Raw genomic sequence first — 1,153,433 nt, 5'->3', positions numbered from 1 at the left:
CCTAGGTCTCTAGTTTTAAAAAACGCACAGGTTTGGTAGGTTTCCCTGGGTGGTGGCTGAGCTAGAGGCCAAAATCCACAGGTAGGCACTTTGCAAAAAACACCTCTGTTTTCTTTGAGAAAATGTGATGTCTCCACTTTGTGTTTTGGGGCATTTCCTGTCGCGGGCACTAGGCCAACCCATACAAGTGAGGTACCATTTTTCAGCAGCAAACTTGGGGGAACGCTGGGTGGAAGGAAATTTGTTTCTCCTCTCAGATTCCAGAACTTTCTGTCACCGAAATGTAAGGAAAAAGTGTTTAAAAAAATGCACAGGTTTGGTAGGTTTCCCTAGGTGGCGGCTGAGCTAGAGGCCAAAATCCACAGGTTGGCACTTTGCAAAAAACACCTCTGTTTTCTTTGAGAAAATGTGATTTGTCCACTTTGTGTTTTGGGGCATTTCCTGTTGCGGGCACTAGGCCTACCCTCACAAGTGAGGTACCATTTTTATCGGGAGACTATGGGGAACGCTGGGTGGTAGGAAATTTGTGGCTCCTGTCAGATTCCAGACCTTTCTGTCACCGAAATGTGAGGAAATAGTCTTTTTTTTAGCCACATTTTGAGGTTTGCAAAGGATTCTGGGTAACAGAACCAGATGAGAGCTCGACAAGTCACCCCATCTTGGATTCCGCTAGGTCTCTAGTTTTCAAAAATGCACAGGTTTGGTAGGTTTCCCTAGGTGGTGGCTGACTACAGGCCAAAATCCACAGGTAGGCCTTTTGCAAAAAACACCTCTGTTTATTTTTAGAAAATGTGATGTCTCCACTTTGTGTGTTTGGGTCATTTCCTATCGCGGGCACTAGGCCTACCCACACAAGTGAGGTACCATTTTTATCAGCAGACTTGGGGGAACGCTGGGTGGAAGGAAATTTATGGCTCCTCTCAGATTCCAGGACTTCCTGTCACTGTAATATGAGGAAAAAGTGTTTTAAAAAATGCACAGGTTTGGTAGGTTTCCCTAGGTGGTGACTGAGCTAGAGGCCAAAATCCACAGGTAAGCACTTTGCAAAAAACACCTCTGTTTTCTTTGAGAAAATGTGATTTGTCCACTTTGTGTTTTGGGGCATTTCCTGTTGCGGGCACTAGGCCTACCCTCACAAGTGAGGTACCATTTTTATCGGGAGACTATGGGGAACGCTGGGTGGTAGGAAATCTGTGGCTCCTCTCAGATTCCAGACCTTTCTGTCACCGAAATGTGAGGAAATAGTATTTTTTTTAGCCACATTTTGAGGTTTGCAAAGGATTCTGGGTAACAGAACCAGATGAGAGCTCGACAAGTCACCCCATCTTGGATTCCGCTAGGTCTCTAGTTTTCAAAAATGCACAGGTTTGGTAGGTTTCCCTAGGTGGTGGCTGACTACAGGCCAAAATCCACAGGTAGGCCTTTTGCAAAAAACACCTCTGTTTACTTTTAGAAAATGTGATGTCTCCACTTTGTGTGTTTGGGTCATTTCCTATCGCGGGCACTAGGCCTACCCACACAAGTGAGGTACCATTTTTATCAGCAGACTTGGGGGAACGCTGGGTGGAAGGAAATTTATGGCTCCTCTCAGATTCCAGGACTTCCTGTCACTGTAATGTGAGGAAAAAGTGTTTTAAAAAATGCACAGGTTTGGTAGGTTTCCCTAGGTGGTGACTGAGCTAGAGGCCAAAACCCAAAGGTAGGCACTTTGCAAAAAACACCTCTGTTTTCTTTGAGAAAATGTGATTTGTCCACTTTGTGTTTTGGGGCATTTTCTGTTGGGGCCACTAGGCCTACCCACACAAGTGAGGTACCATTTTTATTGGGAGACTTGGGGGAACGCTGGGTGTAAGGAAATTTGTGGCTCCTCTCAGATTCCAGAACTTTCTGTCATCGAAATGTGAGGAAAAAGTCTTTTTTGTATACACATTTTGAGGTTTGCAAAGGATTCCGGGTAACAGAACCAGGTGAGAGCTCGACAAGTCACCCGATGTTGGATTCCGCTAGGTCTCTAGTTTTCAAAAATGCACAGGTTTGGTAGGTTTTCCTAGGTGGTGGCTGAGCTAGAGGCCAAAATCCACAGGTTGGCACTTTGCAAAAAACACCTCTGTTTTCTTTGAGAAAATGTGATTTGTCCACTTTGTGTTTTGGGGCATTTCCTGTTGCGGGCACTAGGCCTACCCTCACAAGTGAGGTACCATTTTTATCGGGAGACTATGGGAACGCTGGGTGGAAGGAAATTAGTGGCTCCTCTCAGATTCCAGAACTTTCTGTCACCGAAATGTGAGGAAAAAGTCTTTTTTTAGCCACATTTTGAGGTTTGCAAAGGATTCTGGGTAACAGAACCTGGTGAGAGCTCGACAAGTCACCCCATCATGGATTCCCCTAGGTCTCTAGTTTTAAAAAACGCACAGGTTTGGTAGGTTTCCCTGGGTGGTGGCTGAGCTAGAGGCCAAAATCCACAGGTAGGCACTTTGCAAAAAACACCTCTGTTTTCTTTGAGAAAATGTGATGTCTCCACTTTGTGTTTTGGGGCATTTCCTGTCGCGGGCACTAGGCCAACCCATACAAGTGAGGTACCATTTTTCAGCAGCAAACTTGGGGGAACGCTGGGTGGAAGGAAATTTGTTTCTCCTCTCAGATTCCAGAACTTTCTGTCACCGAAATGTAAGGAAAAAGTGTTTAAAAAAATGCACAGGTTTGGTAGGTTTCCCTAGGTGGCGGCTAAGCTAGAGGCCAAAATCCACAGGTTGGCACTTTGCAAAAAACACCTCTGTTTTCTTTGAGAAAATGTGATTTGTCCACTTTGTGTTTTGGGGCATTTCCTGTTGCGGGCACTAGGCCTACCCTCACAAGTGAGGTACCATTTTTATCGGGAGACTATGGGGAACGCTGGGTGGTAGGAAATTTGTGGCTCCTGTCAGATTCCAGACCTTTCTGTCACCGAAATGTGAGGAAATAGTCTTTTTTTTAGCCACATTTTGAGGTTTGCAAAGGATTCTGGGTAACTGAACCAGATGAGAGCTCGACAAGTCACCCCATCTTGGATTCCGCTAGGTCTCTAGTTTTCAAACATGCACAGGTTTGGTAGGTTTCCCTAGGTGGTGGCTGAGCTAGAGGCCAAAATCCACAGGTAGGCACTTTGCAAAAAACACCTCTGTTTTCTTTGAGAAAATGTGATGTCTCCACTTTGTGTTTTGGGGAATTTCCTGTCGCGGGCACTAGGCCTACCCCACACAAGTGAGGTACCATTTTTATCAGCAGACTTGGGGGAACGCTGGGTGGAAGGAAATTTGTGGCTGCTCTCAGATTCCAGAACTTCCTGTCACTGTAATGTGAGGAAAAAGTGTTTTTAAAAATGCTCAGGTTTGGTAGGTTTCCCTAGGTGGCGACTGAGCTAGAGGCCAAAATCCACAGGTAGGCTCTTTGCAAAAAACACCTCTGTTTTCTTTGAGAAAATGTGATTTGTCCACTTTGTGTTTTGGGGCATTTTCTGTTGGGGCCACTAGGCCTACCCACACAAGTGAGGTACCATTTTTATCGGGAGACTTGGGGGTACGCTGGGTGGAAGGAAATTTGTGGATCCTCTCAGTTTCCAGAACTTTCTGTCACCGAAATCTGAGGAAAAAGTGTTTTTTTAGCCACATTTTGAGGTTTGCAAAGGATTCTTGGTAACAGAACCTGGTGAGAGCTCGACAAGTCACCCCATCTTGGATTCCCCTATGTCTCTAGTTTTAAAAAATGCACAGGTTTGACAGGTTTCTCTAGGTGGCGGCTGAGCTAAAGGGCAAAATCCAGAGGTACGCACTTTGCAAAAAACACTTCTTTTTTCTTTGAGAAAATGGGATGTGTCCACTTTGTGTCGAGGGCACTAGGTCTACCCACACAAATGAGGTACCATTTTTATGAGCAGACTTGGGGGAACGCTGGGTGGAAGGAAATTTGTGGCTCCTCTCAGATTCCAGAACTTCCTGTCACTGTAATGTGAGGAAAAAGTGTTTTAAAAAATGCACAGGTTTGGTAGGTTTCCCTAGGTGGCGACTGAGCTAGAGGCCAAAATCCACAGGTAGGCACTTTGCAAAAAACACCTGTTTTCTTTGAGAAAATGTGATTTGTCCCCTTTGTGTTTTGGGGCATTTTCTGTTGGGGCCACTAGGCCTACCCACACAAGTGAGGTACCATTTTTATTGGGAGACTTGGGGGAACGCTGGGTGGAAGGAAATTTGTGGCTCCTCTCAGATTCCAGAACTTTCTGTCATCGAAATGTGAGGAAAAAGTCTTTTTTTTAGTCACATTTTGAGGTTTGCAAAGGATTCTGGGTAACAGAACCAGGTGAGAGCTCGACAAGTCACCCCATCTTGGACTCCGCTAGGTCTCTAGTTTTAAAAAATGCACAGGTTTGGTAGGTTTCCCTAGGTGGTGGCTGAGCTAGAGGCCAAAATCCACAGGTAGGCACTTTGCAAAAAACACCTCTGTTTTCTTTGAGAAAATGTGATGTCTCCACTTTGTGTTTTGGGGAATTTCCTGTCGCAGGCACTAGGCCTACCCCACACAAGTGAGGTACCATTTTTATCAGCAGACTTGGGGGAACGCTGGGTGGAAGGAAATTTGTGGGTCCTCTCAGATTTCAGAACTTCCTGTCACTGTAATGTGAGGAAAAAGTGTTTTTAAAAATGCACAGGTTTGGTAGGTTTCCCTAGGTGGCGACTGAGCTAGAGGCCAAAATCCACAGGTAGGCTCTTTGCAAAAAACACCTCTGTTTTCTTTGAGAAAATGTGATGTCTCCACTTTGTGTTTTGGGGCATTTCCTGTCGCGGGCACTAGGCCAACCCATACAAGTGAGGTACCATTTTTCAGCAGCAAACTTGGGGGAACGCTGGGTGGAAGGAAATTTGTTTCTCCTCTCAGATTCCAGAACTTTCTGTCACCGAAATGTGAGGAAAAAGTGTTTAAAAAAATGCACAGGTTTGGTAGGTTTCCCTAGGTGGCGGCTGAGCTAGAGGCCAAAATCCACAGGTTGGCACTTTGCAAAAAACACCTCTGTTTTCTTTGAGAAAATGTGATTTGTCCACTTTGTGTTTTGGGGCATTTCCTGTTGCGGGCACTAGGCCTACCCTCACAAGTGAGGTACCATTTTTATCGGGAGACTATGGGGAACGCTGGGTGGTAGGAAATCCGTGGCTCCTCTCAGATTCCAGACCTTTCTGTCACCGAAATGTGAGGAAATAGTATTTTTTTAAGCCACATTTTGAGGTTTGCAAAGGATTCTGGGTAACAGAACCAGATGAGAGCTCGACAAGTCACCCCATCTTGGATTCCGCTAGGTCTCTAGTTTTCAAAAATGCACAGCTTTGGTAGGTTTCCCTAGGTGGTGGCTGACTACAGGCCAAAATCCACAGGTAGGCCTTTTGCAAAAAACACCTCTGTTTACTTTTAGAAAATGTGATGTCTCCACTTTGTGTGTTTGGGTCATTTCCTATGGCGGGCACTAGGCCTACCCACACAAGTGAGGTACCATTTTTATCAGCAGACTTGGGGGAACGCTGGGTGGAAGGAAATTTATGGCTCCTCTCAGATTCCAGGACTTCCTGTCACTGTAATGTGAGGAAAAAGTGTTTTAAAAAATGCACAGGTTTGGTAGGTTTCCCTAGGTGGTGACTGAGCTAGAGGCCAAAATCCACAGGTAGGCACTTTGCAAAAAACACCTCTGTTTTCTTTGAGAAAATGTGATTTGTCCACTTTGTGTTTTGGGGCATTTTCTGTTGGGGCCACTAGGCCTACCCACACAAGTGAGGTACCATTTTTATTGGGAGACTTGGGGGAACGCTGGGTGTAAGGAAATTTGTGGCTCCTCTCAGATTCCAGAACTTTCTGTCATCGAAATGTGAGGAAAAAGTCTTTTTTTTATACACATTTTGAGGTTTGCAAAGGATTCCGGGTAACAGAACCAGGTGAGAGCTCGACAAGTCACCCGATGTTGGATTCCGCTAGGTCTCTAGCTTTCAAAAATGCACAGGTTTGGTAGGTTTCCCTAGGTGGTGGCTGAGCTAGAGGCCAAAATCCACAGGTTGGCACTTTGCAAAAAACACCTCTGTTTTCTTTGAGAAAATGTGATTTGTGCACTTTGTGTTTTGGGGCATTTCCTGTTGCGGGCACTAGGCCTACCCTCACAAGTGAGGTACCATTTTTATCGGGAGACTATGGGGAACGCTGGGTGGAAGGAAATTAGTGGCTCCTCTCAGATTCCAGAACTTTCTGTCACCGAAATGTGAGGAAAAAGTCTTTTTTTAGCCACATTTTGAGGTTTGCAAAGGATTCTGGGTAACAGAACCTGGTGAGAGCTCGACAAGTCACCCCATCATGGATTCCCCTAGGTCTCTAGTTTTAAAAAACGCACAGGTTTGGTAGGTTTCCCTGGGTGGTGGCTGAGCTAGAGGCCAAAATCCACAGGTAGGCACTTTGCAAAAAACACCTCTGTTTTCTTTGAGAAAATGTGATGTCTCCACTTTGTGTTTTGGGGCATTTCCTGTCGCGGGCACTAGGCCAACCCATACAAGTGAGGTACCATTTTTCAGCAGCAAACTTGGGGGAACGCTGGGTGGAAGGAAATTTGTTTCTCCTCTCAGATTCCAGAACTTTCTGTCACCGAAATGTAAGGAAAAAGTGTTTAAAAAAATGCACAGGTTTGGTAGGTTTCCCTAGGTGGCGGCTGAGCTAGAGGCCAAAATCCACAGGTAGGCCTTTTGCAAAAAACACCTCTGTTTTCTTTTAGAAAATGTGATGTCTCCACTTTGTGTGTTTGGGGCATTTCCTATCGCGGGCACTAGGCCTACCCACACAAGTGAGGTACCATTTTTATCAGCAGACTTGGGGGAACGCTGGGTGGAAGGAAATTTATGGCTCCTCTCAGATTCCAGGACTTCCTGTCACTGTAATGTGAGGAAAAAGTGTTTTAAAAAATGCACAGGTTTGGTAGGTTTCCCTAGGTGGTGACTGAGCTAGAGGCCAAAATCCACAGGTAGGCACTTTGCAAAAAACACCTCTGTTTTCTTTGAGAAAATGTGATTTGTCCACTTTGTGTTTTGGGGCATTTTCTGTTGGGGCCACTAGGCCTACCCACACAAGTGAGGTACCATTTTTATTGGGAGACTTGGGGGAACGCTGGGTGTAAGGAAATTTGTGGCTCCTCTCAGATTCCAGAACTTTCTGTCATCGAAATGTGAGGAAAAAGTCTTTTTTTTATACACATTTTGAGGTTTGCAAAGGATTCCGGGTAACAGAACCAGGTGAGAGCTCGACAAGTCACCCGATGTTGGATTCCGCTAGGTCTCTAGCTTTCAAAAATGCACAGGTTTGGTAGGTTTCCCTAGGTGGTGGCTGAGCTAGAGGCCAAAATCCACAGGTTGGCACTTTGCAAAAAACACCTCTGTTTTCTTTGAGAAAATGTGATTTGTGCACTTTGTGTTTTGGGGCATTTCCTGTTGCGGGCACTAGGCCTACCCTCACAAGTGAGGTACCATTTTTATCGGGAGACTATGGGGAACGCTGGGTGGAAGGAAATTAGTGGCTCCTCTCAGATTCCAGAACTTTCTGTCACCGAAATGTGAGGAAAAAGTCTTTTTTTAGCCACATTTTGAGGTTTGCAAAGGATTCTGGGTAACAGAACCTGGTGAGAGCTCGACAAGTCACCCCATCATGGATTCCCCTAGGTCTCTAGTTTTAAAAAACGCACAGGTTTGGTAGGTTTCCCTGGGTGGTGGCTGAGCTAGAGGCCAAAATCCACAGGTAGGCACTTTGCAAAAAACACCTCTGTTTTCTTTGAGAAAATGTGATGTCTCCACTTTGTGTTTTGGGGCATTTCCTGTCGCGGGCACTAGGCCAACCCATACAAGTGAGGTACCATTTTTCAGCAGCAAACTTGGGGGAACGCTGGGTGGAAGGAAATTTGTTTCTCCTCTCAGATTCCAGAACTTTCTGTCACCGAAATGTAAGGAAAAAGTGTTTAAAAAAATGCACAGGTTTGGTAGGTTTCCCTAGGTGGCGGCTGAGCTAGAGGCCAAAATCCACAGGTAGGCCTTTTGCAAAAAACACCTCTGTTTTCTTTTAGAAAATGTGATGTCTCCACTTTGTGTGTTTGGGGCATTTCCTATCGCGGGCACTAGGCCTACCCACACAAGTGAGGTACCATTTTTATCAGCAGACTTGGGGGAACGCTGGGTGGAAGGAAATTTATGGCTCCTCTCAGATTCCAGAACTTTCTGTCACCGAAATGTGAGGAAAAAGTCTTTTTTTTTGTCACATTTTGAGGTTTGCAATGGATTCTGGGTAACAGAACCAGGTGAGAGCTCGACAAGTCACCCCATCTTGGATTCCGCTAGGTCTCTAGTTTTAAAAAATGCACAGGTTTGGTAGGTTTCCCTAGGTGGTGGCTGAGCTAGAGGCCAAAATCCACAGGTAGGCACTTTGCAAAAAACACCTCTGTTTTCTTTGAGAAAATATGATGTCTCCACTTTGTGTTTTGGGGAATTTTCTGTTGGGGCCACTAGGCCTACCCACACAAGTGAGGTACAATTTTTATCGGGAGACTTGGGGGTACGCTGGGTGGAAGGAAATTTGTGGATCCTCTCAGTTTCCAGAACTTTCTGTCACCGAAATCTGAGGAAAAAGTGTTTTTTTAGCCACATTTTGAGGTTTGCAAAGGATTCTTGGTAACAGAACCTGGTGAGAGCTCGACAAGTCACCCCATCTTGGATTCCCCTATGTCTCTAGTTTTAAAAAATGCACAGGTTTGACAGGTTTCTCTAGGTGGCGGCTGAGCTAAAGGCCAAAATCCACAGGTAGGCACTTTGCAAAAAACACTTATTTTTTCTTTGAGAAAATGTGATGTGTCCACTTTGTGTCGAGGGCACTAGGTCTACCCACACAAATGAGGTACCATTTTTATGAGCAGACTTGGGGGAACGCTGGGTGGAAGGAAATTTGTGGCTCCTCTCAGATTCCAGAACTTCCTGTCACTGTAATGTGAGGAAAAAGTGTTTTTAAAAATGCACAGGTTTGGTAGGTTTCCCTAGGTGGCGACTGAGCTAGAGGCCAAAATCCACAGGTTGGCACTTTGCAAAAAACACCTCTGTTTTCTTTGAGAAAATGTGATTTGTCCACTTTGTGTTTTGGGGCATTTCCTGTTGCGGGCACTAGGCCTACCCTCACAAGTGAGGTACCATTTTTATCGGGAGACTATGGGGAACGCTGGGTGGAAGGAAATTTGTGGCTCCTCTCAGATTCCAGAACTTTCTGTCACCGAAATGTGAGGAAATAGTCTTTTTTTTAGCCACATTTTGAGGTTTGCAAAGGATTCTGGGTAACAGAACCAGATGAGAGCTCGACAGGTCACCCCATCTTGGATTCCGCTAGGTCTCTAGTTTTCAAAAATGCACAGGTTTGGTAGGTTTCCCTAGGTGGTGGCTGACTAGAGGCCAAAATTCACAGGTAGGCCTTTTGCAAAAAACACCTCTGTTTTCTTTTAGAAAATGTGATGTCTCCACTTTGTGTTTTGGGGCATTTCCTATCGCTGGCACTAGGCCTACACACACAAGTGAGGTACCATTTTTATCAGCAGACTTGGGGGAACGCTGGGTGGAAGGAAATTTATGGCTCCTCTCAGATTCCAGGACTTCCTGTCACTGTAATGTGAGGAAAAAGTGTTTTAAAAAATGCACAGGTTTGGTAGGTTTCCCTAGGTGGTGACTGAGCTAGAGGCCAAAATCCACAGGTAGGCACTTTGCAAAAAACACCTCTGTTTTCTTTGAGAAAATGTGATTTGTCCACTTTGTGTTTTGGGGCATTTTCTGTTGGGGCCACTAGGCCTACCCACACAAGTGAGGTACCATTTTTATTGGGAGACTTGGGGGAACGCTGGGTGTAAGGAAATTTGTGGCTCCTCTCAGATTCCAGAACTTTCTGTCATCGAAATGTGAGGAAAAAGTCTTTTTTTAATACACATTTTGAGGTTTGCAAAGGATTCCGGGTAACAGAACCAGGTGAGAGCTCGACAAGTCACCCGATGTTGGATTCCGCTAGGTCTCTAGTTTTCAAAAATGCACAGGTTTGGTAGGTTTCCCTAGGTGGTGGCTGAGCTAGAGGCCAAAATCCACAGGTTGGCACTTTGCAAAAAACACCTCTGTTTTCTTTGAGAAAATGTGATTTGTCCACTTTGTGTTTTGGGGCATTTCCTGTTGCGGGCACTAGGCCTACCCTCACAAGTGAGGTACCATTTTTATCGGGAGACTATGGGGAACGCTGGGTGGAAGGAAATTAGTGGCTCCTCTCAGATTCCAGAACTTTCTGTCACCGAAATGTGAGGAAAAAGTCTTTTTTTTTGTCACATTTTGAGGTTTGCAATGGATTCTGGGTAACAGAACCAGGTGAGAGCTCGACAAGTCACCCCATCTTGGATTCCGCTAGGTCTCTAGTTTTAAAAAATGCACAGGTTTGGTAGGTTTCCCTAGGTGGTGGCTGAGCTAGAGGCCAAAATCCACAGGTAGGCACTTTGCAAAAAACACCTCTGTTTTCTTTGAGAAAATATGATGTCTCCACTTTGTGTTTTGGGGAATTTTCTGTTGGGGCCACTAGGCCTACCCACACAAGTGAGGTACCATTTTTATCGGGAGACTTGGGGGTACGCTGGGTGGAAGGAAATTTGTGGATCCTCTCAGTTTCCAGAACTTTCTGTCACCGAAATCTGAGGAAAAAGTGTTTTTTTAGCCACATTTTGAGGTTTGCAAAGGATTCTTGGTAACAGAACCTGGTGAGAGCTCGACAAGTCACCCCATCTTGGATTCCCCTATGTCTCTAGTTTTAAAAAATGCACAGGTTTGACAGGTTTCTCTAGGTGGCGGCTGAGCTAAAGGCCAAAATCCACAGGTAGGCACTTTGCAAAAAACACTTATTTTTTCTTTGAGAAAATGTGATGTGTCCACTTTGTGTCGAGGGCACTAGGTCTACCCACACAAATGAGGTACCATTTTTATGAGCAGACTTGGGGGAACGCTGGGTGGAAGGAAATTTGTGGCTCCTCTCAGATTCCAGAACTTCCTGTCACTGTAATGTGAGGAAAAAGTGTTTTTAAAAATGCACAGGTTTGGTAGGTTTCCCTAGGTGGCGACTGAGCTAGAGGCCAAAATCCACAGGTTGGCACTTTGCAAAAAACACCTCTGTTTTCTTTGAGAAAATGTGATTTGTCCACTTTGTGTTTTGGGGCATTTCCTGTTGCGGGCACTAGGCCTACCCTCACAAGTGAGGTACCATTTTTATCGGGAGACTATGGGGAACGCTGGGTGGAAGGAAATTTGTGGCTCCTCTCAGATTCCAGAACTTTCTGTCACCGAAATGTGAGGAAATAGTCTTTTTTTTAGCCACATTTTGAGGTTTGCAAAGGATTCTGGGTAACAGAACCAGATGAGAGCTCGACAGGTCACCCCATCTTGGATTCCGCTAGGTCTCTAGTTTTCAAAAATGCACAGGTTTGGTAGGTTTCCCTAGGTGGTGGCTGACTAGAGGCCAAAATTCACAGGTAGGCCTTTTGCAAAAAACACCTCTGTTTTCTTTTAGAAAATGTGATGTCTCCACTTTGTGTTTTGGGGCATTTCCTATCGCTGGCACTAGGCCTACACACACAAGTGAGGTACCATTTTTATCAGCAGACTTGGGGGAACGCTGGGTGGAAGGAAATTTATGGCTCCTCTCAGATTCCAGAACTTCCTGTCACTGTAATGTGAGGAAAAAGTGTTTTAAAAAATGCACAGGTTTGGTAGGTTTCCCTAGGTGGTGACTGAGCTAGAGGCCAAAATCCACAGGTAGGCACTTTGCAAAAAACACCTCTGTTTTCTTTGAGAAAATGTGATTTGTCCACTTTGTGTTTTGGGGCATTTTCTGTTGGGGCCACTAGGCCTACCCACACAAGTGAGGTACCATTTTTATTGGGAGACTTGGGGGAACGCTGGGTGTAAGGAAATTTGTGGCTCCTCTCAGATTCCAGAACATTCTGTCATCGAAATGTGAGGAAAAAGTCTTTTTTTAATACACATTTTGAGGTTTGCAAAGGATTCCGGGTAACAGAACCAGGTGAGAGCTCGACAAGTCACCCGATGTTGGATTCCGCTAGGTCTCTAGTTTTCAAAAATGCACAGGTTTGGTAGGTTTCCCTAGGTGGTGGCTGAGCTAGAGGCCAAAATCCACAGGTTGGCACTTTGCAAAAAACACCTCTGTTTTCTTTGAGAAAATGTGATTTGTCCACTTTGTGTTTTGGGGCATTTCCTGTTGCGGGCACTAGGCCTACCCTCACAAGTGAGGTACCATTTTTATCGGGAGACTATGGGGAACGCTGGGTGGAAGGAAATTAGTGGCTCCTCTCAGATTCCAGAACTTTCTGTCACCGAAATGTGAGGAAAAAGTCTTTTTTTAGCCACATTTTGAGGTTTGCAAAGGATTCTGGGTAACAGAACCTGGTGAGAGCTCGACAAGTCACCCCATCATGGATTCCCCTAGGTCTCTAGTTTTAAAAAACGCACAGGTTTGGTAGGTTTCCCTGGGTGGTGGCTGAGCTAGAGGCCAAAATCCACAGGTAGGCACTTTGCAAAAAACACCTCTGTTTTCTTTGAGAAAATGTGATGTCTCCACTTTGTGTTTTGGGGTATTTCCTGTCGCGGGCACTAGGCCAACCCATACAAGTGAGGTACCATTTTTCAGCAGCAAACTTGGGGGAACGCTGGGTGGAAGGAAATTTGTTTCTCCTCTCAGATTCCAGAACTTTCTGTCACCGAAATGTAAGGAAAAAGTGTTTAAAAAAATGCACAGGTTTGGTAGGTTTCCCTAGGTGGCGGCTGAGCTAGAGGCCAAAATCCACAGGTAGGCCTTTTGCAAAAAACACCTCTGTTTTCTTTTAGAAAATGTGATGTCTCCACTTTGTGTGTTTGGGGCATTTCCTATCGCGGGCACTAGGCCTACCCACACAAGTGAGGTACCATTTTTATCAGCAGACTTGGGGGAACGCTGGGTGGAAGGAAATTTATGGCTCCTCTCAGATTCCAGAACTTTCTGTCACCGAAATGTGAGGAAAAAGTCTTTTTTTTTGTCACATTTTGAGGTTTGCAATGGATTCTGGGTAACAGAACCAGGTGAGAGCTCGACAAGTCACCCCATCTTGGATTCCGCTAGGTCTCTAGTTTTCAAAAATGCACAGGTTTGGTAGGTTTCCCTAGGTGGTGGCTGAGCTAGAGGCCAAAATCCACAGGTAGGCACTTTGCAAAAAACACCTCTGTTTTCTTTGAGAAAATATGATGTCTCCACTTTGTGTTTTGGGGAATTTTCTGTTGGGGCCACTAGGCCTACCCACACAAGTGAGGTACCATTTTTATCGGGAGACTTGGGGGTACGCTGGGTGGAAGGAAATTTGTGGATCCTCTCAGTTTCCAGAACTTTCTGTCACCGAAATCTGAGGAAAAAGTGTTTTTTTAGCCACATTTTGAGGTTTGCAAAGGATTCTTGGTAACAGAACCTGGTGAGAGCTCGACAAGTCACCCCATCTTGGATTCCCCTATGTCTCTAGTTTTAAAAAATGCACAGGTTTGACAGGTTTCTCTAGGTGGCGGCTGAGCTAAAGGCCAAAATCCACAGGTAGGCACTTTGCAAAAAACACTTATTTTTTCTTTGAGAAAATGTGATGTGTCCACTTTGTGTCGAGGGCACTAGGTCTACCCACACAAATGAGGTACCATTTTTATGAGCAGACTTGGGGGAACGCTGGGTGGAAGGAAATTTGTGGCTCCTCTCAGATTCCAGAACTTCCTGTCACTGTAATGTGAGGAAAAAGTGTTTTTAAAAATGCACAGGTTTGGTAGGTTTCCCTAGGTGGCGACTGAGCTAGAGGCCAAAATCCACAGGTTGGCACTTTTCAAAAAACACCTCTGTTTTCTTTGAGAAAATGTGATTTGTCCACTTTGTGTTTTGGGGCATTTCCTGTTGCGGGCACTAGGCCTACCCTCACAAGTGAGGTACCATTTTTATCGGGAGACTATGGGGAACGCTGTGTGGAAGGAAATTTGTGGCTCCTCTCAGATTCCAGAACTTTCTGTCACCGAAATGTGAGGAAATAGTCTTTTTTTTAGCCACATTTTGAGGTTTGCAAAGGATTCTGGGTAACAGAACCAGATGAGAGCTCGACAGGTCACCCCATCTTGGATTCCGCTAGGTCTCTAGTTTTCAAAAATGCACAGGTTTGGTAGGTTTCCCTAGGTGGTGGCTGACTAGAGGCCAAAATTCACAGGTAGGCCTTTTGCAAAAAACACCTCTGTTTTCTTTTAGAAAATGTGATGTCTCCACTTTGTGTTTTGGGGCATTTCCTATCGCTGGCACTAGGCCTACACACACAAGTGAGGTACCATTTTTATCAGCAGACTTGGGGGAACGCTGGGTGGAAGGAAATTTATGGCTCCTCTCAGATTCCAGAACTTCCTGTCACTGTAATGTGAGGAAAAAGTGTTTTAAAAAATGCACAGGTTTGGTAGGTTTCCCTAGGTGGCGACTGAGCTAGAGGCCAAAATCCACAGGTAGGCACTTTGCAAAAAACACCTGTTTTCTTTGAGAAAATGTGATTTGTCCACTTTGTGTTTTGGGGCATTTTCTGTTGGGGCCACTAGGCCTACCCACACAAGTGAGGTACCATTTTTATTGGGAGACTTGGGGGAACGCTGGGTGGAAGGAAATTTGTGGCTCCTCTCAGATTCCAGAACTTTCTGTCATCGAAATGTGAGGAAAAAGTCTTTTTTTTAGTCACATTTTGAGGTTTGCAAAGGATTCTTGGGTAACAGAACCAGGTGAGAGCTCGACAAGTCACCCCATCTTGGATTCCGCTAGGTCTCTAGTTTTCAAAAATGCACAGGTTTGGTAGGTTTCCCTAGGTGGTGGCTGAGCTAGAGGCCAAAATCCACAGGTAGGCACTTTGCAAAAAACACCTCTGTTTTCTTTGAGAAAATGTGATGTCTCCACTTTGTGTTTTGGGGAATTTCCTGTCGCGGGCACTAGGCCTACCCCACACAAGTGAGGTACCATTTTTATCAGCAGACTTGGGGGAACGCTGGGTGGAAGGAAATTTGTTTCTCCTCTCAGATTCCAGAACTTTCTGTCACCGAAATGTAAGGAAAAAGTGTTTAAAAAAATGCACAGGTTTGGTAGGTTTCCCTAGGTGGCGGCTGAGCTAGAGGCCAAAATCCACAGGTTGGCACTTTGCAAAAAACACCTCTGTTTTCTTTGAGAAAATGTGATTTGTCCACTTTGTGTTTTGGGGCATTTCCTGTTGCGGGCACTAGGCCTACCCTCACAAGTGAGGTACCATTTTTATCGGGAGACTATGGGGAACGCTGGGTGGTAGGGAATTTGTGGCTCCTGTCAGATTCCAGACCTTTCTGTCACCGAAATGTGAGGAAATAGTTTTTTTTTTAGCCACATTTTGAGGTTTGCAAAGGATTCTGGGTAACAGAACCAGATGAGAGCTCGACAAGTCACCCCATCTTGGATTCCGCTAGGTCTCTAGTTATAAAAAATGCACAGGTTTGGTAGGTTTCCCTAGGTGGTGGCTGACTAGAGGCCAAAATCCACAGGTAGGCCTTTTGCAAAAAACACCTCTGTTTTCTTTTAGAAAATGTGATGTCTCCACTTTGTGTGTTTGGGGCATTTCCTATCGCGGGCACTAGGCCTACCCACACAAGTGAGGTACCATTTTTATCAGCAGACTTGGGGGAACGCTGGGTGGAAGGAAATTTATGGCTCCTCTCAGATTCCAGAACTTCCTGTCACCGAAATGTGAGGAAAAAGTCTTTTTTTTTGTCACATTTTGAGGTTTGCAATGGATTCTGGGTAACAGAACCAGGTGAGAGCTCGACAAGTCACCCCATCTTGGATTCTGCTAGGTCTCTAGTTTTCAAAAATGCACAGGTTTGGTAGGTTTCCCTAGGTGGTGGCTGAGCTAGAGGCCAAAATCCACAGGTAGGCACTTTGCAAAAAACACCTCTGTTTTCTTTGAGAAAATATGATGTCTCCACTTTGTGTTTTGGGGAATTTTCTGTTGGGGCCACTAGGCCTACCCACACAAGTGAGGTACCATTTTTATCGGGAGACTTGGGGGTACGCTGAGTGGAAGGAAATTTGTGGATCCTCTCAGTTTCCAGAACTTTCTGTCACCGAAATCTGAGGAAAAAGTGTTTTTTTTAGCCACATTTTGAGGTTTGCAAAGGATTCTGGGTAACAGAACCTGGTGAGAGCTCGACAAGTCACCCCATCATGGATTCCCCTAGGTCTCTAGTTTTAAAAACGCACAGGTTTGGTAGGTTTCCCTGGGCAGTGGCTGAGCTAGAGGCCAAAATCCACAGGTAGGCACTTTGCAAAAAACACCTCTGTTTTCTTTGAGAAAATGTGATGTCTCCACTTTGTGTTTTGGGGCATTTCCTGTCGCGGGCACTAGGCCAACCCATACAAGTGAGGTACCATTTTTCAGCAGCAAACTTGGGGGAACGCTGGGTGGAAGGAAATTTGTTTCTCCTCTCAGATTCCAGAACTTTCTGTCACCGAAATGTGAGGAAAAAGTGTTTAAAAAAATGCACAGGTTTGGTAGGTTTCCCTAGGTGGCGGCTGAGCTAGAGGCCAAAATCCACAGGTTGGCACTTTGCAAAAAACACCTCTGTTTTCTTTGAGAAAATGTGATTTGTCCACTTTGTGTTTTGGGGCATTTTCTGTTGGGGCCACTAGGCCTACCCACACAAGTGAGGTACCATTTTTATTGGGAGACTTGGGGGAACGCCGTGTGTAAGGAAATTTGTGGCTCCTCTCAGATTCCAGAACTTTCTGTCATCGAAATGTGAGGAAAAAGTCTTTTTTTTATACACATTTTGAGGTTTGCAAAGGATTCCGGGTAACAGAACCAGGTGAGAGCTCGACAAGTCACCCGATGTTGGATTCCGCTAGGTCTCTAGTTTTCAAAAATGCACAGGTTTGGTAGGTTTCCCTAGGTGGTGGCTGAGCTAGAGGCCAAAATCCACAGGTTGGCACTTTGCAAAAAACACCTCTGTTTTCTTTGAGAAAATGTGATTTGTCCACTTTGTGTTTTGGGGCATTTCCTGTTGCGGGCACTAGGCCTACCCTCACAAGTGAGGTACCATTTTTATCGGGAGACTATGGGGAACGCTGGGTGGAAGGAAATTAGTGGCTCCTCTCAGATTCCAGAACTTTCTGTCACTGAAATGTGAGGAAAAAGTCTTTTTTTAGCCACATTTTGAGGTTTGCAAAGGATTCTGGGTAACAGAACCTGGTGAGAGCTCGACAAGTCACCCCATCATGGATTCCCCTAGGTCTCTAGTTTTAAAAAACGCACAGGTTTGGTAGGTTTCCCTGGGTGGTGGCTGAGCTAGAGGCCAAAATTCACAGGTAGGCACTTTGCAAAAAACACCTCTGTTTTCTTTGAGAAAATGTGATGTCTCCACTTTGTGTTTTGGGGCATTTCCTGTCGCGGGCACTAGGCCAACCCATACAAGTGAGGTACCATTTTTCAGCAGCAAACTTGGGGGAACGCTGGGTGGAAGGAAATTTGTTTCTCCTCTCAGATTCCAGAACTTTCTTTCACCGAAATGTAAGGTAAAGTGTTTAAAAAAATGCACAGGTTTGGTAGGTTTCCCTAGGTGGCGGCTGAGCTAGAGGCCAAAATCCACAGGTTGGCACTTTGCAAAAAACACCTCTGTTTTCTTTGAGAAAATGTGATTTGTCCACTTTGTGTTTTGGGGCATTTCCTGTTGCGGGCACTAGGCCTACCCTCACAAGTGAGGTACCATTTTTATCGGGAGACTATGGGGAACGCTGGGTGGTAGGAAATTTGTGGCTCCTGTCAGATTCCAGACCTTTCTCTCACCGAAATGTGAGGAAATAGTCTTTTTTTTAGCCACATTTTGAGGTTTGCAAAGGATTCTGGGTAACAGAACCAGATGAGAGCTCGACAAGTCACCCCATCTTGGATTCCGCTAGGTCTCTAGTTTTCAAAAATGCACAGGTTTGGTAGGTTTCCCTAGGTGGTGGCTGACTAGAGGCCAAAATTCACAGGTAGGCCTTTTGCAAAAAACACCTCTGTTTTCTTTTAGAAAATGTGATGTCTCCACTTTGTGTTTTGGGGCATTTCCTATCGCTGGCACTAGGCCTACACACACAAGTGAGGTACCATTTTTATCAGCAGACTTGGGGGAACGCTGGGTGGAAGGAAATTTATGGCTCCTCTCAGATTCCAGAACTTCCTGTCACTGTAATGTGAGGAAAAAGTGTTTTAAAAAATGCACAGGTTTGGTAGGTTTCCCTAGGTGGCGACTGAGCTAGAGGCCAAAATCCACAGGTAGGCACTTTGCAAAAAACACCTGTTTTCTTTGAGAAAATGTGATTTGTCCACTTTGTGTTTTGGGGCATTTTCTGTTGGGGCCACTAGGCCTACCCACACAAGTGAGGTACCATTTTTATTGGGAGACTTGGGGGAACGCTGGGTGGAAGGAAATTTGTGGCTCCTCTCAGATTCCAGAACTTTCTGTCATCGAAATGTGAGGAAAAAGTCTTTTTTTTAGTCACATTTTGAGGTTTGCAAAGGATTCTGGGTAACAGAACCAGGTGAGAGCTCGACAAGTCACCCCATCTTGGATTCCGCTAGGTCTCTAGTTTTAAAAAATGCACAGGTTTGGTAGGTTTCCCTAGGTGGTGGCTGAGCTAGAGGCCAAAATCCACAGGTAGGCACTTTGCAAAAAACACCTCTGTTTTCTTTGAGAAAATGTGATGTCTCCACTTTGTGTTTTGGGGAATTTCCTGTCGCAGGCACTAGGCCTACCCCACACAAGTGAGGTACCATTTTTATCAGCAGACTTGGGGGAACGCTGGGTGGAAGGAAATTTGTGGGTCCTCTCAGATTTCAGAACTTCCTGTCACTGTAATGTGAGGAAAAAGTGTTTTTAAAAATGCACAGGTTTGGTAGGTTTCCCTAGGTGGCGACTGAGCTAGAGGCCAAAATCCACAGGTAGGCTCTTTGCAAAAAACACCTCTGTTTTCTTTGAGAAAATGTGATGTCTCCACTTTGTGTTTTGGGGCATTTCCTGTCGCGGGCACTAGGCCAACCCATACAAGTGAGGTACCATTTTTCAGCAGCAAACTTGGGGGAACGCTGGGTGGAAGGAAATTTGTTTCTCCTCTCAGATTCCAGAACTTTCTGTCACCGAAATGTGAGGAAAAAGTGTTTAAAAAAATGCACAGGTTTGGTAGGTTTCCCTAGGTGGCGGCTGAGCTAGAGGCCAAAATCCACAGGTTGGCACTTTGCAAAAAACACCTCTGTTTTCTTTGAGAAAATGTGATTTGTCCACTTTGTGTTTTGGGGCATTTCCTGTTGCGGGCACTAGGCCTACCCTCACAAGTGAGGTACCATTTTTATCGGGAGACTATGGGGAACGCTGGGTGGTAGGAAATCCGTGGCTCCTCTCAGATTCCAGACCTTTCTGTCACCGAAATGTGAGGAAATAGTATTTTTTTAAGCCACATTTTGAGGTTTGCAAAGGATTCTGGGTAACAGAACCAGATGAGAGCTCGACAAGTCACCCCATCTTGGATTCCGCTAGGTCTCTAGTTTTCAAAAATGCACAGCTTTGGTAGGTTTCCCTAGGTGGTGGCTGACTACAGGCCAAAATCCACAGGTAGGCCTTTTGCAAAAAACACCTCTGTTTACTTTTAGAAAATGTGATGTCTCCACTTTGTGTGTTTGGGTCATTTCCTATGGCGGGCACTAGGCCTACCCACACAAGTGAGGTACCATTTTTATCAGCAGACTTGGGGGAACGCTGGGTGGAAGGAAATTTATGGCTCCTCTCAGATTCCAGGACTTCCTGTCACTGTAATGTGAGGAAAAAGTGTTTTAAAAAATGCACAGGTTTGGTAGGTTTCCCTAGGTGGTGACTGAGCTAGAGGCCAAAATCCACAGGTAGGCACTTTGCAAAAAACACCTCTGTTTTCTTTGAGAAAATGTGATTTGTCCACTTTGTGTTTTGGGGCATTTTCTGTTGGGGCCACTAGGCCTACCCACACAAGTGAGGTACCATTTTTATTGGGAGACTTGGGGGAACGCTGGGTGTAAGGAAATTTGTGGCTCCTCTCAGATTCCAGAACTTTCTGTCATCGAAATGTGAGGAAAAAGTCTTTTTTTTATACACATTTTGAGGTTTGCAAAGGATTCCGGGTAACAGAACCAGGTGAGAGCTCGACAAGTCACCCGATGTTGGATTCCGCTAGGTCTCTAGCTTTCAAAAATGCACAGGTTTGGTAGGTTTCCCTAGGTGGTGGCTGAGCTAGAGGCCAAAATCCACAGGTTGGCACTTTGCAAAAAACACCTCTGTTTTCTTTGAGAAAATGTGATTTGTGCACTTTGTGTTTTGGGGCATTTCCTGTTGCGGGCACTAGGCCTACCCTCACAAGTGAGGTACCATTTTTATCGGGAGACTATGGGGAACGCTGGGTGGAAGGAAATTAGTGGCTCCTCTCAGATTCCAGAACTTTCTGTCACCGAAATGTGAGGAAAAAGTCTTTTTTTAGCCACATTTTGAGGTTTGCAAAGGATTCTGGGTAACAGAACCTGGTGAGAGCTCGACAAGTCACCCCATCATGGATTCCCCTAGGTCTCTAGTTTTAAAAAACGCACAGGTTTGGTAGGTTTCCCTGGGTGGTGGCTGAGCTAGAGGCCAAAATCCACAGGTAGGCACTTTGCAAAAAACACCTCTGTTTTCTTTGAGAAAATGTGATGTCTCCACTTTGTGTTTTGGGGCATTTCCTGTCGCGGGCACTAGGCCAACCCATACAAGTGAGGTACCATTTTTCAGCAGCAAACTTGGGGGAACGCTGGGTGGAAGGAAATTTGTTTCTCCTCTCAGATTCCAGAACTTTCTGTCACCGAAATGTAAGGAAAAAGTGTTTAAAAAAATGCACAGGTTTGGTAGGTTTCCCTAGGTGGCGGCTGAGCTAGAGGCCAAAATCCACAGGTAGGCCTTTTGCAAAAAACACCTCTGTTTTCTTTTAGAAAATGTGATGTCTCCACTTTGTGTGTTTGGGGCATTTCCTATCGCGGGCACTAGGCCTACCCACACAAGTGAGGTACCATTTTTATCAGCAGACTTGGGGGAACGCTGGGTGGAAGGAAATTTATGGCTCCTCTCAGATTCCAGAACTTTCTGTCACCGAAATGTGAGGAAAAAGTCTTTTTTTTTGTCACATTTTGAGGTTTGCAATGGATTCTGGGTAACAGAACCAGGTGAGAGCTCGACAAGTCACCCCATCTTGGATTCCGCTAGGTCTCTAGTTTTCAAAAATGCACAGGTTTGGTAGGTTTCCCTAGGTGGTGGCTGAGCTAGAGGCCAAAATCCACAGGTAGGCACTTTGCAAAAAACACCTCTGTTTTCTTTGAGAAAATATGATGTCTCCACTTTGTGTTTTGGGGAATTTTCTGTTGGGGCCACTAGGCCTACCCACACAAGTGAGGTACCATTTTTATCGGGAGACTTGGGGGTACGCTGGGTGGAAGGAAATTTGTGGATCCTCTCAGTTTCCAGAACTTTCTGTCACCGAAATCTGAGGAAAAAGTGTTTTTTTAGCCACATTTTGAGGTTTGCAAAGGATTCTTGGTAACAGAACCTGGTGAGAGCTCGACAAGTCACCCCATCTTGGATTCCCCTATGTCTCTAGTTTTAAAAAATGCACAGGTTTGACAGGTTTCTCTAGGTGGCGGCTGAGCTAAAGGCCAAAATCCACAGGTAGGCACTTTGCAAAAAACACTTATTTTTTCTTTGAGAATATGTGATGTGTCCACTTTGTGTCGAGGGCACTAGGTCTACCCACACAAATGAGGTACCATTTTTATGAGCAGACTTGGGGGAACGCTGGGTGGAAGGAAATTTGTGGCTCCTCTCAGATTCCAGAACTTCCTGTCACTGTAATGTGAGGAAAAAGTGTTTTTAAAAATGCACAGGTTTGGTAGGTTTCCCTAGGTGGCGACTGAGCTAGAGGCCAAAATCCACAGGTTGGCACTTTGCAAAAAACACCTCTGTTTTCTTTGAGAAAATGTGATTTGTCCACTTTGTGTTTTGGGGCATTTCCTGTTGCGGGCACTAGGCCTACCCTCACAAGTGAGGTACCATTTTTATCGGGAGACTATGGGGAACGCTGGGTGGAAGGAAATTTGTGGCTCCTCTCAGATTCCAGAACTTTCTGTCACCGAAATGTGAGGAAATAGTCTTTTTTTTAGCCACATTTTGAGGTTTGCAAAGGATTCTGGGTAACAGAACCAGATGAGAGCTCGACAGGTCACCCCATCTTGGATTCCGCTAGGTCTCTAGTTTTCAAAAATGCACAGGTTTGGTAGGTTTCCCTAGGTGGTGGCTGACTAGAGGCCAAAATTCACAGGTAGGCCTTTTGCAAAAAACACCTCTGTTTTCTTTTAGAAAATGTGATGTCTCCACTTTGTGTTTTGGGGCATTTCCTATCGCTGGCACTAGGCCTACACACACAAGTGAGGTACCATTTTTATCAGCAGACTTGGGGGAACGCTGGGTGGAAGGAAATTTATGGCTCCTCTCAGATTCCAGAACTTCCTGTCACTGTAATGTGAGGAAAAAGTGTTTTAAAAAATGCACAGGTTTGGTAGGTTTCCCTAGGTGGTGACTGAGCTAGAGGCCAAAATCCACAGGTAGGCACTTTGCAAAAAACACCTCTGTTTTCTTTGAGAAAATGTGATTTGTCCACTTTGTGTTTTGGGGCATTTTCTGTTGGGGCCACTAGGCCTACCCACACAAGTGAGGTACCATTTTTATTGGGAGACTTGGGGGAACGCTGGGTGTAAGGAAATTTGTGACTCCTCTCAGATTCCAGAACTTTCTGTCATCGAAATGTGAGGAAAAAGTCTTTTTTTTATACACATTTTGAGGTTTGCAAAGGATTCCGGGTAACAGAACCAGGTGAGAGCTCGACAAGTCACCCGATGTTGGATTCCGCTAGGTCTCTAGTTTTCAAAAATGCACAGGTTTGGTAGGTTTCCCTAGGTGGTGGCTGAGCTAGAGGCCAAAATCCACAGGTTGGCACTTTGCAAAAAACACCTCTGTTTTCTTTGAGAAAATGTGATTTGTCCACTTTGTGTTTTGGGGCATTTCCTGTTGCGGGCACTAGGCCTACCCTCACAAGTGAGGTACCATTTTTATCGGGAGACTATGGGGAACGCTGGGTGGAAGGAAATTAGTGGCTCCTCTCAGATTCCAGAACTTTCTGTCACCGAAATGTGAGGAAAAAGTCTTTTTTTAGCCACATTTTGAGGTTTGCAAAGGATTCTGGGTAACAGAACCTGGTGAGAGCTCGACAAGTCACCCCATCATGGATTCCCCTAGGTCTCTAGTTTTGAAAAACGCACAGGTTTGGTAGGTTTCCCTGGGTGGTGGCTGAGCTAGAGGCCAAAATCCACAGGTAGGCACTTTGCAAAAAACACCTCTGTTTTCTTTGAGAAAATGTGATGTCTCCACTTTGTGTTTTGGGGCATTTCCTGTCGCGGGCACTAGGCCAACCCATACAAGTGAGGTACCATTTTTCAGCAGCAAACTTGGGGGAACGCTGGGTGGAAGGAAATTTGTTTCTCCTCTCAGATTCCAGAACTTTCTGTCACCGAAATGTAAGGAAAAAGTGTTTAAAAAAATGCACAGGTTTGGTAGGTTTCCCTAGGTGGCGGCTGAGCTAGAGGCCAAAATCCACAGGTAGGCCTTTTGCAAAAAACACCTCTGTTTTCTTTTAGAAAATGTGATGTCTCCACTTTGTGTGTTTGGGGCATTTCCTATCGCGGGCACTAGGCCTACCCACACAAGTGAGGTACCATTTTTATCAGCAGACTTGGGGGAACGCTGGGTGGAAGGAAATTTATGGCTCCTCTCAGATTCCAGAACTTTCTGTCACCGAAATGTGAGGAAAAAGTCTTTTTTTTTGTCACATTTTGAGGTTTGCAATGGATTCTGGGTAACAGAACCAGGTGAGAGCTCGACAAGTCACCCCATCTTGGATTCCGCTAGGTCTCTAGTTTTCAAAAATGCACAGGTTTGGTAGGTTTCCCTAGGTGGTGGCTGAGCTAGAGGCCAAAATCCACAGGTAGGCACTTTGCAAAAAACACCTCTGTTTTCTTTGAGAAAATATGATGTCTCCACTTTGTGTTTTGGGGAATTTTCTGTTGGGGCCACTAGGCCTACCCACACAAGTGAGGTACCATTTTTATCGGGAGACTTGGGGGTACGCTGGGTGGAAGGAAATTTGTGGATCCTCTCAGTTTCCAGAACTTTCTGTCACCGAAATCTGAGGAAAAAGTGTTTTTTTAGCCACATTTTGAGGTTTGCAAAGGATTCTTGGTAACAGAACCTGGTGAGAGCTCGACAAGTCACCCCATCTTGGATTCCCCTATGTCTCTAGTTTTAAAAAATGCACAGGTTTGACAGGTTTCTCTAGGTGGCGGCTGAGCTAAAGGCCAAAATCCACAGGTAGGCACTTTGCAAAAAACACTTATTTTTTCTTTGAGAAAATGTGATGTGTCCACTTTGTGTCGAGGGCACTAGGTCTACCCACACAAATGAGGTACCATTTTTATGAGCAGACTTGGGGGAACGCTGGGTGGAAGGAAATTTGTGGCTCCTCTCAGATTCCAGAACTTCCTGTCACTGTAATGTGAGGAAAAAGTGTTTTTAAAAATGCACAGGTTTGGTAGGTTTCCCTAGGTGGCGACTGAGCTAGAGGCCAAAATCCACAGGTTGGCACTTTGCAAAAAACTCCTCTGTTTTCTTTGAGAAAATGTGATTTGTCCACTTTGTGTTTTGGGGCATTTCCTGTTGCGGGCACTAGGCCTACCCTCACAAGTGAGGTACCATTTTTATCGGGAGACTATGGGGAACGCTGGGTGGAAGGAAATTTGTGGCTCCTCTCAGATTCCAGAACTTTCTGTCACCGAAATGTGAGGAAATAGTCTTTTTTTTAGCCACATTTTGAGGTTTGCAAAGGATTCTGGGTAACAGAACCAGATGAGAGCTCGACAGGTCACCCCATCTTGGATTCCGCTAGGTCTCTAGTTTTCAAAAATGCACAGGTTTGGTAGGTTTCCCTAGGTGGTGGCTGACTAGAGGCCAAAATTCACAGGTAGGCCTTTTGCAAAAAACACCTCTGTTTTCTTTTAGAAAATGTGATGTCTCCACTTTGTGTTTTGGGGCATTTCCTATCGCTGGCACTAGGCCTACACACACAAGTGAGGTACCATTTTTATCAGCAGACTTGGGGGAACGCTGGGTGGAAGGAAATTTATGGCTCCTCTCAGATTCCAGAACTTCCTGTCACTGTAATGTGAGGAAAAAGTGTTTTAAAAAATGCACAGGTTTGGTAGGTTTCCCTAGGTGGCGACTGAGCTAGAGGCCAAAATCCACAGGTAGGCACTTTGCAAAAAACACCTGTTTTCTTTGAGAAAATGTGATTTGTCCACTTTGTGTTTTGGGGCATTTTCTGTTGGGGCCACTAGGCCTACCCACACAAGTGAGGTACCATTTTTATTGGGAGACTTGGGGGAACGCTGGGTGGAAGGAAATTTGTGGCTCCTCTCAGATTCCAGAACTTTCTGTCATCGAAATGTGAGGAAAAAGTCTTTTTTTTAGTCACATTTTGAGGTTTGCAAAGGATTCTTGGGTAACAGAACCAGGTGAGAGCTCGACAAGTCACCCCATCTTGGATTCCGCTAGGTCTCTAGTTTTCAAAAATGCACAGGTTTGGTAGGTTTCCCTAGGTGGTGGCTGAGCTAGAGGCCAAAATCCACAGGTAGGCACTTTGCAAAAAACACCTCTGTTTTCTTTGAGAAAATGTGATGTCTCCACTTTGTGTTTTGGGGAATTTCCTGTCGCGGGCACTAGGCCTACCCCACACAAGTGAGGTACCATTTTTATCAGCAGACTTGGGGGAACGCTGGGTGGAAGGAAATTTGTTTCTCCTCTCAGATTCCAGAACTTTCTGTCACCGAAATGTAAGGAAAAAGTGTTTAAAAAAATGCACAGGTTTGGTAGGTTTCCCTAGGTGGCGGCTGAGCTAGAGGCCAAAATCCACAGGTTGGCACTTTGCAAAAAACACCTCTGTTTTCTTTGAGAAAATGTGATTTGTCCACTTTGTGTTTTGGGGCATTTCCTGTTGCGGGCACTAGGCCTACCCTCACAAGTGAGGTACCATTTTTATCGGGAGACTATGGGGAACGCTGGGTGGTAGGGAATTTGTGGCTCCTGTCAGATTCCAGACCTTTCTGTCACCGAAATGTGAGGAAATAGTTTTTTTTTTAGCCACATTTTGAGGTTTGCAAAGGATTCTGGGTAACAGAACCAGATGAGAGCTCGACAAGTCACCCCATCTTGGATTCCGGTAGGTCTCTAGTTTTAAAAAATGCACAGGTTTGGTAGGTTTCCCTAGGTGGTGGCTGACTAGAGGCCAAAATCCACAGGTAGGCCTTTTGCAAAAAACACCTCTGTTTTCTTTTAGAAAATGTGATGTCTCCACTTTGTGTGTTTGGGGCATTTCCTATCGCGGGCACTAGGCCTACCCACACAAGTGAGGTACCATTTTTATCAGCAGACTTGGGGGAACGCTGGGTGGAAGGAAATTTATGGCTCCTCTCAGATTCCAGAACTTCCTGTCACCGAAATGTGAGGAAAAAGTCTTTTTTTTTGTCACATTTTGAGGTTTGCAATGGATTCTGGGTAACAGAACCAGGTGAGAGCTCGACAAGTCACCCCATCTTGGATTCCGCTAGGTCTCTAGTTTTCAAAAATGCACAGGTTTGGTAGGTTTCCCTAGGTGGTGGCTGAGCTAGAGGCCAAAATCCACAGGTAGGCACTTTGCAAAAAACACCTCTGTTTTCTTTGAGAAAATATGATGTCTCCACTTTGTGTTTTGGGGAATTTTCTGTTGGGGCCACTAGGCCTACCCACACAAGTGAGGTACCATTTTTATCGGGAGACTTGGGGGTACGCTGAGTGGAAGGAAATTTGTGGATCCTCTCAGTTTCCAGAACTTTCTGTCACCGAAATCTGAGGAAAAAGTGTTTTTTTTAGCCACATTTTGAGGTTTGCAAAGGATTCTGGGTAACAGAACCTGGTGAGAGCTCGACAAGTCACCCCATCATGGATTCCCCTAGGTCTCTAGTTTTAAAAACGCACAGGTTTGGTAGGTTTCCCTGGGCAGTGGCTGAGCTAGAGGCCAAAATCCACAGGTAGGCACTTTGCAAAAAACACCTCTGTTTTCTTTGAGAAAATGTGATGTCTCCACTTTGTGTTTTGGGGCATTTCCTGTCGCGGGCACTAGGCCAACCCATACAAGTGAGGTACCATTTTTCAGCAGCAAACTTGGGGGAACGCTGGGTGGAAGGAAATTTGTTTCTCCTCTCAGATTCCAGAACTTTCTGTCACCGAAATGTGAGGAAAAAGTGTTTAAAAAAATGCACAGGTTTGGTAGGTTTCCCTAGGTGGCGGCTGAGCTAGAGGCCAAAATCCACAGGTTGGCACTTTGCAAAAAACACCTCTGTTTTCTTTGAGAAAATGTGATTTGTCCACTTTGTGTTTTGGGGCATTTTCTGTTGGGGCCACTAGGCCTACCCACACAAGTGAGGTACCATTTTTATTGGGAGACTTGGGGGAACGCCGTGTGTAAGGAAATTTGTGGCTCCTCTCAGATTCCAGAACTTTCTGTCATCGAAATGTGAGGAAAAAGTCTTTTTTTTATACACATTTTGAGGTTTGCAAAGGATTCCGGGTAACAGAACCAGGTGAGAGCTCGACAAGTCACCCGATGTTGGATTCCGCTAGGTCTCTAGTTTTCAAAAATGCACAGGTTTGGTAGGTTTCCCTAGGTGGTGGCTGAGCTAGAGGCCAAAATCCACAGGTTGGCACTTTGCAAAAAACACCTCTGTTTTCTTTGAGAAAATGTGATTTGTCCACTTTGTGTTTTGGGGCATTTCCTGTTGCGGGCACTAGGCCTACCCTCACAAGTGAGGTACCATTTTTATCGGGAGACTATGGGGAACGCTGGGTGGAAGGAAATTAGTGGCTCCTCTCAGATTCCAGAACTTTCTGTCACTGAAATGTGAGGAAAAAGTCTTTTTTTAGCCACATTTTGAGGTTTGCAAAGGATTCTGGGTAACAGAACCTGGTGAGAGCTCGACAAGTCACCCCATCATGGATTCCCCAAGGTCTCTAGTTTTAAAAAACGCACAGGTTTGGTAGGTTTCCCTGGGTGGTGGCTGAGCTAGAGGCCAAAATTCACAGGTAGGCACTTTGCAAAAAACACCTCTGTTTTCTTTGAGAAAATGTGATGTCTCCACTTTGTGTTTTGGGGCATTTCCTGTCGCGGGCACTAGGCCAACCCATACAAGTGAGGTACCATTTTTCAGCAGCAAACTTGGGGGAACGCTGGGTGGAAGGAAATTTGTTTCTCCTCTCAGATTCCAGAACTTTCTTTCACCGAAATGTAAGGTAAAGTGTTTAAAAAAATGCACAGGTTTGGTAGGTTTCCCTAGGTGGCGGCTGAGCTAGAGGCCAAAATCCACAGGTTGGCACTTTGCAAAAAACACCTCTGTTTTCTTTGAGAAAATGTGATTTGTCCACTTTGTGTTTTGGGGCATTTCCTGTTGCGGGCACTAGGCCTACCCTCACAAGTGAGGTACCATTTTTATCGGGAGACTATGGGGAACGCTGGGTGGTAGGAAATTTGTGGCTCCTGTCAGATTCCAGACCTTTCTGTCACCGAAATGTGAGGAAATAGTCTTTTTTTTAGCCACATTTTGAGGTTTGCAAAGGATTCTGGGTAACAGAACCAGATGAGAGCTCGACAAGTCACCCCATCTTGGATTCCGCTAGGTCTCTAGTTTTAAAAAATGCACAGGTTTGGTAGGTTTCACTAGGTGGTGGCTGACTAGAGGCCAAAATCCACAGGTAGGCCTTTTGCAAAAAACACCTCTGTTTTCTTTTAGAAAATGTGATGTCTCCACTTTGTGTGTTTGGGGCATTTCCTATCGCGGGCACTAGGCCTACCCACACAAGTGAGGTACCATTTTTATCAGCAGACTTGGGGGAACGCTGGATGGAAGGAAATTTATGGCTCCTCTCAGATTCCAGAACTTTCTGTCACCGAAATGTGAGGAAAAAGTCTTTTTTTTAGTCACATTTTGAGGTTTGCAAAGGATTCTGGGTAACAGAACCAGGTGAGAGCTCGACAAGTCACCCCATCTTGGATTCCGCTAGGTCTCTAGTTTTCAAAAATGCACAGGTTTGGTAGGTTTCCCTAGGTGGTGGCTGAGCTAGAGGCCAAAATCCACAGGTAGGCACTTTGCAAAAAACACCTCTGTTTTCTTTGAGAAAATGTGATGTCTCCACTTTGTGTTTTGGGGAATTTCCTGTCGCGGGCACTAGGCCTACCCCACACAAGTGAGGTACCATTTTTATCAGCAGACTTGGGGGAACGCTGGGTGGAAGGAAATTTGTGGCTCCTCTCAGATTCCAGAACTTCCTGTCACTGTAATGTGAGGAAAAAGTGTTTTAAAAAATGCACAGGTTTGGTAGGTTTCCCTAGGTGGCGACTGAGCTAGAGGCCAAAATCCACAGGTAGGCTCTTTGCAAAAAACACCTCTGTTTTCTTTGAGAAAATGTGATTTGTCCACCTTGTGTTTTGGGGCATTTTCTGTTGGGGCCACTAGGCCTACCCACACAAGTGAGGTACCATTTTTATCGGGAGACTTGGGGGTACGCTGGGTGGAAGGAAATTTGTGGATCCTCTCAGTTTCCAGAACTTTCTGTCACCGAAATCTGAGGAAAAAGTGTTTTTTTAGCCACATTTTGAGGTTTGCAAAGGATTCTTGGTAACAGAACCTGGTGAGAGCTCGACAAGTCACCCCATCTTGGATTCCCCTATGTCTCTAGTTTTAAAAAATGCACAGGTTTGACAGGTTTCTCTAGGTGGCGGCTGAGCTAAAGGCCAAAATCCACAGGTACGCACTTTGCAAAAAACACTTCTTTTTTCTTTGAGAAAATGTGATGTGTCCACTTTGTGTCGAGGGCACTAGGTCTACCCACACAAATGAGGTACCATTTTTATGAGCAGACTTGGGGGAACTCTGGGTGGAAGGAAATTTGTGGCTCCTCTCAGATTCCAGAACTTCCTGTCACTGTAATGTGAGGAAAAAGTGTTTTTAAAAATGCACAGGTTTGGTAGGTTTCCCTAGGTGGCGACTGAGCTAGAGGCCAAAATCCACAGGTTGGCACTTTGCAAAAAACACCTCTGTTTTCTTTGAGAAAATGTGATTTGTCCACTTTGTGTTTTGGGGCATTTCCTGTTGCGGGCACTAGGCCTACCCTCACAAGTGAGGTACCATTTTCATCGGGAGACTATGGGGAACGCTGGGTGGAAGGAAATTTGTGGCTCCTCTCAGATTCCAGAACTTTCTGTCACCGAAATGTGAGGAAATAGTCTTTTTTTTAGCCACATTTTGAGGTTTGCAAAGGATTCTGGGTAACAGAACCAGATGAGAGCTCGACAAGTCACCCCATCTTGGATTCCACTAGGTCTCTAGTTTTCAAAAATGCACAGGTTTGGTAGGTTTCCCTAGGTGGTGGCTGACTAGAGGCCAAAATTCACAGGTAGGCCTTTTGCAAAAAACACCTCTGTTTTCTTTTAGAAAATGTGATGTCTCCACTTTGTGTTTTGGGGCATTTCCTATCGCTGGCACTAGGCCTACACACACAAGTGAGGTACCATTTTTATCAGCAGACTTGGGGGAACGCTGGGTGGAAGGAAATTTATGGCTCCTCTCAGATTCCAGAACTTCCTGTCACTGTAATGTGAGGAAAAAGTGTTTTAAAAAATGCACAGGTTTGGTAGGTTTCCCTAGGTGGCGACTGAGCTAGAGGCCAAAATCCACAGGTAGGCACTTTGCAAAAAACACCTGTTTTCTTTGAGAAAATGTGATTTGTCCACTTTGTGTTTTGGGGCATTTTCTGTTGGGGCCACTAGGCCTACCCACACAAGTGAGGTACCATTTTTATTGGGAGACTTGGGGGAACGCTGGGTGGAAGGAAATTTGTGGCTCCTCTCAGATTCCAGAACTTTCTGTCATCGAAATGTGAGGAAAAAGTCTTTTTTTTAGTCACATTTTGAGGTTTGCAAAGGATTCTGGGTAACAGAACCAGGTGAGAGCTCGACAAGTCACCCCATCTTGGATTCCGCTAGGTCTCTAGTTTTCAAAAATGCACAGGTTTGGTAGGTTTCCCTAGGTGGTGGCTGAGCTAGAGGCCAAAATCCACAGGTAGGCACTTTGCAAAAAACACCTCTGTTTTCTTTGAGAAAATGTGATGTCTCCACTTTGTGTTTTGGGGAATTTCCTGTCGCGGGCACTAGGCCTAACCCACACAAGTGAGGTACCATTTTTATCAGCAGACTTGGGGGAACGCTGGGTGGAAGGAAATTTGTGGGTCCTCTCAGATTTCAGAACTTCCTGTCACTGTAATGTGAGGGAAAAGTGTTTTTAAAAATGCACAGGTTTGGTAGGTTTCCCTAGGTGGCGACTGAGCTAGAGGCCAAAATCCACAGGTAGGCTCTTTGCAAAAAACACCTCTATTTTCTTTGAGAAAATGTGATGTCTCCACTTTGTGTTTTGGGGCATTTCCTGTCGCGGGCACTAGGCCAACCCATACAAGTGAGGTACCATTTTTCAGCAGCAAACTTGGGGGAACGCTGGGTGGAAGGAAATTTGTTTCTCCTCTCAGATTCCAGAACTTTCTGTCACCAAAATGTGAGGAAAAAGTGTTTAAAAAAATGCACAGGTTTGGTAGGTTTCCCTAGGTGGCGGCTGAGCTAGAGGCCAAAATCCACAGGTTGGCACTTTGCAAAAAACACCTCTGTTTTCTTTGAGAAAATGTGATTTGTCCACTTTGTGTTTTGGGGCCTTTCCTGTTGCGGGCACTAGGCCTACCCTCACAAGTGAGGTACCATTTTTATCGGGAGACTATGGGGAACGCTGGGTGGTAGGAAATCCGTGGCTCCTCTCAGATTCCAGACCTTTCTATCACCGAAATGTGAGGAAATAGTATTTTTTTTAGCCACATTTTGAGGTTTGCAAAGGATTCTGGGTAACAGAACCAAATGAGAGCTCGACAAGTCACCCCATCTTGGATTCCGCTAGGTCTCTAGTTTTCAAAAATGCACAGGTTTGGTAGGTTTCCCTAGGTGGTGGCTGACTACAGGCCAAAATCCACAGGTAGGCCTTTTGCAAAAAACACCTCTGTTTACTTTTAGAAAATGTGATGTCTCCACTTTGTGTGTTTGGGTCATTTCCTATCGCGGGCACTAGGCCTACCCACACAAGTGAGGTACCATTTTTATCAGCAGACTTGGGGGAACGCTGGGTGGAAGGAAATGTATGGCTCCTCTCAGATTCCAGGACTTCCTGTCACTGTAATGTGAGGAAAAAGTGTTTTAAAAAATGCACAGGTTTGGTAGGTTTCCCTAGGTGGTGACTGAGCTACAGGCCAAAATCCACAGGTAGGCACTTTGCAAAAAACACCTGTTTTCTTTGAGAAAATGTGATTTGTCCACTTTGTGTTTTGGGGCATCTCCTGTTGCGTGCACTAGGCCTACCCTCACAAGTGAGGTACCATTTTTATCGGGAGACTATGGGGAACGCTGGGTGGTAGGAAATCCTTGGCTCCTCTCAGATTCCAGACCTTTCTGTCACCGAAATGTGAGGAAATAGTATTTTTTTTAGCCACATTTTGAGGTTTGCAAAGGATTCTGGGTAACAGAACCAGATGAGAGCTCGACAAGTCACCCCATCTTGGATTCCGCTAGGTCTCTAGTTTTCAAAAATGCACAGGTTTGGTAGGTTTCCCTAGGTGGTGGCTGACTACAGGCCAAAATCCACTGGTAGGCCTTTTGCAAAAAACACCTCTGTTTACTTTTAGAAAATGTGATGTCTCCACTTTGTGTGTTTGGGTCATTTCCTATCGCGGGCACTAGGCCTACCCACACAAGTGAGGTACCATTTTTATCAGCAGACTTGGGGGAACGCTGGATGGAAGGAAATTTATGGCTCCTCTCAGATTCCAGGACTTCCTGTCACTGTAATGTGAGGAAAAAGTGTTTTAAAAAATGCACAGGTTTGGTAGGTTTCCCTAGGTGGTGACTGAGCTAGAGGCCAAAATCCACAGGTAGGCACTTTGCAAAAAACACCTCTGTTTTCTTTGAGAAAATGTGATTTGTCCACTTTGTGTTTTGGGGCATTTTCTGTTGGGGCCACTAGGCCTACCCACACAAGTGAGGTACCATTTTTATTGGGAGACTTGGGGGAACGCTGGGTGTAAGGAAATTTGTGGCTCCTCTCAGATTCCATAACTTTCTGTCATCGAAATGTGAGGAAAAAGTCTTTTTTTTATACACATTTTGAGGTTTGCAAAGGATTCCGGGTAACAGAACCAGGTGAGAGCTCGACAAGTCACCCGATGTTGGATTCCGCTAGGTCTCTAGTTTTCAAAAATGCACAGGTTTGGTAGGTTTCCCTAGGTGGTGGCTGAGCTAGAGGCCAAAATCCACAGGTTGGCACTTTGCAAAAAACACCTCTGTTTTCTTTGAGAAAATGTGATTTGTCCACTTTGTGTTTTGGGGCATTTCCTGTTGCGGGCACTAGGCCTGCCCTCACAAGTGAGGTACCATTTTTATCGGGAGACTATGGGGAACGCTGGGTGGAAGGAAATTAGTGGCTCCTCTCAGATTCCAGAACTTTCTGTCACCGAAATGTGAGGAAAAAGTCTTTTTTTAGCCACATTTTGAGGTTTGCAAAGGATTCTGGGTAACAGAACCTGGTGAGAGCTCGACAAGTCACCCCATCATGGATTCCCCTAGGTCTCTAGTTTTAAAAAACGCACAGGTTTGGTAGGTTTCCCTGGGTGGTGGCTGAGCTAGAGGCCAAAATCCACAGGTAGGCACTTTGCAAAAAACACCTCTGTTTTCTTTGAGAAAATGTGATGTCTCCACTTTGTGTTTTGGGGCATTTCCTGTCGCGGGCACTAGGCCAACTCATACAAGTGAGGTACCATTTTTCAGCAGCAAACTTGGGGGAACGCTGGGTGGAAGGAAATTTGTTTCTCCTCTCAGATTCCAGAAATGTCTGTCACCGAAATGTAAGGAAAAAGTGTTTAAAAAAATGCACAGGTTTGGTAGGTTTCCCTAGGTGGCGGCTGAGCTAGAGGCCAAAATCCACAGGTTGGCACTTTGCAAAAAACACCTCTGTTTCCTTGAGAAAATGTGATTTGTCCACTTTGTGTTTTGGGGCATTTCCTGTTGCGGGCACTAGGCCTACCCTCACAAGTGAGGTACCATTTTTATCGGGAGACTATGGGGAACGCTGGGTGGTAGGAAATTTGTGGCTCCTGTCAGATTCCATACCTTTCTGTCACCGAAATGTGAGGAAATAGTCTTTTTTTTAGCCACATTTTGAGGTTTGCAAAGGATTCTGGGTAACAGAACCAGATGAGAGATCGACAAGTCACCCCATCTTGGATTCCGCTAGGTCTCTAGTTTTAAAAAATGCACAGGTTTGGTAGGTTTCCCTAGGTGGTGGCTGACTAGAGGCCAAAATCCACAGGTAGGCCTTTTGCAAAAAACACCTCTGTTTTCTTTTAGAAAATGTGATGTCTCCACTTTGTGTGTTTGGGGCATTTCCTATCGCGGGCACTAGGCCTACCCACACAAGTGAGGTACCATTTTTATCAGCAGACTTGGGGGAACGCTGGGTGGAAGGAAATTTATGGCTCCTCTCAGATTCCAGAACTTTCTGTCACCGAAATGTGAGGAAAAAGTCTTTTTTTTAGTCACATTTTGAGGTTTGCAAAGGATTCTGGGTAACAGAACCAGGTGAGAGCTCGACAAGTCACCCCATCTTGGATTCCGCTAGGTCTCTAGTTTTCAAAAATGCACAGGTTTGGTAGGTTTCCCTAGGTGGTGGCTGAGCTAGAGGCCAAAATCCACAGGTAGGCACTTTGCAAAAAACACCTCTGTTTTCTTTGAGAAAATGTGATGTCTCCACTTTGTGTTTTGGGGAATTTCCTGTCGCGGGCACTAGGCCTACCCCACACAAGTGAGGTACCATTTTTATCAGCAGACTTGGGGGAACGCTGGGTGGAAGGAAATTTGTGGCTCCTCTCAGATTCCAGAACTTCCTGTCACTGTAATGTGAGGAAAAAGTGTTTTTAAAAATGCACAGGTTTGGTAGGTTTCCCTAGGTGGCGACTGAGCTAGAGGCCAAAATCCACAGGTAGGCTCTTTGCAAAAAACACCTCTGTTTTCTTTGAGAAAATGTGATTTGTCCACTTTGTGTTTTGGGGCATTTTCTGTTTGGGCCACTAGGCCTACCCACACAAGTGAGGTACCATTTTTATCGGGAGATTTGGGGGTACGCTGGGTGGAAGGAAATTTGTGGATCCTCTCAGTTTCCAGAACTTTCTGTCACCGAAATCTGAGGAAAAAGTGTTTTTTTAGCCACATTTTGAGCTTTGCAAAGGATTCTTGGTAACAGAACCTGGTGAGAGCTCGACAAGTCACCCCATCTTGGATTCCCCTATGTCTCTAGTTTTAAAAAATGCACAGGTTTGACAGGTTTCTCTAGGTGGCGGCTGAGCTAAAGGCCAAAATCCACAGGTACGCACTTTGCAAAAAACACTTCTTTTTTCTTTGAGAAAATGTGATGTGTCCACTTTGTGTCGAGGGCACTAGGTCTACCCACACAAATGAGGTACCATTTTTATGAGCAGACTTGGGGGAACGCTGGGTGGAAGGAAATTTGTGGCTCCTCTCAGATTCCAGAACTTCCTGTCACTGTAATGTGAGGAAAAAGTGTTTTTAAAAATGCACAGGTTTGGTAGGTTTCCCTAGGTGGCGACTGAGCTAGAGGGCAAAATCCACAGGTAGGCCTTTTGCAAAAAACACCTCTGTTTACTTTTAGAAAATGTGATGTCTCCACTTTGTGTGTTTGGGTCATTTCCTATCGCGGGCACTAGGCCTACCCACACAAGTGAGGTACCATTTTTATCAGCAGACTTGGGGGAACGCTGGGTGGAAGGAAATTTATGGCTCCTCTCAGATTCCAGGACTTCCTGTCACTGTAATGTGAGGAAAAAGTGTTTTAAAAAATGCACAGGTTTGGTAGGTTTCCCTAGGTGGTGACTGAGCTAGAGGCCAAAATCCACAGGTAGGCACTTTGCAAAAAACACCTCTGTTTTCTTTGAGAAAATGTGATTTGTCCACTTTGTGTTTTGGGGCATTTTCTGTTGGGGCCACTAGGCCTACCCACACAAGTGAGGTACCATTTTTATTTGGAGACTTGGGGGAACGCTGGGTGTAAGGAAATTTGTGGCTCCTCTCAGATTCCAGAACTTTCTGTCATCGAAATGTGAGGAAAAAGTCTTTTTTTTATACACATTTTGAGGTTTGCAAAGGATTCCGGGTAACAGAACCAGGTGAGAGCTCGACAAGTCACCCGATGTTGGATTCCGCTAGGTCTCTAGTTTTCAAAAATGCACAGGTTTGGTAGGTTTCCCTAGGTGGTGGCTGAGCTAGAGGCCAAAATCCACAGGTTGGCACTTTGCAAAAAACACCTCTGTTTTCTTTGAGAAAATGTGATTTGTCCACTTTGTGTTTTGGGGCATTTCCTGTTGCGGGCACTAGGCCTACCCTCACAAGTGAGGTACCATTTTTATCGGGAGACTATGGGGAACGCTGGGTGGAAGGAAATTAGTGGCTCCTCTCAGATTCCAGAACTTTCTGTCACTGAAATGTGAGGAAAAAGTCTTTTTTTAGCCACAATTTGAGGTTTGCAAAGGATTCTGGGTAACAGAACCTGGTGAGAGCTCGACAAGTCACCCCATCATGGATTCCCCTAGGTCTCTAGTTTTAAAAAATGCACAGGTTTGGTAGGTTTCCCTGGGTGGTGGCTGAGCTAGAGGCCAAAATCCACAGGTAGGCACTTTGCAAAAAACACCTCTGTTTTCTTTGAGAAAATGTGATGTCTCCACTTTGTGTTTTGGGGCATTTCCTGTCGCGGGCACTAGGCCAACTCATACAAGTGAGGTACCATTTTTCAGCAGCAAACTTGGGGGAACGCTGGGTGGAAGGAAATTTGTTTCTCCTCTCAGATTCCAGAACTTTCTGTCACCGAAATGTAAGGAAAAAGTGTTTAAAAAAATGCACAGGTTTGGTAGGTTTCCCTAGGTGGCGGCTGAGCTAGAGGCCAAAATCCACAGGTTGGCACTTTGCAAAAAACACCTCTGTTTTCTTTGAGAAAATGTGATTTGTCCACTTTGTGTTTTGGGGCATTTCCTGTTGCGGGCACTAGGCCTACCCTCACAAGTGAGGTACCATTTTTATCGGGAGACTATGGGGAACGCTGGGTGGTAGGAAATTTGTGGCTCCTGTCAGATTCCAGACCTTTCTGTCACCGAAATGTGAGGAAATAGTCTTTTTTTTAGCCACATTTTGAGGTTTGCAAAGAATTCTGGGTAACAGAACCAGATGAGAGCTCGACAAGTCACCCCATCTTGGATTTCGCTAGGTCTCTATTTTTAAAAAATGCACAGGTTTGGTAGGTTTCCCTAGGTGGTGGCTGACTAGAGGCCAAAATCCACAGGTAGGCCTTTTGCAAAAAACACCTATGTTTTCTTTTAGAAAATGTGATGTCTCCACTTTGTGTGTTTGGGGCATTTCCTATCGCGGGCACTAGGCCTACCCACACAAGTGAGGTAACATTTTTATCAGCAGACTTGGGGGAACGCTGGGTGGAAGGAAATTTATGGCTCCTGTCAGATTCCAGAACTTTCTGTCACCGAAATGTGAGGAAAAAGTCTTTTTTTTAGTCACATTTTGAGGTTTGCAAAGGATTCTGGGTAACAGAACCAGGTGAGAGCTCGACAAGTCACCCCATCTTGGATTCCGCTAGGTCTCTAGTTTTAAAAAATGCACAGGTTTGGTAGGTTTCCCTAGGTGGTGGCTGAGCTAGAGGCCAAAATCCACAGGTAGGCACTTTGCAAAAAACACCTCTGTTTTCTTTGAGAAAATGTGATGTCTCCACTTTGTGTTTTGGGGAATTTCCTGTCGCGGGCACTAGGCCTACCCCACACAAGTGAGGTACCATTTTTATCAGCAGACTTGGGGGAACGCTGGGTGGAAGGAAATTTGTGGCTCCTCTCAGATTCCAGAACTTCCTGTCACTGTAATGTGAGGAAAAAGTGTTTTTAAAAATGCACAGGTTTGGTAGGTTTCCCTAGGTGGCGACTGAGCTAGAGGCCAAAATCCACAGGTAGGCTCTTTGCAAAAAACACCTCTGTTTTCTTTGAGAAAATGTGATTTGTCCACTTTGTGTTTTGGGGCATTTCCTGTTGCGGGCACAAGGCCTACCCTCACAAGTGAGGTACCATTTTTATCGGGAGACTATGGGGAACGCTGGGTGGAAGGAAATTAGTCGCTCCTCTCAGATTCCAGAACTTTCTGTCACCGAAATGTGATGAAAAAGTCTTTTTTTTAGCCACATTTTGAGGTTTGCAAAGGATTCTGGGTAACAGAACCTGGTGAGAGCTCGACAAGTCACCCCATCATGGATTCCCCTAGGTCTCTAGTTTTAAAAAACGCACAGGTTTGGTAGGTTTCCCTGGGTGGTGGCTGAGCTAGAGGCCAAAATCCACAGGTAGGCACTTTGCAAAAAACACCTCTGTTTTCTTTGAGAAAATATGATGTGTCCACTTTGTGTCGAGGGCACTAGGTCTACCCACACAAATGAGGTACCATTTTTATGAGCAGACTTGGGGGAACGCTGGGTGGAAGGAAATTTGTGGCTCCTCTCAGATTCCAGAACTTCCTGTCACTGTAATGTGAGGAAAAAGTGTTTTTAAAAATGCACAGGTTTGGTAGGTTTCCCTAGGTGGCGACTGAGCTAGAGGCCAAAATCCACAGGTAGGCCTTTTGCAAAAAACACCTCTGTTTACTTTTAGAAAATGTGATGTCTCCACTTTGTGTGTTTGGGTCATTTCCTATCGCGGGCACTAGGCCTACCCACACAAGTGAGGTACCATTTTTATCAGCAGACTTGGGGGAACGCTGGGTGGAAGGAAATTTATGGCTCCTCTCAGATTCCAGGACTTCCTGTCACTGTAATGTGAGGAAAAAGTGTTTTAAAAAATGCACAGGTTTGGTAGGTTTCCCTAGGTGGTGACTGAGCTAGAGGCCAAAATCCACAGGTAGGCACTTTGCAAAAAACACCTCTGTTTTCTTTGAGAAAATGTGATTTGTCCACTTTGTGTTTTGGGGCATTTTCTGTTGGGGCCACTAGGCCTACCCACACAAGTGAGGTACCATTTTTATTGGGAGACTTGGGGGAACGCTGGGTGTAAGGAAATTTGTGGCTCCTCTCAGATTCCAGAACTTTCTGTCATCGAAATGTGAGGAAAAAGTCTTTTTTTTATACACATTTTGAGGTTTGCAAAGGATTCCGGGTAACAGAACCAGGTGAGAGCTCGACAAGTCACCCGATGTTGGATTCCGCTAGCTCTCTAGTTTTAAAAAATGCACAGGTTTGGTAGGTTTCCCTAGGTGGTGGCTGAGCTAGAGGCCAAAATCCACAGGTTGGCACTTTGCAAAAAACACCTCTGTTTTCTTTGAGAAAATGTGATTTGTCCACTTTGTGTTTTGGGGCATTTCCTGTTGCGGGCACTAGGCCTACCCTCACAAGTGAGGTACCATTTTTATCGGGAGACTATGGGGAACGCTGGGTGGAAGGAAATTAGTGGCTCCTCTCAGATTCCAGAACTTTCTGTCACCGAAATGTGAGGAAAAAGTCTTTTTTTAGCCACATTTTGAGGTTTGCAAAGGATTCTGGGTAACAGAACCTGGTGAGAGCTCGACAAGTCACCCCATCATGGATTCCCCTAGGTCTCTAGTTTTAAAAAACGCACAGGTTTGGTAGGTTTCCCTGGGTGGTGGCTGAGCTAGAGGCCAAAATCCACAGGTAGGCACTTTGCAAAAAACACCTCTGTTTTCTTTGAGAAAATGTGATGTCTCCACTTTGTGTTTTGGGGCATTTCCTGTCGCGGGCACTAGGCCAACCCATACAAGTGAGGTACCATTTTTCAGCAGCAAACTTGGGGGAACGCTGGGTGGAAGGAAATTTGTTTCTCCTCTCAGATTCCAGAACTTTCTGTCACCGAAATGTAAGGAAAAAGTGTTTAAAAAAATGCACAGGTTTGGTAGGTTTCCCTAGGTGGCGGCTGAGCTAGAGGCCAAAATCCACAGGTTGGCACTTTGCAAAAAATACCTCTGTTTTCTTTGAGAAAATGTGATTTGTCCACTTTGTGTTTTGGGGCATTTCCTGTTGCGGGCACTAGGCCTACCCTCACAAGTGAGGTACCATTTTTATCGGGAGACTATGGGGAACGCTGGGTGGTAGGAAATTTATGGCTCCTCTCATATTCCAGAACTTTCTGTCACCGAAATGTGAGGAAATAGTCTTTTTTTTAGCCACATTTTGAGGTTTGCAAAGGATTCTGGGTAACAGAACCAGATGAGACCTCGACAAGTCACCCCATCTTGGATTCCGCTAGGTCTCTAGTTTTAAAAAATGCACAGGTTTGGTAGGTTTCCCTAGGTGGTGGCTGACTAGAGGCCAAAATCCACAGGTAGGCCTTTTGCAAAAAACACCTCTGTTTTCTTTTAGAAAATGTGATGTCTCCACTTTGTGTGTTTGGGGCATTTCCTATCGCGGGCACTAGGCCTACCCACACAAGTGAGGTACCATTTTTATCAGCAGACTTGGGGGAACGCTGGGTGGAAGGAAATTTATGGCTCCTCTCAGATTCCAGAACTTTCTGTCACCGAAATGTGAGGAAAAAGTCTTTTTTTTAGTCACATTTTGAGGTTTGCAAAGGATTCTGGGTAACAGAACCAGGTGAGAGCTCGACAAGTCACCCCATCTTGGATTCCGCTAGGTCTCTAGTTTTCAAAAATGCACAGGTTTGGTAGGTTTCCCTAGGTGGTGGCTGAGCTAGAGGCCAAAATCCACAGGTAGGCACTTTGCAAAAAACACCTCTGTTTTCTTTGAGAAAATGTGATGTCTCCACTTTGTGTTTTGGGGAATTTTCTGTTGGGGCCACTAGGCCTACCCACACAAGTGAGGTACCATTTTTATCGGGAGACTTGTGGGTACGCTGGGTGGAAGGAAATTTGTGGATCCTCTCAGTTTCCAGAACTTTCTGTCACCGAAATCGGAGGAAAAAGTGTTTTTTTAGCCACATTTTGAGGTTTGCAAAGGATTCTTGGTAACAGAACCTGGTGAGAGCTCGACAAGTCACCCCATCTTGGATTCCCCTATGTCTCTAGTTTTAAAAAATGCACAGGTTTGACAGGTTTCTCTAGGTGGCGGCTGAGCTAAAGGCCAAAATCCACAGGTAGGCACTTTGCAAAAAACACTTCTTTTTTCTTTGAGAAAATGTGATGTGTCCACTTTGTGTCGAGGGCACTAGGTCTACCCACACAAATGAGGTACCATTTTTATGAGCAGACTTGGGGGAACGCTGGGTGGAAGGAAATTTGTGGCTCCTCTCAGATTCCAGAACTTCCTGTCACTGTAATGTGAGGAAAAAGTGTTTTTAAAAATGCACAGGTTTGGTAGGTTTCCCTAGGTGGCGACTGAGCTAGAGGCCAAAATCCACAGGTTGGCACTTTGCAAAAAACACCTCTGTTTTCTTTGAGAAAATGAGATTTGTACACTTTGTGTTTTGGGGCATTTCCTGTTGCGGGCACTAGGCCTACCCTCACAAGTGAGGTACCATTTTTATCGGGAGACTATAGGGAACGCTGGGTGGAAGGAAATTTGTGGCTCCTCTCAGATTCCAGAACTTTCTGTCACCGAAATGTGAGGAAATAGTCTTTTTTTTAGCCACATTTTGAGGTTTGCAAAGGATTCTGGGTAACAGAACCAGGTGAGAGCTCGACAAGTCACCCCATCTTGGATTCCGCTAGGTCTCTAGTTTTCAAAAATGCACAGGTTTGGTAGGTTTCCCTAGGTGGTGGCTGACTAGAGGCCAAAATTCACAGGTAGGCCTTTTGCAAAAAACACCTCTGTCTTCTTTTAGAAAATGTGATGTCTCCACTTTGTGTTTTGGGGCATTTCCTATCGCTGGCACTAGGCCTACACACACAAGTGAGGTACCATTTTTATCAGCAGACTTGGGGGAACGCTGGGTGGAAGGAAATTTATGGCTCCTCTCAGATTCCAGAACTTCCTGTCACTGTAATGTGAGGAAAAAGTGTTTTAAAAAATGCACAGGTTTGGTAGGTTTCCCTAGGTGGCGACTGAGCTAGAGGCCAAAATCCACAGGTAGGCACTTTGCAAAAAACACCTGTTTTCTTTGAGAAAATGTGATTTGTCCACTTTGTGTTTTGGGGCATTTTCTGTTGGGGCCACTAGGCCTACCCACACAAGTGAGGTACAATTTTTATTGGGAGACTTGGGGGAACGCTGGGTGGAAGGAAATTTGTGGCTCCTCTCAGATTCCAGAACTTTCTGTCATCGAAATGTGAGGAAAAAGTCTTTTTTTTAGCCACATTTTGAGGTTTGCAAAGGATTCTGGGTAACAGAACCAGGTGAGAGCTCGACAAGTCACCCCATCTTGGATTCCGCTAGGTCTCTAGTTTTCAAAAATGCACAGGTTTGGTAGGTTTCCCTAGGTGGTGGCTGAGCTAGAGGCCAAAATCCACAGGTAGGCACTTTGCAAAAAACACCTCTGTTTTCTTTGAGAAAATGTGATGTCTCCACTTTGTGTTTTGGGGAATTTCCTGTCGCGGGCACTAGGCCTACCCCACACAAGTGAGGTACCATTTTTATCAGCAGACTTGGGGGAATGCTGGGTGGAAGGAAATTTGTGGGTCCTCTCCGATTTCAGAACTTCCTGTCACTGTAATATGAGGAAAAAGTGTTTTTAAAAATGCACAGGTTTGGTAGGTTTCCCTAGGTGGCGACTGAGCTAGAGGCCAAAATCCACAGGTAGGCTCTTTGCAAAAAACACCTCTGTTTTCTTTGAGAAAATGTGATTTGTCCACTTTGTGTTTTGGGGCATTTTCTGTTGGGGCCACTAGGCCTACCCACACAAGTGAGGTACCATTTTTATTGGGAGACTTGGGGGAACGCTGGGTGGAAGGAAATTTGTGGCTCCTCTCAGATTCCAGAACTTTCTGTCATCGAAATGTGAGGAAAAAGTCTTTTTTTTAGTCACATTTTGAGGTTTGCAAAGGATTCTGGGTAACAGAACCAGGTGAGAGCTCGACAAGTCACCCCATCTTGGATTCCGCTAGGTCTCTAGTTTTCAAAAATGCACAGGTTTGGTAGGTTTCCCTAGGTGGTGGCTGAGCTAGAGGCCAAAATCCACAGGTAGGCACTTTGCAAAAAACACCTCTGTTTTCTTTGAGAAAATGTGATTTGTCCACTTTGTGTTTTGGGGCATTTTCTGTTGGGGCCACTAGGCCTACCCACAAAAGTGAGGTACCATTTTTATTGGGAGACTTGGGGGAACGCTGGGTGGAAGGAAATTAGTGGCTCCTCTCAGATTCCAGAACTTTCTGTCACCGAAATGTGAGGAAAAAGTCTTTTTTTTAGTCACATTTTGAGGTTTGCAAAGGATTCTGGGTAACAGAACCAGGTGAGAGCTCGACAAGTCACCCCATCTTGGATTCCGCTAGGTCTCTAGTTTTCAAAAATGCACAGGTTTGGTAGGTTTCCCTAGGTGGTGGCTGAGCTAGAGGCCAAAATCCACAGGTAGGCACTGTGCAAAAAACACCTCTGTTTTCTTTGAGAAAATGTGATGTCTCCACTTTGTGTTTTGGGGAATTTCCTGTCGCGGGCACTAGGCCTACCCCACACAAGTGAGGTACCATTTTTATCAGCAGACTTGGGGGAACGCTGGGTGGAAGGTAATTTGTGGGTCCTCTCAGATTTCAGAACTTCCTGTCACTGTAATGTGACGAAAAAGTGTTTTTAAAAATGCACAGGTTTGGTAGGTTTCCCTAGGTGGCGACTGAGCTAGAGGCCAAAATCCACAGGTAGGCTCTTTGCAAAAAACACCTCTGTTTTCTTTGAGAAAATGTGATTTGTCCACTTTGTGTTTTGGGGCATTTTCTGTTGGGGCCACTAGGCCTACCCACACAAGTGAGGTACCATTTTTATTGGGAGACTTGGGGGAACGCTGGGTGGAAGGAAATTTGTGGCTCCTCTCAGATTCCAGAACTTTCTGTCATCGAAATGTGAGGAAAAAGTCTTTTTTTTAGTCACATTTTGAGGTTTGCAAAGGATTCTGGGTAACAGAACCAGGTGAGAGCTCGACAAGTCACCCCATCTTGGATTCCGCTAGGTCTCTAGTTTTCAAAAATGCACAGGTTTGGTAGGTTTCCCTAGGTGGTGGCTGAGCTAGAGGCCAAAATCCACAGGTAGGCACTTTGCAAAAAACACCTCTGTTTTCTTTGAGAAAATGTGATTTGTCCACTTTGTGTTTTGGGGCATTTTCTGTTGGGGCCACTAGGCCTACCCACACAAGTGAGGTACCATTTTTATTGGGAGACTTGGGGGAACGCTGGGTGGAAGGAAATTTGTGGCTCCTCTCAGATTCCAGAACTTTCTGTCACCGAAATGTGAGGAAAAAGGGTTTTTTTAGCCACATTTTGAGGTTTGCAAAGGATTCTGGGTAACAGAACCTGGTGAGAGCTCGACAAGTCACCCCATCTTGGATTCCTCTATGTCTCTAGTTTTAAAAAATGCACAGGTTTGGCAGGTTTCTCTAGGTGGCGGCTGAGCTAGAGGCCAAAATCCACAGGTTGGCACTTTGCAAAAAACACCTCTGTTTTCTTTGAGAAAATGTGATTTGTCCACTTTGTGTTTTGGGGCATTTCCTGTTGCGGGCACTAGGCCTACCCTCACAAGTGAGGTACCATTTTTATCGGGAGACTATGGGGAACGCTGGGTGGTAGGAAATTCGTGGCTCCTCTCAGATTCCAGACCTTTCTGTCACCGAAATGTGAGGAAATAGTCTTTTTTTTAGCCACATTTTGAGGTTTGCAAAGGATTCTGGGTAACAGAACCAGATGAGAGCTCGACAAGTCACCCCATCTTGGATTCCGCTAGGTCTCTAGTTTTCAAAAATGCACAGGTTGGGTAGGTTTCCCTAGGTGGTGGCTGACTAGAGGCCAAAATCCACAGGTAGGCCTTTTGCAAAAAACACCTCTGTTTACTTTTAGAAAATGTGATGTCTCCACTTTGTGTGTTTGGGTCATTTCCTATCACGGGCACTAGGCCTACCCACACAAGTGAAGTACCATTTTTATCAGCAGACTTGGGGGAACGCTGGGTGGAAGGAAATTTATGGCTCCTCTCAGATTCCAGGACTTCCTGTCACTGTAATGTGAGGAAAAAGTGTTTTAAAAAATGCACAGGTTTGGTAGGTTTCCCTAGGTGGCGACTGAGCTAGAGGCCAAAATCCACAGGTAGGCACTTTGCAAAAAACACCTCTGTTTTCTTTGAGAAAATGTGATTTGTCCACTTTGTGTTTTGGGGCAGTTTCTGTTGGGGCCACTAGGCCTACCCACACAAGTGAGGTACCATTTTTATTGGGAGACTTGGGGGAACGCTGGGTGTAAGGAAATTTGTGGCTCCTCTCAGATTCCAGAACTTTCTGTCATCGAAATGTGAGGAAAAAGTCTTTTTTTGGCCACATTTTGAGGTTTGCAAAGGATTCTGGGTAACAGAACCTGGTGAGAGCTCGACAAGTCACCCCATCTTGGATTCCCCTATGTCTCTAGTTTAAAAAAATGCACAGGTTTGACAGGTTTCTCTAGGTGGCGGCTGAGCTAAAGGCCAAAATCCACAGGTACGCACTTTGCAAAAAACACTTCTTTTTTCTTTGAGAAAATGTGATGTGTCCACTTTGTGTCGAGGGCACTAGGTCTACCCACACAAATGAGGTACCATTTTTATGAGCAGACTTGGGGGAACGCTGGGTGGAAGGAAATTTGTGGCTCCTCTCAGATTCCAGAACTTCCTGTCACTGTAATGTGAGGAAAAAGTGTTTTTAAAAATGCACAGGTTTGGTAGGTTTCCCTAGGTGGCGACTGAGCTAGAGGGCAAAATCCACAGGTAGGCCTTTTGCAAAAAACACCTCTGTTTACTTTTAGAAAATGTGATGTCTCCACTTTGTGTGTTTGGGTCATTTCCTATCGCGGGCACTAGGCCTACCCACACAAGTGAGGTACCATTTTTATCAGCAGACTTGGGGGAACGCTGGGTGGAAGGAAATTTATGGCTCCTCTCAGATTCCAGGACTTCCTGTCACTGTAATGTGAGGAAAAAGTGTTTTAAAAAATGCACAGGTTTGGTAGGTTTCCCTAGGTGGTGACTGAGCTAGAGGCCAAAATCCACAGGTAGGCACTTTGCAAAAAACACCTCTGTTTTCTTTGAGAAAATGTGATTTGTCCACTTTGTGTTTTGGGGCATTTTCTGTTGGGGCCACTAGGCCTACCCACACAAGTGAGGTACCATTTTTATTGGGAGACTTGGGGGAACGCTGGGTGTAAGGAAATTTGTGGCTCCTCTCAGATTCTGTCATCCAACTTTCTGTCATCGAAATGTGAGGAAAAAGTCTTTTTTTTATACACATTTTGAGGTTTGCAAAGGATTCCGGGTAACAGAACCAGGTGAGAGCTCGACAAGTCACCCGATGTTGGATTCCGCTAGGTCTCTAGTTTTCAAAAATGCACAGGTTTGGTAGGTTTCCCTAGGTGGTGGCTGAGCTAGAGGCCAAAATCCACAGGTTGGCACTTTGCAAAAAACACCTCTGTTTTCTTTGAGAAAATGTGATTTGTCCACTTTGTGCCGAGGGCACTAGGTCTACCCACACAAATGAGGTACCATTTTTATGAGCAGACTTGGGGGAACGCTGGGTGGAAGGACATTTGTGGCTCCTCTCAGATTCCAGAACTTCCTGTCACTGTAATGTGAGGAAAAAGTGTTTTTAAAAATGCACAGGTTTGGTAGGTTTCCCTAGGTGGCGACTGAGCTAGAGGCCAAAATCCACAGGTTGGCACTTTGCAAAAAACACCTCTGTTTTCTTTGAGAAAATGTGATTTGTCCACTTTGTGTTTTGGGGCATTTTCTGTTGGGGCCACTAGGCCTACCCACACAAGTGAGGTACCATTTTTATCGGGAGACTATGGGGAACGCTGGGTGGAAGGAAATTTGTGGCTCCTCTCAGATTCCAGACCTTTCTGTCACCGAAATGTGAGGAAATAGTCTTTTTTTTAGCCACATTTTGAGGTTTGCAAAGGATTCTGGGTAACAGAACCAGATGAGAGCTCGACAAGTCACCCCATCTTGGATTCCGCTAGGTCTCTAGTTTTCAAAAATGCACAGGTTTGGTAGGTTTCCCTAGGTGGTGGCTGACTAGAGGCCAAAATTCACAGGTAGGCCTTTTGCAAAAAACACCTCTGTTTTCTTTTAGAAAATGTGATGTCTCCACTTTGTGTTTTGGGGCATTTCCTATCGCTGGCACTAGGCCTACCCACACAAGTGAGGTACCATTTTTATCAGCAGACTTGGGGGAACGCTGGGTGGAAGGAAATTTATGGCTCCTCTCAGATTCCAGAACTTGCTGTCACTGTAATGTGAGGAAAAAGTGTTTTAAAAAATGCACAGGTTTGGTAGGTTTCCCTAGGTGGCGACTGAGCTAGAGGCCAAAATCCACAGGTAGGCACTTTGCAAAAAACACCTGTTTTCTTTGAGAAAATGTGATTTGTCCACTTTGTGTTTTGGGGCATTTTCTGTTGGGGCCACTAGGCCTACCCACACAAGTGAGGTACCATTTTTATTGGGAGACTTGGGGGAACGCTGGGTGGAAGGAAATTTGTGGCTCCTCTCAGATTCCAGAACTTTCTGTCATCGAAATGTGAGGAAAAAGTCTTTTTTTTAGTCACATTTTGAGGTTTGCAAAGGATTCTGGGTAACAGAACCAGGTGAGAGCTCGACAAGTCACCCCATCTTGGATTCCGCTAGGTCTCTAGTTTTCAAAAATGCACAGGTTTGGTAGGTTTCCCTAGGTGGTGGCTGAGCTAGAGGCCAAAATCCACAGGTAGGCCCTTTGCAAACAACACCTCTGTTTTCTTTGAGAAAATGTGATGTCTCCACTTTGTGTTTTGGGGAATTTCCTGTTGCGGGCACTAGGCCTACCCCACACAAGTGAGGTACCATTTTTATCAGCAGACTTGGGGGAACGCTGGGTGGAAGGAAATTTGTGGCTCCTCTCAGATTTCAGAACTTCCTGTCACTGTAATGTGAGGAAAAAGTGTTTTTAAAAATGCACAGGTTTGGTAGGTTTCCCTAGGTGGCGACTGAGCTAGAGGCCAAAATCCACAGGTAGGCTCTTTGCAAAAAACACCTCTGTTTTCTTTGAGAAAATGTGATTTCTCCACTTTGTGTTTTGGGGCATTTTCTGTTGGGGCCACTAGGCCTACCCACAAAAGTGAGGTACCATTTTTATTGGGAGACTTGGGGGAACGCTGGGTGGAAGGAAATTTGTGGCTCCTCTCAGATTCCAGAACTTTCTGTCATCGAAATGTGAGGAAAAAGTCTTTTTTTTAGTCACATTTTGAGGTTTGCAAAGGATTCTGGGTAACAGAACCAGGTGAGAGCTCGACAAGTCACCCCATCTTGGATTCCGCTAGGTCTCTAGTTTTCAAAAATGCACAGGTTTGGTAGGTTTCCCTAGGTGGTGGCTGAGCTAGAGGCCAAAATCCACAGGTAGGCACTTTGCAAAAAACACCTCTGTTTTCTTTGAGAAAATGTGATGTCTCCACTTTGTGTTTTGGGGAATTTCCTGTCGCCGTCACTAGGCCTACCCCACACAAGTGAGGTACCATTTTTATCAGCAGACTTGGGGGAACGCTGGGTGGAAGGAAATTTGTGGCTCCTCTCAGATTTCAGAACTTCCTGTCACTGTAATGTGAGGAAAAAGTGTTTTTAAAAATGCACAGGTTTGGTAGGTTTCCCTAGGTGGCGACTGAGCTAGAGGCCAAAATCCACAGGTAGGCTCTTTGCAAAAAACACCTCTGTTTTCTTTGAGAAAATGTGATTTGTCCACTTTGTGTTTTGGGGCATTTTCTGTTGGGGCCACTAGGCCTACCCACACAAGTGAAGTACCATTTTTATCGGGAGACTTGGGGGTACGCTGGGTGGAAGGAAATTTGTGGATCCTCTCAGTTTCCAGAACTTTCTGTCACCGAAATCTGAGGAAAAAGTGTTTTTTTAGCCACATTTTGAGGTTTGCAAAGGATTCTGGGTAACAGAACCTGGTGAGAGCTCGACAAGTCACCCCATCTTGGATTCCCCTATGTCTCTAGTTTTAAAAAATGCACAGGTTTGACAGGTTTCTCTAGGTGGCGGATGAGCTAAAGGCCAAAATCCACAGGTACGCACTTTGCAAAAAACACTTCTTTTTTCTTTGAGAAAATGTGATGTGTCCACTTTGTGTCGCGGGCACTAGGTCTACCCACACAAATGAGGTACCATTTTTATGAGCAGACTTGGGGGAACGCTGGGTGGAAGGAAATTTGTGGCTCCTCTCAGATTCCAGAACTTCCTGTCACTGTAATGTGAGGAAAAAGTGTTTTAAAAAATGCACAGGTTTGGTAGGTTTCCCTAGGTGGTGGCTGAGATAGAGGCCAAAATCCACAGGTAGGCACTTTGCAAAAAACACCTCTGTTTTCTTTTAGAAAATGTGATGTCTCCACTTTGTGTTTTGGGGCATTTCCTGTCGCGGGCCGTAGGCCTACCCACACAAGTGAGGTACAATTTTTCAGCAGCAAACTTGGGGGAACGCTGGGTGGAAGGAAATTTGTGGCTCCTCTCAGATTCCAGAACTTTCTGTCACCGTAATGTGAGGAAAAAGTGTTTTAAAAAATGCACAGGTTTGGTAGGTTTCCCTAGGTGGCGGCTGACCTAGAGGCCAAAATCCACAGGTTGGCACTTTGCAAAAAACACCTCTGTTTTCTTTGAGAAAATGTGATTTGTCCACTTTGTGTTTTGGGGCATTTCCTATTGCGGGCACTAAGCCTACCCACACAAGTGAGGTACCATTTTTATCGGGAGACTTCGGGGAACGCTGGGTGGAAGGAAATGTGTGGCTCCTCTCAGATTTCAGAACTTTCTGTCACCGAAATGTGAGCAAAAAGTGTTTTTTTTAGACACATTTTGAGGTTTGCAAAGGATTCTGGGTAACAGAACCTGGTGAGAGCTCGACAAGTCACCCCATCATGGATTCCCCTAGGTCTCTAGTTTTAAAAAACGCACAGGTTTGGTAGGTTTCCCTGGGTGGTGGCTGAGCTAGAGGCCAAAATCCACAGGTAGGCACTTTGCAAAAAACACCTCTGTTTTCTTTGAGAAAATGTGATGTCTCCACTTTGTGTTTTGGGGCATTTCCTGTCGCGGGCACTAGGCCAACCCATACAAGTGAGGTACCATTTTTCAGCAGCAAACTTGGGGGAACGCTGGGTGGAAGGAAATTTGTTTCTCCTCTCAGATTCCAGAACTTTCTGTCACCGAAATGTGAGGAAAAAGTGTTTAAAAAAATGCACAGGTTTGGTAGGTTTCCCTAGGTGGCGGCTGAGCTAGAGGCCAAAATCCACAGGTTGGCACTTTGCAAAAAACACCTCTGTTTTCTTTGAGAAAATGTGATTTGTCCACTTTGTGTTTTGGGGCATTTCCTGTTGCGGGCACTAGGCCTACCCTCACAAGTGAGGTACCATTTTTATCGGGAGACTATGGGGAACGCTGGGTGGAAGGAAATTTGTGGCTACTCTCAGATTCCAGACCTTTCTGTCACCGAAATGTGAGGAAATAGTCTTTTTTTTAGCCACATTTTGAGGTTTGCAAAGGATTCTGGGTAACAGAACCAGATGAGAGCTCGACAAGTCACCCCATCTTGGATTCCGCTAGGTCTCTAGTTTTCAAAAATGCACAGGTTTGGTACGTTTCCCTAGGTGGTGGCTGACTAGAGGCCAAAATTCACAGGTAGGCCTTTTGCAAAAAACACCTCTGTTTTCTTTTAGAAAATGTGATGTCTCCACTTTGTGTTTTGGGGCATTTCCTATCGCTGGCACTAGGCCTACCCATACAAGTGAGGTACCATTTTTATCAGCAGACTTGGGGGAACGCTGGGTGGAAGGAAATTTATGGCTCCTCTCAGATTCCAGAACTTCCTGTCACTGTAATGTGAGGAAAAAGTGTTTTAAAAAATGCACAGGTTTGGTAGGTTTCCCTAGGTGGCGACTGAGCTAGAGGCCAAAATCCACAGGTAGGCACTTTGCAAAAAGCACCTGTTTTCTTTGAGAAAATGTGATTTGTCCACTTTGTGTTTTGGGGCATTTTCTGTTGGGGCCACTAGGCCTACCCACACAAGTGAGGTACCATTTTTATTGGGAGACTTGGGGGAACGCTGGGTGGAAGGAAATTTGTGGCTCCTCTCAGATTCCAGAACTTTCTGTCACCGAAATGTGAGGAAAAAGTGTTCTTTTAGCCACATTTTGAGGTTTGCAAAGGATTCTGGGTAACAGAACCTGGTGAGAGCTCGACAAGTCACACCATCATGGATTCCCCTAGGTCTCTAGTTTTAAAAAACGCACAGGTTTGGTAGGTTTCCCTAGGTGGTGGCTGAGCTAGAGGCCAAAATCCACAGGTATGCACTTTGCAAAAAACACCTCTTTTTTTTGTTTTAGAAAATGTGATTTGTCCACTTTGTGTTTTGGGGCATTTCCTGTTGCGGGCACTAAGCCTACCCACACAAGTGAGGTACCATTTTTATCGGGAGACTTGGGGGAAAGCTGGGTGGAAGGAAATGTGTGGCTCCTCTCAGATTCCAGAACTTTCTGTCACCGAAATGTGAGGAAAAAATGTTTTTTTAGCCACATTTTGAGGTTTGCAAAGGATTCTGGGCAATAGAACCTGGTGAGAGCTCGACAAGTCACCCCATCATGGATTCTCCTAGGTCTCTAGTTTTAAAAAACGCACAGGTTTGGTAGGTTTCCCTAGGTGGTGGCTGAGCTAGAGGCCAAAATCCACAGGTAGGCACTTTGCAAAAAACACCTCTGTTTTCTTTGAGAAAATGTGATGTCTCCACTTTGTGTTTTGGGGCATTTCCTGTCGCGGGCACTAGGCCAACCCATACAAGTGAGGTACCATTTTTCAGCAGCAAACTTGGGAGAACGCTGGGTGGAAGGAAATTTGTTTCTCCTCTCAGATTCCAGAACTTTCTGTCACCGAAATGTGAGGAAAAAGTATTTTTTTTTTTTGCCACATTTTGAGGTTTGCAAAGGATTCTGGGTAACAGAACCAGATGAGAGCTCGACAAGTCACCCCATCTTGGATTCCGCTAGGTCTCTAGTTTTCAAAAATGCACAGGTTTGGAAGGTTTCCCTAGGTGGTGGCTGAGCTAGAGGCCAAAATCCACAGGTAGGTACTTTGCAAAAAACACCTATGTTTTCTTTTAGAAAATGTGATGTCTCCACTTTGTGTTTTGGGGCATGTCCTGTCGCGGGCACTAGGCCTACCCACACAAGTGAGTTACCATTTTTATCAGCAGACTTGGGGGAACGCTGGGTAGAAGGAAATTTATTGCTCCTCTCAGATTCCAGAACTTCCTGTCACTGTAATGTGAGGAAAAAGTGTTTAAAAAAATGCACAGGTTTGGTAGGTTTCCCTAGGTGGCGACTGAGCTAGAGGCCAAAATCCACAGGTAGGCACTTTGTAAAAAACACCTCTGTTTTCTTTGAGAAAATGTGATTTGTCCACTTTGTGTTTTGGGGCATTTTCTGTTGGGGCCACTAGGCCTACCCACACAAGTGAGGTACCATTTTTATCGGGAGACTTGGGGGAACGCTGGGTGGAAGGAAATTTGTGGCTCCTCTCAGATTCCAGAACTTTCTGTCACCGAAATGTGAGGAAAAAGTGTTTTTTTAGCCACATTTTGAGGTTTGCAAAGGATTCTGGGTAACAGAACCTGGTGAGAGCTCGACAAGTCACCCCATCTTGGATTCCCCTATGTCTCTAGTTTTAAAAAATTCACAGGTTTGGCAGGTTTCTCTAGGTGGCGGCTGAGCTAAAGGCCAAAATCCACAGGTAGGCACTTTGCAAAAAACACCTCTTTTTTCTTTGAGAAAATGTGATGTGTCCACTTTGTGTCGCGGGCACTAGGTCTACCCACACAAATGAGGTACCATTTTTATCAGCAGACTTGGGGGAACGCTGGGTGGAAGGAAATTTGTGGCTCCTCTCAGATTCCAGAACTTCCTGTCACTGTAATGTGAGGAAAAAGTGTTTTAAAAAATGCACAGGTTTGGTAGGTTTCCCTAGGTGGCGGCTGAGCTAGAGGCCAAAATCCACAGGTAGGCACTTTGCAAAAAACACCTCTGTTTTCTTTTAGAAAATGTGATGTCTCCACTTTGTGTTTTGGGGAATTTCCTGTCGCGGGCACTAGGCCTACCCACACAAGTGAGGTACAATTTTTCAGCAGCAAACTTGGGGGAACGCTGGGTGGAAGGAAATTTGTGGCTCCTCTCAGATTCCAGAACTTTCTGTCACCGTAATGTGAGGAAAAAGTGTTTTAAAAAATGCACAGGTTTGGTAGGTTTCCCTAGGTGGCGGCTGACCTAGAGGCCAAAATCCACAGGTTGGCAATTTGCAAAAAACAGCTCTGTTTTCTTTGAAAAAATGTGATTTGTCCACTTTGTGTTTTGGGGCATTTCCTGTTGCGGGCACTAGGCCTACCCACACAAGTGAGGTACCATTTTTATCGGGAGACTAGGGGGAACGCTGGGTGGAAGGAAATTTGTGGCTCCTCTCAGATTCCAGAACTTTCTGTCACCGAAATGTGAGGAAAAAGTCTTTTTTTTCGCCACATTTTAAAGTTTGCAAAGAATTCTGTGTAACAGAACCTGGTGAGAGCTTGACAAGTCACCCCATCTTGGATTCCCCTAGGTTTCTAGTTATAAAAAATGCACAGGTTTGGTAGGTTTCCCTAGGTGGTGGCTGAGCTAGAGGCCAAAATCCACAGGTAGGCACTTTGCAGAAAACACCTCTGTTTTCTTTGAGAAAATGTGATGTCGCCACTTTGTGTTTTGGGGCATTTCCTGGCGTGGGCACCAGGCCTACCCACACAAGTGAGGTACCATTTTTATCAGCAGACTTGGGGGAACGGTGGGTGGAAGGAAATTTGTGGCTCCTCTCAGATTCCAGAACTTTCTGTCACCGAAATGTGAGGAAAAAGTCTTTTTTTTATACACATTTTGAGGTTTGCAAAGGATTCCGGGTAACAGAACCAGGTGAGAGCTCGACAAGTCACCCAATGTTGGATTCCGCTAGGTCTCTAGTTTTCAAAAATGCTCAGGTTTGGTAGGTTTCCCTAGGTGGTGGCTGAGCTAGAGGCCAAAATCCACAGGTAGGCACTTTGCAGAAAACACCTCTGTTTTCTTTGAGAAAATGTGATGTCGCCACTTTGTGTTTTGGGGCATTTCCTGGCGCGGGCACCAGGCCTACCCACACAAGTGAGGTACCATTTTTATCAGCAGACTTGGGGGAACGGTGGGTGGAAGGAAATTTGTGGCTCCTCTCAGATTCCAGAACTTCCTGTCACTGTAATGTGAGGAAAAAGTGTTTTAAAAAATGCACAGGTTTGGTAGGTTTCCCTAGGTGGCGGATGAGCTAGAGGCCAAAATCCACAGGTAGGCACTTTGCAAAAAACACCTCTGTTTTCTTTTAGAAAATGTGATTTGTCCACTTTGTGTTTTGGGGCATTTTCTGTTGGGGCCACTAGGCCTACCCACACAAGTGAGGTACCATTTTTATCGGGAGATTTGGGGGAACGCTGGGTGGAAGGAAATTTGTGGCTCCTCTCAGATTCCAGAACTTTCTGTCACCGAAATGTGATGAAAAAGTATTTTTTTAGCCACATTTTGAGGTTTGCAAAGGATTCTGGGTAACAGAACCTGGTGAGAGCTCGACAAGTCACCCCATCTTGGATTCCCCTATGTCTCTAGTTTTAAAAAATGCACAGGTTTGGCAGGTTTTTCTAGGTGGTGGCTGAGCTAGAGGCCAAAATCCACAGGTAGGCACTTTGCAGAAAACACCTCTGTTTTCTTTGAGAAAATGTGATGTCTCCACTTTGTGTTTTGGGGCATTTCTTGTCGCGGGCACCAGGCCTACCCACACAAGTGAGGTACCATTTTTATCAGCAGACTTGGGGGATCGCTGGGTGGAAGGAAATTTGTGGCTCCTCTCAGATTCCAGAACTTCCTGTCACTGTAATGTGAGAAAAAAGTGTTTTAAAAAATGCACAGGTTTGGTAGGTTTCCCTAGGTGGCGACTGAGCTAGAGGCCAAAATCCACAGGTAGGCACTTTGCAAAAAACACCTCTGTTTTCTTTTAGAAAATGTGATTTGTCCACTTTGTGTTTTGGGGCATTTTCTGTTGGGGCCACTAGGCCTACCCACACAAGTGAGGTACCATTTTTATCGGGAGACTAGGGGGAACGCTGGGTGGAAGGAAATTTGTGGCTCCTCTCAGATTCCAGAACTTTCTGTCACCGAAATGTGAGGAAAAAGTCTTTTTTTTATACACATTTTGAGGTTTGCAAAGGATTCCGGGTAACAGAACCAGGTGAGAGCTCGACAAGTCACCCGATGTTGGATTCCGCTAGGTCTCTAGTTTTCAAAAATGCTCAGGTTTGGTAGGTTTCCCTAGGTGGTGGCTGAGCTAGAGGCCAAAATCCACAGGTAGGCACTTTGCAGAAAACACCTCTGTTTTCTTTGAGAAAATGTGATGTCGCCACTTTGTGTTTTGGGGCATTTCCTGGCGCGGGCACTAGGCCTACCCACACAAGTGAGGTACCATTTTTATCGGGAGACTAGGGGGAACGCTGGTTGGAAGGAAATTTGTGGCTCCTCTCAGATTCCAGAACTTTCTGTCACCAAAATGTGAGGAAAAAGTATTTTTTTTCGCCACATTTTAAAGTTTGCAAAGAATTCTGGGTAACAGAACCTGGTGAGAGCTTGACAAGTCACCCCATCTTGGATTCCCCTAGGTTTCTAGTTATAAAAAATGCACAGGTTTGGTAGGTTTCCCTAGGTGGTGGCTGAGCTAGAGGCCAAAATCCACAGGAAGGCACTTTGCAAAAAACACCTCTGTTTTCTTTGAGAAAATGTGATGTCTCCACTTTGTTTTTTGGGGCATTTCCTGTCGCGGGCACCAGGCCAACCCATAGAAGTGAGGTACCATTTTTCAGCAGCACACTTGGGGGAACGCTGGGTGGAAGGAAATTTGTTTCTCCTCTCAGATTCCAGAACTTTCTGTCACCGAAATGTGAGGAAAAAGTGTTTAAAAAAATGCACAGGTTTGGTAGGTTTCCCTAGGTGGCGGCTGAGCTAGAGGCCAAAATCCACAGGTTGGCACTTTGCAAAAAACACCTCTGCTTTCTTTGAGAAAATGTGATTTGTCCACTTTGTGTTTTGGGGCATTTTCTGTTGGGGCCACTAGGCCTACCCACACAAGTGAGGTACCATTTTTATCGGGAGACTTGGGGGAACGCTGGGTGGAAGGAAATTTGTGGCTCCTCTCAGATTCCGGAACTTTCTGTCACCGAAATGTGAGGAAAAAGTCTTTTTTTTATACACATTTTGAGGTTTGCAAAGGATTCCGGGTAACAGAACCAGGTGAGAGCTCGACAAGTCACCCGATGTTGGATTCCGCTAGGTCTCTAGTTTTCAAAAATGCTCAGGTTTGGTAGGTTTCCCTAGGTGGTGGCTGAGCTAGAGGCCAAAATCCACAGGTAGGCACTTTGCAGAAAACACCTCTGTTTTCTTTGAGAAAATGTGATGTCTCCACTTTGTGTTTTGGGGCATTTCCTGGCGCGGGCACCAGGCCTACCCACACAAGTGAGGTACCATTTTTATCAGCAGACTTGGGGGAACGGTGGGTGGAAGGAAGTTTTTGGCTCCTCTCAGATTCCAGAACTTCCTGTCACTGTAATGTGAGGAAAAAGTGTTTTAAAAAATGCACAGGTTTGGTAGGTTTCCCTAGGTGGCGGATGAGCTAGAGGCCAAAATCCACAGATAGGCACTTTGCAAAAAACACCTCTGTTTTCTTTTAGAAAATGTGATTTGTCCACTTTGTGTTTTGGGGCATTTTCTGTTGGGGCCACTAGGCCTACCCACACAAGTGAGGTACCATTTTTATCGGGAGATTTGGGGGAACGCTGGGTGGAAGGAAATTTGTGGCTCCTCTCAGATTCCAGAACTTTCTGTCACCGAAATGTGATGAAAAAGTATTTTTTTAGCCACATTTTGAGGTTTGCAAAGGATTCTGGGTAACAGAACCTGGTGAGAGCTCGACAAGTCACCCCATCTTGGATTGCCCTATGTCTCTAGTTTTAAAAAATGCACAGGTTTGGCAGGTTTTTCTAGGTGGTGGCTGAGCTAGAGGCCAAAATCCACAGGTAGGCACTTTGCAGAAAACACCTCTGTTTTCTTTGAGAAAATGTGATGTCTCCACTTTGTGTTTTGGGGCATTTCCTGGCGCGGGCACCAGGCCTACCCACACAAGTGAGGTACCATTTTTATCAGCAGACTTGGGGGAACGGTGGGTGGAAGGAAATTTTTGGCTCCTCTCAGATTCCAGAACTTCCTGTCACTGTAATGTGAGGAAAAAGTGTTTTAAAAAATGCACAGGTTTGGTAGGTTTCCCTAGGTGGCGGATGAGCTAGAGGCCAAAATCCACAGGTAGGCACTTTGCAAAAAACACCTCTGTTTTCTTTTAGAAAATGTGATTTGTCCACTTTGTGTTTTGGGGCATTTTCTTTTGGGGCCACTAGGCCTACCCACACAAGTGAGGTACCATTTTTATCGGGAGACTAGGGGGAACGCTGGGTGGAAGGAAATTTGTGGCTCCTCTCAGATTCCAGAACTTTCTGTCACCGAAATGTGAGGAAAAAGTCTTTTTTTTATACACATTTTGAGGTTTGCAAAGGATTCCGGGTAACAGAACCAGGTGAGAGCTCGACAAGTCACCCGATGTTGGATTCCGCTAGGTCTCTAGTTTTCAAAAATGCTCAGGTTTGGTAGGTTTCCCTAGGTGGTGGCTGAGCTAGAGGCCAAAATCCACAGGTAGGCACTTTGCAGAAAACACCTCTGTTTTCTTTGAGAAAATGTGATGTCGCCACTTTGTGTTTTGGGGCATTTCCTGGCGCGGGCACTAGGCCTACCCACACAAGTGAGGTACCATTTTTATCGGGAGACTAGGGGGAACGCTGGGTGGAAGGAAATTTGTGGCTCCTCTCAGATTCCAGAACTTTCTGTCACCGAAATGTGAGGAAAAAGTATTTTTTTTCGCCACATTTTAAAGTTTGCAAAGAATTCTGGGTAACAGAACCTGGTGAGAGCTTGACAAGTCACCCCATCTTGGATTCCCCTAGGTTTCTAGTTATAAAAAATGCACAGGTTTGGTAGGTTTCCCTAGGTGGTGGCTGAGCTAGAGGCCAAAATCCACAGGTAGGCACTTTGCAAAAAACACCTCTGTTTTCTTTGAGAAAATGTGATGTCTCCACTTTGTTTTTTGGGGCATTTCCTGTCGCGGGCACCAGGCCAACCCATAGAAGTGAGGTACCATTTTTCAGCAGCACACTTGGGGGAACGCTGGGTGGAAGGAAATTTGTTTCTCCTCTCAGATTCCAGAACTTTCTGTCACCGAAATGTGAGGAAAAAGTGTTTAAAAAAATGCACAGGTTTGGTAGGTTTCCCTAGGTGGCGGCTGAGCTAGAGGCCAAAATCCACAGGTTGGCACTTTGCAAAAAACACCTCTGCTTTCTTTGAGAAAATGTGATTTGTCCACTTTGTGTTTTGGGGCATTTTCTGTTCGGGCCACTAGGCCTACCCACACAAGTGAGGTACCATTTTTATCGGGAGACTTGGGGGAACGCTGGGTGGAAGGAAATTTGTGGCTCCTCTCAGATTCCAGAACTTTCTGTCACCGAAATGTGAGGAAAAAGTCTTTTTTTTATACACATTTTGAGGTTTGCAAAGGATTCCGGGTAACAGAACCAGGTGAGAGCTCGACAAGTCACCCGATGTTGGATTCCGCTAGGTCTCTAGTTTTCAAAAATGCTCAGGTTTGGTAGGTTTCCCTAGGTGGTGGCTGAGCTAGAGGCCAAAATCCACAGGTAGGCACTTTGCAGAAAACACCTCTGTTTTCTTTGAGAAAATGTGATGTCTCCACTTTGTGTTTTGGGGCATTTCCTGGCGCGGGCACCAGGCCTACCCACACAAGTGAGGTACCATTTTTATCAGCAGACTTGGGGGAACGGTGGGTGGAAGGACATTTTTGGCTCCTCTCAGATTCCAGAACTTCCTGTCACTGTAATGTGAGGAAAAAGTGTTTTAAAAAATGCACAGGTTTGGTAGGTTTCCCTAGGTGGCGGATGAGCTAGAGGCCAAAATCCACAGGTAGGCACTTTGCAAAAAACACCTCTGTTTTCTTTTAGAAAATGTGATTTGTCCACTTTGTGTTTTGGGGCATTTTCTGTTGGGGCCACTAGGCCTACCCACACAAGTGAGTTACCATTTTTATCAGCAGACTTGGGGGAACGCTGGTTAGAAGGAAATTTATGGCTCCTCTCAGATTCCAGAACTTCCTGTCACTGTAATGTGAGGAAAAAGTGTTTAAAAAAATGCACAGGTTTGGTAGGTTTCCCTAGGTGGCGACTGAGCTAGAGGCCAAAATCCACAGGTAGGCACTTTGTAAAAAACACCTCTGTTTTCTTTGAGAAAATGTGATTTGTCCACTTTGTGTTTTGGGGCATTTTCTGTTGGGGCCACTAGGCCTACCCACACAAGTGAGGTACCATTTTTATCGGGAGACTTGGGGGAACGCTGGGTGGAAGGAAATTTGTGGCTCCTCTCAGATTCCAGAACTTTCTGTCACCGAAATGTGAGGAAAAAGTGTTTTTTTAGCCACATTTTGAGGTTTGCAAAGGATTCTGGGTAACAGAACCTGGTGAGAGCTCGACAAGTCACCCCATCTTGGATTCCCCTATGTCTCTAGTTTTAAAAAATTCACAGGTTTGGCAGGTTTCTCTAGGTGGCGGCTGAGCTAAAGGCCAAAATCCACAGGTAGGCACTTTGCAAAAAACACCTCTTTTTTCTTTGAGAAAATGTGATGTGTCCACTTTGTGTCGCGGGCACTAGGTCTACCCACACAAATGAGGTACCATTTTTATCAGCAGACTTGGGGGAACGCTGGGTGGAAGGAAATTTGTGGCTCCTCTCAGATTCCAGAACTTCCTGTCACTGTAATGTGAGGAAAAAGTGTTTTAAAAAATGCACAGGTTTGGTAGGTTTCCCTAGGTGGCGGCTGAGCTAGAGGCCAAAATCCACAGGTAGGCACTTTGCAAAAAACACCTCTGTTTTCTTTTAGAAAATGTGATGTCTCCACTTTGTGTTTTGGGGAATTTCCTGTCGCGGGCACTAGGCCTACCCACACAAGTGAGGTACAATTTTTCAGCAGCAAACTTGGGGGAACGCTGGGTGGAAGGAAATTTGTGGCTCCTCTCAGATTCCAGAACTTTCTGTCACCGTAATGTGAGGAAAAAGTGTTTTAAAAAATGCACAGGTTTGGTAGGTTTCCCTAGGTGGCGGCTGACCTAGAGGCCAAAATCCACAGGTTGGCAATTTGCAAAAAACAGCTCTGTTTTCTTTGAAAAAATGTGATTTGTCCACTTTGTGTTTTGGGGCATTTCCTGTTGCGGGCACTAGGCCTACCCACACAAGTGAGGTACCATTTTTATCGGGAGACTAGGGGGAACGCTGGGTGGAAGGAAATTTGTGGCTCCTCTCAGATTCCAGAACTTTCTGTCACCGAAATGTGAGGAAAAAGTCATTTTTTTCGCCACATTTTAAAGTTTGCAAAGAATTCTGTGTAACAGAACCTGGTGAGAGCTTGACAAGTCACCCCATCTTGGATTCCCCTAGGTTTCTAGTTATAAAAAATGCACAGGTTTGGTAGGTTTCCCTAGGTGGTGGCTGAGCTAGAGGCCAAAATCCACAGGTAGGCACTTTGCAAAAAACACCTCTGTTTTCTTTGAGAAAATGTGATGTCTCCACTTTGTTTTTTGGGGCATTTCCTGTCGCGGGCACCAGGCCAACCCATAGAAGTGAGGTACAATTTTTCAGCAGCACACTTGGGGGAACGCTGGGTGGAAGGAAATTTGTTTCTCCTCTCAGATTCCAGAACTTTCTGTCACCGAAATGTGAGGAAAAAGTGTTTAAAAAAATGCACAGGTTTGGTAGGTTTCCCTAGGTGGCGGCTGAGCTAGAGGCCAAAATCCACAGGTTGGCACTTTGCAAAAAACACCTCTGCTTTCTTTGAGAAAATGTGACTTGTCCACTTTGTGTTTTGGGGCATTTTCTGTTGGGGCCACTAGGCCTAGCCACACAAGTGAGGTACCATTTTTATCGGGAGACTTGGGGGAACGCTGGGTGGAAGGAAATTTGTGGCTCCTCTCAGATTCCAGAACTTTCTGTCACCGAAATGTGAGGAAAAAGTCTTTTTTTTATACACATTTTGAGGTTTGCAAAGGATTCCGGGTAACAGAACCAGGTGAGAGCTCGACAAGTCACCCAATGTTGGATTCCGCTAGGTCTCTAGTTTTCAAAAATGCTCAGGTTTGGTAGGTTTCCCTAGGTGGTGGCTGAGCTAGAGGCCAAAATCCACAGGTAGGCACTTTGCAGAAAACACCTCTGTTTTCTTTGAGAAAATGTGATGTCGCCACTTTGTGTTTTGGGGCATTTCCTGGCGCGGGCACTAGGCCTACCCACACAAGTGAGGTACCATTTTTATCGGGAGACTAGGGGGAACGCTGGGTGGAAGGAAATTTGTGGCTCCTCTCAGATTCCAGAACTTTCTGTCACCGAAATGTGAGGAAAAAGTCTTTTTTTTCGCCACATTTTAAAGTTTGCAAAGAATTCTGGGTAACAGAACCTGGTGAGAGCTTGACAAGTCACCCCATCTTGGATTCCCCTAGGTTTCTAGTTATAAAAAATGCACAGGTTTGGTAGGTTTCCCTAGGTGGTGGCTGAGCTAGAGGCCAAAATCCACAGGTAGGCACTTTGCAAAAAACACCTCTGTTTTCTTTGAGAAAATGTGATGTCTCCACTTTGTTTTTTGGGGCATTTCCTGTCGCGGGCACCAGGCCAACCCATAGAAGTGAGGTACCATTTTTCAGCAGCACACTTGGGGGAACGCTGGGTGGAAGGAAATTTGTTTCTCCTCTCAGATTCCAGAACTTTCTGTCACCGAAATGTGAGGAAAAAGTGTTTAAAAAAATGCACAGGTTTGGTAGGTTTCCCTAGGTGGCGGCTGAGCTAGAGGCCAAAATCCACAGGTTGGCACTTTGCAAAAAACACCTCTGCTTTCTTTGAGAAAATGTGATTTGTCCACTTTGTGTTTTGGGGCATTTTCTGTTGGGGCCACTAGGCCTACCCACACAAGTGAGGTACCATTTTTATCGGGAGACTTGGGGGAACGCTGGGTGGAAGGAAATTTGTGGCTCCTCTCAGATTCCAGAACTTTCTGTCACCGAAATGTGAGGAAAAAGTCTTTTTTTTATACACATTTTGAGGTTTGCAAAGGATTCCGGGTAACAGAACCAGGTGAGAGCTCGACAAGTCACCCGATGTTGGATTCCGCTAGGTCTCTAGTTTTCAAAAATGCTCAGGTTTGGTAGGTTTCCCTAGGTGGTGGCTGAGCTAGAGGCCAAAATCCACAGGTAGGCACTTTGCAGAAAACACCTCTGTTTTCTTTGAGAAAATGTGATGTCTCCACTTTGTGTTTTGGGGCATTTCCTGGCGCGGGCACCAGGCCTACCCACACAAGTGAGGTACCATTTTTATCAGCAGACTTGGGGGAACGGTGGGTGGAAGGAAATTTGTGGCTCCTCTCAGATTCCAGAACTTCCTGTCACTGTAATGTGAGGAAAAAGTGTTTTAAAAAATGCACAGGTTTGGTAGGTTTCCCTAGGTGGCGGATGAGCTAGAGGCCAAAATCCACAGGTAGGCACTTTGCAAAAAACACCTCTGTTTTCTTTTAGAAAATGTGATTTGTCCACTTTGTGTTTTGGGGCATTTTCTGTTGGGGCCACTAGGCCTACCCACACAAGTGAGGTACCATTTTTATCGGGAGATTTGGGGGAACGCTGGGTGGAAGGAAATTTGTGGCTCCTCTCAGATTCCAGAACTTTCTGTCACCGAAATGTGATGAAAAAGTATTTTTTTAGCCACATTTTGAGGTTTGCAAAGGATTCTGGGTAACAGAACCTGGTGAGAGCTCGACAAGTCACCCCATCTTGGATTCCCCTATGTCTCTAGTTTTAAAAAATGCACAGGTTTGGCAGGTTTTTCTAGGTGGTGGCTGAGCTAGAGGCCAAAATCCACAGGTAGGCACTTTGCAGAAAACACCTCTGTTTTCTTTGAGAAAATGTGATGTCTCCACTTTGTGTTTTGGGGCATTTCTTGTCGCGGGCACCAGGCCTACCCACACAAGTGAGGTACCATTTTTATCAGCAGACTTGGGGGATCGCTGGGTGGAAGGAAATTTGTGGCTCCTCTCAGATTCCAGAACTTCCTGTCACTGTAATGTGAGAAAAAAGTGTTTTAAAAAATGCACAGGTTTGGTAGGTTTCCCTAGGTGGCGACTGAGCTAGAGGCCAAAATCCACAGGTAGGCACTTTGCAAAAAACACCTCTGTTTTCTTTTAGAAAATGTGATTTGTCCACTTTGTGTTTTGGGGCATTTTCTGTTGGGGCCACTAGGCCTACCCACACAAGTGAGGTACCATTTTTATCGGGAGACTAGGGGGAACGCTGGGTGGAAGGAAATTTGTGGCTCCTCTCAGATTCCAGAACTTTCTGTCACCGAAATGTGAGGAAAAAGTATTTTTTTTATACACATTTTGAGGTTTGCAAAGGATTCCGGGTAACAGAACCAGGTGAGAGCTCGACAAGTCACCCGATGTTGGATTCCGCTAGGTCTCTAGTTTTCAAAAATGCTCAGGTTTGGTAGGTTTCCCTAGGTGGTGGCTGAGCTAGAGGCCAAAATCCACAGGTAGGCACTTTGCAGAAAACACCTCTGTTTTCTTTGAGAAAATGTGATGTCGCCACTTTGTGTTTTGGGGCATTTCCTGGCGCGGGCACTAGGCCTACCCACACAAGTGAGGTACCATTTTTATCGGGAGACTAGGGGGAACGCTGGTTGGAAGGAAATTTGTGGCTCCTCTCAGATTCCAGAACTTTCTGTCACCAAAATGTGAGGAAAAAGTATTTTTTTTCGCCACATTTTAAAGTTTGCAAAGAATTCTGGGTAACAGAACCTGGTGAGAGCTTGACAAGTCACCCCATCTTGGATTCCCCTAGGTTTCTAGTTATAAAAAATGCACAGGTTTGGTAGGTTTCCCTAGGTGGTGGCTGAGCTAGAGGCCAAAATCCACAGGTAGGCACTTTGCAAAAAACACCTCTGTTTTCTTTGAGAAAATGTGATGTCTCCACTTTGTTTTTTGGGGCATTTCCTGTCGCGGGCACCAGGCCAACCCATAGAAGTGAGGTACCATTTTTCAGCAGCACACTTGGGGGAACGCTGGGTGGAAGGAAATTTGTTTCTCCTCTCAGATTCCAGAACTTTCTGTCACCGAAATGTGAGGAAAAAGTGTTTAAAAAAATGCACAGGTTTGGTAGGTTTCCCTAGGTGGCGGCTGAGCTAGAGGCCAAAATCCACAGGTTGGCACTTTGCAAAAAACACCTCTGCTTTCTTTGAGAAAATGTGATTTGTCCACTTTGTGTTTTGGGGCATTTTCTGTTGGGGCCACTAGGCCTACCCACACAAGTGAGGTACCATTTTTATCGGGAGACTTGGGGGAACGCTGGGTGGAAGGAAATTTGTGGCTCCACTCAGATTCCAGAACTTTCTGTCACCGAAATGTGAGGAAAAAGTCTTTTTTTTATACACATTTTGAGGTTTGCAAAGGATTCCGGGTAACAGAACCAGGTGAGAGCTCGACAAGTCACCCGATGTTGGATTCCGCTAGGTCTCTAGTTTTCAAAAATGCTCAGGTTTGGTAGGTTTCCCTAGGTGGTGGCTGAGCTAGAGGCCAAAATCCACAGGTAGGCACTTTGCAGAAAACACCTCTGTTTTCTTTGAGAAAATGTGATGTCTCCACTTTGTGTTTTGGGGCATTTCCTGGCGCGGGCACCAGGCCTACCCACACAAGTGAGGTACCATTTTTATCAGCAGACTTGGGGGAACGGTGGGTGGAAGGAAATTTTTGGCTCCTCTCAGATTCCAGAACTTCCTGTCACTGTAATGTGAGGAAAAAGTGTTTTAAAAAATGCACAGGTTTGGTAGGTTTCCCTAGGTGGCGGATGAGCTAGAGGCCAAAATCCACAGATAGGCACTTTGCAAAAAACACCTCTGTTTTCTTTTAGAAAATGTGATTTGTCCACTTTGTGTTTTGGGGCATTTTCTGTTGGGGCCACTAGGCCTACCCACACAAGTGAGGTACCATTTTTATCGGGAGATTTGGGGGAACGCTGGGTGGAAGGAAATTTGTGGCTCCTCTCAGATTCCAGAACTTTCTGTCACCGAAATGTGATGAAAAAGTATTTTTTTAGCCACATTTTGAGGTTTGCAAAGGATTCTGGGTAACAGAACCTGGTGAGAGCTCGACAAGTCACCCCATCTTGGATTGCCCTATGTCTCTAGTTTTAAAAAATGCACAGGTTTGGCAGGTTTTTCTAGGTGGTGGCTGAGCTAGAGGCCAAAATCCACAGGTAGGCACTTTGCAGAAAACACCTCTGTTTTCTTTGAGAAAATGTGATGTCTCCACTTTGTGTTTTGGGGCATTTCCTGGCGCGGGCACCAGGCCTACCCACACAAGTGAGGTACCATTTTTATCAGCAGACTTGGGGGAACGGTGGGTGGAAGGAAATTTTTGGCTCCTCTCAGATTCCAGAACTTCCTGTCACTGTAATGTGAGGAAAAAGTGTTTTAAAAAATGCACAGGTTTGGTAGGTTTCCCTAGGTGGCGGATGAGCTAGAGGCCAAAATCCACAGGTAGGCACTTTGCAAAAAACACCTCTGTTTTCTTTTAGAAAATGTGATTTGTCCACTTTGTGTTTTGGGGCATTTTCTTTTGGGGCCATTAGGCCTACCCACACAAGTGAGGTACCATTTTTATCGGGAGACTAGGGGGAACGCTGGGTGGAAGGAAATTTGTGGCTCCTCTCAGATTCCAGAACTTTCTGTCACCGAAATGTGAGGAAAAAGTCTTTTTTTTATACACATTTTGAGGTTTGCAAAGGATTCCGGGTAACAGAACCAGGTGAGAGCTCGACAAGTCACCCGATGTTGGATTCCGCTAGGTCTCTAGTTTTCAAAAATGCTCAGGTTTGGTAGGTTTCCCTAGGTGGTGGCTGAGCTAGAGGCCAAAATCCACAGGTAGGCACTTTGCAGAAAACACCTCTGTTTTCTTTGAGAAAATGTGATGTCTCCACTTTGTGTTTTGGGGCATTTCCTGGCGCGGGCACCGGGCCTACCCACACAAGTGAGGTACCATTTTTATCAGCAGACTTGGGGGAACGGTGGGTGGAAGGAAATTTGTGGCTCCTCTCAGATTCCAGAACTTCCTGTCACTGTAATGTGAGGAAAAAGTGTTTTAAAAAATGCACAGGTTTGGTAGGTTTCCCTAGGTGGCGGATGAGCTAGAGGCCAAAATCCACAGGTAGGCACTTTGCAAAAAACACCTCTGTTTTCTTTTAGAAAATGTGATTTGTCCACTTTGTGTTTTGGGGCATTTTCTGTTGGGGCCACTAGGCCTACCCACACAAGTGAGGTACCATTTTTATCGGGAGATTTGGGGGAACGCTGGGTGGAAGGAAATTTGTGGCTCCTCTCAGATTCCAGAACTTTCTGTCACCGAAATGTGATGAAAAAGTATTTTTTTAGCCACATTTTGAGGTTTGCAAAGGATTCTGGGTAACAGAACCTGGTGAGAGCTCGACAAGTCACCCCATCTTGGATTCCCCTATGTCTCTAGTTTTAAAAAATGCACAGGTTTGGCAGGTTTTTCTAGGTGGTGGCTGAGCTAGAGGCCAAAATCCACAGGTAGGCACTTTGCAGAAAACACCTCTGTTTTCTTTGAGAAAATGTGATGTCTCCACTTTGTGTTTTGGGGCATTTCTTGTCGCGGGCACCAGGCCTACCCACACAAGTGAGGTACCATTTTTATCAGCAGACTTGGGGGATCGCTGGGTGGAAGGAAATTTGTGGCTCCTCTCAGATTCCAGAACTTCCTGTCACTGTAATGTGAGAAAAAAGTGTTTTAAAAAATGCACAGGTTTGGTAGGTTTCCCTAGGTGGCGACTGAGCTAGAGGCCAAAATCCACAGGTAGGCACTTTGCAAAAAACACCTCTGTTTTCTTTTAGAAAATGTGATTTGTCCACTTTGTGTTTTGGGGCATTTTCTGTTGGGGCCACTAGGCCTACCCACACAAGTGAGGTACCATTTTTATCGGGAGACTAGGGGGAACGCTGGGTGGAAGGAAATTTGTGGCTCCTCTCAGATTCCAGAACTTTCTGTCACCGAAATGTGAGGAAAAAGTATTTTTTTTATACACATTTTGAGGTTTGCAAAGGATTCCGGGTAACAGAACCAGGTGAGAGCTCGACAAGTCACCCGATGTTGGATTCCGCTAGGTCTCTAGTTTTCAAAAATGCTCAGGTTTGGTAGGTTTCCCTAGGTGGTGGCTGAGCTAGAGGCCAAAATCCACAGGTAGGCACTTTGCAGAAAACACCTCTGTTTTCTTTGAGAAAATGTGATGTCGCCACTTTGTGTTTTGGGGCATTTCCTGGCGCGGGCACTAGGCCTACCCACACAAGTGAGGTACCATTTTTATCGGGAGACTAGGGGGAACGCTGGTTGGAAGGAAATTTGTGGCTCCTCTCAGATTCCAGAACTTTCTGTCACCAAAATGTGAGGAAAAAGTATTTTTTTTCGCCACATTTTAAAGTTTGCAAAGAATTCTGGGTAACAGAACCTGGTGAGAGCTTGACAAGTCACCCCATCTTGGATTCCCCTAGGTTTCTAGTTATAAAAAATGCACAGGTTTGGTAGGTTTCCCTAGGTGGTGGCTGAGCTAGAGGCCAAAATCCACAGGTAGGCACTTTGCAAAAAACACCTCTGTTTTCTTTGAGAAAATGTGATGTCTCCACTTTGTTTTTTGGGGCATTTCCTGTCGCGGGCACCAGGCCAACCCATAGAAGTGAGGTACCATTTTTCAGCAGCACACTTGGGGGAACGCTGGGTGGAAGGAAATTTGTTTCTCCTCTCAGATTCCAGAACTTTCTGTCACCGAAATGTGAGGAAAAAGTGTTTAAAAAAATGCACAGGTTTGGTAGGTTTCCCTAGGTGGCGGCTGAGCTAGAGGCCAAAATCCACAGGTTGGCACTTTGCAAAAAACACCTCTGCTTTCTTTGAGAAAATGTGATTTGTCCACTTTGTGTTTTGGGGCATTTTCTGTTGGGGCCACTAGGCCTACCCACACAAGTGAGGTACCATTTTTATCGGGAGACTTGGGGGAACGCTGGGTGGAAGGAAATTTGTGGCTCCTCTCAGATTCCAGAACTTTCTGTCACCGAAATGTGAGGAAAAAGTCTTTTTTTTATACACATTTTGAGGTTTGCAAAGGATTCCGGGTAACAGAACCAGGTGAGAGCTCGACAAGTCACCCGATGTTGGATTCCGCTAGGTCTCTAGTTTTCAAAAATGCTCAGGTTTGGTAGGTTTCCCTAGGTGGTGGCTGAGCTAGAGGCCAAAATCCACAGGTAGGCACTTTGCAGAAAACACCTCTGTTTTCTTTGAGAAAATGTGATGTCTCCACTTTGTGTTTTGGGGCATTTCCTGGCGCGGGCACCAGGCCTACCCACACAAGTGAGGTACCATTTTTATCAGCAGACTTGGGGGAACGGTGGGTGGAAGGAAGTTTTTGGCTCCTCTCAGATTCCAGAACTTCCTGTCACTGTAATGTGAGGAAAAAGTGTTTTAAAAAATGCACAGGTTTGGTAGGTTTCCCTAGGTGGCGGATGAGCTAGAGGCCAAAATCCACAGATAGGCACTTTGCAAAAAACACCTCTGTTTTCTTTTAGAAAATGTGATTTGTCCACTTTGTGTTTTGGGGCATTTTCTGTTGGGGCCACTAGGCCTACCCACACAAGTGAGGTACCATTTTTATCGGGAGATTTGGGGGAACGCTGGGTGGAAGGAAATTTGTGGCTCCTCTCAGATTCCAGAACTTTCTGTCACCGAAATGTGATGAAAAAGTATTTTTTTAGCCACATTTTGAGGTTTGCAAAGGATTCTGGGTAACAGAACCTGGTGAGAGCTCGACAAGTCACCCCATCTTGGATTGCCCTATGTCTCTAGTTTTAAAAAATGCACAGGTTTGGCAGGTTTTTCTAGGTGGTGGCTGAGCTAGAGGCCAAAATCCACAGGTAGGCACTTTGCAGAAAACACCTCTGTTTTCTTTGAGAAAATGTGATGTCTCCACTTTGTGTTTTGGGGCATTTCCTGGCGCGGGCACCAGGCCTACCCACACAAGTGAGGTACCATTTTTATCAGCAGACTTGGGGGAACGGTGGGTGGAAGGAAATTTTTGGCTCCTCTCAGATTCCAGAACTTCCTGTCACTGTAATGTGAGGAAAAAGTGTTTTAAAAAATGCACAGGTTTGGTAGGTTTCCCTAGGTGGCGGATGAGCTAGAGGCCAAAATCCACAGGTAGGCACTTTGCAAAAAACACCTCTGTTTTCTTTTAGAAAATGTGATTTGTCCACTTTGTGTTTTGGGGCATTTTCTTTTGGGGCCACTAGGCCTACCCACACAAGTGAGGTACCATTTTTATCGGGAGACTAGGGGGAACGCTGGGTGGAAGGAAATTTGTGGCTCCTCTCAGATTCCAGAACTTTCTGTCACCGAAATGTGAGGAAAAAGTCTTTTTTTTATACACATTTTGAGGTTTGCAAAGGATTCCGGGTAACAGAACCAGGTGAGAGCTCGACAAGTCACCCGATGTTGGATTCCGCTAGGTCTCTAGTTTTCAAAAATGCTCAGGTTTGGTAGGTTTCCCTAGGTGGTGGCTGAGCTAGAGGCCAAAATCCACAGGTAGGCACTTTGCAGAAAACACCTCTGTTTTCTTTGAGAAAATGTGATGTCGCCACTTTGTGTTTTGGGGCATTTCCTGGCGCGGGCACTAGGCCTACCCACACAAGTGAGGTACCATTTTTATCGGGAGACTAGGGGGAACGCTGGGTGGAAGGAAATTTGTGGCTCCTCTCAGATTCCAGAACTTTCTGTCACCGAAATGTGAGGAAAAAGTATTTTTTTTCGCCACATTTTAAAGTTTGCAAAGAATTCTGGGTAACAGAACCTGGTGAGAGCTTGACAAGTCACCCCATCTTGGATTCCCCTAGGTTTCTAGTTATAAAAAATGCACAGGTTTGGTAGGTTTCCCTAGGTGGTGGCTGAGCTAGAGGCCAAAATCCACAGGTAGGCTCTTTGCAAAAAACACCTCTGTTTTCTTTGAGAAAATGTGATGTCTCCACTTTGTTTTTTGGGGCATTTCCTGTCGCGGGCACCAGGCCAACCCATAGAAGTGAGGTACCATTTTTCAGCAGCACACTTGGGGGAACGCTGGGTGGAAGGAAATTTGTTTCTCCTCTCAGATTCCAGAACTTTCTGTCACCGAAATGTGAGGAAAAAGTGTTTAAAAAAATGCACAGGTTTGGTAGGTTTCCCTAGGTGGCGGCTGAGCTAGAGGCCAAAATCCACAGGTTGGCACTTTGCAAAAAACACCTCTGCTTTCTTTGAGAAAATGTGATTTGTCCACTTTGTGTTTTGGGGCATTTTCTGTTCGGGCCACTAAGCCTACCCACACAAGTGAGGTACCATTTTTATCGGGAGACTTGGGGGAACGCTGGGTGGAAGGAAATTTGTGGCTCCTCTCAGATTCCAGAACTTTCTGTCACCGAAATGTGAGGAAAAAGTCTTTTTTTTATACACATTTTGAGGTTTGCAAAGGATTCCGGGTAACAGAACCAGGTGAGAGCTCGACAAGTCACCCGATGTTGGATTCCGCTAGGTCTCTAGTTTTCAAAAATGCTCAGGTTTGGTAGGTTTCCCTAGGTGGTGGCTGAGCTAGAGGCCAAAATCCACAGGTAGGCACTTTGCAGAAAACACCTCTGTTTTCTTTGAGAAAATGTGATGTCTCCACTTTGTGTTTTGGGGCATTTCCTGGCGCGGGCACCAGGCCTACCCACACAAGTGAGGTACCATTTTTATCAGCAGACTTGGGGGAACGGTGGGTGGAAGGACATTTTTGGCTCCTCTCAGATTCCAGAACTTCCTGTCACTGTAATGTGAGGAAAAAGTGTTTTAAAAAATGCACAGGTTTGGTAGGTTTCCCTAGGTGGCGGATGAGCTAGAGGCCAAAATCCACAGGTAGGCACTTTGCAAAAAACACCTCTGTTTTCTTTTAGAAAATGTGATTTGTCCACTTTGTGTTTTGGGGCATTTTCTGTTGGGGCCACTAGGCCTACCCACACAAGTGAGTTACCATTTTTATCAGCAGACTTGGGGGAACGCTGGTTAGAAGGAAATTTATGGCTCCTCTCAGATTCCAGAACTTCCTGTCACTGTAATGTGAGGAAAAAGTGTTTAAAAAAATGCACAGGTTTGGTAGGTTTCCCTAGGTGGCGACTGAGCTAGAGGCCAAAATCCACAGGTAGGCACTTTGTAAAAAACACCTCTGTTTTCTTTGAGAAAATGTGATTTGTCCACTTTGTGTTTTGGGGCATTTTCTGTTGGGGCCACTAGGCCTACCCACACAAGTGAGGTACCATTTTTATCGGGAGACTTGGGGGAACGCTGGGTGGAAGGAAATTTGTGGCTCCTCTCAGATTCCAGAACTTTCTGTCACCGAAATGTGAGGAAAAAGTGTTTTTTTAGCCACATTTTGAGGTTTGCAAAGGATTCTGGGTAACAGAACCTGGTGAGAGCTCGACAAGTCACCCCATCTTGGATTCCCCTATGTCTCTAGTTTTAAAAAATTCACAGGTTTGGCAGGTTTCTCTAGGTGGCGGCTGAGCTAAAGGCCAAAATCCACAGGTAGGCACTTTGCAAAAAACACCTCTTTTTTCTTTGAGAAAATGTGATGTGTCCACTTTGTGTCGCGGGCACTAGGTCTACCCACACAAATGAGGTACCATTTTTATCAGCAGACTTGGGGGAACGCTGGGTGGAAGGAAATTTGTGGCTCCTCTCAGATTCCAGAACTTCCTGTCACTGTAATGTGAGGAAAAAGTGTTTTAAAAAATGCACAGGTTTGGTAGGTTTCCCTAGGTGGCGGCTGAGCTAGAGGCCAAAATCCACAGGTAGGCACTTTGCAAAAAACACCTCTGTTTTCTTTTAGAAAATGTGATGTCTCCACTTTGTGTTTTGGGGAATTTCCTGTCGCGGGCACTAGGCCTACCCACACAAGTGAGGTACAATTTTTCAGCAGCAAACTTGGGGGAACGCTGGGTGGAAGGAAATTTGTGGCTCCTCTCAGATTCCAGAACTTTCTGTCACCGTAATGTGAGGAAAAAGTGTTTTAAAAAATGCACAGGTTTGGTAGGTTTCCCTAGGTGGCGGCTGACCTAGAGGCCAAAATCCACAGGTTGGCAATTTGCAAAAAACAGCTCTGTTTTCTTTGAAAAAATGTGATTTGTCCACTTTGTGTTTTGGGGCATTTCCTGTTGCGGGCACTAGGCCTACCCACACAAGTGAGGTACCATTTTTATCGGGAGACTAGGGGGAACGCTGGGTGGAAGGAAATTTGTGGCTCCTCTCAGATTCCAGAACTTTCTGTCACCGAAATGTGAGGAAAAAGTCATTTTTTTCGCCACATTTTAAAGTTTGCAAAGAATTCTGTGTAACAGAACCTGGTGAGAGCTTGACAAGTCACCCCATCTTGGATTCCCCTAGGTTTCTAGTTATAAAAAATGCACAGGTTTGGTAGGTTTCCCTAGGTGGTGGCTGAGCTAGAGGCCAAAATCCACAGGTAGGCACTTTGCAAAAAACACCTCTGTTTTCTTTGAGAAAATGTGATGTCTCCACTTTGTTTTTTGGGGCATTTCCTGTCGCGGGCACCAGGCCAACCCATAGAAGTGAGGTACAATTTTTCAGCAGCACACTTGGGGGAACGCTGGGTGGAAGGAAATTTGTTTCTCCTCTCAGATTCCAGAACTTTCTGTCACCGAAATGTGAGGAAAAAGTGTTTAAAAAAATGCACAGGTTTGGTAGGTTTCCCTAGGTGGCGGCTGAGCTAGAGGCCAAAATCCACAGGTTGGCACTTTGCAAAAAACACCTCTGCTTTCTTTGAGAAAATGTGACTTGTCCACTTTGTGTTTTGGGGCATTTTCTGTTGGGGCCACTAGGCCTAGCCACACAAGTGAGGTACCATTTTTATCGGGAGACTTGGGGGAACGCTGGGTGGAAGGAAATTTGTGGCTCCTCTCAGATTCCAGAACTTTCTGTCACCGAAATGTGAGGAAAAAGTCTTTTTTTTATACACATTTTGAGGTTTGCAAAGGATTCCGGGTAACAGAACCAGGTGAGAGCTCGACAAGTCACCCAATGTTGGATTCCGCTAGGTCTCTAGTTTTCAAAAATGCTCAGGTTTGGTAGGTTTCCCTAGGTGGTGGCTGAGCTAGAGGCCAAAATCCACAGGTAGGCACTTTGCAGAAAACACCTCTGTTTTCTTTGAGAAAATGTGATGTCGCCACTTTGTGTTTTGGGGCATTTCCTGGCGCGGGCACTAGGCCTACCCACACAAGTGAGGTACCATTTTTATCGGGAGACTAGGGGGAACGCTGGGTGGAAGGAAATTTGTGGCTCCTCTCAGATTCCAGAACTTTCTGTCACCGAAATGTGAGGAAAAAGTCTTTTTTTTCGCCACATTTTAAAGTTTGCAAAGAATTCTGGGTAACAGAACCTGGTGAGAGCTTGACAAGTCACCCCATCTTGGATTCCCCTAGGTTTCTAGTTATAAAAAATGCACAGGTTTGGTAGGTTTCCCTAGGTGGTGGCTGAGCTAGAGGCCAAAATCCACAGGTAGGCACTTTGCAAAAAACACCTCTGTTTTCTTTGAGAAAATGTGATGTCTCCACTTTGTTTTTTGGGGCATTTCCTGTCGCGGGCACCAGGCCAACCCATAGAAGTGAGGTACCATTTTTCAGCAGCACACTTGGGGGAACGCTGGGTGGAAGGAAATTTGTTTCTCCTCTCAGATTCCAGAACTTTCTGTCACCGAAATGTGAGGAAAAAGTGTTTAAAAAAATGCACAGGTTTGGTAGGTTTCCCTAGGTGGCGGCTGAGCTAGAGGCCAAAATCCACAGGTTGGCACTTTGCAAAAAACACCTCTGCTTTCTTTGAGAAAATGTGATTTGTCCACTTTGTGTTTTGGGGCATTTTCTGTTGGGGCCACTAGGCCTACCCACACAAGTGAGGTACCATTTTTATCGGGAGACTTGGGGGATCGCTGGGTGGAAGGAAATTTGTGGCTCCTCTCAGATTCCAGAACTTTCTGTCACCGAAATGTGAGGAAAAAGTCTTTTTTTTATACACATTTTGAGGTTTGCAAAGGATTCCGGGTAACAGAACCAGGTGAGAGCTCGACAAGTCACCCGATGTTGGATTCCGCTAGGTCTCTAGTTTTCAAAAATGCTCAGGTTTGGTAGGTTTCCCTAGGTGGTGGCTGAGCTAGAGGCCAAAATCCACAGGTAGGCACTTTGCAGAAAACACCTCTGTTTTCTTTGAGAAAATGTGATGTCTCCACTTTGTGTTTTGGGGCATTTCCTGGCGCGGGCACCAGGCCTACCCACACAAGTGAGGTACCATTTTTATCAGCAGACTTGGGGGAACGGTGGGTGGAAGGAAATTTGTGGCTCCTCTCAGATTCCAGAACTTCCTGTCACTGTAATGTGAGGAAAAAGTGTTTTAAAAAATGCACAGGTTTGGTAGGTTTCCCTAGGTGGCGGATGAGCTAGAGGCCAAAATCCACAGGTAGGCACTTTGCAAAAAACACCTCTGTTTTCTTTTAGAAAATGTGATTTGTCCACTTTGTGTTTTGGGGCATTTTCTGTTGGGGCCACTAGGCCTACCCACACAAGTGAGGTACCATTTTTATCGGGAGATTTGGGGGAACGCTGGGTGGAAGGAAATTTGTGGCTCCTCTCAGATTCCAGAACTTTCTGTCACCGAAATGTGATGAAAAAGTATTTTTTTAGCCACATTTTGAGGTTTGCAAAGGATTCTGGGTAACAGAACCTGGTGAGAGCTCGACAAGTCACCCCATCTTGGATTCCCCTATGTCTCTAGTTTTAAAAAATGCACAGGTTTGGCAGGTTTTTCTAGGTGGTGGCTGAGCTAGAGGCCAAAATCCACAGGTAGGCACTTTGCAGAAAACACCTCTGTTTTCTTTGAGAAAATGTGATGTCTCCACTTTGTGTTTTGGGGCATTTCTTGTCGCGGGCACCAGGCCTACCCACACAAGTGAGGTACCATTTTTATCAGCAGACTTGGGGGATCGCTGGGTGGAAGGAAATTTGTGGCTCCTCTCAGATTCCAGAACTTCCTGTCACTGTAATGTGAGAAAAAAGTGTTTTAAAAAATGCACAGGTTTGGTAGGTTTCCCTAGGTGGCGACTGAGCTAGAGGCCAAAATCCACAGGTAGGCACTTTGCAAAAAACACCTCTGTTTTCTTTTAGAAAATGTGATTTGTCCACTTTGTGTTTTGGGGCATTTTCTGTTGGGGCCACTAGGCCTACCCACACAAGTGAGGTACCATTTTTATCGGGAGACTAGGGGGAACGCTGGGTGGAAGGAAATTTGTGGCTCCTCTCAGATTCCAGAACTTTCTGTCACCGAAATGTGAGGAAAAAGTCTTTTTTTTATACACATTTTGAGGTTTGCAAAGGATTCCGGGTAACAGAACCAGGTGAGAGCTCGACAAGTCACCCGATGTTGGATTCCGCTAGGTCTCTAGTTTTCAAAAATGCTCAGGTTTGGTAGGTTTCCCTAGGTGGTGGCTGAGCTAGAGGCCAAAATCCACAGGTAGGCACTTTGCAGAAAACACCTCTGTTTTCTTTGAGAAAATGTGATGTCGCCACTTTGTGTTTTGGGGCATTTCCTGGCGCGGGCACTAGGCCTACCCACACAAGTGAGGTACCATTTTTATCGGGAGACTAGGGGGAACGCTGGTTGGAAGGAAATTTGTGGCTCCTCTCAGATTCCAGAACTTTCTGTCACCAAAATGTGAGGAAAAAGTATTTTTTTTTGCCACATTTTAAAGTTTGCAAAGAATTCTGGGTAACAGAACCTGGTGAGAGCTTGACAAGTCACCCCATCTTGGATTCCCCTAGGTTTCTAGTTATAAAAAATGCACAGGTTTGGTAGGTTTCCCTAGGTGGTGGCTGAGCTAGAGGCCAAAATCCACAGGTAGGCACTTTGCAAAAAACACCTCTGTTTTCTTTGAGAAAATGTGATGTCTCCACTTTGTTTTTTGGGGCATTTCCTGTCGCGGGCACCAGGCCAACCCATAGAAGTGAGGTACCATTTTTCAGCAGCACACTTGGGGGAACGCTGGGTGGAAGGAAATTTGTTTCTCCTCTCAGATTCCAGAACTTTCTGTCACCGAAATGTGAGGAAAAAGTGTTTAAAAAAATGCACAGGTTTGGTAGGTTTCCCTAGGTGGCGGCTGAGCTAGAGGCCAAAATCCACAGGTTGGCACTTTGCAAAAAACACCTCTGCTTTCTTTGAGAAAATGTGATTTGTCCACTTTGTGTTTTGGGGCATTTTCTGTTGGGGCCACTAGGCCTACCCACACAAGTGAGGTACCATTTTTATCGGGAGACTTGGGGGAACGCTGGGTGGAAGGAAATTTGTGGCTCCTCTCAGATTCCAGAACTTTCTGTCACCGAAATGTGAGGAAAAAGTCTTTTTTTTATACACATTTTGAGGTTTGCAAAGGATTCCGGGTAACAGAACCAGGTGAGAGCTCGACAAGACACCCGATGTTGGATTCCGCTAGGTCTCTAGTTTTCAAAAATGCTCAGGTTTGGTAGGTTTCCCTAGGTGGTGGCTGAGCTAGAGGCCAAAATCCACAGGTAGGCACTTTGCAGAAAACACCTCTGTTTTCTTTGAGAAAATGTGATGTCTCCACTTTGTGTTTTGGGGCATTTCCTGGCGCGGGCACCAGGCCTACCCACACAAGTGAGGTACCATTTTTATCAGCAGACTTGGGGGAACGGTGGGTGGAAGGAAATTTTTGGCTCCTCTCAGATTCCAGAACTTCCTGTCACTGTAATGTGAGGAAAAAGTGTTTTAAAAAATGCACAGGTTTGGTAGGTTTCCCTAGGTGGCGGATGAGCTAGAGGCCAAAATCCACAGATAGGCACTTTGCAAAAAACACCTCTGTTTTCTTTTAGAAAATGTGATTTGTCCACTTTGTGTTTTGGGGCATTTTCTGTTGGGGCCACTAGGCCTACCCACACAAGTGAGGTACCATTTTTATCGGGAGATTTGGGGGAACGCTGGGTGGAAGGAAATTTGTGGCTCCTCTCAGATTCCAGAACTTTCTGTCACCGAAATGTGATGAAAAAGTATTTTTTTAGCCACATTTTGAGGTTTGCAAAGGATTCTGGGTAACAGAACCTGGTGAGAGCTCGACAAGTCACCCCATCTTGGATTGCCCTATGTCTCTAGTTTTAAAAAATGCACAGGTTTGGCAGGTTTTTCTAGGTGGTGGCTGAGCTAGAGGCCAAAATCCACAGGTAGGCACTTTGCAGAAAACACCTCTGTTTTCTTTGAGAAAATGTGATGTCTCCACTTTGTGTTTTGGGGCATTTCCTGGCGCGGGCACCAGGCCTACCCACACAAGTGAGGTACCATTTTTATCAGCAGACTTGGGGGAACGGTGGGTGGAAGGAAATTTTTGGCTCCTCTCAGATTCCAGAACTTCCTGTCACTGTAATGTGAGGAAAAAGTGTTTTAAAAAATGCACAGGTTTGGTAGGTTTCCCTAGGTGGCGGATGAGCTAGAGGCCAAAATCCACAGGTAGGCACTTTGCAAAAAACACCTCTGTTTTCTTTTAGAAAATGTGATTTGTCCACTTTGTGTTTTGGGGCATTTTCTTTTGGGGCCATTAGGCCTACCCACACAAGTGAGGTACCATTTTTATCGGGAGACTAGGGGGAACGCTGGGTGGAAGGAAATTTGTGGCTCCTCTCAGATTCCAGAACTTTCTGTCACCGAAATGTGAGGAAAAAGTCTTTTTTTTATACACATTTTGAGGTTTGCAAAGGATTCCGGGTAACAGAACCAGGTGAGAGCTCGACAAGTCACCCGATGTTGGATTCCGCTAGGTCTCTAGTTTTCAAAAATGCTCAGGTTTGGTAGGTTTCCCTAGGTGGTGGCTGAGCTAGAGGCCAAAATCCACAGGTAGGCACTTTGCAGAAAACACCTCTGTTTTCTTTGAGAAAATGTGATGTCGCCTCTTTGTGTTTTGGGGCATTTCCTGGCGCGGGCACTAGGCCTACCCACACAAGTGAGGTACCATTTTTATCGGGAGACTAGGGGGAACGCTGGGTGGAAGGAAATTTGTGGCTCCTCTCAGATTCCAGAACTTTCTGTCACCGAAATGTGAGGAAAAAGTATTTTTTTTCGCCACATTTTAAAGTTTGCAAAGAATTCTGGGTAACAGAACCTGGTGAGAGCTTGACAAGTCACCCCATCTTGGATTCCCCTAGGTTTCTAGTTATAAAAAATGCACAGGTTTGGTAGGTTTCCCTAGGTGGTGGCTGAGCTAGAGGCCAAAATCCACAGGTAGGCACTTTGCAAAAAACACCTCTGTTTTCTTTGAGAAAATGTGATGTCTCCACTTTGTTTTTTGGGGCATTTCCTGTCGCGGGCACCAGGCCAACCCATAGAAGTGAGGTACCATTTTTCAGCAGCACACTTGGGGGAACGCTGGGTGGAAGGAAATTTGTTTCTCCTCTCAGATTCCAGAACTTTCTGTCACCGAAATGTGAGGAAAAAGTGTTTAAAAAAATGCACAGGTTTGGTAGGTTTCCGTAGGTGGCGGCTGAGCTAGAGGCCAAAATCCACAGGTTGGCACTTTGCAAAAAACACCTCTGCTTTCTTTGAGAAAATGTGATTTGTCCACTTTGTGTTTTGGGGCATTTTCTGTTCGGGCCACTAGGCCTACCCACACAAGTGAGGTACCATTTTTATCGGGAGACTTGGGGGAACGCTGGGTGGAAGGAAATTTGTGGCTCCTCTCAGATTCCAGAACTTTCTGTCACCGAAATGTGAGGAAAAAGTCTTTTTTTTATACACATTTTGAGGTTTGCAAAGGATTCCGGGTAACAGAACCAGGTGAGAGCTCGACAAGTCACCCGATGTTGGATTCCGCTAGGTCTCTAGTTTTCAAAAATGCTCAGGTTTGGTAGGTTTCCCTAGGTGGTGGCTGAGCTAGAGGCCAAAATCCACAGGTAGGCACTTTGCAGAAAACACCTCTGTTTTCTTTGAGAAAATGTGATGTCTCCACTTTGTGTTTTGGGGCATTTCCTGGCGCGGGCACCAGGCCTACCCACACAAGTGAGGTACCATTTTTATCAGCAGACTTGGGGGAACGGTGGGTGGAAGGACATTTTTGGCTCCTCTCAGATTCCAGAACTTCCTGTCACTGTAATGTGAGGAAAAAGTGTTTTAAAAAATGCACAGGTTTGGTAGGTTTCCCTAGGTGGCGGATGAGCTAGAGGCCAAAATCCACAGGTAGGCACTTTGCAAAAAACACCTCTGTTTTCTTTTAGAAAATGTGATTTGTCCACTTTGTGTTTTGGGGCATTTTCTGTTGGGGCCACTAGGCCTACCCACACAAGTGAGGTACCATTTTTATCGGGAGATTTGGGGGAACGCTGGGTGGAAGGAAATTTGTGGCTCCTCTCAGATTCCAGAACTTTCTGTCACCGAAATGTGATGAAAAAGTATTTTTTTAGCCACATTTTGAGGTTTGCAAAGGATTCTGGGTAACAGAACCTGGTGAGAGCTCGACAAGTCACCCCATCTTGGATTCCCCTATGTCTCTAGTTTTAAAAAATGCACAGGTTTGGCAGGTTTTTCTAGGTGGTGGCTGAGCTAGAGGCCAAAATCCACAGGTAGGCACTTTGCAGAAAACACCTCTGTTTTCTTTGAGAAAATGTGATGTCTCCACTTTGTGTTTTGGGGCATTTCTTGTCGCGGGCACCAGGCCTACCCACACAAGTGAGGTACCATTTTTATCAGCAGACTTGGGGGATCGCTGGGTGGAAGGAAATTTGTGGCTCCTCTCAGATTCCAGAACTTCCTGTCACTGTAATGTGAGAAAAAAGTGTTTTAAAAAATGCACAGGTTTGGTAGGTTTCCCTAGGTGGCGACTGAGCTAGAGGCCAAAATCCACAGGTAGGCACTTTGCAAAAAACACCTCTGTTTTCTTTTAGAAAATGTGATTTGTCCACTTTGTGTTTTGGGGCATTTTCTGTTGGGGCCACTAGGCCTACCCACACAAGTGAGGTACCATTTTTATCGGGAGACTTGGGGGAACGCTGTGTGGAAGGAAATTTGTGGCTCCTCTCAGATTCCAGAACTTTCTGTCACCGAAATGTGAGGAAAAAGTGTTTAAAAAAATGCACAGGTTTGGTAGGTTTCCCTAGGTGGCGGCTGAGCTAGAGGCCAAAATCCACAGGTTGGCACTTTGCAAAAAACACCTCTGTTTTCTTTGAGAAAATGTGATTTGTCCACTTTGTGTTTTGGGGCATTTCCTGTTGCGGGCACTAGGCCTACCCTCACAAGTGAGGTACCATTTTTATCGGGAGACTATGGGGAACGCTGGGTGGAAGGAAATTTGTGGCTACTCTCAGATTCCAGACCTTTCTGTCACCGAAATGTGAGGAAATAGTCTTTTTTTTAGCCACATTTTGAGGTTTGCAAAGGATTCTGGGTAACAGAACCAGATGAGAGCTCGACAAGTCACCCCATCTTGGATTCCGCTAGGTCTCTAGTTTTCAAAAATGCACAGGTTTGGTACGTTTCCCTAGGTGGTGGCTGACTAGAGGCCAAAATTCACAGGTAGGCCTTTTGCAAAAAACACCTCTGTTTTCTTTTAGAAAATGTGATGTCTCCACTTTGTGTTTTGGGGCATTTCCTATCGCTGGCACTAGGCCTACCCATACAAGTGAGGTACCATTTTTATCAGCAGACTTGGGGGAACGCTGGGTGGAAGGAAATTTGTGGCTCCTCTCAGATTCCAGAACTTCCTGTCACTGTAATGTGAGGAAAAAGTGTTTTAAAAAATGCACAGGTTTGGTAGGTTTCCCTAGGTGGCGACTGAGCTAGAGGCCAAAATCCACAGGTAAGCACTTTGCAAAAAACACCTGTTTTCTTTGAGAAAATGTGATTTGTCCACTTTGTGTTTTGGGGCATTTTCTGTTGGGGCCACTAGGCCTACCCACACAAGTGAGGTACCATTTTTATTGGGAGACTTGGGGGAACGCTGGGTGGAAGGAAATTTGTGGCTCCTCTCAGATTCCAGAACTTTCTGTCACCGAAATGTGAGGAAAAAGTGTTCTTTTAGCCACATTTTGAGGTTTGCAAAGGATTCTGGGTAACAGAACCTGGTGAGAGCTCGACAAGTCACCCCATCATGGATTCCCCTAGGTCTCTAGATTTAAAAAACGCACAGGTTTGGTAGGTTTCCCTAGGTGGTGGCTGAGCTAGAGGCCAAAATCCACAGGTATGCACTTTGCAAAAAACACCTCTGTTTTCTTTTAGAAAATGTGATTTGTCCACTTTGTGTTTTGGGGCATTTCCTGTTGCGGGCACTAAGCCTACCCACACAAGTGAGGTACCATTTTTATCGGGAGACTTGGGGGAAAGCTGGGTGGAAGGAAATGTGTGGCTCCTCTCAGATTCCAGAACTTTCTGTCACCGAAATGTGAGGAAAAAGTGTTTTTTTAGCCACATTTTGAGGTTTGCAAAGGATTCTGGGCAATAGAACCTGGTGAGAGCTCGACAAGTCACCCCATCATGGATTCTCCTAGGTCTCTAGTTTTAAAAAACGCACAGGTTTGGTAGGTTTCCCTAGGTGGTGGCTGAGCTAGAGGCCAAAATCCACAGGTAGGCACTTTGCAAAAAACACCTCTGTTTTCTTTGAGAAAATGTGATGTCTCCACTTTGTGTTTTGGGGCATTTCCTGTCGCGGGCACTAGGCCAACCCATACAAGTGAGGTACCATTTTTCAGCAGCAAACTTGGGAGAACGCTGGGTGGAAGGAAATTTGTTTCTCCTCTCAGATTCCAGAACTTTCTGTCACCGAAATGTGAGGAAAAAGTTTTTGTTTTTTTTTGCCACATTTTGAGGTTTGCAAAGGTTTCTGGGTAACAGAACCAGATGAGAGCTCGACAAGTCACCCCATCTTGGATTCCGCTAGGTCTCTAGTTTTCAAAAATGCACAGGTTTGGAAGGTTTCCCTAGGTGGTGGCTGAGCTAGAGGCCAAAATCCACAGGTAGGCACTTTGTAAAAAACACCTCTGTTTTCTTTTAGAAAATGTGATGTCTCCACTTTGTGTTTTGGGGCATGTCCTGTCGCGGGCACTAGGCCTACCCACACAAGTGAGTTACCATTTTTATCAGCAGACTTGGGGGAACGCTGGGTAGAAGGAAATTTGTGGCTCCTCTCAGATTCCAGAACTTCCTGTCACTGTAATGTGAGGAAAAAGTGTTTAAAAAAATGCACAGGTTTGGTAGGTTTCCCTAGGTGGCGACTGAGCTAGAGGCCAAAATCCACAGGTAGGCACTTTGTAAAAAACACCTCTGTTTTCATTGAGAAAATGTGATTTGTCCACTTTGTGTTTTGGGGCATTTTCTGTTGGGGCCACTAGGCCTACCCACACAAGTGAGGTACCATTTTTATCGGGAGACTTGGGGGAACGCTGGGTGGAAGGAAATTTGTGGCTCCTCTCAGATTCCAGAACTTTCTGTCACCGAAATGTGAGGAAAAAGTGTTTTTTTAGCCACATTTTGAGGTTTGCAAAGGATTCTGGGTAACAGAACCTGGTGAGAGCTCGACAAGTCACCCCATCTTGGATTCCCCTATGTCTCTAGTTTTAAAAAATTCACAGGTTTGGCAGGTTTCTCTAGGTGGCGGCTGAGCTAAAGGCCAAAATCCACAGGTAGGCACTTTGCAAAAAACACCTCTTTTTTCTTTGAGAAAATGTGATGTGTCCACTTTGTGTCGCGGGCACTAGGTCTACCCACACAAATGAGGTACCATTTTTATCAGCAGACTTGGGGGAACGCTGGGTGGAAGGAAATTTGTGGCTCCTCTCAGATTCCAGAACTTCCTGTCACTGTAATGTGAGGAAAAAGTGTTTTAAAAAATGCACAGGTTTGGTAGGTTTCCCTAGGTGGCGGCTGAGCTAGAGGCCAAAATCCACAGGTAGGCACTTTGCAAAAAACACCTCTGTTTTCTTTTAGAAAATGTGATGTCTCCACTTTGTGTTTTGGGGAATTTCCTGTCGCGGGCACTAGGCCTACCCACACAAGTGAGGTACAATTTTTCAGCAGCAAACTTGGGGGAATGCTGGGTGGAAGGAAATTTGTGGCTCCTCTCAGATTCCAGAACTTTCTGTCACCGTAATGTGAGGAAAAAGTGTTTTAAAAAATGCACAGGTTTGGTAGGTTTCCCTAGGTGGCGGCTGACCTAGAGGCCAAAATCCACAGGTTGGCAATTTGCAGAAAACACCTCTGTTTTCTTTGAGAAAATGTGATTTGTCCACTTTGTGTTTTGGGGCATTTCCTGTTGCGGGCACTAGGCCTACCCACACAAGTGAGGTACCATTTTTATCGGGAGACTAGGGGGAACGCTGGGTGGAAGGAAATTTGTGGCTCCTCTCAGATTCCAGAACTTTCTGTCACCGAAATGTGAGGAAAAAGTCTTTTTTTTTGCCACATTTTAAAGTTTGCAAAGAATTCTGGGTAACAGAACCTGGTGAGAGCTTGACAAGTCACCCCATCTTGGATTCCCCTAGGTTTCTAGTTATAAAAAATGCACAGGTTTGGTAGGTTTGCCTAGGTGGTGGCTGAGCTAGAGGCCAAAATCCACAGGTAGGCACTTTGCAAAAAACACCTCTGTTTTCTTTGAGAAAATGTGATGTCTCCACTTTGTTTTTTGGGGCATTTCCTGTCGCGGGCACCAGGCCAACCCATAGAAGTGAGGTACCATTTTTCAGCAGCACTCTTGGGGGAACGCTGGGTGGAAGGAAATTTGTTTCTCCTCTCAGATTCCAGAACTTTCTGTCACCGAAATGTGAGGAAAAAGTGCTTAAAAAAATGCACAGGTTTGGTAGGTTTCCCTAGGTGGCGGCTGAGCTAGAGGCCAAAATCCACAGGTTGGCACTTTGCAAAAAACACCTCTGCTTTCTTTGAGAAAATGTGATTTGTCCACTTTGTGTTTTGGGGCATTTTCTGTTGGGGCCACTAGGCCTACCCACACAAGTGAGGTACCATTTTTATCGGGAGATTTGGGGGAACGCTGGGTGGAAGGAAATTTGTGGCTCCTCTCAGATTCCAGAACTTTCTGTCACCGAAATGTGATGAAAAAGTATTTTTTTAGCCACATTTTGAGGTTTGCAAAGGATTCTGGGTAACAGAACCTGGTGAGAGCTCGACAAGTCACCCCATCTTGGATTCCCCTATGTCTCTAGTTTTAAAAAATGCACAGGTTTGGCAGGTTTCTCTAGGTGGTGGCTGAGCTAGAGGCCAAAATCCACAGGTTGGCACTTTGCAGAAAACACCTCTGTTTTCTTTGAGAAAATGTGATGTCTCCACTTTGTGTTTTGGGGCATTTCCTGTCGCGGGCACCAGGCCTACCCACACAAGTGAGGTACCATTTTTATCAGCAGACTTGGGGGATCGCTGGGTGGAAGGAAATTTGTGGCTCCTCTCAGATTCCAGAACTTCCTGTCACTGTAATGTGAGAAAAAAGTGTTTTAAAAAATGCACAGGTTTGGTAGGTTTCCCTAGGTGGCGACTGAGCTAGAGGCCAAAATCCACAGGTAGGCACTTTGCAAAAAACACCTCTGTTTTCTTTTAGAAAATGTGATTTGTCCACTTTGTGTTTTGGGGCATTTTCTGTTGGGGCCACTAGGCCTACCCACACAAGTGAGGTACCATTTTTATCGGGAGACTTGGGGGAACGCTGTGTGGAAGGAAATTTGTGGCTCCTCTCAGATTCCAGAACTTTCTGTCACCGAAATGTGAGGAAAAAGTGTTTTTTTAGCCACATTTTGAGGTTTGCAAAGGATTCTGGGTAACAGAACCTGGTGAGAGCTCGACAAGTCACCCCATCTTGGATTCCCCTATGTCTCTAGTTTTAAAAAATGCACAGGTTTGGCAGGTTTCTCTAGGTGGCGGCTGAGCTAAAGGGCAAAATCCACAGGTAGGCACTTTGCAAAAAACACCTCTTTTTTTCTTTGAGAAAATGTGATGTGTCCACTTTGTGTCGCGGGCACTAGGTCTACCCACACAAATGAGGTCCCATTTTTATCAGCAGACTTGGGGGAACGCTGGGTGGAAGGAAATTTGGGGCTCCTCTCAGATTCCAGAACTTCCTGTCGCTGTAATGTGAGGAAAAAGTGTTTTAAAAAATGCACAGGTTTGGTAGGTTTCCCTAGGTGGTGGCTGAGCTAGAGGCCAAAATCCACAGGTAGGCACTTTGCAAAAAACACCTCTGTTTTGTTTTAGAAAATGTGATGTCTCCACTTTGTGTTTTGGGGCATTTCCTGTTGCGGGCCCTAGGCCTACCCACACAAGTGAGGTACAATTTTTCAGCAGCAAACTTGGGGGAACGCTGGGTGGAAGGAAATTTGGGGCTCCTCTCAGATTCCAGAACTTCCTGTCACTGTAATGTGAGGAAAAAGTGTTTTAAAAAATGCACAGGTTTGGTAGGTTTCCCTAGGTGGTGGCTGAGCAAGAGGCCAAAATCCACAGGTAGGCACTTTGCAAAAAACACCTCTGTTTTCTTTTAGAAAATGTGATGTCTCCACTTTGTGTTTTGGGGAATTTCCTGTTGCGGGCCCTAGGCCTACCCACACAACTGAGGTACAATTTTTCAGCAGCAAACTTGGGGGAACGCTGGGTGGAAGGAAATTTGTGGCTCCTCTCAGATTCCAGAACTTTCTGTCATCGAAATGTGAGGAAAAAGTCTTTTTTTTTATACACATTTTGAGGTTTGCAAAGGATTCCGGGTAACAGAACCAGGTGAGAGCTCGACAAGTCACCCGATCTTGGATTCCGCTAGGTCTCTAGTTTTCAAAAATGCACAGGATTGGTAGGTTTCCCTAGGTGGTGGCTGAGCTAGAGGCCAAAATCCACAGGTAGGCACTTTGCAGAAAACACCTCTGTTTTCTTTGAGAAAATGTGATGTCTCCACTTTGTGTTTTGGGGCATTTCCTGTCGCGGGCACCAGGCCTACCCACACAAGTGAGGTACCATTTTTATCAGCAGACTTCTGGGAATGCTGGGTGGAAGGAAATTTGTGGCTCCTCTCCGATTCCAGAACTTCCTGTCACTGTAATGTGAGGAAAAAGTGTTTAAAAAAATACACAGGTTTGGTAGGTTTCCCTAGGTGGTGGCTGAGCTAGAGGCCAAAATCCACAGGTAGGCACTTTGCAAAAAACACCTCTGTTTTCTTTTAGAAAATGTGATGTCTCCACTTTGTGTTTTGAGGCATTTCCTGTTGCGGGCCCTAGGCCTGCCCACACAAGTGAGGTACAATTTTTCAGCAGCAAACTTGGGGGAACGCTGGGTGGAAGGAAATTTGTGGCTCCTCTCAGATTCCCGAACTTTCTGTCACCGTAATGTGAGGAAAAAGTGTTTTAAAAAATGCACAGGTTTGGTAGGTTTCCCTAGGTGGCGGCTGACCTAGAGGCCAAAATCCACAGGTTGGCACTTTGCAAAAAACACCTCTGTTTTCTTTGAGAAAATGTGATTTGTCCACTTTGTGTTTTGGGGCATTTCCTGTTACGGGCACTAAGCCTACCCACACAAGTGAGGTACCATTTTTATCAGGAGACTTGGGGGAACGCTGGGTGGAAGGAAATGTGTGGCTCCTCTCAGATTCCAGAACTTTCTGTCACCGAAATGTGAGGAAAAAGTGTCTTTTTAGCCACATTTTGAGGTTTGCAAAGGATTCTGGGTAACAGAACCTGGTGAGAGCTCGACAAGTCACCCCATCATGGATTCCCCTAGGTCTCTAGTTTTAAAAAACGCACAGGTTTGGTAGGTTTCCCTAGGTGGTGGCTGAGCTAGAGGCCAAAATCTACAGGTAGGCACTTTGCAAAAAACACCTCTGTTTTCTTTGAGAAAATGTGATGTCTCCACTTTGTGTTTTGGGGCATTTCCTGTTGCGGGCACTAGGCCAACCCATACAAGTGAGGTACCATTTTTCAGCAGCAAACTTAGGGGAACGCTGGGTGGAAGGAAATTTGTTTCTCCTCTCAGATTCCAGAACTTTCTGTCACCGAAATGTTAGGAAAAAGTGTTTTAAAAAATGCACAGGTTTGGTAGGTTTCCCTAGGTGGCGGCTGAGCTAGAAGCCAAAATCCACAGGTTGGCACGTTGCAAAAAACACCTCTGGTTTCTTTTAGAAAATGTGATGTCTCCACTTTGTGTTTTGGGGCATTTCCTGTCGCGGGCACTAGGCCCACCCACACAAGTGAGGTACAATTTTTCAGCAACAAACTTGGGGGAACGCTGGATGGAAGGAAATTTGTGGCTCCTCTCAGATTCCAGAACTTTCTGTCACCGTAATGTGAGGAAAAAGTTTTTTTTTAAATGCACAGGTTTGGTAGGTTTCCCTAGGTGGCGGCTGACCTAGAGGCCAAAATCCACAGGTTGGCACTTTGCAAAAAACACCTCTGTTTTCTTTGAGAAAATGTGATTTGTCCATTTTGTGTTTTGGGGCATTTTCTGTCGCGGGCACTAGGCCTACCCTCACAAGTGAGGTACCATTTTTATCGGGAGACTTGGGGGAACGCTGTGTGGAAGGAAATTTGTGGCAGATTCCCGAACTTTCTGTCACCGAAATGTGAACAAAAAGTGTTTTTTTAGCCACATTTTGAGGTTTGCAAAGGATTCTGGGTAACAGAACCTGGTGAGAGCTCGACAAGTCACTCCATCTTGGATTCCCCTAGGTCTCTAGTTTTAAAAAATGCACAGGTTTGGCAGGTTTCTCTAGGTGGCGGCTGAGCTAAAGGCCAAAATCCACAGGTAGGCACTTTGCAAAAAACACCTCTTTTTTCTTTGAGAAAATGTGATGTGTCCACTTTGTGTCACGGGCACTAGGCCTACCCACACAAGTGAGGTACCATTTTTATCGGGAGACTTGGGGGAACGCTCGGTGGAAGGAAATTTGTGGCTCCTCTCAGATTCCAGAACTTTCTGTCCCCGAAATTTGAGGAAAAAGTGTTTTTTTAGCCACATTTTGAGGTTTGCAAAGGATTCTGGGTAACAGAACCTGGTGAGAGCTCGAAAAGTCTCCCCATCTTGGATTCCCCTAGATCTCTAGTTTTAACAAATGCACAGGTTTGGAAGGTTTCCCTAGGTGGCAGCTGAGCTAGAGGCCAAAATCCACAGGTAGGCACTTTGCAAAAAATACCTATTTTTTCATTGAGAAAATGTGCTGTGTCCACTTTGTGTCGCGGGCACTAGGTCCACCCACACAAGTGAGGTACGATTTTTATCGGGAGACTTGGGGGAACGCAGGGTGGAAGGAAATTTGTGGCTCCTCTCAGATTCCAGAACTTTATGTCCCCGAAATGTGAGGAAAGAGTGTTTTTTTTAACCACATTTTGAAGTTTGCAAAGGATTCTGGGTAACAGAACCTGGTGAGAGCTCAACAAGTCACCCCATCTTAAATTCCCGTAGGTCTCTAGTTTTAAAAAATGCACAGGTTTGGTAGGTTTCCCTAGGTGGCGGCTGAGTTAGAGGTCAAAATCCACAGGTAGGCCTTTTGCAAAAAACACCTCTGTTTATTTTTAGAAAATGTGATGTCTCCACTTTGTGTGTTTGGGTCATTTCCTATCGCGGGCACTAGGCCTACCCACACAAGTGAGGTACCATTTTTATCAGCAGACTTGGGGGAACGCTGGGTGGAAGGAAATTTATGGCTCCTCTCAGATTCCAGGACTTCCTGTCACTGTAATGTGAGGAAAAAGTGTTTTAAAAAATGCACAGGTTTGGTAGGTTTCCCTAGGTGGTGGCTGAGCTAGAGGCCAAAATCCACAGGTTGGCACTTTGCAAAAAACACCTCTGCTTTCTTTGAGAAAATGTGATTTGTCCACTTTGTGTTTTGGGGCATTTTCTGTTCGGGCCACTAGGCCTACCCACACAAGTGAGGTACCATTTTTATCGGGAGACTTGGGGGAACGCTGGGTGGAAGGAAATTTGTGGCTCCTCTCAGATTCCAGAACTTTCTGTCACCGAAATGTGAGGAAAAAGTCTTTTTTTTATACACATTTTGAGGTTTGCAAAGGATTCCGGGTAACAGAACCAGGTGAGAGCTCGACAAGTCACCCGATGTTGGATTCCGCTAGGTCTCTAGTTTTCAAAAATGCTCAGGTTTGGTAGGTTTCCCTAGGTGGTGGCTGAGCTAGAGGCCAAAATCCACAGGTAGGCACTTTGCAGAAAACACCTCTGTTTTCTTTGAGAAAATGTGATGTCTCCACTTTGTGTTTTGGGGCATTTCCTGGCGCGGGCACCAGGCCTACCCACACAAGTGAGGTACCATTTTTATCAGCAGACTTGGGGGAACGGTGGGTGGAAGGACATTTTTGGCTCCTCTCAGATTCCAGAACTTCCTGTCACTGTAATGTGAGGAAAAAGTGTTTTAAAAAATGCACAGGTTTGGTAGGTTTCCCTAGGTGGCGGATGAGCTAGAGGCCAAAATCCACAGGTAGGCACTTTGCAAAAAACACCTCTGTTTTCTTTTAGAAAATGTGATTTGTCCACTTTGTGTTTTGGGGCATTTTCTGTTGGGGCCACTAGGCCTACCCACACAAGTGAGGTACCATTTTTATCGGGAGATTTGGGGGAACGCTGGGTGGAAGGAAATTTGTGGCTCCTCTCAGATTCCAGAGCTTTCTGTCACCGAAATGTGATGAAAAAGTATTTTTTTAGCCACATTTTGAGGTTTGCAAAGGATTCTGGGTAACAGAACCTGGTGAGAGCTCGACAAGTCACCCCATCTTGGATTCCCCTATGTCTCTAGTTTTAAAAAATGCACAGGTTTGGCAGGTTTTTCTAGGTGGTGGCTGAGCTAGAGGCCAAAATCCACAGGTAGGCACTTTGCAGAAAACACCTCTGTTTTCTTTGAGAAAATGTGATGTCTCCACTTTGTGTTTTGGGGCATTTCTTGTCGCGGGCACCAGGCCTACCCACACAAGTGAGGTACCATTTTTATCAGCAGACTTGGGGGATCGCTGGGTGGAAGGAAATTTGTGGCTCCTCTCAGATTCCAGAACTTCCTGTCACTGTAATGTGAGAAAAAAGTGTTTTAAAAAATGCACAGGTTTGGTAGGTTTCCCTAGGTGGCGACTGAGCTAGAGGCCAAAATCCACAGGTAGGCACTTTGCAAAAAACACCTCTGTTTTCTTTTAGAAAATGTGATTTGTCCACTTTGTGTTTTGGGGCATTTTCTGTTGGGGCCACTAGGCCTACCCACACAAGTGAGGTACCATTTTTATCGGGAGACTTGGGGGAACGCTGTGTGGAAGGAAATTTGTGGCTCCTCTCAGATTCCAGAACTTTCTGTCACCGAAATGTGAGGAAAAAGTGTTTAAAAAAATGCACAGGTTTGGTAGGTTTCCCTAGGTGGCGGCTGAGCTAGAGGCCAAAATCCACAGGTTGGCACTTTGCAAAAAACACCTCTGTTTTCTTTGAGAAAATGTGATTTGTCCACTTTGTGTTTTGGGGCATTTCCTGTTGCGGGCACTAGGCCTACCCTCACAAGTGAGGTACCATTTTTATCGGGAGACTATGGGGAACGCTGGGTGGAAGGAAATTTGTGGCTACTCTCAGATTCCAGACCTTTCTGTCACCGAAATGTGAGGAAATAGTCTTTTTTTTAGCCACATTTTGAGGTTTGCAAAGGATTCTGGGAAACAGAACCAGATGAGAGCTCGACAAGTCACCCCATCTTGGATTCCGCTAGGTCTCTAGTTTTCAAAAATGCACAGGTTTGGTACGTTTCCCTAGGTGGTGGCTGACTAGAGGCCAAAATTCACAGGTAGGCCTTTTGCAAAAAACACCTCTGTTTTCTTTTAGAAAATGTGATGTCTCCACTTTGTGTTTTGGGGCATTTCCTATCGCTGGCACTAGGCCTACCCATACAAGTGAGGTACCATTTTTATCAGCAGACTTGGGGGAACGCTGGGTGGAAGGAAATTTGTGGCTCCTCTCAGATTCCAGAACTTCCTGTCACTGTAATGTGAGGAAAAAGTGTTTTAAAAAATGCACAGGTTTGGTAGGTTTCCCTAGGTGGCGACTGAGCTAGAGGCCAAAATCCACAGGTAAGCACTTTGCAAAAAACACCTGTTTTCTTTGAGAAAATGTGATTTGTCCACTTTGTGTTTTGGGGCATTTTCTGTTGGGGCCACTAGGCCTACCCACACAAGTGAGGTACCATTTTTATTGGGAGACTTGGGGGAACACTGGGTGGAAGGAAATTTGTGGCTCCTCTCAGATTCCAGAACTTTCTGTCACCGAAATGTGAGGAAAAAGTGTTCTTTTAGCCACATTTTGAGGTTTGCAAAGGATTCTGGGTAACAGAACCTGGTGAGAGCTCGACAAGTCACCCCATCATGGATTCCCCTAAGTCTCTAGATTTAAAAAACGCACAGGTTTGGTAGGTTTCCCTAGGTGGTGGCTGAGCTAGAGGCCAAAATCCACAGGTATGCACTTTGCAAAAAACACCTCTGTTTTCTTTTAGAAAATGTGATTTGTCCACTTTGTGTTTTGGGGCATTTCCTGTTGCGGGCACTAAGCCTACCCACACAAGTGAGGTACCATTTTTATCGGGAGACTTGGGGGAAAGCTGGGTGGAAGGAAATGTGTGGCTCCTCTCAGATTCCAGAACTTTCTGTCACCGAAATGTGAGGAAAAAGTGTTTTTTTAGCCACATTTTGAGGTTTGCAAAGGATTCTGGGCAATAGAACCTGGTGAGAGCTCGACAAGTCACCCCATCATGGATTCTCCTAGGTCTCTAGTTTTAAAAAACGCACAGGTTTGGTAGGTTTCCCTAGGTGGTGGCTGAGCTAGAGGCCAAAATCCACAGGTAGGCACTTTGCAAAAAACACCTCTGTTTTCTTTGAGAAAATGTGATGTCTCCACTTTGTGTTTTGGGGCATTTCCTGTCGCGGGCACTAGGCCAACCCATACAAGTGAGGTACCATTTTTCAGCAGCAAACTTGGGAGAACGCTGGGTGGAAGGAAATTTGTTTCTCCTCTCAGATTCCAGAACTTTCTGTCACCGAAATGTGAGGAAAAAGTTTTTGTTTTTTTTTGCCACATTTTGAGGTTTGCAAAGGTTTCTGGGTAACAGAACCAGATGAGAGCTCGACAAGTCACCCCATCTTGGATTCCGCTAGGTCTCTAGTTTTCAAAAATGCACAGGTTTGGAAGGTTTCCCTAGGTGGTGGCTGAGCTAGAGGCCAAAATCCACAGGTAGGCACTTTGTAAAAAACACCTCTGTTTTCTTTTAGAAAATGTGATGTCTCCACTTTGTGTTTTGGGGCATGTCCTGTCGCGGGCACTAGGCCTACCCACACAAGTGAGTTACCATTTTTATCAGCAGACTTGGGGGAACGCTGGGTAGAAGGAAATTTGTGGCTCCTCTCAGATTCCAGAACTTCCTGTCACTGTAATGTGAGGAAAAAGTGTTTAAAAAAATGCACAGGTTTGGTAGGTTTCCCTAGGTGGCGACTGAGCTAGAGGCCAAAATCCACAGGTAGGCACTTTGTAAAAAACACCTCTGTTTTCATTGAGAAAATGTGATTTGTCCACTTTGTGTTTTGGGGCATTTTCTGTTGGGGCCACTAGGCCTACCCACACAAGTGAGGTACCATTTTTATCGGGAGACTTGGGGGAACGCTGGGTGGAAGGAAATTTGTGGCTCCTCTCAGATTCCAGAACTTTCTGTCACCGAAATGTGAGGAAAAAGTGTTTTTTTAGCCACATTTTGAGGTTTGCAAAGGATTCTGGGTAACAGAACCTGTTGAGAGCTCGACAAGTCACCCCATCTTGGATTCCCCTATGTCTCTAGTTTTAAAAAATTCACAGGTTTGGCAGGTTTCTCTAGGTGGCGGCTGAGCTAAAGGGCAAAATCCACAGGTAGGCACTTTGCAAAAAACACCTCTTTTTTCTTTGAGAAAATGTGATGTGTCCACTTTGTGTCGCGGGCACTAGGTCTACCCACACAAATGAGGTACCATTTTTATCAGCAGACTTGGGGGAACGCTGGGTGGAAGGAAATTTGTGGCTCCTCTCAGATTCCAGAACTTCCTGTCACTGTAATGTGAGGAAAAAGTGTTTTAAAAAATGCACAGGTTTGGTAGGTTTCCCTAGGTGGCGGCTGAGCTAGAGGCCAAAATCCACAGGTAGGCACTTTGCAAAAAACACCTCTGTTTTCTTTTAGAAAATGTGATGTCTCCACTTTGTGTTTTGGGGAATTTCCTGTCGCGGGCACTAGGCCTACCCACACAAGTGAGGTACAATTTTTCAGCAGCAAACTTGGGGGAATGCTGGGTGGAAGGAAATTTGTGGCTCCTCTCAGATTCCAGAACTTTCTGTCACCGTAATGTGAGGAAAAAGTGTTTTAAAAAATGCACAGGTTTGGTAGGTTTCCCTAGGTGGCGGCTGACCTAGAGGCCAAAATCCACAGGTTGGCAATTTGCAGAAAACACCTCTGTTTTCTTTGAGAAAATGTGATTTGTCCACTTTGTGTTTTGGGGCATTTCCTGTTGCGGGCACTAGGCCTACCCACACAAGTGAGGTACCATTTTTATCGGGAGACTAGGGGGAACGCTGGGTGGAAGGAAATTTGTGGCTCCTCTCAGATTCCAGAACTTTCTGTCACCGAAATGTGAGGAAAAAGTCTTTTTTTTTGCCACATTTTAAAGTTTGCAAAGAATTCTGGGTAACAGAACCTGGTGAGAGCTTGACAAGTCACCCCATCTTGGATTCCCCTAGGTTTCTAGTTATAAAAAATGCACAGGTTTGGTAGGTTTGCCTAGGTGGTGGCTGAGCTAGAGGCCAAAATCCACAGGTAGGCACTTTGCAAAAAACACCTCTGTTTTCTTTGAGAAAATGTGATGTCTCCACTTTGTTTTTTGCGGCATTTCCTGTCGCGGGCACCAGGCCAACCCATAGAAGTGAGGTACCATTTTTCAGCAGCACTCTTGGGGGAACGCTGGGTGGAAGGAAATTTGTTTCTCCTCTCCTCTCAGATTCCAGAACTTTCTGTCACCGAAATGTGAGGAAAAAGTGCTTAAAAAAATGCACAGGTTTGGTAGGTTTCCCTAGGTGGCGGCTGAGCTAGAGGCCAAAATCCACAGGTTGGCACTTTGCAAAAAACACCTCTGCTTTCTTTGAGAAAATGTGATTTGTCCACTTTGTGTTTTGGGGCATTTTCTGTTGGGGCCACTAGGCCTACCCACACAAGTGAGGTACCATTTTTATCGGGAGATTTGGGGGAACGCTGGGTGGAAGGAAATTTGTGGCTCCTCTCAGATTCCAGAACTTTCTGTCACCGAAATGTGATGAAAAAGTATTTTTTTAGCCACATTTTGAGGTTTGCAAAGGATTCTGGGTAACAGAACCTGGTGAAAGCTCGACAAGTCACCCCATCTTGGATTCCCCTATGTCTCTAGTTTTAAAAAATGCACAGGTTTGGCAGGTTTCTCTAGGTGGTGGCTGAGCTAGAGGCCAAAATCCACAGGTTGGCACTTTGCAGAAAACACCTCTGTTTTCTTTGAGAAAATGTGATGTCTCCACTTTGTGTTTTGGGGCATTTCCTGTCGCGGGCACCAGGCCTACCCACACAAGTGAGGTACCATTTTTATCAGCAGACTTGGGGGATCGCTGGGTGGAAGGAAATTTGTGGCTCCTCTCAGATTCCAGAACTTCCTGTCACTGTAATGTGAGAAAAAAGTGTTTTAAAAAATGCACAGGTTTGGTAGGTTTCCCTAGGTGGCGACTGAGCTAGAGGCCAAAATCCACAGGTAGGCACTTTGCAAAAAACACCTCTGTTTTCTTTTAGAAAATGTGATTTGTCCACTTTGTGTTTTGGGGCATTTTCTGTTGGGGCCACTAGGCCTACCCACACAAGTGAGGTACCATTTTTATCGGGAGACTTGGGGGAACGCTGTGTGGAAGGAAATTTGTGGCTCCTCTCAGATTCCAGAACTTTCTGTCACCGAAATGTGAGGAAAAAGTGTTTTTTTAGCCACATTTTGAGGTTTGCAAAGGATTCTGGGTAACAGAACCTGGTGAGAGCTCGACAAGTCACCCCATCTTGGATTCCCCTATGTCTCTAGTTTTAAAAAATGCACAGGTTTGGCAGGTTTCTCTAGGTGGCGGCTGAGCTAAAGGGCAAAATCCACAGGTAGGCACTTTGCAAAAAACACCTCTTTTTTTCTTTGAGAAAATGTGATGTGTCCACTTTGTGTCGCGGGCACTAGGTCTACCCACACAAATGAGGTCCCATTTTTATCAGCAGACTTGGGGGAACGCTGGGTGGAAGGAAATTTGGGGCTCCTCTCAGATTCCAGAACTTCCTGTCGCTGTAATGTGAGGAAAAAGTGTTTTAAAAAATGCACAGGTTTGGTAGGTTTCCCTAGGTGGTGGCTGAGCTAGAGGCCAAAATCCACAGGTAGGCACTTTGCAAAAAACACCTCTGTTTTGTTTTAGAAAATGTGATGTCTCCACTTTGTGTTTTGGGGCATTTCCTGTTGCGGGCCCTAGGCCTACCCACACAAGTGAGGTACAATTTTTCAGCAGCAAACTTGGGGGAACGCTGGGTGGAAGGAAATTTGGGGCTCCTCTCAGATTCCAGAACTTCCTGTCACTGTAATGTGAGGAAAAAGTGTTTTAAAAAATGCACAGGTTTGGTAGGTTTCCCTAGGTGGTGGCTGAGCAAGAGGCCAAAATCCACAGGTAGGCACTTTGCAAAAAACACCTCTGTTTTCTTTTAGAAAATGTGATGTCTCCACTTTGTGTTTTGGGGAATTTCCTGTTGCGGGCCCTAGGCCTACCCACACAACTGAGGTACAATTTTTCAGCAGCAAACTTGGGGGAACGCTGGGTGGAAGGAAATTTGTGGCTCCTCTCAGATTCCAGAACTTTCTGTCATCGAAATGTGAGGAAAAAGTCTTTTTTTTTATACACATTTTGAGGTTTGCAAAGGATTCCGGGTAACAGAACCAGGTGAGAGCTCGACAAGTCACCCGATCTTGGATTCCGCTAGGTCTCTAGTTTTCAAAAATGCACAGGATTGGTAGGTTTCCCTAGGTGGTGGCTGAGCTAGAGGCCAAAATCCACAGGTAGGCACTTTGCAGAAAACACCTCTGTTTTCTTTGAGAAAATGTGATGTCTCCACTTTGTGTTTTGGGGCATTTCCTGTCGCGGGCACCAGGCCTACCCACACAAGTGAGGTACCATTTTTATCAGCAGACTTCTGGGAATGCTGGGTGGAAGGAAATTTGTGGCTCCTCTCCGATTCCAGAACTTCCTGTCACTGTAATGTGAGGAAAAAGTGTTTAAAAAAATACACAGGTTTGGTAGGTTTCCCTAGGTGGTGGCTGAGCTAGAGGCCAAAATCCACAGGTAGGCACTTTGCAAAAAACACCTCTGTTTTCTTTTAGAAAATGTGATGTCTCCACTTTGTGTTTTGAGGCATTTCCTGTTGCGGGCCCTAGGCCTGCCCACACAAGTGAGGTACAATTTTTCAGCAGCAAACTTGGGGGAACGCTGGGTGGAAGGAAATTTGTGGCTCCTCTCAGATTCCCGAACTTTCTGTCACCGTAATGTGAGGAAAAAGTGTTTAAAAAATGCACAGGTTTGGTAGGTTTCCCTAGGTGGCGGCTGACCTAGAGGCCAAAATCCACAGGTTGGCACTTTGCAAAAAACACCTCTGTTTTCTTTGAGAAAATGTGATTTGTCCACTTTGTGTTTTGGGGCATTTCCTGTTACGGGCACTAAGCCTACCCACACAAGTGAGGTACCATTTTTATCAGGAGACTTGGGGGAACGCTGGGTGGAAGGAAATGTGTGGCTCCTCTCAGATTCCAGAACTTTCTGTCACCGAAATGTGAGGAAAAAGTGTCTTTTTAGCCACATTTTGAGGTTTGCAAAGGATTCTGGGTAACAGAACCTGGTGAGAGCTCGACAAGTCACCCCATCATGGATTCCCCTAGGTCTCTAGTTTTAAAAAACGCACAGGTTTGGTAGGTTTCCCTAGGTGGTGGCTGAGCTAGAGGCCAAAATCTACAGGTAGGCACTTTGCAAAAAACACCTCTGTTTTCTTTGAGAAAATGTGATGTCTCCACTTTGTGTTTTGGGGCATTTCCTGTTGCGGGCACTAGGCCAACCCATACAAGTGAGGTACCATTTTTCAGCGGCAAACTTAGGGGAACGCTGGGTGGAAGGAAATTTGTTTCTCCTCTCAGATTCCAGAACTTTCTGTCACCGAAATGTTAGGAAAAAGTGTTTTAAAAAATGCACAGGTTTGGTAGGTTTCCCTAGGTGGCGGCTGAGCTAGAGGCCAAAATCCACAGGTTGGCACGTTGCAAAAAACACCTCTGGTTTCTTTTAGAAAATGTGATGTCTCCACTTTGTGTTTTGGGGCATTTCCTGTCGCGGGCACTAGGCCCACCCACACAAGTGAGGTACAATTTTTCAGCAACAAACTTGGGGGAACGCTGGATGGAAGGAAATTTGTGGCTCCTCTCAGATTCCAGAACTTTCTGTCACCGTAATGTGAGGAAAAAGTTTTTTTTTAAATGCACAGGTTTGGTAGGTTTCCCTAGGTGGCGGCTGACCTAGAGGCCAAAATCCACAGGTTGGCACTTTGCAAAAAACACCTCTGTTTTCTTTGAGAAAATGTGATTTGTCCATTTTGTGTTTTGGGGCATTTTCTGTCGCGGGCACTAGGCCTACCCTCACAAGTGAGGTACCATTTTTATCGGGAGACTTGGGGGAACGCTGTGTGGAAGGAAATTTGTGGCAGATTCCCGAACTTTCTGTCACCGAAATGTGAACAAAAAGTGTTTTTTTAGCCACATTTTGAGGTTTGCAAAGGATTCTGGGAAACAGAACCTGGTGAGAGCTCGACAAGTCACTCCATCTTGGATTCCCCTAGGTCTCTAGTTTTAAAAAATGCACAGGTTTGGCAGGTTTCTCTAGGTGGCGGCTGAGCTAAAGGCCAAAATCCACAGGTAGGCACTTTGCAAAAAACACCTCTTTTTTCTTTGAGAAAATGTGATGTGTCCACTTTGTGTCACGGGCACTAGGCCTACCCACACAAGTGAGGTACCATTTTTATCGGGAGACTTGGGGGAACGCTCGGTGGAAGGAAATTTGTGGCTCCTCTCAGATTCCAGAACTTTCTGTCCCCGAAATTTGAGGAAAAAGTGTTTTTTTAGCCACATTTTGAGGTTTGCAAAGGATTCTGGGTAACAGAACCTGGTGAGAGCTCGAAAAGTCTCCCCATCTTGGATTCCCCTAGATCTCTAGTTTTAACAAATGCACAGGTTTGGAAGGTTTCCCTAGGTGGCAGCTGAGCTAGAGGCCAAAATCCACAGGTAGGCACTTTGCAAAAAATACCTATTTTTTCATTGAGAAAATGTGCTGTGTCCACTTTGTGTCGCGGGCACTAGGCCCACCCACACAAGTGAGGTACGATTTTTATCGGGAGACTTGGGGGAACGCAGGGTGGAAGGAAATTTGTGGCTCCTCTCAGATTCCAGAACTTTATGTCCCCGAAATGTGAGGAAAGAGTGTTTTTTTTAACCACATTTTGAAGTTTGCAAAGGATTCTGGGTAACAGAACCTGGTGAGAGCTCAACAAGTCACCCCATCTTAAATTCCCGTAGGTCTCTAGTTTTAAAAAATGCACAGGTTTGGTAGGTTTCCCTAGGTGGCGGCTGAGTTAGAGGTCAAAATCCACAGGTAGGCCTTTTGCAAAAAACACCTCTGTTTATTTTTAGAAAATGTGATGTCTCCACTTTGTGTGTTTGGGTCATTTCCTATCGCGGGCACTAGGCCTACCCACACAAGTGAGGTACCATTTTTATCAGCAGACTTGGGGGAACGCTGGGTGGAAGGAAATTTATGGCTCCTCTCAGATTCCAGGACTTCCTGTCACTGTAATGTGAGGAAAAAGTGTTTTAAAAAATGCACAGGTTTGGTAGGTTTCCCTAGGTGGTGGCTGAGCTAGAGGCCAAAATCCACAGGTAGGCACTTTGCAAAAAACACCTCTGTTTTGTTTTAGAAAATGTGATGTCTCCACTTTGTGTTTTGGGGCATTTCCTGTTGCGGGCCCTAGGCCTACCCACACAAGTGAGGTACAATTTTTCAGCAGCAAACTTGGGGGAACGCTGGGTGGAAGGAAATTTGGGGCTCCTCTCAGATTCCAGAACTTCCTGTCACTGTAATGTGAGGAAAAAGTGTTTTAAAAAATGCACAGGTTTGGTAGGTTTCCCTAGGTGGTGGCTGAGCAAGAGGCCAAAATCCACAGGTAGGCACTTTGCAAAAAACACCTCTGTTTTCTTTTAGAAAATGTGATGTCTCCACTTTGTGTTTTGGGGAATTTCCTGTTGCGGGCCCTAGGCCTACCCACACAACTGAGGTACAATTTTTCAGCAGCAAACTTGGGGGAACGCTGGGTGGAAGGAAAGTTGTGGCTCCTCTCAGATTCCAGAACTTTCTGTCATCGAAATGTGAGGAAAAAGTCTTTTTTTTTATACACATTTTGAGGTTTGCAAAGGATTCCGGGTAACAGAACCAGGTGAGAGCTCGACAAGTCACCCGATCTTGGATTCCGCTAGGTCTCTAGTTTTCAAAAATGCACAGGATTGGTAGGTTTCCCTAGGTGGTGGCTGAGCTAGAGGCCAAAATCCACAGGTAGGCACTTTGCAGAAAACACCTCTGTTTTCTTTGAGAAAATGTGATGTCTCCACTTTGTGTTTTGGGGCATTTCCTGTCGCGGGCACCAGGCCTACCCACACAAGTGAGGTACCATTTTTATCAGCAGACTTCTGGGAATGCTGGGTGGAAGGAAATTTGTGGCTCCTCTCCGATTCCAGAACTTCCTGTCACTGTAATGTGAGGAAAAAGTGTTTAAAAAAATACACAGGTTTGGTAGGTTTCCCTAGGTGGTGGCTGAGCTAGAGGCCAAAATCCACAGGTTGGCACTTTGCAAAAAACACCTCTGTTTTCTTTTAGAAAATGTGATGTCTCCACTTTGTGTTTTGAGGCATTTCCTGTTGCGGGCCCTAGGCCTGCCCACACAAGTGAGGTACAATTTTTCAGCAACAAACTTGGGGGAACGCTGGATGGAAGGAAATTTGTGGCTCCTCTCAGATTCCAGAACTTTCTGTCACCGTAATGTGAGGAAAAAGTTTTTTTTTAAATGCACAGGTTTGGTAGGTTTCCCTAGGTGGCGGCTGACCTAGAGGCCAAAATCCACAGGTTGGCACTTTGCAAAAAACACCTCTGTTTTCTTTGAGAAAATGTGATTTGTCCATTTTGTGTTTTGGGGCATTTTCTGTCGCGGGCACTAGGCCTACCCTCACAAGTGAGGTACCATTTTTATCGGGAGACTTGGGGGAACGCTGTGTGGAAGGAAATTTGTGGCAGATTCCCGAACTTTCTGTCACCGAAATGTGAACAAAAAGTGTTTTTTTAGCCACATTTTGAGGTTTGCAAAGGATTCTGGGTAACAGAACCTGGTGAGAGCTCGACAAGTCACTCCATCTTGGATTCCCCTAGGTCTCTAGTTTTAAAAAATGCACAGGTTTGGCAGGTTTCTCTAGGTGGCGGCTGAGCTAAAGGCCAAAATCCACAGGTAGGCACTTTGCAAAAAACACCTCTTTTTTCTTTGAGAAAATGTGATGTGTCCACTTTGTGTCACGGGCACTAGGCCTACCCACACAAGTGAGGTACCATTTTTATCGGGAGACTTGGGGGAACGCTCGGTGGAAGGAAATTTGTGGCTCCTCTCAGATTCCAGAACTTTCTGTCCCCCAAATTTGAGGAAAAAGTGTTTTTTTAGCCACATTTTGAGGTTTGCAAAGGATTCTGGGTAACAGAACCTGGTGAGAGCTCGAAAAGTCTCCCCATCTTGGATTCCCCTAGATCTCTAGTTTTAACAAATGCACAGGTTTGGAAGGTTTCCCTAGGTGGCAGCTGAGCTAGAGGCCAAAATCCACAGGTAGGCACTTTGCAAAAAATACCTATTTTTTCTTTGAGAAAATGTGCTGTGTCCACTTTGTGTCGCGGGCACTAGGCCCACCCACACAAGTGAGGTACGATTTTTATCGGGAGACTTGGGGGAACGCAGGGTGGAAGGAAATTTGTGGCTCCTCTCAGATTCCAGAACTTTATGTCCCCGAAATGTGAGGAAAGAGTGTTTTTTTTAACCACATTTTGAAGTTTGCAAAGGATTCTGGGTAACAGAACCTAGTGAGAGCTCAACAAGTCACCCCATCTTAAATTCCCGTAGGTCTCTAGTTTTAAAAAATGCACAGGTTTGGTAGGTTTCCCTAGGTGGCGGCTGAGTTAGAGGTCAAAATCCACTGGTAGGCACTTTGCAAAAAACACCTCTGTTTTCTTTGAGAAAATGTGATGTCTCCACGTTGTGTTTTGGGGCATTTCCTGTCGCGGGCACTAGGCCTACCCAGACAAGTGAGGTACCATTTTTCAGCAGCAAACTTGGGGGAACGCTGGGTGGAAGGAAATTTGTTTCTCCTCTCAGATTCCAGAACTTTCTGTCACCGAAATGTGAGGAAAAAGTGTTTTAAAAAATGCACAGGTTTGGTAGGTTTCCCTAGGTGGCGGGTGAGCTAGAGGCCAAAATCCACAGGTTGGCACTTTGCAAAAAACACCTCTGTTTTCTTTGAGAAAATGTGATTTGTCCACTTTGTGTTTTGGGGCATTTCCTGTTGTGGTCACTAGACCTACCCACACAAGTGAGGTGCCATTTTTATCGGGAGACTAGGGGGAACGCTGGGTGGAAGGAAATTTGTGGCTCCTCTCAGATTCTAGAACTTTCATTCACCGAAATTTGAGGAAAAAGTGTTTTTTTAGCCACATTTTGAGGTTTGCAAAGGATTCTGGTTAACAGAACCTGGTGAGAGCTCGACAAGTCTCCCCATCTTGGATTCCCCTAGATCTCTAGTTTTAACAAATGCACAGGTTTGGAAGGTTTCCCTAGGTGGCAGCTGAGCTATAGGCCAAAATCCACAGGTAGGCACTTTGCAAAAAATACCTATTTTTTCTTTGAGAAAATGTGCTGTGTCCACTTTGTGTCGCGGGCACTAGGCCTACCCACACAAGTGAGGTACGATTTTTATCGGGAGACTTGGGGGAACGCAGGGTGGAAGGAAATTTGTGGCTCCTCTCAGATTCCAGAACTTTATGTCCCCGAAATGTGAGGAAAGAGTGTTTTTTTTAACCACATTTTGAAGTTTGCAAAGGATTCTGGGTAACAGAACCTGGTGAGAGCTCAACAAGTCACCCCATCTTAAATTCCCGTAGGTCTCTTGTTTTAAAAAATGCACAGGTTCGGTAGGTTTCCCTAGGTGGCGGCTGAGCTAGAGGTCAAAATCCACTGGTAGGCACTTTGCAAAAAACACCTCTGTTTTCTTTGAGAAAATGTGATGTCTCCACTTTGTGTTTTGGGGCATTTCCTGTCGCGGGCACTAGGCCTACCCAGACAAGTGAGGTACCATTTTTCAGCAGCGAACTTGGGGGAACGCTGGGTGGAAGGAAATTTGTTTCTCCTCTCAGATTCCAGAACTTTCTGTCACCGAAATGTGAGGAAAAAGTGTTTTAAAAAATGCACAGGTTTGGTAGGTTTCCCTAGGTGGCGGGTGAGCTAGAGGCCAAAATCCACAGGTTGGCACTTTGCAAAAAACACCTCTGTTTTCTTTGAGAAAATGTGATTTGTCCACTTTGTGTTTTGGGGCATTTCCTGTTGTGGTCACTAGACCTACCCACACAAGTGAGGTGCCATTTTTATCGGGAGACTAGGGGGAACGCTGGGTGGAAGGAAATTTGTGGCTCCTCTCAGATTCTAGAACTTTCATTCACCGAAATGTGAGGAAAAAGTGTTTTTTTACCCATATTTTGAGGTTTGCAAAGGATTCTGGGTAACAGAACCTGGTGAGATCTTGACAAGTCACCCCATCATGGATTCCCCTAGGTCTCTAGTTTAAAAAAATGCACAGGTTTGGTAGGTTTCCCTAGGTGGCGGCTGAGCTAGAGGCCAAAATCCACAGGTAGGCACTTTGCAAAAAACACCTCTGTTTTCTTTGAGAAAATGTGATTTGTCCACTTTGTGTTTTGGGGCATTTCCTGTTGCGGGCACTAAGCCTACCCACACAAGTGAGGTACCATTTTTATCGGGAGACTTGGGGGAACGCTGGGTGGAAGGAACTTTGTGGCTCCTCTCAGATTCCAGAACTTTCTGTCACCGAAATGTGAGGAAAAAGTGTTTTTTTAGCCACATTTTGAGGTTTGCAAAGGATTCTGGGTAACAGAACCTGGTGAGAGCTCGACAAGTCACTCCATCTTGGATTCCCCTAGGTCTCTAGTTTTAAAAAATGCACAGGTTTGGCAGGTTTCTCTAGGTGGCGGCTGAGCTAAAGGCCAAAATCCACAGGTAGGCACTTTGCAAAAAACACCTCTTTTTTCTTTGAGAAAATGTGATGTGTCCACTTTGTGTCACCGGCACTAGGCCTACCCACACAAGTGAGGTACCATTTTTATAGGGAGACTTGGGGGAACGCTCGGTGGAAGGAAATTTGTGGCTCCTCTCAGATTCCAGAACTTTCTGTCCCCGAAATTTGAGGAAAAAGTGTTTTTTTAGCCACATTTTGAGGTTTGCAAAGGATTCTGGGTAACAGAACCTGGTGAGAGCTCAACAAGTCACCCCATCTTAAATTCCCGTAGGTCTCTAGTTTTAAAAAATGCACAGGTTTGGTAGGTTTCCCTAGGTGGCGGCTGAGCTAGAGGTCAAAATCCACTGGTAGGCACTTTGCAAAAAACACCTCTGTTTTCTTTGAGAAAATGTGATGTCTCCACTTTGTGTTTTGGGGTATTTCCTGTCGCGGGCACTAGGCCTACCCAGACAAGTGAGGTACCATTTTTCAGCAGCAAACTTGGGGGAACGCTGGGTGGAAGGAAATTTGTTTCTCCTCTCAGATTCCAGAACTTTCTGTCACCGAAATGTGAGGAAAAAGTGTTTTAAAAAATGCACAGGTTTGGTAGGTTTCCCTAGGTGGCGGGTGAGCTAGAGGCCAAAATCCACAGGTTGGCACTTTGCAAAAAACACCTCTGTTTTCTTTGAGAAAATGTGATTTGTCCACTTTGTGTTTTGGGGCATTTCCTGTTGTGGTCACTAGACCTACCCACACAAGTGAGGTGCCATTTTTATCGGGAGACTAGGGGGAACGCTGGGTGGAAGGAAATTTGTGGCTCCTCTCAGATTCTAGAACTTTCATTCACCGAAATGTGAGGAAAAGGTGTTTTTTTACCCATATTTTGAGGTTTGCAAAGGATTCTGGGTAACAGAACCTGGTGAGATCTTGACAAGTCACCCCATCATGGATTCCCCTAGGTCTCTAGTTTTCAAAAATGCACAGGTTTGGTAGGTTTACCTAGGTGGCGGCTGAGCTAGAGGCCAAAATCCACAGGTAGGCACTTTGCAAAAAACACCTCTGTTTTCTTTGAGAAAATGTGATTTGTCCACTTTGTGTTTTGGGGCATTTCCTCTTGCGGGCACTAAGCCTACCCACACAAGTGAGGTACCATTTTTATCGGGAGACTTGGGGGAACGCTGGGTGGAAGGAACTTTGTGGCTCCTCCCAGATTCCAGAACTTTCTGTCACCTAAATGTGAGGAAAAAGTGTTTTTTTAGCCACATTTTGAGGTTTGCAAAGGATTCTGGGTAACAGAACCTGGTGAGAGCTCGACAAGTCACCCCATCTTGGATTCCCCTATGTCTCTAGTTTTAAAAAATGCACAGGTTTGGCAGGTTTCTCTAGGTGGCGGCTGAGCTAAAGGCCAAAATCCACAGGTAGGCACTTTGCAAAAAACACCTCTTTTTTCTTTGAGAAAATGTCATGTGTCCACTTTGTGTCGCGGGCACTAGGCCTACCCACACAAGTGAGGTACCATTTTTATCAGCAGACTTGGGGGAACGCTGGGTGGAAGGAAATTTGTGGCTCCTTTTAGATTCCAGAACTTCCTGTCACTGTAATGTGAGGAAAAAGTGTTTTAAAAAATGCACAGGTTTGGTAGGTTTCCCTAGGTGGCGACTGAGCTAGAGGCCAAAATCCACAGGTAGGCATTTTGCAAAAAACACCTCTGTTTTCTTTGAGAAAATGTGATTTGTCCACTTTGTGTTTTGGGGCATTTTCTGTTGGGGCCACTAGGCCTACCCACACAAGTGAGGTACCATTTTTATCGGGAGACTTGGGGGAACGCTGGGTGGAAGGAAATTTGTGGCTCCTCTCAGATTCCAGAACTTTCTGTCACCGAAATGTGAGGAAAAAGTGTTTTTTTAGCCACATTTTGAGGTTTGCAAAGGATTCTGGGTAACAGAACCTGGTGAGAGCTCGACAAGTCACCCCATCTTGGTTTCCCCTATGTCTCTAGGTTTACAAAATGCACAGGTTTGGCAGGTTTCTCTAGGTGGCGGCTGAGCTAAATGCCAAAATCCACAGGTAGGCACTTTGCAAAAAACACCTCTTTTTTCTTTGAGAAAATGTGATGTGTCCACTTTGGGTCACTGGCACTAGGCCTACCCACACAAATGAGGTACCATTTTTATCAGCAGACTTGGGGGAACGCTGGGTGGAAGGAAATTTGTGGCTCCTCTCATATTCCAGATCTTCCTGTCATTGTAATGTGAGGATAAAGTGTTTTAAAAAATGCACAGGTTTGGTAGGTTTCCCTAGGTGACGGCTGAGCTAGAGGCCAAAATCCACAGGTAGGCACTTTGCAAAAAACACCTCTGTTTTCTTTTAGAAAATGTGATGTCTCCACTTTGTGTTTTGGGGCATTTCCTGTCGCGGGCACTAGGCCTATCCACACAAGTGAGGTACAGTTTTTCAGCAGCAAACTTGGGGGAACGCTGGGTAGAAGGACATTTGTGGCTCCTCTCAGATTCCAGAACTTTCTGTCACCGTAAGGTGAGGAAAAAGTGTTTTAAAATATGCACAGGTTTGGTTGGTTTCCCTAGGTGGCGGCTGACCTAGAGGCCAAAATCCACAGGTTGGCACTTTGCAAAAAACACCTCTGTTTTCTTTGAGAAAATGTGATTTGTCCATTTTTTGTTTTGGGGCATTTCCTGTCGTGGGCACTAGGCCTACCCTCACAAGTGAGGTACCATTTTTATCGGGAGACTTGGGGGAATGCTGAGTGGAAGGAAATTTATGACAGATTCCAGAACTTTCTGTAACCGAAATGTGAGGAAAAGTGTTTTTTTAGCCACATTTTGAGGTTTTCAAAGGATTCTGGGTAACAGAACCTGGGGAGAGCTCGACAAGTCTCCCCATCTTGGATTCCCCTATGTCTCTAGTTTTAACAAATGCACAGGTTTGGCAGGTTTCCCTAGGTGGCAGCTGAGCTAGAGGCCAAAATCCACAGGTAGGCACTTTAAAAAAAAAAACGATTTTTTCTTTGTGAAAATGTGATGTGTCCACTTTGTGTCGCGGGCACTATGCCTACCCACACAAGTGAGGTACGATTTTTATCGGGAGACTTGGGGGAACGCTGGGTGGAAGGAAATTTGTGGCTCCTCTCAGATTCCAGAACTTTCTGTCCCCGAAATGTGAAGAAAGAGTGTTTTTTTTAGCCACATTTTGAAGTTTGCAAAGGATTCTGGGTAACAGAACCTGGTGAGAGCTCGACAAGTCACCCCATCTTAAATTCCCGTAGGTCTCTAGTTTTAAAAAATGCACAGGTTTGGTAGGTTTCCCTAGGTGGCGGCTGAGCTAGAGGTCAAAATCCACTGGTAGGCACTTTGCAAAAAACACCTCTGTTTTCTTTGAGAAAATGTGATGTCTCCACTTTGTGTTTTGGGGCATTTCCTGTCGCGGGCACTAGGCCTACCCAGACAAGTGAGGTGCCATTTTTCAGCAGCAAACTTGGGGGAACGCTGGGTAGAAGGAAATTTGTTTCTCCTCTCAGATTCCAGAACTTTCTGTCACCGAAATGTGAGGAAAAAGTGTTTTAAAAAATGCACAGGTTTGGTAGGTTTCCCTAGGTGGCGGGTGAGCTAGAGGCCAAAATCCACAGTTGGCACTTTGCAAAAAACACCTCTGTTTTCTTTGAGAAAATGTGATTTGTCCACTTTGTGTTTTGGGGCATTTCCTGTTGCGGTCACTAGGCCTACCCAAACAAGTGAGGTACCATTTTTATCGGGAGACTAGGGGGAACGCTGGGTGGAAGGAAATTTGTGGCTCCTCTCAGATTCCAGAACTTTCATTCACCGAAATGTGAGGAAAAAGTGTTTTTTACCCATATTTTGAGGTTTGCAAAGGATTCTGGGTAACAGAACCTGGTGAAATCTTGACAAGTCACCCCATCATGGATTCCCCTAGGTCTCTAGTTTTCAAAAATGCACAGGTTTGGTAGGTTTCCCTAGGTGGCGGCTGAGCTAGAGGCCAAAATCCACAGGTAGGCACTTTGCAAAAAACACCTCTGTTTTCTTTTATGAAATGTTATGTCTCCAATTTGTGTTTTGGGGCATTTACTGTTGCGGGCACTAGGCCTACCCACACAAGTGAGGTACAATTTTTCAGCAGCAAACTTGGGGGAACACTGGGTGGAAGGAATTTTGTGGCTCCTCTCAGATTCCAAAACTTTCTGTCACCGTAATGTGAGGAAAAAGTTTTTTTTGAAATACACAGGTTTGGTAGGTTTCCCTAGATGGCTGCTGAGCTAGATGCCAAAATCCACAGGTTGGCACTTTGCAAAAAACACCTCTGTTTTCTTTGAGAAAATGTGATTTGTCCATTTTGTGTTTTGGGGCATTTCCTGTCGCGGGCACTAGGCCTACCCTCACAAGTGAGGTACCATTTTTATCGGTAGACTTGGGGGAATGCTGAGTGGAAGGAAATTTTTGACAGATTCCAGAACTTTCTGTAACCGAAATGTGAGGAAAAAGTGTTTTTTTAGCCACATTTTGAGGTTTGCAAAGGATTCTGGGTAACAGAACCTGGTGTGAGCTCGACAAGTCTCCCCATCTTGGATTCCCCTAGATCTCTAGTTTTAACAAATGCACAGGTTTGGAAGGTTTCCCTAGGTGGCAGCTGAGCTAGAGGCCAAAATCCAAAAGTAGGCACTTTGCAAAAAAAACCTCTTTTTTCTTTGAGAAAATGTGATGTGTCCACTTTGTGTCGCGGGCACTAGGCCTACCCACACAAGTGAGGTACGATTTTTATCGGGAGACTTGGGGGAACGCAGGGTGGAAGGAAATTTGTGGCTCCTCTCAGATTCCAGAACTTTATGTCCCCGAAATGTGAGGAAAGAGTGTTTTTTTTAACCACATTTTGAAGTTTGCAAAGGATTCTGAGTAACAGAACCTGGTGAGAGCTCAACAAGTCACCCCATCTTAAATTCCCGTAGGTCTCTAGTTTTAAAAAATGCACAGGTTTGGTAGGTTTCCCTAGGTGGCGGCTGAGCTAGAGGTCAAAATCCACTGGTAGGCACTTTGCAAAAAACACCTCTGTTTTCTTTGAGAAAATGTGATGTCTCCACTTTGTGTTTTGGGGCATTTCCTGTCGCGGGCACTAGGCCTACCCAGACAAGTGAGGTACCATTTTTCAACAGCAAACTTGGGGGAACGCTGGGTAGAAGGAAATTTGTTTCTCCTCTCAGATTCCAGAACTTTCATTCACCGAAATGTGAGGAAAAAGTGTTTTTTACCCATATTTTGAGGTTTGCAAAGTATTCTGGGTAACAGAACCTGGTGAGATCTTGACAAGTCACCCCATCATGGATTCCCCTAGGTCTCTAGTTTTAAAAAATGCACAGGTTTGGTAGATTTCCCTAGGTGGCGGCTGAGCTAGAGGCCAAAATCCACAGGTAGGCACTTTGCAAAAAACACCTCTGTTTTCTTTTATGAAATGTGATGTCTCCACTTTGTGTTTTGGGGCATTTCCTGTCGCGGGTACTAGGCCTACCCACACAAGTAAGGTACCATTTTTCAGCAGCATACTTGGGGGAACGCTGGGTGGAAAGAAATTTGTGGCTCCTCTCAGATTCCAGAACTTCCTGTCACTGTAATGTGAGGAAAAAGTGTTTTAAAAAATGCACAGGTTTGGTAGGTTTCCCTAGGTGGCGACTGAGCTAGAGGCCAAAATCCACAGGTTGGCACTTTGCAAAAAACACCTCTGTTTTCTTTGAGAAAATGTGATTTGTCCACTTTGTGTTTTGGGGCATTTCCTGTTGCGGTCACTAGGCCTACCCACACAAGTGAGGTACCATTTTTATCGGGAGACTAGGGGGAACGCTGGGTGGAAGGAAATTTGTGGCTCCTCTCAGATTCTAGAACTTTCATTCACCGAAATGTGAGGAAAAATTGTTTTTTTACCCATATTTTGAGGTTTGCAAAGGATTCTGGGTAACAGAACCTGGTGAGATCTTGACAAGTCACCCCATCATGGATTCCCCTATGTCTCTAGTTTTCAAAAATGCACAGGTTTGGTAGGTTTCCCTAGGTGGCGGCTGAGCTAGAGGCCAAAATCCACAGGTAGGCACTTTGCAAAAAACACCTCTGTTTTCTTTGAGAAAATGTGATTTGTCCACTTTGTTTTTTGGGGCATTTCCTGTTGCGGGCACTAAGCCTACCCACACAAGTGAGGTTCCATTTTTATAGGGAGACTTGGGGGAACGCAGGGTGGAAGGAACTTTGTGGCTCCTCCCAGATTCCAGAACTTTCTGTCACCGAAATGTGAGGAAAAAGTGTTTTTTTACCCATATTTTGAGGTTTGCAAAGGATTCTGGGTAACAGAACCTGGTGAGAGCTCGACAAGTCACCCCATCTTGGATTCCCCTATGTCTCTAGTTTTAAAAAATGCACAGGTTTGGCAGGTTTCTCTAGGAGGGGGCTGAGCTAAAGGCCAAAATCCACAGGTAGGCACTTTGCAAAAAACACCTCTTTTTTCTTTGAGAAAATGTGATGTGTCTACTTTGTGTCGCGGGCACTAGGCCTACCCACACAAGTGAGGTACCATTTTTATCAGCAGACTTGGGGGAACGCTGGGTGGAAGGAAATTTGTGGCTCCTCTCAGATTCCAGAACTTTCTGTCACCGAAATGTGAGGAAAAAGTGTTTTTTTTACCCATATTTTGAGGTTTGCAAAGGATTTTGGGTAACAGAACCTGGTGAGAGCTCGACAAGTCACCCCATCTTGGATTCCCCTATGTCTCTAGTTTTAAAAAATGCACAGGTTTGGCAGGTTTCTCTAGGAGGCGGCTGAGCTAAAGGCCAAAATCCACAGGTAGACACTTTGCAAAAAACACCTCTTTTTTTCTTTGAGAAAATGTGATGTGTCTACTTTGTGTCGCGGGCACTAGCCCTACCCACACAAGTGAGGTACCATTTTTATCAGCAGACTTGGGGGAACGCTGGGTGGAAGGAAATTTGTGGCTCCTCTCAGATTCCAGAACTTCCTGTCACTGTAATGTGAGGATAAAGTGTTTTAAAAAATGCACAGGTTTGATAGGTTTCCCTAGGTGACGGCTCAGCTAGAGGCCAAAATCCACAGGTAGGCACTTTGCAAAAAACACCTCTGTTTTCTTTGAGAAAATGTGATGTCTCCACTTTGTGTTTTGGGGCATTTCCTGTCGCGGGCACTAGGCCTACCCAGACAAGTGAGGTACCATTTTTCAGCAGCAAACTTGGGGGAACCCTGGGTGGAAGGAAATTTGTTTCTCCTCTCAGATTCCAGAACTTTCTGTCACCGAAATGTGAGGAAAAAGTGTTTTAAAAAATGCACAGGTTTGGTAGGTTTCCCTAGGTGGCGGGTGAGCTAGAGGCCAAAATCCACAGGTTGGCACTTTGCAAAAAACACCTCTGTTTTCTTTGAGAAAATGTGATTTGTCCACTTTGTGTTTTGGGGCATTTCCTGTTGCGGTCACTAGGCCTACCCACACAAGTGAGGTACCATTTTTATCGGGAGACTAGGGGGAACGCTGGGTGGAAGGAAATTTGTGGCTCCTCTCAGATTCTGGAACTTTCATTCACCAAAATGTGAGGAAAAATTGTTTTTTTACCCATATTTTGAGGTTTGCAAAGGATTCTGGGTAACAGAACCTGGTGAGATCTTGACAAGTCACCCCATCATGGATTCCTCTATGTCTCTAGTTTTCAAAAATGCACAGGTTTGGTAGGTTTCCCTAGGTGGCGGCTGAGCTAGAGGCCAAAATCCACAGGTAGGCACTTTGCAAAAAACACCTCTGTTTTCTTTGAGAAAATGTGATTTGTCCACTTTGTGTTTTGGGGCATTTCCTGTTGCGGGCACTAAGCCTACCCACACAAGTGAGGTACCATTTTTATCGGGAGTCTTGGGGGAAATTTGTGGCTCCTCTCAGATTCCAGAACTTTCCGTCACCGAAGTGTGAGGAAAAAGTGTTTTTTTAGCCACATTTTGAGGTTTGCAAAGGATTCTGGGTAACAGAACCTGGTGAGAGCTCGACAAGTCACCCCATCTTGGATTCCCCTATGTCTCTAGTTTTAAAAAATGCACAGGTTTGGCAGGTTTCTCTAGGTGGCGGCTGAGCTAAAGGCCAAAATCCACAGGTAGGCACTTTGCAAAAAACACCTCTTTTTTCTTTGAGAAAATGTGATGTGTCCACTTTGTGTCGCGGGCACTAGGCCTACCCACACAAGTGAAGTACCATTTTTATCAGCAGACTTGGGGGAACGCTGGGTGGAAGGAAATTTGTGGCTCCTCTCAGATTCCAGAACTTCCTGTCACTGTAATGTGAGGATAAAGTGTTTTAAAAAATGCACAGGTTTGGTAGGTTTCCCTAGGTGACGGCTGAGCTAGAGGCCAAAATCCACAGGTAGGCACTTTGCAAAAAACACCTCTGTTTTCTTTGAGAAAATGTCATGTCTCCACTTTGTGTTTTGGGGCATTTCCTGTCGCGGGCACTAGGCCTACCCAGACAAGTGAGGTACCATTTTTCAGCAGCAAACTTGGGGGAACGCTGGGTGGAAGGAAATTTGTTTCTCCTCTCAGATTCCAGAACTTTCTGTCACCGAAATGGGAGGAAAAAGTGTTTAAAAAAATGCACAGGTTTGATAGGTTTCCCTAGGTGGCGGCTGAGCTAGAAGCCAAAATCCAGAGGTTGGCACTTTGCAAAAAACACCTCTGTTTTCTTTGAGAAAATGTGATTTCTCCACTTTGTGTTTTGGGGCATTTCCTGTTGCGGTCACTAGGCCTACCCACACAAGTGAGGTACCATTTTTATCGGGAGACTTGGGGGAACCCTGGGTGGAAAGAAATTTGTGGCTCCTCTCAGATTCCAGAACTTCCTGTCACTGTAATGTGAGGAAAAAGTGTTTTAAAAAATGCACAGGTTTGGTAGGTTTCCCTAGGTGGCGACTGAGCTAGAGGTCAAAATCCACAGGTTGGCACTTTGCAAAAAACACCTCTGTTTTCTTTGAAAAAATTTGATTTGTCCATTTTGTATTTTGGGGCATTTTCTGTTGGGGCCACTAGGCCTACCCACACAAGTGAGGTACCATTTTTATCGGGAGACTTGGGGGAACGCTGGGTGGAAGGAAATTTGTGGCTCCTCTCAGATTCCAGAACTTTCTGTCACCGAAATGTGAGGAAAAAGTGTTTTTTTAGCCACATTTTGAGGTTTGCAAAGGATTCTGGGTAACAGAACCTGGTGAGAGCTCGACAAGTCACCCCATCTTGGATTCCCCTATGTCTCTAGTTTTAAAAAATGCACGGGTTTGGCAGGTTTCTCTAAGTTGCGGCTGAGCTAAAGGCCAAAATCCACAGGTAGGCACTTTGCAAAAAACACCTCTTTTTCTTTGAGAAAATGTGATGTGTCCACTTTGTGTCGCGGGCACTAGGCCTACCCACACAAGTGAGGTACCATTTTTATCAGCAGACTTGGGGGAACGCTGGGTGGAAGGAAATTTGTGGCTCCTCTCAGATTTCAGAACTTCCTGTCACTGTAATGTGAGGATTTTGGGGGTGATTCCGACCGCGGCGGACGGCGGTCGCCGCCCGCCAAGCGGTTCCCGCCGAAAGACCGCTCCGCGGTCAAAAGACCACAGCGGTCATTCTGGCTTTCCCACTGGGCTGGCGAGCGACCGCCGAAAGTCCGCCCGGCAGCCCAGCGGGAAACACCCTTCCCACGAGGAGGCCGGCTCAGAATGGAGCCGGCGGAGTGGGAAGGTGCGACGGGAGCAGTTGCACCCGTCGCGAATTTCAGTGTCTGCAAAGCAGACACTGAAATTCTTTGTGGGGCCCAGTTACGGGGGCCCCTGCAGTGCCCATGCCATTGGCATGGGCACTGCAGGGGCCCCCAGGGGCCCCACGACACCCCATACCACCATCCTGTTCATGGCGGGTGAACCGCCAGGAACAGGATGGCGGTATGGGCTGTCAGAATCCCAATGGCGGCGCAGCTTGCGGATTCCCATGGGCAGCGGAAAGTCGCCGGTACACCGCCGGCTTTCCGCTTCTGGCTGCGGCTGTACCGCCGCGGTCAGAATGCCCGGCGGAGCACCGCCAGCCTGTTGGCAGTGCTACCGCCAACCTCCGCCATGGTGGTAATTACCGCCAGGGTCAGAATGACCCCCAAAGTGTTTTAAAAAATGCACAGGTTTGGTAGGTTTTCCTAGGTGACGGCTCAGCTAGAGGCCAAAATCCACAGGTAGGCACTTTGCAAAAAACACCTCTGTTTTCTTTTACAAAATGTGATGTCTCCACTTTGTGTTTTGGGGCATTTCCTGTCGCGGGCACTAGGCCTACCCACACAAGTGAGGTACAATTTATCAGCAGCAAACTTGGGGGAACGCTGGGTGGAAGGAAATTTGTGCCTCCTCTCAGATTCCAGAACTTCCTGTCACTGTAATGTGAGGAAAAAGAATTTTAAAAAATGCACAGATTTGGTAGGTTTCCCTAGGTGGCGGCTGAGCTAGAGGCCAAAATCCACAGGTAGGCACTTTGCAAAAAACACCTCTGTTTTCTTTTAGAAAATGTGATGTCTCCACTTTGTGTTTTGGGGCATTTCCTGTCGCGGGCACTATGCCTACCCACACAAGTGAGGAACAATTTTTATCGGGAGACTTGGTGGAACGCTGGGTGGAAGGAAATTTGTGGCTCCTCTCAGATTCCAGAACTTCCAGTCACTGTAATGTGAGGAAAAAGTGTTTTAAAAAATGCACAGGTTTGGTAGGTTTCCCTAGGTGGCGGCTGAGCTAGAGGACAAAATCCACAGTTAGGCACTTTGCAAAAAACACCTCTGTTTTCTTTAAGAAAATGTGATGTCTCCACTTTGTGTTTTGGGGCATTTCCTGTCGAGGGCACTAGGCCTACCCAGACAAGTGAGGTACCATTTTTCAGCAGCAAACTTGTGGGAACGCTGGGTGGAAGGAAATTTGTTTCTCCTCTCAGATTCCAGAACTTTCTGTCACCGAAATGTGAGGAAAAAGTGTTTTAAAAAATTCACAGGTTTTGTAGGTTTCCCTAGGTGGCGGCAGAGCTAGAGGCCAAAATCCACAGGTTGGCACTTTGCAAAAAACACCTCTGTTTTCTTTGAGAAAATGTGATTTGTCCATTTTGTGTTTTGGGGCCTTTCCTGTCGCGGGCACTAGGCCTACCCTCACAAGTGAGGTACCATTTTTATCGGGAGACTTGGGGGAATGCTGAGTGGAAGGAAATTTATGGCAGATTCCAGAACTTTCTGTAACCGAAATGTGAGGAAAAAGTGTTTTTTTAGCCACATTTTGAGGTTTGCAAAGGATTCTGGGTAACAGAACCTGGTGAGAGCTCGACAAGTCTCCCCATCTTGGATTCCCCTAGGTCACTAGTTTTAACAAATGCACAGGTTTGGCAGGTTTCCCTAGGTGGCAGCTGAGCTAGAGGCCAAAATCCACAGGTAGGCACTTTGCAAAAAAAACCTCTTTTTTCTTTGAGAAACTGTGATGTGTCCACTTTGTGTTGCGGGCATTAGGCCTACCCACACAAGTGAGGTACGATTTTTATCGGGAGACTAGGGGGAACGCTGGGTGGAAGGAAATTTGTGGCTCCCCTCAGATTCCAGAACTTTCTGTCCCCGAAATGTGAGGAAAGAGTGTTTTTTTAAGCCACATTTTGAAATTTGCAAAGGATTCTGGGTAACAGAACCTGGTGAGAGCTCAACAAGTCACCCCATCTTAAATTCCCGTAGGTCTCTAGTTTTCAAAAATGCACAGGTTTGGTAGGTTTCCCTAGGTGGTGGCTGAGCTACAGGTCAAAATCCACTGGTAGGCACTTTGCAAAAAACACCTCTGTTTTGTTTGAGAAAATGTGATGTCTCCACTTTGTGTTTTGGGGCATTTCCTGTCGCGGGTACTAGGCCTACCCACACAAGTAAGGTACCATTTTTCAGCAGCATACTTGGGGGAACGCTGGGTGGAAAGAAATTTGTGGCTCCTCTCAGATTCCAGAACTTCCTGTCACTGTAATGTGAGGAAAAAGTGTTTTAAAAAATGCACAGGTTTGGTAGGTTTCCCTAGGTGGCGACTGAGCTAGAGGCCAAAATCCACAGGTTGGCACTTTGCAAAAAACACCTCTGTTTTCTTTGAGAAAATGTGATTTGTCCACTTTGTGTTTTGGGGCATTTCCTGTTGCGGTCACTAGGCCTACCCACACAAGTGAGGTACCATTTTTATCGGGAGACTAGGGGGAACGCTGGGTGGAAGGAAATTTGTGGCTCCTCTCAGATTCTAGAACTTTCATTCACCGAAATGTGAGGAAAAATTGTTTTTTTACCCATATTTTGAGGTTTGCAAAGGATTCTGGGTAACAGAACCTGGTGAGATCTTGACAAGTCACCCCATCATGGATTCCCCTATGTCTCTAGTTTTCAAAAATGCACAGGTTTGGTAGGTTTCCCTAGGTGGCGGCTGAGCTAGAGGCCAAAATCCACAGGTAGGCACTTTGCAAAAAACACCTCTGTTTTCTTTGAGAAAATGTGATTTGTCCACTTTGTTTTTTGGGGCATTTCCTGTTGCGGGCATTAAGCCTACCCACACAAGTGAGGTTCCATTTTTATAGGGAGACTTGGGGGAACGCAGGGTGGAAGGAACTTTGTGGCTCCTCCCAGATTCCAGAACTTTCTGTCACCGAAATGTGAGGAAAAAGTGTTTTTTTACCCATATTTTGAGGTTTGCAAAGGATTCTGGGTAACAGAACCTGGTGAGAGCTCGACAAGTCACCCCATCTTGGATTCCCCTATGTCTCTAGTTTTAAAAAATGCACAGGTTTGGCAGGTTTCTCTAGGAGGCGGCTGAGCTAAAGGCCAAAATCCACAGGTAGGCACTTTGCAAAAAACACCTCTTTTTTCTTTGAGAAAATGTGATGTGTCTACTTTGTGTCGCGGGCACTAGGCCTACCCACACAAGTGAGGTACCATTTTTATCAGCAGACTTGGGGGAACGCTGGGTGGAAGGAAATTTGTGGCTCCTCTCAGATTCCAGAACTTTCTGTCACCGAAATGTGAGGAAAAAGTGTTTTTTTTACCCATATTTTGAGGTTTGCAAAGGATTTTGGGTAACAGAACCTGGTGAGAGCTCGACAAGTCACCCCATCTTGGATTCCCCTATGTCTCTAGTTTTAAAAAATGCACAGGTTTTGCAGGTTTCTCTAGGAGGCGGCTGAGCTAAAGGCCAAAATCCACAGGTAGACACTTTGCAAAAAACACCTCTTTTTTTCTTTGAGAAAATGTGATGTGTCTACTTTGTGTCGCGGGCACTAGCCCTACCCACACAAGTGAGGTACCATTTTTATCAGCAGACTTGGGGGAACGCTGGGTGGAAGGAAATTTGTGGCTCCTCTCAGATTCCAGAACTTCCTGTCACTGTAATGTGAGGATAAAGTGTTTTAAAAAATGCACAGGTTTGATAGGTTTCCCTAGGTGACGGCTCAGCTAGAGGCCAAAATCCACAGGTAGGCACTTTGCAAAAAACACCTGTTTTCTTTGAGAAAATGTGATGTCTCCACTTTGTGTTTTGGGGCATTTCCTGTCGCGGGCACTAGGCCTACCCAGACAAGTGAGGTACCATTTTTCAGCAGCAAACTTGGGGGAACCCTGGGTGGAAGGAAATTTGTTTCTCCTCTCAGATTCCAGAACTTTCTGTCACCGAAATGTGAGGAAAAAGTGTTTTAAAAAATGCACAGGTTTGGTAGGTTTCCCTAGGTGGCGGGTGAGCTAGAGGCCAAAATCCACAGGTTGGCACTTTGCAAAAAACACCTCTGTTTTCTTTGAGAAAATGTGATTTGTCCACTTTGTGTTTTGGGGCATTTCCTGTTGCGGTCACTAGGCCTACCCACACAAGTGAGGTACCATTTTTATCGGGAGACTAGGGGGAACGCTGGGTGGAAGGAAATTTGTGGCTCCTCTCAGATTCTGGAACTTTCATTCACCAAAATGTGAGGAAAAATTGTTTTTTTACCCATATTTTGAGGTTTGCAAAGGATTCTGGGTAACAGAACCTGGTGAGATCTTGACAAGTCACCCCATCATGGATTCCCCTCTGTCTCTAGTTTTCAAAAATGCACAGGTTTGGTAGGTTTCCCTAGGTGGCGGCTGAGCTAGAGGCCAAAATCCACAGGTAGGCACTTTGCAAAAAACACCTCTGTTTTCTTTGAGAAAATGTGATTTGTCCACTTTGTGTTTTGGGGCATTTCCTGTTGCGGGCACTAAGCCTACCCACACAAGTGAGGTACCATTTTTATCGGGAGTCTTGGGGGAACGCTGGGTGGAAGGAACTTTGTGGCTCCTCCCAGATTCCAGAACTTTCTGTCACCGATATGTGAGGAAAAAGTGTTTTTTTAGCCACATTTTGAGGTTTGCAAAGGATTCTGGGTAACAGAACCTGGTGAGAGCTCGACAAGTCACCCCATCTTGGATTCCCCTATGTCTCTAGTTTTAAAAAATGCAAAGGTTTGGCAGGTTTCTCTAGGTGGCGGCTGAGCTAAAGGCCAAAATCCACAGGTAGGAACTTTGCAAAAAACACCTCTTTTTTGTTTGAGAAAATGTGATGTGTCCATTTTGTGTCGCGGGCACTAGGGCTACCCACACAAGTGAGGTACCATTTTTATCAGCAGACTTGGGGGAACGCTGGGTGGAAGGAAAATTGTGGCTCCTCTCAGATTCCAGAACTTCCTGTCACTGTAATGCGAGGATAAAGTGTTTTAAAAAATGCACAGGTTTGGTAGGTTTCCCTAGGTGACGGCTCAGCTAGAGGCCAAAATCCACAGGTAGGCACTTTGCAAAAAACACCTCTGTTTTCTTTTAGAAAATGTGATGTCTCCACTTTGTGTTTTGGGGCATTTTCTGTCGCGGGCACTAGGCCTACCCACACAAGTGAGGTACAATTTATCAGCAGCAAACTTGGGGGAACGCTGGGTGGAAGGAAATTTGTGGCTCCTCTCAGATTCCAGAACTTCCTGTCACTGTAATGTGAGGAAAAAGTATTTTAAAAAATGCACAGGTTTGGTAGGTTTCCCTAGGTGGCGGCTGAGCTAGAGGCCAAAATCCACAGGTAGGCACTTTGCAAAAAACACCTCTGTTTTCTTTTAGAAAATGTGATGTCTCCACTTTGTGTTTTGGGGCATTTCCTGTCGCGGGCACTATGCCTACCCACACAAGTGAGGTAAAATTTTTATCGGGAGACTTGGTGGAACGCTGGGTGGAAGGAAATTTGTGGCTCCTCTCAGATTTCAGAACTTCCTGTCACTGTAATGTGAGGAAAAAGTGTTTTAAAAAATGCACAGGTTTGGTAGGTTTCCCTAGGTGGCGGCTGAGATAGAGGCCAAAATCCACAGGTAGGCACTCTTCAAAAAACACCTCTGTTTTCTTTGAGAAAATTTGATTTGTCCACTTTGTGTATTGGGGCATTTCCTGTCGCGGGCACTAGGCCTACCCACACAAGTGAGGTACAATTTATCAGCAGCAAACTTGGGGGAACGCTGGGTGGAAGGAAATTTGTGGCTCCTCTCAGATTCCAGAACTTCCTGTCACTGTAATGTGAGGAAAAAGTATTTTAAAAAATGCACAGGTTTGGTAGGTTTCCCTAGGTGGCGGCTGAGCTAGAGGCCAAAATCCACAGGTAGGCACTTTGCAAAAAACACCTCTGTTTTCTTTTAGAAAATGTGATGTCTCCACTTTGTGTTTTGGGGCATTTCCTGTCGCGGGCACTATGCCTACCCACACAAGTGAGGTAAAATTTTTATCGGGAGACTTGGTGGAACGCTGGGTGGAAGGAAATTTGTGGCTCCTCTCAGATTTCAGAACTTCCTGTCACTGTAATGTGAGGAAAAAGTGTTTTAAAAAATGCACAGGTTTGGTAGGTTTCCCTAGGTGGCGGCTGAGCTAGAGGCCAAAATCCACAGGTAGGCACTCTTCAAAAAACACCTCTGTTTTCTTTGAGAAAATTTGATTTGTCCACTTTGTGTATTGGGGCATTTCCTGTTGCGGGCACTAAGCCTACCCACACAAGTGAGGTGCCATTTTTATCGGGAGACTTGGGGGAACGCTGGGTGGAAGGGAATTTGTGGCTCCTCCCAGATTCCAGAACTTTCTATCACCGAAATATGAGGAAAAAGTGTTTTTTTAGCCACATTTTGAGGTTTGCAAAGGATTCTGGGTAACAGAACCTGGTGAGAGCTCGACAAGTCACCCCATCTTGGATTCCCCTATGTCTCTAGTTTTAAAAAATGCACAGGTTTGGCAGGTTTCTCTAGGTGGCGGCTGAGCTAAAGGCCAAAATCCACAGGTAGGCACTTTGCAAAAAACACCTCTTTTTTGTTTGAGAAAATGTGATGTGTCCACTTTGTGTCGCGGGCACTAGGCCTACCCACACAAGTGAGGTACCCTTTTTATCAGCAGACTTGGGGGAACGCTGGGTGGAAGGAAATTTGTGGCTCCTCTCAGATTCCAGAACTTCCTGTCACTGTAATGTGAGGATAAAGTGTTTTAAAAAATGCACAGGTTTGGTAGGTTTCCCTAGGTGACGGCTCAGCTAGAGGCCAAAATCCACAGGTAGGCACTTTGTAAAAAACACCTCTGTTTTCTTTTAGAAAATGTGATATCTCCACTTTGTGTTTTGGGGCATTTCCTGTCCCGGGCACTAGGCGTACCCACACAAGTGAGGTACAATTTATCAGCAGCAAACTTGGGGGAACGCTGGGTGGAAGGAAATATGTGGCTCCTCTCAGATTCCAGAACTTCCTGTCACTGTAATGTGAGGAAAAATTATTTTTAAAAATGCACAGGTTTGGTAGGTTTCCCTAGGTGGCGGCTGAGCTAGAGGCCAAAATCCACAGGTAGGCACTTTGCAAAAAACACCTCTGTTTTCTTTTAGAAAATGTGATGTCTCCACTTTGTGTTTTGGGGGATTTCCTGTCGCGGGCACTATGCCTACCCACACAAGTGAGGTACAATTTTTATCGGGAGACTTGGTGGAACGCTGGGTGGAAGGAAATTTGTGGCTCCTCTCAGATTCCAGAACTTCCTGTCACTGTAATGTGAGGAAAAAGTGTTTTAAAAAATGCACAGGTTTGGTAGGTTTCCCTAGGTGGCGGCTGAGCTAGAGGCCAAAATCCACAGGTAGGCACTTTGTAAAAAACACCTCTGTTTTCTTTGAGAAAATGTGATTTGTCCACTTTGTGTTTTGGGGCATTTCCTGTTGCGGGCACTAAGCCTACGCACACAAGTGAGGTAACATTTTTATCGGGAGACTTGGGGGAACGCTGGGTGGAAGGGAATTTGTGGCTCCTCCCAGATTCCAGAACTTTCTATCACCGAAATGTGAGGAAAAAGTGTTTTTTTTACCCATATTTTGAGGTTTGCAAAGGATTCTGGGTAACAGAACCTGGTGAGATCTTGACAAGTCACCCCATCATGGATTCCCCTAGGTCTCTAGTTTTCAAAAATGCACAGGTTTGGTAGGTTTCCCTAGGTGGCGGCTGAGCTAGAGGCCAAAATCCACAGGTAGGCACTTTGCAAAAAACACCTCTGTTTTCTTTGAGAAAATGTGATGTGTCCACTTTGTGTCGCGGGCACTAGGCCTACCCACACAAGTGAGGTACCATTTTTATCAGCAGACTTAGGGGAACGCTGGGTGGAAGGAAATTTGTGGCTCCTCTCAGATTCCAGAACTTCCTGTCACTGTAATGTGAGGAAAAAGTGTTTTAAAAAATGCACAGGTTTGGTAGGTTTCCCTAGGTGGCGGCTGAGCTAGAGGCCAAAATCCACAGGTAGGCACTTTGCAAAAAACACCTCTGTTTTCCTTTAGAAAATGTGATGTCTCCACTTTGTGTTTTGGGGCATTTCCTGTCGCAGGAACTAGGCCCACCCACACAAGTGAGGTACAATTTTTCAGCAGCAAACTTGGGGGAACGCTGGGTGGAAGGAAATTTGTGGCTCCTCTCAGATTCCAGAACTTTCTGTCACCGTAATGTGAGGAAAAAGTTTTTTTTTAAATGCACAGGTTTGGTAGGTTTCCCTAGGTGGCGGCTGACCTAGAGGCCAAAATCCACAGGTTGGCACTTTTGCAAAAAACACCTCTGTTTTCTTTGAGAAAATGTGATTTGTCCATTTTGTGTTTTGGGGCATTTTCTGTCGCGGGCACTAGGTCTACCCTCACAAGTGAGGTACCATTTTTATCGGGAGACTTGAGGGAACGCTGGGTGGAAGGAAATTTGTGGCAGATTCCCGAACTTTCTGTCACCGAAATGTGAACAAAAAGTTTTTTTTTAGCCACATTTTGAGGTTTGCAAAGGATTCTGGGTAACAGAACCTGGTGAGAGCTCGACAAGTCACCCCATCTTGGATTCCCCTATGTCTCTAGTTTTAAAAAATGCACAGGTTTGGCAGGTTTCTCTAGGTGGCGGCTGAGCTAAAGGCCAAAATCCACAGGTAGGCACTTTGCAAAAAACACCTCTTTTTTGTTTGAGAAAATGTGATGTGTCCACTTTGTGTCGCGGGCACTAGGCCTACCCACACAAGTGAGGTACCCTTTTTATCAGCAGACTTGGGGGAACGCTGGGTGGAAGGAAATTTGTGGCTCCTCTCAGATTCCAGAACTTCCTGTCACTGTAATGTGAGGATAAAGTGTTTTAAAAAATGCACAGGTTTGGTAGGTTTCCCTAGGTGACGGCTCAGCTAGAGGCCAAAATCCACAGGTAGGCACTTTGTAAAAAACACCTCTGTTTTCTTTTAGAAAATGTGATATCTCCACTTTGTGTTTTGGGGCATTTCCTGTCGCGGGCACTAGGCGTACCCACACAAGTGAGGTACAATTTATCAGCAGCAAACTTGGGGGAACGCTGGGTGGAAGGAAATTTGTGGCTCCTCTCAGATTCCAGAACTTTCTGTCACCGAAATGTGAGGAAAAAGTGTTTTTTTAGCCACATTTTGAGGTTTGCAAAGGATTCTGGGTAACAGAACCTGGTGAGAGCTCGACAAGTCACCCCATCATGGATTCCCCTAGGTCTCTAGTTTAAAAAAATGCACAGGTTTGGTAGGTTTCCCTAGGTGGTGGCTGACCTAGAGGCCAAAATCCACAGGTAGACACTTTCCAAAAAACACCTCTGTTTTCTTTGAGAAAATGTGATGTCTCCACTTTGTGTTTTGGGGCATTTCCTGTCGCGGGCACTAGGCCTACCCACACAAGTGAGGTACCATTTTTATCAGCAGACTTGGGGGAACGCTGGGTGGAAGGAAATTTGTGGCTCCTCTCAGATTCCAGAACTTCCTGTCACTGTAATGTGAGGAAAAAGTGTTTTAAAAAATGCACAGGTTTCGTAGGTTTCCTTAGGTGGCGGATGAGCTAGAGGCCAAAATCCACAGGTTGGCACTTTGCAAAAAACACCTCTGTTTTCTTTGAGAAAATGTGATTTGTCCACTTTGTGTTTTGGGGCATTTCCTGTTGCGGGCCACTAGGCCTACCCACACAAGTGAGGTACCATTTTTATCGGGAGACTTGGGGGAACGCTGTGTGGAAGGAAATTTGTGGCTCCTCTCAGATTCCAGAACTTTCATTCACCGAAATGTGAGGAAAAAGTGTTTTTTTAACCATATTTTGAGGTTTGCAAAGGATTCTGGATAACAGAACCTGGTGAGATCTTGACAAGTCACCCCATCATGGATTCCCCTAGGTCTCTAGTTTTAAAAAATGCACAGGTTTGGTAGGTTTCCCTAGGTGGCGGCTGAGCTAGAGGCCAAAATCCACAGGTTGGCACATTGCAAAAAACACCTCTGTTTTCTTTGAGAAAATGTGATTTGTCCACTTTGTGTTTTGGGGCATTTCCTGTTGCGGGCACGAAGCCTACCCACACAAGTGAGGTACCATTTTTATCGGGAGACTTGGGGGAACGCTGGGTGGAAGGAAATTTGTGGCTCCTCTCAGATTCCAGAACTTTCTGTCACCGAAATGTGAGGAAAAAGTGTTTTTTTAGCCACATTTTGAGGTTTGCAAAGGATTCTGGGTAACAGAACCTGGTGAGAGCTCGACAAGTCACCCCATCTTGGATTCCCCTAAGTCTCTAGTTTTAAAAAATGCACAGTTTTGGCAGGTTTCTCTAGGTGGCGGCTGAGCTAAAGGCCAAAATCCACAGGTAGGCCCTTTGCAAAAAACACCTCTTTTTTCTTTGAGAAAATGTGATGTGTCCACTTTGTGTCGCGAGCACTAGGCCTACCCACACAAGTGAGGTACCATTTTTATGAGCAGACTTAGGGGAACGCTGGGTTGAAGGAAATTTGTGGCTCCTCTCAGATTCCAGAACTTCCTGTCACTGTAATGTAAGGAAAAAGTGTTTTAAAAAATGCACAGGTTTGGTAGGTTTCCCTAGGTGGCGGCTGAGCTAGAGGCCAAAATCCACAGGTAGGCACTCTTCAAAAAACACCTCTGTTTTCTTTGAGAAAATTTGATTTGTCCACTTTGTGTATTGGGGCATTTCCTGTTGCGGGCACTAAGCCTACCCACACAAGTGAGGTGCCATTTTTATCGGGAGACTTGGGGGAACGCTGGGTGGAAGGGAATTTGTGGCTCCTCCCAGATTCCAGAACTTTCTATCACCGAAATATAAGGAAAAAGTGTTTTTTTAGCCACATTTTGAGGTTTGCAAAGGATTCTGGGTAACAGAACCTGGTGAGAGCTCGACAAGTCACCCCATCTTGGATTCCCCTATGTCTCTAGTTTTAAAAAATGCACAGGTTTGGCAGGTTTCTCTAGGTGGCGGCTGAGCTAAAGGCCAAAATCCACAGGTAGGCACTTTGCAAAAAACACCTCTTTTTTGTTTGAGAAAATGTGATGTGTCCACTTTGTGTCGCGGGCACTAGGCCTACCCACACAAGTGAGGTACCCTTTTTATCAGCAGACTTGGGGGAACGCTGGGTGGAAGGAAATTTGTGGCTCCTCTCAGATTCCAGAACTTCCTGTCACTGTAATGTGAGGATAAAGTGTTTTAAAAAATGCACAGGTTTGGTAGGTTTCCCTAGGTGACGGCTCAGCTAGAGGCCAAAATCCACAGGTAGGCACTTTGTAAAAAACACCTCTGTTTTCTTTTAGAAAATGTGATATCTCCACTTTGTGTTTTGGGGCATTTCCTGTCCCGGGCACTAGGCGTACCCACACAAGTGAGGTACAATTTATCAGCAGCAAACTTGGGGGAACGCTGGGTGGAAGGAAATATGTGGCTCCTCTCAGATTCCAGAACTTCCTGTCACTGTAATGTGAGGAAAAATTATTTTTAAAAATGCACAGGTTTGGTAGGTTTCCCTAGGTGGCGGCTGAGCTAGAGGCCAAAATCCACAGGTAGGCACTTTGCAAAAAACACCTCTGTTTTCTTTTAGAAAATGTGATGTCTCCACTTTGTGTTTTGGGGGATTTCCTGTCGCGGGCACTATGCCTACCCACACAAGTGAGGTACAATTTTTATCGGGAGACTTGGTGGAACGCTGGGTGGAAGGAAATTTGTGGCTCCTCTCAGATTCCAGAACTTCCTGTCACTGTAATGTGAGGAAAAAGTGTTTTAAAAAATGCACAGGTTTGGTAGGTTTCCCTAGGTGGCGGCTGAGCTAGAGGCCAAAATCCACAGGTAGGCACTTTGTAAAAAACACCTCTGTTTTCTTTGAGAAAATGTGATTTGTCCACTTTGTGTTTTGGGGCATTTCCTGTTGCGGGCACTAAGCCTACGCACACAAGTGAGGTAACATTTTTATCGGGAGACTTGGGGGAACGCTGGGTGGAAGGGAATTTGTGGCTCCTCCCAGATTCCAGAACTTTCTATCACCGAAATGTGAGGAAAAAGTGTTTTTTTTACCCATATTTTGAGGTTTGCAAAGGATTCTGGGTAACAGAACCTGGTGAGATCTTGACAAGTCACCCCATCATGGATTCCCCTAGGTCTCTAGTTTTCAAAAATGCACAGGTTTGGTAGGTTTCCCTAGGTGGCGGCTGAGCTAGAGGCCAAAATCCACAGGTAGGCACTTTGCAAAAAACACCTCTGTTTTCTTTGAGAAAATGTGATGTGTCCACTTTGTGTCGCGGGCACTAGGCCTACCCACACAAGTGAGGTACCATTTTTATCAGCAGACTTAGGGGAACGCTGGGTGGAAGGAAATTTGTGGCTCCTCTCAGATTCCAGAACTTCCTGTCACTGTAATGTGAGGAAAAAGTGTTTTAAAAAATGCACAGGTTTGGTAGGTTTCCCTAGGTGGCGGCTGAGCTAGAGGCCAAAATCCACAGGTAGGCACTTTGCAAAAAACACCTCTGTTTTCCTTTAGAAAATGTGATGTCTCCACTTTGTGTTTTGGGGCATTTCCTGTCGCAGGAACTAGGCCCACCCACACAAGTGAGGTACAATTTTTCAGCAGCAAACTTGGGGGAACGCTGGGTGGAAGGAAATTTGTGGCTCCTCTCAGATTCCAGAACTTTCTGTCACCGTAATGTGAGGAAAAAGTTTTTTTTTAAATGCACAGGTTTGGTAGGTTTCCCTAGGTGGCGGCTGACCTAGAGGCCAAAATCCACAGGTTGGCACTTTTGCAAAAAACACCTCTGTTTTCTTTGAGAAAATGTGATTTGTCCATTTTGTGTTTTGGGGCATTTTCTGTCGCGGGCACTAGGTCTACCCTCACAAGTGAGGTACCATTTTTATCGGGAGACTTGAGGGAACGCTGGGTGGAAGGAAATTTGTGGCAGATTCCCGAACTTTCTGTCACCGAAATGTGAACAAAAAGTTTTTTTTTAGCCACATTTTGAGGTTTGCAAAGGATTCTGGGTAACAGAACCTGGTGAGAGCTCGACAAGTCACCCCATCTTGGATTCCCCTATGTCTCTAGTTTTAAAAAATGCACAGGTTTGGCAGGTTTCTCTAGGTGGCGGCTGAGCTAAAGGCCAAAATCCACAGGTAGGCACTTTGCAAAAAACACCTCTTTTTTGTTTGAGAAAATGTGATGTGTCCACTTTGTGTCGCGGGCACTAGGCCTACCCACACAAGTGAGGTACCCTTTTTATCAGCAGACTTGGGGGAACGCTGGGTGGAAGGAAATTTGTGGCTCCTCTCAGATTCCAGAACTTCCTGTCACTGTAATGTGAGGATAAAGTGTTTTAAAAAATGCACAGGTTTGGTAGGTTTCCCTAGGTGACGGCTCAGCTAGAGGCCAAAATCCACAGGTAGGCACTTTGTAAAAAACACCTCTGTTTTCTTTTAGAAAATGTGATATCTCCACTTTGTGTTTTGGGGCATTTCCTGTCGCGGGCACTAGGCGTACCCACACAAGTGAGGTACAATTTATCAGCAGCAAACTTGGGGGAACGCTGGGTGGAAGGAAATATGTGGCTCCTCTCAGATTCCAGAACTTCCTGTCACTGTAATGTGAGGAAAAATTATTTTAAAAAATGCACAGGTTTGGTAGGTTTCCCTAGGTGGCGGCTGAGCTAGAGGCCAAAATCCACAGGTAGGCACTTTGCAAAAAACACCTCTGTTTTCTTTTAGAAAATGTGATGTCTCCACTTTGTGTTTTGGGGGATTTCCTGTCGCGGGCACTATGCCTACCCACACAAGTGAGGTACAATTTTTATCGGGAGACTTGGTGAAACGCTGGGTGGAAGGAAATTTGTGGCTCCTCTCAGATTCCAGAACTTCCTGTCACTGTAATGTGAGGAAAAAGTGTTTTAAAAAATGCACAGGTTTGGTAGGTTTCCCTAGGTGGCGGCTGAGCTAGAGGCCAAAATCCACAGGTAGGCACTTTGTAAAAAACACCTCTGTTTTCTTTGAGAAAATGTGATTTGTCCACTTTGTGTTTTGGGGCATTTCCTGTTGCGGGCACTAAGCCTACCCACACAAGTGAGGTAACATTTTTATCGGGAGACTTGGGGGAACGCTGGGTGGAAGGGAATTTGTGGCTCCTCCCAGATTCCAGAACTTTCTATCACCGAAATGTGAGGAAAAAGTGTTTTTTTACCCATATTTTGAGGTTTGCAAAGGATTCTGGGTAACAGAACCTGGTGAGATCTTGACAAGTCACCCCATCATGGATTCCCCTAGGTCTCTAGTTTTCAAAAATGCACAGGTTTGGTAGGTTTCCCTAGGTGGCGGCTGAGCTAGAGGCCAAAATCCACAGGTAGGCACTTTGCAAAAAACACCTCTGTTTTCTTTGAGAAAATGTGATGTGTCCACTTTGTGTCGCGGGCACTAGGCCTACCCACACAAGTGAGGTACCATTTTTATCAGCAGACTTAGGGGAACGCTGGGTGGAAGGAAATTTGTGGCTCCTCTCAGATTCCAGAACTTCCTGTCACTGTAATGTGAGGAAAAAGTGTTTTAAAAAATGCACAGGTTTGGTAGGTTTCCCTAGGTGGCGGCTGAGCTAGAGGCCAAAATCCACAGGTAGGCACTTTGCAAAAAACACCTCTGTTTTCCTTTAGAAAATGTGATGTCTCCACTTTGTGTTTTGGGGCATTTCCTGTCGCAGGAACTAGGCCCACCCACACAAGTGAGGTACAATTTTTCATCAGCAAACTTGGGGGAACGCTGGGTGGAAGGAAATTTGTGGCTCCTCTCAGATTCCAGAACTTTCTGTCACCGTAATGTGAGGAAAAAGTTTTTTTTTAAATGCACAGGTTTGGTAGGTTTCCCTAGGTGGCGGCTGACCTAGAGGCCAAAATCCACAGGTTGGCACTTTTGCAAAAAACACCTCTGTTTTCTTTGAGAAAATGTGATTTGTCCATTTTGTGTTTTGGGGCATTTTCTGTCGCGGGCACTAGGCCTACCCTCACAAGTGAGGTACCATTTTTATCGGGAGACTTGAGGGAACGCTGGGTGGAAGGAAATTTGTGGCAGATTCCCGAACTTTCTGTCACCGAAATGTGAACAAAAAGTTTTTTTTTAGCCACATTTTGAGGTTTGCAAAGGATTCTGGGTAACAGAACCTGGTGAGAGCTCGACAAGTCACCCCATCTTGGATTCCCCTAGGTCTCTAGTTTTAAAAAATGCACAGGTTTGGCAGGTTTCCCTAGGTGGCGGCTGAGCTAAAGGCCAAAATCCACAGGTAGGCACTTTGCAAAAAACACCTCTTTTTTCTTTGAGAAAATGTGATGTGTCCACTTTGTGTCGCGGGCACTATGCCTACCCACACAAGTGAGGTACCATTTTTATCAGCAGACTTGGGGGAACGCTGGGTGGAAGGAAATTTGTGGCTCCTCTCAGATTCCAGAACTTCCTGTCACTGTAATGTGAGGATAAAGTGTTTTAAAAAATGCACAGGTTTGGTAGGTTTCCCTAGGTGACGGCTGAGCTAGAGGCCAAAATCCACAGGTAGGCACTTTGCAAAAAACACGTCTGTTTTCTTTGAGAAAATGTGATTTGTCCACTTTGTGTTTTGGGGCATTTCCTGTTGCGGTCACTAGGCCTACCCACACAAGTGAGGTACCATTTTTATCGGGAGACTAGGGGGAACGCTGGGTGGAAGGAAATTTGTGGCTCCTCTCAGATTCCAGAACTTTCATTCACCGAAATGTGAGGAAAAAGTGTTTTTTTACCCATATTTTGAGGTTTGCAAAGGATTCTGGGTAACAGAACCTGGTGAGATCTTGACAAGTCACCCCATCATGGATTCCCCTAGGTCTCTAGTTTTCAAAAATGCACAGGTTTGGTAGGTTTCCCTAGGTGGCGGCTGAGCTAGAGGCCAAAATCCACAGGTAGGCACTTTGCAAAAAACACCTCTGTTTTCTTTGAGAAAATGTGATGTGTCCACTTTGTGTCGCGGGCACTAGGCCTACCCACACAAGTGAGGTACCATTTTTATCAGCAGACTTAGGGGAACGCTGGGTGGAAGGAAATTTGTGGCTCCTCTCAGATTCCAGAACTTCCTGTCACTGTAATGTGAGGAAAAAGTGTTTTAAAAAATGCACAGGTTTGGTAGGTTTCCCTAGGTGGCGGCTGAGCTAGAGGCCAAAATCCACAGGTAGGCACTTTGCAAAAAACACCTCTGTTTTCTTTTAGAAAATGTGATGTCTCCACTTTGTGTTTTGGGGGATTTCCTGTCGCGGGCACTATGCCTACCCACACAAGTGAGGTACAATTTTTATCGGGAGACTTGGTGGAACGCTGGGTGGAAGGAAATTTGTGGCTCCTCTCAGATTCCAGAACTTCCTGTCACTGTAATGTGAGGAAAAAGTGTTTTAAAAAATGCACAGGTTTGGTAGGTTTCCCTAGGTGGCGGCTGAGCTAGAGGCCAAAATCCACAGGTAGGCACTTTGTAAAAAACACCTCTGTTTTCTTTGAGAAAATGTGATTTGTCCACTTTGTGTTTTGGGGCATTTCCTGTTGCGGGCACTAAGCCTACCCACACAAGTGAGGTAACATTTTTATCGGGAGACTTGGGGGAACGCTGGGTGGAAGGGAATTTGTGGCTCCTCCCAGATTCCAGAACTTTCTATCACCGAAATGTGAGGAAAAAGTGTTTTTTTACCCATATTTTGAGGTTTGCAAAGGATTCTGGGTAACAGAACCTGGTGAGATCTTGACAAGTCACCCCATCATGGATTCCCCTAGGTCTCTAGTTTTCAAAAATGCACAGGTTTGGTAGGTTTCCCTAGGTGGCGGCTGAGCTAGAGGCCAAAATCCACAGGTAGGCACTTTGCAAAAAACACCTCTGTTTTCTTTGAGAAAATGTGATGTGTCCACTTTGTGTCGCGGGCACTAGGCCTACCCACACAAGTGAGGTACCATTTTTATCAGCAGACTTAGGGGAACGCTGGGTGGAAGGAAATTTGTGGCTCCTCTCAGATTCCAGAACTTCCTGTCACTGTAATGTGAGGAAAAAGTGTTTTAAAAAATGCACAGGTTTGGTAGGTTTCCCTAGGTGGCGGCTGAGCTAGAGGCCAAAATCCACAGGTAGGCACTTTGCAAAAAACACCTCTGTTTTCCTTTAGAAAATGTGATGTCTCCACTTTGTGTTTTGGGGCATTTCCTGTCGCAGGAACTAGGCCCACCCACACAAGTGAGGTACAATTTTTCATCAGCAAACTTGGGGGAACGCTGGGTGGAAGGAAATTTGTGGCTCCTCTCAGATTCCAGAACTTTCTGTCACCGTAATGTGAGGAAAAAGTTTTTTTTTAAATGCACAGGTTTGGTAGGTTTCCCTAGGTGGCGGCTGACCTAGAGGCCAAAATCCACAGGTTGGCACTTTTGCAAAAAACACCTCTGTTTTCTTTGAGAAAATGTGATTTGTCCATTTTGTGTTTTGGGGCATTTTCTGTCGCGGGCACTAGGCCTACCCTCACAAGTGAGGTACCATTTTTATCGGGAGACTTGAGGGAACGCTGGGTGGAAGGAAATTTGTGGCAGATTCCCGAACTTTCTGTCACCGAAATGTGAACAAAAAGTTTTTTTTTAGCCACATTTTGAGGTTTGCAAAGGATTCTGGGTAACAGAACCTGGTGAGAGCTCGACAAGTCACCCCATCTTGGATTCCCCTAGGTCTCTAGTTTTAAAAAATGCACAGGTTTGGCAGGTTTCCCTAGGTGGCGGCTGAGCTAAAGGCCAAAATCCACAGGTAGGCACTTTGCAAAAAACACCTCTTTTTTCTTTGAGAAAATGTGATGTGTCCACTTTGTGTCCCGGGCACTAGGCCTACCCACACAACTGAGGTACGATTTTTATCAGGAGACTTGGGGGAACGCTGGGTGGAAGGAAATTTGTGGCTCCTCTCAGATTCCAGAACTTTCTGTCCCCGAAATGTGAGGAAAAAGTGTTTTTTTAGCCACATTTTGAAGTTTGCAAAGGATTCTGGGTAACAGAACCTGGTGAGAGCTCGACAAGTCACCCCATTTTGGATTCCCCTAGGTCTCTAGTTTTCATAAATGCACAGGTTTGGTAGGTTTCCCTAGGTGGCGGCTGAGCTAGAGGTCAAAATCCACAGGTAGGCACTTTGCAAAAAACACCTCTGTTTTCTTTGAGAAAATGTGATGTCTCCACTTTATGTTTTGGGGCATTTCCTGTCGCGGGCACTAGGCCTAACCAGACAAGTGAGGTACCATTTTTCAGCAGCAAATTTGGGGGAACGCTGGGTGGAAGGAAATCTGTTTCTCCTCTCAGATTCCAGAACTTTCTGTCACCGAAATGTGAGGAAAAAGTGTTTTAAAAAATGCACAGGTTTGGTAGATTTCCCTAGGTGGCGGGTGAGCTAGAGGCCTAAATCCACAGGTTGGCACTTTGCAAAAAACACCTCTGTTTTCTTTAAGAAAATGTGATTTGTCCACTTTGTGTTTTGGGGCATTTCCTGTTGCGGTCACTAGGCCTACCCACACAAGTGAGGTACCATTTTTATCGGGAGACTAGGGAGAACGCTGGGTGGAAGGAAATTTGTGGCTCCTCTCAGATTCCAGAACTTTCATTCACCGAAATGTGAGGAAAAAGTGTTTTTTTACCCACATTTTGAGGTTTGCAAAGGATTCTGGGTAACAGAACCTGGAGATCTTGACAAGTCACCCCATCATGGATTCCCCTAGGTCTCTAGTTTTCAAAAATGCACAGGTTTGGTAGGTTTCCCTAGGTGGCAGCTGAGCTAGAGGCCAAAATCCACAGGTAGGCACTTTGCAAAAAACACCTCTGTTTCTTTTAGAAAATGTTATGTCTCCAATTTGTGTTTTGGGGCATTTACTGTCACGGGCACTAGGCCTACCCACACAAGTGAGGTACAATTTTTCAGCAGCAAACTTGGGGGAACGCTGGGTGGAAGGAAATTTGTGGCTCCTCTCAGATTCCAGAACTTTCTGTCACCGTAATGTGAGGAAAAAGTTTTTTTAAAAATGCACAGGTTTGGTAGGTTTCCCTAGGTGGCTGCTGAGCTAGAGGCCAAAATCCACAGGTTGGCACTTTGCAAAAAACACCTCTGTTTTCTTTGAGAAAATGTGATTTGTCCATTTTGTGTTTTGGGGCCTTTCCTGTCGCGGGCACTAGGCCTACCCTCACAAGTGAGGTACCATTTTTATCGGGAGACTTGGGGGAATGCTGAGTGGAAGGAAATTTATGGCAGATTCCAGTACTTTCTGTAACCGAAATATGAGGAAAAAGTGCTTTTTTAGCCACATTTTGAGGTTTGCAAAGGATTCTGGGTAACAGAACCTGGTGAGAGCTCGACAAGTCTCCCCATCTTGGATTCCCCTAGGTCTCTAGTTTTAACAAATGCACAGGTTTGGCAGGTTTCCCTAGGTGGCAGCTGAGCTAGAGGCCAAAATCCACAGGTAGGCACTTTGCAAAAAAACCTTCTTTTTTCTTTGAGAAAATGTGATGTGTCCACTTTGTGTCGCGGGCATTAGGCCTACCCACACAAGTGAGGTACGATTTTTATCGGGAGACTAGGGGGAACGCTGGGTGGAAGGAAATTTGTGGCTCCTCTCAGATTCCAGAACTTTCTGTCCCCGAAATGTGAGGAAAGAGTGTTTTTTTAAGCCACATTTTGAAGTTTGCAAAGGATTCTGGGTAACAGAACCTGGTGAGAGCTCAACAAGTCACCCCATCTTAAATTCCCGTAGGTCTCGAGTTTTCAAAAATGCACAGGTTTGGTAGGTTTCCCTAGGTGGTGGCTGAGCTAGAGGTCAAAATAAACTGGTAGGCACTTTGCAAAAAACACCTCTGTTTTGTTTGAGAAAATGTGATGTCTCCACTTTGTGTTTTGGGGCATTTCCTGTCGCGGGTACTAGGCCTACCCAGACAAGTGAGGTACCACTTTTCAGCAGCAAACTTGGGGGAACGCTGGGTGGAAGGAAATTTGTTTCTCCTCTCAGATTCCAGAACTTTCTGTCACAGAAATGTGAGGAAAAAGAGTTTTAAAAAATTCACAGGTTTGGTAGGTTTCCTTAGGTGGCGGATGAGCTAGAGGCCAAAATCCACAGGTTGGCACTTTGCAAAAAACACGTCTGTTTTCTTTGAGAAAATGTGATTTGTCCACTTTGTGTTTTGGGGCATTTCCTGTTGCGGTCACTAGGCCTACCCACACAAGTGAGGTACCATTTTTATCGGGAGACTAGGGGGAACGCTGGGTGGAAGGAAATTTGTGGCTCCTCTCAGATTCCAGAACTTTCATTCACCGAAATGTGAGGAAAAAGTGTTTTTTTACCCATATTTTGAGGTTTGCAAAGGATTCTGGGTAACAGACCCTGGTGAGATCTTGACAAGTCACCCCATCATGGATTCCCCTAGGTCTCTAGTTTTCAAAAATGCACAGGTTTGGTAGGTTTCCCTAGGTGGCGGCTGAGCTAGAGGCCAAAATCCACAGGTAGGCACTTTGCAAAAAACACCTCTGTTTTCTTTGAGAAAATGTGATGTGTCCACTTTGTGTCGCGGGCACTAGGCCTACCCACACAAGTGAGGTACCATTTTTATCAGCAGACTTAGGGGAACGCTGGGTGGAAGGAAATTTGTGGCTCCTCTCAGATTCCAGAACTTCCTGTCACTGTAATGTGAGGAAAAAGTGTTTTAAAAAATGCACAGGTTTGGTAGGTTTCCCTAGGTGGCGGCTGAGCTAGAGGCCAAAATCCACAGGTAGGCACTTTGCAAAAAACACCTCTGTTTTCTTTTAGAAAATGTGATGTCTCCACTTTGTGTTTTGGGGCATTTCCTGTCGCAGGAACTAGGCCCACCCACACAAGTGAGGTACAATTTTTCAGCAGCAAACTTGGGGGAACGCTGGGTGGAAAGAAATTTGTGGCTCCTCTCAGATTACAGAACTTTCTGTCACCGTAATGTGAGGAAAAAGTTTTTTTTTAAATGCACAGGTTTGGTAGGTTTCCCTAGGTGGTGGCTGAGCTAGAGGTCAAAATAAACTGGTAGGCACTTTGCAAAAAACACCTCTGTTTTGTTTGAGAAAATGTGATGTCTCCACTTTGTGTTTTGGGGCATTTCCTGTCGCGGGTACTAGGCCTACCCAGGCAAGTGAGGTACCACTTTTCAGCAGCAAACTTGGGGGAACGCTGGGTGGAAGGAAATTTGTTTCTCCTCTCAGATTCCAGAACTTTCTGTCACAGAAATGTGAGGAAAAAGAGTTTTAAAAAATGCACAGGTTTGGTAGGTTTCCTTAGGTGGCGGATGAGCTAGAGGCCAAAATCCACAGGTTGGCACTTTGCAAAAAATACCTCTGTTTTCTTTGAGAAAATGTGATTTGTCCACTTTGTGTTTTGGGGCATTTCCTGTTGCGGTCACTAGGCCTACCCACACAAGTGAGGTACCATTTTTATCGGGAGACTAGGGGGAACGCTGGGTGGAAGGAAATTTGTGGCTCCTCTCAGATTCCAGAACTTTCATTCACCGAAATGTGAGGAAAAAGTGTTTTTTTACCCATATTTTGAGGTTTGCAAAGGATTCTGGGTAACAGAACCTGGTGAGATCTTGACAAGTCACCCCATCATGGATTCCCCTAGGTCTCTAGTTTTCAAAAATGCACAGGTTTGGTAGGTTTCCCTAGGTGGCGGCTGAGCTAGAGGCCAAAATCCACAGGTAGGCACTTTGCAAAAAACACCTCTGTTTTCTTTGAGAAAATGTGATTTGTCCACTTTGTGTTTTGGGGCATTTCCTGTTGCGGGCACTAAGCCTACCCACACAAGTGAGGTACCATTTTTATCGGGAGACTTGGGGGAACGCTGGGTGGAAGGAAATTTGTGGCTCCTCTCAGATTCCAGAACTTTCATTCACCGAAATGTGAGGAAAAAGTGTTTTTTTACCCATATTTTGAGGTTTGCAAAGGATTCTGGGTAACAGAACCTGGTGAGATCTTGACAAGTCACCCCATCATGGATTCCCCTAGGTCTCTAGTTTTCAAAAATGCACAGGTTTGGTAGGTTTCCCTAGGTGGCGGCTGAGCTAGAGGCCAAAATCCACAGGTAGGCACTTTGCAAAAAACACCTCTGTTTTCTTTGAGAAAATGTGATGTGTCCACTTTGTGTCGCGGGCACTAGGCCTACCCACACAAGTGAGGTACCATTTTTATCAGCAGACTTAGGGGAACGCTGGGTGGAAGGAAATTTGTGGCTCCTCTCAGATTCCAGAACTTCCTGTCACTGTAATGTGAGGAAAAAGTGTTTTAAAAAATGCACAGGTTTGGTAGGTTTCCCTAGGTGGCGGCTGAGCTAGAGGCCAAAATCCACAGGTAGGCACTTTGCAAAAAACACCTCTGTTTTCTTTTAGAAAATGTGATGTCTCCACTTTGTGTTTTGGGGCATTTCCTGTCGCAGGAACTAGGCCCACCCACACAAGTGAGGTACAATTTTTCAGCAGCAAACTTGGGGGAACGCTGGGTGGAAGGAAATTTGTGGCTCCTCTCAGATTCCAGAACTTTCTGTCACCGTAATGTGAGGAAAAAGTTTTTTTTTAAATGCACAGGTTTGGTAGGTTTCCCTAGGTGGCGGCTGACCTAGAGGCCAAAATCCACAGGTTGGCACTCTTGCAAAAAACACCTCTGTTTTCTTTGAGAAAATGTGATTTGTCCATTTTGTGTTTTGGGGCATTTTCTGTCGCGGGCACTAGGCCTACCCTCACAAGTGAGGTACCATTTTTATCGGGAGACTTGAGGGAACGCTGGGTGGAAGGAAATTTGTGGCAGATTCCCGAACTTTCTGTCACCGAAATGTGAACAAAAAGTTTTTTTTTAGCCACATTTTGAGGTTTGCAAAGGATTCTGGGTAACAGAACCTGGTGAGAGCTCGACAAGTCACCCCATCTTGGATTCCCCTAGGTCTCTAGTTTTAAAAAATGCACAGGTTTGGCAGGTTTCCCTAGGTGGCGGCTGAGCTAAAGGCCAAAATCCACAGGTAGGCACTTTGCAAAAAACACCTCTTTTTTCTTTGTGAAAATGTGATGTGTCCACTTTGTGTCCCGGGCACTAGGCCTACCCACACAACTGAGGTACGATTTTTATCAGGAGACTTGGGGGAACGCTGGGTGGAAGGAAATTTGTGGCTCCTCTCAGATTCCAGAACTTTCTGTCCCCGAAATGTGAGGAAAAAGTGTTTTTTTAGCCACATTTTGAAGTTTGCAAAGGATTCTGGGTAACAGAACCTGGTGAGAGCTCGACAAGTCACCCCATTTTGGATTCCCCTAGGTCTCTAGTTTTCATAAATGCACAGGTTTGGTAGGTTTCCCTAGGTGGCGGCTGAGCTAGAGGTCAAAATCCACAGGTAGGCACTTTGCAAAAAACACCTCTGTTTTCTTTGAGAAAATGTGATGTCTCCACTTTATGTTTTGGGGCATTTCCTGTCGCGGGCACTAGGCCTAACCAGACAAGTGAGGTACCATTTTTCAGCAGCAAATTTGGGGGAACGCTGGGTGGAAGGAAATCTGTTTCTCCTCTCAGATTCCAGAACTTTCTGTCACCGAAATGTGAGGAAAAAGTGTTTTAAAAAATGCACAGGTTTGGTAGATTTCTCTAGGTGGCGGGTGAGCTAGAGGCCTAAATCCACAGGTTGGCACTTTGCAAAAAACACCTCTGTTTTCTTTAAGAAAATGTGATTTGTCCACTTTGTGTTTTGGGGCATTTCCTGTTGCGGTCACTAGGCCTACCCACACAAGTGAGGTACCATTTTTATCGGGAGACTAGGGAGAACGCTGGGTGGAAGGAAATTTGTGGCTCCTCTCAGATTCCAGAACTTTCATTCACCGAAATGTGAGGAAAAAGTGTTTTTTTACCCACATTTTGAGGTTTGCAAAGGATTCTGGGTAACAGAACCTGGTGAGATCTTGACAAGTCACCCCATCATGGATTCCCCTAGGTCTCTAGTTTTCAAAAATGCACAGGTTTGGTAGGTTTCCCTAGGTGGCAGCTGAGCTAGAGGCCAAAATCCACAGGTAGGCACTTTGCAAAAAACACCTCTGTTTCTTTTAGAAAATGTTATGTCTCCAATTTGTGTTTTGGGGCATTTACTGTCACGGGCACTAGGCCTACCCACACAAGTGAGGTACAATTTTTCAGCAGCAAACTTGGGGGAACGCTGGGTGGAAGGAAATTTGTGGCTCCTCTCAGATTCCAGAACTTTCTGTCACCGTAATGTGAGGAAAAAGTTTTTTTAAAAATGCACAGGTTTGGTAGGTTTCCCTAGGTGGCTGCTGAGCTAGAGGCCAAAATCCACAGGTTGGCACTTTGCAAAAAACACCTCTGTTTTCTTTGAGAAAATGTGATTTGTCCATTTTGTGTTTTGGGGCCTTTCCTGTCGCGGGCACTAGGCCTACCCTCACAAGTGAGGTACCATTTTTATCGGGAGACTTGGGGGAATGCTGAGTGGAAGGAAATTTATGGCAGATTCCAGTACTTTCTGTAACCGAAATATGAGGAAAAAGTGCTTTTTTAGCCACATTTTGAGGTTTGCAAAGGATTCTGGGTAACAGAACCTGGTGAGAGCTCGACAAGTCTCCCCATCTTGGATTCCCCTAGGTCTCTAGTTTTAACAAATGCACAGGTTTGGCAGGTTTCCCTAGGTGGCAGCTGAGCTAGAGGCCAAAATCCACAGGTAGGCACTTTGCAAAAAAAACTTCTTTTTTCTTTGAGAAAATGTGATGTGTCCACTTTGTGTCGCGGGCATTAGGCCTACCCACACAAGTGAGGTACGATTTTTATCGGGAGACTAGGGGGAACGCTGGGTGGAAGGAAATTTGTGGCTCCTCTCAGATTCCAGAACTTTCTGTCCCCGAAATGTGAGGAAAGAGTGTTTTTTTAAGCCACATTTTGAAGTTTGCAAAGGATTCTGGGTAACAGAACCTGGTGAGAGCTCAACAAGTCACCCCATCTTAAATTCCCGTAGGTCTCGAGTTTTCAAAAATGCACAGGTTTGGTAGGTTTCCCTAGGTGGTGGCTGAGCTAGAGGTCAAAATAAACTGGTAGGCACTTTGCAAAAAACACCTCTGTTTTGTTTGAGAAAATGTGATGTCTCCACTTTGTGTTTTGGGGCATTTCCTGTCGCGGGTACTAGGCCTACCCAGACAAGTGAGGTACCACTTTTCAGCAGCAAACTTGGGGGAACGCTGGGTGGAAGGAAATTTGTTTCTCCTCTCAGATTCCAGAACTTTCTGTCACAGAAATGTGAGGAAAAAGAGTTTTAAAAAATTCACAGGTTTGGTAGGTTTCCTTAGGTGGCGGATGAGCTAGAGGCCAAAATCCACAGGTTGGCACTTTGCAAAAAACACGTCTGTTTTCTTTGAGAAAATGTGATTTGTCCACTTTGTGTTTTGGGGCATTTCCTGTTGCGGTCACTAGGCCTACCCACACAAGTGAGGTACCATTTTTATCGGGAGACTAGGGGGAACGCTGGGTGGAAGGAAATTTGTGGCTCCTCTCAGATTCCAGAACTTTCATTCACCGAAATGTGAGGAAAAAGTGTTTTTTTACCCATATTTTGAGGTTTGCAAAGGATTCTGGGTAACAGACCCTGGTGAGATCTTGACAAGTCACCCCATCATGGATTCCCCTAGGTCTCTAGTTTTCAAAAATGCACAGGTTTGGTAGGTTTCCCTAGGTGGCGGCTGAGCTAGAGGCCAAAATCCACAGGTAGGCACTTTGCAAAAAACACCTCTGTTTTCTTTGAGAAAATGTGATGTGTCCACTTTGTGTCGCGGGCACTAGGCCTACCCACACAAGTGAGGTACCATTTTTATCAGCAGACTTAGGGGAACGCTGGGTGGAAGGAAATTTGAGGCTCCTCTCAGATTCCAGAACTTCCTGTCACTGTAATGTGAGGAAAAAGTGTTTTAAAAAATGCACAGGTTTGGTAGGTTTCCCTAGGTGGCGGCTGAGCTAGAGGCCAAAATCCACAGGTAGGCACTTTGCAAAAAACACCTCTGTTTTCTTTTAGAAAATGTGATGTCTCCACTTTGTGTTTTGGGGCATTTCCTGTCGCAGGAACTAGGCCCACCCACACAAGTGAGGTACAATTTTTCAGCAGCAAACTTGGGGGAACGCTGGGTGGAAGGAAATTTGTGGCTCCTCTCAGATTACAGAACTTTCTGTCACCGTAATGTGAGGAAAAAGTTTTTTTTTAAATGCACAGGTTTGGTAGGTTTCCCTAGGTGGTGGCTGAGCTAGAGGTCAAAATAAACTGGTAGGCACTTTGCAAAAAACACCTCTGTTTTGTTTGAGAAAATGTGATGTCTCCACTTTGTGTTTTGGGGCATTTCCTGTCGCGGGTACTAGGCCTACCCAGGCAAGTGAGGTACCACTTTTCAGCAGCAAACTTGGGGGAACGCTGGGTGGAAGGAAATTTGTTTCTCCTCTCAGATTCCAGAACTTTCTGTCACAGAAATGTGAGGAAAAAGAGTTTTAAAAAATGCACAGGTTTGGTAGGTTTCCTTAGGTGGCGGATGAGCTAGAGGCCAAAATCCACAGGTTGGCACTTTGCAAAAAATACCTCTGTTTTCTTTGAGAAAATGTGATTTGTCCACTTTGTGTTTTGGGGCATTTCCTGTTGCGGTCACTAGGCCTACCCACACAAGTGAGGTACCATTTTTATCGGGAGACTAGGGGGAACGCTGGGTGGAAGGAAATTTGTGGCTCCTCTCAGATTCCAGAACTTTCATTCACCGAAATGTGAGGAAAAAGTGTTTTTTTACCCATATTTTGAGGTTTGCAAAGGATTCTGGGTAACAGAACCTGGTGAGATCTTGACAAGTCACCCCATCATGGATTCCCCTAGGTCTCTAGTTTTCAAAAATGCACAGGTTTGGTAGGTTTCCCTAGGTGGCGGCTGAGCTAGAGGCCAAAATCCACAGGTAGGCACTTTGCAAAAAACACCTCTGTTTTCTTTGAGAAAATGTGATTTGTCCACTTTGTGTTTTGGGGCATTTCCTGTTGCGGGCACTAAGCCTACCCACACAAGTGAGGTACCATTTTTATCGGGAGACTTGGGGGAACGCTGGGTGGAAGGAAATTTGTGGCTCCTCTCAGATTCCAGAACTTTCATTCACCGAAATGTGAGGAAAAAGTGTTTTTTTACCCATATTTTGAGGTTTGCAAAGGATTCTGGGTAACAGAACCTGGTGAGATCTTGACAAGTCACCCCATCATGGATTCCCCTAGGTCTCTAGTTTTCAAAAATGCACAGGTTTGGTAGGTTTCCCTAGGTGGCGGCTGAGCTAGAGGCCAAAATCCACAGGTAGGCACTTTGCAAAAAACACCTCTGTTTTCTTTGAGAAAATGTGATGTGTCCACTTTGTGTCGCGGGCACTAGGCCTACCCACACAAGTGAGGTACCATTTTTATCAGCAGACTTAGGGGAACGCTGGGTGGAAGGAAATTTGTGGCTCCTCTCAGATTCCAGAACTTCCTGTCACTGTAATGTGAGGAAAAAGTGTTTTAAAAAATGCACCGGTTTGGTAGGTTTCCCTAGGTGGCGGCTGAGCTAGAGGCCAAAATCCACAGGTAGGCACTTTGCAAAAAACACCTCTGTTTTCTTTTAGAAAATGTGATGTCTCCACTTTGTGTTTTGGGGCATTTCCTGTCGCAGGATCTAGGCCCACCCACACAAGTGAGGTACAATTTTTCAGCAGCAAACTTGGGGGAACGCTGGGTGGAAGGAAATTTGTGACTCCTCTCAGATTCCAGAACTTTCTGTCACCGTAATGTGAGGAAAAAGTTTTTTTTTAAATGCACAGGTTTGGTAGGTTTCCCTAGGTGGTGGCTGAGCTAGAGGTCAAAATAAACTGGTAGGCACTTTGCAAAAAACACCTCTGTTTTGTTTGAGAAAATGTGATGTCTCCACTTTGTGTTTTGGGGCATTTCCTGTTGCGGGTACTAGGCCTACCCAGACAAGTGAGGTACCACTTTTCAGCAGCAAACTTGGGGGAACGCTGGGTGGAAGGAAATTTGTTTCTCCTCTCAGATTCCAGAACTTTCTGTCACAGAAATGTGAGGAAAAAGAGTTTTAAAAAATGCACAGGTTTGGTAGGTTTCCTTAGGTGGCGGATGAGCTAGAGGCCAAAATCCACAGGTTGGCACTTTGCAAAAAATACCTCTGTTTTCTTTGAGAAAATGTGATTTGTCCACTTTGTGTTTTGGGGCATTTCCTGTTGCGGTCACTAGGCCTACCCACACAAGTGAGGTACCATTTTTATCGGGAGACTAGGGGGAACGCTGGGTGGAAGGAAATTTGTGGCTCCTCTCAGATTCCAGAACTTTCATTCACCGAAATGTGAGGAAAAAGTGTTTTTTTACCCATATTTTGAGGTTTGCAAAGGATTCTGGGTAACAGAACCTGGTGAGATCTTGACAAGTCACCCCATCATGGATTCCCCTAGGTCTCTAGTTTTCAAAAATGCACAGGTTTGGTAGGTTTCCCTAGGTGGCGGCTGAGCTAGAGGCCAAAATCCACAGGTAGGCACTTTGCAAAAAACACCTCTGTTTTCTTTGAGAAAATATGATTTGTCCACTTTGTGTTTTGGGGCATTTCCTGTTGCGGGCACTAAGCCTACCCACACAAGTGAGGTACCATTTTTATCGGGAGACTTGGGGGAACGCTGGGTGGAAGGAAATTTGTGGCTCCTCTCAGATTCCAGAACTTTCATTCACCGAAATGTGAGGAAAAAGTGTTTTTTTACCCATATTTTGAGGTTTGCAAAGGATTCTGGGTAACAGAACCTGGTGAGATCTTGACAAGTCACCCCATCATGGATTCCCCTAGGTCTCTAGTTTTCAAAAATGCACAGGTTTGGTAGGTTTCCCTAGGTGGCGGCTGAGCTAGAGGCCAAAATCCACAGGTAGGCACTTTGCAAAAAACACCTCTGTTTTCTTTGAGAAAATGTGATGTGTCCACTTTGTGTCGCGGGCACTAGGCCTACCCACACAAGTGAGGTACCATTTTTATCAGCAGACTTAGGGGAACGCTGGGTGGAAGGAAATTTGTGGCTCCTCTCAGATTCCAGAACTTTCTGTCACCGAAATATGAGGAAAAAGTGTTTTTTTAGCCACATTTTGAGGTTTGCAAAGGATTCTGGGTAACAAAACCTGGTGAGAGCTCGACAAGTCACCCCATCTTGGATTCTCCTATGTCTCTAGTTTTAAAAAATGCACAGGTTTGGCAGGTTTCTCTAGGTGGCGGCTGAGCTAAAGGCCAAAATCCACAGGTCGGCACTTTGCAAAAAACACCTCTTTTTTCTTTGGGAAAATGTGATGTGTCCACTTTGTGTCGCGGGCACTAGGCCTACCCACACAAGTGAGGTACCATTTTTATCAGCAGACTTAGGGGAACGCTGGGTGGAAGGAAATTTGTGGCTCCTCTCAGATTCCAGAACTTCCTGTCACTGTAATGTGAGGAAAAAGTATTTTAAAAAATGCACAGGTTTGGTAGGTTTCCCTAGGTGGCGGCTGAGCTAGAGGCCAAAATCCACAGGTAGGCACTTTGCAAAAAACACCTCTGTTTTCTTTTAGAAAATGTGATGTCTCCACTTTGTGTTTTGGGGCATTTCCTGTCGCAGGCACTAGGCCCACCCACACAAGTGAGGTACAATTTTTCAGCAGCAAACTTGGGGGAACGCTGAGTGGAAGGAAATTTGTGGCTCCTCTCAGATTCCAGAACTTTCTGTCACCGTAATGTGAGGAAAAAGTTTTTTTTAAATGCACAGGTTTGGTAGGTTTCCCTAGGTGGCGGCTGACCTAGAGGCCAAAATCCACAGGTTGGCACTTTGCAAAAAACACCTCTGTTTTCTTTGAGAAAATGTGATTTGTCCATTTTGTGTTTTGGGGCATTTTCTGTCGCGGGCACTAGGCCTACCCTCACAAGTGATGTACCATTTTTATCGGGAGACTTGGGGGAACGCTGGGTGGAAGGAAATTTGTGGCAGATTCCCGAACTTTCTTTCACCGAAATGTGAACAAAAAGTTTTTTTTTAGCCACATTTTGAGGTTTGCAACGGATTCTGGGTAACAGAACCTGGTGAGAGCTCGACAAGTCACCCCATCTTGGATTCCCCTAGGTCTCTAGTTTTAAAAAATGCACAGGTTTGGCAGGTTTCTCTAGGTGGCGGCTGAGCTAAAGGCCAAAATCCACAGGTAGGCACTTTGCAAAAAACACCTCTTTTTTCTTTGAGAAAATGTGATGTGTCCACTTTGTGTCACGGGCACTAGGCCTACCCACACAAGTGAGGTACGATTTTTATCGGGAGACTTGGGGGAACGCTGGGTGGAAGGAAATTTGTGGCTCCTCTCAGATTCCAGAACTTTCTGTCCCCGAAATGTGAGGAAAAAGTGTTTTTTTAGCCACATTTTGAAGTTTGCAAAGGATTCTGGGTAACAGAACCTGGTGAGAGCTCAACAAGTCACCCCATCTTAAATTCCCGTAGGTCTCTAGTTTACAAAAATGCACAGGTTTGGTAGGTTTCCCTAGGTGGTGGCTGAGCTAGAGGTCAAAATCCACTAGGCCTACCCAGACAGGTGAGGTACCACTTTTCAGCAGCAAACTTGGGGGAACGCTGGGTGGAAGGAAATTTGTGGCTCCTCTCAGATTCCAGAACTTTCATTCACCGAAATGTGAAGAAAAAGTGTTTTTTTACCCATATTTTGAGGTTTGCAAAGGATTCTGGGTAACAGAACCTGGTGAGATCTTGACAAGTCACCCCATCATGGATTCCCCTAGGTCTCTAGTTTTCAAAAATGCACAGGTTTGGTAGGTTTCCCTAGGTGGCGGCTGAGCTAGAAGCCAAAATCCACAGGTAGGCACATTGCAAAAAACACCTCTGTTTTCTTTGAGGAAATGTGATTTGTCCACTTTGTGTTTTGGGGCATTTCCTGTTGCGGGTACTAAGCCTACCCACACAAGTGATGTACCATTTTTATCGGGAGACTTGGGGGAACGCTGGGTGGAAGGACATTTGTGGCTCCTCTCAGATTCCAGAGCTTTCTGTCACCGAAGTGTGAGGAAAAAGTGTTTTTTTAGCCACATTTTGAGGTTTGCAAAGGATTCTGGGTAACAGAACCTGGTGAGAGCTCGACAAGTCACCCCATCATGGATTCCCCTAGGTCTCTAGTTTAAAAAAATGACCAGGTTTGGTAGGTTTCCCTAGGTGGTGGCTGACCTAGAGGCCAAAATCCACAGGTAGACACTTTCCAAAAAACACCTCTGTTTTCTTTGAGAAAATGTGATGTCTCCACTTTGTGTTTTGGGGCATTTCCTGTCGCGGGCACTAGGCCACCCACACAAGTAAGGTACCATTTTTATCAGCAGACTTGGGGGAACGCTGGGTGGAAGGAAATTTGTGGTTCCTCTCAGATTCCAGAACTTCCTGTCACTGTAATGTGAGGAAAAAGCATTTTAAAAAAATGCACAGGTTTGGTAGGTTTTCCTAGGTGGCGACTGAGCTAGAGGCCAAAATCCACAGGTAGGAACTTTGCAAAAAACACCTCTGTTTTCTTTGAGAAAATGTGATTTGTCCACTTTGTGTTTTGGGGCATTTTCTGTTGGGGCCAATAGGCCTACCCACACAAGTGAGGTACCATTTTTAATGGGAGACTTGGGGGAACGCTGGGTGGAAGGAAATTTGTGGCTCCTCTCAGATTCCAGAACTTTCTGTCACCGAAATGTGAGGAAAAAGTGTTTTGTTACCCACATTTTGAGGTTTGCAAAGGATTCTGGGTAACAGAACCTGGTGAGAGCTCGACAAGTCACCCCATCATGGATTCCCCTAGGTCTCTAGTTTAAAAAAATGACCAGGTTTGGTAGGTTTCCCTAGGTGGTGGCTGACCTAGAGGCCAAAATCCACAGGTAGACACTTTCCAAAAAACACCTCTGTTTTCTTTGAGAAAATGTGATGTCTCCACTTTGTGTTTTGGGGCATTTCCTGTCGCGGGCACTAGGCCACCCACACAAGTGAGGTACCATTTTTATCAGCAGACTTGGGGGAACGCTGGGTGGAAGAAAATTTGTGGTTCCTCTCAGATTCCAGAACTTCCTGTCACTGTAATGTGAGGAAAAAGTATTTTAAAAAATGCACAGGTTTGGTAGGTTTTCCTAGGTGGCGACTGAGCTAGAGGACAAAATCCACAGGTAGGCACTTTGCAAAAAACACCTCTGTTTTCTTTGAGAAAATGTGATTTGTCCACTTTGTGTTTTGGGGCATTTTCTGTTGGGGCCAATAGGCCTACCCACACAAGTGAGGTACCATTTTTAACGGGAGACTTGGGGGAACGCTGGGTGGAAGGAAATTTGTGGCTCCTCTCAGATTCCAGAACTTTCTGTCACCGAAATGTGAGTAAAAAGTGTTTTGTTACCCACATTTTGAGGTTTGCAAAGGATTCTGGGTAACAGAACCTGGTGAGAGCTAGACAAGTCACCCCATCATGGATTCCCCTAGGTCTCTAGTTTAAAAAAATGACCAGGTTTGGTAGGTTTCCCTAGGTGGTGGCTGACCTAGAGGCCAAAATCCACAGGTAGACACTTTCCAAAAAACACCTCTGTTTTCTTTGAGAAAATGTGATGTCTCCACTTTGTGTTTTGGGGCATTTCCTGTCGCGGGCACTAGGCCACCCACACAAGTGAGGTACCATTTTTATCAGCAGACTTGGGGGAACGCTGGGTGGAAGGAAATTTGTGGTTCCACTCAGATTCCAGAACTTCCTGTCACTGTAATGTGAGGAAAAAGTATTTTAAAAAATGCACAGGTTTGGTAGGTTTTCCTAGGTGGCGACTGAGCTAGAGGCCAAAATCCACAGGTAGGCACTTTGCAAAAAACACCTCTGTTTTCTTTGAGAAAATGTGATTTGTCCACTTTGTGTTTTGGGGCATTTTCTGTTGGGGCCAATAGGCCTACCCACACAAGTGAGGTACCATTTTTAACGGGAGACTTGGGGGAACGCTGGGTGGAAGGAAATTTGTGGCTCCTCTCAGATTCCAGAACTTTCTGTCACCGAAATGTGAGGAAAAAGTGTTTTGTTACCCACATTTTGAGGTTTGCAAAGGATTCTGGGTAACAGAACCTGGTGAGAGCTCGACAAGTCACCCCATCATGGATTCCCCTAGGTCTCTAGTTTAAAAAAATGTCCAGGTTTGGTAGGTTTCCCTAGGTGGTGGCTGACCTAGAGGCCAAAATCCACAGGTAGACACTTTCCAAAAAACACCTCTGTTTTCTTTGAGAAAATGTGATGTCTCCACTTTATGTTTTGGGGCATTTCCTGTCGCGGGCACTAGGCCACCCACACAAGTGAGGTACCATTTTTATCAGCAGACTTGGGGGAACGCTGGGTGGAAGGAAATTTGTGGCTCCTCTCAGATTCCAGAACTTCCTGTCACGGGAATGTGAGGAAAAAGTATTTTCAAAAATGCACAGGTTTGGTAGGTTTTCCTAGGTGGCGACTGAGCTAGAGGCCAAAATCCACAGGTAGGCACTTTGCAAAAAACACCTCTGTTTTCTTTGAGAAAATGTGATTTGTCCACTTTGTGTTTTGGGGCATTTTCTGTTGGGGCCAATAGGCCTACCCACACAAGTGAGGTACCATTTTTAACGGGAGACTTGGGGGAATGCTGGGTGGAAGGAAATTTGTGGCTCCTCTCAGATTCCAGAACTTTCTGTCACCGTAATGTGAGGAAAAAGTTTTTTTTTAAATGCACAGGTTTGGTAGGTTTCCCTAGGTGGCGGCTGACCTAGAGGCCAACATTCACAGGTTGGCACTTTCCAAAAAACACTCTGTTTTCTTTGAGAAAATGTGATTTGTCCATTTTTTGTTTTGGGGCATTTTCTGTCGCGGGCACTAGGCCTACCCTCACAAGTGAGGTACCATTTTTATCGGGAGACTTGGGGGAACGCTGGGTGGAAGGAAATTTGTGGCAGATTCCCGAACTTTCTGTCACCGAAATGTGAACAAAATTTTTTTTTTGGCCACATTTTGAGGTTTGCAAAGGATTCTGGGTAACAGAACATGGTGAGAGCTCGACAAGTCACCCCATCTTGGATTCCCCTAGGTCTCTAGTTTTAAAAAATGCACAGGTTTGGCAGGTTTCTCTAGGTGGCGGCTGAGCTAAAGGCCAAAATCCACAGCTAGGCACTTTGCAAAAAACACCTCTTTTTTCTTTGAGAAAATGTGATGTGTCCACTTCGTGTCACGGGCACTAGGCCTACCCACACAAGTGAGGTACGGTTTTTATTGGGAGACTTGGGGGAACTCTGGGTGGAAGGAAATTTGTGGCTCCTCTCAGATTCCAGAACTTTCTGTCCCCGAAATGTGAGGAAAAAGTGTTTTTTTAGCCACATTTTGAAGTTTGCAAAGGATTCTGGGTAACAGAACCTGGTGAGAGCTCGACAAGTCACCCCATTTTGGATTCCCCTAGGTCTCTAGTTTTTAAAAATGCACAGGTTTGGTAGGTTTCCCTAGGTGGCGGCTGAGCTAGAGGTCAAAATCCACAGCTAGGCACTTTGCAAAAAACACCTCTTTTTTCTTTGAGAAAATGTGATGTGTCCACTTCGTGTCACGGGCACTAGGCCTACCCACACAAGTGAGGTACGGTTTTTATCGGGAGACTTGGGGGAACTCTGGGTGGAAGGAAATTTGTGGCTCCTCTCAGATTCCAGAACTTTCTGTCCCCGAAATGTGAGGAAAAAGTGTTTTTTTAGCCACATTTTGAAGTTTGCAAAGGATTCTGGGTAACAGAACCTGGTGAGAGCTCGACAAGTCACCCCATTTTGGATTTCCCTAGGTCTCTAGTTTTTAAAAATGCACAGGTTTGGTAGGTTTCCCTAGGTGGCGGCTGAGCTAGAGGTCAAAATCCACAGGTAGGCACTTTGCATAAAACACCTCTGTTTTCTTTGAGAAAATGTGATGTCTCCACTTTGTGTTTTGGGGCATTTCCTGTCGCGGGCACTAGGCCTACCCACACAAGTGAAGTACAGTTTGTCAGCAGCAAACTTGGGGGAACGCTGGGTGGAAGAAAATGTGTGGCTCCTCTCAGATTCCAGAACTTCTTGTCACTGTAATGTGAGGAAAAAGTGTTTTAAAAAATGCACAGGTTTGGTAGGTTTCCCTAGGTGGCGGCTGAGCTAGATGCCAAAATCCACAGGTAGGCACTTTGAAAAAACACCTCTGTTTTCTTTTAGAAAATGTGATGTCTCCACTTTGTGTTTTGCGGCATTTCCTGTTGCGGGCACTATGCCTACCCACACAAGTGAGGTACAATTTTTAACGGGAGACTTGGGGGAACGCAGGGTGGAAGGAAATTTGTGGCTCCTCTCAGATTCCAGAACTTCCTGTCACTGTAATGTGAGGAAAAAGTATTTTAAAAAATGCACAGGTTTGGTAGGTTTCCCTAGGTGGCGGCTGAGCTAGAGGCCAAAATCCACAGGTAGGCACTTTGCAAAAAACACCTCTTTTTTCTTTGGGAAAATGTGATGTGTCCACTTTGTGTCGCGGGCACTAGGCCTACCCACACAAGTGAGGTACCATTTTTATCAGCAGACTTAGGGGAACGCTGGGTGGAAGGAAATTTGTGGCTCCTCTCAGATTCCAGAACTTCCTGTCACTGTAATGTGAGGAAAAAGTATTTTAAAAAATGCACAGGTTTGGTAGGTTTCCCTAGTTGGCGGCTGAGCTAGAGGCCAAAATCCACAGGTAGGCACTTTGAAAAAACACCTCTGTTTTCTTTTAGAAAATGTGATGTCTCCACTTTGTGTTTTGGGGCATTTCCTGTTGCGGGCACTATGCCTACCCACACAAGTGAGGTACAATTTTTATCGGGAGACTTGGGGGAACGCTGGGTGGAATGAAATTTGTGGCTCCTCTCAGATTCCAGAACTTTCTGTCACCGAAATATGAGGAAAAAGTGTTTTTTTAGCCACATTTTGAGGTTTGCAAAGGATTCTGGGTAACAGAACCTGGTGAGAGCTCGACAAGTCACCCCATCTTGGATTCCCCTATGTCTCTAGTTTTAAAAAATGCACAGGTTTGGCAGGTTTCTCTAGGTGGCGGCTGAGCTAAAGGCCAAAATCCACAGGTCGGCACTTTGCAAAAAACACCTCTTTTTTCTTTGGGAAAATGTGATGTGTCCACTTTGTGTCGCGGGCACTAGGCCTACCCACACAAGTGAGGTACCATTTTTATCAGCAGACTTAGGGGAACGCTGGGTGGAAGGAAATTTGTGGCTCCTCTCAGATTCCAGAACTTCCTGTCACTGTAATGTGAGGAAAAAGTGTTTTAAAAAATGCACAGGTTTGGTAGGTTTCCCTAGGTGGCGGCTGAGCTAGAGGCCAAAATCCACAGGTAGGCACTTTGCAAAAAACACCTCTGTTTTCTTTTAGAAAATGTGATGTCTCCACTTTGTGTTTTGGGGCATTTCCTGTCGCAGGCACTAGGCCCACCCACACAAGTGAGGTACAATTTTTCAGCAGCAAAGTTGGGGGAACGCTGAGTGGAAGGAAATTTGTGGCTCCTCTCAGATTGCAGAACTTTCTGTCACCGTAATGTGAGGAAAAAGTTTTTTTTAAATGCACAGGTTTGGTAGGTTTCCCTAGGTGGCGGCTGACCTAGAGGCCAAAATCCACAGGTTGGCACTTTGCAAAAAACACCTCTGTTTTCTTTGAGAAAATGTGATTTGTCCATTTTGTGTTTTGGGGCATTTTCTGTCGCGGGCACTAGGCCTACCCTCACAAGTGATGTACCATTTTTATCGGGAGACTTGGGGGAACGCTGGGTGGAAGGAAATTTGTGGCAGATTCCCGAACTTTCTTTCACCGAAATGTGAACAAAAAGTTTTTTTTTAGCAACATTTTGAGGTTTGCAACGGATTCTGGGTAACAGAACCTGGTGAGAGCTCGACAAGTCACCCCATCTTGGATTCCCCTAGGTCTCTAGTTTTAAAAAATGCACAGGTTTGGCAGGTTTCTCTAGGTGGCGGCTGAGCTAAAGGCCAAAATCCACAGGTAGGCACTTTGCAAAAAACACCTCTTTTTTCTTTGAGAAAATGTGATGTGTCCACTTTGTGTCACGGGCACTAGGCCTACCCACACAAGTGAGGTACGATTTTTATCGGGAGACTTGGGGGAACGCTGGGTGGAAGGAAATTTGTGGCTCCTCTCAGATTCCAGAACTTTCTGTCCCCGAAATGTGAGGAAAGAGTGTTTTTTTAAGCCTCATTTTGAAGTTTGCAAAGGATTCTGGGTAACAGAACCTGGTGAGAGCTCAACAAGTCACCCCATCTTGAATTCCCGTAGGTCTCTAGTTTACAAAAATGCACAGGTTTGGTAGGTTTCCCTAGGTGGTGGCTGAGCTAGAGGTCAAAATCCACTGGTAGGCACTTTGCAAAAAACACCTCTGTTTTGTTTGAGAAAATGTGATGTCTCCACTTTGTGTTTTGGGGCATTTCCTGTCGCGGGTACTAGGCCTACCCAGACAGGTGAGGTACCACTTTTCAGCAGCAAACTTGGGGGAACGCTGGGTGGAAGGAAATTTGTTTCTCCACTCAGATTCCAGAACTTTCTGTCACCGAAATGTGAGGAAAAAGAGTTTTAAAAAATGCACAGGTTTGGTAGGTTTCCTTAGGTGGCGGGTGAGCTAGAGGCCAAAATCCACAGGTTGGCACTTTGCAAAAAACACCTCTGTTTTCTTTGAGAAAATGTGATTTGTCCACTTCGTGTTTTGGGGCATTTCCTGTTGCGGTCACTAGGCCTACCCACACAAGTGAGGTACCGTTTTTATCGAGAGACTAGGGTGAACGCTGCGTGGAAGGAAATTTGTGGCTCCTCTCAGATTCCAGAACTTTCATTCACCGAAATGTGAAGAAAAAGTGTTTTTTTACCCATATTTTGAGGTTTGCAAAGGATTCTGGGTAACAGAACCTGGTGAGATCTTGACAAGTCACCCCATCATGGATTCCCCTAGGTCTCTAGTTTAAATAAATGACCAGGTTTGGTAGGTTTCCCTAGGTGGTGGCTGACCTAGAGGCCAAAATCCACAGGTAGACACTTTCCAAAAAACACCTCTGTTTTCTTTGAGAAAATGTGATGTCTCCACTTTGTGTTTTGGGGCATTTCCTGTCGCTGGCACTAGGCCACCCACACAAGTAAGGTACCATTTTTATCAGCAGACTTGGGGGAACGCTGGGTGGAAGGAAATTTGTGGTTCCTCTCAGATTCCAGAACTTCCTGTCACTGTAATGTGAGGAAAAAGCATTTTAAAAAATGCACAGGTTTGGTAGGTTTTCCTAGGTGGCGACTGACCTAGAGGCCAAAATCCACAGGTAGGCACTTTGCAAAAAACACCTCTGTTTTCTTTGAGAAAATGTGATTTGTCCACTTTGTGTTTTGGGGCATTTTCTGTTGGGGCCAATAGGCCTACCCACACAAGTGAGGTACCATTTTTAACGGGAGACTTGGGGGAACGCTGGGTGGAAGGAAATTTGTGGCTCCTCTCAGATTCCAGAACTTTCTGTCACCGAAATGTGAGGAAAAAGTGTTTTGTTACCCACATTTTGAGGTTTGCAAAGGATTCTGGTAACAGAACCTGGTGAGAGCTCGACAAGTCACCCCATCATGGATTCCCCTAGGTCTCTAGTTTAAAAAAATGACCAGGTTTGGTAGGTTTCCCTAGGTGGTGGCTGACCTAGAGGCCAAAATCCACAGGTAGACACTTTCCAAAAAACACCTCTGTTTTCTTTGAGAAAATGTGATGTCTCCACTTTGTGTTTTGGGGCATTTCCTGTCGCGGGCACTAGGCCACCCACACAAGTGAGGTACCATTTTTATCAGCAGACTTGGGGGAACGCTGGGTGGAAGGAAATTTGTGGTTCCTCTCTGATTCCAGAACTTCCTGTCACTGTAATGTGAGGAAAAAGTATTTTAAAAAATGCACAGGTTTGGTAGGTTTTCCTAGGTGGCGACTGAGCTAGAGGCCAAAATCCACAGGTAGGCACTTTGCAAAAAACACCTCTGTTTTCTTTGAGAAAATGTGATTTGTCCACTTTGTGTTTTGGGGCATTTTCTGTTGGGGCCAATAGGCCTACCCACACAAGTGAGGTACCATTTTTAACGGGAGACTTGGGGGAACGCTGGGTGGAAGGAAATTTGTGGCTCCTCTCAGATTCCAGAACTTTCTGTCACCGAAATGTGAGTAAAAAGTGTTTTGTTACCCACATTTTGAGGTTTGCAAAGGATTCTGGGTAACAGAACCTGGTGAGAGCTCGACAAGTCACCCCATCATGGATTCCCCTAGGTCTCTAGTTTAAAAAAATGACCAGGTTTGGTAGGTTTCCCTAGGTGGTGGCTGACCTAGAGGCCAAAATCCACAGGTAGACACTTTCCAAAAAACACCTCTGTTTTCTTTGAGAAAATGTGATGTCTCCACTTTGTGTTTTGGGGCATTTCCTGTCGCGGGCACTAGGCCACCCACACAAGTGAGGTACCATTTTTATCAGCAGACTTGGGGGAACGCTGGGTGGAAGGAAATTTGTGGTTCCTCTCAGATTCCAGAACTTCCTGTCACTGTAATGTGAAGAAAAAGTATTTTAAAAAATGCACAGGTTTGGTAGGTTTTCCTAGGTGGCGACTGAGCTAGAGGCCAAAATCCACAGGTAGGCACTTTGCAAAAAACACCTCTGTTTTCTTTGAGAAAATGTGATTTGTCCACTTTGTGTTTTGGGGCATTTTCTGTTGGGGCCAATAGGCCTACCCACACAAGTGTGGTACCATTTTTAACGGGAGACTTGGGGGAACGCTGGGTGGAAGGAAATTTGTGGCTCCTCTCAGATTCCAGAACTTTCTGTCACCGAAATGTGAGGAAAAAGTGTTTTGTTACCCACATTTTGAGGTTTGCAAAGGATTCTGGGTAACAGAACCTGGTGAGAGCTCGACAAGTCACCCCATCATGGATTCCCCTAGGTCTCTAGTTTAAAAAAATGTCCAGGTTTGGTAGGTTTCCCTAGGTGGTGGCTGACCTAGAGGCCAAAATCCACAGGTAGACACTTTCCAAAAAACACCTCTGTTTTCTTTGAGAAAATGTGATGTCTCCACTTTATGTTTTGGGGCATTTCCTGTCGCGGGCACTAGGCCACCCACACAAGTGAGGTACCATTTTTATCAGCAGACTTGGGGGAACGCTGGGTGGAAGGAAATTTGTGGCTCCTCTCAGATTCCAGAACTTCCTGTCACGGTAATGTGAGGAAAAAGTATTTTCAAAAATGCACAGGTTTGGTAGGTTTTCCTAGGTGGCGACTGAGCTAGAGGCCAAAATCCACAGGTAGGCACTTTGCAAAAAACACCTCTGTTTTCTTTGAGAAAATGTGATTTGTCCACTTTGCGTTTTGGGGCATTTTCTGTTGGGGCCAATAGGCCTACCCACACAAGTGAGGTACCATTTTTAACGGGAGACTTGGGGGAACGCTGGGTGGAAGGAAATTTGTGGCTCCTCTCAGATTCCAGAACTTTCTGTCACCGTAATGTGAGGAAAAAGTTTTTTTTTAAATGCACAGGTTTGGTAGGTTTCCCTAGGTGGCGGCTGACCTAGAGGCCAAAATTCACAGGTTGGCACTTTCCAAAAAACACCTCTGTTTTCTTTGAGAAAATGTGATTTGTCCATTTTGTGTTTTGGGGCATTTTCTGTCGCGGGCACTAGGCCTACCCTCACAAGTGAGGTACCATTTTTATCGGGAGACTTGGGGGAACGCTGGGTGGAAGGAAATTTGTGGCAGATTCCCGAACTTTCTGTCACCGAAATGTGAACAAAATTTTTTTTTGGGCCACATTTTGAGGTTTGCAAAGGATTCTGGGTAACAGAACATGGTGAGAGCTCGACAAGTCACCCCATCTTGGATTCCCCTAGGTCTCTAGTTTTAAAAAATGCACAGGTTTGGCAGGTTTCTCTAGGTGGCGGCTGAGCTATATGCCAAAATCCACAGCTAGGCACTTTGCAAAAAACACCTCTTTTTTCTTTGAGAAAATGTGATGTGTCCACTTCGTGTCACGGGCACTAGGCCTACCCACACAAGTGAGGTACGGTTTTTATTGGGAGACTTGGGGGAACTCTGGGTGGAAGGAAATTTGTGGCTCCTCTCAGATTCCAGAACTTTCTGTCCCCGAAATGTGAGGAAAAAGTGTTTTTTTAGCCACATTTTGAAGTTTGCAAAGGATTCTGGGTAACAGAACCTGGTGAGAGCTCGACAAGTCACCCCATTTTGGATTCCCCTAGGTCTCTAGTTTTTAAAAATGCACAGGTTTGGTAGGTTTCCCTAGGTGGCGGCTGAGCTAGAGGTCAAAATCCACAGCTAGGCACTTTGCAAAAAACACCTCTTTTTTCTTTGAGAAAATGTGATGTGTCCACTTCGTGTCACGGGCACTAGGCCTACCCACACAAGTGAGGTACGGTTTTTATCGGGAGACTTGGGGGAACTCTGGGTGGAAGGAAATTTGTGGCTCCTCTCAGATTCCAGAACTTTCTGTCCCCGAAATGTGAGGAAAAAGTGTTTTTTTAGCCACATTTTGAAGTTTGCAAAGGATTCTGGGTAACAGAACCTGGTGAGAGCTCGACAAGTCACCCCATTTTGGATTCCCCTAGGTCTCTAGTTTTTAAAAATGCACAGGTTTGGTAGGTTTCCCTAGGTGGCGGCTGAGCTAGAGGTCAAAATCCACAGGTAGGCCCTTTGCATAAAACACCTCTGTTTTCTTTGAGAAAATGTGATGTCTCCACTTTGTGTTTTGGGGCATTTCCTGTCGCGGGCACTAGGCCTACCCACACAAGTGAGGTACAGTTTGTCAGCAGCAAACTTGGGGGAACGCTGGGTGGAAGAAAATGTGTGGCTCCTCTCAGATTCCAGAACTTCTTGTCACTGTAATGTGAGGAAAAAGTGTTTTAAAAAATGCACAGGTTTGGTAGGTTTCCCTAGGTGGCGGCTGAGCTAGATGCCAAAATCCACAGGTAGGCACTTTGAAAAAACACCTCTGTTTTCTTTTAGAAAATGTGATGTCTCCACTTTGTGTTTTGCGGCATTTCCTGTTGCGGGCACTATGTCTACCCACACAAGTGAGGTACAATTTTTATCGGGAGACTTGGGGGAACGCAGGGTGGAAGGAAATTTGTGGCTCCTCTCAGATTCCAGAACTTTCTGTCACCGAAATGTGAGGAAAAAGTGTTTTTTTACCCATATTTTGAGGTTTGCAAAGGATTCTGGGTAACAGAACCTGGTGAGATCTTGACAAGTCACCCCATCATGGATTCCCCTAGGGCTCTAGTTTTCATAAATGCACAGGTTTGGTAGGTTTCCCTAGGTGGCGGCTGAGCTAGAGGCCAAAATCCACAGGTAGGCACTTTGCAAAAAACACCTCTGTTTTCTTTGAGAAAATGTGATTTGTCCACTTTGTGTTTTGGGGCATTTCCTGTTGCGGGCACTAAGCCTACCCACACAAGTGAGGTACCATTTTTATCGGGAGACTTGGGGGAACGCTGAGTGGATGGAAATTTGTGGCTCCTCCCAGATTCCACAACTTTCTGTCACCGAAATGTGAGGAAAAAGTGTTTTTTTAGCCACATTTTGAGGTTTGCAAAGGATTCTGGGTAACAGAACCTGGTGAGAGCTCGACAAGTCACCCCATCTTGGATTCCCCTATGTCTCTAGTTTTAAAAAATTCACAGGTTTGGCAGGTTTCTCTAGGTGGCGGCTGAGCTAAAGGCCAAAATCCACAGGTAGGCACTTTGCAAAAAACACCTCTTTTTTCTTTGAGAAAATGTGATGTGTCCACTTTGTGTCGCGGGCACTAGGCCTACCCACACAAGTGAGGTACATTTTTTATCAGCAGACTTGGGGGAACGCTGGGTGGAAGGAAATTTGTGGCGCCTCTCAGATTGCAGAACTTCCTGTCACTGTAATGTGAGGATAAAGTGTTTTAAAAAATGCACAGGTTTGGTAGGTTTCCCTAGGTGACGGCTGAGCTAGAGGCCAAAATCCACAGGTAGGCACTTTGCAAAAAACACCTCTGTTTTCTTTTAGAAAATGTGATGTCTCCACTTCGTGTTTTGGGGCATTTACTGTCGCGGGCACTAGGCCTACCCACACAAGTGAGGTACAATTTTTCAGCAGCAAACTTGGGGGAACGCTGGGTGGAAGGAAATTTGTGGCTCCTCTCAGATTCCAGAACTTCCTGTCACTGTAATGTGAGGAAAAAGTGTTTTAAAAAATGCACAGGTTTGGTAGGTTTCCCTAGGTGGCGGCTGAGCTAGAGGCCAAAATCCACAGGTAGGTACTTTGCAAAAAAAAAACCTCTGTTTTCTTTTAGAAAATGTGATGTCTCCACTTTGTGTTTTGGGGCATTTCCTGTCGCGGGCACTATACCTACCCACACAAGTGAGGTACCATTTTTATCGGGAGACTTGGGGGAATGCTGGGTGGAAGGAAATTTGTGGCTCCTCTCAGATTCCAGAACTTTCTGTCACCGAAATGTGAGGAAAAAGTATTTGTTTTAGCCACATTTTGAGGTTTGCAAAGGATTCTGGGTAACAGAACCTGGTGAGAGCTCGACAAGTCACCCCATCATGGATTCCCCTAGGTCTCTAGTTTAAAAAAATGCACAGGTTTGGTAGGTTTCCCTAGGTGGTGGCTGACCTAGAGGCCAAAATCCACAGGTAGACACTTTCCAAATAACACCTCTGTTTTCTTTGAGAAAATGTGATGTCTCCACTATGTGTTTTGGGGAATTTCCTGTCGCGGGCACTAGGCCTACCCACACAAGTGAGGTACCATTTTTATCAGCAGACTTGGTAGAACGCTGGGTAGAAGGAAATTTGTGGCTCCTCTCAGATTTCAGAGCTTCCTGTCACTGTAATGTGAGGAAAAAGTGTTTTTAAAAAATGCACAGGTTTGGTAGGTTTCCCTAGGTGGCGACTGAGCTAGAGGCCAAAATCCACAGGTAGGCACTTTGCAAAAAACACCTCTGTTTTCTTTGAGCAAATGTGATTTGTCCAGTTTGTGTTTTTGGGCATTTTCTGTTGGGGCCACTAGGCCTACCCACACAAGTGAGGTACCATTTTTATCGGGAGACTTGGGGGAACGCTGGGTAGAAGGAAATTTGTGGCTCCTCTCAGATTCCAGAACTTTCTGTCACCGAAATGTGAGGAAAAAATGTTTTTTTAGCCCCATTTTGAGGTTTGCAAAGGATTCTGGGTAACAGAACCTGGTGAGAGATCGACAAGTCACCCCATCTTGGATTCCCCTATGTCTCTAGTTTTAAAAAATGCACAGGTTTGGCAGGTTTCTCTAGGTGGCGGCTGAGCTAAAGGCCAAAATCCACAGGTAGGCAATTTGCAAAAAACACCTCTTTTTTCTTTGAGAAAATGTGACGTGTCCACTTTGTGTCGCGGGCACTAGGCCTACCCACACAAGTGAGGTACCATTTTTATCAGAAGACTTGGGGGAATGCTGCGTGGAAGGAAATTTGTGGCTCCTCTCAGATTCCAGAACTTCCTGTCACTGTAATGTGAGGATAAAGGGGGTTATTCTAACTTTGGAGGAGGTGTTAATCCGTCCCAAAAGTGACGGAAAAGTGACGGATTTACAACCAGCCGTATTACGAGTCTATTATATCCTATGGAACTCGTAATACGGCTGGTGGTATATCCGTCACTTTACCGTCACTTTTGGGACGGATTAACACTCCTCCAAAGTTAGAATAACCCCCAAAGTGTTTTAAAAAATGCACAGGTTTGGTAGGTTTCTCTAGGTGACGGCTGAGCTAGAGGCCAAAATCCACAGGTAGGCACTTTGCAAAAAACACCTCTGTTTTCTTTTAGAAAATGTGATGTCTCCACTTTGTGTTTTGGGGCATTTCCTGTCGCGGGCACTAGGCCTACCCACACAAATGAGGTACAATTTTTCAGCAGCAAACTTGGGGGGACTCTGGGTGGAAGGAAATTTGTGGCTCCTCTCAGATTCCAGAACTTCCTGTCACTGTAATGTGAGGAAAAAGTGTTTTAAAAAATGCACAGGTTTGGTAGGTTTCCCTAGGTGGCGGCTGAGCTAGAGGCCAAAATCCACATGTAGGCACTTTGCAAAAAACACCTCTGTTTTCTTTTAGAAAATGTGATGTCTCCACTTTGTGTTTTGGGCCATTTCCTGTCGCGGGCAGTATGCCTACCCACACAAGTGAGGTACAATTTTTATCGGGAGACTTGGGGGAACGCTGGGTGGATGGAAATTTGTGGCTCCTCTCAGATTCCAGAACTTTCTGTCACCGAAATATGAGGAAAAAGTGTTTTTTTAGCCACATTTTGAGGTTTGCAAAGGATTCTGGGTAACAGAACCTGGTGAGAGCTCGACAAGTCACCCCATCTTGGATTCCCCTATGTCTCTAGTTTTAAAAAATGCACAGGTTTGGCAGGTTTCTCTAGGTGGCGGCTGAGCTAAAGGCCAAAATCCACAGGTAGGCACTTTGCAAAAAACACCTCTTTTTTCTTTGAGAAAATGTGATGTGTCCACTTTGTGTCGCGGGCACTAGGCCTACCCACACAAGTGAGGTACCATTTTTATCAGCAGACTTTGCGGAACGCTGGGTGGAAGGAAATTTGTGGCTCCTCTCAGATTCCAGAACTTCCTGTCACTGTAATGTGAGGATAAAGTGTTTTTAAAAATGCACAGGTTTGGTAGGTTTCCCTAGGTGACGGCTGAGCTAGAGGCCAAAATCCACAGTTAGGCACTTTGCAAAAAACACCTCTGTTTTCTTTTAGAAAATGTGATGTCTCCACTTTGTGTTTTGGGGCATTTCCTGTCGCGGGCACTAGGCCTACCCACACAAGTGAGGTACTATTTTTCAGCAGCAAACTTGGGGGAACGCTGGGTGGAAGGAAATTTGTGGCTCCTCTCAGATTCCAGAACTTCCTGTCACTGTAATGTGAGGAAAAAGTGTTTTAAAAAATGCACAGGTTTGGTAGGTTTCCCTAGGTGGCGGATGAGCTAGAGGCCAAAATCCTCATGTAGGCACTTTGCAAAAAACACCTCTGTTTTCTTTTAGAAAATGTGATGTCTCCACTTTGTGTTTTGGGGCATTTCCTGTCGCGGGCACTATGCCTACCCACACAAGTGAGGTACAATTTTTATCGGGAGACTTGGGGGAACGCTGGGTGGAAGGAAATTTGTGGCTCCTCTCAGATTCCAGAACTTGCTGTCACTGTAATGTGAGGAAAAAGTGTTTTAAAAAATGCACAGGTTTGGTAGGTTTCCCTAGGTGGCGACTGAGCTAGAGGCCAAAATCCACAGGTAGGCATTTTGCAAAAAACACCTCTGTTTTCTTTGAGAAAATGTGATTTGTCCACTTTGTGTTTTGGGGCATTTTCTGTTGGGGCCACTAGGCCTACCCACACAAGTGAGGTACCATTTTTATCGGGAGATTTGGGGGAACGCTGTGTGGAAGGAAATTTGTGGCTCCTCTCAGATTCCAGAACTTTCTGTCACCGAAATGTGAGGAAAAAGTGGTTTTTTAGCCACATTTTGAGGTTTGCAAAGGATTCTGGGTAACAGAACCTGGTGAGAGCTCGAGAAGTCACCCCATCTTGGATTCCCCTATGTCTCTAGTTTTAAAAAATGCACAGGTTTGGCAGGTTTCTCTAGGTGGCGGCTGAGCTAAAGGCCAAAATCCACAGGTAGGCACTTTGCAAAAAACACCTCTTTTTTCTTTGAGAAAATGTGATGTGTCCACTTTGTGTCGCGGGCACTAGGCCTACCCACACAAGTGAGGTACCATTTTTATCAGCAGACTTGGGGGAACGCTGGGTGGAAGGAAATTTGTGGCTCCTCTCAGATTCCAGAACTTCCTGTCACTGTAATGTGAGGATAAAGTGTTTTAAAAAATGCACAGGTTTGGTAGGTTTCCCTAGCTTACGGCTGAGCTAGAGGCCAAAATCCACAGGTAGGCACTTTGCAAAAAAACCCTCTGTTTTCTTTTAGAAAATGTGATGTCTCCACTTTGTGTTTTGGGGCATTTCCTGTCGCGGGCACTAGGCCTACCCACACAAGTGAGGTACAATTTTTCAGCAGCAAACTTGGGGGAACGCTGGGTGGAAGGAAATTTGTGGCTCCTCTCAGATTCCAGAACTTCCTGTCACTGTAATGTGAGGAAAAAGTGTTTAAAAAAATGCACAGGTTTGGTAGGTTTCCCTAGGTGGCGGATGAGCTAGAGGCCAAAATCCTCATGTAGGCACTTTGCAAAAAACACCTCTGTTTTCTTTTAGAAAATGTGATGTCACCACTTTGTGTTTTGGGGCATTTCCTGTCGCGGGCACTATGCCTACCCACACAAGTGAGGTACAATTTTTATCGGGAGACTTGGGGGAACGCCGGGTGGAAGGAAATTTGTGGCTCCTCTCAGATTCCAGAACTTGCTGTCACTGTAATGTGAGGAAAAAGTGTTTTAAAAAATGCACAGGTTTGGTAGGTTTCCCTAGGTGGCGACTGAACTAGAGGCCAAAATCCACAGGTAGGCATTTTGCAAAAAACACCTCTGTTTTCTTTGAGAAAATGTGATTTGTCCACTTTGTGTTTTGGGGCATTTCCTGTCGCGGGCACTATACCTACCCACACAAGTGAGGTACCATTTTTATCGGGAGACTTGGGGGAATGCTGGGTGGAAGGAAATTTGTGGCTCCTCTCAGATTCCAGAACTTTCTGTCACCGAAATGTGAGGAAAAAGTATTTGTTTTAGCCACATTTTGAGGTTTGCAAAGGATTCTGGGTAACAGAACCTGGTGAGAGCTCGACAAGTCACCCCATCATGGATTCCCCTAGGTCTCTAGTTTAAAAAAATGCACAGGTTTGGTAGGTTTCCCTAGGTGGTGGCTGACCTAGAGGCCAAAATCCACAGGTAGACACTTTCCAAAAAACACCTCTGTTTTCTTTGAGAAAATGTGATGTCTCCACTTTGTGTTTTGGGGAATTTCCTGTTGCGGGCACTAGGCCTACCCACACAAGTGAGGTACCATTTTTATCAGCAGACTTGGGGGAACGCTGGGTAGAAGGAAATTTGTGGCTCCTCTCAGATTCCAGAGCTTCCTGTCACTGTAATGTGAGGAAAAAGTGTTTTTAAAAAATGCACAGGTTTGGTAGGTTTCCCTAGGTGGCGACTGAGCTAGAGGCCAAAATCCACAGGTAGGCACTTTGCAAAAAACACCTCTGTTTTCTTTGAGAAAATGTGATTTGTCCAGTTTGTGTTTTGGGGCATTTTCTGTTGGGGCCACTAGGCCTACCCACACAAGTGAGGTACCATTTTTATCGGGAGACTTGGGGGAACGCTGGGTAGAAGGAAATTTGTGGCTCCTCTCAGATTCCAGAACTTTCTGTCACCGAAATGTGAGGAAAAAGTGTTTTTTTAGCCACATTTTGAGGTTTGCAAAGGATTCTGGGTAACAGAACCTGGTGAGAGATCGACAAGTCACCCCATCTTGGATTCCCCTATGTCTCTAGTTTTAAAAAATGCACAGGTTTGGCAGGTTTCTCTAGGTGGCGGCTGAGCTAAAGGCCAAAATCCACAGGTAGGCACTTTGCAAAAAACACCTCTTTTTTTTTTTAGAAAATGTGACGTGTCCACTTTGTGTCGCGGGCACTAGGCCTACCCACACAAGTGAGGTACCATTTTTATCAGCAGACTTGGGGGAATGCTGCGTGGAAGGAAATTTGTGGCTCCTCTCAGATTCCAGAACTTCCTGTCACTGTAATGTGAGGATAAAGGTGGTTATTCTAACTTTGGAGGAGGTGTTAATCCGTCCCAAAAGTGACGGAAAAGTGACGGATTTACCACCAGCCGTATTACGAGTCCATTATATCCTATGGAACTCGTAATACGGCTGGTGGTATATCCGTCACTTTACCGTCACTTTTGGGACGGACTAACACTCCTCCAAAGTTAGAATAACCCCCAAAGTGTTTTAAAAAATGCACAGGTTTGGTAGGTTTCTCTAGGTGACGGCTGAGCTAGAGGCCAAAATCCACAGGTAGGCACTTTGCAAAAAACACCTCTGTTTTCTTTTAGAAAATGTGATGTCTCCACTTTGTGTTTTGGGGCATTTCCTGTCGCGGGCACTAGGCCTACCCACACAAATGAGGTACAATTTTTCAGCAGCAAACTTGGGGGGACTCTGGGTGGAAGGAAATTTGTGGCTCCTCTCAGATTCCAGAACTTCCTGTCACTGTAATGTGAGGAAAAAGTGTTTTAAAAAATGCACAGGTTTGGTAGGTTTCCCTAGGTGGCGGCTGAGCTAGAGGCCAAAATCCACATGTAGGCACTTTGCAAAAAACACCTCTGTTTGATTTTAGAAAATGTGATGTCTCCACTTTGTGTTTTGGGGCATTTCCTGTCGCGGGCAGTATGCCTACCCACACAAGTGAGGTACAATCTTTATCGGGAGACTTGGGGGAACGCTGGGTGGAAGGAAATTTGTGGCTCCTCTCAGATTCCAGAACTTTCTGTCACCGAAATATGAGGAAAAAGTGTTTTTTTAGCCACATTTTGAGGTTTGCAAAGGATTCTGGGTAACAGAACCTGGTGAGAGCTCGACAAGTCACCCCATCTTGGATTCCCCTATGTCTCTAGTTTTAAAAAATGCACAGGTTTGGCAGGTTTCTCTAGGTGGCGGCTGAGCTAAAGGCCAAAATCCACAGGTAGGCACTTTGCAAAAAACACCTCTTTTTTCTTTGAGAAAATGTGATGTGTCCACTTTGTGTCGCGGGCACTAGGCCTACCCACACAAGTGAGGTACCATTTTTATCAGCAGACTTTGCGGAACGCTGGGTGGAAGGAAATTTGTGGCTCCTCTCAGATTCCAGAACTTCCTGTCACTGTAATGTGAGGATAAAGTGTTTTTAAAAATCCACAGGTTTGGTAGGTTTCCCTAGGTGACGGCTGAGCTAGAGGCCAAAATCCACAGTTAGGCACTTTGCAAAAAACACCTCTGTTTTCTTTTAGAAAATGTGATGTCTCCACTTTGTGTTTTGGGGCATTTCCTGTCGCGGGCACTAGGCCTACCCACACAAGTGAGGTACTATTTTTCAGCAGCAAACTTGGGGGAACGCTGGGTGGAAGGAAATTTGTGGCTCCTCTCAGATTCCAGAACTTCCTGTCACTGTAATGTGAGGAAAAAGTGTTTTAAAAAATGCACAGGTTTGGTAGGTTTCCCTAGGTGGCGGATGAGCTAGAGGCCAAAATCCTCATGTAGGCACTTTGCAAAAAACACCTCTCTTTTCTTTTAGAAAATGTGATGTCTCCACTTTGTGTTTTGGGGCATTTCCTGTCGCGGGCACTATGCCTACCCACACAAGTGAGGTACAATTTTTATCGGGAGACTTGGGGGAACGCTGGGTGGAAGGAAATTTGTGGCTCCTCTCAAATTCCAGAACTTGCTGTCACTGTAATGTGAGGAAAAAGTGTTTTAAAAAATGCACAGGTTTGGTAGGTTTCCCTAGGTGGCGACTGAGCTAGAGGCCGAAATCCACAGGTAGGCATTTTGCAAAAAACACCTCTGTTTTCTTTGAGAAAATGAGATTTGTCCACTTTGTGTTTTGGGGCATTTTCTGTTGGGGCCACTAGGCCTACCCACACAAGTGAGGTACCATTTTTATCGGGAGATTTGGGGGAACGCTGTGTGGAAGGAAATTTGTGGCTCCTCTCAGATTCCAGAACTTTCTGTCACCGAAATGTGAGGAAAAAGTGTTTTTTTAGCCACATTTTGAGGTTTGCAAAGGATTCTGGGTAACAGAACCTGGTGAGAGCTCGAGAAGTCACCCCATCTTGGATTCCCCTATGTCTCTAGTTTTAAAAAATGCACAGGTTTGGCAGGTTTCTCTAGGTGGCGGCTGAGCTAAAGGCCAAAATCCACAGGTAGGCACTTTGCAAAAAACACCTCTTTTTTCTTTGAGAAAATGTGATGTGTCCACTTTGTGTCGCGGGCACTAGGCCTACCCACACAAGTGAGGTACCATTTTTATCAGCAGACTTGGGGGAATGCTGGGTGGAAGGAAATTTGTGGCTCCTCTCAGATTCCAGAACTTCCTGTCACTGTAATGTGAGGAAAAAGTGTTTTAAAAAATGCACAGGTTTGGTAGGTTTCCCCAGGTGGCGGATGAGCTAGAGGCCAAAATACTCATGTAGGCACTTTGCAAAAAACACCTCTGTTTTCTTTTAGAAAATGTGATGTCACCACTTTGTGTTATGGGGCATTTCCTGTCGCGGGCACTATGCCTACCCACACAAGTGAGGTACAATTTTTATCGGGAGACTTGGGGGAACGCTGGGTGGAAGGAAATTTGTGGCTCCTCTCAGATTCCAGAACTTGCTGTCACTGTAATGTGAGGAAAAAGTGTTTTAAAAAATGCACAGGTTTGGTAGGTTTCCCTAGGTGGCGACTGAGCTAGAGGCCAAAATCCACAGGTAGGCATTTTGCAAAAAACACCTCTGTTTTCTTTGAGAAAATGTGATTTGTCCACTTTGTGTTTTGGGGCATTTTCTGTTGGGGCCACTAGGCCTACCCACACAAGTGAGGTACCATTTTTATCGGGAGATTTGGGGGAACGCTGTGTGGAAGGAAATTTGTGGCTCCTCTCAGATTCCAGAACTTTCTGTCACCGAAATGTGAGGAAAAAGTGTTTTTTTAGCCACATTTTGAGGTTTCCAAAGGATTCTGGGTAACAGAACCTGGTGAGAGCTCGACAAGTCACCCCATCTTGGATTCCACTATGTCTCTAGTTTTAAAAAATGCACAGGTTTGGCAGGTTTCTCTAGGTGGCGGCTGAGCTAAAGGCCAAAATCCACAGGTAGGCACTTTGCAAAAAACACCTCTTTTTTCTTTGAGAAAATGTGATGTGTCCACTTTGTGTCGCGGGCACTAGGCCTACCCACACAAGTGAGGTACCATTTTTATCAGCAGACTTGGGGGAACGCTGGGTGGAAGGAAATTTGTGGCTCCTCTCAGATTCCAGAACTTCCTGTCACTGTAATGTGAGGATAAAGTGTTTTAAAAAATGCACAGGTTTGGTAGGTTTCCCTAGGTGACGGCTGAGCTAGAGGCCAAAATCCACAGGTAGGCACTTTGCAAAAAACACCTCTGTTTTCTTTTAGAAAATGTGATGTCTCCACTTTGTGTTTTGGGGCATTTCCTGTCGCGGGCACTAGGCCTACCCACACAAGTGAGGTACAATTTTTATCGGGAGACTTGGGGGAACGCTGGGTGGAAGGAAATTTGTGGCTCCTCTCAGATTCCAGAACTTTCTGTCACCGAAATATGAGGTTAGCCACATTTTGAGGTTTGCAAAGGATTCTGGGTAACAGAACCTGGTGAGAGCTCGACAAGTCATCCCATCTTGGATTCCCCTATGTCTCTAGTTTTAAAAAATGCACAGGTTTGGCAGGTTTCTCTAGGTGGCAGCTGAGCTAAAGGCCAAAATCCACAGGTAGGCACTTTGCAAAAAACACCTCTTTTTTCTTTGAGAAAATGTGATTTGTCCACTTTGTGTTTTGGGGCATTTTCTGTTGCAGGCACTAGGCCTACCCAGACAAGTGAGGTACCATTTTTCAGCAGCAAACTTGGGGGAACGCTGGGTGGAAGGAAATTTGTTTCTCCTCTCAGATTCCAGAACTTTCTGTCACCGAAATGTGAGGAAAAAGTGTTTTAAAAAATGCACAGGTTTGGTCGGTTTCCCTAGGTGGCGGGTGAGCTAAAGGCCAAAATCCACAGGTTGGCACTTTGCAAAAAACACCTCTCTTTTCTTTGAGAAAATGTGATTTGTCCACTTTGTGTTTTGGGGCATTTCCTGTTGCGGTCACTAGGCATACCCACACAAGTGAGGTACCATTTTTATCGGGAGACTAGGGGGAACGCTGGGTGGAAGGAAATTTGTGGCTCCTCACATATTCCAGAACTTTCATTCACCGAAATGTGAGGAAAAAGTGTTTTTTTATCCATATTTTGAGGTTTGCAAAGGATTCTGGGTAACAGAACCTGGTGAGATCTTGACAAGTCACCCCATCATGGATTTCCCTAGGGCTCTAGTTTTAAAAAATGCACAGGTTTGGAAGGTTTCCCTAGGTGGCGGCTGAGCTAGAGGCCAAAATCCACAGGTAGGCACTTTGCAAAAAACACCTCTGTTTTCTTTTAGAAAATGTTATGTCTCCAATTTGTGTTTTGGGGCATTTACTGTTGCTGGCATTAGGCCTACCCACACAAGTGAGGTACAATTTTTCAGCAGCAAACTTGGGGGAACGCTGAGTGGAAGGAAATTTGTGGCTCCTCTCAGATTTCAGAACTTTCTGTCACCATAATGTGAGGATAACGTTTTTTTTTAAATGCACAGGTTTGGTAGGTTTCCCTAGGTGGCTGCTGAGCTAGAGGCCAAAATCCACAGGTTGGCACTTTGCAAAAAACACCTCTGTTTTCTTTGAGAAAATGTGATTTGTCCATTTTGTGTTTTGGGGCATTTTCTGTCGCGGGCACTAGGCCTACCCTCACAAGTGAGGTACCATTTTTATCGGGAGACTTGGGGGAATGCTGAGTGGAAGGAAATTCATGGCAGATTCCAGAACTTTCTGTAACCTAAATGTGAGGAAAAAGTGTTTTTTTTAGCCACATTTTGAGGTTTGGAAAGGATTCTGGGTAACAGAACCTGGTGAGAGCTCGACAAGTCTCCCCATCTTGGATTCCCCTAGGTCTCTAGTTTTAACAAATGCACAGGTTTGGCAGGTTTCCCTAGGTGGCAGCTGAGCTAGAGGCCAAAATCCACAGGTAGGCACTTTGCAAAAAAAACCTATTTTTTCTTTGAGAAAATGTGATGTGTCCACTTTGTGTCGCGGGCACTAGGCCTACCCACACAAGTGAGGTACGATTTTTATCGGGAGACTTGGGGGAACGCTGGGTGGAAGGAAATTTGTGGCTCCTCTCAGATTCCAGAACTTTCTGTCCCCGAAATGTGAGGAAAGAGTGTTTTTTTTAGCCACATTTTAAAGATTGCAAAGGATTCTGGGTAACAGAACCTGGTGAGAGCTCAACAAGTCACCCCATCTTAAATTCAAGTAGGTCTCTAGTTTTCAAAAATGCACAGGTTTGGTAGGTTTCCCTAGGTGGCGGCTGAGCTAGAGGTCAAAATCCACTGGTAGGCACTTTGCAAAAAACACCTCTGTTTTGTTTGAGAAAATGTGATGTCTCCACTTTGTGTTTTGGGGCATTTCCTGTCGCGGGTACTAGGCCTACCCAGACAAGTGAGGTACCATTTTTCAGCAGCAAACTTAGGGGAACGCTGGGTGGAAGGAAATTTGTTTCTCCTCTCAGATTCCAGAACTTTCTGTCACTGAAATGTGAGGAAAAAGTGTTTTAAAAAATGCACAGGTTTCGTAGGTTTCCTTAGGTGGCGGGTGAGCTAGAGGCCAAAATCCACAGGTTGGCACTTTGCAAAAAACACCTCTGTTTTCTTTGAGAAAATGTGATTTGTCCACTTTGTGTTTTGGGGCATTTCCTGTTGCGGGCCACTAGGCCTACCCACACAAGTGAGGTACCATTTTTATCGGGAGACTTGGGGGAACGCTGTGTGGAAGGAAATTTGTGGCTCCTCTCAGATTCCAGAACTTTCATTCACCGAAATGTGAGGAAAAAGTGTTTTTTTAACCATATTTTGAGGTTTGCAAAGGATTCTGGATAACAGAACCTGGTGAGATCTTGACAAGTCACCCCATCATGGATTCCCCTAGGTCTCTAGTTTTAAAAAATGCACAGGTTTGGTAGGTTTCCCTAGGTGGCGGCTGAGCTAGAGGCCAAAATCCACAGGTTGGCACATTGCAAAAAACACCTCTGTTTTCTTTGAGAAAATGTGATTTGTCCACTTTGTGTTTTGGGGCATTTCCTGTTGCGGACACGAAGCCTACCCACACAAGTGAGGTACCATTTTTATCGGGAGACTTGGGGGAACGCTGGGTGGAAGGAAATTTGTGGCTCCTCTCAGATTCCAGAACTTTCTGTCACCGAAATGTGAGGAAAAAGTGTTTTTTTAGCCACATTTTGAGGTTTGCAAAGGATTCTGGGTAACAGAACCTGGTGAGAGCTCGACAAGTCACCCCATCTTGGATTCCCCTATGTCTCTTGTTTTAAAAAATGCACAGTTTTGGCAGGTTTCTCTAGGTGGCGGCTGAGCTAAAGGCCAAAATCCACAGGTAGGCCCTTTGCAAAAAACACCTCTTTTTTCTTTGAGAAAATGTGATGTGTCCACTTTGTGTCGCGGGCACTAGGCCTACCCACACAAGTGAGGTACCATTTTTATGAGCAGACTTAGGGGAACGCTGGGTTGAAGGAAATTTGTGGCTCCTCTCAGATTCCAGAACTTCCTGTCACTGTAATGTAAGGAAAAAGTGTTTTAAAAAATGCACAGGTTTGGTAGGTTTCCCTAGGTGGCGACTGAGCTAGAGGCCAAAATCCACAGGTAGGCACTTTCCAAAAAACACCTTTGTTTTCTTTGAGAAAATGTGATGTCTCCACTTTGTGTTTTGGGGCATTTCCTGTTGCGGGCACTAAGGCTACCCACACAAGTGTGGAACCATTTTTATCAGCAAACTTGGGGGAACGCTGGGTGGAAGGAAATTTGTGGCTCCTCTCAGATTCCAGAACTTTCTGTCACCGAAATGTGAGGAAAAAGTGTTTTTTTAGCCACATTTTGAGGTTTGCAAAGGATTCTGGGTAACAGAACCTGGTGAGAGCTCGACAAGTCACCCCATCATGGATTCCCCTAGGTCTCTAGTTTAAAAAAATGCACAGGTTTGGTAGGTTTCCCTAGGTGGTGGCTGACCTAGAGGCCAAAATCCACAGGTAGACACTTTCCAAAAAACACCTCTGTTTTCTTTGAGAAAATGTGATGTCTCCACTTTGTGTTTTGGGGCATTTCCTGTCGCGGGCACTAGGCCTACCCACACAAGTGAGGTACCATTTTTATCAGCAGACTTGGGGGAACGCTGGGTGGAAGGAAATTTGTGGCTCCTCTCAGATTCCAGAACTTCCTGTCACTGTAATGTGAGGAAAAAGTGTTTTAAAAAATGCACAGGTTTGGTAGGTTTCCCTAGGTGGCGACTGAGCTAGAGGCCAAAATCCACAGGTAGGCACTTTGCAAAAAACACCTCTGTTTTCTTTGAGAAAATGTGATTTGTCCACTTTTTGTTTTGGGGCATTTTCTGTTGGGGCCACTAGGCCTACCCACACAAGTGAGGTACCATTTTTATCGGGAGACTTGGGGGAACGCTGGGTGGAAGGACATTTGTGGCTCCTCTCAGATTCCAGAACTTTCTGTCCCCGAAATGTGAGGAAAGAGTGTTTTTTTTAGCCACATTTTGAGGTTTGCAAAGGATTCTGGGTAACAGAACCTGGTGAGAGCTCGACAAGTCACCCCATCTTAAATTCCCGTAGGTCTCTAGTTTTAAAAAATGCACAGGTTTGGTAGGTTTCCCTAGGTGGTGGCTGACCTAGAGGCCAAAATCCACTGGTAGGCACTTTGCAAAAAACACCTCTGTTTTGTTTGAGAAAATGTGATGTCTCCACTTTGTGTTTTGGGGCATTTCCTATCGCGGGCACTAGGCCTACCCACACAAGTGAGGTACCATTTTTATCAGCAGACTTGGGGGAACGCTGGGTGGAAGGAAATTTGTGGCTCCTCTCAGATTCCAGAACTTCCTGTCACTGTAATGTGAGGAAAAAGTGTTTTAAAAAATGCACAGGTTTGGTAGGTTTCCCTAGGTGGCGGCTGAGCTAGAGGCCAAAATCCACATGTAGGCACTTTGCAAAAAAAACCTGTTTTCTTTTAGAAAATGTGATTTGTCCACTTTGTGTTTTGGGGCATTTCCTGTTGCGGGCACTATGCCTACCCACACAAGTGAGGTACAATTTTTATCGGGAGACTTGGGGGAACGCTGGGTGGAAGGAAATTTGTGGCTCCTCTCATATTCCAGAACTTTCTGTCACTGAAATATGAGGAAAAGTGTTTTTTTAGCCACATTTTGAGGTTTGCAAAGGATTCTGGGTAACAGAACCTGGTGAGAGCTCGACAAGTCACCCCATCTTGGATTCCCCTATGTATCTAGTTTTAAAAAATGCAGAGGTTTGGCAGGTTTCTCTAGGTGGCAGCTGAGCTAAAGTCCAAAATCCACAGGTAGGCACTTTGCAAAAAACACCTCTTTTTTCTTTGAGAAAATGTGATGTGTCCACTTTGTGTCGCGGGCACTAGGCCTACCCACACAAGTGAGGTACCATTTTTATCAGCAGACTTAGGGGAACGCTGGGTGGAAGGACATTTGTGGCTCCTCTCAGATTCCAGAACTTTCTGTCCCCGAAATGTGAGGAAAGAGTGTTTTTTTTAGCCACATTTTGAGGTTTGCAAAGGATTCTGGGTAACAGAACCTGGTGAGAGCTCGACAAGTCACCCCATCTTAAATTCCTGTAGGTCTCTAGTTTTAAAAAATGCAAAGGTTTGGTAGGTTTCCCTAGGTGGCGGCTGAGCTAGAGGCCAAAATCCACAGGTAGGCACTTTCCAAAAAACACCTTTGTTTTCTTTGAGAAAATGTGATGTCTCCACTTTGTGTTTTGGGGCATTTCCTGTCACGGGCACTAAGGCTACCCACACAAGTGAGGTACCATTTTTATCAGCAGACTTGGGGGAACGCTGGGTGGAAGGAAATTTGTGGCTCCTCTCAGATTCCAGAACTTCCTGTCACTGTAATGTGAGGAAAAAGTGTTTTAAAAAATGCACAGGTTTGGTAGGTTTCCCTAGGTGGCGACTGAGCTAGAGGCCAAAATCCACAGGTAGGCATTTTGCAAAAAACACCCCTGTTTTCTTTGAGAAAATGTGATTTGTCCACTTTGTGTTTTGGGGCATTTTCTGTTGGGGCCACTAGGCCTACCCACACAAGTGAGGTACCATTTTTATCGGGAGACTTGGGGGAACGCTGTATGGAAGGAAATTTGTGGCTCCTCTCAGATTCCAGAACTTTCTGTCACCGAAATGTGAGGAAAAAGTGTTTTTTTAGCCACATTTTGAGGTTTGCAAAGGATTCTGGGTAACAAAACCTGGTGAGAGCTCGACAAGTCACCCCATCTTGGATTCCCCTATGTCTCTAGTTTTCAAAAATGCACAGGTTTGGTAGGTTTCCCTAGGTGGCGGCTGAGCTAGAGGTCAAAATCCACTGGTAGGCACTTTGCAAAAAACACCTCTGTTTTCTTTGAGAAAATGTGATGTCTCCACTTTGTGTTTTGGGGCATTTCCTGTCGCGGGCACTAGGCCTACCCAGAAAAGTGAGGTACCATTTTTCAGCAGCAAACCTATGGGAACGCTGGGTGGAAGGAAATTTGTTTCTCCTCTCAGATTCCAGAACGTTCTGTCACCGAAATGTGAGGAAAAAGTGTTTTAAAAAATGCACAGGTTTGGTAGGTTTCCCTACGTGGCGGGTGAGCTAGAGGCCAAAATCCACAGGTTGGCACTTTGCAAAAAACACCTCTGTTTTCTTTGAGAAAATGTGATTTGTCCACTTTGTGTTTTGGGGCATTTCCTGTTGCGGGCCACTAGGCCTACCCACACAAGTGAGGTACCATTTTTATCGGGAGACTTGGGGGAACGCTGTGTGGAAGGAAATTTGTGGCTCCTCTCAGATTCCAGAACTTTCATTCACCGAAATGTGAGGAAAAAGTGTTTTTTTTAACCATATTTTGAGGTTTGCAAAGGATTCTGGATAACAGAACCTGGTGAGATCTTGACAAGTCACCCCATCATGGATTCCCCTAGGTCTCTAGTTTTAAAAAATGCACAGGTTTGGTAGGTTTCCCTAGGTGGCGGCTGAGCTAGAGGCCAAAATCCACAGGTTGGCACATTGCAAAAAACACCTCTGTTTTCTTTGAGAAAATGTGATTTGTCCACTTTGTGTTTTGGGGCATTTCCTGTTGCGGGCACGAAGCCTACCCACACAAGTGAGGTACCATTTTTATCGGGAGACTTGGGGGAACGCTGGGTGGAAGGAAATTTGTGGCTCCTCTCAGATTCCAGAACTTTCTGTCACCGAAATGTGAGGAAAAAGTGTTTTTTTAGCCACATTTTGAGGTTTGCAAAGGATTCTGGGTAACAGAACCTGGTGAGAGCTCGACAAGTCACCCCATCGTGGATTCCCCTATGTCTCTAGTTTTAAAAAATGCACAGTTTTGGCAGGTTTCTCTAGGTGGCGGCTGAGCTAAAGGCCAAAATCCACAGGTAGGCCCTTTGCAAAAAACACCTCTTTTTTCTTTGAGAAAATGTGATGTGTCCACTTTGTGTCGCGGGCACTAGGCCTACCCACACAAGTGAGGTACCATTTTTATGAGCAGACTTAGGGGAACGCTGGGTTGAAGGAAATTTGTGGCTCCTCTCAGATTCCAGAACTTCCTGTCACTGTAATGTAAGGAAAAAGTGTTTTAAAAAATGCACAGGTTTGGTAGGTTTCCCTAGGTGGCGGCTGAGCTAGAGGCCAAAATCCACAGGTAGGCACTTTCCAAAAAACACCTTTGTTTTCTTTGAGAAAATGTGATGTCTCCACTTTGTGTTTTGGGGCATTTCCTGTTGCGGGCACTAAGGCTACCCACACAAGTGTGGAACCATTTTTATCAGCAAACTTGGGGGAACGCTGGGTGGAAGGAAATTTGTGGCTCCTCTCAGATTCCAGAACTTTCTGTCACCGAAATGTGAGGAAAAAGTGTTTTTTTAGCCACATTTTGAGGTTTGCAAAGGATTCTGGGTAACAGAACCTGGTGAGAGCTCGACAAGTCACCCCATCATGGATTCCCCTAGGTCTCTAGTTTAAAAAAATGCACAGGTTTGGTAGGTTTCCCTAGGTGGTGGCTGACCTAGAGGCCAAAATCCACAGGTAGACTCTTTCCAAAAAACACCTCTGTTTTCTTTGAGAAAATGTGATGTCTCCACTTTGTGTTTTGGGGCATTTCCTGTCGCGGGCACTAGGCCTACCCACACAAGTGAGGTACCATTTTTATCAGCAGACTTGGGGGAACGCTGGGTGGAAGGAAATGTGTGGCTCCTCTCAGATTCCAGAACTTTCATTCACCGAAATGTGAGGAAAAAGTGTTTTTTTAACCATATTTTGAGGTTTGCAAAGGATTCTGGGTAACAGAACCTGGTGAGAGCTCGACAAGTCACCCCATCTTAAATTCCCGTAGGTCTCTAGTTTTAAAAAATGCACAGGTTTGGTAGGTTTCCCTAGGTGGTGGCTGACCTAGAGGCCAAAATCCACTGGTAGGCACTTTGCAAAAAACACCTCTGTTTTGTTTGAGAAAATGTGATGTCTCCACTTTGTGTTTTGGGGCATTTCCTATCGCGGGCACTAGGCCTACCCACACAAGTGAGGTACCATTTTTATCAGCAGACTTGGGGGAACGCTGGGTGGAAGGAAATTTGTGGCTCCTCTCAGATTCCAGAACTTCCTGTCACTGTAATGTGAGGAAAAAGTGTTTTAAAAAATGCACAGGTTTGGTAGGTTTCCCTAGGTGGCGGCTGAGCTAGAGGCCAAAATCCACATGTAGGCACTTTGCAAAAAAAACCTGTTTTCTTTTAGAAAATGTGATTTGTCCACTTTGTGTTTTGGGGCATTTCCTGTTGCGGGCACTATGCCTACCCACACAAGTGAGGTACAATTTTTATCGGGAGACTTGGGGGAACGCTGGGTGGAAGGAAATTTGTGGCTCCTCTCATATTCCAGAACTTTCTGTCACTGAAATATGAGGAAAAGTGTTTTTTTAGCCACATTTTGAGGTTTGCAAAGGATTCTGGGTAACAGAACCTGGTGAGAGCTCGACAAGTCACCCCATCTTGGATTCCCCTATGTATCTAGTTTTAAAAAATGCAGAGGTTTGGCAGGTTTCTCTAGGTGGCAGCTGAGCTAAAGTCCAAAATCCACAGGTAGGCACTTTGCAAAAAACACCTCTTTTTTCTTTGAGAAAATGTGATGTGTCCACTTTGTGTCGCGGGCACTAGGCCTACCCACACAAGTGAGGTACCATTTTTATCAGCAGACTTAGGGGAACGCTGGGTGGAAGGACATTTGTGGCTCCTCTCAGATTCCAGAACTTTCTGTCCCCGAAATGTGAGGAAAGAGTGTTTTTTTTAGCCACATTTTGAGGTTTGCAAAGGATTCTGGGTAACAGAACCTGGTGAGAGCTCGACAAGTCACCCCATCTTAAATTCCTGTAGGTCTCTAGTTTTAAAAAATGCAAAGGTTTGGTAGGTTTCCCTAGGTGGCGGCTGAGCTAGAGGCCAAAATCCACAGGTAGGCACTTTCCAAAAAACACCTTTGTTTTCTTTGAGAAAATGTGATGTCTCCACTTTGTGTTTTGGGGCATTTCCTGTCACGGGCACTAAGGCTACCCACACAAGTGAGGTACCATTTTTATCAGCAGACTTGGGGGAACGCTGGGTGGAAGGAAATTTGTGGCTCCTCTCAGATTCCAGAACTTCCTGTCACTGTAATGTGAGGAAAAAGTGTTTTAAAAAATGCACAGGTTTGGTAGGTTTCCCTAGGTGGCGACTGAGCTAGAGGCCAAAATCCACAGGTAGGCATTTTGCAAAAAACACCCCTGTTTTCTTTGAGAAAATGTGATTTGTCCACTTTGTGTTTTGGGGCATTTTCTGTTGGGGCCACTAGGCCTACCCACACAAGTGAGGTACCATTTTTATCGGGAGACTTGGGGGAACGCTGTATGGAAGGAAATTTGTGGCTCCTCTCAGATTCCAGAACTTTCTGTCACCGAAATGTGAGGAAAAAGTGTTTTTTTAGCCACATTTTGAGGTTTGCAAAGGATTCTGGGTAACAAAACCTGGTGAGAGCTCGACAAGTCACCCCATCTTGGATTCCCCTATGTCTCTAGTTTTCAAAAATGCACAGGTTTGGTAGGTTTCCCTAGGTGGCGGCTGAGCTAGAGGTCAAAATCCACTGGTAGGCACTTTGCAAAAAACACCTCTGTTTTCTTTGAGAAAATGTGATGTCTCCACTTTGTGTTTTGGGGCATTTCCTGTCGCGGGCACTAGGCCTACCCAGAAAAGTGAGGTACCATTTTTCAGCAGCAAACCTATGGGAACGCTGGGTGGAAGGAAATTTGTTTCTCCTCTCAGATTCCAGAACGTTCTGTCACCGAAATGTGAGGAAAAAGTGTTTTAAAAAATGCACAGGTTTGGTAGGTTTCCCTACGTGGCGGGTGAGCTAGAGGCCAAAATCCACAGGTTGGCACTTTGCAAAAAACACCTCTGTTTTCTTTGAGAAAATGTGATTTGTCCACTTTGTGTTTTGGGGCATTTCCTGTTGCGGTCACTAGGCCTACCCACACAAGTGAGGTACCATTTTTATCGGGAGACTAGGGGGAACGCTGGGTGGAAGGAAATTTGTGGCTCCTCCCAGATTCCAGAACTTTCATTCACCGAAATGTGAGGAAAAAGTGTTTTTTTACCCATATTTTGAGGTTTGCAAAGGATTCTGGATAACAGAACCTGGTGAGATCTTGACAAGTCACCCCATCATGGATTCCCCTAGGTCTCTAGTTTTAAAAAATGCACAGGTTTGGTAGGTTTCCCTGGGTGGCAGCTGAGCTAGAGGCCAAAATCCACAGGTTGGCACATTGCAAAAAACACCTCTGTTTTCTTTGAGAAAATGTGATTTGTCCACTTTGTGTTTTGGGGCATTTCCTGTTGCGGGCACGAAGCCTACCCACACAAGTGAGGTACCATTTTTATCGGGAGACTTGGGGGAACGCTGGGTAGAAGGAAATTTGTGGCTCCTCTCAGATTCCAGAACTTTCTGTCACCGAAATGTGAGGAAAAAGTGTTTTTTTAGCCACATTTTGAGGTTTGCAAAGGATTCTGGGTAACAGAACCTGGTGAGAGCTCGACAAGTCACCCCATCTTGGATTCCCCTATGTCTCTAGTTTTAAAAAATGCACAGTTTTGGCAGGTTTCTCTAGGTGGCGGCTGAGCTAAAGGCCAAAATCCACAGGTAGGCCCTTTGCAAAAAACACCTCTTTTTTCTTTGAGAAAATGTGATGTGTCCACTTTGTGTCGCGGGCACTAGGCCTACCCACACAAGTGAGGTACCATTTTTATGAGCAGACTTAGGGGAACGCTGGGTTGAAGGAAATTTGTGGCTCCTCTCAGATTCCAGAACTTCCTGTCACTGTAATGTAAGGAAAAAGTGTTTTAAAAAATGCACAGGTTTGGTAGGTTTCCCTAGGTGGCGGCTGAGCTAGAGGCCAAAATCCACAGGTAGGCACTTTCCAAAAAACACCTTTGTTTTCTTTGAGAAAATGTGATGTCTCCACTTTGTGTTTTGGGGCATTTCCTGTTGCGGGCACTAAGGCTACCCACACAAGTGTGGAACCATTTTTATCAGCAAACTTGGGGGAACGCTGGGTGGAAGGAAATTTGTGGCTCCTCTCAGATTCCAGAACTTTCTGTCACCGAAATGTGAGGAAAAAGTGTTTTTTTAGCCACATTTTGAGGTTTGCAAAGGATTCTGGGTAACAGAACCTGGTGAGAGCTCGACAAGTCACCCCATCATGGATTCCCCTAGGTCTCTAGTTTAAAAAAATGCACAGGTTTGGTAGGTTTCCCTAGGTGGTGGCTGACCTAGAGGCCAAAATCCACAGGTAGACACTTTCCAAAAAACACCTCTGTTTTCTTTGAGAAAATGTGATGTCTCCACTTTGTGTTTTGGGGCATTTCCTGTCGCGGGCACTAGGCCTACCCACACAAGTGAGGTACCATTTTTATCAGCAGACTTGGGGGAACGCTGGGTGGAAGGAAATTTGTGGCTCCTCTCAGATTCCAGAACTTCCTGTCACTGTAATGTGAGGAAAAAGTGTTTTAAAAAATGCACAGGTTTCGTAGGTTTCCTTAGGTGGCGGATGAGCTAGAGGCCAAAATCCACAGGTTGGCACTTTGCAAAAAACACCTCTGTTTTCTTTGAGAAAATGTGATTTGTCCACTTTGTGTTTTGGGGCATTTCCTGTTGCGGGCCACTAGGCCTACCCACACAAGTGAGGTACCATTTTTATCGGGAGACTTGGGGGAACGCTGTGTGGAAGGAAATTTGTGGCTCCTCTCAGATTCCAGAACTTTCATTCACCGAAATGTGAGGAAAAAGTGTTTTTTTTAACCATATTTTGAGGTTTGCAAAGGATTCTGGATAACAGAACCTGGTGAGATCTTGACAAGTCACCCCATCATGGATTCCCCTAGGTCTCTAGTTTTAAAAAATGCACAGGTTTGGTAGGTTTCCCTAGGTGGCGGCTGAGCTAGAGGCCAAAATCCACAGGTTGGCACATTGCAAAAAACACCTCTGTTTTCTTTGAGAAAATGTGATTTGTCCACTTTGTGTTTTGGGGCATTTCCTGTTGCGGGCACGAAGCCTACCCACACAAGTGAGGTACCATTTTTATCGGGAGACTTGGGGGAACGCTGGGTGGAAGGAAATTTGTGGCTCCTCTCAGATTCCAGAACTTTCTGTCACCGAAATGTGAGGAAAAAGTGTTTTTTTAGCCACATTTTGAGGTTTGCAAAGGATTCTGGGTAACAGAACCTGGTGAGAGCTCGACAAGTCACCCCATCGTGGATTCCCCTATGTCTCTAGTTTTAAAAAATGCACAGTTTTGGCAGGTTTCTCTAGGTGGCGGCTGAGCTAAAGGCCAAAATCCACAGGTAGGCCCTTTGCAAAAAACACCTCTTTTTTCTTTGAGAAAATGTGATGTGTCCACTTTGTGTCGCGGGCACTAGGCCTACCCACACAAGTGAGGTACCATTTTTATGAGCAGACTTAGGGGAACGCTGGGTTGAAGGAAATTTGTGGCTCCTCTCAGATTCCAGAACTTCCTGTCACTGTAATGTAAGGAAAAAGTGTTTTAAAAAATGCACAGGTTTGGTAGGTTTCCCTAGGTGGCGGCTGAGCTAGAGGCCAAAATCCACAGGTAGGCACTTTCCAAAAAACACCTTTGTTTTCTTTGAGAAAATGTGATGTCTCCACTTTGTGTTTTGGGGCATTTCCTGTTGCGGGCACTAAGGCTACCCACACAAGTGTGGAACCATTTTTATCAGCAAACTTGGGGGAACGCTGGGTGGAAGGAAATTTGTGGCTCCTCTCAGATTCCAGAACTTTCTGTCACCGAAATGTGAGGAAAAAGTGTTTTTTTAGCCACATTTTGAGGTTTGCAAAGGATTCTGGGTAACAGAACCTGGTGAGAGCTCGACAAGTCACCCCATCATGGATTCCCCTAGGTCTCTAGTTTAAAAAAATGCACAGGTTTGGTAGGTTTCCCTAGGTGGTGGCTGACCTAGAGGCCAAAATCCACAGGTAGACTCTTTCCAAAAAACACCTCTGTTTTCTTTGAGAAAATGTGATGTCTCCACTTTGTGTTTTGGGGCATTTCCTGTCGCGGGCACTAGGCCTACCCACACAAGTGAGGTACCATTTTTATCAGCAGACTTGGGGGAACGCTGGGTGGAAGGAAATGTGTGGCTCCTCTCAGATTCCAGAACTTTCATTCACCGAAATGTGAGGAAAAAGTGTTTTTTTAACCATATTTTGAGGTTTGCAAAGGATTCTGGGTAACAGAACCTGGTGAGAGCTCGACAAGTCACCCCATCTTAAATTCCCGTAGGTCTCTAGTTTTAAAAAATGCACAGGTTTGGTAGGTTTCCCTAGGTGGTGGCTGACCTAGAGGCCAAAATCCACTGGTAGGCACTTTGCAAAAAACACCTCTGTTTTGTTTGAGAAAATGTGATGTCTCCACTTTGTGTTTTGGGGCATTTCCTATCGCGGGCACTAGGCCTACCCACACAAGTGAGGTACCATTTTTATCAGCAGACTTGGGGGAACGCTGGGTGGAAGGAAATTTGTGGCTCCTCTCAGATTCCAGAACTTCCTGTCACTGTAATGTGAGGAAAAAGTGTTTTAAAAAATGCACAGGTTTGGTAGGTTTCCCTAGGTGGCGGCTGAGCTAGAGGCCAAAATCCACATGTAGGCACTTTGCAAAAAAAACCTGTTTTCTTTTAGAAAATGTGATTTGTCCACTTTGTGTTTTGGGGCATTTCCTGTTGCGGGCACTATGCCTACCCACACAAGTGAGGTACAATTTTTATCGGGAGACTTGGGGGAACGCTGGGTGGAAGGAAATTTGTGGCTCCTCTCATATTCCAGAACTTTCTGTCACTGAAATATGAGGAAAAGTGTTTTTTTAGCCACATTTTGAGGTTTGCAAAGGATTCTGGGTAACAGAACCTGGTGAGAGCTCGACAAGTCACCCCATCTTGGATTCCCCTATGTATCTAGTTTTAAAAAATGCAGAGGTTTGGCAGGTTTCTCTAGGTGGCAGCTGAGCTAAAGTCCAAAATCCACAGGTAGGCACTTTGCAAAAAACACCTCTTTTTTCTTTGAGAAAATGTGATGTGTCCACTTTGTGTCGCGGGCACTAGGCCTACCCACACAAGTGAGGTACCATTTTTATCAGCAGACTTAGGGGAACGCTGGGTGGAAGGACATTTGTGGCTCCTCTCAGATTCCAGAACTTTCTGTCCCCGAAATGTGAGGAAAGAGTGTTTTTTTTAGCCACATTTTGAGGTTTGCAAAGGATTCTGGGTAACAGAACCTGGTGAGAGCTCGACAAGTCACCCCATCTTAAATTCCTGTAGGTCTCTAGTTTTAAAAAATGCAAAGGTTTGGTAGGTTTCCCTAGGTGGCGGCTGAGCTAGAGGCCAAAATCCACAGGTAGGCACTTTCCAAAAAACACCTTTGTTTTCTTTGAGAAAATGTGATGTCTCCACTTTGTGTTTTGGGGCATTTCCTGTCACGGGCACTAAGGCTACCCACACAAGTGAGGTACCATTTTTATCAGCAGACTTGGGGGAACGCTGGGTGGAAGGAAATTTGTGGCTCCTCTCAGATTCCAGAACTTCCTGTCACTGTAATGTGAGGAAAAAGTGTTTTAAAAAATGCACAGGTTTGGTAGGTTTCCCTAGGTGGCGACTGAGCTAGAGGCCAAAATCCACAGGTAGGCATTTTGCAAAAAACACCCCTGTTTTCTTTGAGAAAATGTGATTTGTCCACTTTGTGTTTTGGGGCATTTTCTGTTGGGGCCACTAGGCCTACCCACACAAGTGAGGTACCATTTTTATCGGGAGACTTGGGGGAACGCTGTATGGAAGGAAATTTGTGGCTCCTTTCAGATTCCAGAACTTTCTGTCACCGAAATGTGAGGAAAAAGTGTTTTTTAGCCACATTTTGAGGTTTGCAAAGGATTCTGGGTAACAAAACCTGGTGAGAGCTCGACAAGTCACCCCATCTTGGATTCCCCTATGTCTCTAGTTTTCAAAAATGCAAAGGTTTGGTAGGTTTCCCTAGGTGGCGGCTGAGCTAGAGGTCAAAATCCACTGGTAGGCACTTTGCAAAAAACACCTCTGTTTTCTTTGAGAAAATGTGATGTCTCCACTTTGTGTTTTGGGGCATTTCCTGTCGCGGGCACTAGGCCTACCCAGAAAAGTGAGGTACCATTTTTCAGCAGCAAACCTATGGGAACGCTGGGTGGAAGGAAATTTGTTTCTCCTCTCAGATTCCAGAACATTCTGTCACCGAAATGTGAGGAAAAAGTGTTTTAAAAAATGCACAGGTTTGGTAGGTTTCCCTACGTGGCGGGTGAGCTAGAGGCCAAAATCCACAGGTTGGCACTTTGCAAAAAACACCTCTGTTTTCTTTGAGAAAATGTGATTTGTCCACTTTGTGTTTTGGGGCATTTCCTGTTGCGGTCACTAGGCCTACCCACACAAGTGAGGTACCATTTTTATCGGGAGACTAGGGGGAACGCTGGGTGGAAGGAAATTTGTGGCTCCTCCCAGATTCCAGAACTTTCATTCACCGAAATGTGAGGAAAAAGTGTTTTTTTACCCATATTTTGAGGTTTGCAAAGGATTCTGGATAACAGAACCTGGTGAGATCTTGACAAGTCACCCCATCATGGATTCCCCTAGGTCTCTAGTTTTAAAAAATGCACAGGTTTGGTAGGTTTCCCTGGGTGGCAGCTGAGCTAGAGGCCAAAATCCACAGGTTGGCACATTGCAAAAAACACCTCTGTTTTCTTTGAGAAAATGTGATTTGTCCACTTTGTGTTTTGGGGCATTTCCTGTTGCGGGCACGAAGCCTACCCACACAAGTGAGGTACCATTTTTATCGGGAGACTTGGGGGAACGCTGGGTGGAAGGAAATTTGTGGCTCCTCTCAGATTCCAGAACTTTCTGTCACCGAAATGTGAGGAAAAAGTGTTTTTTTAGCCACATTTTGAGGTTTGCAAAGGATTCTGGGTAACAGAACCTGGTGAGAGCTCGACAAGTCACCCCATCTTGGATTCCCCTATGTCTCTAGTTTTAAAAAATGCACAGTTTTGGCAGGTTTCTCTAGGTGGCGGCTGAGCTAAAGGCCAAAATCCACAGGTAGGCCCTTTGCAAAAAACACCTCTTTTTTCTTTGAGAAAATGTGATGTGTCCACTTTGTGTCGCGGGCACTAGGCCTACCCACACAAGTGAGGTACCATTTTTATGAGCAGACTTAGGGGAACGCTGGGTTGAAGGAAATTTGTGGCTCCTCTCAGATTCCAGAACTTCCTGTCACTGTAATGTAAGGAAAAAGTGTTTTAAAAAATGCACAGGTTTGGTAGGTTTCCCTAGGTGGCGGCTGAGCTAGAGGCCAAAATCCACAGGTAGGCACTTTCCAAAAAACACCTTTGTTTTCTTTGAGAAAATGTGATGTCTCCACTTTGTGTTTTGGGGCATTTCCTGTTGCGGGCACTAAGGCTACCCACACAAGTGTGGAACCATTTTTATCAGCAAACTTGGGGGAACGCTGGGTGGAAGGAAATTTGTGGCTCCTCTCAGATTCCAGAACTTTCTGTCACCGAAATGTGAGGAAAAAGTGTTTTTTTAGCCACATTTTGAGGTTTGCAAAGGATTCTGGGTAACAGAACCTGGTGAGAGCTCGACAAGTCACCCCATCATGGATTCCCCTAGGTCTCTAGTTTAAAAAAATGCACAGGTTTGGTAGGTTTCCCTAGGTGGTGGCTGACCTAGAGGCCAAAATCCACAGGTAGACACTTTCCAAAAAACACCTCTGTTTTCTTTGAGAAAATGTGATGTCTCCACTTTGTGTTTTGGGGCATTTCCTGTCGCGGGCACTAGGCCTACCCACACAAGTGAGGTACCATTTTTATCAGCAGACTTGGGGGAACGCTGGGTGGAAGGAAATTTGTGGCTCCTCTCAGATTCCAGAACTTCCTGTCACTGTAATGTGAGGAAAAAGTGTTTTAAAAAATGCACAGGTTTCGTAGGTTTCCTTAGGTGGCGGATGAGCTAGAGGCCAAAATCCACAGGTTGGCACTTTGCAAAAAACACCTCTGTTTTCTTTGAGAAAATGTGATTTGTCCACTTTGTGTTTTGGGGCATTTCCTGTTGCGGGCCACTAGGCCTACCCACACAAGTGAGGTACCATTTTTATCGGGAGACTTGGGGGAACGCTGTGTGGAAGGAAATTTGTGGCTCCTCTCAGATTCCAGAACTTTCATTCACCGAAATGTGAGGAAAAAGTGTTTTTTTAACCATATTTTGAGGTTTGCAAAGGATTCTGGATAACAGAACCTGGTGAGATCTTGACAAGTCACCCCATCATGGATTCCCCTAGGTCTCTAGTTTTAAAAAATGCACAGGTTTGGTAGGTTTCCCTAGGTGGCGGCTGAGCTAGAGGCCAAAATCCACAGGTTGGCACATTGCAAAAAACACCTCTGTTTTCTTTGAGAAAATGTGATTTGTCCACTTTGTGTTTTGGGGCATTTCCTGTTGCGGGCACGAAGCCTACCCACACAAGTGAGGTACCATTTTTATCGGGAGACTTGGGGGAACGCTGGGTGGAAGGAAATTTGTGGCTCCTCTCAGATTCCAGAACTTTCTGTCACCGAAATGTGAGGAAAAAGTGTTTTTTTAGCCACATTTTGAGGTTTGCAAAGGATTCTGGGTAACAGAACCTGGTGAGAGCTCGACAAGTCACCCCATCTTGGATTCCCCTATGTCTCTAGTTTTAAAAAATGCACAGTTTTGGCAGGTTTCTCTAGGTGGCGGCTGAGCTAAAGGCCAAAATCCACAGGTAGGCCCTTTGCAAAAAACACCTCTTTTTTCTTTGAGAAAATGTGATGTGTCCACTTTGTGTCGCGGGCACTAGGCCTACCCACACAAGTGAGGTACCATTTTTATGAGCAGACTTAGGGGAACGCTGGGTTGAAGGAAATTTGTGGCTCCTCTCAGATTCCAGAACTTCCTGTCACTGTAATGTAAGGAAAAAGTGTTTTAAAAAATGCACAGGTTTGGTAGGTTTCCCTAGGTGGCGGCTGAGCTAGAGGCCAAAATCCACAGGTAGGCACTTTCCAAAAAACACCTTTGTTTTCTTTGAGAAAATGTGATGTCTCCACTTTGTGTTTTGGGGCATTTCCTGTTGCGGGCACTAAGGCTACCCACACAAGTGTGGAACCATTTTTATCAGCAAACTTGGGGGAACGCTGGGTGGAAGGAAATTTGTGGCTCCTCTCAGATTCCAGAACTTTCTGTCACCGAAATGTGAGGAAAAAGTGTTTTTTTAGCCACATTTTGAGGTTTGCAAAGGATTCTGGGTAACAGAACCTGGTGAGAGCTCGACAAGTCACCCCATCATGGATTCCCCTAGGTCTCTAGTTTAAAAAAATGCACAGGTTTGGTAGGTTTCCCTAGGTGGTGGCTGACCTAGAGGCCAAAATCCACAGGTAGACTCTTTCCAAAAAACACCTCTGTTTTCTTTGAGAAAATGTGATGTCTCCACTTTGTGTTTTGGGGCATTTCCTGTCGCGGGCACTAGGCCTACCCACACAAGTGAGGTACCATTTTTATCAGCAGACTTGGGGGAACGCTGGGTGGAAGGAAATTTGTGGCTCCTCTCAGATTCCAGAACTTCCTGTCACTGTAATGTGATGAAAAAGTGTTTTAAAAAATGCACAGGTTTGGTAGGTTTCCCTAGGTGGCGACTGAGCTAGAGGCCAAAATCCACAGGTAGGCACTTTGCAAAAAACACCTCTGTTTTCTTTGAGAAAATGTGATTTGTCCACTTTTTGTTTTGGGGCATTTTCTGTTGGGGCCACTAGGCCTACCCACACAAGTGAGGTACCATTTTTATCGGGAGACTTGGGGGAACGCTGGGTGGAAGGACATTTGTGGCTCCTCTCAGATTCCAGAACTTTCTGTCCCCGAAATGTGAGGAAAGAGTGTTTTTTTTAGCCACATTTTGAGGTTTGCAAAGGATTCTGGGTAACAGAACCTGGTGAGAGCTCGACAAGTCACCCCATCTTAAATTCCCGTAGGTCTCTAGTTTTAAAAAATGCACAGGTTTGGTAGGTTTCCCTAGGTGGTGGCTGACCTAGAGGCCAAAATCCACTGGTAGGCACTTTGCAAAAAACACCTCTGTTTTGTTTGAGAAAATGTGATGTCTCCACTTTGTGTTTTGGGGCATTTCCTATCGCGGGCACTAGGCCTACCCACACAAGTGAGGTACCATTTTTATCAGCAGACTTGGGGGAACGCTGGGTGGAAGGAAATTTGTGGCTCCTCTCAGATTCCAGAACTTCCTGTCACTGTAATGTGAGGAAAAAGTGTTTTAAAAAATGCACAGGTTTGGTAGGTTTCCCTAGGTGGCGGCTGAGCTAGAGGCCAAAATCCACATGTAGGCACTTTGCAAAAAAAACCTGTTTTCTTTTAGAAAATGTGATTTGTCCACTTTGTGTTTTGGGGCATTTCCTGTTGCGGGCACTATGCCTACCCACACAAGTGAGGTACAATTGTTATCGGGAGACTTGGGGGAACGCTGGGTGGAAGGAAATTTGTGGCTCCTCTCATATTCCAGAACTTTCTGTCACTGAAATATGAGGAAAAGTGTTTTTTTAGCCACATTTTGAGGTTTGCAAAGGATTCTGGGTAACAGAACCTGGTGAGAGCTCGACAAGTCACCCCATCTTGGATTCCCCTATGTATCTAGTTTTAAAAAATGCAGAGGTTTGGCAGGTTTCTCTAGGTGGCAGCTGAGCTAAAGTCCAAAATCCACAGGTAGGCACTTTGCAAAAAACACCTCTTTTTTCTTTGAGAAAATGTGATGTGTCCACTTTGTGTCGCGGGCACTAGGCCTACCCACACAAGTGAGGTACCATTTTTATCAGCAGACTTAGGGGAACGCTGGGTGGAAGGACATTTGTGGCTCCTCTCAGATTCCAGAACTTTCTGTCCCCGAAATGTGAGGAAAGAGTGTTTTTTTTAGCCACATTTTGAGGTTTGCAAAGGATTCTGGGTAACAGAACCTGGTGAGAGCTCGACAAGTCACCCCATCTTAAATTCCTGTAGGTCTCTAGTTTTAAAAAATGCAAAGGTTTGGTAGGTTTCCCTAGGTGGCGGCTGAGCTAGAGGCCAAAATCCACAGGTAGGCACTTTCCAAAAAACACCTTTGTTTTCTTTGAGAAAATGTGATGTCTCCACTTTGTGTTTTGGGGCATTTCCTGTCGCGGGCACTAAGGCTACCCACACAAGTGAGGTACCATTTTTATCAGCAGACTTGGGGGAACGCTGGGTGGAAGGAAATTTGTGGCTCCTCTCAGATTCCAGAACTTCCTGTCACTGTAATGTGAGGAAAAAGTGTTTTAAAAAATGCACAGGTTTGGTAGGTTTCCCTAGGTGGCGACTGAGCTAGAGGCCAAAATCCACAGGTAGGCATTTTGCAAAAAACACCCCTGTTTTCTTTGAGAAAATGTGATTTGTCCACTTTGTGTTTTGGGGCATTTTCTGTTGGGGCCACTAGGCCTACCCACACAAGTGAGGTACCATTTTTATCGGGAGACTTGGGGGAACGCTGTATGGAAGGAAATTTGTGGCTCCTCTCAGATTCCAGAACTTTCTGTCACCGAAATGTGAGGAAAAAGTGTTTTTTTAGCCACATTTTGAGGTTTGCAAAGGATTCTGGGTAACAAAACCTGGTGAGAGCTCGACAAGTCACCCCATCTTGGATTCCCCTATGTCTCTAGTTTTCAAAAATGCACAGGTTTGGTAGGTTTCCCTAGGTGGCGGCTGAGCTAGAGGTCAAAATCCACTGGTAGGCACTTTGCAAAAAACACCTCTGTTTTCTTTGAGAAAATGTGATGTCTCCACTTTGTGTTTTGGGGCATTTCCTGTCGCGGGCACTAGGCCTACCCAGAAAAGTGAGGTACCATTTTTCAGCAGCAAACCTAGGGGAACGCTGGGTGGAAGGAAATTTGTTTCTCCTCTCAGATTCCAGAACGTTCTGTCACCGAAATGTGAGGAAAAAGTGTTTTAAAAAATGCGCAGGTTTGGTAGGATTCCCTACGTGGCGGGTGAGCTAGAGGCCAAAATCCACAGGTTGGCACTTTGCAAAAAACACCTCTGTTTTCTTTGAGAAAATGTGATTTGTCCACTTTGTGTTTTGGGGCATTTCCTGTTGCGGTCACTAGGCCTACCCACACAAGTGAGGTACCATTTTTATCGGGAGACTAGGGGGAACGCTGGGTGGAAGGAAATTTGTGGCTCCTCCCAGATTCCAGAACTTTCATTCACCGAAATGTGAGGAAAAAGTGTTTTTTTACCCATATTTTGAGGTTTGCAAAGGATTGTGGGTAACAGAACCTGGTGAGATCTTGACAAGTCACCCCATCATGGATTCCCCTAGGTCTCTAGTTTTCAAAAATGCACAGGTTTGGTAGGTTTCCCTAGGTGGCGGCTGAGCTAGAGGCCAAAATCCACATGTAGGCACTTTGCAAAAAACACCTCTGTTTTCTTTTAGAAAATGTGATGTCTCCACTTTGTGTTTTGGGGCATTTCCTGTCGCGGGCACTATACCAACCCACACAAGTGAGGTACAATTCTTATCGGGAGACTTGGGGGAACGCTGGGTGGAAGGAAATTTGTGGCTCCTCTCAGATTCCAGAACTTTCTGTCACCGAAATGTGAGGAAAAAGTGTTTTTTTAGCCACATTTTGAGGTTTGCAAAGGATTCTGGGTAACAGAACCTGGTGAGAGCTCGACAAGTCACCCCATCTTGGATTCCCCTATGTCTCTAGTTTTAAAAAATGCACAGTTTTGGCAGGTTTCTCTAGGTGGCGGCTGAGCTAAAGGCCAAAATCCACAGGTAGGCCCTTTGCAAAAAACACCTCTTTTTTCTTTGAGAAAATGTGATGTGTCCACTTTGTGTCGCGGGCACTAGGCCTACCCACACAAGTGAGGTACCATTTTTATGAGCAGACTTAGGGGAACGCTGGGTTGAAGGAAATTTGTGGCTCCTCTCAGATTCCAGAACTTCCTGTCACTGTAATGTAAGGAAAAAGTGTTTTAAAAAATGCACAGGTTTGGTAGGTTTCCCTAGGTGGCGGCTGAGCTAGAGGCCAAAATCCACAGGTAGGCACTTTCCAAAAAACACCTTTGTTTTCTTTGAGAAAATGTGATGTCTCCACTTTGTGTTTTGGGGCATTTCCTGTTGCGGGCACTAAGGCTACCCACACAAGTGTGGAACCATTTTTATCAGCAAACTTGGGGGAACGCTGGGTGGAAGGAAATTTGTGGCTCCTCTCAGATTCCAGAACTTTCTGTCACCGAAATGTGAGGAAAAAGTGTTTTTTTAGCCACATTTTGAGGTTTGCAAAGGATTCTGGGTAACAGAACCTGGTGAGAGCTCAACAAGTCATCCCATCATGGATTCCCCTAGGTCTCTAGTTTAAAAAAATGCACAGGTTTGGTAGGTTTCCCTAGGTGGTGGCTGACCTAGAGGCCAAAATCCACAGGTAGACACTTTCCAAAAAACACCTCTGTTTTCTTTGAGAAAATGTGATGTCTCCACTTTGTGTTTTGGGGCATTTCCTGTCGCGGGCACTAGGCCTACCCACACAAGTGAGGTACCATTTTTATCAGCAGACTTGGGGGAACGCTGGGTGGAAGGAAATTTGTGGCTCCTCTCAGATTCCAGAACTTCCTGTCACTGTAATGTGAGGAAAAAGTGTTTTAAAAAATGCACAGGTTTCGTAGGTTTCCTTAGGTGGCGGATGAGCTAGAGGCCAAAATCCACAGGTTGGCACTTTGCAAAAAACACCTCTGTTTTCTTTGAAAAAATGTGATTTGTCCACTTTGTGTTTTGGGGCATTTCCTGTTGCGGGCCACTAGGCCTACCCACACAAGTGAGGTACCATTTTTATCGGGAGACTTGGGGGAACGCTGTGTGGAAGGAAATTTGTGGCTCCTCTCAGATTCCAGAACTTTCATTCACCGAAATGTGAGGAAAAAGTGTTTTTTTAACCATATTTTGAGGTTTGCAAAGGATTCTGGATAACAGAACCTGGTGAGATCTTGACAAGTCACCCCATCATGGATTCCCCTAGGTCTCTAGTTTTAAAAAATGCACAGGTTTGGTAGGTTTCCCTAGGTGGCGGCTGAGCTAGAGGCCAAAATCCACAGGTTGGCACATTGCAAAAAACACCTCTGTTTTCTTTGAGAAAATGTGATTTGTCCACTTTGTGTTTTGGGGCATTTCCTGTTGCGGGCACGAAGCCTACCCACACAAGTGAGGTACCATTTTTATCGGGAGACTTGGGGGAACGCTGGGTGGAAGGAAATTTGTGGCTCCTCTCAGATTCCAGAATTTTCTGTCACCGAAATGTGAGGGAAAAGTGTTTTTTTAGCCACATTTTGAGGTTTGCAAAGGATTCTGGGTAACAGAACCTGGTGAGAGCTCGACAAGTCACCCCATCTTGGATTCCCCTATGTCTCTAGTTTTAAAAAATGCACAGTTTTGGCAGGTTTCTCTAGGTGGCGGCTGAGCTAAAGGCCAAAATCCACAGGTAGGCCCTTTGCAAAAAACACCTCTTTTTTCTTTGAGAAAATGTGATGTGTCCACTTTGTGTCGCGGGCACTAGGCCTACCCACACAAGTGAGGTACCATTTTTATGAGCAGACTTAGGGGAACGCTGGGTTGAAGGAAATTTGTGGCTCCTCTCAGATTCCAGAACTTCCTGTCACTGTAATGTAAGGAAAAAGTGTTTTAAAAAATGCACAGGTTTGGTAGGTTTCCCTAGGTGGCGGCTGAGTTAGAGGCCAAAATCCACAGGTAGGCACTTTCCAAAAAACACCTTTGTTTTCTTTGAGAAAATGTGATGTCTCCACTTTGTGTTTTGGGGCATTTCCTGTTGCGGGCACTAAGGCTACCCACACAAGTGTGGAACCATTTTTATCAGCAAACTTGGGGGAACGCTGGGTGGAAGGAAATTTGTGGCTCCTCTCAGATTCCAGAACTTTCTGTCACCAAAATGTGAGGAAAAAGTGTTTTTTTAGCCACATTTTGAGGTTTGCAAAGGATTCTGGGTAACAGAACCTGGTGAGAGCTCGACAAGTCACCCCATCATGGATTCCCCTAGGTCTCTAGTTTAAAAAAATGCACAGGTTTGGTAGGTTTCCCTAGGTGGTGGCTGACCTAGAGGCCAAAATCCACAGGTAGACACTTTCCAAAAAACACCTCTGTTTTCTTTGAGAAAATGTGATGTCTCCACTTTGTGTTTTGGGGCATTTCCTGTCGCGGGCACTAGGCCTACCCACACAAGTGAGGTACCATTTTTATCAGCAGACTTGGGGGAACGCTGGGTGGAAGGAAATTTGTGGCTCCTCTCAGATTCCAGAACTTCCTGTCACTGTAATGTGAGGAAAAAGTGTTTTAAAAAATGCACAGGTTTGGTAGGTTTCCCTAGGTGGCGACTGAGCTAGAGGCCAAAATCCACAGGTAGGCACTTTGCAAAAAACACCTCTGTTTTCTTTGAGAAAATGTGATTTGTCCACTTTTTGTTTTGGGGCATTTTCTGTTGGGGCCACTAGGCCTACCCACACAAGTGAGGTACCATTTTTATCGGGAGACTTGGGGGAACGCTGGGTGGAAGGACATTTGTGGCTCCTCTCAGATTCCAGAACTTTCTGTCCCCGAAATGTGAGGAAAGAGTGTTTTTTTTAGCCACATTTTGAGGTTTGCAAAGGATTCTGGGTAACAGAACCTGGTGAGAGCTCGACAAGTCACCCCATCTTAAATTCCCGTAGGTCTCTAGTTTTAAAAAATGCACAGGTTTGGTAGGTTTCCCTAGGTGGTGGCTGACCTAGAGGCCAAAATCCACTGGTAGGCACTTTGCAAAAAACACCTCTGTTTTGTTTGAGAAAATGTGATGTCTCCACTTTGTGTTTTGGGTCATTTCCTATCGCGGGCACTAGGCCTACCCACACAAGTGAGGTACCATTTTTATCAGCAGACTTGGGGGAACGCTGGGTGGAAGGAAATTTGTGGCTCCTCTCAGATTCCAGAACTTCCTGTCACTGTAATGTGAGGAAAAAGTGTTTTAAAAAATGCACAGGTTTGGTAGGTTTCCCTAGGTGGCGGCTGAGCTAGAGGCCAAAATCCACATGTAGGCACTTTGCAAAAAAAACCTGTTTTCTTTTAGAAAATGTGATTTGTCCACTTTGTGTTTTGGGGCATTTCCTGTTGCGGGCACTATGCCTACCCACACAAGTGAGGTACAATTTTTATCGGGAGACTTGGGGGAACGCTGGGTGGAAGGAAATTTGTGGCTCCTCTCATATTCCAGAACTTTCTGTCACTGAAATATGAGGAAAAGTGTTTTTTTAGCCACATTTTGAGGTTTGCAAAGGATTCTGGGTAACAGAACCTGGTGAGAGCTCGACAAGTCACCCCATCTTGGATTCCCCTATGTATCTAGTTTTAAAAAATGCAGAGGTTTGGCAGGTTTCTCTAGGTGGCAGCTGAGCTAAAGTCCAAAATCCACAGGTAGGCACTTTGCAAAAAACACCTCTTTTTTCTTTGAGAAAATGTGATGTGTCCACTTTGTGTCGCGGGCACTAGGCCTACCCACACAAGTGAGGTACCATTTTTATCAGCAGACTTAGGGGAACGCTGGGTGGAAGGACATTTGTGGCTCCTCTCAGATTCCAGAACTTTCTGTCCCCGAAATGTGAGGAAAGAGTGTTTTTTTTAGCCACATTTTGAGGTTTGCAAAGGATTCTGGGTAACAGAACCTGGTGAGAGCTCGACAAGTCACCCCATCTTAAATTCCTGTAGGTCTCTAGTTTTAAAAAATGCAAAGGTTTGGTAGGTTTCCCTAGGTGGCGGCTGAGCTAGAGGCCAAAATCCACAGGTAGGCACTTTCCAAAAAACACCTTTGTTTTCTTTGAGAAAATGTGATGTCTCCACTTTGTGTTTTGGGGCATTTCCTGTCACGGGCACTAAGGCTACCCACACAAGTGAGGTACCATTTTTATCAGCAGACTTGGGGGAACGCTGGGTGGAAGGAAATTTGTGGCTCCTCTCAGATTCCAGAACTTCCTGTCACTGTAATGTGAGGAAAAAGTGTTTTAAAAAATGCACAGGTTTGGTAGGTTTCCCTAGGTGGCGACTGAGCTAGAGGCCAAAATCCACAGGTAGGCATTTTGCAAAAAACACCCCTGTTTTCTTTGAGAAAATGTGATTTGTCCACTTTGTGTTTTGGGGCATTTTCTGTTGGGGCCACTAGGCCTACCCACACAAGTGAGGTACCATTTTTATCGGGAGACTTGGGGGAACGCTGTATGGAAGGAAATTTGTGGCTCCTCTCAGATTCCAGAACTTTCTGTCACCGAAATGTGAGGAAAAAGTGTTTTTTTAGCCACATTTTGAGGTTTGCAAAGGATTCTGGGTAACAAAACCTGGTGAGAGCTCGACAAGTCACCCCATCTTGGATTCCCCTATGTCTCTAGTTTTCAAAAATGCACAGGTTTGGTAGGTTTCCCTAGGTGGCGGCTGAGCTAGAGGTCAAAATCCACTGGTAGGCACTTTGCAAAAAACACCTCTGTTTTCTTTGAGAAAATGTGATGTCTCCACTTTGTGTTTTGGGGCATTTCCTGTCGCGGGCACTAGGCCTACCCAGAAAAGTGAGGTACCATTTTTCAGCAGCAAACCTATGGGAACGCTGGGTGGAAGGAAATTTGTTTCTCCTCTCAGATTCCAGAACGTTCTGTCACCGAAATGTGAGGAAAAAGTGTTTTAAAAAATGCACAGGTTTGGTAGGTTTCCCTACGTGGCGGGTGAGCTAGAGGCCAAAATCCACAGGTTGGCACTTTGCAAAAAACACCTCTGTTTTCTTTGAGAAAATGTGATTTGTCCACTTTGTGTTTTGGGGCATTTCCTGTTGCGGTCACTAGGCCTACCCACACAAGTGAGGTACCATTTTTATCGGGAGACTAGGGGGAACGCTGGGTGGAAGGAAATTTGTGGCTCCTCCCAGATTCCAGAACTTTCATTCACCGAAATGTGAGGAAAAAGTGTTTTTTTACCCATATTTTGAGGTTTGCAAAGGATTCTGGATAACAGAACCTGGTGAGATCTTGACAAGTCACCCCATCATGGATTCCCCTAGGTCTCTAGTTTTAAAAAATGCACAGGTTTGGTAGGTTTCCCTGGGTGGCAGCTGAGCTAGAGGCCAAAATCCACAGGTTGGCACATTGCAAAAAACACCTCTGTTTTCTTTGAGAAAATGTGATTTGTCCACTTTGTGTTTTGGGGCATTTCCTGTTGCGGGCACGAAGCCTACCCACACAAGTGAGGTACCATTTTTATCGGGAGACTTGGGGGAACGCTGGGTGGAAGGAAATTTGTGGCTCCTCTCAGATTCCAGAACTTTCTGTCACCGAAATGTGAGGAAAAAGTGTTTTTTTAGCCACATTTTGAGGTTTGCAAAGGATTCTGGGTAACAGAACCTGGTGAGAGCTCGACAAGTCACCCCATCTTGGATTCCCCTATGTCTCTAGTTTTAAAAAATGCACAGTTTTGGCAGGTTTCTCTAGGTGGCGGCTGAGCTAAAGGCCAAAATCCACAGGTAGGCCCTTTGCAAAAAACACCTCTTTTTTCTTTGAGAAAATGTGATGTGTCCACTTTGTGTCGCGGGCACTAGGCCTACCCACACAAGTGAGGTACCATTTTTATGAGCAGACTTAGGGGAACGCTGGGTTGAAGGAAATTTGTGGCTCCTCTCAGATTCCAGAACTTCCTGTCACTGTAATGTAAGGAAAAAGTGTTTTAAAAAATGCACAGGTTTGGTAGGTTTCCCTAGGTGGCGGCTGAGCTAGAGGCCAAAATCCACAGGTAGGCACTTTCCAAAAAACACCTTTGTTTTCTTTGAGAAAATGTGATGTCTCCACTTTGTGTTTTGGGGCATTTCCTGTTGCGGGCACTAAGGCTACCCACACAAGTGTGGAACCATTTTTATCAGCAAACTTGGGGGAACGCTGGGTGGAAGGAAATTTGTGGCTCCTCTCAGATTCCAGAACTTTCTGTCACCGAAATGTGAGGAAAAAGTGTTTTTTTAGCCACATTTTGAGGTTTGCAAAGGATTCTGGGTAACAGAACCTGGTGAGAGCTCGACAAGTCACCCCATCATGGATTCCCCTAGGTCTCTAGTTTAAAAAAATGCACAGGTTTGGTAGGTTTCCCTAGGTGGTGGCTGACCTAGAGGCCAAAATCCACAGGTAGACACTTTCCAAAAAACACCTCTGTTTTCTTTGAGAAAATGTGATGTCTCCACTTTGTGTTTTGGGGCATTTCCTGTCGCGGGCACTAGGCCTACCCACACAAGTGAGGTACCATTTTTATCAGCAGACTTGGGGGAACGCTGGGTGGAAGGAAATTTGTGGCTCCTCTCAGATTCCAGAACTTCCTGTCACTGTAATGTGAGGAAAAAGTGTTTTAAAAAATGCACAGGTTTCGTAGGTTTCCTTAGGTGGCGGATGAGCTAGAGGCCAAAATCCACAGGTTGGCACTTTGCAAAAAACACCTCTGTTTTCTTTGAGAAAATGTGATTTGTCCACTTTGTGTTTTGGGGCATTTCCTGTTGCGGGCCACTAGGCCTACCCACACAAGTGAGGTACCATTTTTATCGGGAGACTTGGGGGAACGCTGTGTGGAAGGAAATTTGTGGCTCCTCTCAGATTCCAGAACTTTCATTCACCGAAATGTGAGGAAAAAGTGTTTTTTTAACCATATTTTGAGGTTTGCAAAGGATTCTGGATAACAGAACCTGGTGAGATCTTGACAAGTCACCCCATCATGGATTCCCCTAGGTCTCTAGTTTTAAAAAATGCACAGGTTTGGTAGGTTTCCCTAGGTGGCGGCTGAGCTAGAGGCCAAAATCCACAGGTTGGCACATTGCAAAAAACACCTCTGTTTTCTTTGAGAAAATGTGATTTGTCCACTTTGTGTTTTGGGGCATTTCCTGTTGCGGGCACGAAGCCTACCCACACAAGTGAGGTACCATTTTTATCGGGAGACTTGGGGGAACGCTGGGTGGAAGGAAATTTGTGGCTCCTCTCAGATTCCAGAACTTTCTGTCACCGAAATGTGAGGAAAAAGTGTTTTTTTAGCCACATTTTGAGGTTTGCAAAGGATTCTGGGTAACAGAACCTGGTGAGAGCTCGACAAGTCACCCCATCTTGGATTCCCCTAAGTCTCTAGTTTTAAAAAATGCACAGTTTTGGCAGGTTTCTCTAGGTGGCGGCTGAGCTAAAGGCCAAAATCCACAGGTAGGCCCTTTGCAAAAAACACCTCTTTTTTCTTTGAGAAAATGTGATGTGTCCACTTTGTGTCGCGAGCACTAGGCCTACCCACACAAGTGAGGTACCATTTTTATGAGCAGACTTAGGGGAACGCTGGGTTGAAGGAAATTTGTGGCTCCTCTCAGATTCCAGAACTTCCTGTCACTGTAATGTAAGGAAAAAGTGTTTTAAAAAATGCACAGGTTTGGTAGGTTTCCCTAGGTGGCGGCTGAGCTAGAGGCCAAAATCCACAGGTAGGCACTTTCCAAAAAACACCTTTGTTTTCTTTGAGAAAATGTGATGTCTCCACTTTGTGTTTTGGGGCATTTCCTGTTGCGGGCACTAAGGCTACCCACACAAGTGTGGAACCATTTTTATCAGCAAACTTGGGGGAACGCTGGGTGGAAGGAAATTTGTGGCTCCTCTCAGATTCCAGAACTTTCTGTCACCGAAATGTGAGGAAAAAGTGTTTTTTTAGCCACATTTTGAGGTTTGCAAAGGATTCTGGGTAACAGAACCTGGTGAGAGCTCGACAAGTCACCCCATCATGGATTCCCCTAGGTCTCTAGTTTAAAAAAATGCACAGGTTTGGTAGGTTTTCCTAGGTGGTGGCTGACCTAGAGGCCAAAATCCACAGGTAGACTCTTTCCAAAAAACACCTCTGTTTTCTTTGAGAAAATGTGATGTCTCCACTTTGTGTTTTGGGGCATTTCCTGTCGCGGGCACTAGGCCTACCCACACAAGTGAGGTACCATTTTTATCAGCAGACTTGGGGGAACGCTGGGTGGAAGGAAATTTGTGGCTCCTCTCAGATTCCAGAACTTCCTGTCACTGTAATGTGATGAAAAAGTGTTTTAAAAAATGCACAGGTTTGGTAGGTTTCCCTAGGTGGCGACTGAGCTAGAGGCCAAAATCCACAGGTAGGCACTTTGCAAAAAACACCTCTGTTTTCTTTGAGAAAATGTGATTTGTCCACTTTTTGTTTTGGGGCATTTTCTGTTGGGGCCACTAGGCCTACCCACACAAGTGAGGTACCATTTTTATCGGGAGACTTGGGGGAACGCTGGGTGGAAGGACATTTGTGGCTCCTCTCAGATTCCAGAACTTTCTGTCCCCGAAATGTGAGGAAAGAGTGTTTTTTTTAGCCACATTTTGAGGTTTGCAAAGGATTCTGGGTAACAGAACCTGGTGAGAGCTCGACAAGTCACCCCATCTTAAATTCCCGTAGGTCTCTAGTTTTAAAAAATGCACAGGTTTGGTAGGTTTCCCTAGGTGGTGGCTGACCTAGAGGCCAAAATCCACTGGTAGGCACTTTGCAAAAAACACCTCTGTTTTGTTTGAGAAAATGTGATGTCTCCACTTTGTGTTTTGGGGCATTTCCTATCGCGGGCACTAGGCCTACCCACACAAGTGAGGTACCATTTTTATCAGCAGACTTGGGGGAACGCTGGGTGGAAGGAAATTTGTGGCTCCTCTCAGATTCCAGAACTTCCTGTCACTGTAATCTGAGGAAAAAGTGTTTTAAAAAATGCACAGGTTTGGTAGGTTTCCCTAGGTGGCGGGTGAGCTAGAGGCCAAAATCCACATGTAGGCACTTTGCAAAAAAAACCTGTTTTCTTTTAGAAAATGTGATTTGTCCACTTTGTGTTTTGGGGCATTTCCTGTTGCGGGCACTATGCCTACCCACACAAGTGAGGTACAATTTTTATCGGGAGACTTGGGGGAACGCTGGGTGGAAGGAAATTTGTGGCTCCTCTCATATTCCAGAACTTTCTGTCACTGAAATATGAGGAAAAGTGTTTTTTTAGCCACATTTTGAGGTTTGCAAAGGATTCTGGGTAACAGAACCTGGTGAGAGCTCGACAAGTCACCCCATCTTGGATTCCCCTATGTATCTAGTTTTAAAAAATGCAGAGGTTTGGCAGGTTTCTCTAGGTGGCAGCTGAGCTAAAGTCCAAAATCCACAGGTAGGCACTTTGCAAAAAACACCTCTTTTTTCTTTGAGAAAATGTGATGTGTCCACTTTGTGTCGCGGGCACTAGGCCTACCCACACAAGTGAGGTACCATTTTTATCAGCAGACTTAGGGGAACGCTGGGTGGAAGGACATTTGTGGCTCCTCTCAGATTCCAGAACTTTCTGTCCCCGAAATGTGAGGAAAGAGTGTTTTTTTTAGCCACATTTTGAGGTTTGCAAAGGATTCTGGGTAACAGAACCTGGTGAGAGCTCGACAAGTCACCCCATCTTAAATTCCTGTAGGTCTCTAGTTTTAAAAAATGCAAAGGTTTGGTAGGTTTCCCTAGGTGGCGGCTGAGCTAGAGGCCAAAATCCACAGGTAGGCACTTTCCAAAAAACACCTTTGTTTTCTTTGAGAAAATGTGATGTCTCCACTTTGTGTTTTGGGGCATTTCCTGTCGCGGGCACTAAGGCTACCCACACAAGTGAGGTACCATTTTTATCAGCAGACTTGGGGGAACGCTGGGTGGAAGGAAATTTGTGGCTCCTCTCAGATTCCAGAACTTCCTGTCACTGTAATGTGAGGAAAAAGTGTTTTAAAAAATGCACAGGTTTGGTAGGTTTCCCTAGGTGGCGACTGAGCTAGAGGCCAAAATCCACAGGTAGGCATTTTGCAAAAAACACCCCTGTTTTCTTTGAGAAAATGTGATTTGTCCACTTTGTGTTTTGGGGCATTTTCTGTTGGGGCCACTAGGCCTACCCACACAAGTGAGGTACCATTTTTATCGGGAGACTTGGGGGAACGCTGTATGGAAGGAAATTTGTGGCTCCTCTCAGATTCCAGAACTTTCTGTCACCGAAATGTGAGGAAAAAGTGTTTTTTTAGCCACATTTTGAGGTTTGCAAAGGATTCTGGGTAACAAAACCTGGTGAGAGCTCGACAAGTCACCCCATCTTGGATTCCCCTATGTCTCTAGTTTTCAAAAATGCACAGGTTTGGTAGGTTTCCCTAGGTGGCGGCTGAGCTAGAGGTCAAAATCCACTGGTAGGCACTTTGCAAAAAACACCTCTGTTTTCTTTGAGAAAATGTGATGTCTCCACTTTGTGTTTTGGGGCATTTCCTGTCGCGGGCACTAGGCCTACCCAGAAAAGTGAGGTACCATTTTTCAGCAGCAAACCTAGGGGAACGCTGGGTGGAAGGAAATTTGTTTCTCCTCTCAGATTCCAGAACGTTCTGTCACCGAAATGTGAGGAAAAAGTGTTTTAAAAAATGCACAGGTTTGGTAGGTTTCCCTAGGTGGCGGGTGAGCTAGAGGCCAAAATCCACAGGTTGGCACTTTGCAAAAAACACCTCTGTTTTCTTTGAGAAAATGTGATTTGTCCACTTTGTGTTTTGGGGCATTTCCTGTTGCGGTCACTAGGCCTACCCACACAAGTGAGGTACCATTTTTATCGGGAGACTAGGGGGAACGCTGGGTGGAAGGAAATTTGTGGCTCCTCCCAGATTCCAGAACTTTCATTCACCGAAATGTGAGGAAAAAGTGTTTTTTTACCCATATTTTGAGGTTTGCAAAGGATTGTGGGTAACAGAACCTGGTGAGATCTTGACAAGTCACCCCATCATGGATTTCCCTAGGTCTCTAGTTTTCAAAAATGCACAGGTTTGGTAGGTTTCCCTAGGTGGCGGCTGAGCTAGAGGCCAAAATCCACATGTAGGCACTTTGCAAAAAACACCTCTGTTTTCTTTTAGAAAATGTGATGTCTCCACTTTGTGTTTTGGGGCATTTCCTGTCGCGGGCACTATACCTACCCACACAAGTGAGGTACAATTCTTATCGGGAGACTTGGGGGAACGCTGGGTGGAAGGAAATTTGTGGCTCCTCTCAGATTCCAGAACTTTCTGTCACCGAAATATGAGGAAAAGTGTTTTTTTAGCCACATTTTGAGGTTTGCAAAGGATTCTGGGTAACAGAACCTGGTGAGAGCTCGACAAGTCACCCCATCTTGGATTCCCCTATGTCTCTAGTTTAAAAAAATGCACAGGTTTGGCAGGTTTCTCTAGGTGGCAGCTGAGCTAAAGGCCAAAATCCACAGGTAGGCACTTTCCAAAAAACACCTCTTTTTTCTTTGAGAAAATGTGATGTGTCCACTTTGTGTCGCGGGCACTAGGCCTACCCACACAAGTGAGGTACCATTTTTATCAGCAGACTTAGGGGAACGCTGGGTGGAAGGAAATTTGTGGATCCTCTCAGATTCCAGAACTTCCTGTCACTGTAATGTGAGGAAAAAGTGTTTTTTTTAGCCACATTTTGAGGTTTGCAAAGGATTCTGGGTAACAGAACCTGGTGAGAGCTCGACAAGTCACCCCATCTTAAATTCCTGTAGGTCTCTAGTTTTAAAAAATGCAAAGGTTTGGTAGGTTTCCCTAGGTGGCGGCTGAGCTAGAGGCCAAAATCCACAGGTAGGCACTTTCCAAAAAAGCACCTTTGTTTTCTTTGAGAAAATGTGATGTCTCCACTTTGGGTTTTGGGGCATTTCCTGTCGCGGGCACTAAGGCTACCCACACAAGTGAGGTACCATTTTTATCAGCAGACTTGGGGGAACGCTGGGTGGAAGGAAATTTGTGGCTCCTCTCAGATTCCAGAACTTCCTGTCACTGTAATGTGAGGAAAAAGTGTTTTAAAAAATGCACAGGTTTGGTAGGTTTCCCTAGGTGGCGACTGAGCTAGAGGCCAAAATCCACAGGTAGGCATTTTGCAAAAAACACCCCTGTTTTCTTTGAGAAAATGTGATTTGTCCACTTTGTGTTTTGGGGCATTTTCTGTTGGGGCCACTAGGCCTACCCACACAAGTGAGGTACCATTTTTATCGGGAGACTTGGGGGAACGCTGTATGGAAGGAAATTTGTGGCTCCTCTCAGATTCCAGAACTTTCTGTCACCGAAATGTGAGGAAAAAGTGTTTTTTTAGCCACATTTTGAGGTTTGCAAAGGATTCTGGGTAACAAAACCTGGTGAGAGCTCAACAAGTCACCCCATCTTGGATTCCCCTATGTCTCTAGTTTTCAAAAATGCACAGGTTTGGTAGGTTTCCCTAGGTGGCGGCTGAGCTAGAGGTCAAAATCCACTGGTAGGCACTTTGCAAAAAACACCTCTGTTTTCTTTGAGAAAATGTGATGTCTCCACTTTGTGTTTTGGGGCATTTCCTGTCGCGGGCACTAGGCCTACCCAGAAAAGTGAGGTACCATTTTTCAGCAGCAAACCTAGGGGAACGCTGGGTGGAAGGAAATTTGTTTCTCCTCTCAGATTCCAGAACGTTCTGTCACCGAAATGTGAGGAAAAAGTGTTTTAAAAAATGCACAGGTTTGGTAGGTTTCCCTAGGTGGCGGGTGAGCTAGAGGCCAAAATCCACAGGTTGGCACTTTGCAAAAAACACCTCTGTTTTCTTTGAGAAAATGTGATTTGTCCACTTTGTGTTTTGGGGCATTTCCTGTTGCGGTCACTAGGCCTACCCACACAAGTGAGGTACCATTTTTATCGGGAGACTAGGGGGAACGCTGGGTGGAAGGAAATTTGTGGCTCCTCCCAGATTCCAGAACTTTCATTCACCGAAATGTGAGGAAAAAGTGTTTTTTTACCCATATTTTGAGGTTTGCAAAGGATTGTGTGTAACAGAACCTGGTGAGATCTTGACAAGTCACCCCATCATGGATTCCCCTAGGTCTCTAGTTTTCAAAAATGCACAGGTTTGGTAGGTTTCCCTAGGTGGCGGCTGAGCTAGAGGCCAAAATCCACATGTAGGCACTTTGCAAAAAACACATCTGTTTTCTTTTAGAAAATGTGATGTCTCCACTTTGTGTTTTGGGGCATTTCCTGTCGCGGGCTCTATACCTACCCACACAAGTGAGGTACAATTCTTATCGGGAGACTTGGGGGAACGCTGGGTGGAAGGAAATTTGTGGCTCCTCTCAGATTCCAGAACTTTCTGTCACCGAAATATGAGGAAAAGTGTTTTTTTAGCCACATTTTGAGGTTTGCAAAGGATTCTGGGTAACGGAACCTGGTGAGAGCTCGACAAGTCACCCCATCTTGGATTCCCCTATGTCTCTAGTTTAAAAAAATGCACAGGTTTGGCAGGTTTCTCTAGGTGGCAGCTGAGCTAAAGGCCAAAATCCACAGGTAGGCACTTTCCAAAAAACACCTCTTTTTTCTTTGAGAAAATGTGATGTGTCCACTTTGTGTCGCGGGCACTAGGCCTACCCACACAAGTGAGGTACCATTTTTATCAGCAGACTTAGGGGAACGCTGGGTGGAAGGAAATTTGTGGATCCTCTCAGATTCCAGAACTTCCTGTCACTGTAATGTGAGGAAAAAGTGTTTTAAAAAATGCACAGGTTTGGTAGGTTTCCCTAGGTGGCGGCTGAGCTAGAGGCCAAAATCCACAGGTATGCACTTTCCAAAAAACACCTTTGTTTTCTTTGAGAAAATGTGATGTCTCCACTTTGTGTTTTGGGGCATTTCCTGTCGCGGGCACTAAGGCTACCCACACAAGTGAGGTACCATTTTTATCAGCAGACTTGGGGGAACGCTGGATGGGAGGAAATTTGTGGCTCCTCTCAGATTCCAGAACTTGCTGTCACTGTAATGTGAGGAAAAAGTGTTTTAAAAAATGCACAGGTTTGGTAGGTTTCCCTAGGTGGCGACTGAGCTAGAGGCCAAAATCCACAGGTAGGCATTTTGCAAAAAACACCCCTGTTTTCTTTGAGAAAATGTGATTTGTCCACTTTGTATTTTGGGGCATTTTCTGTTGGGGCCACTAGGCCTACCCACACAAGTGAGGTACCATTATTATCGGGAGACTTGGGGGAACGCTGTGTGGAAGGAAATTTGTGGCTCCTCTCAGATTCCAGAACTTTCTGTCACCAAAATGTGAGGAAAAAGTGTTTTTTTAGCCACATTTTGAGGTTTGCAAAGGATTCTGAGTAACAGAACCTGGTGAGAGTTCGACAAGTCACCCCATCTTGGATTCCCCTATGTCTCTAGTTTTAATAAATGCACAGGTTTGGCAGGTTTCTCTAGGTGGCGGCTGAGCTAAAGGCCAAAATCCACAGGTAGGCACTTTGCAAAAAACACCTCTTTTTTCTTTGAGAAAATGTGATGTGTCCACTTTCTGTCGCGGGCACTAGGTCTACCCACACAAATGAGGTACCATTTTTATCAGCAGACTTGGGGGAACTCTGGGTGGAAGGAAATTTGTGGCTCCTCTCAGATTCCAGAACTTCCTGTCACTGTAATGTGAGGAAAAAGTGTTTTAAAAAATGCACAGGTTTGGCAGGTTTCCCTAGGTGGCAGCTGAGCTAGAGGCCAAAATCCACAGGTAGGCACTTTGCAAAAAAAACCTCTTTTTTCTTTGAGAAAATGTGATGTGTCCACTTTGTGTCGCGGGCACTAGGCCTACCCACACAAGTGAGGTACGATTTTTATCGGGAGACTTGGGGGAAAGCTGGGTGGAAGGAAATTTGTGTCTCCTTTCAGATTCCAGAACTTTCTGTCCTCAAATTGTGAGGAAAGAGTGTTTTTTTTAGCCACATTTTGAAGTTTGCAAAGGATTCTGGGTAACAGAACCTGGTGAGAGCTCGACAAGTCACCCCATCTTAAATTCCCCTAGGTCTCTAGTTTTCAAAAATGCACAGGTTTGGTAGGTTTCCCTAGGTGGCGGCTGAGCTAGAGGTCAAAATCCACTGGTAGGCACTTTGCAAAAAACACCTCTGTTTTCTTTGAGAAAATGTGATGTCTCCACTTTGTGTTTTGGGGCATTTCCTGTCGCGGGCACTAGGCCTACCCAGACAAGTGAGGTACCATTTTTCAGCAGCAAACTTAGGGGAACACTGGGTGGAAGGAAATTTGTTTCTCCTCTCAGATTCCAGAACGTTCTGTCACCGAAATGTGAGGAAAAAGTGTTTTAAAAAATGCACAGGTTTGGTAGGTTTCCCTAGGTGGCGGGTGAGCTAGATGCCAAAATCCACAGGTTGGCACTTTGCAAAAAACACCTCTGTTTTCTTTGAGAAAATGTGATTTGTCCACTTTGTGTTTTGGGGCATTTCCTGTTGCGGTCACTAGGCCTACCCACACAAGTGAGGTACCATTTTTATCGGGAGACTAGGGGGAACGCTGGGTGGAAGGAAATTTGTGGCTCCTCCCAGATTCCAGAACTTTCATTCACCGAAATGTGAGGAAAAAGTGTTTTTTTACCCATATTTTGAGGTTTGCAAAGGATTGTGGGTAACAGAACCTGGTGAGATCTTGACAAGTCACCCCATCATGGATTCCCCTAGGTCTCTAGTTTTCAAAAATGCACAGGTTTGGTAGGTTTCCCTAGGTGGCGGCTGAGCTAGAGGCCAAAATCCACATGTAGGCACTTTGCAAAAAACACCTCTGTTTTCTTTTAGAAAATGTGATGTCTCCACTTTGTGTTTTGGGGCATTTCCTGTCGCGGGCACTATACCTACCCACACAAGTGAGGTACAATTCTTATCGGGAGACTTGGGGGAACGCTGGGTGGAAGGAAATTTGTGGCTCCTCTCAGATTCTAGAACTTTCTGTCACCGAAATATGAGGAAAAGTGTTTTTTTAGCCACATTTTGAGGTTTGCAAAGGATTCTGGGTAACAGAACCTGGTGAGAGCTCGACAAGTCACCCCATCTTGGATTCCCCTATGTCTCTAGTTTTAAAAAATGCACAGGTTTGGCAGGTTTCTCTAGGTGGCAGCTGAGCTAAAGGCCAAAATCCACAGGTAGGCACTTTTCAAAAAACACCTCTTTTTTTTTTGAGAAAATGTGATGTGTCCACTTTGTGTCGCGGGCACTAGGCCTACCCACACAAGTGAGGTACCATTTTTATCAGCAGACTTAGGGGAACGCTGGGTGGAAGGAAATTTGTGGATCCTCTCAGATTCCAGAACTTCCTGTCACTGTAATGTGAGGAAAAAGTGTTTAAAAAAATGCACAGGTTTGGTAGGTTTCCCTAGGTGGCGGCTGAGCTAGAGGCCAAAATCCACAGGTATGCACTTTCCAAAAAACCCCTTTGTTTTCTTTAAGAAAATGTGATGTCTCCACTTTGTGTTTTGGGGCATTTCCTGTCGCGGGCACTAAGGCTACCCACACAAGTGAGGTACCATTTTTATCAGCAGACTTGGGGGAACGCTGGGTGGAAGGAAATTTGTGGCTCCTCTCAGATTCCAGAACTTGCTGTCACTGTAATGTGAGGGAAAAGTGTTTTAAAAAATGCACAGGTTTGGTAGGTTTCCCTAGGTGGCGACTGAGCTAGAGGCCAAAATCCACAGGTAGGCATTTTGCAAAAAACACCCCTGTTTTCTTTGAGAAAATGTGATTTGTCCACTTTGTATTTTGGGGCATTTTCTGTTGGGGCCACTAGGCCTACCCACACAAGTGAGGTACCATTTTTATCGGGAGACTTGGGGGAACGCTGTGTGGAAGGAAATTTGTGGCTCCTCTCAGATTCCAGAACTTTCTGTCACCAAAATGTGAGGAAAAAGTGTTTTTTTACCCATATTTTGAGGTTTGCAAAGGATTGTGGGTAACAGAACCTGGTGAGATCTTGACAAGTCACCCCATCATGGATTCCCCTAGGTCTCTAGTTTTCAAAAATGCACAGGTTTGGTAGGTTTCCCTAGGTGGCGGCTGAGCTAGAGGCCAAAAATCCACATGTAGGCACTTTGCAAAAAACACCTCTGTTTTCTTTTAGAAAATGTGATGTCTCCACTTTGTGTTTTGGGGCATTTCCTATCGCGGGCACTATACCTACCCACACAAGTGAGGTACAATTCTTATCGGGAGACTTGGGGGAACGCTGGGTGGAAGGAAATTTGTGGCTCCTCTCAGATTCCAGAACTTTCTGTCACCGAAATATGAGGAAAAGTGTTTTTTTAGCCACATTTTGAGGTTTGCAAAGGATTCTGGGTAACAGAACCTGGTGAGAGCTCGACAAGTCACCCCATCTTGGATTCCCCTATGTCTCTAGTTTTAAAAAATGCACAGGTTTGGCAGGTTTCTCTAGGTGGCAGCTGAGCTAAAGGCCAAAATCCACAGGTAGGCACTTTCCAAAAAACACCTCTTTATTTTTTGAGAAAATGTGATGTGTCCACATTGTGTCGCGGGCACTAGGCCTACCCACACAAGTGAGGTACCATTTTTATCAGCAGACTTAGGGGAACGCTGGGTGGAAGGAAATTTGTGGATCCTCTCAGATTCCAGAACTTCCTGTCACTGTAATGTGAGGAAAAAGTGTTTAAAAAAATGCACAGGTTTGGTAGGTTTCCCTAGGTGGCGGCTGATCTAGAGGCCAAAATCCACAGGTATGCACTTTCCAAAAAACACCTTTGTTTTCTTTGAGAAAATATGATGTCTCCACTTTGTGTTTTGGGGCATTTCCTGTCGCGGGCACTAAGGCTACCCACACAAGTGAGGTACCATTTTTATCAGCAGACTTGGGGGAACGCTGGGTGGAAGGAAATTTGTGGCTCCTCTCAGATTCCAGAACTTGCTGTCACTGTAATGTGAGGAAAAAGTGTTTTAAAAAATGCACAGGTTTGGTAGGTTTCCCTAGGTGGCGACTGAGCTAGAGGCCAAAATCCACAGGTAGGCATTTTGCAAAAAACACCCGTTTTCTTTGAGAAAATGTGATTTGTCCACTTTGTATTTTGGGGCATTTTCTGTTGGGGCCACTAGGCCTACCCACACAAGTGAGGTACCATTTTTATCGGGAGACTTGGGGGAACGCTGTGTGGAAGGAAATTTGTGGCTCCTCTAAGATTCCAGAACTTTCTGTCACCAAAATGTGAGGAAAAAGTGTTTTTTTAGCCACATTTTGAGGTTTGCAAAGGATTCTGAGTAACAGAACCTGGTGAGAGTTCGACAAGTCACCGCATCTTGGATTCCCCTATGTCTCTAGTTTTAATAAATGCACAGGTTTGGCAGGTTTCTCTAGGTCGCGGCTGAGCTAAAGGCCAAAATCCACAGGTAGGCACTTTGCAAAAAACACCTCTTTTTTCTTTGAGAAAATGTGATGTGTCCACTTTCTGTCGCGGGCACTAGGTCTACCCACACAAATGAGGTACCATTTTTATCAGCAGACTTGGGGGAACTCTGGGTGGAAGGAAATTTGTGGCTCCTCTCAGATCCCAGAACTTCCTGTCACTGTAATGTGAGGAAAAAGTGTTTTAAAAAATGCACAGGTTTGGCAGGTTTCCCTAGGTGGCAGCTGAGCTAGAGGCCAAAATCCACAGGTAGGCACTTTGCAAAAAAAAACACTTTTTTCTTTGAGAAAATGTGATGTGTCCACTTTGTGTCGCGGGCACTAGGCCTACCCACACAAGTGAGGTACGATTTTTATCGGGAGACTTGGGGGAACGCTGGGTGGAAGGAAATTTGTGTCTCCTTTCAGATTCCAGAACTTTCTGTCCCCAAATTGTGAGGAAAGAGTGTTTTTTTAGCCACATTTTGAAGTTTGCAAAGGATTCTGGGTAACAGAACCTGGTGAGAGCTCGACAAGTCACCCCATCTTAAATTCCCCTAGGTCTCTAGTTTTCAAAAATGCACAGGTTTGGTAGGTTTCCCTAGGTGGCGGCTGAGCTAGAGGTCAAAATCCACTGGTAGGCACTTTGCAAAAAACACCTCTGTTTTCTTTGAGAAAATGTGATGTCTCCACTTTGTGTTTTGGGGCATTTCCTGTCGCGGGCACTAGGCCTACCCAGACAAGTGAGGTACCATTTTTCAGCAGCAAACTTAGGGGAACGCTGGGTGGAAGGAAATTTGTTTCTCCTCTAAGATTCCAGAACGTTCTGTCACCGAAATGTGAGGAAAAAGTGTTTTAAAAAATGCACAGGTTTGGTAGGTTTCCCTAGGTGGCGGGTGAGCTAGAGGCCAAAATCCACAGGTTGGCACTTTGCAAAAAACACCTCTGTTTTCTTTGAGAAAATGTGATTTGTCCACTTTGTGTTTTGGGGCATTTCCTGTTGCGGTCACTAGGCCTACCCACACAAGTGAGGTACCATTTTTATCGGGAGACTAGGGGGAACGCTGGGTGGAAGGAAATTTGTGGCTCGTCTCAGATTCCAGAACTTTCATTCACCGAAATGTGAGGAAAAAGTGCTTTTTTTAACCATATTTTGAGGTTTGCAAAGGATTCTGGGTAACAGAACCTGGTGAGATCTTGACAAGTCACCCCATCATGGATTCCCCTAGGTCTCTAGTTTTCAAAAATGCACAGGTTTGGTAGGTTTCCCTAGGTGGCGGCTGAGCTAGAGGCCAAAATCCACAGGTAGGCACTTTGCAAAAAACACCTCTATTTTCTTTTAGAAAATGTTATGTCTCCAATTTGTGTTTTGGGGCATTTACTGTTGCTGGCACTAGGCCTACCCACACAAGTGAGGTACAATTTTTCAACAGCAAACTTGGAGGAACGCTGGGTGGAAGGAAATTTGTGGCTCCTCTCAGATTCCAGAACTTTCTGTCACCGTAATGTGAGGAAAAAGTTTTTTTTTAAATGCACAGGTTTGGTAGGTTTCCCTAGGTGGCGGCTGAGCTAGAGGCCAAAATCCACAGGTAGGCACTTTCCAAAAAACACCTTTGTTTTCTTTGAGAAAATGTGATGTCTCCACTTTGTGTTTTGGGGCATTTCCTGTCGCGGGCACTAAGGCTACCCACACAAGTGAGGAACCATTTTTATCAGCAGACTTGCGGGAACGCTGGGTGGAAGGAAATTTGCGGCTCCTCTCAGATTCCAGAACTTGCTGTCACTGTAATGTGAGGAAAAAGTGTTTTAAAAAATGCACAGGTTTGGTAGGTTTCCCTAGGTGGCGACTGAGCTAGAGGCCAAAATCCACAGGTAGGCATTTTGCAAAAAACACCCCTGTTTTCTTTGAGAAAATGTGATTTGTCCACTTTGTGTTTTGGGGCATTTTCTGTTGGGGCCACTAGGCCTACCCACACAAGTGAGGTACCATTTTTATCGGGAGACTTGGGGGAACGCTGTGTGGAAGGAAATTTGTGGCTCCTCTCAGATTCCAGAACTTTCTGTCACCGAAATGTGAGGAAAAAGTGTTTTTTTAGCCACATTTTGAGGTTTGCAAAGGATTCTGAGTAACAGAACCTGGTGAGAGCTCAACAAGTCACCCCATCTTGGATTCCCCTAGGTCTCTAGTTTTAACAAATGCACATGTTTGGCAGGTTTCCCTAGGTGGCAGCTGAGCTAGAGGCCAAAATCCACAGGTAGGCACTTTGCAAAAAAAACCTCTTTTTTCTTTGAGAAAATGTGATGTGTCCACTTTGTGTCGCGGGCACTAGGCCTACCCACACAAGTGAGGTACGATTTTTATCGGGAGACTTGGGGGAACGCTGGGTGGAAGGAAATTTGTGGCTCCTCTCAGATTCCAGAACTTTCTGTCCCCGAAATGTGAGGAAAGAGTGTTTTTTTCAGCCACATTTTGAAGTTTGCAAAGGATTCTGGGTAACAGAACCTGGTGAGAGCTCAACAAGTCACCCCATCTTAAATTCCCGTAGGTCTCTAGTTTTCAAAAATGCACAGGTTTGGTAGGTTTCCCTAGGTGGCGGCTGAGCTAGAGGTCAAAATCCACTGGTAGGCACTTTGCAAAAAACACCTCTGTTTTGTTTGAGAAAATGTGATGTCTCCACTTTGTGTTTTGGGGCATTTCCTGTCGCGGGTACTAGGCCTACCCAGACAAGTGAGGTACCATTTTTCAGCAGCAAACTTGGGGGAACGCTGGGTGGAAGGAAATTTGTTTCTCCTCTCAGATTCCAGAACTTTCTGTCACTGAAATGTGAGGAAAAAGTGTTTTAAAAAATGCACAGGTTTGGTAGGTTTCCTTAGGTGGCGGGTGAGCTAGAGGCCAAAATCCACAGGTTGGCACTTTGCAAAAAACACCTCTGTTTTCTTTGAGAAAATGTGATTTGTCCACTTTGTGTTTTGGGGCATTTCCTGTTGCGGTCACTAGGCCTACCCACGCAAGTGAGGTACCCTTTTTATCGGGAGACTAGGGGGAACGCTGGGTGGAAGGAAATTTGTGGCTCCTCTCGGATTCCAGAACTTTCATTCACCGAAATGTGAGGAAAAAGTGTTTTTTTAACCATATTTTGAGGTTTGCAAAGGATTCTGGATAACAGAACCTGGTGAGATCTTGACAAGTCACCCCATCATGGATTCCCCTAGGTCTCTAGTTTTAAAAAATGCACAGGTTTGGTAGGTTTCCCTAGGTGGCGGCTGAGCTAGAGGCCAAAATCCACAGGTTGGCACATTGCAAAAAACACCTCTGTTTTCTTTGAGAAAATGTGATTTGTCCACTTTGTGTTTTGGGGCATTTCCTGTTGCGGGCACTAAGCCTACCCACACAAGTGAGGTACCATTTTTATCGGGAGACTTGGGGGAACGCTGGGTGGAAGGAAATTTGTGGCTCCTCTCAGATTCCAGAACTTTTTGTCATCGAAATGTGAGGAAAAAGTGTTTTTTTAGCCACATTTTGAGGTTTGCAAAGGATTCTGGGTAACAGAACCTGGTGAGAGCTCGACAAGTCACCCCATCCTGGATTCCCCTAGGTCTCTAGTTTTAAAAAATGCACAGGTTTGGTAGGTTTCCCTAGGTGGTGGCTGACCTAGAGGCCAAAATCCACAGGTAGGCACTTTGCAAAAAACACCTCTTTTTTCTTTGAGAAAATGTGATGTGTCCACTTTGTGTCGCGGGCACTAGGCCTACCCACACAAGTGAGGTACCATTTTTATCAGCAGACTTAGGGGAACGCTGGGTGGAAGGAAATTTGTGGATCCTCTCAGATTCCAGAACTTCCTGTCATTGTAATGTGAGGAAAAAGTGTTTAAAAAAATGCACAGGTTTGGTAGGTTTCCCTAGGTGGCGGCTGAGCTAGAGGCCAAAATCCACAGGTAGGCACTTTCCAAAAAACACCTTTGTTTTCTTTGAGAAAATGTGATGTCTCCACTTTGTGTTTTGGGGCATTTCCTGTCACAGGCACTAAGGCTACCCACACAAGTGAGGTACCATTTTTATCAGCAGACTTGGGGGAACGCTGGGTGGAAGGAAATTTGTTTCTCCTCTTAGATTCCAGAACTTTCTGTCACTGAAATGTGAGGAAAAAGTGTTTTAAACAATGCACAGGTTTGGTAGGTTTCCTTAGGTGGCGGGTGAGCTAGAGGCCAAAATCCACAGGTTGGCACTTTGCAAAAAACACCTCTGTTTTCTTTGAGAAAATGTGATTTGTCCACTTTGTGTTTTGGGGCATTTCCTGTTGCGGTCACTAGGCCTACCCACACAAGTGAGGTACCATTTTTATCGGGAGACTAGGGGGAACGCTGGGTGGAAGGAAATTTGTGGCTCCTCTCTGATTCCAGAACTTTCATTCACCGAAATGTGAGGAAAAAGTGTTTTTTTACCCATATTTTGAGGTTTGCAAAGGATTCTGGATAACAGAACCTGGTGAGATCTTGACAAGTCACCCCATCATGGATTCCCCTAGGTCTCTAGTTTTAAAAAATGCACAGGTTTGGTAGGTTTCCCTAGGTGGCGGCTGAGCTAGAGGCCAAAATCCACAGGTTGGCACATTGCAAAAAACACCTCTGTTTTCTTTGAGAAAATGAGATTTGTCCACTTTGTGTTTTGGGGCATTTCCTGTTGCTGGCACTAAGCCTACCCACACAAGTGAGGTACCATTTTTATCGGGAGACTTGGGGGAACGCTGGGTGGAAGGAAATTTGTGGCTCCTCTCAGATTCCAGAACTTTCTGTCACCGAAATGTGAGGAAAAAGTGTTTTTTTAGCCACATTTTGAGGTTTGCAAAGGATTCTGGGTAACAGAACCTGGTGAGAGCTCGACAAGTCTCCCCATCATGGATTCCCCTAGGTCTCTAGTTTTAAAAAATGCACAGGTTTGGTAGGTTTCCCTAGGTGGTGGCTGACCTAGAGGCCAAAATCCACAGGTAGGCACTTTGCAAAAAACACCTCTTTTTTCACTGAGAAAATGTGATGTGTCCACTTTGTGTCGCGGGCACTAGGCCTACCCACACAAGTGAGGTACCATTTTTATCAGCAGACTTAGGGGAACGTCCGGTGGAAGGAAATTTGTGGATCCTCTCAGATTCCAGAACATCATGTCACTGTAATGTGAGGAAAAAGTGTTTAAAAAAATGCACAGGTTTGGTGGGTTTCCCTAGGTGGCGGCTGAGCTAGAGGCCAAAATCCACAGGTAGGCACTTTCCAAAAAACATCTTTGTTTTCTTTGAGAAAATGTGATGTCTCCACTTTGTGTTTTGGGGCATTTCCTGTCGCGGGCACTATGCCTACCCACACAAGTGAGGTACAATTTTTATCGGGAGACTTGGGGGAACGCTGGGTGGAAGGAAATTTGTGTCTCCTTTCAGATTCCAGAACTTTCTGTCCCCAAAATGTGAGGAAAGAGTGTTTTTTTTAGCCACATTTTGAAGTTTGCAAAGGATTCTGGGTAACAGAACCTGGTGAGACCTCGACAAGTCACCCCATCTTAAATTCCCCTAGGTCTCTAGTTTTCAAAAATGCACAGGTTTGGTAGGTTTCCCTAGGTGGCGGCTGAGCTAGAGGTCAAAATCCACTGGTAGGCAATTTGCAAAAAACACCTCTGTTTTCTTTGAGAAAATGTGATGTCTCCACTTTGTGTTTTGGGGCATTTCCTGTCGCGGGCACTAGGCCTACCCCACACAAGTGAGGTACCATTTTTATCAGCAGACTTGGGGGAACTCTGGGTGGAAGGAAATTTGTGGCTCCTCTCAGATTCCAGAACTTCCTGTCACTGTAATGTGAGGAAAAAGTGTTTTAAAAAATGCACAGGTTTGGTAGGTTTCCCTAGGTGGCGGCTGAGCTAGAGGCCAAAATCCACATGTAGGCACTTTGCAAAAAACACCTCAGTTTTCTTTTAGAAAATGTGATGTCTCCACTTTGTGTTTTGGGGCATTTCCTGTCGCGGGCACTATGCCTACCCACACAAGTGAGGTACAATTTTTATCGGGAGACTTGGGGGAACGCTGGGTGGAAGGAAATTTGTGGCTCTTCTCAGATTCCAGAACTTTCTGTCCCCGAAATGTGAGGAAAGAGTGTTTTTTTTAGCCACATTTTGAAGTTTGCAAAGGATTCTGGGTAACAGAACCTGGTGAGAGCTCGACAAGTCACCCCATCTTAAATTCCCCTAGGTCTCTAGTTTTAAAAAATGCACAGGTTTGGTAGGTTTCCCTAGGTGGCGGCTGAGCTAGAGGTCAAAATCCACTTGTAGGCACTTTGCAAAAAACACCTCTGTTTTCTTTGAGAAAATGTGATGTCTCCACTTTGTGTTTTGGGGCATTTCCTGTCGCGGGCACTAGGCCTACCCAGACAAGTGAGGTACAATTTTTCAGCAGCAAACTTGGAGGAACGCTGGGTGGAAGGAAATTTGTTTCTCCTCTCAGATTCCAGAACTTTCTGTCACCGAAATGTGAGGAAAAAGTGTTTTAAAAAATGCACAGGTTTGGTAGGTTTCCCTAGGTGGCGGGTGAGCTAGAGGCCAAAATCCACAGGTTGGCACTTTGCAAAAAACACCTCTGTTTTCTTTGAGAAAATGTCATTTGTCCACTTTGTGTTTTGGGGCATTTCCTGTTGCGGTCACTAGGCCTACCCACACAAGTGAGGTACCATTTTTATCGAGAGACTAGGGGGAACGCTGGGTGGAAGGAAATTTGTGGCTCCTCTCAGATTCCAGAACTTTCATTCACCGAAATGTGAGGAAAAAGTGTTTTTTTACCCATATTTTGAGGTTTGCAAAGGATTCTGGGTAACAGAACCTGGTGAGATCTTGACAAGTCACCCCATCCTGTATTCCCCTAGGTCTCTAGTTTTCAAAAATGCACAGGTTTGGTAGGTTTCCCTGGGTGGCGGCTGAGCTAGAGGCCAAAATCCACAGGTAGGCACTTTGCAAAAAACACCTCTGTTTTCTTTTAGAAAATGTTATGTCTCCAATGTGTGTTTAGGGGCATTTACTGTCGTGGGCACTAGGCCTACCCACACAAGTGAGGTACAATTTTTCAGCAGCAAACTTGTGGGAACGCTGGGTGGAAGGAAATTTGTGGCTCCTCTCAGATTCCAGAACTTTCTGTCACTGAAATGTGAGGAAAAAGTGTTTAAAAAAATGCACTTGTTTGGTAGGTTTCCCTAGGTGGCGGCTGAGCTAGAGGCCAAAATCCACAGGTTGGCACTTTGCAAAAAACACCTCTGTTTTCTTTGAGAAAATGTGATTTGTCCACTTTGTGTTTTGGGGCATTTCCTGTTGCGGGCACTAAGCCTACCCACACAAGTGAGGTACCATTTTGATCGGGAGACTTGGGGGAACGCTGGGTGGAAGGAAATTTGTGGCTCCTCTCAGATTCCAGAACTTTCTGTCACCGAAATGTGAGGAAAAAGTGTTTTTTTAGCCACATTTTGAGGTTTGCAAAGGATTCTGGGTAACAGAACCTGGTGAGAGCTCGACAAGTCAGCCCATCATGGATTCCCCTAGGTCTCTAGTTTAAAAAAATGCACAGGTTTGGTAGGTTTACCTAGGTGGTGGCTGAGCTAGAGGCCAAAATCCACAGGTAGACACTTTCTAAAAAACACCTCTGTTTTCTTTGAGAAAATGTGATGTCTCCACTTTGTGTTTTGGGGCATTTCCTGTCGCGGGCACTAAGCCTACCCACACAAGTGAGGTACCATTTTTATCAGCAGACCTGGGGGAATTCTGGGTGGAAGGAAATTTGTGGCTCCTCTCAGATTCCAGAACTTCCTGTCACTGTAATGTGAGGATAAAGTGTTTTAAAAAATGCACAGGTTTGGTAGGTTTCCCTAGGTGACGGCTGAGCTAGAGGCCAAAATCCACAGGTATGCACTTTGCAAAAAACACCTCTGTTTTCTTTTAGAAAATGTGATGTCTCCACTTTGTGTTTTGGGGCATTTCCTGTCGCGGGCACTAGGCCTACCCACACAAGTAAGGTACAATTTTTCAGCAGCAAACTTGGGGGAATGCTGGGTAGAAGGAAATTTGTGGCTCCTCTCAGATTCCAGAACTTTCTGTCACTGTAATGTGAGGAAAAAGTGTTTTAAAAAATGCACAGGTTTGGTAGGTTTCCCTCGGTGGCGGCTGACCTACAGGTCAAAATCCACAGGTTGGCACTTTGCAAAAAACACCTCTGTTTTCTTTGAGAAAATGTGATTTGTCCATTTTGTGTTTTGGGGCATTTCCTGTCGCGGACACTAGGCCTACCCTCACAAGTGAGGTACCATTTTTATCGGGATACTTGGGGGAATGCTGAGTGGAAGGAAGTTTATGGCAGATTCCAGAACTTTCTGTAACCGAAATGTGAGGAAAAGTGTTTTTTTAGCCACATTTTGAGGTTTGCAAAGGATTCTGGGTAACAGAACCTGGGGAGAGCTCGACAAGTCTCCCCATCTTGGATTCCCCTAGGTCTCTAGTTTTAACAAATGCACAGGTTTGGCAGGTTTCCCTAGGTGGCAGCTGAGCTAGAGGCCAAAATCCACAGGTAGGCACTTTGCAAAAAAAAACTCTTTTTTCTTTGAGAAAATGTGATGTGTCCACTTTGTGTCGCGGGCACTAGGCCTACCCACACAAGTGAGGTACGATTTTTATCGGGAGACTTGGGGGAACGCTGGGTGGAAGGAAATTTGTGGCTCCTCTCAGATTCCAGAACTTTCTGTCCCCGAAATGTGAGGAAAAAGTGTTTTAAAAAATGCACAGGTTTGGTAGGTTTCCCTAGGTGGCGGCTGAGCTAGAAGCCAAAATCAACAGGTTGGCACTTTGCAAAAAACACCTCTGTTTTCTTTGGGAAAATGTGATTTGTCCATTTTGTGTTTTGGGGCATTTCCTGTTGCGGGCACTAGGCCTACCCACACAAGTGAGGTACCATTTTTATCGGGAGACTTGGGGGAACGCTGGGTGGAAGGAAAGTTGTGGCTCCTCTCAGATTCCAGAAATTTCTGTCACCGAAATGTGAGGAAAAAGTGTTTTTTTACCCATATTTTGAGGTTTGCAAAGGATTCTGGTTAACAGAACCTGGTGGGAGCTCGACAATTCACCCCATCTTGGATTCCCCTAGGTCTCTAGTTTTCACAAAAGGCCAGGTTTGGTAGGTTTCCCTAGGTGGTGGCTGAGCTAGAGGCCAAAATCCACAGGTAGGCACTTTGCAAAAAACACCTTTGTTTTCTTTGAGATAATGTGATGTGTCCACTTTCTGTTTTGGGGCATTTCCTGTCGCGGGCACTAGGCCTACCCACACAAGTGAGGTACCATTTTTAGCGGTTGACTTGGGGGAACGCTGGGTGGAAGGAAATTTGTGTCTCCTCTCCGATTCCAGAACTTTCTGTCCCCGAAATGTGAGGAAAAAGTGTTTTTTTAGCCACATGTTGAGGTTTGCAAAGGATTCTGGGTAACAGAACCTGGTGAGAGCTCGACAGGTCACCCCATCTTGGATTCCGCGAGGTCTCTAGATTTAAAAAATGCACAGGTTTGGTAGGTTTCCCTAGGTGGTGGCTGAGCTAGAGGCCAAAATCCACAGGTAGGCACTTTGCAAAAAATACCTCTGTTTTCTTTGAGAAAATGTGATGTCTCCACTTTGTGTTTTGGGGCATTTCCTATCACGGGCACTAGGCCTACCCACACAAGTGAGGTACAATTTTTCAGCAGCAAACTTGGGGGAACGCTGGGTGGAAGGAAATTTGTGGCTCCTCTCAGATTCCAGAACTTTCTGTCACTGAAATGTGAGGGAAAAGTGTTTAAAAAATGCACTTGTTTGGTAGGTTTCCCTAGGTGGCGGCTGAGCTAGAGGTCAAAATCCACTGGTAGGCACTTTGCAAAAAACACCTCTGTTTTCTTTAAAAAAATGTGATGTCTCCACTTTGTGTTTTGGGGCATTTCCTGTGCGGGCACTAGGCCTACACAGACAAGTGAGGTACCATTTTTCAGCAGCAAACTTGGTTGAATGCTGGGTGGAAGGAAATTTGTTTCTCCTCTCAGATTCCAGAACTTTCTGTCACCGAAATGTGAGGAAAAAGTGTTTTAAAAAATGCACAGGTTTGGTAGGTTTCCCTAGGTGGCGGGTGAGCTAGAGGCCAAAATCCACAGGTTGGCACTTTGCAAAAAACACCTCTGTTTTCTTTGAGAAAATGTGATTTATCCACTTTGTGTTTTGGGGCATTTCCTGTTGCGGTCACTAGGCCTACCCACACAAGTGAGGTACCATTTTTATCGGGAGACTAGGGGGAACGCTGGGTGGAAGGAAATTTGTGTCTCCTCCCAGATTCCAGAACTTTCTGTCACCGAAATGTGAGGAAAAAGTGTTTTAAAAAATGCACAGGTTTGGTAGGTTTCCCTAGGTGGCGACTGAGCTAGAGGCCAAAATCCACAGGTAGGCATTTTGCAAAAAACACCTCTGTTTTCTTTGAGAAAATGTGATTTGTCCACTTTGTGTTTTGGGGCATTTTCTGTTGGGGCCACTAGGCCTACCCACACAAGTGAGGTACCATTTTTATCGGGAAACTTGGGGGAACGCTGGGTGGAAGGAAATTTGTGGCTCCTCTTTCTGTCACCGAAATGTGAGGAAAAAGTGTTTTTTTAGCCACATTTTGAGGTTTGCAAAGGATTCTGGGTAACAGAACCTGGTGAGAGCTCGACAAGTCACCCCATCTTGGATTCCCCTATGTCTGTAGTTTTAAAAAAATGCACAGGTTTGGCAGGTTTCTCTAGGTGGCGGCTGAACTAAAGGCCAAAATCCACAGGTAGGCACTTTGCAAAAAACACCTCTTTTTTCTTTGAGAAAATGTGATGTGTCCACTTTGGGTCGCGGGCACTAGGCCTACCCACACAAATGAGGTACCATTTTCATCAGCAGACTTGGGGGAACGCTGGGTGGAAGGAAATTTGTGGCTCTTCTCATATTCCAGAACTTCCTGTCACTGTAATGTGAGGATAAAGTGTTTTAAAACATGCACAGGTTTGGTAGGTTTCTCTAGGTGACGGCTGAGCTAGAGGCCAAAATCCACAGGTAGGCACTTTGCAAAAAACACCTCTGTTTTCTTTGAGAAAATGTGATTTGTCCACTTTGTGTTTTGGGGCATTTCCTGTTGCGGGCACTAGGCCTACCCACACAAGTGAGGTACCATTTTTATCGGGAGACTTGGGGGAACGCTGGGTGGAAGGAAATTTGTGGCTCCTCTCAGATTCCAGAACTTTCTGTCACCGAAATATGAGGAAAAAGTCTTTTTTTTAGCCACATTTTGAGGTTTGCAAAGGATTCTGGGTAACAGAACCAGGTGAGAGCTCGACAACTCACCCCATCTTGGATTCCCCTAGGTCTCTAGTTTTAAAAAATGCACAGGTTTGGCAGGTTTCCCTAGGTGGCGGCTGAGCTAGAGGCCAAAATCCACTGGTAGACACTTTGCAAAAAACACCTCTTTTTTCGTTGAGAAAATGTGATGTGTTCACTTTGTGTCGCGGGCACTAGCCCAACCCATACAAGTGGGGAACCATTTTTATCGGGAGACTTGGGGGAACGCTGGGTGGAAGGAAATTTGTGGCTCCTCTCAGATTCCAGAACTTTCTGTCCACGTAAAGTGAGGGAAAAGTGTTTTTTTAGCCACATTTTGAGGTTTGCAAAGGATTCTGGGTAACAGAACCTGGTGAGAGCTCGACAGTTCACCCCATCTTGGATTCCCATAGGTCTCTAGTTTTCAAAAATGCACAGGTTTGGTAGGTTTTCCTAGGTGGCGGCTGAGCTAGAGGCCAAAATCCACAGGTTGGCACTTTGCAAAAAACACCCCTGTTTTCTTTGAGAAAATGTGATTTGTCCACTTTGTGTTTTGGGGAGTTTCCTGTTGCGGGCACTAGGCCTACCCACACAAGTGAGGTACCATTTTTATCGGGAGACTAGGGGGAACACTGGGTGGAAGGAAATTTGTGGCTCCTCTCAGATTCCAGAACTTTCTGTCACCGAAATGTGAGGAAAAAGTGTTTTTTTAGCCACATTTTGAGGTTTGCAAAGGATTCTGGGTAACAGAACCTGGTGAGAGCTCGACAAGTCACCCCATCTTGGATTCCCCTAGGTCTCTAGTTTTAAAAAATGCACAGGTTTGGCTGGTTTCTCTAGGTGGCGGCTGAGCTAAAGGCCAAAATCCACAGGTAGGCACTTTGCAAAAAACACCTCTTTTTTCTTTGAGAAAATGTGATGTGTCCACTTTGTGTCGCGGGCACTAGGCCAACCCACACAAGTGAGGTACCATTTTTATCGGGAGACTTCGGGAAACGCTGGGTGGAAGGAAATTTGTGGCTCCTCTCAGATTCCAGAACTTTCTGTCACCAAAATGTGAGGAAAAATAGTTTTTTAACCCATATTTTGAGGTTTGCAAAGGATTCTGGGTAACAGAACCTGGTGAGATCTTGACAAGTCACCCCATCATGGATTCCCCTAGGTCTCTAGTTTTCAAAAATGCACAGGTTTGGTAGGTTTCCCTAGGTGGCGGCTGAGTAGAGGTCAAAATCCACAGGTAGGCACTTTGCAAAAAACACCTCTTTTTTCTTTTAGAAAATGTTATGTGTCCACTTTGTGTCACGGGCACTAGGCGAACCCACACAAGTGAGGTACCATTTTTATCGGGAGACTTGGGGGAACGCTGGGTGGAAGGAAATTTGTGGCTCCTCTCAGATTCCAGAACTTTCTGTCCACGAAATGTGAGGAAAAAGTGTTTTTTTAGCCACATTTTGAGGTTTGCAAAGGATTCTGGGTGACAGAACCTGGTGAGAGCTCGACAAGTCACCCCATCTTGGATTCCCATAGGTCTCTAGTTTTCAAAAATGCACAGGTTTGGTAGGTTTCCCTAGGTGGCGGCTGAGCTAGAGGCCAAAATCCACAGGTTGGCACTTTGCAAAAAACACCTCTGTTTTCTTTGAGAAAATGGTGATTTGTCCACTTTGTGTTTTGGGGCATTTCCTGTTGCGGGCACTAGGCCTTCCCACACAAGTGAGGTACCATTTTTATCGGGAGACTTGAGGGAACGCTGGGTGGAAGGAAATTTGTGGCTCCTCTCAGATTCCAGAACTTTCTGTCACCGAAATGTGAGGAAAAAGTATTTTTTTAGCCACATGTTGAGGTTTTCAAAGGATTCTGGGTAACAGAACCTGTTGAGAGCTCGACAGGTCACCCCATCTTGGATTCCGCGAGGTCTCTAGTTTTCAAAAATGCACAGGTTTGGTAGGTTTCCCTAGGTGGTGGCTGAGCTAGAGGCCAAAATCCACAGGTAGGCACTTTGCAAAAAACACCTCTGTTTTCTTTGAGAAAATGTGATGTCTCCACTTTGTGTTTTGGGGTATTTCCTGTCGCGGGCACTAGGCCTACCCAAACAAGTGAGGTACCATTTTTCAGCAGCAAACTTGGGGGAATGCTGAGTGGAAGGAAATTTGTTTCTCCTCTCAGATTCCAGAACTTTCTGTCACCGAAATGTGAGGAAAAAGTGTTTTAAAAAATGCACAGGTTTGGTAGGTTTCCCTAGGTGGCGGCTGAGCTAGAGGCAAAAATCCACAGGTTGCCACTTTGCAAAAAACACCTCTGTTTTCTTTGAGAAAATGTGATTTGTCCACTTTGTGTTTTGGGGCATTTCCTGTTGCGGGCACTAGGCCTACCCACACAAGTGAGGTACCATTTTTATCGGGAGACTTGGGGGAACGCTGGGTGGAAGGAAATTTGTGGCTCCTCTCAGATTCCAGAACTTTCTGTCACCGAAATGTGAGGAAAAAGTGTTTTTTTTACCCATATTTGGAGGTTTGCAAAGGATTCTGGGTAACAGAACCTGGTGAGATCTTGACAAGTCACCCCATCATGGATTCCCCTAGGTCTCTAGTTTTCAAAAATGCACAGGTTTGGTAGGTTTCCCTAGGTGGCGGCTGAGCTAGAGGCCAAAATCCACAGGAAGGCACTTTGCAAAAAACACCTCTGTTTTCTTTTAGAAAATGTTATGTCTCCACTTTGTGTTTTGGGGCATTTCCCTTTGCGGGCACTAGGCCTACCCACACAAGTGAGGTACAATTTTTCAGCAGCAAACTTGGGGGAACGCTGGGTTGAAGGAAATTTGTGGCTCCTCTCAGATTCCAGAACTTTCTGTCACCGTAATGTGAGGAAAAAGTGTTTTAAAAAATGCACAGGTTTAGTAGGTTTCCCTAGGTGGCGGCTGAGAAGAGGCCAAAATCCACAGGTTCGCACTTTGCAAAAAACACCTCGGTTTTCTTTGAGAAAATGTGATTTGTCCATTTTGTGTTTTGGGGCATTTCCTGTCGTGGGCACTAGTCTTACCCTCACAAGTGAGGTACCATTTTTATCGGGAGACTTGGGGGAACGCTGGGTGGAAGGAAATTTGTGGCTCCTCTCAGATTCCAGAATTTCTGTCACCGAAATGTGAGGAAAAAGTGTTTTTTTAGCCACATTTTGAGGTTTGCAAAGAGTTCTGTGTAACAGAACCTGGTGAGGGCTCGACAAGTCACCCCATCATGGATTCCCCTATGTCTCTAGTTTTAAAAAATGCACAGGTTTGGTAGGTTTCCCTAGGTGGTGGCTGAGCTAGAGGCCAAAATCCACAGGTAGGCACTTTGCAAAAAACACCTCTGTTTTCTTTGAGAAAATGTGATGTCTCCACTTTGTGTTTTGGGGCATTTCCTATAACGGGCACTAGGCCTACCCACACAAGTGAGGTACTATTTTTATCAGCATACTTGGGGGAACGCTGGGTGGAAGGAAATTTGTGGCTCCTCTCAGATTCCAGAACTTTCTGTCACCGAAATGTGAGGAAAAAGTGTTTTTTTTACCCAAATTTGGAGGTTTGCAAAGGATTCTGGGTAACAGAACCTGGTGAGATCTTGACAAGTCACCCCATCATGGATTCCCCTAGGTCTCTAGTTTTCAAAAATGCACAGGTTTGGTAGGTTTCCCTAGGTGGCGGCTGAGCTAGAGGCCAAAATCCACAGGTAGGCACTTTGCAAAAAACACCTCTGTTTTCTTTTAGAAAATGTTATGTCTCCACTTTGTGTTTTGGGGCATTTCCCTTTGCGGGCACTAGGCCTACCCACACAAGTGAGGTACAATTTTTCAGCAGCAAACTTGGGGGAACGCTGGGTTGAAGGAAATTTGTGGCTCCTCTCAGATTCCAGAACTTTCTGTCACCGTAATGTGAGGAAAAAGTGTTTTAAAAAATGCACAGGTTTAGTAGGTTTCCCTAGGTGGCGGCTGAGCAGAGGCCAAAATCCACAGGTTCGCACTTTGCAAAAAACACCTCGGTTTTCTTTGAGAAAATGTGATTTGTCCATTTTGTGTTTTGGGGCATTTCCTGTCGTGGGCACTAGTCTTACCCTCACAAGTGAGGTACCATTTTTATCGGGAGACTTGGGGGAACGCTGGGTGGAAGAAATTTGTGGCTCCTCTCAGATTCCAGAAGTTTCTGTCACCGAAATGTGAGGAAAAGGTGTTTTTTTAGCCACATTTTGAGGTTTGCAAAGGATTCTGGGTAACAGAACCTGATGAGAGCTCGACAAGTCACCCCATCTTGGATTCCCCTAGGTCTCTAGTTTTAAAAAATGCACAGGTTTGGCTGGTTTCTCTAGGTGGTGGCTGAGCTAAAGGCCAAAATCCACAGGTAGGCACTTTGCAAAAAACACCTCTTTTTTCTTTGAGAAAATGTGATGTCTCCACTTTGTGTTTTTGGGCATTTCCTGTCGCAGGCACTAGGCCTACCCAGACAAGTGAGGTACCATTTTTCAGCAGCAAACTTGGGGGAACGCTGGGTGGAAGGAAATTTGTTTCTCCTCTCAGATTCCAGAACTTTCTGTCACCGAAATGTGAGGAAAAAGTGTTTTTTTTACCCATATTTGGAGTTTTGCAAAGGATTCTGGGTAACAGAACCTGGTGAGATCTTGACAAGTCACCCCATCATGGATTCCCCTAGGTCTCTAGTTTTCAAAAATGCACAGGTTTAGTAGGTTTCCCTAGGTGGCGGCTGAGCTAGAGGCCAAAATCCACAGGTAGGCACTTTGCAAAAAACACCTCTGTTTTCTTTGAGAAAATGTGATGTCTCCACTTTGTGTTTTGGGGCATTTCCTGTCGCGGGCACTAGGCCTACCCAGACAAGTGAGGTACCATTTTTCAGCAGCAAACTTGGAGATCGCTGAGTGGAAGGAAATTTGTTTCTCCTCTCAGATTCCAGAACTTTCTGTCACCGAAATGTGAGGAAAAAGTGTTTTAAAAAATGCACAGGTTTGGTAGGTTTTCCTAGGTGGCGGCTGAGCTAGAGGCCAAAATCCACAGGTAGGCACTTTGCAAAAAACACCTCTGTTTTCTTTGAGAAAATGTGATGTGTCCACTTTGTGTTTTGGGGCGTTTCCTGTTGCGGGCACTAGGCCTACCCACACAAGTGAGGTACCATTTTTATCGGGAGACTAGGGGGAACACTGGGTAGAAGGAAATTTGTGGCTCCTCTCAGATTCCAGAACTTTCTGTCACCGAAATGTGAGGAAAAAGTGTTTTTTTAGCCACATTTTGAGGTTTGCAAAGGATTCTGGGTAACAGAACCTGGTGAGAGCTCGACAAGTCACCCCATCTTGGATTCCCCTAGGTCTCTAGTTTAAAAAAATGCACAGGTTTGGCTGGTTTCTCTAGGTGGCGGCTGAGCTAAAGGCCAAAATCCACAGGTAGGCACTTTGCAAAAAACACCTCTTTTTTCTTTTAGAAAATGTTATGTGTCCACTTTGTGTCGCGGGCACTAGGCCAACCCACACAAGTGAGGTACCATTTTTATCGGGAGACTTGGGGGAACGCTGGGTGAAAGGAAATTCGTGGCTCCTCTCAGATTCCAGAACTTTCTGTCCACGAAATGTGAGGAAAAAGTGTTTTTTAGCCACATTTTGAGGTTTGCAAAGGATTCTGGGTGACAGAACCTGGTGAGAGCTCGACAAGTCACCCCATCTTGGATTCCCATAGGTCTCTAGTTTTCAAAAATGCACAGGTTTGGTAGGTTTCCCTAGGTGGCGGCTGAGCAAGAGGCCAAAATCCACAGGTTGGCACTTTGCAAAAAACACCTCTGTTTTCTTTGAGAAAATGGTGATTTGTCCACTTTGTGTTTTGGGGCATTTCCTGTTGCGGGCACTAGGCCTTCCCACACAAGTGAGGTACCATTTTTATCGGGAGACTTGAGGGAACGCTGGGTGGAAGGAAATTTGTGGCTCCTCTCAGATTCCAGAACTTTCTGTCACCGAAATGTGAGGAAAAAGTATTTTTTTAGCCACATGTTGAGGTTTGCAAAGGATTCTGGGTAACAGAACCTGTTGAGAGCTCGACAGGTCACCCCATCTTGGATTCCGCGAGGTCTCTAGTTTTAAAAAATGCACAGGTTTGGTAGGTTTCCCTAGGTGGTGGCTGAGCTAGAGGCCAAAATCCACAGGTAGGCACTTTGCAAAAAACACCTCTGTTTTCTTTGAGAAAATGTGATGTCTCCACTTTGTGTTTTGGGGTATTTCCTGTCGCGGGCACTAGGCCTACCCAAACAAGTGAGGTACCATTTTTCAGCAGCAAACTTGGGGGAATGCTGAGTGGAAGGAAATTTGTTTCTCCTCTCAGATTCCAGAACTTTCTGTCACCGAAATGTGAGGAAAAAGTGTTTTAAAAAATGCACAGGTTTGGTAGGTTTCCCTAGGTGGCGGCTGAGCTAGAGGCAAAAATCCACAGGTTGGCACTTTGCAAAAAACACCTCCGTTTTCTTTGAGAAAATGTGATTTGTCCACTTTGTGTTTTGGGGCATTTCCTGTTGCGGGCACTAGGCCTACCCTCACAAGTGAGGTACCATTTTTATCGGGAGACTAGGGGGAACACTGGGTGGAAGGAAATTTGTGGCTCCTCTCAGATTCCAGAACTTTCTGTCACCGAAATGTGAGGAAAACGTCTTTTTGTTAGCCACATTTTGAGGTTTGCAAAGGATTCTGGGTAACAGAACCAGGTGAGAGCTCGACAAGTCACCCCATCTTGGATTCCCCTAGGTCTCTAGTTTTAAAAAATGCACAGGTTTGGCAGGTTTCCCTAGGTGGCGGCTGAGCTAGAGGCCAAAATCCACAGGTAGGCACTTTGCAAAAAACACCTCTGTTTTCTTTGCGAAAGTGTGATGTGTCCACTTTGTGTCGCGGGCACTAGGCCAACCCAATCAAGTGAGGTACCATTTTTATCGGGAGACTTGGGGGAACGCTGGGTGGAAGGAAATTTGTGGCTCCTCTCAGATTCCAGAACTTTCTGTCACCGAAATGTGAGGAAAAAGTGTTTTTTTTACCCATATTTGGAGGTTTGCAAAGGATTCTGGGTAACAGAACCTGGTGAGATCTTGACAAGTCACCCCATCATGGATTCCCCTAGGTCTCTAGTTTTCAAAAATGCACAGGTTTGGTAGGTTTCCCTAGGTGGCGGCTGAGCTAGAGGCCAAAATCCACAGGTAGGCACTTTGCAAAAAACACCTCTGTTTTCTTTTAGAAAATGTTATGTCTCCACTTTGTGTTTTGGGGCATTTCCCTTTGCGGGCACTAGGCCTACCCACACAAGTGAGGTACAATTTTTCAGCAGCAAACTTGGGGGAACGCTGGGTTGAAGGAAATTTGTGGCTCCTCTCAGATTCCAGAACTTTCTGTCACCGTAATGTGAGGAAAAAGTGTTTTAAAAAATGCACAGGTTTAGTAGGTTTCCCTAGGTGGCGGCTGAGCTAGAGGCCAAAATCCACAGGTTCGCACTTTGCAAAAAACACCTCGGTTTTCTTTGAGAAAATGTGATTTGTCCATTTTGTGTTTTGGGGCATTTCCTGTCGTGGGCACTAGTCTTACCCTCACAAGTGAGGTACCATTTTTATCGGGAGACTTGGGGGAACGCTGGGTGGAAGAAATTTGTGGCTCCTCTCAGATTCCAGAACTTTCTGTCACCGAAATGTGAGGAAAAAGTGTTTTTTTAGCCACATTTTGAGGTTTGCAAAGGATTCTGGGTAACAGAACCTGATGAGAGCTCGACAAGTCACCCCATCTTGGATTCCCCTAGGTCTCTAGTTTTAAAAAATGCACAGGTTTGGCTGGTTTCTCTAGGTGGTGGCTGAGCTAAAGGCCAAAATCCACAGGTAGGCACTTTGCAAAAAACACCTCTTTTTTCTTTGAGAAAATGTGATATCTCCACTTTGTGTTTTGGGGCATTTCCTGTCGCGGGCACTAGGCCTACCCAGACAAGTGAGGTACCATTTTTCAGCAGCAAACTTGGGGGAACGCTGGGTGGATGGAAATTTGTTTCTCCTCTCAGATTCCAGAACTTTCTGTCACCGAAATGTGAGGAAAAAGTGCTTTTTTTACCCATATTTGGAGTTTTGCAAAGGATTCTGGGTAACAGAACCTGGTGAGATCTTGACAAGTCACCCCATCATGGATTCCCCTAGGTCTTTAGTTTTCAAAAATGCACAGGTTTAGTAGGTTTCCCTAGGTGGCGGCTGAGCTAGAGGCCAAAATCCACAGGTAGGCACTTTGCAAAAAACACCTCTGTTTTCTTTGAGAAAATGTGATGTCTCCACTTTGTGTTTTGGGGCATTTCCTGTCGCGGGCACTAGGCCTACCCAGACAAGTGAGGTACCATTTTTCAGCAGCAAACTTGGTGGATCGCTGAGTGGAAGGAAATTTGTATCTCCTCTCAGATTCCAGAACTTTCTGTCACCGAAATGTGAGGAAAAAGTGTTTTAAAAAATGCACAGGTTTGGTAGGTTTCCCTAGGTGGCGGCTGAGCTAGAGGCAAAAATCCACAGGTTGGCACTTTGCAAAAAACACCTCCGTTTTCTTTGAGAAAATGTGATTTGTCCACTTTGTGTTTTGGGGCATTTCCTGTTGCGGGCACTAGGCCTACCCTCACAAGTGAGGTACCATTTTTATCGGGAGACTAGGGGGAACACTGGGTGGAAGGAAATTTGTGGCTCCTCTCAGATTCCAGAACTTTCTGTCACCGAAATGTGAGGAAAACGTCTTTTTGTTAGCCACATTTTGAGGTTTGCAAAGGATTCTGGGTAACAGAACCAGGTGAGAGCTCGACAAGTCACCCCATCTTGGATTCCCCTAGGTCTCTAGTTTTAAAAAATGCACAGGTTTGGCAGGTTTCCCTAGGTGGCGGCTGAGCTAGAGGCCAAAATCCACAGGTAGGCACTTTGCAAAAAACACCTCTGTTTTCTTTGCGAAAGTGTGATGTGTCCACTTTGTGTCGCGGGCACTAGGCCAACCCAATCAAGTGAGGTACCATTTTTATCGGGAGACTTGGGGGAACGCTGGGTGGAAGGAAATTTGTGGCTCCTCTCAGATTCCAGAACTTTCTGTCACCGAAATGTGAGGAAAAAGTGTTTTTTTTACCCATATTTGGAGGTTTGCAAAGGATTCTGGGTAACAGAACCTGGTGAGATCTTGACAAGTCACCCCATCATGGATTCCCCTAGGTCTCTAGTTTTCAAAAATGCACAGGTTTGGTAGGTTTCCCTAGGTGGCGGCTGAGCTAGAGGCCAAAATCCACAGGTAGGCACTTTGCAAAAAACACCTCTGTTTTCTTTTAGAAAATGTTATGTCTCCACTTTGTGTTTTGGGGCATTTCCCTTTGCGGGCACTAGGCCTACCCACACAAGTGAGGTACAATTTTTCAGCAGCAAACTTGGGGGAACGCTGGGTTGAAGGAAATTTGTGGCTCCTCTCAGATTCCAGAACTTTCTGTCACCGTAATGTGAGGAAAAAGTGTTTTAAAAAATGCACAGGTTTAGTAGGTTTCCCTAGGTGGCGGCTGAGCTAGAGGCCAAAATCCACAGGTTCGCACTTTGCAAAAAACACCTCGGTTTTCTTTGAGAAAATGTGATTTGTCCATTTTGTGTTTTGGGGCATTTCCTGTCGTGGGCACTAGTCTTACCCTCACAAGTGAGGTACCATTTTTATCGGGAGACTTGGGGGAACGCTGGGTGGAAGAAATTTGTGGCTCCTCTCAGATTCCAGAACTTTCTGTCACCGAAATGTGAGGAAAAAGTGTTTTTTTAGCCACATTTTGAGGTTTGCAAAGGATTCTGGGTAACAGAACCTGATGAGAGCTCGACAAGTCACCCCATCTTGGATTCCCCTAGGTCTCTAGTTTTAAAAAATGCACAGGTTTGGCTGGTTTCTCTAGGTGGTGGCTGAGCTAAAGGCCAAAATCCACAGGTAGGCACTTTGCAAAAAACACCTCTTTTTTCTTTGAGAAAATGTGATATCTCCACTTTGTGTTTTGGGGCATTTCCTGTCGCGGGCACTAGGCCTACCCAGACAAGTGAGGTACCATTTTTCAGCAGCAAACTTGGGGGAACGCTGGGTGGATGGAAATTTGTTTCTCCTCTCAGATTCCAGAACTTTCTGTCACCGAAATGTGAGGAAAAAGTGCTTTTTTTACCCATATTTGGAGTTTTGCAAAGGATTCTGGGTAACAGAACCTGGTGAGATCTTGACAAGTCACCCCATCATGGATTCCCCTAGGTCTTTAGTTTTCAAAAATGCACAGGTTTAGTAGGTTTCCCTAGGTGGCGGCTGAGCTAGAGGCCAAAATCCACAGGTAGGCACTTTGCAAAAAACACCTCTGTTTTCTTTGAGAAAATGTGATGTCTCCACTTTGTGTTTTGGGGCATTTCCTGTCGCGGGCACTAGGCCTACCCAGACAAGTGAGGTACCATTTTTCAGCAGCAAACTTGGTGGATCGCTGAGTGGAAGGAAATTTGTATCTCCTCTCAGATTCCAGAACTTTCTGTCACCGAAATGTGAGGAAAAAGTGTTTTAAAAAATGCGCAGGTTTGGTAGGTTTTCCTAGGTGGCGGCTGAGCTAGAGGCCAAAATCCACAGGTTGGCATTTTGCAAAAAACACCCCTGTTTTCTTTGAGAAAATGTGATTTGTCCACTTTGTGTTTTGGGGCGTTTCCTGTTGCGGGCACTAGGCCTACCCACACAAGTGAGGTACCATTTTTATCGGGAGACTAGGGGGAACACTGGGTAGAAGGAAATTTGTGGCTCCTCTCAGATTCCAGAACTTTCTGTCACCGAAATGAGAGGAAAAAGTGTTTTTTTTAGCCACATTTTGAGGTTTGCAAAGGATTCTGGGTAACAGAACCTGGTGAGAGCTCGACAAGTCACCCCATCTTGGATTCCCCTAGGTCTCTAGTTTAAAAAAATGCACAGGTTTGGCTGGTTTCTCTAGGTGGCGGCTGAGCTAAAGGCCAAAATCCACAGGTAGGCACTTTGCAAAAAACACCTCTTTTTTCTTTTAGAAAATGTTATGTGTCCACTTTGTGTCGCGGGCACTAGGCCAACCCACACAAGTGAGGTACCATTTTTATCGGGAGACTTGGGGGAATGCTGGGTGGAAGGAATTTGTGGCTCCTCTCAGATTCCAGAACTTTCTGTCACCGAAATGTGAGGAAAAAGTTTTTTTTTAGCCACATTTTGAGGTTTGCAAAGGATTCTGGGTAACAGAACCTGGTGAGAGCTCGACAAGTCACCCCATCTTGGATCCCCCTAGGTCTCTAGTTTTCAAAAATGCATAGGTTTGGTAGGTTTCCCTAGGTGGCGGCTGAGCTAGAGGCCAAAATCCACAGGTAGGCACTTTGCAATAAAGACATCTGTTTTGTTAGAGAAAATGTGATTTGTCCACTTTGTATTTTGGGGCATCTCCTGTTGGGGGCACTAGGCCTACCCACACAAGTGAGGTACCATTTTTATCGGGAGACTTGGGGGAACGCTGGGTGGAAGGAAATTTGTGGCTCCTCTCAGATTCCAGAATTTCTGTCACCGAAATGTGAGGAAAAAGTGTTTTTTTAGCCACATTTTGAGGTTTGCAAAGAGTTCTGTGTAACAGAACCTGGTGAGGGCTCGACAAGTCACCCCATCATGGATTCCCCTATGTCTCTAGTTTTAAAAAATGCACAGGTTTGGTAGGTTTCCCTAGGTGGTGGCTGAGCTAGAGGCCAAAATCCACAGGTAGGCACTTTGCAAAAAACACCTCTGTTTTCTTTGAGAAAATGTGATGTCTCCACTTTGTGTTTTGGGGCATTTCCTATAACGGGCACTAGGCCTACCCACACAAGTGAGGTACTATTTTTATCAGCATACTTGGGGGAACGCTGGGTGGAAGGAAATTTGTGGCTCCTCTCAGATTCCAGAACTTTCTGTCACCGTAATGTGAGGAAAAAGTGTTTTAAAAAATGCACAGGTTTGATAGGTTTTCCTAGGTGGCGGCTGAGCTAGAGGCCAAAATCCACAGGTAGGCACTTTGCAAAAAACACTTCTTTTTTCTTTGAGAAAATGTGATTTCTCCACTTTGTGTTTTGGGGCTATTCCTGTTGCGGGCACTAGGCCTACCCACACAAGTGAGGTACCATTTTTATCGAGAGACTTGGGGGAACGCTGGGAGGAAGGACATTTGTGGCTCCTTTCAGGTTCCAGAACTTTCTGTCACCGAAATGTGAGGAAAAAGTGTTTTTTTAGCCACATTTTGTGGTTTGCAATGGATTCTGGGTAACAGAACCAGGTGAGAGCTCGACAAGTCACCCCATCTTGGATTCCCCTAGGTCTCTAGTTTTAAAAAATGCACAGGTCTGGCAGGTTACCCTAGGTGGCGGCTGAGCTAGAGGCCAAAATCCACAGGTAGGCACTTTGCAATAAACACCTCTGTTTTCTTTGACAAAATGTGATGTCTCCAATTTGTGTTTTGGGGCATTTGCTGTTGCGGACACTAGGCCTACCCACACAAGTGAGGTACCATTTTTATCGGGAGACTTGGGGGAACGCTGGGTAGAAGGAAATTTGTGGCTCCTCTCAGATTCCAGAACTTTCTGTCACCGAAATGTGAGGAAAAAGTGTTTTTTTAGCCACATTTTGAGGTTTGCAAAGGATTCTGGGTAACAGAACCTGGTGAGAGCTCGACAAGTCACCCCATCTTGGATCCCCCTAGGTCTCTAGTTTTCAAAAATGCACAGGTTTGGTAGGTTTCCCTAGGTGGCGGCTGAGCTAGAGGCCAAAATCCACAGGTAGGCACTTTGCAAAAAACACCTCTTTTTTCTTTGAGAAAATGTGATGTGTCCACTTTGTGTCGCGGGCACTAGGCCTACCCACACAAGTGAGGTACAATTTTTATGGGGAGACTTGGGGGAACGCTGGGTGGAAGGAAATTTGTGGCTCCTCTCAGATTCTAGAGCTTTCTGTCCCCGAAATGTGAGGAAAAAGTGTTTTTTTAGCCACATTTTGAGGTTTGCAAAGGATTCTGGGTAACAGAACCTGATGAGAGGTAGACAAGTCACCCCATCGTGGATTCCCCTAGGTCTCTAGTTTTCAAAAATGCACAGGTTTGGTAGGTTTCCCTAGGTGGTGGCTGAGCTAGAGGTCAAACTCCACAGGTAGGCACTTTGCAAAAAACACCTCTGTTTTCTTTGAGAAAATGTGATGTCTCCACTATGTGTTTTGGGGCATTTCCTGTTGCGGGCACTAGGCCTACCCAGACAAGTGAGGTACCATTTTTCAGCAGCAAACTTGGGGGAACGCTGGGTGGAAGGAAATTTGTTTCTCCTCTCAGATTCCAGAACTTTCTGTCACCGAAATGTGAGGAAAAAGTGTTTGAAAAAATGCACAGGTTTGGTAGGTTTCCCTAGGTGGCGGCTGAGCTAGAGGCCAAAATCCACAGGTTGGCACTTTGCAAAAAACACCTCTGTTTTCTTTGATAAAATGTGATTTGTCCACTTTGTGTTTTGAGGCATTTCCTGTTGCGGGCACTAAGCCTACCCACACAAGTGAGGTACCATTTTTATCGGGAGACTTGGGGGAACACTGGGTGGAAGGGAATTTGTGGCTCCTCTCAGATTCCAGAACTTTCTGTCACCGAAATGTGAGGAAAAAGTGTTTTTTTAGCCACATTTTGAGGTTTGCAAAGGATTCTGGGTAACGGAACCTGGTGAGAGCTCGACAAGCCACCCCATCTTGGATTCCCCTAGGTCTATAGTTTTAAAAAATGCACAGGTTTGGCAGGTTTCTCTAGGTGGCGGCTGAGCTAAAGGCCAAAATCCACATGTATTCACTTTGCAAAAAACACCTCTTTTTTCTTTGAGAAAATGTGATGTGTCCTCTTTGTGTCGCGGGCACTAGGCCTACCCACACAAGTGAGGTACCATTTTTATCGGGAGACTTGGGGGAACGCTGGGTGGAAGGAAATTTGTGGCTCCTCTCAGATTCCAGAATTTCTGTCACCGAAATGTGAGGAAAAAGTGTTTTTTTAGCCACATTTTGAGGTTTGCAAAGAGTTCTGTGTAACAGAACCTGGTGAGGGCTCGACAAGTCACCCCATCATGGATTCCCCTATGTCTCTAGTTTTAAAAAATGCACAGGTTTGGTAGGTTTCCCTAGGTGGTGGCTGAGCTAGAGGCCAAAATCCACAGGTAGGCACTTTGCAAAAAACACCTCTGTTTTCTTTGAGAAAATGTGATGTCTCCACTTTGTGTTTTGGGGCATTTCCTATAACGGGCACTAGGCCTACCCACACAAGTGAGGTACTATTTTTATCAGCATACTTGGGGGAACGCTGGGTGGAAGGAAATTTGTGGCTCCTCTCAGATTCCAGAACTTTCTGTCACCGTAATGTGAGGAAAAAGTGTTTTAAAAAATGCACAGGTTTGATAGGTTTTCCTAGGTGGCGGCTGAGCTAGAGGCCAAAATCCACAGGTAGGCACTTTGCAAAAAACACTTCTTTTTTCTTTGAGAAAATGTGATTTCTCCACTTTGTGTTTTGGGGCTATTCCTGTTGCGGGCACTAGGCCTACCCACACAAGTGAGGTACCATTTTTATCGAGAGACTTGGGGGAACGCTGGGAGGAAGGACATTTGTGGCTCCTTTCAGGTTCCAGAACTTTCTGTCACCGAAATGTGAGGAAAAAGTGTTTTTTTAGCCACATTTTGTGGTTTGCAATGGATTCTGGGTAACAGAACCAGGTGAGAGCTCGACAAGTCACCCCATCTTGGATTCCCCTAGGTCTCTAGTTTTAAAAAATGCACAGGTCTGGCAGGTTACCCTAGGTGGCGGCTGAGCTAGAGGCCAAAATCCACAGGTAGGCACTTTGCAATAAACACCTCTGTTTTCTTTGACAAAATGTGATGTCTCCAATTTGTGTTTTGGGGCATTTGCTGTTGCGGACACTAGGCCTACCCACACAAGTGAGGTACCATTTTTATCGGGAGACTTGGGGGAACGCTGGGTAGAAGGAAATTTGTGGCTCCTCTCAGATTCCAGAACTTTCTGTCACCGAAATGTGAGGAAAAAGTGTTTTTTTAGCCACATTTTGAGGTTTGCAAAGGATTCTGGGTAACAGAACCTGGTGAGAGCTCGACAAGTCACCCCATCTTGGATCCCCCTAGGTCTCTAGTTTTCAAAAATGCACAGGTTTGGTAGGTTTCCCTAGGTGGCGGCTGAGCTAGAGGCCAAAATCCACAGGTAGGCACTTTGCAAAAAACACCTCTTTTTTCTTTGAGAAAATGTGATGTGTCCACTTTGTGTCGCGGGCACTAGGCCTACCCACACAAGTGAGGTACAATTTTTATGGGGAGACTTGGGGGAACGCTGGGTGGAAGGAAATTTGTGGCTCCTCTCAGATTCTAGAGCTTTCTGTCCCCGAAATGTGAGGAAAAAGTGTTTTTTTAGCCACATTTTGAGGTTTGCAAAGGATTCTGGCTAACAGAACCTGATGAGAGGTAGACAAGTCACCCCATCGTGGATTCCCCTAGGTCTCTAGTTTTCAAAAATGCACAGGTTTGGTAGGTTTCCCTAGGTGGTGGCTGAGCTAGAGGTCAAACTCCACAGGTAGGCACTTTGCAAAAAACACCTCTGTTTTCTTTGAGAAAATGTGATGTCTCCACTATGTGTTTTGGGGCATTTCCTGTTGCGGGCACTAGGCCTACCCAGACAAGTGAGGTACCATTTTTCAGCAGCAAACTTGGGGGAACGCTGGGTGGAAGGAAATTTGTTTCTCCTCTCAGATTCCAGAACTTTCTGTCACCGAAATGTGAGGAAAAAGTGTTTGAAAAAATGCACAGGTTTGGTAGGTTTCCCTAGGTGGCGGCTGAGCTAGAGGCCAAAATCCACAGGTTGGCACTTTGCAAAAAACACCTCTGTTTTCTTTGATAAAATGTGATTTGTCCACTTTGTGTTTTGAGGCATTTCCTGTTGCGGGCACTAAGCCTACCCACACAAGTGAGGTACCATTTTTATCGGGAGACTTGGGGGAACACTGGGTGGAAGGGAATTTGTGGCTCCTCTCAGATTCCAGAACTTTCTGTCACCGAAATGTGAGGAAAAAGTGTTTTTTTAGCCACATTTTGAGGTTTGCAAAGGATTCTGGGTAACGGAACCTGGTGAGAGCTCGACAAGCCACCCCATCTTGGATTCCCCTAGGTCTCTAGTTTTAAAAAATGCACAGGTTTGGCAGGTTTCTCTAGGTGGCGGCTGAGCTAAAGGCCAAAATCCACATGTATTCACTTTGCAAAAAACACCTCTTTTTTCTTTGAGAAAATGTGATGTGTCCTCTTTGTGTCGCGGGCACTAGGCCTACCCACACAAGTGAGGTACCATTTTTATCGGGAGACTTGGGGGAACGCTGGGTGGAAGGAAATTTGTGGCTCCTCTCAGATTCCAGAACTTTCTGTCCCCGAAATGTGAGGAAAAAGTGTTTTTTTAGCCACATTTTGAGGATTGCAAAGGATTCTGGGTAACAGAACCTGGTGAGAGGTCGACAAGTCACCCCTTCAGGGATTCCCCTAGGTCTCTAGTTTTAAAAAATGCACAGGTTTGGTAGGTTTCCCTAGGTGGCGGCTGAGCTAGAGGCCAAAATCCACAGGTAGGCACTTTGCAAAAAACACCTCTTTTTTCTTTTAGAAAATGTTATGTGTCCACTTTGTGTCACGGGCACTAGGCCTACCCACACAAGTGAGGTACCAATTTTATCGGGAGACTTGGGGGAACGCTGGGTGGAAGGAAATTTGTGGCTCCTCTCAGATTCCAGAACTTTCTATCACCGAAATGTGAGGAAAAAGTGTTTTTTTAGCCACATTTTGAGGTTTGCAAAGGGTTCTCTGTAACAGAACCTGGTGAGAGCTCGACAAGTCACCCAATCATGGATTCCCCTAGGTCTCTAGTTTTACAAAATGCACAGGTTTGGTAGGTTTCCCTAGGTGGTGGCTAAACTAGAGTCCAAACTCCACAAGTAGGCACTTTGCAAAAAACACCTCTGTTTTCTTTGAGAAAATGTGATGTCTCCACTTTGTGTTTTGGGGCATTTCCTATCACGGGCACTAGGCCTACCCACACAACTGAGGCACTATTTTTATCAGCAGACTTGGGGGAACGCTGGGTGGAAGGAAATTTGTTTCTCCTCTCAGATTCCAGAACTTTCTGTCACCGAAATGGGAGGAAAAAGTGTTTAAAAAAATGCACAGGTTTGATAGGTTTCCCTAGGTGGCGGCTGAGCTAGAAGCCAAAATCCAGAGGTTGGCACTTTGCAAAAAACACCTCTGTTTTCTTTGAGAAAATGTGATTTCTCCACTTTGTGTTTTGGGGCATTTCCTGTTGCGGGCACTAGGCCTAACCACACAAGTGAGGTACCAATTTTATCGGGAGACTTGGGGGAACGCTGGGTGGAAGGAAATTTGTGGCTCCTCTCAGATTCCAGAACTTTCTGTCACCGAAATGTGAGGAAAAAGTGTTTTTTTAGCCACATTTTGAGGTTTGCAAAGGGTTCTCTGTAACAGAACCTGGTGAGAGCTCGACAAGTCACCCCATCATGGATTCCCCTAGGTCTCTAGTTTTAAAAAATGCACAGGTTTGGTAGGTTTCCCTAGGTGGTGGCTGAGCTAGAGGCCAAAATCCACAGGTAGGCACTTTGCAAAAAACACCTCTGTTTTCTTTGAGAAAATGTGATGTCTCCACTTTGTGTTTTGGGGCATTTTCATCACGGGCACTAGGCCTACCCACATAACTGAGGTACTATTTTTATCAGCAGAATTTGGGGAACGCTGGGTGGAAGGAAATTTGTGGCTCCTCTCAGATTCCAGAACTTTCTGTCACCGTACTGTGAGGAAAAAGTGTTTTAAAAAATGCACAGGTTTGATAGGTTTTAATAGGTGGCGGCTGAGCTAGAGGCCAAAATCCACAGGTAGGCACTTTGCAAAAAACACCTCTGTTTTCTTTGAGAAAATGTGATTTGTCCACTTTGTGTTTTGGGGCATTTCCTGTTGCGGGCACTAGGCCTACCCACACAACTGAGGTACCATTTTTATCGGGAGACTTGGGAGAACGCTGGGTGGAAGGAAATTTGTGGCTCCTTTCAGATTCCAGAACTTTCTGTCACCGAAATGTGAGGAAAAAGTATTTTTTTAGCCACATTTTGAGGTTTGCAAAGGATTCTGGGTAACAGAACCAGGTGAGAGCTCGACAAGTCACCCCATCTTGGATTCCCCTAGGTCTCTAGTTTAAAAAAATGCACAGGTTTGGCAGGTTACCCTAGGTGGCGGCTGAGCTAGAGGCCAAAATCCACAGGTAGGCACTTTGCAATAAACACCTCTGTTTTCTTTGAGAAAATGTGATGTCTCAACTTTGTGTTTTGGGGCATTTGCTGTTGCGGACACTAGGCTTACCCAGACAAGTGAGGTACCATTTTTATCGGGAGACTTGGGGGAACGCTGGGTGGAAGGAAATTTGTGGCTCCTTTCAGATTCCAGAACTTTCTGTCACCGAAATGTGAGGAAAAAGTGTTTTTTTAGCCACATTTTGAGGTTTGCAAATGATTCTGGGTAACAGAACCTGGTGAGAGCTCAACAAGTCACCCCATCTTGGATCCCCCTAGGTCTCTAGTTTAAAAAAATGCACAGGTTTGGTAGGTTTCCGTAGGTGGCGGCTGAGCTAGAGGCCAAAATCCACAGGTAGGCACTTTTCAAAAAAGACATCTGTTTTGTTAGAGAAAATGTGATGTGTCCACTTTGTGTTTTGGGGCATTTCCTGTTGGGGGCACTAGGCCTACCCACACAAGTGAGGTACCATTTTCATCGGGAGACTTGGGGGAGCGCTGGGTGGAAGGACATTTGTGGCTCCTCTCAGATTCCAGAACTTTCTGTCACCGAAATGTGAGGAAAAAGTGTTTTTTTAGCCACATTTTGAGGTTTGCAGAGGATTCTGGGTAACAGAACCTGGTGAGAGCTCGAAAAGTCACCCCATCTTGGATTCCCCTAGGTCTCTAGTTTTAAAAAATGCACAGGTTTGGCAGGTTTCTCTAGGTGGCGGCTGAGCTAAAGGCCAAAATCCACAGGTATTCAATTTGCAAAAAACACCTCTTTTTTCTTTGAGAAAATGAGATGTGTCCACTTTGTGTCGCGGGCACTAGGCCTACCCACACAAGTGAGGTACCATTTTTATCGGGAGACTTGGGGGAACGCTGGGTGGAAGGAAATTTGTGGCTCCTCTCAGATTCCAGAACTTTCTGTCCCCGAAATGTGAGGAAAAACTGTTTTTTTAGCCACATTTTGAGGTTTTCAAAGGATTCTGGCTAACAGAACCTGGTGAGAGGTCGACAAGTCACCCCATCGTGGATTCCCCTAGGTCTCTAGTTTTCAAAAATGCACAGGTTTGGTAGGTTTCCCTAGGTGCTGGCTAAACTAGAGTCCAAACTCCACAGGTAGGCACTTTGCAAAAAACACCTCTGTTTTCTTTGAGAAAATGTGATGTCTCCACTATGTGTTTTGGGGCATTTCCTGTTGCGGGCACTAGGCCTACCCAGACAAGTGAGGTACCATTTTTCAGCAGCAAACTTGGGGTAACGCTGGGTGGAAGGAAATTTGTGGCTCTTCTCAGATTCCAGAACTTTCTGTCACCGTAATGTGAGGAAAAAGTGTTTTAAAAAATGCACAGGTTTGATAGGTTTTCCTAGGTGGCGGCTGAGCTAGAGGCCAAAATCCACAGGTAGGCACTTTGCAAAAAACACCTCTGTTTTCTTTGAGAAAATGTGATTTGTCCACTTTGTATTTTGGGGCATTTCCTGTTGCGGGCACTAGGCCTACCCACACAAGTGAGGTACCATTTTTATCGGGAGACTTGTGGGAACGCTGGGTGGAAGGAAATTTGTGGCTCCTTTCAGATTCCAGAACTTTCTGTCACCGAAATGTGAGGAAAAAGTATTTTTTTAGCCACATTTTGAGGTTTGCAAAGGATTCTGGGTAACAGAACCAGGTGAGAGCTCGACAAGTCACCCCATCTTGGATTCCCCTAGGTCTCTAGTTTTAAAAAATGCACAGGTTTGGCAGGTTACCCTAGGTGGCGGCTGAGCTAGAGGCCAAAATCCACAGGTAGGCACTTTGCAATAAACACCTCTGTTTTCTTTGAGAAAATGTGATGTCTCCACTTTGTGTTTTGGGGCATTTTCTGTTGCGGACACTAGGCCTACCCACACAAGTGAGGTACGGTTTTTATCGGGAGCCTTGGGTGAACGCTGGGTGGAAGGAAATTTGTGGCTCCTCTCAGATTCCAGAACTTTCTGTCACCGAAATGTGAGGAAAAGTGTTTTTTTAGCCACATTTTGAGGTTTGCAAAGGATTCTGGGTAACAGGACCTGGTGAGAGCTCGACAAGTCACCCCATCTTGAATCCCCCTAGGTCTCTAGTTTTCAAAAATGCACAGGTTTGGTAGGTTTCCCTAGGTGGCGGCTGAGCTAGAGGCCAAAATCCACAGGTAGGCACTTTGCAAAAAAGACATCTGTTTTGTTAGAGAAAATGTGATGTGTCCACTTTGTGTTTTGGGGCATTTCCTGTTGCGGGCACTAGGCCTACCCACACAAGTGAGGTACCAATTTTATCGGGAGACTTGGGGGAACGCTGGGTGGAAGGAAATTTGTGGCTCCTCTCAGATTCCAGAACTTTCTGTCACCGAAATTTGAGAAAAAAGTGTTTTTTAGCCACATTTTGAGGTTTGCAAAGGGTTCTCTGTAACAGAACCTGGTGAGAGCTCGACAAGTCACCCCATCATGGATTCCCCTAGGTCTCTAGTTTTAAAAAATGCACAGGTTTGGTAGGTTTCCCTAGGGGGTGGCTGAGCTAGAGGCCAAAATCCACAGGTAGGCACTTTGCAAAAAACACCTCTGTTTTCTTTGAGAAAATGTGATGTCTCCACTTTGTGTTTTGGGGCAATTTCATCAAGGGCACTAGGCCTACCCACATAACTGAGGTACTGTTTTTATCAGCAGACTTTGGGGAACGCTGGGTGGAAGGAAATTTGTGGCTCCTCTCAGATTCCAGAACTTTCTGTCACCGTAATGTGAGGAAAAAGTGTTTTAAAAAATGCACAGGTTTGATAGGTTTTCCTAGGTGGCGGCTGAGCTAGAGGCCAAAATCCACAGGTAGGCACTTTGCAAAAAAACACCTCTGTTTTCTTTGAGAAAATGTGATTTGTCCACTTTGTGTTTTGGGGCATTTCCTGTTGCGGGCACTAGGCCTACCCACACAAGTGAGGTACCATTTTTATCGGGAGACTTGGGAGAACGCTGGGTGGAAGGAAATTTGTGGCTCCTCTCAGATTCCAGAACTTTCTGTCACCGAAATGTGAGGAAAAAGTGTTATTTTAGCCACATTTTGAGGTTTGCAAAGGGTTCTCTGTAACAGAACCTGGTGAGAGCTCGACAAGTCACCCCATCATGGATTCCCCTAGGTCTCTAGTTTTAAAAAATGCACAGGTTTGGTAGGTTTCCCTAGGTGGTGGCTGAGCTAGAGGCCAAAATCCACAGGTAGGCACTTTGCAAAAAACACCTCTGTTTTCTTTGAGAAAATGTGATGTCTCCACTTTGTGTTTTGGGGCATTTTCATCACGGGCACTAGGCCTCCCCACATAACTGAGGTACTATTTTTATCAGCAGACTTTGGGGAACGCTGGGTGGAAGGAAATTTGTGGCTCCTCTCAGATTCCAGAACTTTCTGTCACCGTAATGTGAGGAAAAAGTGTTTTAAAAAATGCACAGGTTTGATAGGTTTTCCGAGGTGGCGGCTGAGCTAGAGGCCAAAATCCACAGGTAGGCACTTTGCAAAAAACACCTCTGTTTTCTTTGAGAAAATGTGATTTGTCCACTTTGTGTTTTGGGGCATTTCCTGTTGCGGGCCCTAGGCCTACCCACACAAGTGAGGTACCATTTTTATCGGGAGACTTGGGAGAACGCTGGGTGGAAGGAAATTTGTGGCTCCTTTCAGATTCCAGAACTTTCTGTCACCGAAATGTGAGGAAAAAGTATTTTTTTAGCCACATTTTGAGGTTTGCAAAGGATTCTGGGTAACAGAACCAGGTGAGAGCTCGACAAGTCACCCCATCTTGGATTCCCCTAGGTCTCTAGTTTAAAAAAATGCACAGGTTTGGCAGGTTACCCTAGGTGGCGGCTGAGCTAGAGGCCAAAATCCACAGGTAGGCACTTTGCAATAAACACCTCTGTTTTCTTTGAGAAAATATGATGTCTCAACTTTGTGTTTTGGGGCATTTGCTGTTGCGGACACTAGGCTTACCCAGACAAGTGAGGTACCATTTTTATCGGGAGACTTGGGGGAACGCTGGGTGGAAGGAAATTTGTGGCTCCTTTCAGATTCCAGAACTTTCTGTCACCGAAATGTGAGGAAAAAGTGTTTTTTTAGCCACATTTTGAGGTTTGCAAACGATTCTGGGTAACAGAACCTGGTGAGAGCTCAACAAGTCACCCCATCTTGGATCCCCTAGGTCTCTAGTTTTAAAAAATGCACAGGTTTGGTAGGTTTCCCTAGGTGGCGGCTGAGCTAGAGGACAAAATCCACAGGTAGGCACTTTGCAAAAAAGACATCTGTTTTGTTAGAGAAAATGTGATGTGTCCACTTTGTGTTTTGGGGCATTTCCTGTTGGGGGCACTAGGCCTACCCACACAAGTGAGGTACCATTTTCATCGGGAGACTTGGGGGAGCGCTGGGTGGAAGGAAATTTGTGGCTCCTCTCAGATTCCAGAATTTTCTGTCACCGAAATGTGAGGAAAAAGTGTTTTTTAAGCCACATTTTGAGGTTTGCAAAGGATTCTGGGTAACAGAACCTGGTGAGAGCTCGACAAGTCACCCCATCTTGGATCCCCCTAGGTCTCTAGTTTTCAAAAATGCACGGGTTTGGTAGGTTTCCCTAGGTGGCGGCTGAGCTAAAGGCCAAAATCCACAGGTAGGCACTTTGCAAAAAAAGACATCTGTTTTGTTAGAGAAAATGTGATGTGTCCACTTTGTGATTTGGGGCCTTTCCTGTTGGGGGCACTAGGCCTACCCACACAAGTGAGGTACCATTTTCATCGGGAGACTTGGGGGAGCGCTGGGTGGAAGGACATTTGTGGCTCCTCTCAGATTCCAGAACTTTCTGTCACCGAAATGTGAGGAAAAAGTGTTTTTTTAGCCACATTTTGAGGTTTGCAGAGGATTCTGGGTAACAGAACCTGGTGAGAGCTCGAAAAGTCACCCCATCTTGGATTCCCCTAGGTCTCTAGTTTTAAAAAATGCACAGGTTTGGCAGGTTTCTCTAGGTGGCGGCTGAGCTAAAGGCCAAAATCCACAGGTATTCAATTTGCAAAAAACACCTCTTTTTTCTTTGAGAAAATGAGATTTGTCCACTTTGTGTCGCGGGCACTAGGCCTACCCACACAAGTGAGGTACCATTTTTATCGGGAGACTTGGGGGAACGCTGGGTGGAAGGAAATTTGTGGCTCCTCTCAGATTCCAGAACTTTCTGTCCCCGAAATGTGAGGAAAAAGTGTTTTTTTAGCCACATTTTGAGGTTTTCAAAGGATTCTGGGTAACAGAACCTGGTGAGAGGTCGACAAGTCACCCCATCGTGGATTCCCCTAGGTCTCTAGTTTTAAAAAATGCACAGGTTTGGTAGGTTTCCCTAGGTGGTGGCTAAACTAGAGTCCAAACTCCACAGGTAGGCACTTTGCAAAAAACACCTCTGTTTTCTTTGAGAAAATGTGATGTCTCCACTATGTGTTTTGGGGCATTTCCTGTCGCGGGCACTAGGCCTACCCAGACAAGTGAGGTACCATTTTTCAGCAGCAAACTTGGGGTAACGCTGGGTGGAAGGAAATTTGTGGCTCTTCTCAGATTCCAGAACTTTCTGTCACCGTAATGTGAGGAAAAAGTGTTTTAAAAAATGCACAGGTTTGATAGGTTTTCCTAGGTGGCGGCTGAGCTAGAGGCCAAAATCCACAGGTAGGCACTTTGCAAAAAACACCTCTGTTTTCTTTGAGAAAATGTGATTTGTCCACTTTGTATTTTGGGGCATTTCCTGTTGCGGGCACTAGGCCTACCCACACAAGTGAGGTACCATTTTTATCGGGAGACTTGGGGGAGCGCTGGGTGGAAGGAAATTTGTGGCTCCTTTCAGATTCCAGAACTTTCTGTCACCGAAATGTGAGGAAAAAGTATTTTTTTAGCCACATTTTGAGGTTTGCAAAGGATTCTGGGTAACAGAACCAGGTGAGAGCTTGACAAGTCACCCCATCTTGGATTCCCCTAGGTCTCTAGTTTTAAAAAATGCACAGGTTTGGCAGGTTACCCTAGGTGGCGGCTGAGCTAGAGGCCAAAATCCACAGGTAGGCACTTTGCAATAAACACCTATGTTTTCTTTGAGAAAATGTGATGTCTCCACTTTGTGTTTTGGGGCATTTTCTGTTGCGGACACTAGGCCTACCCACACAAGTGAGGTACGGTTTTTATCAGGAGCCTTGGGTGAACGCTGGGTGGAAGGAAATTTGTGGCTCCTCTCAGATTCCAGAACTTTCTGTCACCGAAATGTGAGGAAAAAGTGTTTTTTTAGCCACATTTTGAGGTTTGCAAAGGATTCTGGGTAACAGGACCTGGTGAGAGCTCGACAAGTCACCCCATCTTGAATCCCCCTAGGTCTCTAGTTTTCAAAAATGCACAGGTTTGGTAGGTTTCCATAGGTGGCGGCTGAGCTAGAGGCCAAAATCCACAGGTAGGCACTTTGCAAAAAAGACATCTGTTTTGTTAGAGATAATGTGATGTGTCCACTTTGTGTTTTGGGGCATTTCCTGTTTGGGGCACTAGGCCTAACCACACAAGTGAGGTACCATTTTCATCGGGAGACTTGGGGGAGCGCTGGGTGGAAGGACATTTGTGGCTCCTCTCAGATTCCAGAACTTTCTGTCACCGAAATGTGAGGAAAAAGTGGTTTTTTTGCCACATTTTGAGGTTTGCAAAGGATTCTGGGTAACAGAACCTGGTGAGAGCTCGACAAGCCACCCCATCTTGGATTCCCCTAGGTCTCTAGTTTTAAAAAATGCACAGATTTGGCCGGTTTCTCTAGGTGGCGGCTGAGCTACAGGCCAAAATCCACAGGTATTCACTTTGCAAAAAACACCTCTTTTTTCTTTGAGAAAATGTGATGTGTCCACTTTGTGTCGCGGGCACTAGGCCTACCCACACAAGTGAGGTACCATTTTTATCGGGAGACTTGGGGGAACGCTGGGTGGAAGGAAATATGTGGCTCCTCTCAGATTCCAGAACTTTCTGTCCCCGAAATGTGAGGAAAAAGTGTTTTTCTAGCCACATTGTGAGGTTTGCAAAGGATTCTGGGTAACAGAACCTGGTGAGAGGTCGACAAGTCACCCCATCGTGGATTCCCCTAGGTCTCTAGTTTTCAAAAATGCACAGGTTTGGTAGGTTTCCCTAGGTGCTGGCTGAGCTAGAGGCCAAACTCCACAGGTAGGCACTTTGCAAAAAACACCTCTGTTTTCTTTGAGAAAATGTGATGTCTCCACTATGTGTTTTGGGGCATTTCCTGTCGCGGGCACTAGGCCTACCCAGACAAGTGAGGTACAATTTATCAGCAGCAAACTTGGGGGAACACTGGGTGGAAGGAAATTTTGTGGCTCCTCTCAGATTCCAGAACTTTCTGTCACCGTAATGTGAGGAAAAAGTGTTTTAAAAAATGCACAGGTTTGATAGGTTTTCCTAGGTGGTGGCTGAGCTAGAGGCCAAACTCCACAGGTAGGCACTTTGCAAAAAACACCTCTGTTTTCTTTGAGAAAATGTGATTTGTCCACTTTGTGTTTTGGGGCATTTCCAGTCGCGGGCACTAGGCCTACCCTCACAAGTGAGGTACCATTTTTCAGCAGCAAACTTGGGGGAACGCTGGGTGGAAGGAAATTTGTTTCTCCTCTCAGATTCCAGAACTTTCTGTCACCGAAATGTGAGGAAAAAGTGTTTTAAAAAATGCACAGGTTTGGTAGGTTTCCCTAGGTGGCGGATGAGCTAGAGGCCAAAATCCACAGGTAGGCACTTTGCAAAAAAGACTTCTGTTTTGTTAGAGAAAATCTGATTTGTCCACTTTGTGTTTTGGGGCATTTCCTGTTGCGGGCACTAGGCCTACCCACACAAGTGAGGTACCATTTTTATCGGGAGACTTAGGGGAACGCTGGGTGGAAGGACATTTTTGGCTCCTTTCAGATTCCAGAACTTTCTGTCACCGAAATGTGAGGAAAAAGTGTTTTTTTGGCCACATTTTGAGGTTTGCAAAGGATTCTGGGTAACAGAACCAGGTGAGAGCTCGACAAGTCACCCCATCTTGGATTCCCCTAGGTCCCAAGTTTTAAAAAATGCACAGGTTTGGCAGGTTACCCTAGGTGGCGGCTGAGCTAGAGGCCAAAATCCACAGGGAGGCATTTTGCAATAAACACCTCTGTTTTCTTTGAGAAAATGTGATGTCTCTACTTTGTGTTTTGGGGCATTTGCTGTTGCGGACGCTAGGCCTACCCACACATGTGAGGTACCATTTTTATCGGGAGACTTGGGGGAACGCTGAGTGGAAGTAAATTTGTGGCTCCTCTCAGATTCCAGAACTTTCTGTCACCGAAATGTGAGGAAAAAGTGTTTTTTAAGCCACATTTTGAGGTTTGCAAAGGATTCTGGGTAACAGAACCTGGTGAGAGCTCGACAAGTCACCCCATCTTGGATCCCCCTAGGTCTCTAGTTTTGAAAAATGCACAGGTTTGGTAGATTTCCCTAGGTGGCGGCTAAGCTAGAGGCCAAAATCCACAGGTAGGCACTTTGCAAAAAAGACATCTGTTTTGTTAGAGAAAATGTGATGTGTCCACTTTGTGTTTTGGGCATTTCCTGTTTGGGGCACTAGGCCTACCCACACAAGTGAGGTACCATTTTCATCGGGAGACTTGGGGGAGCGCTGGGTGGAAGGACATTTGTGGCTCCTCTCAGATTCCAGAACTTTCTGTCACCGAAATGTGAGGAAAAAGTGGTTTTTTTGCCACATTTTGAGGTTTGCAAAGGATTCTGGGTAACAGAACCTGGTGAGAGCTCGACAAGCCACCCCATCTTGGATTCCCCTAGGTCTCTAGTTTTAAAAAATGCACAGGTTTGGCAGGTTTCTCTAGGTGGCGGCTGAGCTAAAGGCCAAAATCCACAGGTATTCAATTTGCAAAAAACACCTCTATTTTCTTTGAGAAAATGAGATTTGTCCACTTTGTGTCGCGGGCACTAGGCCTACCCACACAAGTGAGGTACCATTTTTATCGGGAGACTTGGGGGAATGCTGGGTGGAAGGAAATTTGTGGCTCCTCTCAGATTCCAGAACTTTCTGTCCCCGAAATGTGAGGAAAAAGTGTTTTTTTAGCCACATTTTGAGGTTTTCAAAGGATTCTGGGTAACAGAACCTGGTGAGAGGTCGACAAGTCACCCCATCGTGGATTCCCCTAGGTCTCTAGTTTTCAAAAATGCACAGGTTTGGTAGGTTTCTCTAGGTGGTGGCTAAACAAGAGTCCAAACTCCACAGGTAGGCACTTTGCAAAAAACACCTCTGTTTTCTTTGAGAAAATGTGATGTCTCCACTATGTGTTTTGGGGCATTTCCTGTCGCGGGCACTAGGCCTACCCAGACAAGTGAGGTACCATTTTTCAGCAGCAAACTTGGGGTAACGCTGGGTGGAAGGAAATTTGTGGCTCCTCTCAGATTCCAGAACTTTCTGTCACCGTAATGTGAGGAAAAAGTGTTTTAAAAAATGCACAGGTTTGATAGGTTTTCCTAGGTGGCGGCTGAGCTAGAGGCCAAAATCCACAGGTAGGCACTTTGCAAAAAACACCTCTGTTTTCTTTGAGAAAATGTGATTTGTCCACTTTGTATTTTGGGGCATTTCCTGTTGCGGGCACTAGGCCTACCCACACAAGTGAGGTACCATTTTTATCGGGAGACTTGGGGGAACGCTGGGTGGAAGGAAATTTGTGGCTCCTTTCAGATTCCAGAACTTTCTGTCACCGAAATGTGAGGAAAAAGTATTTTTTTAGCCACATTTTGAGGTTTGCAAAGGATTCTGGGTAACAGAACCAGGTGAGAGCTCGACAAGTCACCCCATCTTGGATTCCCCTAGGTCTCTAGTTTTAAAAAATGCACAGGTTTTGGCAGAGTACCCTAGGTGGCGGCTGAGCTAGAGGCCAAAATCCACAGGTAGGCACTTTGCAATAAACACCTCTGTTTTCTTTGAGAAAATGTGATGTCTCCACTTTGTGTTTTGGGGCATTTTCTGTTGCGGACACTAGGCCTACCCACACAAGTGAGGTACGTTTTTTATCGGGAGCCTTGGGTGAACGCTGGGTGGAAGGAAATTTGTGGCTCCTCTCAGATTCCAGAACTTTCTGTCACCGAAATGTGAGGAAAAAGTGTTTTTTTAGCCACATTTTGAGGTTTGCAAAGGATTCTGGGTAACAGGACCTGGTGAGAGCTCGACAAGTCACCCCATCTTGAATCCCCCTAGGTCTCTAGTTTTCAAAAATGCACAGGTTTGGTAGGTTTCCCTAGGTGGCGGCTGAGCTAGAGGCCAAAATCCACAGGTAGGCACTTTGCAAAAAACACCTCTGTTTTCTTTGAGAAAATGTGATGTCTCCACTTTGTGTTTTGGGGCATTTCCTATCACGGGCACTAGGCCTACCCACACAAGTGAGGCACTATTTTTATCAGCAGACTTGGGGGAACGCTGGGCGGAAGGAAATTTGTTTCTCCTCTCAGATTCCAGAACTTTCTGTCACCGAAATGGGAGGAAAAAGTGTTTAAAAAAATGCACAGGTTTGATAGGTTTCCCCAGGTGGCGGCTGAGCTAGAAGCCAAAATCCAGAGGTTGGCACTTTGCAAAAAACACCTCTGTTTTCTTTGAGAAAATGTGATTTCTCCACTTTGTGTTTTGGGGCATTTCCTGTTGCGGGCACTAGGCCTACCCACATAACTGAGGTACTATTTTTATCAGCAGAATTTGGGGAACGCTGGGTGGAAGGAAATTTGTGGCTCCTCTCAGATTCCAGAACTTTCTGTCACCGTACTGTGAGGAAAAAGTGTTTTAAAAAATGCACAGGTTTGATAGGTTTTAATAGGTGGCGGCTGAGCTAGAGGCCAAAATCCACAGGTAGGCACTTTGCAAAAAACACCTCTGTTTTCTTTGAGAAAATGTGATTTGTCCACTTTGTGTTTTGGGGCATTTCCTGATGCGGGCACTAGGCCTACCCACACAAGTGAGGTACCATTTTTATCGGGAGACTTGGGAGAACGCTGGGTGGAAGGAAATTTGTGGCTCCTTTCAGATTCCAGAACTTTCTGTCACCGAAATGTGAGGAAAAAGTATTTTTTTAGCCACATTTTGAGGTTTGCAAAGGATTCTGGGTAACAGAACCTGGTGAGAGCTCGACAAGTCACCCCATCTTGGATTCCCCTATGTCTCTAGTTTTAAAAAATGCACAGGTTTGGCAGGTTTCTCTAGGTGGCGGCTGAGCTAGAGGCCAAACTCCACAGGTAGGCACTTTGCAAAAAACACCTCTGTTTACTTTGAGAAAATGTGATGTCTCAACTTTGTGTTTTGGGGCATTTGCTGTTGCGGACACTAGGCTTACCCAGACAAGTGAGGTACAATTTTTATCGGGAGACTTGGGGGAACGCTGGGTGGAAGGAAATTTGTGGCTCCTTTCAGATTCCAGAACTTTCTGTCACCGAAATGTGAGGAAAAAGTGTTTTTTTAGCCACATTTTGAGGTTTGCAAACGATTCTGGGTAACAGAACCTGGTGAGAGCTCAACAAGTCACCCCATCTTGGATCCCCCTAGGTCTCTAGTTTAAAAAAATGCACAGGTTTGGTAGGTTTCCCTAGGTGGCGGCTGAGCTAGAGGTCAAAATCCACAGGTAGGCACTTTGCAAAAAAGACATCTGTTTTGTTAGAGAAAATGTGATGTGTCCACTTTGTGTTTTGGGGCATTTCCTGTTGGGGGCACTAGGCCTACCCACACAAGTGAGGTACCATTTTCATCGGGAGACTTGGGGGAGCGCTGGGTGGAAGGAAATTTGTGGCTCCTCTCAGATTCCAGAACTTTCTGTCACCGAAATGTGAGGAAAAAGTGTTTTTTAAGCCACATTTTGAGGTTTGCAAAGGATTCTGGGTAACAGAACCTGGTGAGAGCTCGACAAGTCACCCCATCTTGGATCCCCCTAGGTCTCTAGTTTTCAAAAATGCACAGGTTTGGTAGGTTTCCCTAGGTGGCGGCTGAGCTAAAGGCCAAAATCCACAGGTAGGCACTTTGCAAAAAAAGACATCTGTTTTGTTAGAGAAAATGTGATGTGTCCACTTTGTGTTTTGGGGCCTTTCCTGTTGGGGGCACTAGGCCTACCCACACAAGTGAGGTACCATTTTCATCGGGAGACTTGGGGGAGCGCTGGGTGGAAGGACATTTGTGGCTCCTCTCAGATTCCAGAACTTTCTGTCACCGAAATGTGAGGAAAAAGTGTTTTTTTAGCCACATTTTGAGGTTTGCAGAGGATTCTGGGTAACAGAACCTGGTGAGAGCTCGAAAAGTCACCCCATCTTGGATTCCCCTAGGTCTCTAGTTTTAAAAAATGCACAGGTTTGGCAGGTTTCTCTAGGTGGCGGCTGAGCTAAAGGCCAAAATCCACAGGTATTCAATTTGCAAAAAACACCTCTTTTTTCTTTGAGAAAATGAGATGTGTCCACTTTGTGTCGCGGGCACTAGGCCTACCCACACAAGTGAGGTACCATTTTTATCGGGAGACTTGGGGGAACGCTGGGTGGAAGGAAATTTGTGGCTCCTCTCAGATTCCAGAACTTTCTGTCCCCGAAATGTGAGGAAAAAGTGTTTTTTTAGCCACATTTTGAGGTTTTCAAAGGATTCTGGGTAACAGAACCTGGTGAGAGGTCGACAAGTCACCCCATCGTGGATTCCCCTAGGTCTCTAGTTTTCAAAAATGCACAGGTTTGGTAGGTTTCCCTAGGTGGTGGCTAAACTAGAGTCCAAACTCCACAGGTAGGCACTTTGCAAAAAACACCTCTGTTTTCTTTGAGAAAATGTGATGTCTCCACTATGTGTTTTGGGGCATTTCCTGTCGCGGGCACTAGGCCTACCCAGACAAGTGAGGTACCATTTTTCAGCAGCAAACTTGGGGTAACGCTGGGTGGAAGGAAATTTGTGGCTCCTCTCAGATTCCAGAACTTTCTGTCACCGTAATGTGAGGAAAAAGTGTTTTAAAAAATGCACAGGTTTGATAGGTTTTCCTAGGTGGCGGCTGAGCTAGAGGCCAAAATCCACAGGTAGGCACTTTGCAAAAAACACCTCTGTTTTCTTTGAGAAAATGTGATGTGTCCACTTTGTGTTTTGGGTCTTTCCTGTTGGGGGCACTAGGCCTACCCACACAAGTGAGGTACCATTTTCATCGGGAGACTTGGGGGAGCGCTGGGTGGAAGGACATTTGTGGCTCCTCTCAGATTCCAGAACTTTCTGTCACCGAAATGTGAGGAAAAAGTGTTTTTTTAGCCACATTTTGAGGTTTGCAGAGGATTCTGGGTAACAGAACCTGGTGAGAGCTCGAAAAGTCACCCCATCTTGGATTCCCCTAGGTCTCTAGTTTTAAAAAATGCACAGGTTTGGCAGGTTTCTCTAGGTGGCGGCTGAGCTAAAGGCCAAAATCCACAGGTATTCAATTTGCAATAAACACCTCTGTTTTCTTTGAGAAAATGTGATGTCTCCACTTTGTGTTTTGGGGCATTTTCTGTTGCGGACACTAGGCCTACCCACACAAGTGAGGTACGGTTTTTATCGGGAGCCTTGGGTGAACGCTGGGTGGAAGGAAATTTGTGGCTCCTCTCAGATTCCAGAACTTTCTGTCACCGAAATGTGAGGAAAAAGTGTTTTTTTAGCCACATTTTGAGGTTTGCAAAGGATTCTGGGTAACAGGACCTGGTGAGAGCTCGACAAGTCACCCCATCTTGAATCCCCCTAGGTCTCTAGTTTTCAAAAATGCACAGGTTTGGTAGGTTTCCCTAGGTGGTGGCTGAGCTAGAGGCCAAAATCCACAGGTAGGCACTTTGCAAAAAAGACATCTGTTTTGTTAGAGAAAATGTGATGTGTCCACTTTGTGTTTTGGGGCATTTCCTGTTGCGGGCACTAGGCCTACCCACACAAGTGAGGTACCAATTTTATCGGGAGACTTGGGGGAACGCTGGGTGGAAGGAAATTTGTGGCTCCTCTCAGATTCCAGAACTTTCTGTCACCGAAATGTGAGGAAAAAGTGTTTTTTAGCCACATTTTGAGGTTTGCAAAGGGTTCTCTGTAACAGAACCTGGTGAGAGCTCGACAAGTCACCCCATCATGGATTCCCCTAGGTCTCTAGTTTTAAAAAATGCACAGGTTTGGTAGGTTTCCCTAGGTGGTGGCTGAGCTAGAGGCCAAAATCCACAGGTAGGCACTTTGCAAAAAACACCTCTGTTTTCTTTGAGAAAATGTGATGTCTCCACTTTGTGTTTTGGGGCATTTTCATCACGGGCACTAGGCCTACCCACATAACTGAGGTACTGTTTTTATCAGCAGACTTTGGGGAACGCTGGGTGGAAGGAAATTTGTGGCTCCTCTCAGATTCCAGAACTTTCTGTCACCGTAATGTGAGGAAAAAGTGTTTTAAAAAATGCACAGGTTTGATAGGTTTTCCTAGGTGGCGGCTGAGCTAGAGGCCAAAATCCACAGGTAGGCACTTTGCAAAAAAACAACTCTGTTTTCTTTGAGAAAATGTGATTTGTCCACTTTGTGTTTTGGGGCATTTCCTGTTGCGGGCACTAGGCCTACCCACACAAGTGAGGTACCATTTTTATCGGGAGACTTGGGAGAACGCTGGGTGGAAGGAAATTTGTGGCTCCTCTCAGATTCCAGAACTTTCTGTCACCGAAATGTGAGGAAAAAGTGTTTTTTTAGCCACATTTTGAGGTTTGCAAAGGGTTCTCTGTAACAGAACCTGGTGAGAGCTCGACAAGTCACCCCATCATGGATTCCCCTAGGTCTCTAGTTTTAAAAAATGCACAGGTTTGGTAGGTTTCCCTAGGTGGTGGCTGAGCTAGAGGCCAAAATCCACAGGTAGGCACTTTGCAAAAAACACCTCTGTTTTCTTTGAGAAAATGTGATGTCTCCACTTTGTGTTTTGGGGCATTTTCATCACGGGCACTAGGCCTACCCACATAACTGAGGTACTATTTTTATCAGCAGACTTTGGGGAACGCTGGGTGGAAGGAAATTTGTGGCTCCTCTCAGATTCCAGAACTTTCTGTCACCGTAATGTGAGGAAAAAGTGTTTTAAAAAATGCACAGGTTTGATAGGTTTTCCTAGGTGGCGGCTGAGCTAGAGGCCAAAATCCACAGGTAGGCACTTTGCAAAAAACACCTCTGTTTTCTTTGAGAAAATGTGATTTGTCCACTTTGTGTTTTGGGGCATTTCCTGTTGCGGGCCCTAGGCCTACCCACACAAGTGAGGTACCATTTTTATCGGGAGACTTGGGAGAACGCTGGGTGGAAGGAAATTTGTGGCTCCTTTCAGATTCCAGAACTTTCTGTCACCGAAATGTGAGGAAAAAGTATTTTTTTAGCCACATTTTGAGGTTTGCAAAGGATTCTGGGTAACAGAACCAGGTGAGAGCTCGACAAGTCACCCCATCTTGGATTCCCCTAGGTCTCTAGTTTAAAAAAATGCACAGGTTTGGAAGGTTACCCTAGGTGGCGGCTGAGCTAGAGGCCAAAATCCACAGGTAGGCACTTTGCAATAAACACCTCTGTTTTCTTTGAGAAAATGTGATGTCTCAACTTTGTGTTTTGGGGCATTTGCTGTTGCGGACACTAGGCTTACCCAGACAAGTGAGTTACCATTTTTATCGGGAGACTTGGGGGAACGCTGGGTGGAAGGAAATTTGTGGCTCCTTTCAGATTCCAGAACTTTCTGTCACCGAAATGTGAGGAAAAAGTGTTTTTTTAGCCACATTTTGAGGTTTGCAAACGATTCTGGGTAACAGAACCTGGTGAGAGCTCAACAAGTCACCCCATCTTGGATCCCCCTAGGTCTCTAGTTTTAAAAAATGCACAGGTTTGGTAGGTTTCCCTAGGTGGCGGCTGAGCTAGAGGCCAAAATCCACAGGTAGGCACTTTGCAAAAAAGACATCTGTTTTGTTAGAGAAAATGTGATGTGTCCACTTTGTGTTTTGGGGTATTTCCTGTTGGGGGCACTAGGCCTACCCACACAAGTGAGGTACCATTTTCATCGGGAGACTTGGGGGAGCGCTGGGTGGAAGGAAATTTGTGGCTCCTCTCAGATTCCAGAACTTTCTGTCACCGAAATGTGAGGAAAAAGTGTTTTTTAAGCTCATTTTGAGGTTTGCAAAGGATTCTGGGTAACAGAACCTGGTGAGAGCTCGACAAGTCACCCCATCTTGGATCCCCCTAGGTCTCTAGTTTTCAAAAATGCACATGTTTGGTAGGTTTCCCTAGGTGGCGGCTGAGCTAAAGGCCAAAATCCACAGGTAGGCACTTTGCAAAAAAAGACATCTGTTTTGTTAGAGAAAATGTGATGTGTCCACTTTGTGTTTTGGGGCCTTTCCTGTTGGGGGCACTAGGCCTACCCACACAAGTGAGGTACCATTTTCATCGGGAGACTTGGGGGAGCGCTGGGTGGAAGGACATTTGTGGCTCCTCTCAGATTCCAGAACTTTCTGTCACCGAAATGTGAGGAAAAAGTGTTTTTTTAGCCACATTTTGAGGTTTGCAGAGGATTCTGGGTAACAGAACCTGGTGAGAGCTCGAAAAGTCACCCCATCTTGGATTCCCCTAGGTCTTTAGTTTTAAAAAATGCACAGGTTTGGCAGGTTTCTCTAGGTGGCGGCTGAGCTAAAGGCCAAAATCCACAGGTATTCAATTTGCAAAAAACACCTCTTTTTTCTTTGAGAAAATGAGATTTGTCCACTTTGTGTCGCGGGCACTAGGCCTACCCACACAAGTGAGGTACCATTTTTATCGGGAGACTTGGGGGAACGCTGGGTGGAATGAAATTTGTGGCTCCTCTCAGATTCCAGAACTTTCTGTCCCCGAAATGTGGGGAAAAAGTGTTTTTTTAGCCACATTTTGAGGTTTTCAAAGGATTCTGGGTAACAGAACCTGGTGAGAGGTCGACAAGTCACCCCATCGTGGATTCCCCTAGGTCTCTAGTTTTCAAAAATGCACAGGTTTGGTAGGTTTCCCTAGGTGGTGGCTAAACTAGAGTCCAAACTCCACAGGTAGGCACTTTGCAAAAAACACCTCTGTTTTCTTTGAGAAAATGTGATGTCTCCACTATGTGTTTTGGGGCATTTCCTGTCGCGGGCACTAGGCCTACCCAGACAAGTGAGGTACCATTTTTCAGCAGCAAACTTGGGGTAATGCTGGGTGGAAGGAAATTTGTGGCTCCTCTCAGATTCCAGAACTTTCTGTCACCGTAATGTGAGGAAAAAGTGTTTTAAAAAATGCACAGGTTTGATAGGTTTTCCTAGGTGGCGGCTGAGCTAGAGGCCAAAATCCACAAGTTGACACTTTGCAAAAAACACCTCTGTTTTCTTTCAGAAAATGTGATTTGTCCACTTTGTGTTTTGGGGCATTTCCTGTTGCGGGCACTAGGCCTACCCACACAAGTGAGGTACCATTTTTATCGGGAGACTTGGGAGAACGCTGGGTGGAAGGAAATTTGTGGCTCCTCTCAGATTCCAGAACTTTCTGTCACCGAAATGTGAGGAAAAAGTGTTATTTTAGCCACATTTTGAGGTTTGCAAAGGGTTCTCTGTAACAGAACCTGGTGAGAGCTCGACAAGTCACCCCATCATGGATTCCCCTAGGTCTCTAGTTTTAAAAAATGCACAGGTTTGGTAGGTTTCCCTAGGTGGTGGCTGAGCTAGAGGCCAAAATCCACAGGTAGGCACTTTGCAAAAAACACCTCTGTTTTCTTTGAGAAAATGTGATGTCTCCACTTTGTGTTTTGGGGCATTTTCATCACGGGCACTAGGCCTCCCCACATAACTGAGGTACTATTTTTATCAGCAGACTTTGGGGAACGCTTGGTGGAAGGAAATTTGTGGCTCCTCTCAGATTCCAGAACTTTCTGTCACCGTAATGTGAGGAAAAAGTGTTTTAAAAAATGCACAGGTTTGGCAGGTTACCCTAGGTGGCGGCTGAGCTAGAGGCCAAAATCCACAGGTAGGCACTTTGCAATAAACACCTCTGTTTTCTTTGAGAAAATATGATGTCTCAACTTTGTGTTTTGGGGCATTTGCTGTTGCGGACACTAGGCTTACCCAGACAAGTGAGGTACCATTTTTATCGGGAGACTTGGGGGAACGCTGGGTGGAAGGAAATTTGTGGCTCCTTTCAGATTCCAGAACTTTCTGTCACCGAAATGTGAGGAAAAAGTGTTTTTTTAGCCACATTTTGAGGTTTGCAAACGATTCTGGGTAACAGAACCTGGTGAGAGCTCAACAAGTCACCCCATCTTGGATCCCCTAGGTCTCTAGTTTTAAAAAATGCACAGGTTTGGTAGGTTTCCCTAGGTGGCGGCTGAGCTAGAGGACAAAATCCACAGGTAGGCACTTTGCAAAAAAGACATCTGTTTTGTTAGAGAAAATGTGATGTGTCCACTTTGTGTTTTGGGGCATTTCCTGTTGGGGGCACTAGGCCTACCCACACAAGTGAGGTACCATTTTCATCGGGAGACTTGGGGGAGCGCTGGGTGGAAGGAAATTTGTGGCTCCTCTCAGATTCCAGAACTTTCTGTCACCGAAATGTGAGGAAAAAGTGTTTTTTAAGCCACATTTTGAGGTTTGCAAAGGATTCTGGGTAACAGAACCTGGTGAGAGCTCGACAAGTCACCCCATCTTGGATCCCCCTAGGTCTCTAGTTTTCAAAAATGCACGGGTTTGGTAGGTTTCCCTAGGTGGCGGCTGAGCTAAAGGCCAAAATCCACAGGTAGGCACTTTGCAAAAAAAGACATCTGTTTTGTTAGAGAAAATGTGATGTGTCCACTTTGTGTTTTGGGGCCTTTCCTGTTGGGGGCACTAGGCCTACCCACACAAGTGAGGTACCATTTTCATCGGGAGACTTGGGGGAGCGCTGGGTGGAAGGACATTTGTGGCTCCTCTCAGATTCCAGAACTTTCTGTCACCGAAATGTGAGGAAAAAGTGTTTTTTTAGCCACATTTTGAGGTTTGCAGAGGATTCTGGGTAACAGAACCTGGTGAGAGCTCGAAAAGTCACCCCATCTTGGATTCCCCTAGGTCTCTAGTTTTAAAAAATGCAAAGGTTTGGCAGGTTTCTCTAGGTGGCGGCTGAGCTAAAGGCCAAAATCCACAGGTATTCAATTTGCAAAAAACACCTCTTTTTTCTTTGAGAAAATGAGATTTGTCCACTTTGTGTCGCGGGCACTAGGCCTACCCACACAAGTGAGGTACCATTTTTATCGGGAGACTTGGGGGAACGCTGGGTGGAAGGAAATTTGTGGCTCCTCTCAGATTCCAGAACTTTCTGTCCCCGAAATGTGAGGAAAAAGTGTTTTTTTAGCCACATTTTGAGGTTTTCAAAGGATTCTGGGTAACAGAACCTGGTGAGAGGTCGACAAGTCACCCCATCGTGGATTCCCCTAGGTCTCTAGTTTTCAAAAATGCACAGGTTTGGTAGGTTTCCCTAGGTGGTGGCTAAACTAGAGTCCAAACTCCACAGGTAGGCACTTTGCAAAAAACACCTCTGTTTTCTTTGAGAAAATGTGATGTCTCCACTATGTGTTTTGGGGCATTTCCTGTCGCGGGCACTAGGCCTACCCAGACAAGTGAGGTACCATTTTTCAGCAGCAAACTTGGGGTAACGCTGGGTGGAAGGAAATTTGTGGCTCTTCTCAGATTCCAGAACTTTCTGTCACCGTAATGTGAGGAAAAAGTGTTTTAAAAAATGCACAGGTTTGATAGGTTTTCCTAGGTGGCGGCTGAGCTAGAGGCCAAAATCCACAGGTAGGCACTTTGCAAAAAACACCTCTGTTTTCTTTGAGAAAATGTGATTTGTCCACTTTGTATTTTGGGGCATTTCCTGTTGCGGGCACTAGGCCTACCCACACAAGTGAGGTACCATTTTTATCGGGAGACTTGGGGGAACGCTGGGTGGAAGGAAATTTGTGGCTCCTTTCAGATTCCAGAACTTTCTGTCACCGAAATGTGAGGAAAAAGTATTTTTTTAGCCTCATTTTGAGGTTTGCAAAGGATTCTGGGTAACAGAACCAGGTGAGAGCTTGACAAGTCACCCCATCTTGGATTCCCCTAGGTCTCTAGTTTTAAAAAATGCACAGGTTTGGCAGGTTACCCTAGGTGGCGGCTGACCTAGAGGCCAAAATCCACAGGTAGGCACTTTGCAATAAACACCTCTGTTTTCTTTGAGAAAATGTGATGTCTCCACTTTGTGTTTTGGGGCATTTTCTGTTGCGGACACTAGGCCTACCCACACAAGTGAGGTACGTTTTTTATCGGGAGCCTTGGGTGAACGCTGGGTGGAAGGAAATTTGTGGCTCCTCTCAGATTCCAGAACTTTCTGTCACCGAAATGTGAGGAAAAAGTGTTTTTTTAGCCACATTTTGAGGTTTGCAAAGGATTCTGGGTAACAGGACCTGGTGAGAGCTCGACAAGTCACCCCATCTTGAATCCCCCTAGGTCTCTAGTTTTCAAAAATGCACAGGTTTGGTAGGTTTCCCTAGGTGGCGGCTGAGCTAGAGGCCAAAATCCACAGGTAGGCACTTTGCAAAAAAGACATCTGTTTTGTTAGAGATAATGTGATGTGTCCACTTTGTGTTTTGGGGCATTTCCTGTTTGGGGCACTAGGCCTAACCACACAAGTGAGGTACCATTTTCATCGGGAGACTTGGGGGAGCGCTGGGTGGAAGGACATTTGTGGCTCCTCTCAGATTCCAGAACTTTCTGTCACCGAAATGTGAGGAAAAAGTGGTTTTTTTGCCACATTTTGAGGTTTGCAAAGGATTCTGGGTAACAGAACCTGGTGAGAGCTCGACAAGCCACCCCATCTTGGATTCCCCTAGGTCTCTAGTTTTAAAAAATAGACAGATTTGGCCGGTTTCTCTAGGTGGCGGCTGAGCTACAGGCCAAAATCCACAGGTATTCACTTTGCAAAAAACACCTCTTTTTTCTTTGAGAAAATGTGATGTGTCCACTTTGTGTCGCGGGCACTAGGCCTACCCACACAAGTGAGGTACCATTTTTATCGGGAGACTTGGGGGAACGCTGGGTGGAAGGAAATATGTGGCTCCTCTCAGATTCCAGAACTTTCTGTCCCCGAAATGTGAGGAAAAAGTGTTTTTCTAGCCACATTGTGAGGTTTGCAAAGGATTCTGGGTAACAGAACCTGGTGAGAGGTCGACAAGTCACCCCATCGTGGATTCCCCTAGGTCTCTAGTTTTCAAAAATGCACAGGTTTGGTAGGTTTCCCTAGGTGCTGGCTGAGCTAGAGGGCAAACTCCACAGGTAGGCACTTTGCAAAAAACACCTCTGTTTTCTTTGAGAAAATGTGATGTCTCCACTATGTGTTTTGGGGCATTTCCTGTCGCGGGCACTAGGCCTACCCAGACAAGTGAGGTACAATTTATCAGCAGCAAACTTGGGGGAACACTGGGTGGAAGGAAATTTTGTGGCTCCTCTCAGATTCCAGAACTTTCTGTCACCGTAATGTGAGGAAAAAGTGTTTTAAAAAATGCACAGGTTTGATAGGTTTTCCTAGGTGGTGGCTGAGCTAGAGGCCAAACTCCACAGGTAGGCACTTTGCAAAAAACACCTCTGTTTTCTTTGAGAAAATGTGATTTGTCCACTTTGTGTTTTGGGGCATTTCCTGTTGCGGGCACTAGGCCTACCCACACAAGTGAGGTACCATTTTTATCGGGAGACTTGGGGGAACGCTGGGTGGAAGGACATTTTTGGCTCCTTTCAGATTCCAGAACTTTCTGTCACCGAAATGTGAGGAAAAAGTGTTTTTTTGGCCACATTTTGAGGTTTGCAAAGGATTCTGGGTAACAGAACCAGGTGAGAGCTCGACAAGTCACCCCATCTTGGATTCCCCTAGGTCCCTAGTTTTAAAAAATGCACAGGTTTGGCAGGTTACCCTAGGTGGCGGCTGAGCTAGAGGCCAAAATCCACAGGTAGGCATTTTGCAATAAACACCTCTGTTTTCTTTGAGAAAATGTGATGTCTCTACTTTGTGTTTTGGGGCATTTGCTGTTGCGGACGCTAGGCCTACCCACACATGTGAGGTACCATTTTTATCGGGAGACTTGGGGGAACGCTGAGTGGAAGTAAATTTGTGGCTCCTCTCAGATTCCAGAACTTTCTGTCACCGAAATGTGAGGAAAAAGTGTTTTTTAAGCCACATTTTGAGGTTTGCAAAGGATTCTGGGTAACAGAACCTGGTGAGAGCTCGACAAGTCACCCCATCTTGGATCCCCCTAGGTCTCTAGTTTTGAAAAATGCACAGGTTTGGTAGATTTCCCTAGGTGGCGGCTAAGCTAGAGGCCAAAATCCACAGGTAGGCACTTTGCAAAAAAGACATCTGTTTTGTTAGAGAAAATGTGATGTGTCCACTTTGTGTTTTGGGCATTTCCTGTTTGGGGCACTAGGCCTACCCACACAAGTGAGGTACCATTTTCATCGGGAGACTTGGGGGAGCGCTGGGTGGAAGGACATTTGTGGCTCCTCTCAGATTCCAGAACTTTCTGTCACCGAAATGTGAGGAAAAAGTGGTTTTTTTGCCACATTTTGAGGTTTGCAAAGGATTCTGGGTAACAGAACCTGGTGAGAGCTCGACAAGCCACCCCATCTTGGATTCCCCTAGGTCTCTAGTTTTAAAAAATGCACAGGTTTGGCAGGTTTCTCTAGGTGGCGGCTGAGCTAAAGGCCAAAATCCACAGGTATTCAATTTGCAAAAAACACCTCTTTTTTCTTTGAGAAAATGAGATTTGTCCACTTTGTGTCACGGGCACTAGGCCTACCCACACAAGTGAGGTACCATTTTTATCGGGAGACTTGGGGGAACGCTGGGTGGAAGGAAATTTGTGGCTCCTCTCAGATTCCAGAACTTTCTGTCCCCGAAATGTGAGGAAAAAGTGTTTTTTTAGCCACATTTTGAGGTTTTCAAAGGATTCTGGGTAACAGAACCTGGTGAGAGGTCGACAAGTCACCCCATCGTGGATTCCCCTAGGTCTCTAGTTTTCAAAAATGCACAGGTTTGGTAGGTTTCCCTAGGTGGTGGCTAAACTAGAGTCCAAACTCCACAGGTAGGCACTTTGCAAAAAACACCTCTGTTTTCTTTGAGAAAATGTGATGTCTCCACTATGTGTTTTGGGGCATTTCCTGTCGCGGGCACTAGGCCTACCCAGACAAGTGAGGTACCATTTTTCAGCAGCAAACTTGGGGTAACGCTGGGTGGAAGGAAATTTGTGGCTCTTCTCAGATTCCAGAACTTTCTGTCACCGTAATGTAAGGAAAAAGTGTTTTAAAAAATGCACAGGTTTGATAGGTTTTCCTAGGTGGCGGCTGAGCTAGAGGCCAAAATCCACAGGTAGGCACTTTGCAAAAAACACCTCTGTTTTCTTTGAGAAAATGTGATTTGTCCACTTTGTATTTTGGGGCATTTCCTGTTGCGGGCACTAGGCCTACCCACACAAGTGAGGTACCATTTTTATCGGGAGACTTGGGGGAACGCTGGGTGGAAGGAAATTTGTGGCTCCTTTCAGATTCCAGAACTTTCTGTCACCGAAATGTGAGGAAAAAGTATTTTTTTAGCCACATTTTGAGGTTTGCAAAGGATTCTGGGTAACAGAACCAGGTGAGAGCTTGACAAGTCACCCCATCTTGGATTCCCCTAGGTCTCTAGTTTTAAAAAATGCACAGGTTTGGCAGGTTACCCTAGGTGGCGGCTAAGCTAGAGGCCAAAATCCACAGGTAGGCACTTTGCAATAAACACCTCTGTTTTCTTTGAGAAAATGTGATGTCTCCACTTTGTGTTTTGGGGCATTTTCTATTGCGGACACTAGGCCTACCCACACAAGTGAGGTACGGTTTTTATCGGGAGCCTTGGGTGAACGCTGGGTGGAAGGAAATTTGTGGCTCCTCTCAGATTCCAGAACTTTCTGTCACCGAAATGTGAGGAAAAAGTGTTTTTTTAGCCACATTTTGAGGTTTGCAAAGGATTCTGGGTAACAGGACCTGGTGAGAGCTCGACAAGTCACCCCATCTTGAATCCCCCTAGGTCTCTAGTTTTCAAAAATGCACAGGTTTGGTAGGTTTCCCTAGGTGGCGGCTGAGCTAGAGGCCAAAATCCACAGGTAGGCACTTTGCAAAAAAGACATCTGTTTTGTTAGAGAAAATGTGATGTGTCCACTTTGTGTTTTGGGGCATTTCCTGTTTGGGGCACTAGGCCTAACCACACAAGTGAGGTACCATTTTCATCGGGAGACTTGGGGGAGCGCTGGGTGGAAGGACATTTGTGGCTCCTCTCAGATTCCAGAACTTTCTGTCACCGAAATGTGAGGAAAAAGTGGTTTTTTTGCCACATTTTGAGGTTTGCAAAGGATTCTGGGTAACAGAACCTGGTGAGAGCTCGACAAGCCACCCCATCTTGGATTCCCCTAGGTCTCTAGTTTTAAAAAATGCACAGATTTGGCCGGTTTCTCTAGGTGGCGGCTGAGCTACGGGCCAAAATCCACAGGTATTCACTTTGCAAAAAACACCTCTTTTTTCTTTGAGAAAATGTGATGTGTCCACTTTGTGTCGCGGGCACTAGGCCTAACCACACAAGTGAGGTACCATTTTTATCGGGAGACTTGGGGGAACGCTGGGTGGAAGGAAATATGTGGCTCCTCTCAGATTCCAGAACTTTCTGTCCCCGAAATGTGAGGAAAAAGTGTTTTTCTAGCCACATTGTGAGGTTTGCAAAGGATTCTGGGTAACAGAACCTGGTGAGAGGTCGACAAGTCACCCCATCGTGGATTCCCCTAGGTCTCTAGTTTTAAAAAATGCACAGGTTTGGTAGGTTTCCCTAGGTGCTGGCTGAGCTAGAGGCCAAACTCCACAGGTAGGCACTTTGCAAAAAACACCTCTGTTTACTTTGAGAAAATGTGATGTCTCCACTATGTGTTTTGGGGCATTTCCTGTCGCGGGCACTAGGCCTACCCAGACAAGTGAGGTACAATTTATCAGCAGCAAACTTGGGGGAACACTGGGTGGAAGGAAATTTTGTGGCTCCTCTCAGATTCCAGAACTTTCTGTCACCGTAATGTGAGGAAAAAGTGTTTTAAAAAATGCACAGGTTTGATAGGTTTTCCTAGGTGGTGGCTGAGCTAGAGGCCAAACTCCACAGGTAGGCACTTTGCAAAAAACACCTCTGTTTTCTTTGAGAAAATGTGATTTGTCCACTTTGTGTTTTGGGGCATTTCCTGTCGCGGGCACTAGGCCTACCCTCACAAGTGAGGTACCATTTTTCAGCAGCAAACTTGGGGGAACGCTGGGTGGAAGGAAATTTGTTTCTCCTCTCAGATTCCAGAACTTTCTGTCACCGAAATGTGAGGAAAAAGTGTTTTAAAACATGCACAGGTTTGGTAGGTTTCCCTAGGTGGCGGATGAGCTAGAGGCCAAAATCCACAGGTAGGCACTTTGCAAAAAAGACATCTGTTTTGTTAGAGAAAATCTGATTTGTCCACTTTGTGTTTTGGGGCATTTCCTGTTGCGGGCACTAGGCCTACCCACACAAGTGAGGTACCATTTTTATCGGGAGACTTGGGGGAACGCTGGGTGGAAGGACATTTTTGGCTCCTTTCAGATTCCAGAACTTTCTGTCACCGAAATGTGAGGAAAAAGTGTTTTTTTGGCCACATTTTGAGGTTTGCAAAGGATTCTGGGTAACAGAACCAGGTGAGAGCTCGACAAGTCACCCCATCTTGGATTCCCCTAGGTCCCTAGTTTTAAAAAATGCACAGGTTTGGCAGGTTACCCTAGGTGGCGGCTGAGCTAGAGGCCAAAATCCACAGGTAGGCATTTTGCAATAAACACCTCTGTTTTCTTTGAGAAAATGTGATGTCTCTACTTTGTGTTTTGGGGCATTTGCTGTTGCGGACGCTAGGCCTACCCACACATGTGAGGTACCATTTTTATCGGGAGACTTGGGGGAACGCTGGGTGGAAGTAAATTTGTGGCTCCTCTCAGATTCCAGAACTTTCTGTCACCGAAATGTGAGGAAAAAGTGTTTTTTAAGCCACATTTTGAGGTTTGCAAAGGATTCTGGGTAACAGAACCTGGTGAGAGCTCGACAAGTCACCCCATCTTGGATCCCCCTAGGTCTCTAGTTTTGAAAAATGCACAGGTTTGGTAGATTTCCCTAGGTGGCGGCTAAGCTAGAGGCCAAAATCCACAGGTAGGCACTTTGCAAAAAAGACATCTGTTTTGTTAGAGAAAATGTGATGTGTCCACTTTGTGTTTTGGGCATTTCCTGTTTGGGGCACTAGGCCTACCCACACAAGTGAGGTACCATTTTCATCTGGAGACTTGGGGGAGCGCTGGGTGGAAGGACATTTGTGGCTCCTCTCAGATTCCAGAACTTTCTGTCACCGAAATGTGAGGAAAAGGTGTTTTTTTAGCCACATTTTGAGGTTTGCAAAGGATTCTGGGTAACAGAACCTGGTGAGAGCTCGACAAGCCACCCCATCTTGGATTCCCCTTGGTCTCTAATTTAAAAAAATGCACAGGTTTGGCAGGTTTCTCTAGGTGGCGGCTGAGCTAAAGGCCAAAATCCACAGGTATTCACTTTGCAAAAAACACCTCTTTTTCCTTTGAGAAAATGTGATGTGTCAACTTTGTGTCGCGGGCACTAGGCCTACCCACACAAGTGTGGTACCATTTTTATCGGGAGACTTGGGGGAACGCTTGGTGGAAGGAAATTTGTGGCTCCTCTCAGATTCCAGAACTTTCTGTCCCCGAAATGTGAGGAAAAAGTGTTTTTTTAGCCACATTTTGAGGTTTGCAAAGGATTCTGGGTAACAGAACCTGGTGAGAGGTCGACAAGTCACCCCATCGTGGATTCCCCTAGGTCTCTAGTTTTCAAAAATGCACAGGTTTGGTAGGTTTCCCTAGGTGGTGGCTGAGCTAGAGGCCAATCTCCACAGGTAGGCACTTTGCAAAAAAGACATCTGTTTTGTTAGAGAAAATGTGATGTGTCCACTTTGTGTCGCGGGCACTAGGCCTACCCACACAAGTGAGGTACCATTTTTACCGGGAGACTTGGGGGAACGCTGGGTGGAAGGACATTTGTGGCTTTTCTCAGATTCCAGAACTTTCTGTCCCCGAAATGTGAGGAAAAAGTGTTTTTTTAGCCACATTTTGAGGTTTGCAAAGGATTCTGGGTTACAGAACCTGGTGAGAGGTCGACAAGTCACCCCATCGTGGATTCCTCTAGATCTCTAGTTTTCAAAAATGCACAGGTTTGGTAGGTTTCCCTAGGTGGCGGCTGAGCTAGAGGCCAAACTCCACAGGTAGGCACTTTGCAAAAAACACCTCTGTTTTCTTTGAGAAAATGTGATGTCTCTACTATGTGTTTTGGGGCATTTCCTGTCGCGGGCACTAGGCCTACACATTCAAGTGAGGTACCATTTTTTAGCAGCAAACTTGGGGGAAAGCTGGGTTGAAGGAAATTTGTTTCTCCTCTCAGATTCCAGAACTTTCTGTCACCGAAATGGGAGGAAAAAGTGTTTTAAAAAATGCACAGGTTTGATAGGTTTCCCTAGGTGGCGGCTGAGCTAGAGGCCAAAATCCACAAGTTGACACTTTGCAAAAAACACCTCTGTTTTCTTTCAGAAAATGTGATTTGTCCACTTTGTGTTTTGCGTAATTAAGTGTTGCGGCCACTAGGCCTACCCACATAAGTGAGGTACCATTTTTATCGGGAGACTTGGGGGAACGCTGGGTGGAAGGAAATTTGTGGCTCCTTTCAGATTCCAGAACTTTCTGTCACCGAAATGTGAGGAAAAAGTGTTTTTTTAGCCACATTTTGAGGTTTGCAAAGGCTTCTGGGTAACAGAACCTGGTGAGAGCTCGACAAGTCACCCCATGATGGATTCCCCTAGGTCTCTAGTTTTCAAAAATGCACAGGTTTGGTAGGTTTCCCTAGGTGGGTGGCTGAGCTAGGGGCCAAAATCCACAGGTAGGCACTTTGCAAAAAAGACATCTGTTTTGTTAGAGAAAATGTGATGTGTCCACTTTGTGTTTTGGGGCATTTCCTGTTGGGGGCACTAGGCCTACCCACACAAGTGAGGTACCATTTTCATCGGGAGACTTGGGGGAGCGCTGGGTGGAAGGACATTTGTGGCTCCTCTCAGATTCCAGAACTTTCTGTCACCGAAATGTGAGGAAAAAGTGTTTTTTTAGCCACATTTTGAGGTTTGCAAAGGGTTTTGGGTAACAGAACCTGGTGAGAGCTCGACAAGTCAACCCATCTTGGATCCCCCTAGGTCTCTAGTTTTCAAAAATGCACAGGTTTGGTAGGTTTCCCTAGGTGGGTGGCTGAGCTAGAGGCCAAAATCCACAGGTAGGCACTTTGCAAAAAAGACATCTGTTTTGTTAGAGAAAATGTGATGTGTCCACTTTGTGTTTTTGGGCATTTCCTGCTGGGGGCACTAGGCCTACCCACACAAGTAAGGTACCATTTTCATCGGGAGACTTGGGGGAGCGCTGGGTGGAAGGACATTTGTAGCTCCTCTCAGATTCCAGAACTTTCTGTCACCGAAATGTGAGGAAAAAGTATTTTTTTAGCCACATTTTGAGGTTTGCAAAGGATTCTGGGTAACAGAACCTGGTGAGAGCTCGACACGTCACCCCATCTTGGATTCCCCTAGGTCTCTAGTTTTAAGAAATGCACAGGTTTGGCAGGTTTCTCTAGGTGGCGGCTGAGCTAAAGGCCAAAATCCACAGGTATTAACTTTGCAAAAAACACCTCTTTTTTTCTTTGAGAAAATGTGATGTGTCCACTTTGTGTCGCGGGCACTAGGCCTACCCACACAAGTGAGGTACCATTTTTACCGGGAGACTTGGGGGAACGATGGGTGGAAGGACTTTTGTGGCTCCTCTCAGATTCCAGAACTTTCTGTCCCCGAAATGTGAAGAAAAAGTGTTGTTTTAGCTACATTTTGAGGTTTGCAAAGGATTCTGGGTAACAGAACCTGGTGAGAGGTCGATAAGTCACCCCATCGTGGATTCCCCTAGGTCTCTAGTTTTCAAAAATGTATAGGTTTGGTAGGTTTCTCTAGGTGGCGGCTGAGCTAGAGGCCAAACTCCACAGGTAGGCACTTTGCAAAAAACACCTCTGTTTTCTTTGAGAAAATGTGATGTTTCCACTATGTGTTTTGGGGCATTTCCTGTTGCGGGCACTAGGCCTACCCAGACAAGTGAGGTACTATTTTTCAGCAGCAAACTTGGGGGAACGCTGGGTGGAAGGAGATTTGTTTCTCCTCTCAGATTCCAGAACTTTCTGTCACCGAAAGGGGAGGAAAAAGTGTTTTAAAAAATGCACAGGTTTGATAGGTTTCCCTAGGTGGCGGCTGAGCTAGAGGCCAAAATCCACAGGTTGGCACTTTGCAAAAAACACCTCTGTATTCTTTGAGAAAATGTGATTTGTCCACTTTGTGTTTTGGGACATTTCCTGTTGCGGGCACTAGGCCTACCCACACAAGTGAGGTACCATTTTTATCGGGAGACTTGGGGGAACACTGGGTGGAAGGAAATTTGTGGCTCCTTTCAGATTCCAGAACTTTCTGTCACCGAAATGTGAGGAAAAAGTGTTCTTTTAGCCACATTTTGAGGTTTGCAAAGGATTCTGGGTAAGAGAACCTGGTGAGAGCTCGACAAGTCACCCCATCATGGATTTCCCTAGGTCTCTAGTTTCAAAAAATGCACAGGTTTGGTAGGTTTCCCTAGGTGATGGCTGAGCTAGAGGCCAAAATTCACAGGTAGGCACTTTACAAAAAACACCTCTTTTTTCTTCGAGGAAATGTGATGTGTCCACTTTGTGTCGCGGGCACTAGGCCTACCCACACAAGTGAGGTACCATTTGTATCGGGAGACTTTTGGGAACGCTGGGTGGAAGGAAATTCGTGGCTCCTCTCAGATTCCAGAACTTTCTGTCCCCGAAATATGAGGAAAAAGTGTTTTTTTAGCCACATTTTGAGGTTTGCAAAGGATTCTGGGAAACAGAACCTGGTGAGAGCTCGACAAGTCACCCCATCTTGAATTCCCCTAGGTCTCTAGTTTTAAAAAATGCACAGGTTTGGTAGGTTTCCCGAGGTGGCGGCTGAGCTAGATGCCAAAATCCACAGGTAGGCACTTTGCAAAAAACACCTCAGTTTTCTTTGAGAAAATGTGATGTCTCCACTATGTGTTTTGGGGCATTTCCTGTCGCGGGCACTAGGCCTTCCCAGACAAGTGAGGTACCATTTTTCAGCAGCAAACTTGGGGGAACGCTGGGTGGAAGGAAATTTGTTTCTCCTCTCAGATTCCAGAACTTTCTGTCACCGAAATGTGAGGAAAAGTGTTTTAAAAAATGCACAGGTTTGGTAGGTTTCCCTAGGTGGCGGCTGAGCTAGAGGCCAAAATCCACAGGTTGGCACTTTGCAAAAAACACCTCTGTTTTCTTTGAGAAAATGTGATTTGTCCTCTTTGTGTTTTGGGGCATTTCCTGTTGCGGGCACTAGGCCTACCCACACAAGTGAGGTACCATTTTTATCGGGAGACTTGGGGGAACACTGGGTGGAAGGGAATTTGTGGCTCCTCTCAGATTCCAGAACTTTCTGTCACCGAAATGTGAGAAAAAAGTGTTTTTTTAGTCACATTTTGAGGTTTGCAAAGGATTCTGGGTAAGAGAACCTGGTGAGAGCTCGACAAGTCACCCCATCATGGATTTCCCTAGGTCTCTAGTTTAAGAAAATGCACAGGTTTGGTAGGTTTCCCTAGGTGGTGGCTGAGCTAGAGGCCAAAATTCACAGGTAGGCACTTTGCAAAAAACACCTCTTTTTTCTTCGAGGAAATGTGATGTGTCCACTTTGTGTCGCGGGCACTAGGCCTACCCACACAAGTGAGGTACCATTTGTATCGGGAGACTTTTGGGAATGCTGGGTGGAAGGAAATTCGTGGCTCCTCTCAGATTCCAGAACTTTCTGTCCCCGAAATATGAGGAAAAAGTGTTTTTTTAGCCACATTTTGAGGTTTGCAAAGGATTCTGGGAAACAGAACCTGGTGAGAGCTCGACAAGTCACCCTATCTTGAATTCCCCTAGGTCTCTAGTTTTAAAAAATGCACAGGTTTGGTAGGTTTCCCGAGGTGGCGGCTGAGCTAGAGGCCAAAATCCACAGGTAGGCACTTTGCAAAAAACACCTCTGTTTTCTTTGAGAAAATGTGATGTCTCCACTATGTGTTTTGGGGCATTTCCTGTCGCGGGCACTAGGCCTACCCAGACAAGTGAGGTACCATTTTTCAGCAGCAAACTTGGGGGAACGCTGGGTGGAAGGAAATTTGTTTCTCCTCTCAGATTCCAGAACTTTCTGTCACCGAAATGTGAGGAAAAAGTGTTTTAAAAATGCACAGGTTTGGTAGGTTTCCCTAGGTGGCGGCTGAGCTAGAGGCCAAAATCCACAGGTTGGCACTTTGCAAAAAACACCTCTGTTTTCTTTGAGAAAATGTGATTTGTCCTCTTTGTGTTTTGGGGCATTTCCTGTTGCGGGCACTAGGCCTACCCACACAAGTGAGGTACCATTTTTATCGGGAGACTTGGGGAACACTGGGTGGAAGGGAATTTGTGGCTCCTCTCAGATTGCAGAACTTTCTGTCACCGAAATGTGAGGAAAAAGTGTTTTTTTAGCCACATTTTGAGGTTTGCAAAGGATTCTGGGTAAGAGAACCTGGTGAGAGCTCGACAAGTCACCCCATCACGGATTTCCCTAGGTCTCTAGTTTCAAAAAATGCACAGGTTTGGTAGGTTTCCTTAGGTGGTGGCTGAGCTAGAGGCCAAAATTCACAGGTAGGCACTTTGCAAAAAACACCTCTGTTGTCTTTGAGAAAATGTGATGTCTCCACTTTGTGTTTTGGGGCATTTCCTATCACGGGCACTAGGCCTACCCACACAAGTGAGGTACTATTTTTATCAGCAGACTTGGGGGAACGCTAGGTGGACGGAAATTTGTGGCTCCTCTCAGATTCCAGAACTTTCTGTCACCGTAATGTGAGGAAAAAGTGTTTTAAAAAATGCACAGGTTTGGTAGGTTTCCCTTGGTGGCGGCTGAGCAAGAGGCCAAAATCCACAGGTAGGCACTTTGCAAAAAACACCTCTGTTTTATTTGAGAAAATGTGATTTGTCCAGTTTGTGTTTTGGGGCATTTCCTGTGGCGGGCACTAGGCCTACCCACACAAGTGAGATACCATTTTTATCGGGAGACTTGGGCGAACGCTGGGTGGAAGGAAAGTTGTGGCTCCTTTCAGATTCCTGAACTTTCTGTCACCGAAATGTGAGGAAAAATAATTTTTTTAGCCACATTTTGAGGTTTGCAAAGGATTCTGGGTAACAGAACCAGGTGAGAGCTCGACAAATCACCCCATCTTGGATTCCCCTAGGTCTCTACTTTTAAAAAATGCACAGGTTTGGCAGGTTTCTCTAGGTGGCGGCTGAGCTAGAGGCCAAAATCCACAGGTAGGCACTTTGCAATAAACACCTCTGTTTTCTTTGAGAAAATGTGATGTCTCCACTTTGTGTTTTGGGGCATTTGCTGTTGCGGACACTAGGCCTACTCACACAAGTGAGGTACCATTTGCATCGGGAGACTTGGGGGAGCGCTGGGTGGAAGGACATTTGTGGCTCCTCTCAGATTCCAGAACTTTCTGTCACCGAAATATGAGGAAAAAGTGTTTTTTTAGCCACATTTTGAGGTTTGCAAAGGATTCTGGGTAACAGAACCTGGTGAGAGCTCAACAGGCTACCCCATCTTGGATTCCCCTTTGTCTCTAGTTTTAAAAAATGCACAGGTTTGGTAGGTTTCCCTAGGTTGCGGCTGAGCTAGAGGCCAAAATCCACAGTTACGCACTTTGCAAGAAACAATTCTGTTTTCTTTGAGAAAATGTGATTTGTCCACTTTGTGTTTTGGGGCATTTACTGTCGCGGGCACTAGACCTAACCACACAAGTGAGGTACAATTTTTCAGCAGCAAACTTGGGGGAACGCTGGGTGGAAGGAAATTTGTGGCTCCTCTCAGATTCCAGAACCTTCTGTCACCGTAATGTTAGGAAAAAGTGTTTAAAAAAATGCACAGGTTTGGTAGGTTTCCCTAGGTGGCGGCTGAGCTAGAGGCCAAAATCCACAGGTTGGCACTTTGCAAAAAACACCTCTGTTTTCTTTGAGAAAATGTGATTTGTCCATTTTGTGTTTTGGGGCATTTCCTGTCGCGGGCACTAAGCTTACCCTCACAAGTGAGGCACCATTTTTATCGGGAGACTTGGGGGAACGCTGGGTGGAAGGAAATTTGTGGCTCCTTTCAGATTCCAGAACTTTTTGTCATCGAAATATGAGGAAAAAGAATATTTTTAGCCACATTTTGAGGTTTGCAAAGGATTCTGGGTAACAGAACCAGGTGAGAGCTCGACAAGTCACCCCATCTTGGATTCCCCTAGGTCTCTAGTTTTAAAAAATGCACAGGTTTGGCAGGTTTCTCTAGGTGGCGGCTGAGCTAAAAGCCAAAATCCACAGGTAGGCACTTTGCAAAAAACACCTCTTTTTTCTTTGAGAAAATGTGATGTGTCCACTTTGTGTCGCGGGCACTAGGCCTACCCACACAAGTGAGGTTCCATTTTTATCGGGAGACTTGGGGGAACGCTGGGTGGAAGGAAATTTGTGGCTCCTCTCAGAATCCAGAACTTTCTGTCCCCGAAATGTGAGGAAAAATATTTTTTTAGCCACATTTTGAGGTTTGCAAAGGATTCTGGGTAACAGAACCTGGTGAGAGCTCGACAAGTCACCCCATCTTGGATTCCCCCAAGGTCTTTAGTTTTCAAAAATGCACAGGTTTGGTAGGTTTCCCTAGGTGGCGGCTGAGCTAGAGGCCAAAATCCACAGGTAGGCACTTTGCAAAAAACACCTCTGTTTTCTTTGAGAAAATGTGATGTCTCCACTTTGTGTTTTGGGGCATTTCCTGTCGCGGGCACTAGGCCTACCCAGAGAAGTGAGGTACCATTTTTCAGCAGCAAACTTAGGGGAACGCTGGGTGGAAGGAAATTTGTTTCTCCTCTCAGATTCCAGAACTTTCTGTCACCGAAATGGGAGGAAAAATTGTTTTAAAAAATGCACAGGTTTGATAGGTTTCCCTAGGTGGCGGCTGAGCTAGAGGCCAAAATCCACAGGTAGGCAGTTTGCAAAAAACACCTCTGTTTTCTTTGAGAAAATGTGATGTGTCCACTTTGTGTTTTGGGGCATTTCCTGTTGCTTGCACTAGGCCTACCCACACAAGTGAGGTACTATTTTTATCGGGAGACTTGGGGGAACATAGAATAGCAAAACAAGTGGTATTGCCCCTTGTCTATCTCTACATTTTTACCTTCCAAATGTAAGACAGTGTGTAAAAAGGACATCTGATAGAGACTTCTAGCTGCAGCTCCCTTACCTCAGAATTCCCTGGCGTCAGCTTCGAATCCAGAGTTTTTTCTGAGCCATCGGACGGCGTTGTTCGGATCCGCGCGCGTCGACCAGCTCCGCGTGAGTCGTCAGCATCGTTCGAGCCGTCTATGATGTCACGGTTGTCTATATAGACTCCGTCTATCCCTCCGACAAAGGAATGGCTGATGGAGGACCATCTGGCTTTGCTCCGCGAGGAAGTTGCAGCTCTCTTGGCCAAGGGAGCCATAGAAAGAGTCCCGATATCAGAAGTAGGCAGTGGTTGTTATTCCCGCTACTTTCTGATTCCCAAAAAGAACAAAGGCCTTCGCCCTATTTTGGATTTAAGGGACGTCAATCTCTTCCTCAAGAAGGAGAAATTCAAAATGCTCACTCTTGCTCAGGTTTTGTCTGCCCTAGACCAAGGAGATTGGATGGTAGCGTTGGATTTGCAGGATGCATATTTCCACATTCCTATCCTGCCAAGCCACAGGCATTACCTGCGGTTGAAGGTGGGCCATGAGCACTTTCAGTTTACCGTGCTTCCTTTCGGTCTCACCAGTGCCCCTCGGGTGTTCACAAAGGTGATGGCGGTGGCAGCAGCTCATTTACGCAGGTCAGGGATTTCAGTCTTACCCTACCTGGACGATTGGCTGTTGAAGGCTCCTACGCCCCAGGCTCTCGTCACCCACCTCCAGATGAAGGCGGACCTCTTGCATTCGCTGGAGTTCACTATAAATGTGCTGAAGTCACACCTGACTCCCTCTCAGAAGCTCTCTTTCATCAGAGCTGTTCTGGACACAGTGCAGTATCCGGCTTATCCGCCCGATTAGCGGGTTCAGGATATTCAGGTTATGATTCCAATGTTTCGGCCTCTATCCTGGATCTCAGTGAGACAGACTCAAAGGCTGCTGGGACTCATGGCTTCCTGCATCCTCTTGGTCAAGCATGCCAGATGGCGCATGAGGGCTCTGCAGTGGGACCTGAAGTTCCAATGGGCACGGCATCAGGGAAATCTTACCGACGTGGTTCAGATCTCGGAGAGGACTGCAGAAGATCTGCAGTGGTGGTTAGTGAACTGCGAGGGGGTCAAGGGCAGACCCCTCTCCCTTCCCCAACCAGATCTAACAGTAGTGACAGATGCGTCACTTCGGGGATGTGGCAGCCATCTGGGGGAGGTGGAGATCAGAGGTCACTGGTCTCCGGCGGAATCTGGGCTCCACATCAACTTGTTGGAGCTTCGGGCGATCTGGCTAGCATTAAAAGCATTTCTTCCTATTGTGAAAGTGAAGGTGTTGCAGGTGTTCATGGACAAGACTACCGCAATGTGGTACTGCAACAAGCAGGGCGGTGTGGGGTCGTGGACCCTTTGTCAAGAGGCTTTACGCCTCTGGACATGGCTGGAACAGCAGGGCATGACCCTGGTGGTTCAACACCTGGCAGGTTCTCTGAACGCCAGAGCAGACAAACTCAGCCGAAAATGCCTAGAGGATCACGAATGGTGTCTCCATCCGGAGGTGGCGCAAGGACTTTTTCAGCAGTGGGGAGAGCCTTGGTTAGTTCTGTTCGTCTCCGCAGAGAACGCGCAATGTCAGCAGTTTTGCGCATTGGAGTTTCCAAGGGGGCTATCGCTAGGCGACGCCTTTCGTCGCGAGTGGAGTTCAGGCCTCCTGTACGCTTTTCCGCCTATACCACTTCTGCCCATAGTTCTCAAGAAAATCAAGAATGACCGGGCCCAAGAAATCCTTGTGGCTCCAGATAGGGCACGGAGAGTTTGGTATCCAGAGCTTCTCAAAATGAGCATTGGTCCTCCAATCAGGCTGACTCTTCGGGAGGATCTTCTGTCGCAGCTGCAGGGGAAGGTTTTCCACCCGAACCTGTCAACTCCGTGCCTTCATGCGTGGAGATTGAGCGGCAACAGTTGATGGTTTATGACCTCCCTCCCGAGGTCTGTGATGTCATTCTGGCAGCCAGGCGTCCCTCTACTAAGTCGATCTACGCCTGCCGTTGGAAACGTTTTGTTTCTTATTGTTCAGAGAGGTCTATGGATCATCTCCCTTCTTCTCTGTCTAACATCCTTTTGTTTATTTTGTCTCTCGCCCAGCAGGGTTCCTCCTTGGGGACTCTCAAGGGCTATCTTGCAGCCTTATCGGCTTTTCTTCAGTTGCCTGATCAACCATCTCTGTTTAAATCACCTATAGTACAGAGGTTTTTGAAAGGGCTTGTACATCTGTTCCACCTGTGCCTTTCGTTATGCCCCAGTGGGATCTTAATTTGGTTCTTACCTTCCTTATGTGTGCTCCTTTCGAGCATTTGCATAACTGTCCTCTCCGGCTGCTCACTATTAAGACAGCCTTTTTGGTGGCAATTACATCTGCCAGGAGAGTGAGTGAGCTGCAGGCTTTATCTTCTAAGCCACCTTATCTTATGATATATCCTGACAAGGTGGTGTTAAAAACTCGTGCCTCTTTCCTCCCAAGGTGGTGACCCCTTTCCATCTGGGTCAAAATATCACCCTGCCCACCTTCTTTGCACCACCGCATCCCTCTAAGAAAGAGGAGCGTCTCCATCGAGTGGACCCAAAAAGAGCGTTATCGTTCTACCTTGACCACACTAAAGAGTTCCGGGTGCATGACCAACTTTTTGTGGGGTACGTTTCACGCTGGGTCGTTCTCTGTATAAAAATATGCTATGCTTTGGCTAAGAAGCAGCCTCCTGAGGGCTTGAGAGCTCATTCCACTAGGGGGAAAGCTTCTACCACTGCGTTAGCACGTGGCGTACCGGTGGTGGACATCTGTCAGGCCACAACGTGGGCTTCTTTACATACGTTTGTGAAACACTACTGCCTCAATAGCCAGGTGAGAAGAGAGGGGCATTTTGCCCGTTCTGTCTTGCAGGACTTCCTAGTATAAAAAAAAAAAATCTCCTTCAGACCCACCGCCATAGGTTATAGCTTGGGTATATATTCTAAGGTAAGGAAGCTGCAGCTAGAAGTCTCTATCAGATGAACAAGTTACTTACCTTTGGTAACGAGGTATCTGGTAGAGACTCTATCTAGCTGCAGATTCCTTACACCCGCCCAAGCCTTTTTCTCATGTAGATATGTGTATATATGTTTCTATGTGTACAAATGTATATTTTTGATTTTGGCAACGTTTGCCTTTCTGATAGGCATGAAAATGTTTTTACTCCATACAGTCAAAGTGGTTAAATGTGTATTGGTTGGTTCTTCCATGACTCTGCGCTTCTGGCGCGGGAAGTTGTGGAAAAGAACTGACATCCGCATGCTGAGACGGCATCTAACGACGCTGACGACACACGCGGAGCTGGTCGACGCACGCGGATCCGAACGACGCCGTCCGACGGCGCGTGCGCAGGGTACTGCTCAGAAAAAACTCTGGATTCGAAGCTGACGCCAGGGAATTCTAAGGTAAGGAATCTGCAGCTAGATAGAGTCTCTACCAGATACCTTGTTACCGAAGGTAAGTAACTTGTTCGTCTATTTGAGAAATGCCCTGTAATTCAAATGATAGTATGGGAACCCCAGAATTCAGAGATGTGCAAATAACCACTGCTCCTCAACACCTTATCTTGTGCCCATTTTGGAAATACAAAGGTTTTCTTGATACCTATTTTTGACTCTTTATATTTCAGCAAATGAAATGCTGTATACCCGGTATAGAATGAAAACCCACTGCAAGGTGCAGCTCATTTATTGGCTCTGGGTACCTAGGATTCTTGATGAACCTACAAGCCCTATATATCCCTGCAACCAGAAGAGACCAGCAGACGTAACAGTATATTGCTTTCAAAAATCTGACATCACAGGAAAAAGTTACAGAGTAAAACATAGAGGAAAATGGCTGTTTTTTTCACCTCAATTTCAATATTTTTTTATTTCAGTTGATAGTTTCTGTAGGAAACCCTTGTAGGATCTACACAAATTTCCCATTGCTGAATTCAGAATTGTGCCTACTTTTCAGAAATGTTTAGGTTTCTGGGATCCAGCACTGGTTTCACACCCATTTCTGTCACTGACTGGAAGGAGGCTGAAAGCACACAAAATCGTAAAAATGGGGTATGTCCCAGTAAAATGCCAAAATTGTGTTGAAAAATTGGGTTTTCTGATTCAAGTCTGCCTGTTCCTGAAATCTGGGAAGCTTGTGATTTTAGCACCACAAAACCTTTGTTGATGCCATTTTCAGGGAAAAAACCACAAGCCTTTTTTCTGCAGCCCTTTTTTCCATTTGTTTTTTAAAAAACAAAATGTTCACTGTATTTTGGCTAATTTCTTGCTCTCCTTCATGGGAACCTACAAAGTCTGGGTACCTCTAGAATCCCTAGGATGTTGGAAAAAAAGGACGTACATTTGGCGTGGGTAGCTTATGTGGACAAAAAGTTATGAGGGCCTAAGCGAGAACTATTCCAAATAGGCAAAAAAAGGCCTGGCACAGGAGGGGGGAAAGGCCTGGGAGCGAAGGGGTTAAAAAATCTGACATTGCATGAAAGTTACAGAGTAAAACGTGAAGATAAATAGCTAATATTTTCACCTCAATTTCAATTTGTTTTTTATTTCAGCTGTTATTTTCTGTAGGAAACCTTTGTAGGATCTACACAAACTACCCCTTGCTATAATCAGAATGTTGTCTACTTTTCAGAAATGTTTAGCTTTCTTGGATCCAGCATTGGTTTCACACCCATTTCTGTCACTAACTGAAAGGAGGCTGAAAGCACAAAAAATTGTAAAAATGGGGTATGTCCCAGTAAAATGCCAAAATTGTGTTGAAAAATTGGGCTTTCTGATTCACATCTGCCTGTTCCTGAAAGCTAGGAAGATGGTGATTTTAGCACTGCAAAACCCTTTGTTGATGCCATTTGCAGGGAAAATAACACAAGCCTTCTTCTGTAGCCCTTTTTCCAATTTTATTTAAAAAAACGAAATTTTCGCTGTATTTTGGCTAATTTCTTGGTCTCCTTCAGGGGAACCCACAAAGTCTGGGTACCTCTAGAATCCCTAGGATGTTGGAAAAAAAGGAAGCAAATTTGGCGTGGATAGCTTATGTGGACAAAACGTTATGAGGGCCTAAGCGCAAGCTGCCCCAAACAGCCAAAAGAAGGCTTGCCACCTGAGGGGGAAAAGGCCTGGCAGCGAAGGGGGTAAGGGCAGAAGAATATTACTCAACAGGTTTCTTTTGATCTCCGTGAGCTTACACCAACACCTGTAGGGAAACCCCAGCTTTTTCATGACAATATAGCATGAATGGCTTGATAAAGTCAATCAGCCTTAGGGAAGAGGTAGGGGATAATAGTTGTTTAAAAGTTGCAAATCCTGTAGTGTCCCCATGGACCAGTGCAACATTTGGGGGTGTCTTTCTTTACGAAACCCTAGAGCTGGGGTTTAACAAATATACATTTTTGGCAGAAATTCACAATCCCCAATAAATTGCACACCTATGAAGTGGTGACTGGTATAAGCAACTTGCAAGTTACTTTGATGCTGTCTGCAGACAAATGCCTCTCCCTGCTGAGATGTCGTCACGACCTAGACAGCGAAGAAAGGGGTTGTTACCTACACTCGCAGTGTGCGTGAGGACACATTGTTTTATCCGTGCACTAGTGACACATTGGCCCGTATTTATACTTTTTTTGCGCCGCATTTGCGTCGTTTTTTGACGCAAAAACGGCGCAAACTTGCAAAATACCATTGGGGCATATTTATACTCCGTTTGCGCCGAATTTGCGTCGTTTTTTTCGACGCAAATTCGGCGCAAAACTAACGCCATATTTATACTTTGGCGTTAGACGCGTCTAGCGCCAAAGTATGAGGAAAGAGCGTCATTTTTTTGCGTGAACGCCTTCCTTGCGTTAATGAGATGCAAGGTAGGCGTTCCCGTCCAAAAAAATGACTGCGACACAAATGCGTCGGATTTATACTCCCGGGCAAAAATCACGCCCGGGAGTAGGCGGGGCAAAAAACCCCGCATTTGCGCCTCTTTTTAACACCTGGGTCAGGGCAGGCGTCAAGGGACCTGTGGGCTCAAAATGAGCCCACAGCTGCCCTCCCATGCCCCCAGGGACACCCCCTGCCACCCTTGCCCACCCCAGGAGGACATCCCAGGGACATTCAGGTAAGTTCAGGTAAGTATAAATTTATATTTTTTTTATATTTTTTTTTGGCATAGGGGGGCCTGATTTGTGCCCCCCTACATGCCTCAATGCCCAATGACCATGCCCAGGGGACATAAGTCCCCTGGGCATGGCCATTGGGCAAGGGGGCATGACTCCTGTCTTTACTAAGACAGGAGTCATGTACATGGCGTCTGGGCGTCGTTAAAAATGGCGCAAATCGGGTGGAGGCGATTTTTTAGCGTCAACCTGACTTGCACCATTTTTAAGACGCCCTAACGCCATTTTCCCCAACGCCGGCGCTGCCTGGTGTACGTGGTTTTTTTCCACGCACACCAGGCAGCGCCGGTCTGCTAGCGCCGGCTAACGCCATTCAATAAATACGGCGCCCGCATGGCGCTTCAGAATGGCGTTAGCCGGCGCTAAACTTTTTGACGGTAAACTGCGTTAGCGCAGTTTAGCGTCAAAAAGTATAAATACGGGCCATTGTATTTTGTAGGTTTGCGCCGTTTTGCGTCAAAAAGCGGCGCAAATGCGGCGCTAAAAAAAGTATAAATACGGGCCATTGTGTTCCTGCTTCCAGCTCAGGACGTAATGGGCACTGTGAAATACGCTTTAATTTCTTCATTGGATTTGCCTAAACCTTTACAGGCTGAACAGTTAAAACGCAACATACATCATTTGCATGTTCAGACCGTAAAGTACACAGTACTTGATCAAATATATCAGAGGCAGATTTTGGTGATGTATTTTGACATCTAATTTTATCAGTACATTCAATAGTTTCACGTAGAATAGCTAAAGTTTAGTTTTCATAGTTTTTTTGTAAACTCAAAGCAACACTATCACCAGTGCAATACACTGTACAATTCAATCAAAGAGGTTTGCTGGAAAGGCGGGACTTAACCAAAAAGGTCTGTAATGGTACACAAGAATATGGACACAGATCTGTAATATGGTGTAGGGCATATGTAAAACTCTGGGCCATATTTATACTTTTTTTAGTGCTGCATTTGCGCTACTTTTGATGCAAAAGCGGCACAAACTTACAAAATGCAATTGTATTTTGTACGTTTGCGCTGCTTTTGCGTCAAAAAATGACGCAAGTGCAGCGCAAAAAAAGTATAAATATGGGCCTCTGTTTGATCTTCTAGACTCAGGCCCATATTTATACTTTTTTAGCGCCGCAGTTGTGTAATTTTTTTTACGCAAAAGCGGCGCAAGCTTACAAAATACAATTGGGGCATATTTATACTCTGCGTCGAATGTGCATCTTAGCGCACATTCGGCGCAAACCGTGCACGAAATTTAAACTTGACGCCCGCGGACGTCAAAATTCCTCCGTGTGCGTCATTTTTTGGATGGGGGAAACTGCCTTGCGTAGATGACATGCAAGCTAGGCGTTTCCGCCCAAAAAATGACTTTAAGGCCTGTGCGCCTTATTTATACTCCAGCGTCATTTTGACGCACAGGAGGGGGCAGGCCTTAAAAAACGGCGCACAGCCTGATGTGCGCAGTTTTTTAACGCCTGGGTCAGGGCAGGTGTAAAGGGACCTGTGGGCTCACTTCCATGGTCTCTGACCATGGAAGGAATCCAGAGGTGCCCTTCCCTGCCCCCAGGGACACCCCCCTGCCACCGTCACCCACCCCTGGAGGACACCCATGGATGGGGGGACCCATCCCAGGTAAGTACAGTTGAGTTGAGGTTAGTATTTTTTAAACATTTTTTCAAGTGGCATGGGGGGCCTAATTTGGGCCCCCCTACATGCCACTGTGTCCAATGACAATGCCCAGGGGACAGAAGTCCCCTGGGCATGGCCATTGGGCAAGGGGGCATGACTCCTGTTTTGCTAAGACAGGAGTCATTTCAATGGGGGTTGTGTGTCAAAAAATGGCTCAAGTCTGGTTTGAGGCATGATTTTTGCCTCAAACCTGACTTCCACCGTTTTTTGACGCACAACCCCCATTTTCCCCTACGCCGGCGCTGCCTGGTTTGAGTAAATTTGTTTTACTCAGACCAGTCCGCAGCGCCGGCTAACGTAATTCCTTGAATAAGGCACCCAAATGGCACGTAGGAATGGCGTTAGCCAGCGGTAAAATGTTTGACGCAAACCAGCGCCAGCGCTGGTTTGCATCAAAAAGTATAAATATGGGCCAATTGTATTTTGTAATTTTGCGCCGCTTTTGCATCAAAAAGCGGTGAAAATGCGGCGCAAATAAAGTATTTGTATGGTCCTCAGTGTTTACAGCAAAGCCAGCTTCTCTTTGGCTGTCCTAAAAGGAAGATTACTGATCTTTGAAAATTTGGGTCGATTTAATATTTTTGTTGGTGGTCTGCGCTAGGAGGTAAGTTGAGACAGTCTTCTTTCCAATGTCCCAGCTGTCAGCAACTAAAACAGGATGGGCCACCAGGTGGCGTAGAATCACCTATAACTATACTTTGTTATCATCCCAAACATCCCATCTCCAGGCAAACCAGCATTCAGTCCCTAGATGTCCTGAATATTTTGTCTTCCCATTCCTACCCAACACCTTCCGGTGGCACTTTTGAAGTTGTTGGATTTACAAAGCGATCAGTTTTTATCACTTTGACTCCTTTTTCCTTTCCTTTATGGGTACGCATTGGTTTGCAATAGAAACTAGCTTGTCAAGATTCTTCATTTGGCACCTGATACAAATAGTGCTTCGGTGCCATGGTACTTTATAGTCTGTCAATACCAGTCTAATGTTGAAAGACATCTTTCAAATGATCAAGATAATCTGCACGAGGTATATCCTTATAGTGTTTACAACTTTTAGTTTTAGTCCAGTCAGTATTGTCTGGGCAGACACATGTTACGGCATTTATCAATGCCTCTCTCGTGGAAATGAGAGCAACAGCATCACCAGGGACCTGTTAAGGCCTGTTAGAACTGGCATCCTTAGGGTGGTTTTACCCCAGACATTTTGCCTAAAACCACCTGTTTTGTTGGGGTATCTTTTTGTTGACCATAAGACTCCGAGCACTTAACCACTGCTAATCAGTGCATGCGCTTCTCCCTTAAAATCTAATACCACTGGTGTATCCACAATTAGCATACTTAATTCACCTGTAAGTCCCTTGTAGAGTGGTATACCACATACCCAGGGCCTGTCAATGAAATGCTACTAGTAGGCCTGCAGTACGGATTGGCCCCCACTTCATTAGCCCTGTAAACATCTCTCAGGCCTGCCACTGCTGAGCATGTGTGTGTAGTTTCACGGCCACCCAGATTAGGCAGTTAAAACCGCTTGTCAACCCTAAGGTAGGCCCTAGGTTGCCATGTAAGCAACAAGTAGGACATGTACCTTTATGTTTTCACTTTCTAGTCATGAAAAACTCCTAAAAGTCATTTTTCATTACTGTGAGTCCTGCCCCTCTAATAGGTGAGCATTGGGAATTCCTTATAAAATTTTAAAGCTGTAATTTATGATCTGAGAAGAATAGCTGCATCATGTTTAGTGCCATTGGAATGGTAATAATAAATCCTCTTTACTGGTAAAGTTGAATTTATTATTACTATTTTAGAAATGCCACTCTTAGAAGGTGAATTTTCCTCTGCACTGTCTGCCCTGTGTGTCTACAGCCTATCTCCAATACACATCTGGCTTGGGTTTGGTGACAGCTACACTTGTGCATTCCCTTCAGAGAGCCACAACACAGGATAATCAGCCACATCTGCATTCATCTGCATACTGATTGGTCTTCCTGGGGAGGAGGTTGGGAAGGGGTCACACTTACATCTCAAAGGGTAAGGACGAAAGCTCACACAAAGAGGCTGATTACCTCCCACTGGCTGTCTGGAGCCGAGACTGACCTGCAGGGCGACCTGTGCAATTCAAAGAAATTCCTTTGTGGTCATCCCCCACATCAAATGTACTTTCTTGTATAAGTACTGGGTCTCTTGACCCACTCATCAAGGCACTTCTGGACTCAACAAAACTCTGCTGGAGTAAAGACTGCTGTGTGCTAGGATCACCTCTCTGCCAGACCTGACTGTTCCCCAGAACTGCTGCTCTGCCATGCTGTGCTGCCCTGCTGATCTCTGCCCTGCATCCTAAAGGATTCATCTTTGCTCCAGAGTGTCTCCAAGGGCTTGCTGGCTGGCCCCCTGCTCCCCATGAGGTCTTAGGGCCATCAACGACCCTGCTTTCCATCTCAAATTACTTTGCCCCTGCTAAACAACTGCTTGAGGTAATCCTGGCGCTCCGCTCTGCAGACCTCTGGAGCCTCCACCAGCCTCAGTGCCCTGTGGACAGATTAGCATGGTGCACAGCGTAACGGTCTCTCTGCTGTTAATAGACCACTCACTCAAGGAAGGACCAATCACCCCCGCAGGAGTACTGAGCAAGGGCACCTCGCCACTGCTGCATTGAAGAGATTCTGCAGCTAGGCCCCTTCATCTGAGCAGGCCGGATCCAGCGACCGCCACCTTTGTGAACCTCCCTGCGCAGCCCCCTCCAGCTAAACAGGTCGGATTCAGCGACAGCTATCCTTCTGCATCCCCCAGCGTGGCCCTCCCTCATCCTCGTCATGGTTCCCCCTGCTGCCACCAGAGCCACCGTTGTATCTTTAAACCTGGGGATTGGGCCTCAGGACATTAGAGGTATTGTGTGATGGGGGCCCTCAGCCTGCACTGAATCACAATGCAACACACTGGCAGCTGTGGGTGTAACAAGACTCTTTTGCCAGTCCAAACCTTCACAAAGAGGACCACTCATTTCTTCCCCACCTGAACTGAAACCGTAAGAAGAGCACTGCTTTTTGCAACCCACTGGGTGTAAGAAGACTCTTTTGCCAGTCCGAACCTTCATAAAAGGGACTACTAATTTTCTTTCCCACCCGAACTTAAACCGTAATAAGAGCATTGCTTTTTCCTGACGATGTTTGAAGACAACCTTTGAGTGCTTTCATAAGTGAATTGTTGTTGAGTTGACCCTAACTCCTTTTCACAACTATAAAAACGTATCTATTTCTCTACATATTCTTGTGTGGAGTTTCCTTATTTTTTGTGGAGCCTCACTGTAATTCTTGCCTGCATGTTGCGTAAATAGTTACACATTGCCTTCAAAGTTATGCCTGCTCTGTGCCAGCTACCAAGAGGTGAGCACGGGTTAATTTACTTATGTTTCAGACTTGCCCTGACTAAAGTGTTAGGTTCTGCCAGGCGTAGGTGTATACCCTAGCCAACCAGAAAACCAATTTCTAACAAGGCCAATTACTATTTTCAAGCAAATGATGATTGACTCGCTCTGCACAGTATAATTTGCCAATTGATTTACATAAGCCCAATTGTTTGTAGCATTCAAATACAGTTTAATTCTTTGCTGAATTTCTGAGGATTATCACGGATATTGGGAAATTCTTATTCTATATTCATTAGATCAGCAGGGTGTATGGATGGTGACACGGCCCTCTACTACGAGCATAATACTCATAATAATAAGAGCAGGAGGACATAAGCAGGTTGAAAAGGGGCATTATGGAAGAATTAAAAGTCTCTGTCACTGGAGGTGGAGGTGTGTTGGACATTTTGGGGGTTTCTTTCAAGTTCTCTTTTTCTTCATCAAGCTGTCTGCCTCAGACTACCCCAGTTTATGTGCCCCACTGTTCCAATGTCAGGCATCTTAACGGTAGGGTGCTGAGTGAAACAAAGCATCAAGAGAGGAGTTTGGTGGTGTGCAATCAGCCTCTCATCCTGCGGGTGCTGCATGGTCATGCTGCACTACACTACTTGTGGTGCTCTACATATTTGCAATGTTAACTGCTCCTACTGCACTTGATTGTGCATCACTTGCCATTACTCCACCCACCATCTGAACTTAAGGCACTGCTGTGTTTCTAGGTAATACCAGTGTGCACCTCCAGCCTCATCTGGTGGCATGAGGAAGTACTAAACATGCGGTCCCCGACGCCTAGTCAGGGGTTCCCCACTGCTTCGAAAATTAAATAAAATTAGCAGATTACGAAAGTGTATATAAATGAAGAAACAAAATGTAAAATCAAACATTTTAAAATGTTCCATAGCTGCAGAGGAGTTTGAAATTGGAGGTTAAATATTAAGTTGCCGTCTTCAGATTGATTAGTGGGAGCAGTAAAAATTAAGTTGGTGTCTTCAGATTGATTCGTAGGAGCAGCGGAAATTTACATGACAGAATAGAGCATGAAATATAGGTGGCCGCCGTTGAATTTAGAGAAGTCACAACTTTCCCATTAAAATGATAATTTTCATTCTTTATATGGGGCTCCCTGGATTACAGAAATGATTAAGTGGGTGTCCACTGAAGTTAAAAGGTTAAAAACCACTGCCCTAGTAAATCCTCCTCCTTTCCTTTTGCTGATTGTGATTTCCCTGGCATAGTTTGGGGAAATAAAGAGGAGAAACTGGAGCAATTGGGATATAAACCCTAAGCTTATCTTGTACCTAAATTGGGTAATTTGGTATTTGAGTCTCTCATTAGTGTCTTTCATATGCCCTGACTGTGACCCCTGTTTAAGCTTATTGGTTTCCTCCTACCAGTTAAAGGAAAGCTGCCTATTGATTAGCATCTGCTTTGCTTTTGGGTTCTTTTAGTCTTTTTGAGAGATTTTATAATCTCTTTATGGTAAAGGCATCTTCCTCTAGAAGGGACTTCTTCCCATCCTCTTTAGGGAGTCAAACCCACTGCTCTAAATACGTACAATTCCTTTTTCCATGCTGATAGTGCACTGCATGGGCAGGATTTCCTATAGCCTAAGCTTTTTCTTCTTTAGGTCGGGCGTAAGCGTACAACCTCTTGTATACTTTTAAGTATAGAAGTATACTTCTTCTGTGGGCATCCAGCTATTTCATTTGTTAGTTTAGCTGTCATTTATAAATCTTGTTAGTGGTCAGTTGTGCCTCTTTGTCCCTCCTTCTTCTGTGTGAGAGCAGGGACCAGCTACTCTATAATTACGCTTTGTCCTGTTTATCTGGTCTGTAGATGATTTTTTTTACTTTGTTTCCTGCTCGAGTCCAGGGAAGCTTCCCTTTCATTTGCAGAGCATTCTTGGCCTGAGTTTAGTTTAGTTGTAAGTAAACAAGGCTATAAATTAGGCTGTTATCTTGGTCATGTTTGGTCTTTGTACATTTTGTCATCCACTTTCCAGAAATAGGTCCAGTTTAAAGTAAGTTGCAATTATCTATTATTTTACTGTGGCTCCTAACAGTCTGCTTTTGGCTTCAAACTGTTAGAGAATACCACCACTGCAGGGGTGTTTATATTGCTTTTCCGCTGTCCTTCTCACCGTCTGCATTTTTAAATTAGTCAGTAATATATCTTCATATATACGAAAAAGTGTTCATTGACATTTCACAATTTATTTACAAATCCATTTAAGTAATTTATGTACTTGTTAAATCATTTTAAACAGAAACTGTTCATTTGTAAATAATGATAGTGTGAATCTAATCAAGTTTTCATGTGAAATTGTATCTGAACTTATGACATCATCTACATCCAAGTCTAAGAGTTCACTGCAGTAAGCAAAACTAAGCATAAATGCATATGTCCCTGTGTCCCCCATGAAAGGAAAAGAAGTGTACATTCAAAACAGAAAGTCCCTGTAGAAGTCAGCAAGGATTAAGTGCTCTCAGATGTGTCTTATTTCCACATATTGAGCCATCATCTAGTTTAACCAGTGGCATACATAATTATTCAAAATGTTTTCTTCTTTTCAAATTATGTGAAACAAGTAACATACAGATAATATTGCTGGTAAGACAGGATGAGACAGGATCATGGAACGTCATGCCAGCATTCTTCGCTGTCTAGTCGCCGTGATTGGACACTTGTTAAAAGAGTAATATAAATTGATGGATTTGCAGTTCAAAGATATGCTCAAAATGTGGGGTCTGAAATTCCTCAGGACAGTTATCTCATGTTACTACATAACCCATATACAATTTGTTTTAAAAATGTTTTTTGTACTACAGATTTTTTAGCTCCATAATTTGAGCAAGTCCTTAATTCACTTTCAACAACCGTTTATCATTTAAATCAATAGTCAAAGCCCATTTTACATCTTAAAAATGCTACAAAAATCAAGTGTAGGGACACTGGAATCAATTACATCAAACATCTTCAGAGATGGATTTGCATTAAAATCGCCCATGGAAAACACTAAACCCCAACGCATTTCCACGAAAAATACTGTGGTTTTGGCAGGCCTTAGCTTCTGTGTTTATTGTCCAGTGGTGACACCAAGTGGAAAACCGAACCACTGTACCGTGATTGCACCATAAACTGTATTAGAGATGGATTTGACTTAAAAAAACTTGCAATAAACACCCTAAACATCAACTCCCCATTTAACCTCTGGAGGATAGCTAAGAATACTGCGGTACAAGGAAATGCGGAAAAACATAGATCTTCTGTAATTACATAAATGGAAGTTTCATTTTAATCACTCAGCAATGTTTAACGTAATAGCCACTTTTAAAACTTATTATCAAAAACAACCATAGCTATATTTCCTTTTGGGATAAAGGAAATTAGTCAAATGCGTTTATTTGGCTACTTTCGTTGTCTTTTTTCACCCATATTCATTAACCTCTTTTCAGTTTTTGCTGCAGATAGAGGAAAAAAGGAAAATGGAAGTGTTTTTTTATATGCAGGGCCACTGGAATTATGTGGCAGGAAAAGACCAAATTATGAGGCAGGGTTGACCAAAAAGTCCAATTATGAATTTACAACACCAATAGCTCTAACTCAAGCAAATGCGAGACCCATTACATTTCAAATGCTTGTTTCGCTCGTCTGGCCCCCATTTCACTATCAACACTCTTATTCACAAGCAGGAAAACAGTATGGTATCTGCCAGCCTTGTGCTGCAGGTTAATCCGTGGAGGGAGGGAGGCAGAAGGAAAGAAAGGGGTAAGAAAAAGACTAATGGCTGCTTTCCTGTTTGTTCTAGTGGCGGGAGAAAGGAAAGTTATTTCAAGCTTGGTTGACACCTTAGCTTGTGGCCTCTGGTCACTGCTTGTTGAGTCTTTCACACATTCATGTGCTTTGAACTGTACTAAAGGCTCTAAGTACTCTTTTTCCTCTATTTTCCTCCTGCATGTTTTTAGAACCTTTTTTATTGGTGTATTATCCCTTTGCACCCCACCCAGACACCACTTTTCAAAATTATCTTTAAAGTTTTACAGTCATTTAACTCAATCAGTTTTCACACTTCATACATTTTTAAAGCGCACTAGTGCGGTCTGACCTGACTGATGAGTTGAATGCTGGGCCCTTTCTACATCCAAGTCACCACCCTCCTCGAGAAATCTATGGCTGACTTTGGGTCATTGTGTGGTCGCCAGACCATATCTGCCACCTGCAGGTCAAGCATTGGCACTTCCTGGGTAAATGCACCATGTATGTTATAGAAAATCTGCTCACAAACCAATCCAAAGTCTGCAAATGTTCATTGACAAAAGTGAAAGCTAATCTATGAATTACAGAATCGGGCGACAAGGAGATCCCCTAGCTCCCAGTGAGCATGAATCTATCCGAGTAGAGACAAAAACACCTGCTGCACCTAGCACTGAAAATAATTACTGGTTGAAATGCAGGTGAACTTCCTCGTGCATTTGCAATTTTCAGGCAACAATTAAAATGTCAAGATAAGTCTGGTGATTAATGTTCGCACTTCCGCAAAGAACCTGTTGTAGGAAGCTGGATCTGTATACACCATAGCAAAGTGAGATATAGTGTGCACAGAGTCCAGGGGTTCCCCAGAGGTTTAACAGAGGCTAAAGATAATAATACTAATGCTCTCTTTTGTGGTAGTGTGGTCCAGCAGTACAGATTATCAGAGGATGTTGCAAAGCATTTGTTGTACAATAGAAGAAGCACACATTCAATGACTTAACTCCAGACCAATTGTTTTTAAATAGCAAAAATATATTTTGTTAATTTATTTCAAGAACCACAAAATTCAAGTTGCAGGTAACTACATAAATAAATAAGTATTTCACATATGTATCAATACCACTTTGATTGAAATTGGTAAATTGGACAGTTTTTGAATAAAAGGCAATAATCTGTTTTAAAAGTTGACAGTGCAATTTTCAGAACAGTTCCTGGGAGGGAAGAAAAGTTAATATGTTTTGTAGGTAAGTACAACACTTACAGTCCCAGTCTCTGGGAGTTAGGAAGTCCACTGGTTGATGTTCAAGCCAACACCAAACACCTACCACCAGCAACAGGGGTCGGCTGGGTGCAGAGGTCAAAATAAGGCAAATTTAACATGGGCTCCTTTGGAGACTAGGGGCCTTGGTTTCAAATCTGATTGCAGGTAAGTACCCGCGTCTTCGGAGGACAAACCTGTGGGGTTTACAGGGGCACCAGGGGGGGCACAGGTAAGCACCAAACTCACACCCTCAGTGGTGCAGGGGCGGCCGGGTGCAGGGTACAAACAGTGTCAGGCTCCCAATGCTTTCCTATGAGGAGACCCTGGGGGTCACTTGGATGCTGCAGGCTGGGTTCAGGGGGTCTATTCCTTACAAATATAGGCTGGTCAAGTAGGAGGGCTGCATGCTGAACATTGCTGCACCAGAGGTCGGGTTCCCCAAGGCCAGAGGGCTGTGGGTGCAGTGTACCTTTTGTCGTCGGGTATCTTCGTCCAGTGCTGTTGCGGTCAGGATGGTACTCTGGATTCACACTGCAGGCGTCGTCATGGGGGATAGGAGAGGTCAGCTCAGGGTGCGCACCTGCTTGGAATTGCCTCATGATCCTCTCTAGCCGGTTGGGCCACCTGGACACGGGCCGTGGTCATCGGGTGCAGAGTGGTCAGGACACACGGATCTGGGTAGGCTCTGGGGTCCTTAGATGTAGTTTCTTCTTGGACAGGGCCGCCGTATACTGGAGTTCTTGGTCCTTGGTGATGCAGGCAGTCCTCTGGATGCTTGGCAGAGGTCGCTAGACCCGTACGATGTGTTGCTTTCTTTTGCAGGTTCTCTGAAGGAGGAGACAGTCTCGTAGGGCTGGGACTAAGTCAGTTTTCATCTTCCTTCTTCTCTGCTGGCATTTCAGCTGAACAGTCCTTCTTCTTTCTTGTGAGGTCACCAGGAATCTGACAACTCGGGTTCAGGGAAGCCCCTAAATCCTGGATTTAAGGGTGTTATAGGGTTCAGAGGGCAGTAGCCAATGGCTACTGACCCTGAGGGTGTCTACACCTTTCTTGTGTCCAATCCCTTTGGGGAGGAGGACGCAAACCTAACCCTATTGGTCCCTGTCTTCCAAACTAAGATGGAGGATTCTGCAGGGAGGGGGGTCACCTCAGCCCTGGACACCTTAGGGGTGGTCACTCCTTCCTGCCTTCCCTAATTTTCCCACCGGATTTGCTGCCAAAAATGGGGCTTTGTCCGGGGGGGCAGGCAACTCCACTAGCTGGACTGCCCTGGGGCACCATAACAAGAGGCCTGAGCCTTTGAGGCTCACCACCAGGTGTTACAGTTCCTGCAGGGGGAGGTGTGAAGTACCTCCACCCAGTGCAGGCTTTGTTTCTGACCATTAAGAGCACAAAGACTCTCACCCTATGTGGCCAGAAACTCATCTCTTAGTGGCAGGCTGGCAGAGACCAGCCAGTCCTGCACTAAAGGATTGGGTAAAATACAGGGGCCAGCTCTAAGATGCCCTCTGGGTGCATTGTTCAATAAATCCAACACTGGCATCAGTGTGGGTTTATTTTGCTGAGAAGTTTGATACCAAACTTTCTCACTATTTAGCAAAGCCATTATGGAGCTGTGAAGTTTGTAAAGACAAACTCCCAGACCATATACTCAATATGGATGCACTGCACTTACAATGTCTTAGAATAGACTTAGGCACCGTAGGGGCATATTGCTCATGCAGCTAAGCCCTCACCTGTGGTATAGTGCACCCTGCCCCAGGGATGTAAGGCCTACTAGAAGGGTGACTTACCTATGCCATAGGCAGTGGTTTGTGGGCATGGCACCCTGAGAGGGGTGCCATGTTGACTTTGCCTTTTTCTCCCCACCAGCACACACAAGCTGCAAAGGCAGTGTGCATGTGCTTGGTGAGGGATCCCTCAGGGTGGCATAATACATGCTTCAGCCCTTGGGGACCTTCCCTGGCCACAGGGCCCGTGGTACCATTGGGCACTTTTTGCAAGGGACTTACCTGGGTGCCAGAGGTGTGCTAATTGTGTTAACAAAGATGCAGATTTTGGGAAAGAACACTGGTGCTGGGACTGGTTAGTAGGATCCCAGCACACTCTCAATCAAGATTGGCATAAATATCAGACAAAAAGTGGGAGGGATAACTATGCCAACAAGGGCACTTTCCTACACCCCTGCCTCCAAACGAAAGAGGATGAGACTAACCTTTCCCAAGAGAGTCTTCATTGTCTAAGTGGAAGAATCTGAAAAGTCCATCTGCATTGGCATGGGCAGTCCCAGGTCTGTGTTCCACTGAAACATCCATTCCCTGTAGGGATATGGACCACCTCAAATGTTTAGGGTTCTCACCTTTCATTTGCATTAGCCAACTGATGTCTGTGGTCAGTTTGAACAGTCAAGTGAGTACAAAACAAGTATGGTCTCAGCTTTTTCAGGGACCAAAACACAGCAAAGGCCTCCCTTTCAATAGCACTCCAACGCTGCTCCCCGGGGAGTAACCTTCTGCTAATGAAAACAACAAGCTGCTCAAGGCCATCATCATTGGTTTGGGACAGGACTTCTCCTATCCCATGTTCAGCGGCATCTGGCTCACAATGAACTGCCTAGAATAATCTGGAGCTTTGAGAACTGTTGCTGAGCACATTGCCCCCTACAGAGTGTCAGAGGCCTTTTGAAAGTCGAGAGTCCACTTTACCTTTTTGGGCATTTTCTTTGAGGTCAATTATGTGAGTAGGGTCACAATGGATCCATACCCCTTCACAAGCCTCCTGTAGTAACCAGTCAAGCCAAGGAATGCTCTGACTTGAGACTGGGTTTTTGGAGCTTCCCAGTCCATAATTGTCTGGATCTTGGGCTGTAAGTGTTGCATTTGGCCTCCACCAACAAGGTGGCCCAAGTATACAACAGTGCCCTGCCCTATTTGGCACTTTGATGCTTTAGTAGTGAGGCATGCTGATTGATTGCAAGGCCTGCAAATCTGTCCCCAGGTGATCCTGCCAGGTGGAGCTAAAGACAGCAATATAATCTAGATATGCTGCAGTAAAGGACTCCAAGCCAGCAAGGACTTGATTTACCAACCTTTAGAAGGTGGAAGGGGCATTCTTTAAGCTAAAGGACATAACAGTATACTGATAATGCCCATCAAGTGTAGAGAATGCTGTATTTTCCTTTGCTCCAGGCACCATCCTAATTGGCCAAAGTACTTAGGAATTTGTCTGTGCCTAATTTATCAATCAGCTCATCTGCTCTTGGTATATGGTGTGCATCTGTCTTAGTGACAGAGTTGAGACCTTTATAGTCCACACAGAATTTCATTTCTCTCTTGCCATCTTTGGAATGAGGTTTGGGGACTAAGACTGTCAGAGTGGTCAATAACCCCTAATTCTAGCATCTCCTGGACTTCTACTTTGATGCTCTCCTTGACTTGGTCAGACTGTCTGTATTTTTGACAGGTAAACTGTCTCCTGTGTCGGCATCATGGGTACACAGGTGAGTCTGTCCAGGGGTCAAAGAGAAGACCCCAGCATACTGCTGTAGGACTTGCCTGCAGTCAGCTTGCTGTTGGGCATAGAGGGTGTTTGAATAGACAACTCCATCTACTGACCCATCTTTATGGTCATTTGAGAGGAGGTCAGGGGGAGGTTCACTCTCTACTTCCTACTTCTCATCAGTAACCATCAGCATGGTTACGTCTGCCATGTCACTATATAGCTTTAGGCTGTTAACATGGATCACCCTCTTGGGTGTCCTGCTAGTGCCCAGGTCCTCCAAGTAGGTGACCTCACTCTTTTTCTCCAAGATAGGGTAAGGGCCACTCTATCTGTCCTTCAGTGCCCTAGGGACCACCGGCTCCAGAACCCCTACTTTCTACCCTGGTTTGAATTCTACCAGTTCAGCCGTTTGGCCATACCACAACTTCCGGAGCTGCTAGCTCGCCTCAAGGTTTTGCATGCCTTTTTCATGTATTCAGCCATCCTTGAGAGAAGGCCAAGCACATAGTCAAGCACATCTTGTTTAGGCTCATGGAGAGGTCTCTCCCAGCCTTCTTTTACAAGTCCTAGTGGTCCCCTTACAGGGTGGCCAAACAGAAGTTCAAAGGGGGAAAACCCTACTCCCTTCTGGGGCACCTCTCTGTAAGCGAAGAGCAGGCATGGCAGGAGGACATCCCATTGCCTTTAGAGTTTTTCAGGGAGCCACATGATCATGCCCTTCAATTTCTTGTTCAATCTCTCAATAAGTCTGTTGGTTTGTAGATGGTATGGTGTGGTGAATTTATAAGTCACCCCATACTCATTCCACATGTGTTTGATGTAAGCTGACATGAACTTAGTACCTCTGTCAGAAGCCACCTCCTTAGGAAACCCCACTCTGGTAAAATAACAATCAGGCTCTTGGCTACTGCAGGAGCTATAGTTGTCCTAAGGGGAATTGCTTAAGGGTATCTGGTAGCATGATCCAGTACAACCAGAATGTACTGATTCCCTGAGACTGTAGGTAGCTCAAGTGAACCCACAATGTCCACATCAACCCTTTTAAAGGTAACGCCACCACAGAAAGTAGAATGAGGGGTCTTTTGGATAGCCACGTGCCTTCCCACTTGCTTGGTAGGTGACACAAGAGCTACAAAACCTCTTCACCTTCTGGGACATATGGGGCCAATAGAAGTGCCTGACAGGCCTACTCCATGTTTTTGTTTGTCCAAAATGCCCAGTTAAGGGGATGTCATGGGCTAAAGTTAGGATAAACTCCCTAAACTGCTGAGGCACTACCACTCTCCTGGTTGCACCAAGTTTGAGGTCACTGGCCTGAGTGTAAAGGTGTCCGTCTTCCTAATAGACTGTATGGGAGCCACTGACATATCCCTTTTCCTGTGCAGCTGCTTGCTGCCTCAGGCCTTCAAGAGTGGGACAAGTTTTTTGTCCCTGGGCCCAAGAGCTCTACCTGATAAGGCTCCAGCTCCATAGACCCAGTTCCCTCATGGGATAGGACATCTTCCTGAGAAGAGAGGGCCTGCTTCTTTTGCTGTTTAGAGGCTTGTCCCCCAGTCCTCTTACCTTTTCTCTTTGAAGGTTGGGCCATTATTCCAGGGCCCAACACTTCTTTTCACCCTGTGCTCTGCTTTGCGCTCTTGTTTTCACACACACCAGTTCAGGGATTCCCAGCTGGCTGCATTGGTTTTGAGCTCTACATCAGCCCAAGCTGAGAACTCGAGATCATTCCCTAGCAAGCATTCCACTCTGATTGCAGAAGAGACCGCTACCTGTTTCAGGCCAGTAGCCCTTCTCTATTAGTTACATCGTCAGCATTGGTGAATGGATAAGTTTGTCCAGCCAAACACTGTCCTGGGGAAACCAATGTTTCTGTCAACATGGTGACACTGGCGCCTGTATCCCTCAGGGCTTCTACTTTTGTCTCATTTATTAAGAGGTACTGTCTGTATTTGTACATGTTAGGAGGCCAGACAGCAAGTGTGGCCATATCCACCCCACCTTCAGAGACTACAGTAGCTTCAGTGTGGACCCTGATTTGCTCTGGGCACATTGTTGATCCCACCTAGAGACTGGCTAGACTAGTACTAACTGGAGCAGTGCTAGGGGGATTCTTTTTGGGACAGGCCAGGTCTTCAGTTTGGTGCCCATGCTGTTTACAGTTGTGACACCAGGCCTTCTTGGGATCAAAGGTTTTACCCTTGTACCCACTTGTAGACTGTGAAGAGGCTGGGGCCCACCCTCCTGTTAAGGTTTGTGGGGCCTTTGTGAAGACTCTTTGCTTTTGTCTTTAGGTGTGTCACCACCCTTCCCTTAGAGAGGCTGTGTGACCCCTTTCTTTTGGTCACCCCCAGTGGAAGTCTTGGTCACCCTTGTCCTGACCCAATGGTCTGCCTTCTTTCCCAATTCTTGGGGAGAAATTGGACCCAGGTCTACTAGATATTGATGCAACTTGTCATTGAAGCAGTTAATTAAAAGATATTCTTTCACACACAAATTATAAATCCCATCATAGTCATGCACCCCACTGCCAGTTATCCAACCATCTAGTGTTTTCACTAAGTAGTCTACAAAATCAACCTATGAGTGGCTTGTGGTTTTGTGACCCCCCAAACCTAATTCTATACTCCTCATTGGTGAGTCCAAAGCCCTCAATCAGGGTAGCTCTCATGTGGTCATAGGATTCAGCATCTGCAACGATCAGTGGGAAGAGTCTATCCCTTCACTTACCAGTAAACAGTTTCCAAAGGAGAGCTGTTGAGTTTTCTGGTTGCACAGGCTCTCTCAAAAGCTGTGAACCATTGGTGATATCATCACCTTCTTCATATTTTGAGACAATCCTTTTGGGGATTTTTAGAATATCAGTATTCTCTTTGACCCTATTTAAGTTGCTGCCACCATTAATGGGTGCTAAGCCTATTTCTTCTCTCTCCCTCTCGATAGCTAGGAGCTGTTGCTCCACAGCTAATCTTTTGGCCATCCTTGCTAAAAGGATGTCCTCCTCATTGAGGCTGCCCTCAATGTTCCCAGAAGAGCTAGACTCCCCTGTGGAAGATCCAGATCCTGTGAGCAATATCTGTGGAGATAAGGGCCTTGGGGCCCTGATCTCCCTAGTTAGATACGGATGGGGGAGTTCATCCTCCTCAGTTCCAACATCTTCCCTATCTGAGGGAAGGTCTTCCTCTTCAGCAGAGTGATCCCTTGTGTACTCTGCCAAGAGCTCCTGGACCTTGACCTTGTAGAGCTGGAACCTGTTCTAAACGTTTTTGGCTTGCAGAGGGACCTTAACTCTCCCATCCCAAGATGGAGGTAAGAGGTGAGGTTGAGTTCCACAACAATTTCCTCTGAGCTGCTCATTATGTTAATAAAGTTGGGGATTGCGTTTATGAACTAAAAACTACTTCTAGTTATTAACCTCTAACTTAAAATAACTTTTAAATCTGAAAAGAAATGATAAAGGGACTTAACCAAGGCACTAGCAGGACCTTTAAAAATTTAGAACAAATTGCCAAACTCAAAAATTGCTTTCTTAAGGCAATTTTGGAATGTAGTTGTGTGATCAGGTACTGGCTGAGTAGTCCAGCAAATGCAAAGTTGTAGACCCCACCGCAGATCCACCAGTGTAGGAAGCTGCCTCTCTATATACTATATCAAAGTGATATATAGGCCCTCATTATGACTTTGGCGGCTTCCTTGAAGACCGCCAAAGCCATGGGTGCCAGAAGACGGGCAGTGCTGGCAGTCTTCCGCCCACCATATTACGGGTACTGCTGGATTTCAACCACGTGGAAATCCAGCTGTAGTAGTGCTGGTGGGTAGAGGAGTTCTGGCGGTCCACCACCAGCCCACCCCACCAGAAGGACTCCACCAGCCGCATTATGAGCAATAATATGGCCTGGTGGGGTCCTGCAGGAGGGGTGCTGCCGGCGGAGAAAGCGCCCCTACCTGTTCCCTACAGGACGACCTTCTCCCCGGACCAGGTAGGTTGATGGTCTGACAGAGGAGGAGGTGGGAGGGTGGGTGGTGTTGTGTGTGCGTGTGTGAGTGGGTGGTGTCTGCATGTGTGCATGAATGTGTGTATACTTACCATTGTTTATTAAAGACACCAAAGACATATTACAGAAACTGAAAAACATTGACTGGCAACCAGACTATATACTTGCCACCATAGATGTAGTCAGTTTATATACCTCTATTAAACATCAAGATGGGATTGAGGCTGTCAGGAGTTGCCTATCAACACGATCAGTGTATCTACTTTAACGAAACAAGCTGATTGTCGAAATGTTATCCTTCTGTCTCACTAATAATTTCTTCCTCTTTAAAGGACAATGGTCCAGATGTAGGTAGGCTTTTGCGCCTCGCAAACGGCAAAAAATGCCATTTGCAAGGTGCAAAAGGCCTCACACGATGCAGAAACACATTTTGCGAGTCGGCACCGACTCGCAAAATGTGCGTCCGACTCGCAAATAGGAAGGGGTGTTCCCTTCCTATTTGCGAGTCGCACCGCGATGTAGAGTTGATTTGTGACCGCGAAAGCGGTCGCAAATCAACTCGCAGTTACCATCCACTTGAAGTGGATGGTAACTCATTCACAAACGGGAATGCTCACAAAATTATTTTTTCAGAGCAGGCAGTGGTCCTATGGACCACTGCCTACTCTGAAAAAAACCGAAACAAAAAGGTTTCGGTATTTTTTCTATTTGCAGCTCATTTTCATTTAAGGAAAACGGTCTGCAAAGAGAAAAAAAAACTGCTTTATTGAAAAGCAGTCACGGACATGGTGGTCTGCTGTCTTCAGCAGGCCACCATCCCCGTGAGTGCCTAGACTCACTATGGGGTCGCAAACTGCAACCCACCTCATAAATATTTATGAGGTGGGTCTTTGCGACCCCATAGCGAGTCGCAGAAGGTGTCTGAGACACCTATCTGCATTCCCTTTTGCGAGTTGCAAATTGCGAGTCGCTGGGACTCTCAATTTGCAACTCGCAAAAGGGAACCTTCCTACATCTGGCCCAATATTTTCTCCAATTACAAGGTACAGCGATGGGAGCTAAATTTGCACCACCATATGCATGCATTCTCATGGGAGCAGTAGAAAGACATTGGCTCTGGAATGATGACTTGGAACATCTTTCACAACACTTTATTTTCTGGGGCCGCTACATAGATGACATTCTCCCTATCTTGCAGGGTCAAGAATCACTTCTCCAACTTTTCCTCAAATCTCTTACACCTAACAGATGGAACATTGAAATAACTTATCAGTTCTCCAGAACCACAATTGAATATTTGGACCTCACACTGTATATTGACAACAATAGATTACATACCTATTTTCTTAAAAAGAGCACACAAGCTAATTCTATTCTACATGCATCTAGTTGCCATCCACACAATACAATTCGCAATATCCCAGCAGGAGAATTCAGACGGGCCAGACTCAACTGCAGTAACAAAGCTGACTACGAGACCATATCCTCTGTAATTGTTGAGCATCTCTCTACTAGAGGATATAACACTTCCAGTTAAAAGAATGCCAAGGAACACTTTGCCAAAACAGATCGGAGCACAATCCTAAACAAGAACAAAACAATCACTGAGAGGACTCCTATTCGTTTCTTCACACATTTTCATATTGGTCATCAATTAATCCGAAAATTATTTCGCAAACATTGGTATTTACTCTACAACAATCCGTCGATTAACCAACACATTTCTTCTTTTCCACAGATTTGTTTCAAAAGAGCTCCTAACCTCAGAGACAAACTTTGTTCCTCCTATTATTATGAAAAAACACTTACTCAGTTTCAGGCGACCCCCAAATGACTTCTATACCTGTACAAAGTGTTCCATTTGTAAACTTGGATTATAAAAAAGGAAAAATGTTTTGATTAATGACCAACCATTTATGATACGTGACTTTATTAACTGCGAAAGCACCAACACAGTCTACCTCATTAACTGTCCCTGTAATAAGGCCTACATAGGAAGCACAACCCAAGCACTTAAAATACGGATGCAAGAACACTATCGTAATATTCAAAAGGATGACATAAAATTCCCTTTCATTGAACACTTTGTAAAGTGTCACCCACATACATGTTTATTTACATTTAGTGGTTTAATGCAACTCAGACAACATCCTCGGGGAGGTAACCTTAAACTTCAGTTGCGACGGAATGAAAGCAGACTCATTATTTGCTTCCATACTGTACAACAAGGCCTCAACAAGGATCCTGAATGGCATTACTGGCTTCATCAATGAGCAGCACTTGCGTTTTTTAGTGTGGCCATACTTTCCATTTTACTCACATTTTTCTGTATTGATTGTTCTTATTAAGAACTAAAACAATCTTTTTGTCTGTGTTCTGTAGGCAATTTAAGGGATCTGCCCGGATAGTCAAGGATACCCTTTGAGTTAAATATTAAGAATTATCTTTATTACAAATACAAACTTTTAATAGTTACACTCTTTTACCCGTCTAATTTTATCTATATTTCATCCTTTTTCCCTTTATTCAAATATTATTTTTTGCAAATTAAGTTCACCGTATGTACCTCCATTTATACCATGACTCATCGACAATATTTCCTCTTAGTTCCATACTCATATATTATCACTAATACACTAGGGCCATTACCAATTAATTTTCATCTCAAACAGAATGTGCTAATTCGATGTATGCCTTCTTGACCCTTCTTTAACCATGTCGTAATTACCCTGGGCAGTTTTCAGTAATTTCATGGGATTATATCTTGGTATCTCTAATAGAGAGCAGTCATGTCCTCAGATTATCCCTAACTAAATTGCTTGCCCAAACATTGTAGTACTAATGTCTCTACTATCATCTTAGGACTTATCCTTGTTATACTATGCAACTGTCTTGTCATTGGACTTGGACATATGAAATTAAGGCATTTACTTGAAAAATAGCGTCACAAACTTATTAAGGACTACATACATGGTGTACACTTTCTATAAAGCGGCCTCACATGTATAGATATTATAATAACATGACCAACATGGCCGATGTTTTTCTATTTCTCCGTTCTGCTTCCTCATCTTACACAGAACCATGAACATAGAAGTAGGACTTCGCCCAATCTCAGCTTCATTATGAAAAGAGTGAAGGGACTTATGCGAGCGCTTCCCTTTCCCTGAACATAGCATGATAATTGAAGTAGTAGATAATGAGATTAAAGGCTGTGGAATCAGGCCTCAATACAGATAGGGAGCTGGAGTTCTTTTTGGGTGATCAATGACAATAAAAATTGTGAACTACTAGTCATGTTGAAAAATGCTTGCTTAATATTGACTTTAATGTATGCATACATATATTGTCATTTTGAACCAAAATTCTCACACTGGAGGCATTACTTCATTTACAGTTACTTAGAGATCAGGTCACTATTTAATTAAATTTTTGTTGATTGTTTTCTATCTTTATATTTATCTCTATTGTTTGTCTCCCTTTCGGCGATTTTCTCCTGTCATCTGTGTCTTTATTTATAATAGTCTGGTAAAATTGGGCTGATTAGCCTGAGTGACTCTAGTGCCTATTATTGGGAGATGTTGGTTGGCAGCTGTTTACTGAATTAGTTGGAGATCATCTGTTAATCTGCAACGATACACGTAAATTATTACATGTTGATTTACAAGATATGAGCTCCGTTCATTTTGTCGGTAGATTGAACATGGTGGTGCTATTTGCAGTTATTAACTAATTTTCTGTAATCCTTGAAATTGGATGTTTCGGGGCTAATACCAATCCGATAACTTATTTTGCTTGGCTAACGTGATGGTACTAGACACGCCTGTTCAAGTGTTGTTTCATGTAACTTTAGAAGAAATATTTTGACGGTGGAAGAGGAACTGACAATATTACTTGAAACGCAATGCTTAGTCTTCATGCGTGAAGCTGTTTCACGCGTTTTATAGTGTGTTTGTGGCATTCAAAACCTTTCACATTTGTTAATAAACAAGAGTCCCTTTTTAATTTCGATCACGTGAGGTGATCGCGCGCTCCGGAAATGGTTTTAAGAGCGGCTGAGGCGAGGCGCGCTGCTGCGTACTCGCAACGAAGCGTTTCCGTAGCTTGGAAACGATGTTCCTGGTTCGTATATGATATATGGAGGTAAGGGTTTTGGAGACACGGTTATAGATATTTTGGGCTTTTGAAACTTGTAACTAATAATGTACGTGAACTTGAAATTCGGCACTTCGTTTGTTTTATAGATTTGGATTACACAGGTCGTAACTACAGAGCACTTGATAACCAAGGATTTGGATGTAAGCTATAGACTCTTATTCTATGGAGGTGCTAATGAATTTGGGATTAGGGATTACTTATTAAGTTGAAGTTGGTGCTCTTTTTTATTCAATAGATATGTTGGTGTACTGCTAAGCCATATCAAGAACACTATAGACCGATTGAAGCAATTTTGTTTTTTTATTAACATTACTTTTGACTAGGTAAGTGGTTTTTTTTTTTTTTTTTTTCTTTGGGTACTGACTGTCGTTAACATTTGGTATTAATTTGGAGATTTAGGGATTGGGTTACGGTGTTAATTTATGAGACTGTAGTTAATTATGACACTCTAGACATTAGATGTTGCTTGGTAGCACTGTGTCCATCTGCATGTGGTGAATTGGTGAATCTTTGAAGGAGGTGTGCATTTGCTTCTCACACTGTCAAGGGCTAATTCATAATTAAGGGAATCACTTTCCATCTCGCATTACGTGTGGGTCAATTTTTCTCTTTTCTTTCTTTTCTTCATTTAACATTAAGGGGACCTTTATATAGTATTATGATAATTTAACTTCTTGCGGTTTGAGTATTTTGGTTTCTAATGTAAATTGTTTACTTATAATGTAGAGCCCTGAAGAAGTCGTTGGGACTAAAAGAACCTTCCCATGACGAAACACGTGTTGGCTCGGCTTAGAATGTATTTCCATGAAGAAAGGTGTAATTTTGAAGATATGATCCAATAAACTTCTGGACCTGATTGGACTTTATTAAGACTAGATTGGAAATTTCAGATTGCATTTCTTTTTGAACTTTACTCACTTGAATTTTGACTGATTTGATTGGTGATACAATTACTTGTGAAGGGGGGGGGCACATATCATGTGAAGTTTTGTTGGGTTCTTTTGTACCTTGAAGGGATGGGTGTCTTCCCTTGTGTAGGCAACCCCTAATTTGTTATTTGGCTAACCAGTTTCCTGAGCGCCATTATCCCCTGTAATTACACCCCATTTTACTCAGTGATAATTGAAGTAGGACTTGGTCTATACATCACACTTCCTATATAAATAGTATTATAACCACACACGGCTTTTTCGGATTCAATGTGGCGGCCATTTAGAACGTCACAATTTTGATTTCAGGATTATTCCTAGGACTCCGGTACCATGAATCGGGTAAGGGATACTAGGCACAATAACACCAGTACATACTTACCAGAACTACACTGTGAGTGTCTTTTAAGACCTTTAATAACACCGTACTTTTCTGTCTCTGTAGATTCACGTCTCTGGGTATAAATATAACAAGAGTGTAGAATAGGAACACAATAACTTTCACTTTGATCCGCTACATTTTTCTTGGTAATACCAAAATAAGCCCATTTTTCAATTCCCATTTGGGGAACTTAGATTAACTGTAATATATCTATGTATATTTCTACTTTGTTACTCTTTTCTGATAAATAACTGTGTACTTGCATATAACTGCCCTAGGACATGTACTGTTAATTAGATTACCACTAGATCCTGCTCTACCTTTTCAATCATTTCAATGTGCAGTTAATTAATCAATTAGTTAATGTATATTTATTCTATTTCTTGTATTTAGATCATCTGCATTTAAAAATGAACTTGGTCTCATGAATAACATAATGGTATGATGCTTTTCGTTCACAATTATAAAGATATCTTCCATTGACTAACTCACTATGATCACCATTTAACATTGATGTGGTTCTTTTATCTAATCGCGCAGTGCCAGCACTAATCTTACTCAGTTTCAGGTTTGGATTTTTCAATTTTATTCTTGAATGGAATTTTTTCATTTTCAACACTTCCTCTATTTGACTAATTTTAAATGCATCTTCGAAATTTATTGCCACATTTTCTTACTTTTCACAACTTATGGATTAGGCTATGGGACTATCACCTATTTGAGCTCACTACTCATTACTTATTTTCCTTTTTCTTTTTTCTCCCTTAGTATACTTATTATCTTGCACCAATGTGTGGTACCCATGCAGGGTGGTCAGGACTTACTGATCCAGGTAGGCTCTGGGGTCCTTTGATGTAGTTTCTTCTTGTACAGGGCTGCCATCCACAGGAATTCTTGGTCCTCGGTGATGCAGGCAGTCCTCTGGATGCTTGGCAGAGGTCGCTGGACACACAGGATGTGTCACTTTCTTTTGCAAGTTCTCTGAAGTAGGAGATAGGTCGGTAGGGCTGGGACCACATCAGTTTTCATCTTCCTTCTTCTCTGATGGGGTTTCAGCTTAGCAGTCACCCATCTTTCTAGTGAGGTCACCAGGAATCTGACAACTTGGGTTCAGGGAAGCCCTTAAATACTGGATTTAAGGGCGTTACAGGGGTCAGAGGGCAGTAGCCAATGGCTACTGACCCTGAGGGTGGCTACACCATTCTTGTGTCCACTCCCTTTGGGGAGGGGGACACAAACGTAACCCTATTGGTCAATTTCCTCCAAACTAAGATGGAGGATTCTGCAGGGAGGAGACACCTCAGCTCTGGATACCCTAGAGGTGGTCACTCCTTCCTGCTTTCCCTAATTTTCCCTCCGGACTTCTCGGCAAAAATGGGGCTTAGCTGGAGTGCCCTAGGGCACTGTAACAAGAGGCTCAACGCCAGACGTTAGAGTTCCTGCAGGGGGAGAGGTGTGAAGTACCTCCACCCAGTGCAGACTTTGTTTCTGGCCACCAAGAGCACAAAGGCTCTCACCCCATGTGGCCAGAATCTCATCTCTTAGTGGCAGGCTTGCACATACCAGTCAGTCCTGCACTAAAGGTTGGGGTAAAATACAGGGGCCGTCTCTAAGATGGCCTCTGGGTGCATTGTTCAATAAATCCAACACTGGCATCAGTGTGGGTTTATTTTGCTGAGATAGTTTGATACCAAACTTTCGCAGTATTCAATGAAGCCATAATGGAGTTGTGAAGTTTGTAAAGACAAACTCCCAGACCATATACTTAATATGGCTACACTGCACTTACAATGTATAAGAATGGACTTAGGGACTGTAGGGGCATATTGATCATGCAGTTATGCCCTCACCTGTGGTATAGTGCACCCTGCCTCAGGGATGTAAGACCTGCTAGAGGGGTGACTTACTTATGCCACAGGCCGTGATTTGTAGGCATGGAACCCTGAGAGGGGTGCCATGTCGACTTTGCCTTTTTCTCCCCACCAGCACACACAAGCTGTAAAGGCAATGCACATGTGCTTGGTGAGCGGTCCCCCGGGGTGGCATAATACATGCTGCAACCCTCAGGGCCTTCCCTGGCCACAGGGCCCTTGGTACCATGGGTACCTTTTACAAGGCACTTACCTGGGTGCCAAGGGTGTGCTAATTGTGTTAACAAAGGTTCAGATTTTGGGAAAGAACACTGGTTCTGGGGCATGGTTAGCAGGACCCCAGCACACTCTCAATCAAGGCTGGCATCAATATCAGGCAAAACGTGAGGGGTAGCTATGCCAACAAGGGCACTTTCCTACAACTGTACCTTGCAGATCACTGAAATGTGTGAGTGAAATATAAGTTGCACTATAAAGAAGCATTTGCAATGCAATGGGTCTTGTGTTTGCTCGTGTTAGAGCTATTAGTGATGTAAATTCCTAACTGGACTTTTCTTACCACATAAGTTGAAAATGAAAAGTAAAACAGTTGACATAAGCGAGCCAGTTCAAAGTGCCACAGCCGCCATGATTGTGAGTGCAAAGGAAAGACACAAAAGGATAAAGAAGTTTGCTCGCAGTCAAACTTATCGGCAAACATGCAATTATCCATGCAACAGGTCCGTGTCCAAGGCAATAACAAAACTGTCCCAAGGAGAGACAAACGTAAAGCATTTACCAATGATAACGAAGGATTTTTGAAAGGCAAGCCCATGAACGAGTTATAGTGAAAGGCGTCCGGTGGGCGTGATTAAAAGTCCACAGATAGATTACAACACATTAGAAGGCTTGCACTTGACATAAAAAGAGCTATCACACAGCCAGTGTTGACTGCGTCATAGCGCAGAAAGAGTACTTGAATCACAGTGCGTGCAGCAGATGACTAGCGGAAAGGTACTAATCAATCTGATATAATGTCTTCACACATTTGCAGAATTCCAATAAACAGGATTGGGCTTTCCCGGGAGGCATTACCTGTGCCCACCTTTAAAGCTCACAAGAGTTAAAAGTGATGGAGAGGTTGTAGAGGCAGCAATATATTGAAGGTTCTGTGGTACATATTGGAAATATGGCCCTATTATCAAAATGCATTTGCTTAAACATGGTAACAAATGCATATACCTAGCCAGTTTTGTCTGTGGGACTAATGACACCCTGCTGCTAATGTGAAGGCTTCCTTATCAGAAACACGTTGGTCTGGCTGCCAGATGCATGGCATTTCAACGTTCACCAGATTTCCCAACTCTAAATAGGGCAGACAGACTAAGAGTTTGGCAAACAGAGTACTCCGTCATGTTTTATGATGGAGAATCATGCCCCTCCAAACTGAATCTTTCCCCTTGGTTGTCTTTTGCGCTTCTCGATTATAGTGTCCGTCTTAGTATCTGTATAAAAAAAGGAGTAACAGATGTGCTTTGGTGGAAAACTTAAATCAGAACTAGTTGTTGTTTCAAAGTGAGCCCTTATTTGGTAGTCGCCCCAAATGTATTTCTTTTTTTGAGGGACTCACCTGCTAGTCAGCTTGAACTCCAACACCGAGACACTGTTATCCAGCACCCAGTGTATGTGCCCTGAAACTGGCTTCAAACCTGATTGGCACAATAAACTTTTATCTGAGGCCATAGTATATGGTGTAGAAGTACACCCATGGTATGGTAGGGTAAATGCCAATTGTAGACAGCAGCACCCATTCTTCCATCCACTACATTGCCTATGAAAACATGGCTTTTGGCCTGCCCTGTGAAGCCTGACAGTAGTAGCTTGAATCCTGCTGCGCAAACCTCACACAAATCACCCTTTTGAGAGGTAGGAAAACCTTATTTAAAATAATAAATAAGTCACCACTAAGCTCACCTTGCTGCCTACAAGGTAGGGTTCATGATATTTAAGTGCGAAACGTGTTACATTAGAAATGGCATGTTTCCCCTGCAACTAGGTCAAAACAAATTTGTCAATCTTCAGGTTGTGCTGGAAAATAGGACAGGTATAGATTATATACTTTGATCTACACCTTTTGGCTTGTACTAGTTACACACTCAATTCTAAGACTTAATTTTATGTTTTATAAAAATCCAATCTAATGGTAATGTAGGATTTTTATTTAAATATACATATTGCAAATGTAACTTTTAGAAATGTACCATTACCCAGTCTGAAGCTGCTGTAGGCTAATTTGCACTAGCTCTCCAGCAATTAACCTTACTTATATGTGGTCTGAATCAGAAGTAAAAGAGGTGTGAAGTTCCTCACAAGAGCTACACTATAGGTTTACCTGAGTGGGCAGGAATGACTTCAAACTGGATGTTAGTGTTAAATGTAGGGGAATACCATAGTGCAGTCTGCTACACAACCCTCAGGGAACAAGTTTAGTGTGTTTGAATAATTTCACCACCTTCAAAATACCATGATATGTGGCATTCTGGGCCTGTTTGCTGCACGACAAACAGGAACTACAGATATATCAATAGTGTTTCCCCCAGGAACATTTAACCCAGTTTGCAGGAGTCATCCACACCCGCTAGCTGGTGTCAGATGTAAATGTGGCATTCCTAGGAAAGAACAGAAGAGAACTTGGCCTGCTCTCTGTTTCCCGCAAGAGTTCTGGATGACTTTTCCTGCTCCACCTTGTACCAAGGTCAAAAAAGAAGACTTCAAAGATCAGGTTGTTGACCTCTGGTGTGGCTACAGGAACACACACAGCTCCAACAAGTATTTCCCCTATAATTCCCAACTGACCAGTGGTAAATGGAACTCAGACTGTACTTTGCTGGTGACCTCTGCCTGCCACTGTGAGCCTAGGTGCCCCACCTCCCTCCACTGCCACCCACCAAGTGATGGGAGTCTTAGAAGTGTAATCCTATGGTTGCTTGGGAAACAGAAAATAGTTTGGAAACGTTTGAAAACCTTTGCTCCAGAGCATTGGACCTACCACAAAAAACCCAAGCAGCAGCTCCATGGGTGGACTGAATTTCAGATTAATCCCCATAAAGACTCCAGCATCTCTAAACAATTAGCAAAGTCTCTTTCTGTTTTGAGACATAGAAACAGTTTCAAGCAAAAATCTCAAAAGCTCCAGAATCATAGTGGAATCAACCTTCTGCAAGAATCCATCCAGCAATTCCACAGCAGCAGCAACACTCTCAAATTTGTTACACAGTGAAAAATATTTTACTTAAAAAAATGTGGAATCTTTTTGCATTTGGACTTTGTTGGAAAGCGCCACAAACATGTTGCCTTCCTCCGCTTCTTTTTCTGACCTAATTTTTGTTGGCTTTCGGACTCTGGACACTTTATCACTGCTAACCAGTGCTAAAGTGCATGTACTCTCTCCCTAAAAGCATGGTAATATTGGTTCATACCCAATTGGCATATTTAATTTACTTGTAAGTCCCTAGTAACATGCACTACGTGGGCCTGTAAATTAAATGCTAATGGGCCTGCAGCATTGATTGTGCCACCCACATAAGTAGTCCCTTAACCATGTCTCAATCCTGCTATTGCAAGGCCTGTGTGTGCAGCTTCACTGCCACTTCGATATGACATTTAAAACTACTTGACAAGCCTTAAATTCCCCTTTTTCTACATAAAAGTCACCCCTAAAGTAGGCCATAGGTAACCCATAGGGCAGGGTGCTATGTGGGTAAAAGGCAGGACATGTACCTATGTGTTTTACATGTTCTGGTAGTGAAAACCCCATAGACTGCCGTGGGGCCTGCTCCTATCATAGACTAGCATTATAACTGAACTCATATACTTTTGAATTTTAATTTGTTTTGTGTGATTTTTAACTAGAGTGTATGCACCGCTTACATTTTTTACACATTGCCTTAGATTTAAGCCTGACTGCTTTGAGACATGTTACCCGGGAGTGAACACAGGCATGTTTTATTTAGTTTGTGTGACATCTAGCAGGTGGTGGCCTTATCCTTTGAGTCGGACAATTATGCACCCCAAATAATAATCCACTTTCCTACAGTTGTCAAATGGGTGCGGTAGTGAAATTTTCCCTTTTTCAATTAAAGTTCTGAAAAATCATCTGATCATTTATTCCCCTTGATAGCCATTTAGTTGCTGTCAATATGCTTATAAATCCTCCTGTTAGATTATATCAAGGTTCTCACGTTTTCTCCAGATAGATTATACTCTAGCACTCATAAAGTTATCAGGTAAATTATGAAAATATGCTTGTAACTACTCCAGGTGGATTATGTGATTTCGTTTGTATGGTGGTCTCTCTGATTATCAGATCAGTTGGTTACATATAGCACACAATTATTTATGGGCTGGAAAGTCCGGCTCCCTTACTTATTGACTGAAAAAGCTTCATTGGTTCTCTTTGAAACCCAGGGTCACCTTTACATTGCTGTGCCTTGAGTTTGTTTCAATGTGATGGGATGGCACATCTATATTTGGCATATGAGGTAATGGCCTAACCCATCATTGTGGTCCTGGTCTCAGTTTGTTTTTGTTTTAGTAGGAAGTTGAGCCAAGATACAGAGGAACTGACTCAGCAGCCATTCTATATTGGTGAAATTAAGTATGACCCATGTTAAGCCACGTGTTACAGATTTATCCTGAATTTGAACAGCTCAATAACAGGCACAAAATGATAGTGCTATCTTCCAGCTGCATTACAGAAGGGGGCAGCTTCTAGCATACTATTCCCATAAGATGCTGAGGCATTAGCTATGAACTCTCCCTCTGATCACTTGGTATATGCCACCACAAATGGGAAAGCTATTCTGCAGAAATACTGATGCAGGTGCCTAAAGTTTAGGGCAAGTCCATGGCTTAAGAAGGACAACGACGGCCACCTTGGGAAATATAACAACCTGACATTAGTAGTGAATGCCAGTTGTGGTCTTGTGAGCAGGTGTACTTTAGGGAACCGAGTGTGCCTGTATGTTTCTGGGTAACAGTGTGCAATTGACTTTGTGTGTCCCAATCAGCCATGGTTTGGAGCCCCCAGAAATCAGAACAACATCAGTACAACTGTCTTAGAGGTAAACCCACAAGTGAGCAGGTGGCAAGAGAGAGAGAGCACTAGCGATGGAAGAATTGGAATCCGGCACAGCCAATACACACAATTCTCTGACCATATGCCTGGCTCCTCAGAGCAGGAGTTAGTCTGTGCATTAGAGGATATTCCTGAGGAACTGTGCTCAGGTCCTGAACTCCCTCCGATGATGACAGACCAAGTGATCTGAACAGTAGCACTATATCGTTTTCTAGGGGATTGCAGCACGCAAAATGGTGGGCAATGGGGGTGGGGGTTCTTTCCCTCCAACTGGGGGTTTTCCATTGGGTGTGTAACACAGGTGTGGACTGTATGCGCTGTCAGCAGCTCTTGGTTATTACACCCCCCTTGATACCAGATGGAACTGATCATTTTGTTGTTTGTTATGGTTAATGCTTGGTCATGGGCTTGTTCCTCACCTGACCTGGGGATGGTAGTTGAGGCACAAGTGTTGAACTTTTCTTTTGGGAGCCAACCACACCATAGCACTTGAATGGTATATAAACCTACGCATGGACACTAGGGGGCTGCTCTTTGGGGGAGTGAGAGTCGATGCTACACTTTGCCATGGCTCCATATCCTATAGGCACTCCACCTGTGTATATCTTAACAGATAATGATCGGGTATGGCAACGAACAGGCGGTGCCATCAGATATATTCTCACCTGAGATATAGACAGATATGTATTGCCTATCTATCTACAAGAAACAGATATGCCTATGGCAGAGATTGCAATACTAAATAGGAGTGGAGAGGGCAGATTGTGGGGATACTTATTTGGATGGTGCCTATTGGATGGTGCAGCTAATGATAAACCACACAAGAATAGACTCTGAAGGGCATTATGTAATAGTGGAGGGAGTACTGGATGGGGCACCAATGGCACTATATGTCCCCAGCAGTTACCAGCAACAATTCTTAGCAAATTTAGCCTCATCAATGATGCACAACAAGATGGCACCAAGGCTATGGGGTGGTGATTTTAACAGTGTTCATGACATCACCCTAGACAGGATACACACCCCCACTGCAGAGTTCCTTAATGGCTTGGACTGTGCACACTTTTAGAGAATGGCTTGGGCAAAGAAACCTATTCGATGTATGGTACTCCTTGAACCCAGACACAAGAGCATATTCTGTCTTCTCAGTGGTCCATCCACTACATACTAGGATAGATCTCTTTCTTTGTAACCCAGACATGATACCACATGTGTCGACATAGGAGTACCTAGATTGCACGCTTTCTGATCACAGTCCCCTCAGGGTGACGCTCCATTGGGGCAGGTGGTGCCTGCTTGTACCATCTGGAAACTGCACATCCAAGAATTGCGTGATACGATGTTCATCAAACAACTGTCACACACATCAGCCACTATTTTGAGGACAACAATGAGACTGCCTTTGATAGGGGGATAGAGTGTGATGCGTTTAATGCAATCATAAGGGGCTTATGTATTAAACCAACATTTGGAATGAAACTTGCACTGCGCAGGCAGATCTTGGATGCAGAAGGTGATGTGAGGATGGCAAAGATACAAGTGGGTAAAGGTATAGGTGGCGAATGTGACATTGCATCAATTTGGAGTTGTTATAGAAATGCTGGAGAAATTAGATTGTGCGGAGTACGTGGATGAGCAACATGCAAAAAGAAACAGGGCGGGACGTGTTCTGGCAATGCTTCTCAGATCAGAGGTCCCTAGACCTCCCATGACCGCTATTAGATTCCAGGATGGGGTGATACTCAATGCACAGGCTGACATCAATAAAGTCTCTCAGACTACTATTACACCCTATACGTAGAATTTGAGGGAGACAGGGCCTGCTCCTTGCGAGAATATCTGAACAGGTTAACAATTCCATGATTGGACCCTCTCCAAAGACAAACCCTTGATGAACCATTAACAACTGAAAAGGTATGCCTCATGAACAACCAGATGACGTGAAAAGACCTCTGGGATGGATGGACTCCTGGTGGAGTTTTATTCCACCTGCAAAACTGTATTTGCTCTGAATCTCCTTCAGATGTTCCAACTCAGCAAGGCAAAGGCATTTTCCTGGCATCTCTGTGGGAGGCAGTGATTGTGGTCCTTTGCAACCCAGGTAGAGATTCTCTAGAGGGGCACTTGTATAGACTGCTGCCCTGTGCTTAATTTGTGCGTATTGTTTCCGGTGCTGAACACCGGCACTTATTTTTGAGGGCGGGCGCTTATTCTTCTGCCCCAAGCATTTGCTGCAAGCAAAAGACACACATGGGAAAGACTGAGAAAGAGAAAAATGAAAAAGCGTCACAAAGGTAGAAAGCATAAAGCTGCCAGGGTGAGCTGAAGGGGCAGGGAGTGGTTTTAAATGGATTGAAGAGGACGGAGATGGCCTCAGGATTACGCTGCCTCAGTATTCTATGCTCGCACATTTAAATGCTGCAGCCGCGTATTTAAGAGGAGGTCTTTGGGCACCGGCACATATTTATTTACAAATTAAGCACTGCTGCTGTCTCTCCTACACACTGACTGTAAGATACTCAGGAAGGTCATTGCAAATAGGCTAATTCTGTGCATCCCCATGCTTGTCCACCATAACTAGTACAGTTACATTACAGGGAGGAATACATTTCTTAACCTGAGACATATCTTTAGACTTATGGAAGAAAACCCACTGCCTCACCCACTGTGTGTAGCCTTATCATTGGATATCAAAAAGGCTTTTCACACCCTGGGGTGTCCTTATCTTCTGGAAGTGCTACATTGGATGGGACTGAGGCCAGAAATAATGCAGTGTATAGGCCTTCTTTATGCCAGCCCAGTGGCTCGAGTTTGCACAGCCAGAGAGATGTTTTTCTAAGTGGTAGAAGCACCAGGGAGGGCTGCTCACTTTCACCGAACATATTTGCCCTGGTTATGGAGCCCCTGGCGGGTCCCTTTCAGATGCAGGGCCCCCAATGAGGAATACTGAGTGGGAGCTCCTAGAAGGTGCTCTCACTTTAAGTGGATGATGTACTGGTATACATGTGTGACGTGAGCAGAGATCTTCCACAAGTAATGAGGACACTGGACGTCTTTGGGGCGATATCTGGGCTGAAATTAAATTGGTTAAAAGCTTTCCTTTTCCGCCTTTAGAGACTCTCAGACCATGAATGCAAAGCCTTTCCTTGTGCAGACCTGGAGTGAGAACCTGACACCTTTAAACACACGCGGGTAAATATTTATCAAGCAGAAGATGACCTAGTGTAGGGAAACCTAGAGGTAACAGGAGCTGGAACACAGCTCAGCTCCTTTATTTTCTGGAAGCCTCTCCCGCTGTTTTCAGTGGGCAGAGTGGCAAAGGCCAAAAAGCTGAGGCTGCCTAGATTGCTATACTATTTTTTACTACTTTCCATCCACCTGTCCAAATGTTTTTAAGGACCTGGATACTATCCTCTGTGACTTAATTTGGGGCACGGGGAGGAAGACATTGGTGCACCCCAAAGTATATGCCTCATTAGAATGTGGAGGGCTGGGGGAACCTAACTATGAGCTCTACTGTGCTGCAGCAAAACTGCAGTGACCCTTGCCCTGGATGTTTAATGCACCTAACCTTAAACTGATGATCAGTTTAAGAGTGTTGGGTGGCAATGGTATAGTGGATTGGTTGTTGGACTTTCGAAAGGACATCCCGTCTAGGCCATTCCTTGAAAAGATGACTAAATGCTCCTGAGAGCTCTCAGGCTTTCAAAGGGTTGGCAGTCAATGTAACACTAGATGGTGGACAGGGGTGAGCTTCCCTACACTGGGTGACCTATACATGCTCAAGAACCTGATGACATTCCATGAGCTTGGAGAGCACTACTAACTGGAAGAGGGCAGTTGCTGATTTACAATGGACTGGTGGCCTCAACTGGGAAACTGGGGGAGCTGGACATGGTTGAGCCTGCATCGTCGTCTTCCCCCCAGATCTTGGTTAATCATGGGAATGACAACAAGGCAATTGCAGTGCTATATAGGGTGCTATTGGACTCCTGTGTCCTCAGGCTCCCTGCCCTGAGGGGCAATAAGCCTTTTCTATAGGACAAGAACTTATGGATAGACAATGGCCTCTCGCACTGGTATATGCTCGGGAGGTGTCTAGAAATCCCCACCTGAATTGAGCATCCACTCCAAATGGTGAAGGGCTATGTTGGCTGTTGGTGCAAGTGTACGTATAAAAATGAACCAATGTACCTTATCAAAACAATTTGCTGTTTTGTTCAAAATGACTAAATATGTCACAGTTTCAGACAGCTGTAAATAGCGATGATTTAAATAGTAATTTAGATATTAAAGCCATCAATGCTAATTGTACACAAGAAGACATATTCTCGCTAAAAGTTAAGGTCGTGTATGGCCTTTAGCATTCTTTTTAGGACGATGGTACTAATTTGAAATTTCACGAAGATTTAAAATGTCCATTTTGAGGCATAAATATATGCAGTTCTGATTTGGGTATGTCCTCTTCTTGTGTAAAACCAGTGGGCGTTGGGTGGGTGTCTACCTTGCGCTGCATGATTGTACTGTATGGAAGAAGCTGATGATGACTTGAAATGAATAATGTGTTTTCCAAAAAGAATACTTTGTGTTTTAATGAATTTTAAAGATCTTCTGAATTATTCTGCTTTGTTGACATATTGAGGCATAATGGATTGTTATGTTATTTTGTACATTGCTTTTTAAAGGTGTATGCGGTGATGAATTAATCACAAACCCTAACATGAAAAAGAAAGTATTTAGCCACAAAATAGAATACATACTGAGTACATCATTTTCAGAGCCTGCAATATATGTTGGAGGATACACTGTGAAGGGATTGTCCTGGAACCAATGGAAGTGTTAGACTGAGCAAGTAAATGAGTGCTCAGGCATGCCCGGCGCGCAAGGGAACATATGAGGTGTCGTACAAAAGGGTCCTGGTTCTCCCCATACCAAAAAGAGGGCTTAGCGCCCCCTTGCACCACATTAGCGTCATTTTTTATGATGCTTATGTGGCCCAACGAGGTCAAATTTGCAGTGCATATTTACAAAGTGGCGCAATGCACGCATTGCGTCACTTTGTAACCCCTTGTGCCACATGATGCCTGCCCCAGGTATAATGTATGTAAGGGGGCATTCCTCCATTAAGGGGACAGCAAAAATTGGTGCAGTGGAAGCTAAGAGATTCCACTGCGATATTTTTAACCTCTGTTTTTAACGGCTGCACAGAGCAGGCATTAAAAGGGGCCATACCATTGTTTTCAATGGGCCCCTATGTACTCTGCAGGATTAGCGCCAACATTTTGGCATTAATCTTGCACAGTACATAAATCGCATCAAAAATGTTGATGCTAGTGCCCCTACCCTGCACCATGGTGCACCGTATAATAAATACAGGGCACACATGGCGGCTGTAGGGGGGGGCACAAGAAAAGTGACGCTGCATTGGATGCAGCGCCACTTTTCTTAAATTCTGGCCTGTGTTCTTTGGGCTGGGAACCAACCATAGCTCACATCTCAATTGCCTTTTATCAATGGATGTTAGACACAGTGTAAATCCAAGTAGGACATCTCTTGACCTGAGATAAATATCGAACTGCTATGTAATGCTGACCCTCATTTTTTCGCTGTAAACCTCAGATTTACAATTTAGGATTTATATAACTGTTAAAAGAACGCCAGCCTATACTCCTTTTGAAATTCTGAACTCGGATGATTCTTCTTTAAAAAAAAAGATTTGGGGCCAGATGTAGCAAAGGTTTTTACCCATTCTGTGTCTATGGGAAAAAGTGTTCGTACATATGGCCCTTGGTCTGTCTAAAAATGTTACATCATACGAATGGATAACAAAACGATATCCCTTTATTTACACATTGAGCACAGGAAGACAGCAGGCAGTGCATGAGAAAAGGGAGGAATACTATCTAAGGCACTAGAATGTTGTGGTAATAGAGGGCACAATTATGTGGCGTTGTTGGTAAAATTATGTGTAAAAAGACAGGTAAATTATCTAGGAAGGAATATGACGTATTATATTGTGCTTTTAAAAACAAACCATGCAGCACAATCTGTGCCCTTATTTTTTAGCTATTTTATCATTTGAACAAACATTGAAAGGAAAAGGACCTCACAGCTATAGGAAATGGATATGGGCATATTTAAGAGCCCGTAGTGCCACCGGAGCATCGCTTTTGGTGACGCTACGGTGGCGCTAACCACTGCTCCGTATTTACAAGGAGGGGTAACGTCACTTTTTGTAAATATGGGCCCGGCCCCTCCGATGCAGAAAACTGCGTCGGAGGGGCATGCAATGGGTGTTGCTGTGGGCATTCCACTGCAACACCCATTGCTTTTGACGCTGCCCCAGATTTACGAGAAATTGTAAATCTGTGGCAGCGCTAAACACTAACGCCACCCCAGGGGTGGTGTTAGCCTGGCAAAACGAGGAGGAATAATTTTATTTCTCCTCTTTTTTTGCTTTTTGTATGTGTGCTGCATTCTGCAGCACACATACAAGAAGCAAAATGCCATCAATAAATGGTGTCCCTTCCTGCACATAAACAATCATTCCAAAATGACGCTTTCGTACATCTATGTGTGATGCATTTTGCAGCACAACTCGAAGTGCCAAATAGCCATTATAGATTGTTTATGTGTAGGAAGGGACACCTTCCTGCACATAAACAATCTTTATCCTCAATGCAGACACCATTGCGCTATGGTGCAAGGATGCCTGCATTGGGGCAGGCAGTTTAATTCAGCACTTGTGCGGGGAAAAACCAGGGGTACTCTGTATCCCTCTAAATACGGCACATTCCTGCATTTTAGAAGTGGCGCAGTGCTGCCATTATTCGCACAGCACCGCTCTGCACCACATTGGCTTAAACTTGGGCCATAGTTTTTTTGTTCAAAAAAGGAAAACTATAGACGTTCAGTTGATCCTACTTAACATTTCACGGTCCAATAATGAATTGTTTTGTCTTGCATGGAAGCACATGAACTCCATTTTAACAGTGCTCTCTACCTTTCAGAGAAAAACTGTTTGTGTATACCACATACACTCTAGCTGTCCGAAGTCAAAGCTGTTCTTGTTTTGGAGATAATTTGCCTTTTTCTCTATGACTATCCACCCTCAGCGTGACAAGTAACACACACGAAGATAACACTCAAAGAGGGTTGAGGCGAGAGTAAGAGAGAGACAGGCGAAGTCCTGAAGGTAAGGTAGTTCAGCAGGTTGCAGGAATTGACAACGCCTTCCTAGACCCTTGGCTTTTTATTATAAAAGCAAAAGCATACCACACATTAGAAACAGATGTGTAACAACTATAAATCAATCCAAAGCCCAGACTCAGCATGTTGCATACAGGGATCGAGTAGGAAGAAGCTCTATAACTTGGCCCACAGCTGCGAAGGTACAGCCAGAGAAAACCGAAAAGGTAGGGAGCATCAGAAAAGTGGGGCTTTGGGCTTGGAGGTTTCGATAAGCTAGCAAAAGGCAATGGAGGAATACCAACTGGTGAGTATCACAGGACTGTAAGGGGACAGAGGAAAAGGCGAAAACGGGTAGAGCCATGTCTAAGAGGGAGCTGACTAAGAGTAGAAAGGGAAAACACAAAAAAGTATGGGAATGCCAACCAGGTGGAAACTGAGTCGAAAGCCCAACAAGTGCTTTTGCCAATCACAGTCCTCCATGCTTGCTGTCTTAACTGACACCGACTCTCATAGAAGGTAAACCAATAGCTGAACCCTTAGGCCTGAACTTCACATCCCTGTCTGTAATATGCATTCCCAGTTTCCATTTACCCATTCCCGAGAGCTTCCAGCCATATTTTTGTTTGTATCACTGCTGTGACGTATTTGGCAAACTATGTTCCATCTGGCTAGGAATTATTTCTGTAGGTCTAATCCCTGGAGCTCCCTGAATACGAAACTGATGCCTGACAGTAGCACTATAAGAAAATGAAATCTATGAGTATGTGCTTCTATTAATAAAAAAAAAAACTATTTTATTCTCTGCATTCCAGTAACACGTTAAAGCTTATTTTCGGTCTCAGTTTTGCTCTGTATTCTCAATGTAGGGCCTCGGAGGGGGCGTCTTTCTATTACGAGACATCCATGCATACCAGTATTGTAAATTGTTTATTTATTATGTATGTTTTAATCAAGGAGGCATTTTAACATCAAGATATGGTACTTTGAAAGGCAATGTGATATATTTAGGATTCTTCTAAATCTGAGTGACTCATTCACAAACTTGTTTCTTTGAGAGCATTATCTATGATGCAAACATAAATCGACATTAGTGAAACAAACCATTTTCATGAAAAAAATAATTCTCTCAACCATGCTTACATCTACTCCTATGCAAGTTTGTTTCCTTATGTAGGCAAAAGACCTTCCTCTAGTCAATAAATAGGGAATACGACCACCATGTGGACACAATTCTATCCTTTTAGTAATTCATTTCAACAATCAGCAGCTGAACAGTGACCTAGTACATTTTTCTGGATGCTTCTTTTTTAGTAACATTTGATCCATTTGAACTATAAAATATTTTTGTTGGCATCTGCAAATTATGCAGTAGGTAATGGATTAAGTGTCAAGTGTCACAAATCCATAACTACTCTGAAATTTTGTCTGCATAACTCCGTTATTCAAGTAGCCCTGTAAAAAAGTGTATTTCTCTTAACATTGCGTCAAGTGGATATGATACAAAGTGTGGGCCAAACTCTGAGAGATGGTCATAACTCCAGCTTTTAATGGGTGAAAACGAGGGCGGTCAAATCTTTAGAGTTAATGCAATCTCATAGTGATGATTAAATCAGCATTGTCCATTTAAAACTCTCATAGAGGGGAGTGTCTTATCTAAAGTGCTTTCAAGCTGTTGTGGTGGAGACTCATCTTTTCTCTTGGCGATGAATCACTTTTGCTGTGTACTGTTAAGGTACTGGGAGCAAGGCCACATGTTTATTGTTTCATTATTCTCGTAGATAAGGAACACATTGACAATTGCCAATGTTTGCAAAAGCTTGTATACAAAGGTGTGAGAGGCATTTTCTCTGGACACTCGGGAGTTATGCTTACCAGCCTATGTCCAGTATACCAGTGGCTCAGGTAACGTTCATCGCCAATTAGATAATGAAACTGCTACATTTGGGCACTTTACGTGCAAAAGTAGCACATTTTGGACATTCAACGCTTACTATAGGAGGTTGTATTGGTCTAGAAACCTGGATGTATTATGACAACAGTAATAAAAACACAAATACAATGTTCTGTTAGGTATTTTACTTAAACAATGAAATTCCTCATTTACTGGGGTAATAAAGGTTAGTTAAAACTAGGATACAGAGGAAATCTAAACGCTGCATTTACTAAAATAGGATGGACCCTGTGACCACTGTTAATCCATTGGGAAAGGATTTGGGTGTCCTCACAAGCAGTTAGTTCACAATCAGTTTTTCTGAGTCAGTGACTGAGACAGTGATCCAGACTCAATGCAACAATACCAAATTTGCAATTATACATCTGTTGTAACTTCCTGGGGGCGCTTGGTATCATGGTGGATAGCTGAGTGTGTCTTAGCCAGTTTGGCTCAGTTGCAAGCAAAAATAATCCAAAAGTCACAAAAATCAAAACAATAAGACAAGTTTCCATTCAAGTGCAGAAGTTACTTTTGGCTGTCAAAGAACAGTTCATCAAAGTCTTGCTGTACTTGTGGCAAGTCTACCATGGATCTTCTAGTAGAAGTATGAGGATGCCTGGTGCCTCAATCACAGCCACAGGAGAGAGACCAAGTGGGGGGCTAAACTCTACCTCTGTATTTCGGATATGGCTTGTCACAGCTACAATTTACATTTGCAGGGGTATAGTAACCCACTCGATGCCTATGCTCAAAGAGTGAAAGCTGTGAACTGAGATTTTTAGTTAGGGTCCTACCTTAACTTTATGTAGGTGGATCTCTGAGACCTTGGAAAAAGTCCTAAATACAGGGTGACAGGCTGCAGACACAGGAACCCTACTTGAAGGCCAGGGGTAATAAGAACTTCCCCCCCGAGGTCTTCTGGGATTGAAAACCAGGAGGAAAGGTCTCCACTGGGATCAAAGATGGCACTGGGAGGGTCTTAGATTCGCCACCCTAAGTCCTAGAATGTACATCTCCTGATCCTTGCACTCTATTCACTTTTTTATTTTTTCAATTCTGACCATCTAAGCTGCAAGGTCTTTTTGGCTCATGGGCAGCATTCTCAACACAGATATCAGTGGGTAATGCAGTGTGCTAGTCTTCTAAGTGGGGGAATTAGCCCCTTTCCTCTGCTTGGCAATACAGCTCTTTCTTAGCTCATGGCAGCAGGACTCTAGCAGAGTCTAGGTTTTAGGTTCAAAGCAGCAGGAGAACCTATGATCCAGAAAAACATTCCCTGCGTTGGGCACAGAGTCTCCTTGAAGTCTTGATGATGTATAGATAAGTGACTAAAAGGGCATAGTATTTATCCTGCTTTGGGGGTACTGACTGTTTACATTCTCTTTTGGAAGAGGGTAGGATCGGCATTATGTTGTCACATTTTCATACTCCCAGAGGGTCACTTCCTTATTATTTCAGAACTCCATGAGTTATGAATGATGTTGACTCATAGATGAGGGTCACATTTCCTTTGGTTACAGATTCTCTTGGAAGATGGTAACGTCCATTGATTCAGGAAGTCTGCCACAACTCCAGTGTTTATAGACTCTCATAGAGAAGGGTCACACCTCCACTGTATCATGTCTTGCATAAAAGATGGGCACAGCTCTATTGTTCCCAGTTTAGGAGTGCCACAGACAAAAGCCACATCTCTGGTGTGTCATATTCATCTCTCACCTAATGCTGCTGATTGTTAAGAAATATCCTTCAACCTTTACTCCGTTCCTTACATTGAACAGGATGAGCTTTCCGGCTTGTTTGCATTTCTGTTCAGTTAACTGCGATTAGGCCTACATAAACTTATAGCAAAGTGAACCCAGTACGTTTTAGGAATAAAGTTTGGGATTATAAAGATTTCTCCCATAATCCTAAAATACCTCAGGAATCTATTGTACTTGCTAAGAAGTACTGTCAATTTGCAGGTCTCCGGTGTGAATCCGAACAGACTGGCAATCACCTTTTCACCTTTCCACCTTTGATAAAATATATGCCATTTAATAAGGTGCATTATTGGCAACACTGGTCGTATGCACTTCGACATTTGGTGATTTGGGCTAAATAAAAGATCCTTTAATATTGTTTTAAAAATCTTTCTCAACAAGAATCCTGAATCTTTGCTTCTAGGAGATACTGGTGCTGAAGTCGGAGAACCATACCATGCAGCATTATCTACAGGAGGCAGAAATCGAGCAACACCGGGCACACAGTGCTGAGCACGACTACGAGGAAGCTGTGCACTTGTTGGAGGTAGAGATCACAGAGCTGAAAAGCAAATTGGCGGAAAAGAGAGCCACAGCAGCCCCTGAAAGCAGACAGGTAAAAGAAGGGAATGCAGATTGACATTGTAGACAATGGTGCACAGCCCACAGTATTCCAGTGCAGGTCAAGTGAGGGCTGGGCAGTGTAAAGTGCCAAACAGGCCAAAATTCTGTTAACTCATTTGTGACACAAATTAGTTTATATAGCCAAATACATGGTACATGCATGAAAAATATTAGATGTGCCTTTCTGTAGGCTACACTGATTCTCACAAGTTGTATTGATTTCCATGTAGTACACTAGTTGGTATATAAAAATAATAATTTGAGTAATCTGTATGCTGGTTAATGCGTAGGTGATGTACATGTACACTTGTCATGCATATTGGTTTGTGTGACAAATCCTACAGTTTAAGGTGTGCATATTATGGTCTCAATATACTGGTTTATGTTTACAACACACTGCTGTGTCTATTTAGCACATTTGTGTATGCACACTAAATACTGATCTATGTATAACAAAGAGGGCCCCACGCACACTATTTGTAGGCCTACTCTATTGGTTTGCCTTCATAGTGAATTGGTTCATAGGCAAAATATTGTGTTTTATATGAATACTTTAGTGCTTTGCAGGAATAATACACTGGTCTAACATATTAGCTGAGCTGCATAATATATTTGTTTTCTCCCATATTGTACTGGTTGTATTCATAGCATTCTGACTAGTGTGCATATCATATCGATTTGCAAGAATAACCTATGCTTATCGAAGTTTAAGGAATAGAATCATCTATATGTTATATTGGATCGCTGTTGTAATGTGTGTGTAATATATTCAACCAAGTATGTAGCCTATTAGTTTGAAAGCATCACATAGTGTTTTCCATTTATAATATACTCATAGACTTGTATAGTGGCATGGTTTGTATACATAATACATTGGTTCACTTCTGTAAAGTACTGGTTTTTATATGTAAAATATTAGTTGTGTACAGTTAATTGGGTTGAAAGCATTACATGCTAGTTTGCATGAATGCCATATTGGTTCCCATGCATAAATGGCTGGGTTGCCTGAATAGCATACTGATTTGCATGCCTTATATATAGCTTGACACACATGTTTAAATGGATCATATACATGCTGCATAGGTTCATTCATGCACGTTTCGGATTTCTGTCAGTAATATCTTGGTTTAAATGTTCAGTCGCTAGTTTTTTCGTGGTACATGCTGATCTGCATATTTAACCTAGTGGTTTGTATGTTCAACATATTTATTTGCATGTAAAGTGATCGTTTGCATGCATCATTGTATGGTTCACATGAATAATGCCCTGGTATTGCAGCAAAGCATGTGTTTGTACAAACAATGTACTATTTTCTAAACATTACTTAATAATTGGTATACACAATATAAATAAACATATTTTTGGTATGCTGTCTGCATGCTAATCATTTTCATTTGCCAATCGTACTGGCTAATGAATAGCAAACACCTTGGTTTAAATAAGGTTTACATTGAAGCATGTGCTGCAGACATGCATGACAACATTTGAAACAGGTAAGATGAACATTTTGAAAAAAATTGGGGGAACTGATTTTCCCCATTGACTTACATTAAAGTGGAGAGATTTCAGGTGGGCAACACCTAAAATGAAGCCACTTTGGACTTAAAAAATAAAGTTTCCCTCCTGAATCAGGACTGTTGGTATATAAGTTAATTCATTGTTAATGCTTGCATTCTACTATGGGTTGACTCAACAGATGTGAGGAGGTGGAGACACAAGGGGGCATATTTATACTCCGTTTGCGCCGGAATTGCGTCGTTTTTTTTTACGCAATTTCGACGCAAAACTAACTCCATATTTATACTTTGGCGTTAGACGCGTCTAGCGCCAAAGTCCATGGAGTTTGCGTCATTTTTTTGCGTGGACACCTACTTTGCGTTAATTATATGCAAGGTAGGCGTTCCCGTCTAAAAAATCGACTCCGAGGCATGTGCGTCGGATTTATACTCCTGGGCAAAATTCACGCCCGGGAGTGGGCGGGTCCAAAAAAATGACGTACGGCCGCTTTTGCGCTGTTTTTTAGCGCCTGCAAAAGGCGTTAAGGGTGCCCCCCCATGCCCCCAGGGACACCCCCTGTCACCCTTGCCCACCCCAGGAGGACCCCCAAGGCTGGAGGGACCCATCCCAGGGACATTAAGGTAGGTTCAGGTAAGTGTTTTTTTTTTGTGTGGCATAGGGGGGCCTGATTTGTGCCCCCCTACATGCCACTATGCCCAATGACCATGCCCAGGGGACAGAAGTACCCTGGGAATGGCCATTGGGCAAGGGGGCATGACTCCTGTCTTTGCTAAGACAGGAGTCATTTCTATGGGGGTTGGGAGTTAAAAAAAAATTGGCACAAATCGGGTTGAGGCGAAAAAATTGCCTCAACCTGACTTGCCCCATTTCTTGACGCCCAAGCCCCATATCCCCCTACGCCGGCGCTGCCTGGTGTACGTCGCTTTTTTCCACGCACACCAGGCAGCGCCGGCGGCTAACGCCGGCTAACGTCATTGATTAAATACGGCGCCCGTATGGCGCTTCAGAATGGCGTTAGCCGGCGCTAATTTTTTTGACGCAAAACTGCGTTAGCGCAGTTTTGCGTCAAAAGCATAAATATGGCCCAAGGTCTTTAGAGCTGGAGGCTCAGGTTTCTCAAGTCCTTAGAGAAACCACTTACTATGAAGCTGAGATAGTGTTGTTAGCCCCCAGAGATTGCTTTTTAAAGTAATGTTTTACTTTTTAGACTGCTTTGGGTTTTGCATTTGAAGTTGTATTTAGCAGATTATAAAACAGCATTTAATTATGATTTTGATTCTATGAATGCTCATAGATGCTATATTGTAAGTTTTTTCATGTGTGACATGTCCATGTTACCAGTGTGTCTGAATGTGTGATTTAAATCCTGTGACATGCTGTCAGACTGGAACAAAGCAGTTATGTCCACATAAAGAGACTGTTTTCTGAGATGAGCACTTTTTCTGAAATGTAATGGGCTCGAAGAAGCCTTAAAAACCTGCTGTAGCTAGAGCAGTGACTAATATAATAAATACATATGTACATCAGAACTTCAATTTGTCATGAAGTAGACCCTGGTACCCACAGAGAGGCAGAGTATGCAGCATTTAAAAAATGCAGCCTTTCTTATTGTGTCTCAGTCTGTCAAACATCAGTATCAGGGAAGATGCAGAGAAGCAGCCCAGAGCAACAGGACTCCACAGTCTGACGCCTGTCACTATGGACAGTCCAAGTTTGACACTGAGTCCACTGGTATCCCTTCCAGGGAAAGTAACTTCAATCTGTGCAGCAGGTGCAGTGGCACCAGGGCCCAGAGGTCCGAGGGGCCCACTGAGCCCTGATTGTTGCAGTATTTTACAATTCAAACAATGGTTAGAGGGGCCATTTTCCTCCTTGCACTAGGGCCCTTGACACACTGGATATACAGCTGAATGCTTCCTCCATGTTAATAGCCCTTTTGTGAAATAAATTCCACCAGTGGATTCCCTTTAAGATCCAAGCTTTCCACCAGGCTTCAGAGAATACTCCATGGCCAACCTTTAGATCAAGCACCTAGAATATTGAACCACAGGGAAACTAAGGTAGTATCCATGAGGCATTATCCATCCATCATGTGTTATGCCTCAAGAAACCCCTACCTCCCTCTTGACTTCCTTTTCTTCCTCTGCCATTCACTATTCCCTTTCTCTTTTCTTTCATCTGCACTTTTGATAACCAGTCTCCCACACTGCCACTCTCTGTACCTAGCCTGCCCTCTTTACTCTCTCATCAATTGGTCCACTTCCTATCCATTCACTTTGACAAACAGGGTTCTTTCCTCCATGTACTCCTTTGTCTCATCTCTATCCCATGCTTTTCTCTTCTTTTCCCCCTCATGTCTCTGCCTCTCTAAATTTCTCTCCCTCCTTTTGTCTGTCCCTTCTCTTACCAAAGCCTCTTTTTGTCTCTCACATTCTGCTCCTTTTTTGCCTTGTGTCTTTTCTTTAACTCCTCTTCTTTCTCCTCGCATCTTTTTCCCTCACACTTCCCCATTTTTTACCCTTTCTTCTCCCCTGTTCTTTGTGGATCTTCTACCACCTTTAGCCATACCCCTCCCATATCTTTTAACCTCACCGTCACTCTCCACTCACCATGCTGAGAGTCCCCTCACATTTCCTTCTCCTTTTGTCTCATTTACTTTCTCCTTTACAATCTCCCTCCTTTTTGTGTCTTTCTGTCCTTCCCTTGCACATCTTCACTTCCTTTTCAAATTTCTCCCATACATAATTCTGGGGAATCTTGTACATATTTAGTTCTCTGATGTCCTGTAATGTGTGAAAGACTCTCTCTGATGCAATGTTTAGTTTCTCTCTTGGCTCTTTATGGGTTAACATATTCTGCTATGTTTATTTTTAATTCAACATCACATTGTATTCTGGGAATTTTAATTTCACTCTTTAGATTCTCAGTTCTAATGCCCAAAGTGCACATGATGCTGGTTAAAAACCTATACATATGACTGGGAAAAGGTCTCAGACTTGACACAGTCTCTTAAAAGTTATGGTAACTGAAATAACTCACTAGTATTGTGGAAGAGATCAGCACTCCTTACGTCAGTGCTTCTTCCAGGTGTTAGACAGGTCAATGACTTGTTGCTTGATAGAGTAGTTCAGTGGACTGAACACCTGCTCAAAAGCTTGCAAGACAGCATTTTTGAATTTCAGACTAACAAGCCTAAGTGGAGAAACTATGGGGTTCATTTACAAGCCCTTTGCACTGCAGTAGTGTCATTTTTTATGCTATTGTTGCGCAGAAGGGTACCCCACCCTGCACCATATTTACAAACTGGCACGATGGGACCAGTGTACAAGTTTGTAAACCCTTGCTCCACCTTATACCTGTGCCAGCTACAGTATAAGCAAGGGAGGTGTTCCTCCGCTAGGAAGCCCGCAGGAATGGTGCAGTGAAATCTACAAGATTTCACTGTTTCACTCTAGCACAATTACTCCCAGGTCCCACCGTCCTCGTCCCCTTCCTTACTATATGGAGAGGAATCTCTACATGACAGAAAAAAAGAATACGAGGAATGCTGTATCCCCACCCCGCCCCCACTGGGGAGTACATAACCATGTACTTACCTAGCATTCCTCCTGTTCTTTTTTTCTGTCCATGACAGGTGTGACGAGGATGTGCTGCTCCTACGGGGACTTGCGTGATGGCTTCCTCTGGCTGGGGGGTGAGGAAGCTTGCTGCCGCTGTGCTTTTGCTCAGGTGCTTGGCCTCGAAGCAGTGCGGTCTCTGGGAATGCTGATGGACCGCTGGGCGGGTCCTCTGTTCGGCTCTTTGTGGCTGGGGTGGCTTCGGGCTGAGGAAGGGCGTCCTGAGCTTCTGGGTTCCTGCTTCCTGACGGCAACGTCGTGGTAACTGTGGGGTGGTCACCGTGGTGTGCTGGTAAGTGTCTGCTTTCATTTTTCTTCCGTTTGGGGTTATTTTTCTGTCTTTTTTCGAGGACCTATTGAATTTTTCTCTGGGGCTCCAGTTAGAGGTGCAGCCTCAGGTGCTTGTCATTTCCCCTTCTTGTTTGGGGGAGATTTTAGAGTCACTCCTTGCTGTTGGTAAGTGATAGTTGCTGGGTCCTGTCATTTGGCTGTGCTGTGTGTTTCAGTATGGGTAAACACACATCCAAGCAGAGGCATGTGGGGGTATTTTCCTCCTCCACTTCTTCCTCTTCCTCCTCTTCCCATAGGCATGCTCGGAGGAGCAGAAAAAGGGATGATGCCCATCTACGCAAATTGATTCGGGAGATCTTATTGGAGTGCAGGCTGCCCCTCCAGTTGTGCTTCCGGCTGGGGTGGCTGCTTCTCCCTCGTTCAGTTCTGAGTTGGAGGGTCCTTCTCAAGAGGAGCAGAAGGGCAAATATATTTCCAAGGAGTTATTACCTCCTTTGGTGAAGCATGTTAAAATGAACATGGACTTTCCTGAGGATGAAGATCCTGACAATTCCTCTGGCCCTTTTTTGTGCCAGTTCCAGAGTTCTGTACCTGTGCCTATTCATCCTTGTATTTAGGAGGTGATGAAGCGGAAGTGGAGGGACCCTGACAAGATTCTTCTTCCCCGTTTAATGGCCAGGTTGTACCCTTTGCAAGATATGGCCCAGGTGTTGCCAGATTATGGGGGTCATTCCAACCCTGGAGGTCAGTGTTAAACCTGCGGCCAAACCGCAAACAGGCTGGCGGGAAAAAAAATGTAATTCCGACCCTGGCGGAAACCGGCAACAGAGACCGCCACATTAACACACCGCCCACCACGGAGGCACAAACACAAACAGCGCGGCGGTCATCGCCAACAGACAGGCGGGAGACAATGTACCGCCCACTGTATCACAACCTACCAATCTGCCACCTTTTCCGGGGCGGTAGCCCCGCCGATAAAAACACGGCGGAAACAGCCATTTCGAAGGGAAAACGCTCACCTCCATACAGCCCACGAGGAATCAGGACAGCATGGAACCCGAACTCCACATACTCCCAGCGATTGTGTTCCTACTCCTCTACCAGGAGCACGAACGCCGGCGCAGAAGACAACGGTGAGTACTGCACCTACGACACAGGGGAGGGGGGAGGAGAAAATATTACGGGTACACACATACGCGACACCCCCACCCTCACCCTCACCCACTACAACACACACATCAATGCGTAGCAACACATCAGAGTGACACCCCCAAACCCCCCGGAAGAATGCAAATACAAAAGGAAATGATTATGAAGATTGGAATATACTGTATTAATGGCAAAAAAATATAAATACACATCAAAAACTGTTATATACATAAATGTACAAGTCCGAGCATTGTAGCATGTATTGTCCGTGGACCACTGGGCCCAAATCACATGGGCAAAGCCCACACAAGATACCTGACTCCAACGGAGAGAACACTGCAGGGGCATCAGATAGGAAAACTACAGGCACCTCAGGGGGAAGGGAAGGGAGGGCACCTCAGCCAGATGAGTGTACGACGCCAGATCCACGAGGGGCCTCCATGGCCACTGTTCAATCCTAGGGAGTGCAAAGCCACAGTCTCTCAAGTCTCTACAGAGGGTGGGTTGCCCACTGGACCATCCTGGGGAGTGCAAAGCCACAGTCTCACAAGTCTCTGCAGTGGGTGGGTTGCCCACTGGACCATCCTGGGGAGTGCAAAGCCACAGTCTCACAAGTCTCTGCAGTGGGTGGGTTGCCCACTGGACCATCCTGGGGAGTGCAAAGCCACAGTCTCACAAGTCTCTGCAGTGGGTGGGTTGCCCACTGGACCATCCTGGGGAGTGCAAAGCCACAGTCTCACAAGTCTCTGCAGTGGGTGGTTTGCCCACTGGACCATCCTGGGGAGTGCAAAGCCACAGTCTCACAAGTCTCTGCAGTGGGTGGTTTGCCCACTGGACCATCCTGGGGAGTGCAAAGCCACAGTCTCAAGTCTCTTCAGTGGGTGGTTTGCCCACTGGACCATCCGGGGGAGTGCAAAGTCACAGTCTCACAAGTCTCTGCAGTGGGTGGTTTGCCCACTGGACCATCCTGGGGAGTGAAAAGCCACAGTCTCACAAGTCTCTGCAGTGGGTGGTTTGCCCACTGGACCATCCTGGGGAGTGCAAAGCCACAGTCTCACAAGTGGAAAACAGTCTCCACTGGTTCTGGAGGGGGCCTGGTGCCCAGAGTGCTTCGTGCAGTCCTGCCCGACAAAGATGCGGACCAGCCCCTGCAGCTCATGGTTCAGCGGTGCTTGAGACGGCGGTGCCCAGTTCAGCGGTGCTTGAGATGAAGGGCCCAGTTCAGCGGTGCTTGAGACGGCGGTGCCCAGTTCAGCGGTGCTTGAGATGAAGGGCCCAGTTCAGCGGTGCTTGAGACGGCGGTGCCCAGTTCAGCGGTGCATGAGACGGCGGTGCCCAGTTCAGCGGTGCTTGAGATGAAGGGCCCAGTTCAGCGGTGCTTGAGACGGCGGGGCCCAGTTCAGCGGTGCTTGAGATGAAGGGCCCAGTTCAGCGGTGCTTGAGACGGCGGTGCCCAGTTCAGCGGTACTTGAGATGAAGGGCCCAGTTCAGCGGTACTTGAGATGAAGGGCCCAGTTCAGCGGTGCTTGAGATGAAGGGGCCAGTTCAGCGGTGCTTGAGACGGTGGTTCCCAGTTCAGCGGTGCTTGAGACGGCGGTGCCCAGTTCAGCGGTGCTTGAGACGGCGGTGCCCAGTTCAGCGGTGCTTGAGATGAAGGGCCCAGTTCAGCGGTGCTTGAGACGGCGGTGCTCAGTTCAGTGGTACTTGAGATGAAGGGCCCAGTTCAGCGGTGCTTGAGACGGCGGTGCCCAGTTCAGCGGTGCTTGAGACGACGGTGCCCAGTTCAGCTGTGCTTGAGACGGCGGTGCCCAGTTCAGCGGTGCTTGAGATGAAGGGCCCAGTTCAGCGGTGCTTGAGATGAAGGGCCCAGTTCAGCGGATCTGGCCATGGCGTGGAGCTCATTTGCCACCTGTCCTGTGGCTGGCAGAGCCTTCCTGCCCATCTGTCCTGTGGCTGGCGGGGCCCTCCTGGGCTGCAGTGCCGGGCCTGGTGGTGGCCTCCTGCCCACCTGGGAAGGGGCTGGCGGGGCCCTCCTGGCCAGCTGGGTTGCTGGCGGTGTTGTCGGGCGTGCTGCCCTTCCCAGCCTTCAATGATCGCCTGTGGCCCTTCCCCACCTTGGGCGGTGTGCCAGCTGTCTCCACACTTCCTGCCGGAGCCATGGTAGGAGTTTTTGTGCCTGGTGTTTTCACCCTCTCGCGCCGGCCACTGCCTATCTTTGGATGTTTCTCCGGGGGTGGGCTGCCCGTGCCTTGGCTCCGTATTGAAATGGCTGCCCTGGAGGGTGGGGGACTCCACAGTCCATGGCAGACTATCATGACAGTGCCCGGTTTTGTCGTGGCTGAGGTGCTGACTGTAGTCCTATGACATGGACGGGGTGGGGGAGTTGGTGGAAAGAGGTTAAGTTTGGAGAGGAAAAGCTTTTTAGGAGCAGTGGGACGGGTAGGTGTACTGGGTATGGGAGTGGAGGAAGAGGATGTGGTTGTAGGAGTTTGACGTCTGGTGTCTTTGGGTGCAGGTGCTTGGGCTGGAGGCTGTTGTGAGATGGATGGCTGTTGGGTGGGTGGCTGCCTGCGTTTGTGTATCTTGGAAGAGGGGGTCACAGACACACTGAGAGAGGACACAGGGGACATGTAAATGGTAGTGGGGGTGGTGACTGCACGTGTGCGGGGGGTTCTGGTGTGTGTGCTGGTGATGGACGTAGTAGCTGAAGATGTTGTGCATGCAGGTGTGAGTGTAGATGTGACAGGGAGGGAGGAGGGAGACGAGGAGGAGGGTGACACAGTGGAGGCAGTGGGTGTTGGTATGTCTGTATGTGGATGTTGCTTGTGGGAATGCCTGTGTGATGTGTGGTGCTTATGTCTGGCTGAGCTTCCCTTGGGTGTTGAGGTGTGTGCAGGCTGGTCTGATGGTGTGTCTGGGATAGGCAGAGGTACAGGTGATAGGGAATGGGTGGAGGAAGTTGGAGGGGGAGGCTAGAGACAGGGACAATGGCTGCCATCAGTGCTGAGGCCAGAGTGTTGAACGATCGCTGAAGGGCAGCCTGACCAGAATGAATGCCCTCCAGGTATGCATTACTCTGGTGCACCTCTCTTTCGACACCCTGGATGGCATTCAAAATGGTAGACTGCCCAACAGTGAGCGTCCTCAGGAGGTCAATGACCTCCTCACTGAGGGCAGCAGGGGTGACTGGGGCAGGGCCTGAGGTGCCTGGGGCGAAGGAGATGCCCACCTTCCTGGGTGAGCGGGCACGGGGCAAACGCTGAGGGGCTGCTGGGAGGGTGGTGTTGGTGCGCTGGGTGGCGGCTGTACCTGTTGTTGCGGGGGGCACAGATGTTGCCGCCACCACAAGGGAGCTCCCTTCAGAGGACGAGTCCGTGTCACTTATGTCTGCCCGAGTCCCCGCTGTGGAACTCCCCTCGCCCTCTGTCCCACTGGTGAATTCGGAGTCCGTTGCATGGCCCTCCATGGCCATGTGGGATGCAGCTCCCTTGTGCTCCGATGCCACTCCTCCTCCGCCTGATGATGCTAATGCACACATGAACAGGAAGACCACAAAAAAGGGGGGGGAGAAAATAAAGACATGTTGAGTGCATGCATTGGCGACACCGTTGGCGGACAGGACAGACACAGAAGCCCCCTGCACTACGCCGCGCACTTGGGGTCGACTACTCAATCCGTGGGGCATGGCCTACAAGCCTATGGACGACATCTGCACACATAGATGACACAGGGCCATGAATATCTGTACTTGGCACCCTACAGAGGTGGGGGGCGGCTGCACAGGGCCATGCCTTATGGAGGGGCCTAGCCTACAGAAATCGCCCTGGCCTAGGGATACCCACAGCCCTCCTCCCCCACCCAGACACCTCCACTGCGCGCAAAGTCACCAGGATGAGAGTGTACTCACCCCCTTGTGTCTGCTTGATGTCCTCACGCGGCCATCCAAATCGGGGTAGGCCACCGCCAGGATCCGGGACATCAGGGGGGTCAAAGTCCGACTGGCACCCCTCCCACGTTGGGAGGCCATCCCCAGCTGAGCCTCCGCCGTCTTCCTGCTCCAGCGTCGGATGTCCTCCCATCTCTTCCGGCAGTGGCTGCCCCATCTGTGGTGGACCACCAGGGTCCGAACGTCCTTGGCGATGGCACGCCAAATATCGATCTTCTGGTGGGCGCTGACCTATGTGAAATGTACAGGGGGAGAAAAAGAGTCATCACCTTCTGCACCCTCAATGTGAGTGGCCCCCCATCCCTACCCTTGCCATGTGGCACATGCTCTCATCCGTCGTTTGATGCATGCCTCATTCGCTCCCCTCCCCACCATCTTTCATCCACCCCACTCAACACAGGCATTGGCCACAAAGCATGGTCCCAGTGTACTTACCTGTTGGTCTGGAGGACCGTAGAGTAGCGCATTCTGGGGGAGGACCCCATCCACAAGCAATTCCTGAGCAGTGAAGGCAGGGGCCCTTTCCCCAGTCGCATGAGCCATTGTCTCTTCCAGACCGAGGTCACAGCAGCACTTGCAGTGTAGGTCCTCTCCTGTCGAAGATCAGGTATCGAGTGATTAAGCAGATAGAAAATGGCGGTCACGCCCGCGGCGGTGCGTACCGCGGCGGTGCGTACCGGGACCGCCGGCGCACATCGTCATTTGCTCCTGAGACCCATAGGGTTCAATGTTAACCAATGCTGCTTAGCGCCGCGGTCTTCGACCGCCTACCGCCACGGTGTGCCACGCCAGCGCATTTACCTCACATCCCATTGTCGCACTTCACAGGTCAGGCAGCCGCCATTTCAGGGGCCCACATGGCTTTCTTTCTACTGCGTCACACATACCTAGGCCTTGCATCAACACTCATACAAGCCATTCAATGCATTGGGAATTGTCTTATGTGCAATCTGTGGTTACGTACCTGTGGGTTGATTGACTCTGTGCTCGCTGTTGTCCTTCATAGGCACCGTCCGCTGGGACATGCGAGGAGATGGAGGAATCTTCCCGTGTACAGACCGCTGGTGGACCTGTCGACAATGGAGGAAAGACATGTCATACTGACATACAGGCTTGACCGAGCCACTATTCATGAACTGTGTGCCCAGCTGGAGCCAGACCTGATGTCACCAATCCGCCAACCCACAGGGATCCCCCCTCTAGTGCAGGTGCTGTCAGTACTCCATTTCTTTGCAAGTGGGTCATTTCAAACAACAGTGGCCATATCATCAGGGATGTCCCAGCCTATGTTTTCCAAGGTGTTGTCCTGAGTGTTGTCTGCCCTGCTGAAACACATTCGCAGCTACATCGTTTTCCCTGAGGTGGGGGATTTGCCTACAGTGAAGGGTGATTTCTATGCCCTTGGACATGTCCCCAACATCATAGGTGCGATTGATGGAACACATGTGGCTTTGGTACCCCCCAGCAGGAGTGAACAGGTGTACAGAAACAGGAAGAGTTATCATTTGATGAATGTACAGATGGTGTGTTTGGCAGACCAGTACATCTCCCATGTTAATGCCAAGTTCCCTGGCTCAGTGCATGACGCATACATCATGCGGAATAGCAGCATCCCTTACGTGATGGGTCAACTCCAGAGGCACCGTGTATGGCTAATTGGTGACTCTGGTTACCCCAACCTGTCATGGCTACTGACCCCAGTGCGGAATCCCAGGACAAGGGCAGAGGAACGGTACAATGAGGCCCATGGGCGAACTAGGAGGGTGATCGAGCGAACCTTCGGCCTCCTGAAGGCCAGGTTCCGCTGCCTCCATATGACAGGTGGATCCCTATTGTACTCACCAAAGAAGGTGTGCCAGATCATCGTGGCCTGCTGTATGCTTCACAACCTGGCTTTGCGACGCCAGGTGCCTTTTCTGCGGGAGGATGGTCCAGATGCTGGTGTTGTAGCAGCTGTGGAGCCTGTGGAGAGTGAAGACGAGGAAGCCGAAGAGGACGACACAGTATTTTCAATGACACACAGGTAAGAATCCACACCGGCATATTACATATACTTAAACACAACTACCTCTCTACTGTCTGATCTTTCCCCCCAGTGTATGGTAACTGAGTTGTGACTTTCCCTTCGGATTTCAGAGATGTGGGCCCCACTGGGTGACATCTGCTTTGTTTCCCCATGGACTACAGCTGTGTGACAGTGGTATGTTGGCATCACAATGTAAATATGCATTTTGGCATGGTAATGTCTAATACATTTGTACAAACTCACAGCCAGACTCCTGAATGTTTTGTGCAATAACTGTGTTTATTTCAGTGCTCTATATTGGTGGGTGGTTGCAAATCGGTGAGGGGTGATGGTGGAGGATTGTCCATGGCAGAGTCCAGACTATTAGTATCACAGGTGCATTGTCCAAATGCCTGCGGAAAGTGGAGCATGGGCAGTATTAGGATGGACAGGGTGTCAATGTGGGACAGTGGGATGACAATCAGGGAGGTATCCTTTCCTGGCGGGGGTCTTGGCATCTTACTCTGTCTTCTTCCTGGATCTCAGGGCCCGCTTGCTGGGTGGTTCTCCTTCTGCAGGGGGAGGGGTGCTGGTGTCCTGTTGGTCCTGTGGCGGGGCCTCCTGTCCACTAGCGCCGGCAGAGGTGGTATGCAGTTCTTGGTCCATGCTAGTGTCAGGGGCCCTTTGTGGTGCCACAGTGTCCCGCAATGGGGTGACTACCTGATTCAGAGCCCCTACAATGGTGGCCAGGGCGGAACTGATGTTTCGTAGTTCCTCCCTGAACCCCAAATACTGTTCCTCCTGCAGAAGCTGGATCTCCTGAAACCTGGCCAGGACCATCGCCATCGTCTCCTGGGAGTGGTGGTATGCTCCCATGATGGAGGAGAGGGCCTCGTGGAGAGTGGGTTCCCTGGGCCTGTCCCCCCCCTGTCGCACAGCAGCCCTCCCAGTTCCCCTGTTTCCCTGGGCCTCTGTCCCCTGGACCGTGTGCCCACTACTACTGCCCCCAGGTCCCTGTTGTTTTTGGGGTGGTAGGTTAACCTGGGTGCCCTGTAGTGGTGGATACACCGCTGATTGACGTGTCCTGGGGACAGAGGGATGGGCCCGCTGGGTGGGTGCTGTGCTGGTGTTCTCAGAGGGGGGAAGGTCTGCTATGGCCTGTGGCTGTCTGAGGGGAACCGACTGTCCCGAGGTCCCCGATGGGCCGGGCTGGTCATCTAGATCCAGGTCGACAGAGGTGCTGTCCTCACTGTGGGCCTCTTCTGGGTGTGGAGTGGACATTTGTGGACCCTCCTGCACGGTGACGTGGCGTTCGGGTCCTGCAGGGGTATAAAAGTATGGTTATTGCATCTGTGTGTGCCATAGTGTGCAATGGGTGGGTGCCCGTGTACCCCAGTGCTGGCATTCCCGTGTGGGGGCTTTTGTGACGGTGGTTAGGGGGGGATGGGTATGTGCAGTGGGCATGCTTTGGTGATGGGTGTCCATGCTTTGTGGTCGCATGCAGGGCATGGGGTTGGGATGGGTGGGTTGTGATGGTGAGACATTTGCAAGGAGTAGGTGTGATGGGGGTGAGGGTGAGGGTGGGGGTATGAGTTGGCATGCTGGTGGGGTGGGGGGGAAGAAGTAGTGAAGAAGAGACTTACCAGAGTCCATTCCTCCAGATACTCCTGCGAGGCCCTCAGGATGCAGGATCGCCAAGACCTGCTCCTCCCATGTTGTAAATTCTGGGGGAGGAGGTGGGGGTCCGCCGCCAGTCCGCTGCACCGCGATGTTGTGCCTGGATACCATTGAACGCACCTTCCCCCGTAGGTCGTTCCACCGCTTCCTGATGTCGTCTCTATTTCTTGGGTGCTGTCCCACAGCGTTGACCCTATCGACTATTCTGCTCCATAGCTCCATCTTCCTGGCAATGGTGGTGTTCTGCACCTGTGTCCCGAAGAGCTGTGGCTCTACCCGTACAATTTCCTCCACCATGACCCTGAGTTCATCCTCAGAAAACCTGGGGTGTCTTTGCGGTGCCATGGGGTGGTGTGGGTGATGTGTGGGGTGGATTGTGTGGTGCTAAGTGTGGTGATGTGTATTGGTGTGTTGTGTGAAGTGCTTGGTAATATTGCTGGGTGAAAGTAAAATGCGCGTCTGGGTGCTCGGTTCTCTTTTTCTCTGTGCGTGGTCCCGATTCTGTAGGAGTGGGGGTTTGTGGGTGATGTGGGTGTGTGTTTTATATTGTATTGGGAGTGTGGGAGTGGTGTGTGTATGTGTATCAGGTGTGTGTATTTTGAATTGTCCAATGTGGCTGTGTTTTGTATGTGTGTGTGTATTTTGAGCGCGGCGGTGTGTACCGCCAATAGAATACCGCGGTTGAAATACCGCCGCGTGGATTCGTGTGTCGTGATAGTGTGGGCGTATTTCTGTTGCCGTGACGGTGGAGGTTTGGTCATCGCCAGTTTCTCGCTGGCCTTTGGTGTGGCAGACTTTTGTGGATGTCTGTATTTTGGCGGTTTGCCTGTTGTGGGTCAGAATGACCGTGGCGGTTTACCGCGGCCGCGGCGGTATGTTGGCGGTCTTCTGACAGCGGTAAGCGGCTTTTACCGCCAAGGTTTGAATGACCACCTATGTTCCTAGTGACTCTTTTGTCACCAGTTTGGTTGGCCGCACGTCCTTGGCTGAGGATGCTGTGATTGGGATTTTGTGGACAAGAAGGAGGATGTGTCCCTGAAGAAAGCAAATACTGGTACTCATTTGGCTTTGAGGGCTGGCATTTATGGAACTCATGTTGCTCAGTCTTTACTGTCAGATCTCAAGGCCCTGAATAGTGCTCTGGATGGGTCCTCGGACTGCTCTGGGCTGATGTTCCTTATTGAACATCAAGTTGAATTCCTGTCAGATATTTCCTTTGATGTGGTGCAGGCATCAGCTGTAGCTGAGAGGGCTTGTGTGTTTGCTCGCCGTAATCTTGTTCTGCAGGATTGGAAGACAGATGCTGCACAATGGGCTTCTGTATTACGGCTTCCTTTCCAAGGCAATGTGTTTTTTGGGGCAGAATTGGAGGAGAAATTACGTAAACATTTTAAGGAGAAGGGGGCCATGGCCGGCGGCTGATGGAGACTCACGCCTAGAAAGGAGCTCCGAGGAAGAAAACGGGGCCTGGCTCGATTCAAACCCACCCTAAGCTGACTCTAGTGGATCAGGAACGTGTCGGAATGCGCTGAGACAACAGGAGAGACGTTTCCACCCAGAAACAATCCTGGGACACAACTTAATTTCAGACCTTTTCATCCGTGGCTGCCCGAGACAAAATGGCGGCCGCGACCAAGTGAGCCCCTCGGAGTCCCGCCTCGGAACACCAAGGAGACGGGGCACCCACGATGAAAACCAGGTGACCCCCGCTAATCGGGGGGGCCCGAAGTAGAGGCAGCTTATCGATGGTACCCTGGATGAGCCGGTGAGTGGGGAGGCGCTCGGGCACGAAGGGCCTGAAATCTTTGCCCAACCGCGGTCTGGAGCCTGCGCCCGGCAGACCGGGGACCCTTGAATTCCCCCAAATAAGGGCGGGCGGAAAAACAAAAACTTGAGGAGGAGCACAGGGATCCTTGCCACTACTAACGCGGAGGTGCTCCCCATGCCATAAACTGACGCAGGAGCACCCCGGCTGTTCTCTGCTGCGGGCGCGTGAAAAAGACGAACCTCCCTTGGGCCGGGGCCACTGAACAAAACAAATAACACTGGACTACCTGGTCGCATGCCCCCCCCGCCATCAGACACGAGAAATGAACCCCCCCCCTCAAATTTGAAGCCCAGAGAGTGGGGGAATAAGAGTTAGGGGCCCAAGGCTTGCAACTCGTAGGTGCTGGAATTATATGAGAAGACCGGGTGCTAAAGGTCTCCCCCTCAACAGCAGCGACTTGAATTGCGACGCAAAGCGGGGTCGCCCTGCGCTGAAGTCCCCCCTGCCTGTCTCGAGCTGAGTTGCTGAGCACAAAAATGATCACAGGCCCCACCGCAGGATAACCTGGAGGACCCCTTGTAACAATACAGATCTAGGACGGGAACGAAAAACATCAGTGAAACTCAGCCCGGGCAAGCCCTGTTGAACAGTATCACTCAGGCTCGAAATCCCTGAGGTCGGGGGGAGAGTGGGACCCACACATTCCCCCCTTGCATAAAATAAACAGTCAGCTGATTACCCCCCATTCCGCCTACCCCCTGAAGGAAAATAGTGGGTCTTAATAACACTGTGGGGCCCCCCACCGAAAGTGCAATGCAAAATAAGGGACCACCCATCGGCGGAGTAGATACTTCTTCTCACCTAATTAATCAATAATTCAAAAAATGAGATAGACCAAGAAGCGCGAAGAGCAGAGCCAAGACGAGGCTACAACCACTAAAACCACTAGTCACTCCACAAAATTAACCTCTCCAGATGACAAGGTGCAACAAGAAACAACCATGGATACGGTCCTCCTGGCCATCAGAGACTCCCGGGAAGCATTAGAGAAGAAAATATATAACCTAGCAGTGGACCTTACATTATTGCGAGAGGATCACCGCAAGTTTAAGGAAAGGGTGGAAGCAAACGATAAAACTCTTGCAGCAACAACCCTAACACAGAACATAACTACCACAGAGCTCTCGGATCTCTCCTTACGTATTAAGTCCCTGGAAACCAGAGCGAAGGACGCTGATAACCGCGCACGTAGGAGTAACCTTTGTTTGGTTGGGATCCCAGAAAGAACAGAGTCATCAGCAGATACCATGGATGCTTTTCCGGAAAACTGGATCAAAACCACAATACCCGAGGAGGGCCTTTCAGCGTTCTTCGCAATAGAAAGAGCCCATTAGGTCCCCAACAGAATGCCTCCACCTGGAGCCAGAGCTCGACCAATTGTCGCAAAGTTGTTGCACTACAGAGACAGAGACTGCATCCTATCGCAAACACGTCAACTAGGTGAGATAACATGCAATAACCAAAGAATTATGATCTTCCCGGACTTCTCCAGAGAAACACAAGCACAAAGGGCCTCTTTCAATGACTCTAAGAGAGCACTACATGAATGCGGTATTAAATATGCCATGCTCTTCCCGGCTAAGCTCCGTGTGGAACACGACGGCAAAACACACTTCTTTCTATCACCGCAGCTAGTACGGGAATGGATGGAAACTTAAAACATAAGTAACCCGCCCCCTCCTCCTAGAACCCCACGCAATCCCGGCAAGAAACGCAGCAGATCCGTTAATCGAACCCTGGAAGCAGCCCCACCAAGACACCAATCACTTCGGGAGATGAGGAATGCAGTCGAAACAGCAGCAGCCCTAAGTGGAGGAACCAGCCCTCGTCCTCGGACCCCGGATCAAGTCTCCGATCTCGACTCTGACTGTGGGGGTTCATCGACATCTTCGCAGGACACTATCACAAGCCTGCCCAAAATAACGCCAGGTACCGCGGAGGAGATTATCTAATCGCTGGCTATGAGATTCAAGTTCTATGTGATTACCAATAGGGCCCTAAGTAGCACATCCAGGATAATAAGCAAATATCCCCTCAAACCAACTGATAGTTTAGGCCTCTTGGGTGCACACTCATGGAAGCAACACATTGCACAACCGGGCCCCGGAAGCAGCTCCACGCGGGGCTCTCGACTGCCGACACATCTCCCACCTATAGGACACTAATTTAAGAATGTTTATGGTTTGGACAGGAAATGTTCTGGTCGCCGGTCCTGGGGAGTGGGAGTTGGGGATTAAATTTGTTCACATAGTTGGGTTCAAAAAGCACTAACCACCAACGAATCAAACAACTCTCGTCCTTGATCCTCAATCAGTATTCCTAACAGAAAACCTAGCTATAGGTCTACTCACACCCACACTCACAAAACTAAAACCCACAGATCATGGCAGCAATCTACAAAATGATAACATGGAACGTCAGAGGATTAAATAATATGTCCAAACGGTATAAAGTATGCAACTACCTCAAGCGCAGAGGAACACACATAGCCCTGTTACAGAAAACGCATCTGTTAGAACAGGAAGTCACCGCACTTAAAAAAAGATGGGGTGGACAAATTTTTGCTACTACTTACTCTGCATTTGCCAGGGGAGTGTTAATATGGATCCGACCAGGGGTTCCCTTCCAGGCACTACAAACAACCATAGACAAAGAAGGTAGATACGTAGTGGTCAAGGGCAGACTAGACAGGAAGGTGGTGACAATTGGCGGCCTATATGCACCGAACCTAGAGCAAAAAAAAATATTTGATAAACTATTGCAAGAGTTAGGTCCGAGCCTCACAGGCCCGAAAATCCTCGGCGGGGACTATAACTGGATAGCCAACATACGCCTGGATAGGTCACATCCGCCTTTACCGCATTCACAAACTACAAAAAACGCCAATTCTTTTACAAAATGACAACAACACTGGCAATTAAGAGACTGCTGGAGACAGCTTAACCCGCTCTATAGGGACTACTCCTATAATTCGATAACACATGACCTATACGTTAGGCTAGATACCTTCCTAATATCCCACTAACTGCAACAGGTAGTAATAGCAGCCGAATATTTAAGCTGTACGATATCAGATCATAACCCCCTGATGGTATCACTGGCATGGAGGGGGGAAAAACCGTTGATCCCCACTTGGCGTCTGAGGACAGAATCACTTGAAGATGAAGCATTCAAACACACCCTACATAAAAACATTGAGGAATTCTTCATTATAAATACAGACACAGCCACTTCCAGAGCCCTTGAATGGGAAACCTTCAAAATAGTTACCAGGGGCAAATGTATTGGCGAGAGTATAGGAGTCCGAAATTCAATTGAGAACAAACTAAAAAAACTGGAAGACTCCCTTAGAGAAGTAGAGCGTAAGATCCCTACTCACCCTGAATTGACCCCCCTCATGACTAAAACCACAACTAAAATTATTGAGGCAAACACTAGACTGTCTCGCTTTGATTATAAGCAGTATATAAACCAACAACGTGCAGAAGGCGACAAAGCAGGTGCTCTGCCATGGCTAGCTAAGCCCTCCAAACAGCAAACCACTATAGTTGAAATCGAGACACAAGAGGGCGACGGAGTACATGGTCAAAGAGAGATTAACACGAGATTCCTAGAATACTACTCAACTCTTTATGCCACACCTAAGGACACTATTAGTAATATTCAGGTCCAGGAACTAGAGGCTCTCATCCTTCCTAAACTAGGAGCGGAGGAATGCCTGTCTCTAGCTGCCCCAATAACAATAGCGGAAATTAAAACAGCAATACAGGGCATGGCAAGGGGGAAGGTCCCGGGAACGGATGGACTCCCAATGGAGTTCTATTTATTATTCCAGGATCTATTAGCACCGAGACTTTGCGCAATATACACCGAAGCATGGCGCAACAACAAACTGCCCCAATCAACCAATGAGGCTATAATGATTCCCCTACTTAACCCCTTCAAAGCGGGCGTCAGCCACTGGCCAACGCCCGCACTACCTCCCTGGTGCGGGTCACGACCAGTGGCCGACACCAGGGAGGGCGTTAATAAATCCTCGGGTGCATCGCACCCGAGGATTGATTTTTATTTTTGTTTTGGCCCCAGGGAGACACGGAATATCTTCCGTGTCTACCCCCCACCACCATCCGCCCCTTTGTGACATGTTGATTTCTCCATCGGAAAATGCTCCAATGGGGAAAACGGCCTTCCCCACTTTCGGGAAGGCCTCGTAAGAAAGGGGAGAGTCTCCCCTTTCTTACGAGGCCTTCCTGAAAGTGTTTCCTGGCCTCCTGGCCAGCTGTGCTGTGATCGGGGGCCAGGAAACAGTTTCAGAAAGGCCTCTAGTGTCTAGTGGCCAGGAAACACCACTAGACGCCGGGGATTTCACTTGGGGGGGTCGGCCCACTCTGAAAAATGGGCCAGCCCCCCCGGGGGCATATATATTTTTTTTAAAAGGTAGGTGCCCCCTGGAAGGGGGGTGCGCGATTGCGCCACCCCCCCCCTGAACCCTCTCCCCCCCCCCCCCCCCAACCGGGGGAACCTTTTTTTTTTTTTAACAAAGAAAAATAAAATAAAAAATAAAAAATGGACAGGGGCAATATTTTTTTAAGTTGTTGTAGGGTTTCCCTGGGGGCCATTTTAGCCCCCAAGGAAACCACACAACAACTAAAAAAAATAGATCTATGTATATATATATATATATATATATATATATATATATATATATAGATCTATATATATAGATATATCTATGTACATGGATATATCTATAGATAGATCTATAGATATATGTATATATATATATACAGTAGATCTATCTATAGATATATCTATGTAGATAGATATATATATAGAGATAGATCTATATATATATATATATATATATATCACTTTTGTCAATATGTGTGGGCCCCCAGGAAAACCAGACCCACATATAAAAGTGATATATATAGATTTGCCACCAGTTGTCTTGCAGTTGCAGCTTGCGTCTTCAAAGCAATGCACATACTTCAATTGACGCTTTTCAACTGTAGCTTTTAGGCAGCAATAAAAAAGTCAAGTAAGTATTGTGATTATGTTTCTGCTACAAAAGGGTCAGACTTGTCTAGTGGCAGTTTTAGTGCCATAAAGAAGCGCAGAAGGTTTATATGCCTACTGCAAAGAGCAAATCTGTATTTTATGTAAATAGCTGAGTACATTAGTAAAGTCAGTCATTACCTGCGCTATAATACAAATGCAATGTATGTGCGGGGTGGAGGGCAGCTATGGAGAGATGAAGGGCACTTTTGCTGGGTGGTAATGAGGGAATCCGAGGAGGAGGGAGTGGGAGCACCAATAATGATTGTTGGACTGGGCGCAGGAGGTGCTAAAGACTGTGACGAATGGTATGTGGCAAGGTGTTTTTTGAGTGTCTTGAAAGAACGTGCTGATTGAGGGAAGAAGCGCAGGTAAGGTGGCCTCTATCGTTGCACGTATCTCACACACACCATCGATTTTGTGACTGTCTACGTAGGCTAGTGTTTTAGAGCAACAGTTTAGCCAATAGCAGAGATGGCATCTTGATGGATGACTGCTGCCGGCACTCGGGTTATAGAGGACAGCTCTGACATAGGATCAGAGACTGAGACATCAGATACTGAGACAGCATCTGAGGGATAGGACAATGGTGCAGACTCTGGGAATGATTTTTCAGTCGGAGGAGTCCCATTCGATAACTCCTCTTCCAGTACATTATGAGGGAGGTGATGAGGACAGTCCTGCTGTCCCTTCGCAAGCGCTCTGTGCAACTGGGTAATAGTGGGTTAGCCCAACCCAGAGAGCAGGTGAATGCGGCGGCAAGCACAGAGAGAGAGTGCTCTCTTGGGAGCTCCCCAATTTAGTTCAGCCCCAAATTCCACTGCCCAAATCGTATTGTGGATACATCAAAATTATCTATCGCAAAACAAACTGGTTTTGTAAGGCAGGCACCTCTGTTTTTGGTCCTGGGTTCGGCGGCCATATAGAGAAACACACTAAACCCAAACATTTCTGGAAACTAGACATTCGGGGGAGTCCACAGAGGTGTGACTTGTGTGGATTCTCCAAAGTTTTCTTACCCAGAATATCCTGCAAAGCTGAAATGTTGAATAAAAACTCGCATTTCTGTCACACAAACTACAGGAATATGCTGGGATCCACAAAATTCCTACCACCCAGTGATTCCTCACCTGTCCTGATAAAAACACTACCCCACTTGATTGCTTACACCTAGTGCCTGCGTCAGGAATGGATCACCCCAGGGTCAACAGCTGCCTCATGTAAGGACCAACATTGACCGTTGTGTGATCTATTTCTGTTGCGGGCACCAGGCCTACCCACACAAGTGAGGTACCATTTTCATCGGGAGACTTGGGGAAATGCTGGGTGGAAGGAAATCTGTGGCTCCTCTCAGATTCCAGAACTTTCTGTCACCGAAATGAGAGAAAAAAGTTTTTTTTTGGCCAAATTTTGATGTTTGCAAAGGATTCTTGGTAACAGAACCTGGTCAGAGCCCCACAAGTTACCCCATCCTGGATTCCCCTGGGTTTCTAGTTTTCAAAAATGCGCTGGTTTGCTAGGTTTCCCAAGGTGCCGGCTGAGCTAGAGGCCAAAATCCACAGGTAGGCACTGTTTTCTATGAAAAAATGTGATGTGTTCACTTTGTGTTTTGGGACATTTCCTGTTGCGGGCGCTAGGCCTACCCACACAAGTGAGGTATAATTTTTATCTGGAGACTTAGGGGAACGCTGGGTTGAAGGAAATTTGTGGCTCCTCTCAGATTCCAGAACTTTCTGTCACCGAAATGTGAGGAAAACATGTTATTTTAGCCACATTTTGAGGTTTGCAAAGGATTCTGGGTAACAGAACCTGGTCAGAGCCCCACAAGTCACCCCATCTTGGATTCCCCTAGGTCTCTGGTTTTAAAAAATGCACAGGTTTGGTAGGTTTCCCTAGGTGCCGGCTGAGCTAGAGGCCAAAATCTACAGGTAGGCACTTTGTAAAAAACAGCTCTGTTTTCCGTCAAAAAATGGGATGTGTCCATGTTGTGTTTTGGGGCATTTCCTCTCGCGGGCGGTAGGCCTACCCACACAAGTGAGTTATCATTTTTATCGGGAGACTTGGGGGACCGCTGGGTGGAAGGAAATTTGTGGCTCCTCTCAGATTCCAGAACTTTCTGTCACCGAAATGTGAGGAAAACGTGTTATTTTAGCCACATTTTGAGGTTTGCAAAGGATTCTGGGTAACAGAACCTGGTGAGAGCTTGACAAGTCACCCCATCTTGGATTCCCCTATGTCTCTAGTTTTAAAAAATGCACAGGTTTGGTAGGTTTCCCTAGGTGCCGGCTGAGCTAGAGGCCAAAATCTACAGGTAGGCACTTTGCAAAAAACAGCTCTGTTTTCTGTCAAAAAATGGGATGTGTCCATGTTGTGTTTTGGGGCATTTCCTGTCGCGGGCGGTAGGCCTACCCACACAAGTGAGGTATCATTTTTATCGGGAGACTTGGGGGAACGCTGGGTGGAAGGAAATATGTGGCTCCTCTCAGATTCAGAAATTTCTGTCACTGAAATGTGAGGAAAATGTGTTTTTTTAGCCACGTTTTGAGGTTTGCAAAGGATTCTGGGTAAAAGAACCTGGTCAGAGCCCCACAAGTCACCCCATCTTGGATTCCCCTAGGTCTCTAGTTTTCAAAAATGCACAGGTTTGGTAGGTTTCCCTATGTGCCGGCTGAGCTAGAGGCCAAAATCTACAGGTAGGCACTTTGCAAAAAACAAGTCTGTTTTCTGTCAAAAAATGGATTGTGTCCATGTTGTGTTTTGGGGCATTTCCTGTCACGGGCGGTAGGCCTACTCACACAAGTGAGGTATCATTTTTATCGGGAGACTTGGGGGAACGCTGGGTGGAAGGAAATTTGTGGCTCCTCTCAGATTCCAGAACTTTCTGTCACTGAAATGTGAAGAAAACCTGTTTTTTAGCCACATTTTGAGGTTTGCAAAGGATTCTGGGTAACAGAACCTGGTCAGAGTCCCACAAGTCACCCCATATTGGATTCCCCTAGGTCTCTAGTTTTCAAGAATGCACAGGTTTGGTATGTTTCCATATGTGCCGGCTGAGCTAGAGGCCAAAATCCACAGGTAGGCACTTTGCGAAAAACAGCTCTGTTTTCTGTCAAAAAATGGGATGTGTCCACGTTGTGTTTTGGGGCATTTCCTGTCGCGGGCGCTAGGCCTACCCACACAAGTGAGGTATCATTTTTATCGGGAGACTTGGGGGAACGCTGGGTGGAAGGAAATTTGTGGCTCCTCTCAGATTCCAGAACTTTCTGTCACTGAAATGTGAGGAAAATGTGTTTTTTTAGCCACGTTTTGAGGTTTGCAAAGGATTCTGGGTAACAGAACCTGGTCAGAGCCCCACAAGTCACCCCATATTGGATTCCCCTAGGTCTCTATTTTCAAGAATGCACAGGTTTGGTATGTTTCCATATGTGCCGGCTGAGCTAGAGGCCAAAATCCACAGGTAGGCACTTTGCGAAAAACAACTCTGTTTTCTGTCAACAAAATGGGATGTGTCCACGTTGTGTTTTGGGGCATTTCCTGTCGCGGGCGCTAGGCCTACCCACACAAGTGAGGTATCATTTTTATCGGGAGACGTGGGGGAACGCTGGGTGGAAGGAAATTTGTGGCTCCTCTCAGATTCCAGAACTTCTGTCACCGAAATTAGAGGAAAACTTGTTTTTTAGCCACATTTTGAGGTTTGCAAAGGATTCTGGGTAACAGAACCTGGTCAGAGCCCCACAAGTCACCCCATCTTGGATTCCCCTAGGTCACTAGTTTTAAAAAATGCACAGGGTTGGTAGGTTTCCCTAGGTGCTGGCTGAGCTAGAGGCCACAATCCACAGCTAGGCACTTTGCAAAAAACAGCTCTGTTTTCTGTCAAAAAAATGGGATGTGTCCACGTTGTGTTTTGGAGCATTTCCTGTCGCGGGCGCTAGGCCTACCCACACAAGTGAGGTATAATTTTTATCGGGAGACTTGGGGGAACATAGAATAGCAAAACAAGTGTTATTGCCCCTTATCTTTCTCTACATTTTTTCCTTCCAAATATAACAGAGTGTGTAAAAAAGACGTCTATTTGAGAAATGCCCTGCAATTCATATGCTAGTATGGGCACCCCGGAATTCAGAGATGTGCAAATAAGCACTGCTCCTCAAAACCTTATCTTGAGCCCATTTTGGAAATGCAAAGGTTTTCTTGATACCTATTTTTCACTCTTCATATTTCAGCAAATGAATTGCTGTATACCCAATATAGAATGAAAACCAACTGCAGGGTGCAGCTCATTTATTGGCTCTGGGTACCTAGGGTTCTTGAGGAACCTACAAGCCCTTTATATCCCCGCAACAAGAAGAGTCCAGCAGACATAACGGTATATTGCTTTAAAAAATCTGACACCGCAGGAAAAAGTTACAGAGTAAAACATAAAGAAAAATAGCTGTTGTTTTCAGCTCAATTTCAATATTTTTTTTATTTCAGCTGTTATTTTCTGTAGGAAAACCTTATAGGATCTACACAAATGACCCCTTGCTGAATTCAGAATTTTGTCTAGGTTTCAGAAATGTTTAGCTTTCCGCGATCCAGCATTGGTTTCACACCCATTCCTGTCACTAACTGGAAGGAGGCTGAAAGCACCAAAAATAGTGAAAGTGGGGTATGTCCCAATAAAATGCCATATTTGTGTTGAAAAATTTGGTTTTCTGATTCAAGTCTGCCCGTTCCTGAAAGGTGGGAAGATGGTGATTTCAGCACCAGAAACCCTTTGTTGATGACATTTTCAGGGAAAAAATCACAAGCCTTCTTCGACAGCCCTTTTTTCCCATTTTTTTGGAAAAAACAAAATGTTCACTGTATTTTGGCTAATTTCTTGGTCTCCTCCAGGGGAAACCACAAACTCTGGGTACCATTAGAATCCCTAGGATGTTGGAAAAACAGGACGCAAATTTGGCGTGGATAGCTTATGTGGACAAAAAGTTATGAACGCCTAAGCGCAAACTACCCCAAATAGGCAAAAAAGGGCTCAGCACTGGGGGAGGAAAAGGCCCCGCAGCTAAGAGGTTAAACCCGATAAGCCCCCCTCAGACGTTTGCTCTTACCGCCCATTATCTATGTTGAATCTAGATACTAAGTCGGATACTAACAGACTTTTAACCCACATGACAATCAGGATTTATCCCGCAACGCAGCACAGCACAAAACATCAGGCGCCTAGTTTCAATACTGCATGCCTTACCCTCAACAATGCCTCAAGCAGCGATAATCTCCGTAGATATAGAAAAAGCCTTCGATAGCTTAATATGGGACTACTTAGAACAGGTCATGCTAGAACTTGGACTAGGAGAGGGATTAACACGCAGCACAAAACTACTGTATACCAACCCCTCCGCGAGAGTACGTACAGGCAATATATTTCCGACTCCTTCCCTATAGGTAGAGGAACCAGACAGGGCTGTCCACTTTCTCCCCTCCTGTTTGCCATAGCAGTAGAGCCCCTTGCACAAACAGCAAGATCCACGAAGTGCTTTGAGGGTATCTTAATCAATAACTGGACACATCACGTAGCTTTATATGCAGATGATATGCTATTATTCCTCAAAAACCTGGATATAGACTTAGCCGGTGCAATAAACATGCTTGAAAATTTCGGTATGGCCTCCGGTCTCCGAATCAACTGGAGAAAGTCCTCCATCTTCCCATTAACTAGGGACACTACAGAACCTGCAGATACCAAGGGCTTACCCTGGTCCCCGAACACTTTTAAATACCTAGGGGTCAACATATATCACACAGCAGAGGACCTATTAGAGGGAAATGTACAGAGGGCAATTGTAGGAATCAAAGCCAATATGCTCTTCTGGAGCACATTACCACTGACTGTATTTGGGAGAGTTGCCCTGCTCAAAATGATAGTACTACCCAGGTTGCTGTACTACTTCTCCACTATTCCGTTAATAATCCCGAAAAGAGTGTTAAAAAATATAGACTCCCTAATTGTGAATTTCATAAGCGGCCCGAATAGGCACAGAATCGCCCTTAACACCCTCAGACGGCCCACTGCGGAGGGTGGACTGGCAGTGCCGGATTTGGAAATCTACTACTGGGCGGGGCAATTACAATGGCTGGCTAAATTAGTCAGCGAACCTCCAGGCACAAAGGATTTATGAATCCCCCTAAACTGTCCTCTATTAAAACATTGTACATATAATACTGAACCCCAAAAAATCTAAACAACCGCTCCCGTTGGAATGGGAAACATCAAGACACTGCTGGGAACAATTTCTGAGACGCTCCCGTACAAAGTCCCCATACTCTCCTGAGCTCCCCCTGGTAGACTTAAATCCCACCCTGAAGGGATACATCGCAACACACACTAATAAACTGATAGCGCACAACATTATGAAAGTGGGGGATCTGTACAGTAATGGTAAACTCTGCTCCTTACTCACAATACCTTGGTTAACACCATCCAAAAACTATGGGGAACAAAATCTAATGAGCCAAACACACATGAAGGATGTCAGTTCCTCTGTTCAATGGGAGACCAGAAGGGGACAGTCTCTGGAATATACAGATCCCTGCAGAGCAGTACCTGTGCACCAATGAACAAACTTAGAAACAAATGTCAGACGGATCTAGACATTATACTAGAGGACACTCAATGGACTAGAATCACCTCTCACATCTACTCAGTATCTAGGAATGCAAGGTTCAAACTGATAAACTTATATATCTATCATCGGGCATACATTACCCCACAATTGATATCCAAATTCTACAACACGAATAACTCTAATTGCACCCGTTGTGACGAACCTAAAGCAGACCTGGTACATATGCTATGGAATTTCCTGAGAATTAACTCATACTGGTCAGAAGTGTTCAGGAAAATATACTCCAGCAGAGATAAATCTCTACTGTCTAACCCAGTGGTGGCAATACTGGGGGACTTTCCTCACCCGTCAGCTCAAAAAATAACCAACAAATTCACAGACCTGGCACTAATACTAGCAAGGAGAGAAATAACATCGCACTGGAAAGACCTGAGAGGCCCCCAAATGACAAGGTGGCAAATTGCGCTAGAGAAATGGGCTGAAACTGAAGGATCAGTGCTGTTAAAAAAGCCCTACAGGGGCAAAGGCCTAGAAACAATGCTATACAGTGGGACTCCCTGCTGGAAAATTTAAAGTCTGTGGATGCGCCCACATCAGAGGATAATAACACTGACAATGAACCAGAATCTGAGTAGACCGTCACAATCGCAGCCCAAAAACACTATGGAACACTGACATAGCCCCGTACAGTAGAGAATTGTTGGAATAAGAGTATTTGGGAACGGACTAAGTGCACGAGGGGGGAGGGGGGTAAGTTCTTATGGTTGGGTCTATTTAGTAAATTGTATCATCACATGCTATACCCCCTTGTTAAAAGCAATAAAAAATTATTTAAAAAAATAAAAAAATAACATTTTAAGGAGAAGAAGCATTCCTCTTCTTTCCGTTCCACTTTGGGAGCTCGCAGTTTGTTTGGTAAAAAGTCTCTTTTTCAGGCGCCCTCAAGGTGACAGTTTGTGAGGTCACAAGGCCGGTTCTCACTGGGCAGGGACAAGAAACAAAAATCCCCCCACCTCCCCATAAGTCTCTTTCCTGACTATATGACTGTCCTAGATCTTGAGGTCGGGCCGTTTGGAGAATTTTCTTCCAGCATGGGCTCTCACCTCCTCATATTTCTAGGTTCTGGACGTTGTTCGCCATGGTTATCGGATTGAATTTCTAACTGTTCCATTTCCATCGGGGTGTGTCCCACTCCATGGCCATCTGACCCTGGCAAGCAGAATGCACTGCAGTTGAGCATCGGTTCCTTGCTTCTGGCTGGTTTTAGATTTAAAAGCTCTGAAAAGATTTGTCAGCCATGTCCCCTTCAAGATGGAGACTTTGCAGAGAATCATTCCCTTGGTGCTTCAGGGTCATTTTCTTTGCACCCTGGATCTTCAGGATGCTTACTACCATGTTTCGGTGCATCCCTCATTTCAACAATTCTCTGGTTCTGTCTCAAGGGGTGTCATTACCAGTTCAGAGTCCTTTCATTTGGCCTCCAATCTGCTCCACGAGTGTTCACGAAAGTGGTGGCTCCCATGGTAGCCTCCTTGCCTCTCCAAGGTATGCACTTGTACCCCTTTCTCAATGACTGGTTGATTTATGCTCCCTTTCCAGCCCTGCTTGGGCAGGACTGTCAGTTGGCTTGTTCCACTCTTCAGAGCCATGGGTTTTTCCTGAACTGGGACAAATGCCAGCTGCCTCCGTCTCAGGATCTGACATTTATTGGGGCATGCTTCCGCACGGATCTCAACCAAGCGTTTCTTCCAGTAGCCAGAATACATGTCTTGCAGTCTCTGGAGTCCTGTCATGGGAATCTGCCCCGGAGCAACTGTGGCTTCGGTTGTTGGGTCTCATGGCTGCAGCAGTGTTTACTGTTCCTTGGGCTCGGTTCCATCTCCGTCTTTTGTGGATTCATCTGCTCTTGTGTTGGGATTCTCTGTTGAAACAGTACGTAAGTACCTGTCTCCTTGAGGGTTCACAAGGATCTGCATTGGTGAACATTGGGCTCCAGTTTGGAGAGAGGGGTACCTTTGCAGCCCACTCCTCCAGTGGCATTGACTACAGATGCCAGTTCTTTGGGGAGGTGGGCAACCCCCCCTCAACAAGTTTCTTCAGGCCCTCTGGTCTCCTCGGGAGGGGATGCGTTCCTCCAATTAGAGAGAGCTCATGGCTGTGTTCTGGGCCTGTATGGGGTTTCGTCATGCTCTCATGGGTCACCACTTGGTAGTTCGTTCCGACAACATGGTCACATGACCTACCTCAACAACCAGGGTGGGATTCGATCCAAGTCTCTCAATCTGCTGGCGCAGCAATTGTTTCACTGGGGGGAACGCTACCTTCAGTCCTTGGTTGCTGTACATGTGCATGGGGTGGGCAATGGTGTGGTGGACTCTCTCAACAGGTGTTTTCCCCCATTAATAGAGATTTATCTTACCCAGGAGGTTTTTCTCAGGGTGTGCAGGAGGTTTGGTGTACTCTACATCGACCTCTTTACTTCCAGGCTCAATGCTCAGGTTCCTCTGTTCTGCTCTCTGGGTACTCAGTCAGGGGCATGAGGAGTGGATGCATTGACGGTCCATTGGCCAGACAGGCTGTTCTATGCGTTCCCGCCTATCTCCCTCATTCCCAGATTTCTGGCTCGCCTGCTGCGGGAGGACAGGTGTGTGATTCTGGTGGCCCTTTTTTGGCCTTGGATGTCTTGGTTCCCGGTTGTCCGGTTAATGTCAGTTCAGGTTCCTTGGTTTCTTTTTCTGTTTCCCTTCCCTCTACGGTGTGTCACTCCTATGTCTCTCTGGAAGCGTTGGCTATCGGGCTGGAAGTTGAAAGGGAAGGGTTGCAGCACAAGGGCATTCCCAGGCATTTAGCGGTGGCCATTCAGCAGTCACATAAGCCATCTACTTTGAAATCATATGCTAGGCATTGGAGTAATTTTCAGAAATGGTGTTCTCCTCTTGGATTTTCTCCATTGGATTGTTCCTTGCCAACTTTTCCTTGTGGGAAGGTTTTGAGAAGTGCCTGTCTGTCTCTACCTTGCGTGCTCAGTGGGCGGCTATTAAGTCTTTTCGTGCTCCATGGGGTAATCTTGCAGATTTAGAGGATTTGGTTTCTCGTCTACTGAAAGGCTTTTTTCTTTCCCGTCCTCTGGTGTAGCCTTGTTTTCCTTTATGGGATTTAACTCTGGTGCTTCGTTCCTTGGTGCCTTCCCCCTTTGAACCCCTGGAATGTACTGTTCTTAAGTTTTTAACTTTCAAAGTGATGTTTTTGGTTGCTATCACCTCAGCTGGGTGAATTGGGTAATTGGGTGCTTTGATGGCTCGGAGCCCTTTCTGTCTTTTTCCGAGGATGGCGTTGTGTTGCCTCTTTGGCATGTACCTGCTGTTTGCCTCTGTGCTTCTTTGATGGTTTTGTCTCTCGGGCCATTCTTTTTTCGGCTTGGGTATTCTCCATACAGTAATAAAGTGGGCGAGGACGGTGGGACCTGGGGGTAATGTCTGTTTACTTACCGGTAATCTTCATTACTCCTGGTCCTATAGTCCTCAACCTAACTATGTGCCAGGGAGAGAGCAGGACAGTGCCATATCTTAGTAGATGTGGCACTTTATTTATGGCTTTATAAAGTATGAAGTCGACTAACGGTATTGGAGCGCTTTACATGAGCAACAGTTACAGTGCACAAGGACTCATTTATTTTTGGTAGGCCCAGGGAGATTAAGGGGCATATTTATACTCCGTTTGCGCCGAATTAGCGTCGTTTTTTTCGACGCAAATTCGGCGCAAAACTAACGCCATATTTATACTTTGGCGTTAGACGCGTCTAGCGCCAAAGTATGGGCAAATAGCGTCATTTTTTTGCGTGAACGCCTTCCTTGCGTTAATGAGATGCAAGGAAGGCGTTCCCGTCTAAAAAAAATGACGGCGACGCAAATGCGTCGTATTTATACTCCCGGGCAAAAATCACGCCCGGGAGTGGTCGGGTCAAAAAACCCCGCAATTGCGCCACTTTTTAACGCCTGGGTCAGGGTAGGCGTTAAGGGGCCTGTGGGCTCAAAATGAGCCCACAGGTGCCCTCCCCTGCCCCCAGGGACCCCCCCTGCCACCCTTGCCCACCCCAGGAGGACACCCAAGGATGGAGGGACCCATCCCAGGGACATTCAGGTAAGTTCAGGTAAGTATAATTTTTTTTTTTTTTTTTTTTTGGGTGGCATAGGGGGGCCTGATTTGTGCCCCCCTACATGCCACTATGCCCAATGACCATTCCCAGGGGACATAAGTCCCCTGGGCATGGCCATTGGGCAAGGAGGCATGACTCCTGTCTTTACTAAGACAGGAGTCATTTCAATGGGGGATGGGTGTCGTTTAAAATGGCGCAAATCGGGTTAAGACGATTTTTTAGCGTCAACCTGACTTGCGCCATTTTTAAGACGCCCTAACGCCATTTTTCCCTACGCCGGCGCTGCCTGGTGTACGTGGTTTTTTTCCACGCACACCAGGCAGCGCCGGTCTGCTTGCGCCGGCTAACGCCATTCAATAAATACGGCGCCCGCATGGCGCTTCAGAATGGCGTTAGCCGGCGCAAAATTTTTTGACGCTAAACTGCGTTAGCGCAGTTTAGCGTCAAAAAGTATAAATACGGGCCTAAGTAATTTACCCAGGATGTTGAGCCGATGCAGCGGTTCGAACCTAGTTCTCCAACTACAAAATTGGCAGCTCTGGCCATTACACCACATCCTCTCCCGATTATTATTATTGCTGTTTCCGACTTACTTGGTGCAGCATAGCAGCTTAATTTGAATTTTGCACAAGTAAAAAGTTGCATCTGCACCATGGGCCAAATTCACAAGAACTTTGGTTGCTGCACCTTGTTGTGTGATATTTTTGAAAATGTGCCCAGTGATGCAGATGCAAATTTTTCTTGTGCAAGTTTCAATTGCATTCACAGAAAGTTTTAAAAGTCATCCTCTGTGTTTTCAGGGACTGCAATTAAAGTGAAAGATGGCAAGATTAAGAAATTATGTGTATGCATATTTTCATGGGATGTATCTGCACTGTATTTTATTGCTTTAATAATGTTGCGGGGTCATATCTAAACATTGTCAACAATCTATTACTTTGCTCATTGTTGTGTAGCCATTAATTACTGGCTGCATATTTACAAAAAAGTGTGCACCTGTAATGGCATGATGTTTACAAATATGGCACAGCATTGCTGTCTTATTGTAAATGGTTCATAAGTGTTAGGCTTGGCATCCTCTGCATGGTCTCCCCTAACTTTTTGCCTCTGTTTCCCAGGTTGATGATGTGTGCTGGACTCTGTTTTTGCTGTTTTTATTACTCTGGGCACTTTACCACTGCTATCCAGTGCTAAAGCGCAAGTGCTCCTTTACAAAATGTGTATGTAATTGGTTTATCCATGATTGGCATATCTGATGTACTGGTAAGTCCCTAGTACAGTGCACTAGAGGTGCCCAGGGCCTGTAAATCAAATGCTACCAGTAGGCCTGCAGCACTGGTTGCACCACCCACATTAGTAGCTCTGTAATCATGTCTCAGACCTGCCACTGCAGTGTCTGTGTGTGCAGTTTTAAACTGCCAATTCGACTTGGCAAGTGCACCCACTTGCCAGGCCTAAACCTTCCCTTTTCTTACATGTAAGACACCCCTAAGGTAGGCCCTAGGTAGCCCCATGGGCAGGGTGCAGTTTATGTCAAGGTAGGACATATACTAATGTGCTTTATATGTCCTAACAGTGAAATACTGCCAAATTCAGTTTTCACTGTTGCAAGGCCTATCCCTCTCATAGTTTAACATAGGGGCTGCCTTTAAATATGCTTAAAGTGTAGATTCCCTTTGTGGGAGGATAGATATGTGGAGTTTGGGGTCTCTGAGCTCACAATTTAAAAATACATCTTTTAGTAAAGTTGATTTTAAGATTGTTGTGGGGGTCATTCTGACCTCGGCGGTAAAAGGCGCTTACCGCCGGTCAGAAGACCGCCATAACACCGCCGCGGTCGCGGTAAACTGCCACGGTAATTCTGATCCGCAACTGGCAAACCGACAAAAACCGACATCAACAAAAGTCCGCCACAGCAACGGCCAGCGCAAAACTGGCGATGACCAAACCTCCACCGTCACGCCAACAGAAATACGCCCATGCCATTCCGACCCACAAATCCCCGCAGCGGTCTTTCAACCGCGGTATTCCATTGGCGGTACACACCGCCGCGGTCAAAATACACACACCTTTACAAAACACCACCACATTGGACAAATCAAAATACACACACCTGAGACACATATACACACCACTCCCACACACCCAATTAAATATAAAACACACACCCATATCACCCACAAACCCTTACAACCACAATTACGACTGAAGGACAGAGAGAGACAGCACAGCATAGAGTAGACCATCACACAGAGGCAAATCACAACATCACCCACACAATTTCCACGCACAAAACACCATACACCACCACACTCACCACACTCTACAACACATACACCACCCCTCACCTCATCCACACCACCCCATGGCACCCCAAAGACACCCCAGGTTCTCTAACGCAGAACTCAGGGTCATGGTGGAGGAAATAGTTTGTGTAGAGCCCCAGCTCTTCGGGGCACAGGTGCAACACACCACCATTGCCAGGAAGATGGAGCTATGGAGCAGAATAGTGGACAGGGTCAACGCTGTGTGACAGCATCCACGCAATCGGGACGACATCAGGAAGCGGTGGAACGACCTACGGGGGAAGGTGCGTTCCATGGTATCAAGGCACAACATCGCGGTACAGCGGACTGGCGGCGGACCCCCACCTACTCCCCCAGAATTCACAGCATGGGAGGAGGAAGTCTTGCACATCCTGCATCCTGAGGGCCTCGCAGGAGTAGGCGGAGGAATGGACTCTGGTAAGTCAAATCTCCACTACTTCATTCCCCCCACCCCACCTGTATGCCAAATCATACCCCCACCCTCACCCCCAGCCCCATCACACCAACTCCTTGCAAATGGCTCACCATCACAACCCACCCATCCCAAAACCTAGCCCTGCATGCGTCCCCAAAGCATGGACACCCATCACCAAAGCATGCCCACTGCACACACCCATCACCCCCACAAGCCACTGTCACAAAAGCCCCCACAAGGGAATGCCAGCACTGGGGTACACGGCCACCCACCCATTACACGAAATGCCACACACAGAAGCAATAACCATACTCTTATACCCCTGCAGGACCCGAACGCCACCACACCGCCACGGAGGGTTCAGAGATGTCCATCCCACCCCCAGAAGAGGCCCCCAGTGATGACAGCAGCTCTGTCTCCCTGGACCCAGATGACCAGCCCGGCCCATCGGGGACCCAGGGACAGTCGGTTCCCCACAGACAGCCACAGGCTACACCAGACCTAACCCCCTCTGGGAACACCAGCAGAGCTCCCACCCAACGGGCCCATGCCTCTGTCTCCAGGACACGTCAATCAGCGGTGTGTCCACCACTACAGGGCACCCATGTTGACCCACCACTCCAACAACAACAGGGATCTGGGGGCAGTGGTAGTGGGCACACCGTCCAGGGGACAGAGGCCCAGGGAAACCGGGGAACTGGGAGGGCTGCTGTGCGACAGGGGGGGGACAGGCCCGGGGAACTGACTCTCCAAGAGGCCCTCTCCTCCATCATGGGAGCATACCACCACTCCCAGGAGACGATGGCTACGGTACTGGCCAGGTTCCAGGAGATCCAGGTACTGCAGGAGGAACAGTACATGGGGTTCAGAGAGGAACTGAGAAACATTAGTTCCGCAATGGGGACCATCGTCGTGGCCCTTAACCAGATAGTCACCACATTGCGGGACCATGTGGCACCACAAAGGGCCCCTGTCACTAGCATGGACCAGGAACAGCCTACCACCTCCGCCGGCGCTAGTGGACAGGAGGCCCCCACACAACGACAGGCCACCAGAACCCCACCTCCTGCAGAAGAAGAACCACCCCGCAAGCGGTCCCTGAGATCTCACAAGAATACAGAGTAGGATGCCAAGACCCCCGCCAGCAAAGGATACCCCCTGATGTCATCCCACTGTCCCACATTGTCACCCTGTCCAACCTTGAACTGCCCCAGCTCCATCCTTCCACAGGCATATGGACAATGCACCTGTGAGACTGAAAACTGGACTCTGCCATGGACATTACTCCACCATCACCCATCACCGTTTTACAATCATGTTCCTAAATGTAGCACTTTAATAAAATCACTTATTGCACTTAAAAAATCTGGAGTCTGCTTGTATTTTGAACAAATGTATTAGACATAATGGTGCAAAAATGTTCAGTTACATTGTGATGACAACATACCACTGTCACACAGCTGTAGTCCATGGGCAAACAAAGCAGAGGTCACGCAGTGGGGCCCACAGCTCTGAAAACGGAAGGGAAAGTCACAACTCAGTTAACAGGAACTGGGGGGAATCTCAGACAGCAGAGAGGCAGGAGACTTTAAGTAAATGTAAAATGGCGTGGTTGATTCGTACCTGTGTGCTACTGAAAATACTGTTGTATCACTGTGTCCCTGTTGTCTGTGTGGTCCCCGTCGTCTTCCTCCTCTTCACTCTCCACAGGCTCCACAGCTGCTACAACACCACCATCTGGACCATTCTCCTGCAGGAAAGGCACCTGGCGTCGCAAACCCAGGTTGTGAAGCATACAGCAGGCCACGATGATATGGCACACCTTCTTTGGTGAGTACATTAGGGATCCACCTGTCATATGCAGGCACCTAAACCTGGCCTTCAGGAGGCCGAAGGTTCTTTCTATAATCCTCCTAGTTCGCCCATGGGCCTCATTGTAGCGTTCCTCTGCCCTTGTCCTGGGATTCCTCACTGGGGTAAGTAGCCACAACAGGTTGGGGTAACCAGAGTCACCTATTAGCCACACACGGTGTCTCTGTAGCTGTTCCATCACATAAGGGATGCTGCTATTTCGCATGATGTACGCGTCATGCACTGACCCAGGGAACTTGGCATTTACATGGGAGATGTACTGGTCAGCCAAACAGACCACCTGGACATTCATCGAATGATAACTTTTTCTGTTCCTGTACACCTGCTCACTTTCACTGGGGGGAACCAAAGCCACATGAGTCCCATCAATGGCACCAATGATGTTGGGGATATGTCCAAGGGCATAGAAATCACCCTTCACTGTAGCCAAATCGCCCACCTCAGGGAAAACAATGTAGCTCCGCATGTATTTCATCAGGGCAGACAACACTCTGGACAAAACCTTAGAAAACATAGGCTGAGACATCCCTGATGATATGGCCACTGTTGTTTGGAATGATCCACTTGCCAAAAAATGGAGTACTGACAGAACCTGCACCAGAGGGGGAATCCCTGTGGGTTGGCGAATGGGGGACATCAGGTCTGGCTCCAGCTGGGCACACAGTTCCTGTATAGTGGCTCGGTCAAGTCTGTATGTCAGTATGACATGTCTTTCTTCCATGGTCGACAGGTCCACCAGCGGTCTGTACACGGGAGGATTCCTCCATCTCCTCGCAAGTCCCAGTGGACGGTGCCTAGGAAGGACAACATGGAGCACAGAGTCAAGCAACCCACCAATACGTAACCACAGCTTGCACAGTACACGATTCGCTATGCATTGAATGGCTTGTATGATTGGCAATGCAAGGCCTAGGCCTGTGTGACGCAGTAGAAATTAAGCCATGTGGGCCCTTGAAATGGCGGCTGCCTGACCTGTGAAGTGTGACAATGGGATGTGAGGTCAATGCGCTGGCGTGGCACACCGTGGCGGTAGGCGGTCGAAGACCGCGGCACAAAGCAGCATTGGTTAACATTGAACCCTATGGGTCTCAGGAGCCAATGACGATGTGCGCCGGCGGTCGCGGTACGCACCGCCGCGGGCGTGTCCGCCATTTTCTATCTGCTTAATCACTCGAGACCTGATCATCCACAGGAGAGGACCTATACTGCAAGTGCTGCTGTGACCTCGGTCTGGAAGAGACAATGGCTGCTGCGACTGGGGAAAGGGCCCCTGCCTTCACATCTGAGGAATTGGAGAAACTTGTTGATGGGGTCCTCCCCCAGTATACGCTACTCTAAGGTCCTCCAGACCAACAGGTAAGTACACAGGGAGCACGTTGTATGGGCTATGCCTGTGTTGAGTGGGGTGGATGTAAGATGGTGGGGAGGGGAGCGAATGAGGAATGCAACGCATGACAGATAAGAGCATGTGCCACATGGCAAGGTTGGGGAGGGGGGGCCACTCATATCGACCATGCAGAAAAGTTATGATATTTATTTTCCCACCCTGTACATGTCACATAGGTCAGCGCCCATCAGAAGATCGACATTTGGCGTGCCATCGCCAAGGACGTCCGAGCCCTGGGGGTCCACAACAGACGGGGCACCAACTGCCGCAAGAGGTGGGAGGACATCCGCCGCAGGAGCAGAAAAGACCGCCGAGGCTCTGCTGGGGATGGCCTCCCAACCTAGGAGGGGTGCCACACGGCAATTGACCCCCCCTGATGTCCCGGAACCTGGCGGTAACCTACCCCGATTTGGATGGGCGCGTGAGGACATCACAGCAGACACAAGGGGGTGAGTCTCAGCACATTCTGCTATATTAGCACACAGTGGAGGTGTCTGGGTGGGGGAGGAGGGCTGTGGCTATCTCTAGGCCAGGGCAGTTTCTGTAGGCTAGGCCCCTCCGTTAGGCATGGCCCTGTGCCCCCGCCCCCCACCTCTGTAGGGTGCTAAGTACAGCTATCCATGGCCCGGGCTCACCTATGTGTGCAGTTGTCCTCCATAGACTTGTAGGCCAAGTCACAATAATTGAGTAGTGTACCCCGAGTGCGCTGTGTAGTGCAGGGGGCTTCTGTGTCTGTCCTCTCCGCCAACGGTGCCGCCAATGCATGCACTCAACATGTCTTTCTTTCTTCTCCCCCCCCTTTTTTTTGGTTTTCCTGTTCAAGTGTGCATTAGCATCATCAGGCGGAGGAGAAGTGGCATCGGCGCACGAGGGAACTGCATCTCACATGGCCCCGGAGGGCCCTGCAACCGACTCCGAGTTCACCAGTGAGACGGAGGGCGAGGGGAGCTCCACAACGGGGACCCGTGGAGACGTCAGCGACACAGACACGTCCTCGGAAGGGAGCTCCCTTGTGGTGGCGGCAACATCCGTGCCCACCGCAACAACAGGTACAGCCGCCACCCAGCGCACCAGCTCCGCCCTCCCAGCAGCCCCTCAGCGTTCGCCCCGTGCCCGCTCGGCCAGGAAGCCGGGCATCTCCTTCGCCCCAGGCACCTCAGGCCCTGCCCCAGTTACCCCTGCTGCCCTCAGTGCGGAGATAATTGACCTCCTCCTGACGCTCATTGTTGGGCAGTCTACCCTTTTGAATGCCATCCAGGGGGTAGAAAGGGAGGTGCATCGGAGCAATGCATACCTGGAGGGCATTCATTCGGGTCAGGCTGCCCATCAGCGATCGTTCAACGCTCTGGCCTCAGCACTGACGGCAGCCATTGTCCCTGTCTCCAGCCTCCCTCCTCCAACTCCCTCCACCCAGTCCCACTCCCCTGTTCCTCTGCCTATCCCAGACAGACCTACAGACCAGCCTGCACACACATCAACACCCAAGGGCAGCTCATCCAGACATAAGCACCACAGATCACACAAGCATTCACACAAGCAACATCCACATGCAGACATGCCAACAGCCACTGCCTCCTCTGTGTCCCCCTCCTCCTCGTCTCCCTCCTCCCTCCCTGTGACGTCTCCACTCACACCTGCATGCACACCACCATCAGCCAGTACGTCCATCACCAGCACACCCACCAGAGCACTCCGCACACGTGCAGTCACCACCCCCACTGCCATTTACACGTCCCCTGTGTCCTCTCCCAGTGTGTCTGTCACCCCCTCTTCCAAACCACACAAACGCAGGCAGCCACCCACCCAACAGCCATCCACCTCACGACAGCCTCCGTCACAAGCACCTGCATCCAAAGACAGCACACTTGACTCTCCTAAAACCACATCCTCTTCCTCCACTCCCATACCCACTGCACCTACCCTTCCCATTGCTCCTAAAAAGTTTTTCCTCTCCAAAATTAACCTCTTTGCATCACCTGACCCACCCCCTCCATCTCGTAAGAGTCCAAACAGCACCTCAGCCACCACAAGCCCTGAACCTACTAGGACCATAGTTCAGGGCTATTGGAGTCCACCAGCTCCTAGGGCCGGAACATCGGCCAGCAGCAAGGGGACAGCCAGCCCACCCCCTGGGAAAAGAACCAAAAAAGGGAAGGCCCGGCCCGACAGGCCTGAGACGGCTGCCCCCAAGGACACTACCCTTGCACCGTCACCTGGCACATCCACAAAGGGAGGCAAGGGCCCCAGAGATTCGGCGAAGGAGGGCAAGGGCAGCAGGGCGGACAAGTCCGGCAGCAGGCGAGCTGCCCAGGAGGGCCCCACCAGCCCTATTTCGGGTGTGACGGAGGACACCCACGGGCCCAGGACTCCAGCACAGGAGGGCCCCGCTAGCGAAAGGTCGGATGGCGACTGAGCGGGAATTATTGGCCAGATCTGGTTCCCTAGGAACACAAGACAAGCACCGCTGAACAGGGCCCCGCCGTGACAAGCACTGCTGAACAGGGCCCGCCGTGACAAGCACCGCTGAACAGGGACCCGCCAAGACAAGCACCGCTGAACAGGGCCCCGCCAAGACAAGCACTGCTGAACAGGGCCCCGCCAAGACAAGCACCGCTGAACAGGGCCCCGCCAAGACAAGCACTGCTGAACCGGGCCCGCCGTGACAAGCACCGCTGAACAGGGCCCCGCCGTGACAAGCACCGCTGAACCGGGCCCCGCCGTGACAAGCACCGCTGAACAGGGCCCCGCCGTGACAAGCACCGCTGAACAGGGCCCGCCGTGACAAGCACCGCTGAACAGGGCCTCGCCAAGACAAGCACCGCTGAACAGGGCCCCGCCGTGACAAGCACCGCTGAACAGGGCCCGCCGTGACAAGCACCGCTGAACAGGGCCCCGCCAAGACAAGCACCGCTGAACAGGGCCCCGCCAAGACAAGCACCGCTGAACAGGGCCCCGCCGTGACAAGCACCGCTGAACAGGGCCCTTCATCTCAAGCACCGCTCCGCTGGGCCCTTCATCTCAAGCACCACTCCGCTGGGCACCGCCGTCTCTGAACTGCTACGCTGGGCCCTTCCTGTCAAGCACCGCTCCGCTGGGCCCTTCCTGTCAAGCACCGCTCCGCTGGGCCCTTCATCTCAAGCACCGCTCCGCTGGGCCCTTCCTCTCAAGCACCGCTCCGCTGGGCCCTTCATCTCAAGCACTGCTCCGCTGGGCACCGCCGTCTCTGAACTGCTCCGCTGGGCCCTTCCTGTCAAGCACCGCTCCGCTGGGCCCTTCCTGTCAAACACCGCTCCGCTGGGCCCTTCCTGTCAAGCACCGCTCCGCTGGGCCCTTCATCTCAAGCACCGCTCCGCTGGGCCCTTCCTCTCAAGCACCGCTCCGCTGGGCCCTTCATCTCAAGCACTGCTCCGCTGGGCACCGCCGTCTCTGAACTGCTCCGCTGGGCCCTTCCTGTCAAGCACCGCTCCGCTGGGCCTTTCCTGTCAAGCACCGCTCCGCTGGGCCCTTCATCTCAAGCACCGCTGGCCCATTGGCAGGGCCGGATCTGTGTCGGGCAGGGCTTCACGAAGCACTCTGGCCAACATGCCTCCTCAATAACCAGTGGAGTCTGTAATCCACCTGATGGACTGTGGCTTTGCACTTCCCAGGATGTGACAGTGGTCAACCCACCCACTGTAGAGACTTGAGAGACTGTGGCTTTGCACTCCCCAGGATGGTACAGTGGGCAATCCACCCACTGTAGAGACTTGAGAGACTGTGGCTTTGCACTCCCCAGGATGGTACAGTGGGCATGGAGGCCCCTCGTGGATCTGGCGTCGTGGACTCATGTGGCTGAGGTGCCCCCCCTTCCCTTGCCCCTGAGGTGCCTGTAGTTTTATTATCTGATGCCCCAGCAGTGTTCTCTCCAATGGAATCGGGTCTCGTGTGTGGGCTTTGCCCATGTGTTTATGCACATTGGCTCACGAACAATGGAAAGTAGCCAATATGTGCCGGACTTTTGGGCTATGTATATATTGTTCATGTTGTAATATATTTTATTTAGATATTTCATATTTCACTTAACTTCAAATATTCTATAATATACTTCAATTTTAATGATCAATTTATTTTGTCTTTGCATTATTCCGGGGGATTTGGGGGTGTCACTCTGACTTGTTGCTCTGCATTGGTGTGTAGGGATTTGGGGGGGGTGGGGGGGTGGGGGGGGTGTGTCGCGTATGTGTGTGCCCGTAACCTTTTCTCCTCCCCGCTCCCCTGTGTCGTAGGTGCAGTACTCACCGTTGTCGTCTGCGCCGGCGTTCGTGCTCCTGGTAGAGGAGCAGGTAGACAATAGCTGGTAGGATGTTTAATTCGGGTTCCATGCTGTCCAGATTCCTCGTGGAGTGTATAGAGGTGAGCGTTTTCCCATTCGTAGTCTGTTTCCGCCGTGTTTTTATCGGCGGGGCTCCCGCCCCGGAAAAGGTGGCGGATTGGTGGGTCGTGATAGTGTGGGCGGTACATTGTCTGCCGCCTGTCTGTTGGCGGTGACCGCCGCGCTGTTTGTTTGTCCCGCCGTGGCAGTCGGAGTGTTAAAGTGGGGGGCTGTGTTGGCGGTTCCCGCCAGGGTCAGAATTCCATTTTTTTTACCGCCTGCCTGTTGGCGGGTTGGCCGCCGCTTTAACACCGACCGCCAGGGTTGGAATGACCCCCTGTGTGTTTGAAAATGCCACTTTTAGAAAGTGAGCATTTTCTTGCTTAAACCTTTCTGTGACTCTGCCTGTTTGTGGATTCCCTGTCTGGGTCAGTTTGACAGTTGGGCTGTTTGCACCTCTCTCTAGCCAGTGACACAAAGGGAGGTGGGGTGTAGCCTGCATATCTTGATGAGCCATCTGTGCTAGGAGGGAGGGGAGGAGTGGTCACTCACACCTGAAAGGGCTGTGCCTGCCCTCACACACAATGCCGTGTCCAACACCCTGGTATGTGTCTGGGGCCTGGCCTGGGCAAGGTAGGATTTCACAAACAAGAGAGACTTTCCTTTGAAGTAAGCCTGGGTATAAGAAGGGCACCCAAACCCTCAGACTTTAGATCACTTCTGGATATCAAGAGATACCTCTGCCTGGAGAAGAGCTGCAGAGCTGAGGAGAAGTGCTGCCCTGCCTGTGACTGTGCTTTGTGGAGCTATCCTGCTGTCGCTGCTTCTGCCTGGTGAAAGGGGACAAAGACTGGACTTTGTTGTGCATTCCTGCTTGTGAAGAAATCTCCAAGGGCTTGTCCTGAGCTTGCCTCCTGCTGTTGAAGTCTCAGTGCCATCAAAGGCTTCCCCTGCCAGCACCTGGATTCTCTGCTGAGATTCTGCCCTGCCAAGTGGTGCTTTATCCAGTTCCTGGGTCCTTGACAGGTGAAGCTGGCAGACCAAGATAAAAAATCCACGCAGGGAAATTTCCGAAGCAATTTCCGAGATGCGGCTGAAGAAAGCAACGCGCCGCCAGCTCTGTGGCTGAAATCAACGCAGTGCTTCCAGGGCGGCTGGAAGATCGACACTCCTAGCTGGAGAAACAACGTTCCACATCGCTGACGGAGGCTGGTAACGTCGCAAACCACACGGCACAGTTTTGCTATCACCATGCGGCAGGATTTTGGACACAAACCTTGCTGGGAGTGGAAATACGATGCAACGCCTGCCCAGACCAGAGTGCTGCCCGATCTACGCATCACTGTCCTGCTGAGAGGAAAAACGGCACGCGCCGACCAGACTGGAGAAGGAGAAATGACGCACGGTCTCGCTTGCGGGTGAGAAATTGATGCACAGCTTACCTTTTTCGACACACACTCACCCGTGCATGTTATTTTGATGTTCTCCATGTACTTTTTAATGCTAACAGTGTTTTACCTGTTTACAAAAGGATTTAAGACTCTTTTGCTTTTAAAATTAATATCTTGACTTGTGTATGTTGGATTTTTATTGTTTTGGTCTTGTTTTGTTTAGATAAATATTTTCTATTTTTCTAAACCTGTGTTGTGTCATTTAGTAGTGTTTTCATTAAGTTATTGTGTGTGTTGGTACAAATACTTTAAACCTAGAACTCTGAAGTTAAGCCTGCCTGCTCGTGCCAAGCTACCAAGGGGGTGAGCGTGGGTTAGCTGAGGGTGATACTCCTTTACCCTGACTTGAGTGAGGGTCCTTGCTTGGACAGGGGGTAAGCTGACTGCCAACCAAAGACCCCATTTCTAACAATAAGCAGAACATTTTGGTTCACATACATTACTTGTGGTTTATGACTGCAGAAACATTACTTTGCATGGGCTCTACTAGGAATTCTAGGCCAGATGTACTACCATTTTGTTTTGAGACTCACAGTTTTCGAATGCTTTTGAATCGCAAATTGTGAGTCACAATACAAAATGTACAACAGTATCCTCTACACTGTTAGCGATTTGCAGTGGGTTGCAATGTTCATGAGGCAGGTCACAATTTGCGACCCATTGTGAATGGCCACAATCACAGGGATGGTGACCTCCTGGGGTCAGCAGACCACCAGGCCTATGATTACTTTTTTTTTTAAGCGTTAATTTTTGTAATAATGTAGCCCTTTTTCCTTAAAGGAAAATGGGATGGATTGCAAAAAACAACTGAAAGGTTTTCTTTTCATTTTTGAAGAGTAGGCAGTGGTCCACACTTAAAAAAAAGTTTGTACCTCTATTGTCAATGTGTTTCCATGAGAATGGAAGTTGGTGGTACAGTACAACACATCAATTACAACAATAAAATTTACATTGCATTGTAATGTACTTCAATGGAGTGTACATTTACTTTTGCAAACATGCATTTGATGTACACATATATAAATATAGCACCAACAGTGTTATCAATATTCTATGTGCGCATTCTGTTGCTATGTTCAAGGTCAGGAACAAGTGCATTTTACTGACATTTAAAAAAAGACAACACTGCCATCTATTGTTTTTCTAAATACAATCCTAATGTTTAATATATCGTCGAATGGTATATATAAAGTGTGTGTGTGAGACACTATCCTTGTGGGGACTAGAGTGTGATAACACACTGTGGGGACTTGACTGCACTGTGGGGACTTGTACCCTGCCTTCCAAATTATAGAAAATGACTCCAGAAACATCTCTGCCAATTTCCATGTTTTTTAAAAAAATCGACCTTGTGGGGACCTGTGGTCTATCATGTGTGTTTGTTTTTATGCTCAGCTCTGCCCCTGTAGACAGGAGATGGTATTGCACCCTTAAACAGACCAAGCAGTTTAAACACACTTCAGCAGTCTGACCATCTGGGAACTAGGAAGAAGAGTAATTTCAAATAAAATTGTTATTGTATTAAATTACATCAATGGCCTTTCAATATTATATACCTTTTTCTTTTAAAAAAAATATAATCAAATCAATCTATTGGTTTGAATAATAAAATATATTAAATTTGAGATATTTTAAAAGCATAGCTATACGATCCAGTTTAATATTATTACCTATACTTTTCAGTCACTATGTTAAATTTCACAATGGTTCATGATTGCCCTTTAACAGTTGACTGCAGCCAAAACATTTCAACCAATGCAGTAACGTTTGCCCAAAATAACTTTATTCCTGGTGTTTATTTGCAAAACATCCACATTTGTATGGTATGCTTTTACATTTGTATGCCATTATAAGGAACACAGAGACTTTTTCCTAAAATAAGAGTTTACTTATGTTATGCAGCATATAGTTATTTCTTATGCATTTACTGTACAATGTTAGTTGGGTGCTTGCAAAAGGTTTAGTAAAACAAAATCAACCCTATTACAGACACCACAATGAAAATGTTCTGTTTACACAACCCAATTATATGTTTTGCAAGGATTATAATTAAGGTTCATGGTTTTCCATTCAAATGGATTTTTGCATATAAATACAGCCGGAAACATATTTTTCCTATGTCTGTTTTTATAAATAGAAACAAATGTATGCCAATAAATATGTTGAACTTTGCTGCTGTTTGCAAGAAGATGAACCTTTCCCAGTGCAGACATGAGAGGGCTTATCCGATTTAAATTGAGCCAATAACAAAGGTCAATGTTAAGGGGCCATCAGGCCTCCTTTTGTTTAAGTATCCTGGCTGTGAGCTATGAGGGGGGCGGGGGGAGACGCACACCTAAAAGCAATTGAGGAAAAACAAATGCATATAGCTTATCACTTCAAAGATACTTAAGAGAGGCATGCTTTTGACTTTGTTCAGTCCCTGGATCCAAGAGATATGGATACACTCTAGAAATGTTAGATGTGTTAGTTTGTCCCAGTCTTTGCACTAATAGTAATTTAAATACCACTATAGTGCTATTAATTCCAATTTAGGGTGTCAGAGCACTTACATCACACGTTAGTTGACAATAAATCATATGTGTGCAAATCAATTTGTAGGATATGTTATATAAGACAGTGTTATATAAGACAGTGAGGGTTACAAGGTCCTTCATAGTTCACTCTGTTATATTAGAAGGATTGTAATGTATTAACTGCAAGTAACAAAAGGATCTCTTTGTTGTTAAAAGCAGTAACCCATTCACCCATCTACATAAATCTTACTAAACCTGTAACAACCAAGCACGCATTGACTTTTTAAAGAAATTTGAAAAACTACTAGCTGCAGCGTTTTTTTTTTTATTGCGACAAAATAAAATGTGGATAAATACAGATAAAATGACCAAAAAACAAATTTGGATGAATACAGATGAAAATGTTAAAACAATTAGGAGCCCTAATTATAATTCCCAGTAAAATGAATAAATTGTCACGATCAAATGCTACCTTAATATGTGGTGTGAATTGTAAAATGTGTCAATTAAACTCAGATAATATAATCAAAGCCTCATTTAGGGAACAGCCATCTCAAATACTAAAGCTAGAAATTTTATTTTAATGCTGAGGGTGGGCAGCGTAGTATCGCTTTGATTTTCAAACAGAGAAACATCCAACTGTAGCACAGAACTGCTGCTTGGTGCAGGCGGGAGGAGTGTTTGGAAATTCACATCTGAGTAACTGATTCCTTTTCTGTTCAATCATACACGCAAAGGTTGGTTTTCCCCAACTGGTTAACCAGTCTTCTGCTATTCTTATATGTGACTTCTGTAAGAGTTCTTTTTTTGCTGTCCTGGTTGCCTTAAACTACATACATTTAAAACACAGCTGCTAACATGTATGAATGTTGGAAAGTTTGGTATATGTATGTAGATGCAAACAGAGAAAAACTGTGCCTTCACACAAGTTGCTTAATGCATATTATATTTGTACATACAGGCATGTTGTTCACTCTGTAGCATTGCAGTAATTGCCGTTATTACTAGAATATGTGATGGCAGTGCCACAATCCTACCAGTAATTTTACAAATGTCTCTGTCAGTTAAAATCTGCTGGTTGTTAAAACCACACAAAACTCAAAATCTTGTGACAGTTTCAGCATTTCACAGCATTGTGTGGTGTTCCACAAAGCACAAGAAACTCCACAAAATGGCAAAAGTTCACAACATTTTCCGAAAATTTGCAGGACCACACTAAGGCCCTCATTACAACCTTGGCGGTCAGTGATAAAGCGGCAGTAATACCACCAACAGGCCGGCAGTAATAAATATGAAATTATGACCATGGCGGAAACCGCTCAGAGAGACAGACACTTTAACACGCCGACCGCCAGGCCGAAACCTACAGGCACCACAGCGGTAACCACCAACAGCCAGGCGGAAGAAAATGTACAGCCCACAGTCATATGACCCACCTATCCGCCACCTTTTTCGAGGCGGTACCAACAACATCAAAAGCCTGGCAGAAACACTGCACAGAAGGGAAATGACTCACCTTTGGACACTCAAGGAAGAACCACGCCGCCGTGGAGCCCGAGTTGCATGTCTTTCCCATGCTCTTCTACCTTCTACTCTACTATGAACACCAACGCCAGTGAAGACGACCACGATGAGTTCTGCCGCATAGCACACAGGGGAGGGGGAGGAAAGAGAGAGTGACACACACACGTAACAGGCAACACCCCCAACACCATACACACAAGCAGATGCAATAACATGACATATTCACCCTGTACCCCTAAGGAATAATGCAAGGACAAAATGAATTGATTAAAGTGAGTGTAATAAGATAGAATACTATAAATACATGCATCCAAATCAAAAAGTATATATATATATTTACAATGCAAGGGACACTGCCCAGTCCTCAATGTCTGTGGGCCACAGGGCCACATCACAAAGTCCAAGGCCCAACCTCACTCCTGCAACAACACAGAGAGAACATTGCAGGGGCATCAGGTCGAAAATAGACAGGCCTCTCAGGGAGTCGGGGAATGGGGGGTACCTCAGCCGGAAGATGGAACATCACTGGTCCTGGAGGGGGCAACATGCCCTGTGCTTGATCCTGGGGACAGCAAGGCCAGAGTCTCTCTAGTAGATGGCTTCTCCACTGCTTGGTCCTGGGGAGTGCAAGGCCACAGTCTCTCTAGTGGATGGCTTCTCCACTGCTTGGTCCTGGGGAGTGCAAGGCCACAGTCACTTTAGTGGGTGACTTGCCCACTGCTTGGTCCTGGGGAGTGCAAGGCCACAGTTTCTCTAGTGTATGGCTTCTCCACTGCTTGGTCCTGGGGAGTGCAAGGCCACAGTCTCAGTAGTAGATGGCTTCTTCCACTGCTTGGTCCAGGGGAGTGCAAGGCCACAGTCTCAGTAGTATATGGCTTCTTACACTGGTTCTGGAGGGGGCATTGTGTCCAGTGTGCTTGAGCCTGGGAAGGATGGGGTGAGTGGATGGCTTCCTCCACTGGTTCTGGAGGGGGCATTGTGCCCAGTGTGCTTCATCCAGGGAAGGATGGGGTGAGTGGATGGCTGTCCACTGGTTCTGGAGGTGGCATTTTGCCCAGTGTGCTTCATCCTGGGAAGGATGGGGGTGAGAGGATGGCTTCTCCACTGGTTCTGGAGGAGGCATTGTGCCCAGTGTGCTTCATCCTGGGAAGGATGAGGTGAGTGGATGGCTTCTCCACTGGTCCTGGAGGAGGCATTGTGCCCTGTGATGCAGATCTTGGGGAGTGCAATGTCACAGTCTCTCATGTGGGTGTCAGACCCACAGAATTTGCAGGGGCCAGGCCGCACAACAGCCCATGGACGCAGGACTACACACTGTCCGCCGGCGGTGGTGGCTGCTCAGTGCTGGCAGTGGTGCTGGTGGCGGTGCTTGCAGTGGTGGGGGGAGGCTCCAGCCCATCCCCTATAGCCTCAGATGGCTGCCCACTGGGGCTGCTGCTGCTGGAGGTGGCGCTGGTGGCGGGCTGGCAGTGGTGAGGGAGGCTCCAGCCCATCCCCTGCAACCTCAGACATCTGCCCACTGGGGCAGCTGCTGCTGGTGGCAGCGCTGGTGGCAGTGCTGGTGGCAGTGCTGGTGGCAGCTGGAGGTGCCTCCTTGCCCTTCCTTGCAGCAGCTGGGGGTGCCTCCTTGCCCTTCCTTGCAGCACTTAGTGCAGGCACTGTATCAGTGTGGCTGCCTGGTGCCTGGGATCCACTCCCACCTGGTGTAGCTGTGGACTCTACTGTGCCGCTGCACTGGGTGGCTGAGGTGCTTGGCTGGGTTCTGACCACCCTGGACTGACGTGAGGGATGGGGGGGCTAGGGAAGAGGCCAAAGGTGGAGAGGAAAAGCTTCTTAGGGTCATTGGGGAGGGAAGAAGGAGATGGTCTGGGAGTGGAGGTAGAGAGAGTGGTTGTAGGAGGTGTCTGTCTGCTGTGTTTGGGTGCAGGTGCATGGGCTGGATGCTGTTTTGAGGTGGATGGCCGTTGGGTGTCTGAGTGCTTGTGTTTGTGTACTTTGGGAGGAGGGGACACAGACACAGTGGGAGAGGACACAGGGGACGTGTGCATGGAAGTGGGCGCGGTGACTGCCAGTGAGGGGCGTGTACTGATAGGTGTGCTGGTGATGGGGGTAGTGGATGAGGATGTAGGGCATCCAAGTGTGAGTGTAGAGGCAACTGGGAGGGAGGTGGATGAGGAGGAGGAGGGGGACACAGTGGAGGTAGTGGATGTTGCTATGTCTGCATCTGGATGGTGTTTGTGTAAGTGCCTGTGGGATGAAGTGTGCTGCTTGTGTTTGCCATGTTCACTCTTGTGTGTTGTCCCGGGTGCATGCTCGTCTGACTGTGTGCTTGGGATAGGTTGAGTGGAATGGGATTGGGTAGAGAAAGTTGGAGGGGGAGGCTAGAAACAGCGACAATGGCTGCCATCAGAGAGGAGGCCAGAGCCTGGATTGATCTATGTTGGGCCGCCATGCTAGTGTGAATGCCCTCCAGGGATGCATTTGTCTGTTGCAATTGGGCTGCCAGCCCCTGGATGGCATTCACAATGGTTGACCGCCCAACAGAGATAGATCGCAGGAGGTCAATAGCATGCTCACTCAGGGCGGCAGGGCTAACTGGGGCAGGGCCTGAGGTGCTTGGGTCGCAGGAGATGCCTACCCTCCTGGGTTAGTGGGCACGGGAAACACGCTGAGGGACTGCTGGGAGGGCGGTGGTGGTATGGGGGTGTGGGCTGTACCTGTAGCTGGGGTGGGCACAAAGTTGTCCGCCACCACCATGGAGCTTCCATTGGAGGAGGAATCTGTGTCAGAACTTTCTCCTCCTGTCTCTGCCATGGTGCTCCCCTCACCCTCCGTCCCACTGGTGCCCTCACCGTCGGTGGATTCGGCCTCCTGGGACCTGTGGGATGCAGCTCCCTCCGTCGCAGGTGCCTCAGCTCCTCCGCCAGATGATGCTAATGCACATAAGGACATGGGCCCTCATTCTTACTTTGGCGGGCGGCGGTCGCCGCCCGCCATAATCAGGCTGGCGAAAGACCGCAGCAGTCATTCTGGCTTTCCTGCTGGGCCGGCGGGCGACCGCCAAAGGAGCGCCCGCCGGCCCAGCGGGAAAGGCCCTGCAACAATGAAGCCGGCTCCGAATGGAGCCGGCGGAGTTGCAGGGGTGCGACGGGTGCAGTTGCACCCGTCGCGATTTTCACTGTCTGCAATGCAGACAGTGAAAATCTTTATGGGGCCCTGTTAGGGGGCCCCTGCACTGCCCATGCCAGTGGCATGGGCAGTGCAGGGGCCCCCAGGGGCCCCACGACACCCGTTCCCGCCATCCTGTTCCTGGCGGTAAAAAACGCCAGAAACAGGATGGCGGGAAGGGGGTCGAAATCTCCAGCGCCGCCATGGAGATTCAGCCCATGCAGGGGAAATCCGGCGGGAAACCGCCGGATTCCCTTTTCTGACCGCGGCTTTACCGCCGCGGTCAGAATGGGCTTGGAAGCACCGCCAGACTGTTGGCGGTGCTTCCGTGTTCCCCGGCCCTGGCGGTCTTGGACCGCCAGGGTCAGAATGACCCCCATGGTGACAAAACAAAAAGTGGGGGGAAGAGACAAAGGATACACTTGGTCAATGGTGCAAATAACACCACCATTGGTGTACACGACAGACACACACACAGGGAACAGCCCTACACACTATGCAATGCACTAACAGTCACAATGCTAGTCACCAGCCCATGGATAGGGACACCTAATGCCACTTGCAGCATACCTGAGACCCACAGACCCCTGCCCAGTAGTGGATGGCTAATAGCTTGGTTGGAGTTATTTGACATTAAAGCCCTGCCCAACATGGGAGCTACTCTGCAATGTCAGGCCTGGCCTAGGGGCACACAAAGGTGCCCATCCCCCACCAGGAGACCACCCCACCATGCGCAAGTTGTATATTGAGGCACTGTACTCACCCCCTTGTTGCTGCTGCGATGCCCCCAAGCGCACATCCAGCTTCAGATAGGCCACCGTCAGTATGCGGCCCATCAGCAGGGTCAGGGTTTGACAAGCACCCCTTCCTCGTTGGGAGGCCATCCCCAGCTGGACCTTGCCGTCTTCCGTGCCCAACATCTCAGGTCCTCCCACCGTTTGCGACAGTGGGTGCTCTGCCTGCCATAGACCCTCAGGGTCCGCACGTCCTTGGCGATGGAACGCCATATTCCCTTTCTCTGATGGGCGCCGACCTGCAGGGAAATGGACACAGGGAAAGATATTAGGCCGTCCTGCCTGTTACACTCATGGCCCACCATGCCCCTTCCTATCCCCATTAGCACAGACATGGCCCACCATACATGCAACACGCTGCCCAGGGCCCATCCACCAACACTCCCCTACATGAGGCCTTCACACACACAGCACTCCATGCATTCACGCCTAATGCATCGTACTCACAGTGTACTCACCTGTTAGTCTGGAGGCCCATACAGCATTCGGTACTGGGGTAGGACCCCATCCACCAGTTGCTCCAACTCCGCCGAGGTGAAGACAGGGGCCCTTTCCCCAGTGACACGAGCCATGGTAAGTTCCAGACACAGGTCACAGCAGTACTTGCAGTGTAGGTCCTCTTCTGTTGAAGGTCAGGTAGCAAGTGAGTGAAGAGATAGAGAATGGCGGTCACGTTTGCTTCGGTGCATACCGTTACCGCCGGCGTACATCACCATTGGCCACTGTAACCTAAAGGGCCCAATGTTAACCAATGAGGAGTTGCACGGTGGTTTTCGACTGCCTCCTGCAACGGCACACAACGTCAGCGGAATTACCTCATCTCCACCTGTCCCTCCAAACAGGACAGGCAGACGCCATTTCAGGGGCGGGCAGGCCATGGCTCCTAACTTCGTCACAGTACACATATGCTCCATTTGGACCTCTACAACAAAATACTGTTACAATCATGACATGCATTGAAGTGTAGTGGTTGGAAATAAGAGATACTAACCAGCTGCTCAAGGTTTTGCCCCCTAGATTGCAACCGCTGCGGATGAATAGGAGATGGAGACATCCCCCCGTGTACAGACCCCTGGTGGACTTGGCAACAATGGAGGACAGGCACATTATATTCACCTATAGACTGGACAGGGCCACAACCATAGAGCTGTGTGCCCAATTGGAGCCTGACCTGATATCTGCTATCCGTCACCTCACTGGGATCCCCCCTCTTGTGCAAGTGTTATCAGTGCTCCATTTCCTGGCAACTGGCTCATTCCAAGTGACAGTGGGCTTGGCAGCAGGAATGTCTCGGCCAATGTTCTCAATAGTACTGACCAGAGTGTTGTCTGCCCTGATCAAACACATGCACAGCTCCATCATTTTCCCCCAAGGGGAGGATTTGGCCACAGTGAAAGCTGATTTCTATGTAATGGGACATATCCCCAACATTATTGGGGCAACTGATGGTACACATTTTGCATTTCTCCCCCCCCCCCCGGCGAAATGAACAGGCGTTCGGAAATCGAAAGAGCTTTCACTCCATGAATCTGCAGATGGTGTGCCTGGAAGACCAGTACTTCTCCCACGTCAATGCAAAATATCCTGGGTCTGTGCATGATGCCTTTATCCTGAGGAATAGCAGCATCCCATATGTGATGGCTCAACTCCAGAGGCACATGGTGTGGCTAATAGGTGAGCCCTGGTTCCCACCCAGTGGATGTTGGTGTATGGGTATGGTGTGGGCCCTAAGGGTTGGTGTGTGGCTAACAGTTGTCTCTCGATATTTGCAGGTAACTCTGGTTACAACAACCTCTTATGGCTACTAACCTCTGTGAGGAATCCCAGGACAAGGGCAGAGGAACGTTACAATGAGGCACATGGGCGAACAAGAAGAATTATAGAGATGATCTTTTGCCTCCTGAAGGCCAGGTTTCATTGCCTCCATCTAACAGGTGGATCCATGCACTACTCACCCAAGAAGGTGTGCCAGATCATCGTGGCATTCTGTATGTTGCACAACCTTGCCTTGCATAGCCAGGTGCGTTTTCTTTAGGAGGAGGAGGCTGGAGATGGCCGTGTGGCAGCAGTGGACCCTGTGGACAGTGAAGATGAGGAGGCAGAGGATGAGGATGAGGACAACATAAGTGCAATAACTCATCAATACTTCCAATGACACACAGGTAAGACAGTGTAACTTCACATTTGATTGACAGTTTTGTGTTTGACATTGTCACTGGCAGGCTGTTTTTCCCACTTCCATGGCCACTAACTGTACCCTTTGGCATCTCCATTTGCAGATATTTGTGCCCCACAATCGCTCCTGGTGTGTTGACTGCAGCCAACTACAGGTCATTCCTATGTTTACATTTCTGTACAGTTGATTTTCAATGTTTAAACCTTGTTGAACTAATACATACTGAAATCATTTGACATACTCCATACTTGTATTTTTTCAAAGTGTGTTTATTGCAGTGCTCTGAAGAAAAGGGGGAAGTGCAATGGGCTGGGGTGATGATGGAGGAAAGTCCAGGTTAGAGTCCAGTCTATTTGTAGCACAGGTGCATTGTCCAAGGGGGCATGGGAAGGAGAGCAATGGCAGTTCAAGGTGAACAGGTTGACAGAGTGGGACACAAGGGTGACAATCAAGAGAGTCTTATTTCTTGGTGGGGGTCTTGGCAATAGTCTCTGGCTTCTGCCTGGATCGCTGGGAACGTTTGCAGGGTGGTTCACATTCAGCAGGGGGAGGGGTGCTGGTGGCCTGTTGGTCCTGTGGCGGGGCCTCCTGTCCACTAGCAGCAGCAGAGGTGGAAGGCTGTTCATCGGTTTGGCTAGTGGCAGAAGCCCGGTGGGGGGCCACTGCCTCCCTCATCGTGTTGACCATTTCTGCCAGCACCCCTGCAATGGAGACCAGGGTGGTGTCAATGTTCTTCAAGTCCTCCCTGATCCTCAGGTGCTGTCCATCCTGCAGCCGCATGTTCTCCTGCAACTTGTCCAGTATCTGGCCCATCGTATCCTGGGAATGGTGTTATGCTCCCATGATCGCGGTGAGTGCCTCCTGGAGAGTCAGTTCCCTAGGCCTGTCCTCCCCCTGTTGCACAGCAGTCCTCCCAGCTTCCCTGCTTTCCTGTGCCTCTGTCCCTGAACCTTGTGCCCACCGCCACTGACCCCAGGTCCCTGATCGTCCTGTTTTTGTGGGGTGGCCTGGGGTCCCTGTAGTGACGTGCTGGGGACAGAGGTATGGGCCCGCTGGGTGGGTGCTGTGGTGGTGTTTCCTGAGGGGGGAGGCTCTGTGGTGGTGTGGGAGTGTGCCTGGGTAACCGACTGTCCGAGATCCCTGATGTGCCAGGTTGGTCACCCAGATCCAGGCGAGCAGAGCTGCTGTCATCACTGTGGGCCTCTTCTGGGGGGGGCTGGATGTTGCTGGCACCTCTACTCCAGTGACATTGGCTGGGGAACCTGTGGGGATGTAAATGCAGTGTTATTGTTTCTGCGTGTGACATCATGTGCATGGGTGTTTTGTCCTCTATGGTTGTTGTTGCCCTGGCAGATTTGCCTTTGAGTAAGTAGCTATTTGTTGGTCTTGGTCATTCTCTCCAGTGTGCATGCAGTGGTGATAGGTGTCCATGCAGGTCTGTGAGGGGTGTCCATGCACTGGTCTTACATGCAGGGCTTGGTATTGGGAGGAGTGGGTTGTGATGATGGGGTATGTGGGAGGCGGTGAAGTGATGGGAGTGAGGGTAGGGGTGGGGGTTTGTGATGCCATGCAGGTGGGGGGTGATAGTAATAGAGATTTGCCTTACCAGAATACAGTCCTCTTCCTACTCCTGCCAGGCTCTCAGGATGCATGATTGCCAAGACTTGCTCCTTCTATGTTGTTAGTTGTGGGGGAGGAGGAGGGGGTCATCCGCCAGTCCTCTGTACAGCTATTTGGTGTCTTGCTGCTGTGGAACATACCTTCCCCCGTAGGTCGTTCCACCTCTTTCTGATGTCGTCCCTTGTTCTGGGGTGCTGTCCCACGGCGTTGACCCTCTCCACGATTCTCCGCCATAGCTCCATCTTCCTAGCAATTGATGTCTCCTGCACTGTGCTCCAAATAGCTGTGGCTCTACCTGGATTATTTCCTCCACCATGACCCTCAGCGCCTCCTCAGAGAATCTAGGGTGTCGTTGTGGTGCTATGTGTGTAGTGTGAGTGGTGTGGTCAGGTTTTGTGGGGTGATGTGTTGGGGTGTATGATGTAAAGTGTGTGGATGGTATATAGGTGATGATGTTATGTGGCTACGGTTGTGTGGGTGTTCTTTCTGTCTCTCTCTGGTATCAGTTCTTTCAGGTTGTAAGGGGTTGTGGGTAATTTGGGTGTGTGTTTTATAGTGGTATGGGTGTGTGGGTGTGGTGTGTGTATGTGTGTCAGGTGTGTGTAGTTTGAAATGTCCAATGTGGTGTTGTTTTGTTTGAGTGTATGTATTTTGAGCGCATTGGTATGTCCCGCCAATGGTTTACCACCATTGAATGTCTGCCGCGGTGATTCGGGAGTCATAATGCAATGGTGTGGATTTTGCTACCACCAGTTTATCACTGACCTTTGGGCTGGCTGACTTGTGTGTGTGGCTGTATAGTGACGGATTGGTATGTGTGTGTCATAATATGCTTGGCGGTTATCCGCCTCTGCGGCATTATGTTGGTGGCAGCCAGCATGGTGGTAAGCAGGATTTACTGCCAATGTCATAATGAGGGTCTATATTTCACATGTGAACGGGTTGCAAAATCCATGGCCTACTTGCTCCATGTGCAAAGTTCCTTGAAAAGAGGATTTTTTATTTTGCATTTAATAATCAATCAATCAAGAAATTTGTATAGCGCGCTACTCACCCGGAGGGTCTCAAGGCGCTGGGGGAGGGGGGACCGCTACTGCTCGAACAGCCAGGTCTTGAGTTGCTTCCTGAAGGAGAGGTGGTCTTGGGTCAGGCGGAGGTGGATGGGGAGGGAGTTCCAAGTCTTGGCTGCCAGGTAGGAAAAGGATCTTCCTCCCATGGTGGCTTTTCTAATGCGTGGCACGGCGGCGAGGGCGTGGCTGGTCGATCGTAGCTGGCGGGTGGGAGTGTAGAAGGTCAGGCGGTTGTTGAGGTACCTGGGGCCCAGGTCGTGGAGGGCCTTGTGTGCGTGGGTGAGGAGACGGAACGTGATTCTCTTGCTGACGGGGAGCCAGTGCAAGTCTCTCAGGTGTCCGGAGATGTGGCTGTGACGGGGGATGTCAAGGATGAGGCGTGCGGAGGCGTTCTGGATGCGTTGGAGTCTTTTCTGTAGTTTGGCCGTGGTTCCGGTGTAGAGGGTGTTACCGTAGCCCAGTCGGCTGGTGACGAGTGCCTGGGTGACCGTCTTCCTGGTTTCGGTGGGGATCCATCGGAAGATCTTTCGGAGCATGCGTAGGATGTTGAAGCATGATGATGAGACGGCGTTGACTTGTCTGGTCATCGAGAGGGAGGAGTCCAGGATGAAGCCCAGGTTGCGTGCGTGGTCCGTTGGTTTGGGTGCGCTGCCCAGGGCAGGGGGCCACCAGGAGTCGTCCCAGGCAGAGGGTGATGATCGAAGGATGAGGACTTCGTCTTGTCTGAGTTCAGTTTCAGGCGGCTGTTCATCATCCACTCGGCTACGTCTTTCATCCCTTCGTGCAGGTTGGTTCTGGCGGTGGCTGGGTCGTTGGTGAGGGAGAGGTTCAGCTGGGTGTCGTCGGCGTAGGAGATGATGTTGAGGTTGTGTTGGCGTGCGATGGCTGCGAGGGGGCTCATGTAGACGTTGAAGAGGGTGGGGCTGAGTGATGATCCTTGTGAAAGAACGAGGCGAGTGAGTCGCAGAGGTCTTGTGAGGGAGTGATGTCGTTGTTTCCGGCGCTGGGGTTGGAGAGCTCTTTGACGATGCTGAAGAGTTCCTTGCTGTTGTGTGCGTTGTTGTCTAGTCGTTCTTTGAATGCTGTCTTCTTGGTGGTGTGGATCAGCTGGTGGTGTTTGCGGGAGGCATGCTTGAGGGCGGTCATGTTGTCTTTGGTCGGGTTTTTTCGCCAGGCTTTCTCGAGGGTGCGGCAGTTCTTCTTGGAGTTCTTGAGGTCGTTGTTGAACCAGGAGGCTTTCTTGCTGTTGGGCCTGGTGGGATGGGTTTTCAGAGGTGCGAGGTTGTCAGCGCAGTTGGTGATCCACTGTGTGAGGTTGTTGGCTGCTTGGTTGGGGTCCGCTGAGCTGGCGGGAGGGTTCTGGCTCAGTGATGTGGAGAGCTGGTCGGTGGTGATCTTGTTCCAGCTCCTGCGGGGAGCCTGTTGTGGGTGGTGGTGAGTCGTGGTTCTTCTGAAGCTGAAGTGGACGCAACTGTGGTCTGTCCAGTGGAGTCCGGTGGAGTGGCTGAAGGAGATGTACTTGCTGGAGGAGAAGACTGGGTCAAGCGTGTGTCCGGCGTAGTGGGTGGGGGTGTTCACCAGTTGCTTGAGTCCGAGGTTGGCGAGGTTGTCCAGCAGAGTGGTGGTGTTGTTGTCGTTGTTGTTCTCTAGGTGGAAGTTGAGGTCCCCTAGGAGGATGTAGTCAGCGGAGGGGAGGGCGTGTGGGCTGATGAAGTCTGCGATGTCTTCGCTGAATTGTGTGCGGGGTCCTGGGGGTCTGTAGATGAGGGTGCCTCTGAGTGTGGTCTTGGGGTCGGTGTGTATCTGGAAGTGGAGATGCTCGGCGGCTGTGAGGGTGTCGTCGGAGTTGGTAGTGATGCGGATGGTGTTCTTGTGGACGATGGCGATGCCTCCTCCTGTCTGGTTGACGCAGTCCCTCCGGGTGATCTTGTATCCGTCCGTTTCTCTAAACTCTTATTAGCTGTCTTCCACGGTAATGGCTCCAATGATGTTAGTTTTAATTACAACAATTACCAATATTTTAAGAGATAAATAATACAATTAACAAATAACCAGCTGTAACATTGCTACCGCTGGTTTCCATGATTACATGTGAGTTTTTGAAGTCCAGTAATCATCCTGAGATTAACATTTGGTGTTTTATTTTGGGGTGATTGACAATAGGCTTCCATGAGCATGCAACATTTCAATTTGTGGGAAATCAGGAATGCTTGCACTTTCACATAACACAGAAAGTATGTTTTTTTCAAAATTACACAGGCATAAAGAAAATGATGCTTGGGCCTGCATTTTAGTAGCGCTTATTGTTCTGTTGCTTACAGGTAATCTTTACTACTCCTGGTCCTGTTGTCCTCGTCCCATTCATCACTAAGTGGAGATAACTATCTCCACAACAGAAAAAAAGAACATGAGGAATGCTGCCCCCCCACTAGTAGATAAGGTGTGCTCACCCAGCATTCCGTCTGTACTACCAAGCCCTGAACAGAAGGCTGGCAGCACGGGAGGAGGGAGGGGCTTGATGAATGGGACAAGGACAACAGCACCAGGAGTAATGAAGATTACCAGTAAGTAATAGAACATTACCCACAGGCCCCTCTAGTCCTCGTCCCATTCATCACTAAGTGGAAAATACCCAAGCCCGGACAGAACCGAAAAGAAACCACAGGAAGGGAGACCAGAACCCCCAGGCCAAAGTTAGAGTCAGAACCCAAACCATTCTGCAACCGATAAAGCCTGACAAAAGTATGAGAGGAAGCCCAGTTAGCAGCGCAGCAGATTTAATGAACGGGCACCCCTATCAGCTCAGCTTAGGAAGCCGCCACCCCCGGTAGACCTGCCCTGGGTGCCCACAGAAGGAGGAACCCCGGAAACAGAATAGGCCAATTCAATAGTCTGGTTAATCCACCTGCCAATAGAAACAGACAAAGCCTTCTCACCACGAGAGGCGGCCCCAAAAGACACAAGGAGGGACTCTGACCACCTACAAACCTGGGTAAGATCCAAATACAACCTCACATCCAACAAAGAATATTCTAACCCTGAGGCATCCCCGCCCTAGAACCCAAGGCAGGCAAGACAACTTCCTGTGAACTGTGAAACTGGGAAAGGACCTTAGGAACAAAGGAGGAATCAAGACGCACAACCACCCCGTTGCCTGAAAAAGACAAAAAGGGTTCCCTGGCCATAAGAGCGCTCAGTTCCCGAAAACATCAAATCGAAGTGATGACCACCAGAAAGACCACCTTAAAGGTGACAAACTTAATATCAGCCAGTTCCAGAGGCTCAAAAGGAGTTGAAACCAAGGCCCTTAGATCCAACGTCAAGTTCCAGAAAGGAAAAAAAGGCTTAGACACTGGGCGATCCAGAAAGAAACTCTGGAACAAATGAACCACCAAATCATCCACGTCCTACAGGTAACCCCAAGGAGAATGGAAAGCTTTAAATGCAGCCCACTGCGCACCCAAAGTGGACACTGGCAATTTCTTCTCAAACACCTCCCACAAAAACTGAAGGAACATGGACAGAGAGCAATCTATAGGCGAGACCCCCACAGGCTCACACCATTTCTGAAAATTACCCCAATGGAGACCGTAGGATTAAAGAGTAGCAGGCTTCCTAGACCTCTGCAAAGCTACGGCCAGATGCCTGGGCAATCCCTGGCTCTGGAGTCCCCGCCTCTACTTCCAAACCAGCAGCTTCAGCCTCTGCAAATCCAGTGAGGGAGGTCACCGGAGAGGAAATGGAGAAGACAGAATTAACCAGGATCCCTCGACAGCCAGTCTCCTGAGAATGGGAAACCACAACCTCCTGGGCCAAAATGGAACCACCAAAATCACAACCCGGGACTCCCTCTGTAACCGAGCCAGAAACTGGGCAACTAATGCTATTGGAGGGAATACATACAGCAGGTGATTGGGCCAGGGGATCCACAGGGCATCCACCCTCCATGCCCCCTCCTGAGCAGACCCGGCACAAAAGAGGGGAATCTGAGCATTGAGATGGGAAGCAAAGAGATCCAGGTAGGGAACACCAAACCCCCTGCACACCAGCCCCAACACTGCCACCGAGAGAGACAGTTCTTGGAAAGAAGGAAACTCCCCGCTGAGGGTATCCACCACCCCAAAGTCCACTCCTCAAACATACACCGCCCTAAGACCAAGAAGATATAATTCCCCCCAGTGAAACAAAGGCAAGACTACAGCATTGAGGGACCTGGAACGATACCCCCTTGATTGTTCAAATAAGCCACCGTCACCCTATTGTTGGACCACACCACCAGATGAAGACCCTCCAGAAAGTGACAGAACCGCCAGATAGCCCAGACCACAGCAATCAGTTCTCTACAATTGGAAGTCATTAGGCTGTCTCTAAAAGACCAGTGGGCTTGAATGGACTGATCCCTTAAGGTGGCCCCCTAACCTAGGGAACTAGCATCTGTTGTGAGAATCCATGGGGATCTAGTTGCAAGGGAATTCCCCACAGCAGATGGGTGGGGACTGAACACCACCTGAAGTCCCCCAAAATCTCTGGAGGCACCGGAACCCTCAACGCAATATCCTCCAAGCAAGGATCCCAGTGGGACAGCAGATGGACCCTCAAGGGGCGAAGATGAAAACACATTCACAGCACTGTAAAGATGGCAGCCACCATGAAACCCAATAGACAAAGCCAAGACTGAACTGAGACCACAGACGTGGCCAAAAGGACCTTGGCCAAGGAACCCAGAGTCCGAGCCATGTGAGGAGGCAGAAACACCATGTTGAGAACTGTCTGAAATCGGGCCCCAATAAGAGTCAGATCCTGAGATGGAACAAACTAACACTTGGCCCAATTGAGCAGAAAATCATGCGCCTGAAGCACAGTACATGCTGGATGAGGGTCCCGCTAACGATCCACCTGTGACGGAGCCAATCGTCTAAATAAAGGAGACACCCCTGAAGATGAAGGAGGGCCACCAGTGGCGCCACCACCTTGGTGAACATACTTGGCACACAGCGGAGACCGAAAGGAAGCACTGTAAACAGATAATGCACACCTTTAGACAGAATCGCAGAAACTGCTGAGACGACGGATGCACCGGCACATGATAATAAGCATCCTGTGGACCCAGATGCAGTGTGCACATGTAATGGCCCTGCATTACCAGAGGAATAATTAGCTGCAAAGTCTCCATTTTGAAAGGAACATGGTGGTCAAACTTGTTTTGAGCTTTAAGGCCAACACTAGGCGTAAACCCCTTGTCATCTTGGACACCAGGAAAAAAATGGAGTAGAACCCTAGACCACGTTCCAGAGGGGGGCACCACCCAAACAGCCTGTTTCTGTAGAAGGGAAAGAATACCCTGCTAAAGAGCCAATGATTTGTCCAGGAGGGACAGCCATGGAGTAGGACGTACCCTAGAAACAGGAGGAAATTCCCCAAACTCTATCCTGTAGCCATGTTGAACCACCTCCAGGACCCAAGCATCTGAAGTAGACTTCATCCATGCCAGGGCAAACAACCAAAAATGACCCCCCACCAGTGGCTCCTGCCCTGAAATATAGCCAGGAACACTGCTTTGGAGGCGGTGACATGGGTTTTTGCTCCCTACCTCTGTGGGCTGGAAACCGACCCTGAGATCTCACAAATTGTTGCCTGTGAAGCTGATGGGGAGGAGACTTACGTCTGGAGAATGGTCTGTCCCCCCATAGTTTTCAAGGGAAGATGAATGCTTCTTCTCCTTGAAGAGTTTGTGAAGGTGAGTTTCTAGTTCTGCACCAAAAAACAGAACCCTGAAAAGGGAGCCATAAAGCAGAAGACTTCTGGGCAGCATCCGTCTTCCAATCTCTTACAACCAGATTGCGACATGCAGCCATACACGCACCTTCAGAGAGTACTGAAGCATGAACCACATCGAAGCAAATGTCCAATAAAAATGTCACCTAACATTCAATCATGTCTAAAACACCAGAAATATCAAAGGATTCATCAAAAGCCCTATGCGGAGTCTTGCCATCCGAGAAAAGGGACTGTGCCACATAAGCCCCATAGATCCCACAGATCCCAGCCTGAAGTGCCAGATGACTACTGCGAGAATACCTTCTTGAGAGCTCTATCCACCTTCTTCTCAATAGGATTCCGAAGAATGGCCTCCTCAGCCAAAGAAGTACACCCCACCAGACTGGCCACAAAAGAATCCACTGGAATAGCATCAGGAAAGTCTGACTGCATGTTATGCAAGGGATAAAGCTTTGCCATAAAGTGAGGCATTACTATTTTATCTGGATCACACCATTCTCTAATGAGCACCTCACAAATGCAGGAATAGATGAGGACATCAACAGGTGTGGAACTTCGAAATTGCCGCAGCAAAGCTGATGAAGAGGATTCTGGAGCCTCATCCTCTTGAAAGCTCATATTACCCTTAGCATGACACACAAGGACAGGCAACTGGTCCTTAGCAATGCATTTCACCATAAGATCCCCAGGACCCAGACCCTCCTCCTCAGATGAAAACAGAGGCAGAGCAGCAGGAACAACAGAACACTTTCCTTCAGCCCCCAGCTCCAACAGAGTGTCTCTAATGAGGAGTTTAATGTGGGCCTCCTCCTCCCCCTCATGCCTGTCCAACCGGGAAGGAGAACGAGAGCAGGGTGGAGAAGAAGAGGAAGAAGACAAGGAAGACACCACCAGGTGCTTCCGTTTGCAAGCATGCTTCCCCATGGCATTCTGCAGCACAGCCCACAAAACAACAATAAAAAGGCAGCAGGACATGGAAAACACCACAATCTGCCAAGCTTTACTCACCCAAGAGGCTCCATCCGCTAAATAGACTCGATGCACCATCCAGAGCAAAGCAGCATCAGCTGGGCTGAAAAACATGCCTCCCTCGCATGCCCAGACTTCACCGAGTCCCAAAGAGGAAGTCAGGCAAGCCCCAGTTTCCTGCTTCCTCTTCGCCTCTCCCTGCAGCCCAGCTGGCTGGGAGGTGACCAAACAAAGGAACTTCACCTCGAGAAAACAGGAAAAATGGCCCAACCAGCAGCCACCTCGAGGCATCTAGCAGCGTTCTCCCTGCGAGCCCAGCAGACCGGAAGGAAGCGCACCGGAACTCAGCCATTAAAGCCCTGCCTGGACGACACTCTCATGTCCTCGTCCCGTCAGAAGACAGAAAAAAAGAACAGGCGGAATGCTGGGTGAGCAGCTTATGCACTACCAGATGGTGGGAGGGGCTGTCCCAGCATTCCTCTTCTCTTTTTTTTCTGTGGTGGAAATAGTTATCTCCACTTAGTGATGAATGTGACAAGGTCAAGAGAGACCTAGGGGTAAGTAAGCCTTGTGGTACTCTTCTTAGTAAACCCAGGAACCCTGCTGCAGCTCTGCAGATATACAAATGCACCTTGCACTGTTCAGCTCCAAGATTAATTTATGTAGAATCCATTTGAAACGCTTAAGTAAGCGTCAACACAGCATTGTCCAGTAGGACAGTAATCTCATTCTACTTTACAGTAATCATAGCCCTTTCTGACATTGGACTGCACAGATCATTTAATGCTTTTAGATCCGTTTCTAGGCAGTTGTCCGTGCTAAGTTCAGTTGCTCTCCTACTGGGCACATTTGTTTCAAAACATATTGAGGCGGTTTGAGTGTAGGATTGGTTTAAGCTACAGTAAAACCAAACATTAGAAGATTAACATAAAGAAGCACCATTCTCGCTCGCATTATTTCTACATTCATGGTGCCTTTTAAGCACAATTTTGAATTAAAGGAATAAAAAGTGTCTGTTCTTACTGTTGTAATTATTTTTATCAATCGTGTAGATTCTGTTTAAACATATTGTGTAAATAATCACACCACTGTCCCACTCTAAAGAGCTAACAGAGAGCCAATAATAAAAGATTAATGTAGTGATGAATAAAATGCTATGCAATTTATTCAAAACTTTTTTGTTATGGTTCAAATGCGTGTATATCTAACTCTGACAGACCCATTGATCAGTTGAGAGTGAAATTTGCAGGTCGAATTTTGCTTTGCTTGCTTGTGGGAGATTGAGAAAGAGGAATAGCTGCATGAGCGAAAGGGCCATCTGTGAAAATCCATAAGGTCTCTGAAGTGATTGTGTACCTTCCTGAAGGTTTGCTTTTTTTGGTTATTGTTTTTTTGGTTAGTGCTTGCAATCATTTTGCATTAGTTTGTGTGAGTTGAAGATCAGGGGGACAAGCCACAAGACTTTGTCAGCCGCAGTGTGTGAGTGTGACGTCAGAGTGAGCCGCACTGGGGTAGGTTGGTTAGAGAGAAGAGTCGGGAGCGGATTGGCAGCCGTCCGCAAGAGGTAATTGGTTGAGAAAGCAGGTGAAGGGAATCTTGGGAGTAAAAGTCATTTTCTTATTGAATCAAATACACAAAAGATAGAAAAGATTAAGTTTTTCAAAGCGTTTAGGAGTGCCATGAAGGGGGATACATACATTAAGGTGACAGTGGGGGAGCCTACCCCACCGGAAAATTCTCCGGCATATATTGTGATGGAGGAGCAAGGTATTGCGCCATGCCTTTGGTTAAAGCAGTGGTGCAAATTGACAGAAAAACAGGGAGCTTTCTTTTGCATTTCCAGAGCATGGAACGTTTAATTTGAGAATTTTGGATCCGTTGTGAATGACACTTTATGAGACAAAGGGCCAGATGTAGCAAAGGTTTGCGACTCGCAAACGGGCAGAATCGCAATTTGCGACAGTGCAAAATCGGAAATGGGATGCAAAAAGCCCATTTCCGACTAGCAAAAAGCGATGGGACCCGTTTGCGAGTCGCATCCGTTGCGACCCCATTTAGCGACCCGCAAATAGCAAGTCGCAATTTGCGAGTCGCAAACCTTATGCAATTGCAACTCGCAAATTGCGACTAGTCGCAAAAAGCCCAGTTTGCATGTCCCATTTACCACTAACTCAGAGCAGGTGGTAACCATTACCAAAGTATAAAAGGGGACCCAGAAGCCATCTGGGTTACTCAAGATGGCGGAGATATACCTGATAGCAGTGAGGAGGAGAGTCTACGCAGCCCAACAGAGGAGGAGGAGGGGCCACAGACAGGAGAAGATATATAGAACCAGGCAGACTCTTTTTCAGCAAACTGAAGAGGAGATCTATGACAAATACCGCCTTAGCAGCGCAGCCATTCTAGAATTAATAGATTTACTCAAACCACAGCTAGAACACCAGACTCTGCGTGGCTGCGCCATTCCTACGCATGTGCAAGTACTATGCTCACTGCACCTCTTGGCCTCAGGGAGCTATCAGGGGGTCATTGCTGTGGCAGGTGGGGTATCCCAAAGTGCAGTGTCAAGGTTCCTCAGGGCCTTCCTAGATGCCTTAGTCACGCACATGTCTCACTTCATATACTTACCAAGGAATGAGGCAGAAATGAACAGCACCAAGCTGGACTTTTACAGGATTGCCCACTTTCCCCATGTCATAGGGTGTGTAGATGGGACACACATTCAAATATGCCCCCCTGCAAATCTGGAACACATTTTCCGCAACAGAAAGTGTACCCACTCACTCAACATACAGGTTGTTTGTGATGCCCATTATGTCATCACGGACATCGTAGCTAAGTTTCCAGGCAGTACCCATGACTCATACATTTTTAGGCATAGTGGGATACATCAACGCCTGGAACGTGGGGAATTCGGAGACGGTTACCTCCTAGGTAGAGCTACAGACACTTGCAGACATACACACAGGTCACTGTGCACGACTATCTGGACTTCCTAACAGTGTACTTTTGTGCCCAACAGGTGACAGTGCCTATGCTCTCAGGCCTTGGATCATGACTCAGTTTTTAACACCCAGCACTGAATCAGAGAGGCAATACAACAGTGCGCATAAGAGGACCAGGAACCTGATAGAGAGCACCTTCGAACTCCTGAAGGCAAGATTCAGATGCCTCCACCGCAGTGGAGGCGCCCTCCAATACACCCCCATTACTGCATTCAAAAATGTGGTCGCATGCGCCATCCTCCACAACATAGCCACCTGACGTGGGCTACCTCTCACCCCTGCAGACCCAGATCCGGATGATGAAGAGCAAGCACAACCACATCGGCATCATGGGGATAGGAGTATAGCTAATCAAGGCAGACTGAGACGGGACCACATTGCTACACAATATTTTGGACGGTACGTGTCAACTCCCACCATACTCACCTATTGACCAAAAACTCCATTTGTTAAGTGGAAAAAATAAACTTCCTGGCTGTGATGTCATCATCATGTGCCAGGAAGTGTTTCCAGAGTGTTCTGGTGTGGTTTCTGGAGTTTTCTGCTGCACCTGCAAGCAATTTTCAAGGAAATCGCAATTTGCGACACCTACTCGCTAATTGCGAGTTCGTTTTTTGCACACTCGCAAAAAGCGACCTCGCAATCTGCGGACTCGCACACTGCGTTGCGAGTCCGGCTGCGAGTCGCAAAATCGGATCATTTTTTTTTCTGGCATTACATATTGCGACTCGCATTTTGCGAGTCGCATCAACTCGCAAAATGCGAGTCGCAATTTTTATTTTTGCTACATCTGGCCCAAAGCCTCTTCCGAGACCAGCACAGTTTGAGGCATTAGCTGTTTGGGAGCTCATGGCAAGACAGCAGCAAGAAATCAAATTTCAGAGGAGAATAAGGAAGGTAAAGAATTCTTTAGCAGAGGCAAGATGGGATTGGGAACAGAAAAGGTGGAGAACAGAGACGTTGCAGGGTGTTGTTTCCTGCTATCACAGAGGAAGATGAGTCAGAAGGGAAAGAAGATACTAGCAAGAGTGATAAGAGTTCGTCAGGGGGTAGGAAGAGGAAAAAGACCTATGTAGAAAAAGAAGATTCAGATGTTGGGGATCTTATTACTCAGGTGTTGAGAGACCGACCCCCACCATATGCGATGCATGAAGGGGGTCCAAGTACTAGTTCTGCTTCAACTGCCCCAGCTCAAGTGATGGGGACAGCGGAACCAGTGCAAACAGATAATGGACAAGTACAAGGGTTAGTGCAGAGTACTCCTAATGCAGTGACTACTTCGGTAGTCCAAGCGCAGATGCACCCACCACCGGTACAGAGAATTTATCCAGAGGTACCAATTCTTGAAACAACCTTGAACTTAGTGGTTCCTACGGAGTAAGTGGCTCCAAGGCTGATGCTAGTTCAGACTGAGCCGACTCCAATTTTGTTGCCTCAGGCACAGCCACAGGGTTTGCCGAAGTTCACACCAACGACAGGGACACAGTCAGATGTGACACTAGTGATGAATCCGAGCATGGTAGTAGCCTTTCCACAAAATGTGGGTGTCAGAGCAGCACCAGATGCAATATCATTGCCAATTACTGTTGAACCAGCGGTACCATTGTTTGCGCAGAAGTAGCCGACTTCAGGAGGACAGGGTGAAATGTCACAGAGCCTTTGAAGAGGGGGATGAGAAACCATGTGCAGGTAATATCATCTATGGGGCAGACCTTTGATGGATCTCGACCATTAATGGACCTTAGTCTACCTGTCGCTGTTCCAGATGCCGTAAATGGCCCGAGTGTAAGTCAGAGCTTGAAGCTTTTGACGCCGCAAACTCCAGGAGCAGTGGTACAACAGGGGCCATTGACAAATCCAAGTAATATTTTGTTGCAAGGATTGACAGCACAGTAGTTAAATGAGTGTTTAGTCTGAATTCTCCTCGAAATATATCCAAGGGTGAAGAGCAGATTAATCGTGTAAGGCTGGCTACAGAAATAACTGAACTAGTCAAGGGATCGATGGGAGTGAATAGGTTTGAATCCTGTACAGAGGAAGAGCTGAGATGTTAGACTTTTCATCCTTGGCGTGGTCTCCCTTAACTTTTTGCCTCTGTTCCCCAGGTTGTTGATGTGTGCTGGACTCTGATTTTGCTGTTTTTGTTACTCTGGGCACTTTACCACTGCTAACCAGTGCTAAAGTGCAAGTGCTCCTGTTTAAATTATATGTAAGTGGTTCATCCATGATTGGCATATTTGAATTACTAGTAAGTCCCTAGTAATGTGCACTAGAGGTGCCAGGGCCTGTAAATCAAATGCTACTAGTGGGCCTGCAGCACTGGTTGTGCCACCCACATAAGTAGCTCTGTAATCATGTCTCAGACCTGCCACTGCAGTGTCTGTGTGTGTATTCTTACACTGTAAATTCGACTTGGCAAGTGTACCCACTTGCCAGGCCTAAACCTTCCCTTTCCTTACATGTAAGGCACCCCTAAGGTATGCCCTAGGTAGCCCCACGGGCAGGGTGCAGTGTATGGATAAGGTAGGACATATAGTAATGTGGTTTATATGTCGTGACAGTTAAATACTGCCAATTTCGTTTTCACTGTTGCAAGGTCTGTCTCTCTCTCATAGGATAATATGGGGGCTACCTTTAAATATGATTAAAGTGTAGATTCCCCTAGAGAAGAGATGGACAGGTGGAGTTTGGGATCCCTGAACTCACAATTTAAAAATGCATCTTTTAGTAAAGTTGATTTTGAGATTGTGCGTTTGAAAATGCCACTTTTAGAAAGTGAGCATTTTCTTGCTTAAACCATTCTGTGACTCTGCCTTGTTTGTGGATTCCCTGTCTGGGTCAGTTGACAGTTGGGTTGTTTTTCACCTCACACCAGACAGTGACACAAAGGGAGCTGGGGTGTGATCTGCATTCCTGATTAGCCATCTCTGCTAGGAGGGAGGGGTGGAGTGGTCACTCTCATCTGAAAGGACTGTGCCTGCCTCTGACAATGCTGTCTCCAGCCCCCTGGTGTGTGTCTGAGGCCTTGCCTGGGCAAGGCAGGATCTCACAAGAAGGTGTGAGTCCCCTTTGAAGAAAGGTGACTTCAAAGACTAAAATGAGTATAAGAAGGGCACCCAAACTTACAAACTTGAGAAACACTTCTGGAATCAAGGGGAACCTCTGCCTGGAGAAGAGCTGATCGCTGAGGAACAAGTGCTGCCCTGCCTGTGACTGTGCTTTGTGGAGCTTTCCTGCAGTGCTGCTTCTGCCAGAGTAAGAGGGCAAAGACTGGACTTTGTGTGCCTTCCATCTTGAAGAAGAAATCTCCAAGGGCTTGATGTAGAGCTTGCCTCCTGTTGTTGAAGTCTCAGGGATAGCAAAGACTTCTTCCTGCCAGCACCTGGAGTCTCTGGAGAGACCCCTACTCTGCTCTGTGGTGCCCTTCCAGTTCCTGGGACCCTGAAAGGAGAGGCTGGCAGCCTAAGGACAAAAATACACGCACCGAGCGCCGTGCGGAGAAAAGATCGACGCGAATCCGATCGCGGCTGAGAAAACGACGCGACGCCGGCTCCGCAGCTGAGAAACGACGCCGCAGGAAACGCGACCGAAGAATCGACGCCCGGAGCAGGAGAAACGACGCGCAGCATCGCTGACGAAGGCTGAGAGATCGCAATCTGCGCCGCGGGACTTTCGGACCGTCGCGTGGCTGGCTGTTTCGACGCGCATCGCCGTGCCGAGTTGTTTTCGACGCATATAACCGTGCAGGGTTATTTTCGACGCGCACAGCCCGATCGGGGTTATTTTTGACGCAAACCAGGTACATTTACACGCTAGCAGCGCTAGTGTGTTGTTACAACTACCTAAAGACTCTTTTTATTTTAAACCTTTTAAAAATCATAACTTGACTTGTGTATGTTGGATTTTTGTCGTTTTGGTCTTGTTTTGTCTAGATAAATATTTCCTATTTTTCTAAACTGGTGTTGTGTCATTTTGTAGTGTTTTCATTAAGTTACTGTGTGTGTTGGTACAAATACTTTACGCCCAGCACTCTGAGGTTAAGCCTACTGCTCTGCCAAGCTACCAAGGGGGTAAGCAGGGGTTAGCTGAGGGTGATTCTCTTTTATCCTAACTAGAGTGAGGGTCCTTGCTTGAACAGGGGGTAACCTGACTGTCAACCAAAGACCCCATTTCTAACATTGGTGACCAGCGGTCGGGATTTGGACTTGTATTTGTACTTGACATACAGTAATTAAGTGTACACTACTGTTTTGATCTCAGACCACTACGTGACCACATACTACTAGTCTTGTGATTTTTGTTTTTTACTTGGACTGTTTTTCTCTGCCTTCAGTTTCTTTTTTTTCGCTGATCCCGGGATTGACTTTGCTGAAACTTCATTTGAGAACTTGCTTTTCTGTTTTTGGAACTGTGCATATTTTTTTTTTAACCTCTCATCATGTCTCAGTCTGGAGATGCCCTAGCTGAAACTGCTTTTGATTTGGAGAAATTGGAGAGCTACAAGGTGGCTCAGTTGAAGCAGTTTTGTAGGAATGTTGGCTGTCCCATTGAGAGCTCATCCAAGAAGGATGAGCTGCAAAAGGCGCTGAGGGCCTGGGTGACAGCCAAAGCAGCTGAGGGGCACACAGATGAGGAGCCAGAGGGGGAAGAGGAGTTGCAAGTCACTCACACTGATGTAGTGGGTGGGCCTGCTATGTCTCAGGGGAGAATCTCTAGGGCAAGTAGCAGTGTATCCTCCAAGGGTCTGACACCTGAAGAGTTGCAGGACAGACAGGCAGAAAGGGAGTACCAATTGGAGCAGAGAAGGCTAGCCCTTGAGGAGAAGAAGATAACAATGGCTCATGAGCTTAGCTTGAAAGAGATAGATCATAGAAACCAGTCCAGTAGGGATGGTGGCAGCAATTCTACAGTGCAGCCTGAGAGAAGGGTACACATCCCAAAAGACCTTGTGAGGGATTATAAAAGGGAGGATGATATCTACTTGTGGTTCAAGGGTTATGAGTCAGCTCTCCACATGAACCTGGTCCCTGAAGCTCATTGGGGGGCAGCCCTGTGGAAGCATTTTGAGGCAGAGGGGAGGGACACACTGACGGCCTTAGGGGATGCTCAGAGTCTCACCTACCCTGCCATGAAGGAGGCCTTACTTACCAGGTATGGTCTCACCCCTGAGCAGTACAAAGAGAAGTTTAGATCCTACAAGAGAAAGGAATCCCAAACATGGTTGGAATGTGTTGATTCTTGTTGCAGGTCACTGGATGGTTGGGTGAAGGGCAGTAAGGTAAACACGTATGAGGGGCTTTACAATTTAATTGCTTGGGAGCACTTGTACAGTTTATGTTTTCCAGAGCTGCGCCAGCACCTCATTGACAGCAAGCTGACTGACCCCAGGAAGCTTGCACAGGAAGCGGACCGCTGGGAGAGCACCAGGGTCCAAAAGAGGTATGGGGGAGACCACGCCAAGGGTGGGCAGGGTCCCTCTCAGAAGAAAGGGGGGGGTAAGGGCAAACAGGATGAGTTCTCTAAAGGGCCCCAAACTGATTCCCAGGGTAAGGATTCCCAACCCCCCAGTGAAAAGAGGCCATGGTTCTCCAAAGGGAAGCCAATGGCAGGTGGTCCCCTACGTAAGTGCTATTCATGTGACCAGGTGGGTCATGTGAGGGGGGACCCCAAATGCCCCAAAAGTACACCGGCACCCACTGGTGCACCGTCCCAGGGTTTGGCCAGTGTAGCGCTTGGGGAGGAGTTGGTTTCAGGTGGGTGGGAACCCGCAGAAATGACCCTTGTCTCACTAGGGGACAGTGAGATGGTCCAGAGAAACCTAGTGCCTGATAACACTAAGAAGTACAGGCAATGGGTGACCATCAATGGACAGAGGGTGGAGGCTCTGAGAGACACAGGAGCCAGTGTGACTACAGTGAGGAGTCACCTGGTGTCTGAAGAGCAGATTGATCCCCGGGTACTTCACCAAGTAGTTGCAGTAGACAACTCTGAGCGCCTCTGCAGAGTGGCGCAGGTTCCCTTTGAATGGGGGGGGGTCTCAGGTTCCTGGAAAGTAGCTGTGAGTCCAACCATGCCTGTTGATTGTTTGCTAGGCAACGACCTGGAGGATTCCCCTTGGAAGGAGGTGGAACACAGGTCTCACTTGGAGATGTTGGGTCTGCCTGGGTGGGTATGCGTATCCACCCGGTCTATGGCAGCCAATCAGGGTAGTCAAGAGCCCCTGGAGCCTGAAACAGTGGCCCAGGGGACCGCCAAGAAGAGGAAAGGCAGGAGGCGCGGGAAACCCGCCCCAGAAGTTCCCACGGTCCGGGAGGAGGCAGAGCCTGAGGGTGATGCCCCGGAACCTACAGGGGAACAGGTGGCTGAACTGGGGGAGGTCCCTGAGCTGTCGCAGTGGCAGCAGGAAGGGGGACCCACCAGGGAAGTATTCTGCACAGCGCAGAAGGAATGCCCTACTCTTGAGGGACTGCGGCAGCAGGCTGCCGCCCAGGCGGCTGGCGGGGCGCCAGGTACTCACCTGATTTATTGGGAGGATGGCCTCCTGTATAGTGAGCCTAAGGTTCCTGAGCCGGGGTCAGCTCGTATGCTGGTGGTACCCCAGGGCTTCAGGACCTTTCTACTGGGTTTGGCTCATGATGTGCCTTTGGCAGGACATCTAGGGAAGGACAAGACCTATAAGAGGCTTGTCTCCCACTTTTACTGGCCCTTGATGAACAAGCAGTCAGCTGCTTATTGTAGATCTTGTCAGACTTGTCAGGCAAGTGGCAAGAGTGGGGGGAAATGCAAAGCTCCCCTCCAACCTTTACCGGTAGTCAGTACTCCCTTTGAAAGGGTAGGAATTGACATTGTGGGGCCTCTGGATCCCAAGACAGCCCTGGGCAACAGGTTCATCCTGGTCTTGGTGGACCATGCCACACGGTACCCAGAAGCTATTCCTCTAAGGACGGTCACCGCCCCTGTGGTGGGACGTGCCTTGATGGGGGTTTTTACCCGCATGGGGTTCCCCAAGGAGGTAGTATCTGATAGGGGTACAAACTTCATATCCACTTATATGAAGTCTCTGTGGAAGGTGTGTGGGGTAACCTACAAGTTCACCACCCCTTACCACCCCCAAAGTAATGGTCTGGTTGAGAGATTCAACCGCACCTTGAAAGGCATGATTCAGGGCCTGTCAGAGCCCTTGAGGCGTAAGTGGGACGTCCTCTTGCCATGCCTTCTGTTCGCTTACAGGGAGGTGCCTCAAAAGGGACTTGGCTTTAGCCCCTTTGAGCTCATCTATGGCCACCCTGTGAGGGGACCGCTCAGTCTGGTGAAGGAGGCTTTGGAGAAAGCTCCTAGTAAACCACCCCAGGATGTATTTAGCTACATGCTGGCACTAAGAAACCAGACTGCCCGCTTCAGGCGTCTCGCTCAGGAGAACCTGGAAGCAAGCCAGGAGGACATGAAACGGTGGTACGACCAGAATGCCACTCTGGTTGAGTTTCAGCCTGGACAAAAAGTGTGGGTCATGGCACCAGTAGAGCCTAGGGCTCTCCAAGATAAGTGGACTGGGCCTTTTGAGGTGGTGGAAAGAAAGAGCGAGGTCACCTATCTGGTAGACTTGCAATCCCCCAGGAACCCCTTGAGGGTCCTACATGTCAACCGCCTCAAACCCCACTTTGAGCGAACTGAGCTATCCATGCTCCTAGCGACAGATGACGGGGTGGAGGAAGAGAGTGAGCCTCTTCCTGACCTCCTGTCTGCAGGAGAGAAAGATGGGTCTGTGGAGGGAGTGATCCTCTCCCCCTCCCTGACTGAGGAACAGCAGAGGGACTGTCGCCACGTGCTGGGACAGTTCGCCTCACTGTTTTCCCTGATCCCAGGAGTCACACACCTGTGCACACATGATGTGGACACTGGGGACAGTACACCTGTTAAACATAAGGTTTACAGGGTGACTGACAGGGTGAGGGCTTGCATTAAGGAGGAAGTCTCCAAAATGTTAGCCCTAAGGGTTATTGAGCACTCCAGCAGTCCTTGGGCCAGCCCAGTGGTCTTGGTCCCAAAGGCTACTGCTCCTGGTGCCACTCCAGAACTTAGGTTCTGTGTGGACTACCGGGGTCTCAATGCGGTCAGCAAGACTGACGCACACCCCATCCCCCGAGCTGATGAGCTCATTGATCGGTTAGGAGCTGCCAAGTACCTCAGTACGTTTGATTTAACATCTGGGTACTGGCAGATTGCCTTAACTGAAGGGGCAAAGGAGAGGTCAGCATTCTCTACCCCCGATGGGCACTTCCACTTCAATGTGATGCCCTTTGGGATGAAGAATGCCCCTGCCACCTTTCAGAGGTTGGTCAACCAGGTGTTGGCAGGACTGGATGAGTTCAGTGCCGCCTACCTGGATGACATTGCTGTGTTTAGTTCCACATGGGAGGAACACCTGCAACACCTCTGGAGAGTGTTAGAGGCCCTGCAGAAGGCAGGCCTCACTATTAGGGCGAGCAAGTGCCAAATAGGGCAGGGTTCTGTTGTGTACTTAGGACACCAGGTGGGGAGTGGCCAGGTGGCACCCCTACAGCCTAAGATTGACACGATTCTGGCTTGGGAGCCTCCCAAGACCCAGACTGAAGTGAGAGCCTTTTTAGGTCTCACAGGATACTATAGGAGGTTCGTTAAGGGATATGGTACCATTGTTACCCCCTTAACTGAGTTGACTTCTAAGAAGCAACCCAAGAAAGTGATCTGGACAGAGGCTTGCCAGAACGCTTTTGATGCCCTGAAGGCTGCCATGTGCACAGCACCTGTGCTGAAGGCACCTGACTACTCCACGGAGTTTGTTGTACAGACAGACGCCTCAGAGCATGGTATTGGAGCAGTACTCTCACAGCTGAATGAAGAGGGCCTAGATCAACCCGTAGCCTTCATTAGCAGGAGGTTACTACCCAGGGAACGTAGGTGGAGTGCCATAGAACGTGAAGCGTTTGCTGTGGTCTGGGCACTGAAGAAGCTAAGACCCTACTTGTTTGGGACTCACTTCCGAGTTCAGACCGACCACAGACCCCTCAGATGGTTAATGCAGATGAGGGGTGAGAACCCAAAACTGTTGAGGTGGTCCATTTCCCTACAGGGGATGGACTTTACGGTGGAACATCGACCCGGTACAGAACACGCCAATGCTGATGGTCTGTCCAGGTTCTTCCGCCTTAGTGATGAGAACTCCCATGAGGTTGGGTAGTTGCTCCCCACTTTTAGCTGGGGGGGACACGTGTTAGACTTTTCATCCTTGGCGTGGTCTCCCTTAACTTTTTGCCTCTGTTCCCCAGGTTGTTGATGTGTGCTGGACTCTGATTTTGCTGTTTTTGTTACTCTGGGCACTTTACCACTGCTAACCAGTGCTAAAGTGCAAGTGCTCCTGTTTAAATTATATGTAAGTGGTTCATCCATGATTGGCATATTTGAATTACTAGTAAGTCCCTAGTAATGTGCACTAGAGGTGCCAGGGCCTGTAAATCAAATGCTACTAGTGGGCCTGCAGCACTGGTTGTGCCACCCACATAAGTAGCTCTGTAATCATGTCTCAGACCTGCCACTGCAGTGTCTGTGTGTGTATTCTTACACTGTAAATTCGACTTGGCAAGTGTACCCACTTGCCAGGCCTAAACCTTCCCTTTCCTTACATGTAAGGCACCCCTAAGGTATGCCCTAGGTAGCCCCACGGGCAGGGTGCAGTGTATGGATAAGGTAGGACATATAGTAATGTGGTTTATATGTCCTGACAGTGAAATACTGCCAATTTCGTTTTCACTGTTGCAAGGTCTGTCTCTCTCTCATAGGATAATATGGGGGCTACCTTTAAATATGATTAAAGTGTAGATTCCCCTAGAGAAGAGATGGACAGGTGGAGTTTGGGATCCCTGAACTCACAATTTAAAAATGCATCTTTTAGTAAAGTTGATTTTGAGATTGTGCGTTTGAAAATGCCACTTTTAGAAAGTGAGCATTTTCTTGCTTAAACCATTCTGTGACTCTGCCTTGTTTGTGGATTCCCTGTCTGGGTCAGTTGACAGTTGGGTTGTTTTTCACCTCACACCAGACAGTGACACAAAGGGAGCTGGGGTGTGATCTGCATTCCTGATTAGCCATCTCTGCTAGGAGGGAGGGGTGGAGTGGTCACTCTCATCTGAAAGGACTGTGCCTGCCTCTGACAATGCTGTCTCCAGCCCCCTGGTGTGTGTCTGAGGCCTTGCCTGGGCAAGGCAGGATCTCACAAGAAGGTGTGAGTCCCCTTTGAAGAAAGGTGACTTCAAAGACTAAAATGAGTATAAGAAGGGCACCCAAACTTACAAACTTGAGAAACACTTCTGGAATCAAGGGGAACCTCTGCCTGGAGAAGAGCTGATCGCTGAGGAACAAGTGCTGCCCTGCCTGTGACTGTGCTTTGTGGAGCTTTCCTGCAGTGCTGCTTCTGCCAGAGTAAGAGGGCAAAGACTGGACTTTGTGTGCCTTCCATCTTGAAGAAGAAATCTCCAAGGGCTTGATGTAGAGCTTGCCTCCTGTTGTTGAAGTCTCAGGGATAGCAAAGACTTCTTCCTGCCAGCACCTGGAGTCTCTGGAGAGACCCCTACTCTGCTCTGTGGTGCCCTTCCAGTTCCTGGGACCCTGAAAGGAGAGGCTGGCAGCCTAAGGACAAAAATACACGCACCGAGCGCCGTGCGGAGAAAAGATCGACGCGAATCCGATCGCGGCTGAGAAAACGACGCGACGCCGGCTCCGCAGCTGAGAAACGACGCCGCAGGAAACGCGACCGAAGAATCGACGCCCGGAGCAGGAGAAACGACGCGCAGCATCGCTGACGAAGGCTGAGAGATCGCAATCTGCGCCGCGGGACTTTCGGACCGTCGCGTGGCTGGCTGTTTCGACGCGCATCGCCGTGCCGAGTTGTTTTCGACGCATATAACCGTGCAGGGTTATTTTCGACGCGCACAGCCCGTGCGGGGTTATTTTTGACGCAAACCAGGTACATTTACACGCTAGCAGCGCTAGTGTGTTGTTACAACTACCTAAAGACTCTTTTTATTTTAAACCTTTTAAAAATCATAACTTGACTTGTGTATGTTGGATTTTTGTCGTTTTGGTCTTGTTTTGTCTAGATAAATATTTCCTATTTTTCTAAACTGGTGTTGTGTCATTTTGTAGTGTTTTCATTAAGTTACTGTGTGTGTTGGTACAAATACTTTACGCCCAGCACTCTGAGGTTAAGCCTACTGCTCTGCCAAGCTACCAAGGGGGTAAGCAGGGGTTAGCTGAGGGTGATTCTCTTTTATCCTAACTAGAGTGAGGGTCCTTGCTTGAACAGGGGGTAACCTGACTGTCAACCAAAGACCCCATTTCTAACATGAGATATTTGTGTCTGAGAATTACGAGAGAAGTGGGCAAGATACATCAGAAATTGGCAGATCTGGTAGATAAACATGACATAGAAATTGAGAAAACAAAGCACTTGAAAAGGAGTTACAGACTAGGTTTTGTGGCAAAAGATTTTGAGCACATGAGATCAGCAGGGATGCACGCTCATTTCAAAGAGTTCATGCAGAGTACTCAGGTTTGGGGAGCATTAGAGAAGTGGGAAGGCAGATGGGCAAAGAAGAAGGATAAACAGAAACGGGATTCACAAGAAGGGTCTGAAAGTGTTCAGGAAGAAAAGAATCCAGTGAACATTTTACCAAAGAGGAAAATTCCAGGAGGGCAGTTTGTTCATGTTCCTTGGCACAGGAGTGATATTCTGCCATTCACAAATGATTATCCAAAACGGAGAGAGAAACCAGTTGAGTGGTACCAGCAGACAGATATACTTGTTAAACTTTCAAAATGTCTATGGGAAGACTTGAATACTCTGTTGAGATAGTGGTTCCAGCTCATTTGTGGGTTGAGTGCAAGAGGGCAGTGGATTGGCCGACGAGTGAACCAGAAAGAGATAGAGTTCCAGGTTCACCATCACCTGAAGTGATGAAACATTATCATAAGGCGATTGAGTTCCTGAAGACTAGAATTTCACATAAAAATATTGATTGGCAGAGAATTGACAGGACAGTGCAGGAAGTAAAGGAGTCGATACATACCTACTGTGAGAGATTGCTGAAGGCGTTCAAGGAGTACAGTGGTAAGGAAGCGATTGTGCCGAAAGACATGTTACACTTTGTGATCATGTTTGTGGAAGGATTCAGACATGAAGTAGGTCAGATGATTAAGAGTCATTTGATTTATTGGCAATGGGGTACTGCAGTATGCAAAATACTGTAGTGACGAGATTGAGTTGAAGCAGAAAAAGTTGATAGAAAAAGCTATGGTGATGTAGATTACGGCAGCTCAAACAGGAGTGCAGGGAGCTTTGGTACAACAGATACCGCAGCAGCAGGGAACTATCATGTTCCAGCCTCAGATGACAGGTAGAGGTTGTGGAGCCAATATGAAATGCGGTCCGGATTGGAGTACTGTAGTGGTTCAGAATGATGTGCAAGGGATGAAAAAGATGTTACTGTGTCATCTTTGTGGAAAAGTTGGGCACTGGAAGCGGGAGTGCCCGATGATAGTGCAGGATGGTGTCGTTCAGCAAAGTGGTGATGTCAATACATTTCAAACTGCGAAAGTCCTTAGAATGAGAGGACTTCATCCAAATTTTCAGGATAACAAGAATCAAGTGCAGAATTTTCAACCCATGCAGCAGGTGCAAATGCCTCGTGCACAAATGACACAGTTGCAACCAATGAAGCAGCAGGTTCCTATGGTACCTAGACAGCAAATGCAGATACCTCAATCCCCGATGGAACAGCAACAGATGATGCTTACTCAGCAGGTCACAGGTCAGAGACAAGACAGAAGTAGTGACACAGTGCACCAATTCCCAATACATAGTGAGAATGAAATGAAAGATGAATGGATGTGTAATAGTTCGGATGAGGAGCCATGTATGCTTGCAGCCTCATTAGAAGTAGTTCAACGAGGACCCTTTGTGAAAGGTAAAGTGATGGGTCATAGGGTCTCATTCCTAGTGGACACAGGAGCTACACGCTCTACAATGAGAAGGGCGGAAGTGCTGAACTTACCTCTTTCTGGCAGAACAGTTCAGGTTGTGCGGGTAGCAAATAGACAGTTAATAAATCCGATCACAGATCCAGTACAGGTTGAGATTGGCAACTTCCAGGGACTCCATAAATTTGTAGTCTGTGACTCAAGTCCAGAATCCTGACTGGGAAGGGACTTGTTGTGCTAGACCAGATGATTAATTGTTCAACTGCTAGGATAGAAGTTCAGATGAATAGTGATGATGAAGATGAACAAACTCCTGAAATTGAGAATGAAATCACTAATGAAGAAGTCAGATAGTCAGCCACCAACATGGGGTATATATATTCTCACTGAAGCAGATTTAAAAGCCCCTACCACCTCTTTGCGCCACATTAGCGTCATTTTTTTACACTAAGGTGGCCCAACCAGTCCACAATTGCGGAGCCAAATTCACAAAGTGGCGCAACGCATGCATTGCGCCACTTTGTAACCCAATGCGCTACATTATGCCTGCACCAGGCATAATGTATGCAAAGGGGGCGTTCCCCCATTAGTGGGCGGAAAAAATGGTGCAAAGAAATCTAAGAGATTTCTTTGTGTTGTTTTATTCAGCACTTTAAACGCCTGCTCAGAGCAGGCATTAAAAGGAGGCACACCATTGTTTTACAATGGGCCTCAATGGGATTTGCAGGATTAGCATATACATTTTTGACGCTAATCCTGAAAATCGCTGAAGTAGCGTAAAAAATTATGACACTAGTTCCCTAACTACCGCCATGATGAGCCCTATATTAAATAGGGTGCACACATGGTGGCACCAGGAGGGCACAAAGGGGCGCTAGAAAAGTGGTGCTGCACTATGTGCAGCGCCACTTTTCATAAATCTACCCCCAGAGGTCACAGGGACGTTATAGTTAGGTTCTGAATTTACTCGTAAAAAACCATAAAAATTCAGCAGTTAGAGTTCTTTCAAGTAACTATAACCCGCACCATAAGATAACATAACTTTAAAAACTCTAACTGCTGAATTTCTATGGTTTTGTAGGAGTAAATGTAGAACTTAACTATAACATCCCTGTAACCTTTTTTTTTCAGTGAATTTCTATGTTTTTTTTATGTAAAGTCATTTTAATTACTATAAGTTATTCCAACTGCCGTGCACACGGCCTTTGGCCATGCGCAGTGGAGGTTGGTCAAAAGGCCAAGCCTGCAGCCAAGCCTTGCAGCCAAGCCCTTATAACCACCCAACCCTGCACAACACATGGCCTTTGGCTGTGCGCAGTGCAGGTTGGCCACAGGGCCTGTCACTCTCAGTGGATCTGTGAGTGGATGCGTGAGTGTCTGAGTGGGTCTGAAAGTCAGTGTGTAAGTCTATGAGTGGGTCTGAGTGGCTGCATGAGTGTCTGAGTGAGTGTGTGAGTGGGAACATGAGTCTCTTAGTGCATGTATGAGTGAATAAATTAGTGTGTGAGTCTGTGGCTTTTCTTTCAATTTTTTTCACATTTGCAAATATGTTGTGCATAATTCGCGAAAATTCACGCATTTTCATGAACATAGCACATGGTGAAGCAAAATTATTTAAAACCCATAATTTTCCCCTCAGACACACCCATATCACAACCCTGGGGTCAGGGTACCATTACCTTGACCCCTTAAGACACTTTCAGTTAGGATTTTCAACACTGGGGACCGTGTCCCATGAAACAAAATGGAGGCAACAATTTTCTTGTCAGGTTGCGGTCAGACAATTACAGTGATTCTTTTTGCATGTGATTTATTCACGAAGGATCCGCGTCACTAGATATACACATTTATTTTCCCTTTAAATTTCAAAAGCTACTGAACGCATTTACACCAGATGAGTGAAACCGTGATCTGCATACTGAAAGCTAACTTTCTACCAAATTTGGTGTAGTTCCGTCCTGCGGTTTGGGCTGTAGTTGTGTCTAAAAGTCATAATATGGACTTAAATGTTAGCCAGGTTAATGTGTAGATTGTCGTGGAACAGAATGTCACGATTATTTGGTAAAGTTCTAATGCAATTTTTTGGGGATTGAAGCATTGGGTGAAGTTAAAATTGCTAATTTTGTTAGGCATGGCAGGTAACTGCGCTCAAAATTATGTTCCCATATCAGTTTACAGATGGCACTGAGGTTTATCAACACTTTTTCACTTGATCACACATATTGGTAGGAGAGTGTCTTTTTTTATGGAGTACCTATTTCAGGACTACTGCTTTGTGTTTATAAAATATATTCGCACATAATACTTGCCAACTTTTTTTTCGCAATGGGGATGTGAATCACTTGGTAAAACTACTGCTACCTTTGCAGTGGGAAACATTTCTGCCCAATGCATTTAAATGGAAAGTTTAAGTTGGGTCAGCATTTAAAGTCAAAATGAAAAGAATGCTTTCAAGACATGAAATCAGAAGGAAAATGTTCACCAGTAATTGTTAGCAGAAAGGTGAAGTAATTAAGCAAGAATGAAAAAGCAGTTGCAGAGACAAATAGGAGGAAAGGTTCTAGCAGATAACAGTCATCTGTAGTATTTACAGTTTGGCAGTAACAACAAACCAAATTGTTGTTACAGAATCAGCAATCCTAGGCTAGTGGTGAATGAAGCGGGATACTTCAATTGTTATTCTTGGGACCTTGTTAGCGGTAACTCATAATTTCTGATGAGGAAAGCTTGTTTTGGCATCACCCACGTCCACCCCCGAAGATAATAACTACACTATTCCCTGAATTGGAGGTTTCATGAGTGCGGATTGTATTTGAAAGGCTGAGGAAATGCCTTAGAGGTGGTGGTGACTGGAGGCAGGAAAGTCTGGCAAATTGCTGGAAGAACTGTCTGCAAATGCCATGCACGAGAGCCACCGTACCACAAGAAGCTGGGAGGAATCGGACACCCTGTAGTGGTGCGGAAGCAGTACAACCTGAGAGTACCCCACAGGTTGACAAAGTGATATGGATGGAGGCTGTCATGCTGAGTGAGCACTGAGGGTATGACAAACACAGTGAGTATCAATAATTACTTCAAAGTGCGGACAGAACAAAGCGAGGCGCCATCACCGAGCGGGTGTGCTTCAAAGTAAGATTCCCCAAACCCGATTTTCCTTGAAGGAGACGAGGGCCTGCAGGCTCATGTAGCAACTCCTTGTGTACATAGATGAGTAAAGGTATGAGAATGGTCGCTGTTGGGGTGATGACAGTGTGACGATGTGCACTTTACTTACGGTAAAGCATGAAGTAGTGGGTATTTCTCCCCATTGACAACTGCAAAGCTGCAGAGTTCAACCGTTAACATAACATGAATTTGTAATAGCAGATGAAGTTGAAATAGCAGATGTTTATTGTTAGCCAACCCAATGGTAGTATTTTATCAACCTTGGAAGAATAAAATGCTGAAAGGACCCACGGGGATGGGAACCTGTGGCCATGAGGTCAAACACAGACTTCTGTAGTGAATGCACTTGTCCACACAGCCACCAGAAGTGCTAACTAGCTGTTACTACTTATGTGTGCTATAGCCCTATGACACAAACACTTACATTTTTCTGTGTCTCTGAACTATTTTGAACACTGATCAAATATGTTGGAAATGTGCAGTGTATGACCTAAAATCGCCTTACCCCCTTTATTGTATGAAAGACTGGCCAGTGTTGACGCATGATTCAGTGAAGTTCTTCCAAGCCCTCTATCTGTACACCCTGGGATGCATGAACCCTGTTAGGCATTAAGGGACTTATGTATGCCTGCAAACCACTTGGTGTGTCCGTTTGTTGAATTTCCTTTTGTCTACGTAGAAGCTGTAGCATCAACTCTTGTTCTCTTTGGAATTTGCTGAGGGGACCGAACCATCAGACAGACAGTTGGGCAACAACACAGACCTCCTCCAAAAATGCCAGACGTGACACTTGACACCCTCATGCAAGATCTATCTTCGTTCAAGGCAGCAATACGTTCGAAGAAGGATAGCACTGAGGACAGCAGAATTCAGTTAATTCAGAATGGATATAATGATGTTACAAGAAAGTTTGACAAAAAGAGTTACTGTGTCTCCCCTTCCATGAAGCTATAAATATAGACCCCATAGGGACTTAGAGGAGCCAAATTATGGTTTAATACAAACTTTTTTTCAAAATGTCTTGATTATCTTACATGCACTATACACAGAAGTATAAGTAGCGTATGTTAGTGTATAGGATGTTTGGTTTAGAATTGAGCCCCGGATTTCTGGCTTGCTGAATGCCACTGCCCCTTTCGGGTATTTGTAGTTGAAAGAAATATGATGACTGCATGATAGGATATTAAGGGCAAAATAGACCATTTACATCTCACCTTTTTCCATTTTAATCTTGCCAAAGGGATCATTAATAAATAAACTATTGGTCACCGCCAAGTATTTTTACTGCCTCCCAAGGGCCCCATAGTGACTCTGGCCATACCTCATCAAATAAGAGATCTCTAACCAGAGCTCCTGGACATTGAAGCTTACTGGCATTTGATCATATGATCTACTCAACGAGGAGCAGAGCCCTATTATGAAGCATACCACTTAAATGGGTGAAGGCCGTTGCAAACTGAATATAGGATCCCTTTTCCCGATGGTATTATACTATTACAATGCCACAATAAGGGACCGCAATAATGAGAGTGGAACAACACAATTACCATTACCAGGTAGGTGTGGGTCATTGCTGAGTGTGAGAGATCTAGTGCTAAGGTATAGTAGCCATTTTTAAGGTTAATGGATGGGTGGTGACAGGGTGTAGTAAGGGGGTTTAGGGTTCAGGGGTGGCTAGTGGCCAGATGTAGTAAGGTATTTTTAGGGCTCAGGGACAGGTAGTGCATAGAGGTCGTAAGGTTTCAGGGCTCAGTGATAGGTCATGCATAGGGCTTGTAAGGCATTTTTAGGTCTCAGGAGTTTGTATGGCACAGGGATGGTTAGTGCATAAGGGTAGTAAATAGTTTTAAGGGTCAAGGGGAATTGGTGTGTAGCGGTAGTAAAGATATTTTAGGGCTTAGGGATGTGAGATAGTACGTTTTCAGGGCCCAGGGATGAGTGGTGCATAGGGGTAGTAAATACTTATAAAGACTCAGGGATGTGAGTTGAATAGGGGTAGAACAGCGTTTTTGAGACTCAGTGATAGGTAAACTTAGGGGTAATAAGAAGTTTCAAGGTCTCAGGGATGGTTGATGCTTAGTTAATAAATAGTTTTTAGGGCTCAAGGGTATGTGGTGCATTGGGTAAATAAGGAGTTTTAGGGTTTAGAGGTGGGGTGCATAGGGGAAGTAAAGAGTTTTCAGGGCTCAATGATAGGTAGAATGTAAGGTTAATAGGTGGGTTTTAAATTTCAGGAATGGTAGTATATGATGTATCAAGGTGTTTTTAGGGTTCTGGGATGGGTATTGCGTGGGGTAGTTCAGGGTTTTCAGGGCTCAGGAAAGGTAGTGTTGAGGGGTATTAAAGGCTTTTTTCTTTCTTAGATAAGGTAAGTTTTGAGGGGTAGTAATTACATCTTAGGGTTATGCTTATGGCCGCCCATGTTACATCACTCTTGACATGTTCTATGACATCCTTGATACACTGTGTATGGCATGAGTTATAGTTACATACTATAACTGGAGATTTCAGTGTTTTTACATTTTTTAATTATAAAATGTAACATTTTAACTGACATCTTCACCTCTCTATACCATAACTTTAACCTTTGTTTTTTGACTGAATATAAATTGATATTTATATATGTATGCATGTATATATGTATATGCTACATAGTGTGTTGTAATGTAATGCATATTTGTGACTTCGTTGCTTTGTTGAAAGAGCATGCATTGTAAATGTAGTTGTTGCTATAGATGTATGATCGGTATACTGCAGGATGTGTTTGTTTGTTATAGTAACATATTCCTCGCTATTTTTCCATGGCACTTCATATTTCTTGGTTTTCAGTACCAATGTGAATTTCCTCAAACCCCTAAAGTTTTAAAAGGCGCACAGAAATAACTTTTAAAGTAAGGGGCATATTTATACTCCGTTTGCGCCGAATGTGCGTCAAAAATGTTGACGCACATTCAGCGCAAACGTTGCCCCATATTTAAACCCTGACGCCCGAGCCGGCGCAAAAGGAAAATGGCGCTATGTGCGTCAGTTTCTGGAAGCGGCACCCGCCCTGCGTTAATGACATGCAGGGTAGGCGTTCCCGTCCAAAAAACGACATACACAGCGGTGCGTCGTATTTATGCTTCCGGGCAAAAATGACTCCCGCGCGGTAGGCGGCGCAAAAAAATGACGCAAAGCACGAATATCGTGAAATTTTAACGCCTGGGTCAGGGCAGGCGTTAAAATGGGGCAAACACACCTGTACTTAATCAGAACACACAGAACAAACAACAGAGCAGCAGAGCAGCAGAGCAGCAACAGGGAGACATGGAGGTGCTTTTTCTTCAGCGTGCACGTAGACGCAGAGCCCTGCAGCAACAACAGCAGCCACAACAACAACAGCAGGGACCCCAAAGACAGCGCAGAAGGCAGGAGAGGATATTCCGCCCAAGAACAACCCTGCATGGCCTCAGGGAACGGGACATCATCCAGAGGTACCGGTTGAACTGGCAGGCCATTCAGCAGCTGCTGAGAAATATTGAACAGCAGTTGGCCCCCACTTTAGTGACTCCCTGCACTATCCCAACAGAAACAAAGCTGCTTGCCGTACTTCACCTGCTGGCAAGTGGCTCGTTTCAGACAACTGGTGCCCTGGTTGGTTGAATATCACAATCATCATTCTCCGCATTCCTGCCTAAAGTACTGGATGCCATCATTCGCCTGACACCCCGCCACATCTGCTTCCCTAACACACTGCAGAAGCAGCAGGAAACTAAACAGGGGTTTTACGCCATCAGTGGCTTCCCGCACGTCCTTGGTGCAATCGACTGCACACACATACGTCTTGTGCCACCTGCTGCAACAGAACACCTCTACCGCAACAGGAAGCACACACATTCAATCAACGTGCAGGCCATAGTCGATCACCAAGGACTGATCACCAACATTGTGGCTAAATATCCTGGGAGTGTACATGACGCATTCATCCTCCGTCACTGCACCATCAACCAACACTTCCAGGATGGACGATATGGCAATGGACTACTTGTTGGTAAGGACAAAAAACAAACTCATATACACACTGCACAGAAACCCCCTAGGACAAACAACACATACACCACAACAGCAACATCTAGACAGGAACACACTGAGGTACTCACATCACTAGCCATGTTTCAGAAGTCACCATTGAACCTGTCACACATTGGATTTTACTCTACAGCTTAATGTGAAGACATTAATGACTGTGGTTGCCTAAATGTCACCTTGCAAATTGGAAGGTCTCACAATAACCTGTACACCAATACAATGCATAAGTTTAAATGTATGGGATGGCCTGGGTATGTTCATATGAAAGTTTCAAATACACTTTCATGTTTCAACTCTGCATGGAACTATCATCACACCCCCAGTGAGGACACACGGACACCTGTATCACAAGTCACAATGCTAGGGAGGGCACACTGTACATGAAAAACCAATACATCCTGCTGACAACCAGTTAGGCAACAAACACTTGCTCAGCCAAGGAAAAAAACTAAATGCCAAAGTTTTCACCAACAACCATAGGTTGTCACATTAGTACACAAAAGAGTCACAGACAACACAAGACAACTACTGCCATCAAAGATCCGTACAACAGTGCCTCCTACATCTAATTGATCCCATTCTGTGTTTCTTTTTCAGCTGATCAGGGGTATGGCATCCAGCCTTGGATAATGACACCATTTGGGAACCCAAATACTGCTGCTGAGCGGGCATACAATGACGCCCACAAGAGGACACGCAGCATTGTGGAGCGGACCTTTGGGATCCTAAAGTCAAGGTTCCGCTGCCTTGACATCACTGGCGGTAGCCTACTCTATTCCCCAGAGATGGTCTGTAAGATCATACTCACTTGTGCCATATTGCACAATATATGTGTAAAAAGGAATATTCCCCTCCTTGAACTGGACCCAGACATGCCTGAGGACGACGAAGAGGAGGATGCTGGCCGGCAACAGGAGGGGGAACAACCTAACACGGCAGCAGGAGTGCGTAGGCGCCAACAGCTTGTCAACAATTTTTTTTCTTAATGTATCTTAATAACTTGTATAGCACAATTGTAAATAAACACAGATAACAAACACCACATCATGCTTTGGCCTATGCATTTCTGACCACCTTTATTTTGAAATTGCTGAAGAAGAATGTCGTCTCCTTGAGCAATAATGCTATAACAATCATCACAACCAAAATTAACATCACAAATGTATGCACAGAAGGTAGGATGTGACATGATACATTACCATACACAGAGGCCAACAGGAGTACAAATGTGGCAATCACACATGCCGGATCCAAACACCTGAGACAGTCTCTCACCCAGCCCAAAAATTTAGATCATTTGAAAGTCACATCACACGTGTTCAGAGACAGGGTGGGACCATCCATGTGTACGTGACCATGTCATCAATGGCTTCTCTCAAGTGTGTGAGATGAGCAATACACAATTGGAACAACATTAGCTGCCACTAACTCAGGAGGAGACCTTGAAGTCACAGTGACAACATACACCCAGACAGGTGATACTGGATCCACATTCCAACACACATGTACACATATGTCATACAATCAACCTAATATTTGAAAGTAGACCATCACAGTTGTGTCCCAGTCTGAACCTAGCAGGAAGAATGTAACATGCCACTAAACCAGTTAATGCAGAAAGGGACACAGACAACAACTAAATAATTTTCATCAGCACATCAGGAACGCTGAGAGTCTTGCAAACATAGTCATTGGAAAATGTAATGCAAGTTTGCTCAAAATCATCATTACTGCAAACGTCAAATGGGATAATGAGATGAATGAATGGTCAACACTCATTCATACCATATGGCCTTACATTAGCCTGCTGCTGCACATTTGCCATAATAAAATAAATAAAACCCATGGATACAGTAGCTATTCTGGATGGTCAAATCCTAGGGTGCTGGGGGCCTAAGTTCACCTCTACCGCCCCCCAAACATACAAGAATCTTGTACTTGTGAACTAAACACATGCATAAGGCACATGTGTGGGCTACATGTCAAAAGTCCAACACAAATCAGAAACACACAATCATAATGGGACATGGTTAGCCCGATAAAAACTGTAAGTGACTATTGCACTCCCTGTTAGGACTACAGATAAAAGCATCACCATCACAATTGTGGCCACATTTTGGAGAAGGAATACATCGTGGTATCCCATCCATCATTTCAAAACAGCCATCAGCAATTACCCAAAATATGTTGACCAATATGGTCAAGACATTATTTAACGTATCCTAAACATTACAGTGTGAATGCCCTCTATACATACAACAACGGACATGTGTCATATCCAACCACAAATGTGTAACACATAGCACCGTTTGACCATGACAAATCACCTTCCCCAAGTTAAAAACATGAAGACATAATAAAAAAGAATTGCTCAAATTTCTACGCATACAGCATGGGCGTCATAATTTGTTCATGTACATGAGTGCACAGAATGCAGAGTCAATTATAAATGTATCCAAAAGTTTCACATGTTTAGCCATCAAAGTATAATTTCCAGCATATATTTTTTTGACTCAGCATCATGTGCACTACTGTACGTGGAAAAAATATGACGCCCATGATGTATGCGTGGTAAAATTGACGCAACATGGACAATATGTTGTTCATCTCATGTACATTAAAAAATTATTAATATTCATATCATATTTTTTGACTCAGCATCATGTGCACTACTGTACGTGGAAAAAATATGACGCCCATGATGTATGCATGGTAAAATTGACGCAACATGGACAATATGTTGTTCATCTCATGTACATAAAAAAATTATTAATATTCATATCATATTTTTTGACTCAGCATCATGTGCACTACTGTACGTGGAAAAAAATGATGCCCATGATGTATGCGTGGTAAAATTGCCGCAACATGGACAATATGTTGGTCATCTCATGTACATTAAAAAATTATTAATATTCATATAATATTTTTTGACTCAGCATCATGTGCACTACTGTACGTGGAAAAAATATGACGCCCATGATGTATGCGTGGTAAAATTGACGCAACATGGACAATATGTTGGTCATCTCATGTACATTAAAAAATTATTAATATTCATATCATATTTTTTGACTCAGCATCATGTGCACTACTGTACGTGGAAAAAATATGACGCCCATGATGTATGCGTGGTAAAATTGCCGCAACATGGACAATATGTTGGTCATCTCATGTACATTATCAAATTATTAATATTCATATCATATTTTTTGACTCAGCATCATGTGCAATGTTATGCGTAAAAAAAAATGACGCACAATTGTGTATGCGTGAAAATATGACGCATAACGGGAAAATAAAAACGGTGGCCATTTTTTGCAGGAAGTGATGTAATAGGATATCCTGTTTACAAAATCTGTACTGGGAGTTAACTTCCACTTTCACTTTGCAGTCTCAGATTTATCTAGACTGTGTGGTTGTGTGAAAGGTGTTGTCCTGTGTTTTACTGCTTTTGTGTCCTGTGTACCTTGTATTTTGTCTTTTTGTGAATCTATTCTTGTTGCATAACATTGTCTCAGTCTGTTTAGTCTAGTATTGTCTATTCCTGTTTATGTTTGTATTGTCTGTGGGAGTCTGTTGTGGGTAGCATAGTTTTTGGGGTTAGTTGGGCTATTTTTCTCCTGTTTCATTTTCCTTCACACCTCTACCTTTCCCCATTTCTCACTTTTACTTTCTTATTTCATTTGTCAATTACTCTTGCTTTCAATATGTCAGGTAGGCCTCGCCTGTCCAGGATGGGTGAGGATGAATTGGGGGGATTCATATGGCTAGTTAGCCATTTACTCCCACTGATGCTGGAGGCTGGGGGCCGTGTGATACAGGGGTATCACACGGAGGCAAGGAAAATCCAGTGGGAGAAGGTGCGCCATCACCTGGTCCGGGTCTACGGGAGCATGCGCACTGTCCATCAATTGAAGCACCGCTGGGCAGATCTGATCACCAGGGAACAGGACCTGCTGGACCACCTGGGAATCAGGATTGGTGGCCATGTTGGTGAGTACAAATCAATTACATGGGAATAATAGAAATCTGTGTGGGAACATGTGATGATTGTTACCCAATCTGCTAGATAAGTAGCTGACTGTGTGTAATGCTAGGGAAACCTAGGCCCATGTTTATACACATATATCCCCATTTTTGCACCACATTTTCACGCAATAACAGCAGCAACTTACAACATATATATGTATTTTGCAAGTTTGGCCCCTCTCTGCGTCACAAAATGATGCAAATGCTGCTCTACAAAGGTATACATATGTGCCCAAATGTGTATTTGTTGCACAATGTTTATGAAGACCAATGCTAGCAGTCAGATGGCTCATTTTTTCTACACATACCAGATGCCTGTAGCTGTATGTAATGTAGTGTTGCAGTTGTGTCAGACAAGCAACACGTGAACGGCTCTTTTTGTACTCTACAGGTCATAAGGGTCAGTGAGTAAGTCATGTAAAAACAACATACCTACATATGTAGACGCCATAGCTAGACAGAAAATTTGTAACCCATGATGATGCTACACATGTGTGTTGCCTTCACGACACATGAAGTTAGATATGTTGTCCACAGATATGTCACATGTGTGTGTGGTTGCTGTGTGTTGAACATGTCCACCTAGCCTGTTTGATTGTGAGTGGTCATGCAGTCCTCATGGAACCAGTTTTGGGATGTCTCTCTGGGATGCACATGCTGAGATGTATGGATAACATTATTGTTGGGGCATACTAATGGAGGGTGAACTTGGACGACACCTGACTGTCCTGGCCACTGCATGTGTGTAGTAGGGTGTGTAACTGTAGCAGGAGACTCATCCAATGTTAATGTTGAATACAAAATCATCCATGCAGTATGAGCATGTGGGGAAGTGTATCATTACCATGTCATATTCACACAGTGTCATTGTAACTGAAATGATTTGTCAGTTCACCCAGTCTGAGTATATTCTTCCTTTCATGCTTTACAGGTGGACCAGCCCCGTACACCGTGGGAGAGGTGGCACATTTTGACGACCCCGATACCTACAGTGAGTGTCGCCTGAGTGCTATATTCATTGTTTGGTAATGAAGCATGATAGACTACTGTGTGTTCAAGAGTATTCATGATTTGATGCGCTGGCCGTTCATTTGCATTGTTGTTTTAGTGTGAAATCAAATTGGACTTATGTTTCTGTAAAGCAATACCTAGCCATCTCTCAGATTGAGGGGCTGTAGGTCATTCCAGTTGGGCCGCAAGGGGGAATGGGATGAGTCATTTGGAATACACTGGTCAATGTAAGACTTGGTCGGGGACTTGGCATGAACTGAGTCTGCATATCAGACCGACAGTCTCCCATATAGCTTAGGCACATGGCTTTGATGACAAGTGCTTCTTCCTATTTGAGGATGGACTGTGTACACTGTAGGTTGGATCTTCCGGGGGCATGTACTTCCACAAGGTGAACTAGAAGTGTGTGTGACTTGAGTGCAATGGCCTAGGTGTTCTGTCGAATCATGAGAATGTGTGTTCTACCTCCTCTGTGTGTGTTGTTAAACATGCCTCACTGATAGTATGTCATGTTGGCCTCAGTCATATCATTTAGACATGTGTGGACCTTGGATAGGACAATGTTTGGCTGACTACAACGTGTTGCTAGCCATTCATAGGTGTTGTGTGTGAAGGCACATACTTGTTTAACTTTCTATACACTCCTGGGTGTGCATTGAACATGGGATTGTTGGTTGTTCTTCCCACACCACCATCAAAGACTAGGATGTTAATGTGAAACAGGGTACCTAGGACTGTAGCAACCAGTATGTTACACGTACTTGAGACCTTTTGTGACTTGAGTTAGTACCTAGGGCCAGATGTAGCAAACTGTTTACTAGTTGCAAATGTCATAAATTTCTGTTTGTGAGTTGCAAACGTCTGTTTCCTATTCCGAAATGTATTTGGTGATTATGAACATATTTGCAAATTGCTTGTCCAAATCCAAAATATGAAGGGGTTTTTCAGACCTATTTGCAACTCACAGTGGTATGCAATTCCATTTGCAAACGAGAACGTGGTTGCAAAGTGAGTCGCTGTTATCATCCACTTGAAGTGGATGGTAACCCACTTGCTTACTGGAAGGGGTCCCCATTGTAACCCTTCACCTTTGTGAGTGGACCTAAATAATCCTGTACAAAACAGCCAGTGGTCCAAGGGACCACTAACTACCGTGAAATTATCCAAGATTGAAGTTGTTGTAATTTATTTCTAAGTGCAGCTCATTTTCCTTTCAGGTAAACGGCCTACACTTGGGGAAAAATAACCTGCTTTATTTAAAAGCAGTCACGGCCATGGAGGTCTGCTGTTCCCAGCAGGCCTCCATCCCCGTGACTGCCCATAGTCGCTAAGGTGGCGCAACTTGGAACCCACTTCATTGATGTTAATGAGGTGGGTCTTAGCGACCCCATAGCGACTTGCAGACGGTGTCAACGACAACGTTCTGCATTGCAAATTGCTACTCGCATTTTCCAACTTCCTACATCTGGCCCCTAGTGTAGACATTTGGTTATGGCCCATGGGTTCAATCTTAGCACACAACTAATTCCAAATGGCATTGAGTGAGGAGTGTGATTGTTATCACATAGAGTGACATATGTAGTGAAGTCAGTATGCGGAAGAGTTGCTGCCATGATGTCAAATGCCTTAGGTATGATTTGGATGAGTAGTTTAGGGTGATGTCATCCATCATGTAGAGACATGGATATGCTAGGTGTGATATGCCCTTATGTATGCATGCTTCACATGTACTTCCTCTGAGCCCTTCCGTGAACTATGTTGTGACAATTGCTGCAACCAATACATTGCTAGTAATGTACAAGTAACCCATTGTGGTATTCCACACAATGCAAATCCTAAGGTAAATATTTGCCTTTTCTCTTCACAGCTGCAAACATGAGTGCCGCAGATCGCAACCAATTTGAGCGCCGTGCCATGAGATACAGGCACATCCTGCAGGTGCAGTGTGGGTATCGGAGGATGGGCCGCAAGTACCATTCTGATCGGGCCTCCGGGGCGTGGTGGGCAACACCACAGGCTCCCCCTACAGTGCCACCACCAACCACCAACACCACATCCACCAGGTCTGCCCAAGTGGACCCAGCAACGTCTGCAGCAATGGACCCTGCATCTTCCTCCAGACCTGGACCCAGCCGTGTGGTGGTAGCAGGACTCTCCCGTGGCCAACCAACTCATGCCACAACATCAACCTCTGCCGGCACACAAACCAGCACAGACCCTCCTGTGGACCCAGCTGCCTTCCTGGCATTGACCAGAAAATTGGACAAGTTAGTTAAAAAGGTGGACGACCTGAGGGAGGACATGAGTTACATCAAAAAGAAGGTCCGCTCCATCAGGCGCACACTACGGAGGGCAAATCTGTAGCACTTTTGCCCTCTTGAACTTTTACCCCTCCCCTCTCACCTCTTTCCTATTTTCTACTGTTAGTTGGGTTTTGGGGATTAGTATTAGGATAAGTATAGGTAATTAGCTTAGTTAGTGTTAGGGAAGGGGGTGCGGGGTCCTTATTCTTTCTATCTTATATTTTTGTGTGGGTGGGTGGGTGGGGGGCAATGTTGGGATTCCTGTTTAAAAAAAATAACAAAACAAAAAAAAATGTTTGTTTAGGATAGTATAGTATGTGTGTAGGTTAGTAAGTGTTGTCCTGCATGTGTCTTGTCTCATAATGGTGGGTGGGGGGTTGATGTTTAGATCGTTTTGTTACATGTTTAGAGTAAGTTTAGCTTAGGTTAGGTAGGGACAGTTGTGGGTTAGTAGTAGTCAGGTTAGATTAGTGTAGGTTTACCTTTCCCTTAGTTGCCTCTTGTATTACTCAATTGAAATAAATATTTAGTTAACCCTTTACATGATGCGTTAGGTGCTACATTATCATGGCCTTGACATCAGTGTAGCAGAATGTTTTAGTATGACATTTGTGTCCTATGCTCGCCATCCCCAGGAAATTGAGGTTTCACATCCCAGCTACCCGTGTGCTAACTTGGTAAGTATCCACCATGTGGGAGACCCACCATTAGTAGTGTGCATTGATCACCAAGGTTTTGTTTCGGTATGTATCCTACTTCACAAAGAGTGCTTCCAGACTTGTTATTGTGGGTAAAGTGATAGGTCGGACAGCAGTGTGAAGTTCAGGGAGATCTTGGTAGATGAGGAGTTGTTCACACTCTTGTCTTGTTGCTTTCATTGCTGACCTACATCATGTGTGTACTGATTCAGCATGACTTTCCTTCATGGAAGTATACTCCGTGAGGGTGATTGATGCAGTGTAATTTGTTCATGATTCCTTACATTATGCTGCATTAATTCCTATTTATGTATTGCATGGTGCCTACATTTCTCAGCCACCATTTGTTCTCTGGAATAGCGATAGATGGTGCATCATTCTGTCCAACACAGCATGATTGTGTGTGCTTAGTTCCTTCATCAGTTATTTTCCTCAGTATGGTAAGGCTATGATGCAATCCTGGCCACTGAACAGATGTTTCAGTATACATGAAATCAGGACAGTACTATAGAGAATCGACATGGTTGCCACACGGCCACTTTGGAGTTAGGTACTGCACAGTTGAAGTGTGAAATGACACAGAGACACAATAGGTGTGCAAGTGCTATTTATTTATAGGTGGTGTAGTGCAAATTGTTCATTCACCATATTTGCTGAGTCTGTTCTGGTGCATTCTTACATGGTGATCCTACAGAAGGGGTGTGGATGATGCTCCTGACATGCTGGGGTGATGTCACAGACAGTGCAGAGGAACAGGAATTGGAAAATAGTTGGAGAGAGACATTCACTGGCAATGGGGACAAGTCATACAGTGGATTGCCAAACAGTCATTGAGTGTAGTTGTAGTGAGACTGGCCTTTGACAAAACGTAGGACCTTGGTCAGAGTAGGCCATGGTGCAGGGACTAGGGCTTCCGAGTACTCTTGCGTGTGAATGTTATCTGTTCCATGTCTTCTTCTTCTGATGTGTGTGTTGCCTGGTGTGTCCTTGTTGTTGTTGGTTGTAAAGGGGCAACACACACCTCAGTGTTAGAAGACATGGAGGCAGACATCCCGGGGGCTGATCCCTGTGGAGTTAGGAAGGGCAGTACTGCAGCAAGGAGGGCCTGCTGGTTTTTCAGAATGGCAGCCACATCACGATGGTAGGCAGCCAGGTCGGCCCTGAGGGGTTCTAGGTTACATTCGTGCACACGTTGACTGGCTTGCAGTTGTAGTTGTTGTGTCAACTGGATGACAGCTGTGCAGATTTCCTTCTGTGTTTTTAAAAGTTCTTGCAAGAGCGATGTTCGGGCTTGCATAGCAGCTGCCTGATCCTCAGAAGACATCATGCACGAACGCACCCCCTCAAGGCTGGCTGCCATAGTTTGCATCCCCACCCGCACCTCCTTGGCCAGCTCCCGCTGGACCCCAACGACGGTTCTTTCGAAGCTGGTGCCAGTGTCGTCAGAGTCCTCAGCTGGGTTGGAGCTGGCAGGTCTTACAATTGGGGTGGCGGGTGGTTCTCCTGTGGTGGCTGCTTCTTCTGTGCTCCTCCTTGTGACTGAAGGTGGGGTTTGGAGGCTTTCAAGGACCATTTGAATGGTCTCTTCTGGGATGTTTATGGGCTCGTCATCCATATCATCAGGGAACTCAGGGACAGGCATATCGGCAGGAGATCCGTGTTCCTCTGCAATGAAACAGGGTACAATTAGTGTGTCTGTGTTGTGACAATTTTGCACTAAGATACAAGCCTTTGGATGCCTTAACTTTGTGCTCTGTGTTTGTCTTGGTATCTGCTGTCCGTCATAGGGCATTGTTGTAGGCCTATGGCCCACCTGTGTGTCACATGTATGATATGGAGCTATCAGACATGTCTGCCTGATCGCCTCTAGGTGTTGCTTTGTAATTATTTAGGAATAGGCGTGTTTTTGTCCTACTCCTCCCTCGGTGTTTAACTATTGTTATGGAGGGACATTTTGTGGGGTGGGCTCTCATTATCCTACATGTGATTACTGGCTTTCTAGGCAGCAGGATAGCTAATGGTGTGGGGGACTAAGTCTGACCCACTTGTAAATAACTCTGTCACCCTGATATTTCATTTTGCTCAGACTAACTAGCAGTGCCTCTGGTCTCCCACATCAAAGGAATGTTTAGACATCCGAGCGCATGACTTCTTTGGAACTTCTCAGGGAAGTCGTGGTCACTCAGATCCTACACAATTATCTCTTTTCCGGTATGTTCCCATACACAAATGAGAAAGACAGTATTTGTTTAATATGAGGTTTCATTGTACAACTGACTTGTTGAAATTTAGGTGTGAGCCACAATAACCCAAACAATACACACTGTTAGAAGTGAAATAGTCCGCAGGAGAGTAATACATTAGTACACAGCTATCATGGTGCCTAACAGTTTCTACTCTCCCTCTGCTTGTTCTATGTATAGCACAGCATGTTAAGTTTGGAGCTTGCCTGTCGGAATCACTGGGGAGACATCATCCCTCATATCAGAGGAATGGCCTGTGATCTGGTTGTGCATCAGCAGCAAGGCAGGCAGCATCTAGTTGTGTTTCTCTGTTTGGAAACTCCCTCATGCGTGTCTTGGGACAAGGAAGTGATTTTATAAGTCATATGTCATCGTGATGACAAAGTTTCCCTACGCAGGAATGCCAAATCTTAACCCCTAACACATCTATCAGAAAAGTACCAGACTGTATCCTTGACTGGGGCACAGAGTGAATATGTTCTGGCAAACTCCAGTGCAGAAGTAGGCAAAACAGTGTGATTTGACTAATTAACAACACCTTAGGACTGGCTATTTGCCAAATTAACTGATAGGAAGGGCAATGAGAAGCATTTAGTGCAAAGTGCTCTTAGGCTCTTAGATGTGAGCAAATGAGTAAAAGTACATTCAGGGTAAGATGCACAAAGGCCTCCAGCCTGAGGCTAATGCGCAAAGTATACGTTACACTTGCCACAATACACTTTGACTGACTGTGGGTGTTGTGACTGCCCTGCCAGCACACTTGCCTCTCAGGACCTGCCCCATACACTTTTTATTCACATTGCATGAACTGTACATGTTACGTGGCATTACCTATGCATGTCAATGTTAGGATGTGGTATGGATGTAAACATTGTTGATGTTTGAAGATGATGTTGGGTCATGTGTGTTTAATTGGATTGGCCTGTTTATCGTATGAAGGTCCTATTTGGTTGTCAGACTTTGCAGGTGTGTTTCAGTGACCAGTTGCCTGTGTCCCCTCCTCAGGTGTTGTCTGAGCAGTATGACATTAGTGATGTAGTCTTGTTAGCCAGGCACGTGAGGGACCCTGACGTATGCAGCATGTGTGTGTCGTTAGTGCTGTGTGGCTCCTAATGCTGTTTATTTTGGCTTATGTATGTGTCACGTATGGACATTCGGCATTTGAGTGTACTGGTGCCTTTGTCTTATTTCTACGAATAGTTGCGGATGTCATCCTCACCCCCTAATTTGGGTATGTGTGTTCCATGGGGAGGTTCCTGCCATTTGGTACTATAGCTGCACAGAGATGAGAGGTATTATTGTCAACTGTTGTGGCAGTTACATTGCAGTTGTTGTTTTGGCTACTGCATTACTGATAGGGACCTAGTTGATGTAGGATAGATTTTGCAAGACAAGTGCCTGGATGTGAGTTTGACGTAGTGGCCTTCACACCTGTCGCTGCTTTCCCTTGGCTCTATTGTTGTCATTACAGGATGGCCCCATGGGAGTGTTGTTGGTGCTGTATTTTGTCGTGCCCCAGATTCAGTCTGTGCTGGGCATGCCCCCCTGCCGTGCCCCTTTACCCATGCCACTTCATATATGTGCTGACTTACATGCATTGTGCAGTAGGTATCCCCCCCCCTGCTTACAGTCCCCATTAGTGCATTTTAATTCCCCATGCGACTTACCCTGCATGTGTGTTGTGTCGTGGTAGTCTGCGCTGTCCTGTCCTTGAATCCCTGTGACGATCTCCTCCGGGATGACGGCTGCGACCATCTCCTCCATGTGGTCCAGGGCCTCCTGTTGTGCTGGACTCCCCCCTCCAGTCTGCATTGCTGCCTTCCTGTTCCTGCCCATTTTCTCTTTTGTCCTACGTTTGCAGTCATGCCAGCGTTTCTTACACTCAGTGACTGTGCGGCGTTCTTCAGCCACACTGTTGATCTTGTCCACTATTTGTTTCCATATGGCCTCTCTCCTACTGAGTGGCAATTTAGAGGAGATGAAAAGTTGGTGCTGGTGTTCCGTCACCTCTTTCACCATGATTTCCTGCTCCTCTTCACTGAAGCGACACTTTCTTTTTTTTCTTATAATGTCCTGGTTCCTGTATGGATCCTCCTGGCTGGTTCCTGGTCTGCTCTCATCCTCCTGGGGTCTGTAGTGGCCTCTGGGATCCATTTTGGCTCTCCTCTGCTGAGAGGGCAGTTTTCGCGCAAAAATTTAACGCAATAGCGTGAGAAAAAACAGCGATTTCCAGATTGCGCTGTCGTAAATCGACCCACAGTGATGTGCGTCGCCTTTACGTTGGTTTCCTTTACGACGGAACGCCGCTGTGTGCGTCACGAAATAATGACTTCCACCTGTTGGTTGCGCCGCCGTACGTCAAAGTATAAATTTGACGCCCGCACGGCGCTTCAAAATGGCGTTAGACGGCGCTAATTTTTTTGACGCAAAACTGCGTTGGCGCAGTTTTGCGTCAAAAAGTATAAATATGGCCCTAAGTGTCCCAACACTGACAATAGCATGATTTGTTAGACATCAAAATAGAAGGCATGTAATTTCCTTAGCTAAGAAGAATAACAGACCTTTCCTGAATAATAACGACAGTATCTTCATAGCTGCAAACTTTTCATAAGAGACTAGCCAAAAAAATAAGCAGATTCCTAGCTTTGCTCTCTCAATTTAAGAAGTGTGCATTGCGTACTGATTACTAGAACGGGTCGCAAAGTTGCTGAGACAGATGACAATAGATAGCAAGAATAATGAAGTCCATAATCCAGAGGATCTGCAAAGATTCCTAGATTCAATCGAAGTGACAGCATGGACTAATTGTAAAGACTCCAGCAGAGTACCAGATGATGAGCGAGCACATCTCAATAGAGGAGTATCTACTGTCAGAGAGAGTACGACTGGATACAGTAATGAGATAATGGGTTAGGAATGACATGCCAAGGGGTCATCTGACTAGTACAATGAGTGATAAGATTTGGTTCCTATCTGAAGTCTATGAACTGTATGTTTTGTTGTGTGCTTAACTATAAATGTGTATGTTACTTCCTCATATTAGTCCCCATAGTCCAAAATAAATGCTGACATGCCTGCAGGGATTTACCTTTTTATATTACACTAGGACTGTTAGAAATGGGGTCTTTGGTTGGCAGTCAAGTTACCCCCTGTCCTAGAAAGGACCCTCACTCTAGTCAGGGTCACCCTCAGTTAACCCCCGCTCACCCCCTTGGTAGCTTGGCATGAGCAGGCAGGCTTAACTTCAGAGTGCTAGGTGTAATGTACTTGTAACAACACACACAGTAACTTAATTAAAACACTACAAAATTACACAACACAGCTTTAGAAAATAGAGAATATTTATCTAAACAAAACAAGACCAAAACGGCAAAAAAACACAATACACAAGTCAAGTTATCAATTAAAAAGTAGAAAGAGTTTTCATGTAGATTTAAACACAACGCTAATGATGTTAGCGTGAAAATGTACCTGGAAGCGTCAAAAATAACCCAGCACGGCCGAGAGAGCATCAAAAAGGGCTTGCGATGCGTCGATATCACTCACGAGCGAAACCTTGCGTCATTTCTCCTTCAGTCGAGTCGGTGTGCGTTGTTTCTTCTCTCCACAGGAGAGCGATGCATCGATTCGAACCGCACTCACAGGTCCGGGCAGGCTTTGCGTCGTTTTTGCACGCCCAGCGATGTTTGCGTAGGAAATCCTGCCGTATGATGATCTGAAAACCATGCAGCGCGGGTTATGATCTCACCAGCCTCCGTCAGTGATGCTGCACATCGTTTCTGCAGCCGCGGGCATTGATCTTCCAGTCGCATTGCAGGTGAGCATCGATTTTCCGCCCGCAAAGCCGGTGGCGCGTCGATATTTCAGCCGCCGATCGTAGTTGCGTTGATCTTTTCCCCGCATGGCGGTCGGTGCGTGGATTTCTCACTCTTGGGCTACCAGCTTCTCCTTTCAGGGTACAAGGAACTGGATGGGCACCACCTGGCAGAGTAGGAGTCTCGGCAGAGGCTCCAGGTGCCAGCAGAGAGAAGTTTTTGCTGTCCCTCAGACTTCAAACAACAGGAGGCATGCTCTAAATCAAGCCCTTGGAGAGTTTGTCACAAGAAGGAATGCAACCCAAAGTCCTGTCTTTGTCCTCTAGCACAGGCAGAAGCAGCAACTGCAGGATAGCTCCACAAAGCACAGTCAAAGGCAGGGCAGCGCTTCTTCCTCAGCTCTTCAGCTGTTCTCCAGGCAGAAGTTCCTCTTGGGTCCAGAAGTTTTCTAAAGTCTGTGGTTTTGGGTGCCCTTCTTATACCCATTTTACCCTTTGAAGGAGGATTACTTCAAAGAAAAGTCTCTCTTGTTTGTTAAATCCTGCCTTGCCCACGCCAGGCCCCGACACACACCAGGGGGTTAGAGACTGCATTGTGTGAGGGCAGGCACAGCCCTTTCAGGTGTGAGTGACCAGTCCTCCCCTCCCTCCTAACACAGATGGCTCATCAGGAAATGCAGACTACACCACAGCTCCCTTTGTGTCATTGTCCAGTGAGAGGTGCTACCAGCCCAACTGTCAAACTGACCCAGACAGGGAATCCACAAACAGTCAGAGTCTCAGAAATGGTTTAAGCAAGAAAATGCTTACTTTCTAAAAGTGGCATTTTCAAACACAGAATCTTAAAATCAACTTTACTAAAAGATGTATTTTTAAATTGTGAGCTCAGAAACCCCAAACTCAACATATCTATCCGCTCCCAAAGGGAATCTACACTTTAATCATATTTAAAGGTAGCCCCCATGTTAACCTATGAGAGTGACAGGCCTTGCAACAGTGAAAAACAAATATAGAAATATTTCACTGTCAGGACATATAAAACACATTACTACATGTCCTACCCTAACCTTGCACTGCACCATGCCCTTGGGGCTCCCTAGGGCATACCTTAGGGGTGCCTTACATGTAAGAAAAGGTAAGGTTTAGGCCTGGCAAGTGGGTACACTTGCCAAGTCTACTTTACAGTTTAAAACTGCACGCACAGACACTGCAGTAGCAGGTCTGAGACATGATTACAAAGCTACTTTGGTGGGTGGCACAACCAGTGCTGCAGGCCCACAAGTAGCATTTGCTTTACAGGCACTAGACACCTCTAATGCACTTTACTAGGGACTTACCAGTAAATCAAATATGCCAATCATGGATGAACCAATTACATACAGTTTACACAGAGAGCATATGCACTTTAGCACTGGTTAGGAGTGGTAAAGTGCTCAGAGTTCTAAAGCCAACAAAAACAGGTCAGAGAAAATTGGAGGAAGGAGGCAAAACGATTGGGGATGACCCTGCAAAAGGGCAAAATCCAACAGGGACATACTTGCATTTCTATTTACATAGTTACTTGTTTATTTGCTTCATATTTACAATATGTGTTTTCTGTGTGGACTTAGACTGAGTATGTTCTACAGTTGACATGGCTCAGAACCTGGCATGGTGGGGTTTGCAGTCAAAGCTCATCCAAAGAAAGTTAAGGTTTGGTAGGAATGATTCTCTCTTTAGATACTGTTGTATCTGTTTACTTCTGGTAAACCATTTTCTGGAACATTCCCTAGACTGGTTTCAGATTCTTCTAGCCCAAGGATGCTCACAAACATTTTCCCAGGGCCACAAAGTATGATCTGTGGCAGGGGTCTTCAACCTTTTCACTATTGGGAGCTACATATGTTCAATGAAAATCATCCAGAGCTAACAATTTTGTTATACACATCAGCAATGCAAGGTTACCAGCCGTGATCACCTCAGTGCAGGATTGCCAGCAGTAATGTAAAAAAGGCTTGGTCAGTTTGGAATGCCTCTACAAAGGCAATACACAAAGTTAATAATTTTAGCACTAAGGTGGTCATTACAACCCTGGCGGATGGTGTTAAAGCTGCGGAAATACTGCAAACAGGCCGGCGGACCAAAAAAGGGAATTATGACCCTGGCGGAAACCGCCAACAAAGACAGCCACTTTAACACACCGCCCGCCACGGCGGTGCAAACAAGCAGCGCAGCGGTAACCGCCAACAGACAGGCGGAAGACAATGTACCGCCCACAGTATTACAACCCGCCAATCCACCACCTTTTCCGGGGCGGATCCACCGTGGATAAAAACACGGCGGAAACAGCTTTTGCAATGGGAAAACGCTCACCTCAACACATCCCACGAGGAACGAGGACTCTATGGACCCGGAACTCCAAATACTCCCTGCCCTTGTGTTTCTGCTCCTCTACGACCAACAGCTACGTAGGCGCCGTAGACAACAGTGAGTACTGCACCTACGACACGGGGAGGGGGGAGGCAAAAGTTAGGGGGACACCCACCAAACACCCCCACCTCCACCCTCGCATATTACAACATACACACCAATGCATTCACAAAAATCACAGTAACAACCCACAATCCCCCCGGAAGAATGAAAAGACAATGCGATATTCGGTCAAACATTGTAATGTGGCATTATACATGTCATACAAAAATATACAGATATATGTTTGAAAATCAGTCATAATTATATACAATACGAGAAGTAGTGCAGATATGTACATAACAATGTCCGTGCACCAACAGTCCAAAAATGCATGGGCGAGGCCCACAAACGATACCTGACCACAATCGGAGAGAACACTGCTGGGGCATCAGATAGAAATATTACAGGCACCTCAGAGGGAAGGGAAGGGGGGGCACCTCAGCCGGATGACTGCAAAGCCAGATCCACGACGGGGCTCCATGCCCATTGATGTATCCTGGGGAGTGCTAAGCCACAGTCTCTCAAGTCTCTACACTGGGTGGCTTGCCCACTGTGCCATCCTGGGGAGTGCAAAGCCACAGTCTCTCAAGTCTCTACAGTGGGTGGCTTGCCCACTGTACCATCCTGGGGAGTGCAAAGCCACAGTCTCTCAAGTCTCTACAGTGGGTGGTTTGCCCACTGTACCATCCTGGGGAGTGCAAACCCACAGTCTCTCAAGTAGATGCAGGTCGCTACTGGTACTGGGGGGGACTAATGCCCAGACTGGATGAGTCTCCCCGTGAAAGTTCCGGTCCTGTTACTGTGCCAGCTGCACATGGGATAAGGATGCCTGATGTGGCGGTCCATTCATTCCTACCCAGCGCTTGCCCTGTTCAGCGGTGCTTTGCCATTGCGGTCTTTGCCCTGTTCAGCGGTGCTTTGACATGGCGGTCTTTGCCCTGTTCAGCGGTGCTTTGCCATGGCGGTCTTTGCCCTGTTCAGCGGTGCATTGACATTGAGGTTCAGGACTGTTCAGCGGTGCTTTGCCATGGCGGTCTTTGCCCTGTTCAGCGGAGCTTTCACATTGAGGTTCAGGACTGTTCAGCGGTGCTTTGACATTGAGGTTCAGGACTGTTCAGCGGGGCTTTGCCATGGCGGTCTTTGCCCTGTTCAGCGGTGCTTTGACATTGAGGTTCAGGACTGTTCAGCGGTGCTTCACCATGGCGGTCTTTGCCCTGTTCAGTGGTGCTTTGACATAGAGGTTCAGGACTGTTCAGCGGTGCTTCGCCATGGCGGTCTTTGCCCTGTTCAGCGGTGCTTTGACATGGCGGCCTTTGCCCTGTTCAGCGGTGCTTTGACATGGCTGTTCTGATACGGACATTGGTGTGTGGCATGACGTTCTCTACACTGGTCATTGGTGTGTGGTATGATGTTCTCTACACTGGGCATTGGTGTGTGGCATGATGTTCCATCACCGCCCAGCGGGGCTGTGGCATCCGGGCCCCTCCTGGGCACTGACTCCGGTGGTGGCGGTGGTTTCCTGACCAGTGACGATACTTGGGCCCTCATGGGCTGTGACTCTGGCAGTGGTCTCCTGACCAGTGACGATACTTGGGCCCTCCTGGGCTGTGACTCCGGCAGTGGTGGTGGTCTCCTGACCAGTGACGATACTTGGGCCCTCCTGGGCTGTGACTCTGGCAGTGGCGGTGGTCTCCTGACCAGTGACGATAATTGGGCCCTCCTGGGCTGTGACTCCGGCGGTGGTCTCCTGACCAGTGACGATACTTGGGCCCTCCTGGGCTGTGACTCCGGCGGTGGTCTCCTGACCAGTGACGATACTTGGGCCCTCCTGGGCTGTGACTCCGGCGGTGGTCTCCGGACCAGTGACGATACTTGGGCCCTCCTGGGCTGTGACTCTGGCGGTGGTCTCCGGACCAGTGATGATACTTGTGCCCTCCTGGGCTGTGACTCTGGCGGTGGTCTCTGGACCAGTGACGATACTTATGCCCTCCTGGGCTGTGACTCTGGCGGTGGTCTCTGGACCAGTGACGATGGTGCTGGCGATTGTGTGTCGACCGCCAGAAATGATCGCGCACTTCTCCGCCGTGACACTCACAACAGGCTGGGCAGACTTCCTCTGGCCCTTCCCCACCTTTGGTGGAGTCACAGCTGACTCTCCAATCCCCTTCGAACCCATGTCAGTTGTTTTTCCACCAGGAGTCTTAACACGGTCCCGTCGTCCACTCTCCAATTTTAGAGCCTTTACAGGGGGCTGGGCTGCCAGTGCCTTGGCTCCGGGTCCTACTGCCTGCCCTGGTGGCCGGTGCACTCCACATACCTTGAACAGGCACCACTGGTATTGGTGGCTTTTTGGCTGAGGCGCTACAACAGGACTGATGAATTGGAGGGGGTGGGGTGGGGGCAAAAAGGTCAACTTTACAGAGGGACAGTTTCTGGCGAACACTGGGATGGGTAGCTGGAGGGGGTCTGGGAGTGGAGGAAGAGGAGGTGGTTGTCGGAGGTGTCACTTTAGCTGTTTTGGGTGCAGGTACTGGAGGCTGTCGTGAGGTGGATGGATGTTGGGTGAGTGATTGCCGGCATTTGTGTACTTTGGGAGGGGGCATCACAGACACACTGGGAGAGGACACAGGGGACGTGTAAATGGCAGTGGAGGTGGTGAGTGCAGGTGAGCGGCTTGTGGTGCTAGGTCTCGTTGTGCGACTCATGGTGCCTGTAGATGTGGTGCATGCAGGTGTGTGTGTAGACGAGACTGGGAGGGAGGAGGGAGAAGAGGAGGAGGGGGACACAGTGGAGGCAGTGGATGTTGCTGTGTCTGTATGTGGGTGAGGCTTGTGTGAGTGCCTGTGGTGTGTGTGGTGCCTATGTTTGCTTGAGCTACTTGTGTGTGTTGACTTGTGTGCATGCTGGTCTGTAGGTGTGCTTGGGATGGGCTGGGGTACTGGTGATTGGGTCTGGGTGGAGGAAGTTGGAGGGGGGAGGCTAGACACAGGGACAATGGCTGCCATCAGTGCTGAGCCCAGAGATTGCAGGGTTCACTGAAGGACAGCCTGACCAGAATGAATGCCCTCCAGGAATGCATTACCGTGTTGCAACTCTCGTTCTACACCCTGGATGGCATTCACAATGGTAGACTGCCCAACAGTGAGTGACCTGAGGAGGTCAATGGCCTCCTCACTGAGGGCAGCAGGGGTGAGTGGAGCAGGGCCTGAGGTGCCTGGGGCGAAGGTAATGCCCACCCTCCTGGGTGAGCGGGCACGGGGCGAACGCTGAGGGGCTGCTGGGAGGGCAGGGCTGGTAGGGGAGGTGGCGGCTGTACCTGTAGAGCTGGGGGGGCACAGAAGGTGCCGCCACCACAAGGGAGCACCCATCGGCGAACGAGTCCGTGTCGCTGCTTGGTGATCCAGTGGCCGACGTGAAGCTCCCCTCGCCCTCCGTCCCACTGGTGCATTCAGAGTCCGTGGTGTGGCCCTCCATGGCCATGTGGGATGCAGCTCCCTCGTGCTCCGGTGCCACTGTACCTCCGCCTGATGATGCTGATGTACAAAAGGACAGGGAGAGTAGAAAAAGGGGGGGAGACAGAAGAAAGAGAGTTTTAGTGCATGGATTACCGCTACCGTTGGCGGTCAAGACAGACGCAGCAGCCCCCTGCATTACGCCGTGCTCCTGCCCTCTGCACATGCAATTTCTGGGATATGTCCTACATGGCAATGGTGGATATCTGTGCACATGGAGGCCACAGGGACAACTGTACCTCGACTTGGCACTCTGCTGAGGTGTGGTAGAGAGCCACATGGCCTACATTACGAAGGGGCCTTGCCTACCTAACTCGCCCTGGCCTAGGGACACCCACAGCCCACCTCCCCCACCCAGACACCTCCACTGCACACAAAGTCAGCAGAATGCAGTTGTACTCACCCCCTTGTGTCTGCTGTGATGCCCTCAAGCACCCATCCAACTCCGGGTAGTCCACCGCCAGGATCCGGAACATCAGGGGGGTCATGGTGCGACGGGCACCCCTCCCACGTTGGGAGGCCATCCCCAGCTGAGCCTCCGCCGTCTTCTTGCTGCAGTGGCGAATGTCCTCCCATCTTTTACGGCAGTGGGTGCCCCGTCTCTGGTGGGCCCCCAGAGTCCGGACCTCCTTGGCGATGGCACGCCAAATGTCCCTCTTCTGGTGGGCGCTGACCTAATTGACATGCACAAGGGAAGAGGAACAGTCATTACCAACTGCACCATCGTTGTGAGTGGCCCCCTCCCTACTCTGGCCATGTGGCCCATTCATTCCCATGCATTGTTGTTCTATGAACTCTGCCCCCTTCCCTCTTCCAACCAGCCCTCTCCACCCAGGCCTAGCCCATACCACGTGCTCCCTGTGTACTAACCTGTAGGTCTGGAGGACCGTAGAGTAGCGTGTACTGGGGGAGGACCCCGTCTACCAGTTTCTCCAACTCCTGTGCAGTGAATGCAGGGGCCCTTTCCCCAGACACAGCAGCCATCGTCACTTCCAGACCGAGGTCACAGCAGCACTTGCAGTGTAGGTCCTCTCCTGTCGAAGGTCAGGTATCTAGTGAATAAACAGATAGAAAATGGTGGTGACGTCCACGGCGGTGCGCATCATCACCGCCGGCGCACCTGTTCATTGGCTCCTGGGACCCATAGGGTCCAATGTTAACCAATGCAGGATTGCGCCGCGGTCTACGACCGCCTACCGCGACGGTGTGCAACGCCAGCGCAGTTACCCCACAATCCCTTTGTCCCAGTTTAGAGGTCAGGCAGCCGCCATTTCAGGGGCCCACATGGCTTCATTTACTACTGCGTCACACATAGCTAGGCCTACACTCAACACACATACAGGAAGGGTTTTGTGAGTGGTGTAGTCTTGTGTGTAACTGTGGGTACATACCTAGAGGAATAATGACTGGTTCTTCGCTGTTGTCCTTCGTAGGCACGGTCAGCTGGGACATATGAGAAGATGGCGGAATCCTCCGGTTTACCGACCTCTGGTGGACCTGTTGACAATGGAAGAGAGACATGTCATCCTCACCTACCGGTTTGACCGTGCCACAATCCAGGAACTGTGTACCTAGTTGGAGCCAGACCTGATGTCACCAATCCGCCATCCGACTGGTATTCCCCCTGACGTTCAGGTGCTGTCAGTGCTCCATTTCCTTGCAAGTGGGTCTTTTCAGACAACTGTGGCCATGGCATCAGGGATGTCCCAGCCTATGTTTTCCAACGTGTTGTCCAGAGTGTTGTCTGCCCTGCTGAAACACGTAAGGAGATACATCATTTTCCCTGAGGTGGAGGATTTGGCTACAGTGAAAGATGACTTCTATGCCCTTAGACATATCCCAAACGTCATAGGTGCCATTGATGGGTCCCATGTAGCTCTGGTACCCCCCCCCACAGGAGTGAACAGGTGTACAGGAACAGGAAGAGTTATCATTCAATGAATGTACAGATGGTCTGTTTGGCAGACCAGTACATCTCCCAGGTAAATGCTATGTTCCCTGGCTCAGTGCATGACGCCTACATCCTGCAGAATAGCAGCATCCCTGATATGATGGGTCAACTCCAGAGGCACTGTGTATGGCTATTGGGGGACTCTGGTTACCCCAACCTTTCCTGGCTATTGACCCCAGTGAGGAATCCCAGGACAAGGGCAGAGGAACGGTACAATGAGGCCCATGGGCGGACTAGGATGGTGACCGAACGCACCTTCGGCCTCCTGAAGGCCAGGTTCAGGTGCCTCCATAGGACAGGTGGATCCTTATTCTACTCACCGAAGAAGGTGTGCGAGATCATCATCGCCTGCTCCATGCTCCATAATTTAGCTTTGCAACGCCAGGTGCCTTTTCTGCGGGAGGATGATCCAGATGACGGTGTTTTAGCAGCTGTGGAGCCTGTGGACAGTGATGAGGATGAAGCTGAGGAAGATGAAAACGACAACAGGGAGTCAGTCATACAGCAATATTTCCAGTGACACACAGGTGAGAACATTTTCAGGTTTAACATTACATTAACTTTCACACGTCTACCTCTATCCTGTTTCTCGATTTTAATCTCTATTTGGTAACTGAGTTGTACCCTTCCATTACGGTTTCACAGGTGTGGTTACCTACGTGTCAACTGCTTGCATCCTTTAAGGGCTTGTGATGTGTGACATAGGTATGTTAGCCTTACAATGGTAAAGCCATTATGACACTGTCATTGATAATACATATTTAGTAAATCACTGACTGACTCCAGATTGTTTTGTGGTTCAAGGGTGTTTATTGAAGTGCTAAATATTGGAGGGGGGTGGTAAAATGGTGAGGGGTGATGGTGGAGGAATGTCCATGGCAGAGTCCAGTCTATTAGTCTCACAGGTGCACTGCCCATCTGGGCATAGGAAGTGGAGCTGGTGCAGTTCAAGTATGGACAGGGTAACAAAGTGGGACAGTGGGAGGACAATCAGGGTGGTCTCATTTCCTGGCGGGGGTCTTGCCATCTTGCTCTGTCCTGTTCCTGGATCTCAGGGATCGCTTGCGGGGTGGTTCTCCGTCTGCAGGGGGTGGGGTGCTGGTGTGATGGTCCTGTGGCGGGGCGTCCTGTCCACCAGTGCCGGCGGAGGTGGTGGGCAGTTCGTCGTCCAGGCTAGTGTCAGAGGCCCCGGCCACGGTGTCCCTCAAGGTCTGCTGTATGTCCTTCAGCACCCCTACGATGGTGCCCAGGGCGGAGCCTATGGTCCTGAGCTCCTCCCTGAACCCCAAATACTGTTCCTCCTGCAGGCGCAGGGTCTCCAGCAACTTGTCCAGGACCGTCGCCATCCTCTCTTGGGAGTGGTGGTATGCTCCCATGATGGAGGATAGGGCCTCGTGGAGAGTGGGTTCCCTTGGCCTGTCCGCCCCCTGTCGCACAGCAGCCCTCCCAGTTCCCCTGTGTTCCTGTGCCTCCGTCCCCTGGACCGTGTGCCCACTACCACTGCCCCCAGGTCCCTGTTGTTGTTGGGGTGGCGGGTTACCCTGGGTTCCCTGTAGTGGTGGACACACCGCTGATTGACCTGTCGTGGGTACGGAGGTTTGGGCCCGCTGGGTGGGTGCTGTGCTGGTGTTACCAGAGGGTGGAAGGTCGGTGTTGGGCTGTGCCTGTGCAAGGGGAACCGACTGTCCCGAGGCTCACGATGGTCCGGGCTGGTCATCAGGTTTCAGTAGGGCAGAGCTGCTCTCGTCACTGTGGGCCTCTTCTTGGGGTGGAGTGGTGTTGTCTGGACCCTCTGGTGTGGTGACGGTCCTTCGGGTTCCTGCAGGGGCATAAGAGCATGATTATTGCATGTGTGTGTGTCATGGTGTGCAATGGGTGGGTGAGCGTGTACCCCGGTGCTAGCATTCCTGTGTGGGGGCTTGTGTGATGATGGTTGGGGGGGTGTTATGGGTATGTGCAGTGGGCATGCTTTAGTGCTGCGTGACCATGCTTAGTTGTGTCATGCAGGGCTTGGTGTTGGGATGGGTGGTTTGTGTAATTAGTACATTAGTGAGGAGTTGGAGTGATGGGGGAGGGGATGAGGGTGGGGGTGTGTGATAGCATGCAGGTAGGGTGGGGGATCTGATAGTTAAGATTTGACTTACCAGTGTCCCATCCTCCACCGACTCCTCCGAGGCCCTCAGGATGCAAGATGGTCAAGACTTGCTCCTCCCATGTTGTTAGTTGTGGGGGAGGAGGTGGGGGTTCGCCGCCAGTCCGCTGTACCACGATGTTGTGATGGGAGACCGTTGAACGCACCTTCCCCCGTAGGTCGTTTCACCTCTTCCTGATGTCCTCCCTATTTCTTGGGTGCTGTCCCACGGCGTTGACCCTGTCCACTATTCTGCGCCATAGCTCCATCTTCCTGGCTATTGATATGTGCTGTACCTGTGAGCCAAATAGCTGTGGCTCTACCCGGACGATTTCCTCCACCATGACCCTGAGCTCCTCCTCGGAGAAGCGGGGTGTCTTTGGCGTGACATGGGGTGGTGTGGGTGAAGTGTGAGGTGGTGTATGTGGTGATGAGTGTGGTGAGGGTAGTGGTGTGTGGTGTTTTGTGCGTGGATGTTGTGTGGGTGATGGTGTTGTGTGCCTCTGTGTGATGGGGTTGTCTATTCTGTGCTCTCTCTCTGGCCTTCGTTCCTGTTTTTTGGTCATAGGGGTTTGTGGGTGATGTGGGTGTTTGTTTTATATTGTATTGGGTGTGTGGGAGTGGTTTTTGTATGTGTATCAGGTGTGTGTATTTTGAATTGTCCAATGTGGCGGTGTTTTGGAGATGTGTGTGTATTTTGAGCGCGGCGGTGTGTACCGCCAATGGAATACCGCGGTTGTAAGACCGCCACGTGGATTTGTGGGTCGTAATAGCATGGGCGTGTTTCTGTTGGCGTGGAGGTGGAGGTTTTGTTTCCGCCAGTTTATCACAGACCTTTGGTGTGGCGGTGTTGTGTGGGTGTCTGAATTTCGGCGTATTCCGAGATGTGTGTCATAATAGCTGTGGCGGAATACCGCGGCGGCGGTGTATTGGTGGTCTTCTGCACGGCGGTAAGTGCCTTTTACCGCCAATGTTGTAATGACCACCTAAGTCTCCTAAGGCTGCATGATTTATCATTCAGATAATAGAATTTGGAAATTACGTGGTCTGGAAATACACTCATTTTCATATAAAATACACACTTTTCAGTTTTGGTATACATATATTAATTCAACCAAATAAAAGCTTCTAAATTGTGCTGGGCTGCACATAGGAGAGCTACTCACGTGTAGCTGGAGAGATACCAGTAGCTCACGAGCTACTCGTATGAGAAGCCTGGTCTATGGTGTGCCCGAGGGTCATACTGATGCCAACAGGCTGGGTGAGGGTCTTTATGAGGGCTGGGGATAAGGTGGGCGTTGGGAAAGCAAAGCATGTACATTGTGTGGTCAGTGAGTCATTGAGTTATTTTGAGGGTTTCATTCTATCCCGACCTCTAATTTAAACCACTAGTCTCTAGATGAGTCATAGATTTGACAATAGCGGTGCAGTATCTAAAACTATATTCCTCTTTCACACCTTCTGGCAAACTTTCTCTACTTGCTATTGCTTCCTTGAGTGAGTCAAGGGTAAAAAAAGAAGTAACTTGGTGATTGAATTGGAATTGAAATAAAATTGCACAATGTGAAACTAGCAAAGGTACGAACAATTCCCACTTTCCCCACTTTATCAAATAGTTTTATTGCATTTTCTTTATTATCAAATGTAAGAACAACTTGAAGTACCTGAGTTCACAGTGTACACTGTGCAAAACTTTCTATTGTGTTTAATTTAATTAACTTTAATGTTGTCCATGTAAATAATGCCCCATGTGACCCAAAGAGGTCCACATGACAATTGACTGCTCTTTTTGTTCACTATTGGCATTGTTGTCAGGGTGATTGAGGCATGGATGTTTCTACATTAATTATTTAAAACTATCAATTTTAAAAAATACTTCTCAATGCATTAATATAATCTGATGTACTAAACTTAAATATGCCTGCATGTTAATGAAACACGCTTTCTGTATTCTGAGGAGACTTTGTCATTTGTTTACACGTTTGTTGCAAATGTTTTAAAAAGTGAATGTGTTCCTTATGTTAAGTGGTGCAGGAGACCTTCATTATTTGCATCTTTTTTTTTTCCTTCAGTTAGCTTGTAAAGAACATGCTTGCCCATTTATTTAACATCATTATGCATGTTAGTGCTCTCTTAAGTAAAGAGCAGCCCCAGCGCTGCTGTTCAACAGGGGGCCGCCTGTGAAGGTCAGGAGGGCCACAAGCAGCCCCCGTGCCATCCTTTGAGTATCACTGCTCTAGCACATATTTTCAGTCACCCCTCTTTCTTTTGTGTGAGAGTGCTCCATAGGTATACGATTGACACTTTGGAGCTATCTGCTTAAGTCTTGGTACTACCTATGAGAATCACACAACCACAGACCTCTGATCTGTGACAAGTAGGAAGAACAAATTAGTAGAATCATTTTCGAGGCACAGAGCATAAAATCCTCGTAGTCTGGAGAGTCAAAATTACTGGATCCCACAGCTTTCGGATTTCTAGCTTAATTGTTTCCACATCAGGAGAGTCATATATTTACCATTTCATTTGGTAAATTCCTTTCGCTTTTTTTTTTTTTTTTGCTGGTACCCTTGTTACACATAGTTCAATTTAGTATCCAATCTAAAAAGTATGCAGGAATAATGTAGAAAGAAAATAAAAAAAAATGCCATGTAAACTGTGTGCTTAATAAACGGTGCATACTATGGGGCCTATTTATGTACAAGTAATGCAGTGCAGCAAGTCACCCTGCTACACTGCTCTGCATTATAGGGAAAGGGCAATAATGCGCCGTATTTAAGACAATATTGGGCATCTCTTCTGTACAGAAGAGATGCCAATTAAAGCAGCTGACCCACGCACACAAGACTCTACACTTCCACCAACCATCAAGAAGACTATACTCTGCTTCCTTATCACGTACCCATACTCCTGCACCTACCGAAGCAGAAGTGGAGGATTTTCCTTCTCCCACATTGCAGCTAAGACCTGAAATAGCCTCCCCAAGTCACTCTGGAACATTCGAATGTACCTCCAGGACCTACAAGCACAAGGATACCCCATTGGGTGAATAGCCGTGCTTTAAAAATCACGATTAATTGTTTGATTCATTGATTGAACAGGGATATCAACAGAGGCCCCAAGGAGTGACGCCAGCATGCAAATGTAACCTGACTGCAGTGGAGCTACAGGCCATATCAAGCAGTGGTCCATGTTAAAGAGGCCACTGACCTGAATCAGATCCCCATGGTAATGCAAATAATTAGATATGGCAGTGGGACGTTTGGGGGAATGGGCCTGTGCTTGGCCCCTAAGGGGCACATGCCCTCCAGAAATCAGTTGTGGGTGTTTGGGCCAGCTGGACGGAAGAGGTCAGACTTGACAGTCAGTGAGGTATGTGACGACTGGTCCACCGTGAATAGGTGAGTCAGGGAGAATGCTGATAGCATCTGGACATACGCCTAACTCCCTACACTATTAAGGTGGGCGAGCCAACATCTGGGGACTCCAAGAGGCTGATTCAGGGCTGTTAGCAGTGCTACAGGCAAAATGCCACTACTGAAACATGTGGGAGCTCTAACATCAGGCAGCAGGGCCACCAATAGCAGGAGCCAAAGAGCCAACCCACCAAAAAAACAGCAGGCTCCATTTCCAGACAAACCTGAGGGACCACAAGGAAGGACGCTTGAGGGAGATAGTGCAGCCCAAACCTGCTGTTAGGCCTAAAGCCCAGGTATAGACTGTACCTTAGGGGGATTCAAGAGGTACTAAACGCATTGTGAAGGGATTGAAATGGGCCACTAAAGTCAGCTCAGGAATTTTTTGGTCAATTTCAAGGGCAATGTAGGATCCATATAGGTCAGAGGAGTCAAACTTGAGAACACAGTAGATGACCGTTTGGAGGAACAGCACCAGTTCTGGGTGGTTACCTAAGAGTTCAGAGAGCAAAACATTGAAATACAACTGACAATGGAAGACGTGGAGAACCATTCAAAAGATCCTTTAGGGGATTACCTAAAGGATTCAAGGGGGACAAAATCATGGGCTGCATACACTCACTCCTTGGAGCGGTAGAAGACTAGCTGGAAAAATTCCCACTCAGAATTGATTCCACACAGAGCACCAGAGTTTGAGGCTTATGACACTAAACTGACAATAGCATGGATTCACTCAGTGTAGACTGTTCCTCCAGTATCACACTGTCCAGCCCAAATGGTTCCTACTACATATCACATCCCTATGCTGAACCTCACTAACTTTAATATATAGGGTCATAATGCACTTCCCAAGAGTTTAATGGTTCTCAATTTGCCTTTAGACACAAAAGGTGAGGTGTAATCCCTGCAGGAGATGCATCCATTTAAAAAGGACTGGGGGCTTCTTAAAGTAAAATGGTTTCTGAAACAGCTCTTCTCCTATGGGTTCAGCACAATGGAAGAGGGGCCATTCTGTTCTCAAAGATTCTGAACTATGAAATACTGGACCCATATGCAGGTGGAGCCGGGCATCCAATATTGGTGATCACTATACTAGGCTATGCAAAATAGTATCTACACCACTCACAAGAACCAAAATCTCTTTTTTGAAAGCGTGAAAGCGACAGGCATGGAGAAGGCCAGTGGAGACATACTCATAGAAAGACTTTAATTGGTCTTGGAAAAACTAAGAGATAGGTCTAATGATGCAGCTAATGCAAAAAGGCAATCACAGATGAGAGAAGACAGGGCTGGGTGATATGGGATTACACAAAAGATAGATACACTTGCACCCATACACAACTGATTGCTTATCCCACTCATGGACCCATTGGTCATCGGCAATGATAGATCATTTCCTAGTGATGTCTGATCTGCTGCAAGAGTCAGCAGAGACTATGATAAGTCGCACTGCCCTCTCAGATGGCGTCCTGGTCTAAATGACGCTCATCTCTTCATAGAACAGATGTGATTAAATAACAACACACTGCTTAATGGACAGGCCCAGACAGAGATAGAGAAGCCACTGAAGTCCTTACTGAGGGAGAATCATACACTGTATAGGGGACAGATTTGGCCAGATGAGTTGTTGATGTCCTTACTGAAGGAGTAGGAAAGAATAGGGGAATAACAGGGAACTTTGAGTTGTACTCAAGATTGTCCTTTGAGGACAGATAATAGCAGCCACCACTAAGAGAATCAAGCCAAAGGTGGAGGTGCTACAGGACTAGTAAACTTAGCAGAATGAACTTGAGAGTTTAAAAAGATGGAGGAACACAATGAAAGTTGGGAGATGTGTACTAACACTGAAGTGGCACCTCAAAATACTAGAAAATGGCTTACTGCCTGCTAAGAGTATAAATACTACCAAGGGGGAGATAAAGCAAAGAAGCTCAGAATCAGGGTCAAAAGAAAGAATGTACAAGAGGTACAGGAGCCATGCGACCTTAAGTAGGCTGTGGATGAGAACATATCCGAGGTATTCTGCATCTTTTATGAATGCTTGAATGAGACTGAGAAAACCTCAAACATATACACATTCATAAGTACTTACAGATGACAGATTCGCCAAGATGGCAGCAGTGCAATGTGACTACCTAGAGAGACCTATCAAGATTTCAGCGGTCATACCAGACCTAAAGAGACTGAAAATACCCAACCCAGGTGGTATCTCTGATAAAATTCACAAGGCATTCTGTGGGACTCTGGCACCCATCCTGGCTAGGTTACATAATTCTTACCCGGACTCTGCTCAGATCACCCCTTACATAGTGGTCATTCCAAAACTGGGAAAGATGACACCCTTTGATGCCTGTACAGGTCCTAAATGTGGATGTGAAAGTATGCATGAATTATCCTGGCAGCCAGATTGGACCTAATCATCCAGGGTTATTAAACCCAGATCAATCCCCGTTCCTATAAGGAATATATGGGGGAGACAATACTAGAAAATGTAGCATATAATTGACAGTGTGCACCGTACAGCTAAATAAACACCTTAGACACAGAAAGGATATTTGACTGTGGTATCTGGCACTTTCTCCTCTGTTCCTGGAGTTGTTCAGGTTTGGCCAGACAATGCAGACCTGCATACTGGCTTGGTATGGGAACCTGATGGCATTTGTGAGGGTCAATGGTATCAGCACACCCACATTCATGATAAGGAGTACCAGGCAGGGATGCCCTCTCTCCAGTGCTCCTCTTTGCCCTGATAATAGAGCCCTTTGTGGACAGCAAGAAGGCACCTACGGTGTCAGCTAAGGACATGAAAATAGGACTTATAAATATAAAAATGCTAAAATATGTAGAGATTGTCTTGCTAACAATTTAAAGCCCTCAAGACTCACTGCCCCAGGAAGGGGTGTTGCTTAGGCTCTCATTCTTCTACTGAGACTACTGGATTTGAGCAGCAGAATCATCTGCGGTGTGGGGATACTGAGTATAACCCACTACACATGACACCTGTCAGCCTAATCCGGGTTTTGCTCTGGCTAACCAGCAGTGCCTCATCACAACTGACTCCTCAGAGACATCGTGGTTACTCAGATTTCATCCGTTTCTCTCAGTTACATTAGTCTCACATATACAACGACAATCAGAGGAAGTATCTGTTTCAATAGGGTTTTAATGAGGCAACTGCATCTTAGATAATAAAACATGTACTGCAATAAGCAGGACGATAAAGCTTAACAGAATTAAAGTTGTGACTGGAAGAGTGAAGCATAGAAATAACGCTACCACCTTGTCACTAGAATCAATAGACTAATTCCTACCCAGGCTATATTAGAGCGCAGTATGTTAAGCTCTAGTTCTGCCTTTCAGGTTCCCCTGGGAAGACATCATCCCCCATACCTGACCAAATGCCTGAAGTCTACACAAGCAGCTGTAGTGAAGCATTCAGCAATAAGCATACAGTTGTTACCTCGTTTCACCGGCAACCTATCTTACTGCAGCCTTGAGAAAAGCACAGAGTGAAAGAAATGTCTTGTTTGAGAACACAGCGCTAGCCTAAGCAAAGATCAGCTAGATAGAGGGAAATAAAACCAGACCGGAAATGTGACTATTGTTAAAATAATACACAAAGCTGAATGAAATATAACTAGGCTAAAGTGCACGGCGGCAGGCCTAGTGTGCTAAAATAATGTGCATGGAGTAATATCTAAAATGGCTACACAACAGGGGAATATGGTATGGTGTCTGGGTTTAAGCTAAACCTCTAGAAAACAAAGCTAATAAACCTCAGACTCTCTCATGATTAGGTCAGTCAGCTGAAAGCATGATACTGTTTCGTTGGATGAGTGACTCACTTATCTACCTGGGGATAAATCTCATGTCCACACTGTCTCAAATGGTTCAATCAAAGAATAAAACACAGCTGGCTGTAGTGCAAATATAATTCCAGTCATGGCATAAGGAAGGGATGTCATGGTTCATTCCTATTGACATTGTCAAGATGATGACCCTCCCAAGGATACTGATGTTTCAGATTGGCCCTACCAATGAACTGGAGATTCCTGTTGAAGGCTATCAATAATTTCATTTTGCCTTAGAAGAAGCCCAGACTAGCAAGGGCCCATGTTGTGCAGTTCTTTTTCTGATAATAAGACTGAGGCCTTCACTATGACATTGGTGGTAAATCCCGCTTACCGCCATGCCGACTGCCGCCAACATAACGCCGCCGCAGCGGATAACCGACAACCATATTATGATGCACACATATCAATTCGTCACTATACAGCCACACACACAAGTCCGCCAGCCCAAAGGTCAGTGATAAACTGGCAGTAGCAAAACCCACACGTTACGCCAAAAGAGGTACACTCTCAGCATTATGACCCATGAATCACTGCGACAGACATTCATTGGCGGTAAACCATTGGCTTGACATACCGCCGTGCTCAAAATACATAAAATCAAACAAAACAACACCACATTGGACATTTCAAACTACACACACCTGTCACACATACTCACACCACACCCACACCACTATAAAACACACACCCAAATTACCCACAACGCTTTACGACCTGAAAGAATTGATACCAGAGAGAGACAGCAAGAGCACCCCCACAACCAGAGCCACAGAACATCATCACTTATACATCACCAACACACTTTACATCACACATCCCAACACATCACCCCACACACCCTCACCCACACCACTCACACTACACCCATGGCACCACAACAGCACCCTAGATTCTCTGAGGAGGAGCTGAGGGTCAAGGTGAAGGAAATCATCCGGGGAGAGCCACAGCTATTTGGAGCCCAGGTGCAGCAGACATCCATTGCTAGGAAGATGGAGCTATGACGGCAGGTCGTGGACAGGGTCAATGCAGTGGGACAGCATCTCAGAACAAAAGACTGCATCAGGAAGAGTTGGAACGACCTACGGGGGAAGGTACGTTCCACAGCAGCAAGACACCAACTAGCTGTACAGAGGTCTGATGGTGGACCCCAACCCCCTACCCCACAGCTAACAACATGGGAGAAGCAAGTCTTGGCAATCATGCATCTTGAGGGCCTGGCAGGAGTAGGAGGAGGACTGGACTCTGGTAAGTCAAATCTCTATTACTATCACCCCCTTACCTGCATGCCATCACAAACCCCGACCCTTACCCTTGTTGTGTAACTATTTTAGTTATAGCTCCATGCACGTTATTTTACCACACTAGGCCAGGCCGCTGTGCACTCTAACCTAGATATATTTAATTCGACTTTATTTTATTGTTACAATAGCCTCTTTTAACGTCTTGTTTTATTTTCTGTTTATCTAACTGTTTTTGCCTAAGCCAGCACTCTGTTCTCAAACAAGACATTCTTGCTCACTCTGTGCTTCTTCCAAGGCTACAACACAGTACATTGCCGGTGAACGTGGCCGAAGTTTAGTCTCCAACATTTGTAGAAAACACACATCATTACATAGGGACATTTTCTCAGAACATCAGCTGTGTTGTTATAAAAACACTTTCTTATCCCTTACACATTTGAGGGAGGTTCTAGCCAAAGAACCACAACTGAATGCTGATTCCCGAATGCTTTGCTACAGATGCTAGCGCAGACCGCAGGCCTTTGTTCAGGTATGGGGGATGATGTCTTCCCAGTGGAACCTGAAGGGCAGAACTATAGCTTAACATGCTGTGCTCTATCGTAGCCTAGGTAGGAGTTAGTCTATTGACCATAGTGACAATATGATAGCATTATTTCTATGCTTCACTCTCCTCATCACAATTTTAATATTGTTATGCTGTGTCGTCCTGGTTATTGAAGCCCTAGCTTTGCTATCTAAGATGCAGTAATCTTATTAAAATCGTTATTGAAACATACTGTATACTGCCTCTGTTTGTCATTTATATATGAGACTAAGGTAACTGAGAGAAACGGATGAGACCTGAGTGACCACGGCTTCCCTGAGAAACAAAATTATGTAATGCACTCGGCTGCCCAGTCATCCGTGCCCTTGGGTAGAAGTGAGGCATTGCTAGTTAGCCGGAGCAAAACCCGGATTGGAGCGACCGGTGCCACCTGCAGTGGGTCAGGGTCAGTCTCCCACACCGCGGGCGATTCTGCCGATCAAACTCAAAATCCTGTAGTCTCATTAGAATAATGAGAGCCTATGTGACACCCTCACTCCCATCACTTCACCACCTCCCACATACCCCACCATCACAACCCACTCATCCCAATACCAAGCCCTGCTTGCAATACTAATGCATAGACACCCCTCACAGACCTGCATGGACACCTATCACCACTTCATGCACATTGGAGAGAATCACCTAGCCCAACAAATAGCTACTCACTCAAAGGCAAATCTGCAAGTGCAACAACAACCATAGAGGGCAACACACCCATGCACATGATGTCACACGCAGAAACAATAACACTGCATTTACATCCCCACAGGTCCCCCAGCCAATGTCACAGGAGAAGAAGTGCCAGCAACATCCAGTCCCCCCCAGAAGAGGCCCACAGTGATGACAGCAGCTCTGCTTACCTGGATCTGGATGACCAACATGGCCCATCAGGGATCTCCAGACAGTCGGTTACCCAGGCACACTCACACCACCACAGAGCCTCCCTCCTCAGGAAACACCACCACAGAACCCACCCAGCGGGCCCACACCTCTGTCCCCAGGACACATCAATCAGCAGTGTGTTCACCACTACAGGGACCCCAGGCCACCCCACGAACACAGGACGATCAGGAACCTGGGCTCAGTGGCAGTGGGCACACTGTTCAGGGGACAGAGGCACAGAATAACAGGGAAGCTTGGAGGACTGCTATGTGACAGGGGGAGGACAGGCCCATGGAACCTCCTCTCCAGGAGGCACTCACTGCGATCCTGGGAGCCTACCACCATTCCCAGGAGATGATGAGCCAGATACTGGACAAGTTGCAGGAGAACATGCGGCTGCAGGATAGACAGTACCTGCGGATCAGGGAGGACTTGAAGAACATCAAGACCACCCTAGTCTCCATTGCAGGGGTGCTGGCAGACATGGCCAACACGATGAGGGAGGCAGTGACACCTCACCGGGCCTCTGCCGCTAGCCAAACCGATGAACAGCCCTCCACCTCCCCTGCCGCTAGTGGACAGAAGGCCCTACAGGCCACCAGCACCCCTCCCCCTGCAGAAGGTTAACCATCCCACAAACATTCCCTGCGATCCAGGCAGAAGCCAGAGACTATTGCCAAGACCCATGCCAGGAAATAAGACTCTCCTGATTATCACCCTTGTCCCCCACTCTGTCACCCTGTCCACCTTGAACTGCCATTGCTCCCCTTCCTATGCCCCCTTGGACAATGCACCTGTGATACAAATAGACTGGACTCCAATCTGGACTTTCCTCCATCATACCCCCAGCCCATTGCACATCCCCTTCTACTACTTAGCACTTAAATAAACACTCTTTGAAAAAATACAAGTATGGAGTATGTCAAATGATGTAAGTATGTATTAGTTTAACAAGGTTTAAACATTGAAAATCAACTGTACAGAAACTTAAACATAGGAATGACCTGTAGTTGGCTGCAGTCAACACACCAGGAGCGATAGTGGGGCACAAATATCTGCAAATAGAGATGCCAAAGGGTACAGTGAGTGGCCATAAAAAGTAGGAAAAACAGCCTGTCAGTGACAATGTCAAACGCAAAACTGTCAATTGAATGTGAAGTTGCACTGTCTTACTTGTGTGTCATTGGAAGTATTGACAAATTATTGCACTTCTGTTGTCCTCATCCTCTGCGTCCTCATCTCCACTGTCCACAGGGTCCACTGCTGCCACACGGCCATCTCCAGCCTCCTCCTCCTGCAGAAAAGGCACCTGGCGATGTAATGCAAGGTTGTGCAGCATACAGCATGCCACGATGATCTGGCAGACCTTCTTGGGTGAGTAGTACAGGGATCCACCTGTTAGATGGAGGCATGAAACCTGACCTTCAGGAGGCCAAAGGTCTTCTCTATAATTCTTCTTGTTCGCCCATGTGCCTCATTGTAACATTCCTCTGCCCTTGTCCTGGGATTCCTCACAGGGGTCACTAGCCATGAGAGGTTGGGGTAACCTGAGTCACCTGCAAATTTCGAGGGACAACTGATAGCCACATACCAACCCTTAGGGCCCACACCATACCCATATATCAACATCCACTGGGTGGGAACCAGGGCTCACCTATTAGCCATACCCTGTGCCTCTAGAGTTGAGCCATCACATATGGGATGCTGCTATTCCTCAGGAGAAAGGCATCATGCACAGACCCTGGATATTATGCATTGACGTGAAAGATGTACTGATCCACCAGGCACACCATCTGCACATTCATGGAGTGAAAGCTCTTTTGATTTCTGAACACCTGTTCATTTAGCCGGGGTGGGGACAAATGCTTAATGTGTACCATCAGTTGTCCCAATAATGTTGGGGATATGTCCCATTGCCTAGAAATCAGCTTTCACTGTGGCCAAATCCTCCGGCTGGGATAAAATGATGTAGCTGTGCATGTGTTTAATCAGGGCAGACAACCCACTGGTCAGTACTATTGAGAACATTCCTGCTGCCAAGCCCACTGTCACTTGGAAGGAGCCAGTTGCCAGTAAATGGAGCACTGACAGCACTTGCACAAGAAGGGGGCTCCCGGTGGGGTGACGGATAGCAGAGATTAGGTCAAGCTCCAATTGGGCACACAGCCCTGTGATTGTGGCCCTGTCCAGTCTATAGGTGAGGAGAATGTGCCTGTCCTCCTTTGTTGCCAAGTCCACCAGGGGTCTGTACACAGGGGTATGTCTCCATCTCCTATTCATCTGCAGCGGTTTTAATTTATGGGGCAAAATGGTGAGCAGCTGGTCAGTATCTCTTATTTCCAAACACTACACTTCAATGCATGTTGTGATTGTAACACTATTTTGTTGGAAAGGTCCAAATGGTGCATATGTGTACTGTGAAGCAGTTAGGAGCCATGGCCTGCTCCCCCCCTGAAATGGCCTCCCCCACCACTGCTAGCACCGCCACCCGCACAGACCACCAGCACCACTGCCAGCAGCAGCAGCCTCAGTGGGCAGCCGTCCGAGGCTGCAGGGGACGGGCTGGCGCCTCCCCCCACCACTGCTAGCACCGCCACCAGCACCACTGCCAGCAGCAGCAACCCCAGTGGGCAGCCGTCTGAGGCTGCAGGGGATGAACTGGAGCCTCCCCCACCACTGCCAGCACCACCACCACCAGTGCCACCACTGAGCAGCCGTCACCGCTGGCGGATAGTATGTAGTCCTGCGTCCATGGGCTGTTGTGCGGCCTGGCCCCTGCAAATCCTGTGGGTCTGACACCCTGCATCACTGGGCACAATGCCCCCTCCAAAACCAGTGGAGAAGCCATCCACTCACCCCATCCTTTCCAGGATGAAGCACACTGGGCACAATGCCCCCTCCAGAACTAGTGGGGAAGCCATCCACTAGAGAGACTGTGGCCTTGCACCCCCCAGGACCAAGCAGTGGGCAAGTCACCCACTTGAGAGACTGTGGCCTTGCGCTCCCCAGGACCAAGCAGTGGGCAAGTCACCCTCTTGAGAGACTGTGGCCTTGCTGTCCCCAGGACAGAGTGATGGGCATGTTGCCCCCTCCAGGGCCAGTGGCGTTGTACCATTTGTTTGCTGAGCTGCCCCCCATTCCCCATCACCCTGAGGTGCCTGTCTATTTTCGACCTGATGCCCCTGTGTTGTTGCAGGAGTGAGATTGGGCCTTGGACTTTGTGATGTGGCCCTGTGGCCCACGGACATTGAGGACTGGGCAGTGTCCCTTGCATTGTAAATATGTGTATACTTGTTGATTTGGATGCACGCATTTATAGTATTTTATCTTATTACACGCACTTTAATCAATTCCTTTTGTCCTTGCATTATTCCTGAGGGGTACGGGGTGTCTATGTTATGTTACTGCATCTGGTTGTGTGTGTGGTGTTCGGGGTAGCGGTGTTGTGTGTTGCGTGTGTGTGTGTCACTCTCTTTTTCCTCCCCCCTCCCCTGGGTGCTAGGCGGCAGTACTCACTGTAGTCATCTTTGCCGGCGCTGGTGTTCGTAGTGGAGCAGACGGTAGAAGAGCATGGGGAAGACATGCAACTCGGGCTCCATGGCGGCGTGGTTCTTACTTGAGTGTCCAAAGGTGAGTCATTTCCCTTCTGTGCAGTGTTTCCGCCAGGCTTTTGATGTTGTTGGTACCGCCCGGAAAAGGTGGCGGGTAGGTGGGTCATATTACTGTGGCGGTGTTGTCTGCCACCTGGCTGTTGGTGGTTACCGCCGTGCTGCCTATTGGTTTTGCCCTGGTGTTCGGTGTGTTAAACTGGCTGTCTGTTTGAGCAGAATCCGCTGTGGTCATAATTTCATATTTATTACCGCTGGCCTGTTGGCCGTATTACTGCTGCTTTATCACCGACCGCCAGGGTTGTAATGAGGGCCTGAGTGTTTATGACAGCAGCACCACCGAGTGTGGGAGACGGAGTCAAACCCACCCCGCTTGGAAGCTGTCAACCTAACTCCTGAATAGGCTGCAGTGCCTCATCCACCCCAATCAGGAGAGTGGTGATTTGTGGCAGCCTGAACCTGACACTCTGACTCCTCAGGGAAGTCTTGGAAACAGATCATACCCCTTTCACTTGGTTACTCACTGGCTCACACATGCCAATACAGGAATTGAAATCCAAACTGGATATAGTGGTTGGAACCCTTCTGCCTGTCCCGATCTAAGGGAGTAACCCCAAGCTCAAACCTAAATAGGTTTGCAGGTGTCTGTCTGTTGTATGGATGGCAATCCTCATGAGAAGCTAAAGGGTCAGCACCATGATAAGCAAAGCTGTTTGTAGTGTGGAATGCGCTCCAGGAGGGTCATGACTGGAATGCCCTCCACCCTCCGTATTCCTATGTGTTGTTTATGTAACAACCCATACAGACTTCGAGGAACAGGCCTGACATAATGACATGTCTTGTGGATAGGAACTGGCTACTGTGCTGGGAACACTAGTTGGCATAACATTTGCTGTACAAGGCAGCCTCGGACACGGCACAGAGTGCATGCTGGTCACTGGCTGATAAAATGTGCAGTGTGACTTTCTGTCTTCCTAGAAAGAGGCAGCTGATTAGAATTTAAAAACAATGAAAAACAATTAGCTAAAAGCAGGCTTTGCTAAAAATATGAAAATTAATAAAATGTGTATGAGTATAAAAGGCACAGGCCATGAAAATGGATTGAAATAAGGGTGTCCAACCCAGGCACCAAAGAGCCACTACAACACCTACACCTCTAACTGAAAAAGAGATCTGGGCTCACCAGGTGTATATGAGATACTATCAATCATGCCAGCTTGGTTCGCGATTCAGGAGGGCTAAAGGGAGTCCAAGAAGCAAAGGTCCTTGATGATCAGACCATAGCAGTCACTCAGATCTGCAAAAATTCCATGTCGATCCAAAAAGCATTGTAGCTAGGAACTTTATTATTCTCCAGGGACTAGATCCACTCTGGTACTGTGGCACCATCTACAATGTGGAGGAACACTAACTACCTTCTATTTACGACTTAGCTTTACAGTAGTAAAAACTAAGTTGTACCCGAGCAATTAAAGAAGATTTGTTTGTAGAATGGGAAATGGTGGGTTGTCAAAGGGAAGAAGAATTCTTTGATGATGGTTGTATCAGAACATTCAAGATGCTAAAGAGGAAGTTTCATCTTTTGGAAATTGAACAGTTTACATACCATGAAAATAGACACTGTGCCCTGCTTGCTCTGTTTGAACGATGACTCCTAACTAAAGGCAGTGACAAAAAGATTGTCTCACACCTACACTGAATTGTATTAGCTTATCAGATCACAGATAAGAAGTCGGGAGATATCTTTATTACATCACAGAAGTTATCAGGAAGCATTAAAAAAAAGAGTGGCAATTACTGAACATCACTCTACTGCTGTCACACCTTTCCTATGTATGGAGAGAGTGTGGATGAAGGGTTACATTACTACACTTAGGCCCATATTTATACTTTTTGACGCACAACTGCGCCAACGCAGTTGTGCGTCAAAAACTTTACCTCCGGCTAACGCCATTCCAACGCGCCATGCGGGCGCCTTATTTATTGAATGACGTTAGCCGGCGCTGCGGTCTGGTGTGCGTAAAAAAAAATGACTCACACCAGGCAGCGCCGGTGTATGGGAAAATGGAGGTTGGGCGTCACAAAATGGGGCAAGTCAGGTCTGAGGCAAAATTCAGGCCTCAAACCGGATTTACGCCATTTTTTTGGACGCCCAACCTCCATTGACATGACTCCTGTCTTAGCAAAGACAGGAGTCATGCCCCCTTGCCCAAGTCCCCTGGGCATGGTCATAGGGCATAGTGGCATGTAGGGGGGCCCAAATCAGGCCCCCCTATGCCACAAAAAAAAAAAACATAAATAAATACTTACCCCAACTTACCTTTACTTCCCTGGTATGGGTCCCTGCATCCTTGGGTGTCCTCCTGGGGTGGGCAAGGGTGGCAGGGGGTGTCCCTGGGGGCATGGGAGGGCACCTCTGGGCTCCTTCTGAGCCCACAGGTCCCTTAACGCCTGCTCTGACCCAGGCGTTAAAAAACAGCGCCCATCAGGCTGTGCGCCGTTTTTTAAAGCCTGCCCCCTCCTGTGCATCAAAATGACGTCAGAGTATAAATATGGGGCACAGGCCTTAAAGTCATTTTTGGAAGGGAATGCCTACCATGCATATCATTAATGCAAGGCTGGTTCCCCCTTTCAAAAAATGACGCACATGGTGGAATTTTGACGCCCGTGGCGTCGGACGTCAAAGTATAAATATGGGGCTGGGTTTGCGCCGATTGTGCGTCAAAATTTTTGACGCACATTCGGCGCAAACAGAGTATAAATATGCCCCTTAATATGCGACTGCCCTAAACTCCAGCACTTCAGGTCACACATACTGAATGTGAGTGATATCATGTTTCAAACCAGTACTACTAGATTTCCGTCATACATGTTGCTTGGGATACCCAATACACAAACATATCCACTGCACGCCCAGCAGATGGCACCGGTATTTTGTGGAGCTAGACAGCTGATAAACCCAGACTGGGGAGGCATGCACATAACAGCGATTGGAGTATGGCACTTGAGACAGTGGGACCTGCTAAGTGGTGAGAACATAATCGCAGTTAACATTGCCTGACTTCAGTCTTCAGTGTAAATTATATGTCCCAGATTCTTTAGGGTACTCAGGATCATGCTATCAGACATTTCACATTTTGGCTTGTTAGAAATTCGAGTTTAGTTAAGGGCAGTGAGATCCACCTCAAATAATAATCACAATACTTGTTGGGTGAAGCTAAAAAGTCACTGAATACACCACAACTTTACCCTCTAGTAGGGCACTAAAGCAGTCAGGCCTAACCTAGAGGCAATGTGAGGAGTATTTAGCAGTACTCAAACAGTAATAAATTGAAAACACCACAAAAGAAAAAACTATCTCTGTGAGGTTTTGACTATCACTATAATCACACACTATCTCTGTGGGCACCTGATCACCACTATAATCACACGCTATCTTTATAGGGACTTGAACATTGCTATAATCACACACTATCTTTATGAGGACTTGAACATTGCTATAATCAAACACTATCATTATGGAGACTTGAACATTACTATAATCACACACTATCTTTATGGGGACTTGAACATTGCTATAATCACACACTATGTTTATGAGGACTTGAACATTGCTATAATCAAACACTATCTTTATGGAGACTTGAACATTACTATAATCAAACACTATATTTATGGGGACTTGAACATTGCTATATTCATACACTATCTTTATTGGGACTTGAACATTGCTATAATCATGCACTATGTTTATGGGGGCTTGAAAATTGCTATAATCAAACACTATCTGTGTGGGGACTTGAACATCACTAGAATCACACACTGTCTCTCTAGGGACTTAAACATACCTTCACAAGTCATCTTTGTGGGAACTTGATCATTCCTATAATCATACACTATCTTTATGGGGATTTAGAGAGCATTATTTTCACACACCATCTTTGTTGGACTTGAACATCCCTATAATCACAAACTGTATCTGTTTGGAAACACCACAACAATCACTTTCTATGTGGAGGCTTGATTATTGCTCCTATCACACATTGTCTCAGTTTACACTTGAACATCATTATACACACTATTTTGTGGGATTTGAGCACCCCCTACTATCACACACTATGTATATGTGGGAGTTTGAACATGCCAATATAAAGACTATGGGCCTGAGTTACAAACTGCACTTTGTAGTATTTTTTGTAGTACTACAGTAGTACTATAAAATTTACTACAATGTGTTGTTCACAAACTGCACTTTTCTAGTAACTTACACCTTTATAGAAAGTCTATGCATCCAATATTTTCTATAGGAGGGTGTTGCAGCCCCAATGATGGGCCATGTGTAGTGCTGGATGTTTTACAAAAGTGTAGGTTACTTCAAATGTGTAAGTTAATATAAAAGTGACGTCTGCAAATACTGAAAAGTAGTAAGCTTACTCAAAAGTGTAAGTTACCTTTGTGACTCAGGCTCACTATCTCTGGACCTGAGCATCATTATCTCCATAACTATCTATTTTGGGACCTGAATATCCCAGTAATGGCACGCTATCTCTGTGGAGTCTTCACTATCACTCTAATCATACACTATCTTTGTGGGAACCTAAACATCACTATAACCACACACAATGTGTGTGGGGATTTAAACATTGCTAACATCACAAACTATCCCTAAGGGATTTTAACATCACTATAACCACACACTATCTTTATGGGCACTTGAACATTGGATCACATACTCTATTTATGGGGAGTTGAACATTGATATAATCACACACTATTTTACGGGCACTTGAACATTGCTATAATCATACACTATCTTTATGGGGGCTTGAACATTGCTATAATTAAACATTGTCTTTATGGGGACTAGAACATCACTATAATTACACACTATCCTTGTGGGGACTTGAATTTCACCATAATCACACACTATACTTGTGTGGACTTGAACATGATTATGCTCACAGACCATTTCTGGGGGAACTTGAACATTACTATAATCACACACTATCTGTTTGGACTTGAACATCCTTATTTTTACACTATTTGGCCCAGATGTAGCAAAGGGTTTTTCCCATTCTGTGTCAATGGGAAAATGTGTTCGTACATATGGCTCTTTGTGTGGAAATGTAAACATCATCTTTACGTACTATTTCAGTGGGGTCTTGACCACAATTGTCTTCACACTCTATCTTTATACTCTACGTCTATGGGGACTTCAAAGTCACAAAAATCACTCACTAAAAATCATGATATTCACCTTATCTGCGTGGAGCCTTAAACAATATCTCTGTGGTGACATCAACATCCCTATGATCACACTATCTCTGTGGGGGCGTGAATATTGCTATAATCATGATATATCTTTGTGGGGACTTTGAAATGATTACCTTGCTGCATGATTTTGGTGAGGACCATTTTTATAACCACACACCATCTCTGTGTTGTTCTGACTAGCATTATCTTCACACTCTACTTTTGTTGGTACTTCCATCACAGTTGTAGACACAATTGCCCTCATTACAACCCTGGCGGACGGTGCTAAAGAGGTGGTAAGACCGCCAACAGGCCGGTGGTAAAAAATTTGCAATTACGACCGTGGCGGAAACCGCCAACAAAGACATCCACTTTAACACTCTGACCGCTACTGCGGTACAAACAAACAGCGCAGCGGTCACCGCCAACAGACAGGCGGAAGACAATGTACCGCCCACACTATTATGACAGGCCAATCCGCCACCTTTTCCGTGGGGGATTCACCGCGGATAAAAACATGGCGGAAACAGGAATTTCGAAGGGAAAACGCTCACCTCTACACACTCCACGAGGAAGGAGGACGCCATGGACCCGGAACTCCAAATTCTACTTGCGATAGTCTTCCTGCTCCTGTACCAGGAGCACGAACGCCGGCGGCGAAGACCACAGTGAGTACTGCACCTACGACACAGGGGAGGGGGAGGCAAAATACAGGGACACACACGCAACACCCCCACCCCCACCCCCACCCTCACCCACTACAACACACACACTAATACATATCTATATATGATAGTTACACCCCCCAAACCCCCCAGAAGAATGCAAAGACCAAAGGAAATGATTGTAACCATTGTAATCTATTAAAATACAGTACTATAAAATATATATACACTATAAACAAATATATACACAAATAAAACAAGTCCATGTATTGCACCATTTATAGTCCGTGGACCACTGGGCCCAAAATGCATGGGCGAGGCCCACACTCAATACCAGATCAAAACAGAGAGAACACTGCAGGGGCATCAGATAGAAATACAACAGGTACCTCAGGGGGAAGGGAAGGGAAGGGGGGGCACTTCAGCAGGATGAGTGCACAACGCCAGATCCACGAGGGGGCTCAAAGCCCACTGTTCAATCCTGGGGAGTTCAAAGCCACAGTCTCTCAAGTCTCTACAGTGGGTGGTTTGCTCACTGTTCAATACTGGGGAGTGCAAAGCCACAGTCTCTCAAGTCTCTACAGTGGTTGGTTTGCCCACTGTTCCATCCTGGGGAGTGCAAAGCCACAGTCTCTCAAGTCTCTCCAGCGGGTGGTTTGCCCACTTTTCAATCCTGGGGAGTGCAAAGCCACAGTCTCTCAAGTCTCTCCAGTGGGTGGTTTTGCCGACTGTTTAATCCTGGGGAGTGCAAAGCCACATTCTCTCAAGTTGATAACAGTCTCCACTGGTTCTGGAGGGGGACTGGTGCCCAGAGTGCTTCATTCTGTGAAGAACAGAGGTAGTGGATGGATGTCTCCACTGGTTCTGGAGGGGGACTGGTGCCCAGAGTGCTTCATCCTGTGAAGGACAGAGGTAGTGGATGGATCTCTCCACTGGTTCAGGAGGGGGACTGGTGCCCAGAGTACTTAATCCTGTGAAGGAAAGAGTAGTGGATGGATCTCTCCACTGGTTCTTAAGGGGGACTGGTGCCCAGAGTGCATCACTCACTGCCCTCCTGGGCAGCTGGGCTGGGGCTGGCGGGGCCCTCCTGGGCAGCTGGGATGGGGCTGGCGGGGCCCTCCTGGGCAGCTGGGCTGAGGCTGGCGGGGCCCTCCTGGGCAGGTGGGATGGGGCTGGTGGGGCCATCCTGGGCAGCTGGGCTGGCGCTGGCGGGCCCTCCTGGGCAGCTGGGATGGGGCTGGTGGTGGCCTCCTGGGCAGCTGGGCTGGGGCTGGCGGTGGCCTCCTGGGCAGCTGGGCTGGGGCTGGCGGGGCCCTCCTGGGCAGCTTGGCTGGGGCTGGCGGTGGCCTCCTTGGCAGCTGGGCTGGGGCTGGCGGTGGCCTCCTGGGCAGCTGGGCTGGGGCTGGCGGTGGCTTCCTGGGCAGCTGGGCTGGGGCTGGCGGTGGCCTCCTGGGCAGCGGGGATGATGGCGGTCTTCTCCGCCGTGCTGCTCTTCCCAGACTTGCTGGGTTTCTTGTGGCCCTTCCCCACCTTGGGAGGTGTCACAGATGAGTCCACACTCCCACTGGGACCTCTGTGAGCGGCTTTGGTGGCTGGAGTCTTCCCCCTCTCCCACCGGGCACTGGCCAACTTCTGATGCTTCACAGGGGGGGAACTGGCTGTGCTGTGGCTCCGTGACACACTGGCTGTCCTGGTGGCCGGTGCACTCCACATACCTGTGACTACAGGCACCACTGGTCCCGGAGATGTTGTGCCTGAGGTGCTAGTTCGGGACTTATGAGATGGACGGGGTGGGGGAGGTGGGGGAAAAAGGTCAAGGCTGGACAGGAAAAGTCTTTTGGACACACTGGGACGGGTAGCTGGAGGGGGTTTGGGAGTGGAGGAAGAGGTGGTGGTAGTAGGAGGTGTACGTTTGGTGACTTTTGGTGCAGGTGCATGCGCTGGAGGCTGCCGTGAGGTGGATGGCTGTTGGGTGGGTGTGTGCCTGCGTTTGTGTATCTTGGGAGGGGGCATCACAAACACACTGGGAGAGGACACAGGGGACGTGTGAATGGTAGGGGGGGTGGTGATTGCACGTGAGCGGGGTGTGGTGGTGGGTGTGCTGGTGATGGCAGTAGTGGCTGTAGATGTAGTGCATGCAGGTGTGAGTGTAGACGAGACTGGGAGGGAGACGAGGAGGAGGGGGACACAGTGGAGGCAGTGGATGTTGGTGTGTCTGCATGTGTCTGATGCTTGCGTGAGTGCCTGTGGGATGTGTGGTGCTTATGTTTGCCTGAGCTTCCCTTGTGTGGTGAGGTGTGTGCAGGCTGGTCTGATGGTGTGCTTGGGATAGGCAGAGGTACAGGGGATTGGGTCTGGGTGAAGGAAGTTGGAGGGGCGAGGCTAGACACAGGGACAATGGCTGCCATCAGTGCTGAGGCCAGAGTTTGAAAGGCTTGGTGAAGGGCTGCCTGACCAGAATGAATGACCTCCAGGAATGCATTAGTTTGTTGCAACTGCCTTTCTACACCCTGGATGGCATTAAAAATGGTAGACTGCCCAACAGTGAAGGACCTGAGGAGGTCAATAGCCTCCTCACTGAGGGCAGCAGGGATGATTGGGGCAGGGCCTGAGGTGCCTGGGGCGAAGGTGATGCCCACCCTCCTGGGTGAATTGGCACAGGCGAAGGCTGAGGGGCTGCTGGGAGGGTGGTGCTGGTAGGGGGGGTGGCGGCTGTACCTGTAGATGCGGGGGCACAGATGTTGCCGCCACCACAAGGGAGCTCCCATCAGAGGACGAGTCCATGTCGCTGGTCTCAGCTCCTGTCCCCGCCGTGGAGCTCCCCTCACCCTCCGTCCCACTGGTGAATTCAGAGTCCGTAGTGTGGCCCTCCATGGCCATGTGGGATGCAGCTCCCTCGTGCTCCTGTGCCACTGCTCCTCCGTCTGATGATGCTAATGCACACAAGAACAGGGAGACCACAAAAAGGGGGGGGACAGAATAAAGACATGTTGAGTGCATGGATTGCCGCTACTGTTGGCGGACAAGACAGACACAGAAGCCCCCTGCACTACGCCGCGCTCTTGGGCTCTACAGTGCAATTCCTGGGAAATGGCCTACAAGGCTATGGACGACATCTGCACACATAGTTGACATGGGGCATGAATAGCTGTACTTGGCACTCTACAGATGTGGGGTGGGGGCCACAGGGCCATGCCTTACGGAGGGGCCTAGCCTACGGAACTCGCCCTGGCCTAAGGAAACCCACAGCCCTCCTCCCCCACCCAGACAACTCCACTGAGCGCAAAGTCAGCTGAATGAGAGTGTACTCACCCCCTTGTGTCTGCTGTGATGCCCTCAAGTGCCCATCCAACTCCGGGTAGGCCACCGCCAGGATCCTGAACATCAGGGGGGTCATGGTTCGACGGGCACCCCTCCCACGTTGGGAGGTCATCCCCAGCTGAGTCTCCGCCGTCTTCTTGCTCCAGCGTCGAATGTCCTCCCATCTTTTCCGGCAGTGGGTGCTCCGTCTGTGGTAGACCCCCAGGGTCCGGACATCCTTGGCGATGACACGCCAAATATCCTTCTTCTGGTGGGTGCTGACCTACATGAAATGTACAGGGGAAGAAGAGAAGTCATTACCAACTGCACCGTAAAAGTGAGTGGCCCCCATCCCAACCCTTGCCATGTGGCACATGCACCCACCGTCTTTCATGCACGCAGAACTCTGCCCCCTTCCTTCTTACATCCAGCCATCTCCACACAGGCATAGCCCATACAACATGCTCCCTGTGTACTTACCTGTTTGTCTGTAGGACCGTAGAGTAGCGTGTACTGGGGGGTGACCCCATCAACGAGCTTCTCCAATTCCTCCGATGTGAAGGCAGGGGCCCTTTCCCCAGACGCACGAGCCATTGTCTCTTCCAGACTGAGGTCACAGCAGCACTTGCAGTGTAGGTCCTCTCCTGTTGAAGATCAGGTATCGAGTGATTCAACAGATAGAAAATGGCAGTCATGTCCGCGGCGGTCATGTCCGCGGCAGTGCGTACCATCACCGCCGGCGTACATCGTCATTGGCTCCTGGGACCCATAGAGTCCAATGTTAACCAATGCAGCATTGCGCCGCGGTCTCCGACCGCCTACTGCGACGGTGTACAACGCCAGCGCAGTTACCTCACATCCCATTGTCCCACTTTAGAGGTCAGGCAGCCGCCATTTCAGGGTCCCACATGGCCTAATTTCCAACTGCGTCACACATAGGCCTAGTCTCAACACACATACAGGCCACCTTTTGAGTATGATTGGTGTTCTGTGTAAACTGTGGGTACGTACCTCTGAGTTGTTTGACTCCTTGGTCGCTGTTGTCCTTCATAGGCACCGTCTGCTGGGACATGTGAAGAGATGGCGGCATCCTACGGTGTACCGACCGCTGGTGGACCTGTCGACAATGGAGGAAAGATATTTGATAATCACCTACAAGTTTGACCGTGCCACAATCCAGGAACTGTGTACCCAGTTGGAGCCAGACCTGATGTCAGCAATCCACCATCCCACAGGAATCCCCCCTCAAGTGCAGGTGCTGTCAGTGCTCCATTTCCTTGCAAGGGGTTATTTCAAACAACTGTGGCCATGGCATCAGGGATGTCCCAGCCTATGTTTTCCAACGTATTGTCTAGAGTGTTGTCTGCCCTGCTGAAACACATGCGGAGCTACATCGTTTTCCCTCAGGTGGAGGATTTGCCTACAGTGAAAGGTGACTTGTATGCCCTTGGACATATCTCCAACATCATAGGTGCCATTGATGGGACCCATGTGGCTTTGTTTGCCCCCCCCAACAGGAGTGAACAGGTGTACAGAAACCGGAAGAGTTATCATTCCATGAATGTACAGATGGTATGTTTGGCCGACCAGTACATCTCCCATGTGAATGCCATGTTCCCTGGCTTAGTGCATGACGCCTACATCCTGCGGAATAGCAGCATCCCTTATGTGATGGGTCAACTCCAGAGGCACTGTGTGTGGCTATTAGGGGAGCCCCTGGAAGCAAGACATTGGGAATGGTTGTCTGGGGTTATCCCTACAGGTTAGTGTGTGTCTAACAGTTGTCCCTCGCCATTTGCAGGTGACTCTGGGTACCCCAACCTGTCATGACTTCTGACCCCAGTGAGGAATCCCAGGACCAGGGCAGAGGAACGCTACAATGAGGCCCATGGGCGAACTAGGAGGGTGATCGAGCGGACCTTCGGCCTCCTGAAGGCCAGGTTCAGGTGCCTCCACATGACAGGTGGATCCCTATTCTATTCACCAAAGAAGGTGTGCCAGATCATCGTGGCCTGCTGTATGCTTCACAACTTGGCTTTGCGACGACAGGTGCCTTTTCTGCAGGAGGATGGTCCAGATGGTGGCGTTGTGGCAGCTGTGGAGCTTGTGGACAGTGATGAGGATGAAGCAGAGGAAGACGACATGCAGAACAGGGACTCAGTGATTCAGCAATATTTCCAGTGAAACACAGGTGAGAATACATTCCTGCCTACTACATGTACTTTTACACATGTATAGTCACTGTGTTGTCACTTTCCCTTACGGTTTCACAGATGTGGGTCCCAACGTGTGTTATCTGCTTAGATTGCTCATGGACTAGAGCTGTGTGACATAGGTATGTTGACATTACTATTTCAAGAACATTTGGTCACTGTAATTGCAAATACACTATTTCGAAATCACAGACAGACTCCAGATCATTTTGTGCTTTAGGTGTGTTTATTTAAATGCAAAATATTGGAGGGGGAAGTTAAATGGTGATGGGTGATGGCGGACGAGTGTCCATGGCAGAGTCCAGTCTATTAGTCTCACAGGTGCATTGCCCATATGGGCATAGGAAGTGGAGCTGGGGCAGTTTAATTCTGGACAGGATGACAAAGTGGGACAGTGGGATGACAATCAGGGTGGTCTCATTTCTTGGCGGGGGTCTTGGCATCGTGCTCTGTCTTGTTACTGGATCTCAGGGACCGTTTGCGGGGTGGTTCTCCCTCTGCAGGGGGTGGGGTGCAGGTGTGGTGGTCCTGTGGCGGGACGTCCTGTACACTAGCGCCGGCGGAGGTGGTGGGCAGTTCATCGTCCATGCTAGTGTCAGGGGCCCCTTGGAGTGCCACAGTGTCCCTCCTGGTGTTAAGTAGTTCCTTCAGCACCCCTACGACGGTGCCCAGGGTGGAGCTGATGGTTCTGAGTTCCTCCCTGAAGCCCATATACTGTTCCTCCTGCATGCGCTGGGTCTCCTGAAACTTGGCCAGTACCGTTGCCATTGTCTCCTGGGAGTGGTGGTATGTTCCCAAGATGTAGGAGAGGGCCTCGTGGAGAGTGGGTTCCCTTGGCCTGTCCGCCCCCTGTCGCACGGCAGCCCTCCCAGTTCCCCTGTGTTCCTGGGCCTCCGTCCCCTGGACTGTGTGCCCACTGCCACTGCCCCCAGGTCCCTGTTGTTGTTGAGGTGGTGGGTTATCCTAGGTTCCCTGTAGTGGTGGACAAACAGCTGATTGACGTGTCCTAGGGACGGAGGTATGGGCCCGCTGGGTGGGTGCTGTGCTGGTGTTTCCAGAGGGCGGAAGGTCTGTGGTGGCCTGTGCCTGTGTGAGGGGAACCGACTGTCCCGAGGCCCCCAATGGTCCGGGCTGGTCATCTAGATCCAGTTGGACAGAGGTGCTGTCATCACTGTGGGCCTCTTCTGTGGGTGGAGTGGACATGTCTGGACCCTCCTGTCTGGTGACGTTGGGTAGGGGTCCTGCAGGGGTGGAAAGGCATGATTATTGCATCTGTGTGTGGCATTATGTGCAATGGGTGGGTGACCGTGTACCCCAGTGCTGGCATTCCTGTGTGTGAGCTTGTGTGATGATGGTTTAGGGGGGTGTATGGCTATGCGCAGTGTGCATGCTTTGGTGTGGGTGTCCATGCTTTGTTGTTACATGCAGGGCTTGGTATTGGGATGTGTGGTTTGTGATATTGGTACATTTGTGAGGAGTTGGAGTGATAGGGGTGGGGGCGAGGGTGGGGGTATGTGATAGCATGCAGGTAGGGAGGGGGATGTAATAGTTAAGATGTGACTTACCAGAGTCCATTCCTCCACCTACTCCTGCGAGGCCCTCACGATGCAGAATCGCCAAGACCTGCTCCTCCCATGTTGTTAGTTGTGGGTGAGGAGGTGGGGGGTCCGCCGCAGGTCCGCTGAACCGCCAGGTGGTGTCTTGAGAACACGGAACGCACCTTCCCCCGTAGGTCGTTCCACCTTTTCCTGATGTCCTCCCGATTTCTTGGGTGTTGTCCCACTGCATTGACCCTGTCCACTATTCTTCGCCATAGCGCCATCTTCCTTGCAATTGAGGTGTGCTGCATCTGTGCTCCAAATAGCTGTGGTTCGACCCAGACGATTTCCTCCACCATGAACCTGAGCTCCTCCTCCGAGAACCTGGGGTGTCTTTGCCGTGCCATGGGGTGGTGTAGGTGATGTGTGGGGTGGTGTGTGTGGTGATAAGTGTGCTGATATGTAGTGGTGTGTTGTGTGAGGTGCGTGGAAGTTGTGTGGGTGATGGTGTTATGTGCCTGTGGATGCTGTTGTATTTGCTGGTGGTGTCTCTCTCTGTGCTTCGTTCTCAATTGTTGTCGTAGGGGTTTGTGGGTGATGTGGGTGTGTGTTTTATATTGTATTGGGTGTGTGGGAGTGGTGTGTGTATGTGTATCAGGTGTGTGTATTTTGAATTGTCCAATGTGGGTGTGTTTTGTAAGAGTGTGTGAATTTTGAGCCGCGGCAGTTTGTACCGCCAATGGAATACCGCGGTTGAAAGACCGCCGCGTGGATTTGTGTGTCGTGATAGTGTGGGCGTATTTCTGTTGGCGTGACGGTGGAGGTTTTGTTATCGCCAGTTTATCACTGACCTTTGGTGTGGCGGACTTGTGTGGGTATCTGAATTTTGGCGGGTTCCGAGATGTGGGTCATAATAGCTGTGGCGGAATTCCGCAGCCGCGGCGGTGTGTTGGCGGTCTTCTGCACAGCGGTAAGCGGCTTTTACTGCCAATGTTGTAATGACCGCCAATCTCTGTAGATACTATGACGCTACTGTGATAACATGTCATCTCTGTGGAGATCATTACACACCATCCCTATACAGCAATCACATACCAACTCTCTGGGCATTTTCACACAGCATTTGTATGCAGACATTACCATTATATGCCATTCATAGGGAGATGTTATAGTATCTACTTTGACAAAAATGTAATTCACTAACTAACTCCGGATTCAACTCAGAGTTTGAGCACAAAGCAATGGATTGAGCACAGTTTTAAGTGTCTTTCTGTAAGTATGGAATATGATATTTTCTGACACATTTGGCATGATCCAGCAACTCTTAACCTGTGGTTCGGGGACTACCTACAGGTCTGTAACACCTTCTCAGGAGGTCTCACGTCTGTTTAAAATGTTTTATAAAATTATCACTTTAGCAAAATATATATACATAAAAAGGAAAAGTGTTAAAACGTTCTGTAAAAGTGAAGGAATTTGAAATTGGAGGCTAAAACTGAAGTAAATATCCTTATTTTGTTGGAAGTGGCCCAAGTATAGTAAAAAGAATCTAGTATGGATGATTGGTGTCCTCAAATGAAGCATTGCTGTACACAGACAAATATATCATGCATTTGGAGCAAAAAGACAAAATAATATGCTAGCATCCAATATATTACTATGGCAGTCATTATGAACATGGCAGGAAGGCGGTGAACAGAATCCCACCGGTGGCGGTGAATGGAAACCTGCCATATAATGATTGAAAAACCCAACCCCGCCAAAAACTCCCAGACCACCACTCCCCGCCAGGACCCTGTCGGCGGGAATCCCGGCCCACCCCACCCCGCCACAGCCAAGCACACCCACATCCCGCCCTCCAAATAATGATGCACAAATCACCTCGGAAGACAGTGGAGGCCAGACGACCGTTGGCGGCTGCGACCGCCACGGGCGGCAAGTGGGCCCAACAGCAACAAGTGCACACATTGGGTAGGCCTATCACCCACACACCTGACACACATCCAGAACACCATAAAACGCCCCCATACACACCCCGCAATCCCTTGCAACAAAACCCGGACCAGAAGACGGAGAGCACTAGAGCCAGACAGAGAACGCCAGCAGACAGGACAAGCATAGTGACCCACACAGGAGCACCCATACCCCGCCCCCAGTCCCGGCGCCATCCACCACCCTCACCATGTCCCCCCAAAAATCCACGCTTCACCGAAAGGGAGCTAAGGACCTTGGTGGACGAGATCCTGAAGATGGAGCCACAAATATTCGGGTCCGAGGTGCAGCACACACCCATTGCGCTGAAATTGGAGCTGTGGCAGACCATTGTCAACAGGGTGAATGCAGTGGGACACCATCCACGCACCAGGGATGACATCTGCAAGAGATGGAATGACCTGTGGGGGAAGGTCAGGGCCATGGCATCCAGGTACCACATCGCAGTGCAGAAGACTGGGGGAGGACCAACACCACCCGACTACACCAACTGGGAGGAGAAGGTACTCGCCATCCTGCACCCAGAGGGACTCACTGGACTCACTGGAGGAATGGACTCTGGTAAGTCATCTATAATTACTCCATATACAACACATCTGCAATGCATGCACTACCCCACCCCACCCACACCCACCTAGACCCACACCCCACCCAGCCATTACCCACCACATCTACCACCCTGCATTACCCACAACTCACTTCCAGGCCCACATCACTCCCGCTGTGTACAGCCACCCACCCCTGCATGTACCCACAATGGAATAATAACTCCCACCACAATGTAACTCCACCACTGCTACTAAATGCAATGTCCACCTCAGAAAGGCAGCCTGGAAGGCCACTGAAAGTCACACCAGCACAAACTTGCACAGTTCTGTACACTTCAAACCCTCAGGCATATGTAACAGACATGTCTATGTCCCCCAACATGCACCACAACCCATGCAACCCTAATGGAGGGCACAAGGAGTGCCACAGCACTCCATGGAGACAGAGGCACATCACAAGACCTTGGTGAAGGACCCCTGGACACTGATGAGCAGGCAGGCCCCTCACACAGCCCTGGATGCTCACCATGCAGCAGCCCCACCCAGGAAACCACTGTCACCCCTATCACCCAGTCAAGACCAGCAGGCCAGGGGAGGCATACCCACACCAGTGGACCCAGGGCACAGACAGGTGGAACACAGCTACAGAGGCCACAGTCTCCCACTCCCAACATGCAGTAAGGCAAGGGCCCCAGTACAAGTGGTACGTCAAGACTTGCGCAGGGGACACAGGCACAGCGGGCCAGGGCAAGTTCAAGTGCCCCAGTGGGTCAGGGTGTAGGGCACTGGATAGATGCAGCAGCCCAGGACGTCATTGCAGAGGTATTGGGGGCCTACCAACATACCCAAGACAGGTTGGCACATATTTTGTCTACCCTGGAGCAAAGTCAGAGGATGCAGCAGCAACAACACCAGCAGGCCATGGAGCAGTGGAAAGAACACAATGCCACAATGGCAACCATTGCTGGAGCACTGCTGCAGTTGGCCAACAAACTGTCAGACACCCACACTGGACAAGAGGACCCCACAACAGCCCTGGACAACCAGCAATAGATGACCCAAGCAGCAGAAACAGCACAGGAAATACCCTCCCAGGAATGACAAGGGCCAACCATGCCACCCCAAGAAGCTCCACAGCAGGTGCCCAAACGCAGTCTCAGGCCATGATAGGGCACCGGAAACCCAGCTAAGAACAAGCCCCACTCCAACAATTGACACTGCTACTACTGCAAAGCACCCATCCCACCCATTCACCAACTACACTTAGCTGAGGGCAAAATGAAGTACTATACTACAAATAGGACCCACCTGTGACATCCAACAGGGCTGCCACCAAGTCGGTTTTGAGGACTCCCAACCCTTACGACTTCCATCACTGTACATAGCACATTTCACTGTATTCAACCAATAAACAACATTTCTCACCTGTAACACTGTCCCCTGTCTTCAATGTTGAACAAAGTGGAGTATGGATGCAGCTGGCAGAAAACAACTTTATTGTCAATTTGTGCTTGGTGGTGCTAATGTGTGTTTCAAATTAGGCAAGGAGGGAATGCATATATTGTCTGTCAGTAACATGCTGAAGAGGTCCATGTCTCGCCTATCATGACCAATCCCCCCTATATGACATGGCGCACTGACAGTATCAGTCACTAACCACAATTACAGGCTTAAGTCCCACACAGTTATTGGAAGTAGAGTTGTATCAGTTGGTTCCTGGAATTGATATCTTCCCCTTCCTCATTCTCACCATCACTCTCCTCACCTCTCTGAGGTACCTGATCAGGACCTATAGCACTCTGCACCTCCAAAAGGGGGATAGAATGTCTCACAGCCACGTTGTGCAGCATGCAGCAGGCCACCACTGTTCTACACACCTTATCAGGCCCATAGGCTAGGGACCCCCCAGACATATGTAGACACCGGAATCTAGCCTTCAGGAGACATATAGTACGCGCTGCCACCCTCCTAGTACGTCCATGGGCCTCATTGTATTTCCTCTCTGCATCCGTCCTGGGATTCCTCACTGGTGTCAGGAGCCAACGCAAGTTTGGATAGCCAGAATCACCTAGAAAAAGGGTCAATACAGAGTCGTCATTCTAATGTCCCTTAGTCAGACAGGCTGGTTTTCTGCAATGTGTCAGTTGGTGACAGGCAAACTTACCTATGATCCACCCTCTGTCCTCTTGTAGTTGTTCCATCTTCTGTGGCACACTACTGTTCCTCAAAAGAAATAAATCATGGACTGAACCCGGAAACATGGCATTCACATGGGAAATGTACTGGTCTGCAGTACATTACCAATTGGATGTTCATGGAGTGAAAGTTCTTCCTGTTTCTGTACTCCTGTTCACTCACTCTTGAGGGGATGATAGGTATGTGAGTGCCATTAATGGCACCTATCACATGGGGAATGTTTGCAAAAGCATAGAAGTCAGACTTGATGGCAGGGAGGTCAGCACTTTGTAGGAATCACACATAGGACTGCAGATGTTGTACAAATGCAATCAGAAACCTTGTCCGTACCTGGCTGAACATTGGATGTGAGAAACCAGCACCCATGCCCACTCTCACTTGAAATGAGCCTGTGGCCAGGAAATGGAGTGCAGAGACCACCTGCACCTCAGTTGGAATGGCATGCTCATTACGAATTCCGGGAGTCAGTGCAGGATCCAAAAATGCACATAGGTCCTGAATAGTTGCACGTGTGAGTCTGTAAGTGATAATGATATGACGCTCCATCATGGTCCCCATATACACAGGTGGTCTGTACACCGATGGTGCCCTTCCTCGCCACAAGGGTCGGTTCCTATGAGGGGTAAGAAAAAGGAGTGATGTGCACACATACATTGGCATATTTGCTAAATACATGCAGTGCATTGTTCATAATAGTGCCTGTACAATAACTGCAAGCTGACAGATATACATGTACATCACTAGGAAGGAACAGAGTAAATCATGTGTGCTAATATACGCAATGGATAGAGGCCTAGGCGCTTCATATGGCTAGTAGGCCCTGCATTGTAAGTATTATGAATTCCAAGATGCGTAGGTGATGGCAAAATGTCTGCCCCTGTAGTTCTGCCCCTTAGTTGTGGAAGTGACCTAATACCACTAGCGGTTGACGTCACAGTGTATGGCAGTGTTGACCGCTGTTCGCACCCTCATTGGCTAACATGGATGCCAGTGGGGAATCCTGGCGTATCATGATCGCCGCCGGTGGTGACGTTGCATACTGCTGCGGAACGTATGCACATTTGTCATTGTTTGATCACTTAACTCCCTGATCTCGTGTGGACAGGTACTCCACTCTGTGTAGTGCTATCGCCTGTCTCTGGCTATGGATGTTCCACATGGTGCAGGGGAAAGGGCCCCGGCCTTCACCCAGGAAGAAATGGAGAAACTAGTGGAAGGGGTCCTGCCCCTGTACGACATACTCTACGGCCGGCCAGAGGTACAGGTGAGTCCGGGTTTGGGGGGCACTGTGTGAGTAATGGATGGGGTGGATTGCACATATGTGTGCTGCTGTGAGCCAGGATGGGCCATGGTGCATGGAATGCTGCATGCCACTGTCCTGCATGTCTGCGAGTACTCTCAGTTCTATGTTTGACAATCTGCCAGCTGTTCCCATTGTGCAGGTGGCTGACCTCTGTGTTCCATTTCTGTTTCACCCTACTAGGTCAGAGCCCACCAGAAGATGGCACATTGGCATGCCATCGCCAAGGAGGTATGGACCCTGGGGGTCTACAAGTGGCGGAGCACCCACTGTCGAAAGAGGTGGGAGGACCTGCGGCACTGGGCACGAAAGATCACTGAGACCCAGCTGGGGAAGTCCTCCCAACGTGGAAGGGGTGGCCGTCGGGCACTGAGCCCCCTCATGCGAAGGATCCTGGCGATGGCATACCGAGACCTGGATGGGCGCTTGAAGGCTGCACAGCAGTCACAAGGTGGTGAGTACTCACAGACCATACTTCAGCCTGGAAGGATGAGTGTGTGTGCGATAGGGCTCATGGTACTTAGAGCAGGGAATTTGACTGGTGACCATCTACTGTATGTTCCTCAAAGGGTGTAGGGTTGACCCTGTCAGGTTTTACCTACCTCAGCTCCAATACTATTTCAGGGGATGGGTGTAGGTCTGTATACTGCTCAGTAGTCAGGGGCATGACCATTGGCATAGTGCACGGTGCTGCCTGTTGGGTGTGTCTGCTGGGTAGGTATATGTCTGGCCATTGTGTATCAGCATTCAGCTATTGACAAGTGTCTCTCCTGTTTTGTCTCTCCATCCCTGTTCTCGTGTGTTTGTTTGGTATAGCATCAACATCAGGCAAGGGAGCTGAGGCACCGGCAAGTGGGGTGGCAGCGGCCCACGGATCCTCCGAGGCAAAGACAACGGAGGCCCAGGGGACCAGTGGGTGGGAGGGTGAGGGGACTTCCACGGGGGAGGCTACTACCACAGGAGGTAGTGGCTCTGAGACCTCCTCCGATGGGGGTCCTCCGGCGGTGGTGGACCCTAGTGGACACACCACTACAGTGAGATCTTCTGCCACCACCCATACCATCAGCGCCCTCCCTTCTGCTCCCCACTGAGTTGCCCGTGCCCGCCCACCCAGAAAGGTGGGTGTCTCCTTCACCCCAGGCACCTCCTCCCCTGCCCCAGTCAGCCCTTCTGCCCTCACAGAGGAGGCTATTGACCTCATGAGAACCATCTCTGTAGGGCAGACAACTATTGTCAATGCCATTCAAGGTCTGGAATCAAAGGTGCAGCAGACCAATGCCTATCTGGATGGCATTCATGGTGCTGTGTCTTCCCTACAGAGATCTTTTCAGGCTCTGCCCTCCTCTTGGACACAGCCAGTTTCCTTGGCCATTCCATCCCCCATCCAACCGCCTCTACCCCTTCCAGCAACCCAATCCCTTCACCCGTCAAAAGCACACAATCAGACCCGCTTACAGGCACATCAATGCACACGAAGCACACTTCCAAACACAAGCACCACACCTCCCACCACAAGCATTCACACAGCCAACAGACACCTGCACACACAACAACTTCCACTTCCCCCAGTGTGCCCGCCTCTTCCTCCTCCCAGTCTGTCACCTCTACATCCACACCCTCATGCTCTGCACCTTTACTCACTGTTACTGCTCCTCTTCCTGCACTCACCACAATAGCAGACAGCCATACTTGCACCCCATACACCACACCTGCACTCACCACCTCTACTGTAGTTGACACATGCAGCACACTCACCAGACTTGCAGACACCCACCCAACATACATCCACACTAGCTGTCTGTCTTCTCCCACTGTGTCTACCCCCACCTCCCAAAACACACAAACGCACCAAGACACCCACTCATCAGACATCCACCACACCACAGCATACTGAGCAGTCACCTGCACCCACTACACGCACACCTACACCCCTACACTCCATACTTCAACTCCATCTGCCTCCACTCCCACGCCCTCATCCACACCCACCCCAATTGCTCCCAAGAAACCTTTCCTCTCCCGTGCAGACCTGTTCCAACCCACTGGCCCACCCTACTTGTCCCCAAACGTGCCCACCTCCTTGCCCTTTCCGCTCCTTCCACATCACAGCCCACCCTGGTCCAGCCTTCCTATTCCCGTGCCCCTTTCCCCCGTGAAGAAGAAGTCCCGCTCAGAGAGTAAGCCATCCAGCTCCACCCGAGCCAAACAGCCCCCACCGCCTTCAAAGGAGAAGCCCACCCCCCTCCAACCTACTCATGCAAGTCTAAGTCCCATCCCCGTCGGAAAACACCACCCCCACCCCCCTTCCGTGAGGTACCTGGATCCCCATACGGTGCCCTGTTCAGTGGAGTACCCAGCACTTGTGGGAGTCAGGTGTGGCCAGTTGTGGCCAAGGACAATTTGCTTTTTATGGACTGGCCATTGGCACTGTTGGCACTGTTTTGCTCAGTGAGCTACAAATTAAAGTTTCTGTGTGGCCTATGTTTGGGCTGCATGCAGTTCCACCCTGGTGTTTGTTTTAATTTGTTATGGGTGTGGGGCTATTGTATGTACTATGGTCAAGTTGCAGTGGCCTTCGGTCGGGTGCGTACCTCTTGGTGTGGGGTGTCTGACTTATGCTCCTGGGAAGGGTTGGGGGTGCGTTGCAGAGTGGGTGGAGTGCGTGGTATATAACTTTGCCCTTTCCTCCCTTGTGTCGTAGGTTGCGGTACTTACCGTTGTTGTCTTCGTCGGCGGTCTCGGTCGTGTAGTTATATGGCAAGGAGCAAGGCTGGCATGATCAGCAGCTCTCTGTTCATGGCTGCCGCTGCACGTTTTGTGGAACTCCGGTGAGTCTTTCCTTCTATTTCTTTCATTTCCACCTGGCTTTGTTTAGCAGTGGTTCCCGCCCCGGAACTGGCAGCGGAATGGTGGTTCATTCTTTGATGTGCAGGTTGGACCTTTCTGACGACTTGTGGGCAGACTCTGCCGTCATCAGCGGGACTCCTTTCCTGATGGTGGGTGGTGCGCGGGATGCGTGTGTTTCGTTTGGTTCATTATTTGGCGGTCCAGCCCGCTCCTCTGTTGGAGGCTTCTACCTCCACCGCCGGCGAAGCGGAACGGACCGTCATGTTCATAATGAGGGCCTAAGTCTTTAGAAAAATACTGCTTTTTCAATAATCTAACCTTTTAATTAAAATTACAATTTAGTTTTTTGCATACTTTTGTTTGCAAATTTATTAAAATATTACATATTTTTGAACTCGTTTCTATATTTTTGTTTAATGTTTTGAGTTTCAATTCATAGAAATTGCTCAGGTGGGGGTCCCCGGCATCCAGTATTGATTCATTTGGGGTCCACAGAAGAAAAAACATTAAGGATCACCGGCATAGTCCATCTTTTGTATATCTAATCAATATGTACAGCAATTCAAATATAAATAGATGATTATGTTATTTATGTCTATTACTGTAAAAGCTGATAAAAGATACATTTTGGCTTGCACCTTTGACTGTTTTGAATCACAAATGATGATTATTGAGTAGGTCCTCACAAGGATGGTAGAGCCTGTTTATGTTCCCACAAGGCTAGTTCTGTGAGCGTGATTAAATAACAATATATATATGCACATTTGAAGCAGGATCATAAATCATTTTTTTTTTTTTAACATTTGTCTGCTATTGGTATATTTTAAAAACACTGGGAAAGGTTAGTCCCTACAAGGCAGGTGTTCACACATAATCCCCACAAACATGGTAACACGTTTATGTGTGTATTTACTACCCACCTGTGCCGCTGAATTACAATTATTAAGCATTCAAAAATCAAATAAAAAAATACAATGAACATTATTAAATATAAAGTAAGTTACTTAAAATGTTTATTTTATAAAATGCATTTAAATTAAGAGATTCTATTTATACTACTACCCACCCTTTCCACGTCTATTCCTTAATGTACCCATTCATTAATAGAATCAAATTTGTTAAAATGTATTTAACAGAAATAAATTAATGTAATTAAATATTTGGATGTTATTCAACTTGTATAATACTTCATGTGTTCTAATTAAACTACACACACCCTTTTCTCTATATGATTCTAATTACCCATTTTAAGTACTCATAATTCAAATAAATATCAATTTAATTACACATTCTAAAACAGAATGGTCATCTAATAAATATTAAATACATATACTAAATTTAACTAAATGTTGTAAATTTATTTACTTCCCACCTCTTGTCCGTATATTATTTATTTGACCTCTTAATTCAATTGTAAAAAAACAACAATAATAAATAAGAAAATGTAATTTCTAAAGAAATTTCTTTCCACACTTTGCACCTATATCACTTAAAAAAAACATAATAAATAAAATAAATTACTTCCCACCTTTTGCCCTTTATCACTTTTCTAACCCAAATCTAAAATGAACAATATTCTCTAATAACTAAGTTATAACCTTGAATAAAAAATATTTACTTAGAACACAGTCATTCCATAAATAGAATACAAACATATTTTTAAAAAGTACTGGCAGTGAAACCATGCAAGAAAAAATAAATATGAAATAGAAATGGATCGTAGAAAATGCAATGTGAATTTAAGTCTATATAAATGGCAAGCACTGTAAAAATGCCATGAAAACATAAGTCTATGTAAATCAATCAAGGTACCATGCCGTTTGTAATGCAGTCTTTATATTCTATTTCTATGTTTGTTGTGGACCCAAATGAGTGTTTATGAGTGCCCTCATTTATCTGGAGAGCAACTCACATTAGGAAACGGGTTATCCATATGTGAAAAATTGTTTAGTCATGGGTGACCTACGGACTTTCACCGCGTTACAATTAATTTTTGGCTACTGTAATAACAGATTAATCCCCATATTTCACATCAAGATACCGGTCCCTAGTAAGGAGGTTTTGAATTTGGATGTTCCCCTGCCTCTATTCTGGAAGGCTATTTAGCATATCATCTGCCACACCTGTTCTTAAGCACTTGGGGCCTCACTATGACTTTGGCAGACTTTTGGGAAGACTGCTGCGGTGGCGGCCGCTGCCCAAAGGCTGCCATGTTGGCAGTAATCCGACTGCCGTATTATGACTCACACTATGAAGACCACCAAAAAAACAGCCAAAAATCTGAAACTGCCAGGACACTGGAGGACGGAAAAGAGGCAGTCCCACCACCAGCACCGCCAGCCCGATGAAAATTCATCCACCAGGTTACGAGCCACAAATCACCACAGCGGTTCTTCCATGGTGGAAAACCATTGGTGGTGCGAACTGCGGCGGTCTCAACTTACATTAGTCAGAACACAACACCACATTGCATAGTTTGAATAACCCACACCTGACACACATCCACACACTCAACACACCTACTCACAGCACTATATAACACACCCCTACACAACCCACAATCCTTTGCACCAGAAACATCATGCAGATACTCAGAGAAGGCCAAAAGATAGAAATAGCACTCTTACACAGTAGGTACACATACACATCTCCCTCAGCACTCACCCAACATCAGCACAACTATCACAATACACACATCACTAAGACACACAAACCGCTACAACTGCAGCACCCACAACTCAGCACCCACATCTCACCAATTACCCAACACCACACCCTTACACTCACAACACACCCACACACCGTGTACACAACCAAAACCATGTCCCCACAAAAACACCCATGTTTCACAGATGACAAGTTGAGGGTCATGGTGGATGAAATTGTCAGGGTAGAGCCAGAGCTGTTTGAAGCACAGGTCCAACAAACATCGATTGCCAGGAAAATGGAGTTGTGGCAAACGATAGTCGACAGGGTTGATTCAGTAGGCAGTCATCCACGCATAAGGGACGACATCAAAAAGAGGTGGAATGACCGACGGGGTAAAAGGTATGTTCTATGGAATCCAGGCACCAGATAGCCATGCAGAAGACTGGTGGTGGGCCCCCACCTCCTCCCCCACAGTTCACATCATAGGAGGAGAAGGTCATGGACATACTGCATCCTGAGGGCCTGGTTGGAATACCTGGGGGACTGGAATCTGGTAAGTACGCACAACATTCATGTCACACTATTGACTAGTCCTGCATGCTTCGTCACCACCCAAATCCTCCCTAATTAACTAATTGTGCTACTACACTTCTCACCTAATCACCTAATGCCCCTCTCCTGCATGCCACCTCTCCACTCAGCACAACTGGCCTCACAACCCTTGGCAATGTCACGTTAACTACAGGCTGATCAGATCACTACAACTCCCAGAATGCACAAATCAATAATTATGAAAACCTGGACTGTGCACACCACTTTACAATTTCTGCATGTATGACTAATGTACTAGCTGCACCCATTTGAATGTTTTACTGAGGATCAGTAAATGGCAATGACAGCAGTGCATTGGCACACACAATAGCAACCGAAGCAAAACATAGCTACAGCTCAATGACCATTCCCAGTGGCCACTGAGCAAAATCCCAAACCTCAAATAGATGGACCTGGTTTGGAAAGTAAGCTGGCAGACTCCATGCACATGCACAACATCTAGTAACAGAACAATTTCACCTGCATCCTCACATATTGTGAACCCACTAGGACACCATGGTGCATTGTGCAGCTCCAATGTGAGACAACTAGCAAGCCTGACTATTCACTAGGTAACAGGGCAGAACAGTCATGTCATGTATCAGACATACTCAGATTGAAACTGCACAAAAACCTGTACCCAATTAGCATGCCAGCTCACAACATGGATTAAGGTAAACAAGTCACAGAGTCGAATGTACAGCTAAGGTATGCTGTGCTGCATCTGTCTATGTCATTGCAGGGAATCATGTAAAGCCACTCTCTGCATCTCACAAATTAGCCACCAAACACACATCCTAACCTGAACTCTGTGTCTTATTCCCTCCACAGGTAACCTTGCCATTGCCACCATGCAGAGGATACCTGAGACTGTCAGTCCCTCTCAGGATGAAGACCCCAGTGACAACAACACACTTGGATGTCTGGAAACTTGAGAAAAAACCTGGCCTATCTGGGACACCTGGTCAGTCAACTACTCTCCTTGTCACCCTGCCTACATCAACCCCTCCCACCCCCGTTGCATCGACATCACAGGCAACCATTCGCCCCCAAACCTGTGTCCCCAGGACTGTTCATTCTATTGTGTACCCCACAGTACAGGAACCGGAATCTAATCTTGACACCCCTGACAATGATGTACCTGCAACCACTTGGCGTGGGCACACTGTGCCTGGGGCACTGGCACATGGGGCTAGTGTGCGTGGGAGGGATGCAGTGGGCTAGAGGATGGGGCCTCAAAGGGGCACAACTGACCAGGAAACGATCTCCCAAGTCTTGGGAGCATACAAAAGTTCCCAAGACAGGATGGGCCATAATCACCATGTTGGGGGAAAATCAAAGGCTACAGAGGGAACACCACAAGGAAGTCATGCAGCAGTCGCAGGCACAAAATGTCCACATTGCTGACATTGCAGGGGTGCTGAGGGACATCAATACAACCCTGATGACCTTCTCCACACAACATCAAGCCCCTTGCACTAGCAATGTTACATCTGCCCCTTCTACATCTGCAGCAGCTAGTGGAATGGAGGCCCTGCCACGGGTACCTCATCCCTTGGACAACCCTCCCTCTGTAGCTAAAGAACCCCCCTGCAAACATGGACATCCACCGGGACATCCAGCTGAAGCCGATGCCAAGATCAAACCCACTGCCAGGAAGTGAACCTCTCCTGATCTGTCACCCTTGTGTGCCACAGATACACCCTGTTGACTGTTCCCATTTTCCCATGGTACAAGGACACAGGACTTGTATAACCAACTGGTGTAGCAGCTACCCTGATGAATGCATCGACCATGACTTCACTCATCACTTTTATATTCATTTCTGCACTTTATTTTTCACTGATAGTCTTTTGATATGCACAATAAATCAGACTTAAACACAGCTATTGTGTATGTGTTCTTTTTAATACATGTACAATTGTCATGCTTGCCAACTGTGGTCTGGTCATGTCCCCTGTATTGAACAGCCAATGTAATGGTCATCAGACGGAGGCTCCCTCAGCAGGAGACACATCACAACAGAAATGTCACAGAACAGATGTCAGAGAGATCAAAATCAAGCTCAACACAATTATATCGTCAGCCTTCCAATCTGCAAATAGAACATGACTAAGAGTACCATCTGGATGTGATCCATGGTGTTATATAATGCACATATACACCTGAAGGTAGGCAGAGGTCCCTTGTGCCTCTCCCTCTTCTGATAATACAGCGAAATACTGTTTTAATTTAATTTGAATTCAGATGTGAAGTTTTAAAATTGTTAAAAAGTGAATTTGAAATCTGTCATTTTTTAAAATTGCAATCGGCACTGGTGTGTCCTAGGAACGAGACGCTCGCTTTTTACTAGCAGTTTGTTCCGTTTTTCGGCCGCCATTTTGGGGGGTTAGCGCTCCAGCTTTTAGTGCTGGAGGGCTATATTACCCACAACAGGAGCGCGGCGCGCACCTGAAGGTAGGCAGAGGCCCCTTGTGCCTCTCCCTCTTCTGATAATACGGCGAAATACTGTTTTAATTTAATTTGAATTCAGATGTGAAGTTTTAAAATTGTTAAAAAGTGAATTTGAAATCTGTCATTTTTTTAAATTGCAATCTGCACTGGTGTGTCCTAGGAACGAGACGCTCGCTTTTTACTAGCAGTTTGTTCCGTTTTTCGGCCGCCATTTTGGGGGGTTAGCGCTCCAGCTTTTAGTGCTGGAGGGCTATATTAGCCACAACAGGAGCGCGGCGCGCACCTGAAGGTAGGCAGAGGTCCCTTGTGCCTCTCCCTCTTCTGATAATACAGCGAAATACTGTTTTAATTTAATTTGAATTCAGATGTGAAGTTTTAAAATTGTTAAAAAGTGAATTTGAAATCTGTCATTTTTTTAAATTGCAATCGGCTCTGGTGTGTCCTAGGAACGAGACGCTCGCTTTTTACTAGCAGTTTGTTCCGTTTTTCGGCCGCCATTTTGGGGGGTTAGCGCTCCAGCTTTTAGTGCTGGAGGGCTATATTACCCACAACAGGAGCGCGGCGCGCACCTGAAGGTAGGCAGAGGCCCCTTGTGCCTCTCCCTCTTCTGATAATACGGCGAAATACTGTTTTAATTTCATTTGAATTCAGATGTGAAGTTTTAAAATTGTTAAAAAGTGAATTTGAAATCTGTCATTTTTTTAAATTGCAATCTGCACTGGTGTGTCCTAGGAACGAGACGCTCGCTTTTTACTAGCAGTTTGTTCCGTTTTTCGGCCGCCATTTTGGGGGGTTAGCGCTCCAGCTTTTAGTGCTGGAGGGCTATATTAGCCACAACAGGAGCGCGGCGCGCACCTGAAGGTAGGCAGAGGTCCCTTGTGCCTCTCCCTCTTCTGATAATACGGCGAAATACTGTTTTAATTTAATTTGAATTCAGATGTGAAGTTTTAAAATTGTTAAAAAGTGAATTTGAAATCTGTCATTTTTTTAAATTGCAATCGGCTCTGGTGTGTCCTAGGAACGAGACGCTCGCTTTTTACTAGCAGTTTGTTCCGTTTTTCGGCCGCCATTTTGGGGGGTTAGCGCTCCAGCTTTTAGTGCTGGAGGGCTATATTAGCCACAACAGGAGCGCGGCGCGCACCTGAAGGTAGGCAGAGGTCCCTTGTGCCTCTCCCTCTTCTGATAATACGGCGAAATACTGTTTTAATTTAATTTGAATTCAGATGTGAAGTTTTAAAATTGTTAAAAAGTGAATTTGAAATCTGTCATTTTTTAAAATTGCAATCTGCACTGGTGTGTCCTAGGAACGAGACGCTTGCTTTTTACTAGCAGTTTGTTCCGTTTTTCGGCCGCCATTTTGGGGGGTTAGCGCTCCAGCTTTTAGTGCTGGAGGGCTATATTAGCCACAACAGGAGCGCGGCGCGCGCCAAAGGCAAGCCCGTCTGCGCCTGTCCGCGCCAGAACGAGCCAAGAGTCCAGAAATTATGCCCGAGCCAGAGGGATAGGTATTACTTATTCAAGTGAAGAACTACTTCTCCTTAATGAAAACTCCTCAGTCCTATGCCATAACAGTCTAGACCCAGATAAGGTTAACTTTAGATGCCCCAGTTGTGCATGGTCACATAAAGCATCGACAAACCACCGACAAGCGAAGAATTATGTTAGATTTCCTATATGTCTAGTTAATTGTCGGTCACTAGGAGCGCATGCTAGGGACATTCATCTCCTAATAGAACAAACTGAACCCCTGGCCTTGTTTCTAACAGAAACATGGCTGGATGAAAGCTCCGCACCAGATATTGTCATGGCCCTCCCCTCAGGCTATAAGATTAGCAGAGTGGACAGACCTAGCAGAGGGGGAGGCATTGCAGTCATTTTTAGAGACACATGTAAGATCGACTGTGCCCCTTCCCTAATTAAAGGCTGCGAAAGCATGTCGTTTGCGATCAATGTAAACCCTCATTATACACTCTCGGGGGTATTGATCTATCGTCCACCTGGTCCCATGGGAGATTTTATAATGTCACTAGCAGAATACACTTTGCAAATAACACACACTAAATCTAATTTTTTTGTGCTGGGTGACTTCAACCTCCATATAGAAAATATAGATACTGCATCTTCTAAGATGTTCATAGCAGAGATGAATGCATGTGATCTAAACCAACTTATTCAGGGCCCCACCCATCTTAAGGGCCATACATTTGACCTGGCTTTCTCTAATAATCCTAATTTAAAATTTGTACTATCTTCCCCGCTTGTATGTTCCGATCATTTCCTTGTGGAAATGGAATTACATCTTACGCACTACAAGACCCCACACAAGGGGGCACCCCCTCGCCGTAGGAAATGACATAGGTTAAAATCCGTAGATTTTGTCTCTGCACTGGAGAAAAACAGACCAGGGAGCATAAATACAAATAATATAACAGTCTTTTCGCATTCTGTTAATAAATGGATAGAGAACAGTTTAGATGAGATTATACCTCTCTCCTCGTCTAAATGCACCCGACGTAAGAAGTCACCTCTGTGGTACAATGCCGATTTACTGGAGAAAAAAAGAGAGTGTAGGAAACTTGAGAGGAGATGGCGATGCACCAAAAATGAATCCATGAAAAAGGATTATAAAATTTTGATCTGAGATTATCACATGGAAATTAAAAAAGCTCAGGCGATCTATTATGCAGGAAAAATCGAAGCGGCTGCCAACTCACCTAAGGAGATCTTTAATGCCTTAAAAGATCTCATCCATCCAAGAGAGGAAGCAGAAAGTAGGGATTCCCCCCAACAACATGTAGAAGAGCTGGCTGTTTTTTTCCTGGAAAAAATCCAGAATATCTACCTTGCATTCCCTAACACCCCTAATATAGGACAGGAAAGAATAAATTATGAGGCCAGGGAGGTAATCACTTTTACAAATTTCACTCCTATCAGTCTGGACAGAGTTATCAATCTAATGAGATTAACAAAATCGGGCTCTCCACTTGACCCGGCCCCTCCCCAGGTTTTATCCTTGGGAATCTCAGTAGTAGGGCCGATAATAAAGAATCTTATTAATAATTCTCTGAGTGACGGCATAGTACCTGATCACTGGAAACAAGCCATTGTCAAACCACTCCTGAAGAAAACCAGCTTGGACCCCAAGATACTGAGTAACTATAGACCAATCTCATTGCTGCCCTTAATCGCCAAATTGGCGGAGAAACATGTACACCCTCAATTATCCTCATTCCTGGAAGAAAATCATTTTATACATCTGACCCAGATGGGTTTCAGACCTAAACATGGCACTGAAACTGCCTTGATTGCCATAACAGAAGAGGCAAGGAAGAGGATGGACTCAGGTATGGAAACCGCAATTATCCTCCTTGACCTAAGTGCTGCTTTTGATACAGTTGATTTAAAAATCCTTATAGAAAGGGTACAAGGATGTGGAATTGCCAGGTCTGCGTTAGACTGGATTTGCTCCTTCTTATATGGAAGGTCTTTTCAGGTACTTGACAGAGAATGCATCTCTAGGAGCACTTTTAGCAGCTGTGGTGTTCCTCAGGGCTCGGCCTTGAGTCCATTACTTTTTAACATCTACATGAGGCCATTAGCAGGCATAGTTGAGCCCTTCGGACTGAACATAGTTTCTTATGCCGATGATACGCAGCTGATAGTTTCCTTCTCCAACTCCCATCCGGATATGGGCCTAGCCTTATGTCCTTGTATGAAGGCAGTTGCAACCTGGATGGCTGATAGTAAACTAAAGCTCAACAATGATAAAACGGAGGTTATGTTTTTTGGAAATAAAATTCCCCCTTTTAACTCCAGCATACTGAGAGGAATATCAACCCTCCCCCCTCCTAAAGGCCTGATTAAAAGCCTCGGGGTATGGCTTGACCCCCTTCTCTCTATGGCACAACATGCAAATAGAGTAGCAGGAACCACCTTTGCTCTACTAAGGACCTTGAGGAAGGTGTTAACTATTCTACCTTTCACAGCGAGGAGAATGGTTGTCCAGGCACTGATTGGTGCCCGGATTGACTATGGAAATGCGTTGTTCATTGGCTCCCCGAAATATGTAATTCCGAGACTGCAAAGAGTACAAAATGCAGCGGCTCGTCTGCTACTAAACATCCCTAAACATCACTCAATACGGCCAGGAATTGTTTCTTTACACTGGCTCCCGGTAGCAGAAAGGATTCAGTTCAAGACCCTGTGCCACGTTCACAGATCTATATTTGATAAGGGACCTGAAATGTTGAAAACTCTTGTTCAGGCCTATATTCCAGCCAGACCTCTTAGATCCTCCTCAGCTAATCTGGCTAAAGTTCCAATCATGAGGAAAGCCAGATGGGGAGGAAGATCGGTAGCTTACCAAGGCGCTTTACTTTGGAATAACCTTCCTCGCAAGCTGAGAGCTAATTCTCAAGAGTTGTTGTTCAGAAAAGAATTGAAGACCTGGCTATTTAAAACTTAAATCCCCTGAATAATTTTTTTAAGCAGTATGTCATCATTATGGCTGTATAAGCGCTACGAGGCCGTTGGCAGTTAGGCGCTATATAAACCTCTATAACATAACATAACATAACATATACAGGTCATAGAAGTCTGGCTCATGCTAAACAACCTACAAAGGAGGAGCACACAGATAGGTCCCTTATATTACCTACATCATGAGCCACATGCTCCTCCACCACCCCTAACCCATACTCCATCCACACTAAACAGACGCAAACAAAATAAATAACATGTCACTCTTAACAACCTCACATCCCCTTGTCTATTACATAATAAGGCTATCCTACAAAAAACAGTACACTCTTCATGTCTCTCTGAGCCACCAAGTCCACCACCCACACACACAGACCCAACAAAATGCCTCCTAAACCTGCTGGAAGAGGAACACTATATTGAAAAACAAGACTATTGTGAGCCTCACACAGTTATCACAACTAACAACGTACCAGCTTCAAGCTCAAATTATACTACTTACCCTTCTCCTAAACAAAACAACACTGCCAATAACACACTTTCTCTAAACTGCCAGCTCATAAATGCTCGATCACTCTAAAAAATCAAGCACCACATCTACAACCTGCTCACAGACACACAACCTGACTTACTATTCATAACAGAATCATGGTTGGGAGATGACATGGCCCCATTGTTGCAAAAAGCCCTTCCTTCGGGCTATCAAACCATCACACAAAACTGTATAGGCAAGAGGGGAGGTGGACTAGCTACTATATTCAAACAGGCAATACATCTCAGTAAAACAGACAACATTTCTATCAAGTTTGTGAAGCCCTCCTCACCAGATGCCAACCTACTCCAACTTCCTCCTGTAACTTTCTCCTCCTTTACAGACCTCCACCTAACAACTCAACATTCCCAGATGCTTTTCTAGATACAGTCTCAAACCTTATTATACTATACTCCAACCTACGCATTCTTGGGCACCTAAACATTTGTTTTGACAAACCCAATATGCCCCATCCAAAAGCTATCACCACTGGCCTAGTCGCATTGAACCTACATCAGATTGTACACAATCCCACACACATCGCTGGACACATCCTAGATGTCATTTTTGCTAAGCCTGAACTAGTTACCGTTCATGGCATCGCGCCAATCGCATGGTCAGACCACCATTTGATAACTTTCTGACATAAAACTCCACAAATCATCACACCCCACAACTACTTACATACATGCACCTATTGACCTTGGAGCAAACTCAATTTTGATGACTTAGAAACACAACTAACAGCCAACACAGATCAAGATGCAATAATTCTGTTCCAAAACTTTATGAGTGGCTACAGGAAGCTTTTGATATCCTAATACCACTCAGAAAAACTAAACACAACAAAAGAAATTCAACACCTTGGAGAGACACGGAGCTTAAAAAGATAAAGCAACAAATCAGAAAGTTGCAGCTGACCTGGCTCAAAACAAACAGTCAAGACAAACTGCATCTACACCAACTTAACAGAATATACAAATCATCAATCAAAAGCTAAAAAAAGGTACTACTCAGACAGAATTCAAAATGCTAAATCTACAACCAAGGAATTTTATAAAATTCTCAATGAATTTCGAGAAAACCTACGTGCATGGAAAGAAGTCATCCCACTATTCAGGATTTCACAAACAAATTGGCACCTCATTACACAACCAAGGCAGACACATTGGACTCCTATTTAAAAAAAAAGAATACCATCAGCACCAGCCCCTTTCCTAAAATACCCTCTCAGAATAAACCAAGCCAGCCTCTACAGTCCTTCAAATAAACAAATATCCCAAGGTGAATTTATGGATTTGGTCAAAGCAAGCAGGCCTTCCGGTTGCCCTTCTGACCCTTGTCCACCACAAATCTTCAAGAACATTCTTTTATCTACTTCTGCTGCCACACCTGTAAGAAGAATCATCAACAACTCTTTAACTACAGGAACTTTTCCTGTAGACCTGAAAAAGGCATACATATGACCATTATTAAAGAAAACAAACCTAGACCCGCAGGACCCCAACAACTACAGACCAATCACAAATGGGCCTTTTCTGGACAAACTGATAGAAAGAGCAGCATTCGCCCAGATGTCACAATTCATTGAAGACAATTCTATACTTTCAGACTTCCAAACTGGATTCCGCCCAGGAAGAGGCACTGAATCGGCACTCATTACAATCTGGGATAATCTTAAAAAAACAGTCGACTGCAATGTAGTTGCTGCACTACTTCTCTTGGACCTCTCAGCTGCCTTTGATATGATTGACCATGACACCCTAATTCAAAGACTCCACGAAGCTGGCATAGAAGTGACTGCTCTCGACTGGATTACATCCTATCTTCATAAAAGATCTAATATCATCTATTCTCCCCCCTTCTCGTCCAAACCCTACCTCACAAAAGCAAGGGTCCCCCAAGGATCAATCATCTCATCTTTGCTTTTCCACATCTACATGATATCATTACCAGAACTGATCAATAATTTTCATCTCACATGCTACAACTATGCAGATGACACACAAATACTACTTAAATTAGAATGCCCCAAAAACATTGAAAACTCAGAAATCTTCAGTTGCCTCAAAGCCGTTGAGCAGTGGATGACCTGGAGACATCTCAAACTAAGGGCCATATTTATACTTTTTGACGCAAAACTGCGCTGGCGCAGTTTTGTGTCAAAAATATTACCGCCGGCTAACGCCATTTTGGTGCGCCGTGCGGGCGTCATATTTATACTTTGACGCACGGCGGCGCAAACAACAGGTGGGAGTCATTATTTTTGACGCACACCGCGGCGTCAAGTCGTAAAGGAAAACGACGTTAACGCGGCGGAAATGACTGTGGGTCGATTTACGACACCGCAAACTGGATATGTGCCGTTTTGTGACGCAATAGCGTCAAAAAAACCTGCGAACACTGCCAGTTCACCAGAGGAGAGCCAAAATGGATCCCAGATGCCACTACAGACCCCAGGAAGATGACAGCAGACCAGGAACCAGCCAGGAGGACCCACACAAGAACCAGGAAGAAAAGAAAGTGTCACTTCAGTGCAGAGGAGCAGGAAATCCTGGTTAAAGAGGTGACGGAACACCAGCACCAACTGTTTGTCACCTCAAAGTTGCCAATCAGTAGGAGAGAGGCTATATTGCAAAAAATTGTTGACAAGATTAACAGTGTGGCTGAAGTATGCAGAACAGTCATCGAGTGCAAGAAACGCTGGCATGACTGCAAGCGCAGGACCAAGGAAAAGATGGCCAGGAACAGGAAGGCAGCACTGCAGACTGGAGGGGGGAGTCCAGCACACCAGGAGGCCCTGGACCACATGGAGGAGATGGTCGCAGCCATCATCCCTGAGGAGATCGTCACAGGGATTCAAGGACAGTACAGCGCAGACTACCAGGAGACAACGCACATGCAGGGTAAATCGCATGGGGAATTGAAATGCACTAATGTCAACTGCAACCGGGGGGGGGGGAAATACCTACTACACATTGCATGTAAGTCATCATATACATGGAATGGCATGGGTAAAGGGGCACGGCATGGGGGCATGGCCTGCACAAACATAAGCTGGGGCACACCATTACACTACACCAACAACAGTCCCATGGGGGCATGCTGTCATGCCAACGATGGAGCAAAGGGAAAGCCATGACAGGAGGGAAGGCCACTACGTCAAACTGACATCCTGGCACTCGTCAGCCAACATGCCTCCTACATTAACTAGGGCCCTATTAGCAATCCTCTAGCCAAACCGACAACTGCAATGTAACTGCAACAACAGTTGCCACTACCACCTCTGATCTGTGTGCAGCTCAAGTAGCCAATGGAAGTAACCTCCCCATGGAACATACATGCCTAAATTAGGGGGTAAGGATGACATCTGCAACAATCTCCTGAAACAAGACAAAGGCCCCAGTACACTCATATGTCAATGCCCATAGTTGTCACAAACATCAGCCAATGTAAACAACAATAGGAGCGACACAGCACTAAGGACACACCCATGCTGCATGTGTCAGGGTCCATCCTGTGCCTGGGTAACAAGGCAACATCACAAATGTCATACTGCTCAGACAACAGCATTGAGGAGGGGACACATGTAACTGGTCACTGAAATACACCTGCACAGTCAGAGGAGGAAATAGGACACTGATACGACTATCAGGGCAATCCAGTGTAACACACATTACCCAACATCAGCAGGACACATTAACAATGTCAACATCCATATCACATCATAACATTGCCATGCATAGGATATGCAACATGTCAATTACAATTAAGTCGATGTGAACGATCAGGGATTGGGGCAGGTCCTGATAGTTAAGTGTGCTGCCAGGGCCATCAGAACACCCACAGCCAGTGAAAGGTCTCACCATGAGAATGGATATACATGGAGGGTCGAGTAGGACAAAAAGGTGGCAATTCTCTATTTGGCATAAAGCAACACTTAGAGGCAATGAGGCTGACAAGTCTGATAACTCAATAACATACATGTAACACACAGGTGGGCCATAGGCCTGAAACAATGCCCATCTGAAGGACTGCAGATATTAATACAAAACAAGATCACAAAGTGAATTCATCAAAAGGCAGGCACGTCACGTCAAAATTTTCACAACACAGACACACTAATTGTACCCTGTTTCATTGCAGAGGAAGATGGATCTCCTACCGATATGCCTGTCCCAGATTTCTCTGATGACATGGATGACGAGCCGATAAACATTCCCCAGGAGACCATCCAAAAGGTCCTTGAAACCCTCCAGACCCCGCCTTCAGTCACAAGGAGGAGCACAGAACAAGCAGCCATCGCAGAGGAACCACCCACCACCCCAATTGTAAGACCTGTCAGCTCCAATACAGCTGAGGACTCAGACGACACTGGCACCAGCTTTGAGAGAACTGCAGTTGGAGTACAGCGGGAGCTGGCCAAGGAGGTGCGGGTGGGGATGCAAAATATGGCAGCCAGCCTTGAGGGGGGTGCGTTTGTGCATGATGTCATCTGCAGATCAGGCAGCAGCTATGCAAGTCCTAACATCTATCTTGCAGGAACTGCAGAAAACCCAGAAGGAAATCAGCACAGCTGTAATACAGTTGACCCAACACCTACAACAGCAATCCTGTCAACGTGTGCACGAATGCAACATTCAACCCCTCAGGGCCGACCTGGCTGCCTACCATCGTGATGTGGCTGCTATTCTCAAGAACCAGCAGATCCTCCTTGCTGCAGTACTGCCCGTAAGACCTTCACAGGGAGCAGCGACCGTGATGTCTGACTCCACGTCTTCTAACACTGAGGTGTGTGTTGCCCCTTCACAACCAACAACAACAAGGACAAAGCAGGCAACACACACATCAGAAGAAGAAGACATGGAACAGGTCACATTCACAAGGAAAAGTACCCGGAAGCACTAGTCCCTGCCACATGGCCAACTATTACCAAGGTCCTGCGCTCTGTAACTTGCCAGTCTTGCAACAACTGTACTCAAGCACTGTTCTGCAAACCACTGTATATCTTGTCACCCAGCCCAGTGATTGTCTCTCTCCTACTCATTGCCAAATCCTGTCCATCTGCACTGTCTGAAAAAGCAACCCCAGCATGACAAAAGCATTTTGGTAAACCCTTGTGTTGGATCCCAATTTAAAATGTCACTATAATGGACTCACAGTCATGGACAATGTACATATAGCACTACAGCACTTTTCAATAAATAGCACTTCCACCACAAATCTGTCTCTGGGTAATGTGACATATCAACTGCGCAGTAGATCATTGGAATGTCCCTACTGTCAAATAACGTAGCTTCTCAATACAACTGTCCAGATATTATGTAGTTAGAGAAATCTGCACAGTGACCATGATTGCATCATACTCTGCCCATCCTGAGGGAATAATCTGATGAAGTGAGAAACCATAGACCACCATGCTGTGTTGGACAGAAGAATGCTTCCTCAGGGGATAACTAAGTCATCAAATAGTGCCCGCTAAATGTTGTCAACATGCAAAAATAACACAATAAACATGCCACACTAATCTAAGTAAACACTAAAAAAACTGCACAAATGAAGGTGTCTGAGTTAACGTACAAATAGGTAATCATGCTGAACTGTGTCACAAATGATGTATGAGGGTCATGAAGACAAGATTACAAGATTGCCAATGAGAACTCATCTTATAAGGGTGTGCATGATCATCACACTGCAGTCAGACCTAAAACTGTTTCCCCAATATCAAGTCTGGAAGCACTGTTAGTGACTTTGAAAACACACTTATCAACAGAAACACATTGTCATCCATATTAACTGTGATTGGTGGTTGTAACAAAGGGTAGACACTTTGCAAGGTAGCTCTGGGTTAGCTGCCAATCGTACAGCTCAGTTGGGATTTATTTGTAGCATAGGACACAGATGTTATAGTACAAAAGTGATGTACACGGAATCCAAAACCACGATCAAGTACCATTAAACACATACTATTAAGGGGTAAACAAATATTTATTAAAAGCTAACCATAGATGAGGAAACTGAGGGAAAAATCTTACCTACCCTAATCTACCCTGACTACTCATTACCCACAACTGTCCCTAACTAACCTAAGCTACACTTACTTATCACATGTAACGAAACGTTCTAAACATCTACTCCCCAACCCACTTATGAGACGGGACACATTGAGGACAACACATACTAACCTAAACACATACTATACTATCCTATACAAATATATATTTTTTTGGTAAATAGTTTTTTAATGTTATTTTTTATTTTTTTTTTTTTAATTTTTTTTTCACATAAGAACCCCAACATAGCCCCCCACCCACCCACCCACACATGTAATAAGTCAAAAAAGAAACAAGCAGGACCCCCTACCCCCACCCACTAACACTAACTAAACTAACACCCTATACTAACCTAACACTAAGCCCCCTAAGCCCACTAAGTATAAGAACAAGGGAAGAGGAGGGAGGGGAGGGTATCATGTCCATCTAATCAACTGTCTAGAGGTTGGCCCTCCGGAGGGTCCTCTTGATATCCTTCACCTGCCGTTTAATGTGCCGCACGTCCCGGCTCAGGTGGCTCACCTTGCGCAGCACTTTGTCCATCTTGTTTTCAAGTCTATTGAAGACGGCAGGGTCAACAGCTGGAGCAGTAGCAGTCTGGGTACCGGTGGAGGAGGTCTGTGTTGGCTGTCCTGCACCGGTGGCAATGCTGGGGCCAGGAAGTCCAGCAGATGTAGATGCAACAGAGGCAGCTGTGGGTGGGGCCACCTGGCTCTCATTGGTGGTTGTTTCTGTGTTGGCTGTGGTGGGCACAGTAGGCCCACCCTGTGGGAAGGCTCGCCATGCCCCAGAGGCGCGTTCATGGCGATATTGCCGGGCCATCCTCTGGAACCCCGACTCCACCAGCAGGATGTGCTGGTATCGCATGGCCCGGCCCTGAAATTCACGGACCTGGTCAGGAGTCATGTTAGCTGCTGTGAAGACAAATGCAGATATGCCACATTAGTAACTGCATTGTGTGAAACAGCACAGCAAGTTAATCAGACACTACATCTACTGTACTTCTAACAGCTCATATCACGATACAGAGCATCGAATATCCCTGAGGAAGTACATGGCAGGCCAGACAACAAAGGTCACATCACACAAAGCACATTCATAACCCACAAGATGGGTAACAACTGGCCTTGACTTGCAATCTGAGTTCTGACAGTTATCATCTAAGAATCATGCTGCATATCCTCCACCAAGAGCTGGGCTACAAATGTCAGTGTACGGAAAGCAAAACTAAAGCCACATGGTCTGCAAGTTGTAACTGGAATTTCCAGTATGGTACCAAGTGCCAAACCTGAGTGTGTATACTAGTATGCAACCAAAACGTCACTTCTTCACAGGTATGTGTAACATACTGGTAGCATCAATACTAGGTACCCCATTCACAAACCCATGGGCGTGTTTGAGGGGGGGCGGTGGATATACAACTATAATTTGCCAACAACATGTACACCGAGGAGTGTATAGGCTAATCCACACATGTTTGTCTCTACAGACACACCACAGGTAAGGTCTATCTACATTTTGGAGTCAGCAAACCCTAGAGCACTCATAGGGTCAGACATGTCAGGAAAATCAGAACTTAGTACACAACATATACTTCCAGTGAGGCCTGACTTACATCAGACACAAGGTTTCTAGAACACCCATGAGCATGAATTGCATGCACACCTAGGCCATTACACTCAGGTTCCACAGACTTGATGCACTACATGTGGAAGTACATGATGCTAGGAGGTTCTACCTACTGTTTCAAAATTACGCAGGTAAATAGTGAAGCAGATGTCTATTGGGAAGCTATTAACTCCACCAATCTTAGAGAATGTGGGTCTGACAGGCTGACTAAATAGGGGCTGACTTCCATTGCGACTCTTTGTGATACAAGTGTCAGACACATGACTATCCCCTGTACTCACAGTGGGGCCTACAGGGATGTCCTACAATCCCAACATGATACCATTGGATACGCATTGGCTAACTCCAAACATGTGAAAACTGCATTCCCACTCATGGAACAAGTGAAAAACTTGACCCCAGCATCACACCTTGGTATGCGTCCAACTCACATGAGTCCATAACCAGCAAACACAACACATAACAGACATATCAACACTTACTGTAGTGGTCGGGGTCCTCAAATGTCCCCACCTCTCCCACACTGTAGTGCGCCGGTCCACCTGTAAGGTATGGAAGGAAGAAATGTGCTCAAAATCTGTGCACAGTGCAACATTTTCAGTATCATTTACCATGTGTAGGCTGAATAAGTAAATGGCAGCCATTCAGACATGATGGTACTACATCTGATATTTCACGGCCAACTTGTAAATAGCATGGGTCTCCTGTGACAGTTACACACACATATCTGCACACATACATTGGCCCTAACTATCATGTGGTTGCAAACTTGCCCCATAACTGGTGAGCACGAAAAAATATAGAGTGTAATCGTCTCATCATGTGCATCCAAGAGAAACATCCAACGCCTGGTTACTTGAGGACTGCATTACCAGTCAAACATGCCTTGTGGCCATGACACCTTTAGTGCACATAGGCCCAATGTACAGAGGGAGGGGCAGGGACTCCTGTAAGCCATCCTGTTGTTACAGTATAGTCAAATGATGTGGCCCAGCTATGGTGATTTACACCAACCATGGAGATGTAATGCCATGTGTATACACTTGGGTGGTCATTCTGACCCTGGCGGTCTTTGACCGCCAGGGCGGAGGACCGCGGGAGCACCGCCGACAGGCCGGCGGTGCTCCAATGGGATACCGCCGCGGTCGGACCGGCACCACTGGCGGGGTCCCGCCAGTGTACCGCCGCCCCATTGAATCCTCCGCGGCGGCGCAGCTTGCTGCACCGCCGCGGGGATTCCGACCCCCCCTACCGCCATCCAGATCCCGGTGGTCGGACCGCCGGGATCCGGATGGCGGTAGGGGGGGTCGTGGGGCCCCTGGGGGCCCCTGCAGTGCCCATGCCACTGGCATGGGCATTGCAGGGGCCCCCGTAAGAGGGCCCCTACATGTATTTCACTGTCTGCTGCGCAGACAGTGAAATACGCGACGGGTGCAACTGCACCCGTCGCACAGCTTCCACTCCGCCGGCTCGATTCCGAGCCGGCTTCATCGTGGAAGCCTCTTTCCCGCTGGGCTGGCTGGCGGTCTGAAGGCGACCGCCCGCCAGCCCAGCGGGAAAGTCAGAATTACCGCCGCGGTCTTTCGACCGCGGAACGGTAACCTGACGGCGGGACTTTGGCGGGCGGCCTCCGCCGCCCGCCAAGGTCAGAATGAGGGCCTTGGTCTGCCATCCATATTTGGATTGTGGCTCAACCGATTCCAACAAACATCTTACGATGTTAGCTGAGGGCACCTTACACCTTTACACGATGTATTCAAATCATGAACTGACATTTATCCTAAAAGATTAAGAAACACAATAATCCCACACATTCATAGTACTTCTGTGAACGCTTTCCTTCCACACTCACCAGACTCACATGAGACCAATGTTTGAGCCACTTTGCTATTATAAATTGTTGTGAAGGCAGCACTCATTTTCAGCATCACGTAGTGATTCTAAGGTCAGTCTAGCAATTGCGTCAACATAGTTGGCCTAAATGTTGGTACATCTGTACTTCTCTGTCAATAATACCCTATAGAGACATGATTGGCTCCTATTTTGTTAGCTGTGCTGACAGAAAGGCCGCACCAATTTCCTACCTGTAAGTTTGCTGAGCATGTGCTACCTGACACCTAGCAATTGTGATCCTTGCCATAGTGCATCAATGATCCCCTTATATGTCCCCAAAATGACACACAGTCATCAAGTTAGGTGGCAGACATTGCACTAATCCACTGATGTCACAACAGAGCATTCATTTTTTGCACAATAACAATAGTCGTACTCACCAACAGTGCCACCAATCATGATTCCCAGGTGGTCCAAGAGATCCTCCTCCCTGGTGATGAGGTCAGCCCACCGGTGCTTCAGCTGGTGGTCACTCCTCTGGCTGGCATACACATGCTGCAGGTGATGCAGCACCTTTCCCCACCGGATTCTGCGCGCCTTTGTCGGGTAGCCCTGTATGACCCTGCCCCCTGCCTGGATCATGAGCGGCAAGAAATGTGTCACCAGTCAGATGAAGCCCCCCAACTCCTCTTCCCCCATCCTGCCAAGACGTGGCCTACCAGACATACTTCTAAATGAAGAGATGGAATAGGGGTAAAAGAAATAGAAAGGGGAAATGGGTGAAAGTAGGGGTAAAAAGACAGAAAAAAAGTAAACCTAAACACTAAAAGAACCCAACTATCCCCAAGCTATCACTACCCACAACAGACTCCCACAAACAAGAAATACACAAGATAAATGGACAAATGTAGACAAAACACAGTACTACAGTATACACAAACAAAATTTATTTCACAAAAGGACTTTACAGATAGCACACAGGACAAATACAGCACAAAATCTCTGGACAACACTCTCTACACAGCCACACAGTCTAGAAGGATCATAGACTGCAAAGTGAAAGTGAAAGTACACCCACTGTACATGATCTGTAAACAGGATATCCTATTGCATCACTTCCTGAATGAAAAGTCCCGCCTTTTTCGCGTTATGCGTCATTTTTTGTTGCACAAAACTGTATTTGCGTCATTTTTTTTGACGCACAGACATGAATATTAACCCGCATCCACATAATGATACATGGACTGTACAAATATCTGGATGCGGGCTACATTTCACTCCTGTGCGTAAAAAAACCCGACACAAATACAGTTTTGTGCAACACAAAATGACGCGCACCGCTAGGGACGTCAAAATTACAGTGCATTAACTGGTTTGGGGCATTTTTACATGTTTTTGGGTTATTTTACATTTGGAATGCATCAGAGATTGGCTAATTGAAGACAGTATGGTGTTGATGGTGTATGTTCACATGTGTGACATCATACTGCAGCGGAACATCATCAACTACACCCTTCACAGTATTTTTATAGTTGGCTGATGTCATAGATGGTCATATGTGTGGCCCACATATATGTATGGCACGAATTGTGCATGTTTGCCGTAAGGAGAGGATAGCAATGTGACGCACATATGTACAATACCTAATTGCCTTTGGCTCAAAGTGTGTGCTTTGACAACTAATTTGTTGGTTGACCATGTGTGTGTGTACATCACATGAAGCATTATTGTACATTTGGTTGTATGAATGTGACGTCCATGTGTCCAACCCTAAGATGCAAGTAAGAATTGGAGTGAGCAAGGGCATGTGTTAGTTATACATGTAACAACACCCGCAAAGTATACTCCCAAGTTTTTGGGTCACGTAGACACCACATGTGACATAGCAGGCACCAGATGGATGGCAGACACATGTTCATGTCAAAGGTCCACAATTTCTACATCCTATGTCCTAGAGTATTGGAAAGAGCTTCCTAGGCACTAGTTGATGAATCCCACAGTGAGTCATACACATGCATTGAGGAAGTGGGTACCATGTTGTTTGCACAGACAGACAAGGGTCAATCTCATATGTATGATGACACCACAGTTGAGGCCATAGAAGTAAGCCCCAACTATCAAGTGGCTGTGGTGGACCAGCATACAAGACAGCACTTGTCCACATATTTCCAGTGATCAATTGCACATAGGTGTCTTGTTCATGTGTGTGGTCCAATGATGATCCTGTAGATTTTTTGGGATGTAATTTGTCACAGTTCGGACCAGGACTCATCATGAGTCAGTGACAGCTATTCCTGTAACTACTGAGTATCCTTTGTTGATCAATGTGAATAAAGTAGATGTGGACATGTGAACCAACATGTGGATGGTCCCACCCTGTCACTAAAGACGTTTAATGACACAGTCAACAGGGCAACCTTGGTGTGCTGAGTGAGATATTGTCTCAGGTGTCATGTTCCGGCAGGTGTCATTACAACATTTGTACACAGGTTGGCCTCTGCACTTCCCACTGCATCTGGGAACATCATAGCCTCTGTGCTGTTTATTCTAGCAGCTATTCAGCACACACGGCCCATCACTATGTTGTGCACACTGTGATGCTGTGTGTGAACTGTCATGGTTCTGACATTTGTGTATTAGTCATGTACATTATCAGAGGTTGCTGGTTGTGCTGAAAGCCCCGTACCCAAGCCCTGCCTATGACCCTGGGACACTGTCACACTTTGTCATTCATGCATAAATGCAACCCAGAAAAGGGATGGGCCATGAATTTTGCAGTTCCAAGAGGATTTAACTCAAATGGTACAGTTAAAAGGCAGATGATGCTATACAATGTATTTGTGTATGCATGGTAGAAGCCCATGCCCAATGCCCCCTGATGAATGGCAGGTTTGCCAACACAAGTGTGGTACATATGTAGACACAGGGATACTTTAGTGTGACGCACAGACAGTTGCCAGTCAGGCTGACAGAATGCAAGATGATTCAGGAGCCAGCTACTGGACAAGTTACATAATCAGTGGTCTGACATACTGTTTGGAGGACAAACTAGACAGTTGACATGTCAATCTCTGTATGTCCTGTGTTTTTGAAGGTGACAAATGAACCCAAGGGCTGTGTTACACGGCTTAATTACTATCAATTGTTGATGATATATTTGACATAATGGCTACTACTATGCTGTTCCAGGCATCATCAGGGGCAGTCAAAATTTTTGACGCACAATCGACGCAGACGGAGTATAATTATGCCCCTAAATGCCTCCAAAACAGAAATACTCATATGTGGTGACTGGAAAAGTTATGATCCACTGTGCGCCTGTCTTGACGATCTCGGACCATCTCCTCAAATATCCAAGGAAGTTAAAAACCTTGGAATCACCATGGACTCCAACTATGAATGCCCAAGTGGACAAATTAGCAGGAACAAGCTTCATCACCTTGAAGACTCTATGATGCATCTTCCCCCACCTCGGATTTCCACACAAGGTGCAAGCTACTATCTGGCTTGTACTATCCAAACTGGATTATGCCAATGTCCTCTACCATGGATCATCTCTATCTATTATGAAAAAACTACAACATATTCAGAACTCCACAGCCAGGCTACTATTGCATGTAAAGCCACAAGCCCACATCTCCCCTGCCTTGAGAGCACTACACTGGTTACCCATTGCCAGAAGATGTACTTTCAAGCTGCTTTGTATCACCCTCAAAGCTATGCATGAAACAGGACTGCTTTTTATCAGAAACAAAATAACCAAATACATTCAACAAAGAAACCTCCGCTCAAGATTGGCACCCCGCCTTAGAACACCACCATACAAGAAAAAGACAATAGGTGGTACATCCTTCTCCGTTCAAGCAGCCAAACTATGGAATTCATTACCCCCAACTATAAGAGCCACAGATAACTTTCTTGTCTTCAGAAAACTATTCAAGAGCTGTCTCTTTCCTTCATAACCACCATATTCAAACAACTATGGACTGCTTATGCCTATGTTGATAAATATTTTTTTTCTGGTTATTTGTATATTGTAGTTATATATAGCTCTTTAGAAAATATGTATTGCTACTATGTCATAACAATAAACTACACACACACTACTAAGTATATTTACTCATGGTTTAAATATGTATATGTATGTACATATATGTGTGCATATGTGTGTGTATTCATGTGTGTATGTATGTGTGTGTGTATATATACATATATATATATATATATATATATATATATGTGTGTGTGTGTTATTCTATGCTTAACATGTTCATAGGTCATTGCATAACTCCTAGATAAGTTGTTATACTAGATACTTATGAATCCCTGCTCTCATCTTATATCACACTTATCTATCCATCACCATATGTCATGTCTCTATCAATCTATCCTCCATTCCCACTCTGACTCATCCCAAATCCATTCTACTACTTTCATCTCCTAAATAACTCTACCTAAGCTCTTCCCTCCACTTCCACATCTAACTCACCAAACTTCACTTTACTACCATGATCTCCCAAACAACCCTACTATATTCTCCCTCATTTATCTCACCCTGCTACTATGATCTCCCTAACCCCTTCCACAGACTCTTCCCTCCTCCATCCTCCCTTTATTCATCCCAAGCCTAAATCCTATTACCATATTACCTATTACCTATTCTTTCCTCCTCCACCCCTCCATTACGCGAGTCAATCTAACTAACAAACTCTCATATGCGCGGCTCAAATTAACTCATAATAATACTAAAACTGTACTCATATTTCCCTATACTAATCCATCACTAATTCTTGTTGGATTCCGGAGCAGCGTGCTACTCGCTGAAAATCGCTTCAATGCCTCGTCAGGGGTAGTAAGCACTATATAAATACTATTCTAATTACAATTACCTGGTAGAGGCTATTTACTTACCTATATCATGCCTACAAACTCACATATCCCATGTAACACACAATGAACACGACAGAGGAACCCAGTACTCAAAACATACACTAACGTAAGCCCAATACTTGTAGGATTGTCAGTCACTTATGTCACTCTACAGTTACAAGGACCTTGGACAGCAAAGTTAAAACACAATCACAGCTAGATCCCATGGCCATCACAAAGTACTTCACCCATTGTGAAGCGAGAGCCTGTGATACAATCTTCACACATGTGCCACAAACTTCACTTGACACGTCATACACCATTTATCATCCTCCTAAATCCCACCAGTAAATTGAAAAGGACTAAGCATTAACCACCCCACTTGTATGGGGGATAAACTATAAAGGTACCACCCCACTAAAACTAATCTCTTGTAATCAGGTATCTGTCAGGTACACCTCTCATGTCTATCAGCAATCCCCATTGCCAACTGACAATTAATACGTCAAGCCTAGATTGCTGAGCCAAACAAGACATAGGTAAATCAGTGAGTGGAAGGAAAAGAGGATAGGAGAGTGCATGATACATACCTCAAATCTGAGATGTCTTTACCAGAAGTGTATGTCAGCATCTTCTGAAACAATACATGAAAAGGCACAACATACTGCCCTGTACACATTACAAACTATCAGTCTGCATCCACAACTCACACATAGCGATTGGGACTCATGACACCCCTACTGATGAAGCAAGAAAGGAGGTGTAATGGCAGCCATCTAATTCAAGCTGTGCACATTCATCACAACAAGAGGCCCACTTCACATACCTGTATGTCAGTTAAAGTACTGATTGATAAGATCGGCCCTAGAATCACCTACTCCTTCTTCCTCAGTCTCTTCATCACTTGTCATATCAGCATTTCTAGCCACTGGTTTAGCTGCCTTCCCCTCATCTGCTAACAATAGTATGTGATGTCTCAGGGCTAGATTGTGGAGCATGCAGCAGACAACGATAATGTAGCATAACTTGTGGGGTGAGTAGAGAAGGGCTCCTCCAGATAGGTCCAGGCACCTAAATCTTGCCTTCAGGAGCCCAAATGTTTACTCAATTACACACCTTGTCCTCCCGTGGTCCTTATGGTAACGGAGTTCCTCTGGAGTGGTTGGGTACCTCACTGGTGTCAGCAGCCAAGGACGGTTTGGATAGCCTGAGTCACCTGTGAACACAAAGGTTGAATAACTCTAAAATGAATGTGGTACTGGCTACATTGTGATGATAGGAGACATAACTCACAAAAACACAATGCAATGGAAACTTACCAACCAGCCAGGCCCTCTCTGTTTGGATTCGTGCCTTTAGCTGTTGGACATTGCTGTTCCGCATTATGTAGGAATCATGCACAGATCCTGGATACTTAGCTGTGACTTGTGAGATGTACTAGTCTGCCAGACACACCACCTGAACGTTGAGTGATTGGTAGATTCTTCCTTTTCCTATACACCTGTTTATTGGCACTGGTAGGGACCAAGGCTACATTGGTGCCATCAATGGCTCCTACCACTTGTGGAATGTGTCCCATCTCATATAAGTCTGCCTTCACATAGGCCAAATCCGCTCGGTGGGGAAACCTGATGTAGCTGCCCAGGTGTCTCAAAAATGTACACAATACATCCGTCAAAACCAAACTGAACATGGGCTGAGACATCCCTGCTGTCAAAGCCATTGTATTCTGAAAGGAGCCTGTGGCCAGGAAGTATAGCACTGACAAAACCTGAACGATGGGAGGTATGCCATAGGGAGTGCGAATGGCAGGCATCAGATCTGGCTCCAAACAAGTACAAAGATCCATGATGGTATGACGTTTAAGATGATATGTCTGGATCACATACCTTTCCTCCATGGTGTCCACCAGTGGGCGGTACACTGCTGGTTGTCTCACTCTCCTCATGGAAGCATAACTATGTTGGGAGAAATGAAGATACAATGAGTAATGCAGTATGTACACATCATGTACTCTTTGTTTATAATCCTCACACCTAACATCTGTAGAGAACGCCTAGCACATCTGACATATACAGTACAGCCCATCGACATGCACCCATTTCACCGTCTTTGGTGCACACTGGCAGCTCTGACAATGGTATTATACATATGATACTAACGTTAGAGGATATGTGTGTACGACTTAACTGTCCTGCAGTAATCACACATATGTCTTAGAATAGATCAATATCGTCCCCCTGTGAACAATGAACCTGTGAGTAGCTGTACAAAGTTATCACCATATTTACTCACTCAACACAACTTTAACTACACATTTGCACAATAGGTAACACAAACATGATGGCAGGACATACAGGTGTACAGCATTTTAGTGGAGTAGAGAATGACGCAGATTTGAATACACTGCCATCTATGAAAAGTGCACAAAATGGCAGGCGCCTGACCTACCGTACTGGACAAGTGGAAGTGACCTACGTCTGTCGGCGGAAGTCAGCGTGGTGGTAGGTGGTTGCAACCGCCGTGTAACTTGCCATTGGTAAACATTGCTGCCTTTGACGGAATTGGGCTAGTGGCGATGTCCGCCAGCGGTGATGGTCATGTACGTGGCGGCTGTGACTGGCATTTTCTGTACTATTGCTGACTTGACTCCTGACACTGTTGCCAGCAAGTCCTCCATGACATGATCTGCTGTGTACTGCCTCTGGGAGCCATCACGCCATGTCGTGCAGGTGATAGGGACCCTGCCTTCACCCCGGAAGAGCTTGAGAGGCTACTGGAGGAGGTCCTACCCCTGTATGAACAGCTATATGGGGCACCAGAGGAGCAAGTGAATCCAATGTCCTAGCCATGTGTGATAGATGTTCTGTGTGATATTGCATTGAGCATGTGAACTTGTGAGAGTTTCGAAGCATGCAGACGGCATAATGTGAAAACGTATGTGCCGAGACAATGGGTACGTGTGCCTACTTGCTGTGCCTGATGTGTACTAGCCAATCCTATTGGTATGGCGCATGTGTACATGACTTTCTCCTTTTGTATCTGTCATCCATGCAGGTCAACGGCCATCAGAAGAAGTGGATTTGGCGTGCCATCGCCAAGCAAGTGCGGACCCTGGGGGTCCACAGCCAGCGGAGCACCCATTGCAGAAAGGGGTAGGAGGACCTGAGATGCTGGGCCCGGAAGACCGCTGAGGCCCAGCTGAGGATGTCCTCCCAGCGAGGGAGTGGTGCCCATCAGAACCTGACCCCCCTAATGGCTCGCATTTTGGCAGTGGCCTACCCTAAAGTGGATGGACGTTTGAGGGCAGCACAGCTGCCTTAAGGGTGTAAGTACTGACTGACTCCATGTACTTTACTCAGGATAGATAGGTGTTTGCTGCCACACTGTAGCAGCTGTGACACTGTAGTAGGTGGTACATGTATGTTGACAGCTGGGAATACATAGTAATCAAGTTGTCTGACTAATAGATGGAAATCTGGTCTTAGAGTTGCGCATGTGTACGTTTAGATTACCAGTGTCAAGGAATTTCTTTTGACTGCACATGGAGATGCACAACTGAAAGTGCCATATGTCTGACACTACTCTGCAATATATATGTATGTATGCTGCTGTATCATCCTACACATCTAGTATTTCCAGGTTGATTATTCTGAATATTTTAATATGTAGCTCTAAGGTGTCTGACCATTCCCATCTGTGAAGATCATCTGTATTTGCTACATAGTGCCTGATATATTTGTTACAGGACCTAGTTACCTTTTGCCTGGTGCATATTTTGACTCCATGTGAAGCTGGTATCTCATTCAGTCAATAGGTATGCCCTGTATTGGACTGTTCAAATGGGTGTGTAGCCGTCACCATTGTCCCTTCATATTCATACAATAGGGTATGTGAAGGTTGTAATGAAGGACATCCAACTATAGGTGTCTGATTTCACATATATGCCCTTACCATGCATTTCCATGCCACTGAAATGTGGGCAAATCACTTTTATCACAATGCCTTTGTTTTAGAGGAGGTAAGTGGTTAGGCTGTCCTACCCTTTGACAATGTGCAATGTCGATGCTATATGTGCCAATGCCCTACCAAACGTAGTGCAATATATGATATTAAATGCCTACATCATCTCACAATGGTTACCTGGGGGCAGATCTTGTTGAGTGGGACATTAATTGCTACCCTTAGCCTAGATGATGTGGCCATTTCGGACATGAATTGGTTTTGGCTCAACTCATATTTCGATATGTCATGGTTTAGCTGTACTACTATTTATTATACAAGTGCTGTTGTTGTGGGATATGTTGTCTGTGCAATGGCAGTCGTGTAGGTCCATGTGTACATCGTGTGTTCATGTCTTTTCAACAAGATATATGTGTTGTCTGGGCTTAGCTACTAGAAATCACATGTCAGGAATGGCGTGAGTGATGTTGGTGTACTCATGTTGTCATGTCGTGGCTCTGTATCTGCATGTCAGTTGGATTGTGATATGCCCTATTAGGATTTAGTAGGCTGTCCCTTGCTCAGTTGTTGTAACACTACTCTCTGTGATAGTCAGTGGATGTCTCATGCTTGCTAGGTAAGCCCACTGTAGCTGTGCATGCATGTATGGTGTGATAGGGAGTATTTGTGAATAGTGACTGCAGCTATTACTCCTAGATTTGGTACATGTTGTAACATAGCTGTTCTCCAGACATGGAATGTACAAATGTGTTGGCACCTATATGGGACTGCCACATGTTGTGTCTTCATCAGATATTGCATCCATTGTGTCATATATGTACAGAGGGAACCCCTAGGCATATGACTGCAATGGCAGGTGCAGTGTCGTTTGTGAATAGAGTTGTTTTTACTTTCATAGAACAAGACCTATGGACATGGACTATTCAGGTGTTGATTCTGAACATTCATGATATGGTGTTGTCAGTCAACCGCATTTCCTATGGGTGAAAAAAAATGGAGTGTTATGACCTGAATTAGGAAGGAATATCAGCTTTATTCATGGCATGATGAGCATGGTGACATAGGTTTACAGGTGATTTGATAGAATGCTCCAGTTGTGCTTCCTTACATGGATAGTGATGTAGGTGAGAGAAATGACAATAAGGAATGGACAGAAGTAACATGTTTTGACATGATGTAGGATTTGTGGTTTTCTAAATGTGATTCCATAACCAGGAGATGTATGCCTACAGTTGTGCATGTTGTAATGTGTGTGTGTGTGTGTGTGAAGGTTGTGATGACCCTATTTCTCCCTCTCTATATCTTCCTCCATCCCTCTCTGCTTGTGTGCATCAGCATCAGCAGGCAAAGGAGATGGGGCACATGCGAGTGGGGATGCTGCCGGCCACAGGACCCGGAGTGCAGATACCACCGACAGAGAGGGACCCAGTGGCCCAGAGGGTGAGCGGAGTACCACGGGGAGACAGGATGGAGCACATCATCTTCGGAATCCTTCTCTAGTGGATACTCCCTGGTGGTGGCGGACCTATCTGGGACAACCCCAATACCATCTTTGTCCACCATCCCCGTTACCACCACCGCTCTCCCTGTAGCTCCCCACTCAGGTGTCTGTGCTTGCCCACCCAAGAAGGTGAGCGTCTCCTTTGTGGCAGGCACCTCTGCCTCTGCCCATGTCAGCCCTGCTGCCTTCAGTGAGGAGGCTATTCGCCTCCTGAGGTCAATCTCTGTGGGTCAGTCATCAATCATGAATTTCATTCATGGACTGGCACCTCAAGTCCAGCAGAGTAATGTGTTCCTGGAGGGCATTCAAGGTGCACTGGCTGGCCTACAGAGATCCTTTCAGGCTCTGGCCGCCACACTGATGGCAGCCAGTCACCGTTTGTCTTCCGTCCCCCCCTCAACCTTCCACTTCCCAATCCCAAACCCGCCTTACCCGTCCCAGCCAAAGCACACAAACAGACAAGCATGCATTCACCTCAACATCCAAGGGTAGCGCTGTCAAACACAAGCACCACAAGACCCACCACCAGCATGCACACAAGAAACATCCATTTGCAGACACATCAACAGTCACCACCTGCCCTGACAACCCCAGCATCACATACACACCTGGAATCACCACACCAACATACACTGATAGAGCCACTACACCTATCTTACCCACAGACATCACAACAGCAGCCCCTCAGACATCCATCCCAGTCACCACATCCGTAGCCACCACAACCATAGACGTGCCTACGTGCAGCACATCCACCATGCCTGCAGTCACCACCCCAACAGACAGTTACCCATCCACCACGGCATCTCCTAGCACCCCGACCCCACCTCCTCCCAAAACACATAAATGCCCACACTCACCCACCCAACAGACACCCAGCACCCACAAGCATACCTAGCACACACATGCACGCAAGACATCCACCAAAACACCTCAGACAACCACTCCCTCTTCCTCCACACTCAAACCCTTTTGCCATGACGGTTCCTGTGTGTCTAAGAAATTTTTCCTCTCAGAGTTGAACCTTTTCTCTACTCATCTCCCACTGTGTTACCCCCAACCGCTCTGTGTACCTCCCCAAGTCAATCAATCAATCAATCACTTGTTAAGCGTGCTACTCACCCATTAGGGTCTCAAGGTGCTGAGGGGGGTGCTACTGCTTGAATAGGCAGGTCTTGAGTCTTTCCTAAAGGTCAGGAGGTCCTGGGTCAGACGTAGGTTGACGGGGAGGGAGTTCCAGGTTTTGATGGCGAGGTGGGAGACGGATTTGCCGCCGGATGTGGTACGATGGATGCGGGGGACGGTGGCAAGGGTGAGGTTGGCAGAGCGGAGCTGGCGGGTGGGAACATGGAAGCTGAGACGCTCGTTAACGTAGGCAGGGCCTGCATCGTGGAGAGCCTTGTGAGCGTGGATGAGGAGCTTGAAGGTGATCCTTTTGTTGACGGGGAGCCAGTGCAGGTCTCTGAGGTGGGCTGAGATGTGTTTGTGGCGTGGGAGGTGGAGGTGTTCTGAATAAGCTGAAGTTTCCTCTGGAGCTTGGCCGTTGTTCCCGTGTAGAGTGCGTTGCTGTAGTCAAATCTGCTGCTGACGATGGCGTGGGTGACCTTTCTTCTGGCTTCAATGGGGATCCATCTGAAGGTCTTGTGAAACATACGGAGGGTGTTGAAACATGAGGATGAGATGGCGTTGACTTGCTGGGTCATGGTGAGTGATGAATCTAGTATGAAGCCGAGGTTGCGTGCATGGGAGTTGGTGCGGTTCCTAGTGTGGCAGGCCACCAGGAGTCATCCCATGCTGAGCGATTGGAGCCGAGGATGAGGATCTCAGTCTTATCCGAGTTCAGTTTATCTCCATCCAGTTGGCGATGGCATGAAGTTTGTTGTGGAGATTGATCTTGGCGGTGGCGGGGTCCACCTCTTCTACCTCCTTCACCTCCCCTGCCCCCTCTGCAAGTACCCATGCCCCTCGCCCGCCAAGAAGTCTACCCCTCCCCTAACCCTCAACCTAAGCTCCCCCTCCCAAAGCCAAGCCCAAAGGTCCCCCTCCTAACCCTAAGCCCAAACCCCTCCTCGACCTCCCTCTCTATCCCTGAGATGCCTGCCTACCCCCTTGAAGCCCCTACTTGTGGAGGTTACATGGCAGTCAGGAGTCAAGTTGGGGCACTTACTATTGGCATATGTGCAAATTGCACTTGTATAGTTGGACTGGCCTATGGCCTTATTCTTTGTGATTTCTACTATTTATATATTTATATTAATCCGTTGACCTTTATGTTACGGCCAACCTGTTGTCGGTTCAAAGGTTACATCTTTGTCCTGCTTGTATTTTCTTAGGGCATTTTTGGTCTTGGCTGATTTTGTTTGAGTGTGAGTAGGCTTTGTGTGAGTGGTGGTTGTGCTACCAGTTGTGTTGGGGCAGCATGTGTGGTTGTGTGCATAGCATTTGTTCCACATTGATGGGTGTATATTGTGTGGTGGACATGTGTATGTTGGGGAAATGTTATTGTGTTGGTATTGTGTGGTGTTTGTGTTGACCTGTGGTATTTGCAGTGAGGTGTACCTTTGTGTGGTTGTACAGTGTGTATGTGTGTGTGTGTGTGGGGATTGGTATATCAGATCCGTTGTGAGGTGTGTTTGCGGGGTATGACGTATGTCTCGTTGTTTGGACGTGTGATTGTGTGTGTTAGTTCTCTGGTGTTGTTACACTGTGTTGTATGTATGATTGGTCAAGTGGTGCTGTGTTTTGTGGGGGCTAAACAGTGATTTGGTGGTGTTGCGGTTGTGGAGTACATGTGTCATGTGGTGGTGGTGTGTGTTGTTCTATGTGACTGTGCTGGTGCTGTGTATGTTGTGGTTAGTCTGGATTTTTATTGTGTGTGTGTTTGTATGTGATGTCAGTATTGTGTGTACTATGTATGTGCGGGTATGTATGTGGCTGTCTGTGAGTGTGCATGTCAGTGTGAGGTTACGTGTGTGTGGCCCTCACTACCCGTTCCCGATTGGTGTGTTGTGTGTGCGTAGGCACATTTAAGTTTTGCAACAGTGACAGGTAAGTGTGTGTACTCACGGTTGCTGTCGCGTTGCTGGGTGAGCAGGAGCAGCGGGAAGAAGTGTAGTTCTGGTTTCATGGCATATCCGGACAGGAATGGCTTCTTGAAGGTGAGTATCTCCATTTATACTGTTGGCTTCCACCAGGGTTTCCGTGGTGGGCAGCTGTGGCAAAAACCTTGGCAGTGTGCAGCCTCGTAACATGTCCGATGGGAACATGGTCTCCGCCAGCCTGCAGGTGACTAACGTCGACCGTGGCGGCTTGACCACACTGGCGGTGCCGGCAGTGGTTTGGCTGTATTCTGTTGGGAATACCGCCATGGTCATAATTTGGCGGTCTTCTCCGCCAGCCTATTGGCGGTATGGTCATGAGACCGCCAAACTCGTAATGACCCCTTTGATACCTATTGGCAGCCCCTCCTAACACAGCCGGAACACAAACAGTTGTGTTGTGCACCTGTGAGCGGACCGGTTGCGCATTTCACCCTACAGCTTTTTCACTTTATATACTATTTTTAAGTATTAGGCATATTATTTTATTATCAGTCTTAAGGCAAGTAACTTCAGTCATCATAGCTGGCCATGCTGCCCATATTACAGATCTTAGTAAATGTCCGTCTATTAGAGGCTACCAATGCAGATAATGATACTTTGGCTTGAATGGTTTTTATGGAAATTCCTTGGCTTTATTGTTTGTTTTGCTCATTATTATTATTGTACCTTTTATGGCTTTTTAATCTATTTTGTTATATGCAATCAAATAGTACTTTGTCATATGCACGTGCTTTTATGGCCTCTTGGTCTAATAAAGTAATTTTGCATTGAGTATTCTATTTTTCTAATTCCTAATGCATTTCAATCTAAGCAAACACAATTAACCCTTCTTCCCTTTCTCAACCCTCTTTCAGGTGCACTAATGTTGTGATTTCTTAATTACGAAAATCACATCATATAAAACGACATCCCTATTCAGCTTTTCTAAAGTATCTATTCTGACCACAGTGGTATCACTCAAGCATGCTAAGCTGGAGGCACAGCACTTAGAAATATCTGTTAGGAGCTATTTGCTTATTGTAATTGTAATTGTATTTATATAGCACTTACTACCCCTGTCGAGGCATCGAAGCGCTTTTTGGCGAGTAGCATGGTACTCCGGAACCCAAGAGGAATTAGCAGTGGATTAGTATAGGGAAATATGAGTACAGTATTAGTATTATTGTGAGTTAATTTGAGCAGAGGATATGTGAGTTTGTTAGTTGGATTGACTAGAATAATGGAGGGAAGAATCCAGAAGTGTTAATTGGGAGTTTATAGTAATAGGATGAGGCTTGGGATGAGTGAAGGAGAGATGGAGGAGGGAAGAGTCTGAAGAAAGGGTTAGGGAGATCATAGTGGGGTTTTTGATGAGTCAAAGGTGAGATAAATGAGGGAGAATTTAGTAGGGTTCTTTGGGAGACCATGGTAGTAAACTGATGTTTGGGGTGAACTTGATGTGGTAGAGGAGGGGAGAGCTTAAGCAGGGTTGGTTTGGAGATGAAAGTAGTAGAATGGGTTTGGATTTGGGATGAGTCAGAGTGGGGATGGAGGATAGATTGATAGAGACATAGGATGATGGGGAGACAGATTAAAGCTTACAAGAGAGGACATTTATATTATTTTTATTTATTTATTATTTTATTTATAGGTATATATATATTTTTTAATTGTATTTATTTATTTATTATTATTTTTATTTAATTTAATTATTTATCATTTGAATTGTATTTATAGATATTATTTTATTTATTTTTATTTAATTTTTCTCTAGTACAATAGGACTAGAGTAATAAATAAATAGATATGTAAATACATAGGGGGTCATTCTGACCCTGGCGGCCGGTGATAAAGCGGCGGCCAACCCGCCAACAGGCAGGCGGTCAAAAAAAAGGTATTCTGACCCTGGCGGGAACCGCCAACACAGGCCGCCACTTTAACACTCCGCCTGCCACGGCGGGACAGACAAACAGCTCGGCGGTCACCGCCAACAGCCAGGCGGCAGACAATGTACCGCCCACCCTATCACAACTCACCAATCCGCCACCTTTTCCGGGGCGGGAGCCCCGCCGATAAAAACACGGCGGAAACAGACTACGAACGGGAAAACGCTCACCTATACACACTCCACGAGGAAGGAGGACAGCATGGAGCCCGAATTACACATCCTACCGGCTATTGTCTACCTGCTCATCTACCACGAGTACGAACGCCGGCGCAGACGACAACGGTGAGTACTGCACCTACGACACAGGGGAGGGGGGAGGAGGAAAGCTTACGGGCACACACATATGCGACCCCCCCCCCAACTATCTACACACCAATGCAGAGCACCAAGTCACAGTGACACCACCCAAACCCCCCGGAATAATGCAAAGACATAATTAAAGTGAGAAACAACATTTATGTATATAAGAGGTTCTTTGAAGTCATGGTAAAATAGCAATATGAATAGTAAAAAAACAAGTAAGAAAATAACGAAACCGATAAACATAGGCAATAAGTCCTGCACAGTCACCTAAATTTCCACTGTCCGTGGGCCAAAGTGGATCAACACATGGGCAAAGCCCACACAGGAGACCTGAGTCCATTGGAGAGAACACTGCTGGGGCATCAGATGACAAAACTACAGGCACCTCAGGGGGAAGGGAAGGGGGGGCACCTCAGCCACATGAGTCCACGACGCCAGATCCACGAAGGGTCCACCATGCCCACTGTGCCATCCTGGGGAGTGCAAAGCCACAGTCTCACAAGTCTCTACAGTGGGTGGGTTGCCCACCGTGCCATCCTGGGGAGTGCAAAGCCACAGTCTCACAAGTCTCTACAGTGGGTGGGTTGCCCACCGTGCCATCCTGGGGAGTGCAAAGCCACAGTCTCACAAGTCTCTACAGTGGGTGGATTGCCCACTGTTACATCCTGGGGAGTGCAAAGCCACAGTCCATCAGGTGGATTACAGAGACCACTGGTCATGGAGGAGGCATGGTGGGCAGAGTGCGTTGTGAAGGCCTGCCCGACACAGAACCGGGACTGCCAATGGGCCAGCGGTGCTTGACAGGAAGGGCCCAGCGGAGCGGTGCTTGAGACGGCGGGGCCCAGCGGAGCGGTGCTTGACAGGAAGGGCCCAGCGGAGCGGTGCTTGACAGGAAGGGCCCAGCGGAGCGGTGCTTGAGACGGCGGGGCCCAGCGGAGCGGTGCTTGAGACGGCGGGGCCCAGCGGAGCGGTGCTTGACAGGAAGGGCCCAGCGGAGCGGTGCTTGACAGGAAGGGCCCAGCGGAGCGGTGCTTGAGACGGCGGGGCCCAGCGGAGCGGTGCTTGAGATGGCGGGGACCTCTTCAGCGGTGTCTTTCTGCACGGCGGGGCCCTCTTCAGCGGTGTCTTTCTGCACGGCGGGGCCCTCTTCAGCGGTGTCTTTCTGTACGGCAGGGCCCTCTTCAGCGGTGTCTTTCTGCACGGCGGGTCCCTCTTCAGCGGTGCTTGTCCAGTCATCCAAGGGAGCCAGACCTGGCCAGGACTCCCTGCTTAGTCGCCCTCCGACCGTGCAGTTGCTGGACCCTTCTGTGACGGAGTCCTGGGCCCGTGGGTGTCCTCCCTCACACCCGGGATGGGGCTTGTGGGGCCCTCCTGGTCCGCGCCCCTGCTTGCTGACTTCTCCGCCCTGCTGCCCTTGCCCTCCTTCGATGAGGCTCTCTGGCCCTTGCCTCCCCTGGATGTTGTGGCAGGTGAGGGCCCAGGACTTCGCTCCTTGGGGGCAGCCGTGTCAGCCTTCTCGTGGCGGCCCCTGATTTTACGGGTCCTCTTCCCAGGGGGGGGGGCTGGCTGTTCCCTTGCTGCTGACCGATGCATCTGTGCTGGGAAAGCGTGGACTCCAAAACCCCTGCACAATGGTGACACTTGAAGCAGGGCTGGTGGTGGCTGAGGTGCTCTTGGGACTCTTAGCAGATGGAGGGGGTGGGTCAGGTGGGGCAAAGAGGTTAAGTTTTGAGAGGTAAAGTTTTTTAGGACCAATGTAAAGGGTAGGTGTAGTGGGTATGGGAGTGGAGGAAGAGGATGTGGTTGTAGGAGAGTCAGGTGTGCTGTCTTTGGGTGCAGGTGCTTGTGACGTAGGCTGTCGTGAGGTGGTTGGCTGTTGGGTGGGTGGCTGCCTGCGTTTGTGTGTCTTGGAAGAGGGGGTGACAGACACAGTGGGAGAGGACACAGGGGACGTGTAAATGGCAGTGGGGGTGGTGACTGCACGTGGGCGGACTGGACTGGAGGGTGTGCTGGTGATGGAAGTACTGGCTGATGGTGGTGTGCATGCAGGTGTGAGTGGAGACGTCACAGGGAGGGAGGAGGGAGACGAGGAGGTGGGGGACACAGCGGTGGTAGTGACTGTTGGCATGTCTGCATCTGGGTGTTGCTTGGGTGAATGCTTGTGTGATCTGTGGTGCTTATGTCTGGATGAGCTGCCCTTGGGTGTTGAGGTGTGTGCAGGCTGGTCTGATGGTGTGGATGGGATAGGCTGAGGAACAGGAGACAGAGACAGGGTGGAGGCAGATAGAAGAGGGAGGCTGGAAACAGGGACAATGGCTGCCGTCAGTGCTGAGGCCAGAGCATTGAACGATCATTGATGGGCAGCCTGACCCGAATGAATGCCCTCCAGGTATGCATTGCTCCGATGCACTTCCCTCTCTACCCCCTGGATGGCATTCAAAAGGGTAGACTGCCCAACAATGATGGTCTGTAGGAGGTCAATGACCTCCGCACTGAGGGCAGCAGGGGTAACGGGGGCAGGGCCTGAGGTGCCTGGGGCGAAGGAGATGCCCGCCTTCTTGGGCGAGCGGGCACGGAGCGAAGGCTGAGGGGCTGCTGGGAGGGCGGAGCTGGTGCGCTGGGTGGCGGCTGTACCTGTAGAGGCGGGGGGCCAGGATGTTGCCGGCACCGCTAGGGAGCTCCCCTCCGAGGACGTGTCGGTGTCGCTGGTGTCACCACGGGTCCCCGTTGTGGTGCTCCCCTCGCCCTCTGTATCACTGGTGACCTCGGTGTCTGTAGCATGGCCCACCGGGGCCTTGTGAGTTGCAGCTCCCTCGTGCTCCGATGCCAATTCTCCTCCGCCTGATGATGCTAATGCACACATGCACAAGAAGACAAAGAAAAAGGGTGGGGGGAGAAATAAAAACAGGTTGAGTGCATGCATTGTCAACACCGTTGGCGGAGAGGACAGACACAGGAGCCTCATGCACTACGCCGTGCAATCGGGGTACACTACTCAGTACTTGTGACTAGGCCAACAGGTCTATGGACAACATATGCGCACATGGGTGATGCAGGACCATGGATTGCTGTACTTGGCACCCTACAGAGGTGGGGGGTGGGGGCACAGGGCCATGCCTAAAGGAGGGGACTACACTACAGAAAGCGCCCTGGCCTAATGTCACCCAGAGCCCTCCTCCCCCACCCAGGCACCTCCACTGCGCGTAAAGATAGCAGTATGTGCTGGTACTCACCCCTTGTGTCTGCTGTGATGTCCTCACGCGCCCATCCAATTCGGGGTAGGCCACCGCCAGGATCCGGGACATCAGGGGGGTCAAGGTACGACTGGCACCCCTCCTACGTTGGGAGGCCATCCCCAGCAGTGACTCGGCGGTCTTCCTGGTCCCGCGGCGGATGTCCTCCCACCTCTTTCGGCAGTGGGTGCCCCGTCTTGTGTGGACCTCCAGGGCCCGGACTTCCTTGGCGATGGCACGCCAAATGTCGACTTTCTGATGGGCGCTGACCTATTTGACATGTACAGGGTGGGAAAGGAAATTTCAACATTTTTCTGCATGTTAGATGTGATTGCCCCCCCCTCCCCAACCCTGCCATTTGGCACATGCTCTCATCTGTCGTGCCTTGCACTCCTCATTCGCTCCCCACCCCACCATCTTACATCCACCATACACAACCCAGGCATAGCCCATTCAACGTGCACCCAGTGTACTTACCTGTTGGTCTGGAGGACCGTAGAGTAGCGCATACTGGGGTAGGACCCCATCCACTAGTTTCTCCAACTCTTCTGAAGTGAAGGCAGGGGCCCTTTCCCCAGTCGCAGCAGCCATTGTCTCTTCCAGACCGAGGTCACAGCAGCACTTGCAGTATAGGTCCTCTCCTGTGGATGATCAGGTCTCGAGTGATTAAGCAGATAGAAAATGGCGGTCACGCCCGCGGCGGTGCGTACCGCGGCGGTGCGTACCGCGACCGCCGGCGCACATCATCATTGGCTCCTGAGACCCATAGGGTTCAATGTTAACCAATGCTGCTTTGCGCCGCGGTCTTCGACCGCCTACCGCCACGGTGAGCCACGCCAGCGCAGTGACCTCACATCCCACTGTCACACTTCACAGGTCAGGCAGCCGCCATTTCAAGGGCCCACATGGCCTGATTTCTACTGCGTCACACAGGCCTAGGCCTTGCATTGCCACTCATACAAGCCATTCAATGCATAGCGAATTGTGTAATTTGCAAGCTGTGGGAACGAACCTGAGGGTTGCTTGACTCTGTGCTCCATGTTGTCCTTCCTAGGCACCGTCCGCTGGGACTTGCGAGGAGAAGGATGAATCCTCCCGTGTACCGATCGCTGGTGGACCTGTCGACAATGGAAGAACGACATATTATACTTCGATACCGACTTGACAGAGCCACTATACATGAACTGTGTGCCCAGCTGGAGCCAGACCTGATGTCCCCCATCCGCCAACCCACAGGGATTCCCCCTCTGGTTCAGGTGCTGTCAGTACTCCATTTTTTGGCAAGTGGGTCTTTTCAGACAACAGTGGCCATGTCATCAGGGATGTTTCAGCCTATGTTTTCTAAGGTTTTGTCCAGAGTGTTGTCTGCCCTGATGAAATACATGCGGAGATACATTGTTTTCCCTGAGGAGGGTGATTTGGCCACTGTGAAGGGTGATTTCTATGCCCTTGGACATATCCCCAACATCATTGGTGCCATTGATGGGACCCATGTGGCTTTAGTACCCCCAAAAGACAATGAGCAGGTGTACAGAAATAGAAAAAGTTACCATTCGATGAATGTCCAGGTGGTCTGTTTGGCTGACCAGTACATCTCCCATCTAAATGCCAAGTTCCCTGGGTCAGTGCATGACGCGTATGTCATGCGAAATAGCAGAATCCCTTATGTGATGGAACAGCTACAGAGACACCGAGTGTGGCTAATAGGTGACTCTGGTTACCCCAACCTGCCTTGGCTATTGACCCCAGTGAGGAATCCCCGGACCAGGGCAGAGGAACGGTACAATGAGGCCCATGGGCGAACTAGGAGGATTATAGAACGGACCCTCGGGGTCCTGAAGGCCAGGTTTAGGTGCCTGCATATGACAGGGGGATCCCTCATGTACTCACCAAAGAAGGTGTGTCATATCATCGTGGCCTGCTGTATGCTTCACAACCTGGCTTTGCGACGCCAGGTGCCTTTCCTGCAGGAGGATGGTCCAGATGCTGGTGTTGTAGCAGCTGTGGAGCCTGTGGAGAGTGAAGAGGAGGAAGACGACGGGGACGACACGGACAACAGGGACACAGTTATACAACAGTATTTTCAGTAGCACCCAGGTAAGAATCACCCACGCCATTTTACATTTACTTCTGGCCTCCTGCATCTCTACTTTCTGTGTTTCCCCCCAGTTCCTTTTCACTGAATTTTGACTTTCCCTTCCCTTTTCAGAGCTGTATGACCCACAGCGTGACTTCTGCTTTGTTTGCCCATGGACTAATGCTTATTGACACTGGTATGTTGTCATCACAATGTAAATGAACATTATTGCACCGTTATGTGTAATACATTTGTAAAGAATACAAGCAGACTCCTGACATTTGAAGTGCAATTGGTGATTTATTTTAAGTGCTGCGTATAGGTCCGTGATAGTAAAACGGTGATGGGTGGGGGTGGAGTAATGTCCATGGCAGAGTCCAGTTCTCAGTAGCACAGGTGCAATGTCCATATGCCTGTGGAAGGATGGAGCAGGGGCAGTTCAAGGTTGGACAGGGTGACAATGTGGGACAGTGGGATGACATCAGGGGGTATCTTAGGCTGGCGGGGGTCTTGGCATCCTACTCTGTCTTCTTGTGTGATCTCAGGTTCCGCTTGCGGGGTGGTTGATCTTCAGCGGGAGGTGGGGTTCTGGTGGCCTGTCGGGGTGTGGGGGCCTCCTGTCCACTTGCGCCGGCGGAGGTGGTAGGCTGTTCGTCGTCCGGGCTGGTGACAGGGGCCCTTTGGGGTGCCACATGGTCCCGCAATGTGGTGACTATCTGGTTGAGGGCCAAGACGATGGTCCCCATTGCGGTCCTGATGTGCCGGAGTTCGTCTCTGAACCCCATGTACCGTTCCTCCTGCTGTGCCTGGATCTCCTGGAACCTGGCCAGTACCGTCGCCATCGTCTCCAGGGAGCGGTGGTATGCTCCCATGATGGTGGTGAGGGCCTCTTGGAGAGTGGGTTCCCTGGGCCGGTCAACCCCCTCTGGCACAGCAGCCCTCCCAGTTGCCCTGTTTCCCCGGGCCTCTGTCCCCTGGACGGTGTGCCCACTACCACTGCCCCCAGGTCCCTGTTGTTGTTGGGGTGGTGGGTCAGCCTGGGTGCCCTGTAGTGGCGGACACACCGCTGATTGACGCGTCCTGGAAACAGTGGCATGGGCCCGCTGGGTGGGAGCTGTGCTGGTATTCCCAGAGGGGGTTTGGGTCTGCTGCGGCCTGTGTCTGTGTGTGGGGAACCGACTGTCCAGAGGTCCCCGATGGTCCGGGCTGGTCATCAGGTTCCAGGTCGACAGAGCTGCTGTCATCACTGGGGGCCTGTTCTGGGGGCGGGATGGACAAATCTGGACCCTCCTGGCCGGTGTGTTGGCGTTCGGGCCCTGCAGGGGTAAAAGAGTGTGGTTATTGCTTCTGTGTGTGCCATGGCGTGCAATTTGTGGGTGCCCTTGTCCCCCAGTGCTGGCATTCCCTTGTGGGAGGAGTTGTGAGGGTGGTTGGGGGGGGGGTTGGGTATGTGCAGTGGTCATGCTTGGGTGATGGGTGTCCATGGTTTGTGTTGGCATTCAGGGATTGGTGTTGTGTTGGGTGGGTTGTGCTGGTGAGACATTGGCAGGGTGGAAGTGTGCTGGGGGGTTGGGGGTGAGGGTGGGGGTGCGGGTTGGCATGCTGGTGGTTGGGGGGGGTGAAGTATTTGGGATTAGACTTACCAGAGTCCATTCCTCCGCCTACTCCAGCGAGGCCCGCAGGATGCAGGATGTTCAAGACCTCTTGCTCCCATGATGTGAATTCGGGTGGAGTGGGTGGGGGTCCGCCGCCAGTCTTCTGCACAGCGATGTTGTGTCTTGACACCATCGACCGCACCTTCCCCCGTAGGTCGTTCCAGCGCTTTCGGATGTCTTCCCGGTTTCTGGGATGCTGTCCCACAGCGTTGACCCTGTCGACGATCCTTTGCCATAGCTCCGCCCTTCTGGCTATTGTGGTGTGCTGCAACTGTTTGCCGAATAGCTGGGGCTCTACCCTGATTATTTCCTCCACCATTACCCTGAGTTCTTGGTCCGAGAACCTGGGGTGTCTTTGGGGTGCCATGGGGTGGTGTGGGGTGGTGTTTGTGGTGATGAGTGTGGTGTGTGGTGGTGTGTGGTGTTTTGTGCGTGGATGTGGTGTGGGTGATGATGTTGTGTTCCTGGGTGTGTTGGGGTTTGCGATAGCTGTGCTCTCTCTCTCTCTCTCTCTCTCTCTCTCTCGCCTTCTCTCCGAATTTCTAGTAGTGGGGGTTTGTGGGTGATGTGGGTGTGTGTTTTATAGTTGATTGGATGTGTGGGTGTGGTGTGTGTATGTGTATCAGGTGTGTGTATTTCGAATTGTCCAATGTGGCTGTGTTTTGTAAAGGTGTGTGTATTTTGACCGTGGCGGTGTGTACCGCCAATGGAATACCGCGGTTGAAAGACCGCTGCGTGGATTCGTGGGTCGTAATAGCATGGGCGTGTTTCTGTTGGCGTGACAGTGGAGGTTTGGTCATCTCCAGTTTATCGCTGACCGCTGATGAGGCGGCCTTCCGTGGATGTCGGGTTTTTGGCGGTTTGGAAGTTGTGGGTCAGAATGACCATGGCGGTTTGCCGCGGCCGCGGCGGTAGAATGGCGGACTTCTGACCGGCGGTAAGAGCCTTTTACCGCCGAGGTCAGAATGACCCCCATAGTAATTAAATATATGTGCAAGGATCATAACAATGGGTATAATAATATGAGAAGAAAAGTATTATTGTATAACCACAGACTTTCAAGATTTGTAATATGTGAAGTTAATCAATAAGTGTACTTTTCTAACATTCGTTTATCTTTTCTCAATTTTTGAACAGTGAAATGCTTATGATAATAAAAAATTTGATCGTTGTGATATAAAAACGAAAGCAGGGATTCATAAGTATCTAATATAACAACATATACAGGAGTTATGCAATGACCTATGAACATGTTCAGTATAGAATAATATACACATATATATGTATACACACACACATATATACATACACACATGCACACATAAATATATATATATATATATATATATATATATATATAACCGTGAGTAACTATACATTTGTTAAACAGGCTTAAAGAGTATGTGTATAATTTATTATTATGAAATAGTAACAAAAAATATTTCTTAAAGAACTACACATATCTAGAATATACACATAATCAGATTATAAATATTTATCAACACAGGCATATGCAGTCCATTGCTGTTTGAATATGGTGTTTATGAAGGAAAGAGCTAACTCTGGAGTATATTCTGAAGGCAAGATAGTTATCTGTGGTTCTTATATTTGGGAATAATGAATTCAATAGTTTGGCTGCTTGAACGGAGAAGGGTGTACCGCATATTGTCTTTTTCTTGTATGGTGGTGTTATAAGGAGGGGTGGCAATCTTAAGCAGAGGTTTCTTTCCATGTATAGCTTTGTGGGTGATACAAAGCAGCTTGAAGGTGGATCTTCTGGCAACAGGTGACTAGTGTAATGCTCTCAAGGCAGGGGAGATGTGAGCTTGTGGCTTTACATGTAATAGTAGCCTGGCAGCTGAGTTCCGAATATGTTGTAGTTTTTTCATGATAGATAAAGATGATCCATGATAGGAGCCATTGGCATAATCTAGTTTGGATAGTACAAAAGAGAGGTAGCCTGCACCTTGTGTGAAAATCCGAGGTGTGGGACGATACATTGCAGAGTCTTCAAGGTGATGAAGCTTGATCTTGCTAATGTGTCCACTTCAGCAGTCATTGTTAACTTGGAGTCCATGGTAATTCCAAGGTTTTTAACATCTTTGGATAATTGAGGAGGTGGTCCGAGATCGTCATGCCAGGCACAGAGTGGTTTTCCTGTCGCCACATGTGCGTATTTCCATTTTGGAAGCATTTAGTTTAAGATGGCTCCAAGTCATCCACTGATCAATGGATCTGAGGCAACTGAAGATTTGTGAGCTCTCAATGTCTTTGGGGCATTCTAATTTAAGCAGTATTTGTGTGTCATCTGCATAGTTGTAGCACGTGAGTTGAAAATCATTGATCAATTCTGGTAATTACATCACATAGATGTTAAAAAGCATAGGTGAGATGATTGATCCTTGGGGGAGCCCTTCTTTTGGGAGGAAGGGTTTGGACAAGAAGAGGGGAGAATAGATAATATTAGCTCTGTTTTGAAGGTACAGTGTAATTCAGTCAAGAGCAGTCCTTTCTATGCCGGCTCGTGGAGTCTATGAATTAGGGGATCATAGTTATCAGTATCAAAGGCAGCCGAGAGGTCCAAGAGAAGTAGTGCAGCAACTCCATTGGGGTCAACAGTGCTTTTAAGATCATCCCAGACTGATATGAGTGTCAATTCAGTGCCCCTTCCTGTGCAGAATCCAGTTTTGTAGTCTGAAAGTGTGGAATTGTCTTCAATGAATTGTGACATCTGGGCGAATGCTGCTCTTTCTACCAGTTTGCCCAGGAAAGGTCCATTTGTGATTGGTCTCTAGTTGTTGGGGACCTGTGGGTCTAGGTTTGTTTTATTTAATAACACATATGTATGCCTTTTTCAGATCTTCAGTTCATGTAGTTAAAGAGTTATTGATGATTCTTCTTACAAGTGTGGCAACAGAAGTAGATAAAAGAATGTTCTTGAAGATGAGCGGTGGAAAAGGGTCAGAAGGGCAACCGGAAGGCCTGCTTGCTTTGACCAAATCCATGAATTCACTTTGTGATATTTGTTTGAAGGAGTGCAAAGGCTAGGTTGGTTTATTCTTGGAGGGAATTTTAGGAAAGGGGTTGGAGCTGATGATATTCTTCTGTTTTAAATAGGAGTACAATGTGTCTGCCTTGGTTGTGTAATGAGTTGCCAGTTTGTTTGTGATATCTAGAGTTGTGGGATGACTTCCTTCCATGAATTTAGGTTTCCGAAATTCATTGAGAATTTTATAAAATTCTTTGGTTGCAGATTTAGCATTTTAAATTCTGTTTGAGTAGTACCTTTTTAAATTTTTTGATTAATGATTTGTATATTCTGTTAAGTTTGTGTAGCTGAAGTTTGTCTTGAATGTTGTTTGTTTTAAGCCAGGTCCTTTTCAACCTTCAGATTTGTTGCTTTATCTTTTTAAGTTCTGTGTTTCTCTAAGGTATTGGTTTTCTTTTGTCCTGTTTAGTTTTTCTGAGTGGTATTGGGACATTGAAATCTTCCTATAGCCACCCATAAAGTTTTGGAACAGAATTAATTGTATCTAGATCTGTGTTGGCTGTTAGTTGTGTTTCTAAGTCTTCAAAATTGAGTTTACTCCATGGTCAACAGAGGCATGTATGCAAGTTGCTATGGGGTGTGTTGATTTGCAGTGTTTTATGTTGGAAAGTTATCAGATGGTAATGTGATTGGTGTGATGCTATGAACGGTAACTAGTTCAGGCTTTGCAAAAATGGCATCTAGGATGTGTCCAGCAATGTGTGTGGGATTGTGTACAATCTGATGTATGTTCAATGTGACTAGGCCAGTGGTGATAGCTTTTGGATAGGGATATCGGGTTTGTCAAACCAAATGTTTAGGTCCCCAAGAATGCCTATGTTTGAGTATAATGTTATAAGGTTTGAGATTGTATCTAGAAAAGTGTCTGGGAATGTTGAGTTGTTAGGTGGAGGTCTGTAACGGAGAAGAAAGTTACAGGAGGAAGTTGGTGTAGGGTTGCATCTGGTGAGGAGGGTCTCACAACCTTGTATGGAAATGTTGTCTGTTTTGCTGAGATTTATTGCATGTTTCAATATAATAGTTAGTCCACCTCCTCTCTATCCTTTAGAGCTTTGTGTGATGGTTTGATAGCCCATAGGAACGTCTTCATGCAACACTGGGGCCATGTCATCTCCCAACCATGATTCCATTATAAATAGTAAGTCAGGTTGTGTGTCTGTGAGCAGGTCGTAGATGTGGTCCTTGTTTTTTTAGAGAGATTGAGCATTTATGAGCAGGCAGTTTAGAAAATGTGTGTTTGTTGTGGTGTTGTTTTGTTTTGGAGAAGTGTAAGCAGTATATTTTGAGCTTGTAGCAGGTGTGTTGTTAGGTGTGATAACTGTGTGACGGTTACAATAGCCCTGTTTTTCAATATAGTGTTCCTTTTCCAGCAGGTTTAGGAGGCATTTTGTTGGGTCTGTGTGTGTTGGTGGTGGACTTGGTGGCATAGAGAGAGACATGAAGAGTGTACTTTTTTTGTAGAGGAGCCTTATTAAATAATAGACAAGGGGATGCAAAGTTGTTAAGAGTGGCATGTTGTTTGTTTTGTTTGTGTTGGTTCAGTGTGGAAGGAGTATGGGTTAGGGGTGGTGGAGGAGCATGTGGATCATAATGTAAGTCTCTAAATTGTACAATGGATCAGAGGCAGGTGAATGAATATTGCTGTGTGGGGGTGCTTGTGGTAGATGTTTGTGAAGAGTGAGAATATAGGAGTAAAGATGGGTCAGGATATGTATTCTTTGTGTAGTCATGAGGGTGGGAGTGGGTGTGATGGAAAGTATTCTGAACGTTTGTGTTATTTTGATGTGCTGATGTGTGTGGTCTGTTTTTTTTTTTTTTGGAATAGTGAGAGGAGATACTGGTGTAGTGGTTTTCCGTGAAGGATTTGCATGTGAGTTAGTGCTGGTGAGTGGTATTAGAATATTACAGGGGGTGTTGATGTGTTTTGGAGAAGAGTGTATGAGGGGATGGATGTGGGTCAAGGGTGTTTGTCTTAGTTTTGATCACGGGAAGAGGTAATATGTGTGGTGGACTGGAGTGTAAGGATTGCATGGTTGTATGTAATTGGTTAAGAGAGGGGGATGGTATTTGTAGATGGTGTGTTGGAAGGCTGTGTTTAGGTATTGTCATGAAAAATGGGGTCTGGCAGGAGCAAATAGAGGATAGTGCTGTTAGTTTGTATGAACAGGTAGTGTGTATCTGGATGGCTGAAAGTACTGTATAATGTGGTTTTGTTTTGTGTGAGCGATGGCAGGTTGTGTTAGTGCGAATGGACAGAGTAATGTTTGGTGTAAGAATGAAGGTGTTTTACTGGTGTAGGTGTGGTGGATATGTGTATAGGTGTGGTATGTAGGGTTTTGTGACGGTTGATGAGACATTGCAGTCTGCCTGAGGTCAGTATGAGATGTATGAGTTGGATGTCTTTGCTGATAATATATTTGCATGTTGATGGATGTATAGCTCCATTCTAGTAGATGGAAATTTGGGCAGCATTTCTGGCCCTAGGTCCGAACAGGCCCAAACATGCAAATGCCCATGTCCTCTCCGCCCTTAGCCTCACAACCTGGGCTGAGACACCCTGAGCCCTAGTCTTCAATAGCCCTATTGGCCAATAGAAACCTAGTCCTAACCCTAACCAATCAGATTTGTAAACCTAAAACCCACAACCAATGGGAGACCCAGCCCTATTCACCAATCACACCCCTAGTCCTGGCAACCAATTACAACACTAACCCTAGAACCACAAAACCAATAGGGATCCCAACCCTAGTACCAATCAAAACACCAGCCCTAAAAACATGAACCAATAGTAATCTCACCCCTAGTACCAATCATAACACCAACCCTAAAAACACAAACCAATAGGAATCTCAACCCTATTACCAATTACTACAACAACCCTAAAAACGTGAACCAATAGGAATCTCAGCTCTAGTGCCAACCACAGCACTAATCCTAATCCTTAAACCAATAGAAATACTAATTCCAGCAACCAGTCACAACGACATATGCAACAACCAATAGTAACTTATATAAGGGCCAAATTAACTGAAGCCCAAGCCCCTGTGGGAAGGAAGGAGGGAGCTGCTGCTCTATTCAGAATCTCCTTGGATACAGACAGGCTGAATCCACACTTCCAAGCTAGCAGAGTCTACTTTCCAGGTAAGAGAGAGATTGTAAAGACACTGAAATACTACTTGTCAAACACTCAGGTATTTGCCTTTTATAAGGCAAAAACAGGTGATGCAGACACTTTCCAAACAGCATTTAAATCACAGAAACAGATTAAGCAGTCTCCTAAAAACACTTTGGTTAGCCACTGAGGTGTATGTAGTCTTTTTACTTAAAAAAGAGAGGGGGTGTTGGCTATATGCAGTCTTTTGCCACAAACTAGGAGTGAAATTTCAACGTCACAGTTAAAAAACAGCAGTTTAAAAACTGAAACACAGGAAGCTTACAGTAAACAGCCACGGGTAGCAGTACAAAACACTTCTTAACAAATACCAAGATTTCCCAGAAACTCTGGGGCTCCTTAGCTAGGTCTCCTAGGATTCCTTGACCGCTGGGCTGTATAAGGACACAGGGAAAAAGCTGGGCTCACAAAATGGAGGTGGCTGTCTTGGGGTTCCCTCCACAAACTTAAAGGCCCAATGCAGGTGTTAGGGGAGGGCTCATGTTGCCTGGGAGTTAGAGAGCAAATCAGCAAGCCCATGCCCCTGTGGGAAGGGAGGAGGGAGCTGCTGCTCTATTCAGAATCTCCTTGGATAGAGACAGGCTGAATCCACACTTCCAAGCTAGCAGAGTCTACTTTCCAGGTAAGGAAGAGATTGTAAAAACACTGAAATATTACTTGTCACACACTCAGATATTTGGCTTTTTCTAGGCAAAAACAGGTGATGCAGACACTTTCTAAACACAATTTAAATCACAGAAACAGATTAAGCAGTCTCCTAAACACACTCTGGTTAGCCACTGAGGTGTATGTAGCCTTTGTACTTAAAAAAGAGGAGGTTGGGTTGGCTTTATTCAGTCTTTTGCCACAAACTAGGAGGGAAATTTCAAACAGTCACTGCAAAAAAGCAGCAGTTTAAAAAGGCCAAGCTGCCTGAAACACAGGGAGCCTACAGTAAACAGGCACAGGTAGCAGTACAAAACACTTTTTAACAAATAACAAGATTTCCCTGAAAAGCTCCTTACCTAGATATCCTAGGATTCCTTGATCACTGGGCTGTATTAGGGCACAGGGAAAAAGATGGGCTCACAAAATGCATGATTGGAGCATTTTCACCTCCACAGAGTTTACTGTTCCATTATTTTAAACCAACTACTTACAACATCCTCTATGTTCAATAGAAGGACATAATGCAAGCTTTTTACGGCTACAGTTAATTTTCTAAATTAGATAAGCAGGAGTTGTTGGAAGAGGTTAGGAAGACTAAATAAGCCCATTATGCATAGTTATGTAAACAATATATTGTTTTGTGAGCTTTATCTGTTTTTTAACTATGAACATTATACCAGTTTCCTGGTATGATGCACAGGTTCACATTAGTATGATAAGTATGCATCCATTACTAGCTGCCTTGATATATGTATATGTGATCACGTATATACTGACATTGGAGGAAGATGTAAAGTTTTGTGGCATTTGGTCAAGGGAGTGAAAAGAAAAAAGGGGGGGCTTAAACAGGCTTTGAACTCAATGCATTTTACATGGCTTTTTGTATTGGATGTAGTGTCAAAACGGCTGATCAAATTGTGATGACATTTCAGAGCAATGTATATAAGACTGTGTAGATGATCCTCTGTGCTATTGCAAGTGATGTTATTAAGTGGTTATGAAGTTATGAGGGCCAGAAAGTTAGTGATATCTCTGTAACACAATAATACTAAAAGTAACTAGGAAGTCCAAGAAAATTAATTAGACTGAATATGTAAAGTTTCAGATTTATTACATGAACAGCTGAGAGATCCATTTATGGTCATACACTAATGAAATTCAATAAACAAATACATAACAAATAGAAAACATCTTAAGGTCTACATAAGTTCTCTTTGCATGCTCTCTGGCTCACAAAATAAAACTGTGCCTAAGAAGCTAAACAAAGACGATATTATTTATGCACACCTGTGCAACAAAATGGAAACGTGGCTTAGCAGTGAGCTACATAAACTACTATATGCAGGAGATAATAGTAGACCACTAGGAAAAAATAATAATCTCAATTTTTAAAACAACAGCAATGCATGTCTTTCGTTTACTTTGGCCTTCATATATAGCACAATCCTACTGAAAGCACCAAGGAAGCCCAAAAAATAAACTAGACTGCATATGTACATTTTCAGATTTATTACATGAACAACTGAAAGACCCATGTATGGTCACATGGTAGCAGAAACGAATAAACAAATACATGGCAAGTAGAATACATCTCATTCTACATACGTTTTCTTTGTATGCTCTCTGGTTCACAAAATAAAATCATGCCTAACAAGCCAAACAAAAAACATCTTCCTTATGCTCTCCTGTGCAGCAGAATGGAAAAGTTACCTAGCAGTGAGCTACACAAACTTCTATATGATATATGGAGACCATGAAAATTGACCAGTAGGAAAAATAATCTCAATTTTTATAACAATAACGTTTGGCTTTCACTCACTTTGACCTTCATAGGTAGCACAATCCTACTAAAAGCAGCAAGGAAGTCCAAAAAATAAACTAGACTGCATATGTAAAGTTTCATAATTACTACATGAACAATTAAAAGACACCTTGATGGTCAAATGATTGTGTAAACCAATAAACAAATATATAACAAATACAATAGACAAAAACAAAGAAATCATATTAGATCTAATTGCCAATCTGTAGTTCTAGTTAGGTTTCCCAGTTATAGGAGTTCCTCAGATTTTTGCTCCCTAATAACTTTCAACTGTTTAACGAATTTCCACAAAACTTTGAAACCTATAGCATTTTCCACATTTTGTGATGGTGTGAACACGTCTGACCTTACTCTGGGTTTCTATCATTAATTTATAAGTGGACACGTTAGAGGGTCGATGGACCTTTTCACTGCGCTTAGAGTAAATCCCACCATAGGACTCAATTTCAATACAAATCATTAACAATATCAATCAACAGTATCAATAATCTTTGGAGTCAGTAATCTCACACACCATGACCCATTTGGCCATGAATAATCACACCTTTCTTGTAAAAGTTAGAATGTTTATTTCCCTATATTAACAATGCTAATGTCACGTACCTTAGTCTCAAAATCAAATGATATACGTACAAGAACAACACTGGTTGACCAAACCTTGTAAAGAATCTCAATCTAACCAAAGCATGAATGGTTAGGCACTCTAGAATTACAGTACAAATTAATAGCAAGAACAATTGTACAATAGAAATTGCATACATCTAGATTCATCAACTGAGTGTCATCAATTATTTATTAACAGCAACTTATTAGCATTTTAGGATTTCCTCTACTAACCTTCTGATTAGAATAGCATGTTTGGGCTTCATGCAAAACAATTTTGTCAACATAAATTTGGAAAAACTCCTAGCAATGCCTCTATCAAAAATGCGATTGATACCTAGAAACAAAAGACAAATTACGTTAACACAAAAACATTTTGTTATACCTTTCCCAGTATGGATCAGCAAGCTGTGGTTATCTTCGTCAATTGGACATCTGTTTGGTCAGTATCCGCAACGAGCCATGAAAGGGAATGCTTCAGAACCAGACACTCTAAACTATCTGAACCATTTGTAAAGCATTGTCTAAGGGATCAGAATTCAGCAACAGAAGTTTGAGCAAGACAGTCAAAGATAGAAATAAAGACTTCAGGAACTGTTCAGCTCCTCAGGCAGAATAACCAAGCTCCTCTTAGGAGCATATCAAAGTAGGAAAAAGCCTGTCTCTGCTTAGTGCAGTCAGGCTAAGTTAAAATCATATAAAACTCTTACCCCGTCACCACTGGTCATAGAACCATACGTGAACTTTTAGTCCAATTAAAACAGAACTTAAATCTAAGATATAACTAAACTGTCTTTCACATGTCGATGATTGGCTCCTCTTCTCCCGTCGTGAGGTTTGTCAGGTAACAATTTTGTATCTCTCCGTTCTGGCGGACGGTGTTAAAGCTGCGGTAATACCGCAAACAGGCCGGCGGAACAAAAAAGGGAATTATGACCGTGGCGCAAACCGCCAACATAGACAGCCACTTTAACACTCCGACCGCCACGGCGGTACAGACAAGCAGCGTGGCGGTCACCGCCAACAGACAGGCGGAAGACAAAGTACCGCCCACAGTATTACAACAGGCCAATCCGCCACCTTTTACGGGGCGGATTCACCGTGGATAAAAACACGGCAGAAACAGCTTTTGCAATGGGAAAATGCTCACCTTAACACACTCCACAAGGAAGGAGGGCACCATGGAGCCGGAACTCCAAATACTCCCTGCGCTTGTCTCCCTGCTCCTCTACGAACATCAGCAACGGTGGCGCCGAAGACGGCGGTGAGTACTGCACCTACGACATAGGGGAGGGGGTGGAGGCAAAAGTCAGGGACACACACACGCAACCCCCCCACCCCTACCCTGACCCTCACCCACTACAACACACACACCAATGCATTTCCAAACATCACAGTAACAACCCCAACCCCCCCGGAAGAATGCAAATACAAAAGGAAATGAGTACAACCATTGTAATGTATCAAAATAGAGTAAGCTCAAATATACATAAATATATACACATTCCAAATATATACATCACAATTAGTAGTGCAGGTATGCACAATTCAATGTCTGTGGACCACTGGGCCCAAAATGCATGGGCGAGGCCCACACACGATACCTGTCCAGAAACAGAGAGAACACTGCAGGGGCATCAGATAGAAATACAACAGGCACCTCAGGGGGAAGGGAAGAGGGGGCACCTCAGCCGGATGACAGCACCACGCCAGATCCACGACGGGGCTCCATTCCCATTGATGTATCCTGGGGAGTGCAAAGCCACAGTCTCTCAAGTCTCTCCAGTGGGTGGTTTGCCCACTGCTTTATCCTGGGGAGTGCAAAGCCACAGTCTCTCAAGTCTCTCCAGTGGGTGGTTTGCCCACTGTACCATCCTGGGGAGTGCAAAGCCACAGTCTCTCAAGTCTCTACAGTGGGTGGTTTGCCCACTGTACCATCCTGGGGAGTGCAAAGCCACAGTCTCTCAAGTCTCTCCAGTGGGTGGTTTGCCCACTGTACCATCCTGGGGAGTGCAAAGCCACAGTCTCTCAAGTCTCTCCAGTGGGTGGTTTGCCCACTGTACCATCCTGGGGAGTGCAAAGCAACAGTCTCTCAAGTCTCTCCAGTGGGTGGTTTGCCCACTGTACCATCCTGGGGAGTGCAAAGCCACAGTCTCTCAAGTCTCTCCAGTGGGTGGTTTGCCCACTGATTGGTCCTGGGGAGTGCAAAGCCACAGACTCTCAAGTGGATAACAGTCTCCACTGATTCTGGAGGGGGACTGGTGCCCAGAGTTCTTCATCCTGTTAAGGATTCAGGTAGTGGATGCTGTTCTCCACTGGTTCTGGAGGGGGACTGGTGCCCAGAGTGCTTCATCCTGTTAAGGATTTGTGTAATGGATGCTGTTCTCCACTGGTTCTGGAGGGGGACTGGTGCCCAGAGTGCTTCATCCTGTTAAGGATTTGTGTAGTGGATGCTGTTCTCCACTGGTTCTGGAGGGGGACTGGTGCCCTGAGTGCTTCATCCTGTTAAGGACTCAGGTAGTGGATGCTGTTCTCCACTGGTTCTGGAGGGGGACTGGTGCCCAGAGTGCATAACGCTCCCCGTGACGGTCCCAGTTCCGTCACAGTCCCAGCCGTACATGGTCTAACGATGCTTGAGTTGGCGGTGCTTGCCCTGTTCAGCGGTGCTTGCCATGGCGGTCTTTGCCCTGTTCAGCTGTGCTTGCCATGGCGGACTTTGCCCTGTTCAGCGGTGCTTGCCACAGTGGTCTTTACCCTGTTCAGCAGTGCTTGTCCTGTTCAGCGGTGCTTGCCATGGCATTCTTTGCCCTGTTCAGCAGTGCTTGCCATGGCGGTCTTTGCCCTGTTCAGCGGTGCTTGCCCTGTTCAGCGGGGCTTGACTTTGCTGTCTCTGACCTGTGCAGCGGTGTGTGGCATGGCGGTCCCTCAGTGCCCAGCGGGGCTGTAGCTGTCGGGGCCCTCCTGGGCACTGACGCTGGCGGTGGTCTCCGGACCAGTGACGATAGTGCTGCCCTCTTGGGCACTGACGCTGGCGGTGGTCTCCGGACCAGTGACGATAGTGCTGCCCTCCTGGGCACTGACTCTGGCGGTGGTCTCTGGACCAGTGACGATAGTGCTGCCCTCCTGGGCACTGATGCTGGTGGTGGTCTCCGGACCAGTGAGATAGTGCTGCCCTCCTGGGCACTGACTCTGGCGGTGGTCTCCGGACCAGTGACGATAGTGCTGCCCTCCTGGGAAATGACTTTGGCGGTGGTCTCCGGACCAGTGACGATAGTGCTGCCCTCCTGGGCACTGACACTGGCAGTGGTCTCCGGACCAGTGATGATGGGGCTGGCGGTGGCGTCCTGGGCAGCGGGGAGGATGGCGGCCTTCTTTGCGGTGCTGCTCTTCCCAGACTTTGGCGACTTCTTCTGCCCCTTCCCCACCTTGGGAGGAGTCACAGCTGACTCAACACTCCCCCCGGGACCCTTGTGAGCGGCTTTGCCGGCAGGAGTCTTCCCCCTCTCCCATCGGGCACTGTCCAACTTCTGGTGCTTTACAGGGGGTGGACTGGCAGTGCTTTGGCTCCGTGTCACACTGGCTGCCCTGGTGCCCGGTGCACTCCACATACGTCTAACAGGCACAACTGGTACCAGACTTTTTTTGGCTGAGGTGCTAGTACGGGACCTATGAATTGGAGGGGGGGGGGTGGGACAGAGGTCAAGGTTGCTCAGGAAAAGTTTCTGACGAACACTGGGACGGGTAGCTGGAGGGGGTCTGGGAGTGGAGGAAGAGGAGATGGTTGTAGGAGGTGTAATTTTAGATGATTTGGGTGCAGGTGCATGTTCTGGAGGCTGTCGTGAGGTGGATGTATGTTGGGTGTGTGTTTGCCGCGTTTATCTACTTTGGGAGGGGGCGTCACAGGCACACTGGGATAGGACACAGGGGACGTGTAAATGGTAGTGGGGGTGGTGAGTGCAGGTGAGCGAGGTGTGGTGCTGGGTGTTCTGGTGCGAATCCTAGTGGCTGTAGTGGTAGTGCATGCAGGTGAGAGTGTAGATGACACTGGGAGGGAGGAGGGAGATGACGAGGAGGGGGACACAGTGGAGGCAGTGGATGTTGCTGTGTCTGTATGTGGGTGATGCTTGTGTGAGTGCCTGTGGGATGTGTGGTGCCTATGTTTGCCTGAGCTGCCCTTGTGTGTTGATGTGTGTGCAGGCTGGTCTGATGGTGTGCTTGGGATAGGCTGGGGTACAGGGGATGGGTCTGGGTGGAGGAAGTTGGAGGGGGAGGCTAAACACAGGGACAATGGCTGCCATCAGTGCTGAGGCCAGAGATTGCAGGGTTCGATGGTGGGTAGCCTGACCAGAATGAATGCCCTCCAGGAATGCATTTGTGTGTTGCAACTCCCTTTCTACATCCTGGATGGCATTCACAATGGTAGACTGCCCAACAGTGAGTGACCTGAGGAGGTCAAGGGCCTCCTCACTGAGGGCAGCAGGGGTGACAGGGGCAGGGGCTGAGGTGCCTGGGGCAAAGGTGATGCCCACCCTCCTGGATGAGCGGGCACGGAGCGAAGGCTGAGGGGCTGCTGGGAGGGCGGTGCTGGTAGGGGGGGAGGCGGCTGTACCTGTAGAAGTGGGGGGCATAGATGGTGCCGCCACCACAAGGGAGCTCCCCTCGGAGGACGAGTCCGTGTCGCTGGTTGCAGATCCGGTGACCGACGTGAAGCTCCCCTCGCCCTCCGTCCCACTGGTGTATTCTGAGTCCGTGGTGTGGCCCTCCATGGCCACGTGGGATGCAGCCCCCTCGTGCTCCGGTGCCACTGTACCGCCGCCTGATGATGCTGATGCACAAAAGAACAGGGAGAGCACAAAAAGGGGTGGGGAAACAGGAGAAAGACAGGTTGAGTGCATGGCTTACCACTACCGTTGGCGGACAATACAGACACAGCAGCACCCTGCACTACGCTGTGCTCTTGGCCTCTACAGATGCAGTTCCTGGGATATGGCCTACATGGCTATGAGTGTCATCTGCCCACATAGATGACACAGGGGCATGTATACCTGTACTTGGCACTCTACAGAGGTGGGGTGGAGTGGCACATAGCCTGCATTCCGGAGGGGCCTAGCCTACGGAACTCACCCTGGCCTAGGGAAACCCACAGCCCTCCTCCCCCACCCAGACGCCTCCACTGCGCGCAAAGTCAGCAGAATGAGAGTGTACTCACCCCCTTGTGTCTGCTGTGATGCCCTCATGCGCCCATCCAATTCAGGGTAGGCAACCGCCAGGATCCGGAACATCAGGGGGGTCATGGTGCGACTGGCACCCCTCCCACGTTGGGAGGCCATCCCCAGCTGAGCCTCCGCCGTCTTCTTGCTCCAGCGGCGAATATCCTCCCATCTTTTACGGCAGTGGGTGCTCCGTCTCTGGTGGACCCCCAGGGTCCGGACGTCCTTGGCGATGGCACGCCAAATATCCTTCTTCTGGTGGGAGCTTTCCTACATGACATGTACAGGGGAAGAAGAGAAGTCATTAGCAACTGCACCGTCGAAGTGAGTGGCCCACATCCCTGCCCTTGCCATGTGGCACATGCAATCTCACTCCTTCATGCTCGCAGAACTCTTCCCCCTTCCTACTTACATCCAGCCCTCTCCACCCAGGCATAGCCCATACAACTTGCACCTTATGTAATCACCTGTTGGTCTGGAGGACCGTAGAGTAGCGTGTACTGGGGGAGGACCCCGTCCACGAGCTTTTCCAACTCCTGTGCAGTGAAGGCAGGGGCCCTTTCCCCAGACGCACATGCCATTGTCTCTTCCAGACCGAGGTCACAGCAGCACTTGCAGAATAGGTCCTCTCCTGTCGAAGATCAGGTATCGAGTGATTGAACAGATAGAAAATGGCGGTCACGTCGGCGGCGGTGACGTACGCGGCGGTGGGTATCATCACCGCCGGCGCACTTCGTCATTGGCTCCTGGGACCCATAGGGTCCAATGTTAACCAATGCAGCATTGCGCCGCGGTCTACGACCGCCTACCGCGACGGTGTACAATGCCTCACATCCCCTTTTCCCACTTAACAGGTCAGGCATCCGCCATTTTATGGGCCCACATGGCTTCATTTACAACTACGTCACACATACCTAGGTCTGGACTCAACACACATACAGGAAGAATTTTGTATTTTGTGTCGTGTTCTGTGTAGCTGTGGGTACATAACTCAGAATTGGTTGACTCTGTGGTCGTTGTTGTCCTTCCTAAGCACCTTCAGCTGGGACATGTGAGTAGATGGCGGAATCCTCCGGTGTACCGACCGCTGGTGGCCCTGTTGACAATGGAGGAGCGACATTTAATCATCACCTACAGGTTTGACCATGCCACAATCCAAGAACTGTGTACCCAGTTGGAGCCAGACCTCATGGCACCAATCCGCCATCCCACAGGAATCCCCCCTCAAGTGCAGGTGCTATCAGTGCTCCATTTCCTAGCAAGTAGGTCATTTCAAACAACAGTGGCCATGGCATCAGGGATGTCTTAGCCTATGTTTTCCAACGTGTTGTCCAGAGTGTTGTCTGCCCTGCTGAAAAACGTGAGGAGCTACATCGTTTTCCCTCAGGTGGACGATTTGGCTACAGTTAAAGGTGACTTCTATGCCCTGGGACATATCCCTAACATCATAGGCGCCATTGATGGGACCCATGTGGCTTTGGTCCCCCCCCACAAGAGTGAACAGGTGTACAGGACCCGGAAGAGTTATCATTCGATGAATGTACAGATGGTATGTTTGGGAGACCAGTACATCTCGCAAGTAAAGTTCCCTGGCTCTGTGCATGATGCCTACATCCTGCCGAATAGCAGCATCCCTTATGTGATGGGTCAACTCCAGAGACACCGTGTGTGGCTATTAGGGGACTCTGGTTACCCCAACCTGTCATGGCTATTGACCCCAGTGAGGAATCCCAGGACCAGGGCAGAGGAACTCTACAATGAGGCCCAAGGGCGGACTAGGAGGGTGATTGAACGCACTTTCGGCCTCCTGAAGGCCAGGTTCAGGTGCCTCCATATGACAGGTGGTTCCCTATTCTACTCACCAAGGAAGGTGTGCCAGATCATCATCGCCTGCTCTATGCTTCACAATCTTGCTTTGCGACGCCAGGTGCCTTTTCTGCAGGAGGATGGTCCAGATGACGGTGTTGTGGCAGCTGTGGAGCCTGTGGACAGTGATGAGGAGGAAGCAGAGGAAGAAGACATTGACAACAGGGACTCTGTCATACAGCAATATTTCCAGTGACACACAGGTGAGAACAATTTGTTTACTATTACATTTACTTTCACACTTCTACCTCTATCCTGACTGTCAATTTGAAGTAGTATTTGCTAACTGAGTGGTGCATTTCCATTACGGTTTCACAGGTGTGGTTACCAACGTGTGTCATCTGCTTGCATCCTTCATGGGCTTGTGATGTGTGACATAGGTATGTTGACATTACATTTTCAAACTGATTTTGTCATTGTCATAGATAATACACATTTTCAAAATCACAGACTGACTCCAGTTTGTTTTGTGGTTCAAGGGTGTTTATTGAAGTGGTAATTATTTGAGGGGGTGGCAAAATGGTGATGGGTGATGGTGGAGGAATGTCCATGGCAGAGTCCAGTCTATTAGTCTCACAGGTGCACTGCCTATATGGGCATAGGAAGTGGAGCTGGGGCAGTTCGAATATGGACAGGGTAACAAAGTGGGACAGTGGGACGACAATCAGGGTGGTCTCATTTCCTGGCGGGTGACTTGCCATCTTGCTCTGTCCTGCTCCTGGATCTCAGGGACCGCTTACGGGGTGGTTCACCGTCTGCAGGGGGTGGGGCGGTGGTGGGGTGGTCCAGTGGCGGGGCGTCCTGTCCACTAGCGCCAGCGGAGGTGGTGGGCAGTTCATCGTCCAGGCTAGTGTCAGGGGCCCCTTGGAGTGCCACGGTGTCCCTCATGGTCTTCTGTATGTCCTTCAGCACCCCTACGATGGTGCCCAGGGCGGAGCTGATGGTTCTGAGCTCCTCCCTGAACCCCAAATACTGTTCCTCCTGCATGCGCTGGGTCTCCTGAAACTTGGCCAGGACCGTAGCCATCGTCTCCTGGGAGTGGTGGTATGCTCCCAAGATGGAGGAGAGGGCCCCGTGGAGAGTGGGTTCCCTTGGCCTGTCCACCCCCTGTCGCACAGCAGCCCTCCCAGTTCCCATGTGTTCCTGTGCCTCCGTCCCCTGGACCATGTGCCCACTACCACTGCCCCAGGTCCCTGTTGTTGTTGGGGTGGTGGGTTATCCTGGGTTCCCTGTAGTGGTGGACACACAGCTGATTGACGTGTCCTGGGTACGGAGGTATGGGCCCGCTGGGTGGGTGCTGTGCTGGTGTTACCAGAGGGTGGAAGGTCAGTGTTGGGCTGTGCCTGTGCGAGGGGAACGGACTGTCCCGAGGCCCACGATGGTCCGGGCTGGTCATCTGGATCCAGTTGGCCAGAGCTGCTGTCATCACTGTGGGCCTCTTCTGTGGGTGGGGTAGAGATGTCTGGACCCTTCTGTCTGGTGACGTTACGTAGTGGTCCTGTAGGGGTATAAAAGCATGATTATTGCATCTATGTGTGCCATGGTGTGCAATGGGTGGGTGAGCGTGTACCCCAGTGCAAGCATTCCTGTGTGGGGGCTTGTGTGATGATGGTTCGGGGGTGTTATGGGTATGTGCAGTGGGCATGCTTTAGTGATGGGTGTCCATGCTTTGTTGTGTCATGCAGGGCTTGGTGTTGGGATGGGTGGTTTGTGTTATTAGTACATTAGTGAGGAGTTGGAGTGATAGGGGAGGGCGTGAGGGTGGGGGTGTGTGATAGCATGCAGGTAGGGTGGGGAATATGATAGTTAAGATTTGACTTACCAGTGTCCATTCCTCCACCGACTCCTCCGAGGCCCTCTGGATGCATAATGGTAAAGACCTGCTCCTCCCATGTTGTTAGTTGTGGGGGAGGAGGTGGGGGGTCCGCCGCCAGTCCGCTGAATCGCAATGCTGTGCCTGGAGACCACGGAACGCACCTTCCCCCGTAGGTCATTCCACCTCTTCCTGATGTCCTCCCGATTTCTTGGGTGCTGTCCCACTGCGTTGACCCTGTCCACGATTCTTCGCCATAGCTCCATCTTCCTAGCTATAGAGGTGTGCTGCACCTGTGATCCAAATAGCTGTGGCTCTACCCGTACGATTTCCTCCACCATAACCCTGAGCTCCTCCTTCGAAAACCTGGGGTGTCTTTGGCGTGTCATGGGGTGGTGTAGGTGATGTGTGGGGTGGTGTATGTGATGATGAGTGTGGTGATGTGTAGTGGTGTGGGGTGTTTTGTGCGTGGATGTTGTGTGGGTGATGGTGTTGTGTGCCTCAGTGTGGTTGGGTTGTCTATTGCTGTGCTCTCTCTCTGTCGCCTTTGTCTCTAATTTTGGGTCGTAGGGACGGTGGAGGATTTGTTTTCACCAGTTTATCACTGACCTTTGGTGTGGCGGACTTGTGTGGGTGTCTGAATTTCGGCAGATTCCGAGATGTGGGTCATAATAGCTGTGGCGGAATTTCGCGGCCGCAGCGGTGTATTGGCGGTCTTCTGCACGGCGGTAAGCAGCTTTTACCACCAAGGTTGTAATGACCCCCTTAATCATTAATATCACATACTACTACATTAATCTGAATATGAGCACATCAATTTGTATTAATAAGCAATTAATAAGGACACTTTGGGCCTGATTACAACTTTGGAGGAGGTGCTAATCCGTCCCAAATGTGACGGATATACCACCAGCCGTATTACGAGTTCCTTAGAATATAATGGACTCGTAGTACGGCTGGTGGTAAATCCGTCACTTTACTGTCACTTTTGGGATGGATTAACACCTCCTCCAAAGTTGTAATCAGGCCCTTTGTGATTACTAGCGGCCACTCAAGTAGGCACATTTTCCAAGTTGTGCATTATTTTTCTATGTTAAGTCAAATTGTATGCAGATTCATAATTCATATACATGAATATGAATATTTATTAGTAAGAATTCAGCGTTCACAATCCCTCCTCTGATGACTAAGGGGGTCATTCTGACCTCCGCGGGCGGCGGCAGCCGCCCGCCTGGCGGGAACCGCCAGAAGACCGTACCGTGGTCGAAAGACCGCAGCGGTCATTCTGAGTTTCCCGCTGGGCTGGCGGGCGACCGCCAGAAGGCCGCCCGCCCGCCCAGCGGGAAACCCCCTTCCACGAGGATGCCGGCTCCGAATGGAGACGGCGGAGTGGATGGGGTGCGACAGGTGCAGTTGCACCCGTCGCGATTTTCAGTGTCTGCCACGCAGACACTGAAAATCTGAATGGGGCCCCCAGGGGCCCCACGACACCCGTTCCCGCCAGCCAGGTTCTGGCGGTGGAAACCGCCAGAGCCAGGCTGGCGGGAAGGGGGTCGGAATCCCCATGGCAGCGCTGCTTGCAGCGCCTCCGTGGAGGATTCCCAGGGGCAGCGGGAAAGCGGCGGGACACCGCCGGTTTCCCGTTTCTGACCGCGGCTGTACCGCCGCAGTCAGAATGCCCATGGAAGCACCGCCAGCCTGTTGGCGGTGCTTCCGCGGTCGTTGGCCCTGGCGGTCAGAATGACCCCCTAAATATGTCATCAGAATTATATCTATCCACACAAATTTTCTGTCCCCCTAAAATTTGTCCTCCCTATCTCTTTTAATTCTTCGTTCCCTTTTTGAATTTTCCCTGAACAATTTCTTCATTTTAATTTCTCCAATTATGCAAATTACAATAATCAATATCCCTTGTATTATTTTCCCAAACTCATTGTTCTTTCAGTTCTTTCAAATCAGCATTATCATTAGTCAGGTTGTCAATAAGGCTTTTAATTTCCTTACTATTATCAGGAAATATGAACAACAATGTTTCGAGTTCAGCAAGTTGCATACTCCGCCATTCTTTGCTAAAAGAATGTCTAATGCAAGGCGGTTCTGATTTTACCATAGCCATTTTTGTATCCATCAGGACCATGGCTCCTGAACAATTTGTCAGCAAGTTATCCACAATAGTGGACAACTTTTGAATCTTTATAGAATTTAGGATACCTCCTACTGAAGGAAATATTGCTCCAAATATATCTCCAACTATACTAGAAGGAGACTCTCTCTTTTGTCTAACGTGATGTAATTCATTAGTTTTCGGTAACTTATTCCAAGTCCTCAAGTTGAAATATCTTTGGGAAAACTATCCCCAACTAACATCTGCCCTGCCATTGTCTCAGAAGACTGTAATACGCATTTGGTCCACAGATGTAATAAACTCCTGGAATTGCTAGATCCTGTCCATTCAACATGAACGTCCAATTAGTCTGAAACAAAAACACATGCTTACATTCACTCGTTCCCACAAACAACGTATCAGTTCTGGATTTAGGCCTATATACACAAAGCTTTCCTATGTGTTGTGCATCTAAAGCTAACCTTCCTGGTGTCTTTATTTCACTAAATGCATAATCATCTCTAAGTGTCCTTTTCTGTAAGCCCTTTTCTAATTTCTCCTTTAATGCCTTTCTTCTATCACCTGTCTGATCTAAGAAGCTATTTTCTATGAGTGTAAGCAATCATGTCAAATTGTTGTGGTGTGGGTGAGCTGTACCAAAGGTCAATGTAGACTCAAAGAATCCTCTCACTAATTCTATGGTGTCTTCCTTGGCTACTCTACTCAAATATTTAATTACCGGGACAAACGAAAATATAATTTGAATAGAAATACTGAATGTACTCCTGGTTATAGAATCTAGTTAGTAACAGACTACAACTTATCCCATAATTAAGGGCCAAACTATGACAAGTAACTCCTTCCTCGACTGATGAAGGAATCTGCATGCAGACATAACAATCTCTTGCATCCATCGTCTCAACATACTCACACAATACGCGATAGAAAACATTCAAAGAAAGTTCTGTTTGGGAGCTATCTACGTGCAAATCTTTCTCATCTAACCTAAACTTCTCTACTTCTGCAAGTGCATTAGTTGTCTCTAAAGCTGACATATGGCTGGCCACACTCTTATCAAGAAGAGTCATACTCACAATCAACACCAAACACAACATCATGCATACAATTGCCAAACCAATACCCACATATTTATTGCACTTAGGGGGTCATTACAACATTGGCGGTAAAAGGCGCTTACTGCCGTGCAGAAGACCGCCAATACACCGCCGCAGCGGCGGGAGCCCGCCACAGCTATTATGACACACAGCACGGAATCCGCCGAAAGTCAGAAACCCACACAATCCCGCCACACCAAAGGTCAGCGATAAACATGCAGAAACAAATCCTCCACCTCCACGCCAACAGAAACACGCTCATGCCATTACGACCCACGAATCCACGCGGCGGTCTTTCAACCGCGGTATTCCATTGTCGGTACACACAGCCGCGCTCAAAATACACACACATCTCCAAAACACCGCCACATTGGACAAATCCAAATACACACACCTGATACACATACAAACAACACTCCCACACATCTAACACAATATAAAACACACACCCACATCACCCACAAACCCCTACGACCCAAAATTAGAGAGAAGGCCATAGAGAGACAGCACAGAATAGAGAACCCCATCACACAGAGGCACACTACACCATCACCCACACAACACCCACGCACAAAACACCACACACCACTACACTCACCACACTCATCAACACATACACCACCCCACACCTCACACACACCACCCCATGTCACGCCAAAGACACCCCCGCTTCTCTGAGGAGGAGCTCAGGGTCATGGTGGAGGAAATCCTACGGGTAGAGCCACAGCTATTTGGCTCACAGGTACAGCACACATCCATAGCCAGGAAGATGGAGCTATGGCAAAGAATAGTCGACAGGGTCAACGCTGTGGGACAGCACCCAATAAATAGGGAGGACATCAGGAAGAGGTGGAACGACCTACGGGGGAAGGTGCGTTCCACGGTATCCAGGAACCACATCGCGGTACAGCGGACTGGCGGCGGACCCCCACCTCCTCCCCCACAACTAACAACATGGGAGGAGCAAGTCTTGTCCATCTTGCATCCTGAGGGCCTCGCAGGAGTCGTTGGAGGAACGGACACTGGTAAGTCAAATCTTAACTATCATATCCCCCACCCTACCTGCATGCTATCACACACCCACACCCTCACACCCTCCCCTATCACCCCAAATCCTCACTAATCTACCCATGACACCAACCACCCATCCCAACCCCAAGACCTGCATGACATAACTAAGCATGGACACCCATCACTAAAGCATGCCCACTGCACAGACCCAGAACACCCCCCAACCATCAGCACACAAGCCCCCACACAGGATTGCCTGCACTGGTGTACACCCACACCCAAACATTGCACACCATGAAACACACACATGCAATAATCATGTACTCATACCCCCGCAGGAACCCGCAGGAACCCGAAGGAACCCGAAGGAACGTCACCACACGAGAGGGTCCAGACAACACCACTCCACCCCCAGAAGAGGCCCACAGTGACGACAGCAGCCCTGCCCTACTGGATCTTGATTACCAGCCCGGACCATCGTGGGCCTCAGGACAGTCGGTTCCCCTTGCCCAGCCACAGCCCAACACCGACCTTCCACCCTCTGGGAACACCAGCACAGCACCCACCCAGCGGGCCCATACCTCCCTACCCAGGACAGGTCAATCAGCGGTGTGTCCACCACTACAGGGCACCCAGGCTAACCCACCACCCCAACAACAACAGGGACCTTGGGGCAGTGGTAGTGGGCACACGGTCCGGGGGACGGAGGCACAGGAACATAGGGAACTGGGAGGGCTGCTGTGCGACAGAGGGAGGACAGGCCAAGGGAACCTACTCTCCACGAGGCCCTCTCCTCCATCATGGGAGCATACCACCACTCCCAGGAGACGATGGCAACGGTCCTGGACAATTTGCAGGAGTCCCTGCGTCTGCAGGAGGAGCAGTATTTGGGGTTCAGGGAGGAGCTCAGGACTACAGGCTCCGCCCTGGGCACCATTGTAGGGGTACTGACAGACATTCAAAAGACCTTGAGGGACACCGTGGCACTCCAAAGGGCCCCTGACACTAGCCACGACGATGAAATGCCCACCACCTCCGCCGGCACTAGTGGACAGGACGCCCCGCCACAGGACCAACACACCAGCACCCCACCCCCTGCAGACGGACAACCACCACGAAAGCGGTCCCTGAGATCCAGGAACAGGACAGAGCAAGATGGCAAGACCCCCGCCAGGAAATGAGACCACCCTGTTTGTCCTCTCATTGCCCCACTTTGTTACCCTGTCCAGATTGGAACTGCCCCAGCTCTACTTCCAATGCCCAGATGTGCAATGTACCTGTGAGACTAATAGACTGGACTCTGCCATGGACATTCTTCCACCATAACCCATCCCCATTTCACAACCCCCCTTCATTTTTTAGCACTTAAATAAACACCCTTGAAACACTAATAAAACTGGAGTCAGTCTATGATTTTGAAATTTGTATTGTCAATTAAAGTGTCCAAAAGGGTTACCCATTGGAAGGCCAACATACCAATATCACACATCACAAGCCCTTCAGGGGTGCAAGCTGTTGACACGTAGGCTACCACATTTGTGAAACTGAAATGGAAGGGGACAACTCAGTTAACAAATAGTGAGTGAAATGTAGGTACAGGATAGAGCTAGACGTGTGAAAGTTAATGTTATGTTAAACATGAAAATTTACTCACCTGTGTCTCACTGGAAATATTGCTGTATGACTGACTCCCGGTTGTCGTTTTCTTCTTCCTCAGCTTCATCCTCATCACTGTCCACAGGCTCCACAGGCTCCACAGCTGCTACAACACCGTCATCTGGATCATCCTCCTGCAGAAAAGGCACCTGGCGTCGCAATGCCAAGTTATGGAGCATGGAGCAGGCGATAATGATGTCGCACACATTCTTCGGTGAGTAGAATAGGGACCCACCTGTCATATGGAGGCACCTGACCCTGGCCTTCAGGAGGCCGAAGGTGCGTTCGATCACCCTCCTAGTCCGCCCATGGGCCTCATTGTACCGTTCCTATGCCCTGGTCCTGGGATTCCTCACTGGGGTTAGTAGCCAGGAAAGGTTGGGGTAACCATAGCCCCCCAATAGCCATACACGGTGCCTCTGGAGTTGACCCATCATATCAGGGATGCTGCTATTCCGCAGGATGTAGGCGTCATGCACTGAGCCAGGGAACATAGCATTTACCTGCGAGATGTACTGGTCTGCCAAACAGACCATCTGGACATTCATGGAATGATAACTCTTCCTGTTCCTGTACACCTGTTCACTCCTGCGGGGGGACCAGAGCTACATGGGTACCATCAATGGCACCTATGACGTTGGGGATATGTCCAAGGGCATAGAAGTCACCTTTCACTGTAGGCAAATCCTCCACCTGAGGGAAAATGATGTATCTCCTTACGTGTTTCAGCAGTGCAAACAACACTGGACAAAACGTTGGAAAACATAGGCTGGGACATCCCTGATGCCATGGCCACTGTTGTCTGAAATGACCCACTTGCAAGGAAATGGAGCACTGACAGCACCTGAACGTCAGGGGGGATTCCAGTCAGATGGCGGATTGGTGACATCAGGTCTGGCTCCAACTGGGTACATAGTTCCTGGATTGTGGCACGGTCAAACCGGTAGGTCACGATCAAATGTCTCTCTTCCATTGTCAACAGGTCCACCAGCGGTCGGTACACTGGAGGATTCCGCCATCTTCCCATATGTCCCAACTGACGGTGCCTAAAAAGGACAACAGCGAAGAAACAGTCACCATTCCTCCAGGTATGTACCCACAGTCACACACAAGACTACAACAGACAATTAACCCTTCCGGGATATGTTTTGAGTGTAGGCCTCAGTATGTGTGACGCAGTAGTAAATGAAGCCATGTGGACCCCTGAAATGGCGGCTGCCTGACCTCTAAACTGGGACAATGGAATTGTGGGGTAACTGCGCTGGCGTTGGACACCGTCGCGGTAGGCGGTCGTAGACCGCGGCGCAATGCTGCATTGGTTAACATTGGACCCCATGGGTCCCAGGAGCCAATGAACAGTTGCAGCGGCGATGATGATGCGCCCCGTCGCGGACGTCACCGCCGCGGACGTCACCGCCATTTTCTATCTGTTCAATCACTAGATACCTGACCTTCGACAGGAGAGGACCTACACTGCTAGTGCTGCTGTGACCTCGGTCTGGAAGCGACGATGGCTGCTGCGTCTGGGGAAAGGGCCCCTGCCTTCACTGCACAGGAGTTGGAGAAACTTGTGGATGGGGTCCTCCCCCAGTACATGCTACTCTATGGTCCTCCAGACCAACAGGTCAGTACACTGGGAGCACGTTGGATGGGCTAGGCCTGGGTGGATAGGGCTGGGTAGGAGAGGGAAGGGGGCAGAGTTCTAAGAACAGAAATGCATCGGGATGAATGGGCCACATGGCCAGAGTTGGGAGGGGGCCACTCACATTGACAGTGCAGTTGGTAATGACTGTTCGTCTTTCCTTGTGCATGTCATGTAGGTCAGCGCCCACCAGAAGAGGGACATCTGGCGCCATCGCCAAAGAAGTCCGGACCATGGGGGCCCACCAGAGACGGGGCACCCACTGCCGTAAGAGATGGGAGGACATTCGCCACTGCAGCAAGAAGTCGGCGGAGGCTCAGCTGGGGATGGCCTCCCAACGTGGGAGGGGTGCCCGTCTCACCATGACCCCCCTGATGTTCCGGATCCTGGCGGTGGCCTACCCGGAGTTGGATGGGCGCTTAAGGACATCACAGCAGACACAAGGGGGTGAGTACAACCTCATTCTGTGGACTTTGCGCGCAGTAGAGGGGTCTGGGTGGGGGAGGTGGGCTGTGGGTGTCCCTAGGCCAGGGCGAGTTAGGTAGGCAAGGCCACTCCGTAATGTAGGCCATGTGGCACTCTACTCCAGCTCAGAACAGTGGCAAGTTGAGGTATAGTTGCCCCTTTGCCATCCATGTGCGCAGATTTCTACCATTGCCATGTAGGCCATATCCCAGAAATTGCATGTGCAGAGGGCAGGAGCACGGCGTAATGCATGGGGCTGCTGCGTCTGTCTTGTCCGCCAACGGTAGCGGTATGCCATGCACTAAAACTCTCTTTCTTCTTTCTCCCCCCCATTTCCTGCTCTCCCTGTCCTTTTGTACATCAGCATCATCAGGCGGAGGTACAGTGGCACCGCAGCACGAGGGAGCTGCATCCCACGTGGCCATGGAGGGCCATACCACAGACTCTGAATACACCAGTGGGACGGAGGGCGAGGGGAGCTTCATGTCGGCCACAGGATCACCAACCAGCGACACTGACTCGTCCTCCGATGTGAGCTCCCCTGTGGTGGCGGCACCATCTGTGCGCCCCACTTCTACAGGTACAGCCTCCACCCCCCCTACCAGCACCGCCCTCCCAGCAGCCCCTCAGCGTTCGCCCCGTGCCCGCTCACCCAGGAGGGTGGACATCACCTTCGCCCCAGGCACCTCAGGCCCTGCCCCAGTCACCCCTGCTGCCCTCACTGAGGAGGCCATTGACCTCCTCAGGTCACTCACTGTTGGGCAGTCTACCATTGTGAATGCCATCCAGAGTGTAGAACGAGAGTTGCAACACGGTAATGCATTCCTGGAGGGCATTCATTCTGGTCAGGCTGCCCTTCAGCGAACCCTGCAATCTCTGGCCTCAGCACTGATGGCAGCCATTGTCCCTGTGTCCAGCCTCCCCCCTCCAATCTCCTCCACCCAGACCCAATCCCGTGTACCCCAGCCCATCCCAAGCACACCTACAGACCAGCATGCACACAAGTCAACACCCAAAAGTAGCTCAAGCAAACATAGGCACCACACACACCACAGGCACTCACACAAGCATCACACCCATACAGACACAGCAACATCCACTGTCTCCACTGTGTCCCCATCCTCCTCTGCTCCCTCCTCCCTCCCAGTCTCGTCTACACACACACCTGCATGCACCACATCTACAGGCACTAGGACTCGCACCAGGACACTCAGCACCACAAGCCGCTCACCTGCACTCACCACCTCCACTGCCATTTACACGTCCCCTGTGTCCTCTCCCAGTGTGTCTGTGACGCCCCCTCCCAAAGTACACAAACGCCAGCAATCACTCACCCAACATCCATCCACCTCACGACAGCCTCCAGTACCTGCACCTGCACCCAAAACACCTAAAGTGACACCTCCTACAACCACCTCCTCTTCCTCCACTCCCAGACCCCCTCCAGCTACCCATCCCAGTGTCCGTCAGAAACTGTCCCTCTGTCAAATTGACCTTTTTGCCCCCCCCTCCAATTCATCAGTCCCGTCGTAGCGCCTCAGCCAAAAACCTCCAGTACCAGTGGTACGTGTTTCCAGGTTTTTGGAGTGCACCGTCCACCAGGGCAGGCAGTAGGACCCGGAGCCAAGGCACTGTCAGTCCACCCCCTGTAAAGGCTCTGAAATTGGAGAGTGGACGACGGGACCGTGTCAAGACTCCTGGTGGGACAACAAGTGAAATGGGATAGAAGGCGATTGGTGAGTCAGCTGTAACTCCAAAGAAGGTGGGGAAGGTCCTGAGGAAGTCTCCCCAGCCTGTTGTGAGTGTCACGGCGGAGAAGTGCGCCATCATTTCCGGCGGTCCAGACACAACCGCCAGCACCATCGTTACTGGTCCAGAGACCACCGCCAGAGTCACAGTCCAGGAGGGCTCAAGTATCGTCACTGGTCAGGAGACCACCACCGGAGTCAGTGCCCAGGAGGGCCCAAGTATCGTTACTGGTCGGGAGACCACCGCCAGAGTCAGTGCCCAGGAGGGCCCAAGTATCGCACTGGTCCAGAGACCACCGCCAGAGTCAGTGCCCAGGAGGGCCCAAGTATCGTTACTGGTCCAGAGACCACCGCCAGAGTCAGTGCCCAGGAGGGCCCAAGTATCGTTACTGGTCAGGAGACCACCGCCAGAGTCAGTGCCCAGGAGGGCCCAAGTATTGTCACTGGTCAGGAGACCACCGCCAGAGTCAATGCCCAGGAGGGCCCAAGTATCGTTACTGGTCAGGAGACCACCACCGGAGTCAGTGCCCAGGAGGGACCAGGATCCCACAGCCCCGCTGGGGGATGATGGAACATCAAGCCACACACCAATGTCCAGTGTGGAGTTCGTCATGCCACACACCAATGTCAGTATCCGAACCGCTGTGTCAGAGCACCGCTGAACAGTCCATAGACCGCCATGTCAAAGCACCGCTGAACAAGGCCAAGACTGCCATGGTGAAGACCACTGAACAGGGCAAAGACCGCCATGGTGAAGACCGCTGAACAGGGCAAAGACCGCCATGTCAGAGCACCGCTGAACAGTCCATAGACCGCCATGGCAAAGCACCGCTGAACAAGGCCAAGACTGCCATGGTGAAGACCGCTGAAAAGGGCAAACACCGTGTGGGTATGAATAGGCCGCCACATCAGGCATCCTTATCCCATGTGCAGCTGGGACAGTGACAGGACAGGAACTTTCACGGGGAGACTCATCCAGTCTGGGCACCAGTCCCACCCAGTACCAGTTGAGAACTGCATCTACTTGCGATAATGTGGCTTTGCACTCCCCAGGATGGCACAGTGGGCAACCCACCCACTGTAAAGACTTTTGAGACTGTGGCTTTGCACTCCCCAGGATGGCACAGTGGGCAACCCACCCACTGTAAAGACTTGTGAGACTGTGGCTTTGCACTCCCCAGGATGGTACAGTGGGCAACCCACCCACTGTAGAGACTTGTGAGACTGTGGCTTTGCACTCCCCAGGATACATCAATGGGCATGGAGCCCCGTCGTGGATCTGGCTTTGCAGTCATCCGGCTGAGGTGCTCCCCCTTCCCTTCCCCCTGAGGTACCTGTAGTGTTTCAATCTGAAGCCCCGGCAGTGTTCTCTCCGATTTTGGTCAGGTATCTAGTGTGGGCCTCGCCCATGCATTTTTGGACTGTTGGTGCACAGACATTGTTGTGTACATATCTGCACTACTTCTTGTATTGTATACATAATTATGACAGATTTCGAGATATATATCAGTATATTTTTGTATGACATGTATATTGGCACATTACAATGTTTGACCTAAATTTGCTTTGTCTTTGCATTCTTCCGGGGGAATTGTGGGTTGTTAATGTGATATTTTTGACTGCATTGGTGTGTATGTTGTGATATGCGAGGGTGGGGGTGGGGGTGTTTGGTGGGTGTCCCCCTAACTTTTGCCTCCCCCCTCCCCGTGTCGAAAATGCAGTACTCACTGGTATGTTCTGCGCCTACGTCACTGTTGTTCGTAGAGGAGCAGAAAGACAAGGGCAGGTAGGATTTGGAGTTCCGGCTCCATGGAGTCGTCGTTCCTCGTGGAGTGTGTTCAGGTGAGCGTTTTCCCATAGCAAAAGCTGTTTCCGCCGTGTTTTTATCCACGGAGAATCCGCCCCTGAAAAGGTGGCGGATTGGTGTGTTGTGATACTGTGGGCGGTACACTGTCTTCCGCCTGTCTGTTGGCAGTGACCGCCGCGCTGTTTGTCTGTACCGCCGTGGCAGCCGAAGTGTTAAAGTGGCTGTCTTTGTTGGCGGTTACCGCCAGGGTCATAATTTCCTTTTTTTGGCCGCTGGCCTGTTTGCGGTATTTCCGCAGCTTTAACACCGTCCGCCAGGGTTGTAATGACCACCTTAGTCTTCCTATCCTGCTGGCTAAGGTTACTCATGATCTGTAAAGAATCAAAAAGAAGAGGGGAAAAATTATTACTATGCAGCAAAATCAAAGCAAAATCCTCAGTCTTTCTTTAGCAGTTATTTACAGCTTTCTGTCTTTCTTCCAGGATCTTTTGTCAAAAGTAGGTAGCTAGTCAAAATCAGTTTAGCTACTTGTCACAGAAGTCTTTTCCGGTTACTTTCAATAGCCTCTTTCTCTGGCACTTTCTCAGGTTACAGCATTTCAACAGTTTAGTTCATTGATTTCCTTCAAGTGCCAAAATATTGACCCGGAATGTCTCAATCAAAACAAAAAGACAAGAATTCACTCTGCCATTCGCTCATTGTTGCATACGCCCATTCAGGACCAGTGTACCTTCAACTCGCAATTCGTTTTCTTTTCAATTTGCGATCTCCATTCAACGCTTCAGTGCTCAAAGCTTCTCTCCCTGATGTGTCTACTTCTTCCTCAATTGTTGTCACTGTAATTGATGTTTTTCTCTTTACGTATGACTTCGGCCACTTATCTCCTTTCATTGGACCTTTGGTTAATGCTCTTTTCAGTGTTGGATTTATAATTTCTCTTTGTTGTGCAGGATTTTCTCTTGACAGATTTGGTCGAGAACTGGAGAGGGGAGAAGGTCCTCTTCACTGTACTCTCCTCATATGGCTTGCTTGGATCCAGTTCAGAACTCCAGTGCACTTCACAGCTGTAGTAGTGATCAGCACTACTTGATAAGGACCCTTCCACTGAGGCTCCAAACACGTCTTCCTCACATGCTTCCTGATCACAACCCAATCACCTCCTCTCAGGTTGTGTCCTTGGTCTTGAAACCGGTTGCGGTGTAGTGGCTTCTACCTGATGAGAGAAAGAGCGAACCACTTCAGCCAGACCTTTGAAGTAGTCCAACACCATATCATCTGTCATGGTCACAAGAGTATTGGCAGGAACCGCTCACAACCTCAATGCTCTGCCAATGAGGATCTCATGCAGTGACAGTCCTGTTTTCCTGTCAGGTGTGTTTCTCATCATCATTAGAACTAACAGCAGTGCGTCGTGCCATTTCAAATTCATGGATGCACACATTTTCGCCATTCTTGATTTGAAGGTACCATTCATCTGCTCCATAAGTCCTGAGGCTTCAGGGAGGTAGCTACAATGCAACTTCTGCTCAGTATTTAAAGCTGAACATAGTAATTTAATTACTTCATAGTTTAAGTGACTTCCTCTATCTGATTCTAAAGATCTCAGAAACCCAAATCGTGGTATTAGATCTCTAAGCAGTAACTTTACTATTGTAAGGCTGTCATTTCTTCGTGTAGGGTAAGCTTCAATCCAATGACTAAAGATGCAAACAATCACCAACACATATCTCAATCCTCCACATACAGGCATCTCATTGAAATCCATCTGCATTCTGCTGAATGGACCTCCTGCTCTTCCAGTGTGTCTCAAACTGATCACAGTCTTCTTACCCACGTTCATCTGCTGACAGATGACGCAGCGGTGGCAAAAGGCAACCAGTCTAAATTTTGGATTGAACCAGACCTGCTTAAAAGTACGAATCATAGCAACCCTCCCAACATGTGCTTGACCGTGGTAAAACCTCGCCATTTGAGTCAACAAACTATTTGGCAAAACCAACTGTCCTTCTGAAACCCACAGTTCATTCTCACGTTGAACACATTTCAATTTTCCCCAGTTTTGTTTCACTTGACTGTTGGCATTGTCCTGCAACGCACTCAATTCTTCCAAAGTGTCAATTACATGTAAGGCATAACTAGTACAATTTTCCTCTTCCTCCGGTAACAATTCCCATTTATCTATGAACGATATACATTTCAGTGCGCAAAACTTTGTGGCTTGATCCGCATATCCATTTCCCATTGACACAAAGGGGGTCATTCTAACTCTGGCGGGCGGCGGAGGCCGCCCGCCAGAGTTCCCCCCTCCAGAATACCGCACCGCGGTCAGAAGACCGCTGCGGTTATTCTGTGTTTCCCGCTGGGCTGGCGGGCGACCGCCAGGAGGCCGCCAGCCAGCCCAGCGGGAAACCCCTTCCCACGAGGAAGCAGGCTCCGAATGGAGCCGGCGGAGTGGGAAGGTGCGACGGGTGCAGTTGCACCCGTCGCGAATTTCAGTGTCTGCACAGCAGACACTGAAATTCTTTGTGGGGCCCTCTTACGGGGGCCCCTGCAGTGCCCATGCCATTGGCATGGGCACTGCAGGGGCCCCCAGGGGCCCCACAACACCCCATACCGCCATCCTGTTCCTGGCGGGCGAACCGCCAGGAACAGGATGGCGGTATGGGGTGTCTGAATCCCCATGGCGGCGCAGCAAGCTGCGCCGCCATGGAGGATTCAGCAGGGCAGCGGAAAACCGGCAGGAGACCGCCGGTTTTCCTCTTCTGACCGCGGCCAAACCGCCGCGGTCAGAATGCCCTGCGGGGCACCGCCAGCCTGTTGGCGGTGCTCCCGCCGACCCTGGCCCCGGCGTTCAAGGACCGCCGGGGTCAGAATGACCCCCAAAATCTTGTGATTTCAGGTGTGCACTGCATTTCATCATGGCAGTCTCCTCAGACATTTGAATAGCTTGTAACAATTCATGAATTCTCTCACCATTTCTGACTGGTGAACCAGAAGAGGGCAAGAAACCTCTTTGTGACCTCAGCTGGCCAAAATCAAGGACTATTCCAAATCCATACTGGCTAGGTTGTGCAGAAACATGGCATGTTCTAGTAAGGGCTACCCGTTCCGCCACCTGTGCAGAATATAGTCCTCGAAGCCAAGGCGCTTCAAGTATACCAGAAATTTTGTATACAGCATATCCTGCTCTAAGTATTCCTATATTGTCTCTTAAACTTAAACAGGAACCACTAACATTTGGTAATTTTCCTCCAATCGGGTACCGCTAATATCCGGTCTCGGTTTGGTGCACAGATCAGTTACTTTGAGACAGTCATGTTCAACTTCTTTCAATTTGTCAATTTCAATATTCTCTTTTGGGAGTAAGATTGCTGGGTTAAGCACTGTACACCTTCTCAAGGACAGATTTGGGGACCACACAATGACTGTTTCATAACAAGTCAACCTGGCACCTGTAAGGTATTGTGTTTTGGTTCATGTAAGTAAAACTTCAATGGAGTGAGGGACCATGACTATTAAAGGGTGTCCCATCACAATGCTCTCACTCTGAGTGAGGCTCAGTCCAACTGCGGCTACTGAACGCAGACAGCCTGGTAAAGATGCTGCAACTGGGTCCACAGTAGCTGAAAAATATGCTACTGGGCGGGATATACCACCATGGACTTGAATCAAGACAGACAATGATCATGCATCACGCTCATGACAAAACAACATAAAGGGTTTTGTGTAGTCAGACATTCCCAAAGCCGAGACTTTGCACAGACTTTCTCTCAACTCCATAAATGCTTTCATGCAGACTTGATCTAACACTGAGGGATTAGTAACTTATTTGTGAGTCAGCTTCTGCAATGGCTTCAAAATGACTGAAAAGTTGGGAATCAACTGGCGACAGTAGCTTACCATTCCCCAAAACATCCTGACATCTCTCTGGGTTGCTGGGGGATTCATCCGCAGTATGGATGTGACTACCTCTCTGGAAATTGTCCTAGCTCGTTTCTCAATGGGGTGACCCAAATATTTCACTTCTTTCTGACAGAGCTGTAATTTTGCTGGGGACACTTTGGTGGTCATTACAACCCTGGCGGTCGGTGTTAAACCGGCAGTAAGACCGCCAACAGGCCGGCGGACAAAAAAAGGGAATTATGACCCTGGCGGAAACCGCCAACAAAGACAGCCACTTTAACACACCGCCCGCCACGGCGGTACAGACAAGCAGCGCGGCGGTCACCGCCAACAGACAGGCGGAAGACAATGTACAGCCCATAGTATCACAACCCACCAATCCGCCACCTTTTCCGGGGCGGATTCACCGTGGATAAAAACATGGCGGAAACAGTATCTGCAATGGGAAAACGCTCACCTGAACACATCCCACGAGGACTCCATGGAGCCTGAATTACACATTCTACCGGCCCTTGTATTCCTACTCATCTACGAAGAACAACAGCGGCGCGGCTCAAGACAATGGTGAGTACTGCACCTACGACATGGGGGAGGGAGGAGGCAAAAGTTAGGGGGACACCCACGCATATTACAACATACACACCAATGCACCCACAAAAATCACAGTAACAACCCACAATCCCCCCGGAAGAATGCAAAGACAAAGCGAAATCAGTTCAAACATTGTAATGTAGCAATATACATGTCTTGCAAAAATATACAGCTATACAGTATACGAAAATCAGGCAGAAATATATACATTACGAGAAGTAGTGCAGATATGCACATATCAATGTCCGTGCACCACTAGTCCAAAAATGCATCGGCGAGGCCCACAAAAGATACCTGACCACAATCGGAGAGAACACTGCCGGGGCATCAGATAGAAATACTACAGGCACCTCAGGGGGAAGGGAAGGGCGGGCACCTCAGCCGGATGACTGCAAAGCCAGATCCACGACGGGGCTCCATGCCCACGGTGCCATCCTGGGGAGAGCAAAGCCACAGTCTCTCAAGTCTCTACAGTGGGTGGCTTGGCCACTGTGCCATCCTGGGGAGTGCAAAGCCACAGTCTCTCAATTCTCTACAGTGGGTGGCTTGCCCACTGTGCCATCCTGGGGAGTGCAAAGCCACAGACTCTCAGGTCTCTACAGTGGGTGGGTTGCCCACTGTGCCATCCTGTGGAGTGCAAAGCCACAGTCTCTCAAGTCTCTACAGTGGGTGGGTTGCCCACTGTGCCATTCTGGGGAGTGCAAAGCCACAGTCTCTCAAGTCTCTACAGTGGGTGGGTTGCCCACTGTGCCATCCTGGGGAGTGCAAAGCCACAGTCTCTCAAGTCTCTACAGTGGGTGGTTTCCTCACTGGACCATCCTGGGGAGTGCAAAGCTACAATTTCGCAAGTAGATAACATCCGCCAGTGGCCCTGGAGGGGGACTGGTGCCCAGACTGGATTAGTCTCTCCGTGAAAGTTCCTGTCCCGTCACTGTCCCAGCTGCACATGGGATAACGATGCTTGATGTGGCGGTCTTTTCATTCTTACCCGGTGCATGCCCTGTTCAGCGGTGCTTTGCCATGGCGGTTCAGGAGTGTTCAGTGGTGCTTTGCCATGGCGGTTCTGGACTGTTCAGCAGTGCTTTGCCATGGCGGTTCTGGAACGGACATTGGTGTGTGGCATGACGTTCCCTAGACTGGGCATTGGTGTGTGGCATGACGTTCCCTCATAGCCCACCTGGGCTGTGGCAGCCGGGGCACTCCTGGGCACTGACTCCGGCAGTGGCGGTGGTCTCCTGACCAGTGACGATACTTGGGCCCTCCTGGGCACTGACTCCGGCGGTGGTCTCCTGACCAGTGATGATACTTGGGCCCTCCTGGGCACTGACTCCAGCGGTGGTCTCCTGACCAGTGATGATACTTGGGCCCTCCTGGGCTATGACTTCGGCGGTGGCGGTGGTCTCCTGACCAGTGACGATACTTGGGCCCTCCTGGGCACTGACTCCGGCGGTGGTCTCCTGACCAGTGACGATACTTGGGCCCTCCTGGGCTATTACTCCGACGGTGGCGGTGGTCTCCTGACCAGTGATGATACTTGGGCCCTTCTGGTCTATGACTCTGGCGGTGGCGGTGGTCTCCTGATCAGTGACGATACTTAGGCCCTCCTGGGCTATGACTCCGGCGGTGGTCTCCTGACCAGTGACGATACTTTGGCCCTCCTGGGCTATGACTCCAGCGGTGGTCTCCGGACCAGTGACGACGGTGCTGGCGGTGGTGTCTCGACCGCCGGGAATGATGCCGCCCTTCTCCGCCGTGATACTCACAACAGGCTGGGCAGACTTCCTATGGCCCTTCCCCACCTTTGGTGGAGTCACAGCTGACTCTCCAATCCCCTTGGTACACATGTGAGTTGTTTTCCCACCAGGAGTCTTCACACTGTCCTGTCGTCCACTCTCCAATTTCAGAGCCTTTACAGGGGGTGGGCTGCCAGCGCCTTGGCTCTGGGCCATACTGCCTGCCCTGGTGGCCGGTGCACTCTGCATACCTTGAACAGGCACCACTGGTATTGAAGGATTTTTGGCTGAGGCGCTATGACGGGACTGATGAACTGGAGGGGGGGGGCAAAAAGGTCAACTTTACAGAGGGACAGCTTCTGATGAACACTGGGATGGGTAGTTGGAGGGGGTCTGGGAGTGGAGGAAGAGGAGGTGGTTGTAGGAGGTGTCACTTTAGGTGATTTGGGTGCAGGTGCAGGTACTGGAGGCTGTCGTGAGGTGGATGGATGTTGGGTGTGTGATTGCCGGCGTTTGTGTACTTTGGGAGGGGGCGTCACAGACACACTGGGAGAGGACACAGGGGACGTGTAAATGGGATTGGAGGTGGTGAGTGCAGGTGAGCGGCTTGTGGTGCTGGGTGTCCTGGTGAGATTCATGGTGCCTGTAGATGTGGTGCATGCAGGTGTGTGTGTGTAGACGAGACTGGGAGGGAGGAGGGAGAAGAGGAGGAGGGGGACACAGTGGAGGCAGTGGATGTTGCAGTCTTTGCATGTGTGTGATGCTTGTATGAGTGCCTGTGGGTTGTGAGGTGCTTATGTTTGCCTGAGCTACTTTTGTGTGTTGAGGTGTGTGCATGCTGGTCTGATGGTGTGCTTGGGATAGGCTGGGATACAGGGGACTGGGTCTGGGTGGAGGAAGTTGGAGGGGGGAGGCTAGAGACAGGGAAAATGGCTGCCATCAGTGCTGAGGCCAGAGATTGCAGGGTTCGCTGAGGGACAGCCTGACCAGAATGAATGCCCTACAGGAATGCATTACTGTGTTGCAACTCTCGTTCTACACCCTGGATGGCATTCACAATGGTAGACTGCCCAACAGTGAGTGACCTGAGGAGGTCAATGGCCTCCTCACTGAGGGCAGCAGGGGTGACTGGGGCAGGGCCTGAGGTGCCTGGGGCGAAGGTGATGCCCACCCGCCTGGGTGAGCGGGCACGGGGCGAACGCTGAGGGGCTGCTGGTAGGGCGGTGCTGGTAGGGGAGGTGGCAGCTGTACCTGTAGAAGTGGGGCACACAGATGGTGCCGCCACCACAAGGGAGCCCCCATCGGCGGACGAGTCCGTGTCGCTGGTTGGTGATCCGGTGGCCGACGTGAAGCTCCCCTCGCCCTCCGTCCCACTGGTACATTCAGAGTCCGTGGTGTGGCCCTCCATGGCCATGTGGGATGCAGCTCCCTCGTGCTCCGGTGCCATTGTACCTCTGCCTGATGATGCTGATCTACAAAAGAACAGGGAGAGCAAAAAACAGGGGGGGGAAACAGAAGAAGAACAGGTTGAGTGCATGGCATACCGCTACCGTTGGCGGACAAGACAGACACAGCAGCCCCCTGCATTACGCCGTGCTCCTGGCCTCTGCATATGCAATTTCTGGGATATGGCCTACATGGCTATGGGGGACATCTGCACACATGGATGCCACAGGGGCAACTATACCTGTACTTGGCACTCTACTGAGGTGGGGTAGAGTGCCACATGGGCTGCATTACAGAGGGGCCTAGTCCTCATGTTTCTGGCTGGCCTAGGTACACCCACAGGCCTCCTCCCCCACCCAGACCCCTCTACTGCGCGCAAAGTCTGCAGAATGAGGTTGTATTCACCCCCTTGTGGCAGCTGTGATGCCCTCAAGCTCCCATCCAACTCCGGGTAGGCCACCGCCAGGATCCGGAACATCAGGGGGGGGTCATGGTGCGACGGGCACCCATCCCACGTTGGGAGGCCATCCCCAGCTGAGCCTCCGCAGTCTTCTTGCTGCAGCGGAGAATGTCCTCCCATCTTTTCCGGCAGTGGGTGCCCCGTCTCTGGTGGGCACCCAGGGTCCGGACCTCCTAGGCGATGGGACGCCAAATGTCTCTCTTCTGGTGGGCGCTGACCTACATGACATGCACAAGGGAAGTGGACCAGTCATTACCAACTGCACTGTTGATGTGAGTGGCCCCCTCCCTACTCTAGCCATGTGGCCCATTTATTCACATGCATTAATGTTCCATGAATTCTGCCCCCTTCCCTCTTACAACCAGCCCTCTCCACCCAGGCCTAGCCCATACAACGTGCTCCCTGTGTACTAACCTGTTGGTCTGGAGGACCGTAGAGTAGCGTGTACTGGGGGAGGACCCCGTCTACCAGTTTCTCCAACTCCTGAGCAGTGAAGGCAGGGGCCCTTTCCCCATACGCAGCAGCCATCGTCGCTTCCAGACCGAGGGCACAGCAGCACTTGCAGTGTAGGTCCTCTCGTGTCGAAGGTCAGGTATCTAGTGATTGAACAGATAGAAAATGGCAGTGACGTCAGCGGCGGTGCGTATCATCACTGCCGGCGCACCTGTTCATTGGCTCCTGGGACCCATAGGGTCCAATGTTAACCAATGCAGCATTGCGCCGCGGTCTACTACCGCCTACCGCAACGGTGTGCAACGCCAGCGCTGTTACCCCACAATCCCATTGTCCCAGTGTAGAGGTCAGGCAGCCGCCATTTCAGGGGCCCACATGGCTTCATTTACCTCTGAGTCACACATAGCTAGGCCTACACTCAACACACATACAGGAAGGGTTTTGTGTTTGGTGTAGTCTTCTGTGTAACTGTGGGTACATACCTGGAGGAAAATTGACTTTTTCGTCGCTGTTGTCCTTCGTAGGCGCCGTCAGCTGGGACATGTGAGAAGATGGCGGAGTCCTCCGGTGTACCAACCGCTGGTGGACCTGTTGACAATGGAAGAGCGACATGTAATCGTCACCTACAGGTTTGACCATGCCACAATCCAGGAACTATGTACCCAGTTGGAGCCAGACCTGATGTCACCAATCCGCCATCCCACTGGAATCCCCCCTGACGTGCAGGTGCTGTCAGTGCTCCATTTCCTTGCAAGTGGGTCATTTCAGACAACAGTGGCCATGGCATCAGGGATGTCCCAGCCTATGTTTTCCAACGTCTTGTCCAGAGTGTTGTCTGCCCTGCTGAAACACGTAAGGAGATACATCATTTTCCCTGAGGTGGAAGATTTGCCTACAGTTAAAGGTGACTTCTATGCCCTTGGACATATCCCCAACGTCATAGGTGCCATTGATGGGACCCATGTAGCTCTGGTCCCCCCCCACAGGAGTGAACAGGTGTACAGAAACAGGAAGAGTTATAATTCCATGAATGTACAGATGGTCTGTTTGGCAGACCAGTACATCTCCCAGGTTAATGCTATGTTCCCTGGCTCAGTGCATGACGCCTACATCCTGCGGAATAGCTGCATCCCTGATATGATGGGTCAACTCCAGAGGCACCGTGTATGGCTATTGGGGGACTCTGGTTACCCCAACCTGTCCTGGCTATTGACCCCAGTGAGGAATCCCAGGACAAGGGCAGAGGAACGGTACAATGAGGCCCATGGGTAGACTAGGATGGTGATCGAACGCACCTTCGGCCTCCTTAAGGCCAGGTTCAGGTGCCTCCATATGACAGGTACTATTCTACTCACCGAAGAAGGTGTGCGAGATCATCATCGCCTGCTCAATGCTTCATAATTTGGCTTTGCGACGCCAGGTGCCTTTTCTGCAGGAGGATGGTCCAGATGACGGTGTTGTGGCAGCTGTGGAGCCTGTGGACAGTGATGAGGAGGAAGCTGAGGAAGAAGACAACGACAACAGGGAGTCAGTCATACAGCAATATTTCCAGTGACACACAGGTTTGAACATTACATTCACTGTCACACATCTTCCTCTATCCTGTGTGTAAATTATAGGGATTATTTGGTAATTGAGTTGTTTCTTTCCATTACGGTTTCACAGGTGTAGTTACCTACGTGTGTCATCTACTTGCATCCTTCAAGGACTTTTGATGTGTGACATTGGTATGTTGCCTTTACATCTCACAACGCATTTTGACACTGTCATAGATATTACATTTTAACAAATCATAGACTGACTCCAGTTTTGTGTTTCAAGGGTGTTTATTGAAGTGCTCAGAAATGGGAGGGGGTTGTAAAATGAGGATGAGTGATGGCGGAGGAATGTCTATGGCAGAGTCCAGTCTATTCACAGGTGCACTGCCCATATGGGCATAGGAAGTGGAGCTGGGGCAGTTCAAGTATGGACAGGGTAACAAAGTGGGTCAGTGGGGGGACAATCAGGGTGGTCTCATTTCCTGGCGGGGGTCTTGCCATCTTGCTCTGTCCTGTTCCTGGCTCTCAGGGACCGCTTGCGTGGTGGTTGTCCGTCTGCAGGGGGTGGGGTGCTGGTGTGGTGGTCCTGTGGCGGGGCGTCCTGTCCACAAGCGCCGGCGGAGGTGGTGGGCAGTTCATCGTCCTGGCTAGTGTCAGGGGACCCTTGGAGTGCCACGGTGTCCCTCAGGGTCTGCTGTATGTCCTTCAGCACCCCTACGATGGTGCCCAGGGCGGAGCTGATGGTCCTGAGCTCCTCCCTGAACCCCAAATACTGGTCCTCCTGCAGGCGCTGGGTCTCCTGAAACTTTACCAGGACCGTCGCCATCGTCTCCTGGGAGTGGTGGTATGCTCCCATGATGGAGGTGAGGGCCTTGTGGAGAGTGGGTTCCCTTGGCCTGTCCGCCCTCTGTCGCACAGCAGCCCTCCCAGTTCCCCTGTGTTCCTGTGCCTCCGTCCCCTGGACCGTGTGCCCACTACCACTGCCCCCAGGTCCCTGTTGTTGTTGGGGTGGTGGGTTACCCTGGGTTCCCTCTAGTGGTGGACACACCGCTGATTGACCTGTCCTGGGTACGGAGGTTTGGGCCCGCTGGGTGGGTGCTGTGCTGGTGTTACCAGAGGGTGGAAGGTCAGTGTTGGGCTGTGCCTGTGCAAGGGGAACCAACTATCCCGAGGCCCACAATGGTCCTGGCTGGTCATCAGGATCCAGTAGGGCAGAGCTGCTATTGTCACTGTGTTCCTCTTCTGGGGGTGGAGTGGGGTTGTCTGGACCCTCTGGTGTGGTGACGGTCCTTAGGGTTTCTGCAGGGGCATAAGAGCATGATTAATGTTTGTTTGATGGTGTGCAATGGGTGGGTGTCTGTGTACCCCAGTGCAGGCATTCCTGTGTGGGGGCTTGTGTGATGATGGTTAGGGGGTTGTTCTGGGTATGTGCAGTGGGCATGCTTTTGTGAGGGTGTCCATACTTAGTTGTGTCCTGCAGGGCTTGGTGTTGGGATGGGTGGTTTGTGTTATTAGTACAGTAGTGAGGATTTGGGGTGATAGGGGAAGGTGTGAGGGTGGGGGTGTGTGATAGCATGCAGGTAGGGTGGGGGATATGATAGTTAAGATTTGACTTACCAGTGTCCCATCCTCCACCGACTCCTCCGAGGCCCTCTGGATGCATGGTGGTCAAGACTTGCTCCTCCCATGTTTTTAGTTGTGGGGGAGGAGGTGGGGGTCCGCCGCCAGTCCTCTGAACCGCGATGTTGTGTCTGGAGACCGTTGAACGCACCTTCCCCCGTAGGTCGTTCCACCTCTTCCTGATGTCCTCCCTATTTCTTGGGTGCTGTCCCACAACGTTGACCCTGTCCACGATTCTGCGCCATAGCTCCATCTTCCTGGCTATGGAAGTGTGCTGTACCTGTGAGCCAAATAGCTTTGGCTCTACCCGTAGGATTTCCTCCACCATGACCCTGAGCTCCTCCTCGGAGAAGCGGGGGTGTCTTTGGCGTGACATGGGGTGGTGTGTGTGATGTGTGGGGCGGTTTGAGTGTTGATGTGTGTGGTGATGTGTAGTGGTGTGTGGTGTTTTGTGCGTGGATGTTGTGTGGGTGATGGTATGTGTGCCTCTGTATGTTGGTGTTGTCTTGGCTGTGCTGTCTCTCTGGCCTTCGTCCGTGAATTGTGGTCGTAGGGGTTTGTGGGTGATGTGGGTATGTGTTTTATATTGTGTTGGGTGTGTGGGAGTGGTGTTTGTATGTGTTTCAGGTGTGTATATTTCGATGTGGCGGTGTTTTGGAGATTTGTGTGTATTTTGAGCGCGACGGTGTGTACCGCCAATGGAATACTGCGGTTGAAAGACCGCTGCGTGGATTCGTGGGTCGTAATAGCATGGGCGTGTTTCAGTTGCCGTGGAGGTGGAGGTTTTGTTTTCGCCACTTTAACACTGACCTTTGGTGTGGCGGAGTTGTGTGGGTGTCTGAATTTCGGCAGATTCCGAGATGTGTGTCATAATAGCTGTGGCGGACTACCGCCGCCGCCGCGGTGTATTGGCGGTCTTCTGCATGGCGGTAAGCGCCTTTTACCGCCAATGTTGTTATGACCCCCTTTATGTCCTTTCTTCCCTAAATGATTCAATAATGCAATAGTATCATACTTGCATGCGTCTCTCGTCTTTGATGTATTCAATATATCATCAATGTACTGACCCAATGTTGATTGGTAAGGCATCTCCAATGACTCCAGGTTATTTTTCTAAATCTGGTTGAAAATAGAAGGTGACTGAAAACCCTTGAGAAATTCAACACCAACAGTAGACTCAATCCAAAAATTTGAAACAGAAAAGAAATTGACTATCCTCATGGAAAGGTACGGAAAAGAATGCTTGTGGCAGGTCTATTACAGTAAACCATTCAGCATCGCATGGGATCTGAAACAAAATCACTGCCGGATTTGGCACTACGGGACAACATTTAATTACAATATCATTTACTTTCCTCAAATACTGAGCAATTCAACATTTCCCACAGGGCTTTCGCAATCGCATTATCGGTGAGTTACATTGACTACTCATCGCTGCTTTCAAAACTCCTTGATTTACAAATTCTGCAATTATGGGTGTAATCCCTTCAATTGTGTCCAGTGTCATATGGTACTGAGGAATCTGGGAAAATAATTGCATTGGGCTTGACTGGGACCTTAACTGGTTCAACTCCTTTTACTAGACCAATGTCTATTCCTGTAAAATCCCAAACTTTTAGTTTAACTATTCCCTGTACGTCAGAAGGAAGATCTCTCAGTGTGAAAACTGGAAAGAAGCTAATCAAAGGGTACTCCCTATTCACTATGTTACAATCTATTTCCGGAGTCTTCGTCATGACTGTTTGTTTGAATGTGGATTTCGTCATTTGAGGAAGTAATTGACCATTTCGTCTTGCACAACAAGTCCCTTCCTAGTAAGGATACCGGGCTCGGGTCACACACTACTAATTTGTGTAACCCTTTGCCAATTTTAACCTGAAATGGTTCTGTAATAGGGTTGGTCAAATACTGGTTCGTGACTCCTACAATCTGGACTGTTTTCCCTGAAAGGGGCAAGTTTGAAACTTCTGCAGTTCTTACTGTTGAGTGTGTATCTCCTGTGTCAACCAAAAATGAGACCTTGTGACCCATTACCTTTCCCTTTACATATGGACCTTTCTGATTTAGCTCTATTGAAGCTGCTAACACACATTCTTCTTCATCCGAATTCTCGCTCGACCAATCATTGTTTAATTCATCCTCACTGTGTAATGGGAATTGGTGCACTGTGTTATTACTTTAATTAAACCTTTGCCCTGTGACCTTCTGAGGAAGCATCACATGCTGCTGCTCAATTGGGGCTTGAGGTATTGAATTTACTGTCTAGGTACCATTTGGACATGAGGTTGCATTTGCTGCGACTGGGGCATCTGCAAACATGGCATTTGCATTTGTTGCATGGGCTGAGAGCCTTGCATCTGATTCACATTACTTTGAAAATGTTGATTGTGACTTCTCACTCTCGGTCCTCTCATGTTTTGTAAAGAATTGATATCTTTCAACTTTCTCTGCTTCAACTCAGTCTTGAGCAATTCAACATTTCCCACAGGGCTTTCGCAATCGCATTATCGGTGAGTTACATTGACTACTCATCGCTGCTTTCAAAACTCCTTGATTGACAAATTCTGCAATTATGGGTGTAATCCCTTCAATTGTGTCCAGTGTCATATGGTACTGAGGAATCTGGGAAAATAATTGCATTGGGCTTGACTGGGACCTTAACTGGTTCAACTCCTTTTACTAGACCAATGTCTATTCCTGTAAAATCCCAAACTTTTAGTTTAACTATTCCCTGTACGTCAGAAGGAAGATCTCTCAGTGTGAAAACTAGAAAGAAGCTAATCAAAGGGTAATCCCTATTCACTATGTTACAATCTATTTCCGGAGTCTTCGTCATGACTGTTTGTTTGAATGTGGATTACTTTACTTTGCATATTGTAATACCTCATCGATCGGCTTTGTTTGCCAGCAAATCAAATGACTCTTAATCATCTGGCTAATTTCAGGTCTCAATCCTTCAACAAATCTGAACACAAAATTAATCATGTCTTTCGGCTCAAATGTTTCTGTACCATTTGAATGCTTTAACACCTGCAACAATCTCTTGTAACAGGCATGTATTGACTCTTTCGCTTCCTGTGCTGTCCTGACTATTCTCTGCCAGTCAATATTCTTGGATGAAATTCTTGTTTTAAAAAATGCAATCACCTTATAGTAATACTTCATTACTTCAGGAGATGGTGCACCTGTTGCTGGATCTCTCTGAGGTTCTCTTGTTGGCCAATCTACGCTCCTCTTGCATTCAACCCATAAGACTGCTGGAACTACTATCTCTAAAAGGATTTTAAAATCCACCCACAGGCATTTTGCAAGCTTCACAAACCTGTCTGTCTGTTGGTACCATTCCACTGGCTTCTCTCTCAATTTTGGATAATCATTTGTAAATGACAGAAGGCACTTCTGCTCCAAGGGACATGGACAAAATTCCCTCCTGGAATCTCTTTCATTGGTAGAGTTTTCACTGGGTCCTCAATCTGTTGCACTTTTGCAGTAAGATTTACATAATCCCTTTTTTTCTTGTCTCTTTTCCTCGCCCATCTGCCTTCCCATTTGTCTAATGCTCCACATGTGTCAATGCTCTGAATTAATTCCCTAAGGTGAATTTTCATTCCTGGGATTCTCATATTTTTAAAATCCATTGAATCAAAATCTAATCTGTAATTCATTTTTAAGTGCTTTGTTTTCTCAACCTTTATGTCATAAATCTCTGCTAGGTCTGCTAATTTCTGATGTACTAATCCTGCTTTGGTAGTAATCAGTTTGCACAAGTAACACAACTCGTCTTCCTTGGATGTGTCAATCCTGTCTAACCCCATAGTTCCCTCAATAATGTCTTCTGCCTCTAGCCTGAGCCTGGTCAAATTCAGGGCACTTCCTCCGCTAGGATCTCCTTGTGTACTACTCAGCTTCTCTAACCATTCGGTTAACTGCTGAGCTATCAAACCTTGCAATCTAACATTGTTGCAACTTACACCTGGCACTTGTAGTAATGTTAAATTCGGGGTTTCTGGTGTCACCATGCTTGGATTTGGACCTATGTATGATCTCACCTCATTATTTGAGGGAGCCCTGAAAGGACTTAATTAACGGACCCATTCTGTCAAACGTCAGTCTTATGGGAGTTTTCATTCTTGCATTTGCGTTGTATCTTTCCCTTTCTACACTCGGTTTCAGAGTTTTTGGCTCACTGTTCTCGTTATTTCCCTGGGCAAACAACAGTATGACTGGACCTATGGTAACTGGTACTGACACTGCATCTGGGCTTGGTTTGACATTTGGGTCTCGTGGGTGCACTATTCCTGTATTCTGATTTGTCAAGGTGAACATTTCTGTCTGTGATCCTGTTATGGGGGTGTATCTTGGAACTGTCTGTGACTGTATCAGGGACATCAGATTTGGGGTGGACGCTATCTGGACCAAACTCCGCTTCTGGTAAACCTGTCCTGTCGGCACTATCAAGTTTGTTGAGGTATCTACGATAGGTATATCTGGGTAAATTCTGGGAATATTCATCTGTGGCATAGGCCCATGAATTGCTGAAGTATTGTAACTAGAACACTATGGCTAACCTGTATCTGGCTCTGGGTCGATTCAACTGATATTGAGGCTGTAAGATCTACGCTGATGCTTGAGCTTCTCTCATGTGTTGGATATGATGGGGGAAGATTTCTAAATAACTGTAAAATGAATTCATGATCACCTAACTCTTCATCATGTGTCAAAGACTTTCTAGATCATGTGGATTTCTGCTCTTTGTCATTAAGGGATATGAATACCTCTTTCTATTGCTTCTTCTAGCTTCATTCTCATTTTCTTGTGTAATCGCAGGTAACAACTTAATTCCCTGTAAAGTCTCAGTTCTCCAAAATTTCTGATCACTATCCTGATTAGCCTATGCTAGTATCTTTTCAGCTTTTCTCATTCTTCTCTCGAATTTCAATTGCTATTGCTGTCTAGCCACTAGTCCTCAAATGGCTAACGCTTCCAACTGTGCTGGTCTCGGAGGAGGTTTCAAATCATACAGTACCTCCTCAACTTCTCTAGGCTCCTCAAATTAAATGTTCCATGGGCAGGAAACGCTAAACTCGCATCTTTCTCTGTCACTTTGTACCATTGTTTCTGCCAAAGACATGGCGCAGCACCCTGCTCTTCGAATACAATATAGGCGGGTGTACCTTTTGGTGATGTAATTTCTCCTATACTCATTGAAATATACATATCTCCCCTTAGGGCACTCTTTAAAGCTTGGAAAATATCATTTTTATACTTTCACGCTACTTTCAATCAACTCAGGAAGTGACTTTCGATCCCAAAATCCCTTTTGCCGACCTTCTCAACCAATTGCACTTCACGGTTGTCCAGCAATACGTGCGCGACCCTTCTCACTAACCGAACTATCCCAGCGTGGTTCCTGTGATGTCACACTCACACGTATAGCACCTGACAAAAGCCCTCATTACGACCTCGGCGGTCTTTTTGCAAAGACCGCCGAGGTACCGCCGTGCTGAAGACCGCCAGTGGTGGCGGTCTTCCGCGCCGTGTATTATGACTGCTGGCAGCCCTCCGTCCTTTTCCGTACGGAAAGCCACCAGCAGCCATACTGGCGGTCGGCGGGAAAGTGAAGGCTGTTCAACCTTCACCGCCACGTCAACAGAACACTGCCCACAGAATCACGTCCCATGATTCGGTGTGGCGGTGTTCTGGTGACGGTGTGCTGGTGGCGGAGCTGCTCCCATGGATCCCGTCCCCTCCCAAAGGGCCAACGGACAAGGTAAGTTGATCGTCCGTTAGGGGAGGGGGATGGGGGGGTGATATGTGTTGTGTGTGTGCATGGGGGTATGCGTGTGAGTGTGTAGAGGGGGTGTGTGAGTGTGTGTATGCGTGCAGGGGGTGCTGTGTGTATGGGAAATGTACGTGGGTCGGTCGGTGTGCATGTCCGTTTGTATGTGTGCTGGTATGTGTTGTCGTGATGTATGTGTGTGTGTAGGGGTGCATGTATGTGCATGTTGGGGGTGTGTGCGTGTAGGGGTGTGTATATGTATATATGTGCATGTTGGGGTGAGGGTAGGGAGGGGGTTGAGACACCTTTGGGGGTGGCAGGGGGGGCGGGTGTGGGGGGAGGACTCACAGGGTAGCGGGGGAGACCCCTATTAGTGCCAGGGAATGAATTCCCTGGCACTGATAGTGCCTACCGCCATGGATCCCATGGCGGTTCCCAATCACCCGAAATCCATGACGGTATGCAGGGTCCTGATACCGTTGGCGGTCTAGTGACGGCCGCCGGGCTGGAGACCGAAATCTCCAGCCCAGCGGTCATCACTGCCATGGCGGTCGGAATGGTGAAGTGGCGGATGACCGCGACGGTAACCGCCCCGGTCATAATTCCATTTTTTTTTTCGCCGGCCTGTTTGCGGTCTTACCGCCGCTTTACCACCGACCGCCAGGGTCGTAATGACCCCCAAAGTCTTTCGGCTTGTCCTCCTCAACTCGGACTCACACAACTAATGCAAAATGATCGCAAGCACTAAACAAAATCAAAATCCATTTTGTCCGTTTACTACAGGTAGGGTAACGCAATCGCTTCAGAAAACTTATGGATTTTTCACTGACGCCCTTTCGCTCTAGCAGCTACTCTTTCTTTCTCAGTTTCCCTGATTCACAAGCAAAATTCGACCCGCAAATGTTACTCTCAGCTGATCAGTGGGTCTGTCCTGGTGCACATAGGACTTGTCAGATCTCAGTCGAAAACCCTTTCTATCACTTTAACAAGCACTCAAGAGTTTGTCAACCACGTCTGATTGACCTATTAAACCAGACAAATTACAACAATAAACCAAGTGCCTCATACACTTTTCAATATACTCCAGAGTCTTAGCCCTCGCAGGGTCCGTATACCAACAACCATGTGGACAATTTAGGAGTACGCAAAGTCCTTCAACTACTTCATTCAGATTATGCAAACTCCTTCAACAACTTCATTTGGAGTATGCAGACTCCCTAAACCCTCACAAACATCACAATTCACCTCTGATTTGCTTAAGCTGTGCAAGCGCAAAACCTATTCCATTCACACTGTCACTAGAATGCCGAGAACGTCCTCAAACAATCATTGGCAAGCTCCAAGGTTCTGGGAAAGTCATTCTAAGTTCTTAGGGAAACATTTTCTCTCCTCTTTGTATCATTGAATCTGAAATCTTAACCTCTACCAATTACTCTTACCAAATCTGTGAATTACTTTGCTCTCTTTTAGGAGACTAACCATTACCCACTACCATCTCTGGGAAGAGCAGCTATTTCTCAAGGAAAAACCTTAAAGAAATGTAACCATCCTACTCTCTTACCTTTTCTAGAGGGCGATTGCAAATGACCTTATGATGGTGGGTTCCTAAGGAGACAAACCATGTTACTCCTCTACCTATCTCTAAACTTTATGTTTGCCTCTTAAGAAGACAACCCTTGTACCAGGCCTCATGATGGGCTCTTAAGGAGGCAAACCATCATACTCTGCTACCATATCTGTGAGCACATCTGACCTTATTCGGGTTTTCTATCTTTAATTCATGAGGGGACGTGTTAGAGGTTCGATGGACCTTTTGACTGCGCTTAGTGCAAATCCCACCATAGGACTCAATTTTAATACAAATCAAAAACAATATCAATCAACAGTATCAATAATCGTTGGAGTCAGTAATCTCATTCACCATGACCCCTTTGGCCATGAATAGCCACACCTTTCTTGTAAAAGTTAGAATATTTATTTCCCTATATTAACAATGCCAATATCACGGAACGTAGTCTCAAAATCAAATGATATACATACAAGAACAACACTGGTTGACGAAACCTTCTAAAGAATCTCAATCGAACCACAGCATGAAGGGTTAGGCAATCTTGAATTACAGTACAAATTAATAGCAAGAACAATTGTGCAATAGAAATCTCATACATCTAGATTCAGCAAATTGAGTAACATCAATTATTTATAAATAGCAACTTATCAGCTTTTTAGGATTTCCTCTACTAACCTTCTGATTAGAATAGCATGTTTGGGCTTGATAAACTTGGAAAAACACCTAGCTATGGCTCTATCAAAATTGCGGTTGGTACCTAAAAACAAAAGATAAATTATGCCAACACAATAACATTTTGTTATACGTTTCCCAGTATGGTTCAGCAAGCTGCGATTATCTTCGTCAATTGGACATCTGTTTGGTCAGTATCAGCAATGAGTCATGAAAGGGAATGGTCCAGAACCAGGGACTCTAAGCTATCCGAACCATTTGTAAAGCAATGTCTAAGGGATCGCCATTCAGCATCAGAAGTTTAAGCAATAAAGTCAAAGACAGAAATAAAGTCCTCAAGAACTGTTGAGCTCCTCAGACAGAAAAACAAGCTCCTCTCAGAAGGATAGCAAAGTGGGAACAAGCCTGTCTCTCCTTAGTGCAGACAGGCTAAGTTAAAATTGTCTAAAACTCTTCCCGCATCGCCATTGGTCAAAGAACTGTACGTTTACTTTTAGTCCATTGAAGATAGAACTTAAAATCTAAGATATAACTAAACTGGCTTTCACATTTCGATGCTTGGCTCCTCTTCCCGTCGTCAGGTTTGTCAGTTAACAATTTTGTATGTCTTCGTTCTCCAGTCAGTGCATCAATTGTTAGCTCTTGGGAACATCGCTTTCTCACACACAGGACGTTACATTGTAACAATAACTAATACAGCATAGTCTAGCAATAGGTTATCATGGGAAAAGAAAACATTTACTAACATTTGGTCAACTCAGTGGAAAAGATCAATTTGCGTATTCATTTCTTGAAGCAAACATTTTCTCACAGCGTTATCTTAACAATGCAGTTTAACATGAGGCTGTGCAAGCTAGGCCCAAGACCTCGCTAACTTTAAGGCTTACAATTTAATAAAGCAAATACATAATATGTAATCATTCATATAACATACTACTACATTAATCTAAACATTAGCACAACAATTTGTATTAAGAAGCAATTAATAAGTCCACTTTGTGTTGACTTGCAGCCACTCAAGTAGGCACATTTTCCAGTTGTGCATTATTTTTCTGTATATAGTCAAATTCTATGCAGATTCATAATTCAAATACGTGAATATTTATTAGTAAGAATTCAGCGTTCACAATGGTGTAGTTTTTTTGTGGGGACTCTAAACAAGGTGTAAAGATAAAAGGGGTCCGAAAACAAGTTCTTCCACCAATGCACTTCCCATAGACTATAGTCTATGGCATAGAACGCAGCGGGAAATCGTCTGTCAGGTTTATTTGAAAATTGCAAGGAGTATGCATTATGGTTTGCATTTGACCCCATTTGGGTACTGCAGATATGCAGGGTAAGTATTTTTTAAGTTATAAGGCATTTAAACTTAGTGATATCTGTGACTTTGGTACTTTCAGAGAATTTCGTGATATTTTGTGAAACTACAGTTGTACATGGTGATAACAAGTCATTATCTGATTGGATAATGACTGCCTTTAAAAAAGTTTAAGGCAGCTACGTTGTTTTAAGGCTACTTTGGCAGTGTTTTGGTTTAGGGCCTTAGATATAGACAAGAATCAGCTTTTATATTTTCCCCTACATATTCCCACTTTAGAAAAGTGTGAATGGGTAGGGAAAAACAATTATAGGCTTCTATTTATTTTTTAAAAAGTTACAGAGTACTGCGGTACTAACTAAAAAGCACCACAGTACTATAAAAAAAAGTAAAAAATATATTTAATTGAAAACACACTGTAAAACACTATGGGGGTCATTCTAACCCTGGCGGTCGGTGGTAAAGCGGCGGCCAACAGGCAGGCGGTCCAAAAAATGGAATTCTGACCCTGGCGGGAACCGCCAACACAGCCCGCCACATTAACACTCCGACCGCCACGGCGGGACCGACAAACAGCGCGGCGGTCACCGCCAACAGGCAGGCGGCAGACAATGTACCGCCCACCCTATCACAACTCACCAATCCGCCACCTTTTCCGGGGCGGGAGCCCCGCCGATAAAAACATGGCGGAAACAGATTACGAACGGGAAAACGCTCACCTAGACACACTCCACGAGGAAGGAGGACAGCATGGAGCCCGAATTACACATCCTACCGGCTATTGTCTACCTGCTCATCTACCAGGAGTACGAACGCCGGCGCAGACGACAACAGTGAGTACTGCACCTACGACACAGGGGAGGGGGGAGGAGGAAAGCTTACGGGCACACACATACGCGATACACCCACCCCCCCAACCCACCCCCCCAATACCTACACACCAATGCAGAGCAACAAGTCAGAGTGACACCCCCCCAAACCCCCCGGAAGAATGCAAAAGACATAATTCAAATGAAGTTTAAAATGTATGTATAAAATAGGTTCATTTAAGTCATGGTAAATATGCCATATGAAATATACAAAAGAAATAATGAACATAGTGCAAAGTATAAACATAGTCAATAAGTCCTGCACAGTCTGTTCAATATCCATAGTCCGTGGGCCAATGTGTACAAACACATGGACAAAGCCCACACAGGAGACCGGATACCATTGGAGAGAACACTGCAGGGGCATCAGATGATAAAACAACAGGCACCTCAGGGGGAAGGGAAAGGGGGGCACCTCAGCCACATGAGTCCACGACGCCAGATCCACGAGGGGCCTCCATGCCCACTGTACCATCCTGGGGAGTGCAAAGCCACAGTCCATCAGATGGATAACCGACTCCACTGGTATTGGAGGAGGCATGGTGCCCAGAGTGCTTCGTGAACACCTGCTCGACACAGAACCGGCACTGTCAATGGACCAGCGGTGCTTGAGACGGCGGTGCCCAGCGGAGCGGTGCTTGAGACGGCGATGCCCAGCGGAGCGGTGCTTGAGAGGAAGGCCCCAGCAAAGAGGTGCTTGAGACGGCGGTGCCCAGCGGAGCGGTGCTTGAGGTGAAGGGCCCAGCGGAGCGGTGCTTGAGATGAAGGGCCCAGTGGAGCGGTGCTTGAGATGAAGGGCCCAGCGGAGCAGTGCTTGAGATGAAGGGCCCAGCGGAGCGGTGCTTGAGATGAAGGGCCCAGCGGAGCGGTGCTTGACAGGAAGGGCCCAGCTGAGCGGTGCTTGACAGGAAGGCCCCAGCGGAGCGGTGCTTGAGATGAAGGCCCCAGCGGAGCGGTGCTTGAGATGAAGGGCCCAGCGGAGCGGTGCTTGAGATGAAGGGCCCAGCGGAGCGGTGCTTGACAGGAAGGGCCCAGCGGAGCGGTGCTTGAGATGAAGGGCCCAGCGGAGCGGTGCTTGAGATGAAGGGCCCAGCGGAGCGGTGCTTGACAGGAAGGGCCCAGCGGAGCGGTGCTTGAGATGAAGGGCCCAGCGGAGCGGTGCTTGAGATGAAGGGCCCAGCGGAGCGGTGCTTGACAGGAAGGGCCCAGCGGAGTGGTGCTTGAGATGAAGGGCCCAGCGGAGCGGTGCTTGAGAGGAAGGGTCCAGCGGAGCGGTGCTTGAGATGAAGGGCCCAGCGGAGCGGTGCTTGAGATGAAGGGCCCAGCGGAGCGGTGCTTGACAGGAAGGGCCCAGCGGAGCGGTGCTTGACAGGAAGGGCCCAGTGGAGCAGTGCTTGAGATGAAGGGCCCAGCGGAGCGGTGCTTGAGATGAAGGGCCCAGCGGAGCGGTGCTTGAGAGGAAGGGCCTAGCGGAGCGGTGCTTGAGATGAAGGGCCCAGCGGAGCGGTGCTTGAGATGAAGGGCCCAGCGGAGCGGTGCTTGAGATGAAGGGCCCAGCGTAGCGGTGCTTGAGATGAAGGGCCCAGCAGAGCGGTGCTTGACAGGAAGGGCCCAGCGGAGCGGTGCTTGAGATGAAGGGCCCAGCGGAGCGGTGCCTGTCTTGGCGGGGCCCTGTTCAGCGGTGCCTGTCTTGGCGGGGCCCTCTTCAGTGGTGCTCCTCACGGCGGGGCCCTGTTCAGCGGTGCCTGTTTTGGCGGGGCCCTCTTCAGCGGTGCTCTTCACGGAGGGCCCTGTTCAGCGGTGCCTGTCTTGGCGGGGCCCTCTTCAGCGGTGCTCCTCACGGCGGGGCCCTGTTCAGCGGTGCCTGTATTGGCGGGCCCTCTTCAGCGGTGCTCCTCACGGCGGGGCCCTGTTCAGCGGTGCCTGTCTTGGTGGGGCCCTCTTCAGCGGTGCTCCTCACGACGGGGCCCTGTTCAGCGGTGCTCTTCACGGCGGGCCCTGTTCAGCGGTGCCTGTCTTGGCAGGGCCCTCTTCAGCGGTGCTCTTCACGGTGGGCCCTGTTCAGCGGTGCCTGTCTTGGCGGGGCCCTCTTCAGCGGTGCTCTTCACGGCGGGGCCCTGTTCAGCCGTGCCTGTCTTGGCGGGGCCCTGTTCAGCGGTGCCTGTCTTGGCAGGGCCCTCTTCAGCGGTGCTCCTCACGGCGGGGCCCTGTTCAGCGGTGCCTGTCTTGGCGGGGCCCTCTTCAGCGGTGCTCCTCACGGCGGGGCCCTGTTCAGCGGTGCTCTTCGCGGCGGGGCCCTGTTCAGCGGTGCCTGTCTTGGCGGGGCCCTCTTCAGCGGTGCTCCTCACGGCGGGCCCTGTTCAGCAGTGCCTGTCATGGCGGGGCCCTGTTCAGCGGTGCCTGTCTTGGCGGGGCCCTCTTCAGCGGTGCTCCTCACGGCGGGGCCCTGTTCAGCGGTGCTCTTCACGGCGGGGCCCTGTTCAACGGTGCCTGTCTTGGCGGGGCCCTCTTCAGCGGTGCTTGTCCTGTCTTTCAAGGGAGCCAGACCTGGCCAAGACTCCCCGCTTAGTCGCCCTCCGACCTTGCGGTAGCGGGGCCCTCCTGTGATGGAGTCTTGTGCCCGTGGGTGTCGTCCGTCACACCCGGTATGGGGCTGGTGGGGCCCTCCTGGTGCGCTCGGCTGCTGCATGTCTTCTCCGCCCTGCTGCCCTTGCCCTCCTTCGCTGCAGCTCTCTGGCCCTTGTCTCCCTTAGATGATGTGGCAGGTGACGTGGCAAGGCCACTCTCCTTGGTGGCAGCAGTCTCAGGCTTTTCGCGCCGGCCCTTAATTTTTCTGGTCCTCTTCCCAGGGGGTGGGCTGGCTGTCCCCTTGCTGCTGGCCGATGTTCCTTCCCTAGGAGCTGGTGGACTCCAATAGCCCTGCACTATGGTGATACTAGATGCAGGGCTGGTGGTGGCTGAGGTGCTCTTTGGACTCTTACCAGATGGAGGGGGTGGGTCAGGTGATGCAAAGAGGTTAATTTTGGAGAGGAAAAGTTTTTTAGGAGCAATGGGAAGGGTAGGTGCAGTGGGTATGGGAGTGGAGGAACAGGATGTGGTTGTAGGAGAGTCAAGTGTGCTGTCTTTGGGTGCAGGTGCTTGGGCTGGAGGCTGTCGTGAGGTGGATGGCTGTTGGGTGGGTGGCTGCCTGCGTTTGTGTGGTTTGGAAGAGGGGGTGACAGACACAGTGGGAGAGGACACAGGGGACGTGTAAATGGCAGTGGGGGTGGTGACTGCACGTGTGCTGACTGTAATGGAGGGTGTGCTGGTGATGGAAGTACTGGCTGATGGTGGTGTGCATGCAGGTGTGAGTGGAGACGTCACAGGGAGGGAGGAGGGAGACGAGGAGGAGGGGGACACAGAGGTGGTAGTGACTGTTGGCATGTCTGCATCTGGATGTTGTTTGTGTGAATGCTTGTGGGATCTGTGGTGCTTATGTCTGGATGAGCTGCCCTTGGGTGTTGAGGTGTGTGCAGGCTGGTCTGATGGTGTGGATGGGATAGGCTGAGGAACAGGAGACTGGGACTGGGTGGAGGGAGTTAGAAGAGGGAGGCTGGAGACAGGGAAAATGGCTGCTGTCAGTGCTGAGGCCAGAGTGTTGAACGATCGCTGATGGGAAGCCTGACCCGAATGATTGCCCTCCAGGTATGCATTGCTCCAATGCACCTCCCTTTCCACCCCCTGGCTGGCATTCAAAAGGGTAGACTGCCCAACAATGAGCGTCCGGAGGAGGTCAATGACCTCCTCACTGAGGGCAGCAGGGGTAACTGGGGCAGGGCCTGAGGTGCCTGGGGCGAAGGAGATGCCCGCCTTGGTGTGCGAGCGGGCACGTGACGAACGCTGAGGGGCTGCTTGGAGGGCGGAGCTGGTGCGCTGGGTGGCGGCTGTACCTGTAGTTGCAGTGGGCACGGATGTTGCCGCCACCGCAAGGGAGCTCCCTTCCGAGGACGTGTCGGTGTCGCTGACGTCTCCACGGGTCCCCGTTGTGGAGCTCCCCTCCCCATCCGTCTCACTGCTGAACTCGGAGTCCGTTGCATGGCCCTCCGCGGCCATGTGAGATGCAGCTCCCTCGTGCGCCGATGCCACTTCTCCTCTGCCTGATGATGCTAATGCACACATGCACAGGAAGAAAAAGAAAATGGGTGGGGGGGAGAAATGAAGACAGGTTGAGTGCATGCATTGGCAACACCGTTGGCGGAGAGGACAGACACAGAAGCCCCCTGCACTACGCTGCGCAATCGGGGTACACTACTCAGTTCTTGTGACTAGGCCTACAGGTCTATGGACGACAAATGCGCACATGGGTGATGCAGGACCGTGGATAGCTGTACTTGGCACCCTACAGAGGTGGGGGGTGGGGGCACAGGGCCATGGCTAACGGAGGGGACTAGCCTACAGAAAGCGCCCTGGCCTTGAGTTACCCACAGCCCTCCTCCCCCACCCAGACACCTCCACTGCACGCAAAGATAGCAGAATGTGCTGATACTCACCCCCTTGTGTCTGCTGTGATGTCCTCACGTGCCCATCCAAATCGGGGTAGGCCACCGCCAGGATCCGGGACATCAGGGGGGTCAATTGGCGGCTGGCACCCCTCCTACGTTGGGAGGCCATCCCCAGCAGAGACTCGGCGGTCTTTCTGGTCCCGCGGCGGATGTCCTCCCACCTCTTTCGGCAGTGGGTGCCCCATCTGTTGTGGACCCCCAGGGCCCGGACGTCCTTGGCGATGGCACGCCAAATGTCGATCTTCTGATGGGCGCTGACCTATTTGACATTTACAGGGTGGGAAAGGAAATATCATCACTTTTCAGCATGGTAGATGTGAGCGGCCCCCCCTCCCCAACCTTGCCATGTGGCACATGTTCCCATCTGTCGTGCGTTGCACTCCTCATTCGCTCCCCTCCCCACCATCTTACATACACCCCACTCAACACAGGCATAGCCCATTCAGCGTGCACCCTGTGTACTAACCTGTTGGTCTGGAGGACCGTAGAGTAGCGCATACTGGGGGAGGACCCCATCAACAAGTTTCTCCAATTCTTCGGAAGTGAAGGCAGGGGCCCTTTCCCCAGTCGCAGCAGCCATTGTATCTCCCAGACCGAGGACACAGCAGCACTTGCAGTATAGGTCCTCTCCTGTGGATGATCAGGTCTCGAGTGATTAATCAGATAGAAAATGGCGGTCACGCCCGCGGCGGTGCGTACCGCAACCGCCGGTGCACATCGTCATTGGCTCCTGAGACCCATAGGGTTCAATGTTAACCAATGCTGCTTTGCGCCGTGGTCTTCGACCGCCTACCGCCACGGTGTGCCACGCCAGCGCAGTGACCTCACATCCCACTGTCACACTTCACAGGTCAGGCAGCCGCCATTTCAAGGGCCCACATGGCATGATTTCTACTGCGTCACACAGGCCTAGGCCTTGCATTGCCACTCATACAAGCCGTTCCATGCATAGTGATTCGTGTACTGTGCAAGCTGTGTGAACAAACCTGTGGGTTGCTTGACTCTGTGCTCCATGTTGTCCTTCCTAGGCACCGTCCGCTGGGACTTGCGAGGAGAAGGATGAATCCTCCCGTGTACCGACCGCTGGTGGACCTGTCGACAATGGAAGAACGACATATCATACTTACATACCGGCTTGACAGAGCAACTATACATGAACTATGTGCCCAGCTGGAGCCAGACCTGATGTCCCCCATCCGCCAACCCACAGGGATTCCCCCTCTGGTGCAGGTTCTGTCAGTACTCCATTTTTTGGCAAGTGGGTCGTTTCAGACAACAGTGGCCATATCATCTGGGATGTCTCAGCCTATGTTTTCTAAGGTTTTGTCCAGAGTGTTGTCTGCCCTGATGAAATACATGCGGAGCTACATTATTTTCCCTGAGGTGGGCGAATTGGCTACAGTGAAGGGTGATTTCTATGCCCTTGGACATATCCCCAACATCATTGGGGCCATTGATGGGACCCATGTGGCTTTGGTTCCCCCCAAAGACAGTGAGCAGGTGTACCGAAACAGAAAAAGTTATCATTCGATTAATGTCCAGGTGGTCTGTTTGGCTGACCAGTACATCTCCCATGTAAATCCCAAGTTCCCTGGGTCAGTGCATGACGCGTATGTCATGCGAAATAGCAGCATCCCTTATGTGATGGAACAGCTACAGAGACACCGTGTGTGGCTAATTGGTGACTCTGGTTACCCCAACCTGTCGTGGCTACTGACCCCAGTAAGGAATCCCAGGACAAGGGCAGAGGAACGCTACAATGAGGCCCATGGGCGAACTAGGAGGATCATAGAAAGGACCTTCGGGGTCCTGAAGGCCAGGTTTAGGTTCCTGCATATGACAGGGGGATCCCTCATGTACTCACCAAAGACGGTGTGCCAGATCATCGTGGCCTGCTGTATGCTTCACAATCTTGCATTGCGACGCCAGGTGCCTTTTCTGCAGGAGGATGGTCTAGATGGTGGTGTTGTTGCAGCTGTGGAGCCTGTGGAGAGTGAAGAAGAGGAAGACGACGGGGACGACACGGACAACAGGGATACAGTCATACAACAATACTTTCAGTAGCACACAGGTAAGAAACAGCCATCCCAATTTACATTTACTTAAGGCCTCATGCGTCTCCACTGTCTGTGTTTCCCCCCAGTTCCTGTTAACTGATTTGTGACTTTCCCTTCCCTTTTCAGAGCTGTATGACCCACTGCCTGACTTCAGCTTTGTTTGCCCATGGACTAAAGCTTATTGAAATTGGCATGCTGTCATCACAAAGTAACTGGACATTATTGAACCGTTATGTGTAATACATTTGTTAAGAATACAAGCAGACTCCTGTTTATTTAAGTGGAATAAGTGATTTATTTAAAGTGCTAGATATAGGTAAATGATTGGGAAGCGGGGATGGGTGGGGGTGGAGTAATGTCAATGGCAGAGTCCAGTTCTCAGTCGCACAGGTGCATTGTCCATATGCCTGTGGAAGGATGGAGCAGGGGCAGTTCAAGGTTGGACAGGGTGACAATGTGGGACAGTGGGATGACATCAGGGGGTATCTTAGGCTGGCGGGGGTCTTGCAATCCTACTCTGTCTTCTTGTGAGATCTCAGGTTCCGCTTGCGGGGTGGTTCTTCTTCTGCAGGAGGTGGGGTTCTGGTGGCCTGTCGTTGTGTGGGGGCCTCCTGTCCACTGGCGCCGGAGGAGGTGGTAGCCTGTTCCTGGCCTGGGCTAGTGACAGGGGCCCTTTGGGGTGCCACATGGTCCCGCAATGTGGTGACGATCTGGGTAAGGGCCAGGACGATGGTCCCCATTGCGGAACCGATGTTCCTCAGTTCCTCCCTGAACCCCATGTACCGTTCCTCCTGCAGTTCCTGGATCTCCTGGAACCGGGCCAGTACCGTCGCCATCGTCTCCTGGGAGCGGTGGTATGCTCCCATGATGGTGGAGAGGGCCTCTTGGAGAGTCGCTTCCCCGGGCCTGTCCCCCCCCTGTCACACAGCAGCCCTCCCAGTTCCCCTGTGTTCCTGGGCCTCTGTCCCCTGGCCGGTGTGCCCACTACCACTGCCCCCAGGTCCCTGTTGTTGTTGGGGTGGTGGGTCAACCTGGCTGCCCTGTAGTGGTGGACACACCGCTGATTTACGTGCCCTGGAGACAGAGGCATGGGCCCGCTGGGTGGGAGCTGTGCTGGTGTTCCCAGAGGGGGTTGGGTCTGGTGTAGCCTGTGGCTGTCTGTGGGGAACCGACTGTCCAGAGGTCCCCGATGGGCCGGGCTGGTCGTCTGGCTCCAGGGAGACAGAGCTGCTGTCATCGCTGGGGGCCTATTCTGGGGGTAGGATGGACATCTCTGGACCCTCCATGGCGGTGTGGTGGCGTTCGGGTCCTGCAGGGGTATAAAGGTATGGTTATTGCTTGTGTGTGTGGCATTTCGTGTGATGGGTGGGTGTCCGTGTACCCATGTGCAGGCATTTCCTTGTGGGGGCTTTTGTGAGGGTGGCTTGTGGGGGTGATGTGTGTGTGCAGTGGGCATGCTTTGGTGATGGGTGTCCATGCTTTGGGGTCGCATGCAGGGCTTGGTGTTGGGATGGGTGGGTTGTGATGGTGAGCCTTTTGCTAGGGGTTGGTGTGATGGGGGAGGGGGTGAGGGTGGGGGTATGATTTGGCATGCAGGTGGGGTGGGGGTGGGAAGCAGTAGTGAAGATTTGCCTTACCAGAGTCCATTCCTCCGCCTACTCCAGCGAGGCCCTCAGGATGCAGGATGTGCAAGACTTCCTCCTCCCACGCGGTAAATTCTGGGGGAGTAGGTGGGGATCCGCCGCCAGTCTTCTGCACCGCTATGTTGTGCCTTGATACCATGGAACGCACCTTCCCCCGTAGGTTGTTCCATCTCTTCCTGATGTCCTCCCGATTGCGTGGATGCTGTCCCACCGCGTTGACCCTGTCCACTATCCTTTGCCATAGCTCCATCTTCCTGGCAATTGTGGTGTGCTGCACCTGTGCTCCGAAGAGCTGGGGCTCTACACGGACTATTTCCTCCACCATGACCCTGAGTTCGGTGTCACTGAACCTGGGGGGTCTTTGGGGTGCCATGGGGTGGGGTGGTTGAGGTGTGGGGTGGCGTTTGTGGTGATGAGTGTGGTGCGTGTGGTGGTGTGTGGTGTTTGGTGCGTGGATTCTGTGTGGGTGATGGTGTTGTGTGCCTCTGTGTTGTGGGATTCTCTATTCTGTGCTCTGTCTCTAGCCTTCGTCACTGATTTCGGGTCGTAGGGGCTTGTGGGTGATGTGGGTGTGTGTTTTATATTGTGTTGGGTGTGTGGGAGTGGTGTTAGTATGTGTATCAGGTGTGTGTATTTCGAACTGACCAATGTGGCTGAGTTTTCTATGGGTGTGTGTATTTTGACCGCGGCGGTGTGTACCGCCAATGGAATACCACGTTTGAAAGACCGCCGCGTGGATTTGTGGGTCGGAATGGTATGGGCGTATTTCTGTTGGCGTGACGGTGGAGGTTTGGTCAGCGCCATTTTTTCGCTGACCTTTGGTGTGGCGGATTATTGAGGATGTTGGGTTTTCGGCGGTTTGGCAGTTGCGGGTCAGAATGACCGTGGCGGTTTACCGCGGCCGCAGCGGTGTTATGGCGGTCTTCTGACCGGCGGTAAGCGCCTTTTACCGCCGAGGTCAGAATGACCCCCTATGTGGGTCATTACGACCCTGGCGGACGGTGTTAAAGCGGCGGTAATACCGCAAACAGGCCGGCAGAACAAAAAAGGGAATTATGACCGTGGCGCAATCCGCCAACATAGACAGCCACTTTAACACTCCGACCGCCACGGCGGTACAGACAAGCAGCGCGGCGGTCACTGCCAACAGACAGGCGGAAGACAAAGTACCGCCCACAGTATTACAACAGGCCAATCCGCCACCTTTTCCGGGGCGGATTCACCGTGGATAAAAACACGGCAGAAACAGCTTTTGCAATGGGAAAACGCTGACCTTAACACACTCCACGAGGAAGGAGGGCACCATGGAGCCGGAACTCCAAATACTCCCTGCGATAGTGTGCCTGCTCCTCTACGAACATCAGCAACGGCGGTGCAGAAGACAACGGTGAGTACTGCACCTCAGACATAGGAGAGGGGGGAGGCAAAATTCAGGGACACACACATGCAACACCCCCACCCCCACCCCGACCCTCGCACACTACAATACACACACCAATGTATTTCCAAACATCACAGGAACAACCCCCAACCCCCCCGGAAGAATGCAAAGACAAAAGGGAATTCAGTACAACCATTGTAATGTATCAAAATACAGTAAGCTCATATATACATAAATATATACACATTCCAAATATATACATCACGATTAGTAGTGCAGGCATGCACATTTCAATGTCCGTGGACCACTGGGCCAAAAATGCATGGGCGAGGCGCACACACGATACCTGTCCAGAAACGGAGAGAACACTGCAGGGGCATCAGATAGAAATACAACAGGCACCTCAGGGGGAAGGGAAGAGGGGGCACCTAGCCGGATGACAGCACCACGCCAGATATACGACAGGGCTCCATGCCCATTGATGTATCCTGGGGAGTGCAAAGCCACAGTCTCACAAGTCTCTACAGTGGGTGGTATGCCCACTGTACCATCCTGGGGAGTGCAAAGCCACAGTCCCACAAGTCTCTACAGTGGGTGGTTTGCCCACTGTACCATCCTGGGGAGTGCAAAGCCACAGTCTCACAAGTCTTTGCAGTGGGTGGTTTGCCCACTGTACCATCCTGGGGAGTGCAAAGCCACAGACTCTCAAGTGGATAACAGTCTCCACTGGTTCTGGAGGGGGACTGGTGCCCAGAGTGCTTTATCCTATTAAGGACTCAGGTAGTGGATGCTGTTCTCCGCTGGTTCTGGAGGGGGACTGGTGCCCAGAGTGCTTCATCCTGTTAAGGACTCAGGTAGTGGATGGTATTCTCCACTGGTTCTGGAGGGGGACTGGTCCCCAGAGTGCATCACGCTTCCCGTGACGGTCCCAGTTCTGTCACTGCCCCTGCCGCACATGGGCTAACGATGCTTGAGTTGGCGGTGCTTGCCCTGTTCAGCGGTGCTTGCCCTGTTCAGCGGTGCTTGCCATGGCAGTCTTTGCCCTGTTCAGCGGTGCTTGCCCTGTTCAGCGGTGCTTGCCCTGTTCAGCGGGGCTTGACTTTGCTGTCTTTGACATTTTCAGCGGTGCTTGCCATGGCGGTCTTTGACCTGTTCAGCGGTGCTTGCCATGGCGGTCTTTGCCCTGTTCAGCGGTGCTTGCCCTGTTCAGCGGGGCTTGACTTTGCTGTCTCTGACCTTGCAGCGGTGTGTGCCATGGCGGTCCCTCATTGCCCAGCGGGGCTGTGGCTGCCGGGGCCCTCCTGGGCACTGACTCTGGCGGTGGTCTCCGGACCAGTGACGATTGTGCTGCCCTCCTGGGCACTGACTCTGGGGGTGGTCTCCGGACCAGTGACGATTGTGCTGCCCTCCTGGGCACTGACTCTGGCGGTGGTCTCCGGACCAGTGACGATGGGGCTGGCGGTGGCGTCCTGGGCAGCGGGGAGGATGGTGGCCTTCATCGCCGTGCTGCTCTTCCCAGACTTTGGTGACTTCTTCTGCCCCTTCCCCACCTTGGGAGGAGTCACAGCTGACTCGACACTCCCCCTGGGACCCTTGTGAGCAGCTTTGCTGGCAGGAGTCTTCACCCTCTCCCATCGGGCACTGTCCAACCTCTGGGTCTTCACAGGGGGTGGACTGGCAGTGCTTTGGCTCCGTGTCACACTGGCTGCCCTGGTGCCCGGTGCACTCCACATACCTCTAACAGGCACCACTGGTACCTGACTTTTTTTGGCTGAGGTGCTAGTACGGGACCTATGAATTGGAGGGGGGTGGTGGTGGGACAGAGGTCAAGGTTGCTCAGGAAAAGTTTCTGACGAACACTGGGACGGGTAGCTGGAGGGGGTCTGGGAGTGGAGGAAGAGGAGGTGGTTGTAGGAGGTGTAACTTTTGATGCTTTGGGTGCAGGTGCATGTTCTGGAGGCTGTCGTGAGGTGGATGGATGTTGGGTGTGTGTGTGCCCGCGTTTGAGTACTTTGGGAGGGGGCGTCACAGACACACTGGGAGAGGACACAGGGGACGTGTAAATGGTAGCGGGGTGTGGTGCTGGGTGTTCTGGTGCAAGTCCTATTGGCTGTAGTGGTAGTGCATGCAGGTGAGAGTGTAGACGACACTGGGAGGGAGGAGGGAGAAGAGGAGGAGGGGGACACAGTGGAGGCAGTGGATGTTGCTGTGTCTGTATGTGGGAGATGCTTGTGTGAGTGCCTGTGGGATGTGTGGTGCCTATGTTTGCCTGAGCTGCCCTTGTGTGTTGATGTGTGTCCAGGCTGGTCTGATGGTGTGCTTGGGATAGGCTGAGGTACAGGGGATTGGGTCTAGGCGGAGGAAGTTGGAGGGGGGAGGCTAGACACAGGGACAATGGCTGCCATCCGTGCTGAGGCCAGAGATTGCAGGGTTCGATGATGGGCAGCCTGACCAGAATGAATGCCCTCCAGGAATGCATTAGTGTGTTGCAACTCCCTTTCTACACCCTGGATGGCATTCACAATGGTAGACTGCCCAACAGTGAGTGACCTGAGGAGGTCAATGGCCTCCTCACTGAGGGCAGCAAGGGTGACAGGGGCAGGGGCTGAGGTGCCTGGGGCGAAGATGATGCCCACCCTCCTGGAAGAGCGGGCACGGGGTGAAGGCTGAGGGGCTGCTGGGAGGGCGGTGCTGGTGGGGGGGGTGGCGGCTGTACCTGTAGAAGTGGGGGGCACAGATGGTGCTGCCACGACAAGGGAGCTCCCATCGGAGGACGAGTTCCTGTCGCTGGTTGCTGATCCAGTGACCGCCGTGAAGCTCCCATCGCCCTCCGTCCCACTGGTGTATTCAGAGTCCGTGGTGTGGCCCTCCATGGCCATGTGGGATGCAGCCCCCTCGTGCTCCAGTTCCCCTGTACCTGCGCCTGATGATACTGATGCACAAAAGAACAGGGAGAGCGCAAAAAGGGGTGGGGAAACAGAAGAAAGACAGGTTGAGTGCATGGCTTACCGCGACTGTTGGCGGACAATACAGACACAGCAGCCCCCTGCACTACGCCGTGCTCTTGGCCTCTACAGATGCAGTTCCTGGGATATGGCCTACATGGCTATGATGGACATCTGCACACATAGATGACACAGGGGCATGTATACCTATACTTGGCACTCTACAGAGGTGAGGTGGAGTGCCACATGGCCGGCATTACGGAGGGGCCTAGCCTACAGAAGTCGCCCTGGCCTAGGGAGACCCACAGCCCTCCTCCCCCACCCAGACCCCTCCACTGCGCGCAAAGTCCTGAGAATGTGAGTGTACTCACCCCCTTGTGTCTGCTGTGATGCCCTCATGCGCCCATCCAACTCAGGGTAGGCCACCGCCAGGATCCGGAACATCAAGGGGGTCATGGTGCGACGGGCACCCCTCCCACGTTGGGAGGCCATCCCCAGCTGAGCCTCCGCCGTCTTCTTGCTCCAGCGGCGAATGTCCTCCCATCTTTTACGGCAGTGGGTGCTCCGTCTCTGGTGGACCCCCAGGGTCCGGACTTCCTTGGCGATGGCATGCCAAATACCATTCTTCTAGTGGGCGCTGACCTACATGACATGTACAGGGGAAGAAGAGAAGTCATTACCAACTGCACCGTCGAAGTGAGTGGCCCACATCCCTGCCCTTGGCATGTGGCACATGCATTCACACTTCTTCATGCTTGCAGAACTCTGCCCCCTTCCTACTTACATCCAGCCCTCTCCACCCAGGCATAGCCCATACAACTTGCACCCTATGTACTCACCTGTTGGTCTGGAGGACCGTAGAGTCGCGTGTACTTGGGGAGGACCCCGTCCACGAGCTTTTCCAACTCCTGTGCATTGAAGGCAGGGGCCCTTTCCCCAGACGCACGTGCCATTGTCTCTTCCAGACCGAGGTCACAGCAGCACTTGCAGTGTAGGTCGAAGATCAGGTATCGAGTGATTGAACAGATAGAAAATGGCGGTCACGTCCGCGGCAGTGCGTATCATCACCGCCGGCGCACTTCATCATTGGCTCCTGGGACCCATAGGGTCCAATGTTAACCAATGCAGCATTGCGCCGCGGTCTACGACCGCCTACCGCGACACTGTACAACGCCAGCGCAGTTACCTCACATCCCATTGTCCCACTTTAGAGGTCAGGCATCCGTCATTTCATGGGCCCACATGGCTTCATTTTCAACTGCGTCACACATACCTAGGCCTGGACTCAACACACATACAGAAAGCTTTTTGTATTTTGTGTCGTGTGGCCATGGCATCAGGGATGTCCCAGCCTATGTTTTCCAACGTGTTGTCCAGAGTGTTGTCTGCCCTGCTGAAACACATGAGGAGCTACATCGTTTTCCCTCAGGTGGAGGATTTGGCTACAGTTAAAGGTGACTTCTATGCCCTGGGACATATCCCTAACATCATAGGTTCCATTGATGGGACCCATGTAGCTCTGGTCCCCCCCAACAGGAGTGAACCGGTGTACAGGAACCGGAAGAGTTATCATTCCATGAATGTACTGTACAGATGGTATATTTGGCAGGCCCATTGGCAGACTAGGAGGGTGATTGAACGCACCTTCGGCCTCCTGAAGGCCAGGTTCAGGTGCCTCCATATGACAGGCGGTTCCCTATTCTACTCACCAAGGAAGGTGTGCCAGATCATCATCGCCTGCTCTATGCTTCACAATCTTGCTTTGCGACGCCAGGTGCCTTTTCTGCAGGAGGATGGTCCAGATGACGGTGTTGTGGCAGCTGTGGAGCCTGTGGACAGTGATGAGGAGGAAGCTGAGGAAGAAGACATTGACAACAGGGACTCTGTCATACAGCAATATTTCCAGTGACACACAGGTGAGAACAATTTCTTTACTAGTACATTTACTTTCACACTTCTACCTCTATCCTGTCTGTCAATTTGAAGCAGTATTTGGTAACTGAGTTGTACATTTCCATTACGGTTTCACAGGTGTGGTTACCAACGTGTGTCATCTGCTTGCATCCTTCATGGACTTGTGATGTGTGACATAGGTATGTTGACATTACATTTTCGAAAGGATTTTGTCATTGTCATAGATAATACACATTTTAAAAATCACAGACTGACTCCAGATTGTTTTGTGGTTCAAGGGTGTTTACTGAAGTGCTAATTATTGGAGAGGTGGCAAAATGGTGATGGGTGATGGTGGAGGAATGTCCATGGCAGAGTCCAGTCTATTAGTCTCACAGGTGCACTGCCTATATGGGCATAGGAAGTGGAGCTGGGGCAGTTCGAATATGGACAGGGTAACAAAGTGGGACAGTGGGATGACAATCAGGGTGGTCTCATTTCTTGGCGGGGGTCTTGCCATCGTGCTCTGTCCTGTTCCTGGATCTCAGGAACCGCCTGCGAGGTGGTTCTCCGTCTGCAGGGGGTGGGGTGCTGGTGTGGTGGTCCTGTGGCGGGGCGTCCTGTCCACTAGCGCCGGCGGAGGTGGTGGGCAGTTCATCGTCCTGGCTAGTGTCAGGGGCCCCTTGGAGTGCCACGGTGTCCCTCAGGGTCTGCTGTATGTCCTTCAGCACCCCTACGATGGTGCCCAGGGCGGAGCTGATGATCCTGAGCTCCTCCCTGAACCCCAAATACTGGTCCTCCTGCAGGGGCTGGGTCTCCTGAAACTTGTCCAGGACCGTAGCCATCGTCTCCTGGGAGTGGTGGTATGCTCCCATGATGGAGGAGAGGGCCTCGTGGAGAGTGGGTTCCCTTGGCCTGTCCGCCCCCTGTCGCACAGCAGCCCTCCCAGTTCCCCTGTGTTCCTGTGCCTCCGTCCCCTGGACTGTGTGCCCACTACCACTGCCCCCAGGTCCCTATTGTTGTTGGGGTGGTGGGTTATCCTGGGTTCCGTGTAGTGGTGGACACACAGCTGATTGACGTGTCCTGGGTACGGAGGTATTTGCCCGCTGGGTGGGTGCTGTGCTGGTGTTACCAGAGGGTGGAAGGCCAGTGTTGGGCTGTGCCTGTGCGAGGGGAACCGACTGTCCCGAGGCCCACGATGGTCCAGGCTGGTCATCTGGATCCAGTTGGCCAGAGCTGCTGTCATCACTGTGGGCCTCTTCTGTGGGTGGGGTAGTGATGTCTGGACCCTCCTGTCTGGTGACGTTAGGTTGTGGTCCTGCAGGGGTATAAAAGCATGATTATTGCATCTATGTGTGTCATGGTGTGCAATGGGTGGGTGAGCATGTACCCCAGTGCTAGCATTCCTGTGTCGGGGCTTGTGTGATGATGGTTAGGGGGTGTTATGGGTATGTGCAGTGGGCATGCTTTAGTGATGGGTGTCCATGCTTTGTTGTGGCATGCAGGGCTTGGTGTTGGGATGTGTGGTTTGTGTTATTAGTACATTAGTGAGGAGTTGGAGTGATAGGGGAGGGGGTGAGGGTGGGGGTGTGTGATAACATGCAGGTAGGGTGGGGGATATGATAGTTAAGATTTGACTTACCAGTGTCCATTCCTCCACCGACTCCTCCGAGGCCCTCAGGATGCATAATGGTCAAGACCTGCTCCTCCCATGTTGTTAGTTGTGGGGGAGGAGGTGGGGGTCCGCCGCCAGTCCTCTGAACCGCGATGTTGTGCCTGGAGACCACGGAACGCACCTTCCCCCGTAGGTCGTTCCACCTCTTGCTGATGTCCTCCCGATTTCTTGGGTGCTGTCCCACTGCGTTGACCCTGTCCACGATTCTTCACCATAGCTCCATCTTCCTAGCTATAGAGGTGTGCTGCACCTGTGATCCAAATAGCTGTGGCTCTACCCGTACAATTTCCTCCACCAGAACCCTGAGCTCCTCCTCCGAAAACCTGGGGTGTCTTTGGCATGCCATGGGGTGGTGTAGGTGATGTGTGGGGTGGTGTATGTGGTGATGAGTGTGGTGATGTGTAGTGGTGTGGGGTGTTTTGTGCGTGGATGTTGTGTGGGTGATGGTGTTGTGTGCCTCTGTGTGGTGGGGTTGTCTATTGCTGTGCTCTCTCTCTCTCGCCTTCGTCTCAAATTTTTGGTCGTAGGGGTTTGTGGGTGGTGTGGGTGTGTGTTTTATATTGTGTTGGGTGTGTGGGAGTTGTGTTTGTATGTGTATCAGGTGTGTGTATTTTGAATTGTCCAATGTAGCGGTGTTTTGGAGATGTGTGTGTATTTTGAGCGCGGCGGTGTGTACAGCCAATGGAATACCGCGGTTGAAAGACCGCCACCTGGATTCGTGGGTCGTAATAGCATGGGCGTGTTTCTGTTGGCGTGACGGTGGAGGATTTGTTTTTGCCAGTTTATCACTGACCTTAGTTGTGGCGGACTTGTGTGAGTGTCTGAATTTCGGCGGATTCCGAGATGTGGGTCATAATAGCTGTGGCGTAATGCCGCGGCGGTGTATTGGCACGGCGGTAAGCGGCTTTTACCGCCAATGTTGTAATGAACCCCTATATTTTACAAACATACAATGTACTTACAATTTTTAACGTGCCTAATTCTGTAAAAATAAGTGTACAGAGTGCAGCGGAAGTACCTACAAAATACTGCACAAATACCACAAAACTGAAAAAAAAAGTTTGGAAAAAAAGGTTAATTGCCTAAAAAATATGGTACTGATTAAGTATTAGCACAGTACTCCAGAAACTTATTTAGAAATATGTGAAAAAATATAAATACATTTCCCTACTTGTTACCACTTTAATAAAGTGCAAATTGGTAGAGACCAACAATAGAACCTACTATTACCTACATATAAGGCCCTACTATTTACACTTCTAGCAAAATAATCTCTTACAAGAAATTATATATACATAATTGCATTGAAGATCCCTCTCCGAAAAATCACAATTCATAAACTGCCAAAGTGCAGTGAAACCAATATGGCTTCCTTTTCATTTTCTAAAAAACAGCCATTACCCAATTGACATGTACCAGAGTATACCACAAAGATACTGTGGTATACTGTGGCCTAAAATATAACTAAGGCCTAGCCATATTATTGTATTGCTGTACCCTTGCACCATGCATGGTGTCACGCAACACAGGCAACACAATACTAAAGTCAGATTCACAAAGCAACTCAAGGGCACCATGCGTGGCCCTGTGTTGATTGGTAAATCTGGAGAAATGCAATGTAGGGAAATTTAATGTTTTGCGTTACTCTACATGACTGCTAAATTTCACATACATCCATATGCCTCTTCTCTGTACGCCACTACACGATACATCACTCCACTCTATGGTATTTCAGAATACGGCACTCCAGTGTACACCATTTCATTCTACACCACTCCACTCAAATGCCACGCCTCTGTAGGTGACTCCTCTATATGCTATTCCACTCTACAGCTCTCCACGCCATCCAATCCATCCAATTTCAGCTTTATTTTGGAAAAAAATGCCCTAAAAGCAAGTTTATCACAAGATCTTCAATATAGACACAATATAGAAAAAATAAAAACCATTAGATTCTTAAAACTGGTTAAAAGGGGTTCATCCAAAAACATATAAAAAACGTTTCACAAGATCTAAAATATAAATAAGAATTACAATGTATACACGCAACATGCTAAAACAAGTTAAGACATAATTACAAATACAGTTCTTCATAGAAAGGGCAACTTGGGCCTTATCCACCACGCTGTATCCCATATTACCAGAGTCAATATATCCAAGATTGTATTCATTACCCATTGTGAGAAATTCCCAAGCTATAATTTCATTTCAATTCACAAGGCATTATGCCCTGGTATAATAAGGAAAATATTTTCCCTATGCAAACCAAAAGTGAACTATACAAACTTTAACAATGTTAAAGTTATAGTTATAGCTTTCATTTACAGTTATCCACCACCTTCAATTATAAGTAATGCAACTTATTACACACACTTTTCAGCTCACTAACAAGACAACACTTGGTATAACTCACTACTCTACCATGCACTGTGTTGTGACAAATGATGCAATTTCAGAAGTTTTAAGTGTTGTTATGAATGCTATGATTTCACATGCTATAAATGATGTAGTTTGCATTGGTATAACCAGTGCATGGAAAGGACATTAGTCCATGAGTCATTTTTTATGTAGTGTGCTTGCCAAATATTTCCACCAATGTATTTTTCGGAGACTTAGTAGACAGATGTAGCAGCAAAATGACTGAACAGATTTTTATGAACTTTGGCAGGACAATAGATTATGGTGTGGAAAGGGCCCTTTTTCTTATTTGATCAAAATTGGTACAGTAGTTTTTCAGTAACAAGGGAAAACACCTGAGTGATAAATTGGACCATGGTATACTGTAGTCTCTTGCGGTATGTAATGGTACATAGAGATCACAAAACAGAATATTGTTGATTAATGAAAGCCCTTACGCAATAAAAAGGTAGCTATATGGCTTAGACCACACTTTGGCTGTGTTCTGGGTTTCTACATGCGGTATAGCCTATTACTATCTTTTCAAGCCTTGAAAAACACACAAGACACTATACCAAAGTCTGAATTGTTAGGGGAAACTATTTTTATTGTGGTATATATTTTTTTAAAGTTTACGGAGTACCACTGTGCTTTCTCAAAATAGTCTAGGACGTACTGCAGTACCTTCTGAAATAAAAACAAATTATGATAAAAGCCACTAGAAGACACGCCACTCTATGACACACCATTCCACTCTATGACACGCCTGCATGCTGTCACTCAACGCCATTGCACACTGTGACATACCACTGAACTCTACGACATGTCACTCCACTCTGCGACACGCTACTCCACTCTACCACATGCTACTCCATTGTACAACATGCCTCTCCATTGTACGCCTCTTCACTCAATGCCATTTCGCTCTAAGACACTCTAGGGCATGCCACTCTATGACGCACCTCTCCACTCTACTGTACAACACGCCACCCCATTCTGCAGTACCCAATGAAATAAAAAATATATATATATGACAAAAGAAACTCTACAGCATGTTGCTCCACTCTACGACACACCAGTTCACACATGATATGCCACTTCACGACTCTCCACTCTGACACTCCACACCACTCCATGACTCACCACTGTACTGTATGGCATACCATTCCTCTCTACCACAGGCCACTTCACTTTATATCACTCCACTCTATGACACGCTACTGTACAACAGTACATTCTACTCTATGACATGCCACTCTACTCTGTGCCACTCCACTATACACCCTTTCACTCTAAGACACTCTACGACACGCCATTTAATTTTACGCCTCGCCATACTATAACACTCTACTTCATGCCCCTCCACTGTACGCCACTCTACTCCACTGTACAACACTCTACAACACTCTACTTCATGCCCCTCCACTGTACAGCACTCTACCCCACTGTACAACACTCTACCTCATGCCACTCCGTCCTACCACTTGTCACTTTACTCTGACAACCACACCACTGTATGACACTCTGCTCTACGGCACTCCATGCCACTGCACTTTACGGCATGCCATTCTACTACACACCACTGTATGACATGCCACTCCACTCTACCCCACTCCATCAGACTCTATGATGCTCTAAAACACACCACTCTACTCTACCACATGCCACTCCACTCTACGCCACTCTACTCTATGATACTCTACTCCACTCTATGACATGCCACTCCACTCTACAACACTGCACTCTCTGCTTGACATGTTATTCCAGACTACAAATCTCGACTGCAATCTAAGACATGCCACTCCACTCTATGCCACTACCTTCTACGTTCTTGCATTCTAAGACACTCTGTGACACAACACTCTACGACAGGACATTTTGCTCTACTCTATGACACGTCAGCCTATTCTACAACACTCTAGCCCACACTACGCCCCTCCATTCTGTGTCACTCTACTGCAGTGTACAACACTGTACAGCACGCCACTTCACTCTATGGCACACCATGAAAGTCCACTTTGACACTCCATTCCACTCTGACACACCACTGTACGACACTGCACTCCAGTCTGTGATACTGCTCTCCAGTCTATGACACACCACTCTACTCTAAGTCATGGCACTCTACTATATGCTACAACACTCTACTCTATGCCACAACTCTGTACGCCAGAACACTCTATGCACTTCAGCTCAGTGCCACTTCACTGTACTCCACTCTGACATGCCATCTACTACAATGACACCCCATTTTATGCTCCTCCAATCTTAGGCACTCTATGACATGCCATTCTATGACCTACCACTCCACTCTACTCTGTGACATGAAACTACAGTCTACACTACTACACTCTACACTACTACACTCTAGGCCACTACACTCTAGGTCACCTCTCACTACATGACAACACTCTATGCCACTCTTCTCTACTCTACTTTAGTCCATTCTTTTCTATTCCTTTCTACTCCATTCTACTCCACTCTGCTCCACTCCACTTCACTCCACTCTACTCGATGACACTCCACTCTATGATTAGAAACACTATTTTGGTAGAAAAAAAATATTGAAATTCAATGGAAAAAACAAAGGGTGGGCTAAGTTATTGTGAGGAAAACCTAATTAATAATTGTTATACAAAACCAGCTTAAACTACACTAACATTAGAAATTCTAAAGTTATAGTTGCATCTCAGTTATAATTACAAGTGATGTAGTAAGAAAGGATATCAGCTGTGCATGGGGAAGGTGTGAGTTATTGCTCATGTAGTCTGGCTAGCAAGTTCCCCACACTGGGTATGGAGGGGGTGCGCGAGTCATACTAAGTTATAATTTTAGAATTTCTAATGTTTGTTTAGTGTAATAGTTTAAATTGGTTTTATATATAAATTATCAATAAAGTTATCCTCAACTTTTTTTATTGAATATATATAACTATAACTGATGAAGTTCTAGTGTTTGTTTGGGTAAAATGTGAACCTAACTATAACGTCCCTGTAACCTTTGTTTTTTTTCAGTGCATTTCTATAGTTTTATAGTGAAAAATAATATATATTTGCAATACATTGATACAACCACTGCTGCACACGGCCTTTGACCATGCATTGCGGGGGCTAGCTGCAAGGCCTGGCCAGTGGCAAGGCCCTGCGGCCAACCCCCCGCATGCACCCAACCCCATGCTGCGCACTGCCTTAGGCGTACGAGGTGTGGTGAGGGACTGTTTTTTTAATTTGCCTTCCGTTCCACAGATCCTTCAAACAGTTACACTAGAGGCCGTGCTGGGTGCTGCTGTGGTTCCATGCATTCACAGATCTGCCAAAAAAAACAATTTGGGCAATATTTTGCCTATGAGCAGTCCCTCAGAGACCTCTCCATGTATCCCATGTGGTCAGGATACTTCTATCCTGACCCCTTATGTGAATTTTTATTTATGTTTTCTTCCCCGGAGCCCATCAAGGGCCAAAAAGCATTTTTTTTAAACGTCAGAATAATCAGTGGATTAGGAGGCGCAGATTTTTCAGAGTTTTTTGTTTTTTATTAAAAAAGTGTGATCTCCTTCCCTTTTCTTTTATTTAGCCCCTGGGTGGGCCTGGTCCCGTGGGCACTGGGGGCTTTAGAAAGGAGGGGTTTGCACAGGACCACCCTCATACGGCTTCTATAAGCCCCAGGGACCACCAGTTCCCTGGGTCAAAACAATGTTTAAAGTGGGGGATGCCGTTTGGCCACCCCCAGAGTCCCACTGCAGTCCCAGGGACCACCACCTTCCCAGGGCTGAAGAAGAAAGGGGCTGCTTCAGGTTGGAGAGGGGCCCCCTTAAGGTGCCTATGATGGCCCTGGGGACTGCCACCCCACCAGGGCCGGCTCCTGTTATGTTCCGGGATGCCCATCTGTTTGCTTTTCCTTGATGGGAGCTGACAGCTTCCCCCAATCAAAAGCTAACAAACTCTGCTTTCTGCAAGCAGGAGCTGTCAAACAAATTTTTCACACAAATATATTCCAGACTCATGGAAAGGTAACATCTTCTACAAGAATGGAAGTCCAGCTTCACCAAACAACCATAGGTTGATCACTCTTATTGATGTAGAAGCAAAACTAAACACATCTTGTCTACTCCAACATCTGCAAGCATGAGTTAATGAAAAAAAATGTATACCACAAATACAAACCAGGTAAAGACCAGGCATGGGGACCCTCATGAAATTAACGACACAGAGGGGCAGATTTAAGGAAAGTGGCCTAGTGCAGCACCACTTTCCTTACTCCCTTAGTGCCCCTCAACTGCCACCATGTGTGCACCGTATTTAAAATATGGCACACCACGGCGCAGGGTAGGGGGCAATAGCATCATTTTTATTGACGCTATTTATGTACTCTGCAGGAGTAGCACCAAATTATTGATGCTACTCCTGCAGAGTATATAGGAGCCCATTATAAATAATGGAAGCCCCCTTTTAACGCCTACTCTGAGCAGTGACAAAAGGAAGAGGGGAGCAGAGAGAGTAGGGGAACAGAAGGAGTATGAAGGGAAGAGAGGGAAAGAGAAGGAAAAGGAGTTTGGGAAAAAGAAAAAGACAATAAAGGAGCAGGATGTGAGGGTCAAAAACACTCCAGGGTGGGGCGTGGCCAAGCCGGCAATGGAGTTGGATGTGTAGTCCGAAGCTCCGATCGCCATCCCCGATCTGAGGGGCAAATATCCTCCTGGGGCACCAACCCGACCCCAGGGAAGAGATCCTAGCACCCCAGGGACCTGGGGGGACCTCGTGGAGCAGAAGGCAACTGGCTCATGGCAGCAAAAGGGGCGCACGGAGGCGCTGCAGTGGGCCGAGCCGGGGCGGGCTGCAGGCCGCGGTCACCGCGTGGCATGTTCGCCCCACCGAGATCAAGCGGCCTAGCGGAGAAGATTGGGGAGACTCCCCTCCTCGCATCTGGACCGCATCGAGGGCCCGTCAAGGACCAGGGGCGCCCCGACAATCCATCAACAAGGCGGTGAGTCGGGGGGAAGGGGGCCGGAGCAGCCGCCATCTTCCTTCTCTCGTGAACAGGCCCGGGGGACCTACAGTGGGGGAAAGAAAAATGACAACACCACCAAACAAACAAGGGGGGTGAACAACAACCCAAAAGACAGAAAGGAAGGTATAATCCCCTCCACCTCCTCCCCCATCGCCGCTTCTGGAGACAGCTCGAGGGGAGCACGTGGGGGCCCCCTGTGGTATGGCCATCGAGGCCACAGGCACCACTCCGGGGAGGCGAGCACAGACTCCATTACAAAAAGGAACGTGGAGAGGAGAGAAGAGCATACTCTGGAGCCGGAAATACGGGAGAGGAGACCCATATATAAACTAAATAGGCAATGTGGTACCCGGGATATTTGAATAAAGGTGTACTGAAGCAGGTCACTGCAATCCCCAAACATTGAAGGTGGAAGGAGAACTAGACTACCGGAGGGGCTTGGAAGGCTGCAACATCTCGACAATACGATAGAAACTGTAATGCCCCACAAATAGAATGGTGAGTGAAAGGTCAGGAGCAGCGACGAGTACCACCATAAGTTCCCACGCACATTAGTGGTAACGGAATAGATAAATAACCACACTGCACTAACTGAAAGACTGTGGAGGTAAAAACTCCCGGAGTGGACAACTGCCTTTTAACCCCCCCACAGGTGAAAAGAGGGAAACAAAAAACTGGTAAAGAAGCGTTGGCCAGGCCCACCACGAGAGGGGATACGAGCGAGAGGAGGCGCTGACACAGCATACCGAAGTGATTCTGCCGGCTATACAGGAATCAAAGACAGCCTTAGAGAATCAAATTGCGACATTTGCAGGGGAGGTGGGCCTTCTCCGGGATGACCACAACAAATTAAAAGATCGGGTCAAAGCAACAGAAGAGATGATGAACAAGATGACCCCGCAGGTGAAAACACTCACGCAAAAATGGCACGCATGGACTCTGACCTGAAAACCTTGGCCATTAAAGTGGAAGACGCCTAAAGTCGGTACCAGCGACACAATATACGCCTGGTAGGGGTCCCCGAAAAGGCAGAGGGCCCATCATTAGAAGTCGTAATGAGGGGTGCACCCACTAAATTCTTCTTAGTGGAGCGGGCTCACAGAATTCCAGCGGTACCCCCGCCGCTGGGGGCATACCCCAGACCGATAATAGTGCGCCTGATGAACTTCAGAGACAGAGATGTGATCTTTCAAGAGACGCGTAAAAGGGGCCTTTGGAAAATCGAGGGGAAAGAAATAAGCATCTACCCGGACTACACATTTGGTACAGAAGCAACGAGCTGCATTTGCTGCAGTGAAATGGGCTCTCCGACATAACGACATAAAATATGAACTACTATACCCGGCGAAACTTCGGATTGAACATGAGAAAAAGGCACATTTCCTGGGTACTCCTCTAGAAGCCGGGGAATGGATGGAGACACGGGGCCTTTGCCCAGCCAAAGAAGACGGTCCGCAGGGCACCAAGGCCTGGTTGATGGGCATAAAGAGATGCGGGGGTAGGAGCCCGGTCTGGGCCATCTGTCGTGCCATCACAAGAACAAATCAAGGCATCGCAAATACAAGCAGTCAAGGACCTCAGGGGGAAAACCGAGATCCAACTAAAAGACAGATGAAGGGAGCTAGAGATGGACACTGGTGGAACTGGAACAGAACATTTGGGGTCGGGAACAGAATCAGAGGCGGATCCACTTCCCAGGTGACTCCAGTGACAGCAGACATGTTGGGCTGATGGATATTCTTGATAACACTAACTCATACGACCTAGGACCACAGCCCAGCAAAAGCGGACTAGGGAGGGTCGGGGGGCATCAGGGAGACCCTTGGAATCTCTGGTGTCTGAACCTGCCCTTCCTATAAATTTACCTCTCGGGGACGGGCAGGCAGCACATGAACAATGAAAAACGATGGACAAACTACGAAAATGGCTAGTTTCCACGGAAAGGCACGTAGTGGGGAATGTGGGTCTCCAATCAGGAGTTCGGGAAAACATATATCATGAATTGGGGGATGGTTAGTTTTACAATCACAGCACGGTAAAGTAGGGTGGGGGGTAGTTGGGAGGTAATTTTTACAGATCACATCATGCACAGGGGCGAGCACAAACTTGGAATCGGTACAAAAGATAAGCGGAACGCACAAGAGAGCATTCCTATGACACGTAAAAACCACACTAATAGACCACCTTTGATAACACCACAATTATGGATACTGAGAGAATATCTATCCTCACATGTAATGTAAATGGATTAGGGAATAAAAATAAAAGGAGCTTCGTACAAAAAGCTAGATCGAGGCACAAATCAGACATTATATTTAAGCAGGAAACCCATCTTATAGATACGCAACATAAAGCCACGGACAGGGGTAAATACAAACTACTGGGACACACGCAGTTCACATCTGGCTCCAGAGGTGCCATGACACTTATTAAGAAAAGCCTCCCATTCCATGCCACACCCACGTGGGCAGACCCACACAGCTGCTATATAGTGATACCTGGGACATATAAAAATATGCATATGCTATTGGTTAATGCGTACCTACCCCCGGGCCTACAGGGAGAGATACTTCAGAAAATTGGGGAAATACTTACCACCTCACCACCAGCATCAATTATACTGGGAGCTGATTTAAATATGGTGATGAATGCGAAGCTGGACAGGGCTAGGGCCTCAAAGTCAGGTTGCCCCAACAAGGGAAAGCTAGAGGGTTTCATGCAGGAGGTAGCTCCACGGACAGGAAAAGGGGTATTCATACTATTCAGCCGTCCACAACACCCACTCCCGACTGGACTACTTTCTGACTACGGCGGACATACTTCTAAGAATTACACTGATAGAGTATCAGGCCAGGGGAATTAGCGACCATGCTCCTCTGCTGATGCTGGTATCTCTGGGCCCTCGACCACCAGGAAAACAATGGCGGATGCAAACATGGGGACTACAAAATACGAAGGTGGTCAAGGGGTTAGAGCAAAGCACTCAGTACTACTTCACAGAAAACAAGGGATCGGTACAGAGCCCGGTAGCCCTATGGAGACCTATAAGGCCACTATCAGAGGGGAGATAATAGCGGGAGAAGTAGGAGAAAGGCGGCACAGAGAGAAAAGATTGGTAACGCTAGAGACTGAACTTATAGCATTGGAATGGCAATATGCACCACAACCAACACAAGAAATTGAAAAACAGATGAATCAAACAAGAGAGGAATACAATAGAGTAACCAAAGATGAAGTACGCCAGCAATACCTATTACGTAGCAAATGGCTTTATGAAGCTGGAAACAAAGCAGATAAATTATTGGCACGGCTGGAAAAGAAGGAGCCCAGTGATTCCCACATCAGGGAACTCTGGGGCCAAAGGGAAGCTAATTAGGGATTCAGAGGAAATAATGGAAGAAATGGCTGCCCAACTTTAGGATTTTTATAAGTCCTGGATAACCATCCCAGAAACAGAAACTGATAGCTTTCTAAATGACTGCCCCGTGACACGCCTATCACCGCAACAAATAGTGGATCTCGAGGAGGAGATCACTGAGGAAGAAATGTCAGTGGTACTGGGGCAACTACAAAAAGGGAAATTGCTGGGGCCCAACGGATTCCCGGTCACATTTTTCCAGAAACTCTGGAAGGGACAAATACCGTATCTGTATGCAGCATTACATCACGCAGGTGAAGTAGGGGAACTTCTACCCGATATGAGAACAGAAGCGATCATCCAACTACCCAAACCAAACAAACCCAGAGACCGAGGGGATTCCCATTGCCGATCTCGCTGTTAAATGTCGATGCCAAAATACTGGCGAAGAGGTTGGCAATTCGACTGAGAAGGGTAATGACGACCCTGGTTCACCCGAACCAAACGGGGTTCATACCGTGCCACAGATGGGAAGGGCAGCACTTTTTAAGATGGTGGCACTACCGCGCTTTTTATATATTTTACACCACTCCCCACATCCAATCCCAGAAATATTCTTCCGCCAGACAGACTCCCTGTTACGCAAGATACTATGGTCGGGGGGACAACCCAGAATAAAGCTTCACACCTTACAGAGACTGAAATATGAGGGGGGCATTGCCCTACCAAATATCCGGAAATACTATGAGGCAGCACAACTCAGCACAATAAATCATTGGGCCTTTACTACACAAGATGACCCAGCGTTTAGAGGCGACAGGGAAATGATGCATAAGCATAGCTACCTGCACTGGCTGTATGGGGCAAATTGAACCCTAAATTTAGCCCTGCAATGAAAACGGTCATACAAACCTGGAATAAACTCACCAAGGAGATGGGATGTGCCACACGTCTGACACCCAAAACACCTTTATGGGAAGTAAATAGACAACCCAAGATAAATAGATTAACGGGCTATAAAGGATGGGATAATATTGGCGTAACATACTTAGCTGATATATGGGATGCAAACGGGATGGCACCCTTTACATACCTCCAAAAAGAATGCCAAATGTCAGACACACAATGGCTACAATACGCCTGTCTGAAGGCGGCCCTGCAACACAGCATCCCCGCAGAAGAAGAAACACAGGAAAATGCCCCATTAGAAATGAGACTTTTAGAGGGAAAGATACAAAAGAAATAAGTATCACAAGTATATGGTACGATCATGAGACATTATAACCCTCGTTGTCTGGTCTATGGGAACAATGGAAAAGAGAAGGTAAGGATTTAGATGAAGAGGGCTGGGTGGAGGCACTGATCTTTCCAGCAGAAGTGGCTGTCCCGGCATCCCTCAAATTAATACAGATTAAGATATTAACAGGGTATATTTCACGAGATCTCTACTTTTCAAGATAGGGAAGGCAGCAAACAACAAATGTCTGCAGGGATGCGGAAAGGAGGGAATACACTGTGGGCCTGTCCTTGGGTCGCCAACTTTTGGGAGAAAGTAATGAGAACCCTGGAAAACGTGACAGAGACTAGCATTGAAGTAACGCCGGAGTCAATGCTACTCAGGGTTTGGGAGCCACACCAATCATACAAGATATAAAAAACTATTGATTAACCTAGGTTGCATGCTCGCAAAATGGGACATAGCCAAGAGATGGGGAACTGGAACAGCACCAAGCCACAATGACTGGAGAGAGGGCATGGACAGATGCCGAATACTGGAAAGAGAAATATACAGAGATAAAGGCAATAATAAGAAATACAAGAAGATATGTGGAAACTGGGAAATGGGATTATTCAATAGCTGCCTGAGGACTACTACAAATAGTAAAAAGGGGGATAGTAGGCGGGAACACAACCAATACAATTCCACTGAGACAAAGAGATTTGATAACCAGTGAGGGTGGGACAGGGAATTTAGAAAATCCTAAGACGATTGCAGACCTGAGAAGAGGACATTTATACTGAAGAGATACCGACAGGGGGAGGGTAGGGGAGAGAATCATGACTACTACTAATATGTGATCAATATAGTTGATATATTGCTTGAGGGGTACGCAAAATGTTGTAATAAGCTGTGTTGCATACAAACCAATAAAAATGTAAAAATAAAAAAAAAGACTCCTGGGCAATAGAAGGTACAGACAAAAGGGGGGGTAGAAATGTAGAAAACAGACATGAGGAAGAAAAGAAGAGTAAGGCAGGGGAGGGGTACGAGAAAGCCGACTGGATAGAAGAAAGAGGAAGGTTAGTAAAAGTGAGTAGGAAGTGGAAAAATTGGAACAGGGTGAGAGAGCGAAGAAAGCAGGACGGGGGTAGAGAGTGAGAATGGGAGCGTAGGAATCAAAAGTGCAGATGAAGGAAAAGAGAAAGGGAATACTGAATGGCAAAAGAAGGAGAGGAAGGCAAGAATGTAATAGGAGTTTCCTGATGTGTAAAACACGAAGTATGGATACTGCCTCATGGATACTACTTTAGTTTCCATGCAATCCAGTATTCAAGGCATTTGATCTAAAGGTTGCTTTTGAAATGTCCTTTGATACATGGTTGAAAACTTATATATTAAAGTAAATCCACTTATGGAAATTCTTTGTCCAACTGTCTGTTATCGTGGAGAAACTACTCAGTGGAATAGGCAGTGTGTTATGTGCCCTAGTAAAAAATGCCCCCTTGCCACTTTTTGAACTGTGAAATACATCAGTAATTAGGTCTCTGTGGCCTCCTCAAGACTTCTGGGCACTGATGCCACTGCCCCTGCAGCACCAATGGAAGTTATGCGCCTGAAAATATTACCAGTGGACATTCAGAATCAAACTTTGACTCTCCATGTTACCAGGAGTCAAATTGTGGAGCCCTGCTGTTGTGGACTGCCTCTGTGCACTTTCACTATCACTTACTATTAAAAGACTGATCTGCAGCAGGAAAGGCTGCAGATTTCAGCTGGAGAGTACCCTACCTGCTTTTGGGCAGCAGAGTCTACTTCATGGCAGATTGACGTCCTGCAACTGCCCTCCTATGTGTTTTGAATTCTCCCAGGACCTGGCCCACCCGGGAGCAAAAATAAAAGTAAGCGCGGGAGACCGCACTTGCTTTTTTTTGAATCCATAGCAAGATTTGTGAATATTTGCAATTTTTGCCATGTATTAAAAAATGCTTTTCAGCCCTGGGGCGGTCCCTAGGGTCCCCTGGACCAAGGATACGGGATTAAGGTAAGATTACCCTACCCCTTTCTTTTTTTTTAAAACTCAGCTGAGTCTCAAAATGGCTGCCAACACTTTCTGGTTGAAGTGTTGGCAGCCAATCAGATCTCTGCACAAGATCAGGAGGAAGTGTGAAGCTTTCGCACCTCTAGATATACAAGTTTGTTTTTCCTTTAATTTCTCTTAAACTACTGGACGAATTTACAACAAATAACAAAAGGCCTAATCTGTGTACCAAAAGCTACCTTTCTGCCAAATTTGGTGTAATTTCATCCAGTGGTTCGGCCTGCAGTCGTGTTCAAAACTCCTATGAGAATTAACATGGGAAATGCACTTTTTTGACCCCTCTCTGTTTCTCAGCCCCCGCCTTGTAGGAGGCTGGCCTGGTGTGTGGTGGGTACCCAAGGTAATTACACTTTATACCAGGTCCAGGTATTACTTATTAGAGTAGTGTAGTCAGTCATGGAGACATGCAAGGAGACATACAACGGTCATGCAATACCACTATAGTCACACACAGTACCAGTAAAGGTACTTTATTTTGGTGGCACAGATACCAAAAATACCATAGAGGCTATACTCCCTTAGGAGGTAAGTAATGCCCAATTTATAAACACTAGTATGCAGAAATAGACATAAAAACAGTTAGAAAACATATACTAAAAAAATGGAATGCGAGAGTCGGCCCCCCACCTAGGTGAGTGAGGTGTGTGGAGGGGAGCTGGGTGTACTAAGAAAGCCCAAGGGTAAGTACCACAACACCCCCCAGCGACCAGGAAAGTAGGAGTCAATCATTGTAAATTCCCCAGAACACCCACTTAGAAGAGAAGAAGAAGAATGCAAAGCCCACAAGAGACTGCAAGACACCAACAGTGGATTCCTTGAGAACAGGACCTGTGGAAAAAGGGGAACAAGTCGAGCAAGCAAAGCAGAGTGCAGGAATGGCAGGGGTCCCTAGCCACCAGACTGAAGGTGCAAGAGATGAGTCAACGGTGATAAAGGAGAGTAGGCACTGCACCCTAGAAGACAGAGTCGAGTTCCTGGTGGATGCAGGTGTTGTCCCACACTGGAAGGAGGATTGCATTCGGGTTTGTGTCTTCGGATTCCACCAACAAGCCTTGGCACATGCACAACTTGCGGTTGATGGAAAGTGGTGCTGCCAGGGACCAGGAAGGACCAGGTGCCCCCTTCCCAGGAGGGGGAGTCAGAGGGGGCCCTCAGTGACACAGTGAGCATACAGAAGCATAGGGAGCACCCACAGGAGTCCCAAAGGACGGGGACACAGTAGTTGAAGAAGAAGCCCATGCAGCTCTACAAAAAGAAGTCCCACGCCACAGAGGAATCACTCAGGGAGCTGTGCGTCACAGGATGGAGTGCTGGGGGATGGAGCTTCAAGATGCCTGAAGATCCCTTGGAGAGGATGCCAACAAGCCTTGGCAGCTGCAAATGATGAGGTGAATAATGTCCTGCCTGGCAATGCAAGGGCTTACCTTCACCCAAGTTGGAAGAGAGGACGGTCGGGACCACTTCAGTCCACCACCTGTGTTGCAGGATCCAAGCGGCTCAGCAGGAGAGGGGATCCACGTAGCTAGTTGCCTTTGCAGTTGGTGCCTGCAGATGCAGGGGAGTGACTCCTTCACTCCAAAGGAGATTCCTTCTTCTTTCTTGTGCAGGCTGAAGACGGGCTGTCCTCAGAGGATGCACGACCAGGAAGGAGTTGTGGATTCAAAGTTGGGTCTTGCTTCTTTGTTGCAGCTTATCGGGTCCTGGAGTATCCAGATGCAGTTACTTCGGTCAGAAGTCGAAGTGGAGGTTGCAGAGGAATACTGCTGAAGTACTGCAAGCCGAATATGAGGAACCACCCAAGAGAGAAACCCTAAATAGCCCTGAAAGGGAGATTGGCCACCTAGCTGGGTGACAAACTGTCAGGAGGGGGATCTGACGTGACCTGCCTGCACTGGCCACTCAGATGCTCCCAGAGTTCCATTCCAACCTTGAATCTAAGATGGGAAAACCCAGAGACCCTCTGGAGGAGCTCTGAGCACCACCGCTGGGATGGTGATGGACAAGGAAGTGGTCCCTCCACGTTCCTTTGTCCAGTTTCACCCCAGAGCAGGGACGTGGAATCGTACAACCAATGCTTGCAAAAGCATTGTGGTATCATTCCAACATATTTGATACCAAGCATGCCTATGTTCGGAGTTACCATTATGTACCTGGACATAGGTATTGACCTATGCCCAGCACACACGTAAAATGGTGTCCCCACACTCACGAAGTCCAGGAAAATTGGCCTGGAGTTTGTGGGGCCACCTCTGCTAGTGCAGGGTTGCCCCCACACACAGGTACTTTGCAACCTGCCCTCTGGGCTAGAAGGCCTGCCATAGGGGTGACTTATAAGTGACCTGGCGCAGTGAAAACTGGCAGTGAAAGGGTGCTTACACCTTTTTACCCAGGGTGCAATGACAGTCCTGCAGAACCCTTTGCTTGGGCTCCCTACGGGTGGGAAAATATATGCTGCAGCCCTGAGGGATCCCCTGGGACCCCAATGCCCTGGGGACCTAGGTACCATATACTAGGGGCTTACAATGGGGCACCAGTGTGCCAATTGTGAGATGAAATACAGAGTTGTGGGAGAGAGCATAACTACTGGGGTCCTGATTAGCAGGATCCCGGTAGACACAGTCAAACACACTGACAAACAGGCAAAGTGGGGGTAACCAAGCTAGAAAGAGGCTACTTTCCTACACAACCCCCCCCCCCACACACACACACACACAAACAAAGGACAATAAGGCTAACCTTGGCCAGTTGAGACTTTATTGTCAAAGTGGTGATAAGTGGAGAGTTGCTCTACGATAGAGTGGTTACTCACTTTATCATCCACTATGTGGTCCCTTCCCTGTGGGGAGGTGAACCACCCTGTTTGGTTACTTTTAGCTAGAGAACATTGTAACTGTGGACTCTGAAATTCCCTGCTTAAGGTCAGGAAAAAGTTTTAAAGTGGGGCAGGTGGACTGTCCCATGGACCCTATATTAGGACAGGGCTGCTGTCCTAAGGGTGTTAATGCCAGACAGGGATGCTGTCCTAGCAAGGCTAGAGCAGGGCAAAATGTTTGTCCCCATGGCTCTAAAGGAGCACAGGGCTGCTGTCCTTTTTGGGGTAGAGCAGGACACACTTGCTGTCCTAAGGGCTCTACATAAGGACTGGATTGCTGTGCTACAGGGCTAGAGGTAGTGCAGGGGTGCTGCACCAAAGTTTATTTGGGAGGGCTGGAGGGTTGCTCCAAATTTTCTACGACATGGTAGAATTGCTGTTCCGTCTTAGTTTTCCACAGATAGGTACTTTTACCTCTAGGAGTCCAGCTGTGATAGCTTTTGACTTCCTCAGTACAGGCGCCACCCTAGGAGGTGTGTCTCCCACCACAGGAACGATATCCTTAGTGGTAGGGTGGGTAGGGGATACTTTGATACCCTTCTTACAAAAGGTGTGAGAAGGATTTTGAGGCTTCAGGGTTCCTTCTTTTATTTGCTTTGTAATCTTACTTGAGATTAAAGGCAACAATTCATTGGGAATGCCCAGCATGGATGCATGGGTATGAAACTCTACTTCATCCCAACCTGGGGCCTCTAGGTCATTTCCTAAGAGACAGTTTACAGGTAAGATAGGTGACACCACCACCTGCTTAGGGCCAATAACTCCACCCCAACTAAGTTGCACTACAGCTTAGGGGAGAGACTGAGTGGAGTTATTGACATCAGTAACATGGTACTTCTGTCCAAGGAGGTGTTGTTCAGGTGACACCAGGTTTTCAGTGACTAAAGTGATACTGACACCTGTGTTCCTGTAGGCTTGGGCCTCAAAACCATTTATCTGAATGTGCTGCTTGTACTTATCCATGTTAAGGGAACAAGCAGCTAAGGTGGCAAGGCAAGTGCCACCAGGTGAGAAAGAAACTGTATTGGAGGTTTCTACAACTACCCCAGTTTCTATTATGGACCCATATCTGAACCCAACTACACCTTTGCTTTGACTATTGCCAGTAGCCCCACCCCACTATTACTTCTACTATTAGGGGGGCTAGATTTGGAAGTAGTGGATGTAGTAGTGGTGGTAGGCTCAGGGGCTTTACCTGGGCAGGATTTGTCCCCTGGCCTATGGCCTTTATTTCTGCACATATAGCACCAAGGCTTTTTAGTGTGTGCAGAAGTGGAAGAAGAAGTTTTATCCCTACCCCAGAGGAGTTTTGTGGACCTGATGAGGAGTCTTTAATTTTGTGTTTGTCCCCACCCTTGTCCTCAGACTTGTCACCTTCTTTCTTCTTGTCCTTGTCACCCCCTATATGAGCTTTTCTGCTCACTCTTGTTCTGACCCATTTGTCTGCCTTCTTTCCCAATTCTTGGGGAGAAGTCAGATTGCAACAAGTCAGATACACAGTTATTCAAAATATGCTCTCTGAACAGAAGACTATATAAGCCCTCATAGTCAGACACTTTGCTGCCATGTAACTAGCCTTCTAAAGCTTTGACAGAACAGTCCACAAAGTCAACCCAATCCTGTGAGGCTACTTTTCTGGTCTCCCTGAAATTGATTCTATATTGTTCAGTGGAGAGACCAAAACCATCTAAGAGTGCAGTCTTAAGAACACTGAAGTTGTCTGAGTCTTCTTCTCTGACAGTGAGAGGTCTGTCCCTCCCCTTGTCAGAAAAGGACTACCACCGAATAGCAGCCCACTGCCTTTGAGGGACCCTCTGAAGTGTGCAGGCCCTCTCAAGTGCAGCAAGCCACTTGTAAATGTCAAATCCCACCTTGTATGGGGGAACAATTTTGTGCAAGTTCATGGAATCAATGGTGTTCTCCCTAACTCAATAACTCCTGAAACTGCTGCTGCTGCTGCCACCATGGGGTACTAGCCCCAACCCCTGCCTTTCCCTTTCCACAGCCAAGGCACCCCTATTTATATTTAGGGCTAGCTGTTGCTGCTGCAGCCTCAGCCTGGGCTCCTCCAGTCGCAGTTTCCTGAGCTCCCCGTCTATTGAGTCATCACGAGGAGTTGTGCCATGAGATCCCTCATCCAATGAGGTGATGTGGGAAAGTGCAGAGATAGATCTTTCCCTAACTTTTGTGACCCTAGTGACCTGACCTCTGGGTGTGAAGGGAGCCCTACCTGAGTGACTACCCCTCCCACTTCCAGCTACACTAGTGGGTCTGCTAGTTACTAAGGGGCATATTTATACTCCGTTTGCGCCGAAATTGCGTCGGTTTTTTTGACGCAATTTCGACGCAAAACTAACGCCAACTAACGCCATATTTATACTATGGCGTTAGAGGCGAATAGCGCCAAAGTTCCCGGAATGTGCGTCATTTTTTAGCGTGAACCCCTTCCTTGCGTTAATGATATGCAAGGGAGGCGTTCCCGTCTAAAAAATGACTCCCAGGCCTTTATGTGGTATTTATACTCCCGGGCAAAAGTGACGCCCGGGAGTGGGCGTGGCTAAAAACGGCGCATTTGCGCCGCTTTTTAACGCCTGGGTCAGGCATGGCGTTAAGGGACAAGTGGGCTCAAAATGAGCCCAGAGTGCCCTCCCCTGCCCCCAGGGACCCCCCCTGCCTCCCTTGCCCACCCCAGGAGGACACCCAAGGCTGGAGGGACCCACCCCAGGGACATTCAGGTAAGTTCAGGTAAGTTTTTTTTTTTTTTTTTTAATAATATTTTGTGGCATAGGGGGGCCTGATTTGTGCCCCCCTACATGCCACTATGCCCAATGATCATGCCCAGGGGACAGAAGTCCCCTGGGCATGGCCATTGGGCAAGGGGGCATGACTCCTATCTTTACAATGATAGGAGTCATGTTGATGGGGGATGGGCGTCGTTAAAAAATGGCGCAAGTCGGGTTAAGACGATTTTTTCGACGTAACCTGACTTGCCCCATTTTAAGACGCCCATGCGCCATTTTCCCCCTACGCCGGCGCTGTCTGGTCTACGTGGTTTTTTCCCACGCAAACCAGGCAGCGCCGGTCTGATTGCGCCGTCTAACGCCATTCCATAAATACGGCGCCCGCATGGCGCTTCAGAATGGCGTTAGACGGCGCAAAACTTTTTGACGCTAAACTGCGTTAGCGCAGTTTAGCGTCAAAAAGTATAAATATGGGCCTAAATCTTTGGAAGAGCCCTTCCCTGAATCTGAAGGGCTGAATTCCTGCTCCTGGTCATCCTGGAGAAGGAAGCTCAAGAGGAAATTCTTGTTGGGGTTCTTCCCCACTTCTAGTTTTCTGTCTGTGCAAAGTTCCTTCAGTTCATTGAAGGTCATGCCCTCATAGGCAGTACCCATGCCCTTAGAGCTAGACCCAGCAATAGACATGATGTGTTTTAGTGTTATGAAGGGAAAACCTAACCTACCTAACCTCTAATTTCTTGGAAAGGAATGTAAGAGACTAGACCTTTGTACTAGGTATACGTATAGCTCTAGTTATAGAGTAATCTTTCCTGTGGAAAGCACCAGGAGTGATAAGGCAGTTCTAAGTGCTTATCCCACCGCTTCACCACGAATGTAGGAGGCTGGCCTGGTTTGTAGTGGGTACCTAAAGTACTTACACCTTAAACCAGGTCCAGTTATTCCTTATTAGTGAAATGTAGGCAGTGTCTAGAAGCCAGGCTCTCTAGGAGTAGCTGTAGCTGAGCAGCCAAGGCTTATCTAGGAGACATGCAAAGCTCATGCAATACCACTGTAGTCACACAGTACTCACACACATGAAAGAAAATACTCAGTGTTACAAAAACAAAGGTACTTTATTTTGGTGACACAAATGCCAGAAATACCATAGGGACTATGTTCCCTTAAGAGGTAAGTAACACTCAAATTATATACACTAGTATGCAAAACCAGGTGTAAAAACAGTTAGAAAACAGTGCAAATAGTGAAAATCACAATAGTTAGAAATGGACCTGGGGGAACAAAAACCATATACTAAGAAAGTGGAATGTGAATGTCAGTTCCCACCTAGGTAAGTGTAGTGTGAGAGGGTGCTGGGAGTATTTGAAAACACAAAACGTAAGTAATAGAACCCACCCCAGAGCTAAGGAAAGCAGGAGTAAATCACAGTAACTTTCTTAGAACACGCAAGAACACAAGAAAGAAGATAATGCAAGATCCAGAAGAGACTACAAGACACCAACAGTGGATTCCTAGACCTGAAGACCTGTGGAAGAAGGGGACCAAGTCCAAGAAGCACTGAAGAGTCCAGGGAGAACAAGAGCCCCTGCGAACCAGCATGAAGGTGCAAAAGAAGAACCACTGGTGAAGAACAACAGTCAGTACTGCACCCAAGAAGATGGATGCGAGTTCCTGGTTGGTACAGATGATGTCCCATGCCGGATGGAAGATTGCAGTCTGTTTTGTGTCGCTGGATTCCGCCAACAAGCCTTGGCACACGCAAACTTCACGGTTATCGGAAAATTGCGCTTCCTGGGACCAGGAGGGACCTGGAGGACTCTACTCAGGAGGGGGAGTCAGAAGAGGCTCTCAGTAACTCAGAGAGCCCTCAGAAGACCAGGCAGCACGCACAGGAGTCCCACAGCATGGGGACAAAGAAGGTGCAAAAGGAGGCCCACGCAGCACTACAACAAAGGGCGCAGGAAGCTGTGCGTTGCAGGATAGAGTGCTGGGTGCCGGAGCTGCACAGTGCATGAAGAACTTCATGGAAGGATGCCAACAAGCGTTGGCAACTGCAAAACATGCAGTGCACGGGGTACTCTCTTGGGTGGGGAGACAAGCTCTTACCTACACCAAAGTTGGACAGTAGGACATCAGGACCATTGGGACCACTTCAGTCCACCACCCATGATGCTGGATCCATGCAACTCATTAGGAGAGGGGACCCACGCTGCCGGTCGTCGATGCAGAGAGGAGCCTGCTGAAGCAGGGGAGTGACTCCTTCACTCCAAGGGAGATTCCTTTGTTCTTCTGGTGCAGGCTGAAGACAGTCTGTCCTCTGAGGCTGCACAACTGGGAAACAGTTGCAGTTGCTGGCAGTAGCTGAAGATACAATGTTGCAGAAGTCATATTTGCTTCTTTGTTGCAGTTTGTAGAGTTCCTGGAAAGTCCAGATGCAGTTTTTCGATGAGAAGGTGAAGTAAAGGATGCAGAGGATTCCTTCTGGCATCTTGCAATCTGAATCGGGAGAACCACCCAAGAGAGAACCCCTAAATAGCCCTGAAAGGGGGATTGGTCAGCTACACAGGTAAGCACCTATCAGGAGAGGATTCTGATGTCACCTGCCTGCACTGGCCACTCAGATGCTCCAAGAGTTCCCTGCCAACTTGGAATCCAAGATGGCAAAACCTAGGGACCCTCTGGAGGAGCTCTGAGCACCACCCTTGGGGTCGTGATGGACAGGGGAATGGTCACTCCCCTCTCCTTTGTCCAGTTTTGCGCCACAGCAGGGACTGGGGGTCCCTGAACTGGTGTAGACTGGATTATGCAAGGAGGGCACCAAATGTGCCCTTCAAAGCATTTCCAGTAGCTTGGGGAGGCTACCCCTCCCAAGCCTGTAACACCTATTTCCAAAGGGAGGGGGCGTAACACCCCTCTCCCAAAGGAAATCCTTTGTTCTGCCTTCCTGAGCTTGAGCTACTCAAGCAACAGGAGGGCAGAAACCTGCCTGAGAGGTGGCAGCAGCTGGGGCTGTCTGGATCACCTCAGATGACTGGAATGGCAATACTGGGCGTCTTCTAAGGAGCCCCCAGAGTGCATGGAATCATACAACCAATGCCTGCAAAAGTATTGGGGTATGATTACAGCATGTTTGATGCCAAACATGCCTATGTTCGGAGTTACCATCATGTAGCTGGACATAGGTAGTTACCTATGTCCAGTACACACGTAAAATGACATCCCCACAATCACGAAGTCTGGGAAAATGATCCTGGAGGTTGCAGGGGAACCTCTGCTAGTGCAGGGGTGTCCTCACACACAGGTACTCTGCACCCAGCCCTCAGGGCTGGAGCACCAGCTATAGGGGTAACTTATAAGTGACCTGGTGCAGTGTAAATGGCAGTAAAAAGGTGCATACACCTTTTCATACAGGCTGCAATGGCAGTCCTGTAGAAGACTTTGCATGGGCTTCCTATGTGTGGCAAAAGAAAGGCTGCAGCCCATTGGGATCCCCTGGAACGGCAATGCCCTGGGTACCTAAGTACCATATAATAGGGACTTATAAGGGGGCACCAGTATACCAATTGTGGGTGAAATACTGGGTTGCCAGTAATAAACAACCATAATTTAAGGGAGAGAGCATAACTACCAGGGTCCTGATTAGCAGGATCCCAGTAGACACAGTCAAACACACTGACAAACAGGCAAAGTGGAGGTAACCACCAGAATTTGAAAAAAAAAAATGAAATTCCTTTAAAAAAACAAAGGTTACAGGGACGTTATAGTTAAGTTCACACTTCAAAAATACAAAACCATAAACATTCATCTGGTATAGTTAGAGTTATCTTAAGTAACTATAATAAGTGCCCTAAGGTAACTATAACTCGCGCCCTCCCCATGCATTGCAAATTACCCCACAATGACTGCACTCATGACATCTTTGATTAAATCATTGATAAGAGCAATATAAAATTTGCAGTATGATGTTTAATGAAAAAACTGTGCATGGCGGGCGCAAGTTATAGTTACCTTATGGCATGCGTTATTGTTACTTGAGATAACTCTAATAATAATAATAATAATTTTAATGGTTTTGTACGTTTAAAATGTGAACGTAACTATAACGTCCCTATAACCTTTGTTTTTTAAGTGAATTTCTATGTTTTTTAAATTCAATTTCCTAACTATAACATCCCCGTAACCTTTCTTTCAATGGAAAAATATATATATATATGTATGTTCAGTAACCACTGAGCCCATAACTTACTCTTAAAAATGTATATGATATGCATATTAATCAGGGTGTAAGATCAATATATTATACATCTCAGCTAATAAGTTAAAGGGGTGCAGCCGTGTGTTACCCATGTACAACACTAGAGTATGCATGCAAAGCGCAGTATTTTGCCTATGATCCAATTCCCTATGAAGGCAAACCAAAAGAGTATGCCTACAAACTAGTATAATGTGCATGCAACTCACTGTCTTATACATATACCAGTATTTAATGTGCAAACACCAATGGCTGGAGCTGAAGTTGCAGGGTCACAGTAGCCTTCCTGGATACTTTGTTGCAGTTACAGTGTTCCTGGAGCAGTCTGCGATTGATCCAATGCTCAGAAGCTGAAGCAGAAGATGCAGAGGAGTCTTGGTGGAGTCTTCAGATTCGGTTGCAAACCGAATCTGAGGAAACACCCAGACGAGAGACCCTAAATAGCCCTGAGAGTGGGATTGGCTACCTAACCAGGTGTGCACCTATCAGGAGGGGTCTCTGATGTCACCTGCTCACACTGGCCACTCAGATGCTCCCAGAGGGTCCCCACACCTTGGAATCCAAGATGGATATTGTTATGGACTCTCTGGAGGAGCTCTGGGTACCACCCCTGGGGTGGTGATGGACAGGGGAGTGGTTACTCCCCTTTCCTTTGTCCAGTTTCACACCATAGCAGGGACTGGGGGTTCCTGAACCGGTGTAGACTCGATTATGCAAGGAGGGCCCCGTTTGTGCCCTTCAAAGGATTTCCAGAGGATCTGGGAGGATACCTCTCCATGCTTGTAACACTTATTTCCAATGGGAGAGGGTGTAACTCCCCCTCTCTTAAAGGAAATGCATTGTTCTGCCTTCCTGGGATTGAGCTGCTCAATCCCCAGGAGGGCAGAAACCTGTCTGTGAGGTGGCAGCAGCTGGGACTGCATTGGAAACCCCAGAGAGCTGGTTTGGCAGTAGTGGGGGTCCATTGTGGAGCCCCCAGGGTGCATGGAACTGGCCCCCCAATACCAGAATCAGATTTCCTCAGTCTTAGACACCTCACATGGCCATATTCGGGGTTACCATTGTGAAGCTACATATATGTATTGACTTTTATGTAGTGCACCCTTATAATGGTGTCCCCGCACTTACAAAGTTCGGGGGGCACCTTTGCTAGTGCAAGGGTACCCTCACACACAGTCACTTTGTACCTAGCCTTCAGTAACTGAAGGTTAGACATATAGGTGACCTATAAGTTACCTGGTACAGGGAAAATGGCTGTGAAATAGTGTGTGCACTATTTTACGCAGACTGCGATGGCAGTCCTGTGTAAGGGTTTGTCTGAGCTCCCTATGGGTGGCAAAATAAATGCTGCAGTCCATATGGATCTCCTGGAACCCCAATGCCCTGTGTAGCTAGGTACATTACACTAGGGACTTATAAGGGGGGGTCCAGTGTGCCAATTGAAATTGGTAAATGAAGTCACTGGCCTACAGTGACAAATTCAAAAGCAGAGAGAGCATAAGCACTGAGGTTCTGATTAGCAGAGCCTCAGTGACACAGTTAGGTACTACACAGACATACACATTAGGCCACAAACTATGAGCACTTTGGTCCTGGCTAGCAGGATCCCAGTGAGACAGGCAAAACACACTGACATATAGGTTTTTATCTATGGACCCTGGGGTCCTGGCTAGCAGGATCACAGTCACACAGTAAAAACACACTGACACACACTAACAAACAGGCCAAACGTGGGGGTAGACATGCTAGAAAGAGGCTACATTCTCACACACACCCCTAAATGAAGGACAATAAGGCTAACCTTGGCCAGTTGAGACATTATTGTCTAAGTGGTGATAAGTGGAGAGTAAATCTGCAATAGAGTGGTAACTCCCTTTTATCATCCACTATATGGTTACTTCCCTGTGGGGATGTAAACCACCCTGTTTGTAGATTTTTACCTAACCAACAGTGTGAGTGTAAATTCTCAGAGTTCCTATTAGTATGTTTTAAAGTTGGGCAGTGGGATTGGTCCACTGGGCCTTTGTCAAATGCAGGAAATGCTAGACAGGGATGCTGTCTCAATAAAGCCATAGCTGGGCTAAAACTTTGTCCATATGGCTGTAAGAGAGAACAGGGTTGCTGTTTCTCTTGAGTTGGAGCAGGACAGGGCTGCTGTCCTATAAGCTCCACACCAGAATAGGCTGTTGTCTTAAGTGTTTAGAGGCAGTGCAGGGCTGCTGCACTAAAGTGTCTCTGGGAGGGCTGGAGGGATGTTCCATATTTAATAAAATGGTGCAATTTTGCACATCTGCTTTAGTAGTTCCACAGAGAGGTACTTTTGCCTCTGGGAGTCCAGCTGTGGTAGCTAAGGGCTCCTTTGGTACAGGTTCTACCCCAGGAGATGTTTCTCCCACCACAGGAATGGTTTCCTTAGTGGCAGGGTGGGGAAGGGATTCTTTGATACTCTTCTTACTTGTTGGTGGAGGGGGATCCTGAGATTTCAGTTTTTTATCATCCCTTTGCTTTTTCATTTCATCAGAAATGAGAGGAAGCAATTCCTCAGGGATACCCAGCATGGATGCATGGGTACTAAACTCTCCCTCAGCCCAACCTGAGGCCTCTAGGTCATTCCCTAAGAGAAAATCTACAGGTAAGCTAGGTGATACCATCATCTGCTTTGGGCCAGTAACCCCACCCTAACTAAGTTGAACTACAGCTAAGGGGAGAGACTGAGTGGAGTTACTGACATCAGTAACTTGGTACTTCTGTCGAAGGAGGTGTTGTGCATGTGACACCAGGTTTTCATTCACCAAAGTGATACTGGCACCTGTGTCCCTGTAGGCCTAGGCCTCAACACCATTTAATAAGATTGACTGCCTGTACTTATCCATGTTAAGGGGACAAGCAGCCAAGATGGCAAGGCCAATGCCACCAGGTGTGACAGAAACTGTCTTGGGGCTGTCTACCCCAGTTTCTATTATGGTCCCAAAAGTGAACCCAACTACACCTTTAGTTTGACTATTGCTACTACTGCTAGGGGCACTAGAGTCAGATGTCTTAGTGGTGGTAGGCTCAGGGGCTTCACCTGTGCAGAACGTATCCTCTGACCAATGGCCTTTGTTTCTACACACATAGCACCAAGGCTTTTTCTGATTGTGTGAAGAGTTAGAAGAAGATGGAGAAGTTTTATCCCCACCCCAGAGGAGAGTTTTGGACCTGAAGAAGGATCTTTGTGTTTACTTTTATCCCCATGCTTGTCCTGAGATTTTTCACCATCTTTCTTTTTGCGATCCTTGTCACCCCCTGTATGAGTTTTTCTGCTCACCCTTGTTCTGACCCATTGGTCTGCCTTTTTTCCCAATTCTTGGGGAGAGGTCAGATCTAGGTCCACAAGAATGTAACAAGTCAGACACACAATTATTTTAGATATGCTCTCTCAGAATTAAGTTATTTAGGCTTTCATAATCAGTCTCCTTACTGCCATGTAACCAACCCTCTAGGGCCTTCACACAACAGTCTACAAAGTCTGTCCAGTCCTGTGATGGTCTCTCTGAACTTACGTCTATACTGTTCAGTGGTTAAGCCAGACCATCCAAGAGTGCATTCTTAAGAATTTGATAATTATCTGCATCATCCTCTCTGACAATAAGAAGTATGTATCTCCCTTTGCCAGAGAAGGATAATCAAAGGATAGCAGCCCACTGTATATGAGGGACCCTCTGAACTTTACAGGCCCTCTCAAGTGCAGCAAACCACTTGGTGATGTCATCACCATCCTTGTAAGGTGGGACAACTTTGTTCAGATTTGTATTTCTACAACTGCTGCTGCCACCATCAGGAACTAACCCCAAACCCTGCCTCTCTTTCTCCACAGCCAGGGATTCCCTGTCTAATGCCAACTGCTGCTGCATTAGCTTCAGTCTGGCCTCCTCTAACCTCAGCTTTCTGAGTTCCCTATCTAGGGACCGGTCCTCAGGGTTAGAATTACGTGAAGCCTCTGAAACAGAGGTAAGATGAGAGTGTGCAGAGGCAGACCTATCTCTAACAGGGGCCACTCTAGTGACCTGGCCCCTAGGGGTGAAGGGAGCCCTACTTGTGTGTGAACCCTTCCCACTACCAGTTATCCTGGGGTCTTGTTGACAGATAGGTCTGTGGAAGGACCCTCCCCAGGATTGTCATCTTGCTCCTCTGAGCTTTCCTGGTTGGAGTTATCCTCTACCTCTTCCCCTGTCTGATCTGGACCAGTGCTGAGTCCCTGGTCATCTTTGAGGAGAAGATTTAATTGGAACTCCTTATTGGGCTTCTTCCCAATCCCTAAACTTCTTTCAATCAAAGACCCCTCAAACTTTTAAAGTTTAGATTCTAATATGTTGTTTTCACAACTCTAGGGGGAGCATCTACAGAAGACATATTGAAAGAAAAATGTTTTGGGAAAGTGAGTAAAAGGTTAGTAGAATAACAGAGCTAACGTTTTAGAGAAAAGAAGAAAAAATTTCAGAACTTTGATAAACTTTTGCAAAGTTTAAAAGAACATTTAAGAAAGTTAGAAAATTGTTTCTAGGTATATATTGTATATGCTCTAAATATTGGAGCAAGCTTTTCTTGTGAAAAGCACAGGTAACAAAGTGGTAAAGCTATTGCAAGTACTTATCCCACCGCTGCACCACCAATGTAGGATGCTGGACTGGTTTGTAGTGGGTACCTTGGGTACATACACCTTATACCAGGTCCAGTTATCCCTTGTTAGTGAATGTAATAGTGTTCTAGCAGCTTAGGCTGCTAGAGGTTGCTATAGAAGAGCAGCTTAGGCTGAACTAGGAGACATGTAAAGCTCATGCAATACCACTTATAGTTACACAGTACTTATACACAAGTTAAGACAATACCCATTGTTACCAAAAATAAAGGTATTTATTTGGGTGACACAGCACCAAAAATATCTTAGAGACAATACTCCTTCTGGAGGTAAGTATTATTCACAATATATACACTAGACACCAAAATTAGACAAGTAAATAGTCATAGAACAATGCAAACAGTAGGAAATCCTATAGAAGTAATGGGAGAAAATAGGTCTAGGGGCAACACAAACCATATACTAAAAAAGTGGAATGTGAATCACAAATTCCCCCCTAGACAAGTGTAGTGTGTGCAGAATCGCTGGGAGAGTAAGAAAACAGTAAAAGGTAAGTCAATTACCCCACCCCAGAGCCCAGAAAAGCAGGAGTAAAGTACTGCAAGTTTCCTTAGGACACACTACACCTCGTTTTTGGGATTTTGCAGCAGCCAACCAAGTCTGCAAAGAACAACTGCTGGATTATTGGACCTGAAGACCTGCAAAAGAAGGGGACCAGGTCCAGAAGTCGAAAGAAGTTCCAGGAAGGACAGGGGCCCCTGCCAACCCAGAAGAGGGTGCAAAAGAAGAGTCCCTGGTTAGTTGAAGACTGCAGAAATGCACCGTAGGAAGATGCCAGCGGGTTCCTGCATGATGCAAAAGATGTCCCACTGCATGAAGATCTTTGCAGATGAGATTTCGTGTTGGAAGGCGCCAACAAGCCTTGGCTATGACAAAAGTGTGTTTTTCATCAAAATGGCGCTGGATGGACCCAGGAGGGACCTGGGGGCCTCAACTCTGTGTGAGGAGGAAGAGGGGGGTCTCAACACTTTACAGAGCCCTCAGGATGCCAGCCAGCACCCCCAGAAGCCGCAGGATCTTGGTTCAAAGGAGCTGTAGCTGCAGTGCAAGCCTCAGAGCGCTGTTTTGGCAGTACTGGGGGTCCCTGGTGGAGCCCCTAGGATGCATGGAATTGGCTCCCCAATACCAGATTTGGAATGGGGGGACAATTCCATGATCTTAGACATGTTACATGGCCATATTCAAAGTTACCATTGTGAAGCTACATATAGGTACTGACCTATATGTAGTGCATGCGTGTAATCAATCAATCAATCGCATTTATAAAGCGCGCTACTCACCCATAAAGGGTCTCAAGGCGCTGGAGGGGGGGGGGGTCAGTGCTCGAGGAGCCAGGTCTTGAGCTGCCTTCTGAAGGAGAGGTGGTCAGGTATGGCGCGAATGTGGCTGGGCAGAGAGTTCCAGGTTTTCGCTGCTAGGAAAGAGAAGGATCTTCCTCCGGCGGTGGCTTTGCAGATGCGGGGTACGGCTGCCAGGGCCTGTCCGGTCGAGCGTAGAGTGCGCAGAGGGGTGTAGAAGGAGACGCGGTTGTTGATGATTTTGGGTCCGAGGTCGTGGAGGGCTTTGTGTGCGTGGGTGAGGAGTCGGAAGGTGATCCTCTTGTTGACTGGGAGCCAATGAAGTCTCTTCAGGTGTCCGGAAATGTGGTGGTGGCGGGGTATGTCCAGGATGAGTCGTGCGGCAGCGTTCTGGATCTGTTGTAGTTTCCTCTGCAGCTTGGTGGTGATGCCGGCGTATAGGGTGTTCCCGTAGTCCAGGCGGCTGGTGACGAGGGCGTGGGTGACGGTCTTCCTGGTGTCGGTGGGGATCCAGCGGAAGATTTTGCGGAGCATGCGGAGGGTGTTGAAGCATGCCGAGGTCACCGAGTTGACCTGTCTGGTCATGGAGAGGGATGAGTCCAGGATGAAGCCGAGGTTGCGTGCGTGGTCGGTGGGTTGGGGAGTGCTGCCTAGGGCGGGGGGCCACCAGGAGTCGTCCCATGCGGCGGGAGTAGGGCCGAGGATGAGGACCTCCGTCTTATCTGTGTTCAGTTTCAGCCGGCTGTCTGTCATCCAGTTCGCTACTTCCTTCATTCCTTCATGTAGTCTGGTCCTAGCTGAGGTGGGGTTGTTTGTGAGGGATAAGATGAGCTGGGTGTCGTCGGCGTAGGATATGAGGCCGAGTCCGTGTTTGCGTGCGATGTTCGCCAGGGGGGTCATGTAGACGTTGAAGAGAGTGGGGCTGAGGGAGGATCCTTGGGGTACGCCGCAGATGATCTCCGTGGCTGTGGATCTGAAGGGGGGCAGGCGGACTCTCTGAGTCCTTCCGGAGAGGAAGGAGACGATCCATTCCAGGGCCTTGCCTCTGATGCCGGCGTTGCTGAGGCGGTGTATCAGGGTGCGGTGGCAGACCGTGTCGAAGGCTGCAGAGAGGTCCAGGAGTATGAGGGCCACGGTTTCTCCCTTGTCGGTCAGGGCTCGGATGTCGTCCGTGGCTGCGATGAGGGCGGTGTAATGGTGTCCCCGCACTCACAAAGTCTGGGGAAATGGCCCTGAACTATGTGGGGGCACCTTTGCTAGTGCAAGGGTGCCCTCACACTTAGTAACTTAGGCCCGTATTTATACTTTTTTTTTGCACCGCTTTTTGACGCAAAACGGCGCAAACCTACAAAATACAATGGCATTTTGCAAGTTTGCGCCGTTTTTGCTTCAAAAAATGACGCAAATGCGGCGCAAAAAAAGTATAAATACGGGCCTTAGTAACTTTGCACCTAACTTTCAGCAAGTGAAGGTTAGACATATAGGCGACTTATGAGTTACTTGAGTACAGTGAAAATGGCTGTGAAATAGTGTGTGCAATACTTCATGCAGGCTGCAATGGCAATCCTGTGTAAGGGTTTGTCTGGTTTCCCTATGGGTTGCAAAAGAAATACTGCAGCCCATATGGATCTCCTGGAACCCCCAATGCCCTGGGTACCTAGGTACCATATACTAGGGACTTATAAGGGGGGTCCAGTGTGGCAATTGAAATTGGTCAATTAAGTCACTGGCCTACAGTGACAAATTTAAAAGCAGAGAGAGCATAAGCACTGAGGTTCTGATTTGCAGAGCCTCAGTGACACAGTTAGGCACTACACAGGCATACACATTAGGCCACAAACTATGAGCACTGGGGTCCTGGCTAGCAGGAGCCCAGTGAGACAGGCAAAACACACTGACATATAGGTTTTTATCTATGAGCACTGGGGTCCTGGCTAGCAGAATCCCTGTGACACAGTAAAAACACACTGACACACACTCACAAATAGGCCAAAAGTGGGGGTAAACATGCTAGAAATAGGCTACTTTCTCACACCGTGCACCATGTGTTTTGCAGCCGCCAAGGCTTGTTGACATCCTTCCACAAAGTTCTTCATGTGCTGTGCAGCTCCAGCCACAAGCACTCCTTCTTGCGACGCACAGCTTCCTGGGTGGTTCTCCGGTCTCCTTTTGCACCTCCTTTGTTCCCGTGCTGTGGGACTCCTGTGCACACTGTCTGTTCTTCTGAGGCCTCTCCGTGGTGCTGAGAGCCCCCTTTGACTACCCCTCCTGGGTAGAATCCACCAGGTCCCTCCTGGTCCCGGGCAGCACCATTTTCTATTAACAGCGAGCTTTGCGTGTGCCAAGTCTTGTTTACGGAATCCAGCGATGCAAACCAGACTGCAATCATTCATCCGGCATCGAACATCATCTCCATCAACCAGGAGCCTGCATCCGTCTTCTTGGGCGGAGTACTGACTGTTGTTCTTCACCAGTGGTTCTTCTTTTGCACCTTCATCCAGGTTAGCAGGGGCTCCTGTTGTCTCTGGACTCTTCAGTGCTTCTTGGACTTGGTCCCCTTCTTCCACAAGTCTTCCGGTCCAGGAATCCATTGTTGGTGTCTTGCAGTCTCTTCTGGTTCTTGCAATATTTTCTTTCTTGTGTTCTTGTGTGTTTTAGGAACGTTACTGTGATTTACTCCTGCTTTCCTGGGCTCTGGGGTGGGTTCTATTACTTACCTTTGGTGTTTTGAATACTCCCAGCACCCCTCTACACACTACACTTGCCTAGGTGGGAAACTGACTTTCGCTTTCCACTTTCTTAGTATATGGTTTGTGTTCTCCCAATTCCATTTCTAACTATTGTGATTTTCACTATTTGCACTGTTTTCGAACTGTTTTACAGCTATTTCTGCATACTAGTGTATATAATTTGTGTATTACTTTTCTCCTAAGGGAGTATAGTCTCTATGGTATGTTTGACATTTTATATCACCAAAATAAAGTACCTTTATTTTTGTAACACTGAGGTATGTTCTTTCATGTGTGTGAGTACTGTGTGACTACAGTGGTATTGTATGAGCTTTGCATGTCTCCTAGTTAGGCCTTGGCTGCTCATCCACACTACTCCTAGAGAGCCTGGCTTCTAGACATTGTCTACATTTCACTAATAATGGATAACTGGACCTGGTATAAGGTGTAAGTACCTTATGTACCCACTACAAACCAGGCCAGCCTCCTACATCTGCCTACCTTTGATGCCTAAACAGTAAATACACATGACAAATCAATTGTTTGAAAATGGTCTAGAAGATTAAATACACTGAAGATACTATGGTGAGTAGGTTGCAATCACTTTGTTACCAACAAGAGGGATTATGATGTGCATTTTGTCACTTTGTTTTTCTGAGGACTTGGCTATAAGCTTCTTGTTCTTGAGAGGCAGAAATAGTTTCTGTCTTTCATACTGACTCTTAACTGAGAGGAGGTTCTCATTACTCTACAAGACCTGTCCATCTAGCATAATTGGCTCTCAGACCTATCACTCTCAGGAGGCAATGAAAACAATTATCTTTTGTTTGTTCTTGGAATTTGTAAGAAAACATCAGATAGAGACATCTAGTCACAGATTCCTTACATTAGAATTATCCCCAGGTGTCAGACTGGATCCAGAAATTCTTTGTCAGAACCGAAGGCAAGGATTATGCTCTACTTTCTTTCCTTTATTACATTCTAGCAGACTTCAACAGTACAACAAAGAAACTAACTTTGCCATAAGTCCAAGGGAAAGAACTACAACAAATTGTCCAATCAATAGTCAGATCCTCCCATACAGGTGGACATCCCTTGTAAATCTTCCACTTTCTTTCCTGTTTTCCACCAGCTAAGTATCCCTTTTTTCCCTTTCTCCTTATTTGTGCCTAAAATTGTATTTGGTCTGTCTTGCTTCTATTGTGCTTGTCACATCGTCTCAGAGCCTTCATACTGCTGTGGGAATGCATTTTCAGCACTCCTTTCACGGCAGCTGTGAAGCCTGGGGATCACATCAGTGTGTTGAGGCCAGCTGCCTCTAGGGGTGCGAGTTAGAAGACGCGGCTATTACTCCTCAGGGGACGTGCTCTAGTCAGATCTGAAATAACTAATAAGCTTGCATCCCTTGGGAGTCTGTGCCTCTCCCAAGCCACCTGGAAGCCCTAACACCCCTTCCAACAGGTCTGTAAAATTAAACCAAAGTGACCGTAATACAGCCTGACACCCGCGGAGTGGGTCTGTACTGATCATCAGCGCATACTTTCACATACTACAGTGCTGTTCAAGGGGCTGAGCCCAGGTGTCCTGCAACACCCTTGATGCACTGGGTGAGTTGGCCCCAGGGCACTGACCCATCTTGCGTGCAGCGAGGGCCCAATTTATACTGGATCTCCCACTGCCACATGAGCCTCGCCCTCCCGCCTACAACCTGGGCTGCCTCACATTAGCTTTGTGCTCTCAAATAAAGCACCTGCAATATGGTCTGCTTTGATCCTACTACCAGGTCCTCCCCTGTGTTCTTATTTTGGCAGGTCTCCCTGCAGGTACACTAGTGTGCGGTGCGCCTAAGGAAAGCTAATATTTTGCTAATATTTCCAGGTCCTTGTTTAGGCACCTCAAGGGCCATGGCAGAAGAATATGTGGAGGGAAGAGTCCTTACAGGTCCTTCCTACAGACATATTTTGCGAGGCAGTAGACGCCTCCATTCATAAGGAGGTGGCATCCTCAATAGAACCACTGGAACACTGCCTGATGGAGCTAGCTTATGCTTGCCCAGTCCCCCTAAACTCAGCCGATGACTCCGGTCATGTACTGGGGTCTCCCTTCTTGCAGAGGCACACATATAAATGCAAAGGCAATGCAGGGGGAGACTTGGGGCTTTTAAATGCCTTAAAAAGGCTTTTCTTTTGCAGCCTGCACCCAAGTTGTATGGCGATGTCTATGGCACACTGGAGGTGCCACCCTTATCCCCTGACCCTGACAAAGAAAATGATGGGTAATCACCCAATGAGGTGGGCCCCTCAAGCCCTTGGCACCCTTCCCGGTCCTGCACCCCTCAGATCAGCGAGACACAGAGGAACCCTCGGACATGTTAGATCCAGAGGACCTCATTCAGCCCCGCTTGGGGGCATGGGCCCCAACAGAAACAGTCACCAAATATGTGGTGAGCCGCCTTCGGAAGGATGTCCTTGCATGTCTGAGAGCAGAATGTCCCCACCCCCCTCTCCCTAGCAAGGTGGCTCTCACCCCTGAGCTAGACGCCCATATGGCCTTCTTCCCACAGAAGTTCATTAGGGACTCCAAAAAGGGTATTGAGAGGTCCTGGTGTTCCCGCCATGGCAAACTCCTTAATGCCAGTGGGACCCTCACCAAAATTCTGGACCTGACAGAAGAGGCCAAGGTCTTAGGCAATCCCATCTCCCCACAGAACCTCTCAGGCTGGCCAAAGCACGCCATGATATTCCTAGGGAACTCAAACTACACCCTGTACACTGAGATGCTTCATTCCTTCTTATTGAAAGTTGACCCAAAGTTAGGGGATCTGGCAACCACGGCGGCCGGGGTAGTGGCACAGGGAGGGCTATTTCACCCCAAAATTTTCATTGGGGCGCACATTGGCAGAGGGCGCTCGGCTGGCTGCTTCTATACCCAAGGCCCTCTCAGAAGCTTCAAGAAGACACAGGACTAGTCCCATCATGGAGAGCTTTCTACCACGTGCAGAGGACAACAGGGGCGTAGCCCCTGGAGTTCTTCCAGAGGGCAGTTCCAGGCCCAGGCAGGTGAGAGTTTACCAATTTTTTCAATTAAAGCTGAGAGGCAGGTCGGCACAGTTGAGTCACAATTGAGAGGATCCTGCATACCATCAAGAGCTTCCACATAGGGTTTTATGGGACTCCAGTCCAAACCACGTTTTCTGACCTTTGCAGGCAATCAAGCAGTCTTCCAGGATGTCATGGATCTCCTGCAGAAAGAGGTGATGACCCAACTCCACCCCTGGGGGTTTCTCAGCAACATCTTCTTAGTGGAGAAGAGGGACGGGGGCAGTGGCCAGTGATCTAGCCGAGAGTTCAATGGCTGACTAGTTTATCGCCACTTCAAGATGGAGGAGTTCGATCTCTAGTGCAACCTGCTTCACCCCAACGACTGGATGGTGTGACTGGACTTACAGGACGCATACCTGGCGGTTCCCATATTTCCTCCTCAGCACAGTTTCCTCCAGTTCGGGTGGTTAGATCAGGTTTACAAATTCACAACACAACTGTTCGGTTTGTCCTCCGCCCCTTGGTTCTTCACTTAGGTGCTCAAACCAGTGATGGAACACCTCATGTCTGAGGGATTCGGTCACATTATTATATATTTAGATGACCTGCTACTTTTGGTTCAATGTCCGCACCTCTTGGCGGAACAGTTGCAGACTACACTCCATTTACTGGAGAGTTTGGGTTTCATCCTCAACAAGTGGAAATCACTTTTGATTCCATCCAGGCAGACATCGTTTCTTGGTCTTTGTTATCGACTCAGTGGAAAAGACCTGAAGGCTTCCTCCCGATAGATAGCCAAAATTCACAGAGAGGTGAGAACAACCTTGTCCATGCTGACATCCTGTCTCGAGCAGTTGGCCTTAGTGGTGGGCCTGCTCTCCTCTTCCATTCAAGCACTCTTCCCAGGCTCTCTATGCTACAGGGCCCTCCAATGCCTCAAAGCCTACCATTTACACAAAGACTTACAGTACTCAGGACAGATTCCCCTCACAGACGAGGTCAAGGATGAAATGAGATGGTGGCTGCTGCACATGGAGGCTGGGAATGGGAGAGCCATCATCAGCTCCAACCCAGACATAGTGATCGAGTCCAGTTCGAGGCCAGTAAGTCCGGTTGGGGTGCCCACTGTGGGGACTCCATTATAGGAGGAAAATGGTCTGCAGCAGAGCAGCAACTTCACATCAATTGCTTAGAGCTAATGGCAGGGTCCTTCCTGATGAAATGGTGAAAGAAGGACAGGTTGCAGTGCCACATGCTTCTGAAGAGGGGCAGCATCTCAGCATGCTGATATATTAATTTAGGAGATACCAAGTCGAAAGCTCTGGCAGACTTGGCCAAAGATTTCTGGAACTTTTGTCTGTCCAACAACATATGCGTTACGGTGGAGTATCTTCTCGGCGCATCCAATGCAGTGGCAGACTGGTGCTCCAGACAATGGTCAGACATGAGTCTGTGGCAGCTGAACCCTAATGTTTTCAGCAGTTTGCCAGCGATGTGGGGTCCTTTCACAGTGGACCTCTTTGACTCCACCAAGTTCCCAGGTACTTTATCTGGAAGCCAGATCCTCTGACAAAAGCGAAGGGCGCCTTCCTACAGGATTGGTCACAGAAGAGGGGATATGCGTTTCCCCTGTTTGCAATGATCATGAGGTTGTCCACCCAAGTGAAACGAAAGGAGGCAAAAGCAATCCTAGTCACTCTGTACTGGAGGTCTCAAGTATGGTTTCCAGTTCTTCTGGACCTTTCTTGTCATTCTCTAATCCTTCTATACCTCGCTCCATATCTCCAGCGGGATCCCCTGGGCAATTGTTAACCGCTAGTGCTCCATGTGTGCATGCCTCTAATGGCTTGGCAGATTTCCAGTAATGCTGGTGTGTCCCAAGACTTTTGCATGAAGCTGAAAAATGCTTGCGGCAGCCTGGGCAGATGGCACCCACAAACCCTACAGATCCGTATGGTCCAGATTAGTTCTTTGGTGTGTTCAAAATATTCAGCATCCTATGAGGTGCGAAGTGGTCCCTATCATGCATTTTTTGGCATCTCTTGCACCCCAGGGATGAGCTTATCAGACTATAAATTCCTATGGATGAGCCATCTCTGCAGAGCATGTTGATTTTCAGAGTTCCCCAGTGGGGGAACACCTGTTGGTGTGCAAATTGATGTGAGGGATATGCTTGGCGCTTCACCCTGAACCGAGATATTCATCTTAATGGGACGTCAACAAAGGTATCTGTCTCTTTTGGTTTTGGCAGAAAAATGAACACTTGTCACCCAAGAAACTCTCTCAAAAGCTTGCCATGTTACTGTGTCTTGTCGAAGGGTGGCCGATGTCTCAGCTCTGGACATCAGAGGTCGGATTTTAACTCCCCAAAGAGTCACCTTCCATATCTTGAGATGCATGAAATCGAATTTGAAGGTGGTGTCCTATCCAACTTTTGATAAATCCCCAAAGTTGTGTGTTGTTTGCTGCCTAAAGGCAAAAGTGAACATGACAGAAGAATTCAGCCCACTGGTAGAACGCCAGTGCAGTCTGGTCCTCGGACTCCATGTTCAAAGGTTTTTATTTTAAACAGGTCCTGGACATGGCCTCTTTGGTGATGAATAAGTTGTGAATGAGCATAATCCTCGCCTCCGGTCCTGACACAGAATGAAACATGTCCTTGTAACCATGAAGGAAGGTTTCACTTCTATTAAGGACAAGGAGGATTATTCCCGTCCAATGTTCCGGGGAACTTTCCCAAACCAATTGGATACTGCTTATTCTTCTTCTTGGAAACTGTAGAGTCTAAGGGCCTGATTCTAACTTTGGAGGACGGTGTTAAACCGTCCCAAAAGTGGCGGATATACCACCTACCGTATTACGAGTCCATTATATCCTATGGAACTCGTAATACGGTAGGTGGTATATCCGCCACTTTTGGGACGGTTTAACACCGTCCTCCAAGGTTAGAATCAGGCCCTAAGTATTTTGAAATTTTACTTTTCTACCTTGGTTGTTTGAAGACGTTTGTTATGTTGTGCTGAATAATAGGTGTCCGGTTCTTTTCCATATCCATGAATGGTCTCATGATGCACGGAGTAAATGTATTCTAACTAGTTACTAAGAGTTCTGAGTTATAAAGTACAGGTTCATGGTGACTGTTGATGACTTATTTCAGGTTCCGACTGAAATAAAGGAGAGTGATGTAAAAAAGAGAAGCGCTCCTGTTGCGCTCATGAAAGAGGAAGCTATGCAGGGGGTGTCTGCCTATATGGTAGGACCTGATTGTTGATTTGATGATTTGTTGCAGTTTTTTCCCTATGGGAAACTTAGTTTCAGTTTTATATTGTTGAAGTCTGCTGCAATGTGATAAAAGAAAGAAAGCAGAGCATAATCCTTGCCTCTGTGTCCTTAAAAGAATTGAAACTTTCCTTCATGTTTAATAGGAAATTTTTCATTCTTTAGCAATACCCTTGCACCCCAGTAGGTGTCATCATGTTTGGCTCTGTGTTGGCATCATCTGTGTCTGATGGGACATGAGCTCTGGCTACATAGGCCCAACCCCAGCATGCTGACATCAGTTTTATTTTCCTTTCTGCACCAGTCAGCACAGATCTGACAGAGTTACCCTCAGTCACTTTTTGAGTGCTGTTTTCTGACATTTTGTTGATTGTTGAAGAACTTTTTGAGAATAATATAATGGAGCACAGACAATTTGTTTAAGTAACACTTTTTGGAGACAAATAACCAGACAAGTCAGTCCAAGGACATGTGATATATTTTCGTCTTTATTGTGTCTACACATCTCTAACAAAGTGCATGGTCATCAGCTGATGTGTTTCATCCCCAATGGGAGATTTTCAAGGCACCTGACCACAAACTGTATTTTTTATTATTTTAACAATAATGCATGAAGTGAGATCATATGGGTGCCAGGGTACGAGTTTCTTCTAAGTGAGCTCTCCTGTGGCCTATGCAGCTGTTAGATTCCTCCTATTAACAAACATAGGGCCTGATTCTAACTTTGGAGGACGGTGTTAAACCGTCCCAAAAGTGGCGGATATACCACCTACCGTATTACGAGTTCCATAGGATATAATGGACTCGTAATACGGTAGGTGGTATATCCGCCACTTTTGGGACGGTTTAACACCGTCCTCCAAAGTTAGAATCAGGCCCATAGTCATCCTCATTTGTTTGGCATCAATATTTCCAAGATCTCAATGAAGAGATGTAGCTATTCAGTCATGGACGACATCAGTGTAGAGAACCCTGACAAGCCTTGTCCTGTCCTTTGCAAAATGAAATGTGGCCTCCCAAAGTTTCCTGAAGCGACCCCCTCCCAACTCAAGGAGTTCTATGAGACTATGCACCTTATATTCGGATGGCCCAACCTCTCTGGAGCACCTTCAGGCCCCATGGGTCAGACGGGTCCCATAACTAAATTCCCACTAGCAGGATCGCCCTCGGCGCCTGTCGGTCCCAAGGATCCCGTGTTGACTCCAGAGTGACTCCACCTATGAGAGCGCAACCTTCCATGGATCCTGCTCCAGTACAGATATTCCTAACACCAGCGCCGGCCAGTACCATCCCCTCCAAGTTGGAGCTAGTGCCTTTTTCTTTTGATAGGCCTGGAAAGGGAGATGATTGGGAGGAGTTTGATGACCCTTATTTGTTCCATCACCGTCTAAATGAACCAGAGGGCAACTGGTATGAAGAACTGGCTCATACCAGCGGGTTAGACATCTCATAAGACACTTGCTTGATCTTTTCTCCTACTGTGCCTGTTGCCCTCAGTGGCAGTCAAGACAAACATCTTGATTAGGGGTGGGTGATAAATTCCACTCCGCCGGCACAATTGGGGGAATTTTGGCCACTTCACGTTTCACTTGGAACATTGAGTTTCAGCCAAATTCCATCAACCGCTGCTTGGTGGAGTTTTTTTTTGCATGCAGCTTTCCAACAGTAAGTTGACAAGCTTGAGTGAGAATTGGGATCCCCCAGTTCGAGTTTCAGATGCTGGTAGAGCACCTGGCGAAACTTTCCCAACACATGCCATCACAACACAGAAGGTTTCGACCGTTCATGGTGAGAAAGCTGCCACACGAGTAGAAAATTTACTCAGGTGGCAGCAAAATCAGCTCGAGAAGCACTGTGCCAATTCCCACACATTCACGGAACTTCGCGAATCTCACAGAGTTTTCATGTAACTCCAGGGAAGTACGCCCACCTCTAATTTGGACAGAGGTGCTTCAGCCAGGATTTACCCCGTCTGAATCTCTCATGCTATTCAACAAAGACCTCACTGATGTCATACTTAGGGCCTAGTCCTGGCCCTTAGGGCTGGTTCCTGTGTATCCCACTTTCCTCAAGCAGCATCCCACCCTGGAGAGCTTGGTGGTCCAAGCCTTCAACTCCAAGATCAACCCTGCCACGTTCACTACCACTCCATTGCATAGGAAATCCAAAAGGCTGGATGCCTCCAGCAAGAGGATGTTCCATTCCACTAGCCTAGCACTGCAGTCGTGAACCCTGTGTGCCTTTTTGGTGGACACACAAACACACACTGTGTGAACTTTGGTTGTGCAGCAGCCTATGGTCTCAGAGGCGGCCAGAGCCATACTCAACTAAGCCATGTCCGATGGGCGAGATGGAGCAGAGTTCACCATCAGATGTGGGCTGGACATGACTGACTTGGTAAGTAGAGCTATTGCTTTGCTGATAACACTTAGATGCCACACCTGGATGAGAACTACTGGCTTTTCAGGGGACGCTGACACTTCTCTCATGGACATTCGCCTTTATAGTGAAAAGGCAGACTCAGCACTAGAATACTTCAAAGACAGCAGAGCTAAGGCCAGGTCTTTGGTCCTCTCCATAGCCCCACTCTGCCTTTTTCCCCTTTTGTGACTAAGGGAGGGGTTACAAACCACATCCGTTCTCACCCACCCACCCACCAAGGCCAGCAGGCTTCACAAACCAATGTGGGAACACCAGACAGAAAAAACTCCACCCCCCAAGCAACCACATCCTCAAAATCTCTTCAGATTGCCCTTATATCAGCACAGAAACCAAGTGGGAGCAAGGATCGGCATCACCTGCTCCAATGACAGTCCATAATGTTGCACAAGTGGATTTTAAAAATCATCCAGAGGGGCGACTCCATCACTTTTCTGGGAACCTCCCATCTATATCACCCAGTTACGACTGGCTGATGGATAATTTTTGCTCCATCAGAAAAAGATGACCCTTTTGGCCAAAGGGGAAATCAAGAGAGTCCGGCATCAGAAGAAGGTTGTGGTTTCTATTTATGTCCAAAAAGGACAGAGGTCTCTGTCTTATTCTAGGCCTGCACCTTGTGAACTTCTTCTTTTCCTGTCTGTCCTGGATCCTGAAGACTGGATGGTAGCATTGGACTTGCAGGATGCATATTTCCACATCTGCATCCTGCATGCCCACAAGCATTACCTGCAGTTCATGGTTGGCCAAGATCACTTTAATTTCACTGTGCTTCACTGTGGCCTTCCCTGCACCCCTCGGTTGTTCATCAAGGTGATGGCAGTGGTTGCAGCACATCTGAAGAGGTCAGGGTTTTCAATCTTTCCCTACCTCGATGATTGACTGTGGAAGGCAGGCTTGCACCAGTGAGGTTGCATCCCACCTCCAAACTATGACAAATCTCCTGCATTTGCTTGGGTGCACTATAAACATGCCAAAGCACCTTTTCATCATTTGGGCCTATCGTTCCTAATGCTAAGTGCAGGTTAATTGGTCTACAAATCTGATATTTCCACTTCTATCATGGATTTCGGTGAGACCAACTCTGAGGCTGTTGGGCCTCGTGGCCTCCTGCATCCTGCTAGTGACACATGCCCATTGGCATCTGCCGTGAGACCTGAAATTCCAGTGAACGCAGCATCAGTGGAATCTCTCTGACCTAGTCCAGATCTCTGAGGGAACTACAGAAGACCAGCACTAGTGGCTGGTGAAATGTGATTGGGCCAGCAGCAGACCCCTCTCCATACCCTGACCTGACTGTAGTGACAGATGTGTCACTCTGGGCTGGGGCTGCCACCTGGAAAATGCAGAGATGAGAGGGCTCTAGTCTCCGGTTGAGTCTAGGAACCACATCCACTTATTAGAGCTTCAGATGATCCAGTTGACATTGAAAGCATTTCTTCCTTGGATAAAGAAACGACTGGTGTAGGTGTTCATAGACAATACCACTGACATGTGGTACTACAGCAAACAGGGTGGGGTGGGGTCGTGGACCATTTGTCAAGATAACATGTGTTTCTCAAAATGGCTGGAATGTCAAGGCATTTCACCAGTGGTTTAGCACCTGTTGGGCTCTCTAAATGCCAGGGTGGGCAAACTCAGCTGTCAATGCCTAGTGGATCATGAATGGCATCTCCATCCAAGGGGGGTGCAAGGTTTCTTTGGAGACAGGGGAGAGTACTGGTTAGATCTGTTCACCACTGCTGAGAATGCACGATGTCAGCAGTTCTGTCGCTGGAGTTTACAAGGTGGCTTTTGCTTAAAGGCGCTTTCATTTTGAGTGGAGCTCAGGCCTCCTGTATCCCTTTCCACCATTACCACTTGTGTTCATAGTTCTTAAGAATATCAGGAACAATGGGCCCAAGTCATTCTTGTGGCTCCCGGATTTGTCACAGCAAGTATAGTATCCCTTTCTCCTGAGCATCAGTCAGCTGATCAGGCTGCCCTTCAGGAGGATGTTCTGTTGCAGCAACCTGGCAGGGTGTTGCACTCAAACCACCATTCCTTCAGCCTTCATGCATTGAAAGTGAGTGGTAACAGTTTCCCACCTTCTTCCTGAAGTCTGTGATGTTATTCTAGCAACCAAGAGTCCCTCTATGAAGACAGTATATGCCTGCAGTTGGGAAATGTTTGTGACAAAGAATGGATCCAAAAACATTGATCCTCTTTCTCTCTCCTTTCCCCAGTTTTACTGTTTGTTCTTTCTGTTGCCCAGTGGGACTCTGCCCTGAGCACTCTCAAAGGATAATTGTATGTCATCCTGGCTTTCATGCGGTTGCCAGACCAAACATTTTTGTTTATGTCATCTGTTGTGACTCGCTTTCTTAAGGGACTTTAACATCTGTTCCCTCCAAGACCCTTCAATAATCCCGAATCGGACTTCAAACTATTTTCAACATTCCTCATGTGTGTGTCCTTTGAGTCCCGGCATAACTGCCCAATTCGCCTACTCGCCATCAAGATCACTTTTCTGGTGACCATAACATCGGTCAGGAGAAGTAGTAAACTAAAAGCACTATCTGTGCACAGTTCCTTACACAACTTTCTATCCAGACAACCTGGTTCTGAGGACCTGTGCTTCCTTCTTTCAAAAGGATGTGACAACTTTTCATGTAGGCCTGAATATCACTTTGCCTACTTCTTTGCTCCAATTCACCTTTCTAAATAAGAGGAGAGACTCCACCTCCTGAACTCAAAAAGAGAGCTGCCATGTTACCTTGATCAAACTAAAGGGTCGATGATCAACTGTTTGTTGGGTACGTAAGGGCGTAAAAGGGGACGTCTATGAAGAAATGAACCATCACAAAATGGATAGTACTCTGCATAAAAATCTGCTATGCATTGAACAAAAAGCAACCCCCTGTTTTCTTGCGCACTCATTCCACCAAAGATAAGGCTGCAACCATTGCGTTAGCTCACAGAGTCCTCGTTTTGGACCTCTGTTGGGCAGCAACATGGGTGTCACTTCACATGTTCACCAAACATTACTGTTTGGCCAGTGAGGTCCATCATGATAGATATTTCGCCCATTCGGTCCTACAGAAATTTTTAATGTAATCTGCTTGCAGACCCACCTTTGATGAGGTTATACCTGGGTATCTATTCTAAGGTAAGGAATCTGCAGCTTGACATCTCTACCATATGAACAAGTTACTTACCTTTAGTAACACCTTATCTGATAGAGACTATCGAGCCACAGATTTCTTACTGACCTTCCAATCCTCCCCACTCTGTGAGCTGATTCTGTACAGGTTTACCCTTCTGAGGCCCCTAGCATTGCACACCAGTGCCTCACAGCTTCTGGCATGGTAAATTGTGAAAATAAACTGATGTCAGAGAGCTGGGAAGGTGCCTAGGCAGGCACCATATACTTTATATCTGGCGTGGACAACACCGATGTCGGCTGAACCACCTACCCACCAGTGCACTGGAGAACTGCCCTAGAATTTCCGGATCCAGTCTGATGACTGGAGATAATTCAAAGGTAAAGAATCTGTGGCTAGGTGGAGACTCTGCCAGATAAGGCATTACCAAAAGTAAGTAACTTGTTCTTTAGTCCTAAACAACTATGATCTATGGTTGGTCCCTATGTTTGAAGCAGCTGTGTGAGTTATCTGTGGTCCCACAGTACTTTTAACTACCTTCTACCTTTTAATGAATTCTGAGACAGTTATCTTTGTCCTCTCCCTCCATACTTAGCTTGTTAATTCTCTGGTCTCCTGTTGTGTTGGCTGCCATGAGAGGGTCTTCTCAGGTTTTCTATCATTTGTGACAAAGACTTCCTCAGGCTTTCTGTCCTATGCATTTATTTCAAGAGCTGCTCTATTTTTACTCTTCTAAGCAGCTTTGTGGGAGCATTCTTGGGCCCCACTGTTTTATGTAGCTTAGCGTATCATTTGCTTCACTATACTGACCTGCTGAAAACAAGCCTTCTGTAGCCTTGGAGTTATTTGCAACATCTCCCGTAAGCTCACATAGTGAGAAAACCAAAAAGCACTATGGTAATGGCTATTCTGAAAGTCCAAGCACATTCCAAGGCTAACTGCTACCTACTCAATCATGTCATCAAAGAGAGGTACCCAGCGGCCACATAAGCATCATGGGTGCAGCTTAAATATAAGTGAGTTGTAGCCGATGCGGCCAAGATGGAGGAAGCATCCTAAAAACGCTCCTGAGGCCTCCTTGAATCCGGCACCCTGGGTCCCTTAACCTGCTGACAATCCCTGGGATTGGACCTCCGACCACGTCTGGCGGTGGTGGCTCTACAAATAACTTCCTGAGACCCAAGAAGTGGAGACACTGGTCTGGGGCTGTGCCGCCTCCCCAATACCCAAGATGGCTGCTGTCCGTGGACTCCAGATCTAGCACAGCACACATTGCAGCTGCAGCCCGCAACTAACTAGGGGCCTTGACGCTGGCTGCTGGTTGCATTTTTTGGTGGGGTGGCTGACTTCAGCTGGTGCTGCCCGCCTCCTGTGCAGCCCTACGTGCCTCTGACTTGAGGCTGAGGGCAGCCCCGCTATTTGCAACTTATTTGCGGCCCTGCTGGAGTTCTTGAAGCCTGTGCTCAGACCCCCTGTGCTGGGCCCTGACCCGCCCAGAAGACCTGTATCCTCTGGAGGCCCCAGAGGTGACACACAGTTGCACTTGAAGAGGAGGCTGTTGTTGCACTGGACTGTCTGTCTCTATGTGTGGCCTCCCAATTCCATGATGCCCGCTTATTGCCACGGATGCCCGTGACTGTCTGAGGCCTCCACGCTCTCTGCCGGTCGGGCTCTTGAAGGGCGACTGAAATGAACTGGTGCCACCTGTCTCCTGTCTGGCCCTGCTTCTCTCGGCCCAGGAACTGTGCCAGGGCGTCACGGGGGGTCGTGGGCTGCCTAAAAACAGACAGCAACATTGGGGCTGTGCTGGCCTTCTCAGGTGGCCTGTGACCCAGCGCCAGCCCTGCCCCACTCTGCATACCCACAGATGGCCTGGGTGCAGATGGTGACTGTGCTTAAAGCAAGGGTGATTGCCATGTTGAGCCAGTCTCCTGTGGATGCAGCCATTGACAATTCCCCCCTTGTGACTGTGCACAGATGGTGCTGGAGAGATGTGAGCTGCTGCACTGCCTGGCGGTACTAGTGGTGCCATTCTATATGTCAGTCACTGCTCATCAGGACCGTGATTTGTGGTATCACCCTCCTGGAGGCACCAATCTGTCTGGACTTCTCTCTCTGCCTCTGACCTGCACTGCTCCTGGTGAGTGCCTCGACCCTGCTTACACCCTCAAGGCAGACCTGCTCACAGTCCTTTTCCACCTGACTGTACTTACAGGCATGAGGCAGTTTTATCTGTTCATTGTCTGCCATCATAGGGACTTACCTTGAAGCGGTGAGGCTGCTGTATAGTTTTTCCCTCTCCTTCTCCCTCCGGCACCTATACCCTTTTGTTAACTGCTGATCCCAAATGATTTTGGACGATGGTGGTGGTGCCCTGTTTGGGAGGCATGTGAGTCAGTGTGCCCCAGTCAGACCCGGCCCCTGTCTGGGTCCTTCCAGGCGCTGTAGCACCATCCATCACCAAATTGTGGGGATGTACTGCAGATCGCTGGTCTACCTTGTTTACCCCCCTGTGCTGTGGTTGTGGGGAAGGATAAACCCCTGATGTCCAGGGCTCAATCAAGCATTGATAAATTCACCACTAGTGCTCTGGAGGGGAACAAAAACCTCATGGGCAGAGACTTCACTTCGATGCCCTCTGCATCCCCAGATGCACGTCACACCCTTCAAGCTAGCATGGCATCTGAGAACCCCTGGAATCAAAAATTAGGGAGGTTGGTGTTGAGATGGCCCTGCTGCGACAAGACCTCTGCACTGCAGCAGAGCAAGTGACAGCGGTGGAGGGCTGTGTTTCCACACTCAAGATGTCACCTGTGAACTCAAATCCAGAGTAAATCCATTACTCAAGACTGTCTAGAGACTAGAGTGGAGAATGACGAAGACCGCTCCCATAGGAGTAATCTCCATATGGTGAGCTTCCCTGAGGGGATTGAAGCCCCACACACAAAAACATTTGTGGGTACCTGGTTTCACTCCTGGATGCTACAGGGATCCTTATCACCTTGTTTCATGGTGGAACGGGTGCAGCACTCATTGGGGCAGTGGCCCCCTCATACAGCCTGTCCTCAACCTTTAATCATTAAAATCCTTAACTTCCGGGACCGAGACACAATTCTATGCAAAGCCCGTACCCATGGTAAGCTCCATTATTAATCATCTCATATAATGGTATTCCCAGTCCTACTAGAGAGTCACAATTGCAACACAAATCCTTTGATGCGATCAAGCAGAAGCTCAAAGCAAGGTCTATCCCTTATATGTTGTTTTTCCCCGCAAGGCTGCATGTCGTTCATGACCCTTGTTCCCAGTTCTTCAACACTCCGGAGACCACATGGGAATGGACCACTGAACAGCAATCCCTCCGAAGATACGATTCCCCAGGTGAAGGTTCGCAGCCGGCCCATGATCCTCCGAGGCCGACCAGCACTCGATCCCAGTCCCACCATTTCCCTAAGTTCAAGGGTAGGGGGGAACGTGGGCAGTCCGTTACATCCCTGGTGGCCAAGCACGTCGGATCCCAGCCAAGGACTGACGATGCCGCTGCATCCCAGCTGCCCCAAGCCTTGTCAGAGGCTGGGGGAGATACCACATCCAATGACATAGACTCGCTGCCAGGATCACAATGACTCGGAACTGCTCCGCAGGCCACCAAACACTTACCCTTGACCCAGGGTGCCAACAATTATATGTATCCTCTCACTTTTATCCATGCATATGAAGACTTCCTCTTTAAATGTCCAGTTCTGTTTTCTGTTGTTGTTGATGGATGTTAGTGGTTGAAAGATGCTTCCAGGGTAGATGTGTGTGGCAGCAGAGGCTAGTGAATGTTACAGTGGGTATTCAGTTTATTTTTTTGTCTGTTTTTGTTAGATTTTACTACGGGTTGCATTCTCCTCTAGCTGCCCTGTCTTCTCAGAAACCTCACTTGTGTTGCTCCATCTTCCCTCCCCCTTTGCTCCAAATCGATTCCAAGAAGGATTTTAGTCTCATCTCCTGGAATGTAAACAGTCTGTTAGACTGTATTAAATGCACCATAGTTCTCAAATCTCTTCAACACCACCATCCCAGTTGGCTCTAATGAGGGGACTCACCTCTTGGGCACTCATTGCCCCTTCCCTTGCAGGTTTGGCTACAACTGTGTCTTTCTGTCCAGCTTCACTAGCAGTTCCAGAGGCCTGTCAATCTTCCTTCACAAACGTTTCCTCTAGTGGTCAACCAGGTACTACAAGACCCACTGGGTAGCTATTTGGCAGTGATAGGCACACTAGAGGGAAAGTCCTATAACCTCCTTATCATTTACATCTCCCCACAACTGCACAACAGACTTTTCATGACTTGACCCAGTTGATTGCTGATCTGCCGCATGGTAAATTACTGCTAGGGGGAGAGTTTAACACTGTAACTGCCCCGGCTCTTAATGTTTCTGGCCCTGTCACCTGAGACTGCTGAGCCCACTTCTGCTTCCCTAATCTCTGGACATCTTCCCTTGGTCTTTGTGATGCTTAGAGGGTCTGAAACCCACAAGACAAAGCTTATACCCATACCTCAGTTTCTACTCAGACTATGTCCCCCATTGACTATGTCTTCCTCCCAGCTGTTGACATTTCTGCAACGACAGGAGCCTCCATGGTCCCCTGAGGTATATAAAACCATTCCCCACAATCTCACTGACTGGTATCCCCGACTTCCCATAATTGTCCCATGCTTGGTTTCTGATGGATGATGGACCAGTTGAACACTTGGCTGAGGAGCTAAGATCCAACTTCAAAACTAACATTTCAAACAGTTCAAATTGTCAGTACCCATTGGGCAGCGAGCAAGCTTACAATCCTTAAAAGCAGGGAGGGAGATAGACAATGGAACATTGTAGACCATGAGACCCATATACTTAACAATGAAACTGTGTTCACCCTGCACAATACTGAGGTGCTGACCCAACAACTTGACCTAGACAGAGCAGCACTGCGCCACTTGGTCTATCAGGAGGCCCGAAAATGCTGGTGTGCATCCACTCAACGCATATATGAGCATGACGATAAGAGCTGTGTGCTTTTATACCAGATGGTGACTGGAAACAGTAGTTCACATTTCATACCTGCAGTGAAAGATGCTTTGGGATCCTTAATTACCACAGCCGGAGACATTGCAGCAGTATTTGCTGCCTATTATGAGCAGCTCTATGCCCGCCAGCTGCATCTTCCCATTGAATGTGCTCAACCATTGCTTGCAGACATATCAATCCCTTCCCTGACACGGGTCTGGCTGAAGACGAATTCCAAATGGCTATCCATGACTTGAAATCCGGGAAGACCCCAGACCCGAACGGATTCCCCTTCGATTATTACTCCAAACTCCACAACATTGTAGCCCCTCACTTGACCCAGCTCTATTCAGAGGCTATGAAAAGAGGGACCTTCCCCCAAGTGCTTGACTTGGTGACTAATATTGTCATACCTAAGACTGACCATCCATCGATGGATTGCGGGTCTTACCGTCCCATCTCCCTGATCAACACTAACATCAAAATTTATGCCAAAATCCTGACGACCAGTCTCCAAACACTTATCATCTCCCTGGTGCATCTAGACCAATGTGGCTTCATGCTAGGCCATAGCACTAGGCACCTCATCCAGCACTTGCATGTCAGCCTTGCTCACATTGGTGAAATCAAAGATGATGTGGCCTTATTACTAGTCACTTTTTTAAAAGCATTCATTATGGTCCATTGGGATTACCTGGGAGATGTGCGTAGCTGGATGGGATCTGGGGTCCATTTTTGTGAGATGGTATCTCTTCTATACTCCCGTTCAACAGCCCTGGTCATGATTATCGGGGTGTTATCCCATGAGTTCCAGATCGGGTAGGGCAGCAGTCAGGGTTGTCTCCGCACTCCTTTTCGCTCTAGCAATTGAGACCTTGGCAGGTTTTATTAGTTGTGATGCACAGATGAGGGGTTGGCAATGGGCTGGGGCCTCCAAGGATAGAATTGCATTATATGCAGATGATTTCCTCCTGTATCTCACTGACCCGGTGGCCGCAGACTCACATACCCTTGAGCTTCTCAATCTCTTTGAGGAGGCCTCCGGTCTTCTCCACAATAGGGAGAAATCTTTTCTCGTTGTACTGTGAGGGGACAGAACATCAAGTGACTGGCAGGAGGGCATTCCTCTCCATTGCCTCAGCTTTAAATACACATCGAAACTCTACATGAACTTGCCCATGCTCCTAATCTGGCACCCCTCTTGAAAAAGACCAAGACCAGCCTGTTGGCATGGCAGAGTCTTCCATTTAATCTTTTAGATAGGGTTGCTTTAGTAAAAAAAGATGATGCTGCCCTTATTCTTCTACATCCTGCAAAATTTCCCACTCCATGTTCCCAACGTTTGGTTCAATAAGGTATAACACTGTTTCGATCCTTTCTGTGGAATGGCCGTCCCCACCATCACCCACAGTAAATGTTGCTGCTCGGTTTATAATGTGAGATTGCCGTGATGGACATCCACCTCCACCATTGGGCATCTCACCTACTGATCATAAATGATGACTAAACGGAGGCTGCGAGAACCTGACTGTTAGAAATGGGGTCTTTGGTTGGCAGTTACCCCCTGTCCAAGCAAGGACCCTCACTCTAGTCAGGGTAAGTCACACACAATCCAAATTATCCTGTGCCCACCCTCTGGTAGCTTGGCACTGAGCAGTCAGGCTTAACTTAAAAGGCAGTGTGTAACGTATTTGTGCAATAAATCATGCAATGACACAGTAGAACACCACAAAAATACGCCACACAGTGTTTAGAAAAATATATAATCTTTATCTGATAAGATGCAGGTCAAAACGAATGAAATGCAATAAATATATGTTGAGATATCACTGTAAAAGTGATATAAAGTGTCTTTAGTCATTAAAAAGCAATAAATGTCTCTTTCAAGCACAAAGTACCTGGTTCGCGTGCAAAATCTCCGCAAAGAACCGCAGAGGAGGAGATGGAAGGAAACAAAAGGGGCATGCGTCGTATTCTCTGGACGCACACGGCTTTGCGTTGTTTAGTTTTCACACAGGGGCAGCAGTGCGTCGATTTACGGTGCTCGGGTTGCGGGGTTTTCGGACACCCCGGGGACGTTGTGTGGATTTCCTGCGCTGACAGGAAGAAGTCACAGGGGCTTCGTCGATCCAGTGGGCATTGCGTGGAAATTTCTACTGCACGGCAGGCGCTGCATTGATTCCTCTGTGGAAGTCGGGCTGCGTTGTTCCGGCTCGGCTGTACGTCAATCCAGTGGGCCGTGGCTCGAATTTCCGGTCGCTACGCTGGTGCTGCATCGATCTTCTCATTGCGAAGTTGGGCTGCGTCGTTCCGGTTTGGCGTGTGGTGAATTTTTCACTGTGATGCAGGCTGTTCACCGCACAAGGAGTCCTTCTTGTAGAGATGAAGTCTTTTTGGTCCTGAGACTTCAGGGAACAGGAGGCAAGCTCTATCCAAGCCTTCAAGAGCAGTTCTCACTACAGCCAGAGAGCAGCAAGGCAGCAGGGCAACAGAAAGGCAGCAGTCCTTCACAGAAAGCAGTCAGATGAGTCCTTTGGGCAGCCAGGCAGTTCTTGACAGGATGCAGGTTCTGGTTCAGGTTCTCTTCTCCAGGAAGTGTATGAGTTGGTAGGGGCAGAGGCCCTGTTTAAATACCCAAATGTGCCTTTGAAGTGGGGGAGACTTCAAAGAGTGGCTTAGAAGTGCACAAGGTCCCCTTTCAGTTCAATCCTGTATGCCAGGGTCCCAGTAGGTGGTGTGGCAGTCCTTTGTGTGAGGGCAAGCTACTGTCCTTTGACATGCAGGTGTCAGGCCCTCCACCCTCCCAGCCCAGGAAGACCCATTCAAAATGCAGATGTATGCAAGTGAGGCTGAGTATCCTGTTTTTGGGGGGCATCTGAGTGAATGCACAAGGGGGCTGTCAACTAAACCCAGCCAGATGTGGATTGTAAGGCACAGAAGGATTTAAGTGCAGAGAAATGCTCACTTTCTAAAAGTGGCATTTCTAAAATAGTAATATTAAATCCAACTTCACCACTCAGTAGAATTTTGTATCACCATTCTGGCCATACTAAATATGAACTTCCTACTCCTTTCAGATCAGCAGCTACCACTCAAACAGTATATGAGGGTAGCCCGAATGTTAGCATATGAAAGGAGCAGGCCTCATGGCAATGTAAAAACGATCTTATGAGTTTTACACTACCAGGACATGTAAACTACATGGGTACATGCCCTGCCTTTTGTCTACACAGCACCCTGTCCTATGGGTTACCCAGGGCATACCTTAGGGGTGATGTATATGTAGAAAAAGGGGAGTTTTAGGCTTGGCAAGTACTTTTAAATGCCAAGTCGAATTGGCAGTGAAACTGCACACAGAGGCCTTGCAATGGCAAGCCTCAGACAGACTTAATGACCTACTTAAGTGGGTGGCACAATCAGTGCTACAGGCCCACTAGTAGCATTTAATCTACAGTCCCTGGGCACACATAGTACACTTTACTAGGGACTTATAAGTAAATCAAATAATCCAACTGGGTATAATCCAATGTTACCATGTTTAAAGGGAGATAGCATAAGCACTTTAGCACTGGTTAGCAGTGGTAAGGTGCGCAGAGTCTTAAAACCAGCAAAAACAGTATCTAAAAAGTGGAGGGAGGCAGGCAAAAAGTTAGGGGGACAACCCTAAGGCTGTCAGGTCTAACACTGACATACTGACTGGAGATCAGCGGCCTGGGCCTCGACAGGATGTTGCATTATTTATAGGGCCGACCACTTCCTTTTACTCTTCCGAAGTAGCTAGAGTGATAAGCTTGGTTTGGAGAGGGGCTCTATGCTTTACGGGCTGGGGTGGACGATTGACCGGGCAGACCCCTCTTTGGAGGGGTCGCTGGCTGGGACACTTGGCACGTTCGGAGGGTTTTCATTCCTGGAACCTAATAGGGATAACCACACAGGCTGACGTGTGGCACATGTCCACCATGTACTCCTTCACTCTCTCATCCACAATTCCATAAATACTTACAGATGTGTCATGCCTTAGGATGTTACGGGGAACACCTACAGATCCTCCCAGAACTCAGCCCCCTAGAAACTAGGTTACTGAAGGGGACACTGGGGCGAGATGACACTTCCCAATTATACTGTGCCCTTGCAGGTAATGCCCCAGAGACATTGGAGCATGTCTGACAGAAATGGGAGGGATGGATCGGTGAGCTGGAGGACTCTGACAGGGGGAAGCATGCACGGCTCCCAACGTGCTGGCAATCTCAGTCCATCTCCGTGTGATCCATTTGCACTACTTACACAAGCTTTACAATACTTCCCAATGATTGATTTCTAAAGGTATCCTTTCAGACCCCAGATGTGCCCCTTGTCACTCTCCGGCTGCAGACGTCTTTCACATGGTATGGAGGTGCTTGAAGATTATTCAATATTGGTCCTAGATCAATGCTATCCTCTCAGCCATCCTGAATACTCCAATCCAACTGACCTTGAAGGTGCCACTGCTGGGTATAACTGATGAACTTTTGGGTTCCTGGGGGATAGGACTATGGTGGGACTCGTGGCCTTGGTGGCCAAAAGTCACATAGTGCAATCTTGGAAACAACTCAACCCTCAGAAGTTGAAGCCATGGCATGCTGGTATGGACTGTGTGCTAAGCAGGAGGAATTGATTTATATTGCCCTGAGATGTCCGAACAATTCTCGAAAATTCGGGGTAACTGATGGGAGTACTATGGGTTGTCCTCAATGTTGGATTCTATGTCTTCTAATGAGGTTTGATTTTCAGGAGTTGGGAGGAAGGTTGGGGGGGGGGGCTGAGACTGTAAATGAGGAGCCTTTATTACTGTTTATGATATCTTGCTTTATTTGTATTTCAGTTGCCAAAACCAAATAAAATCTGTTTATCAAAAAAAATATAAGTGAGTTGCACATGCATCTTGAGTGAAAAATAGGTTGGGAATAGTGGTTAAGTTTGTGAACGTGTACTCAAGAAATCCGAGTTTGAATCTTGACTTCAGTAGCCCCATGGATGCAGCCAAATCCCTTAATCTGAGAAAAATCACCATTGCTTGGAGTTGGATCAATGCCTGTGTTGTATTGTATGAAAAAAGTGCTATTTTTCTTTTGAAAAAAAAAAGGGTTTTTTCAACATCTTCAGTATTACGAATCCAACCTCCATTTCTTAAGAGTGTCTCTGTACTGACCAGATGCATCATTTTGTCAAGAGTTTATGTTGAATGTTTTTCATTTTATAAATATATATATTTTTTTAATTTTGGAACACTGTATTCTGCATTTGGTGGTCACAGAGTGGATTCCTTGGAGAACCCTACATGATGGCTAGAGTTAGTTAGAGTGGATTGCTGTAACTTGGCTTACTGATTGCCAGGTTTACCTGGCCATGCTGGTATCCTGACATCCCAGATTTATGGTATGACTGACAGTTGATTTGGTGGCCAGTGAGATCAGCTGGCAGCTGGCTTGTGAAACCACTCCCGGGGGGAATCCAGGTAGCCAGCAAAGCCCCAATGTGATGACTCGCCAACCTCTCTCGGGTGCCCTTTTAAAAAACTAGGATCTTTCCTGACTTACCTATTGGGACTGTGGTTACCGGCCAGCAAAGGATTGGGAGTCACCTGACATCAATCTTCTCAACCCCAGCCTCATAGCAGCCAAATGTGTGACACTTGGAGTTGCACTCTATCAACAAGTGATACCAAGCAACGAAGTGCATGGAAAGCAATAAATATCAGAAATTACACTCTTTTCAGCAATTACAAGCTCTAAAAAGATCTTGAAGCAGCTGCGAAACACCTAAAAACACCTGAAATTGAAGGCCACTAACTTACTACCGCTGTTTAAGATGATCTTGCTGTAAAACAATTGTCATCATGAAATTAATAAACATTAAGCATCAAATACCAGAATATTTTGCCTTTTAAGCCATGATGTCATTGACACCACTCCCACATTCTGTACTTTAGTGCTGTGTTGGGTTCTGAAGTATGCTGTCAGAAGAATGTAGTGGCAGACTGAGCCAGAGAGCTCTTTGCCTGGGTTATTGGGTAGCAGGGGGGCAGTGAGCTACATGCAGTGCTGTAGGAGAGAAGGAAGCTGCCTGTACTGCTCAGAGAGGCTTGCTTGGTTGCTGCACAGGCGTTGTGAAGTCCAGTCAAGCGGCCTCACCTTTGGATCCTTGCTCACTCATCTGTGACAGTAGGCTGGTGCTTTTAATGTGTGTGGCCAGGTCAAAGTTGTTGGCACTCAAATGCCAACAACACAATAATCTTGGCCTATGGCGGCGATCTGACATAATTTGATATGACACATCATCACTCATGTTAAGGCATGTGATATCAGAGTAGCTGGGGGCTCAGGGGCAAGGGAAGAGTCAAGTGAGATAATTGCTCTCCCCAGATGTGCTGGAAGCCTGGCCATTAAAACAGTGCCATTTGTGCTTGCACCCTCTTCTCTAATACCAGCTGTTTTCAAGCAGCAGCAATGCAATGGTCCTGCAGTCCTTTAAAGGAGGGCGTTTTAGTTCAGTCTGTCGTGCTCTCCCTCTACTTTCTCTTTCTTCCTATTTTGTGCTTCGTTTCTTACTTTTCCAGTCAACAACTTTTTGACACTGTCCCTTTCTCCCTTGCTGTCTTACTCATCGGGACTGATTTGGCTAATGGCAGAGGGGTTACACTGTCACAATGGCAACAGATATCCTATCCGCCGAAATCTAAATCCCATTGCATATAATATAACTTTGGATGACAGGATATCTAAATCAGGCCCTTAGTCTCTCTTTGACATCTTTCTCCTATCGTTGTATGTTCCCCCCAGTGCTTTAAATGGGCCGGTACTCTCCGGTACTGAGTACCGGCACTTTTTTATTTTGAGAGGGAGAGTACCGGCATATCTCAAGAAAATCGTAATACTTTTAATTGGAGAGTACCGGCACTTCTCAGAAACAAGCAGGTACTCTATTACAGAGTACCTGCACTTCTAGTTTTCCATTTAAAGCACTGGTTCCCCCGCTCTCTATTTTCTCTTACACCCTTCCTAGCAGTTTTTGTCTTGCTCTTTTTTCTATCATTTTTTCGCTCTCTTCTTTACACTCTCTTTCTGACCCTCCCATCTTCCTGTCTCCATCGTTCTCATTTTTTCATCTGTCTCCTGTCCTTCTCTCTTTACGCCCTTCCTCTCCATTTCTGCCTCACCTCCCTTCTCTCAACGCAGCTGCTGCCTCGCTCTCACCTAGCCTCTGTCCCTCTCACTGTGCACTTTCTGAGCTGCAGCATGTCAGTGTAAGCAGATGTGAAAGATGGGTGAACTGCGATGATAATGATTGGGTCTGCTGGGTCAGCTACTATACCTCCTTAGTGCCGCTTGATCTGATTTTTATTTTTTGCAGTGTTACATAACGCAAACACGAACCAAAAGTATTGGAGTGCTTTACATGAGTGCCAATTACATTATACAAGCACACATTCTTTTTGTTTTGTTTTTAGACACAATAGATATTCCTAAACCCAATGTTAATACCCGTATTACAATATCATAATGTCAGTCTGTCGCCCACTACTAAAGATGGCTTCCATTTTAACTGCCACAACTAAATGGCAGGCCCTCGCTCCAACTACACCTCATTCTACGGTTACTGAACACATGCAGCCAAGTCACTCTCACAGTGGTGGAATCAGGTGGTTTCCTGGGAATGGATTTCCCTCTGCTGCCTGCCTGAGTATTCTACCCAGCTCATGCAGGAGTTGGTGGCCAGGCGCAGAGCCGAGGGCAGGAGGGGGATGCTGGTGACATCTGGCTGTACCAAGATGCACCTGAAGTCCAACACATGGTCTGCTTCCTCTACAACTTCAGCAGGCACAGCACCGTGTTCGCAGAGAGGTTTTTCGAACGCCACTGCTCCTTGTGCCTAAAGTAGGCGCTTCGTGGTGCTCAACTGGCAAGATGCTCTGCCGCTGGTGCGGGCAGGTGGTGGGGGGGAGGGGGATTGCTGCCCATGAGGGGAGGCTAAGCAGAACTGGAGCATGCCAAGTATTTCCAGCTGAAGTAAGCAGGCGCGCATACACTTTTATTTCGACCATAACTTTGATTCTGGAAATATTGTCGCAACTGCTGGCATAGCAATGAAATTCAAAGCTGCCTGCCACCTGTGTTAACGAATATGACTCTGGCCAATCAGACCCTGAATGGTCAGTGCAGTGCGGAAAGCGCCTTGCAGGGAAAAAAACAACTGGCAAGGTGCGCGTGGTATGCGCTTCTTATTTTTGGATTGATTCATCCGCGTGGCAACAGAGTAGAGAGTTCCTTTTAATATAGTCAGTAGAGCACGTCAGCGCAATCGCTTTAATGTTATGCAGCTGAGCTCTTACAGTATGTCTCAGGTGGTTAAAAGTCTACAGTCGCGTGACGCATTTTAGTGCAGTGATGTGGATACCAGCGCTAAAATGCGTTAGTCAAACCCCTGATGTGTGGTACTTGGCAGGGCTGTGGAATTGAGCTGGCGCAGCCTCTGCCTGCTATTGCTGCCTTGAGGACACTGCAGGGATAGGTGGAGAGTGGCCTTCACGCTCTCCGAGAGACCACTGGGTGTAACCTTTGGGCCCAGGGGGTTGTCTTGGGAGTGGTTGGTGCCCAGTCCTCCAGATCAGAGGTTACCACTTTGGTCCTTGCCCCGGCTCACTTTCAGTCCCTCCCTAGCAGCCCTGCCTGTTATCTGACATAAATTGCACACAGTAATCCCGCTACTGACACCCTGGAGGGGGCAAAGCTCATCCTCCTGCTGCCATCCCTGGAAACATCTGATGGAAACTGAAGGCTCCCCTTGCAGATCTGAAGATGGGCACCTGCAATGGCAGTAGGTGGAGGAACTGGGGACTTTTCAGCTCCTCCCTTCTCCCACAGGTGCACGGACATCTCCCCCGCTGGAACTGAGGGTGATTCCCCATGATGAATCCTGGATCAGCTCTTACCAGAGAGGCCCAGGAAGACTGCTACTTTTGATCTACAACACTTCTCCCACCTGTATCCCCACAACTCAAGTGGCAGTTTTCCGCCCCTCTCTCCAAGGGTTGTGCTCATATAACAGTGTGCGTGGCCCTGCTTGGATCCCCTGTGGGAGGTCCAGTGCCCTTGAGACCACACTTTACTCCTGCCGTCCCCTGCCAGTGTCTGGGACATCCTTGAACCCCATACAATGTAGAATACAGAAGGGGATGTTTACTCCAGAGACTGAGTCCATCATTTTATTCAAGGGCTGCTGTTGCTGTGCTCTTTCTTCCCTTGCTACTCATGCTGCACCCTTGCAAGGTTTTCCTTTTGCTCTCTCCGGTAGGCGTCAAGGCGTTGCAAGTGGGCCCATGTTTCCAGACTGCATACTCGGAGACCTTATTTCTCTGATATCTCATACCGCACTCCTAGAGTACATGGAGGTGGACCAAATTCTGACGCTCACTGAGGCTCTACCGCCATGCCTCTGATGAGACCACAAAATAGATAGCCTCAGATAAATTTGATGCCAATTTTGCAAGCTATCCTTTCTTTCCAGATGACTCTAGAGGGCAACAAGGATGCCATTGCCATAGATGTCATGTCCGCAGCTGTTCAAGATCATTGTTGGAGAAGGCCACTCAGTGAAATAACCTCAGCATAGTTGGTCTGCTGGAGGGGGCATAAGGGAAGGATCTGATACAGTTCACTGAATACTGGCTCTAGTTTTTCACCCTGTTGCAGAATCTTAAGGCCAGATGTATGAAGAAATGGCTTTGCGAATCGCAAATAGCGATTTTTAAGAAATCGCTATTTCCGAGTCGCAATAAGCCATGTATCATAATTGCGATTCGGAATTAGCGATTTCTTAAAAATCGCTATTTGTGGTTTGCGAGGCCCATTTACCGAATCGCAATTTGCATTTTCGCAAATTGCGATTCGGTAATTGAAAATCGCAAATTGCGAGAAATTGCGAGAATGCACATCTGGAGGAGCCTGATGACATCAAAAGCAGGAAGTGAGTCATCCCAGGCAGTTTAAGATGCCACACCCAAACCAGCATCCAGAGAGAGTCAGCCCAGCAACACTGAGCAACACTCTGAAGGAGGCAGCACACCAGAACAACCATGGACACCTCTGCCCAAGGAAAGGAGAAGGGAAAAAGAAAGCGTAAGCTGAAATTCAGCGAGCAAGAGCTGGAGGTGCTGACAGAGGAGGTGGTCAGGAGCCATGACCGGCATTTTGGCAACAGCTCACTCCAGGTGCCTGAGAGTGAGAAAAGGAGACTCTAGGCAGACATACAAACAAAGATCTGCGCTGTTGGAGTGGCACAGCACTCAGTTGAAGAAATTAAGAAGAGATGGTACGACCTGCGGTCCCGTGCCAAGGAGAGGGTGGCAAGACGACTGCAGGAGGCCAGGAGCACAGGAGGCGGCCAACCCACAGAGTCACCCTCCATCCCGATAGAGGACCTAGTGGAGTCCACACTCCTCCCTGAAGCAGTCAGTGGGGTAACTGAGATTGACACCTCCGGCACACCAAGTACCAGCAAAGGTAAGTGTAATATTGAATTGTAACCCCATATGTGTATGCACAAAAGCCCCTTAGGAACTAGCAAGTAATGTAAAACATTGTGAGAAGTGGTCAATTCCACATCTTAGAAGCAGCACAACAATGCATTATGGGAGTGGAAGTCCACAACCCAGAGCTGAAAGTAGCACATACAATGTAATTAAGTAGAGCGACACCCAGAAGAACACAACACCCACAACACAGTGAAGAGAAGTACCTGTACCTTTATTACCATTGTGTGACCGTAATTGTAACAAACATAACTGACATGCTGCATATTGTCGTTCCAGGTGGGCCAGGCCCAGCAGCCACAGCATGTGCCAGCTTAGGGGAGACTGACACCCATCCTGCTTCAGACTGCAACACAAGTGGGTCTCTGAACATTGCGCCACTCCGACGCAGGCCCAGGGCACTGCCACTGACAGAGCTCAGTCAGGACTCCGATGAGCAACAGGAAGGCCCACATACACCATCCCCAACTGGCAGATGCACCCAGATGCAGGAGCCCAGTTCGCAGCAGACCACAGCACCCAGCAGGATGGCTACAAATGCAGGTGCACAGGCGTATGAGGCAGGTGAGGGAACCTCCTTCTTTGGTGGCCTGGAATCGGCTATGTTGCAGCAGCAGTGCCTGCAGAATAAAAAGATCACTGCATTACAAAAACAGATGAAGCAACATAATACCAACATGGGGGGCCTGCATCACCAGCTGGAGTGCCTGAATGCAAACATAACAGCTGCATGAGGGACAGGTCCAGGCATCGCAGGACACAAGGGAGCTCACTTCTGCTGTGAGGGAACTATGCCAGGAGCTGCGCCATGACATGGTGAGCCTCCGCAGGCAGGCGCAACGCTTCATGAGCATGTTCGGGGGATTTTGTCGCTCTGTCACTAGGCTGGCTAATTCCACCTCCCATATTTCACGTCGTGCAGTGGTTGCACAGGTGGAGGCAGCACACAGCAGCAGGGATATGGCTCACAGACTAGTCCAAATCACAAATGTGATTGACAATATCATGGGAAACAGGTCAGCAACACCTAGCAAGCTTGTACTGGGGGGACACGGAGGACACATCCAGCATCAGCAGCCTAGCTGTGCCCGCAATGGACACCAGACGGCGCAGTGCAAGGCACAGCACTGCCACAGAGGCAGACAATCGAGGTGCCAGTGAAGCAACTGGGCACCCGAGTGGCGTGCGTGGGCACAAGAAGTGACTGTAGTGGCCAGAGGGGTAATGAGTACACTATGAAGGAATAGTGCTTTACTGTGGACTTCTATTGGTTTTTTTTTAAAATCACTTTTGTTGGTATTCGTTGGACTAACATTACCTGACATTAAGGTAATAAATTTACTCACTACAGGTACATTTGTCAGTGCATTTGTGTTGTTTATACTTACATCTGAATTGGTTGTGTGTGATGTCAGCACGCCTTTGCCTTCCCTCTGCTGCACTGGTCTTGTCTGCTGGCTGTAGGGGTGGTATGAGATCATCATCCTTATCAGATTCAGATTCACATATTTCTACTGGTATGCCCCTGGTGGTAGCTATGTTGTGCAAGATTGCACAAGTAGCCACTATTCTACATGTCGTCTCTGGGCTGTACTGTAGTGCCCCTCCACTTTTGTGGAGGCACCAGAAGCGACTCTTCAGCAGTCCAAAGGTGCGCTCCACCACGTTGCGGGTCGCCCTGTGTGCTGCATTGTATCTCCGTTCAGCAGGTGTAGTAGGATTCAGGTAGGGCTTCATCATGTAGGTGCGCACTGTGTAGGCACTGTCTCCTGGAAGGGACAGAGGGTATATTGAGTAACTGAGCCATCTGACATCAGCACGCCATCAATGCACCAGTGTACAGAGGGACAATACCTAGAAGATATCCTTCACCAAACTCCCCAGCTAGCAGTCTTGTGTGAATGCCGCTATGGTGAAAGATGTATGAATCATGGGTGCTCCCTGGGTACCTGGCCACAAGATCAGTTATGATGTAGGAGGCATTGCATATCACCTGTATGTTCATTGAATGTTGGTATTTACGGTTGCGGTACACATACTCTGTGGCTGATGGTGGTCAGATTGCAACATGTGTCCCATCTATGGCACCTAGGACATGGGGGAACTGTGCTATCTGGTAAAAATCTATGCGTTGATAAATGCATTGAAAAATCTAGAGAGGGTACTCTGTGAGACCCCTCCAGCTGTTGCTATGACCTCTTGATAGCTCCCTGAGGCAAGTAGGTGCAGGGAGCATAATACCTGCACATGGGTGGGGATGCTATGAGTCCTAGGTGTTCTGCGCTGCAGTATGGGTTGTAGCTCAGCTATCAGATCAAGTATCATGGCTGAGTTCAACCTATACCTCTCAAATATTTCCTCCTCAGTCTGGTCAAAGAGTGTAATGCGCACTCTGAAAATGCGATCCTGTCTCCTCCTCCCTCTCCTCAAACCTTCCAAGACCCTCATCCTCCTTGCCATTACGTAGAGTGCAGCCATTGTGGAAAAGAGTCTGAGGCATCCTGGGCCTCTTTATATAGGTTGCACCTGGTTATCACCTGGTTTCACTTAGTGGTATTTTGCATGTGCAAAATGCCATTCTGCGAAAAATTGCAATTTTCGATTTTTTGGTGCATCGAATTGCGACTTGGATTTTGCGAATTGCATTTTGCGCCTCACAATTTCCTACTGGAAATACCGAATCGCAAAATGTGACTCACAAAAACAGGTTGCAACGCAAAAAATCGAAATTTTTGCAACTTCTTATTTTTGGTCTGTGTAGGAGGCTGGACTGGCTTGTAGTGAGTACCAAGGGGTACTTACACCTTGCACCAGGCCCAGTTATTCCTTATTAGTGTATAGGGTGTCTAGCAGCATAGGCTGATAGGTAATGGTAGCTTAGCAGAGCAGCTTAGGCTGAACTAGGAGACGAGTGAAGCTCCTACAGTACCACAAGTGTCATATGCACAATATCATAAGAAAACACAATACACAGATATACTAAAAATAAAGGTACTTTATTTTTATGACAATATGCCAAAGTATCTCAGAGTAAACCCTCAGTATGAGGATAGCAAATATACACAAGATATATGTACACAATACCAAAATATGCTGTAATAGTATTAGAAAACAGTGCAAACAATGTATAGTTACAATAGGATGCAATGGGGACACATAGGGATAGGGGCAACACAAACCATATACTCCAAAAGTGGAATGCGAACCACGAATGGACCCCAAACCTATGTGACCTTGTAGAGGGTCGCTGGGACTATTAGAAAATAGTAAGGGTTAGAAAAATAGCCCACCCCAAGACCCTGAAAAGTGAGTGCAAAGTGCACTAAAGTTCCACAAAGGACATAGAAGTCGTGATAGGGGAATTCTGCAGGAAAGACACAAACCAGCAATGCAACAACGATGGATTTCCAGTCGAGGGTACCTGTGGAACAAGGGGACCAAGTCCAAAAGTCACAAGCAAGTCGGAGATGGGCAGATGCCCAGGAAATGCCAGCTGTGGGTGCAAAGAAGCTGCTACTGGACAGTAGAAGCTGGAGGTTCTGCATGAACGACAAGGGCTAGAGACTTCCCCTTTGGAGGATGGATCCCCCACGCCGTGGAGAGTTGTGCAGAGTTTTCCTGAAGAAAGACTGCCAACAAGCCTTGCTAGCTGCAAATCGTGCAGTTAGGGTTTTTGGATGCTGCTGTGGCCCAGGAGGGACCAGGATGTCGCCAATTGCGTCTGGGGACAGAAGGGGCATGGAGCAAGACAAGGAGCCCTCTCAGAAGCAGGCAGCACCCGCAGAAGTGCCGGAACAGGCACTACGAAGTGGAGTGAAATGGTGCTCACCCGAAGTTGCACAAAGGAGTCCCACGCCGCCGGAGGACAACTTAGGAGGTCGTGCAATGCAGGTTAGAGTGCCGTGGACCCAGGCTGGACTGTGCACAAAGGATTTCCGCCGGAAGTGCACGGAGGCCGGAGTAGCTGCAAAAGTCACGGTTCCCAGCAATGCAGTCTGGCGTGGGGAGGCAAGGACTTACCTCCACCAAACTTGGACTGAAGAGTCACTGGACTGTGGGAGTCACTTGGACAGAGTTCCTGGATTCAAGTGACCTCGCTCGTCATGCTGAGAGGAGACCCAGGGTACCGGTGATGCAGTTCTTTGGTGCCTGCGGTTGCAGGGGGACGATTCCGTCGACCCACGGGAGATTTCTTCGGAGCTTCTAGTGCAGAGAGGAGGCAGACTACCCCCACAGCATGCACCACCAGGAAAACAGTTGAGAAGGCGGCAGGATCAGCATTACAGAGTTGCAGTAGTCGTCTTTGCTACTTTGTTGCAGTTTTACAGGCTTCCAGCGCGGTCAGCAGTCGATTCCTTGGCAGAAGGTGAAGAGAGAGATGCAGAGGAACTCGGATGAGCTCTTGCATTCGTTATCTAAGGAATCCCCAAAGACAGAGACCCTAAATAGCCAAAAAAGAGGGTTTGGCTACTTAGGAGAGAGGATGGGCTAGCAACACCTGAAGGAGCCTATCAGAAGGAATCTCTGATGTCACCTGCTGGCACTGGCCACTCAGAGCAGTCCAGTGTGCCAGCAGCACCTCTGTTTCCAAGATGGCAGAGGTCTGGAGCACACTGGAGGAGCTCTGGGCACCTCCCAGGGGAGGTGCAGGTCAGGGGAGTGGTCACTCCCCTTTCCTTTGTCCAGTTTCGTGCCAGAGCAGGGCTAAGGGGTCCCTGAACCGGTGTAGACTGGCTTATGCAGAAATTGGCACCATGTGTGCCCATGAAAGCATTTCCAGAGGTTGGGGGAGGCTACTCCTCCCCTGCCTTCACACCATTTTCCAAAGGGAGAGGGTGTAACACCCTCTCTCAGAGGAAGTCCTTTGTTCTGCCATCCTGGGCCAAGCCTGGCTGGACCCCAGGAGGGCAGAAACCTGTCTGAGGGGTTGGCAGCAGCAGCAGCTGCAGTGAAACCCCGGGAAAGGCAGTTTGGCAGTACCAGGGTCTGTGCTACAGACCACTGGGATCATGGGATTGTGCCAACTATGCCAGGATGGCATAGAGGGGGCAATTCAATGATCATAGACATGTTACATTGCCATATTCGGAGTTACCATTGTGAAGCTACATATAGGCAGTGACCTATATGTAGTGCACGCGTGCAATGTTGTCCCCGCACTCACAAAGTCAGGGGAATTGGCCCTGAACAATGTGGGGGCACCTTGGCTAGTGCCAGGGTGCCCACACACTAAGTAACTTAGCACCCAACCTTTACCAGGTAAAGGTTAGACATATAGGTGACTTATAAGTTACTTAAGTGCAGTGTAAAATGGCTGTGAAATAACGTGGACGTTATTTCACTCAGGCTGCAGTGGCAGGCCTGTGTAAGAATTGTCAGAGCTCCCTATGGGTGGCAAAAGAAATGCTGCAGCCCATAGGGATCTCCTGGAACCCAAATACCCTGGGTACCTCAGTACCATATACTAGGGAATTATAAGGGTGTTCCAGTAAGCCAATGAAAATTGGTAAAATTGGTCACTAGCCTGTTAGTGACAATTTGAAAGAAATGAGAGAGCATAACCACTGAGGTTCTGGTTAGCAGAGCCTCAGTGAGACAGTTAGTCATAACACAGGTAACACATTCAGGCACACTTATGAGCACTGGGGCCCTGGCTAGCAGGGTCCCAGTGACACATACAAATAAAACAACATATATACAGTGAAAAATGGGGGTAACATGCCAGGCAAGATGGTTCTTTCCTACACAACCCCCCCCCAAACGAAGGACAATAAGACTAGCCATGACCTGATGAGTCTTCATTGTCTAAGTGGAAATATCTGGAGAGTCCATATGCATTGGAGTGGCTACTCCCAGGTCTATGTTCCACTGTATAGTCCATTCCCTGTAGGGATATGGACCACCTCAATAATTTAGGATTTTCACCTTTCGTTTGTTTTAGTCAAAGTAGAGGTTTGTGGTCTGTCTGAACAATGAAGTGAGTGCCAAACAGGTATGGCCTCAAATTCTTCAATGCCCAGACCACAGCAAAGGCCTCCCTCTCTATGGCAGACCAACGCTTTTCTCTAGGGGTCAACCTCCTACTAATAAAAGCAACAGGTTGATCCTGGCCCTCAGAATTAAGTTGTGATAGGACTGCCCCTACTCCTAATTCAGATGCATCAGTTTGGACATAGAATTTTTTAGAGTAACAAGGGCTTTTCAGGACAGGTGCAGAGCACATGGCCTGCTTCAGCTCCTCAAAAGCTTTCTGACAGTTTGCTGTCCATAATACCTTTTTAGGCATTTTCTTGGATGTGAGGTCATTAAGAGGGGCTGCAATGGAGCCATAGCTCTTAATGAACCTCCTGTAATACCCAGTGAGGCCTAGGAAGGCTCTCACCTGAGTCTGAGTAGTAGGGGGAACCCAATCTATAATAGTTTTGATTTTCCCCTGAAGTGGTGCAATCTGTTCCCCACCAACAAGGTGTCCCAGATAAACCACCTTCCTCTGCCCTATCTGGCACTTTGAAGCCTTGATAGTGAGGCCTGCCTTTTGCAGGGCCTCCAAAACTTTCCATAGGTGGACCAGGTGATCATCCCAGCTGGAGCTAAAGACAGCTATATCGTCCAGATATGCTGCACTAAAAGCTTCCAGCCCTTGCAGGACTGTGTAAACCAACCTCTGAAAAGTGGCAGGTGCATTTTTCAAACCAAAAGGCATTACTGTGAATTGGTAATGGCCTCCAATGGTTGAAAATGCAGTTTTTGCTTTTGCATCTTCTGATAATTTGATCTGCCAATACCCTGCAGTGAAGTCAAAAGTGCTTAGATACTTGGCAGATGCCAGTGTATCTATGAGCTCATCTGCCCTGGGTATAGGGTGAGCATCAGTTTTGGTTACCTGGTTGAGACCTCTGTAGTCAACACAAAACCGCATTTCCTTCTTTCCATCTTTGGAATGAGGTTTTGGTACAAGTACCACTGGAGAAGCCCATGGACTTTCAGAGTGCTCAACCACTCCCAGTTCTAACATTTTCTGCACCTCTTGCTTTATGCAGTCTCTGACATGGTCAGGCTGCCTATAGATTTTACTTTTGACAGGCAAGCTGTCTCCAGTATCTATAGTGTGCTCACACCAAGAAGTGGTATCTGGCACAGTAGAGAAGAGTTCAGAAAACTGACCCAGGAGATTTATGCAATGGTCTTTCTGCTCAGCAGTAAGACAATCAGCCAAAACTACACCTTCCACTAGAGCATCTTGTTCTGTGGAAGAGAAGAGATCAGGTAGAGGATCACTGTCTTCTTCCTGTCCCTCATCAGTTGCCATGAGCAGGGTGAGATCAGCCCTGTCATAGTAGGGTTTCAGGCGATTGACATGGAGCACCCTAAGGGGACTCCTGGCAGTGCCTAAGTCAACTAAGTAGGTGACTTCACCCTTTTTCTCAACAATTGTGTGGGGTCCACTCCATTTATCTTGGAGTGCTCTTTGGGCCACAGGCTCCAAGACCCACACTTTCTGCCCTGGTTGGTACTGAACCGAAACAGCCTTCTGGTCATGCCATTGCTTTTGGAGCTCTTGGCTGGCCTGAAGGTTTTTACTGGCCTTTTTCATGTACTCAGCCATCCTTGATCTGAGGCCAAGTACATAATCCACAATATCTTGCTTTGGAGCTTTTAAAGGTTGTTCCCAACCCTCCTTGACAAGTGTTAGTGGACCCCTAACAGGGTGTCCAAAGAGGAGTTCACAGGGGCTGAAGGCCACTCCTTTCTGGGGTACCTCCCTGTAGGCAAAAGGAGGCATGGTAAAAGGATATCCCATCTCCTGTGGAGTTTTTCAGGGAGTCCCATAATCATGCCTTTGAGAGTTTTGTTAAATCTCTCCACCAGTCCATTTGTTTGTGGATGATAGGGTGTAGTGAACTTGTAAGTCACACCACACTCCTTCCACATGGCCTTTAAGTAAGCAGACATGAAATTGCTTCCCCTGTCTGATACCACCTCATTTGGGAAGCCCACTCTGGAAAATATTCCCAGGAGGGCCTTTGCCACTGCAGGTGCTGTAGTGGTCCTTAGAGGAATAGCTTCAGGATATCTTGTGGCATGGTCCACTACCACCAACATAAACCTATTGCCTGAAGCAGTAGGAGGGTCAAGGGGGCCAACTATGTCAACCCCTACCCTTTCAAAGGGAACCCCAACCACAGGCAGTGGAATAAGGGGTGCCTTTGGGGTGCCACCTGTCTTGCCACTGGCTTGACAGGTTTCACAGGACTTGCAAAATTCTTTTGTGTCCTCTGACATTCTAGGCCAATGAAACAAGGGAACAAGTCTGTCCCAAGTTTTCATTTGTCCTAAATGTCCAGCTAGGGGAATGTCATGGGCTAGAGTTAGGAGGAACTTTCTGTACTCCTGAGGAATCACTAACCTCCTGGCAGTTCCAGGTTTAGGATCCCTTGCTTCAGTGTACAAGAGGTTGTCCTCCCAGTAAACTCTGTGAGAGTCACTGACATCCCCATTAGCTTGTTTGACAGCTTGCTGTCTGAGACCCTCTAGTGTGGGACAGGTTTGCTGTGCCACGCTCAGTTCCTCCCTGGCAGGCCCCCCTTCACCCAAAAGCTCAGCAGTGTCTGCTTCCAGCTCCTCTGGTGTAGGTTCTGCACAGGGTGGAAATTCTTCTTCCTCAGAAGTAGAATCCACTGTAGAGGGAGGGATAGTAGGTAGTGCTTTACTTCTACTAGCCCTAGCTTTAGGGAGCACTTGGTCCATTGTTCCAGGATCCAAGTCACCCTGTCCTTTTTGCTTTTTGGCCTGAGCCCTGGTTAAAGCAAAAATATGCCCTGGGATGCCCAGCATTGCTGCATGGGCCTCCAACTCCACATCTGACCAAGCTGATGTCTCCAAATCATTTCCTAGTAGACAGTCTACAGGTAAATCTGAGGCTACCACAACTTTCTTTGGACCAGTAACCCCCCCCCCCCAGTTGAGATTTACAACACCCATGGGGTGGCTAAGTGTGTTGTTGTGAGCATCGGTTACTTGGTACTGGTGACCAAGTAGGTGTTGTTCAGGGTGGACCAGTTTCTCTATTACCATAGTAACACTGGCACCAGTGTCCCTGTAGGCCTGAACCTCAACACCATTTATTAGGGGTAGTTGCTTGTACTTATCCATGTTAAGGGTACAAGCAACTAAGGTGGCCAAATCAATAGCCCCCTCAGATACTAACACAGCCTCTGTGGTCTCCCTAACAAGACCAACCCCGACTAAGTTACCAAAAGTGAGCCCAGCTACTCCCTTGGATTGGCTATTAGTAGGTTAGCTCCCACCACCACTGCTATTAGTAGGGACACTAGGTGTAGCAGTAGGGGTTGTAGTGGCAGGAGGCTTGGTGCTTTTCTTTGGACAACTGGGATCTGTTGTTCAATGGCCTTTTATTTTACATAAATAGCACCATGGTTTCTTTTCTTTGTTTTGATTAGAAGAGGATTTGGGCCCACCACCCCCACCAGAGTGTTTTTGTGGGCCTGATGAAGACTCATTTTTAGTTTTGTCCCCACCCTTGTCAGAAGACTTACCATCCTTCTTCTTGTTGCCATCTTTGTCACCCCCTGTATGAACTTTTCTGTTCACCCTTGTTCTGACCCATTTGTCTGCCTTCTTTCCCAATTCTTGGGGAGAGGTCAGATCAGAGTCCACCAAGTACTGGTGCAACAAATCAGACACACAATTATTAAGAATATGCTCTCTCAGGATCAAGTTATACAGGCTGTCATAATCAGTAACTTTACTGCCATGTAACCACCCCTCCAAGGCCTTCACTGAATGGTCAATGAAATCAACCCAGTCTTGTGAAGACTCCTTTTTGGTCTCTCTGAACTTTATCCTGTACTGTTCAGTGGTTAAGCCATAACCATCCAGGAGTGCATTCTTAAGAAATTTGAAATCATTGGCTTCACTTTCTTTCACAGTAAGGAGCCTATCCCTACCTTTTCCACTAAATGATAGCCATAGGATAGCAGCCCACTGCCTTTGAGGGACATCCTGTACAACACAGGCCCTCTCAAGTGCAGCAAACCACTTGTTAATGTCATCCCCCTCCTTATAAGGGGGAACTATCTTGTGCAGATTCCTAGAATCATGCTCTTTTGCAGGATGACTATTGGGAATACTGCTGCTGCCACCATGGGTTTCTAAACCCAATTTCTGTCTCTCCTTCTCTACTTCTAAGGACTGTCTATCCAAATCCAGCTGTTGCTTCTTGAGCTTCAGTCTGGTTTGTTCCACTCTCAATCTATTGAGCTCCCTTTCTAACAATCTGTCATCAGGGTGGGTGGGTGGGACATGCCTTGAAACAGAAGTATGGTGAGAATGGACAGAAGGAGACCTATCCCTTACAGAAGGCACCCTAACAGCTTGGTTAACAGAAACATCACTTCTACTGTGGTGAGAAGGAATACTCTTGCTATGATGTGAGACAACACTATCTCTATGGTGTGACTCTACATCAGTACCAACTATGCTAGGCTGTCTAGTAATGGGCAGGCTAGGAGGTTTCCTTCCTGAATCTTTTTCTAGGGGAGTCCCTGGATCAGATTGGGAACCATTAGCTACTTTTTCAACAGATGGGGCCCTACTGGCCTTATCTTGTTCTTTAAGCATGTTAAGCAATAATTCCAAAGAAGGATTCTTCCCTACACTCAAACCTCTCTCTATGCAGAGACTCCTTGCTCCTTTCCAGCTAAGGTGATCATATGCAAGTTTGGACAGATCAACAGTTTGGCCTGTGCCAGACATTTTTAGAAAGAGTTTAAGTGACAGAAAAAGAGAAAAAAGTTTTTCAGAACTTTTAGAAAGACAGAAAAAAAACTTTTTAAACTTTTAAGAACTTTTAGAAAGTTTAGAGGTACTCTTCAGCACTTTAGAAAAGAGGTGAGAAAAGAAATGCAAAACTTTTTGGTTAGGTGTACATACACTGAACTTGTTTTGTATATTTTTCTCTTATGACAAGTACAATGACAAAAGTGGTAAGTAGTCTCAAAGCACTTATCCCACCACTGCACAACCAATGTAGGAGGCTGGACTGGCTTGTAGTGAGTACCAAGGGGTACTTACACCTTGCACCAGGCCCAGTTATCCCTTATTAGTGTATAGGGTGTCTAGCAGCATAGGCTGATAGGTAATGGTAGCTTAGCAGAGCAGCTTAGGCTGAACTAGGAGACGAGTGAAGCTCCTACAGTACCACAAGTGTCATATGCACAATATCATAAGAAAACACAATACACAGATATACTAAAAATAAAGGTACTTTATTTTTATGACAATATGCCAAAGTATCTCAGAGTATACCTTCAGTATGAGGATAGCAAATATACACAAGATATATGTACACAATACCAAAATATGCTGTAATAGTATTAGAAAACAGTGCAAACAATGTATAGTTACAATAGGATGCAATGGGGACACATAGGGATAGGGGCAACACAAACCATATACTCCAAAAGTGGAATGCGAACCACGAATGGACCCCAAACCTATGTGACCTTGTAGAGGGTCGCTGGGACTATTAGAAAATAGTAAGGGTTAGAAAAATAGCCCACCCCAAGACCCTGAAAAGTGAGTGCAAAGTGCACTAAAGTTCCCCAAAGGACATAGAAGTCGTGATAGGGGAATTCTGCAGGAAAGACACAAACCAGCAATGCAACAATGATGGATTTCCAGTCGAGGGTACCTGTGGAACAAGGGGACCAAGTCCAAAAGTCACAAGCAAGTCGGAGATGGGCAGATGCCCAGGAAATGCCAGCTGTGGGTGCAAAGAAGCTGCTACTGGACAGTAGAATCTGAAGGTTCTGCAGGAACGACAAGGGCTAGATACTTCCCCTTTGGAGGATGGATCCCCCACGCCGTGGAGAGTCCTGCAGAAGTATTTTCCTGAAGAAAGACCACCAACAAGCCTTGCTAGCTTCAAATCATGCGGTTAGGGTTTTTGGATGCTGCTCTGGCCCAGGAGGGACCAGGATGTTGCCAATTGCGTCTGGGGACAGAGGGGGCGTCGAGCAAGACAAGGAGCCCTCTCAGAAGCAGGCAGCATCTGCAGAAGTGCCAGAACAGGCACTACAAAGTGGAGTGAAATGGTGCTCACCCGAAGTTGCACAAAGGAGTTCCACGCCGCCGGAGGACAACTTAGGAGGTCGTGCAATGCAGGTTAGAGTGCCGTGGACCCAGGCTGGACTGTGCACAAAGGATTTCCGCCGGAAGTGCACAGAGGCCGGAGTAGCTGCAAAAGTCGCGGTTCCCAGCAATGCAGTCTGGCGTGGGGAGGCAAGGACTTACCTCCACCAAACTTGGACTGAAGAGTCACTGGACTGTGGGAGTCACTTGGACAGAGTTGCTGGATTTAAGGGACCTCGCTCGTCGTGCTGAGAGGAGACCCAGGGTACCGGTGATGCAGTTCTTTGGTGCCTGCGGTTGCAGGGGGACGATTCCGTCGACCCACAGGAGATTTCTTCGGAGCTTCTAGTGCAGAGAGGAGGCAGACTACCCCCACAGCATGCACCACCAGGAAAACAGTTGAGAAGGCGGCAGGATCAGCGTTACAGAGTTGCAGTAGTCGTCTTTGCTACTTTGTTGCAGTTTTGCAGGCTTCCAGCGCGGTCAGCAGTCGATTCCTTGGCAGAAGGTGAAGAGAGAGATGCAGAGGAACTTGGATGAGCTCTTGCATTCGTTATCTAAGGAATCCCCAAAGACAGAGACCCTAAATAGCCAGAAAAGAGGGTTTGGCTACTTAGGAGAGAGGATAGGCTAGCAACACCTGAAGGAGCCTATCAGAAGGAATCTCTGACATCACCTGCTGGCACTGGCCACTCAGAGCAGTCCAGTGTGCCAGCAGCACCTCTGTTTCCAAGATGGCAGAGGTCTGGAGCACACTGGAGGAGCTCTGGGCACCTCCCAGGGGAGGTGCAGGTCAGGGGAGTGGTCACTCCCCTTTCCTTTGTCCAGTTTCGCGCCAGAGCAGGGCTAAGGGGTCCCTGAACCGGTGTAGACTGGCTTATGCAGAAATGGGCACCATGTGTGCCCATGAAAGCATTTCCAGAGGCTGGGGGAGGCTACTCCTCCCCTGCCTTCACACCATTTTCCAAAGGGAGAGGGTGTAACACCCTCTCTCAGAGGAAGTCCTTTGTTCTGCCATCCTGGGCCAAGCCTGGCTGGACCCCAGGAGGGCAGGAACCTGTCTGAGGGGTTGGCAGCAGCAGCAGCTGCAGTGAAACCACAGGAAAGGCAGTTTGGCAGTACCAGGGTCTGTGCTACAGACCACTGGGATCATGGGATTGTGCCAACTATGCCAGGATGGCATAGAGGGGGTAATTCCATGATCATAGACATGTTACATGGCCATATTCGGAGTTACCATTGTGAAGCTACATATAGGTAGTGACCTATATGTAGTGCACGTGTGCAATGGTGTCCCCGCACTCACAAAGTCAGGGGAATTGGCCCTGAACAATGTGGGGGCACCTTGGCTAGTGCCAGGGTGCCCACACACTAAGTAACTTAGCACCCAACCTTTACCAGGTAAAGGTTAGACATATAGGTGACTTATAAGTTACTTAAGTGCAGTGTAAAATGGCTGTGAAATAATGTGGACGTTATTTCACTCAGGCTGCAGTGGCAGGCCTGTGTAAGAATTGTCAGAGCTCCCTATGGGTGGCAAAAGAAATGCTTCAGCCCATAGGGATCTCCTGGAACCCCAATACCCTGGGTACCTCAGTACCATATACTAGGGAATTATAAGGGTGTTCCAGCAAGCCAATGTAAATTGGTAAAATTGGTCACTAGCCTGTTAGTGACAATTTGAAAGAAATGAGAGAGCATAACCACTGAGTTTCTGGTTAGCAGAGCCTCAGTGAGACAGTTAGTCATAACACAGGTAACACATTCAGGCACACTTATGATCACTGGGGCCCTGGCTAGCAGGGTCCCAGTGACACATACAACTAAAACAACATATATACAGTGAAAAATGGGGGTAACATGCCAGGCAAGATGGTACTTTCCTACAGTCTGCGAATGCCTTTCATGCATCGCAGACCACGTTTTTGCATTTGCAAACGGCCGAACTTTGCGATTTGCACCGTTTGCGAATGCAAAAAAGTCTCATACATCTGGCCCTTTCTCCCTTCTTTTTGGTGGAACATGCTCAAAAGGTGCCTAACAGACGCCCACATGTAGGTGCGCCCTCACCCTTTCCTTACCTGCCTATTGCGTTGGCATGACAGGGACAAAGTGCTGTGGATGACTCATCAGGCGGGGTGCCTCGAGTTTGTAATCTGACAGATGTTGCTGTCAGGGGCATAGCTTCAGGGGAGTGTTTGGTGTGCTACCTAACAAATGCATTTTTTGATAAATAGTTTGGTACAAGTGCGTTCAGTTGGGTGTGGTGTAGGTGCCTGTAGCATCTCACCAGGATTTTTTTCACACACAGACAAAAACACACACACACTCTCTCCCTCTCTCTGTTTTGAAAGACTTCAAGAATTTTGGTTATTTCACAATATAATGTACTTTCTCTCACTTAGTACTCCTACCAATGCGCATTCCTCTCCCATTCCGCTGCCACCTAAGCTCCTCTTGTGTGCTTTGCTTACTATATACTATATTTTAACACTATGTGCTAGCCTGATTGTTAGGAAATATGAAGCTCACCCCCCCTCCAATCTTACTGACAAAGCTACGCCGCTGGTTGCTGTTTCCAAAAAACACCCTTGCCGTCCAACAACACTGTGCCACTTTCTTAGGTGTCAAGAGAAAGCTCAGAAACATGTAGGCTAAGTATTCTCTTCTTTTCCCTACCAAACAAAAAATCATATCAGATAACTAAATGTTCTATTTCACTGCACCAGAGGCCTCCTAGGACTGGACAGAAGGAAGAGACACTGCCTCACAGAGAGCCAAGCACCCTGTTGAACTTGCCCCTGGCCGGGAAGGCTGTTGCCGCAGTAAATGCCAGAGGCACCCCCATCCATGCCCTCTCCAAAAACAGGATCAAATCAGCAGTAAGGTGGTCCTCACAGGGGTTACTGCATTTAGAAACTCTTCTCCGCCTCCCTCTTATTCTTCATCAGATGATACCAGTTTATCCTCATCACCAGGTCCCCTAGACTACCAGGCTTCCTCACCATTAGTGACCCCCCAAATGGTGAATTACTACTACTACTACTAACCTACCCACGACTCTGAAGGGCCCCCACACTCCATTTGTGTTGTTGTTTCACTGGTGCTCTCCATCAACAGCCCTTCATTGCTTCAGTTGAAGTTCTCCCCTACCGTACCCTCCCCCCTAGGGCTCACTGAAGCTCCAGCAGGCTGCCACCCTCTTCCACCGGCAGTCACCCCGTGCTGGGCTCCTATTCCCAGTTCAGAATCAATTGTCAACTGCTGGGTGGTGCCATATGCGTACCCCCTCACTCTGTTACCTTGCTTGCCCCACTCTTACTACATTTACGTGTATGCATTTATGCCCCAGTTTGGTTGTCCAGCCATTAGCTCACTGCTCGGTACTGTCATTTCCCGTTACATTTCACTGTTTAATCCCACCCCATTCCTGGTAATGCTGGGAATCACCCCTTCCAGCGTAATGCTTCTGGGGCCTGAGGCAACCTATCCACAATACTGCACCATGATCAGCAAGCTTTTAACAATACTAGATAACCACTTGTATGCAACTTCTTCGCAATGCACCCTTTCACCTATAACATAATTACCTTGAACATACGAGGGATGCACACTCCTAGTCACCAGCACAAAATGCACTCCTTAATCCGGAAAGGGGCTCACATCTCATTCTCACAGGAGACACTTCTCATCTCCTCCCAGCGGAGTGGTTGCAACTCCAAAATGCTGGTGGGTTCTTATATTCTCCACTGAATACTCTGTATATGTCAGAGGCGTAACTATATGGATCTGGTAAGGAATCCCATTTACAGCACGTGCAATAGTCGCAGACCCGGAGAAAAGATTTATGCTAGTGGAGGGCTTGTAGGACGGTGATCCTCTAGTTCTGGGAAACATCTATGCTCCAAATTTGGACATGCCAGTCTTTCTTGCTAGACTGTTTAGTTTCTGATCCTATTGACACATCTTCTGTGGATCCTAGGTGGAGAATTCAGTACAGTCTTAGACACAACCCTAGATAGATCCTATCCCACATTGCCACAAGCCCCCAAAACAGCTAATCTTGGGTCCTTAACTGACTGGCTATATCAATGAATGCTAGCTGGCGCCTGGAAGCGGCCTCCATTTATGCTCTTTTTATTTTCCCCTGCATGGCCTTCATGTTCGCCTCGACCGCATTTTGTGCATGCCACATCTCTGCCCTTCCATTTTTTAATCAGATTATTTGGGATGGCACATATTGGAGCACCGCCCCCCAGGGTCTGCATTGGAGTGGGGAAGGATGTTTTCCCCTACCCTTGGAGACTCCAGGGTTCCACCTAGGAATCCCACCCCACCCCTTTCAGAGACTTACTGGCCTCCTCTTTCACTGCCTATGTTTAGATGAATGCCAACTCCACTACATCTTCTTCTATAGAAAAGGGACATCTTCAAAGTAGTCTTCTGGGGCCTGAGTATATGTGAAGCAGCTCATACCCATAACTTGGCAGAGAAGGAACTCTCTACCATGGAGGACACTACTAGAGCCTAGTGACATATCTATCCTGTATGGCTGCCTTTGCTGAGGCGCAATCCCAGGAAACAACACTTTAGGAGAGACTCCAACACATCAACAAAGTCAAGAAAATACACTGCCAGCATCCACACAGAGGGAAGTAGAGCAGGGAGACTATTAGTGCGGCTCATTTCCCGAGAGATCTACCAAACTCCTATAGCCAATCTACCAGCATGCTTGAGTTTTCCCACTATGGTATCCTCTGGGGTTTCCAGGGCTACTGTGCTCATCTTTACACTAGATGTATAGGTATCCTCTGTACCGCAACCTATCACTTTTTTGTCAGACATACAGCTTCCTCAAATATCCCACCCAAGATCACGAATATTTAGATGAGCCAGCTTATTCCCAAGATGGCAAGGCAGCAATCAAAGACCTTCCCACTAACAAAACCCCAGGAACAGTTGGTCTCCCCTTGACTTTTATAAAGCCTTTATTAACCTCCTTGACCCTGGTTGGCAGAACTCTACGCAAAGTCCTTAGCAGCAGAGGGCGTCCTCCCACAATCTCAGTGGGAGGCTATACTTCTCCCGGTATTCAAGCCATGGCAACCACCCAGTAATCTGTCCTCTTATAGGCCCAGAGCTCTTCTTAACTCAGACTACAAGGTACTAGGCAATATCCTTTGCTGTATCCTCCCGCTCCTCTCTCAGATCATACATCCATGTCAGAATGGTTTCATACATTTGCCAATTATATCGCATAATGGAGCAGCCACTCTGATATGGTCCAGCGTTGCAGTTGCAAGTTTAGATCTGGAAAAAGGATTCAGGGCTGTCTGGTGGGAGTATCTCTTCAAGGTTTTGAGCCATGTCGGATACATCCGTCTTATCTGCCTATTTAAAATACTTTACACACAACCACAGTACTCGGCAGAGGTGCCCCGGTCCGCTCTGCTATTTGTGCTTGTCATGGATCCTTTGGCACATCAACTATGGGTGGAGGGGATAACTTGGGGATTTACGCTCCCCAGTGAGATCCAGGCAGTCTCACTCTATATCTGATCTCATATACGTAATATATTTCCAAGATTCTGCTACAGTGCTGGTGTAAATCCTGCCTGTTTTTCCTCACCCCTGGGCTTCCACAATTCCAACTAGACCTTGAGAAGGACTTTCAGAGTTCGGAGGAGCATGTGTTCCATTGTTTTGGGATCAGAATTTAGAATGCAGTTTCAGATTTTCTGGAGCGCAACCTCACAAGGGTGGTACCATCTATCACATCCCAGATGTTGTTCTGGAAGCGTCTATCACATCCCAGATGTTGTTCTGGAATTCTTTAACCATAGCCCTGATTGGGTGCATTGCCCTTTCGAAGATGATCTTCCTGCCATGTCTCCTTTACTACTTGGCAAACCTGGCACTATTTCTATTCCGAGTATTTTTTTAGGCCTAGATACTCTACTGAATGAGCTTATTTGGCAAACTGGTAGGAGGAGCTTGGCCCTTGCAAAGTTCTGGCTTCTGGCAGATGCAGATGTATTTGAAAGCACCCCACTTTGAATTACATTACCTAGCGGCACAGCTCCAATAGCTGGGTCACTTGTTTTCTCGACTCTTACGAGAGCATACAACTTCTGGAAAATCCTTGTATCTTCCATGAGAACGAAATACTCTCCTGGTCAATGCTTCTAGGCGATGGCATGCACACCCCAAATGTCTCTGAATGGCCCTTACTCTTACCAAAAGAACAGTTCCGTGTGCACCGGCTATTCCTCTACTGGATATGCCTACATCCACAGATCCACTCACTCCCGGGCATCTTCGCATCTGGACTGATGCACACATAGGAACCTAGGAACCTTTGGAGATCTATGTGATCAGGAGCAGTGGCTTTCCTTTGAAGAACTTGTGGATTGATCTGATTTACACACGCTGGGCAATTGCTCCTATACAGCACTTTTCACCAAGCAATATGGAAGATCTGGCCAGCCCTAAACCCTGCTCTTGTGTGGTGAATCCTAATTTGTTTTAATAGCATACAGGAGTTAGCTTAGCCTTTGACTTGCAGACTCGTGCCCCCGTCACCTCGTGACTTTTACCCTACTTATCTTGCTCTGTTTTAGCCCATTTATTTAATTAAATCTTTTAGGGTGGTGGCCTTGTTTTTAGTTAAGCCCATATTTCAGTTTGCGTTATCAGTGCCACCGCGCTAAGGCATCAATATCAAGCGACAAAGACAAACAAACTGTAGGTGTTCACATTAGGTACTTTTCCTCTTCACGCTTTCGAGGGAATTGCTTATATAAATTACCGTCCCAAGCATGTCTTGTTATCTATTGTTTAGGAACAGACCTATATCAGGGGTCCAAGCAGATCTGTATAAATACTCCTCACTTAAACAGATAGTCAGAGGGATTCCAACTAGATGCCATCACTGACATCGATGCTGCACGTCGCCTTGACGCTGACCCAGTCTTCGTGGCCCTACGGAGTCTGAGCTAGTGACCTCATTCCAAGGTAACAAGGGTTGGGGGCTCTTCTCATAGACATGGCATTAGCAGATTAGGTTTAACACGCCTAGCTCTCTTTTAGGTTAGAGATTAGGTTCACATTATTAGGGTATTAGGACATATTTCACATTTCATGTCATTTCATGATATTGCAAGATGGTGGGGGTCTTTGTATTAATGACTCTTGTCTTTACCATTCTGTTTCTTGCACTGTTCATTATCCTAATCATTGCAGCCCATACAACTTATCTCAGATTGCAGTTTTGCTAAATAAAACCTATTGAAACTTTACTGCATCTTCTTCATTGCCTGTGTTTGATTGAGACATGGTGTTTATGTGAGAAAGGGGTAATCTCCCCTTAACCACGACACTCCCGTAGTAGTCACACTCTTGAGTCCAGGCGTAAAGGCTGCCACATTTTAGTGAGGTGCCACTTGTGAGCCGGGAGGGTTGGGATGACAGTTGCAACTTGTTGTAGGACTGGCATAGTCGCCTACATACATAAGTACTGTCATCCTTAAACCAGCAGTCTTGCCTAGAGCAAGAGTCCAACTACGACAAGGCACCACCAACGATGGTGTTTAGGCATTAATTAATAGATACCCTGACTCTCACTGTCTCACAGACAACAGGTACCCTGGGTACCATTATACGGAGGCGTCCATGGTCTTGGGGAAGATTCTCCTCAGCTGAACAGTGAGCAAATAATTAAGCTGTAGGTTGTTCGAACTCGAACTCTTAGAAGGACTTTGACCCAGCTTGGTGTTCCATCTCTTTTACCCATTTCACAACATGGCTAATGCCATAGAAATTCCTGAGAATGCTAGACAAGCACTAACTCTACACCTAGTAGCGAGTGGCTGAAGAGAAGAGGGTGGGATGTTACATTCATAGTGGAAGCTAGTGAAGTTTACCAAACAGAAACATTTTATTCCTGGGTTCACTTTCCTAAGGAAGACAACACTACATTCACATTCCACACATACAGAATTGCAAATGCACCAATACAGTACCAAGCATACCAGTATCATGAAATGCTGCTTACTTATCAGGAGCATCGGAACTGGTTTGAAGGCGCCCTACCACATGTAATCCAAGCCGTGAGATTAGGTCCCTTAGGTAATGAAGGACCAACGTGGTCTATATTTGTCACATACACACCTCACCCAGGTACACAAAATATGCAGGCAGCAGACCTGCGAAACCTACATCTTGAACTAGTAGCACTCTACAGACGACTTGTTCAGTTTGTAATGCGAACTTTGAACACTACACCAGGGCGTCCAGCACCACCAGCACCTGCTGGATATCAATTGGCTACTGGGATTATTCCACAAACAGTACATACTATCATGGGTAAGGTACCCACAGAACGGGAGAAAATACCGTTCTGGTTAGCCCAGAAAACAAATCAGCTGGAAGCTGTGTTTCCCTATACGGGACCACAGGAGAAACATAGAATTCTCGCGATGTGCTTGCCCTTCGGGATGGTTCCCTCGGTGAATGACTGCGCCACATGGGGTACAATCTTTGCTGCAGTTTATACTACCACACATGGTACCCCGACACTTGCCAATTTGCCGGAAGTGTTAAAACAAATACAGAATGAGCATGGGGCTGCACCACCCCTGGATTTGGGGATGAAATTAATGCGTAACTTCGACGCAGTCTCCTCAATCATACTCAGTAATACCAAAGGGGAAGCCGTAGCACTGGCTATACGCCAGCACTTCCGAGAGATTCCACATTTGGACCGGGAGAAAAAGCTACCAAAAATTATTTCTGACACCTATACTAGTATAGGATAGTTTGGGAGCCAAGCCAAAATAAAATGAGATATAGAGCACCACCCCTAAGGAAGGCACTAAACAGGCACAGGACGGATCTAAGAAGCGCTGGGATAAACAAAAACAATTTAAAGATAGACGAAATCAGAGAGCAGATTCTCCACATCCAGAGAACTCCGAAAGGAGATACACTGTCAGAAATAGAAAAAACATAAAAGCTCCTGACAGATGTACTGATTCACGTCCCTCTCATTCCTTTCAGGACACACCATATAGACATAGCGAGAGCGGGGGCCGTCCTGATCGACGTCCTGAATACGTGAAACAGAAGAAAGACTCACCACAGTCTTCAGACAAAAAAGAAGAAAAGTCCCTAACAAAAGCCACAGTTTAAAAAGAGAAAGGTGGCAGCACTGTTAAAAATGCCAGTACACTTGAGAACATTGCTGAAGAACAAGACGTGGGCAGTGACACTGTTAGACAGCACAGCAGAGGTCATGATATGTCACCAGAGTCTGAAAGATCATCTGGATGCAACAGCAACTAGCGATTTCATTGTGGTTGAGACTGCCAACGGCCGCGTTCTCCCACCCGATGGGGTTTATGATTTAAATATCCAAATTGAGGCAGACGTAGCGCACACCATTGGTGTGATATTATGGGATGAACATAGTTGTGATATTCTGCTGGCCAAAAGGGACTGGCCACCAGAGCACGTCCGTAAGCTCCCACATGGGGAAGATGTAATTTTGCCTTCTTTCTCTGATCTTGTTCCGGAGGCGGTAAAATATGCCTACGCTATCAATTGGGCTTTGGCCTGAGTTGTACCGCAATCATGTAGGTTGGGGCAAGTATTCTCCTTGTCATGTAATACCTATCAGGTCTACACCCCGACCTCAGTCACAATATCCTGTTAAACACGAAGCAAAAGCTCCAGTGAGGGAGATCCTCACTCAGCTCGAATACCAGGAAGTAATTGAGCCCTGTGTCTCTGCAATGAATAACCCATTATTCCCCGTTGCAAAACCAGGACATTCCTACAGAATAGTCTTAGATTATAGACACTTAAACAGTCATACACGTACATACACTATACAAAAATCACATAGCACAGCACTAATTAATAACATAGTGTGCAAAAAATACAAAACAACATTGGATATTTCCAACGGTTTCTTCTGCCAGAACTCAGCACATGAAAGTCGGGACCTCAGTGCATTCTCATTTGGCTCACAAAAACACTTTTTCCTTTTTACCCCAAGGCTATAAGAACAGCACAGGGCTTTTCTCAGCCCGTGTAACATCAATATTACATGATATTGATTCCGAGGCGTTGTCCTACGTGGATGACATCTACCTCACTGATGACGACCTCAACCTTCATCTTGCCAGGGTCGATCAGATCGCCTTAGGATTCGCAGCCGTTGGATACAAATTACATTTTAGAAAAACAAAAATAGCCTTTCTCAACGTACTGTTCCTTGGATACAAGCTATCAAACGAGGGGAAGAGCATGGCCCCGCACATTCTAGAGAAATGTGCTCAACTCCACCCACATAACACTCTCAAGAAGCTACAGTCTTTAGTTGGTTTCTTTAACTTTGGCAGAATTTACTTTCCTGACTATGCACAAAGTGTCAAGGCACTCTATGACTTAATACGCCCTGATTGTTCTAGCAGACACTGGACAGTTGAAGACACACGCATCCTTTGGGAATTGCAACAGGACATGCTAGAAGCAAAACATTTGCACACATGTGACAACAAAACAAATTTGGTCATCAGAATAATTGCTGGTGGCATTGTGTTTACTTATGTCACCTTTAACAAGGGGACGCAGTGCCCATAGCATACAAATCTCATTTATATTCTAATGCAGAACAATGTTTTGCAACCACAGAAAAGATTCTGACTGCAGTTCAGATGGCTGTCATTAAGGAGAGTCCACCTGCCCAAGGGAAAAGCATAATTGTCGTTACCCCGGTGCCAGCCTTAGAGGCCGTCACCAAAGCAAGCGTTCCTAACACTAAAGCATTGCATCCACGCTGGATTTAGTGGGCAGTGTCCCTGACTGCCACCAATGTTGACTACATCTTTGATCCAAACCTTCAGACACAAGAATTTCTCCAGTTCGAACAGGAGTACCCCGCTCCTATAGATATCTCGCCTCTTAACAGATACCATACTACATTTACACTGATGGTTCAGCACAACCAGCTGTAGGTACCAAACATCAATATTCAGCCGCTTGTGCTGCTATGAGTGGAGTGATGAAGGATGGAGTTTTCCACCCTCACAATAGCAACACGCAGACTCTAGGGGACTGCACATTTCAGCTGGATGAACTCAAAGCCCTTATTCTAGTGCTAGAACACACAGAGCCAGGATTGCTGACTAGTTGTCTGTGACTCATATTACTGCGTCAGTCCTACAATGATTACCTCAATCATTGGAAGCTGAACGGGTTTAGAGACTCCAAAGGGAACACCATAAAACACGTTGTGGGGGAAGGTGGCTGATCTCAAGGATAAGCTACTGTGTGTCCATGTAGTACATACACTGGGCCATCAATGTGTAGGAGCACATGTTATAGGCAACACTTCGGCTGATGAAGCAGCCAAATCTGCAGTAGCTATGGCTTCTGTGGCTGCAGTGACCCGTTCTCAGACGAGATTGGATAATGAAATTCTGACTGCTGTGAAAGCTTCTGCTGAAGGCAAGTCCCTTTCAAAAGCATACGCTACAAAATATTCTTACCACATCAGTACACAGAATGTTGCCTACGCAACAATTGCTGTGGTTGGAGATCGAGCGATCTCCAACCAAGACCAGAGATTAGATCTAATAAAAGCAGCCCGTGAGGGTGTCGCTTCTGCTCATGCTGGGATTTCAGCCACAGTAACACTCTTACAGAAACACTTCTGGTGGCCAGTCCTATACAAACAGACAAAGCAGTATGTCCTTTTTTGTGACATTTGCCAGCAAATTAAGGGCTCAAACATCAAACGCCCACCGCAGACATCCCTCTTAGTGTCCAGCAGGCCACTAAAATGTGTGTACCTGGACCATTGCGGTCCACTTCAACCTGATGGTGCATACAAATACATCTTAGTCACTGTAGGTTCTTGTTCTAGATTCCTGTGGGTATGGCCTCAGCGGTCGGCTGACCCTCGAACTGTTATAAAAGACTTTCTGATCTTTACGGTACATATGCGGTTGCAGCATTTCATTCGGACCAGGGCCCTGCATTTGCCTCTAAGGCATTCAGAGACACCATGGGGACGATGGGTGTTGAACTCCATTACTCCTCACCATAACATCTGGAGGGAAATTTGGTCGTGGAGAAGTGGAACAGTGATCTGAAGCAGTCCTTAACAGCTAGAGTATTAGGTTCTGGCCGCAGCTGGCCTCATCACCTATATGGGGTTTAGAGAGCACTGAATAAGCTGCCAAGACGGTCCTTGGGGGATGCACTCCCTATGAGGCTCTCTTTGGGATAACTATGTATGTCCCAGACCTTGATGGCCCTGGTTTGGTGGCAGCAGACACACCTTTTGACATAAATGAACTTCTCACTGTTTTACAGGAACTTCAGCAATTTTGTGATGATAAATCATCTGCCAGTGCTGCCACCTTAGGAAAAAGGGATTTACCAACAACTTCCACTGGCTGGATTCCTAAAGTCAGGGATCTGGTTCATGAAATGATTGCTGTGAAGAAGGAATTCGGTCCATCCGACAGAGCATCAGTCCCAGTCCTGTCAGTACAAGGTACCAGAACTGTCATCTCCCACGCTGCCTGGTTCCAAAGCAAACAGATTAATTTCAAATTATGACATCAAAGTTCACCATGTGGCTGATCCTGCACAGTAGACCCATTGGTCCCGGTCCCCTCTCACTACCCAATAGGACATACCTCTTCAAAGTAGAAATAACAACACTACTGCGGACTGCACAACAGTGTCGAACGATGCTACAAATACCTCCTCGATCGTGGGGAGGGCAGAAAATGAGCTCTTGCTGATTTCAGTTACCACTTTAACGACAGCACCTGTCCAAGATTTGGCTGTTTTTTACACCAACACTACACAGACTGATGACACCATCTACTATGAGCCTCCTCGCGAAGTGGATCCATCCACCAATAATGCACCTGCTCCTGTGTTTGCAGAGATTGCTTCTGGTTGCTTCATCGACATTGATTACTTTTCTTCAGACCCATCCATTCCAGTAATTGAAAATGTATCAAAGACACATAAGCTGTACCTATGGCTTAAAAATAACTATTTAATTCACCCATGGAAGTATTTATGGTTCTGAAAATGGAGGCAATATGGTGTCGGCGTAGTGAGGCCCATTAGCCACACCCACCGGAAACCAAGCGCCACGGCGACGGCAGTCAGCGCGAAGAGGAAATTGACCGCGGAGACGCCGCACGGTCACAGCACCGGCCGTTGCACCGGCCGCTCTTGGCCGCGCTTGTATTGAGCCGCTACTGCCCTTTCCCGCACGGCCGGCAGCTGCCTCACTAGGCTTTGGGATTCAGAAGCGGATTTTGCGGGATCGCGAGGCACGGCAGCCACCGCGGCTGGAGGACAGCGGCCCAACCACAACAAGGACCCCCTCCCCCTCGCAGCAAAAGAGTGGTAACTTTGGGGTAAGGGGGAGGAGGAGGCTTCATAATCAACTATTAATAACTGCAAAGGAAAAAAAAAAAGAAAAACTTTGTTTGCTTGGCACAAGGACACTATCCTGATTTAGCGAACTGTAGCCCTTGTGGCTGTATAGGAAGCAACGAAATAAGATTTACTCTGACTTCTTATCCGGGAATTAAGAAGTTGAGGGACCTGGGGCTAAAATGCAGGCATCATATCCAGATTAAAACCCCTCGAAATGAAAAGAGGGTCTTAATGGCTTTTTGAAAAGGCGAGATTGGCAGTAGCAGCAGAGGCGTTTAGCAGATGGTGGCCGCATTATTTGAAGTGGTTTAATCCAGATGAAGGGCGAGTATCATTGAACTCTATAGCCGGCCAGGACCAATAATGACTAAAGTGAAGTAGCAACATGGTATGACTTGCTTACTGCTAATGGGGGAAAGCACAGACCGTTTTTTGCAGTGTGTCTATACATGACTTTTGTACTACGCCTGGATACCTTAGAAGTCTGCGTTAAGCCGCAGTAACTATAAAGCTAGCTAGCTACAGCCGCATGGATTGACGCTCTACACACTATGTTCCGCAGTAATAACTGCGCAAAACGGATGTAATCATAAAGAGGATTCCCCTTAGGATATCAATATTTCCTGATAATTCTCCGCGCATCTTACATGAGTTTGGGCTGTCATTTTTGTTAACATAAAAATAGAAGGTGCGGTAGGAAGAGAGAGGAGAAACAATTCGGAACAGGGGGTAGAAAAAGATTCTAGCTTCCTAGGAAGGAAGGTGTAGTATCCTAGGAAGCGTCAAATGCTCGTAGCCACATACAGAAATGCACTATGGCATATGCCTACTCCTGCACGGTCATTAAGGAGCGTGATTAAGCAAACAATAATAGAGGTATTTGTGGCAGCAGTGGGCATAACGAGAGCCATTAGATCATTATCTCAGGCCATTATAATAAATATGGCACCTAAAGCTAATCGGCATCTGGGAGATAAAAACGAAGGTGTCAAGACTGTGCGCTCTGGCAGAGGAAAAGGAGAACCACTGGGCTCTAATAAACGTCTAGCGTCTACAACCGGAAAAGCGGTTGGGGAGAATGCCTCTATCCTAGGACAGATGATAGACGCAAAGATGAGTACTAAGGCAAGTGATAGTACTACCCCCCTGCTGGAGGACAAAGTGAAAGGTAAAAATCAATCTACTATAACTGCCTTTCTGGCTGGAGGGATGCAAAGAACCTCTGTTGTTATGGCAACCTCTTTCTCTGAAACTGACTGTCTAGTAAAAGGATCCTCTTCATTAGACTCAAGTACTAGAAACCCAGACTACGGTGATAATCCTACAGCAAACATGTCAGAAAATCAAGATATCAGTCGGGAAGCAACTATAAAAGTGCTCAGTCTTTGCGAAAATGGGCAGTCACAAACCCAACAGGTGGAGCAATGTGAACAGGCGGACCTCCAAAATAAGGGGAAACCTGGCGGCCTATTAGGACACACAGCAGAGGAGAATGAACCTGCCAATCCTCCCGGCAGTCCTAAAATAAGGGACCAAATTATGGGGGGGGGGGGAAATCTGCAACTAAACGACTGGGGCAGAGAAAGTAGTGATAAGTTTTATTCCTTGACAGAGGAGTCCGACCTTGGTAGCGCTGATTGTAGTTTTAGTGAAACTGACGAGAGCGAGATATCTGAAACAGGCAACAAATCTGCAAGTGGGGAGTGCACAGTACGTAAGGCTCGCCAAAGGAAATCTGTTAAATCACGCTCTGGTTTACAAGAGGGCTCTGAAAGTATGACATCTAGGAATGGTAGGTCCTTAAGGTGGGACTATACAGGGATTAACTTGGCTGACACTTCTACAGGTGGCAACCAAAGCTCCGCTAAAGATAAAAATGGAAGTGATCCGGGACCTGCAGCCGGAGAGATAGGTGCCACTGGTAGAAACTATGAAATAGGCACCGATGTGGGGATCCTGCAGTCAATTTATAGCTCAATCAAAGAGCTTCAAACGGAGACGCGGATCGATAGCCATCGGGCAAGGGTTGCCACAAAGAGACTGCAAGGATCAGTCCGCAAGGTAGCTAAATCTTGCAAGGAAATCGAAGCGAAGCTATGCTCCATGGAAGATCGGATAGTGGCAGTCGAGGATGATATGGACACTCTTAAAGAACAGAATGCCACCCGAGATGGACAGCTAACGGATGTGATGTGGAAGCTAGAAGATTTGGAAAACAGACAAAGAAGGAACAATCTTCGCTTTCTGGGTATACCAGAAGGACTAGAAGGGGACAATATGCAGACATACATGGTTACTCTTCTGCGCGGGTCTTTTCCAGAATTAGGGAATCGGGACTGGGACAATGAGGTACAGAGGGCTCACAGGTTCCCGCTAAATACACGGGAGGGTAGTCAACGGGCAGACGCTAAATACCCAAGAGCGGTCCTGGTATATCTAGGGAGCTATCTGGTACGTCAAGAAATTGCTGATAAAACCCCTCCCAGAAATCCGCGTACTTATAATGGGGTTACATTTTTTACCCGCCCAGACTTCTGCCATGCTACAGTTGAGCGGAGATGGCGGCTGCGGCAGCTTATCAAGCCATTTTTTGAGAAAGGAGGTGAGGCCTATCTGCTGGCCCCCGCTAGGCTAAAAACCATAATGAGTGGGAAAATAAGAGTTTGTACGTCAGAAATCAAAGCAAAAGAATATCTGATGGGGGTAAGTGTATAGAGTATAAAGGGGGAGGGAAATAGGGAAGACATAGGCGCTTGGGGTACCGGTGGGCTGGGACAGGCTGACATACGCACGACATCAACATTCAGGCCATTAGGGGTCTGATTGCTCTACAGAATGGGGGGCCAGTGTCAGTGGGGGGGGGTGGCAGGGGTGGGGTAGGGGGCGACTGGCCTGGGGGGAGGGCAAAGGAGAGGGGAAAGGGAAGGGGATGGGGAAAGGGAAAGTAAGAAGGGTGGAGGGAGGATCCATAATGGTAAAACTGGGGAAAAATGTGGAAAGGGAACAGTTAATGGAGACGAGAGATATCGGGGAAAGAAATGGAAAAGGAAGGAAAGGAAACCTAAGGGATGGTGTAGCTAGATATGGAAATTTGAGTGACCCCAAAAAAAAGAGATCCGAAAGTATAAAAAAAAAAAGGGGGTATGGCTAGATTCAGAATTGCATCAATTAATATATGTGGTCTGAACGATCCTCATAAAAGAAGGAGAGTTGCTGAAGAATTGAAAACCTTTAAGGCAGATATTTACTGCCTGCAAGAAACGCACATAGAATATAAAAACTCCGGGATTTTTGGCTCACTGGGCCTAAAGGCAATTGTTTGGTCCAAACAAGAAGCTAAAACTAAAGGGGTGGCGATTTTAGACCGGACCAACAAATTACAATTTACTCGGCAAAAGGCTGATGCTGGTGGAAGATGGGCAATCTTAGAATGTAGATATGGCCATAGCAGCTTCACTTTATGTTCCATATATGGGGCGGTCACGGACGATCCGATAGTAATTGATACCTTAGCCATTGAGCTCACAGGATGGGTACCTCCCTATATCATATGTGGTGATTTTAACTTTAATGGCTCGTGGGAGGGATTACAGGATGTGTTAGCACTCGCAACTAAAAAGTATCAAGGGCGCAAACCTCGGGTGTATAAGGCCATGGGTGCTCTGCAACAAGAATTAGGGCTAGTGGATGCTTGGGTGAAGCTGCGCAAACCTGATCCCGGTTATACCTATTACTCGGCTCCGCATAAGAAATTAGCACGTCTTGACTATTTTTTAATCTCCCCGGTTTTCTTAAAGCAGGCTAGGATCGAATTATATCCCCGGATGGTTTCAGATCATAACCCTATAGTGCTAGATTTGGAGTTGGAGGGGCTAGAATTAAAGAGTAGTAGATGGACCTTTGAAAGGGGTCTTTTAAAAAATCCAGAATACCGTGAACATATGACCAAATGGATAACCGAATTTTTGGGGTTCAATAGGGGATCCGCTTCAGTAGAAATGGTTTGGGATACTCTGAAAGCTGGTATACGTGGAGAAACATTAAGCTTTAGTATTAATAGGCAAAAGGAGGTTCAAGGGAGAATAATAGAGTTTCAATTAAAGTTGCAGTGTGCAGAGAGACAGCTAGCCATGGCTATAGAAGCTGGAGCAGATATAACGAAAGTACAGGAAGAGGTTGCCATAATCAAAGCAGCAGCAAATGAGACTACAGCTCAAAAAATAGCGGAGAAATATTTAGCGCAGCGGGCACAAAGGCTTGAGTTTGGGGAAAAAGCCGGGCGGCTATTAGCGGCTCGGGCAGTACAGAAAACAGCAGCTGGGGTAATCAGGGAGATCATAGATCGACAAGGACAGCTAATATCAGAGGTGGATAAAATAAGAAAGGTGTTTCATGGGTATTATCAGGAACTATATGATGATACAGTGGCTTATTCGGATGAAGAAGCCTTAGAGTTTTTGTATCCTATCACGACAGGAAAACTAGATAAGAGCGACCAGCTATTCCTTGGAGAACAGATAGACATTACAGCAATAGAAATGGCAATCAACAATCTGCTCACAGGGAAGGCTACTGGCCCTGATGCTATCCCCTTAGAATTTTATAACGTTTTTAAGTCACCTTTGCTTCCGGTAATGTTGGAGCTGTATGTTCAGGTACAAAAAGGAGGGAAAATCCCCCCGTCTTGGGACCTAGCTAACATAGTCATATTCCAGAAGAAGGGCAAATCCCCATTAAATCCTGCCTCATATCGCCCGATCACATTAATAAATAGTGATGCCAAGATATATTCAAAGATCTTGGCCGCCCGATTGTCATTGGTGATCAAAAAGCTGGTTTCTCCGTGGCAGCACGGGTTTATTCCAGGGAGAGACACGACTAATCATATTCAGAGAGTCTTAGCACTCTTTGACTCCACGGAAGCTGTTAAAGAGCCTATGGCGGCTATCTTTCTGGATGCAGAGAAAGCTTTTGATCGGGTAAAGTGGAAGTACTTGTGGTTTGTAATGGAACAGCTTGGGCTAGGGAGGCAATTCATTATAGCAATTAGGGCCTTATACAGATCCCCAGCGGCGAAAATACAACTAATGGGAGGACAATCTGAGACTATATTGATTAGGAGAGGAACCAGGCAGGGGTGCCCCTGCTCTCCTCTTCTCTTTGCTCTGTATATAGACCCTTTGCTGAGACAATTGGAAGCGAATAATAAGATACCACCAATTCACAGGCAGGGATGGAATACCAAAGTTCTAGCATACGCAGATGATATAGCCATACTAACCCCATCCCCTGATTCAGCACTAAAAGAAATAGAAGTGGTGGCGAAAAAATTTGGTCGGTTTTCTGGATATTCGTTAAACGGAGCCAAGACACAACTGTTGGCTAATCAATATACAAATATTAAAGATACACGGAGGGTGGATCATGCAGTATACTTAGGTATTAATACAGTATCACACCGAATATAGATAAAGTAGTAAATTTAAATATAGATCCTATACTTGCTAAATTTAGAGAAGATGCAAGTAGATGGGATAATCTACATTTAACTATTGTAGGACGATGCAATATGATAAAGATGATTTTCCTTCCGAAGCTGTTGTATTTATTTCGCACTATCCCATTGTATTTCTCCAATCTAAAATTTAAAGAGATTGACAGAATGATCATGAGGTTTATATGGGCATATGGAAAGTGCAGGAGAGCGAGTAAATATATGTCTATTCCACAGGAAAGGGGTGGATGGTCCTTACCGAATATAAAATTGTATCAATTGGCAGCAGCCTTTCAATACATGCGTCCACTATTCGGATTTGATATGGAAGGTACTACAATTGTTGACAGCCCCAACATATATGAGCTGCAGATAGGAGAAGCTGCCAATGGGTGTCTAGTAACATACCATGAGCCTGGATATTACAAAAAAACTAGGTATAAAGTGTTAGAAGCCGCTCACAAGTGGTGGCGATTTTGGTGTAAAAAAAAAGGACTAGGTAGATATAATTATTATACTATGATCAAGAAGAATCCATTACTCCCAGAAATATTTCACGATAAATATATGGCGAAGTGGTGTACATTAGGTGTAACTCGGTTAGGACATTTTTTTGATAACTCGGGGGTCAAGACATTTCGAGACCTACAGGAACAGTATGGGCTACAGAAAAGGGATTTTTTCAAATACTTACAGATAAGGGATTTTTTAGGGAAAAAAACAGGGGGGGCTCAGGGATTCAAAAGTATCCAATTGCTGGACAACATGTTGGCAAAACCCAGCTTAGCCATTAGGTCAACCTACCCTATCTTTTTAGTAGAACAAGCTGACGATTTAGAAAAACACAAGGAGAGGTGGAGTAAGAAAATGGCAGAGGGTAGTAGCAATTTCCTGAGTTCATTGGAGTTGGGATGCACTACTTTATTATCATCTTCCCTACAAGCGCAGCATTATAAGACTATATTTGATCTGTATTATTCACCAGCCCATCTTGTCAAATGGGGATGTACGACAGGAACAAGCTGTCCGAGATGTGGGATGTACGGAACAGATATTATCCATATGATGGCTACCTGTGGGGAATTAAAAGCTTTAAGGGAAGGGATCCAATCTGTTTTGAAGGAAGTAGTGGGCTATGATATAGACCTTACACCTGAAATTATGGTCTTTGGGACAGATGGCGAAATCGCTGGACCTTGTAGGGCATTTATATTCATAGCCATGGCGGTGGCTCGAATTTGTATAGCATCGGCATGGCTGGATCCACGACCCCCGTCCTGGCAACAATGGTTGGCTAGGTTGCTTTCCTCTTACTACTTGGAAAAATCATTGTATGAACGGAAGGGGAGACAGGCCAGGAGGAAGGGGAAGACAATATGGGGTCTGTTTCAGGCCTGGGTACAGGCCCATACCGGCTGGGGTCACCCATCTTCGAATTAAGGGGTACCATTCCCAAGTTAGTATTTGTGGGGTGGTTAGGCTCTGTATTTGATATGAATGATTTAATTTGGTGATGGTTTTTTCCCTTTTTTTTTTTTTTTTTATTATTCTGTACCTTATCTTTTATCCCCCTTTTTCGTTTATCTTTTCTCTTTACCCCCATAGATTATCTTACTGTAAGTTTTCAGTTTATAATGATTTAAAGATGTTTATGTAATATGTTTTCTTCCACCAATAAAAAAAAAAAAAAAAAAGGAAGTATTTATGGTTCTGCTTGACATTTGTTGCATTATTTCTATGGATTGGTTTCATGACTGTGGTTTTTTTTGTTCTCATAAATGGTCATTACCTTCCTGAACGCCCCTCAATTGAGCTTGTGGATGAAGTCTTAACTCCATATCTTTCCTCACATAAGGTCCGAAGAGATTTGTCCCTTGTGAACATTTCAGCTGTACCAATTCCTGATGGGATTGTGTGGGACAACATTCCATTTGATATATACAGGCCTACTGAAGTCATTTAAATTCCATATGTATTCAAAATTTCTATGACATATGTAATTACACCTGGTATTGTATCTGATGATTGGGATGTCCAGACAGTTGATTCTATGTTAACTTTAATGAAGGACTATTCAGAATTTGAAAGCGATGATGTATATAGACATACAATGAATTATGAGGAAATGTTCTGCTACAATAACTGGGGACATTACAATCTGCACCATGCCACTAGACACAAACCAGTACTTAACTACACACAGTGGGAACACTGTTCAACACCACCTCGGGTCAACACACAGGTATAGTTACAACATACAGTGTGGGTAAACTGTGCCAACAATGGGTACAGACTAACACATTATCCGCAGTTAAGGAACATCTTAACACTCTTTCTGAGGATATAGACTTGCAGGACTTTTTGCTAGGTCCTAGAAAGCCATGCTCTAAAAGATTAATCTATGCTATGTATAATGAGATCTGGAAGCTTTCTCAGATAGAAGCTGCTGCGCGTTTAAGGTAAATAGATAGGGAAAACTTAAACAAGGCTTTAGCTGTTGTCGATAACGGCATGAACACTCTGTCCAACAGGATTTATTCCCTAACAAACATAGGCGGTCATTCTGACCGCGGCGGTCGGCGGTCGCCGCCCGCCAAGCGGTTCCCGCCGAAAGACCGCTCCGCGGTCAAAAGACCGTGGCGGCCATTCCGGCTTTCCCGCTGGGCCGGCGGGCGACCGCCAGAAGACTGCCGGCCGGCCCAGCGGGACAGCCCCTTCAACAATGAAGCCGGCTCGGAATGGAGCCGGCGGAGTTGAAGGGGTGCGACGGGTGCAGTGGCACCCGTCACGATTTTCACTGTCTGCACAGCAGACAGTGAAAATCTTTGTGGGGCCCTGTTAGGGGGCCCCTGCACTGCCCATGCCAGTGGCATGGGCAGTGCAGGGGCCCCCAGGGGCTCCACGGCACCCGTTCCCGCCATCCTGGTTCTGGCGGTGGACACCGCCAGAAACAGGCTGGCGGGAAGGCGCTCCGAATCCCCATGGCGGTGCTGCAAGCAGCGCCACCATGGCGGATTCCCTGGGCCAGCGGGAAACCGGCGGGAAACCGGCGGGAAACCGGCGGCTCCCCTTTTCCGACCGCGGCCTTACCGCCGCGGTCAGAATCGCCCACGAAGCACCGCCAGCCTGTTGGCGGTGCTTCCGCCGCACTCCGCCATGGCGGTCATGGACCGCCAAGGTCAGAATGACCCCCATAGTGTTGTCTGCGATTGATATCATTCAGACACATCATGCCCCTTTTATATCATGGACAAATTCAGCTGCGTTCCATCATGCAGTTAGGTTGGACGTTACAGAATTTGAAAAATGGCCGAATTCCATGGAAGTACATTAACGGTAGTGAATTGTTCACCACCTTTAATTTATCCAGGGAACAACGGACAATGGCTAAAAGGGAAGCAAGTTTCACCATACTTCACATAGAGAAGTTAGAAAAATTGCCTTTCACAGTTGCAGGGAGTCCTTCAACAGTGTGGCTCCTACAAGGCATCATTAATCTGCCCATTTCCATTTTTCGTTTTTCGAAATGCCTGAAACATCTTGCTGTGGGCAGGTACGAGCAAATAGGCAATAGCTTTATTAAAGAAGAGTGGGAGTTACCCTTTCAATACAAATGTCTGAACGGCGAAACAGAGGTCTTTCTTAGCAGGAGCGAATGTGAGACTACTGTTAGTCATTCAATGATCTGCAAGCAGGTGTCCCTTCACGGCCTTTGCACTGCGGAGGTCAAGGTACTTGGCCTGTTATCTGAAGGGTACTCCCGTCCCTTTGATTCAACCAGCATTTCATGGACTTTCACATAGAAGTTATGTGGTGCTAAGTGGAGCGACCAAAACTGTTGCGGTATGCGACCAGGAATTGCCTACGCAATTTCAGTCTCTAAGGTCGTTACGTGTTGTGGACAAGTTTTATTTCCCCTGACATGAGCGATAAAAGTATCTGTTAATGTAAATTATGACAAGCTGAGCAGACTAAAGGCGCTACTGTTTCAAATACAAGCAGCGTAGACATCAGCTAGAGAGACGTATGCCCTCCAGATTGCGAGATCATCACCTGAGATACAATCCCTGTTCAATACAAACTTCCCCAAGTACTTTGGAGAGCTGGTATCCAGAATTTTTAACGCCTCGAGCACTACTGGGATTGTTCACTTATTTAAGACTGTTGGGTCTGGATTTGTGTCCATCTTGTAGACTGTCTTCGGAGTCATTCCATCGGCCATCCATTGACTCTTTTCAAGTGTATTTGCCGGCTTTCCCATAATTTTGGCTTTGATTAGTGGAATACTGCTGCTATTTTTTCTGATTCACAGTGGTTGTGCCTTTCCAGCTACGCAAAACAATGGAGCCACTGCCACCAGCTCAACTGTGTGGTGAACGCCTGGTTCAGGTCTTTGATGCTTCGTTGCTGGAGGAATTGGAGCGTGACCGGTCATTGTCATTCCGACCACTCCTATGGTGCGTGCAACCAGTCTTTCGCTGCGTATGGTGCCTCTTCAAACACTTGCCTAGAGTGTGTCTTGCTGTTACGCCAGTGCTTCCTGTGGACCAAGCACTGCTGATGTCCCTGATGAGGGTTCATTCACGGTCGTGCCCCTTGAGACTAAGGCTGATTTGCAAGGCCACTTATGAGCCACCCTTGGTGAATGATCCGGCTCTTTTTGGCGCTGTGGAGAGTGCCACTCCTGCAGGTGGACCTGCACAAGAGACTACTACACACTACTGGCCTTGGATCCGTCTGCCTATCCTGTGGTCGATCTAACATCTGACAATGCGACCTCTTTCCTGAGGTCCTTCCCATTCGATGGCTTCGAAGATGCTCTTCAAGATCATGACTATTGTTAGAAAATATAATGTATAATGTCATGATTGGCCTATAATACCAAATTTAATATTTGCCTTACTTGCCCTTATGTTGGCCTGCTGTGCTTTTCATGGTGGATATTATATCTCTTTGTATGTTTTTTAGCTGCTGATTTTTAACACGTTTTTAAATGTGATTTTTAATCTAGTTTTTATGCTTTTAGCTTTTAGTTCAGAGCGCTTTTTAGCATTTGGGTTCAATCGTCTTCGATGGCATCAAGTTATGGCATCATACTTCTCACGGCAATGGGGAGGGCGTGTGTTTTAATGAGACACAGGAGTTAGCTTAGCCTTTGGCTTGCAGACGCGTGCTCCGTCACCTAGTGACTTTTACCCTACTTAGCTTGCCCTGTTTTAGCGCATTTATTTAATTAAATCTTTTAAGATGGCTGCCTTGTTTTTAGTTAGGCCCCTGTTTTAGTTTGCGCTATCAGTGTCACCTCGGTAAGGTGTCAATATCAAGTGACAAAGATAAACAAACTGTAGGTGTTCACATTAGGCACTTTCCCTCTTCACGTTTTTGAGTGAATTGCTTATATAAATGCCATCCCAAGCACGTTTTGTTATCTATTGTTTGGGAACAGACCTACGTCAAGGGGTCCAAGCAGATCTGTATAAATACTCCTCACTTAGACAGTCAGAGGGTCTCCGACCAGATGCCATCGCTGCTATTGATGCTGCATGTCTCCTTGATGTTGACCCAGTCTTCATGTCCCTACAGAGTCTGAGCTAGAGACCTCATTTCAAGGTTACAAGGGATGGGGGCTTTTCTCATGGATATGGCATTGGCAGATTAGGTTTGACACACCTAGCTCTCTTTTAGGTTAGAGATTCGGTTCACATTATTAAGGTATTAGGACATATTTCACATTTCATGTCATTTCATGATATTGCAAGATGGTGGGGGTCTTTGTATTAATGACTCTAATCCTTGCAGCCCATACAACTTATCACAGATTGCAGTTTTGCTAACTAAAACCTATTGAAACTTTACTGCATCTTCTTCATTGCCTGTGTTTGATTGAGACATGGTGTTTATGTGAGAAAGGGGTAATCTCCCCTTAACCACGACACTCCCTGAGAAGTCACACTCTTGAGTCCAGGCGTAAAGGCTGCCACATTTTAGTGAGGTGATGATTGTGACCCGGGAAGGTTGGGACGACAGTTGCGACTTGTTGTAGGACTGGCATAGTCGCCTACAAACATAAGTACTGTCATCCAGTATTGCCTAGAGCAAGGGTCCAACTACGACACTTGGTAAGCACCCACTACTACAAGCTATACATCCCATGAAACGTGGTCAGCAACACATTTCATGGTTTTATAAGGCCCTGTTACCTCAGGCAAACCTGCAGCTGATTACCCCCAGAAAGACAAATAGGAAGCCGATGCGGGTAAGGCCCTTCATGATAAAGAATGGGCAAGCATGTTGCAGTTTCCCTGCATGGTCACTCAGAAACGCAAAATTCAAACTAATACAGTATTATGTATTTCACAAAGACTGTCTCTCTCCTGCAACACTAAATAAACATTTCCGACAGGTATTGTCTGCCTGTCCTTGTTGTCACATTGAGATGGCTGACTTAACGCACATGCTAAGTACCTGACTCTTCCTGAGACCCTTTTGAGCCCACATAATAAATATGCTTTCTCCTATCATCGTCACACCAATCCCACTCGACTGGCCACAAGTAGAGATGAGAATATATAAGCATTCTTAAAAAGACTGGGCAGCTTCACGTCTTGACAACGTGGCATTGCTCCTTGCTAAAAGGCAATTACTTCCTATTGGAAATCTAACACCCCTCCATCTCTGACCTCCTGATTTCAAACGGGGAGCTGCAGAGAGCTCCAAACTACGATGAGAGAATGTCAGAGGGCTTTGAAAACACTCTGAGGCTGCAGTCTGGGAATCTGGGAGTTTCTCATAGAAAACCTAACAGCCATTATGGCTGAGAATGCTCCCTCTTGATTCTATCCCAGCGCTATCACACCCTAAGTTATTGGCGTCAGGTGTGTTCTCTCGGTTTGGTTGTGGTTTAGTGACAGTGGTGCGCTCTTGACAAGGAGGTAGACGCACTGATGCCCTAATGTAGATGAGCAGCCCTGATATTAAAACAATACATTGGAATTTAGTACGTCTCGAATTTTCTCCTTAATTATTTACTTGTTTTTGTGATGTTGGCAGCAGGGCATTTCAGGTGTTGTAGTGAGGCAAAGTGAGAGTGGACAACTTTTGGGATCACATTTTGCTCTTTTAAATAATTTTGAAAAAAACTCTCTACTCTCCAGTGTCACAACTGCGAAGTAAGTGTACTTGGATAGTGACACTGTGAGACATCTGAAACAGGGTATACCATGTGAAGATAATGTATCACAATCATGTAAAGGATGAAAATGTATAGTGAGCAAAACATAGATTTATCTAAGGTGAGAATGTGTGAGAATACTTATATACCATATGATAAAAAACAAATTGTCTCTTGGCGCTGAGCTGTTGAACCTCAATCTAAATATATGTGAAGTTAAAGCTTTGAAATTGCCAGTGAAGAGTTTGCATACTGAGGGGTGAGGTACAGTGAGCAATCAACTCTTCGTGTAAGCTTTGATTTTGTCTTTCTCTTGCAGACTGGGTCCCCAGATGTGAAATGCAAGCTCTCCCTCATGGATGATCAGCTGCGAAGGACAGAAATATCACATAAACGCCTGGAAATGTCAAATAAGAAGCTTCTGTGTTTTGTGCAGGTATGGAATTCACCATAAGGTGGTAACTTTTTAAGAACCACATGTGCATCATTACAAAAACCTCCTGCACCTGTGATCACATTTCCTAAACTGAGGGATCCATTGCACATGTGAAAAAATAAACTTGGATGAGCGACCCTTTTCTGCAACCTGCCATATGTCTGTCCTATGCCTGGGACAGCCACTCCTACAGCTATGAGAGCATCCCCTACCTACATGGTGCAGAAACCGCCTACAACAGTCAAAACCCCATCTTCACATGAAGCATCCCCAATGACACACCATGTTTATGTGGACAAGTGGACATGTATTCCACATGCTCCCAGGGAAAGCTGACAATATAACGTTTTTCAATTCATTTGTAGCAGAAGGTTCAGATGTGCTGAGGCTTATGAATGTACTCGCACAGTTGGAGAAGATGCCCCATTGCTCTTAAGCTGATAAAACAGATGTCATGTTTGATATGCCAAGTAGAGAGCATATCCCCTGTGTGCTGGTGGAGCAGATGTTCAATATGTGCTGTCAGCGATGGAAGCATACCAGTTGTTTAATGTGTCATGAGGCAGGTGGAACAGATGTTCCATGTGTTCAGGAGCTTTTGTACGTGAATTCATAGAAAAAAGATTTCATGTAATACGATTACTGAGAAACCATCACACCTTAACTGTTTATTGTAAATTGTCAGAAGGAATGCATTCAACCTTTCACATATACAATTCATAATGTCTTTTTTGTCTGAAATTGGCTTTTGCCTGCTTATTTTTTAAGATGTCTGAGGTACTTATTTCAGAGTTTTACTTGAGGAGACATTATTTTAGATTTATATGTTTTACATTGTGAAACAATTAGTTTGGGTGCTTTTCATCTGCTGACCCCCTCGCCACCTCTAAACACCATCCATCTCTGACTTCTCACAACCCCTTAACACCATCAGTCCCTGCCAGCTAAAAACCCTTCACCACAACTAAACTACACCCATTACAGAACTCTAAAAGCCCTTTGTACCCCTAAACTCCACCCATCCCAGAAGCCCTTTACTACACATAAACTACACCTTCCCTGACCTCTAAACTCCACTCTTCCCTAAATGCTAAAAGCCCTTTCCATCCCCTACAGTCCAGCCATCCATGAACAGTAAAACCTCTCACTAGCCATAAACTCCATCCATTTCTAAACCCTAAGTACCCCTTTCTATGCCTAAACTCCACACATTCCTGATCTCTTAAAATCCCCACACCACACCCAAACTCCACCATCCCTGAACCCTAAAAAACCCTCACTGTCCTTAAACCCCACTTATCCATGTTTCCTGAAAAGCCCCTCACAACCCCTAACCCCCACCCATCGCTGAGCCCTAAAAAACATTTTCTACAACTAAAGTCCGCCCATCCCTGAATTCTTAAATCCCTCACCACTCTAAACTCCATCCAATCCTTAACCCTAAAAATTCATCTTCACCCCATCCTCTACCTATAACTGAACCCTAATAACCCTTCTACACCCGTACACGCCATCCCCGCACCCTAAAACAGTTCACCCTCTAAGCTCCATGCATCTGTGTACCCTAAAACCCCTCACCTCCCCAAAACTCCACCAATTCATGATGCCTAAAAAAAAACATAAAACCCCTTTCCCTGCCTGAAATCCACCCATTCCCGACACTAAAAAAACCCTTATCACCCCTAAACATTACTCATCCCTGAACCCAAAACTTCCTCCCTTGTTCTAAACTCCACCCAAGTTTAATGTAAATTGGATTTTTCCTTACAATTATCTTTCCTTTAAAATGTTCCCTTTAATTTGCAATATATTTGTATTTCCTTAAAATCATCTTACCTTAAAATTGATTTTCTAAAATTTGGTTTTGTCCAATCTGGTTTCTCAGTTTTCCCTTTTCCATTTATGAGGAAAGGCCTCTTTTTGAAATGGTTAGCCCCCCCACTTTTTGCCTGATGTATGATGTAGCCTAGAAATTGTAATACCCAGGGCCCCTGCTAACCTGGTTCCCTGGGCCAGAGCTCTTTCCCTAAAACTGTTGTGATGCATTGGCACAATTGGATACACCTTTAGCTACCACTATAAGTCACTAGTAAAAGGTACTTAGGTACCCAGGGCATGGGGTACTAAGGGTAGGCCCCTGAGGGCAGCAGCACTGATAGTGCCACCCTCTACGGCCATGCATCCAGATGCACCCAGCACTGCCATTGCAGGCTGGGTGTCCTGGTGCAAGCCTAAAACACAAACCCGACATGGCACCCTGCATTTGTGCCCTGCCCACCATTCGCTGCATACACTATAGATAAGACACCCCTCTGGCAGGCCTTCCAACCCTAAGGCAGGGTGGGCCATATTATATGTGAGGGCATAGCTGCATACGCAATATGCTCCCACTGTTTCCTTGCCAAACCTGGAACATAGTGAGTGAACAGAGCAGCCATTTTAAAACATGTGCTGGACACTGGTCAATACGAGTTTCCCAGCTACATGATGACCACTCTGAACCCTGGGTTGTTTGGTATCAAACAACTCAGAATGATAAATCGAAACTGGTACCAATTATGGATTTATCCCTAAATGTACCCAGGGGACACCTTGGAGGTGCCCCTTGCAAAAGCTAACAACCCTAGCATGGTTGCTGACTGGTTCTCACCAGTCTGCCACCTCTAGACACCCAATCTACAAACCTTGGTGGAGAGAGACATCTCAGTGGTTTGTAGAACAAAGCCCTTCCTGGGTCGAAGTGCCAACACCCCCTCCCTCAGGAATGCGCACTGCTTTGGCAGCGAGCTTCAAAAGGCTTAACCACCTTTGGAACTCGACCCCCCCAGGCCTGCTGCTTGCAGCAGATGGTAACTCCCAAGCAAAACCCCGCTTATGGTGGGAGAATAAGCAGGAAACTCGGACAAAGAGTAGGAGCAGTGGCCCCACCTTCATGCACCATCCCTAAGGTGTTGCCTGCAGGTGGGAACTCCATTTCATTTTCCTCCGTCTTGGATGGAAGGAAAATAGCCAATCAGGAATAGAAGTGACCCTTTCCACAGGAATTGGTCACTACCAGGTTCCCCCTAAAACTCCCACTAAATACAATATTTAGTGGGCGTCCACAGACCAGGAAATCAGATTTGATGGACAAAAGAAGACCAACACTAAGAAGATCCAAGGCACGCAAACTGTGGACCCGCTGCAACAAAGAAAAGGTGCCAAACCCTGCCTACTGCACCCAGGACCCGACAATCGCCATTGAGGAGCTGCTGGACAACTGGAAAAAACTCTAAAGAACCCCAGAGGACCTCCAGACTTGAAAACTTGCCATAGAACTCCCTCCAGAGCAGAAGTACCACTCTACAACTGTAAGAAACCAGCAAGCTAGTGAGGGTCACTTCACTGACCAGCCACTAACTCCAGAACCGGAGGTTGCAGCTGGACCAAACAACACACTGGGGACCATGAGGATAAACCCTGCAAGTGTGCCAGGTTTGGTGGCACTGCACCCTCCATTGGTCAAACCGTACCAATACCCTTGGTATTGGTCAGCTAACATCGGACACCCAGAAAACCAGCCTGCCAGGGGCTGAAAAAGAACCAGGAGAAAGCCCCAGTCAAGGGTCTTCAGGAACATCCTGGACCTCCTGCCAGAGTGCCCCCCTTTGTCCTGCAAACAACCCTTGAATCAACTCACCTCCTGCTCCAGAGGGCATCCTTGTGCACAGCTCCTGGCTCACCGATTGGCTCTGCACTGGGCTGCCCTGTGCACTGTAACAAATAACTTGCTGTCCCCTAAGGGTCCCCAACCCTTGCGACCTGGACACTCCAAGGGGTCCCAAAGAACCACCTCTAAATTTACATGTGCACTGCTTTTCCAAGTGGTCTCCTGCAGTGGCCCTGCACCAGCTCCAGAGACCTTCCAACACTGCGCCCGCCACAACCGGGAGCCGCCTGAACTTTTCCAGCTTACACCGTATGCACACAGATGACCTCGACTGACCTGCAAAAGAAGAACTTGGTAAAACAACTGTACATTATTATATGTTTTTTAAAAGATGATCCTCCATTGATTCCTATGGTGCGTAATTACACACAAAGACTATTTTTTATTAAACTTCAAAAATTCATATCTTAAAAAGTACTTAACCAATTTTGATAATCTTGGTTTCAAAATTACATACAAATCTGAAGTACTTTTATAAATTAATCTCAAATTATTCTTTGAGTGTGTGAGTTGCAAGATTGATGCTGTGAGTACAACAAATGCTTTGCACTTCTCCAAGATAGGCCTAACTGCTCAACCAAGCTACCTTAAAGATTAAAGCATTAGGTGATCTAGTTTTTACCCCTATAAACCAACATGTGGTTGCCTGGACCCCCTACACAGTGTGCCTAGCTTTGCACACTGCATAAAGGGCCAGCCTCCTACACCATTACTTCACATACATCACACAGAAGCTTGTATAAGGATACCAATAAGGGTGCAAGTATAATAGATTTAACACTATTGCTTATATAACTGGAACAAGTACCCCACTAATGACTGGCAGCTGGAATAGATGTCCAATGTGTGCTTACATGGAGCAGATGTCCTGTGTCTCATTGGGCTGATATTTTCCTAAGTATCCACATGTGAATATGTGATTATGCAGGAGCAACACATGTCCAGTGTGCCCGGTGACATGATGGTGGACCAGTTGTCCCCCATGTGCTGAGGGAGGTGGAGAAGATTCTCACATTTTGAAATCCCTATGGGGTGGTTCTTCCTGGTTAACACACATCTAATTCATGAGGGAATCTGTAGTATCTACTAGCAAATGGCTTTATTCTGTGCAATGTTTTTTGCATGGAATGCAGCGTGCCCAAGTTTCCTTGAATCCTAGTGTCCCCAAGGATCCATAGAATGTGTTGTTGGAATGCATTGGGTTGAAATTGTAAAGGGAGTTAGAGCAAACATCTTGCCTGCATGTGGGTCAGTGGCTCACTCTCATGCTGCTATTGAAATAAAGAGTTCCTGCAACCTGTCCTTCACTGTCTTCTTGTCTAGGACATCATATAATCCTCACTGGAAAATTCATGCACATTTAACGTCACCTTTATTGTAATCAGAGCCACCTGTAAAAACAATTTCAACTTCCCTGATTTCACGTGCTCTTGCCTACACTCTCAAGTCCAGACTGGACAGACAACTCTCCAGATCATGTCACTAATAGCCTCATATTCGGCAAATCCAATCCAGGCTCCTTCCTCGCCATTCAGCAGACTGTGGCTGATTTGGCTGAAAACGTCACATGCCTGCCACGAAACACAATATTGACATCTGAAAATACCTCAAGAACGGCGTCAGCATAAACCCACCCTGCATCCCACACAGTACACCTTCAAATATCACTCACTGCATAACTTACTAAGCATCTTTAAATCCCTTGCAAACCCTTATATGATAACAGCAGAGTTCTCTCCTCCGTTATCTGATCCATTCTACTGACTATTCTTATACTCTGCCTCAAAATAGCCAGCACCTCTTTATCCTTTAAAACTTGCCAAATATACTCTTACTGCGATTATCGCGCCTGATCTATGATAACCACACCAATTATAGCCCCTACACGTACTCTCATTCTTTGGCAGGGTCCTAAAACAACTAGTGGACCTTCAACTCCAAAACCGTACTGACCACTACAATTTCCTTCAGGCATACTAATCAGGGTTCCAATCCTGTTGCAGCAGCGAATATACACCGAATTCAGATGCCAAAAATGCTGTCAACATAATGGTGAAAGGGAGGTTCCTAACCCAACACATTAAGGGCCAGATGTAGAAAGGGTTTTGCGCCTCGCAAACAGCGAAAAACGACATTTGCGAGGCGCAAAAGCCTCTCCGGTATGCAGAAATGCTTTTGCGAGTTGGATCCGACTCGCAAAATGCATTTCCAACTCGCAAATAGGAAGGGGTGTTCCCTTCCTATTTGCGACTCGCAATGCAATTCAATTTCGCGGTCGCAAATGAAATCGCAGTTACCATCCACTTGAAGTGGATGGTAACCCATTCGCAAACGGGAGGGGGTCCCCATGGGACCCCTTCCCCTTTGTGAATGGAAATAAAAATATTTTTTCAGAGCAGGTAGTGGTCCAAGGGACCACTGCCTGCTCTGAAAAATACCGAAACAAAAGGTTTCGTTTTTTTTTCTAAGTGCAGCTCGTTTTCCTTTAAGGAAAACGGGCTGCAGATAGGAAAAAAAAAACTGCTTTATTAAAAAGCAGTCATGGACATGGTGGTCTGCTGTCTCCAACAGGCCACCATCCCCGTGAGTGCCCAGACTCGCTATGGGGTCGTAAATTGCGACCCACCTCATTAATATTAATGAGGTGGGTCTTTGCGACCCCATAGCGAGTCGCAGAAGGTGTCTGAAACACCTTTCTGCATTCCAAATTGCGACTTGCAATTTGCGAGTCGCAGGGACTCGCAAATTGCAAGTCGCAATTTGGAATTTTGCTACATCTGGCCCTTACTGTGGTAAGCTCCAACCTCTTCTTTATAGATCCCTATTCAATTAAAAGAGCATTTGAATTAAAAAAACAGGATAGCTGAAGACAAGCTAGACTGGCTGTAATAGATAAAGCCCATGCTTCCAATCCACACCTTCATCTCAAATTGTTGTCCTATTACACACTAAGGCCCATGTTTATACTTTTTTAGCGCAGCATTTGCGTCATTTTTTGACGCAAAAGTGGCGCAAACTTACAAAATACAATTATTTGTAAGTTTGCTCCGCTTTTGCGTCAAAAAATGACGCAAATGCGGCACTAAAAAAGTATAAATATGGGCCTAACTGTTAATACGTCAGAATGGGTTCCTTATCATCCTGCTCAATGATTCTTAGTCAACCAGTAGATTCTAACTCCTCATTCACAGATGCACCAAAACTCCCTAACAAGGAAAAGAGGTAGGCTCCTTTTAAAAAAAGGGAATGGGAAGACAAACAGTTGAATTTAAGAACAACGAATCACAGTCAATATGGACTGCACCAATATTGAACACAGGGTATACGTCCACGTACCTCAATACCCACCGCTGTCTCCCTAACTCAATAGTTTTCTGTTCCTCTTTAGCTGTATTCTGCACACCTTTGCATGGGATAAATTATATAGCAAGTAGTAACTATAAGGACAAAAGTGTGTTTTGTGTGCTGCATTTTCAGCTCCAAACAACTGGTGCGCACCTAATGGAGTTAGGAATTATGCAGTCTACCAAAATGTCCAAGGAACCAGTCCATTTAGCTCACTGACTAAAAATAGAAAATTGTACATCCATGACTTAGACTTCTTAACAGGAAGTGTTGTTGTGTTTTGTACCTTAGAACACTAAGGCCCGTATTTATACTTTTTTTAGCACCGCATTTGAGCTGCTTTTTTACGCAAAAGTGGTGCAAACTTACAAAATGCAATAGAATTTTGCAAGTTTGCGCTGCTTTTGCGTATAAAAATTACACAAATGCGGTCTAAAAAAGTATAAATAAGGGCCTAAGAATCTGATTACATGTAAAAGGGTAATTTACGCTCCCTGCACAAAAACAGGTGTTTTTACGGGGATCAGGATTTTAGGTTTGTTCAGTACACAACATACCCCCGAAAAATTCCCCTCACAAATTTTGGTAGCTCTAACCTGCTAACATTTACTGGGTTAAAAGAAGCAAAAAAAACTCTGGCACATGCAAATTCATTGTGGTAAACACCAATTCGACATGTAATTCTCAATTTATCGAGTAAAAATTCCAAACATGAGGTATATTACACAGTGAGGCATCAATGTTTACTGGCTTTTGTAAATACCTAGTTATTTACTGGCCCACTCACAATCAGGCCCTTACAGTTACACTACCTATAGCCAGTATAAAGGTCCGTAAACAACGAGAAGGACTTGATGCAACAGGTACCAGAGCAAAGGAAATGGTGCTCAGGAAATGTGCCAAACTGCAGAGCTACAAAGGATAATCGTTGGCATTTTCTACCATGCTTATTCTTTAAATACCAATCAGTCCTTTGACAACCCCACTTCGAGCCTCCACACTCAGCCTGATTCTCATTGGAAAGTGCACCTTTACTTTCTATTACTTCATTTATACACAAAGTACATTGTAATCTGTGAGATTCATGTCTGTGCAATAACGTCTCCTTCAAGATAGGTGCCTCTTGAGATTAGTGCAACAAATAGAAAGGAGCTGGATGGAATGCTTGAATTAATCTTGGCAACTGACAATTGCTTGTGCTGCATTGCAGTTCATCAGTTTTTAGAGTCAAGCGCGCAAGCGCTCTGTTCCTGTTGTAATCTCTCTGTGGGCTTTTAACCGTGCCCATGTCACGCCCATCACTTTGGTTGGTTCGTGGGATTGTTTTTTAAAATTCGCTTGATTTAATTAGTGAAAGGCATACATACGTCATGCCTTTTCCGGTGTTTAGCCCTCCTCGAGAGCACCGGTGAACTACTGAAAACATACGAGGCTCCATGTTTTCTGTATGGTTTCTGGACTACTTTTTCTCTTTATTTAATAGGCAGCACAATCTTGTTTTATTCTCTTTTCCCTTTGTTTCCATTTTCTTATTTCGATGGTCCTTGTAGACGTGTAAGGTTCCATGCTCTAAGGTTGCCACGAGTTTTGCTCCTTTCACCGTTATTAGTTTGCCTCTTATGGTTTTTTCAGTGTCGGGAGGGATGTGAAATTTTTTTGTGATGTGAAAATTACATTGGCTAAGGTTGGGCAGCGCAGCTATAGTTTACTACTGTTATTTGATTTTGCTCTGGAGGTTCCCTTCCTCCTAAAATTACAAACATCATCCGTCCTTTTTCTCGGCACCTAAAATGCAGTGTCAGCTGGCGGGAAAAAATGAGTTGTGAGGTGAGCAGAAATGTTGCCTGGAGAGTGCGCCCGCTAAAAGCGGAAGACAATTTGGAAACCGAAATCCGCTTGCCTTGATTGAAATGATTATTATTTTCTCAGTGCTTTAGGGGAGAGAGAAATAATAGTTGTATTTGTCCCTAATGGGAGTGCCCTTGAAAGAAGAACTGGGTACAATCAAGGGGTTGAAAAACATGGGATATGGTACTGTGTGGATTCAAGACCCTCCCTTCTCTTTCCCAAGCCCCATTGTGAAGGAGGCAATCAAGGTGTGTAATGTCACCGTACTATCTTTTGTCCCCCATACTTGTGAAAGCGGTTGGCTTTTAGGCGCTGTTTTGCACTGTTGCAATCAACTATTGGCTTCCTGTTCAGCGACTGACCAGTGGGAAAATGCGACTTGGCACAAGCCAGCAGGTGCAAAAAAAAAAAAAAAAAGAGTTCTAGGAATGGGCCCAATGTTTGTTTATGCACTGGTCTCTGCTGGTGCCAGAACAAGCATGCGCTTCAGTCGTGTGGTGTTATCTGATCTAATGTGGTTCTCAACGAATTAGTTCCTGTTGCCATTTCTGTTACACACAACAAATAGATGTCTGCTTAATACGAATGGGCATATCAGCTTTAATCAAACATTTAGAAAAATGAAAAGCTACATAATGCAAAGTACCTCATCCTGACTTTTTTCCATGTATAATCTGTTTTATGCAGGCTGAGTTTCCAAACAAAAAGAACACTCAATATGTACTAATCTGTGAATACGTAGCTATCTTTGCAGCTTGTTCACACCGCACTCTTTGGCTTTAGCCTTGGTGCCTTGGTTCTTTCTAGTCACCATGCTGCACAAGTCTTTTTATGTTGAGCGTGCAAGCGCTTTGACCTGTTGTAAGTATTGCAGGCTTTTAACTACGCCCACCGCACACCCATCACTTTCACTCGTTCCTGGGCTTGCCTTTAAAAAATCCTTTGTTATCATTAGTAAATGCTTTACGTTTGTTCCTCCTTTGGGCGGTTTTGTTACCGCCTTGCAGACTGCCCTGTTACATGGATAATTGCAAGATTGCCGATATGTTTGACTTTGAGCGAACTTCTTTTTCCTTTTGTGTCTGTCCACCGTGCTCATGCTCATGGCTCTTTGAATCAGCTCGCTTATGTCAGCTGTTTTACTTTTCATTTCGATTTATGTGACAAGAAAAGTCCTGTTAGGAATTTACAACGCTAATAGCTCTAACTCGAGCACATGCGAGACCAACTGTATTGCAAATGCTTGTTACTCACTCTGCCACTCTAACTAGAAACTCGCCATATGTGAATCAGTCTTGGTTATGATCCAATAGAGACAGTCCAGCTTGTATGAGAACACAAGCAACCCCAGTTCAGTTTCAGACTAGTTAGGCATCGTCAATACCTCATGAGATTAGGGCAGAGCTGAAAGAAGTTTCAACCCAGAGCCTCTATGGCTTGCTTCATTAAAAGCAAATTCAAGGATGAACTCCTACTGCCTTCTTGTGGTCTTTTTTGATAGACATGGCATGATCTGCAGAGATGTCTTCAGAGCAGGATTAGCCACTTTCTGAGGTATGCATTTCAGGAGTGCAACTGTAACTTGCCTTATGCCCATGTTGCTTTCCACCATAGCTGAAACTACCATGATGTTCTTCCTGTGTCATCCCAACATTTGTGACCTTCTGTGACATGCCCCTCACACTGCCCACCCCACAAAGCTGTGACCCAGAGCCTGGCTATAATGGTTGCACCAGAGAAAGGATATCACCAAACAAAGTAATGAGCCTAATCAGCCAGCTGAAAGGACCTCTTTTCATGACCGGACACCTTCTAATCCAACAAATACTGGTGTTTCCTATTCACTATACAAATCAATATAATCAGTTCCTCAAATTCATATTCCATGTTCGCAACCTTGTGTTCTGGAGGGATTCATAACCTCATGGTCAATTACATTGCTATAACTGAATTGGTTTTATTTGTATTACTTGCATTGTCCTTCTGTATATCTACATCCTGATCTTATAGCACACAGGTTCATTGTGCAGAACATATCTACTTTCTGTTGCATTCTGTATATTCAACATGCATTGTATTTTAGACAGCTCAGGTCTGTGCTAGGATGTTTCACTCCAATACGATGGCCCCTCCTGAGTTGTGGGAGGAGCAGATTAGAAGCTTCAACCTCAAACCATTGAATGGCTTTTCTACTTGAATGTAGATGGAATGCTGAACTTCTGCTCTCTTGTGGTGAAGTTCTCAGTGGTTGACTCCCAAGACATAGCGTAATCTACTAATGTGTCTTTCACGGCAGCTCTGTTCACATTTAGAGGTATGAGGTTAAGGAGTGCAACATTAACTTCCCTTATGTGTTTGTCATCTTTAATTACACTAAACACCACTGGCACAAACCTATTCAAGTCCAAGAAAGTAAATGAGAAAAGCCTTCTCCTGCGATGACTTCAATATTGGGAATAGACTGTCCCTTCCTCTTGACCAAACTGCCTTCATCGCCTATTGCTTAATTTGTGTTGTCTCAAGCCCGTGCACACAAAAACATAAGAGGAGTTTACAAAGGTGAATTATTGTACCATATAATCGTTCCTAAAAAGAGATCAGATGAAAGCTGTGCACTACATAAAGCTCACTCTTAAGGTTTACAGGACAAGGGCAAGGTGTGTTGACTGACCCTAGATTATGACACCTAGTTTTTCTAGGAATGTGGGGTTCCCTTCATAAAATTACCTAATCTTTCAGTACCTTCCTGATTGCATTACATTTATACTTTCATTTCTACCCCAGCTTTACCTTCATTACCAAGACAAGCAAGTTTTCTCTAGCTTTACCACATACCTCACTGGCTTCAGCTCTCACAAACTTAACTTAGCATGATCCAAAACTCATTTAGAAATACATCCCACTTTGGATAAATTCTGCTTATTGCAATTGCTTAGTTGTGTGATTGTTTATCAGATTTCACAATTTGTAGGGGACTGGAAACCCGAATGCCCCCTTGTTCATCAATTTGAATATAATCACTCATCCCCACTCATGTTCCTTTCTCAAACTGATCATTTATCATACATTGAACACGTTATTCCTCTCCTGTCAATCCTCCACCACTTCCATTCAATCTTATCTCAACTAAATGTGTGCATCTACACCTTTCATACAACACTGTTCTTCCATGCCTCTCATAGAACAGGAGGACTTTCAACACTCTTCAAACTTTCTTTCAAGCCCTGTTTCACCATTTCCCTCAATCCATACCAAGAGGCCGTTAAACAGAGGATCTGATGTGACATATTCCATAACAACATAATTACTCCTTCATTTTCATGGGAACTATTTGAATCCTGTTACCCTGGAATATTTTCAATACATAGCCTCTCTCAAGAACCAACCCCCATGTGCATTCAACCCCATGCCACAAGGGAAAAGGAAGGAGAAGGCACAAAAACGGAGTAAAAAGCCAGGAAAAATAGTGGAAACTAGGGAAAGGCAAGGGGAAAACACACATAAAACAAAGGATAAAGCAAGGAGCAAGCAGTGAAAATGAGGGGAAGCAAGGAGAAGGCACACAATAAACTGTGGAAAAAGCAAGGAGAAAGCAGTAAAAACAAGGGACAAGCAAGGAGAAGACACAAAAAATGTGGGGAAAAAGCAAGGAAAAAGCAGAGAAAATGACGGAAAAGCAATGAGAAGGCACACCAAAAATGGAGGAAAAAGGGAGGAGAAAGGAGTGATAAGAAGGGAAAAGCAAGGATAGAACAGGGGAAAAAATAAGGAGAAAGCAGTGAAAATAAGGGTAACGCAAGGAGCTGGCACACAAGAAATGGGGTAAAAAGCCAGGAACTAGCAGTGAAAACAAGGGAAAAGCAAAGATAAGTCATTAAAAAAAACTGGAGAAAAGCAAGGAGAAGACAGGAGCCAGAGTGATGCAGCAGGTTGGGGAGAACTGGGCCATTTTTAATTTAGAAGGCACACAAAAAACATGGGAAAAAACAAGGACAAAGCAGTGAAAATGAGTGAGAAGCAAGGAGCAGGTACACAAAAAATGGCCGAAAAAGCAAGGAGAAAGCAGTGAAAATGAGTGAAAAGCAAGGGTTAAGGTGTTCCAAAAACAGGGGGAAAAACAAGGAGAAAGCAGTAAAAACAAGGGTAAAGCTAGGAGAAGGCACATAATGGGGAAAAAGCAAAGAGAAAGTAGTGAAAATGAAGGCAAAGGAAGGCACACAAAAAACTGTGGACAAAGCAGGAGTAAAGCAGTGAAAATGAGGGTAAAGCAAGGAGTAGGTACACAAAAAACTGGTGAGAAAGCACCGAGGAAGCAGTGAAAATGAAGGAAAAGCAAGGAGCAGGCACACAAAGAACAGGAGAAAAAGCAAGGAGAAAGCAGTGAAAATGAGGGAAAAGCAAGGAGAGGGCACACAAAAAAGCGGGGAGGAAAGCAAGGAGAGAGCAGTGAGAACGAGAAACAAGCAAGGAAAAGGCACTCAAAGAACAGTGGAAAAGCAAGGAGATGACAGGATGCTGCAGCACGGAGAGAGCTGTGCCTTTTTTTATTTAGAAGGGACACAGAAGAGAGAGAAAAAGCAAGAACAAAAGAGAGAAAATGAGGGAAAAGCAACAAGAAGGCACACAAAACAACAGGAAAAAGCAAGGAGAAAGCAGTGAAAACGAGGGAAAAGCAAGGAGTAGACACTTCAAAAACAGGGTAAAAGACAAGGAGAAAGCAGTGAAAATGAGGGAAAAGCAAGAAGGCACACACAAGAAGGGGGGAAAAGCAAGGAGAAAGCAGTGAAAACGAGGGAAAAGCTGCAAAACTTCTGAACAAATTTACACTAAATTACAAAAAGGCCTTTTTCTGGACCAAGATATTGCTTTCTGCCAACTTTGTTATAATTCCGTTCAGCGGTTTGGGCTATCTATAAACTGCAAAATCCCCATAGATATATATATATATATATATCCATCCTACTGGTGGTCGTCAGTAGGTAGCTATTGTTAGGACCTAGTTTCCATAGGTAAAACATATCTTGATTCACTTATAACTTTGGTGCTGTTTGATGAATCTTCACAGGATTGTCAAAACTAATTTACCCATCACTTTAGAAAAAGATGTTCAGCCTAAAATATATTTTCCCTATGCAATTTCCCATGGGGGTTTTAGACACGACAAAAGCCCACATCACTGAATGGGATTACACCAGATTTGACAGAAAGCTAGATCTTGATCCAGAAAGATCTTTTTTGTGATTTGGTGTAAATCAGTTCAGTAGTTTTGGAGTTATTAAAGAAAAATGTATGTATACCTAGAGACGCAGAGGATCTGCATATCCAATGGATCTCAAAATGAGATCTGATTGACTGCCACTAGTAGCTGCCAAAGTAGTGGCAGTCATCTTGCGACTCAGACACAAGAGAAACTATAGTTTGAGTCCTAAGATAACTATAACTTGCAGACTCACCATGCACCGCTAATTACTTCACATATTACATAAGTTATGACATCGTCCATTACATCATTGATAATATCAGTGCAACAATTGCTGTGAAACTATTGAAAACTGTGCATGGCAGGTTGGCGTGAGTTATAGTTAATTTATGGCACAAGTTATAGTTTCTTGAGAAAAGTATAACTATAACTGCTGAATTTCAGTGGTTTTTGTGTGTGTAAAATCTGAATCTAACTATAGCGTCCTCCTAACCTTTGTTATTTTAGTGAATTTCCAAGTTTTTAAATTGTATTTCCTAACTATAACATCTAAGTAAAAACATTGTAGCATTTAAAGGCCATTCTAATAGTGAGTGCTGGGCAAGCCTATGTGTCTTTGTTATGGGTTAACTGTCTTAGTGTGTGCCTGGTGAACTGGCCAGAAAGTTCTTGCTGAAAAAATATTGCACACTCTCTGTTTAAATTATTTGTATCATAGCAGGAGATCACAGAAGATAGGAAGAGAGCTTGTAAGCTCTCAAGCTTTGGTCCATTTGTGAGAAATGTATCTAGTCCATGGTTATTCTTTGCATTTTTGAGCTTGTAATTCTGTTCATGCTGTTATGAAATCAGGACTGCAAGTCTCAGAATGCAAAGCAGATCCGTGGACAGGATCAATCTCTCACAAATGGATCTGAAAAATGTGGGACATTAGTACTCTGAAACTTTCCTATTGTTCACTTTCAGGTGTTTGGCAGGGCATTAGTACTTGGGAAACAATGACATGCTCCAAGAGTACAGCTGGAGTGGATCTCGGCAGGACTTTGAACATAAATGATGCAGCGTGCAATACCAGGTGTATGCCATCCAGCAGCCATGCCACACATGATATGTTATCACATCATGGACAAATCCACACAATTTGTTTATTCGTTTATTTTTGCATAAACGTGGCCCAGTGGCATTAGAGTGCTTTATAAGCAAATGAGAATTAATGTTGATTGTTAGACCTAACAGCCTTAGGGTGGTCATCCCCAACTTTTTGCCTGCCTCCCTCCTCTTTCCTGACACAGGTATTGCTGGTTTTAGGACTCTGCTCACCTTACCACTGCTAACCAGTGCTAAAGTGCATATGCTCTCTCTCTTAAACATTGTAACATTGCTTTATCTCCAATTATCATATTTGATTTACTTATAAGTCCCTAGTAAAGTGCACTGCATGTGCCCAGGGCCTGTAAATTAAATGCTACTAGTGGGCCTGCAGCACAGATTGTGCCACCCACATAAGTAGCCCCTTAACCATGTCTGAGGCCTGCCATTAGAAGGTCTGTGTGTGCAGTTTCACTGCCACTTCGATTAGGCATTTAAAAGTACTCACCAAGCCTTAAACTCCTTGTTTTCTACATATAAGTCACCCCTAACGGTAGGCCCTAGGTAACCCATAGGGCAGGGTGCAGTGTAGGTAAAAGGCATGACATACATATGTGTTTTATATGTGCTGGTAGTGAAAAACTTCTAAATTATTTTTCCACTATTTTGAGGCCTGCTCCTTTCATAGACTAGCATTAGGACTGCCCTCATATACTTTTTGAGTGGTAGATTCTGGTCTGATAGGGGTGACCAGGCCATATTTAGTATGACCAGAATGATAATAGAAAATCTGATTCTTGGTGAGGTTGGATTTTAAATTACTATTTTAGAAATGCCACATTTGGAAAGTGAGCATTTCTCTGCACTTAAAAACCATCTGTGCCTTACAGCCTGTCTCCAATCAACGTCTGAGCTGGGCTAGCTGACAGCTCCCTTGTGCATTTCATCCAGACAACCACAAACACAGGACACTCAGTCACACCTGAACTCATCTGCATATTGAACGGGTCTTCCTGGGCTCGAAGGGTGGAGGGCCTGACACTTACATTTCAAAGGCTAGTGGCCTGCCCTCACACAATGGACTGCCAAACCCCTTACTGGGACCCTGGCAGATAGGACTGCACTGAAAGGGGAACTTGTGCACTTCAAAACCACTCTTTGAATTCTCCCCCACTTCAAATGGCATTTTTGGGTACATAAACTGAGTCTTTGACCCCACGAACTCAGACACTTCTGAACCTACACCTGCACCCTATCAAGAGGAACTGCCAGGCTGCCCACAGGACTAATCTGGACTGCTTTGCTGAGAAGGACTGCTGCCTTGCTGTTGCCCTGCTGCCCTCTGACTTTGCTGAGAAGGACTCTGCCTTCCCCAAAAGTGCTCCGCAAGGGCTTAGATGGAGCTTGCCTCCTGTTTTCTGAAGTCTAAGGGTCAAAAAGACGTCATCTCTTCAGGAAACTCCTTGTGCGTCAAAACTCAACACACTGAGTGCTGGAATTGACGCAAAGCCTGCATTGCGACCGAGAAATCACCACACAGCCGACCGGAACGACGCAGCACCTGCCTTTCGTTGGAAAATGTAGATTTTCCTAGTTCTATGACGGAAAGTCTTAATTTTATTAAAGACACGGAGGCGGGTATTATGCGTTTCTTTTCTCACTTTAATAAATAGCACCAGTCAAGAAACACACTACAAATCCCAGAAGGCCAGAGAACCAGAGCCAATGGGATTAAAAACTTAGTCCAATACTGTACACCAATCATATTATGAACACATGCATTGTGACGTCACTTGACTGCGAACAGCCCTCTTTTCTTGCGAGAGAGTCAATTGGCATTAAACAATGGAAATATGGTAAATAAAATAAGAATTGCAATAAGGAAAGATAGGACATCAGAACAAAAGTTCAAAGTTCGGGATAAACACGAAAGATCCTGGAAAGTTCGATCCACAGAAGAAGGAGCGGTGAGTGGCGTCTTGTTAGTAGAACGAGTAGAAGGCGAAGCGTAAGCCGAAGTCCTAGGTAGAAGGTTGAGTGATGGCCAATGGTGCTAGAGAAGGGGGGGGAATAAACAAAGTTAAAATAAGTGGAGGGATAATTCTCGCCTCCGTGTCTTTAATAAAATTAAGACTTTCCGTCATAGAACTAGGAAAATCTACATTTTATGACAAGACCGGAGGCTCATATTATGCAAGTTTAAAGCATATTTATTACATTCAATGAAACATTATCAACAGGTTTACAGTAAAAAACTTTAAATACATTGTCATTAGACCAATCTGCAGACTTGAGAATATCCTCTAAACGGGAACCCGCCCAAAAGGCTTTGGAAGCCATGGCACCCCTGGAGGAATGGGCTCCAAACATGGAAGTATCTATACCAGCCAAGGACATTAACCATTTGACCCACCGGGCTAATGTAGCAGCCGAAACAGGATTGTGAGGTTTCCTGAAGGAAATTAGTAATTGAGAATGAGAGGGAGTTCTCAAATCTGCTCATACGCTTTTAAACATTGTCCGACACATAGCTTGGGATGATCAGGAAAAAGGGGTAAAAAACAGAAGATAAATTGGTTTTGGTTCGGCGAACCATGGTAAACAAAACTCCAGATGGAGTAAACTGGCGATTGGAAATATCTAGCGCTTTGACATCTGCGAGGCGTTTGATAGAAACAAGGCACAATAGCATGGTTAATTTCGCAGATAGCATTTTTAGAGAAAGGATTATCAGGCCATGACAATAGAAATTTCAAAACAATATTAACATCCTATAATTGACTGTATTTAGGAAGAGGAGGATTGGAAAATTTTACTTCCTTTAGTAAACGGCAAATGAGAGGGTGTTCTCCAATTGGTTTTCCATTAACTAAAGAATGGTTGGAGGAAATAGCTGATCTGTACAAATTGATAGTACGGAAAGCCTTACCTTTGCTTGCCTCCGCCGCTAGGAAATTCACTATAAAGATGACATCTGCTGAAACAGAATCGATGTGTTTTCCCACACACCAGCTGTCCCAAATAGACCAGGCTGATTGATAAGCTTTATTTGTACCTGGGGCCCAGGACTGAGAGATGTATTTTGAAGCCTCTGTCGAAATGCAATGGAAAGAACAGGATTGCCCGATATTTTCCATGCAGAGAGTGTCAAAACATTGTCCAGAATAAGAGGATGATGACGGCCCAAGGGGTCTAACAGCAGATTCGGAAAGGAAGGAATCAACAGAGGGAAATCTATCGACAACTCTAAGAGGGTTGGAAACCAAGCTTGTGATTGCCAAAACAGAGCTATGAGCACTAGAGAGGCTTGTTGGCGTCTGACCTGAGCCAATACCCTGCTGATCATGAGGAAAGGGGGAAAGGCGTAATTGAGGGTACGAGACCAGTCTTGTAAAAAGGCATCGGAAGCTAAAGCCAGTGGATCTGGGTGCCAACTGTAGAATTGGGGATGCTGAGAACTGAGACGGGATGCAAAAAGATCGATTACAAGAGGACCCCAAATGTATTGAAGATTTTGGAAAATGAAAGAGTGGAGTTTCCAGTCGCTTGAATCTTGAAGATGGCGGGAATGCCAGTCTGCCACTGAATTTAGAGATCCCGGAAGATACTCTGTATGAACCGAAATGTAGTTTAAAAGGCAATATTCCCCAAAGCCCTCGGCTAATTATGCCAGCGGTTTGGATTTTGTGCCTCCGAGATGATTGATATATCGAACTGCAGAGATGTTGTCCATTCTGAGAAGGATGGCGCAACAAACTCTGTTTTTTGCAAGGCTTTTGATTGCAAAGGAGCCGGCAAGCATCTCTAAACAGTTGATATGCATTTTGGACTCCTCTGATGACCATGTACCTCCAGTCGAGATTGGTCCACACCGGGCCCCCCAGCCGGTTCGGCTTGCATCTGATTCTAATACTAGATCTGGGGCTGATGCGAAGATAGTTCTTCTGTTCCAAGCATCTAAATGGTCTATCCACCATTGGAGTTCTGTGCGTGCATCTAAGGAAATGACGTCTGAATAGAAGAGGCCTTTCCGTAAATGTTGAATTTTTAATCTCTGAAGGGCCCTGTAATGCAGGAGACCCGGAAAAATAGCCTGAATTGATGAAGAGAGGAGACCTACAATCCACGCTAACGTTCTGAGAGAGATCTGAGAACTGCGCAAGACTTGAAGACTCTCCGACTTTATGATTTTGATCTTTGCAGGGGGAAGCATGAGAATGGCTGAAACCGAATTTATCTGAAAACCTAAGAATTCTATAGTTTAAGAGGTGTTAGGATGGATTTTTCCTTGTTTATGATGAAACCTAGCTCTGAAAGAAGAGAACCCATTATGGATAGATGAGTCAAGAGAGAATGTGGAGATTGGCTCATTAACAAAATGTAGTCGAGGTAAATGATGAGTCTGATTCCTTGAGCCTGAAGAAAGGCCACTACCGGTTTCATGAGCTTTTGTGAAACACCATGGAGCCGATGATAGCCCGAAGGGAAGAGAGGTAAAATGAAAAATACTGGTTTGCCCATTGGAATTGGAGGACCTTTCTGAAATGAGGATGGACTGAAACGACTAGATACGCATCTTGAAGATCCAATCGGACCATCCAATCTCGCTGATGGAGGATGGTTTCCATTTTGAAGTGATGATATACTACAAAATGATTAAAACCTTTGAGATTTATTACAGGACGCATCTTTTTGTTCTTCTTCTGAAGTAGAAAAATTGAGCTGGTGAAACCTGATGGGTCGGGAAAGGTGGGAGATATGGCCTGTTTTTGCAACAGGGACTGTACTTCGGAAGAAATAAGGAGAGACATATCTGAGGAAAAACGAGGAAGAGGAGGGGTGAAGGTTTGGACTGGGGTTGAATAGAGCTCTATGGCGTAACCCTGAATAGTGTTGAGAACCCAGGGTTCTGCCGTGATTTCCTCCCATTTTGTTAGGAAAAAACGGAGATGCCCCCCTATGGGAATAGAAGGAGATAAAGGACTTACTTGGTTGGGTAGAATATCTTGCGTTCCTGAAGCCTCTGGAGCGGAAACCTCTTCCTCTTTGAGGATAGAACTGCAGCCTATACTCCTGGTAGGAGGTGTTATGATATCCTCTGGAACCTTGGTTTGGATAGTAGTGGCCGGCAAAGCGGTTCCTGCCTCTGCTGGCCCTTGCAAAAACCCGTTGGGAAAACGTCTTTTTGAGTGATTGCTGAGCTTTATCCAGTGACGTAAAGGTTGCTACGTATTTGCTTAAGTCTTTGATGAAGGATTCACCAAATAGTGCGCCATCAGTGTGGACGTTGGGCTGGACCGATGCCAGGTTAACTATACTTCGGATCGAGCTTTAGAAGTAAGCCTTTTCGTCTCTTGTGGGTGAGAGCGGAATTCGCGTTACCCGGAAGGCAAAAGGTACGTTGCACCCAAAGGGTAAGCTCTTCAGGGTCAATGAACGAGCCATCAATCCAGGCTGCCTCTGCAATGTCGAAAATACGAGTTAAGGGACCTAAAACGTCCATCAATTTATCTTGGCAGGAGGCCCACGCCTTATCCACTCCCTTGCGTGGATCCTTGCCCATTTTGGTAAAAAATGTGAGAAGGGGCTGATCTATAGAACGGGTGACCGAAAGGTGTTGGTCTATGGAGGGACGGGGACATTTGGATTTTAATTTGGCTCTAGTTTGTTTGTCCAATGGACAGAAAATTTTTGCGGAAACATATTGGGCAACGTGATCCACGGGAACCCACTCGGTAGAGTTGGGATGAAGGATATTTGAAGGGTCAAACATTGGGAAACCTTCAGGGTCGAGAAGGGAAATAGAGGTGGAAGAATGGAGAGAGGTCAATTTAGATTTCTTTGGGGGAGGAGGGGAGACAGAAACGTCGTTCCTAACGTCCGAAATATTGGAGTCCAAATCTGATACATCATCATCCGTGTCGAGGATGGACGAAATATATAAAGGGGTAATAATATTTTTTGCTTTGGATTTATGTTTCAAACTTGGTTTCCCAACATCCACATTTTTATACTCCTTGGAGGCAGCCTTTTGAGGAACCGCGTCCTCTGCCACATGTGAGGAAGCCTCACTTCTCTTTTGCGCCATTTATTGTCATTTTTGCGGATTTTTTGATGGAGAGAGGCGCTGACTGCATTCCCCCGCAGCCTGGGCCGACATGGATTTAGAAATCATATCTAAAAATGAAAATTCTAAATTTTTTGTAAGGAGGAATTTACTGCCTGTTTGACAGAAGATTTTATAAAGGCAGAGAGCTCCTGCCTAATATCATCAGCATCTTGTAAATGGGGGGAGTTGTCGGTTTCCATAGTTAAAGCAAAAGGAACTGGCAATTATGGGGTTAATAGGAAGGAAAACTACCAAGGAGCTAAAGGCCCCGCCTATGGGCGTCGCCGATAGAAGAAAACCAGGAAATCCCAGTGTTATCCGAGTGTGGAGCAGAGGACACAGCCGGACGTGTAATGGGCGTCTCGGAGGTGAGCCAAAACAAACCAGAGCAAGGTATTTGGCAATTAGAAGCGGTAACCAATGCGCGCTGAGGAAACAAAACGCGCAGCACGCTGGGCGATATCTGAGGTGCTTCAGACCAACCGCCAGAACGTTAGATGGTTGGAACGAAGCGCACGAGGCGCCGCGCGCCAACCTGATGCAGCAACTTGCCGACTGGGATAAGCAAATAAAGCACGCAAGCAGTGCGTAAAACACATTAGACAAATAACTTCAATTATAGACAATAATAAGATGTATCTATAGCCTAAATACGACAAATAAATGTATGGAGAAGTGAAAAAGGGTACTTAACTTGACTGCGAGCAGCAAGAAAAGAGGGCTGTTCGCAGTCAAGTGACGTCACAATGCATATGTTCATAATATGATTGGTGTACAGTATTGGACTATGGTTTTATTCCCATTGGCTCTGGTTCTCTGGCCTTCTGGGAATTGTAGTGTGTTTCTTGACTGCTGCTATTTATTAAAGTGACAAAAGAAACGCATAATATGAGCCTCCGGTCTTGTCATAAAATTAGCTGTGTCACCTACTGGATTGACGTAGCGCCTGTGCCTTCTTCCAGCACGTCAAGGCTCTTTCCCTATATCGTCCTTGGGGGTCAAACCCCTTGCAGCGTGGAAAGAAATGACGCATCGCCTGTGTTGCGTCAGAGAAATCGATGCACCTCCTTATTTTTCCATGCATCTCCTCCTCTACACTCTCTGTGCGTCATTATTTTTTACGCATAGCAGGTATTGTGTGTAACAAAGAGACAACTGCTTATTTCCAAGGATTAAGACTCTTTTAAACATTCTAAAAGTGATATTTCAACTTGTTTTTATTGGATCTTTGTCATTTTTAGCTTAATTTTATTCAGATAAATATTATCTATTTCTCTAAACCTGTGTGGTGTATTTTTGTGGTGTTTTCACTGTGTTACTGTATGATTTGTTGCACAAATACTTTACACATTGCCTTCTAAATTAAGCCTGACTGCTCAGTCCCAGAGGGTGGGCACAGGATAATTAGGATTGTGTGTGACTTACCCTGACTAGGATTGTGGTCCCTACTTGGACAAGGGTGTATATCTCTGCCAAATAGAGATCCAATTTCTAACATTGGTGACAGCGTTGGGATAGGACTTGTGTTTGTGCAGTGCCATACAAGAGCTACGTGTACACTACACACCAACAGTTAGAGATCAGTTTTTTTAATTTGTTTCTTTTTCCTACAGATTTCCCTGTTTGATATTTTCTAATCTAAATCCTATACAACATGTTTCTGGCAGGGGACACAAGTGGAGTTGGAGAGTTCGACCTAACAAAGCTGGAGACATATACTGTCCACCAGCTGAAGGGGTTTCTGTAAAGGGATGGGGGTACCTACCCGTGGAGCCTCCAAGAAGGAGGAGTACCAAAAGGCACTGAGCACCTGGGCAGAAACCCACTCACACGAGCATGTTGAGTTGGGAGAGCAAGTGGATTGCTCCCCAGAGGATTTACCAGCAGTAGTGGGGGGGTGATACCCTTGATTTTGTTCCTCCTGTGAGACCTGGCAGCAGTGTATCCCATCATGGCCCAACTGCAGAGGAAAGGAGGCAGGAAAGAGAATTTCAACTTCAGTTGGCAAGATTAAAAAATAGAGGCAGAGGAGAGGAGAGCTGAGAGGCAAGCTGAGGCTAAAAGGGTCTTGGCTGAAAAGAAACTTATTGTGGCTCACAAACTGAGTCTGAAAGAGCTGGAGCTCAAGTCTAGGCAGTCTGAGTCCAACAGTGATGGTGGCAGCCTACATACAGGACCTGCTGGAGAAAAAAAGGTTTGTATGCCCCAGGATGTGGTGCCAAGTAATGTGGTGGGAGATGACATTGATAAGTGGTTTACTGCATATGAAGTTGCACTAAGGGCTCATGGGGTTTCTGAAGAGCAATGGGTGGTGGCTTGTGAAAACACGGGCCAATACTTGGGAGGGACATACTTCTTACACAAGAGGTTTGTGATCTGAACAAGTATGCAGTATGTCCCTATTAAAGCCATTTTGATTGCCAAATTTCAACTGACCCCTGAAAAGTATTGCCAAAGATTCAGGGACAGTAGCAAGCTCCCCAAACAAACCTGGGTAGACTTTATTGATTTTTTCCAGTAAGGCACTGAATGGATGGGTGCAGGGCAGAGAAGTAAATGATTACATGAGTTTGTATAATTTGATCATGAAAGAGCATATATTCAGTATTTGCTTTATAGAGTTGCACCAGAATCTAGTTGGCAGTAGGATGACTGACCCCAGGAAGCTTGCTGATGAGGCGGACCTCTGGGCTAGCGCCAGATTGTCCAAAAAGGTATCTGGGGGGGGGACACCCACAAAGGTGGTGGTGTGGTCCTCAACAGAAGAAGGGGGGGGGGGAGAAAAAATTAAAAATAAGGTGCTCTCAAAAGGCCCCCAAAATAATTCTCAAGGAAATAGTGGTAACCAGTCCCAGTCTGAGTCTAAGAAGAAGGGTTCTTTGACAGTAAGACAGGAAGATTTGTACCCCAATGCACAGAGTGCATTAAGGCCCTCATTACAACCCTGGCATTAAAGGCCACTGACCGCTGTGCTGACGGCCGCCAACATACTGTGGAAATCCGCAACAGGTATTATGACCTACATCTAGAAATCCGCCACAATACAGACACACACACAAGTCCGGCACACCAAAGGTCAGTGATAAACTGTCGATAGCAAAACCCACACCGTTACGCCAACAGGAATACGCTCTCAGTATCACGACCCACGAATCAATGCGTCGGTCTTTCAACCACGGTAATCCATTGGTGGTACACACCGCTGAGCTCAAAATACACACACACTTACAAAACACAACCACATTGGACAATTCAAACTACACACACTTGACACACATACACACACCACACCCACACACTCACACCACTAAAAAACACACACCCACATTGCCCACAACCCCTTACAATGACATTTTTGGAAGAAGCAGAAAGAGACAATAGCAAAGACACCACCAGCATCCAGAGGCACACAACACCATCACTCATACACCATCCACACACCTCAAAGAACACACCACAACACATCACAACACACATCACATCAACCATCACCTCACACATCACCCACACCACAGCATGGCACCTTAAAGACTGCAGACTTCATTCCTGCAGGGGGAGACAAATGCCACATGTGTGCCATCAATGGCACCAATGATGTTGGGGATATGTCCCAGGGCATAGAAGTCAACTTTCACTATGGGCAAATCCTCCACCTGGGGGAAAAAATGTAGCTGCGCATGTGTTTCAGCAGGGCAGACAAGACTCTGGTCAACACGTTAGAGAACATTGGCTGTGACATCCCTGATGCCATGGCCACTGTTGTTTGAAAGGAACCACTGGCCAGGAAATGGAGCACTGACAGGACCTGCACTAGAGGGGGGATACCTGTGGGATGGCGGATAGCTGACATCAGGTCAGGCTCCAATTGGGCAGACAGTTCTTGGATTGTAGCACGATCAAGTCTGTAGGTGATAATGATGTGTCTGTCTTCCATTGTCGACAGGTCCACCAGGGGTCTGTGCACCGGAGGATGAACCATCTCATCATCTGCCCAGTGGATGGGCCCTATGGAGGAGAATGGTGAGCAGAGGGTCATGTACCACATAGTTTGCACAAGGGTGTTTTGCACTAATGTGATTTAATCGGTGTGTGGTGCTGTCTGTCCGTATTCCTGCCCAAATGTGCTGTGACCCGATTAGGTGCCCTGCCATGTGCTTCCCTGAATTGGCAGCTGCCTGACCTGTAAGGAGGGACAAGGGGAAATGAGGTAACTGCGGTGGCGTTGTGCAGCGTCGCGGTAGGCGGTCGAAGACCGCCGCACATTTCAGCAATGGTTATCATTGGGCCCTATGGATTCTAGGAGCCAATGAGGATGTACGCCGGCGGTGATGGTACGCACCACCGCGGACGTGACCTCCATTTTCTATCTCTTGACTCACATGATACCTGAACTTCAATAGGAGAGGATCTACACTGCAAGTGCTGCTGTGACCTCAGTCTGGAAGCGACAATGGCTCGAGTGTCTAGGGAAAGGGCCCCTGCCTTCACTGCGAAGGAGTTGGACAAAGTGGTGGATGGGGTCCTCCCCCAGTACACGCAACTCTATGGTCATCCAGACAAACAGGTGAGTACACTGTGAGCATGATGGATGGGACATGAATGTATGGAGTGGTCTGGATCGAAGATACATGTTGTGGGGGGGCTGTGGCCTGCATGTGAGGATGGTCAGTGTATGTGTTTCAGGGCATGGGTGGTGTAAGGAAATGCCTCCTTGGTATGGTTACCCCCTGACTTTTTGCCTTTGCTGATGCTAAGTTTTGATTTGAAAGTGTGCTGAGGCCTGCTAACGAGGCCCCAGCACCAGTGTTCTTTCCCTAACCTGTACTTTTGTTTCCACAATTGGCACACCCTGGCATCCAGGTAAGTCCCTTGTAACTGGTACCCCTGGTACCAAGGGCCCTGATGCCAGGGAAGGTCTCTAAGGGCTGCAGCATATCTTATGCCACCCCAGGGACCCCTCACTCAGCACAGACACACTGCTGGCCAGCTTGTGTGTGCTAGTGGGGATAAAAAGAGTAAGTCGACATGGCACTCCCCTCAGGGTGCCATGCCAACCTCACACTGCCTACATGTATAGATAAGTCACCCCTCTAGCAGGCCTTACAGCCCTAAGGCAGGGTGCACTATACCATAGGTGAGGGCATAAGTGCATGAGCACTATGCCCCTACAGTGTCTAAGCAAAATCTTAGACATTGTAAGTGCATGGTAGCCATACGAGTATATGGTCTGGTAGTCTGTCAAGCACGAACTCCACAGCACCATAATGGCTACACTGAAAACTGTGAAGTTTGGTATCAAACTTCTCAGCACAATAAATGCACACTGATGCCAGTGTACATTGATTGTAACATACACCCCAGAGGGCACCTTAGAGGTGCCCCTGAATCCTTAACCGACTATCCGTGTAGGCTGACTAGTTTTAGCAGCCTGCCACACACCAGACATGCTGCTGGCCACATGGGGAGAGTGCCTTTGTCACTCTGTGGCTAGTAACAAAGCCTGTACTGGGTGGAGGTGCTTCACACCTCCCCCTGCAGGACCTGTAACACCTGGCGGTGAGCCTCAAAGGCTCACCCCCTTTGTTACAGCACCCCAGGGCACTCCAGCTAGTGAAGTTGCCCGCCCCTCCGACCACGGCCCCACTTTTGGCGGCAAGGCCGGAGGAGATAATGAGAAAAACAAGGAGGAGTCACTGGCCAGTCAGGACAGCCCCTAAGGTGTCCTGAGCTGAGGTGACTCTGACTTTTAGAAATCCTTCATCTTGCAGATGGAGGATTCCCCCAATAGGGATAGGAATGTGCCCCCCTCCCCTTAGGGAGGATGCACAAAGAGGGTGTAGCCACCCTCAGGGCTAGTAGCCATTGGCTACTAACCCCCCAGACCTAAACACATCCCTAAATTCAGTATTTAGGGGCTCCCCAGAACCTAGGAACTCAGATTCCTGCAACCTAAGAAGAAGAGGACTGCTAAGCTAAAAATCCCTGCAGAGAAGACGGAGACACCAACTGCTTTGGCCCCAGCTCTACCGGCCTGTCTCCCCACTTCTAAAGACACTGTTCCAGCGACGCTTTCCACAGGGACCAGCGACCTCTGAAGCCTCAGAGGACTGCCCTGCATCTAGAAGGACCAAGAACTCTCGAGGACAGCGGCACTGTTCACCAAAGACTGCAACTTTGCAACAAAGAAGCAACTTTGAAACAACATGCATTTCCCGCTGGAAGTGTGAGACTTGGCACTCTGCACCCGACGCCCCCGGTTCGAACTTGTGGAGAACAATCACTTCAGGGAGGACTCCCCGGCGACTGCAAGACCGTGAGGAGCCAGAATTGACCCCCCTGAGCCCGCACAGCGACGCCTGCAGAGGGAATCCCGAGGCTCCCCCTGACCGCGACTGCCTGCTTTAAAGACCCGACACCTGGTAAAGGCACTGCATCTGCAGCCCCCAGGACCTGAAGGATCCGACCTCCAGTGCAGGATCGACCTCCAGGTGGCCCTCTCCCTTGCCCAGGTGGTGGCTACCCCGAGGAGCCCCCCCCCCATGCCTGCCTGCATCGCTGAAGAGACCCCTTGGTCTCCCATTGCTTTCTATTGAAAACCCAACGCTTGTTTGCACACTGCACTTGGCCGCCCCGTGCCGCTGAGGGTGTACTTTTTGTGTGGACTTGTGTCCCCCCCGGTGCCCTACAAAACCCCCCTGGTCTGCCATCCAAAGACGCGGGTACTTACCTACTGGCAGACTGGAACCGGGGCACCCCCTTCTCCATTGAAGCCTATGCGTTTTGGGCACCACTTTGACCTCTGCACCGGCCCTGAGCTGCTGGTGTGGTAACTTTGGGGTTGCTCTGAACCCCCAACAGTGGGCTACCTTGGACCCAAACCTGAACCCCGTAGGTGGTTTACTTACCTGCAAAAACTAACAAACTCTTACTTCCCCCAGGAACTGTTGAAAATTGCACTGTGTCTAGTTTTAAAATAGCTATATGTCATTTATGTGAAAACTGTATATGCTATTTTGCTAATTCCAAGTTTCTAAAGTACCTACCTGCAATACCTTTCATTTGAAGTATTACATGTAAATCTTGAACCTGTGGTTCTTAAAATAAACTAAGAAAATATATTTTTCTATACAAAAACCTATTGACCTGGAATTGTCTCTGAGTGTGTGTTCCTCATTTATTGCCTGTGTGTGGACAACAAATGCTTAACACTACTCCTTTGATATGCATACTGCTCGACCACACTACCACAAAATAGAGCATTAGAATTATCTCTTTTTGCCACTATCTTACCTCTAAGGGGAACCCTTGGACTCTGTGCATACTATTCCTTACTTTGAAATAGTGCATACAGAGCCACCTTCCTACATTGGTGGATCAGCGGTGCGGTACAAGACTTTGCATTTTCTGGACTACTCAGCCAATACCTGATCACACGACTAAATTCCAAAAATTGGCATTAGAAACTGATTTTTGAAATTCGATCTAATTTACTAAATTTTTAAAAGTCCTGCTAGGGCCTTGTGTTATTCTCTGTTAGCATTTCTTTTAGAGTTTAAAAGTTTTGTAAAGGTTTGAATTAAGTTCTAGAGATAGTTTTAGATTCTTAAAAAGCATTCCAACTTTTAGAAACATAATGGCTAATGCAGAAGAGAATGTGATGGAACTCGACCTCACCCCTTACCTCCATTTTAGGATGAGGGAGTTAAGGTCTCTCTGCAAATTAAAAAATATTAAAGCTGGTTTAAACCCTACCAAATTACAGCTCCAGGAGCTGTTGGCAGAGTTTGCCAAAGACAACCCCTCTGAGGATGACCTCCCAGAGGAGGAAGCTAGTGATGTGGAAGAGAATTCCCCCCCTCCAGTCCTAATTAGGGAGAACAGGGTCCCTCAAACCCTGACTCCAACTGTGATAGTCAGAGATGCTGGTTCTCTCACAGGAGGGTCCAGCACCTCTGGGATTACTGAGGATAGCCTCAGTGAAGATGACCTACTGTTAGCCAGGATGGTCAAAAGATTGGCTTCAGAGAGACAGCTCTTAGCCATAGAAAAAGAAAGTCAAGAGATGGGTTTTGGTCCCATCCATGGTGGTAGCAACATAAATAGGGTCAGAGATTCTCCTGACATGTTGAAAATCCCTAAAGGGATTGTAACTAAATATGAAGATGGTGGTGACATCACCAAATGGTTCACAGCTTTTGAGAGGGCTTGTGCAACCAGAAAAGTAAACAGATCTCACTGGGGTACTCTCCTTTGGGAAATGTTCACTGGAAAGTGTAGGGATAGACTCTGCACACTCTCTGGAAAAGATGCAGAATCCTATGACCTCATGAAGACTACGCTGATTGAGGGCTTTGGATTCTCCACTGAGGAGTATAGAATTAGGTTCAGGGGGCCTCACAAATCCTCGAGCCAGACCTGGGGTGATTTTGTTGACTACTCAGTGAAAACACTGGATGGTTGGATTCAAGGCAGTGGTGTAAATGATTATGATGGGCTGTACAATTTATTTGTGAAAGAACACCTGTTAAGTAATTGTTCAATGATAAACTGCATCAGGATCTGGTAGACCTAGGACCAATTTCTCCCCAAGAATTGGGAAAGAAGGCGGACCATTGGGTCAAGACTAGGGTGACCAAGACTTCCACATGGTGTGACCAAAAGAAAGGGGTCACAAAACCTCCCCAGGGGAAGAGTGTTGAGACATCCAAAGGGAAAAATAGTAAAGAGTCTTCTACAGGCCACCAAAAACCTGCACAGGAGGGTGGGCCCAGAGCCTCTTCACAATCCAATTTTGGGTACAAGGGTAAAGACTTTGATCCCAAAAAGGCCTGGTGTCGTAGCTGTAATCAGCCTGGACACCAAACTGGAGACAAGGCCTGCTCCAAGAAAGGTTCCACTTCAAACTCTACTCCAGCTAACACTGGAATGGCCAGTCTCCAAGTGGGATCAACAGTGTGCCCAGAGCAAATCAGGTGTCACACTGAAGCTACATTAGTCTCTGAGGGTGGGGTGGATTTAGCCACACTGGCTGCCTGGCCCCCTAACATGAAAAAATACAGGCAGCAGCTCTTAATTAATGGGACAAGTGTAGAAGGCCTGAGGGATACAGGTGCCAGTATCACCATGGTGACAGAGAAACTGGTTTCCCCTGATCAATACCTGGCTGGACAAACTTATCCAGTCACCAACGCTGACAATCAGACTAAAGTACATCCCATGGCTATGGTAACTTTAGAGTGGGGAGGGGTCAATGGCCTGAAACAGGTGGTGGTCTCCTCAAATATCCCTGTAGACTGTTTGCTTGGAAATGACCTGAAGTCCTCAGCATGGGCTGAGGTAGAACTGAAAACCCATGCAGCCATGCTGGGTATCCCTGAACTGGTGTGTGTCAAGACAAGGGCACAGTGCAAGGCTCAGGGTGAAAAAGTGGTGTTGGAGCCTGGAAAAGGGGCCCAACCCACCAAGAGAAAAGAAAAGAAGACTGGGGAACCAACTTCAACACAACAAGAAAAATAGAACCTCTCTTCTCAGGAAGAAGTTCTGCCCTCTGAGGGAACTGAGCCTCTGGAGTTAGAACCTTATCAGGTTGAGCTCCTAGGCCCAGGGGGACCCTCAAGGGAGCAGTTGTGTAAGGGGCAAGAAACCTGTCCCTCTCTTGAAGGCCTTAGGCAGCAAGCTGCTGAAGAGTCCAATGGAAAAGTAACAGGAACACATAGGGTCTATTGGGAAGATGGACTCCTTTACACTGAGGCAAGAGAACCCAAACCTGGTGCCACTAGGAGAGTGGTAGTGCCTCAGGAGTTTAGGGAGTTCATTCTGACCTTAGCCCATGATATTCCTCTTGCTGGGCATTTGGGACAGACCAAGACATGGGAGAGACTAGTCAACCACTTCTATTGGCCCAACATGTCCCAGAGGGTCAAGGAGTTTTGTGTCTCCTGTGCCACCTGTCAAGCCAGTGGTAAGACAGGTGGACACCCAAAGGCCCCCCTCATTCCACTTCCAGTGGTGGGGGTCCCCTTTGAAAGAGTGGGTGTGGACATAGTGGGTCCACTTGAACCTCCCACAGCCTCAGGGAACCAATACATACTAGTAGTAGTGGATCATGCTACTAGATACCCTGAAGCAATTCCCCTTAGGTCGACTACTGCCCCTGCAGTAGCCAAGGCACTCATTGGTATTTTTACCAGAGTGGGTTTTCCTAAGGAGGTGGTATCTGACAGAGGTACCAACTTTATGTCAGCATACCTAAAACACATGTGGAATGAGTGTGGGGTGACTTACAAATTCACCACACCATACCATCCACAAACCAATGGCCTTGTTGAGAGATTCAACAAGACATTGAAAGGCATGATCATGGGGCTCCCTGAAAAACTCAAAAGGAGATGGGATGTCCTCTTGCCATGTCTGCTTTTCGCTTTTAGAGAGGTGCCTCAGAAGGGAGTAGGGTTTTCCCCCTTTGAACTTCTGTTTGGCCATCCTATAAGGGGACCACTAGCTCTTGTGAAAGAAGGCTGGGAGAGACCTCTTCATGAGCCTAAGCAAGTTATAGTGGACTATGTACTAGGTCTACGTTCAAGGATGGCAGAGTACATGGAAAAGGCAAGCAAAAACCTTGAGGCCAGCCAACAGCTCCAGAAGTTTTGGTATGACCAAAAGGCTGCTATGGTTGAATTTCAGCCAGGGCAGAAAGTCTGGGTTTTGGAACCTGTGGCTCCCAGGGCACTTCAGGACAGATGGTGGCCCTTACCCAGTGCTAGAAAAGAAGAGTCAGGTCACCTACCTGGTGGACATAGGCACTAGCAGGACCCCCAAGAGGGTGATCCATGTGAACCACCTAAAGCTCTTCCATGACAGGGCTGATGTGAATCTGTTGATGGTAACAGATGAGGACCAGGAAGCTGAGAGTGAACCTCTCCCTGATCTCCTCTCCACAGACCCTAACGATGGCTCAGTTGATGGAGTGATCTATTCTGATACCCTCTCTGGCCAACAGCAATCTGACTGTAGGAAGGTCCTGCAACAGTTTGCTGAACTCTTTTCCCTAACCCCTGGTCAGACACACCTGTGTACCCATGATGTGGACACAGGAGACAGCATGCCTGTCAAAAACAAAATATTCAGACAGTCTGACCAAGTTAAGGAAAGCATCAAGGTGGAAGTCCACAAGATGCTGGAATTGGGAGTCATTGAGCACTCTGACAGCCCCTGGGCTAGCCCAGTGGTCCTAGTCCCCAAACCTCACACCAAAGATGGAAAGAGAGAGATGAGGTTTTGTGTGGACTACAGAGGACTTAATTCTGTCACCAAGACAGATGCCCATCCCATTCCTAGAGCAGATGAGCTCATCGACAAACTAGGTGCTGCCAAATTCTTAACTACCTTTGACTTAACAGCAGGGTGCTGGCAAATCAAAATGGCACCAGGAGCAAAGGAAAAGACAGCATTTTCCACACATGATGGGCATTATCAGTTTACTGTTATGCCCTTCGGTTTAAAGAATGCCCCTGCCACCTTCCAAAGGTTGGTGAATCAAGTCCTTGCTGGCTTGGAGTCCTTTAGTGCAGCTTATCTTGACGATATTGCTGTCTTTAGCTCCAGCTGGCAGGATCACCTGGTCCACCTGAAGAAGGTTTTGAAGGCTCTGCAATCAGCAGGCCTCTCTATCAAGGCATCCAAATGCCAGGTAGGGCAGGGAACTGTGGTTTACTTGGGTCACCTTGTAGGTGGAGGCCAAGTTCAGCCACTCCAACCTAAGATCCAGACTATTCAGGACTGGGCAGCTCCAAAAACTCAGACTCAAGTCAGGGCATTCCTTGGCTTGACTGGGTATTACAGGAGGTTTTTGAAGGGATATGGATCCATAGTGACAGTCCTCACAGAACTTACCTCCAAGAAAATGCCCAAGAAGGTAAACTGGACTGTAGAATGCCAACAGGCCTTTGACACCCTGAAACAAGCAATGTGCACAGCACCAGTTCTAAAAGCTCCAGATTGTTCCAAGCAGTTCATTGTACAGACAGATGCCTCTGAACATGGGATAGGGGCAGTTTTGTCCCAAACAAATGATGATGGCCTTTACCAGCCTGCTGCTTTCATTAGCAGGAGGTTACTCCCCAGGGAGCAGCGTTGGAGTGCCATTGAGAGGGAGGCCTTTGCTGTGGTTTGGTCCCTGAAGAAGCTGAGACCATACCTCTTTGGTACTCACTTTGTAGTTCAAACTGACCACAGACCTCTCAGATGGCTAATGCAAATGAAAGGTGAAAATCCAAAACTGTTGAGGTGGTCCATCTCCCTACAGGGAATGGACTTTATAGTGGAACACAGACCTGGGACTGCCCATGCCAATGCAGATGGCATTTCCAGGTTCTTCCACTTAGAAAATGAAGACTCTCTTGGGAAAGGTTAGTCTCATCCTCTTTCATTTGGGGGGGGGGGGGGGGTTGTGTAAAAATGCCTCCTTGGCATGGTTACCACCTGACTTTTTGCCTTTGCTGATGCTAAGTTTTGATTTGAAAGGGTGCTGAGACCTGCTAACCGGGCCACAGCACCAGTGTTCTTTCCCTAACCTGTACTTTTGTATCCACAATTGGCACACCCTGGCATCCAGGTAAGTCCCTTGTAACTGGTACCCCTGGTACCAAGGGCCCTGATGCCAGGGAAGGTCTCTAAGGGCTGCAGCATATCTTATGCCACCCTGGGGACCCCTCACTCAGCACAGACACATTGCTGGCCAGCATGTGTGTGCTAGTGGGGATAAAAAGAGTAAGTCGACATGGCACTCCCCTCAGGGTGCCATGCCAACCTCACACTGCCTACAGGTATGGATAAGTCACCCCTCTAGCAGGCCTTACAGCCCTAAGGCAGGGTGCACTATACCATAGGTGAGGGCATAAGTGCATGAGCACTATGCCCCTACAGTGTCTAAGCAAAACCTTAGACATTGTAATTGCAGGGTAGCCATAAGAGTATATGGTCTGGGAGTCTGTCAAGCACGAACTCCACAGCACCATAATGGCTACATTGAAAACTGTGAAGTTTGGTATCAAACTTCTCAGCACAATAAATGCACACTGATGCCATTGTACATTATATTGTAACATACACCCCAGAGGGCACCTTAGAGGTGCTCCCTGAAACCTTAACCGACTATCCGTGTAGGCTGACTAGTTTTAGCAGCCTGCCACACACCAGACATGCTGCTGGCCACATGTGGAGAGTGCCTTTGTCACTCTGTGGCTAGTAACAAAGCCTGTACTGGGTGGAGGTGCTTCACACCTCCCCCTGCTGGATCTGTAATGCCTGGTGGTGAGCCTCAAAGGCTCACCCCTTTTACTCCAGCTACTGGAGTTGCCCGCCCCCTCCGGCCACGGCCCCATTTTTGGCGGCAAGGCCGGAGGAGATAATGAGAAAAACAAGGAGGAGTCACTGGCCAGTCAGGACAGCCCCTAAGGTGTCCTGAGCTGAGGTGACTCTGACTTTTAGAAATCCTCCATCTAGCAGATGGATGATTCCCCCAATAGGGATAGGAATGTGCCCCCCTCCCCTCAGGGAGGAGGCACAAAGAGGGTGTAGCCACCCTCTGGGCTAGTAGCCATTGGCTACTAACCCCCCAGACCTAAACACCCCCCCAAATTCAGTATTTAGGGGCTCCCCAGAACCTAGGAACTCAGATTCCTGCAACCTAAGAAGAAGAGGACTGCTAAGCTGAAAAACCCTGCAGAGAAGACGGAGACACCAACTAATTTGGCCCCAGCTCTACCGGCCTGTCTCCCCACTTCTAAAGACACTGCTCCAGCGATGCTTTCCACAGGGACCAGCGACCTCTGAAGCCTCAGAGGACTGCCCTGCATCTAGAAGGACCAAGAACTCCTGAGGACAGCGGCTCTGTTCACCAAAGACTGCAACTTTGCAACAAAGAAGCAACTTTGAAACAACACGCGTTTCCCGCCGGAAGCGTGAGACTTGGCACTCTACACCGGACGCCCCCGGTTCGACTTGTGGAGAACAATCACTTCAGGGAGGACTCCCCGGTGACTGCGAGACCGTGAGTAGCCAGAGTTGACCCCCCTGAGCCCCCACAGCGAAGCCTGCAGAGGGAATCCCGAGGCTTCCCCTGACCGCGACTGCCTGCTTCAAAGACCCGACACCTGGTAGAGGCACTGCATCCGCAGCCCCCAGGACCTGAAGGATCCGACCTCCAGTGCAGGAGCAACCCCCAGGTGGCTCTCTCCCGTGCCCAGGTGGTGGCTACCCCGAGAAGCCCCCCTTGCCTGCCTGCATCGCTGAAGAGACCCCTTGGTCTCCCATTGCTTTCTATTGAAAACCCGACACTTGTTTGCACACTGCACCCGGCCACCCCCGTGCCGCTGAGGGTGTACTTTTTGTGTGGACTTGTGTCCCCACCGGTGCCCTACAAAACCCCCCTGGTCTGCCCTCCGAAGACGCCGGTACTTACCTACTGGCAGACTGGAACCAGGGCACCCCCTTCTCCATTGAAGCCTATGCGTTTTGGGCACCACTTTGACCTCTGCACCTGACCGGCCCTGAGCAGCTGGTGTGGTAACTTTGGGGTTGCTCTGAACCCCCACCGGTGGGCGACCTTGGACCCAAACTTGAACCCCGTAGGTGGTTTACTTACCTGCAAAAACTAAAAAACTCTTACTTCCCCCAGGAACTGTTGAAAATTGCACTGTCTAGTTTTAAAATATCTATATGTCATTTATGTGAAAACAGTATATGCTATTTTGCTAATTCAAAGTTCCTAAAGTACCTACCTGCAATACCTTTCATTTGAAGTATTGCATGTAAATCTTGAACCTGTGGTTCTTAAAATAAACTAAGAAAATATATTTTTCTATACAAAAACCTATTGGCCTGGAATTGTCTCTGAGTGTGTGTTCCTCATTTATTGCCTGTGTGTGTACAACAAATGCTTAACACTACTCCTTTGATAAGCCTACTGCTCGACCACTCTACCACAAAATAGAGCATTAGAATTATCTCTTTTTGCCACTATCTTACCTCTAAGGGGAACCCTTGGACTCTGTGCATACTATTCCTTACTTTGAAATAGTGCATACAGAGCCAACTTCCTACAGGTGGGAACTGGTGGCCAATGAGTAAGAAGAACCGGACGGGGGAGTAAGTTCCATTCATACTTTACCTTTCCTCTAGGTCAGCGCCCACCAGAAAAAGGGTATTTGGCGTGCCATTGCCAAGGAAGTGTGGACCCTGGGGGTCTATCATAGACGGAGCACGCACTGCTGCAAGAGATGGGAGGACCTGTGCCGCTGGAGCAAGAAGACGGCAGGGGCCCAGCTGGGGATGGCCTCCCAACGTGGAAGGGGTGCCCGTCGCACCATGACCCCCCTGACGTTCCGGATCCTGGCAGTGGCATATCCGGAGTTGGATGGGCGCTTGAGGGCATCACAGTAGCCACAAGGGGGTGAGTACAGTCTCATTCAGCTGACTCTTCTGGCTTTATGAGGTGTCTGGGTGTTGTATGTGGGCTGTGGGTTCCCCTAGGCCTGGGCGAACGTGGTAGGGTAGGTCCCTTGTTAGGCAGGCTCTGTGCCACTCCAACCCCAATAGTGGTAGTGACCATCTACAATTAGTCAGGCTCCAGTGGGTTCGAGGTGTGCAGCAAATGGGGTTAGACATAGTCCCCCATGGGCAGATGATTTTCCTAAGAACTGTTAGCGCATGGGCTAGTGCATAGGGCTGCTCCCTGTGTGTTGACCATGTGTCTCCTCTGTCTTTCCCTCCCTTTTTGTTTTGTCACCCTGTCCTTGTGTGCATAAGCATCATCTGTCGGAGGAGCAGTGGCACCAGAGCAGGAGGGAGCTGCAACCAACATGGCCCAGGAGGGTGAATGTATGGAGTCTGAAGGCACCAGTGGGACGGAGGGCAGGGGAGACACCAGCGACAGCGACTCCTTCTCTGATGGGAGCTCCCTTGCAGTGGCGGGCACATCTGTGCCTACCGCAACAACAGGTACAGCCGCCACCCCACTAGCAGCACTGCCCTCCCAGCAGCCCCTCAGCATGTTTCCCGTGCCTACTCACCCAGGAGAGTGGGCATCTCCTTCGCCCCAGGCACCTCCGGCCCTGCCCCAGTCAGCCCTGCTGCCCTTAGTGAGGAGGCTATTGACCTCCTGAGATCCCTCACTGTTGGGCAGTCAACCATTTTGAATTCCATCCAGGGTGTTGAGAGGCATTTGCAGCAAACAAATGCATACCTGGAGGGCATTCATTCTGGTGTGGCAGCCCAACAGAGAGCATTTCAGGCTCTGGCCTCAGCACTGATGGCAGCCATTGTCCCTGTGTCCAGCCTCCCCCTCCAACCTCCACTACCCAGACACAATCCCCTCTACCTCAGCCTATCCCAAGCACACCATCTGACCAGCAGGCACCCACATCAACACACAAAAGTGGCTCAGGAAAACATAAGCACCACACACCCCACAGGCACTCAAACAAGCACCATACCAACGCAGACACAGCAACATCCACTACCTCCATTGTGTCCCCCTCCTCCACGTCCTCCACCTCCCTCCCAGTCTCGTCTCCACTCACACCTGCATGCACTACATCCTCAGCCACTACCTCCATCACCAGCACGCTCATCACCACACACCACTCACGTTCAATCACCACTCCCACTACCATTCACACGTCCCTCTGTCCTCTCCCAGTGTGTCTGTGAACCTTCCTCCCAAAGTACACAAATGCTGGCACACACCCACTCAACAGCCATCCACCTCACAACAGCCTCCAACCCATGCACCTTCACCCAAACTCAGCAGATGGACACCTCCTACAACCACTACCTCTTCCTCCACTCCCAAACCCCCTCCATTTTCCCGTCCCAGTGTGTCTAAGAAACTTTTCCTCGCTATCATTGACCTCTTCCCTACACATCCCCCTGTCCTTCCTCTAGGGCCAGGTTGTCTAGAGCCCTGACCATCACCTCAGCCACCAAATCCTCGTCTAGTGTGCTCCCTGCAATTCCGGGAAGATCGAATGGGGCACCCATCAGGGCTGCCAGTGTGCCACCTAGTGAAGCCAAGGACCACCCTATCTGCCACCTGCCAAGGTAAAGAAGGGGCCAGCATGCAGAAGAGAAAAGCCGCACCAACCACCCAGCAAGGCCTCTTCCAGAAACAAAGAGGACAGTGCCAAGGTCCCAGCAGCGACTTCCAAGGTGGGGAAGGGACACAAGAGCAAAGGGAAGTCAGCTCAGGGCATGGAGCCTCCGGGGGTGGGACAGGTGTCACCCCTTTCGCAAGACAGCCCAGCAACATGTACCGCCGTGGGCACCACCGCAATGACTGCCACCTGCACCCCCACCTGCACTGCCATCTGCACCGCCACCTGCACAGCAGCTGCCTCAACTACAGTCACCAGCATCATCCCCAGTGGGAAGCCTTCCGAGGCTGCATGAGATGGCCTGGTGTCTCCCTCCACAAGTGCAGACACCTGCACCACCGGCAGCATCTCCGCCGCAGACACCGTCGCAGCCACTGCCACCTGCCCCGTGACGTGCCCAGCCAGTGCCACTACAGCGGACATCAGCAGCGTCCCCAGGGGGCAGGCATCCGAGGCTGCAGGAGATGTCCTGGACCCTGCACACACTACATGAGGCACCACCACCAGCACTGGCACTTCCAGCAGTTTGCAGTCTTAGTCATCGCAAGGAGGAGTGTGGCTCTGCCTCCGTGGAGTATCATGCTACCTTTTACCGGTGAATCTCGTGGCTCTGACACCCATGTGAGAGAATGGGAACTGCCACACCACTGGTGCAGCATCACTGGGCACCATGCCTTCTCCAGAACCAGTGGAGAACAGCATCCACTACCCCAGTCCTTGGCAGGATGAAGCACTCTGGGCACCATGCCCCCTCCAGAAACAGTGGAGAACAGCATCCACTACTCCAGTCCTTGGCAGGATGAAGCACTCTGGGCACCATGCCCCCTAAAGAACCAGTGGAGAACAGCATCCACTGCCCCAGTCCTTGGCAGGATGAAGCTCTCTGGGCATCAGGCCCCCTCCAGAACCAGTGGAGAACAGCATTCACTATCCCAGTCCTTGGAAGGACAAAGCACTGTGGGCAACAGGCCCCCTCCAGAACCAGTGGAGAACAGCATCCACTCGAGAGAATGTGGCTTTGCACTCCCCAGGACAAAGCAGTGTGCAGAGCACCCACTTGAGAGACTTGAGACTGTGGCGTTGCACTCCCCAGGACCAAGCAGTGGGCAAACCACCCACTTGAGAGACTTGAGAGACTGTTGCTTTGCACTCCCCAGGACCAAGCAGTGGGCAAACCACCCACTTGAGAGACTTGAGAGACTGCAGATTTGCACTCCCCAGGAGCAAGCAGTGGGCAAACCACCCACTTGAGAGACTGTGGCTTTGCACTCCCCAGGACCAAGCAGTGGGCATGGAGCAGTGGCATTGTCCCATCATCCGGCTGAGGTGCCCCCCTCCCCCCTGAGGTGCCTGTGTTTTTTTCAACCTGATGCCCCTGCAGTGTTCTCTCCGTTTTGAGGCAGGTGTCATGTGTGGGCTTCGCCCATGCTTTTTGGGGCCACTAGTCCACGGACATTTAATGGGACAGTGTACGGACTTGTGTACTTGCTGCAAATATTTGTATATACTGATGATTTAAAGGTATTTTGGGCTACCTGATTGTTCGATTATTACACTTGTTAAACTCATTTCATTTGGTCCTTGCATTCTTCCAGGGGGTGACGGGGTGTATCTGTGATGTCATTGGATGTGTGTGTGTGTGTATGTTGTTGTGGGTGGGGGGTGGGGGTGTTGCGTATGTGTCTCACTCTCTTTTTCCTCCCCCCCTGTGCACTAGGTGCAGTACTCACTGTCGTCACCGCTGCCGTCTTTGATGTTCCTGGTGGATAAGGAGGTAAACCAATATGGGCAGTACCTGTAACTCGTACTCCATGGCGTCCTGGTTCCTTATTGGGTGTGTAGAGGTGAGTTTTTTCCCTTCTGTGTTCTGTTTCCGCCGTGCTTTTGATGGCGTTGGTACTGCCCCGGAAAAGCTGGCGGATTGGTGCATTGTAATAGTGTGGGCGGTACATTGTCTTCCGCCTGTCTGTTGGCGGTGACCGCCTTGGTGTTTGTTTCTACCGCCGAGGCGGTCGGAGTGTTAAAGTGGCTGTCCGTGTTGGCGGTTTCCTCCATGGTCATAATTCCATTGCTTTTACTTCCAGCCTGTTGGCGATATTACCGCCGCTTTATCATCGACCACCAGGGTTGTAATGAGGGCCTAAGTATGGTCCCTCTAAGGGCGACTCCAAATGTCCAAAGAGGGCACAGCCCCCCACTGAAGGGCAGACACCTGGGCTAGCTGATATAGCGCACAAGGAGGAGGTAGTATCAGTTAGTTTTGGGGAACAGATTGAGGTAACCGTAGTGTCCCTGGGGGATGCAGAAATGGTGCTAAAAGCCCACATGCCTGCTAATACTCCCAAGTATAGGCAGTGGGTCACCATTAATGGGCAATGGGTGGAGGCTTTGTGTGACACAGAAGCGAACAAGACTACTTTCAAGGGTCAGCTGGTGTCAGCAGAGCAGGTCCTATCAAACACATTCCACTAAGTAATAGTCAATTACAATCGTGAGAGCCACCTACTGGTCGCTCTGGTTCACTTTGAGTGGGGCGGAGGGTCTTTGGTACACTAAAAGTAGCTGTGAATCCTGCCATGCCTGTAGATTGTCTGTTAGGCAATGACCCTGAGCACACTACTTGGAAGGAGGTAGAGTAAGGTCTAACTTAGAGATGTTGGGATTGCCTTAGTGGGTCTGTATGACCACAAGGTCCGTGGCTTCCTGGGAGGGGAGTCAAGGGCGTCTGCAGCCTGAGAGAATGGCCCAGACAGGTGCCAAGGTGAGGGGAAACGGGTGCAGGAAACCAGTCTCAGAAGTTCCTGTGGTGGATGACGAGGTCCATGAGGAGGAGACCCCTGAGCCAACTAGGGAAGACATTGCTGCCATAGGTGACCTACCTGAGCTTGCTGTCTGGCAAGTTGAGGGTGGGCCAACCAGGGAAAAATTCTGCAAGGTGTAGAAAGAGTGCCCCACTTATGAGGGCTTGAGGCAACAGGCTTTAGCCCAAGCAGCAGGTCAAGCCTCTGGCAATCACCTTATCTTTTGGGAGAATGATCTACTTTATAGTGAGCCTAAGGTACCGAAGCTGGGGCAGCACGTGTGCTGATGGTCCCCCAGTGTTACTGGGCCTTCCTACTGGGCCCTGCTCACGACATCCCCCTGGCAGGACTTTTAGGGCACAACAAGACCTTTGCCAGGCTTGTCACCCACTTCTATTGGCCTTGAGTGCAGATGGCCTCAGATGCATTCTGTAGGTGCTGTCCTAGCTGCCAGGCCAGTGGGAAGACAGGGAAAAGGCTCAAGTCCACACGTATCCCACTCCCCGTCATTGGCACCCCCTTTGAAAGAGTGGGCATCGACATCTTTGGTCCATTGGACCCCAAAACTGTCCTAGGCAAAACAATTATCCTGGTTTTGATGGACCATGCCACCCACTACCCAGAGGCAATCCCTCTGAGGACGGTGACTGTACCAGTGGTGACCAAAACTCTGTTGGGGATCTTTATCTGTGTGGGATTCCCAAAGGAGACTGTGTCTAACAGAAGCCTCAATTTCATGTCTGCATACATGAAGTTCATGTGGGATGCGTGTGGGTTGACCTACAAGTTCACCACACCCTATCATCCTTAATCCAATGGTCTTGTGGAGAAATTCAACAAGACCTTGAAGGGCATGATCACAGCTCTCTCTGAGGCCATGAGGCATAAGTGGGACGTCCTCTTGTTATGCCTTCTCTTTGCTTATAGAGAGGTACCCCAGAAGGGGGGTAGGGTTCAGTCCATTTGAGGTTCTCTATGGGTATCCTGTCAGAGGAGTCCCAAGCATTGTCAAAGAGGGGTGGGAGAAAGCTCCCAAGACCCCCTCCCCAGGATGCGGTCAGCTACATGCTGGCCCTCTGCAACCAGATTCCCTGCTTCTGGAAAAAGACCAAGAGCAACCTTGAGGCCAGTCAAGAGGTTATGAAACACTGGTATGGCCAGAAGACCACTCTGGTGGAGTTTCAGCCTGGAGATACAGTTTGGGTGATGGAGCCAGTAGAGCCTAGAGCTCTCCAGGACCACTGGACTGACCCATTTGAAATCAAGGAGCGTAAAGGGGAGGACACTTACTTAGTGGATCTCCAGTCCCCTAGAACCTCCTAAGAGTGCTCCAAATGATTAGACTGAAGCCTCATTTTGAGAGGACTGAAGTCAACATGCTTCTGGTGACAGATGAGGGGGTGGAAGAGGAGAGTGAACCTCTCTCCAACCTCCTCTCTGTCCAAGAAGGTGATGGGTTAGTGGAGGGTATCAATCTCTCTGACTCCCTGACCCTGGACCAGCGAGGTGACTGCTACCAGCTACTGGAGCCATACTCCTCCATGTTTTCCCTCACCCCTTGGACTCACATTTGTGTGTTCATGACATTGACATGGGAGATAGTCCCCCTGTAAAGAATAAAATGTACAGGTTGTCAGACAGGGTGAAGGCCAGCATCAAGGATGAAGTTGCTAAGATGCTGGCTCTAGGGGTAATTGAGAAATCCAGCAGTCCCTGTTCTAGACCTGTGGTGCTGGTACCCAAGTATGCTGCATCTGGTGCCAAGCCAGAACTTAGGTTCTGCATGGACTACCGGGGTCTCAAGTCTGTCCCCATTCCCCGAGCTGATGAGATTGTAGACAGGCTAGGTGCTGCCAAATTCCTCAGTGCTTTTGATCTCACATCAGGGTAATGGCAGATCGCCTTGACTGATGGGGCCAAAGAGAGATACACTTTTTCAACTCCTGAGGGGCATTACCAGTTCAGCATGATGCCCTTTGGTTTGAAAAATGCTTTCCAGCCATTGGTTAATGGGGTCCTGGCTGGTAAGGATGCGTTCTGGGCAGCCTATCTAGATTACATTGCCGTCTACAGTTCTAGCTGGGAGGAACACCTGCTCCAACTCCAAGAGGTGCTCCATGCTCTGCAACAGGCAGGCCTGATAATCAAGGCCAGTAAGTGCCAAATTGGGAAGGGTTCTGTGGTGTACTTGGGACACATAGTAGGTGGTGGCAAGGTGCAGCCCCTCCAGGCCAAGATTAAGACAATCACGGCCTGGCAACCACCTAGAACCCAAACAGAAGTGAGAGCCTTTCTGAGCCTCACTGGATACTACCATAGGCATCTCAATAGCTGTCTCCCTACCAGTGGGCAGTCACCTGCAAAAATGGTGCAGAAATGCTGACTCTTTAGTAAGGGTTTGTGAAGAAACCTTCGGCATATACTGTGCCAGTTGACAAGACGGACGACGTAGTGGCTCTTGTTAATAAGATTTAATGCTGCAGGGAGAAGTATCTGGAACAGGAAGTGCTACCTATGAAAAGAATAGACTGAAGAACAGCCTAAAGTGCATAGTGCTGTGCTGTGAAACAGTCACAAGGACATTCTGCCAGTCCCCTCACCAGAAATTCCACTAGAAAATGGATAATACTAAAGCACAACCACTTTCTTTGGGAAAACTGTGAGGGATCTACACACTAGATGAGCTAGAGACTTCCAGGTATGACTATATATCCCAGACTGCTTTGTGGCCCCGGGAGGGGGCCATTTTCCTCTGCACCTGCACCCACTTGACCAGACGAACAAGAGCTATATAGCGCATGGGGGCACACCGCAAAGCAGGACACGCTAGAGACTTCCAGGTGGGACTACATATCCCAGACTGCTTTGTGGCCCCTGGAGGTGGCCATTTTCCTCTGCACCTGCACCCACTTGACCAATCCAATGAGCGCTATAAGTCCTGGAAAGACTACCACAGTCATAATGAGGGCCTTAATCTCTTCAGGAAGCTCCTTGTGTGTTGAAAATCAACGCAACGCCTGCTGGAATTGATGGCGAAGCTTGCATTGTGACCAAGAAATTGCCAACAGCCGACGGAATGACGCAGCCTGACTCAAGTGGAAATTTGACACAGCACCTGCCTTGCGATGGAAAATTCGATGAATCTCCTACTGGATCGACGTGGCACCCATGCCTTCTTCCAGCGTGTCAAGGATCTTTCCCGACATCGTCCCTGGGCGTCAAAATACCCCACATCGCAGTGAGGAACCAAAACTTTGTGCTGAAAAACTATGCAAACCTCTTGCAGTGTAATAGAAACAACGCATCGTCTGTGCCGCGTCGGAGAAATCGTCACGCCACCTTATTTTTCCGCGCATCTCCTCCTCTACTGTCTCTGTGCGTCGTTTTTCTTTATGCATGCCAGATATTGTGTGTAACAAAGAGACAACTGTTTATTTCCAAGGATTAAGACTCTTTTAAACATTTTAAAAGCGATATTTCAGCTATTGTTTATTGGATCTTTGTCATTTTTACATTATTTTATTCAGATAAATATTATCTATTCTTCTAAACCTGTGTGGTGTATTTTGGTGGTGTTTTTATTGTGTTACTGTATGATTTATTGTACAAAAACTTTACACATTGCCTTCTAAGTTAAGCCTGTCTGCTCATTGCCAAGCTACTAGAAGGTGGGCACAGGATAATTTGGATTGTGTTTGATTTACCCTGACTAGGATTGTTGTCCCTACTTGGACAAGGGTGTATACCTCTGCCAACTAGAGACTCCATTTCTAACATAGATTAATTAATCAAACAAGAGAATTTGTAAGCAACAGAACAATGCAGTCATTAGGAAGAAGCAATGGTGGTTTGGTGGTGGAGGTGAGAAAGTCACTGGCCAACGTTTATTTGGAAAAGAAGGCTTTAAGATGTTTTTTAAAGTAGCCAGGCATAGGATTGCTTTGAGACTTTGAGGAAGAGAGTTCCAGAACCTTGTAGCATTGAAGGAGAGGGACTGATTCATACATTGCTCCCATTTGAATGTTGAAAGCTCAAGGAGGACAGATTCTGTACTCCTCTACCATGGATGGACACCAGAAATTTTAAGTTTCTTTAGCCAGGAAGGTGGGTGAGGCGTTGTTTAGGGTCATATGAAAGTTTCAGGCAGCCTTCAGTTGTTCTCTTTCTTCATTGTTTAATCACTGAAGAGTAGGAAGGACAGGAGAGATGGGGTCAAATTTATTGTATCCTGAAACAAAGGGGTAGACAGTATGAGGAACAGCTCTAGGGGAGACTGGAGAGAAGGGAGTTCCCATAGTTCAATCTGAAGAGGACTAGCCCCTGGCTGCAGACTTTACGTCCGGGCCACGAATGAAGTGCCCAGATGCCCCAATGTAGCCTAATTTGGGAATGTGTGTTCATAGCCCATCATAGAGATATGAGATTGAAGATTAAGCCAGTTGTCAAGTATACCACTGATTTAGCATTTCCTGCAACAGCTGGTTTACAACCCAAGGAAGAACAAGACAATTCACCTGTGAATGGGCAGGTAGGATTTTTGTTTCTGTGCAATTACGATCAATTCCATTTTTGTTAAGTTCTAAGTGGTGGTGAGAAACTCACTTTAAAACACTGAAAAAGGTACCTTGCAAATCTGCTCTACAGGTGAGCTTGTGGTAGTTGCCATGGTCAACAGATTTTGAGGGAAAAAAAGCTCAGTAAAATTTATTTTTCCTGCTCAAAAGTTCACAAAGTCTTTATACTTATCTCTTATCTTGACTTCTTTTTTAGGTATATATGCTAATATTATTACATTTTCTAAACCATTGCAAATCCTGAATATGTGTCATGCAACACAAGGCGTCAATGTGAGCCAGGGTAAAAAGTACTGCTTTAATCACTTAGAGGAGAAGTTTTTGGCAATTCTTGCAGCATCCAGAAACAATTTGATGTGAAGCTTTAAGTCACTTTGTTTTGCTTTTTAGCAGACCAAGTTTTCAGTCAAGTCCTTCATGCACGTGTTGTGTTCACAAACAAAGTGATTATACATAATCTGAAATTTAATTGGAATGGAAGTGTAGAGCTTTTGACAAATGTGTTTTATCTCTCTAAGACAAAGCGGTATGCTAGACACTAGCATATCACTTTTTTACTCCAAATGCATCTTCCCTTTTTGTCTGTGCATACAAGTGTTTCAGTTGAGGTGCCAATAGTCCATGCTAGATTCTGTTTGCTGTACTTCCTCTACTCCATCAAATCACACAAACTATGCCAACTCGCTTTAAGGCCTCAAATTTCAACCACCTTGACATTTACAGGGCTTTTTAAGAAGCTTGACGTTATATATTTCTTTTTAATGGTTATATTGTTAATAATATGCTAATATTATTTCTTTTTTTAAACAGTCGTTGACCCCCTGAGTAGACATCATAGATAGGCACAAGAGGTGCTGGTATAAATACTTTGATGGGAAGTTTTGGACATTTCTCGAAAGCGTCCAGGAGCGATTTGATGTAAGAGAACTTACCTCTGAAAATGTGGGATTTATAGCATCTGCAGATTGTGTCAAGTGGCTTAATGTCATTCTCAGAAACTGATGAGTGAAGAGCTGATTTAGCCCCTTTGGTAAGAGCTTCAATGTCTTTTTTTGGTGCCACTGAACCAAATTGTCTCTTTTCATGTAGGCCTGAGGTTTTCAGATGTAGAAAAAACAGTGAATGAAATTTAAAGACGGTTTGATTAATCCACCAGTATGGTCATCAGTGGACAATAAGATATCCTTAGAGATCGCCTCTAGAGATGGCTCCTTTGCAGTGCATTGGGTTTTGACAGTGTTTTAGGATATCATTGTAGACAGTAAAGTTAAAGAACACACTGACAGTTTTGTTGTGGGCATCACACAGACTGTAATCATGAGGAAGATGCTGGGGTCAAATATCATCAGTTAAGATATAACGAATTCCATCCATTTTTGAATGAATGTGCTTTTTTCACCAGGTGGTGGTAAACAGTCTGAGAGTGGCTGCCTTATGAGCAAAGGTTTCCAGGGATAGGCATTTGACGGGGTTGTACTGAACAGCAGGATGGTTTTCTGATGTTTTTCTGAAGCCTAACAACTTCTTATGGATAATAACTACTTTTTTACCATGTCCTCCTCTCGGTCATGCAGTATAATGGACTATTTCAGGGGAAAAAGGATGTTCAAACTATTGTTTGAGGACTCTTTGAGTGAGGTTTTAGTCAGAACTTCTATATCTGGGTCAAAGTTCCAAATATTGTCATGGATCTCCATGAAATGCTTGAATTCTGAATGGCAGTTATGCAGTATTTTTTTAAGCGAGGAGTGGTGGTAATAGAGACAGAATGCTTCACTAATCAATTGATTCTAGGAAGAGGTTATCCAGTTTCTTCTTCTTGACTGCAACGTAGGCATGGGGAGATCTGTGGATTAAGATGATGAAGATAAGAATGTTGATTGGGACTTGGTCACTAACCGACTTGCTTCTGGAAGATGAGGCTGGGATTGAGCTATCAGGTGTGAGTTGTTTGTGACCTGGAAAACTAGAGCTGAGTGTAAGCGGTGGAAAACCTGAGGTTTGTTGAGGATCACCACCCTCACCCCTGACATCCTCTTCCTCCCCTAAATCTGGCTCAAACCCACATCTACCCCAGATATTGCCACAGCAATGATAGAAAATCAATCACCAGGACCACACCAATAAGCCAGGAGAGGAACAGCCATAGTCCACAAAGAGACCATACAGTGCACTACCTATACCGACAACACCACCGCCCCCATGGAACACCTCAGCTTCAAGCTCCGCATGGGCGTCAAGACTACAATCAGTGGGCGCCCTGGCGCACCAACCCCCAGGCTTGCTATGTAGCTTCTGCAACACCATGTAAGACTTCATAGTGCCCCTAGACTTAAACTTGAAGAACTACATCTTCCTTGGTGACCAAACTGCCAAACTGATGACTAAAATGACAACAACACTGCACACCTCCTCAACAGTATGAGCAGCCGTGGACTGGCCCAGCTCATCCAGGACCCTACGCACACCGCAGGACATACACTGGACCCCATCTTCACCTCTAGCAGCTGTCTCTAATACAGTCACGTTACCAAACCCACATGGACTGATCACTCAATCAACTACATCAGCATCTCCAGCCCCCACACCGCCACCCCCAAGACAACCAGTGCCCCCCCCCCCCACTGTGGATAGAGTAAAATTTCAGAGATCAGCTGAATGGACACCCTCAACGGCTCCAACCCCGCTGCCGACCTCGAACCGGGAGCAGAGAATAGCATCCAGAGATAACCCTCCAAAAAGGCCAGTTGGTACACTCCTTGTTAGACCTGACCTCCTTGGTGTGGTTTCCCCATGACTTCTTTTTTGCCTTGTGACCTCCTGTTTTGCTGACTTCATTTTTGCTGGTTTTAGGATGCTGAGCACTTTGCCACTGCTGATCAGTGCTAAAGTGCATGTGCTCTTTCCCTAAAACATGGTAACATTGGCCTATCCATAATTTGCTTATTTCATTTACTTATAAGCCTCTAGTAAACTGCACCACATGTGCCCACGGCCTGTAAATTAAATGCTATTAGTGGGTCTGTAGCACTGATTGTGCCACCCACTACAGTAGCCCTTTAAGCATGTCTCAAGCCTGCCATTGAAGAGCCTGTGTGTGCAGTTTTCAACTGCCATGTTTATCTTGCAAGGGAAACCACTTGCAAGGCCCAAACCTTTCTTTTACATACATATAAGTGACCCATAAGGTAGGCCATGCACAGCCCCAAGGCAAGGTGCAGTGTATTTAAAGGTTTGGACATAGACTTGAAGGTTTTACATGTCCAGATAATGAAAAAACATCTCAATTCATTTTTCACTACTACAAGGCCTATCTGTTCCTTAGGTTAACATTTGGATTACCTTATTACATTTTATAAGTGTAATATCCAATTGGGACAAGTTAGGTTTTTTAAAGTTTGGTGTCTTGGATTCAGAATTTAAAATCACAACTTATGGTAAAGTCGTATTTTAAGTTGTAAGTCTGAACATTCCACCTTTAGAAAGTTGGTATTTTATTACTTTAACCATTCTTTGCCTTTTGCCTGTATCTGAATGCACATCTGAGGTAGTTAACTGCTGGGCTGTATGCATTCCCTCTATACAACCACACACAAAGGGAACTGAGGTGTGTCATTCACATCCTGATGGCCCATCACCAGAATTCCTGAGCTAGATGGGAGGGAGGAGCTGGCACTTGCACCTGAATAGGGCTGTGCCTGTCCCCATAGAAGGACTGCATAGCCCTATGTAGTGTGTCTGCAGCAAGAGAAGGAAGGGAAGGAACTTTGTGCACTTCAAAGGCCTCTCTTGAAAGACTCCCCCACTTCAAAGGCACAACTGGGTATTAGTACTGGACCCCACCAAACCAGTACACATCTGGAACTGAGGACACTCTGCCAGGAAGAAGGACTACTGTGATGCTGAAAAGACTGTCACTCTGCTAGACTCTGCTAGACTTGCTGGATTCCTGCTTTGCTGTGCCTGCCCTGCTGCCCTCCTTGCCTGGTAGTGAGAAAGACTGGACCTGACTCTCTACATCCCCAGAACCAAGTGACTCCAAGGGCTTGCCTCTTGTTCTTCTGCAGTCTCAGGGACATCAAAGACTGCCTGAAACTCTCCAACAGCACCTGGACTCTGCCATCTGTGAGTCCTGCCCTGCCAAATGGTGCCAATCCAGTCCTAGAACCTTGGTAGTGGGTTCCACAGCTGTGTTCTGAGAAAATACATGCATCACCGTCACTGCTCTGATCGGAACCACTGCAGCTCTCCTCAACGCATCACCACTGAGCACGAAGACTTTGCATCACCGATTGCGCAGCTCAGGATGGTGACGCATCACCATCAGCCCCAGCACATCACCTTCGCATTGCCAGCTGTACGGCACGCTGATGACACATCGATTTTATCATAAAGGGTTTGAATCCACACCTTGAGGACATCACACCAATGACTGTGCGGCTGGCCACCGATGCATCCCCTGACTGCGAAGATCAGAGCCACAAAATGCCTTTGCATCAGCCCTCCTGCTCCCCTCAAAGGATCTTTGCAATGTCAACGCAACTCTCCATACAAGGTACTCTTTCGGCGGGACAAGGTTGGTCCCTGGAGCCGGCTCAAGCTCCATCTCTGTCAACCTGAACTTTGAATTTACCTCAGTCTAGCATGACAAGATAGCCACGATTGATGCTTTAAGCTATTAAGCATTACATTTGCAGATATTCTTTAAAGAATTGTGGCCCTCATTACAACATTGGCGGTAAAAGCCGCTTACCGCAGTGCAGAAGACCGCCAACACACCATTGCGGCAGCAGAATTCCGCCACGGTCATTATGACCCACAGCTCGGAATCCAGCAAAATTGAGACACCCACACAAGTCCGCCACACCAAAGGTCAGTGATAAACTGGCGAAAACAAAACCTCCACTGTCACGCCAACAGAAATACGCCCACACTATCACGACCCACGAATCCATGCAGCGGTCTTTCAACCGCGGTATTCCATTGGCGGTACACACCCCGCGCTCAAAATACACACACATATACAAAACAGTACCACATTGGACAATTCCAAATACACACACCTGATACACATACACACACCACTCCAACACACCCAATACAATATAAAACACACACCCACATCACCCACAAATCCCTATGACCACGATTGCGACAGAAGGCCAGAGAGAGACACTACGATCTATAACGAAGCATCCACAGGCACACAATACCATCACCCACATAACATCCACGCACCTCACACAACACACCACTAAATATCACCCCGCATATCACAACACACACCACCCCACACATCACCCACACCACCCCATGGCACAGCAAAGACACCCCAGGTTCTCTGAGGAGGAGCTCAGGGTCATGGTGGAGGAAATCATCCGGGTAGAGCCACAGCTATTCGGATCACAGGTGCAGCACACCTCCATAGCTAGGAAGATGGAGCTATGGCGAAAAATAGTGGACAGGGTCAACGCAGTGGGACAACACCCAAGAAATAGGGATGACATCAGGAAGAGGTGGAACGACCTGCGGGGGAAGGTGCGTTCCGTGGTCTCAGGACACCATCTTGCGGTTCAGAGGACTGGCGGCGGACCACCACCTCCTCCCCCACAACTAACAACATGGGAGGAGCAAGTCTTGGCTATTCTGCATCCTGAGGGCCTCGAAGGAGTAGCTGGAGGAATGGACTTTGGTAAGTCAAACCTTAACTAATATATCCCCCACCCTACCTGCATGCCATCACATACCCCCACCCTCGCCCTCACCCCATCACTCCTACTCCTCACAAATGTCCCAATATCACAAACCACACATCCCAACACCAAGCCCTGCATGCAACAACAAAGCATGGACACCCATCACCAATGCATGGCCACCGCACATACCCATACACCCCCCTAAACCATCATCACACAAGGTTCCACACAGGAATGCAAGCACTGGGGTACACGGTCACCCACCCATTGCACACCATTGTACACCCAGATGCAATAATCATGCTTTAACACCCCTGCAGGACCCCTACCCAACATCACCGCACAGGAAGGTCCACACATGTCCACACCACCAACAGAAGAGGCCCACAGTGATGACAGCAGCTCTGTCCAACTGGATCTAGACGGCCAGACCGGCCCATCTGGGACCTCGGGACAGTCGGTTCCCCTCACACTGGCACAGGCCACTACAGAGCTTGCCCCCTCTGAAAACACCAGCACAGCACCCACCCAGCGGGCCCATACCTCTGTCCCCAGGACACGTCAATCAGCAGTGTGTCCACCACTACAGGGAACCCAGGCTAACCCACCACCCCAACAACAACAGAGACCTGGGGGCAGTGGCACTGGGCGCACCATTCAGGGGACAGAGGCCCAGAGAAACAGGGGAACTGGGAGGGCTGCTGTGCGACAGGGGGAGGACAGGCCCAGAGAACCCGCTCTCTACGAGACCCTCTCCAACATCATGGGAGCGTACCATCATTCCCAGGAGACAATGGCAACGGTACTGGCCAAGTTTCAGGTGACCCAGCGGCTGCAGGAGGAACAGTATTTGGGCTTCAGGGAAGAACTCAGATCCATCAATTCCACCCTGGGCACCATCGTAGGGGTGCTGAAGGAAGTCCTCACCACCAGGAGGGACACTGTGGCACAACAGGGGGCCCCTGACACTAGCCTGGACAATGAACTGCCCACCACCTCCACCGGCGCTAGTGGACAGGAGGCACCGCCACAGGACCACCGCACCAGCACCCCACCCCCTGCAGAGGGAGAACCACCCCGCAAACGGTCCCTGAGATCCAGGACAGAGAACGATGCTAAGACCCCCACCAAGAAATAAGACCACCCTGAATGTCATCCTTTTGTCCCACCTTGTCACCCTGTCCATCCTCAAATTGCCCCAGCTCCACTTCCTATGCCCCTTTGGACAATGCACCTGTGAGACTAATAGACTGGACTCTGCCATGGACATTCCTCCACCATCACCCCTAACCATTTTACAACCCCCTCCAACATTGAGCACCTAAATAAACACCCTTAAAGCACAAAACAATCTGGAGTCTGTCTGTGATTTCGAAATAGTGTATTAGCAATTACAGTGACAAAATGCTCTTTCAATTGTAATGTCAACATACCTATGTCACACAGCTGTAGTCCATGAGGAAACAAAGCAGATGTCACACAGTGGGACCCGCATCTGTGAAATCGTAAGGGAAAGTGACAACTCAGTGACCATACACTGGGTGAAAAGGACAGACAGTAGAGAGGTAATAGTGTAGTAGGCAGTTTGTCTTCTCACCTGTGTCTCACTGGAAGTATTGCAGGATCACAGAGTTCCTGTTGTTGATGTCCTCTTCTTCTGCTTCCTCGTCTTCACTGTCCACAGGCTCCACAGCTGCCACAACACCTCCATCTGGACCATCCTCCTGCAGAAAAGGCACCTGCTGTCGCAAAGCTAAGTTGTGAGGCATACAGCAGGCCACGATGATCTGGCAAACCTTCTTTGGTGAGTAGAATAGGGAACCACCTGTCATATGGAGGCACCAGAACCTGGCCTTCAGGAGGCAGAAGGTCCGCTCTATAATCCTCCTAGTTCACCCATGTGCCTCATTGTAGCATTCTTCTGCCCTTGTCCTGGGATTACTCACTGGGGTCAGTAGCCATGAGAGGTTGGGGTAGCCAAAGTCACCTGCAAATGGCGAGGGACAACTGTTAGACACACACTAACCTGTAGAGATATCCCCAGACCCAGACAACTATTCCCACTGATTTGGTTCCAGGTGCTCACCTAATAGCCACACACGGTGCCTCTGGAGCTGCCCCATCAGATAAGGGATGCTGCTATTCCGCAGGATGTAAGCGTCATGCACTGAGCCAGGGAATTTGGCATTAACATGGGAGATGTACTGGTCTGCCAAACACACCATCTGCACATTCATCGAATGGTAACTTTTCCGGTTTCTGTACACCTGTTCACTCCTGCAGGGGGGTACCAAGGCCACATGTGTCCCATCAATGGCACCTATTATGTTGGGGATATGTCCCGGGGCATAGAAGTCACCTTTCACTGTAGGCAAATTCTCCACCTGAGGGAAAACGATGTAGCTCCGCATTGATTTCAGCAGGGCAGACAACACTCTGGACAAGACTTTGGAAAACATAGGCTGGGACATCCCTGATGCTATGGCCACTGTAGTTTGAAAAGACCCAATTGCAAGGAAATGGAGTACTGACAGCACCTGCACTTGAGGGGGGATTCCTGTGGGATGGCGGATAGCTGACATCAGGTCTGGCTCCAACTGGGCACACAGTTCTAGGATTGTGGCACGATCAAGCCTGTAGGTGATGATTACATGTCTTTCCTCCATTGTCGACAGGTCCACCAGCGGTCTGTCACCGGAGGATGCTGCCATCTCCTCACATGTCCCAGCGGATGGTGCCTATGAAGGACAACAGCGAGCACAGAGTCAACCAACTCAGAGGTACGTAAACACAGCTTAATCAGAAAACCCTTCATAACCCGATTTTTGCCTGTATGAGTGTTGAGCCAAGTCCTAGGTATGTGTGACGTAGTTAGAAATAAAGCCATGTGGGCCCCTGAAATGGTGGCTGCCTGACCTGTAAAGTCGGACAATGGGATGTGAGGTAACTGCGCTGGCGTTGTACACCGTTGCGGTAGGCGATCGAAGACCGCAGCGCAATTCTGCATTGGTTAACATTTGACCCTATGGGTCCCAGGAGCCAAAGACGATGAACGCCGGCGGTGACGGTATGCACCGTCGCCAACGTGACCGCCATTTTCTATCTGTTCAATCACTCGATACCTGATCTTTGACAGGAGAGGACCTACACTGCAAGTGCTGCTGTGACCTCAGTTTGGACGAGACAATGGCTTGTGCATCTGGGGAAAGGGCCCCTGTCTTCATCACAGAGGAGTTGGAGAAACTCGTGGATGGGGTCCTCCCCAGTACACGCTACTCTACGGTCTTCCAGACAAACAGGTAAGTACACTGTGAGCATGCTGTATGGGCAATGCCTGCGTGGAGTGGTGTGGATGAAAGATAGGGGGGGAGAATGATGCGTGCATGAAACGACGGTGAGTGCATGTGCCACATGGCAAGGATAGAGATACGGGCCAATGATTGTGACGGTGCAGTTGGTAATAACTTCTCTTTTTCCCCTGTACAATTCATGTAGGTCAGCGCCCACCAAAAGAAGGATATTTGGCGTCCCATCGCCAAGGACGTCCGGACCCTGGGGGTCTATCACAGACGGAGCACCCACTGATGTAAAAGATAGGAGGACATTCGCCGCTGGAGCAAGAAGACGGCGGAGGCCCAGCTAGGGATGGCCTCCCAACGTGGGAGGGGTGCCCGTCGCACCATGACCCCCCTGATGTTCAGGATCCTGGCGGTGGCGTACCCGGAGTTGGATGGGCGCTTGAGGGCATCACAGCAGCAAAAAGGGGGTGAGTACACTCTCATTCTGCTGATTCAGCGCGCAGTGGAGGTGTCTGGGTGGGGGAGGTGGGCTGTGGGTTCCCCTAGGCCAGGGCGCGTTTAGTAGGCAAGGTCCCTTCTTAAGGCAGGCCCTGTGGCACCCCACCCCACCTGGGTACAGTGCCAACTACAACTAGTCAAGCTCCCGTGACATCCATTTGTGCAGATATCGGCCATAGCCTTGTAGGCCATGTCCCAGGGATTGAATAGTAGACCCCAAGTGCGCGGCGTAGTGCAGGGGGCTTCTGTGTCTGTCGTGTCCGCCAAAGGTAGCGGTAATGCATGCACTCGACATGTCCTTCTTCTTTCTTCCCCCCCCTTTTTGTGGTCTCCCTGTACAAGTGTGCATTAGCATCATCAGGCGGAGGAACAGTGGCACCAGAGCAGGAGGGAGCTGCATCCCACATGGCCCTGGAGGGCGACACTACGGAGTCTGATTTCACCAGTGGGACGGAGGGCGAGGGGAGCTCCACGGCAGGGACAGGAGCTGACACCAGTGATACGGAGCCTCTGATGGGAGCTCCTTGTGGTGGCAGGCCCATCTGTGCCCCCGCATCTACAGGTACAGCTGCCACCCCCCCCAGCACCGCCCATCCAGCAGCCCCTCAGCCTTTGCCCCGTGCCCGCTCACCCAGGAGGGTGGGCATCTCCTTCGCCCCAGGCACCTCAGCCCCTGCTCCAGTCACCCCTGATGCCCTCAGTGAGGCGGCCATTGACCTCCTCAGGCCCTTCACTGTTGGGCAGTCTATCATTTTGAATGTCATCCAGGGTGTAGAGAGGCAGTTGCAACAAACCAATGCATTCCTGGAGGGCATTCATTCTGGTCAGGCAGCCCTTCAGCGAGCTTTTCAGACTCTAGCCTCAGCACTGATGGCAGCCATTGTCCCTGTCTCTAGCCTCTCCCCTCCAACTTCCTCCACCCAGACCCAATCCCCTGTACCTCAGCCTACCCCAAGCACACCATCAGACCAGCATGCACACACCTCAACACACAAAGGAAGCTCAGGCAAACATAAGCACCACACATCCCACAGGCACTCACGCAAGCATCACACACATGCAGACATAGCAATATCCACTGCCTCCACTGTGTCCCCCTCCTCCTCGTCTCTCTCCTCCCTCCCAGACTTGTCTCCACTCACACCTGCATGCACTACACCTATAGCCACTACTTCCATCACCAGCACACCCACCACCACAGCCCGCTCACGTGCAGTCACCACCCCTACTACCATTCACACATCCCCTGTGTCCTCTCCCAGTGTGTCTGTGACGCCACCTCCCAAGGTACACAAACGCAGGCACACACCCACCCAACAGCCATCCATCTCACGACAGCCTCCAGTGTATCCACCTTCACCCAAAGTCACCAAACGTACACCTCCTACAACCACAACCTGTTCCTCCACTCCCAAACCCCCTCCAGCTACCCGTCCCAGTGTTCCTAAGAAACCTTTCCTGTCCATCCTTGACCTCTTTCCCGCACCTCCACCCTGCCAGTCTCCTAGGGCCCATCTCTCCAGGTCACAACCTAGCACCTCAGCCACAACATCGGCAGGACCAGTGGTGCCAGTAGTCACCGGATTGTGGAGTGCACCAGGCAGCAGGGCAGCCAGTGTGGCAAGGAGCCACAGCACGGACAGCCCCCCACCTGTCAAGCATCAAAAGTTGGCCAGTGCCCGGCGGGACAGGGGGAAGACCCCAGCCAACAAAGCCGCTCTCAGGCGTACATGTGGGAGTGTGGAGTCAGCTGCGACACCTTCCAAGGTGGGGAAGGGGCATTAGAAACCTGGCAATTCTGGGAAGATCAGCACGGTGGAGAAGACCGCCATCAGCCCCGCTGCCCAGGAGGTGACCGCCAGCAGCCCCGCTGGCCCAGACAGGACCGCCAGCATCAGCCCTGCTGCCCAGGAGGCGACTGCCAGCAGCCCCGCTGGCCCAGACAGAACCGCCAGCATCAGCCCGCTGCCCAGGAGGCGACCGCCAGCAGCCCCGCTGCCCCAGACAGGACCGCCTGCAGCTGAAGCTCTGCTAAGGAAACCACCGCCACAAGCACCGCTGCCAAGGACACCGCTGCCACAATCACCGCTGCCAAGGACACCACCGCCACAAGCACCGCTCACAAGGACACCGCCGCCACAAGCAAGCTGCCAAAGACACCGCCGCCACAAGCACCACTGCCAAGGACACCACCGCCACAAGCACCGCTGCCAAAGACACCGCCGCCACAAGCACCGCTACCAAAGACACCGCAGGCTCATGAGCGCCAAAAGCACTGACGCTACTGAGGCCGCCACAAGCAGGATGAAGCACTCTGGGCACCAAGCCCCCTCCAGAACCAGTGGAGATTAACATCCACTACCTCTGTCCTTGGCAGGATGAAGCATTCTGGGCACAAGGCCCCCTCCAGAACCAGTGGAGATTTACATCCTCTACCTCTGTCCTCGGCAGGTTGAAGCACTCTGGGCACCAAGCCTCCTCCAGAGCCAGTGGAGATTTACATCCACTACCTCTGTCCTTGGCAGGATGAAGCACTCTGGGCACCAAGCCCCCTCCAGAACCAGTGGAGACTGTTATCCACTTGGGAGACTTTGGCTTTGCACTCCCCAGGATTGAACAGTGAGCAACCCACCCACTGTAGAGACTTGAGAGACTGTGGCTTTGCACTCCCCAGGATTGAACAGTGGGCAAAATACCCACTGTAGAGACTTGAGAGACTGTGGCTTTGCACTCCCCAGAATTGAAGCGTGGGCAAACCACCCACTGTAGAGACTTGAGAGACTGTGGCTTTTCACTCCCCAGGATATAGCAGTGGGCAAACCACCCACTGTAGAGACTTGAGAGAATGTGGCTTTGCACTCCCCAGGATATAGCAGTGGGCAACCCACCCACTGTAGAGACTTGAGAGACTGTGGCTTTGCACCCCCCAGGATATAGCAGTGGGCAACCCACCCACTGTAGAGAATTGTGAGACTGTGGCTTTGCACTCTCCAGGATTGAACAGTGGGCATGGGGCCCCCTCGTGGGTTTGGCGTTGTGCACTCAACCGGCTGAGGTGCCCACCCTTTCCCTTCCCCCTGAGGTGCCTGTTTTATTTCTATCTGATGCCCCTGCAGTGTTCTCTTCGTCATGTTTGGGTATCTTGTGTGGGCCTCGCCCATGCAGTGTGGGCCCAGTGGTCCACGGACTTTAAGGGTGGAATACCTTGGACTAATATTCTTGGTGTATATATTTGTAAATAGTGTATGTATATTATTTGACTACTGAATTTTAATATATTACAATCGTTGACCTCATTTCCTTTTGTCTTTGCATTCTTCCAGGGGGTTGGGGGGTGTAACTGTAATGTATCATGCTGTATTAGTGTGTGTGTTGTCGTGGGTGAGGCTGGGGGTGGGGGTGTTGCGTGTGTGTGTCACTGTTTTTTCCCTCCCCCCTCCCCTGTGTCGTAGGTGCAGTACTCACCATGGTCTTCGCCGCCGGCGTTCGTGCTCCTGGTAGAGGAGCAAGAAGATAAAGGCTGGGAAAATGTGGAGCTCTGGTTCCATGGCGTCCTGGTTCCTCGTGGGGTGTGCAGAGGTCAGCGTTTTCCCTTTGAAGTGCTGTTTCCGCCGTGTTTTTGTTCGTGGCTGGTGACATTTGAAATTGGTGGCGCGTAAAAGTTCTGGTTGAGTGGCTGGTGGTGAGAGAGCCATCCCAACAGTCATAGGTGGGGCTTCGGGGTTTTCCCCACGAACATTTTGAAAGAAGAGTGGGCAAATGGTGCACTTTCAAGCAAATTTGAGAAAGCAAGAAGGTTAATAAAGTAATTGTGAAAGTGTATTTATGCATTATTGTCAGGTTGTGAATGTGACATGAACTACCACATAATCCATCTTCTGCCCCATAATTGGCAGAGTTTGACAAACAACAAATTTGTTACTAGTTCAAATGGATCAAAAGTTACTAAAAATATGGCAATATGTGTTTGTTCTTTTGCAGCCGAAGGCTCTTCTCAAAAGGTGGTAAACTGGTACTAATAAGGTGAAAGCTTTCCCCAGACAGTGTTACCATCTGTAAAAACCCAGAATTCACACACAGTGTGCTTCAAAGATGAAAGAAAAATACAGCCCACTCTCCTGCACTGAGCAGCTAAAACCAATGACACAAGCCCCTCCCGCAGGACCATGATCCGGCTATAGACCTGCACACCTTCACCTCCACTGTTGCAATGCGCATAAACCATCTGTTTCTCTTTTTTTAACCTCTTCCTACGCATATGCATTGAATTACTCACTGACAGAGCCAGGAGGCTGGCCTGGCTTATAGTGGGTGCCTGATGGTACTTACACCTTGTGCCAGGTCCAGTTATCCCTTATTAGTAGATTAGTAGTGTTCTAGCAGTTTAGGCTGATAGAGGTAGCTATAGCAGAGCAGCTTGGGCTGAACTAGGAGCCATGCAAAGCTCCTACTATACCACTTATATCATATAGCACTAAGGGGGTCATTCTGACCCTGGCGGTAAAATCCGCCAGGGCCAACGACCGCGGGAGCACCGCCAACAGGCTGGCGGTGCTCCCATGGGCATTCTGACCGCGGCGGTACAGCTGCGGTCAGAAACGGAAAACCGGCGGTGTACCGCCGGTTTCCCGCTGCCATGGGGATTCCGAGCCCCATACCGCCATCCTGTTCCTGGCGGTTTTGGCTGCCAGGAAGAGAATGGCGGTATGGGGTGTCGTGGGGCCCCTGGGGGCCCCTGCAGTGCCCATGCCAATGGCATGGGCACTGCAGGGGCCCCCGTAACAGGGCCCCACAAAGATTTTCAGTGTCTGCCATGCAGACACTGAAAATCGCGACGGGTGCAACTGCACCCGTCGCACCCCTTCCACTCCGCCGGCTCCATTCGGAGCCGGCATCCTCATGGAAGGGTGTTTCCCGCTGGGCTGGCGGGCGGCCTTCTGGCGGTCGCCCGCCAGCCCAGCGGAAAAACCAGAATACCCGCGGCGGTCATTTGACCGCGCAGCGGTATTCTGGCGGGCCCCGCCAGGCCGGACCCCCTAAATCATAAGAATCACAATACTCAGAGTTGCTAAAAATAAAGGTACTTTATTTTAGTGACAACGTACCAAAAATATCTCAGAGGATATACTCCCTTAGGAGGTAAGTAAAATACACAAAATATACACACAAACAAAATTAGGTAAGTAAACAGTTAGAAAAGTAGTGCAAACACTGTAGAATACAATAGGATGCAATAGGCCTAGGGGCAGCACAAACCTTATACTAAGAAAGTGGAATGCGAACCACTTAGGTACCCCTGACCTAGTGTAGTGTGTAGAGGGTCACTGGGAGTGTAAGAAAATGCTAACGGTGTCCAAGATACCCCACCCAAGACCCTGAAAAGCAGGAGGAAAGTGATACTACTTCCCCAGAAACACACTAATGTCGTGATAGGAGATTCCGCAAAGACCACAACAGACTGCAAAGCACTGAAGATGGATTCCTGGACCTGAGGACCTGTAAAGGAAGAAGACCAAGTCCAAGAGTCACAAAAGTGTCCAGGGGGGCAGGAGCCCACTAAACCCCGGATGAAGGTGCAAAATGGCTGCCTCTGAGTGGGAAAAGCTGAAGATTCTGCAACAACGGAAGATGCCAGGAACTTCTCCTTTGCAAAGAAGATGTCCCACGGAGTGCCAAAGGATGCAGAGTTGTTTCTTTGGTGAAAGACTGCAAACAAGCCTTGCTTGCTGCAAAGGTCATGGTAGAAGAAAAGGTGTGCTGCCCGGGCCCAAGAAGGACCAGGAGGTCACCAATTGGAAGAGGAGACAGAGGGGACCCTCAGCAACACAGAGAGCCCATGCACAATAAGATAGCACCCGCAGAAGTATTTGAACACGGGTTCAAGAAAACTGAGCACAGCAGTCGTCTCAACTCTACAAAAGAGGGTCCCACAAACCTGGTGGTCAACTCAGAGTTGAGCAAAGCAGGCTGGAGTGCTGGGGACCTGGGCTAGGCTGTGTACAAAGGATTCCTTACAAAAGTGCACATAAGCCCTAGCAGCTGCAGTTCATGCAATACACAGGATTACTGTCTGGAGAGGGGAGGCAAGGACTTACCTCCTCCAAATTTGGACAGTTGGACCACTGAACATTCTGGGTCACTTGGGTCCACCACCTGTGTTCCAGGGGTCACGCTCGTCAGGATGAGAGGGATACCAGAGTACCGGTGACACAGAACTTTGGTGCCTGCTGGAGCAGGGGGAAGATTCCGTCGTCCCACAGGAGATTTCTTCTTGGCTTCCAGTGCAGAGTGAAAGCAGACAGCCCCCAGAGCATGCACCCCCAGGAAACAGTTGAGAAAGCCGTCAGGATTAGGAGCTACAATGTCGCTGGCAGTCTTCTTGCTGCTTTGCTGCAGTTTTGCAGGCGTCCTGGAGCAGTCAGCGGTCGATCCTTGGCAGACGTCAAAGAGGGATATGCAGAGGAACTCTGATGAATTCTTCCACTTCGTTATCTGAGGAACGCCCACAGGAGAGAGCCTAAATAGCCCTCAGAGGAGGATTGGCCACCTAGTCAGGTAAGCACCTATCAGGAGGGGTCTCTGGCGTCACCTGCTGGCACTGGCCACTCAGAGGCCTCCAATGTGCCCTCACACCTCTGGATTCACATGGAGTTACCATTGTGAAGCTACATATAGGTATTGACCTATATGTAGAGCATGCGTGTAATGGTGTCCCCGCACTCACAAAGTCCGGGGAAATTGCCCTGAACAATGTGGGGGCACCATGGCTGGTGCCAGGGTGCCCTCATACTTAGTAACTTTGCACCTAACCTTCACCAAGTGAGGGTTAGACATATAGGTGACTTATAAGTTACTTAAGTGCAGTGTAAAATGGTTGTGAAATAACGTGGATGTTATTTCACTCAGGCTGCAGTGGCAGTCCTGTGTAAGAATTGTCTGAGCTCCCTGATGGGTGGCAAAAGAAATGCTGCAGCCCATAGGGCTCCCCTGGAACCCCAAAACCCTGGGTACCTAGGTACCATATACGAGGGAATTATAAGGGTGTTCCAGTGTACGAATTAGAATTGGTGAAAATGGTCACTAGCCTATAGTGACAATTTTAAAGGCAGAGAGAACATAAGCACTGAGGTTCTGATTAGCAGAGCCTCAGTGACACAGTTAGTCACTACACAGGGGCACATATTCAGGCCATAAACAATGAGCACTGGGGTCCTGGATCCCACTGAGACAGGCAAAAACAAACTGACATACAAGTAAAAATGGGGGTAACATGCCAGGCAAGATGGTACTTTCCTACAACAAACCTCTGGAAAAAACATTCCAACCTGTCCCTGAATGCATTTTTAGAGGCTGAACTAGATAGTGACATTTGAATCCTTCTAAAAAAGTCTGAAGACATGAAAACATTTACGATAAACCAGACAGGCTACGTACCTGGAAAAGAGGAGATAAATAGATATGTTAATCTATCGCATACATATGTTTTCTGTCTGTATTTTCACCATATTATATATTGATTCCTGATGCTATTTGCAGTGCTCCACTCTCCCAAGCGTATAGGAAACACTTCTAAAAGCTGGGTTAGTTACAATATTCTTGAACTAGACCACTTTCCAGGGGTGCTACACAGCTGCTAAGTTTGTCAGTTCCATGCATAACTGGGTAATCCAGACCTGGCGTTTCCTTAGAATTCGAGATGACTCCATCACCAAGGGCACAATGCTTTTGGCCTTTCTTTTACACTGCATTAGGTTGAATTAGGTTGTGAACCTGTGCACAGGATTCTACTAAACGTACTTACATACAAAGCATAGTACACATGCCGCAGTTCTTGCTGCACTCCCTTGTAGGAAAGTACCATCTTCCTTGGCATGTTACCCCCATTTTTACCTGTATGTCAGTATGTTCTTGCCCGTCTCACGGGAGTCCTGCTGGTCAGAACCCCAGTGCTCATGGTTTATGGCCTAATGTGTGTGTCTGTATAGTGCTTGACTGTGTCATTGAGGCTCTGCTAATCAGAACCTCAGTGCTTATGCTCTCTCTGCTTTTTAATTTGTCACTGTAGGCTAGTGACTTCATTTACCAATTTCAATTGGCACACTGGACCCCCCCCCCTTATAAGTCCCTAGTATATGGTACCTTGGTACCCATGATATTGGGGTTCCAGTAGATCCATATGGGTTGCGGCATTTCTTTTGACACCCATAGGGAGCTCAGACAAACCCTTGCACAGTCCTGCAATTGCAGCCTGCGTGAAATAACTCACACGTTATTTCACATCAATTTTTACTGCACCTAAGTAACTTATAACTCACCTATATGTCTAACCCTCACTTGCTGAAAGTTAGGTGCAAAGTTACTAAGTGTGAGGGCACCCTTGCACTAGTAAAGGTGCCCCCACATAGTTCCAGGCCATTTCCCGGGACTTTGTGAGTGCAGGGACGCCATTACACGTGTGCACTGCATATAGAAGAATACCTATATGTAGCTTCACAATGATAACTCCGAATATGGCCATGTAACATGTCTAAGATCATGGAATTGTCCCCCATTCCAAAACTGGTATTGGGGAGCCAATTCCATGCATCCTGAGGGCTCCACTATGGACACCCAGTACTGCCAAACCAGCTCTCTGAGGCTTGCACTGCAGCTACAGCTGCTGCCACCTTACAGACAGGGTTCTGCCCTCCTGGGGTCCGAGCAGCTCAGTTCCAGGAAGGCAGAACAAGGCATTTCCTCTCAGAACAGGGTGTTACACCCTCTCCCTTTGGAAATAGGTGTTACAGACTGGGGAGGGGTAGCCTCCCCCAGCCTCTGGAAATGCTTTGAAGGGCACAGATTGTGCCCTCCTTGCAAAAGCCAGTCTACACCGGTTCAGGGACCTCTTGTCCCCTGTTCTGGCACGGAACTGGACAAAGGAAAGTGGAGTTACCACTCCGCTGTCCATCACCACCCCAGTGGTGGTGCCCAGAGCTCCTCCAGTGTGTACCAGACTTCAGCCATCTTGCTTTGCAAGGTGTGGGGGAACTCTGAAGGGCTCCGAATGTCCAGTGCCAGCAGGTGATGCCAGAGACCCCTCCTGGTAGGTCCTTACATGATAAGGTAGCCAATCCCTCTCTCAGGGTTATTTAGGGTCTCTCCTGTGGGTTCTCTTTAGATTTTGCTTGCAAGTTTCCTTCAGAAATCCTCTGCAACTACTACTCATCCTCTGACCTCAGATCAACCGCAGCCTGCTCCAGGAACCACTGTAACAGCAACAAAGTATCTACAAGGGATACTTTTCTTCTGCAACTTCAGCTCCAGCCAGCAACTGCAACAGTTTCCACGGTGTGCATGCTCTGGGGACTCCCTTGGCTCATCCTGTACCAGAAGGACCGAAGAAATCTCCTGTGGGGTGACGGAGTCACTCCCCTTCTCACGCAGGCACCTTCCAAGATGACGACCGGTACCCTTAGACTCCTCTCACAGTGATGAGCGTGCTCCTAAGGACACAGAGGGTGGACCCCTTCGATATAGACTGTCCTGAGGTCCTGCTGATGCAATTTGAAGGAGGTAAGATCTTGCCTTCCCGAGAGCGATGGTACCCCTGTGTACTGTGTCTTCTTCACCTCCTTGAGGCCTCTATGCACTATTTGCAAAATTCCTTCATGCACAGCCTGGCCCAGGTCTCCAGCACTCCATCCTGCGATGCTCAACTCACTGAGTTGTTCTCCGGCGGCGTGGGACCTTCCTTTGTTGTGCTGCACCAACTGCGTTTTGCACCTCCTTTGTCCCCATGTCCTGGGACTCCAGTGGGTGCTTCCTGGTATCCTGAGGGCTCTCTGAAGTGCTGAGAGCCCCCTCTTCCTCCTCACACAGAGTTGTGGCCTCCTGGGTCCAGCCAGCACCATTTTGAAACAAAATGCATATTTGTCGGAACCAAGGCTTGTTGGCGACTTCTGACACGAAATCCCATCTGCATCCATCTTTACGTCGAGGAACATCCTTTGCATCATGCAGGAACCCGCTGGCACCTTCCTAGGATGCATTCCTGCAGTCTTCGTCCAACCAGGGACTCTTCTTTTGCACCCTCTTCTGGGTTGGCAGGGGCTCCTGCCCTTCCTGGAACTTCTTTCAACTTCTGAACTTGGTCCCCTTCTTTTGCAGGTCTTCAGGTCCAGGAATCCAGCAGTTGTTGTTTGCAGACTTGGTTGGTTACTGCAATATCCCAATCACGAGGTGTAGTGTGTCCTAAGGAAACTTGCAGTACTTTACTCCTGTTTTTCTGGGCTCTGGGGTGGGGTAATTTACTTACCTTTACTGTATTCTTACTCTCCCAGCGATTCTGCACAGACTACACTTGTCTAGGGGGGAATTCGTGATTCGCCTTCCACTTTATTAGTATATGGTTTGTGTTGGCCCTAGACCTATTTTCTCCCATTGCATTCTATAGCATTTCCTATTGTTTGCACTATCCTGTGTCTAATTACTTACCTTTTTGTGGTGTCTAGTGTATATATTGTGTATAATACTTACCTCCAGAAGGAGTATTGCCTCTAAGATATTTTTGGTACTGTGTCACCCAAATAAACTACCTTTATTTTTGGTAACACTGAGTATTGTCTTTACTTGTGTATAAATACTGTGTATCTATGAGTGGTATTGCTTGAGCTTTGCATGCCTCCTAGTTCAGCCTAAGCTGCTCTGCTATAACTACCTCTATCAGCCCAAGCTGCTAGAACACTACTACTTCACTAATAAGGGATAACTGGACCTGGTATAAGGTGTAAGTACCCAAGGTACCCACTACAAACCAGGCCAGCCTCCTACATCTCTTGTAGGAGGCTGGCCTGGTTTGCAGTGGTACCTATGGTAATTACTCCTTGTACCAGGTCCTGTTATCTCTTATTAGTGAAATGAAGGCAATCAATCAATCAAGGATTTATAGAGCGCACTAATCACCCGTTAGGGTCTCAAGGCGCTGGGGGGGAGCTACTGGTCGTAGAGCCATGTCTTGAGGCGTTTCTTGAATGTCAAGAGGTCTTGGGTCTGGCAAAGGTGGCGCAGTAGGGAGTTCCAGGTCTTGGAGGCTAGATGAGAGAAGGATCTTCCTCTGGCGGTGGGGCAGCGGATGCGGGGGATGGAGGCAAGGGCGAGGCTGGCAGAGCGAAGATTGCGGGTGGGGGTGTGGAAGGTGAGTCTGTCATTGAGGTAGGCTGGGCCTGTGTTGTGGAGGGCCTTGTGTGCGTGGATGAGGAGTTTGAAGGTGATCCTCTTTGATACTGGTAGCCAGTGGAGGTCTCTGAGGTGGGGGGAATGTGGTCACGGCGTGGGATGTCCAGAATGAGGAGGGCGGATGCATTCTGGATTCTTTGCAGTTTTGTTAGGAGTTTGGTTGTTATTCCTGCATATAGGGCGTTTCCGTCGTCCAATAGGCTGCTGACCAGGGCATGGGTGACAGTTTTCCTGGTTTTGACGGGAATCCACTTGAAGATTTTGTGGAGCATGCGGAGAGTGTTGTAGCAGGAAGAGGAGATGGCATTGACCTGCTGAGTCATGCTGAGCGTGGAGTCCAAGATGAAGCCTAGGTTGCGTGCATAGGTGGTGGGTGAGGGCGCAGTTCCTAGGGAGGTGGGCCACCAGGAGTCATTCCAAGTTGAGGGGTTGGTGCCAAAGATGAGGATTTCTGTCTTGTCTGTGTTTAACTTGAGGTGGCTTGATTCCCTCCAGCTGGCGATGGTGTGAAGTCCGTTGTGGAGGTTGTTCTTTGCAGTTGTAGGGTCTTTCGTGAGGGAGAGGATGAGCTGAGTGTCGTCTGCGTAGGAAACTATGTTGAGGGTGTGGGTTCATGCGATGTTGACGAGGGTGGCCATGTAAACGTTGAAGAGCATGGGGCTAAGCGAAGATCCTTGGGGAATGCCACAGATGATTCTGGAGGCTTCTGACAGGAACAGTGGGAGGCAGACTCTCTGGGTTCTGCCTGAGAGAAATGACGAGATCCAGTTGAGTGCCTTGTCGCAGATTCCAGCGTTGTGGAGGCGTGTGCGGAGAGTGTGATGACATATCGTGTCGAAAGCTGCGGAGAGGTCCAGGAGGATGAGTGCTGCTGTTTCTCCTTCGTCGAGCATGGTCCTAATGTCAGCTGTGGCAGCAATGACCGCAGTCTCAGTGCTGAGGTTTCTGCGGAATCCGGATTGGGAGGTGTTGAGTACCTTGCTGTCTTCCAGGAACCGGGATAGTTGGCTGTTTACAATTTTTTCAATGACCTTGGCTGGGAAGGGGAGGACGGAGATCAGGCGGTAGTTCTTGGGGTCGTCTGGGTCTTCCTTTGGTTTCTTTAGCAGGGCGTTGATTTCTGCGTGCATCCATCTTTCTGGGAAGGTGGCTGACTCAAAGGAGCTGTTGATGGTTTTGCAGAGGTGGGGGGCGATGACGATGTTTGCCTTATTGAAGATATGGAGTGGGCAGGGGTCAATGGTGATCCGGAGTGGATGGAGGCCATGGTGGTGGCAGTGACCTCTATGTTGACGGGGTCCAGGTGTGGAGAAGGTGGGTGTTGCTTGGAGCATTGGGTTCTTGGGTGTTTGTAGTCAGCTGGTGGGTCTGGGGTTTGAAGCTATTGTGGATTTCTTCTATCTTTCGACGGAAGTGGGTTGCCAGTGAGTTGCAGAACTCCTGTGATGGCGGGGGTTCGTTGGAGCAGGTCCTGGGGGTGGAGAGCTCATTGACGATGCCGAAGAGCTCTTTACTGTTGTGAGCGCTGGCATCAATGCGGTTTTTGAAGTGGGTCCTTTTGGTGGTGCGGATCAGTTGGTGATGTTTGCATAGGGCATCCTTGAAAGCGATGTGGTTGGAGTTGGTAGGGTCAAGGTGCCAGGTTTTTTCCATTCTGCGACATAGCCATTTGGATTCCTGTAGTTCCGGGGTGAACCAGCTGGCCTTGATTCTGTGGGAGGTGTTTTGTTTTTTTTGAGTGGTGCGAGGGTGTTGGCACAATCTTCTATCCAGCGATGCAGGTTGGTGGTGGCTATGTTGGGGTCTGGGGTCCCAGGGGGTGGGGTCCGGGCGAGAGTGGAGATCAGTTGATCCGTTGATATTTTGCTCCAGTTGCGTCGGGGGGGGTTGTGTGCGGTGGTGGTCAGTGACTGTTTTTTGGTAGGAGAAGTGGATGCAGCGGTGGTCTGTCCAACTGAGTTCGGTGGTGTGGCTGAAAGAGACGTGGTTGCTTGCTGAGAAGATGGGGTCGAGTGTGTGGCCTGCGGAGTGGGTGGGTGTAGTGACGAGTTGCTTGAGGCCGAAGTTGGTGAGGTTGTCGATTAGGTTGGTGGTGTTGATATCGTTGTTATTTTCTGGGTGGAAGTTTAGGTCACCAAGGAGGATGTAGTCTGTTGAGGTGAGGACTTGGGAGCTGATGTCGTCGGCGATGTCGCCACAGAACTGCGGTCTGGGTCCAGGGGTCTGTAGACCAGTGTTCCTCTGAGTGTGTTGTTGACGTTGATGTGGATTTTGAAGTGGAGGTGCTCGGAGGAGTTGATGGTGTCGTGGGAGTTGGTGGAGACTCTTATGGTGTTTTTGTGGACTATGGCGATTCCTCCTCCTGGCCTGTTGATTCGGTCTCTTCTGGTGATCTTGTAGTTTTCTGGTATGGCTATGGCTAGGTCTGGTTCTGAGGCCGAATTCATCCAGGTTTCGGTGAGGAATGCGACTTCGGGCGAGTATGTGGTCAGGAGGTCCCAGAGTTCAATTGCATGTTTGTGGACGGAGCGGGTGTTAAGTAGGTTGCGTCTTAGGCCGTTGTCTGTTTTGATTTGGAGTCTGGAAGTTAGGGTGCAGGTGAAATTGCAGGCTTTGCAGGTGAAGGGTCCTTTGGTGCGCGTCGGTGTGGACTGGAAGCAGATGGAGGAGCGTCCTGGATTAAAGTCGTGGAGTTCGTTGGTAGTGTAAAGGTGTTTGGTGGCGCGGGAGGCGTGTTGGCCAGGGGGTCTGGCCTTGGCGCGGACAGGCACAGACGGGCTTGCCTTTGGCGCGCCTTCGGTGTGCCAGCGGCACGTCCGCGCTGCGGCCGGCATAAGAGGGGAGATGGGAGGGAGTGGCAGCTGGGAGGAGGGAGGGAAACCTCCAATGGGAGTGCGGGGGCGGGGGCAGCAGGAATCAGGAGCCGGAAGAGCTCTGAGGAGGAGGGAGGGGGGCGGGCCTTCCGGCAGAGGAGAAGCCAAGAAGCCCAAACAAGCCCAAACAAACCCAGACAAGCCCAAACAAGCCCAAAACAATGGCAGCACTTACCGGAGCAGTGGTGAGGAGGAAGCGACCTGCCTGCAAGGATGCAGGGTCAGAAGCCAGGCTCTCTAGAGGTAGCTGTGGATGAGCAACCAAGGCTTATCTAGGAGACATGCAAAGGTCATTCAATACCACTGTAGTCTCATGAAAGAAAACACTCAGGGGGTGAGTCTAACCCTGGGCCAAAGTTCCCCCCTCCAAAATACCGCTCCGCGGTCGTGAGACCGCGGAGGGTATTCTGGCTTTTGCACTGGGCTGGCGGGCGGCCGCCAAAAGGCCGCCCGCCAGCCCAGTGCAAAACAGCCTTCCCACGAGGACGCCGGCTCAGAATTGAGCCGGCGGAGTGGGAAGGTGCGACGGGTGCAGTGGCACCCGTCGCGTATTTCAGTGTCTGCAAAGCAGACACTGAAATACAAAGTGGGGCCCTCTTACGGGGGCCCCTGCAGTGCCCATGCCATTGGCATGGGCACTGCAGGGTCCCCCAGGGGCCCCACGACAACCCATACCGCCATCCTGTTCCTGGCGGGAGAACCGCCAGGAACAGGATGGCGGTATGGGCTGTCAGAATCCCCATGGCGGCGCAGCTCGCTGCGCCGCCATGGGGGATTCTGAAGGGCAGCGGAAAACCGGCGGGAGACCGCTGGTTTTCCGCATCTGACCGTGGCAAAACCGCCGCAGTCAGAATGCCCTGCGGGGCACCGCCAGCCTGTTGGCGGTGCTCCCGCCAACCCTGGCCCCGGCGGTCCATGACCGCCGGGGTCAGAATGACCCCCTCAGTGTTACAAAAATAAAGATACTTTATTTTGGTGACACAAATACCAAAAATACCATAGAGACTATACTCCCTTAGAAGGTAAGTAATACACAAATTATATACCCTAGTATGCAGAAATAGGCATAAAAACAGTTAGAATACAGTGCATTTAGTGAAAATCACAATAGTTAGAAATGGGCCTAGGAGGAACACAAACCATATACTAAGAAAGTGGAATGTGAATGTTGGTTTCCCACCTAGGCAAGTGTAGTGTATATAGGGGTGCTGGGAGTACTAGAAAACCCCAAAGGTAAATACTAGAACCCACCCCAGTGCCCAGGAAAGGAGGAGTAAAACACAGTAACTTTACCAGAACACACACAGAAACGAAAAGAAGAATTTTACAAGAACCAGAACAAACTGCAAGACACCAACAGTGGATTCCTGGACCTAAGGACCTGTGGAAGAAGGGGACCAAGTCCAAGAAGCACAGAAGAGTCTAGGTCGAACAAGAGCCCCTGCTAACCCGAATGAAGGTGCAAAAGGAGAACCACTGGTAAATTACAGTTAGTATTGCACCCAAGAAGATGGAGTAGGGTTCCTGGTTGGCGCAAGTGATGTCCCACGCCGGATGGAGGATTGCATTCTGGCTTGACTTGCTGGAGTCTGCCAACAAACCTTGGTACACGCAAAGCTCGCTGCCTGGGACCAGGAAGGACCAGGTGGACTCTATCCAGGAGGGAGAGTCAGAGGGGGCTCTCAGCAACTCAGAGAGCCCACAAAAGACCAGGCAGTGTACAGAGGAGTCCCACAGCATGGGGATACAAAAGGTGCAAAAGCAGGCCCACGCAGCACTACGACAAAGGCTCCCACGCCACGGTAGAACCACTCAGGAAGCTGTGTGTCACATGATAGAGTGCGGGGGGCCAGAGCTGCAGGATGCACAAAGAACTTTGTGGAACGATGCCTTGGCAACTGCAAAAATCGCGGTGCATGGGGGCACTGTCTTGCAAGGGGAGACAAGCTCTTACCAGCACCCAAGTTGGACAGTGGGAAGTCAGGACCGTCTGGACCACTTCCGTCCACCACCCATGATGCAGGATCCATGCAGCTCTGCAGAAGAGGGGATCCACGCAGCCAGCCATCGTTGCAGTAGGTGCTTGCTGAAGCAGGGGAGTGACTCCTTCACCCCAAGGGAGATTCCTTCGCTCTTCTGGTGTAGGATGAAGACGGGCTGTCCTCAGAGGATGGACAACCATGAAACAGTTGCAGTTGCTGGCAGGAGCTGAAGATACAATGTTGCAGAAGGCATTTTGCTTCTTTTTTCCTGTTTGTAGAGTTCCTGGAGGGTCCAGATGCAGTTTCTTTGGTGAAAAGTTAAAGTGGAGGATGCAGAGGATTCCTGCTGGAGTCTTGCAATCCGAATCTGACGAATCACCCAAAGGAGAGACCCTAAATAGCCCTAAAAGGGGGACTGGTCAGCTAACCAGGTAAGCACCTATCATCGGAGGGCTCTGACATCACCTGCTGGCACTGGCCACTCAGATGCTCCCAGAGTTCCCTGCCAACCTTGAATCCAAGATGGCCACACCCAGGAACCCTCTGGAGGAGCTCTGAGAACCACCCCTGGGGTGGTGATGGACAGGGGAGTGGTCATTCCCCTTTCCTTTGTCCAGTTTCACGCCAGAGCAGGGACTGGGGGTCCCTGAACCGGTGTAGACTGGATTATGCAAGGAGGGCACCAGATTTGCCCTTCACAGCACTTTCAGTGGCTTGGAGAGGCCACCCCTCCCATGCCTGTATCACCTATTTCCAAAGGGAGAGAGTGTAACACCCCCCTCCCAAAGGAAATCCTTTGTTCTGCCCTCCTGGGCTCGAGCTTTTCAAGCAAAAGGAGGGCAGAAACCTATCTGTGAGGTGGCAGCAGCTGGGGCTGCCTGGAAAACCTCAGAAGGCTGTAATCGCAACGCTGGACGTCATCTAAGGAGACCCCAGAGTGCATGGAATCATACAATCAATGCTTGCAAAAACCTTGCGGTTTGACTCCAACATGTTTGATACCAAACATACCTATGTTCGGAGTTACCATTATGTAGCTGGACAGAGGTAGTGACCTATGTACAGTACACACATAAAATGGCGTCCCCGCACTCATGAAGTCCGGGAAAATGGTTCTGGAGGTCATGGGGGCACCTCTGCTAGTGCAGGGGTGCCTTCAAACACAGGTACTTTGTACCCTGCCGTCAGAGCTGAAAGGCCTGCTGTAGGGGTGACTTATAAGTGACCTGGTGCAGTGTAAATGGCAGTGAATGGGGGCATGCACCCTTTCACGCAGGCTGCAATGGCAATCCTGCAGAAGCCTTTGCATGGGCTCCCTATGGGTGGCAAAATATATGCTGCAGCCCATAGGAATCACCTGGAACCCCAATGCCCTGGGTACCTAGGTACCATATACTAGGGACTTATAAGGTGCACCAGTTTGCCCATTGTGGATGAAATACTGTGTTAACAGTATCCAACAACCATTTTGAAGGGAGAGAGCATAACTACTGGGGTCCTGATTTGCAGGATCCCACTAGTCACAGTCATACACACTGACAAACAGGCCAAAAGTGGGGGGTAACCAAGCTAGAAAATGGCTACTTTCCTACATCACTCTTAAGGCAGTGCCCGGGGTGCAGTAGCTTTGCTCACCAAGGATGCTATACACAGCACAGAAGCATATACAGTACTGCATATTGTGCACACAGATTAATGTGGTGTTTCTGACACATACAAACTAGCCAGAACACGTGACCCCGACCTGTGTTGGAAGAAACAAATCTTTGCACCATACCTGTGGTACACCTTTAACAATTCATAGAAGTTCTGAAGTAAACTTCTCCAACCCTGTTCACCAGAGAGCTCCTGATAGTTTTCTTTACAACATAGTAGCCACAGCCATGAGAACAACCGTACTTTGAGTACCAGAATTCAAAGCAAAAACAGAGAGCTGGTAACTTCTCCCACTGGGTAAAGGTTCTTTGATACGATGATTTAAAATATAACGGGACTTGTTGACTCACTTTTTTTATAATTCTGCTCTATCTACAGGAAGGAAGCTAAACTTTACATTGCAGCGAACATTCAATGCCTACGTGCTTTGCGAATCTATGTACTTGGCTTGACATTCAAAGGTCCAATAAAGGCCATGCCTTAAAAACACTCAGATCTGTTTCTTCATCAGGCCCCTCTTTTCTCTACCTTCAGCTCAAATCAGCTGTGCAGCCACCAATTTTAAGAAATACCAATGCTTAATTTGTGCAGGAACGTGCAGGTGGTGAAACCAACACTGATTGTTGGGAACCATTGCCATGAGCTAATTTTCAATAATAATTTGGCCCAGCGCAAGAGAGAGAAAATGTGAGTCAAAAAATACGAAAACAGTGACCAATGTTTAAAGCAGAAATAGAGGGGATTACAAGAGTGACATAAATACAGGAGAAGGCATAGGAAAGTAGAAGAAGCATGGGGTGAAATCAAAACTACGCAGCCAACGTATCATCTAACCACTCGTCAGCACCAACTTTTCTCTCCTAAGAAACCTGCACTTAGATTTTCTCCCCACAAATTAAGCACTGAGAAGAAGTCCCCCAGGCTGAGTCGCTCACCTTGTCTTAGCAGAACAGTCAGCAGCATGGCCAGCAGCCCGGTCTTCCAGAGGCACAGGAATCAATACCTTTACAGATAGGCAGCAGGACTTGAAGGGCTCGAAGAGGAACCAACATAAATCAAAAATGTACTTACCCACTCTTCCTTGTTCGCTGCTCTGTGTTTCTTCTGGAATGGAGTCAGAGTGAGTCCTCCTGAAGCCTCCTCCAACTCCCCTCAACAAATCCGGATGCTGATCCCATGCTGCTGCTGATGTAACAGCATGATAGCAGCTCCAGGATAGGTTGGAGTGGACTGCCTTGATGCTGCATTAGGCACTGGCTGGCTGTGCCTGTTCTCCACCCACCTTTGTAAGACAGCTGAGTGGAGAGGTTTAAAATATCCATGTCAGGCTGGCCATCGCAAGACAGCTGGCCAAAGTGGCATGCACAGTTTAAACTGGAGCAACACTGCTCCCTGCTGTCAATCAACATCTATGGCCCACCCAGCACTGCCACTCAGCTCTGCTGAAATGAAAAATAAAATGGTAGGCTCTTCATTACCTTTTATTTTTCATACTTGCTGCACTGCCAAGGGGGGGGGGGGGTTATTAGGCTTCTCTGCCCGAAGGGAGTAACCACAGATGTGCCCTAATTACCTCTGCCAATTAGAAACCCCATTTTTAACAACCTAGAAATCAGAACAGCTAAACGAGACAGCACACAACTGGAGAGGAAATGTCTTACCAGCAAGACACCTCCAACAGGGCAGCCTTCAAGACCTCCATCTACCTCTACCACCTCTTGCGGGCAGCAAAAAAGAAGGCAGCCCTGGTCACACATATTGAAACCATCCGCAACAACTCCAAGGAACTTTTTAACATTATTCAGGAATTCTCCAGCCCAGCTTCTTAGAAAACAACATCACACACTCACAGGAGCTGTGCAACAATCTTGACTACTTCTTTCACAACAAGATTGCAAAAACTTCAAACCCCAACCTACACCCACGGACTTCACTGTCAGATATGCCACAGCCAACACCAACCACAGACTGACCACATGGAACCTCCTCTCCACCCAGGACACTACCTCCACCATGAAATGCATCCACTCTGAAGCCTTCACAGACTGTTGCCCTCACCACATCTTCAGTTTCAGAAACCAAAGGATCATCCAGGAACTCACCACTCTGCTGTGCATCTCCATCACCACCACAACATTTCTAGGCACCTGGAAACACACCGTAGCCAAACCACTACTCAAACAATCCTCTGCAGCCCACTTAAAAACTACTGGCCAATCTCCCTGCTCCTATTTGCAGCTAAAGTACTGGAAAAAATCATCAACAAGCAACTCATGACATACCTAGTGCATAACCAGCTACTTGAGGTGGGACACAACTGTCTGTGGCGAGTTTGCCTTCAACAGTCAGTTGTCAAGGTAGGGCAAGACTAGAACCCCCAACCTGCGCAGATTAGCTGCCACCACTACCATCACGTTTGTGAACACCCGAGGGGCACTGGTAAGGTCAAAAGGGAGCACAGTGAGCTGAAAGTGCTAGTGACCTACCAAGAATCGTGGGTAACGTCTGTGGGCCAGCAAGACGGGGATGTGGAAGTATGTGTCTTGCAAGTCCAACCCTACCATCCAGTCTCCTGGGTCCAGGGCAGATAGGACCTGAGCTAATGCCAACATTTTGAACTTCTTCTTGAGGAAGGGGTTGTGGGACCGAACATCTAATATAGGATGAAGACCCTTGTCCTTTTTCCGTACCAGAAAGTAGCGTGAATAGCAACCATGACCTACTTCTGACAGCAGAATCATCTATAGCTCCTTTGGCCAAAAGGGCTTGGACCTCCTCACAGAGAAGCGCCATAAGATCTTCCGATATGCGATTGTATAAAGGTGGCATGGTGGGGGGAGGTGTCTCTAAGGGGAGGGATTAGCCCCTTCGGACCTCTAAGTCCAGCTTGTGCAGCAATCACAGCACAGAGACCTCCCTGATCGCACCACCCAATGACATTCAAACCCTCCTCCATCGAGGAGAAACAGCTGCTCTGATTCTCCTCGTCCTCTAGGCAGCCTTTGACATTTTAACCCACCCCACAATGATCAAAGGACTCCATCACATCTGCATCCAAGGGGATGCGCTCAGATGGATCATCTCCTTCCTTACTGAAAGAACCCAGAGAATCCACGTACCTCCTTTCCCCTCTGAACACAAAGTTATCACTTCTGGAGTCCCCCAAGGATCTTACCCCAGCCCCACGCTTTTCAACCCATATATGATCCCGATAGTCAAAATCATCAGATCCCACTTTCTCAACATAATCTCCTACGCAGGTGACACTCAACTCATCCTCTCGCTCACCGACAACCCCACCCCCACCAAAACCAGCTTCCACAGTTGCATGACAAGCGTTGTCAACTGGATGAAAGGCAATTGCCTGCAGCTGAACACAAACAAGACTGAAGTTCTGATCTTTAGCAACAGTAGTCACACATGGAATCACTCCTGGTGGCTTTCAAAACTGGGACCCGCACCCACTCCCACACAAAAGAAACTTCTGAATCATCATTGACAACAGGCACACCATGAAATCACAGATCAACACTGTCTCCTGCATCTGCTTCTTCACTCTGCTAGGTAAGATCTTCAAGTGGTTACCCCTGCAGTCGGGATGCACCGTGACACAGGCCCTCATCACTAGCCAACTGGACTATGGCAACACCCTCTATGTAGGAATCGCTGCACATCTCCTGCAAAGTCTTCAGACCATACAGAATGCCACAGCCAGACTCATCCTCAAACTTCCTGACAATCCTACATCACACCAAAGCTCAGGCAACTCCACTGGCTCCCCATGCAGAAGAGATGCCAATTCATTTTGCTGATCCACGCACAAAAGGCTCTGCACAACCAGGTGTCCGCCTATATTAACCACCACTTGAAATTCCAACAACCATTGAGAAAACTACTTTCCTCCTCCCTCTCACTTGCCCACACTTCTCGCATCCACCAAAGCAGAAGTGGAGGATGAGGCTTCTTTTACATAGCAGCTAAACCTGGAAAAACCTCCCACGCAACTCCAGATCATCACCTCACATCTGAAATTCCGTAAAGTCCTCAAGACCTGGCTGTTTGAATAAGCCGCCAAAACCTGCAAGCACCTGGATACCTAATGGGTGATTAGCAATGCTTTATAAATCCTGTTTGATTGATTGATTGAGAAAAGTGTTGGGGAGCCTTTAGTCAAAAGGCGATGGAGTGGAGAGGAGAGGGTTGAGAGGAAGTCAGATGGTGTCTAAGAAAAGAAGACTGTGAAGTTATAAGGCTGTAGGCTGAGGGAGGAAGTAACTGGTACATTGTGCACCTTGTGCATCCTAGGTTGCATACCTTTCTTCACAGTAACCTTATGCAAAATCCCTTGAGAATATCTAGTTGATTCTTAAACATCATGAGAAACTGCTCTTGCCATGTAACTCTCTTGTGAAAATGATCCACACTCAAGTGCTTTATCAGGATGTTTAGTACCCACTTTGATCTTAATTGTCTTTCTGGATCACCCAACAAATGTGCATTAGTTTTGGCCACATAATAGTTAACATTAGGTTATTTTCCACACCAAAAGCTGGCATTATCAACTACACGTCCTTTGAACTTCAATGTCAACAAAACACACCTAATCACTATAGCAATGAACATCTGGCCTTTTCAATTGAAACTGGGAAATGTATTCAATACATCAACACCTAAAAGTGCATATTGGGACACTGACTTGGCCAACATCTACCTTCCAATTCCTCTCACCTTCACTTAAGAGCAGATTGTTCTTGCCTCTTCACAGACAGCAATTTCATACTGTTTACATACAGCACATATTCACCCATGTACCCTACAACTATTTTCTCAAACAATTCACCCCCTTTGGGGAGATGTATCCTAACTTGTTCTTACAGACTCTCACATAATGGCCTGTTCTACTAAATCTTTCTGAAACACTTTATTGATGACAGGACATGATGTATCAGAGACCATATGCCACATGTTCCTTGAACCCACATCTAAAACAACTTATTTGACTTCAGTCACTCATATGGGCCATGCAAACTTGACTTATCATCCTCTTTTCCTGTGTATTCCCAGCCTTTTTAACTCTGTCACCCACAGGTAATATTTTATTCCCTTACTGTGTCTTCAGTGTGACTAGCAATCCCCACAGTCTTTTCAAATAAGAGCAAATAGCTGTTTTCCTGAATCTTACTATTTGAAGCCCTCTATATCAATTCATCTGCTACCACTTAATGCTGAGTGTACCTTTTTCGGTGTGATTGTGGCTATTGCCTTCTCACCCCAAGTTTTCTACATGGTGTTAGTGGTGTTGGCATAATTTTAGTCCAAGGGCAAAGGCCCTTTTACTTGTATACCTGTGTAGAGATTCCTGCCATCTCTCCCCAGTAAGGAACTGTCCAGCCTACAGAACTGGGTTACCTCTACTTCATCATGTCAAGGACATGCATAAATGATATTTGTAGGCGTGTTATAGGTGCATTGATCAGTAATGGTCTGATGAATGGCTGTGTGTATTAAGACACCGTATGTGTTCTACACAAAATGAAGATTTCATTTTTGAGCACTGGGTGTGTCCTACCATAGCATACAAGCCTACACGTACTCATTCATTGTGCCTCATTCTGAAACTTGTGTACCTGGTTTACAAAGGGTGTCAGCAGCACAGTCACTTTACCCAGAGTTGGTTTTCCCTGAGCTACGTAAAACTCAGCCATCCAATATTTCCTATGTAGCTGCTATCTTTCATGGCAAACTATGGGCCTGATTTAGAGTTTGGCAAACGGGTTACTCCATCACAAACCTGACAGATATTCTGACCGCTGTATTATGATCTCCATAGGCTATTATGGAATTGTATTATGGTTGGACGGGATATTCATCACATTTGTGACGGAGTAACTCCCTCCGCAAAACTCTAAATCAGGCCCTAAGGGCCTGATTACAACTTAGGAGGAGGGGGTTAATCTGTCCCAAATGTGACGGATATCCTGCCTGCTGTATTACGAATTCCATAGGATATAATGGAATCGTAATACGGCGGGCGGGATATCCGTCACATTTGGGACGGATTAACCCCCTCTGCCAAAGTTGTAATCAGACCCTATGTCTCTGCCCGATCCACTCATCACCTAGGACTATTAAGAACTTGTCCAAGGGACTCTTGACTCAGAATCTCACAAAATCCAGCAAGTTGTAGCAAGATACCATTATCTAGGAATGAATAAAGGCCCTAACGTTTGAATGTTGCTGATCCTCTAATTGCCTCACTCTTCCCACCATGGCCACCAGAGTGTTCTCAGTACAAGTCACTACAGTCAGTACAAGGTTCATTGTCATCTTCTGGACATCGCGTGGCTGCAAACCAGATTATGACAGAGGCCTACCAGAAAGTGAACCTTTATGTGCACAATTTTTCTCCAGACTGGCCTAAATCCAGGAAGCCCACTAAGCTGCATTGCTTGCTTACATGAGCACCTGGTCTCTGCTTGCAAGGAGGAACTAACCTGATTTGCAGAAGGACTTACAGGAAGCCAACTGAAAGATGTGTGTGGGGTTATACAGACAGATTGGGATCACCCAGGGATCACAAGGTCATCACAGCCAGTTGGACAAATGATTCAATGTCTAAAGAAGAGGCTAACCTATAGTTATGTGGGTGAATTAGCACCTTCCAGAATCACCATGTGCCTCTATGGGCCCTTTATCACTGTTCTGCTGCCTCCGAAGGACTGGGGAGCACTTAGGCCCTCATTATAACCCTGGCGGTCGGTGACCGCCAGGGCTATAGTGGCAATAGTACCGCCAACAGGCTGGCGGTACTAGTCACCTTATTTTAACCGCCGGGACCGGTGGTATACCGCTATGGTGGTCCCGGTGTCGTAATCCACCAGAGCAGCTCTGCAACCAGCGCTGCCCTGGGGATTTTGACTCCCCTTACCCTGCCATGGAAAGGCTGGCGGTAAGGGGACTCGGGTGCCCCTGGGGGCCCCTGCACTGCCCATGCACTTGGCATGGGCAGTGCCGGGGCCCCCAGGCATTGCCCCATCATGCATTTCACTGCCCGATTTTCGGGCAGTGAAATGCACGACACGTGCTACTGCACCCGCTGCACATCAGCATTGCCACCGGCTCTATTACGAGCCGGCTGCAATGCTGATGTGACTTTTCCGCTGGGCTTGGGGACGATAACACTGTTACCGTCCGCTGGCCCAGCAGAAAAGTCGAAATAGGGAGCCAGACATAACGCCAGCAATTGCGGTATTTTGGGCCCCGCAGCCTCGGCGGTCTTTAGGAAAGACCGCTGAGGTTGTAATGAGGGCCTTAGTCTTTAAACCCACACCTCCGTAGTAAATTCCACTGCTGGCTTGAGGGGGTCATCCTGATTCTGAGACATCATGCTAGCTCTTACAGTTCTTGAGATGCATACAGTTGGAACTGAGACTTTAAAGAGACCAATTTTGATTTGGAAATTATGCCACTGATGGCTTCAGTGGATGCCCTCGGTTGAATATGCACAGGGCTTATGTCCAGACATCCTTGAACAGGCTTGGGGTCATCATTGACTCTTAGCACAGCTTTACATGGAGCATTGTTGACTTCCTTGCATTGGGTTTCTGTTGATAGGATTGTACATTTTTGGGTGACCAATTTTTATCGATGACATAGTTTATGTTTAACATACACTAATTGCAATCTGTCTCCTGCAGGGAATTCTCTGTCACACTTGAAAAGTAATCTCATCTAGGTCTTTCATCATGTTTCATTGTTACTAATTATATTTTTAAAGATGATTTCCTCTGTTCCCCTTTCGAAAATGAAAATGAGGAACAACATGTGGGGCCTGATTTTACCATGTTTTTTGCCCTAGCCTTCCCTGGAGTTAGACACCTTGCCCTCTCATGCCCCTACCAATCAATGCAGCAACATCACCTGCAAGTAGGCCCCAAGCTACCACCAGAGGCTGTGGCACAGGGCAGACAGGACCCACACTTGCACTAGCATCTACACATCTGAGAAGTTATGATTCAGCCAAGCAGGCCAAAGTCTGTCCTGTTGGCAGGCCATTTGTCACCCCTCCCCTCCACAGCTGTCATGCCACTGTGTGTCTGTATCTTGTAAAAAGAGAAATCAAAGGATCATTGGCGGAATTTGGGAGAAAGGCTCCACCACCCCCCATCTCCTACCCTCTTGTGGAGGGATGGCCTGGCAAATCACTCAACCATTGCAGCTCCTTGATAAACGTCCACCCCAGGCCACTGGAAGAGGCTGTGGCTGATAGGTCAGAAATCCCAGCAAAAATAACTGAGCTGTGCTTCAAACCAAACCAAGGATGTTACCAAAACAGTTGGCTCTATCTCCCCTTCCTGAAAGGAAAGATCTGTTGTACGTGTATAACATCTTCCAGCAGGGAGCTCCCAAAACTGGGGGTTGCATGGGCATATGAACATGGTGAGAGCCATCAATCCCCAGCACACCCACACAGGCCTAGATTCACAACTTAACACCTTTGGATGGCATGAACACAACCCCTCATTTGAATTGCAATTGTCCCTTCTGATGCATGTGTTGTAATTCCATTGATGCAAAGTCACAATTTGTGTTAAAAAGACAACGATCCAAGAGTCAACACTTCCTTCAGGAAAAAGTACTGCATTCAGGGGAAAAGAAGTGATCAATAATACTGCTCTGAACCCAAAAAGATGAAGTGGTTAGAGGAAGGTCAGGATGGGAGTGCTAAATCCTCTTGAGGTATCATATAATGTCAACAGTTTAGCCCACCATGGAAGTCAGCTTTGATGTATTCCAAAGGCCTTTCAGAACAGATGCATCTTTGAAACTTTATTGAATCTCAGAGAGTATGATTCTAGGCATAGAAGTGGATGAAGCGAGTTAATATGTGCTCAGGTGCAATGGATGTTTCAACTGTGCTTAGACACATTGAGCAGATGTTTGCTAAGGCAGGTGCTAAAGATTTTTCATCTGTTCTAAGACAGTTCGAATAGGTGTCTCATGGGTTGAGTGAAACAAATGCTCCATGTGTGCTCTAGTATGCTGAGCTAATGTCTTGCCTGTTTTCCAATATGTGGTACATATGTTTTTCTTATGCTTAGATAGATTTGGCACATGTCCCTTAAGTGATTGGGCAGCCCAAACATGTCCTCCATAGTCACAGATGTGTGTGGAACTGGTGCTAATGTGTTTCCAGGCAGGTGGAACTTATGTCCTGTCTGCGCTCAGACAAGACGGATCTTTAATTGAGTGTGTACTAATACTCAGATTATGATCCCAGAATGTTTGTAAAAGCCTCGCTGTGCTTTTCTCTCCTGCTTGAATTGTAACACTGACCCCAAGGCTAGGTCTGTGCTATATATTTTCATTTTAAGTTTCAGTACCTCAGAAATGCATTCACACACCTCTAGACTAGCTGTAAAGTTACAGGAACATTCATTCCTTCTGTTATGGGTGGGAGATAGTAGGTGGATCTAGGCTTAAATGCAAACCTCATAAATCCTCGATATGTCCATATGAACTGCCCCTTTTCTTTCTCAACAGAATGTCCACATGCTTCTGACAAAGCCATACCCAACAGATGATGAACAAAGGTGAGGATTTTGTTTTCAGAATTGTGCTGGTACCCTCATGTTGTCGAAATATTGGGTTCTCATAATTTTGTTTCCAGCATTACACTGTCATTACCAGCAAAAGAGTCACAAATATTGTCATAAAACACACTTGTTAGAGTTGTGTTATTAATGCCAGCACAGTTCACAACTAACACTAGGAATCACTGTACCACATCCATCATATGGGATGTTTTGTGACTCTGTGGGATAGACTAATTCTCCTAATTTCATCCTTGGGGGTTGTTGAGCACACACGTGGAAACAATAAGGTTTTTGTATAACATCCAACTTGCAAAGACAATTATAAGCCCATGATACCATCTGTTGTAGCTCATATTTATTAGCTTATAGGCAGTGACCAGGCACAGTGCTACCATCTTCACTGACTGGCCTATATACAGACTTCAATCTTCCATCAAAGATACCGGATTATCCTTAGAGAGACAGAAACCTCTGAGTGGTCATTTGTAAAGACCTTCAGCAAGGATGGAGCCATGGAATTTAGCTTGCTGTCAATGATGTATCACTTGGGTAGAGAATTCTTTGTTTCATTGTTTATGTATTCAACTAGGAGTTGTGCATGTATAAAAAGGAGAGAGGCAACTGTGCCAGCCTAATGGAAAAAGCAAACAATAATGTACTAACATTAGCATAGGATGGGCACTGCTGCTAACAGCTCTTAGGACAACAAAGGGCAATAGAGTAAACTACACAGTCCTAAATCTGTTAGAGTTCACAGTCACAAATATATCATTCTCTTAATAGATGGTGACCTAACTCACATTGATGAAAGTATGAAAACAAAGCCTTAGCAGCACAACCTGTTTCTTAGGCCTTCTTCAGTTTTGTGGCAATTTTTCACTTGGTATATATCTAAAACTTGCAGTCATGTAATATAAATCCAGAAAGCACATATACAGGTAATGTCCGTGGGCCAGGTGTCCCAGTGGTCAGGCAACAGAAACAATATCCTTGGACACTTAATCAAAGGTAAGTGTGTTTGCCCTAAGGAAGCCCTTTAACCTCTTTGAACTTTAAAGTAAAGTGGCACATGGGTTTATATACAGCAGTCCACATTCATTGAAATGGAAAAAATATAGCTGGTGATTCAAGTATGAAATCGGTCAAAACAGGTGAGTACCATTTGTATGCAATTATCCCTTGAATAGCATTTTCCATTCTCTCCACTCAGAAGGCACTTTGTCACAAAAGGGATTTATGAGTTAGTTACAGAATGGTGGATGCTAGACATTTGCCAAAAAATGATGGATGTCACATGTCCTATTTAGAATGTATACATGGGTATACACTCTAAATGGGGTGTGCAAGTCATCTGCCAAATTTTGACAGATGTACAGCATCCTTCAAACTCAAAATAACACTCAGAAGGCCTGATTTAGAGTTTGGCAGAGGTGTATTCCATTACTAACGTGAAGGATTTCCTATCTGCCTTATTATAAGTGCGTTAGAGCCAGTACATTTGTAATAAGGCTGGCCAGATATCTGTCACGTTTTGGAGGAGTACCTCTCCACCAGTCTCAAAATCAGCCCCAAGGTCCGCCTTGAGCTGATTGAATTGGCTTAGATGCTGCCTCATTCATTGGTAATAAGACTACAGTAATTGTGGTCCGTAGTTATCTGGAAAAACAAAGCTTGAACTGAACTTTTCAACTGCAGAGCATTTTAGGCAGCTTGCCACTTCTGAACACAAGACTAGATTAATTTCCTGAAATGGATTCCATCAAAGCATGCAGAGTTTAAAATGCATCGAAATGCCCTATCTCTGTCCTCTCCTATCTCTCCTGCCTAGAAATGCTTTTACAGAGCCTGTACTGTGGCTCCTTACTATATTTCATTGAGGACAATGAAGTTCTGAATAAACTGCCAACTTATTTTTGACACAGAAGAAATACAGATGTAATAGTACTATCAGTCCTAGAAACCCTAAAACGTCTAGTGTATGGCAGTGGTGTCAGAGTATTGATGCCACTTTATATTTTCAGAGCCTTTGACACTTTTCACTGTAATCACCACAGTAGCTGTCTCAGGACAGCTACTAATCAAAAGAGGGTCTATGCTGAAAGAATATAGAGAGGCAGAACCAGGAGAATTCAACTACAAACGTACACAACTCTGCCAACTCAATTTGTAAATTTGGGTATAACTCCTAAACATCACTGAGGGGCATATTTATACTCCGTTTGCGCCGGAATTGCGTCGTTTTTTTTTACGCAATTTCGATGCAAAACTAACTCCATATTTATACTTTGGCGTTAGACGCGTCTAACGCCAAAGTCCATGGAGTTTGTGTCATTTTTTAGCGTGGACACCTACTTTGCGTTAATGAGATGCAAGGTAGGCGTTCACGTCTAAAAAATCGACTCCGAGGCATGTGCGTCCGATTTATACTCCCGGGCAAAATTCACGCCCGGGAGTGGGCGGGTCAAAAAAAATGACGTACGGCCGCTTTTGCGCCGTTTTTTAGCGCCTGCAAAAGGCAGGCGTTAAGGGACCTGTGGGCTCTGAAGGAGCCCAGAGGTGCCCTCCCATGCCCCCAGGGACACCCCCTGTCACCCTTGCCCACCCCAGGAGGACACCCAAGGCTGGAGGGACCCATCCCAGGGACATTAAGGTAAGTTCAGGTAAGTGTTTTTTTTCATTTTTTTTGGTGGCACAGGGGGGCCTGATTTGTGCCCCCCTACATGCCACTATGCCCAATGACCATGCCCAGGGGACAGAAGTCCCCTGGGCATGGCCATTGGGCAAGGGGGCATGACTCCTGTCTTTGCTAAGACAGGAGTCATTTCAATGGGGGTTGGGAGTCGAAAAAAATGGCGCAAATCGGGTTGAGGTGAAAAAATTGCCTCAACCTGACTTGCCCCATTTCTTGACACCCAAGCCCCATATCCCCCTACGCCGGCGCTGCCTGGTGTACGTCGTTTTTTTACACGCACACCAGGCAGTGCCGGCGGCTAACGCCGGCTAACGTCATTGATTAAATACGGCGCCCGCATGGCGCTTCAGAATGGCGTTAGCCGGCGCTAATTTTTTTTACGCAAAACTGCGTTAGCGCAGTTTTGCGTCAAAAAGTATAAATATGGCCCTAAATGTCATATAATTTTCAGCCCAATCATATACAGCCACAAAATAATCGAAATACTTTTTATAAACTAATATCTGATTAATTCACAATTTATATACCACCTTACTACATCTTATATGCAGTCAGAATTTTGATTTGACCACAGACAATTATGTAACCAATAAGCGTTATTTAATCTTGCTTCCCGACCCCCATTCATACTAAGAACACTGCATGTACATTCATCATAAATCAATCATACCTCATTCATGCCAACATACTCAAAAATTGAATACCATAAACAAGATTCAATGTGTGATCCCGACAGAACCCAACTGCAAAATATACATTTCTACAATGTACTTATACATATGTCTCTTAATGTATGTTTTCTCCTTATAAACAAATTGGTTTTCAAAGTCTATAATTCACTGATCTCCTCTTACGGCTATATGCATTGTATAGAAACAAGTAAAGAGAACAAAGAAAAGTATTTGAGTTAGAAATCCTAATTTAGAACCCCTTTTCCTATATATAGATCTTCTGGTTCACATTGCCGTTTCCAAAACCGTAGACATGCGTTTCGGTGAAGACCCAAATATGGAATAACCTTCTTCAAGAAGCAATATATCGAGGAAGGGAAATGGGAAAAATCAAAGATGAGAAGAAGGGGGCGAAGAAGGAAACCTAGGACATCTGTAGAAAAATAGGGCTCCGATTAGAATCAAGGACTCGTATTTAGTTGGGAAATGTATTCAGACAACATAGACACCTTGTGTGGCAAACAAATATGTCAAAACACACAAAAAAACACAACTCACTACCTTCATGTGAATATTAACCCAATCGCATCAGGGACATTGCTGCCCGTAGTCCATGGAACCACCAAAATGCATTAGGTGTTATTTCTAGGCTGAGTGCTGTGCATGATATGAGAGTCTTAGCATTGACAGGGATGTAAAATTACCTAAAACATTGATGGACATATTCCATGCAAAACACATGTTAGCCTTTTGCCACCACACAACCTATAGTGGTAAACCAGTGCAAAGACAATTAAAAAAACCTGGATGTTCCTACAGCAGAAAATGCATATATACTGATACTCAAAGGATCGGTCACTGGTTATATAGAAAACTACCATTTCTAGAGGAGGTAATTATGAGGGGTCCAGAAGATGACTTTCAATGAGATGTCCAATAAAGTGTGCTGGACCTTTTTATAATGTTATGTAGGCTATAAGAAGGACAATCTCAGTCCCTCCAAAACCTCCTTCTCCCTCTTTGGCTTCGTACACTAAAGTGAGCAACAGATCACATAAATTATGGAGGAAGGCAAAGCTTGGGCGAACACAGAGAACAAGAAAATGTTATAACTTACTTCCAGTCCTAACCAACAGAATAAGGGCCGTGTTTAGATCTCAGCGGAGGGGTTAGTCTGTTGTGTGGTGACAGATTTCCCGTCCGCCAAAATCTAAATACCATAGAAAACAATGGTATTTAGGATTCGGCGAATGGGTTATCCGTCACCGTTGCAACAGAGTAACCCCTCCTCTGAGATCTAAATTAGGCCCTAATTCACTAAGAAATGTCCCAAAATATCAGGAAGCATAAAATAGGTGTAACCCCCGGATAACCGAATGGGTCACAGAATAATTTCCTCCACAAGGCTGAAAGATGGTGTAAGTACTTAGGCTGTACCAAAAGGCACTGTACTTGCTATATCCTGTGTGTGGGAATACTGCAAAAAGGGAACACTGCATAGAATAAAATGGCAACAGGAATGGAAACAGTAACCATCTACATGACTGAAAGGTAGGTCCTGTATAAAGATACAAATTAGATATGCAATACAGGGCCAGCTGGGTTCCAACTAGATATGGGATCCCTTCAAACTGATCGAAAGGCGGGTTACCAAAACTGGCCTCTATTTATGGACATGAATCATCCTGTGAGCAGAAATGACCAACGTGGAGTCATACTCTTCCTTTGTTTGTCAAGGATAAAAACGGGCACCATCTTGGGAGGAATGAAAGGAGGAACAAAGGGAGCCCACAATAGCCAACAGAAAGATAAGGACAAGCCCAGCAAGTGCACAATCTTCATAGACATCTAGTATAAAATAAAATAAAACAACATAACTCTTCAAACTGGAATCAAAACTTTTCAGTGCTGGGGCATTGACAATAGCATTCTTAATTCCTTCAAACTCCTTCTGACATTCCAAAGACCAACAAAGTTTACTTTTGTTTTTCAATATTTGCCTCACATTGTAGATGCTACTTGAGAAAATCTAAATAAACTTAGAGTAAAATTCTACAAGACCCAGGAATTATCTTAAATTGTCCTTATCCAAAGGTGCTGGGCATTGCTAATGGCTTGGGAGAAATGCCTTCTTCACTTAATACATGACCAAAGAAGTTACAGAGGGACAGATGTACGACCGCAAGTTTTGTGACTTGCAATTTGCAACTCATTTGCGAGTCGTAAATTGCGAAATGTACAACAGTGTAACTCACACTGTTTGCGACTCCCAATGGGGTCGCAAATGGCCTACCTCATTATTATTCATGAGGTAGGTTGCAATTTGCGATCCCATTGGGAATGGCTGCACTCACAGAGATGGTGGCCTGCTGGGGACAGCAGACCACCATGTCTGTGACTGCTTTTTAAATAAAGCAGTTTTTTAGGGTCGAGCCTGCGTCGCATGCGCTCGCGCATGCGTATCGCAGCAAGACGCTTTAGGTATTAGAAAAGGGCTCGGAGCCCTCTCGACGTCACGTCAGTGTTTTTCATTGGTTCGTGGGCTTGCCTATTAAAATCTGCTTGCTTTCATTAGTCGAAGGCATGCATACGTCATGCCTTTTCCGGTGGCTAGCCCTCCTCGAGCGCATCGACCAAGTACAGAAAACATGCGAGGCTCGCTGTTTTCTGTCCGGCTCGTGGACTACTTTTTCTCTATTTTCCTAGCGCGATTTCGCTTGGCAGAAGTCGAGCGCTTTACGCAGTTAATTGCACTTTTTCAGGTTACGTACATAAATGCACTTTTGCCAATAGGTGAAAAGTGGGGTTAGGAGTTTACAATGCTATCAGTTCTAACATGAGTAAACGCGAGACCCGTTGCATTGCAAATGCTTGTTTTAAAATGCAGCTTGTTTTCCTTAAAGGAAAACAGGATACATTTCAAACAAAAAAATGAAACGTTTGATTTTCTGTTTTTTCAAAGTAGGCAGTGGTCTGTGGGACTACTGCCTGCTCTGAAAAAATATTTTGCATCCATTCACAAAGGGGAAGGAGTCCCATGGGGACCCCTTCCCAATTGCAAATGGGTTACCACCAATTTGAAATTGGTGGTAACTGCGATTGTTTTGTGACTGCAAAAATACGGTCACAAAACAATCATGCATCACTGCAATTCCTAATTGAGAGTCGCGATCCCTACTTGCGAGTCAGTATTTGCATGCCGGCTTGTAAATAGGGATTGTACATTTGGAAAGGCCATTATGCAGTTCAAAAGGCGAAATTCACCTTTTGCGACTGCATAATCGTGTCATACATCGGGCCCAGAATGCATAAATAATTTGCAATTAAAAAATTTCCACTGTCAAATTCCTTTCATTCATGTTTTCTACGACATGTTAAGACTGTATCATGTTTCTGTTTAGTTTATAGTAAATTAAAATGTTGTCTTGAAAACAGCTCATATTCTTAATTTTACCAGAAAATTGGCACATTAACCTTTGAAAAACCGCTGCAGCGGTTGCTAGCTCTAATGGCATTCTTTAATATTGATAGCATCCCATAGGAGGTAAGAAAGCAGTAACATTTTTACTGCTTTCATGTAATGATATCTGATGGTATGCAGAAGATAAGTCAAGGGATGTGAACCCTTTAGCCCCATCAATTAAAGCTGACACCTCCGATTTTACCTGAAAATACATTTGGAAATATTTTTATATTAAATGTCTAATCATCTCACTATCATCCACAATCATGTCTGGTTCAACAGTAGAAAACCTGCCAACCTTAACCAATGCTCCATGGTGGAGGAATATAAGTCTGCAGCAATGCAGGCACTGTACATGCCTCAAGGAAGATCTTGCTCATGTAATTTGCATCTGTCCAGGTCTGCTGGACCTATGAAGGAGGTTTTTCAAGAGAATGTTCAACGACCAAGGCATCCGGACCTACAGAGGAGCTATAACAGCCTGTTTTAACCCGCATGATCCTCAGCTAAACTGTTGAGTTTGTCAAGTTTTTGACACTAGCATTACAACAAAAGTGATATCCAAGTTTCAAGTCAGTATGTAAGGTACGACTATAACAGTACGATTTTTAACTCTCCCAGTACATGCTGAGATTACACCAACAGCACTTTGGCCAATGCACATGGTATTATAGGCCTTTTTAAGTTTTATGTCTAGGGTCTTTTTAAGATGAGATGTGCAATTAGACTTTGGGGGTCAAGCCATTCTAAACATATTCTTATATTTCAGAAGATTGAATAGGTTATTTTGGCATGGTTTTATTCCTTAGGTAAATAATGAATTATGTGCCATAGCTATGTACTTTGAACTTTTTGAATGACTAAATCAGTGTATCTTTGACCCCTTGAGTACAGGCTGAGATAACTCCAACCGTTTTTTGGATAACTAGATTAAGCCATCAGTCAATCGCACAAGGGTCTGGTAGGGTCTTTTAAGCCTTAGGCTTAAATACCTTATAACGACGAGCTGTGCAATTAGACGCTGGGGATCAATTTAATCTACAGAGTTTCAGCTGGATTTATATTTTAGAAGATTTGTCTAGGTGTGTTCTTAATTCTTAGGTAAACAATGAACGTTGAGTTACAGATAAGCACTTTGCACTTTGTGATGATTAAAATTAGCATAATTCCTAAACTCCTTCAGCAACACTGAGATTTTACCAACTACAGTCGGGAAAAGTGAATTAAGACATGTGTCTATTGTATATGGCATATGAGGCTTCTTTAAGACTTATGTTTCAAGATTCGGAACTTAGGTGGTCCGGGACAGCTAAAATGTAAAACCGCAGTGTGTGTCTGGTCTTTTTCCTGTTAAAAATATAATTACTTTGCAAATGAATTTTTAATCACAGTGAAATGTTATTTATCATGTAAATTGTATAATTGTTATGGTTTTAATTAACTGAAACAATAAATGTAATCAGTCAGTCAGTCAGTGATTCAACACTATTAGGATTTAATATCATGCTAAGATTACCTTGGTTATGCCATCCAACTACAGATCATCCTCTTCTTGCCACATATAATTTACCTTGACTTTTCCTATTTTTAAATCTGAATAATAAAGATCTGTAACCTATTACATCAATTTGCTCACCAGAAAACCTTTCTGGTCTAATATCAGGAGGCGTTAAATTCTCTCCAATGTGTTCTATGAACCTTTCCTTCCATACATGCTCATTGATAAGGCAATCCTGAGTCTGCATACATTTGGACTTCCACCCCCCACCAATTTTCTTTAAATACATTGGGTTTCTTCTTTAAGTTGTCATTGCTGTTTCATATTCAACACAAATGAATCCTTTGCACGAACTACTCTATTGAGTTGCTCCTCATCCGAGTTCTCTTCCTCTTCAAGACATTTAACGTTTACACTCTTCTTTTGTTTTGCAAACTTTTGGCAAAATGCTGAATCTTACCACATGAGGAACATTTGACCTCAATAGCTGGACAGAACTTGCTATACTCTAGATATGACCCACTGTCACAATGGTAACACGTAAAACATCTTTAGATACATCCTTTTTCTTTTTCTGAGTAAGCTTATTATTTTCCTCAAATGCATTACCCTGGTTTTTACTCTTTGACTTTACTAATTACTTCATCATGTGCCTTAGTAACAGCTTGTTTTACAGCTTTTAGACTACAGCTAGACATTTCTGTTTTCTTTACAAGTGCTAGGATATCTTGCAAATCGGCATCGCCATTCACCCAAAACCTTTCTTGGATTGAAGGATCATTTGTATGCATGACAACTTGATCACATATTAATTTTTCTTGTAATCCTCCAAATTAAAAATCCTTACGTAACACAGCAACATACTCATCCACACTCTCATTTGTCTCTTTATTCCTTTGAAAAAAACTTGTAGCTGACAATACCAATATAGACATTAGATGCAAAATACTTTTAATAGCTTTTTCAAAAATATTCACATCACCCCCACCAGTAGTTTGCGGTAATTGTTCAAAATCTTTTTAACCCATAGGTCCCACTGAATGAAGAAAAATGCGTCTTTTTTGTGTTAGAACCATTTTTCCATCTACATCAATGGTGCTTAAGTAGTTCAGAAAATATGATTTTCAATCTGCCTATTTCATGCATGGTTCTCCACCAGTAGGCCAAAACACATGAGGAAGTTGTAAAGAAAATTGTTGAGCACTCACGAATGCCACAACACAAAGCATAGAAAACAATTAAGACTTTTCAGTACTGATAGATGAGATGTGTGCCTCAAAGTAAATAAGCACACAAACAATAATCTGTGAACAAGTCTATGGAATGTCAAAGATTTTAAGGCCCATATTTATACTTTTTGACGCAAAACTGCGCCAACGCAGTTTTGCATCAAAAAAATTAGCGCTGGCTAACGCCATTCTGAAGCACCATGCGGGCGCCGTATATATTGAATGACGTTAGCCGGCGTTAGCCGCCGGCGCCGTCTGGTGTGCGTTAAAAAAAACGACGTACACCAGGCAGCGCCGGCGTAGGGGAAAATGGAGCTTGGGCATCAAGAAATGGGGCAAGTCAGGTTGAGGCAATTTTTTCGCCTCAACCCGATTTGCGCCATTTTTTACGACTCCCAACCCCCATAGAAATGACTCCTGTCTTAGCAAAGACAGGAGTCATGCCCCCTTGCCCAATGGCCATGCCCAGGGGACTTATGTCCCCTGGGCATGGTCATTGGGCATAGTGGCATGTAGGAGGGCACAAATCAGGCCCCCCTATGCCACAAAATTTTTTAAAAAAAATACTTACCTGAACTTACCTTAATGTCCCTGGGATGGGTCCCTCCAGCCTTGGGTGTCCTCCTGGGGTGGGCAAGGGTGACAGGGGGTGTCCCTGGGGGCATGGGAGGGCACCTCTGGGCTCCTTCAGAGCCCACAGGTCCCTTAACGCCTGCCTTTTGCAGGCGCTAAAAAACGGCGCAAAAGCCGTACGTCATTTTTTTTTACCCGGGCGTGAATTTTGCCCGGGAGTATAAATCCGAAGCACATGCCTCGGAGTCGATTTTTTAGACGGGAACGCCTACCTTGCATATAATTAACGCAAAGTAGGTGTCCACGCTAAAAAATGAGGCTAACTCCATGGACTTTGGCGCTAGACGCGTCTAACGCCAAAGTATAAATATGGAGTTAGTTTTGCGTCGAAATTGCGTCAAAAAAACGACGCAATTCCGGCGCAAACGGAGTATAAATATGCCCCTAGGTCTACAAATAGTGGGCCATATTTATACTTTTTGACCCAAAACTGCGCTAACGCAGTTTTGCGTCAAAAAAATTAGCGCCGGCTAACGCCATTCTGAAGCGCCATGCGGGCGCCGTATTTAATCAATGACGTTAGCCGGCGTTAGCCGCCGGCACTGCCTGGTGTGCGTGTAAAAAAACAACGTACACCAGGCAGCGCCGGCGTAGGGGGATATGGGGCTTGGGCGTCAAGAAATGGGGCAAGTCAGGTTGAGGCAATTTTTTCGCCTCAACCCGATTTGCGCCATTTTTTTTCACTCCCAACCCCCATAGAAATGACTCCTGTCTTAGCAAAGACAGGAGTCATGCCCCCTTGCCCAATGGCCATGCCCAGGGGACTTCTATCCCCTGGGCATGGTCATTGGGCATAGTGGCATGTAGGGGGGCACAAATCAGGCCCCCCTATGCCACAAAAAAAAAAAAAAAAACACTTACCTGAACTTACCTTAATGTCCCTGGGATGGGTCCCTACAGCCTTGGGGGTCCTCCTGGGGTGGGCAAGGGTGACAGGGGGTGTCCCTGTGGGCATGGGGGGGCACCTCTGGGCTCCTTCAGAGCCCACAGGTCCCTTAACGCCTGCCTTTTGCAGGCGCTAAAAAACGGCGCAAAAGCGGCCTTACGTCATTTTTTTTGACCCGCCCACTCCCGGGCGTGAATTTTGCCCGGGAGTATAAATCCGACGCACATGCCTCGGAGTCGATTTTTTAGACGGGAACGCCTACCTTGCATATAATTAACGCAAAGTAGGTGTCCACGCTAAAAAATGACGCTAACTCCATGGACTTTGGCGCTAGACGCGTCTAACGCCAAAGTATAAATATGGAGTTAGTTTTGCGTCGAAATTGCGTCAAAAAAAACGACGCAATTCCGGCGCAAACGGAGTATAAATATGCCCCTAAGTGTACATCACTGTTGAAAAGAGAGTGCATAAAATAATGTCAGATGAAATGCAGTTTTATGAATGTATAACTAACTTAGCAGGTGTGCGCATCACCGTACATAAGGCTGAGCGCACTGAAAGCACAAATAAAGTGTGAAGTGTTATTAGATATGGCTGAATCAAAATAATGTGCGCATTCCGCAAGCACCGTAGATAAAGCTGCGCATGGCAAAAATACAGTATTTTAAATGCTGAAATATGTTTGAATCAAGGTAATGGTGTCCACATAACCACATTTCAGATGAGTGATAAGTAACTAATAATGGTGTGCAGACGCTTAGTTTTAAATCATGCTAATTAAAGGTGTGCACATCACCGTCTTGTAGGAGTGTGCAACATTTACATTAGAGAAATGCCTCTGAGAACAAGCGCAAACCAAACCAAACCAAGCGTACATTGCTCAGCATCAGTGTAACCTCCCTGTGCTTAGCTTGTACACAGGTGTTGTCAAGCAGACATTGATCCCCACTGAAAACTTCACTTCTTGCACTTGCGCGTGTGAGCCTCAAAATCATAGGAGTACTCCGTGGAGCTCAGCAAGACTCGCTTGCAATCTTCGATGCGGTTAAAGCTCGCACATAGTCTCAAGCACGGGGTCTCGCTTGACAAAATGTGAGTTAAAAAAATGCAGTTATAAATCGTACCACATTAGTACCATGCCGCCTGCCTGCTCTCCCAAACGCCAATCAATCCTCTGCACTGCAGGACTGACATCTCTGACATGATTGGTCAGTTGTATGACGTAGCCATTTACTAATTCTTCTTGTTGACTCCTTCGCCAGGTTTTCTCCACAAAACTTTGCAGCTTTCAGGGTAAGAATCCTCATCGTCAAATTGCAGTGTTGCTTCATTAATGACAGGAGTCTGCAAGTATTACGATTTAATATAGAAGTACAGGTGGCAGCGGCCTCTCAGCACATCAAGGAGCTTCAACTTCCAACTTGCAAGGATCAATAATTCTGTAACAGAATGTAGAACACAAAACACGTATGATAATGGTTGAGTGCATGCAAAACACGATGTGTGTGTATAACTTTACAATTCATCAACATAACATTGTCCATCTAATTTTGCTTTGTTCCTTCTCCTCCTGCTGTTGGTTTCACCCAGGGAAACTTGTTACACAGGAATGCCATGATATTGCCAGATACATCTGTTTGGAGTTCTCAGGAGTATTAGGCTCTATTGGGGAAGACGCTCCCCTGTCTACCTTATGAGAGCTGTGTGTCCCTTAGTGATTATGGTCTGTACTATTACTTTTAGTATTGCTACCATCTGACAGACTAATTAATTTTGACAAAGGTTGTTCCCCTTAGTTACATCTGTTCCTCCTTGGCCATATCTAGTTGCAACCCAGCTGGCCCATATTGTTTTTGTGTATCTACTTTTTATCTTTGTAACTGACCTACTTTTCAGTCGTCTAGATAGTTACTGTTTCCATTTCGGTTGCAATTTCATTTTAAATACTGTTCTTTATTTGCAGTATTCTCACACATAGGATATAGCACGTACTGTGCTTTTTGGTACAACCTGACTAGTTAGATTCTTTCAGCTAAATGGAGGAGATAATTTTGTGAACCATTCGATAATCCGGGATTACACCTATTTTATGCTTCCTGGCGTTAAGGGACAACTCGCAGTGCATTCATCTGTTGGTTGGGACTGGAGATAATTTATGACATTTACTGGTCCTCTGTGTTAGCCCATGCTTTGTCTTTCTTCACAATTTATTTGTTCTGTTGCTCACTTTAGTGAGGATCTCATCAAAAGTCATCTTCTGGACCCCTCATAATTACCTCATCCAGACAAGGTAGTTTTCTGTATAGCTGGTGGGTTTCCTGCGGTATTCCATCCAGTTTTTGTTAACTGTCTTTGCACTTTCTTATTACTATAAGTTGTGTGATGGTAAAAGGCATACATTTATTTTGCATAGAATATGTCCAAAAATGTTTTAGGTAATTTTACATCCCTGTCTATGCTAAGACTCTCAGATTGTGCACGGTACTTGAGCTAGAAACAATGTCTAATGCACGTTGGTGGTTCCCTGGACTAGTCAGCAATGTCCCTGATGTGATTGGCATACTATTCACATTGAGCTGGTGAGTCATGTGGTTGTTTCGATTTTTGTGTTTTTGTGTGGGTTTTTTTGTGTGTTTTGGCGTATTTTTTTGTCACACAGGCAGGTTGTTTGAATACATTTCTTTACTAAATACAAGTTCTTGATTCTAATTTGAGTCCTGTTTTTCTACAGATATCTTAGGTTTCCTTCCTTGCCCCCCTTCTTCTCGTCTTTCATTATTCCCATTTCGCTTCCTTAATATATTGCACCCTGAAATTGGTAGTTCCATATTTGGGTCTTCACTGATTGATATTTGAGCAAATGTTTATACAGTGTTTTTAGTATGAATGAGGGGTCGGGATAAGGTTAAATAACACTTATTGGTTACATACTTGTTCTCTGATTAAATTGAAATTATGTCTGCAAATAAGTTGTTGTAGTAAGGTGGTTTATAAACTGTGAATTAATCAGATATTATTTAAAAAAGGGTATTTAATTTATTTTGTAACTGTATATGATTGGGTTCAAAATCATATGACATTTAGTGATCTTTAAAAGTTATACCCAAATGTACTAATTGTGTTGGCAGAGTTATGTATGTTTGTACCTGTCTCAGGACAGTACTTGAATTGGTCACCTCCCACCTTGAGAACAGATGCCAGTCCATCGGCTTGCCTCTTTTCATCTTTAAGCCTATCAAGATCAGCTGTAGTGACTCTTATGGCTCAATAGCCCTAATTATTTAACATAGACGTGCAGCCCTTACCAAATTACTCTTTCAGGTAGGGTCACATTTCTATATGTACATGGATGATACACAGCTGATCTTTGACCTTGTAAGTCCTAAATCAACGGTTGGGTGACTGGCAGCTAATAAAGCTTCTCACTCAGTGGTGTTTGCTGCGAAGAGCCTGGGATCCACGTATTAAGGTAGTATGTGTGCTACAGTAGTGTTGAGGTAGTCACCCTAGCTATAAGCTGTAGGGTAAAAATGACATTCCTCATCCTCAATGAGGGAGGAGGGTGGTCCACATTTTTGGGCTACTTTATCTTTTTGCATAGATGCAAAATGCTAGAAATCTAAAGAAATACCCAACATTGTTGGTGTGTCTGTCACAAGTACAAAATTGTTATGCAGGACATTCATATCATGAAAACAAAATGTAGGCACAATGTTTAAGAGATTCTCATTTGAATGCTTTCGGGTAGATGGGTGTAGAGGTGACCAGGCTCTACCAGTTTGAGCTTTTTTTCACCCCCCAAAACTCACACACACTTCTATGTTCCCTATATCTGTTGAAATATTCTAACTGGCTGGTATTTATTGCAGCAGTGCTTGCAAGCAGCAGGAGGATAGCAATTCATCAGCAGGTCTATTTCTTCCATCGTCTGAACTCATAGAGATGCTTGTATCAGAAGCTAGCAAGATGCTACATATAAATGACGGTGAGTATTTGCTTCACTTCCAGTCTTTCAGATTCCAGTGGGGTAAGTGGGGTTCTAGGTTACTTCTTTGCTGTAAATGAGGTGGTTTACAATATTTTGTACTATTACATGCTACTCATTGAATTAAAGTCATCTTTATTTTTCACAACCATGTTATCAGATTTTTCCAATAACATGGCAAGCTAAAAGCATTCATCATCTTTCACAACAGAAGCCTAAGTGATAACCTGTTCATGGTTTGATCTCAGGCAACATAAACCTTAGGCATGATACTGCACCCAGATTACAGTAAAAAAAGAAGAAAAAACACAGAGCTGCCCAAACCTCCCCACAAGCCATGTAGAGTACAAATCTTAGAACATAATTACTGGTTTTATAGCTTGTGAAACTCACTTGCCCATCCCTCCAGTATTCATCCTCTGTAAGAATCCAAAAAGCTCCTGGAATCTCCTCAAAGGACTTAATCTTACTGTTACAAAATAGGTCAGAATTCATAATGCAGTCTTACTCCTGCCACTTTGCAAATGGGTCAGGATGTAGTGTTGGTATGAAAGAGTTATTGAAGTAAATGGGAGTGTGGTTGAATGGTAAGTGGTCATCTATAGCTGTTGGTTAGTCTATCCCACACATGGAGAGTTGTGGCTGTAGGTGTACTAAGGTATACATTAGGAGGTCGGTCTTTCTTGGGCTTTCAAATGAGATCCCATAGAGGTAGTCCCACCACCACTCCATTCGTATGTACCCAGATCTTCTCATTCATTGTAGAGCTCTGTTCCACCATGACCCCCATTGTTCAGGCTCATTACTTAAACATATGCATAGATGGTAAAGCCATTCCATCCCTATATCTCAGCTGGCATAGCAGTTTATATGAAACCCTGGGTTGTTTCCCTTCCCAAATATATCTAAGTTTAAGGCCTATAAAAAAATCTCTGGGATAATTATTAATGACAAGGCCTGGAAGAGGCAATGTGCTTTCAGAAGTATTGTTTCCTTAATTGAATTTACCTGTCCCATCTATGCAATGGGAAGTGTTCGCCATCAGGTCAGGTCCTCCTTCAGGGTGGAAAACAATGGTGGAAAATTGGGTTTGTATATATCTCCAGGGTCTGGGATCTCAAGATATCTGATTGATTTTGTAGTCCTTTGGTGTTGAGTAGAACAGCTCAGCACTTCTACTGTATCTCAGGAACAGTAAAATGTAAAATCTCAGATTTAGCCTGAAACCACCTCTTCTCATCCAGGGGATCCTCATCACTAGTCATAAGCACTGAATAGTCCCGCCCACGTGTGGGGACCCCAGAGCACATGTTAAATATAATATATATATAATATCATAAACATATGTAGTACTTCTATTCACAAACACATAATATATATATATATATATATACTAAAAAAACAAAGATTACAGGGACGTTATAGTTAGGTTCAGATTTTACACACACAAAACCATAGAAATTCAGCTGTTATAGTTAGAATTATTTGAAGTAACTATAACTTGTGCCCTAAGGTAACTATAGCTTGCGCCCTCACCATGCACAGTTTTTGCATAAATACTTTTTACTACAAATGTCACACTGATATAATCAATGATGTCAAAGAAGATGTCATGAGTGATGTAATAACTGGGGTAATTAGTAGTGTATGGCAAGGGTGCAAGTTATAGTTACCTTAGGATTACTTGAAATAACTAACTATAACAGCTGAATTTCTATGGTTTTGCGCGTGTAAAATCTGAATCTAACTTTCCCTGTAACATTTGCTTTTTAGTGAGTTTTAAGTTTTTTTTTGTTCTATTTCCTAACTATAACCTCCCTGTAACATTTGCTTTTTTTCTGTGAATTTCTAGGTTTTTTTTTAACATTAAGTAAGATGCCCATTGCAATGCACAGTTGGGGGAGGGGGGAGTTGGATGCAGGGCCTGACTCAGTGTTGTACTGCCACCACCCATGCTTGCTGCTCCGGCCCCCTCTCCTCCTTGCCATCCATTGTCCAAGTCCATGCCCCTGCTTCCTCATTGCAGCCTTGACTGGCTGTTGCTTTCCCACTTCTCTTCCTGCCTGCCCTGAACAGTTAGCTTGCTGCTCCATCCACCTCCTTCCTACCCTCTATTGTCGGAGTCCATGCACCACTCCCCCTGCCTTGCATGGTCTGATGTGCTGCCACTGTCCCCTCCCTGCCTCCTGCCCTTCATGGTCCGTTATGCTGCAACTGTCCCTCCTGTCTGTCTGGTATGGTCAGCTTGCTGCCCTTGCATCTTTACCCTCTTGTCCATGCGCATGGCCCTTTCCCCTCCCTATTGCTTTTTATGGTCAGTTGTGCTGCACTGTCATCCCGCTCGCCCAGTGTGGCGTATTGTGCTGCTGCAACCCCTGAAGTTTTACCTTTAAGTTCAGTTTGGTGCCCCTGCCCATCTTCCTTCTGCCATCTGTTATCTGAGTCCAGGAGAGAGAGATTGGTAAAAAGGAGATTTTGAAAAAAAACCTCGAGAATTGATTTTCCCCTTTGAGTTACAATGAAAAAGAGGACATTTTAGAAAGGAAAAAGATTAAAAAAGCCCTTCTGGGCTTAGAAACACCAGGAGACTCCTGACTGAACCAGGTCTGTTGGCAATTATGGTTGTACTGCCACTGCCTCTTCTTTCTGCCCTCAATGGTCTGTTATATTGCCACAGCGTCTCTTGCCTGTCCTGCATGGTTGATCTATTGCCACACCCCCTTTCATCTACCTTCCATGTTCCCTTGTACTGCCACTGCCCCTCCCACCTGCCCACGATATTCAACTTGTTGCCTTTGCACCCTCCTCCCTGCCCTCAATTATCCAATTCTGTGCCCCTGACATCTGCCTTCCCCAGTACTCTAATGAGCAACTAGATTGTAAAATTGAGAGGGTCTTATTCCCATAGAAATTATGTTTAGCGCTTTAAAAAACCAAACTGAGGACATGTTTTCTGAGTTCTCAAATAGTAATAAAGCACATTTAAATTATTTACTATCTTTATGTACCAAAATGAATGTGTCCTTGTGTAATGTAACTGGTGCTCATGTTAAGCACTCCAGTACCTTTGGGTCAAGTCTGTGCTGTATAAAACTGCAAAAAAAACCTAAAAAATGAAGGCGGTCATTACAACATTGGCGGTAAAAGCCACTTACAGAAGTGCAGTGCAGAAGACCGCTAACACACCGCCGCGGATTTCTGCCACAGCTATTATGACCCACATTTCGGAATCCGCCAAAATTCAGACACCCACACAAGTCCGCCACACCAAAGGTCAGTGATAAACTGGCGAAAACAAAACCTCCACCGTCACGCCAGCAGGAATACGCCCACACTATCACGACACACGAATCCACGCGGCGGTCTTTCAACCACGGTATTCCATTGGCGGTACACATCGCCGCGCTCAAAATACACACACACATACAACACTACCACATTGGACAATTCGAAATACACACACCTGGTACATATACACACACCACGCCCATTACAATATAAAACACACACCCACATCACCCACAAACCCACATGACCAAATATACCGAAAGAAGGCCATAAAGAGACAGCACCAGCAAGAACAACAGCATCCACAGGCACACAACATCATCACTCACAGAACTTCCACGCAACTCACACAACACACCACTACATATCAGCACACTTATCACCACACACTCCACCCCACACATCACCTACACCACCCCATGGCACGGCAAAGACACCCCAGGTTCTCGAGGAGGAGCTCAGGGTCATGGTGGAGGAAATTGTCCGGGTAGAGCCACAGCTATTCGGAGCACAGGTGCAGCACACCTCAATTGCAAGGAAGATGGAGCTATGGCGAAGAATAGTGGACAGGGTCGACGCAGTGGGACAGCACCCAAGAAATCGGGAGGACATCAGGAAGAGGTGGAACGACCTACGGGGGAAGGTGCGTTCTGTGGTCTCAAGACACCACCAGGCGGTTCAGCGGACTGGCGGCGGACCCCCACCTCCTCCCCCACAGCTAACAACATGGGAGGAGCAGGTCTTGGCGATTCTGCATCCTGAGGGCCTCGAGGGAGTAGGTGGAGGATTGGAGTCTGGTAAGACAAATCTTAATTATTACATCCCCCACCCTACCAGCATGCTATCACATACCCCCACCCTCACCCCCAGCACCCCAACTCCTCACATATGTCCCAACATCACAAACCACCCCTTCCAACACCAAGCCCTGCATGCAACAACAAAGCATGGACACCCATCACTAAAGCATGCCCACTGTACATACCTATACAACCCCCTAAACCATCATCACACAAGGTCCCACACAGGAATGCAAGCACTGGGGTACACGGTCACCCACCCATTGCACACCATGACACACACAGATGTTATAACCATCCTTTTATACCCCTGCAGGACCCCTACCCAACGTCACCGGACAGGAGGGTCCACACATGTCCACACCACCAACAGAGGGGGCCCACAGTGATGACAGCAGCTCTGTCCAACTGGATCTAGATGACCAGCCTGGCCCATCGGGGACCTCGGGACAGACGGTTCCCCTCACCCAGTCACAGGCGACCACAGACCTTCCCCCCCTCTGGAAACACCAGCACAGCACCCACCCAGCGGGCCAATCCCTCATTCCCCAGGGCATGTCAATCAGCAATGTGTCCACCACTACAGGGAACCCAGGATAACTCACCACCCCAACAACAACAGGGACCTGGGGGCAGTGGTAGTGGGCACACGGTCCAGGGGACGAAGGCCAAGGAACACAGGGGAACTGGGAGGGCTGCTGTGCGACAGGGGGCAGACAGGCCAAGGGAACCCACTCTCCACGAGGCCCTCTCCTCCATCATGGGAGCCTACCACCACTCCCAGGAGACAATGGCAACGGTGCTGGCCAAGTTTCAGGAGACCCAGCGCCTGCAGGAGGAACAGTATATGGGTTTCAGGGAGGAACTCAGAACCATCAGCTCCACCCTGGGCACCATCGTAGGGGTGCTGAAGGAACTACTCAACACCAGGAGGGACACTGTGGCACTACAAAGGGACACTGACACTAGCATGGACGATGAACTTCCCACCACCTCCATTGCCGCTAGTGGACAGGACGCCTCACCACAGGACCACCACACCAGCACCTCACCCCCTGCAGATAGAGAACCACCCCGCAAACGGTCCCTGAGATCCAGGACAAAGACAGAGCACAATGCCAAGACCCCCGCCAAGAAATGAGACCACCCTGATTGTCATACTACTGTCCGACTTTGTCACCCTGTCCATCCTTAAACTGCCCAGCTCCACTTCCTATGCCCATTTGGGCAGTGCACCTGTGAGGCTAATAGACTGGACTCTGCCATGGACATTCCTCCGCCATCACCCCTCACCATTTCCCTACCCCCTCCAATATTGAGCACTTAAATAAACACACTTAAATCACAAAACAATCTGGAGTCTGTCTGTGATTTTGAAATAGTGTATTAGCAATTACAGTGACAAAATGCTCTTTCAATTGTAATGTCAACATACCTATGTCACACAGCTCTAGTCCATGAGGAATCTAAGCAGATGTCACACAGTGGGACCCACATCTGTGAAATCATAAGGGAAAGTGACAACTCAGTGACCATACACTGGGTGAAAACGACAGACAGTAGAGAGGTAGTAGTGTTAAAGTACATGTAGTAGGCAGGTCTATGCTCTTACCTGTGTCTCACTGGAAATATTGCTGGATCACTGAGTCCCTGTTGTTCATGTCTTCTTCCTCTGCTTCCTCATCTTCACTGTCCACAGGCTCCACAGCTGCAACAACACCGCCATCTGGACCGTCCTCCTGCAGAAAAGGCACTTGTCGTCGCAATGCCAAGTTATGAAGCATACAGCAGGCCACGATGATCTGGCGCACCTTCTTTGGTGAGTAGAATAGGGAGCCACCTGTCATATGGAGGCACCTAAACCTGGCCTTCAGGAGGCCGAAGGTCCGCTCGATCACCCTCCTAGTTCGCCCATGGGCCTCATTGTAGCGTTCCTCTGCCCTTGTCCTGGGATTCCTCACAGGGTCAGTAGCCATGACAGGTTGGGGTAGCCAGAGTCACCTGCAAATGGTGAGGGACAACTGTTAGACATGCACTAACCTGGAGGGATATCCCCAGACCCAGACAACCATTCCCACTGACTTGCCTCCAGGTGGTCACCTAATAGCCACACACTGTGCCTCTGGAGTTGACCCATCACATAAGGGATGCTGCTATTCCGCAGGATGTAGGCATCATGCACTGAGCCAGGGAACTTGGCATTCACATGGGAGATGTACTGGTCTGCCAAACATACCATCTGTACATTCATAGAATGATAACTCTTCAGGTTTCTGTACACCTGTTCACTCCTGTGGGGGGGATCAAAGCCACATGGGTCCCATCAATGGCACCTATGATGTTGGGGATATGTCCCAGGGCATAGAAATCCCCTTTCACTGTAGGCAAATCCTCCACCTAAGGGAAAACGATGTAGCTCCGGATGTGTTTCAGAAGGGCAGACAACACTCTGGACAATACGTTGGAAAACATAGGCTGGGACATCCCTGATGCTATGGCCACTGTTGTTTGAAAAGACCCACTTGCAAGGAAATGGAGCACTGACAGCACCTGCACTTGAGGGGGGATTCCTGTGGGATGGCGGATTGCTGACATCAGCTCTGGCTCCAACTAGGTACTCAGTTCCTGGACTGTGGCACGGTCAAGCCTGTATGTGATAATCACATGTCGCTCCTCCATTGTCGACAGGTCCACCAACGGTCGGTACATCGGAGGATGCCGCCATCTTCTCACATGTCCCAGCGGATGGTGCCTATGAAGGACAACAGCGAGCACAGAGTCAAACAACTCAGAGGTACGTACCCACAGTTTACCCAGAACACCAATCATACACAAAAGGTGGCCTGTATGTGTGTTGAGTCTAGGCCTAGGTATGTGTGACGCAGTTGGAAATGAAGACATGTGGGCCCCTGAAATGGCGGCTGCCTGACCTCTAAAGTGGGACAATGGGATGTGAGGTAACTGCGCTTGTGTTGTACACCGTCGCGGTAGACGGTTGAAGACCGCGGCGCAATGCTGCATTGCTTAACATTGGACCCTATGGGTCGCAGGAGCCAATACCGATGTACGCTGGCGGTGACGGTACGCACCGCCGCGGACGGGACCGCCATTTTCTATCTGTTCAATCACTCGATACCTGATCTTCGACAGGAGAGTACCTACACTGCAAGTGCTGCTGTGACCTCGGTCTGGAAGAGACAATGGCTCGAGTGTCTGGGAAAAGGGCCCCTGCCTTCACATCAGAGGAGTTGGAGAAGCTTGTGGATGGGGTCCTTCCCCAGTACACGCTACTCTACGGTCCTCCAGACAAACAGGTAAGTACACAGGGAGCATGTTGTATGGGCTATGCCTGTGTGGAGAGGGCTGGATGTAAGAAGGAAGGGGGGAGAGTGCTGCGTGCTGCGTGCATGAAATACGGGGAATGCATGTGCCACATGGCAAGGGTAGGGATGGGGGCCAATCACTTTGACGGTGCAGTCGGTAATAACTTCTCTTTTTCCCCTGTACATTTCATGAAGGTCAGCGCCCACCAGAAAAAACATATTTGGCGTGCCATCGCCAAGGACGTCCGGACACTGGGGGTCTACCACAGACGGAGCACCCACTGCCGTAAAAGATGGGAGGACATTCACCGCTGGAGCAAGAAGACGGCGGAGGCTCAGCTGGGGATGGCCCCCCAACGTGGGAGGGGTGCCCGTCGCACGATGACCCCCCTGATGTTCAGGATCCTGGCGGTGGCCTACCCGGAGTTGGATGGGTGCTTGAGGGCATCACAGCAGCCACAAGGGGGTGAGTACACTCTCATTCTGCTGACTTTGCACGCAGTGGAGGGGTCTGGGAGGGGGAGGTGGGCTGTGGGTTTCCCTAGGCCAGGGCGAGTTCCGTAGGCAAGGCCCCTCCGTAAGGCAAGCCATGTGGCACCCCACCCCACCTCTGTAGAGTGCCAAGTACACCTAGTCATGCCCCTGTGTCATCTATGTGTGCAGATGTCGTCCATAGCCTTGTAGGCCATTTCCCAGGAATTGAACAGTGGAGCCCAAGAGTGCGGCGTAGTGAATGGGGCTTCTGTGTCTGTCGTGTCCACCAACGGTAGCGGTAATGCATCCACTTAACATGTCTTTCTTCTGTCTTCCCCCCCCTTTTGTGGTCTCCCTGTTCTTGTGTGGATTATCATCATCAGGCGGAGGAGCAGTGGCACCGGAGCACGAGGGAGCTGCATCCCACATGGCCCTGGAAGGCGACACTACGGAGTCTGAATTCACCAGTGGGACGGAGGGCGAGGGGAGCTCCACGGTGGGGACAGGAGCCGACACCAGCAACACGGACTCATCCTCTGATGGGAGCTCACTTGTGGTGGTGGCAACATCTGTGCCCCCACATCTACAGGTACAGCCACCACCCCCCTACCAGCTCCACCCTCCCAGTAGCCCCTCAGCCTTTGCCCCGTGCCCGCTCACCCAGGAGGGTGGGCATCACCTTCGCCCTAGGCACCTCAGGCCCTGCCCCAGTCACCCCTGCTGCCCTCAGTGAGGAGGCCATTGACCTCCTCAGGTCCCTCACTGTTGGGCAGTCTACCATTTTGAATGCCATCCAGGGTGTAGAGAGGCAGTTGCAGAAAACCAATGCATTCCTGGAGGGCATTCATTCTGGTCAGGCGGCCCTTCAGCGAGCTTTTCAAACTCTGGCCCCAGCACTGATGGCAGCCATTGTCCCTGTGTCTAGCCTCCCCCCTCCAACTTCCTCCACCCCGACCCAATCCCCTGTACCTCAGCCTATCCCAAGCACACCTACAGACCAACATGCACACACGTCAACACCCAAGGGAAGCTCAGGCAAACATAAGCACCACACATCCCACAGGCATTCACGCAAGCATCACACACATGCAAACACACCAACATCCATTGCCTCCACTGTGTCCCCCTCCTCGTCTCCCTCCTCCCTCCCAGTCTCGTCTACACTCACACCTACATGCATTACCTCTACAGCCACTACGTCCCTCTCCAACACACCCACCACCACACCCCGCTCACGTGCAGTCACCACCCCCACTACCATTCACACGTCCCCTGTGTCCTCTCCCAGTGTGACAGTGACGCCCCCTCCCAAGATACACAAACGCAGGCACACACCCACCCAACAGCCATCCACCTCACAACAGCCTCCAGCGCATGCACCTTCACCCAAATTCACCAAACGTACACCTACAACCACCACCTCTTCCTCCACTCCCAAATCCCCTCCAGCTACCCGTCCCAGTGTGTCCAAAAAACTTTTCCTGTCCAACCTTGACCTCTTTCCCACACCTCCCCACCCCGTCCATCTCATAGGTCCCGAACTAGCACCTCAGCCACAACATCTCTGGGATCAGTGGTGCCTGTAGTCACCGGAATCTGGAGTGCACCGGCCACCAGGGCAGCCAGTCAGTCCCCCACCTGTGAAGCATCAGAAGTTGGCCAGTGCCCAGCGGGAGAGGGGGAAGACTCCAGCCACCAAAGCCGCTCCCAGGGGTCCCAGTGGGAGTGTGGAGTCAGCTGTGACACCTTCCAAGGTGGGGAAGGGCCACAAGATACCCGGCAAGTATGGGAAGAGCAGCACGGCGGAGAAGACCGCCGTCATTCCCGATGCCCAGGAGGCCACCGCCAGCACCAGCCCAGCTGCCCAGGAGGCCACTGCCAGCACCAGCCCACCTGGCCAGGAGGCCACCGCCAGCACCAGCCCACCTGGCCAGGAGGCCACCGCCAGCACTAGCCCCCCTGGGCCATGAAGGACCGCCAGCAAAAGCCCCACTGGGCCATGAAGGACCGCCAGCAAAAGCCCCGCTGGGCCATGAAGGACCGCCAGCAGCTGAGACCCTGCAATGGAGACCGCCATCTCAAGCACCGCTGAACAGGGCACCGCCATATCAAGCACCGCTGAACAGGGCACCGCCATCTCAAGCACCGCTGGCCCATGAGCGGCAAGGGCACTGCACAATTGAGTCCGTCATGGGGTGAATGATGCACTCTGGGCACCATGCCCCCTCCTGAACCAGTGGAGAAAGGCATCCACTCCCTCTGACCTTAGAAGGATGAAGTACTCTGGGCACAAAGCCCCTTCCAGAACCAGTGGAGAGATACATCCACTACCTCAGTCCTTGGTAGGATGAAGCACTCTGGGCACAAAGCCCCCTCCAGAACCAATGGAGAAAGGCATCCACTCCCTCTGTCCTTAGCAGGATGAAGCACTCTGGGCACAAAGCCCCCTCCAGAACCAGTGAGAAAGACATCCACTCCCTCTGTCCTTAGCAGGATGAAGCACTCTGGGCACAAAGCCCCCTCCAGAACCAGTGGAGAGATACATGCACTACCTCAGTCCTTGGCAGGATGAAGCACTCTGGGCACAAAGCCCCCTCCAGAGCCAGTGGAGAAAGGCATCCACTCCCTCTGTCCTTAGCAGGATGAAGCACTCTGGGCACAAAGCCCCCCCCAGAACCAGTGGAGAAAGGCATCCACTCCCTCTGTCCTTAGCAGGATGAAGCACTCTGGGCACAAAGCCCCCTCCAGAACCAGTGGAGAGATACATTCACTACCTCAGTCCTTGGCAGGATGAAGCACTCTGGGCACAAAGCCCCCTCCAGAACCAGTGGAGAAAGGCATCCACTCCCTCTGTCCTTAGCAGGATGAAGCACTCTGGGCACAAAGCCCCCTCCAGAACCAGTGGAGACTGTTATCCACTTGAGAGACTGTGGCTTTGCACTCTCCAGGATTGAACAGTGGGCAAACCACCCACTTGTGAGACTTGAGAGACTGTGGCTTTGCACTCCCCAGGATTGATTAGTGGGCAAACCACCCACTTGTGAGACTTGAGAGACTGTGGCTTTGCACTCCCCAGGATTGAACAGTGGGCAAACTACCCACTTGTGAGACTTGAGAGACTGTGGCTTTGCACTCCCCAGGATGGAACAGTGGGCAACCCACCCACTGTAGAGACTTGAGAGACTGTGGCTTTGCACTCCCCAGGATTGAACAGTGGGCAAACCACCCACTGTAGAGACTTGAGAGACTGTGGCTTTGCACTCCCCAGGATAGAACAGTGGGCAAACCACCCACTCTAGAGACTTGAGAGACTGTGGCTTTGCACTCCCCAGGATGGAACAGTGGGCATGTGGCCCCCTCGTGGATTTGGTGTTGTGCACTCAAGCGGCTGAGGTGCCCCCCCTTTCCCTCCCCCTGAGGTGCCTGTTTAGTTGCTGTCTGATGCCCCTGCAGTGTTCTCTCCATCATGGTCGGGGATCTTGTGTGGGCCTCGCCCATACCGTGTGGTCCCAGTGTTCCACGGACTTTCTTAGAGCACTACCTGGGCTACTATGCTTGGTATATATTATGTACATGGGGTATATATATATATATTTCTGCCTACTTGATTTTAATATGTTACAATGGTTACACTCATTTTCTATTGTCTTTGCATTCTTTCGGAGGGTTTGGGGGGTGTAACTGTGATGTATTGATATGCATTAGTGTGTGTGTTGGAGTGGGTGAGGGTGGGGGTGTTGCGTGTGTGTGTCACTGTTTTTTCCCTCCCCCTCCCCTGTGTCGTAGGTGCAGTAATCACCGTGGTCTTCGCCGCCGGCGTTCGTGCTCCTGGTAGAGGAGCAGGAAGACTATTGTAGGGAGAATTTGGAGTTCCGGATCCATGGCGTCCTCGTTCCTCATGGAGTGTGTAGAGGTGAGTGTTTTTCCTCCTGTGAGTCCTGTTTCCGTCGTGTTTTTATCTGTGGTGAATCCGCCCCTGAAAAGGTGGTGGATTGGCCTGTCATAATAGCGTGGGCGATACATTGTCTCCCGCCTGTCTGTTGGCGGTGACCGCCAAGCTGTTTGTTTGTACCGCCGTGGTGGTCGGAGTGTTAAAGTGGCTGTCTTTGTTGCCGGTTTCCGCCACGCTCGTAATTGCAAATTTTCTACCGCCGGCCTGTTGGCGGTCTTACCGCCGCTTTAACACCGACCACCAGGGTTGTAATGACCACCTAAGTGTTTTGCACACTTTTGTCATTAGGCTATACTTGGGCTACATTTGGGTGATGCTATATTTGGGTTCTTTTTTCTTTGGTGGGCATTTTGGGAGGCTTATTTGTTATGGAGTTCCATAACTTATTTATTGCCGTATCTTCAGCAGACAATGCTTTCAGTTTTCCACTTCGATTCCATTAAGACGTTCCACATTTTTGGAATCAATTCAGAATGTTAGCAGTTTAGTTGCTCATTAGAACACTGTAAGCTGCTGATTACTAGGGAGTTACCTGGCACTCTGCTACTTGTGTTGAAAGAGCTTGTTCCATTTTGCATGTCAGAATGTTTTAATGAATAGAAGAGAAAGATATTCGAGAACTCACTTAAAACATGTCCTTATTTGTCTTTTCACAGCACTAACCATAATTGAACATTCTCATTTTGTTGCTTTCTAAATTAAATGTTTTAAGTTTTACCAATTTGATTCAATCAAGCTGGCTTCAGGTGTACCATACTTTTGTCATAAGTAAAAGTGTTAGTGCTCTAGTTGTTCTTTAGAACACTCTGGGAGTCTGCAGTAAAACAGGGGTAAAAACCAGTAGGCTGAACCTGATGAGAATGTCTGACTTAATTCACATATGGCTGAGAAAGATAATGTGAATTTACAGAATATATGCTCTCATTTTAGCTTCTGGAGCACCCTCCATCACCTCTATGGGAAATTCTTGTGAAAACATGATTCATAAAATCCAGCAGAAGGCTTTTTCACAGGGCAAAATCACATTAGAACCCACCACAAAACCTGCCAGTCACTACAATGCATTTCAATGGGGTGCTATAATGTATATTGGCTGCCAGTACTTCCTGCTTGAAGGACTGGCAGCCAATCAGATCTCCATGAGATGTGGATTTCCTTTAATATCTGGAAAGCTACTGAATGAGTTACCACAAACATAAAAATGTGGTGTAATGCCGTCCAGCAGTTGGGCAGCAGGCGTATTTAAAGATTCTATGGGAATTAGCATGGGAAATGCACATTTTTTGACCCCCCCACCACCTTTTTCTCTACCCTCACTTGACGGATCACCCTGAAACATTCCGGGCACAACAAGACCCTAGAGGGCACTTTTTTGTGGGAAATTTTGTGAAGATTCATCAAATAGTGCCAACGATATAGGCAAGTTAAAACACGTTTTTCAATGGAAACTAGGTCCTAACTATAACTACCTACTGATGACCACCAGTAGGTAATAAATATATATATATATATATACATTCATACATATGCAGCCTATAGTAGGAGGTAAAAATGTCTAAATTACATTGAGTTTCATTTATAAACATTTTACTATTATCAACGATTTCTGCAAAGCAGGAAGTAAAGACCAAAAAGTGCAATGACAACCTTTATTTGAAAGTAACCTACAAAGGAATTTGAGGCATTTTGTTAGCTAATAGGCTGAATTTAAAAGTATAAGGGAAAACTGGCACCATACCTTTAAGACCTCACAGGACCCTCTGTATTTTATTATGCCCCACAGGTGACAGTTTGGTCAGTTCTTTTTTTTCTGGCTTCTAATGTTAGTATCCTTGAGCACAGAGCTCTGCTGTCAAGAAATTCACTTTGAACATCCTGTTTTTGAGTTTAACTTGACAAATTTCAGTACCTAGGGTACAAAAAACTGTTTTTCTGACAAAAAACAAATATTTTTTCCTGTCAAATCATGTCAGCATTTTTTGTCAAGTGGCCTTCTTGTGGTAAAATGGAGGCACAGACTGACCCACATGCATTCTATATTGTCTGCCTGCCTGCCTCACATCACCCAGAGACATGACAGTATTGCCCGAAGCTGTCCAAAAGAACTCTCAGAGACAGGGAGAAAATTAGGCTGCATGGCATGGAAAAGCAGAATCTGGAAGAGGCCTTGGGTATTCTCATACCTCCTCCAAAGAGACCACCTCTCATGCTGTGACAGCCCACAGAGGGAGATCTGACCAACATGGAAAACGGCAACACTGATTGACGCTGAGGTGTAGGACTTCAAAATCGGACAAGATACCTCTCTGTTCACCATCAACGTCGAAGTCGACATTGAGAGTGGCTACGGAGCATCACGAATCAATGTCGAGGCAAGCTTCTCCCTCTAGGGTCCCGTTGACTTCACGGTTTCGATGGCACATGGCATCGAGCACTTCACTGACATCGAAGGGGCCAGCAACAAGATCAGCGCTGAGACATGAAGCTCTGTTGACATCAAAACACCATTGGCGTTGATGTCAAAGGATATGGCAGTGTCAAAGGAACAGCTGTTGACATCAAGGGATCCGTTGATGATAAAGGACACCTCTCCAAAACAATGTCTGTCGACGTCAAGCATATACCGGTCAACGTCGAAGCCACATGAAGGGTCTGAGACAAGATTATCGATGTTGAGAAGCTGTTCCCATTGATCAGAAGGGCAGATCAATCTGCCTGACTCAGCTAGACCAAAGACTCCATCAGTTAGACATACTGCTGAAAACAGGTCTCTCCACTCTGGTTTGAAAATGTGCGCAAGTGGCGCAAGCCTGCACCTCGCAGCCCTGGCTCTGCATGGTCACAGATGTACTCTCCATCCAGAGTAACTCTGTGTACACCATCGCCAAAAACTACTCAACCTGAATTCTCTCCAGAGTTTCCTTCCACATATCCAGCACAATATGTGACTGTGCAGAAGTCCTCATATAGATCCAGGACCTCACACAGACGTAGATCAAGTTCAAGATCTACTAGGACCATGTTTTCTTCCAGATCTCGTTCAACCCATTGTTCCAGATCTCCTCATCAGAGATCCTCCTGGTCTGCCACCCCTTGGTCCTCTGTGAGGAATTATTCATCAACACTGTTGGATAAACCACCTGCAAGGGTTTCCCCTATAGATGATCTGATGACATTCAACGATGTGTTGATGCGGGGTGCATCAAAACTTGGTCATTGATACTCCAGTGCCTACATCATCCTCTTCGGTCATCTTCAAGACCCTGCATCACCGAGTGGCATCAAGACCACTGCTGCCCCTAGTTCCAAGGTTGCTATAACCTGCAATCCAACTCTTCCTGACTCTGGCTTCCCTCAGAGAAGCACCATCACAGATCTTTAAAAAAATATAAAGCTCCAGACCAGGATCCATTGTTCCTGAGGACAGACCTGCCACCAGACTCAGTCATCATAGTCCTGGCTCGTAAGGCACCCTCTGTCGCCTCATCATTCTCATTCCCTCCTGATAAAGACAGCAAACAGGTGGACTCCATAGGGAAGAAAATGTGTAGCACTTCAGCGTCTTTTTCTTAAAGTAGCCAGTGCTTCTGCCTTATTAGGAAGGTACAATAGGGCATCGTGAGACTCCTAGTCGATTTACTGACAAGTTACTTCAAGAGGACAGATGGGACTTCCAAGAAATCCTACAAGAAGGTGGACTAGTGTCCACACAGGTCATCAGCGCAGCTGTGGATGATGCAGCACTGTCAGCTCCTGGATATTCCCACAACATCTGTGCTAGAAGATTTTCTTGGCTCCGTCTCATGGGCCTAAAACCAGAAGCTCCACACAGGAAATTGTTTGGCTGACATGCAGATAATAAAGTGGTCAAAATGAAGACTGAGCTGGATACACATAAGGTAGTAGGTATGGAGAAAGGTAAGAATTTCCGCAAAAGATTCAGACTTTAATATAGACGCTACTATCAGCAGAGGGTTCAACCTAATCATGCTACCATTCCCGCAGACCAGCTCATGGAAGAGGACCTCAATGACCACCAGCATCCTTTACCAAAACACCAGCAAAACATTGAAGCCTTGCTTCCCCTTTCTCCGTTCCCTGCTCCGGTGGGGGGAAGTATCACCAAACCTCTAGACAAGTGGCAAGCTATCACAAAAGACAAGTGGGTCTTAAATATTGTTCAAAATGGTTACTCACTACGTTCCAAATCTCTTCCTCCTGCTATTCCACCTGCAAAATCATCAGGCCATCATCAAGACCTTCTACAAAAATATAGTCATTCTTGTTAAAATGGAGGCAATAGAGGAGGCCCCCTGCTCCCAGAGAGGGCTAGGAATTTACTTGCGCTACTTCCTAGTGAGGAAGAATGGTCCCAAACAGGAATTTCAACCTATTCTGAACCTGAGGGTTCTGAACAAATTAATACAAAAAGAAAAGGTCAGAATGCTGACCCTTCACCAGATCTAAATAATAATCACAGAGGGGCCCTGCTAAAAAATATGAACTAGCATCCAGGGGAAGCTAAATTGTACTACATCAACCACTGCTCCTATTTATATCATGCCGATATACATATATTCAGCACAAGGAAACCATTTTCCAAACAGAAAACAGAAAAAGAAAATCGGTTGGAGCAAAAAATGCAAAGATCCATAAATGTATGACATTTCTTACATGAAGTAAGTTTATTCTTTTTCACAAATCAAAGTTAAATATATATGAATACAATTTACTGGGTGGTTCACCCACCATCTCTCAACCACTAAATATCCATTCATTCACTGCAAGCGTTCCCATCCATTCCATTCAGTTATGCACAACAAACTAAAACAAAATTAAAATTAGAATCCCTGATAATCTATTTCTGGCACTGGACAATAATTAATAACATAAAAAATGCATCCATCAATCATCATCAAGTTATAGTTCATACATCCGTTGTAATGGCCATATAATACTTAAATAAGCCTCCCTGTTTATGCTAACAAAAATGACACCTGTTATCTATGTCCAAATTCACAGGCCATTAGCTGGATACTTAGACATTTGGCACAAATAATCCCAGTATATTGCCCAGTTTGGTTGTCCAATGTCCAGCACCTTGCAGCCCAGTGTTTCATGCCTCCACTTTTATATTGCCGACACGCGTTCGGTGGAAGCCATACTTCAGGGCATAACAATTTTTAAAACAAATTTAGTGTGGAACCCCAGAACAATTTCAGATGGTGGTGGGTGCGAAAAGGCCAAAAGGAGACTCCCTACGGTAGGTAGATGAAAAAAGGCACCTAATTATTATGGGACAAAGGAGTTTAAATTGAACAAGTCCTGACATAGATGCCAAAAGGTGAAAACTCCTTGCAGAAAAAGTCTCAGATCCAATAGAAATCACTTCAAATAACAGTGCGGATACTCGGAACTCGAATGTACCAATAATGGCATTTTCTGAATAAGTGCACAAGATCTACCCACAGCTTCATCAGGGGAACTGGATGTGCTCTATTGATCTCCAGGATGCTTACTTCCACTTCCTGATTGCCACAAAACACCACAGGTTCCTCTGCTTCAAAGTTGGATCCAAACACTACCAATAGTAGGTGCTAATTTTTGGCCTAAAATCAGCACTGTGTGCATTCTCAAAGTGCATGGCCACGGTCGCAGCATTTTTGAGGAGGAAGAGACTGTTCTTCCTCCCTTACTTAGATGACTAGCTGATAAAAGGTTCCACCCAGTCACAGACGGAAAAGCATTGCCAAATCTGTGTGGAAACTCTGCAGAATCTAGGTCTTCAGATCAACTTCAACAAGGCATTACAGAAACCAACCCAAAAGCTATTTTATATGCGTGCCACTCTAGGCACAAGAGCCCCAAGAGTGTATCTTTTGGGGAAAAGACTATCCTCAATCAGTCTGAAGTTCTACAATCTTCTACACACTCCACACCCATCTGCCACACAGGTGGCGTCTCTTCTAGGCTCGATGGCCTCTTGCATTTTCATTGTCCCCAAAGCAAGGTTGCACATGAGACCAATACAACAAAATGTAGATGATCAATGGAATCAATTTTCAAACTGTTGGAACAACAAACTGACTTTTTCACAAGCTGCGATCCAATCATACCATGGTGGTCTCAATGCCACAACATAATGGTGGGAGTACCTTTTCATCAAGACCTTCCTACTCAGACACTGATCATGGATGCCTCCCTTCAAGGGTGGGATGCACACACAGACTTCCTGCAAACTCTCGGAGTGTGGTCGGATAGGGAACAGCAATATCATATCAACATGCTGGAGCTAAATGCGGTCCATCTAGCCCTTAAGTCATTTTATCCCTCAATAGTAACCTCTCCTCTTGTCCAAACCTATAACATTACCACTATGCATTACTTAAACAAGCAAGGGTGGACTCATTCTCGCCGCCTGTCTCTGGAAGCACAAGCCATTTGGAGGTTGTTACTAGCCAGGAACTTGAAGATCACAGCTATTCACCGCCAGGATTCTAGAACACTCAAACAGACTCTCTCAGTCGCAACTTCATCGAAAATCACAACTGGATTCTTCACAACAACATTGTGCAAGACAGCTTTCAAGAATGGGGGCATCCACAAATTGACCTATTTACAGATGAAAGAACAAAAAATGACTAGATTACGTGTCCAGGTTTTTCTAACCAGGATAGGAAGGAAATGCCTTTTTGATAAACTGGTCAGGGAAATTTCTTTAGATGTTTTTCCCAACTCCATTGATTCCTACAGTAATCAACAAACTGTACAGATCCAGGACCAGAAGGATCCTCATAGCTCTGGAATGACCTCGCTAGTGGTGGTTCCTGGACTTGCTTCATCTATCAGAAAGACTACACAAGAGGTTGCCATGCAGAGAGGATCTCCTATACAAGATTGGAGGGCAGATTTTCCATACCAACCTACCCTGGCTGAGCTTGACAACATGGCTTCTGAATTCCTCCAGTATGGACATTTAGGTCTCTTGCAGGATTGTATGGATATTCTCAAGGAGTCTAAAAGACCTTCTACTAGAAAATCCTACGCATTCAAGTGGCAGTAGTTTTGTTTGTGGTGCCTTAAATCATCATCATCACATTTTGGGTCAAGAAAAAGTAATCTTACCTTATCTCCTCTACTTACGAAAGCCTGGCCTGCAATTTTCCTACATTAAGGTACATTGAGCAGCCATTACCGCTTACAGAAAGTCTCCCACACAAACTACTTTCTTTCAAATGCCTGTGGTAGAATTTTGTTTGGAAGGGCTGAAGAAAGTATTTCCTCCTGTAAGATCTCCTTCTCCACTACGGGAACTTAATACTGTTCTCTCAAAGCTCATGGGCCCTCCTTTCGAGCCCATACACAAAGCCTCTCTACGGCATCTGACATGGATTTTTTTTTTCTTAGTAGCAATTACTTCAGTGTGTAGAGTCAGTGAGATCCAGTATCTATGTGCTAAATATCCCTATACAGTTATTCATGCTAATAGGGTGGCCATGAGAACACATCCTAATTTCCTTCCCAAGGTAGTTTCTGATTATCACATAAACCAAAGAAGTTCATTACCAGCGTTCTTTCCTAACCCTTCCTCTCCACGGAGAGGGCTTTACATTCCTTAGACATCAGGAGAGTTCTTAAATTTTACATAGATAAAACACAAGATATCAGTTAATCTGACCATTTATTTGTCAACTTTGATCCAATGAGAACAGACATGGCTTCCCCTAAACAGACCATCTCTAGATGGATAGTATCCTGTAAAGTGTTCTCCTACCAGTTAGCCAACAAACACTTACAGGCCAGGCCTAAGGCCTATCATACTAGGGGCTGGGGGGAAACAGCTTCTCTACTGAAAAATGTACCCATTTCCAAAATATGAAAAGCTGCAACATGAAAACTGGTACACATTTTTCACAGGTATTACTGTCTAGACTCAGACAGATGTGCAAGTATGGCAGACCTATTTAAATAATCAGTTTCAATAATTGTAACAGCTGCTTTTCAATACTCTGGATTTGCCCGTAGGTGTGTGGGATGGACTTGCTATTCTATTCCGTGCTTATGACTATTGATGAGGATCCCGTGGGAGAAAAGGATAAAATGCTTAGCTGTAATCCTTGTTCTGTTCCAGGGGAATCCTCATCAAAGTTTTTATGAATAATTTTACGACAAATGTTACAGTGATATTATCATTGATGTCATAAAAGATGTCATGATTGCTGTAAAAGCTGGGGTAATTAGCTGTGCATGGCGAGGGTGCAAGTTATAGTTACCTTAGGGCACACGTTAAAGTTACTAGAAATAACTATAACTATAACTGGTGAATTTCTAAGGTTTTGTATGAGTAAATTCAGAACCTAATTATAACATCCCTGTAACCTTTGTTTTCTTAAGTGAATTTCTATGCTTTTTAATTCTTTTTCCTAACTATAACGTCCCTGTAACCTTTGTTTTTTTCCATAGAATTTAAATTTTTTTAACATGAAATAATTTCATTACTGTATGTTAATCCAACCACTGCCGCTCACTGCCTTCGGCCCTGCACAGCGGGGCGTTGACGACAGGGCCTGGCCTATGATCACCCAGCCATGTGCCTTTCATGGCCTTTGGCCGTGCACAGTGGGGGTTGGCCGCAGGGGAATCCCCTATAACCATCCGAACCTGAGAGAAAGTGAGATATTGAGAGAGAGAGCAACTTAGAGAAAGATTTGACAAGGAGAAATCAAGAGCGAGAGAGACAGAGAGATAGAACCTTTTAGGCTTTGATGAATGATTTACGTAGAATGAGATATTTCTGGACAAATTGAAAAGAACAATGTTTTTGTCAATTAAAAAGAGTGAGGTCACCTTTCAGTATGTAACTTAAATATTTATAGTTGAAAAGAAACTAAAGCAGGATATGACCACAGACTCAGCTAGATGCAAACCCTTAACCTTCAGTATGCATGTCTATGAACTTAACCACTAGGCCAGGGACGACTCCTTACTGTGCAGTGTCCAGACTTAGCTATGACATTCAACACACAGAGTTTGAGGGGAAAAATACTTCAATGTTCCATCACTAGGAATATTTAACAGTCAAAACACTAAAATAGGGGTCTCTAACCTTTTCTGTAACAAGAGCTACTTATGTTCAGTTAAAAACATACCATGCTACTAATGTTAGTACTATAGTAGTGACCACACCATCCAGGATTGTCAGCAGTGATCACATCAGTGCATTAGGTGGGGTTGCCAGCAATAAAGTAAAAACGTATTATCAATTTTGAATGTCTCTAAATGGGTAATAAATAACAGACATAGCTGCAATGCTCATGGCATGAAGGCAATAATGTGAGTAATAAATCTTTCCAACTCAAATAATAGTTTTAAATACATTTTGAGTATTCAACCATTTTTCTCCAAACAACACCTATGAGTATCGAAAATACACAGATATACATTTCAAATGTATGCCTTTTAATTGGTTTATCCATAAAATACTTCAACTAAACAAAAGCTTCTATATTAGTAGTCTGGACTGCACACAGGAGAGTTACTCACAGGGCACTGGACATCTATTGGTAGCTCACAAGTTGGCTATGCCTGCATTAGAAAATAAACAGATACACTATCATGAGATACTAGGATTTGAACCTACAACCTACTGACTGTCCAAAAGCTTTAACATTAGGCCTGAGATGACTCTGGTCTGTTGTCCATCAAAAGGTAACTATAATATTTGAGCAAAACATCTTGCTAGTTTGATACTTTGAAGTCATTGTATGGAGTGACCATTGCATTAACAATCCCTCTCTCTCTCATCCCATCATGGGATGGAAGAGAGAGAGAGAGAGAGAGAGAAAGAGTGAGAGAGAGAGAGCGAGAGAGAGGGAGACAGGACCATGGGGGAGCCTCAAGGCCCCTGTGGTTCTAGCCCGCTCCCCGAGTCCTGCAGGAGTTGGCATTGCTCCCACAAGTAGGGAGCTGCTTTAAATGGCAGCATCTTGCTTGCGGAAGCAATATTTTCATCTGTTTACCTGCACGCATATTTGTGTGCAGGAAAACAGATGAAAGCTCTGCTTTCTGCAAGGGGGGCTGTTTGACATCTCCCACTTGCAGGAATCTGAGTGCTTGCTCTGACTTGGCAGGAGCTGTCAAAGCATGCCAAAGCTGTCAAATATTGAGGTCCCGTGCCAAAATTGGGACAGCTGCAGAGGACCTGATACAAGACCAAGAATGCTTCTATTACTTACCTGTAATTGTATTACTCCGTGCCCTACTCTCACTTATCTCCATTACATAATGAGGTCCCTGTACCTTGTAGATACACCCCCTACCATTATAAAAAGCACCCATGCCCACCACACCTCCTGTATGTACCAAGCCACCATAGATAGAGATGGCCTGACAAAATGGAGGGCCGTAATGGAGGTAAGCAAAAGTAGGACACAGAGTAATGTAGTTACCTGTAAGTAATAGAATCACCATCTCCTTGTCCCTCTTGCTTATCTCTATCACATAATATAACATACCAAGCCAAAACAGACCAGGCCAGCTGTATAAGTTTCTGCTTACAAATGCCCAAACAAAGCTGTATATTCATGGGCAAAAAAACAGCAAAGACAGGCCAGCTCCAGCACTGTGGACAGAACTTTACAGCCAAAACCTGACCCCTAAAAACATGAAAGAAAGGAGACAGGCAAGACAAAGAGCAGAGCACCCCCAGCCGACGAGGAAACAAATCTGCTACCTAAAATAAAAAACCGGCAGAGTCAGACAGGGGTAACCCCCACTAACAACAGGCATACACGGGTGACACTGGAGAGCTGCAAAACAAGATGTAAAACCAAGAAGGCACACACCACAGATGGAACAGAAGTAGAACAGACAGTCCCTCAAAGAACCAGAGACCATACTCAGATTGACCACCATACGCCTTCTTGGGGACCAGAAAGCCCTAAAAAGCCCATCCCAGAGGAAATCCAGCACCAGAAGCATAGAAACAGAAATCAGAACCACAAACATACAATCACACCAAGCCGGAAACAACATCCAAAGCCAAGCAGAAGAAGAACTGGCATATACTATCCGGATGCCAGCCCATAAGAGGAGATAGAAGCCAAGATATCCAGCAGCATGAAGCCACCCCACTCAATCGCCAACTTGGTAATCGCCAGAGGGGGCACCTGGAGACTCAGAAATCACAGGGCAAACAGAACCAATGGAACCTGCCACTCCAGACCCACCAGCATCTCAATTAACAGCAGAAACAAACAGAACTGGCCACACAGGGGACACCAGAACAACCAGAACATATTTATATATATTTTTAAACACATTTTATTCATTTTGTATAGTCGTTTAGTCCAACAAGTTCTTAAAGACACTTTGTCCAACTTGGTAAAACAATACTGCGCTCATCTTTCAACCTGTGTAAAATCCCCCATAAAATGCCAGTCCCTCCCCCTCCCAATGCTGTGTTCCTCTTGTGGTTGTCATCGCTTCAAGTGGTCAGTGTGGTGGTGTATTTCTGCTTCTACCATATCAAACTTTGCATTTTTGCGTGTGCCATGTCGGTGAGCATCAAACATGTGGCCCCGAAGTTGTACATGAGTTGGTTAGCTACAGGGGTTAGTGAGGGGATGTAGCAGGTGAAGTCTCCCCGGAGCTCAGTGGAGATTGCATCTCAGGGTTTATCAAGCAGTTCAGTAGAAGGTCCCAGACCCGGGACATCTCCTGAGAACCCCTTGCCGTCCTGGTGTGCTGCAGCAGGATCTCTCCCTCATATGTAACCCATTGTATCAGTTTGTTTAGCCAACTCTGAATTCTGGGACCTCCAGGGGCCTTCCCATGAAATAAGCTGTGTCCCGGGGTGCAAGGAATGCCTTGTGATGTGACCTCTTCTACGGCTGTGGTTACCTCCTCCCAGTAAGTAGTCAGGTTTGTGCACGCCCAGAGCATGTGCAATAGTTCTGTTCCTTTCTCCCCGCATCAGGGACACTTCGCCCCAGTTATGTGGAAAAGTTTATGAAGACGACCAGGAGTGAGATAGGCTCCATGTAGTACATAAAAGTTGATTAATTTAAAACAAGTAATCCTGGATACCTTTGGTGTTCTCTCTATTATTGACTCCCAGTCCCTCTCTGGTATGGGTAGGCCCAAGTCTTCTTCTCATCTAGCCCTCAAGCTCTCCAGAGGTTGTAGTGTGTCAGTCTGGATTGCCCTATATAGACACATTACTGCCTTCAGAACATCCAGAATGATGCCCCTCTGAACCCAAAACAGAAACTTCAGGAGCAAGGTAATGAAGGGAAGCAGACAGTAGATCCACAGACCAAGGACACGTCAGGGAATCCAACCTCAAAACCAACCCTTCCCTTCCCCCAGAAACAAACACGGTGGAAGAAGTGTAATGCCAGAGTGTGAAAACAGGCCCACCGAGGGGCGAACCCACAACTGACCACCTCAGCAAACACCAGAGGTGAAAGACAAAAGAGCTGAGAGGACGAGACCCCCTGCACAGCTGAACAGCCCGACAATTCAGAACATTCCAAGCAAGAACAGCCAGATGAACTCACAGGCATCTGAGCCCAAAGAAACAACAGCCTTGTAATGGCAAAAGCCATAAGATTCCAGAATATCCACCAGGGGAGCCCTCAACAAGGCAAAAGTCAGTAGACCAGTCCACAGCCAAAAGGGCAGGAGCAGGACCTGGAATAGCCTCAACCCCACCACGAACCCCCGAAACGTATGAAGACATGGACAAATGGGAACATGTAGGAACACAACCTGCAAACTGATCTCCGCCACGAAGACCCCAGGAGACCTCAGGGGAAGTAGCTGCTGTAAGGAAAGCCAGAGAAAGAAAATGATGCCACCCAGTAGACAAGGTGCCACAGACCCCACATCAACTGAAAAAACCCAGAAACCTACAGGACCAAGACAAGGATAGCATACACCCCCCCCCCACCCCTGATCAACCCGAACCAATGAGACCAGGATGACCCGCCTCAGGACGGGAGCAGGAAGGCATCCCCTAACTGGAGGAGGGAAGAAAACGATGAAAGGGTAGCTTCAATGAAGCACCGCACCCACCAGATGGAGAGGCAGGCACTCATGCAGGAAGGAACAATGTGTCAATCCACAGGTCATGTGCCCATCAGACAGTCCAAACAAGGAGTGCCGCCAGAGGGACCCGCATCAATTATATCACTGTGAAAGGCCCCACACCAGCCTCAGGCAGACTGCCATTGCAAAGTCCATGACAAGGTGTTTCCGAAGTTGCAAACTTGACATGGCACTCCACTAATACTACATGCAATATAGGTAAGTCGCCCCTTTGGAAGGCCTTACAGCCCTAAGGCAGGGTGCACTAGAATGCATGTGAGGGCATAAGTGTGCATGAGCAAATATGCCCCCTACTGTGTCTTTGCTAATTCTTAGACAAAGTATGTACACAGAAGCCATAGCAAATGCATGTGCTGAACACTGGTCATTACGAGTTCCCCAGGTATGTGATGACCTCTCTGAACCCTGCGTTCTTTGGTATCAAACAACTCAGAATGATAAACCCACACTGATGCTAGTGTTGGATTTATTATAAAATGTATGCAGGAGGCACCTTAGATGAGCCCCCTGCAAAACATAACAGGCCTGCCATGGTTGATGACTGGACCTAACCAGCATGCCACCACCAGACACAATTCTGGACTCCTAGGGTGAGATAATTTTGCCCTCAGGAACCAGAATACAAAGCCTTTCCTGTGTGGAGGTGTTACACCTCCTCCCCCAGGCAGGTACCCTGCACCAGTGGTCAGCTCCAAAGCTTTACTGCCTTTGAAATCTAACCCCTGCCTCTTCTGCTAGCAGCAGATGGACACCCATTGGTTTTGCACCCACTTTAGGCTGGAAAACCGGTGCGAAAACTAGCAAGGATAGGAGGAGTGGCCATCCCCAGCCTGCACCACCCCTCAGCTGTGACAGGCGAGATGACCACTCCATTTCATTTTCCTTCATCTTGGATGGCAGGCAAATAGCCAATCAGGGTTAGGGATGTGACCCCTTCCCATAGGAAGTGGTTACTTAGTGGGTGTAGCCACCCTAGGGTAGGTGGCCTATTGGCCACTACCAGGTACTTCCCCTAACACTCCCTAAATGCAGTATTTAGTGGGCATCCCTAGACCAAGAAATTAGATGAGACGGACCAGGAGCATAGAAGACCCAAGGCACGAGAACAGAAGTCTTGCTGCACAAAGAAAAAGGTGCATGCTGCTCCAAGGACTCGACAATCGCCATTGAGGCATCACCAGGAAACCTGAAGGACTACCAAACCCCAGATCACATCCAGCCTCCTAAAAATTGCCAAGAACCCCCCTCAGAGTGAAGTGATCACTCTCCTGCACCCTGCAGACAACTAACCCATGAAGTCCAGTTTGCTGGCCTGCAGCTGACCAACAAACCGGACCCAGCAGCCCAACCAGTATCCGCACAACAGACCCAAAGGACAAATCCTACCTTGGTTTTGATGGCACTGGGACTTTCAGGGGCTGTAGAATAACACTACCTGGGGTACTGGACCCCCAACATCGGACACCCAGAAGCAAAGTCAACTCTGGACTCTCAAAAGCCCAGACACAAGCACCAGTCAAGGGACTTCAGGACATCCAAGAACTGCCCCCAGAGTGGCCCTGCTGAGCTGCAACCCATCCTCCAAGAGACCTGCTCCTGGCTCCAAGGACTCCAAGGTGCACAACTCCTGGCTGACCTATTTGCACTGCACCCAGCCTCCCTGGCCCACAAATCGACAAACCAGCTGTGTCCTAGGAGTCCCTACCCCCTTGCGACCTCCACCCTCCAAGGGACCAACCGGACTTACCTTTAAGTCCATCTTTGCAGTGTGTTTCCAAGTGAGCCCCCTCTCTATTGTACACCAGCTCCAAGATTATCAGCCGCTGCTCCCGCTTGGACCGGGAGCTGTCCAGATGTCTCCGGCTGTCCCACAGGACATCTCAACTACCTCGACCTGAAAATAGAACATGGCATTTGTGAGAGCTTTGCCTGATTTTATATGCAATTTAAAAGATTTTCCCATTGATTCCTATGTTGCGTAATTACGCACAAAACTGAACATTTTCTAAACATTGAAAAATCATAACTAAAAAAGTACTTACCATAAATTGATGATCTTGGTCTTAAAAATGTTATAAAAATATGAAGTATTTTTGTAAATTGTTCTCAAGTTATTCTTTCGAGTGTGTGTCCACACTTATTGGTACTGTGAGAACAACAAAAGCATAGCACATCACAGAGAGAAGCCTAACTGCTCATCCACACTATCACAAAAACAGAGCATTAGGTGGTCTGCTTTTTTCCTCTGGATACAAAGGTGGAGTTGCTCGGACTCTTTGCACAGTGCACCTCATTTTCGTACACTATATAGAGAGCCAGCCTCCTATAGGCCTCCCAAACACACTCACCCTGGCTAGAGAGAGTCATTGCGGACCCCAAGCCGAGAGAAAAAGCAGAGCAAGTAGAAGCCAGCCGCACCCCAAGTGCATGTTGCTCCGTTCACTGGCCCCGGGAAAATCAGCACTAATGCACCGCCAAAATTATAATGCCAGTACCCGGACCATTGTGGCTGAATGCACCACCAAAACAAATTCTGGCCCGCAATAAATCTACGCACAGCCCAGACCGGCTGCAGTCCGCAGACCACCTTGTTCACCTCAACACTGAGAGCCATGTAGACCAATCAGCTGGTAACCAAAGAGACACTGCCACCCTGGTAAACCACAAATGCCCACCCTAACTGAAGGAAGGCACCATAGCCCACCGACCGGACGCAAGCAGGGCAGACCCTATTGTCGGAGTAAGATCATAAGACAATTCCACAAGGCTTCACTTAACCCAGACCAGGCATGCTGCTGCATAAACACCAAAGCACAAACACTTATCACCACCTCGAGAGTCGAAGACCAGTCACAATGACTCAGATAACCAGACCAAAGGATCCGATCTAATCATGCCAGAGGTCCATCAGAACAGACGAACCAGCAGACTGACTGCTGAAGGAATGCATCAAACTAGCCAGCAAAGAAACCAAACTCCGAAATACATAATTGCCAATTTGTTATCTTTGATAGAGCAGTGACAGAGAGAGAAACATGCCCAAGGGCATGGGAGCACAAGCCATGAACAGCAGACCGCACAGCACGAGGTCAGATCCATGTACTGTAAGCACAGGAAAAGTATAGAAGCACCCAGTCAGTGTAACCTCGTTCCAGAGGAATAATTGCAGCAGCCCGACCAACAGACCACAACACTGGTTGAAATAAAAAATAAGAGACCCAAATGCCCAATGAGGACACTGACACGAACGTACCCTTGCAAAAAAGTATGAAATGCCACAACAAATTTCCTAAACTAGGACCCATACACACCCACCCCAGAGGAAGGCACTGCAGCCCTCCTGCCAGGCGAAACAGAAGAAGAAGCTATGCTCGAGGCTGCCGTACCACGTGCAGTTGAACAACCATTTCCCTCCCTGACCACACATAACGTAAACAAGCTTAATTCCACTATAAACATTCTACTTAATGCCATGGAGCAAACAAGAAGCGTTCAAGTAAAACCATAGACACACCAGCAACCACCCTGCCTTAACCCCTTCTGTGCCGTGGACGTATTGGTTACGTCCAACGGCACAGTGCTCATGTGCCGAGGACGTAACCATTACCCATTACGTCCTCGTGTGAGAAAGCAGCCTCTTTCTAGCCTTGTTACCCCCACTTTTGGCCTGTTTGTGAGTATATGTCAGGGTGTTTTCATTGTCTCACTGGGATCCTGCTAGCCAGGGCCCAGTGCTCATAGTTAAAACCCTATGTTGTCAGTATGTTTGTTATGTGTCACTGGGACCCTGCTAGCCAGGACCCCAGTGCTCATAAGTTTGTGGCCTATATGTATGTGTTCCCTGTGTGATGCCTAACTGTCTCACTGAGGCTCTGCTAACCAGAACCTCAGTGGTTATGCTCTCTCTGCTTTCCAAATTGTCACTAACAGGCTAGTGACCAACTTCACCAATTCACATTGGCACACCCATATAATTCCCTAGTATATGGTACTGTGGTACCCAGGGTATTGGGGTTCCAGGAGATCCCCATGGGCTGCAGCATTTCTTTTGCCACTCATAGGGAGATCTGACAATTCTTACACAGGCCTGCCAGTGCAGCCTGAGTGAAATAAGGTCCATGTTATTTCACAGCCATTTACCACTGCACTTAAGTAACTTATAAGTCACCTATATGTCTCACCTTCACCTGGTGAAGGTTGGGTGCAAAGTTACTTAGTGTGTGGGCACCCTGGCACTAGCCAAGGTGCCCCCACATTGTTCAGGGCAAATTCCCCGGACTTTGTGAGTGCGGGGACACCATTACACGCATGCACTATACATAGGTCACTACCTATGTATGGCGTCACAATGGTAACTCCGAACATGGCCATGTAACATGTCTAAGATCATGGAATTGTCACCCCAATGCCATTCTGCCATTCTCTAGCACAGAACCTGGGTACTGCCAAACTGCCTTTTCAGGGTTTGCACTGCAGCTGCTGCCAACCCCTCAGAGAGGTTTCTGCCCACCTGGGGTCCAGGCAGCCCTGGCCCAGGAAGGCAGAACAAAGGATTTCCTCTGAGAGAGGGTGTAACACCCTCTCCCTTTGGAAATAGGTGTGAAGGCTGGGGAGGAGTAGCCTCCCCCAGCCTCTGGAAATGCTTTGATGGGCACAGATGCTGCCCATCTCTGCATAAGCCAGTCTACATTGGTTTAGGGATCCCCCAGCCCTGCTCTGGCGCGAAACTAGACAAAGGAAAGGGGAGTGACCACTCCCCTGACCTGCACCTCCCAGGGGAGGTGCCCAGAGCTCCTCCAGTGTGCCCCATACCTCTGCCATCTTGGATTCAGAGGTGTTGCTGGCACACTGGACTGCTCTGAGTGGCCAGTGCCAGCAGGTGTCGTCAGAGACTCCTTCTGATAGGCTCTTACCTCTCTTAGTAGCCAACCCTCCTTTTCTGGCTATTTAGGGTCTCTGCTTTGGGGAATTCTTCAGATACCGAATGCAAGAGCTCACCAGAGTTCCTCTGCATCTCCCTCTTCACCTTCTGCCAAAGGATCGACCGCTGACTGCTCAGGACGCCTGCAAAACCGCAACAAAGTAGCCAGACGACTACTGCAACCTTGTACCTCGCGCCCCCATTCGCCGCTCCCTCCCGCCTCCCGCCTCCCAGCTGCTCCTCCCACCTCCCTCCCTTCTTAATGGCTGGCGCTGCGCATCCGCGCAGCGGGCGCGCCGCTGGCGTGCCGGAGGCGCGCCAGAGGCAAGCCCGTCTGCGCCCGTCCGCGCCTGGACCGCGCCCAGCGCCACCCCCCCTGGTCCTCACGCCCCCGCAACTCCTACTTCCGATACTCTGCCAGCGATCTCCTCGCCCTCAACCCTGGCCCCTCCATAGAGTGCTTCCTGGCCACCCCGAAGCACACCAAAGGACCTTTTTCCTGCCGCACCTGCAACTTCTCCTGCAACAGAACAACGAAGCCAGCAACAAACAACACTAACCACCTGCACTGCATCCTCCTCAACACACGCTCCGCACGAAAACACGCCATCGAGCTCTGGGACTTGCTCGACACCACCGCCCCAGATGTGGCCTTCCTGACTGAAACCTGGTGGAACGACTCTTCGGCCCCTGACATCGCTATCGCCATACCGGACGGATACAAGATCACCAGAAGAGATCGAACCAACGGAATCGGCAGAGGAATAGCCATCGCCCACAAATCCACCCTCAAGATCCACACCCACACGGACGACACTCTCAAGACAGCCGAACACCTCCACTTCCAGATCCACACGAACCCCAACACGACCCTCAGAGGAACCCTCATATACCGCCCTCCAGGACCAAGAGCCCCTTTCAGCGACACCATCTCCGACCTCGTAAGCACCCACGCCCTCGCCTCTCCAGACTACATCCTCCTTGGAGATCTAAACTTCCACCTTGAAAACAACAACGACGCCAACACCGCTTCACTGACCACCAACCTCCACAACTTCGGACTCCACCAACTGGTCAACACTCCCACCCACATCGCCGGTCACACGCTTGACCCCCTCTTCACCTCAAGCAACCACATCTCTTTCAGCCACACCTCCGAACTCCACTGGACCGACCATCACTGCGTCCATTTTACCTTCAAGAAAAACACCGAACACCACCGCATCCCTCTACCACCTCACCGCCGCTGGGGAAAAGTCACCAAAGACCAACTAACCAGCTCCCTCGTCAAACACCCACCACCCGACTCCAACGACCCGAGCGCTGCCGCCATCAACCTCCATCAATGGATCCTCGACTGCGCCAACACCTTAGCTCCACTCAAGAAACCCACCACCAACCAAGAAAAGAAAAAACCAGCCTGGTTCACAGAAGAACTGACCACCTCAAAACGCACCTGCCAGAAGCTCAAGAAGAAATGGATCCTCGAGCGCACTCCCGACAACCTTGCCACCCTCAAAGACGCCAACCGTGATCACCACCAACGGATCCGACTCGCCAAGCGCACCCATTTCACTGAACGCCTCAACAACAACGCCCACGATTGCAAAGAACTCTTCGGCATCGTGAAGGAACTCTCAAACCCTAACGCCAACATCAACAACGTCCCACCCTCCCAGAAACTCTGCGACGACCTCTCCACCTTCTTCCACCAGAAAATCGCAGCCATCCACGACAGTTTCAACACCGCTCCTCCGCCAGACCCCACCCCTGACGACGACGCCCACGCCTGCCGCCTCACCGCCTGGACCCAAGTGGACGACGCCGAAACCCTAACAACCATGAATTCCATCCACTCAGGCTCTCCCACGGACCCATGCCCACATCACGCATTCAACAAAGCCGACGCCACCATCGCCCCCATACTCCGCAAGATCATCAACCTCTCCTTCAACACCGCCACCTTCCCGGACAGCTGGAAGCACGCAGAAATCCAACCCCTCCACAAGAAACCCAAGGCTGACCCCAACGATCTCAAAAACTTCCGACCGATCTCTCTTCTCCCTTTTCCAGCGAAAGTCATCGAGAAGATCGCCAACGCACAGCTCGCCCACTTCCTAGAAGTCAACTCCATCCTAGACCCCTCTCAATCTGGATTCAGACGAAACCACAGTACCGAGACCGCACTCCTCGCCGCCACTGATGACATCAGACAACAAATAGACAACGGCGAAACCTCAGCCCTCATCCTCCTCGACCTATCAGCCGCCTTCGACACAGTCTGCCACCGCACCCTACTGGCCCGTCTCCACGAAGCCGGCATCCAAGACAAAGCCCTCAACTGGATCTCATCCTTCCTCTCCGACAGAACCCAGAGAGTCCGGCTCTCCCCCTTCCTCTCCAAAGCCACCAACCTCATCTGCGGCGTCCCCCAAGGCTCCTCTCTCAGTCCAACGTTGTTCAACGTCTACATGGCCCCCCTTGCAAAAGTGGCCCGTCAACACAACCTCAGCATCATCTCCTACGCCGACGACACCCAGCTCTTCCTCTCCCTGACCAAAGACCCTCTCACCGCCAAAACCAACCTCAACGAGGGACTAAAATCCATCGCCGAGTGGATGAACAACAGCCGCCTGAAGCTCAACTCCGACAAGACGGAAGTCCTCATCCTCGGACGCTCCCCCTCGGCCTGGAACGACTCCTGGTGGCCCACTGCACTCGGACCCCCACCCACCCCAGCCAACCACGCAAGAAACCTCGGATTCATCCTCGACTCCGCTCTCACCATGTCCAAACAGGTCAACGCCGTCTCCTCTTCCTGTTTCAACACCCTCCGAATGCTCCGCAGAATCTTCAAGTGGATTCCAATAGGAACCAGAAAGACGGTAACTCAAGCCCTCGTCAGTAGCAGACTTGACTACGGCAACGCACTCTACACAGGCATCCCAACAAAAGACATCAAACGACATCCAGAACGCATCCGCCCGCCTGATCCTCGACATACCCTGCCGATGCCACATCTTCCCCCACCTGAAAGACCTCCACTGGCTCCCCGTGGAAAAAAGGATCACCTTCAAACTCCTCATCCACGCTCACAAGGCTCTACACGACACCGGACCCACTTACCTCAACACCAGACTCAACTTTTACGTCCCCACACGTCAACTCCGCTCTGCCAACCTCGCCCTCGCCATCGTCCCCCGAATCCAACGCAAGACCTCTGGCGGCAGATCCTTCTCCTTCCTCGCCGCCAAGACCTGGAACTCTCTCCCCACCTCGCTACGCCAGACCCAGGACCTCCTCACCTTCAGGAGACTCCTCAAGACTTGGCTCTTCGAACGCTAGCAGCTCCCTCCCCCCCCCCTCAGCGCCTCGAAACCCTGACGGGTACATAGTGCACTTAATAAGTTCTCTGATTGATTGATTGATTGTATCGCTTCATCCTGCCGGCTTTCTCGACTGTTTCCAGGTGGTGCATGCTCTGGGTGTAGCCTGCCTCCTTTCTGTACCAGGAGCTCTGAAGAAATCTCCAGTGGGTCGACAGAATCTTCCCCCTGAAACCGCAAGCAACAAAAGACTGCATCACCGGTCCTCTGGGTCCCCTCTCAGCACAACGAGCGTGGTCCCTGGAACTCAGCAACTCTGTCCAAGTGACTCCCACAGTCCAGTGACTCTTCAGTCCAAGTTTGGTGGAGGTAAGTCCTTGCCTCCCCACGCTAGACTGCATTGCTGGGTACCTGTGCACTCTTCCAGGATTTCCTTCATGCACAGCCAAGCCTGGGTCCCCAACACTCTAACCTGCAGTGCACGACCTTCTGAGTTGTTCTCCGGCATCGTGGGACTCCCTTTTGTGGCTTCGGTGGACTCCGGTTCACTCCTCTTCTAAGTGCCTGTTCCGGTACTTCTGCGGGTGCTGCCTGCTTCTGTGAGGGCTCCCTGACTTGCTGGGTGCCCCCTCTGTCTCCTCATCCAAGTGGCAACATCCTGGTCCCTCCTGGGCCACAGCAGCATCCAAAAACCCTAACTGTGACCCTTGCAGCTAGCAAGGCTTGTTTGCGGTCTTTCTGCGTGGGAACACCTCTGCAAGCTTCTTCACGATGTGGGACATCCATCCTCCAAAGGGGAAGTTCCTAGTCCTCTTCGTTCTTGCAAAACACCAAGCTTCTTCCATCCGGAGGCAGCTTCCTTGCACCCTCAGCTGGCATTTCCTGGGCTCCTGCCCATTCTCGACACTGTTGCGACTCTTGGATTTGGTCCCCTTGTCTTACAGGTACTCAGGTCTGGAAATCCACTGTTGCTGCATTGCTGGTGTTGGTTTTCCTTGCAGAATCCCCCTATCATGACTTCTGTGCTCTCTGGGGATCGTAGGTGCACTTTACACCTACCTTACAGGGTCTTGGGGTGGGCTATTTTTCTAACCCTCACTGTTTTCTTGCAGTCCAAGCGACCCTCTACAAGCTCACATAGGTTTGGGGTCCATTTGTGGTTCACATTCCACATTTGGAGTATATTGTTTGTGTTGCCTCTATACCTCTGTGCTCCTATTGTAATCTATTGTAACTTTACACTACTTGCATTACTTCCTTTTGCTATTACTGCATAATTTTGGTATTGTGTACATATATCTTGTGTATATTTCTCATCCTCATACTGAGGGTACTCACTGAGATACTTTTGGCATATTGTGATAAAAATAAAGTACCTTTATTTTTAGTATATCTGTGTATTGTGTTTTCTTATGATATTGTGCATATGACACCAGTGGTATAGTAGGAGCTTTACATGTCTCCTAGTTCAGCCTAAGCTGCTTTGCCATAGCTACCTTCTATCAGCCTAAGCTGCTAGAAACACCTCTTCTACACTAATAAGGGATAACTGGACCTGGCACAAGGTGTAAGTACCTCTGGTACCCACTACAAGCCAGGGGGGCCTCCTACACCTCGGCACTGAGCTCAGAGGGAGCGCTGGGCCCTATTGTTATTAGGCCGATCTGCCACCGGGGGGGGCAGAAACCTCTAGGCGCAAGGGATAATTTGTTTTGTTTTTTAGAGGTGGGGAGCGACCCCTTTGGCAAGGGTCGCTCCCCTGGGAGTAAATTGTATTTAGGCCATTTCTGCCCCCCTTGGGGGCAGATCGGCTGATTTTTGTTAGGCCAATCTGCCCCCAAGGGGCACTAAGCACGGTGATCTTTTTTTTGTGCCAATTTCACACAAGGGGAGCGACCCCTTAGGCACGGGTCGCTCCCTGGGGGGGGGGATTTATTTTAGCTCCTACACCTCGGCACTGAGCTCAGAGGGAGCGCTGGGCCCTATTGTTATTAGGCCGATCTGCCACCGGGGGGGGGGGCAGAAACCTCTAGGCGCCAAGGATAAAAAAAATTCTGTTTGTTTTTTAGAGGTGGAGAGCGACCCCTTTGGCAAGGGTGGCTCCCCAGGGCGGCAAATTGTATTTAGACCATTTCTGCCTCCCCTTGGGGGCAGATAGGCCGACTTTTGTTAGGCCAATCTGCCCCCAAGGGGGGCAGAAACCACTAGGCACCGGGGATCTTTTTTTTGCGCCAATTTCATGCAAGGGGAGCAACCCCTTAGGCAAGGGTCGCTCCCCGGGAGGGGCAAATCTAGGCGTCAGGGATACATTTTTTGTTGTTGTAGTTGTTTTTAGCGATGGGGAGCGACCCCTTAGGCAAGGGTCGCTCCCCTGGGGAGGGGGCAAATTGCATTTAGACCATTTCTGCTTTCCCCTGGGGGGCATATCGGCTGATTTTTTGATAGGCCAATCTGCCCCCAAGGGGGGCAGAAACCACTAGGTGCCGGGGATCTCTTTTTTTGCGCCAATTTCACGCAAGGAGAGCGACCCCTTAGGCAAGTGTCGCTCCTCTGGGGGGCAAAATTATTTTAGGCCATTTCTGCCCCCCCGGGGGCAGATAGGCCTATCGTTATTAGGCTGATCTGCCCCCAGGGGGCAGTAGCTTGTAGGCGCCAGGGATACATTTTTTTTGTTTTGTTTTGTTTTTTATAGGTGGGGAGAGACCCCTTAGGCAACGGTCGCTCCCCTGAGGGACAAATTTATTTTAGGCCATTTCTGCCCCCCCCCCCCCCCCCCGGGAGCAGATCGGCTGATTTTTGTTAGGCCAATCTGCCCCCAAGGGGGGCAGTAACCACTAGGCACTGGGGATCTTTTTGTTTGCGCCACTTTTACGCAAGGGGAGTGACCCCTTAGGCAACAGTCGCTCCCCTGGGGGCAAATTTATGTTAGGCAAATTTCTGCCCCCCTAGGGGGCAGATCAGCGTATTTCTATTAGGCCGATCTGTCCCGGGGGGTGGGGGGGGGGAACCCACTTAGGCACCAGGGATTGGTGTGTGTGTATGTGTGTGTTTTCTTTAGGGGGGCAGCCCCTTGGGTAAGGGTCGCTCCCCATGGGGGCACATTACTGTTGGCCATATCTGCCCCCCTTGAGGGCAGGTGGGCCTATTTGTAGAAGGCCCATCTGCCCCCAAGTGGTGGCAGAAAGCCCACCAGAGACCAGGGAAGTTTTTTTTTCCAAAATAAGAGGGTGGGGTATGGCCATGCCCCCACCCCAAATAAATGGGGCCAAAGTTGTTCTGGCCATGGGGCAATTACCCCTGATCCACAACCCGGGAGGGCAGAAAGTCTACTAGATGCCAGGGAATTAAAAAAAAAAATATATATATATATATATATATATATATATATATATATATGTATATATATATATATATATATATATATTGGGGTGGTGGCTATCAGCCAGTATGGGCCTGGTTATGCCCCCACCCCAACTGAAGGGGGTAGCTTTCCCCCGCGTTCTAAAACATCTTACCCCGCAGCAAGCTTGAAGGCATTTGATTATTTGGGGTTTTATGTTTTGGTTTTACATTTGGGCCATGAGAGCTTGGCTAACTCTCAAAATCGTCCCACTTGGAATGGTGAGGGATGCACTTTATGGACTTTGGGACTCTGCCATGTAGAAAAATCCATAAGACCTAGACACATCTGAAAACTAAACATCTGGGTGATTCCAGGGTGGTGTGTTTCACATGCACCCGCACCATTTTCGTACCCACAATGCCCTGAAAACCTACAACTTTGCTGGAAATCACACAATTTTCCCACATTTTTGTGATAGAACCTTCCGGAATCTGCAGGAATCCACAAAATTCCTACCATCTAGCATTGTCTCATCTATACTGATAAAAATTCTGCTGCACTTGTCAGCCTAAAAATGTTTTTTTGCAAACTGCCCTGTTGGACCCCCTTTGGTTCCTCCTCAATATCGACAAGTTTTTGGCTCTTCCCTTTCCACAAGCATTTGGCCCACCTACACAAATGAGGTATCATTTTTAGCGGGAGACTGAGGGAAACATTGGGTGGTATGAAATTTGTCCCACAGAAATGTGGGAAAAATTAGATTTTTTAGCTAAATTTGAGACTTGCTGAGGATTCTGAGTAAGAAAACAATAGGGGATCCACGCAGTTCACACCTCCCTGGACTCCCTCGGGTGTCTAGTTTTCAGAAATGTTTGGGTTTGGTAAGTTTCCCTAGAATGCTGCTGAGCCCAGGACCGAAAATGCAGGCCCCCGCAAAATCAGGTAGTTTTGTACTTGATAATTTTGATGTGTCCAGGTAGTGTTTTGGGGCATTTCCTTTCGGGCAGTAGGCCTACCCACAAAATTGAGGAGCCATTTTTATCGGGAGACTTGGGGGAATGCTGGGTTGAAGGAAATTTGTGGCTCCTCTCTGATTCCAGAACTTTCTGTCACCGAAATGAGGGGGAAAAGTGGTTTTTGGCCAAATTTTGAGGTTTGCAAAGGATTCTGGGTAACTGAACTTGGTCAGAGCCCCACAAGTCACCCCATCTTGGATTCCGCTGGGTGTCTAGTTTTCAAAACTGCGCAGGTTTGCTAGGGTACCCTAGGTGCCGGCTGAGCTAGAGGCCAAAACCCACAGCTAGGCACTTTGCAAAAAACAACTCTGTTTTCTTTGTGAAAATGTGATGTGTCCATGTTGTGTTTTGGGGCATTTGCTGCTGCGGGCGCTAGGCCTACCCATGCAAGTGAGGTACCATTTTTATTGGGAGACTTGGGGGAACACAGAATAGCAAAACAAGTGTTATTGCCCCTTGTCTTTCTCTACATTTTTTTCCTTCCAAATGTAAGACAGTGTGTAAAAAAGACATCTTTTTGAGAAGTGTCCTGTAATTCACATGCTAGTATGGGCACCCCAGAATTCAGAGATATATACCTATTTTTCACTTTTTATATTTCAGCAAATGAATTGCTGTATACCCGGTATAGAATGAAAACCCATTGCAAGGTGCAGCTCATTTATTGGCCCTGGGTACCTAGGGTTCTTGATGAACCTACAAGCCCTATATATCCCCGCAACCAGGAGAGTCCAGCTGACGTAACAGTATATTGCTTTCAAAAATCTGACATTGCAGGAAAGAGTTACAGAGTAAAACGTGGAGAAAAATGGCTGTTTTTTTCACCTCAATTTCAATATTCTTTAATTTCAGCTGTTATTTTCTGTAGGAAACACTTGTAGGATCTACACAAATGACCCCTTGCTGAATTCAGAATTTTGTCTACTTTTCAGAAATGTTTAGCTTTCTGGGATCCAGCATTGGTTTCTCACCCATTTTGGTCACTAACTGGAAGGAGGCTGAAAGCACCAAAAAATAGTAAAAATGGGGTATGTCCCAGTAAAATGTCAAATTTGTGTTAAAAATTGGGTTTCCTAATTCAAGTGTGCCTGTTCCTGTAAGCTAGGAAGATGGTGATTTTACCACTATAAACCCTTTGTTGATGCCATTTTCACGGAAAGAAACACGAGCCTTCTTCTGCAGCCCTTTTTCCCCATTTTTTATTAAAAACCAAAATGTTCACTGTACTTTGGCTAATTTCTTAATCTCCTTCAGGGGAACCCACAAAGTCTGGGTACCTCTAAAATCCCTAGGATGTTGCAAACAAAGGACGCAAATTTGGCGTGGGTACCTTATGTGAACAAAAAGTTATGAGGGCCTAAGCGTGAACTGCCCCAAATAGTCAAAAAAAGGCTCGGCACAGGAGGGGAAAAGGCCTGGCAGAGAAAGGGTTAAAAATTTCACCTTGTAGTGAGAGGGAACCCTCCGCAGTACAACTGAGAGAAGCCAGAAGCATGGAAATTCAGCACCACATCCCCTGCACAGCAACACTTCCCTGGGTGGAGAAAGGCACTGCCGACCCCAGGACGGAGGAGCAACAGCGCTTGGTCTGAAGGCCACGCCCAACCTGGCTGGAGGAAAGCATTGCAGACCTCCAGCCAGGAGAAATAGCAAATAAACAGGGAAAAGTCTGCTGCACTGCGAGCAGACCTTGCTCCCCATGCGGGTCACAGGAGACGTACCACACCAACCCTAGCACTGGGTTACAGATCTATGAAAAACCTACCCCCTGACATGCAGAAATCCTCCAGTCGCAAAATAACTCCAAACCACAAGAAAGGGCAAGATCAGCTGAGAGTGCAGCAACACAGTCACACACCCCTGTCCTGAGAAAAGCACAGCAAACCTCCGGCTGGTGGAACCCAGCCCCTGCAGCGGGCCACGCCCACCCCGACCGAATGCAGACATCGCCGACCTCCATATGAGCAAAAATGTGTGCAAACATCCCATGGGGCAGAAAAGCTCACCACAACAACCGGAACAACAATTGCCCACATCACACCAGGACCAACATGCGTGGGTGAAAAATATTCGGTGGAGCGAGCTCACTGCACTCACCCCTCAGTGTCTACAGGCACAAAAGAACAGAAGGTGTGGTGGCCACTTTTTAAATTGGTAGGTGGAGTGTCTACGTGGCAGAGGGGCCTCATTATGTAATGGAGATAAGCGGGTGGGACGAGGAGGTAATAAGTCTCTGTGCTGCAAGTGGGTCTCACTGCTGATGAAGCCCAGCAGCAGAGGCTGATGTAAATTCTTAAAGCGCCATTGGGTGGCCCTGTGAAGAGTGAGCAGTTGGGTATGAACCTTTGAACACAAGGGGACTCGTGCCAGCCAACACTTGGTGCAGATTCTAAGCGCTACACAGACGTACCCCTAGGTGAATAGGGTCAAAAGAGCAACCTACAAAGGCAAAAAAAGCCCGACAAAGCTGAATAGTCCTGCAAGAGTTTGAGGGGTTTACCATGAAAGGGCAGTGTGGCTGGATCCCCGGGACTATGCTTAGTGAAAGCTGAGGCGATAACATTCAGCTTCATATTCAAAAGAGAGGAAAGGAGTCCCAATTTCAGTGTCTACAGCCACTGCACAGTGGTGATGTGGTTGGGTTGGGGGCCCAGGCCTTGGATCAAGATGGCCTACCAGTGGGGGCTAGAAATATCTCAGAGGAGCATCTAAGAGTAAGATAGACTACTGTTGTGGGGCTGTTTGAGGGAAAACAGATTCAAGTCTATACTTGCTGAATTAGGGAAGGATTTCTTTGGTCTGAAACATAAGGTACAACATTATGCAGACAGCTGAAAAGAGGCCTATAAAGCGCTGTAGGTTGACTCAAATAACAAAAACATTCTCACTTAAGTTGTATTGCTTCTTACTCAGATTTAGCTCAAAAAGAATCACTGACCCAACCTCATTACTAATACATTTTTAGGTCGAGCGTAGGGTTTGACATGTTGTTTACTTTTTAAGCATACTTATACTGGGGTCCAGTGATTTCATTTGGTGGTTCCACTGTCATTCAAAAATCCTTGCTTGCTAGTGGTCAGTTCTGCCTCTTTGTCCTGCCTTTTTATCTTTGGGAGAAGTACAAGGTACTGTCTTATTACGCTATGTCCTGTTTATCTCTTCTGTATGGGACTTTTTTTCTTTAGAGTTTGCCTCTTGGTCTTACACTGTGGGTGCATGTTCAGTCCTTCCTCCCCACTGGCGCCCTCTGTAAACATAAACCAACAGCAGTGGGGGGCTTTTCCTGGGTCAGCTTACTCTTGTTCTCTTCCTCTTGTTATTTTCAGTCTGTGTGGCAAGAAAAGTCCAGTCAGTAATTTACAATGCTAAGAGCTCTAACTCGAGCAAACACGAGACCATTGCATTCCAAATTATTGTTTTTATTGTTCTCAGAGAAACTCATGGAGCAGTCAGGGGTCTGGTCCACGGTGCTGCTCTCACTGACATCATTTGCCAATCGCCACACTTTGAGGACTGTTTACTCTCCTCTCAGCAGTCACTAATCAGACCTAGGATCTACAAAATGCATCAAACCAACATGAAAGAGCCACGCACGCTAATCCTCAGAGCTGCTGTCACATTTCTTATCAGCAAAACACTGATTCCCGTGCAGTTGTCTCGTGAATGACAAATGCTTACGGCAGCGCTTCGGTTTGGAACAGGGATAAGACACGTCCGATAAAATACACTTGTTACTGTCAAAAAGGATGAAGATTGTTTGGATGAAGCTCTGCAAATAAGATCTTGCGGAGTCGGATAGCAATATCTTTTCAAAACATACTTGGGGCGGTGCCTCGCGGTCTGCTGGTCCCCGTATGAGAACTCCATGTTGAATGCATACTGTAAAAATATTAGAGCTCACCCCTCCGGCCTGCTAGAGTGTGACACAATGTTGTCACTTCATCGTATTCATCAACTCCACTTCCCCAGGGAAGAAAGTGTGCAAGCGGCGATGTGACCGCTTACATATACACAAACAAACGTGAACAAAACAAAAGTGCACCTTTTCTGTTGCATCACATGCTCATGAAAAGCAATTTTGAGGAACTCACTGTTCCCTCCCTATTTATATAGTGGTGAATCTGCACCCCCAGGCTGAATTAGTACACCCCAGGGTGATTTAGGTTCTTGTGTGGGCTTTGGGGGTGGAAAGGGTTCAGCGGTTAATCTGGCTTCTTTCTCTACCCAACTGTGCATTCCAATACGGCAGGCATGATGACAATGACATATGGTGTCAACATGCTGACATTTTGTGTTGCAACTATGTGTGTTAGATGGTATGTGTCTTGAGAGTGAGTCTTATTTCAGGAAAGGCGAGCACAAACTATTGTTGGGACACAAATTAGCAATTGAGCTACGTGCTTTAGTGCTTTAAATGGGCCGGTACTGTCCGGTACTGAGTACCGGCACTTTTTTATTTTGAGAGGGAGAGTGCCTGCACTTCTTCGGAAAAACGTAATACTTTTAATTAGAGAGTACTGGCACTTCTCAGAAACAAGCAGGCACTCTGGTACAGAGTAGCTGCACTTCTATTTTCCCGTTTCAAGCACTGCATTGCACCAAGGTGAACATCTGCCCAGATTACAGAAAACAGGGATGGGGAAGGATTAATATTTTTGTTTTTCAATTTTTTTCATTTTTTGTCTTTGACAGTGAGGACATTTCTTAGCACTTTCCCACCGTTTCCTTTCAACGGCTATATTACATACTAAGAGCCATGCATCCCTCCTCTTTTTACCTCTCACTATTACCTTTATCCTGGGCCAGCATATCACATGTACCCTCCAATGAGCACAATTTCTTTCCTTTCAATCCAGGACTGAGGCAAATCCTGATACCATTAGAGGCAATTGACAAAACTAAGCTCTGGTGATCCGCTATCAATGATATGCAAAAGGAGAACAATTAGCTCAACAGATATATATAGCAATCGATTGAACTGAACTGTTTGTGCATCACATCTACTTTGATAGTTGAATGAAAAACCTAAACACCATTGTCTAGCAAGTCAAGGAAATTGCATTTTATCTAACTGTGTATCGTCAGCTTATGTACACGTTGCACTTTTTCGTTTTTTTTTAAATATTTAAAAAAAAACAAGAGCATTTAAACAAATCAATCAGGAAGATTTTACTAAAATGCTTTTGTTTGAATTATGATGGTCGTGGGACTCTGAAAGAAAAGAACTCACGCTGCCACAAACCTGAAGGAGCTAATGGAAAGAAGAATATGTTTGTATATAACATATAAAAATTGCATAAAATTATTTGTTATGTATGAATGAAAGCTATGTTACAGAATACATTTTCAAACATACATTTAGTTTCAATTTACGTTCGATCTGTGGTGCATTTTGGTACCCTTCCCCCAGTTGTTTTACACCCATCTAGCTACACTTTCCTTCAATGAGTTTGTAAGTGATGTTCACCAGTAGACTGCATCTTAGGAACCAATCTGTAAAAACCAGCATGTCTGTGATACTGGGTACAGTGGATAATATGACAGACCTCCAAATGATGGGTGCAGGGCTTTAATATCTTTTATAGGCAATATTATCGTCGGGTACATCAATTTTTTTTCTACTGAATAATAAAAAAATGACAAGTGAGGCTATTCCCAAGGCCAGCATTTACATTGGGGTCCTTTGCATCTTGCACTTGATTGAGTCTATGCTTTATTGACAAGTTTTATTTTAAGAACAAAAAGCAGACAAGCAAAGTATGGCAGGGGGGGAATAAATCTTGAAAGCAGGCTCGGCACGGGTGTGATCCCAGGGATGGTTCGCCATGGATGGTCGAAACATGACTGAGAACCCAGCTTCCGGTTTCCTGTCAACACAGCATACACACCTAGCGACTCGCGGTGTTGCTGCCAGCAAGAGATTTCAAAGAACAGGACTTGAGAGCATAGCTTTCTTCCTTTAATGTGAAAGGGAAAATGCAGCACACCAGTGCTTCGTGTGCACAAGAAAGAGTGCCAGGGCCTGCAATTTTGCTCAGAAGCCCGCAGCAGGCGCTATCATTATATTGATTCCACCTCGTTCCTCTTGTTTCCACCACCAGACACTCCCTGGCTCCATATCTCACTCTTGTAGGTTCGTTTTTATCCTTGTTTTTCTCCCTTTGTCACTCTTTTTTCCATTTTCTCTTTCCCCTTCATTACCATTTTGTCTTTTTCTCTCTCTCTCTTCCACTGGATCAAAGTCAGTTGAGGAAAAATAAGTGCCAGTCACCAAAAATGAGTGCTGTTGGGCCCCACCTGCAACCAGTGGTTCAAATTAAGCACTGCAGCAGACACATCCCTTCCAAGGAAATTAACTCTAAACCTACCTCTACCAACTGACATGAAGTATACCAATGCCACCATCCACCGTCACACACCACATCGCACAGGGAACGTCTCTGATCTTCTGAAAATGGTAGTCAGAATTCCACTTCTGGTTAAACCCAGAGTTAAATCAGAGACCATTGCACATTATAGACCAATCTCTAATTTTCCATTTCTGCATAAAGGGAGATCAGACGTCATATACATAAGTAACTATAACAACACACCCAATTGCACAACTGCTTTACACCGATGAGAGCAGCCTAAACACATAAGAGTGGGCCTTTAAAGCAACCCAGAAGAATGCTGCTAGGCAGAACTGATTCACTTTGACTTATAAATATCTTCATGGTATGTAGGTGTAAAGAGGAGAATACAAAATCTAAACTTTGACAGGTTTAAGTATCTTGATCATATTGTGGCAGTCGTTATGCTGGTGGTTTTATGTATTTGCAGGGTAGAATTGTGTACCTCATTATTGTGGTAAACAACCTTTATAGCCTGAGATATTGTTTAGAATAGCTTTTTCTTGGGATACAGTTAGTACTTTGGTCTGGAACTAATTAGGGGGTGATTCTGAGCTTGGCGGGCGGCGGGAGCCGCCCTGCCAAGCGGGAACCGCCAGAAGACCGTACCGCGGTCAAAAGACCGCGGCGGTCATTCTGGGTTTCCCACTGGGCTGGCAGGCGACCGCCAAAAGGCCGCCCGCCAGCCCAGCGGGAAACACCCTTTCGCGAGGAAGCCGGCTCCGAATGGAGCCGGCGGAATGGAAGGGGTGCGACGGGTGCAGTAGCACCCGTCGCGAATTTCAGTGTCTGCTAATCAGAAACTGAAATTCTAAGTGGGGCCCTCTTACGGGGGCCCCTGCAGTGCCCATGCCATTGGCATGGGCACTGCAGGGGCCCCCAGGGGCCCCACGACACCCCATACCGCCATCCTGTTCCTGAGGATGGCGGTATGGGTGTCGGAATCCCCATGGCGGCGCAGCAAGCTGCGCCGCCATGGAGGATTCCCCTGGGCGGCGGAAAGCCGACGGGAGACCGCCGACTTTCCGTTTCTGGCCGCGGCTGTACCGCCGCGGTCAGAATGCCCAAAGGAGCACCGCCAGCCTGTTGGCGGTGCTCCCGCGGACCACGGCCCTGGCGGTTTTTACCGCCAGGGTCAGAATGACCGCCTTAGGGGGTCATTCAGACCGTGGCGGACGGCGGAGGCCGTCCGCCAAGGTACCGCCGACAAATGACCACACCGCGGTCAAAAGACCGCGGCGGCCATTCAAACATTTCCGCTGGGCCGGCGGGCGCTCTCCAAAAGAGCGCCCGCCGGCCCAGCGGAAATGCCCCTGCAACGAGGACGCCGGCTCCGAATTGAGCCGGCGTAGTTGCAGGGGTGCGACGGGTGCAGTTGCACCCGTCGCGTATTTCAGTGTCTGCAAAGCAGACACTATAATACTTTGTGGGGCCCTCTTACGGGGGCCCCTGCAGTGCCCATGCCATTGGCATGGGCACTGCAGGGGCCCCCAGGGGCCCCGCGGCACCCCCTACCGCCATCCTGTTCATGGCGGGTTTCCCGCCATGAACAGGATGGCGGTAGGGGGTGTCTGAATCCCCATGGCGGCGGAGCGCGCTCCGCCGCCATGGAGGATTCAATGGGGCAGCGGTAAACCGGCGGGAGACCGCCGGTTTACCCTTTCTGACCGCGGCTGAACCGCCGCGGTCAGAATGCCCTTGGGAGCACCGCCAGCCTGTTGGCGGTGCTCCCGTGGTCTGTGACCCTGGCGGTCACCGGCCGCCAGGGTCAGAATGACCCCCTTAGTCTTTTATAATTGCAGTTGAACAATCAGAATCAACCCATCTGAATTTTCCAGATGACTGGCCTTGTGTGGCATAAATAAGGACTCGTTTTTAGGTTGAGCATAGCAGCGCACAAGCGCTGCTTTTCCGACCTGTTGGGATGGATCTGGGCTGCCCATAGCACGCCCATCTCTATCACTTGTTCATGGGCTTGCCCTTCAAAAATCCTTTATTTTCGTTGGTAAATGCTTTACGTTTGCTCCTCCTTAGGGCGGTTTAGTCACCTCCTTGGACATGGCTACTTGCACTTTTGCCGATACATTTGACTGCCAGCGAAATGCTTTTTCCTTTTGTAGGCTCCTTCACGCTGATGCCGTAGCGCTTTGAATCAGCTCGCTTATGTGAAACTGTATTACTTTTCATTTTCAATTTATGAGGTAAGAAAAGTCCGGTTAGGAGTTTATAATGCTGATAGCTCTAACTCCAGCAAATGAGAGACCCATTGTATTGCAAATGCTTGTTTGATTCCTTATAACTCTATCACTTTTTTCACAATTTTCATTGAAAAACACCATTACCATAATGAGATTAAATCCTTATAAGAAGCAATACAAGTCAAGAGGAATGTTCGTTGTTGTTTGAGGTGTTGTTTCCCCCTTTCCCAAACCTGAAGTATATTATTGGGGATATCTTTTATGCCATGTTCAGTGTATATCAATTCTGTAGACGCTTTCCGATCAGGTGCACAGCAACTCCTCTTTTGGTGAAACACATCTTCACTCCAGGCACAAGTGCAACAAATCGCCAGTTTCACCGCCTGACCTAAAGAGGTGATCTAAAGTGTTGAGACCACTCGAAGATAAGCTTCCCGCTATGTACTAACGGGTTGACATATAGTGAAACTGATTTCAGGGCTTGTGTGCTGACACTATAGTAGATAAAGAGTTTTTGAGCGACCTTTACAATTTGCAGGGTAACTGGTATTGTACGGCACGATAGTTCATTTAAAAAGAACTACTTCTGAAGCCCACTACCCAGAGAAACGGAGCCCGAAAAGTAAAGCAAATAATCCAGTTCCCCAATTGCAGGCAAATCCATGGGGGAATCTGTGGACTCTGAGGTACCAGTCACTAAAACAATTAATGTAGTTTTAGAGTTTGAGAGAGGAGATGATAGAGCATAGCTAGCAAAAGCAGAATAAAAGAGGAACCCCACTAATTAAAGCAAAAACTTAAATGTAGAGTATTGACCTGCATGCAACATTGTATATGTTCTACACGAACATTTGTGCTCTGAGAGGGAGTGAGAGCCAGTGGCGGCCCGTCCTTTAGGGCGGAGGGGCACGCCCCCCCCCCACCTTTTGCCCCCCATGAAGAGTGTCTGTCAGGCTGAACAAAGGTCAGCCTGACAGACACTCTTCATGTTCAGGTCAGGCAGCCAGGAGCAGACATGCGCGATTTGCGCAGACTCCTGGCTGCCTGAGCTGAACTTTGTTGGGCTGAGGAGATCACAGCTCCTATGGGCGTGACCTCCTCGGCCCAGCAAAGGTGCCTCAAGGCCCTCCCCTGGGTGATGAGGAAAGCGACACCAATTGACCCTCTCCCTGAGCGCTTCAGTTTAAGCCCTGAAGTGCCCAGGGCGAGTGTCAATCAGTCACACTTCGTCACAGAGTGGGGTGGGGTCAGCAGTCTCACTGACCCCATCCCACTCTGTGACGAGGCTGGGATTGCTGCCTTCCCTCATTGGCTTACCTAAGGTCAGCCAATGGGGGAAGGCAGCAGTCCCAACCCTCCTGGGACCTGGAGGCCGAAGGTAAGTGTGTGTGTGTGTGTGATGTTTCAAATTGAATGTTTGGTGCGTACGTGCATGTTTGAATGGTATGAATGTTGTTAATGGATGTGTGTGCGTGCGTGCGTGTGTGAAAGAATGAGTGTGTGTGATGTTTTAAAATTAATGTTTGGTGCGTGCATGTTTGAATGGTATGAGTGTTGTTAATGGATGTGCGTGCGTGTCTGTGTGTGAAAGAATGAGTGTGTGTGTGTGTGCCCCGCCCGCCCCCCTCCCTCCTAAAGCTGCCGGCCGCCACTGGTGAAAGCACTATTAATGAAGTTGTGTCATTCTACTTCTAAGCAAGGTAAAATTGTTAAATAATGTTTACAACATATTATTTTTCAACATCAATTTACTTTTGGTATTTATACATTAGTAAATGACGGTGTCCCATGGGCACAGGGTATGCTTTCGACCCCTTTATACATTTAGTTACAAAGTTTGTTTACAGTGCTTAGAAACGGTAAGAAATAAAGAAATATACCCTCTTTAAAAAACGTTATTATACGGTTGTGAATTCTCTTCTTATTCACAAAATTATAGCATCCTCAGTGAACTGTATCCAGAACGACTATTGCCTGTGGTCGAATTTATATGTCCCTATCAAAAAAGTGTTTGTTATTCAGTCTTGTACTCGCACTCACAGAGATGACGGCTATGTCTCTCAAGTATAAACATATAATTACACTAATATGTAAATTAGTCACATTCTTTTAAATGGAATTACAGTCATTTTTACCTTCCACTTCCAAATATGCTTGGAAACCCTGCTTATGTAGTGAATTTGATCCATATACGTAAAACAAGTACATTTGCATGAAGTGCTGCACAATTGTCTGTGAAATCTAAGTAGAGGCATGTAGGTTATGAGTTGCAGATGGATTACCAATTAGGGGCAAAGAATACAGAGGAGACCTTGTCAACACCAGTTCAGGTGTCAACCAGGACCATGTCCTCTGGGTTGGAGCTAGTGCCTTTTTCATTTGGCAGACCTGGAATGGGAGACTAATAGGAGGGGGTCCGAGGACACAGCACCCCCTAGATGATTCTGACAACAACTGGTATGAGAAACAGGTGGAGGCCAGTGAGTTAGACATATCTCTGGACCCTGGTGTGGTCTATCCCCTACCTTGGCTACAAAGGAGGGTGCCTCATTCGCTAAGTGGTGCATAAGGCAGCTGAGGTCTTAAACATTTAGTTACTCACAGTGGCAGTCAAGACAAACATCTTGACAGATGTGCTTCAGTCACACCATCTAAACCCTTATTCCCCTTTAATGAAGCTCTTAGCAATGTCCTACTCATGGCATGGTCCAAGCCCTGCACAGGGCTCCTGCGCATAGAACAATTGTCCTCAGCCTTCATCCCACTCCTGGGGACTCCAGTTTCCTTACCCAGCACCCTGGCCCAAAGAGCTTGGTGGTTTAAGCCTCTACATCTCGGGTCAATCCTGGTGCATTCCCTAGCACTCCACCAGATAGGGAATCCAAGAAGCTGGATATATTCGGGAAAAGGATGTTCTCTTCTGACAGCTTTGCACTGCATTTAGTAAATTCCGCATGGATAATATTCCCATATAATCTGGGATTCGGTTGTCAAAGTACTGCCTATGGTTTCAGAGCAGACCCAAGCCATACTTAAGGTTCACCATATGATGTGGACTGGACATGACCCTCACGCTGGGTAGAGCAACTTCATCATTGGTGGCTATTCAGTGCCACACTTGGCTGAGAACTGCCGACTTTTCAGGGGATATCCAAGCCTCACTTATGGACATGCCCAGTAATGGCTCTCGTAATTTTAAAGAGAAGGCAGACTCAGCGCTGGAGCATTTTATGGATAGCAGTGCTAGGGCCAGGTCCTTATTCTTCCCCATCTCCCCTCGACAAACCCAGTCCCTCTTCCACTTGTTGCCACATCCATAACCTCCCAGCCACCATGGCAAGCATGCTTCCCAGTCTTTTTGAGGCCGAGGACGCAGATCCCATAGGCCACATGGGACAGTTGTTGGGCCAGTTCAGCCTCCCCAGCAGCCAAAGCCTCTAAACCCCTTTCGTTTGCCTTCTGACCATCATAGGCATCCAGTGGGGGCGTGCTGGATACACCATCACCTAAACCATTGGAGGTCTGTAACATCAGACCGTTGGGTTTTACAAATTGTCCTTAGTTGCTAATCCATCCGCTATGTGACCACTCCTCCACACATGCAACCCACTTATGGCTGGCTGATGGAGGACCACCTTTCTTTGCTCAGTCAGGAAGTGCTAAATGTCTTGGCCAAGGGAGCCATCAAGAGGGTTCCATCATCAGGAATAGGCTGTGGTTGCTATTCCTGTGACTTTCTGGTGCCCCAAAAGAATGGAAGTCTTCATCCTATGCTAGACCTGTGCCATCTCAGTCTCTTCCTGAAAAAGGAGAAATTCAAAATGTTCATGCTCGCCCAAAGCCTGTCTGCCCTGGACCCAGGAGACTAGATAGTAGTGCTGGACTTGCAGGACACATATTTCCACATCCCTGTCCTGCCTGCCCACAGAAGTTACCTGTGGTTTACTGTGGGCCAAGAGTACTTTCAGTTTGCCCTGCTTTTCCTTTACCCTTACTAGCACCCCTCACGTGTTCACCAAGATGACAGCAGTGGTTGCATCTTATCTGCGGAGCTCAGGGATTCCAGTCTTCCCCTACCGCGACAATTGGCTATTGACAATGGCCTCGCCAGCCAGTCGTTTCCCACCTCCACACTATGCAAACCTGCTGCACTGGCTGGGGTTCACTATAACATGCCAAAATCCCACCTGACTCTCTCTCAAAAGCCTTTCATCAGATCTGTTCTGAACACAGGGCAGTTTCGGGCCTATCCTCCCGAGCGGCAAGTCCAGGATATTTAGGATGTAATGCTGATGTTTAAGCCATTATCCTGGATTTCAGTGAGAATGACCCTGAGGTTGTTTGGCCTCATGGTCTCATGGCCTCCTGCATCCTGCCGTTACACATGGCCATTGGCAAATGCAGGCTCTGCAGTTGGACCTGAACTCCCAGTGGACACAGTATCAGAGGAATCTCTCCGACATGGTCCAGATCTTGGAGGGAACTGCAAAAGATCTCTTCAAGAGGATCTTCAGTTGCAGCAACAGGAGAGGATCCTGCAGTTGAACATACGCATCCTTTACCTTCATACGTTGTGATTGAGTGGCAACAGGGATGGAAGATCAAAAGCTGTCAACTAAGTCAGTGATGTCATTCTGACAGCCAGGTGTCCCTTCACCAAGTCAGTATACTTCAGCCACTGGGTTAAATTTATAGCCTGGTGTGCATCTAGTAATATCAATCCTCTTTTTGCACCCCTCTTCCAGGTTCTTTAGGTTGTTCTGTCCTGCTTTGCTCTGGGCATGATTAAAAGGTTTTTTTAGGCCAATTCAGCATTTTTGTGGTTGCCGGACCAACCTTCTATGTTCAACTCACCTGTTGTGGCTAGGTTTCTCAAAGGCTTGCAACATATGTTTCCTCTGAGGCCATTCAACATGCCCCAGTGGGACTTAAATTTAGTCCTGACTTCTTTAAAAAAAAAAAAACTTTTTATTAACTTTCAAGCTACAAGTACATCATGGCTTCATAGTCTTTAATTGACAAAATAATCAACAAGACATATAGCAGTTTATGCATACAACGTCAGGGCTTCACTTCTCTTAAAAACATGCAAACTTCAGGGCCAGTATCTTTGCCCATTCACCCCCCAGAGAGGGAGCATCCCTCGATTCAGACATCATCCAAGGAAGGCCCAGCACAGACATTAAGCTTCCACGGTCTGTCTGGAGTCGGCTCCAGAAGAATCCCCTGCGTCTCTGCCCATCCAGTCCATATTTTCATGTACTTCTTGGGGCATCCCTGCGCTATATATGGGCCTTTCCAGCCCCGTGCAGAAGTCCATACCTCGTGCCCATCCCTCAACTGAAGGTGTGCATAGATCTTTCCAGGCATTTGCAATATTTCTTTTAGCAAGCACCAGGCCCAGCCACAATAGTGTTTTGTGGTATCTTGTGCATTCTACCCCTGGGAGACATGTAGTAGAATTAGTTTGGGGTCCCTTGGAATGTCCCTGTCCAGAACCTCCTCCAGCCTTCCCAGCACCCCCACCCAGAAACCGGAGAGGACAGGTCAGTACTAGAATGTATGTATTACCTGGCGTGTCACCACAGCTCCGACAGGTGCTGCTGGTTAGATAGCCCATGCGATGAAGTCGTGTTCTGGTGGAATAAGTGCAGTGGAGCAGTTTTAATTGAATGTGTCTGAACTGGGAAGCTATGGCCGTCTCCTTAGGTGCCTCCCGTGCCTCTCTCCAGTCATCCTCATCCAGAGCTCCCAAATCTGCCTCCCAGGCCCTACACACCTTTTCCATATGATCTGGTAGATTTCAGAGAAGCGTTTTATATGTCAGTGATAGCTTATGTTCTGTCATGTTTGTCAACAGTAGCTTGGCCTCCAGGGGTGAGAATTCCCAGCAGCTCAGAGAGCGTCCGCAGCATGGGTGTCAATGCATGTCGCAGCTGTAGGTACCTAAAGAACTGTGTGCAGTGAAATGCGAATTCTGGTTGTAAGTCCTGAAAGGATTTCAATGTTCCGTTGTGGAGTGTATCTTTCAATTGCGAGATCCCTACAAGATTCCAGGTAACAACCCCCCCCTTAATGACGCCATCTGCAGAAGATAATTCCCCTGCCATAGTGGCGTCTCCAGGGTCAGTATGTTTTTTCATCCAGTAGCCTTCTTTGCCTCCTACCATGCCACCAGCACTACCCCGGTCGCTGGCGGCAGCTCTGTCCTGGAAGCTCCTCCATAAAGCAGATGCAAAATCCCTTGCGGTCCCACAATCGTCCCCTCAAGAGCATATGCTGGGTCAGCAAACCCCCCCGAACCACCAATTGTTGATGATAAGAAGGTATGCCCCCCCAGTAGTATAGTCTGACATCTGGCGTAGCCAAACCTCCCTCGACTACTAGTCTGCAGCATTTGTCTAAAGAGAAGCACAGGAAATCAGGTCCCCATAGCAGCGTGCGCAGCTGGGCGTTCACTCTCTGGAAAAAGGACTTAGCAACGGGGAACTGATGGTTTTGTAGGTGATACAAAAGACACAGTAGTGTCACCATTTTAAATATGGCCGAGCGCCCCAGTGGGGACCACGGAGGAGCTCTCCAGAACACTACATCCCTGGACAGCCTCTCCAGTTGGGAAATAAAATTCCTTTCGAAGGACCATTCTGCATTTCCTGTAACGTATACCCCTAAATATTTAAATCTGTCAGGTTGAACGGGCAAGCCTGCTGCCCAAGGCATATCTGATGGACACAAGTTTATCGGATAGATCACTGACTTTCACCTATTAACACGAAGACCCGAGTATTCACCAAAGATTTCCAGGATTTGCAGTTCCCTTGGTCCAGACCTCTCAGGGTCTCCTAAATATAGACGCACGTCATCCGCGTATATAGTCCTGACTTTTTTTTAACAAGTGCACCCTTTGAGCCTCTGCACAATTGCTCTTTTCAGTTATCGACCACCAAGACTGCTTTTCTAGTGGCCATTACATCAGCCAAGAAGGTTTGTGAATTGCAGGCACTCTCAGCCCACCCTCACCTAAACCACTTTCTATCTGGACATGCTGGTACTCCAGACACATGTTTCCTTCCTTCCAAAGGTTGTGGCTCTTTTCCATGTAGGCCAAAGCATCACCCTGTCTACCTACTTTGCTCTGCCTCACCCTTCCAAAGAGTCGGAGAAACTCCACCATCTGAACTCAAAAAGAGTGTTGTCATTCTACCTTGATTGCACAAAAGAGTTCCAGGTGAACAATCCAATCCTCTTGGGGCATGTAGGGGCCAAGAAAGGGAAGCCTGTGAAGAAACAGACAATCTCTAGATGGATAATACTCTGCATCAAGGTCTGTTGCACATTAGCCAAGAAGCAGCCCTCTGAAGGCTTGTGTGCTCATTCCACCAGAGCCTAGACTGGGACCACTGTGTTAGCACACAGAGTTCCTGTCCTGGACATCTGTCAGATAGCAGTGTGGCCATCTCTGCACACATTTACCAAGCACTACCACCTGGACAGTCAGATTCATCATGTGGGGCACTTTGCACGTTCAGTCCTGCAAGACTTTCTGGTATAAATCAGTTTTGCAGACCCTCGGAGAAGGCAATGTTTGGACATCTATTCTAAGGTGAGGTATCTGTGGCTAGAAGTCTCTATCAAATAAACAAGTTTTACCTACCTTCAACAGTACTTTAAATGGTACAGACTCTCTCTAGCTGCAGATTTACTTAGAATTTCACACCAGTTGTTAGTCTTTATCATAGCTCTGCACTCTTGGCGTGGAAAGTCGCAAAAATGACCAATGTCAGCACGCAGGGGTGGTACCTATATAAGCACTGCACACGTCATTTCCGGAGCTGACTACGCTGATTGAGAGTCAAACTACCCCACCTACTGACCTGCAAGGGTGTTGGATCCAGTCTGATGTCTGAGGAATATTCTAAAGTAAGGAGTCTGCTGCTAGGTAGAGTCTCAATCAAATAAGGCATTACTGAAGGTAAGTAACTTGCTCGCCATGCATATCCTTTATCACATAAGGTACGTATAATTAAGGTAAGTTAAACCCCCCTCTGAGAGTGTATGTGTATATATATATATATATATATACATATACATATATATATATATATATATATATATATATATATATATATATATATATATATATATATATATATAATTAACTAGTGGAGGTTGCCACTGGGTAGTTATAGTTAGGCCCATGTTTCGATAGAAAAAACGTTTTTTGACTTTGACTTGCCTATATCTTTGCCACTGTTAGACTTTTCATCCTTGGCGTCGTCTCCCTTAACTTTTTGCCTCTGTTCCCCAGGTTGTTGATGTGTGCTGGACTCTGATTTTACTGTTTTTGTTACTCTGGTCACTTTACCACTGCTAACCAGTGCTAAAGTGCAAGTGCTCCTGTTTAAAATGTGTAAGTAATTGGTTCTCCATGATTGGCATATTTGTTTTACTGTTAATTCCCTAGTAAAGTGCACTAGAGGTGCCCAGGGCCTGTAAATAAAATGTTACTAGTGGACCTGCAGCACTGGTTGTGCCACCCACACAAGTAACCCTGTAATCATGTCTCAGACCTGCCACTGCAGTGTCTGTGTGTGTATTTTTACACTGTAAATTCGACTTGGCAGGTGTACCCACTTGCCAGGCCTAAACCTTCCCTTTTCTTACATGTAAGGCACCCCTAAGGTAGGCCCTAGGTAGCCCCAAGGGCAGGGTGCAGTGTATGGATAAGATAGGACATATAGTAATGTGGTTTATATGTCCTGACAGTGAAATACTGCCAACTTCGTTTTTCACTGTTGCAAAGCCTGTCTCTCTCATAGGATAATATGGGGACTACCTTTAAATATGATTAAAGTGTAGATTCCCCTAGAGAGTAGATGGACCTGTGGAGTTTGGGGTCCCTGAACTCACAATTTAAAAATACATCTTTTAGTAAAGTTGATTTTAAGATTCTGCGTTTGAAAATGCCACTTTTAGAAAGTGAGCATTTTCTTGCTTAAACCATTCTGTGACTCTGCCTTGTTTGTGGATTCCCTGTCTGGGTCAGTTTGACAGTTGGGTTGTTTTTCACTGCGCACTAGACAGTGGCACAAAGGGAGCTGGGGTGTAACCTGTATTTCCTGATTAGCCATCTCTGCTAGGAGGGAGGGGTGGAGTGGTCACTCTCATCTGAAAGGACTGTGCTTGCCTCTGACAATGCCGACTCCTACCCCCTGGTGTGTGTCTGAGTCCTTGCCTGGGCAAGGCAGAATTTCACAAGTAGGTGTGAGTCCCCTTTGAAGAAAGGTGACCTCAAAGACTAAAATGGGTATAAGAAGAGCACCCAAATCTACAGACTTCAGAAACACTTCTGGAACCAAGAGGAACCTCTGCCTGGAGAAGAGCTGATAGCTGAGGAAGAAGTGCTGCCCTGCCTGTGACTGTGCTTTGTGGAGCTTTCCTGCAGCGCTGCTTCTGCCAGAGTAAGAATGCAAAGACTGGACTTTGTGTGCCTTCCATCTTGTGAAGAAATCTCCAAGGGGTTGAGTTAGAGCTTGCCTCCTGTTGTTTGAAGTCTCAGGGACAGCAAAGACTTCTCTCTGCCAGCACCTGGAGTCTCTGGAGAGACTCCTCCTCTGACAAGTGGTGCCCTATCCAGTCCCTGGGCCCTTGAAAGGAAAGCTGGTGGAAATCCAAGGAAATCGACTTCGGACGACTCCGGACCGCCGCCGCTGCTGAATCTGTTGACGCCACCTGCACCCGACGCCGTGACCTTCGCTGGAACGCGACGCTCTTCGCAGGCCCGACGCCGCTGCAGCCCCGCTGAAGTCCGTGACTCCGTGGAAGTCGCCACACCACGTCGTGACCGACGCCGCTCGAAGTGCGTGGATTCAACGTTTCGCACAGACGCCGCGATCCCCGACTTCGCGCATCTGCTTGTTTTCACTCTTCACCAAAGGTACTGTACTTGGGGGTCTACACGACTCCGTGTCCGGCGCCGCTGGTGTCGGCTTGTTGGGAACAACTCCGTCACGACGCCGTGTTAACATCTCATCGAAGCATTTTTGTTTCTAAACGCTATTTTTGAGTTTAATCTTTCAAAATTCATAACTTGACTTGTGTATGTCGGAGTTTTGTCGTTTTGGTCTTGTTTTGTTTAGATAAATATTTCCTATTGTTCTAAACTGGTGTTGTGTCATTTTGTAGTGTTTTTTATTAAGTTACTGTGTGTGTTGGTACAAATACTTTACGCCTAGCACTCTGAAGTTAAGCCTACTGCTCTGCCAAGCTACCAAGGGGATAAGCAGGGGTTAGCTGAGGGTGATTCTCTTTTACCCTGACTACAGTGAGGGTCCTTGCTTGAACAGAGGGTAACCTGACTGTCAACCAAAGACCCCATTTCTAACAGACACCATTTTACGAATCTTCACAAAATTCTCCAAAAATAGTGTCACAGTGATTCTTGTTGTACACAGAAAGTTTCCTGGTGATCTATTAAGTGGGGCAGAGAAAAAATAGGAAAGGAAAAAGTTGTGTTTCCCATGGTAATTCCTATAGCACCTTAAGACACAGCTGCAGCCCTAACTGCTGGACGGAATTACACCAAATTTAGCAGAAAGCTACCTTTCAGTATGCAGATCACACTTTCGCGTACTTTGGTGTAAATCCGTTCAGTAGTATTTGAGATATTAAAGGGAAAATAAATGTGTATATCTCTGGCTGTGATGACCGCGAATATTTCTTGAATAATTCGCAAAATTTGTGAATTTTTCATGAATACACGTGCAAAAACAAGTGCTGCAATTGGCTGATCACAACCTGACTAGAAAGTTGCGACTGCCATTTTAGTTCACGGGACACGGTCCCCGGGGGTGAAAATCTAAATTGAAAGTAGCATAAGGGGTCAGGGTGAAGGTACCCTGACCCCAGGGGTGTGATATAGGTGTGTTTTAGGGGCAGATGATAAGTTTAAAATAATTTTGCATCACCATGTGTGATATGGAAAAATTTGAAAGAAAAACCACAGACTCATTCATACACTAATTCATTTACTCATACACGCACTCAGAGACTCATGCGCCCACTCACACACCCATCCAGGTACTCATCCACCCACTTACAGATCCACTGACAGAGACAGGTCCTGTGGCCAACCTGCACTGTCCACGCCCAAAAGGTCGTGGGTGGTGCGGGGCTGGGTGGTGATAACGGCTTAGCTGCAAAGCCTAATTCTATTTCCTAACTATAATGCCCCCGTAACCTTTGTTTTTCAGTATAAATATATATATATATAAATATATATATATATATATATATATATATATATATATATATATATATATATATATATATATATATATATATAATAATAATATATAGCTATATATATATATAAACTACTGGCAGTTGCCAGTAGGTAGTTATAGTTAGGACTTAGGGGCAGATTTAAGAGCCCCAGCACCTCTTTGCAACACATTAGCAACATTTTTATGATGCTAATGTGGCCCAACAAGGCTAAAATTGTTGCACCAAATTTACAAAGTGGTGCAATGCATGCATTACACCACTTTGTAACCCTTTGCGCTACATTATGCCTGCGCCAATCATAATGTATGCAAAGGGGGCATTCCCCTGTTTTAGGGGGCGAAAAATGCGACAAAGATATCTAAAAGCTTTCTTTGCATCATTTTATTTGGCACTTTTAATGCCTGCTCAAAGCAGGCATTAAAAGGAGACACACCATGGTTTACAATGGGCCTCAATGGGCTTTGCAGGATTATCATCAGAATTTGTGACGCTAATCCTGCAAAGCTCCGAACTAGCATCAAACATTCTGACACTAGGTCCCTAACTACTGCCATGGTGCGCTGTATCTTAGATAAGGCGCACACATTGTGGTGTTAGGGGGGTACCAAGGGGTGCAAGAAAAGTGGAGCTGCACTGGGTGCATCGCCACTTTTCTTAAATAAGGCCCTTTGTTTCTATAGAAGGAGCGTTTTTTGTTTCGCCTGTAACTTTGGTGCCGCTTGACGAATCTTTTTAAAAAACCTATACTTTGCTAAGTTAAGCCTCTGTCTTGAAAGTTTGAGGGTGATCTGTCAAGCGAGGCTGAGAAAAAGGGGGATCCCAAAACGTGTTTTCCCCATTCATTTTTCCATAGGACTTTTAGACATGCCTACAGCCCAAACCACTGAATGGAATTACACCAAATTTGGCATGAAGCTAGATTCTGTTCCGCAGATCACACTTTTTGTGAATTTGGTGCAAATCCGTTCAGTAGTTTTAAAGAAACTTAAGGCCAAAAAATATAGATATTTAGGGATGCAGATCCTTCACGGATCCACAGCGGGTCGATCGCGGATTCCCGCACCACAGGAAGAATCTGATTGGCTGGCCACAACTTGAAAGAAATGTTGGCCCACCATTTTCTTTTGTCGGTAAACGGCCCCTGGGGCTAAAAAGTGGGCGACAATTGAGTTGATAGGGCAGGGTACAGGTTCCCTGACCCCAGGGGGTTGATGTAGTTTTGGCGATGAGACAAATAATGGCTTTTAAATGTGGAAAATGATTTTTTTAACGCTTTGTGAGATCTACATTTCTGTATATACCCTTCATATGAAATCGTAGGTTGTTGTGGTATATAGAAATCATGTTATGGTCCCTGAGGAACGCCGAAACAGTTTCATTGACATGTTTCCTGGATTTCTCTATTTGTGGGCAGAACTGAATTGACCAGTTCCACTTCTGCCTTTGGCAAATGTTTAAAAAACAAAGGCAGTGTGTGGGAAGAGTCTCAATAATTTTTCAAAGGTTTCTTTCATTAGGATTTCCAAACCAATCCCAGGTCATTGTCACCACAGTGCACAAACACAAGGTCTGGATGTTGACAGTCCTTAATCGTTTCAACCAAAGGGAGTCATTGATGCCACTTTAACCTTCTCTGGCCAATCCAAGTAATATCCACAATAGGCAAACCTAGGTCCCTGTCAATGCACTGACAAACCCATATGGACATTGATGTACACACTGATACATTCTGATATATACTATTATGCATACACTAAGACAGTCATATACAAATGTATTCAATCACTGATACAGCCATACAGCTACTACTGCATACACTTAGACACCCAAATGCAAATTCATGCATGCACTGACCCATCCAGGCCCACATGATGGCATACACTGACACACTCAGATGCACACTGATGTATAGATTATTACATGCAGAGACACATTAACATACACACTAAAACACCGAGATACACACTGATAAATACACTGAGAGACCCAGACAGACGCTAATGCATAAACAAGCACAGTCAGTTATATATTATGCTTCTATTCAAACATACAGGTACACACACTATCATATACATTGACACACCCAGGATCAGATTTACACATACACTAACACACCCAGGAACACAATTATGGATAGATTGAGACACCTACAAGGAAACTGATAAATACACTTATACATGGAAAAGAAAAGTTATATATGCATTGACACAGATATCGAAATGCTGATGAGTAATAAAGACAAACACAGCTCTTTGTTTGATTCAATGATGGTTCTAACAAGAACCATTTTTTGTAGTTTTTTTATAGAACAAGTTTTTATTTTTATTTTTTTTCAGAAAATATATTGGAAATTTGAGGAAAACTTAAATGCAATACTTCTGCTTTATGAAAGGACAACAATATGCAATAACAGCTACTTTAAAGAAAAAATATTGTGAAAAAAATGAGCAACAGTTGTTTTTGACCTGCAAAAATTCATCATTGACATTTGTAACTTTTGCAACCACAAGAGTATGCCAGATGCTGCAGGATGTTACCATGCAACCTAATTCGATGGTTGTGGCTGGCATACTTATATTCCCAGTAGTTTGGCTAGATGATGATGTACAATGTTATGCATCGAAATGTGTCAGTTCTTTTTCTCTCAGCGTTCATTGATATGCCCGTTCATGGATTGTGCACAGATGCTTCCACATACTCTACCTTCAGTGGCTGTATTTCTTTGATGTACTACAAGAGAGGTTTTTTTCACCGTTCTTGCACTGACTTTTTTTTCCCCACTAGATATGGTAAAAAAATTCCATACATCACTCTCTTTTCTAGATGAAGAAGGCACCTATTGAAAATCATCTTCTTCAGGAATATCCTGAGACTCTCCAGGTGGTGGTGGAGCACTCCCTTCAGCCATTCTGGAATTTTCTGTAGCAAGAGGATCACTGCTGACATGCTTCTCCCTCAAGGGCTAACAGAATAATAACTGTTTTAGGGAGTGCCCATATCCAAAACTAGAAGATTATTCTTCACACATCATGTGGCTCTGCGGTTCCGAACTGGAGTTGCAGTTCCACGAAAACTGTGATACAAGTTTTTTGTTCTATTGTAAATAAATAAAATATATTTGTGAGTTGTAAATATGTTCATCCTTCTGTTTATATGGGAAAGAATGGGTGTATATTGTAATCTTTTTAAAGAAAAAAATTGCTGCAAATCTGTGGATCTGAAACGTGGATTCATTCCTGTCATGTGATTGGAACGGAAACCATAGAGCTTCGCCCTTCTGTCTCTCCGGAATCGTGGCTCCAAAATTAATGCACCCATACAATACCTTATGCAGCCCATTAGTAGATCACTCATCGAGTGATACATCCAGCTAATCAGCTGTAGAAGAACAGGCACAACCACACACTCACCCATACAGTCAGTGACACAGTCACTGAATCATCAGTACAGTCACGTACACAAGCAATCACTCAACTATACAACTATTCACACACCAACTCACTCACATGAACAGACCCTCACATACCCACTCAGTCAACCATGCAGCCACTCACACAGCCATTCACTGACCACCACACGTTCTCTCAGTATTCTATATAAAAACTGACACACCCACTCAGTTTAGGATACAGCTACTCCTGCACCCACTGCCTCTCCCATACACTCAATGACATAGCCACTCGGTTATACTTACAGCCATTCAGACACTCACTGACTCACCTATACAGTAACTGACTCACCAAGTCACTCCCCAATACAGTGACACAAATTCACTTATCCAGACAACCACTCTGACACCCATGCTCTCACAAATACAACACCACCAACAGACACACTCACTAAATGAAATGCAGCTGCTCGCACAGTCACTTGCTCACCCATTGAGGAACTCACACATCCATTCAGTCTCCCATACAGCAAATGATTCAGCCACTCATTAACCCACTCACATATCCATTTGCACATTATTAGAACCACTTACACTAACCCGATGATGTCATCAGTGATGTCATATGAGATGCCATCAGTGATGTCATCAGTGATGTCTGACCATGTCATGAGTGTTGTAATAGGTAAGGTCATAAGCGGTGCATTACGAGAGCACAAGTTATAGTTAGCTCAGGTAACTATATCTGCTGAATTTCTACAGTTTTGTACAAGTAAATTCAGAACCTAACTATAACGTCCAGGTAACCTTTGTTTTTTTCAGTCAATTTATGAGATTTTTAAAAAAAATTCTATTTCCTGACTATAACGTCTCTGTAACCTTTGTTTTTTCAGTGATATATATATATACATATATATATATATATATATATATATATATATATATATATATATATATATATATATATATATACACACACATATATATATAAATATATACATAGATATATGTGTGTGTATATATATATATATATATATATATATATATCTCCTAATGATGGTCGCCATTAAGTAGTTATAGTTAGGACCTAGTTTGTGTAGAAAAAGGGTTTTTACTTGCCCTTATCTTTGGCACAGGTTGACGATTCTTCCCAAAATTTTCCCAGAAAAGTTGACGCTCTCGTGAGCTGCTGTTTGGAAAGTTTCGGGTCACCCGTCAAGCGGGGACTGAGAAAAAGGGGGGGGTCCCAAAACGCTTTTTCCATATTCATTTTTCCATAGGAACTTTGAACAGCGAAAGCGCCAAACCACTAGACGGAATTACACATCATTTTGGCAGAAAGCTAGGGCATGGTCTAGAAAGCAACCTTTTTGTGATTTGGTGTGAATCCATTCATTGGTTTTCTTGTAATGAAGTAAATAACAAATCTGTATATATAGGGACGCAGATCCGTCGTGACTCCTGCGCAGAGCGTCACAACTCCACATGCCAGAAGCAGTAGTGTGATTGGCTGGCAGCAACCTGTGCAGAAAGTTGTGGCTCCCATTTTATGAACTAGGGCATGGTCCCAGAGGGATAGAATTAGAGGCTGAAAACAATAGAAGGGGTCAAGGTAGAGGTACTCTGACCCCATGAGGCTTATTAATGGGTGTCTCAGTGACCCCGTATTAGTTTAAAAAGGTAAAACAAACTTTCTTTGGTCACAATCCTGAGTTGCGACTTCTTCACAACAGAGTTGTGAACCCTGCCGATAAAAAATATTAAGGGCCATATGTATGAAGAAATGGCTTTGCGAATCGCAAATAGCGATTTTTAAGAAATCGCTATTTGTGAGTCGCAATAGGCCATGTATCATAATTGCGATTCGGAAACAGTGATTTCTTAAAAATCACTATTTGTGGTTTGTGAGGCCGATTTACCGAATCACAATTTGCATTTTCGCAAATTGCGATTTGGTAATTGAAAATCGCAAATTGCGAGAAATTGCGAGAAAGCACACCTGGAGGAGCCTGGTGACATCACAAGCAGGAAGTGAGTCTTTCCAGGCAGTTTCAGGTGCCACACCCAAACCAGCATCCAGAGAGAGTCAGCCCAGCAACACTGAGCAACACTCTGAAGGAGGCAGCACACCAGAACAACCATGGACACCTCAGCCCAAGGAAAGGAGAAGGGAGAAAGAAAGCAGAAGCTCAAATTTAGCGAGCAAGAGTTGGAGGTGCTGACAGAGGAGGCGGTTAGGAGCCATGACCGGCTTTTTGGCAAGAGTTCTCTCCAGGTGCCTGAGAGTGAGAAAAGGAGACTCTGAGCAGACATACAAACTAAGATCTGCGCTGTTGGAGTGGCACAGCGCTCGGTTGAAGAAATTAAGAAGAAGTGGTACGACCTGCGGTCCCATGCCAAGGAGAGGGTGGCAAGAAGACTGCAGGAGGCCAGGAGCACAGGAGGCGGACCACCCACAGAGTCACCCTCCACCCCGTTAGAGGACCTAGTGGAGTCCACACTCCTCCCTGAAGCAGTCAGTGGGGTCACAGAGATAGACACCTCCGGCACACCAAGTACCAGCAAAGGTAAGTACAATATTGAATTATAACCCCATATGTGTTTGCACAAAAGCTTCTTAGGAATTAGCAAGTAATGTAAAACATTGTGAGAAGTAGTCCATTCCACATCTTAGAAGCAGCACAACAATGCATTATGGGAGTGGCAGTCCACAACCCAGAGCGGAAAGTAGCACATACAATGTAATTAAGTAGAGCGACACCCAGAAGAACACCCACAACACAGTGAAGAGAAGTGCCTGTACCTTTATTACCATTGTGTGACCGTAATTGTAACAAACATAACTGACATGCTGCATATTGTCGTTGCAGGTGGGCGAGGCCCAGCAGCCACAGCATGTGCCAGCTTAGGGGAGACTGACACCCATCCAGCTTCAGACTCCAACACGAGTGGGTCTCTGACCATTGCGCCACTCCGACGCAGGCCCAGGGCACTGCCACTGCCAGAGCTCAGTCAGGACTCCGATGAGCTGCAGGAAGGCCCACATACACCATCCCCAGCTGGCCGATGCACCCAGATGCAGGAGCCCAGTTCGCAGCAGACCGCACCACCCCGCAGGATGGCTACAAATGCAGGGGCACAGGCATATGAGGCAGGTGAGGGAACCTCCTTCTTTGGTGGCCTTGAATTGGCTATGTTGCAGCAGCGCCTGTAGAATAAAAAGATCACTGCATTACAAAAACAGATGCAGCAACATAATGTCAACATGGGGGGCCTGCATCGCCAGCTGGAGTGCCTGAATGCAAATATTGAACAGCTGCATGTTAGACTTTTCATCCTTGGCGTGGTCTCCCTTAACTTTTTGCCTCTGTTCCCCAGGTTGTCGATGTGTGCTGGACTCTGATTTTATTGTGTTTGTTACTCTGGCCACTTTACCACTGCTAACCAGTGCTAAAGTGCAAGTGCTCCTGTTTAAAATGTGTACGTAATTGGTTCTGCTTTCCTGCAGTGCTGCTTCTGCCAGAGTAAGAGGGCAAAGACTGGACTTTGTGTGCCTTCCATCTTGAGAAGAAATCTCCAAGGGCTTGATCTAGAGCTTGCCTCCTGTTGTTTGAAGTCTCAGGGACAGCAAAGACTTCTCTCTGCCAGCACCTGGAGCCTCTGGAGAGACTCCTACTCTGCCCTGTGGTGCCCATCCAGTTCCTGGGACCCTGAAAGGAGAAGCTGGCAGCCTAAAGACAAGAAAATCCACGCACAGAGCGCCGTGCGGGGAAAAGATCGACGCGAATCCAATCGGCGGCTGAAAAACGACGCGCCGCCAGCTCCGCGGCTGAGAAACGACGCTCGCAGGAAACGCGACCGAAGAATCGACGCACGGAGCAGGAGAAACGACGCGCAGCATCGCTGATGGAGGCTGGGAGATCGCAACCTGCGCGGCTGGATCGTCAACTCATCGTGCGGCTGGATTTTTGACTCGAGTACCGCCGTGCGGAGCTATTTTCGACACACGCCCACCCGTGCGGGGTTATTTTTGACGCACACCAGGTACATTTTCACTCTAGCAGCGCTAGTGTGTTTTTAAAACTACTTAAAGACTCTTTTTGATTTTTAATTAATAACTTGACTTGTGTATGGTGGATTTTTGTCGTTTTGGTCTTGTTTTGTTTAGATAAATATTTCCTATTTTTCTAAACCTGTGTTGTGTCATTTTGTAGTGTTTTCATTGAGTTACTGTGTGTGTTGGTACAAATACTTTACGCCTAGCACTCTGAGGTTAAGCCTACTGCTCTGCCAAGCTACCAAGGGGGTAAGCAGGGGTTAGCTGAGGGTGATTCTCTTTTACCCTGACTAGAGTGAGGGTCTTTGCTTGAACAGGGGGTAACCTGACTGTCAACCAAGGACCCCATTTCTAACATTGGTGATCAGCGGTCGGGATTTGGACTTGTATTTGTGCCTGACATACAGTGATTAAGTGTACACTACTGTTTGAGTTCAGACCACTACGTGACCACATACTACTAGTCTTGTGATTTTTGTTTTTTTCTATTTGGACTGTTTTTGCTCTGCATTCAGTTTCTTTTTTTGCTGATCCGGTGATTGACTTTTCTGGAACTTCATTTGAGAACTTGCTTTTCTGCATTTGGAACTTTGCACTCTTTTAACCTTTTATCATGTCTCTACTTGGAGATGCACCAGTTGAAGCTGTTTTTGACCTGAAGCAATTGGATAGTTATAACAAGGCTCAGCTAAAGCAGTTTTGTAAAAATTTTGGTTGTCCCATTAAGAGCTCTTCCAAGAAGGATGAGCTGAAAAAGGCGCTGAGGGCCTGGGTGACAACCAGAAGCACTGGAGGGCACACTGAGGATGAGGATGAGGAGAGAGAGCAATCAGTACAGAATGGTATATTGGGGGGGCCTGTTATTCCCAGGGAAGGAGTCTCTAGGGCAAGTAGCAGTGTATCCTCCAAGGGTCTGACACCTGAAGAGTTACAGGACAGACAGGCAGAGAGGGAGTACCAATTGGAGTTGAAAAAGCTCAGTCTAGAGGTGGAACAGAGAAAGCTGGCCATTGAGGAAAGGAAGTTAGCCATGGCTCATGAGCTCAGTTTAAAAGAGATAGATCAGAGGAGTCAGTCCAGTAGAGATGGTGGCAGCAATCCTACAGTGCAGCCTGAGAGAAGGGTACACATCCCAAAAGACCTTGTGAGGGATTATAAGAGGGATGATGATATCTGCTTGTGGTTCAAGGGTTATGAGTCAGCTCTCCACATGAACCTGGTCCCTGAAGCTCATTGGGGGGCAGCCCTGTGGAAGCATTTTGAGGCAGAGGGGAGGGACACACTGACAGTCTTAGGGGATGCTCAGGATCTCACCTACCCTGTCATGAAGGAGGCCTTACTTACCAGGTATGGTCTCACCCCTGAGCAGTACAAGGAGAAGTTTAGATACTACAAGAGAAAGGAATCCCAAACATGGTTGGAATGTGTTAATTCTTTTTGCAGGTCACTGGATGGTTGGGTGAAGGGCAGTAAGGTAAACACGTATGAGGGGCTTTACAATTTAATTGCTTGGGAGCACTTGTACAGTTTATGTTTTCCAGAGCTGCGCCAGCACCTCATTGACAGCAAGCTGACTGACCCCAGGAAGCTTGCACAGGAAGCGGACCGCTGGGAGAGCACCAGGGTCCAAAAGAGGTATGGGGGAGACCACGCCAAGGGTGGGCAGGGTCCCTCTCAGAAGAAAGGGGGGGGTAAGGGCAAACAGGGGGAGTTCTCTAAAGGGCCCCAAACTGATCCCCAGGGTAAGGATTCACAACCCCCCAGTGAAAAGAAGCCATGGTTGTCCAAAGGGAAGCCAGTGGCAGGTGGTCCCCCACGTAAGTGCTATGCATGTGACCAGGTGGGTCATGTGAGGGGGGACCCCAAATGCCCCAGAAGTACACCGGCACCCACTGGTGCACCGTCCCAGGGTTTGGCCAGTGTAGCGCTTGGGGAGGAGTTGGTTTCAGGTGGGTGGGAACCAGCAGAAATGACCCTTGTCTCACTAGGGGACAGTGAGATGGTCCAGAGAAACCTAGTGCCTGATAACACTAAGAAGTACAGGCAATGGGTGACCATCAATGGACAGAGGGTGGAGGCTCTGAGAGACACAGGAGCCAGTGTGACTACAGTGAGGAGTCACCTGGTGTCTGAAGAGCAGATTGATCGCCGGGTACTTCACCAAGTAGTTGCGGTAGACAACTCTGAGCGCCTCTGCAGAGTGGCGCAGGTTCCCTTTGAATGGGGGGGGGTCTCAGGTTCCTGGAAAGTAGCTGTGAGTCCAACCATGCCTGTTGATTGTTTGCTAGGTAACGACCTGGAGGATTCCCCTTGGAAGGAGGTGGAACACAGGTCTCACTTGGAGATGTTGGGTCTGCCTGGGTGGGTATGCGTATCCACCCGGTCTATGGCAGCCAATCAGGGTAGTCAAGAGCCCCTGGAGCCTGAAACAGTGGCCCAGGGGACCGCCAAGAAGAGGAAGGGCAGGGGGCGCGGGAAACCGGCCCCAGAAGTTCCCACGGTCCGGGAGGAGGCAGAGCCTGAGGGTGATGCCCCGGAGCCTACAGGGGAACAGGTGGCTGAACTGGGGGAGGTCCCTGAGCTGTCACAGTGGCAGCAGGAAGGGGGACCCACCAGGGAAGCATTCTGCACAGCGCAGAAGGAGTGCCCTACTCTTGAGGGGCTGCGGCAGCAGGCTGCAGCCCAGGCGGCTGGCGAGGCGCCAGGTACTCACCTGATTTACTGGGAGGATGGCCTCCTGTATAGTGAGCCTAAGGTTCCTGAGCCTGGGTCAGCTCGTATGCTGGTGGTACCCCAGTGCTTCAGGGCCTTCCTACTGGGTTTGGCTCATGATGTGCCTTTGGCAGGACATCTAGGGCAGGACAAGACCTATAAGAGGCTTGTCTCCCACTTTTACTGGCCCTTGATGCACAAGCAGTCAGCTGCTTATTGTAGGTCTTGTCAGACTTGTCAGGCAAGTGGCAAGAGTGGGGGGAAATGCAAAGCTCCCCTCCAACCTTTACCTGTAGTCAGTACTCCCTTTGAAAGGGTAGGAATTGACATTGTGGGGCCTCTGGATCCCAAGACAGCCATGGGCAACAGGTTCATCCTGGTCTTGGTGGACCATGCCACGCGGTACCCAGAAGCCATTCCTCTAAGGACGGTCACTGCCCCCGTGGTGGGACGTGCCTTGATGGGGGTTTTTACCCGCATGGGGTTCCCCAAGGAGGTGGTATCTGATAGAGGTACAAACTTCATATCCACTTATATGAAGTCTCTGTGGAAGGTGTGTGGGGTAACCTACAAGTTCACCACCCCTTACCACCCCCAAAGTAATGGTCTGGTTGAGAGATTCAACCGCACCTTGAAAGGCATGATTCAGGGCCTGTCAGAGCCCTTGAGGCGTAAGTGGGACGTCCTCTTGCCATGCCTTCTGTTCGCTTACAGGGAGGTGCCTCAAAAGGGACTTGGCTTTAGCCCCTTTGAGCTCATCTATGGCCACCCTGTGAGGGGACCGCTCAGTCTGGTGAAGGAGGCTTTGGAGAAAGCTCCTAGTAAACCACCCCAGGATGTATTTAGCTACATGCTGGCACTTAGAAACCAGACTGCCCGCTTCAGGAGTCTCGCTCAGGAGAACCTGGAAGCAAGCCAGGAGGATATGAAACGGTGGTACGACCAGAATGCCACTCTGGTTGAGTTTCAGCCTGGACAAAAAGTGTGGGTCATGGCACCAGTGGAGCCTAGGGCTCTCCAAGATAAGTGGACTGGGCCTTTTGAGGTGGTGGAAAGAAAGAGCGAGGTCACCTATCTGGTAGACTTACAATCCCCCAGGAACCCTTTGAGGGTCCTACATGTCAACCGCCTCAAACCACACTTTGAGCGAACTGAGCTATCCATGCTCCTAGCGACAGATGACGGGGTGGAGGAAGAGAGTGAGCCTCTTCCTGACCTCCTGTCTGCAGGAGAGAAAGATGGGTCTGTGGAGGGAGTGATCCTCTCCCCCTCCCTGACTGAGGAACAGCAGAGGGACTGTCGCCACGTGCTGGGACAGTTCGCCTCGCTGTTTTCCCTGATCCCAGGAGTCACACACCTGTGCACACATGATGTGGACACTGGGGACAGTACACCTGTTAAACATAAGGTTTACAGGGTGACTGACAGGGTCAGGGCTTGCATTAAGGAGGAAGTCTCCAAAATGTTAACCCTAGGGGTTATTGAGCGCTCCAGCAGTCCTTGGGCCAGCCCAGTGGTCTTGGTCCCAAAGGCTGCTGCTCCTGGTGCCACTCCAGAACTTAGGTTCTGTGTGGACTACCGGGGTCTCAATGCGGTCAGCAAGACTGACGCACACCCCATCCCCCGAGCTGATGAGCTCATTGATCGGTTAGGAGCTGCCAAATACCTCAGTACGTTTGATTTAACATCTGGGTACTGGCAGATTGCCTTAACTGAGGGGGCAAAGGAGAGGTCAGCATTCTCTACCCCAGATGGGCACTTCCACTTCAATGTGATGCCCTTTGGGATGAAGAACGCCCCTGCCACCTTTCAGAGGTTGGTCAACCAGGTGTTGGCAGGACTGGATGAGTTCAGTGCCGCCTACCTGGATGACATTGCTGTGTTTAGTTCCACATGGGAGGAACACCTGCAACACCTCTGGAGAGTGTTAGAGGCCCTGCAGAAGGCAGGCCTCACTATTAAGGCGAGCAAGTGCCAAATAGGGCAGGGTTCTGTGGTGTACTTAGGACACCAGGTGGGGAGTGGCCAGGTGGCACCCCTACAGCCTAAAATTGATACGATTCTGGCTTGGGAGCCTCCCAAGACCCAGACTGAAGTGAGAGCCTTTTTAGGTCTCACAGGATATTACCGAAGGTTTGTTAAGGGATATGGTACCATTGTTACCCCCTTAACTGAGTTGACTTCCAAGAAGCAACCCAAGAAAGTGATCTGGACAGAGGCTTGCCAGAACGCTTTTGATGCCCTGAAGGCTGCCATGTGCACATCACCTGTGCTGCAGGCACCTGACTACTCCAAGGAGTTTGTTGTGCAAACAGACGCCTCAGAGCATGGTATTGGAGCAGTACTCTCACAGCTTAATGAAGAGGGCCTAGATCAACCCGTAGCCTTCATTAGCAGGAGGTTACTACCCAGGGAACGTAGGTGGAGTGCCATAGAACGCGAAGCGTTTGCTGTGGTCTGGGCACTGAAGAAGCTAAGACCCTACTTGTTTGGGACTCACTTCCGAGTTCAGACCGACCACAGGCCCCTCAGATGGTTAATGCAGATGAGGGGTGAGAATCCAAAACTGTTGAGGTGGTCCATTTCCCTACAGGGGATGGACTTCACGGTGGAACATCGTCCTGGTACAGAGCACGCCAATGCTGATGGTCTGTCCAGGTTCTTCCGCCTTAGTGATGAGAACTCCCATGAGGTTGGGTAGTTGCTCCCCACTTTTAGCTGGGGGGGACACGTGTTAGAATTTTCATCCTTGGCGTGGTCTCCCTTAACTTTTTGCCTCTGTTCCCCAGGTTGTTGATGTGTGCTGGACTCTGATTTTATTGTGTTTGTTACTCTGGGCACTTTACCACTGCTAACCAGTGCTAAAGTGCAAGTGCTCCTGTTTAAAATGTGTACGTAATTGGTTCTCCATGATTGGCATATTTGTTTTACTGTTAAGCCCCTAGTAAAGTGCACTAGAGGTGCCCAGGGCCTGTAAATCAAATGCTACTAGTGGGCCTGCAGCACTGGTTGTGCCACCCACATAAGTAGCTCTGTAATCATGTCTCAGACCTGCCACTGCAGTGTCTGTGTGTGTATTTTTATACTGTAAATTCGACTTGGCAAGTGTACCCACTTGCCAGGCCTAAACCTTCCCTTTTCTTACATGTAAGGCACCCCTAAGGTAGGCCCTAGGTAGCCCCAAGGGCAGGGTGCAGTGTATGGATAAGGTAGGACATATAGTAATGTGGTTTATATGTCCTGACAGTGAAATACTGCTAAATTCGTTTTTCACTGTTGCAAGGACTGTCTCTCTCATAGGATAATATGGGGGCTACCTTTAAATATGATTAAAGCGTAGATTCCCCTAGAGAGTAGATGGACATGTGGAGTTTAGGGTCCCTGAACTCACAATTTAAAAATACATCTTTTAGTAAAGTTGATTTTAAGATTGTGCGTTTGAAAATGCCACTTTTAGAAAGTGAGCATTTTCTTGCTTAAACCATTCTGTGACTCTGCCTTGTTTGTGGATTCCCTGTCTGGGTCAGTTTGACAGTTGGGTTGTTTTTCACCTCACACCAGACAGTGACACAAAGGGAGCTGGGGTGGAACCTGCATTTCCTGATTAGCCATCTCTGCTAGGAGGGAGGGGTGGAGTGGTCACTCTCATCTGAAAGGACTGTGCCTGCCTCTAACAATGCCGGCTCCAACCCCCTGGTGTGTGTCTGAGGCCTTGCCTGGGCAAGGCAGGATTTCACAAGTAGGTGTGAGTCCCCTTTGAAGAAAGGTGACTTCAAAGACTAAAATGGGTATAAGAAGGGCACCCAAATCTACAGACTTCAGAAACACTTCTGGAATCAAGAGGAACCTCTGCCTGGAGAAGAGCTGTTAGCTGAGGAGGAAGTGCTGCCCTGCCTGTGACTGTGCTTTGTGGAGCTTTCCTGCAGTGCTGCTTCTGCCAGAGTAAGAGGGCAAAGACTGGACTTTGTGTGCCTTCCATCTTGAGAAGAAATCTCCAAGGGCTTGATCTAGAGCTTGCCTCCTGTTGTTTGAAGTCTCAGGGACAGCAAAGACTTCTCTCTGCCAGCACCTGGAGCCTCTGGAGAGACTCCTACTCTGCCCTGTGGTGCCCATCCAGTTCCTGGGACCCTGAAAGGAGACGCTGGCAGCCTAAAGACAAGAAAATCCATGCACAGAGCGCCGTGCGGGGAAAAGATCGACGCGAATCCGATCGGCGGCTGAAAAACGACGCGCCGCCAGCTCCGCGGCTGAGAAACGACGCTCGCAGGAAACGCGACCGAAGAATCGACGCACGGAGCAGGAGAAACGACGCGCAGCATCGCTGACGGAGGCTGGGAGATCGCAACCTGCGCGGCTGGATCGTCAACTCATCGTGCGGCTGGATTTTTGACTCGAGTACCGCCGTGCGGAGCTATTTTCGACACACGCCCGCCCGTGCGGGGTTATTTTTGACGCACACCAGGTACATTTTCACTCTAGCAGCGCTAGTGTGTTTTTAAAACTACTTAAAGACTCTTTTTGATTTTTAATTAATAACTTGACTTGTGTATGGTGGATTTTTGTCGTTTTGGTCTTGTTTTGTTTAGATAAATATTTCCTATTTTTCTAAACCTGTATTGTGTCATTTTGTAGTGTTTTCATTGAGTTACTGTGTGTGTTGGAACAAATACTTTACGCCTAGCACTCTGAGGTTAAGCCTACTGCTCTTCCAAGCTACCAAGGGGGTAAGCAGGGGTTAGCTGAGGGTGATTCTCTTTTACCCTGACTAGAGTGAGGGTCTTTGCTTGAACAGGGGGTAACCTGACTGTCAACCAAGGACCCCATTTCTAACACTGCATGAGGGACAGATGCAGGCATCGCAGGACACAAGGGAGCTCACTTCTGCTATGTGGGAACTATGTCAGGAGCTGCGCCATGACAGGGTGAGCCACCGCAGGCAGGAGCGACGCTTCATGGACATGTTCGGGGGATTTTGTTGCACTGTCACTAGGCTGGCTAGTTCCACCTCCCAAATTTCACATTGTGCAGTGGCTGCACAGGTGGAGGCAGCACACAGCAGCAGGGATGTGGCTTATGGACTCGCCCAAATCACAAATGTGATTGACAACATCATGGCAAACAGGTCAGCCACACCTAGCGAGCTGGGACTGGGGGACACGGAGGACACATCTAGCCTCAGCAGCCTAGCTGTGCCCGCAATGGGCACCAGATGGCACAGTGCAAGGCACAGCACTGCCACAGAGGCAGACAATGGAGGTGCCAGTGAGGCAACTGGGCACCAGAGTGGCGTGCGTGGGAGCAAGAAGTGACTGTGGTGGCCAGAGGGATAATGAGTACACTATGAAGGAATAGTGCTTTACTGTGGACTTCTTTTGTTTTTCGTTAAATTCACTTTTGTTGGTATTCGTTGGACTAACATTACCTGACATTAAGGTAATAAATTTACTCACTACAGGTACATTTGTCAGTGAATTTGTGTTGTTCATACTTACATCTGAAATGGTTGTGTGTGATGTCAGCACACCTTTGCCTTCCCTCTGCTGCACTGGTCCTGTCTGCTGGCTGTAGGGGTGGTATAGGATCATCATCCTCATCAGATTCAGAATCACATACAGTATTTCTACAGGTATGCCCCTGGTGGTAGCTATATTGTGCAAGATTGCACAAGTAGCTACTATTCTACATGTCGTCTCTGGCCTGTACTGTAGTTCCCCTCCACTTTTGTGGAGGCACCGGAAGCGACTCTTCAGCAGTCCAAAGGTGCGCTCCACCACGTTGCGGGTCGCCCTGTGTGCTGCATTGTATCTCCTTTCATGTAGGTGCGCACTGCGTAGGCACTGTTTCCTGGAGGACAGAGGGTATATTTAGTAACTGAGCCATCTGACATCAGCACGCCAACAATGCACCAGTGTACAGAGGGACAATACCTAGTAGATATCCTTCTCCAAACTCCCCAGCTAGCAGTCTGGTGTGAATGTCGCTATGGCGAAAGATGTATGAATCATGGGTGCTCCCTGGGTACCTGGCCACGAGATCAGTTATGATGTAGGAGGCATTGCATATCACCTGTATGTTCATGGAATGTTGGTATTTACGGTTGCGGTACACATACTCTGTGGCTGATGGTGGACATATTGCAACATGTGTCCCATCTATGGCACCTAGGACGTGGGGGAACTGTGCTATCTGGTAAAAATCTATTTTTGTCTTCTGTATTTCCTGTGGGGTGTGGGGGAATCTGATGTACTGGTGTATCCTGCTCAGCATGGCATTAATAAATGCATTGAAAAATCTAGAGAGGGTACTCTGTGAGACCCCTCCACCTGCTGCTATGACCCCTTGATTGCTCCCTGAGGTAAGTAAGTGGAGGGAGAATAATACCTGCACATTGTTGGGGATACTATGAGTCCTATGTGTTCTGTGCTGCAGTATGGGTTGTAGCTCAGCTATCAGATCAAGTATCATGGCTGAGTTCAACCTATACCTCTCAAATATTTCCTCCTCTGTCTGGTCAAAAAGTGTAATGCGCACTCTGAAAATGCGCTCCTGTCTCCTCCTCCCTCTCCTCAAACTTGCGAAGATCCTCATCCTCCTCGCCATGACGTAGAGTGCAGCCATTGTTGAAAACAGTCGGAGGCATTCTGGGCCTCTTTATATAGGTTGCACCTGGTTACCACCTGTTTTCACTTAGTGGTATTTTGCATGTGCAAAGTCCCATTCTGCGAAAAATCGCAATTTGTGTTTTTTTGGTGCATCGAATTGCGACTTGGATTTTGCGAATCGCATTTTGCGCCTCGCAATTTCCTACTGGAAATACCGAATCGCAAAATGCGACTTGCAAAAACAGGACGCAACGCAAAAAATCTAGAAAATTGCGATTTCTTATTTTTGGTCTGCGAATGCCTTTCATGCATCGCAGACCACGTTTTTGCATTTGCAAACGGTCGAATTTTGCGATTCGCACCGTTTGCAAATGCAAAAAAGTTTCATACATCTGGCCCTAAAAGAATATATTCACACACGCACTCATACACCAATACACACACTGTCAATCTTACTCAGTCACCTATACACCCAGTCACAGACCTACTGATATACTCATGCACCCACTCAAAGAAACAGTGACACTCACTCAAATACCCACTCAGACACTCATACACCACTCAAAGACCCTTTCAGATACTCAGACACCGATTCACAGGCCCACTGACACTATCTCATGCCCACTCATTGACCCATGCAGATACACATGCACCCACTGACAGAAGTACTGACACTCATACACCCACCAAAAGACCTATTCAGACACTCAGACACCCACTGACAGACCCACTCAGACACTTATGCCCCACTCAGAGACCCACTCAGGCACTCATACACCCACTCACAGGCCCACTGACACTCATGTACCCACTCACAGACACAGCGATACATACACCCAATCAAATACCTACTCAGATACTCATACACCCACTGACAGACCCACTCAGACGCTCACACTCACAGACCCACTGAAATCCTCAAGCACCCACTGACAGACCCACAAAGACACTGATGCACTCACTCACAGACCCACTAACACATTGATGCACCCACTCGCACACCCAGAAAGACACTCTCACAGCCACTCTCACACCCAGATACACCCTCTCTCACCTATTCTCACACCCAGAGAAAGGCCCCAGCCAACTACAGCTATGAAAGGCCAAAGGCCTTGCGCAGCATGCAGTTGGGTGGTTAAAGGGATTGGCCACCGGCCAGGCCCTGCAGCCAACCCCTGATGTGCACAGCCTGCAGGCCGAAGGCTATGCTCAGTGCAAGGTTGGGTCTTTATAGAGGTTGGCCGCAGGTCGTGTTCAAAACTGCTATGGGAATTAATATAGGAAATGCTGTTTTTGGACCCCCACCCCTGTTTCTCAGCCCCCGCTTGACAGATGACCCTGAAACATCCGATGCACAACAAGATTCTTAGGTACACTTATTTTGGAAACTTTCGTGAAGGTTTGTCAAACGGTTTCTTGTCAAAACGTTTTTTCTATGGAAACTAGGTCCTAACTATAGCTACCTACTGGTGTATATATATATATATGTATTACCTAGTGGCAGTCACCACTAAGTAATGATAGTTAGGACCTAGTTTCCATAGACGGAGCGTTTTTTGTTTTGCCTCTATTTGAGAGCCGCTTGACGAATCTCAATGAAATTTTCAAAACGTATAATTTGGTCAGTTCAGCTTCTCTTTTGAAAGTTTCGAGGTGGTCTGTCAAGTGGGGGCTGGCTCCTGCTATGTCCCGGTATGCCCACCCCCAAGACATAGCTGTTTGCTGTGGCTGGGCTCCAGCTTTACAGCTGCTGCCTAGCCACAGCAAACACTCTACTCACAGCGGGGGTGAGCTGTCAAACAGCAGAGGTTTCCTCTGTCTCCCTGCCTTTGGAGATGCAGTCAGGGAGACAGAGGAAACAATTGCTCTCTCAGAGAGCCCTCTCTGTGATAGCAATGCTGGCTCCCGATGAGGAAGTCAGCCAGCTGGGACTATGAGGGCTTTCAGGCTCCCCCCACAGTCCCCAATATTGTAACTGGGTGCCCTGGGGGGCACCCAAGTCATAAGGCAGCACCCCTGGGGATGGGGTCCCCGGGGCTGAGATTGGCCTGGGAAGGGGGGCATTGGGTCCTCCTGTGCCCCGGGGACCAACACTTCCCTTGGGCTTTAATCACATTGAGTACAGGAGGCCGTGCTGTCCCCCCCAACAGCCTTGGGGACTGCCACCTCCCTTGGGCTTTAATGATAATGAGTGCGGTGGGTGCCTCGAGCCCCCCTGTAGCCCTGGAGACCTCCACATCCCCGGGCTATAATCACGATGAGTGCAGGCGAACTGCGCAGCCCCGCCCACAGCCTGGATTGCCACCTCCACTGGGCTTTAATGATAATGAGTGTGAGGGACATGTGGACCCCCACAGCCCCAGGGACTGCCACCTCCCCTGGGCTGAATTTAAAGAAGGAAGGGGGTCCGTGACTGAACCCCAGCCCTAGGGACCACCACCTCCCCAGGGCTACTTCACTTTGGAAGGGGTCCGCACTGCCCCCTCGAGGAGCCAATGATGGCTCTGGGGACCGCCACCCCCCAGGGCAGGCTCCTGCCATGTCCCGTGGCGCCCACCACTGGGACATAGCTGTTTGCATTTATTTGGTGAGAGCTGACAGCTTCCACCAAGCAAAAGCATACGACTTCTGCTTTTTGCAACCGTGAACTGTAAAACAGCTCCTGCTTGCAGAAAGCTGAGTTTTCATCTGTTTCCCTGCATGCAAACATTGGTCCCGCAAGCCTTGTAGGAGCAATGCCAGCTCCCGCAGAAGTCAGGAGCTGACTAAGACTGCGGGGACCTTGAGGCCTGCGGTCCTGTAGCTGTAAAAAGAATTTGAAAGAAAATTCAGTTACTTCTGACATACTGGTAAAGCTATTGAATTGTCACTCAGTAGATTGAGGGTTCACGTCCTGGTATTTTATGCAGTGTGTCTGTTTATTTACAAGTGTTTTGAATGTTAAATATCTCTAGTGTTGACATTTTTGTCTTTTTCACCAATAAAATATTTTGATTGGATTTCAAAGTTATGTCTGGATGCCATACACTAAGGAGTCTTCTGTGTACTAGCGGTTAGGGTCTCTGACCATCTCACTGAAGGCTGAGGGTTCCAGTCTTAGTGTGTCTCTGGTTATTTGCCTAATATAATTTCTTTTCCACTTCAAACGTTTAAGGTATATACTGAAAGGTGATCTCACTCTTTTTACTTGACAACTACATTTTTCTTTTCAGTTTGTCCTAAAATATATAATTCTAGCTACATCAATAATAAATTAAGGCCATGGGTGATGTGGGGTTGGATGGTTATAGGGGTTGGCAGCAGGGCCTGGTCTGTGGACAGGGTCTGCAGCCAACCACTGCTGCTCACAACTGCGCACAACTGCGGGGTTGGGTGGTTATTGCAGTTGGTTGCAGGCCAGGCCCTGTCGCCAACCCCTGCTGTGCACAGCCAAAGACCGTGCTCAGTGCATGTTTGGGTGGTTATAGTGGTTTGGCTGCAGGGTTGGGTAGTTGTATGGGTTGACCACATGCCCTCCAGTAAACCTCCACTGCTCACAGCAAAAGAACAGGATTAACTTATAGTAATTAAAAATACTTTAAGTTAAAAAAAACATAGAAATTCACTGAATAAAACAAAGGATACAAGGACATTATAATTAGAATATAGGATAAAAAAAACCTTTGAAATTCATTTAAAAAAAAACCCAAAGGTTACAGGGATGTTATAGTTAGGTTCTGAATTTACTTGCACAAAACTAGAGAAATTCAGCAGTTAGAGTTAGTTATTTCAAGTAACTTTAACTTGTTCTCTAAGGTAACTATAACACGTAACGTGCACCCTTGCCATGCACTGCCTAGTACCCCAAAAATGACAGCACTCTTGACATTTTTGATAACAACATTGATAATGTCACTATAACATCTGCAGTAAAATTAATGATCAGATAACTGTGCATGGCGGGGGTGCGAGTTATAGTTACCTTTAACCACAAGTTATAGTCACATAATAACTATAACTGCTGAACTTCTGTGTTTTTTTACATCAAAAATGTAATGCTGCAAGTGAAAAAGTAGTATTTTTTTAACAGTCCCGTGAGACACCCGCGAGACCCTCACAAGAGGTCCAGGACAGGAAGAACACACTAAGTAAGGATTCTGATTGGTTTTATGGATGTCTTTAATTAGAAGAAGAAGATTCCCTCCTTTTTGCTTTATTTCACTATTGGACTTTCGGTGAAACTGCCAAAAAGGTTTCTGCAATTTTACGTCACATGTAAATTATGCAATATACTACGAGTACGACATGGTTGTGGACACACCTGAGGTCTATGGGTCTATGCATCTGAAAAGACTTGCACATGCAGAGTTGGCTCATGCTGCAGAGCTAGACTACTCTACAGGGCAGGAGGCCACTACAATCGGGGGCATTCGTGAGAGTTCGCAAGAGCTAAGGAGGCAATCACTTGCGTTCAGTTTGGGGAGCCAGTGCTTCTTGGTTTGCTCTTGCAAGCCTCTCGCAAGATCTAATTTTTATAATGGAATTTGCATTTACACTGAATATACCCTGGTATACTATATAAAACTGGAATACTAACACTGCATTTAGTTCAAAATAATCAACAAGACATATAGCAGTATATGCATACAACGTCAGGGCTTCACTTATCTTAAAAACATGCAAACTGCAGGGCCAGTATCTTTGCCCATTCACCCCCCAGAGAGGGAGCATCCCTCGATTCAGACATCATCCAAGGGAGGCCCAGCACAGACATTAAGGCCTATATTTATACTATTTTTGCACAGCATTTGCGTCATTTGTTGATGCAAAAACGGCGCAAACTTACAAAATACACTTGTATTTTGTAAGTTTGCGATGATTTTGTGTAAAAAAATGACACAAATGCGGCGCTAAAAAAGTATAAATATGGGCCTAATTTTCCAAGGTCTGTCTGGAGCCAGAATCCCCCATGTCTCTGCCCATCCACTCCATATTTTCATATACTTCTTGGGGCATCCCCACGCTATATATGGGCCTTTCCAGACCCGTGCAGAAGTGCATACCTCGTGCCCATCCCTCAACTGAAGGTGCGCGTGGATCTTTCCAGGCCTTTGCAATATTTCTTTTAGCAAGCACCAGGCCCAGCCACAATAGTGCTTTTTGGTATCTTGTGCATTCTAGCCCCTGGGAGACATGTTGAGGAATTAGTTTGGGGTCCCTTGGAATGTCCCTTCCCAGAACCTCCTCCAGCCTTCCCAGCACCCCCTCCCAGAAACCAGAGAGGCCAGGGCAGTACCAGAATGTATGTATCAAATTACCTGGCGTGTCGCCACAGCTCCAACATGTGCTGCTGGTTAGATAGCCTATGCGATGAAGTCGTGTTCAGGTGGAATAAGTGCGGTGGAGCAGTTTTAATTGAATGTGTCTGAACTGGGAAGCTATGGCCGTCTCCTTAGGTGCCTCCCATGCCTCCCTCCAGTCATCCTCATCCAGAGCTCCCAAATCTGCCTCCCAGGCCCTACACACCTTTTCCATATGATCTGGTAGATTTCGGAGAAGGGTTTTATATGTCAGTGATAGCTTACATTCTGTCATGTTTGTCAACAGTAGCTTGGCCTCCAGGGGTGAGAATTCCCGGCAGCTCAGAGAGCATCTGCAGTATGGGTGTCAATCCATGTTGCAGCTGTAGGTACCTAAAGAACTGTGTGCGGTGAAGTGCGAATTCTGGTTGTAAGCCCTGAAAGGATTTCAATGTTCCGTTGTGGAGTATATCTTTCAATTGCGAGATCCCTACAAGGTCCCAGGTAACAACCCCTCCTTAATGACGCCATCTGCAGAAGATAATTCCCCTGCCATAGTGGCGTCTCCAGGGTCAGTATGCTTTTCCATCCCGTAGCCTTTTTTGCCTCCTACCATGCCGCCAGCACTACCCCGGTCGCTGGGGGCAGCTCTGTCCTGGAAGCTCCTCCATAAAGCAGGTACAAAGGCCCATATTTATACTTTTTGACGCAAAACTGCGCCAACGCAGTTTTGCGTCAAAAAAATTAGCGCCGGCTAACGCCATTCTGAAGCGCCATGCGGGCGCTGTATTTATTGAATGACGTTAGCCGGCGTTAGCCGCCGGCGCCGTCTGGTGTGCGTTAAAAAAAACGACGTACACCAGGCAGCGCTGGCGTAGGGGGATATGGAACTTGGGCGTCAAGAAATGGGGCAAGTCAGGTTGAGGCAATTTTTTCGCCTCAACCCGATTTGCGCCATTTTTTTTCACTCCCAACCCCATAGAAATGACTCCTGTCTTAGCAAAGACAGGAGTCATGTCCCCTTGCCCAATGGCCATGCCCAGGGGACTTCTGTCCCCTGGGCATGGTCATTGGGCATAGTGGCATGTAGGGGGGCACAAATCAGGCCCCCCTATGCCACAATTTTTTTTTTTTTAAAACACTTACCTGAACTTACCTTAATGTCCCTGGGATGGGTCCCTCCAGCCTTGGGTGTCCTCCTGGGGTGGGCTTGGGTGACAGGGGGTGTCCCTGGGGGCATGGGAGGGCACCTCTGGGCTCCTTCAGAGCCCACAGGTCCCTTAACGCCTGCCTTTTGCAGGCGTAAAAAAAGGCGCAAAAGCGGCCGTACATCATTTATTTTGACCCGCACACTCCCGGGCGTGATTTTTGCCCGGGAGTATAAATCCCACGCACATGCCTCGGAGTCGATTTTTTAGACGGGAACGCCTACCTTGCATATAATTAACACAAAGTAGGTGTCCACGCTAAAAAATGACGCTAACTCCATGGACTTTGGCGCTAGACGCGTCTAACGCCAAAGTATAAATATGGAGTTAGTTTTGCGTCGAAATTGCGTTAAAAAAAACGACGCAATTTCGGCGCAAACGGAGTATAAATATGCCCCAAAATCTCTTGCGGTCCCGCAATCGTCCCTTCAAGAGCATATGCTGGGTCAGCAAACCCCCCCGAACTACCAATTGTTGATGATAAGAAGGTGTGCCCCCCAGTAGTATAGTCTGACATCTGGCGTAGCCAAACCTCCCTCGACTACTAGTCTGCAGCATTTGTCTAAAGAGATGCGCGGGAACTCACCTCCCCATAGCAGCGTGCGCAGCTGGGCGTTCACTCTCTGGTAAAAGGACTTAGCAATGGAGATCTGATGGTTTTGTAGGTGATACAAAAGACACAGCAGCGCCACCATTTTAAATATGGCAGAGCGCCCCAGTGGGGACAACTAATGAGCCCTCCAGAACACTACATCCCTGGATAGCCTCTCCGGTTGGGGAGCCAAATTCCTTCTGAAGGACCCTTCTGCATTTCCTGTAACGTAAACCCCTAAATATATAAAACGGTCAGGTTGAACGGGCAAGCCCGCTGCCCACGGCATATCTGACGGACACAAGTTTATCGGATAGATCACTGACTTTCACCTGTTAACACGAAGACCCGAGTATTCACCAAAGATTTCCAGGATTTGCAGTGCCCTTAGTCCAGACCTCTCAGGGTCTCCTATATATATAGAAGCACGTCATACGCGTATATAGTTCTGACTTTTTTTTTACATGTTCACCCTTTGAGCCTCTGCACAATTGCTCTTTTCAGTTATCGACCATTAAGACTGCTTTTCTAGTGGCCATTACATCAGCCAAGAAGGTTTGTGAATTGCAGGCACTCTCAGCCCACCCTCCCTAAGCCACTTTCTATCTGGACAAGCTGGTACTCCAGACACATGCTTCCTTCCTTCCAAAGGTTGTGACTCTTTTCCATGTAGGCCGAAGCATCACCCTGCCTACCTACTTTGCTCTGCCTCACCCTTCCAAAGAGTAGGAGAGACTCCACCATCTGAACTCAAAAAGAGTGTTGTCATTCTACCTTGATTGCACAAGGTGAACGATCCAATCTTCTTGGGGTATGTAGGGGCCAAGAAAGGGATGCCTGTGCAGAAACAGACATTCTCTAGATGGATAATACTCTGCATCCAGGTCTGCTGCACATTTGCCAAGAAGCAGCCCTCTGAGGGCTTGTGTGCTCATTCCACCAGAGCCAAGACTGGGACCACTGTGTTAGCACACAGAGTTCCTGTCCTGGACATCTGTCAGATAGCAGCGTGGCCATCTCTACACACATTTACCAAGCACTACCACCTGGACAGTCAGATTCATCATGTTGGGCACTTTGCACGTTCAGTCCTGCAAGACTTTCTGGTATAAATCAGTTTTGCAGACCCTCCGCGAAGGAAATGTTTGGACATCTATTCTAAGGTTAGGTATCTGTGGCTAGAAGTCTCTATCAAATAAACAAGTTACCTACCTTCAACAGTACTTTAAATGGTACAGACTCTATCTAGCTGCAGATTCCTTGAGAATTTCACACCAGTTGTTAGTCTTTATCATAGCTCTGAGCTCTTGGCTTGGAAAGTCGCAAAAATGACCAATGTCAGCACGCAGGGGTGGTACCTATATAAGCACTGCACACGTCATTTCCGGAGCTGACTACGCTGATTGAGAGCCGAACTATGCCACCTACTGACCTGCAAGGGTGCTGGATCCATTCTGATGTCTGAGGAATATTCTAAAGTAAGGAGTCTGCTGCTAGGTAGAGTCTCAACCAAATAAGGCATTACTGAAGGTAAGTAACTTGCTCGCCATGCATATCCTTTATCACACAAGGTAAGTATAATTAAGGTAAGTTAAACCCCCCTCTGAGTGTGTATGTATATATATATATATATATATATATATATATATATATATATATATATATATAATTAACTAGTGGCGGTTGCCACTGGGTACTTATAGTTAGGCCCATGTTTCCATAGAAAAAAACATTTTTTGACTTTGACTTGCCTATATCTTTGACACCATTTGACGAATCTTCACAAAATTCTCCAAAAATAGTGTCACAGTGATTCTTGTTGTGCACAGAAAGTTTCCTGGTGATCTATTAAGTGGGGCAGAGAAAAAATGGGAATGGAAAAAGTTGTGTTTCCCATGGTAATTCCTATAGCACCTTAAGACACAGCTGCAGCCCGAACTGCTGAGGTATTAAAGGGAAAATAACTATGTATTCTCTGGCTGCGATGACCGCGAATATTTCTTGAATAATTCACGAAATTTGTGAATTTTTCATGAATACACGTGCAAAAAGAAGTGCTGCAATTGGCTGACCACAACCTGACTAGAAAGTTGAGACTGCCATTTTATTTCACGGGACACGGTCCCTGGGTGAAAATCTAAATTGAAAGTAGCATAAGGGGTCAGGGTGAAGGTACCCTGACCCCAGGGGTGTGATATAGGTGTGTTTTAGGGGCAAATGATAAGTTTAAAACAATTTTGCATCACCATGTGTGATATTCGCAAATATTCGAGAATATGGAAAAATTTGAAAGAAAACCACAGAGTCATTCATACACTAATTCATTTATTCATACACGCACTCAGAGACTCATGCGCCCACTCACACACCCATTCAGGTACTCATCCACCCACTTACAGATCGACTGACAGAGACAGGCCCTGTGGCCAACCTGCACTGTCCACGCCCAAAGGTCGTGGGTGGTGGGGGGCTGGGTGGTGATAACGGCTTGGCTGCAAAGCCTAATTCTATTTCCAAACTATAATGCCCCTGTAACCTTTGTTTTTCTATATATATATATATATATGTATATATATATATATATATATATATTAACTACTGGCACTTGTAGTTATAGTTAGGACTTAGGGGCAGATTTAAGAGCCCCAGCGCCTCTTTGCGACACATTAGCAACATTTTTATGATGCTAATGTGGCCCAACAAGGCCAAAATTGTTGCACCAAATTTACAAAGTGGTGCAATGCATGCATTACACCACTTTGTAACCCTTTGCGCTACATTATGCCTGCGCCAGGCATAATGTATGCAAAAGGGGCGTTCCCCCGTTTTAGGGGGCGAAAAATGGGACAAAGAAATCTAAAAGCTTTCTTTGCATAATTTTTTTGGGCACTTTTAGTGCCTGCTCAAAGCAGGCATTAAAAGGAGACACACCATGGTTTACAATGGGCCTCAATGGGCTTTGCAGGATTATCATAAAAATTTGTGACGCTAATCCTGCAAAGCTCCGAACTAGCATCAAACATTCTGACACTAGGTCCCTAACTACTGCCATGGTGCGCTGTATCTTAGGTAAGGCGCACACATTGTGGTGTTAGGGGGGCACCAAGGGGTGCAAGAAAAGTGGACCTGCATTGGGTGCAGCGCCACATTTCTTAAATAAGGCCCTTTGTTTCTATAGAAGGAACGTTTTTTGTTTTGCCTGTAACTTTGGTGCGGCTTGACAAATCTTCACAAAATTTAAAAAGCCTATACTTTGCTAAGTTCAGCTTCTGTCTTGAAAGTTTTTAGGTGATCTGTCAAGCGAGGCTGAGAAAAAGAGGGATCACAAAACGTGCTTTCCCCATTAATTTTTCCATAGGACCTTTAGACATGCCTACAGCCCAAACCACTGAATGGAATTACACCAAATTTGGCATGAAGCTAGATTCTGTTCAGCAGATCACGCTTTTTGTGAATTTGGTGCAAATCCGTTTAGTAGTTTTAAAGAAACATAAGGCTAAAAAATATAGATATATATAGGGCTGCAGATCCTCCACGGATCCACAGCGAGTCGATCTGCGGATTCAGGTACCACAGGAAGAATCTGATTAGCTGGCCGCAACTTGAGAGAAATGTTGGGCCGCCATTTTCTTTTGTCGGTAAACGGTCCCTGGGGCTGAAAAGTGGGGGACAATTCAGTTGATAGGGCAGGGTACAGGTTCCCTGACCCCAGGGGGTTGATGTAGTTTTGGTGATGAGACAAATAATGGCTTTTAAATGTGGAAAATGATTTTTTTTATGCTTCATTAGATCTACATTTCTGTATATACCCTCCATATCAAATCGTAGGCTGTTGTGGTATATGGAAATCATGTTATGGTCCCTGAGGAACGCAGAAACAGTTTTATTGACATGTTTCCTGGATTTCTCTATTTGTGGGCAGAACTGAATTGACCAGTTCCACTTCTGCCTTTGGCAAATGTTTAAAAAACAAAGGCAGTGTGTGGGAAGAGTCTCAATAATTTTCCAAAGGTTTCTTTCATTAGGATTTCCAAACCAACCCCAGGTCATTGCCACCACAGTGCACAAACTTAAGGTCTGGATGTTGGCAATCCTTAATTGTTTCAACCAAAGGGAGTCATTGATGCCACTTTAACCTTCTCTTGCCAATCCAAGTAATATCCACAATAGACAAACCTAGGTCCCGGTCACTGCACTGACAAACCCATATGGACATTGATGTACACACTGATACATTTTGATACATACTATTACATACACTGACACACGCATTTACTGACACAGGCAGAAACTCATGCATACACTAAGACAGTCATGTACAAACTTTTGCAATCACTGATGCAGCCATACAGCTACTACTGCATACACTGAGACACCCAAATGCAAAATCATTCATGCACTGACGCACCAAGGCCCACATGATGGCAGACACTGACACACTCAGATGCACACTGATGTATAGATTATTACATGCAGAGACACATTAACACACACACACTCAAACACCCAGATACACACTGATAATAACACTGAGAGACCCAGACAGACACTAATGCATAAACAAGCAGTCAGTTATATATTATACTTCTATTCAAACATACAGGTACACACTATTATATACACTGACACACCCAGGATCAGATTTACACATAAACTAACACACCCAGGAACACAATTATGGATAGACTGAGACACCTACAAGGAAACTGATAAATACACTTATACATGGAAAAGAAAAGTTATATATGCACTGACACAGATATCGAAATACTGATGACTAATAAAGACAAACACAGCTCTTTGCTTGATTCAATGATGGTTCTAACAAGAACAATTTGTTTGTAGTTTTTTCTAGAACAAGTTTTTTTTTTCATTTGTTTTTCAGAAAATATATTGGAAAACTTAAGTGCAATACTTTTGCATTATGAAAGGACAACAGTATGCAATAGCAGCTACTTTAAAGAAAAAATATTGTGAAAAAAATGAGCAACAGTTGTTTTTGACCTGCAAAAAGAAATCATTGACATTTTTAACTTTTGCAACCACAAGACTATGCCAGATGCTGCAGGATGTTACCATGCGACCTAACTTGATGGTTGTGGCTGGCATACTAATATTCTTAGTAGTTTGGCTAGATGATGATGTACCATGTTATGCATCAAAATGTGTCAGTTCTTTTTCTCTCAGTGTTCATTGATATGCTCGTTCATGGATTCCACACAGATGCTTCCACATACTCTACCTTCAGTGGCTGTATTTCCTTGATGTACTACAAGAGAGGTTTTTTTCACAATTCTTGTACTGACTTTTTTTCCCCACTAGTAAAAAAAATTCATACATCACTCTCTTTTCTAGATGAAGAAGGCACCTATTGAGAATCATCTTCTTCAGGAATATCTTGAGACTCTCCAGGTGGTGGTGGAGCACTCCCTTCGGCCATTCTGGAATTTTCTGTAGCAAGAGAATCACAGCTGACATGCTTCTCCCTCAAGTGCTAGCAGAATAATAACTGTTTTAGGGAGTGCCCCTACCCAAAACTAGAAGATTATTCTTCACACATCATGTGGCTCTGCGGGTTCCGAACTGGAGTTGCGGTTCCACGAAAACCGCGATACAAGTTTTTTGTTCTTTAGTAAATAAATAAAATATGTTTGCGAGTTGTAAATATGTTCATCCTTCTGTTTTTATGGGAAAGAATGGGTGTATATTGTAATCTTTTTAAAGAAAAAAATAGCTGCAAATCTGTGGATCTGAAACGCGGATCCATTCCGGTCATGTGATCGGAACGGAAACCATAGAGCTTCGCCCTTCTGCCTCTTCGGAACCACGGTTCCAAAATTAATGCACCCATACAATACCTTATGCAGCCCATTAGTAGATCACTCATCTAGTGACACATCCAGCTAATCAGCTGTAGAAGAACTGGCACGCCCACAGACTCACCGATACAGTCACTGACACAGTCACTGAATCATCAGTACAGTCACGTACACACGCAATCACTCAGCTATACACCTATTCACACACCAACTCACTCACATGAACAGGCACTCACATACCCACTCAGTTAACCATGCAGCCACTCACACAGCCATTCACTGACCAACACACGTTCTCTCACTTTTCTATGTAAAAACTGACACACCTACCCAGTTTAGGATACAGCCACTCATGCATCCACTGCCTCTCCCATACACTCAATGACATAGCCACTCTGTTATACTTACAGCCTTTCAGACACTCACTGACTCACCCATACAGTAACTGACTCACCAAGTGACTCACCAATACAGTGACACAAATTCACTTATCCAGACAACCACTCTGACACCCATGCTCTCACACATACAACCACCAACAGACACACTCACTAAATGAAATGCAGCTGCTCGCATAGTCACTTGCTCACCCATTGAGGAACTCACACATCCATTCAGTCTCCCATACAGCAAATGATTCAGCCACTCATTGACCCACTCCCATATCCATTTGCACATCATTACAACCACTTACACTCACCGGATGATGTCATCAGTGATGTCATATGAGATGCCATCAGTGATGTCTGACCATGTCATGAGTGTTGTAATAGGTGAGGTCACAAGCGGTGCATTACGAGAGCACAAGTTATAGTTAGCTCAGTTAACTATAACTTCTGAATTTCTACGGGTTTGTACGAGTAAATTCAGAACCTAACTTTAACGTCCATGTAACCTTTGTTTTTTTCAGTCAATTTATGAGATTTTTTTAAAATTCTATTTCCTGACTATAATGTCTCTGTAACCTTTGTTTTTTCAGATATATATATATATACTCCGACACAAGCTCCATTGACGGGGCCCCCAACCCTGCAGGGCGGCTTCATAACAGGGATGGAGCATCCTATTATATTCATCCAAAAGAAAAACGAAATTCAGAAGCCTTCCAATTCCAATCTGGCACGAGTTTATTTCATTATAAATTGGCAGCAAATTATTCCTTCCTTTCCTGACGCATTTCGGCAAACAGCCTTGTTCGCAGGAGAGCAGTTGCATACAATCACAGATGCTTCGAATTACATTTATACATGTCACGTGATTCAGTGGCTGAATACTTCAACTCCCAAAATGCATCCTTCTTATCATCATGTATCACATTGTGGCATATTTTCATTATTTTGCTTAAATAGCGTTTCTTCACCACATTTCATATTGTGCTTCATATTTAACCCGGTGCAATTTAAAGTGATCACGTGCATATATATATATAAATATAATATATAAATATAAATATATATATATAGATATATATATATATATATATATCCTAGTAATGATCGCCACTAGGTAGTTATAGTTAGGGCCTAGTTTCTGTAGAAAAAGGGATTTTACTTGCCCTTATCTTTGGCACAGGTTGACGATTCTTCACAAAAAAAGTTGACGCTCTTGTGAGCTGCTGTTTGGAAAGTTTTGGGTTACCCATCAAACGGGGGCCGAGAAAAAGGGGGGTCCCAAAACGCTTTTTCCCTATTCATTTTTCCATAGGGACTTTGAACAGCGATAGCGCCGAACCACTAGACGGAATTACACATAATTTTTCCAGAAAGCTAGGGCATGGTCTAGAAAGCAACCTTTTTGTGATTTGGTGTGAATCCATTCATTGGTTTTCTTGTAATGAAGTAAATAACAAATTTGTATATATAGGGACGCAGATCCGTCGTGACTTCTGCGCAGAGCGTCACAACTCCACACGCCAGAAGCAGTAGTGTGATTGGCTGGTCGCAACCTGTACAGAAAGTTGTGGCTGCCATTTTATGAACTAGGGCATGGTCCCAGAGGGATAGAATTAGTGGCTGAAAACAATAGAAGGGGTCAAGGTAGAGGTACTCTGACCCCATGAGACTTATTAATGGGTGTCTCAGTGACCCCGTATTAGTTTAAAAAGGTAAGAAAACCTTTCTTTGGTCACAGTCCTGAGTTGTGAACCCTGCTGATAAAAAATATTAAAAGAATATGGGGGTCATTACAACATTGGCGGTTAAAGCAGCTTACCCCCGTGCAGAAGACCGCCAACACACCGCCGCGGAATTCCGCCACAGCTATTATGACCCACAGCTCGGAATCCGCCAAAATCTAGACACCCACACAAGTCCGCCACACCAAAGGTCAGTGATAAAATGGCGATAACAAAACCTCCACCGCGGTATTCCATTGGCGGTACACACCGCCGCGCTCAAAATACACACACATTTACAAAACACTACCACATTGGACAGTTCCAAATACACACACCTGATACACATACACACACCACTCCCACACACCCAATACAATATAAAACACACACCCACATCACCCACAAACCCCTACGACAACAATTGCGACAGAAGGTCAGAGAGAGACACCACCAGAAACGACACTAGCATCCACAGGCACTCAACACTATCACTCACACAACATCCACGCACCTCACACAACACACCTCTAAATATCGCCCCACACATCACAACACACACCACCCCACACATCACCCACACCACCCCATAGCACCGCAAAGACACCCCAGGTTTTCTGAGGAGGAGCTCCGGGTCATGGTTGAGGAAATCATCCAGGTAGAGCCACAGCTATTTGGATCACAGGTGCAGCACACCACCATAGCTAGGAAGATGGAGCTATGGCGCAGAATCGTGGACAGGGTCAACGCAGTGGGACAGCACCCAAGAACTAGGGATGACATCTGGAAGAGGTAGAACGACCTACGGGGGCAGGTGCGTTCCGTGGTCTCAAGACACCAGATAGCGGTTCAGAGCACTGGTGGCAGACCCCCACCTCCTCCCCCAGAACTAACAACATGGGAGGAGCAGGTCTTGGCTATACTGCATCCTGAGGGCCTCGCAGGAGTAGCTCGAGGAATGAACTCTGGTGAGTCAAACCTTTAACTACCATATCTCCCACCGTACCTGCATGCTATCACATACCCCCACCCTCGCCCTCACCCCCATCACTCCAACTCCTCACACATGTCCCACTATCACAAACCACACATCCGAAACCCAAGCCCTGCATGCAACACCAAAGCATGGACACCCATCACCAAAGCATGTCCACTGCACATACCCATATACCCCCCTAAACCATGATCACCGAAGGTACTACACAAGAATGCAAGCACTGGGGTATAGGGTCACCCACCCATTGCACACCATGGCACACACAGATGCAATAATCATGCCTTTACACCCATGCAGGACCCCTACCCAACGTCACCGGACAGGAGGGTCCAGATATGTCCACTCCACCCACAGAAGAGGCCCACAGTGATGACAGCAGGTCTGTTCAACTGGATCAAGATGACCAGCCAGGCCCATCTGGGACCTCGGGATAGTCAGTTCCCCTCACACTAGCACAGGCCACTACAGAGCTTCCCCCCTCTGGAAACACCAGCACAGCACCCACCCAGCGGGCCCATAACTCTGTCCCCAGGACACATCAAGCAGCAGTGTGTCCACCACTACAGGGAACCCAGGCTAACCCACCACCCCAGTAACACCAGGGACCTGGGGCAGTGGTAGTGGGCACACTGTTTAGGGGACAGAGGCCCAGGAACACAGGGGAACTGGGAGGGCTGCTGTGCGACGGGGGAGGACAGGCCCAGGGAACCCACTCTCCACGAGGCCCTCTCCAACATAATGGGAGCCTACCACCAGGAAACGATGGCAACGGTACTAGCCAAGTTTCAGGAGACCCAGCGGCTGCAGGTGGAACAGTATCTGGGGTTCATGAAGGAACTCAAATCCATAAATTCCATCCTGGGCACCATTGTAGGGGTGCTGAAGGAACTCGTCAACACCAGGAGGGACACTGTGGCACAACAAGGGGCCCCTGACACTAGCCTGGATGATGAACTGCCCACCACCTCCGCCGGCGCTAGTGGACAGGAGGCACCACCACAGGACCACGACACCAGCACCCCACCCCCTGCAGATGCAGAACCACCCCACAAGCGGTCCCTGAGATCCAGGACAAAGCCAGAGAACAATGCCAAGACCCCCACCAAGAAATGAGACCACCCTGATTGTCATCCTTCTGTCCCACTTTGTAACCCTGTCCATACTTAAACTGCCCTAGCTCCACTTCCTATGCCCCTTTGGACAATGCACCTGTGAGACTAATAGACTGGACTCTGCCATGCACATTCCTCCACCATCACCCCTGACCATTTCACAACCCCCTCCACTATTTTGCACTTAAATAAACACACTTAAATCACAAAACAATCTGGAGTCAGTCTGTGCTTTCACCAATGTGTATTTGCAATAACTGAGGGAAATAGCAATGTCAATTGAATAGTCAACATACCTATGTCACTCAGCTCTAGTCCATGTAGAAACAAAGCAGAGGTCACACAGTGGAACCCACATCTTTGAAATCGAAAGGGAAAGTGACAACCCAGTGTCCATACACTGGGTGAAAATGACAGACAGATGAGAGGTAGAAGAATTAAATCAGATGTAGCAGGCAGTGTTGTCTTCTTACCTGTGTCTCACTGAAAGTATTGCTGGATCACCGTGTTCCTGTTGTCTATGTCCTCTTCTTCTGCTTCCTCGCCTTCACTGTCCACAGGCTCCACAGCTGCCACAACACCTCCATCTGAACCATCCTCCTGCAGAAAAGGCACCTGTCGTCGCAAAGCCAAGTTGTGAAGCATACAGCAGGCCACGATGATCTGGCACACCTTCTTTGGTGTGTAGAATAGGGAACCACCTGTCATATGGAGGCACCGGAACCTGGCCTTCAGGAGGCCGAAGGTCCGCTCGATCACCTTCATAGTTCGCCCATGGGCCTCATTGTAGCGAACCTCTGCCCTTGTCCTGGGATTCCTCACTGGGGTCAGTGCTGCATTCCTGTGTGGGACCTTGTATGATGATGGTTTAGGGGGTTGTATGGGTATGTGCAGTGGGCATGCTTTAGTGATGGGTGTCCATGCTTTGTTTTTGCATGCAGGGCTTGGTGTTGGGATGGGTGGTTAGTCATGTTGGGACATATGTGAGGAGTTAGAGTGCTGGGGGTGAGGGTGGGGGTATGTGATGGCATGCAGGTAGGGTGGGGGATGTAATAGTTAAGATTTGTCTTACCAGAGTCCATTCCTCCACCTACTCCTGCGAGGCCCTCAGGATGCAGAATCGCCAAGACCTGCTCCTCCCATGTTGTTAGTTGTGGGGGAGGAGGTGGGGGTCCGCCACCAGTCCGCTGAACCGCCAGGTGGTGTCTTGAGACCACGGAACGCACCTTCCCCGTAGGTCGTTCCACCTCTTCCTGATGTCCTCCTGATTTCTTGGGTGCTGTCCCACTGCGTTGACCCTGTCCACTATTCTTCGCCATAGCTCCATCTTCCTTGCAATTGAGGTGTGCTGCACCTGTGATCCAAATAGCTGTGGCTCTGCCCGGACGATTTCCTCCACCATGACCCTAAGCTCCTCCTCCGAGAACCTGGGGTGTCTTTGCCGTGCCATGGGGTGGTGTAGGTGATGTGTGGGGTGGAGTGTGTGGTGATAAGTGTGCTGATATGTAGTGGGGGGTTGTGTGAGGTGCGTGGAGGTTCTGTGGGTGATGGTGTTGTGTGCCTGTGGATGCTGTTGTTCTTGCTGGTCCTGTCTTTCTCTGGCCTTCTTTCTGAATTTTTGGTAGTAGGGGTTTGTGGGTGATGTGGGTGTGTGTTTTATATTGTAATGGGTGTGTGGGAGTGGTGTGTGTATGTGTGTCAGGTGTGTGTATTTCGAATTGTCCAATGTGGCTGTGTTTTGTAAAAGTGTGTGTAGTTTGAGCGCAGCGGTGTGTACCGCCAATGGAATACAGCGGTTGAAAGACCGCCGCGTGGATTCGTGTGTCGTGATAGTGTGGGCGTTTTTCTGTTGGCGTGACGGTGGAGGTTTTGTTTTTGCCAGTTTTCACTGACCTTTGGTGTGGCGGACTTGTGTGGGTGTCTGAATTTTGGCAGATTCCGAAATATGGGTCATAATAGCTGTGGCGGAATTCCGTGGCCACGGCGGTGTGTTGGCGGTCTTCTGCACGGCGGTAAGCGGCTTTTACCGCCAATGTTGTAATGAGGGCCATAGTCTATTTACAAGGACTCATCTTTCAGCTGCTGAAGCCACAAACTGTGCAACCAATTGAGTGGTCCGCTATTCGCAACTATGTACTCAGGGTTTGCCTGTGGAGCGGCCACTTGGTTAAGAGCTGGGATCCCCTTTAAAGCGCAGATCACAGAAATTGACGTAAATGGCCTTTGTCTTTGTCCGAGGGTCTCTAAATGGGAAAATGTTAGTCCTGGGTAGTATTTGTGCTGCCAGCACTGAACAAGACATATTTCTCTAACGTATATCCTCAATTCTGGCAGAATGCTTCCATTTTCCTTGGCTGATAGGTGGGGATTTTAAAGCAGTCATGGATGTTAATCTATCGTTCGCACTCCCCCTTACCGAGTACAGGGACCACCAAACAAGCTAAGGCTCTTTCTGGATGGGTATCAATCTGGTGCCTGGTAGACATTTGGTGAGAATATAACAGAGGCATGCATGAATAATCCTTCTCCCCCCACCCACAAAATCTAAATGCATTCTTAGACTACATCCTTTGTTCCTCCCACATGACTCAAACGTTCACCAGTGCCACTAACCTGGGGAAGACCTTTTCAGATCACAACCCACTAGAGGCTGTCTTGACCTTTGGCAAGGTCCCCAACACCTATTCCTACATAGCATATGCACCCAACACTACTAGAGGATGCCGTCTTCCGAGACACCGTAGGTACAGCAATAAACATCTATTATACAGATAGTGAAGACACAGCTGCCACAGCTATTATAAAATGGCTGGCATTTCAGGTTGTAATAACGGGAGTACCTATAGCTACTACAACAGGTGCTAGACACTCTATATTCTGTGACATGCAACACACAGAAACACAGTTGGGACTCCTTTAGTATGAGTCAGTACATGACCCTATAAGTCTAGAGGACCTCCAGAATACTTGGATACCACACATGGAGTTACTAGAATGTCTCAGATTTTTGATTGTACACACAAAAGATCCACTCTGAGCATGACAGGGCCAGAACATTGCTCGCTTACATGATACGACCACCACTGTCCCCAACCCTGATCATGTCCATCATAACACCGTCCAGAACAAACTGCACTATACAAGTAGAGATTAATGGTGCCTTTTGCACGTCCTACACTGATATCTACAGGGCTCAGCCTGCACTTCCTCCCTATAACAAGGGTGACTTTCTTTGTAACCTCAGACTGCTTCATATCTCACCTGCAGTGCGAGCCTCATTAGAGACCCCCTTGGTGCCAGGTGAATTACGACAAGCAATAAAAGGGATGGCATGTAATAAAACACTTGGCATAGATGGCTTGCCCATTGAATTCTGCTCAACGTTTGCCTCCCAACCGGTCCTACGCCTAGGGACATTATACGTGTCATCCTTGGAAGCAGGAACCTTACCTCCGACCACTGAACAAGCCCTAGTTACCTCCCTGCTTAAACTTTGCCAAGTTCCAGAGGATCTCTCCTCATATATACCTCTCTCTATTTTGACTCATGAATATTAGATCCTCAGCAAAATGTTAGTCCTACGGCTACTTTGCCTGCTCTCTGATTTGGTTAACAGTGTCCAATGTGGCTTCGTAGCACCTCTCTGAACATTAGACGCTTATATCAGGTGATGGAACTAGCGTGTGATCCATTCCCCAATGCCGGTTGCCTCTCACTCAACCTCAAACAGGCTTTTGATTCTTTAGAATATGGCCCTCGTTATGACTTTGGCGGTCTTTACCAAAGACCACCGTGGTGACGGTCACCAAAAGACCTCCACGGAGGCAGCAATCTGCCCACCATATCATGAGTCACAAACATAAAGCCTCCAGAAAGCAGCCAAAATTACAATCCCACCAGAGCCAATGAAGGCGGGAGAGAGTCAGTCCCACCACCCTCCCCGCCACGCCAACAACAAACCACCCTTGAAATCATGACCCAGGAATCACCACAGCAGTCACTCAATGGCAGTTACCCATTGGTGGTGCGGACCGCCGCGGTCGATTTTGTCACTCCACAACAACAGAAGCCAACATTGGCCAAACTGAAAAACCCACACCTGACACACATACACACACTGTACACACCCACCAACAGCACTATACACCACACCCCCACACAACCCACAATCCTTTGAAAACTCGACAATTCTGCTACATGTTGCCAGCCTACACATCTCCAGAACTGCACACACAAACCACAGCCACCCTTCACGCATCACACACCACACATCATACCTCTACACCAAATACACACAACAACACTGCACTCAATCACTTCTTCACAGCATCCCACATACACAACCTGTACCCCCACAAACACTCCACCCTCTGCGCAACACACACACTAGACAATTGGCATGTCCTCACAAAAGAATCCCTGTTTCACTGATGAGGAGTTGGGGGGTCATGGTAGACGAAATCGTTAGGGTGGAGCCACAGCTGTTCGGTGACAGGTCCAGCAGATATCCATTGCTAGGAAGATGGAGCTATGGAGGAGAATTGTGGACAAGGTGAACTCTGTGAGAACCTATCCACGCACAAGGGACAACATTAGAAAGAGGTGGAATGACCTACAGGGGAACGTGCATACAATGGCATCCAGGCACCACATTGCCGTTATGAAGACTGGTGGTGGACCCCCACCTCCTCCACCACAATTGACAACATGGGAGGAGAAAGTCTTGGCTATCCTGCATCCAGAGGGCCTCACTGGAATCACTAGAGGGCTGAACACTGGTAAGTCACCATTACTCCTCAACCACCACATACATGTCTCCCCATCACCCTATCTCCCTTCAACCCACTCCATCCCAGACTGAGAACAACCCCCATAACCACCCTCAGCAATTTTTCCCTGCATGCCCTACCCACTTCAAGCACACCTCTCCAAGGTCCTCATTCAAACACATGAGTAATGCATGGTCAGCATTAAGCACTACCAATCCCACAATGCATCACCATTCACAAACCAAAGGTGGAACAACCATACCCATCCCATAGGGCAACCCATAAATGCTGAATATGTATCTGAGAATGAAATTAACAAATATCATACATGCCCACAGGTACCCCAGCCACTCTCAGCTGGCAGCATGTGCCACGTCAACCCAGTTCTCCACCAAAAGGTCCCAGTGATGACAGCAACTCTGGATGTCTGGATGTGAAAGATCTCCCTGGCCCATCTGGTAGCACTGGTCAGTCAGACACAACAGGCAACATTCAGTCCACCCCAGAGCACCCCACATCGGACTCCAGTACCACAGCAGCCACCCAGCTTCCCCAAACCTCAGTCCCCAAGACACGCCAATCAACAGGGTGCCCAGGTGTTCATGGACCCGGGTCAACAGCTCACAGGCAAGACAAAGAAGGTCCTGGTGTCAGTGGGAGTGGGCACACAGTTCAGGGGACACCGGCACATGGGGCCAGCACTAGTGGGAGGATATCTGTGCGACCCAGGGAACTGACTGCCCAGGAGGTACTGTCACATGTCCTAGGAGCATACCAGAAACCCCAGGACAGGAGAACCAGAGGCTGCAGGGGGAACAACACCAGGAGGTCATGCAGCAGTTGCAGGCCTTCAGTGCCACCATGGCCTCCATTGCAGGGGTGCTCAGTGATATGGCTACCATCATGCATGAGTACACAACACATCCGGCGGGCCCCTTCCACTAGCCAGTGTTTGACCAGCCCTCCACATCTGTTGCAACTATTAGAGAGGAGGACCTGCCACAGGACTCACAGACCACAAGCACCTCTCTCTCTGCAGCAGAAGGACCACCCCGCAAACATTCCCTGTGACACAGACATCCACCAGAGACTTTAGCCAAGACCCAAACCATTGCCAGGAAGTGAGCCTCTTCTACATGTCTCCCTTGTGTACCACTGAGACACCTTAATTACTTAGGACTGCCATTGCTCCTTTTTCCTATGGCCCCATGGAGAGTGGACCTATGCTACAAACTAACTGGGCCACTACACTGAGGAGTTCATCCACCATCACCCTAGTCTATTGCACTATCCCTTCCTTTTTGTCATTTCAATAAACACACTTAAACACAACTGAAGGATTTGTGCTTTTATTTCATCAATATTCAATGACTTGACCATTGTTATCCTGTGCAAATGTAGTGTAAAGTGTGAATCAATCCAATGTACAGTCAACTTGGGGTAAACAATACCAGTGTAAGAACATGCCACAAGTCGCCAGCCACCAAACTGTGTGAAAGCAGTTTGTAGGCATTACAGGAGTTCACAGTAGTGAACCACACCAACATCTGTAAAAAGGGAAACCATTAGTGACATGAAATGAGAAGTCAAAGGAAGTAAAGCAGCATGAGCCGCTGTAACATAACAGCCTACATTCATCTGGTCACATCAACTCAAAATTTTGCACTGTAATTAACGCCAAACACCAGAAGTGAAGGGAAACAACTAAGGGCCTCAGACAAGATACCAAAGTTTTAGCTATGCCATATTGTCACTATGCCAATGCCTCCTCTGGAACATCTAGTCCATGCCAACTGTCAGGGACAATGAAGTCACAGAGCAGTTGTGTAAGCACATTGTAACTCACACAACATTCCCAGCAACAAATGCTAAGTACTGTATGGAATGAGGACACAGTTTGACGTGGGCACGTATTTGAAACTGCAAAACAGCTGATACATTGCATAGGTAAAATACCTTTTTTTACAATCATCATACCACTGACCACAGATGGAATAGTGTCAGGGTACAGGATGCCCACATTTGTGCTTCGTACATCAAAGCTGCCACACAGCTCTTCATTGAAATGGTGGTGTGAACAGAACTACAGTCTTACCTGAGTGCCATTGGAATTCATTGGAAGTACCGGTGTATCAGACGTGTCCTGTTGTCCACATCAACCTCCACCCCATCTACATCACTGTCTTCAGTGTCCTCTGCTGCTACAGGTGCAATGTCTCCCCCCTCCTCCTGCAGGAATGGCACATGCCATCCGAGGGCCAAATTGTGAAGCATGCAGCAGGCCACCACTATCTGGCAGACCTTTCCAGGTGAGTAGAGTAGGGATCCACCAGAAATATGGAGGCCACTGAACCTGGCTTTCAGTAGCCCAAATGTTCTTTCGATGACTCTTCTGGTCCATCCATGTACCTCATTGTATCAATTCTCTGCCCCTGTCCTCGGATTCCTCACTGGTGTCAACAGCCAGATAGGTTTGGGTAGTCAGAGTCACCTGTAAATAGTGAGAAACATACATTACATGTGTACAGTAGCACAGAGGATAACTCTAAGTGACATACATTATGTGAAACATCATGCTCACCAATGAGCCAGACCCTCTTTCTCTGTAGTTGTGCCATCAACTGTGGGACACTTCTGTTTCTCATTACATAGGCATCATGCACAGATCCTGGAAACTTGGCTGTAACATGGGAAATATACTGATCAGCAAGGCACACCATCTGCACATTTATAGAATGGCAATTCTTCTTTTTCGGAACACCTGCTCAATTATCCTGGAAGGGACCAAAGCAATATGGGTCCTCTCAATGGCCCCAATCACATGTGGAATGTGTCCCATTGTGTAGAAAGCAGCCTTGTCAGTAGGCAAATCATCACTTTGGGTGAATGAGATATAGCTGCTCATGTGTTTAAGCAAAGCAGTCAAAACTCTACTCAGCAGTATTGAAAACATTGGCCATGACATACCTGCAGCCAAGCCCACTGTCACCTGAAATGATCGACTTGTCAGGACATGGAGCACTGACAGAACCTGTTGTGTAGGATGTATAGCATCAGGGCTACAAAAAGCAGGAATGAGATCTGGCTCCAATTGTGCATACAGTTCAATGATTGTGGCCCTGTCCAGATAATAGGTGAGAATTGTATGGCGTTCATTCAGTGTAGCCAAGTCACCTAGGGGTCTGGACACTGGTGCATTCTCCTCCTCCTCCGCAGTTGTTGGTATCTAAACAAACCAAACATCACAAGTGTGTGATAGCATGAAAGATACACTCACAACATTACAGTAAATAGAACTCTCTCATACATTTCAGGCAACCAATGATTGGAATCTGCTCTGGTGTACTCTACATGCAAACAGACTTCTGAAACCATACATTCTCATTCATTTGCCATACTGCCTCACAGATGTAGTCAAAGTTGTGTAACGTGATTTGTACCATCACATTTTATTTGTTTTGTCAACTACTCTTCTGCAAGCAGTGCACTGGTATGAGCTCTCATGGAAGAGCCAGAGTCTCCCACCAAACCTAAAATCTAGAAATGTTGGAATTGCCTTTGTGTGCACCACATGTGCTTATGGCGCACATTTAATTGACTACCATGAGTACAATCAACAGGAAATGGCACCCGCCTGCCCTGCATGCAGAGGACAGGTGGAAGTGACCTTACTCCGCTGGGGTTTGATGTCATGGCGGATGGTGGTCTGAACCGCCATGCAACTCCTCATTCGTTGACATTGCAGTCTATGGAGCACAGGGATCAATGATGATCACCGCCGGCTGTGACAGTGATTACCGGCACAGACGTGACTGCCATTTTCAGAAGCCCATGTCACTTGTCTCCTGACTTCACCCTATCAAGACCTCCACTGCATGAGCTGCTATGTCCTGTGTATGGAACCCACAATGGCTCGTGCTACAGGGGATAGGGCCGCAGCATTCACATCCGAAGAACTGAAGAAGCTTGTAAATGGGGTCCTACCCTTGTATGGACAGTTGTATGGGCCTTCAGATCAACAGGTGACCACCTTTTAGGTATTTTGGATGCAACATGGCTTTATGTAGATGTATGTCTGTGCATGCAGTGTGTCCTTTGGGGAGTGTTGTTTGCTGTATGCAATATGTAAACAGAGGTACGAGTGATGTGTAAGATGAATGTGGGATCAATGCAATATGTAGTCCATGGCTGTAACAGAATGCAGTGTGTAGTTAATGGCGTCCTTCTGTCTGTTTCCTATGCAGGTCAGTGCCCATCAGAAGAAAGGGTTATGGCGCGCCATTGCCAAAGACGTGCGGACCCTGGGGGTCCATAGCTGGCGGAGCACCTACTGCAGAAAGAGGTGGGAGGACCTGCAACGCTGGGCCCGGAAGCCACAGAGGCCCAGCTGAGTAGGTCCTCCCAATGAGGGAGGGGTGCCTGTCGGACTCTGACACCCCTAATGGCCCGCATATTGGCGGTTGCCAACCCAGAGTTGGATGGGTGCTTGAGGGCAGCACAGGAGCCACAAGGGGATGAGTACACACTGTGTACATTTCTTTCCTAATGCCTGGCAAGGTCTTTGGATGGCAAGGTAATAGTCAGTGTATGCCTCAGTATGCACTTGAGGGCTATGTTGTTAAGTTCTGCATAGCTATGGTGAGTGGTATGTACAATTGGTATTGGTCATTTTCTGGTATTCCAGCTTCAGGGAGGGCCTATATCCTGACTCACCAGTGTTGGAGTGATGATCTGATGTCCACTGCCTAGGTGGTGTGGCCTGGCAATTGCACATTGTGCAGTCACTTTGTCGGAGTAGTGTAGCTGTGCTATTGTCAACTGGCAGACATGGATTAGTGAGTCTCAGTAGGTATGCATATGGTTGTGTCTTCAGTTCATTTCAGCTGTTTTTCCCAGGGAATGGTGTGGTATTGTGGTTGTTACTGCATAGTGTAAATACCAGTGAGTCATTGTGATGTGTATGCCATATGTGCTGTTATTGCTGTTATTACCCCTGTGCTCTGTGTCTTACTCCCCACCCTCCCTCCTTTTCTTCTCCTGTCCTTGTGTGCATTAGCATCATCTGGCAAAGGAGTAGGGGCACCGGCAATAAGGAGAGCTGCAGCCAACGGACCCAGGAGGCAGTGTCAACCGACGCGAGGGGACCAGTGGGTTGGAGGGTGAGGGGAGCACCATCGGGGAGACAGGAGCTACAACAACTGAGTCTGATTCCTCCTCTGATGGGAGCTCCCTGGTGGTGGCAGACCCCTCTGGGCCCACCACAGCATCATCATCTTCCGCCACCCCCGTTCCAGCGCCACCCTCCCAGTAGCCCTCCACCCAGTTGCCCGTGCCTGCTCACCCAGGAGAGTGGGCGTCTCCTTCGCCGCAGTCACCTCAGCCCCTGCCCCAGTCAGCCCTGCTGCACTCACTGAAGAGGCTATTGACCTCGTGAGATCCATCTCTGTAGGCAGTCAACCATAGCAAATGCCATCCAGGGCCTGGCATCCCAGGTGCAGCAATTCAATGCCTACCTGGGGGATATTCACAGTGGCTTGGCTGGCCTACAGAGATCGTTTCAGGCTCTGGCATCCTCTTTGGCGGCAACCAGTTCTTCCATCCCTCCTCCAACTACCTGTACCCAGACCCTGAGCCCTCTCTCCCCACCCATCCCAAGCACACAATTAGACGAGCATGCACCCAAGACCACAGACAGGATTCCCAAAGACAAGCACAAGGACCACAGATCACACCACAAGCATACACACAGCCACCACACAGAAGCACAAACAACAACAGCCACTGCCTCCACTGCCTCCCCCTCCGCCTCCTACCTCACAGTCACATCAGCACTCTCCCCTGCAAACACTGCAACCTCAGTCCCAAATCCTGCCACCTGTTTAGCCTTGCCCACAGTCACTACAACAGCAGACATGCAGACTAGCACCCCATTCATCACATGCGCAGTCACATCCACCACCACAATCACATCCATATGCAGCACACCCATCTTACTTGCAGACACCACCCCAACATACATTCACCCAACCCTCCTCCCAAAACACATAAACGCTCCCACTTAGACACTCAACAGCCATCCACCTCACACACGCACACTTTACATGTACCTACAACCCAGTCCAGCACACCTACACCTTCTACAACCACGCCCTCTACCTCCACTTCCAAACCTCCTCCCACACTCCACACCACTGTACCTAAAAAACGTTTCCTTTCCCACCTTGACCTCTTCCCTGCTCCTGTCCCACCCTGTGTTGTCCTGAAACGTAAGGTCCCGCTCCCCCAGCCCAGTCCCTCCAGCTCCTAGTCCTCTCATGGCCCCCCTGTTGTTGCAAATGTCCCTCCCCTGCTAATAAACCTCTCACTACAGAGCACAGGGCAGCCACTCCGACCCCCGCCTCAGGCCCACTCCCCCACCCTCTAAACAGAAGAGCAAGAGCCCACCCCCAAACCAAAGTCCAAGACCCCCCCCCCCTTACAAGAAAAAACCCATCCCTGAGGTGCTTGACTTCCACATTGATGTCCCTGCCCAGTGGAGTCACTTTGGCTGTCAGGAGTCAAGGAAGGCCTATTTTGTTGCCCTGTGGGTTGCTAGAGACAATTGGACTGGCCAATGGCCCTTTGTATATAGTTCCTGTTTTGTTGTGGGTGCTATTCCCAATGGAATGCAGTGGTTGACTCTCAGGTATTTGTCCTGGCTTTCTTTTCTTCTGGCTTATGTTATTGTTGTACTTTTCAGTGGATTGTTCTCCATGCGTGTGGTATGGTGTATGTTGTGCGTGTGGGTGTGTCACTCTCCCCTCCCTTCGTGCCCTTGTGTGCTAGGCAGCTGTACTCACCGTCGTCATCTTCACCGGCGTCGCTGCTCCTGGACTCCCATCGCGTGGTAGAGCATCGGCAGGACTTCCAGTTCGGGTGCCATGGCGGCCACGGACTCCTCTGTGTCCCTGGAGGTGAGTGTTTCCTTTTATATGGGTCGTTTCCACCAGGCTTTTCATGGCGGTGGTCCCGCCCCAGAAATCCTGGCGGTCTGCCATGTCGTAATATGGTGGGAGGTAAATAGTGTTCCTCCGGGCTGAAGATGGCGACCGCAGTGGTTGGTGGCCGGATCACACTGGCGGTTCAGGCGGTGCATTGGCTGTATATGGGAGGGATCACCGCCGTGGTTATAATATGGTGGTCTTCACCGCCAGCCTGGCAGCGGTACCACCACCATCACCGGCATGGCGGTCAGCTGACCACCAAAGTCATAATGAGGGCCTATGTGTTTTCAGTTCTGAGAACAATTAATATACATCCCACCTTCATTAACTGTATTAAACTATTGTATGCCACTCCCACAGCACAAGCCAAAACAGGTACACATATATCAGAACAAAACCAGATATCAAGGTGTCTATTGTCACTTTGTTAGACAGAAGGTAACAAACTGGTCTATCCCGAGAGGCCCCCAATTTCATGTGGTATCTTTATATGCTGATGATATGCTCATTTATAAATGTGACCTCAGCATGGACCAGGCGCTGATCGATAACATTACCACACTCATTCAAGGCTCTGTCCGGCCTCCAAGTCAGTCATGTTAAATCATACAACTTTTTCTTCCGTAACAACATACCCCAGGGTACCATTACCATGGGCATCCAGACCATACCGGTTGCACACCACACATTCCGGCACCTGATCATTCAGGTTTATGGAACACCCACAGACTTATCAGATGGGAACTTACATAGGCCACTGCAGATCTTCCGGCTGAGGTGAAATTCTGGGTTACACTGCCTTTCTCTGTAACAGGCTGCAGGGCCCTTTCCAAAATGGTCATGTTACCCAAATATTATAATACTTTGTCAACTTACCAATAATTTTTCCACAATCAGTCTTCAAATTGCTAGACTCCCTCCTCCTTGATTTTATCTGGGGCCCTGGCAGACTTCGAGTCAGTGTTCCACTAATTACAACTATCAACAGAGAGTGGCGGACTGGGAGCCCCTGATTTATAGTCTTACTGCTTCGTAGCCCAATTACAATGTCTATCTCAGTGATTTGCAGGGATACATTTACAGGAAATCGGTTATACATAACCTATGCTACACACTGGATGTTTATACAAACTCCTATTGACAGGAGTCTCATGTCCTCACAAACTTTCTGTACCCCTACACAACCCCATGGAAGATTGGAAAAATGCACTAGTTTACACATATAATACACTGCGTTATGCCCCAAGCATTCCCCTGTGTGGTTTGCCAACCCCTCTGGGCACGCTTAAGTCCACAAGACTTGTACCATGGGAGGAAGTAGAGATTACTATAAATGGTGACCTCTTCGAGGATGGCCTGGTACGCTCCCACCAGGGCTTCAAGCAATCACATAAACTCTCTGGAGCCCATTTCCTTACATAAGCTAATAACTTTCATTATGTCAGGACATATTGGGCATCAACGGGTTCAGAACCTACCACACACGCACTAGTGCAGGCAATGCATGAAATGGGCAAAGGCAGACACCTTGTCAAGTGGCTCTACAAGGGTCTACGCTCCCATATGCACACTTTACTCGCCCCACTGAGGGCCTAGTGGGAGACAGACATTGGCTGTGTATTACACAACAAGGAATGGTACTTCATTTTGGAATACCCCAGCATAATACCCCGCAACACACATTTCAAGTTCATTCAATTTATGCCACTGCTCATGGCATACTTAACGCCCTCTATACTACATAGGATCTTCCCTACCATCTCATCCTCATGTCCAGGATGCCATATTGAAGATGCAAATTAATTGCCTATGTTGTGGTCATACCCCGCTGTACTCACATACTGGGTGAAGATCCGGGAATCACTTAGGTCCCTTACAGGGAATGCACACTGGGACACAATAGAACACCATCTCTTGGGTCTCTACCCTAGACCCAAATCCCCGAAAGTGGTAGCATTGTATGTGGACCTAGCACTTCTCCTCGCCAAAAGACAGATAGTGCAGTGATAGAAGTGCCCCACTGCACCCCTGGCAGCAGTTCAGCATGAAGAAGTGTGGTGTTGGGGCTCCACTGAGAAGTTAGTGCGACATACAGAAGAATATCGCAGGTTATGCAACAATAGTACGTGACATGGCGTGGCAGATCGGCTTGTGAGGGTCAAGGACAGGTTTCTAGTTCCTTTTTTTGTTGATCTTGATGTTTCCCTTATTTTTTATCTCTTGATATATTGACATGCTACCAAGTCTATGGATGCAATATATGTTTCTTCACTATGCCTAACAGCTAGCTGTACCGTGACTATGCTTGTGGTAGCTATTTCTTGTCAGACAATAGGTATAGAATTGTTGATGCTTGATGTAACCTTTGTGCTCCCAGTTTCTCTAAATGCATCAAATTATGTTTAAAAAAATCTTTGACTGCATTGAAAAAATCTTTGTAGGAGTCATAGTCACCTAGCAGTTCAGTTTCTGAGCACCAAGGTTTGAAAAGGTGCAATAGAGACAAGTAAAATAATTCTCTTTTCTCACCTGTTTGACTGCTCAATTTACAATAATTATTGAGACTTGGGCCCTCATTACAACCCTGGCGGTAGGTGATAAAGCGGCAGTAATACCGCCAACAGGCTGGTAGTAAATACTGCCAAAATTATGACCATGGCGGAAACAGCTCACACAGACAGCCACTTTACCACACCGACCGCCAGCCCAGAATCAACAGGCACCACAGCGGTAGCCGTCTACAGCCAGGTGGAAGTCAATGTTCCGCCCACTGTATTATGAGAGAGAAAACCGCCACCGCGGTACCAATGACATCAAAAGCCTGGCATAAACACTGCACAGAAGGAAAACGACTCACCTGTGGAGACTCAGGGAAGAACCACGCCGCCATGGAGCCCGAGCTGCAAATATTCCCAATGCTGTTCTACGTCCTGCTCCACCTGAACACCAACGACGGTGAAGACGGCCACGGTGAACACAGCAGCCTAGCACACAGGAAAGGGAGGGAGGAAAAAGAGAGTGACACACACATGCAATGCCCCCACCTCCTACACCATACACACAAGCAGATGCAGTAACATAACATATATACCCCGTATCCCTCAGGAATAATGCAAGGACAACACGAATGGATCAAAGTGAGTGTGATAAGATAAATATAGTAGTAATACGTGCATCCAAATCAAAAAGTATATACATATGTACAAATGAAGGGGCACTGCCCAGTCCTCAATGATCTTGGGCCACAGGGCCACATTACAAAGTCCAAGGCCCCACTTGACTTCTGCAACAACACAGAGAGAACACTGCAGGGGCATCAGATTGAAAATAGGCAGGCACCTCAGGGGGAAGGGGAATGGGGGGCACCTCAGCCAGCAGATGGAACAACACCACTGGTCCTGGAGGGGGCAACATGCCCATTACTCTTTCCTGGGGAGTGCAAGGCCACAGTTCCTCAAGTGGGTGACTTGCCCACATGCTCTGGAGGGGGCAACATGCCCTGTGCCTGGTCCTGGGGAGTGCAAGGCCACAGTCTCTCAAGTGGGTGTCTTTCCCACTGGTTCTGGAGAGGGCATCGTGCCCTGTGATCTTCATCCTGGGGAGGATGGGGTGAGTGGATGGCTTCTCCACAGGTTCTGGAGGGGTATTGTGCCTTGTGATCTTCATCCTGGGGAGGATGGGGTGAGTAGATGGGCTCTCCACTGGTTCTGGAGGGGGCATTGTGCCCTGTGATCTTCATCCTGGGGAGGATGGGGTGAGTGGATGGCTTCTCCACTGGTTCTGGAGGGAGCATCGTGCCCTGTGATGCATATCTTGGGGAGTGCAAAGTCACAGTCTCTCAGCTAGGTGTCATACCCACAGGATTTGCAGGGGGCAGGCCGCACAACAGCCTATAGAGGCAGGTCTACATAATGTCTGCCGCCCGTGATGGCTGCTCAGTGGTGGCAGTGCTGCTGCTGCTGCTGGTTGTGGGAGGAAGCTCCTGCCCATCGCCTGCAGCCTCAGATGGCTGCCCACTGGTGCTGCTGCTGCTGGTGGTGGAGCTGGTGGGGGGAGGCTCCTGCCGATCCCCTGCAGCCTCTGACGGCTGCACCACCATGGCTGGTGGTGTGGGCTCCAACTGAGTCCCAGCACCAGGCCCCTTGTCCTTTCTGCCTGCTGGTGCAGGCCCCTTGCCCTTCCTGGCAGCAGCTGGGGATGGCTCCTTGCTCCTTTTGGCAGCAGCTGGGGATGGCTCCTTGCTCCTTTTGGCAGCTGCTAGGGATTGCTCTTTGCCCTTCCTTTCAGCAGCTGGGGGTGGCACCTTGCCCTTCCTTGCAGCAGATGGTGGTGGCTCCTTGCCCTTCCTGGCAGCACTTGGGGCAGGCACCCTTTCTATGTGGCTGCCTGGTGCCGGGGAACCTTTCCCACCATGAGCTGCTGTGGACACTACTGGGTCCATGGACTGGGTGGCTGAGGTGCTTGCCTGGGTTTTAACCACCCTGGCCTGACGTGAAGGGCGGGAGGAGGTGGAGTAGGGAATGGTGGAGAGGAAAAGCTTCTTAGGGACATTTGGGCGGTAAGAGGGAGAAGGTTTGGGAGTGAAGGAAGAGGGAGTGGTTGTAGGAGGTGTCTGTCTGCTGTGTTTGGGTGAAGGTTCATGGGCTGGATGCTGTTGTGAGGTGGGTGGCTGTTGGGTGTCTGAGTGCTTGCGTTCGTGTACTTTGGGAGGAGGGGGCACAGACACAGTGGGAGAGGACACAGGGAACGTGTGCATGGATGTGGGGGTGGTGACTGCCAGTGAGGTGTGTGCTCTGATAGGTGTGCTGGTGATGGTGGTAGTGGATGTGGATGTAGGGCATGCAGGTGTGAGTGTAGATGCAACTGGGAGGGAGGTGGACAATGGTTGACTGCCCAACAGAGATGGACCTCAGGAGGTCAATAGCCTCCTCACTCAGGGCAGCAGGGCTAACTAGGGCAGGGCCTGAGGTGCCTGGGGCAAAGGAGATGCCCACCCACCCGTGTGAGTGGGCACGGGCAACTCACTGAGGGGCTGCTAGGTGGGCGGTGCAGGTACAGGGGTGGCGGCTGTACCTGTAGCTGGGGTTTGGCACAGAGGTGTCCGCCACCACCAGGGAGCTTCCATCGGAGGAGGTATCAGTGTCCGAACTGTCCCCTCCAGTCTCCGCCATGGTGCTCCCCTCGCCCTCCATCCCACTGGTGCCCTCACCATCGGTGGACTCTGCCTACTGGGTCCTGTGGGATGCAGCTCCCTCCATCATGGGTGCCCCTGCTCCTCCGCCAGATGATGCTAATGCACATAAGGACAGGGTGACAAAACAAAAAGGGGGGGGAGTTACAAAGGATAAACTTGGTCAATTGCTGTACCAACACCACTGTTGGCATACACAACACACTCACACACAGGGAACAGCCCTATGGACTGGGCAATGCACTACCAGTAACCATGCTAGTCTCCAGGGCAAGGGGAGGGACACATACCGCCAACTGCAGCATACCTGGGACCCACACAGCCCTGCCCAGTAGTGGATACCTACTGGCTAGGTAGGATGAATTTCACATCAGAACCCTGCCCAACATGGGACCTACACTGCAATGTCAGCCCTGGCGTAGGGGCACCCACAGACACACTTCCCCCACCGGGATACCACCCCACCAGGCGTAAGTAGTAATGATGGACATTGTACTCACCCCTTTGTTTCTGCTGTGATGCCCCCAAGTGCCCATCCAGCTCAGGATAGGCCACCACAAGTATGCGGGCCACCAGGGGGGTCAGGGTTCGACAGGCACCCCTTCCTCGTTGGGAGGCCATCCCCAGCTGGGCCTCTGCCGTCTTCCATGCCCAGCGTCTCAGGTCCTCCCACCGTTTCCGACAGTGGGTGCTCTGCCTGCCGTAGACCCCCAGGGTCCACACGTCCTTGGCGATGGCATGCCATATACCCTTCTTTTGATGGGCACTGACCTGCAGAGGAAATATACACAGGGAAAGGTATTAGTTAGACCATCCTGCCTGTTACACTCATGGCCCACCATATCCCTTCCCATCCCCCTACGCTCAGACATGGCCCAGCATACATGCTGCATGCTGCCCAGGGCCCATCCACCGATCCCCCCACACGAGGCCTTCACACACAACACTCCATGCATTCATGCCCCATGCATCGTGCTCACAGTGTACTCACCTGTTGCTCTGGAGGCCCATACAGCAGTCGGTACAGGGGTAGGACCCCATCCATCAGTCTCTCCAACTCCACTGAGGTGAAGGCAGGGGCCCTTTCCCCAGTCACATGAGCCATGGTAGGTTCCAGACACAGGTCACAGCAGCACAATCAGTGTAGGTCCTCTCCTGTTGAAGGTCAGGTAGCAAGTGAGTGAACAGATAGAAAATGGCTGAGACGTCCGCGGCGGTGCATACCGTCACTGCCAGCGTACATCACCATTGGCCATTGTACCCCATAAGGCCCAATGATAACCAATGAGGAGTTGCACCTCAGTTCCCGACCGCCTCCCTCAACAGCGCACAACATCAGCGGAATTACCTCACTTCCACCTGTCCCTCCGGAGTGGCATGGGTAAAGGGGCACGGCATGGCCCTTTCTGAGAAGACCTGGGGCACACCATTACACAACACCAACAACAGTCCCATGGGGGCATGCTGTCATGCCAACGATGGAGCAAAGGGAAAGCCACGCCAGGAGGGAAGGCCACAACGTCAAACTGACATCCCAGCACACGTCAGCCACCATACCCCCTACATTAACTAGGGCCCTCTTAACAACCTTTAGCCATACCGACAACTGGAATGTAACAGTGACAACAGTTGCCACTACCACCTCCGCTCTGTGTGCAGCTCAAGTAGCCAATGGCAGTAACCTCCCCATGGATCATACACACCTAAATTAGGGGGTGAGGATGACAACTTCAACAATCCCCAGAAACAAGACAAAGGCCCCAGTACTGTCAAATGTCAATGCCCATAGTTGTTGCAAACATTAGCCAATGTAAACAACAATAGGAACTACACAGCACTAAGGACACACCCATGCTGCATATGTCAGGGTCCATCCTGTGCCTGGGTAACAATGCAACATCCCAAATGTCATACTGCTCGGACAACAGCATTGAGGGGGGAGACACATGTAACTGGTCACTGAAATACACCTGCACAGTCAGAGCAGGAAATAGGACACTGATACGATTATCAGGGCAATCCAATGTAACACACATTCCCCAACATCAGCAGAACACATTACCAATGCCAACATCAATATTGTATCATAACATTGCTATGCATAGGATATGCCACATGTCAAATACATTTAAGTGGATGTGAAAGATCAGAGATTGTGGCAGGTCCAGATTGTTAAGTGTGCTGCCAGGGCCATCAGAACACCCACAGCCAGTGAAAGGTCTTACCATGAGAATGGATGTAGACGGAGGCTTGAGTAGGACAAGAAGGTGGCAATTCTCTATTTGGCCTAAACCAACACCTAGAGGCGATGATGCTGACAAGTCTAATAACTCAATAACATACATGTTGCATGCAGGTGGCCATAGGCCTGGAAGAATGCCCATCTGAAGGACTGGAGCAATTAACACGAAACAAGATCACAAAGTGAAGTCATCAAAAGGCAGGCATGTCACATCAAAATTGCCACAACACAGACACACTAATTGTACCCTGTTTCATTGCAGAGGAAGATGGATCTCCTGCGGATATGCCTGTCCCAGATTACCCTGATGACATGGATGACGAGCCGATAAACATTCCCCAGGAGACTATCCAAAAGGTCCTTGAAACCCTCCAGACCCTACCTTCAGTCACAAGGAGGAGCACAGAACAAGCAGCCATTGCAGAGGATCCACCCACCACCCCAATTGTAAGACCTGCCAGCTCTAATACAGCTGAGGACTCAGACGACACTGGCACCAGCTTTGAGAGAACTGTAGTTGGAGTACAGCAGGAGCTGGCCAAGGAGGTGCGGGTGGGGATGCAAAATATGGCAGCCTAGAGGGGGTGCGTTCGTGCATGATGTGATCTGCAGATCAGGCAGCAGCTATGCAAGCCCTAACATCTATCTTGCAGGAACTGCAGAAAACCCAGAAGGAAATCAGCACAGCTATAATACAGTTGACCCAACACCTACAACAGCAATCCTGTCAACACGTGCACGAATGCAACATTCAACCCCTCAGGGCCTACCTGGCTGCCTACCATCATGATGTGGCTGCTATTCTCAAGGACCAGCAGATACTCCTTGCTGCAGTACTGCCCTTAAGACCTTCACAGGGAGCAGCGACCGGGATGTCTGACTCCACGTCTTCTAACACTGAGGTGTGTGTTGCCCCTTCACAAGCAACAACAACAAGGACAGAGGAGGCAACACACACATCAGAAGAAGAAGACATGGAACAGATCACATTCACAAGGAAAATGACCCAGAAGCACTAGTCCCTGCCACATGGCCAACTATTACCAAGGTCCTGTGCTTTGTAACTTGCCAGTCTTGCAACAACTGTACTTAAGCACTGTTCTGCAAACCACTGTATATCTTTTTACCCAGCCCAGTGATTGTCTCTCTCCTACTCATTGGCAAATTCTGTCCCTCTGCGCTGTCTGAAACATCAACCCCAGCATGTCAAAAGCATTTTGGTAAACCCTTGTGTTGGATCACAATGTAAGATGTCACTATAATGGACTCACAATCATGGACAATGTACAGATAGCACTACAGCACTTTTCAATAAATAGCACTTACACAACAAATCTGTCTCTGGGTAATGTGACATATCAACTGTGCAGTAGATAACTGAAATGTGCCTACTGTCAAATTACGTAGCTTGTCAATACAACTGTCCTGATATTATGTAGTCAGAGAAATCTGCACAGTGCCCATGATTGCATCATACTCTGCCCAACCTGAGGGACATATCTGATGAAGTGAGAAACCATACACCATCATGCTGTGTTGGACAAAAGAATGCTTCCTCAAGGGATATCTAAGTCATCAAATAGTGGCCGCAAAATGTTGTCAACATGCAATACTAACACATATAAGAGTGCACACTAATCTAAGCAAACACTACAAAAACTGCATAAATGAAGGTGGCTGAGTTTACATACAAATAGGTAATCATGCTGAACTGTGTCACAAATGACGTATGAGAGTCATGAAGACAAGAATACAAGAGTGCCAATGAGAACTCATCTTATAAGGGTGTCCTTGATCATCACACGGCAGTCAGACCTTAAACTGTTTCCCCAATACCAAGTCTGCAAGCACTGTTTGTGACTTTGAAAATACACTTATCAACAGAAACACATTGTCATCCATATTAACTGTGATTGGTGGTTGCAACGAAGCGTGGACGCTTTGCAAAGTAGCTCTGGGCTAGCTGCCAATCCTACAGCTCAGTTGGGATTTGTTTGTAGCATAGGACACAAATGTAATAGTACAAAATTTAAGTACACTGAATCCAAACCCAGGATCAAGTACCATTCAACGCATACTATTAAGGGTTAACCAAATATTTATTAAATGCTAATCACAGAAGAGGAAACTGAGGGAAAAATCTTACCTACCCTAATCTACCCTGAATACTCATTACCCACAACTGTCCCTAACTAATCTAAGCTACACTTACTTATCACATGTAATGAAACGTTCTAAACATCTACCCCCCACCCCCCTTATGAGACGGGACACATGGAGAACAACACATACTAACCTAAACACATACTATACTATCCTAAACAAATATATATATATATATATATTTTTTTGTGTGTTTTTTTTTTTAAACACACAAGAACCCCAACATAGCTCCCCACCCACCCACACACTTAATAAGTAAAAATAGAAAGAATCAGGACCCCCCTCCCACTAACACTAACTAAACTAACAGCCTATACTAACCTAATACTAAGCCCCCTAAGCCCACTAACTATAAGAACAAGGAAAGAGGAGGGAGGGGAGGGAATCATGTCCATTTCAAATACAGTCTAGAGGTTGGCCCTGCGGAGGGTCCTCTTGATAGACTTAACACGCCGCTTAATGTGGCGCACATCCCGGCTCAGGTGGCTCAACTTGCGCAGCACACGGTCCATCTTCCGTTCCAAGTTGTGGAAGGCTGCAGGGTCAACAGATGGAGCTGTGGCAGTCTGGGTACCGGTGGAGGAGGTCTGTGTGTGTTTGGTGCCAGGCCCAGTGGGCTGTCCTGCACCTGTAGCAATGCTGGGGCCTGGAAGTCCAGCAGATGTAGGCACAATAGTCCCTGCTGTGGGTGGGGCCACCTGGCTTGAATTGGTGGTTGTGCTGGTGGTGGGCAAAGTAGGGCCACCCTGTGGGAAGGCTCTCCATGTCCCGCAGGCCCATTCACGGATATATCGCCGGGCCACTCTCCTGAACCCCGACTCCACCAGAAGGATGTGCTGGTATCTCATGGCCCGGTGCTGGAATTCACGGACCTGGTCTGGAGTCATGTTTGCAGCTGTGAAGACAAATGCAAATATTCTAAATTAGTAACGTCATTGTGTGAAATGGCACAAGAAGTTAATCAGATAGTACATCTACAGTACTTGTAACAGCTCATATCACAATACAGATCATTGAATGTCCCTGAGGAAGTACATGGCAGGCCAGCCTACAAAGGTCACATCACACATAGCACATCCATAACCTACAAGATGGGTAACAACTGGCTTTGACTTGCAATCTGAGTTCTGCCAGTTATCAGCTAAGAATCATGCTGCATATCCTCCGCCAAGACCTGGGCTACAAATGTCAGTGTACGGAAAGCAAAACTAAAGCCACATGGTCTGCAAGTTTTAACTGGACTTGCCAGTATAGTACCAAGTGCCAAACCTGAGTGTGTATACTATGTTCCAACCAAACAGTCACTTATTCACATGTATGTGTAACATACTGGTAGCATCAGTACTAGGTACCCCTTTCACAAACCCATGCCTGTGTTTGAGGGTGGGGGGGGTGGATAAACAACTATCAATTTTCAACAACATGTACACCGAGGAGTGTATAGAAAACTCCACACGTGTTTGCCTCTACACACACACCACAGGTAAGGTCTATCAACAATTAGGAGTCAGCAAAACCTAGACCAATCATAGGGCCACACATGTCAGGAACTGCAGAACTTGGTATACAACATATACTTCCAGTAAGGCCTGACTTACATCAGACACAGAGTTGCAAGAACACCCATGATCATGAATTGCATGCACACCTAGGCCATTGCACTCAAATTCCACATACTTGTAGCACTACATGTGGAAGTACATGCTGCTAGGAGGTTCTACCTACAGTTTCATAATTACGTTGGTAAATAGGTAAAAAGAAGTCTATTGGAAAGCAATTTGCTGTACCAATCTTGGAGAATGTGGGTCTGACAGGCTGACTAAATCGGAGCTGACTTCCAATGCGACTCTTGTTGATACAAGTGTCATCCACATGACTAACCCCAGTACTCACAGTGGGGCCTACAGGAATGGCCTACAATCCCTACATAATACCATTGGATACACATTGGCCAACGCAAAACATGTGAGAAACTAAAATCCCACTCATGGAACAAGAGAAATGATTGCCCAACGCATCACACCTTGCTATGCATTCAACACGAGTCCATAAACAGCAAACACAACACATAACAGACATATCAACACTTACTGGAGTGGTCGGGGTCCTCAAATGTCGCCACCTCTCCCACAGTGTAGGGTGCTGGTACACCTGTAAGGTATGGAAGGAAGAAATGTGCTCAAAATCTGTGCACAGCGCAACAATTTCATAAACATATACAATGTGTAAGCTGAATAAGGAAATGGCAGCCATTCAGACATGATGGTACTGCATCTGATATATCACGGCCAACTTGTACATAGCATGGGTCTCCTGTGACAGTTACACACATATCTGCACACATACATTGGACCTAACTATCATGTGGTTGCAAACATGCCCCGTAATTGGTGACCAGAAACAAATATGGAGTGTAATCGTCTCATCATGTGCATCCAAGAGAGACATCCAAAGCCTGGTTACTTGAGGACTGCATTACCAGTCAAACATGCCTTGTGGCCATGACACATTAATGACACAAAGGTACAATGTACAGAGGAAGGGGCAGGGACTTTTGTAAGCCATCCTGTTTTTACATTTGATTCAATTGATGTGGCCCAGCTGTGGTGATTTGCACCAACCATGGAGATGTGAAGCCATGTGCATACCTTTGGACTGCCATCCATATTTGGAATGTGGCCCCAACTAACTCCAACAAACATTCTAAGATGTTAGCTGAGGGCATCTTACACCTTTCAACGATGTTTTCAAATCCAGATCTGACATGTATCCCAAAAGATCAAGGAACACAATAATCCCAAACATTCATAGTACTTCTGTGAACGCTTTCCTTCCACACTCACCAGACTCACATGAGACATATGTCTGAGCCACCTTGCTATTATCAATTGACGTGAAGGCAGCACTCATTTTCAGCATCATGTAGTGATTCTAAAGTCAGTCTAGCTATTGCGTCAACAAAGTTAGCCAATATGTTGGTACACATTTACTTCTCTGTCAATAGTACCCTATATAGACATGATTGGCTCCTATTTTGTTTGGTTGTCTGACACAAAGGCTGCACCAATTTACTTCATGGAAAAGTATCCTGTAAGTTTGCTGAGCACGTGCTACCAGACAGCTAGCAATTGTGATCCTTGCCATAGTGCATCAATTATCCCTTTATATTTCCCCAGCATTACGCACAGTCAGCAAGTTAGCTGGTAGACATAGTACAAATCCTCTTATGTCGCTACAGAGCATTTAATTGTGCACATTTACATGATTAGTACTCACCAACAGTGCCACCAATCACGATTCCCAGGTGGTCCAAGAGATCCTGCTCCCTGGTGATGAGGTCAGCCCACTGGTGCGTCAGCTGGTGGTCACTCCTCTGGCTGGCATACACACGGTGCAGGTGATGCAGCACCTTTCCCCACCGGATTCTGCACGCCTCTGTTGGATACCCCTGTATCACCCTGCCCCCTGCCTCGATCATGAGTGGCAATAAATGGCACCCAAGCCATATGAACCCCCCAACTCCTCTTCACCCATCCTGCCAAGACGTGGCCTGCCAGACATAGTGGAAAAGTGAAAGGGAATAGGGGTAAAAGAAATAGAAAGGGGAAAAGGGGGGAAAGTAGGGGTACAAATACAGATGAGAAGTAAACAACCATTAAAACAGCCCAACTATCCCCAAACTAACACTACCCACAACAGACTCCCACAAACAACAAAAACACAAGATAAATGGACAAATGTACACAAAACACATTAGTACAGTATACACCAACAATATTTATTTCACAAATGGACAATACAGATAGCACACAGGACAAAAAAGCACAAAATCTCAGGACACCACTCTCTACACAGCCACACAGTCTAGAAGGATCATAGACTGCAAAGTGAAAGTGAAAGTACACCCACTGTACATGATCTGTAAACAGGATATCCTATTACATCACTTCCTGTATGAAATGTCCGCCCTTTTTCGCGTTATGTGTCATTTTTTGTCTACCAAAACTGTATTTGCGTCATTTTTTTTGACGCACAGGAGTGAACATTTGCCTGCATCCACATACTAGTACATGGCCTGTACAAATATCTGGATGCGGGCTAATTTTCACTCCTGTGCGACAAAACAAATTTCGCAAATACAGTTTTAGTAGACAAAAAATGACGCCTAACGCTAGGAACGTCAAAATTTCAGTGCATTAACTGGTTTTGGGCCATTTTTCTGTTTTTTTGTTATGTTACATTTGGGACACATCAGAGATAGGCTGATTGAACACACTATGGTGTTGATGGTGTATGTTCACATGTGTGACATCATACTGCAGCAGACCATGATCCGCTACTCCCTTCATAGTATTTTTACAGTTGGCTGACGCAATAGTTGGCCATAAGTGTGGCCTACATATATGTGTTGCACAAATTGTGCATGTTTGGCATAAGGAGAGGATAGCAATGTGACGCACATAGGTATAATACCTAAATGCCTTTGGCTCAAAGTGTGTGCTTTGGCAACTAATGTATTTGTTGACCAAGTGTGTGTGTATCACATGAAGCATTATTGCACACATGCTTGTATGAATGTGACGTCCATGTGTCCAATCCTTAGATGCAAGTCATTGTGGAAATGAGAGAGGGCATGTGTTAGTCATACATGTAGCAACATCCGTAATGTGGACTTCCAAGATTTAGGGTAACGTAGACACCACATGTGACATAGCATGCACTAGATAGATGGCAGACGCTTGTTCATGTCAATGGTCCACAGTTTCAACATCCTATGTCCTAGAGTATTGGTAACAGCTTCCTAGGCACTTGTTGGTGAATCCCACAGTGAGTCATACACATGCATTCAGGAAGTGGGTACCATTTTGTTTGCACAGACAGACAAGGGTGAATTTCAAATGTATGATGACACCACAGCTGAGGCCATAGAAGTGAGCCCCAACTATCAAGTGGCTGTGGTGGACCAGCATACAAGACAGCACGTGTCCACATATTTCTAGTGATCAATTGCACATAGGTGTCTTGTTCATGTGTGTGGTCCAATTATGATCCTGTATATTGTTTGGGGTGTAATTTGTCACAGTTCGGTCCAGGACTCATCATGATCATTGGCAGCTATTTCTGTATCTACTGAGTATCCTTGGTTGATCAATGTGAGTAAAGTGGATGAGGACATCTGAACCTACATGGGGATGGTCCCACCCTGTCACTAAAGACGTGTAATGAGACAGTCAACAGGGCAACCTTGGTGTGCTGAGTGAGATAATGTCTCAGGTGTCATGTTCCGGCAGGTGTCATTACAACATTTGTACACAGGTTAGCCTCTGCAATTCCCACTGCATCTGGGAACATCATAGCCTCAGTGCTGATTATTCTCACAGCTATTAACCACACACGGCCCATCTATATGTTGTGAGCACTGTGATTCTGTGTGTGAACTGTCATGGTACTGACATGTGTGTATTTTTCATGGACATTATCAGAGGTTGCTGGTTCTGCTGAAAGCCCCGTACCCTATCCCTGCCTAAGGCCCTGGGACACTGTCACACTTTGTCATTCATGCATAAATGAGACCCAAACAAGGGATGGGCTATGAATTTTGCTTTTCCCAGATGATTTTACTCAAATGGTACAGTTAAACGGCAGATGATGTTATACAATGTATTTGGGTATGCATTGAAGAAGCCCAAGCCCAATACCCCCTGATGAATGAGAGGTTTGTTAACGCAAGTGTGGTACATATGTAGACACAGGGATACTTTAGTGTGACACACAGACAGATGCCAGTCAAGCTGACAGAATGCAGGGTGATTCGGGATCCAGCAATTTGACAAGTTACATAATCAGTGGTCTGCCTCAGACTGTTTGGAGGACAAACTAGACAGCTGACATGTCAAACTGTGTATGTCCTGTGTTTTTGAAGGTGACAAATGAACCCAAGGGCTGTGTTACACAGCTTAATTAGTATCAATGCTTAACGGTGTAATTGACAAAATGGCAACTCCTATGCTGTTCCAGGCATCAGCAGGGGCAGAGCTTTTTGAAATGGATGATGTGCATGGTGGTGGTCACAGGTGTGGGCTGCATCGGTTTCTCACCAGTCCTGTAGGTGAGATTTGCATTCTAAGGGCCAGCAGACATTTTCACATGCGAAGCAATCTACAGGTGCTAACAGGGCTTTGAAACTAGAAGACGGTGTATAAATTAATTGAATTCCTCTAGCAGGCATTTATTTATCATGCAGTTTGTCAGTACCTTATTTACAGACCATCTAGTTTACGTACAAGTCAAACCTATCTTCAGTGATCAAATAAAGACCAAGTTTAAACCGTGGTACTAGATCGCTGTCTTCTGTTTTTTCACAGATATATTTTTTGTACTTGTGATGTCTAGTGAGTTTGCATGCAATCAACAAATGCCTTGTCTGGAATTTCTACAGTTGTTTTCAAATGCATCAATTTAATTTACTTTTTTAAATATTCTAACAGTATACTAGTATTAGAATTTTCAGTGCTGTTCTCAACAGTCATCTCAGTCTCTTCACTTGGCCTTTCAGGCCCAAAGTATTGCATCTCAATGTCAACTATTACAAAGGTGACTTCATAATGTGTACCTCTTAATAGCATATCATTCAGTTTTTGAAGTTCAAGAGCTGCACTTTTTACAAAATGCAATTTTCTTACAAGATTACAAATTTTAGTGTGGTGCACAGACAGCATTCGGATATAGTAGAATGTAGAATGTACTGTCACAGATCTGGTGTGATAAGCAAGCTAATGAATGTCCTTGAAAGTTTATATGTTTCCTTACATGACAAGGATCAAGGCTTTGGAGTAGTTTCATTTTTTTTGTTTTACAGTTCCTTTGTTGTATTTGTTTAAGGGCAGTCTAAGTTTGTCAATAAACTGTTGTCTTATGTGGCATATCTCTCTACACTTCTACTCAAAAAGTGAATTTTGAGGATGTTGACCTAATACTTAAATAGTTACTTCTCCTTGTACATTTCTAGGCACTAATTTTTCTTTTTCAATCAGTTTACCTTCATGGATTTCATATCCACGACCATCTCTGCCAATTGTATACACTAACTGATTTTAATGTAAGTAACTCTCCTCATTAAAACATCCCTTAGTACTGGAAGTGTGTTTACACCCCCCCTCTGGAAAAATACTGCAAATGTTTGCTTTACCTGAACCTTTTGGTGACATTTCTCTTCAAAATGAGAATAAATTGCTTTCTTTTTGATGCAAAAGTCTTGTCAACTAGACACATCATTTGTTGGATTTTGCAAAGCTTTTCTGCTTTTTACTGCTTTCATGCTTCTTATAATATTACATATTACTCTTGTACAAAAGAACGTCTGACAAAGTTCTTTAAATTTCTCTTCCTCAAGTCTGGCTGGGCTCTTTTTTGTGACATTATCTTTTTTGAAGGATAATATGGTCTTTGTTAGATATTGAGACATTTTAAATTTGACCCACACCTGTAAAAAAAGTTTACATGATGTTATTCATTTTTAAAGAAACATTTAGTACTCTTACTAGATGTGAATTTTCTTTTACCATAATATTTTTTCTGTTTGTCTGTTCCATGTTTGGACACTTCTTTGTAGTAGTGTTGTCTTCTTTGTCTTCTACTGCTGTGTTGGCATCTTGAACTGACTGAAAACCCTAACTGGGAAATATTCAACACATTTAATTTATTTCTGGTTCTTAAAGAGTACTTACTAATAAATTAAACATAGGAATTGTTTTACTACATTTGAGTGAGGTACACATTCTGCATGGTACAGTTTCAACAAACAGTGACCCTATCTCATAACACTCTGTAACAGTACTCTTTCTAAGTGACACATAAACAGAGACCAACTGCTTAGTGTAGAAGGTCTTTCAGAGCTAGTCCCTCCTACGCTATATAGCTTTATAAACAACAAGATATATGCTAATATATTTAACAAAATAAAGGGTATGTGTAAAAGATCTCAGACAGACACTAGCCCCTATGCTACTCCATTTTACAAGAGGGGGATGAGGGATAAAAGAGTTTGGTATAAAACCATAGGTTTGTAATATAATTTTGTAGAGTGATTTGTTCATTTTCCACTCTACGAATAGGTCTGTTGAGACTATAGGTTTGGTATAAAAGAGTTTACTGAGTAAGTCACCACTCCTGCACAAAGGTGTCTTCTCTGACAGAACATTGTGTATGAAAGGGGTTTACAGACATCAAGGTCTCTACTGCTAGCTCTGAAGAGAGTAATTGGCTAGTGTAGGAGGTTTTAGACAAGGACTAGGCCCTCTCCTACCAGATGTGGACATGCTACATTTTATTTGTGTTGCTGTTTCATCAAAGAGTAACTCCTTCCTACACAAGCCCATACAGAGTCAGGTGCTCATTCCGAGTTTGGCGGTCATTCCCAAAGACCGCCGTGCAAAAGGCAGCCGATACACCGCCAGCCAGGGCGGAGTGAAGCCTGCCGCATTACGAGTAACCAACACAACACTGCCAAATTCTGACCAAAAAAACAACACCGTCAGCCCAAACAACTGAATGAACACCACCACCGCCACACTGAGAAAATGCCACCCACCAAATTCCGATACACAAATCAGCAATGCAGAATCCAACACAGCGGTAATCCATTGGCGGTCCAAACTGCCACAGGAAAATAAGTAGTCACCACCGCAGCAACACTGCACCATCTAGGATAACACCAATAGAAACACCCGAAACACATACACACCTGTCCACAGCACTACAAAACACCCCCCCACACATACCCAGAACCCTTTGCAAATAGAAACCTTGACAGAGCGAGAGAAGAGCACACTGAAAGGAGGCACTGCACCTAGATACTACAGGCCCCATCATACTAAGCACGCATCACACAACACACTACTGCACACAAACAGCACAGAGCACACGCATATACCATTACACATATTCACAACTGCAAACAGCACACACAGAATCCCTGCACACCATACACCCCCACCCACAACACAACCACCATGGCACCGCAAAATAAAACCCAGATTCACAGAAGAGGAGCTCAGGTAATGATCGAAGAAATAGTCAAAGTGGAGCCGAGACTGTTTGGAGCACTGGTCCAGCAGACATCCATAGCCCGGAAGAACGACTTATGGCAGAGGATAGTCAACAGGGTGAATGCAGTGGGGAACCATCCACGCACAAGGGAAGACATTAGGAAGAGGTGTGATGACCTTAGGGGCAAGGTACGGGCCATGGCTTCCGGGCACCAAGTGGCCGTCATGAGGACTAGTGGCAGACCCACACCACCTCCCCAGAAATGCACCGTGGGAGGAGATGGTCCTGGCCATACTACATCCAGAAGGGCTGACGGGGATTGCTACTGGACTGGACACTGGTAAGTCCACTGTACTCACTGGCCCCCATGTCCCTGTGCACCTCACATACCCCCATCACCTTCTCACTGGCCACCATTTCCCTGTGAACCTCATGTACCCCCACCACCTTCTTACCCCCTCAAACCACCCGAACGTGCACAATCCCATCATTGGCCCTATACCCACACTTGCATGCCACATCTCCCCACTGACATCATTCCCTCACAGTCCAACCTACTGCATGTATGCCTCACACAGCAGAACGTACCACAACTACCACAATGCAACACTCCCTACCCTTGCCTGACTGCTAGGTCCATATCATATCTCTGCAATTACACATTAAACCATGTTGTTCCGCATCACCAATATGTGGTAGGAATGCACATCAGTAAATGGCAATGACAGTAGCAAGACAAATGTAAACTGCACTGCAAATTAGGGCCATTGCAACCTTCCACTGATGGGAACATAAGCAGTGGACTGGAAACTGGCAATGCCATTGCTGCCCTGCAAATACAGTGAATGAGGGAATAAAACCATGTGTGTCACCGCAAAAATAACATCCTCTGACACAATACCTCTCATCTCACAGGTCTCCCAAGTACTGACACACAGCAGAGGAGACCAATGACAGGAAGCCCAGGCCTGGATGCAGCACCAATAGGGAAGGATTCACATGCAAGTCTGGATTCAGACAATGAACATGGCCTGTCAGGCATGAGTGTCAGTCCACCACCACCAGCCTCACCCTGCCCACAACTCAAACCACCTCCCCTGTGGCAGCCAGTGCACAGCAGAGCCCACCTTCCCACACCTGTGTCCCAAGCTCACAACAAATCATCAGTGTACCCCACAGGACAGGGACAGCAGTCAACAGTGCAAACCCAAGACAATGACAGTCCTGGTTTTAGTCGGAGGGGGCACACTGCACCAGGGGCACAGGCACATGGGGCAAGGGCCAGTGGGGGGACAATCATGGGACATGGGACGAGGTAGGTACAGGACACGACTGGTCAGGAGGCCATCTCGAGGGTCCTGGGAGCCTACCAGCAAACCCAGGACCAGTTGGGCCAGATACTCACCACTTTGCAAGACATACAAAGGCTGCAGGAGGAATACCACCAGGAGGCCAGGCAGCAGTGGCTGGCACACAATTCGACCATGGCCTCCATATTAGGGAGTTCAAGGAACCCAACTGTATTCTGCTGACATTCTCCACCCAACAGTAGGCCCCATCCAGTAGTCAGTCAACACCATTGCCCTCATCATCAGCACCTGCTACTGGAATGGAGACACAGCAGGAGGACCCACAGGACACCAGCACCCCTACCATTGCAGCTGAGGACCCCCCGTAAAAGAGGTCACCCATCCAGACATCCTGCAGGTCCCCAGGCCAAGACCAATCCCCCCACCAGGAAGTGAGCCCTCTTCTGAAATGTCACCCTTGTGTGCCACTGTAACACCCTGTTGGCTGTCCAATATGAAGGTCACGTCATTCCTAGGCAAATGGACACAGGACCTATGAACCTAACAACTGGACCACCCACTCTGTTCATCACCTAGAGCACTACCCCACTCCTCTGGGCTATGAAATTCTACACTAAATAAACACCTATTATCACAAGTCCTGGTGCATGTCTCTTTATTGTTAGTATTGTCAAATATGTTAAAGAATAACAAAATAATATACAGGGATACACAACTACACAACCTAAATGTCCAAGTTACATATGTAGTGGGATACTCCAGCAGGTGTGTAAGTACATCCATTTTTTTGACATCCACTGCCAACTATGCCAACAGGCAAATCAGCAAGCAGACTGCAAACAGGGATGTCACATGAAGAGGGATAAATAAATGGAATGAGGTACAAGGTAATAAGGAATGTAATCCACAGTCATACATCAACAGCAGTTGAATACAAGCACAGGATGAGTGTTCCAGCAGCTATGTTACACCATAAGAAAGGGACTGCATTGGCATTCACACAAGAGTGGGTCAGGAAAGATGATACATAGGTAACATCCTCAATTGCACAACCCTGAGTAGTCATGAACAGGTACCTGACACTCAGCAGATGTCAAAGCATGATATGCCTACACAGCAGGACAAGACTGACAAGTCCCCCTAACATATCCCCAAATAGGCAGCCTGAGGACCCTAAACCTTTACAACATCTTGAAGGCTGTACCTAAATTTCACCAGGATTCCACAAATGAACTTAGCAGCTGTGCATTTCCACTACCTCTAATTGTGAGTCACCTAACCTTCAAGGTCGATACCCAATGTCTAAGGCTCTAGTCACCACACATACATTGATGCATGCAAATACTGGCTACAGATTGCCTTCAACAATACATCTCTCATACGCAGATGATATGTAATGCAGACGTACCTGTACATCAAGGAAAGTAGTGACAAATCATGTCAGTCCTGTTGTCATGTGCCCCCTCGTCAGCCTTCCCCTCAGCATCAGAGACACCGCCCACAAACACAGCTCCAGCATTAATGTCCCCTCCTCCAATAGTGGGATGTGCCTTCTGAGGGCCAGATTATGGAGCAAGCAGCATGCAACAATGATCTTGCAGACTTTCCCTGGATTGTACTATCGTGCACCACCAGACACATGGAGACAACAAAATCTGGTTTCCAAGAGACTGAAAGTATGTTCAATCACACGCCTCATCCGGCCATGTGCCTTATTGTACCTGTCCCCCCCTAATGTAGTTGGATGTCTCACAGGTGTCAGGAGCCAGGGCAGGTTGGGGTATCTGGGGTCACCTGTGTGGAAAAGGAAACATGGCCATGGGTAACACTGCTAGGCGGAGTGCTGACTGTGTCATGAGGGATATAGACGTCTGACATGGAGACCAGTACACATACCTATAAGCCAGGCCCTTTCTCCTTGTAGCTGTGACATCATTGCAGGGACACTGCTGTTCCTCAGGATGAAGGAATCATGTAGTGATCCTGGAAATGTAGTATTCACGTGTGTAATGTATTGATCTGCAAGACACACCACTTGTACATTGAGCGAATATGTACTCTTCCTTTTCCTGTAGACCTGTTCATTGATCCTCGGTGGTACCATGGCAATGTGAGTTCTATCAATGGCCCCAATTACATGTGGGACATTTGAGATGTTGTAGAAGGCTGCTTTCATAGTGGGAAAATCTTGAGGTAGTGGGAACCTAATGTACCTGTGCACTTGCTTGAGTAGGGCATCCAGCACATCCTGCAACACCTTACAGAACTTGGGCTGCGAAAAGCCTGCAGCCAGTCCCACTGTGCTCTAAAATGAGCCACTCGCCAGGAAATGCAGGACTGACAACACCTGGACTGTTGGAGGGATGGCATGGGGATTCCACAAACCCGGCAGGAGGTCTGCCTTCAACTGGGCGACCTGTTCCCTCATGCACAAATGGTTCAGTCGATAGGTCAGGATGATGTGGCGCTCTTCCATGGTTTCAAGATCTTCGAGTGGCCGGTAAAGTGGTGCATTCCTCATCACTCCATTGTGGCCAAATCCGTGTGGGGACACAAACACCAATCAGGATATCTGTCACAATGTAGGCTATACAGTATGACACATGACGGTCATTATGTAATAGTCATGCAAGTTGCCTGTAATGTGTGAGTACACATTACTCTACCCTCCGTACCTACCCAGACAATGGCACATGATTCCTGTGTGAATGGACGTGTACAGGACATATACACCTACATCTTCCTTGTGTTTTACCATACTGATCAAATATGTTGACAATTGTTGTGACAAGCCTGTAAATTTCACTGGACACGCACTACATTTGCCTATATTCACCATGTCAGACCTGAAGTATGTATTTGTGAGGACAGGCAGGTAATTATGCTGTGTAAACTCAGGACAGTAATGTCACAAACTAAAATGGCATCCGCGTGTCCAGCATGCATTAGACTGCTTGCAGTTACCTCGTTCCGCCGGCGGAAGTCGTCATGGCAGAGTGCAGTCAGAACCGCCATACAACTCCTCATTGGCTAACATTGATGTCAATAGAAGACTGGGACCAATGACGATCACTGCCAGCGGTGACGGTCATGACCGCTGCGGTCATAACCGCCATTTTGTGTGAGACAGCTCACTTGGCTCCTGGCATTCACGCAAGACAAACCTCCACTTTGTGCGCAGCTGTGTCCTGTCTCTTGGAGCAATGATCGCACGCACTGCAGGGGAAAGGGCCCCAGCCTTCTCAACAGAGGAGCTGGAAAAACTGGTGGAAGAGGTCCTACCCCCGTATGGGTGGTTGTACAGAGCTCTAGGACAACAGGTCAGTACAACGTTCTTGGTCCCACAAGTTGGGTATTATTTGACAATGTATGTGTGTGCACATTGGCATGTCATGACTGATCAGGTGTGTAGCATGCAGATGATATTTGTGGGATATTGCCAGTGTGCATGAGTAGTGTTCGTTGTGTGTCGCCTAAGCTCATTGCTGGCTTGGTATCATTTACATCTTGTCCCCCCTTTTCTCATTGTTTCCCAATCAGGTCAGCGCCCACCAGAAGAAAGGGGTGTGGCGAGCCATTGCCAAGGGAGTGCGGACCCTGGGGGTCTGTTGCCGCCGGAGCACCCACTGCAGGAAGCGGTGGGACGACCTGAGTCTCTTGGCCCGAAAGACCACAGAGGCCATCTGGGGACAGCGTCCCAATGTGGGAGGGGTGCACGTCGGACCCTGACCCTCCTAATGGCCCGCATACTGGCGGTGGCGTACCCTGATTTGGATGGGCGCTTGAAGGCAGCACAGCAGCCACAAGGGGGTAAGTGTTGACTGTCAGGTCACTACTGCATGGTTGTGCACTGTCAACCTCCTTGGACTTGGAATGAATGTAGTCAGATGTGATTTAGGGAATTTACAGTCCTGGTTGACACACCCATCAAGTAGGCGTGATGGACGCTATGTTGAGCCATGTAGGATGAGTAGTTGTGGTACAGTAACACATGTTCAGCTGTAGGTATGGGTCTCTCGAATCTGCTATCATGTCAATGGCTGCATCCTCCAACTCTGCGTGTACTGTAGTAGTTTGAAGTGGTCATGATGGCACTGTATATGGGTAATGACAGGCATGTTACGTGAAGGTTGCAGTTGCATCACTTCCTACATCAATGTATCCTCTGTACCACATGTCCTCCTCACATTCCTATCAATTAGTTAGTGTCCTGAGTCCCTCTCTGCTTAGATTAGTATCATCCTGTAGTGGATCACATGTGATTGGGTATAGTCCTGGGCTTGATTCTAGGAGTAGCCATTTTGGCATTGATGGGCATGTAGGTGTCTTCATGCAGGATATTTTGGTCTGCAGGGTTGTTATGGGTTTGCATGACTCTTTTTGGGAAAGACTGCTAAATGATCTATTGTTTCGCAGGCAGGGACTGTTATCTCCATTGTTTGTATGTGAAGTGGATGTGTGGGTTCTATTATTTTCCTCCCTTTCTGTTTTTGCCACCCTCCTTTTCTCTCTCCTCCTCTGTCTATGTGTGCATTAGCAGTATATGGTGAGGGAGGAAGGGCACCGGCAAGTGGGGATGCTGCAGCCCATGGGACCCAGAAGGCGGGCAGCAGTGAAGCCGAGGGGACCAGTGGGACGGAGGGTGAGGGGAGCACCACGGCAGAGACTGGAGCTACCACAACATTTCATTCAGATTCCTCCTCCAATGGCGGCTCCCTGGCAGTGGTAGACCCTTCTGGTACCACACCAACACCGTTGTTGTCCTCCGCCCCCGTTTCCAGCACCGCCCTACCTGTAGCACCCCACCCAGTTGCCCGTGCCCGCTCACCCAGGAGGGTGGGCGTCTCCTTCGCTGCAGGCACCTCTGCCCCAGTCAGCCCTGCTGCCCTCAGTGAGGAGGGTATTGACCTTCTGAGGTCCACCTCTGTGGGGCAGACAACGATTGTGAATACCATCCAGGGACTGGCATCCCAGATGCAGCAGAACAATGCATTCCTGGAAGGCATTTACAGTGCCTTTGTCTGCCCTCCAGAGATCGTTTCAGGCTCTGGCCTCCTAGTTGATGGCAGCCAGAGTCCCTTCATCTTCTGTCCCCCCTCCAGCTACCTGCTCCCAATCCACAAGCCCTCTCCCTACACCCGTCCATGGCACACCAACTCACATGCATACACCAAGTACAACAGACAAGGTACTCAAAGACAGACATGGGCATCACAAATGTTCACGCAGGCATACACACATACAACACACATCTGCAGACACAACAACAGACACTTCTCCCACCACTTCCTCGGGTACAGTCACATCTCCACTCAAACCTGCCAGCACAGCATCATCACACACTCGTCCTGCTGTCATTCCTGTCATCCCCTCAATCACCACAACAGCAGACTCACAGTCACACACCCCACACACCACATCCGCACTCACCAAGACTACTGTCTCTGCCACCTGTAGTAGATCCACCTCACTTGCACACACCGCTTCAACATTCACTCTCACATCACCCATTCCCTCTCCCTGCATCTCTGCCCGCTCCCAAGAAATGCATACATACCCACTCACCCACTCAACATTCAGCTACCGCACACATCCAGGCACTGCACACCCCAGCATCCACGTACAGCTCACAGACATGTCAGATGAGGACTCCCTCTACCTCCACTCCTCACTCTCAATCATGTGACCACCCCTGTGTACCTAAGAGAGTTTTCCTTGCCACCCTTGACCTCTTCCCTACTCCTCTCCAACCCGGCTTCCCTGTAAACAGCGTGTCCCCCTGCCCCTCTCAGGCCCTTCCAACTCCCATTCCTTGGGTCCCCCCTCTGGTGTTTCCCATGCTCCTCCACCCAGCAAAAAATCCATCCCTCCGGGTGCCAAGATCACCCCTCTCAAGCTCAAGCCAAAACATGCCCCTTCCACATCCAAGCCTCCCCCACCACCCCCACACCCCTGAGGTGCCTGCCTGCCCTATTGCTGCCCCTATGAAGTGGAGACCTAGCTTCAATCAGGAGTCAAGTTGGGCCATTATTGATGGACAATGTGTCCTGCTGAATTGGACATTTGGACTTGCCATTGGCACTTTTTGTATATAGTTTATTGTTTGAATACAACTGCCCACATTGCTGTGGTTGGCAAGATAAGAAGCTTGTCCTGGTTTTCTTCTACATGGTGTTGTGACATCTGTATGCAAAGGTGTGTGGGGTCTGTGAGTGGATTGTGTCTGTGTTGTTGCATGTGCTTGGGAGATGGTTTGGGCCATGGGGATGTTGTGATGTGTGTGTCTGCTTGCTTGTGTGTTTGTATGGGGTGTTGTGTGCATCTGTGTGTCTAGTGCTGGATGTGTGTATTTCCTTGATTGTTGGTTGTACGTGTTGTGTCACCTGTATGATTGTTTGGATGTGTGTTCACAGCTTTTGATTGTGTGTCATTTCTAAATGGAGTTCATAGTGTGTGTGTATGTCTGGTGTCGCACAACGTGCCCGTCTATGCCATCTGAGGTGTTTGTGGGGTAGTTGTCGTTGTGTGATTATGGGATGTTTTGGTGGTGTTGTTGTGCGTTGTGCTGTATGTTTGGCACGTATCTGCATGGCTTTGTGTGTGTATTGAGTATTTGGCATTGACATATGTTGTGTGTGGGGGGCCTTCCCTGTGTGTGGGGTATGTGTGGTCCGTGTTGGAGTGTATCACTGCCATTTCCCTCCCCTCTGTGCTAGGTTTACTTATGGTCGTCTTCGTCATCGGTGGTCCTGAAGGTGTATGGCGAGATACAACGCTGGGAAGACTAGCAGTTCATTTGCCATGGCGGCTGCGGCGGCGTCTCTGTGCCTGGAGGTGGGTGTTTCCATTTAAACTTTCTGTTTCCGCCAGGATTTTCATGGCGGTAAGGCCCCACCGGATATCCTGGCGGAGTGGTTACTCGGAATATGGAGGGCAGGACGTTGGCTGCCTCCAGTCTGAAGTTGCCTTCTGCCAGCGGATGATGCTCGTCAGCAGCGGCGGGGCTGGCGGTGAGTTGTCTGTATTGTGTTAGATTCACCGCCTTACTCGTTATTTGGCGGTCTGCACTGCCACCCTGCCGGCTGTCACACGACCGCCATCAGCTTGGCAGTTCGGTTACCGCCAAACTCGGAATGAGCACCTCAATGTGTACATTTATAACAGTACACCACCTCTACTTACAGCCCTGCGCAGGTAAGGTAGTGGGTGTGAAAGGTTTTAGTAATGGGCCCATGTCCCTCAACAGATGTTTTCTCAGGGGAAACAGGTTGTTTGGTTCAGGTCACAAACAACTATTTGTGTACTGATGTTTCTCATGAGGATAATGGATATATGTAGAAGGATCTATGCAAAGACTAGGCCTTCTATGATCACACCTTGACAAGCCACAGATTTGTTATGGTTCAGTTTCAGGAGAGGGGGCTTCTTTTCTTCTAAGTGTATACATGTTATATGCTTCCTTGTTATGTCAGCATAGCCTCTCTGTGGAGACATCTCTTCACAGTGAGAAAGGCATCCCTCTCTATTGATGTTTTCTGTAAATAAATAGTGTGTTTAGCTCAGTACAGTAAGACCACCTTCTCTAACTATTCCTCTGATCAAAAAATACAGTCTGTATAGAAGCATTGAAAGAAGAGGTAGGCCCTGTATACTATATTTCAGCATGCTGTACATTCTGCATGGTAGAATCATAGGACTCTTACCTTGGGGGTAACACTGCCTGTTTTCGGGTGGCAGCACCACCATATGTGGGTGACTGAGTCAGTCCCACACCGACTGGAAGCTATCGGCCTGACCTCATCAGCTAGCTAGCAGCACCTCACCTAAACCTAGAAAGTAAAGGTGATTTGTGGCACCCTAGAAAAATGACACTTCGACTCCTCAGGGAATTCCTGGTGGACAGATCATACCCTTTTCTCTCAGTTACACAAAGTCTCACACATGCAAAGGTAGAGAAGTGACTGTATTCTATGATAAAAGCATGATTTGTAATTATTAGGAGGATGAAACATAATAGTAATTATTGTGACTATCAGAGTGAAACATATAAATAGTCCCAACATCCTGGCATAATCATGAGTCTAAGAATTCCTACCTTCACATAAGAGCATAGCAGGGTGAGCCATTCTGCCTGTTCCGGTCTATGGAAGGAGCCCCAACCCCATACCTGAAAGAAGGCGAGGGTCTGCCTGTTTTTCTGCTGGCAGACCTCCTGGTTGGCTGGAGAGACAAGGCATAAATCAGAAAAGCTGTTGATGAAGTGGCGCACAGCATAAGATGGTGCTGGCTGGAATGCCCCCGGTCCACTTCCTAGGCCTATGTGGTGTTTATATAGCAAAACGTGTTGTGTTCTGAGAACAGGTCGGACGTGATGGTGTGTCGATGGTTAGAAGGCTAACTCCAGAACTATTAGAGCGGCAATACTAGGTAAACTATTGTGTATAAATATGACAACCTTGAGCAGGGGACAGAGTAAAATATGTGCAAGGGACAGATAAAAATGGAACATAAAGAAGTATGTTTCTAAGAAAGGCAGCTGATAAAATATAAAACAACAAGCTAAAAGCGAGTCTTGCTAAAATATAATAAAATGAATGAGAGGGAATAAAATGCATACAGGTCTAAAGGCACATGCTATGGGCCTAAGAACTAAAATATGTATGTCCAGTCTAGGCGCTAAAAGGAACCCACGACAGTAGAGTTTCATCAAACAGTGATCCTATCTCATGCTACCCTGTAACAGTAGTTTCTCTAAGTGACAGTGCAATAGAGACCAAGGGCCAGATGTACCATTACGGCCCACTGCGATTCGGTAATAGCGATTTTTAAGAAATCGCTATTACCGACTCGCAAAGGGCCATGTTTCACATTTGCGAATCGGTAATAGCGATTTCTTAAAAATCGCAAATGCTATTACCGAATTGCAAATTGCGATACTGGCCCCATTCGCAAATATGGTCCTGTTGGCCCATAGCTGAGAATATTTTGCATTTCCAAATTTGCGATTTCTGAACCAGAAATCGCAATTTTGGAAATGCAAAAGGCCAGGGTGGTGGGGGCCTAAGGCCCCCTCTCCTGCACCCCAAAAACGTTTTTTTCAACATGTAAGGTACACACATGCCAAAAGGGCATGTGTGTTTTACATGTTTAATTTAAAAATGCAGTTTAACTGCATTTTTTAATTTTGCACCAGGTTACCACCTGGTTGCAAAGCACGGTATTTTGCAAGTGCAAAATGCCATTTTTGGAAAAATCGCAATTTGCGATTTTTTCCAGAATAGCCTTGCGACCTGGAAATTGCGAATCGCAAATTGCGACTCGCAATTTCCAGGTCGCAACGCAAGAAATCGCTATTTTAGCGATTTCTTATTTGTGGTCTGCGAATGCATTTCATGCATCGCAGACCACGGTTTTGCACTCGCAAACGGACAAATTTACCGATTCGCAGCGTTTGCGATTGCAAAACTTTTTAATACATCTGGTCCCAAATGCTTAGTGTAGAAGGCCTATTTGAGCTAGTACCTCTTGTGCTATGTGGCTTTATAAACAGCAAGGTATGTACTAATATCTTTGAACATATTACTGGGTGTGTCTAGAAGGCCTCATTCAAACACTAGCCCAAATCCTACTACATTTTACCAGAGAGGAGATGAGAGATAATAATATTTGATGTAAAACCAGAGGTTTGTAATATAATTCTATAACGAGTGTTGAGCTAATTTGTATCAGAATATTCCCTCCCTACTAATAGATCTGTATAGGTTACAGTTTGGTGGTAAAAGGGTTTAGTGAGTAATTCACCCTTGAACAAAGGCATCTCCTTTGAGACAACGTAGTGTATGAATGGGTTTAGATACCTCTAAAGATAGTAAAGAGTACAGAAGATTTTAGAGAAGCCCTAAGCTCTCTCCTACCAGATTTAAACAAGGTATATTTTGTTGTGGTGCTGTTAAATGAAAAAAAGTAATTCCCTCTTATACAAGCCCATACAGAGTGAATTGTTCACATATAAAACAGCACACCATCTCTCCTAACATTCCTCTACTGGTTAGACACGGAGGGTCTGATTTAGATTTCGGTGGGCGGGTTACTCCATTACAACGGTGACGAATGTCCCCTCCACCAAAATATAAATCCCATTATTTCCTATGGGATTTATATTTCAGCGGACGAGATACCTGTCACAGTTGTGATCGAGTAACTCTTCCCCTGAAGGGCCTTATTACAACCTGGACGGAGGGGTTTCCTCCATCACAAATATGACGGATATCCCGTCCGCCGTATTACAATCCCATTATATTTAATGGAGATCACATTTGTGATGGAGGAAACCCCCTCCATCAAGGTCGTAATAAGGTACTAAGTGTTAAGGAATTTAGAAATAGACCCATAACTCTCAAGATATGTTTCTTCAGAGTGAACAGGGTGTTGGGTTCAAATCAGAAGGAGCCATCTCTTTACTAACACTTCTGAAGAAGATAAGGGATGTATGTAGAAGGATCTATGCAAACACTAGGCCCACTATTATCACACCTTAACTAACCTCACATTATATATTGTTCTTTCAGGAGAGAGGGGCTTCTTTTCCTATAAGTGCATAAAGTATAAATGTTTTTTTTGTAATGTCAACATTGCCTCAAACCACCATGACACTTTACCAACAAAATGACCTCTCTGTTACGGCCTCAGCATATATTAAATTTAAAACTACTGGCAAAACACTCCTCTATTCAAACAGTACCAGTAAAACTCTTTTCTAACAAACTAGTTTATTTACTGAGATTTTTCCACATGTTCAATGCTTGGAGTACAACACCTTTGTTGGAAAGCAATCTCTCTACAAATACTTTTTCTCTCAGTTAACCATATGTAAAATTACAGCACATAACATAATGCATTTTAACAGTGTGCAAATTAATTAATGTGCAATTTGATAAACCTTCAGTGTACATCATACACCTTTATAGAGAACAAATGCTTCAGTTTATTGTCCACATGCACACTCTACAAAACACCTTTATACTTGGGTGAACCATCATTGTTAAAGAGTTTAGTAACCAAATAATTCCTTAACCAAACATATTGGGGGTGATTCTAACTTCGGCGGGCGGCGGAGGCCGCCCGCCGAATTTCCCCCACCAAAATACCGCTCCGCGGTCGAAAGACCGCTGAGGGTATTTTGGGATTTGCCTTGGGCTGGCGGGCGGCCGCCAAAAGGCCGCCTGCCAGCCCAGGGCAAATCAGCCTTCCCACGAGGATGCCGGCTCAGGATTGAGCCGGCGTAGTGGGAAGGTGCGACGGGTGCAGAGGCACCTGTCGCGTATTTCAGTGTCTGCATAGCAGACACTGAAATACTTTGTGGGGCCCTCTTACGGGGGCCCCTGCAGTGCCCATGCCATTGGCATGGGCACTGCAGGGGCCCCCAGGGGCCCCGCGGCACCCCCTACCGCCATCCTGTTCCTGGTGGGAGTCCCGCCAGGAACAGGATGGCGGTAGGGGGTGTCAGAATCCCCATGGCGGCGGAGCGCGCTCCGCCGCCATGGAGGATTCTGCTGGGCAGCGGGAAACCGGCGGGAGACCGCCGGTTTCCCGAATCTGACCGCGGCCGAACCGCCGCGGTCAGAATGCCCTGCATGGCACCGCCGGTCTGTCGGCGGTGCTCCCGCCGACCCTGACCGCCGGGGTCAGAATGACCCCCATTGTCTCTGAGTAACCTGCACCTATGATTGAATTCACTTAGTGCACACTCTGTAGTGCAAAGCACATCCTAGTATATGTTTAAGTGTAATTAGGATACCCAGTGTCCACAAGTATATAAAGTAAGTTGAAAATTTGGAATGTACATCAACCATCCTTGAGAAACATCTAGATCTTAAAACAAAACTATCTCCATAACCACCTATGAACTCAACAATATCTTAAAAATACAATCCACTAATGCTCAAAGCAAGCATTTTTAATTTCTATTTAGCATTTTAAACATCTAAATTATGAATGCTGGCATGAAAAACATTATATCAAAACATATTTAGAAATATTTTGTTTTAATATTAAGTAAGAGGCTTCATAAGTAAATTATGTTATAATTTTGCTTTCCTAAAAATAAAGCTGTGTCTTGAAGGTAGCTGAATACACCAATCACCTTTTATCAAATTTCAAATTACCTCAGCTGAGCACTAGTCATAGAGATTGCACATGCTTCACCTTCAAACCATGGGAAATCTCAGTATATTAACCCTTATGCCTTACAGCCCTGAAATAGATTGTGTAACCTTTTATTTTGGCAGTACAATTCATCTTGACTATCTGTGCTTTACTTCTATTTCCTTATGGTTGTGTTAACCAGTTAATGACATTAGTACTTAGCACTATAGTTATGCATGCTCTTTTCTCTCCCTGTACTATCCGGCTTGCAAGACTCTTGAGAGATCAAAAGAAAGATCTTGTGGCAGGGTTACTCAGTCAAGTTCCATGCGACTCTCAGGATAGTCTTGTGGGAATCATACAAAGACACCCTCATCAAGTTCCACTTACAGAAGCTTGCCAGTTTCTCTCATGAGACTCTTGCAGGATCGGACCAAAATTTCAAAATCAGCAAACAGAAAAGCCCATACTGTTCATCAAGTAAATGTGCACCATATACGCAGCAGTTAATTACAAACTAACCTTCTTTTATAACTGCCAAAAATCTACCAATTACATTTATAGTTTTGCCATCTTCCCATTGTATCTCTCCTCATAGAACTCCACATTGCTCCTAAAGCTTACTCATCCTGTTGAGCACTCCTCTTGTGACAGAAATCTCCATGCAGCATCATGGTTCACCTCTGGATTTTGGGACACAGCTTCATCCACTGAGCTAGAGTACATGCCATTAAATGTGTTACAGATAAGATTCCTGGATTTCCAAACTTGGACATAACTTGGGTTGGCCATAGAGGTATGAAGTGACCTCAATTGTTACCAATGGTTGAGAGCATTTTGGGTTATCAGCACCCAAACCTAATGATAGTGCACTGTGGTGGAAATGACCTAGGCACAATCACAGGTGTTGTTCTTAAAATCCAAATGAAAGAGACCTTTTCACAACTGATGTCTCTCTTTGCTCAAACTGCCTTTGTATATTCCAATACATGCCAAAGATATAAGTGAATGGAAATGGTAAAAAATGTTTTGCTCCAGGATTGAGAAATCCCAGAAGTATGATAATAATAGTTTCTGCATTTCTTTGTGACCATGACATGGACTCTATATATTACAACACTATCATGTTTGATATGTGAGTTGTCTATAGGTGAAATGGGGTGCACTTCATTGCAGAAGGGACCAGGATCTTCAATATTAACATAAAGGAATGCATTCAGTTCTATGTGTAACTGAACATTACATAGTATAAACGCAAAGGCTCTTGTCAGAGCCTCCCTATTGCAACATTAATTGATTATTTCATGATATAAATCCCTTTTTCTAGGATATTGGCACCAGCAAGACTCTTGTGAGAGAGGGAGCTCCCAAAGGCCTGTACTCACTACAATATTTGGCCAGCTCTCGCAACAGTCTGACAAGCTCGAACAATCAAACTGTATTTAATGCATAATAGCTCCATTTCATAGTGTGTGAGTACACAAGACTCTCTGCTAAAACATTCTGGTGGTCATTACAACCCTGGCAGTCAGTGTTAAAGCGACGGTAAGACCGCTAACAGGCCGGCGAAAAAAAAAAAGGGAATGACGACCGGGGCGGAAACCGCCAACAAAGACAGCCACTTTAACACTCCGACCGCCACGGCGGTACAAACAAACAGCATGGCAGTCACCGCCAACAGACAGGCGGGAGACAATGTTCCGCCCACAGTATCACAACCTACCAATCCGCCACCTTTTCCGGGGCGGATTAACCACAAACAAAAACACGGCGGAAACAGGACTCCAAAGGGAAAACGTTCACCTCTGCACACTCCACAAGGAACCAGGACGCCATGGAACCAGAGCTCCACAGTTTTCCGGCCTTTATCTTCTTGCTCCTCTACCAGGAGCAAGAATGCCAGCGGCGAAGACCGCGATGAGTACTGCACCTACGACACAGGGGAGGTTGGAGGGAAAAAACTGTGACACACACACGCAAAACGCAATACCCCCACCCACACCCTCACCAACTACAACACACACACCAATACAGCATGATACATTACAGTTACACCCCCCAACTCCCCCGGAAGAATACAAAGACAAAAGGAAATGAGCTGAACGATTGTAATATATTAAAATTCAGTAGTCAAATAATATACATACACTATTTACAAATATATACACCAAGAATATTAGTCCAGGGTATCCCACCCTTAAAGTCCGTGGACCACTGGGCCCACACTGCATGGGCGAGGCCCACACAAGATATCCGAACGTGACAGAGAGAACACTGCAGGGGCATCAGATAGAAATAAAACAGGCACCTCAGGGGGAAGGGAAAGAGGGGGCACCTCAGCTGGTTGACTGCACAACGCCAAATCCACGAGGGGGCCGCATGCCCACTGTTCAATCCTGGAGAGTGCAAAGCCACAGTCTCTCAAGTCTCTACAGTGGGTGGTTTGCCCACTGTTCAATCCTGGGAAGTGCAAAGCCACAGTCTCTCAAGTCTCTACAGTGGGTGGTGTGCCCACTGTTCAATCCTGGGGAGTGCAAAGCCACGGTCTCTCAAGTCTCTACAGTGGGTGGGTTGCCCACTGTTCAATCCTGGGGAGTGCAAAGCTGCAGTCTCTCAAGTGGATAACAGTCTCCACTGGTTCTGGAGGGGGCTTGGTGCCCAGAGTGCTTCATCCTGCCAAGGACAGAGGTAGTGGATGTTGTAGTAAAGTACCATCTTGCCTGGCATGTTTCCCCATATTTCACTGTATATATGTTGTTTTAGTCTATGTGTCACTGGGACCCTGCCAGGCAAGGCCCCAGTGCTCATAAGTATTTGCCCTGTATGTGTTCCCTGTGTGATGCCTAACTGTCTCACTGAGGCTCCGCTAACCAGAACCTCAGTGGTTATGCTCTTTCTGCTGTCCAAATTTGTCACTAACAGGCTAGTGAGTAAATTTACCAATTCACATTGGCATACTGGTACACCCATATAATTCCCTAGTATATGGTACTGAGGTACCCAGGGTATTGGGGTTCCAGGAGATCCCTATGGGCTGCAGCATTTCTTTTGCCACCCATAGGGAGCTCTGACAATCCTTACACAGGCCTGCCAGTGCAGCCTGAGTGAAATAACGTCCATTTACCACTGCACTTAAGTAACTTATAAGTCACCTATATGTCTAACCTTCACCTGGTGAAGGTTGGGTGCAAAGTTACTTAGTGTGTGGGTACCCTGGCACTAGCCAAGGTGCCCCCACATCGTTCAGGGCAAATTCCCCGGACTTTGTGAGTGCGGGGACACCCTTACACGTGTTCACTACACATAGGTCACTACCTATGTTTAGCATCACAATGGTCATGTAACATGTCTAAGATCATGGAATTGTCACCCCAATACCATTCTGGTATTGGGGGGAGAATTCCATGATCTCCCGGGTCTCTAGCACAGTACCCGGGTACTGCCAAACTGCCTTTCCGGGGTCTCCACTGCAGCTGCTGCTGCTGCCAACCCCTCAGACAGGTTTCTGCCCAGGCAGCCCTGGCCCAGGAAGGCAGAACAAAGGATTTCCTCTGAATCTCTCTCTTTGGAAATAGGTGTGACGGCTGGGGAGGAGTAGCCTCCCCCAGCCTCTGGAAATGCTTTGATGGGCACAGATGGTGCCCATCTCTGCATAAGCCAGTCTACACCGGTTCAGGGATCCCCCAGCCCTGCCCTGGCGCAAAACTGGACAAAGGAAAGGGGAGTGACCACTCCCCTGACCTGCACCTCCCAGGGGAGGTGCCCAGAGCTCCTCCAGTGTGTCCCAGACCTCTGCCATCTTGGAAACAGAGGTGTTGGGGGAACACTGGACTGCTCTGAGTGGCCAGTGCCAGCAGGTGACGTCAGAGGCGCCTTCTGATAGGTTCTTACCTCTCTTGGTAGCCAATCCTCCTAACCTGGTGCCAAACCTCCTTTTCTGGCTATTTAGGGTCTCTGCTTTGGGGAATTCTTCAGATAACGAATGCAAGAGGTCACCAGAGTTCCTCTGCATCTCCCTCTTCACCTTCTACCAAAGGATCAACCGCTGACTGCTCAGGATGCCTGCAAAACCGCAACAAAGTAGCAAGACGACTACTAGCAACATTGTAGCTCTTCATCCTGCCAGCTTTCTCAACTGTTTCCAGGTGGTGCATGCTCTGGGGGTAGCCTGCCTTCACCCTGCACCAGAAGCTCTGAAGAAATCTCCCATGGGTCGACTGAATCTTCCCCCTGCTAACACAGGCACCAAAAGACTGCAACACTGCTCCTCTTGGTCCCCTCTCATCCTGACGAGCGTGGTCCCTGGAACTCAGCAACTCTGTCCAAGTGACTCCCACAGTGCAGTGACTCTTCAGTCCAAGTTTGGTGTAGGTAAGTCCTTGCCTCCCCACGCTAGACTGCATTGTTGGGTACCGCGTGATTTGCAGCTGCTCCGGCTCCTGTGCACTCTTCCAGGATTTCCTTTGTGCACAGCCAAGCCTGGGTCCCCAGCACTCCTTCCTGCAGTGCACAACCTTCTGAGTTGTCTTCCGGCGTCGTGGGACTCCCTTTTGTGACTTCGCGTGGACTCCGGTTCACTTTCCTTCCAAGTGCCTGTTCAGGTAGTTTTGCGGGTGCTGCCTACTTCTGTGAGGGCTCCCTGAGTTGCTGGGCACCCCCTCTGTCTCCTCCTCCAAGTGGCGACATCCTGGTCCCTCCTGGGCCACAGCAGCACCCAAAAACCTCTGAGGGTACTCACCGAGATACTTTTGGCATATTGTCATAAAAATAAAGTACCTTTATTTTTAGTAACTCTGTGTATTGTGTTTTCTTATGATATTGTGCATATGACACCAGTGGTATAGTAGGAGCTTTACATGTCTCCTAGTTCAGCCTAAGCTGCTTTGCCATAGCTACCTTCTATCAGCCTAAGCTGCTAGAAACACCTATTCTACACTAATAAGGGATAACTGGACCTGGCACAAGGTGTAAGTACCTCTGGTACCCACTACAAGCCAGGCCAGCCTCCAACAGATGTGATACTCCACTGGTTCTGGAGGGGGCTTGGTGCCCTAAGTGCTTCATCCTGCCAAGGACAGAGGTAGTGGATGTAACTCTCCACTGGTTCTGGAGGGGGCTTGGTGCCCAGAGTGCTTCATCCTGCTCGTGGCCGCCTCAGTAGCGTCAGTGCATTTGGCGCTCATGGGCCTGCGGTGCTTGTGGCGGTCCTGTCTTTGGCAGCAGTGCTTGTGGCTCCTGTCTTTGGCAGTGGTGCTTGTGGCGGTCCTGTATTGGTCAGTGGTGCTTGTTTGTAGCGGTCCTGTCTTTGGCAGCAGTGCTTGTGGTGGTCCTGTCTTGGGCAGCAGTGCTTGTGGCTTCAGCTGCTGGCGGTCCTCTCTGAGCCAGTGGGGCTGCTGGCGGTTGCCTCCTGGGCAGTGGGGCTGCTGCTGGCGGTCCTCTCTGGGCCAGCGGGGCTGGTGGTGGTTGCCTCCTGGGCAGTGGGGCTGCTGCTGGCGGTCCTCTCTGGGCCAGCGGGGTTGCTGCTGGCGATCCTCTCTGGGCCAGCTGGGCTGCTGGCGGTTGCCTCCTGGGCAGCGGGGCTGCTGCTGGCGGTCCTCTCTGGGCCAGCGGGGCTGCTGGCTGTTGCCTCCTGGGCAGCGGGGCTGCTGGCGGTTGCCTCCTGGGCAGCGTGGCTGCTGCTGGCGGTACTTTCTGGGCCAGCGGGGCTGCTGGCGGTTGCCCCCTGGGCCAGCGGGGCTGATGCTGGCGGTCCTGTCTGGGCCAGCAGGGCAGCTGGCGGTCTTCTCCGGCGTGGTGATCTTCCCAGACTTGCCGGGTTTCTTGTGCCCCTTCCCCACCTTGGAAGGTGTCGATGATGACTCCACACTACCACCTGTGCCCCTGGGAGCAGCTTTGCTAGCTGTTGTCTTCCCCCTCTCGGGCTGGGCACTGGCCAACTTTTGATGCTTGACAGGTGGGGGACTGTCCGTGCTGTGGCTCCTTGCCACACTGGCTGCCCTGCTGCCTGGTGCACTCCAGAATCCGGTGACTACTGGCACCACTGGTCCCGGAGATGTTGTGGCTGAGGTGCTAGGTTGGGACCTAGAGAGTCATGCCCTAGGAGACTGATGGGGTGGGGGAGGTGAGGGAAAGAGGTCAAGGGTGGACAGGAAATGTTTCTTAGGAACACTGGGACGGGTAGCTGGAGGGGGTTTGGGAGTGGAGGAAGAGGTTGTGGTTGTAGGAGGTGAACGTTTGGTGACTTTGGGTGAAGGTGCATGCGCTGGAGGCTGTCGTGAGGTGGATGGCTGTTGGGTGGTATGTGCCTGCGTTTGTATACCTTGGGAGGTGGCGTCACAGACACACTGGGAGAGGACACAGGGGATGTGTGAATGGTAGTGGGGGTGGTGACTGCACGTGAGCGGGGTGTGGTGGTGGGTGTGCTGTTGATGGACGTAGTGGCTGTAGATGTAGTACATGCAGGTGTGAGTGGAGACGAGATTGGGAGGAAGGAGGGAGACGAGGAGGAGGGGGACACAGTGGAGGCAGTGGATGTTGCTATGTCTGCATGTGTGTGATGCTTGCGTGTGTGCCTGTGGGATGTTTGGTGCTTATGTTTGCCTGAGCTTCCCTTGTGTGTTGAGGTGTGTGCATGCTGGTCTGATGGTGTGCTTGGGGAAGGCTGAGGTACAGGGAATTGGGTCTGGATGGAGGAAGTTGGAGGGGGGAGGATAGAGACAGGGACAATGGCTGCCATCAGTGCTGAGGCCAGAGTCTGAAAAGCTCTCTGAAGGGCTGCCTGACTAGAATGAATGCCCTCCAGGAATGCATTGGTTTGCTGCAACTGTCTCTCTACACCCTGGATGGCATTCAAAATGGTAGACTGCCCAACAGTGAGGGACCTGAGGAGGTCAATGGCCTCCTCACTGAGGGCAGCAGGGGTGACTGGGGCAGAGGCTGAGGTGCCTGGGGCGAAGGAGATACCCACCCTCCTGGGTGAGCGGGCACGGGGCGAAGGCTGAGGGGCTGCTGGGAGGGCGGTGCTGGAGGGGGGGTGGCGTCTGTACCTGTAGATGCGGGGGCACAGATGGGGCAGCCACCACAAGGGAGCTCCCATCAGAGGAAGAGTCCGTATCGCTGGTGTCAGCTCCTGCCCCCGCCGTAGAGCTCCCCTCGCCCTCCATCCCACTGGTGAAATCAGTAGTGTTGCCCTCCAGGGCCATGTGGGATGCAGCTCCCTCCTGCTCCGGTGCCACTGCTCCTCCACCTGATGATTCTAATGCACACATGTACAGGGAGACCACAAAAGGGGGTGAGACAGAAGAAAGACAAGTTGAGTGCATGCTTTACCGCTACCATTGGCAGACACGACAGACACAGAAGCACCCTGCACTACACCGTGCACTTCGGTCCACTATTTAATGCCCGGTAAAGGGCCTACATGGCCTACAAGGCTATGGCTGATATCTGCACACATGGATGTCACAGGAGCCGGACTAGGTGTAGTTGGCACTGTACCCAGGTGGGGAAGGTGCCACAGGGTCTGCCTGAAAAAGGGGATTTAACTAGCACACTCGCCCTGGCCTAGGGAAACCCACAGCCCACCTCCCCCACCCAGACATCTCCACTGTGTGCTGAATCAGCAGAATGAGAGTGTACTCACCCCCTTGTTGCTGCTGTGATGCCCTCAAGCACCCATCCAACTCCAAGGTATGCCACCGCCAGGATCCTGAACATCAGGGGGGTCATGGGGCGATGACCCCTCCCACGTTGGGAGGCCATCCCCAGCTGGGCCTCCGCCGTCTCCTTGCTCCAGCGGCGAATGTCCTCCCATCTTTTCCGGCAGTGGGTGCTCTGTCTGTGATAGACCCCCAGGGTCCGGACGTCCTTGGCGATGGCACGCCAAATATCCTTCTTCTGGTGGGCGCTGACCTACAGGAATTGTACAGTGGAAAAAGAGAAGTTATTACCAACTGCATCGTCATTGGCCCGCATCCCTATCCTTGCCATGTGGCACATGCACTCACTGTTGTTTCCTGCACGCCTCATTCTCCCCCCCTCTCTTTCATCCACCCCACTGCACACAGGCGTTGTCCATAAAGCATGCTCCCAGTGTACTTACCTGTTTGTCTGGAGGCCCGTAGAATAGCGTGTACTGGGGAGGACCCCATCCACAAGTTTCTCCAACTCCTCCGTGGTGAAGGCAGGGGCCCTTTCCCCAGACGCACGAGCCATTGTCTCTTCCAGACTGAGGTCACAGCAGCACTTGCAGTGTAGGTCCTCTCCTGTCAAAGATCAGGTATCGAGTGATTGAACAGATAGAAAATGGCGGTCATGTCCACGGCAGTGCGTACCGTCACCGCAAGCGTACATAGTCATTGGCTCCTGGGACCCATAGGGTTCAATGTTAACCAATGCAGAATTGCGCCGCGGTCTTCGACCACCTACCGCAACGGTGTACAACGCCAGCGCAGTTACCTCACATCCCATTGTCCCACTTTACAGGTCAGGCAGCCACCATTTCAGGGGCCCACATGGCTTGATTTATAATTGCGTCACACATACCTAGGCATTGGCTCAATACTCATACAGGCAAAATCCGGGTTATGAATGGTTTTCTGAGTAAGCTGTGTTTACGTACCTCTGAGTTGGTTGACTCTGTGCTCGCTGTTGTCCTTCATAGGCACCGTCCGCTGGGACATGTGAAGAGATGGCGGCATCCTCCGGTGTACAGACCGCTGGTGGACCTGTTGATAATGGAGGAAGGACATGTAATCATCACCTACAGGCTTGATCGTGCCACAATCCTGGAACTGTGTGCCCAGTTGGAGCCAGACCTGATGTCAGTTATCCGCCATCCCACAGGAATCCCCCCTCAAGTGCAGGTGCTGTCAGTACTCCATTTCTTTGCAAGAGGGTCATTTCAAATGACAGTGGCCAAAGCATCAGGGATGTCCCAGCCTATGTTTTCCAACGTGTTGTCCAGAGTGTTGTCTGCCCTGCTGAGGATTTGCCTACAGTGAAAGGTGACTTCTCTGCCCTTGGACATATCCCCAACATCATAGGTGCCATTGATGGGACACATGTGGCCTTGGTCCCCCCAGTAGGAGTGAACAGGTGTACAGAAACCGGAAGAGTTACCATTCGATGAGTGTGCAGATGGTGTGTTTGGCAGACCAGTACATCTCCCATGTTAATGCCAAATTCCCTGGCTCAGTGCATGACGCTTACATCCTGCGGAATAGCAGCATCCCTTATCTGATGGGGCAACTCCAGAGGCTCCTTGTGTGGCTATTAGGTGAGCACCTGGAACCAAATCATTGGGAATAGTTGTCTGGGTCCGGGGATATCCCTACAGGTTAGTGTGTGTCTAACAGTTGTCCCTCTTACAGGTGACTCAGGTTACCCCAACCTGTCATGGCTACTGACCCCAGTGAGGAATCCCAGGACAAGGGCAGAGGAACGCTACCATGAGGCCCATGGGCGAACTAGGAGGATTATAGAGCTGACCTTCGCCCTCGTGAAGGCCAGGTTCAGGGGCCTCCATATGACAGGTGGTTCCCTATTCTACTCACCAAAGAAGGTGTGCCAGATCATCGTGGCCTGCTGTATGCTTCACAACTTAGCTTTGCGACGACAGGTGCCTTTTCTGCAGGAGGATGGTCCAGATGGAGGTGTTGTGGCAGCTGTGGAGCCTGTGGACAGCGAAGACGAGGAAGCAGAAGAAGAGGACGTCTACAAAAGGGATTCTGTGATCCTGCAATACTTCCAGTGAGACACAGGTAAGAATACAAACCTGCCTACTACATGTACTTTAACACTACTACCTCTCTACTGTCTGTCCTTTTCACCCAGTGTATGGTCACTGAGTTGTCACTTTCCCTTACGATTTTTACAGATGTGGGTCCCACTGTGTGACATCTGCTTTGTTTCCTCATGGACTAGAGCTGTGTGACATAGGTATGTTGACATTACAATTGAAAGAGCATTTTGTCACTGTAATTGCTAATACAACATTTCGAAATCACAGACAGATTCCAGATTGTTTTGTGCTTTCAGGGTGTTTATTTAAGTGCTCAATATTAGAGGGGGTTGTAAAATGGTGAGGGGTGATGGTGGAGGAATGTCCCTGGCAGAGTCCAGTCTTTTAGTCTCACAGGTGCATTGTCCAAAGGGGCATAGGAAGTGGAGCTGGGGCAGTTTGAGGATGGACAGGGTGACAAGGTGGGACAAAAGGATGACATTCAGGGTGGTCTCATTTCTTGGTGGGGGTCTTGGCATCGTTCTCTGTCTTTGTCCTGGATCTCAAGGACCGTTTGCGGGTGGTTCTCCATCTGCAGGGGGTGGGGTGCTGGTGTGGTGGTCCTGTGGCGGTGCCTCCTGTCCACTAGCGCTGGCGGAGGTGGTGGGCAGTTCACCTTCCAGGCTAGTGTCAGGGACCCCTTGTTGTGCCACAGTGTCCCTCCTGGTGTTGAGGGCTTCCTTCAGCACCCCTACAATGGTGCCCAGGGTGGAATTGATGGATCTCAGTTCCTCCCTGAAGCCCAAATATTGTTCCTCCTGCAGCCGCTGGGTCTCCTGAAACTTGGCCAGTACCGTTGCCATCGTCTCCTGGGAATGATGGTACACTCCCATGATGTTGGAGAGGGCCTTGTGGAGAGTGGGTTCCCTGGGCCTGTCCTCCCCCTGTCGCACAGCAGCCCTCCCAGTTCCCCTGTTTCCCTGGGCCTCTGTCCCCTGGACCGTGTGCCTACTGCCACTGCCCCCAGGTCCCTGTTGTTGTTGGGGTGGTGGGTTAGCCTGGGTTCCCTGTAGTGGTGGACACACTGCTGATTGACTTGTCCTGGGGGCAGAGGTATGGGCCCGCTGGGTGGGTGCTGTGCTGGTGTTTCCAGAGGGGGGAAGCTCTGTGGTGGCCTGTGACTGTGTCAGGGGAACCAACTGTCCCAAGGTCCCAGACGAGCCGGGCTTGTCATCTAGATCCAGTTGGACAGAGCTGCTGTCATCACTGTGGGCCTCTTCTGTTGGTGGTGTGGACATGTCTGGACCCTCCTGTGCGGTGACGTTGGGTGGGTGTCCTGCATGGGTATAAAAGCATGATTATTGCATCTGTGTGTGCCATGGTGTGCAATGGGTGGGTGACCGTGTACCCCAGTGCTTGCATTCCTGTGTGGGACCTTGTGTGATGATGGTTTAGGGGGGTGTATGGTTATGTGCAGTGGCCATGCTTTGGTGATGGGTGTCCCTGCTTTGTTGCATGCAGGGCTTGGTGTTGGGATGTGTGGTTTGTGATATTGGGACATTTGTGAGGAGTTGGAGTGATGGGGGTGAGGGCGAAGATGGGGGAATGTGATGGCATGCAGGTAGGATAGGGGATATAGTAGTAAAGAATTGCCTTACCAGAATCCCTTCCTACAGCTACTCCTGCGAGGCCCTCAGGATGCAGAATAGCCAAGACTTGCTCTTCCTATGTTGTTAGTTGTGGGGGTCTGCCACCAATTCTCTGAACCGCAAGGTGGTGTCTTGATACCACGGAACGCATCTTCCTCAATAGGTCGTTGCACCTCTTCCTGATGTCATCCCTATTTCTTGGGTGCTGTCCCACTACGTTGACCCTGTCCACTATTCTTCGCCATGGCTCCATCTTCCTATCTATGGACGTGTGCTGCACCTGTGATCAGAATAGCTGTGGCTCTACCCGGACGATTTCCTCCACCATGACCCTGAGCTCCTCCTCAGAGAACCTGGGGTGTCTTTGCCGTGCCATGGGGTGGTGTGGGTAATGTGTGGGGTGGTTTGTGTTGTGATGTGTGGGGTGATATTTAGTGGTGTGTTGTGTGAGGTGCATGGACATTATGTGGGTGATGGTATTGTGTGCCTGTGGATGCTTGGTTGTAGTTTGTAGTGTCTCTCTCTGGCCTTCTTTCGGGATTTTGGTCGTAGGGGTTTGTGGGTGATGTGGGTGTGTGTTTTATATTGTATTGGGTGTGTGGGAGTGGTGTGTGTATGTGTATCAGGTGTATATATTTCGAATTGTCCAATGTGGTAGTGTTTTTAAAATGTGTGTGTATTTTGAGCGCAGCGGTGTGTACCGCCAATGGAATAACGCGTTTGAAAGACCACCGCATGGATTCGTGGGTTGTGATAGTGTGGCTGTATTTCTGTTGGCGTGACGGTGGAGGTTTTGTTTTCGCCAGTTTATCACTGACCTTTGGTGTGGCGGACTTGTGTGGGTGTCTAAATTTTGGTGGATTACGAGCTGTAGGTCATAATGACCGTGGCGGAATTCCGCTGCTGCGGCGGTGTGTTGGCAGTCTTCTGCATGGCGGTAAGCGGCTTTTACCGCCAATGTTGTAATGAGGGCCTCTGTCTTTAGATAGCTTTTCTATACTCCACTTTTATTTTTTATTTTTATGATCCTGCGAGCGTCACTCAAGATCATACAATTTGTTTGGGGAACAAGTTACACTTTCCTTCATTACAATATTTATCTTTTACAGTCCCATTACTAGGGTCTGGAGAGTAAGTGGCCTCCCCACTGATACTTCACACCATATAACAGCAGTGTACAATAGTGTATGAGGAGACAGCAAGTTCTTCACTAACACCCAGGCCTGTAAGTTTGTATAGTTGGTTGTGGGGAGAGACAGCATCCCCAGTAACACCTTGCATCAAGATTTTTTGTACAGCACTACTTTATTTACAGCCCCGCTAGAGTCTCACAAGATTGTAAACTGTTTTAGAGGAAGAACTTACATTGTTCTTTATAACAGTACCTATGTCTTATAGTCCCCAATAGTAGGATGTGGGCAGAAAGTAGACTCTTGTATGAGATATTTTCACAGTACAACAACAGTTCACAGTAGGATGTAAGGAGAAACTGAGGTCTCTCCGATACCTCCACACAGCCTCAAAACTGTGGATAGACTATGAGGAGTGACTAGACCCATGTTAGAAAGTATATCTCTAGTTGACAGAGGTATGCACCCTGTCTAATTAGGTACCACAATCCTAGTCAGGGTACGTCAGTTACACAACATAAATTATCCTGTGCTCACCCTCTGGAATCTTGGCACAGAGCAGTCAGGCTTAACTTAAGAGCCAATATGTTATGTATTTGTGCAACACACACACAGTAACACACTGAAAACACCATGAAAATACTCCACATTGTTTTAGAAAATAAATAGAGAATATTTATTTGCGTAAACCAACACCAAAACAACACAAATCCAACAATTACAAGTCAAGATATGAATTTTGAAAGATTAAATATAAAATAGTGCTTAGAAGTCACTAGCGGTCAAAATATTACCTGAGGTTGCAAATTCAAAGAACAGTCCGACCACGATGGAGGGTAGGCCGACTAGAGAACTCATGCAGGGTCCACTGAAACAATACCTTTTATGGAGCAAAGCGTCAAGGGCACATGCATCGGATCTTATCCTCACAGTTAGGCCCTGCGTTGGTGTGTCATACTCCGTTGAAGTAAATGTGATATGTCGTCATAAAGCCACGCAGACTGTAAATCCACTGTTGAACAGCCTCTGCTTCGGCATTGAAGGAGCAATGCAGCAGAATCTCTCATGCACTCGATGTGATGCATTGGGTTTTGGCAGAAATCAGCTGCAGAACCCATTTCTGAGGCCCAGTTTTGGAAGGGGCACCTCAGGCCAGCATAGGACTCACAGAGGGCAGAATCCAGAAGCACCAGGAGAGTTGCAGGCAGTCTTGGCTGTCCTTGAGACTGCAGAAGAATAGGGGACAAGCCAATAAGCCCTTGGAGCTTCTCTGGGTTCAGCAGGATGGCTCCAGTCCTTGGTCTCAGCAGGGCAGAGATCAACAGGCAGCAAGGCAACTCAGCAAAGCAGAGAAGCAGTTTCTTGGAACAGTCAGTCCAGACAAAGTGGCAATCCTTACAACATAGAAGTATTTATTCCAGCAGAGTTCTTCCCAAGTCCAGAAATGTACTGATTTGCTAGGGGCTGGGCCCCAGGTCATGTACACAAAAGTGCGTCTTGAAGTGCACAGGTCCCCCATTTATCCCAGCCCTGGCTCCAGACTATCAGTTGGGTTTAATCAGCTCTTTGTGTGGAGTCAGGCTTACCTGACCCCACACAAAATGTAAGTGTGAACACCTCCCATTCTTCCTGCAGAGGAAGACCCTTCTGTATGCAAATGAATGTAGGTATAGTTGAGTGTCCCTGTGTAGTGACTGTCTGGAGGGAATGCTCTAATGTAGCTGTCACCCAGCCCAGTCCAGACATGCATGGAGGCAGGCTGTCAGGCACACAGAGCAGAGAAATTAAATGCCCACTTTCTAAAAGTGACATTTCTAAAATAGTAATATTAAATCCAACTTCACCAGTAAAGAGGATTTATCATTACCATTCCAGTGATATGAAACATGGTGCAGCTACTCCATTCTGATCAGAAATTCAAGCTTACAAATATATATATAAAGGAATTCCCATTGCTGCTCTATGAGAGGAGTAGGCTTCACAGTAATGAAAAACAACTTTGGGAGTATGTCATTACCAGCACAAATAAAACTTAATTAAAAGAACATGTCCTGCCTTTAACTTAGATAGCACCCTACCTTAAGGACTACATAGGGTGATATATATATGTAATAAAAGGGGAGTTAAAGGGTTGGCAAGAGGTTTCAAATGCCAAGTCAAAGTGGCAGTGAAACTGCACACATCCCGTGCAGTGGTAGGCCTGAGACATGTTTTCAGAGCTACTTAAATGGGTAGTACAATCAGGGCTGCAAGACCACTAGTAGAATTTCATTTACAGGCCTAGGGTATATGGTATACCACTTTACAAGTGACTTACAGGTAAATCAGATATGCCATTTGTGGATACACCAATGTGACCATGTTTAGGGGAGAAGCACATGCACTTTAGCACTGGTTAGCAGTGGTGATGTGCTCAGAGTCCTAAGGCCAACAAAAAGATACAGCAAAAACAGGATGTGAAAGGCAAAATGTCTGTGGGTAAGACCACCCTAAGGATGTCAGGTCTAACAACTCACCACTGAGACCTTGCACGAAGGTATTCAGTGTGTAGAGTAGGGTGCAAAGAGACACTGCCTCTCCACTCACAACTTTTCCCAGGCTTACTAGTATGTATAGTAGGGTGGGGAAGGTACTCACCTCATGTGTACAACCTCACAATTCCATAGCAAGTGTAGCAAGTACTGTTCTCACCACTAAGACCTCCCCCATAACCCATATATATGCTGACAGGTATAAATAGTAGGGCGTTGGGGAGGAACTGCTCTCTTTGCTGACAGATTTGCTTTGTATGATAAGTCTGCATAGTACGGTGTGAGGAGAGACAGTGTTCTCTCCTGTGACCTGTCTCTTGGATGATGGGTGTCCAAATTACAGTGTGGAAAGGTCTTTACCTCTCTGGTCACAGCTCTCTCTAGGATGATAGATGCACAAGTAAGTCGTAGAGAGATGAAATTACCTCTGTACTGAGAAGACTGTCTTACATAACAACTATAAAGACTATGGTATGGAAAAGCACTGCCCTGTCAGCTGAGACATCTCCCCAGAGTAATATATGTGCAAAGTAGACTCTCGGTAGAGACTGTCTCTCTGTGCACACCTCTCTTCATTAGCGCCTTGAGACCCGCATGGGTGATTAGCGCGCTTTATAAATGTTTATGATTTGATTTGATTTGATTTGAACGTCCATAGTAGAGTATAAAATGGAGTAACCTCTCTGTTGTAAACTGTGTCTTGCACAACTGGTGTCCAAACTTGATTGTAGGGACATACTTACTTCTCTTTCAGACATCTCCCAATGACGACAGTCATACTGTGTGTACAGCAGGTGAAAATAATTTGTATTAGAGTATGAAGATGCAATGCTTTCTGTGTTAATACCTCTCTCTTCTATCAGAGGTCTTTATACAACATTGTGGACAAAGATTGATCTCTCTACTAACACCTCACTGTTGCATGGCAAGTCACCACAGCTACATAGCAAAACAACAGGCTTCTCCATTACCAAGTGTCTGTATAATACAAGATGTGCATACTACCATAGAGATACATATGCTTGCAAGCAGCATATTTACACTCTCTGAAGATGGAACTGCCAGTCTTGGTGAATATTGCAATAATGTAATGAAACTGGAATTTATAATAAGTATTAAGCAAAGCAATCAAAAACGTTAAGCTTTTTAATGCCACAAAACAATTTAACAATGCAGAGCTACAACAACTATATCAATAAGCTATATCGACAACATTTAAACAAAACAAAGAACTACATAACTTTTAACATTTTTTGACACTCATCAGCAGGCAACAATGTCCCCTCCTTTTTGCTTTATTTGCCTGCTGTTTTTTTATTCATGTAGCACTTCTTTTTCAGTCTTTTAGCCACCTTAGCCTGCCAAAGAGTCTTAATTTCCTTATATATATTATCAGACTAGGTGGCAAGAACGTTTCAGCAAAGCACTGTATCTATAAATTACAGTTCACAAATCTAAGCTTCTGCAGTTACCTCACTGGCCCGGCCTTCCAACCTGCAAACACTGTGCTGTAAGACGTAGTTATTCCCTAACAGTACAATAGTCCTGCTTGTGTTAACAAGGCTCCATTCTGCTGCCTATGTAAGCAGATAATTATTTCCTCAGTGACAAGTTTCCATTTTTTCCTAAAGAAAGACAAAGTAACAAAAAAAAGTGTTACATAGTGATCAATAATTCATAACAGTGATATATCACTATATTTTCTAAGCTGTACTACATTTTAACCCCATCACATATTTGTATCTAGGGATTCCTTTCCCCTGAAAAATACCACACCCTTGACCAGTCTATTTTCATAGTTTTGCAATTAAATTGCAACACACCATGAACTCTGCTTCCATAACAGTTTCTAGAGTAACACAATCATCTTTCGTCACCTTTGCTAACACTCACCACTGTGTTTCACTCTAGAAACAGCAATATCACCACTGAAACATCTCATAGTGCTAACATATATATACAACTAGGTTCATAAGAACAGTAGAGCTTGTAATATTACATTCTTTGTTTTGTAATTTAAGAAAAAATAATTCCTTTACTGACAAGAATATACATTTCAGATGCTTCATTTTTAACACAAGCTGCAAACCTTGCTCACATCTTTCTACATTATAACGTATACCTCTCAAAAGCTATATTATTGCATCTACACCTCCCCAAAAAGCTTTTCATGGTGTAAACTATCTGTAGAATAAGTTTACCAACATTACTATACTTACTGACACTGTACAGCAAAGTTTATAAAATATATTATTACATTCTTCAACTAGGAGTTCTTTCTTAAATGCAGATCAACAAATGAGTCTCTTTCATTTCCACATGAATTAACTTCTGCTGAGCGCAGTGCAAACAGACTTCCTTCTCCTCCAAAGCACCAAGGACAAACTGAGCTATCTCTGGTTCTGCACCCAATCATATCACAGCATTTCTTCAACTATGTAATGAGAATGGTAACTTTTCGTTGAGCATTAGCCCTTTTTTGAATTTCTCTCCATATTAACGCATCTACACCTCCCCAAAGAGCTTTTCACTGTGTAAATAAGGTGTAGTGTAAGTTTATCAACGTTAGCACACTTGGACTGATGCTTCACAGCAAAGTTTATAAAATATATTATTAAATACCTGAACTTGGAGTTCTTTCTTCAGTGCAGATCAACACATCAGTCTCTTTCATTTCCACATAAATTCACTTCTATTGAGCACAACTCAGACTTCCTTCTCCTCCAAAGCACCAAGGACAAACTGAGCTATCCCTGGTTCTGCACCCAATCATATCACAGCATTTCTTCAACCACGTAATAAGAATGTTAATTATTGGTTGCTCCTTGGCCCTTTTTTCTTTTTACTTCTCCCCATACGATCTCATGAGCCTCTTGCAGGATCATTAAACACCTTGTGGCAGGCCCAGTAATTTCCCATGTCGGTATTGCAAGAGGCTTGTAGGGTCATAAAACATTTTGTGGCAGGTCCAGTTATTTTCCATGCTGGATCTTGCAAGATGCTCTCAAAATCGAATGAACCCCATGCAGCAAGCTTTATTTCCTGAAGCTTGCACACTACTCTCACAAGTTTCTTGCGATACCACAACACAATTGTAGGGCAATAATATTATATGGGAGGGACTAGCCACTCCACTGACAACCATCTCTTAAATAATAGTTCTGCATACTAGGGTATTAGGAGGAACTACCTTCTCCTTTCAGAACTATCTCTCATATGACATGTATGCATAGAGGACTGTGTTGATGGACTGGCCTCTCCTTTGACACCTCTCTCTCAGATGACAAGTGTGTGTAGTAGGGTGTAGGGGAAGTGTCTGGCCTTTCCACTGAGACCGTTTACTCAGATGATGGGTGTGCATAGTAGGGTGTGTGGAGAGACTGCCCTATCCACTGAGGCACCGCTCTCAGATGATGGGCATATGTACTTGTGAGTGTAGATGCACTGCCCTTTCCTCCAAGACCTCTCTGTCAAATGGCGAGTGTACTTAGTAAGGTGCATACATTAACTGGCCTCTCCTGACAGACCTCTCTCTCACATTACTAGTGTGCATAGTAGGCTGTGTGGAGAGAGACTGGCCTCTCCATTGAGGCCTCTATCTCATATAATGGGTGTGCATAGTAGGGTGTGCAAAAAGCGACTGCCCTCTCCATTGAGACCTTTCTCTCAGATGACAGGTGTGCGTATTAGAGTGTGTACATGGACTATTCTCCCCTGTCAGACGTCTCGCTCAGATGATGGGTGCATGTAGTTTGGTGTGTGGAAGGACTGTCCTCTCCTGTCAGACCTTTCAGGTGATGGATGTGTGCAGTAGGGTGTGTGGATGGACTACCCTCTCCTGTATCAAATGAGGGATGTGCGTTGTAGTATGTGGGGGAGACTGACTTCTCCTGTCACATGTCTCACTCAAATGATGAGTGTGTGTAGTAGGGTTGTAGATGGACTGGCCTCTACTTTCAGACCTCTCTCTTAGATGACAGTTGTGTGTAGTTGTTTGTGGTGAGGGAGTGCCCTCTCCTGTCAGACCTCTCTCTCAGATGACGGGTGTCCATAGTAGGATGTGTGGATGGACTGGCCTCTCCTGTGACACCTCTCTCTCAAATGATGGGTGTGTGTAGTTTGGTGTGGGGAGGGACTGACCTCTGCTTCAAGACCTCTCCTCAGATGATAGGTGTGCATAGTAGGGTGTGTAGAGGGACTGGCCTATCCTTTCACACCTCTATATCAGATGACAGGCATGCATAGTAGTAAGTATGGAGTCTCTCTGATCAGATCTTTCTCTACAACGGCTGGTGTGCATAGTAGTTTGAAGGCAGTGACAGGCCTCTCCTGAAAGACATTCTCTCAGATGACAGCTGTGCTTCATATAGTGTGAGGATGGACTGACCTCTACTTTCAGACCTCGCTCTCAGATGACGAGTGTGCATAGCAGAGGGCATAGCAGTGTGTGGGAAGGGACTGGTATCTACTTTCACACCTCTCCTCAGATAGAAGGCTGTGTGGAAGGACTAGTCTCTCCTTTTCAATCTCTCTCTCAGATGACGGGTATGAGTAATAGTTTGCGGTGAGTGACATGCCTTTCCTGCCAGATATTTCTCTCACATCACAGGTGTGCTTCATATAGTGTGGGTATGGACTGGCCTCTCATCATCATCATCACACAAGCTTTATTCGGTCATATTTAACCATCAAAGCAGCTAAAAAAATCACAACAAAAAAAATAGTAGTGTATACATAATAAATACAAAGATAAAAATGGGGTAAAAAAAAGACAATAAACATACAAATAAAAAATAATTAAGAGCCATAAGTACATGTAATCCTTAACCTACTACCGCAGGAAACTGTCTAACGCCTTGGTGACTAAGAGAACTATCTCTAATCAGCGTCCTATTTGCAACTTGGGATATCTCATATAGTTTTTATTACCATCAGCCACAGATTGGTTGCAGTAATCATAAAACTTGTATATAAAAACAGGTAGATAAACAAATTAAGAACAATGTTCAACTGAGGACAGATCATTTTGGCTTTTTAAAACCTGAGTACGTATATACCATGCGGCCAAAAGAAACTTGCTGTCCGCACAGATTAAAAGAGTGGAAGTGTCTCTCATCAGCAACCTAAGTGCATCTTTACAATGTCTCAAGCCCATATTCCTACAAGCTGGGCGAATCCACTTCCGCCGAGCAATCCCATAAGCAGGACAAATAAACATAAAATGTACTGTAGTTTCCGCAGTACAATTACAACTAGGGCATAGATTTGTTGTTAGAACAGGTCGCCCACGTGCTAGAAAAGGACTTTAATGGTAAGCACCCATACCTGAAACGGGCATACAAGCTTTTACTTAATCGGTCAGGAATTAGATCCAGGAAGGGTTCGAAATAAGGATACCACTTGAAATCAAGGAATTGTGATGTCAGTCGACCATGTGACGTACATAGCAGATATTTATTCCTGACATAAGACCAATAAACTGATTTCAGATGTTGCTGCTGGGCCCTCCTTAGATTATGGGGTTGTCTCCAAAAATCCTCAAGTCCCAGAATGTGGAACCATCTCGAAACATGCTTGTACCAGGGAATGGAAAGTGCATTGGGTTTATCTAAGATGTTTTGTAGGGATTCCTTGCATACAGCTAGTTCAGGGGTAGTCCAAATACGTACCCAAAAAAGTAAGGGTCTTAAGGTTTTTTTTTTTTTTTAAGGTTATTACATCGGAAATACAGGAAAACCCGAGGTCCAGAAACACTGGAATCAGTGGGGTACTGCGAGGGCATGCAAGGAGAGATCTTAAAGTTTTTTTCCCCCACAGATAATTTGCTGATGTTAGAGAATCCCCAAACCTCAGTACCATAGGACGATGGGCCCTGAGTTTTGCTAAAAAAAAATTAATGGCTGGAGAGACAGCTTTCATGGAAGTAGATTTGTAGAAGCCCAGGAAAGCCCCAGATCTTTGCTGTAAAAGTGCTGTGCTCTTATCAATCTGGGACTCCCATTGCCTATTGTTGCTAATTCTAACCCCCAGGTAATCAATAGAATATACCTTACTTAAGGGAACCTCATTGAGTAAGATAGTACATCTTCTGGTAGGGCCTCTACTAAAAATCATAAATTTGGTTTTGCTGGGGTTAAGCTCCAACCCGTAGTCTACACAAAAAGCACTGAACCTATCCACTAGGACCTGAAGACCCCTGGGGGTTTTGGAAATCAAGAGAGAATCATCAGCAAATAGCAAGATCAGAATTTTTTGGTCATTCAAGGAAGGAGCGTCATTTTGACATTCAGATACAACTTGCACGACCTCGTTAATCAACAAAGAAAAAAGGGTAGGAGCGAGGACACAACACTGGCGTACCCCCCGCCTGATGTCTATTCGATCAGTGAGTTCACCCTGATTACCCCATCTCATTCGTGCGTAGGTATTCTCATGCAACCTTTGAATTAGGTACACTAAATTCTACCGGGCACCGATTTTATTCAGAACTTCCCAAAGTTTCCCTCTGGGGACCAAGTCAAAGGCAGATCTTAAATCCACAAAAGCAACATACAATTTTTGTTTTACTAGAGTGACATATTTCCAAAATAACAAGGAAAGCCTAAAGACCTGATCCATAGTACTAATTTTTGGGCGAAAACCGGCATGAAGGGGAGATAAACCCTGATTATCTTGAACACATTCCATGAGCCTGTCTAAAACTTGCTTAGCAAAGATTTTTTGCAAATTATCAATAAGGCTGATTGGTCAATAATTGACAGGTGAGCCCACATCACCTTTTTTGTATATAGGAATTATATCCGGGATAGGGCCACCTGCTGCTATGGCATTTGATAATGTATTTATATACCACGCCCAAATGACAGGTTCAGATTTGAACAGGTCCCCCGGTATCTTATCAGGTCAGGGAGCCTTGGCTGGTCTCAAGGAATTAATAGCAGCTGTGGTTTCAGCTATTGTAAAAACAGTGTCCACCACGGACCCATCAGCAGAAATTCTGCAATCATCACCCCCATAACACACAGAGGGGGTCATTCTGACCCCGGCGGGCGGCGGTTGCCGCCCGCCTGGCGGGAACCGCCATTTGGCCGCTCCGCGGTCAAAAGACCGCTGGCGGCATTCCGACCGTCCCGCTGGGCCAGCGGGCGCTAACAATGTTAGCGCCGGCCCAGTGGGAAGGGGGCCTGCAACACTGAAGCCGGCTCCGAATGGAGCCGGCGGTGTTGCAGGTGTGCGACGGGTGCAGTTGCACCCGTCGCGCTTTTCACTGTCTGCTAGGCAGACAGTGAAAAGCAGGCTGGGGCCCTTTTAGGGGGCCCCTGCACTGCCCATGCCAGTGGCATGGGCAGTGCAGGGGCCCCCAGGGGCCCCAGAACACCCGTTCCCGCCAGCCTCTTCCTGGCGGTGAAAACCGCCAGAAACAGGCTGGCGGGAAGGGGGTCAGAATCCCCAAGGCAGCGCTGCTTGCAGCGCTGCCCTGGCGGATTCGCCCAGCCGGGGGTAAACCGGTTTTCTGACCGCGGCTTTACCGCCGCGGTCAGAATGGGCATGGAAGCACCGCCAGCCTGTTGGCGGTGCTTCCGTCATTCGCGGCCCTGGCGGTCTTTGACCGCCCGGGTCGGAATGACCCCCAGAGTCCTGTTGTGCAGGTAAGGCGTAAATCTCGTAAAAGTGGGCCACCCAACTTTCAGGCTGGATATGCGTGATAATAGTATCATTACCCCCTCTATATCTACAGGCCAACAGCCACCAGAAGGACCCATTATCTCGATTCTTAATTGCATCCAACATCCTCTGCCAAATACTGTGTTCCCATTTTTTCTTTTCTAGTTCCAAGGCCTTGTTATACCTGAATCTGGCATTTCTGATCTCCCCCTGAGAGTGCATTTTAAGGGCTGATTTTAGATTGGACTTCGCATAAATGAAATCATTGTTAAACCATTCCCTAGATTGAGTATTATCAGGGGAATGCCAAGAAATGGTTTCCTTATAAAAAATGCCTTGTAAAGTACCTGCCATTTCTGCATGGATTCTCAGGATTGGAATATTACTAACCTCTTTCTCATCAAAACTAGAAAAAAGTGTTAGAAAGAATAAATAGATTTCCCTAATCAGGTATGGATTTGACAATACTTTTGGCCAGCTAACACAAGTTAGTCTATGGTTCATAAGAGGGTTCAGAACATCAGTAATCTCAGAATTCTGAACTCTCTTGAATGCGTGGCTGGTTAAAGTAAGGCACAAAGGGTTATGATCACTATCATGGCGAGGTTCTACCTTCATATCTAGAGTGCTTGTTCAAAGCCTAATATCCACCAGGAAATAATCAATAGAACTAGATGAGGACCCGCACTTAAAGGTGGGGGCACGATTTAAATCATATCTGGTACGGCCACTGTATGCTTGTAATCCAAATCTGAGGCAGAGGGAAGCCATCAGCGAGGTGGCACAAGAACCAATACAAGGGGGATCCTCCTTCGGTTGAGGAATACCCCAAAATTCGTCCTCCTCAGTTGTCAGATTACTGATAAGATTATTGGTTTCAAGGGTACAGTTCATGTCTCTTGCAACCACCAGGTAACCTGATGGATGCAGGCGCTCCATATATTCGGCTAGCTGGACAAGTACCCTGGACTCAATGCCTCGCGAAACGGACCTTGTGTACACATTAATCAAGATCACTATAAATCCAGGTTGGAATGTAAATTGAACACCCAGCAAGTCATGCGAATTAAGACGTAATACTGAATGATTACATTCCAATTTTTTGTTCAACTGGATCATGGGACCACCTTTCGATCTACCAAAACCCCCAGATGCAGGTTGGGCAGCAGAGAAATATGTTATCCGCCCGTCTAAATAGATCGCCTTCTCAGCCCAGGTTTCCTGGAATAGGCATATATCTTGTTTGTCGATGAAACTAACCCACTCCAGGTCTCCCAGCTTTTTCCCAATTCCTGCCACATTCCATGACATGATAGTAAGTTCTGGGCACACTATCTTAGTCCTAGATCTCAATTTTAAAACTTCCTCTAAATTACCGGTCCATTCTTCTCTACTAACCCCAGTAACTATAGTGGAATTCCCTACAGGAGGGGCAGTGTTTAGTCAGTCCAGGTCAGATAACGAACGAGAGGTATTCTCTGTCGTAGTTGGTGGACAATTCTGGTATAAAACTTGGGCCCTACTCATATAGCCATTGGATGGAGTGCAACAGCTACTAGTCTTGCCACCAGGTGGATACATGTGAAGACCAATACCTATTCCTTTACCAGCCCTCAAGGAACTGGTCCTTATATCAAAGGTAATAAGGTTATCCACCAGACCAGTAACACAGAAGAGAATTGAGATAAAGTCAAATTCCGATCCTAGTTGACCATGTCTGTACACCTCCAGGATGTCAGGCCGGATAACAGAGAGACATTTGCTCTGTGTACCTATCCAATGGATAACTTTATTAATGAGGGAGTCTTGGTTCTCTCTGTGACCCGCTGGCAGCCTGGGAACCCCTGTCATGTAGATGGAACCATCTCTCCTTCTCCAACCAAGTCTCCCCTTCATGTCATACACCTGTGTTATTCCCGGGGGCCGAGGGGGGGAAGCCTAGGTGGACTATCGGGCACCTGCACACCCATGACTCCCTGGGAATCCTTAGAGGTGACGACATGGGGTGAAATAATCTGCCTCCCTAAACCATATATATGCCCATTTTTATTAGGGACTGGGTTGGACAATCGCCCAATTGTGGTTGACGCAGATGAACAGGTCGCTTTTCCGCTTGTCACCATGCTTCCGGGCCTAACATTAGGCATTGGGCGTGCGGAAGTGGTGACCACTTCGCCACTGATATCTGAAATAACTGGCGTATTTAACCTCCCAACCGGCATAAGGTTATGATCATCCTCACTGGAGAGTTTGCAATTGCACACTGCCCTCTGTTCGGGAAGTCCAGAAATTTTATCCAAGATTGTCAGTACCAAGGTCTTTAAATCGTCCAGCTTTTGAGAGATGGTAGTTAGCTCAAGTGCACCATTTGATTGCGTCTTCCTAACCTGCTTCCCCATTACTGGTTCATCAGGGGCTAGATGCAAGGCACTTTCTGGAATTTCGCTAAGAGTAGACAGAGCTGAGAATCTGTTAGAACAGGGAATATCAATAGGGATTAGGGCTGCTTGCCTTGGGGAAAAAGTGTCCCTGATTTGAGGGCATTCGACTGGCTTCACGCACAAAGCAGTGCACTTCATAGGTGAAGAAATTAAGGAGGAGGTAGATCCACCTCTACAACCATTTTGGGCGTCTGTGGTCTTTTCTTGAAAAGGTCAGGGATCTTCCTGTGCGAGATAGTATCAGGGTTTGGGAGGGCAGAAATGGAGGGGCTCCTCATCTCTCGACCTCCTCAAACAACGAATCAATAGCTTTAAATTGATTGCAGCTGGTATTGGAGCATCCATTCACTTTCCCACTTAACTGTTTCTTGTGTTTTTTAGCTCCAGATTGAGGCACAGGGATGTCGGCATCCTTCCGCTTCCCAATAACTTGAGCATGGTGATCAAGAGTTGTGTGGGGAAAAAAGAAGGAATAGAGCAAGTACCAAGGAAAGTGCCGTAGGTCTCCTTACCTGAGACACTAATGCGCCAGATCTAAAGAGGGAGGCCCAGCCCAGCCCAGGCTCGAGCAGGCGAGGACGGGCCCGTCTTGGCCGGGTCTTGGCCCGGGCACACGCCCGGGCGCGTCCCGCATGGCGAAGTACAAGGCCCCTGAAATAGGGCTGGCGATGCCAGGAATGCTGGGGGATGTGGTTCCTGCTCCCCCTCCTGCCGTGTCAAATGTCTTTGATATGCGCATCCCGCACGGCGAAGTAAAAGGCCCCTGAAACAGGGCCGGCGATGCCGTGAATGCTGGGGGATGTGGTTCCTGCTCCCCCTGCTGCCGTGTCAAATGTCTTTGATATGCGCATCCCGCACGGCAAAGTAGAAGGCCCCTGAAATAGGGCCACGATTCCAGGAATGCTGGGGGTTGTGGTTCCTGCTCCCCCTGCTGCTGTGTCAAATTGTCAAATGTCTTTGATATGCGCATCCCGCGCTGCGAAGTACAAGGCCCCTGAAATAGGGCCAGCGATTCCAGGAATGCTGGGGTATGTGGTTCCTGCTCCCCCTGCTGCCGTGTCAAATGTCTTTGATATGCGCGTTCCACGCGGCAAAGTACAAGGCCCCTGAAATAGGGCTGGAGATGCCAGAAATGCTGTGGGATGTGGTTCCTGCTCCCTCTGCTGCTGTGTCAAATGTCTTTGAAATGCGTGTCTCCCTTCTGACCACGCTCTTAGATGACAGGTGTGCATTCTAGTGTGTGGGGAGGAACTGCCCTCTCCTGTCAGACCGTTATCTTAGATAACAGATGTGTGTAGTAGGGTGTGTGGATGAACTGACCTCTCCTTTCAGACCTCTCTCTCAAATGATAGGTGTGCATAGTAGTATGTGGGGAGGGACTGCCCTCTCCTGTTAGACCTCTCTCTCAGACAATGGATGAGCATAGTAGGGTATGTGGATAGACGCCTGGCCTCTCCTGTCAGACCTCTATCTCATATGATGGGTTGTGTAGTAAGGTCTGTGGATGGACTAGCCTTTCCTCTAATCTCTTCTGTATCAGTTGAGAGGTACTCGTTGTAATGTGTGGGGAGAGACTGCCCTCTCCTGTCAGATGTTTCTCTCAGATGATGTGTTGTGACGTTGTGTGTTTGCATAGAGTGGCCTCTCCTTTCAAACCTCTTTCTCAGATGATGGGTGTGCGTATTAGGGTGTGGGATGAGACTTGGCTTTACTCACAACTCTTCCCAGGTGATCTACCTTAATAGAAGACTGTGATAAATACCATCTTCAGTAAGATTCCTTCTTATATAAGCAATTGTGCATACTACAGTATATTCAAAGAGTACCTATTCCTTTCTACTTTTCACAGTCCTGTGAGTCTCTCAAGATCATAACCTTTTAAAAAAATAAAAATTTAATTTCTACTCATCATAGATAGGTAATACTTTATTGTGTGATTATTTAAAATCATTACAATTTTTATTCCTTGGTAGATTTCATTCACATTTCAGCATTATTAAATAATTATTTTTATATGAATCTCCCAATTATGATCATGAAGTGACTTTAAAAATAATTGACAATTAAAAAACAGAGATTAAAACGCGAAAGACTAAAATGTAATCTGATCTCAGGCTAGGCTCAGGGCCCCCCTTGGTAGCCGCAATGTCAGCAAAGGGCAAATCAAGGGCGCATGATATAATGTCTGATGAATTTGATGGGAGTGCCCAGGCTACTCTCAGAAACTTTGTAAATCCTGCCACCAGCTGTGAGCACTCACCTTTCAAACATGCTTCCACTACAGCGTTGCAGGTGCAGTTATGTAGGGAGCACCATATTGGTCACATATTCACAAGATGTGGGTTAAAGATACCTCTTGTCTTGCACAAAATCTGCACTGCCTATCCTAGGCTCCAAAATGTTCCCGACTATATCCATATGTTTTTATTGGAATAAGCCCTAAACGCACTCTCATTAACTCCTGTTTGAGGGCACATTGAACAGCAAGGAGAGGTAGATAGATGTGGTCCCTGATTCATAGAGAGTGGCTGCCTAGATTCCATGGGTGAGTTTCTTAATTGTCTTCCAGTCCTGCTCCCTGGAGATTAGCTTCACCTGCTGTTTCACCAGTAGTCCGCAAATCATTGGTCCTGGGAGATCTCCCCAGCCTCGAGAGTGTCCAATGCTTGGCTGAAGTACTTGTGCCAATTTATTTTTTTTTCCATTATTTCCCAGATTGTGTTTTTTAATGTACCTTCTTTTGCTTGTTTAGCTTTAACACAAAATATGTTAAGAATTTGGCTTTCAGAGCCCAATGCTGTGGCGTCAGGCTAAACCCTTGATGGATTTGGGCATGTGCTGTACAGTTTGGTAGAGCAAATACTCTGTGGTAACAGATTGATTATGTCCTGTCCAGCCAATTTGCCATTTTCTGTCTGTATATGACTGCACCCTGTGTTAAGGTTGGCAGTAATGTACAGCCCATCACTTTTAGCAGGGGACTTAAGTCGGGATTTGTCAATGACTTCCGAAGCTTACGGAAGGCGCACTCCAATGATTTTGCAGCTGCTTGTTGGGCCTGAATATGCGATAGGGTGCACCTCCTGTGGTCCAGCCAGACCCCCCAGGTACTTGTAGGCTTTCACAACTTCCACGGGTCTCCTCTAAATAAACCAGGCCCCATGCTTCTTTAATTTTGATGAAATTATCATAATTTTAGTTTTTTTAACATTTATTTTCAGGCTCATTTCTTGGCAATAAGCCACGAGGGCATTAAGAAGTTGCTGTAGCCTAATTGGTGTCTGGTCCCAAAGCACTGTGTTGGCTGTGTACTGTCGAGATTGTATTCTGGTGCCGGCCGTTTTTGGAGAGAATGCCCTCACCCTCTCTAGATAGATTGGCAGGTCCACCAGATACAAATTGAATAACAGCGGTGCCAATATGCGTCCTTGTTTTGGGCCCTTGTCAGTCCTGATTTTTGCTTTAGTGGACCATTTAGTGCTGACCTTTATTTTTACCCTCGTGACTGTATATAGTGGAATAATGGCATTCAATAAACTGGTTGGAATTGTCCAGGCCTTCAGTTTTTGCCAAAGCCTTAATCTTGAAACGCTATTGAAGGCTATTTGGAAATCAATAAAACCTACATATAGGGCATTTGCCTTCGTGGCCATAGTTGATTCACTTAGGTGACCAGGCAGAAGAGATTGTCCTCAATATTGATTCCCTTTTGAAAGCCTGTCTGGCTCAATGGAATTATATTTATACTTTCAGCCCAAGCTTAAAGCTCTGAGTTTAAGACACTAGCAAACCACTTCCCTTCTGTGTCCAGGAGCACGATTAACCTATAATTCCCAGGGGCTGACCTGGGCCCGTCTTTGTACATAGGTGCCAGAAATTAGCCCCTCCATGATTTGGGAATAGCTGACCCTAGCAAGTACTTTTGGAAAATGGGGGCCATGACTGAGGCCCATCTCCTTGGGGCCCATCTATATACTACGGTCAGGATGTCGCTTGGTCCGGGGGCACCTCCTGTGTACATTACTTTGATCGCCTTCTCTTGTGCCATGCTGATTGTTGTCTATCCCTATCCGTAGCCCTTGATGGTCCTGGGGGCAGGACCTGTCAAGGCCCATTCCATTCTTACCTAATGTGGAGGTGACTTCCGTTTGTTCCCTGTATAAATTTGATACATATGATTCCCAATCAGGAGCAATGTTGCCACTTGTCAGCTGAGGCTTTGGGATAAGAGATTTGTTAATCCATTGCCAAAATTTTCTTTGATCTTTTGCTTTTATGATTTGGTGTGAGTCAGCTAATTTCCTTGTTTTTTCATCCTTTTTTGGGGTGTATAGAGCCTTTCTAATTTTGTCCTTATGGTAGAGAGCTGGGAGTGAAGCTACATATTTTCCCCTTTGCTGTGGCTTTTGTTTTTCAAAGCTTTATTTAGCTGTTGTTTCAAGGTCCGTATTTGGCATGGTCTGGTTCTTACCAAAGTGGGCTGGAGCGATTCATTACAGCCTGTGCTTCTTGTGAGGTGACCATCCATTACTTTCAGGGAAAGTGCCAGACGCCCCCAAAGATGTAAGTGGGTGTGTGTCTCTTCCTCATTCAAGGTCATCTTCAAAAATGTATCCATGTGTGTTCCATACGCCTCTTGGTTTTCTATATTCCACTTCAGCCTGTTGATTGGTTCCAACTTATCTTGTTTTCCGATGAGGATCACATTTGGGCAGCACAGTCGCAAAATTTAAACTTCACACCTGACGGTGGCACAATCACTTGCCAATGTCATGCATACTTCGAATTTGCCTATCAGTTGGAAGTGGGACTTGGACACCCAGATATAGTCGAGGGTAGCCGTTCTAAAAACAGAGGAGAGGGTATAGGCCGCTGGAGTATCTGGTGCTACTGTGCCATTTAAGAGGCGAAGGCCCAGTTGATTTAATTGTACTGCCAGCTCTCTACCTTGTTTTTCACTCCTTTGATATTGTGCTGTTAGTGGTTTAATATCCCAGAGCTCATCGTTAAGATCAACAAGACTGCTATTCAAGTCGTCTTGCATTAAATTGTAGTTGAAATCACCCATGATTAACCACATCTCATCTGGGTGTGAGGTGCTAAGGTCCCGGATGATTGGGAATAATAGCATCAGGGTTGCATCTGTTCTTGGCCTAGAGGGGTGTAGGTATATACTGCCTACAATGATGATTTTGCCTAGACTCATATACCTAGTACAGATGAGGGTTATTCCACAATAATACAATCCCCCTGCTTTTAGTACCTTGATTGTTACTGCCAGCTAATTTTTTACATAAATTGACACCCCCCAGAGTCGTCGCCCCCCACTTGGAACACAATCAATCACACTTGTATACAGTGAAGCCAGGCCAGGGAGACGTATTTATTACCCATGTTTCTTGAAGAGCAATAATATCAGATTTCCTCAGTTCCTCAATTGCTTTATCCTTGATTGTCGATTCAACTAGCCCTCTTATGTTCCATGAGCTTATTTTCACGCCATTCGCTCTTTGGGATCTTTTATTCTTTGGAGGCCCAATGTTAAACATTGGAGTATAATGCACTTGATAACCATTTCCACTCCGTTGGGGCCTGCCTCTGTGATGTAGATGGACATCTTTTCCCTGAGCTCCTTGTGGTGATTATTAGCCTCTTACCCATGTATTTCCTCTTGCAACTTTCCCTTGTGATGCCCATTAGTACTGAACCATTGATGAGCATATTCCTAGTTTTTTGTTTATCCTCCTGGCCTATCACTGTGTTCCAACTAGCGTCCATCTCCAGGAAACATGCTGGGTACTTACTTACTGCGGGTTCAGTCAGTTTTATGCCCCATTGCTCAAGCTGACTCTTACTTTCCCACAGTGCCTTGACATAGCTTAGGCTTTTGAAGGTGATTTCAGTGCGCTCATTGATCTCACCCAATCCTAGGGAAAGAAAGGCCACCCCTTCGATATCGGAGGAGAAAAGTTGTGCCAGGCCTGTTATGTTTGCACATAGTTTCAGAAAGTTTCCCCTATTGATAGTGTCCCATGATCCCCTCAAGACGTATTCTGGTTAAGGGGTTATTGTCCAGTTTTAGTTTTTTTCTCTGTAGCTGGGATATGAGGGTTCCTGGACAAGATCTCTTTGGGCTCTCCTCCCCACCTTATTACTCTATTTGAGGGCTGAGCTTGGTCCATGGTGGGTATACCTTCCTCCCTGTTCTTATTCCCAACTGTTTCATCATTCCCATTTGCTAATAGATTATATTGCGTCAGTTGGGAAATAGCTGACTCATTTATGCTTTCTGACCGGCATAGACTGCATTGTTTAGGACTGCGCTACGGGCTTTGCAGGGGATTTAATTTCCGCAGCTAATGTTCAGACACTTGCTTTGGTGGATTTATTATGGCTCCATCTTTACCCAACATTTCAGGACCAGTTGATGTTTTTAAAGGCTCTAGGTGTTTCTTTTGTGGTTGCTTTGGAGCCAGGCCCCCTACGTCCGTGTCATCTACTGCCTGTGGGGGTTTACTTTTCACCTTGCCCATTGGCCGCTCTGTGAGTCCTGCTCCTTACCATTGAAGAAGTGATGATCTTCTATTGTTCTTATTTTTATTTAATTTCCTCAGTCGTTTCTTGTTTTTTTCTGGATGGGGGGGTAACCTATCCTCTGATGACATTGATTCATTCTTTGTGTCATTGTTTTTTATTTGCAGCCCCCCTGCACAGGGCAGATCTGATTCACAGCACTGTCATCATAGTACTTATCTCTTACATACTTCCTCTCAATAACAAGGACCACTGGTGTATTGAGGACTCATCTACATATTTTTACTATTCACAATCCTACAAGAATCCAGTGAAATCGTAAAAAATAGTTAAAACAATATACATTTATAATCTTCACAGTTGTTATCCCTTAGACACCTCCTCTCTAAATCTAGGGGGGCAGCATGTCTTTCTGCTGCACTCTTATATAGCTTTTTTACTTCATATCCACACACTTGCAATTTTTCACAGTAAACAGTAATAGTGGCCATTTAATTTCTAACATTCCAACCGCCAGCCAATTAGAGCGCTTGCAGAACTCATAGGGGCCTCTCGCTCCCACGAGGGCTTGAATGCTCACAAGAAAAAAAGGTCTCTCAACCAATCACAGGGCTCTATTTTTGATTTTGCACCGAGGGAGGCTATCATGACTCTTATGAACCCAACTGCCAAAATATAGAATTATTTTGGAACCTTAATTTCTCAAACTATTGTACAGATTTACACCAAGTCACAAAAAGCATAATCTGCGGACCAAAATCCGTTTCCTGCCAAATCTAGTGTAATTCCGTTTAGCAGTCTTTGATGTAGCCCTGCCTAAAGAAGTCTATGGAAAATGCATGTGGATATTACGTTTTGGAGCACCCCTTTTTGCTCAGCCCCCGCTTCATGTCTCACCCTGAAACTTTCCAGGAAGGAGATGAGGTGGATGACCTTTTTTTGGAAAGTTTTGTGATCATTTGTCAAACTGGGACCAAAGTTATTAGCACACCAAAAAGCGCTGCGTTTATGGAGAAGCAGACCTAATTATAACTGCCAAGCAGGTGGTGTATATATGGTGGTGTGTGTGTATATATATATATATATATATATATATATATATATATACACACACACTATAGTCATATGACGGGAAGATATCTGAGCACTTTAGCTATATCTCTAGTGGGATTGGGTTAACTTGTTGCCTCATAGTTTACAATATGCTACTGGGATGCTTTTGCACTTTGGCCATATGGCTTGAACCCTGTGGATAGGAGATCATTCTATGTGATGAAAAATTTGATTCAATAGTATGCTGCTAATTGATGTGAGCACTTTATTTAGATAGGTTGTTTTTTGCACATAGTGAAGAGATGCGCAGTGTTTTGAATTTTATTCTAAGCTATTGGGGGGGCTTTTTACTAGCTGCCACAAAAAATCTTCTTTTAAGAACTGCCAAAAATGTCTTTAAAGAAACATTTTTTTGAAAACAGTTTTTTTGGTTTCCTCAGTCTTACACTTCCCCGTCCTAAAATATCTCTGAATGCCCGATTCATGGATATGATGAGGTCTGCGGAGTAGAGGTGCATCAGGCGGATAACATGTAAAGTATAGGATATTCTAAGGTTCTAGCTGACTTTAGTACAGAGCTCCTGACAGTATAGAGAGAATGATCAATAGATGAGTGAATGATTGAAGTTGGGCGACGGGTTTTGTCTAAATATACTGTATTAAGGTCATGTCATTTCGTTCTTCTGCAAGCACATGTTATTTTACATGTTTTGAGATCAGGTGAAACCCAGAAGACATCTATAAATTGTATAGGGTAAATATCATGGACTAAATATTTATTAGCCTGTAAGGTCTGGGGCATGCATGAAATATGGTCTGCACAGCATTTGTTGTTCCAAACATTGCAAGATTTTACTGCATTCGGAGGTAGCGATTGATTACCTAATTTGCACAATTATCAATATTGGATATAATTTGACAGATATACTCAGCACCATCTTACAAGACCTGAGATATGTTGTAATATGGTTTGCACTGCATTTGTCACTTTATATATTATGAAATGGAATTATGTCTAGGACCTAGCAATTGGTGAGATTATTTGCACAACACATAAGCACATAACACTTGAGATGAATGATGGGGATGCGGATAATAGAATATTGGTATCTACTGCTTTGGGATATTAGCTACCCTTAGATGGGAGAATTATAAGATATGAGGGATGTGCCTGGATGCAAGCTGTATATACACTGATGATCTTCATTTGAAGTACATAATTGAATGTTATTTATTTTGCACATAGCACTTTAACTGCTATCATGGAACATGCAATGTGAATATGGGGACATTATTATAAATATATGGTGATGTGCTGAATATTTAGCAAAATATTAAGTTCTATGTACATATGCAGTCAGGCATTTCAGTGGGTCATGTATGAAAATGATTTCAAGATTGTGTTCTCCTCTCCACATTAAAATAACAGAATGCTGTGTTTACTGTCACTGAAAGGATATTTTAGAAATGTGGTGAATTGGTGGTGATGATTGGAAAGTTTCTGAATGGGTCTGTGAGAGAGTGCATGAGTCTCTGAGGGTGTCTGTGAGTGGGTGCGTGAGCCTGAGTGGGTCTGTATGTGGGTGAATGAATATCTGAGTGAGTCTGTGAGCGAGAGCATGAATGTCTGAGTGGGTGCATGAGTGTCTGAGTGAGTGTCTGTGAATGGGTATGTGAGTGTCTGTGTGGTTTTTCAGTAACTGTGTGAGTGTTTTGGCCACAAAGGAATCTCACCTACCTTTTTATCCAAAAAGAGTACACAGTTGTGCACAAAATATCTACCCAAGTGGAGTTCTTTTTGCCTCCATGGGTAAATGGCCAGTATGTATTCTACACTACAGCTGCATAATGGAAATGTCACCAGTAACTTTGTGTGCATTTTGGCACTATGATTGTTCCTGGTGGTGAATCTTTATCTAAAATATGTGATAACATGAATCCTCCTATAGAGAAGCCAATAAGACCATAAAGATGTAAATCTCCACCAAACCAAGGTCCTTCCTGTTAACTGTATGACATAAGTGCTTCTTTGTTTTGTGGAGATGTCCTCATATCCCTCGGCATCAAGAACGAGCCACAATAATCATCGAGAAATGCACTGGTGGGCCATTTGGTAAGCTGTCCTTCATCCTGGGAAAAGTCAGGAAGAACTCTGCATACTACTAAGATGTATCAAAAAAAGAGAGAGGGACTGGGAGAATTGTGGTCCAGTGTATGGTCTCCCAAGACCTAAATCTGTAAACAATAATAGTACACTGTTCCAATACATATGCATGCAGGGAGAGGGAGTATCAGTATTTTCAGGAGAGCCCTCAAGCATCCACTAGGATTCCAAGCGTTATCATTGGGCAGTCTCCTCGTCAGACCGGCACTGCAATGTCTGGCAGACCACCCCACACAAGGTGGTGGTACTCAACCGAAGGTAATATAGCAGATGTAATAAGGTCTGCAGAAAGTACTGACAATAAAAAAAAATGGGAGAGACAAATAGATTAAAATTGCCTCTGAGCTTTAGGCATCATGATTTAATACCTCAGAAAAAAGGGTCAGGCCAAGATTAAAAAAGGAAACAAGACGAGTTAATGCGGGGAATAATTTCCCACTGCACTCCATGGAAAGGAAAAAAGGTGGTGTACCTAGTCCTAACACAGTGTGGTCAACATGTTTCGCGCCTGTGTGGTAAAAAAAATGATCCCTTGGTGCTTCATCAGGACTGTAACAACTACTTCTCCTATTTATATAAAGAGTAAGTGCTGAAAAGTCACTTACTGAACGAGGACTACTTGTCACCGTCAATTGGTCAGTAGGTCACCCTGCATGAAAGTAGAAGTAGAAACATAGACATACATTGGTGTCTACAAAGTAGAGAAAAAGTGATAAACGTGGTACCCCCGAAACAAAGTGTGGCACAATGGACATGACATGGAAGGCTTACCATCCCATAGTAGAGAAAAGGCATCATAGGTACGCGCAAGCCTCAAACCAAAGGGAATATTACTAGGTGTAAAAAAATTAAAATGTTGTAATGCATGGATAGAGTGCACACTAGTAAATAGTACACAAGAGGTATTTGGGGACAACATATACACAAAGTCACTAAGTTGAGCTACCGTGCGTATTTAAAACATGCTGATATAAATCAAGCTGTAAATATGAACAACATGCCCCAAAGAAAGACTAAACTCCATTGGATCACTAAATACGTCAGGTAATCGATGGCTATGTAGGTAAAATAAAAAAATATTATTTTCGCTACATATTCAGTAAATACTCCTTGAAGTGTGGATAGAATATTAAAATCGTCGCTCCTACACAGCAAAAACTAGTCGCTGTTAAAAATCACAGAATACGCATTCAACAAATGAGTTAACCGATCGTGGCTACGTCATCACAGAATCATGTGAAAAATAAGAAGCTGACAGAGCATATGCGGTGAAACGATCGTCACCGGGACCACACAGCAGAAAGAACTTGCTTCAGTCTTCCTTCGGTCCTTCAGCAAGCCTACCCTGAGTCGCGTGCCTGGAAACAATTGCACAGCGTCTCGGGAGGTTATAAATAGGCGGTATTCAAAGCGCGAACACTCGCGTTGATACCGGAAGTCGACAGTGTCTGATCCTGGTCATAAAAATAAAAGACGGACTAGAAATGAAAAAGACGGCGGCCATCTTAGTAGTAGAAACTAACCAAGAACCATATATAAATACGTGAGGGCCATCTAAGTCAAGGTGAACACACAAATGAGGTGTGGAATTGCATCCACTAATAGCAGCAAATGAAAAAATTGAATAAAAGAACCACACAAGACTAATGTGGCTAATAATGACAAAATCAATGCAAATAATCTGCCTGGTTTTGATGAATATATGAAAAGTCCCTGCAAGAATCTCAAGGGCAGGAAAAGGTGTAATGTACATGTTCCTGCAAACCTATGTAGGTAATAAAGGGACTCCAAAACATTAGCATCATAGAGAAAAGTTTCAAAAGTCAAAAGGTGTCAAGTTAGTGAAAAGGGACAATATGTTATAACTCATTTAGGGTGATAAAGTACACCATGCGATCTCATCATTCAGACCCTCACTAGATGTCTTGAGTCTGAAAATCCAACGTTGTTCAGTTCGAAATAGATACTTGGGATCACTGTCATGTCTCGGCACGTGTAAAACTATCCACCATAAATCGTCAGGGCCATGATTTGCTTCCAAAAAATGTGAGCTCAATTTAGTGGTAATACGAGAGCACCTGATGTTACTTCGGTGTTCATTAATTCTCTGCTTCACAGGTCTGGTCATCATGCCAACGTACTGCAAATTGCAAGGACAGGTTATCATATAAATACATTGTTGAGTGTTGCAATTCGTATGCCTGTTCAGATGCCAGGTGCCAACCTGTTTCAAATCCAATTGGTCAATCCGTTTGGTCAACAAGCAGACATTACAAGAACCACACGGGTAGTGCCCAGTGACCCAGGGTAGATTCCATAGAGTCATCTGGTTTGACGTATCTTCCTGTATATGCTCCTAATCTGGTGAAACAAGAAATCCTCAAATTGAAAAAAGTACTGCGTCATGGCTAATGTAGCACATTGCATCACAAAATGTACAGGAGTGGAGGAAGACCAAGAACTATTGAGGAGAGCAGACTCCACGACTCGTAGGGTGGCTTCCTGGGGAATATTCATGTACAAGGCCTCTATATCCAAGGTGATCAGTGCTTGAACTTGAATAGTGGAATTGACAGTCTCGATCAAATTGAGGACATCTTTGGTGTCTTTGAGATAAGTTCTGGAATCTCTCACCAAAGGTTGAAGAAACAAATCACAAAAAGTGAACAACGGTTCTAAAACCGGGTCAATGCCGGATACAATGGGGCGTCCAGGTGGAGGGAAGGTGCCCTTATGGATCTTAGGAAGGCAATAAAAATACGGAGTACGGAGATGGACAGTCTCCAAGAATTATGCCTTTTTAGAAGAGATCCAGGCATTGCCATGGGCTTCCTCAATCATACTCTTGATTTGAGTCTGTAAAAGACTGGTGGGATCACGAGTTAAAGGTGCATAGTATATAGTGTCACTCAGGAGGCGAAGGCATTCCTGCCTGTAGTCAGAAGTGTCCATGATGACTATGGCCCCTCCTTTATCAGCTGGTTTTACCACTATAGATTGATCTGTGGACAGAGTTTTAAGGGCTTCCTTTTCAAGAGTAGGTAGGTTAATGAATGGTTGCTTAGGGTGGACCTGATCAAGGTCTGATAGGACAGCTTTTTCAAAAGCCAGGACCTCACATGGAAGAGAATGAGATGGAGACACAAAGGTAGAAGGTCTTTTCAAACCTGTGCCATCAGCAATGGGAGGTTCTGGTCAGTCCTTAAAAAAGAAGTGAAGACGAATCTTTCTGAAAAATTGAGACAGCTCACAATTTAAGCGGAAAAAGTTCTCAGATGGTGTAGGTACAAAACCTAAGCCTTTATTGAGAACTCTTGATTCATGTACAGATAGTTGTCTCCTGGATAGGTTAACCACTAGGTCCTCGGAGGGGTAAGCTTGTCCTGGCTCCGGGTGACCATTTGTGGTTTCTCTCTGTCCCAGCGTACCCTCCTGCCTCTTCCTCTCCTTCTGCCTCTTCCTCTGCCCTGGCCGCGGCCTAAAAAAGGCCCATAAGGTAACATAGGGTGAGGTTGAAAATATGGATAGGGAGGCTGCCAGAAAAAGGGTTGATTGGTAGGGTATAGAGGGAGGTTGTAAAAGGGTTGAGGCATGCTATCATCAGTGCTCCATCCATCGGATGAAGAGCTACTGCTGTAATTCTGTGCTTTTTTATTGGACACTGTGGATTCATCTGATGAGCGGGATCGTGCATCACCCTCAAAGTCATACTTGATATAGGGATAGACCTTCTCCCGTTCAAATTTACTAATGTCCGTTTGCAATTTAGAGATTTTTTGCTGGGTAAGGAACTCTTTGGTCTCATTGAGTTCCGCATTGATCTCAAGGAGGCGGCTCTTGAACGCCGCTAAAGTAACTGTCGTCTTGATTGTACTTTCAACGCAGTTAATCTGTATGGTGATGGATCTGGCTAAACGTTTTGAGGTGTTAATAATGAGGACAAGCCAATCACGGGTGCACGTCCATGCAATTTGTGCCCAGTCTTTCCTAAAGACCAAGGGCCATATGTAGCAAAACTTGGTTTTGCGACTCGGAAATTGCGACTCCGAGCGACTCGAAATTTCCGAGTCGCAAAACCATATGCAGAAAGGTGTCTCAGACACCTTCTGCGAGTCGCTATGGGGTCGCAAAGACCCACCTCATTAATATTAATGAGGTGGGTCGCAAATTGCGGCCCCATAGCGACTATGGGCACTCACTGATATGGAGGCCTGCTGTAGTCAGCAGACCTCCATGTCCGTGACTGCTTGTAAATAAAGCAGTTTTTTTTTTTTCAAGTGTAGCCCGTTTTCCTTAAAGGAGAACGAGCTGCACTTAAAAAAAATCCGAAACCTTTTGTTTCAGAATTTTTTCAGGGCAGGTAGTGGTCCCTTGGACCACTACCTGCCCTGAAAAAATAATATGGGGTCCAGTCACAAAGGGGAAGGGGTCCCATTGGGACCCCTTCCCGTTTGCGAGTGGGATACCATCCACTTCAAGTGGATGGTAACTGCGACTCCATGGAGTTGCATACGACTGCAACTCGCAAATAAGAAGGGAACACCCCTTCCTATTTGCGACTCTGAAATGCATTTTGCGAGTCAGTCCCGACTCGCAAAATGCATTTCTGAATAGCAAACTCCGGTTTGCGACTCGCAAACGGCGATTTTTGCTGTTTGCGAGTCGCGAACTGGTTGCTACATCAGGCCCCAAGTCCTGTAGAAAACTTCTGGGCACATTCGAAACCAATAGGCCGTTCGGGTCAATGTTGGCTCTAAGGTATTCCGTCATGATCGTACCATGCAATATGGTTTTGATCAAATCGCGCTTTAAAGAGGATAGTTTGTCCCAATCCTCCTTAAGGCTAGCCGTTGGACCCGAGCCATCACTAGCGAGAATAGAAGGGGCCTGTAGTATGGCTGAGACTACTTCGTCGTCGTAGCTGAGACCTTGGAAACTATCCATAGTCAGACTAGACGTCAAAAAGAAAGAAAAATAAAGGATCAAAGTTGTCCTGATTACGAAACAATACAAGTCCCACAGCACAGCTGCTGTTCAACCTATCAAAAAAAGAGAGAGGGACTGGGAGAATTGTGGTCCAGTGTACAGTCTCCCAATACCTAAATCTGTAAACAATAATAGTACACTGTTCTAATACATATGCATGCAGGGAGAGGGAGTATAAGTATTTTCAGGAGAGCCCTCAAGCATCCACTAGGATGCCAAGCGTCATCATTGGGCAGTCTCCTCGTCAGACCGGCACTGCAATGTCTGGCGAACCACCCCACACAAGGTGGTGGTACTCAACCGAAGGTAATATAGCAGATGTAATAAGGTCTGCAGAAAGTACTGACAATAAGAAAAAAATGTGAGAGACAAATAGATTAAAATATGGCTCTGAGCCTAAGGCATCATGATTTTATAACTCAGAAAAAAGGGTCAGGCCAAGATTTAAAAAAGGAAACAAGAGGAGTTAATGTGGGAAATAATGCCGCACTGCACTCCATGGAAAGGAAAAAAGGTGGTGTAAATAGTCCTAACACAGTGTGCTCAACATGTTTCCCGCCTCTGCGATCAAAAAATGTTCCCTTGGCGCTTCATCAGGACCGTAACAACTACTTCTCCTATTTATGTAAAGAATAAGTGCTGGAAAATCACTTACTGAACGAGGACTACTTGTCACCATCAATTGGTCAATAGGTCACCCTGCATGAAAATAGAAGTGATAAACGTGGTACCCGCGAAACAAAGTGTGGCACAATGGATATTACATGGAAGGCTTACCATCCCATAGTAGAGAAAAGACATCAAGCCTCACACCAAAGGGAATATTACTAGGTGTAAAAAAAATAAAATGTTGTAATGCATGGATAGAGTGCACACTAGTAAATAGTACACAAGAGTTATTTGGGGACAACATATGCACAAAGTCACTAAGTTGAGCTACCATGCGTATTTAAAACATGCTGATATAAATCAAACTGTAAATATAAACAACATGCCCCAAAGAAAGACTAAACTCCATTGGATCACTAAATACGTCAGGTAATCGAGGGCTATGCAGCTAAAATAAAAAAATATTATTGTCGCTACATATTCAGTAAATACTCCTTGAAGTGTGGATAGAATATTGAAATCGTCGCTCCTACACAGGAAAAACTAGTCGCTGTTAAACATCACAGAACAACAGAAGAGGCATTCAACAAATGAGTTAACCAATCATGGCTATGTCATCACAGAATCATGTGAAAAATAAGAAGCTGACAGAGCGTATGTGGTGAAACGATCTTCACCGGGACCACACAGCAGAAAGAACTTACTTCAGCCTTCCTTTGGTCCTTCAGCAAACCTACCCTGAGTCGCGTGCCTGGAAACAATTGCACAGCGTCTCGGAAGGTTATAAATAGCCGGTATTCAAAGCAGGAACACTCGCGTTGATACCGGAACTCGACAGTGTCTGATTCTGGTCATAAAAATAAAAGACAGACTAGAAATGAAAAGATGCACAGTGTGGGGCCAGTTCAATTGGGGAGGTGGGCTATGTGGCCCCCCTCCCAGGCCAATTTTGGCCCCTGAGACCCATTCCCCAGGGCCTACCACAATTCAGTGGGGCGGGGGGCCACAGCTCCCCATCCCCTAGCTGATTTTGGACCCAGGGACTCCAATCCCTGGGGCTAATCCATGTTCCCTATGTGCCCCCCAGGACTCCCAGGGGCATATATATACTCCGTCTGCGCCGATTGTGCATCAAAAAATTTGGCGCACAATCAGTGCAAACGTTGCCCCGTATTTAAACTTTGACGCCCGAGCCCGCGGACGACAAAGTTCCGCCGTGTGCGTAATTTTTTGGATGCGGCATCCCGCCTTGCGTTAATTATATGCAAGGTAGGCATTCCCGCCCAAAAAATGCCTTAAACGGCCGTGCGTCATATTTATGCTTTCGGGCAAAAATTACGCACAGCCGGGAGGCGGAGACAGAAAATGACGCACAGCCCGATTTGAGTCAAAATTTAACGCCTGGGTCAGGGCAGGCGTTAAAATGGGACAAACACACCTGTATTTAATCAGAACACACAGAACAAACAGCAGAGCAGCAGAGCAGCAACAGGGAGCCATGGAGGTGATTCTAATCCAGCGTGCACTCAGACGCAGAGCCCAGCAGCAACAACAGCAGCTACAACAACACCAGCAGGGACCACAAAGGCAGCGCAGAAGGCAGGAGAGGATATTCCGCCCCAGAACCACCTTTCAGGGCCTCAGGGAACACAACATCATCCAGAGGTACCGGTTGAAGTGGCAGGCCATTCAGCAGCTGCTGCGCAACATTGAACGGCAGTTGGCCCCCACTTTGGTGACACCCCGCACCATCCCAACAGAAACCAAGCTGCTTGCCGTACTTCATATGCTGGCAAGTGGCTCTTTCCAAACAACTGGTGCCCTGGTAGGCGGATTATCACAACCATCATTCTCCGCCTTTTTGTCCAAAGTACTGGATGCTATAATTGGACTGATACCCTGCCACATCTGCTTCCCTAACACACTGCAGAAGCAGCAGGAAACAAAACAGGGGTTCTACCTCATCAGTGGCTTCCCACACGTCCTTGGTGCAATCGAATGCACACATGTACGCCTTGTGCCACCTGCTGCAACTGAACACCTCTACCGCAACAGGAAGCACACACATTCCATCAACGTGCAGGCCATAGTAGATCACCAGGGATTGATCACCAACATCGTGGTTAAATATCCTGGGAGTGTCCATGACTCATTTTTCTTCTGTCACTGCACCATCAATGAACACTTCCAGGATGGACTACTTGTTGGTAAGTACAAAAACCTACTTATATACACACTGCACAGCAACCCTCTAGGACACACAACACATACACCATAACACCAACATGTGAACAGGAACATACTGAGGTCATGACATCACTAGCCATGTTTCTTAGGTCACCATTGAACCTGTCACACATCGGAAATTACTGTACAGCCTAATGTTAAGACGTCAAAGATCACAACGTGTTCAGTGGGTTGCCCAAATGTCACCTTGCAAAATGTAAGTGTCCCAATGACCTTTACATTAATCCATTGCCTAAGTCTAAAGGTATGGGATGTCCAGGGTACATTGATATGAATGTGTTAACAACACTGTCAATTTTAACTGTGTATGGAACTATCATCTCACCCCCAGTGAAGACACACGGACACCTGTATCACAAGTCACAATGCTAGGAAGGGCACACTGTACTGGAAATCCCAAAACATACTGCTGACAAACAGTTAGCAGACAAACACTTGTTCAGCCAAGGAAACAACACAATGCAGATGGTACACCCTACAATCATAGGATGCTACATTATTACACAAAAGAGTCACAGACAACACAAGACAACTACTGCCATGAAAGGTCATTTCAATAAGGCCAGCTACATCAACATGATCCCAATCATTTTCTCTTGAAGCTGATCAGGGGTATGGCATCCAGCCATGGATTATGACACCATTTGGCAACCCAAGTACTGCTGCAGAGTGTGCCTACAACGACACACAGAGGAGGACACGCAGCATTGTCGAGAGGACCTTTGGCATCCTCAAGTCAAGGTTCCGGTGCCTCGACATCACTGGAGGTAGCCTCCTATATTCCCCGGAGATGGTCTGTAGGATCATCCTAACATGTGCAATACTGCACAACATTTGCATCAAAAGGAACATTCCCCTCTTGGAACCAGAGCCACACATGCCTGAAGAGGAGGAAGAGGAGGATGCTGGCCTGCAACATGAGGGGAAACTACAGAACACATCCGCTGGTATAGGCAGGCGGCAACAGATCATCAACAATTTCTTTTGAATATGATCACCTTCACCACTTTAGGTAACTAATTTAAATAAACACCTATCAAATCACCATATAATGGTCTGGCTATTCCTTTTTGCACACCTTCATCTCTACTTATCAGAATAAGAGTGTTGCCTCATGGAGCATTGCTGATAAACTGAGTAGGACACAGAACATCCCAGAGCTAATGTGATGCCTAACATACAATGGTCACATACACACACACTCTTAATGACATATCATGTACATTTCTCCTTTGAAGGCCAATAGCAGAGGACCACAACTATTTCACACATACATGTTGAAATCAAGGTCCAACGCAGCATATGGCACACAACTAAGACACCATCACTCAATAAGGGGAAAACAAGCCTCATACATGAGGCAGTCAATGTACTTTGGCATCAGTAACAGGAATGTCTGACCAGACCCTTGACAGCAGTAAGTCCAACTGCATCCAATATTTGCAAGGACTATCTGTGACCAGAGTCCCATAGAAGCAGAACATAGACAGCACAAGTGCCACACATATGAGCAGCATTGCACACATGACATTCCATGTACATGTCAGCCCATTTCCTAACTCCTGACACACCCATGCACCTGGTCACAACCCACCTGTCGGAAGAGGTCCCTGGAATACTAAGATATGTACCCTGAAATTCCCTCCTCTACACACACAGACCAACATTAGCAAACCAGTGTGCTACACCCTTTCCTATGGTATGCCATTGTCATAGAACATCTGACTGCATGGACGTCAGGTTAATTTATACACTGTCTTCTAGTTTCAAAGCCCTGTTAGCACATGTAGATTGCTTCCTGTGTGAAAATGTCTGTTGGCCCTTAGAATGCAAGTCTCACCTACAGGACTGGTGAGAAACAGATGCAGCCCACACCTGTGATCACCACCATGCACACCACCCATTTCAACAAGCACTGCCCCTGCTGATGCCTGGAACGGCATAGGAGTTGCCATTATGTCAAATACACCGTTAAGCATTGATACCAATTAAGCCGTGTAACACAGCCACTGGGTTCATTTGTCACCTTCAAAAACACAGGACATACACAGTTTGACATGTCAGCTCTCTAGTATGTCCTCCAAACAGTCTTAGTCAGCCCACTGATTATGTAACTTGTCAAGTAGCTGGATCCTGAATCACCTTGCATTCTGTCAGCCTGACTGGCAACTGTCTGTGCGTCACACTAAAGTATCCCTGTGTCTACATATGTACCACACTTGCGTTAGCAAATCTGTCATTCATCAGGGGGTATTGGGCATGGGCTTCTTCAATGCATACACAAATACTTTGTATAGCATCATCTGCCTTTTAACTGTACCATTTGAGTTACTTCCTTTGGGAAAAGCAAAATTCATGGCCCATCCCTTGCCTGGGTTGCATTTATGCATGAATGACAAAGTGTGACAGTGTCCCAGGGCCGTAGGCAGCAATTGGGTACGGGGCTTTCAGCACAACCAGCAACCTCTGATAATGTCCATGAAAAATACACAAATGTCAGGACCATGACAGTTCACACACAGGATCACAGTGCTCACAACATAGTGATGGGCCGTGTGTGGTGAATAGCTGTGAGAATAATCAGCACAGAGGCTATGATATTCCCAGATGCAGTGGGAAGTGCAGAGGCCAACCTGTGTACAAATGTTGTAATGACACCTGCCAGAACATGACACCTGAGACATTATCTCACTCAGCACACCAAGATTGCCCTGTTGACTGTCTCATTACACGTCTTTAGTGACCGGGTGGGACCATCCAAATGTTGGTTCACATGTCCACATCCACTTTACTCACATTGATCAACCAAGGATACTCAGTAGATACAGGAATAGCTGCCACTGACTCATGATGAGTCCTGGACCGAACTGTGACAAATTACACCCCAAACAATATACAAGATCATCATTGGACCACACACATGAACAAGACACCTATGTTCACTTGATCACTGGAAATATGTGGACACGTGCTGTTTTGTAAGCTGGTCCACCACAGCCACTTGATAGTTGGGGCTCACTTCTATGGCCTCCACTGTGGTGTCATCATACATTTGAGATTCACCCTTGTCTGTCTGTGCAAACAACATGGTACCCACTTCCTCAATGCATGTGTATGACTCACTGTGGGATTCCCCAATTAGTGCCTAGGAAGCTGTTACCAATACTCTAGGACATAGGATGTAGAAAATGTGGAACATTGACATGAACAAGCGTCTGCCACCCATCTGGTGCATGCTATGTCACATGTGGTATCTACGTGACCCTAAATCTTGGAAGTCCACTTTACGGGTCTTGTTACATGAATGACTAACACCTGCCCTCTCTCATTTCCACAATGACTTGCATCTAAGGATTGGACACATGGACGTCACATTCATACAAGCATATGTACAAATTTGCTTCATGTGATACACACACACTTGGTCAACAAATACATTAGTTGCCAAAGCACACACTTTGAGCCAAAGGCATTTAGGTATTGTACATATGTGCGTCGCATTGCTATCCTCTCCTTATGCCAAACATCCACAATTTCTGCAACACATATATGTAGGCCACACTTATGACCAACTATTGCGTCAGCCAACCGTAAAAATACTGTGAAGGGAGTAGCAGATCATGGTCCGCTGCAGTATGATGTCACACATGTGAACATACACCATCAAAACCATACTGTCTTCAATCAGCCTACCTCTGATGTGTCCCAAATGTAACATAACAAAAAAACAAGAAAAATGGCCCAAAAACAGTTAATGCACTGTAATTTTGACGTTCCTAGCGTTATGCGTCATTTTTTGTTTACCAAAGCTGTATTTGCGTAATTTTTTTTTACGCACAGGAGTGAAATTTAGCCCGCATCCAGATATTTGTACAGGCCATGTACTATTATGTGGATGCGGGCTAATTTTCACTTCTGTGCGTCAAAAAAAACTAGGCAAATAAAGTTTTGGTAAACACAAAATTACGCTTAATGCAAAAAAGGCGGGACTTTTCATACAGGAAGTGATTTAATAGGATATCCTGTTTACAGATCATGTACAGTGGGTGTACTTTCACTTTCACTTTGCAGTCTATGATCCTTCTAGACTGTGTGACTGTGTAGAGAGTGTTGTTCTGAGATTTGGTGCTTTTTTGTCCTGTGTGCTATTTGTATTGTCAATTTGTGAAATAAATATTGTTGCTGTATACTGTACTACTGTGTTTTGTCTACATTTGTCCATTTATCTTGTGTTTTTGTTGTTTGTGGGAGTCTGTTGTGGGTAGTGTTAGTTTGGGGATAGTTGGGCTCTTTTAGTGGTTAAGTTTACTTTTCATCTGTCTTTGTACCCCTACTTTCCCCCTTTCTATTTCTTTTACCCCTATTCCCTTTCACTTCTCAAGTATGTCTGGTAGGCCACGTCTTGGCATGATGGGGAAGAGGAGTTGGGGGGGTTCATCTGGCTTGTGTACCATTTGTTGCCGCTCATGATCCAGGCAGGGTGATACAGGGGTATCCAACAGAGGCGCGCAGAATCCGGTGGGGAAAGGTGCTGCATCACCTGCAGCATGTGTATGCCAGCCAGAGGAGTGACCACCAGCTGAAGCACCGGTGGGCTGACCTCATCGCCAGGGAGCAGGATCTCTTGGACCACCTGGGAATCATGATTGGTGGCACTGTTGGTGAGTACGAATCATGTTAATGTGCATGATTAAATGCTCTGTAGTGACATAAGGGGATTAGTACAATGTCTGCCAGCTAACTTACTGACTGTGCGTAATGCTGGGGAAATATAAAGGGATAATTGATGCACTATGGCAAGGATCACAATTGCTAGCTGTCAGGTAGCACGTGCTCAGCAAACTTACAGGTTACTTTTCCATGAAGGAAATTGGTGCGCCCTTTTTGTCAGAAAAGCAAACAAAATAGGAGCCAATCATGTCTATATAGGGTACTATTGACAGAGAAGTACAGATGTACCAACAGTTAGGCCAACTTTGTTGACGCAATTGCTAGACTGACTTTAGAATCACTACATGATGCAGAAAATGAGTGCTGCCTTCACGTCAATTGATAATAGCAAAGTGGCTCAGACATATGTCTCATGTGAGTATGGTGAGTGTGGAAGGAAAGCGTTCATGGAAGTACTATGAATGTGTGGGATTATTGTGATCCTTGATCTTTTTGGATACATGTCAGATCTGGATTTGAAAACATTGTGAAAAGGTGTAAGGTGCCCTCAGCTAACATTTTAGAATGTTTGTTGTAGTTAGTTTTGCCACATTCCAAACATGGATGGTAGTCCAAGTGTATGCACATGGCTTCACATCTCCATGGTTGGTGCAAATCACCATAGCTGGGCCACATCAATTGAATAAACTGTAACAACAGGATGGCTTACAAAAGTCCCTGCCCCTCCCTCTGTACATTGGACCTATGTGTCATTAATGTGTCATGGCCACACGGCATGCTTGACTGGTAATGCAGTCCTCAAGTAACCGGGCTTTGGATGTCTCTTTTGGATGCACATGATGAGACGATTACACTCCATATTTTTTTCTGCTCACCAATTACGGGGCATCTTTGCAACCACATGATAGTTAGGGCCAATGTATGTGTGCAGATATGTGTGTAACTGTCACAGGAGAACCATGCTATGTACAAGTTGGCCGTGATATATCAGATGCAGTACCATCATGTCTGAATGGCTGCCAGTTCCTTATTCAGCCTACACATTTTATATGTTTATGAAATTGTTGCGCTGTGCACAGATTTGGAGCACATTTCTTCCTTCCATACCTTACAGGTGGACCGGCACCCTACACTGTGGGAGAGGTGGCGACATTTGAGGACCCCGACCACTCCAGTAAGTGTTGATATGTCTGTTATGTGTTGTGTTTGCTGGTTATAGTCTCGTGTGAGTTGGACGCATAGCAAGGTGTGATGCGTTGGGCAAGCTTTTCTCTTGTTCCATGAGTGGGAATTCAGTTTATCACATGTTTTGAGTTGGCCAATGCGTACCCAATGGTATCATGTAGGGATTGTAGGCCATTCCTGTAGGCCCCACTGTGAGTACAGGGGTTATTCATGTGGATGACACTTGTATCACCAAGAGTCGCACTGGAAGTCATCTCCGATTTAGTCAGGCTGTCAGACCCACATTCTCTAAGATTGGTACAGCAAATTGCTTTCCAATAGACATCTGCTTCCCTATTTACCTATGTAATTATGAAACAGTAGGTAGAACCTCCTAGCAGCATGTACTTCCACATGTAGTGCTACAAGTATGTGGAACTTGAGTGCAATGGCCTAGGTGTGCATGCAATTCATGATCATGGGTGTTCTATCAACTATGCGTCTGATGTAAGCCAGGCCTTACTGCAAGTATATGTTGTGTACCAAGTTCTGCATTTCCTGACATGTGTGGCCCTATGTGTGCTCTAGGGTTTGCTGACTCCTAATTGTTGATAGACCTTACCTGTGATGTGTTTGTACAGACAAACATGTGTGGAGTTTTCTATACACTCCTTGCTGTACATGTTGTTGGCAAATTATAGTTGTTTATCCACCCCCCACCCTCAAACATGGGCATGGGATTGTGAATGGGGTACCTAGTACTGATGCTACCAGTATGTTACACATACATGTGAATAAGTGACTGTTTGGTTGCAAAATAGTATACACACTCAGGTTTGGCACTTGGTACTATACTGGCAAGTCCAGTTACAACTTGCAGACCATGTGGCTTTAGTTTTGCTTTCCGTACAATGACATTTGTAGCCCAGGTCTTGGCGGAGGATATGCAGCATGATTTTTAGCTGATAACTGGCAGAACTCAGATTGCAAGTCAAAGCCAGTTGTTACCCATCTTGTAAGTTATGGATGTGCTATGTGTGATGTTACCTTTGTAGTCTGGCCTGCCATGTACTTCCTCAGGGGCATTCAATGATCTGAATTGTGATATGAGCTGTTACAAGTACAGTAGATGTATTGTCTGATTAACTTCCTGTGCCATTTCACACAATGCAGTTACTAATGTAGAATATCTGCATTTGTCTTCACAGATGCTAACATGACTCCAGACCAGGTCCATGAATTTCAGCGCCGGGCCATGCAATACCAGCACATCCTGCTGTTGGAGTCGGGGTTCCGGAGGATGGCCCGGCGATATCGCCATGAATGGGCCTCCGGGGCACGGAGAGCCTTCCCATAGGGTGGGCCTACTTTGCCCACCACAGTCACCACAGCCACCACCAGCACAACCACCAATCCGAGCCAGGGGGCCCCACCCACAGCTGCCACTGTTGGTCCGACATCTGCTAGACTTCCAGGCCACAGCATTGCCACCGGTGCAGGACAGCCCACTAGGCCTGGCACCACACCCACACAGACCTCCTCCACCGGTACCCAGTCTGCCACAGCTCCATCTGTTGACCCTGCAGCCTTCAACCAAACGGACCGTAAGATGGACAAAGTGCTGCGCAAGTTGAGCCACCTGAGCCGGGATGTGCGCCACATTAACCGGCGTTTTAAGTCCATTAAGAGGACCCTCCGGAGGGCCAACCTCTAGACTTTTTGATATGGACATGATTCCCTCCCCTCCCTCCTCTTTCCTTGTTCTTATAGTTAGTGGGCTTAGGGGGCTTAGTGTTAGGTTAGTATAGGCTGTTAGTTTAGTTAGTGTTAGTGGGTGGGGGGTCCACAATCTTTATACATTTACTTCTTAAGTGTGTGGGGTTGGGGAGCTATGTTGGGGTTCTTGTGTGTTTTAAAAAAAAAATCCCCCAAAAACTAAATAATATATATATATATATATATATATATATATATATATATATATATATATATTTTTTTTTGTATAGGATAATATAGTATGTGTTTAGGTTAGTATGTGTTCTCCTCCATGTGTTCCGTCTCATGAGGGGGGTGGGAGGGTAGATGTTTAGAACGTTTCGTTACATGTGATAAGTAAGTGTAGCTTAGGTTAGTTAGGGACAGTTGTGGGTAATGAGTAGTCAGGGTAGATTAGGGTAGGTAAGATTTTTCCCTCAGTTTCCTCATCTGTGATTAGCATTTAATAAATATTTGGTTAACCCTTAATAGTATGTGTTGAATGGTACTTGATCGTGGGTTTGGATTCAGTGTACATCAATTTTGTACTATAACATCTGTGTCCTATGCTACAAACAAATCCCAAGTGAGCTGTACGATTGGCAGCTAGCCCAGAGCTACCTTGCAAAATGTCAACCCTTCGTTGCAACCACCAATCACAGTTAATATGGATGACAATGTGTTTCTCTTGATAAGTGTGTTTTGAAAGTCACAAACAGAGCTTCCAGACTTGCTATTGGGGAAACAGTTTTAGGTCTGACTGCAGTGTGATGATCATGGACACCCTTATAAGATGAGTTCTCATTGGCAATCTTGTATTCTTGTCTTCATGACCCTCATACATCATTTGTGACACAGTTCAGCATGATTACCTATTTGTATGTTAACTCAGACACCTTCATTTATACAGTTTTTGTAGTGTTTGCTTAGATTAGTGTGCCATGTTATTTGTGGTATTTTTGGATGTTTACAACATTTTGCAGCCACTATTTGATGACTTAGTTATCTCCTGAGGAAGCATTCTTCTGTCCAACACAGCATGATGGTGTATGGTTTCTCACTTCATCAGATTTGTCCCTCAGGATGGGCAGAGTATGATGCAATCATGGGCACTGTGCAGATTTCTCTGACTACATATTATCAGGACAGTTGTATTGACAAGCTATGTAATTTGACAGTAGGCACATTTCCTTTATCTACTGCACAGTTGATATGTCACATTACCCAGAGACAGATTTGTTTTTTAAGTGCTATTTATTGAAAAGGGCTGTAGTGCTATCTGTACATTGTCCATGATTGTGAGTCCATTATAGTGACATCTTACATTGTGATCCTACACAAGGAGTTAAGTAAATGCTTTTGACATGCTGGGTTGCTGTTTCATAGAGTGCAGAGGGACAAGATTTGCCAATGAGTAGGAGAGAGACAAGCACTGGGCTGGGTGACAAGATATACAGTGGTTTGCAGAACAGTGCTTGAGTACAGTTGTTGCAAGAGTGGCAAGTTACAAAGCGCAGGACCTTGGTAATAGTTGGCCATGTGGCAGGGACTAGTGCTTCCGGGTCATTTTCCTTGTGAATGTGATCTGTTCCATGGCTTCTTCTTCTGATGTGTGTGTTGCCTCCTCTGTCCTTGTTGTTGTTGGTTGTGAAGGGGCAACACACACCTCAGTGTTAGAAGACATGGATTCAGACATCCCGGTCGCTGCTCCCTGTGAAGGTCTTAAGGGCAGTACTGCAGCAAGGAGGGTCTGCTGGTTCTTGAGAATAGCAGCCACATCACGATTGTAGGCAGCCAGGTCGGCCCTGAGGGGGTCATGATTGCATTCCTGCATGCAGTGGAAGGTTTGGGGAGCGAGGTGTTGTGGCAACTCCCTTACTGCAGTGGTGAATTCCTTGACAGTTTCTTGTAGTCCTTGCAGAATGGATCTTAGGGCTTGCATAGCTGCTGCCTGATCTGCAGATGACATCATACACGAACGCACCCCCTCAAGGCTGGCTGCCATAGTTTGCATCCCCACCCGCACCTCCTTGGCCAGGACCCGCTGTACTCCAACTACAGTTCTCTCAAAGCTGGTGGCAGTGTCGTCTGAGTCCTCAGCTGTATTGGAGCTGGCAGGTCTTACAATTGGGGTGGTGGGTGGATCCTCTGCGATGGCTGCTTGTTCTGTGCTCCTCCTTGTGACAGAAGGTGGGGTCTGGAGGGTGTCAAGGACCTTTTGGATAGTCTCCTGGGGAATGTTTATCGGCTCGTCATCCATGCCATCAGGGAAATCTGGGACAGGCATATCCGCAGGAGATCCATCTACCTCTGCAATGAAACAGGGTACAATTAGTGTGTCTGTGTTGTGGCAATTTTGATGTGACATGCCTGCCTTTTGATGCATTTGCTTTGTGATCTTGTTTTGTGTTAATTTCTCCAGTCCTTCAGATGGGCATTCTTCCAGGCCTATAGCCCACCTGCATGTCACATGTATGATATTGAGTTATCAGACTTGTCAGCCTCATCGCCTCTAGGTGTTGGTTTATGCCAAATAGAGAATTGCCACCTTCTTTTCCTACTCGACCCTCCGTCTACATCCATTCTCATGGTGAGACCTTTCACTGGCTGTGGGTGTACTGATGGCCCTGGCAGCACACTTAACAATCTGTACCTGCCCCAATCTCTGATCTTTCACATCCACTTAAATGTAATTGACACGTGGCATATCCTATGCATGGCAGTGTTATAATCTGATATGGATGTTGCCATTGGTAATGTGTCCTGCTGATGTTGGGGAATGTGTGTTACATTGGATTGCCCTGATAATCGTATCAGTGTCCTATTTCCTCCTCTGAGCACAGGATGGACCCAGACATATGCAGCATGGGTGCGTCCTTAGTGCTGTGTAGCTCCTATTGTTGTTTACATTGGCTGATGTTTGCGACAACTATGGGCATTGACATTTGAGAGTACTGGGGCCTTTGTCTTGTTTCTGGGGATTGTTTAAGTTGTCATCCTCACCCCCTAATTTAGGTGTGTATGATCCATGGGGAGGTTACTGCCATTGGCTAGTTGAGCTGCACACAGAGAGGAGGTGGTAGTGGCAACTGTTGCCGCAGTTACATTCCAGTTGTCGTATGGCTAGAGGTGGTTAAGAGGGCCGTAGGTAATGTAGTGGGTATGGTGGCTGACATGTGCAGGGATGTCAGTTTGACGTTGTGGCCTTCCCTCCTGGCGTGGCTTTCCCTTTGCTCCATTGTTGGCATGACAGCATGCCCCCATGGGACTGTTGTTGGTGTTGTGTAATGGTGTGTCCCAGGTCTTCTCAGAACGGGCCTTGCCCCAATGCCGTGCCACTTTACCCATGCCACTCCTTGTATTAGATGACTTCCATGCATTTTGTGGTCGGTATCCCCCACCTGCTCACAGTTGACATTATTGCATTTTGATTCCCCATGCGACTTACCCTGCGTGTGTACGTTGTCTCCTGGTAGTCTGCGCTGTCCTGTCCTTGAATCCCTGTGACGATGATCTCAGGGATGACGGCTGTGACCATCTCCTCCATGTGGTCCAGGGCCTCCTGGTGTGCTGGACTCCCCCCTCCACTCTGCAGTGCTGCCTTCCTGTTCTTGGCCATCTTTTCCTTGGTTCTGCGCTTGCAGTCATGCCAGCGTTTCTTGCACTCAATGACAGTTCTGCGTACTTCTGCCACACTGTTAATCTTGTCGACAATTTGTTGCCATATAGCCTCTCTCCTACTGATTGGCAACTTTGAGGTGACAAACAATTGGTGCTGGTGTTCCGTCACCTCTTTAACCAGAATTTCCTGCTCCTCTGCACTAAAGGGACACTTTCTTTTCTTCTTAAAAGTGTCCTGGTTCTTGTGTGGGTCCTCCTGGCTGGTTCCTGGTCTGCTGTCTTCCTGGGGTCTGTAGTGGCATCTGGGATCCATTTTGGCTCTCCTCTGGTGTAATGGCGGTGTTCGTGTTTTTTTTTTACGCTATTGCGTCAAAAAATGTTGCATATCCGGTTTGCGGGCTCGTAAATCGACCCACAGTCATTTCCGCAGCGTTAGCGCCATTTTGCTTTACGACTTGACGCGGCGGTGTGCGTCAAAAATAATGACTCCCATCTGTGGTTTGCGCCACCGTGCGTCAAAGTATAAATATGATGCCCACACGGCGCACCGAAATGGCGTTAGCCGGCGGTAATATTTTTGACGCAAAACTGCACCGCCGCAGTTTTGCATCAAAAAGTATAAATATGGGCCCCAATGTGTAATGAGACTGCGGGGGGAGCCTTGAGGACCTTGCGGTCCTAGCCTGCGAAGTCCGACATTGATCTTTCACACAGGAAGCTGCAATATGCCCCTGTGTGCATGAGCAATCGTTTCATCTCTTCCCGTAGAGATGTGGGTACGGAAAGAGATGAAACTCCGCTTCCAGTAGACAAGAGCACTTTTTGACAGCTCTCGCCCTCTGAAAGTGGAGTATTTGCTAGGAGTTGGTGGAAGCTGTCAAAGCTCCCGCCAAGTCAGAGCAAACAGCTATGTCCCGGGGGTGGGTGCACCGGACATATCAGGAGCCGGCCCTGGGGGGTGGCATTCCCCATGGCCATGTATGGCACCACGAGGGGAGCCTTGCAGCCTCCCCTCCAATGTTTAATTTAGCCCTGGAAAGGTGGTTGTCCCCGTGGTCAGGGGTCTGTGACAGACCCCTTCATAATTTTATTTCAGCTCCAGGGAGGTGGCAGTTCCTGGGACTGCGGGTGAGCCACGTGGATCCCTACATATAACACAATCTTAGCCCCAGGGAAGTTGCAGTCCCTGGGGTCTGCAGGACCCCCCCTGCTATTATAAATGTATCTTGCCCTGGGGAGGTGGTTATGCCCAGGGTACGGGGGCTGCGTGGCCCCCCTCATATTTTTGCATCATTGCCCCAGAGACAGATGGTTGGTGGTCCCTGGGGCTAATATAAGCCCTAGGAGGGGCCCCCTAGGCTCCCGCTCCTTTCTTAAGCCCCCAATGCCCACAGGACTGGCCCACCAAGAGGCAGAGAAAAGGAAAAGGGGGTAGACAAAAAACATTTTTTCTTTTTTTTTAAAGGGTTCAGAGACTGTTGTTTTAAAACAAATAGGATCTCTTGGGGACCCCTGCAACAGGGCTAGGGGCTCAGGGTGTCTTTACCCTGACCCCTTTTCTATTTTGTTATCTTTTTTTTGGGAGTCGGCTAAAGCCAAGTCCAAAAATGGCTGCCAACACTTGCTTGTTGAAGTGTTGGCATCAGATATCAGCAGGGGGACAGTTGGATTCATGGATGATCTGCGTCCTTAGATATACACATATTTTAGCCTTTAATATCTCCAAAACTACTGAACAGATTTACACCAAATCACAAAAAAACATAGTCTGCGGAACAGGATCTAGCTTCCTGACAAATTTCGTGCAATCCCATTCAGCAGTTTGGGCTGTAGGCGTGTCTAAAGGACCTATGGAAAAAAATGAATGGGGAAAATTCGATTTGGGACCCCCTTTTTTTTGATCAGCTCCCGCTTGACAGATCACCCCAAAACTTTCAAGAGAGCAGCTGGACCTACTAAATTAAAGGTTTTGAAAATTTTGTGAAGATTTGTTAAGCAGCGCCAAAGTTATTGGCAAAACAAAATGCCCTTTCCTATGGAAACTAGGTCCTAACTATAACTAACTGCTGGTGACTGCCAGAACTCTAACTATAACTGTTGAATTTCTATGGTTTTGTACGAGTACATTCAGAACCTAACTATAACACCTCAGAACCTTTGCTTTTTTCAGTGAATTTCTATGTTTTTTTAACGTATAGTAATTTTAATTATTATACATTATTCCAACCTCCACTGTGCACGGCCTTCGGTTGTGCACAGCGGGGGTTTGTCGCAAAGCCTGGCCTGCAGCCGTGTCTTGCAGCGAAGCCTTTTTAATCACCCAACCCAGAGCCATGCATTTCACGTGTCCCGTGAAATAAAACGGTGGCTGCAAATTTTTAGTCAGGTTGCGGTCAGCCAATTACAGCACTTCTTTTCAGATGGGCATTCACGAAAAATTCACAAGTATTTGCAAATATTTGCGAAGTCGCAGCAGCCAGAGGTATCCAAATTTGGATTTCCCTAAATCCGTTCAATATTTTTGAGAAATTTAGGGAAATCCAAATTTATATGTCTCTGGCTGCTGCAACTTTGTGATTTTTTTGCAAAAAATCACACATTTTCAGCGAAAATAAGTGCTGTAATTGGCTGACTGCCACCTGTGGCTGCTATTTTACTTCACAAGACACGGTCCCGAGGGGTGAAAATCCTAACTGAAAGTGGCATAAGGGGTCATGGTGAAGATACCCTGACCCCAGGGGTGTGATTTAGTGTGTTTTACGGTCAAATTATTTTAAAAAAATGTAAACGGTATTTTATGAAGTATATTAAAGTATGTTATGCCGGATGATATCATCAGTGATGTCATGAGTGATGTCACTGACCATGTCATGAGTGATGTGATATGTGAGGTCATAAGCAGTGCATTGCGGTGGCGTAAGTAATAGTTAGTTCAGATAATTATAACTGCTGAATTTCTATGTTTTTGTGTGTGTAAAATGTGAGCCTAACTAGCTTCCCTATAAACTTTGTTTTTTTCAGTGAATTTCTAAGGTTTTTTTTTATTTTATCTCCTAACTATAACATCCATGTAACCTTTGTTTTTTTCAGTCAATTTCAAAGGTTTTTTAAAATTCTATTTCCTATCTATAATGTCCCTGTAAACTTTGGTTTTTTTCGGTGAATTTCACAGTTTTTTTATACAAATTGTACTAGACGTTCACCCATACATTTAATTCAGTATTATACATTTTCACAAGTTTATAAATACATGTTATTAACTCACTTATTCTTATTATACATTTTAAAAGTAATAATTAATAAAACAACGCAAGATAAATTATGTAAACTTTATACAAATGTAATACAACAAGTCCTTGTCTTTTTGGTATTCATTTTATAGATCCACAAATCTGCTGCGATACCACCACAAACCTGCTTCAATTCCAAGGACACACCCAAACATCAGCTTCTCGTTAGATACTCTAAGGGGCTTATTTACAAGCCCCTTGTGCCTCCTGTGTGTCACTTTTTGCATGGGGAAAAGTGACACACCAGCGGCACCAGGGGCGCTATAAATAAGCCCCTAAGTCTCCACCCATCTACATTGCAAACCATGCCCAAATCAGTTATTTGGGTTTCACATCTCTTTGGAGACACTCAAACTACAACTCCATCATTTTTCTGGCTTTTCTTCAAAAGAATGGGAGTTTCAAAGTTATGATAACTTCTACTGAAGGTAGAAGAGAAAGGGAAGAGAAAAACAAAGAACAAAAAGCATTACCAGCCCCAAAGAATTCCTCCAACATTTGAAAATATGTCTCTATCCCTTCAGGAGAAAAGAAAATTCTTCCTAAAATGTATCCAATACAATTTATGTAGCAAAAAACTGTCAAGAGGTATGGTAAAGGAGTATTCACACTGAACATCCTCTATCGGGAAACATCTGAAACCCATCCATAGAAGGACATATCACAACATAATAAGAGAGAGGAAAGATGGTTCAGCAGCAGCTGGTCTATCTGTGGGACCCTTACCTCTTGACCAGTTAGTTACCATCCCCATTTTTTTTTACCATAACTGGAAGACCTGGTCACTCATTGTAGTAAATGCCATATATCAGTTGCACTAACAAAGCCATCTGTTGACCAGTTTATGGATAGTGCAACAAGCATTATTCCTAATTTCTTTTCACCTCACCCTTCCGTCTTCCATTCCTCTTTAAACACAATTAGATATCTGAAAAGCAAATACTGAATACATAACTTTTACATTACATACCATTACATTCCATACTATAAGCAAGTGAGAAGCTACATAAGTGGTCATGTCAGTCTGTGACAGGCGGTGTAAGTGTCTGAGTATGGATATATAAATGGGTATATGAGTGGCTGAACGGGTTGGTGACTAGGTACGTCAGTGGTTGAGTGCATATGCGAGTGAGTGCATCAGTGCCTCTATGGGTGTGTCCCTGGATGTGTTACTACCTGTGTGGGTGTGTGACTGGGTGTGTTAGTGACTGTATGGGTGTCTAAACTGATATGTAAGTGGCTGAATGGATTGATAACTGGCTATGTTAATAGAGGTTTGGGTGCATAACTGTGTGTGTGCAAGTAGCTCTGTTAGTGGTGGATACATAAGTGCTGTGTGGGTGTGTGAGTGGATGTGTAAGTGCCTCTATCACGGTCTAACTGGGTGTGTGAGTGGCTCTATGCTTTGTAAATAGGTATGTGAGTAGCTGTATGGGTGGGTGACTGGGTGTATATTTTTGTGTATGGGTATGTAAGTGCATGAGTAACTGTCTGTCTGAGTGCTGGGTACATCAATAGCCGTATAGGTATGTGAGCTGGGTGTGACAGTGCCTTTATAGGTGTATGAATGACTATGTAAGTGGATGTATAGGTGAGGAAATAGGTGTGTGAATGGTTTTATGGGTATGTGACCGAGTGAGTCAGCGACTTTCCATATGCCAAGTGGGAACATTATTGCTTTTGTAGGATTGTAACTGGGTGTGTAAGTGTCTGCCGGAGTGTGTGAGTGGGTGCAAATTACATATTAATAAATTACATGCTATAAGCAACAATGCAGAGCTCTTAGTCTGAGTAAGACATTTATTAAAGCACTTTTTAAGGTTTGAAAAGAGGAAACTTGCAGGTCAACTGCAGCAACACAAATACACTTCCAAAACGGATTACAGCAGTGGAATGATAATGATCATAGAAACAAACAATGATAATACACTACCTTAATCATGGATTATCTATCTGTATATACAGTGATTATATATTCATTCACAATGCAAAGCTAAAAATAAGAATTAAAAATAATGCATCACCATGGAGCAAAGTAAAGGCATCATCTCGTTGCCAACTTCAAGGGGGGAACCCAGATGACTGCTGAAAGAGAGAACTACCTTCAATGGGAAAGAACCAGGCAAAGGCGCCGCCCTCCTGGAATGAGTTTGGTCTCTAATCTCAGTCATCAGATTTCCCTATTAAATACCTTAAACAAGCAGGAGAGGAGAATTCTAGAACCCCCCCCCCGTATTGTGAGTTGTTGTTCAAATGCTGGCCATAGCAGTGCATGTTGAAAGACCATGTTAGAGATTTGGCCACATCCCAAGATGCGCTCCCAAGGCCAAACTGTTCCCTGCCGTACCATAAACATTCTCCTCTGGTACATCTTATCATCTAGGCTCTTCACTCCCCCATGTTATGTACCTGCCCTTGGTGAGAAAAAGCATGAAGAGTGAAAACATGAGCGAAAAACATGTTAGATAAGTTGTGCGTGGAAAAATGCCTGCATCACCAATGTGACTGTGTTTGAAGCTAAGTTAAGCACAAAATGGAGTCACCGGTCAAGATGGAGCAGTGGTTAGATACAGTTATCATTACACTCCACCCTTTCACAAGTAACTCTCATAATATACAGGTCTAAAATCAACTCTTTTTGGTCTAAGCATTGCAAACAAATTGAGTATGCATTGTACACAGCAACACAACGTTATAACTATAGAAATTACCACAAGTATCCCACCCAATATATTGAGTAATTGTACGAAATCGGGCAAACACTGGAACAACCAATCCCACCACCCTTTATCTGCATCTTGTTTTACTCCTTTCACCAATTCATTCAAAGTGTGACTATGGGATTGGATGGATTTAGAGTGCTCTGACAAATTGAAGCAACACATGCCTTCAAATTCAGAGTACCTGTGATCATGCTTAAATAGAAGGTAATCAATAGCAGCTCTATTTTTCAATGCAGCATTTCTAGTACCACGTATATCTAGTAGAAATTCAGATAAAGCAATAGAAGTATGAATAATATTCTTAACTATTAAGTATGCTAACTTATTGATCATTTGAGTATTATAAACAGCTAAACGGGCTTGCCTACAATAGAAAGACTCAAGATTTGGGTAATAATTGAATGTCTGAACCACAGTCCTCACTTAATTGAATTGCGTCCCTAGGATAATGAGCATGTACAGAGTTAAATGGAAACATTTGTCAGCTGGGACATGTTCCCATGTTTCCATGTTTCCCTCCCAGTTTTTATAACCAGGAGGATGTTATCTTTCCCTTTTGCAATGATTTCTGCTGGTTCAGGAGGATGATTTGGGAATTCTATCCATACCTTAGCACCAGGAGTTTTGTCAGTTGAACCAAAACTTCCCTCCCCAGGCATTGTTAGAAGGGCAGGGCCAGTCCCCTTTTTTTACTATTCCTCCACACACTGGGATAATGAAAATGTGTGCAATGCTGTCTCCTGACTGTAATATCAAGTCAGTGTCGCCACTATTCAGTAGAACGGTTTTAATTTCTCCTTGGTAGTCCTCATCGACCCTTCCCCCAAAGACCTGAATGCCTTTGAGTACTAATCCAGATCTGGGAGCAATCAATCCAAAATGCTCCGCAGGAATCTGTATTCCAACACCTGTTTCACAAAGTACCATGTCTCTCAGTTTCAATGTGTACACTTTAATAGCATGTAAATCAAGACCTGCAGATTCTGGTGTGGCTCTGTTAGGAGCTAAGGCTCCAGGTTTTATTTCCCAGTACATGATGGTGTTGGTGGCCACATGGGGTTGTATCTGCAATGCGGGGATTAATATTCTCATCAGGGGAGTGTCAGCATTTGTTACTGGTTTGTTATTCAGAATCTGGAGGGCTTCATTTAAATGCTCTCTCCAGTTTTTTCAAGGTTCCATCTGATAATTTTTGTAATTGGGCTTTCAGCAAGCCGTTCATTCTCTCAATCAGTTCTGAGGCTTGTCGATAATGTGGAATGTGACAAATCCACTTAATGTTGTGTTGTACACAGTACTCTTGTACCAATTTTCATTTGAAGTATGACCCATTGTCACTCTAGACCTGAAGTGGTAGTCCATAATATAACATTAACAGGTCCAAAGTTTTGATGGTATTTTACTGAGTAGCATGTTTACAGGGGACAGCAATCAGATAACCAGAATGGGTGTCCACCTCTGTGCAAGCGTATTGGCACCCGGGACTAATCAATAGTGGCCCAATGTAATCAATCTGTCCTGGTAACTTCCCTCTCCCCAAATGACCTTTGATAGTTTGCAGGACAGGTCTCTGTTGTGTGCGTTGACAAATAGGACATTGTAAAATCACAATTTTTTTCATATCTATGGGAATGTGCATCCCTCTAATCTCTGCCCCCCTGTAAGTGGCTTTCTTTCCCAGATGTCCACATTTTGGTGCGCCCATTTAGCCGCCCCCACCAAGTCAGAATCCTGTGTGGCCACCTCTGCCTCTGAGATTTTGGCCTTGTCGTCTGCAAGGGAAATGAACCAGCATTCTAGTGAATCAATGAGACAGTGATCATCCTCATGATACACAGTAATGGGTACTTTGCTCCAGCATTTCCTAAATTTCTTGCCACAACTGTTTGCCCCACACCTCCTTTGAATGTATTTGCCATTTATTTGCATGCCATGTGGGAAGCCAAGTGCCTAAACCATTGGCAGTGCACCAGGAATCAGTATAAATGTGACAAGTCCCAGGTAGCTCCTGCTTCAACGCCTGGGGCACAGCATACAACTCTGCATATTGACTACTTTTCCCTTCTCCTGTAGTGGTTAACAACTTTTTGGTGATTGGATTATATGACACTGCTTTTCGGTGTCTTTTAGCTCCCACATATTTGGCTGAGCCATCGGTGAACAATACATGGCTCCTATCTTCAGGGGACAAGGATTCAAATGGCTCACCCCATCTCACTGGTGACTCTTTTATCTGTGGTACCCCCTGCTTCCTCTCCTCATCCTTCACTGGGGCTTGTGACAGCTGTTCATGTAGAGCGGCTGTGCCTGCTGGTCCCGCTCAAGCCCAGTCCTGTATGCACCATTTCTAACGTATGATACTAGCTTTTTGTGCATGTCCTATGCGGTGCCTTTTAGGTGAACTCATCACCCACTGCATTATTGGAATTTCAGGTCTCAAAATCACATTATGACCTGAGATAATTTGCTCAGTATCTACTAGAGCCCAGTAACATGCAAGCAACTGTTTCTCAAAGAGAGTGTTTTTCGCTCCCCAGCCTCAGGTAACGTTTTAGTCCAGAAACTCAGGGGCACCCTCGTTCCTCCCTGATTTTGCCACATGTTCCAATTTGCATATTGCCCCTGAACGGTTACATGCAACTCAATGTCTTCTTCCTGTACTGGCCACAAGTGTGAAGCCTGTTGAATCGCCTCATTTGCCAAATCAAAAGCACACTGCAGCTGTTCACTGTGGCTGCCACTGAAATGTATGTCTTTGATCCAAATTGATAACAACCATCATCCAAATACAAAGTCATTCCTTTTAAAATGTAAATTCCCAGTATGTACTCCAGAATGGGCACAATCAAAACAGTATATTCTCTTTTTGGTGTTCTTCCTATTTTCATTTGAACCATAGTTTGCACGGCGGGGTTGGCTTTCCCCCCGAGCCCTGTGATAGTGTACTGCTGACCTGAATTTTTTTTAGAATTTCCATAAATTAAAGAGTCCTCCGCTCTAGCATCAACTAATGCTCAAACATTTTGCACATTTTTGTGTTTCCAGTGTATTTCCAAATCAACATGGGGGCTGTTATCTTTACGAGCCCATCCTTGTACTGGAGCTTGGCCAATTTCCTAGTCTGGTTTAAACCTGTCAACTTTTGCCCAAGACAGATCTGGATATATACTTTCATATCTGTGAGTAGACTTCCCTCCATTCCTGTTCTCAAACGTTTGCCACTCACTGCCCAACTCTTTTTCCTCTTTACTTCGTGAAGAAACATTTTTCTCCCTTTCTTTTCCTTCTTCCTACACCTGTGGCTGGCTCTGCGTTGTACGTTTATTATCTTGCTTGTTTAACTTTCTGCTACCTTCCTTCCGATCCAAGCCTCTTTTACGGTACATCTCCCACAAGCTTTTAATATCTATCCCATCAATCTGCTCCTTGCTGACACCATCCTTCAGTAATACCACAAGCATGTCTCTCCTAGATACTCTGTTGTTATCTGTGCGACCCTCCGATCTGGAGACTTTCACAGGTTTATTCCAGTCCCCTAATTCACCCAATTCACCAACCGCCTCTAGCACATGTTTCAATAACTGCCCTGTCTGATTAATTAGGAGAGTCATTATTACTTGTTCATAGGTTGGAGGAGAGAGGCGTATGATTTTGTTTCGTATGGACACAGAGAGTGGCCTATCTAACAGATGGTGAGCATTATTCAGGAAACTAGCTGTTTTCATTCCCTACTCTTTAATTCTCTGCATTGCATCTCTTAAAGTGTCCTAGCGTTTGTCATTTGGTAGCTAATCCGATTCTGTAGGATACTTATGGTGGCACCTCTAAGATGCTAACTGCAGCAGGGTGATGCGTTGTGGACCCTGATAACTTCTAAACTGTTCCTTTATTATGGGGTCAGTGTCAAGAGTACAAAACCTAGGAGCATCACCTATATCTAATATTACTCCAGAGGCTCTGGAGTCAAATAATCGCACCACACAGGTAAGTAATATTTCCCCAGCCCGCTACTTGAATCTATCTATAATATCATTAACTTGTTGCAGGCGTAATCTTAAAGAAAGTGCATTTCAATTCCTGCCAGATTCTGTGGGTTGCTCTGTAGTTTTCGTCTGAATATGAGCTGAGCATGAAATACGTTCTGCTCATTTAACTGACACGGACACCCACCTTTTTTAACCTTTTCTTCACTGGAATTTGAAAAGCCAGTGCTGTCCCATATGTTTGCATCCCATAAATCTGGATTCCTGCATTAGCAATTGCTAAATTAACTATTTTCTGATTTATTTTACTTCTACATTTGTGAAATTTATTCTGCGTGATTTTGATAGCTGCCTTCTCTTCAATGGATTGGTAGTTATCAGCCTTATCAGCCTGTGTGACAAGACAGCATAGTTATGGTATTTTTAGTGTCAACAAGCTGCTTATCTAATTGCTGATTTTCTTGTTCTAACTGCTTGCATTTCTCATGCATTTTTCTATAGGCAGACAGCAATATCCAACCCCTTCTGCCAAGAATAGAAAGGTCATCCTTCTGTTCAAAAGGCACCTTTTTTAAATACAGAAGTACACTTTCTGGCTCTGCATCTCCAAGGCACTCATCCCAAAACTCAGAAAGTCCTGACAAACAAGAAAACGCGTTTGCCAAAACATTATAAGGTTCTTTCATTTCATATGGATTTTCAGAAATGGTTTGCCATGCTGCTTTTGACTTCTTGCCAAACATATTTCACTATTAAATATTTTACTTTTAAATCTTACACTTTTCAACCTTTTTCTCTCTCTGCCGATTACGCCAAAGTGTTTTGCTTCTACTTCATGGTGAGAGAAACATAGATAAAAGGAATTCCAACAAAGGAGATCTTAGTTTGAGTAATATATTTATTAAAGCACTTTTTAAGGTTCGAATAGAAGAAACATGCAGATTGAATGTAGAAACATGAATACACTTCCAAAAATGATCACAGCAGTAGAAAAATAATTATCACAGAAACAAACAATAAAAATACACTACCTTAATCATGTATTATATATCTGCATATACAGTGATTATATATTCATTCACAATGCAAAGCTAAAAATAAGAATTAAAAATAACGCATCACCATGGGGTGAAGTAATAACATAGGCCCTCATTACGACGCTGGCGGTCGGCCGAACACTGGGGGTAATACCGCCAACAGGCTGGTGGTGTTCCGCCAGTGTATTATGACCATGGCGCATTAGCCACTGCCATACCGCCGCACCCTCCGGTATACCGCCAGGTTTCAGCCGGGCGGTCATATTCCCCAACCGCCAGCCTGTCCATGGCGGTAAGCACCACCATGGAAAGGCTGGCAGTAAGGGGGACTCGGGGTGACCCTGGGGGCCCCTGCACTGCCCATGCACTTGGCATGGGCAGTGCAGGGGCCCACAGACACAGCCCCATCGTGCATTTCACTGCCCGAATTTCAGCCAGTGAAATGCGCAACGGGTGCTGCCTTACCCGCTGCACATCAACATTGCCGCCGGCTCTGTTATGAGCCGGCTTCAATGTTGATGTGACTTTTCTGCTGGGCCAGCGGAAAAGTCATACTAGGGGGCCAAACATACCGCCAGCACTGTCGGTATGTTTGGTCCCGCTGCTTTGGCGGTCTTTTTCCAAGACCGCTAAAGTCGTAATGACGGCCATAATCACTTTGCCAATTTCAAGCTGGGAACCCAGATGACTGTTGAAAGAGAGAACTACCCTCAATGGAAAGAAGCAAGCAAAGGCGCCCCCCTCCAGGAATGAGTTCAATCTTTAACCCCAGTCATCAGATTTCCCTATTAAATACCTTAAACAAGCCAGAGAGGAGAATTCTAGAAACTCCCCCTTCCAATACTGTGAGTTGTTCAAATGCTGGTGGTACCAGTCCGTGTTGAAAGAGTGTAGGAGGCTGGCCTGGCTTATAGTGGGTACCTTGTGGTACTTACACCTTTTGCCAGGTCCAGTTATCCCTTATTAGTAGATTAGAGGTGTTCTAGCAGTTTAGGCTGATAGAGGTAGCTATAGCAGAGCAGCTTAGGCTGAACTAGGAGACATGCAAAGCTCCTACCATACCACTTATATCATATAGCACTATATCATAAGACAACACAATACTCAGAGTCACTAAAAATAAAGGTACTTTATTTTGGTGACAATATGCCAAAAGTATCTCAGAGTTTATACTCCCTAACGAGGTAAGTAATATACACAAAATATATGCACACAAACCAAAATGAGGTAAATAACAGTTAGAAAAGTAGTGCAAACAATGTAGAATCACACTAGAATGCAATAGGGAGAAATAGGCCTGGGGCAACACAAACCATATACTCCAAAAGTGGAATGCGAACCACAAATGGACCCCAGGTCTAGTGTAGTGTGTAGAGGGTCACTGGAAGTGTAGGAAAACACTAAGGGTATCCAAGATACCCCACCCCAAGACCCTAAAAAGTAGGAGTAAAGTTACCCTACTACCCCAGAAAGACAGTAAAGTCGAGATAGGGGATTCTGCAAGGACAACAACTGACAGCAAAACACTGAAGATGGATTCCTGGTCCTGAGGACCTGTAAAGGAAGGGGACCAAGTCCAAGAGTCACACAAGTGTCCGGGGGGGGCAGGAGCCCACTAAACCCTGGATGAAGGTGCTAAAGGGCTGCCTCAGGGTGGAAGAAGCCAAAGATTCTGCAATAACTGAAGGTGCCAGGAACTTCTTCTTTGGTCAGAAGATGTCACACGGCGTGCTGGAGGATGCAGAATTGTTTCCACGCACAAAGACTGCAAACAAGCCTTGCTAGCTGCAAGAGTTGTTTGATGATTTTTGGTGCTGCCAGGGCCCAGGAAGGACCAGAAGGTCGCCCCTTGGAGGAGGAGACAGAGGGGGCGCTCAGCAATACAGCAAGCCCACACAGGAGCAGGCAGCATCCGCAGAAGTACCTGAACAGGCACTTAGAAGATCTGAGGACAACGGTCGACTCAGAGTCACAAAGGAGGGTCCCACGATGTCGGAGTCCAACTCAGCGAGTTGGGCAATGCAGGACGGAGTGCTGGGGACCTGGGCTAGGCTGTGCACGAAGGAAGTCTTGCAAAAGTGCACAGAAGCCCGAGCAGCTGCAGTTCACGCAGTACACAGGATTACTGTCTGGCGTGGGGAGGCAAGGACTTACTTCCACCAAATGTGGACAGTAGGGCAACTGGACTGTCGAAGACACTTGGACCCAGCTCCTGTGTTCCAGGGACCACGCTCGTCAGGATGAGAGGGGACCCAGAGGACCGGTGATGCAGAAGTTTGGTGCCTGCATTAGCAGGGGGAAGATTCTGTCGACCCACGGGAGATTTCTTCTTGGCTTCCAGTGCAGGGTGAAGGCAGACAGCCCTCAGAGCATGCACCACCAGGAAACAGTCGAGAAAGCTAGGAGGATGAGGCGCTACAATGTTGCTGGTAGTCTTCCTGCTACTTTGTTGCGGTTATGCAGGCATCCTGGAGCAGTCAGCGGTCGATCCTTGGCAGAAGTCGAAGAGGGAAGTGCAGAGGAACTCTGGTGAGCTCTTGCATTCGTTATCTGGTGAGAGGCCCACAGGAGAGACCCTAAATAGCCCACAGAGGAGTATTGGCTACAGAGAAAGGTAAGCACCTATCAGGAGGGGTCTCTGACATCACCTGCTGGCACTGGCCACTCAGAGCTGTCCATTGTGCCCTCACACCTCTGCATCCAAGAAAGCAGAGGTCTGTGACACACTGGAGGAGCTCTGGGCACCTCCCCTGGGAGGAGCTGGTCAGGGTAGTGGTCATTCCCCTTTCCTTTGTCCAGTTTCGTGCCAGAGCAGGGCTGGGGGGATCCCTGAACTGGTGTAGACTGGCTTATGCAGAGAGGGCACCATCTGTGCCCTTCAAAGCATTTCCAGAGGCCAGGTGAGGCTACTCCCCCCAGGCCCTTCACACCTATTTCCAAAGGGAGAGGGTGTAACACCCTATCTCAGAGGAAATCCTTTGTTCTGCCTTCCTGGGACCAGGCTGCCCAGGCCCCAGGGGGGCAAAAACCTCTCTGAGGGGTTGGCAGCAGCAGTAGCTGCATTGGAGACCCCAGAAAGTTAGTTTGGGGGTACCCGGGCTCTATGCTGGAGACCCGGGGATGCATGGAATTGTCCCCCCGATACCAGAATGGTATTGGGTTGACAATTCCATAATCCTAGACATGTTACGTGGCCATGTTCGGAGTTACCATTGTGACGCTACATATAGGTAGTGACCTATATGTGTTGCACGCGTGTAATGGTGTCCCCGCACTCACAAAGTCCGGGGAATTTGCCCTGAACAATGTGGGGGCACCTTGGGTAGTGCTAGGGTCCCCACACACTAAGTAACTTTGCACCTAACCTTCACCAAGTGAGGGTTGAACATATAGGTGACTTATAAGTTACTTAAGTGCAGTGTAAAATGGCTGTGAAATAACATGGGCGTTATTTCACTCAGGCTGCAGTGGCAGTCCTGTGTAAGAATTGTCTGAGCTCCCTATGGGTGGCAAAAGAAATGCTGCAGCCCATAGGGATCTCCTGGAACCCCAATACCCTGGGTACCTAGGTACCATATACAAGGGAATTATAAGGGTGTTCCAGTGTGCCAATGAGAACTGGTAAAATTAGTCACTAGCCTGCAGTGCCAATTTTAAAAGCAGAGAGAGCATAAACACTGAGGTCCTGGTTAGCAGAGCCTAAGTGATACAGTTAGGCACCACACAGGGAACACATATAGGCCACAATCTTATGAGCACTGGGGTCCTGGCTAGCAGGGTCCCAGTGACACATATCAAACATACTGACAACATAGGGTTTTCACTATGAGCACTGGGCCCTGGCTAGCAGGATCCCAGTGAGACAGTAAAACACCCTGACATATACTCACAAACAGGCCAAAAGTGGGGGTAACAAGGCTAGAAAGAGGCTACCTTCCTACAAGGGGCACGTTAGAGATTTTGCCACATCCCAAGGTGCGCTCCCAAGACCAAACTGTTCCCTGCCATACCATAAATATTCTCCTCTGGTACATCTTATCATATGTGCTCTTCACTCCCCCATGTTATGTACCTGCCCTTGATGAGAAAGAGCACAAAGTGTGAAAATATAAGTGAAAAACATGTTGCATAAGTTGTGTGCAGAAAAAAAACCTGCATCACCAATGTGACTGTGTTTGAAGCTAAGTTAACCACAAAATGGAGTCAGTGGTCAAGATGGAGCAGTGGTTAAATTCAGATATCATTACACCACATCTAATGTCAACCACATTCATTCATACTGTCTTCATAAAACAAATATATTTTATGTATAGCAATTTTTCTTCCTTCTTTGCTGCTCACTATTTTTTTACTTTGTGTTCTCTAACCTCCCTTCTATTTTGCCTTTTACTGTAGTGTATAGGAGATACTCTTTTTCTTTCAATATATATCTACTTATGTTTTTAATGTACTTTTTTCATAGTACAACCTCATTCACATCACTGTAAGATATTTGTGCTGTTGTGCATCTTTGATGTTTTTTTTTTAAATCTGTTTATTGAGCGTAACATTCACACAACAGTACATTGGCTGTTAATAATTTTGCGATCTATTTGCTTACATATATAACCTTGCACAGCATTATTACACAATGAGTTGTCAAGAGAGAAGGGGAAAGAAGAACAAAAAAAGCAAACATAAAACGACATGGAAAGGAAAAATAAGAAACATTCAACTTAAAAACTGTGCAATAACTAATTGCTAAATAAAGATGCAGATAAACGCTATTAATGTCATTGCTAGTATTGGCTATCCCCAAGAGAAGGTGGGGGAAGGGAGAAGAAGGGGTACAGCCAATACGTATGAATAAAATGGAGGTCATAATTGGGGTGTGGATTATGTTTTTCGGGGTGTGATGGGGTACCAAACAGGATTCATATTAAATAAACTGGGTATGAATTGCATGAAGGCTTGACTGCAGAAAAAGCATCCTGATGTGTTGTGTTGTTGCATTAAGGGGAGGGATGAGGATGTTAATAATGAAAATGAATGAAATTGGGGCAGCTCAAGTAGCGTGCTGACGGTGTCAACCAGGACTGTGATGGCTATATATGGTGCCCCATTCACGGGGGTACATGTCGTCCCTCGCTTCTATTGCCACCACAAAAGTGTCCCAGACTTCGGGGCCCTCCTGAATAAGACCTTTGTGTTGCAATAAGTGAAGTGTCTGGGCTTCAGCCTGCGAGCGGCTATGTAAGTCACAAAGCCAAGACAAGTGGAATGGGACGTGTGGAGCTTTCCAATGTGTTGCTATTAGTCGTTTGAAAACAACAAATCCTAAATCTATAAATCTGTGTATCTGTTTATCCGCTCTAGTTCGGTGGCGTATGCCAAGTAAGCAGGAATCTGGTGTGGGCATCAGGGTGTGGGACGAAATGTCTGTTGTGACGTCCGTAGCGCGGTGCCAGGTTGAGTTTATTGAGTGGCAACTCCAAACCATATGATAAAAGTCGGCTGCTGGAGTAGCACATCTTGGACATGTCAGGGTTGTGCTCGGGTATATTCTTTGGATGCGGGCTGGGGATAAATATGAATGGTGAATATAGCTGAATTGGGTATAACGCAGGTGAGGATTACGGGATATTGATTTGATCATTGCGAGAGCTGCGATCCAGGTTTTATGTGGTAGTGGTGAAGGGAGGACAGAGTCCCAGCGTGCCTTACCATGCTGCAGGGTGGTACAAACTGCTGCTAGTAATGCTTTATATAGTTTAGTTATAATGCCTTTTGTGCTGCCTATGGTAAGGATGGTAGTATGTAATGGGGACTCAGGAGGCTCGGCGTTGCCAGCACCCCAGAGGTTTTTAAGTAGCCGCTTAATGGCGCTGTATGTCAGGAAGGCCCTGTTGTGCACCACCCCGGCAGACACCAGTTCCGCAAAGGTGTACATGACGGAGCTGGAGTATAAATCGCCCACCTTCAGTGTGTTTATGTCCCGCGTATCATGATGTGTTGAAAGGGTTTGGGTGCCCGGCAAATGAAACAGCGGTAGCAAGGGTGAATAAGGGGTAGAGGGGGTCTTGCTTTGGACGTATCTGCGCCAACAGAAGCGAGCTGCTTCCAACAGTATTAGTTTTGGGGATAGGGGGTGAGGGCTAGATAACAATGTAGACAGCAACTTTTGCAGGGGTTATATGTCTGCAACATTATGCTTTCGGTGGAAGGAGTATCTTGAAGCCATGTGGATAGCCACGACAGTTGAGCAGCTGCATAGTATCTTTCAAAGTTAGGCATGCCCAGCCCACCCGCCTCCTGCGGGTGTTGTGTTATAATCAACGCTACTCTACGTCTATCTTTGCCCCAGAGTAGGTCGGTTAATATCGAATGCAGTTTGCTAAAGAACAAGCGTGGCAGGCACAACGGGAGGGCAGTAAAATAATATAAAAACCTTGGGAGGATAAGCATCTTGGCTATTGCTACCCGACCCATAGGGGATAGGGGGAGTGAGCTCCAAAATGGTATTGAGCTGAGGGTGGAGCTGAGTGCCCTGTCAATGTTGCCCTCTTTTAGATCTGTAATAGAGTGATAAATATGCACCCCGAGATATTTAAAGGTTGCATGTGACCACGGTAGTTTATATTGCGGTAGTGCCATGTGGAGGTCAATGGGGATGGAGGTAAGAGGGAAGATACTTGACTTGGACCAATTGACATGCAGACCAGAGGCGAGGGCAAAGGAGTCCAGCAACTGCAACACCTCTACCATAGAGGCAGAGTGATTACGCAAGTATATCAGGGCATCGTCTGCGTATAAGGATATGATATGATGAGTGTTTGATTCCGGGATGCCCCATATATCTGCGTAGCTGCGTAGTTTAATTGCTAATGGTTCCATGGCAATGGCAAACAGCAAAGGAGACAATGGACAGCCTTGTCTGGTGCCTCTTCCTATAGGGAATGTTTCGGAGATAGTGCGACCATTTTTGACACGGGCTGTGGGCATAGAGTAGAGCGTTTTGATCCAGCTAATAAAGCCGGAACCGAAACCAAACGCTTTGAGTGTACAAAGGAGATATTTCCAGCTTAGCGTATCAAACGCTTTTTCAATATCTAGGGAGAGGGCCACCGCTTCAGTGTCTGTATTACTGTGCATTATGTAGAGTAGCTTTCTGATGTTTAAAAAGGTGCTTCTACCAGGGATAAAGCCGGATTGGTCATGATGTATCAAGCTTGGTAGGTGGGGGAGGAGCCTGTTTGCTAATACTTTCCCTAATAGTTTGCAATCTGTATTGAGTAGGGAGAGCGGCCTGTATGATTTAACATTGAGAGGATCCCGGCCCGCTTTTGGAAGGACAACTATTAAAGCTTTGCGCATAGAGTCTGGCAATTGTAAGTTATGGTGTGCTTCGTTGAATACCTCTATGAGTGGGTGTAGGAGATGGATAGCATGGGAATTAAAATATTCTACTGGTAGACCATCCGAACCGGAGGTTTTGCTGTGCGCCATTTGTGCCAGAGCTGAGCGCAGCTTTTCAATAGTAATAGGGCCATCCAAAGTAGCGGTATTATCGAGGATAAGTATGTTTTGGGAGACAAGTTGTAGTATGTCAGTTAGGTGCTGCTCCGGCGTAGGAGGGGGGGACTTGTAAAGGGTGCGGTAGTATGTGGAAAAGGCTTCGTTTATGCCTGTCTGAGTGTTGACAATGACGTCGGGGTTGAGACGTATCGCACCGATGGGTGTTGGCTGCGAGGGCTGGCGGTTCAGCCAAGCTAATAGACTGCCGGACCTGTCTCCCTCAGCGTGTTGTCTTGTCATGTAATATCTATAGTCGTGCTTGCCTAGTCTGGTGTCTGCTTCATTATGGGCAGCCCTAAGCGAGTTCAGTGTTGTTAGTGTGGACTCGTCTCTGGCGACCACATTCTCTGCTCTGCGGAGTTTTACCTCCAAATCTTGTAATTCTTTGGTGAGTGTTTTTCTTACCCCCACCGTGGCTGCAAGGCAATGTCCGCGTATCACCGCTTTATGGGCATCCCACTCTATAGCACGGGATGAAGTTGTGTTTTTATTCAGCAGGAAGTAATCAGCTAGTCTCTTGGACATATCTGCTTGAAAGGAGGGGTCTAAAAGAGCTTCTCGCTGCAATCGCCATGTTGGTATACGAGTGTGCATGTGGCCCCAAGCCATTGTTACGCATAAAGGGTTGTGGTCTGATATAGTGTGCGCTAGGTATTCGGACATGCACACTTTTTGAATTACGGCCGCAGATACAAAAATCATATCTATTCTGGTATGTAGCTTGCGTACAGGGGAGTAGTAAGAATATTCGCGGTGGGTGGGATGGCCCACCCTCCATACATCGCTCGGGCCGTTGTTTAAGGCCCAGCTTGCTAGTGCTTGTGAGGCGCGATTGGAAGGGGCCGTGGTGAGTGGGGGAAACGAGCGGTCTATTTGAGTGTCTAGGACGCTGTTGAAGTCGCCGCCCCATATGCAATCTAGTGTGGGGTCACTGAGATTACTGGTGGAGAGCCTGGATAGGAAATCGTGTTGATTTGCATTTGGGGAGTACAGTGCAACCAGGGCTAAAGGGGACCCGTCAAGGGTGCCTTCGAGTGTCACATGTCTACCATTTGGGTCGCATTGTGTGCGAGATAAGGTAAATGGGACCCCAGGAGCAATCCAAATCGCTACTCCGCGAGCAAAAGACAAAGAAGTGGTGCCATGCAGTTGACCTTTCCATTTTGAGCGTGTGTTTTCCAACCTGGATTTAGAGAGATGTGTCTCTTGTAGTAGAGCTATGTGTACTTGATGCCTCTTGAGTAAGGCATAAACCCTTTGCCGTTTCCGTGGAGTTGCCATGCCTCTAATGTTCCATGTGAGTATCTTATATTTCAAGATACCTTGGTGAGTTTGGGTGGCCATGATGCTTTTGTAACTTTCGTGTAGCCGGAGGAGTGGGTATCCTCTGTCCCCATTATGAAAATGTTGTGACGCTTACCCGCTAAGATTAGCCAGTCAATGACTACGATATTGTGAGCTGTAACCCTATTGCTATAATAGATATGACATGTACGTTTGCTGCTGCATTTGCGATTAACTAGCATGTGACAAAACCAACAACCAAATAAAAAGGTGCACTCCAAAACGAAATATAACAGCAATTGAATTACTAAAAGATAGAAAACAATACCAGCAATTGCCGGCTTGAAAGAATGGTCCATATGGAACAGGGGGGTGCCGGAGGGCATTGGTGCAGAGTCATGGATTCATCCTGCACGGGTTACTCATGGTGCAAAGTACGCCGCCCGGGGACGCAAGCGGAGCGTGCGCCATAGTAAGGAAACAAAAGTGGCGCCCAGTAGCCACTGAACAGCCAAAAAAGGGGGGAGTTGTGCCGCCGCATCCAGAGAGTGGGAGTAGGTGGAACGTAACTGCCTAGCAGATGTCGTCCGCTGCGCGCGGTGTGAGGGAAGGACCACACGTGTATTCCGCTAAGTCAGAGTTTGCGTCCTGTTCCAGATCCACATCCGTTTGTGTGGATAAGGCAGTTGGCGACGTGTTAACAAATCTAGATGTGGCCCGCAGGAGCCGGGAGTGTTCGGTTTGTGCCTGTTCAGGCGAGGGTTTAGCGCCTTGTTTTTTACGTTGCCTGCGTCCCGGCGTGGAGGAAAACCTATTATCACCCAGGGTGCCTGTGTCTAACGGGTCGGCTAGACCCTTGGCATGCAGCCAGGTCCAGCATCTTCCGGAGTGGTGAAAAAAAATGTACGAGGGTCATCTTGCACCCGGATTCTGGCTGGGAACATCAATGCATACTTGATGCTATGTTTGCGGAGGCATGTCTTAACACGATAGAGAGAGTTCCGCTTCTTCTGAACTTCTGCTGTAAAGTCTGGATAAGCTGTAATCACAGCATTTTCTAAGCTTACCGGACCAGATTTGCGGAATAGCTGTAGGATAAGGTCTCTATCTCGATAGTTAAGGAGTCTTACTATAAGCAGGCGTGGTTGTGAGCCAGGTGGAGGGGGCCTGCCGGGGATCCTGTGGCCAGTCCGGCCTGGGTGTTGAGGACGAGTAAAGCAGAGGCAGGACGAGAATATTGGAGAATAGTGGCCTAATGCGTTGAATATTGCTTGCTTATGAGTCTAGTGGGGAGAGGGCAGTACTCTGCGTAATTTATTGGAGGCTGTAACTGCAACGGTTACCTTGGGACACAGGGGGGTAGTTAGCTCGGCTGCGCACTGCGACTCAATAAATGTCGCCGAAAGGCTCACCTCTTACAGTCGACCAAGTCAGTTGTACGCTTTGCTCCTGTCAATCAGCTGTATTCTTGCTGCCTCGCCCCTCCTAAGATGAAGCACGATCCAGTTCTAGGTGAGGACCTGTGTAGTAGGGACTGCTGTAAAAACGCTGTGTGTCCGCAAAACGATCCCTTCCAGGGCGACACGTTTGGATGACCTCGCCAGATAACCCAGCACAATCCACAATCCTGGGGCGCTTGAAATCGCAAGCCGGCTCCCGCAGGCCACACCATGCGGGGTGCGGAAACGCCACGGATCAGCTTCGCAACACAACGTTGCCACAAAATGCCTACTTAGGGCCGACGCCCTAATGCGATGCGCTTCATTGTAACACGTTCCCTTGTACTGGTGGAGCCGGTATGGTGGAGTCAAACACTATTGCTGGCCAAGGATTCGAAGTTTAAAAATGTCGTCCACAGCTTGTTAGGCCACGCGCTGATATTACTTGCGCGGCCCGGCCTCCAGGTCGGCCGCAGAGCATGGCACAGCCTCTGATGATCGGGGGGGAGCCGGGACACCGATACTTCCGGCAGCTACCTCCCCCGAGGGACGATGAACGGGCAAGCCTGCTCCGGCAGGACTTGACCCAAAAGGGGCGGCGTCGCAGCAGGGAAAGCCCGTCCGGCGCCGCCTCCCCAGAGTGACCACCCCAGGCCGGCGTGCGACTCCAGTGTCCCCGTCGACGTGAAATCTTCGGCAGCTCGCCCCACCGGCACAGCGCGAACCCGAGCTCCAGCGTGCAGGCTGCAGAGCGGGTGCAGGCCGCGACCCGGCCGATTGCCCGCCGCTCACCGATCGGAAGCAACAATCCATTTTCAGCCGCGGGCGTCGATGTAGCCCCCAGGCGGCTCGATAAGCGACGCTCGTACCCCGCAAAAGGGGGGCCCGGGTGCCACTAGCAGGATATTTGTACGGGCCAGGGATCGGAGCTGCAGTTTATGCTGCCGCTCCGGTCTCCATCTTGGCCATGCCCCATGCATCTTTGATGTTAATAACTGTTTTCCACCACAAATCTCAAGTCAGAAATATGGCGATCCTCCTCCACTCTCAGTAGAAACTTTCCAATAATGGCTACCCTTCCCACTGTGCTCTCACTCATACTGCTGTACTTAGCAAATCACAGACTCCTTATCATCTTTTATTCTTGTTATACCACTTCTAAATGGTCACTATTTGTTTACCATGTGCATGTTCTACGTAAAGAAGCCCAATTCTGTAGGTTTTTTACGGATCTGCGTATCCACCACTGGGGTCAGCACAGCCCCCTCGTGTGGTGTGCGGTGGAACCGCAGATCCACACTGAAATCCCTAAAAGAATTCAGCAATCTGCTATTAATGCCTTTTATTTATATTTTAGTTTGTAAAATATTGTCAATTACAAGACATACTCACCCATGGGTCCAATGTACAACACGATTCTGCAGTCATAAAAGGCAAATTTCACCTTTTGTGACCACAAAATGGCCTTTCCTAGTGTGCCATCCCTATTTTGCATGCCAACATGCAAATACCGTCTTGCAAAATAGGGATTGAAACTCGCAATTAGGAAGGGGCGTTCCAACGGCATCCCTTCCTAATTGTGAGTCGCAGGGGTTGTATGATTGTTTTGTGTCCGCAATTGCGGTCGTAAAACAATTGCAGTTACCAGCAATTTAAAATGGTGGTAACCCATTTGCAAATAATAAGGGGTCCCACGGACCACTGCCTATTCTGAAATAATGAAAAGAAAACTTTGCATTTTTTGTTTGAAAGGCATCCCGTTTTCATTTAAGGAAAATGGGCTTCATTTAAAAAAAAAAAACTTTATTTAAAAAGCAGTCACAGGGATGGTGGTCTGCTGTCCCCAGCAGGACACTATCCCTGTGAGTGCAGCCATTCTTAATGGGGTTGCAAATTGCAATCTACCTCTGAATATTGATGAGGTAGGTCATCTGCAGCTCTACTAGGAATCAGAAAGCATGTGCGTTACACTGTTGTACATTTGGTTGTGCGACTCGCAGTTTGCGACTTGCAAATGAGTAGCAAATTGCGAGTCACAAAACACACAGTCGTACATCTGGTCCCATATTTCCAAAAGCCTGTGCCTACCAGTAGGTCAAAAGTTCATGAGTTTCTTTTAACAGCAATCTAGCTTCACATTAACTGTTGCAGGTGTGGTTGACTGTTTTGAATTCCAAGCATATCCGAAACACCATAACTTTTTTATTTTTCCAAAACCAATCACAGAGTTATTTACATCCTTTATAAACTCACTACATAATTTTAATTTGCTGCACATCTTCACCATCCAAACAAAGATTCTCTTTTATATTTTACTTGCTGTCCTCCATTTTAGCTGCCTTTCATTTTCAAAACTGCCTCATTCTGCTGCAATCTCTTCCTGTGTGCTACTCCTGCTTGTCTCCAAAATGGTTATAGTCCAGATTGTGGGCCATAGTTTTGTGTTTTGGGCCACAGTGTGTGCTAGAAATTGGCATTGACAGGGACCTAGGTTTACCTAATGCAGAGATTTATTGGGTTGGTCAAACATGCATAAAGTTGCATCCATTGCTGGCTTTGGTTGAAAGCATTGTGGAATGTCAACACCCAGACCTCATGATTGTGCACTGTGGTGGCAATGACCTAGAACTGGAAATCCTAATGAAGGATACCTCCGGTAAATTAATGACAGTTTTCCCACATACTGCCTTGGTATATGGGTATATGAATGGGAGTATGACTGTGTGATTGGGTGTGTGAGTGTGTAAGTGGGTGTGGGAGTGTGTGAATGGGGGGTGAGTGGGTGTGGTAGTGGTTTTGTGGATCTGTGAGTGGGCGCAATTTTTTCAATAGGGCTCTGGATCTACAGAGCCATCTCAGATTCACTCAAGGGGCCATTCTGAGCACCATGGAGCATCGAAGGATCCACGGGCAGCCCAAAAAAGGTGTTTTTGGACAAAGTCTTGCACATGAGGGGTCCCTTCCAGGCCCCTCTATAAGTCCTATGAGGTTAGGATACCTCTATCCTGAACCCTTATATCCTATATTGTTTTTATTTCCTGCCCCCCCCAGAGCTGTGTCCTGAATCACAAAATGGTGGCTGAAACATTCCTGGCAGGTTTCTGTTGACGCGTGGATCTGCATATCTAGACATACATAAATCTTTTTTCTTTAATAACACTAAAACTACTGAATGGATTTACAACAAGTTACAAAAAAATATATTTCTGGACCAAGATCTAGCTTTCTGCCAAATTTAATGTAGTTCCAATCAGCGATTTGGGCTGTAGCTGTATCGAAAACCCTATGGGAAAATGCATGGGCAAAACGCGTTTTAGGACCCCCCTTTTTTCTCAGCCCCTTCTTGATAAATCACCCCACAACTTTCCAAACAGTACCTTAATTGACTGGCACACTCGTTTTTAAAATTCCGTGAAGATTCGTCAAATGGCGCCAAATCTATTAACATACAAAAACACTTTCCTTTGTTATCCAAAATGTAAATGTCCAAAAGAGGAAGTCACCAAGGTAGAGGATAGATGAAAAAGAAGTTTTATCGGTGACGCATTTTGACAAGAACAGTTTTTCTCACTGCCATATATAAAAACAATCACTAGTGCTCCAAAGGTTTCTGTTCACATTTGAAAGATAGACTAAATTTGTCATGTGAATGAGAAAGATCGAACAGAACAAAGTCGGCATGCCAACTTTTTGTTGAGTGTAATGATGGGACTTTGGGAGAAGCTGGCAGGGCTGAGGATGCCAAAAGTGGTATGACCAGAACTCTAAAACAGAACTTGTTTCAATATGAAAAATAGTTGAAAAAGAGGTGAATAGATGGCGGGAGGTAACGTCTCTTGAGAACTATATTGCGGTGGACAGTCTCATAAATACTTCTTATTCTAATTACTCTAACTTATCAGAATCTAAACCCCAAACTACTTGATACTATAGTGGTGGGTGACTGTGAGGAGTATATGGCACTATCTGTCAGTCTACTAAGGTTCTATTAATGTTCCGTATTTCTAGTACTAATGATGGTGCACTTAACAGAAGATCACCCCAAACTCCCTATGCTCAGTGATCATATATCACTGATGTCAACATTGCTATATGTATAAGGCACACATCAAATAAAAAGTCCATTTGAGGTCAGCTTTCTTGTCTTTTATTCTTTGGATCTTTGATTTCCAGCCGTAAGTCCCAATCATCACTTGCCACTTGCCGCCAACACGTGTTTCATCTGGGGTGTACCCTGTGACTTCATCAGGGCTGCAATTACATGAAACTGTCCATTCATTTTCAAATACATAATGGGAATGTTATCAAGCACCTAATTACACCTCTTGTGCAAAGAGTGGGATACTGATATTGTTAATAATTCATGCCATTAAACCCAATAACAAAGTGCCATAACAATCCTATACAAAAGAATCATATAATAGTGGCCCACATACAAAGAAGAGTGAATAGATAAAAATCCCTACAAATAGGCAGTGCTTCCAACATATATGCGTTCACATTTGCACAATATGACATAGACCACAAATGCCGCCCCCACATGTAATATTTGATTGTATCTTGAATTGGTGACCAACATGATCCATAAAATCCTTTTTTTCACATCCTTTTTTAAAATGATACGCAAGGTAGGCGTTCCCGTCCAAAAAAGGACACAAACACCCGTGTGCCGTATTTATGCTACCGCACAAAAATCCCGCACGGCCGGGAGGCGGAAAATGACGCACAGCCTGATTTGCGTCAAAAATTCACGTCAGGGCAGGCGTTACAATGGGGCAAACACACCTGTATTTAATGAAACCACACAGAAGCAACAGCAGAGCAAAAGGAAGACATGGAGGTGCTTCTCATCCAGCGTGCACACAGACGCAGAGCACAGCAACAACAACAGCAGCATCCACAACACCAGCAGGGACCCCAAAGGCAACGCAGAAGGCAGGAGAGGATATTCTGCACCAGGACAACCCTTCATGGCCTCAGGGAACATGACATAATCCAGAGGTACAGGTTGAACTGGAAAGCCATTCAGCAGCTGCTGCGCAACATTGAGCCACAGTTGGCACCCAGCTTGCAGACACCGCGCACCATCCCACCAGAAACCAAGCTGTACTACACATGTTGGCAAGTGGCTCCTTTCAAACCACTGGTGCCCTGGTTGCTGGAATCTCACAGCCATCATTCTCTGCCTTCCTGCCCAAGGTACTGGATGCCATCATCAGACTCACACCCCGCCACATCTGCTTCCCAAACACACAGCAGAAGCAGCAGGAGACCAAACAGGGGTTTTACCTCATTAATGGATTTCCACACGTCCTTGGTGCCATTGACTGCACACATGAACGCCTTGTGCCACCTGCTGCAACTGAACATCTATACCGCAACAGGAAGCACACACACTCTATAAATGTGCAGGCCATTGTGGATCACCAGGGATTGATCACCTCCCAAATTATCCTGGGAGTGTACATGATTCATTCATCTTCCGGCACTGTACCATCAATCAACACTTCCAGGATGGATGATATGGCAATGGACTACTTGTTGGTAAGTACAGAAACCGACTTATATACACACTGCACAGCAACCCTCTAGGACAAACAACACATACACCACGACAGCGACATGTGAACAGGAACACACTGAGGTTGTGACCCCGCTAGGCATGTTTGATATCCTCACCCAATGGGAGACACACCTAGGGACAAAGTACTGTTCCAAATAAAAACTGATGTCACTCCACAGACACAAGGGGGAAATGTAAGACAACACAATGACAAACACATGGTGCCAACTGGCATGACATCTGTGAAGATAAAACTCCAATAACACATCAATAACACCCAAACAAATACCCTTCCAGTCAATACGTACTGTGTAAGGGGTGTGGAATGTAATTTGCTGCAGGTCAAACACTGTGACTCACATAGCATTATGATGACTACAATAAAGGTCACATGCAATCGTTGAGGCCATTCCAATATCTCACATCACTCCTGCTCTCACATTGCCCACTACCAAGAGGCAAGTGGACTGTGCGAAGAACACATCTTGATGCTACTATATGGAAGGTGCACATTCCTACACATATGCATTTTGACAAATTAACACACACACAACAGATGTACTGCCATACGGACCTTCTGAAACTCAAACCGACAACCTCACAACCAAGTTAGCCAGCTGAAGTAGACCATGTGCAGTAGTCTAGGTAGATGTTACAACCTGAGTCAACTTGCCAAGGGCAGAGAAATAGGTCTGCAGTGAACTTGTCACACATGTGAAATTAGTGTACAGTCAAATGTTAAGATGTCAATGATCACAACATATGGAGAAGTTTGGCTAATTGTCACCTTGCAAAATGTAAGCATCTCACTGATGTTTAAATTAATCCATTGCATATGTCTAAAGGTATGGGATGTCCAGGGTACATAGATGCAAACGTGTTACCACCACTGTCAAATTGAATCTGTGTATGGAATTATCATCTCACCCCCAGTTAAGACACAGGGACACCTGTATCACAAGTCACAATGCTAGGGAGTACACACTGTCCTGCAACTCCCAAAATATAATGCTGACAGCTGGTCAGCAGCCAAACACTCGTTCAGCCAAGGAAACAACCCAATGCTGATGGTACATCCTAGAAGCCTAGGAATCAACACAATAACACAAAAGAGTCATAGACAACACAAGACAACTACTGCCATGCAATGTGATATTAATAGGGCAAGCTACATCAACATGATCTCAATCATTTTCTCTTTCAGCTGATCAGGGGTATGGGAACCAGCCATGGATTATGACACCATTTGGAAACCCAAGCACTGCAGCAGAGCGTGCCTACAATGAGGCACATAGGAAGACACGCACCATAGTCGAGAGGACCTTTGGCATCCTGGAGTCGAGATTCAGTTGCCTCGACATCAGTGGTGGCAGCCTCCTATACTCACCAGAAATGGTCTGCAAGATCATTTTAACATGTGCCATCCTGCACAACATTTGTGTACGAAGGAACATTCCCCTATTAGAACCAGAGCCACAAATGCCTGAAGAGGAGGAAGAAGAGGATTCTGGCCATCAACATGAGGGGGACCAACCAAACACAGCTGCAGGATTGCGTAGGCGCCAACATATTGTCAACAATTTATTTTGAATCAACTCACCATCACCACTGTATCAACATATGTAAATAAACACCTATAATAATCACCATATCATGGTCTGGGTAATCATTTTTGCTCACCTTTATCTCTAACTATCAGAATAAGAGTGTAGCCTCATGGAGCATTGTTGATATACCGATCAGGACACAGAAATTTCCAAAGCAATTGTGATGCGTATTATTCAACAGTCACATTCACACACACTTTAAATTTCACCTTTGAAGGGCAATAGCAGAGGACTACACCTATTTCACACATACATGTTGGCAACATGATTCATTGCAGCATATGGCACACAACAAAGACACCATTGATCAATGATGGAACAAAATGCATCATACATGAGGCAGGGGATGTGCAATTGCAACAGTAACATTAATGTATGGCCACACCCTTGACAGCAGTAACTGTTACATCACCTATTTTTGCAAGGACCATGTGTGACTAGAATTCCATATAAGCAGAACATAGAGAGCACAAGTGCCACACCTATGACAAGCAGTGCGCACATAACATTCCATGTACATGTCAGCCCACGTCCTAAGTCCTGACACACCCATGTTCCCAGTCTCACCCCACCCGTCTTAAGAGGTCCCTGGAATGGTAATATGTGTACCCAGATATTCCCTCCTCTACACACACACACAGACTAACAATATTAATCCAGTGTGCTTCACCCTTTAGTATGGTATGCCATATTCATTGTACATCTGTCTGCATGGACGTCAGGTTAAATAATACACTGGCTTGTAACCCCCCCTTTCCCCCCTAGCGCCTTGAGACCCGCACGGGTGAGTAGCGCGCTTTATAAATGTTAATGATTTGATTTGATTTGATTTAGCCTTTAAGCCCTGTTCTCACCTGTAGTTTGCTTCCCATGTGAAAGGTACTGTTGGCCATTTGAACTCAAATCTCACCTACAGGACTTGTGAGAAACTGATGCAGCACACACCTGTGAGCACCTCCATGCAGATCAGCCATTTGAACATGCACTGTCCTTGCAGATGCTTGGAACAGCATAGAAGCTGCCATTTTTTTTATTACACTGTTATGCATTGCTAGAAAAATAAGATGTGTAACACAGCCCTTAGGTTTATGTGTCACCTTCCAAAACACAGGACAAACACAGTTTTCCATGTCAACTCTCTTGTTCTTCCTCCGACCAGTCTTAGTCAGACCACTGAGTATGTACCTTGTGAAATTGCTGGATCCTGATTGACTCTGCATCTTGTCAGCATGACTGGCACCTGTCTGTGCGTTACCCTAAAGGTTCCTTGTGGCTACCTATGTATCATACTTGCTTTCCCAACCCTCACATTCCTCCCGGAGTATTTTATCAGGTGGTTCTTCAATGCATAATCAAATAAGTTATTTAGCATAATCTGTTTATTTATCGTACCATAATTGGGAACTTGTCTCCAAATATCCAAATCATGGTCTATCCCTTGTCTGGGTCTCATGTATGCATGAGCGACAAAGTGTGACAGTGTACCATGGCCGTATGCAGGGATTGGGTATGGTGCCTCCAGCAGAACCAGCAACGTCAGATAATGTGCATGAAAAGTCCACACATGTTAGGACCCTGACAGTTCACACGCTGATTCACATTGCTCACAACATACTGATGGGCCGTGCGTGGTGAATAGCTGCAAGATTAATCAACACAGAGGCTGTGATGTTCCCAGATGCAGTGGGAATTTTACAGGCCAAACTGTGCACAAATGTTGTACTGACTCCTGAGATATGATCTCACTCAGCACACCAAGGTTGCCCTGTTGACAGTCTCATAACACGTCTGCAGTGGCAGGGTGGGACCATCCCCATGTGGGTTCTCAAATCCTCATTGGCTATACTTCCATTGATCTCCGAAGGATGCTCAGTAGATACAGGAATAGCCGCCACTGACTCATGACTAGACCTGGACGTTACTGTGACAACATAGACCCCTAAAAATATACAGGATTAACATTGGCCCACACACATGAACCAGACACCTCTGTGCAATTGATCACTGGAAATATGTGGCCACGTGCTGCTTGGTCTGCTGGTCCGCCACAGGAGAGTTGTGGCTCTGTCATATGACCACAACTGTGGCGTGATATTACAAATGTGGTTCACCTTTGGCTCTCCGTGTCAATAACACGGTACTCACTAAGGGCCAGATGTAGCAAGGGTTTAGCGAGTCTCAAACTGCGAAAATCACTGTTTGCCAGTCGCTAAAGCCACTTTGCTATGTAGAAATGCATTTTGCGAGTCGGAACCGACTCGCAAAATGCATTTCCGACTCGCAAACAGGAAGGGGTGTTCCCTTCCTATTTGCGAGTCGCAATGCTATGCATTTTCTCGCGGTCGCAAATGGAAGCGCAGTTACCATCCACTTGAAGTGGATGGTAACCCAGGCGCAAACGGGAAGGGGTCCCCATGGGACCCCTTCCCCTTTGTGTCTGGCAAAAAAAATAATTTTTCAGGGCAGGCAGTGGTCCAATGGACCACTACCTGCCCTGAAAAATACCGAAAATAAAGGTTTCGGTTTTTTTTTCAAAGTGCAGCTCGTTTTCCTTTAAGGAAAACGGGTTGCACTTTGAAAAAAAAAAAACTGCTTTATTTAAAAGCAGTCACGGACATGGTGGTCTGCTGTTCCCAGCAGGCCACCATCCCCGTCAGTGCCCTGAATCGCTATGGGGTCGCAAATTGCGACCCACCTCATTAATATTAATGAGGTGGGTCTTTGCGACCCCATAGCGACTCGCAGAAGGTGTCTGAGACACCTTTCTGCATTCCAAATTGCGCGTTGCAATTTGCGAGTCGCTGGGACTCGCAAATTGCAACTCGCAATTTTGAACCTTGCTACATCTGGCCCTTAGTCTGTACATGTGCCTGACGAATGGTGGGTTCACCAACAAGTGCCTAGGAAGCAGGATCCAAAATTCCAGGGCATGTGATGACCAAGTTTTGGACCATTGACATGAACAAGCGTCTGCTATCTATCCGCCCAAAAACTAGAAAGTGCACACAGCAGATGTTGCTACATGTATGACTAACACATGTCCTCTCTCATTTCCACACTGACTTGCATCTGAAGTTTGGACACATTGACTCCACATTCATACAAGCATATTTGCAATAATGCATCTTGTGATGCTCACACAATATTAGTAGCCAATGCACACACATTGAACCATAGGCATTGAGGTAATGTACTTATGTTCTTCACCTTGCTATCCTCTCCTAATGCCAAACATGCCCAATTTGTGCACTACATATATGTAGACCACACGTTTGGCCAGCTATTGCGTCAGTCAAGAGTGAAAATCCTGTACATGAAGTAGAGGATCATGGTCCGCAGTAGTATGATGTGTCACATGTGCCCATACACCGTCATGACCAAAGTGGGTGCAATCAGCCTATCTCAGTATTGTCACAACTGTAATATTACATTAAAATGGTAAAATTACCCAAACCCTGTTAATGCCTGAAATTTTGCCACATACGCGTCAAACAATTACGCACATGTGTCAAAAAATGACGTTTATGGTCGAAAAACGACGCATAATGCCCTGAAATAACCATTGACCCTGAGCTGTATCTTCCACACTGTACCTCAGAAAATTGGTTAAGTGTAAAACTATTTCCAAACATATGGATGCAGGATCAAATCTACTCCTGTGCGTCGAAAAAAATGACGCGCAGAGTGTATGCGTCAAAATATTTTGACGCATGACAATAAAAACGCCCGCCATTTTAGGCAGGAAGTGATGTAATAGGATATCCTGTTTCCAGAATATGTACAGTGGGTGTACTTTCACTTTCACTTTGCAGTCTGTGATATTTCCTGACTGTGTGGCTGTGTCTCAATTTGTCTCTGTATATTTAGTGATTTTGTCTCCTGCGTGGTCTTTTTATTGTCTTTTTGTGATTAAAAACTTGTAGTATCCTGTCTGAGTTTTTTTTGTGCTCATTTGTGTTGTAAAGTATTATCTTTGTTTTGTTGGGAGTCTGTTGTGGGTAGTGTTAGTTTGGGTATAGTTGGGCTATGTTAGATGTTTATTTTAATTTTTCCTGTTCTACTTTCCCCCTATTCTCCTTTGTTCCCCTTTATCCCCTATTTCTCTTGTGCTACAAATATGTTGGGTAGGCCTCGTCTTGGCGGGATGGGAGAGGAGGAGCTGGGTGGATTCATATGGCTGGTGTGCCATTTCCTACCCCTAATGATTGAGGCAGGTGGGAGTGTGATACAGGGGTATCACACTGAGTCACGGAGGCTCCGGTGGGCAAAGGTGTTGCATCATCTGCAACAGATTTATAAGACACCCAGAAACGACCACCAGCTGAAGCACTGCTGGGCTGACCTTGTCTCCAGGGAGCAAGATCTGCTGGACCACCTGGTGATTGTGATTGGTGGCCCTGTTTGTGAGTACAAATCATGTTAATGTGCACGTTTATATGCTCTGTAGTGACATTAGCTGATTTTTACAATATCTGCCGGCAATGTTGTTGAGTGTGTGGAATGCTACTGAAACATACAGGGTCATATCTACTTTGTTAAGGACCACAATTGCTAGCTGTTAGGAGGCAAGAGCGCCGCAAACTTACTGAATACATTTGCATTATGTAAGTTAGTGCCGCCTTTGTGCCAAACAGCAACACAAATCAGGAGCCAATTATGTATAGATATAGGACACAGTTGCCTGTGAGGTATAGAAATTTACAAATCATTACCATCATTTGTTGACGCAACAGCTAGACTGACTTTCTAAACACAACATGAGGCTGAAAATGAGTGCAGGCTTCACGTCAATTGATGATAGCAATGTGGCCCGAACATATGTCTCATGTGTGTCTGGTGAGTGTGTAAGGAAACCGATCATGGAAATTCCAAAAATCTTAGGGATTATTGTGTCCCTCCATCATTTCGGATACATGCCTGATCTGGATTTGGACACATAGGGAACAAGTTCTAGCTGTGCTCAGCTAAGATCTTAGACTGGTATTTTGAGTTTGTAGTGCCACATTTCGATTAGGGATGGCTGGCCAAAGGTATGCACATGGGTTCATATCTCTATGGTTGGTGCAACTCATCATAGCTGGGCCACATCAAATGAAGAAACTGTAACAACATGAGGGCTAAAAACTGTCCCTGCCCCTCTGTACATTGTACCTGTGTGTCATATATTTGTCATGGTCACAATGGCTGGTTGACTGGTAATGCAGTCCTCACGGAAAGTGGCTTTGGATGTCTCTTATGGATACACATGATGAGACGAATACACTCCATTATTATGTCTGCTCACTAATGAAGGAGCATGTTTGCCAACACATGATAGTTAGGGCCACTGCATGTGTGCAGATATGTGTGTATCACTCACTGGAGACCTATGGTATGTATATGGTAGCCGTGCTTGCTATGTAGGATGCAGTATCATCATGTCTGAGAGGCTTTACTTTCTGATGTAATCTTACACATAGTATTTGTCTTTGGAATTGTTGTACAGTGCACAGACATTGAGCACATTTCTCCCTTCCATGCCTTACAGGTGGACCGGCACCCTACACTGTTGGTGAGGTGGCTCGATTCGAGGACCCAGACAACTCCAGTAGGTGTTGATGTGTCTGTTATGTGTTGTGTTTGCTGGTGATGTGTGATGAACTCATAGCAAGGTGTGATGCGCTGGCCAATCATTTGTTTTGTTCCATGAGTGGAATATCATTTTATCACCATCTTTGAGTTGGCCAATACTTATCCTATTGTCTTATTTGGGTATTCTAGGTCAGTCTTGTAGGCACGGCAATGTGAATAGGGATGAGTCATGTGGATAAAACTTGAATCAGAAAGAGTCGCACTGGACCAAATTAGTGAATTAGTCAGCCAGTCAGACCCAAATTCTCCCAGAATGGAGCTGCCAAATGCATGCCCACAGACTTCAGCTTCCCAATTCACTAATGTACTTATTAAACTGTAGGTTAAACTTCCTAGCAGCATGTAGCTCCACATGTAGTGCTACAAGTATGTGGCACTTGAGTGCAAGGGCCTAGGTGTGCATGCAACTCATGGCCAGGGGTGTTCTTGCATCTCTGTGTTTGTTGTAAGTCATGGCTTACTGGTAGTAAATGATGTGGACAAAGGTCTGCATTTCCAAACATGAGTGGCGATTGGATTGGTAAAGGGTTAGCTGTCTCCTATTTGGAGATCCTCCTTACATGTGGTGTGTGTGCTGAGCCAAACACATGTCCAGCTTACCTAAGCTTCCTGGGTGTCCTTGTTATTAGAAATTATTAGTTGTTAGTCCACCACCGCCCTCAGACACAGGCATAGGTTTGTGAATAGTGTACCTAGGACTGATGATACAAGTTTGGTACACAGACATGTAAATCAGTGAATCACTTGTCTAAACCTTGTATACACACTCATGTTTAGCACATGCTTGCTATACTGGCAAGTCCATTTACAACTCGCAGATCATGTGGCCCTAGATTTCCATCCCGTACAATGACATTTGTAGCCCTGGCAGTGGTGGAAGATGTGCAGCATCATTGTTCTCTGACAACTGGAAGAACTATGATGCCAAAGTCATGGCTGATGTTACCCATCTTGTAGGGTTTGGATGTGCTATGTGTGATAGGACCTTTGTAGGCTGGCTTGCCATGTACTTCCTCAGGGACAATCAATGATCTGTATGATGATATGAGCTGCTACAAGAACAATAGATGTATTGTCTGATTTACTTCTTGTGCCATTTCACACAATGCAGTGCCTAATGTTAGATTTTCTATTTTTCTTCACAGCTGCAAATATGACACCCATCCAGGTCAGGAAGTTTCAACGGCGGGCAATGAGGTACCAAAACATACTTCAAGTTGAGTCTGGGTACCTAAAAATGGCACACAGATATCATCATGAACGAGCCTCCAGAGCCTGGAGGGCATTTCCACAAGGCGGACCTTCTTTGCTTACCACAACCACCACCAGCACCACCACCACTACCACCCAGGTGCCACCACCAGCAGCTGGGACCGTTGCGGGACCATCCACAGCAACTGCTCCTGGCCCAAGCACAGCACCACCTACAGGGCAGCGCACAGCCATGGACACTACACGGCCCCATACTTCCTCAGCTGGCACCCAGACCACCCCTGCTGCAGCCATTGACCCTGCTGCTTTTGGACAAATGCAGCGAAAATTAGACCCTGTCCTTAGGAAGATGAGCCGACTGCGGCAGGAGGTGCGACAGGTCAACCGGCGGGTGCGTTCGATCAAGAGGACCCTCCGGAGGGCCAACCTGTAGATAATGAGATGGACATGATTCCCTCCCCTCCCTCATCTTCCCTGGTTCTTATACTTTGTGGGTTTAGGGGGCTTAGTGTTAGGTTAGTATAGGCTGTTAGTTCAGTTAGTGTTAGTGGGTGGGGGGTCCTGAATATTTCTACTGTTTATTTTTAAGTGTGTGGGTGGGTGGGGGTCAATGTTGGGGTTCTTGTGTGTTTACAAAAAAAGAAATAGCAACAAAATTTCAAAAATAAAACAAAATATATATATATTTGTTTAGTATAGGATAGTATGTGTTTAGGTTAGTATCTGTTGTCCTCCATGTGTCCTGTCTCATAAGGTGGGTGGGGGGGTTGATGTTTAGAACGTTTCGTTAAATGTGATAAGTAAGTTTACCTTAAGTTAGGTAGGGACAGCTGTGGGTAATGAGTAGTTAGAGTAGATTAGGGTAGGTAAGCCTTTTCACAGAGTTTTCACTTCTGTTTTTACTGCTTAATAAATATGTAGGTAACCCTTTACAGTATATGTCACATGCTTGTAGATCAGGGCCTTGGCATGAGTGTACAGTGTTTCTCTTGTATTACATTTTGTGTCCTATGCTGCAAACAAATCACAACTGAGCTGTAACATTGGCAGCTACCCCAAAGCTACTTAGCTAAGATTGAGCCATTCATTGCTACCACCAATCACAGTTACTATGGATCCCAAAGTGTGTTTTTGTTGTAATGTATGTGTAACGGGCCGGAGCGATACGACCCGTTCACAAACCCGACTTGTGCTGGCGCTGCCAAAAATGCCCCGGTTCCTCACGAAGAAGCAGCGAATCTGGAATTCCTTCCGGCAGCGAAGGCAGGGCCAGGAGGTTGCTGCGTGGGACCACGAGGGCCTGAAAAGCCGGCGGACGAGAGGAGAGGGGCGCGCAACGGAGGAGTGAGGAGCTGCAGTGCAGGAGGACAGAACGGCAACAACCGACGAAAGCCAGGAGGAGAAGAGGAGTTGGACGGCAGAACAGACATCTCGGCGACCCAGGAGGCGTAACTCGAACCTACCAGCCACGCTTCAGGAGAAGCGTGGCAGCCTCAGGTGCGTTCCGGGAGCAAACAAAGGGGCGTGAGGGTGGTTGGATGGGGAGAAGGGAACGAGAAACAAGGGCGAGTGGGAGGACGGGAAAGGAAGGGACTGAGAAACAAGGGGGAGTGGGAGGACGGGAAAAGAAGGGGAAAAGAAAATGGGAAAACCCTCCACAGAGGAGTATAAGGGACCAAGAAAACCACAATAGATAAACATACCCAACAGTAGGAAAGCCAAAGGCAGTGAAGAAGGGGTGGGGGATTGCTACTCATTAAGGCAGAGGAACCAGAAAAAGGGCAGAAGGGTGGAAAGGAAGGAAGAAAGAGGAGGGAAGCAAGACGGAAGCTACAAAGACAGAGAGGTACAAAAGAAGCACAAAGAAGAGACAGTGGAGGAGAAGAAGCAAGAAAAGGACCCTACCATAGAAGGTGCTTCCAGGAAATAAGAGGGAGATATAGCAATATATAACTCTTGATAGAAGAGGTGCCAGGGACAGATAAAAGGAAACAAAAAGACTTTAGAAAGACCAGAGAGAGAGAGAGAGAAAAGCCCCTACGATACGACACAGAAGAAAGAAAAGCAGGGTAGGGAAAGAAAAGAGCCACAAGAGAAAAGAAAAGGAACTTACCAATACTTCTCTTGTTCTTTTTCTCACATGCGCTTCCTGGGAGCCCTGCAAGAGAGAAAACCAAGGAAGAGGTGAAAAGCCAGGAAAAGAAAACAAACAAAAAGGAAACAGGACAAGAAAGACACTTATATGACGCTCCAGATATTCCTAAAAGCCAATAAAGTACGCCTGAAACCAACCAACCCTATCTCTTCATGTCATCCTTGACCCCGCCCGGTCACAGTATGTTTTCAATGTCACATGCTGTGCTTCCAGATTTAGGTTTGGGGACACTGTGTTATGTCTGACAGCAGTCTCATGTCCAAAGAAACCCTTATAACGTGAGTGGTAGTAAGCTCTCTTGTAGTATAGTGTACATAACTCACATAGATCATTTGTTACACTGTTCAGCATGATTACTTATTTGGATGTAAACTCATACACCTCCATTCATGTTGGTGAGTGTTCGCTTATATTTGTGGGCAATGTTACGTATGTTAGTTTTTAATTGAAGCAACATTTTGAAGGCACTATTTTCTGGTTTTGACATCCCTTGAGGAAGCATTAATCTGTCCAACACAGCATTATGGTGTATAGTTTTCTTTTCCTCAAAACTTACCCTCAGGAAGGGCAGAGTGTGGTAGAATCCGGGCCACTGTGCATAGTTATCAGCCCACATTATTTCAGGACAGTTGTATTAACAATCTATGATATTTGACAGGAGGCAAAAATCTACTGCACGGTTGATGTGTCACATTACACAGAGACAAAGTGGTTGTGTAAGTGCTATTTATTGAAAAGTGCTGCAGTGCTATATGTACATTGTCCATGATTGTGAGTCCATTATAGTGACATCTTCCATTGTGATCCTACACAAGTGCAAAAGGACATGGCATTGGACATGCTGGGGTGAAGTGTCAGACAGTGCAGAGGGACAGGACTTGCCAATGACAATCACTGGGCAGGCTGACAAGATAGACAGTGGTTTGCAGAACAGTGCTTGAGTACAGTTGTTGCAAGACTGGCATGTTACAAAGCGCAGAACCTTGGTAATAGGTGGCCATGTGGCAGGGACTAGTGCTTCCGGGTACTTTTACGTGTGAAGGTGATCTGTTTCTGGTCTTCATCTTCTGATGTGTGTGTTGCCTCCTCTGCCCTTGGTGGTGATGGTTGTGAAGGGGCAACACACACCTCAGTGTGTGTAGACGTGGAGTCAGACATCCTGGTACCTGCTACCTGTGGGGGTCTTAAGGGCAGTACTACTGCAAGGAGGATCTGCTGGTTCTTAAGAATAGCAGCCACATCACGATGGTAGGCAGCCAGGTCAGCCCTGAGGGGTTCAATGCTGCATTCGTGCACGCGTTGACAGGATTGCTGTTGTAGGTGTTGGGTCAACTGTATTACAGCTGTACTGATTTCCTTCAGCCTTTTTTCAACTTCCTGCAAGATAGTTGTTTGCCCTTGCATAGCTGCTGCCTGTTCTTCAGTTGACATCATGCATGAACGCACCCCCCTCTAGGCTGGCTGCCATAGTTTGCATCCCCACCCGCACCTCCTTGGCCAGCTCCTGCTGTACTCTGACTACATTTCTCTCAAAGCTGGTGCCAGTGTCGTCAGAGTCCTCAGCTGTATTGCAGCTGGTAGGTTGTACAATTGGGGTGGTGGGTGGATCCTCTGCGATGGATGCAGTATCTGTGCTCCTCCTTGTGACTGAAGGTGGGTTCTGGAGGGTTCCAAGGACCTCTTGGAGGGTCTGGTGGCTGATGTTTGTCAGCTTGTCATCCATGTCATCAGGGTAGTCCTGGACAGGCATATCCGCAGGAGATCCATCGTCCTCTGCAATGAAATATGGTACAATTAGTGTGTCTGTGTTGTGGCATTTGTGATGTGGCATGCCTGCCTTGTGATGCTTTTCACATTGTGATCTTGGTTCCTGTTCATTGCTCCAGTCTTTCAGATGGGTATTCTCCCAGGCCCATGCCCCACCTGCATGTCACATGTATTGTGCTCAGTTTGTGGACTTGTCAGCATCATCTCCTCTAGGTGTTGGTTCTGGCGAAATAGTGAATTGCCACCTTCTTGTCCTACTCAACCCTCCCCCTACTTCCATTCTCATGGTGAGGCATTTCACAGGCTGTGGGTGCTCTAATGGCACTAGCAGCACACTTAACAATCTGGACCTGCCCCAGTCTCTGATCTTTCACATCCACCTATATGTAGTTGAAATGTAGCGTATACTATGTATAGCATTGTTATGGCACAATATGGATGTCAGCATTGGTAATGTGTACTGCTGATGTTGGGGAATGTGTGGTACATTGTATTGCCCTGATAGTCGTAGCAGTGTCCTATTTCCTCCTCTGACTGTGCAGGTGTATTTCAGTGACCAGTTAAATGTGTCCTCCCCCTCAATGCTGTTGTCTGAGCAGTATGAAATTTGGGATGTTGCATTGTGACCCAGGCACCGGATGGACCCTGACATGTGCAGCATGGGTGTGACATTAGTGCTGTGTACCTCCTAATGTTGATGACATTGGCTGATGTTTGCGGCAACTATGGCCATTCACATTTGACAGGACTGGAACATTTGTCTTGTTTCAGGGGATTGTTAACGTTGTCATCCTAAACCCTCTAATTTGGGTGAGTATGATCCATGGGGATGTTACTGCCATTGGCTACTTGACCAGCACACACAGCAGAGGTGGTAGTGGCAACTGTTGTCAATGTTACATTCCAGTTGTCGGTATGGCTAGAGGTTGTTAATTGGGCCCTAGTTAATGTAGGGAGTATAGCGGCTGACGTGTGACGGGATGTCAGTTTGACGTTGTGCTCTTCCCTCCTGGCGTGCCTTTACCTTTGCAACATCGTTGGCACGGCAGCATACCCCCATGGAAAGGTTGTTGGTGTTGTGTAATGGTGTGCCCCAGGTTTTCTCAGAACGGGCCATGCCCCGTGCCGTGCCCCTTTACCCATGCCACTTCATGTATATGATGACTTACATGCATTGTGTAGTAGGTAGTCCCCCCTGTTTGCAGTTAACATTAGTGTATTTTAATTCCCCATGCGACTTACCCTGCATGTGCGTTGACTCCTGGTAGTCTGCGCTGTCCTGTCCTTGAATCCCTGTGACGATCTCCTCAGGGATGACGGCTGCCACCATCTCCTCCATGTAGTCCATGGCCTCCTGTGGTGCTGGACTCCCACCTCCAGTCTGCAGTGCTGCCTTCCTGTTCCTGGCCATCTTTCCCTTGGTCCTGCGCTTGCAGTCATGCCAGAGTTTCTTGCACTCAAAGACTGTTCTGCGTACTTCTGCCACACTGTTAATCTTGTCAACAATTTGTTGCCATATTGCCTCTCTCCTACTGATTAGAAACTTTGAGGTGACAAACAGTTGGTGCTGGTGTTCCGTCACCTCTTTAACCAGAATTTCCAGCTCCTCTGCACTGAAGCGACACTTTCTTTTCTTCTTCTCCTTGTCCTGGGTCTTGTGTGGGTCCTCCTGGCTGGTTCCTGGTCTGTTGTCATCTTCCTGGGGTCAGCACAGGCATCTGGGATCCATTTTGGCTCTCCTCTGCACAAATGGCTGTGTTTGCGGGGCGTTGATTATTGCAAAATGTGAGTTGACTTGTTCTTGTTTATTCGTAAACTGAAATTAAATAAGTTATTTTTACAACTACAGATGAAACAACAGAAACCTATTGTTTCTACTTTTGATCCTGTCATAATCACACTTTTGATAGCCTATGCAGAGGTGATATTGAGGGTTTAACACATCCTGTAGATTTAGAAAGGAGTGAGACTGATTGGGCATCGGGATTTCTTGTGCTATTTTTAACTTAGAGTTGGACAGAACCAGCACCAATCATTGTAGACCAAAATCTAGATGCAACCCCACCACCTCACTTGATAATATTGACATCTATTGCGAAGTGGTTACCCGGGACTCTATGAAGGTATTGCTACATTTTCAAAATGAATAAGCATGAAACCTCTTTAAGGGGCAGAGAGCAGTTTTAGATTCCCTAGCAATAGACCTCAATATCATCATTAAACTCTCTGACAAAGGTGGCAGTGTGGTCCTTTGGGAAATCAAACGGTACCGGAGGAAAGCAGAAAGGCAAATGAACATGTCAGGCAGCTACAAAGTAACCACTGTGAATACTTACAGACAGACAATTGTACAATACCATTCTCTTTTAGGTAATTGGAGGGAAAAAGGCCTCCTCAGCACAGAGGAATACCAGATTTTACTAGTGACTAGACCTGTGACATATGCTTTTAGTTTTTACCTAAGGTACATAAGAACAGTGAAAACCACCCATTATTTCTACTAATAATAGTCTATTGGAGCAGACCTTGATCTTTTTAGACTTTTTCTTACTTCCTTATGTTCTAAACCTACCCTCCTATTGTACAGATAACACTGACTTTTTAGCCAAGGTGAATTAAATCCCTTGGCAAGACAACTATGGCCCTCATTACAACCTTGGCGGTCGGTGTTAAAGCGGCAGTAAGACCGCCAACAGGCCAGCTTTAAAAAAAATGGAATCACAACCATGGTGGAAACTGCCAACATAGACAGCCACTTTAACACTCCAACCACCACGGTGGTACAAACAAACAGCTTGGCGGTCACCGCCAAAAGACAGGCGGAAGACAATGTACCGCCCACCCTATCATGAGAGGCTAATCCGCCACCTTTTCCGGGGCGGATTAAACGCAAACTAAAACACGGCGGAAACAGGACTTGGAAGGGAAAACACTCACCTCTACACTTTCCACGAGGAACCAGGACTCCATGGAGCCAGAATTCCAAATACTCTCTGCGATAGTATTCCTGCTCCTTTACCAGGAGCATGAAAGACGACGGCGACAACCACGGTGAGTGCTGCACCTACAACACAGGGGAGGGGGAGGGAAAAGAGAGTGACACAGAAACGCAAAACCCCCACCCTCACCCACAACAACATACACACAAATACATGCTGCAATATTACATTTACCCCCCCATACCTCCTGGAAGAATGCAAAGACAAATGGAAATGAGTTGAACCGTTGTAATAAATAAAAATCCATTAGTCAAAACATGAAATACAGTATAAACAATCATGTACAACAACTACACAAGTCCGGAAAGTGCACCATTCATAGTCCGTGGACCACTGGGCCCAAAATGCATGGGCGAGGCCCACACTTGATACCAGACATCAAATGGAGAGAACACTGCAGGGGCATCAGATTGAAATGAAACAGGCACCTCAGGGGAAGGGAGGGGGGGGCACCTCAGCCAGATGAGTGCACGGCGCCAGCTCCACGAGGGAACTCCATGCCCACTGCTTTATCCTGGGGAGTGCAAAGCCACAGTCTCTCAAGTCTTTTCAATGGGTGGTTTGCCCACTGATTTATCCTGGGGAGTGCAAAGCCACAGTCTCTCAAGTCTTTTCAATGGGTGGCTTGCCCACTGCTTCATCCTGGGGAGTGCAAAGCCACAGTCTCTCAGGTCTTTTCAATGGGTGGTTTGCCCACTGCTTTATCCTGGGGAGTGCAAAGCCACAGTCTCTCGTCTCTCCAGTGGGTGGCTTGCCCACTGCTCTATCCTGGGGAGTGCAAAGCACAGTCTCTCAAGTCTTTTCAAAGGGTGGTTTGCCCTCTGCTTTATCCTGGGGAGTGCAAAGCCACAGTCTCGCAAGTGGATAACAATCTCCACTGGTTCTGGAGGGGGCTTTGTGCCCAGAGTGCTTCATCCTGCCAAGGACTGAGGTAGTGGATTCCTTTCTCCACTGGTTCTGGAGGGGGCTTTGTGCCCAAAGTGCTTCATCCTGCCAAGGGCTGAGCTAGTGGATGTGATACTCCACTGACGGTGGTGCAACATGCAAGCCGCCCAGGCTCCTGGAACTGACCACCAGCCTTGAACGACTGACCACTGGGGATGGCAGCCATGTCTGCGGTGGTGCTACTGGCTCAGGATGTCGCGGGGCCGCTGGCGGTGCTGGCGGCAGTGTCAGTAGCGCCAGTGTTTGCGGCTGCCTCAGTGGCATCGGTGCTGGCGGTGGTGTCAGTAGCAGCGGTGCTTGCGGCAGACTCTGTGGCATCGGTGCTGGTGGCGGGCGCTGTGGCATCGGTGCTGGTGGTGGGTTCAGTGACTGCGGTGCTGGTGGCGGGATCAGTGACTGCGGTGCTGGTGGTGGGATCAGTGACTGAGGTGCTGGTGGCGGTGCTGGTGGCGGTGTGTGTGGCGGTGCAGGTAGCGGTGCTGGTGGCGGTCTTGTCCGCCGTGCAGTTTGGCGTCGACGTGGACCTGCCCTTGATCTTCTGGCCCTTCCCCACCTTGGATGGTGGCGCAGCTCTCTTGCCACTATCCACTTTTGTTTTGTCTGAGCCCTTGGTGGCAGGTGTTCTCGCCTTCTCCCTCCGGGATGTGGGCAACTTTTTTACTTTTGGAGGTGGTGGAATGTCCTTGCCCTTGCTCTGTGGAACACTGGCAGCCCTGTTGCTTGGCCCACTCAAAAAGCCCACAGTTGCTGGCACCACTGTGCCCGGTGATGTGGTGTCTGAGGTGCAGGGTTGGGACCTGGAAAGGTGGGCCCTAGGGGACGGGGGGAGGTCTAGAGAAGAGGTCAACATTTGATAGTAAAAGCGTTAAAAAAAACACTAGATGGAGGGGGTTTGGGAGTGGAGGAAGAGGTAGTGGTTATAGGAGGTGTACTTTTGCTGACCTTGGGTGAAGGTGCATGGGCTGGAGGCTGCTGTGAGGTGGATGGCTGTTGGGTGGGTGTGTGGCTGCGTTTGTGTACTTTGGGAGGAGGGATCACAGACACACTGGTAGAGGACACAGGGAATGTGTGAATGGTAGTGGGGGTGGTAAGTGCACGTGAGCGGTGTGTGGTGATGGGCATGCTGGTGATGGAGGTAGTGGCTGAAGATGTAGTGCATGCAGGTGTGAGTGGAGACAAGACAGGGAGAGAGGAGGGAGACGTGGAGGAGGGGGACACAGTGGAGGCAGTGGATGTTGGTATGTCTGCATGGGTATGATGCTTGTGTGAGTGCCTGTGGGATGTGTGGTGCATATGTTTGCCAGAGCCACCCTTGTGTGTTGAGGTGTGTGCATGCTGGTCTAATGGTGTGCTTGGGATAGGCTGAGGTACAGGGGATTGGGTCTGGGTGGAGGAAGTTGAAGGGGAAGGCTGGACACAGGGACAATGGCTGCCATCAGTGCTGAGGCCAGAGCTTGAAATGCTCTCTGTTGGGCTGCCTGGACAGAATGAATGCCCTCCAGGTATGCATTTGTTTGTTGCAAATGCCTCTCTACACCCTGGATGGCATTCAGAATGGTGGACTGCCCAACAGTGAGGGATCTCAGGAGGTCAATAGCATCCTCACTGAAGGCAGCATGGCTGACTGGGACAGGGCCTGAGGTGCCTGGGACGAAGGAGATGCCCACCCTCCTGGGTGAGTGGCCACAGGACACACACTGAGGGGCTGCTGGGAGTGCAGTGCTGGTAGGGGGGGTGGCGGCTGTACCTGTTGATGTGGGGGCACAGAGGGGCCCGCCACCGCAAGGGGGCTCCCATCAGAGGAAGAGTCGCTGTCTCTGATGTCACCTCCTGTTCCTGCTGTGGAGCTCCAATCGCCCTCCGTCCCACTGGTGGCTTCAGACTCCGTTGTCTCGCCCTCCAGGGCCATGTGGGATGCAGCTCCCTCTTGCTCCGGTGGCACTGCTCCTCCGCCTGATTATGCTAATGCACACAAGGACAGGGAGACCACAAAAAGAGGGGGGAGACAGAAGAAAGACATGTTCAGTGCATGCAATACCGCTACCGTTGGCAGACGCTACAGACACAGCAGCCCTCTGCACTACGCCATGCACTTAGAGTTCCCTAATTTATCACAGGGATATGGGGTACAAGGCCTATGCCCGATTGCTGCACACATGGAAGTCACAGGAGCCTGACTAGGTGTAGTTGGCTCTTACCACTGGTGGGGTTGGGGTGCCACACAGCCTGCCTCATGAAGGGACCTTGCCTACAAAACTCATCCTGGCCTAGGGGAACCCACAGCCCACCTCCCCCACCCAGACACCTCGTAATGCACGCAGAGTCAGACGGACTGTACTCACCCCCTTGTGGCTGCTGTGATGCCCTCAAGCGCCCATCCAATTCCGGATAGGCCACTGCCAGGATCCGGAACATCAGGGGGATCATGGTGCGATGGGCACCCCTCCCATGTTGGGAGGCCATCCCCAGCTGGGCCTCCGCCATCTTCTTGCTCCAGCGGCGAATGACCTCCCATGTTTTCCGGCAGTGGGTGCTCCGTCTGTGGTGGACCCCCAGGGTCCGGACATCCTTGGCGATGGCACGCCAAATATCGTTCTTCTGGTGGGTGCTGACCTAGAGGAATAGTACAGGGGAAAAGGATGATCTTTAACCGTCCGGACAGTCGCAGTCATTGACCCACGTTCCCACCCTTGCCCTGACGCACATACACTCACCGTCCGCTCATGCAGGCCTCAGTCCCCCCCCTATCTTCCATCCACCCCTCTCCAAACAGGCATTGCCCATACAGCATGCTCACAGTGTACTCACCTGTTTATCTGGAGGACTGTACAGTAGCGTGTACTGGGGGAGGACCACATCCTCTAAATTCTCCAACTCCTCTGAAGTGAAGGTAGGGGCCCTTTCCCCAGACACATGAGCCATTGTCGCTTCCAGACTGAGGTCACAGCAGCACTTGCAGTGTAGGTCCTCTCCCGAAGGTCATGTATCAAGTGAGTGAACAGACAGAAAATGGCGGTCACATCCGCAGTGGTGCGTACCGTCACCACCTGCGTACATTGTCATTGGCGCCTGGGACCCATAGGGTCCAATGTTAACCAATGCAGGATTTCACCGCGGTCTTCGAGGCCTACCGCGACGGTGTAAAACGCCAGGGCAGTTACCTCATATCCCCGTGTCCCACCTTACAGGTCAGGCAGCCGCCATTTCAGGGGGCCACATGGCATTATTTTTAAATGTGTCACACCTATCTAGGCCTTGCAAACACACAGTGACAGGCACATTGCGGATTGACAAATGTGTGCAATAAATATTTTTTTTCATACCTCAGTGTTGGGTAACTCTCTGCTCGCTGTTCTCGTCCATAGGGCACGTCCACTGGGGCAGGTGAGGAGATGATGGCATCCTCCGGTGGACATACCCCTGGTGGACCTGTCGACAATGGAAGACAGACACATCATCACTTACAGACTTGATTGTGCCACAATCCAGGAACTGTGTGCCCAGTTGGAGCCAGACCTGATGTCAGCTATCCGCCATCCCACAGGGATCCCCCCCTCTAGTGCAGGTCCTGTCAGTACTCCATTTCCTAGCAAGTGGGTCTTTTCAAGCAACAGTGGCCATTGCATCAGGGATGTCCCAGCCTATGTTCTCAAACGTGTTGTCCAGAGTGTTGTCTGCCCTGCTGAAACACATGCGCAGCTACATCGTTTTCCCTCAAGTGGAGGATTTGCCCACAGTGAAAGGTGACTTCTATGCCCTGGGACATAGGTGCCATTGATGGGACACATGTGGCATTGGTACCCCCCCGCAGGAGTGAACAGGTGTACAGAAACCGGAAGAGCTACCATTCAATGAATGTGCATATGGTGTGTTTGGCCGACCAGTACATTTCCCCTGTGTATGCCATGTTTCCTGGCTCAGGGCATGACGCTTACATTCTGAGGAATAGCAATATCCCTTATGTGATGGGGCAACTCCAGAGGCACGGTGTGTGGCTAATAGGTGAGGACAAGGACCCTATACCGTGTGAATAGTTGTCTGGTTCTGGGGTTGTCCCTAAGGGTTAGTATGTGTCTAACAGTTGTCCCTCGACATTTGCAGGTGACTCTTGGTACCCCAACCTGTCATGGCTACTGACCCCAGTGAGAAATCCCAGGACCAGGGCAGAGGAACGCTACAATGAGGCACATGGGCGAACTAGGAGAGTGATCGAAAGACCTTCGGCCTCCTGAAGGCCAGGTTCCGGTGCCTCCATATGACAGGTGGTTCTATACTACTCACCAAAGAAGGTGTGCCAGATCATCGTGGCCTGCTGTATGCTGCACAAACTGGCTTTGCGACGACAGGTGCCTTTTCTGCAGGAGGATGGTCCAGAATGTGGTCTTGTGGCAGCTGTGGAGCCTGTGGACAGTGAAGAAGAGGCGGCAGAAGAGGATAACAACAACAGAAACAACGTTATCCAGCAATACACACAGTCACAACAAGACACAGGTAAGAAGATATCACTGCCTCCCACATCTCATACAATTGTTAGACCTATCATATGTCTGTCACTTTCACCCAGTGTATGGACCCTGACTTTTCACTTTGCCTTTCCATTTCACAGATGTGGGTCCCACTGTGTGACCTCTGCTATATTACCTCATGTACTAGAGCTGTGTGACATAGGTATGTTGACAATACAATCGACATTGCTATTTTCCTTAATTATTGCAAATACACATTTGTGAAAGCACAGACTCACTCCAGATTGTTTTGTGATTCAAGGGTGTTTATTTCAGTGCAAAATAGTGGAGGGGGTTGTAAAATGGGCAGGGGTGATGGTGGAGGATTGTCCATGGCAGAGTCCAGTCTATTTGTTTCACAGGTGCATTGTCTAAAGGGGCATAGGTAGTGGAGCTAGGGCAGTTGATGGATGGGCAGGGTGACGAAGTGGGACAGAAGAATGACATTCAGGGTGGTCTCATTTCCTGGTGGGGGCCTTGGCATTGTGCTCTGTCTTGTCCTGGATCTCAGGGACCGTTTGCGGGGTGGTTCTCCATCTGCAGGGGCTGGGGTGCTGGTGTTGTGTACCTGTGGCGGTTCCTTCTGTCCACTAGCGCCAGCAGAGGTGGTGGGCTGTTCATCATCCAGGCTAGTGTCAGGGGCCCCTTGTTGTGCCACAGTGTCCCTCCTGGTGTTCACAAGGTCCTTCAGCACCCCTACAATGGTGACCAGGGTGGTGTTGATGGACTTGAGTTCCTCCCTGATCCCCAAATACTGTTCCTCCTGCAGCCGCGTGGTCTCCTGAAACTTGGCCAGTACCGTTGCCATCGTCTCCTGGGAATGATGGTACGCTCCCATGATGTTGGAGAGGGCCTTGTGGAGAGTGGGTTCCCTGGGCCTGTCCTCCCCCTGTCGCACAGCAGTCCTCCCAGTTCCCTGTTTTGCTGTTCCTCTGTCCCTTGAACCGTGTGTCCACTGCCACTGCCCCCAGGTCCCTGATTTTCTTGGGTTGGTGGGTTAGCCTGGGTTCCCTATAGTGGTGGACACACTGCTGCTTGACGTGTCCTGGGGACAGAGGTATGGGCCCGCTGGGTGGGTGCTGTGCTGGTGTTTCCTGAGGGGGGAGGCTCTGTGGTGGCTTGTGCCAGTGTGAGGGGAACCGACTGTCCCGAGGTCCCAGATGGGCCGGGCTGGTCATCTTGATCCAGTTGGACAGAGCTGCTGTCGTCACTGTGGGCCTCTTCTGTGGGGGGAGTGGACATGTCTGGAACCTCCTGTCTGGTGATGTTGGGTACGGGTCCTGTAGGGGTGTAAAGGCATGATTATTGCATCTGTGTGTGCCATTGTGTGCAATGGGTGGGTGACCCTGTACTCCAGTGCCTGCATTCTTGTCTAGGACCTTGTGTGATATTTGGTTTGGGGTCTGTGTGGGTATCTTTAGTGGACATGCTTTGGTGATTGGTGTCCATACTTTGGTGTTGCAATCAGGGCTTGGTATTGGGATGTGTGGGTTGTGATAGTGGGGCATATGTGAGGTGTTGGAGTGATGGGGTGAGGGTGGGGGTATGTGATAGCATGCAGGTAGGGTGGAGGATGTAATAGTTAAGAGTTGGCTTACCAGAGTCCATTCCTCCTGCTACTCCTGTGAGGCCTTCAGGATGCAGTATAGCTAAGTCCTGCTCCTCCCATGTTGTTAGTTGTGGGGGAGGAGGTGGGGGTCCGCTGCCAGTCCTCTGAACTGCAATCTGGTGTCTTGAGACCACGGAACGCACCTTCCCCCGTAGGTCGTTCCACCTCTTTCTGATGTCATCCCTAGTTCTTGGATGCTGCCCCACTGCGTTGACCCTGTCTACGATTCTGCGCCATAGCTCTATCTTCCTAGCTATGGAGGTGTGCTGCACCTGTGATTCGAATAGCTGTGGTTCTACCCGGACAATTATCTCCACCATGACCCTGAGCTCCTCCTCAGAGAACCTGGGGTGTCTTTGCGGTGCCATGGTGTGGTGTGGGTGATGTGTGAGGTGGTGTGTGTTGTGATGTGTGAGGGGATGTGTTTGTTGTTTGAGGTTGTTGTGTGAGTGATGGTGTTGTGTGAGTGATGGTGTTGTGTGCCTGTGGATGCTAGTATTGTTGATGGTGGTGTCTCTTTCTGTGCTTCTTTCTCAATTTTTGTTGTAGGGGTTTGTGGGTGATGTGAGTGTGTGTTTTAAATTGGATTGGGTGTGTGGGAGTGGTGTGTGTATGTGTATCAGGTGTGTGTATTTCGAATTGTCCAATGTGGTTGTGTTTTGTAAATGTGTGTGTATTTTGAGCACGGCGGTATGTGCCACCAATGGAATACCGCGGTTGAAAGACCGCCGCGTGGATTAGTGGGTCATAATAGTGTGGGCGTATTGTGTTGGCGTGACGGTGGAGGTTTTGTTATCGTCAGTTTATCACTGACCTTTGGTGTGGCGGACTTGTGTGGGTGTCTGGATTTTGGCGGATTCCGGGATGTGGGTCGTAACAGCTGTAAAGGAATTCCGCCGCCGCAGCGGTGTGTTGGCGGTCTTCTGCATGGCAGTAAGCGGGATTTACCACCAATGTTGTAATGAGGGCCTATGTGTTAGTGACCATTGTTGTGGTCTCTTTACATACTTTCATTAACCATGATTTGGTACTGAGGCATGCAAATATTTCTTCAGGGACAAAGCAATTTGTATGTATGATCATTCACAAATGTTGTTAGAGATGTTTGGATTTTTGTTTGGATTTTTTAAAATTTTATTCAATTATGTTATATGCAGACAATTGGTCGGGACCGAAATGGGAAGCTGCTTTGCTCCCAGCTGTGGAGGCATTGTTACGGACTGGTGGGAAGAAAACACATGTATGGATTGATGATAATGACAAATGGACCAAACATATAGCTTTTTGGACCGGTTACATTGATTATCTGTTTCTCATTTGGGATGGCCCCAGAAGCCAGCTGCTTGATTTCCTGGCACATATTTCTTGGATGTCTGTCAAAATTGTCAGTGGTGCACTACACAGTACCCTGTACAACAGAAGCACAGCAGGTAACAGTGTGCTTCGTGTCCATAGCCATCATCCAAAGAAACTCAAGTGGATCATTCCATTTGGAGGGATTTTGAGGGTGAAACACAATTGTAGTATGTCACAAGCCTACACAGATGAGGAGAGTAGGAAGAATCAGAGATTTAGAGCTTGAGGTTACCGACTTAGAATTCTGAAAACAGCGAGTGAGAAGGCTAGCAAATTGATGAGCAATGGTATAATTAACAAACTCTGCAGAGAGAAGGGGGATACCAATTTAGTCAGACTCATAACTCCATTGAATAAGGAATCAGACAAAGTCAAGCGTATTTTAAGCATTGGCACTTAGGGCCTGATTTAAGTCTTGGTAGAGGGCAATACTCCGTCACAAACGTGATGGATATCCTGTCTGCCGCATTATGATCCCATTACATACTATGGAGATCAAAATATGGTGGACAGGATATCTGCCTTGGTTGTGGCGGAGTGTTCCATTTGCCAAAATCTAAATCAGGCCCTAACTCTGGTCAGATCCTGTGATAGGGGATAAGTTAACATCTCATCCACTAGTGACATACCTTATGGCTAAATCCATCAAAGGCACTTTGGTTCATATCTAAATGATCACACAAGAGGGCAATGAGAATTGGCTGAAAGAACAGAAGGATTTTTAAGATGCGGAAGATGCAAAATCCTGTAGGGGTAGTAAAAACCAAAAAACATAAAGATTACCTACTGGGAAATCAGTTAACATCAACAAGTTTATTACTTGCAGCAGTGATTACTGCGTATATGTCATAACATGCGCTTGTGGTCAGCAAGACTAAGGGAGCACTGTTTTTCCTGTTAGATCGAGGATACTAGAACACCCAAGAGCCATAAAAAACTGTGACCAAAGTTACCCTGTTGCTAGACATGCACAAAACCCTGAACTTTTGTAATTTTTTGGCATTGACAAGATTGACAAATATACTCTTGGAGGTGATCGTGAAAGGAAGCTCATACTTCTCAGATAAGAGTACATCATTTCACAAAATAATAAAGCCCTTGAAGGTTTAAATTTGGAGGAAGAACTCCATGTACATATGGGGTGAGTCAGCGTTTATAATGATTTTCTCGGATTGGGCAGATACAACAAAGTTGAGTTACAATTTGTTTTACTAATACTGTATGGTTGATTTATTTTAGGGTCCCTTTCTCTTGTTTCTTAGGTTTAAAGCTCTCTTCTGGGCCAAGGAAGTTTCGTTTTCCAGTGCCCTTTCTTTAAAGTAATATTTTTTTTTTGAATCTTTTGAGCCTTCATTCTAATCATCTTAGATATATACAATGCTTTGATTTGAAATCAATGTTTATTTTGTGTTTGATTGAAATGCTCCTACTCACATTCATATACTTTTTCATGTTTACTATTAATATGATTGTGAATGTTTTGAAAGTCACTAAATGGATAATATCCACTCAACAGTTACAGCAGATTGTGATAGCATGACCAGAGGGGTGAACCAATACTTCTAGTGTCTGTAACGGCAATAACAACGTAAGAGAATCAGGCCACTGGGCCAAGAAACATGTTTATTGGCCAAAAAGGAACATGTTCATTGACTGGTCATTGTGCAACATTTCTAATGATTTAACATGAATACAGGGGCATTTCTCCTGCAAGTTTACCACTTTGCAGTTGGCCACTGGGCCTTAATTTACAAATAATTTGGGAGTATGGGATGCTGCATTATACGTTTTTTCCAGCCCCTTGCTTATTTATGTCCTTTATTTCAACAAGAACTGGAATACAATATTACCAGCTTTATTCTGAAAAGAGATATTTTTGTTGGACTTTGAATTCTTTTTGATGATCAATTGTGATACAATTGTTACTGTTTTCTGTTTAGAGTAGCACGGGAATTGTGTAGTTTATATCTGAAAAACAACATTTTTTTGTTTCAGACTGCATTTTATATGCGTGACTAACATGTTTTGTGCATTTTAAATGCATGACTAACATGTTTTATGGCTTTCTCATTTAGACGATAAAGTTAGTCTGTCTTCCAAATTTGAACAAAAACCTTTAGAGGAATAGTGATTTTGTTTTGTTTATGGTGGTGAAGCACAGTTATTTGGGCCATGGGGAAGACTGTTCTGGTCAAAACGCATCGTCAATAAAGCTTTTTTCACCTATCCAGTGGAGTACGGACTCTTTGTGCCTTCATCATTTGGCGATTTATATTTCAGACTGTTGAACGGTACTTGGACAAATTATCAGGCACCGGCCCCCACTAGTGGACGTGAGTGGATTTGTGTAAGAACATTTCTGAAATATATATAATTTAACTTTAAAAAACAAAGGTTACAGGAATGGTATAGTTAAACTCACATTTTAACTGTACAAAGCCATAAAAATTCAGCTGTTATAGTTAAGTAAATTGTGAGCCCAACTATAACGTCCCTGTACCCTTCGTTTTTTCATTGAATTTCTGTGTTTTTTTAACACAAAGTAATTTTAATTACTATATGTTAATCCAACCACCCTGTGCCAAGCCCTGTGGCCAACCCCCTATAAGCACCCAAGCCTGTGCTACGCACAGCCTTTGGCTGTGCACAGCAAGGCTTGGCTGACAAGTCCCAAACTGGTTGACAACACTTCCAGGCTGAAGTGTTGGCAGCCAGTCAGATCTCTGCACGAGATCCAGACTATTTGTTGTGCAAAGTTGGATTTCCTTTAACATCTCAAACTACTGAACAGAATTACATCAAATAAATAAAGTGTGATCTCTGGACCAAAAGCTACCCGTCAGCCAAATTTGGTATAATTCCGTCCAGCGGTTTGGGCTGTAGTTGTGTTCAAACTCCTTATGGGAATTAAGATGAGAAACACACTTTTTTTGACCTCTTCCCTTTTTCCCGACCTCCACTTGACGGATTACCTTGAAATTTTCTATGCCCAACAAGATCCTTATGCATACTTTTGTGAGAAAATTTTATTAAGATTCTTTAAAAGGCACCAAAGAAATAGCCAAGTCAAAAAACTCCTTTTCAATAGAAACTAGGTCCTAACTATAATTACCTACTGTTGACCGCCAGTAGGATATGTATATATATATATATATATATATATATATATATATATATATATACACACGTGTGTGTGTCTGTAAATTATGTAGTTTTTTGCTTTTCTGGGGAAACCCACCCAAACTACTTTATTTAATTACCTTTACCACCCCATACCCCCACCCACCCCAAACCCTAGAGATACCCTGACCACCCTATATCCCTATCCACACCATAACCCTAAAATTATTCTTACCACCCAATACCCCCACCCACCCCTAAAACCTAAAAACACTCTTTCCACCCAATACCTTTACTCACCCAAACCCTAAAAATACCCTTACCACTCTATACTCTTACTGAACCCTAAATACTGTATATACACACACACATATATACATATTCACTAAAAAGTCTAAGGTTACAGGAAAGTTTTAGTTAGGTTTAGAACTTACATGCTCAAAATCATAGAAATTAAGCTGTTACGGTTATTTCAAGTAACTATAACTTGTGCCCTAAGGTAACTATAACTTGCGTCCTTGCCATGCACAGTTTTCTCATCAATAATTTTACTGCAAATGTTACAGTGATATTATCAATGATGTCATAGGAGATGTCTTGAGTGATGTAATAGGTGGGGTAATTAACGGTACAAGGCGAGGGTACAAGTTATATTTACCTTAGGGCGCCAGTTATAGTTACTTGAAATAACTAAGTATAACAACTGAGTTTCTATTGTTTTATTGTATAAAATGTGAATGTAACTATACCATCCCTGTAACCTTTGTTTTTTTAATGAATATATATGTATATATTTTGTCCCTACATTTAAAATTTAGTTCTCGATTTCTGCTCTGTAGATCATTTAGAAGTTGCTGTCATGTATATTGGTCCCATGTGGCTGCCAGCACTTCCTGGTTGAAGTGCTGGCAGCCAATCTGATCTCACTCTGAGATCTGTGCTCAGGCTCCACCCAGATGTACATAGTTTTTTCTTAAATAACTCCAAAACTACTGAATGTATTTACACCAAATTACCAAAAGGGCTCCCTGGGCCAAGAGTTACCTTTCTGCCAAATTTGGTGTAATTCCATCCAGAGGTTCAGGCTGTGGTCCTGTTAAAAATCCATATGGGAAATTGCATGGGAGGTAAAGTGTTTTGGGACCCTCCTTTTTCTCATCCCCCACTTGACCACAAAACTTTCAAGAGATCAGCAGAAGTGAGCGGGAAACTAGTTTTGAAATTTTTGTGAAGATTTGTCAAATGGTGCCAAAGTTAGTGGCAAAACAAAAAACACTACAATATGGAAACTAGGTTCTAATATATATATATATATATATATATATATATATATATATATATATATATATATGGTTAACCTTAACTATAATTATCTTGTGGGGTAAAGGCCTACACGGTAAATGATGCATGGTAAAGGCTTTGCGTGGTAAAGACTGCATGGTAAAGGCAGTTTCCCACAGCAAGGCGTGCTTGAGTTCTAAGAGCCTGCACTGTCATGGAGGCCTTCAGTCACCTCAACCATTTCATTTTCTCCTGCACCAATGTCTGAGTACCCAGAGGTGATTTAGACCACTTTGAATGCCAGATGAAAATTACACTTTGTTACTTTTTCATGTATACTGATCCTGCTTGTTTATCAGAGTCCCCTCTAGTCTATTATCGTGTGACAAACAAAACAAATATTATAAAAAATTGCTGTTCGCAACCACTTCTTAATCTTCTGTTTCCTGGCCCACTTGTAATTTCTCCAACTTTCTGTGTCCAACAGCTCTCCAAAGCCTCCAATTTCCCATTCCTATGCTATTACATTTTCAAATGTAACATAATAATACAACTACAGCACTTTTGGAAATTCTAATGTAAGAACTCATCTTGCAACCTTACCAGATCTAGTAAGAGGCGGTAGCTTGTAGGTGAAAGACATCCTCTAAACCTTGAAGCTGTCTTTGCTTCATGAAAGTGCTATGAATTAGGCAAAGTTCCTTCTGGAATGATTTATGTATGAACTTTGTGAAGTTTGGGATTTATGCACAGCAACAAATTTAGTGGTCTAGCTTATCCTTAGATATCTTTTATTAATTCAAAATATTGTTAAAAATGGCAAAAAAACATGGCACACATTGGATGTAGCTGGTTTATTACTATAATGTAATCATATATACATCATATGGTGGCAATATTACACTGAATATTGGAACAGTGACCGGTTTTAACTGTTTGATAAGCTCAAGAAAGTCAGAGAAAACATTTCTAAAATGAGACAGAAGTACCATTTGAAATAGAGCTGCATAAAAATGTTCTATAAAACTATGTCTAAGTGATGTTAACATTTCGAACCTTGATGCTAAATGGGTTGTGCTTTCCTTGGACTACAATATTTTGGAGTGTTTGAGCCACCACTCACAGCAGTGGCCTGAAAGGGTAAGGCATCTGCTACACCTGGCATCTTTTGGTGTGTTTCCTGCTATCTTTTTGCCTTCTGACCTCCTGTTTTCATGGTCTGCTGGACTATGTTTTTGCTGGTTTATTGTATCTGCGCACTTTGTCACTGCAGATTAGTGCTAAGGTGCAAGTGCTCCCTGTGTAAATTGTATTGGTGATTTGGTTCTCCATAATTGGCATATTTGACTTACTAGTACGTCCCTAGATTCTTTTTTATACAGAGAATTGCACTAAATATTCTGAAGCTATTTATTTACCTAATATCTACTTGTTTTTATTTTGCAGAATTTTCCCTAGATTTACTATCATTCCTTGATTGTATAGATAATGGCAGAAGGCACTCTAGAACTGCTTGTTATCAACCAGCACAGTGATATAACATTTATTTGTTTCCTTTTTTAACAGGGGTATTCAGCAAGATATTCAGTAGCTTTGCTCTACTTATGATTCCCAGGCATACATTTGTTGGGTGAATTCCAAAGCAAATATGAATGTATTTCGAAATATAATGACTGGAGTCATTCTGCAAGAGTATAAAGTGTACTAGAGCTGCCCAGGGCCTGTAAATCAAAAGCTTCTAGTGGGCCTGCAGCACTGATTGTGCCACCCACATGAGTAGACCTGTAAACATGTCTCAGACCTGCCACTGCAGTGCCTGTGTGTGCAGTCTTGCATTGCCAACTTGACCTGCCAGGCTCAAACCTTCCCTTTTACTTCATGTAAGTCACCAGTTGGATAGGTCATAGGTAGCCCCATGGGCAGGGTGCAGTGTGTTTAAAAGCTAGGACATGTACTGGTGTGTTTTACATGTCCTAATAGTGAAATACTGCCAAATTCATGTTTCACTTTTGCAAGGCCTATCTCTCCCACAGGTTAACACGGGGACTGCCTTTAAATATATTTTAAGTGCAGTTTCCCGTTCAGAGCAGATAGAGATATGGAGTTTATGATCTCTGAACTCACAACTTAAAAAATACATCTCTTGGTAGAGTTGGTTTTTAGATTGTTTGAAAATGCCACTTTTAGAAAGTGGGCAGTTTCTTACTTAACAATTCTGTGCCTCTGCCTGCCTGTGGAATCCATGTCTGGGTCAGACTGACAGTTGGGCTGTTTGTGAATTCCCTCTAGACAGTGACATAAAGGGAGCTAAAGCTATGTTCTGCATAACCTGATGTCTCCTGGGCTAGAGTGGGGAGGGAGGAGCTGACATCTGTACCTGAAAGGGCTGTGCCTGTCCTCACACAATGCAGTCTCCAACTCCCCGGAGTGTGTCTGGGGCCAGGCCTGGGCAAGGCTGGATTTTATGAACAACAGAGATTTTGCTTTGAAGTTTGTCTTGAGTATAATTAGTGGACCTAAAACCCCAGACTTTTAGAACACTTCTGGATCAAGAGTTGAAGAGCTGGAGGAGGGAAGAGTACCTCCCGTTTGCTTTGTGTGCTTTGCTGGGTTGGCCTGCAGTTGCTGCTTCTCCCTTAAATAGGACAGACTGGATTTTGCTGTGCATCCTGCTTGTGAAGTTTCTCCTAGGACTTGAAGTAGACCTTGCCTCCTGTTGGAAGTCTCAGGGATATCAAATACTTCAGGTTTATCTGCCTACAAGACTGGGAACTGTGTGTTTTTGTGCTGCAACAGAAGAAAAACCACCACGATGCCATCAATGATGCTGTTACCTGCACTGTGACTTGACACCTCCGCACAGAACCGTGCCCTACTTCGCACCGCAACCCTGGTCTCACTGATGCCACCACCTGACGCAGTCACCGAGCCACTCTTTGCACTGTGACCTGTGGGCCCACACTCCACATCGCCTTGCTTACTGTATCCCCAACGCCGCTCTATGCTGACACTAACGCCACTATCTGCACAGTGTTCTGAGGACACCGCTTGTGAGGTACACAAAGCACCGTCCCGCACCATAGCCCCAGTCCACTGACGCCAACGCTATCGACTCCAGCAAGGCCAACAGACCCCTGTCTGTGCAACGACCTGTGGGTGCTGCACGAAGCCCGCCCCGAGTCATATGGCTGCCTTGGGCCTACCGAGGACAACGCTTCAGCAACGATGACCCGCTACCTGCAACGCAACCTGGAGATATCGCATGGCGCACCGCCCCACTTCACACTACAGCCCTGATCTCCTGATGCCACAGGACACCATCACCGAGCCGCTGCCTGCAATGCATGTGACTTCAAGGGCCCAACAACCCCTGCACTGACCTGAACCGACGCCTGCCGATGCCAACAACGCAGCACTATGGATCTCATTGCAAGGATCACGAAGCTCTACATTTCCAAGGTACTGTTTGCAGGTCTTCCCGACACCAGGCCCGCGACCCGGCAGTCGTCCTGAACTGTTGGATTTGTTGTTCACGATGCTGTGATAGCCCCAGATGGAGCTAGAACTGTATTTTTAAGTAATTCTTGCAAAAACCATATTTATATTGCTGTATGTTGAATTGTTCTTGTTTTGGTCTTGTTTTACACAGTTAAATATTGACTATTTGTCTAAAACTCATGTGGTGTCCTTTCTGTAGTGTTTTCACTGTATTACTGTATGTTATGTGCAAATGCTTTACACATTGCTTCTGAGATAAGCCTGACTGCTTGTGCCAAGCTACGAAACGGGATGAGCAGGGGTTATCTGAGCTGGGTATCTCCCTTGCCCTGACTAGAGTGAGGGTCCCTACTTGGACAGTGTGTAAACCGACTACCAAGTAGAGACTCTATTTCTAACAGCATCCCATCAAAAAAAGATTATAACTTTCAGATCATCAGATGGGGTAGAATAAGAATACATCTAGGAGTAGGTCTTGACTGTCCCAGGAGGGCTGGTCAGGCAAGGAGCCATGAGATGCGAGAATCCCTCATTGTTAACAAACTTGCAGTGCACTCAGTGTTGCAACCATGAAACACTAAAACATTTTTAAAGACTGAGCAGTGTGTATGGGACCTACAAAATAACACTTCAAAACTCTGAAAGTCCTGTTCATTTAAAAGAAAAATCATGTATTCTGGCACTCTTGTGGTATATATAATTTTGGCCCCTGGAGTCCGAAAAACTGCTTTTGGTTTCTTTGAGGCAGGAGATGGCCATGAGTACATTCTACTTGTTTGCATAATATGTTCAATACTCTGAAAACAGTAAACAAAAAACAAAAACAAAATTGCAGGAATGTAAATATAAACTAAGTAGGAAAAAAGAAAGAGAAGCAGCTAGGTAACATATAGGTATGACAGTAAGGGGCATATTTACAAGTCAATGTGCCTTCTTGCTCCACCCTAGCGTAATTTGTTTTTACGCTAAGGTGGCTATAAAGGAGGCCTTTTCCCCCCCACCAGATTTACAAACTGGTGCAATACAAGCATTGTGTCTCTTTGTAACTCTTTGCACCACATTATGCCTGCCCAGGCATAATGTATGCAAGCGGGTCGTTCACCCGTTAGGAGGCCCAGAAAAATGGCACAGTTAAATTTACTAGGTTTCATTGCGCTATTTTTCCCATCATTTTTAACGCCTGCCCAAGGCAGGTGTTACCGTGACGTTCCCATTGTTTCCAATGGGCCTACCCACACATTGCTGGACTAGTGCCATAATTTTTGGCACTAGTCGACCAATGCGCCACAATAGCGTCAAAAATGTTGACGCTGTTGGAAAGTACAGATGCTATTGTGCTAATGCGCACCATGGTGCACCATATTGTAAATGCGGTGCTACCATGGTGAAGCTAGGGGGTGTGGGGGAGGCAAGAAAAGTGGCGCATCATAGCTGATGCACCACTTTCTTGTAAATATGCCCCTAGGAGTGAAAACCCAGACAAAGACCTTATTGTTTTTTTTTTTTTTTGCCATCACTGCGAGCAGCGGCTACATTAAGCTGGGAACTAAAAACAAAGATAGTGAATGAATAGAAAAATATGGAATGGCGAGGAGTAATGAAAGAATCTGTCATGGAAGATGTCCTAATCCACAGGGGCGTTGCTTGGCCAGTAAGACTGGGGCTGAGCTTCAAATTTCCCAACAATCACGCTGGTATATAATATCAATCTACATTATATGACAAGCAGGGCATATGAGAGGGGATAAAGGGGCAGTGGATAGGGAGACGAATGCAGATTGGTAGGGTGCTAATTGAGAGAAACATATTTTGCAAAATAATCAACATTTTTGAAGATTTTCAAAGCAGAGAGGGAGAGCGTGCGTGTGCTTTTTTATATTTTTATGCAAAAATTCCTTCTGAAATCCAACAGGCACCTCAGCATACCCGACTGAAAGCACCTGTGCCCAACCATTCGAGAAAATACATTTTTAGGGGGGTATAACTCCCCAACAACCTATACCATCCACAACTACGCCCTTGCTAATCCATTGATGAAGCTGCTATCCTCTGTTTCATATGTCTGTGTTTGTCTGCGCAGATTCAACACCCGGCTGGGAGAATGTCATCACAGGCAAAGAAGATGGTCCTCTCAACTCTGGCGAGTGAGTATCGAAGTGAGTGAGTACTGAGGTCAGGACTTTATTAATGCGGTCTATAATAATCATCATGCCAGCAAAGCCATATCCGGTGCATACCGAAAAAAACTGACAAACTTTAGTAGTGCACATTCACAGCTTTATGAAATATAGATACTCACGCTCTCTATTAACAGACAAAATGGACGGACTGGATATATTGTACCCCATTCTCTAGGGGGAATCTGGTGCTAGATATGTTATTATTGTTATTTATACAAACTATTATGCGAGGCGTACTGGGATTATTTTTTATACAGAGAATTGCACTAAATATTCTGAAGCTATTTATTTACCTAATATCTACTTGTTTTTATTTTGCAGAAATTTCCCTAGATTTACTATAATTCCTTGATTGTATAGATAATGGCAGAAGGCACTCTAGAACTGCTTGTTATCAACCAGCACAGTGATATAACATTTATTTGTTTCCTTTTTTAACAGGGGTATTCAGCAAGATATTCAGTAGCTTTGCTCTACTTATGATTCCCAGGCATACATTTGTTGGGTGCACCAAAGCAAATATGAATGTATTTCGAAATATAATGACTGGAGTCATTCTGCAAGAGTATAATTTTGATTTTTTTTGTGAATGAGGGCCACATATACAGTATTGGTGCTTCCTGTTTTCGATTATGTGCAAAATGTAAAACGGTGACACAAAATTGCCTTTGAGTGACCAACACAGGTCGATTGCTGTGTACACCATAGAGATTCACATGCCCTACACATCAGAACTGTGACACTGGCACCATCCAAGTCTAACCTGAAGCATTCAAAACTGCAACTAGAAGGGTTTCTGTTTCTTATTAGGACGCAAACCTGCTTTGTAGTGAACAAATCTGACTAGTTTGGAGTCAGTTTATAACAGGAACATTATCCATAATTCATAGCTCATCAAGGTCCAGTGCCGACTTTTTTTAATGAGAAGGAAAGACCATCATTATTGCTTAATATGAAGCCTTCCTTTTAGATATAGGCCTTGAGCCTTAAGGCTCATGAAGAGAATGTCAAAGGTTAGCCCCTTTGCTTAAACATTCCCATTCGTAATTTGTAAAGTATAAAGAGGGGAGTGAAGAAGGTCTTTTGTTAAATGTCTATGAGAATATTCACTCTGATCGTATCTGATTTTGCTTTTAAGTTGGCATTTAGCAGTTTTGTAGAGACATATTAAGTCTTTATGATTCTTTACTCTAAACCAATGAGGGTTCCCCTTGCTTCAGAGTATATTGTCAATACTAGGCTTGTCTTGAGGCAAACACCAGGCCCAGATACTAATGAACATGAACGAAGCAGCACTGGGGCCAGGCACGTTACATTCTGAGGGCAAAGGGTTGGAATCAGAGCAGTGAAGAATGTCATGACCTATGCCCAGAGCCCACTGCTCATTCCCTAATGTCGTGCACTCAGCGTTCTTGTTTTGTCAGAGAACAAAGCACAGCGTTAACACAACACAAACGAAAAGTGAAAAAACTTTGTAAAAAGGAAGTGATTGTTATATACTCACAAGAAAAAATAACGTTTGTTATAGAAAGCAATAGAAATTTCCCAAAACACGGCAGTGGAAGGGTGGTTATGTTTCAGATGCAGAACAAAAACAACTGAAGTTGTCAGTTATAGTGAGCAGCACAACCATAGCGTCCTCAATTAAATATTCATCAAATCACATATGATGTCAGAGATAACATCACAAATGACATCATCAGTAAAATTAGTGAAGCTGCTTTGGTGGTTGAGATCTAGGCACCACATCACGTGTTTGGAGAGCATGCTCAGTGGGTGTTGGGAGTAGGTACACTGAGTTCAGTTGCTACAAGTCCACCCTTGCTCCAGAGCAGGCCCTGCAAGCAAAACAAACTGTGCATTACCAAGGACTATCTCCAGTGATCTGTTATGATAGGGTCTGCTATCCACCACGCAAGGGGACACTGCCTGCAGCATATGTTTACACTCACCTTGGAGCCTGTGCAAGTCCAGACCATGCTTTCATAGCATACTAGTTAAGGCCAAATTCTGAGCTCAGTGAATGTTGTGGTGTAGGACACTGGTTGCTTTCACCGAATTATTTATAAATATTTATAAATTGATGGTGGTAATGTGAAATGTGTTGTGACATGTTCTGGCGCCAGTGCCATTTGTGATATCGTTGTCAACACTGGTAACAAAAGAAATAGAACGCGGAACACCACAATATGAAGTCCGCCACTTCAAATGCTAAATCTTACAAACAAATAGTATCTGTACGGATGTGCAGAAATGGCAGGCTTCAAGCAAGTGGGAATATTACTCAAGACTGATCTAGAAGCTGGAGAGAGAATCAAATAAAATAACAAAGTACTACAAGGTGCAGACTAGGAGAATACAGGAATATTACCCTACACAGGGAGGATTTAGGAACTCCACACCTGAGGTTATTATTACTGCAGGGCAACATGGATCTAGAAACAGTAATACATTGTCCATCTGGTAGAACAAAAACAAGCAATGCCCATTAGGCACAGGAAACAGATACACGGCTCACCTTACCTCTGATAGCTAGAAGGAGCAGGAAAAGAGTGACTCCACAAAGTCTCAAATTCTTGGAAGCAGGAAAACAGATCTGTATTGTGGCAGTGGGTGGTTGAGGTGGAAACATGTCTGGTTTCAATGTATTTGTGAGAATAAAGATTTGTGATATGGCCATGTCTTAAGTGTATATAAAGTGATGGGTAGAATGCTTGAATTAATCTTAGCCATTGGTAATTACCCGGGCCCCATCCCAATTCATTGTTATTTTGTGCACCATGCCAACTCAGTTTGGACCCAGCCATATCCAAACCACTGTTGACCATACTCCAATGGGAACAGTACAACCCAAAATGCCAGGCCAAATCCTCCCTGAACAGGAACACAAGCAACGTAAGACTGGTTTAATCAAATAAGGGGTCATCAGCTAGGTATTCCAGTGACACAGCGGGCACAGGACCCACGTCTGGGCATACTTGTCCCACTTAGGGTGCTACTCTGTAGTATACAAAAAATGATGGGTGGAATGGTTGAATTAATCTCAGCTACTAGTAATTACTCTGGCTCCATTGTAGTCCGTCATTATTTGGCAACAATGCCACCTCACTTTGGACCCAGCCATATGCATGGGGTACCTGCCTACCATGGGTTGGGTAGGAGGTTCTGTCTGTTGGCTGACAACACCGACCTGTGGGAACCAGGCATCCTATGGGGGATTACAGGAGATGTTCAGCCTGTAGGAGCCTCAGACTTCACCCAGGTCGCATGCTACCTTACACTGGGTAGGGGATGGATGCTGCCTGCATCTAGGTGCCCTTGATGGAAGGGCTTGGCCTCCCAGGCAAAAGCCATGACTTTGCTCACCTCACATTCACCAAGGTACACAGCCGACTTTGGTACCTAATTTTTCCCTCTGTTCCAGCCAACCATGTCTGCAGCCTGTAGAAACCCAAGGCTCTTCCCCAGTCAGAGAACACCCTGGCCTGGGTAGAGAGGGTGGCCTTGCCTGGTGCCTGGAGTCCTGGCCTGAGAGGACCTGGCCTCCAAGGCAAAAGCCATGGCTTCATTCACCTTTCCCTGGGGATTGCAGAAGCTGTTCAGCCCACAGAAGCCCCAGACTCTTCCCAGGGCTGATGCCAACTTCGCTCGGATAGAAAATGTGGCCCTGCCTGATGCCTGGAGCGCTGGCCTGGGGAACCGGGCATCCTAGGTGAAAGCTTTGGCCTTGCCTACCCCTCATGGTAAAGGGACGACTTTAGCAACACAAAAGGATGATGGACGGAGTGCTGAAACATTTCAAACATTCATCCCCAGTCACAGATCTGGGTTTATTCCATCATTCTTTTGCTCACCATGCCACCCCAATTTGGACCCAGTCATATGCAGATCAGTCTTGACCCTTTTCCCCATGGAAACAGTGCAGCCCGAACTGCCAAGCAAGGTCCTCCCTGGACCAGAAACAAGCATCCTTGGACCGGTTTCAGGGCATCACTCTTCATCAGCCAGGCTATCTTGAATCCAGTGGCACAGTGAGCATGGGACCCACGTCTGGGAATACCCTTCCCACTTAGGGCGATTATAGCAACACAAAAGGATAATGGACGTAGGGCTGAAACTTTTCAAACCCTCACCTTCAGTCACGGATCTAGGTTTAAGTAATCATTCTTTTGCTCACCATGCCACCCCAGTTTGGACCCAGCCAAATGCAAATCAGTCTTGACCCTGTTCCCCATGGAAACAGTCCAGCCCGAATGGCCAAGCCAGGTCCTCCCTGGACTAGAAACAAGCATCCTGGAACTGGTTTCAGGGTATCATCCTTCATCAGCAAGGCTAGCTTGAATCCACTGGCACAGTGAGCACGGGACCCACATCCAGGCATACCCCTTCCACTTAGGGCAACTTTAGCAACACAAATGGATATTGGTCGGAGTGCTGAAACTTTCAAACACCCACCCCCAGTCACAGATCAGGGGTTTAATCCATCGTACTTTTGCTCACCATGCCACCCCAGTTTGGACCCAGCCTATGCAAATCAGTCTTGACCCACCCAACAGGGACCCCAGACTTCTCCTCCATACTCCAACCTGAACCTGGTAAGGAAGACAGCCCTTCCCTTTGCCTGGTGCCCTGCCCTGCGGTGACCGGACCTTCCAGGAGAAAGGTATTGCTTTGCTCGCTTCTCACAGAGATTACCGGAGCTGTTTAGGCCACAGGAGTCCCTGACTCCTCTTAGGTCTGATGTCATGACTCCTCCGGATCCCCAGATCTCCCTGTTGACTGGGCCTTCATGGTTAGGGGGTCCCATTTTCCCTCCGCATCCCGGAGGGGCAGGAGAGTCTTCCCCACTCTGCAGCCACCATGCCCTAGTTAGAAACTGTTACCTCAGACCATGGTCTAAGGGTACCCCAGGTCTGTACATTATAGAATCCTGAAGCCTGCGGAGTTAAGGACGGTTAATCCCGCAGCTAACCCCCTCTCCACTTAGGCCTGCTTGAGAATACATTTTTCCTCATCCCATTATCCCCCTATGAATTGGAGACTTACAGAGCCTGGGGAGACACAAGTCACATTTAGCTGTGCTGGCCAGCCGGCTGCTGGTCATCTGGTTGAGCGGCCCGCCAGTCATCTGGCTGGCCAGCCACCAACCGGTCATCTGGTCAACCAGCCACCGACTGGTCATCTGGTCAACCAGCTAGGCAAACAATGGTTTGGGCTGACCTTGTCACCAGAGTTCACCAGTTGGCAGCTGACGATGAGGCCAGTGCCCTGGAGGCCCCCATCCTACAGCCAGCCTCTGGCTTCTTACCTCTAAATTACTCCCCTGGAGGATGTGCTTTAAAGCTCTTACCATTCTTCATCAGGCTTTTTATCAGCAGGGCCCTCATGATTAAAAGAACTAAACATTTTCTTCCTTTCAGACTCCCTTGCTCAGCATCCACTCTGCTAGTCACTATCCCGAGGATACGTCGTGTGAGATGCAGAGGTTGGATTTTTATGGTAATGGCTGGGGGAGATAGGAACTGGCCACCCCTCATTCAATCCCTCATGAGCCATCCTTCTGTAAAGCTTTAAAAAACTATATCTTCTCAGTTAAATATCTTGGTTGCCTAATCTTTAATTTTTCTGAGCCATTAGTGCCAGGATACTCATTCACTCATTCTGCTGGAGCCTGCTCCAGCATTTGGTCATCCAGCTGGATTGCAGTGGATCATGCCTGTGTCCCTTCACCCAGTGGCACAGGGTGGTAGGGGGAGGCCCCCGTGCTGCACTGCATGTGGTGGAGGCATCCTCCCACAAGCCTGCACCCTGTCCCTCCCATCAGCTTGGAGGCAGAGTGACCCAACGGGGGCTCAAGCGCAGACAGACTGACACAAAAGCTTGGCTCAGAGGATGACTTTCAATAGATGGCAGTGATGGAGTTGACCCAGAATCAGGTTGTCTACACATGATTTAGCACCATGTGTCCAACAAACACTTGAAGCGCTAAGGGTGAAAGAGACGGCACCTTCCATCTGCGCAGTAGTCCCTGAGCGAGTGGCTCTATGCAACTGTACATCATCAGTAGGGAAACTGTCTTTTCTACCCATGGGCTAAACCCAGCTCACGTTCCCTGTTAGTTGGTTAACAATCCAACGCTTGGTGAATTTTGCTTCACAATGATATCACTGCTTCACAATATTATCGAAGGATAAATGGGTAACCTCATTATGAACGTGTAGCCTTCACAAGCCATCTATCCCTGTGATAACTTTTCTGATATCTCCTACTTGAAACCCAGAATGCCAGAAGGATAATGAGGCACCTCTTTCACGGTCTGTATTCATACTGAAAACTGAGATCAAAAGAGCTTTTGCCCTTTCTGCTCTGCAAGAAGTTTCTGTTTTCCCTGAGTTTGTCTTAGGACACCTGCTTCATAGTTTGCCATGTGTACTGCCTTGTCAGTCTCCCCACCTGTCAGTATCCCCAAAGCGGGCTATTCCCCATGGGTGCCAGGCACTTGGAATCAGAGTAGTGGTATTTTACTGGGAATTCAATGACCTCCTACTTACCCTAGACCTCCCAGGTCATCTCACAGTGCCAGACTATAGTCAAGCTGTGGCTCTTACCCTAAGGGACTGCCGGGCATGGGCCTGACGCTCCATTTTCAGGGCTAGTTGATTAGACTGGTTAGTTGTTATGCACTCATTAGCGGATTCCAACTTCTGTGGCCACCGTTCTGCTGTTTCTATAACCTGACAACTTTTCTGGGGTCTGATGACCATCGGCATTGGGTGCCTTAACCTGGCATTCAGTTCATTCTGCAGTGCCAGCTCTTCTTACCAAAATGTCCCACTAGGCACTCCCATTTGAAGTCTAGCTTCAAACTAGTGAGCCGGGCTTCTTACAATTGATTTGCACATCAGGGCCACTATGGTCCTCTTCTGGCTTTGCCCTGCCCCTGCATAGTTCACCATCTTTTGGGTCCTATCACACACACTCATGCTCTACCTCCCGAACAGAGTTGGCGAGATGAGTTGGTGGTGCGCTCGCCACAAGGACATGGCTGGATCCCACCTCAGCCAGCATGCAACGGCCTTTACCTTCACTGCACCACAGGGTTTCATTTGACCCTCTGTTTCCTGCATGTGTTAGACTGCTTGGTTTGTGTTTTAAGAGGGGTTGATGGGTAACCAACATCACTGCAGGCCCCTGGCAGCTGTGTAGGCACCCCACCCAGTTATGTAATGCATAGGGTGCACTCTGAGCATAGTCCACCCCATTTGAAAAGTTGTGTCGGGAGCAGGGGGCCCGTCCCACTTCCCTGTCCTGGCACATCCAGAGAGAGACCTGGTAGGTTGCCAGGGGATGGCACAAAGGTGGCCAATCATGCTTGGCAAAGATGCTGTCAGGGGCTGTAACATTCTGTGCCAGAGCAGAGAGCCACCTGCCACCCTGAAGTTTTCCCAGCCAATCCAAAGCCAACTGAAGCACACCGCCACACAGGAAATGTGCCCTGCAGGTTGCGGGGGGATGGGTGCACCCATGCACTGGTCCCATAGAGCTGATTCACCCTTGAATTCTCAGAGTGGACTGCACGGATGCCATCTGTTTACCTCTCTACAGTTTCACACCCTCTTCATCTCTCTCTTCAAAGTTCTTTTCAAGTTTCCCTTATGGTGCTTGTTGGCTATTGGTCTTGCACCTATATTTAGCCATAGTTGGAGTTTACCACCTGCTTTGGGCTGCATTCCCAAACAGCTTGCCTCTAAGAAGACCCGATCACGGCACGAAGGGGGCTACTACAGGCCTCTGTGAGGTGAGCCTCAATCAGAAGGACTTAGGCTCCCTGAGCAACGCTGGGCACTCTGTTTTCTGTACATCACGTTTCCTGCACCTACAACTGGGGCAGGGATTCGGTGCTGGGCTCTACCCTCTTCACTCACTGTTACTGGAAGAATCTTGGTTACTTTATTTCCCTCTGTTTAATATTATAATTAATTTAGCAGATTTCCACGTCTCACCTGAGCTTATGGTTGGATCCTGAAGCATGGGACAACCAGACCAATTCCCTGCCTGCAGAAGCATGGGACCCTCTTTTGCATGGGGGAGCTTAGCAGTACACTCTTTCCCACACCCTATCCCATATCGGAGACTGAAGCTGAGGGGGCCAGCATGGAAACCAGCACCCACAAGCAGGCAGGACCCCTCCTATTCCCAGCTGTGGAAGTGGGTCCTGTGGCTGTGCAAGTGGACAGCCATGGGACACCACAGACAGCAAGCAGAGAAGGCCTTCTGGTTTTTCTGGCGTGGTACAGACCAGGTGCCTCCCCGAGTGATCCACCATCAAGATTCACAGGCAACTTTGTTCGCACACCTGTGGGTGCAGGAGACACAGGAGGAAGTCAGTGCCAGCCATCTATCATCCAGGCGGTTAGACAGCTGGTCATCCTGGCAGACATCCCTTCCAGAAACTGGCCTTTACGATTTAAGGAGTGTTTCTATGCGCCCTCAGCCCAGGAGTCCCACCCCGCCTGTGCAGCAGGAGGCTTCCATGGCAGTGGAGGTAGGCAGCTCCACAACCTGCCCTCCTAGACAGGCCCACATGAGTATTGAAACCTCAACCTAGCCATGTGGGATTAGTCCACCAGGTACCTGGCAACGACAAAGAGGTTGCCTTACTTGCACATCAGCACACTGGCTTTGAGAGGCACAGCATCTCCACTGAGGGAATCCATGGTTCCCTCATGGCCCCAGCTCCTTCTCATTTAGGCAGTCCAGCCATCCAAGACAGGTCACGCAAACAGCACTATAATTTGGTTACCCCATGTACATGCTTGGTGAGTATGGGTTCTATCTCTAGAGGGCAGTTTCTTGCACCATTGCTCTCCCAGAGGGTATGGGGGGCATCACTCAGCCCAGTCCCTCACATGTCAGTTGTGTCCTCCCTTGGTGTAGGAGCCAAGCTTATTCCCAGTCCTAGCCCAGGGGCTGCAGAGCAATGTCAGCCAGGATGCAAGAGTGGAGGACTGGGCCAGATGTCTTGGGTTCCATCTGAGAGGTGGCCAAGGATTTAGTCACTGTCAGTCACTTGTGCCACTCTGCCGTTAATGATCCTTCCGCAGGTTTACCTATGGAAACCTTGTTAAGACTTTTACTTCCTCTAGCTAGTCAAGTTTGATTATTTTCTCAGCGCATCCCCACAGCTGTCATCTGTGAGCTTATGACCCACACTTACTAGGGATTCTTCATTCATGGGAAACAATTACAATACCTAATTCCTATCATGAATAAGGTTCAAGGGGTTACTCACACCTGTCAGTAAAGGGTAAGAACACACTGCTCTGTCCAGTGTAGCACATATGAAGTCCCAAAGATCTAAGAGCATTACAGGCCGGTTATTGATCAATCACATGTGACTGTATGCTGCTTGTCCCTCCAAGAAGTTGAATGCCAACCCCTGGGGGTCACATAACAAGCTAGCATGGAGGTGTCTTGTTAGTTATTGAACTTAAACAAGCAAATCACTTCACCAACTAAGAATGGCCATACACCAACAGCCAGAGAAGCAAAAAAGAGCTTTTAATCTGCCAGTCCTTTACATCTCCGGGTAAAGTTTCCCATGATCAGTCACATTAAGCTGCAGGCTCCACTCTTGGTGGTACCCTTCCATCAACTTCTTTGAATTTAAGCTTTTCAACCATACTTTCCCCAGAACCTAAAGATTTTGGTTTCTCAAAACTTGCTCAGCGGGCCATGGAACATTACCAACGGATCGCTAGTTGAGATTGACTATAGTCAGAACTACAATAGTATTTGATTGCCTTTGAACCAACGACTTTCATTCCTGATTAATGAAAAAATTCTCAGGAAATACTTCCACTTTTATTCATTTTGCACTGGTCAATAATTTCACCTCTAGTGGCACAATACGAATGAACCCAGCGTTGCTCTTCATTATGTCCCCAGTACCGAAAACTATCAAAATAGAACCAAAGTCCTGTTTCATTATTCCTTGCGGATGTATGTTTGTAACTGACATGCTTTGGACACTTTTCAAAGTAAACACTTCCAATCGCCAGGACACTCAATCAGAAGCATCAAGGGCGTGCCGAGAGGCAGCGGCTGGGACAGGCAATAGCACACCTTGTAGTGGACTTCCAACTTAATCCGAAGATCCAACCACAAGCTTTTTAACGGCAGCAACTTTAATATACATTACTGTAACTGGAATTACTGCGACTGCTGGCATAGATTTCCCTTTCAATGGATCCTCATTAAAGGATTTAACATGTACTCATTCCAAACACAGATCCTTAAAAGAGTCCTGTTTTGTTATTTTTTGTCAGTACATCCCAGAGTCGGGAAGGGGTAATTTGCCTGTCTGCTTCCTTCTTTGGATGTGGTAGCCTCTTCTTATTCTCCCTCTCTAGATTTGAACCCTGATTCCCTGTAATCCATGGTCACTATGTTAGGCATAAAAAGTACCATGGAAAGGTGATAGGGCAGGCAACCATATGTGCTGTCGCCATCATAGGGATGTGAGATTGGCCTGAACTTTCCTAGAGTTCATCAAAGCAGCCCGGCAAACCTGGATTGGTCTTAGTCTGATAAGTGTACATATCCCGGGATGTCAGCACTCATCTGCATGTATTAGCTCCTGAATTACTACCGTTATCCAAGTAATAGATAGAACAATCAAAGGGACCATAACTGATTTAGTGAGCTATTCACAGTTTCACTGTACCGGCCATGTGAAGTTACACATGCATGGCTAAATCTTTCAGATACACATATGTTATTGGCAGGTTCAACCAGGTAGCTGCACATGTTGGATGAGAGGAGGAGCAGCATGCCCGTTCTAGACAGACCTTCACATATCTTAGCAGCCTGCTTTGGGAGCCCCTGGTTGCATATAGAGGGTTTGGGAGGTAGGACAATCACATAGGCACTGGCGGGCCCAGCCTGCTCCACGGCAATGGAAGGGAGAGGCAGGCCAAGGTGCAGCCAGAGCAAGACACAGGGGTGCTGTGTCCTGGTCTGCTGGGTGGCCTGCACAAAAGACAGACCCTTGAATAGGACAGTCGAGGCTGGTGGAAGCTCTTTGCCTGAAACAACAACAGGGGTTGGCCAAGCATTCCATCCTTTAATGGACCAAATGTGTCCAGTTGATCAGAGTACTGTGCTGGCTAAACCACCCCTGAACAGGCAGCCTGGCACTCAGATCTCAGCTTCGCATCCATGCCTACTCTCTGAGAAGTAAGGCTCAGAGGTAAGGGCCATTGGACAGGGTTGAAAGCACCTGCAGACTTGGGCCTCTTAGATCCCCACGCACTCTGGCCCAGGACCTTATGTCATCTGGGGAGAAACCCAGGAGGACAAGGGGGTCTCTCATATGGATGAGCTCGTAGAATCAAGTGAGCCTTTGTTGAGACTTCCGGGGAAGCCCTGCCATAATGATCAAAATACAGTGCTGGCTAAACTGTCTGCGAACAGGACACTCTGAATGGGGATGTCAGCTTTGCATCCCTTCCTGCTCTCCGGGAAGCATGGCTCGGACGAAAGGCATGGGCCCTGGTGGTACCCAGGTGGGAGTGACCTGACAGAAACGGGGTCCCAAGTACCCTGTTCCTAGTAAACTGGAGCAATGCTGCTGTCCGTTCTTGTAATCCGTTCACACCAAGTGACAGAGGGGGCTCTCAGAGAAAATACAGTCAACCTCTTAGAGCCCTTGCTGGCCTCGAAGATCAAATGAGTCCTCACGGGGACATCCACAATAGCTCTAGCCATCTGGACACACCACAAGAATGCATGGTGTGTAACCAGGTGTCCAGTGCTTGGAGTGACCAGATGTCCAACTTAAAGGACGGCCATCTGGTTGCACCACATTTTATGAAAAAGGATTCTGCTCGCCCTTGAAGAGGATAGGGACTCAGAAGTCCAGGTTCTTGGGACCCTAGCTGGGTATCAGACAATGGGTTATGGGGTGCCTCACGTAGCTCTGACTTGGGGCCCAACCAGGGTTTCTGAATCCAGATAAGCAGGGTAGACATCTCTGGGCCTGCAGCACCCCGTCCTGCACATTTTGGCCCAATTGTATTTTGTAAGTTTGTGCCGTTTTTGCGTCAAAAAGCAGCACAAATGCGGCGCTAAAAAAGTATAAATATGGGCCTTTGTGACACGCTGGGCCGGAGAAGAGAGCCCAAGGCCATGGGAGGTTCTACGCCAGGGCCATACAGAGATTCTGAACATAGACAAGCAGGGGAGACTTCCCTGGGCCTGCAGGACCCTGTTCTGGGCACTATGCAACAAGCAGGCCAGAGGAGGAAGCCCAGGACTGAGGGCTTCCATCCCTGGGCAAGATGGATCTCTGACCCGGGGCCCTGTTAGAACTTCTCCACCTGGACAAGCAGGAGAGACCTCTCCGGACCTTTGGGACCTCGCCCAGGGTACTTTGTGGCACAACTGGCTACATAAATGAGCTCAGGGCTGGGAGCTTTCACTTCTGGGCCTTCCAGAGCTCTGACCTCAGTCCCAGTCAGAATTCCTCATCCTAGACTAAGAGGAGAGAACTTCCTGGATTTGTGGTTCCCTGCCCTGAGTACTTTGAGACACTGCAGACCAGGCAATAGAGCTCAGGGCTGGAGTTCACACCCCAGGGCCCACAGAGGCTTTGATCCGCGTCCCAGTCAGAGCTTCTTATCCCAGACAAGCAAGGGAGGCCTATCCAAGCCTGCGGCTCCCTGCCACAGGCTCCAAGTGACCTTCCAGGATGTGTGGTTCCCTACCGTGGGCACTTTGAGACATGGCTGACCAGGAAATTCCACCTCAAGGCCCACCAGAGTTCTGATCCAGAGCCCCAGTCAGAGCTTCTTATCCTGGGCAAGCAGGGGAGGCCTTTCCGGGCCTTTTTCCACCCCGTCCTAGGCACATTGAGACCCGGCGAGCTAGGGAACAGAGCCCAGGATGGGAGGGATTCCACCCCCCTGGGCCAATCAGAGCTCTGACCCAGGGCCTAGTCACAGCTCCTTTGTGCAGGAAAGAAGGGCAGCCCTCCAAGGTGCTATTTATTGCACCCTTTAAAATATAAATACCTCAGGATTCTAAATTTACCAGGTGCAATAAATAACACTTGCAACAAGTTATATTAGGCATAGAATACAGATTGCGATGCTTTCTGCAGTAGAATCCACATATCCCAGTATTTTTCCAAGCCTTTTCATCTGTTTCATTCCATCAGGTCTGACTTGCCAAAATATATTGAAGGGAAAATCCATCTGATTTCATTAAATACTCATATTTGAGGCCTAAGTGTCAAATTAGGAAGGCCTTAGGTAGGCTGGAGGCAGCATTAAACTGAACCCCTACTTAACATTTAAATAAAGCTTCACAATAGTGTTTACTCTGGTGTATGCAGGATGTATGTTGCAATGACTGAATTATGTGTTTCCTTTTCAGCCACACACAACAAAAGAGCCTCTGTTCATCAACTCTTTGCTCCGTTCCGATATTCGGCAGACGTGATGAGATTATCATGACCAAGGAAGCACCATCAAGGCTAACATAGTCCCAGTCCACCTCTGCCACCCCGGCCAAGAAGCTAACATCCAAGCCAACATAAGCTCTGGCACACCTCTGTCCGAGGCATGAAGCCTGCATCCAAGCCAGCATCTGCAACAACATCCCTGTATCCACCAGGACTGCCTCAACAGTGCTTCAATTATGGAAAGGGCTGAAGATATTCCTCATAAAGAACATAATATCACAAAGCATTAACAGTCTACTTCTGCTTCCAGAACACTGTTACCTCTCCAATCACTGGACTGTATCTTTGCCTTTGACACTGTACAGTATAGCAACCCTCATGTACAAACACAAAGGCACAAGACTCACCAGTCTGGATTTTTTTAGGATTGAGTATTCACTTTCACTAAAACAATTAATATATCTGTAACCATAAAGGATAGAAAAACAACCTACATTGCTTCAGCCTGCAGAACTAGATCACTAGAAAGGTGTGAAGGATAACTGCTTCCTTATTCTTCTAGGGCTAAACATAGCTTGACACCAACAGTATACATGCACAGGTGTTGGTGATGGGGCAGGTCTACCATTCTCGGTGTCACCAGGTGACATTAAAATTGGTATTACCTGATCCTGACCAGCAGGACTCTGGGATCTCATGTCTGCCGGTAAACCTTGTTCTTTTGAAACACACTCCATGCTAGACTCCAGTAAGCTGAGTCTTGTTTAGGTGTTCCTGGAGTGAGTTTAGGACCTTCTGGTAGTTTCAGTCCAACTCTTCTTGCAGACAGATGAGCTCTCCTTCTCCCCTAAGGTCACAGCAGCAGAGCACTTGTCACATTCTTAAGCCTCATCTTGAAAAAAGTAGCATTTCAGCAGAGCTTGTCCACTGTCTTCCCTGCTACACAGTTGTATAGGCCTTGTGTGTGCCATGAGGATGATGATAAACAAAGTTGTGGCTGAGGTGGCCTCTATGGTGGTCAAGGTGGGAAACATGAGCCCTCCACAATTCCTGTAGAATTACTTCTTGCTGTTGCTGGTCAGATTTCAGAGGCTTCTGGTCAAGAGCTTTCAGTCACACTAGTTTAGCATGGCTTCACATGTGATGTTGACTTATAATTCTGCATCTATTTCTGTTGCCATGAGAGGCATTGACCACACAGGAAATGAGGAATCTGTGAGAAGCCTTTTCTGGACAAAGGCAGTTGATGGTGACCTCCCCCAATTACCACGTACACAGGTGTTGGAATAGCACTATGGAAAGCATGAGTTCAGGGTTGCATATCTGCAATGGCCATAGCTATCCATCATGAAGAAAACCACCATTACATGCAATTTGCACACACAAGCTGTTAGAAATTGGGTCTATAGTTGGCGGAGGTATGCACTCTGTCCAAGAAGGGACCACAGTCCTAGTCAGGGTAAGTCACAACACAACCTAAATTATCCTGTGCTCACCTTTCGGTAGCTTGGCATAGAGCAGGCAGGTTTAACTTAGAAGGCAATGTCTAAAGTATTTGTGCAATAACTCATACAGTAATACAGTGAAGACCCAACAAAAAGTACTCTACACCAGTTCAGGAAAATAGATACTATTTATCTGAATAAAATAAGACCAAAACAACAAAAATCCAACATGCACAACACACTGTACCTTGGATGCATTTTTTTTTTTTACACGCTACAAGGCGATGGGTTGGTTTCAGGGAGCGCGGCCTTAGTTCCTCACTATGATGCTGTGATATTTTGACACCCAGGGACGATGCGTGGAAAATCCAGAACATGTTGGGAAGAGGCAACAGGCGCTACCTTGATCCGGCAGGCAATGCAGTGATTTTTCAGCTGCGAGGCAGGCGCTGCATCAATACGGCAGGGGTTGCATCACATTTTGCAGGCGTTGCATCAATTTTCTGATGCCCTGGATTTTCTTCTCTTTAGTGAAATCTATGATAGCCCTGAGACCTCATGACAGGAGGCAAGCTCAATCGAAGTCCTTGGAGAACACTTGCGGAGGAAGGCCGGGTCCTTTCAGCAGAGTCAGGGGTCAGCAGGCAGCAGGGCAACAAGCAGGCTAGCAGTCCTTCCAGCAAAGCAGTGCAGATGAGTCCTTTAGGCAGCCAGGCAGTCCCTCTGATGGAGTTGAATCAAGAAGTGTTTGATTTTGTGGGGGTCACAGACCCAGTGTATATACCCAAAGGTGCCTTTGAAGTGGAGGAAATTTCAAAGAATGGTTTTGAAGTGCACCATTTCCTTTTTCAACCCAGCCTTGTCTGCCAGGAGCACTCTGGGGGGTGATCAGTCCTTTGTGTGAGGGCAGACCACTGGCCTTTGAAGTATAAGTAATAGCCCCTCCGTCCTTTCTGCTCAGGAAGGCCAATCAATATGCAGATGAATGCAGGTGCAGATGAGTGTCCTGTGTTTATGACTGTCTAGGTGGAATGCACAAGGGGAGCTGTCAACCACAACAAACCAGACATGGATTGGAGAGAGGCTGTAAGGCACCGAAGCAGTAAGTGCAGAGAAATGCCTACTTTCTAAAAGTTGCATTTCCGAAACAGCAATGTGCAATCCAACTTCACCAGTAAGTAGGATTTCTCACTACCACTCCAACCATATCAAACATGACAAGTCTCTTCCTCTCATTTCAGAAATTAACCATTAAAAGCATATGTGAGAATTTCTAATGCTGGCCTATGAGAGGAGCAGGCTTCACATTAGTGAACACCAACTTTGTTTTTTTTTCACTATTAGGACATATCAAACTTATAAGTACATGTCCTGCCTTTTACTTACATAGCACCCTGCCCTATGTGTTACCTTTGGGTGACTTATGAGTAAGAAGAGGGGAATTTAAGGCATGGCAAGTATTTTTAAATACCAGGTTGAAGTAGCAGTGAAACTGCACACACAGGCCTGGCAATAGCAGACCTGAGACATGGTTAAGGGGCTACGTATGTGGGTGGCACACTCAGAGCTGTAGGCCTACTAGCAGCATTTATTTACAGGTCCTGTGTAAATCTAGTACACTTTACTAGGGACTTATAGGTAAATTGAATATGCCAATTGGGTATGAGCCAATGTTACCATGTCTAGGGGAGGGAGCACAAGCACTTCATCACTGGTCAGCAGTGGTAAAGTATGCAGAGTCCTAAAACCAGCAACAATGAGTTCAGAAAAGTGGAGCGAGGCAGCCAATAAGTTGGGGGAAGAACACCCTAAGTCTGGAGGCCTAACACAGGCTAAATGGAACTTTTCCATTCAGCAAACTACCCACAAACCACACACTATTTGCTCAAACATATTCATCCATCATGCGTGTTTCAGACATGATGTGGGCAAGTGGAATGACCTTTTGTTGGAGAGAGTTGGTACGCAAAGGGGTAAAAGAAAAAAGGTCATTACCCCTGGACTAAAAAGCATAGCCTTGATTGTGCAGCCAGTAGCCACCTGCACACTGTACAATGTGCTTATCCCCTGTTATCAGCGCTCTGATGAGAACCCAAACAAAATGCAGGACCTCCCATGGGCTCACATTTGTTGAGTAAACTGGAGAGAAAAAAAAACAGGATAGTGAGGAAAAACATTACAGGATAGGAATTTGGAGGGTTTATCAAACCAAACCAAAAGATGATGGGAGAAATGTTTGTAAATAGTCTAACCTCAAGGAATTGCTAGTGGTAGCTTTTCAACCTATTGTTTTTCACCCATTGTGCCACTCTAGACAGAGACCCACTTTATGCATATCAGTAACAACCCTGCTTCTCATGGGAACAGATCTTCCCGAACTTTCGAGTACTGCCCTCTCCAGAAGGGAACACAAGCAATCCCAGACTGATTTTAGCCTTATTAGACCTCCTCAGCAGGCTTAGCTTGGAACCTGTGGCACATTGAACAAGGTTTCCACATTCTGGACATACCATTGGTCGCTTAGGGCATTCAAGCAAATCATACAAAAGGTGATGAAGAAATGCTTGCATATAGTCTAACAACTGGCAATCGCTCTGGGTTACTCAGAGTGTATACCAGATTTTCATGGACCAGAAATATCGACTGACATCAATATAGTGACATAACTATTGTTTAAAAAAACATAATCCCATTGATTGTAGAGTTTTTATTATTATTAGTAACTCCAATTGGGCAATTGTTTTGTAAACTATATTTTGAACTCAATATTTACATTATATGATATTCTGACCTCAGTTTTCCAGTAACATAGCTTTTGAAGCCAAACTAGGATCTTTCATCCCAACGTAAAGCAGCCAAGATCCATGGGATGCTCAAAGAGATGGGTTAATGTGAGTCACATATATGCTTTGGCACTAGTGGATTCAGAGTCATGCTGTAAAACAGATGGAACAGGGGACTAAGTTAGGACCCAAAACAAGTGTTTTTATTTCTCTCAGTTGGCCTCTTGACAGAAGCATCTCCTGAGCGATTACACAACAGAAAAGACACAACTGTGTGGTATTACAGCAGTGCTGCAAGATGTGGCCTAATTTGTTACGAAAAACAGTTTGAGTAAGTGGTGAACAGAGTTGTCCTACAAGAGAGCTGGGTGCATTCAGGTTTCAGAATTGTCCTGCAGGTCACATGGTGGTAGGTGATTGCTGTGAGAGAGGTGGGGCTTAGATGTGTACTATGGCAAACATAGAAGTGGCTCAGTGTTGTATGGCCGGTGGCAGCAGAGATGTTCTATTAGAAACATGGCGTCTGATGAATGCTATAAGATAGGCGGGATCAAAGGGCAGCCACAAGTAAGACCCTTGGTATCCGTGATGTACTCTAAAACTAGTCATCTCAGTGGTGCGATGTAGGGCAGGATCAGTAAGTGCGGTTTAAGAAAAGTGGGGTTGTTTAAGGTGAACTGCGTGCTTATAGAAGGAGGGAGACAGTTGGTATTTGCTGTAACAAGGAGGTGAAGTGTTTTACACAAAAGGTCTGACGGGGTTGTATTGGATCATCAGGTGAGTTAAATGGGATCAGTCATGGGTAGATGTTGTGCAGCAGGGCCGTTTAGTTTGGTTTGGAATCAAAGGCGTTTTATGAGAATAGTGAGGAATATCAAGTCCAGAGCATTGTGGGAAGTTGGATATGACTGGCTGAGAGCTGTAACAGGACTAGTCTGATCAACCGGTGGGTGGGGGGTTATCAGAGGATTATCGTGAAATTGGTGTGATCAGATGGGTTCGGGTGTTTGCTGTAAAACTTATAAAATCAGAAATTGTGTCATTCGGGGCTCAGAGGTGAGTTGTAAGACGGCTGGGGCTATTCTTGTGCTTAGAGAAAAGTGAATTCAGATATTTGTTTTAAGACATTTAGGGATTGAGCATTCCTTAGACTGGAACTCAGAATTTACAAATTAATTATTTTAGAGCACATAAAATGCACAAAAGTCCTCTTTCCTACAGTAGTTCACGTGGCGAACGTTGGGGCCATCTAGAATAGGTCATATGACTTTAGCAGAACTCTTTAGAATCATCTGTTAGAAACTGTGAAAAATAAACTGATACATAAAAAAAATCTTTAATCTTTCCTGTTGTTTTTTCTTGTATGGTGCAGCCCTGTTTGATTCGCATTTTCACTCCACTGAATGGGTGAGATGGTACACAGAACAATGAGTGAGTGGTTGGGTGCATGCTGTATCAACAGATAACTGTCTCAGTGGGTCTTACATCAGATTGGCAGGGGTGGCTTAAATGTTGACATGCCGTGATATGACAAGGTAGTAACACTTATGCATACTGTAGAATGTTGGGCGGCAAGATTTGATTGCCAGACTTTGTGTTGGCATGATGAGTGGCATTTAAAGTACTAGCCAGCATGAGCAAAATGAGGGAGTGGATCCAATGGCCCATATTTTAGAAAAATGTGCATCATTTTTTTAAACATGAGCTAACGTCATTCCCTAGCACCATCCGTACGCCATATTTAAGAAATTACGCACAATGGCGCTAAGGAATGGTTAACGTTAAAAAAAAAAAAAATTACGTTCACCATTGCAACATGCTGTAAATAAATATGACGCTAATGCGGCAACAGTGGCGCTAGACCATTTTGCGGCATGTAACTATATCGCAAAAGGGTTAGCACCATTTTTTTAATGCATTAGTGTCAAAACAAAACGCACAAGCAGGAAAAATTGCTATTTGAGGAGAAGATGGAGTTTTCAGGCCAGGAGAGACCCCCAGGGAGACCTCAATCACCCAAGTACCAGCCAGGAGGGTCCAGAAAAGTCACAGGAGAAGAGAAAGTGCAAGTGTCACTTTAGTGAGGAGGAGCATGACATCCTGGTCATAGAGGTGACGGTGCACCAACACCAGCTCTTCATCCCCTCCAAATTGCCAGTTGTTAGGAGAGATGCAATATGGCAGGAAATAGTAGACAAAGTCAACAGTGTGGCAGAGGTGAAGAGGACTGTCACTGAGTGCAAAAAGCGCTGGTACGATTGCAAGAGCAGAACTATTGAGAAACTGGCCAGGAACCAAAAGGCAGCACTGCAGACTGGAGGTGGAAATCCTGCACCACAGGAGGACCTGAATGAGCTGGAGGAGATGGTTGCAGCGGTCATCCCGGAGGAGATGGTCACTGGAATCGCAGGACAGCTCAGTCTACCAAGAGGCTCCACAAATACAGGGTAAGTTGCAGGGGGGTAATATCTGCAATTCCAAAAATGGCAGAAGGGGGAAGCACATAGGACACATTCAATGCATGCTAAAGGGTTTCATCGGGACACATAGGCCATGAATCAAGATGCACCATCCCACACCCCAGCCACACATGTACTGGTGCTTTGGTTGTGCTATGCACTCTAACAGATACACAATATGGACACAGGCCACTCACTATGGCTATACTCCATCCTGTAAATATGCAGCACATTGCCTGGAAAGGACGCGCAAATAGTGTGGCTCTGTCTCTGCCATGACAACACCCATTGCATATTGTCAAAGCCCCTGTACCTACACAACTTAGACATCAGAGACTAGGACAGAAGTCAATACCACCCCAGGGGTGGTGTGAGGGTGGTGTATCTGGCCAAAATGCTTCCCTTCCTCCTTGTCGTATTGCCTTTACTCATGTGTGCTGCATCTTGCAGCACACATTGAAATGCCACCTTATCAAAAATAGCTTGTACATGTGCAGGAAGGGACACCTCTCTTCACATAAACAAATCATCCCCTCAGGGCAGGCACCCCTTCATCATACTGAAACAATGCATGTGTTGGTGCAGGGAGAACAAATCTGTTCAGGTATAGGGGGAATTGTAGGACTGTACCGTATTCAAGTAAACATGGCACATCCCTGCATATCTAAACTGGTGCAGTGTTGTGCAACACATATTGCTGCCGCCCTGAGCTGTGCCACATGAGAAAAATCTGCCCTAAAGCTTGCAACCTGTGGAACACAACCCATACAGGGTGAACCCACAACAACTCTGACACAACCATATGCCACAAAATAATACACATACATGGAGCATATCTATTAACATCATGTGTGCAGCTGTACAAGTAGTTCAATCACACCATCTGACAAGATAGGGCTCAGATCAAACAGAAAATGATGGTGTGTGGCGCTGTGCCAAATTAGGCAGCATCATGCACGTCATTTTCAAATTGCATTGATGTGCCATATTTATAAGAATACGGCACACCCCTGTGTTTCCCCCTGCGCCAGCAGTAAATTAGCTGTTGTGCACCAAAGTAGCCACCCTTGCACCATAGTGCAAAGATGGCTGCATTGAGGGGGAGAATGTTTATGTGCAGGAAGGGACACATTCCTGCACAACAACAAACTTCAAGGGTGATCTGCTCTTTCTATCTGTGCTGCAGAATGCAGCACACATACAAAAAGCAAAAAATTGAGGAGAAATGTTAGCATATCTCCTTGTTTTGCCATGCTAACGCCACCCCTGTCGTGGCGTTAGATTTTGGCACTGCTTCCGGTTTATAAAAGCTCGTAAATCTGAAGTGGGGTCAAAACGCAATGGGTGTTGCTGTGGCACGCTGTAGGAGGCTGGTCTGGCTTATAGTGGGTACCCTGTGGTACTTACACCCTGTGCCAGGTCCAGTTATCCCTTATTAGTAGAATAGAGGTGTATCTAGCAGCTTAGGCTGATAGAAGGTAGCTATGGCAAAGCAGCTTAGGCTGAACTAGGAGACATGCAAAGCTCCTACTATACCACTTATATTATATAGCACAATATCATAAGAAAACACAATACACAGAGTTAAAAATAAAGGTACTTTATTTTTATGACAATATGCCAAAAGTATCTCAGTGAATACCCTCAGTTAGAAGGTAAGTAGTATACACAAGTTATATGTACACAAACCCAAAACAGGTAAGTAAGAGTAAGAAAAGTAATGCAAACAGTGTAGAATTACAATAGGATGCAACAGGCAAACATAGGTCTAGGGGCAACACAAACCATACACTCCAAAAGTGGAATGCGAATCACAAATGGACCCCAGACCTATGGGAGCTTGTAGAGGGTCACTGGGACTGTAAGAAAACAGTCAGGGTGTCCAAGATACCCCACCCTAAGACCCTGAAAAGTAGGAGTAAAGTACACCTACTTCCCCAAAAGGACACAATAGTCATGATAGGGGGATTCTGCAAGAACCACAAACACCAGCAAAGCACTGAAGACGGATTCCTGGACCTGAGGACCTGCAAGGGGAGAGGACCAAGTCCAAGAGTCACGATAGTGTCCAGGGGGAGCAGGAGCCCAGGAAACCCCGGATGAAGGTGCAAGGAAGCTCCCTCCGGATGGAAGAAGCTTAGGATTCTGCAACAACGAAGAGAGCTAGGAACCTCTCCTTTGGATGGAAGATGTTGCACGGCGTGCTGAAGGTTTCAAAAGTGTTCCCACGCAGAAATACCGCAAACAAACCTTGCTAGTTGCAAGGGTCGCAGTAGAGGTTTTTGGGTGCTGCTGGGGACCAGGAAGGACCAGGATGTTGCCCCCTGGAGGAGGAGACAGAGGGGACGCTCAGCAACTCAGAGAACCCCCACAGAAGCAGGCAGCACCCACAGAAGTACCCAAACAGGCACTTAGAAGATTTGTGAACCGGAGCTGGCTCAGAGTCACAAAGGAGGGTCCCACGACGCCGGAGGCCAACTCAGAGGGTTGAGCACTGCAGGACAGAGTGCTGGGGACCCAGGCTAGGCTGTGCACAAAGGAAATCCTGGAAGAGTGCACAGGAGCCGGAGCAGCTGCAAATCACGCAGTACACAGGTTTGCAGTCTAGTGTCGGGAGGCAAGGACTTACCTCCACCAAATATGGACTGAAGGATCACTGGACTGTGGGAGTCACTTGGATAGAGTTCCTTTGTTCCAGGGACCACGCTCGTCAGGATGAGAGGGGACCCTGAGGACCGGTGATGCAGTCTTTTTCGTGCCTGCTTTAGCAGGGGGAAGATTCCGTCGACCCACTGGAGATTTCTTCTTGGCTTCAAGTGCAGGGTGAAGGCAGGTGACCCCCAGAACATCCACCACCAGGAAATAGTCGAGAAAGCCGGCAGGATGAGGCGCTACAATGTTGATGGTAGTCATCTAGCTACTTTGCTGCGGTTTTGCAGGCGTTCTGGAGCAGTCAGCGGTCGATCCTTGGCAGAAGTCGAAGAGGGAAGTGCAGAGGATCCCAGTGACACAGGGGCTAAAACATACATACATACAGTGAAAATTGGGGTAACATGCCAGGCAAGATGGTACTTTCCTACACAACCCCCCTCCCCCCCCCCCCAAACAAAGGACAATAAGACTAGCCTTGTCCTGATGTGTCTTCCTTGTCTAAGTGGAAATATCTGGAGAGTCCATCTGCATTGGAGTGGGTACTCCCAGGTCTATGTTCCACTGTATAGTCCATTCCCTGTAAAGATATGGACCACCTCAACAATTTAGGATTTTCACCTTTCATTTGTTTTAGCCAAAGTAGAGGTTTGTGGTCTGTCTGAACAATAAAGTGAGAGCCAAACAGGTATGGCTTAAACTATTTCAGTGCCCTGATCACAGTAAAGGCCTCCCTCTCTATGGCAGACCAATACTTTTCTCTAGGGGTCAACCTTCTGCTGATAAAAGCAACTGGTTGATCCTGGCCCTCAGAATTCAGTTGTGATAAGACTGCCCCTATCCCTAATTCAGATGCATCAGTTTGAACAATTAATTTCTTGGAGTAACATGGGCTTTTTAGGACAGGTGTAGAGCACATGGCCTGTTTGAGCTCCTCAAAAGCTTTCTAACAGCTATCTGTCCATAACACCTTAGGCATTTTCTTGCTAGTGAGATCATTAATAGGGGCTGCTACGAAGCCATAATTCTTAATGAATCTCCTGTAGTACCCTGTGAGGCCTAAAAAGGCTCTCACCTGGGTCTGAGTTGTAGTGGGAACCCAATCCATGATTGTTTGGATTTTCCCCTGTAGGGGTGCAATCTGTTCTCCACCTACCAGGTGGCCCAGATAAATTAATTTTCCCTGCCCTATCTGGCACTTTGAGGCCCTGATAGTGAGGCCCTTCCTTTTGCAGGGCCTCCAAAACTTTCCACAGGTGGACCAGGTGATCATCCCAGGTTGAGCTAAAGACAGCAATATCATCTAGATATGCTGCACTGAAAGCCTCCAACCCTTACAGGACTGTATTCACCAACCTCTGAAAAGTGTCAGGTGCATTTTTTCAAACCAAAGGGCATTACTGTGAATTGGTAGTGCCCTCCTATGGTAGAAAATGCAGTCTTTGGTTTAGCATCTTCTGCCAATCTAATCTGCCAATACCCTGCAGTTAGATCAAAAGTGCTAAGATACTTGGCAGAATCCAGTGTATCAATGAGCTCATCTGCCCTGGGTATAGGGTGAGCATCAGTTTTTGTTACCTGATTGAGCCCTCTGAAATCTACACAAAACCTCATCTCCCTCTTTCCATCTTTGGTGTGAGGTTTTGGTACAAGCACCACTGGGCGAGCCCATGGGCTGTCAGAAGTTTCAATCTCCCCCAAATCCAACATTTTCTGCACCTCTTGTTTAATGTAGTCTCTGACATGGTAAGGCTGCCTATAAATTTTACTTTTGACAGGCAGGCTGTCTCCAGTGTCAATTGTGTTTTCACACCAGCATGTGGTACCTGGTACAAGTGAAAGGAGGTCTGAAAATTGGCTTAGGAGATTGATTCAGTTGTCTTTCTGTTCTGCAGTCAAACAGTCTGCTAAAACTACTCCCTCCACTAAGGCATCTGCTTCAGTGGTAGAGAAGAGATCAGGGAGAGGGTCACTCTCTTCTTCCTGTCCCTCATCTGTTGCCATGAGCAGGGTGAGATCAGCCCTATCATAGTAGGGTATTTGGCGGTTGTCATGAATCACCCTAAGGGGACTCCTGGCAGTGCCCAGGTCTACCAAATAGGTAACCTCACCCTTCTTTTAAAAAAATTAGATGGGGTCCACTCCATTTGTCTTGGAGTGCTCTTGGGGCCACAGGCTCCAATACCCACACCTTCTGTCCTGGTTGGTACTGGATCAGAACAGCCTTCTGGTAATGCCATTGCTTTTGCAGCTCCTGGCTGGCCTGAAGGTTTTTACTGGCCTTTTTCATGTACTCAGCCATTCTGGATCTTAGGCCAAGTACATAGTCCACTATGTCCTGTTTAGGAGCTTTTAAAGGTTGTTCCCAACACTCCTTCACAAGATTAAGTGGACCTCTTACAGGGTGCCCAAAGAGGAGTTCAAAGGGGCTGAAGCCCACTCCTTTTTGGGGTACCTCTCTGTAAGCAAAAAGGAGGCAAAGTAACAGGACATCCCATCTCCTCTTGAGTTTTCCAGGAAGTCCCATTATCATTCCTTTGAGAGTTTTATTAAACCTCTCAACCAGACGATTTGTTTGTGGATGGTAAGGGGTGGTGAACTTGTAGGTAACACCACACTCCTTCCACATTGCTTTTAGGTATGCAGACATGGAGTTGCTACCTCTGTCTGACACCACATCTTTAGGAAAACCCACCCTGGAAAAGATTCCCAGGAGGGCCTTTGCCACTGCAGGAGCTGTGGTGGTCCTTAAAGGTATGGCTTCAGGATATCTTGTGGCATGGTCCACTACCACCAAGATAAATCTATTGCCTGAAGCAGTAGGAGGGTCAAGGGGGCCAACTATATCAACCCCTTCCCTTTCAAAGGGCACCCCAACCACTGTAAGTGGAATTAGAGGGGCCTTTGGAGTGCCACCAGTCTTACCACTGGCTTGACAGGTCACACAGGACTACTTACAAAAGTCTTTGGTGTCCTCTGACATATGAGGCCAGTGAAACAAGGGGACAAGTCTTTCCCAAGTTATCGTCTGGCCCAAATGCCCAGCCAAAGGAATGTCATGTGCTAGAGTGAGAAGAAGCTCTCTGTACTGCAGGGGAATGACCAATCTCCTGGCTGCTCCAGGTTTTGGGTCCCTTGACTCTGTGTACAAGAGGTTATCTTCCCAGTATACTCTATGACTGTCACTGACATCCCCATTTTGCTGCTTGACAGCTTGCTCTCCGAGACCCTCTAATGTGGGACAGGTTTGCTGTGCCACACTCAGCTCTTCCCTGGCAGGCCCCTCTCCACCCAAAAGCTCAGCAGTGTCTGCTGCCAGCTCCTCTGCTGTAGGCTCTGCTCAGGGAGGAAATTCCTCTTCCTCAGAAGGGGAATCATCTGTAGAGGGAGGGATAATGGGTAGGGATTTACCCTTTTTACCCCTAGCTTTAGGGAGCACATGGTCCAATGTTCCAGGATCCAAGTCACCCTGTCCTTTTTGCTTTTTGCCCTGAGCCCTGGTTAAAGCAAAAATATTCCCAGCATTGCTGCATGGGCCTCCAACTCCACTTCTGCCCAAGCTGATGTCTCTAAATCATTCCCTAGTAGACAGTCCACAGGTAAATCTGTGGCTACCACAACTTTCTTTGGGCCAGTAACCCCTCCCCAGTTGAAATTCACAACAGCCATGGGGTGGCTAATAGTGTTGTTATGAGCGTCTGTCACTTGGTACTGCTGACCAAGTAGGTGTTGTTCAGGGTGGACCAGTTTTTCTATCACCATAGTTACACTGGCTCCTGTGTCCCTGTAGGCCTGAACCTCAACACCATTTATTCAGGGAAGTTGCTTGTACTTATCCATGCTAAGCAGACAAGCAACCAAGGTGGCAAAATCAATGCCACCATCAGAGACTAAAACAGCCTCTGTGGTCTCCCTAACAAGACCAACCCCAACTACATTGCCAATAGTGAGCCCCGCTACACCCTCGGGGTGGCTATTAGTAGTAGATTTCCCACCACCACTGCTATTACTATGGGCACTAGAATTTGCAGCAGGGGTTGTGGAGGTGGGCGGTTTGGTGTTTTTCTTTGGGCAAGTGGAATCAGTTGCCCAATGGCCTTTGACTTTACACAAATAACACCAAGGCTTTTTAGGTTGATTATTAGAAGAGGATTTGGACCCACCACCCCCAGAAGATTTGTGTGTGCCTGATGAAGACTCAGAATGTTTACTTTTGTCCCACCCTTATCAGAAGACTTACCATCCTTCTTCTTGTCATCCTTGTCACCCCCGTATGAACTTTTCTGTTCACCCTTGTTCTGACCCATTTGTCTGCCTTCTTTCCCAATTCTTGGGGAGAGGTCAGATCAGAGTCCACTAAATATTGGTGCAACAAGTCAGACACACAATTGTTAAGAATATGCTCTCTCAAAATAAGATTGTATAGGCTTTCATAGTCAGAAACTTTACTGCCATGCAACCACCCTTCAAGGCCTTCACTGAATAGTCCACACAATCTGTCCAGTCTTGAGAAGGCTCTTTTCTGGTGTCTCTGAACTTAATCCTGTATTGTTCAGTGGTGAAGCCAAATCCATCCAAGAGTGCATCTTTCAAAACTTCGTAATTATTGGCTTCACTTTCTCTAACAGTAAGGAGCCTATCCCTACCCTTTCCAGTGAAAGATAGCCACAAAATAGCAGCCCACTGCCTCTGAGAGACCGACTGTACCATACAGGCCCTCTCAAGTGCTGCAAACCACTTATTAATGTCATCCCCCTCCTTGTAAGGGGGGGCTATCTTGTGCAGATTCCTGGAATCTTGCTCTCTAACAGGATTGCTATCAGGAATACTGCTGCTGTCACCATGGGGAAATAACCCCAACCTCTGTCTTTCCTTCTCTATGTCTAGGGATTCCCTATCTAAGGCCAGCTGCTGCTGTTTAAGCTTCAGTCTGGTCTCTTCAACCCTCAACTTTTTGAGTTCCCTTTCTATCAAGTTATCCTCATGGTGGGTGGGTTGGGAATGCTTTGACACAGATGAAAGATGGAAAGTTTCAGAGGGGGACCTGTCCCTAACTGTCTGGACCCTGGTAACCTGGCCTCTAGGGATAAAGGATGCCCTACTGTTATGGGAACCTCTATCACTACCATCATCACTAGGTGCCCTGCTAGGGGGCAGGCCCTTGTCAGAACCCTCCTCAGCTTCTCCAGGGGACTCCTCTGAATCGGACTGGGAAGCTTCTCCCTTTTCTAACCTCTCATGTGATGGTCCAGACTGGTTCTGGTCATCTACAACAAGCATGTTAAAGAGAAACTCTTTTGTAGGGTTCTTTCCTATACTCAAACCTCTATTCAGGCAGATACCCCTCAAACTCTTGTAGTTTAGACTCTCATATGTTGCATTAACAGTTTTGAGAGTGGACTCCACAGCAGACACAATAGTAAAGGTTTAAGGATGGTGAGAAAGAAAAATCAATTTAGAACTTAAAAAGCACAGAAAAAATGTTTTCTAACTTTGGGAAAACCTTTAGAAGTTTTCAAAAACTTTTCAGAACTTTGTTAAAAGTTTTAGGATAGAAAAGTAAACATTTTTGGTTAAGTGTACATATACTGAACTATTTGGTATATGATTCTCTTATGAAAAGTACAACATGACAAAGTGGTAAAGCAGTTGCAAGTACTTACCCCACTGCTGCCACCAATGTAGGAGGCTGGCCTGGCTTATAGTGGGTACCCTGTGGTACTTACACCCTGTGCCAGGTCCAGTTATCCCTTATTAGTAGAATAGAGGTGTTTCTAGCAGCTTAGGCTGATAGAAGGTAGCTATGGCAAAGCAGCTTAGGCTGAACTAGGAGACATGCAAAGCGCCTACTATACCACTTACATCATATAGCACAATATCATAAGAAAACACAATATGCAGAGTTACTAAAAATAAAGGTACTTTATTTTTATGACAATATGCCAAAAGTATCTCAGTGAATACCCTCAGTTAGAAGGTAAGTAATATACACAAGTTATATGTACACAAACCCAAAACAGGTAAGTAAGAGTAAGAAAAGTAATGCAAACCGTGTAGAATTACAATAGGATGCAATAGGTGAACATAGGTCTAGGGGCAACACAAACCATACACTCCAAAAGTGGAATGCGAATCACAAATGGACCCCAGACCTATCGGAGCTTGTAGAGGATCGCTGGGACTGTAAGAAAACAGTCAGGGTGTCCAAGATACCCCACCCCCAGACCCTGAAAAGTAGGAGTAAAGTACACCTACTACCCCAAAAGGACACAATGGTTGTGATAGGGGGATTCTGCAAGAACCACAAACACCAGCAAAGCACTGAAGACGGATTCCTGGACCTGAGGACCTGCAAGGCAAGAGGACCAAGTCCAAGAGTTGCAATAGTGTCCGGGGGGGCAGGAGCCCAGGAAACCCCGGATGAAGGTGCAAGGAAGCTACCTCCGGATGGAAGAAGCTTAGGATTCTGTAACAACGAAGAGAGCAAGGAACTTCTCCTTTGGATGGAAGATGTCCCACGGCGTGCTAAAGTTTGCAGAAGTGTTCCCACGCAGAAATACCACAAACAAGCCTTGCTAGCTGCAAGGGTCGCAGTAGAGGTTTTTGGGTGCTGCTGGGGACCAGGAAGGACCAGGATGTTGCCCCTTGGAGGAGGAGACAGAGGAGGCGCTCAGCAACTCAGTGAGCCCCAAAAGAATCAGGCAGCACCCGCAGAAGTACCTGAACAGGCACTTAGAAGATTTGTGAACCAGAGCTGGCTCAGAGTCACAAAGGAGGGTCCCAAGATGCCGGAGGCCAACTCAGAGGGTTGAGCACTGCAGGACGGAGTGCTGGGGACCCAGGCTATGCTGTGCACAAAGGAAATCCTGGAAAAGTGCACAGGAGCTGGAGCAGCTGCAAATCACGCAATACACAGGTTTACAGTCTAGCGTGGGGAGGCAAGGACTTACCTCCACTAAACTTGGACTGAAGGATCGCTGGACTGTGGGAGTCACTTGGATAGAGTTCCTGTGTTCCAGGGACCACGCTCGTCAGGATGAGAGAGGATCCTGAGGACCAGTGATGCAGCCTTTTTGGTGCCTGCGTTAGCAGGGGGAAGATTCCGTCAACCCACAGGAGATTTCTTCTTGGCTTCCAGTGCAGGGTGAAGGCAGGTGACCCCCAGAGCATGCACCACCAGGGAACAGTTGAGAAAGCCGGCAGGATGAGGCGCTACAATGTTGCTGGTAGTCGTCTTGCTACTTTGTTGCGGTTTTGCAGGCGTCCTGGAGCAGTCAGCGGTAGATCCTTGGCAGAAGTCGAAGAGGGAAGTGCAGAGGAACTCTGGTGAGCTCTTGCATTCGTTATCTGAAGAATTCCCCAGAGGTGAGACCCTAAATAGCCAGGAAAGGAAGTTTGGATACCAAGAAAGGAGGATTGGCTACCAAGAGAGGTAAGAGCCTATCAGAGGGGGTCTCTGACATCACCTGCTGGCAATGGCCACTCAGAGCAGTCCAGTGTGCCCCCAACACCTCTGTTTCAAAGATGGCAGAGGTCTGGGACACAACGGAGGAGCTCTGGGCACCTCCCCTGGGAGGTACTGGTCAGGGGAGTGGTCACTTCCCTTTCCTTTGTCCAGTTTCATGCCAGAGCAGGGCTGGGGGATCCATAAACTGGTGTAGACTGGCTTATGCAGAGATTGGCACCATCTGTGCCCATCAAAGCATTTCCAGAGGCTGGGGGAGGCTACTCCTCCCCAGCCCTTCACACCTATTTCCAAGGGGAGAGGGTGTAACACCATGTCTCAGAGGACATCCTTTGTTCTGCCTTCCTGGGCCAGGGCTGTCTGGACCCCAGGAGGGCAGAAACCTGCCTGAGGGGTTGGCAGCAGCAGCTGCAGTGGAAACCCCGGAAAGGCAGTTTGGCAGTACCCAGGTTCTGTGCTGGAGACCTGGAGGATCATGGAATTTTTCCCCAGTACCAGAATGGTATTGGGGGTGACAATTCCATGGTCTTAGACATGTTACATGGCCATGTTCGGAGTTACCATTGTGACGCTATACATAGGTAGTGACCTATGTATAGTTCACGTGTGTAATGGTGTCCCCGCACTCACAAAGTCTGGGGAACTTGCCCTGAATGATGTGGGGGCACCTTGGCTAGTGCCAGGGTGCCCACACACTATGTAACTTGGCACCCAACCTTCACCAGGTGAAGGTTAGACATATAGGCAACTTATAAGTTACTTATGTGCAGTGAAAAATGGCTGTGAAATAACGTGGACGTTATTTCACTCAGGCTGCAGTGGCAGGCCTGTGTAAGAATTGTCTGAGCTCCCTATGGGTGGAAAAATAAATGCTGCAGCCCACAGGGATCTCCTGGAACCCCAGTACCGTAAGTACCATAAACAAGGGAATTATAAGGGTGTACCAGTGTGCCAATGAGAATTAGTCAATTTAGTCACTAGCCTGCAGTGACAAATTTAGAAAGCAGAGAGAGCATAAACACTGAGGTTCTGGTTAGCAGAGCCTCAGTGATACAGTCAGGCACCACACAGGGAACACATACAGGGCACATACTATGAGCACTGGGGTCGTGCCTAGCAGGATCCCAGTGACACAGGGGCTAAAACAGTCACAACTCACTCACACAGACGATGAGTCTCTCTATTGATCAGCTTAAAATCAAAGGAATCAAATGTAAGTATTTAATATAATTCCAAACAAAATCCTAGATCATACAATAACAAGACAAACACATAAATATTAAAACATCAATGACGTAAAATCAACATCAAGTAAAATTCACTGAAAGGGAAACAAACAAAAGACATATACAATCGTCTATAAAAATGGAACCGTCCCAATATTGATACGAATCGGCCTATCGATAATTATCGGTACTCTTTATTCGAAAAAAGCCTCCTTCTATGGGTCCAGTCAAGGTAAAGCGTTGACGCGTTTCGGTGGGCTTCCAAACCTTTTTCACCACCTTCTTCAGGATTAAATATTGTACTCCCCAAAATTGTTCATTCAGACCTACATACAACAACATAATAAACTAAATATAAGTATACTTTCACATATCTGATCCACAGATACAGCATTCATCCACCCCTTAAAAAATGGCTAATTCATTATCCAAATTCCACCCAGATTCCTTTAATATATATCGTCACAAATAGAGATTTCATTGACCACCTTCTATGTCCAACCCTCAACACACTTTCAATGACATCTATGTTTAAAAAATTCCATATAGAATATAAAAACAACAATTAAAATGGTCTCAACCACTCACCTCCAAGAAAGCCAGTACACAGCATCCACACTGATACATATAGATACTTTCCTTAACATCCACCGTCTTTATGGATTGTGTTTCTATATAGATAAAAAGAGACCATCAATCCATTGTCCATCATAACGTAGAGGCCCAAACACCATGTGATAACCCATGTAGTGATGGGAATTCCTCCATATTGTCTTTCACCCATAAGTGCATGAAAAGTATAAAAAACATTTTTTATTTACACTAAAGACAAAGAAGAGCGACACCAAATTCATATGTGTCCATCATGCTATCCAAAGAAGTGTCTTCAATTTCATAACATGACCGCAATAGCTTCAATTTCATGGCATGCATTGCTCATAGTCCAGGGACTTACCATGGAGTCCAAATGTATATAGATAAAATAGGTCAGAACCAAATATTAATCAACTGGTTTGGGCCTTAATTCTACAATGAGAATAAGACAATATAAATTAAAAAATACACTAGTACTCTCAAAGTTAATAAACCATAACTTAAAAACCGCCCTACTGCACTACATAAAATTCTTAAAGCTAAAACCCCTATGGGTCTCCTAATTTCTAAAAACCTATTCTTGATATGTAAACTAATCCCCTTTTATTTGGTTCTATATTTAAGCTGTATTGCTCAACTATGAAAAGACAGCGAGTCCCCTCATGTATCGGCTTCTCTCATATTGTTGGGTTCTAAACTCTGGCTGTATTACTGGATTCAGGAAAGATGACGCTAGCCCACTTATATAGACGGTTCCCCAGCTTACCTCAAAGTCGGCATTCTTATTTTATTTTTATTTCAACGCTTAACTTTTTAACCCCTTCTGTGCCGCGGACGTAGTGGTTACGTCCTGCGGCACAGTGCTGCTGTGCCGAGGACGTAACCACTACGTCCTCGGCACACAGCCCAGAGGGAGCGCTCTCGCTCCCTCTGTGGGGTTCCCCTCCACCCCCCCAAGTCAGGGATGGAAGGGGAAGCCCTTCCCCTCCCACCCCCGACCCCCCCTACCCCCCCTGTGACGTCAGCGCGCGAGCGCGCGCTGATTAGTCACAGGGTCTCCCCCATCGCGCTGGAAGCAGAGCTTCCAGCGCGATTGAAAAAGAAATGCTTTTGCATTTCTTTTTCAATCCCATGGGGGAGGCCCCGAGAGGCTTCAAAGGGAAGGAAATGTATTTCCTTCCCTTTGAAGTCTCTCACAGGTTTCAAAAGCCGGATTGCTTGCAATCCGGCTTTTGAAACCCCACTAGACAACAGGGATTTTTTTTTTTTTCTTGAAATTGGCAAAAGGGAGCGACCCCTTGGGCAAGGGTCGCTCCCAGGGGGGCATTTTTTTAGGAAGGCCTTTTCTGCCCCCCCTGGGGGCAGATTGGCCTATTATTAGGCCGATCTGCCCCCAGGGGGGGCAGAAACCTCTAGGCACCAGGGACCATTTTTTTTTTATTTTTTTTTTTGTGATGAATTCTTTTTTTTTAGGTGGGGAGCGATCCCTTAGGCAAGGGTCGCTCCCCTACGGGGCAATATATATTTAGGCCATTTCTGCCCCCCTTGGGGGCAGATTGGCCTATTTTCATAAGGCCAATCTGCCCCCAAGGGGGGCAGAAACCATTAGACACCAGGGAGTTTGTTTTTGCGCGCGAATGTCACGCAACAAAGTGACCCCTTTCGCAAGGGTCGCTCCCAGGGGGGGCAATTTTTTGGGAAGGCCTTTTCTGCCCCCAGGGGGGGAAGAAACCTCTAGGCGCCAGGGCAAATTTTTTTTTTGTGTTTTTTTTTTTTTTGTTCTTTTTTTTTTTTTTAGAGATGGGGAGCGACCCATCAGGCAAGGGTCGCTCCCCTGGGGGGCAAATTGTATTTAGAACATTTCTGCCCCCCTGGGGGCAGATAGGCCGATTTTAGGTCAATCTGCCCCCAAGGGGGCAGAAACCACTAGGCACCGGGGATTTGTTTTTTGGCGCCAATGTCACGCAGGGGGAGCGACCCCGTAGGCAAGGGTCGCTCCCGGGGGGGGGGGTGGGGGGCAAATTTATTTTAGGCCATTTCTGCCCCCCGGGGGACAGATCGGTCTATTTTTAGGCCGAACTGCCCCCGGGGGGGGGGGGCAGAACACTCTAGGCGCCAGGGCAATTTTTTTTTTTGTGTTTTTTTTTTTTGTTGTTTCTTTTTTTAGAGATGGGGAGCGACCCATCAGGCAAGGGTCGCTCCCCTGGGGGGGCAAATTGTATTTAGACCATTTCTGCCCCCCTGGGGGCAGATTGGCCAATTTTAGGTCAATCTGCCCCCTAGGGGGCAGAAACCACTAGGCACCGGGGATTTGTTTTTTGGCGCCAATGTCACGCAGGGGGAGCGACCCCGTAGGCAAGGGTCGCTCCCGGGGGGGGTGGAGGTTGGGGGGGCAAATTTATTTTAGGCCATTTCTGCCCCCCCGGGGGACAGATCGGCCTATTATTAGGCCGAACTGCCCCCGGGGGGGGGGGCAGAACACTCTAGGCGCCAGGGCAATTTTTTTTTTGTGTTTTTTTTTTTTTTTTTTTCTTTTTTTAGAGATGGGGAGCGACCCATCAGGCAAGGGTCGCTCCCCTGGGGGGGCAAATTGTATTTAGACCATTTCTGCCCCCCTGGGGGCAGATTGGCCAATTTTAGGTCAATCTGCCCCCAAGGGGGCAGAAACCACTAGGCACCGGGGATTTGTTTTTTGGCGCCAATGTCACGCAGGGGGAGCGACCCCGTAGGCAAGGGTCGCTCCCGGGGGGGGGGGGGTTTGGGGGGGCAAATTTATTTTAGGCCATTTCTGCCCCCCCGGGGGACAGATCGGCCTATTATTAGGCCGAACTGCCCCCGGGGGGGGGGCAGAACACTCTAGGCGCCAGGGCAATTTTTTTTTTGTCTTTTTTTTTTTTGTTGTTTCTTTTTTTAGAGATGGGGAGCGGACCCATCAGGCAAGGGTCGCTCCCCTGGGGGGGCAAATTGTATTTAGACCATTTCTGCTCCCCTGGGGGCAGATTGGCCAATTTTAGGTCAATCTGCCCCCCAAGGGGGCAGAAACCACTAGGCACCGGGGATTTGTTTTTTGGCGCCAATGTCACGCAGGGGGAGCGACCCCGTAGGCAAGGGTCGCTCCCGGGGGGGGATGGGGGTTGGGGGGGCAAATTTATTTTAGGCCATTTCTGCCCCCCCGGGGGACAGATCGGCCTATTATTAGGCCGAACTGCCCCCGGGGGGGGGGGCAGAACACTCTAGGCGCCAGGGCAATTTTTTTTTTGTGTTTTTTTTTTTTTGTTGTTTCTTTTTTTTAGAGATGGGGAGCGACCCATCAGGCAAGGGTCGCTCCCCTGGGGGGGCAAATTGTATTTAGACCATTTCTGCCCCCCTGGGGGCAGATTGGCCAATTTTAGGTCAATCTGCCCCCAAGGGGGCAGAAACCATTAGGCACCGGGGATTTGTTTTTTAGCGCCAATGTCACGCAGGGGGAGCGACCCCGTATGCAAGGGTCGCTTCCGGGGGGGGGGGGGTGTTGGGGGGGGCAAATTTATTTTAGGCCATTTCTGCCCCCCCGGGGGACAGATCGGCCTATTATTAGGCCGAACTGCCCCCGGGGGGGGCAGAACACTCTAGGCACCAGGGCAATTTTTTTTTTGTGTGTTTTTTTTTTTTGTTGTTTCTTTTTTTAGAGATGGGGAGCGACCCATCAGGCAAGGGTCGCTCCCCTGGGGGGGCAAATTGTATTTAGACCATTTCTGCCCCCCTGGGGGCAGATTGGCCAATTTTAGGTCAATCTGCCCCCAAGGGGGCAGAAACCACTAGGCACCGGGGATTTGTTTTTTGGCGCCAATGTCACGCAGGGGGAGCGACCCCGTAGGCAAGGGTCGCTTCCGGGGGGGGGGGTGTGGGGGTTGGGGGGGCAAATTTATTTTAGGCCATTTCTGCCCCCCCGGGGGACAGATCGGCCTATTTTTAGGCCGAACTGCCCCCGGGGGGGGGCAGAACACTCTAGGCGCCAGGGCAATTTTTTTTTTGTGTTTTTTTTTTTTTTTGTTGTTTCTTTTTTTAGAGATGGGGAGCGACCCATCAGGCAAGGGTCGCTCCCCTGGGGGGGCAAATTGTATTTAGACCATTTCTGCCCCCCTGCGGGCAGATTGGCCCAATTTTAGGTCAATCTGCCCCCTAGGGGGCAGAAACCACTAGGCACCGGGGATTTGTTTTTTGGCGCCAATGTCACGCAGGGGGAGCGACCCCGTAGGGCAAGGGTCGCTCCCGGGGGGGGGTGGAGGTTGGGGGGGCAAATTTATTTTAGGCCATTTCTGCCCCCCCGGGGGGACAGATCGGCCTATTATTAGGCCGAACTGCCCCCGGGGGGGGGCAGAACACTCTAGGCGCCAGGGCAATTTTTTTTTTGTGTTTTTTTTTTTTGTTGTTTCTTTTTTTAGAGATGGGGCGCGACCCCGTAGGCAATGGTCGCTCCCGGGTGGGGGGGGGGGTTGGGGGGGGCAAATTTATTTTAGGCCATTTCTGCCCCCCCGGGGGACAGATCGGCCTATTATTAGGCCGAACTGCCCCCGGGGGGGGGGCAGAACACTCTAGGCGCCAGGGCAATTTTTTTTTTGTCTTTTTTTTTTTTGTTGTTTCTTTTTTAGAGATGGGGAGCGACCCATCAGGCAAGGGTCGCTCCCCTGGGGGGGCAAATTGTATTTAGACCATTTCTGCTCCCCTGGGGGCAGATTGGCCAATTTTAGGTCAATCTGCCCCCAAGGGGGCAGAAACCACTAGGCACCGGGGGATTTGTTTTTTGGCGCCAATGTCACGCAGGGGGAGCGACCCCGTAGGCAAGGGTCGCTCCGGGGGGGATGGGGGTTGGGGGGGCAAATTTATTTTAGGCCATTTCTGCCCCCCCCGGGGGACAGATCGGCCTATTATTAGGCCGAACTGCCCCGGGGGGGGGGGCAGAACACTCTAGGCGCCAGGGCAATTTTTTTTTTGTGTTTTTTTTTTTTGTTGTTTCTTTTTTTAGAGATGGGGAGCGACCCATCAGGCAAGGGTCGCTCCCCTGGGGGGGCAAATTGTATTTAGACCATTTCTGCCCCCCTGGGGGCAGATTGGCCAATTTTAGGTCAATCTGCCCCCAAGGGGGCAGAAACCATTAGGCACCGGGGATTTGTTTTTTTAGCGCCAATGTCACGCAGGGGGAGCGACCCCGTATGCAAGGGTCGCTTCCGGGGGGGGGGGGGTGTTGGGGGGGCAAATTTATTTTAGGCCATTTCTGCCCCCCCGGGGGACAGATCGGCCTATTATTAGGCCGGAACTGCCCCCCCGGGGGGGCAGAACACTCTAGGCACCAGGGCAATTTTTTTTTTGTGTGTTTTTTTTTTTGTTGTTTCTTTTTTTAGAGATGGGGAGCGACCCATCAGGCAAGGGTCGCTCCCCTGGGGGGGCAAATTGTATTTAGACCATTTCTGCCCCCCTGGGGGCAGATTGGCCAATTTTAGGTCAATCTGCCCCCAAGGGGGCAGAAACCACTAGGCACCGGGGATTTGTTTTTTGGCGCCAATGTCACGCAGGGGGAGCGACCCCGTAGGCAAGGGTCGCTTCCGGGGGGGGGGGGTGTGGGGGGTTGGGGGGGCAAATTTATTTTAGGCCATTTCTGCCCCCCCGGGGGACAGATCGGCCTATTTTAGGCGAACTGCCCCCGGGGGGGGGCAGAACACTCTAGGCGCCAGGGCAATTTTTTTTTTGTGTTTTTTTTTTTTTGTTGTTTCTTTTTTTAGAGATGGGGAGCGACCCATCAGGCAAGGGTCGCTCCCCTGGGGGGCAAATTGTATTTAGACCATTTCTGCCCCCCTGCGGGCAGATTGGCCAATTTTAGGTCAATCTGCCCCCTAGGGGGCAGAAACCACTAGGCACCGGGGATTTGTTTTTTGGCGCCCAATGTCACGCAGGGGGAGCGACCCCGTAGGCAAGGGTCGCTCCCGGGGGGGGGTGGAGGTTGGGGGGGCAAATTTATTTTAGGCCATTTCTGCCCCCCCGGGGGACAGATCGGCCTATTATTAGGCCGAACTGCCCCCGGGGGGGGGGCAGAACACTCTAGGCGCCAGGGCAATTTTTTTTTGTGTTTTTTTTTTTGTTGTTTCTTTTTTTAGAGATGGGGAGCGACCCATCAGGCAAGGGTCGCTCCCCTGGGGGGCAAATTGTATTTAGACCATTTTCTGCCCCCCTGGGGGCAGATTGGCCAATTTTAGGTCAATCTGCCCCCAAGGGGCAGAAACCACTAGGCACCGGGGATTTGTTTTTTGGCGCCAATGTCACGCAGGGGGAGCGACCCCGTAGGCAAGGGTCGCTCCCGGGGGGGGAGGGGGGGTGGGGGGGGCAAATTTATTTTAGGCCATTTCTGCCCCCCCGGGGGACAGATCGGCCTATTATTAGGCCGAACTGCCCCCGGGGGGGGGGGGCAGAACACTCTAGGCGCCAGGGCAATTTTTTTTTTGTTTTTTTTTTTTTTTGTTGTTTCTTTTTTTAGAGATGGGGAGCGACCCATCAGGCAAGGGTCACTCCCCTGGGGGGGCAAATTGTATTTAGACCATTTCTGCCCCCCTGGGGCAGATTGGCCAATTTTAGGTCAATCTGCCCCCAAGGGGGCAGAAACCACTAGGCGCTGGGGATTTGTTTTTTAGCGCCAATGTCACGCAGGGGGAGCGACCCCGTAGGCAAGGGTCGCTTCCGGGGGGGGGGTGGTGTTGGGGGGGCAAATTTATTTTAGGCCATTTCTGCCCCCCCGGGGGACAGATCGGCCTATTATTAGGCCGAACTGCCCCCCGGGGGGGGCAGAACACTCTAGGCACCAGGGCAATTTTTTTTTGTGTGTTTTTTTTTTTGTTGTTTCTTTTTTTAGAGATGGGGAGCGACCCATCAGGCAAGGGTCGCTCCCCTGGGGGGGCAAATTGTATTTAGACCATTTCTGCCCCCCTGGGGGCAGATTGGCCAATTTTAGGTCAATCTGCCCCCAAGGGGGCAGAGAAACCACTAGGCACCGGGGATTTGTTTTTTGGCGCCAATGTCACGCAGGGGAGCGACCCCGTAGGCAAGGGTCGCTTCCGGGGGGGGGGGGTGGGGGGTTGGGGGGGCAAATTTATTTTAGGCCATTTCTGCCCCCCTGGGGGACAGATCGGCCTATTTTTAGGCCGAACTGCCCCCGGGGGGGGGGGCAGAACACTCTAGGCGCCAGGGCAATTTTTTTTTTGTGTTTTTTTTTTTTTGTTGTTTCTTTTTTTAGAGATGGGGAGCGACCCATCAGGCAAGGGTCGTCCCCTGGGGGGGCAAATAGTATTTAGACCATTTCTGCCCCCCTGCGGGCAGATTGGCCAATTTTAGGTCAATCTGCCCCCTAGGGGGCAGAAACCACTAGGCACCGGGGATTTGTTTTTTGGCGCCAATGTCACGCAGGGGGAGCGACCCCATAGGCAAGGGTCGCTCCCGGGGGGGGGGAGGGGGGGTGGGGGGGGCAAATTTATTTTAGGCCATTTCTGCCCCCCCGGGGGACAGATCGGCCTATTATTAGGCCGAACTGCCCCCCGGGGGGGCAGAACACTCTAGGCGCCAGGGCAATTTTTTTTTTGTGTTTTTTTTTTTGTTGTTTCTTTTTTTACAGATGGGGAGCGACCCATCAGGCAAGGGTCGCTCCCTGGGGGGGCAAATTGTATTTAGACCATTTCTGCCCCCCTGGGGGCAGATTGGTCAATTTTAGGTCAATCTGCCCCCAAGGGGGCAGAAACCACTAGGCACCGGGGATTTGTTTTTTGGCGCCAATGTCACGCAGGGGAGCGACCCCGTAGGCAAGGGTCGCTCCCGGGGGGGGGGGGGTTTGGGGGGGGCAAATTTATTTTAGGCCATTTCTGCCCCTCCGGGAGACAGATCGGCCTATTATTAGGCCGAACTGCCCCCGGGGGGGGGGCAGAACACTCTAGGCGCCAGGGCAATTTTTTTTTTGTGTTTTTTTTTTTTTGTTGTTTCTTTTTTTAGAGATGGGGCGCGACCCCGTAGGCAATGGTCCGCTCCCGGGTGGGGGGGGGGGGTTGGGGGGGCAAATTTATTTTAGGCCATTTCTGCCCCCCCGGGGGGACAGATCGGCCTATTATTAGGCCGAACTGCCCCCCGGGGGCGGCAGAACACTCTAGGCACCAGGGCAATTTTTTTTTTGTGTGTTTTTTTTTTTGTTGTTTCTTTTTTAGAGATGGGGAGCGACCCATCAGGCAAGGGTCGCTCCCCTGGGGGGGCAAATTGTATTTAGACCATATCTGCCCCCCTGGGGGCAGATTGGCCAATTTTAGGTCAATCTGCCCCCAAGGGGGCAGAAACCACTAGGCACCGGGGATTTGTTTTTTGGCGCCAATGTCACGCAGGGGGAGCTACCCCGTAGGCAAGGGTCGCTCCCGGGGGGGGGTGTGGGGGTTGGGGGGGGCAAATTTATTTTAGGCCATTTCTGCCCCCCCGGGGGACAGATCGGCCTATTTTTAGGCCGAACTGCCCCCGGGGGGGGCAGAACACTCTAGGCGCCAGGGCAATTTTTTTTTTGTGTTTTTTTTTTTTTGTTGTTTCTTTTTTTAGAGATGGGGAGCGACCCATCAGGCAAGGGTCGCTCCCCTGGGGGGGCAAATTGTATTTAGACCATTTCTGCCCCCTGGGGGCAGATTGGCCAATTTTAGGTCAATCTGCCCCCTAGGGGCAGAAACCACTAGGCACCGGGGATTTGTTTTTTGGCGCCAATGTCACGCAGGGGGAGCGACCCCGTAGGCAAGGGTCGCTCCCGGGGGGGGGTGGAGGTTGGGGGGGGCAAATTTATTTTAGGCCATTTCTGCCCCCCCGGGGGACAGATCGGCCTATTATTAGGCCGAACTGCCCCCGGGGGGGGGCAGAACACTCTAGGCGCCAGGGCAATTTTTTTTTTGTGTGTTTTTTTTTTGTTGTTTCTTTTTTTAGAGATGGGGAGCGACCATCAGGCAAGGGTCGCTCCCCTGGGGGGGCAAATTGTATTTAGACCATTTCTGCCCCCCTGGGGGCAGATTGGCCAATTTTAGGTCAATCTGCCCCCAAGGGGGCAGAAACCACTAGGCACCGGGGATTTGTTTTTTGGCGCCAATGTCACGCAGGGGGAGCGACCCCGTAGGCAAGGGTCGCTCCCGGGGGGGGGGGTGGGGGTTGGGGGGGCAAATTTATTTTAGGCCATTTCTGCCCCCCCGGGGGACAGATCGCCCTATTATTAGGCGAACTGCCCCCGGGGGCGGGCAGAACACTCTAGGCGCCAGGGCAATTTTTTTTTTGTGTTTTTTTTTTTTGTTGTTTCTTTTTTTAGAGATGGGGAGCGACCCATCAGGCAAGGGTCGCTCCCCTGGGGGGGCAAATTGTATTTAGACCATTTCTGCCCCCCTGGGGGCAGATTGGCCAATTTTAGGTCAATCTGCCCCCAAGGGGCAGAAACCACTAGGCACTGGGGATTTGTTTTTTAGCGCCAATGTCACGCAGGGGGAGCGACCCCGTAGGCAAGGGTCGCTCCCGGGGGGGGGAGGGGGGGGTGGGGGGGCAAATTTATTTTAGGCCATTTCTGCCCCCCCGGGGGACAGATCGGCCTATTATTAGGCCGAACTGCCCCCGGGGGGGGGTCAGAACACTCTAGGCGCCAGGGCAAGTTTTTTTTTTTTTTTTTTTTTTTTTGTTGTTTCTTTTTTTAGAGATGGGGAGCGACCCATCAGGCAAGGGTCGCTCCCCTGGGGGGGCAAATTGTATTTAGACCATTTCTGCCCCCCTGGGGGCAGATTGGCCAATTTTAGGTCAATCTGCCCCCAAGGGGCAGAAACCACTAGGCACCGGGGATTTGTTTTTTGGCGCCAATGTCACGCAGGGGGAGCGACCCCGTAGGCAAGGGTCGCTCCCGGGGGGGGGGGGTGGGGGTTGGGGGGGCAAATTTATTTTAGGCCATTTCTGTCCCCCCGGGGGACAGATCGGCCTATTATTAGGCCGAACTGCCCCCGGGGGGGGGGGCAGAACACTCTAGGCGCCAGGGCAATTTTTTTTTTGTCTTTTTTTTTTTTGTTGTTTCTTTTTTTAGAGATGGGGAGCGACCCATCAGGCAAGGGTCGCTCCCCTGGGGGGGCAAATTGTATTTAGACCATTTCTGCCCCCCTGGGGGCAGATTGGCCAATTTTAGGTCAATCTGCCCCCAAGGGGGCAGAAACCACTAGGCACTGGGGATTTGTTTTTTAGCGCCAATGTCACGCAGGGGGAGCGACCCCGTAGGCAAGGGTCGCTTCCGGGGGGGGGGGGTGGTGTTGGGGGGGCAAATTTATTTTAGGCCATTTCTGCCCCCCCGGGGGACAGATCGGCCTATTATTAGGCCGAACTGCCCCCCGGGGGGGGCAGAACACTTTAGGCACCAGGGCAATTTTTTTTTGTGTGTTTTTTTTTTTTGTTGTTTCTTTTTTTAGAGATGGGGAGCGACCCATCAGGCAAGGGTCGCTCCCCTGGGGGGGCAAATTGTATTTAGACCATTTCTGCCCCCCTGGGGGCAGATTGGCCAATTTTAGGTCAATCTGCCCCCAAGGGGGCAGAAACCACTAGGCACCGGGGATTTGTTTTTTGGCGCCAATGTCACGCAGGGGGAGCGACCCCGTAGGCAAGGGTCGCTTCCGGGGGGGGGGGTGGGGGTTGGGGGGGGCAAATTTATTTTAGGCCATTTCTGCCCCCCTGGGGGACAGATCGGCCTATTTTTAGGCCGAACTGCCCCCGGTGGGGGGGGGCAGAACACTCTAGGCGCCAGGGCAATTTTTTTTTTGTGTTTTTTTTTTTTTGTTGTTTCTTTTTTTAGAGATGGGGAGCGACCCATCAGGCAAGGGTCGCTCCCCTGGGGGGGCAAATAGTATTTAGACCATTTCTGCCCCCCTGCGGGCAGATTGGCCAATTTTAGGTCAATCTGCCCCCTAGGGGGCAGAAACCACTAGGCACCGGGGATTTGTTTTTTGGCGCCAATGTCACGCAGGGGAGCGACCCCATAGGCAAGGGTCGCTCCCGGGGGGGGGGGAGGGGGGGTGGGGGGGCAAATTTATTTTAGGCCATTTCTGCCCCCCCGGGGGACAGATCGGCCTATTATTAGGCCGAACTGCCCCCCGGGGGGGCAGAACACTCTAGGCGCCAGGGCAATTTTTTTTTTGTGTTTTTTTTTTTGTTGTTTCTTTTTTTACAGATGGGGAGCGACCCATCAGGCAAGGGTTCGCTCCCCTGGGGGGGCAAATTGTATTTAGACCATTTCTGCCCCCCTGGGGCAGATTGGCCAATTTTAGGTCAATCTGCCCCCAAGGGGGCAGAAACCACTAGGCACCGGGGATTTGTTTTTTGGCGCCAATGTCACGCAGGGGAGCGACCCCGTAGGCAAGGGTCGCTCCCGGGGGGGGGGGGGGTTTGGGGGGGGCAAATTTATTTAGGCCATTTCTGCCCCTCCGGGAGACAGATCGGCCTATTATTAGGCCGAACTGCCCCCGGGGGGGGGGGGCAGAACACTCTAGGCGCCAGGGCAATTTTTTTTTTTGTGTTTTTTTTTTTTGTTGTTTCTTTTTTAGAGATGGGGGCGCGACCCCGTAGGCAATGGTCGCTCCCGGGTGGGGGGGGGGGGGTTGGGGGGGGCAAATTTATTTTAGGCCATTTCTGCCCCCCCGGGGGACAGATCGGCCTATTATTAGGCCGAACTGCCCCCCGGGGGCGGCAGAACACTCTAGGCACCAGGGCAATTTTTTTTTTGTGTGTTTTTTTTTTTGTTGTTTCTTTTTTTAGAGATGGGGAGCGACCCATCAGGCAAGGGTCGCTCCCCTGGGGGGGCAAATTGTATTTAGACCATTTCTGCCCCCCTGGGGGCAGATTGGCCAATTTTAGGTCAATCTGCCCCCAAGGGGGCAGAAACCACTAGGCACCGGGGATTTGTTTTTTGGCGCCAATGTCACGCAGGGGGAGCTACCCCGTAGGCAAGGGTCGCTCCCGGGGGGGTGTGTGGGGGTTGGGGGGGCAAATTATTTTAGGCCATTTCTGCCCCCCCGGGGGACAGATCGGCCTATTTTTAGGCCGAACTGCCCCGGGGGGGGGCAGAACACTCTAGGCGCCAGGGCAATTTTTTTTTTGTGTTTTTTTTTTTTGTTGTTTCTTTTTTTAGAGATGGGGAGCGACCCATCAGGCAAGGGTCGCTCCCCTGGGGGGGCAAATTGTATTTAGACCATTTCTGCCCCCCTGGGGGCAGATTGGCCAATTTAGGTCAATCTGCCCCCTAGGGGGCAGAAACCACTAGGCACCGGGGATTTGTTTTTTGGCGCCAATGTCACGCAGGGGGAGCGACCCCGTAGGCAAGGGTCGGCTCCCGGGGGGGGGTGGAGGTTGGGGGGGCAAATTTATTTTAGGCCATTTCTGCCCCCCGGGGGACAGATCGGCCTATTATTAGGCCGAACTGCCCCCGGGGGGGGGCAGAACACTCTAGGCGCCAGGGCAATTTTTTTTTTGTGTGTTTTTTTTTTGTTGTTTCTTTTTTTAGAGATGGGGAGCGACCCATCAGGCAAGGGTCGCTCCCCTGGGGGGGGCAAATTGTATTTAGACCATTTCTGCCCCCCTGGGGGCAGATTGGCCAATTTTAGGTCAATCTGCCCCCAAGGGGGCAGAAACCACTAGGCACCGGGGATTTGTTTTTTTGGCGCCAATGTCACGCAGGGGGAGCGACCCCGTAGGCAAGGGTCGCTCCCGGGGGGGGGGGGTGGGGGTTGGGGGGGCAAATTTATTTTAGGCCATTTCTGCCCCCCCCGGGGGACAGATCGCCCTATTATTAGGCCGAACTGCCCCCGGGGGCGGGCAGAACACTCTAGGCGCCAGGGCAATTTTTTTTTTGTGTTTTTTTTTTTTGTTGTTTCTTTTTTTTAGAGATGGGGAGCGACCCATCAGGCAAGGGTCGCTCCCCTGGGGGGGCAAATTGTATTAGACCATTTCTGCCCCCTGGGGGCAGATTGGCCAATTTTAGGTCAATCTGCCCCCAAGGGGGCAGAAACCACTAGGCACTGGGGATTTGTTTTTTAGCGCCAATGTCACGCAGGGGGAGCGACCCCGTAGGCAAGGGTCGCTCCCGGGGGGGGAGGGGGGGTGGGGGGGCAAATTTATTTTAGGCCATTTCTGCCCCCCCGGGGGGACAGATCGGCCTATTATTAGGCCGAACTGCCCCCGGGGGGGGGGGCAGAACACTCTAGGCGCCAGGGCAATTTTTTTTTTTGTTTTTTTTTTTTTTGTTGTTTCTTTTTTTAGAGATGGGGAGCGACCCATCAGGCAAGGGTCGCTCCCCTGGGGGGGCAAATTGTATTTAGACCATTTCTGCCCCCCTGGGGGCAGATTGGCCAATTTTAGGTCAATCTGCCCCCAAGGGGCAGAAACCACTAGGCACCGGGGATTTGTTTTTTGGCGCCAATGTCACGCAGGGGGAGCGACCCCGTAGGCAAGGGTCGCTCCCGGGGGGGGGGGTGGGGGGTTGGGGGGGGCAAATTTATTTTAGGCCATTTCTGTCCCCCCGGGGGACAGATCGGCCTATTATTAGGCCGAACTGCCCCCGGGGGGGGGGGCAGAACACTCTAGGCGCCAGGGCAATTTTTTTTTTGTCTTTTTTTTTTTGTTGTTTCTTTTTTTAGAGATGGGGAGCGACCCATCAGGCAAGGGTCGCTCCCCTGGGGGGGCAAATTGTATTTAGACCATTTCTGCCCCCCTGGGGGCAGATTGGCCAATTTTAGGTCAATCTGCCCCCAAGGGGGCAGAAACCACTAGGCACTGGGGATTTGTTTTTTAGCGCCAATGTCACGCAGGGGGAGCGACCCGTAGGCAAGGGTCGCTTCCGGGGGGGGGGTGGTGTTGGGGGGGCAAATTTATTTTAGGCCATTTCTGCCCCCCCGGGGGACAGATCGGCCTATTATTAGGGCCGAACTGCCCCCCGGGGGGGGCAGAACACTTTAGGCACCAGGGCAATTTTTTTTTTGTGTGTTTTTTTTTTTGTTGTTTCTTTTTTAGAGATGGGGAGCGACCCATCAGGCAAGGGTCGCTCCCCTGGGGGGGCAAATTGTATTTAGACCATTTCTGCCCCCCTGGGGGCAGATTGGCCAATTTTAGGTCAATCTGCCCCCAAGGGGGCAGAAACCACTAGGCACCGGGGATTTGTTTTTTGGCGCCAATGTCACGCAGGGGGAGCGACCCCGTAGGCAAGGGTCGCTTCCGGGGGGGGGGGGTGGGGGTTGGGGGGGCAAATTTATTTTAGGCCATTTCTGCCCCCCTGGGGGACAGATCGGCCTATTTTAGCCGAACTGCCCCCGGTGGGGGGGGGGCAGAACACTCTAGGCGCCAGGGCAATTTTTTTTTGTGTTTTTTTTTTTTTGTTGTTTCTTTTTTTAGAGATGGGGAGCGACCCATCAGGCAAGGGTCGCTCCCCTGGGGGGGCAAATAGTATTTAGACCATTTCTGCCCCCCTGCGGGCAGATTGGCCAATTTTAGGTCAATCTGCCCCCTAGGGGGCAGAAACCACTAGGCACCGGGATTTGTTTTTTGGCGCCAATGTCACGCAGGGGGAGCGACCCCATAGGCAAGGGTCGCTCCCGGGGGGGGGGGAGGGGGGGGTGGGGGGGCAAATTTATTTTAGGCCATTTCTGCCCCCCCGGGGGACAGATCGGCCTATTATTAGGCCGAACTGCCCCCCGGGGGGGCAGAACACTCTAGGCGCCAGGGCAATTTTTTTTGTTGTGTTTTTTTTTTTTGTTGTTTCTTTTTTTACAGATGGGGAGCGACCCATCAGGCAAGGGTCGCTCCCCTGGGGGGGCAAATTGTATTTAGACCATTTCTGCCCCCCTGGGGGCAGATTGGCCAATTTTAGGTCAATCTGCCCCCAAGGGGGCAGAAACCACTAGGCACCGGGGATTTGTTTTTTTGGCGCCAATGTCACGCAGGGGGAGCGACCCCGTAGGCAAGGGTCGCTCCCGGGGGGGGGGGGGGTTTTGGGGGGGGCAAATTTATTTTAGGCCATTTCTGCCCCTCCGGGAGACAGATCGGCCTATTATTAGGCCGAACTGCCCCCGGGGGGGGGGGGCAGAACACTCTAGGCGCCAGGGCAATTTTTTTTTGTGTTTTTTTTTTTTGTTGTTTCTTTTTTTAGAGATGGGGGCGCCACCCCCGTAGGCAATGGTCGCTCCCGGGTGGGGGGGGGGGGTTGGGGGGGCAAATTTATTTTAGGCCATTTCTGCCCCCCCGGGGACAGATCGGCCTATTATTAGGCCGAACTGCCCCCCGGGGGCGGCAGAACACTCTAGGCACCAGGGCAATTTTTTTTTGTGTGTTTTTTTTTTTGTTGTTTCTTTTTTTAGAGATGGGGAGCGACCCATCAGGCAAGGGTCGCTCCCCTGGGGGGGGCAAATTGTATTTAGACCATTTCTGCCCCCCCTGGGGGCAGATTGGCCAATTTTAGGTCAATCTGCCCCCAAGGGGGCAGAAACCACTAGGCACCGGGGATTTGTTTTTTGGCGCCAATGTTCACGCAGGGGGAGCTACCCCGTAGGCAAGGGTCGCTCCCGGGGGGGGGTGTGGGGGTTGGGGGGGCAAATTTATTTTAGGCCATTTCTGCCCCCCCGGGGGACAGATCGGCCTATTTTTAGGCCGAACTGCCCCCGGGGGGGGGGCAGAACACTCTAGGCGCCAGGGCAATTTTTTTTTGTGTTTTTTTTTTTTGTTGTTTCTTTTTTTAGAGATGGGGAGCGACCCATCAGGCAAGGGTCGCTCCCCTGGGGGGGCAAATTGTATTTAGACCATTTCTGCCCCCCTGGGGGCAGATTGGCCAATTTTAGGTCAATCTGCCCCCAAGGGGGCAGAAACCATTAGGCACCGGGGATTTGTTTTTTAGCGCCAATGTCACGCAGGGGGAGCGACCCCGTATGCAAGGGTCGCTCCCGGGGGGGGGGGGTGGGTAGTTGGGGGGGCAAATTTATTTTAGGCCATTGTCTGCCCCCCCGGGGGACAGATCGGCCTATTATTAGGCCGAACTGCCCCCGGGGGGGGGCAGAACACTCTAGGCACCAGGGCAATTTTTTTTTTGTGTGGTTTTTTTTTTTGTTGTTTCTTTTTTTTAGAGATGGGGAGCGACCCATCAGGCAAGGGGTCGCTCCCCTGGGGGGGCAAATTGTATTTAGACCATTTCTGCCCTCCTGGGGGGCAGATTGGCCAATATTTTAGGTCAATCTGCCCCCAAGGGGGCAGAAACCACTAGGCACCGGGGATTTGTTTTTTGGCGCCAATGTCACGCAGGGGGAGCGACCCCGTAGGCAAGGGTCGCTCCCGGGGGGGGGGGGGGGGGGGGGGTTGGGGGGGCAAATTTATTTTAGGCCATTTCTGCCCCCCCGGGGGACAGATCGGCCTATTATTAGGCCGAACTGCCCCCGGGGGGGGGCAGAAACCTCTAGGCGCCAGGGGAATTTTTCTTTTTTTTCTTTTTTTTTTTTCTTTGTTTTTTTTTTTTTAGAGATGGGGAGCGACCCATCAGGCAAAAGTCGCTCCCCTGGGGGACAAATTGTATTTAGGCCATTTCTGCCCCCCTTGGGGCAGATTGGCTGAGTTTAGGTCAACCTGCCCCCAAGGGGGCAGAAACCACTAGGCACCGGGGATTTGTTTTTTGGTGCCAATGTCACGCAGGGGGAGCGACCCCGTAGGCAAGGGTCGCTCCCGGCGGGGGAGGGTGGGGGGTTGGGGGGGAAAATTTATTTTAGGGCATTTCTGCCCCCCCCCCCTGGGGCCGGCTGAGCTACAGGCCAAACACCACAGGTAGGCACCTTGCAAAAAACACCTCTGTTTTCTGTGAAAAAATATGTTGTGTCCACGTTGTGTTTTGGGCCATTTCCTTTTGTGGGCGCTAGGCTACCCACAGAAGTGATGTACCATTTTTATCGAGAGACTTAGGGGAACGCTGGGGTGGAAGGAAATTTGTGGCTCCTCTCAGATTCCAGAACTTTCTGTCACCGAAATGAGAGGAAAAAGTGTTTTTTGGGCCAAATTTTGATGTTTGCAAAGGGATTCTGGGTAACATACCTGGTCAGAGCCCCGCAAGTCACCCCATCTTGGATTCCCCTGGGTTTTTAGTTTTCAAAAATGCACTGGTTTGCTAGGTTTCCTCAGGTGTCGGCTGAGCTACAGGCCAAAATCCACAGGTAGGCACTGCTTTTTATAAAAAAATGTGATGTGTCCACGTTGTGTTTTGGGCCCTTTCCTTTCGTGGGCGCTAGTCCTACCCACACAAGTGAGGTATCATTTTTATCGGGAGACTTGGGGGGAACGCTGGGTAGAAGGAAATTTGTGGCTCCTCTCAGATTCCAGAACTTTCTGCCACAGAAATGTGAGTAACATGTGTATTTTTAGCCAAATTTTGAGGTTTGCAAAGGATTCTGGGTAACAGAACCTGGTCCGAGCCCCGCAAGTCACCCCTCCTTGGATTCCCCTAGGTCTCTAGTTTTCAGAAATGCACAGGTTTGGTAGGTTTCCTAGGTGCCGGCTGAGCTAGAGGCCAAAATCTACAGGTAGGCACTTCGCAAAAAACACCTCTGTTTTTTTCCAAAATTTAGGATGTGTCCACGTTGCGCTGTGGGGTGTTTCCTGTCGCCGGCGCTAGGCCTACCCACGCAAGTGAGGTATCATTTTTATCGGGAGACTTGGGGGAACGCTGGGTAGAAGGAAATTTGTGGCTCCTCTCAGATTCCAGAACTTTCTGCCACAGAAATATGAGTAACATGTGTATTTTTAGCCAAATTTTGAGGTTTGCAAAGGATTCTGGGTAACAGAACCTGGTCCGAGCCCCGCAAGTCACCCCTCCTTGGATTCCCCTAGGTCTCTAGTTTTCAGAAATGCACAGGTTTGGTAGGTTTCCCTAGGTGCCGGCTGAGCTAGAGGCCAAAATCTACAGGTAGGCACTTTGCAAAAAACACCTCTGTTTTTTTCCAAAATTTAGGATGTGTCCACGTTGCGCTTTGGGGTGTTTCCTGTCGCCGGCGCTAGGCCTACCCACGCAAGTGAGGTATCATTTTTATCGGGAGACTTGGGGGAACGCTGGGTGGAAGGAAATTTGTAGCTCCTCTCAGATTCCAGAACTTTCTGCCACAGAAATGTGAGGGACATGTGTTTTTTTAGCCAAATTTTGAGGTTTGCAAAGGATTCTGGGTAACAGAACCTGGTCCGAGCCACACAAGTCACCCCTCCTTGGATTCTCCTAGGTCTCTAGTTTTCAGAAATGTACAGGTTTGGTAGGTTTCCCTAGGTGGCGGCTGAGCTAGAGGCCAAAATCTCCAGGTAGTCACTTTGCTAAAAACAGCTCTGTTTTCTGTGATGTGTCCACGTTGTGTTTTGGGGCATATCCTGTCGCGGGCGCTAGGCCTACCCACACAAGTGAGGTATCATTTTTATCAGGAGACGTGGGGGAACGCTGGGTGGAAGGAAATTTGTGGCTCCTCTCAGATTCCAGAACTTTCTGCCACAGAAATGTGAGGAACATGTGTTTTTTTAGCCAAATTTTGAGGTTTGCAAAGGATTCTGGGTAACAGAACCTGGTCCGAGCCACACAAGTCACCCCTCCTTGGATTCCCCTAGGTCTCTAGTTTTCAGAAATGTACAGGTTTGGTAGGTTTCCCTAGGTGCCGGCTGAGCTAGAGGCCAAAATCTACAGGTAGTCACTTTGCTAAAAACAGCTCTGTTTTCTGTGATATGTCCACGTTGTGTTTTGGGGCATATCCTGTCGCGGGCGCTAGGCCTACCCACACAAGTGAGGTATCATTTTTATCGGGAGACGTGGGGGAACGCTGGGTGGAAGGAAATTTGTGGCTCCTCTCAGATTCCAGAACTTTCTGCCACAGAAATGTGAGGAACATGTGTTTTTTTAGCCAAATTTTGAGGTTTGCAAAGGATTCTGGGTAACAGAACCTGGTCCGAGCCCCGCAAGTCACCCCTCCTTGGATTCCCCTAGGTCTCTAGTTTTCAGAAATGCACAGGTTTGGTAGGTTTCCCTAGGTGGCGGCTGAGCTAGAGGCCAAAATCTACAGGTAGTCACTTTGCTAAAAACAGCTCTGTTTTCTGTGATATGTCCACGTTGTGTTTTGGGGCATATCCTGTCGCGGGCGCTAGGCCTACCCACACAAGTGAGGTATCATTTTTATCGGGAGACGTGGGGGAACGCTGGGTGGAAGGAAATTTGTGGCTCCTCTCAGATTCCAGAACTTTCTGCCACAGAAATGTGAGGAACATGTGTTTTTTTAGCCAAATTTTGAGATTTGCAAAGGATTCTGGGTAACAGAACCTGGTCCGAGCCCCGCAAGTCACCCCTCCTTGGATTCCCCTAGGTCTCTAGTTTTCAGAAATGCACAGGTTTGGTAGGTTTCCCTAGGTGGCGGCTGAGCTAGAGGCCAAAATCTACAGGTAGTCACTTTGCTAAAAACAGCTCTGTTTTCTGTGATATGTCCACGTTGTGTTTTGGGGCATATCCTGTCGCGGGCGCTAGGCCTACCCACACAAGTGAGGTATCATTTTTATCGGGAGACGTGGGGGAACGCTGGGTGGAAGGAAATTTGTGGCTCCTCTCAGATTCCCGAACTTTCTGCCACAGAAATGTGAGGAACATGTGTTTTTTTTAGCCAAATTTTGAGGTTTGCAAAGGATTCTGGGTAACAGAACCTGGTCCGAGCCCCGCAAGTCACCCCTCCTTGGATTCCCCTAGGTCTCTAGTTTTCAGAAATGCACAGGTTTGGTAGGTTTCCCTAGGTGGCGGCTGAGCTAGAGGCCAAAATCTACAGGTAGTCACTTTGCTAAAAACAGCTCTGTTTTCTGTGATATGTCCACGTTGTGTTTTGGGGTATATCCTGTCGCGGGCGCTAGGCCTACCCACACAAGTGAGGTATCATTTTTATCGGGAGACGTGGGGGAACGCTGGGTGGAAGGAAATTTGTGGCTCCTCTCAGATTCCAGAACTTTCTGCCACAGAAATGTGAGGAACATGTGTTTTTTTAGCCAAATTTTGAGGTTTGCAAAGGATTCTGGGTAACAGAACCTGGTCCGAGCCACACAAGTCACCCCTCCTTGGATTCCCCTAGGTCTCTAGTTTTCAGAAATGCACAGGTTTGGTAGGTTTCCCTAGGTGGCGGCTGAGCTAGAGGCCAAAATCTACAGGTAGTCACTTTGCTAAAAACAGCTCTGTTTTCTGTGATGTGTCCACGTTGTGTTTTGGGGTATATCCTGTCGCGGGCGCTAGGCCTACCCACACAAGTGAGGTATCATTTTTATCGGGAGACGTGGGGGAACGCTGGGTGGAAGGAAATTTGTGGCTCCTCTCAGATTCCAGAACTTTCTGCCACAGAAATGTGAGGAACATGTGTTTTTTTAGCCAAATTTTGAGGTTTGCAAAGAATTCTGGGTAACAGAACCTGGTCCGAGCCACACAAGTCACCCCTCCTTGGATTCCCCTAGGTCTCTAGTTTTCGGAAATGCACAGGTTTGGTAGGTTTCCCTAGGTGGCGGCTGAGCTAGAGGCCAAAATCTACAGGTAGTCACTTTGCTAAAAACAGCTCTGTTTTCTGTGATGTGTCCACGTTGTGTTTTGGGGCATATCCTGTCGCGGGTGCTAGGCCTACCCACACAATTGAGGTATCATTTTTATCGGGAGACGTGGGGGAACGCTGGGTGGAAGGAAATTTGTGGCTCCTCTCAGATTCCAGAACTTTCTGCCACAGAAATGTGAGGAACATGTGTTTTTTTAGCCAAATTTTGAGGTTTGCAAAGGATTCTGGGTAACAGAACCTGGTCCGAGCCACACAAGTCACCCCTCCTTGGATTCCCCTAGGTCTCTAGTTTTCAGAAATGCACAGGTTTGGTAGGTTTCCCTAGGTGGCGGCTGAGCTAGAGGCCAAAATCTACAGGTAGTCACTTTGCTAAAAACAGCTCTGTTTTCTGTGATGTGTCCACGTTGTGTTTTGGGGCATATCCTGTCGCGGGTGCTAGGCCTACCCACACAAGTGAGGTATCATTTTTATCGGGAGACGTGGGGGAACGCTGGGTGGAAGGAAATTTGTGGCTCTTCTCAGATTCCATAACTTTCTGCCACAGAAATGTGAGGAACATGTGTTTTTTTAGCCAAATTTTGAGGTTTGCAAAGGATTCTGGGTAACAGAACCTGGTCCGAGCCACACAAGTCACCCCTCCTTGGATTCCCCTAGGTCTCTAGTTTTCAGAAATGCACAGGTTTGGTAGGTTTCCCTAGGTGGCGGCTGAGCTAGAGGCCAAAATCTACAGGTAGTCACTTTGCTAAAAACAGCTCTGTTTTCTGTGATGTGTCCACGTTGTGTTTTGGGGCATATCCTGTCGCGGGTGCTAGGCCTACCCACACAAGTGAGGTACCATTTTTATCGGGAGACTTGGGGGAACATAGATTAGCAAAACAAGTACTATTGCCCCTTGTCTTTCTCTACATTTTTTCCTTCCAAATATAGGAGTGTGTGTAAAAAAGACATCTATTTGAGAAATTCCCTGTAATTCACGTGCTACTATGGTCACCCCGGAATTCAGAGATGTGCAAATAACCACTGCTCCTCAACACCTTGTCTTGTGCCCTTTTTGGAAATGCAAAGGTTTTCTTGATAGCCATTTTTTACTCCTTATATTTCAGCAAATGAATTGCTGTATACCCGGTATAGAATGAAAACGCACTGCAGGGTGCAGCTCATTTATTGGCTCTGGGTTCCTCGGGTTCTTGATGAACCTACAAGCCCTATATATCCCCGCAACCAGAGGAGTCCAGCAGACGTAACGGTATATTGCTTTCGATAATCTGACATTGCAGGGAAAAGTTACAGAGTAAAACGTAGAGAAAAATTGATGGTTTTTTCACCTCAATTTCAATATTTTTCTTTTTCAGCTGTTATTTTCTGTAGGAAAACCTTGTAGGATCTACACAAATGACCCCTTGCTGAATTCAGAATTTTGTCTACTTTTCAGAAATGTTTAGGTTTCTGGGATCCAGCATTGGTTTCATGACCATTCCTGTCACTGACTGGAAGGAGGCTGAAAGCACAAAAAATTGCACAAATGGGGTATGCCCCAGTAAAATGCCAAAATTGTGTTGAAAAATTGGGTTTTCTGATTCAAGTCTGCCTGTTCCTGAAAGCTGGGAAGCTGCTGAGTTTAGCACCGCAAACCCTTTGTTGATGCCATTTTCAGGGGAAAAACCACAAGCCTTCTTCTGCAGCCACTTTTTCCAATTTTTTTGAAAAAAACGAAATTTTCACTGTATTTTGGCCAATTTCTTGGCCTCCTTCAAGGGAACCCACAAAGTCTGGGTACCTCTAGAATCCCTAGGATGTTGGAAAAAAAGGACGCAAATTTGGCTTGGTTAGCTTATGTGGACAAAAAGTTATGAGGGCCTAAGCGCGAACTGCCCCAAATAGGCAAAAAAAGGCCCGGCACAGGAGGGGGAAAAGGCCTGGCAGCGAAGGGGTTAAAAAGCCGGGCTTGCCTGACCTCCGTCTCTTTATACCCGATACTCGCTCTTTACAACGTTGGGCAGGAAGTGAAATAACTTCCTGTTCATTCAGATTCACTTCCTGCCCTACGTAGATGAAACACGAACCACTGGGATGAAATATCGGCATCCCACCGGCGCCATATTGGAATACCGGACTGTACCACAATGTGCCAATGCACTAATCTGCTGAAACAAAGATTATAATAAAAAATTGAAGGGACGATTACAGCACCGATTATTTATTAATGCTGCAAAATATAAAAAACATTATAAGCGTCTAGATGTCACAATACTTATTATAGACTAGAGAACAGCACAATACCAAAATTATACAACTATCATAAAATTCAGCAGAGCGTAACTCACTTAGTAAAATTTAAGAAAAAGTGAAATAATTTATTAATCAAATTTAAAACGGCTAATAATCCACCCATTAATAAATCAGATTTTTTTTATATATATGAACACACATAAGCCTATATCTGCTCCTTATTAAACTAATAGGTGGCCATCTCCTAAGTACTGGAGAACGGCAATGAACATAAATAGCCAACTTGGACAATTCACAGCAGCCTATTCCTGATCAAAATCCTTCCTCTTTGCAATTTAAACCTGATTCAATGGTATTAAACCTGGTAATATACCACCATTCACGTTTTTTCCTAAATAATTCACAATTTCCCCCTCTCTTCCTATGAAATATTTTTTCTAAAATGAACCACTTAAAATCTGGTTCTGAATGTTCACTTCTCATAAAATGTTCTACCAAAGGTGCGTTGATCTTTCTAGTTCGAATGGCGGATCTGTGTTCACATAAACAAACCCGCAATTCTCGCCTTGTTTCTCCCACATACCCTAATCCACAGGGGCAAAGAATCAAATACACCACATTCTTGCTGCAACAGTTGTTCAAGGTTTTAGAGGTAATATTTACTCCATTGAATTCAATGTTTTTCTTCTCCAAACATTGATCACAGCAACTACAATTGCCACATTTCTAGTTGCCTCTAATTATATTACCAGTTATCCCCAACTGTCCAATTTGTCGATCCTCCCTATATGAATGGACCAGCCTATTTCTCAAGTTCTGGTTACGTCTAAATGCGAAAAGGGGCTTTTCCAACCTCATTTCGTCTACAGCCTCCAGTAAGTGCCAATTCCTATTTATCACATTCTTTATTTTATTGCTGAACGCACTAAATTGGTTAACAAAAACTATCCGTTCATTATTTTTCCGTTTTCGATCCTGATTGAACATACTGTCCCTGTCATACAACCGGGCTCTCTTAAAGGAATGACTGATTAATTTCTTCGGATAACCTCTGTTTTTCAACTTTTGTTTTAACACATTGGAATGTTTATAAAAATCTTCCAAAGATGTACAGTTTCTCCTCAGTCTTAAAAATTTACCAAATGGGATACAATCCCTTTGGGCTTTAGGGTGAAAGCTCTTATAGTGAAGCAGGGTATTTTTGTCGGTAGGTTTTGTTAATAACTTTACCCCCAAATATCCATTATCATCTTTGATAGAGATATCAAGAAAATCCACCACCCTCTTACTGGTATGGGCTGTGAAGCGTAAATTCATATCTCCATGATTCAACCATTCGAGAAACTCCTGGAGCGTCTCCTCTGGTCCTTCCCATATAAAAAAAATATCGTCAATAAACTGAAACCAGACGATAACATTTTCATAAAAGGGTGCTGTGACATTATATATATGCTTATTTAGCCTTCCCGGTGGGGATCTTTCTATAAATTTACTGTGTTACGGTACCCTGCTCCCCCCGGTATTTTGGATACAGTAGGGTCCCATCTCTATTTTTGCCATTACAGGGGCTAAAACATACATACATACAGTGAAAATGGTAGTAACATGCCAGGCAAGATGGTACTTTCCTACACACACCCACAACAACACCCATTGTACGCACCTTCCACACAAAGTGCTGCGTGTGAAGGAGCCATATATACAAGGTAGCGTTAAGCCACAAAAAGTGGCTTTACGCCACCTTGTAAATATAACGCAGGGCATTTGCGCCACCAGAGTCTCACCAAAAGTTACACTCAGTTGGCGCTTGGGGCACCTAAATATGCCTTGTGAGCGTGACCCATGTGTGATGCAACCTTGGGTCATTAACATGTCACTGAGCCTCCAGTAGCAAATAAATGATGTGCCATGTCAACAGCCACAGCAATCTAAGATTGACTTTACACTATCTCATTGCAGAGGGTGATGGCTTACCTCCTGCCGAGCTGCGTGTCTTGTTACAGATGACATGGATGACCAGCTGCCAACTATCAATGAACAGTCTCTCCAGGATGTCCTAGGATACCTCCAGACACCACCTCCAGTCGCAGGGAGGACACACAGCATTGTGGCATCTCCACATGAACCATCCAGCTACCAACACACACCACCATCCAGCTACCAACACACACCACCAACCAGTACTGACACAGCCTTGGACTCCGAGGACCCAGAGATCACCTTTCAGAGGACAGTGGTAGGAGTTCAGCGGGAGCTGGCCAAGCAGGTGCGGGTGGGAATGGAGACCATGGCAGGCAGCCTAGAGGGAGTGCAGATGTGCCTCAGTCCAAATAAGGCCTACTCATCTGCCACCAGAGGCACCTACTATGTGGACTCCAGCAGACTCTGGTCGACATAGCTGCTGTCATGAGGCAGAGGCTACAACAATTGCCCTCCCAAACTGGCAGCAGCATAACAGACAACAGGCTAAGGGCTATTCAGAATACTCTGGAGTCCATATAGCGGGAAGTGGCCTCCCTCAGGGACAACATGGCTGCCTGTCACTGTGATGTTGCTGCAGTGTAGAATAATCAGCAGTTCCTCCTTGCTGCAGTGATGCCTTATGTGTTCCCACAGATGGCAGCTGCCAGGACCTTTGACTTCACATCTCTATCCCTTGAAGTGTGTGTGGCCCCCTCTACCTCTACAACGGCACCAGCCATGGCACAGGAGGCACCACACGCTTCAGAGGATAAAGATGTGGAAGGAATAACATTCACAAGGAAAAGCACCCGGTAGCACCAGTCTGTGCCACATGGACAGTATCTCCTTAGTTCTGGGCTTAAGATCATGCCAGTGTTGTGACAGTAGGAAACCACTGTTGACTTGTCCTGTCATTGTCTCCATTCTTACCAATTGGCAATCTTTAACTTCCTCACTAATGCACACTACTCTTAACCATTTCTCATGACATGTCCCTCAATCCTGGAATCTGATTGTGCTACATATGGCTAACATTCACTCATGGGGTCAGTAAACTGGGCATTGTATAGAATTTATAAATGCACTTGCACCTGTAAATAAAGCACCTTGTATACATGTAGCATTTATACGTTTACTGGGATCCATCTACTCAGCTAAATCATTGCATTGTGTGAATTCATGTAAATGAGTACAGAATATCAGTACATGAGTGCATTACTGTCAGACACAAAGCCACACTCTAGGATTCTAACATGAGGAAGGTGAATGATGGTGTTGTCGGCTACAACCAACTTACAGAGTATTCTATACAAATATTGAACTGATATCCTTTGAAGTTGACATACGGCATGTATGGCTCAGAACCATGTTAATGGTAATTTACCCAGATGTGAGTAGCAGTACAACCTTTTTGTGTGGTACAGAAGAAGCTAACCTAATCAGTGATGGGCACCTGTCAGTGTTGCAGGATACCGTTCCAATTTTGCCTGTTGTCAGATGTGCCCCACTTGCCAACAATGAATTTGCAGTGTAGGGGGCTTGACTGGTTTGTAGTGGTTACCACAGATACTTACACCTTACACCAGATCCAGTTATCCCTTATTAGTGTATATATTCAGTGTCTAGAAGCCAGGCTGTCTAGTGGTATTGTGGATGAACAGCCAAGGCCTAACTAGGAGACATGCAAAGATCATGCAATATCACTACAGTCATACAGTACTTACACACATGAAAGAAAATACTCAGGGGTACAAAATTAAAGGTGCTTTATTTTAGTGACGCACTTGCCAAAAATACCATAGAGACTATACTCCCTTAGGAGGGAAGTAAAATACCCAATATATTATCCAAAACAGGTAAGTAAACAGTTAGAAAACAGTGCAAATAGTCCAAAGATCACAATGGTTAGAAATGGGCCTAGGGCGAACACAAACCATATACTAAAAAAATGGAATGTGAATGTTGGTTTCCCATCTGGGCAAGTGTAGTGTGTAGAGGGGCGCTGGGAGTGTTAGAAAAAAACAAAGGTATGTAGTAGAACTCACCTCAGAGCCCAGGAAAGTAGAAGTAAATCACAGGAACTTTCCTAGAACACACAAGAAAAATGAAAAGGAAGATAATGCAAGAAACAGAAGAGACTGCAAGACACCAACAGTGGATTCCTGGACCTGAAGACCTATGGAAGAAGAGGACCAAGTCCAAGAAGCACAGGAGAGTCCAGGAAGAACAGGAGCCCCTGCTAACCTGGATGAAGGTGCAAAAGAAGAACCACAGGTGAAGAACAACAGTCAGTACTGCACCCTAGAAGATGGATGCGGCTTCCTGAAGATGATTTCCCACGCTGGATGAATGATTGCAGTCTAGTGTGCATCACTGGATTCTGCCAACAAGCCTTGTAAATGCAAATGTAACACCCCTCTCCCAAAGGAAATCCTTTGTTTCTGCCTTCCTGAGCTCGAGCTGCTTGAGCTACAGGAGGGCAGAAACCTGCCTGTGAGGTGGCAGCAGCTGGAGCTGCCTGGAAAACCTCAGAAGACTGGTATGGCAGTACTGGGGGTCTACTGTGGAGCCCCCAGGGTGCATGGAATCACACAACCAATGCTAGAATGAACATTGGGGTATAATTCCAAGTAGACACCGTACATGACCATATTCAGGGTTACCATTGTGAAGCTGGACTTAGGTATTGACCTATGTGCAGTGCACACGTAAAATGGCATCCCCGCACTCACGAAGTCTGGGAAAATGGTCCTGGATGACGTGGGGGCATCTCTGAGAGTGCAGAGGTGCCCTCACACACAGGTAATCTGTACCTAGCTTTCAGGGCTGGAAGGCGTGACATATAGTTGACTTATAAGTGACCTGCTGCAGTGTAAATGCAGTGAAAGGGTGCATGCACCATTTCACACAGGCTGCAATGGCAGTCCTGTAGAAGCCTTTGCATGGGCTCCTCATGGATGGCAAAAGAAATGCTGTAGCCCATAGGGATCCCCTGGAACCCCAATGCCCAGGGTACCTAGGTACCATATACTAGGGACTTTTAAGGGGTGACCAGTGTGCCAATTTTGGATGAAATACTGGGTTACCAGTATGCAGTGGCAAAATTTAGAGGAGAGAGAGCATAAGCACTGGGGTCCCGGTTAGCAAAATCCCAGTAACACAGTCAAAACAGGCCAAAAATGGGAGAAACATGCCAAAAAGAGGGTACTTTCCTACATGCAGGACTCCACCAATGACAGTTGAAGTTCCATACATACCTGTCCAAGATAAAGTATACATACACACTGTGAATGACTGGAACAGTGGATGGCAAATGTATGGACTAGTTGACGTTACTTAGCAGCCAATCTGACAGCTCCTTGGTCATAGGGGATGCACATGGTAATCCTTGGAAATCAAAACAGTAAGCATACACTAGGCCACTCCTCCAACTTGTCCAGTGCACACATGAGAACCCCCAGACACTCAATCAACTTTGAAAAAACTAGTCTAATAGAAACTAGATGTATTGTGAAATTTTAAACAACCATATACCTGCTACTATCTATCCAAAATATTACCCTACACTAATCTAAACTAAACTAACTTAACTTAACTTACAATACATCTATTTAACCTATTCTAAACTTATCTTACACAAGTAACACCACACTCTCAATATTGTTCCCTGACCCCACCTTAAGAGACAAGATACAAGTAGGACAACATAAACTAGGACCACACATGTACTAACCTAACCTATGGCCTAAACAAATACATATATATATATTTTTTTTTTTTAACTTTATTTTTTTATTTTTTTATACACAAATACCACTGAACATGACCTCCACCAATAAAAAAGTGTACAAAACCCCACTCCCCAACTATATTTAATCTAACCTATGGCTACCCATAGGTTGTCAGCACTCTCCTGCTCCAATTTGTCCAGTCTGGCCATTATGTTGGCCATGTCCCGTCTCATTTCCCTTTCAAATCGGCTGTTTATGACCGCAGCAGGTTGCTGCACTGGTGCCTAGCTTCCAACAGGGGCAGCTGACGTGGAGGGGCTTGGACATGCAGAGGCCCCCTTAACCCCTGATGTTTTGTCAACATTGTCCTTCTTTTGCTGTGGCTGCTGTGGAGGTCCCCCATGTGCAAACGCATACCATTCCCCAGTAGCCTTTTCCTTATGGAACCTCCTTTCCCTCCTGTGGTATCCGGCATCTGCTTCCATAATGTGCCTGTAACAGTCAGCCCTTTTGTGTAATGCGTACCGTTGGTCTGGTGTCATGTTGGTAGCAGAAAAATGAGAGGAATCAAGCATCACATTCAGCATTGGGTGGGGTTTGAACAGACATTTAGCCCTCTTTACGAACTGGGCGGGAAAACCCATTGAGTTCGGCGCTGATGGTCAACAGAAGACAGCCAGGGCGCAGAACCCCCGCCAGCCACATAAAGAACATTCAGCTGGGCTGGCGGGCGGAAACAGTGTTACCGAAAGCCGGCCCAGCTGAATGCAGGGCATGAACATTAACGCCAGCTCCATTTGGAGCTGGTGGCAATGTGCAGTGCAGCGGGTGCAGCAGCACCCGTCACGCATTTTACTGCCTGTAAATCGGGCAGTGAAATGCGCGAAGGGGCTGTGCATGGGGATCCCAGAGTCACCCATTCCGCCATCCTTTCCCTTGTGGTGTAAACTGCCAGGGAAATGCTGGTAGAACCTGACTCATTATCCGGCGGGCAGTGCTGTTTGCAGCGCTGCCCTGTCGGATATGAAACTCTGCCAGGCTGCCTGGTGGCAGAAGCCTGGCGGTGACGGGGTTTTAAAAGTGGCGGTTCTGCCACATTTATTAGATGGCGTTCTGGACCGCCATGCTGGTGGCGGTAATTACCGATGGCATGCCTGCCCAGACCGCCATGTTCATAATGAGGGCCATAATGTACACTGCAACTGCAGATGACAAATGCAGTTTATCACACATTCCTCAATGTACGGTGTACGGTGGAGGTCCACTTTATAGGAGGCTGGCCTGGTTTGTATTGGGTACATTGGGTACTTACACCTTATACCAGGTCCAGTTATCCCTTATTAGTGAAATGTAGTAGTGTTCTAGCAGTTTAGGCTTATAGAGGTAGCTATAGCAGAGCAGCTTAGGCTGAATTAGGGGACATGCAAAGCTCCTGTAATACCACTTATAGCTATACAGTACTTATACACAAGTAAAACAATCCTCAGTGTTACCAAAAATAAAGGTCGTTTATTTGGGTGACACAGTACCAAAAATATCTTAGAGACAATACTCCTTCTGGAGGTAAGTATTATACACAATATATACACTAGACACCAAAATAAGGCAAGTAATTAGACATAGGATAGTGCAAACAATAGGAAATGCTATAGAATGCAATGGGAGAAAATAGGTCTAGGGGCAGCACAAACCATATACTAAGAAAGTGGAATGCGAATCACAAATTCCCCCCTGGACAAGTGTGGTGTGTGCAGAATCGCTGGGAGAGTAAGAATACAGTAAAGGTAAGTAAATTAGCCCACCCCAGAGCCCAGAAAAACAGGAGTAAAGTACTGCAAGTTTCCTTAGGACACACTACACCTCATGATTGGAATTTTTGCAAGAACCAGCCAAGTCTGCAAACAACAAACAGTGGATTCCTGGACCTGAAGACCTGCAAAAGAAGGAGACCAAGTCCACAAGTCGAAAGAAGTTCCAGGAAGTACAGGAGCCCCTGCTAACCCAAAAGAGGGTGCAAAAGAAGAGTCCCAGGTTGGACGAAGACTGCAGAAATGCATTCTAGGAAGATGCCAGCGGGTTCCTGTGTAATGCAAAGGATGTCCCACGTCGTGAAGTTGGATGCAGGCGAGTTTTGGCACTGGATTCCTCCAACAAGCCTTGGTTCCGGCAAAGTAACGTTTTGCGTCAACTAGGCACTATCTGGATGCAGGAAAGACCTGGGGCCTCAACTCTGTGTGAGGAGGAAGAGGGGGCTCTCAGCACTCCAAAGAGCCCTCAGAGCACCAGATAACACCCACGGGTGTCCCAGGACATGGGGACAAAGGAGGTGCAAAATGCGGTTGGTACAGCACTACAAAAGAAGGTCCCATGCCACTGGAGATCAACTCAGCGAGTTGAGCATCGCAGGATAGAGTGCTGGGGACCTGGGCCAGGCTGTGCATGAAGGAATTTAGCAAATAGTGCACAGAGGCCTCAGGAGGTGAAGAAGACATGGTGAACAGGGGTGCTGTTGTTCTGGGGGAAGGCAAGGTCTTACCTCTTCCAAATTACGACAGCAGAACCTCAGGACAGTCTGTGTCGATGGGGTCCACCCTTTGAGTTCCAAGGAGCAGGCTCGTCACTGTGACAGGAGTCTAAGAGAACCGGTCGTCGACTTCGAAGGTGCCTGCGTGAGCAGGGGAGTGACTCCGTCACCCCACTGGAGATTTCCTCTGTCCTTCTGGTGCAGGGTGAAGACAGGGAGTCCTCAGAGTGTGTACATAGTGGAAACTGTTGTAGTTTCTGGCTGGAGCTGAAGTTACAGAAGAAAAGTATCCCTTGTGGCTACTTTGTTGCTGTTACAACGGTTCCTGGAGCAGGCTGCGATTGATCTGAGGTCAGAGGATGAAGTAGTAGTTGCAGAGGATTCCTGAAGGAAACTTGCAAGCAGAATCTGAAGAGAACCCACAGGTGATACCCTAAATAGCCCTGAGAGGGGGATTGGCTACCTTGTCAGGTATGGACCTTTGAGGAGGGGTCTCTGACGTCACCTGCTGGCATTGGCCACTCATAGTCCTCCAGAGTGCCCCCACACCTTGCAAAGCAAGATGGCTGAAGTCTGGGACACACAGGAGGAGCTCTGGGCACTACCTCTAGGGTGGTGATGGACAGGGGAGTGGTCACTCCCCTTTCCTTTGTCCAGTTTCACGCCAGAGCACAGGACAAGGGGTCCCTGAACCGGTGTAGACTGGCTTATGCAAGGACGGCACCATCTGTGCCCTTCAAAGCATTTCCAGAGGCTGGGGGAGGATACCCTTCCCCAGCCTGTAACACCTATTTCCAAAGGAAGAGGGTGTAACACCTTGCTCTCAGAGGAAATGCTTTGTTATGCTTTCCTGGGACTGGGCTTTCCAGATCCCAGGAGGGCAAAACACTGTCTGTGAGGTGGCAGGAGCTGTAGCTGCAGTGCAAGCCTCAGAGAGCTGGTTTGGTAGTATGGGGGGTCCATAGTGGATCCCCCAGGATGTATGGAACTGGCTCCCCAATACCAGATTTAAAAGGGGGGACAGTTCCATGATCATAGACACCTTACATGGCCTTATTTGGAGTTAACATTGTGAAGCTACATATAGGTGATTTATAAGTTACTTAAGTGCAGTGAAAATGGCTGTGAAATAACATGTGCGTTATTTCACACAGGCTGCAGTGACAGTCCTGTGAAAGGGTTTGTCTGAGCTCCCTATGGGTGGCAAAATAAATGCTGCAGCCCATAAGTATCTCCTAGAACCCCAATGCCCCTATTCTAGGGACTTATAAAGGGGGGTCCAGTGTGCCAATTGAAATTGGTAAATGAAGTCACTAGCCTATAGTGACAAATTTAAAAGCAGAGAGAGCATAAGCACTGAGGTTCTGGTTAGCAGAGCCTCAGTGACACAGTCAAGCACTTCTGACAACACACACATTAGGTTACAAACTATGAGCGCTGGGGTTCTGGCTAGCAGGATCCCAGTGAGACAGACAAAAAACACTGACATATAGGTTTTTACCTATGAGCACTGGGGTCCTGGCTATCAGGCTCCCAGAGACACAGTAAAAACATACTGACACACACTCACAAACAGGCCAAAAGTGGGGGTAACCATGCTAGAAAGAGGCTACTTTCTCACACACCTGCAAGACATGAATGGAAAACATTGCTTAGTGATATTTGTACATATCAGTTAATTGACAACATTGTTTACTATCAACTTGTTAGGCTGAGTGAGTAAGTCATCCTAGTGGTAGATTAGAGCAACTGACAAACATCTAGGATCAGTCAATCATACATAGGCCCTCATTATGACATTGGCGGTCAGCTGACCACCACGGCAGCGATGCCGGTAGTACCTTCGCCAGGCTGGCGGTGAAGACCACCAAATTATGACCATGGCGGTGATTCCTCCCACAGACAGTCAATGTACCACCCGAACCGCCAGTGCGGTCTGTACACTGACCACGGTGGTAGCCCTCTTCAGGCAGGCGGAAGACAATGACCCGCCCACTATATTATGACTTAGCAGACCACCAGGATTTCTGGGGCGGGACCACTGCCACCAAAAGCCTGGCGGAAACATCACATAAAAGGAGACACTCACCTCCTGGGACACAGAGGAGTCCGCGGCCACCATGGAACCCAAACTGGAAGTCCTGCCGATGGCAGTCCAGGAGCACCACGCCAATGAAGACAATGGATGAGAACAGTCACCTAGCACACAAGGGAGGGAAGGGAGAGTGGCACACACAAACGCACAACACACACCAAACTCACATACCACACACCCTGAACAATCTGCAGAGATAAACAACAGCAACATAACGCAGGAGCAATGAAAGCTAGGACACATACCTCTGGTCCAACCACTGTAATAATGCTGGAACAGCGACCTCAGTTAATGAACAGAAAAATTTCTTATGTACAAATATACAGTAAGGCCATTGGCCAGTCCACAGTCAACAAATGGCCACAGGGCAACGTCCAAGGCCCAACTTGACTCCTGACAGCCCAGTCACTCCACTGGGCAGGGGCATCATGATGTTGTCAGGCAAGCACCTCATGGGGCAGTTGTGGGGGGGGGGTTCTTCTTGGGAGGGAGTCCTTGGGCTTGGGTTTGGGAGTGGGCAGCTCTTTTCCCTTCTGTTTAGGGGGCGGAGGAGTGGGCTTGGGGCAGGAGCCAGAGTGCCACCCATTTTCTCCTTAGTGGCAGGTTTAGTTTTAGGGGGACGAACAGGAGTCGACTGGGAGCTGGAGGTACTGGGCTGGTAGACAGGAATCTTTCTCTTACAGGCAGGACAGGGGAGGGAAAAGGTCAAGGCGGGAAAGGAAAAGCTTCTTAGGACCAATGGGGTGGGTTGTTGGAGAAGGATTGGGAGTGGAGGTAGAGGGAGTGGTTGTACGAGGAGTAGGTGTGCTGGACTTGGTGAAGGTGCATGGACAGTGTGCGTGTGCGTGTGTGAGGTGGATGGCTGTTGGGTGTCTGAGTGGGAGCGTTTATGTGTAATTGGAGGGGGGAAGACAGGGTGGGAGAGGACAGACAGGACTTGTGCATGTATGTTGTTGTGGTGTCTGCAAGTGAGGTGGGTGTGATGCATGAGGCTATGTTGGTGGTAGTGGTGACTGCACATGTGGTGTTTGGGGGGCATGTCTGCATGTTTGCTGTTGTGGTGACTGTGGGCAAGGCTGTACAGGTGGCAGGATCTGGGACTGATGATGCAGTGCATGTAGGTGTGAGTGTTGATGTGACTGTGAGGGAGGACGAGGGGGCGACAGTGGAGGAAATGGCTGTTGTAGTATGTGCATCTATGTGTTGGCTGTGTGTGCTTGTGGAGTGAAGTGTGGTGCCTGTGTTTGTCTGTGCGGGTCCTGTCTGTTGTTTTGGGTGCATGCTGGCAGATTGTGTGCATAGGATGGGTTAGGTGAGAGGGCTTTGGGACTGGGAACAGGTAGTTGAAGGGGGGGGTAGGTAGAACCAGGGACACTCAGAGAGGAGGCCAGAGCCTGAAACGATGCATGTAGGGCAGCCAAGCCACCTTGAATGCCCTCCAGGTAGGCATTGCATTGCTGTATCTGGGATGCCAGCCCCTGGATGCCATTCACTATGGTTGACTGCCCTACAGAGATGGATCTCAGGAGGTCAATAGTCTCCTTACTGACGGCAGCAGGGCTGACTAGGGCAGGGCCTGAGGTGCCTGGGGCAAAGGAGACACCCACCCTCCTGGTTGAGTGGGCACGGGCAACTGGGTAGGGGGCTACTAGGAGGGCGGTGCTGGTATGGGGTGGCGGAAGATCTTGTAGCTGGGTGGTCCCAGAGAGGTCTACCACCACCAGGGAGCTTCCATCAGAGGAGGAATCTGAGTCTGTAGTCAAGGCTCCTGTCTCCCCCATGATGCTCCCCTCACCCTCCAACCCACTGGTCCCCTTGGCATCTGTGCTCTCCGCCTCCTGGGTCCCGTTGGCTGTAGCTCCCCGACTCGCCAGTGCCGCTGCTCCTTCACCAGATGATGGTAATGCACACAAGGACAGGATGCGAAAAGGAGAGAGGGTGGGGGAGAAAGAAGGGGATCCCAGGATCAAATTACAGCAACAGCACATATGGCATACAAGTCACATTCAGACACTGGGACTAACACTGTGCATTGTGGACCACAATTACAAAGCATTACCTGGGCACAGCAGCAAACACTACCATCTGCACACCTACTGGGACTCACTAAGCCCTATCGGCCATGGTATGCTAGCTATTTACCAATACCAAATATACATACCACCCTACATAGCAAAACAGGGCAATACAGGAAAAGCTAAACCAGCATATTGGGGCACCGAGTGACTAGGGCCTTGCACCCAAACCCCATGCCAGGCAACACAAAAAAATACCACACAGTCTGTACTCACCCCCATGTGGCTGCTGTGCTGCTTTCAAGCGCCCATCCAACTCAGGATTGGCCACCGCAAGTATGCAGACCATTAGGGAGTCAGGCTCCGACGGGCACCCCTCCCTGGTGGGAGGGCGTCCCCAGCTGGGCCTCCGCGGTCTTCCGGTGCCCAGCATCTCAGGTCCTCTCACAGTTTTCTGCAGTGGGTGCTCCACCGGCTATGGGCCCCCAGGGTCTGCACATCCTTGGCGATGGCACGCCACAACCCTTTCTTTTGATGGGTGCTGACCTGCAGAGGAGACACAGACAGCAGGACACCATGAACTCAACAATCCATTCTGTTACTTATATGGCCTACATTCTGCATATGACCCACATTAGATACACACATGACCCCTATCTCTGCAATCACATTGCATGCAGCCATACCCCCCAAATGACACACTGCCAGCACACACATACATCTTCATGCAGCCATGTCGCATCCAAGGTACCCATGAATTACTCATCTGTTGGTCTGGAGGCCCATACAACTGCTCATTCAGGGTAGGACCCCATCCACAAGCTTTTTCAACTCCTCTGATGAGAAGGCTGGGGCCCTTTCCCCTGTAGCACGGGCCTTCGCAGGTTCCAGACACAGGTCACATCAACATACGCAGTGGAGATGTACAACCATAAAGAGTCAGGAATCAAGTGAAGTAGTACAGAGAAAATGGCGGTCATGTCCGCCGGCGATGAACACCGTCACCGCCGGCGTTGATCATCATTGGTTCCTGTACTCCACAGAGCTCCATGTTAGCCAATGAGGAGTTGCATGGCAGTGCAGACCACCTTCCACCATGACGCCAAATGCCGGCGGAGTGAGGTCTCTTCTACCTGTTCCTGCATTCAGGACAGGTGGTTGCCATTTCCTAATGCTAGTACTCATGTTGGACAAATTTATGTGCGTCATTGGTATCGTTTGTACACACCTAGACTATTTATGTTTTCTACATACATGCATGCTCTGTGTACTGTGATATTGTGTGTCCATACTACCTGTAGTCACACACATTTCAATTTTGGCTCACTTAGATGACAACCACTGCGGGGATGAGTAGGAGGAGGCAAGCACCCGTGTACAGACCCCTAGTGGGCTTGGCTACATTGGAGGACTGGCACATCATACTCACCTATCGTCTGGACAGGGACACAATTACTGAGCTGTATGCACAACTGGAGCCTGATATAATTCCTGCCATCCGTAGCACGTAGTACAGGTACACTCAGTGATTCACTTCCTGACAAGTGGTTCATTCCAGGTGACAGTGGGCTTGGATGCAGGAATGTCACAGCCAATGTTTTCGATAGTGCTTGGTAGGGTTCTGGCTGCCTTGCTCAAACACAAGAGCAGCTACATCTCATTCCCCCAGAGTGAAGATTTGCCAACTGTGAAGGCTGGACTCTAGGCCATGGAGCACATACCACATGCGATTGGGACCATTGACGGGATCCATCTTGCCTTGGTCCATTCCAAGGCTAATGAGCAGGTCTACGGGAATAGGAAGAGTTTCCCCTCAATAGATGTCCAGATGGTGTGCCTTGCAGATCAATACATCTCCCACGTCACTGCCAAGTTCCCTGGATCTGTGCATGATGCCTATGTATTGGGGAATAGCAGCATCCCACAGGTGATGGCACAACCACAGAGGCACATAGGTGAGCTTGAGTCATCACACAATGTATGGCAGTGTATGCCAACTGGAGTTGTACTCCATGCCAGTAAACATGTGTAATGTGTGTCCCTCACTACTTCCAGGTGACTCCGGCTACCCAAACCTGTCCTGGCTGTTGACCCCTGTTAGGAATCCAAGAACAGGGGCTGAAAATCGATGCAATGAGGGACATGGCCGTATCAGGAGGGTTGTGGTAAGCACACTTGGTCTACTGTAAGCCAGGTTCAGGTGCCTCCATTTAACAGGTGGGTCTCTATACTACACCCCTAAGAAGGTCTGCCAGATTGTGGTGGTCAGCTACATGTTGCACAATTTGGACCTCAGACTCTATGTGCCCTACCTGCAAGAGGAGGGGGTGACAATTCACCTGTGGCAGCAGTGGACACTGAAGACAGTAAGCAAGAGTAAGAGGAGGAGGATTTGGACACCAGGACACATATTGTAGAAGTACCATCTTGCCTGGCATGTTACCCCCATTTTTACTTGTGTGTCAGTTTGTTTTTGCCTGTCTCACTGGGATCCTGCTAGCCAGGATCCCAGTGCTCATAGTTTGTGACCTAAATGTGTTCCCTGTGTGGGGCCTAACTGTGTCACTGAGGGTCTGCTAACCAGAACCTCAGTGCTTATGTTCTCTCAGCTTTTTAAAATTGTCACTGCAGGCTAATTACCATTTTCACCAATTCTGATTGGCACACTGGAACACCCTTATAATTCCCTAGTATATGGTACCTAGGCACCCAGGGTATGGGGGTTCCAGGAGATCCCTATGGACTGCAACATTTCTTTTCCCACCCATAGGGAGCTCAGACAATTCTTACACAGCCACTGCAGCCTGAGTGAAATAACGTCTGTGTTATTTCACAGCCATTTTACACTGCACTTAAGTAACTTATAAGTCACCTATATGTCTAACCCTCACCTAGTGAAGGTTAGGTGCAAAGTTACTAAGTGTGAGGGCACCCTGGCCAAGGTGCCCCCACATTGTTCAGGGCAATTTCCCCGGACTTTGTGAGTGCGGGGACACCATTACACACGTGCACTACATATAGGTCAATGCCTAAATGTAACTTCACAATGGTAACTCCGAATATGGACATGTAATATGTCTAAGATCATGGAATTGTCCGCCCATTCCAAATCTGGTTTTGGGGTGCCAATCCCATGCATCCCCGGGGCTCCAGGATGGACCCCGGGTACTGCCAAACTAGCTCTCTGGGGTTTTCACTGCAGCTACCGCTGTTGCCAACCCACAGACAGTTTCTGCCCTCCTGCGGTCTGGGCAACCCAGTCCCAGGAAGGCAGAACAAAGTATTTTCTCTGAGAGAGTGTGCTAACCCCTCTCGCTTTGGGAATAGGTGTTAAGGGCTGGGGAGGAGTAGCCTCCCCCCTGCCTCTGGAAATGCTTTGGAGGGCACAGATGGTGCCCTCCTTGCATAAGCCAGTCTACTCTGGTTCAGGGATCCCCCAGCCCCTGCACTAGTGCAAAACTGGACAAAGAAAAGGGGAGTGACCACTCACCTGTCCATCACCACCACAGGGGTGGTGCCCAGAGCTCCTCCAGTGTGTCCCAGACCTCTGCCATCTTGAATGCAGAGGTGTGAGGGCACAATGTAGGCCTCTGAGTGGCCAGTGCCAGCAGGTGATGTCAGAGACTCCTCCTGATAGGTGCTTACCTGGTTAGGTAGCCAATCCTCCTCTGAGGGCTCTTTAGGGTATCTCCTATGGGTTTCTCATCAGATAACGAATGCAAGAGCTCACCAGAGTTCCTCTGCATCTCTCTCTCTGACTTCTGCCAAGGATCGACCGCTGACTGCTCCAGGATGCCTGCAAAACCCCAACAAAGTAGCAAGATGACTACCAGCAACATTGTAGTGCCTAATCCTGCCGGCTTTCTCAACTGTTTCCTGGTGGTGCATGCTCTGAAGGCTGTCTGCCTTCACCCTGGAAGCCAAGAAGAAATCTCCTGTGGGTCGACGGAATCCTTCCCCAGCTAACGCAGGCACCAAACTTCTGCATCACCGGTCCTCTGGGTACCCTCTCATCTTGACGAGCGTGGTCCCTGGAACACAGGAGCTGGATCCAACAGTCCAGAGGTCCTTCTGTCCAGATTTGGGGGAGGTAAGTCCTTGCCTCCCCACGCCAGACAGTAATCCTGTGCACTGCGTGAACTGCAGCTGTTAGGGCTTCTGTGCACTTTTGCAAGGAATCCTTTATGCACAGCCTAGCCCAGGTCCCCAGCACTCCATCCTGCATTGCTCAACTCACTGAATTGACCACCGACTTTGTGGGACCCTCCTTTGTAATGTTGAGATGACCGCTGTGCTCAGATTTGTCAAATGCCTGTTCAAGTGCTTCTGCGGGTGCTGCCTGATTCTGCGTGGGCTCTCTGTGCTGCTGAGCGCCCCTTCTGTCTCCTCTTCCAAGAGGCGACCTCCTGGTCCTTCCTGCAACCGGGCAGCAGTCATTTTCATCAACTGCGACCTTTGCATCTAGCAAGGCTTGTTTGCACTCTTTCTACGTGGAAACAACTCTGCATCCTCCAGCACGCCGTGGGACATCTTTTTTGCAAAGGAGAAGTTCCTGGCATCTTCCGTTGTTGCAGAATCTTCAGCTTCTTCCACCCAGAGGCAGCCATTTTGCACCTTCATCCGGGGTTTAGTGGGCTCCTGCCCCCCAAGACACTTTTGTGACCCTTGGACTTGGTCCCCTTCCTTTGCAGGTCCTCAGGTCCAGGAATCTGTCTTCAGTGCTTTGCAGTCAGTTGTTGTCTGTGCAGAATCTACTATCACGACTTTAGTGTGTTTCTGGGGAAGTAGGGTAACTTTACTCCTACTGTTCAGGGTCTTGGGGTGAGGTATCTTGTTTTCTTACACTCCCAGCCACCCTCTATACCCTACACTAGGCCTGGGGTCCCTAAGTGGTTCGCATTCCACTTTCTTAGTATATGGTTTGTGTTGCCCCTAGGCCTATTGCATCCTATTGCATTCTACAGTGTTTGCACTACTGTTCTAACTGTTTACTTACCTGATTTTGGTTTGTGTGTATATTTTATGTATTTTACTTACCTCCTAAGGGAGTATGTCCTCAGAGATATTTTTGGCACATTGTCACTAAAATAAAGCACCTTTATTTTTAGTAACCCTGAGTATTGTGTTTCTTATGATGTAGTGCTATGTGATATAGGTGGTATAGTAGGAGCTTTGCATGTCTACTAGTTCAGCCTAAGCTGCTCTGCTATAGATATCTCTATCAGCCTAAGATGCTAGAACACTACTAATCTACTAATAATGGATAACTGGACCTTGCACAAGGTGTAAGTACCATTAGGTACCCACCATAAGCCAGACCAGGCCAGCCTCCTACACATTTCAAACAGCAGTACTTCCAAGGACACTCAGCTAAGACTGTAGATCTGATCATATCTCCATTTAAGTTAAATGCTGTGTGCCAGTTGGTTTTTGCCAATCACTGCCTTTACATTTCTATTGACTGTCACTTATGCCTTCCCTTTTTGCAGATGTTGGTATGGTTACAACTGTGTGCTGATGTGATGACTACAGACTGCTTATTCACATTTGTTGGATGGATTCACACATTACAGGACTTTTTTCACAGGATAATACAGTTAATTACATTGCACATTTCTGTCTGATAAAGCAGTATGACTCCAGTTGTGCTCAAGGGTGTTTATTCAAGTGACAATGATGAAGGGATAGTGCAATAGAGTGGGGTGATACTTGAAGAAAAGTTCAGTGTAGTGGCCCAATTGGTTTGTAGCTCAGGTCCACTGTCCATGGGGCCATAGGAAGAGAAACAATGGTAGTCCAAAGTGAACAAGGTGACTCAGTGGCACACAAGGGGGACATCATTGAGGGGCTCATTTCCTGGTGGTGGTCTTACTCTTGGCAACAGTCTCTGGTGTCTGTCTGGGTCGCAGGGAATGTTTGCGGGGTGGTTCCACTGTTGCAGAGGGAGGGGTGTGAGAAAGTGGCCTCTTTCTAGCATGGTTACCCCCATTTGTGGCCTTTTTGTGAACGTTTGTCAGTGTGTTTTTACTGTCTCACTGGGATCCTCCTAGCCAGGACCCCAGTGCTCACAGTTAAAACCTATTTTTCAGTTTGCTTTGCCTGTCTCACTGGAATCATGCCAGTGAGGACCACAATGCTCATAGTTTGTGGCCTATGTGTGTTGTCAGTATGCTTAACTGTGTCACTGAAGTTCTACTAACCAGAACTCCAGTGCTTATGCTCTCTCTACTTACCAAATTTGTCACTACACTTTAGTGACTCCATATTCCAATTCTGATAGCACACTGGACCACCCTTATAAGTTCCTAGTATATGGTACCTATGTACCTAGGGAATTGGGGTTCCAGGAGATCCTTATGGGCTGCAGCATTTCTTTTGCCACCCATAAGGAAGCTCATACAAACCTTTCATCAGGACTGCCACTGCAGCCTGAGTGAAATGGTGCACACACTATTTCACAGCCATTTTCACAGCACTAAAGTAACTAATAAGTCACCTATATGTCTAGCCTTCACTTACTGAAGGCTTGGTGCAAAGTTACTATGTACTATAGCAGAGGTGCCCCCACATTGTCCAGGGCCAATTCACCGGACTTCGTGAGTGTGGGGATACTATTATAGGCGTGCACTACATATATGTCAATACCTATATGTAGCTTCACAGCGGTAACTCCGAATATGGCCATGTGAGGTGTCTAAGATCATGGCACTGTCCCCCGAATCCAAATCTGGTATTGGGGGGCCAATCCCATGTATCCTGGGGGCTCCACCCTGGACCCCCAGTACTGCCAAACCAGCTCTCTGAGGTTTCCACTGCAGCCCCAACTGCTGCCACCTCACAGACAGGTTTCTGCTCTCCTGCATACTGAGCAGCTCAATTCCAGGAAGGCAGAACAATGCATTTCCTTTGGGAGGAAGCTGTTACACCCTCTCCCTTTGGAAATAGGTGTTACAGGCTTGGGAGGGGTACTCTCCCAGAGCCCCTGGAAATGCTTTGAAGTGCACAAACGGTGCCCTCCTTGCATAATCCTGTCTACAACGGTTCCGGGACCCCCAGTCCTTGCTCTAGCGGAAAACTGGGCAAAGGAAAGGGGAGTGGCAACACCCCTGTCCATCACAACCCTAGGGGTGGTGCCCAGATATCCTCCAGAATGTCCCTGGTGTTAGCCATCTTGGATTCCAAGGTGTGGGGCCCCACTGAGTGGCCAGTGCCAGCAGGTGACTTCACACCCCTCCTGATAGGTGCATACCTGGGTAGGTAGCCAATGCCCCTCTCTGGGCTATTTAGGGTCTTTCCTCTGGGTGTTTCCTCTGCTTCGGTTTCCAAGAATCCTCCAGGACTCCTCTGCATCCTCTGCTTCTGACTGTCGCATCAACCGCAGACTGCTCCAGGAACTACTGGAACTGCAACAAAGTATCCAGCACGACTCCTGTGACCTGCAACTTCATATCCAGCCAGCTTTTGCAACAGTTTCCAAGGTGTGCACACTCTGAGGACTGCTTGTCTTCACCCTGCACCAGAAGAAATGAAGGAATCTCCCGTGAAGTGACAGAGTCACTGCCCTGCTTCTGAAGGCAACCTTCTGTGACGACAACCGGTACTCTGGGACTCCTCTCCTGACCATGAGTGTGCTCCCTGGAACACAGGTGGTGGACTGAAGTGACCCAGACTGTCCTAAGGTCCAGCTGTCCAAAATTGGTGGAAGTAAGAGCTTGCCTCCCCATGCTGCGACAGTACCCCTCTGCACCGCGTCTTCTGCAGCTCCTTGGGCTTCTGTGCACTTCTTCCAAGAATCCTTTGTGCACAGCGTGACCCAGGTCCCCAGACCTCCATCCTGTGATGCACAGCTACCTGAGTTGTTCTCCCGCAGCGTGGGACCTTCCAGTGTAGAGCTGCGACTACCGCACTTTGCATCTTCTTTGCACTTTGACTCCCGTGGGTGCTGCCTGGTCTTCTGAGGGCTCTCTGAAGTGCTGAGAGCCCCCTCTGTCTCCTCAGTCCAAGTTGAAACCCCCGGTCCCTCCTTGGTCCAGGCAGCTCCTTTTTGACGCAAACTGCGTACTTGCTTGAACCAAGGCTTGTTGGCGGAATCCAGCGATGCAAACAGCCTGCATCCAACAACTCGACATGGGACATCACCAGCAGCAAGCAGGAGCCCGCAGCCATCTTCTTTGGTGCTCTTCTGTATTTTTCTTCTGACCAAAGTATCCACTTTTGCACCTTCTTCTAGGTTGGCAGGGGCTCCTGTCCTTCCTGGACTCTTATTCTACTTCTGGACTTGGTCTCCTTTCTCCACAGGTCTTCAGCTCCAGGAATCCATTGTTTGTTGCTTGCAGTCTTGCTTGGTTCTTGCAAAATCCTTTATCACGACTTGTAGTGTGTCCTGAGGAAACTTGGTGTACTTTACTCCTGCTTTCCTGGGCTCTGGGATGGGGTATTTTATTTGCCTTGCTGTTCTCTTACACTCCCAGCGCCCCTCTACACACTGCACTTGCCTAGGGGGGAATTCGACATTCGCATTCCACTATTTTAGTATATGTTTGTTTTGCCCCTAGGCCCATTACAATCTATTCTATTTTCTACTGTTTGCACTATTCTATGACTGTTTACTTACCTGGTTATGTTACTAGTGTATATATTGTGTATAATACTTACCTCCAGAGGGAGAAGTGTCTCTAAGATATTTTTGGCCTTGTGTCACTAAAATAAAGTACCTTTATTTTTGGTAACACTGAGTATTGTCTTTTATTGTGTATAAGTACTGTGTAAGTATAGTGGTATTGCAGGAGTTTTGCATGCCTCCTAGTTCAGCCTAAGCTGCTCTGCTACAGCTACCTCCAGACAGTCTAAGCTGCTAGAACATTGACTACATTTCACTAATAAAGGATAACTTGACCTGGTATAAGGTGAGAGTACCTTATGTACCCTCTACAAACCAGGCCAGCCTCCTACAAGGGGTGCTGGTGGCCTGTGGGTCTTGTGGTAGGTCTTCCTGTCCAATAGCTGAAGCTGATCATGATGGCTGGTGAGTGGACTGGCTAGTGGAAGTGGGCCACTGGAGTGCTCTGTTCTCCCGCATGTCACCCAGCACCTCTACAATGGAGGCCATGTTGACATTTAGGCCCTGCAACTGCTGCTTGACCTCCTGGTGGTGTACCCCCTGCAGCCGCTGGTTCTCCTGCATAATGCTGATCACCTGGCCCATACTGTCATCGGATTTTTGGAATGCCCCCCGGACATGTGTGAGTGCCTCCTGGGAGGTCGGTTCCTTGGGCCTGCCCTCTCCCTGGTGCACAGCTGACCTCCCACTGTCCCTATTCCCCTGTGCCTGTGTTGGTGTGCCCTCTCCCACTTACATCAGGACCTTCAACATCTTGCCTGTGTGTTGTCGACTCGGGTCCCTGTACTGGTGGGCACACTATTGATCAACGTGTCCTGGGGACAAGGGTCTGGAGACGTTGAGGGCTGCTGTGGTGTTTGAGCCAATGGAGGGGGGGGCTCTGTGGTGGACTGACTGTGCAATGTGGAAGCCGACTGACCAGTGGTCCCAGATGGGCCAGGGAGTTCATCCAGCTCGGGCCATCCAGAGTTGCTGTCATCACTGAGGGCATCTTCTGGTGGAGGACTGGGTTGCCGTGGCACCTGCTCACTGCTGACATTAGCTTGGGCATCTATGGGGATATAAGTAATTTGTTGGGATAATTGTCTGTCACATTTTCACCATTTCTACCTTTTCCTATGGATTTGGTGTTGTCCCCCCACCTTTGGTAGTGAATGGTGATGGATTGTGGGACTGGTAGTTCTACATGCTGTCCATGCATTGCTTGTGGGTTTGCATGTAGAGCTGGGAGGGGTGTGCTTGCAGTGGGTAGGGCATGCAGGGGTACACATTTAAGTGTGGTAATGGGGTGGTGCACTGTGTGGGACGGAGTGGGATGTAGGGATTCGGGGTAAGGGAGTGACATGCCATGCATGTATTGGTGAAGGTAGGTTAGTAATGGTCCAGGACTCCAATGACTCCAGTGAGGCCCTCAGGATTGCCAAGACCTGCTCCTCCCATGCTGTCAACTGTGGGGGAGGAGGTGGAAGTCCACCACCAGTCCTCATGATGGTGACTTGGTGCCTTGTTGCAATGGAACACACCTTCCCCCGTAGGCCATTCCACCTCTTTTGGATGTCGTCCCTTGTACTTGGATATTGTCCCACGGAGTTCACCATGTCCTCGATTCTCTGCCATAGCTCCATTATCCTCACAAAGGAGATCTGTTGGACCTGTGCACCAAACAGCTGTGGCTATTTCCTGTTGATTACCTCCACCATGAACCGCAACTCCTCATCTGTGAAACGGGGGTGCTTTTGTGGGGACATGCCTATTGGGGGTGCTTTTGTGGGGACATGCCTATTGTGTGTTATGTGTGTTGTGCAGAGGGTGTACAGCATTGTGGTAATGTCTGTGGTGTGTGATGTGTGAAGGTTGTATAGGTGGATGTGATGTGTGTGAGCAGTTCTCTGAGGGATTGGCCTGACAAGGTGTAGCAGTCTTTTCATGTTTGCAAAGGATTGTGGGTTATGTTGGGGGGTGCTTAATAGTGCTGTTGGTGGGTGTGTAGGGTGTGTGTATGTGTGTCAGGTGTGGGTTATTTGATGTGGCCAATGTTGGCTTGAAGTGGTTTTGGGTGCCCAATTCCACTGCAGCAGTGTGCACCGCCATTGGCTGACCACTGTTGAATGTCTGCTGTGGTGATTTGTGGATCATAATTTGGAGGGTGGTAATACCCCCAACAGGCCGGCGGGAAAAAAAATGGTATCACGACCATGGCGGAAACCGCCAACATAGACAGCCACTTTAACACTCCGACCTCCACTGCGGGCAGTAACCAACAACAGACAGGAGGAGGACAAAGTACCACCCACTGTATTTGAAGATGCCTATCCGCCACCTTTTCTAGGGCGGAACCAACGCAATCAAAAGCACAGCGGAAACAGTACACAGAAGGGAAAACACTCACCTCTCAAAACCCAACGAGGAACCAGGATGCCATGGAGTCCGAACTACACGTCCTGCCCATGTTGGTGTATCTTCTCATCTACCAGGAGTACGAACGGCGGCGGCGACAACCATGGTGAGTACTGCACCTACAACACAGGGGAGGAGGGGAAGAGAGTGACACACACATGCGACACGCAATACCCCCTCCCCCACCCTCACCCACAACAACATACACACAAATACATGCAGCAACATTACATATACATCCCCCATCCCTTGGAAGAACGCAAGGACAAAAGGAAATTATTGTAACCAGTGTAATCATGAAAAGTCAGATAGTCAAAATTCAAAATTCAGTATATACAAATATGTACACCAACTACACAAGTCCGGATAGTGTACCAATCATTGTCCGTGGACCACTAGGCCCAAAATGCATGGGTGAAGCCCACACTAGATACCTGACTGGAAACGGAGAGAACACTGCTGGGGCATCAGATCGAAAATATAGCGGCACCTCAGGGTGAGGGGGAGGGGGGCACCTCAGCCAGATGAACGCACAACGCCACTGCTGCACGAGGGGGCTCCATGCCCATTGCTGTATCCTGAGGAGTGCAAAGCCACAGTCTCTCAAGTCTCTTCAGTGGGTGGTTTGCCCAATGTATTATCCTGGGGAGTGCAAGGCCACACTGTAGGAGGCTGGCCTGGTTTGTAGTGGTACCAAGGGGTACTTACACTCTGCACCAGGTCCAGTTATCCCTTATTAGTGTAGAAGAGGTGTCTAGCAGCTTAGGCTGATAGAAAAGGGTAGCTTAGCAGAGTAGCTTAGGCTGAACTAGGAGACGTGTGAAGCTCCTACTATACCACTGGTGTCATATGCACAATATCATAAGAAAACACAATACACAGATATACTAAAAATAAAGGTACTTTATTTTTATGACAATATGCCAAAGTATCTCAGTGAGTACCCTCAGTATGAGGATAGCAAATATACACAAGATATATGTACACAATACCAAAAATATGCAGTAATAGCAATAGAAAACAGTGCAAGCAATGTATAGTCACAATAGATTGCAATGGGAGCACATAGGTATAGGGGCTACACAAACCATATACTCTAGAAGTGGAATGCGAACCACGAATGGACCCCAAACTTATGTGAGCTCGTAGAGGGTCGCTGGGACTGTAAGAAAACAGTGAGGGTTAGAAAAATAGCCCACCCCAAGACCCTGAAAAGTGGGTACAAAGTGCACCTAAGTTCCCCAGAGAGCACAGAAGTCGTGATAGGGAAATTCTGCAAGAAAGACCAACACCAGCAATGCAACAACGATGGATTTCCGGACGAGAGTACCTGTGGAACAAGGGGACCAAGTCCAAAAGTCACGATCAAGTCGGGAGTGGGCAGATGCCCAGGAAATGCCAGCTGTGGGTGCAAAGAAGCTGCCACTGGATGGTAGAAGCAGTGGATTCTGCAAGAACGAAGAGGACTAGGAACTTCCCCTTTGGAGGATGGATGTCCCACGTCGTGAAGAAGCTTGCAGAGGTGTTTCCGTGCAGAAAGACCACAAACAGGCCTTGCTAGCTGCAAGGGTTGCGGTTAGGGTTTTTGGATGCTGCTGTGGCCCAGGAGGGACCAGGGTGTCGCCAATTCCGTGAGGAGACAGAGGGGGCATCCAGCAAGACAAAGAGACCATTCAAAAGCAAGCAGCCCCCGCAGAAGTGCCGGAACAGGCACTACAAAGTGGAGTGAACCAGAGCTCACCCGAAGTCACAAAAGAAGGTCCCAGGATGCTGGAGGACAACTCAGGAGGTCGTGCACTGCAGGTTAGAGTGCCGGGGACCCAGGCTTGGCTGTGCACAAAGGAAATCCTGGAAGAGTGCACAGGAGCCGGAGCAGCTGCAAATCACGCGGTACCCAGCAATGCAGTCTAGCGTGGGGAGGCAAGGACTTACCTCCTCTAAACTTGGACTGAAGAGTCACTGGACTGTGGGAGTCACTTGAACAGAGTTTCTGAGTTCAAGGGACCTCGCTTGTCGTGCTGAGAGGAGACCCAGAGGACCGGTGATGCAGTCTTTTGGTGCCTGCGGTTGCAGGGGGAAGATTCCGTCGACCCACAGGAGATTTCTTTGGAGCTTCTAGTGCAGAGAGGAGGCAGACTACCCCCACAGCATGCACCACCAGGAAAACAGTCGAGAAGGCGGCCGGATCAGCGTTACAAGGTCGCAGTAGTCGTCTTTGCTACTTTGTTGCAGTTTTGCAGGCTTCCAGAGCAGTCAGCGGTTGATTCCTTGGCAGAAGGTGAAGAGAGAGATGCAGAGGAACTCTGATGAGCTCTTGCATTCGTAATCTAAAGAATTCCCCAAAGCAGAGACCCTAAATAGCCAGAAAAGGAGGTTTGGCTACTTAGGAGAGAGGATAGGCTAGCAACACCTGGAGGAGCCTATCAGAATGAGTCTCTGACGTCACCTGCTGGCCCTGGCCACTCAGAGCAGTCCAGTTTGCCAGCAGCACCTCTGTTTCCAAGATGGCAGAGGTCTGGAGCACACTGGAGGAGCTATGGGCAATTGCCAGGGGAGGTGCAGGTCAGGGGAGGGGTCACTCCCCTTTCCTTTGTCCAGTTTCGCGCCAGAGCAGGGCAGGGAGATCCCTGAACAGGTGTAGACTGGCTTATGCAGAAATGGGCACCATCTGTGCCCATGAAAGCATTTCCAGAGGCTGGGGGAGGCTACTCCTCCCCAGCCCTGACACCTTTTTCCAAAGGGAGAGGCTGTAACACCCTCTCTCTGAGGAAGTCCTTTGTTCTGCCTTCCTGGGCCAAGCCTGGCTGGACCCCAGGAGGGCAGAAACCTGTATGAGGGGTTGGCAGCAGCTGCAGTGAAACCCCGGGAAAGGTAGTTTGGCAGTACCTGGGTCTGTGCTAGAGACTCGGGGGATCATGGAATTGTCTCCCCAATGCCAGAATGGCATTGGGGTGACAATTCCATGATCTTAGACATGTTACATGGCCATGTTCGGAGTTACCATTGTGAAGCTATACATATGTAGTGACATATGTATAGTGCACGCGTGTAATGGTGTCCCCGCACTCACAAAGTCGGGGGAATTTGCCCTGGACAATGTGGGGGCACCTTGGCTAGTGCCAGGGTGCCCACACACTAAGTAACTTAGCACCCAACCTTTACCAGGTAAAGGTTAGACATATAGGTGACTTATAAGTTACTTAAGTGCAGTGGTAAATGGCTGTGAAATAACGTGGACGTTATTTCACTCAGGCTGCAATGGCAGGCCTGTGTAAGAATTGTCTGAGCTCCCTATGGGTGGCAAAAGCAATGCTGCAGCCCATAGGGATCTCCTGGAACCCCAATACCCTGGGTACCCCAGTACTATATACTAGGGAATTATAAGGGTGTTCCAGTATGCCAATGTGAATTGGTGAAATTGGTCACTAGCCTGTTAGTGACAATTTGTACAGAGAGACCATAACCACTGAGGTTCTGGTTAGCAGAGCCTCAGTGAGACAGTTAGGCATCACACAGGGAACACATACATATATGTCACAAACTTATGAGCACTGGGGTCCTGGCTAGCAGGGTCCCAGTGACCGATAACAAACATACTGAAAACATAGGGTTTTCACTATGAGTACTGAGCCCTGGCTGGCAGGATCCCAGTGAGACAGTGAAAACACCCTGACACACTCACAAACAGGCCAAAAGTGGGGGTAACAAGGCAGGAAGAGGCTACTTTCTCACACAACCCCCCCAAACGAAGGACAATAAGGCTAACCTTGGCCAGTTGAGACTTTATTGTCTAAGTGGTGATAAGTAGAGAGTAGCTCTGCAATAGACTGGTTACTCCCTTTATCATCCACTTTATGGTTGCTTCCCTGTGGGGATGTGAACCACCCTGTTTGAAGTTTTTTAACTAAGCAACATTGTGAAGATATATTTTCAGAGTTTCTATCAGTAAGTTTTAGTTTAGAGCAGTGGAAATTGTCCACTGAACCTATTTCTAGTGATGAGAATGCCAGACAGGAATGCTGTGTCAGTAAAGCCATAGCTGGGCAAAAACTTTGTCCATATGGCTGGAAGAGAGAACAGGGATGCTGTTTCTCTTTAGTTGGAGCAGGGGAGGGATGCTGTCCTATTAGCTCCACACTAGGGCAGGGATGCTGTCCTAAGTGTTGTGAGGCAGTGCAGGGTTTCTGCACTAAAGTGTCTCTGGGAGGGTTGGAGGGATGCTCCATGTTAACTAAAATGGTGCTCTTTTTGTCACCAATGTTAGTTATCCCACAGAGAGGTACTTCCACCTCAGGGAATACAGCTATGCCAGCTGATGATTCCCTTGGAACAGGTGCCACCCCAGGAGAGGTTTCTCCCACCACAGGAATGGTATCCTGAATGGTAGGGTGGTTAGTGGATACTGTGATACCCTTTTTACCTGTTGTTGGAGAGGGATCCTGAGTTTTCAGGCCTTCTCTCCTTTGCTTTTTCATTTCAGTAGAAATGAGAGGGAACAATTCCTCAGGGATACCCAGCATGGCTGCATGGGTATAAAACTCTTCATCAGCCCAACCTGAGGCCTCTAGGTCATTACCTAAGAGACAATCTACAGGTAAGCTAGGTGATACTACCACCTGCTTAGGGCTAGTAACTCCACCCCAACTAAGCTGAACTATAGCTAAGGGAAGAAACTTAGTGGAGTTATGGACATCAATAATTTTATACTGTTGTCCAATGATGTGTTGTTCAGGAGCCACAAGGTTTTCAGTCACCAAAGTGATACTGGCACCTGTGTCCCTGTATGCCTGGGCCTCAACACCATTTATTGAAACTGTCTGCCTGTACTTATCCATTGTAAGGGGACAAGCAGCCAGTGTGGCAAGGCCAATGCCACTAGGTGTGACAGAAACTGTCTTGGGAGTGACTACCCCAGTTTCTATGATGGACCCATAAGTGAACCCAACTACACCCTTAGTTTGACTGTTGCCAACAGTCCCACCACTAGTACCACTACTGCTAGGGGCAATAGAGCTTGATGTATTAGTGGTGGTAGGCTCAGGGGGTTTACCTGGACAGGACTTATCCTCTGGCCTATGGCCTCTGTTTTTACACACAAAGCACCAAGGCTTTTTAATGTGTGCAGGTTGTAGAGAAGAGGAAGAATTTGTTTTATCCCCACCCCCTGAAGAGTGTTTAGGATTTGAAGAAGGATCTTTGGTTTTACCCTTATCCCCATGCTTATCCTGAGATTTCTCACCATCTTTCTTCTTGCCATCCTTGTCACCACCTGTATGAACGTTTCTGTTCACTCTTGTTCTGACCAATTTGTCTGCCTTCTTTCCCAATTCTTGGGGAGAGGTCAGATCTGAGTCCACTAGATATTGGTGTAACAAATCAGACACACAGTTATTCAGAATATGGTCTCTCAGGATTAAGTTATACAGGCTTTCATAGTCAGAAACTTTACTGCCATGTAACCACCCCTCCAAGGCCTTCACTGAATGGTCAACAAAGTCTACCTAGTCTTGTGAAGACTCCTTTTTGGTTTCTCTGAACTTGATCCTGTACTGTTCAGTGGTTAAGCCATAACCATCTAGGAGTGCATTCTTAAGAACTGTAAAATCATTGGCATCACTTTCCTTAACAGTAAGGAGCCTATCCCTACCCTTTCCACTGAAAGATAGCCATAGGATAGCAGCCCACTGCCTTTGACGGACCCCCTGTATATTACAGGCCCTCTCAAGTGCAGCAAACCACTTTTTAATGTCATCCCCCTCCTTGTAAGGGGGAACTATCTTGTGCAGATTCCTAGAATCATGCTCTTTTACAGGATTACTATCTGTAATACTGCTGCTGCCACCATGGGGTCCAAACCCCAACCTCTGTCTTTCTTTTTCTAAGTCAAATGCTTGTCTGTCTAGATCCAGCTGTTGCTTCTTGAGCTTCAGTCTGGATTCTTCCACTCTCAATCTATTGAGTTCCCTTTCTAACATTCTGTCTTCAGGGAAGGTGGGTTGGGCATGCTTTGACACAGAAGAATGGTGTGAATGAACAGAGGGAGACCTGTCCCTAACAGATGGCACTCTAACAACCTGGCCTAAAGGAGTAACCTCTATACTATGATGAGAACTCACATCAGTACCAGCCTGCTAGGTAGCCTGCTAAGGGGCAGGTTGGGAAGGTTCCCTTCTAACTCTTTTACTGGGGCTACCCCAGAATCAGAGTGTGAACCATCAGCTAATCTCTCACCAGATGTGCCAACTATGGTCTTATCCTGTTCAATGAGCATATTAATGAACAATTCTCTTGAGGGATTCTTCCCTACCTCTAAACCTCTTTCAATGCAGAGACTCTCTGCTCCTTTACAGCTAAGGTGGTTATAAGCAGTTCTGGTCAGATCCAGAGTTTGACCTGTACCAGACATGACAGAAAAGGTTTAAGGGACAGAAAAAGAAAGAAAAAGTTTCAGAACTTTTTAAGGAACAGAAAAAAACTTTTTAAACTTTTTAAGAACTTTTTGAGAGTTTTAGAGGTACTTTTCAGCAATTAGCAATAGAGTAAGAGAAGAAAAGCAAAACTTTTTGGTTAGGTGTACATACACTGAACTTGTTTTGTATATTTGTCTCTTATGAGAAGTACAAAATGACAAAGTGGTAAGTAGTTGCAAGTACTTATCCCATCGCTGCACAACCAATGAAGGAGGCGGGCCTGGTTTGTAGTGGTACCAAGGGGTACTTAGACTCTGCACCAGGTCCAGTTATCCCTTATTAGTGTAGAAGAGGTGTCTAGCAGCTTAGGCTGATAGAAAAGGGTAGCTTAGCAGAGCAGCTTAGGCTGAACTAGGAGACGTGTGAAGCTCCTACTATACCACTGGTGTCATATGCACAATATCATAAGAAAACACAATACACAGATATACTAAAAATAAAGGTACTTTATTTTTATGACAATATGCCAAAGTATCTCAGTGAGTACCCTCAGTATGAGGATAGCAAATATACACAAGATATATGTACACAATACCAAAAATATGCAGTAATAGCAATAGAAAACAGTGCAAGCAATGTATAGTCACAATAGATTGCAAAGGGAGCACATAGGTATAGGGGCTACACAAACCATATACTCTAGAAGTGGAATACGAACCACAAATGGACCCCAAACCTATGTGAGCTCGTAGAGGGTTGCTGGGACTATAAGAAAACAGTGAGGGTTAGAAAAATAGCCCACCCCAAGACCCTGAAAAGTGGGTACAAAGTGCACCTAAGTTCCCCAGAGAGCACAGAAGTCGTGATAGGGGAATTTTGCAAGGAAGACCAACACCAGCAATGCAACAACGATGGATTTCCGGATGAGAGTACCTGTGGAACAAGGGGACCAAGTCCAAAAGTCACGATCAAGTCGGGAGTGGGCAGATGCCCAGGAAATGCCAGCTGTGGGTGCAAAGAAGCTGCCACTGGATGGTAGAAGCTGTGGATTCTGTAAGAACGAAGAGGACTAGGAACTTCCCCTTTGGAGGATGGATGTCCCACGTTGTGAAGAAGCTTGCAGAGGTGTTTCCATGCAAAAAGACCTCAAACAAGACTTGCTAGCTGCAAGGGTCGCGGTTAGGGTTTTTGGATGCTGCTGTGGCCCAGGAGGGACCAGGATGTCGCCAATTGCGTGAGGAGACAGAGGGGGCATCCAGCAAGACAAAGAGCCCACTCAGAAGCAAGCAGCACCCGCAGAAGTGCCAGAACAGGCACTACAAAGTGGAGTGAACCAGAGCTCACCCGAAGTCACAAAAGAAGGTCCCACTGCGCCAGAGGACAACTCAGGAGGTCGTGCACTGCAGGTTAGAGTGCCAGGGACCCAGGCTTGGCTATGCACAAAGGAAATCCTGGAAGAGTGCACAGAAGCCGGAGCAGCTGCAAATCACGCGGTACCCAGCAATTCAGTCTAGCATGGGGAGGCAAGGACTTACCTCCACCAAACTTGGACTGAAGAGTCACTGGACTGTGGAAGTCACTTGGACAGAGTTGCTGAGTTCAAGGGACCTCGCTCGTCGTGCTGAGAGGAGACCCAGAGGACCGGTGATGCAGTCTTTTGGTGCCTGCGGTTGCAGGGGGAAGATTCCGTCTACCCACAGGAAATTTCTTCGGAGCTTCTAGTGCAGAGAGGAGGCAGACTACCCCCACAGAATGCACCACCAGGAAAACAGTCGAGAAGGCGGCCGGATCAGCGTTACAAGGTCACAGTAGTCGTCTTTGCTACTTTGTTGCAGTTTTGCAGGCTTCCAGAGCAGTCCGCGGTCGATTCCTTGGCAGAAGGTGAAGAGAGAGATGCAGAGGAACTCTGATGAGCTCTTGCATTCGTTATCTAAAGAATTCCCCATAGCAGAGACCCTAAATAGCCAGAAAAGGAGGTTTGGCTACTTAGGAAGGAGGATAGGCTAGCAACACAGGTAAGAGCCTATCAGAAGGAGTCTCTGACATCACCTGCTGGCCCTGGCCACTCAGAGCAGTCCAGTGTGCCAGCAGCACCTCTGTTTCCAAGATGGCAGATGTCTGGAGCACACTGGAGGAGCTCTGGGCACCTCACCAGAGGAGGTGCAGGTGAGGGGAGTGGTCACTCCCCTTTCCTTTGTCCAGTTTCGCGCCAGAGCAGGGCTGGGGGATCCCTGAACCGGTGTACACTGGCTTATGCAGAAATGGGCACCATCTGTGCCCATGAAAGCATTTCCAGAGTCTGGGGGAGGCTACTCCTCCCCAGCCCTGACACCTTTTTCCAAAGGGAGAGGGTGTAACACCCTCTCTCTGAGGAAGTCCTTTGTTCTGCCTTCCTGGGCCAAGCCTGGCTTGACCCCAGGAGGGCAGAAACCTGTCTGAGGGGTTGGCAGCAGCTGCAGTGAAACCCCGGGAAAGGTAGTTTGGCAGTACCCGGGTCTGTGCTAGAGACTCGGGGGATCATGGAATTGTCTCCCCAATGCCAGAATGGCATTGGGGTGACAATTCCATGATCTTAGACATGTTACATGGCCATGTTCGGAGTTACCATTGTGACGCTATACATATGTAGTGACATATGTATAGTGCACACGTGTAATGGTGTCCCCGCACTCACAAAGTCTGGGGAATTTGCCCTGAACAATGTGGGGGCACCTTGGCTAGTGTCAGGGTGCCCACACACTAAGTAACTTAGCACCCAACCTTTACCAGGTAAAGGTTAGACATATAGGTGACTTATAAGTTACTTAAGTGCAGTGGTAAATGGCTGTGAAATAACGTGGACGTTATTTCACTCAAGCTGCAATGGCAGGCCTGTGTAAGAATTGTCTGAGCTCCCTATGGGTGACAAAAGAAATGCTGCAGCCCATAGGGATCTCCTGGAACCCCAATACCCTGGGTATCCCAGTACCATATACTAGGGAATTATAAGGGTGTTCCAGTATGCCAATGTGAATTGGTGAAATTGGTCACTAGCCTGTTAGTGACAATTTGTACAGAGAGAGCATAACCACTGAGGTTCTGGTTAGCAGAGCCCCAGTGAGACAGTTAGGCATCACACAGGGAACACATACTTATAGGTCACAAAATTATGAGCACTGGTGTCCTGGCTAGCAGGGTCCCAGTGACACATAACAAACATACTGAAAACATAGGGTTTTCACTATGAGCGCTGGGCTCTGGCTGGCAGGATCCCAGTGAGACAGTGAAAACACCCTGACATACACTCACAAACAGGCCACAAGTGGGGGTAACAAGGCTAGAAAGAGGCTACTTTCTCACACACAGTCTCTCAAGTCTCTCCAATGGGTGGTTTACTCACTGCATTATCCTGGGTTGTGCAAAGCCACAGTCTCTCAAGTCTCTCAAGTGGGTGGTTTGCCCACTGCATTATCCTGGGGAGTGCAAAGCCACAGTCTCTCAAGTCTCTCCAGTGGGGGGTTTGCCCACTGCTGTATCCTGGGGAGTGCAAAGCCACAGTGTCTCACATCTCTCCAGTGGGTGGTTTGCCCACTGCTGTATCCTGGGGAGTGCAAAGCCACGGTCTCTCAAGTCTCTCCAGTGGGTGGGTTGCCCACTGCATGATCTCTCAAGTGGATGTCATTCCCCACTGATTCTGGAGGGGGCCTGGTGCCCAGAGTGCTTCATCCTGCCAAGGACTGAGGTAGTGGATGTATCACTCCGCTGGTTCAGGAGGGGGCATGGTGCCCAGAGTGCTTCATCCTGCCAAGGACTGAGGTAGTGGATGTCATTCTCCACTGGTTCTGGAGGGGGCCTGGGGCCAGAGTACTTCATCCTGCCAAGGACTGAGGTAGTGGATGTATCTCTCCACTGGTTCTGGAGGGGCATGGTGCCCAGAGTGCTTCATCCTGCCAAGGACTGAGGTAGTGGATGTATCTCTCCACTGGTTCAGGAGGGGGGCCTGGTGCCCAGAGTGCTTCATCCTGCCAAGAACTGAGGTATTGGATGTCATTCTCCACTGGTTCTGAAGGGGGCCTGGTGCCCAGAGTGCTTCATCCTGCCAAGGACTGAGGTAGTGGATGTATCTCTTCACTGGTTCTGGAGGGGGCACGATGCTCAGCGTGCTCCACGTGCAGTGTGGCTGGTACAAATCCCTTACCTGGGTGTGCGTGCCACGAGATTGGCGAGGTACAGGTAGCATGATACGCCATGGAGGCAGCGACATACCCCACACTGCTGCGGCTTCGCCTTCCACCTGCAGGTGCAAACAGTGATAGACGTCATGCCTCATGGAAGCTGCCAGGGTCCAGGAACTCTCCTCCATCTTCGGACAACTGACCACTGGGGATAGTAGCCCTGTCAGCGGTTGTGCACTGTCCGAGTACATCGCAGGGCCGGTGGCGGTGCTTGCGGCGGTGTCTGTGGCGGCTGAGCTTGTGGCGGTGTCTGTGGCGACGGTGCTGGCGGCGGTGCATGGATCAGCACCTGCTGAGCGACACGGCAGGACGTCTCCTGCAGCCTCGGACGGCTGCCCACTGGGAAGAGGCTGGGGACTGTCACTGAGGCTGTAGACGTGATGGTGGCGGTGCAGGTGGCGGTTGTGGTGGCGGGGCAGCTAGCGGTGTTCGCCGCCGTACAGGTTAGTGTGGTCATGGACAGAAGGTGTGACACTGGTCCCTCAGTCGGTGCCACCATGCCCTCTCCTGGCCTGCTCTTCTGCTTTTGGCCCTTCCCCACCTTTGATGGTGCTGCAGTTGACTTGCCACTATCCCCTTTTGTTTTTGCTGAGCCCTTGGTGGCTGGTAGTTTCGGCTTCTCCCTCCGGGATGTGGGCACCTTTTTCACCTTGGCAGGTGGCGTTATGTCCTTGCCCTCGCTACGTGGCACACTGCCAGCCCTGATGGGTGGCGCACTCCATGACCCCGCAGTTGCTGGCACCACTGTGCCTGAGGATTTGGTGGCTGAGGTGCTGGGCTGGGACCGGGAAAGCCTGGCCCTAGGGGAAGGAAAGGGGGAGGTGTAGGGAAGAGGTCAGTGTTAGCCAGGAAGAGTTTTTTTAGACACACTGGGACGGGAAGATGGAGGGGGTTTGGGAGTGGAGGAAGAGGTAGTGGTTGTAGGAGGTATACGTCTGCTGAATTTGGGTGATGGTGCATGGGCCGGAGGCTGTTGTGAGGTGGATGGCTGTTGGGTGGGTGTGTGCCTGCGTTTGTATACTTTGGGTGTAGGGCTCACAGACACACTGGGAGAGGACACAGGGGATGTGTGAATGGTAGTGGGGGTGGTAATTGCACGTGAGCGGTGTGTGGTTATGGGCGTGCTGGTGATGGAGGTAGTGGCTGAGGATGTAGTGCATGCAGGTGTGAGTGGAGACGGGATAGGGAGGGAGGAGGAAGACGTGGAGGAGGGGGACACAGTGGAGGCAGTGGATGTTGCTGTGTCTGCATGGGGATGGTGCTTGTGTGAGTGTCTGTGGGATGTGTGGTGTTTATGTTTGCCTGAGCTACTCTTGTGTTGATGTGTGTGCATGCTGGTCTGATGGTGTGCTTGGCATAGGCTGAGGTACAGGGCATTGGGTCTGGGTGGAGGAAGTTGGAGGGGGGAGGCTGGACACAGGGACAATGGCTGCCATCAGTGCTGAGGCCAGAGCCTGAAATGCTCTCTGGTGGGCCGGCTGCCCAGAATGAATGCCCTCCAGGTATGCATTTGTTTGTTTCAAATGCCTCTCAACACACTGGATGGCATTCAAAATGGTAGATTGCCCAACAGTGAGGGATCTCAGGAGGTCAATAGCCTCATCACTGAGGGCAGCAGGGCTGACTGGGACAAGGCCTGAGGTGCCTGGAGCGAAGGAGATGCCCACCCTCCTGGGTGAGCGGGCACGGGACACACGCTGAGGGGCTGCTTGGAAGGCGGTGCTGGTAGGGGCGGTGGCGGCTGTACCTGTTGATGCGGTGGGCACAGAGGTGCCCGCCACCGCAAGGGAGCTCCCATCAGAGGAGGAGTCGCTGTCACTGGTGTATGCTCCTGTCCCCGCCATGGAGCTCCCCTCGCCCTCCATCCCACTGGTGGCTTCAGACTCCGTTGCTTCACCCTCCAGGGCCAAGTGGGTTGCAGCTCCATCCTGCTCCGGTGCCAATGCTCCTCCGTCTGATGATGCTATTGCACACAAGAACAGGGAGACCACAAAAAGGGGGGGAAAGACAGAAGAAAAACATGTTCAGTGCATGCAACACCACTACCGTTGGCGGACACAACACACATGGAGCAGCCCTCTGCACTACGCCGTGCACTAACAGTTCCTCGAAATTTCACCTGACCATGGGGTACGAGGCCTAGGCCCAATTGCTGCACACCTGGAAGTCACAGGAGCCTGGCTAGGTGTAGACGGCTCTTACCACTAGTGGGGTTGGGGTGCCACATAGCCTGCCTCACAAGGGACCTTGCCTACCAAGTTCGCCCTGGCCTAGGGGAACCCACTGCCTACCTCCCCCACCCAGACACCTTGTTCTGCGTGCAGCATCAGCTAAATGAGAGAGTACTCACCCCCTTGTGGCTGCTGTCATGCCCTCAAGCGCCCATCAAACTCCGGATACGCCACCGCTGGATCTGGTACATCAGGGGGGTCATGGTGCGAGGGGCACCTCTTCCACGTTGGGAGGCCGTCCCCAGCTGGGCCTCCGCCGTCTTCTTCCTCGAGCGGCGCAGGTCTTCCCATCTTTTACAGCAGTGGGTGCTCAGTCTGTGGTAGACCCCGAGGGTCCGGACGTCCTTGCTGATGGCACGCCAAATACCCTTCTTCTGGTGGGCGCTGACCTAGAGGAATGGTACAGGGGGAAAGGAAATTACTCACCCGTCCGGACCATCATACTCATTGCCCACCAGTTCCCACCCATGCCCTGACCTCTTCCTGATGTCATCTTGTGTTCTTGGATGCTGTCCCACTGTGTTCACCCAGTCGACAATTCTGCGCTATAGCTCCATCTTCCTAGCAATGGATGTCTGCTTTACCTGTGATCCGAATAGCTGTGGCTCTACCCGGACAATTTCCTCCACCATGACCCTGTGCTCCTCCTCAGAGAACCTGGGGTGTCTTTGAGGTGCCATGATGTGTGTGGGTGATGTGTGAGGTGGTGTCTGTTGTGATGTGTGAGGGGATGTGCTGGTGTGTGTTGTTTGAGGTGCATGGATATTGTGTAAGTGATGGTGTTGTGTGTCTGTGGATGCTGGTGTTGTTTTAGGTAGTCTATCTCTCTGGCCTTCTTTCAAAATTTTGGTAGTAAGGGTTTGTGGGTGATGTGGGTGGGTGCTTTATATTGGATTGGGTGTGTGGGTGTGGTGTGTGTATGTGTATCAGGTGTGTGTATTTTGAATTGTCCAATGTGGTTGTGTTTTGTAAATGTGTGTGTATATTTTGAGCGCGGTGGTGTGTACCACCAATGGAATACCGCGGTTGAAAGACCGCCGCGTTGATTCGTGGGTCGTGATACTGTGGGTGTATTCTTGTTGGCGTGATGGTGTTGGTTTTGGTATCGCCAGTTTATCACTGACCTTTGGTGTGGCGGACTTGTGTGGGTGTCTGTATTGTGGCGGATTCCGAGCTGCGGGTCCTAATACCTGTAGCCGAATTCCGCGGCTGCAGCGGTATGTTGGCGGTCTTCTGCACGGCGGAAAGCGGTATTTACCACCAGGGTTGTAATGAGGGCCAGCGTCTGGGGTGTATGTGATACACAATGTACAGGAAGAGGAAAGTGCTAGTAGTCTTCACCCAGTGCATAGTCAAGCTCCTTTATATGGCCTTGGCTAATGACACAAAGGGGCAGATTGAATGACAGTGGTGCCGCACCAAGTGCATCACTACAGTCCTTATGGCCCTCAGTGCATGCACTCCTTACCACCGCCATGTGTGCGCCTAATGAGAAGTAAGGCACAGCATGATCCAGGTAGGGTCCAAGTGCATCTATTTATGTGTACGAAAATGCTGTACTCAGCAGTAGTTGCAACAAAACAGATCATCATGACTTTTGCTGAGGACATGAGGGCCCATCACATACATTTATATGCCCCCATATAACACCTGCTCTCAGCAGCCGTTGAAAGTGCATGAAATATGGAATTTAGGTATTTCTCATTTTTCCCAGAGGCTTTTACATTTGCCCATTTGACATTACGATGCATGCGGTTCCGGGTGCCGCAGTCCACTGCGGCCACAAGATAGGCCAATGAGGCCATTAGGGCCATTGTTTCGACTGGACAGACTATGATGTTGACTTCCACCGACATGAATGTGGCAGTCAAACTACCACATTCCAGCTGGTAAAAACAGAGATATTAAAGGAAGCAACTCACCTGTAGGCAGCATCACAAGTCCTGTGCTGCCATGGAGCCGATCATACACGTCCTGCTGCTGCTCATTGATGGAGCACAAAATCCATGCAGCCGTGGACGCAACCGAGGAAAAGACCACACACTTACCCGTGTTCCGAAACTCAACAACTGATTGACGCGCCGCAATCCATCAGGTATGTGAGTTACGATACATGGACCTAGTACACTTTTTTTGTGTCCCGGGTCGGAGTCATTTACAATAAATGACCCATACACAGCTACAAGACGCCCCCTTTGGGCAGGTCACTGATACTGCACCACTCCACTCCACTAAAACACACATGTCTGCTTATCCCAGTTTCAGGGACAGTGAAGTGTACAGCACATTGTGTCACACAACAGCAACAACACATCAACTTCACACATAACTAAACAGACACCCTCACATGCCACATCCTATAGCCTGTCATAACATTGAAGACACACATGTATGGATGTGTCATCTTACCCAAACACACCTACCATGAAACATTCCTGTGATGGACACACAAATATCACCCACATTGCAACACAATGGAAGATCAAATGGATGCACAATATTTTGTGAGACAAATATCCAAAGCTTACAATGTAAACAATACCTGCACAATAGAGATGTGGGCATCAGGGGCAACCCAGGAAGGATGTTTCCCTGGGACACATTTCACTTTTCACATGCCCCTAAAATACCATTTGCACAGGAACTGGTCCTTCATGTATCTCAGGGACAACCAATGGGAGATCCAAGAGACATGCCAATCTGCCAAATGTGCAAGTCAAGAAAGCAAATGCAACAGCAACAGCATGGGTTTCACATATAGATGAAGAGACTGCAAGGTACACACAGGAAAATGAACACATGTTCACTCAAATGTATAGGAAGGTAGTACAATTGAATACCCACCATTTGTTGACAAACAAAACTCTGGCTTGCACACATGAGACAAATGTCCAATCAACATCAGGGAGACAAATGTAATACAATACATGTTGACATTGGCCAGCCCAAGATGAAATTCTTACCATATCAAACAAAACACAATGCAAGGACACCCCAATTGGATTACCACCTGGATAGCCATACAGTGAACATCTACTCTTTCCTGGGTGAAACCAACATTGCCACAAAGTCAGATCTAGCCAACCACAGCAAATAGATCATCAGTCAGGGTGAAAAACACACAATGTAGTCATACAACACAAATTACTCAGGAACAACAAAAAGGTAGAAAAATAATGACAGGTCAAATGTGTACCTAAAAAACAACACCATGGGTTTATTATAAGGAAACCGATGATGAGCGAAGGCCATTGGCTAGTCCATAGGAAAGTCCGTGCATAGTACTGTGCACCAGGTTGACTCTGATCACTGCTAGAGAACCTCCACAGGAAGGAGCATCGAGTGGGCATGCAGGCACCTCAGGGATCATTCTTGGGTGGGGTGGGGTCAGATTTTAGATGGCTGGGTTTGGGAGAGGTGGTCATCACCTTTGGAGGGGTGGACTTCTTCTTGGGGGGTGACTTCTTCTTAGGAAGGGTGGCCTTCTTCATCAGGGTAGGAGGAGTATGGTTGCTTACAGGGGGCCAGGTGTGACAGGGCAGAACTTGGATGTGAAAGGGTTGGGTTTGGATGTGGGTGGAGTTATTTTAGTTTTGGGAGGGAGTGGGATCACAGGGTTAAGAACAAGGTCAAAAAGGAATCTTTCTTGGGGAAAATGGGTAGGGTCTGCAAAAAGGTGTGCGTGTGTCTGAAGAATGCTTGGGTTTGGTGGTGTCTGTTGCACGTGTGTGTGTGGGCGGTTACGTATCTTGCAGGTCTGTGAGTTGGAGGTGCTCGATAATGTGGGTTTGGTGGCTCTGTTTGTGGGTGTCGGTTGGTGTCTAGGTGTATGGGGGATGTGGTGGTTGTGTTTGTGGGTGTTGGGGTGGTGTCTGGGGGTATGGTGGATGTGGTGGCTGTGTATGCGTGTTAGGGTTGTGTCTGGGGTTTGATGTGAGTGGTGGGTGTGTCTGGGGGTTGTGGGGTGCTGCCTGGGGGTATGGTGTCTGTGGTGTGGGGGTATGTGGATGTTGTGGTGGTGTCTGGGATATGTTGGGTGTGGTGGATGTGTCAGTGGGTGTTCGGGTGGTGTCTGTGCGTATGGCAGTTGTGATGTGTGGGTCAATGGAGGTGCTGTCTGTGGGAATGATGCTTGTTGTGGTGTGTGTGAGTGACTGTTGAGTGCTTGCATGCCGGTGTGTCTTGTGGTGCTTGTGTTAATGTGTGTTTTGAGGAAGGTGCATGTGGATGTACCTGTGTGCTTGGGACAGGTAGGGGAATAGGAAAATTGGATGGGGAGAGGTAGGTGGTGGGGGTAGTATTGTGGGGGGTGGACGGCTGTCATCATTGAGGAGGGCGGACCCTGGAAAGATCTCTGTAGGCCAGACATGGCACTCTGAATGCCTTGCAGGTACACAACCATCTGTGGGAGCTGGCTTCCCTGCACCTGGATGGCATTCAGAATGGCAGTCTGACCCACAGAGATAGTCCACAGGAGGTCAATAGCCTCCTCACTCAGGGCAGCAGGGGTAACAGGGGCGAGGGGAGGTGCCTGTGGTGAAGGAGACACCCAGCCTCTTGGGTGAGTGGGAACAGCCAACTGGGTAAAGAGCAAGAGGGAGGGTGTTGATGGAACTAGGGGTGGTGGACAAGGCTGGAACAGGAGCAGGTCCTGATGGGTCCGCCACCACTAGGGAGTGGCCACTGGAGGAAGAATCTGGAAATTATTATATGGATCCTGTGTCCTCCGTGGCACTCCCCCCACCCTCTGGGTCACTGGGCCCCTCCGTTTTGGTTGTCTCATGACTGGAGGTATCATGGTCAGCTGCTTCCCGACTTGGTTCCACCCTCTCTCCTCCACTTGCCTGGGATGATGCTGAAATCACAAAGACAAAATAGGGTCACTACATGTTCCTGATCACACTTGAACAACAGCTGTGATTAGCAAATATGATTACGACGTACAGTAGCCCCCATTTGTATCACTATATGCATGCATGCTGCATGAACTGTAAACAGTTGCCCATAGGAAATTCAGAATCACAGACAACTCCAATTGCATGGGTGAAGTTGTGCAATCGCAGTACCCATTGAACAAGTAGGAGACTTATCACCTTTGTCGCGTAGGCTCTCATTATCCTAATGAGACTACTGGATTTTGAGCAGCAAGGTCTTCCACGGTGTGGGGGACTGAGTCTGACCCACGGTGGATGACGCTTGTCGCTCCAAATACGGGGTTTGCTCCGGCTAACTAGCAGTGCCTCATCTCTCCCAAATGGTAGAGACAATTGGGCAGCCGAGCGCATGACATATCGGTACTTCTCAGGGAAGTCGTGGTCACTCAGTTCTCTCATAAACAGTGCGGTCTCATATATAAATGACAGTAAAGGCAGTATAAGTTTCAAAGATTGGTTTAATAAAACAACTGCATTATGGATAGCAAAGCGTGAGCTGCAATAACCAGAACTACACAGAACAGTAATATTAAAATAGTGACGATGAGAGTGAAACACAAGAATAAGGCTATCATAGTGCCGCTAGAATCGATGGGTTATTCCCTCTCTAAATTATAGTTTGAGCACAGCATGTTAAGCTCTAAGCCTGCCTTTCAGGTTCCCCTGGGAGGACATCAACCCTCATACCTGAGCAAAGGCCTGTAATCTGCGTCAGCATCTGCAATGGGGCATTCAGCATACAGTTGTGGTTCCCTGGCTGGAATCTCCCTCTTGACGTGTACTAGTACTAGAAAGTGTTTTTATAACTAACACAGCAGATGTTCTAAGAAAATGTCCCTACGTAAGGATGTGTATTTTCTACGAATGTTGGAGACTAAACTTCTACCACATTTACCGGCAATGTACCAGACTGTAGCCTTGACTGAAGCACAGGGCGATCAAGAATGCGTTGTTTGAGAACACAGTGCTGAACTAAGCTAAACAGTTTGATAGAAGAAATTAAAACAAGACTGTAAAAACTGGTTATTGTACAATAACAGTGCGAAGCTGAATAAAATATATCTAGGTCAAGGTGCACAGCGGCCTAGTATGTTAAACTAATGTGCATGGAGCTATACTTAAAATGGCTACACAACACCTTCAATGGTTTGCCTCATGTAGCATCTCTCAGCTGCCTGTTATCACATAATAGTAGGGCAATGCCAAGTTCATTTCCACAGATCTCACACAAGGTCATAAATCTTCATATACCCAATGCCACATCATGATGAAATGATGGCCAAATACAAAAGTCGTACAGCAAAAGGTGACATGGAAACACTTATGTCACACTGGACAAAATCAGCAATGGCCACTTCACCTTATGTATATTGTTTAAATGGACTCATGGAGGTTGTACTAATGTTGCTCAGATAGATAACACATCTTTCACAGATATGTACTCTGGAGACAAGTTGGGCAAAATGTCCGGGAGATTTGTCTACAAAATCTACACTACAATGAATCAGCTAGCCCCAGGGAAAATAGCTGTCTGGTTTTGGTACTCCTGACAATAACATAGTCTGATTGCATCAGTAGAAGGCAATAGCCCTTTGAATGTTATAGAGGCCAAGGGATTCTCAAGTACCTATAGAAGGTCCTTAACATGTTGCTCAATGTGAAGGCATATCACTGTCTCTTTTTGTCATGCAAACACAGATTTCCCTGGATGAATGGCTGTACATAACCACATATGATTTCCACACTACTGCACTCCCTGATGCATGTCAGTGCTTAAGTAATGAACCTTCACCATTTAACATGTGCCAAGCACTTTGCTAAATGATTCTACATCAAAACCATGGAAATGCACATTGTGGGTAAAACCTGTAGTCCCACCTCTCATGTCCTTCATTGCTCCTGCAGTTGTACATGCCAAATTTCATGCAGTGACGGGTAAGGATATGTGTGAGCCACCAATTAGTGGTGACACACTTCTGCATGTGACACTACATGAACTATAGTGCATGCTGCATGTCTGGAATATGTCTAATTCAAAACATGTCAGCATGCACACATGTGTGAGGAAATCAGACATCAACCCATGAAGACAAGTAGACCATGCCTGAAACAGCAAGAAAAATAAAATGGCAAAAGTGAAAGGTACACATGCTAACGTGTAGGCACAAGGAATGATGGCAACAGTGATGTCACCAAAATCATATCACTGGACATTCACTACTTACCATGGGAAAGTTTTGCTCTGTGACTGCACCCAAAGAGCAATATATGCTCTAGCACATGTATGATGGACACCTTTACATGACAGACAGTAGTGAAGTACCAGCACTCGTGACACACTGAATATAAGTAGCATGTGGGGGACAGATGCCAAGATACTCACTTGAGCAGACACATGGCCGTGGACAGTGATCTATTACTTCAGGTTGTTTGAGCTGTCACACTGGAGAGAAGTGGACTGTTGTGTGCAATTTCACCCACAACAAACACCATGACCTGTTTGATCACTGTACTCAGCCATGTGTTGGCCCTGGAGAGGGGTGTACCTGGTTGTGTCCTAGGTCACTGAGATAATAGACAAGGCACATCAGCATGCACCAACTTCCATAACTACACAAACAATTACTCATCTCGTGTGTCACACATGGCCCATCTCCAATCTTCAGAGAGAGCTTGCAGAACCTAGCACATCAACTTGGCAATGTAACAGGCATGAATATACCCTGGACTCACCCCCTTGTAGCTGCTGTGCTCCCCTTAAACGCACATCAAGCTCAGTGTAGGTCACTGCCTGAATGCGGGCCATTACAATGTTTTGTAAAAGCAGTACTCAATCCAATAAAGTTTGTCAGCAGGGGCTGGTATTTCAGGACGACAGCAAAAAGGCTGGTCAGCAAGTTTCTCTTTTACCACATCATAATTCAGAAGCTCCGCTAGAAAGTGTGATCATCCATGAAATCCCCTGTTCCAACCGCTTTTCTTCCCTGGAGCATCAGGATTACATGCATGTCCAAGAAGGTTCCACTTCATCTCCGTGACATGCTAGCCAACCTCTGAGCGTCTTGCCTCAGGAGGACTTAACCCCTTTGGTGATTGGTCTGAAAAAGGAAGTGGGAGAGCTGAAAGCACTAATGGCAGAAATACTTAACACCCTCAGTTCTATTGGCCTGAGGAGAAATTTTTCTCAATCTCCAGCATTTCTCAACTTTTGGAACTGTGTCAAATCCAAGTAGCCTTTGCTGTCCCAAAAGGCAAGTTCATGCCCATGGAGTCCCTCTAACTAAACCTGATAACGTTCCATGTTCCAGAGGTGAAGTTACTGCTTCATCAGGGCACTATCCACGTGTGGAATCGGAGTGAGACTCAACAACTTATGGCCATCGCAAACATTCTAACAATGGCCATTCCATCTACATGTGTAATGTTCCCCCATTACCCCCAACACTCGGGAAGACAAATCCTCACTTATAAATAAGGTCTCACATTGGTTACACCATACTAGGCAATGTGGCTCTATTATTCACTCAGAAATATTATCGGCTGATCGACTTAGCAGTAATTCTGGCTCCGGGGATGTTATAAAACGTAATCTCGCCAGCCCCCATTTGGTAAAGGGCTTGCTTTCTATGGAAGCACGTGACCACACACGGAAGGGAACTGCCATTTTTCTTAATGGTAACTGGCCTGTAACCAGCACTCAGGGCTGAATTTTTTTGCCCGTCCTGAAGCCTACGATGCCTAAGATGCCGTGTGAGGGTTTTGGGCGCCCAGTTTGTAACGAAGAAATGTCCTGTGCGGCTTCGATGAAGGAAATCGAACCTGCTTTAGAGAAAATCAACCCACGTGAGCTTGATTAGTTGGCGGTTACATCTGATATTGACTGACTGCATTCTCCTATGTCTTACAAGGATGACAAGAGTTTCTTTTCAATTGTTCCATCATTTTCTAATGTATCCTCCAATCTCTGAAGCTGTGGTTCCAAGGAGGACGGCATTACCTCTAAATACCACCACAGTAATTGCAAATCCTGTGGAGTACCTTGCTGAACCCAATCTCCTCGCTAATCCTCACGAAGGCATTTGCTTCACTGGCCTTCCAGTGATGAAGCTCTTGTCTTGGAATGTGGCTGGAATTCATAGTAAACTAGCTGACGCTGACTGGAGGGCGTGTATAAATCATTTTAATATTTGTATGTTGCAGGAAACTTGGGCCACCCATAATGTGTACAGACAGGGGTTCTGCTCCTTTTCGAAAGAAGCCAAACAGTCTCCTGCTGGTAGAGCAGCAGGGTGCCTCATTACCTGGATAAGAATGTCTGAGGTGGGTGGAGTCAAGGAAATAGATGTGGATTCCCCCGACATTCTTGCATAGCTATACAGTCTAACCAAGGCCCTCCTGTTTTATGTATAAATATCTATAATAGACCAGACCCGCCTGCTCAGCTGTCTCGTACTATTCAGATGTTGAATTATTTTCGTATTGGACTTCCACCCAACGCACTATATCATTATAGCCTGGGACTTTAATGCATCTATTGAGCCCAATCTAGCCTTTTCTGAGGCCATGCAGTCAGATGATTTTATGTAGAATATTCCCCCTACTCTTCCCAGATGAAGCCCCCTAAAATTAGAAACAGGGCTCCCCAGATCGTTGATCTTATGATATCTTACGGTCTCAGTCCAGGAAATGGGCGCTTCCCCTCAGACAACCCTGCCAAATCAACCTTTTTTAGAGGGTCATATAGCAGTATCTTGGACCTTGTTCTTATTGATTTGAGGATCTGGCACTTCATAAAAGATGTAAGAGTGGGAAACCAATATACTAGCGATCATGCCCCTCTTTTAGTAATGTATGATAGACAGCTCTTTTTAAGTACTGAGCTTCACCCTGATCACGCAGTCTCTGAAGCTCTGGAGGTGGCAACTAATAAGTGTGTGGTGAGACGGGAGTCTTTCAAAAACTCTCATAAATTATGGGGCAAATTGTGTGCCTTAGTTTCCACCCATCAGCTATTTACTGGCCCCTCCTCATACACTCCACATGAGGTTATGAACCTGCATTCTGATTTTTTCTCTGACCTTAAAGAGTTATTCTTTAAAAATATCTGAGAGAACACTTATCTAGGAGCTCCTTCCAAAAATAAGTGGTTTGACAAGGGATGCAGGAAGGCTAAGAGCTCCCTGATAGAAGCATTGAGATCCAAAGACAGAGGTAAGATAATTCATGCTAGGCAAAACTATGCTTCCATACTTAAGTCCAGTAAAAACAACTGGGAAGAGACATCATGGAAAGAACTAGCCCAGGCTGCCAAGGACTCAGACTCTAAATGTTTCTGGTCCCTGGTGGCCAGCAATGGCCGCAACCAAGTTCTAAAGCTGGAGTGTTACATCCCCCAGAAACTTGGTCCAGCTATTTTTCGGAGTTGTACGGTTCTGTGCCTGATTGCGCCACTGTAAATTGTGGTGAATCATCGTCTCCTTGTTTGATCTCGGGCACTTTGACACCTTTCACATTGAAAGAAACCGAGCTTGCCATTAAAGCCCAAAAATCAGGAAAGGCACCTGGGTCAGACAGCATTCCCTTGGACATGTTTAAATCGGACCTGAACTATTGGGGCCTCTATGTCAACAGGGTCTCAAATGCTGTCCTGGCAAGCAGAACTTACCCTCGGTCTTGGAAGAGAGCAATCATCGTCCCCATACACAAAAAAGGAGAGAGGGGTATTCCGGGAAACTATAGACCTATTAGTCTTCTGGATAATTTACAAAAAATCTTTTGTCACCAGATATTGAGTAGGCTAAAAGTGTGGATTGAAGATAATAAAGTGCTTAGTCACCTCCAGGCGGGTTTCAGGAAAAAATAAGTAAAATTGACCATGTATTCCGCCTCCTTACCATCAAATGGAAAACGGGGGATGTGGACGCAGGGAAGCTTTTCGTGGCATTTTCTAAAATCCACTTTTGATTTTGTTCCACTCTGTAAGTTATGGGAGGTCATGAGCAAAATGCGGGTGACGGGCCCCATGTTAAACATAATTAAAGATCTGTATTCCGATAACTTTGCCAGAATCAGATGGGGGTTAAAAGGAGAGTTAACAACTGAGATCTCCATATGTCGAGGGGTAAGGCAGGGGTGTGTGCTGGCCCCTGCTCTCTTTCTCTTATTTATAAACGCATGCATCCCTTACCTCCTGGATTGATCCAATGATGCTCCTAGATTGGGAGGTCGAAAGACTCCATGTCTACTATTTGCAGATGATACCTTGCTATTATCGCAAACGGCCGTTGGTCTCTCCAATTTGCTCACAAAATTTGTGGGCTTTTGTAAACACCACGGCCTGGAAATTAACTCAACAAAAAAAAAAGTACATGGTATTTGGGGACACAAGACATAAAACAAAGAGACATATATACTTGGAGGGTGTCATATTGGAAAGAGTCAGTGACTTTGACTATCTAGGGATCAAACTGGAGGATTCTCACAAATGGCATGCCCATTTGTTAAAATCATCCATGAGTTTAAAACAAAGGTCGGGTGGTATCGTGAGATATGCAGCTAGGTCCCCAGGATTTGCTATTACCCCCGCCATGGAAATATACAAAACCCAAGTAAGGGGGGAACCCTGTATGGGGCAGAGCTATGGGGCTATTGCAACCTGGAGGACCTAGAAAGGGTTGAAAACTCCTTCTTAAAGATGCTGTTAAAAGTACCTACTAGTACTCCTACCTTGCCAATCCGGATGGATTTAAAGCTCTATTCCATTGTACATATAGCCGCTCTAAGACCGCTATTATATTGGATTCGGATTTGGTCATCAAATATTTTTAGCCCGTATCGAGATTGGTTGAGTAACTTGGTGAGCACCAGTATTACTAACAAAATCAGGTGGTGTACTTATGTGGAAGAAACTTTTACTAATCTTGGGCTGGGAAATTACTGGTCAGATCCTTCCCTCCTCCCGAAAAATGCTATCCAGATTGTGAAGGATGCTTATTGGCTAAATGTTCAAACAATCAAATTAGCAGAAGTCTCCACCTCTATCATGACTAGCAGTTTTTTACAAATTAAATGCCACTATGAGTTTGAGCATTATATGGATGCAATACTATCCCCATTTGTATGCGCACTTCATGCGAGATTTAGACTGGGATCTCTTCCCCTATGTACTTTAACTTATAAATGGCCTGAATCGGATAATCATTCTAAGCTATGTCCTATGGGTTGTGGAATCAATGAATCTGTTACCCATGTTCTTTTTCAATGCCCTGCATATTCAAACCAGAGGGCTCGTTGGATTGTGCCACTATGTAAATCCATGGGCCTTAGAAATTGTTTGCCTGCCCTGAGGATATTTAAATCGGATCCTACTGTGATGATGGCATGTTCCTTGGCAAAGTTTTTTGACGCAATTTGGCATTTTAGGCATAGAATCTTAAATCATTAATTTTAATGGTGCGTATTACTTGTAGTGGGAATTGCAACCTAACAGCTCAAACATTTACATTTAATGTATGACTAGTAGTATACAATTAGGTGATGCACTGTTGTCCAGTAGTTATTGTATGTATCTGAGCATGACATGTATATTTATTCAATCCAATATGTATTTTATTGGTTTATTTTAAGCTATATTGCTCTTTTAACGTTGTATTTAAAAGCTACTGCTTCTTGTGTTTTACCTTTTTTAAATGTTTTGTACTGTGCTTTTATGGTATATTTTTACTGAAATAAAGCGGAATTGAATTGAATGCAAGAGACAAATCAAAAGTTTACAAATACAATTTTTTGGCCAACTGGTTGTGTTACACACATTTAGAAACACCAAGCACAAAAATGTGTAATTGTCAACACAAAACAATTAAGCACACATGCTGATAAGAACAGGGGCATACTAACCCACTACCCTGCTCATGGCTTACACTGACTAAGCAAGTGTACTGACATCAGGTAGCCAAGGCTCAAGCAACATGTACTGTGATGTGAGCCACAATGGAACACAACATGCCATTGAGGCCTTTTGAAGGGTAAACTCCTTGGGCCTAACTGGACAGGCACATTTATATTCTGCAACATAGACTCACTGCATACAGTCCCTATAAGCAACTACCATAGTATAGACTTCACCCTAAGACCTGAGTGACAATGTAAGGGCTGCCATGGGGGGGGCACAGAAAGTTTCTTCCCTCTGTGTGTGGGTATGTGGCCTACCCAATGTAGACTCATGCCACTTCAGGGTGGATTTGTGTGGTGTGTACTTGTGGCGCAGAACATGCTTTGGACCATATTTGGCAAACCTATAGAGATAGTATCCAACATACAAAGGTATGTTTGGTCTGATTGTGGGATATCCAAGCTAATGAGTCACATGTCATGCCCCCCCCCCCAGAATCAACCAACTACCTGCACTGTAGGTTTGTCACTTGTGCAGTACGCTTGCAATGAACAAATATCACTTATGTAAAGGTGACAACAGAGCTGTGGGAGTAAGGGACCTGTCTTAAGTCCATGAAACACATTGACAATGATGCAATATGCACATATTTACTAGGTCAGGGATTTACCTCAGTACCCATTACTAACCTAGTCAATGGACAAAGGCCTTCAGGCCAAGTCTTGCCTCTGGAGCCTCATGTTGGCCACATGCAATAATCTGTAGGTCTACATGGAGTGGACACAGTGCCACAGCTGCATAGCCAAAGTAAGTCTACCCCAGCCTAGACTATTTCCAATACAGGGAGATACATTTGACATGCCATTGTCTCTGTAGGCTAGCATACAGAACCTACATGACTTTTACATTCCCATCACTTACATGCATGATAGTACATCATATGGCCATTATTAATGTGGCTTGTGTGGCATTCGGAAGGGCACAGTGATTTTTATATGCTTCTCATATAACAGTTTGGCAAGGCCAGATGTGGGCTGAATGATCTGGGGTTCTATACACTTTGCCTACAAGATCCTTAAATGACTGAAACAGTATACATACTTAGCTCATGCTGTAGTGTAGCCATTTTTAATATAGCTTCATGCACGTTAGTTTAACATACTAGGCCGCTGTGCACTTTGCCCTAGATATATTTTATTCGGTTTCGCACTTTTATTTTACAATAACCAGTTTTTACAGTCTTGTTTTAATTTCTTCTATCACACTGTTTAGCTTAGTTCAGCACTGTGTTCTCAAATAATGCATTCTTGATCGCCCCGTGCTTCAGTCAAGCCTACAGTCTGGTACACTGCCGGTAAACGTGGTAGAAGTTTAGTCTCCAGCGTTCATAGAAAATACACATCCTTACGTAGGGACATTTTCCTAGAACATCTGGTTGTTAGTTATAAAAACACTTTCTAGTCCTAGTACACGTCAAGAGGGAGATTCCAGCCAGGGACCCAACTCTGAATGCTGAATGTCCCGTTGCAGATGCTGAAGCAGATTACAGGCCTTTTCTCAGGTATGAGGGTCGATGGCCTCCTGGGGGAACCTGAAAGGCAGGCTTAGAGCTTAAGATGCTGTGCTCGAAAATATAACTTAGAGAGAGAATAAACTAGCGGCCCTATGATAGCTTTATTCTTGTGCTTCACTCTCATTGTCACTATTTTAATATTACTGTGTTGTATAGTTCTGGTTATCGCAGCTCACACTTTGCTATCTAAAATGCAGTCGTTTTTATTAAACCAATCTTTAAAACTTATACTGCTTGTATTGTCATTTATATATGAGACCGCACTGTGTATGAGAGAACCGGTTGTGACCTAAGTGGCCACGACTACCCTGAGAAGTATTAATATGTCATGTGCTCGGCTGCCCAATTGTCTCTACCCTCTGGGAGAGATGAGGCACTGCCAGTTAGCCGGAGCAAAACCCGGATTTAGAGTGACAAGTGTCATTCACCGTGGGTCAGACTCAGTCCCCCACATTGTGGACGATCTTGTTGCTAAAAATCCAGTAGTCTCATTAGGAGAATGAGACCCTACACGACATGGCGCCGCCAACGTTTGGTCAGGCTCTAATTTTCAGGTCCACCGGCATATTTCACACATATACAGTTGCGAACGCGCCTGGACAATACAGGGCGTACGCATATTTAGAGATACCTCTATCTTATCAAGAGCATTGTAGCCGGCTGTCCGGCGACGCAGCTCCCATTGCGGAATGGCGCTGTTCGCGCGAACAGCGTCTCTGGTAACCATGACGACCGGGGGGCCGGCGTCAATAACACACACCCGTATTTCCGGGGTCAGGGATCTGTAAAAAGGGAAAATGGGCAAGACGAGAGGGAGGACGGAGGCGAACGCGGACGCTTGGCCACAGATCGGAACCCAGAGAAGAACGACCCGGAGCAGCCCAGAGCGGAACTGGAGAATCCTGACAGCGTCAAGGACGCGGAAGGCCGGAGGAACGAGGAACCGAGCAAGGACGCGCTCAGAACCCGCCACGTCCCAGGAGGGGCGTGGCTCTCCAAAGTACGGTCCCTTCCGAGGGACAGACAATTGTTTAACCGGGGAAAGGACAGTAGGAGGGAGGAGAGTAGAGAAGGGAGGGAAGGGATTGAGGAGGAGAACAGTGGGAAAGGGCAAGGTGGTGAGGCACCAGAGAGTAATTAAAGCAAAAGAACAACACTGTTGGCAAGCATACAATACAGAAACTGTATGCAGTAGCAAGAATCTGATCCACCACCAAGGGTGACTACCTGCACAGTCTACTATTCATTCCTTTCCACATACGCACCCAGGATATCTCTCTCTCTCTCTCTCTTTTTCTCTTGTTCTCTCTCTCTCCCTCCTTTTTTGTCCCTATCGTTACATATGCTTCCTGTAACTACCTACCCCGACTTACATTCCCTTTCCTTCTTTTCCAGTACGTCGGGAGACACGGCTGAGGATCTTCGCCAGTCAAGCAGGGAGCTGCGAAAAGGACAAAGAGAGAATACGGACTGAGATAACACCAAGATACTGTAACACCAATAAGAACTCTTAAATAAACACACCTTACCACTTACCTGAGTCTCTGAGTCCTTCTATCACCGACCCAGGTAACAATGGTGTCAGAAGTGGGATTTTAATTAGTCGGTGATACGAAGGAGACCAGGAATAATGGGGGAGAAACCTACCCTAGAGGACATGATCCAGCAGCTGGCTGAGGGACAAAGGCACCTCCAACTGTTATGGGAGGCACACCAGAGGGAGGCCAAGGAGGATCGGGAAGCCTTACAGAGTGCACTAAAGAGCCAAGTTACCATCATGGCCAATAACCAATTAGTGCACGAAACGGCCCTACATAAATTGACAGACACCATAGCGGCGAGTAAGGTACACCCCAATGTCCCTAGTTCGGTCCTCCAAAAATTCCAGGACGGGGAAGATCCAGACGCATTCTTCACAAACTTCGAGCGTGTGGCTTCCTCTGCCCAATGGCCAGAAGAACGCTGGGGACAATACATCGCATTCTGCAAATAGCCTACCAAGCTGCTAACCCCGGGGGTACAACACCCTATAAAGAAATTAAAAGAAGTATACTAGAAAGAGTGGGCCACGATTCTGAATATTATAAACTGAGATTTTGGAAAATCAAGTGAGGACAGGCCGAGGATCCCCGGACCTTTTATTTCAAAGTTAAGGACCTCGGGCTAAAATGGCTAGGACCCCTGGGAACGGAGAGGGAGGACGTCATTAAAGCCGTAATCCTGGAACAGTACCTGGAGTCTCTTACCGCCTCCACCAGGAGTTGGATAAGACAACACCCTAATGTGAACACAGACATGGCAGTAGATTTAACCTGTGCCTACCATAGATCCGTCGATTTTAAGAACCCCAGTCTTAAGTCAACGAACAAACCACCTGTGGTACCCTATAAGTCCTTCACATGAAAATACCCAGAAGAGGCAGGGCAAAGTCGCAGCGGAGACGCTCCTCCCATTCAACAACCACAATGTTACAGCTGTGGGGAGTGGGGTCATATAGCTAGAGCATGCCCAAGAAAAGGAGAAAGAGGAGAACCTATGGAAATTGGGGTCACCCGGGGAAGGGTCTTATGCACGGGGACGGGTGCGCCTAAGTATAAACAAACTATTCGAATAAATGGACGGGCTGTCCTAGCACTTATAGACTCAGGCTGCAGTCAATCAGTGGTGCGAGCCGACATACTAAATACCTCCAACCCACACACTAATCAATGGGTATCCATTTGTTGCGTCCACGGCGACAAGAATAATTATCCCTTGGTACTAGTTTGAGTAGAATGGGAAAAACACCAGGATCTCTTACCGGTGGGGATCATGGATCGATTGGTGGAAGAGTGTGTTCTGGGCACGGATTATCTCAGGTTTCCCGAACTCTTAGAGAAGGTTAAAACCCAGACCTTCAATAATAACTGGTAGGAGGAAGCACCCTTCCATGACACACACATAGAAAACAAACCCTATCGCAGCAAATTGACAAGACAGGAAAAGAGACAAGCAAAACGAGATTTCCTGATTTCTGGGCAAGGGAAATGTACAGGAAAAGAGGTGGCCAACATCACCTCGTCTCCACCGTCATTCAGGGCCTGTCAGCAAGAAGACCCAACGTCATGCGTGGAAAACAGCCAAATCCAAATCCACTAATGAGGTGGGTCCCTACTTTCTGATCCAAAACAACCCCTTATATAGGGTCTTAAAATCCAATAACATGGAAAAAAAACAATTGGTGGTTCCTGAACCCTATCGAGTACAGGTCCTCTTCCTTGCACATAACCAACCGGGGGGGGGGGGGGCACTATGGACGTGAAAAAAACGAAGAATACCTACTGAGAAGGTTTTATTGGCCAGGAATCTATGGCCAGATCAGGAGATATTGTACACAGTGTCCCCGGTGCCAACTGATTGACCCCGGACCTCATAGGAAGGCCCCACTACAACCCCTTCCTGTTATTGACATACCTTTATCCCGGGTCGGGATGGATTTGGTGGGGCCCCTCCTCCCTTCCACCAAAGGACACACATATATATTGGTATTAGTCGATTACGCCACGAGGTATCCAGAAGCCATTCCTCTCTCCAGCATGACCACTAAGGCTGTGGCCCAAGCAATGATCACATTCTTTGCGCAAGTGGGATTTCCTCTAGAAATCCTAACAGATCAGGGAACACCTTTCATGTCAGCTCTAATGAAGCACATCTGTAAGGTTCTCTGGATAAAACAGTTAAAAACCTCGGTTTATCACCCCCAAACGGACGGCCTAGTTGAACGTTACAACCGTACCATCAAGACACTACTCAGAAAGACGGTATCAGAGACAGGGAGAGATTGGGACCAGAAGCTTCCTCTTGTACTCTATGTAATAAGAACCAACGAACAGGCTTCAACCGGACATAGTCCGTTTGAGCTGGTCTTTGGGCGACAACCCCGCAACCTCGTGGATATGGCAGCAGAACACTGGGAAGAAGAGGGCGAAGAGGAGAGACCTCTTCTTGAATATGTATGGAAATTAAAAACCCAGCTTCAGTCGGTGTGGGAGGATGTCCGTAAACACTTAGAAAAGGCCCAAGACAGTCCAAAGGAATACTATGATCGAGGAGCCAGACCTCGCTCCTTTCAAGCCAATGACAAGGTCCTAATATTAAGACCCTGTTCTGAGAACAAACTGCTAGCCCGGTGGCAAGGTCCATATACCATCATCAAACCAGTGTCTCCAGTCACTTACTTAATTGAGCTCTCTAGACAGCCCAAAAGAACCCAAATATATCACGTTAATTTACTAAAAAAATGGGAAGAACCCACTGAAAACCCCCCGATGGAAGCCTCAGGGTTTTTAGTAACTCCTGGAGCCTCTCTAGGAATTGAATTTCCCCCTCCAAATATGGAGGACACAGAAGAAACTCCACCATTTAATCCAAACCTTACAGAACGTCAGAAGTCCCAACTTCTCAAGTTATTAAAATCATATTGGAATTTTTTTTCCAAAAACCCCGGGAAAACCAACATCGTGCAACATCACATTAGGACACCGGAGGGACAAACAGTAAGATTAAGACCATACCGTATACCAGAGTCTCGCAGACATCTCATTGAAGAGGAAGTACAAAAGATGCTTAACTTACACGTTATAGAACCTTCCTCCAGCCCATGGTGTTCCCCTGTCGTTGTAGTACCAAAGCCTGATGGATCTATCCGTTTTTGAATTGATTTCCGCAAACTGAACGAAATATCGCTATTTGATACCTATCCGATACCCCGAGTTGACGATTTGCTAGAAAAGCTGGGAAGAGCCAGATACATGTCAACCCTAGACCTCACTATGGGATCTTGGCAAATTCCCCTAGCACCCGAAGATAAGGAGAAAACGGCCTTTGCCACTCAGTCAGGCCTCTATCACTTTACAGTTCTTCCCTTCGGCCTCCACGGAGCCCCTGCAACATTCCAACGATTAATGGATCATTTATTAAAACCCTACCATTTGTTTTCCGCAGCCTACCTAGATGATATTGTTATATTCAGTAATACTTGGGAGGAACATTTAGATCACCTATATAACATCTTCCAGGTCCTATGTCAAGCTGGTCTCACTGCCAATCCTAAGAAATGCAATCTCGGTAACAATAAAATTGCATACCTGGGTTATTTTATTGGAGAAGGTCAACTACGTCCCCGAAAGAATAAGGTGGAGGCCATACTTCAGGTGCCTACTCCCACTACTAAGAAAGGTTTACGTTCTTTTTTGGGTGTTGTAGGGTATTATTGTCGTTTTATTCCCCAATATTCCACCTTGGCCGCTCCCCTCACTGATCTCCTAAAAAAACAATATCCTGCAAAATTGCCTCCCTTCTCCTCGATACAATCGAATAGTTTTCACCTCCTCAAAACTGCCCTCACTTCTGAACCGGTGTTGAGGTGTTCCGATTTTTCCCAGCCCTTCCATCTTTATACCGATGCGACCGATGTGGGACTTGGGGCAGTTCTTACCCAACCTAGTGAGACGGGTCTTGACCTCCCTATTGTTTTTATCAGCCGGAAGCTGCTTCCATGTGAGTGTCATTATCCCATTATCGAAAGGGAATGTTTGGCCATTAAGTGGGTAATAGATAGCCTGAAGTATTAACTTTTGGGTCGCCCTTTTGTGCTCTTCACCGACCATGCCCCTTTGACCTGGTTGGCCTCCCATAAAGACTCTAACTCCAGGGTGCTGCGCTGCTTTATGGAGCTCCAACCTTTTTCCTTCCAGGTCCGGCATGTTCCCGGCCCTCAACAATGCCCTGCCGACTTTCTGTCCCGGTTTGCTGATCCTAAGGTACTATATCAGTCCCGATATTGGGATGGGGTGTGTAGCCGGCTGTCCGGCGACGCGGCTCCCATTGCGGACTGGCGCTGTTCGCGCGGCCGTGTGAACAGCGTCTCTGGTTACCATGACGACCGGGGGGCCGGCGTCAGTAACACACACATGGATTTCCGGGGTCAGGGATCTGTAAAAAGGGAAAACGGGCAAGACGAGAGGGAGGACGGAGGCGAACGCGGACGCTTGGGCACAGATCGGAACCCAGAGAAGAACGACCCGGAGCAGCCCAGAGCGGAACCGGAGAATCCTGACAGCGTCAAGGACGTGGAAGGCCGGAGGAACGAGGAACCGAGCAAGGACACGCTCAGAACCCGCCACGTCCCAGGAGGGGCGTGGCTCTCCAAGGTACGGTCCCTTCTGAGGGACAGACAATTGTTTAACCGGGGAAAGGACAGTAGGAGGGAGGAGAGTAGAGAAGGGAGGGAAGGGAAGGGATTGAGGAGGAGAACAGTGGGAAAGGGCAGGGAGGTGAGGCACCAGAGAGTAATTAAAGCAAAAGAACAACACTTTTGGCAAGCATACAATACAGAAACTGTACGCAGTAGCAAGAATCTGATCCACCACCAAGGGTGACTACCTGCACAGTCTACTATTCATTCCTTTCCACATACGCACCCGGGATATCTCTCTCTCTCTCTCTCTCTCTCTCTCTCTCTCTCTCTCTCTCTCTCTCTCTCTCTCTCTCTCTCTATCTCTCTCTCTCTCTCTCTCTCTCTTTTTCTCTTGTTCTCTCTCTCTCCCTCCTTTTTTGCCCCTATCGTTACATACGCTTCCTGTAACTACCTACCCCGACTTACATTCCCTTTCCTTCTTTTCCAGTACGTCGCGAGACACGGCCGAGGATCTTCGCCAGTCAAGCAGGGAGCTGCGAAAAGGACAAAGAGAGAATACGGACAGAGATAACACCAAGATACTGTAACACCAATAAGAACTCTTAAATAAACACACCTTACCACTTTCCTGAGTCTCTGAGTCCTTCTATCACCGACCCACGTAACAAGCATAATAATTGGCTTGATGGCACCCTATCCCATACAATATTACCAGTTAGGTTAGGTCCACTAAGTAATGATGGTCCTACCTGGCCTTTATTGGCCACATATACACCACATCCTGCGGTTGCGAATGCGGCAGTAGCTGAGGTTCGACGTTTAAACATTGAGTTAACAGCAATATACAGACGATTAGTACAATTTGTGATGCAGACGTTAAATACAAACCCAGCGCGTGCTGCTCCAGCGCAACCACATGCAGTAACACCAGGTATAAATCCGGTGACTGTACACTCTATTATGGGTAAAGTCCCAGCCAAACGAGAGGAGACTCCGTTTTGGCTAGCACAAAAAATTAATACGCTGGAGGCAGTATTTCCCCATACAGGACCTCAGGATAAACATAGAATATTAACTATGTGCTTGCCCTTTGGGATGGTCCCTACAGTTGAAAACTGTAACACATGGGGCATGGTATTTGCCACGCTCTACACAACGGCACACGGTACACTGACACTAGCTAACCTACCGGAAGTGCTCAAACAAATTCAAGATGAATACGGGGCTGCTCCGGCCCTAGATTTAGTGATGCAACTGATGGGCAATTTTGCCACAGTTTCTTCAATCATCCTAAGTAACCTTAAAGGGGAAGCAGTTGCACTCGCAGTATGCATGCGGCTCCGTGACGTTCCGCAACAGGATCGGGAGCGACAGCTGCCTAAAATAATAGCGGAAACATATTCAAGTATCAGTCGCAATAGCCTTGGGGCTAGACCACAAAACCCCAATTTCAGGGTAACATTAGTAAAGATAATGTTAAACAACAACCTGAGGGAAATAAGAAACGCTGGGAGAAAAAACAACAAACACCTATAAAAGAAAGGGGAGAATCTCCACGAGTGGAGACCCAACAGAATAGATATAATCTCAGGAATAGAGAGAATATAAAAACGCCTGATAGATATTAATATACTGATACACGGCAATCTCGTTTCTTTCAGGACTCATCGGAAAAGAGAAATGAGAGAGGTGGACGATCAGAGCGGAGAACAGAGTACGTGAAACCGAGACAGGAATCACAACGCTCTACGGAGGTTTCTGTTAAGAAGGAAGAGAAACCCATACAACAAAAACAACAATTTAAAAATAAAAAAGTGGCAGCTGTCTCAGTTAGACATGCCACTCAGGAAGAGGGTTCTCTTGAAGAACAAGAACTGGGCTCTAGCACTGCTAGACAGCGCGGCAGAGGTCACAATAGTTCGCCGGAATCTTCTAGAGCATCTGGAGGTGAAAGCAACTGATGACTTTATACAAGTAGAAACAGCGGACATGCGTGTCTCCGAACCCGATAGGGTGTATAAAGTAACTATACAACTGGAAGGAGACATTGAACGCACTATACACGCAATCTTTTGGGACTGTATAGTAAAAATACATGACATTTTGTTGGCCGAACCAGATTGGCCGCCGGATTTTGTCCGCACCTGCCCATATGGAGAAGAGGTTATGAAACCCTCCTTCTCGCCCCTTGTTCCAGAGGAACTTGCTGAGTCCTATTCTATAGAATGGGCCCTAGCACAAGCACCTGCGTTATACAGAAATCACGTAGGGTGGGATAGGGACTCTCCATACCATGTCATTCCCATTAAAAGTGAACCTCAGCCACAACCGCAGTATCCAATAAAACATGAAGCAAGGGCACCGGCGGGAGAGATACTTACGCAATTAGAATACCAGGGTGTGATTGAACCCTGTGTCTCACCAATGAATAACCCCTTATTCCCTGCAGCTAAACCGGACCATTCATATAGAATAGTCTTAGACTACAGACATTTAAACGGACATACACGTACATATGCTATAGAAAACTTGCATAGCACTGCACTAATGAGTAACATAGTGCAAAATAAATACAAAACAACTTTAGATATCTCGAATGGGTTCTTCTGCCAGAATATAGCACCTGAAAGCAGGGACTTAACAAGCTTTAGCGCATTAGGCTCCCAGAAAAATTCTGTTGTTTGCCTCAGGGGTATAAGAACAGCCCAGGTCTGTTTGCAGCTCGAGTGACTGCTATTTTACACGAGATACACCCTGAAGCATTGTCATATGTGGATGATATATATCTCACAGATGACGAGTTACTATAACATTTAAGACAGGTAGCCCGCATTGTTGTAGGGTTTGCCGAAATCGGCTACAAATTTAGCTTCAAAAAGTCTAAAATTGCCTTCCTCAGAGTCTTGTTCTTGGGATATGAGCTGTCGAGAGAAGGGAAGAGCCTAGCGCAACAATTTTTTGAAAAAGTTGCACAATTGCAACCACCAAGTACGATTAAAAAACTTCAATCATTATTGGGCTTCCTAAATTTTGGCAGAACATACATTCCTGATTATGCAACACGCATAAAACCCTTCAATTGATAGGTCCCGATTTTTTAAGTAAATTCTGGACAATTGAACATACGCGCACTCTTCGAGAATTGCAGAGAGATATGCTAGCAGCAAAACATCTACATACACGGGCCAATAAGACACATTTGGGGGGTCATTCCGACCCTGGCGGTCAAAGACCGCCAGGGCCGCGAATGACGGAAGCACTGCCAACAGGCTGGCGGTGCTTCCATGCCCATTCTGACGCCGCGGTCAGAAAACTGGGGCCGGTGGTTTCCCGCTGGTTTACCCCCGGCTGGGGGAATCCCCCAGGGCAGCGCTGCCTTGGGGATTCTGACCCCCTTCCCGCCAGCCTGTTTCTGGCGGTTTTCACCGCCAGGAAGAGGCTGACGGGAACAGGGTGTCCTGGGGCCCCTGGGGGCCCCTGCACTGCCCATGCCACTGGCATGGGCAGTGCAGGGGTCCCCTAACAGGGCCCAGGGCGGCTTTTCACTGTCTGCCTAGCAGACAGTGAAAAGCGCGACGGGTGCAACTGCACCCGTCGCACGCCCGCAACACCGCCGGCTCCATTCGGAGCCGGCTTCTGTGTTGCAGGCCACCTTCCTGCTGGGCCGGCGGGCGCTAACATTGTTAGCGCCCGCTGGCCCAGCGAGAAGGTCAGAATGCCGGCAGCGGTCTTTTGACCGCCTTGGTCATCAGGGCAATAGCTGGGGCAGTCGGTTTTACTTATGTCACATTTACTGAAGGTGAGACAGTCCCGATTGCATACAAATCACATTTGTATTCAGCTGCGGAACAACGCTTTGCACCCATGGAGAAAATTCTCACTGCTGTGCAGATGGCTGTTATTAAAGAAAGATCTCTTGCCCAAGGAAAACGAATTATTGTCGTTTTTCCTATTCCAGCCCTAGAGGCTGTTACAAAAGCTAGCGTCCTGAACGCAAAATCACTTCATCCAAGATGGATACAATGGGCTACGTCCTTAACAGCCACTGATGTAGACTATATTTTCGACCCAAAGTTACAAACTCAAGAATTTCTACAATATGAAGTAGAATATCCAGTTCCCGCTGACACCTTGCCTATTGATCAATATCATGTAGTCATGTACACCGGTGGCTCTGTGCAACCAGCGATTGGAACTAAACATCAATATTCTGCTGCATGCACAGTCATGGGCGGCCATATGGAGGGGGAGAAATTCTGTCCCCAACATACCTATACACAGACCTTAGGGGACTGTACAGCACAATTGTCTGTGCTAAAAGCTCTACTGATAGCACTAGAACATACGGATCCAACACAGTTCAGTCTTTTAATGAATACCTGCATTACTGGCGTTTGAATGGGTTGAGAGATTCAAGAGGCAACACCATTAAACACAGGCTCCTCTGGGGGAAGGTAGCAGACGTAAAAAAAACGCCACCCAAAGTCCATGTTGTGCATACACTTGGACACCAGTGCGTTGGAATACACGTTGCTGGAAATACATTGGCTGATGAAGCCGCAAAGTCAGCAGTGGCAGTGGCCACTGTAACTGCAGTGACTCTTTCGAGTTCTAAACCAGACACAGATATTATGGCTGCCATAAAAGCTACGGTTGATGGTACGCCTTATCCTAAAGGATTTCCTAATAAATATCAATATTTGATGGGAAGTATGCTGAAAGCTGAAGTTAAAATTCCAGGCATAGGCGTACGCGACATCCCCAATAAAGATGTAAGACCACAATTGATTAAAGCAGCTCATGAAGTGCTGGCATCTGCACATGCTGGTGTGGCGGCTACAATTTCATTCTTGCAGGCCCGTTATTGGTGGCCTGGTCTCTATAAAGAGACTAAGCAGTATGTCCTTTGTTGTGACATCTGTCAACAAATTAAAGTTTCCACATCTAAGCGCCCGCCGCAGACACCCCTCTTAATCTCAAATAAACCATTACAATGTGTGTACTTGAATCATTGCGGTCCATTAACACCTGATAGTGCATACAAATATATATTAGTCGCTGTTGATTCCTGCTCCAGATTTGTGTGGGTGTGGCCACAACGCTCGGCTGACGCTCGGACTGTTATTAAAGATTTGCGAGTCTTTGTCGGTACATATACAGTTTCGGCATTCCATTCGGACCAGGGCCCTGCTTTTGCCTCAAGGGCATTCAGGGACACCATGGCTTCGTTGGGTGTCCAACTCCAGTACTTGTCTCCATTTCATCCTGAAGGAAATAGTGTTGTGGAGCGATTAAACCGCGATTTAAAGCAATCCTTAACGGCCTGAGTCTTAGGTACAGGTCGTAGTTGGCTAACCCACCTGTATGGAGTCCAGAGAGCACTAAATAACCTGCCTAGAAGGTCCCTGGGGGGTCGTACTTCGTATGAGTGCCTGTTTGGAACACAAATGTTTGTTCCGGATCTTGATGGTCCTGGAGTGGAGGCAGCGGAAACACCTTTTGACATAAATGATCGTGTCACTGTTTTACAGGAATTACAACAGCTCCGTGAAGATAACTCTTCTAAAAGTGCTGCCTCCACAGGAATTAAGAATGTGCCAGTAATACCTACCAGCTGGATTCCCAGGGTTGGGGATCTTGTGCATGAAAAGGTCGCAGTGAAAAAAGAATTTGGCCCTTCTTGCATTAGTTGCACTAACAACAACTAATGGCTAAGAAGGAAGCGACTTATGTCATGCTTAACATTGAAAAGATAGAAAGGCTGCCTTTCACCGTGGCCGAGATTCCTTCGGCAGAGTGGTTAATACACGGGGTTATTAATCTGCCTATTTCTACATTACAATTCACTTCCTGTTTGGATCATGTTCCGGTAGGCAGGTATGAAAAGTTGGGAGATAGTTACATCCATGAGGTGTGGGAGCTTCCCTTCTCGTACAAATGCCTCAATGGCATGAAAGAGGTCTTTCTTAGCGGTAGTGAATGCAAGATTTCTGTCAGCCATTATATGATTTGTCCTTGCATGGGGGGTGTAATGCCTCGGTTGCAAACTTGGCCATATCTGTTGGCATGTCCCAACCTATGTTCAGTGGTGTGTTAAGAGACGTGCTATCAGCACTGATTAAAATCATTAACAGCCATATCAGGTTCCTCAGATGTGAGAATTTGGCCAAAGTGAAGACTTACTTCTATGGTTTTGGTCCGCTCTCACATGTGATGGGAACCATTGATGGCACACATATTGCCTTGTTGCCACCATAGGCCAGTGAACATGTCTATCGAAACAGGAAAAACTTCCATTCTATCACTGTGCAAATTGCCTGCTTGTGAGATCTCTAGATCTCAAATGTCTGTGCCCGTTTCCCTGGTTCAGCCCATGATTCATTTGTAATGCGGAACAGCACCATATCTTGGGTGATGTCGCAACCAGAGAGAACCTGGCTGGTTGGTAAATCACTTCTGTCATGATTAACGTGTGCAATGTCAGGTGCTACAATCATGAAGTGAGTGACCAATTATGCCACCCATGCATCATTCGAAAACAGGGGACTCAGCATATTCCATCCATCCTTGGTTGTTAACACCGCTGAGGAATCCAGCTACGCCAGGGGAAGTCAGCTTCAATGAAGCCAATGAAAGAACACGGCAGGCAATGGAGCGGGCTATTGGTCTCCTAAAGGCCAGATTTCACTGTCTGGACAAAACTGGGGGAGCCCTCCTCTACTCAACCGGGTGTAGAGGAATGTCAGATCACTGTGGCATGCTGCATACTCCATATAATTACCCTGCAGAGGAATATCACAGAGGAGGGGGAGCCTGAGGTGCCACCAGGAAAGAACCCTGGAATGGCAAATGAAGATGATAGAGGTGAGGAGGTAGGAGCTGACTTGTGACAAGCTCTCATTGATAGCTTCTTCTCATGATTGTAAGTATGTTATGAGATGTCATGGCTTTGACTATACAATGAACTGTCTTTGTGATAATGTGTGGAGTATCTTTTTAGTAATAGTTAGGGAGCTGATTCCCATGCAAAATATGCAAGAGGGTGTTTGATAAGCAAGCTTTTGACACATTCACATTTTGATGATATTGCTTTGTTTATGTCTGATTTTTTTAAATTACTTTGTTGTCCAGATGTTTGCTATGTGACTTGTGTCATATGTATGCTTTCATAACGTCACTCCTTGATTTGTTCTTCGTTCAGGTACCTTCATCATGAGCTCTTCATTTTGGCATTTCAGAGTTGTGACATTGGCAGGTAGATCGTGGTGTTGGGACATATGAAGTGGACATGGATTTTTCCTGGGAATGTCCATCACAGACTTTGGGCATAGGCGACCTGTGTCAAGACAGCTTGCACAGTGATAGGATGGAAGTGATAGGATGGAAGTGCAGAAGACTCCATTTGACTTGTTCATTGTTATGTGGTGGCCATGATGCATCATGTGTGCCATCATGTGGTCAGTGGAAATGTTGGGGTAGGACAACTTCATGTCAGTTCCCCTACACTTTGACTAAACAGGCTGTTGGTATGAACTGTCTATAGCTGTTGTGTTTGATCATTGTAAGCCAATGTGCCTATGGGACATCACTGATAATTAATTCTGTCATACCACCAGATGCAGAAGCACTGGATTGTAATGATCCAGTGATCATGAACTGTTGTACTGCCATCTGTCTGGGTGTTGCATCCCATGAGGAGGGCTTCCTTTTAAGAGCTAGGGGATCTGGCTCCAGCTAATGATATTGACCATATCCAATGTTTGCCTATGTAATAGGACACTGTCTCATATGTCCATTCCTATAATGTTTTGGGTGTCTGTACCCATATATTTTGCAGCCTAGACAGTCTGATATGGTCATGTCTCACTTTCAATGTTACTGACATATTGACAGCATATGTGCTGAACCATGTAACAAGGTCTCTTCCGCAATCCCGAGCTGGACACTGTGTACATGCAACATATCCCTACTTACACAAGTAGCTTGTATCTTCATCGTATGGTTCACATGGTCTTACATATCTACATAGCTAAATGTGAAATTAAAGACAGCAGACAATGAGCTTGCGATGGGTTCATTTATTTCAGTGCTTATACATAAAAATAAAATTGGGACATAAATAAAAATAAATGTGAAGTGAAAGGGGTCAGTCATGGTGGATGAAATCATTGGAGTAAATGCCACACCATTGGAAGTCCAAAGTCCAGTGTACTCCTCCCATTGGAGATGGAATGTGGCTCAGGATCAGTCGACAGAGTGAATGTGTTGCACACAAAGGAGGAAATTAAGGAAGAGGTCACGTGTGGCAAGTGGGGGGTGCCTTGCAATCCACACCTCTTGGATTCTTTGCTTAATGTCCCCACTTATGGGTGTAGGGGATCAGCTGCTGCACGGGTGTCTGTGGGTGGTTGTGCCTCTGGCAGGGCCTCCCTTCCTGTGGCTGCCGCAGATGTACTTGGGCATGATGTAGTTACCACACAGGAAGGGGCAGATGGTAGGGTGAAATCCCTGCTCATTATGGTATTGAATTCCTTCACCAGCCCTGTTAGGGTGCCCATTTTATTGTTTTGGGCATCCATTTTTTCTGTCATGACCCTCTGAAGCTGCTTCATTTCCCTGGGTTCAGTCACCACCTGGCCAATCATGCCTTGGGACTCCTGATAGATCCCCACGATGCGGCTGATGGTGTCCTGGCTGACAGCAGTCCCAGTGGCCTCACTCTGGTGGCTCACAGCATCCCTCTCACACATCCTACTCCACGAGCCTGTGCCCTTGCCACAGGGTGCCCTCTCTAACTTGGTCCTGGACCCACAGTGTCAGGAGTGTTGAGTTGCAATTTAGGATCTAGGACTGGGGGGCATAGGATGGTGAAAACTGTAAGGTACACAGGTTAGGTGGGCATCGTTGCCTGGGATGTTGATACAACTTGGCTGGGAGGTGACGTTGTAGGCACAGTGAGACTCCCTGTTGCAGTCTTACCAGGTTGCCTGGATGGGCCAGGACCGTCCTCCATGTCCACAAGTCCAGGAGTGTCGTCATCAATGTGGGCTTCATCCTGGGAGGTAGTGGGTGTCTGTTCAGTGACCTCAGTGTGCCCAGTGGCAGCTCGACCTGTTGATGAAGGAAGTACATTGTTACTGGTTTAAGTGAGACATCTACCTACAAAGGTTTTGGGTTACAGTAAGCAGAGACATTGACATTCTTAAGTTGTAAATTATCCTATTGTGCCATGTTACCATTGTATTGGAGTATTTGACATGACGTGTGAAGTTTGCCTTAACTATTTCACTCAAGTAGCTCATGAGAAGTGCAGATCAGTTGCACTTTGGATGATGGAATAAAATTACATCTTACCAACAGCGAAGCTAACACAGTGGACAGGCAACATATACCTTTGACTATTGGAAGGCTTAGTTGAGTGAGATACAGGCAAACATAGAACTTTGTTATATATGTAACTGCAGTCTTCATATCTGCAGTGCTGTGTCAGTGTGTTTGCTGCTGCTACCAATCTGGTGATGGAGCTTAAGGCCTTAGAAATACTTGGTGTACACACCTGGTAAGATGTAATTCCTGTCTTCAATAGTTTTATCTTGGGATGGCAGGTCAAGATGGAGCTAGGTAGACAGACATGTCTCTGAGTTGAGCATGATCTATATATTGTTCACTCACAGGTGAGTAAACCTCAATTGAGAGTTAACAAACAGGTGGATTTGGGCAAGTGAACACTGGGCAGGTGGTTGGAATTACAGACACAGAGCCTCCTGGGAGTAGTAGTAAGGTCACTCCCTCTACTTCCCATACTTGACAAATGATATCCTCCCAGGTGAGTATACTTCAATTGAGAGTTAATAGACAGGGGTATATGAGCAAGTGAACACTGGGCGGGTGGTTGGAATTGCAAACGCAGAGCCTCCTGGGAGTTGCAGTCTGGCCACTCCCTCTACTTCACACACTTGACAGATGGTATCCTTCCAGGTGAGTACACTTCAATACAACTGAAGAAAAGCATAAGTAAACAAAAATGTTTTAGACATCCAGGTATAGATCACTCTTTCTTTTTACTATGTCCAAATGTTACAAAGAATTTACAAATGTTTATCCTTAATTCTTTACAAATTCATATAGCCATGTTCAATACCAATATTTGAAAACATTTTTAAAGACACATTTTTAGTATTTCATCACTCCAAAGATCATAACTGTTGATTTAAAAAAAATAATCCCTGCCTATTTCTTCATAAATGATTCCAACCATCCAGGCCTACTTTGTCATAGATGATTCCAGCTGACACATGTTTAGTCTTAGTACAGGACTTCCTCAAGGCTGATTAAAAATTCAACATATAAAACAATATTATAAACATGCTCTTTATTTCTATTTATTACGTTATAAGCGCTATATGTGACATTGAAAACATACTTATTGAAAAAAACACGTTGGGATCCATAGTAACTGTGATTGGTGGTTGCAATGAATGGTCTAATCTTTTGCAATTTTGCTTTGGGATAGCTGCCAATGTTACAGCTAATTTGGGAATTGTTTGTAGCATAGGACACAAATTGTAATACAAAATAAATCATGTACACTTATGCCAAGGCCCTGATCTACAAGCATGTCGCACATACTGTAAAGGGTTCACTACATATTTATTAAACTGTAAAAACAAAAGAGAAAACTCGGGGAAAAGCCTTACCTACCCTAATCTACCCTAACTACTCATTACCCACAACTGTCCCTAACTAACCCAAGCTAAACTTACTTATCACATTTAACGAAATGTTCTAAACATCAACCCCCCACCCCCCTTATGAGACGGGACACATGGAGGACAACAGATACTAACCTAAACACACACTATCCGCTTGATAGACCGCACCCGCCAGTTTATATGGCGCACATCCTGCCGCAGGCGACACATTTTTCACAGGACACGGTCCAACTTATGCTGCATATCAACAAAAGCAGCAGGGTCAATAGCTGCAGCTGAGGTGGTCTGGGTGCCAGCTGAGGAAGTGTGGGGCTGTGTACTGTCCATGGCTGTGGGCTGCCCTGCAGGTGGTGCTGTTCTAGGGCCTGGAGCACTTGCTGATGTGGTTGCCAGAATGGTCCCAGCTGTTGGTGGTGCCACCTGGGTGGTAGTGGTGGTGGTGCTGGTGGTGGCTGTGGTGAGCAAAGAAGGCCCGCCCTGTGTGAATGCCCTCCAGGCTCCGGAGGCCCGTTCGTTCCCGTATCTGTGGGCCATTCTTCGGTACCCAGACTCTACATGAAGTATATGCTGATACCTCATTGCCCGCCTTTGGAATTCCCGCACCTGGATGGGTGTCATATTTGCAGCTGTGAAGACAAATCAAACAAATAACATTAGGAACTGCATTGTGTGAAATGGCACAAGAAGTAAATCAGACAATACATCTACTGTACTTGTAACAGCTCATATCATCATACAGATCATTGAATGTCCCGAGGAAGTACATGTCAGGCCAGCCTACAAAGGTCGTATCACACATAGCACATCCAAACCCTACAAGATGGGTAACAACTGGCACTAATTTGGCATCAGAGTTCTGACAGTTGTCAGCTAACAATCATGCAGCATATCCTGCGCCAATGCCAGGGCTACAAATGTCAGTGTACGGGATGGAAATCTAGGGCCACATGATCTGCAAGTTGTAAATGGACTTGCTAGTAAAGTACTCATGCGCTATACCTGAGTGTGTGTACAAGGTTCCGACCATAACATTCACTGATTTACATGTCTGTGTAACATACTTGTATCATCAATCCTAGGTACACTATTCACAAACCCATGCCTGTGTTTGAGGGTGGGGGGATGGAGAAACAACTAACAATTTCAAACAACATGGACACCCAGGAAGCTTATGAAAGCTGGACATGTGTTTGCCTCTACACAGACACCACAGATAAGGGGTATCTACAAATAGGAGACAGCAAACCCTTGACCAATCCCAGCGCCACACATGTCTGGAAATGCAGACCTTTGTCCACATCATATACTTCCAGTAAGCCATGACTTACAACTAACACATAGATGCAAGAACACACCTGGCCATGATTTGCATGCACACCTAGGCCATTGCACTCAAGTGCCACATACTCGTAGCATTACATGTGGAGCTACATGCTGCTAGGAAGTTCAACCTACAGTTTAATAAGTACATTAGTGAATAGGGAAGCTGAAGTCTGTGGGTAAGCATTTAGCAGCCCCATTCTAGGAGAATGTGGGTCTGACAGGCTGACTAAATCACAGATTAGGTCCAGTGCGACTCTTGCTGATACAAGTGTTATCCACATGACTCATCCCCATTCACATTGCGGGGCCTACAGGACTGACCTAGAATCCCTATATAAGACAATAGGTTAAGCATTGGCCAAATCTAAAATGGTGATAAAATGAAATCCCACTCATGGAAAAAGACAAATGATGGGCCAGCGCATCACACCTTGCTATGTGTTCAACACACAGGAGTCCATCACACATCACCAGCAAACACAACACATAACAGACATATCAACACTTACTGGAGTTGTCTGGGTCCTCGAATGAAACCACCTCGCCCACAGTGTAGGGTGCGGGTCCACCTGTAAGGCATGGAAGGGAGAAATGTGCTCAATCTTTGAGCACTGTCCAACAATTCCAAAGACAAATACAATGTGTAAGATTACATAAGTAAGTAAAGCCACTCAGACATGATGATACTGCATCCGATATAGCACGGCTAACATGTACATACCATGGGTCTCCTGTGAATTTTACACACATATCTGCACACATGCAATGGCCCTAACTATCATGTGGTGGCAAACATGCTCTTTCATTAGTGAGCAGACATAATAATGGAGGGTATTCGTCTCATCATGTGTATCCAAGAGAGACATCCAAAGCCACTTTCCTTGAGGAGTGCATTACCATTCAACCACCAGCCATTGTGGCCATGACAAATTTATGACACACAGGTACAATGTACAAAGGGGCAGGGAGAGTTGTAAGCCCTCATGTTGTTACATTTTCTTCATTTGATGTGGCCCAGCTATGATGAGTTGCAGCAACCATAGAGATATGAACCCATGTGCATACCTTTGGCCAGCCATCCGTAAACGAAAGGTGGAACAACAAACACCAAATACCAGTCTAAGATGTTAGCTGAGGGCACCTTGAACTTTTTCCCTATGTCTCCAAATCCAGATCTGACGTGTATCCGAAATGACAAAGGGCCAAAATAATCCCTAAGATTTTTGGATTTCCATAATTGCTTTCCTTACACACTCACCAGACACACAAGACATATGTTTGGGCCACATTGCTATCATCAATTGACGTGAAGCCTGCACTCATTTTCAGCCTCATGTAGTGTTTCAAAAGTCAGTCTAGCTGTTGCGTCAACAAATGTAGGTAATGATTTTGAAAATCTATACCTCACAGGCAAATGTGACCTATATCTATACATAATTGCCTCCTGATTTGTGTTGCTGTTTGACACAAAGGTGGCACCAACTTACATTAAGCAAAAGTATTCAGTAAGTTTGCAGAGCACTTGCTTCCTAACAGCTAGCAATTGTGGTCCTTAACATAGTCCAGAAATGACCCTATATGTTTCCAAAGTATTCCACACACTCAACAACATTGCCGTCAGATATTGTACAAATCATCTGATGTCACTACAGAGCATTGAATCGTGCACATTTACATGATTTGTACTCACCAACAGGGCCACAAATCCCAATTCCCAGGTGGTCCAGCAGATCTTGCTCCCTGGAGATGAGGTCAGCCCAGTGGTGCTTCAGCTGGTGGTCATTCCTTGGGGTCCGATAGACGCGTTGCAGGTGATGCAAAACCTTTCCCCCCCCCGGAGCCTGCATGCCTCAGTGTGATACCCCTGTATTACCCGCCCACCTGCCTCAATCATAAGGGGGAGGAAATGGCACACCAGCCATATGAAACTCCCAAGCTCCTCCTCACCCATCTTGCCAAGACGAGGCATACCCAACATCTTAGCAGAAAAAAGGGAAATAGGGGATAAAGGGGAACAAATGAGAATAGGGGGAAAGTAGAATATGAAAAACGTTACCTAAACAACTAAAACAGCCCAATTATGCCCAAACTATCACTACCCACAACAGACTCCCGAAAACAACAAAGACAATACAATACTAGACAACTGTACACAATAAACACGCAAACAGGATACAACAACAATATTTTCTTCACAAAATGACAAGTAATGGACCACACAGGAGACAAAAGCACAATTTAACCAGACAAAAGTCTCAACACAGCCTCACAGTCTAGAAGAATCACAGATTGCAAAGTGAAATTGAAAATACACCCACTGTACATAATCTGTAAACAGGATATCCTATTACATCACTTCCTGCCTAAAATGGCAGCAGTTTTTATCGTTATGCGTCAAACAAATTTGATGCATACAGTCTGGGCGTCATTTTCTTTGACGCACAGGAGTAAGAATGAGCCCTCATCCATATATTTGGAAATAGTCTAACACTTAACCAATTTTCTGAGGTACAGTGTGGAAGAGTCAGTGGTGTTTTCAGGACATTATGCATCGTTTTTCGGGCATAAGCATCATTTTTTGACGCTTGTGCTTCAAAATTTCAGGGCAATAACTGGGTTCGGGTCATTTTACCATTTTAATGTTATGTAACATTTGTGACACAACTGAGATAGGCTGATTGCACCCACTTTGGTCTTGACGGTGTATGGTCACATGTGAGACATCAAACTGCTGCGGACCATGATCCGCTACTTCTTTAACAGGATTTTCACTCTTCGCTGACGCACTAGATGGCCATATGTGTGGCCTACATATATGTATTGCACAAATTGGGCATGTTTGGCATCAGGAGAGGATAGCAATGTGACGCACATAAGTACCATACCTCAATGCCTATGGCTCAATGTGTGTGCATTGGCTACTAATGTAGTTGTTGACCCAGTGTGTGTGATTCACAAGATGCATTATTGCAAATATGCTTGTATGAATGTGAGGTCAATGTGTCAAAACCTTAGATGCAAGTCAGTGTGGAAATGAGAGGAGACATGTGTTAGTCATACATGTAGCAACATCTGTTGTGTGCACTTCCAAGATTTTGGGTAACGTAGACACCACAAATGACAAAGCATGCACCGGATAGATGGCAGATGCTTGTTCATGTCAATGGTGCAAAAGTTGCCCATCACATGTCCAGGAAATTTGGATACTGCTTCCTAGGCACTTGTTGGTGAACCCACCGTGAGTCAGGCACATGTACAGACTAAGTGGGTACCATGTTATTGACACAGAAAGCCAAAGGTGACCCACAACTATAATATCACCCCACAGTTGTGGTCATATGACTGAGCCACAACTCTTCTGTGGCAGTGGTGGACCAGCAGACGAGGCAGCACATGGCCACATATTTCCAGTGATCAATTACACAGAGGTGTCTGGTTCATGTGTGTGGTCCAATGAGTCATCATGAGTCAGTGGCGGCTATTCCTGTATCGACTGGGTATCCTTCGGAGATCAATGGAAGTAAAGTCGATGAGGACATGAGAACCTACAAGGGGATGGTCCCACCCTTTCACTGCAGACGTGTTATGAGACTGTCAACAGGGCAACCTTGGTGTGCTGAGTGAGATCATATCTCAAGAGTCATGTTCCGGCAGGTGTCATTACAACATTTGTACACAGGTTGGCCTGTAAAGTTCCCACTGCATCTGGGAACTTCATAGCCTCTGTGTTGATTAATCTTGCAACTATTCAGCACGCACAGACCATCAATATGTTGTGAGCAATCTGATTCAGAGTGTGAACTATCAGGGTCCTAACATGTGTGGAATTTTCATGCACATTATCAGAGGTTGCTGGTTCTGCTGGAGCACCATACCCAATCCCTGCATACTGCCCTGGTACACTGTCACACTTTGTCGTTCATGCATACATGAGACCCGTACAAGGGATAGGCCAATATTTTGGCATTTGGAGACAAGTTTACAAGTATGGTACAATAAAAAAGCAGATTATGCTATACAATGTATTTGAGTATGCATTGAGGAAACACCTGACAAAATACCCCCTGAGGAATGTGAGGTTTGGGAAAGCAAGTGTGGTACATATGTCGACACAAGGAACCTTTAGGGTAATGCACAGACAGGTGCCAGTCAGGCTGACAGGATGCAGGGTCAATCAGGATCCAGCAATTTCACAAGGTACATACTCAGTGGTCTGACTAAGAATAGTCAGAGGACGAACAAGACAGTTGACATGGAAGACTCTGTTTGTCCTGTGTTTTGGAAGGTGACACATAAACACAGGGGCTACACGGCTTATTTTTCTGGCAATGCATAACAGTGCAATCAACAAAATGGCAGCTTCAATGCTGTTCCAAGCATCTGCAAGGGCAGTGCATGTTCAAATGGGTGGTCTGCATGGAGGTGCTCACAGGTGTGTGCTGCATCAGTTTCTCACAAGTCCTGTAGGTGAGATTTGAGTTCAAATGGCCAACAGTACCTTTCACATGGGAAGCAATCTACAGGTGATAACAGGGCTTAGAAAGTACAAGCCAGTGTATTAATTGGCCTGCCGTCCATGCAGTCAGATGTACCATGACAATGGCATACCATACGAAAGGGTGAAGCACACTGGATTACTATTGTTAGTCTGTGTGTGTAGAGGAGGGAATATCTGGGTACACATATTACCATTCCAGGGACCTCTTCAGACAGGTGGGGTGTGACCAGGAGCATGGGTGTGTCAGGAGTTAGGACATGGGCTGACATGTACATGGAATGTCATGTGCGCAATGCTTGTCATACCAATTGTGCTGTCTATGTTCTGCTTATATGGAACTCTAGTCACAGATAGTCCTTGCAAAGATAGGTGATGTGCGACTTACTGCTGTCAAGGGTCTGGTCATACATTCCTGTTACCAATGCAATAGCACATCCACTGCCTCATGTATGAGGCATTTTTTTCCCTTATAGACTGATGGTGTCTTACTTGTGTGCCATATGCTGCGATGAACCATGTTGCCAACATGTATGTGTGAAATAGGTGTGGTCCTCTGCTATTGCCCTTCAAAAGTGAAATGTACAGGATATATGTCATTTACAGTGTCTGTGTGTAGGTGTCTGTTGTGTAATATGCATCACAATTGCTTTGGAATGTTCTGTGTCCTGATCGGTATGTCAGCAATGCTCCATGAGGCTACACTCTTATTCTGATAGTTAGAGATAAAGGTGAGCAAAAATGATTACCCAGACCATGATATCGTGATTATTATCGGTGTTTATTTACCTATGTTGATACAGTGGTGATGGTGAGTTGTTTCAAAAGAAATTGTTCACAATATGTTGGCGCCTACGCAATCCAGCAGCTGGGTTTTGTTGTTCCCCCTCATGTTGCAGGCCAGCATCCTCCTCTTCCTCCTCTTCAGGCATTTGTGGCTCTGGTTCTAATAGGGGAATGTTCCCTTATATACGAATTTTGTGCAGGATGGCACATGTTAAAATGATCTTACAGACCACTTCTGGTGAATATAGGAGGCTGCCACCAGTGATGTCGAGGCACCTGAATCTCAACTTGAGGATGCCAAAGGTCCTCTCCACTATGGTGCGTGCCCTCCTATGTGCCTCATTGTGGGCACGCTCTGCTGCAGTGCTTGGGTTGCCAAATGGTGTCATAATCCATAGCTGGATCCCACACCCCTGATCAGCTGAAAGAGAAAATGATTGGGATCATGTTGACATATCTTGCTCCATTCATATCACCTTGCATGGCAGTAGTTGTCTTGTGTTGTCTGTGGCTCTTTTGTGTTATTATGTTGATCCCTAGGCTTCTAGGATGTGACATCTGCATTGGGTTCTTTCCTTGGCTGAACGGGTGTTTGCCTGGTGACCAGTTGTCAGCAGTATGCTTAGGGATTTGCAGTACATTGTGCACTCCCTAGCATTGTGACTTGTGATACAGATGTCCCTGTGTCTTCACTGGGGTGAGATGATAGTTCCATACACAGATTCAAATTGACAGTGGTGGTAAACGCGTTAGCATCTATGTACCCTGGACATCCCATACCTTTATACATGTGCAATGGATTAATTTAAACATCAGTGAGACGCTTACATTTTGCACGGTGATATTTAGCCACACCTCTCCATACGCTGTGATCATTGTCGAATTGACATTAGACTGTACACTAATTTCAGATGTGTGACAGGTTCACTGCAGACCTATCAAACATGGCTAGCGGTGTCACAACCTCAGTGTGTTCCTGTCCACATGTTGCTGTCGTGGTGTATGTGTTGTGTGTCCTAGAGGGTTGCTGTGCAGTGTGTGTATAAGTAGGTTTCTGTACTTACCAACAAGTAGTTGTAGGAAGTTGGCTCTATATGCACTATTTCAAAGTAAGGAATAGTATGCACAGAGTCCAAGGGTTCCCCTTAGAGGTAAGATAGTGGCAAAAAGAGATAATACTAATGCTCTATTTTGTGGTAGTGTGGTCGAGCAGTAGGCTTATCAAAGGAGTAGTGTTAAGCATTTGTTGTACATACACACAGGCAATAAATGAGGAACACACACTCAGAGACAATTCCAGACCAATAGGTTTTTGTATAGAAAAATATATTTTCTTAGTTTATTTTAAGAACCATAGGTTAAAATTCTACATGTAATACTTTGCATGAAAGGTATTGCAGGTAAGTACTTTAGGAACTTTGAATAATCACAATAGCATATATACTTTTCAAATAAAACACATATAGCTATTTTAAAAACTAGACAGTGCAATTTTCACAGTTCCTAGGGGAGGTAAGTTAATGTTAGTTCTTGCATGTAAGTAAACCACCTACGGGGTTCAGATTGGGTTCCAAGATAGCCCACCGTTAGGGGTTCAAAGCAACCCCAAAGTTACCACACCAGCAGCTCAGGGCCGGTCAGGTGCAGAGTTCAAAGTGGTGCCCAAAACGCATAGACTTCAATGGAGAAGGGGGTGCCCCGGTTCCAGTCTGCCAGCAGGTAAGTACCCGCGTCTTCGGAGGGCAGACCAGGGGAGTTTTGTAGGGCACCGGGGGGGACACAAGTCAGCACAGAAAGTACACCCTCAGCAGCACGGGGCGGCCGGGTGCAGTGTGCAAACACGCGTCAGGTTTTCAATAGGTTTCAATGGGAGACCAAGGGGTCTCTTCAGCGATGCAGGCCGGCAAGGGGGGGGATCCTCGGGGTAGCCACCACCTTGGCAAGGGAAAGGTCCTCCTGGGGGTCACTCTTGCACTGGAATTCCGATCCTTCAGGTCCTGGGGGCTGCGGGTGCAGGGTCTCTTCCAGGCGTCGGGATTTTGGATTCAGACAGTCGCGGTCAGGGTGAGCCTCGGGATTCCCTCTGCAGGCGTCGCTGTGGGGGTTCAG

At 47.0% G+C, this 1,153,433-nt stretch overlaps 1 protein-coding gene across 1 annotated transcript; it reads left to right on the top strand.

Moving 5' to 3' along the window:
* Positions 1 to 318,919: 318,919 nt before the first annotated feature.
* LOC138261592 (syntaxin-binding protein 4-like) lies at positions 318,920 to 1,036,472 on the top strand. The gene is made up of 6 exons (XM_069210693.1): positions 318,920 to 319,104; positions 674,654 to 674,770; positions 757,360 to 757,409; positions 772,354 to 772,469; positions 1,022,207 to 1,022,282; positions 1,035,744 to 1,036,472. Exons 1-5 carry the CDS (start codon positions 318,946 to 318,948, stop codon positions 1,022,272 to 1,022,274), a joined length of 510 nt encoding a protein of 169 aa, XP_069066794.1. The 5' UTR covers positions 318,920 to 318,945; the 3' UTR covers positions 1,022,275 to 1,022,282; positions 1,035,744 to 1,036,472.
* Positions 1,036,473 to 1,153,433: the final 116,961 nt, after the last annotated feature.

This window comes from Pleurodeles waltl, chromosome 10 (genome assembly GCF_031143425.1).
Source record: "Pleurodeles waltl isolate 20211129_DDA chromosome 10, aPleWal1.hap1.20221129, whole genome shotgun sequence".
In the NCBI taxonomy this organism is placed as follows: Eukaryota; Metazoa; Chordata; class Amphibia; order Caudata; family Salamandridae; genus Pleurodeles; species Pleurodeles waltl.
This window is presented reverse-complemented; position numbering and strand designations above follow the sequence as displayed.

What these genes read in the sequence shown, in the direction of transcription:
- LOC138261592 (XM_069210693.1), top strand. Translation starts at nt 318,946, where the DNA reads ATGCAGCATTATCTACAGGAGGCAGAAATCGAGCAACACCGGGCACAC. An exon ending in AGCTTCTGTGTTTTGTGCAG is followed by an intron (nt 674,771 to 757,359) that starts GTATGGAATTCA and finishes CTTTCTCAACAG; the next exon opens with AATGTCCACATGCTTCTGAC. An exon ending in CCAACAGATGATGAACAAAG is followed by an intron (nt 757,410 to 772,353) that starts GTGAGGATTTTG and finishes TATTTATTGCAG; the next exon opens with CAGTGCTTGCAAGCAGCAGG.